The 1,153,433-nt window shown below is 40.0% G+C and overlaps 14 protein-coding genes, 4 long non-coding RNA genes and 1 pseudogene across 82 annotated transcripts in view; 7 read left to right on the top strand and 12 right to left on the bottom strand.

Moving 5' to 3' along the window:
- Positions 1 to 302: 302 nt before the first annotated feature.
- On the top strand, positions 303 to 36,851 carry BTLA (B and T lymphocyte associated). The gene is made up of 7 exons (XM_086406700.1): positions 303 to 459; positions 3,792 to 3,971; positions 21,673 to 21,996; positions 25,999 to 26,034; positions 27,946 to 28,086; positions 29,587 to 29,633; positions 34,714 to 36,851. The coding sequence occupies exons 2-7, from the start codon at positions 3,884 to 3,886 to the stop codon at positions 34,987 to 34,989; spliced, it is 912 nt and encodes a 303-aa protein (XP_086262826.1). The 5' UTR covers positions 303 to 459; positions 3,792 to 3,883; the 3' UTR covers positions 34,990 to 36,851.
- A 78,351-nt stretch (positions 36,852 to 115,202) lies between these two features.
- CD200 (CD200 molecule) lies at positions 115,203 to 137,811 on the bottom strand. Of its 7 annotated transcripts, none has more exons than XR_015165714.1 (6): positions 137,699 to 137,811; positions 133,681 to 133,762; positions 130,083 to 130,403; positions 127,411 to 127,678; positions 122,503 to 122,610; positions 115,203 to 116,490 (listed from the first exon to the last, which is right to left on the bottom strand). XR_015165714.1 is itself a non-coding variant. In XM_086406713.1 (6 exons), the coding sequence occupies exons 1-6, from the start codon at positions 137,708 to 137,710 to the stop codon at positions 116,483 to 116,485; spliced, it is 804 nt and encodes a 267-aa protein (XP_086262839.1). In that variant the 5' UTR covers positions 137,711 to 137,811; the 3' UTR covers positions 115,203 to 116,482. The 7 variants fall into 7 exon arrangements, 5 of the variants coding, with proteins under 5 accessions (XP_086262839.1, XP_086262856.1, XP_086262845.1 ...); XM_086406713.1 differs by having other exon boundaries at positions 127,411 to 127,683; XR_015165717.1 differs by lacking the exon at positions 122,503 to 122,610.
- A 20,827-nt stretch (positions 137,812 to 158,638) lies between these two features.
- LOC147380008 (uncharacterized) lies at positions 158,639 to 192,025 on the bottom strand. 6 transcript variants are annotated; one of them, XR_015165740.1, is made up of 4 exons: positions 191,865 to 192,003; positions 190,205 to 190,257; positions 160,289 to 160,391; positions 158,639 to 158,826 (listed from the first exon to the last, which is right to left on the bottom strand). XR_015165740.1 is itself a non-coding variant. In XM_086406834.1 (4 exons), exons 1-4 carry the CDS (start codon positions 191,914 to 191,916, stop codon positions 159,385 to 159,387), a joined length of 345 nt encoding a protein of 114 aa, XP_086262960.1. In that variant the 5' UTR covers positions 191,917 to 192,025; the 3' UTR covers positions 158,960 to 159,384. The 6 variants fall into 6 exon arrangements, 1 of the variants encoding a protein (XP_086262960.1); XR_015165745.1 differs by lacking the exon at positions 191,865 to 192,003 and adding an exon at positions 190,796 to 190,934; XM_086406834.1 differs by lacking the exon at positions 158,639 to 158,826 and adding an exon at positions 158,960 to 159,521 and having other exon boundaries at positions 191,865 to 192,025.
- SLC9C1 (solute carrier family 9 member C1) lies at positions 176,011 to 319,353 on the top strand. 7 transcript variants are annotated; one of them, XM_086406771.1, is made up of 26 exons: positions 176,012 to 176,125; positions 206,229 to 206,429; positions 208,555 to 208,655; positions 211,622 to 211,750; positions 219,611 to 219,776; positions 226,553 to 226,681; positions 232,729 to 232,890; positions 237,799 to 237,898; positions 243,576 to 243,750; positions 252,614 to 252,695; positions 254,638 to 254,804; positions 257,488 to 257,613; positions 262,239 to 262,336; positions 266,068 to 266,187; positions 274,682 to 274,877; positions 281,048 to 281,197; positions 286,035 to 286,086; positions 287,316 to 287,464; positions 290,940 to 291,065; positions 292,341 to 292,439; positions 304,079 to 304,210; positions 304,344 to 304,529; positions 307,295 to 307,418; positions 314,538 to 314,650; positions 316,467 to 316,554; positions 318,979 to 319,353. In XM_086406771.1, exons 2-26 carry the CDS (start codon positions 206,285 to 206,287, stop codon positions 318,999 to 319,001), a joined length of 3,138 nt encoding a protein of 1,045 aa, XP_086262897.1. In that variant the 5' UTR covers positions 176,012 to 176,125; positions 206,229 to 206,284; the 3' UTR covers positions 319,002 to 319,353. The 7 variants fall into 7 exon arrangements, with proteins under 7 accessions (XP_086262915.1, XP_086262897.1, XP_086262889.1 ...); XM_086406763.1 differs by lacking the exon at positions 176,012 to 176,125 and adding an exon at positions 201,367 to 201,847; XM_086406807.1 differs by lacking the exons at positions 176,012 to 176,125; positions 237,799 to 237,898.
- Positions 176,345 to 189,600, bottom strand: LOC147380010 (OX-2 membrane glycoprotein-like; annotated as a pseudogene).
- A 6,540-nt stretch (positions 319,354 to 325,893) lies between the features above and the next one.
- GCSAM (germinal center associated signaling and motility) lies at positions 325,894 to 341,704 on the top strand. Its single transcript, XM_086406909.1, has 6 exons — positions 325,894 to 326,216; positions 329,736 to 329,804; positions 332,665 to 332,709; positions 333,679 to 333,725; positions 338,945 to 338,973; positions 339,861 to 341,704. Exons 1-6 carry the CDS (start codon positions 326,188 to 326,190, stop codon positions 340,176 to 340,178), a joined length of 537 nt encoding a protein of 178 aa, XP_086263035.1. The 5' UTR covers positions 325,894 to 326,187; the 3' UTR covers positions 340,179 to 341,704.
- Positions 341,705 to 346,040: 4,336 nt separating this feature from the next.
- Positions 346,041 to 387,389, bottom strand: C1H3orf52 (chromosome 1 C3orf52 homolog). 6 transcript variants are annotated; one of them, XR_015165760.1, is made up of 7 exons: positions 387,174 to 387,389; positions 372,166 to 372,295; positions 362,268 to 362,395; positions 354,882 to 354,952; positions 352,122 to 352,339; positions 348,846 to 349,049; positions 346,041 to 347,455 (listed from the first exon to the last, which is right to left on the bottom strand). XR_015165760.1 is itself a non-coding variant. In XM_086406878.1 (7 exons), the coding sequence occupies exons 1-6, from the start codon at positions 387,309 to 387,311 to the stop codon at positions 350,001 to 350,003; spliced, it is 720 nt and encodes a 239-aa protein (XP_086263004.1). In that variant the 5' UTR covers positions 387,312 to 387,389; the 3' UTR covers positions 346,041 to 347,455; positions 349,979 to 350,000. The 6 variants fall into 6 exon arrangements, 5 of the variants coding, with proteins under 5 accessions (XP_086263004.1, XP_086262989.1, XP_086263021.1 ...); XM_086406878.1 differs by lacking the exon at positions 348,846 to 349,049 and adding an exon at positions 349,979 to 350,035; XM_086406863.1 differs by lacking the exon at positions 348,846 to 349,049 and adding an exon at positions 349,979 to 350,035 and having other exon boundaries at positions 352,105 to 352,339.
- A 10,255-nt stretch (positions 387,390 to 397,644) lies between these two features.
- On the bottom strand, positions 397,645 to 438,731 carry TMPRSS7 (transmembrane serine protease 7). Its single transcript, XM_086415547.1, has 15 exons — positions 438,639 to 438,731; positions 434,260 to 434,327; positions 432,812 to 433,005; positions 430,299 to 430,527; positions 428,724 to 428,854; positions 426,201 to 426,313; positions 418,036 to 418,142; positions 413,541 to 413,677; positions 411,559 to 411,666; positions 408,936 to 409,046; positions 407,891 to 408,007; positions 406,458 to 406,629; positions 404,242 to 404,510; positions 402,280 to 402,416; positions 397,645 to 398,284 (listed from the first exon to the last, which is right to left on the bottom strand). The coding sequence occupies exons 1-15, from the start codon at positions 438,729 to 438,731 to the stop codon at positions 398,114 to 398,116; spliced, it is 2,157 nt and encodes a 718-aa protein (XP_086271673.1). The 3' UTR covers positions 397,645 to 398,113.
- A 31,238-nt stretch (positions 438,732 to 469,969) lies between these two features.
- On the bottom strand, positions 469,970 to 484,638 carry TAGLN3 (transgelin 3). 2 transcript variants are annotated; one of them, XM_086406933.1, is made up of 6 exons: positions 484,404 to 484,638; positions 484,085 to 484,174; positions 483,581 to 483,762; positions 482,227 to 482,401; positions 471,748 to 471,850; positions 469,970 to 470,437 (listed from the first exon to the last, which is right to left on the bottom strand). In XM_086406933.1, the coding sequence occupies exons 3-6, from the start codon at positions 483,758 to 483,760 to the stop codon at positions 470,296 to 470,298; spliced, it is 600 nt and encodes a 199-aa protein (XP_086263059.1). In that variant the 5' UTR covers positions 483,761 to 483,762; positions 484,085 to 484,174; positions 484,404 to 484,638; the 3' UTR covers positions 469,970 to 470,295. The 2 variants fall into 2 exon arrangements, with proteins under 2 accessions (XP_086263059.1, XP_086263048.1); XM_086406922.1 differs by lacking the exon at positions 484,404 to 484,638 and having other exon boundaries at positions 484,075 to 484,282.
- Positions 484,639 to 493,082: 8,444 nt separating this feature from the next.
- On the bottom strand, positions 493,083 to 506,031 carry ABHD10 (abhydrolase domain containing 10, depalmitoylase). 2 transcript variants are annotated; one of them, XR_015165795.1, is made up of 6 exons: positions 505,874 to 506,031; positions 503,218 to 503,401; positions 499,696 to 499,825; positions 499,400 to 499,511; positions 498,857 to 498,994; positions 493,083 to 493,758 (listed from the first exon to the last, which is right to left on the bottom strand). XR_015165795.1 is itself a non-coding variant. In XM_086406945.1 (5 exons), exons 1-5 carry the CDS (start codon positions 506,013 to 506,015, stop codon positions 493,414 to 493,416), a joined length of 921 nt encoding a protein of 306 aa, XP_086263071.1. In that variant the 5' UTR covers positions 506,016 to 506,031; the 3' UTR covers positions 493,083 to 493,413. The 2 variants fall into 2 exon arrangements, 1 of the variants encoding a protein (XP_086263071.1); XM_086406945.1 differs by lacking the exon at positions 499,696 to 499,825.
- Positions 506,032 to 515,086: 9,055 nt separating this feature from the next.
- On the bottom strand, positions 515,087 to 756,274 carry PHLDB2 (pleckstrin homology like domain family B member 2). 31 transcript variants are annotated; one of them, XR_015165849.1, is made up of 20 exons: positions 755,909 to 756,274; positions 635,299 to 635,413; positions 606,237 to 607,585; positions 583,924 to 584,307; positions 575,088 to 575,231; positions 573,733 to 573,870; positions 561,025 to 561,153; positions 554,736 to 554,891; positions 553,345 to 553,455; positions 550,700 to 550,789; positions 546,990 to 547,133; positions 546,195 to 546,380; positions 544,105 to 544,245; positions 542,796 to 542,895; positions 535,096 to 535,303; positions 525,178 to 525,268; positions 522,199 to 524,009; positions 521,721 to 521,940; positions 517,503 to 517,588; positions 515,087 to 516,949 (listed from the first exon to the last, which is right to left on the bottom strand). XR_015165849.1 is itself a non-coding variant. In XM_086406959.1 (20 exons), exons 2-20 carry the CDS (start codon positions 635,363 to 635,365, stop codon positions 516,809 to 516,811), a joined length of 4,032 nt encoding a protein of 1,343 aa, XP_086263085.1. In that variant the 5' UTR covers positions 635,366 to 635,413; positions 755,909 to 756,274; the 3' UTR covers positions 515,087 to 516,808. The 31 variants fall into 31 exon arrangements, 28 of the variants coding, with proteins under 28 accessions (XP_086263085.1, XP_086263108.1, XP_086263118.1 ...); XM_086406959.1 differs by having other exon boundaries at positions 523,863 to 524,009; XR_015165931.1 differs by lacking the exon at positions 546,195 to 546,380.
- Positions 683,008 to 705,243, top strand: LOC147380017 (uncharacterized). The gene is made up of 3 exons (XR_015165998.1): positions 683,008 to 683,164; positions 689,953 to 690,095; positions 704,963 to 705,243. It is a non-coding gene; the product is annotated as an uncharacterized LOC147380017 (long non-coding RNA).
- LOC147380018 (uncharacterized) lies at positions 730,452 to 732,249 on the top strand. Its single transcript, XR_015166007.1, has 2 exons — positions 730,452 to 730,614; positions 732,034 to 732,249. It is a non-coding gene; the product is annotated as an uncharacterized LOC147380018 (long non-coding RNA).
- A 4,308-nt stretch (positions 756,275 to 760,582) lies between the features above and the next one.
- On the bottom strand, positions 760,583 to 818,563 carry PLCXD2 (phosphatidylinositol specific phospholipase C X domain containing 2). 7 transcript variants are annotated; one of them, XM_086407242.1, is made up of 5 exons: positions 818,429 to 818,563; positions 782,088 to 782,548; positions 772,829 to 773,070; positions 766,684 to 766,831; positions 760,583 to 765,339 (listed from the first exon to the last, which is right to left on the bottom strand). In XM_086407242.1, exons 2-5 carry the CDS (start codon positions 782,439 to 782,441, stop codon positions 765,271 to 765,273), a joined length of 813 nt encoding a protein of 270 aa, XP_086263368.1. In that variant the 5' UTR covers positions 782,442 to 782,548; positions 818,429 to 818,563; the 3' UTR covers positions 760,583 to 765,270. The 7 variants fall into 7 exon arrangements, with proteins under 7 accessions (XP_086263368.1, XP_086263347.1, XP_086263373.1 ...); XM_086407221.1 differs by lacking the exon at positions 818,429 to 818,563 and adding an exon at positions 816,487 to 817,287; XM_086407247.1 differs by lacking the exon at positions 818,429 to 818,563 and adding an exon at positions 816,629 to 817,188.
- On the top strand, positions 818,414 to 839,445 carry LOC147380020 (uncharacterized). Its single transcript, XR_015165986.1, has 5 exons — positions 818,414 to 818,605; positions 821,126 to 821,235; positions 837,587 to 837,713; positions 838,705 to 838,799; positions 839,326 to 839,445. It is a non-coding gene; the product is annotated as an uncharacterized LOC147380020 (long non-coding RNA).
- Positions 839,446 to 839,888: 443 nt separating this feature from the next.
- On the bottom strand, positions 839,889 to 936,566 carry CD96 (CD96 molecule). Of its 3 annotated transcripts, none has more exons than XM_086407187.1 (14): positions 936,392 to 936,566; positions 934,102 to 934,458; positions 922,358 to 922,482; positions 909,760 to 909,967; positions 906,046 to 906,101; positions 894,252 to 894,342; positions 892,126 to 892,314; positions 882,787 to 882,879; positions 857,800 to 857,877; positions 857,209 to 857,280; positions 846,302 to 846,367; positions 845,465 to 845,548; positions 842,201 to 842,324; positions 839,889 to 840,295 (listed from the first exon to the last, which is right to left on the bottom strand). In XM_086407187.1, the coding sequence occupies exons 1-14, from the start codon at positions 936,450 to 936,452 to the stop codon at positions 840,187 to 840,189; spliced, it is 1,713 nt and encodes a 570-aa protein (XP_086263313.1). In that variant the 5' UTR covers positions 936,453 to 936,566; the 3' UTR covers positions 839,889 to 840,186. The 3 variants fall into 3 exon arrangements, with proteins under 3 accessions (XP_086263313.1, XP_086263324.1, XP_086263331.1); XM_086407198.1 differs by having other exon boundaries at positions 846,302 to 846,364; positions 936,392 to 936,564; XM_086407205.1 differs by lacking the exons at positions 839,889 to 840,295; positions 842,201 to 842,324; positions 845,465 to 845,548; ... (4 more) ...; positions 892,126 to 892,314; positions 894,252 to 894,342 and adding an exon at positions 903,708 to 905,860 and having other exon boundaries at positions 936,392 to 936,564.
- On the top strand, positions 897,901 to 900,329 carry ZBED2 (zinc finger BED-type containing 2). 3 transcript variants are annotated; one of them, XM_086407296.1, is made up of 3 exons: positions 897,901 to 898,007; positions 898,243 to 898,341; positions 898,462 to 900,329. In XM_086407296.1, exon 3 carries the CDS (start codon positions 899,076 to 899,078, stop codon positions 899,727 to 899,729), a length of 654 nt encoding a protein of 217 aa, XP_086263422.1. In that variant the 5' UTR covers positions 897,901 to 898,007; positions 898,243 to 898,341; positions 898,462 to 899,075; the 3' UTR covers positions 899,730 to 900,329. The 3 variants fall into 3 exon arrangements, with proteins under 3 accessions (XP_086263422.1, XP_086263406.1, XP_086263414.1); XM_086407280.1 differs by having other exon boundaries at positions 898,243 to 900,329; XM_086407288.1 differs by lacking the exon at positions 898,243 to 898,341 and having other exon boundaries at positions 897,921 to 898,007; positions 898,342 to 900,329.
- Positions 936,567 to 1,019,520: 82,954 nt separating the features above from the next.
- LOC147380023 (uncharacterized) lies at positions 1,019,521 to 1,040,303 on the bottom strand. The gene is made up of 4 exons (XR_015166013.1): positions 1,040,099 to 1,040,303; positions 1,028,966 to 1,029,116; positions 1,027,153 to 1,027,260; positions 1,019,521 to 1,019,842 (listed from the first exon to the last, which is right to left on the bottom strand). It is a non-coding gene; the product is annotated as an uncharacterized LOC147380023 (long non-coding RNA).
- Positions 1,040,304 to 1,118,828: 78,525 nt separating this feature from the next.
- NECTIN3 (nectin cell adhesion molecule 3) overlaps positions 1,118,829 to 1,153,433 on the bottom strand; it is a 240,734-nt gene continuing 206,129 nt past the window's right edge. Inside the window, exon 9 of the mRNA XM_086407331.1 lies at positions 1,118,829 to 1,118,900. The gene's annotated coding sequence lies outside the window, so the exon portion shown is untranslated. The remainder of the gene's footprint in view (positions 1,118,901 to 1,153,433) is intronic.

Here is a 1,153,433-nt window from a genome sequence, read left to right on the forward strand (position 1 = left end):
GTGCAGAACCTGGGGCTTTTAGTCAATTACAACCCTTATATTTGTAAATCTACAAGGTATGCCACCTGTCTTTTCCATGTAAACCCCCTAGTCCCTCCTGGAAGAACAAGTTCATGGCTTCAGACCCTAACATTTTGCTGAGATCTGAAGCTGCAGGCACATCAAAGCATGTGCACGCCCACAAAAGCAGAAGATGAAACAATTTTGCAGAGCAATGATGCATGCATAAACTGGTTTCCTGACAAAAACAATGAAATAAACATACAAAATGGCATAAAAATAGAAGCATATACAAATATAGCACACACAGGTGCCTAAGGAGAAGTCTTCTCTCTCCCTGCCCATGCTTCAAGGATACAAGTAAACAAGACCTAAGCAATCTATACAATTCATCTGAGTGGGAGGAAAGAAAGGAAAACACAATTATCAGGATCCTAGTTTTGTGCTCCTGTGGCTATGGTAAGTGGTTTCATGTTTGTTAAAATATGTTACTATTTTTGTCTCTTATTGAATACTTCATGACAAGGTTCCAGGTAAGTCTAATGATTCCTGCTTTACAGAGGAAATAATGGGACTCAAAGAGATAATAGATTCAGAATTAAGTAACTTGTCAAAGGACACACATCTAGTAAATAACAGAATCAGAATACATTTTAAGTCTACCAATACAGAAGTAAGGAGAGCAGGGTGTTTGGGTGTATTGCATGTATATATACTTTTTGATTGCAAGGAATTTTTTTTCCCCAAAGCATCTTCAATCTTTTGCAGCCAAAGGTATTTTATACCATCCACCTCATAGTATGAGACTGGTTCTCTCATCAAATGGACACTTTAAAGAGCCAAGGGGAGGAGCTTGATATCAAGTCAGCATTCTTGCCCATCTCAGGAGTGGTGGCAATAACTGTGATCCTTTTCTGTATTCCACTGTCAGTAAGTGACCCCTGCCTTGTTTACCCATCCAGCCCTCCAGTCATGCTGTGAATACACAACTACTATACTTTGACCTCTTCCAGGCTTTTGGAGGATTACAGCTCTTTCCCTGAGGGACAGGCCCAGTAGAGAGACCCTTTTTACATCTCCTGTTCTCAAGCCTCTAGTTCTTTTTGCCTTTCATTTCTGTGGCCTCTTTATGAAGCTGATCCATCCTTGTAAAATTTCTGGAATTCAGACCTTCTTTAAGCTGTTACATTTCTTCTCCTCTAATCAAAGCTTTTCAGTCCCATTCTCTGTGCAACGATGACTGCTATTAGCAAATAAGCATTTTCAACTTGTTCCACCATTTTATTAATACAGGGCTTACTGGTATTCATCTTGTCCAAAGGAACACCTATCTTTGGTTCAGAAATAATTATTGATACAAGTTACTGATCACTTTGCATACATTACCTCAGTTAGCCAACATAACAGATATTACCATCTGTGTTCTAAGAACAGAAAATGGAGATGTAGAACAGATTTAGTTCTCTGGAAGCAGACATCAAAATAGACTACAGATCAACATCTGTGAAAGAAAGGTGGTGGAAGGGAGATCGGGCAGAGAAAGACGTCAAACTGTAAGCCTGACGTAATCTTAGCTGTGTCAGCTGGGAGCTCTCAGTCAAGTATTGGCCATCAGCATCCCATGTGGAGTCAATATGGCTGGCCATTTATACACTTTCCTTGTTCCATCACTGGATGCAGGCTGTTATGGGAAAGCATGAGCTTGTACAAGGGGAATCTCAGCTGAGCAGATCCTGGAGGAGTATACACCTGGATGCTCTCTCTTAAGAGCAAATCTGTCCTTGAAAAGAAATCTGAGTGGTGTGTCTGTGTCTACCGCAGGCTCTCAGAATCTGGGAAATGTATTAGAGAATCTGCAGCTAGTAAGTGGCAAAGATTTGACAGCAAGTCTTGTGACTCAAAAGTCCATGCTCCCTGATAACTTATAATTGGTTTACAAATATTTATCCAAACTGGTTATATCAGAATCACCTTTAAAATAGAGATTTCTTTAAAACATGAATATTTGGCTCTAAAGACTCCAGCTCTGGAGGTACAAAGAGCCAGTCATTCTGATAAAAGTCACAAATAGATATCTTTTTAAAAATACATTAGGTGTTACATAATTTTTTTCCAAATTTTATCTAATTAGCATAGACATTTTTATATGAAAAAATCTTTAGGGACTCATGAAGGTTTTAGCTGAGATAAACAACATTTTTAGAACTTCTTTCTGATTTGGGATAATATTCTGAGATCCTTGGCCTTGTGGCTTACGTCTTTTGACCTCTGGGACAATTTTAAAGGCACAATGAGCTTCCCTCTGCTGTTACAGGTCATTTGTATTCCACCTTAAGCATGGGGAAGAAAGCTGTGTAAACATTACATAAATATTTTGCAGGATGTTTACTCCAGTAATGGAAGTACTAAGAAGCTACATGTAGTTTCTCTGGGTTACAGTGTGGTGGTTGAAATGCCTGAATATTTAAGTCTCAACCGTAAAGGCTGATATGAGGAAAGTGCAGTGCTGGTTGACTGAGCTCTTTAAAATCAGGAAAAGTGATTTTTCATCTTTGGGCCTCCAGCCATTCACAGTGTCTATCTGAATCAGTGAATACATGATAACTGTCTTTTAACCTCAGTATTGGTGATTTAGCCACTAAGTCATGTCAGACTCTTTGCAACCCCTGTTGTCCAAGGTTCCTCTGTCCGTGGGATTTCCCAGGACAGAATCCTGGAATGGGTTGCCATTTCCTTCTCCAGGGGATCTTCCCAACCCAGGAACTGAACCTGCATCTATTGCATGGCAGGCAGATTCTTTACTGTCTGAGCCACCAGGGAAGCTCTTAAGTTAACCTTTAACCTTAAGTACTTAAAGTCATGAAATTTGGCCTTGGAAGAAAATCACCAGCCTCTCAGACAAAGACTTACAACATCAACTTTTGTCAATGACCACATATGTCACAAATCTAGATTTTTAACTTGGAATCTCAAATGAGTGAATTTAACTATCTTCTATTATTAGAAGTGGAGTTGACAAAAATGGTTCCACATTGATCCTGAGCTATCTGATCTTGAACTTTTCCATTTCTTCCTTTATTGTTTCTATTCTATTTAATTCAGATAGTAGCCATATGAAGAATGTTGAAATTGGAAGTTTCCTTTAGTTGATATTCAAGATGTTATTTAGCTCAAAACTTGCATATTTAGAGAAAACATGTAGCCAATACTAATGATGATCTCATCCCATTGATATTTATCTACAGACTGAAGACAGTTGCCTTTCCTTCCTTTGTTGAGGCAGGGTTTCTTATCACTCATTTTTTTGCATAACCTCAGATGAATCTCCACTGGCCTAATGACAAGAAGCATTCTCATCTTTTTATGACATGATGTTTGGGAAGATAAATCTAAAATTTCTAACATAAAAGAAGTTTCAAAATCACAAACTGTCAAAAGGGGGGAAATATATACTTATCATAGGTAGTTTTTACCATGAATTTTCTGACCTTGGTTTGATTAAAATCTCAACCTAAATATTTCACCAATATAAATTTCTTTAGAATTTAATTGTTCATTTCACTGAACTTTGAATGAGAAAAACCCCAATGTGGGGCAAAAAGGCTGACACAAAAGGTGTATTTAAGGACTGAGCTGCTTTACGGATCGAAGCATTTGAAACTGAACAGTCAATTTGACAAGAAGCAAAAACCACAGAACAGAGTACCACCTAGTCTTTGTTTTGTTTCACAAAATATTTGGGCTCTTCTTACTGTCCTCTCCCACCTCCTCTCTCTTTATTTATTTTATAGATGTCATTGAAGCAGATAACCTGATCCAACTCTGAAAGATTCAGGGGAGAAAGGGAAGCTTTCTACCTGAACATCCCTGATATAAACAGGAAATGAAGGCATCACTCACCGTGCTTGGAACTGGGAAATTGTTCTGGGGCTTCTTCCTAATTCCTCATGTAGGCATTTGGAGTATCAATGGTAAGACACCGACTTCTTATATATTTCTCAGGGGATGTTGGAAGCAATGTTCTCCCTTGCTGATCTTAGTAGGATATAGTGTTTATGCTTAGTGGATAATGGTAGATGAAATCAAGGAGTTGGATTTGCTCACTGAAGACATGGTAGAAAGAACATAGACCAAATTAGAAAACAGTATTTAAGTCAGAGTTTGGCTGGTTTTCTTAAAAACATATATAGACCAAATTAGAAAACAGTATTTAAGTCAGAGTTTGGCTGGTTTTCTTAAAAACATATTCTAATCGTAAGAACAGAGAACTGGGCAAATGCTATAAATAGTTCAGTACAAATTTATCACTATACTAGTAAAAGTGTTCTGGATGCTATGCTGTTGGTGAATAAATAGCTTCTTCTTTTCAAACTGAGACTAAAGGAGTGTTCGTTAGGTGTTGGATAACTGGGATTATACATGACTCCATGGTTACTCTGGAATGGTGGTTTAGTCGCTAAGTCATGTCTGACTCTTGCAACCTCATGTACAGTAGCTTGCCAGGCTCCTCTGCCCATGGGGTTCTCTGGGCAAGAATACTGGAGTGGTTGCCGTTTCCTTTTCTAGAGGATCTTCCAGACCCAGGAATTGAACCTGGGTTTCCTGTGTTGCAGGCATATGGCTAAATAAAATCTCCTTAATTGCTTCATGGGGCATGTGCCTTGAGAATACTGAATGAGACAATGCTGAGAAATATGGGATCAGTGCATTCTGTCGCTGCTTTTATTATATTGAAGGTAAAAGGTGTCATGTGATATAGAAAACAGCTTAAAATCTGCATTGATGTTTGGCCAGTTTTGCAAAAATTTTATACAAGTGAAAAAGTGATGAGTTCACTTGCTCCTTTACTTTGTCAGAGATGCGCATATATTATAAAGAGGGAGGGGCTATGAAAGACAACAGACGTTCTTAATTTCCTGGTTTCGAATAGCCTGCCTTATCCCCACAAGCACATACTCTTATAAGTTTCAAATCAGAAAATATGGTCACTGAAATCCTTTAGCATGTCATCTTCAGTTCTGAAACTGTGTTTTGGAATTTGTCTTCACGATACCAGGATGGCACACAAACAGCTGCAAAATTAAAAAATCCCCTTCTCTTAAGCGTTTTTATGTGTGTAAGTATTTGGTATTAAGGGGCTTCCCAAGTGTGCAGTGGTAAAGAATCCACCTGCAATGCAGGAGACTCAGATTCAATCCCTGGGTCAAGAAGATTCCCTAGAGGAAGAAATGGCAACCCACTCCAGTATTCTTGTCTGGAGAATGCCATGGATGGAGGAGCCTGGTGGGCTACAGTCCACGGAGTCGCAAAAGAGTCGGACACAACTGAGCACAACAACAACAAAGCTGGTGTTGTGCTGATGAAAAGTTTAGATGGCCGGCTGTATTTTTCACTTTAGTTACAACTGAGGTTTAAATATTATTAAAGAGAAGTTTGAAGGATGTGCAGTGCTGTATCACACAGGGAGTTCAACTCTGCTCCTCCTTTCAATATGTGTCAGCACTGGGTTCATTGACTGGCTCTGCCATTTTCTGCATGACCTTGATTTAGTTTCTTATCCTCTCTTATACTTAGTTTCCTCACTTGTAAAACAGAGATAATAATAATTTACCTAAATTATGGGGCTATTGTGAAGACTACAGATACAAAAGGTAAAGTGCATAGCATAGTAAACTCACACAATAAAAGTTTGATAAGAGTTGGACACAACTTAGTGACTAAACCACAAACATTAATGCTATTTTTGCTAATATTCTTTATACCAAACAACCCACAGAATATTCAAATAAATGGGAAACAAGTTTTAACATTATCATTTAAAATAGTTGAGGTTTTGAAGCTAAAAATAGAATGAATAAATGAAGTATATTGTACAAAATATTTAGCCCAAAGTATAGTGACTCGAATTATTTGAACAATAAAACAGAAAGCCTTGGACAAAGGATTAGCCAGATAGCTTATATATGTTTTTGGATTGCAGCATTACTTGAATTAAATTAGGGATATAGGTTGTTGAGGGGTTTCCCAGGTGGCACTAGACTCAGTGGATATGAGTTTGAGCAAACTCAGGGAGATAGTGAAGGATAGGGAAGCCTGGCGTGCTGCCGTCCATGGGGTCACAAAGAGTAGGACACTACTCAGTGACTGAATAACAACGATATAGGCTGGTGAGATTTGTACTCCTGACAGCTGATGACTCTATTCCTTTAAACCTCATTTAGTTTAACCTTTATATCTTAGGGATTTCCTGTGATGCAGTTACTGAATTCTTTACACAGGCACAAAGTTTCAAAGTCTTTAAGAATAGTTTTAAAATAATGTTTCCTTTCCACTTCAAAGCAATGTGAGGTATGTGTATATCTTCTTAGGAATGTGGCTGCATCAATAATAAGGTTGTGAAAAAGGTAATGTTCTCTACAAACTTCCTGTTGAAGGTCCTCCTTCATAGTGAAAGAATTCTTGCTTGCATTTTGTGTTTCTCAAAAAAAGTTAGGGGGAGCTTTGTCCCTTTGTATCTGGCATATGATTTCTGTCTGAATGAAAGTAATAGAAGTGTTAGCATATATACATGGACAGATGGGCTGATTATGCTGGCAAGAACAAGGCTCCAAGTGGAGATGCTCTTGTCAGTAGCCTGCCCCATCTTCAGTGAGTGACTCCAGCTGAGAGGCCCTGGACCACTTGATGCTCAACTTATTCAATTTGAGCATCAACCAAGGATTCCAGCATCAAGCAGCCAGCAGCACTGCAGTTAATGTCTGGCTACTGTGTAGACTATACACGTTCTGAATAAAGGCAGGAGGAAATCTTGAATCTGTACTCCACCTCCCTCCCAGATTGTGTTTCCCCAGTATGAGCAGACCATATCCTTGGGTCAGAGCAGAAACGCTGGGGCAAAAAGTGCTTGGAATCTCTCATTCCTTCATATGCTGGTTTTGTAACACAGTGTCTTTATCAGACTTATTTATCTGGATATGCTTATTTGTTCCTCTTGAAATACACATGTTTTATGCCAGAAATAGAGCTTAACCTTCTGCCAAATGCCTGTATATTGTTATCACTAAAGTGCCTGCTATAAGATATGACTGACTTATATGTAAATGTCTAGGAATACATTCTGCAGCTACAGGATTTCCTGGATTAAGGTTTGAAAAGACTAATTCCTGTGTTAATCACAGCCTTGAATAGACTTTTCTAACACTGAACTCTTTAATTAATTATTACTTCCTCTGTCCCACTATCAAAATTTCCTCTATTGTAATATTGAAGTCAGTTTATCTTACTTCTCTGAGACTTTCCAACTTAATTTCCATCATTTGTGAATTTCACCTTTACTTACATTTTAGAGTTGTTGAAAGAAAAATATTCACAGGCATTTGTAACCAGGTTCAAAAATGAAACCAATCTTGCTTTTTTTCTTGGAAAGGCAATGATAGAGCAGGTAGGATCATTCCAGATTACTAGATTACTCTCCCATCTCTGCCATTTACTGCTTCTCTGATTATAACCTCTCTGGTTCTCTTTCCTCATCTAAATGATGGGGACAACAATGATATTGAACTTATAGGGATGTTGTTAGTAGTAAGTGAATTAATTCTGTGAAACTGTTAAAATAGTACTTGAAGTTTATTTGCTAAAATTACACAGTAAGTGCTGTGTACGTTTACTGATAATGGTTTAGTTTTCTTTTTTCCCCCATTTAGTACAAAACTTTATTAGCCTGATAGTCTCCTTAAAGCAGTATTGGGAGATCATCTCTCATTTGAGGTTTACAAAAACTTGTCTATATACAACTCTTTTTACCAAAAACTATTATTTATGTATTTGGCTGAGCTGGCTTTAGTTGCAGCTTGTGGGGTCTTTTTCTTTTTAGTTGTGGCTTGTGTGATCTGGAGCTCCCCAGGTGGTGCAGTGGTAAATAATCTGCCTGCCAATGCAGGGATGCAGGTTTGATCCCTGGGTCAGGAAGATCCCCTGGAGAAGGGAAATCCCATGGACAGGAGAGAGGAGCTGGTGGGCTACAGTCCATGGGGGTCTCAAAGAGTCAGATACCACTGAGCAACTGAGCACACACATGTGAGATCTATTCCATGACTAGGGATGGAACTCGGGCCCCCTGCTTTGGGAGGATGGAGTCTTAGCTTCTGGACCATCAGAGAAGTCACTATAAACAACTCTTGATATCATTATCTCCTTGGTTATGGACTCTGATTTCCATGCTTCTCAATGGAAGAAATTATTTGTTTGCCTGTGTACATGTGCAAGGGAATCGTGTTAGTATGCACAGAATCTAAACATGTACCATATGAGGTTCACATTAAACACAGACAAGGAGAGTGATAGAGGGGCCATCTAGACAGTCATGGGGAAACATTAGGTTTGTCTGGTAGAGCTCTCTAACTTCTTTTCTCATTCCTGATAACCACATTTATAAGCATAACATGGAACTTGAATATATCACAAACAACCCATTGCCCAGAAGTGGCTATGAGGAGGGCTGGGACATTTAGATTCTAGCTGGGTGGTGATTATCCTATTTCTTTTTGTTCTGTGATATTAGGAGAATTAATATTGGAGGACCACTGGCGGTTTCTGCCCACACTGATAATGCTAAGTATCTTCTAGGGCTTTGAGAATACCAATGAATCTCAGTAGTAGAATATCTTAGGAAGGTGAGGAAGTATCTACAAAAGAAGTAGAGACGGACTTGCCTTGTGTCCTTCCAATAGCACAAAATGGAAGGATGGTTACTCTGAACATCATACATAGCCACTCAAACACTGAAGGCAATATTTAGAAATACTCAGGTTGGTTTCTTATAAAATGCCTAAGGTTCTCTTGAATGCTACTGTTCACAGCTTCTAAGGTATGCTCTAGGCTTTTCCTGTCCTGCTTTTTTCCCTAAGGTCACTGTGAGCAAGGTGGAAGGCCTAGCATCTCTGAAGGATTGGCCCAGCTATGCCAGAGTCTTCCTTGCCCAGAACTATCCTCTAAATTGTCAACAAGAATCATTTTTCTGTAGGGTCTATTGAACTGGCTAGACACTTATGCTATTCCAGAGAGGTGATTACACACTGGCTAACACACTCTCCACCAGATACTCATCTTCATCATATAGGACAGGCAGAACTCTGCAAGACTGGAGTGAATCCTCTGGCCTGGGGAGACAAAGACATGACCAGTAGGGCGGAGTCACAGGGAGGTCATTTGTTACTTGGTGGAAATGTAATGAAGAAATACTCAGAGAAAGCATGAGAAAGCACCCAGAACAAAGTTTTTTTTTTACTTCCTAGTTTTGACCAAGACTGGCCTTCTTCATTAGTATAATTCTGAAGAATTTCATGTCTCATATAGACGGTAAAGAATCTGCCTGCAATACAGGAGACCTTAGTTTGATCCCTGGCTTGGGAAGATCCCCTGAAGGAGGAAATGGCTACCCACTCCAGTATTCTTGCCTGGAGAATTCCATGGACAGGGGTAGCCTGGCAAGCTATAGTCCGTGGGGTCACAAGGAGTTGGACACGACTGAGTGACTAACACACACATAGAAGGACATTTTTCTATGGAATAGAGCCCTTTTTCTATCTCTATTACGTTTATTTGGCTGGTGAATATACAGATCACTGCTGATCTCCAAAAGCAGTTGGAAGTGAATGTTCAGAGCAGAGGCACTTGGGGCAGGCACTGTGGGTTTCCACCTGGCCTCTGCTGCCCACAGGCCTTGTGCCCTTGGACAATTACTCAACTGCTGTGTCACTTCGCCGAATTCATCCTATCCAAAAAATAGTAATGCCTGGCACTTATTATTATGTGTTGTGAACCAGCCACAGTGCCAACGACCTTCCTGTGCGTTCCCATGTGCTTTCACAGCTACTCTTCTAGATAAGAGCTTGTGCCTTGGAGCTAGCCAGGCCTGGGTTCAAGTCCCAGTCCTGGCTCTGACTCCCGCCAGCTGGGGACCTTAAGTAAGTGGCTTCACTTCTCTACACTTGGTTTCTCCCACTTAAGATAAAGATAATAATATATACTATAACTACCTTATAAAATTGCTTTGAGGATCAAAAGAAACTATGTATGGTACATAATAAGAACTCAAAAATATTAGTCATATCCCTGTTTTCCTTCTGTTGGGAGCACCTAGGATGGGTTCATAGTACTTTGATAATGTGAAATATGATGCAATTGTGGGCAAGTGGCAATGAAGATGAGGCAGTGATTCTGAAGGTTGATTTTCCAAATGTGATAAACTATCTGACCTGATGATCACTGAAGTTCTCTGCTTGTCCTATTCTTTAATATCTCAGGAAAAGGAAATAGTGCAGGCACTTTGTATACTTTGCTGTTTGACAAAGCTGTGGCAGATACTAGAATGACTGTATCAAGTCAAAAAAATTTCAGAATTCTGGCAAACTAGATAAAACCAAGAGCTATATGGCTTAAAATCTTAGATTGCTCAATACGACTGAATTAAAGAGATAGACTTCAAACTATTCTCCAAAGTAATCACATCACATTATGAGAAATTCTAGCCCTAGAAGAAATTGTTTCAAAATGTGGTCTATAAATACCACATGAAAGCAAACTTAAAGTTTTCACATACCATTTTAAGAAGATTTTAAGAAGAATATAGTAATAGAAAATGAGTGTGAAAATTCTCTCTATTCATTTCATGGTCTTTGGTTTTTAAGTAAAGGGAATAAATATGAATTCATACCGTACGTATTCTTGGGGTGAAGTTCATTCTTTCCAGTTCCATTTTTGCTAAAGGAATTTTACATCTTCTAAGTCTGTGTGTGACTATGTGTGGTGTATTTGTGTTTAGACAAGGACGGATTGCCTATCCCTAAGGCAACCAGTATCAGACAATATGCACAGAAAAGGGAAAAAATCTTGAACTATTTTTTCATACTACTTCTATGTCTGTGACCTCTATTATATTACATCTTGTTTGTCAGGTAAAAATGTGTGAATCTTTCATCTCACCATGGGAACTGAGATAAGCAAATCTTCATTGCGTCCCTGAAATCAAGCCGCAGGGTTTTCCATTAACAAAGATCATCCTTTAAAATAGAGTTTCTGATTTTAACAATGGATATGTGCATCACCCTTATTCAAATTTCCCCAGATATTCCCAGCACTTCTAGAAATATCTGACTTGTGGTATGGGTCTGTTTACCACAGAGTTAAAATAATAAGTTTAATCAACACTACATAATACCACATTAAATTAGTGGTTTCTGCATGCAATGGAATTCCCCTCCCTTCATCGCAAGTCACCACATTTCTGGTTTTGTGAGCCAGCTTGTGATGGGAAGTAGGTCATGTGGGCTTCCTGATGCTGTGCATGAGATTCCTTAAGGCTGTCTGGGTGGATGTCTTTCCAGGATCTTTGATGTGTAATTACATGGCAGCTGTTGCTATGTGTGGATTGGCCTTGCTATGCCCTAAGTCCTGGAGGAGGAAATGACAACCCACTCCAGTATTCTTGCCTGGGAAATCTCACGGACAGAGGAGCCTGGTGGGCTGCAGTCCATGAGGTTGCAAAAGAGTTGGACTTAACTGCTAAAAAACAACAACATGCTCAAGTCACTGTGTCATGGGACCCCCTAAACCACACCAGTTTGCAAGGGAGAGGCACCTGTTTCCCTTCCTTATTAGTACCCATCTCTCTGCTCCACCCCTCTGCACTCTAAAGCAAGAAAGATCATACTACCAGCATCCTCTGAAGGCCTGTTTCTTCCTGAGTCTGAAGACTAATCTTCTTCTGAGGCCTCCCCATCACATATCTGAAGTTTTTGTTAGTTGTTTTTCTACCATAGTACCTTCTGATAGAAGCTAAAATCCTGGTTCATGTAAGGGAAAATTATTGGCATATTATAAGTGTCATGGGCTTCCCAGGTGATGTTAGTAGTAAAGAACCTGCTTGCCAATGCAGGAGACATAAGAGACTTGAGCTTGATCCCTGGGTTGAGAAGATCCCCTGGAGAAGGGCATGGGAACCCACTTCAGTATTCTTGGCTGGATAATCCCATGGACAGAGAAGCCTAGCCAGCTACAGTCCACAGAGTCGCAAAGAGTCGGACACGACTGAAGTGACTTAGCATGCACACATACTTGTCACAGTCATTTTAGCTTTTAAAAAAATTATTTATGTACATATTTATGGTCAACTCTAATACCACCTTAGGTCAAATTAAGGTACTCAGGCTTCATTACTGTCATTTTACTGTCATTCATTTATTTCAGTGAATGTAACTATTTTGAATTTTCCATAAATGTAAAATTTTTTCAATAGAGAGGTTAAAATCTGTCGGGGTTTTCCTCATGGGAATAGTTATAATCAAGGTATATAATCTTTAAAAATAAGAAATAACTGTATTTCATTTAAGATTCATAACCATAAACCTCTTTTTTTCTTAGTTGTTATTGAGTTTTACAGATTACTTACTCTCTTCCGCCCCTTATGGTATTTACACCTGTGGCTAGGCTTGCTTAGCTGGAAGATATTGGGCCATCCAGTTTTTTGTGGTTGGCATGCCTCTCTAATTGGTTGGTCTAGGTATCTGGATGACCACAGAGTGTCATTTCTTAAATATTTTGAGTTTCACCCCAAATGGACATAAATCAGGCCTTTCTACACTACATACTTATAAGATCTAGTTTTTCTTTCATGCTTAGGTTATAACCACTAAAGCATATGTTGAGATGCATATATCCTTCACCTTGACATTTTGAGTCCACATACCAAAGGATTCAGGGCTTCCCTGGTAGCTCAGATGGTAAAGAATCTGTCTGCAATGCAGGAGACCTGGGTTTGATCCCTGGGTTGGGAAGATCGCCTGGAGAAGGGAATGGCAATCCACTCCAGTGTTCTTGCCTGAAGAATTCCATGGACAGAGGAGCCTGGTGGGCTACAGTCCATGAGGCTGCAGAGTTGGACAGGACTGAGGGACTAAGCACGCACACTCTGAGGACTCAGCTGTGTCTGTTCTGTGTCCTTAGTGCACAGACAGCATAGAGTTGTGAGCAGGGGATTTTTCTCTTCATGAAGCTCTCTCTGTTCAGTCTCAGGGTACATCCTGCTTCTCACTTTCATACTTTTTCTAAGGCCATCTCCTTTTGCTATCCTTGGGAAGCAGAAGATCTCCTTTTGCCATCCCTGGGAAGATGGGAAGATCAGAAGACCGAAGCATAAACACTTATTTAAGTATAATACAGTTAGGCATGTCACGCAAAATAGCATGGGGCATTTGGTGTGGCATCAAGTGGATGTGGGTTACTAGAGTGTGTTGTGTAAGGGAGGGGAATAAGTTCGCATAAAGAAGCAGGGGATAAATGCCATTTGATGAAGGCTGGACATTTTTAAGTAGGTACTGAAGACTCTCTATGGGGTTTCAGGCAAAAAAAAAAAATCGTGCAATTGACTTTAAATTTTAAGAATATAAACTGTGACAGTAATGTGGAGAATGAATTTGGTTGCGGAAGGGGAAAAAGGTCACGTTTGGAATGCAGAAGGCTAGTTGTTAAGCTGTGACAATAATCCTCATGAAGTAGAATGAGACCCAAATTAAGGCAGTGGCATAAAAACAAATTCAAAAGATATTTTTTATGCTGAATTAACTTAACTTGGTGGCTGATAGAATGGGGCAGGAGACAAGGATGGCACCCAGGCTCCAGCCATGTGATTAGGTAGACAGTGATATTATACTGCAATAATGGAAAGGGCACCAGAACTGCCCTAGGGTAAGATTTGGAGGCAGAGAAGATTCAACCTCCTCCTTGAAGTTTTCTCTGATAGTCCAGACAGAAAGGCTTTCTCCCTCTAAGAGATCTGAAAATTCTGAGAGATTATATCTTGTCAAAATTTAAAGAAAAAAAATCATATTGGAAAACTGAAGAGCCAAGTGAAGCTCTTTCTGTATCCCCTTAGCACTAGAAACTGTTCCATTACTAAATAATCATGAACAGTGTGATGTCCACACTCCTGGGACATGAGCAATAAGGGAGTACATTATCTGTACAGAGTTTTAAAACAAAGAACAAAAGTCAGTCTACTTTTAATGACCACATACCAGCAATTCTGAACAATATCAGTGATAAAATATTTCCTCCACACCCAAATATTTTGGTCTAAGTTCTAAATAATTACTATGGTTACTCCTGAGTTTCAGTAATATGTATGTAAGTTTCAAATGAGTACATTTTTCAGTACTTTCCCTTTGATAAATATTGCATCTACATGAAAGTTAACTTAGAAAACATCCCTGTTAGAGAGTTGGCCCTGCACACATACAAATTCAGCTATGTATGGGCTTCCCTGGTGGCTCAGTAGTAAAGACCCCATCTGCAATGCAGGAGGTGCAGGAGCTATGGGGTTCAATCTCTGGGTTGGAAAGATCCCCTGGAGTAGGGCATAGCAACCCTGTAAGAATCCCAGTATTCTTGCCTGGAGTAACCCATGAACAGAGGAGTCTGGTGGGCTACAGTCCATGGAGTCACAAAGAGTAGGACATAACTGAATCGACTTAGCATGCACACAGGCATGTTCACTTCAAGAGTAAATTCATAATGTTCAGAATTACTTGAGCTTGCTTTAGGCATGGTTTGTGTCTCAAACCCCTGTAGTACTACATATTTCTGCATTAAATCAGTAGATTTTAAATAAGCAATAATATCATAGTGATTACAGAGACAAGGAAACACAATGTAAAGTTCCATTTCTTTTGTTCCATGTAAATATTTTGAATATTTGTTTAAAATTCAAAACAATGAAACAAAACACAGGCTGTGAGGTGCAATATTTTTTCATGCATGAACTAAAGTTTATATCTGAAATGTTTTAAATTGAAATGCTTTATTGACTAATAGCTATATAGTTATAGATTTATATTTTATAATCTTTAAAGTGTTGTTTTAAAATTAAAGAATGAATCAAGAAAATAAAACTTTATGATAGTAGTAGTGGTACAGTATAGTAATTGTTTATATTATATTTTTTACAGAACTTTAAAAACTTTAAAAACTGGAAAATTACTTATATAAACCACAATATCAGGCTACAACTAAAGGATCCAAGTTTACACTGTTTCAGTTCAGTTCAGTTCAGTCGCTCAGTCGTGTCCGACTCTTTGCAACCTCATGAATTGCAGCATGCCAGGCCTCACACTGTTTAGATACATATAAAAGTATTAAATAAATACCTATGCACTTTTCCTTTTTTTGCATTCTCTTTTTCAGATATTTTAAAACTTTCTTTGTTTTTTTTTTTTTTAATAAATTTTTTAGCCATGTGGTATGTGGGATCTTAGTTCCCCCAGTGGGGATCAAACTTGTGCCCCCTGCATTGGAAATACAGAGTCTTAACTACTGGACTGCCAGGGCAGTCCCTGCATTGCTTTATATATGAAGTTTAATGACAAAAAAAGTCAGTTTCTTTTCTGGCCATTTTATTATATGTTTCATTTCATGATTATTTCTGAATATAGAAAAAAAAAAGGTTGTTAAAAATGATGCACTCTGGGCATCAATTATACTAGGTATACCCTAGCCATGGAATATATATTCTGTAATAATGCAGGAGCAGTTTTCATGAGAATTTTTAAAAGGAGAGGCGTCCTAAACCTATAGTGACTTAAAAAGGGATACTTCATCCTATGAGAGCCTGGAGATAGTAGAGGTTTCATCATTCACTGCATGCATTTATTTTAATTATTTTTAGCATTGAAAATGTCCCACCCATTAGATATAAATATTTGAGGAAACAGCAGAAACAATAACTAATATTGACTGATAAATCCAGCCAAAAGCAACTGTGATCTTTATTCTTTTTCAGAAGATGTTTGACAAGACAAATCCCTTAGGAACAGCTTTGGATATCCTGAGCATCATAAAATGATTATGTGCTGTGTTGTGCTTAGTCGTTCAGTCGTATCTGACTCTTTGTGACCCCATGGACTGTAGCCCACCAGGCTTCTCTGTCCATAGTGAGTCTCCAGGCAAGAATCCTGGGGTGGGCTGCTATGCCCTTCTCCAGGAGATCTTCCCAACCCAGGGATAGAATCCAGGTGTCCCGCATTCCCGGCAGATTCTTTACCATCTGAGCCACCAGGGAAGCCCATAAAATGGTTATACATATTAAGAATTCAGGAAAAGCAGCAAAAAAGTGTCAACATGCTTGTTAGATGGAAAATTAGAATTGTATCATTTACTTCAGTGCATTATTCCTGACTGCAAACATCCATTTTAGTTTCAGGCAGGTAGACAGTGTTAACGTCTTTTTCTAGAGGGAATACCCTTGATGAATTTTAATGCCTGTTCACAAGTCTCCATCTGTTTTTTTACCCTCCACTCAAGAAAAATTCCTATGCTACTCAGTGTGACAGCCAATGATCTTCATCCTTCTGATAACATACAAGAACCACAGTGGTGTTTCTATTATTCCATTGCAGGTCATTGATGTGGTCTGGGCTAACAGCTAGCTCATTTCCACTTCTAACCCACTTTATGCACTCCTCCCAAGCCCACAGTCATGGAATCCTGGAACTAGTCAGGATGCTCATCAGTGCTACTAGCATTGGGTGATAGTCCAGTAGCTAAATGGAAGGGTGATTATTGTTGCTGTTTAGTTGCCAAGTCGTGTCTGGCTCTTTGCAACCCCATGAACTGTAGCCCTCCAGGCCCCTCTGTCCATGGGATTTCCCAGGCAAGAATACTGGAATGGGTTGCCATTTCCTTCTCAAGGGGATTTTCCTGACCCAGGAATCAAAGTCTAGTCTGCAGCTTGCTAGGTAGATTCTTTACCACCAAGCCATCTGTGAGGCCCAAATGGAAAGGTAACCCTGTAGTAGAATGAGAGACCTAGATGTCTTAGAGACTTAGCGTCAGTAACTCACTGAGAGAAGTGAAGTTGAATATACGTGTGTAGGAGAGGTTGACTTCCTATTTTCTGTTGTTGTTGTACAATTTTTTCATCTGCTTTATTTATTTATTTTTGCCATAGTATGTGGCATTTAGGGTCCTAGTTCCCTGACCAGGGATTGAAACCCTGCCCTCTGCAGTGGAAGCATGGACTCTTTAACCACTGCACCAGAGAAGTCCCCTTTCATCTTATTTTTTAAAGAATTGAGGGCCAGTGAGGCTGGGTGGCTATCAATATCACACCATCTGTTAGCATTTGAACAACCAGGTTTAATTGAATATTCTCATTTTTAGCTATTTATATGAACTTTATAAATATTCCAAAAGAATCAGGCTCTGTGTTTTCTCATGATAGATAAACATTTAAACTTCTCTCCCCATACCCCAGTGCTTATTCCATTTACTCTGAAACAACAAGTGATCTACATATCAGTATTTTCAGAAAACCATGATCCAAGAGTGTATCAGTTCCCTGAATCTGCCATGAGATACCTGGATAGTGTACCTTTTTCCCTTCAACTTCCTCAGACTTAAAATAGTTCCCCTGTCCTGTTCACTGCTCTGATTATCAAAAAGCTACTCACTCACTAAGGTTCATCTCGAATATAAACTTTCCATTCAGCTTTGCCCCTATAGTCACAGTTGAAATTAATCCTCTGCACACCCAAGCAAGGTCTGCACCTTTTTATAGTGTTATTCATTCTCCCAACTGTCAAGCCTATTTCCCATTAGAAGGCAAGCCCCTTCAAGGGAGGTACCTTGTCTTATTTATTCCTATACCCCCTAATAACTAGCATACAAGCTCCCTCTGAGCCTTCCTTTCAGTTCAGTTAAACTTGAAAAATGGTAGTTAGTAAATTTATTCCAGAAAAGTAGCATTGATGGTTAATCTTACCTCACCAATTAAATGATACATTCTTTGAGGTTAAAAAGCTCTTTACCTATAACCATCTTGTTTTTCACGATGCTGGCACAGAGTTGCAGGCTTCATAGACTGTGATCGACTTATCCAAGAAAATGAAAACAGAAATTAGAAGGCTGAAGTAGTTTATTAACTTCAGGGAGGGGAATGGACTTCTTGAAAGACTGGTTTCACTTGACCTTTCTGCTTTTGGCCTCTTCCCTTTTTTTGTTGCAGTTCCAACCACATTCAGGTATAATGTTTTTTAACACTTTCTTTTGGTGAATTATTTTACCCTTCCTCCTCAATTTTTCAATAACCTCAAAACTTGACTTTGAATTTGCTTATTTTTTTCTGAATTTTTGGAAACCAAAAGTATTTAAGTGACCTTGTCTGTGGTCTCAGAGCACTTGTAAATATCTAAATATTCAAGATTTTCTAAATGTTCTCTGCAGGCCACTTGTCTCAATCTGATTCTTGAAAACCCAAACAGTTTACAATTAACTTTGAGCAGTGTTTGATGAGATGTAAGCATAAATTACAGTGAGAGATTTATGAGTGATAGGAAATAGCTAAAAATGAGAATATTTATGCTGGCCAGGATATAGAAATAAAGTGGAACATTATGCTAGGTAAAGTGGTACACGGAATGCAGGACCATTATTTGTCCCCCAGTTCAATGCCTGACTAGTCCTCAACCTTCTTTATCTTTAAAAAAGAATTTTGATTATAATCTCAGTTATACTTATATTACTGTAACCTATGATACTATGAATCTATTAAAGTCTGTAAATCTAATAATTTTCAGTCACTGAAGGAAATTAATAAAGAGGATGGATGGAATATGTTGCTGAAGCAAAAGTCACTTAGTCATGTCCGACTCTTTGCAGCCCTATGAACCATATAGTCCATGGAGTTCTCAAGGGCCAGAATACTGGAGTGGGTAGCTGTTCCCTTCTCCAGGAGATCTTCCCAACCCAAGATCGAACCCAGGTCTCCTGCACTGCAGGCATATTCTTTACCAGCTGAGCCACAAGCTGAGGAAGTGTACAAAATGGGGAAAGACCAAGCCAAAAAAGAACTATAAGGATGTAGGAAAAGGAACTCAGAGAGAAAACACTCTTAAGACTTTACTGGAAAAAAATAAGATAAAAGATATGAATCACTACATAGTGCTTAGGCATCTTGGCCTCTTTCAGTTATTTTGTTTCACCACCATACAGTGTTGGGCCCATAGTAGAGTATTTCATGATTTATATGCACTCATGAGGTAACTGACAAAACGATTAAGCAGTTGTCATGAACTGGTGCAATTTCTCATGCTCCCTTTATGCATAAGTCTTAAAAAGCACAATGTTGTTGTTCAGTAGCTAAGTCGGGTTCAACTCTTTGCCACCCCATGGACTGCAGCATGCCAGGCTTCCCTGTCCTTCACTACCTCCCAGAGTTTGCTCAAATTCATGTCCACTGAGTCTGTGATGCTATCTAACCATCTCATCCTCTGCTGCCCTCTTTACTTTTTGCCTTCAATCTTTCCCAGCACCAGGATCTTTTTCAGTGAGTCAGCTCTTCAGATCAGGTGGCCAAAGTATTGGAGCTTGAGCTTCAGCATCAGTCCTTCCAATGAATATTCAGGGTTGATTTCCTTTAGGATTGATGGGTTTGATCTCCTTGCAGTCCAAGGCTCTTCTCCAGCACAAGTTGAAAGCATCAGTTCTTCAGCGCTCAGCCTTCTTTATGATCCAACTCTCACATCCATACATGACTACTGGAAAAATCATAGCTTTGACTATATGAACTTTTGTTGGCAAACTGATGTCTCTACTTTTTAATATGCTGTCTAGGCTTATCATAACTTTCCTTCCTAGGAGCAAGTGTCTTTTAATTTCATGGCTGAAGTCGCCATCTGCAGTGATTTTGGAGCCCAAGAAAATAAAATCTGTTACTACTTCCACTTTTTCCCTATCTACTTGCTACAATGTGATGGGACCAGATGCCATGATCTTAGTTTTTTTAATGTTGAGTTTTAAGCCAACTTTTCACTCTCTCTTTTAACCCTTATCAAGAGGCTTTTTAGTTCCTCTTCACTTTCTGCATTAGAGTAGTATTATCTGCATGTCTGAGACAGGAAAGGTAGTCCGGTATTCCCATCTCTTTGAGGATTTTCCAGTTTGTTGTGATCCACACAGTTAAAAAACACAATATTCTCCAGCAATTAATAGATGGATACTTCCACATAAATGTACATTCTAAATAATTGAATTTGCCCCTTTGGAAGCCAAAACATTTTTTGAAGTAACCATTTCTGATGAAATTTTTGTAAAACAGACTGAACACTTATTTGTTTCTAAAATTGGATGGTATTAATATTAAACATAAAATTTTATCATCGATTCAATGTTATCATTATAATAAGTTATTAATCTGTATTATATAACATAATTATGCTCTGGGTTAAATAGGAAATAATAATGGAATTGTAAGAATTGTGAATAAAAATGAGATAAATTTTGAATCTTGTAATATTTGTTTGCTTAGAGAGAATTTCTTTTTCATATATCTTGGCTATAAATTATATTTCAGATGCTGAGGTTACCTAGTATAACCTTTCCTGATAAGGGTAACAGAACTTATTCAATAATATAGAGAATTAAAACATTTTTTTCTTAGCTTCAGATTTTATGTGCAACTGACTATTACTAACAGAAGGCTCAGAGAAAATAATAGAAAAACCTGTTTCCAGGAAAATTTGCTCTTCCCACCAAAACAAAGGAAAATATATTTCCTGTATGTCAGGTCAGTAGGCAGAAATTCCAGAAGAGGTGGATAACTGCTCTTCCTCCCACTTAGGAAAACATAAAAAATTCAATTATTTCAAAACATCCTCTCTTCGGAAATTTATCTTGTATTGCATGTCTCCTACATAGAAAAAGGAATGGAAAATTTTCAAGGTGGGTGTCATTAAAGCCATTGAAACACAAGTTTAAAAAAATGTAATGCCAACTATCATAGTGAAATATTTGTCTACAAAAATTTCTTGTCTCCCAGTTATTGAACTATACCTGAGCTAGTAATAGAAAATGTAATTACTACTCAAGAAACAACAGCAGAGTAGTGATAATGAATTATAGAGTAATGGACTCTAGTATGAGTTTAAATCTTGATTATTTTAATTATTAGAATATAACTTTAGGTAAGGTCTTTATTACCTCAGTTTCCTTATGCAGAAAACAAGATTCATAATAATATATTGTTTTATTGTGAGGATTAGGTGACTAAAATATGTAGTATGTTTTGAACAGTCTCTGGAATGTAAGTAGCAAGAAGTTATTATTATTTGCTGCTATTGGAGTAGCTTCCCTTGTGGCTCAGCTGGTAAAGAATCTGCCTGCAATACAGGAGACCTGGGTTCAATCCCTGGGTTGGGAAGATTCCCTGGAGAAGGAAAAGGCTATCCACTCCAGTATTCTGGCCTAGCAAATTCCACGGACTGTATAGTCCATGGGGTCGCATAGAGTTGGACATTACTGAGTGACTCTCACATTAGAGTAGCTACATGATAATAAAATAAACCTAATTAGAATAAAATAATTTTATAATAAACTTAACATTTTAGAAATTGAGGAAATTATTGAACAATTGAGAAAATTGTTTAATTTTTTTTAACAAATATTTATCATGTATCTACTATGTGTCATAGCAGACACTCTGCTAGTAAGGGTTAATATACTGTAAAATGTTATCTGAGAAAATTATAGAATCATGTTTAATAAATCTTTCACAGAAACTGTTGAGGTGGCAAATATTAGTCCTTCCAAAACAGAATTGATTTTAATTTTGCTTTTATCTTCCAGGAGACAAGTCATGTGATATACAACTTTACATTAAGAAATATTCCATGTATGTTGTGTCATCAGGGGACCCATTTGAACTGGAATGCCCTATGAAATACTGTGCTGATAGACCTACTGTGAGCTGGTGCAAGCTTGAAGGAAACAATTGTTTACATCTTGGGGACAGACTCCAGGGGTCTATGGGTTGGGAAGAAAGGAAGCTTATTTCAGTTTTTATTTTGCATTTTAATCAAGTGCTTGCTAGTGACAGTGGGTCATACCGCTGTTTTGTGAACTCTTCATCCGGATTCATTGAAAGCCACTCAATTACCATTAATGTGACAGGTGAGTTCTAGATATCAAGACTATCTAATTTTTTTTGTTATGTTTTAAGAAAAAGAGGGCTCTGATTCTCAAGTGATTATGTTAGACATTGAACTCATGTGAAATCTAGATTGTGATGTGTGGTCACCTACGTGTCTGTGTGTTTTTGAGTGAGACAGTGAAGAGTAGAGAAAAATATATAATAAAATCATTGGTCTTGCCTCTAAGGGATATAACATTTATTTGATAAGACTAAAATTTTATCACAGAATCATGAGAAAAAAATTGCAAAGTGAATATCAAATTTAATAGTAGACAGCTTTTTACTTTTTGCCCTTAAATTTTTTTTCTTATATTTATCAGTCCTTGACTTTTTTTATTATAAATCCTTGAACTTATGTTTGTGCTGCTCAGACAATTACACTCTTGTTAATAGTTCACAGCTTGCACAGAGGGCAATCAGCACACAAACAATCTGACTACTTGATGAGTCTTGCGAATACTCATGGGTTTCGCTGCCTCCCAGTCCCTCCTCAGAGGCCCTCAATAGGCTCAACAACAGAGGAAGGACAGGTCATGTTGGGCCAAACTGTGTTGAATGAAACATGGAAAACAAATAGAGAAAAGCAGAAGAGATTTAAAAATAGTTGGTTTATGAAAATTCCACAGCTAATATCGTTGGGCTTCCCACATAACTCAGTTGGTAAAGCATCTGCCTGCAATGTGGGAGACCTGGATTCAATTCCTGGGTCGGGAAGTTCCCCTGGAGAAGGAAATGGCAATCCACTCCAATATTCTTGCCTGGAGAATCTCAAGGACAGAGGAGCCTAATATCATACTCAATGATAAAAAATTGGAAGCTTTCCCCTCAAGAACAGGAATAAGACAAAGATGTCTACTTTTGCCATTTCTATTAAATATTGAACTGGAGGTTCTAGCCAGAGAAAGTAGGTAAGAAAAATAAAAGACATCTATTAATAACTTGGAAAGGAAGAAGTGAAACTATCTCTTTTCACAGATGACAGGATTTTGAATATTAGAAAATCCTTAAAAATCTGCACAAACCATTATACTAGATCCAATAAATGAATTCAACAAATTTGTATTATCAACACAGACAGTGACAGTTTTACTTCCTTTCCAATCTGAATTCCTTTTATTTCTTTTTCTGTCTGATTGCTATGGTTAGGACTTCCAATAGTGCATTGGATAAAATTGGTGAGAATTGGCAGCTTTGTCTTGTTTCTGATCTTAGAGGAAATGTTTTTAGCTTTCCCCCAGTTGGTTATGATGTTAGCTGTGGACTTGTCATATATAGCCTTTATTATGTTGAGGTGTATTTCCTCTGTACACACTTTGCAGACAGTTTTTATCATGAGTGAACACTGAATTTCATAAAAGCTTTTAATGTACCTATTGAAATGAGCATATGGTTTTTATTCTTCAATTTGTTAATGTGGTATATCATATTGACTGATTTGCAGATATTGAACCATCCTTGCATCCATGGGATAAATCCCACTTGGTCATGGTATATGATCCTTTCAGTGTATTATTGGTTTCTGTTTGCTATTATTTTTGTGAGGATTTTCCCATCTATGTTTATCATTGATGTTTGCCTGTAGTTTTCTCTTTTTTTATGATATCTTTGTTTTCTTTGCATCAGGATCATTCACCATGATTTTTACATGTATGTCCATCAGGAATATTGCCCTGAAATACTCTTTTCCTTTAGTTTTCTTATTTTTCTATCAGGATATTACTGGCCTGGTAAAATGAGTCCAGAAGCTTTTCTTCCTCTGCAATTTTTGGGAATAGTTTGAGAAGGATAGATGTTAAGTCAGAGCTGAAATTAAGATCTACAATCTGTCTCCCTTGAGGCCTAACTTCAGAGGGAAGGGAGGCAGCATTCCCTCCTAAACTGTATGTCCCAAGGGGATGACTGGAGAAGAGTGTGAAGGGTGAAGTAGTGAGAGGGGATATCTAAGAGCAGTGCAGGAGACATGAAGGGCATTTTAAGTTCCCTCTCAAGATTTCTGTTCTTCTAATTTCCTACTCTCTCACCTTCTTATCATTCCCTTTCTTATCACATTGATGATTCGTGCTCCTGAGCCCATTAGAAATTCTCCAAGACTCTGTACTCTTGTCTGTCAACAGCCTTCCACTCTGTAATTGGTTCCTCCTGGAGTTTCATGATCAGGTCAGACCTTCACTATCTCCCTTCTAAATATTCTAATTAGTTGTATAAACTACTTATCTTTTAATTATCCCCACTTTTGGTTCATTTCAGCCAAAAATCTTCCTGACATACTTAATTTGCCTAATAGGCTTCTTTCATAATGCCACTCTTTAGTTGAGTCCCCTGCAGAGCATTCCCAGTGCTTACACTATTGGGCTGACACCAATCTGCCTCCACTTATCAAAATTCTACCTCTCCTGTCAAACCCAACTCATTTTCTAATTCTTTATGAAGTTGTCTATGTTTATCCTAGAGAAAGTGACTTCTCTTTCCTAGTAATTTTTGTGTCGTTTAAGGTCTTGCCTCTCATTTATCACAGATTTCCTTGTACCACAGATATGTAGGGAAATGTTTTTTATCCCATGAAGGGTTATGATACACTGGCAAGCAGGAACTATGCCATATTTCTTTGGATCATCCTTGCTTCCTTTACAATAGTCAAATGACTCATTTAGAATTGTCTTTGAATTGGGTGTGGATTTTCCTTTTGTGAAGTGATTAAAACAAACATAACAAGAAGAGTGTCAAAGAAAATTATTTTCTTTCTGTATCAGGGAGTACTCAATGAACTGAGCATCATATAAGGAGAAAAATATACTCTGAAATTATATTTCAGGACCATGCTTTTGGTAAATAAATTTTGGAGCTATGATATAAAATCTTTCATTTTTTCCCTTGAAATATCTTTCTTATGGAGTATTGGAACTTTTCCTGTTTTTGTGCCTGACTCTGCTTTGCTTTTTATGTTTAAGTTAAAAATCAATGGGTTGCCTGGTGGCTCAGACGGTAGAGTCTGCCTACAATGCAGGAGACCCAGGTTTGATCCCTGGGTCGATTAGTCCCTGTGAAAGCAGGATTGTGACAGAGTCCGGGTTTGGGTGCTTATCCAATTGTTATCCAGGAGAGCAATTATCTCCCAGAAGGAAGAAAAGCAGTTTGCAAAGTCTTGAGAGGAAAGTCAACAGAACAGTCACTGAAACATACACTGGCCTGCAACTCTGTTCTCTCCAATCTGCCTTTGGTCAATTAGTCCCTGATTAGGAGCTTCACAAAAGCAGATGGTGATGATTTTAGCAGGAGAATGGGGGTGTAGGAGTGGGCAGAAGGTGAGAAGCACTATCTTTTTTTCAGAATTAGTTCCCACCACATCATCAAAAGCCTTCTTTCCTCGTGGCATTCATTCTATACTCCCTTGGAGCACCTGCTGAATGTATATCTTGTTATTCCAAGTGCTAAAAGAAGTCCTATAGGCTGAGTTGTTTCCTTATACTTAAGGAGGTGGAAAGAGGGAGTCAAAGCAATCAGAGGAAGGTTGGGTTGTATTTATACAGTCTCTCTCTCCCTTTTTTTTTTTTAAGTTTTATTTTGTATTGGAATATAGCCGATTAACAATATTGTGATAGTTTCAGGTGAACAGCAAAGGGACTCAGCCATACATATACATGTATCCACTCTCCCTCAAACTTCCCTCCCATCCAGGCTGCCACATAACAATGAGCAGAGTTCCCTGTGCTATACACATTTTGGTTTTTCATTTTAAGTGTAGCAGTGTTTTATAGTCTTTCTTTAAGACTCAAAATAAACCCAGGGACTTTTGTCCATGAACTCGAAGTGATGATCTACACATTTTCCAAACTGCCTTTCAGCTGGATTATTGAATTCTCTGTTAGTATGTAAATACAGATGTCTTCTCAGAGACTAGCTCTGATTTTGGACAAACCTGAGTAGAACCTTCGTTGTTTTCACAACCGATTTCAATTCTTTATCTTGTTTTTCTGTTTCAGAACGGACTCAAAATAATTCAGAACATCCTCTTATAAGTAAGTATCAAACTTGCCAAATAAAATCAAGGAAATAGATTGTTATGTGGTTGGAAAGTAAAACAGGTTGCATCTTCTTCATTGAGTGGATTTGTTTGTACTAAGTTATCTGTTGTGGGAGAGTCCTGTGCTCCTATCCATTCCCCTCCCCAAGACAGCTAAATTTGTCACTGTTCGTAATAAGTTGGCTGCTCGCCTAAACAAAATAGCAGCTGCCACATGAACAATACAGTATTTGTTAGCACTAAATTACCAAACTACTTCATGCCCAGATCCAGTAGCTCCTGACCACATTTACCCCAAAACCAAGGATATGAGGAAGGAATGTATAACTAGGTTAATATATCTAGAAATAAAGCCTTCCTGAACAAACAAAATTGAGTACAAGTACAAAGTTAAAAGATTTATGATGAATTCTGATATTTTCTATTTTGTTATCTTTCATTTTTTTGACTTCATTTGTTATCTGTTAAGTTCTTGCACGACACTCTAGTAAGTTACAACCTATCATGAAAAAACAGGGCCTTAATGCACATTGTGTGTGTGTGTGTGTGTTTGTGTGTGTGTTAGTCGCTCTCTCGTGTCCGACTCTTTGCGACCTCATGGATTGTAGCCCACCAGGCTCCTCTGTCCATGGGATTCTCCAGGCAAGAGTACTGGAGTGGGTTGCCATTTCCTTCTCCATAATGCACATTAACATTGATCAATAATAATGGGAACCAGTTGTGTGCCCATAGAAGCATATCTGGAGATACCAAAGATATTTGAAGATAATAAAAGTACTTGGAAATATCAGGGTTAATGAGACAACACAAAGCATTGTGTTAAAGGAACTTCAATTTTGTTTCAAAAACATGTTGGCTTGAGTCCCAGCAACTGCCATTTACTAGCTGTTAGACTTCTGGCAAGTCTTGGGACAATTACTCTTCTCAGAACAAGTGACTGGATTAAAAAAAAATATATATTCCTTACTTTTCTTCTCCTCTGTTTACTGTTCTCTGCTTAGTTTTCTTAAGTGATCATTATGAAAATTAAATGAGACATTGTAAATGAAAGGGCATGGTGAAATACTTTCTGAGAGCTGTTACGGATAGTGTTTTACAGGCGATTAACCCTAGCAGACGGAGAAGGCAATGGCACCCCACTCCAGTACTCTCGCCTGGAAAAATCCCGTGGATGGAGGAGCCTGGCGGGCTATAGTCCATGGGGTCACTAAGAGTCAGACACGACTGAGCAACTTAACTTTCACTTTTCACTTTCATACGTTGGAGAAGGAAATGGCAACCCATTCCAGTGTTCTTGCCTGGAGAATCCCAAGGACGGGGGAGCCTGGCGAGCTGCCGTCTATGGGGTTGCACAGAGTCAGACACGACTGAAGCGACTTAGCAGCAGCAGCAGCAGCCCTAGCAGAATTGAAAGATAAATTATAGCCACTCATACACACACTTGAAGAAGGCAATGGCACCCCACTCCAGTACTCTTGCCTGGAAAATCCCATGGACAGAGGACCCTGGTGGGCCGCAGTCCATGGGGTTGCTAAGAGTCAGACACGACTAAGCAACTTCACTTTCACTTCTCACTTTTATGCACTGGAGAAAGAAATGGCAACCCACTCCAGTGTTCTTGCCTGGAGAATCCCAGGGATGGGGGAGCCTGGTGGGCTGCCGTCTATGGGGTCGCATAGAGTCGGACACGACTGAAGCGACTTAGCAGCAGCAGCAGCAGCATATACACTCAGCATTAAAGCAAGAGGTGGGGGAGAGGACTAAGTCCTGGGCTTCTTGGGAGAAACCTCCTAAAAGAGAAATAGAGGCATCAGCTAGAACTCCATTCAAGTTCTGACAGTTCAGAGGGTGTTACTTCATTTGTCTCATATTTTCTAACCGTCTTGAGTATTAACGAACATTTCAGATACAAAGAATGCCTCAAGACCACTCTCCAAGGAAGAGATGGTGGACCGACAATGGATCCTTTATAGTTTGCTTCCTTTGGGGGCTTTACCTCTACTTATTACCTGTTTCTACCTATTCTGCTGCCTTAGAAGGCACCGAGGTGAGTTCCATCTTCTCTCTGCTGTTCTGTGCCACACATTTGGGGTTCATTTACATTGGCTGATAGATTTTTAGTTAGTTTCCCAATATTGTGGGTTTTTCCCACAATATTCTACTATAAACCATGGACAGTGGTTTCCTGGGGAATAACTCATCTTTCCACCAGAAAGCCAAATGGATGAATTCAGATCTCCTCTAGTCTTGAAGAGGCATGCTCACCACAACAAAGGCTTGTGGTGAGGAGGTAATATTGCTGGGACTTACTCATTCTACTTGGGTCCATCATAGGAAGAATTCTTCTAACATTCAGGGTGTTGAAAAGGAGGCTGAAATAATTTCGCAGATCAACATGTCTGCATTGAATTAGTTTGTCTGGTCCTGTTTTCCACAGTCATATCACATTATGCCAGTCATCCACACACCTGTCTAAATGAAGACCCAATGTCCCCAGAGGAAATTCTTATGTCTGTGCTTACTGTTGCCATCATAAACAGACGCTTGAACTGAATCCCTACCCAACATTAATGCGTTTGAAAACGTGGTTTTGACTATGATCAGAGAGGTGATAGTTTGAAAACAATTACTTTCTATTTCTGTAAGAATTCACTTAAGGTCATTAGTGAACACTTACACACGTTAAGAGAGAGGGGTATGATGAATCTGGTCTAGCTGGGGTTGAAACCAGGTCAGTCCTTTCTCTCTTTCCTTTTTCCCCTCAGTCATCTTGTCTAATTCCTTTCTCCACAGCAGCAGCCACAGTGTAGCTATAGAAACTAAGCTGGACAGAGCAATCCTTATTTCTGCCACAAGAGAAAGCCTTGTCTGAGCAAAAGTGCTCTTGGTGTTTTGTGGTGAGGGCTTCTGGAGCCTAGAACCTTCTCAGGATGCTGAGAGACTCCTCTGTGACTCCAACGCCACTTCTGCAACACCAAGGCTCTTTCAGTGGCCCCCCTCCAGTTTCCACTGCCTTTTTTGAGGTAGCTGGAGCTTCAGAAAAAAAAGCAAGGATAAATCTTTTGATTTACCACATCCAAGGGAACTAGGCCAGAGGAGATCCCAGCTGTGTAGGTGAAAGGAAAGCTGTGAGTGTGGCATTACATACAGAATGTCCCCAGAAAAAAGAGTCCCAGGTTTTTAAGGTGCTGGGCTAGGTCCTGTGCCCTCCTCTTGGCTATGCCATAGGCCGTTCTGGAGTGAGGAGTGAAGAACCAATGAACAAAATGGACAGCACGAATTCTCACAAACAGAGATTTGTGTATCATGATGGACATAGCAAATAAAGAAGTCCAAACTAATAATAACGCTGTGGATGGTGTGCACATGGGTGAGTTTGCGTGGGGAGGCGTCCCCACCTCTGGGACTGAATTTCAACCTAGCAATCTGATTCTAGAACCTGTATTCTTAAATGACCCTAACTTACAAGGAATTGAGGAAGAATTTTATTTTGTGCTATTCTTTACCTCTTTTGGTATTTTATTTTATTTTTCTTTTTGAATTGCAGGGAGACAAAAGAAGCTTTCTAACTCAACAGGAAGGGATACTAACCTGGTATGTTTGATGGTATATAACACAACCCGTGTTATGCCATGCTAATATTTATATATTTTTAAAAATTTAATTGGTATGTAACACCATGTGCCAAGTAGTGTTCTAAATGCTATATATATTTACCTACTTTTTAAAATGTGTTTATTTTACATTTACTTTAGTCTGTAGCAAAGATGCTTCCAGATTGTTGCTTAGTGGCTAAGTCATATCCAACTCTTTTGCGACCCCATGGACTGTAGCCCACCAGGCTCCTTTCTCCAAGGATTTCCTAGGCAAGAACACTGCAGTGGGTTGTCATTTCCTTCTCCAAGGGATCTTCCAGACCGAGGGACTGAACCTGTGTCTCCTGCATTGGCAGGCAAATTCTTTACCACTGAGCCACCTGGGAAGCTCTTCCTTGGGATTAGCAAATCTCATAAGTGAGGCTTATAAGGCATAGAAGGCAGTGTAGAACCTAAGCAGAAAAGTCAGAGGCTGAACTATACAACGTTGACTCTGTTCTCAACCTGTTATGTGACTTCAGGCTATTGATTTATTCTCACAAAAGTGCCTTAAGTGTTTCCAGAAGGGTTGTTCAGTCACTAAGTCATGTCCGTCTCTCTGTGACCCCATGATCTGCAGCATGCCAGGCTCCTCTGCCCTTCACTATCTCCTGCAGGTGGGAGTAAATAAAATAATGAATTATAAATAACCTCATAAAATCAAGTAAGATTTCTTAATGAGTCATACCAGCAGATAAAGAAGCATGATCACAGGTCTAGTTACTATGCAAAAATCACTCATAATGTGTGTGGGCTCATTAAGGAGGAGACCTGGTAGACAAAGCAAAGGGTTCTCCGGAAGCAGAGCAGTTTCCCAAGTTCTTGGAATACCAGTTTAGACCTTTCTTTTGGATTCAATGTTCTGTAAAGACTGGAACTCAAAATAGAATGCAAAATGAAGCAACATATTTCTGGAAAAAAATTTTATGTAGCTCTGATTAAAAATAAGTAGTCATAAACAAGGTACCACAAAAAGAATTTATGTGGATATGGGTTTTTCCATTAGGAGTAGTAATAAAGATGTATTCAACGTCTTAAAATTTCCAGAAATGCCAGAGGCAGATATAACCAATAGTTCTACATATAATATTAAATGGTACTCAGCATTCCCCACCAGGTAGCTTAATATTAAATAAAAGTAAATACATTCAAATTAAGAAACTTGTATGAAATTTTTAGTATTATTGTGTTGGGTGCTAAGGTTTTGTTTCTTCACATAGGGAAATTTTCTTAAATGTGATTTCCTTTCTTTCTATAGTGAACAACAACAAAATACACTCTGTTACAATCAGCCCTAAAAGCTATGACAACATTTAAAACAATGGTCTAGGGGCTTCCCTGGTTCCTTAACCAGTCCAGTGGTTAAGATTCCAAACTTCCATTGCAGGGGCCTTGGGTTTTATCCCTGGTCAGGGAACTAAGATCAATCATGCTTTGGCAAGGTAAAAACAAAAATCTAAATAATTTACTGGACATGTAAAGCCCAGGTTGGCTAAAATATAGTTACATTTCTTTCTCTGTAAACTGGATGAATTATTTGCAGTTGAACTCAAGAGGGGGTTTTTCTATGTGTACAATTATCGGGGAATTTTGTTTTATGATCTTCGTGTTTTTCATAGGATTTCAGAGTTTTGCCCCATTTGAGTTATCAAGCATTTCAGAAAATAATCAAAGAGATACTGTATTAGATCTTTGAGACTCAAATTTTGTCAAGAGGGAATTGTATGTGAACCAGCAGAATAGAAATCCAAATTAGAAAAAGGATAATATAAAACATACTTTTAAAAGTCAAAATTTTAATCCTATTCCAGGATGTCCTTTGAGGGTATGAAAGTACTTGTTTAGTATAAACAAGTGAATTGCATATTTTCTGAAGTGCTTTACAGACTGTGGCTGCTGCTGCTAAGTTGCTTCAGTCGTGTCGGATTCTGTGCGACCCCATAGATGGCAGCCCATCAGGCTCCCCCATCCCTGGGATTCTCCAGGCAAGAACACTGGAGTGGGTTGCCATTTCCTTCTCCAGTGCATGAAAGTGAAAGGTGAAAGTGAAGTGGCTCAGTCATATCCGACTCTTTGTGACCCCATGGACTGTAGCCCACCAGGCTCCTCCATCCATGGGATTTTCCAGGCAAGAGTACTGGAGTGGGGTGCCATTGCCTTCCCCATTACAGACTGTGGAGTGCTATACAAATATAGAATAAGACAGCTGCTTCAGTTTTGCCATCTCTACCAACCAGACCATTGTGCACCAGCCTTGTGGCACCCACCCACTTTGATCAGGTGCCACAGAATAGGTTCAGCCACCATGCTTTCTTTTACCTAATTTACTCTAACAAAGTTTTCCATGGAAACCAGCCACCTTTTGGGATGGGAGGCAGGTAATTGAGTTGACAAACTACATAGATTGAAAAATACAACAGAGACCTTGTTGATATGTTAAAGATTTACGGCTAGATATGAGAGGGTAACAGGCAGGAAGGCCAGGGGTCTCCAAACGGAGGAAATAGGCTGCAAGTGTCAGACATTTTTTTCTCTCTCTCTTAAGTAGCAGAAGGAAACAAACTAGTGATATATTTTTTCCCCTTCTCTATACAAATTTAAAAAGAGGTTTTTCTTAAAATACTGTGTTGCCATAATGACACCTGGTTCCGCCTGAACTTAACTTTTCTCAAATTTTGAGCTAACCAATACATTTTTCTTATGGAAATGTTTGTCTTAAGCCATGTTCTGTACTATGCATCTACCCCAGTTTCTGTCCTCAAGTCAGTTCACCTAAAGGCTCAGAACTGACTTGACAAAACAATATGTTATACTCATACATTGCTCTCTTAAGCCATGTAAACAAAACTATTTGCATGGTAATCTGCTTTTCTTCAAGATTCAAATCAATCATTTTATGGCCCAAGATGACTCCCCTGGTGCCAAAACTATCTCAAAATGCGTCTTGTGGGTGAGGAGCCTAGTGCCATTCTCTGAGTTTTGAGACATTCCTTTCTTTCATTAACAGACTGCTAGAGAAGGCATTGGCACCCCACTCCAGCACTCTTGCCTAGAAAATCCCATGGACAGAGGAGCCTGGTAGGCTGCAGTCCATGGGGTCTCTAAGAGTCGAACACGACTGAGTGACTTCCCTTTCACTTTTCACTTTCATGCATTGGAGAGGGAAATGACAACCCACTCTAGTGTTCTTGCCTGGAGAATCCCAGGGACGATGGAGCCTCGTGGGCTGCCGTCTATGGAGTCGCACAGAGTTGGACACGACTGAAGCGACTTAGCAGCAGCAGCAGTAACTATATAACATCCAGCTAAAGACTAGTATGCGGGTACTCTTTCTGTCCCCTTCTGATGTCTATGTCAGAAGCTTTCTCTATCTCTTTTATACTTTAATAAAACTTTATTACACAAAAGCTCTGAGCCATCAAGCCTTGTCTCTGGCCCCCGATTGAATTCTTCTCCTCTGAAGGCCAAGAATCCTGGCATCTTTCGTGGTTCAGCAACAACCTTTCAGTTATTAGGTCACATGACAGTCTTCTCCAGAGCTCCTCCAGAGACTTTAGTAGGGCTTCTTTGAGACACTTTCCATCTGAGTCAAGAGATGAAGACGCTTAAATGAATCTTGCTTCTTTCAATCATTCAGCCTTGGTGTTATTTCCTAGGCAGCTAGGCCATCCGAGGGAGGCAGTATACTCAACAGTTAATACTTCATTTGTCAGAACAGAGTTAGACATGTTTGCATGGTGTGTGTGTGTGGGTGTGTGTTAGTTACTCAGTCAACACTGACTCTTTGAGATCCCGTGGATTATAGCCAGCCAAACTCTTCTGTCCATGGAATTCTCCAGGCAAGAATACTGGAGTGGGCTGCCATTCCCTTCTCCAGGGATCAAACCAGGCTCCCCTGCATTGCAGGCAGTGTCTTTACCACTGAGCCACCAGTATAGAACTCTGTATACATCACAATGTGGATGACAAAAGAGCAGGTAAGGTATATAGGTTATCAGGTTATGCATATCAGGTTAAGGACCTGATACCTCAAAGAAATTAGGCTGAACCTCAAGAACATAAATTGACTGGTAACACTGGGATTTAGAAAATTGAAATAAGTCTTAGCATTAACATGGTATCTTCATTTTTTACCAGCCGGGTCCCTTGTATAGGTAGAAACAGCTAACAAATAATTGAAAAAAGTTTTTTAAAAAATCAGGTTTCAGTACTTTTAGTTTACTTAAGTTCATGTCTTTCTTGAAAACTTTAAGATATTTGACTCAATTTGGAAGTGTTAGAAAATCCTTGTGGTGGAAATAACAACTGGAATATCTTTAGAACTTTTCCCCAAGCTTTGTCCACCCACATCAAATTGACAGCAACTTCCAGTCCCAGGTTTCAAATCATAATAATATATCTTGGATAATATTCATTCTTCATAGTATATTCTTTTTGTCCCTTAGAGAGTAATGGTTCTGCTTTATCTTTAATTGCTGTATTCTAAACTGTGTTAATGCTATACATTATATTACACATCTCCTGATGTTCTGAAGGGATATTTTATGCTTTTCTCATTAATCTGATGTGTGGTTTCCATTTCAAAGAGGGGTCAAAAAGGGTTCTGTGAGCTCAAAAATTACCATAAATAAAAGGGAGCTGAACCCAGTGCTCTGTGACAACCTAGAAGGTTGGGATGGGGTGGGAGATGGGAGGGAGGTTCAAGAGGGTTGGGACATATGTATAGCTATGGCTGACTCATGTTGATGTATGGCAGAAAACTTCACAATATTGTAAAGCAATTATCCTTCAATTAAAAATAATTTTTTTAAAGCACAAAATATCTCTTTCAGAAGAACATAGTGGTCTTTAAGCCTTTCACCCTTTAATAAGTGAGAATCTGCTTTAAGGAGTAGATGTCAACACCTACAATGAAGAATAGATTATTTCTCTCCATGTATAACCACTCAATTTAGCCTACACTCATGATTTCCTAGTGGATATGAACTATTACATCCTTAAGTTGTAATTAAAGAAATCTTTTTTTTCCTCTCTTTTAGGTTGATGTTCCCCAGTTCTTTAGGAGTGAGCCAACTGAAATCGACATCATGGAAAGTTCCCAAACATTGCATTTGGAAACTGGAATTTATGATAACGACCCCTGGTTCAGGGTCGGGAGAGAGTCTGGGGTTTATTTTAACCCAAGTCTGGAAGAAAACAAACAGGGCATTGTTTATGCTTCCCTGAAGCATTCGGTCATTGGAATGAACCCAAGACAGGCAACACATGTGCAAGAAGCACCTACGGAGTATGCGACCATATGTGTGAGGAGCTAAATCTGGTCCTGATCTCCCACCAGTGATCAGCAACTGATCTGTTAGTCAGCACCACTACTGAAGACCAACAGAAAGTCAAACAGTGGTCCTTGGCTTGAGAAATTTCACTTTCAGGAGGTTCACCTCAGTGCTTGGGTCTTAAGCATCCACAGGACAAATGACTAAAATTTCTCCCAGAAACTTCTTTGGGACTTTTTTATATTTATAGCCTTGGGCAGTAAAATCTTTTTTTTTCCAAAACCAAATGATGTCATTTTTAGACATCATTTTTCGAACCAGCTACATTTAACCTGCTACACAAACTCAATATTTTCTTTGGGACTACAGAGAATGTAGGACAGAAAGGTTTAGATTCTCTAGATCAGTTCACTATATACTCTTGAAAAAGAAGTCCCAATTCAGATAACTAAACATAAATACAGTGATGATTGTGTGTCTGTTTCCAGTCTTCCATAATAAGAAATTTTTATCAATCTAATATTGGAATTTCTTAAATGTAAAGGAGAAATAATTTTAAACTTGATGATATAAGAAAAGAATGGAAAGAATAAATGATGCAATAAAGATGTGGAATATACCAACTGGATACAGGGTAGATGTTCCCCATGCCTGACAAGCAAATGCTTATATCTATCCTGTTAGATTACTAAGCAAATAGAGGTAGTAAATATAGCAATTAATGTATGATGCATTTATAAAGTGACTGTGTGTGGATAACATAGACTAATATATATGAATGTGACATAATGCTACTGAGTTATTACATTGGGACAAAAGTAATTGCAGTTTTGAACTGTGAATTTTGGATCATTATAACTAGGTTCAAAGACATCTTTATTAATCAGAATAGGAGCCATTACAATCAACACATTTTTGCCAACAAGAAATAAGTTTGTTTATTCCTGTAGCACAAAATTCATACTTCAGGATTTGACAACTCTTGGAAAGGATTTTCTGCCTCCTGCTGGTTGTGGAAGCATTTTCCCTGCAAAATATTGTCCAGATGCTTGAAGAAGTGGTAGTCGGTTGGCAAGAGGTCAGGTGAATATGGCAGATGAAGTGAAATTTCGTAGCCCAATGCATTAAACTTTTGAAATGCTGGTTGTGCAACATGTGCTTAGGCATTGTCATTGAGAAGAATTGGGTCCTTTCTGTTGACCAGTGCTGGGTACAGGAGTTGCAGTTTTCTGTGCATTTCATTGATTTGCTGAACATACTCCTCAGATGTAATGGTTTTGCCAGGACTCAGAAATCTGTAGTGGATCAGACCAGCAGGAGACCACCAAACAGTGACCATAACCTTTTTTTTGGTGCAAGTTTAGCTTTGGGAAGTGCTTTAGAGTTTCTTCTTCATCCAACCACTGAGCAGATCATTGCTGGCTGTCATATAAAATCCAGTTTTTGTCACACATCACAATCTGATTGAGACATTTCTCAATCATTAACATTTTGTTATTGTTGCATAGAGTAAGAGAAGACGACTCTTCAAAATGATGATTTTTTTTTTTTTTTTTGATTTGCAGTCTGCTTACGAGGCACTGACTTATAGAGCATTGTCACCTTTCCAATTTGCTTCAAATGCCAAATGACCATAGAATGGTTGACGTTGAGTTCTTTGGCAACTTCTCCTGTAGCTGTAAGGGTATCAGCTTCAATGCTTGCTCTCAGTTGGTCGTTGTCAACTTCCGATGGCCAGTCACTGTACTCAACTTCAAGGCTCTCGTCTCCTTTGCAAAACTTCTTGAATCACTGCTGCACTGTACATTTGCTACCAGTTCCTGGGCCAAATGCATTGCTGATGTTGCGAGTTGTCTCTGCTGCTTTACATCCCATTTTGAACTCGAATAAAAGGATCTCACGAATTTGCTTTTTGTCTAACATCACTTCTATAGTCTAAAATAAATATAAAATAAATAGCAAGTAATAAGTCATTAGCAGAAAAACATAAAGCAAGGAATGCACATTAAAATGATGTATAACATAACCATATTTATTTAGAATGTATTCCAATATCAAAGAGCAAAATTCAACAGTGCAAAGCTGCCATTTCTTTTGCACCAACCTATGGGTTTCATGCACTGGAGACGGAAATGGCAACCCACTCCAGTGTTCTTGCCTTGAGAATCCCAGGGACAGGGAAGCCTGGTGGGCTGCCGTCTATGGGGTCGCACAGAGTCAGACACTACTGAAGTGACTTAGCAGCAGCAGCAGCATGGGATTCCCTGGTGATTCAGTTGGTAAAGAATCTGCCTGCAATACAGGAGACCTGGATTCAATCAATGGGTCAAGAAGATCCCCCGGAGTAGAAAATGGTAACCCATTCTGGTATTCTTGCCTGGAAAATTCCATGGACAGAGGAGTCTGGTGGACTAAAGTCCATGGGGTTACAAAGAGTTGGACATGACTGAGTGCACATGCACACTCAATAATATACTAGTGGGTGTCTGAATAAATGTAAAAATCATTGTCAACAGGTATAATCAAGTAAGTGCAGATTAATGGCTTAAACTGCATCGTTGTTTACCTGATACCAAATTAAAAGCATAATTGATGGAATGGAGAAAAGTCCAGAAGATTTAATTGGCCAGTATGGGTCAACATACTTTGATTTACTGTATCTGTATCTTGCTGTTTTTCTTACCAAAGATTAGGGGCAGATCATACATGGTAAAGTAGTGCAATTTGATAGCCATTTATTTTAAAATAATGAGGTTGCAGCCACTTAAAAGTAAAGCAAGAAGAGATGAATTTATGAATTTCCAATGTACATGGTCTAATTATTTCAAAAATAGCTTGTAACATTCAACAGCTTGAGGCTCTTAGGATGCTCAGATGCTTCTGAGAATAATGCAATAGATCTCATACAAAGTGGATAACAAAGGTTAGGATCTATTTGAGCAAATACATACACTACTGCACAAGTGAATGTGGGATGTGAGAAAGTATGTGTGTGTTATTGTGTAGAAGGGAGGGTAGATGATTTACAGAAATGGTTAAAAAAAACTGAAAAAACTGACATTCCATTTAAGCTTACTAAAGAAACTCAAACTATTAGAGTAAATGGGTCATTAAAGAAAATATATGAAAAGAATGTATTATGTCATGGCAGTTAATATGTTGGTTGGAAAAGAATTTCCAGACACAGAGTATCACAGAAAGGAGTGGGTTTATTAAGAATAAAGGGCAGAGAGAATGTGGTCTCTGCAAGCACAGAGGGCTGACCTCCTGACAGGCTAGCAAGAGTTGATTCTTTTAGTGGGTTAGTAGCCAATTTTATAGCCTCAAGATAAAGAAAATTCCTGCGGAACGTTGGGTGATTGATTAGGGTGTTATAAGGTGAGTACCAGAGTGAGCATTTTTGCCTAATATGGGTCAGGAAGCTTCCTGGTGATGTTCAGCAGAGCTTTGGCAATGGTTCCAAAGGGGCTCAGTCAGTTCTGGAAATGACTTTGGATATGGCTCCGCCTTTGTGGCCTCGGTGAAGGCCTTGTGGCTTTGGGGAAAGATTCCACAAGATGTGGGGATGGGAGTATGACATTCCATAAAAGTTTTTGTTCCAGAAAGACACAATTGAGATTTGGTAGCAGAGATTTTCTTATTTAACACTGGCGTTCAGATTTTGCTGCATAGGATTGGGTTGTGGAAGTTGTGTTAGAGTCACTGTCATCTAGCCAGTATGATAGCACCTCTCCTAGCATTTTGAACAACCAGTTCTAGGTAAGCTCTTTCAGCCAAGACACACTTATGGGCAACTAACTGCAAAAGATATACTAGAATGGCTGCTATGCTTTTAGAAATAAAAACAGGAAGTATGGGGAGGATATATTTAGCTGTCCTTATCAGATGAACACACAAAGCTGAACAGTTTCTTCATGATTTTCTTGAATTTAAACAACAAAATATTTCTATTATTGAGACATTCTTAGCATATCTTGTGGTAAAGATAGCATTAATAATGATTGCAACTTTACATGATTTATACTTAAACATTTGTACCACACTGCCCAAACCACAAATCATTTACATTTTTTATTCCTTCTTAATAAAATGTGTCAGAGTTATATATGTCCCCAATAAATCTATTTCAGTATTATCTACATTGTTTATATCATTAATAAAATATGAAAAATATAATAATTTAATGAATATTAAACTTGCTGATTATTCCCAATAAGATAAAGTTATTAAAAACATTTGGAATCAATTTGTTATTGCTTTATATAAAGTGTGAAAACGAAAGAGAAGAATGATTCTCCAACCTTATGGAATATAAAACAACTTGAAGAACTTTAAAAACTGCAGATTACCAGCTCCCAGCACTAAGAAATTCTAATTCGGGAAATCTAAGATATGACTCCACAATCTTCACTGTTAAAGGACACCTCAGGTAATTTTAATGTAGGTTTCCCAGTGGATAGGCTAATTTGTTTTATGTGGTTAATTTGACAGCTTTTCCCACTAACTGAAACTTTCTAGGCCCCAGAATAGATTATCTGGCCTGATTATACTTACACACACACACACACACACACACACACACACATACACTTCTTTAAAGAGCAGTTTTAGGGTCAAGGAAGTTGAGTGGAGAGTACAGAAAGTTCCCATATGTCCCCTGCCCTCAAACAGGCACAGCCTCTTACATCATCAACATCCTGGTCCAGAGCAGTGCATCTATTATAATCAATGAACCAACCCTGATACATCAACCAAATTCCATAGTTTACATTAGGGTTTCTTGGTGTTGTAACTCTTCGTGTCTGACAAATGTATAGTGAAGTATTAGTCAGTTCAGTTGCTCAGTCGTGTCTGACTTTTTGTGACTCCATGGACTGCAGCACCCCAGGCCTCCCTGTCCATCACCAACTCCCAGAGTTTATCCAAACTCATGTCCATTGAGTCAGTGATGCCATACAACCTTCTTATCCTCTGTCATCCACTTCTCCTGCCTTCAATCTTTCCCAGCATCAGGGTCTTTTCAAATGAGTTAGTTCTTTGCATCAGGTGGCCAAAACATTGGCATCAGCATCAGTCCTTCTAGTGAATATTCAGGACTGATTTCCTTTAGGATGGACTGGTTGGATCTCCTTGCAGTCCAAGGGACTCTCAAGAGTCTCCTCCAACACCACAGTTCAAAAGCATCAATTCTTTAGCGCTTAGCTTTCTTTTTGGTCCAATTCTCACATCCATACATGACTAGTGGAAAAGCTATAGCTTTCACTAGATGGACCTTTGTTGTCAAAGTAATGTCTCTGCTTTTTAATATGCTGTCTAGGTTGGTCATAACTTTTGTTCCAAGGAGCAAGAGTCTTTTAATTTCATGGCTGCAGTCACCATCTGCAGTGATTTTGGAGCCCCCCAAAATAAAATCTGTCACTGTTTCCACTGTTTTCCCATCTCTTTGCCATGAAATAATGGGACCAGAGGCCATGATCTTAATTTTCTGCCAACTTTTTCACTCTCCTCTTTCACTTTCATCAAGAGCCTCTTTAGTTCTTCTCTTTCTGCCATAAGGGTGGTGTCATCTGCATGTCTGAGGTTACTGATATTTCTCCCAGCAAGCTTGATTCCAGTTTGTGCTTCATCCAGCCCAGCGTTTCTGATGATGTACTCTGCATAAAGTTAAATAAGCAAGGTGACAATATACAGCCTTGACGTACTCCTTTCCTGATTTGGAACCGTCTGTTGTTTCAAATTTAGTTCTAACTGTTGCTTCCTGACCTACATACAGGTTTCTCAAACAGCAGGTCAGGTGACCAGGTATTCCCATCTCCTTAAGAGTTTTCCACAGTTTGTTGTGATGCACACAGTCCAAGGCTTTGGCATAGTCAATAAAGCAGAAGTAGATGTTTTACTGGAACTCTCTTGCTTTTTCAATGATCCAGCAGATGTTGGCAATTTGATCTCTGGTTCCTCTGCCTTTTCTAAATTCTGCTTGAACATCTGGAATTTCACAGTTCATGCACTGTTGAAGCCTGGCTTGGAGAATTTTGAGCATTACTTTGCTAGAGTGTGAGATGAGTGCAATTGTGCGGTAGTTTGAGCATTCTTTGGCATTGCCTTTCTTTGGGACCGGAATGAAAACTGACCTTTTCCAGTCCTGTGGCCACTGCTGAATTTATATATCTATATCTATATAGATAGATAGATAAACATATATATATATATATAGTGATGTATATTGTTTATTATAACAATGCACAGAATAGTTTCACTGCCCTAAAAATCTCTTGTGTTCTACTGCTTCATCCTTCCCTCTCCCCAAACTCCTGGCAACCATTGGCACTTCCCATAGTTTTGCCTTTTCCAAATTGTTGCTTAGTTGGAACCATATAGCGTGTAGCCATTTCAGGCTGGCTTCTTTCACTTAATAATATGCATTTAATGTTCTCCCAGGTTTTGTTTTGTGTGTGTGTGTGTGGCTTAATAGCTCAGTTCTTTTTAGCACTAAATGAGAGTCCCTTGGACTGCAAGGAGATCCAACCAGCCCATTCTGAAGGATATCAGCCCTGGGATTTCTTTGGAAGGTATGATGCTAAAGCTGAAACTCCAGTGCTTTGGCCACCTCATGCGAAGAGTTGACTCATTGGGAAAGACCCTGATGCTGGGAGGGATTGGGGGCAGGAGGATGAGGGGATGACAGAGGATGAGATGGTTGGATGGCATCACTGACTCGATGGATGTGAGTCTGAGTGAACTCCGGGAGTTGGTGATGGACAGGGAGGCCTGGCGTGCTGTGATTCATGGGGTCGCAAAGAGTCAGACATGACTGAGTTACTGAACTGAACTGAATATTTCATTATCTGGAAGTATCAAAGTTTATTTATTTAATCACCTACTGTAGGACATCTTGGTTGTTCCCAAATGTTGGCAATTTTGAATAAGGTTGTTGTAAGCATCTGTATACAGGTTTTTGTGTAGAAATCAGTTTTCAATTCATTTAAGCCAATACTAAGGAACTTGATTGCTACATCATGCAGTTTGTTTCAAGCTTCCCAGGTGGTGCTAGCAGTAAAGAACCTGCATGTCAATACAGGAGATGTAAGAGATGCAAGTTTGATCCCTGGGTTGGGAGGATCCCCTGGAGGAGGGCATGGCAACCCAGTCTTCTTGCCTGGAGAATCCCATGGACAGAGGAGCTTGACAGGCTACAGTCCATTGGGTCACAGAGAGTCAGATACTACTGAAGCGACTTAGCACATGCATAGTATGTTTAGTTTTGTAAAAAACTTTCTTCTGCCTTCCTAAGTGGCTATGTCATTGTGCACACCCATCAGCAATGAGAGTTCCTGTTGCTCCACATCCTCACCAGCATTTGGTGTTTTCAGTGTCTTGGATTTTGTCCATTTTAATAGATATGCAGTGACATCTTATTGTCTCAGTTTGCTCGGTTGCATCTGATGATGTGACATTGATCACCTTTTCATATGCTTATTTGTCATCTGTGTATCTTCTAGGTAAGGTATCTGCTAAGGGCTATGGCCCATTTCTTAACTGGGTTGTTTCTTTTCTTATTGTTGTATTTTAAGAGTTCTTCGTATAGTTTGGATAACAATTCTTTATCAAATATGGCATTTGCAAATATTTTCTCCTGGTCTAGTCTATGGCTTGTCTTCTCACTCTGTTAATGATCTTATCATTTATAGAACTTATATGTTACTATACTTGCTGCCACATTAGGCTATAGGTTTCTTATGAGTGAGGATTATGCACATTCCACTTTCACTTCTTGGCTCAGTGTTTGACACATAGTGGAATGTTTAAGGAATAAATGGTTGTGTTTGTGTAGTGTCATCTATACTCTTGCTACTCAAAGTCTGACCAAGTCAATCAGTTGGACAGGTATCCTACCACACAAAGCTGTGAATCAAGAGAACCTTGAGCATCTTCACAGTTCATCATTTGTCTGGTTTGAGTGAATTATTTGGTGAAAGAGAAACATTTATTTCCTAAGTAATTTATTTTCTTTATATTATATCTTTTTTAAAACCTCCAAACCATTAAACCAACACAATCCACTCAAATTACACTCTTAGGATAGTGAAAAAATTGAAATTATATACCAAAGAATTTTTTGACCACTTCTCTTGATTAGTGGTGGGTGGTAACCTGTGATATGAGCTTTTTCCTGTGAATCACTTATTTGCAATGTCAGATGCATTGATGACTACTCATTCCTTGTTAATTTTTATCGCTGTGACTTTAACCTCAGAATTCTTAAAACACAATACCTCAAAGAGCTATGAGTCAGCTGTTGAGACGGCAAAGGGCAGAAATTTTTACTTTTCAGCTATTCAGGAGAAGATTTGATTGACATGTGAAATGCACTCAAGTAACTAAAAATTAAATGGTGACTTAATGAATAAATGCACAAGGCTCAGAATAAGAGAAATTACACCATGAAATATAAGAGAAAAAAAGAAGCACAATACTTGACAGATTTACAAAGGATTAGAACAATATGATAATTAATTTCATTTATCAATTTGTCTAGGCCATGATATTCAGGTATTTTGTCAAACATTATTTTAGAAATTTCTGTGAAGGTCTTTCCTAGATGAAATAATGTTTAAGTCTGTAGACTTTGCGTTAAGCAAACTGCCCTGATAATTTGAGGATAGGTCTCATCCAGTTAGTTGAAGGCATTAATCAAAAAGACTGACCTCCCTAGAAGAAGGATTTCAATGGCCTTTGGACAAAATTGCAATGTCAATTCTGGGTCTGCAGGCTGCCAACTCACGCTGCAGATTTTGGACTTGTCAGCCTCCACAGTCATGTCAGCCTATTTCATCTCTCTCTCTCTCCATATATATATGTGTGTGTGTGTGTGTGTTTATATATAGTACTGGAGTGGGGTGTCACTGCCTTCTCCATATAGATATACAGATATATGGATTTGTAAATATATATAGATATATGTATGGCTTCCCAGGTGGCTCAGTGGTAAAGAACACACCTGCCAATGCAGGAGATTCAAGTTTGATCCCCTGGGTCAGGAAAATCCCCTGGAGGAGGAAATGGCAATGCACTCCAGTATTCTTGCCTGGAAAATCCCATGGCCAGAGGAGCCTAGCAGGCTACAGTCCACAGAGTTGCAAAGTATCAGACACTACTGAGCGACTGAGCATGCACATGTAGATATATGTATATCTTCTATTGGTCTGTTTCTCTGGTGAACACTGAATAATACAGGCAAATTTCCAAGAAAAAATTACTTTTGCATTTTAATAGAGCTTCTGTTTCACTGAAGGAAAAACTTATTAATATTTTATTGTTAAAAAGAACACTCAGTATTGTTACTTAATTTCTGTTGCTCAACAATTAAAATCCTTAATTTTTTAGGTCTACTCAACTATAATGCAGTGCCAATAACCCTAAAAGCTTTTCCATCATAATTATATAAATTATAATTTTTCATTCTTTTTTATTTAAAGAAGAAATAAATTACCGTTTATATTTCCAAAGTATTTATTTTTGCCTGGACTGATTCTCATTGACTTCTTATTTCCAGCTTTACCCTTTTCCCTTTGCATTTGAGAATCAAACCATCCTAAGAACTCAACTTTGCCCTAATAATTTTTTAAAATTATTTATTTGGCTGCACTGGGTTTTAGTTGCAACACTCGAGATCTTCAATTTTCATTGCGACATTTGGACTCTCAGTTGTGACACGTGGAATTTTAGTTTCCTGACCTGCTAAGTTCTCTTACTTAGTTCCCTGAGCAAACCTGGGCCCCTTGCATTGAGAGTTTTAGCCACTGGACTACCAGGGAAGTCCTGCCCTAATAATCTTGAGGAAGTGAAAATAGGATAAATCACAAAAACTGAAACTGCCTCCATGAAAAATGCTGCTGCTGCTGTTAAGTCACTTCAGTCGTGTCCGACTCTGTGTGACCCATAGATGGCAGCCCACCAGGCTCCCCCGTCCCTGGGATTCTCCAGGCAAGAACACTGGAGTGGGTTGCCATTTCCTTCTCCAATGCATGAAAGTGAAAGTGAAGTCGCTCAGTCGTGTCTGACTCTTAGAGACCCCATGGACTGCAGCCTACCAGGCTCCTCTGCCCATGGGATTTTCCAGGCAAGAGTCTGAGAAGCAATCACTCCCTGAGAAATTGTACCCTATTGATCCTGATTGTACCCTGGGATCCTACACACATCCCCATAGTAATGATGACTCTTTGCCGGTGGAACTAAGGATCCTTAGAACATTTCCTCAGTATTTTATTCATCTCTTCATTTATGCAACAAAAGTATACTGACTTTCACCTGGCAACTGGGAATAAAGTAGGAAGATGTGTAAGACATACCATCTACCTTTAAGGTGATTAAAGACGTAGAGAGAGGAGAGATATGCAGACAAATTAGTACAGAGCCTTAGAGGTATAGTGATAGAAGTATTTGTAATATATAATAAATGTGTATATTGGAGATCAATGAAATGCTGGCCCCAGATTTTTTTCCTGTGCCTAATGCCTGTGCCTTTATACATGTGCCTATAGATTTAACTCTGTTTAGGCACAGGTAATGATTATTCAAAAGGAATTGCTGCTAAAAAATTCAAATAATATGTTTCCTGTGACTTTTTTTGCCACTAGAACTTTAAAAATTCTGCTCTAACTGGTGTGCACTCGTACTTACCCTTACTAAATCTGTGTGACTCACTCATCTGAAAAGACTCAGACTGTAGGCTATTTCATTTTACAAAGTACACCATCAACTTTCCTCGTGTTATATACCCATCACCTCAATGACATTTATAGACTATTTTCAGTTTTGTTTTTAATACATTTTTAAGATTCTCAAGCCAATTATATGTGAGAAATTATCAGAATAGAAATGGTGTTGCCACCCCTCCCAAATTGCCTCTCTGCCAGCAGTTTCATCCCAGGCTGTTTTAAGCATAACCTGTTAATGGCTCACAGCTGCCTACCCGCCCACTTCCTTGGACAGCTGCCCTTGGACAGGATGAACGCCTGTCACCTGTTGGAGTGACTACCAACTTCTCTCCACCACTGCCTACAGCCAATGACGGACTGACTAGTCAACACTGGGTATGATAGAACTACCGCTTATGTCAGCAGAGAACAGCTCTGTGGTGCATTTATGTTCCTGTGCACCCCCACTCCGGCAACCCCCTCCAGTACTCTTGTCTGGCAAATCCCATGCACGGGGGATCCTGGTGGGCTGCCGTCTATGGGGTTGCACAGAGTTGGACATGACTGAAGCGACTTAGCAGCAGTAGTAACAGCAGCACCCCCACCCTGAGAGATCCAACCGCCTGAGGTCCTGTTCACCTCTTTCCACTTCCCTCTCCTGCTTCACACTCCTCTTAGAGATTCATCCTGAAGAGCACTCCCTCAATAAAACTTGGGCATAAGAATCCCTTTCTTAGGTCCAGTATTGGGAAATCTAACCTAACCTGGTTAATCTCATAACTGATGGCTATGTTTTATCTTATACAGTAGCAGCCTGTGGGAGTGGAGGGGCGGGGAGCGGAGAGCAGCTCATGATTTCAGTTTAGAAAGGAAATGATTAAGCAGTAGAGCTATAATCCATATTCTCTTTTTACTGGTGGACCCCTAAGAAAGATGGTAGGCACAACAAATCCTCTGATAGTCATAGGAGACAGAGAAGGTGCACTAAAGGTCCTGAAGATAAAACTGGGAGGGTGTAAAAGTGCCCCAGATGGAGGGAACCAGGGCAGGGGGGAAGTTGCACAGTGACTGGAGAGATAATTTGGTGGTTATCACCCCAATCTGAGTGCCTCAATGCATGGTACCACTGGAATTAGCTGTCCTTCTTAGTAAATATTAAGTAACACAGAATTGCAGGAAGCAAGAGATAACTGATAAAAAAAAATAATTGAGGAGGCAGTTTTGATTTCTACTAACTCCCTTAAGAGTCCTGTCTAGCTTCAGAACATAAGGCAGATGGTTCTTGAAGGTTGATAGTAGACTACGGAGAATTAAAAAACTGGTTTGTCTGATAGCTTTAGCAATGTCTGATGTGGTAAAGGTAATGTATAAAGGCTAAAGGAGATTGTAGAGCCATTTTAGGCCTTGTTAATGATTTCTTTTCAGTCAATTTCTGAGTCCAGCCAAACACAGTGGCAATCTCATGGGATGAAATCCAGGATGCATTTACTATTTTTGACACAAAAATATTTGAATTTGCTTACATTATCTATTTCTGCTTTATTGACTATGCCAAAGCCTTTGACTGTGTGGATCACAATAAACTGTGGAAAATTCTGAAAGAGATGGGAATACCAGACCACCTGATCTGCTTCTTGAGAAATTTGTGTGCAGGTCAGGAAGCAACAGTTAGAACTGGACATGGAACAACAGACTGGTTCCAAATAGGAAAAGGAGTACATTAAGGCTGTATATTGTCACCCTGCTCATTTAACTTATATGCAGAGTACATCATGAGAAATGCTGGACTGGAAGAAACACAAGCTGGAATCAAGATTGCCAGGAGAAATATCAATAACCTCAGATATGCAGATGACACCACCCTTATGGCAGAAAGTGAAGAGGAACTCAAAAGCCTCTTGATGAAGGTGAAAGTGGAGAGTGGAAAAGTTGGCTTAAAGCTCAACATTCAGAAAACAAAGATCATAGCATCCGGTCCCATCACTTCATGGGAAATAGATGGGGAAACAGTGGAAACAGTGTCAGACTTTATTTTGGGGGGCTCCAAAATCACTGCCGATGGTGACTGCAGCCATGAAATTAAAAGATGCTTACTCCTTGGAAGGAAAGTTATGACCAACCTAGATAGCATATTCAAAAGCAGAGACATTACTTTGCCAACAAAGGTTCGTCTAGTCAAGGCTATGGTTTTTCCTGTGGTCGTGTATGGATGTGAGAGTTGGACTGTGAAGAAGGCTGAGTGCCGAAGAATTGATGCTTTTGAACTGTGGTGTTGGAGAAGACTCTTGAGAGTCCCTTGGACTGCAAGGAGATCCGACCAGTCCATTCTGAAGGAGATCAGCCCTGGGATTTCTTTGGAAGGAATGATGCTAACGCTGAAACTCCACTACTTTGGCTACCTCATGCGAAGAGTTGACTCGTTGGAAAAGACTCTGATGCTGGGAGGGATTGGGGGCAAGAGGAGAAGGGGACGACAGAGGATGAGATGGCTGGATGGCATCACTGACTGGATGGACGTGAGTCTGAGTGAACTCTGGGAGTTGGTGATGGACAGGGAGGCCTGGAGTGCTGTGATTCATGGGGTCGCAAAGAGTCGGACATGACTGAGTGACTGATCTGATCTGATCTGATCTACATATCATCAGTCTAATAAGATGAGATTAGATTTGGTAACCATTAAGAGCAAGTTTTGAGAAGGCAATGGCAACCCACTGCAGTACTCTTGCCTCGAAAATCCCATGGATGGAAGGGTCTGGTAGGCTGTAGTCCATGGGGTTGTGAAGACTCAACACGACTGAGCGTCTTCACTTTCGCTTTTCACTTTCATGCATTGGAGAAGGAAATGGCAACCCACTCCAGTGTTCTTGCCTGGAGAATCCCAGGGACGAGGGAGCCTGGTGGGTTGCTATCTATGGGGTAGCACAGAGTCGGACACGACTAAAGCAACTTAGCAGCAGCAGCAGCAGCAAGAGCAAGTTAGACCACCATGGGGCTTACCAGGTGGTTCAATGGATGAAGAATTCACCTGTAGTGGAGGAGACCCAAGTGATGCAGGTTCAATCCCTGGATCAGGAAGATCCCCTGGGGAAGGTCATTTCCACCTACTCCAATATTCTTGCTTGGAGACTCCCATGGACAGAGGAGCCTGGTGGACTACAGTCCATAGGGTGGTTGAGAGTTGGACATGACTGAGCGACTAAGCACAGCACAGGCAGTTGTTTGAATACTTACTGTGTGGCTGCAGTTAGTAGCATCACTATGTGGTCAAGGCAGATGAAACATAGATGAACATAAGGAAAATCCCTGTATGAGTAACTTAGTTTTGAATTACCTGTAGAAACTTGGATGAAAAATTAAAGTGACTCACTATGCCCAACAAAAAACCCCTTGCTCACAAGGGGATTGGAAGACTGAGGTGATTGTCTTAATCATTTCACTAGCTAGAAGTTATTAATACCTTGAAATGAATAGGCGTGAATGAACTCAGGTCATGCGTTAATGGGCTTAAGGATTCCCTTTGTACCTGCTGACTAGTGTGGTAAGAAATTATATCTTTGTCTACAAAAAAGAAATTCCTAGAAATAGCTCAAGTAAGATTAAGGTCAAGGACCTCTATACAGCTGGTGTGTGGATTGCACTCTACCATTACTGGTAGTTCTGGGAAGCTACAAGTGGGTTTTAAATGGGATTGAGACTATACTAAAATAGGTTTGCTTATCTTGTAACAGAAGCAACTTTGGAGAATAAAATTAAAGTTCTGTAAGAGCAAATTATCCATCAATTTGGCTCATTTGGATATATTTCACATGTTTTTCTTCTACCAGTGTACAGAAACGAAGAAAGAAAAATAATATTTTATGGCTATACCACAGTCCTTTTCATTCTTAGATCAGTGGTTTCATTGAAAAATTGGGTTCAGTTCAGCTCAGTTCAGTCACTCAGTCTTGTCCAACTCTTTGCAACCCCATGAACTGCAGCATGCCAGGCCTCCTCATCCATCTGGGAGTTGGTGATGGACAGGGAGACCTGGTGTGCTGCGGTTCATGGGGTCACAAAGAGTCGGACGTTACTGACTGACTGAACTGAACTGAACATGTCCATTGAGTCGGTGATGCCATCCAACCATCAGATCCTCTGTCATCCTCTTCTCATCCCACCTTCAATCTTTTCTAGAATCAGGGTATTTTCCAATGAGTCAGTTCTTTGTATCAGGTGGCCAAAACATTGGAGTCAGCATCAGTCCTTCCAGTGAATACTCAGGACTGATTTCCTTTAGGATGGACTGGTTGGGTCTCCTTGCAGTCCAAGGGACTCTCAAGAGTCTCCCCAACACCACAGTTCAAAAGCATCAATTCTTCGGCACGAAGCTTTCTTTATAGTCCAACTCTCACATCCATATATGACTACTGGAAAAACCATAGCTTTGACTAGACAGACTTTTGTTGACAAAGTAATGTCTCTGCTTTTTAATATGCTATCTAGGTTGGTCATAACTTTTCTTCCAAGGAGCAAGTGTCTTTTAATTTCATGGCTGCAGTCACCATCTGCAGTGATTTTGGAGCCCCAAAAGTAAAGTCTGCCACTGTTTCCACTGTTTCCCCATCTCTTTGCCATGAAGTGATGGGACCAGATGCCATGATCTTAGTTTTCTGAATGTTGAGTTTTAAGCCAACTTTTTCACTCTCCTCTTTCATTTTCATCAAGAGGCTCATTAGTTCTTCTTCGCTTTCTGCCATAAGGGTGGTGTCATCTGCATATCTGAGGTTATTGATATTTCTCCTGGCAAACTTGATACCAGTTTGTGCTTCATCCAGCCCAGCATTTCTCATGATGTACTCTGCATATAAGTTAAATAAGCAGGGCGACAATATACAGCCTTGACGTACTCCTTTCCTGATTTGGAACCATCTGTTGTTTCAAGTTTAGTTCTAATTGTTGCTTCCTGACCTGCATACAGGTTTCTCAAACAGCAGGTCAGGTGACCAGGTATTCCCATCTCCTTAAGAGTTTTCCACAGTTTGTTGTGATGCACACAGTCCAAGGCTTTGGCATAGTCAATAAAGCAGAAGTAGACGCATTTCTGGAACTCTCTTGCTTTTTTGATGATCCTTCAGATGTTGGCAATTTGATCTCTGGTTCCTCCGCCTTTTCTAAAACCAGCTTGAACATCTGGAAGTTCACGGTTCATGTACTGTTGAAGCCTGGCTTGGAGAATTTTGAGCATTACTTTGCTAGCATGTGAGATGAGTGCAATTATGCAGTAGTTTGAGCCTTCTTTGGCATTGCCTTTCTTTGGGATTGAAATGAAAACTGAGCTTTTCCAGTCCTGTAGCCACTGCTAAGTTTTCCAAATTTGCTGGCATATTGAGTGCAGCACTTTCACAGCATCATCTTTTAGGATTTGAAATAGCTCAACTGGAATTCCATCATCTCCACTAGCTTTGCTCATAGTGATGCTACCTAAGGCCCACTTGACTTTGCATTCCAGGATGTCTGGCTCTAGGTGAGTGATCATACCATTGTGATTATCTTGGTCGTGAAGATCTTTTTTGTGCAGTTCTTCTGTGTATTCTTGTTACCTCTTCTTAATATCTTCTGCTTCTGTTAGGTCCAGACCATTTCTTTCCTTTATTGTGCCCATCTTTGCATGAAATGTTCCCTTGGTATCTTTAATTTTCTTGAAGAGATCTCTAGTCTTTCCCATTCTATTGTTTTCCTCTATTTCTTTGCACCGATCACTGAGGAAGGCTTTCTCTCCTTGCAAAGGAGAAAAGGAAAGATATATACCCATTTGAATGCAGAGTACCACAGAATGGCAAGGAGAGATAACAAAGCCTTCCTCAGTGATCAATGCAAAGAAATAGATGAAAAATTGTGATGTAATCTGAAGTCCTTGTTTCTCAAAAACTGCTGAAAAAATATTTAAGGGGTGGATTTTTTCTTTTTTTTGATGTGGACCATTTTATCAAGTTTACAATATTGTTTCTGTTTTATGTTTTGTTTTTTTGGCCCTGAGGAATGTGGAATCTTAGCAGCCTGATCAGAGATTGAACCTATACCCGCCTGCAGTGGAAGAAGGCAAAGTCTTAACCAACGGATCACCAGGTAAGTCCCAAGGGTTAGATTATTCAAATGATTGAATATGAGGGAAACTAAAGTGAGGACTCCAGTGGAACTCTCTCTATAATTTGGAGATGGGAATACTGGGTTGGGGAGAATGCAATTATAGTACTTTATAAATTTCCCATCTTAAATTTTTCCATTTAGTTTATCTGTGGTACCAGGCTTGGGTTTAAATATACATGTGCCCAAGAAAGGTGATATAAATGAACAAGATACAATATCTATGCTATTAATTTTGAAAGTGTATATTCCCAAAGGTACTTTTGGGGAGCATACTTTACCCCATGTAACAAAATTGGGGCTAACTGTAAATACGATTCATTTCTAATCAGCAGGGCATATTACCTTACCTCTTAAATACTATAAAGTAGTATTTAAGGTATTCCTGACTTCAGTCCCCCCTCACAGGAAGACCAACTAGCAGCTATCCACAGACAAGATATCAAGAGAAAACTCCAGCACATGGAGGTGAGACTGAAGCATCTCCCTGAATCATAGGAACCTAGAAGGCCCACATTAGAAGGGGAAGGGGAGTGGCTACATCTCTCCTTCCGGTGGCTGGCACTGAATCTCTGGCCCTCTCTGAGTCTACAGTCTCTGCAGTCTCCCAAGTTTGCATTGCTCCTCCAATGTTGTAGGACATGTCCTGGGAGTCCTACAACTCCCTAAAGTCTCATCTCAGACACCACTGAGGGAATCTAAGGAACTTGGCCACTGGGAATCAGATAGACACAGCGAGGAGGACAAGGCTTATAGTAACCAGTGCTCAGATCTTAGGGGACAACATTCTTACCTGTGGTGGTGCCCAAGCAGAAATACCAGCCAGTGGCTCTGCCCATCTGCAGAGCTGAGCCAGTGATCCTTGTCTAGCCAGGGAGCTTGGTAGGCAGCTCTATCTAATTTAGGTCCCCAGCTTCTGAACTGTGGTGTTGGAGAAGACTCTTGAGAGTCCCTTGGACTGCAAGGGGATCAAACCGGTCCATCCTAAAGGAAATCAACCCTGAATATTCATTGGAAGGACTGATGCTAAAGCTGAAACTCCAATATTTTGGCCACCTGATGCAAAGAACTGACTCACTGGGAAAGACCCTGATGCTGGGAAAGATGAAGGCAGGAGGAGAAGAGGATGACAGAGGATGAGATGGTTGGATGGCATCACTGACTCAGTGGGCATAAGTTTGAGAAAGCTCTAGGAGATGGTGAAGGACATGGAAGCCTGGCATGCTGCAGTCCATGGGGTCACAGAGTTGGACACAACAGAGCAACTGAACAACAACAACCAGCCAAAAAGCCACAAGGGCAGTGGAGCCTTTTATATGGTCCTGCCCAAGCAGATAAGAAAATTTTTAGCCCTACCACCTGCTGAGTTTAGCCTCTAGTCCCACTTAACCAGGAAGCTTGACTAGAGAATCTGGGCAGCTGCAGAGTCCATCCTACAGCTGTGCTCAGGCAGGAAGCCAGGCCAACAGTACTGCCCAACTATTAAGTACAGCCACTGGCTCTGCATAAGGAGGGAACCTGAGCAGTGATCTCTATACCTAAAATCGATAAGAAACTCATACAACTTAATAGAAAAACAACCAAATAATCAGATTTTTTTAGTGGGCAAAGGACCTGAATAGACATTTTTTTCCAAAGACATACAAAGAGCCAAGTACACAAAAATGTGCTCAGTATCATTTGTCATCAGTTCAGTTCAGTTCAGTCACTCAGTTGTGTCTGACTCTTTGCGACCCCATGAATCACAGCACGCCAGGCCTCCCTGTCCATCACCAACTCCCGGAGTTCACTCAGACTCACGTCCATTGAGTCGGTGATGCCATCCAGCCATCTCATCCTCTGTCGTCCCCTTCTCCTCCTGCCCCCAATCCCTCCCAGCATCAGAGTCTTTTCTAATGAGTCAACTCTTCCCATCAGGTGGCCAAAGTACTGGAGTTTCAGCTTTAGCATCATTCCTTCCAAAGAAATCCCAGGGCTGATCTCCTTCAGAATGGACTGGTCGGATCTCCTTGCAGTCCAAGGGACTCTCAAGAGTCTTCTCCAACACCACAGTTCAAAAGCATCAATTCTTTGGCACTCAGCCTTCTTCACAGTCCAACTCTCACATCCATACACGACCACAGGAAAAACCATAGCCTTGACTAGACGAACCTTTGTTGGCAAAGTAATGTCTCTGCTTTTGAATATGCTATCTAGGTTGGTCATAACTTTCCTTCCAAGGAGTAAGCATCTTTTAATTTCATGGCTGCAGTTACCATCTGCGGTGATTTTGGAGCCCAAAAAAATAAAGTCTGACACTGTTTCCACTGTTTCCCCATCTATTTCCCATGAAGTGATGGGACCGGATGCCATGATCTTCATTTTCTGAACGTTGAGCTTTAAGCCAACTTTTTCACTCTCCGCTTTCACTTTCATCAAGAGGCTTTTGAGTTCCTCTTCACTTTCTGCCATAAGGGTGGTGTCATCTGCATATCTGAGGTTATTGATATTTCTCCTGGCAATCTTGATTCCAGCTGTGTTTCTTCCAGTCCAGCATTTCTCATGATGTACTCTGCATATAAGTTAAATGAGCAGGGTGACAATATACAGCCTTGATGTACTCCTTTTCCTATTTGGAACCAGTCGTTGTTCCATGTCCAGTTCTAACTGTTGCTTCCTGACCTGCATATAGATTTCTCAAGAGGCAGATCAGGTGGTCTGGTATTCCCATCTCTTTCAGAATTTTCCACAGTTTATTGTGATCCACACAGTCAAAGGCTTTGGCTTAGTGAATAAAGCAGAAATAGATGTTTTTCTGGAACTCTCTTGCTTTTTCCATGATTCAGTGGGTGTTTGATCTCTGGTTCCTCTGCCTTAAATGCAAATCAAAACCACAATCAGATACTCCTCACACTTGTCAGAAAAAGACAATAGTAACAAGTGCTGACATTAGTGCAGAGAAAAGGGAACCCTTGTGAACTGTTGGTGGGAATGAAAATTGGTGCTTTCACTATGAAAAACAGTATGGAGTTTACTCAGAAAGTTTTTAAAAAATATAAATAACATATGATCCAACAATTTCACTTCTGGATATGTAATGAAAGGCAACCAAATCAGTATCTGAGATGCTGAGATGTCTGCAACCCCATGTTCATTGGAGCATTATTCACAGTAGCCAAGATACCTAAGGAAACAGCCTAATTTTTCACCAATGGATGAATGGATAAAGAAAATGTAGTTTACATATACAGTGGAATGTGCCACAGCCATAAAAGAAGGAAATCTTGCCATTTATGGTGATATGTTTGAAACTTGATAGCAAATGTGAAGTGAAATGTCAGACAAAGAAAGATAATGCTGTATGATCTTACTTATGTGTGGAACCTAACAAAAACAAACTCATAGAAATCAAGGGCAGATTGATGGCTGCCATGGGCAAGAGGGCAGGGTTGGGGAAATGAGTGAAGATAGTCAAGGTGGCTTGGTAGTAAAGAATCTGCCTGCCAAGCAGGAGATGTGAATTCGATCCCTGAGTTGGGAAGATTTCCTGGAGAAGGAAATCACAACCTGTTCCAGTACTCTTGCCTGGGAAATCTCATGGACAGAGGAACCTGGTGGGCTACAGTCCATGGGGTTGCAAAATATCAGACATGGGTTAGCAAGTAAAAAAAAAAAAAAAAACGACAAAAATCAAAGTATACAATTACCAGGGGAGAGTGCAATCATGCCGTTTCTATTATGGCCTTTCAGAGCAATAAAATAATATTCTATCTCTCCAGTGCTAGCTCTAGCTGGTGCTGGGAGGATAAATTCCTGCGTAGATCTATTTTATTAAAAAGGAAAAAAAATTCTGGAAGCCACTCAACACAATTTCTCATAGCTGGTGCCACAAATAAGCAACAGAGTTGAAGGAATTCAACTCTCTCTTTAGAGTGTTAAGGAAAAAGGGAGTTGAAAATGGCTGTGGGTTTGCCTCATTAACAGTGTGTTCCACCAGGAGTGATAGGGTGGTGACCAGATTTATATTTTTGAAATGTCATTGTACCTATAGAGTAGAATCTGGGCAAAAAGGGCAGGGCTCTGGAGCTAGAAAAACTAGGATATTGAGAGAATAGAGGGGATGAAGGCTGACACTAAACTTGTGATTTAGGCCCTGAGAAGGAGGCACTATATGAGAGATAAAATGGTATACATGTCGGCACTCATCACTGGATGGGAGAGATTAGGAAGCAAGATAAATGACTCCCAGGATCTGATCAGGGTGAGGACTGATGCTAAGGCAAGAGGTGAATGTCAAGCAAGGATAGAGAGGATTCATTTAGTTATTTGTGTCTACCTAGTTCCACTTATATTGGAGAAGGAAATGGCAACCCACTCCAGTATTCTTGCCTGGAGAATCCCAGGGACGGAGGAGCCTGGTGGGCTGCCGTCTATGGGGTCGCACAGAGTCGGACACGACTGAAGCGACTTAGCAGCAGCAGCAGCAGTTCCACTTATTGTTCATCATCTATTTTTATGTGTCTTTTTATTTTTTGGACCATACTGTCCAAAAGTGAAATGGCTCTGGAATGTTATGACAATTGTGACATTTACTGAATCCCAAATCTTTTAATAGTTGTGTCATGGATTCTGTGTTTAGATTTTAGAATTACAAGGCTTATAGTTACTTATGGAATTCTTGTTTCAAGTCCTCAACTTGCTGCTTTCCAGAACTCTACAAGGGCCAAATGAGATAACTATGGAAAAAATCCTTTTTTGTAAACTATAAAATGTCATGAACATGCACACTGTTGTAAGAAATCATTTTAGATATGTTGATTATCAATGGGAAGATAATCTCTGGTTCTTATATTTGTGAAAATGGAAATGAATTTTGACTCCATTCAACAGGCAGCCTTATATAAAACACTTGTAATTCTCTACCTCTCCTATGCACCTGGGGAATTTGTGAGAAGAAACTGAACTAGGTTTGCTCTCACTTTGGATCTGCCTGGCTGCAGGTAGGCTCATTCGAATCTGCTCTTCTACTCCTTGTGGAGGGTCAGGTCTGGGCACTGTGAGAGAAGCTGACTATTTTTATGACTGCATCAGCTTCTTTTAATCTTCATTAAGGGTATTCAGTTCAGTTCAGTCGCTCAGTCGTTTCCGACTCTTTGCAACCCCATGGACTGCAGCACCCCAGGCCTCCCTGTCCATCACCAACTCCCAGAGCCTACTCAAACTCATGTCCATTAAGTCAGTGATGCCATCCAACCATCTCATCCTCTGTTGTCCCCTTCTCCTCCCGCCTTCAATCTTTCCCAGCATCAGGGTCTTTTCAAATGAGTCAGTTCTCCGCATCAGGTGGCCAAAGTATTGGAGTTTCAGCGTTAGCATCAGTCCTTCCAATGAATATTCAGGACTGATTTCCTTTAGGTTGGATGTCCTTGCAGTCCAAGGGACTCTCAAGAGTCTTCTCCAACACCACAGTTCAAAAGCATCAATTCTTCGGTGCTCAACTTTCTTTATAGTCCAACTCTCACATCCATACCTGACTACTGAAAAAACCATAGCTTTGACTAGACAGACTGTTGTTGGCAAAGTAATGTCTCTGCTTTTTAATATAATTATATTAAAAAGAAACCTCATTTAGCTTACTCAACTCTGTTTCTCCATTTTAGTTTCTTCCATTCATTGAGTTTACTCTCTCTCTCTCTTAGGTTTTGGCTTCCTCAAGTAGCTTATTATTCTGGATTGTTTACACTTCTTTGTAGTGGAGTTTTATTTTTGATTATCTGGTTGCAGGTGTTCATGCAGGCTGCCAGAACATTGTTTCACTGCAAGTGTGGGGAAAACATGGCATGCTGACAGTATGGGACCTCAGTGCCTATTCTTTCTGAGTGTGGGTGTTCATCATTTCCTCCCAGGTCCGCAGTCACATGCACGTTGTTTACCATCCTTTCTCTCCTACCAAACCATCTCATCCTACAATAAGCAACTCCCATCACGTGAGGAGTCACAGGGCAGGGCTGTTCACCTCGCCTGCTCCTACTAGCCACCATGTTTATTGCCTCTGACACCCATCACTCTCCAGGTGTGCAGTTTTTTGATACCAAGTTCCATATTTTCAGTAGTTTAATTATGCATAGGTTTGGGATGGTGGCTTTTAATCAGTCCAGCCTGCATAATTTTTGTCTTTCAGAGATTCCTCCCAATTCCTTAGAGAGGGTGCCTTAGAGAGGGTGCAGTGATGGTTTTAGTCACACATTTATACTGTATGTGCATTTTTTGCGTGTGTATTTATATGTTTCCCATTGCTGCTATAGCAAATAACCACAAACTTGGTGGCTTAAAACAATAGAAATTTATTCTCTTACAGTCTGGAAATCAATTTTAGTGGATCAATATCAAGATACTGGAAAAGATGTGATTCCTCTGGAAGCTCCAGGGGCAATTTGGTTCTTGCTTCTTCCAGATTCTGTTGGCTCCCAGCAATTTTCAGCTTGTGGCTATATCACTTCAGTTTCTGCTCCCATGGTTTAACTTGTCTCTTCCTCTTCTGTAGGTGTCAAATCTCCTCTTGCCTCCATCCTACAAGGATATATGGGATTGCATTTAGGGTCCACCTGGATAATCCAGAATACAACCACATTTCAAGATCCTTAACTTAATCATCTGCACAAAGATTATTTTTTCAAACAAAGTAATAAAGATAATTTTTCCAAATATAATATTTGTAGGTTCTAGGGATGAATATTTGATAACTTCAGGAACCATTTTTAGACTATCACTATACACATGTACCCCACCCCAATTTATTGCCAGAAAGATAAAATATATATATGTGTGTGTGTGTGCACTATACAGATTATATCATTTACATAGATATATGCATATATTTATCTGAACATTTAAAAAAAGTTTTCCAGAGTTTATAGCTTTTATCCCAAAGGTATCAAACTCAATTCATATTCAACAATAGAGCTTTGAAAATGCTGAAATCAACTGATACTACCTGAAGGATGTAATATGATTGATAAATCCAGACCATGTTTCTTTTCAGTTACCTTAGAAATAGCACATGTTGTGAAAGTTCAGAATTCCAAGAATCCCTAGTAGCAGTTTATGCTAATTAATACACAAAAACCAAGCATGGAGTGGAAAGAGTATCACATTCTTTGGCAAAGGCAAGAGAAAGAAGGGGAAAAACAACTTATCATGAAAAGGGCAGGGACCCAAAGCACACATGAAAGCGTGGACCTTTGGCAAAGCCCTGAAATAGTTCTTTTAACAGATGGTCTGTTTTGCATTTAGAAACAAAATAGTGATCAACAAGTCTGAATGTAGTCTATGCATATATGTGTACATAGGTGCTTGCATATGTACATATTTTAGTCTTTTTTTAAGAAGCTTTGAAAATAAAGTTTATTAAACTTCCAGTTATAAGATGAATAAGTTCTGACAACCTAATATACACCATGGTGATTATAGTTAACAAAACTATATTTTATACTTGAAAATTCCTAATGTTCTCACCACAAAAAAGGAATTATAATTATATGATATGACAGAGGTGTTAACTAACCTTGCTATGGTAATCATTTCACACGCAAGATAAACATATGCCAAATCATCACACTGTACACCTTAAACTTACTCAGTGTTATGTCAGTTGTATCTCAAAAACACTGGAAAAAATTAAAATTAATTGTAAACCTAATAATACATAAAGAAAATAATCCTTACAAAAATAAAACTTAAAAGACTTAAAATAGGTCACCAAGGCATAAGCCTTTGGTCTTTAATGATGGTGGTGTTTTCCCCTTTTCTTTCTTCAAATAACGTCTTTTTCAAGTTCATAAATACTGTTTCCCCTCACTTTCCTTAGGTTCCATATCTGTGGATTCAACAAACTGAGATTGTGTAGTACTATATTTACAATCCATGCAATGTAATGTTAATTGCAGCACTATTTAGGATAGCCAAGACATGGAAGCAGCCTAAGTGTCCATCAACAGATGAATGGATAAAGAAGATGCAGTATCTATGTATGTATATATATATTCCATTTTGTATATATATAAAATATCAAATATTAGACATAAAAAGAATGAAATAATGTCATTTGCAGCAACATGGATGGATCTAGCGATTATTATGCTTTGGGAAGCAACCCAGAAAAAGCAAATAAATGATATTGCTTATATGTGGAATCCAAAAAAAAAAGATACAAATGAACTTATTTACAAAACAGAAAGAGATTCACAGACTCAGAAAACAAACTCGTAATTACCAAAGGGGAAAGAGGGTGTTGGGGGAGATAAATTAGGAGACTGATATGAACATATTGACACTGCTGCTGCTGCTGCTGCTGCTGCTAAGTCACTTCAGTTGTGTCCGACTCTGTGCGACCGCATAGACGGCAGCCCACCAGGCTCCGCCGTCCCTGGGATTCTCCAGGCAAAAACACTGGAGTGGGTTGCCATTTCCTTCTCCAAACATATTGACACTACTATGTGTAAACAGGTAACCCAAAAGGACCTACTGTATAGCACAGAAAACTATACTCAATGTTTTTTAAGTTAAAAAAAAATTTAGTATGTATTGGAGTACAGTTGATTAAAGAAATGTTGTTGGTAACTATACTTAATATTATATAATAATCTACAAGGGAAAAACACACACCTGAAACTTATATGCTATTATAAATCAATTATACTTCAGTTACAAAATTAAAAAGAAAAATTAAAGTCGAAAGACTCTTGCTCTTCTAAGAAAGTTAAATGAATTATTTGCTTTCCCATTTATTCAACACACTTTCTCCTGTGCTAGTCTCTGTGTAGGGCTTCTCTGATGGCTCAAATGGTAAAGAATCTGCCTGTAATGTGGGAGGATCTGGGTTCAATCCCTGGTTTGTGAAGATCCCCTGGAGAAGGGAATGGCAACCCAATACAGTATTCTTGCCTGGAAGAATCCATGGACAGAGAAGCCTGGTAGGCTATATAGTTCATGACATCTCAAAAAGTCAGACATGACTGAGCAGCCTCAGTCTCTGTGTATGTGCCAGGCAGTGAGTACAATAAGCATGGTCTTTGCCCTTGTAGAATTTAAAGTCTAGTTTGTCAAGAAAGCTTCCCTTGTGGCTCAGGTGGTAAAGAATCCGCCTGCAATGTGGGAGACCAGGGTTCAATCCTTGGGTTGGGAAGATCCCCTGGAGAAGGGAAAGGCTACCAATTCCCGTATTCTGGCCTGGAGAATTCAGTCCATGGGGTTGCAAAGAATAGGATACGAATGAACGCCTTTCACTTTGTCAAGAAAAAGCTTTTTTAGTTCTACCATAGTGTACTTCTAGGAGAAAGCAAAAAGCAGGAGATATTGATACAGAAAAGTCTAGTCTGAACTTTAGGTATTCATCCATTTGCCAGCCCATTTTTATTAAAAAGCAGATTTTCTTCCAAGTATGTTACCCTAAGTTGTTATAGCTTCAGTTAGCTTCAACCCAGACCAGTGAGTCAAAGATGTGTTCATTTTTTCCCTCAAGAATGAGGTACAATTCACAAGCCATAATATTCACCATTTAAAAATGGGCAGTTCCGTGGTTTCCAGTATTTTCACAAAGTTGTACAATCATCACCACTGTTATCACCCCTATTTCCATCACCCCAGGAAGAAACTCTGTATCAATTTGCAGTCACTTTTCCTATTTCCCACTCAGTGCCTGGCAGCCACTAATGAGCTCTCTAGGGATACGCTTATTTTAAATAGTTTATATCAGTAGAATAGTTACAATGTGTCTGGCTTCTTTTGAACCCATGGGTGAAATCCATTTCACCTCCTTTTGCTAATGGAGGTTTTAAGACTCTCACGTCCTCCAAAGACCTGGTAGCCTGAACAACACGATTTTGCCTGAGTTGTTTTCCCAGAACTTGGAGTCGGCTGCATCTAGTTCAAGCAGAACGAAGTCAGCTGTGTCTAGTTGAAGTTGAGGTCATTAGAAAGGACCATTGACTCGAACTGGGCATGTGCAGGCAAGCACATTCGTGACCTTTAGATGTGCAGAAGCCGGTAGCTTTGTTATGTGCTGTGCTCAGTTGTGTCCAACTCTTTGTGACCCCCTGGACTAGGCTCCTCTGTCCATGGAATTTCTCAGGGAAGATTACTGGAGCGGGTTGCCATTTCCTCCTCCAGGGATCTTCCCCACCCGTGAATCAACCCACACCTCCTGCACTGGCAGGAGGCCCACCTGCGCCACTTGGGAGGCCCGTCACTTAGATGCCTGCATAGAAAAATGAGCATCTTGCCTTCTTGGAGCAGATGGGACCTGTTTTCCTCGCTTCACTGCTCACATTAGTGACTGATCATTTTGGCCTGCTGTAGGCACATTGGGCAAAACAAACCTGGTGAATAATACCTTCACTTAGCTTAAAGTTTTCCAGGTTGATATATGTTGTGCTTGTTGTGCTTAGTTGCTCAGTCATGTCTGATTCTTTGCGACCCTGTGGACTGTATTGTAGCCTGCCAGGTTCCTCTGTTCATAGGATTTTTCATAGTCTCTGGCATTAGCAGGCGGATTCTTTACTACTGAGCCGCCTGACATATGTTGTATCATGGAAAAGTACTTCATTCCTTTTTGTGGCTCAATAATCCATTATACGGATATACTATACTACATTTATTTATCCTTTTTTTTTTGGCTATTATGAATAATGTTGCCATAAAAACGTACATACAAGTGTTTATGTGGAGCCATATTTTGTTTGTTTGAACTGGTACCAAATAAAGCCCATAGAATGTGGTTAGATGAGAAATCTTTTAAGTCTCTATGGCTTTTCCTCTACAACTTTTTCAAATTTGTTGAAGAAATTGAGTCATTTGTCCTGTACAGTTTTACAAAATCTGAATTTTGCTGATTGCATTCTTTTGACATAATTTAACATGTTTTTCTAACATCTATAGTTTCATCAATTGATAGCTGAATGTAGAGATTTGATTGGATTCAAACTTGATGGGAGAAGGTGAGCTGACAGATTATATTATACTCTTGTTATTCTACAAGGGGAATGCCTGGTTGTCTGTATTAGCAGCCATTGATGCTCTTTGCCTAGATCCATTATGGAATGAGAAGTAGAGATAGTTTGGTTTTGTCACTTCTTCTTTATTCATTAGCTAGAATATAGTATATAGGGGAAAAATGCCCTCCAATATTTTGTTTTAAAAGAGATTCTTTTTAACTTTCCCTTTTTGATATTTCATTGTTAACACTAACAATGCAATGGATTTCTATATGATAATCTTGTTTCCTGCTACCTCACTAATCTGTTTAGCAGTTCTAGTAATTTTATATTAAATATATATTTAATTTTTAATTGGAGGATAATTGCTTTAATTTGTTATGTCGGTTTCTGCCATACAACAATGTGAATCAGCCACAAGTATACATATGTTCCAGAGAAGGCAATGGCACCCCACTCCAGTACTCTTGCCTGGAAAATCCCATGGACGGAGGAGCCTGGTGGGCTGCAGTCCATGGGGTCGCTGAGGGTCAGACACGACTGAGCGACTTCACTTTCACTTTTCACTTTCATGCATTGGAGAAGGAAATGGCAACCCACTCCAGTGTTCTTGCCTGGAGAATCCCAGGGATGGGGGAGCCTGGTGGGCTGCCATCTATGGGGTTGCACAGAGTTGGACATGACTGAAGTGACTTAGCAGCAGTATACATATGTTCCCCCTTTCTTGAAACTTCCTCCCACCCCACTAGGTAGTTATGGAGCACCAGGTTAAGTTCCCTGTGTCACACAGCAACTTCCCACTAGTTATCTATTTTACATGTAGTAATATACGTGTCAGTGCTACTCTCTCAGGTCATCCCACCCTCTGCTTCCCCTGCTGTGTACACAAATCTGTTCTCTATGTCTGTGTCTCTATTCCTGCCCTGAAAATAGATTCATTAGTGGCATTTTTTCTAGATTCTATATATGTGTTATTATATGATATTTGTTTTTCTCTTTATGACTTACTTCACTCTGTTTTTAACAGGCTCCAGGTTCATCCACATCACTAGAACTGACTCAAATTCATTCCTTCTATGGCTGAGTAACATTCCATTGTATATTTGTACCATAACTTCTTTATCCATTCATCTATCAGTGGACACCTAGGTTGGTTCCATGTTCTAGCTATTGTAAATAGTGTTACAATAAATTTGGGGGTACATATGTCTTTTGAATTATGGTTTTCTCAGGGTATATGCCCAGTAGTGGGATTGCTGGATCATATGGTAGTTTTATTCCTAGTGTTATTTTTTTTTTTAAAGAAATCCCCAATAAGTTGCAACAAGATCCTCTATGATTCACCTCCTGGAGTAATGGAAATAAAAACAAAGATGTATTCATTTTAATATCTTCCTTTTATTGGGGAAAATTAATCATTCACCTAGATTATGTTGGAACTTAATAAGAAAGAAGGGCACTAGGGTGATTTCTCTAGTGGTAAGCAATCCACCTCAGCAATCTCTACCAGCCACTTTGTTACTGGGATAATGAGATCTTTTTAAGATCAATGTAGATAATGAGAAATTGTTGTCTCTTAGGGCCATCAACTTTCTTATCTAATTCTTATTCCATCCACCATTTTTTTTTTCAGAGACATTTGGAATAACATTTGAAAATTTGGAAAGGAGAATTTTTATATTTGCCTCCAAAACATTTTGAATCAGAAATAAGTAGCCTTTCAAAAAATTTTATTTGACTGTAACCAATTTACAATGTTGTGGTAGAGAAATAGTCTCTTAAAATCAGTCTGAAAGTCCAATTGAGAGCAACTGAAGAGCAAGTAACTGGTGAAGTTCAGACCATCAGTGTTTATTCTTTATACTAGAGGAGGCTTAGAAAAGTGTTTTGTTTTGGTGTACACCACAAGAATGTCAGGTGGTCTGGTATTCCCATCTCTTTCAGAATTTTCCACAGTTTATTGTGACCCACACAGTCAAAAGCTTTCACATAGTCAATAAAGCAGAAATAGATATTTTTGGAGCTCTCTTGTTTTTTCGATGACCCAGCAGATATTGGCAATTTGATCTCTGGTTCCCCTGCCTTTCCCAAAACCAGCTTGAACACCTGGAAGTTCATGGTTCACGTATAGCTGAAGCCTCAGTTCAGTTCAGTCGGTCAGTTGTGTCCAACTCTTTGTGACCCCATGAATCGCAGCACGCCAGGCCTCCCTGTCCATCACCAACTCCCAGAGTTCACTCAGACTCACGTCCATCGAGTCAGTGATGCCATCCAGCCATCTCATTCTCTGTCATCCCCTTCTCCTCCTGCCCCCAATCCCTCCAACCATCAGAGCCTTTTCCAATGAGTCAACTCTTCGCATGAGGTGGCCAAGGTATTGGAGTTTCAGCTTTAGCATCATTCCTTCCAAAGAAATCCCAGGGCTGATCTCCTTCAGAATGGACTGGTTGGATCTCCTTGCAGTCCAAGGGACTCTCAAGAGTCTTCTCCAACACCACAGTTCAAAAGCATCAATTCTTCGGTGCTCAGCTTTCTTCACAGACCAACTCTCACATCCATTCATGACCACTGGAAAAACCATAGCCTTGACTAGACAGAACTTTGTTGGCAAAGTAATGTCTCTGCTTTTCAATATGCTATCTAGGTTGGTCATAACTTTCCTTCCAAGGAGTAAGCGTCTTTTAATTTCATGGCTGCAGTCACCATCTGCAGTGATTTTGGAGCCCCCCAAAATAAAGTCTGACACTGTTTCCACTGTTTTCCCATCTATTTCCCATGAAGTGATGGGACCAGATGCCATGATCTTCATTTTCTGAATGTTGAGTTTTAAGCCAACTTTTTCACTCTCCTCTTTCACTGGCTTGGGGAATTTTGAGCATTACTTTACTAGCGTGTGAGATGAGTGTAATTGTGCAGTAGTTGGAGCATTCTTTGGCATTGCCTTTCTTTGGGATTGGAATAAAAACTGACCTTTTCCAGTCCCGTGGCCATACCAGACCACCTGACCTGCCTCTTGAGTAACCTATATACAGGTCAGGAAGCAACAGTTAGAACTGGACATGGAACAACAGACTGGTTCCAAATAGGAAATGGAGTATGTCAAGTATGTCAAAAGGAGTATGTCAAAAAGGCTGTATATTGTCTACCCTGTTTATTTAACTTATATGCAGAGTATATCATGAGAAACACTAGGCTGGAAGAAGCACAAGCTGGAATCAAGATGGCCAGGAGAAATATCAATAACCTCAGATATGCAGATGACACCACCCTTATGGCAGAAAGTGAAGAGGAACTCAAAAGCCTCTTGATGAAAGTGAAAGAGGAGAGTGAAAAAGTTGGCTTAAAGCTCAACATTCAGAAAACTAAGATCATGGCATCTGGTCCCATCACTTCATGGGAAATAGATGGGAAAACAGTGGAAACAGTGTCAGACTTTATTTTTTTGGGCTCCAAAATCACTGCAGATGGTGACTGAAGCCATGAAATTAAAAGACACTTACTCCTTGGAAGGGAAGTTATGACCAACCGAGATAGCATATTAAAAAGTAGAGACATTACTTATCCAACAAAGATCTGTCTAGTCAAGGCTATGGTTTTTCCAGTGGTCATGTATAGATGTGAGAGTTGGACTGTGAATAGATAAAAAAGATGTGGTGCAAATATCCAATGGAATGTTACTCAGCCATTAAAAGCATGAAATAATGCTACTTGCAACTATGCAGATAGATCTAGAGATTGTCATACTGAGTGAAGTCAGAGAGAGAAAGAGAGAAATATTGTGTGATATCACTTATATGTGTAATCTTAAAAAAAAGATACAAATAAACTTATTTACAAAACAAAAACAAAGCTGAGTGCCAAAGAACTGATGCTTTGAACTGTGGTGCTGGAGAAGACTCTTGAGAGTCCCTTGGACTGCAAGGAGATCCAACCAGTCCATCCTAAAGGAGATCAGTCCTGGGTGTTCATTGGAAGGACTGATGCTGAGGCTGAAACTCCAGTACTTTGGCCACCTCATGTGCAGAGTTGACTCATTGGAAAAGACTCTGATCCTGGGAGGGATTGGGGGCAGGAGGAGAAGGGGACGACAGAGGATGAGATGGCTGAATGGCATCTCCGCCTCGATGCACATGAATTTGGGTGGACTCTGGGAGCTGGTGATGGACAGCGAGGCCTGGTGTCTGTGGTTCATGGGGTCACAAAGAGTTGGACACAACTGAGCGACTGAACTGAACTGAGCTGACCTGAACAAGAATGTCAAGGATGAAGAGTGCCTTATTCTTTATTGTTGTCACAGTACTTAGCACACATTTGGTCAACTCAACAAGATCAACAAACTTTTGTTGGAGAAATAAAGCAAATGATTACACAGAGCTCCAAGGAGATCCATGATGAGGGTCCTTTGGGCAGGAACCACTTCTCTTTTATCTCAGTATTTCTAGTTTCTACCACAGTAGATTCTTAAAAGGTGGTTGCAGATTTCGATTCAATGTAATTGAGTGGGTCCGTTATTATTCATTGTAGATAGCAGGCATTTATAAGACAAATGGTCTCAAGGAAGTTTGCAGATTCAGTTCAGTTTAGGAGAACTGAACTGAACAAAATGAACAAAATCAAGTATAATACATAAAGGCAATTTTAGATTTTTTTGTGTGTTTTTACATATATATCTGATTATATGTACTTCATGATCCCGTCTCTTCAAAATATTTCTTTGTTATTGAGTGAAAACTTTTTCTCTTATTCAAAATTTCCTGTGGAAAAAGTTTTGATTATTAGTATGTTATGTCCTTGACTACCAGTCCCAGGTGTCAAGGGAAAATATTACTAAATGGAATAAAAATTCTTCTCAGTTCAATCGAGTTTCCATGACTATCCGCTTATGTTAGTATTTTCACTCTTTTAGAAATAGTATACCAAGTATGTTGGAACCATTTCTAATCTTAACACATTTTTAAAAACTTCTCATTTTATATTGGAGCATACTTGATTAGGGGAAAGATTGAAGGCAAAATGAGAAGAAGACAGCAGAGGATAAGATGGTTAGATAGCGTCACCAACTCAGTGAACATGAACTCGTGCAAACTCCAGGAGATAATGGAGGACCAGGAAGCCTGGTGTACCAGAGTTCATGGGTCACAAAGAGTCAGACACAACTTAGGGAGGGAACAGCAACAGCAACGTAGATTAACAATGTTGTGTTAGTTTCAGATATGCAGCCAAGTGATTCAGTTATGCATATACATATATATATATATTTTCAAATTATTTTCTCATTTAAGTTGTTACATAACATTGAGCAGAGTTCCCTGTGCTATACAGTAGGTCCTTGCTGCTTATCCACTTTAAATATAGCAGTGTGTGCATGTAAATCCCAAACTCCTTAACTATCTCTCCCCTGCTCCCACTGTTCCTCTCTGGTAACCATAAACTTGTTCTCTAAGTCAATGACTTTGTTTTTGTTTTGTAAATAAGTTTATTTGTATCTTTTTTTTTAGATTCCACATATAAGTGATATCACACAATATTTCTCTCTCTCTCTGACTTACTTCACTCAGTGTGACAATCTCTGGATCTATCTGCATAGTTGCAAGTAGCATTATTTCATGCTTTTTAATGGCTGAGTAACATTCCACTGGATACACGTACCACATCTTTTTTATCTATTCATCCATCAGTGGACATTTAGGTTGCTTCCATGTCTTGGTTATTGTAAACAGTGTTGTGATGAACACTGAGGTGCATGTATCCTTGCAGACAGGTATATATTTTTTTCTTCAGATATGTGCCTTGGAGTAGGATTTCTGGATCATATGGTAGCTCCATTTTTAGTTTTTTAAGGAACCTCCATACTGTTCTCCACAGTGGCTATACCAATTTACATTCTCACCAACAGTGTTGGAGGGTTCCCTTTTCCCCACACCCTCTCCAGCATTTATTTTTTGTGGATTTTTTCCATGATAGCCACTCTGACTAATGTGAGGTGATGTCTTACTGTAGTTTTGATTTTTACTTTTCTAATAATAAGCAATGTTAACATTCATGTGCCTCTTGACAATCTGTATGTTTTTTGGAGAAACGTCTATATGGGTCTTCTGCTCATTTTTTGCTTGGGTTGTTTGTTTTTATGATATTAAGCCACATGAATTTTACTATTTGTAAATTTTGGAGACTAATCTCTTGTTGGGCTTCCCTGGTGGTGCTAGTGGTAAAGAATCCACCTGCCAGTGCATGAGATGCAAGAGACGTGGGTTCAGTCCTTGGGATGGGATGATCTCTTGGAGAGGGAAATGCAACCCACTCCAGCATTCTTGCCTAAGAAATCCTATGGACAGAGCATCCTGGCAGGCTACAGTCCATGAGATCATAAAGAGTCAGACATGACTGAGCACACATACACTTAATTCCTTGTTGGTCACATTGTTTGCAAATATATTCTACGGTTTATCTTTTCATTTTGTTTATGGTTTCCTTTGCTGTGCAAAAGCTTTTAAGTTGAATTAGGCCCCATTTGTTAATTTTTGTTTTTATTTCCATTATTCTGGAAGACATAATAGAAAAAGATACTGCTATGATTTATGTCAGAGAGTGTTCTCTCTGTTTTCCTTTAAGAGTTTTATACTGTCTGTTCTTACATTTAGGTCTTTAACCCATTTAAAGTTTATCTTTGTGTGTGGTATTAAAGTTTGTTCTAATTTCATTTTTTTAACATGTAGCTGTCCAGTTTTTTCAGCACCATTATCGAAAAGATTGTCTTCTTTTCCATTGTGTAGTCTTGCCTCCTTTTTTGTAGTTTTATTGACCATAGGTGCATGGGTTTACTTCTGGGCTTTCTATCCTATCCCATTATCTATTCTTCCATTTTGGGCCAGTAACATACTGTTTTGATGCCTATAGCTTTGTAGCATATGGTAGTCTGAAGTCAGGGAGCCTGAGTCCTCCAGCTCCATTTTTCATTCTCAAGATTACTTTGGCTATTTGGAGTCATTTGTTTGTCTCCATACAAATTTTAAGATTTTTTTTTGTTCTAGTTCTGTGAAAAAATGCCATTGGTAATTTGGTAGGGATTGCATTGAATCTGTAGATTGCCTGGGGCAGTACAGTCATTTTGACCTCACTGATTCTTCCAATTCAAGAACATGGTATGTCTTTCCACCTTCTTTGTCATTTTCTGTTTCTTCCATCAGTATTTTATAGTTTTCAGAATACAGCAGGGGTCTTTTATTTCCTTAGGTAGGTTTATTTCTGGTATTTTATTGTTTTTGATATGATGATAAATGGGATTCTTTAATTTCTCTTCTTGATCTTTCATTGTTAATATATAGAAATGCAATAGACTTATGTGTTATTAATTTTGTAACCTGCAACCTTACCAAATTCATTGATGAACTCTAGTAGTTGGCTGATAGCCCTTTTAGGATTTTCTATGTATATTATCATGTCATCTGCCAACAGTGACTGTTTAACATCTTTTCCAATTTGGATTTCATTTCTTTCTTTTTCTTCTCTGATTGCCATAGCTAGGACTTCTAGAACTATGTTGAATAAAAGTGGTGACAGTGGACAACCTTGTCTTACTCTGTTCTTAGAGGAAATGCTTTCGATTTTTCATCATTAAGTATGTTACCAGTAGGTTTGTTGTATATGGTCTTTATTATGTTGAGGTATGTGCCCTTTTATGATAAACGGGTGTTGAATTATGTCAAAAGCACTGGGAAAACCTAGAGGGATGGGATGGGGAGGGAGGTGGGTGGGGAATTTGGGACGGGGGACACATGTTCACCCATGGTTGATTCATGTCAATGTATGGCAAAAACCACCACAATATTGTAATTAGTCTCCAATTAATAAATAAAATTAATTTTTTAAAGTTTTTTCTCCATTTATTGAGATGATCATATGGTTTTTATTCTTCAATTTGTTGATGTGGTGCATCACACTGATTTGCGGATATTGAAAAATCCTTGCATCTTTGGGACAAATCTCACTTGATCATGGTGCATACATGCTCAAATGCATCTGACTCTTTGCAGCCCTATGGACTGTAGCCCACCAGGCTCCTCTGTCTATGGAATTCTCCAGGCAAGAATACTGGAGTAGGTTGCCATTTCCTCCTCTAGGGGATCTTCCAGACCCAGGGACTGAACCCGCCTCTCCTAGATTGGTAGGTGGATTCTTTACCACTGAGCCACTTAAGAAGCCCATGATCATGGTGCATAATAATCCTTTTAATGTATTGTTGGATTCAGATTGCTTGTATTTTGTTGGGTATTTTTGTGTCTATGTTTATCAGTGATATTAGCTGTAATTTTCTTTTTTTGTGGTATCTTTGTCTGGTTTTGGTGTCAGGGTGATGGTAGCCTCATAGAATGAGTTTGGAGTGTTCCTTCTTCTGCAATTTTTTTTTGGAGGGGGAGGAGAAGTTTCACAAGGATAGATGTTAACTCTTATCTAAATATTTGATAGAATTCACCTGTGAAGTGATCTAGTCCTGGACTTTTTTTGGAGGTTTTCTAATCATTTTCAATTTAGGTAATTGTGACTGGTCTGTTCATATTTTCTATTTCTTCCTGTTTCATTCTTGGGAGATTGTACTTTTCTAAGAATTTGTCTGTATTTTCCAGGTTGTCCATTTTATTGGCATATAGTTAGTATAGTCACTTATGATTCTTTGTATTTCTGTGATGTCTGTTGTACCTTTTCCTTTTTCTTTTCAAATTTTATTGATTTGAGTCCTCTTTCGTTTTTTATTGATGAGTCTGGCTAAAGGTTTATCAATTTTGCTTAACTTTTCAAATAACCAGCTTTCAGTCTAGATTCTTTTAATTTCCATTTGAATGAATAGCTTTTCCCATCTCTTCACTTTCAGTCTGTAAGTGTCCTTAAATCTGAAGTGAATCTCTTGTAGACAGCATATAGTTGAGTCTTTTTTTTTAATCCATGTAGCCACTCTATGCCTTTTGGTTAGTGTATTCAATTCACTTACACTTCGAGTAGTTACTGATATGTTAGGACTTGCTAATCTGTTCAGTCGCTCAGTTGTGTCCGACTCTTTGTGACCCTATGGACTACAGCATGCCAGGCCTCCCTGTCCATCACCAGCTCCTGGAATTCACTCAAATTCATGTCCATCATGTCGGTGATGCCATCCTACCATCTCATCCTGTGTCATCCCCTTCTCCTCCTGCCTTCAATCTTTCCCAGCATCAGGGTCTTTTTCAAATGAGTCAGCTCTTCACATCAGGTGGCCAAAGTACTGGAGTTTCAGCTTCAGCGTCAGTTCTTCCAATGAATATTCAGGACTGATTTCCTTTAGGATGGACTGGTTGGATCTCCCTGCAGTCCAAGGGACTCTCAAAAGTCTTCTTCAACACCACAGTTCACAGGGCTTGCTAATGCTGTCTTATTAACTGCTTTGTGACTCTTTTGTAGTTCCAATCTAGATTTGTGCTTTGTGATTACCATCAGGCTGACATAAAACATCTAATAAATAAAACAGTCCATTTTAAATTTGAAGGCATACAAAAGCTCTACTCTTGTACTTCCTTCCCCCTTTTATATTTTTAATGTAATGATTTACCTTTTTCCATATTATATTTTTATTAACCAATTAAATTAGCTGCAATTATTTTAAATACTCTTTTTCTTTAACCTTTAGACTACAGTTAGGTGGTTAACACACTGTTCTAATAATTAGAATTTTCTAAATCTGACTCTGTATTTAACTTTACCCATGTGTTGTATGTTTGTGTACATTTTCATGTCACTAATTATCACTTTTTAATTTTAGCTTGAAAAACTCCTTTTGGCATTTCTTGCAAGGCAGGTTTAGTGGTGATGAACCCCCTCAGTTCTTCTGGGAAAGTCTTGATTTCTCCTTCATATTGTAATGATAACTTTGTTGGATAGAATATTCTTGTTGTGGCAGGTTTTTTCTTTCTTCACTTTGAATATGCATTCCACTCTTCTGGCCTAAAGGGTTTCTGCTAAGAAAACTGCTGATAGCTTGAAAGGAGTTCTTTTGTGGGTTACGATATTTTTTTCTCTGGCTGCTTTTAGAATTTGTCTTTGTCTTCGATTTTTAACAGTTTCATGATACTGTTTTTGAGAAGATCTTTAGCAGAGATAAAAAAAAATGATCTATAAATTTCGTGAACTTGAATGCCCAAGTCTCTCCTAAGGTTTGGAAAGTTCTCAGATATTTTCTTTAAATAAAATTTCCTCTCCTCTCCTCCATTTGGAGTCCAAATTATCCTAATACTTGCATGCTTGATGGAGTTCTATAAATCACATTCACTTTCTTTACTCTTTTAAATTTTTTCTTTTGTTCTCCTCTGGGTTATTTCAAAGTTGTTACCCTCTACGTCATTATTTCTATTCCATTTGGTCTACTCTGCTATAGATACTCTCTAGTACATTTTTTATTTTACTTGTTGAACTCTTCAGTTCTGAATTTCCTTTTAGTTCATTTTTATGACTGTTATCTCTTTGTTAAATTTTTCATTTTGTTCTTATATTGTTTTCCTAATTTTGTTGGATTATCTTTTGGTATTTTCTTGTAGAGTGCTAAGTTTCCTCATTAAAAGCTATTTTGAACTCTTTATCAGCTAGTTTGCAAAATTCCATATCATTGAATTCAGTTATGAGAATTACTGTTATCTTTTGATGATGACATATTTTCTTAATTCTTCATGTTCCTTGGAGTTTTTCATTACTGATTTCACATTTAAAATAGCAACCACCTCCTCAAAGCTTTACTGATTGCCTTTGGATGGGATGTACAGTTGGTCCTGGTATAGATGAAAGTTTCTCTGACCTGCATGAATACACCTACTTGACACTTCTTTCTCCCTCTCAAGGCAGAATTCTTAAGTGTTTATATCTCCTGTTCTTACATCTCAAAAGGTTGAAAAGTGAAAACTTCTCTTTTATTTTCCAGGAAGTAGTGCTACAATTCAAGTTTATGTTCTCCCTTATCACAGATCCTGATCTGATTTTCTGAGAGCACTCTGTTTATCGGAGTTCACTTTCGTCCCCACACTCAGTAGCATGCAGAAGAGCTGGCCACAGAATAGGGGAAGTTCGGATTTGGCACTTGGGACATTTGGGGTGTCCACAGGCCTGGGGGTGAAATCCTAGAGTGAAATGCTCCCAGAAGCTCTTGGTAGATTTCCTGCTGAAGTTCTAAGCACAGTCAGAAGGAACCATATCCTTTATGCCCTCTGATATTCTTCTCTCTCTCTTTCCCAGTCTACCCCTTGCTATAGTCATGGATGTCCCACCTCAGTACTTTGGGTGCTGCTTGAGAGAAATGGGTTTCTTCTGCAGTGTCCCACAGCTGGGATAGCCAGACACTCCCTCACCCTCTTCCTTTCCCCCTCAGTGAAATCTCCACCAGCTAGTTTAGTCCTGTGCTGTGTAGCCTTGGGGAAGGGATGGCGCTTCACAATGTTTCTTTTGCCCTAGCCAGTGCATTCTTTTGCTCCAATGGCATGCTGTAATTTTCCCTTGGGAAGGCTGGAGTTCCACAGACTCTTTGTTGTCCATGGTGTCTGCCAGTCGGCACTCTCCAGGTTTTCCCTGTTCATGGCCAAGAGGGGTTGGTGTAGGTTTGCAGGCTCCTACTAATTCTGCAGACTCTACTGATGTTTATCTGCTTATTACCAAATGTACAGGTGGGAGAGACTCTTCCTCAGACTCTTGGAACATGATATTGGATCCACACCTTCCACAGAGGTGCTTTTGTTTTGGGATGGATGCCTATTTTGTTGTTTAGAAGGTAGAAAAGAAAAGAGGATATCTATGCCATAATGTTGCTGACATCACTGACTTATAGTCTTTTAGGCAGACTTAACATGAGAAAAGAAGCCAGTCGAGAGACTGATACAAAACTCAGGAGAAGAAATAATGAGTGGTGTGAAGTCCTGGATAATGGAGACAAGGAGTGAGACACAAGAAAAGAAGGAGCATCCTTTTGAGTCATGAGGGAAAGAGGGGATGGAACAGGGACAAGGGAAAAATGGGAAACTGGATCTGGGCTTGAATATTTCTACTGTGGTCTCCTCCTGTGTCATAAACATAAACACTCTGTTCTTCATTCCCCTCTGTGACTGATAGTGTCAGAGAAAAATAAAACCATGCTGCAAGACATATAGATACCTCTATAGTTAGATCCTGAGCTGTGAAATCATTATATCCTTGGAAGTTCCAGTCAGAAATGTTTGGAATACGTACCTGTTTCTGCAGGCACCTCTTGCAGAAATGTAGCTAAGAGGAACTATGAATCGTAAACCTGAAGGGTACAGCAGTTGGTTTAACATCCCTCAAGTTTTGCAGTTTTGGGAGCAGCAAGAGATAGTACCCAAGGCAGGGGGCACTGTTCTCACATGGAGGATTGGCAAAAGTGGTCATGGGAAATGCCTCCCACATGAATCTTGGGCATTAGTCTCAAAGGACATGTGCTCCTGAGCACATCTGAGAAACTTCCTAGGGATGCTTCATAACTAGAAGATATTTTAACTGGTGAGACACAGAGGCAGGGCCTGACAAAGGTCCTGATTCAAGTGCCAGGAGATGAGTTGGCAGAATCTAGACTGTCAATGTTACTGTTACATTATTTGTACCCATAGGCTCATTAGATTAGAAGACATTTAGACAGCATGAATTTCAGCAAGTCATTTTTATTTATTTCTGAAATATCTAAGAAGTTAATCAACAGAAACTTCAATCAATTAAAATTGGGAGACCAGAGGGGAGCTCTCACACCCTGAGATCTCCTTGTCTTTCCTGGCAATGATTCAACCAATGACAAGCCATGGACTCTTTGTTTATTATTGCCCTCCCAACTTCCTTTTCCACCCTATAAAAGAGTTCTCCTTCCCTTGCTGTGCAAGGACTTGCATGTGGTTTGCCATGTGCAAACCAATTAAAAAGTATTTTAATTGTAGGATAGTTAACTTTATAATATTGTGATAGCTTCTGCCAAACATCAACATGAATCAGCCATAGGCATACATATGAACCCCTCCCTCCTGAATCCCCCTCCCACATCCCTCCCTACCTCATCCCTCCAGGTTGTCACAGAGTACCAGCTTTGGGTTCCCTGCATTACACATCAAACTCCCACTGGCTGTTGTACATATGATATTGTATATGTTTCAACGCTATTCTCTCAAATCATCCCACTCTCTCCTTCTCCCACTGAGTCCAAAATCTGTTCTTTATGTCTGTGTCTCCTTTGCTGCCCTGCATGTAGGATCGTTGGTACTATCTTTCAATTCCATATATATGTGCTAATATATGATATTTGTCTTTCTCTTTCTGACTTACTTCACTCTGTGTAATAGGCTCTAGGTTCATCCACCTCATTAGAACTGACTCAAATGCATTCCTTTTAATCACTAAATAATATTCCATTGTGTATATGTACCACAACTTCCTTTATCCATTCATCTGCCAATGGACATCTGCTTGCTTCCATGTCCTGGATATTGTAAACAGTGCTCCAGTGAACACTGAGGTACATGTGTCTTTTTAAAGTATGGTTTCCTCAGGGTATATGTCCAGCAGTGGCACATACCCAGATTGCTGGGTTGTATGATAGTTTTATCCCTAGTTTTTAAAGGGATCTCCATACATTTCTCCATGGTGGTTGTATCAGTTTACATTCCCACCAACAGTGTAAGAGGGTTTCCTTTTCTCCACACCCTCTCTGGTATTTATTGTTTTGTAGACTTTTTGATTATGGCCATTCGGACCAGCATGAGATGATATCTCATTGTACTTTTGATTTGCATTTCTCTAATAATGGGCAATGTTGAGCATCTTTCCATGTGTTTATTAGCCATCCGTATGTCTTTGGAGAAATGTCTGTTTAGGTCTTCTGCCCACTTTTTGATTGAGTTGTCTGCTTTTTTGATATTGAGCTGCATGAACCGCTTGTGTATTTTGGAGATTAATTCTTAATTGTTCCATTGGCTATTATTTTCTCCCATTCTGAGGGTTGTCTTTTCACCTCACTTATAATTTCCTTCATTGTGAAAAGGCTTTTAAGTTTAATTAGATCCTGTTTGTTTATTTTTGCAAAACACTAGTTTGCCAGGAAAACAGCTAGCAATCTATTTGTTTTAGGTCAACAATAGAAATCACCCTCAGTAGTATCAGCATTTAGCTACAGGGGTTTAAATCCTAAATTAGAAGCTGGAGCACAGATAGCACAGCTCATGTGATAGCCACGTATAAGATATGAAGACATTTCATTTTCATGAAGAGATGCTATCGCAGCTCATGGTCTGGGGACATGTGTACTCTGGACTAGGGAGAGATGAGTATCACTGAATGTGTAAGACAGTGCCATTGTTCAGATCATACACATATATGTATGTGTTTACTCCTGTCAAAATTATCAATATACTTTTGTCTTTTACTTCCTCCTAAATTACAGTGCTCAAGTACTCCTCCTGGTGTCATTATATTGTAAAAAAAACCTCCCTGAATAGCAAATTGAAAGATAACATTCTTACTTCTTTTTAAAAAGCAGCCTAACATATCTTTTCATTTGTGTTGCTTCACATGAAATAACTTCAAGCATGAAATGTGTTCATTATTCCAGCATTCTAAGAATTCGATTTATAAATTGTCCTTCTAAAGGCATACCCTTCATATGCCAATAATTCCCCAACTTTTATCTCTAATCTTCATCTAAACTCCACATTCACACATCTAACTCTGTAACTGATAACTCCACTTAGATATCTGATATAAATGTCAAACTTGGCGTGTCTGACACAAAACTCTTAACTTCCTTCCTCTTCCAAGCCTGCCTCTGATGTCTTTTTATCTTAAGTAAATAACACCTTACCCTTTTAGCTATGCCAAAAACCTTAGAATCACCCATGACTTCTGTTTCATTCTTTCTGTTACATCAGCCCATCAGCTCCCTCAAAAATGTATCCTTATTATACCCATTCATCACCATACCCTTTGAAAAAAAGTGGAAGTGTTAGCTGCTCAATCGTGTCTGACTCTTTGCGACCCCACAAACTGTAGCCTGCTTGGTTCCTCTGTCCATGGAATTCTCCAGGCAAGCATAGTGGAGTGGGTAGCCATTCTCTTCTCCAGGGGATCTTCCTGATACTTTTTACCCTATTTAGTTATTTTTAACTTTTTGTTTTATATTGGAGTATAGCCAATTAACAATGATGTGATAATTTCAGGTGGGAAGGATGGGGGGAAGGGATGGTTAGGAAGTTTGGGAGTATGTGGGAAGTACATGGGAAACATATGTACACAGTGCTATATTTAAAATGAATACACAACAAGGACCTACTGTATAGCAGAGGGAGCTCTACTCAATGTTACGTGGCAATCTGGATACGAGGGGAATTTGGGGGAGATGGGTACATGTATATGTGTGGCTGAGTCCCTTTGCTGTCGGCCTGAAACTATCACCCTATTTAAAACCATTGTAGTAAGCTCTCTCCAGACTCTCCCACCTCCCCTCTTGACTATCTAAGACATGTCTTCACTCAGCCACCAGAGTTACCTTTTAAAAACAACCTTCCTTACATTGCTTCTCTATGTAAAATCCTCCTATCGGGATTTTAGGGAGATAAGAAACAACTCTTCCTTTTCAATCCCCAAGTCTGGATTCAATTAAGAGACAGACATATTTGGACAGATGAGATGGAAATACTGGTTTCATAATTGATAAATGCTTCCTTCCCATTTCCTTCTCTCTCTCTCTAGCTCTCGCTCGCTATTTCTCTTTCTTTGTCTTTTCCCTTTTAAATCATCTAAATATTTTGTATGTAGTAGATATTTTCTTAACAAACACATATACATGATGCTATAAACTGGATGATTGTCTCTCTCCCCTGCCCCAGTTCATATGTTAAAATCTAACTCACAGGGTGATGGTATTAGAAGTTGAGGCCTTTGGAAGGTGATTAGATCATGAAGGTGGAGCACTCATTAAATAGACTAAAGTGTTAGTTGCTCAGTGTTTAATTAGTTGCTCTAATTCTTTGCAACCCCGTGGATTGTAACCCTGTAGGTTTCTCTGCCCATGGGATTCTCCAGGCAAGAATACTGGAGTGGGTAGCCATTTCCTTCTCCAGAGGATCTTCCTGACCCAGGGACTAAACCTAGGTCTCCTGCATTGCACTTGGATTCTTTACCATCTGAGCCACCAGGGATGCCCATGAAATGGAATGAGTGCCCTTATAAAAGAGATCCCAGACAGATGGCCAACAGCCACGTGAAAAGATGCTCAATATTGCTAATTATTAGAGAAATGAAAATTAAAACTATAACAAGGTATCACCTCACACCAGTAAGAATGGGCATCATTAAAAGGTCTACAAATAATAAATGCTGGAGAGGGTGTGGAGAAAAAGGAACCTCCATACAGTGTTGGTGGGAATGTAAATTGGTGCAGCTATGATGGAGACCAGTATGGAAGTTCCTTAAAGAACTAAAATAGTTGTCATATGATTCTGCAATCCCACTCCTGGCATATATCCAGAGAAAACTCTAACTCAAAGGGATATATGCACCCCTATATTCATAGCAGCACTATTTATAATAGTCAATACATGAAAGCAACCTAAGTGTTCATTTTGATAGATGAATAGATAATGACAATGTGGTATACATGTATGTAATAGAACATTACTTAGCCATGAAAAAGAATGAAATAATGCCATTTGCAGCAACATGAATGACCCTAGAGATAGGTCTTATTAAGTGAAGAAGTTGGGGAGAAAAAAACAAACATCACTTACATGTGGAATTTAAAAAATGATGCTAATGAACTTATTTACAAAACAGAAAAAGACTCACAAACATATAAAACAAACTTGCCAAAAGGAATAGTGGGGGTAGGAGAATATAGATTAGGATATTGGCATTAACAAATATACATTACTATACATAAAATAGATCAACAAGGGCCTACTATATATAACACAGAGAACTATATTAAAATCTTATAATGACTTACAATGGAAAAGAATCTGAAAGTTAACAGATTCACCTTGCTCTACACCTAAAACTAACACAACATTATAAATTAACTACAAGAAAAAGGGACCCCAAAGAGCTCCCTTACCCTTTCCACCACATGAAAGCATATGAAGACAAAACAAGAAGACAGCTATATATGAAACAGGAAGCCAGATACTGAATCTGCAGGTACCTTGAACTTAAACTTCCAGCCCTCAGAATTATGAGAAATGTTATTTAAGCAACCCAGTCTATGGTTGTTTGTAATAGCATCATGAAAGAACTAAGACACATGTATTGTTAGTATTATGGTTTATTATTAATAGTCTTTTTAAAAAAATTCTTATTATTTTTATTTAATTGTAATTGATTTCACCATATTAATTAGTCTTAAAACACCAAACTAGATTTTAAGAGGGATTTAAGCTAAATAAAGGTATCCATAATTACTCTATTGTGTAGTAATATCAACTAACTATCTATTATATTCACCTGTTTGTCAGCTTTTTGGACAGTCTATACTTTGATATGTTTACCATCTTTTGAATCTTGCAAAACGTATTTTAAGTATAAACAAGTGACTGATAAAAGCACATCTTGTCTCAGTACCTGATCACTATTTATTTCTTCTAATCTATGTGACCAAAATGTACTTTCTGCCTCTCACCTATTCATGCTCATCAGTTTATATCTGAAAAGAGCTGGACAGGTTTTCACCAAGATTGAAAGTTGCATTTAATGTGGTGAATTGATTCATCAGCAAGTGAATTTATAAGCTCACATAATTGAAAAGCTGAAAATAGATCATCCTTAGAGAAGCTTGAGCAGAAGCTGATATTAAACCTACCAGAATCTGTATATTTTTATCTATCTCCTGGTTCTGCTCAGTCTGTTTTGGGTCAGGCTCTGACTGCAGCAGCTCCAGACTTCAGGTGCAGCAGAGGAGAAAGTCCTGATCTCAGGAACCTCATAGACTGATAGTCCAGACTTATTGTATCATTGTCTATATCTCATGGTCTCATGTCCCGATGCACATTTGTGAAGCAAGCTGTGACCAGAACAGACTGTGATGCACAAATGTGTTGTCTGATTTAGGATTTGGCTATAAGAGGATCCCCAGAGCCAGGTATAAAGTCAACTTCACGCTACACATATGGACAGAAGCTTGGCAGAAGGGTGACTTTGCAAAACCAAATCAGGGTTCTGTGCCCACAGGCTTAGGAGTCTTGACTTTGATAGCAAAACCAGCAAAGACCCATTATAGATGTTCTGCTACATGATACAGTCTCTATAGTACATACAAACATTTCTTTGAGGGCTTCACAGAATGAGGCAGTCACCTTTCAGTAAATAATACATTGATGTTTGGAAAGATACCCGTAAACTCTGATCTAGAAAGATCATTCCTATTAAAAGGCAATTAACAAATAAAGAAAACACTGCTTCCAGTAGGAGCCAAAAATAAAACAATCATAAAGCAGATGCTTCAGCTTTCCATTCATGGTGCTGCCTCTTAAGAGAGCTATTTCCTAACTAAGCAGCAACAGAATTTATTTAATTTCACAACTGTTAACATTCTGAAAAGCAACGTCTGGGGGTCAGCTAGGGATCAGATCAAATTATGCATCTGGAACTTGTTCGCTTAAACTCTCTGCAAAAGTTTTCCGGTTCACATATGTTGGCTGTGTTCCACATTACAGAGAGCCTGACAGGAAAGAAGGGAACCTCTTTAGTCATCAGTCTGAGGAGATTGACAGAATATGAATGACTTTCTGAAGCACTTCTCTGTCATGGTACAAGGGAGTGCTGTCCAAATGTAGGAGGAAACATGCTTTCTTTGCCACCATAATAAAGTATTTATTGAACACTTAACATGGTTTTAGTCCTGCTAGAGCAAACTTAGTAAGAGTGCCTGCATGCTTGCTCAGTCATGTCCAACTCTTTGAGACCCCACGGACTGTAGCCCGTCAGGCTCCTCTGTCCATGGAGTTTTTCCAGGCAAGGATACTGGAGTGGGTTGCCATTTCCTACTCCAGGGGATCTTCCCACCCCAGGGGTTGAACCTGCAACTCCTGCATCTCCTGCATTGGCAGGTGGATTTTTTGCCACTGAGCCACCTGGGAAACCCTAGTAAGAGAGTGACACCTGTTTAAATTCATACTTCTTGTTTATGTCATTCATAGCTACTTTGAACTTTTAAATTCTTTCATTAATAAAATTTACATACATACATAATATACATTTTTTTAAAATTAGTATTCTGAAAGCCTGCCGTGTTGTACCAGTCATTGTTTTAGATGTCAGGAATCTGAGAAAGACATTTCCCCTGTCTTCATTGACCTTCCAGGATAGTAATGAAGATATTAAGAAAATAACCACACAATCATTAGTTATCTTTGTAACTGTTACAAACCAAAAAAAAAAAAAGTATCTGTGGTATGCAATGAGAGCTAATTATTATGATGAACTCACTTAGTCTGGAGGTTAGGGAGAAAATGAGATTAGGAATATGAGCTGCTATAGGAAAAGGGAGGGCATTGTCTGTGTCCCATCAGGAGATAGTCATTTAGACAGGGAAAGTGTAATAGAAAAAATTATCAAGCTGATTTAGGAGACTATGTACATGGAAAGAGAACTCTAAAAGGTACCTGAGGGTTGGGTGGCATACCTAAGGAAGAACAAACTTGCAAGAAAAGTTCAGCTTTCATGGAAAGAGGTGGTTAAAGGAGATGCAATTGTAGCTTCCTGGAGGGTAGAGAAGATTGCTAGACTGCCTGGGCCAGAGTTGGTCCACAGTCTCTGTGCAGGGGATGAGCAGATTGGTAGGCAGCCATGAGGAAAGAGCAGGGTGCACAGTGGGAGTTGCAGGTGCCCCTGGAATGGAGAGGATCCCTCTATACAAACCTAGGACACTCCCACGCACAGCTCAGGCTAGGGCAGCTCAGAGCAGCGTGTGCACACATGGGGTTGAGAGTGAAGAAAACAGTGATCTCAACTGGGGACAGGCTCACACTATCTGAGCCACTGCTCAGTCAAGAATTGAAGAAAACATGTGGCCAAATGCTGGAGAAATCTATGCCAGGCAGGCACCTCTCACAGATGAACACTATGTGGGCTAAGCACTGAAGAAAAAAACATGCTCTCCAGAAACTTAGCAAATGAGGCACTGGAACAGGAAAGGAAACTCTTGTTCCCACAGTACCTGTCCAGTGCTCTCAACTGATTATGCTTTCTATCATGTCAGCTGCCAAAAGGGAAATATTTAAAGGACCCAGACCCATTTTCACAGATCAGGCAACGAGGCCAATTTGGAGCTGAGAGACAGTACATTGATCATGGTCCAGGGGTCCAGTACATTTATCATGGTCCCTGGTCCATTGATCTCAAAGCTGTCAGTTTTCCTAGAGGTTCTGACCTCTAGGAAATATTAAAAGATTGAAAAACAAAAAATAAATCTCACCCAGTTCTCTCTTGAAACAGTTGAATGCTGCTTTTCCCTAAGGCTCTACTAAACACTTCCTCCAGTCTCTTTTTCTCAAATAGGTATGTGTTTCCCGAACCAGACAAATGCTGCACTTACTGGCTGAAACCAATAAAGGCCTGCCCATAATAAGGACAACTTAGATTATGGGTGAGATCACCTTCCTCAAAAATACATAAACATTGGGGTTATGTTTCAGGGAAGGATAGGCAATTAAGTCTGACTGCTCAGCAGACTGACTAACAAAAATGTACACCTAATGTGAGGATTCTATTCTAACTGGAAAATCAGTAGCTCATGTATGGACAATTAATTGGGGTGGTGGGGGGGAGGGATGAAGGGAGACAAATCTTAAATCTCTGGAGGTCATCTAGGTGAGAGAGAACTTTGCCAGTGGAAAATGGAGAGGTGGAAGTGGATTCCAGAAATATCTAACAAGTAGAATTTTGGGGGCTTGGTACCAAGTTGGATTTGGTGACTGAGTGAGAAGGAGGCATCAGAGATAATATCCAGGATTTGAATGCCTGGGAAGAAATGGAGGTTCCCTTCACTGCAGATTCCAAGGCAGGGGAAGTAGTTGGAGGTCAAGTCTCACTTCAGTTTTAGACATGTTGAGTAAGTGAACACAATACTATAGAAAAATTACAAGGACAGTATTCAGGGATTGTTTTCACTATTTCTAAATTCAGGAGCTTTATATAAAACCATAATCAGAACTCATAGAATTTAAAAAACACATGAAACTAAATATGCAATACATTTCAAATGCAAAAAAAAAGTGTTTATTACAAAATATAAAATGTATTTGTATTACAAAAGATCAAATAAAAGTAAAAAGTGAACTATAAGTGAAGGTAAAAGTGAAGTATAAGTGAAAGTAAATTATCCTTGCTAGCTCTGCTCTTCTTTCAACATCAATTCCTTTGGCCCCAGAGCACCTTTTGAGCTTTGTCTCTGACGGAGCTGGTCCCTCTGAGCACCAGTATTAGTATCCTGTGCTTAACTTCCAGAGTTTTCCTCTGCCCTGGCCCTGGTCTGCAGGGCTTTTTACCTTTCTTTGTTTCAGCCTTGTCTTGGCCAGGTTCTAAAACCTTCCCTTCCTTAGGGGAGAGATCCTCCCACTTCAGATGGCATCTTCCCCAGACATTTCTAAGTCTTTTTTTTTTCCCCCAAGTGGAGATGGGATAGGGAGAGCAAAAGGAAGATGAAGGATGGGGCGAGATGAAGAATGGGGCGAGATGAAGGATGGGGACTGCAGGATCTGGCCAGGCTTGTGGTCAGGGTGTTAGGGATGAGAGCTAGGGGACTGATGTAGAGGATTTGTCTGAGGAGAATCCATCCTCTTCTCTTCTTCAGCACTCTGTTAGTCTTAACCATTTGAGACTTCTGGAATTCATTTTGTGCCTTGAATCACATTTTCTAAAATAAAGTTCTTTTTCCTGTTTCAATGGAAATGTGAATGCAGTGTTAACAGACTTCTTTCAGTAAATGAACAAAAAAAAAGTGTTTTAAGAAATTTCCCTTAATAAGAATTCTGGGTCAGTATGAAAGATGAACTTTAACAGGAAGAAATTACCTTTTATTGCTATCAACAGCATCATTATTCACTGGATTTTCCATGAGTCTCTTGTAATATTTTCTCCAGAAAAGTAACTCAGTGAATTAAATTAAGGAAATACCCAACCATAATGAAGTTACAAAGATTGCATAATACTTCTTGGATACAAAAATAAACTTTTAATGAAGAGTCCAAAGGAAGATTTTACAAAATACTGTTCAAACAAAGGGAAAGTGCAGTTCAATGAGAAACATGAGAAATAGAGTAAGACAGAGAAAGAGAAAGGATGGGATTCTGCATGAATCACATGTGTTTTATAGACAAGCTACTTGGTATCAGGAGATGTCACTGTTGTTTAGTCACTAAGTCGTGTCCGACTCTGCAACCCCATGGACTGTAGTCCACCAGACTCCTCTGTCCATGGGATTTCCTAGGTAGGTAATATGGGTTGCCATTTCCTTCTTCAGGGTATTGTCCTGCCCCAGGGATCAAACCTGCACCTCCTGCATTCTTAGGTGGATTCTTTACCACCGAGCCAGCAGGGAAGTCCATCAGGAGATAGCCCCTGCTATCAGAATGGACTGTGTTCCAGTGTCCATATGTGGTCTTTGGTTTAGGTCTTAGAACAATGTTGAGAGAGTAATGCCCTAACACATCGGTAATAACTTATTTAACCTTCAATATGCCTAAAGTTCTGCAATAGCAGTGACTTACCAGCCCATAGGATTGTGATACCAAACAAAAATGTACTCAGATCCACAGTGTCAGATATGGGAACGTATCTCCACATTCAGGAAAGAGATCAAGTTCCCCATATTCTATATACCAGTAACAATGACTATCTCCTGGTGGTGACCTCATGGCCTAGGCAGTCTTTGGAGTGAGAATGGGAAAGGAACTGGAGAAAGGTGAGGCTACCATAAGAACAGAGAATGGCTAAGGAAGGGCTTCAGGAGACTGAAGTGGGAGGATGTGTGGGGCTTTGACCTGTTGCTGGATAACTCCACAAAGACGGTTTTAGTTTTGATTGCTTTTTAAAAATTTTTGTTGGACTATAGTTGATTAATAATGTGTGTTAATTTCAGGTGTATAGCAAAGTGATTCAGTTATACATTTACATGTACCTATACTTTTTCAAGTTCTTCTCCTCTTTAGGTTATTACAGAATATTGAGCAGAGTTCCTTATGCTATACAGTAGTTCCTTTCTTTGGTTCCTTTGTTATCCTTTGGATAACAAAGAATTATTCATTGCCAAATTTCATAGTACTGAGGTGGAGAAACTGTGGCATAGAACATCACCTTGGAATTTGTTAGAAATACAGATTATCAAGCCCCACCCAGACTTAAATGAAGTGGAATCCAAGGGCAGGACCCAGAATTTGTGGCTTAAGATGTCTTCCAGATGATTTTGATTCTCAATATAATCAGAGAGATTACTTTTATTGAACTATAATTTTTTTAAAATGTAAATCTTTTGCTACTTTCACTTCTTTAGGATACTCAATTTCACCATAAGATTGTTTTCTAAACACTTCACAACCTACTGAGACCATTTGGCCAATCCTATTATCAATCATATTTAGGTGAGATGTCAGTGATTTCTTAACATGGTTAATTTGAAATTCTGAATGATGATAAGTGTCATGATAACAAGAATGACTAATCAGAATATCTCACATCAATAGTCTGACAGGGTGTCCTAAGTATAACTGGTGATACAGGAAGGATGAATGATCAATCCAGAATTTCACCTAAGGGACAAGGCAGATCTTTAAATTTGACATCTAGTATACATAGTGAAATGGTAAGGTTTTAGCGAAGATAAAGGAAAACATGGGAATTCGCCTCCCTCAAACTAAACAAAACATACACTACTCATAGTGTAACCTGTGGATCAGGAGTGTTGGCAGCGTGTGGGGACTGTTAGCTGTGCAGCATCTCAGGACCCACTATAGACTCGATCAATCAAATATATAAATGCTACATTTCCCTAAGTTCTCCAGGTAGTTCATATGCACATAAGAGTTTGAGAAGCACTAGAATAATTCAAGAACCATGTTGTCTGAGAAGTACCTCATTTCCTTACTGTTTTTGCTTTTGATATACGATGTCTTTATGGATTCCATTACTAATACACACTTGAACACATAAGGAAATTAAATTACAAAAACTTTGTTCTCTAATTTCCTTGGAAATGAAGCATCCTAATTTTGAAATAATAGAAAATATCCTAATCAACTTTCTGCTGTTGCCAAAGTTGAGTAACATCCAGATCAGATCAAATCACATCAGTTGCTCAGTTGTGTCCGACTCTTTGCGACCCCATGAATCACAGCACGCCAGGCCTCCCTGTCCATCACCAACTCCCGGAGTTCACTCAGACTCACGTCCATCGAGTCAGTGATGCCATCCAGCCATCTCATCCTCTGTTGTCCCCTTCTCCTCTTGCCCCCAATCCCTCCCAGCATCAGAGTCTTTTCCAATGAGTCAACTCTTCGCATGAGGTGGCCAAAGTATTGGAGTTTCAGCTTTAGCATCATTCCTTCCAAAGAAATCCCAGGGCTGATCTCCTTCAGAATGGACTGGTTGGATCTCCTTGCAGTCCAAAGGACTCTCAAGAGTCTTCTCCAACACCACAGTTCAAAAGCATCAATTCTTCGGTGCTCAGCCTTCTTCACAGTCCAACTCTCACATCTAACTGTCAACTAAAAAATATAGTCACAGCCTGAAAGTAGAGAGTTATATTATTTGGTGGGAGTATTTAGGACTCCAAGCCCAGGAGACAACATCTCAGTAGCTCTGAGAAAACTTTTCCAAGGAGTCAGGAGGGGAAGTCAGGCTATATACAGGTTTGCAACAAAGGGAGCAGGCAGTCTAAACGTCGAAGATCAACTATCAAGTTAAGGGATTTACATCTACGTATGGGAAGATGCAAGCCTCTGGGCTCACTGAATTCATTCCTTTCATATGCACCTCACATATTTGGGTCACCTTAAGGAGTGGCAGATGGCTGCTTCTTGCATCCTCCCAGCTCTACAGCAGTCACTGTGGGGGTGGCAGCATCCCCTGGATCACAGTTTTGGGAGCCCTCATTCACCTTTGGAGGCCAGGGGTCGCAGATGCCTGTGACGTTTCTTGTTTATTGGTACGACAGGCAATATTTTCATTTCACAGAACTTGGATGCCACTATCCAGGCAGATAAATGAAGGAAGCTCATGTCTGTGATATACAATTCTTTCCTTTTTTCTTTCATTACTCCTTCTCAGCCTCCCATCACCACTGCTTGGTTTGTACTTTTATTCATTCGACAAATGCCTTTTAAGCATCAAGTGTGTGCTAGGGTCTGTTCTAAGTGTTGGTGGTTTATGGAATGAAAAACATAGCTCGTGACTTTCTTTAAATGAGATAAAGGACAGACTCTCAATTTTTTTCAAGTGTCAAATAAATTTGATACAAGTTTAAAACATTAAATGGATGAAGTAAGTGACAGCTTTATAGTCTAATGTTTTTTGATTGGACTTCCCTGGTGGCTCAGACAGTAAAGAATCTGCCTGCAATGCAGGAGACCCAAGTATTTGGCACGTGTTTTACAAATATTTTCCTTTATGAACCTTCTATTGTAGTAATTTCTTTCCATGTCTTAATCTTTGGAATGGATGACAACTGAAATGAGCAAGGATAAAGCAATAGAAAGAAGTCTAGGATGAGGGACATCTTTATTTTGGCCCCTAGATCAGTCCGTTTGCCTTGAATTAAAGTCACTTTCTGTTATATCAATTCAGCCAGTGAATCAGTATGTCTCCTCCCATACTAAAGTGGGGAAAAATGTACTTTAATTTTTTTCATATATTTGACAGTCTTTTGGGCAAAGTACACTGGAAAGGACGCTGTACTGGGTGTTGGGAGAAGGCAATTTGAGTTCTGGCTTTGTCCCTAACTAGTTATGAGACTGAGTCCATACTGTCACATTTCTGAACTTCAGTTTCCTAAAATGTAAAATGACAATAAAGATAGTAAAATTTATGAAAGTACTTTGATATAAGGATATCATGTAAGAAAGAATTACTGTGTTTGGTGTCTTGCATTATTTCAGGAATAATGCTTAGTCAGGGTTGTTATCATGAAATGAGGAAGTAAGCTGCAGTTGATGGAATTCTGAATAATTCCACGTGAAATATGTTTGAATTTGTTTACAATAGCCTCCTGAAGACCCAGAATTACTTTTGCCTATTCACTGCAGATGGTGACTGCAGCCATGAAATTAAAAGACGCTTACTCCTTGGAAGAAAAGTTATGACCAACATAGATAGCATATTTAAAAGCAGAGACATTACTTTGCCAACAAAGGTCCATCTAGTCAAGGCTATGGTTTTTTCTGTGGTCATGTATGGATGTGAGAGTTGGACTGTGAAGAAGGCTGAGTGCCGAAGAATTGATGCTTTTGAACTGTGGTGTTGGAGAAGACTCTTGAGAGTCCCTTGGACTGCAAGGGGATCCAACCAGTCCATTCTGAAGGAGATCAGCCCTGGGATTTCTTTGGAAGGAATGATGCTAAAGCTGGAACTCCAGTACTTTGGCCACCTGATGCGAAGAGTTGACTCATTGGAAAAGACTCTGATGCTGGGAGGGATTGGGGGCAGGAGGAGAAGGGGATGACAGAGGATGAGATGGCTGAATGGCATCACTGACTTGATGGATGTGAGTCTGAGTGAACTCCAGGAGTTGGTGATGGACAGGGAGGCCTGGCGTGCTACGATTCATGGAGTCACAAAGAGTCGGACACGACTGAGTGACTGATCTGATCTGATCTAATCCTGTTTAGAATTTCCAACAACTGATCTCCTGAGTATATTTACAGATCTAACTTTACCATCAGATGTCTCTAATGGAGGTCACTTGTAATTCCAGGTTGAGGCACTGTTAGAGAGAAGAGGTTGTCAATATTCAGTCCCTGCTGCACTCTTTTGCAATGATTTTCTATTAACATACCAGGTAGGTATGAGTGAATGGTCAAAAAAGCAACATTTAAGGTGGCTATTCTCTTTTAGATGAGCAAAATAAGTTTTCTTTATCTACTAATAAATGAAAATTATTGATTATAATTGTTCCACTGTGCATATATAGTTAAGTAAAACCAATTATTATAATCTTTTAAATTTTATCATCTTGATAAAAGGGGGAAAGTATACATAAAATGAGATATTCTTCTATTTTTATCATTAAAACTCACATTTTTGTTTGTTTTTCTCCCTGTTTGTATCCTCTCAACCTTATGCTAGATTGAATTGATTGACCCTTTAGGAGAGATTGGTCTAGGAATTTGTTTCCAGTCTTTGCCCAATTTTACTCTTTTTTTTTTTAATCAAAAAATATTATTATACATGACACTGCAGTTTCTGTATCCTCAGCTCCCTCTTTCTTCATGTATAGCCAGTCAGAACACTTTCCTGTTATTGTTGCTCATCTATGCAAAAAAGAAAGAAAACTAACATTATGTTTTTGTTGTGCTTTCTCACTTAATCTTCAAAGCAATGCCAAGAATTATTCACAGATGAGAACATGTGAGCAGGAAAAGTGAGTTTGTGATTATGTAGTTAGTGTACTGCAGAGCTTGGATTTGCCCTGGGGTTTGACTCCTATTTGATTCCCATCACACTCCTATACTACTTATTTCTATCCTGCTGGTCTCTTTGAAAACTAACATGTTTTTGAACGTGAAAATCCAAATTTTCTTTCTAGTCTATCATTTAAATCACAATTACTTCATAGGAACACCACAAGTGCTAAAATGTTAAAAGTCATAATGCAAATCCCAATTAATCAGGCACCTTAGTATTTGATAGTTATACATTACCTCTTGTATTTCTTTCAACAGTAGTACAAGATGAATCTCTTTTTAAAATTTTCATTTGGAGGATAACTGATTTGCAATGTTGTGTTGGTTTCTGCCATACAACAACGTGAATCAGCCGTAAGTATACATATATCCCCGCCCTCTTCAGCCTCCCTCTTATCACCCCCCTGCATCCCACTTCTCAAGGTTCTCACAAAGCACTGAGCTGCGCTTCCTGTGCTATGCAGCAGCTTCTCAATAGCTATCTATTTTACACATGGTACTCTATATATGTCAATACCACTCTCAGTTTGCCCCTCCCACTCCTTCCCCCCATGAATATCTTTTTTAAATGGGGAACCAAGGTTTAGAGGGGTAACTGACTTGTGGGAGATGGCACAGTGATGTTTTTGACAGTGTGAACCTTGGTTTTCTGGCTCCAAATCCACAACAGCTGAATGACTCTACTATGTTCAGAGTGTTTTGTTGAGGAAACATCTGTAGCTTTCTTTCCGGGGAAGAGACCATCAGAGGAAAGACAACAAAGATCTCAGTGGTCTTTAACAGTGGTTTCCTTCACTAACAATTTCAAGAGTGGTCCCTCCCCCATTTCCTTTCTATTTTCCAGTGAAGGTCTAGAGTGGTAGGTAGTCACTATGGCTGATATTTGAGGTGTTTTGTTTTGTTTTGTTTTTTTGTCTTGGAGAGATGCTTCTTCTCTCCCCTTATTTCTTTATGACAATTCATTGAGAGGTTCAAACACAGTTTGCAGTGTGGGTGCAAGAGTGTTAGTAAGTAAGTGTTAGATGCCCAGTCATGCCCGACTATTTGTGGCACCATGGACTGCAGCCCACCAGGCTCTTCTGTCCATGAGATTTTCCAGGCAAGGATACTGGGGTGCGTTGCCATTTCCTTCTCCAGTGGGTGCAAGAACTTGTTACTAACTGGAGAATGGCTGAGCCAAACTATTGCAAAAACCAGTCCCACTGGCTGCCATCATTGCCAAAGTGGGAAGGCTCTTTGTCCACTCATCCACCATTACGGGAATTCTTGCTTTTCTTGGGTAACCTTTTCTCTCAATTTCTTTAGTTTTCTTGCAACATCATCCATGTTTGAATTCCTTTCCTTAGTATGTGGAGACCTGAGGGCTGTCCTTGGCTGGGTTTCTGAAGCCTGACACTGAATTTGATAAGAACATGAAGTTTCACAAAGGAAAAGGTTTTTGGGTAAAGGGGAAATAAAACAGAATCTTTGATAAAGTGAAGTTGTGAGTCAAGTAAACCGAACAAAATATGCATTAAAAAGGGTGAGAATGTATGTCATGGGAGAAAATCAGATAAGAGGCCAGGATGATGGTAAGGTGCCGGGAGCTGGTGTGAGGAGCTCCACCTGTGGCAAAGGTCATGAGGAAGGAGGCTTGGCATACGCAAAGGTGGGATTGAGCCTCAGGAGTCCCCCTGGATATTCTTGAGCATCTACCCCCCAAAACCAGAGTCTGCCTACTTTACTGCTTTGTGCTCTCACCTCTGACTTTACTGGGGGCTGTCCCCCACCACCATCTCGCTCTCTCTGATAAAGAGTTAACTTACAGCTCCAGTTAATAAGTTCCAGGGCATTAGGAGTGTTTAAATCCAAACCCCTTAGATAGCTCTCTAACTCACCTGACAAGTTTACCCGGACTCCTACAGCTATGCATACGATTGTTTACAGTCTCTCAGCCTCGAGAGTCACGGGAAGCTTAAGATATTCAAATAGCTTAGAGCCTCTCAGAGAGTTAGAAACTGTCAGAATAAAACTAGTAAAAGATTTCATTGATGAGCCAATGCTTGCTGCCAAGTTTCCACATCCCCTGTATTGTATCCTTGAATGTGTATTAATTAATATACTTGGTAGGTAGAAAAAATAAGTAGTGGCCTTGGTGTTAGCAACTTTAGACCCTTAAGGTAATAAATTATTTCCTTTGTTGTAAACCCACTGCACCTCTGCCCTATAGGAATGCAACTTTATCTAACACCTTCGGAGGATGGCACCAAACCTTAAAATAATTACTCTTAGAGAAAATAAGTCTTACGGTTGACAAAACTTTGTCAAGAGTCATAAAATGTTAATAGGCCTTCTGGCCAGAAGATTATGTGAATCACCTAAACCATTTGTATACGATAAATTTGCAGGAAAGAAACCCTGGTTTTGATAAGGATCAAAGACTGCTGACTTTGCATGATTTCACATCCCCTATTATCCTCTATGTGCAACTTAGGGTATAAAAGCCCCTGTTGAAAATAAAGCCAAGGGCCTTGCTCACCAAAGCTTGGTCTCCCCATGTCATTCTTTCTTTTCACATTCTGGCTGAGTCTCCATCTGGAGCGCAGAGGTCCTCTGTGACCATTTATTTGCCTGGGCTTCTAAGACCCACTCGAGAAGGTGTCTAAGGTGGGGCACCTTCTGCTATTCGAGAGGGCGCCTGCGGCCTCTGTGGTCAGAGCTAACCTGGTGTCACAGGTTATATTGATTTTCCACGTAAACCAAGCTACTCAGCCTCTTTTCTCCACTGAATTTTCCTGCTGAGCTATCCTCATTCTATTACTCTTTATATCTCTAATGAATATTTAAATAAAGCTATTGTACACAGTGAACTCACCGAAGCCGTCTCCCCTTCAAATTCCCTGAATCAGCCAGGGCTGGACCTTGGCAGTGAGGAGAAAGGCAAGGGCTAGCTTAGAAGTGCCTATGAAGACAAAGTATAAGGAGTTTTATGGAAGTATCCAAGGTAGAGATAAAACCCTTTTAATATAGGCCAGGGTCACAGCTTCTTTACCAACTGAGCTATCAAGGAAGCACTCAATATGTCAGCAAATTTGGAAAACTCAGCAGTGGCCACAGGACTGGAAAAGGTCAGTTTTCATTCCAATTCCTAAGAAAGGCAATGCCAAAGAAAACTCAAACTACTACACAATTGCACTCATCTCACACGTTAGTAAAGTAATGCTCAAACTTCTCCAAGCCAGGCTTCAGCAATACATGAACTGTCAACTTCCAGATGTTCAAGCTGGTTTTAGAAAAGGCAGAGGAACCAGAGATCAAATTGTCAACATCCGCTAGATCATCGAAAAAGCAAGAGAGTTCCAGAAAAACATCTATTTCTTCTTTATTGACTATGCCAAAGCCTTTGACTGTGTGGATCACAATAAACTGTGGAAAATTCTGAAAAAGCTGGGAATACCAGACCACCTGACCTGCCTCTTGAGAAACCGGTATGCAGGTCAGGAAACAACAGTTAGAACTGGACATGGAACAACAGACTGGCTCCAAATAGGAAAAAGAATATGTCAAGGCTGTATATTGTCACCCTGCTTATTTAACTTATATGCAGAGTACATCATGAGAAATGCTGGGCTGGAAGAAGCACAAGCTGGAAACAAGATTGCTGGGAGAAATATCAGTAACTTCAGACATGCAGATGACACCACCCTTATGGCAGAAAGTGAAGAAGAACTAAAGAGCCTCTTGATGAAAGTGAAAGAGGAGAGTGAAAAAGTTGGCTTAAAGCTCAACATTCAAAAAACTAAGCACACGGCTTCTGGTCCCATCACTTCATGGCAAATAGATGGGAAAACAGTGGAAACAGTGTCAGACTTTATTTTTGGGGGGCTCCAAAATCACTGCAGATGGTGATTGCAGCCATGAAATTAAAAGACTCTTACTCCTTGGAAGGAAAGTTATGACCAACCTAGACCATATAATAAAAAGCAGAGACCTTACTTTGTCAACAAAGGTCCATCTAGTCAAGGCTATGGTTTTTCCAGTAGTCATGTTTGGATGTGAGAGTTGGACTATAAAGAAAGCTGAGCACCGAAGAATTGATGCTTTTGAACTGTGGTGTTGGAGAAGACTCTTGAGAGTCCCTTGGACTGCAAGGAGACCCAACCAGTCCATCCTAAAGGAGATCAGTTCTGAGTGTTCATTGGAAGGACTGATGTTGAATCTGAAACTCCAATACTTTGACCACCTGATGCAAAGAGCTGACTCATTGGAAAAGACCCTGATGCTGGGAAAGATTGAGGGCAGGAGGAGAAGAAGACAACAGAGGGTGAGATGGTTGGATAGCATCACTGTCTGAATGGACATGAGTTTGTGTAAACTCTGGGAGTTGGTGATGGACAGGGAGGCCTAGCATGCTGCGGTTCATGGGATCACAAAGAGTCGGACACGACTGAGCAACTGAACTGATCTGAACTGGGTCACAACTTTCATTATAATTCCTTTGCTCTTCACTTGAGAATGTCAATTCCAAGTGAAATGGAGAGGATGGAGCCTCAAGTCAGGTCAGATGCTCCATTGAGAAACTAGAGAAAAATCACCCTTGGCTTAGTCAGAAGACATTTTGGGACATTTAAACAATGACACTAGGATTTACACCTAAGAATATTAATTTTCTGGGGCTTCCTTAGTGGCACGGTGGTAAAGAATCCTCCTACCAATGCAGGAGACATGGGTTTGACCACTGATCTAGGAAGATCCCACATGCTGTGAAGCAACTAAGTCCATACACCACAGCTGTTGAGCCTGTGCTCTGCAACAACAGAAGCCACCACAATGAGAAGTCTGGACCCTGCAGCTAAAGAGTAGCCCCCTGCTCGCCACAACTAGAGAAAGCCCACACAGCAACAAAGACCCAGCACAGCCAAAAATAAATAAATAAAAATTATTTTAAATATTTGAACACAGAACTTGAAAATCCAGAGCAGACAGTTGTAAGTATAACAGGTATTCAGGTTTAGACAAAAATGAGAAGGATCTGTTTACCTCAGAGAAGGATGGAGTTGCATCAAGCTTCCCTCCAAGATGGGATTGAAAGAACCATAAGACTAACAATACGGCAGAAAGAAAAAGTTACAGAAATAATTTCACTTAAAAACACTATCATCAGATGCTAAGTAGAACACAAGCACTTGTCATATAGTAGAAGCTCAATAAACATCTATTGAGTGGATAAATAAATGAATCAAAGTCATTATCATGCACACAACAGGTGTTTGGCTTTAGTAGTGAATATAACATTTGATAGTATCAAGAAAATGGGCATCTTCTTCCCACATCAAATATTATTATTTCCAAAAGGTAAGCTGAAGCTCCAGTAATTTGGCCACCTGATGCAAAGAGCCAACTCATTGAAAAAGACTCTAATGCTGGAAAAGATTGAGGGCAGGAGAAGGGGATGGCAGAGAATGAGATGGTTGGATGGCATCACTGACTCAATAGACATGAATTTGATCAAACTCTGGGAGATAGTGGAGGACAGAGAAGCCTAGTGTGCAGCAGTCCATGGGTTCACAAAGAGTTGGACACGACTTAATGATTGAAAACAACAATCAAGAAAAAACAAAGCTCTAACAATCGAGCAAAAGAAATAAATGTTAATATTGCCCTAAGAGTTTAAACAACATTGGTAGTTGAAAATGATTTATTTCTTAAATTTTGTGGGGTGGATTGCATTTTTAGTATATTACTCTTTATTCCTTATAAAGCCTTTCTTAATATCTTAGTTTTAAAATAAATAACAAATTTCATGAATTAAAGTAAAGCTCATTATTTTGTACCTTGCCAAAATGTAGGTTCTGCAGGGTCAGGGAGGAATTGAAGCTGAAGCTGACAAGGAGTAAGCAGACAAACCCCCAGAAATCTTCCCATGCCGAGGATCTAGGATTATCATGGAGTCCATTCTGCTGGCATTTGGGAGGATTTTACTAACCAGCTCATTTCTCTATTTTTCTATCCATCATGAAGTTTTGTATTAAAAAAAGTCTTAATATACAGTAAAATATTTTTCTGAATGCCCCTTAGGATCCAAAACACTAATATGACTCTATGAAAGTTATTATGGAGCCCTTTAAACTGACTTTCTACTGCCATTGAACTCAGTACTGGGAAGTACAGTCTACAGTAAGGAAACCATCCTTTCTCAACCTTTAAACCAGCTAGTTAGTGAACTAGATCTGAGTTCCATATCCAAATTTCCTATTGTTTGATCAGAGTTTGATTGAGTCAGCTATAGTCCATTAATCTGCTGGCACCTCATCTAGAAGCAATGATGAGGAAGCTCAGCATTGTCTTAAGGAATAAAAAACTACTCCAAACCTACATTGTTTCTAATCAATGACAAATTTATATGAATGTCAGGGATGCAGAAATTCTTGGCCTTTATTCCAAGATTGCTCAGAAGTCACTCTGGACGAAAAATATCGTACCTTAATTGTTTACCCTTATTTAAAATTAGGCATGCAAACATACTTGAATGTTATTTTCTATTTAAATTTATAATCACCTACACATATTCTTAAAAATGGAATTCAGCTAACATGATAATGGTGAGAAACAGCTTTCCTGAAAAGATCAGGAACAAAGCAAGAATGTCCCCTCTAACCACTCCTTTTCAAAATTTTACTGCAAGCCCTAGCTAATGCAGTAAGACAAAAAACAAACAAACAAAACAATATATATTGAGAAGAAAAAAATAAAACTGTCTTTTTTAGAAGATAGCATATGTGGGCAATCTGACAGAACTGGCAAAAATATTCCTGGGACTAAGAAGTGATCATTACTATGTTGCAGGATTCAAGATTCATTTGCAAAAGTTAATCACTTTCCTATATGCCAGTAATGAACAAGCAGAATTTGAAATTTTTTTTAAAATGCCATTTCCATTATTTCCTCCTAAAGTGAAATACTTACATATAAATATAACAAAATACATACAAGATCTATATGAGGAAAACTACAAAACTCTGATGACAGAGATAAAAGAACTAAATAAATGGAGAGATACTCCATGTACATGGATAGAGTCATTATTGTTAAGTTGATCTATAGATTCAGCATAATTCCAGTCAAAATTCCACTAAGTTATTTTGTAGATAGAAACAAATGGATTCTAACGTTTATATATTCACTGGCAAAAGACCCAGAATGGTGAAGACAATATGGCAGAAGAACAAAGACCAACACTATCCAACTTCAAGACTTACTACAAAGCTACAGTAATCAATACACTGTGCAGTGGTAAAAGAATAGACAAATAGACCAATGGAGCAGAATAGAGATCCCCAAATTGGCCCCATAAATATATTCAAGTGGTCTTTGACTAAGGAACATAGGCAACACAATAGAGCAAAGAATATAGACACAATCTTTCATCCTTCACAGAAATGAACTCAAAATGAATCTTGAACTTAAATATAAAATGGAAAGCTATAAAAACCCAAGAAGACAACATAGAAGAAAAATTCAGGTGATCATGAGTTTGGTGATGACTTTTCATATACAACACAAAAGGCATGGCCCTAAAGAAATAATTGATAAGCTGGTCTTCATTAAAATAAAAAATCTTCTGCTCTTCATAGAACACAGTCAAGAGAAAGAGAAAGCAAGCCACAGACTGAGAGAAAATATTTACCAAATGCCTTGCTAATAAAGGACTGTTACCCAAAATATAAGATGAGCTCTCAAAACTCAACAGTCAGACTATAAACAACCCAGTTCTTTAAAAATTCCAAAGATTTGGACTCTCAAAGACAACTCACCCAAGAGGATACACAGGTGGCAAATAAGCACCTTTATAAACAATGAGCTACCACTGTACACTTAATAGAATGGCCAGAAACCATACACAAACAACGCAAATGCTGGCAAAGACACAGAACAACAAGGGCTGTCATTCATTTCTGGTGGGAATGTAAAATGCTACAGCCTCTTTGATTTCCTAAAGGAAATCAGTCCTGAAAATTCATTGGAAGGACTGATGCTGAAGCTGAAGCTCCAATGCTTTGGCCACCTGGTGCAAAGAACTGACTCATTAGAAAAGATCCTGATGCTGGGAAAGATTGAAGGCAGGAGGAGAAGGGACAACAGAGGATGAGATGGTTGGGTAGCATCACTGACTCAGTGGACATGAATTTGGGCAAACTCTGGGAGTTGGTGATGGACAGGGAAGCCTGGCTTGCTGCAGTCCATGGGGTCGCAGAGTCAGACACGAGTGAACAACTGAACTGACTGACAGCCACTTTGAAAGACAGTTTGAAAGTTCCTTACAAAATTAAACATTCTGTTAACCATACGATCCAGCAGGGGCACTCATTCATGTTTACCCCAAGGAGCTGAAAACTTAAGTCCACACAGAAACTTGCACAAGGATGTTTATAGAAGCTCTATTTATAATTGACAAAACTTGGAAGTAACCGTGACGTCTTTGCTGAACGGAAAAACAAACAGGTCCTTCTAGATGATGGAATATCATGCAATGCTAGAAAGAAATGAGCTGCTGCTGCTGCTGCTGCTGAGTTGCTTCAGTCGTGTCTGACTCTGTGCAACCCCATAGACGGCAGCCCACCAGGCTCCCCCGTCCCTGGGATTCTCCAGGCAAGAACACTGGAGTGGGTTGCCATTTCCTTCTCCAATGCATGAAAGTGAAAAGTGAAAGTGAAGTTGCTCAGTTGTGTCCGACTCTTAGCGACCCCATGGACTGTAGCCTACCAGGCTCCTCCATCCATGGGATTTTCCAGGCAAGAGTACTGGAGTGGGGTGCCAAAGAAATGAGCTATCAAGATACAAAAAGACACAGAAGACACTTAAATGTATGTTACTAAGTAAAAGAAGTCAATATGAAAAAGCAACACATTGTATGGTTTAAACTATATGACATTCTGGAAAAAGCAAATGTATGAAGAAACTAAAGGACCAGTGATTGCCAGGGGTTGAGGGGAAACAGGGATGAAATGGTTGAGTACATAGGATTTTTTGGGTGTGAAACTATTCTATATGATGTATACTATATATAGTGTATACAGGGCATTATACATCTATTGAAACCCATGGAAGGTACAGCACCAGTGAAGCCTAATGTGTAGTATGGACTTTGGGTGATCGATGTTTCAGTGTAGATTCTTCAACTGTAACAGATGTACCACTCTAGTGCAGAATATTGATAGTTAGGGAGGCTGTATCTGGGGAGCAGGCAAGAATGGGAAACCTCATACCTTCTGCTCAATTTTACTGTGAACCTAAAACCAAAGTCTGTTCTTTAAAAAACAACAACACTAAAATGTAAAATCTAGAGACATGGGTTTCATCCCTGGGTCAGGAAGATCCCCTGGAGAAGGAAATGGCAACCTACTCCAGTATTCTTGCCTGGGAAATCCCATGGACAGAGGAGCCTTGCGGGCTATAGTCCATGGGGTCGCAAAGAATTGGACATGACTGAGCAACTAACACTTTTTCACGAGACACTAGTATGAAGGGAAAAAAAAAAAAGACTGTGTACATACACAGAGTCCATCTGTCCCTTTAAAAAGATTTGCTTTATGAGTTTTCCAGAAAGCTGCCTGTTCCTCTTTTGAGTCCCTAAGGATGATCATAGGGACTTTCTTGTGCAAAAGATGGAAAAAAATACAAAGGGTCTTCTCTGTCCCTTGGATGAACTAAAGCAGAAAATGCTGAAGAGGCCATTGAAAGTCTTTCACATTGAAACGTGAAAGAGTGTTTCACATTTCCTGTTTTCCACTTAGGCATCCACTCATATTCTCTGAGTGACTCTTATATAAAGATACTGTTCTGGACACTGAAAATATAGGAGTGGACAAAACAGAAAGTTCACACTTGATGTAGAGAAAACAGCAAATACAGACAAAAACCCTAATCTGTTAACCAACAGATTCCTGCCAGCAGCCAAGCTCCATGTGGTTCAACCCTGGTAACTGAGAATTCATTGTAGAAGGGGTGGCAGGGGGAGGAGGTGGGGCTTCCAGGGTGGGCCAGCAGCAGGATAGACCTCTGCCTGGTTTACATTTTATTCCATCTGAACATGTTTCTCCTGATCTGCTTCCTCCCATTCATGCTCTGACCCTGACCTCAGTGCAGATGGACATTCTCTGCCTATAAGGGGAAGAGGTCTGACTTGGTAGTGCCGCCTGCCAGGAAAGTCTACTAGGTTTAAAAGAGTGGGAAGGGGAAGGAGGGACAATTGAGCTCTATTTACTGAGTCACAGAACTGGCACCAGGCTCTGCTGAAAGAAGTACAAATCACATCCTTGTTTTCCAAAAAGGCGCTGCCCATCAAAACCCCATCAGGGAAAAGAGTCTGGAAGAAGCCAGCCAGATTCATTTTTACCATAGCAAGTATGTGTATGTGCTTTGAAAGTGGGAAGCATATTGAAGAGGGTTTTTATTTTTTTCTTCTTAGCTGCCTCTTGCATAGTTTTTCCAATTAAGGGATTTTGGCATCTATCTTCCTCGGGATCCCTAATTCATTCTCTCTGCTCCATTGGGAGTGAAGTTCCATGGTCCTCTGTACACTGTTTCTCTCTCTAGCTCAACCTCTTTCTGTCCTGGCTTTCTCTCAGCCTCACTTTCATCAAAAAGATTTTTTTTTTTTAAGATCCATCTCAGACTGACAACAGTTGGCTTCTTTTTTTGATCGCATAGAGGCTTTTGTGGACAGGAAACAGTACAGTAGCCTGTGTTATCACTGATGTTCTATCTACTACAGTTATAAACTGAAAACCTTGTTCTTCTTAAACTATTAAACACAATTGTAAAAATCTAGTAAATTAAGAATTTTAGATTGGAGTTAAGCACAGTATGTACTTTATTGTTAGATTAGCTTATACATTTCATGAACAAACAGTGCATAATCTTTCAGACACAACATACAAATTTATTATTTTATTTAAACATATAATTCAACAAATGGATGTGTAAAGCCATTAATTTGAATGTTTTTATATATTTGAACACATTTTAGAGACCTGGTTACTTACATTCCTATAAATATTTCCATCTATATTCACATTTCATATAGTGGATTTCCTTGTGAGCAGCTAAGAAAGCAGATATGCAAACCCCATAAACAAAACCTTCCTAAACAGATACACAACTATAGTAAACCTAATTATAACAAAAACTTATGCAGATGATCCTTGAATAACACAGGCTTGCCCTTCATGAGTCTATTTATATGTGGATTTTTTTCAGTAAATACACACTGTAATACTACATGGCTGGCTGAACCAAGGATATAGAACTGAAGATAAAGCGAGGTGGGGGAGGGGGTCAGCTCCCCTAATCTCCTTTTTGTTCAGTGGCCAACTATGTATTTACATATGATTCTCATAAGCATTTCAAAATCTTAAAGCCTAATTTAGTAAACTTCTAATTTAGTAAATCAGATTATCTCAGGTATTGAAAATTGACTATAAATATAAATGGGTAAAATACTTTAAGTGTCTCAGTAAAAATCATTTGTCTACTATGTTCAGTTCAGTTGCTCAGTCGTGTCCAGCTGTTTGAGACCCCATGGACTACACAGCACGCTAGGCTTCCCTGTCCATCACCAACTCCCAGAGCTTGTTCAAACTCATGTCCATTAAGTTGGTGATGCCATCCAAACATCTCATCCTCTGTCATCTCCTTCTCCTCCCGCCTTCAATCTTTCCCAGCATCAGGGTCTTTTCTGATGAGTCAGTTCTTTGCACCAGGTGGCCAAAGTATTGGAGCTTCAGCTTCAGCATCAGTCCTTCCAATGAATGTTCAGGACTGATTTCCTTTACGATTGACTGGTTGGATCTCCTTGAAGTCCAAGGGACTCTCAAGAGTAGAGAGTCCCTTCTCTCTTCTTCAACACCACAGTTCAAACACATAGTCTACTATGTTAGTTTCCTATATACATCTTTAATATAAGTACATGCAAAACAGTAAAATGATTTTTTAAACTTGATATATTTGCATTAAAGTAAAAATTTGCAGAAACAATGTCATATTTAGTTTTTCAGCATCCATGTGTTTATTTCTTGGTACAGTCCTAGGTTTGCAAATCATTTATTTAAGTAGAACAGAATCATGATTCGAGGCCCATCATAGTAGCTGAAATTATTTACTCAGAGTCCTTGATCAGACATTTTATACCATGGCTCAATTGATAAAGAATCTGCCTGCAACACTGGAGACACAGGTTTGATTCCTGGGTTGGAAAGATTCCCTGGAGAAGGAAATGGCAGCCCACTCCAGTATTCTTACCTAAAAAATCCCCATGGACTGAGGAGCCTGGCAGGCTACAGTCCATGGGGTTGCAAGAATCAGACATGACTTAGCAACTAAACCACCACCACTATAGGTTTGGGGTTATTGGTCATTGGTCAAGGAATCAAAACCTGGAAGGTATAAACCAATACAAGTTCAGTTCAGTTCAGTCACTCAGTCATACCAAAAAAGATTCAATTCAGGTATACCGGGTAAGACTCTTCTCATGGCTTCTGCTATGTCAGTGGAGAATCCACTGCATCAATTTCATGTATTTTGTAAGTCCTGGTCCTCTTTTCAGTATCACCCTTACCCAGATTTTATCATGTTTACTTACAACATTTTATCACATGATTTAAATAAATGAATACTGTAACACATATCCAAATTTCAATCTGCTTCCTCATGGGAATAAATACAGTTGTGCAATATTGTATATTTTATTGCTTTTCCAACCACTATTATTTAAGTTGGGCAAGGCAAGAAATGAGGACATAAATGGAGTAAAGGTCAATGAAACTATGCACATCGGCTCCCTATAACTACTGTAGCAAAGTGCCACAGAGTGAATTGCTTATTCTCTCAAATTCTGGAGGTTAGCAATCTAAATTTCAGTCAGCAAGGCCATACTTTCTCTGACATCTGTAAGGAATAATCTTTGATGCCTCTTCTCCTCTAGCTTCTGGTGGTTTGCTAGCAATCTTTGGCATTCCATGACTTGCAGATGGATCACTCTAATCCTTTGTCTTCACATGAGGTTCTCCCTGTGTCTCTGTCTCTTCTTGGTGTTCTTTTTATAAGGACACTAGTCATATTAAATTAGAGGTACGGAGAAGGCAATGGCAAGCTACTCCAGTACTCTTGCCTAGAAAATCTCATGGATGGAGGAGCCTGGTAGCTGCAGTCCATGGGGTCTCTAAGAGTCGAACACGACTGAGCGACTTCCCTTTCACTTTCACACAATGGAGAAGGCAATGGCAACCCACTCCAGTGTTCTTGCCTGGAGAACCCCAGGGATGGCAGAGCCTGGTGGGCTGCTGTCTATGGGGTCGGACAGAGTCAGACACGACTGAAGCGACTTAGCAGCAGCAGCAGCAGCACCAGCACACCCTACTTCAGCATGACCCTGTATTAACTAGTTGTATCTTCAATGACCCTATGTCCAAAGAAATTCACTTTCTGAAGGACCAGGGGTTAGGACTTTAACATACAATTTTTCTTTGGAGGACACAGTTCTTTATATAACACCATGGTAGAACCAGTGGCTTGTAGATACTGGTCATGTGAAGCAGAGTCTCTCAATCCTGGCACTGTTGACAGTTGAACTGGATAATCCTTTGCTGTGGAGGACTGTCTTGTGCCTTATATGAGGTTTAGCAGAAAACCTCTACCTGCTAGATGCTGGTAACACTCTCCTAGCTGTGAGAACCATAAAAGTTTCCAGACATTTCCAATGTCTCCTGGGGGTTGGAGGGTAGAGGTCAAGTTGCCTCCATTGAAAACCACAGATAAAGGTTAATTAATGTTGGACTACTTGAGAGGAAAAAGAAAAAACAGGAACAATAGGAGGCTGTCTTATGGCAGTGGGAAGTGTGAAATGGGAAAAGGAAGTCATGAAGGGTAGCAGTTTTGTGATAACAGAGATTAGGATGTGATCATAGGAGTGTGTGCCCTAAGTAGGAATGAGAACTAGGTTAGTAGAGGGGAAGAGGCCAGGGAATGAAAGAGTCATCTATATACATATTGATGTCATCAATCATTATGACAGAAGTAGTTTTGGAGACCAATGACTGAAACTAAAATCTTTAAGGAATGAAGGCTAGTTACTTGATAAAGGTAATGATTATATACAAAAGAGGAGAGGTTCGTAAATTATCTGATGATTTGAGACTTAATGAAGGGGTTTTTAATGGAGCCAAAAAGGAAAGCGACTTGGAAGTGGCAACAAGGAGCAAAAACGATACCTCCCCTCATCACAGCACAGTCCAGGGATATAAGGAAAGCAAAACCAAGGCACAGGGCTTCAAGGAAATGCTGTTCTCAAAAGGGCACCAGGTTCAATAAGTGCAGAAGATAAAAAGAAACTTTTAGAAAAAAAGGTTGAGGATATAGGGGAGTTTGCTGGTTATTAGCCATATGTTCCAGGGAACAGAGTTGAAGGCTTTCAGGAGTTGGTGATTGGTAGGAGGCATGGCCAGGAATGGGAATTCACAGAACCAGAATTTAAAGGTTAGGTACAGGAGGATGTGCTGGAAAGTTAAAAGAAAATATCAAGAGCACATAGCATTATAGATGATAATAGAAGAGAAATTTTAAAGAAAAGAGAATCTAATGTGAGATCCTGTAAGAAGAGGTGAAAGATATTCATTGAACTTGATGTATGAGGGTCACCAGAGTCCTTCCAGAAAGGAAAAATTTGCTGACAATTTTAGAGGATGGTGGAGTTATCTCACCATCTACCCATGAAGCCCAGGTTAAAACTTCTAGTGTTGCAGAAACCAGTAATTGAGCTCAGAGTGTTGGAGAACTCAGGATTATTACACCAGCGGGCCCAGAGGAGTTAACAGTCTAAACTCTGAGCCCCGAACAAAGGAGTTACAGAATTTTTATACACAGACAGGCATGATTAAGTGGGTTTGCAGGTTTGCAGGGGCTGGGCGATTGCAAAGAGGCAGGACAAGGGTGAGTGAGATAAGCTCCAGTTCCCAGCATTGTGAGTCCCCACTTTCCGAGACTTATGTGATCCAGACTTTGCAAGGAGCAAGCTGAGTTACAGAGGCAGAAAGAGCAGGAGGTTATGTAAAATTTTAACTTTTCCTCTTCACTATGTGGCTTCCAAAAAGTCATCTAATCAGTAATCTACGTGAGCTCAAATTATTAATGTTAATTCTTTACTATCTCAAAAATAAGGAAAAATTTTTAGTGACTTTAAGGCTAACTGCGGGGCTTCCCAGGGGGCTCAGTGGTAAAGAAACCACTTGCAAGAGGTATGGGTTTGATCCCTGGGTCAGGAAGTTCCCCTGGAGAAGGAAATGGCAACCCACTCTAGTATTCTTGCCCAGAGAATTCCATGGACAGAGGAGACTGGCAGGGCTATACCATCCATGAGGTTGCAAAAGGGTTGGACCTGACTTAGTGGCTAAACAACAAGGCTAATTGCAATTATATGAGTTTTGTGTCCTCAGGTAGGCTCATGGCCCAAAATAAGAGGTCATCAGAAAATAAAGAAGAAAGCTTGTAAGAAAGTCTGTTCCTCTACAAGTGTAGAAAGCATCAGATGAATCAGCTTTAGGGAGATGATTGCAGTTACGACGTCTGCCAGATATTCCCAATCTATTTTCCAAGCATGAGCAACATTGACTTCCTCTGGCCATAGAAACGAATCTTCCTGTTTGGAAACAGAGATAAAGGACAATGATCTGAATAAAAGCTGGATATTCCTGAGAAGTGATTCCAGAAAACTGTAGTGAGAAACATGTAAATCTGACTCCCACTTCCATTCAGTGGACTCTCTTCCTCCCGACCCTTCACTTGCTGAACCATTAGTCGAATTGCCAGAGGCTAAGAATTTTATAACCCTGGCCTTGATACTTTTGAGCAATTCCAACACTTATGAAGTTCATTCTTTTACTTTCTCCAAGTTGGTTCTACCTCTCTTCTTGGGATTTTTGTATGCTTTTCCTGGAGCTGCTATCACAAATTACCATAAATTCTGTAGCTTAAAACAACATAAATTGATTCTCTTGCAGTTCTGGATGCTAAAAGTCCAAAAGCAAGTTTGCCCACAGGGCTACACTCCCTCCAAAGCATTTGTGGGCTATATGTTATTTATCTCTTCTAGCTTTTGGTGGTCCCAGGCATTCCTGGGCTTATCATCACATTACTCTGGTCTCTGCTTCCATGGTCACATGGCCTTCTCTTCCCTTCTATACATATGTCTTATGAAGGTACTTTTCATTAGATTTAGGGCATGCTGAGATAATCCAGGATGATCTCATCTCAAGGTCCTTATCTGAAATAACACTGGCACAGACTTATTTTCCAAATAATATCACATTCTTAGGTTCTAGGGACATGATGTGAACCTCATTATCTTACAGAAGAGTGAAGTGGACTCTTTCAGAACACCAAAGGCTGGATTTATGTAGTAATTCCTGGAGAATTTCTCCGAGTTTTGATCAAAGTGAAGTGAAGTGAAGTCGCTCAGTCATGTCCAACTCTTTGTGACCCCATGGACTGTAGCCTATCAGGCTTCTCCATCCATGGGATTTTCCAGGCAAGAGTACTGGAGTGGGGTGCCATTGCCTTCTCCATTACATCAAAAATTTATATCACATCATGCTTTTTTTTCCATGTAGTTATGTCTAGTTTTGCCAGTTTCTAATTGGAAAAATTACTTAGTCTTCCCAAACCTCCAGGATTTTTGTTGTAGTTGTTATTGTTGTTTTTGTGGTGGTTGTTGTCAAATAGAATAGTGATACCCTTTCATAAGGTCATTGTGAGTATTAAATGACATAATATATGAACATTAATCAGCACTATGCCTGGCAAAATATCACACAACTCAATGTTAAGTATTATTATTATTCTTTTATAGTACTTTGAAGTTTTTAATGTGCAACCAGTGATTCTCTGATTTAATACTATAATCCCACAGTTGGGTAAGTATTATGTCAGGAGACCTAGTCTTAGCAAGATACTACCACATTAGTTTAAATATTGATTTTTACTTGTCCCTTCTCTTTCCCAAAGTGACTTGAAGAAGTTTCAAAATATATATACTTAAAAAGTAAATTGGGAAAATCAACCAACTGAAAGGTAAGTATTCATATCAACCATGATGATAAATTCAAATTCCATCATTTGAGTGTCATAGTTGGCTCTTACAGGAATATTAGCAGTGGCTCTGGCTCTGATGGATGGCAAAATAATGGGTTAATTATTTTTTATGTCTCTCCTTCCCCTGTTTTTACTCTTCTGTACTTTATAATTTTCTATAATTAATATGTCTTTATTATTTTTATAAACAGAAAGAAGTTCTTAATTGAACTTCTTGATAGTCAAGGAAAGAGGGCACATATATAGTAAAATCAGAAGGGAGGGAGTGTGTAATTTCCTTTGGGAAAATCAGTTTTTCTAGTATTGTACTTTTAACTCAGCATCATTTCTCAGCAAATACATTGACAATGCCCACAGATGCTTCTTGCCGCATTGATCAAAAAAAACAGAAGGCGTACATGATTCTGTAATGGACTAAGATTATGCAGTCCCTAGACAATCACTCCTAAAGATTACTGTGAAGAGAGCCCAAGAGTAAGTGAGAAAAGTGGGTCTGGTTCATTGGTACTGAGTCTGAAAATGTGCCCAGGGGTGGCTATAACAGTTTGGAGTATCTGGGGATGATAAGTATGTGTTTAAAATTTTGCAATAATATTGTGTGTAGTATAATTCCAGAGATGATGAAGTACCTGGTCTAGATGGATGGCCTTTAGCCTGTAGCCACTTTAAAAGCTGGAACATTATAGTCATTGAGGGAAGCTCTAGTCATTGGAAGATTAAAAGCATACCACTTGAGATTATATTTCCATTGATAAAGATCTAGAGTAATTCAGTGTTGTTGATTGAGGAAGATTTTATTTGGAAAATAGATGAGAATTCAGCAGAGATGAATAAACTGTGAAAATACAGGTGATGATATTATTCTTGTTCAGAGGAAAGTCTTCCCTTAAGTAGCCCATTACTAGCAAAGTTGGAATCCAATTCTTTTTAAAATTTGATTTATGAGTTTTGCAAACATATACAAAAGTAGAGAGAAGAGTATGAATAATCTCAATTTCAACAGTTTATCTACATATGGCCAATCTTATTCCCTATCATCCATATCCAAGATATGATTACATATGTAATGATGTGGAATCAAAATATAAAATTGAATTATAATAAGTACATTTATAAATTTTATTTCCAATTCATGACATCATGAATTTTCATAAGTTATTTTAAATACATGCAGGAAGGTTTATTTTGTCTATCTTTTTTTTTTAATTTTATTTTTAAACTTTACAATATTGTATTAGTTTTGCCAAATATCGAAATGAATCCGCCACAGGTATACATGTGTTCCCCATCCTGAACCCTCCTCCCTCCTCCCTCCACATACCATCCCTCTGGGTCGTCCCAGTGCACCAGCCCCAAGCATTCAGTATTGTGCATCGAACCCGGACTGGTGACTCGTTTCATACATGATAGTATACATGTTTCAATGCCATTCTCCCAAATCTCCCCACCCTCTCCCTCTCCGACAGAGTCCACAAGACTGATCTATACATCAGTGTCTCTTTTGCTGTCTCGTACACAGGGTTATTGTTACCATCTTTCTAAATTCCATATATATGCGTTAGTATACTGTATTGGTGTTTTTCTTTCTGGCTTACTTCACTCTGTATAATAGGTTCCAGTTTCATCCACCTCATTAGAACTGATTCAAATGTATTCTTTTTAATGGCTGAGTAATACTCCATTGTGTATATGTACCACAGCTTTCTTATCCATTCATCTGCTGATGGGCATCTAGGTTGCTTCCATGTCCTGGCTATTATAAACAGTGCTGCGATGAACACTGGGGTACACGTGTCTCTTTCCCTTCTGGTTTCCAGTTTTAAATTTCTCCAGGAAAAGAATTATTCCCATGCTTTCCTTGGCAACTATTTCTCAGGACCCAGGACAGCTGGATGGTTGAAACAGCTCTTAGTAAATGCTACCCACTGAAAGATACATGGTGCTGTTCTGATCACCATAAATATAACTAGCACAATATGGATCAAATAGCAAAGATAAACGCAGCATTTCTAATAGCTCTATGGTTAGAAAACTATACATAGTTTGTGGGTACAAAAGCCAATTATCACAACTGCATCTAATGACATCATCCCCTTTATTCCATCTCTTTGTTCAAGAAACCAAGTCAAACACAAATCCCAAACTTGTGAAATCACTTGTTTTCTTTCTCTTCATCTTTTTACCATTTTTGTAATGTTCTCTCTCAATATGTTTTGCTTTTGAAAATTGATGCCTGGAAATTCATTCAAGTCTGACTTTATGAGTGTTAGTTTTACATGTGATTCTTGGGGCCTTTTTAATTTTTATTTTAAACCTGATATATCTCAAAAATTGCCCCTCCTTAACCAAGAATTTGCTTGCTTGCCCTCCCTGTCTCTTTGTCTGTCTCTCTCTCTTATCAACATTCACCTCCAAAATTACCTTAGCTGAAAATAATCAAAATTCCTCTAGTCAGGGGAAAAATTTTTCCAGAATTTAAGCATCAGGTCAAAACTACATATTATCTATCAAACCAGATGTTTACCTATTCACCGCCAAAGAAGCTGGAGGAACATCAAATACCAGTAATGGGAATAGCTTTGAATCTCATGCAGAGGGAGGCGATGCAGGAAAGTTTGGGTTTCCAGTAAGCTCTGTGAGCCAGCAAATATCTTTAAACTTAGGAAATGGTTGTTCTTGGCTAAGCAGATCGCCTCAGGCTGTGTAAGAACCTTTTGTCTGTAATTACAGAAGGAGTTCCAGCTCCGGGTTCTTTCAGGTGTCCCAGTAAAGGAGTGAAACTTAATGATTTTAGTGAATCAGGTGGAATTCTGAGGCCTGTTTCCTTATCTCTAAAAGCTCTTTTAATTCTGACTTTCCATGATTGTCACACAGTTTCTTTCAATGCCTTTTGGCATGCATCAGGAAATGTCAGCTTACCCAGGGCATGTCAGTCAGTTCTTGAGGTCTCAGGAATGGTTGCTGACCTTTGTCAGCAAGATGGTGGCTACTCATGACGCTCTGGGGATAGGAGCCTGTCCAATCAAATACAACTTGGTAGGCCTGGAGTTCCCTTGAGGAATACATTCTCTCTTTCCAAGGGATTTGTAGATTAAAGTTAGCTCTAAGACAAAGTAGAGAAAAGCACCTCCTTCTCCCAAGTGGTTCCAGCCAAGCTTGGGCAGCTGCAAAACTAGCTGTGTCTCTTGGCAACTCACTGGGACAAGGGAAAAGGGAGATAAAATTCTAAGCCATCTTTGAGCTGTATGCTGTATTTCATGAACACTGGCCTGGGCCAATGCTACCCACCCTTAACGATATCAATGGGTTTCCACCCAACTGGTCACTGTTTCTGAAATTTTAGTGCTTCCTGACGTTTCTTAACTAGAAACCACATGGTTTATTAATCAATATACTACTTAAAAGCACTTAATTAAAGCCATTGATATTTACAATATTACAATAAGAAGGGAAACCAAGGTGAATACAAGTTTAGGGGATTATTACATACAAAGCTAAATAGCAACAGCAGATCCAGAATCACATGGTATCTGAAGTGCATCATCAGGGCAGCTAGGCTTCACTGACTTTTGCCCTTGAATTACAAAGTGAAAGCTACTTTCAGGAAAACACAACTCGCTCTTTGAGTTCCAGGTCTTTGATTTGAGCACTCCCCTCTCTAGGCTCACATGATTTAGGTGAAAAGCATCTAAATATCTGTTGAATTCTCTGGAACCTTTCAAATCCTAGAAAGGTCTTTCCATTATGGCATAATATCAAATCTGGTAAAGCAGCATAATTCTATGGAGAGCTTTCAGGCGTATCAATTTTTGCATCCTTTTTAAGTGTCGGAGGGCTCTCTGCCATCTCTGATGGCAGATGGTGGCTGTTAATACTCTGGAACAAAGTGGCAAAACTGTATTCAGAAAGCTGATGCCCAGTAGAAAAGATTTTAACTTTTGTGGGGTTTTATTCTTTTGGGTTTTGTTTTGTTTTAATAGAGTGCCAACATGATCAAGGGCTGGGAGGGCTTTCTCCCTGGCTTACAGAAAACCACCTTCTTACTGACCAGATTCACTTTGCCTGAACCGCAACAAGTCAAAATGCTAAGACACTGACTTTTGTGTGTTCTGTTCTTTTGGTCATATCCTCAGCACAAAGAAAGGCCATGTCATCCTGGATTAGGATCCCTGCTTATTTTGAAACAAAGCCCAATAGGTTTTCTCTCTGTTCAGCCTGCTTCTACTGCCAGCACTCCTATTTCCACCTCACCTCCGCATCCACTTCCAGAGAAGGGTGGAGCCGACTGTGAGAAAGAACTAGGAGCAACTGAAGATATGAGACCTGTGGTGTTTCAGTGTGGATTTTGAGGTCACAGAGCAGACATGCTTCAGCAGTAAGCTTGCACATGTTGAGAGCTATACTCCTTCTCACTTGAGCCTTTACAGATACTCAGTAAGACAAGCTTGGTGCACTCCCAATTTATAGTTGAGGACATGTAAATTCGGAGATATTAAGTGACTGGTCAAAGATCACACATTGCTGAATATCAGGGATGAAATCTAAACACCATTCTTTTGGTTCTAAATCCATTATACTTGTCTCTATGCTTCATGACCATCAATTTCTAAAAGTCCTCTTCTATTCTCTAGTTCAATCATATTCTCTCATAGGGCAGGAGGGATGCTCCAGTGCAAAGTTGTTTAAACTACTCCTCCCTCCCTCCCCTAATGTATTGTCACAAAATTGATTTGCTCAAGAAATATTCCTTGGCTGCTTATACTAAGTGCTAGGGAAAAGCAAGCCAACAGATTAAAACCTCTGCCCTCATTAAGCTTATGATCTATTGGAAGGTGACAGATAATAAACAAAATAAATGAGTAAAGCAGATAGCATGCTAGATAGTGATGGATGCAAGGGAGAAAAATGAAGCAGAAGAGGGAGAGAGAAAGGGTTTGTTGGGGAAGAGGCTTATGTGGCCACCTTCAGGAAGAACATTCTAGGCAGAGAGAAGAGTTAAGTGCCAAGGTTTTCTAGTGGAAATCTGTCTAAATATTGGTGAAATAGCAAGAAAAGGGTAGTGTGGCTGGCAGAGGATAAACAGGAGAAAGAGCTGTAGAAGGTGATTTTAGAGTATCAGGGAGCCCAGTCATGAAGGACCATAAAGCCCATGTAAAGACTTCGGCTTCTTCTCTAAATAAGATGGGAAGCACTTGGAGATTTTGTGCAGAAGAATGACAAGATCTGTCTTGACCTATATTTTAAGACAGATATGAGAATAGTCTGAAAGGGGAAGAAAGCAGAAGCAGGGAGATTAGTAAAGCTATGTCAATATATATACTACCATGTGTAAAATAGCTAGCTAGTGGGAAGCTGTTGTATAGCACAGGGAACCAGCTCAGTGCTCTAGGATGACTGAGAGGGGTTGGGAAGGAGGCTTGAGAGAGAGGGGATATATGTATACTTATGGCTGAGTCACATTGTGGTACAACAGAAACCAATACAACAAAGCAGTTATCCTCCAATTAAAATAAAATTTTAATTAAAAAAAATAAATTTTAAAAAAAGGAAAAAAAAAGCTATTAATATGTCAACAGTCTATGAAAACGAGAATGACACTTTGGGCCAGGTGGTAAGATTAGATGCAAGCGTTAGATTCTAAGTATACTGAAAGAGCAAATAGGAATATACTGACAAATAGGATATCGGATGAACGAAAGTATAAGTGGAGGGAAGAGAGAGGGCACTGGGCAGGAAGTCTGGGATTCTGAGTTGGAGCTTTAGTCCCATCTTATGTCCATACGGTCACAAAGAATTGGACATGATTTAGTGACTGGACAGCAATAACATGTCTTCAGTGTTACCCAAAGAAAGTCACTGAAAAACTTAGGGCCTCATTTTTCACACTTATAAAAATGGGCTTGAAAACCTTCTCCACCTCACAAGGTTCAAATGTATATGATGTCTATGCAAGAGCTGGCTTGCTTACAACTGAATCACAGTGCTGTGTGACCTTATCCAAATTCATTAGCCTAAGTGACTGTGGTGAGGAGACTGAAGTCAAATCTGGAGCATTTTGAGAGCAAATGAAAAAAAAAAAAATTACAGGTGTCAGGAATTACTTTAGGAAGCTTTATTTTTAGAAAGTTAAATCTCTTTCTCGATGAGCTAAATAACCATAGAAGAAAGTTGGTCCAAGAAAACTCTTTTAACCAAAGCCTCATAGTCCCTGGCCATCATGTGGTTTTTGTATTTTTTTGTATTCTTTGAACGTGTATGTGTGAAATGTTACCTAGTTGGTAGTTAAAAAGTTCCAACCCCTCCCCCCACATTCTCATCTTGAAGTTTAGTTCTATTTAAGCACAGAAAACTTCTTTTACTTTCCCTTATCTCTGAGCTTATTTACCATCACCCTGGAAAGTTCATAAATTTTTACTGCCAAGAAAAATTTTTGATTGAGTTATTCTAAGTGACTCAAATGTTTACAACTTTCCCAACCTTGATTAAATATACAAAGCCCAAACTGTCTTTTTCTAATTCACAAATTCAGAAAAAGCTCTCCTAATTGAAAGGGTCAGGATGAGTTAAGGGGGACCTGATGAGCCCCTCCCAAGAGCAAGAGGACAGCATTCACAGGTTCTCCACTCAATCTGCCTTCTCGGAATCAGGCACTCTGAGCTATGCCTTCCACCACCTCTCTTCACTCTCTATGACCCTCCCAAGTCTTTACCATCAAAGTCTATCAATTCTAAGTCCAAGTCTCTCAATATCCTCCAAAGTAACTGATTAGCCATTTAATACATCAATTTAATTATTAGGAAGAAGGGTTAGGCCAAGGCTTCTTTGCAGGGGAATTCCCAGAAAGGTAGTGGCCTAAATAAAATTTTGGTGGAATGCTTAGGCACTGTGAAGATAGCTATTTCATAAAGGAGTGCCTTTGGGCACTCATGAAATCTCATAAGATGGTCTCCTTCTTTGCCTATCCTTTAAGTGACCAGTCCTTAAAATTGCCCTTGAGACCATTTCAGGGGCTCCACAAAGTCAAAACTACGGTCATAATCACACCAATTCCTTATTTTCAATTCTCTTACAAATGTGTTGTAGAGCCTTCCAGAAATTACCTGATGTATAATGTTACTATCAGTCTGATGACCCAATGAAATGTATGCTTGTAGGTTTTTGTTTTTAAAATGTATTGGTTTTAATATCAAATATGGTAAATATCAACAGACATAATTTGCTATATAAGAAAGCTCTTTGGGGTCCTCAATGATGTTTTTACATGTGTAAAGGGGCCCTGAGACCTTTAAATGTTTGGAGCTACTGCTTTAAGTTACAAGATCTGATCTGGCAACTGAGATGCCAGAATATAGCAAAATCAGAAGCAGGATATTAAGTCCTACCAAATTCAAAGCTGTGTGAGCTAATTCATTTGAAAAGGTTAGTATCTAAAAGTAAAATCAAAACAGCATATATAAGGAAGTGCTCCAAAACTGACCGGGTCATATCACCAACATGAAGGAGCTCTCACTGGTCAGAAAAGGACATCTGACTTGTGATGTTGTGAGAAATCAGAAATGTCAACAGCATCTTTTAGAAGACTAAGAGAGAGGGGGGAGGGCTTCACACACAGAGGGAAAATATAAGTATTATCATTAATGTCCACATTTTCCACATTCCCCAAGAGAATATCATGAACCAAATAGTTAGACACTTTTAATTATTTAGTATATTAATACAAATATATGAAATAATACATAATTAAATAACATACGAAAAGTTTACTAAATATATAAATATTCAATACAACAATAAAGACAACTTAAGTTTTAGTTCCTAAGTCACTGGATACAGACAAGAAAGCAAAAGATACTGAAAAAGTCACCAGCTTGGTCCAATGATGATTTAGAGTTCAAAACTGTTCCACTAGTTAGAACAATATGTTTATGACAAAGGAATTTGTACAGCCATACATGCTTCCTCTGCTATTGTGATAAGTTACTTTATAAGAAAAAAAGTTGGGGGAGGCAAAGCATTTGAATTAACTGACTGCTATTCATAAAACTTTCTAAACACCTCTTTTCATAATATATTTCATTACACTAGGTTGAATTTAGAATGATTAAAATAGGGCTGGGTCATATTATGAGACAAATGGATGAGAAATGCATGCTTTTTAAAAAATGCAAGCTGCTGTCTAAGACTAACAATATTTTAGTCTGCTATAAAAACAGATAAGCCAAGTTAAGGTTGCCAATGTTACTTCACAATAAATTGAGTTCCACTTCCATTGTGGTAAATATCACAGAAGTACGTGAAGAAGAGCAGTGAAACTGAGACTTCTAGAAAGACCAGTTAATAGCAAAAACAATAAGCAGGCAGTAGACAAGATACCCAGTGATGAGGAAATAGACTTATGGACCAAAGAAGGGAAGAAGAGATGGCATGTCCACAGAAAGGCAAAAGGCAGTCTCAGAAAAGTTCTTTGGTCCCTACCTTCCTGTATTCTTCTTTCATTTCTTTTCTCTTTATCCTTTTTTTTTTTTTCCCCTGGAATTGCATCTGTTTTTAGAGCAGAATGGAAAATTATTTGGTCCAACTTCTTAACTTTCTGGATGCGAATGTGAAAGTTCATTGAGATATGATTAACACAGAGTTACCACCAGTTGGAGTCAAAGTCAACCTCCGAGCGGTGGCTCCTGGCTCCAAGTCCAGTATCCTTTCAACAGCACAACACTGCATCGTTTTACAAAACCAAGTCCTACAACAGACCTGAGAGGTAAAATGACTTCCTCTGGGAACTCACAGAAGCACTGGGTGGCCTACATGGCAGTGGAAAGTCTTGAAATTCTTAGGCCTTTGACTCCCATTTTTTTTTTTGCTCTTTTAGGTTCCTTGGAGAATGATCCTCTTTCTTCTGCTTGCCTCCTGAGTCAGATTCAAGTAGACCAGGAAATAACTGTCAGGGTTCTGTGTGACTCCTCTAGGGCTCTGGGTAAAAGAAAGATCAAGATATGAACTTTGAAAATCTATAATTTCTATTCTAATAGATTTTCAGAAGTAGATAATAGAAGGATCAATAAACACAGAATTCTCCAGTGAATATTTCATCAGCAAAGAGGAGGAAGTAGATACCGCTGATTCAGTGTGCTATGAGGCACTGTGACTCTCTTTAAAAGGATATGAGTAGTTCTAGGAAATAATAGCTTACCATTCTTAAGCAATGGAGAAGGAAATGGCAACCCACCCAGTATTCTTGCCTGGAGAATGCTTGGACAGAGGACCCTGGTGGCCTGCCATCTATGGGGTCGCACAGAGTCGGACACAACTGAAGCGACTTAGCATGCATTCTTAAGCAAGATTGTACTTGCTTAATAATACATGTAAGACTACAAGTAAAAGAGCAGGCTCAAGAATTCCAAATGATCCACATGTATTTTATTTATAAGACCTTGAGCTTTGTTTCCTGTGGATACTCACTTATTGGACATCAAGGTGGGAATGGTCACAAACTAGACAGATGGAGGCCCTTACAAGACTTTTAGCTTTCTAGCCCTTAAACTGGGAGAATGTGGGCCTCCCTACAAGGCAGGCAAACAGTGAAGTGAAAGGTCTGGGATTTTATCTTGGCTCCTTTAATCTTACTTTCTCTGTAATCTTAAGTAATTCTTTACCAGAACCCGAAGTTTTGCATGTTTTAATTCTGTCATCATTTCTAATACCAGTGATCTGTTCCATGGTGAAAGACACAGAGCAGCTCAGGCAAGAATGCCCAGACTTTCAGGTCTGTTAACCACCTACTTTATGACTGGATTTTGTTATGACATTTTGATATGATGGGTGGCATTGGTATATTCACGCGTAAAATTTTATAGACAGATAGCCTTGTGATGCAAGATTTCTCCCAGCAGTTCTAACCTAGATTGTTCAATAATAACTGCTTCACACTTTTCTCATTTAAAGCATCCCTTCTTCTGCTTGAAACTATAATTACACTGGGATGGGCTGAGAGTTACCACTCAGCCAGCCTTCATCTGGGAAGCTTAAGTACAATTATTAGTAAAGCAAAGATTTTTATTTTTTTTGGAAACATGTATCTTTTATATTATTCTTCCAATTAATCTCCAATTTCAGCTTCACCAATTATTTACTGAGTACTGCTGTTATTTGATAGAGTTCTAAGCTTAAAACATGAGAAAATGACTTGATTTTACCCAGGATATAATGTTTCGCTAACATTGCCATTATCATCATTGCAGAGAACCCATTTATAAGATTAGGTTATTGTGAAGCAAAGTGGGAAAAATCAAAGTAAGTATATAGATATGAGTTTAAATAAATCACTTTTACCTGACATAGTTAGATATTTTGAAGAAAAATGAAGTTTGGAATATGCATTTCACATGATTGTCTAAGTCTTCTATTGGTTTCCAACTCAACCATGACCCAAATAATAGAAGACTGCTACTGACAATAAAAATTTCTAAAAATTAGGTGATTATCCATGATAATATGCCCCAAAGTGAAGTTGTTTCTGAGAAGCTTGTAATCATTGGTGGTTTGGCTAATGAGAAATAAAAGATTATTCTTAACCTCAAACTTAATGTTTTTGTAGTATATGTAAGGGGCAAATTTATGACATCAACTGGGTTTTAATAGAAAAAAATTATCAAGAAATTTCCCTAGGAAATTTTAATTTCTTTTCACTTTCTATTTAGTAATACAGTACTGATTCATAAAAGAAAAAAAAAAACATTCTTTGAAAACCTATTAATCTATTATCATATTGTTGTAGTCTCATGAGAAATAACTGTGATGATCTCACTAGGAATGGTACAAACAGAAACTGCCTCTAACTCATCAAACCTTCCTCAGAGAACAGTTTTACTGTTGGAAAAAACCTAACGTAACACTCTCTGGCATTACACCAAATCACAGGAAAAGGGGCCTGACTATGAAAATAACATCTGTCATTAGAGATTACCCCTCTGTCTACAACCTGTAAATTTGCTTATGTTTTTGTGAGCAATAAATCAGGGATTTTAATCTACAATAAATACTTTTGGTCATTTATCTAACAAAGATTTGAACTTAATAGACTTTTCTTACCAGATTTGTATTACTACTAGCAGCTCCATGCAGATGATTCTTTGTCTGCTCATATTTAATAAGCTCAAAAACTAATTCACCTCTACTTTTTCTTTCCCCACAAACTGATCACACACACACACACACACACTCACTCACTCACTCACTCACTCACTCTCAGTTCCCCCTCTCCACTTCCATTTCTATTCACATGATCATTTTTTCAGGTCACTGAGGCCCAGAATCTTGGGGTCATTGTGACTGATCATGTTTCCCTGTCCATCCAAAAGTTTTATGTTTCAGAAGATAACAGAAAGAAAAAGAGAGGAGAAAAAAACACAAAGTAAGGGTAAAGAAAGATATTTTATAATAACCTAAATGGGAAAATAATTTGAAAAAGAATAGATATATGTATAACTGAATCACTTTATATGTACACCTGAAACTAACACATTGTAAATCAACTATAATCCAATATAAAATAAAAATTAAAGATGACAAGCAAATATAGTAGGACTATTCACTTTCATCACAATTTGACAATCAAAATTTTTTACTTAAAGAAATTTTAAAAAGTCACTATATTTGATGATTTTCTTCCTTTTCTTCCAAATTTTTGGATTACTTAAGTTTTGGTCTTCAGTTCAGTCGCTCAGTTGTGTCCGACTATTTGCGACCCCATGAATCACAGCACTCCAGGCTTCCCTGTCCATCACCAACTCCCGGAGTTCACTCAGACTCACGTCCATTGAGTCGGTGATGCCATCCAGCCATCTCATCCTCTGTCGTCCCCTTCTCCTCCTGCCCCCAATCCCTCCCAGCATCAGATTCTTTTCCAATGAGTCAACTCTTCGCATGAGGTGGCCAAAGTACTGGAGTTTCAGCTTCAGCATCAGTCCCTCCAAAGAAATCCCAGGGCTGATCTCCTTCAGAACGGACTGGTTGGATCTCCTTGTAGTCCAAGGGACTCTCAAGAATCTTTTCCAACACCACAGTTCAAAAGCATCAATTCTTTGGCGCTCAGCCTTCTTCACAGTCCAACTCTCATCCATACATGACCACAGGAAAAACCATAGCCTTGACTAGATGGACTTTTGTTGGCAAAGTAATGTCTCTGCTTTTCAATATGCTATCTAGGTTGGTCATAACTTTCCTTCCAAGGAGTAAGCATCTTTTAATTTCATGGCTGCAGTCATCATCTGCAAACCAGTATTTTCTCAGCCTTGAGAGTTTGTCTCTAGCATAGCTGACACTTGATTTTACTAGCTATTTAAGTATATGGGACCAAATAACCTTAAGCTAGCTCTCTTCACTTCAGCAACTGAATAAGGCATTGAACAATTATATTTCCTAGAAAATAAGAGACCTAATACACTAAGGACAATTATTTTGCAAATGTCCCTTTCTAGTGAAATTTACCTTGGGCTTGAATGGACTATATTATGAGATTCTTCTTCAAGGGGACATTTTAAAGTGAATTTGAACATGTCATACTTTTCTGCTTATATATTTACAGAAGTATAGAGCAATATCAGCAAACACAGGTTGAAATAAACACAATTAACAACTGTGCCTTTCAAGTCAGGAAACTATAACTGGAAGAATATTCCAGCAGAGGTCAGAAGACCAGGATTCTAATTTTAGGCCTGCTGTTAACTGTATTAGGGGAAGGAAGTCAACTTCTGTTTTTAACCAGAAAAGCAAAATGTTTGGAAAAAGTAGAGTCAACTGGCTTTTCACCTTTGACATTTTGCACAGAGCTAAGGGCTTCCCAGGTGGCTCAGTGCTAAAGAATTCATCTGCCAATGCAGAAGCCTCAGGAGACTGGATTCGATTCCTGATTTCTGGGTTGGGAAGATCCCCAGGGGAAAGAAATGGTAATCTACTCCACTATTCTTGCCAGGATAATCCCCTGGACAGAGGAGCCTGGCAGGCTACAGTCCATGGGGTCACAAAGAGTCGGACAGAGCTGAGTGACTGAGCACAAGGAGGTCTAAGGGCTTAAATTTATGTGCAAGATTATCTGATTTGCAATCTCCTGTCCCCTACAGAACAAATTCTTTTATCTACACCTGCAAAAGGTCATTGATGCTGGTGATTTGTTGTTTTTCTTACAAAATCACATGAATTCATCTAGTGTTTATATAAGGCTTATGCAAAATTAAATGTTCAAAAAGCTTAGAACATGAAAGATATTACTCTATGAGACAGAAAGAGAGGAAAAAAGGTAGCACATAAGTGATATTTTTAATAGAAATATAAATAACACTCAAAGTGAACATTTTTCCTCCCCTTTCTGTCAGTCATGTGAGCAGGAGAAAACTCCCACAGCACCACTTCATCCTAGAAAATTCCCAGTACATACAACATAAACTGCACCTTTTCATTAGCTTTAATAAATTATGCAGTGTCTTCAGAAACCAAAGAAATTTAATTCTTCCCCTATGGCTGACTCCTCTTGTTTGACAGTGTCTCTTGTTTTCTATTCTTCCATAATGTTTAGATTCAGCATCTATGAGGTACTGAATTTGCAGTTTAAAAAGTGGAATAGAAAAAATCCCTTTGAAAATCTACCCTTCCATTCAGTCATTCATTCTTTTAGTAAACATTTAGTGAGTATACATAAGACACTGTGATAGATGTTATAGCAGATGGAAAGAAATTAACAATGTATAAGGGCAGGATGAGATGATAAAGTTATTATCCCCTGTGTAAGTCCTAGAGTGTCTGAGCCATAGTGAGTATATAACATAGAAAGCACTACTCAGTTGGTGATCACATTGGACAAGTTCACAGTCCCTTCAGTGGGATAGCTGACCTGTTGTTCAGTTGCTCAGTCATGTCTGACTCTTTGTGACCCCTTGGACTGCAGCACACCAGGATTCCCTATCCGTCATTGTCTCCTGGAGTTTGCCCAAACTCATATCCATTAAGTCAGTGATGCCAACCAACCATCTCATTCTCTGTTGTCCCCGTCCCTTGCCCTCGATCTTTCCCAGCATCAGGTTCTTTTCCAATGAGCTGACTCTTCACATCAGATGGCCAAAATATTGGGTCTTCAGCTTCAGCATCAGTCCTTCCAATGAATATTCAGGGTTGATTTCCTTTAGGATTGCCTGGATTGATCTCCTTGCAATTCAAGGGACTCTCAAGTGTTTTCTCCAGCACCACAGTTTGAAAGCATCAATTCTTTGGTGCTCAGCCTTTTTTATGGTCCAAATCTCACATCCATACATGACTGCTAGAAAAACCATAACTTTGACTACACAGACCTTTGTCAGCAAAGTGATGTCTCTGCTTTTTAATATGATGTCAAGGTTCATCATATTTTTTCTTCCAAGGAACAAGTGTCTTTTAATTTCATGGTTATCATGCCTTATTTAGGACTTCCCTGGTGGCTCAGATGGTTAAGAATCTGCTTGCAATGCAGGAGACCCAGGTTCAATCCCTGGGTTGGGAAGATGCCCTGGAGAAGGAAATGGCAACCCACTCTAGCATTCTTGCCTGGAGAATCCCACGGACAAAGGAGCCTGCTGCTGCTGCTGCTAAGTCGCTTCAGTCGTGTCTGACTCTGTGCAACTCCCATAGATGGCAGCCCACCAGGCTCCACCATCCTTGGGATTCTCCAGGCAAGAACACTGGAGTGGGTTGCCATTTCCTTCTCCAATGCATGAAAGTGAAAAGTGAAAGAAGTCGCTCAGTCATATCTGACTCTTTGCGACCCCAGGGACTGCAGCCCACCAGGCTCCTCCATCCATGGGATTCTCCAGGCAAGAGTACTGGCAGGCTACAATTCACGGGGTCACAAAAAGTCAGACATGACTAAGCACTCATCCCTTATTTATATTTTCATTTGAACCCCATATTGTCATTAAACAATAATTTTTCCTTCTTTTTACTTCCCATGGGACTCACCTCGATCTTGGTTCCGATGACGTTTCCAGTAGAGTAGAATTGAGATTAAGACCAGAAGAATTACCAAGGAGACGATGCTTAACAACAGTGGAACTGAAAACCAAAAGCCTGTGGATATTGATAGGAGAAAAGGAAAAACTAGTGATAAGTGGAAGCTGTAGAGGCAAAAAGTAATAAAGAGATAGTTGTAATGAGATTCTACTAGAGTTGTGCTTTTGATGAAAATTATTCTTACATATATAAAGGTCCACATTCATGAGCTCATATTATTTTAATAGCATTTAAATAATAATAATAATTAACATGTTTTATGTGGTTACTATGTAGTAAGAGCTTTGAATGTGTTGCCTCCTTTAATCTTCAAAATAGCTCGAGTTAGGTATTATTATTACTACCATCTAACAGATTAATAAAACAAACAATTGAGGCTCAGAGAAGTTGGGTAAGCCCCAAATCAGTGCAGTAATTGGTAGAACAAGGCTTGGTCAGAGATCTGTTTGCCTTCAAAGCACATAATCTTTGCCATACTGTCCATTAAAGTAATATGTTTATAGAGGAATTTTTGGAAAATATAGAAAAATATAAAGGAAAAATAATAAATCTCATGATTCCAACCTCCAGGAATAACTCAATTCCATGTTTTGTGTTCATTCTAATCAATGTCTTTGTTATTAAACTTCTATCTAGTAGTCAGTAAATGCAACTTAGCCTAAATATCAGTTCCTCAGTGTCACTGTGTAATACAAAGTCAGAAAAAGCACTGTCTGATTTGGGAGTCTCTGGCATTTTCTCCAGACCTTTATAATGGGATTTTTCACGTCATAATTTAACTGATTGTCTTGGTTGTGAAGATCTTTTTTGTACAGTTCTTCTGTGTATTCTTGTCACCTCTTCTTAATATCTTCTGCTTCTGTTAGGTCCATACCATTTCTGTCCTTTATCAAGCCCATCTTTGCATGAAATGTTCCCTTGGTATCTCTAATTTTCTTGAAGTGATCTCTAGTCTTTCCCATTCTGTTGTTTTCCTCTATTTCTTTGCATTGATCGCTGAGAAAGGCTTTCTTATCTCTTCTTGCTATTCTTTGGAACTCTGCATTCAGATGCTTATATCTTTCCTTTTCTCCTTTGCTTTTCGCTTCTCTTTTCACAGCTATTTGTAAGGCCTCCCCAGACAGCCATTTTACTTTTTTGCATTTCTTTTCCATGAGGATGGTCTTGATTCCTGTCTCCTCTATAATGTCATGAACTTCTGTCCATAGTTCATCAGATCTAGTCCCTTAAATCTATTTCTCACTTCCACTGTATAATCATAAGGGATTTGATTTAGGTCATACCTGAATGGTCTAGTGGTTTTCCCCACTTTCTTCAATTTAAGTCTGAATTTGGTAATAAGGAGCTCATGATCTGAGCCACAGTCAGCTCCTGGTCTTGTTTTTGCTGACTGTATAGAGCTTCTCCATCTTTGGCTTAGAATATAATCAATCTGATTTTGATGTTGACCATCTGGTGATGTCCATGTGTAGAGTCTTCTCTTGTGTTGTTAGAAGAGGGTGTTTGCTATGACCAGTGCGTTCTCTTGGCAAAACTCTATTAGCCTTGTCCTGCTTCATTCTGTATTCCAAGGCCAAATTTGCCTGTTACTCCAGGTATTTCTTGACTTCCTACTTTTGCATTCCAGTCCCCTATAATGAAAAGGACATCTTTTTTGGGTGTTAGTTCTAAAAGGTCATGTAAGTCTTCATAGAACCATTCAACTTCAGCTTCTTCAGCATTACTGGTTGGGGCATAGACTTGGATTACTGTGATATTGAATGGTTTGCCTTGGAAATGAACAGAGATCATTCTGTTGTTTTTGAGATTGCATCCAAGTACTGCATTTCGGACTCTTTTGTTGACCATGATGGCTACTCCATTTCTTCTAAAGGATTCCTGCCCACAGTAGTAGATATAATGGCCATCTGAGTTAAATTCACCCGTCCTAGTCCATTTTAGTTCACTGATTCCTAGAATGTCAACGTTCACTCTTGCCATCTCCTGTTTGACCATTTCCAATTTGCCTTGATTCATGGACCTGACATTCCAGGTTCCTATGCAATATTGCTCTTTATAGCATTGGACCTTGCTTCTATCACCAGTCACATCCACAACTGGGTATTGTTTTTGCTTTGGCTCCATCCCTTCATTCTTTTTGGAGTTATTTCTCCACTGATCTCCAGCAGCATATTGGGCACCTACCTACCTGTGGAGTTCCTCTTTCAGTATCCTATCATTTTGCCTTTTCATACTGTTCATGGGGTTCTCAAGGCAAGAATACTGAAGTGGTTTGCCATTCCCTTCTCCAGTGGACCACATTCTGTCAGAATCAGAAGATATTAGGAAGAGGTGGCAAGATAATACACAGAACTGTACAAAAAAGATCTTCATGACCAAGATAATCACGATGGTGTGATCACTCACCTAGAGCCAGATATCCTGGAATGGGAAGTCAAGTGAGCCTTAGAAAGCATCACTACGAACAAAGCTAGTGGAGGTGATGGAATTCCAGTTGAGCTATTCTAAATCCTGAAAGATGATGTAAAAGTGCTGCACTCAATATGCCAGCAAATTTGGAAAACTCAGCAGTGGCCACAGGACTGGAAAAGGTCAGTTTTCATTCCAATCCCAAAGAAAGGCAATGCCAAAGGATGATCAAACTATTGCACAATTGCACTCATCTCACACGCTAGTAAAGTAATGCTCAAAATTCTCCAAGCCAGGCTTCAGCAATATGTGAACCATGAAATTCCAGATGTTCAAGCTGGTTTTAGAAAAGTCAGAGGAACCAGAGATCAAATTGCCAACATCTGCTGGATCATCAAAAAAGCAAGAGAGTCCCAGAAAAATATCTATTTCTGCTTTATTGACTATGTCAAAGCCTTTGACTGTGTGGATCACAATAAACTGTGGAAAATTCTGAAAAAGATGGGAATACCAGACCACCTGACCAGCCTCTTGAGAAACCTATATACAGGTCAGGAAGCAACAGTTAGAACTGGACATGGAACAACAGACTGGTTACAAGTAAGAAAAGGAATACATCAAAGCTGTATATTGTCACCCTGCTTATTTAACTTCTATGCAGAGTACATCATGAGAAATGCTGGGCTGGAAGAAGCACAAGCTGGAATCAAGATTGCTGGGAGAAATATCAATAACCTCAGATATGCAGATGACACCACCCTCATGGCAGAAAGTGAAGAGGAACTCAAAAGCCTCTTGATGAAGGTGAAAGAGGAGAGTGAAAAAGTTGGCTTAAAGCTCAACATTCAGAAAACGAAGATCATGGCATCTAGTCCCATCACTTCATGGCAAATAGATGGGAAAACAGTGGAAACAGTATCAGACTTTATTTTTCTGGGCTCCAAAATCACTGCAGATGGTGATGCAGCCATGAAATTAAAAGATGTTTACTCCTTTGAAGGAAAGTTATGACCAACCTGGATAGCATATTCAAAAGCAGAGACATACTTTGCCAACAAAGGTGCTTCTAGTCAAGGCTGTGGTTTTTCCTGTGGTCATGTATGGATATGAAAGTTGGACTGTGAAGAAAGCTGAGCGCTGAAGAATTGATTCTTTTGAACTGTGGTGCTGGAGAAGACTCTTGAGAGTCCCTTGGACTGCAAGGAGATCCAACCAGTCCATTCTAAAGTTTACTTTTTGATTACTTTGGTTTTTCAAGGACCCCAGAAATGACTACAGGACATGTTCATTAGAGACTATCTGGGCTTCCCAGGTGGAGCAGTGGTAAAGAATCCTCCTGCCAATGCAAGAGACATGGGTTTGATCCCTGAGTTGGAAAGATCCCCTGTAGTAGGAAATGACAAGTATATGACAATATTCTTGCCTGGAAAATTCCATGGACAGAGAACCCTGGTGGGCTACAGTCCATAGGGTCACAGAGAGTTGGACATGACTGAGTAACTGAGCACATGACAATGAGGCATGAACTTTTGGGGTTCACAATGTACCCTGAAAAAAGCAGCAATATCTTTTTATAGGAGGCTTGTTAACTGAGTGCCTCATCCAGAGTCAGTGCTTCAAAACTATGCAGAGAAAGGCAACTATGGCTGTTGTCACTGAAGCATCTTGTCCCTAAGACCACTGCTTTTCTTATTCTCTCTCCCATCATCTTTACCTCTTGTATCAATGAGACTCAGAGATAGCAGTTTAGATGGAAATACAAGACAGCAAAAGAGGTCCTGAGCAGGAGGCAATTTATTTTAAAATGAGGTTGGGAAAACTCAGATTGGCCTCTTTCCTGAAAGATCTATTGCCCTTTTCCCATAGTGTAGATTACGCAAAGGTTTCATCCCAGATGTGACTGCTTCCAAGAAAACATTGTAATCCCTCCAGACTGAGCTGATGCTCCTTCTCTGCATTCTCAATCTTCCCGTGTTATACCACAGCGTTCTTTTTTTTTTTTTTTTTCCTTTTATCAGAGAATGGTTTGTTGCAGGGTCAAGCAAGGAGAACGGGTTCAAACTCCTACCATAGCTTTCTTATTGAAGCATTTAACCTGCATTTTTACAACTGCCCAGCTCTTTCTGCATTCCTTCCTGGACTAGAAGCTCCCTGTGTTTGGGGACTGAGTCCTTGCTGTCACATTTCTGGCATAACAAATACTCAGGAGCACAGAAGAATAAATCAATAGAATGGTTCTCAGTAAAAGCATTCAGTGTGTGAGCAACATACCACAATCGCCAAAGCAATAAAATAGGCTATACTGGCTTCCTCAACTGTTTTTCTTTCCCTACTTATCCCATTCTCTGCCTTATCAGCTTCTTTGCTAAGAGGCCAAGAGGCTCTGCAGAGCATTCACCACCTTGCAGGTGTGTGTCCACAAATGTGACCACAGAAAACCTCTCTTACCTTTGTTCACAGTTTCCCTGTAGTCGGTCACAGTCCCCAGGTGTAGCACCTGGCAGATCACATCCTTCCCCACCTGTGTCTTGGGGTCTTTGATCTGGAGGATGCTGGTGACAGATGTTGTTCCATTGGGGTGTGACACGATCTCGGTACTGTTCTCAATCCCTGACCCAAAGACCTTCCAGGAGATCATAGGGGCTGGGCGAGCATTGGCAGAGCAAGTGATATTTAGGTGATCTTCAGATAGTTTATAGTGAAGGAATACTGTGGGCTGTACTGGGACAAAAAAAAATCCAGTGTGAGTCCCACACTCTCCTCAGAGAGATGAGAGAAAGATCTTTACAGAAAGACAGTGGGAGCTAGAGAGCTAATGTGGCACATCCAATCCAAACTGGGGCCTTCTCTTCCTGTCTAATTCTCTGAACAGCAGGGTGGAGACTGGCCTATACAACCCTGTGACAAGAATGATCCTCTATGGAGTTTGTCTCTAAGAGAATTAGCTAGATGGACAGAGGGTACCTTTCCTCCCAAACAGTGCAGAGAATAATTATGCTTTTCTCTTTCGTGGACAATGCAGCACCTCTGCCTTCTTCTGCGTATCCCTCTCAAGTAGTTGAACAACAACTCTATCAATCAGCACCTCCACACAGGTGGTCTGCACTCCTCAGAAAAGCAGAGCAGTTTCAGAACAGAGAGCCTGTAGAAGGGCTGCCACTTAGAAAAAGCCTTTTTCTGTTTAGAACTGGGCCAGTGAATAAGAGGCATGGAGCAGACTTAGAAAGTCCCTGTATACAAAATGCAAATTATGTATTCACAGTCAGTAGTCAGAAAAATCACAGAATGACAGTTGTAAGGACCTTGGAGATCACCTTATGGAGTTAACAGAAAATAAAGAGCTTATGAAAAAAGGACATTTTTAGGTCAGCTGTACCCTGTTCCCTTTCAAAAGTCCCTTGACTAATTAGTTCATTTTCCTTGGAATATACAGTTTATCTCTGCTGAGCAAACGCAAACGTCTTTCTATGGTTGGCTTTGGAGCCCACAAGATAATTAAAGGGCAGTGGTAAATAAAAGCTTGTCTGTGTTTAGAAGTTCAAGAGGTGGGTGGGTGGGAGTAGGCTGGAGGAAATGAGCCTATAGGAGGACTGTGGCTCTGACCAGAGTGCCCAGATTGCTAACATCAGTGAGCCCTGATGTTATAAAAGTAAAAGAGGGCCAGTATGGCTGAAATGGCCAGCCTGGCTAGCAGGGTTCTCTGGTGTATCAAAGAATTACTTGGATGAAAGCTATACCTTATGGCAGGAAAGTGTCATTGTGGAAAAGAACTACAGAATTACCAGCTAGAAGACACAGAGGAGTCTGTGTTTCAGGCATACAAATTATTCAAAGATTAATGAGTAAAGAAAGGGAGCAAGAGAGAAAGATGAACAAAAAAGAGAAAGGAAACAACAGAAATGAGAAAAATATGACACAAGAAGGAAAAGGAAGAAAATGGTGGAAAGAAGGAAATTAGGGAGGGTGAAAGGAAATGAGGGAGGGAGGTCTGGCGTGCGGTGATTCATGCGGTCGCAAGGAGTCGGACATGACTGAGCGACTGAGCTGAACTGAAAGGAAATGAGGCAGGGAGGGAGGGAAGGAAAAAGAGCAAAGGAGGAATAAAAAAGAAGAGGGAGGAAGGATTGGAGGAGGGAAGAGACCCCCCCCCCCCCAAAAAAAAAAAACCAGGGAGACAGAAGGAGACAAAGGAATGAAAGAAATAGAAATCAAGAAGAAAAGCCTGATGCCAGATTCTGCAGAGATGATTCATGGACAAAATAAGTGAAAGAAACATGTTATCTGGCGTCATCCTACCTCCCTTGCATTCTTATTTACTGAGCCTCTCCTTATCCCTTGTCCAATATTCTTGGTGTGTTCAAACTCTCATTTTAACATTCCCAATAACCCTAAGTTTGGCTTTCCCTTCTAAAACCACCACCAAGTGTGCATCCTCCAAAGCTACCCCTTATTCGTAATTCTCAGTTCTTGATCCCGGCTAAGCATCAGTTAACAGGAAAGGAATCTTGTCAAACTAAGCCTCTTAGATTTTAGAAGAATGCTTATTTACCAGTTAAATCGCTACCAGGCACTGGGTATGAAGAACCTCTGCTGCATGGCTGTTTATCAATTTTGCAAAAGCTCCGCTGAAGCAAAATGAGAGGGACTCCCCATAACTGGCTCCAGCTTAGCCCAATCTGGCTTTGTTCTTAGGTTAAAAAATACGAAAGCTCTTAGGAACCAGAGATGATCTATTTCACACTTTTGGTGCAGATAAATAAACTCTGGTACACCATGGACAGGACTCTTCTAGGGTCACATGACTCCTAATGGCAATGCCAGGTCTGAACCATAGCACTGCTTATGGAGAATTTATCCTCACTATGGTCCTTAGTTTACTCTTGTTGACAACAGTATTCTTCAAGGCAAAGATAACTTCAGGCAAAGATTCAACATAGTTCTATGAACTCTCCAAATAATCATTAGCACAGTTACACAGTAGACATGAAAGGCCAAGTGTCCTCCAATGAACCTTTCTGGGGCTAGGATCCTGAAAGACTAATTACTACTACCACTACATTTCAAACATTCTTCAAGATAACATTTCAAGCTAGAGACAATGTATTCTCAGAGACTCTCACCAAAGAGAGTGAGGCAGGCTATTCCTGAGATCTTTCCAGAACCAAAGGTATTAAAGAGGCACTTGTAACACGCCTCATCTTCCAAGGTGGTATTCCAGAAGGTAATGGTTGAGTTCATGAGTCCCAGCTGGGTGATGTTTATCTTGTCCTTGTAGGCAGGCTGGACTACAACCCCGTGGTTCTCGCTGTAGGTGATCATGTTTTCTGGGCTTACAGCCTTGATTTTTTGCCATGTCACAATCAAAACTTCCTGGGGATTTTTCAGAGAGCATCTTAAAGAAGCAGGTGTGTTCAGCAGCCCTCTTACATCCTGGGTCACCACTTTCATCATGGAATCATAAAAGAACATTTATATTTTATATTTTAGTACATACACAAATATACATTTTTGATTAAAAAATGCATGTTCAAAGTCAAATTTATAAAGAAAGAAAAATACAAAAAAGAAAACAACATTTACCTACCTTCCTGATGTTGCCAGAGAACTATAAGTTCAAATATGTTTGTTCAGTCTTTAAGAGTAGCAGAGTAGAAAAATAAGAAAGCAAACTCCCAGTGACCAGAACTTACATGAAGAATCCCTGTAGGCTGGAAATTAGGTGAAATGAGGTTGAAGATGGAAACTGCCAGATAGGATAGATAGGATAGAAGTATCACCAAGTGGGTTTATGTCTGGAACAGTAATAGCTAGGAATAAGAAAGGGCCAATGGACAATATGCAGTGATTAGTTTAAGTGAAGAAGTTACAGCAGCCCTATACATTCCACACACACATCTGAAAAGGAAGGGGCAGCAGTAGTGACGTCTGCCATCAGGAAGCGGTGGTAAATATAGGAACATAGACAGAGAGATGTACAGGACAATGCTCCAGGAGGCTGATAGTACCAGAGAGCTTTGACAACCAAATTACAATCTACACAGTCCCCCATTTTTACTGAATATGGCATGAATATAAGGTATGCCAATAATTTCTTCCCCCTCCAATGCTGGCTACTCATATTGATATGATAGATGGCTCAATGGGAAATGTCAATACAGTAACAAATAGACAAACACTTGAGTCAACTAACACAATGATAGAGGAATAATAAACTCTACAAATGAATAAATAAACATTTTTACATGAACAAATGTGATATCTTAAATGTGAAAAGGAACCAGCACTGTAAATAGTAGAAACTAGAGATGTACAAAATGAGAAATATAAACTCTTTTCACAATCTGGCTGCCTTAGCAGAATGAGTATCACTGAAGACTAAATGAGTAAGTGGGAAGACCAGATCATAAAATTCTTCCAGAATTGGAAGGGTTAAAAATACAGAAAAGATTAAATATTGAAAGACTGATATTTCAGTATTAGTCCAAGTAAGATTTTTAAAAGGAAAGAGAAGGGGAAATGGAAGACAAAAACACTAAGAAACAAAAATGTATTTTTCAAAATGATAAAAGGAGAAATCTGAAATAAGGTATATCCCTCATGAACCTTGATGTGCCTAACAACATAACTCTGAAATATATACAAAGCTAATAGAACTACAAAGGAAAATGCATAAATCCATAATCATAATGGGAGAATTTTTCATTGTTCTCTCAGAATTTTCATTTCCATCTATTAAAAAATAAGAAAATCAAATACAAGGACATAGAAGACTTTAAAAACAAATATTCATACGTGTACAAGTAATATGTGCATATGAGCATGTATTTATAAACCTTTACCCAAAAGAAAACATACATGCTTTTCAAACCACATGTGAAACATAACCCCAAATTAAATTTGAAGTAGTATACAAAAAAAATGACTTTGAACTCAATCCATAATGCAATAAAATTAGAAATTTACATACTTTTGTCTCCTTAATTACACCAGAAATCATAACAAAAATTATAAATCACTATGAATGACAATAAGAATATCATATATTAAAATCTGTAGAGGCTTATAAAGCAGTTCTCAGGTGGGAATATTTAATCCTAACTTAATTTATTGGGAAACAGGAAAGATTGAAAAATGAATACCTACATGCATTCAAACTTCCCACACACCAAAAGTTGATAAAAGAAGTGAATTAATAAAGTTAAAAGCACAAATTAATAAAATAGTACACAAAATACTGGCTTAATCAAAACACCAAAATCTGGTTTTTTTTAAGACTAATAACAGATAAAATGACTAGAGTAATTAGAAAAAAAGAATATATGCTCTACAACATCAAGAATGAAAAGGCGGGCATAGCAACAAATACAAACTGGAACCGCCAAGTGCTGCAAAATTCCAATTTTAGTGAGGTACACTCTTGATAGTTGCAAAAAATTCTAGGGGAATAGCTGTTATTAGGATGGGGTTTCTTAAAGGTTTGCTGAGTACAGAGCATAGATTTGAATAAATTGCTGCTTTTAGAATAGAGAGTAAAAAAGGGATCAAAACTAGAGTTTCAACTTCTAGGGTGAAAAAATCTATGACTATGCGAGATTATTTCTCTTTGACTATGCGAGAAATAATTTAATGGAAAGTTTACAATTATTTGCTGCTTTTATATGAAATTCCATTTAAGGTCCCCCAGTTGGTAAATCCTGAGCTATACATGGTGTGAAGCATCCCTTTTGTACCCCTGTGAAGGCTGCTGACTATAGTACACACCACATTGTTGTGAAAGTCGCTCAGTCGTATCCAACTCTTTGCAACCCCACGGACTATACAGTTCATGGAATTCTCCAGGCCTGAATACTGGAGTGGGTAGCCTTTCCCTTCTCCAGAGGATCTTCCCAACCCAGGGATTGAACCCAGGTCTCCCGCATTGTGGGCGGATTCTTTACCAGCTGAGTCATGAGGGAAGTCCAAGAATACTGGAGTGGGTAGCCTATCCCTTCTGCAGCAGATCTTCCCAACCCAGGAGTTGAACTGGGGTCTCCTGCGTTGCAAGCAGATTCTTTACCAACTGAGCTATCACAGAAGCCCATAGTACATACCACACAAAAGGTAATAAAAGGCCAGCAGTAAGTGAGGTGTGGTCTCCCATGGAATCAAAGAGAAAGGTCTGGCAGAAGTAGGCAATTCAGCAGACAAGTGGACAGCTCAGATGTGTTTTATATAATAGACTATGTGAACATATGTGAACTATATATAGCTTTCATATTTCACTATTTTTCTGTAAGAGGGATACAACCAGTTTTAAGGCTTATTGCCAGATTACTTGCTCTAGAGGTCAAATTCATCCTTGCTCCAACACGCATTCCCATGTCTTCACACACATATGGAATTATTATTTTAAACATTATGCACTTTGATAGGTGAAAAAATGATGTCTTAATTCAGAAACAATTTTTTCTTCATGTCTAGTTTTATCTATGAAAAGTTTCTTAATATTAAAGTTTTTTTTTCTTTTTTAATTTTATTTTATTTTTAAACTTTACATAATTGTATTAGTTTTGCCAAATATCTGTGGAAAGCAGAAAGAACCACTCCCAGTCTTCCAAACAAATTACACGGTTAAATAATTCATGCAGACAAATGAACACAGCACAGACAAGAGTGGTCAGATGTCCACTCCAGAAACTGTGTTTCCTGGATTCCACGCAGGGAATTGAGTATCTTTACCTTGTGCCCTGCATAAGATCAGTGGTGCCAAGAACCAAATCAGTTGGAAGGTAGATAGATGACAGACGAGCCTTCTGAACACCTGAAGACAGAGAGCAAGTACAGAAATGGGCATTTGAATGTGGACAAAGCTAAGGGAGCTTCAATCTAATTGCTGTATCAGGAAAAATAGCAGCTAAAGTTTTAACCACTGGAAGCCTTTGGTTTTGTGGAAGCAGCACCAGGGACTATAAATGGAAGAAATAACAGAGGGTGCTTAGGTTTGGACGGGAAAAGCAGCCATGTGGTTCTTTCGTTATGCCATTCCTAGCAATTTGAGGCTGTGCTCCCAAAGCCACCACTGTCAAGACTGCTGAGAAAACAAACTGCCAAAAATATACCCAGAAAACACAGACTGCAAATGTGGCAGAACATTTACTCCCCAAATGATCCAGATCTGTTAATATTAAAAATGAAACTCAGGTGTAACCACTTTGCAGAACATGTTTTGATATTTTCCTGCAAATTCTGCACAATTCATGTAAATTGTACCTTTTAAAACCAGTATTTGGCTTTTTTTCTTCCCCCTTGCTTTATTTTCATGTGTCTGGGCACAAATCCTTGGCATTTTTTTTTTTAACAAATCATTGTAGTATTTAAGAGAGTATTACTCTGGGAATCATTTTGCTATAAAATGAAGAGTGGAATGGAGACAGATTACTCTGCATCAGTCCCATAGTCTTGATCTACATTAGTATGTTCATTGTAAGGTAAATTTTGCCTATATTTCTATATTTTTCTATAATTGAGGTGTTTAAGAAATGTAGATTTCTCATATCTTTCTTTAAATGAACTTCAATTTTATTTCATGTTGCTATTCTACTAGAGGTAGAGACTAAATTTCAGTCAATGTTACATAATCTCTGTCTGAGAGTTCAATTGACTGTCACTTCACAATTGTCCCAGTCTCTGGCACTGCATCCAGTCGTGGGAATGCCAAGCCATTGGACAGGACTATTAACCCTTGGTTACAACCATCCATCCATCTTGGCATTGTGCTCCCCTCAAGTCATCCTCCTGATCATCAGTTTGTGTAATTAAATCCTGTGCTTACAGGGTGTTCTCTCATGCTTCCCAATTCTCTGGATTCTGTGCTCCTGGATCCTTCCTATGCTGAACAAAGCAGAATTATACAAGGGTCTCTGCCTAGACTTCCATGTATCTATCAATCTCTGTTTTACTGTTCCCTTGCCATGGTGGGTAGGCTTGCCTCTTCCCACAGTTGCCCCTAGGAAAGCAAGGCACAGCTGTTTTCTGTTCTTTGATTTCAACACCTCCCTGTAAGTTCTATTCACCGTCCTCCTAAACTCCCGACTCCTGGGGCCAGGAACAGAGCATCCTTCTCAGGACACAAACCAATGCTAATCAGTCTCTCTTTGCTCTCCCAGCCTAGGGTCAGAAAAGCTGCTTCCTCTATCACCTTGTATTCTTCCCATCAGCTTTTTCTGGGATGAATGCCTGTCCTTGGTCTTTCATCATTTAGGCTTTTAAAACTCAAATGCTTAGGCTTTTGTTATTTCAAAACTTAGGCTTCTGAAACCAGAAGTTTTCTTTGGCATTCTGATTACACACCATCACGCCATATGGAAATCCAGGTTCTAGTAAAGGCTGTGATGAGGAATGCAAATAGTCTAGTGCTCAGAGTAAAAATCTGTATTTTAGGATAAGAGAAAAAGCAGACACACACCAAAACACAAGATGTGGGGACTGGGAGACAGTAACATTTAAGAAACAGAAGCACAGTGATTGAGGTGAAAAGAATTAGAAAGAAAGCCTTGCTATTAATTAGGCACACATTTCTTCTGGCTAATTTGAATTCAGGCTAGCACAAATGCTAGGTGTGTAAGCTTAGACAGATCATTTTACCTCTTGGAGATACAGAAAAAAAAAATAGTACCAATCTTCTCTGTTAGGTTAAATGAGATGGTATATGTAAAGCTCCTATAAAGTGATTGATACAAATAAACACTAAATCAATGTAGCTGTTATCTCATTAGGTTACTGTCTGTATCTCACTATTTGCTAAACCCAGGGTAGGCAAGACATGAGTGGGGAAGCTAGAAGAAGATACAAAGACCATAGGAACTGCAGACATTCTTTATTCAGCGTGGCAAGGCAGACAGGCTTTACTCTCTAATGGCTGAAACAGCAGCAACAGTGACCATGCAACTCGCTTCAACTTGATTCTCCTCGAGCTTTTTAGGTGGTACCTATATAGGGCCACACCATGATGTCTGAGCGCAGTGCCACAAATAATCCCAGCTGTAGGATTTGAGTGGAGTGAGGCGAGAGCCTGATCACTGCCACCTGGCCAATTGTTTACTCCCTACATTCCACCCCTTCAGGGTCTCTCGCCACACAATCTACGTGCCCATCTTCCACGATATTCCCTTGGCAAGTAACCTCCACAGGGGCAACTGTACCCCTGAGGATTCTCTCATTTAGGACCCACAGAACCCCCCACAGGTGCCGGGCCCACCCCTTCAAAGAGGGGATCTTTGGGGTGTTCACAGCCCACCAACATGATTGCACTTTTCTAAATCTGAGGACATAGCCTTTACAGTACACTGTTAGCATTATCATAGGACACAGCTTTTACAGTACACTGTTCTCTGTATCTCAGGGTCATAAGCCATATCATCATCTCATGTAACCACCCATATCTCTTGCTGCTGCTGCTGCTGCTAAGTCGCTTCAGTCGTGTCCGACTCTGTGCGACCCCAGAGACGGCAGCCCACCAGGCTCCCCTGTCCCTGGGATTCTCCAGGCAAGAACACTGGAGTGGGTTGCCATTTCCTTCTCCAATACATGAAAGTGAAAAGTGAAAGTGAAGTTGCTCAGTTGTGTCCAACTCTTAGCCACCCCATGGACTGCAGCCTACCAGGCTCCTCTGTCCATGGGATTTTCCAAGCAAGAGTACTGGAGTGAGGTGCCAAGACATGGTAAATGCCAGTATGTGTTACATAACTTAAAAAATTCATTAATCAGATCACACAATAATGGAAGTAGAGAAGTCCACTTATAACCCTTGCCAAGAGGGCCAGAGTCCAGAGACAACTGTCCATCTGGCAGCTACACTGCCCCTCCCCTGAAAATTTGTAAGTTCAAATCCTGAAGCTGCCACAGTCATATGTACTTGGAAAAATTCACCTGTCTGCCTGTTTCTTTATTTGTAAAACTGGGTAATAACTCCTTCTTTGAAGGACAGTGGTGAAGATTAAGAGCACCTGGCATTCAGTAAGCGCTAGCTGGGAGGCCACCATTCTTTGTTAAGGAAGGCAATAACTGTCTGTGTAGTCTAGCCAACAAACCATATGCAAAAAAATTACCTTGAGGCATTACTTGTATTTGGATTTTTAAATTATTTTATATCAGTTACCAATGTAAATGAAAATCCTCTCCTTCCTTCATTTTGTCATATACCTAGATCCTGGATAACAAAATGCCTGTTTCTCACGGATACCCTGGGTTTTAACTCTGATTTATCCGATCCTTTTGGCTTCCCACGGCAAAGGCCCAGAGAATACAGAAAGAGGCTGGAGCATCACAGAGGAGCCAGCCTGATCCTGAAATTCTGCAACCCCACCCCAGATTTCAGGACCAAAAATGGAGCCAATACAGCACCCTCTATCCACGCAGCCAGCGTCTGCCTCCAGGCTCATTTCCTCTACAAGGATGTCAGTGATCGATCGGAGAAAGCGTCTCCGGAGCCTGCACCTGGCAGCCTCCTGTTTCCAGTTTACCTCGACAGATAATCGCAACCCTAGGAATGGAGGTATGGCCTATAAACCCCGCTTTGGAAGGCAAGATCCGCTTCTCTGCAAGGTTTAGAACTGAGAGGAAAGCGCAAGCGGGAATCCCAGCTCTGAATCAGAGAGGGGAAAGCCGCACCTAGCATTCGCAGCCTGATATCGCCCCAAGGCCACCGGAGAGGAGTCGCCCACCCTGCGCCCTGTTTTCCACGCCTGGCCCAGCTCACCAGACACTGCATCCTCGCTCCTGGCCGCGCAGGTTATTTGGTTGCTGCTGAGAAGCCTGGAGGGATCTCACACCCGACCAGGCAGAGCCCCTCCAGTTCCGCGGACCAAAGACGACTTCTTCCCCACAGATTCATAGCGTAATTCCTCGGGCTCCGCCCCGGCTCCGGCCCCGCCCCCCTACTCCTCTACCAGCCTACCCCTATCCACCAACGCAGAGGTATAAGGGAGATTAAATAGTGCTCATCTTTTCCCGTCTTCAACGCGTTTCGCCGTTTTCAGAGGTTTCAACTGGGAAGACTGAGCAAGTGTTTGAAAAAAAGATACATTGTTTTCATTTTCATTATACAGACAAAGAAAGGGAAAGGAGGGGGTGGGAAGACATGAATTGCCTCACTGCGTGGTGCTTGGGGGAATGGCCGGCTGCATTGTGGTCCACGCAAGTATGAAATGATTTTTGAGAAATGTTACAGTTTCCCCAGTTACCATCCCGGAAAACCCAAATATTTTGAAGCTAAATTTAAGCAATAGAAAATTTGCAAAGCAAATGTGTATTTATTTTTATCCAGAATCAAATTATGTATTTAAACCATCAATGCTGTTAATGATCTCTCCCTTATTGATGGGACTGGGTTTGTGTTTATTTTTTTCTCTGCTGTGAGAAATTTTCTTCCACTTGCATTGATGATGAGGATATTTCTTATTTTAACAAGCTTCAGAGTTATTGGCCATTAAAACAAACAAAAGACAGATCAATGAAGTGTTCAATTCCTATAGCCTTTTCTGTTTTCCCGACCACCACCCCTGACCACCACACCTACGACAAGGTATTGGGACAGAGCTTCTATTATACTTAAGGCTGCAAATTCCAGGGCAGTAAATAAAATAATAACCGATTTTTTCCAGAAAAAACAAACACTGAAAGGACTAAAATATTCATGGAGTGGCAAACAAGATACATAAGAGAAAGGTAATTTATATAGCAAAATTAAAGGTCAAATTAAGGAAACTAAAAAAAAAAAAAAAAAACTCTTAAAGCTTCGAACATGACAAGTAGAGACACCAAGAAAAAGAATCAAAGTGACTTTAAATGTCATAAAGCAGCACCGGATACAAGAAGGCAATGAGTTAACTTTCAAAATATGGAAGAAAAAATAACTCTGAACTCTACTTTGTCTTTTATAACAACTACTACGAAGGTATTATTTTTTAAAATACTTTAAAATTTTTATCAAATGTGTTGTTCACAGGGTGAAATGCATGCATCATAAGCACCCAGTATTCATCATAGAGTGAATATACGTGCATAGCCAGAAGCACATAAAAGCTTACCGTGCCCTGTTCATCAGAGCCTGTCCTCTCTTTGACTACCCTTTTTGTCACTGCCACCTTTCCACCACTCTCTTACTTTCAACATCACAGGCTAGACTTACCTGTTTGTGAACTTCATATAAATAGCATCATAGATGATGTCCTCATTTGTATCTTCGTTCTTTTACTCAACAGTAGATTTGAAAATTTTATCCATGTTATTGCATGTAATTGTGGCTCACTCATTCTCACTGCTGTATATGACCCCATTCTTTAAATGCCACATTTATTTATCTATACTATTGTTACTAGACATTTGTTTTCCATTTTAGGGAGGGTTATTTTTAATAGTGTGCTATAAACATTCTTATACATGACTTTTCCTAAACATACGTACACCCTTATTAGATTATTCTTTGACGTTGCCAGTTTTATCTTTTTCTATCACTTTATTTTTAAACTTTCTTTATTCTTTTTTCCTCCCAAATACATAGATGATATTTTGTGGGTGATATTTTGCTGGAGCTCAATTCTTATAATCTACTGAAGAACTGTGACCTAAATTAGCAAAATATTATAAAATAACAGGATGAAAACAACATTTTGTTAAGCACAGAAATTTCAGAAATTATATTGAGATTCTCCTTTAAAATATTTTCAAAAGAAGTATTCTATAAAAAAGAAAAAATTAGTCCAGGCAGATGCTACATGGAAAGATAAACAGAAAGGATAACTCATCAAAACTTATAACTGCCTAAAAAAAGCAAATTCTTCAAAATTGTATGTTTATAATTAATTTAATAATTAACATCTTTATGGAAGGGATTAAGAGGATAGATAATGAGATTTTGAGAGATAGGTGAGAATTATGCCAAGATGTATATGTTTAGGAAATAGACATAAAAATGTAATACAAGATGGAAAAAATTCTGAAAAATGACAGATTGGTCATAAGAATTTTAAAATTGGCATTTTAACAATGTAAAGCCTTTCAATTCATATACATGGAATGTTGTTCCATTTGTTGTGTTTTCTCTAATTTCTTTCATTAAATTGTTTTATAGTTTTCACTTTAACTTTCAACTAATAAAGACCTACCATATAGCACACGGAGCTACACTCAATGTTCTGTAATGAACTATGCGTGTGTGCTAAGTCACTTCAGTTGTATCTGACTCTCTGTGACCTCATAGACTATAGCCCACCAGGCTCGTCTGTCCACAAGATTCTTCAGGCAAGAATACTGGAGTGGGTTGTCATGCCCTCCTCCAGTACTGACCTATATGAGAATCTAAAAATGAGTGGGTATGTGTATATGTATAACTTATCCACTTTGCTGTACAGCCGAAACTAATACAACAGTATAAATTAACTACACTCCAATACATTTAAAAAAAAATTGAAGTGTAGTTAATTTACAATGTTGTGTTAGTTCAGGTGTACAGCAAAGTGATTCATTTATATATGCTATGCTACGCTATTCTATGCTAAGTCACTTCAGTCGTGTCCGACTCTGTGCGACCCCATAGACGGCAGCCCACCAGGCTCCCCCGTCCCTGGGATTCTCCAGGCAAGAACACTGGAGTGGATTGCCATTTCCTTCTCCAATGCATGAAAGTATACATACATACATACATTCATACATATGTGTGAGCTTTCATAGTGGCTCAGACGGTAAAGAATCTGCCTGCATTGCAGACCAGGGTTGGATCCCTGGGTTGGGAAGATCTCCTAGAGAAGGGAATGGCAACCCACTCCAGTATCTTGCCTGGAGAATTACAAGGACAGAGAATCCTGGAGGGCTATAGTCCATGGGGGTCACAAAAAATTGGACACAACTGAGTAACATTTTCAACTTTCATACATATATGTGTGTGTATATATATATATACATATATACTTTTTCAGATTCTTCTCCATTATAGCTTATTACAAGATGCTGAATACAGTTCCCTGAGTTACACAGTAGGTCCTTATTGTTGATCTATTTTAAATATAGTAGTGAATATATGTTAGTCCCAAACTTCTAGTTTATCTCTCTCCCTCTATCCCCGCCATCCCCTTTGGTAGCCATAAGTTTGTTTTCCATGTCTGTGAGTCTAACTCTGTTTGTAAATAAATTAACTTATATTACTTTTTTTTTTAATGTCCTCTGCATTGGCAGGCAGATTCTTTTTTTTTTTTTTTTAATTTTATTTTAAACTTTACAATATTGTATTATATTACTTTTTTAGATTCCACATATAAGTGATCTTATATAATATCTGTTTTTCTCTGACTTAATTCACTTAATATGATAACCTACAATTCTTTAACCTCTTTAATTAGATATATTTCTAAGAATTTTATTCCTTTTGATGCTATTTGGAGAAGGAAATGGCAACCCACTCCAGTGTTCTTGCCTGGAGAATCCTGGGGAAGGGGGAGCCTGGTGGGCTGCCCTCTATGGGGTTGCACAGAGTCGGACACGTTGTAAATGAGATTGTTTTTCCTAATTTTCTTTTTGGAAAATAAAATAATTTGTTGTTTATATGTAGAAACACCAAATTTTTGTCTATTAATTTCATATCCTATAACTTGTGGTGGTTTCTATATGTAAGATCATGCCATTTCTGCAAAAGGAACAGTTTTACTTCTTCCTTATTGATTGTTATGCTTTTTATTTCTTGCCTAACTGCTCTGGCTAGGACTTCCAGTACTATAGAAGAGACATGCATGGGTATCCTTGCTTTGTTCCTTATCTTGGAGGTAAATATTTCATTTTTTCATTGTCGAGTGTGATGTTAGCTATGGGCTTTTCATATATGCCCTTAATTATGTTGAGATACTTTCCTTCTATTCCTAGTTAAGAGTTTTTATCATGAAAGGATGATGAATTTTGTCAAATGTTTTTTCTATAGTGTGTTGAGATGATCATGTGATTTTTATCCTTTATTCTGTTAATGTGAAATATCACATTAATTGGGCTTCTCAATGCAGGAGACTCAGGTTCAATCCCTGGGTCAGGAAGAAAATGGCAACCCACTCCAATATTCTTGCCTGGGAAATTCCATGGACAGAGGAGTCTGGTGGACTACATTCCATGGGGTTGCAAAGAGTCATATTTATCATGGTATGTGTTACATCCCTAGTATTTATCTTATAACTGAAAATTTGTACCTTTTGACCAGCTTCATCTAATTCCCTCTTCCCCCACCTTCTTGCTGGTGGCAACCACAAATCTGATCTCTTTCACTATGAGCTTGTTTGTTTTTGAAGTATAATAGACTACAACACTATGCTAGTTCCTAGTGTGCAACATACTGATTCAATATTTCTATACATTACAAAATGTTCACCACAATAAGTTTAGTTATCATCTAAACCATAAAAAGATTTTACATAATTATTGACTATATTCTCTACACTATACCTTTCATACCTGTGATTGATTCATTTATTGTGTAACTGGAAGTGTCTACATCCTTATCTCCCTAATCTATTTCTTTCATCCTCCTACTCTATCCCCTCTGGCAACCTTCTGTATCTATGACTATTTTTATTTTATGTTTGTTTTTTTGTTTTGCTTTTCAGATTCCACATATAAATGAAATCGTGGTATTAATAGTTCTCTGTCTGACATTTCATTTAGCATAATACCATCTAAGTTCACTCATGTTGTCACAGATGGAAATATCTAATTCTTTTTATGGTTGAGTAATAAGTGGCAACCCACTCCAGTATTCTTGCCTGGAGAATTCATCCAGGTTCCAGAGGAACCTGGCAGGCTAGGTCCATTGGGTTGCAAAGAGTCAGACATGACTGAAGTGACTTAACAAGAGTGCATCTGTACAAATAGTACAGATTTGTACATAGTACAAAATCTGTTTTATCCATTCATCTATTAATGAGACCTTAGGTTGCTTTCATATCTTGGCTATTGTAAATATGACGCAATTAATGATGCAATGAACATAGGGGCACATATCTTTTCAAATTTCTGTTTTCATTTTTTTTGATATATACCCATGAGCAGAATTTATGGATCATATGGTAGTTCTATTTTTAATATTTTGAGAGGAGCCTACATACTATTTTCCATAGTGGCTGTACATCTCCAAAAGTGTTCTCTATTGTCTACATCCTCACCAACATTTTTTTGTTGTTTTTTTCATAATAGCCATTCTATTGAGCCATTCTCAAGTGTGAGGTGATATTTTACTGTGGTCGTGAGTTGCATTTCCCTGATGATTAGCGATGCTGATCCTGATGTCATGTGCCTGCTGGCCATCTCTATGTCTTCTTTGGAAAAAAATGTCTATTCTGGTCCTATTCTCAGTTTTAATTGGGTTGTTTTTGATGGTGAGTTACATGAGTTCTTTGTGTATTTTGGATATTTACCTCTTATCCGATATATTGTTTGAAAAATCTTCTCCCAAACAGTAGATAGCCTTTTCATTTAGTTAGTTTCCTTCACTGTACAAAAGCTGTTTAGTTTGATGTAGTTCCATTTGTTCATTTTTGTTTTTGTTTCTCTTGCCTGAAGAGACAAAGTCAAAAAAATATTGCTAAGACTGATGTCATAGAGCTTACTGCCTATATTTTCTTCTAGGAGTTTTATGCTCTCCAGTTGTACATTTACATCTTTAATCCATTTTGAGCTTATTTTTGTACGTGGTGTGAGAAAGTAGTCCAGTACGATTCTTTTGAATATAGCTGTCCAGCTTTTACCAACATAATTTATTGAAGATGCTGTCTTTTTGCTATTGTATATTCTTGCCTCCTATGTTGTAGATTCACTGACCATATAAGTGTGAGCTCATTTCTGGGTTCTGATTCTGTTCCATTAATCTATGTATCTGTTTGTGTGCTAGTACCATATTGCATTCATGACTGTAGCTTCATAGTACTGTTTGAAATAAGGGAGTATGATACTTCCAGCTTTAAAAAAAGTTGTACTTTTTTAAGATATATGTGGCTATTTGTTTTTTTGTGTGTTTTCATACAAATTTTAGGAACATTTGTTCTAATTCTGTGAAAATGCCATTGGTATTTTGTTAGGGATTGTACTGAAGCTATAGCACACCTTGGGTAGTGTGATCATTTTAACAATTTAAATTCTTCCAATCCACGAACATGGTATATCTTTCCATTTGTTTGTGTGGTTACCAATTTCTTTATCATTATCTTGTCATTTTCCAAGTACAGGTATTTTGCCTCCTTCAGTTCAGTTCAGTGGCTCAGTTGTGTCCAACTCTTTGCGACCCCATGGACTGCAGCACACCAGGCCTCCCTGTCCATCACCAACTCCTGGAGTTCACCCAAACTCATGTCCATTGAGTTGGTGATGCCATCCAGCCATCTCATCCTCTGCCGTCCCCTTCTCCTCCTGCCCTCAATCTTTCCCAGCTTCAGGGTCTTTTCAAATGAGTCAACTCTCCGAATCAGGTGGCCAAAGTACTGGAGTTTCAGCTTCAACATCAGTCCTTCCAATGAACACTCAGGACTGATCTCCTTTAGGATGGACTGGTTGGATCTCCTTGCAGTCCAAGGGACTCTCAAGAGTCTTCTCCAACACCACAGTTCAAAAGCATCAATTCGTCGACGCTCAGCATTCTTTATACTCCAACTCTCACATCCACATAGGATTATTGGAAAAACCATAGCTTTGACTAGACAGACCTTTGTTAGCAAAGTAATACCTCTACTTTTTAATATGCTGTCTAGTTTGGTCATAATTTTCCTTCCAAGGAGTAAGCGTCTTTTAATTTCATGGCTACAGTCACCATCTGTAGTGATTTTGGAGCTCAAAAATATAAAATCAGCCACTGTTTCCACTGTTTCCCTATTTGCCATGAAGTGATGGGACCAGATGCCATGATCTTAGTTTTTTGAATGTTGAGCTTTAAGCCAACTTTTGCACTCTCCTCTTCACTTTCATCAAGAGACTCTTCAGTTCCTCTTCACTTTCTGCCATAAGGGTGATGTCATCTGCATATCTGAGATGATTGATATTTCTCCCGGCAGTCTTGATTCCAGCTTGTGCTTCCTCCAGCCCAGCATTTCTTATAATGTACTCTGCATAGAAGTTAAATAAACAGGGTGACAGTATATAGCCTTGACGTACTCCTTTTCCTATTTGGAACCAGTCTGTTGTTCCATGTCCAGTTCTGTTACTTCCTGACCTGCATACAGATTTCTCAAGAAGCAGGTCAGGTGGTCTGGTATTCCCAGCTCTTTCAGAATTTCCCACAGTTTATTGTGATCCACACAGTCAAAGACTTTGGCATAGTCAATAAAGCAGAAATAGATGCTTTTCTGGAACTCTCTTGCTTTTTCGATGATCCAGAGGATGTTGGCAATTTGGGCTCTGGTTCCTCTGCCTTTTCTAAAACCAGCTTGAACATCGGAAGTTCACAGTTCATGTACTGTTGAAGCCTGGCTTGGAGAATCTTGAGCATTACTTTACTAGCGTGTGAGATGACTGCAATTGTGTGGTAGTTTGAGCTTTCTTTGGCATTGTCTTTCTTTGGGATTGGAATGAAAACTGACCTTTTCCAGTCCTGTGGCCACTGCTGAGTTTTCCAAATTTGCTAGCACATTGAGTGCAGCACTTTCATAGCATCATCTTTTAGGATTTGAAATAGCAAACTGAAATTCTATCACCTCCACTAGCTTTGTTTGTAGTGATGCTTCCTAAGGTCCACTTGACTTCACATTCCAGGATGTCTAGCTCTAGATCTGGCCTCCTTAATTAGATTTATTTCTATGTATTGTATCCTTTCTGATGCAATTGTAAACAGGATTATGTCCTTAATTTTCTCTTCAATAATTCATTTTAATGTATAGAAAAGGAACAAATTTCTATATATTAAATTTGTATACTGAAACTTTACTGAATTCATTAATGAGTTCTAATAGTTTGTTGATGGCATCTTTAGCATTTTCTATGTAGTACCATGTCATCTGCAAACAGTGATAAGTTTCCTACTTCCTTTCCAATCCAGAACTCTTTTTATGTCTTTTCTTATTTGGTTGCTGTGCCTAGGACTTCCAATAATGTGTCGAATACCAGTGGCAAGAGTGGTCTTTCTTGTCTTGTTCCTCATCTTATAGAAAATGTTTTTAGCTTTTTATGATTAAGTATGATGTTAGCTGTGGGTTTTTCATATATGACCTTTATTATTTGAGGTATATTCTCTCTTTACTCACTTTGTTGAGAGTTTTTATCATAAAGGAATGTTGAATTTTGTAAAAGCTTTTCTGCATCTATGAAATGATCACCTGATCTTTATTCTTCAATCTGTTAATATGATGTATCACATTTGATTGATTTTCAGATATTGTACCATCCTTATCTCCCTGGGATAAACCCACTTGATCATGTTATATGATCATTTTAATGTATTGTTGAATTAGTTTGCTAATATTTTGTTGGGGAAATTTGCATCTATGTTCATCAGTGATATTGACCTATAATTTCCTTTTTATGATGCTTTTGTATGCTTTAGATATCCAAATGATGATAGCTTCATAAGTGAATTTAGAAGCATTTATTCCTCTGAATTTTTTTTGAAATAATTTGCAAAAGATATATGTTAACTGTTCTCTGAATGTTAGAATTCACCTGTGATGCTATCTAGTTCTGGTCTTTTTTTGGCTGGAATTTTCCTTAATTACTGATTTAATTTCATGACTGGTAAATGGTCTGCTTATATTTTCGATTTCTTCTTGTTTCAGTCTTAGGAGATTGTACTGATGCAGTGTCAGTTGTAAATTCTCTTTCATTTCTGATTTTATTCATTTGAACCTATCCTGTTTTTCTTGATCAGTCTAATGGTTTAGCGATTTATCTTTTCAAAGAACCAGCTCTTAGTTTCATTGGTCTTTTCTGTTATTTTTTAAATCTCTATTTCATTTATTTCTGCTCTAATCTTTATGATTTCTTTCCTCCTATTAACTTTGGCATTTATTTGTTCTTCTTTTTCTAGTTCCATTAAGTGTAAAGTTAGATTGTTACCTGAGATCTTTTTGCTTCCTGAGGTAGACTTTTATCATGTAAACTTCCCTTTTAGAACAGATTTTGCTATGTCACATATATTTTTGGATTGTGTTTTTTGTCTCCAGGTATTTTTTATTTCTTCTTTAATTTTTTTCTGTGATTCATTTGTTGTCTAGTGGCATATTGTTCAGCCTCCATATGTTTGTGGCTTTTGCAGCTTTTTCTTATAGTTGATTTCTAGTCTCATAGCCTTGTGGATGGAAAAGTTGCTTGATAAACTTTCAATCTTCTAAAATTTCCTGAGATTTATTTCGTAGCCTAGCATGTGATCTATCCTGGAGAATGCTCTATGTGTATGTGAAAAGACTATGTATTCTGCTGCTTTAAATGGAATATTCTATATAGATCTATTAAGTCCAATGTGTTGTTTAAGGCAATTGTTTCCTTGATGTTTTTGTCTGGATAATCTGTCCATTGATATAAATGAGGTGTTTAAGTCCCTTACTATTATTATGTCATTATTATTGTATAATTGTCAATTCCTCCCTTTATGTTTGTTAATATTTGTTTTATATATTTAGGTATTCCTATGTTGAATGTGTATGTTTATAATTGTTATACGTTCTTGCTGTTTGATCTCTTTATTATTTTGTAATGTCCTTCTTTGTCTCTTATTATATCTTGGTTTTAAAATCCATTTTGTCTGATATAAGTATTGCTTCCCCAGCTTTTTTTCTTTTGAATACCATTTGCATGGGATACTATTTCTATCCCCTTACTCTCAGGCTAGTGTAGATTTGGATTTGAAGTGAGTCTCTTATGGGGAGCATATATATGGGTCTTGTTTTCTTGTTTATTCAGTCACTCTTCACCTTTTGATTGGAGCATTTACTCCATTTACATTTAAAGTAATTATTGATAGGAGGGCATGGAAACCCACTCCACTACTCTTGCCTGGAGAACCTCATGGACAGAGAAGCCTGGCAGGCTACAGTCCATAGGGTCACAAAGAGTTGGACATGACTGAAGTGACTTAGCACAGACATAGACATGTGCTTACTGGGATTCCCAGGTTGTACTTGTGATAAAGAACCCACCTGCTAATGCAGGAAATGTGAGAGACACAGGTTTGATCCATGGGTCAGGAAGATCCCCTGGAGGAGGGCATGGCAACCCACTCCAGTATGTTTGTCTGGAGAATTCCCATGGACAGAGGAGCCTGGCAGGCTATACCCCATAGGGTCACAAAGAGCTAGACATGACTGAAGTTACTGAGCATGCACACATGCACATGTATTTATTATCATTTTGTTAGTTGTTTTCAGGTTCTTGGTCACACAGAGTCGGACACGACTGAAGTGACTTAGCAGCAGCAGCAGCAGCATGGTCCTTTTTTATTCCTTTCTTTTTAACTATCTTTAGTTTTAAATTTGGATTCCTTTCTCCATTCTGTGAGTATATCTAGCATAAATTTTGGTTTTTGGTTACCATGAAGTTTATATATATATATGAATCTATATATAGATTATTTATATATACACGATTATTTTAGGTTGCTGATCTCTTAAGTTCAAATGCATTTTAATGGCCTTGTATTTTTACTCCTCCAAGTTTACTGTTTTGACATTATATCATTTATCTTTGTCTTTTGTGTATCCCTTTACAATTTGTTGTGAATATAGTTGATTTTAGTACCTTTGCCTTTTAGCCTTTCTACTAAGTTTATAAGTAGTTGATCTAATACCTTTACTGTATATTTGCCTTTACGAATGAGATTTCTCCTTTTGTAATTTTTGAGCCTCTAGTTTTTGTTCCTTTTTTTTCTGCTTAGAAAAATTCCTTTTACATTTCTTGTGAAGCTGCTTTGGTGGTGAACTCTTTTAGCTTTTGCGTATGTATAAAACTTTTGCTTTCTCCATCAAATCTGAATGAAAGCCTTGCCAGATAAAGTATTCTTGTTTGTAGGAGTTCCCTTTCATCACTTTAAATATATAGTACCACTCCCTCTGGCCTGAAGAGTTTTTGCTGAATAGTGAGCTGACAGTCTTTTGGGAGTTCATTTGTGTATAACTTGTTACTTTCTCCTTGATGCTTTTAATATTCTCTTTATTTTTGTCATTTTAATTACAATATTTGTGTTTTTATTTGGCACTCTGTTCCTCTTGGACCTAGATGTTTGTTTTCTTTCTCAACTTAGGGAAGTTTTCAGCCAATATGTCTTCAGATTTGTTCTCTGTCTTTTTCTGTCTTCTCCTTCTAGACCCTTATATTGACATCAGTGTACTTGATGTTGTCCCAGAAGTCTCTTAATCTATCCTTATTTATTAAAATGCTTTTTTTCTGTTTAGCTTGAGTGATTTCCACACTCCTTTAAATTACTGCTTCTTCCCCAGCTCTCTGTTGAGTGAAATTTTGTGTGTACCTTTAGCAATGACATCTCTACTTCCTAAAGCTTTTAGGCTCTCCTGAAAGCACATCACACTGGCCTTCAAATCCAGATTTTCTAGGGCTCATCTTCCTGGTGCAGGACCCCCAGGGTGGACTGTTCGATATGGAACTTGTACCACTCACTCTTGGGGGGAACCTCTGCAATTGTGACTCTCCTCCTGTTTGTGGGTCATCTACCTGGGGTATGGTTCTTGACTATACTGAGTCTCCACTTCCCCATCCATCCAATGGAATGTGGTTCCATTTTTATATCTTTAGCTGTAGAAGATCTTCTCTGCTAGTCTTTGGGTTTTCGTCATTGATAGTTGCTCTGAAAATTATAATTTTGGTGTGCTTATCTGAGGAGGTGAGCTCAGGGCCTTTCTCCTCTACTATCTTGGCCAAGTTCAAGCCTGTGTGAGCCTTTTAATGTGCCATTGAATTCAATTTTCCGGTATTTTGTTAAGGCCTTTTCCATATATTTCTGCTGTTACTGCTCAGCTGTTCAGTCATGTCTGACTCTTTATGACCTCAGGGACTGTAGCCCACCAGGCTCCTATGTCCATACGATTCTCCAGGCAAAATACTGGATTGAGTTGCCATTCCCTTCTCCAGGGGATCTTCCCGACCCAGGAATCGAACCCTGGTCTACCACATTGCAGGCAGATTCTTTACCATCTGAGCCACCAGGGAAGTCCTTCCATATATTTATGTTGGTATAAAAGTAATTGTGGTTTTGCATTATTGAACTTTGCTGTTTGATATTGGAATACATTCTTAAATAAATGTGGTTATGTTATATATCATTTTAATGCACATTTCTCACTTTATGCTTTTTTTTTTTTTTTGCTAATGACATTACTTGCTGTGTATTGTATATTTATTTTAGACTAGGGAAATGATGTTTTTTTAGAAAAACAGCAAATTTAAGTGATTTTCATACTCAAGTTCAAAATGGGTTGTAAAGCAGCAGAGACAACTCACAGCATCAACAATGCATTTGTTCCAGAAACTGCTGGAGATAAGAACCTCGAAGATGATGAATGCAGTGGCTGGCCATTGGAAGTTGACAACAACAAATTGAGAGTGGTCATCGAAGCTGATCCTCTTACAACTACATGAGAAGTTGCTGCACAATTCAACATCAACCATTCTATGGTCATTTGGCATTTGAAGCAAATTGGAAAGTTCAATAAGTGGGTGCCTCATGAGCCCACTGAAAATTTTTAAAAAATTGTCATTTTTGAAGTGTGATTATATGCAACAACAACAAAACATTTCTCAATTGGATTGTGATGTGCAATGTACAGTGGATTTTATATGACAACTGGTGATGGCCAGCTCGGTGGTTGGATTGAGAAGAAGCTCCAGAGCACTTTCCAACACCAAACTTGCACCAAAAAATGGTTATGGTCACTGGCAGTCTGCTGTCCGTCTGATCCACTACAGCTTTCTGAATTCCAGTGGAAACTTTACATCTGAGAAGTATGATCAGCAAATCAATGAGATGCACCAAAACTGCAATGTCTGCAGCTGGCATTGGTCAACAGAAAGAGTGCAATTCTTCTGTATGACAACACTCAACCACATGTCTCACAACCAATGCTTCAAAAGTTGAACGGATTGGGCTATGAAGTTTTGCCTTATCTGCCATGTTCACTTCATCTCTCGCCAACTGACTATCATTTCTTCAAGCATCTTGACAACTTTTTGCAGGGAAAACACTTCCACCTACCAGCAGGAGGCAGAAAATAGTTTCTAAGAGTTCATTGAATCCTGAAGCATGGATTTTTACATTATGGGAATATTGGCTAAAATGTGTTGATTTCAATGGCTCCTACTTTGATTAATAAAGATGTGTTTGAGCCTAGTTATAATGATTTAAAATTCACAGTCCAAAACCATAATTAGATTGCACCAACCTAATATATTTGTTATATAATACATTTCTGTTCTTGTGTTGTCTTTACCTTTGGTATCAGGTAAATCTGGTCTAATAAAATGAGACTGGAACTGTTCCCTCCTTTTTAATTTCTTAAAAGAGTATAAGAAACATTGGCATTGATTCTTGTTTAAATGTCTGGTAGAACTTGGTGCCTGTTTGGTAGAATTTAAATGTTTGATAGACTGAAGTCATTTCAGTCATGTTCAACTCTTTGCAACCCTATAGACCATGGCCCGCCAGGCTCCTAGGTCCATGAGATTCTCCAGGCATGAATGCTGGAATGGGTTGCTATGCCCTCCTCCTGGGAATCTTCCCAACCCAGGGATCAAACTGACATCTCTTTCATCTCCTGCATTGGCAGGTGAGTTCTTTACCACTAGCACCTGGGAAGCCCCAGGGAATGTACTCGGGTGGGTAGCTGGTCCCTTCTCCAGGGGATCTTCCTGACCCAGGGACTAAACCTGGGTCTTTCGCATTGCAGACAGATTCTTTACCATCTGAGCCACCAGGGAAGTAGTGAAGCCATCTTATCCTGAACTTTTCTTTATTAGAAAGTTTTTGGTTACTGATTCAATTTACATAATAGTTATAGATCTGTTCAGACTTTCTGTTCCTTCTTAGTTTTGATAAGGTTGTATGTTTTTAGGAATTTATTTAGTCTAGATTATCTAGTTTGTGGCATATAATATCTCACAGTAGTCTCTTATGATCCTTTTTATTTCTGTTCATCAATCATAATGTTTCTTGCTTCATTTCTGATTTTATTTATTTGTCTTCTTTCTGTTTTTCTTAGTCTAGTTAATGGCTTGTCAATATTTTTATCTCTTCAAAAACCAACTTATATAGTTTTGTTTTTTTTTCATTATTTAATAAAACATTTCTATTTCTTCAGTCTTTGTAACTTCCTTCCTTGTGCTAACTTTAGGCTCAGTTTTTTCTTCTTTTCTAGCTCCTTAAGGAGTAGAACTAGGTTTTTTATGTAATGACTATGAGAATTCCCATAGCATTTCTTACATAAACAGAAAAAAACAAATCTATAGTTCATATGGAACACAAAAAGCCATAATAGCCAAATCAATCTTGAGAAAGAAGAATGAACCTGGAGGTATAATATTTCCTGATTTTAGAGTATAATACCAAAGTTACAGTAATTAAAACTGTGGGACTGTGGTAATGACAGACATATGAATAAATAAAATAGAGAACTCAGATATAAATCCATATATACACAGTTGATTGATTTTTGACAAGGGTGCCAAGAATGCACACTAGGGAAAGAATTGTCTCTTGAACAAATGATAATGTTAAAACTGGATCTTCACATGCAAAAGACTGAAATTGAATCTTTACTTTATACCATATAGAAAAGTCAACTCAAAATCAACAAAAGACTTAAATGTAAGACTTGAAACTGTTAAAATCCCAGAAAAAATATAGGTGAAAGGCTTCATGACATTGGCCTTAGCAGTGATTTCAAGGATGTACACCAAATGTGCAGGCCACAAAGCAACAGCAGACACATGAAACTGCTGCTGCTAAGTCGCTTCAGTCGTGTCCAACTCTGTGCGACCCCATAGACGGCAGCCCACCAGGCTCCCCCGTCCCTGGGATTCTCCAGGCAAGAACACTAGAGTGGGTTGCCATTTCCTTCGCTTCTGCAAAACAATGGAAACAATGACAGTGTGAAAGTGCAACCTAAAGAGTGTGACAAATACTTCCAGTAGTCTTTAACAGTCATAAAACTGTTACAAGCATGCAAATGTTTTCTATGTCATTAACGACATTTAAAACCATAACATTTAAAACCAAAACCATGTATGTTCCAGGTGTGGAAGAGGAAACAGTTACTCATATACACAAGCAAGTAGCTCCAGGATCAGTTCAGTTCAGTTCAGTCGCTCAGTCGTGTCCGACTCTTTGTGACCCCATGAATCGCAGCACGCCAGGCCTCCCTGTCCATCACCATCTCCCGGAGTTCACTCAAACTCACGTCCATCGAGTCAGTGATGCCATCCAGACATCTCATCCTCTGTCGTCCCCTTCTCCTCTTGCCCCGAATCCCTCCCAGCATCAGAGTCTTTTCCAATGAGTCAACTCTTCGAATGAGGTGGCCAAAGTACTGGAGTTTCAGCTTCAGCATCAGTCACTGATCTCCTTTAGAATGGACTAGTTGAATCTCCTTGCAGTCCAAGGGACTCTCAAGAGTCTTCTCCAATACCACAGTTCAAAAGCATCAATTCTTTGGCACTCAGCTTTCTTCACAGTCCAACTCTCACATCCATACATGACCACTGGAAAAACCATAGCCTTGACTAGACGGACCTTTGTTGGCAAAGTAATGTCTCTGCTTTTCAGTATGCTACCTAGGTTGGTCATAACTTTTCTTCCAAGGAGTAAGCGTCTTTTAATTTCATGGCTGCAGTCACCATCTGCAGTGATTTTGGAGCCCCCAAAAAAGACTGACACTGTTTCCACTGTTTCCCCATCTATTTCCCACGAAGTGATGGGACTGGATGCCATGCTCTTCGTTTTCTGAATGTTGAGCTTTAAGCCAACTTCTCACTCTCCTCTTTCACCTTCATCAAGAGGCTTTTGAGTTCCTCTTCACTTTCTGCCATAAGGGTGGTGTCATCTGCATATCTGAGGTTATTGATATTTCTCCCGGCAATCTTGATTCCAGCTTCTGCTTCTTCCAGCCCAGCATTTCTCATGATGTACTCTGCATAGAAGTTAAATAACCAGGGTGACAATATACAGCCTTGATGTACTCCTTTTCCTATTTGTAACCAGTCTGTTGTTCCATGTCCAGTTCTAACTGTTGCTTCCTGACCTGCATACAGGTTTCTCAAGAGGAAGGTCAAGTGGTCTGGTATTCCCATCTCTTTCAGAATTTCCCACAGTTTATTGTGATCCACACAGTCAAAGACTTTGGCATAGTCAATAAAGCAGAAATAGATGTTTTTCTGGAACTCTCTTGCTTTTTTGATGATCCAGCAGATGTTGGCAATTTGATCTCTGGTTCCTCTGACTTTTCTAAAATCAGCTTGAACATCTAGAAGTTCATGGTTCACATATTGCTGAAGCCTGGCTTGGAGAATTTTGAGCATTACTTTACTAGTGTGTGAGATGAGTGCAACTGTGCAGTAGTTTGAGCATCCTTTGGCATTGCCTTTCTTTGGGATTGGAATGAAAACTGACCTTTTCCAATCCTGTGGCCACTGCTGAGTTTTCCAAATTTGCTGGCATATTGAGTGCAGCACTTTAACAGCATCATCTTTCAGGATTTGAAATAGCTCAACTGGAATAAGCATTGCTTATCAACAGGATAAGCATTGACATTTGGTCAGTGTCAGGGTTTGTCATCCATCTCAATCTTAAAGTTCTTGCCTCAGAGCCAAAGTGCTTGTATAGGAAACTATCCTGAGCTTCTGCACCTTATTTTTTCCATTTATTGTCATATCATCTAACCTATTGAGCTTCTAAAATTAGTTTTCACTTTATTTGGGATGTGTTTCCAAATGTGTTTTTAAATTAATCAGTGCTAGTAATAAAAGATAACCCTGGAAAAAATTTTGTGCAGACAATATATCAACAAAGTTAATCTCCAAAGTGTTTAAAGAGCTCCTACAACACATAGAAACTCACAAACACCCACACAACAACAGTAACAAAAACCCCTAGTAACCCAATGGACAAATAGGCTGAGAATTTGAATAGATATTTCTCCAAAGAAGATACAAATGCCCAACAGGTATATGAAAAAATAGTGTCACAAATTATCAGGGAAATGCAAATAAGTGCCACAATGAAATATCACCTGACATCTGTCAGGATGGCTATTTTCAAAAAACAAAAGACAACACATGTTGGTAAAAAATATGATGAAGCTGCAGCCCTTACTTGCTATTAATAGGAATGCAAAATGATGCAACTGTTCTGGAAATCAGTAAAGAGGTTTCTCCAAAAATGTAAAATAGAACCATATATGATCCAATCTCACTTCTGGGTTTTTATCTAAAACAATGGAAACCAGGATCTCAAAGTGATATTAGCACTGAAATATCAATAACCTCAGATATGCAGATGACACCACCCTTATGGCAGAAAGTGAAGAGGAACTCAAAAGCCTCTTGATGAAGGTGAAAGAGGAGAGTGAGAAGTTGGCTTAAAGCTCAACATTCAGAAAACGAAGAGCATGGCACCCAGTCCCATCACTTCATGGGAAATAGATGGGGAAACAGTGTCAGACTTTATTTTGAGGGCTCCAAAATCACTGCAGATGGTGATTACAGCCATGAAATTAAAAGACGCTTACTCCTTGGAAGAAAAGTTATGACCAACCTAGATAGCATACTGAAAAGCAGAGACATTACTTTGCCAACAAAGGTCCGTCTAGTCAAGGCTATGGTTTTTCCAGTGGTCATGTATGGATGTGAGAGTTGGAAGAAAGAGAGTTGTGAAGAAAGCTGAGGGCCGAAGAATTGATGCTTTTGAACTGTGGAATTGGAGAAGACTCTTGAGAGTCCCTTGGACTGCAAGGAGATTCAACTAGTCCATTCTAAAGGAGATCAGTCCTGGGTGTTCTTTGGAGGGACTGATACTGAAGCTGAAACTCTAGTACTTTGGCCACCTCATGTGCAGAGTTGACTCATTGGAAAAGACTCTGATGCTGGGAGGAATTGGGGGCAGGAGGAGAAGGGGACAACAGAGGATGAGATGGCTGGATGGCATCACCGACTCGATGGACATGAGTTTGAGTGAACTCCGGGAGATGGTGATGGATAGGGAGGCCTGGCGTGCTGCAATTCATGGGGTCGCAAAGAGTTGGACACAACTGAGCGACTGAACTGAACTGAACTGATATTAATTGTAGCATGATGCACATTAGCCAAGGTGCAGAAACAACCTAGATATTCATCTTCAGATCAATAGATAATGAAAATGTGTTATATATAGTGGAATACTATTCAGCCTTAAAAAGAAAAATTCTGCAATATATGACAATGTGGATGAACATCATGGGCATTATTCTAAGGGACATAAGCCAGTCACAAAAGATAAATCCACTTATGTGAGTGATCTAAAATAGTCAAATTCATAGAATCAGAGTGAAATGGTTGTTGCCAGGGGCTGGGGAGAGAGAAGTGGGAAGCACTAGTTAATTGGTCTAAGTTAAGCAACATGAATTAGTTCTAGAGATGTGCTCTATGACATTGTACTAATAATCACTAGTATTATATTGTATGCTTATAATTTTTGTTAAAAGGGTAGATAGATGTCATGTTAAATGTTCTTACCACAATGAATTAAAATGTTTTAAAAATAGAAATGAATTTATATACATTATAAGAAATTTAAAAATTGAATAATCCAGTAACTTTGAAAGGAACTCAACTGAAATCAAATAATTCCCCTGCCAAAGATGATTCAGAAAAATAAAAGTATAGTCGTTACATCTAAAAAGCAGACAAAATTCCCCAAATGGTTTAGCATTTGAAAATCTGTCAATAGAATTTATTGTATTCATGAACTACTTTGGAAAGTTCATGTCACTATCTCAGCAAGTACAAAAAGAATTACGCAAGTTCAACAACTTATATATGATAAAATCACAGAAAATGGAAATAATGAAACTTCTCCTTAAGTTGATAATATGCTTAAAGGCCAAACACTGCATCAGATAGTGTAGAGAAATTTTAGATGTTTTTAAATTCAGAAGTCTTTTAAAGCAAAAATGTCATTACAGGCAAGCAAGATGATGATCTATGTGAAAAATCATTAGATCAACAGAAAACTTTGAATAAATAAACAGTTTAGCAAGGTTTCCAGCTACAGGTTAACTCACAAAATCAATAACTCTTCCTAAGCCACTAATAACAAGCTAGAAAATTTCATTTAAAATATGTTACTATTTATTATAGCAAACAAATGAAAAGTACCAAAGGATTAACTTAGAAAAGATCCACAAAACCTACTAAGGGAAAATTTTTAAACTTTCTTAAATAACATTCAGAAAGACTTAAATAAAGGGATAACATATTTGTAGGTTGAGCAAATTACACCATAAAGATACCAATACTTCCAAAAGTAATTAGTCTATAAATTCCATGTAGGACTAAAATTCAAGCTGTATTTTTTAAAGAATTTAAACTTATTTCATGATACATTTATATGTTTGTGTATCCTTCAATTGAAATATCAAGTTTGAAAAGAAAAAAGAGAAACCTCTACCTACCACAATTTAACACATAACAAAAGACCATAGCAATAAAAAGTAAGCATTCATGAAAAAAAACAGTGGAACAAAACTTCCACCTGAGAGAGCTGAAAATAAAGCTTATCTGTAAGGAAAGGATAGATCATGTAGTAGATGATGTCAGGAAATATGGATCATTATATGATGAAAATTAATACTGTATTATCAAGTCTACATTAGGTATAAAGGTTTAAAGACCTAAATAGAAAATAGAACAATAGAAAGCTAGAAAATACGATTATATTTTTGTAAGTTTAGGTAGATGAGGACTTCTTAAATAAGATTCCAAACTCAAGCTATTAGGTTAAAAAAGTTATGAATTTAACAGCATTAAAGCATTAAAGATTTCTTTTAATTTGAGTGATGCCAAATAGGGAGAAGTAATCAATATCTTGTATGTACAGAATCTAGGATATAAGGAATATCTATAGATGTAGACAACCAACCCGATGTCATATGAAGATGTAGACAATAACTTCTCAGAAGGAGAAACCTATTTAAAGCATGTTCATACTTATTAATACTCAGGAAAAAAGAAAACCCCAAATCAGATAAGCCATTCAATTGGTGACAGTGGGAGGTGGGAACAGACTGTGAGTCAGGGAATGAATTGAAACATTCAAAGACATGATTATTACTATAACCTCATTTGAAATGACTAATTCATGAAACTATATATAAACAATATTTTTCCATTTATTTTTAAAATAACAATTGCTGCAACCAAAGGCACGATTGGGCTTCCCTGGTGGCTCAGACGGTAAAGTGTCTGTCTGCAATGCAGGAGACCCGGGTTCAATCCCTGGGTTGGGAAGATCCCCTGGAGAAGGAAATGGCAGCCCACTCCAGTATTCTTGCCTGGAAAATCCCATGGACGGCGAAGCCTGGTAGGCTACTGTCCATGCGGTCACAGAGTCGGACACGCCTGAGCGAAGGGACGAATAAAGGCATAATTTAATATGGAAGGTTAAGTCTTAAATTTGAAGTATACACAATGACAGCAAAAGTCTCACATTCGCCAATTACCTGTGTTCCTTAAGGAGTGTGGTTCATTAGGGGTGTCTCATCTGGAGTGTGCCTGGAGAATGCCAGGGATGGAGGAGCCTGGTGGACTGCCATCTATGAGGTCGCACAGAGTCGGACACGACTGAGGCGACTTAGCAGCAGCAGCAGCAGCAGCTGGAGTGTGGTTTCAAGGACATTCTCAGACCTACAGATACAGACTGTGATGATACATAAGATGAATACAACCCAAACCCTCCCCCTACTGGCGGTGTATTGTAAAGCATGCTACGAATAGAAAAGGGAGATTCAAACTCTTGACAGATCAAAATATCTTTTCAATAATGTTTTTGATTGATTCATTGATTTTTAATAATATATTGATATGATTTGTCTCCTTGGAGAACATGCCCTGTATACTACCAAATTTATACCTCTGGTCTTACATGCTCTGTAAATTCCAGATTCTTAAATCTAGATCCTTCTACTCTTTTAACTGCTTCAATGGATTGTTATTGCAGACACTTAAAAGCTCAAATGCCTTTCCGGGCCGTGGGTCTTATCTCTTCTGGCCCTCACTTATTTCTAAGTCATTGTTCTAGTCACACTGAGATTCTCATTATTCTTTGAACACTTCAAACTCATTCCTACCTGAGGACCTATACTAATTTTTCCTTTTTTGTCTGGAATATTCTTTGCTAGAACTTTACTCAACTTTTTTCTTACCCAGTTCTCAGGTTAAAAGTCACCTCCTCAAAGAGACCACTCAACATAAACTGGCCCCATGATTTCTCTCAATTTTATCATCCTGTTTATTTTCTAAATAGTACTTATCACTACCCAATATTTTCTTTTTTCCTTGTATCTTTCCTTGACTGCCTCTCCCCACTGGGACACAAGCTTCTGAAAGACAAAGAACTTGTAGGTTTTAGCTGTGACGCTGTCTCCCACACTGAGAACAATGCATAGCAATATATAGGCACTGAGGAAGTATTTGTTGAATAACTGAATCAATATTTTATTATATTAATCTTGTAAAGTAACACCACTCTCACCTTCCTGTGGCTTTGTCAGGTAGACTTATCTCAAGTTTCCCGTCCTCACCGTTTTACCACCCAGCGGTCATCCTTCCACCAGATGTCTGAAGTCCATATGATTCTCTCCCATCAAAATCTGTCCTCAAGAATCTTAAACTCCATTTACCGTGTGTGCCAAGTCACTTCAGTTGGGTCTGACTCTTTGCAACTCCATGGACTATAGCCCGCCAGGCTCCTCTGTCCATGGGATGCTCCAGACAAGAATACTGGAGTGGGTTGCCATGCCTTCCTCCAGGGGATCTTCCCAACCCAGGGACTGAACTCCCATCTCTTGTGTCTCCTGCATTGGCAGATGGGTTCTTTACCACTAGTGCCACCTGGGAAACCTTCTAGTTACTGTAAGCATGAAAGATTACTAACAGCCTGCCTCTGTAACAATCCCAAGTAGTATGTCATTTTAATAAGGATAAATCCTTTGACTGCAAAAAATTACCAAGAATATACAAAAGTTTTCCATGATGATTCTTTCCATGATTAATTTTCCCAGAGCCATTGGAATTTTTTTTCCTATTTAAAACTAGCCCTATTTAATCCACCTTTTCTATGAAAACAGGTAGTAATAATACAACTTACTTTTTCTTTCTCCAAACAATACAGAAGATGAAAAATAAAATACATGAAACAGCAAAGAATGTACCAAATGTATGTAGCCAATTATAAGGAAAACCAGCAGTACCTAGAAAACATAAACCAAAAACATGCTCTTTGGGACTATACTTCTTTTTATATACTATACTGACATTTTGGTACCTTTAATCTGTAACGCTCTATTGGTTTACCATTGGTTTGTTGACATTCAAATTGATACTATAAGATTGTCACATTTCATTTTGTAAAATAATATACTAATAGTATTCAAATTGAAGACAGACAATATTTACTATCATTCTATCACTCTCAAGAATTAAAAAAATATATAGCCACCTAAATATCCACTTAGATATAACCACTTTAAAAATTATTAAGCAAAATATAATATAGTCACTTAATGAAATATTATCCTGTTACTAAAATTGAATTTCCAAAGATTCTGTAATAACCTTAGAAAATAAATTTACAAGGATAATTAGTATTTAAATTAATGTTCTTAGAGATGCAATAGACACTTTATAAGGATTATGTAAGGTAGTAGTATTTGCCACCCTGAAATACATCTCGTTTACATAAGGATTATTTCAGGCTGATTTTTAAGAAGCTGAAAACACAGGATATACAACTGAAAACCAAGTAGAAGTTACTCTTTGGTAAGAAAGATGTTCATAAGAAAAATAAATCTATAAGACAATCTGTAAGAGAAATCTTCATTTGTACCAGGAAGAAGAGAATGATGCTAAATGTGTAGATTCTTATCAATTGAGAAAACAACAGCTTAAATCTGCATAACAACCTTACCCATGTTTACAGTGCCTTTTCTGGTAACCTCCTGTAACTGACTCCCCACCCCTAACATCTCTTTTCTTAAAAAAGCTGAAGATAGTGCTTAAGATGATGGTGTCAGTCCTTTCAAAGGCTCTGTTTTCTTGGTTCTCTCCCATGTATACATACACTGAAATTTGTTTGTTTTTCTCCTGTTAATTTGTAATATCATTTTTTTTTAATTAGACTAGCCAAAGAACCTAAAAGGGAAGAAGGGAAAACTTTTTCATTCCTATAATTATTTACGTCAACTAGATGAGCATAATTATTTGGTACAAAATGGAAAACAGAGGGCCCTAAGATGTAATAAAATTGCCCAAAACTACATAGTGATTAGGTGGCAAGACTGAGAAGCAAGTGCAGTTCTCTATCTGACTCCAGGGCCTGCATACTTAAGAAAAACACAATGAGTATCAACGCTTTCTACAATAGCTGTTTTGACTACAATGTACTTAAGTGGTATTAATAAACTTTCCTTCTTTCTATATAGCCTTCTGAATATAATTTATATTTTATATAACAACTTCAGTTTAACAAAAGACCATCATTATGATTATCAATAATAGTTCTTAGGTGTAGCGTAAAAATGAACCTGTGCCTCACGGTGGATGGATCTTAAGGAAATTTTCACTTATGTTAAGTGGCATGAACTACTGTGTATTTTGCATCTTTGTTTTTGTCCTCTTTCTGTTTGTCAGATTGATGTCATTTGTCTGCTTATTGTGACCTCTCATTCCTTTTTAATTTGCTGCTTTAGTTTTTTATTATCATTGAAAAAAAAAGATAAATTCTTGTTAGCAATTACTTCTTCCCTGAGATACTATTAGAAAATCATAGATTTTAGTTGAAAAGCTTTGTGCCATTTGTTTTTGACTGGTCAAATATCACTCTGCCTCAGTTTCTATTTTTAACTCTGTTTTTTTTTTGTTTTTTGTTTTTCAGTGAGATACTGCATAGCTCATTCAAATGGGTGGAGGAAGCTGAATGGAAAGAATCTGGCACAAAAATTTGAACACAGACCTGAAGTCAATGGCAACAAAAATGGGGCGGGGGGAGGAAACTCTAAGATTTCAGCAAAATCAGGGATTTATATCCCAAATACGTTCTATAAAGCTAGTGCTACATCGCTTCAGTGTCCAACTCTTTGTGACCCCATGGACTGTAGCTCACCAGGCTCCTCTGTCCATGGGATTCTCCAAGAAAAAATACTACAGTGGGTTGTCATGCCCTCCTCCAGGGGATCTTCCTGACCCAGGGATCAAATCTGAGTCTCTTACGTCTCCAGCATCGGCAGGTGGGTTCTTTTCCACTAGCCTCACCTTAAAGATAAACATGGAAAAATCCTCTTCTGAACTGATGTTACATCTTTGAAGACATTTGTATCTCAGTGAGAAATAAAATTTTTTTAAAAAAAAGAATTGAAATTAACTGTCACGCGAGTGTATGTTCCTTGGTTCTTTGTCTCGTCACAACAAAGATTTGGAGAGACGGACATTAAAGCCCTTGGCACGTCACAGCTCTTGGGTCTTGGACAAACCGTGCTACAGCTCTTAGGCAAATCAGTGTTACAGCTCTATTTTATTTAGAAGATAGCAGGAGAGAGAAAGAGAGAGAGAGAGCATGTACACGCATGCACACGGGAGATAGAGTCCGTGAAAAAGCGCTTTGGCTCCTCCTTTTATATGTTTTTTTCCTCCACCTGGGCCTGCTCTATGCAAATTGGGCTTAGCCAGGAGTGCTGTTTGTTCTGCCTGAAGTCTTCACTCTGGTCCTCGGACCTTCCTTGTCTTTTAGCCACCGCCATTTTGGACTCCTTTTCCCTATTCTATCTAGCTAACATAACCATAGTAATCTACTCAATAGATTGATGGGACATACATATGCCATTTAGTTGCCATAACTCAATCTCATGATTTGGGGAAAACTACCAGGAGAAAAAGGCTGATTGACTTCTGTTTGAAAGGATACATGTAACAGAAATACTTATCTCTACTCTTTCCTGAGACTTCATTAAAATAATAGTAACAAAACTAAAATGATTACATGAAAAATAACAAGTAGACAGAAGAGAGACCTCCATTAACAAGAAGTTTAAACAAGCATATGAAAGATATAAAAAGCACAGAATGGCCTATGAAGGTGCAGGATGAAAGAAGCTGCAGGCTCATGTTTGTACAAAGCAGACTATTCCTGCACAGACAGCCCTGCAGGGCTTGCGGGGAGGGGCTCAGGATTCAGTTGACAGAGGAAGGAATAGTGAATCACAGAATAAAGGTTAGAGTCAAAAGCATCACTTCCATATCCCAAAGCACAACTCTGGATAGCCAAGTGCTTACCCCTCAGGCAAAAAACATGGAGGTTCAAATAATCATTAAACATGCAGAAATAGCCAAGGTAGAGGGGATAAGAGCACCAGAGTAAAGGCTCTACATTCTGGCTTTCAGAGTCTTCTGGTTAATTGCCGCCTGCTCTGTACAAATAAAAATTTAGCTCTTCACAAGGTGCAAAAAACCAAATGAAGATACTTTAAACTCCCAGTCAGGAATCTGTAAACTTTGAAGAAAGCCTGTAATCAAAGTGGAAATTACTAAGTAAAAATAACATAAAATCATGGTAGTGGAGGTGAGGCAGGGACTGGTACAGATAATTAAAGACAATTAAAGCACCCCTAAATTATTATTTAAATTATTATTCTTAGATAGATTTGAGAAGATATTATTTCCTTAAAGTAGGAGGATAATTTGTAAAATTAATTTTAAATTATAAAAGCAATTCAGAATTATAAACTTGATTATCAAAAGAAGGAAACAGTTAATAAAGAGTTTGAAGACAAATTTTAGAAACTTTCTCAGTAGTCTGAAGAAAAGGAAAAGAGACATTAATGTTAAAGAAAAAATAAAATCCAAACTAAATATTTTAATGGCCGCTTAATAAAGTTTATCAAAAGAGAATGTTATATGAATGGGGGGAAGTCTCAAAGATATGAGAAGGTTGTCAGAGTTGAAGGATTTGAGTCTCTGGATTGAATGAACCTACCAAATAAATGCCCATCACATTAAAGGATTTTTAAAAAGACAACTATTAATAAAAATAGCACCAGAAAGTTTCAAAAGTCTAATAGTAGAAGAGCCTATGTTACCAATGAGAAGTAATATTTACTATCACAATTATCGGGTTGACATTTGGCTTCTTATCAATAACAACTGATAATCTGCCTGCAATGCAAAAGACACCAGTTCAATTCCTGGGTCAGGAAGATCCCCTGGAGAAGGGATAGGCTACCCACTCCAGTATTCTTGGGCTTCCCTTGTGGTTCAGCTGGTAAAGAATCTGCCTGAAATGCGGGAGACCCGGGTTCAATCCCTGTTTAACGGAGAAGGCAATGGGACCCCTCTCCAGTACTCTTGCCTGGAAAATCCCATAGATGGAGGAGCCTGGTAGGCTGTAGTCCATGGGGTCGCTAAGAGTCGGACACGACTGAATGACTTCCCTTTCACTTTTCACTTTCATGCATTGGAGAAGGAAATGGCAACCCACTCCAGTGTTCTTGACTGGATAATCCCAGGGATGGGGGAGCCTGGTGGGCTGCCATCTGTGGGGTCGCACAGAGTTGGACATGACTGAAGCGACTTAGCAGCAGCAGCAGCAATAACAATAGATGGTCAAGGTAACAGAGAAATACTCTGTTCTGAGGCCAAAACGATGCTTAAAGTTGTATAACAAGCAAGATATCATCACATGTAAAAGCATTCTAAGACCATGGGATAGATCCTGTGGTCTGTTAGCATGACCAACAGAGTCACTAGGAAAACTGCTGCTTGTTCTAATCTACAGCATTGAGTTTTGAACTCAATTCTAGACTACTATTCTAGTCTAGAATACTAGACTGGGCTGCCATTTCCTTCTCTAGGGGATATTCCTGATCCAGGGATTGGACCCACATCTCCTGAATTGGCAGGTGGATTCTTTACTGCTGAGCTACCTGGGAAGCCCTGAGTTTTTTTTTAATTCAGAGCTTGATGAGATTTCCTAGGCCTAAATGAGGTTATATTTAGCTCATCTGGACTGCTTACTAGACTACTCATTTCAATACTTTAACAGTTGGCTATATACAAAACTGTTAGATTTCCAAAAGATATGATGTCTCCTTCACTCATTCAAAATTTATGATTCAATATCACCGAAAGCTAGTGATGCTTTTGTTTCTTGGGTGGATGTGACAAATTATGGAGATACTTTACCGTTTTCATCATTTTCTTGCATTTATAAAAACCAAAAATACAGATTATATTAAAGATATCTTAATAAAATAGAATAAGTAGGCTAACTAATGTGACTTACTCAATACTGTCACCAACTCTGAATATAACATTAAGTTATACTGCAAGCTGTCCAGTCAAATAAGATTCTGGGAAAGTTATTAGCTTGTGCTTTCTGCAAATGATATGCAGAGGTGCTATAGTTTTTTTCCTAAAATAATCTGTAATAAATGACTTGCCTTCTCCATGTGCATTTTGAAGAAAGAAAATATTTCACTCATTATAAAGCCTAGACTTTGAAGTACTACTCTCTGAATAGTGAAGTCGCTCAGTCGTGTCTGACTCTTTGCCCATGGACTGTAGCCCATGGACTTTAGCCTACCAGGTTTCTCTGTCCATGGGATTTTCCAGGCAAGAGTATTGGAGTGGGGTGCCATTTCCTTCTCCAACTCTCTGAATAGTAAACACTTAACAGTAGATTTCTTCTGTGAACTCTAGTTGGCAGATAAGCGAAGAGCCCTTCTCTTTCTGTTAAAAATATTTAAGGCTATGCAATGAGGGCAGGAAACTCCTTTTTTTAATTTCTGGAAACTTGAATCAAAGCATATTAATTCTTTATTGTGGTGACAAGACCCTGTTGACATTGAAGCTGTGGAAATGCAGCTATAAAAGATGAATAAATGATGGCCAGTATAAAACTTGATAGTAAGAGAAGATTTCAAGGATATATGTTACAATCTCCAAGTCAGCCACTTAAAGGGTATAGAAGTGTATAGGAATGTATAATTAACAAAGAGGGGGGAAATGAAATAAAAACAAATAATTAATCTAAAAGAATTCAGGAAGAGAGAAAAAGAGACATAAAACTGGTCAGATAGTAAATAATAAGATGGTAGATTAAAATCTCAACATATCAGTACTTACACCAACTTTAAAGAGTTTAAAGATTTTAGTTTTAAAAGATTATCAGGTGGAACTTGAAAACAATTATTTAAAGTCTATAGAAAATTATGCTATTTTAATATTTAGAGAAGATTGCAGAGGAATAGGACATGGAGACCATTTTCTCCCCTACAAACTCATCGAAAGAACATTTCAACGCTGAGCAAATTCCACAAAACAACTTCTGAATGCTGGCAGAGGACATCAGGAACCCAGAAGGGTAGCTCATTGTCTTCAAAAGGAGGTAGGACAACATATAAAAGATAAAAAGAGAGACAAAAGAGGTAGGGACGGAGATCCGTCCAGGAAAGGGAGTCTTAAAAGAGAAGTTTCCAAACACCAGGAAACACTCTCGCTTGCAGGTCTGTGGGGAATCTTGGAATCTCAGAGGGCAAAATAACTGGGACGAGAAATAAATAAGTAATTAAAACCCCTAGATTACATGCCTAACGGAAACTCCCAGCGCTTGCAGCCGCCACCAGCAAGCAGGGGCTGAACATTGCTTAGGGTAAGGACTGGGCTGAATGCCCTGAGGGCAATCTGAGGGAACTAACCTGAGATAGCAGCCCAAACTGTGGTATAGCCAGAGAGAGAGAGAAAAAAAAAATAGAGAGAGAGAGAACTATCCTGCGAAAAGCCCTAACCTGAGGCACTGCCAGGCCTGCTCACAGAACAAATGACTAAGCAAACATCAGAGGAGAGCTAGCAGGCTGTGGACTGGCCCATCCCCCACTGGAGACAAGCAGGCATTGGGGTGGTGGGGGGGAGGGTGGAGCCAGAGCTGGAAAGGGGCAATCAGGGCCCCAGAGAGGCATCCTCTACCAAACTGCAAACAGGCTTTATTGCTAACCAAGAGTTCTTGGGATTCTGGACAGTTGACATCTGATAGGAGGGTCACAGCGAGAGATCAGCTCCCCAGAAGAGACACACGGCACACCTGAGAAGGCACACCCGTTGTACACCCAGAAAAATGAATGGCTGGGATGTGGGAGGCAATAAGACGCACTGCCCACCTGAGGGTGACTGCACTCACCAAGCACCTGGTCACCTGAGCTGCTCAGACCTGGGAAGTGCACAAAACGCAGGCCCAACCAAGTCTGCGCCTTTGGGGAGTACTCAAGAACCTGAATCTGAGCAGCTTAGACCTGGAAAGTGTACGCAACCCAGGGCCCACCTCAGACAGTTTCCGGCAGAGCAACCTAGAGGCTGAGAAATGTAGACCATGAAAGCACACACGCAGTGAGCAGAGGAAAACCCAATGAGGCTGAAACACTGCAAGCACTCCCCACACACGCCAGTGATACTTGTTTGCAGTGCTCCTCCCTCCCCACAGCACAACTGAACAAGTAAGCCTAAATAAGTGACCACCTTCACCCCCTTGTGACAGGGCAGAAATTAAACACTGAAGAGACTAGAAAACAGAAGAAGCTAAAATAAACAGAGGGAACCACTTTGAAAGTGACAGGTGCAACAGATTAAAACCCTGTAGTTAGCACCGACTACATTGGAAGGGGCCTATAGAAGTTGAGAAGTATAAGCCAGATCAAGGAACTATCTGAAACTGAACTGACCCCACACTGTCCACAACAGCTCCAGAGAAATTCCTAGATATATTTTTACTACTATCATTTTTTAAATTAAGAACTTTTTTTTTCATTTTAAGTCCTCTATTACTCCTTTAATTTTCATTTTTATAATCTATTACCTTTCCAAAAAAAAGACCTTATTTTTAAAGCAAACTTTATCTATATATTTTATAATTTTTGTGACTTTGTATTTTTTTTTTAATATTGTGTTTTTGAGAGTCTAACCTCTGCTCTAGATTTTTAATCTTTGCTTTTTGGTATTTGTTATCAATTTTATACCTTTAAGAACCCAATCTTCAGTACCCATTTTTACTTGGGAGTGTGATTACTGGCTTGATTGCTCTCTCCCCATTTTGACTCTCCTTCTTCTCCACCAGGTCATTTCTATCTCCTCCCTCTCCTTTCTCTTCTCTACCCAACTCTGTGAATCTCTTTGTGTGTTCCAGGCTGTGGAGAAGACTTAGGGAACTGATTACTGGCTGGATCTGTCTCTCTCTTTTTGAGTCCCCCTTTTCTCCTCCTGATCACCTCTGTCTCCTTCCTCCCTCTTCTCTTTTCTGTCTAAATCTGTGAACATCTCTGAGGGGTCCAGACTGTGAAGAGCACATAGGGAATTGATTACTGGCTAGCTTGCTCTTTCCCCTTTTGATTCCCCCTCTTCTCCTCCTGGTTACCTCTATCTTCCTCCTCCCTCGTCTCTTCTCCATGTAACTCTGTGAACCTCTCTGGGTGTCCCTCACTGTGGAGAAACTTTTCATCATTAACCTAGATATTTTATCATCGGTGCTGTATAGATGGAGAAGTCTTGAGGCTACCGTAAGAAGAATTTTGAAATCCAGAGGCAGGAGGCTTAAGTTCAAAACTTGAGAACACCAAAGAACTCCTGACTCCAGGGAACATTAATTGGTAAGAGCTCATCCAAAAGACTCCATACCTACACTGAAACCAAGCGCCACCCAAGAGCCAACAAGTTCCAGAGCAAGACACAGCATGCAAATTCTCCAGCAACACAGGAACATAGCCCTGAGCTGCAATATACAGGCTGCCCAGTCACACCAAACCCACTGATATCTCAAAACTCACTACTGGACACTTGATTGCACTCCAGAGAGAAGAAACCCAGCTCCACCCACCAGAACACCGACACAAACTTCCCTAACCAGGAAACCTTGACAAGCCACCCGTCCAACCCCACCCATCGTGAGGAACCTCCACAATAAAGAGGAACCACAAACTGCCAGAATATAGAAAGGCCACCCCAAACACAGCAATATAAACAAGATGAAAAGGCAGAGAAATACTCAGCAGGTAAAGGAACAGGATAAATGCCCACCAAACCAAACCAAAGAGGAAGAGATAGGGAATCTACCTGAAAAAGAATTCAGAATAATGATAGTGAAAATGATCCAAAATCTTGAAAACAAAATGGAGTTACAGATAAATAGCCTGGAGACAAGGATTGAGAAGATGCAAGAAATGTTTAACAAGGACCTAGAAGAAATAAAAAAGAGTCCATATATAATGAATAATGCAATAAACAAGATAAAAAACACTCTGGAGGGAACCAACAGTAGAATAACGGAAGCAGAAGATAGGATAAGTGAGGTAGAAGATAGAATGGTAGAAATAAATGAAACAGAGAGGAAAAAAGAAAAAAGAATTAAAAGAAATGAGGACAACCTCAGAGACCTCGGGGACAATGTTAAACATATCAACAATCAAATCATAGGAATCCCAGAAGAAGAAGACAAAAAAAAAAAAAAAACAACAACAACCATGAGAAAATACTTGAGGAGATAATATTTGAAAACGTCCCTAAAATGGGGAAGGAAATAGCCACCCAAGTCCAAGAAACCCAGAGAGTTCCAAACAGGATAAACCCAAGGTGAAACACCCCAAGACACATATTAATCAAATTAACAAAGATCAAACACAAAGAACAAATATTAAAAGCAGCAAGGGAAAAACAACAAATAACACACAAGGGGATTCCAATAAGGATAACAGCTTATCTTTCAATAGAAACTCTTTAGGCCAGAAGGGAATGGCAGGACATACTTCAAGTGATGAAAGAGAAAAACCTACAGCCCAGATTACTGTACCCACCAAGGATCTCATTCAAATATGAAGGAGAAATCAAAAGATTTACAGACAAGCAAAAGCTGAAAGAATTCAGCACCACCAAACCAGCTCTCCAACAAATGCTAAAGGTTCTTCTCAAGACAGGAACACAGAAATGGTGTATAAACTCAAACTCAAAACAACAAAGTAAAGGGCAATGGGATCATACTTATCAATAATTACCTTAAATGTAAATGGGTTGAATGCCCCAACCAAAAGACAAAGACTGGCTGAGCGGATACAAAAAATAAGACCCCTATATGTGTTGTCTACAAGAGACCCACCTCAAAATAAGGGACACATACAGACTGAAAGTGAAGGGCTGGAAAAAGATATTCCACGCAAATAGAGACCAAAAGAAAGCAGGAGTAGCAATACTCATAACAGATAAAATAGACTTTGAAATAAAGGCTGTGAAAAGAGACAAAGAAGGACTACATAATGATTAAAGGATCAAGAAGAAGATATAACAATTATAAATATATATGCACCCAACATAGGAGCACTGCAGTATGTAAGGCAAATGCTAACAAGTATGAAAGGGGAAATTAACAATAACACAATAATAGTGGGAGATTTTGATACCCCACTCACACCTATGGATAGATCAACTAAACAGAAAATTAACAAGGAAACACAAACTTTAGATGATCCAATAGACCAGTTAGACCTAATTGATATCTATAGGACATTTCACCCCAAAACAATGATTTTCACCTTTTTCTCAAGTGCACACGGAACCTTCTCCAGGATAGATCACATCCTGGGCCATAAATCTAGCCTTGGTAAATTCAAAAACATTGAAATCATTCCAAGCATCTTTTCTGACCACAATGCAGTAAGATTAGATGTCAATTATGGGAGAAAAACTAATAAAAATTCTAATATATGGAAGCTGAACAACACACGGCTGAATAACCAACAAATCACAAAAGAAATCAAAATATGTATAGAAACGAGTGAAAATGAAGACAAAACAACCCAAAACCTATGGGACACTGTGAAAGCAATGCTAAGGGGAAGGTTCATAGCAATACAGGCTTACCTCAAGAAACAAGAAAAAAGTCAAATAAATAACCTAACTCTACACCTAAAGCAACTAGAAAAGGAAGAAATGGAGAACCCAGGGTTAGTAGAAGGAAAGAAATCTCAAAAATTAGGGCAGAAATAAATGCAAAAGAAACAAAAGAGACCATAGCAAAAATCAACAAAGCTAAAAGCTGGTTCTTTGAGAAGATAAATAAAATTGAAAAACCGTTAGCCAGACTCATCAAGAAACAAGGGAAGAAGAATCAAATCAACAAAATTAGAAATGAAAATGGAGAAATCACAACAGACAACACAAAGATACAAAGGATCATAAGAGACTACTATCAGCAACTATATGCCAATAAAATGGACAACGTGGAAGAAATGGACAAATTCTTAGAAAAGTACAACTTTCTAAAACTGAACCAGGAAGAAATAGAAAATCTTAACAGACCCATCACAAGCACAGAAATTGAAACTGTAATCAAAAACTTCCAGCAAACAAAAGCCCAGGACCAGACGGCCTCACAGCTGAACTCTAGAAAAATTTAGAGAAGAGCTAACACCTATCCTACTCAAACTCTTCCAGAAAATTGCAGGGGAAGGTAAACTTCCAAACTCATTCTATGAGGCCACCATCACCCTAATACCAAAACCAGACACGGATGCCACAAAAAAAGAAAACTACAGGCCAATATCACTGATGAACTTAGATGCAAAAATCCTTTAAAAATTCTAACAAACAAAATATCAAACAACATACAATATCAAAATATCAAACAACAAACAATATCAAACAAAATATCAAACCAACAATACATCAAAAAGATCATACATCATGACTAAGTGGGCTTTATCCCAGGGATGCAAGGATTCTTCAACATCTGCAAATCAATCAACGTAATACACCACATTAACAAATTGAAAGATAAAACGCATATGATCATCTCAATGGGTGAAGAGAAAACCTTTGACAAAATTCAACATCCATTTATGATAAAAACCCTCCAGAAAGCAGGAATAGAAGGAACATACCTCAACATAATAAAAGCTATATATGACAAACCCTCAGCAAACATTATCCTCAATGGTGAAAAATTGAAAGCATTTACCCTAAAGTCAGGAACAAGACAAGTGTGCCTACTCTCACCACTACTATTCAACATAGTTTTGGAAGTTTTGGCCACAGCAATCAGAGCAGAAAAAGAAATAAAAAGAATCCAGATTGGAAAAGAAGAAGTAAAATTCTCACTGTTTGCAGATGACATGATCCTCTACATCAGATCAGATCAGTCGCTCAGTCGTGTCCGACTCTTTGCGACCCCATGAATCGCAGCACACCAGGCCTCCCTGTCCATCACCAATTTCTGGAGTTCACTGAGACTCACGTCCATCGAGTCAGTGATGCCATCCAGCCATCTCATCCTCTGTCGTCCCCTTCTCCTCCTGCCCCCAATCCCTCCCAGCATCAGAGTCTTCCAATGAGTCAACTCTTCGCATGAGGTGGCCAAAGTACTGGAGTTTCAGCTTTAGCATCATTCCTTCCAAAGAAATCCCAGGGCTGATCTCCTTCAGAATGGACTGGTTGGATCCCCTTGCAGTCCAAGGGACTCTCAAGAGTCTTCTCCAACACCACAGTTCAAAAGCATTGATTCTTCGGTGCTCAGCTTTCTTCACAGTCCAACTCTCACATCCATACATGACCACTGGAAAAACCATAGCCTTGACTAGACGGACCTTTGTTGGCAAAGTAATGTCTCTGCTTTTGAATATGCTATCATAGAAAACCCTAAAGAATCCACCAGAAAATTACTAGAGCTAATCAATGAATATTGGAGAAGGAAATGGCAACCCACTCCAGTACTCTTGCCCGGAAAATTCCATGGACAGAGGTAGGCTACAGTCTACTGGTAGGCTACAGTCCATAGGGTTGCAAAGAGTCGGACACGACTGAGCAACTTCACTCTCTTCAATCAATGAATATTGTAAAGTTGCAGGATATAAAATTAACACACAGAAATCCTTTGCATTCCTATACACTAACAATGAGAAAACAGAAAAGAAATTAAGGAAACAATTCCATTCACCATTGCAATGAAAAGAATAAAATACTTAGGAATATATCTACCTAAAGAAACAAAAGACCTGTGAGAGGTTGTTGTTGAATCACACAAAGATGCTGGGATTCTTGGCCCCCGGAAGAGAAGAGTTCAATCCGGGGCCAGATACGAGGCTTGATCACTCAGAGCTTTTGTATAATAAAGTTTTATTAAAGTATAAAGGAGATACAGAAAGCTTCTGACATAGACATCAGAAGGGGGCAGAAAGAGTACCCCCCTGCTAGTCTTCAGCTGGATGTTATATAGTCACTAGCAGTCTGTTAATGAAAGAAAGGAATGTCTTAAAATTCAGAATGGCACCAGGCCCCTCACTCATAAGATGCATTTTGGGATAATCTTGGCACCAAATGGTTCATCCTGGGCCATAAAATTATTAACTTGAATCTTGAAGAAGGGCAGACCACCATACAAATAGTGTCATTTACATAGATTAGGGGAACAATATCTGAGTATAACATACTGGTTTGTCAAGTAGGTTTGGAGCCAAGAGGCAGAACCGACTTGAAGACAGAGTTTGGGGTAAATGCGTAGTACATTAGCATAGCTTAAGACAAACATTTCCATAAGAAAAAGGCATTGGTTATCTCTAGGTTTGAGAATAGTTAACTTCAGGCAAAACTAGGTGTCATTATGGCAACACAGTATTTTAAGAGAGACCTCCTTTTAAATTTGTATAGAGAAGGAAAAAATATCACTAGTTTGTTTCCTCCTGCCGCTTAAGAGAGATAAAAATGTCTGACACTTGCAGGCTATTTCCTCTGTTTGGAGACCCCTGGCCTTCCTGCCTGTTACCCTCTCACCTGTATATAGAAAACTATAAAACACTGATGAAAGAAATCAGAGGACACAAAAAGATGGAGAAATATACCATGTTCATGGATTGGAAGAATAAATGAGTATGCTACCCAAAGCAATCTATAGATTCAATGCAATTCCTATCAAGCTACCAATGGTATTTTTCACAGAACTAGAACAAATAATTTCACAATTTGTATAGAAATACAAAAAAATCTCAAATAACCAAAGCAATCTTGAGAAAGAAGAATGAAACTGGAGGAATCAACCTGCCTGACTTCAGGCTATACTACAAAGCTACAGTCACCAAGACAGTATGGTACTGGCACAAAGACAGAAATATAAATTAATGGAACAAAATAGAAAGCCCAGAGATAAATCCACGCACCTATGGACACCTTATCTTTGACAAGGAGGCAAGAATATACAATGGAGGAAAGACAATCTCTTTAACAAGTGGTGCTGGGAAAACTGGTTAACCACTTGTAAAAGAATGAAACTAGAACACTTTCTAACACCATACATAAAAATAAATTCAAAGTGGATTAAAGATCTAAAATTAAGACCAGAAACTATAAAATTCCTAGAGGAAAACATAGGCAAAACACTATCCGACATAAATCACAGCAGGATCCTCTATGACCCACTTCCAAGAGTAATGGAAATAAGAGCAAAAATAAACAAATGGGACCTAATTAAACTTAAAAGCTTTTGCACAACGAAGGAAACTATAAGCAAGGTGAAAAGACAGCTTTCGGAATGGGAGAAAATAATAGCAAACGAAGCAACTGACAAAGAATTCATCTCAAAAATACACAAGCAGCTCCTGCAGCTCAATTCCAGAAAAATAAACGACCCAATCAAAAAATGGGCCAAAGAACTAAACAGACATTTCTCCAAAGAAGACATACAGATGGTTAACAAACACATGAAAAGATGCTCAACATCACTCATTATCAGAGAAATGCAAATCAAAACCACAATGAGGTACTATTTCACGCCAGCCAGAATGGCTGCTATCCAAAAGTCTACAAGCAATAAATGCTGGAGAGGGTGTGGAGAAAAAGGAACCCTCTTACACTGTTGGTGGGAATGCAAACTAGTATAGCCACTATGGAGAACAGTGTGGAGATTCCTTAAAAAACTGGAAATAGAACTGCCATACGACCCAGCAATCCCACTGCTGGGCATACACACCGAGGAAACCAGAATGGAAAGAGACACGTGTACCCCAGTGTTCATCGCAGCACTGTTTATAATAGCCAGGACATGGAAGCAACCTAGATGTCCATCAGCAGACAAATGTATAAGAAAGCTGTGGTACATATACACAATGGAATATTACTCAGCCATTAAAAAAATACATTTGAATCAGTTCTAATGAGGTGGATGAAACTAGAGCCTATTATACAGAGTGAAGTAAGCCAGAAAGAAAAACACCAGTACAGTGTACTAATGTATATTTATGGAATTTAGAAAGATAGTAATGATAACCCTATATGCGAGACAGCAAAAGAGGCACAGATGTATAGAACAGTCTTTTGGACTCTGTGGGAGAGGGCGAGGACGGGATGATTTGGGAGAATGACATTGAAACATGTATATTATCGTATGTGAAATGCATTGCCAGTCCAGGTTCGATGCATGATACAGGATGCTTGGGGCTGGTGCACTGGGATGACCCAGAGGGATGGTATGGGGAGGGAGGTAGGAGGGGGGTTCAGGATGGGGAACACATGTACACCCGTGGCTGATTCGTGTCAATGTATGGCAAAACTGCTACAATATTGTAAAGCAATTAGCCTTCAATTAAAATGAATAAATTTACAAAAAAATATTTAGGTATATTTAAATCATTATTTTAATTCTTTAGGAAAATTACGCTCTGTTTAACTATGGCATTGAAAGAGAAGATACAGTTGACAAATCTTGAAACAAAGGTGGGTGGAGAGAAGTGTAGCTAAGAAAGAGTTTCTATGGTAAATTAAACAAACAAAAAAACCAGGTTTAACCATGTTGCTAAAGGTTGCAGAGGTAAGCAGCAAAAAAACTGTACTGAAAGGAAAGGAACTATACTGGGAGGAACAAAAATTGAAGGAGCCTAATCTTCACCAACTGTGGCAGAAGTTCAGTGGAACACACGTAAGAGAGATCAATTAAAAATTTGCCACGTAAGAGCAGTTTCCCCTGGAAGCAGGGCTGGGGTAGATCATAGCTTCATTATTTGATTCTTTTAACCATATGTATGTGTATATGATCCTGATTTAGATTTTTTAGAAACTAATGACTATGCAAACACTTCTGGGAGTGGATTTTTTTTTTTTAAAGGTAATAGTCCCCCTTGTTGTTTATTACTTATACTTATATTTCTTGTTCAACTGATACAGGGATGATCTTCTCTTCATTCCTTAGAGGATGATCCATGTGCACGATCAGGTGCTGGAGTCTTAGGGACCTCACAATCTCCAAGGAAACATTATACATTTTAGTGATAGTAACTGTGCATTTGGGATTCAGAGCAAGGGATTCCTCTGGAGCATTGATCAAGACTTGTAATGGGAAAAGAGATATTTGAGGAGCAGGTTTCCTACAGCTGAGTAAATAAATCTCATAAAATTTTCAGAGTCAAGGTTGGACTGGAGTTCAGTTCTTAATTCAGATACAGCTGAGGCAAAAAGAGAGATAAACAAAATTAAATATTAAAAAGTCACCTTAGATTTCTATGGTGTTAAAGATGGACTTTCCAAAAATTTTTATAGAAAACAAAATGTTGAAAAGATGTCCCTCTCTCTCTCTCACAAATAGCTCTCCTCACATATTACAAAACCTCCCAATTCCATCTCCTGTATCCACTATCCTTCAATCTGAGAGGAACAATCAGGATCTCCACTTCCAGTCAACCTTAAATCACATTCTGAATACTTAAATTAAAAATTAATTAGAATTTTATTGTTAGCATTTTTAATAGTCAAATGTTAAAGTTTTGACACTATAATGCAGGAATAATATCTTCATTTGCTCATTGCTCAATTTCCTCTGCAATCTTTATCTTTATTTGTGATGCTAAGTAGATTCTCATTTTCAAGGAGCATATTTAATATTTGATCAACTTTTGTGCAAAATGAAATAGAAATTTTTAAGAACAATTTTTAGTAGCATTTTCTATGAGAGACTTCTACCTATGTTTCATAACTTGGGCAAAATATTTTTAAAAATCATTCTTCTTTCATTATAAAAAATTACATTATACAAACCCCTAATACTTTAAATTTATAGTAACATAATGAAGTAACACTATGACACTATCACTATTCCTTCAATGTTTTGTCAGTTTGAAGATTGGGAAATTCTTATTCTCTTAGCATCTTCTTTCTCCTTTCTTCTTCTCTACTATTTCTTTTTCTTTTTGTCTTTTCCCAGTGAAAACTCTCATGCCACTCATGAGATTTATCCAATGGATTGAAGCCAGTGCAATCTAGTACAAAAAAAAAAGTTAGATGAGAGGGCAGAAGACCTAAATGCTATGCCTGGTCTTGCACTGTGTAAAAATGGGCAAATTATGTAATCATCATTGACTTCTGTTTTTTCTTCCATATAATAAAAGACTTAGCCTGAATGGCTCTATTAGTCTTTTCTTCTCTAAAATTCTTTCTCTGGGTCTTAACCATCAAAGACCAAATATCCACAATTTTGACCCCACATAAACAGAAAAACATCTATTTCTACCTTATTGACTATGCCAAAGCCTTTGACTGTGTGGATCACAAGAAACTGTGAAAAATTCTGAAAGAGATGGGAATACCAGACCTCCTGACCTGCCTCTTGAGAAACCTACATGCAGGTCAGGAAGCAAAAGTTAGAACTGGACATGGAACAACAGACTGGTTCCAAATAGGAAAAAGAATATGTCAAGGCTGTATACTGTCACCCTGCATATTTAACTTATATGCAGAGTACATCATGAGAAACTCTGGGCTGAAAGAAGCACAAGCTGGAATCAAGATTGCCGGGAGAAATATCAATAACCTCAGATATGCAGATGACACCACCCTTATGGCAGAAAGCAAAGAGGAACTAAAAAGCCTCTTGGTGAAAGTGAAAGAGGAGAGTGAAAAAGTTGGCTTAAAGCTCAACATTCAGAAAACTAAGATCATGGCATCCGGTCCCATCACTTCATGGGAAATAGATGGGGAAACAGTGGAAACAGTGTCAGACTTTATTTTTCTGGGCTCCAAAATCACTGCAGATGGTGACTGCAGCCATGAAATTAGAAGATGCTTACTCCTTGAAAAGAAAGTCATGACCAACCTAGATAGCATATTCAAAAGCAGAGACATTACTTTGCCAACAAAGGTCCGTCTAGTCAAGGCTATGGTTTTTCCAGTGGTCATGTATGGATGTGAGAGTTGGACTGTGAAGAAAGCTGAGTGCCAAAGAATTGATGCTTTTGAACTGTGATGTTGGAGAAGACTGCAAGGAGATCCAACCAGTCCCTTCTAAAGGAGATCAGCCCTAGGATTTCTTTGGAAGGAATGATGCTAAAGCTGAAACTCCAGTACTTTGGCCACCACATGTGAAGAGTTGACTCATTGGAGGGACCCTGATGGTGGAAGGGATTGGGGGCAGGAGGAGAAGGGGATGACAGAGGATGAAATGGCTGGATGGCATCACTGACTCGATGGACTTGAGTGTGAGTGAACTCCGGGAGTTGGTGATGGACAGGGAGGCCTGGCGTGCTGTGATTCATGGGGTTGCAAAGAGTCAGACACGACTGAGTGATTGAACTGAACTGAACTGAAACATTTATATACTTATAATGGTAAGGCAGATTTGTCCTCCATGGCTTCCATGTGGGAACACATTAAATAAACATTTGTAGCAGGCTTCATCTTCAAATGTCACCTCTTGGATAGTCATGAATGACGAATTGGGTTCAATGGCCTTGCAGTGCAGCCGATCTGTGTATGGTGGAAGAATCTTTTGTCCGTATTTACAGTATATGTGCCAATATTTTGTGGCAGAGAATCTTGGATCTTCTGCCAGGTAATTTGGACAACATCTGCTGGAGTTGTTAAATTGCAGAAAATCATCACATTTTCTCCCAATAAGGCTGTCTCATTATTTTTGTGCTTTATCCTATATGGATAATATGAAAATAAAACCCAGTATGAATCAAGAGAAATGTACTTTCATATTACCCTATACGTGCCTGCTCAGTCGCTTCAGTCCTGTCCTACTCTTTGCAAAGCTATGGACTGGAGCCTGCCAGATTCCTCCATCCATGGGATTTTCCAGGCAAGAATACTGGAGTTGATTGCTATAACCTCCTCCAGGGGATCTTCCCAACCCTGAGGTCAAACCCACATCTCCTGCATTGCAGGCAGATTCTTTACCACTGAGCCACTGGGGAAGCCCTCATACTACCCTAGACTTACCCTTATCATAGCACTTATCTCTCTGTTTTATAATTATCTTTTTATTTCCCTCTCTTTCCCCATTAGAAAATGAACCCTCCTATCTTATTCACCATTGATAAATAGTTTCTGCTATATAATACTTAATCAACAAATATTTATCAAATTCAAAAGTTACAATATAAATTAACCTACTAAAATGAGTAATGGTAATTTCAATATATTTCTGGAAGCTAGGTGTGACCTAGATAGGTGACAAACTACTCAGGGCCTCAGTCTTAGGGAAGATCATGATATTCCATAGGTTTCACCAGCAGAAATTCCACCAGGTTCTCATGATGAAGAGCCAAAAAAATCACCTCCTAATCTTTTGCAAGAAAAGAGGAAAGTCTCCATTTTAAGATAAGGCTAGTGCATTTTCCATAAAAAGACCTTCTGTCCAGGGGAAAAGACTTTACCAGAGGCCTAGCTCATGTGGTGGAAGGACAATGACTTAATTCCAGTTTCCTTTAGCTTCATGCAAAAACAATTCAAAAAAGAAAAAAGTCTTTATAACAAATGAGGTGGTTGTGATACTTGGGTGTCTAATTACTTTCCTAGGGATGCCATAAGAAACTATTACACACTTGATTGATTAAAACAATAGAATATTTTTACATCTAGAAGTTGTTGTTATTGTTATTTTTCAGTTGCTAAGTCATGTCCAACTCTCTGTGACCCCATGGACTGTGGGACAACAGGCTTCTGTGTTCTCCATTGTTTCCCATAGTTTGCTCAAATTCCTGTCCATTGAGTCAGTGACACTATCTAACCATCTCATTCTCTGTTTGCCCCTTCTTCTGCCTCCAATCTTTCCCAGCATCAGGATCTTTTTCAATAGTCGGCTCTTTGGGTCAGGTGACCAAAGTATTGGAGCTTCAGCTTCAATATCAGTCCTTCCAAAGAACATTCGAAGTTGATTTCCTTTAGAATTGACTGATTTGATCTCTTCACAGGTCAAGCAACTCTCAAGAGTCTTCTCCAACACCACAGCTCAAAAGCATCAATTCTTAAGTGTTCAACCTTCTTTATGGGCCAACTCTCACAGCCATACATGACTACTGGATAAACCATAGCTTTGACTGTACAGACCCTTGTTAGCAAAGTGTTGTCTCTCCTTTTAGTATGCTGTCTAGGTTTGTTGTAGCTTTCCCTCTGAGGAGCAAGTGTCTTTTAACTTCATGGCTGAAGTCACCATCTACAGTGATTTTGGAGCCCAAGAAAAGAAAATCTATCACTGCTTCCACTTTCTCCCCTACTCATTTGAAACGACCCTGATGTTGGGAAAGATTGAAGGCCGGAGGAGAAGGGGACAACAAAGGATGAGATGGTTGGATGGCATCACTGACTCAATGGACATGAGTTTGAGTAAACTCTGGGAGTTGGTGCTAGACAGGGAGACCTGGCGTGCTACAGTCCATGGGGTCACAAAGAGTCGGACACTATTGAGTGACTGAACTGAACTGAATCTGCTGTGAAGTGATGGAACCAGATGCCATGATTTTAGTTTGTTGAACATTGAGTCTTAAGCCAGCTTTTTCACTCTCCTCTTTTACCCTCATTAAAAGGCTCTTTAGTTCCTCTTCACTTGCTACCATTAGAGTGGTATCATCTGCATATCTTAGGTTGTTGATATTTCTCCCAGCAGTCTTGATTCTAGCTTGTGATTCATCCAAGCTAGCATTTCACATGATGTACTCTGCATATAAGTTAAATAAGCAGGGTGTACAGTATACACCCTTGTCATACTCTTTTCCCAATTTTGAATCAGTCTGTTTTTTCATGTCTCACTCTGTTATTTCTTGACCTGTATACAAGTTTCTCCTAAGTCAAGGTGACAGCAGTGTTGGTTCCTTCTCTCCAAGCTTCTAATGGTTTCCAGTAAATCTTGGCATTCCTTGATTTGTAGATGCATCACTGTAACATCTGCCTCCATCTTCATATGCTGTTCTACTCTGTCTCTGTTTGTCCTATTCTATTCTTTAAGGACATCAGTTTCTGGTGTCCTTAACCCTAACCCAGGATGATTTCATCCTGAGATTCTTATTGCAAAGACCCTATTTCTAAGTAAGATCATGTCTAAGGTTCCAGGTAGATATAAATTTGGGAGTAAGGGGGTTGTTATTAACCTTTCAAAACATCAATATGCTAAAAAAATTAACAGACATCTAACTTTCACAAAATTGACTCAAATGGATTTACAGATCAGTAAAAAAATGCAGAGCTGTAAAACTTCTAGAAAAAATAAGAGGAAATCTAGGTAATCTTGGGATTGGTGATGAGCCATTAGATACAATACAAAAAGTATGATCCATGAATGAAAAAAAAAATGGAAGAGTTGGACATCATTAAAATTAAAAACTTTTGTTTTGTGAAAGACAATTTTTAAAGACTATAAGGACAAGCCACAGATTGGAAGAACATATTTGTAAAATATGTATGTAAGGTAGGACTTTTTTCTTAGTTCTTTCAGGCTGCTTTAACAAAATACCACATACTGGGTGGCTTATAAACAACTGAAATATATTTCTCACAGTTCTGAAAGTGGAAGTGCAAGATTAGGGTGCCAGCATGATTGGGTGAGGGCCTTTTGTGGTTTGTTGACTTCTCATTGTATTTTCTTATGGTGATGGGGCCAAATTCTTTGTGGATCTTTCTTTAGTGTGCTAATCCCATGCATCAGAGCTCTACCCTCATGACCTGAACACCTCCCAAAGTCCCCGTCTGCTCATACCATAACTTTTGGGAGTTAGGATTTTAATATATGAATTTGGAGGGGGTCATGAACATTTAGACCAAAGAAGACTTGTATCCAAAACATTTTTTTTTTTAATGAGAAAACAGACAACTTAATTAAAAATTAGGCTAAAGTCTAAACAGACACCTCATTGAAGAAGATATATTGATATAAATGGTAAATGAGCACAGGAAAAAATGCACAAAATCTCTTGTAATCTGGAAACTGAAAATTAAAACAATAGTGAAATTCTACTACAGAATTATTGGAGTGGTTTAAAAAAATTACAGTACTAAATGCTGGTGAGAATGTGGCCAAAAACAGGAGCCCTCATTCATTGCTAATGATAATGTAAAATGGTGTAGTTACTTTGCATGACAGTTTCTTACAAAACTAAAGATATGCTTACCATATAATCCAACACTTGTGTTTCTAGGTATTCACCCAACTTCTTCTAAAACACATATCCACACAGAAATATGCATGAAAATGTTTATAACCTCCTTACTTGTAATCACAAAAAATTGAAAACAACCAAGATGCCTTTGGTAGGTAAATGTTTAAAAAAATGACATTTATACTACAATATTTTTCAGCCATAAAAAGAATTGAGCTACTAAACCACAAAAGGACATGGATAAACTTTTCAAAAACCTAGACAGTGTTTTAAAAAGCAGAGACATCACTTTGTTCACAAAGGTCCACATAGTCAAAGCTATGGTTTTTCCAGTAGTCATGTAGAGATGTGAGAGTTGGACCATAAAGCAGGCTGAGCATCAAAGAACTGATGCTTTCAAGCTGTGGTGCTGAAGGACCCTTGAGGGTCCTTTGGATAGGAAGGAGGTCAAACCAGTCAATCCTAAGAATTTGTCCATTTCTTCCTCGTTGTCCATTTTATTGGCATAAAATTGTTGATAATAGTCTCTTATGATCCTTTGTATTTCTGTGTTGTCTGTTGTGATCTCTCCATTTTCATTTCTAATTTTATTGATTTGATTTTTCTCCCTTTGTTTCTTGATGAGTCTGGCTAATGGTTTATCAATTTTATTTATCCTTTCAAAGAACCAGCTTTTGGCTTTGTTGATTTTTGCTATGGTCTCTTTTGTTTCTTTTGCATTTATTTCTGCTCTAATTTTTAAGATTTCTTTCCTTCTACTAACCCTGGGGTTCTTCATTTCTTCCTTTTCTAGTTGCTTTAGGTGTAGAGTTAGGTTATTTATTTGACTTTTTTCTTGTTTCCTGAGGTGTGCCTGTATTGCTATGAACTTTCCCCTTAGGACTGCTTTTACTGTGTCCCACAGGTTTTGGGTTGTTGTGTTTTCATTTTCATTCGTTTCTATGCAAATTTTGATTTCTTTTTTGATTTCTTCTGTGATTTGTTGGTTATTCAGCAGGGTGTTGTTCATCCTCCATATGTTGGAATTTTTAATAGTTTTTCTCCTGTAATTGAGATCTAATCTTACTGCATTGTGGTCAGAAAAGATGCTTGGAATGATTTCTATTTTTTTGAATTTACCAAGGCTGGCTTTATGGCCCAGGATGTGATCTATCCTGGAGAAGGTTCCATGTGCGCTTGAGAAAAAGGTGAAATTCATTGTTTTGGGATGAAATGTCCTATAGATATCAATTAGGTCTAACTGGTCTATTGTATCGTTTAAAGTTTGTGTTTCCTTGTTAATTTTCTGTTCAGTTGATCTATCCATAGGTGTGAGTGGGGTATTAAAGTCTCCCACTATTATTGTGTTATTGTTAATTTCTCCTTTCATACTTGTTAGCATTTGTCTTACATATTGCGGTGCTCCCGTGTTGGGTGCATATATATTTATAATTGTTATATCTTCTTCTTGGATTGATCCTTTGATCATTATGTAGTGACCTTCTTTGTCTCTTTTCACAGCCTTGTTTTAAAGTCTATTTTATCTGATATGAGTATTGCTACTCCTGCTTTCTTTTGGTCCCTATTTGCATGGAAAATCTTTTTCCAGCCCTTCACTTTCAGTCTGTATGTGTCCCCTGTTTTGAGGTGGGTCTCCTGTAGACAACATATGTAAGGGTCTTGTTTTTGTATCCATTCAGCCAGTCTTTGTCTTTTGGTTGGGGCATTCAACCCATTTACGTTTAAGGTAATTACTGATAAGTATGATCCCGTTGCCATTTACTTTATTGTTTGGGGTTCGAATTTATACACCATTTTTGTGTTTCCTGTCTAGAGAATATCCTTTAGTATTTGTTGGAGAGCTGGTTTGGTGGTGCAGAATTCTCTCAGCTTTTGCTTGTCTGAGAAGCTTTTGATTTCTCCTTCATACTTGAATGAAATCCTTGCTGGGTACAATAATCTGGGCTGTAGGTTATTTTCTTTCATCATTTGGACGGTTAACATCTGCCTGAGAAGGTGCGCCGGTTTTACACCCAGATAACCGAGTGGCAGGGAGGCGATAAGTCGCAGCATTGGCGCTCGCCAAACACCTCATCGCTTGAGCTGCTCGGACCTGGGAAGAGCACAAAACTCAGGCCCAACTGAGTCTGCGCCTCTGAGGACTACCCGAGTGCCTGAACCTGAGCGGCTTGGACCTGGGAGGTACATGCAACCCAGGGCCAGCCTCAGATTGTTCCCGGCGGAACAACCTAGAGCCCGAGCAGTGTGGGCAGGGAGGCTACACGCGCCGTGAGCGGGGGCAGACCCAGTGTGGCTGAGGCACTGCGAGCGCATGCCAGTGTTATTTGTTTGCAGCATCCCTCCCTCCCTCCCCACAGCGCGACTGAACAAAGAGAAGAAATACAGCTCCACCCATCAGAACACCAACACAAGCTTCCCTAACCAGGAAACCTTGACAAGCCACCTGTACAAACCCACACACAGCGAGGAAAAGCCACAATAAAGAGAACTCCACAAACTGCCAGAATACAGAAAGGATACCCCAAACTCAGCAATTTAAACAAGATGAAGAGACAGAGGAATAGCCAGCAGATAAAGGAACAGGATAAATGCCCACCAAACCAAACAAAAGAGGAAGAGATAGGGAATCTACCTGATAAAGAATTCCGAATAATGATAGTGAAATTGATTCAAAATCTTGAAATTAAAATGGAATCACAGATAAATACCCTGGAGACAAGGATTGAGAAGATGCAAGAAAGGTTTAACAAGGACCTAGAAGAAATAAAAAAGAGTCAATATATAATGAATAATGCAATAAATGAAATTAAAAACACTCTGGAGGCAACAAATAGTAGAATAACAGAGGCAGAAGATAGGATTAGTGAATTAGAAGATAGAATGGTAGAAATAAATGAATCAGAGAGAATAAAAGAAAAACGAATTAAAAGTAATGAGGACAATTTCAGAGACCTCCAGGACAATATTAAACGCTACAACATTCGAATCATAGGGGTTCCAGAAGAAGAAGACAAAAAGAAAGACCATGAGAAAATACTTGAGGAGATAATAGTTGAAAACTTCCCTAAACTGGGGAAGGAAATAATCACCCAAGTCCAAGAAACCCAGAGAATCCCAAACAGGATAAACCCAAGGCGAAACACCCCAAGACACATATTAATCAAATTAACAAAGATCAAACACGAAGAACAAATATTAAAAGCAGCAAGGGAAAAACAACAAATAACACACAAGGGAATTCCCATAAGGATAACAGCTGATCTTTCAATAGAAACTCTTCAAGCCAGGAGGGAATGGCGAAACCAGTCAATCCTAAAGGAAATCAACCCTAAATATTCATTGGAAGGACTGATGCTAAAGCTGAAGCTCCAATACTTTGGCCACCTGATGTGAAGAGCAGACTCATTGGAAAAGACCCTGATGCTGGGAAAGATTGAGGGCAGGAGGAGAAGGGGGTGACAGATACTATATATATTTAACATGATATAATTAAAATGACATTTTACCTTTGTGATCTTCCTCCCCAGAATTCATAACCCATCTAATAATGAGAAAAACATCAGACAAATTTTGATTGAGGGTACTTCTATGAAATACTCGACCAACACACCTCAAGATAATCAAGACCATCAGAAACAAGTAAATTCTGAGAAGCTGCCAGGTGATAGAAGCCTAAGAAGAAACAAAAAAAAATGTAATGTATGTTGGATGGGATACTTAAGCAGAAAAAGACTTTAAATAAAAACTAAGGAAATCTGAATAAACTGTAGATTTCAGTTATGAACCATGTATCAAGTTTGATTTAATAATTATTACAAATGTACCATACTAATGCAAGATGTTAATAGAGCAAACCTGGTAAGGGGTGTACATATACACACACACACACACACACACACATATATATATATATATCTTCAATAATTAAATGTAAAATATAAACTTGATAGTACTGTTTGCAATACCCTCCATAAATTAAAAAAAAAATCCATAGGAATAGACAGATACATAAAGATACATAAAACTTCTTCACTGAAATCTACAAAACATATTTGAAAAATTAAAGTGGAAAGATATATTAGATTATAAATAGGAAAAAGCATAAAGATGCCAATACTTTCCAAGCTACTTTTTAGACTTTATACAAATCTGATATAACTTAAAGCAGTTTAAAAAATTTTTTAATTCTGGAAAATGACAAGTTGACTCTAAAAATGTCAAAGTAATAAACTGAAGACTTGCTATCCAGATATAAACTAAGTAATACAATGTGATACTGATTTAAGGATAAGCAAATAGATAAATATGATGAAATAAGTAAGAAATAGACCCAGACAATATATAGTCATCTAATTGTTGTTGTTTAGTCGCTAAATCATGTCTGGCTCTTTGCAAGCACATGTTCTATAGCCCACCAGGCTCCTTTGTCCATGGTATTTCCCAGGCAAGAATCCTGGAATGGGTTGCCATTTCCGTCTCCAGGGAATCTTTCCAACTCAGAGATTACACACGCATCTCCTGTATTGTCAGGTGGATTCTTTACCATTGAACCACCAGGGAAACCCATAGTATCTGATATTTATGACAAATGAAACAGAGAGTACATAGAATTGGGGAAAAGATGATCTTTCCAATAAATGATGTGTAAATTGGACAACTCTTTGGAAAACTTATATATGAACCTCCATTGTAGACCAGAGGCAAAAAATCTATTCCAAATGCATTAAATATACGTGAAAGATAAAACAGAGCTTTAAAAATAAAGTGTTGTGAAGCATTTATTTGGCTAGAGTAGCCAGATTTCTTAGACAGGACACACATCATTATCTGATGTCTTATTCCATTCATAAGAATATAAAATGATAAAGAAATGAAAATTGACCCATTTAAAAAATACATTTTCAGAAGTAAAAAGGCAACCCACAGAGTGAAAGAAGATATTTACTATATATAAAACAAAAAACTTGTATTCTAATGTATGTATACTTCTACAAATCAGTAAGACAAAGTCAAGCAACTCAATAGAAAGTTGAAGGACTTCTGTGGCAATCCAGTAGTTAAGACTCTGCATTCCCACTGTAGGAGGCATGTGCTTGATTCCTGGTTGGGGAACTAAGATTCCATGTGGACTTGGCCAAAAAAATAATTATTATTATGCAAAATATTTGAGTATGCTCATCACAAGAGAGAATGTCTAAATGGCTGGTAAATATTTAAGATGTCTGGCTTCTTTACTCATCAAAAAAATGCAAACCAAACCCTGAACACCTGCACCAGAATAACTAACATGGAAGGTGGACAATATCACGTTTGGTAAGAGAGAGTTAATGACAGATAAAATGAATCCACGGTGTAAGCAGTTAAGATGGTGGCACTCTTAGGAGAGGACAATGAAAGGGAGTGGGCAGGAGTAAGGCTTTGGGATGCTGTTAATGTTCTGTTCTTGATCTGTGCTGGATATATTGGTGTGATCACTATGCAAATGAATCAAACTATATCCTTACATTTATACACTTCCATGTATTTCTGTTTTACTGAAATGTGAAGGTTGAAAAAGAAAATCTTCATATATTTTATTTACCTCAGGATATGTTCTCTGTTTTCATCTACTTCTCTTGATTTTTCATGTTCAAATTATGAACACATAATTTCAAAACTGTATTAGCCTGGAACTATGTACACAACATTGTAGAATATTTAAATACAGATAACGCATTTGTTGCATACACAGTATTTCATCAGTCAACAAAAGACTGTGATGATGTCCTACCTGGGTTACTTTCAAGAAGTGTAGTCTTGTAGCCTTTACCTTCCTGCTTAGGATTTTCATCTGAAAAAATGGGCTTAATGGTACCTGACTCACAGGGCATTGTGAATATCAAAAGAGAACATATAGATACAACGCCAGTTATAAATAACCATAGATATTTTAGTTATTATGGGTGATGTAGTCCCTGCCCTCAAGGAAAGACAGAAAATACCAAAAGAAGTCAAAAGAGAAACATGCAAGTGTAACAAGCTATCATTCATTCCGTAACACCCTATAATTGTGCTTAACACTCCCCTTCATTATTATTTTTTTACATACTGGTCACTGGATTCTGAATTATTTGGTGACAATCTTCTCCATTTTGCATTTTAGAAGCAGCAGTAAGTTAAGAAGAAGAAACCTGAACATAATGATTTCTTTACCTATCACACTTTTTGTCCTCAGCATGTCACCCCACATTCAACTTTTGATTAAACCATTTAGCTAAATTCAAATGATACTTCCCCCATGAAAAAATCCTTAACAAGAAGTTATCATGATATTTTTTAATTCTGCTGTTCCTTATAGAACATTAGTTATTGCCTTTACTATTAATCAAACTGACTTTAGATGGATTTGAGTTAAATATCTTTAGTAAAATTATTTTTCAATGACCAGAAAACAACAGGTCTTGAGTACTTATTACATCATTCATGTATTTCAGGTATATCTCAGTTTGTAATGATAACCAAACCCACCAAAAATCCCAACAGATTTGACTACACAAAAAAATGAAGAACTTCTTAATGACCAAGAAGAGCCTAAGAACAAATCAAACTTAAAAGGCAAGTGAGTTGCAAGTAATAATACAAAACCAACTAACTAATGTGCAAAGAATTCATTTGCTTCTAATAGGTTTCTGGCGCCCAGTTTGAGTTACTTGGGCTCACTTCAGAAGGAGTGCTTATTACATTTCTTTCATTTTCTGTTTACTAAGTCACCATTTCAAATACATTAAACTTAAACTGTTAGTTACCAACAATTTGGATAGCTACATGGTTAACATGCAGACCCAAAGATAATGTCCTCTTCATCTAACCTTATATAGGTAAAGAGACTACAGGCTGGCATTTATTTGTCATTGATTTTGAGCCAAGTGCATTTGAGAGAAAAAGTGAAAAGTGACCTGATCCTTGTACCCAGAGGGGAAGCATGAGGAGCTGGATAACAGGAATGGAGTGGAAAGCCCATGAAATTTGATGATAAAACCTTCACCAGCATTTGGAGTATTTCATTCCCTGAATTCTGAAACTAAAAGGAGCATTTCCTGCCAAAAATGTTACTCAATAACGACTTGCAATGAAAATTCGTTAAAATGTAATCTTGATTTTTGAACTTCCTTGTGTGACAATTCTATTCAATCTCCGGTCAGTGCATAAAATTTTACTTAACCATATCTGCCTGCTGTCCTGTTGCAGGATTTATATACAGGGTCTTAAAAGTTACCTGCTGACTTGCAAGAAAATTTAGTTAGCTCTTCTTTTGGGGGTGTTACTAACATTTCTCAGTCTTTATGTCCTGTTACTTAAGTATGCCATGCATATGTTTATCTACAATGAGATCAAGTGAAAAGACTGCTTTCCACAGAAGTATGGTAAATTTCTAAAAATCTTTCCTCTCAGCATCTAAATCCCTAATATCCACCTCCTCAAACAGCTGGAGTAGGAAAATTAAAAAATAACTTTCCTGTAAAATCATCAAGCAGTTTCAAAGTTAATACTATTTATGTGTTAAAGTGGAAAAAAAACAGACACAAATCACTTTCATCTTCCTATAAACTCATTTCTCTACGTACAATTTTAAATGGAGGGAAAGCACTTCTCACCTGGTGCTTTGGTTTCCATTTTTCTCCTTTAATGTCTTCTTCTTGTTGGAATCCTGGAAAAAGCAGTTCACAGCACAGTTTAAGATGAATAGTTCGTTTGAAAGTGAGTTCCTTCTTCACATCTGTTATTGCTGGTCTATTTAGTGTCTTTTGGACTCTTATGTTCTGTCTTATAAGTTACGGTTGGTGATCTTTACCCAGAGCCTCCTAGAATTACACTTAATTAGCCAAATGGACCAGGGTTAGGGAACTGAAACCAGGGCTACCTAATCCTTGTACCCAGAGGGGAAGCATGAGGAGCTGGATAATGGGGTGGAGTTGAATGGGCTAGGACTTGGGGCAAGTACTGTAAGAAAAAATACAGTTGGGCTTAGCTTCTCTGGAGTGGGATCATTAACCAGCCTCCAGTTACTACATACGTAGCCATACCTCCCCACTCCCATCCACGTGCACATAATAATGTATTCACACACAAAACATATTTTGAGCACTAAGCCTTCTCTTTTCTCTTTTTGTCTCTCATGAAAGAAAGTGAAAATGAAGTCACTCAGTCATGTCCGACTCATTGCAACCCAATGGATTGTAGCCTACCAGGCTCCTCTGTCCAAGAATACTGGAGTGGGTTGCCATTTCCTTCTCCAGGAGATCTTCCCGACCCAGGAATTGAACCCGGGTCTCCGGCATTGTAGGCAGATTCTATACCGTCTGAGCCACCAGGGGAGTCTCTTCTCTTTTTGTCTCTCATGAATCTCTATAAAAATCACCTTCTCCTCTCATAACTTCTCCCTCAGCTCCTGAGTCAGGAAAATAAAAAGCTCTATTGGCATGGGTGGTTACCACTCCCTATCCACCCCCCCACCACCTCATGTGACAATATTCATCTCTTTCCTATGGCTCTAGGTATCAAAAGTCTTCCCTGATTTCTGTTAAGACAGAACTTCCTTCTATCTATATTCCAGCTTCTAAGCCCACACTCAAGAGTCTGCTACCCACATGAGTGATATTGCCTTGGTTAATGAGGCAGAGAAAACTCAGTTTTCAAAAGGAAATGGAAACAGATACTATGAATATATTATGCCTGGTTTTGGGAACTGTTTCTGAGATGGAGAAAGAATTCATTGTGAATAAAAGGTATTAGGATTAGATGCCCAGCAGTCTCTGAGTCAGTGAGAAGTACTGCTGCTATGTTGAGGAACAGGAAGCTTTATTATGGTGAAAACCCTGCCCCTAATTCTTTTCTTGTGAGTAATAAAGATGTGAACACAAGCATTACAATGTTAAAGAATAACTGGGAAATCCCAGAAAAATATTCTAAAAGAAACCATGTCTAAAAAATTAAAGAAAAGTATATTAAGGGTGATGTATCACTAAATATCAATAAACAGGTAAAAAATTATAAAAAGGAATGTATAGAAATTCTGGATTAGAAAAGTATAACCAAAATGAAAAATTTACTAGCTCAACAACTGGTTCAAGGAGACAGAAATTAGAATCAATAAACTTAAACATAGATCAATTGAGATTACCCTCTGAGCCACCAGGGAAGCTTTATCTAGTCTAAGAAGCAGGAAAAAAAAGACTGAAAAAAATTAACCAGAACCTCAGAGATCTGTGATGAGACAGATCAGATGAGACAGCTTGGACAACTCAGGACACTCACCAGTGGGCCAACATCTGCTTTGAGGCAGCCTGAATCCAACAACCAGCCACATCAAGAACCAATCCTACCCACCAACAAGCCAATACTAGATCTGAGATTGTTGGCACCATATTCATGCACTCCAGAACCCATCTATTACCACCAGTAGATCAGAACTACACTGGGACTGCCTGAGGTAATGTGGCCAGCAGCCTTGTGACTCAACCCTGCCCTCTAATGGCTGGGAGCCTCCTCTGAAGGCAAGGCATGACAACCAACCAAATCCAGGGCCAGAAGGACCCACATAACCCAAATAAGGAGCACCTCTAGAATATATAGCTCTGGTGACCAGAGGGGAATGTGCTGCTGAGTTGCATAGGACATTTCCTACAAAAAGCCATTTCTCTAAGGTCAGGAAACACAATCAACCTGTCAAATATAGTCTATCTGACTCTTTGCAACCCCATGGATTATAGACTCCATGGAATTCTCCAGGCCAGAATACTGGAGTGGGTATTCCCTTCTCCAGGGGATATTCCCAACCCAGGGATCAAACACAGGTATCCCACATTGCAGGTGGATTCTTTACCAGCTGAACCACCAGGGAAGCCCAGATAAACAGCAAAAGCAAGTTAGGTAAAATGAGGCAACAGAAGAAATAATCCCAAAGAAGGAAAAAGATAAAATCCCAGAAGAGGAAATAAGTGAAGTGGAGATAGACAATTAACCTGATAAATAGTCCAAGATAATGATAATAGAACTTGGGAGAAAAATGGATGAACATGGTGAAAAGTTAACAAAGAGAAGATATAAAGAAGAACCAAACAGAGCTGAAGAATATAATAATTGAAATAAAAAATAAAGAAGTAGGAGTCAACATTAGATTAGATGGTGCAGCAGAATGGATCAATGAATTAGAGGACAGAATAGTTGAAGTCACTGAAACTGAGCAGGAAAAAATAATAAAAAGAAATGAAGACAATTTAAAGGAACTTTGAGACAACATCAAGCATACCAATATTTGCATTATAGAGGCCTCATAGGAAAAGAGCGAGAAAGAGACAGAGAACATATTTGAAGACATAACAACTGAACACATCCTTAACCTGGGAAATTAAACAGACATACAGGTCCAGGAAATACAGAGAGTCTTGAATAGAATCAACCCAAAAAGGAACTCACAAAAACACCTTTTAATTAAAATGCCAAAGTAAAGATAAGAGAGAATATTAAAATCTGCAAGGGAAAAACAAAAATTTACACACAAGGAAATTCTCATAAGACTATCAGCTGACTTTTCAGTAGAAAATCTGCAGGCCAGAAAGGGGTGGCATGATATATTTAAAGCGATGAAGAGAAAAACTTATAACCAAGAATACTCTACCTGGTAAGTATTTCATTGAGATTCAATGGAGAGATCAAAATTTTATAAACAAGCAAAAACTAAAAGAAGTCAACACCACTAAACCAACTTTACAACAAATGTTAAATGTTAAAAACAAAAAAGAAAAGGCTACAACTCAAAATATAAAATTTTACAAGCCAATCACAAAAGTAAAAATCTCATTGGTGAAAGCAAATATACAGTAAAGGTAGTAAATAAACAATGTATAAAGTATAAGGAAGGTTAAAAGACAAAGGGGGTAAAATTATCTATATCCACAATGAGTAGTTTAAGAATTGTTGTTGTTTTAGTTGCTAAGTCATGTCTGCCTCTTTTACGACCTCATGAACTGTAGCCCACCAGGCTCCTTTGTCCTTGGGATTTCCCAGGCAAGAATACTGGAGTGAGTTGCCATTTCCTTCTCAAAGGGAATCTTCCTGACCCAGGGATCAAACCTGTTTCTCTTCCATTGGCAGATGGAGTCTTTACCACAGAGTTACCTGGGAGGCTATATTAAGGGATACACAAAACAAAATGGTGTAAAATATGATGTAAAACCTGCACACATTGTGAGGGAAAATGCAGAGTTGTAAAAATGCATTTAAATAGATAAGCAACTTAAGATAACCATACATATATCAGTTCAGTTCAGTTTGAAAGGTTGTTGTTGAATCACGCGAATACACCGGGATTCTTGGCCCCCGGAGGAGAAGAATTCAATCCGGGGCCAGAGACAAGGCTTGATCACTCAGAGCTTTTGTGTAATAAAGTTTTATTAAAGTATAAAGGAGATAGAGAAAGCTTCTGACATAGGCATCAGAAGAGGGTAGAAAGAGTACCCCCTTGCTAGTGTTAACCATGAAGTTATATACTCCAAAGAATGTCTGGAGGTTGTAAACACCTCCCATAATTTACATTTTAAGACAGAATTAGCCAGAAGGTTTGATCCAGAGACTGTCCTTAGGCAGGATACATTATTGTTATATAATCCTAAGGAATGTGGAGAAAGAAAAAAAGTTTGTCCTTTCTTCCTCCTTGAGAATTCCAGACCCCTCTCTCCTTGGGGACCCCTAGACTCCCTATCAACCTGCCTAGGAAATGACTCTCTCAAGTTCAGTTACTCAGTCATGTCTGACTCTTTGTGACTCCATGGACTGCAACATGCCAGGTCTCCCTGTCCTCCACCAACTCCCGGAGCCTACTCAAATTCATGTCCATCGCGTCAGTGATGCCATCCAACCATCTCATCCTCTGTTGTCCCCTTCTCCTCCCACCTTCAATCTTTCCCAGCATCAGGGTCTTTCCAATGACCCGGTTCTTCACATCAGGCGGCCAAAGTATTGGAGTTTCAGCTTCAGCCCCAGTCCTTCCAATGAATATTCAGGACTTATTTCCTTTAGGATTGACTGGTTAGATCTCCTTGCAGTCCAAGGGACTCTCAAGAGTCTTCTCCAACACCACAATTCAAAAGCATCAATTCTTCGGAGCTCAGCTTTCTTTATAGGCAAACTCTCACATCCATACATGACTACTGGAAAAACCATAGCTTTGACTAGATGGACCTTTGTTAGCAAAGTAATGCTCTGCTTTTTAATATGCTGTCTAGGTTGGTCATAACTTTTCTTCCAAAGAGCAAGTGTCTTTTAATTTCATGGCTGCAGTTACCATCTGCAGTGATTTTGGAGCCTGAAAAAAATAAAGTCTCTCATTGTTTCTACTGTTTTCTCACCTATTTGCCATGAAGTGCTGGGACCAGATGCCACGATCTTAGTTTTCTGAATGTTTAGTTTTAAGCCAACTTCTTCACTCTCCTTTTTCACTTTCATCAAGAGGCTCTTTAGTTCTTCTTCACTTTCTGCCATAAGGGTGGTGTCATCTGTACAACTGAGGTTATGGACATTTCTCCTGGCAATCTTGGTTCTAGCTTGAGCTTCATCCAGCCTGGAATTCTGCATGATGTACTGTGCATATGTTAAATAAGCAGGATGACAATATACAGCCTTGACATACTCCTTTCCCAATTTGGAACCAGTCTGTTGTTCCATGTCCAGTTCTAACTGTTGCTTCTTGATCTGCAAACAGATTTCTCAGGAGACAGGTCAGGCGGTCTGGTATTTTCATTTCTTGTGAATTTTCCGCTGTTTATTGTAAGCCACACAGTCAAAGGCTTTGGTATAGTCAATAAAGCAAAAGTAGATGTTTTTCTAGAACTCTCTTGCTTTTTTGATGATCCTTCAGATGTTGGCAATTTGACCTCTGGTTCCTCTGCCTTTTCTAAATCCAGCTTGAACATCTGGAAGTTCACAGTTCATGTACTGTTGAAGCCTGGCTTGGAGAATTTTGAGAATTACTTTGCTAGCATGTGAGATGAGTGCAACTGTGCGGTAGTTTGAGCATTCTTTGGCTTTACCTTTCTTGGGATTGGAATGAAAACTGACCTTTTCCAGTCTTGTGGCCACTGCTGAGTTTTCCAAATTTGCTGGCATATTGAGTGCAGCACTTCCACAGCATCATCTTTCAGGATTTGGAATAGTTCAACTGGAATTCCATCACCTCCACTAGCTTTGTTCATAGTGATGCTTTCTAAGGTCCACTTGACTTCACATTCCAGGATGTCTGGCTCTAGGTCAGTGATCACATCATTGTGATTATCTGGGTCGTGAAGATCTATTTTGTACAGTTCTTCTGTGTATTCTTGCCATCTCTTCTTAATATCTTCTGCTTCTGTTAGGGCCATACCATTTCTGTCCTTTATCGAGCCCATCTTTGCATGAAATGTTCCCTTGGTATCTCTGATTTTCTTGAAGAGATCCCTAGTCTTTCCCATTCTGTTGTTTTCCTCTATTTCTTTGCATTGATCGCTGAAGAAGGCTTTCTTATCTCTTCTTGCTATTCTTTGGAACTCTGCATTCAGATACTTATATCTTTCCTTTTCTCCTTTGCTTTTTGCTTCTCTTCTTTTCACAGCTATTTGTAAGGCCTCCCCAGACAGCCATTTTGCTTTTTTGCATGTCATTTCCATGGAGATAGTCTTGATCCCTGTCTCCTGTACAATGTCACCAACCTCAGTCCATAGTTCATCAGGTACTCTTTCTATCAGATCTAGGCCCTTAAATCTAATTCTCATTTCCACTGTATAATCATAAGGGATTTGATTTAGGTCATACCTGAATGGTCTAGTGGTTTTCCTTACTTTCTTCAATTTAAGTCTGAATTTGGCAATAAGGAGTTCATGGTCTGAGCCACAGTCAGCTCCTGGTCTTGTTTTTGCTGACTGTATAGAGCTTCTCCATCTTTGACTGCAAAGAATATAATCAATCTGATTTTTGTGTTGACCATCTGGTGATGTCCATGTATAGAGTCTTCTCTTGTGTTGTTGGAAGAGGGTGTTTGTTATGACCAGTGCATTTTCTTGGCAAAACTCTATTAGTCTTTGCCCTGCTTCATTGCGTATTCCAAGGCCAAATTTGCCTGTTACTCCAGGTGTTTCTTGACTTCCTACTTTTGCATTCCAGTCCCCTATAATGAAAAGGACATCTTTTTTGGGTGTTAGTTCTAAAAGGTCTTGTAGTTCTTCATAGAACCATTCAACTTCAGCTTCTTCAGCGTTACTGGTTGGGGCATAGACTTGGATTACTGTGATATTTAATGGTTTGCCTTGGAAACGAACAGAGATCATTCTGTTGTTTTTGAGATTGCATCCAAGTACTGCATTTTGGACTCTTTTGTTGACCATGATAGCCACTCCATTTTTTCTGAGGGATTCCTGCCCGCAGTAGTAGATATAATGGTCATCTGAGTTAAATTCACCCATTCCAGTCCATTTCAGTTCACTGATTCCTAGAATGTTGACATTCACTCTTGCCATCTCTTGTTTGGCCACTTCCAATTTGCCTTGATTCATGGACCTGACATTCCAGGTTCCTCTGCAATATTGCTCTTTACAGCATCAGACCTTGCTTCTATCACCAGTCATATCCACAGCTGGGTATTGTTTTTGCTTTGGCTTCATCCCTTCATTCTTTCTGCAATTAGTTCTCCACTGATCTCCAGTAGCATATTGGGCACCTACTGACCTGGGGAGTTTCTCTTTCAGTATCCTATCATTTTGCCTTTTCATACTATTCATGGGGTTCTCAAGGCAAGAATACTGAAGTGGTTTGCCATTCCCTTCTCCAGTGGACCACATTCTGTCAAATCTCTCCACCATGACCCACCCGTCTTGGGTTGCCCCACGGGCATGGCTTAGTTTCATTGAGTTAGACAAGGCTGTGGTCCTAGTGTGATTAGATTGACCTCCTCCATAGTTTGGCCTCAGATCAAGCAACAGGGAGGGAACACAGCCTGGCCCATCAACAGAAAATTGGATTAAAGATTTACTGAACATGGCCCCACCCATCAGAACAAGACCCAGTTTCCCCCTCAGTTTCCCCCTCTCTCCCATCAGGTAGCTTTCATAACCCTCTTATCCTTATCCATCAGAGGGCAGACAGAATGAAAAACCGTAATCACAGAAAACTAACCAAACTGATTACATGGACCACAACCTTGTCTAGCTCAATGAAACTATGAGCCATGCTGTGTAGGGTCACCCAAGATGCACCCAAGGGTCATGGAGGAGAGTTCTGACAAAACGTGGTCCACTGGAGAAGAGAATGGCAAATCACTTCAGTATTCTTGCCTTGAGAACCCCATGAACAGTATGAAAAGGCAAAAAGGTATGACACTGAATGATGAACTCCCCAGGTCAGTAAGTGCCCAATATATGACTGGAGAAGAGTGGAGAAATAACTCCAGAAAGAATGAAGAGACAGAGCCAAAGCAAGCCAACAACCAGTTGTGGATGTGACCAGTGATGGAAGTAAAGTCTGATGCTGTAAAGAGCAATATTGCATAGGAACCTGGAATGTTAGGTTCATGAACCAAGGCAAAATCAAGGAAGTGGTCAAACAGGAGATGGTAAGGGTGAATGTCAACATTTTAGGAATCAGTGAACTAAAATGGACTGGAATGGGTGAATTTAACTCAGATGACCATTATATCTACTATTTTGGGCAAGAATCCCTTAGAAGAAATGGAGTAGCCATCATAGTCAACAAAAGAGTCCAAAATGCATACTTGGATCAATCTCAAAAACAACAGAATGATCTCTGTTCTTTTCCAAGACAAACCATTAAATATCACAGTAATCCAAGTCTATGCCCCAACCAGTAGTGCTGAAGAAGCTGAAATTGAATGGTTCTCTGAAGACCTACAAGACCTTCTAGAACTAACACCCAAAAATGATGTCCTTTGCATTATAGGGGACTGGAATGCAAAAGTAGGAAGTCAAGAGCTACCTGGAGTAACACCCTACTTAGATAAATGGATAGATCAACCAGGAAGAAAGTAATAAGGAAGCACTTGCTTTAAATGACACATTAGCCAGATTGACTTAGTAGAATTATAGAAAATATTCCATCCAAAAGGAACAGAATATACATTATTTTCAAGTGCACTTGGAATATGCTCCAGGATAGATCACATTCTAGGATACAAAGTTTGTCTCAATAAATGTAAGAAAATTAAAATCATATCAAAAATCTTTTCTGACCACAATGCTTTGAGACCAGAAATCAATTGCAAGGAAAAAATACAAAAGCCCACCAATACATGGAGGCTAAACAATATGCTACTAAGCAACCATAGATTACTGAAAAAAATCAAAGGAATCAAAAAGTACCTTAAGATAAAAATAAACACACAAGGATCCCAAATCTATGGGACATAGCAAAAACATTTCTATAATGGAATTTTAGAAGATCATTCACAGTAGATACTGTAGAAACAAACCATAATTATCTTCCATTGAATTCCACACAAATAAAAAAAGAAAAAAGAATGATACAGGTACTTGTTCCTTGTAGTTTTAGGGGTGGAATTCAGTTGGCCTGGAAAAAGCGATAAAATACAGAGAACAGAAAATAAAATAAAAATATATTTCTCACAAGTAAATAGATATATTGATTGCTTCATTTATTAGTTTAATTCTAGCTGTAATAGAAGGTCTTCCCTGGTGGTTCAGCAGTAAAGAATCTGCTTGCAATTCAGAAGATGCAAGTTTGATACCAGGGTAGGGATGATCCCCTGGAGAAGTAAATGGCAACCCATTCTAGTATTCTTGCCTGGGAAATCCCGTGGACAGAGGAGCCTGGCAGGCTACAGTCCATGAGGTGGCAAAAGAGTCAGACACAACTTAGCAACTAAACAACAACAAAACAATCCTGCATGTGTTACTTATATTTCCACTTAAATGATTTACTCAGAAACAATCTTGTCTTTTATTTCATTAAAACATTATGTGAACTTTATCACTTTAAAAAGCTTTACTTAGTTTCTTTTGATTAACCATCCCCAAAATGGATTTACATGGTTAACTTTAGGAAGATTATTTTCTTCAACAAAGACTACTGTTTTGTGGCCACTACAAGTACACATATGAAGGTTCTGAATGCTTTTCTGCCCACCAGAAGGATCATTTGATCAGCACTTCTTTAGCTTTTACTTCTGTCTTTGATGAGTTCACGTTTCACTCCCTATTCTTTGACCTTTCTTCTCTGCACATCCCTTTTGTAGCCATCCAAAGAGCCTCACAGACTTTGAGTGAGTAGAATTATAAAGAAGTATCACACATGCCAAATAAGTATTTAATTTCAAAATCATTCCAGTATTCCTCCCCAAATATTTTACTATGAGAGTGGGAATATGAAAATTTGCTCTATGGTATTGTAACTAAGCAATTTCAATGAAAATTTCCTTTTCATAGTATGTTTAGAAAAAAGAAATGGGTCTATTATTATTCCTAAAAATTTCCCTAGATAAGGAACTCTGGGGAGTTAAATTCTATCTTGCCTGTCTTGATTGCATTCTCCTACATGGCTAGAATGGGATTTCCCTGGTGGCTCAGTTGGTAAAGAATCTGCCTGCAATCCAGGAGTCCCGAGCTCAATCTCCGTGTCAGGAAGCTCCCCTGGAGAAGGGAATGGCTGCTCTGCTCACTCCAGTATTCTTGCCTGAAGAATTCCATGCACAAAGGAGCCTAGCCGGCTACAGTTCATGGGCTCACAAAGAGTCAGACAGGGCTAAGTGACTAACACTTTCACTTTATGTTCATACGGCTAGCAGCTAAGTCGCTTCAGTAGTGTCCTACTCTGCGCGACCCCATAGACGGCAACCCACCAGGCTCCTCTGTCCCTAGGATTCTCCAGGCAAGAATACTGGAGTGGGTTGCCATTTCCTTCTGCAATGCATGCACGCATGCTAAGTCGCTTCAGTCGTGTCTGTGTGCGATCCCATAGACGGCAGCCCACCAAGCTCCATCCACAGGATTCTCTAAGCAAGAATACTGGAGTGGGTTGCCATTTCCTTCTCCATCATACGGCTAGACTAGCCACTCTCTCTCTTTCTCATTTCCTAATTCAGCAACCTGTATCTTCATATTTCAAATTTTCTACAACTCTATCTTATCTAGGAATCTCACTTCCACTAGAATTCTGGGAAAACAGTGTTCATTGGCTCTTTGCCACTAATCTACTGTTCCTAAGCTTTAAATTAATATAGCAACACAATTTCTAGAGTTTCCTTTTCACCCTTGCTTAGGTACTTACTTATTTTTAAAATACAACAGCCTTAATACTTCAAGGATTGCCACAGATGTTCAGAGGTAATGATGCTGTGTATCTTCTATGGAGAAGGCATCGGCACCCACTCCAGTACTCTTGCCTGGAAAATCCCATGCACAGAGGAGCCTGGTAGGCTGCAATCCATGGGGTCGCTAGGAGTCGGACATAACTGAGCGACTTCACTTTCACTTTTCACTTTCATGCATTGGAGAAGGAAATGGCAACCCACTCCAGTGTTCTTGCCTAGAGAATCCCAGGGACGGGGAAGCCTGGTGGGCTGCCGTCTATGGGGTTGCACAGAGTCGGACACGACTGAAGCGACTTAGCAGCAGCAGCAGCACTTTCTAAGACTGTACTGTGTCAGCCAATCAAGTCATGGGTTGTGAACCTAAAGCCAATGGGTGCAGGCCAGGGGCGGGGCTTAGAGCAAGTAACTGTCAATGAGGTTGCAGTTGGTTGTGGCTGTTTCTGGATGAACGGATTAGCTACCTTCCACCTATCACTTACATACTACATAATACTCCTCCTGAAGCTCTGGATGGTGAGTCTCCTTTAGCTTCCCATTCAGGAAATTGCCCTTCCCCGCTGGTACTTTGTTCCTCAAAGAGGAAACAAATGCTTTCACAGTATTCCAGCTACAGATCCAGCAACCATTCGTCTTGTAGTTTCCACTTTTTCTATGGCAGCCAATCACAGACTTTCCCGAAGATCAACCAGCCTCTCCGTGTGACTTTCTGTTCCTTAGCCCCTGCCCCTCCTCCATTACACTTCCCGTATCAACTTTCCAAACTGCTCACCTACCTAGTATTTATTCCCTTTGCCTTACAAGGCACTAAGAGGAAACCACACTGTCGCCGTGGCTAATCTTAGGTGTATGGAGCAGAGCCGAGAGCAAGGAAGGGCTCATTCTAGTGAAGAAATCCTAGGAAGGCAACAGACCGCCTACTTTCACAGCGTTTGTGAGTAAGAACCTGCTCTGTTGTGTGATCAGAGAGTCCAACTCCAGTTTTTTATCTGTCATAAATCCTGAGCACTTTGCAGCTTCTTAAGATTACTGGGCTTCCACAGCACTTTTTTCAGGATACTTTTGTCACTTAATTCCTGCAAAAAGTAGTGATTAAAAGGAAGAAATATTTACCATTTTCAGGGACAGAGTGAATCAGTATGATTTCCACACCATGAGAAAGAGAATTTCTCAAGGCTGACTGATGTTGGGGACAAATCCATGGGCCATTTGAGAGGACAGTTATTAACCTCACACAGAAAGAGATTTGAGGCATTATTTAATTTTCCTGATAAGTTAATGTAGGAAACCCATGTGGCAATTTTAAGACAAATCAGTATTTTTTTCCTTAATGCATGTGACATGGACTCATAAACTTATTCAAAGTTGTTTAAAGTCAATTTAAGCTGAATAATAATAATTGTAATTACATTGAAAGTCTGTTTAATCTAAACTGCTACTTCTTTATCCATATTTTTAAAAGTGTCTTGAATAATATTAGCATTTACATGCTAACTTAACATGAGATCATTTTGTGGGAGTAAAGTTTTGTTAGGTGAATTTGGAGTGGAAATTGAAGAAACTAATTTGAGTTTTCACAGCCAAACAGTGAAATTCTGCTGATTTTGATCTTATATTTCCCTAAAGTTCAAGTATAATTAAGATTTGGAGTAATTTTATTCTTTTATAAAAGGGTTTTATTAGAATTGAATATACAAACACTTATTAAGGTTTTCAAATAAGCTATTTTAGAAATGAGAAACCTGCTTATGGGATCATGTATCCCTGCTTTTAGTTTGGAAAACAATCGACTCCTTAACTGTATTAAATTCTGCAAGCATATAGGAGTATACAACTATGATGCAGAAAATATTTTCCTTTTTTGTTCAAGCCCTTTTGCTTTGTAACAGTGAGAAAATTAATAGGTGACATTGACAATATTTTACTAACCAGTTTGATTCTGAGAGCAAATACACCAGTCTTTCAGTGTTCTTCCCTAATGGCACAGATTTCTCCTAGAGCAGTGCTTCTAAATAGGCTGACTATTAGAATCACTGGGAAGCTTTTAAGGTTCCCAATACTCAGTCTGCACTTTATACCAATTAAATTAACCTCTGGGGATCCACCCAGGTAAATACCTATATTTTTAAAACAATCTGATTCTAATATGTAGCCAAGGTTAAAAATGTCTGTCTTAGAAGGATAACTGAGCTTACTCTGCTGTATCACTATACTATTATCAAGATCCCCTGGTCTACTTCCAGTTCTTAACATGTTACAATGAGGTTAAGGAATTTAGAAATTCTTCTAGGGAAAATGAAACCAACAAGTAAAAAAAAAAAAAAGCAGCCCCAGACACTGGGAAACTGGTCTGACACTTAGGGCTAGATATCACTCAGTGTTACCACAAGCTGGTGTGATGTTCACAGCTAGTCCATGTTGTTCTCTCATTTGACATAAATAATCTCACAGAACATCAAAATCAAATGAGGTCACTATGAGATGATAATAAAATTGGACAGAAGAAGTCACCATGCAACCCATCCAATACCAAACACCTCTCATTCTTGTCTAAAATGAGTGGCTGCTGCTTCTGTACTCAATACAGCTTTATCCCCATTCCAGTTTGCTTTCCCTATAGATAAGAGTTATTGAGTACCCAACCACAGAATTGTCCTTGCTTTCTGACAGCACCCAAGTTAGAATAAAGTCTCACTTCCTTAGACCCTCCTTCTCCAATATTACCAAGATCCATAATTAGTTCTTTCTAATTTTTTGGGCTCCAAAATCACTGCCGATGGTGACTGCAGCCATGAAATTAAAAGACGCTTACTCCTTGGAAGGAAAGTTATGACCAACCTAGATAGCATATTCAAAAGCAGAGACATTACTTTGCCAACAAAGATCCGTCTAGTCAAGGCTATGTTTTTCCCAGTGGTCATGTTTGGATGTGAGAGTTGGACTGTGAAGAAAGCTGAGTGCCGAAGAATTGATGCCTTTGAACTGTGCTGTTGGAGAAGACTCTTGAGAGTCCCTTGGACTGAAAGGAGATCCAACCAGTCCATTCTGAAGGAGATCAGCCCTGGGATTTCTTTGGAAAGAATGGTGCTAAAGCTGAAACTCCAGTACTTTGGCCACCTGATGCAAAGAGTTGACTCATTGGAAAAGACTCTGATGTTGGGAGGGATTGGGGGCAAGAGGAGAAGGGGACAACAGAGGATGAGATGGCTGGATGGCATCACTGACTCGGTGGACATGAGTCTGAGTGAATTCCAGGAGTTGGTGATGGACAGGGAGGCCTGGCGTGCTGTGATTCATGGGGTCGCAAAGAGTCGGACACGACTGAGGAACTGAACTGAACTGAATATCCTTTAATTGATGCTTTTGAACTGTGGTGTTGGAGAAGACTCTTGAGAGTCCCTTGGACTGCAAGGAGATCCAACCAGTCCATTCCAAAGGAGATCAGCCCTGGGTGTTCTTTGGAAGGAATGATGCTAAAGCTGAAAGTCCAGTACTTTGGCCACCTCATGCGAAGAGTTGACTCATTGGAAAAGACTCTGATGCTGGGAGGGATTGGGGGCAGGAGGAGACGGGATGAGATGGCTGGATGGCATCACCAACTTGATGGATGTGAGTTTGAGTGAACTCCGGGAGATGGTGATGGACAGGGAGGCCTGACGTGCTGTGATTCATGGGGTCGCAAAGAGTCAGACACAACTGAGCAACTGAACTGAACTGAACTGAACTGACTATCCTTTTACTGAAACCCCCTACCACAGTTCCCCAGGGTGGATATGTCTCCCTCACTGAGACACATAATACACCAAACTTGTCAACTACAGATGTGTTTCTGGGGTCTTCACCAGAAGGACACTGATACCCTTTCTCAAAATACCTGACTCAAGAATATTGGAAAAAAATGTTGGCTTAGAGACAGAAGATTGAGCAAGGTTGCCTTTGAATTGGGTGAAGCACAGTGGTTACTAACCTTAGCTACACATTAAAATCACTTGGGGAGCGAGGCTGCCATGCAGACTGATTTAAATAGGAATCGTGGGGATAAGACTCATCACCAGTGTTATCATATCTCCCCAAGTGATTTCAAAGAAAGTTATAAATACAAGGAGAGAAATTACACAGACTGGGAAAGTATAGAAATTAGAAAACCGAAGCCAACAGCAGGTTGCCCAGAGTCTTTTCTGCTGTAAGCCTCAGCCCAGCAGATCTTTGCATGTGGGCACTCAGACCAGAGAGCTGCCGCTTTCACATTGGTGTTAATATGGCACAGTGTTTGCAAGGCTCTTTGATGCTGGTGATATAATACCATGTGGAAAGAAGCAGAAAGTATGATTAGATAAAGATGAACCCAACTGTGTAAATAAAATACAGAAGAGCCACTAGATGACATGATAGTGCAAAAATTTTTGCTGTTTTTGAAATGTTTGTTTATATATTTATTTCAAAAATGTTCACAATAAGCATATATTTATTTAATTAGTTTTCTTTCAAAAGGTTGTTTAGATAGTCAGAAAAGAGCATATAAGAAAACGTATAAGTATATGAAATATGAAACTGAAAAAGTCATTGCTGGATCATGAGAGGAAGTTTAGTAATAACTAGTTGATTGCTTAGCAAGGCAGCAAGGTGAGATGCTAAGAGATGCTAGAAAATGTTAAACCAATATTAGGAGAGATAAAATTGAAAGAATTCCCTCCATGAGGTTTAAGACCCTGATGTAAAACGTTCCTTACCATGGGGAGCAAGTGAGATTGGCAGACTGCAGCTCTCACCTATTTCTTCAGACCAAGACACATCATGGCCCTTGTTCTTCTTCCAAGAAGTAACGATGGAAACATGTAACAATTCTCCTGTTTTAAATCATTTTGGTTTCAATATTTTTCTTAGGTCCTTAGTTGCTATAAAAATATTTAAAAATTAGAGAAAACCTAGCTCATGAATGTCTTAAAGCAGATAAAATATTATTATTGAATATCATCATGGTCTATTGATTTCTCTCTGCATATAACAAGAAAAGAGATCAGAATATTCTGCCCCCTCCACCACTTTCCACTTTGGAATAGCTGCCTGAACATGCTTTCAGAAGCTCAGATAAGTGAGGGCAAACCCCTCAGTTGTCCATCCTGAGAAAAAAGTAACTAAACTTTTTCTTTATTATTTAAACAGAAAACATCGTAGAAGAGGAAAGCATCCCTAATTTTGGCAAACTCTAAGAAATTACTGGAAATAAGGACAAATATAGGCTTTTTTCTTTATTTTTTTAAGAAAAGCTTTAGGAGGCCACCAAGAAGAAAAATCTAACTTTCTTTTTGTTCTAGGCAAGTTTTGCAGAGTCCTGAGAGTTGGATTCAGACAGCCTGTGAGAAACCACAGGATGGATGGACAAATTTCTAATCTCACTTTTCATAGGAAAGAGTTTACTGATGAATGGCTGGAAGTTTTTAGGCATTCATTCTTGGAAACTTCTCAGGAACTCCCTAAAATCATTCTAATATTGTCTTTGATCTGTATGATTGGAGGTAGGTGCAATTCTGTTTATTTCAGTGTATTCTGTGGGTGTATTTTGTATATGTCACCGTATAGAATTAAGGAAGGAGAAGGCAACAGCACCCCACTCCAGTACTCTTGCCTGGAAAATCCCATGCACAGAGGAGCCTGGTGGGCCGCAGTCTGTGGAGTCGCTATGAGTCGGACAAGACTCAGCGACTTCACTTCACTTTTCACTTTCATTGGAGAAGGAATGGCAACCCGCTCCAGTGTTCTTGCCTGGAGAATCCCAGGGATGGGGGAGCCTCATGGGTTGCCGTCTATAGGGTCGCACAGAGTCGGACACAACTGAAGTGACGCAGCAGCAGCAGCAGCAGCAGAATTAAGGAAGGTAACAATAGTAGGAAATTAGTGTTTTTTTTTTCTAAATTCATACCTCTATCCCAAGATTTCCAATCAAATGAATCCAATAATAATCTGCCCCTGAAGGGAGACCATGTAAATCTGATTCATATTCTTCACCTCTATTGGGCTCAGAGTATTCATACCTTCTTACTTGCTAAGTTATGGTTAGATTTAAGTGATGTGGTGAATTGAATCAGATTAACAGGAAATCAAAGGTTAGGGATTTTATTGTTAACCTGTATTATCATAAACTATAGTTTCATCCATATTTTTAAGTTAGCTGTCCCACATCTTTCTTTACTTGGAAAAAGAATTTTCAAAGTGATAGGTCTTCTGAATGATTCAGTTACTTTTTAACCCCTTGGCAATGGCACCCCACTCCAGTATTCTTGCCTGGAAAATCCCATGGATGGAGGAGCCTGGTAGGCTGCAGTCCATGGGATCTCAAAGAGTCGGACGTGACCGAGCAACTTCACTTTCACTTTTCCTTTTCATGCGTTGGAGAAGGAAATGGCAACCCACTCCAGTGTTCTTGCCTGGAGAATCCCAGGGATGGCAGAGCCTGATGGGCTGCTGTCTGTGGGGTCGCACAGAGTCGGACACGACTGAAGCGACTTAGCAGCAGCAGCAGCAACAGGAGCAGCAGCAGGTGTTCTCTTGGGATTCCTGTGTGACACTAGTGATAAAGAACCCATCTGCCAGTGCAGGAGACATGAGACTTGGGTTTGATCCCTGGGTGGAGAAGATCCCCTGGAGGAGGGCATGACAACCCACTCCAGTATTCTTGCTTGGAGAATCCCATGGACAGAGGAGCCTGGAGGGACACAGTCCATAGGGTGCCACAGAGTCCGGTCCTATTGAAGCAGCTTAGCACAGCACAGCACAGATGTTTTCTTAGGTTTTATCCAAATAGTAACATATGCTGAGAAGAACAGAACACCGTAGAAATCAAAAGAAAGCACAATTTTTGCATCCTTTGTCCTGATTAAGAATTGTATTACAAAGAATTAGGAAACATTAAACTGAAGGAAATGCTGTGATATTGTTTATTTATTGCACTTTGAGGGAATGAACAAAGTTAAGCATTCATTATAGGTTTTCTAATAGGTAGTGAAGTGAAAGTGTTAGTTACTCAGTCATGTCCAACTCTTTGTGACCCCATGGATTGTAGCCTGCCAGGCTCCTCCATCCATGGGACTTTCCAGGAAAGAATCCTTGAGTGGGTTGCCATTTCCTTCTCCAGGGGATATTCCCGACCCAGGGATCAAACCCAGGTCTCCTGTGTGCAGGCAGACTCTTTACTGTCTGAGCCACCAGGGAAGGTAGCTAGATTTTCTCATTGTTATACTAATTCCTCATTGTTATATTGAGAATCAGCCAGGATATTTCATTTTAGTTATTTATTAATCCCTTATTGCTGGATTGCTTAAAAAATGAAAGCTGATTTATAGCATGTACATATATTACTATAAATATTTTAGTAGTAACCCAAGAACCAATGATTACTAGCAATGTTTACTAAAGACTCTAAGGAAATAATACACATCATAAAACGAGTAAAGCATGAGTTTAGTAGATTACCAATTATACTGATTCTATGTGTTTAAGTGTGAGGGAGGGCTTCAGTTACTGTTTCGTCACTTACTTGCTATATTTCTATATTTCATTGTCTTCATATTAAGAAGTCATAACAAATTAAAGTTCTGTTAAGTGTGATACCTCATTGCCTTTCAATAGACATATTTTTTGCAGCACTTTTGAACCAACACTTGAAAGACTTTCCAATTCCTCTCCCTGTGATATTATTTTTACTTGGATGCAGTTTTGAAATGCTAAGTTTTACATCTGACAAGGTGTGTATAGTAAATATGTGTATTTTATTTTTGAGTATATCTAAGATTCATACAAAGATGGCTTAAGAAAATTTATAAGCATATCTTTTTACTGCTGTACCAGTTCATATATGCTTGTGATGTGAATAACATTAGATCAGCTGTGTAGAAAAAGGACCCAGGTATGAAAGAGCTGAAATCCAGCTTAACATCGTCAGAACAGAGCCTAGGTCTCAAACTTGGTAGGCAATTCAGAATGAATACACACATAGCTACTGAGAGTGTGAGTAGCTGAGTATTTAATCATAATTCAAAACCTTAGACAAGAAATTGGCTAACAAGATAGAAACCCAGAAAGACTTTGAACTACTGATACAAGACTCTATTACCAAGAGAATTCTGACATTGAACCAATCTATTGCCTCAGGAATGTTTCATAGGTTTTCCATTAGAATGGAGGTTCTCTGTATGCTTGGCTTGGAATATATCAAGAAACATACATTGAACCTCTTACATGGAGTTAGAAGTGAGAGAAAAAGCAAACCATATAGCCAAGGTATCTACAGTAATACTAAATAGTTGGGAACAGCTGTAGTCAGGTAGAGAAGAGAGAATATACTTACTACAAGGAATGTAGAATGCATTACTGGCACATTAAATAGTCCTCTAGCCCAGGGATTGGCAGCAAAGTTTTTTTTCTGTAAAAAGTCATATAGTGCATATTCTGGACTAAGCAGGCTGTATGATCTCTATCACAGCTACTCAATTCTGCCATTGTAATTTAAAAGCAGCCACAGACAGTCCATAAGTAAATTGGCATAGCTATATTCCAATAATACTTCATTTACCAAAAACAGGCATTGAGCCAGATTCGTTCCCAGGGACCATAGTTTGCCAATACCTGCCTTAGTTAATGGAGAAGGCAATGGCACGCCACCCCAGTACTCTTGCCTGGAAAATCCCATGGATGGAGGAGCCTGGTGGGCTGCTGTCCATGGGGTCGGCGCTAAGAGTCGGACATGACTCAGTGACTTCACTTCCACTTTTCACTTTCATGCATTGGAGAAGGAAATGGCAACCCACTCCAGTGTTCTTGCCTGGAGAATCCCAGGGACAGGGGAGCCTGGTGGGCTACCGTCTATGGGGTCGCATAGAGTCGGACACGACTGAAGCGACTTAGCAGCAGCAGCAGCAACCTTAGTTAATCCATATGTAAATAGGAATGTGTGTAAAAATGATTGACTTTCTCAAACAAATTATATCAGTGATGTTAAAAATGACAATGGAAACCATGTATCCAGGCAAAAATCAGAAGCAGGTTACTACTTCATTTGTTATGAACAGGTTTCATAATCATATGATATTTTACATAAATGTTACTTTAAATACTTCTATAAACTTTCCTATTTGTCAACAACTCTTAAAGGAAAGGCCCCTATGTCTAGAACTGTGAAGGGTCTAAGATTTTACTCAGGTTTCGATCTAATAAATTAACTTGCCACAGTTTCCCAATCCTGTCAAAACACACGGGACTCCTGGGCTAGAGACAAAGTACTCTGTTACTCATGGCAATAGCAGAATCCAGAGCCTAGGATTTTCTTGTTCCATTCTATGAACCCCATAAAGAGAAGTAAAGAGGGCAAGGTGAAATCTGCATACGCAATGGGTTACATTATAAGAGAGGAAATCTGAGTTTAGAGAACTTGAGTTATTAGATGATGGGCAGTGAGCTCATCTTCCCCCTTGCTCCAGAGAGAGATATTATCCTTATTACACTGGACAGTGATAGTAAACCTGCCCTTTGTTCTGGAGGGAGACATTTGCTGTATCTTCCAAAGCTGTTAGTACATACAAATATTCTTGAAAGAAAATATTCCTGGAAAAAAAGCGATCAGTGCCTCCACCCATAAGGTACAGAGAAACACAAGAGACCAGTGAAGAATTATGTTCCAGATACAAGAGTATCACCTAACCAGTAGGTACTCAGTGTTTCCTTCATGAGTGAATGTTGAATGGATGTGTTAATGAACCAAACTTATCTCTGCTCACCGTCAAGCAGGAAAGCCAATTTACTGACAGTGGATTGTGGTGAAGGAAAGCATCTATTATAAGGTGCCATACGAGGAGTACCAGACATCTAGTGCTCAAAAAGTCTTCGCTGATGGGTTTCAGCAAAGCATTTTAAAAGCAAGGCAAATGAGGGGAGTCCCAGGGTATGTGATCAACTTGTGCACAATTCTCTGATTGGTTGATGGTGAGGTAAAGTAAAATCATTGCAAATATTTCCTGGTTCCAACCAGACTCCTGAGGGGACGTGTTTATTTCTTTCATTTGGTGGGGATTTAGCATCTGTAAAATAACTCAGCAGATATTCGTCAGACACTATTATTTAGATACTTCAGAGAGGAGCTAAAGCAGAGGCTATGAGGGAGGGGTCTATCTGGGGAAGGCCCCATAGAATCCTGCTTAGTTACAGACACCCATAATAAGGTTTAAAAATTGCAACTAAATATTTTATGATAAAGGCCACTAATTAATTATTTCATGAACTGCATTAACTTCCTAGTCTCTTATTCCTACTGTTCTTCCGTGCACATTTACATAAGCCATGGCTAATTATGTAGTTTCTGGAATTTGATGTAATTGTTTACTCCTTTGTGGATTTTGTGCATGATGATCCATCTACCCAAAATCTCTTCTCTTGTATGCCTGAAAATCTCCTACATATCCTTTAGTACCTATGTCAATGTACTTCCTATGTTTGTTCCTTAAAAAGAAAGACTAGACATAAAGATGTCCATTAACTTTTTGCTGTAGCTGGTAATGACCTGATGGAAAACTGTAAAAATCCAACAGAGTTAAGACTTAAGCACTTATTATGTTGTGATGTGTCTTTTTATTTTTTGCTAGAGATAGGAATGCCTGACATGTATTCTATGCTAACAGACTAATGGGTAAATGAGAAAATAACAGTCTTATATTATTAGGTCCAAGAATATGCAGATGCCATACAATGGATGGATTCACACTTATTTTTTAATCTATTTACACCGGTAATCATCTTTAGTGTTGCATTTGATATGGATGTTTACCTGCTCCACAAGTTATTTTGGCAGGTAAGAAGTTATTTTGGCAGGTGTTATTTTCAATAATATTATTTACTCACAAACTACTACATGTTATATATGTTCAGGTTTTTCTTACATTTTAAAAAACTTAAAAAATTTTTTCTTACAAAAATTCTTTTTTACATTTAAAAAACTATTTTGAGATATAATTTACATGCAGTACTGTGCATACATTTTGAACATACAGTTTGATGAGTTTTGACAAATACCTGTGTAACCATCACCCAATCCAGATAAAAAATTTTCATCAACCTAGAGAATTCCCTCCGAATTTCTTTGAAGTCAGTCCCTTACCAATGTATCAGTGAGGCAATCCCTAATCCAACCTTTTTTTTTTAATGATTCAATTTAATTTGATTTATCTTAGAAATTTGTCCAAATATTGATGCGACTTTCAGCATAGACAGTAATTTGCAAGGTCATGGGGTACAAGTAGAAAGACTAATTTTCTCATTATTTGTTATTTCCATATACTACATTTCTTTTGAATATTAATTAATAATCAGAAAAAAAGTAGGATATGGTTTCTATAGCTTTATTCTTAAAGTCTCAAGTAGATGCCAGGTGAAAAAAATTATATAGTGACTTTTACAGGCATTATTTTCAAAAATCATTCCTAAGAAAGATAAATTATATTCAATCAAATTGATTTTTAAAAATCCATTACATATTGTTTTTCGCTGGTTCTTCAATAATTACATAATAGTTTCATTGTCTTCCATGTATGACTTAGATTCATGATCAAAAATAATAAATCTCTGCTTTGGTACCACTGTAGTTTTCTTTTTTCTAAAAGTTTTTATTTTTGATGAAGTCCAATTTGTCCAAATATTGAAAATTTTTTCTTTTAGAATTTGTGTTTTTATGTCATATTAAAAAATTATTTCCTAATTCAATGTCACTAAGATGTTCTCTTATGTTTTCTTCTAGAAGTTTAATAAGTTTAGATTTCACATTTAGGCCTATGATCTAATTTGAGCTAATTTTTTAATGACATGAGATGCATGTTCAGTTTCATTTTATTTTTTCATTTGGACTTTCAATTTTTACAGAATCTTTTTTTTCTTCAGTTTTATTGCGATATAATCAACTTGGATCACTATATAAGTTTAAGGGCCACAGCATAATGATTAATATTCATCATGAAATAATTATAATAAGTTCAGTGAATATCCATCATTTCATGCAGTTACAAAATTAAAGAAATAGAAAAAATATTTTTCTTTGTAATGAGAATTCTTAGGATTTACTCTCTTAACAACTTATATAACTTACAGCAATGTTAATCATATTTATCATGTTATACATTATATTCCTATTACTTGTTTATCTCATAATTAGAAGTTTGTAAGTTTGTATCTTTGTACTGTCTTCATCCAATTCTCCTTCTCACTTCCCCTGTGGTTACCACTGTCTCTGGTAACCACAACTGTGGTCTCCTTTTCCATGAGTTTGTTTGCTTATTTATTTATTTTTGAAGTATAATTGACCTACATCACTGTGCTAATTCCTGTTATACAACATAGTGATTCAATATTTATATACTTTTCGAAGTGGTCATCACAATAATTCTAGTTACAGTATGTCACCATACAAAAATATCAGTTTTTGACTGTATTCCCCACACTGTACGTTTCAAACCTGTGACTCATTTGTTTTGTGCTGAAGGTTTGTATTTCTTAATCTCCCACAGCTATTTCTTTCCTTCTCTCAATCCCCTCTCCAGGTGGTTACCTGTTTGCTCTCTTTATGCCTCTGTTTCTGTTCTGCTGTTTGTTCACTTAGCATACTACCCTCTAGGTCCATCCGTGTTGTTGCAAATGACGAGATTTCATTCTCTTTTGTTGCTCAGTAGTCTTCCATCGTGTGCATGTGTGTGTATACCTCATCTTCTTTATCCACCTATCAATGAACATTTAGGTTGCTTCATATCTTGGCTATTGTAAATAATGCCGCAATGAACATAAAGTGCACATATTTTTTTGAATGAGCATTTTCATTTTCTTTGTATGAATACCCAAAAGTGGAATTGCTGGATTATATGGTAGTGCAATTTTTAATTTTTTGAGGAATCTCCATGTCTTTTTTCCATAGTGGCTGCACCAATTTACATTTTGCAAATGGTTCATGAGGTTTCCCTTTTCTCTACATCCTCACCAACACTTGTTATTGGTTGTCTTTTATCATAGCCCTTTTGATAGATGTGAGGTGATATCACATTGTTGAAATCAGGGATTTGCATTTCCCTGATGATTAGTGACGTTGAGCGTATTTTCATATATCTATCGGTCACTTGTATGTCTTCTTGGGAAAAATGACTATTCTGATCCTTTGCCCATTACTTAATGGGGTTGTTTGCTTGTTTTTGATGTTAAGTAGTATGAGTTCTTTGTACGTTTTAGATCTTAACCCCTTATTGGATATATTGTTTGCAAATATCTTCATCCATTTAGTAGGTGACCTTTTTCTTTTGTTGATGATTTCCTTCACTATGCAAAAGCATTCTAGCTTCATGTAATCGCATTTATTTACTTTTGCTTTTGTTTTTTTTGCATAAAGAGACAAAGCCAAAAAAAAAGATTACTAAGATTGATGGCAAGGATCTTACTATCTATGGTTTCTTCTGGAAGTTTTCCACGTGTTTAGTCCACTTTGAATTTATTTTTGTGCAGGATGTGAGAAAGTAGTACAGTTTAATTCTTTTGCATATAGCTATTCAGTTTTTCAACACTATTTATCAAATAGGTTGTCTTTCCCCTATTATATATTTCTTCCTCCTTTGTCATAGATTAACTGACCAAAGATTAATTGCATATACAATAATTATCTTTTTCCTTTTCTCAGGTTAGGGAAGTCTTCCCCTGTTATTTCTTTAAATATATCCTCTGTCCCTTTCTCTCTCTCTCTTCTCCTTCAGAGACTATTATGCTAATGTTAGTATGTTTAATGTTCTTTCAGAGATCTCTTAAACTGTCCTTTCTTTTTGTGTGTTTTTCTTTTTTGTGTTCGGCTTCAGTGATTTCTAGTACTCTGTTTTCCAGTTCCCTGCTCCATTCCTCTGTATCTTCTAATCTACTGTCGATTACTTCTGCTGCTGCTGCTAAGTCGATTCAGTCGTGTCCGACGCTGTGAGACCCCATCGATGGCAGCCCACCAGGCTCCTCTGTCCCTTGGATTCTCCAGGCAAGAACACTGGAGTGGGTTGCCATTTCCTTCTCCAATGCATAAAAGTGAAAAGTGAAAGTGAAGTCGCTCAGTCGTGTCCAACTTTTAGCAACCCCATGGATTGCAGCCCACTGGGTTCCTCCGTCCATGGGATTTTCCAGGCAAGAGTACTGGAGTGGGATGCCATTGCCTTCTCCGGTTGATTACTTCTACTGCATTTTTAATTTTAATTATTACATTCTTCATCTCTGATTCTTCTTTATATTTTCTAACTCTTTGTTAAAAACTTCCATCTTCTCACTCTATTCATTTAATCTTCTCCTGGATTCTTGGATCATCTTTATCAGGTAGATTGCTTATCTCTACTTCACTTAGTTCTGAGCTTTTATCTTCTTCCTTCAAATATATATTTGGAACATACTCCACATGCTTCATTCTGCCTAATATACTATCTTATTTATATGTATCTGATAGGTTCATCGCATTTTCCAACCTTGAGGAAGTGGTCTTTTTTAGGAGAAGTCCTCTGTGCCACAGTGAAACACTCCCCTCTCTTCACCAGGGCTACATCCTCTAGGGGTTCTTCTTACATGAGCTACATGGGTCCATCTCTTGCAGCAGGCTGACCACCGTGGAAAGTCTGATAGATGTGGCTGGCCCCAGTTCAGTTGGTTTCTAGGCTCTGCCTTGTGTGGATGCTGCCAGCTGCTGGTGGGAAGGGCCTGGACTCAGGCAGCTGGCTGCAGATCCCTGGGGGATCCTGGGGCTAGGGCTGGCCCACTGGTAGGCAGAGCTGTGTTCTGGAGTGGGTTTCTGTGGGACCAGGGATCCTGTATCTAGTGTCTACCTGCTGGTTGGTGGGTCCAGTTCCTGACACAGCTGATTACAGGGCCTGGGGTGCTCCAAAGTTCATGTTGACCTGTTGGTGAATAAGGCTGAATCCCAGGGGTGGGCAGCTGAGGCATCGAAAGTGTCTTGGAGCTGGTATCAGCTTGCTGATATGCTGGGTGGTGGGGGTGCCAGGGCTACTATTGGCCTGCTGATGGGCAGGGCCATGATCCAGGGGGGCACCTGGAGCAAGTGCTGTCCTGTTCATCTGGATGGCTTTGGTGCTCTTGTGGTTCCTGGGTTCATGTCTACCCACTGGTGGGTGAGGATGCATCCTGGGGCTAGTGCCAGCTTGATGGTGGGTGAAACTAGGTTCCTCCAGCTGACTGTAGAGACCCAGAGGATCCTAGGACTAGTGCCAGTATATTGATATATGGGGTTGGATCCTAGCCTTTTTGATGAACAGGGCTGTGTCCCAGGTTAGCTGTACACTCAAGGAGTCTTAAGGAAACTAGCCTACGGGTAGGCAGAGCTGTATCCTCACCCAGGTAGCTGCTTGTCCTGAGGTGTTCCAATACTTTTGCCAACAAGCAGGGCCAGATTCTGCAGATTAATAAGCTAGATGAAGGATTCCAAAATGGCACTTGCCAGTACCAGTGTCCACGTGGTAGAACAAGTTCCCCGAAATGGCTACCAGCTGTGTCTATGTCTCTGGGGCGTCATTCCACTCTGAAAGATTTTTCAAGATCAGCAGGTGGGTCTGACCTTGGCTCCTTTCAAATTATTGCTTCTGCCTTGGGTCCCAGAGCATCTGAGATTTTGTGTGTGCCCTTTAAGAGTGGAGGTTCTATTTCTCACAGCCGTCTGTCTATCCCAAAAGCAAGTCCTGCTGGCCTTCAAAGCCAAATGTTCTAGTGATATCATCATCATGGTGCAGTACCCCCAGCCCGGGGATCCTGACGCAGGGCCTGGACTCTTCACTTCTAAGAGAGAAACTCTGCAATTGTAATTCTCCTTCTAGCTGTGGCTCACTCACTGTGGATATGGGTCTTGACTCTATAGTGTCTCTGGCTCCTCTTCCCATCTTATGGTGTGTTTTCTTTTTTCTTTTTTTTTAATATAGTTGATTTAAAATATTATGTTAGTTTCAGGTATACAATGTAGTGAATCAATATATTTTGAGATTAAAAGATGATGGCTATAATTCTCTGTGCTGTACAATATGTCTTTGTTGCTTATTTTATACATTCCGTCAACCCCATACACTTAATTTGTCCCTACCTCACTTACCTTTCTCTTTTGGTAACCACTAATTTGTTTTCTATATCTATGAATCCATTTCTCTTTTGCATATATATTCATTTGTTTTTTTTTTTAGATTCCACATATAAATGATATATAGTATTTATCTTTCTCTGATTGATTTCTCTAAGCATAATGTTCTCTAAGTCCATCCACATTGCTGCAAATGGCAGAATTTTATTCTTGCATTGGCTGTACAGTGGTGAGCATAGCTGCCTTCCATTCTTTTTATGGCTGAATAATATCCTATTGAATATAAAAACCACATTCCCTTATCTATTCATCTGTTAATGGGCACTTGAGTTGTCATGGTTTCTTTATATCTTTAGTTGTAGATCTTTCTGCTAGTCTTATGGCTTTTCTCAACAATAGCTACTGTTTTAAATAGGAATGAGTAATCAGTATACTGCTGGCTGTATATGAAATACATTATTGCTGTTAACTGTAGTCACCATACTGATATTATGCCCCTATGCTTTACTTCGGAGAAGGCAATGGCACCCCACTCCGGTACTCTTGCCTGGAAAATCCCATGGACCGAGGAGCCTGGTGGGCTGCAGTCCATGGGGTCGCTAAGAGTCAGACACGACTGAATGACTTCACTTTCACTTTTCACTTTCATGCATTGGAGAAGGAAATGGGAACCCACTCCAGTGTTCTTGCCTGGAGAATCCCAGGGACGGGGGAGCCTTGTGGGCTGCCCTCTATGGGGTCACACAGAGTTGGACACGACTAAAATGACTTAGCATGTTTTACTTATTTTATAACTGGAAATTGGTGCCTTATGACCAATTTTATGCATTTCACACCTTCATCTCCCAACTAACCTGATTACCTGCCTCTGTCAACCATGAATCTGTTCTCCAAATCTATGAATTTGTTTTTTTAGATTCCACACATAAGTGAGATCATATGGCATTTGTCTTTCTCTGCATAATTTATTTCACTTAGTATATGCCCTCAAGATCCACTTATATTGTGGCAAATGGCAAGATTTACTTCTTTTTCTTACGACTGAATAATATTCCATATATGTATATATATATATATATATATATACATAATGCATATTCCTTATCCATTCATCTGTAGATGTCCATCAGCAGATGAATGGATAAGAAAGCTGTGGTACATATACACAATGGAGTATTACTCAGCCATTAAAAAGAATACATTTGAATCAGTTCTAATGAGGTGGATGAAACTGGAGCCTATTATACAGAGTGAAGTAAGCCAGAAGGAAAAACACCAATACAGTATACTAACGCATATATATGGAATTTAGAAAGATGGTAACGATAACCCTGTATACGAGACAGCAAAAGAGACACTGATGTATAGAACAGGCTTATGGACTCGGTGGGAGAGGGAGAGGGTGGGAAGATTTGGGAGAATGGCATTAAAGATTTTGTATTAAAAAAAAAATAGATGGACATTTAGATTGCTTAATGTTTTGGCTGTTGTGAATAATGCTGTAGTGAACATGGGAGTATATTTGTGAATTCTCACAAGTACTTTAAGGAACAATCAGCATATTTTCCCAAGTCTGTTTGGTCATAAAATCATGCTAAATAGCCACCACAGAATAAGAGAAAATAGAAGGCAACTTCCCACTAGTGGGAAGGCAGAAGGCCAGGTTCCACTTCTGAAATAATAGAATTTTCCTTCCTATCTTTTCCCTGGTCCTCTGCCATTTCCATGCATTCTTTCTATTATTTTGTTTTCTCTTTCCTCCCCCAACCCCCACTCTTTTGTAACCTCTTTCTAAATTTTTTTTCTTTTTTCTGTGTTAATAAGCTATGTCTCAGTTTTTATCCATTGTTAAATGTGTATATATATTATACATATGTAACATATTGGAGAAGGCAATGGCACCCCACTCCAGTACTCTTGCTTGGAAAATCCCATGGGTGGAGGAGCCTGGTAGGCTGCAGTCCATGGGGCCGCTAAGAGTCGGACACGACTGAGCGACTTCACTTTCACTTTTCACTTTCATGTATTGGAGAAGGAAATGGTAACCCACTCCAGTGTTCTTGCCTGGAGAATCCCAGGGATGGGGGAGCCTGTTGGGCTGCGGTCTATGGGGTCGCAAAGAGTCGGACACGACTGAAGCGACTTAGCAGCAGCAGCAGCAACATATAGTATATTTATATGGTATCTACCTTCACATATACATATCTATATTCAATGTCTTTATCAAGATAATTAAAAGTTTGTTTTTTCCTTTATGGTTTATTATAGGATATTGAATATAATTCCCTGTGCTTTATAGTAGGACCCTGTTGTTTATCTATTTTATATGTAGCAGTTTGTATAAAAGTTGTTTTTTAATTATAATATTTCCTATAACTAGTATTTCTTAGATTCTAAGACTCTCACTGCAACTTTTCCCCTTATTTCCAGAGTTTCAAGCACATAGTTGTTAAGTAATATAATTGAAAATTTCCCTTTGATGGATTTAATTTGATTCTACATCTTCAGTATCCTGATTTTGCTTTTAAAAATGTAATACAAATGCAATTTGATTTTTCTATCTATGAAATTTCTTTGCAGATAGTTTTCATTACAGTTCCTGGCTTTCTGATTAACTATACCTTAATCCTTTGGTATCTGGCATCTGTGAATAAATTGCTTTTGAAAACCACCCCATGGTTATTATTTTCAGCTATCCTTGTGAGTTTAGATCCCATGCTGACTTCATCTGCTATAAAAGATCTGGGTAGGTATATTTCTCTCTTTTCCTATATTTAAAATATATTCCATGTTTAAATTGTCTAGTTTTAAGATCTTTGTTCATTATAGCTTCTTACTATGTGAAGTGGGGTGCTGGGACACTAAGGTTTGAGCATAGAGATTCATTTGGTGATTCTTAGAATAGGATGAAATGCCAGTGGTGGGCTTACTTAGTATTTTAAGTCTTACATTCAGTTGTGGAATGAAAGTGAAAGTTAAAGTCGATCAGTCATGTCCAACTCTTTGTGAGGGCATGAACTATACAGTTCATGGAATTCTCCAGGCCAGAATACTGGAGTGGGTAGCCTTTCCCTTCTCCAGGGGATCTTCCCAACCCAGGGATCAAACCCTGGTTTCCCACATTGCAGGCAGATTTTTTACTAGCTAAGCCACAAAGGAAGCCCAAAGAAAATAATCTGCCTTTTGCATTGGCTGGGAATCAATCCCCAGCCTCCCATGTGGCAAGTGAGAATTCTACCACCAATGCCTTGTAGGGCAGGGCATTATTTGGAATGCTTGACTTCATGCATGCGTCTGCCTTGAGCCAACAGAATAGTTATGGGAGCATTACAATATTGTATGTATTTCATGGTAACATTTTTATTGCCCAACACCTCTTTTCTGTTGAAAACGCTGTTCTTTGGATAATGCTATCTGTAAAAAAAAAAAAATTATCTTTTAAGTCTTTGTCACCATTAAGACCAAAATTCTAAAGAGTCAAAAACAATAAAATCATTAATGATATAGTGTTTTCAGTGTGCACTGTTTTAGGAGAAAGAAACCTCTTTTGAAAAGTAAAATACCAAGTCAGTGTAACCCAGAAAAAAAAAAAAAATGCTAAGACTCGCATTCAAAAAAAAGGAAAAATTACCTAATTTATGTTTGCTTGACTATTTTTTATAATGAGAATGGAAACATTTGTTTTAAAATAGAATTTTAATGTGGCACATACATGCATACACACCCTCACAGGAACACTTTTTAATGGACAGTTAAAAAGGAGAGAGCTATCTGAGGCAAGTAGGAGAGTAAGGGAGAAATATCAAGTGTATCTATATGAATAAAGAAAAGTCAGATCTTTAAGACAAAGAGATTAAGATTGTATCAGCATCTATCCCCCAACCCTGCTGCTATGGGACTCTGTCAATTCCTGCTCCTTTTCATACTCATAAGATTTGAAGGAGTTCTGTACTACCTGAGAGAATTCCATAATCCTCTTAACTTTATAATCTTAGAGTTTAGTTATTCCATTGACTTCCTGGTTTACCATTGTTGAATTTAAATCATTTCTTTGGATTTACTTACAAAGTTATTCTTGTAATCTTTGGCCATCTTGCCGTTACTTTTGGAATTTTGCTTTTCTCCTCATTTTGCATCATTTTTAAAGTATAAAACATTTATTTTTCTCTTGGAAATATTTTTGCCTCAGTTTTCACAGAAAGACTTTTATATATTTTTTATTTTATTCTCAACAATAAAATCTGGCCAGGCCTATGTTTGGAGTACATGGATACATTCACATTGTCTTGAGCTTTTTATGATCTATTGACTCCTTTTATGCTCCTTGTCTTTATTTCCAAATATTCATTTTATTGTAGCCCTATTTTCTAAGATGAAATCGTTATACAACAGTATCAGTTAGGGTTTGTTTTTGTCTTTGCCTTGGACTAAAAATAACTCCAAAGGGTAGTGGCTTAAAACTACGATCATTTTTTATTTCTCATGAGTTTGGTAGCTTTGATGGTATGAACTGGGCTCTGCTGATCTTGGCTAGGCTCACTAATGAATTTGCAGTCAGCTAGAGGGTTATCTGGGAGCTAAATGATCTAGAATGGCCTCACCCAGAAGATCATTTCTCCCATATTATTTCTCACATTCCTCCAGAAGAGTAGCCAGGAAATTCTGCCATGATGGTGGCGGGGATCTAAGAGAGTAGAAGCAGAAATCTTTCTCAAGCCTCTCCTTGTATAAAGTCTTATTAAAAAAAAAAATCTCTTTGGTGATATAAACTTCAGTCTTAATGCAGAAGGCATGAATGCAGAGACAGGTGAGGAATTAGATCATGAAGGCAATGAGTTTCTACAGGGACAGACTGCCTTGGCTTTGCTTCTTTCCAGTAGCATACTTACTGTATTAGATTGTGATCAGAAGGATAGGCTGATTGGTTCAAGAAAGGTTTTTACCATTTCCTTAATAATATTTCCTTCCTATGGACATTTTGAAAGTTATTAAAGAAGTTCAGTTATAGTGTTGCCCCACAGGAACATTGAATGGCAAAGAAAGAAAGAAATAATAATTGATAGATATCTAAACTTGGAATAATATCATAAATGGAGGAGATTAAGATGGAAATATATCAGAATGCTCTCCATTAATGGAGTTTGATTTCTAAAACCATTGAAAGTGATGTATGAGAAAGTCAGACAATTACTAATTACAGTCTGACTACCTGGACAACTGCATTAATACTTTGGTTAGTTACCATGGTATAGAGCTTTGGTTTATAAGTCTGCCTTATCCCTCTACTATCATTTTTTTGTCTTGTCTTAAATGCATGGTGTACATATTTATATAGACCAAGTCTCAGAATTAAAAAATAATAAATTTCACATTTTCATCTGTACTTTGAAACAAGAAATGAGAGCTCTAGTTGATCATCTTACATAAAACAAGCTCCCCCTGGTGAATCAGTGGCAAAGAGTCTGCATGCCAATGCAGGCGATGCAAGTTCTATTCCCTTGGAAGATTCCTTGGAATAGGAAATGGCAACCCACTCCAGTATTCTTGTCTGAAAAATCCTATGGACAGAGGATCCTAGGACTCTTAAGAGTCTTTTCCAGCACTAAAATTCAAAAGAATCAATTCTTTGGCACTCAGCCTTCCTTATGGTTCAAGTCTCACATTCATACAGGACTACTGGAAAAACCATTTGTGTGTGCGCTTATTCGTGTCCTAGTCTTTGGTTCCTCTCTCCATGGGATTTTCCAGGCAAGAATACTGGAGTGGGTTGCCATTTCCTACTCCAGGGAATCTTCCCGACTCAGGGATTGAACCCATGTCTCTTGTGTCTCCTACATTGGCAGGCAGATTCTTTACCACTGTGCCACCCAGGAAGCTCCCTTAATGGAAAAGCCATAGTTTTGACTATACAGACCTTTGTCAGTAAAGTGATGTCTCTGCTTTTTAATATGCTAGGTTTGTCATAACTTTTCTTCCAAGAAGCAAGCATCTTTTATTTATTTATTTAATTTAAATTTATTTATTTTAATTGGAGGGTAATTACTTTACAATATTGTATTGGTTTTGCCATACATCAACATGAATCCTCCACGGGTGTACACATTTTCCCCATCCTGAACCCCCCTCCCACCTCCCTCCCCATACCATCCCTCTGGGTCATCCCAGTGCACCAGCCCCAAGCGTCTTTTAATTTTATCATCTATATTGATTTTGGAGTCCAAGAAAATAAAATTTGCCACTGTTTCCACTTTTTCCCTATTTGCCATGAAGTGATGGGACCAGATCTTAGTTTCTGAATGTTGAGTTTTAAGCCAGCTTTTTCACTCTCCTCTTTTATGCTCATCAAGAGACTCTTTAGGTCCTCTTCAGTTTCTGCCATTAGAGTGATATCATCTGTATATCTGAGGTTGTTGATATTTCTCCTGGCAATCTTGATTCAAGCTTGTGATTTATTCAACCCAGAATTTTACATGATGTACACTGTATATAAGTTAAATAAGCAGGGTGACAACATACAGCCTTGAGGTACTCTTTTCCCAATTTTGAACCAGTCTGTTTTTTCATGTCCAGTTCTAACTCTTTCTTCTTTACTTAAATACAGTTTTCTCAGAAGGCAGATTAGGGGGTCTGGTATTCCCATCTCTTTAAGAATTTCCACAGTTTGTTGTGATCCAGAAGTCAAAGGCTTAGCAGAAACAATGAAGCAGAAGTGGATATTTTTCTGGAATTCTCTTGGTTTTTCTCTGACCCGATAAATGTTAGCAATTTGATCTCTGGTTCCTCTGCCTTTTCTAAACCTAGCTTGTATATCTGAAAGTTCTTGGTTCATGTACTGTTGAAGCCTAGCTTGAAGGATTTTGAGCATTATCTTGCTGGTATGAGATAAGCGCAATTGATGTATGGATGTGAGAGTTGGACTGTGAAGAAGGCTGAGCGCCTAAGAATTGATGCTTTTGAACTGTGGCGTTGGAGAAGACTCTTGAGAGTCCCTTGGACTGCAAGGAGATCCAACCAGTCCAATCTGAAGGAGATCAGCCCTGGGATTTCTTTGAAGGAATGATGCTAAAGCTGAAACTCCAGTACTTTGGCCACGTCATGCGAAGAGTTGACTCATTGGAAAAGACTCTGATGCTGGGAGGGATTGGGGGCAGGAGGAGAAGGGGACGACAGAGGATGAGATGGCTGGATGGCATCGCTGACTCAATGGACTTGAGTCTGAGTGAAGTCCGGGAGTTGGTGATGGACAGGGAGGCCTGGCGTGCTGCGATTCATGGGGTCGCAAAGAGTCGGACACGACTGAGCGACTGATTTGATCTGATTTGATGGTAGTTTGAACATTCTTTAGCATTGCCTTTCTTTGGGATTGGAATGAAAACTGATTTTTTCCAGTCCTGTGGCCATCCTTGGGTTTTCCAAATTTGATAGTATATTGAATGTGGCACTTTAACAGTATCATCTTTTAGGATTTTAAATAACTCAGCTGGAATTCTATCACCTCCAATAGCTTTGTTCATAATAATGCTTCTAAAAGTTCACTTAGAGTTCACACTCCAAGATGTCTGGCTGTAGGTAAGTGACCACACCGTCATGTTTATCTGGGTCTTTAAGACCTCTGTATATTCTCGCCACCTCTTCCTAATCTCTTCTGCCTCTGTTAGGTCCTTACCATTTCTGTCCTTTATCATGCCCATTCTTGCATGAAATGTTCCCTTGGTATCTCCAGTTTTCTTGAGTGAAGTAAGCCAGAAAGAAAAACACCAATACAGTATACTAATGCATATATATGGAATTTAGAAAGATGGTAACAATAACCCTGTGTACGAGACAGCAAAAGAGACACTGATGTATAGATCAGTCTTATGGACTCTGTGGGAGAGGGAGAGGGTGGGGAGATTTGGGAGAATGGCATTGAAACATGTAAAATATCATGTATGAAACGAGTTGCCAGTCCAGGTTCGATGCACGATACTGGATGCTTGGGGCTAGTGCACTGGGACGACCCAGAGGGATGGTATGGGGAGGGAGGAGGGAGGAGGGTTCAGGATGGGGAACACATGTATACCTGTGGCGGATTCATTTTGATATTTGGCAAAACTAATATAATTATGTAAAGTTTAAAAATAAAATTAAATTTAAAAAAAATAATCTTTCCCATTCTATTGTTCTCTCTATTTCTTTGTATTGTTCAGTTCAGAAGACTCTCTTATCTCTCCTTGCCATCCCTGGAACTCTGAAATCGATTGGGTATATCTTTTCTTTTCTCCTTTGCTTTTGGCATCTCTTCTTTTCTCAGCTATTTGTAAGGCCTTCTCAGACAACCATTTTGCCCTCTTGCATTTCTTTTTCTTGGGGATGGTCTTGATCCCTGTCTCCTATACAATGTCATGAACTTCCTTCCATAGTTCTTCAGGCATTCTATCAGATCTAATCCCTTGAATTTATTTGTCACCTCCTCTGTACAATCATAAGGGATTTAACTTAGGTCATACTTGAATGGTCTAGTGGTTTTCCCTACTTTCTTCAATTTAAATCTGAATTTTGCAATAAAGATCTCATGATGTGAGCCACAGTCAGCTCCAGGTCTTGTTTTTGCTGGCTGTATAGAGCTTCTCCATCCTGGCTGCAAAGAATATAATGACTCTGATTTCAGTATTGACTATCTGGTGATGTCCATGTGTAGAGTCATGTCTGGTGTTGCTGGAAGAGGGTGTTTGCTACATCCAGAGTGTTCTTTCAGCAAAACTCTATTAGCCTTTGTCCTGCTTCAATTTGTATTCCAAGGCCAAACTTGCCTGTTTTTCCAGGTATTTCTTGACTTCCTACTTTTGCATTCCAACCCCCTGTGATGAAAAGAACATCATTTTTTTGGTGTTAGTTCTAGAACGTCTTATAGATCTTAATAGACTGTTTGAGTACAGCTTCTTCAGCATTAGTGCTTGGGGCATAGACTTGGATACTGTGATGTTGAATGGTTTGCCTTGGAAATGAACTGAGATCATTCTGTTGTTTTTGAAGTTACACCCAAGTACTGCATTTCATACTCTTTTGTCAACTATGAGGGCCACTCCATTTCTTCTAAGGGATTCTTGCCCACAGTAGTAGATATAATGGTCATCTGAGTTAAATTCACCCATTCCTGTCCATTTTAGTTTGCAAGAATACTGGAGTGGGTACCCATCCCCTTCTCCAGGGAATCTTCTCAACCCAGGGGTTGAACCCAAGTCTCCTGCATTGCAGGCAGATTAGTTACCATCTGAGCCACCAGGGAAGCCCTTTCTTTGATGCCTAATCAACCACAATTAATTTGGTACTTACTCATAATGATCTAGGCTTGTAAGTTAATACATAATGAAATCTTCTTGAACAGATTTTACAAACATGACTAACGTATATTTAAGTATGTAGAAAAAGCACATGATATAAATCCATGGCTGAAAATATCATTCTACTTGTTGATAAATTCTGTTCTTTAATATTTATGAAAATTTTTCCCTCCTTAAAAAAATTTTTTTCCCTCTGTAGGTCTTTCTAGAAGCCTCGTCAGTTTAATTAATGGAGAAAGTCTGATGACCTCTGTAATGTCTTTAATTACATTCACTGTTATTGTGAATATTGACCTTAGCTTGCACAAAAATACGATCCAGTCCTTAGGTAAGAACCTATTTTTTCCTAATTTTTTAAAAATTAGAATCCCATATTTTCTGAAATCTTAATTTCTTAAAACTAGAATACTGTATTTTCTGACCTCTGACATAGATTTTATAATACCAAAATTACACTTATGCAAACATAATCATATTAGTATCATTATTGGCCATTTACAAAGAGGTAACAAACATCCCTTATTTAATATTGGTTATGGTTTTGTTGTGAGGCTAAGTTGGGGCTTTTCATGAGGATGCCTATAGAAGCAACATTCCTCAGACCTAGACTGAACCAGAATTATTGATAACAAGAATGAAAGAATTTTTTTACCTGCCAAAGATGAACTCAAAAGATGAGTTGAGTAGAGAATCCAACAGTGCCAAGGGGAGGTGTCTTCCCTTCCCTTTACTCTGTGACCATCTCCCTGCAGGCAACACAGAAAGCTGTCAGCTCAGGGAGAAAGTGTGAGTTATATGGCCATCTACAGGGCCTGAGCACAGTGCTTGTAAGCAGAGAGATTTTAAAATGTCTAGAAGTTCATTTGCCACATTCAAATAGTCCTGAACCATACGTATTTTGTGCTTTATCATGTGTATGTGCATGCATGTGTATATAAGGTAAGTGATGTATGCACACTGCAATGAGTGATTATAAAGTATACAGATGAGTAATTATGACTTGGGACAAAAAATACAGTTGTCAGAACTCCTGTGAGCATCTTATATACCCCTTCCTAATCAAAACCTCATCCTTTCAGTAGTTTAGAGTGTAGTCTCAACAAAATTGGAAATAAAGAAGTTATAATTGACACCACAGAAACACAAAGGACCATAAGAGGCTACTTACTACAGGCAACTATATGCCACTAAAATGGACAAATTCTTAGAAAGATACATTCTCCCAAGATCAGACCAGGAAGAAATTGAAAATATGAATAAACTGACTACAAGTTCTGAAATTGAATCTGTGATTTCAAAAACCAAAGAAACAGAAGTCCAAGACCAGATGGCTTCACAGGTGAATTCTATGGAACATTTAGAAAAGAATTAACACCTATCCTTTTGAAACTATTTCAAAAAATTACAGAGGAAAGTACACTTCCAAATTTACTCTGCAAGACCACCATCACCCTGATACCACAACCAGACAAAGATACTACAAAAGAGAGAAAATTACAGACCAATATCACTGATGAACATAGATGCAAAAATCTCAGCCAAACAATAGCAAACCAAATCAAGCAATACATTAAAAAGGTCCTATCAGTTCGGTTCAGTTCAGTTGCTCAGTCGTGTCCGACTCTTTGTGACCCCATGAATCGCAGCACGCCAGGCCTCCCTGTCCATCACCAACTCCCGGAGCTCACTGAGACTCATGTCCATCGAGTCAGTGATGCCATCCAGCCATCTCATCCTCTGTCGTCCCCTTCTCCTCCTGCCCCAATCCCTCCCAGCATTAGAGTCTTTTCCAACGAATCAACTCTTTGCATGAGGTGGCCAAAGTACTGGAGTTTCAGCTTTAGCATCATTCCTTTCAAAGAAATCCCAGGGCTGATCTCCTTCAAAATGGTCAACACCGAAATCAGATTGATTATATTCTTTGCAGTCAAAGATGGAGAAGCTCTATACAGTCAACAAAAACAAGACCAGGTGCTGACTGTGGCTCAGATCATGAACTCCTTATTGCCACATTCAGACTTAAATTGAAGAAAGTAGGGAAAACCACTAGACCATTCAGGTATGACCTAAATCAAATCCCTTATGATTATACAGTGGAAGTGAGAAATAGATTTAAGGGCCTAGATCTGATAGATAGAGTGCCTGATGAACTATGGACGAAGGTTGGTGACATTGTACAGGAGACAGGGATCAAGACCATCCGCATGGAAAGGAAATGCAAAAAAGCAAAATGGCTGTCTGGGGAGGCCTTACAAATAGCTGTGAAAAGAAGAGAAGTGAAAAGCAAAGGAGAAAAGGAAAGATATAAGCATCTGAATGCAGAGTTCCAAAGAATAGCAAGGAGAGATAAGAAAGCCTTCCTCAGTGATCAATGCAAGGAAATAGAGGAAAACAACAGAATGGGAAAGACTAGAGATCTCTTCAAGAAAATTAGAGATACCAAGGGAACATTTCACGCAAAGAATCACCTTACTCATGTCTTTCTCAAGGCCTGGTCCAGGCCGTGGACAACTACCCAACTTTGGCATAAGAAGCATCTACTTTCAGCCTTGTTTTTTGTATCCAATTAGTTTACTCAAGCCATGGCAGTTTAGAATATCTGTTGTGATCCTAGAACCCCAGTTTAGCAGAACAAGGTACATCCTCTTTAAATGCTTCATATAACCTTTCTGTGGTGTGTGAGAAAACCAAACTACATACATAGAATATTTTCCAAAATGCAGAGTACAAAAAGAAGTGACAGAATACAGTACTCAGAGAGTTTTTACCATAAAACCTGCTGCAGATATGGCCTTCCCATAGAGGACTGAGGTGAGGAAAAAGGAAATGTTTATATTCAAAAGCATCTTAAAAGCTCAAAAACCATCCTTGGGGGAAACTGAGAAATGTAAAGTGTAGTCATACATGCTGGTCAGAAGGATCAAAGTCCAGCCTCTATACCTGATCTAGTATTATGTGCAAGCTGCTCAGTGATGTCCAGCTCTTTGCAATCCCATGGACTGTAGCCCATCAGGCTCCTTTGTCAATGGAATTCTCCAGGCAAGAATCCTGGAATGGGTTTCCATTCCCTTCTCCAGGGGATTCTTCCAAACCCAGGTATTGAACCCAGGTCTCCTGCATTGCAGGCATATTCCTTACTATCTGAGCCACCAGAGAAGCCTGATCTAGTGTTATATGAGGTCCCATTTAAGATAGTAAATACCACTCATATTACTGAGTCCAAGCTTACTCTGCTCACCACATAAATAAATCCAAGAGACAGGTATTGAGGCAAGGAATATGAGTATATTTAGAAAGCTAGCTGACTGAGAAGATGGCAGACTAATGTCTCAAAATAACCATCTTATCAAGGTCTTAATGCCAGGTTCTTTTACAGAACAGGAGCGGGGGGAGGTAAGGGGATAAAGTAAAAGGCCATTAATCTTACAGATATCTCCTGGAATGGCTAGCCTCAGGGAGTGAATGTGTCCATTTTTTCTTTCCTATAGCCATCCACAGGTGGACATGGTCCTAAACAAAGGCATTTTGGTTTAACATTCAGGCAGAGAGGCAGGGTTCCCTGAGGGAGGCCACTCCATATGAACAGTATCCTTTTAATGAATAAAAGTAGTGGGAAGCAATGGTTAAAGTTAAAGAAACAGATCCAACATGGAGTCAGTTCTTCCCTATAACAATCATAGAATTTCAGGGAACTTTATCAGAGATGATATCCACAATATAATCAAAAGAACTCTCTATTCACTGGGGAATGAAAAATAAAGAGACAAAGAAAAATACTTATGTGGAAGATAATTCATTCAATAACCCAACAATTATTTGTTGATACGTACTAAGTGATAGCTCCTATTGTAGGCCCTGATGTTTCAGCCATGAACATAACTGTTCTTGCTTTTGTAGAGCTTGTGCCTCACAATTTTGACAATAATCAATGTAATAGAATTTTGCTTTTGTTTAGGTTTCAGAGGAGTAAAAACTGTTAAGTAATCACTCTTAAAGTAGTAATAGTAACAACGACAATAAAACAGAAGGTCTGCTCTAGTATGACAACAGTGAATTTGTTTTCTTCACCATTCAGACTTTCTCTGAATTTTTAGTAGAAGAATTCCTCTTAAGAAAGATGTTTGATAAGTTTTACTGGTATTTTATTTATATCCATTGGCATAATTGTGAAACAGTAATTTTCCTAGTATTGTATTGTATTGTTTGGTCACTCAGTCATGTACGACTGTGACCCCATGGACTGTAGCATGCCAGGCTTCCCTGTCCTTCACCATCTCCCGGAGCTTGCTCAAACTGATGTCTGTTGAATCAGTGATGCTATCAACTATCTCATCCTCTATTGTCCCCTTCTCCTCCTGCCTTCAGTCTCTCCCAGCATCACTGTCTCTGCTAATAAGTCAGCTCTTTGCATCAGATGGCCAAAGTATTGGAGCTTCAGCTTCAGCATCAGTCCTTCCAATGAATATTCAGGATTGGTTTCCTTCAAAATTGATTGGTTTGATCTACTTGCAGTCCAAGGCACTCTCAAGAGTCTTCTCCAATACTGCAGTTTCTTAGTAATCATTATTTTATAACTTGTAATTATTTAAACAGTGTTGCTATATCTTTGAAAGTGTTAGTCTCTCAGTCATGTCTGACTCTTTGTGACCCCATTGTCTGTAGCCCACCAGGTTCCTCTGTCCATGGAATTCTCTAGGCAAGAATACTGGAGTGGGTAGCCATTCCCTTCTTTAGGGGATCTTCCCAACACAGAGATCAAAGTCAGGTCTCCCACATTGCAGACAGATTCTTTACCATCTGAGCCACCAGGCAAGCCCAGAGTCACCAGAGAAGCTCTACTGTATCTTTGAAGTGAGCATGTTTCATAATAGAAAAAAAACAAGAAGAGCTACTGTATTCAGAGTTCCTACCTTTTCCTTCTTGTATGTTAGAAGATTAAGAACGTTGTAAGAAATAATGGATTTGCTTTGAGGCATTTCCTGGCCTAGTAAATCCATCCAGTAAATATTTTATTCTTTAGGAGCTCTTTTGCTTTTTTAAAAGAGAAAGCATTTTTTAAACTTGGTCTGTTAACTCCAGTTCTCTGCATCTTCTGAAATCAGAGTCAGTATCCAGCATATGTTTCATTTACAGGAGGCACTGGATTCCTAAAACTATCACCATAGTCAACCCCATTCCTAGATTGGACAGGACCTAGAGTCATTCATAAAATTCTCTCAAGTTCACACTATCCCTACAAGTGTTAAATTTTTCTGCTTGGCACATCTAGAAACCATGGCTCTCTTTCAGTCATAGGAATGAGACTAGGTAGAGAAGGAATTTGGATAACCTCAGGCATCTTAACAGTGCCGTCTCTACCAGTGGACATCTATGATTAAGGATTCATAAAAGGATTCTTTCTTCTTCATTTCACCACCTCAGAGCACTGTTCTGGGATTTACTTCCCCAAATTTAGCCTTGTTTTTTGATGTGGTTGCTATTGCTGTTTTCTGTTGGCCATCCTTCATTTTGGTTTTGTTCTTGCTCTTCTCATATTCTATTGAAGTTGACCCTTCAGGCTTTTCTGCACCTAAGACCCACTTTCATCTGTGATTTAAAACTTTTCTCCTTTCTTCCTCACCCTACAAAAATGAGGACTTCCTCATCCACTGAAAATGCCTGATTGCAGCCATCAATGCCCTCAAGGGTTTAGGCTTCCTGTTTATCTGGGAAGGGCATCATAATGACTGTTGAAAGAAATTTGGCAAAACATAACAGTATCAGTATGGGATCAACTATCCATTAGTGTAGTAATTCCACTTCTGGGGCCTAAGGAAGTAATCAGAGAAGTACAAAAATGTATGTATAGAAATATACACCACACCATTGCTTATCGGGAGAAAAACTGGAAACAGTGAAATGTCCAATAGTAAGGAACCAATCGGATTGGTTTGGCAGGCCAATACAATACAAGAGATTCACTTAGCTGTGACCCAGAGGCATTCCTTTTTTTTTTTTTTTTTAATTTCTTGTGTATATAATTTTAGATGTGGATTCTAAATTCCATGAAGTTAGAGAGCTTCTATTTCTTATTCATTATTGTTTTTCCAAAATGTATTACACATTTTGGAACTAAATAAATATATATTCCTGAATTGGGACTTAAAAAGCTCTTAAACTAAACTGATCAAATTTTATCAGTTTAATTGTGACTTTTGACGTTTGAAAAGAAACTCTTTCAACTTAAGAATAAGAAAATACCCTACATCTATCCCAAAGGCTATGAGCTATTTTAAAAGATAATGTCAGAAACAAAAGTTGACCCAGATTATCATTTGAAATTAAAAGCACGTACATTCTATTAATTATTTTTTAATTTATTCCCTTTTCTTTCAGCCTATATCATCATGAGAGAAATTTGGTTACATCTTATAGTAAGTTTCTCGTTTGGAATTGTTAGTTCAAAACTGATTCAACTATGGATGTCTACTGTTTTTGGAGAGGATGTCAATCATATAAGTCTCAGCTTTTCATTTCTGTACCTCATCTTTTATATTTGTAAGTAAGGGGACTATGCCTAAAATTAAATAATATAAAAAGGTTCAAATTAAAGATATAAAGATGTGGGAAATATTTACCAGGTAAAAAGCAAAAACAAAAACAAAAAACCACCATGCAACTGATCTAGAAGGAATATTTTTGTAAAAAATTTATCAAAAGACATTAAAAATATTAATATGTATACAATAGGAAACAATGTACCAAGGTACATAAAGGCAATTATAATAAGAGAAACTTGACAAAATCATAATTACAAGGAGAAACTTTAACAGGCCTTTCCTAAATAATTTCATAACCATTGGATTAAAAAAAATGACTATGGCTATGATTTATATGAAATCTTAAATGCTTGGTTCCTAAGATATATAGAGAGTTTTATCTTCCAAAACAGAGTGCTTATTCTTTACACATACCTATAGGCATTAACAGAAATCAACTAGACTAGAAGAACATATCAATAAAATTTCAAACATTATTCAGCCACAGTGCAATTTAATGCTTACTTCAAAAGGAAGATCTTTAAAAATGAATATTCTAACTACCTGAAATTGAAAAAAAAAACTTTCTTGGTAACTCTTAGATCAAGAAGGTAATAAAAATAGAAGTTACAGATCGAGGAAGGCTAATATTAAAAATTCTATCACATTACTAATCCATTTACCACAACTCCCCTCTCACAGAGGTACAGCAGACAATGATAACCATATTGCTGTTTCCTGATACTGCCTCAGAATCACTTTCCATTCATCCCTTCAGACAGCTCTACAAATGATTTGAAGTTGGCATGTGTGATAATACCAACTTCCCAACTGACTCTTTATCTTTCCATTACATATAAGAATAAGACAATGTTGCCTAGCCTCATATCCATGATTAAAAATAATTCTGGAAGCTCTAGTTAATATAATAAGAAAAAATCAAGTTTATACATATTTTAAAGAAAAAATGGTTACATTAGTCACAACATTTTAGAGTATATAAAAACCCAAGAAACTTAATTAATAAACTAAGATAGCAAGGCTCTTTAATGGTTTGATAAAAGATAAATATTTTAAAAATTTATAAATCAAATAACACTCTTACAAACCAGCAGTAATTAGTTACAAGGGCTTCCCTGGTGGCTCAACAGGTAAAGAATCCACCTGCAATCCTGGAGATACAGGAGATGCAGTTCTCTCCCTGGGTCAGGAAGATCCCCTGGAGAAGGAGAGGGTAACCCACACCAGCATTCTTGCCTGGAGAATCCCATGAAAAAGGAGCCTGGCAGGCTACAGTTCATAGGGTCAGAAAGATTTGGACACAACTGAAGTGACTGAGCACACACACACACACAACTAGTATAAAACATAATGAAAATTGAGTCTCTTTACATTGACAAAAAAGTTAGAAAATATCAAGGAATAAACTTAAAATTTGGATCCAAACAGAAAACTACACAAGTTTTCTGAGAAGTAAAAATTTCAGTAGAGACAAAGGAAAACTTCTTTGTAGAAATGCTAGAGCAATAGAATTCATTATTTTCATGTCTGAGAAAGGAAAGGCATAACATAGATATTTGAGGTTTCCAAACCAATCTGGATTTAAGCCAATTATAATCTAGTGAGTTTACAGAATCCATTAATGACTTAATAAATAGTGACAGAATGATCAGCCAGTATGAATGCATTCACTATGCACTACCTTGTACATACCTAAACCTACAAAGCATATATTTCAGCAAATATAATTCCCTTTAACATCATCAAGTAAGTAAGAATAGCCTCAAGATTAAGGGTTAAAATAAATGATGAGAAACCTTCTTAGATTATACTGTATGGGTGAATGTTATTAATATAACTGTTCTAGAAATTACATGAAGTTCCAAAAAATCTGATACATCCTGATACAATGCTATTATAATTATAATTATCCTAAAATGTTGTATGTCACAGAAATAACGAAATTTCCTTGTAACAATGCCATTGTAATAAACTCTCATCTGATCCTTAACCATTAAAATGGGAAGATTAAGGGTTATGCTCAAGGAAATAATTTTATTTAATTTTTAAAATTGAAGTAGAGTTGATTTACAATATTTTATTATTTTCAAGGATGCAATATAGTGATTCAATATTTTTATAGATTATATTCCATTTAAAGTTATTACAAAATAATGGCTATATTTCCTTGTGTGGTACAATAGACTTCCTTGTTGCTTATTTAGTTTATACATACTAGTTTGTATTTTATAATCCCCTACCCCAATCTCCAAAAAAATAATTTAAATTTTTTAGAGTCAAGATGTCTCAATAAATACTTTAGAAAGCAGATAATAAGTAAGTATAAATCTAATGTAAAAAACTTACTCTGGGCTGTCAAATAAATGAATATTTTTAAAAGTTATCACAATCTGAATCAAATAATGATAGAAATTTGGAGGGAAGTGAAATTTTACAGAAAGATTTTAAAAATTCATCTGGAAACATAAACTGTGGGACTATGTTTATGACATATGTCATATGGCATGACAATCTATTTAAATGAAGGATTTTTCCTACTAAGTGGATAATAAACATTTAATAAGCCTATAATAATTAAAATACAACTGCTATAACAGAGGAATACAAAGTAAACCAAATAAACGGATCCATTTGATAAACATGTTCTGTGCTCAGTCGCTCGGTTGTGTCTGACTCTTTGCAACCCTATGGACTATAGCCCATCAGGCTTCTCTGTCCATGGGGACTCTCCAGGCAAGAATACTGGAGTGGGTTGCCATGCCCTCCTCCAAGGGATCTTCCCAACTCAGGGACAGAACCCAGGTCTCCTGCATTGCAAGTGGATTCTTTACCATCTGAGCCATCAGAGAAGCCCAAGAATACTGGAGTGGGTAACCTATCCCTTCTCCAGGGGATCTTGCCCCACCCAGGAATTCAAACCTGGGTCTCCTGCATTGCAGGCAGATGCTTTACCAGCTGAGCTACCAGAGAAGCCTATGGAAAGTGGCATATCTACAATATTCTTTAATATTAAAACAAAATTTTAATTTGTAACTGTTACCTAGAGCAATGTCTGCTAAACATTAAAAGAAAAAAAAATTAGCCCATTCCAGAACAGTACTGCTCTACAATCCCTCTTTGGGTGTGTGTTCAGTCATTCAGTCGTGTCTGACTCTTTGGGACCCCATGCAATGGGGCTCACCAGGCTCTTCTGTCCATGGGATTTCCCAGGCAAAAATACTGGAGGGAGTTGGCATTTCCTTCCCCAGGGATAATCCCTCTGTAGATTTTCTTAATGTGTGACTTTATGTATATGTATGCTGGATATGAGCTTCTGTGTGTTTACTGGGTACTCCACTCCTACAATCTTGATCCAGTTATCCTAAGCTTCCAATAGACACTCTCAGTTGTGTCCGACTCTTTGCGACCCCATGGACTATACAGTCCACGGAATTCTCCAGGCCAGAGTACTGGAATGGATAGCCATTGGATCAAACTCAGGTCTCCCACATTGCAGGCAGAGTTTTTACCAACTGAGCCACGAGGAAAACCCAACCTAAAGATACCTCCTCAAAATTTCTAAAAGTTTCTGGAGTTTTCTTCCTCATAATCTCTGCTGCCTCCTCCTAAATATATAACAATTTCTGCTTCGTGGTGAACTTCAGTGAAGGTGAGAACAAGGGGAGCTCACAGAGAAAATTACATTGTGCAGTTCACAATTCTGAGATCTGACAGCTACCATTATCTCCTCACTTTTCTATATTTCCTGCTTAATTCTTACCACTTGTCTCCTGTATAGAAATTCAGCAAACAGGCTTTAATGCTTGGAGTTGCCTTTTGGGTCTCATACTGTACTCTCAAATAGTTTATCAAATGACTTCTTCTAGGCAAATATAGTCCTCTCCTCAATAGAAATTTCAATCAAAATTTTCTTCAAAATTTTACCTGAATTCTTGGCAGTGGAGTTATGGGTGTTCCCTCTTTCTAATCTGCCTGCAATGCAGAAGACCCCAGTTTGATTCCTGGGTTGGGAAGAATCCTGGGAAGAATTCCTGGGTTGAGAAGAATCTTGGAAAGGATTTCTGGGTCAGGAAGATCCCCTGGAGAAGGAAATGGCAACCCACTCCAGTATTCTTGCCTGGAGAATCCCATGGACAGAGGAGCCTGGCAGGCTGCAGTCCATGGAGTTGCAAGAGTCGGACAGGACTTAGCAACTTAACTACCACCTTTTTCTTAAAAAAATATAATATCTATACTGTACTATATTATTTGAATTTTTCACAATGATAATATGTCACTTTCATACTGTTCAAAACTGAAACACTTTCAAAACTGTTTTCCCCTCTAATTCATGAAAGTTGACAATATTTAAGAGTTTCCACAGTTTTTTACACCTTTCCATCTCAGACAGTAAGTGCACCAAACCATAATTAAACTGGGAAGCAGATCTGTATTGGGTTTCTCTTGGCTCTACTCTCTTAGCCTTGCCACAAAAGCAAACCATTTCTGTCTCCTGCTGTCTCCCAATAAGAAGTATGTGAAGTAGGCTAGTCCATAGCGAGCTCATCAGCTTACTTCCACTTAATTGATCCAGAGCCGCTCTGGAAAAATCAGACCTATGGAGGGTGCTCTAGCCTCACTGGGGTACCTGAAAAGATCTGTGAGTTCCACATTGTTGCAGATGATCAGAAGCCACAGCAGTGCAAGGTTGTCCAGTACAGACTTTTCTGCACGCTGAACGTGAATCTGAGGAGGAAGGACAGTGCATGGTGGTGATAATTTGTGACATTATTCAGTGGAAACCAAGTGGGATACCCTCTCTATGAAGTCCCTACTGTCAGATATCAGGATGTTTTCGTCTCTGGGAGTATTGGTACCACTCTTGATGTTAAATTAATACTTTTTATTTATTTCCTTAAAAAAATAGGTGAGCTAACTGAAATGTCTGGAACATTTACTCTTGTCATTATGGGACTTTTTTTAAATTCTACAAATTTTAAACCAGGAGTTGAAGCACTTATTCTTGAGTAAGTGACTAGCATACTTTACTTTGTTTTCATACATTGAAGTTATAATATTATAATTGTAACTACATCTACATGGCCAAAATAAGATACTGACTTGGAAACTAGCCAAGTAAAAATAAAACCCCCCTTTTAAAAACTCTATTGCTTATGTTCTCTAAACCTCTAATTTCAGGTAAAATTTGTAACCTTACCTTGAGTTCCCATTGACTGTATTTCACTACTAATTCCCTTACATCCCTAACCATATTACCCAATAGTGTCCAGTCTGATCCCCTAGACAGGGCCAGGGTTAAAATAAGGCAAGTGAGGCCCTCTTCTCAGACACAAAATCTAAGAGGATGCCAAAAGACTCAGTAATCAAGATAAATATTTTAATGCAATATTTAAAAATTGAAATTAATGCAAAAAATCCATGGTGAAAATACAAAATTTTTAAAGATCAATATTACTAATAGTTCCTTTTGCCTCAGGCTCCAATATGGATCAGTATGGCAATGCCTCTAGAATGAAAGACCAAAATTCTAAGGACAGTGAAGAGGCCATGCAAAGTCAATTAAAAAAGTAAACCAGGGCATTTAAATACAATTGGCAGTGTTAAAAAAGAAAACAGAAAAGTGCAAATGGTGCCTTGCTCGAGGGCACCTACCTGAGGGGTCAGTGGAGTCTGTGTTAGTCTTGAAGAAAGATACTTTGTGAAATGTTTCAATATATGGGATGGGAACTTGGCCTAAATGACACAATAGCAACATATGTGTTAACAGAGGCCTTGAACTTAATCAGTGATTTTTTTTGGACATTTGGGAGAACATTGTGAAAGATGAAATGAGTTCAGAAGTCAGAAACTTAAAAATACAGATTACAGGCTTTGAAAGCATGTCACTAAAATTTCATGTCAATTATAATGGAAGCCAGTTGTGTTAGCAGCTAGGTAGCATTAGTTGGGCCACCACTGTAGGAAGAATTAAACATGTTATGCATGTATTTATATCTATGGGGAGTGATTCCGTAGGCTCCCTTCGTTCTTGCTCTAACTGAAACCTGGATCTCCCCTGAAGATATGATTTCCCTTGTGTTCCTTAAAGGTTATAGTGTCTTTCTCACCTGCATCCCTGGTACTACAAGCCTGGAGTTGAGGTGGGTGATCTTCCTGTACCTCAGTCATTTCTCTTCTATTTTTCTTCTTCCCCAGAAGCAGCCAATTTTGAAGCTCATGGCATCAGATTATACCACCTGCCACCCTCTTGGTTGCAGTTATCTCTAGAACCCTGAATCACACTCTCCATTTTGTGATGATTTTGGCCCCCTCTCACTGTGACATTCCAACATCACCCCGTCAACATTCTTAGTGATGTCGATTACTAAGTTGTAACAGTCAATACACAGTTAATGCTTCTATTCCCTCACCTTTCAATTCCAGGACTTCTTCTCCTCCTGGGATCATATTTCCCACTCTGCTTCAGCCACCCACTTTATGCTCATACAAATAATCACTTCATAATTTCAATTTCAACAATTATAATATTTAAAATATAATATGTACCAGCTCCTACTCTCCAAGAGAGTAGAAATCTAAGATAATAATGGTAAATCCTACTAAACTCTACAATGGTCTACACTGTCTCCCATATTTTCAGTTTACCCCCCTAGGACTCCAATTCTAACAATTATGTAGTCACACTGAGAAGACAATGCATTGATTCTATGCTATTTTCTGACCATCATCCACCTCACTCCCTCCTTATCCAGACCATTTCTTGTGTTTAAAATCATCTAATAACTTCTCATCTCATTTGGCTACAAACCAAGGTTGTTTTCATGGCAAACGGGTGATCTATCTGTCCCCTTGTTACTACGGTAATTCACTTCTGCCACTCTCACCCTCGCCCACTCTGCTCTAACCACACTTGGCTATTCCTCATACATACCAAAGAGGGTCCCTGTTTGACCTTGTGTCCTTGTGCTTCTGCTCTTGAAATGTGCTTCTTTACATATTAGCATAAGTGGCTGCCTTACTTCTTTCATGCTTCTATTCATACTTCACCTTTTTAGAAAGAAATCCCCAAATAAGAGATGTTTCCTTGTCAACTTGTATAATCTTCTATTCCTGGAAAACTGATGTTCCTAAAATGTCCAGGCCATAAGGTCTTCTCAGTCCTCTAGGCTAGGGGCTATGCAACATTAAGTTATAAAAATGACACATATGCTTAGATCCATAATATCAAAATCTATGAGGGTGAAGCATGGGATGTCTGATTTTAAAAAACTCTTCCCAGATAATACTTAAATACAGACAGTGTTGCAACCCTTTGCTCCTATAAAAGATCTAGATTTGTTAGGACAACTCATGATCACCAAATAAAGAAAAGGGACTTTTTAAAACAATTCAGAAGCTTTTTCACTGCATGCCTGACTGATTGCACACATGCACACACATGTGTACATGCACAGGTCTATTAGATGGTTTTGGAGCTTGGTTATTCGGCTCATATATACTGTGAATATAATGGGCACTGATTCCTTTGAGGATCTGGTTTCCTCCTCATCCAATTTCTCCCATTAATTTCTACTACATATGGAAGAGTCTTAATAACTCCTCAATATTTGTTGCTTAATTGATTTGATTACATTTTGTGCTAATTAATGAGACTGAGTTTTTTCCCCCTTCAATGTTTCATAATGAAATTTTCTCTGGTAATACCTAGGTATTTGTTTTGCAGGGACAGAGTCTGGCAGCATATGGGTAAAACCAAGCTCTATTTCCTCTCATGAAATAATATTCATGTGCCCTTTTAAGCTTTTCAGTTTATTTTGCCATAAATATAATGTCAAATTAAAGACAGGAAATATACAAAGAGATAACTAGAAGTAAGTTTTAAATAGCTATGATCCCAACACCCAAAATGACAAATAATGGTGTCTGAGTGTGCTGCTTTTTCAAACTGTTTTGCCTGCAACTGTTGAGAGCATGAGTTTTGGGAATGATGCCATTTTCCTAGGCTCTGGAGTACTTGAATAAGCACAGACTCAGAAACCACAAAGAATCTTCAAAGGGCATTCACGTGAACAAAAGATTCATTCACATTCTCTAAGTGCTAGCTAGATTTTGGGCAAAGGCTTAATTCTATCACTGTGTAAATCAGACTAGGAGTTCAGTATTTCCTTTTAAAATAAACAATTTTAGCTCTTCCTACTGATATAAGGACTAGCTACTTGAACCATAGCATTTTCTAACTACTTGAACCATAGTTCCTGGATGAGTTTGGTCAAATAGCATAGCTACAACTTAACATGTCTTTCAAAGTCAACCCCAAAAAGAGATACTAATTTATATTCAGTGCAAACTGGTTAAAATTGCTTTAGAAGTATTTGTTTACTTATCTTAGTGCTCCTTTCTTCCCAGTTAAATTACAAACTCCTTGAGTGTTGGTGAATGTCTTATTCATCTTTATTTTCTTCATAATGCCTAGCACAATGCCTCACATAGATAAGCCTTGCATTGACTATGTTAGCTTAATTAACTATATCAACTATATTTAATTTTTTTCTAAAAATGCAGATTCTGGAATTGTCTATCATTTGTTGCTTTTCTTATGGTGTTTACTTTCACTGGACTTCTAATTCCTGCACATACATATTTATATATATCATTTTCTGATATATATTATTCATTAAATATCTACTTAACACTTATTATGTTCAGGTAAGAAAGCCATTTGAATTTTTCTATTTATGTGACATTGACTAAGCCTGAAGATATTCTTTAAATGACAGAAATGTTTCATTCTGGAATGAAGAATTCACTCAAATTTTCCAAGGAATCATCAACAAATTAACACTTAGTGTTTTTGATTTTTAACTGCATTTCAAACCAATGCAAGCATGTTGTAAAGTTTTTGAAAAAAAGAAAAAAAACTCTCATAATCTTTACTACCTAGAGGCGAACACAACTAATATTTCACATACTTCCTCCAGAATTTTATATTGTTTTTTATTCTATGAGGTTTCATGAAGTTAGACACCTATTATAAATTAAAATGTTAACTTTTTTTATTTGCTTAATATTTTATGACAGATAATTTGTATTAATAAAGTATAGATGGAAATAGTTTTTTAAAAATCAGAGTGGGACAAATTGGGAGACCAGGACTGACATATACACACTTCCTGCAATGAAGAAGGCCCAGGTTTGATTCCTGGGTTGGGAAGATCCCCTGGAGAAAGAAATGGCAACCAACTCCAGTATTCTTGCCTGGGAAACTCCATGGACAGAGGAGTCTGGTGGGCTATAGTCCTGGGGTCGCAAGAGTGGGACATGACTTAGCAACTAAACCACCACCACCAGATATAAAATAGGTAATTAATAAAGACCTACTGGATAGCACAGGGAACTCTACTCAGTACTCTATAATGGCCTATATGGGAGAGAATAAAAAAAAGAGTGATATTTACTGATTCACTTTGCTGTATACCTAAAGCTAACACAGCATTGTAAATCAACTATACTCCAATAAACATTAAAAAAGAAAAATAGTCTTTCTTTCCTCTTAAATGGTTATTCACTATTATTTCATATCATTTATCTGCTCTGTTCAGTGTTCTTATGATTTTGACATTCTGCTGTGTTGTTACTTTTCACTAAGATAAAGTGTTGAAGATTAAGGTACCATTTTTCCAGCTTTGATTCATAAAATATAAAAATAAAATTATCTCATGTCTAAATAAATAAAAATGAAAATCATAAGGAAGTCCTCCTTATAAATGTCATTTTTGCCTGAATAAGTTTTGTGGCCCCTTTTCCAATGTTAAAAGGCTTTCAGAAAGCTGTCTGCTTATGTAACTGAAAAGGAGATAATATAGAAGAGGAAAACCACTATAACAATTATATCACCCAAATTGTTAGCATTCTAGGAAAATTAGTTGGGACTCAACTTCAAGTTGGGCTTCCCTGGTTGCTCAGTGGTAAAGAATCTGCCTGTCAATGCAGGAGATGTAGGCTTGATCCCTGGGTCGGGAAGATCCCCTGGAGAAGGAAATGGCAACCCATTCCAGTATTCTTGCCTGGAGAATTCCATGAACAGAGGAGCCTAGCTGGCTATAGTTCATGGGGCTGCAAAAGAGTCCAACACGACTTAGGGACTAAATAACAACATTAAGTCAGCCAGTGCCAAGTAAATGGAAATTAGTCGCAAATTATCAGATACAATTAGTGTAAAATATAAGAATTATCTGTGACTGAAAGAAGAAATAGAAATGAATTAACTAATACTGGGAAAATTCAGTATGATTAAAATCTAAGAAGAAAAAGAGAGAACATTGTTTTCTCTCCCATTTATTAAATTTGTTTTTATTTGTTTCTGGGATCCAGAGTAGAGTAGATCTATAAAAATGTCTAACACTTTCTTTTCTACCTGAAGAGGCACCACTTAAGAGTGATATGGAATTATTCTACTGCTTAGCTAACAGAAAGAAAGGAAAATAATAACCCCATTCCCTTGGCATGTTTGTGCATGGGATGCCCTTCTGCTTTCCTTTGGTGCAATGCCAAAGGTGTGTGAAAGATGGCTCATTCTTCTGAGAGTTGGCCGTTTCACGGGGAATAGATTGGAGTAGTATAGAATGAGATGGAAAGAAATTTCTATGACAAAAATAACTTTTTTAAATCTGTTTTGCCTTTTAGACTTCTGGTGTTTCTATTACTGAGCCCTCTTTTGTCTCGACTTGGACATGGTTTCAGCTGGCGCTGGGCATTCATAATGGTCTGGAGTGAAATGAAAGGGACTCCTAATATAAACTTGGCTCTTCTGCTTGCCTACTTTGAAAACTCTTATGGATCTGAAAGGGAGAAATCTCAAGTAAAGAAAGATGTAGTTTTTCTATTTGAATATTTTATGAAAACTGTTTCTGTGTACTAAAATATGCTTTTGTAGTAGATCGCTCAACGCTACTTGGACTGTGAGATTGATTTATCTATGATGGGGAAACCAGGGAGGGGAAAAACAACTGGAAACTTTCCTATTCCTCATTCTAGTTTAGATATCCTTAAACTCCTTCATCACACTCCTAAAAAATAGGTTTATTGTGAAAGTTAAGGGAATTAAAACTTATAAATCATTTAAAATAGTACCTGATACAGAGTATGCACTCAACAAATGTTTCTTTTTTAATTTACTCCTAATACCTACTTAGGAGAAGGCAATGGCAACCCACTCCAGTACTCTTGCCTGGAAAATCCCATGGGCGGAGGAGCCTGGTAGGCTGCAGTCCATTCACTTTCACTTTTCACTTTCATGCACTGGGGAAGGAAATGGCAACCCACTCCAGTGTTCTTGCCTGGAGAATCCCAGGGACGGCGGAGCCTCATGGGCTGATGTCTATGGGGTTGCACAGAGTCGGACACGACTGAAACGACTTAGCAGCAGCAGCAGCAGCAATACCTACTTAAAAGCAGAAACCTATTTATGAATGGCTGTATTGTATTCTGTAACTTTATAAAGCCACATCTAGAAACCAAAACATTATAATTATCAAGGCAAGTTATCTCTTAAGATAGATCCCCCAAACTCTGCCCAATACAACATAAAGTGTGACTATCCCTCTACCACATCTCAAGATAATTTCAAGGAACTCTTTAAGAAATATTCTATGTAGACATCACAACACATCTAACACTTCCATTGTTAGGTTTTTTTTAACATAAATTCTAGGAGTAAAGGGAACCGTGTCAAGGTTATTATTATGCTAATGCTAAGTCACTTCAGTCGTGTCCGACTCTGTGCGGCCCCCACAGGTGGCAGCCCATCAGGCTCTGCCGTCCCTGGGATTCTCCAGGCAAGAACACTGGAGTGGGTTGCCATTTCCTTCTCCAATGCATGAAAGTGAAAAGTGAAAGTGAAGTTGCTCAGTCGTGTCTGACTCTTAGCGACCCCATGGACTGCAGCCTACCAGGCTCCTCCGTCCATGGGATTTTCCAGGCAAGAGTACTGGAGTGGGGTGCCAGTGCCTTCTCCAGGTTATTATTATGTATCTAAGTAAATAATAATCAAGCGTTTAAAAAAACTAAATATTCAAAGACTGCTTTAAACCCCAAAATATCTAACATTACATGACCTCCTCTTTCTTTTAGTCGTCCCTAGTGGCTCAGATGGTAAAGAATCCACCTGCAATGCAGGAGACTCCGGTTCGATCCCTGGGTTAGGACGATCCCCTGGAGAAGGGAATGACAACCTACTCCAGTATTCTTGCCTGGAAATTCCCATGGACAGATGAGCCTGGTGGGCCCCAACTCATGGGGTTTCAAAGAGTCGGACATGACTGTACAACGGACACATTCACACCCTTCTTTCCTTTTAACTAATTTCCACTTTGTCTGGATAATCAAAATCAGTGTCATCATCATACATCCTGACCAGCATAATGATGAACATTGCACTTGGATCTGGGTTCTGAAATTTTTAATTGCTATTTATTGTGTGGTCATCCACAAGTTATTTAATTCTGATCCCCCACCCCCTGCCATGTGTCTGTTTCCTCATTCCAAAGCAGTCCGCAATAGTACCAATGGTTTGCTAGTAAATATTTATCAGGTAACTATCTTGGAAAGCGGGAGTGTTTGCCAAATTTCTGTTCCATAATCATTGGCACCAACAAAACATAAGTCAGCCTATAAACTTCCTGAAAATGTAATGACTGGCATTCACAAACTGGTATGAGCCAGACCTATCTGGCGATCTTACTGTCTCTACTGTCTCAAAGGGTTATTATGAGAAATTGAAAATATACATAAAAAGCTTAACACATTGTTTAGCATCTAGTACTGCTACTGCTAAGTTGCTTCAATCATGTCCGACTCTGTGCGACCCCATAGACGGCAGCCCACCAGGCTCCCCCATCCCTGGGATTCTCCAGACAAGAACACTGGAGTGGGTTGCCATTTCCTTCTCCAAGCATCTGGTAAATGTACAGTAAATCTGAGTTCTGATGACGATGATGATGATGCCATGTAGACATCTTTTGAAAAAACACTTTGGTCAATCAAATCATTTCGAGGGATGTTTTAGTAGTGGCAACTAGGTGAGAAGAAATTAGCAGTCCTTCTTTAGTTCAATTTGGGTGACTCCTACAGCTAATTTATTAATACTAAAAAAGAGGCACTACAATGAAAGCTTAAATTATTAACTTAATCTTGTCTCTACTACTTCACAAGTTAAGTGACTGAATTGAATATGTTCCAAACAAGTGTATAGAATATATGAGGCAAAAACGGAGAGCTAAGGAGAAATAGACAAACTACACTGGAGACTTTAACACTCCTTTCCATAATTTGTTTAATGAAGTATTTTTGTTTGTTTGTTTAGTCACTAAGTGGTGTCTGACTCTATTGTAACCCCATGGGCTGTAGCCCACCAAACTCCTCTGTCCATGGGATTTCCCAGGCAAGAATACTGGAATGGGTTGCCATTTCCCTCTCTAAGGGATCTTCCCAACCTAATTCCACATCTCCTACATTGGCAGGCAAATTCTTTACCACTGAGCCATGAGGGAAGCTAGAACTACTAAAAAAAATTAGCAAGGATATGAAAGAACTAAACAACACCATCAACCAACAGGATCTAATTGACATTTATAGAATCATATCAAGTGATGAAGAAAAATCACTTAGCAAACAAAAATCAATATCCATTTATGATAAACCTCTCAAAAAGTAGAAATAAGAGGGAATTTCCTAAAGTAGATAAAGAACATCTACAAAAAAATCTGCAAGTAACATTATAATACTGAAAGATGTTTTCTCCTTATAATTGGGAACAATCTAAGAATGTCTCAATTAATTAATGAACAATCAAGAATCTCTACCTTCATTCTTTTTACTGAGCATCCTGATAGAAATTCTATCTTGTTCCATAAGACCAAAAAGGAGAAAAAAAACATGAATATTCAAAAGGAAGAGATAAAATATTCCTATTGCAGATAGTATGATTATCTATATAGAATTCCAAGGGTCTTCAAAAAAGAAGACGGAAAAAACCTTCCTAGAACTAATAAGTGAATTTAGTATGGCCTCAAGATATAAGTATAAATAATCAAATATATTTCTATATACCAGCAATTGATTCAAGGAATCAAAAATTAAAGACACAATGCCATGTACAATAAAAACAATTTTGAAAGAAAAAAATAAATGGGAAGAATCAGTATACCCAGTTTTAAGGTATTATTACAGCCATGGAGATTATGTAGTATTGCCAGAGAGAGAGAGAAACATGGAACAGGATAGAGAACTCAGAAATAGATTCACACAAACATCCCCAACAATTTCTGATAAATATACAAAAGTAATTCAATAGATGATGTCTTAAAAATGGTGCTTAAGAATGGGACATTCATATATGAAAAAAAAGAGAAGAACCTAGACCTAAGTCTCACTGCTTCTACAAATATTAATTCAAAGTGAATCACAGAATTAAATATAAAATGTAAAGCCAGAAAAATTTTTTTAAACTTGGGGTAAAATCTTTAGGACCTATCGTAACACAAAGATACCAAGAGCATAATCCAGAAAAGAAAAAAAAAAAAAAAGAAATTACACTTCTTCAAAATTGAAAACTTTTAACAGCACAACACACAGAATACAGAAAGAGACATTTCACTGAAGGGGATATACAGATGACCAATAAGGATAAAAAAGGTGGTCAATGTCATGAGCCATTCAGTTCAGTCACTCAGTCATGTCCGACTCTTTGTGACCCCATGAACTGCAGCACGCCAGGCCTCCCTGTCCATCACCAGCTCCTGGAGTTCACTTAGACTCATGTCCATCGAGTCAGTGATGCCATCCAGACATCTCATCCTCTGTCATCCCCTTCTCCTCCTGCCCCCAATCCCTCCCAGCATCAGAGTCTTTTCCAATGAGTCAACTCTTCACACTGGGGACTTGCAAACTGAGAAAACAAAGATATCATCTATTAGAAGGACTAAAATAAAATATGGTGATGACACCAAATGCTGGTAAGAATGCAGAGAAACTGACCACTCATAGATTGCTAGTAAGAATATCAAATAGTACAGTCACTCTGGGAAAGAATTTGGCAAGCAACACAACATTGTAAAGCAATTATCCCCCAATTAAAAATAAGTAATAAACAAAAGAATTTGGCAGTTACATATGCAACCACCATACAGCAATTGCTGTCCTGGGGATTTAGCCTGGAAAAGGAAAATTTATGTCTACACACACCTGTACATGAATTTTTATAGTAGCTATATTTATAATAACCAGACATCTGGAAACAATTCAGATGTCCTTCAGTAGGTAAATCTTTAATACACTGTTGTACAACTGCACCTTGGAATGCTACGCATCAGTAAAAAGGAACAAACTATTAATAAAAGCAACAACTTTGATAAATCTCCAGAGAATTATTCAAAACAGAATACATACTTTATGATTTGAATTGTATAACATTCTTACGAAAATGTAGAAATTGAGAACAGATGAGTGGTTGCCAGACAAAAATATAGAAATTGAGAACAGATTAGTGATTAGAATAGGAACTGAAGAGCCCCTTGATGAAAGTGAAAGAGGAGAGTGAAAAAGTTGGCTTAAAATTCAACATTTAAAAAACCAAGATCATGGCATCCGGTCCCACCACTTCATGGCATATAGATGGGGAAACAATGGAAACTGTGACAGACTTTATTTTATTGGGCTCCAAAATCACTGCAGATGGTGACTGCAGCCATGAAATTAAAAGACGCTTGCTTCTTGAAAGAAAAGTTATAACCAACCTAGACAGCATATTAAAAACCAGAGACATTACTTTGCTGACAAAGGTCCATCTAGTCAAAGCTATGATTTTTCCAGTAGTCACGTATGGATGTTAGAGTTGGACCTTAAAGAAAGCTGAGTGTCGAAGAATTGATGCTTTTGAATTCCGGTGTTGGAGAAGACTCTTGAGAGTCCCTTGGACTTTAGGAAGATCAAACGAATCAATCCTAAAGAAAAACAGTCCTGAATATTCAGGACTGATGCTGAAGCTGAAGCGCCAATACTTTGGCCACTTGATGTGAAGAACTGACTATCAGAAAAGACCCTGATGCAGATTGAAGGCAGGAGGAGAAGGGGACAACAGAGGATGAGATGATTGGATGCCATCACCGATTCGATGGACATGAGTTTGAGCAAGCTATGGTAGTTCATGGACAGGGAGGCCTGGCATGCTGCAGTCCATGGAGTTGCAAAGAGTCAGATGTGACTGAACTGAACTGAACTAGTGGTTGCCAGGAATAAAGAGATGGGGACATGAGGGAAATAAAAGTGACTATAAAAGGCAACATGAGGAATACTTATGGTAAAAGAACTGTTCTGTATCTTGACTGTGTCATTGTCAATATCCTGGTTGTGATACTCTACTATAGCTTTGAAAAATGTTACCTTTGGGGGCAACTGGCTAAACATTACACAGTACTTATTTCTTAAGACTGTATGTGAATCTACAACTATCTTAAAATGTTAAACATTAAAAAAGAACAAGAGAGGGAGAAAGAAAGATGAAACAAATGATTGATATCAGTAATGAAAAAGACCATAACTATAAATTGTACAGCTATTAAAGGAGTAACAAATAAAAACTATACATAACTTTTGTCCAAACAACTCAACACCTTAGGTGAAAGTGGTTAAATTCCTCAAAAAACAAAATGTACCTAAACTGACTCAAAAGAAAATATAAAATCTTAATAGCCCTCTATGTGTTAAAGAAATTATATATATAAATTAAAACTTTCTCATAAGCTAGAAGCCTAGATGGCTTGACCGGTGAATTCTTCCAAACATTTAATGAATAAATTATAACAATTCTAAACAAACTCTCTCATAAAATAGAGAATAATGAAACACTTTCTTACTTCATGTGGCCAGCCCAGTGTGATACTAACCACCAACAATGATAATTACAAACAAAAAACTGATTAAACCACTGATTGAACATGATACAAAAATTCTTTAAAAATATATAGCCAATTAATTTTAAATATGTAAGAAATATAAGACATTATGGTCAAGTATTCATCCAAAAATATGTTCATAAATTTTAGTTTAACATTCAAAAAAGTGTTTGTAAAATCTACAAAAACTGAACTCATAGAACGAGAGAACATATTAGTGATTTCCATAGATGATAAGTGGAGGTAGAGGAAATGGATAAAGGCAGTCTAAAGGTACAAACTTCCAGTTATAATATAAGTAAAAGTAAAATCTTTTATTTTTTACCTCACACCATATGTAAAACTGATTGGAGATGGATAATAGTCTAAATAAAATTAAAAACTCTAAAGCTTCTGGAAGAAAACAAGAGAATACCTTTGCAGCCTTGGAATAGACAAAAGGTTTTAAAACAAAAAACAGTAATAATTGGGGTTCTCAACTTTAAAAATGTTTGCTTATCAAAAGATAACTTTTGAAATGGATAAGGAAAATGGTCACAAACTGAGAGGAAGTACTCATAATACATATATCATATATCTGATATGCACATTTTCTGTAGCTTTTTTAGATTCCACATATAAGTGATATCATATGATATTTGTCTTTGATTTATTTCACTTAGTATGTTAATCTCTAGGTCTATCCATGTTACTGAACTTACTGTTATTTCATTCATTCTTATGGCTGAGTAATATTCCACCATATATATGTACCACATTTTCTTTATCCTTTTATCTGCCAATGGACATTTAGGTTGCTTCCGTCTTGGCTGTCATACATAGCGCTGCAGTGAACACTGGGGCACAAGTATTTTTGAATTTGAGTTTTCTCCAGATATATATCCAGGAATGGGGTTGCAGAATCATATGGTAACTCAATTTTTAGTTTTTTAAGAAATTTCCATACTGCTCTCCATAGTGGCCTCACCAATTTATTGATATATTCCCACCAACTGTGTAGGAGGGTTCCCTTTTCTCCACACTCTTTCCAGCACTTATTATTCATAGACTTTTTAACTATGGCTATTCTGACTGGTGGAGAAGGCAATGGCACCCCACTGCAGTAGTCTTGCCTGGAAAATCCCACGGACGGAGGAGCCTGGTAGGCTGCAGTCCATGGGGTCACTGGGAGTCGGACACGCCTGAGCGACTTCACTTTCAGTTTTCACTTTCATGCACTGGAGAAGGAAATGGCAACCCACTCCAGTGTTCTTGCCTGGAGAATCCCAGGGACGGGGGAGCCTGGTGGGCTGCCGTCTATAGGGTCACACAGAGTCGGACACAACTGAAGTGACTTAGCAGCAGCAGCATTCTGACTGGTGTGAGGGGATATGTCACTGTAGTTTCAATTTGCATTACTCTAATAACTGGCAATATTGAGTGTCTGTTGTCCATCTTTATGACAACACACTTCTATCCAGAATATAATTTTCAAAATTTCTACAATTTTGTAGCAAAAAAGAAACCCAATTTTAAAAACAGGTAAAAGAGTTGAACAAATATTTCAAAAGGAAATGTATATACCACTAAGTATATTAAAATGCTCAACATCATTACTCTAGGGAAATGCAAATTAAAACTACAATGAGAAACATAATATTCAGCTTAAATGAAGATTTTAGAATTGGTGTATCCCATCTATAAAAATAGAAACAGTGGTTGTCTTTTGTCTGGTGAGGATTGATTGGAGCAGCCCTGGGGAAATTTAGAGGATATGAGAATATATACATCGTGAAAGGATTGAGCGTAATATGGGTGTATGCACTGTCAAAACTGATCAGATACACAAATACATTTCATTCTGTGTAGATTATACCTTGGTTTTCCTAATGACCATTGTTGGGGTGGCCCCCTTGAGGAATTAAATCAGAATATTCAGTGACAGCGTCCTGTGCACCAATATTTAAAATTTCTCAAGTAATCATAGTGTGCAGCCATGAAAGCCTCTGGTGTGTTTCACATTCTGTCTCTAACTTCCATCTGTAGCCAAAGAATAGAGGACTGGCTAAGAGTTTAAAATAAATTTTGGAAGTTAGATTTCCATAAATCAATGGAAATATGTAATATCAGACTGAGAAGTGTTTCTGCATCTGTCAGAGGAGATATAAGAGGAGAAAAAAAAAAAGTGACAGCAAAGGCATCAACTGCTCCTCCCTTCTGGTAATGATGGTAAAGAATGTGGGAGACCTGGGTTCGATCCCTGGATGGGAAGACCCCCCTGGAGAAGGGAAAGGTTGTCAACTCCGGCATTCTGGCCTGGAGAATTCCATGGACTGTATGGTCCATGGGGTTGCAAAGAGTCAGACATGACTGAGCAACTTCACTTTCACTTTTTTTCTGATAATGAAGGGATACCAGAAAGGCAAAGTATGTGGTAGAACAAACATACCAAGGCCTTGTATTGTTTCTTCTAGGTGGAGAGAAATATTTAACACAGATGTGCTGGTAATGTTGAACAGAGAACTGTGTGGCTATGTACATGGAAGTGTATGTGGTGGATGAGAACTGATAAAGTACAGGGATATTCCCAAGATGCAAAAAGTTCAGAAATTGAAATTAAGAACAAAATTTTTTTCCTAATGTCTTTATAAGTATATAAATACTTGTCAAAGCAAGTCATTATATTTCCCAAATATTGACACAGTACAACTTAGCTTAATTCACACTGGTAAATATAGAGTATATTATATGAAATTATGATGAAACTTATTCTGGTTTGTTTTTCTATTCCAGATATTATTTCATGGAGTGTCAGTATCCTTGATTAGCTTGATTGTTAATAGATTTATTTTGCCAATGGCAGTTACTAAACTTGGTAAGCCCTGCTAATTCTTGAGTAAAAAGAAAAATATTCCAAATATACTAAAGAATTGCTAATAATGAAGAAGGAAGCCATATAAATACAAATCAAAGGTGTCTAATTGAAAAGGAAATTGGATCTCAATATAAAGTCACATGAATCATTAAAGCTGATAAGTTCATTAGGCCAATAAGCAATAATCTTATAAATAAGATTACTTATCTACATTAGTCCAGTTTAAGTGAAATAATACAATGTCTATTTAATTATTCCACAAACTGTTTATTAAGAGCCTCTTACATGCCAGGCACTATTCTAACTGATAGTGATGCATTATGAAGACAGACAAGTCTGAATTGTTGAAGATAATTGGAGAGAGGAGAGACAGACTGTAAGCAAGTCAGATAAGGTAATATCAGAATGTCATTTGTGCATGAAAGTACTCACACCACATACAAAGAAAGTAGAAATACAACATGTGGTAGATTCCTGAGGAAGTTAGAAACCAAGCGTGTTCAAGGAAAGAAGGTAAGGTTCTGGAACCTTCGAGAACTATGTCAACAGTGGAGGAAGTCCAGGTGGGAGAGGTAGGGAAAGAGCTAGATCATGAAAGATCTTGAATTTTAAGATTTTATTCTAAGAGGTAAATGGATTTCTTGGTTGGTTTTAAGCAAGTAAGTGTAATTTTATGAATAAGGTCCTTAAAAAGACAACTCTGGATAGCTGACTGGGGCCTATGAAGAGAGTAGAAGCAGAAATACCAGTTGTAGGAGGCAGCTGCTTTATGCAGTATGACTGTTTCAACCTCCTACTTTTTAACAATCCAAAAATTGAAATCTAAAGAGTTAAAATTTCTTGTCTAAGATCACACAACTCAGTAATGGCAGTTAACAAACTAAAAATAAATCCCTCTAATGCTTTTAATCCACTTTACTCTTCACTGGTCTATCACCCTTTCTGTTTCATTCATGTGGCATTTTCTTAACCAATCTTAAATTTCATCTTTATGGGTAATATTGAATTTTCATTCTCATGTTTGCAACCGTATCCTTTTTACCATTTACTTTTTCCTTTTCTGGGCCTTAACATAGTAAAATGAGAAGAACAGATTAAAGAGGTAACATTTTGCAGAGTATCAGATCCTGTCCATGGGATTTCCCAGGCAAAAATAGTGGAGTGGGAAAAAAAAAAAAAATAATAATAGTGGAGTGGGTCACCATTTCCTTCTCCAAGGGATCTCCCCAGCCCAGGGGTCGAACCCACATCTTCTGCATGGCAAGCAGATTCTTTATCACTGAGACACCAGGGAAGCCCTTCAGATGTTCTACTTAGTAGCTAAATAAACCTAAAATTCTTATTGTAGAGCATCTGTTTACTTGTACTGAGAAAAGTGAACATTTGCTCATGGAATATTATTGCTTTTCGAAGAAACTTCTATGTCTCAAAAAAAGGAAATCTGTGTTTGATAGTAAGAGTCCTTCAAACCTTAACGAGGTCTGTATATATAGTATATATTATCACTGATCCTTGATCAAAATGAATTTGAACTATGTCGGTCCACTTATAAGTAGATGTGAATTTTTTTCATATGTACTTCAGTACAACCCGAACCTCAGTTTATTGAATCTGAGGATGCAGAACCACAGATACCGAGGGAAAACTGCAAACTTATAGGCAGATTTTCAACTGCATGGAGGGTTGACGTCCCTGAATCCCATATTGTTCAAAGGTCAACTATATACATCTGGAGATAAATAAATATATATCAAATATATATATGATCTTACATATACATAGGAAATAAATATAAGTGCATATATTTCTGTGTACATATATGTATATCTATACCTCCTACGCATGTATCTCCTACACATTTATGTGTGTATATGTGCATATATTCTGTACATACTATCAAAATGATATCCACTATTTATAAAATGTGTTCTTTTTATCAAAGGTCTTCGTGATGTCACATCAACAAAGTATAAATCACTGTATTATACATTTCAACACTTTCAAGAACTAACCAAATCCGTAGCCTCTGCACTCAAATTTGACAGAGATCTTGCTAATGCAGATTGGAACATAGTTGAGAAAACAATTATACTTCAAAACCCATATGCAGTAAGCAAGTAGTATTTTTTAAAGTAATGTCTTCTGTTTGTTCCTTCAAAGTGGATATGATTCATCATAAGTATGAATGTTATAAATGTTAATTCAGAATTCTTAGGGAATTTTATGCTCACTGTGAGACAAAGTAGAAGTGACAACCCTTTTGGGTATATGAAAGTGAAAAGTGAGTGTTAATTGCTCAGTCATGTCCAACCCTTTGCAACCCCATAGACTGTAGCCTACCAGGCTCCTCTGTCCATGGGATTCTCCAGGCAAGAATACTGGAGTAGGTAGCCATTCCCTTCTCCGTGGGATCTTCCCTACCTAAGGATCGAACCTGGGTCTCCTGCACTGGAAGGCAGATTCTTTACTGTCTGAGCTAGCAGGGAAGACCCCCCCCCCCTCCTCCCAACACACACTTTGAGTATATAGCAAATGTGTATTGTTTTCCCAGTAGTCATGTATGGATGTGAGAGTTGGACTATAAAGAAAGCTGAGCTCTGAAGAATTGATGCTTTTGAACTGTGGTGTTGGAGAAGACTCTTGAAAGTCCCTTGGACTGAAGGAGAGCAAACCAGTTAATCCTAAAGGAAATCAGTCCTGAATATTCATTAGAAGGAATGATGCTGAAGCTGAAGCTCCAATACTTTGGCCACCTGATGAGAAGAACTGACTGATCGGAAAAGACCCAGATGCTGGGAAAGATTGAAGAAAGGAGGAGAAGAGGCATACAGAGGATGAGATGCCTGGATGGCATCTCTAACTCGATGGACATGAGTTTGAGCAAGCTCTGAGAGTTGGTGATGGACAGGGAAGCCTGGCATGCTGCAGTCCATGGGATTGCAAAGAGTCAGACACGGCTGAGTGACTGAACTGAACTGAATTTTGTAAATTCAAAAGAAAGAATAGTATATTAGAGCTACTTTAAAAAGATAGTATAAAAAGAAAAAGAGTGAGGTTTAGAAAACAGCTAGATTTTTTTTGCTAGACTGAGGATGGACAGCATTTATTCAGTATTTATTTAGGCTATTATATATTGAAGTATTTGCTAAGCCTTGGTTTATGGTTACTGTTACATTTTTATCATAAAATAGAATTAAAAGCTAGTATCACAGAGAGTCGGACACGACTGAGTGACTAACACACACACACACATCATAAGATATAGATATCGTGAAATATCACCTCCTGCTTCTGAGACATACTTTAGAATCTCCATGGTCAGACTTCTTATTCATATATGAGAACATAATTCATCAGCAGTCATGACTACTGGAGGAATAATAAAATTGTCCTGTGATCTGCTCGTTGCTTTTTCTGGTTTGTCATTGCCTATCGTGTCCAATTTTCACTGCAGTATTTTTCTGCATCACACAATATGAGGGTACAACTGCTAAGAGTGTGGACATAATTGGTTGCTATGAAATAGGATTTGCAAAACTCCACTTTATATCCTGTAAGAGGTGCTTGAGGCTTCAGATGGAAGCCCAGAATCAAGTCCTATGCTTGCGGAAATATTGATAGGATTTCTCGTTAAGAAAAGTACCAAGTCAAATCTAAGGATTTTTTTAATAGTAGTTCTCAATATCTAACTCTGGCCTTTTGCTAACCTGGCTGCGTTAGAATCACCTGGAAAGCTTATTCAAAATATGGAATCCCTGCTGGTTCAGCGGTAATGAATCTGCCCACAATGCAGGAGACCACCTGCCGATGCAGGAGACTCTGGTTCGATCCCTGGGAGGGGAAGATCCCCTGGAGAAGGAAATGGCAACCCACTCCAGTATTCTTGCCTGGGAAATCCCATGGACAGAGGAGCCTGGTGGGCTACAATCCATGGGATTGCAAAGAGTCAGATATGACTGTAGTGACAGAGCACATGGTTCCCAACCTCTATCAGGTTCTGATGCAGTTGGTCTGAGGAATATGTATTTTTAATCCATTTACCTAGCTAATTCTAATACAAACTCAAAGTTAAGGTCAAACTCTGGTATTTGATCTGTTTCAGAAGGCAGATAAATAAACAACTACATTCTCTTCTTTATGATGCTGAGATGAGAGATATTCTAGTATTACAGATAGAATGTTGGCCTTGGACTCAGAAAACCTGGGTTCATATCTTAGTTTTGCTACTTAATAAATAGCTTTGTGATTTTTTATAAAACGTGTATTTTATCTAAGTTTCAACTTTTCTCATCTATAAAATGGAGGTATCCATATTCCCATCTCCTAACAGCCACGTTCACTTGTTATACTACTGTGAGTGGTTAGTTTCAAGTGTTGTCACACTTTAGCTGTAGCAGAATCATGGAATGTGTTTAAAAAACTTCAGCAGATCTGTGGCAGGCTTTGAGAATGTGCCTTTCTAACAGTACCCAGGTGATGCTACAGAGCTGGGGTACCACACTTTCAGAACTAGTGGTTTAAAGTGTGATAAAAAATGTAGTCATTTTTGTAAACTTTTACCAGTGCCATGCAAAGGTAAAGATATGATCTAATTCTTTCCCCAACAAACTGGCAATTATTTAGCCTTCTAGATGACTTCTAAGTGCAAAACTCATCTGAACATTTTTATGTAACTAGCAGATTTTCTGTGAGTTCTTAAACCAAACTGGTATTTGAATTTCTTGAGGTTTATGCTAAACGATACATTAATGTCCATGTACTATTATTTGGTTTTGATCTGTATTTTATTTAGTTGGGCCAAGGAGAAACAAAAGAACATCAAAAAGTGAAATGTCAACACTGCAACAAGGAAATAGATGATAACCTCAACGTTGAAGCAATGGAGTTGGCCAACAGACGTCTCTTGTCGGCACAAATAGTCAGTATTTTATTACCCATTTTAAAAAATTATTGGCCTGTTGTTTATATCACTTGCAAATTTTTTTCCGTTCAGTACATTTTTTCATTTTGTCAATGGTTTCCTTTGCTGTGCAAAGGCTTTTAAGTTTAAATTAGGTCCAATTTGTTTATTTTTGTTTTTGCCTTTGGAGACAGAGACCCCAAAATGTTGCTACAATTTATGTCAAAGAGTGTTCTGCCTGTGTTTTCTTCTAGGAGTTCTGTGGTTTCCAGTCTTACATTTAGGCCTTTAATTTTGAATTTATTTTTGTATTTTATCTATGGTGTGAGAAAACGTTCTAATCTCATCCTTCAACATACAGCTGTCCAGCTTCCTTAGCACCTCTTATCATAGACACTGTCTTTTCCCCAATCTTGCCTCCTTTGTCATAGATTAATTGACCATAGGTGCATGGGTTTATTTCTGGGGTCTCTACTCTGTTTCTTTGATTTACTTGTCTGTTTTTTGTGCCGGTACTATACTAAAAATTTAAGTTATTAGCTAAAATTATACTTAAATTTAAGAAAGTAGGGAAAAGCACTAGACCATTCAGGTATGACCTAAATCAAATCCCTTATGATTATACAGTGGAAGCGAGAAATAGATTTAAGGGCCTAGATCTGATAGACAGAGTGCCTGATGAACTATGGAATGAGGTTTGTGACATTGTACAGGAGACAGGGATCAAGACCATTCCCATGGAAAGGAAATGCAAAGAAGCAAAATGGCTGTCTGGGGAGGCCTTACAAATAGCTGTGAAAAGAAGAGAAGCGAAAAGCAAAGGAGGAAAGGAAAGATATAAACATCTGAATGCAGAGTTCCAAAGAACAGCAAGAAGAGACAAGAAAGCCTTCTTCAGCGATCAATGCAAAGAAATAGAGGAAAACAACAGAATGGGAAAGACTAGGGATCTCTTCAAGAAAATCAGAGATACCAAAGGAACATTTCATGCAAAGATGGGCTCGATAAAGGACAGAAATGGTATGGACCTAACAGAAGCAGAAGATATTAAGAAGAGATGGCAAGAATACACAGAAGAACTGTACAAAAAAGATCTTCATGACCCAGATAATCCCGATGGTGTGATCACTGACCTAGAGCCAGACATCCTGGAATGTGAAGTCAAGTGGGCCTTAGAAACAAACTACGAACAAAGCTAGTGGAGGTGATGAAATTCCAGTTGAGCTATTCCAAATCCTGAAAGATGATGCTGTGAAAGTGCTGCACTCAATATGCCAGCAAATTTGGAAAACTCAGCAGTGGCCACAGGAGTGGAAAACGTCAGTTTTCATTCCAATCCCAAAGAAAGGCAATGCCAAAGAATGCTCAAACTACCGCACAATTGCACTCATCTCACACGCTAGTAAAGTAATGCTCAACATTCTCCAAGCCAGGCTTCAGCAATATGTGAACCGTGAACTTCCAGATATTCAAGCTGGTTTTAGAAAAGGCAGAAGAACCAGAGATCAAATTGCCAACATTCACTGGATCATGGAAAAAGCAAGAGAGTTCTAGAAAAGCATCTATTTCTGCTTTATTGACTATGCCAAAGCCTTTGACTGTGTGGATCACAATAAACTGTGGAAAATTCTAAAACAGATGGGAATACCAGACCACCTGACCTGCCTCTTGAGAAATTTATATGCAGGTCAGGAAGCAACAATTAGAACTGGACATGGAACAACAGACTGGTTCCAAATAGGAAAAGGAGTTCGTCAAGGCTGTATATTGTCACCCTGTTTATTTAACTTCTATGCAGAGTACATCATGAGAAATGCTGGGCTGGAAGAAGCACAAGCTGGAATCAAGATTTCCGGGAGAAATATCAATAACCTCAGATATGCAGATGACACCACCCTTATGGCAGAAAGTGAAGAGGACCTCAAAAGCTTCTTGATGAAAATGAAAGTGGAGAGTGAAAAAGTTGGCTTAAAGCTCAACGTTCAGAAAACGAAGATCATGGCATCCGGTCCCATCACTTCATGGGAAATAGATGGGGAAACACTGGAGACAGTGTCAGACTTTATTGTTCTGGGCTCCAAAATCACTACAGATGGTGACTGCAGCCATGAAATTAAAAGATGCTTACTCCTTGGAAGGAAATTTATGACCAACCTAGATAGCATATTCAAAAGCAGAGACATTACTTTACCAACAAAAGTCCATCTAGTCAAGGTATGGTTTTTCCAATGGTCATGTATGGATGTGAGAGTTGGACTGTGAAGAAAGCTGAGTGCCAAAGAATTGATACTTTTGAAGTGTGGTGTTGGAGAAGACTCTTGAGAGTCCCTTGGACTTCAAGGAGATCCAACCAGTCCATTCTGAAGGAGATCAGCCCTGGGATTTCTTTGGAAGGAATGATGCTAAAGCTGTAACTCCAGTACTTTGGCCACCTCATGCGAAGAGTTGACTCATTGGAAAAGACTCTGATGCTGGGAGGGATTGGGGGCAGGAGGAGAAGGGGACGACAGAGGATGAGATAGCTGGATGGCATAACCGACTCGATGGACGTGAGTCTGAGTGAAGTCTGGGAGTTGGTGATGGACAGGGAGGCCTGGTGTGCTGCGATTCATGGGGTCGCAAAGAGTCGGACACGACTGAGCGACTGATCTGATCTGATACTGAAAACTTTCTCCCTTGTTTAATACATCTTGGTTATGCTCACCTGCACAGTTTAATAGATAGTTTACAAAGGTAAAGGGAAGTTCAGCATTGTCTTAGGAATTTGTTTCACTGCAAAAAGAAAAGGGGAAAAAATCCACTCAAATTAGCTTAAGCATAAGGTGTTTTATTTTGAGGAAAATATAGTATTCAGGAACCCTTAAAATCAATGCAGGAGACTCCATTTTGAGTCTTGCTTTCGTTATTAATATGATATGCGGCTCAGAACTTATTCTTTTTTCTTTATTTTCCCCATCTGTAGAAGGAGAAACATGCTACCCAAATGACCTCTTACATTCCCCCTCCTGTGATATCCTATGTTTTCTATAATACATGCTTTCTGTATCTTTTTGATTTATTCCCATTAATTTTTTCCCCTATTTCTACTATTACATCTTCGTTGATTTTGTGCTGTTAGGTCTTAATCCAGAAGTCCTATTTTCAAAGTGCATTGAGTCTCTCTGTTCTATTCTCCAGATCTCATCTCACCTTGTACATTTTTAGTCCTTCTTTGTACTAGATGTATTTTCACGTGTATCTTGGCTTGTTGATTTGATTTCTGCAATCTCCATTCTAATAGTCACTGCTCCCAACAGTTGGCTATTATAGTTTTCAAAGCTTTGAGAGTTCTTTGTTTAAATCTCAGCCAGTTCAGGTTAATGGGAGCAATATCTCCTCCGCTCCTGTACATGTGAAGAGGGAACATAGCATGGCAAGATGGTGGCGAAGGACAGACAGCACAGTATAGTCGGAGGAAGGGAGGACAGGCTTTCAGTTCAGAAAGAACTGAGTTTCTAATATGGTCTTGAGAAAACTACTTAACTCCTTGAGGATTCTCATCTTTCTCATCTATCAAATACAGATTTGATGCCTTCATCATAAAGCTGTTGCAAGAATTAAATAATTTTATGTAAAACAAAAATTATTATGTTAATCCAATAGTATATTAGGGAGCTCATAGATGGCAGTTATTTTTAGGAATCAGCCATTCTCTAAATTCTTACGAATTGGTACGAATGATCATTTAAGAATTAACATTTTTCTAGTATTGAAGTGGTCAATTACTTGTGTTGCTAAGCTTTCATGAGTTCCATATTACTTTCAGCTTTCTTATTTTCCCTACAGACTGCAGTGTTTGTCTTTGAGAATACTGAAAATATTTTACATTTACATTATTTTATAGGTATTTTAATGAAGTTTAAGAAGAAATGATCCTCTATTGAATTCTCGTTATTATGGACAACTAGCTTGTTGATCTTTCATCCTACAATTTAGTTCTATCCCTTTCTAGTATCCTCCAAGAGCAAAACATGTTTCAATGTTCATAGATTGTGCAAACAGAATGTCTTCTATGGAACCAGGAATCTTTAGTCATATCTTACGTTCCAAATCAGGAAGTAGATTCTCAACAGTGCTCAGCACACAGAAGCTGAGTGGGCTCTCAGTATATGGCCCAAATGAATGAATGAATGAATGTATTTTGCACCATAGCAGCAGGTCATCTCATGCTGGGAATAGATTGGAGACAAGAGAGTTCTGTTGTCAAAATATTTGGCTAAGTGAAGTTAAAGAAAGACATAAACTAGGATCCCTTACTGTAAAACTTCTCAGAGGCTTTAAAATTCAAATATGTATTATAAACTTCTAAGGTGGGGGTAGTTTGCACCAGTTCCCATGCTTATTTGGCCACAGAACTCCACTTATTTTTGAAAACGTAATTAACATCTATCAGGAACCTAGTTTCTTGCATAATCTATTTCACTCTACACAAAGCTCAGACATATCTTCTGCACTGACCTCATGGTCTAGACTCCACTGAAAAAAAATTTTTTAATAAAGATACTGTTATTTTGGGGTTTTGACTTCTCTCTCATAGATTATTTTTCCATAAATTGTCACTCTGATCCATATTATAAAACAATTTGGTTCAACATTCCTTTTAGGCGAGCTACCAGAGACAATACAGGAGTGAGACTCTGTCCCAGAGCGCAATCCAGGTGCTGGTAGGTGCAGCAGGAAGCTTTGGAGAGAAGATGGTAGAGTAAGTATGATTTCAAGAGAAAGCTTTATTCTAAGCCACTGCATTTAGGAAATTGTGTGAGTGAGTTTCCGCTTTTGTCTGGTAATCTGAGATCATCCAGTATGATGCGTTCGAGCCACTGCCTGTTCTCCATTCCACCAGCAGGCCAAGCCACCTGCTTCCAGTTTCCCAGACTTGCTCCACTCACTCACACCTCTGTGCATTTGAACAAGCTGCTCCTTCTGACTGATACTTTCTCTTTCTCCTTTTGTCCCCCTCCTAAAGCTAAGCTGTTGTAAACCACTCTTCTTTTAGACACCTAGCTGAGGTCAAAGACTTCCTTCAACCCTCCAGGCACATCTTCCCAATGCACACCCTCTTTTGACATATTTATATTGATTTCTTTGGATGTGAGCCTCCACAGCCAGCAGTGAATTCCTGAGTCAGCGTATTAGTGAGTGCCCTTGGATCATCCTTGGAAGGAGGAAGGCTACATGGTTGGGCAGAGGGAAGAGTTAAACTGTGGTGCAGCTGCAGTAGTGACCACCCCAAACCCAGACATTCCTTCTTGTTCTAGATCTCTCTTCTGGTACCATAAACACCAAAATTTCCTGCTCATATGGTCCTAGGATTGCTTGGACCTTTCCCCTAGATCATCATCTTACAAGCAAACCAGGTCTTTGGTGTCCACTCCTCAAAACCTAAGATGTGGCAGCCTGGTGTCTACTCACATACACTGGCTTGAGGTTTGTTGTTGTTCAGTCACCCAGAAGTTTCCAACTCTTTGCAACCCCATGGACTGCAGTACACCAAGCCTCCCTGTCCTTCACCATCTCCTGAAGTTTGCCCAAGTTCATGTCCATTGCATCAATGATGCCATTCAGCCATCTCATCTTATGATGCCCTCTTCTTCTGCCCTCAATATTTCCCAGAAATAGGGACTTTTCCAATGAGTTGGCTGTTTGCATCAGGTGACCAGACTACTGGAGCTTCAGCTTCAGCATTAGTCCTTCCGATGAGTATTCAGGGTCGATTTCCCTTAAGATTGACTGGTTTGATTTCCTTGCTGTCCAAAGGACTTTCAGATGTCTTCAGCACCACAGTTGAAAGCATCAGTTCTTTAGCATTCTTTGGGCTTGAGGTTTAGTAGTGAGAGATAAAGCCCTGTGTGGGAAGAGAAGCAACCAGACACTGGGGTATGTTCCCATTGCAGTGCAAGTACAGATTGTCAAAGAGCCTAAGAGTTTTAATTTCAAGCCTAGCCATACAAATCATTATCACATTATATTTCCATATATGATACAAGAGCCCCAACCTACCTTCTTGCTCTGGGCCCCTCCAGAAACTTAGGGGACCTGATGGATGTTAGTGAAGTAGAAGGAGAGGGCTGGGCAGAAGTGATCAATTTAAAACAGAGTCATACTTTAAAGACAGACGCATTGTGTACAGCAGAAATTTTTAAATGAATGGAAAATGACATCTGAAAGTGTTATCACTGCATTGTCCAGGAGAGGTTAACATATATGGAACACATATAAAACAGCATAGGGCAGTTCAGTCCACTCCCTTGATTTTTCCTCTTAAAATCCGCAAAGGCAGAATCAGCATCTGCCTCTGAGGACCCAGAGTAAATGGATACAAAAAGGAGGTAAATTGTGGGGAAAGGGGGTTAAGGGTTGAAATGGTTCATAGTAGACAACAAAGGCAAATTTTGAAATGTATTACATTTTCATTTGGACATATATGAGATAAATATTGAATCCTAAATGTGTGCAAAACTATATGCCAGCCCCGGGAATATTGAGATCAGTGAAATGGCTTTCAAATCAGAGCAGAAGTTTCTCTTAATTACTCTTAAGTTCAGTACTTGCTTCTTTGCTGGGCTGCCTTGGAGCTGATTCTACCATTTGCTGATTATTCCTATCTGTAACCCCATGCGTTGAGGGTGTCCTGTGACAAGGAAACAAGTCTAAAGATAAAAAGAGTAGGGAGTTTAAACAGAGGTTCCAGGACCTGTACTAAGCACCTGTGTAACTACCTAATAAACAATACTCTGAATAGAGATTATGTTTATGGTCTTATGTCACATACAGTTTTAAATATATTACATGTATTACCCTTTCAAGGTGGTAAAAATCCTATAAGCGCTATTGTTACCTTTATTTTGCAAATGGGGAAAGTGAGGCACAGGGAGATTAAATAATTTACCCAAGGTTATTTGACTAATTAATTACAGAGCCCAGATTCAAAGCCAGGCTATCTCACTATCCAGTTAAAGAGATCATACTGTTTTCCTAAATCAAGTCTAAACAGTGAACATGTTTAGAGCATATCAAATAGGAACCCAGGAGCCTGATATACACGATAGTTTAGTCTGTTAAAATATCACATGCACTGATATCACAGAATTTTAGGATTCACAGGAACTTGTGAAATGATCACATCTTAACTTAGACATTAATTGGGGTTTCCTGGTTTCCCAGGACTATATTAAACAGCCCCTGTGTGGATCCAGAGCGCCCTTCTCTTTATTACCTGTGCAGGACACTTACTACACTTAACTGCAACTGTCATTGGCATATTTTTACTCCACTAGTCTTCAGAAGTCTTGCAAACAGAGTCGCAATTTTTTTTAATTTTTTAATTAAAATTTTTTAATGGTTTACCCCATGCATTTATCAAGCATAATAGGTGCTCAATCAAATATTTTAACAATCAGAACTGAATCAAGTCATATATACATTCATGATTTTCCATTGTTATATTAATCACATAAAACAGATTAACTTCCTTCTTTTTAATTATGTCAGTATCTCTGTAACAGAGAAATTGCCCACCTTTTAGGGTAAGAACATTATAATCTATAGGAAGAACAAGACCTTCCTTTGAACTTAAGTCACCAATGCCCTTCTATTAAGCTGCATTTTAAGGTAGGGCCTCACACCCGGGGATGGAGGCCTTGCTCCTTCTGATGAAGAGCAAGACCTAAATGTAGCACACAGATCTGAGCTGTCTCAAAAAAAAAAACAAAAAACAACAGAAAAAACCTACCGGCAACTTGGGGACAAATGTCTTTGATGGGTTTATGAGCACCAAGTCTTCCAAGTAACCATTTTTACTTTTACTTCACCACTGGTATTTCCCCCATAAATTCCCTGATTACTTGCCCAGAAGGTGAAAGAAAAGAGATGGGGGGATATGTGAGGTGGGCCGGATGCCTCCTGTAGACGTTCTCGTTTAATTTTCCCAGGCTGGCATTAGTCGTCTTACCTCCATTCTACAGATCAAACAAGTTAGTGAGGTATTTAGTTCATTGGCACCCAGATAGTGGAGGGTCCAACATGAAAACCCATATATATTTGAGTCCCAAGTATTTTAATCATGGTGTGCTTTCTCTTCCTGAAACATGACTTCTCTATTTTGAACCACTTTCTTATACTCTGATTAATAAACCAATTTTTATTGAACCATTTTTTATACTCTCTGATTGATATTGAACCATTTTTATATTCTCTAATTAATAAGTGAATTTTTATACTCTCTAATTAATTAATTAAAGCTCCACAACCTAACTTCACAATTATATAATCCACCTTTATCGACATCTTTGTGACTTGGATCTATGCCTATGAAAGTGTCTCACTTCCTGTCATCACGGAACAAAATAGTTTTCCTGCTTTCTGATAATTCTGCATTAAACTTATCTCAAAAATTTTAAAGCATGTTTAAAGATTTCTTCTTCCTTTTTTAAGGTATATGAATGCTGAGACAATAAAGAATTATTCTGAAAGCAAAAAAATTCTTGTCTTTACAAGAAAAGTATTGCTCAATTGGGTGTATAATACGAAAAAGGAAAAAGGAATCCCATCAAGGTCAGTGCTTTTAAACCTTACTAGACATGTTATTATATTCATTTGCCATTTCCTTTTAATTTATTTTTTTAAATTTATATCCTGGATACTTTGTAAAATATTTTGAGGTAGTTTACAACTAAGTTGTTTATATATATATATATACAAAAGTTACCTAAAGAAAAAAGATACAGTGTAATAACTTTTATTATAGATGTAAATGTCATACAAGATTAAACATTAAACATTTTATAGTGTACCATTCAGTGTTATTTAGGACATCTGCAAAATTGGACAACCATTTCCTCTATCAAGTTTCATAGCATTTCAATTGCCCCAAATATGAACCCAGTACCCATTAAGCAGACACTCCCCATTCACTCTTCTCCCCAACGGCTGGAGAGCACTAGTCTGCTTTCTGTCTCTATGAATTTACCTATTCAACTGTTTCATATAGATATACAACGTAACACCTTTGGTTTCTGTATTCTTTCACTCAGCATAAGGTTTCTTCCATATTGTAGCATCAGTAGCATAAGGTTCATCTACTTCATAGCAATAACAATACTTTATTTCTTCTGATGGCTGAATAATAACAGTCCATTGTATGCACGTGCTGTTTTTTCTTTATCCATTCTTTGGTTGATGGATAGTTGAGTTATTTTCACCCTTTGACTATTGTAAACAGTACTCCTCTGAATATTTATTGTAAACAGTGCTCCTATGCTCCTATGTACAGTTATTTTTTTGAATTCTTGCTTTCCATCTTTTGGGTATGCACCTAGGAGGAAAATTGGTGGATCATATGAAAATAAAAATTATTGAATTAATTTATTGAGGAAACACCAAATTGTTTTCCACAGTTGCTAGATAACTGTGAAATCAGGAAATGTGAGTCCATCTACCTTACTTTTCCTTTTCAAGATTGGTATAGCTATTCATATAGCTATACCAATTGGTATAGCTATTGGTATAGCTATAGGAAACTATTCATAGAAGAACTGTACAGAAAAGAGCTTCATGACCAAGATAATAACGATGGTATGATCACTCACCTAGAGCCAGACATCCTGGAATGTGAAGTCAAGTGGGCCTTAGAAAGCATCACTACGAACAAAGCTAGTGGAGGTGATGGAATTCCAGTTGAGCTATTTCAAATCCTGAAAGATGATGCTGTGAAAGTGCTGCACTCAATATGCCAGCAAATTTGGAAAACTCAGCAGTGGCCACAGGACTGGAAAAGGTCAGTTTTCATTCCAATCCCAAAGAAAGGCAATGCCAAAGAATGCTCAAACTACTGCACAATTGCACTCATCTCACACGCTAGTAAAGTAATGCTCAACATTCTCCAAGCCAGGCTTCAGCAATACATGAACCGTGAACTTCCAGATGTTCAAGCTGGTTTAGAAAAGGCAGAGGAACCAGAAATCAAATTGCCAACATCTGCTGGATCATGGAAAAAGCAAGAGAGTTCCAGAAAAACATATATTTCTGCTTTATTGACTATGCCAAAGCCTTTGACTGTGTGGATCACAATAAACTGTGGAAAATTCTGAAAGAGATGGGAATACCAGACCACCTGATCTGCCTCTTGAGAAACCTGTATGCAGGTCAGGAAGCAACAGTTAGAGCTGGACATGGAACAACAGACTGGTTCCAAATAGGAAAAGGAGTATGTCAAGGTTGTATATTGTCACCCTGCTTATTTAACTTATATGCAGAGTACATCATGAGAAACGCTGGGCTGGAGAAGCATAAGCTGGAATCAAGACTGTCGGGGAAATATCAATAACCTCAGATATGCAGATGACATCACCCTTATGGCAGAAAGTGAAGAGGAACTAAAAAGCCACTTGATGAAGGTGAAAGAGGAGAGTGAAAAAGTTGGCTTAAAGCTCAACATTCAGAAAACAAAGATCATGGCATCTGGTCCCATCACTTCATGGGAAATAGATGGAGAAACAGTGGAAACAGTGTCAGACTTTATTTTTGGGGGCTCCAAAATCACTGCAGATGGTGACTGCAGCCATGAAATTAAAAGATGCTTACTCCTTGGAAGGAAAGTTATGACCAACCTAGATAGCATATTCAAAAGCAGAGACATTACTTTGCCAAAAAAGGTCTGTCTAGTCAAGGCTATGGTTTTTCCTGTGGTCATGTATGGATGTGAGAGTTGGACTGTGAAGAAAGCTGAGCGCCGAAGAATCGATGCTTTTGAACTGTGGTGTTGGAGAAGACTCTTGAGAGTCCCTTGGACTGCAAGGAGATCCAACCAATTCATTCTAAAGGAGATTTCTTTGGAAGGAATGATGCTAAAGCTGAACTCCAGTACTTTGGCCACCTCATGTGAAGAGCTGACTCATTGGAAAAGACTCTGATGCTGGGAGGGATTGTGGGCAGGAAGAGAAGGGGACAACAAAGGATGAGATGGCTGGATGGCATCACCGACTCAATGGACGTGAGTCTGAGTGAACTCCAGGAGATGGTGATGGACAGGGAGGCCTGGTGTGCTGCAATTCATGGGGTCGCAAAGAGTTGGACATGACTGAGTGACTGAACTGAACTGAACTGATAGCTATTCAGGATTCCTTGCAATTACATATGAACTTTAGGATTAGCTTGCCTTTCATTTGGATTTTCATAAGGATTGCATCTAACTTGTAAATTGTCATGTTAAAATATTAAACTTTCTGATTTATGAAATAGAATGGCTTTTCATTTATTTAGATCTTAATTCCTGTTAGAAATATCTTATAGTTTTCAGTGTACATGTCTTTAGTAAAATTTAATCTTAGGTATTTTTATGCTATTTTAAATAAAATTTTGTTTCTAATTTCTTTTTTGTACTGTCCATTTCTCGTGTATAGAAATACAAATCATTTCTGTATGTTGATCTTGTATCTTGAAGCTTTGCTGAATTCATTTAATACTTTTAGTTGCTTTTTGTGAATTCTCTAGCATTTTCTGTATTTAAGATCCTGTCATTGAGAAATAATTTTACTTCTTCCTTTCCAATTGGGATGTCTTTTCTTTACTTAGATTCAAGAGAGGTTTTCCTCTTTTCAATAGAAGTATCAATAAATACACAATGGTTCTTTTAAAGCCTTCAATAGTGACTTAAGCTGCAACTATCTGAGTAATTATTTCTGTTGATGTGACAAAGAAATGGAGATCCGAAAAACTAGGATTTATAGTCAATCTACCTTTTAGGCTGTCTCTTAAGTATCATTCATCTCACAGTAGGTAGTAGAGATTCTGGAGTCAGGTGGGTTAATTTAGAATCCTAGTCTTTATTAAATCATTTATTAGCTGAAGGAGCTTTACAGGTCTGTTTTTTCACTTGAAAAATGGGTGAAGTAATATTAATATCTATGTCATATTCTGAAAGCTAACTGATATAGTTAAAGCATTTGACAAAGTAACTGTCACATAGTAGATACTAGTATATGCTAGTTGAGTTCTCCTACCTTACAGGATTGTTGTAAAGATTACATAAATTGTGTGTGTAGAAGCACATAGTCCAGAGAATAACAATAGCTAAGCACTTAAATATTAGCATTTACTGGTAAGCGCTAAATAGTGTTCGATTAAAAATTGAATTCTTTAGCCAATGGATGAAGTCACTATCAAAGATGAACAAGCACACTAGAAAAGAAATAATCATGAAAGTGTATCAGCAGAAATAACAGCAGCAGATTTATATCCCTAAGACTTCAGTTATTAAAATTATCCAATATGGACTATAAGTATTACTGAAATGTTGAAATTAGCAAGTGATGGAATCACAAACATGAGCAAAGTCAATCACCAAAAGAAAATGAATAGAAAAACGGAAAATACATATAGTTCTTAAAATTAAAAATTCAGCTTAAGTTTTCAGAATTAAAAGGTAATACGCTTGTGTGCTTAGTCACTCAGTTGTGTCCCATGTACTCTTTGTGATCCCATGTAGTCCACCAGGCTCCTCTCTGCATTGAATTTTCCAGGCAAGAATACTGCAGCAGGTTGCGATTTCCTGCTCCAAGGGATCTTTCTGACCCAGGGATGGAACCTACATTTCCTGCATTGGCAGGCAGATTCCTTAGCACTGAGCCACCTGATATATCTAATTGGATGGGATGCAGGTAGAGCTGTACAATGACAATAAATGCAGGGCCTCTGTATCAGTGCCGGGCCTCTGACAGGAGAAGATCAGGACTATGAGATCTGAAGTGGTGACACTTGGGTGGGCAAACCTGAAAATCTTGAACTTCCGCATTCTCGTGAATACCCTGGCTTGACAGAAGTAGCCACCTCTCTTCTGCTGGAGAACAATAACAATAACCTTTTATCACCTTTAAGTGCTGCAAAGACATCATGAGATAAAGCTTAGTTCTTAGTTTCTACCACCTTTCATTGCTTCCATGGTAATTACCCAGGTCGAGTCTCAACATAGCTGGAGGGGAAAATATAGTGGCTACTTCAGGAAGAGTAAATATCAACTGAAAGAATTACAGGACTTGACTGATACCAGTAAATACTAATAGAACATATAAGGGAATGGATCTTGAAGATACTGAACCAGAGAGCTGCAACATAAGGCCAGATTGGGAAGAAATTTATTGGCACAGAGTTCTTAGCCATAATTCAGTTTTCAACATTCTGCTGAGGACATTTGGAGCTGGTGCAATTATATTCCTGAGATGGTTCTTGTTTGGAAGAAGAATCTTGATTCTTGGAAAGAAGGTTATGACAAACCAGACAGCATATTAAAAAGCAAAGACAGGACTTCCCTGGTGGTCCAGTGGTTAAGAATTCCACCTGCCAATGCAGGGGACACGGGTTCAGTCCCTGGAGTAGGAAGACTCCACGTGCTGCAGGACAACTAAGCCTATGAGCCACAACTACTGAGCCTGCGAGCCCTAGATAGAGCCCATGTTCTGCCACAAGAGAAGACACTGCAAGGAGAAGCCCAAGCACAGCAACAAAGAGTAGCCACCGCTCACCACAATTAGAGAGAGCCTGCATGCAGCAACAAAGACCCAGAGCAGCCAAAAGAAAATAAATAAAATTTTTTAAAAAAAGCAAAGACATCTCTTTGCTGACAAAGGTCTGTATTGTCAAAGCTACGGTTTTTCCAGTAATCACGTACAGATGTAAGAGTTGAATCATAAAGAAGGCTGAATGCCAAAGAATTGATGCATTCAAATAGTGGTGCTGGAGAAGACTCGAGAGTCCCTTAGAGAGCAAGGAGAACAAACTCATCAATCCTAAGGGAAATCAATCCTGAATATTAATTGGAAGGACTGATGCTGAGGCTGAAGCTCCAATACTTTGGCCACCTGATACAAAGAGCCGATGCATTGGAAAAGACCCTGATGCTCGGAAAGATTGAAGGCAAAAGAAGAAGAGGGTGGTAGAGGAGGAATGGCATCACTGATTCAATGGACATGAACTTGGGTGAACTCTGGGAGATGGTAAGGGAAAGAGAGGTCTGGCTTGCTGCAGTCCATGGGGTCTCAAAGAGTCTGACATGACTTAGCGACTGAACAACAACATACCTGATAAGGGGTTAGCATCCAAAATATATAAGGAATTCATACACTGAATAGCAAAAAACAAGCAATCCAATTAAAAATGGTCAGAGGAACTGAATAGACATTTTACCAAAGAGGACATACAAAAGGCCAATACAAACATGAAAAGGTGCTTAGGGAAGTACAAATCAAAATCACAATGAAATATCATCTCATACCTGTTAGAATGCCTATCATCAAAAACAAACAAACAAACAAAAAAAACCAAGAAGTAGTAAGTATTGGCAAGAACATGAAAAAGAGGGAACAATATTACACTGTTGGTAGCAATGTAAACTGGTACAGCCACTTTGGGAAACAGTATGCTGTGCTAAGTCACGTCAGTTGTGTCTGACTCTGTGTGACCCCATAGACGGCAGCCCACCAGGCTCCCCCGTCCCTGGGATTCTCCAGGCAAGAACACTGGAGTGGGTTGCCATTTCCTCCTCCAGTGCATGAAAGTGAAAAATGAAAGTGAAGTCGCTCAGTCGTGTCCGACTCTTAGCGACCCCATGGACTCTTCTGTCCATGGGATTTTCCAGGCAAGAGTACTGGAGTGGGGTGCAGAGGTTCCTCAAATAATTAAAAATGAAACTACCATATGATCTAGCAGTCCCACTTCTGGGTATATATCCAAAAGAAATAAAAACAACATATCAGAAAGAAATCTGCAATCATATTTTATAGTAACATTATTCACAATAGTTAAGATATAAAAATAAACTAAGTATCCATCAATGGATGAATGGATAAAGAAAATACAGTGGAGAAAGAAGGAATTTTTGTCATTTGTGACAATATGGTTGGATTGTGACAGTTCTATGCTAAATGTAAGTCAGACCAAAAAAGACAAATACTGCATGGTATGACTTATATGTTGACTCTAAAAATAAGTAAAATGAAATGAAATAATAGATTTTTAAAAGTCAACTAATAGAAACAGGCATACACACTGAGGAAACCAGAATTGAAAGAGACACGTGTACCCCAATGTTCATCACAGCACTGTTTATAATAGCCAGGACATGGAAGCAACCTAGATGCCCATCAGCAGATGAATGGATAAAAAAGCAGTGGTACATATACACAATGGAGTATTACTCAGCCATTAAAAAGAATACATTTGAATCAGTTCTAATGAGGTGGATGAAACTGGAGCCAATTATACAGAGTGAACTAAGCCAGAAAGAAAAACATCAATACAGTATACTAACGCATATATATATGGAATTTAGAAAGATGGTAATGATAACCCTGTATGTGAGACAGCAAAACAGACACAGATGTATAGAACAGTCTTTTGGACTCTGTGGGAGAGGGAGAGGGTGGGATGATTTGGGAGAATGACATTGAAACATGTATAATATCATATATGAAACGAGTCACTAGTCCAGGTTCGATGCACGATACAGGATGCTTGGGGCTGGTGCACTGGGACGACCCAGAGGGATGGTATGGGGAGGGAGGAGGGAGGAGGGCTCAGGATGGGGAACACACGTATACCTGTGGCAGATTCATTTTGATATATGGCAAAACCGATACAATATTGTAAAGTTAAAAAATAAAATAAAAAATTAAACCAGTAAAAAAAAAAAAAGAAAGAAACAGAGAGTAGAAAAAGAGGCTACCAGAGCTGAGAGTTTAGGGAAATTGAGCTTAGTAAAAGGTTACAAACTTTCAGCTATAAGGTGAATAAAGTCTGAAGATGTAATGTAAGACATGGTGACTATAAAAGAAAAGAATTTAGTCATACCTCAAAATAGTCACACATCATGTGAGGCGATGCATGTATCAATTAACTAGATGGGAGGAATCCTTTCACAAAGTATATATATATATATATTAAGCCACTAGGATAGACAGTTTCAATATCTACAATTTTACATGTCAGTTATACCTCAATATGACTGAGTTTTTTTAAAAGAAAAGAAAAACAATCTGAAGAGACAGCTGAGAGGGAAGTGTTATCTTGAAGTTAACAAGGCTTACATTCTATGGGTCTCCCTCTCTCTGGCACTGCCTGAGACCTTGGAGGATTTTGCAATTTGATGACAGGATCATATATGCATTTATGATTTATCTCATTTTTATTAAATAGGGATCCAAATCATAAATATTGTAAAAATTTCAGGTCCTGCATAACATGGGTCTAACTTTAAGAATAATGAAGTAATCAGCACTCACCTGCTCTTTAGTCAATAATTGATTAATCATTTTGTTTTAGTTTTAGCAATAATAATGCATTATTATACTACTTGAATAATTTTAAAATAAAATTAAAATTGCATAAAGTAAATCCTTTCACCCATAATTCTACTCTCTAGCACACTCAGTATAAAAATAATTTTTCAAAGCACATATGTTAATTTAAAGTTTTTGATAAAATGTGGGCCTATCCTGTTTGACTCCCACACATATTAGGATTTGTGCCAGATTATATGCCTTGACAAGGAAAAATGCTCATGATCCATTGCTAAGAGAAAAATAAGCAGGTTATAGAACAATATATATGATATAGTTCTTTTTGTATTCATAGATAATGATTATATAAACAAAAATATTGGAACAATATTAAAACTGATAATAGTAGCCATCTCTGAGAAGTGTATTGATTAGAAGGTGGGAGAGATTTTTTTAAATTAATATCCCCAGTTTGAATTATCTCTGTTATATGATCTGAAGTATTTCTACTAAAAGTATAAGCAAAAATGAGACCGTGAGGAAAGAAAGAAAGAAAGAGGGGAAACTAGCCTGAAGACATTTACAGAGGAGGAAATTAAAGGACCAGTATCTGAAGTAGAATGCCAGCAAGTGTTTGGTAGTGACTACTACTTCTCAGAATTAAGCAGGGCTTTGTGGCTATTGATGATTAGATCAGGACTGAGTATATAATGAAATTAATTCAGTGTAATTATTTTATCAGATAAAACTATCTCTTTTTTTAAACTTTTTTTTTGCAGACATTGCTTTCTTCGTGCATGCCATAAAATAGTATTTACTGATGAATTTGAGTACATCGGATACCTTGTCATACTAATGAATATGTTTCCTATTATAATTTCTTGTATATCTGTGTTAAACGATATCTATGAGACAGAATTAGCATATGCTAACTACTCTTTTCTTGCATTTTATATCATGGAGGCACTACTTAAGGTAAAGCTAAATGTGCTTTTGTGTGTGTGTGGTACGTCTAACAGGGAGGTTGCATAACTTCATTTTTCACCCTAGGTGCCCAGACAGTTTTCTAAAGGATTGTATAAAATTCTTCCTCACTCCTCAAACAAATTTTTTTTAAAGGTGATTTTTACGGTGACAATAATAAATATTCATATTTTAAGTACTGATTTTGTATTTGTAAATGCTCAAATAATGTGTGTCAAAGAAGTGCAGAGTGAGTTACAAGGGTATTGGCAATGTTCTTCAGCTTGGCAAAGTGGTGAGCACCTGGATTTTTTAAAATTTATTTTTATACTAGATAAATAAACAGATGGATAAGTAGACTGATAGAGATTCATTTATACTTAAAAAACATTTCATAGTTTGATTTTTTTAGTTTAGTGTAAAGATAGCTGTTAAATGATGGAAATATATGTCCACAAACTGACAACAGTGTTGTGTTATATGGGGCTTCCCTAGGGCCTCAGCCGTAAAGAATCCACCTGCCAATGAGGGAGACATGGGCTCAATCCCTGTGTTGGGAAGATTCCCTGGGGAGGAAAACAGCAACCAACTTCAGTATTCTTCTGCCTGGGAAATCCCATGGACAGAGGAGCCTCGCAGTCCACTCCATGGGGTCGCAAAGAATCAGACACAACTTAGCAATTAAACAACAACAAATTGTGTCATATGAATCAAATTGTATATAAAATATTTTTATCCAGATGATTTAAATAGAGGAATTAAGTTTGATATTTGGACAAAATGGATGAATCTCAAATCATTACTGGAAAATTAAAATACTAGAGCTATGATTACTGGGGGGAGTGAAATGGATTCATATTCAATCATTGTATGTAATAAATTCCAACTAGTTGGAATAACCATAGGAGATGTCACAAAGTTAAGAAAAAATAAAGCAATTCGAGTTAGCATTAGTACTAGGGTGAGGGTGAGAGTAAAGTGTTCCCTAAAATCATTTAATATGTACTGTAGTGGAAAGAACAATGAGCCCAGTTGCAGACCTGACTCTGACTTTGGCTTTCTCCAACAAAATGTTAGCTGTTCACCAAGTCACTAAGCTTTTTTCAGCTTCAGTTTCTTCTTCTGTAAAATATCAAGGTTGGCTTAAATCTTCATAGCTGAGAGGACACTCCCAACTGTTCAATCCTGTGTTTGCCTGTCCTTTCTGTTTAACTCAAGATTCATCTTCACTGCCCAGTTTACGAACTTGCCGTCACTTATTTTCTTTGCCCTTTTTTCTATTTAGTTCAGTTCTCCCCCCTTTGTAGTATGCCTTTTAAAATATTCATTATATCAATAACAACAATAATAAATGATCACTGAGGTGCCGGGTATTACTGCAATTATAACATTTCAAATCCTTGTTTATACTTTAATATAGATATTATGCCTTGCATTTTACAGATGAGGGACCTGAGTCTCTGAGAAGTTTTGTAACTTGTTTAAGGTCACACAGCTAATGAATAGAAGAGTTGGGATCCAATCCCTCAAAGTTTGTGTTCTTTCTTATATATAATTCTGCCTTAAACTTTCCTTCTCGTATTTTCAAACTTTCCCCCAATACTCCTCAACCTATCAGAGTAATGAATCTTTTAAAACTTTCTCAGAGGAAGGATAACTACTCTTCTGCATCAGAGTGCCAGAGGCTTTAACAACTTATTTGACAGATCTCTCTTCCTTTGAAGCTTGTGCTATCATTTTATACCAAGCTCTTCCTCTCCTAGGGCTGTATTCTATCTCTTTCTCTCTCTCTCTCTCTCTCTCTCTCTCTCTCTCTTTCTGTGTGTGTGTGTGTGCGTGTGTGTGTTAGCAGCTCAGTCATGTCCAACTCTTTGCAACCCCATGGACTGTAGCCCACAGGTTCCTCTGTCTATGGAATTCTCCCAGCAAGAATACTGGAGTAGGTTGCCATTCCCTTCTCCAGGGGGTCTTCTCAATCCCGGGATCAAACCATCCTTTTCTGTGCCTCCTGCACTGCGGGCAAATTCTTTACCATCTGAGCCCCCAGAGAAGCCCGAGTGGCTGTATTCTTTGACCTCCAAATAACTCCTTCGTGTTTCTGAATACTTGGTATCTAGATAAAGTCTTAATATTTATAACAGTTCTTCCAAGCTCCTAAGAGAAAGAACTCACCTATACTCTGTTGCAACAAGAAGGAAATGAGACTTACAGTAGCTAAATTGTGTCTTGCACAGAACCTGGATCTGATCTTCTGCTCCCTAGATTCAGACATTGACTTTCCTCAGCCTGGCCAAATGAGAGCACACTCAAGAGAAATGACCCTATACCATTAAACCCTCTACCACTTGTCTGTTTACAAACAAGTATGACAATTTCTTTGGCCACCTGATGCAAAGAAGGGTCATTGGAAAAGACCCTAATGCTGGGAAAGATTGAAGGCAGCAGGAGAAGGGGATGACAGAAGATGAGATGGTTGGATGGCATCACTGATGTGATGGACATGAGTTTGAGTAGACTCTGGGAGTTGGTGTTGGACAGGGAAGCCTGGCGTGCTGAGGTCCATGGGTTCACAGAGTCGGACACAACTGAGTGACTGAACTGAACTAATGACAATTTCTTAATTTACAATGAAGCTTTTGCTCTCCCTGGCATAAATATGTCTATCTCCTTCACTTTCTCTGAATTATAGTGAGTAGGAGGATTGGGTTGCTAAAAAGACAGATTAATCAAAATTATAAATCAGTATATTAAGTATTATGATTAAGAAATATACAGGGTGCTATTGGAAAACATGGGAATTCCTTATACAGAATAGTAGGGTCAGAGAAACAAGTCCATTAAGGAAAGGAGATGCTTGAATTGAACTTTGAATAATGAATAGGAGTAAAAGTAGAGACTGAACATGTAAGTATGGAGCAGAATAGACAACAAGAACAAAGGAAAACTTAGAAGTGCCAATGTAACACACACAGGGAACCCGACTCCCAATGACAGGAGCTTAGAGATGGATTGGTCAGGATGAAGACTGGAGAGATGTTAAATTTGTGTGGAGGATATGGAAAATAAAACAAGAGACACGGACATGAATTATAAGATAGGGTCTCATGGGCCAGGCTATGTCAGTCACTTCTCTGGCATCAACTACCATTCATGGTCTGATGACTCCCAAACTTATGTCTCCTGCTTGGACTTTGTTCAAAGCCTCAGATCATATAAACAACTGATGACTGGGTCTCTACAACAAAACAACATCTCAAATAATTTATTCAAAATAAGTTTATCATCTCTAAACCTACTCTTCCTTCAAAGTTCCACTGGAAATCTAATTTCGCAGGCTGGAATCCACAATCATTTTTGACTGTTCCCACTCTTAGTTACAGTTGTTCTTCAGTCACTAAGTCCTGTCTGACTCTTTGCGACCCCATGGACTGCAGTACACCAGGCTTACCTATCCTTCACTATTTCCTGGAGTTTGCTCAAATTGATGTATATTGAGTTGGTGATGCTATGCAACTGTCTCATCCTCTGTCACCCACTTCTCCTGCCCTCAGTCTTTCCCAGCATCAAAGTCTTTTCCAATGAGTTGACTCTGCATCTGGAGAAGGCAATGGCACCCCACTCCAGTACTCTTGCCTGGAAAATCCCATGGACAGAGGAGCCTGGTAGGCTGTAGACCATGGGGTCGAGAAGAGTTGGACACGACTGAGCGACTTCACTTTCACTTTTCCCTTTCATGCATTGGAGAAGGAAATGGCAACCCACTCCAGTGTTCTTGCCTGGAGAATCCCAGGGACGGGGGAGCCTGGTGGGCTGCCGTCTCTGGGGTCGCACAGAGTTGGACACGACTGAAGTGACTTAGCAGCAGCAGCAGCAGCAGACTCTGTATCAGGTGGCCAAGGTATTGGTGTTTCAGCTTCAGCATCAGTTCTTCCAGTGAATACTCAGAGTTGATTTCCTTAAGGATTAACTGGTTTGATCTCCCTGATATCCAAGGGACTCTCTAGAGTCTTCTCCAGCACAATTTGAACATATCACTTCTTCAGCCCTCAGCCTTCTTATGGTTCAACTCTCACATCTGTACATGACTACTGGAAATACCATAGCTTTGACTATGTGGACCTTTGTTGGCAAAGTAATGTCTCTGCTTTTTAATATGCTGTCTAGGTTTGTTATAGCTTTTCTTCCAAGGAGCAACATCTTTTAATTTCATGGTTGCCGTCAGCATCCACAGTGACTTGGACTTCTTTGGAGCCCAAGAAGATAATATCTAACACTGTTTCTACTTTTTGCCCATCTATTTGCCATGAAATGATGGGACCAGATGCTGTGATCTTTGTTTTTTGAATGTTGAGTTTTAAGCCTGCTCTTTCACTTTCCTCTTTCACCCTCATCAAGAGGCTCTTTAGTTCCTCTTCACTTTCTGCTATTAGAGTGGGTATCATCTGTATATCTGAGGTTGTTTATGTTTCTCCCAGCAATCTTGATTCCAGCTTGTGATTCATCCAGCCTGGCATTTTGCATGATGTACTCTGCATATAAGTTAAATAAACAGGGTGACAATATAGAGCCTTGATGTATTCCTTTCCCAATTTTGAACCAGTCCATTATTCCATGCCTGATTCTAACTGTTGCTTCTTGACCTGCTTATTTATATAGTAAGATTTCAATAAAATATTTTTAAATAAATAAAGAATGAATGAATTAGTAGGTATTTTGAATATTTTCTGTCTGGAATAGATGCTTCAATGTTTTAACCATTCAATTTCAAGTTGATGTGATCACTTGCTAGTATTTCAGACAAGTAGAGTCTTAAGGTAGATCAGAGAAAAACTTAACTATTCATGTTTAAGTTATTATGGAAAATAATGTTGTGAAAGCAAAAACAAATAAGGTAGTACAATTTCTTTTTAAATCAACAGATAGCAGCAATGAGGAAGGAATATTTTTTCCATGCCTGGAATCTATTTGAGCTAACAATTACGTTAGTTGGCATCATAGATGTAATGCTGATTGAGACAAATTCCATTAATTATTATATTTTTGATTTGGTCCAAATAGTCATCATTATGAAAATTGTTAGATTTCTTCGCATCCTACGCATTTTGAAGGTAAAAAACTATTAAATCAAACAGTTTCAATTTTCTTCTAACTACTTCATGAAATATGGATGAAAATCAGCTTACTAGTTTTGTGGTTTCCACTTTCTGTTGGGCTGATGTTTATATTTAGATTCTTTTGACAAGTTAAGTCTCATAACAGATTATATTATGAATATCTAAATTATATTAGAAATTCATTTAGCACACGAAAGTAAAGAAATACTCGTCACAGCCTTTCCTTTTAGTAGAAAGCACATGGAAACCCCAAAGTAACATTTATTCTTATGAATACCTGAAATAAATGATAGGAATTAGCAAAGCAAACCATGTATGTTTGTAGTGACAATGCAAGTAGTATATATTCATACAAATTAAGGAACTGAAAAATACACACTTTGTGTTCTATAAACTTACAGTATTATGAAATCACAGCATCTAAAATGACCTTTAATTGTCTAATGTGTCTTTCTATAGCAATATAACAAGTAATTGTTTTCTGTATGAGTGTGGAGCACTGTGGAGCAAAGACAGGAAAATGTAGGGATTGGCCAGTTCTGCTGAAGTTAGGAGACAGACAGTACAGTGGTGACAGATAAGCTGGAGACTTAAACCCGCAGCAAAGAAACAATGAGAAGTTAATTGTGGGGTCAAATAAGGACCATAGTTGTGGTGAGCTCTAACTTAATTAACTATGAAGCATCTAGTGAAAAGTTTAGTGGGAGGTTTAATCGGTAAAAGTGGCAATACTTCATAGACAGTCATTTTGTGACCTAAGCATAGAAGATCAACCACGTTGTTTTCCAAGAATAAAACCACTTAAAATATCATGCAATTCTCTACAATGGAAATAAGTGAAAAACAAAGTCTTAACTTCACATAGGCAACTAATATTATTAGTTATGGGGAAGTAGCTCTAGCCACGAAGTTACAGAGATTCTGTGAATAAAATAACTAAGAATCTTGACAAGTTGCTATAGTTACCAGAGAGAATGTCATTTCTTATTACTACCTATTTTAAACTAGCCAACATAAAATCAACCATAATTTGTACAAGTTTTATTAAATATAGTCTTGTTTTTTCAGCTTGTAACACCAAGGTTGCTGCAAATATTAGATAAAAGGATGAGTCATCAGCTGTCCTTTAGATATGCTATACTAAAAGGATATGTCCAAGGCGAAGCAGATATAATGACTATAATTGATAAGATTGCAAGTTCTAAACAGGTTAAACAGGTGAGGAAAACTTTAAATACTAAGAAAATGGTTTATTTCCCTCACTCCTCAGTTGCCCTCACCCATCATGTCTTCTTTCTATATATGTAGAGATGATCTCTGACTCCTGGTTTACTGAGAAATTTTTGCAAAAACAGAAACCAATCTACATTTATATTACTCAGGTGACTCCTTACTGAAGTATTATGACACATTAGCAAGTTACGAGGCTCCTCTAGGTCCATCTATGTTTCTGCAGATAAGAGTATTTTCTTCTTATTATGGCTGAATAATATTCCATTGTGTATATGTGCCACATCATCTTTATCCATTTATCTGTCAATGGACATTTAGGTTGCTTCCATGTCTTGACTATTATAAACAGCATTATTCATACCAGCCAAAAAGTTGAGACAACCCACATGTCTATCAGCTGTTGAACTGATAAATAAAATGTGATGTAATTGTGCAATGGAATACTAATATTATTAAGCAATAAAAAGAATGAAGTATTGATACTATAGCATGAATGAACTTTGAAAGCATGCTAACTGAAAGAAGATAGTCACAAAGCACTTATAGTATGATTCAATATATAAGAAACGTCCAGAACAGGCAAATCTGTACAGACAGAAAATAGACTACTGGTTGCCTATGGCTGGGGGTTGGGGGGGTGGGTGTGGATGAGGAGGAACTGTAATGGTTATGAAATTTCTTTTTGGAGGATGAAGATGTTTTAAAATTGATTGTGAGGATGATTGCACAATACCATGAATGTATTAAAAACCATTTAATTGTATACTTCGAATGAGTTAAAAAAAAAAAAAAAGGACAAGTTATGAGCCTCTTGGAACACACATTTTGGTCCTTTTGGAGCTATCATGAAACCCATGTGCACAAATCAGCTTCTCTCAATGCAAGTTCCAGGATCTATCAGGCTAAGATGCATTAAATAGGAAATACTGCAGGATGATAAGTGATGGCAGGATTGAGCAGACAGACCCTCCTCATAATTTCCAAAGCTCCTTCTGTTTCTCTATATGCTTGATTTTCCCACAGTAAATAGTAAAAATGAAGGATGGGGATCTGACAAGTAGAAAAAAGTACCACTAACTTATTTAGAGGGAAACCATATCTAATTCCCTCATTTTACAGATTGTCAGGGAATGTTTAACAGGAGGATTCCTACGTGCTGTTTCTCACAGGTCCTTTGTTTCTTTTTAAGCAGAACAGCACGCTGCTCCCAGGAACTGGGGTCATTGTGTGAGACAGGCTTGAATCTCCTTTAGTAAACATTCTCTATACGACAAAACTGCTTAGTCTCGATCCCCTTTCTTGAGATATGGATTGTCTCCTGACCTTGTGACCATCATCATCCCTTGTTCCCTTGGTAACAGTTACTGTACATTTGGTTTTCTGATCTTTATCATTGATGAAAGAAATTTCTTGTACTACAGCCTATATATACTCACAGAAAAATCATTAAAGCACCTTTGCTCCATCAGAGCTTGGGTCCCCATGTCTGTCTGTCTTTCTTTCTTTCTCTCTCTCTCTCTCTCTCTCTCTCTCTTTCTCTTTGGCTGATTCCTTGGAGTGCAGAGACCCATCTTGCTCACTCTCCTGCCCGGGCTTCTAAGACTCTCTCAAGAAGGCGCCCTGTGCCTTCACCCTGCCTCGAGAGGGTGCCCAGTGCCTTCATGAGAGATGCAAGTCCTGTGTTAAGGACTTTATTGGTTTTCTGCGTAAGCCAGGGAGTGTCAGCCTCTTTCTCTCTTTCATTTTCTTTTTTTTTAATATAAATTTATTTATTTTAATTGGAGGTTAATTACTTTACAATATTGTATTGGTTTTGCCATCCGTCAACATGAATCTGCTACAGGTATACACATGTTCCCCATCTCAAACCCCCCTCCCTCCACCCTCTGGGTCGTCCCAGTGCACCAGCCCCAAGCATCCTGTATCATGCACTAAACTTGGACTGGCGATTCATTTCATATATGATATTATACATGTTTCAATGCCATTCTCCCAAATCATCCCACCCTCTCCCTCTCCCACAGTCCAAATGACTGTTCTATACATCTGTGTCTGTTTTGCTGTCTCACATACAGGGTTATCATTACCATCTTTCTAAATTCCATATATATGCGTTAGTATACTGTATTGGTGTTTTTCTTTCTGGCTTACTTCACTCTGTATAATTGGCTCCAGTTTCATCCACCTCATTAGAACTGATTCAAATGTATTCTTTTTAATGGCTGAGTAATACTCCATTGTGTATATGTACCACAGCTTTCTTATCCATTCATCTGCTGATGGACATCTAGGTTGCTTCCATGTCCTGGCTATTATAAACAGTGCTGCGATGAACATTGGGGTACACGTGTCTCTTTCAATTCTGGTTTCCTCAGTGTCTATGCCCAGCAGTGGGATTGCTGGGTCATAACACAGTTCTATTTCCAGTTTTTTAAGGAATCTCCACACTGTTCTCCATAATGGCTGTACGAGTTTGCATTCCTACCAACAGTGTAAGAGAGTTCCCTTTTCTCCACATCCTCTCCAGCATTTATTGCTTGTAGACTTTTGGATCACAGCCGTTCTGACTGGCATGAAATGGTACCTCATTGTGGTTTTGATTTGCATTTCTCTGATAATGAGTGATGTTGAGTATCTTTTCATGTGTTTGTTAGCCATCTGTATGTCTTCTTTGGAGAAATGTGTATTTAGTTCTTTGGCCCATTTTTTGATTGGGTCGTTTATTTTTCTGGAATTGAGCTTCAGGAGTTGCTTGTATATTTTTGAGATTAGTTGTTTGTCAGTTGCTTCCTTGGCTATTATTTTCTCCCATTCTGAAGGCTGTCTTTTCACCTTGCCTATAGTTTCCTTTGTTGTGCAGAAGCTTTTAACTTTAATTAGGTCCTATTTGTTTATTTTTGCTTTTATTTCCAATATTCTGGGAGGTGGGTCATAGAGGATCCTGCTGTGATTTATGTCGGAGAGTGTTTTGCCTATGTTCTCCTCTAGGAGAAGGCAATGGCACCCCACTCCAGTACTTTTGCCTGGAAAATCCCATGGATGGAGGAGCCTGGTAGGCTGCAGTCCATGGGGTCACTAGAGTCAGACACGACTGAGCAACTTCCCTTTCACTTTTCACTTTGATGCATTGGAGAAGGAAATAGCAACCCACTCCAGTGTTCTTGCCTGGAGAATCCCAGCGACGGGGGAGCCTGGTGGGCTGCTGTCTATGGGGTCGCACAGAGTCGGACACGACTGAAGTGACTTAGCAGCAGCAGCAGCAGCAGGAGTTTTATAGTTTCTGGTCTTACATTTAGATCTTTAATCCATTTTGAGTTTATTTTTGTGTATGGTGTTAGAAAGTGTTCTAGTTTCATTCTTTTACAAGTGGTTGACCAGTTTTCCCAGCACCACTTGTTAAAGAGATTGTCTTTATTCCATTGTATATTCTTGCCTCCTTTGTCAAAGATAAGGTGTCCATAAGTGCGTGGGTTTATCTCTGGGCTTTCTATTTTGTTCCATTGATCTCTATTTCTGTCTTTGTGCCAGTACCATACTGTCTTGATGACTGTGGCTTTGTAGTAGAGTCTGAAGTCAGGCAGGTTGATTCCAGTTCCATTCTTCTTTCTCAAGATTGCTTTGGCTATTCGAGGTTTTTTGTATTTCCATACAAATTGTGAAATTATTTGTTCTAGCTCTGTGAAAAATCCATTGGTAGCTTGATAGGATCATCACCTCCGGACTGCCAGGTCCCAGTCCATTAAAGGACCCCAACAACAGATGAGAAAAATGAAGCCAAGAAATGAAGCCAATTTAATGGTTATGTCCAAAGTCACATACATAGCTAGTAAACAGCAAACAGAATGCTAGGGCCTAAGTTCTATATCTTATTTTTCATTTTCTCAATTGAGTCAGATTAACACTGTGCCCCTAAGTTTATCATCGAGTGAAATTAGACAGTCATCTTTCAAGATAATTTAGAACATTTTAATGCTATATGTCATGTGCCCAAAGTTATGTAGTTGAGAACATTGAACACTCAATATGTAGTTGAACACAAATCACTGTATCTTTTCTCTATTCACCACCTGTAACTTTAAAACAACTTTGCTGAATTTTGTTACCTTTTATACTCACTCATACTGAGGATACACAGTAGGAAATACAAAAGAACTTGAATATTTAAGATATTGGCCAGTTTCAGTCTTCATTTCTGCTCTCACATATTTTGGTTAAAACTTCTATCTCATTTAAGGTTGAAAACCACATGTATTTCCTAAATTCAGAGATTCTCAAAAATTGAATGGGAAATACCTCACATGCCTGTATTTTCAGAATCAATAGTATCCTAAAGTAAGTTACTTTAAGAAAAAACGTATGACTTACCTTTGGGCTTCTCAAAGTCAGCCTAGGTAATGCCACTTCTCATCCTCTCCACCACTCTTGCTGGAGTAAAATAAAATTCATTGCACAAAATTCTCAGGTGGCACTAGTGATAGAGAACCCGCCTGTTAATGCAGGAGACACAAGAGACATGGGTTCAATTCCAGAGTCAGGATGATCCCCTGGAGGAGGACACGGCAACCCACTCCAGTATTCTTGCCTGAAGAATCCCATGGACAGAGAAGCCTGGCGGGTTACAGTCCATAGCATCGCAAAGAGTTGGACATGACTGAAGTGACTTGGCACACATGCACAAAATTCAATTCTAATTCCAGAAAAGTTTCCATCATATTTTTCTTGACAGTTATTAATTTAGGTAAAAAATTAATCAATTGCAAATGTAAAGGCTTTTTATAACAGTTTGTTTTCCAATAGGAATAACATTTCTTTTGTTCCGTAGATGTTATTAAGGAGGGTAACGAAGAACACAGGACATGCTATGAAAGAACTAGGTAGGTACCTCTCACCTTAAAGATCTAGCATGACCATTTGTTTATCATCATTCCTTTAGAGAGGAAATGGTTTTGATAACTAAACTGATCTTTGAGGAGATCTACTTATTATCAATAATAAAGTGAACAACTCCAACAATCAACATGATCATATCTTTGACTGAATGAGAATAGTGTAATATTACCCCTCCACATTTGTTTTTTCTGCCTTATGTGACAATGAAGACCTTTTCGTTTCTGTTTAAAGAAAACACATTAGCATGCCATGATTGTGCATGTCTTTATCACACTATAAATTCTATTTTCTTCCAAACGTACTGTCTTGAGCAACACAAGGAAAGAAGTTATTTTTTTTTCTCCTGTTGCCACAGAGTTGCCATCTGAGGATTTAGGCTTTAAAATGAGTTGAAATCAGAACAGAATCTCATGGAATTGCTGGTTTGGCTGCTAGAAGGCTCAGTGCTCAAACGTGACAACAGCCTGTTCTCGGAATTGTGCCAGGTCATGGTCCTAGTGCAAGACAAATCCTGGGAGTGAGACAGACATCTCTACGGCATAGTGTTTATTATGTTCAGAAAAGGGAGTTTGGTACCAGATGGTGGACAGTAAAAGAACGCAGCAAATCTGCAATGAGCCCAATCATGAGAGATCTTTCACAGCAGATAGTTGTCAAGCCAGACAAGAGGTCATGACCAAGAAAAACTCCTAAGTGGATGAAACTCTCATGGGCACCCAGGAATCCACATCATATTAGCAGAAGAACATAGATGGATGCATCATCTAGATGCCCAGGCAGGATGGGTGGAAATGACCCAGAATGAGTGAGAGGATTTGATCAGAAGCCATGTTTAAGCACACAATCTATCATCTGAAATCTTGATTCTAACAGAATAAAAAATTGGGTCATAAACTTTAGACCTAGAGCCCAGGAGAGCCTCTCAGTGTCCAGTTTAGGTGCATTAGTATAACTGTTAATCTTAGGACTAGGGTTGTCTGTCCTTCTTCATGGGCTTAGACAGAGTATGGGCTGCCGACAAGGAAATGTCAGGCAGAACTCTGCAATTATGGATGAATTTTGATTGTTTGTAGAAATCTCTTTAGGGAGAGATACATTTCCCTGTGATAAGGGTTGTGCTCCATGGGTTTAGAAAATAAATATTAGCTTACTGTCCACAGGAAATATTTAAGCAATGTCCTATTTCATTTGAAAATATTTTGTTATTTTTCAGGCTACTTAGAGTATGATCACCCAGAAATTGCTGTCACTATGAAAACAAAGGAGGAGATTAATGTCATGCTCAGTTTGGCTAGAGAAATTGTTAAAGTTTTCAGATTAAAAGGCATTCTTCATAAAATTGAAGGTTCTGAAATTAATAAGGTATGGTGGAATATTTTCAAAGCAAATACACTTACTTGATAGTCATTTAAGGTCCGGCTAGTCAAGGCTATGGTTTTTCCTGTGGTCATGTATGCATGTGAGAGTTGGACTGTGAAGAAGGCTGAGCGCCGAAGAATGGATGCTTTTGAACTGTGGTGTTGGAGAAGACTCTTGAGAGTCCCTTGGACTGCAAGGACATCCAACCAGTCCATTCTGAAGGAGATCAGCCCTGGGATTTCTTTGGAAGGAATGATGCTAAAGCTGAAACTCCAGTACTTTGGCCATCTCATGCGAAGAGTTGACTCATTGGAAAAGACTCTGATGCTGAGAGGGATTGGGGGCAGGAGGAGAAGGGGATGACAGAGGATGAGCTGACTGGATGGCATCACTGACTCGATGGACGTGAGTCTCAGTGAACTCCGGGAGTTGGTGATGGATAGGGAGGCCTGGCGTGCTGTGATTCATGGGGTCACAAAGAGTCGGACATGACTGAGTGACTGATCTGATCTGATAGTCATTTATGATCTTCAAACCTGCTTTCAGTCCTTTCCAATATAGGCCATTTCTGCAAGGTAAATGCGTAACTTAAAATAATTGTCTAAAGAAAAATACCTACCAGAAGAGCTTCCTTCCTGAAACTCTAGTGGTCACCTTCTCTTTCCTTTCTTGTCGCAATGAGGGACCACATCTTTCTATGCTTTGTACCCAAAACAAAGGTATAATGAAATCATTCCTCATCCTAGGCTAGACTGGGTATTAGTATGTTCCTGGCAATTAACTGTGACACCGAAATAATTTTCCCATAGAAATTGTGATTTAAAAAAAAAAAAAGAAAAGAAATTGTGATTTATAAGAACACTCAATTATAGGGTAAAAATTAATTAAATTTTCTTTCTTCAAGTTGTTTAAATGGTATTGGGAAATGTAAAAGATATAGAGGGTCCCAAATCATTCTGTAAGTATAAAATTTATGCCCCAAATTGGGAATAGTGTAAGAAAAAAAATAAGGCTATTATACTTGTGAATACATATATAAAACTTTTTTTATCATAATAGTAGCTAATTGAATCTGGCAGTATAGGCAAAGCATGATATGCTATAACTAAAAAGATTTTGTCTCCAAAAATAGCTATATAACTCACTTATTGAGAGATCAAAGAAGACAAGTCATTTGATAAAATTCAACTCTTATTCAGAATGTTCAAAGGCTAATAAAGAAGTAGCATTCTTAACTAGATAAAGAATATATATTAAAAATATGAAGCAAACATTGTATTAGATGGCAAAACAGTAAGCAATATTCCCATTAAAGTCAGGAAAAAATAAGAATGAATAGTTCATTCCAAGTAGTGAAAGCTGTATTTGTAGGTCTTAGCAGAAAAACAAAAGGAACTTGAAACATGAAAGTTTTGGAGAATGGACAAAACTAATATTGCTTATTGATTGTTTAAAACCCTGAGAATTAACTTCAAATCAATAATATAGGACCAATAAAATAACTCAACAGGGCTTCCAGAAACAAGATCAACATTAAAAGTATTCCACAACTAAAGAAAATGTGAAAAAATATTGTATTCACAGTAGTAATTAGAAATTCTAAATCCTTAAGCTTGAACTCAAGGTAAAATATATGTAACACACATGTAGCAGGAACAAAAAGGCACATTTAATCAGGTAGAATAACAAGTCACCTTGAAAATAGAACCATGGAAATTATATTATGTGAGGAACAGAAAGAAAAAAATTGAAGAAAAGTGAACAGAGTCTAAGGGACCAGTGAGAAACCATCAGTAGAACAACATATGCATTGTAGATGTCCCATGAAGACAAGAGAGAGAGAGGGAGAAAGGAACAGAGAGGAAATTTAAAGAAGTATTGGCTTAAAACTTTCTAAACTTTATACCAAGCATGAATATTAACATCTAAGAAGCTCAGTGAACTTCAAATAAGATAAACTCAAATAAACCCACACCAAGACATATTATAACCAAATTGCTGAAAAGAACTTTGAAATCAGCAAAAGATTAAAAACTCATCACATACAAGGGATTCTCAATAAGATCATCATCAGATTTCTCATTAGAAATTTTGAAGACCAGAAGAAAGTGGGCTGATATGTTCAAAGTACTAAAAGAAAAAAAGTAGTCAACTAAGAGGGCTTCCCAGCTGGCTAAGTGGTAAAGAAGTTGCCTGCCAAGCAGAAGACACAGGTTTGACCCATGGGCTGGGAAGATCCTCTGAAGAAGAAAATAGCAACCCACTCCATTGTTCTTGTCTGGGAAATCCCATGGATCCAGGAACCTGGTGGGCTACAGTCCCTGGGGTCGCAAAGAGTCAGACGCAACTTAGTGACTGAACAGCTGCAGCAGAAATCAACTAAGAACCTTATATCCAGCAAAACTGAGAGTTGACTCATTGGAAAAGACTCTGATGCTGGGAGGGATTAGGGGCAAGAGGAGAAGGGGACAACAGAGGATGAGATGGCTGGATGGCATCACTGACTGGATGGACGTGAGTCTGAGTGAACTCCGGGAGTTGGTGATGGACAGGGAGGCCTGGCGTGCTGTGATTCATGGGGTCGCAAAGAGTCGGACATGACTGAGCGACTGAACTGAACTGGAATAGATGAACTTCAGAAACATAATGTTGAACAAATGAAACACAAACAAGTACATACACTGATTTCATGCAGATACCACTCGAAACTAGACAAATGCTAAACTATGGTAATAGAAGAAGAGTGTTACTTTGGGGTAGAAGTAATGACTAGAAGAGAACATCAAGGAGGATTCTAAGGTGCAATAGATGTTTTTAATCTTGGTTATGGTTATGTAGATGTTTTTATGTTGTAAATGTTCTTTGAGTGGACATTTAAGATTTGTGCACTTTTGCATGAGAAGGCAATGGCAACCCACTCCAGTACTCTTGCCTGGAAAATCCCATGGATGGAGGAACCTAGTAGGCTGAAGTCCATGGGGTCGCGAAGAGTCGGACACGACTGAGCGACGTCTCTGCTGCTGCTGCTAAGTCACTTCAGTCGTGTCCGACTGTGTGACCCCATAGATGGCAGCCCACCAGGCTCCACTGTGCCTGGGATTCTCCAGGCAAGAGAACACTGGAGTGGGTTTCCATTTCCTTCTCCAATGCTTGAAAGTGAAAAGTGAAAGTGAAGTCACTCAGTCGTGTCCAACTCTTTTCGACCCCATGGACTGCAGCCTACCAGGCTCCTCCATCCATGGGATTTTCCAGGCAAGAGTATACTTCAGTAAAAAGATTTACTTTTAAAAATAATCTATGACTTCAGAATAATGATAACATAGAAAAATGCTTCAAGAGGGGATAGGTTGAAATTTTCCATGGAAGAACAGAAATCTCAGGAGATCAAGAAAAGGAAATGGTACAAAATCATAATTGTTTTAAACATTTCATTAACACCAGTTTTGTTCATCTACTTTTTTAACTTTGGTGGTTTTAGATAATAATGGCCAAAAAAAGAGACATACTTGATTTTCAACCTACATATAAACCTCTTACTGTTGAAGAAGCACTCTATCATATCCCATGGCTAGATAAAGATGAAGAATATATAAGCTTTATTCAGGTAATATTTGTATTCCCTGCTAGTAATATCTTTAATGTACCAATAAATGATCTTTTAAAAATTAAAGGTTTAGCCATGATACTCTTTGTTATTGTTGATTACCTATAGAGTAAAATCAAAATCAAAATCCCTGGGAATGACATGCAAAGTTCTCCCATAATCTGCCCCCTACCTCTCTCTCCATCTTTACCTTTAGTTATCCATATGTCATATACCCCAACTCAGAGGGTAAAGAATCTGCCTGCAGTGCATGAGGCCCAGGTTCAATCCCTGGCTCAGGAAGATCTCCTGAAGAAGGCAATGGCTACCCACTCCACTATTCTTGCCTGGAAAATTCCATGGACAGAGGAGCCTGGCAGGCTACAGTTCATGGGGTTGCAAAGAATTGGACATGACTGAGTGACTAAATACTTTCACTTTTGTTTCACTCTTGATACCCCAAGAACTTTATGCTTTTTAAATTCCATTCCTCCGCGAGTGCTATATACTGATCATAAAATGTTTTCACCAACGCCCCCACCCCCACCCCACCAAAATGCCTCTGCTTATTTCTTCTCTGGAAACATTCTCTAAAAAGCAGGCTTTAGAGTCAAATACCAGTAAAAAAAAGACCAACCTATGTTTGGAGGACCAAAGATGTCACCATTGCATCCAGTATACCCCTTTATTATAGCATAATTACATTACAATTATTACCTTTACACCTCTCCCCCCTTCTATAATTTTTACCTCATCAAACTTTTGACTACTCAGGGCCTATCATGTTGTACCCATACTGGGTGTTCAATAAGTGTTTCTGGGATGAACAAATAAATGGATTTAACCTGTTCTTACTATATCTAGTAAGTTCCAAAAGACCGATTATATTTTTTTCACCTGGTTAAAATATTTTGAATGATTGAATTTTTATTACCTCATCAGCTGTTTAGAGCATGAGTATGTCTAAGACATATATGTACCATTAGCTTGTATTTGTCCAGATTATTTTTCATCCAAAGAAATATTTTTACCTTTCCATATATTCTAATTCCTAAATTAGATTGTTTTCTAATTTATGTATAAATACCCAATCTGAAATTACATATATTCATTAATATCTACTTTCTCTTTTTTAGTCATAATTTCTATTTTCTCTTACAAATTTATTACTAATACAATGTCTCAGATCTTTTTGAGTAATATTTACTTTAAAAGCATAAAACTTTTATTAAAATGTAAACTCTAATCACTGCTAAAATATTATTTATAGCTTATGTATTTGGTGACATTTTTTAGGAAAGATCCAGAGTTGTAACATTTGATTGTGGAAATGATATATTTGAAGAAGGTGATGAGCCTAAAGGAATTTATGTAATTATTTCAGGCATGGTAAAGGTAAGGCAGAGATATTTATAAATGCACTTGTGAGCATTAGTTAAAAACATTACATAATTGAGAATAAATATCTTTAAATGGTAAGAATTTTATTAATCCTTTTTTTAGGACAGCAGCTACTATCCAAACAACAATTATCTTCCTCAAACACAATGAATAACAGCAGCTATCACTTGTTAAGCCATACTTTCCCATAGATAAAAAGAAACTTTAAAAGGATCAGCATTAAGGTTGAAAGTTATAAAATAAGCTGTTATTTATCTTATATTTGAGTTATGCATTTAGCTATTCTATGACAGGTATTTATTGGTTGAGTTGGTAGAATCAGAAAGATGAGAGTATTTAAGAATGTTGTTTCCAAGTCATCGCTAATTTAATAAATTCACTTTAAAAGTTATGAGTAATACATATTTTCAGGCAATATGTAAATATTAAAATTGTTAAAGGGAAAAGCCATAAATTAAATAGTTTTGGAGGAGGAGCCAAGATGGCGGAGGAGTAGGACAGGGAGAACACTTTCTCCCCCACAAATTCATCAAAAGAGCATTTAAACGTCGAGTAAATTCCACAAAACAACTTCTGAATGCCGGCAGAGGACATCAGGCACCCAGAAAAGCAATCCAACTCTTCGAAAGGAGGTAGGAAAAAATATAAAAGACAAAAAAAGAGACAAAAGAGGGAGGGACGGAGCTCCGTCCCGGGAAGGGAGTCTTAAAAAGAGAGAAGTTTCCAAACACCAGGAAACCTTCTCACTGCCAAATCTGTGCCGAGCTTTGGAAGCACAGAGGGCAACGTAACAGGAAGAAAAAATAAATAAACAATTAAAACTCGAAGATTGCGAGTCCTACGGTAACTCCCCCAGTGGAGAAGCAGCGCAGACGCCTGCAGGCGCCATTAACAAGCGGGGGCTGGGCAGGGAGGCGCAGCGCGGGCTGCATCGCTTAGAGTAAGAATCTGGCCTGAATACCCTGAGCACTATCTGAGCGAAATAATTTGGGCTAACAAACCAGATTGTGGGATATCTACTACGCGAAAAGCCAGCCCCAACCTAAGACCGCCAGGCCCGTGCACGGAACAAAGAATTGAACAGAGATAGCCGGCTGCAGACCTTCCCCCTCCGGTGATAGGCAGCCAGAGCCGGAAGGGGGCAATCGCAGCCCCAGAGAGACATTATCTATAAAACTGTAAGCAGGCTTCTTTGCTAACTAAAACTTCTTGGGGGTCTGGACGGTTAACATCTGCCTAAGAAGGTGTGCCGGTTTTGCGCCCAGATAACCGAGTGGCGGGGAGGCGATAAGTCGCAGCACTGGCGCTCGCCAAACACCTCATCACTTGAGCTGCTCGGACCTGGGAAGAGCACAATACTCAGGCCCAACTGAGTCTGCGCCTCTGAGGACTATCCGAGTGCCTGAACCTGAGCGGCTTGGACCTGGGAGGTACATGCAACCCAGGGCCAGCCTTGGATTGTTCCCGGTGGAACAACCTAGAGCCCGAGCAGTGTGGGCAGGGAGGCTACACGCGCAGTGAGCGGGGGCAGACCCAGTGTGGCTGAGGCACTGCGAGCGCACGCCAGTGTTATTTGCTTGCAGCATCCCTCCCTCCCTCCCCACAGCGCGACTGAACAAAGAGAAGAAATACAGTTCCACCCATCAGAACACTGACACAAGCTTCCCTAACCAGGAAACCTTGACAAGCCACCTGTACAAACCCACACACAGTGAGGAATAGCCACAATAAAGAGAACTCCACAAACTGCCAGAATACAGAAAGGACACCCCATACTCAGCAATTTAAACAAGATGAAGAGACAGAGGAATAGCCAGCAGATAAAGGAACAGGATAAATGCCCACCAAACCAAACAAAAGAGGAAGAGATAGGGAATCTACCTGATAAAGAATTCCGAATAATGATAGTGAAATTGATCCAAAATCTAGAAATTAAAATGGAATCACAGATAAATAGCTTGGAGACAAGGATTGAGAAGATGCAAGAAAGGTTTAACAAGGACCTAGAAGAAATAAAAAGGAGTCAATATACAATGAATAATGCAATAAATGAAATTAAAAACACTCTGGAGGCAACAAATAGTAGAATAACAGAGGCAGAAGATAGGATTAGTGAATTAGAAGATAGAATGGTAGAAATAAATGAATCAGAGAGAATAAAAGAAAAACGAATTAAAAGAAATGAGGACAATCTCAGAGACCTCCAGGACAATATTAAACGCTACAACATTCGAATCATAGGGGTTCCAGAAGAAGAAGACAAAAAGAAAGACCATGAGAAAATACTTGAGGAGATAATAGTTGAAAACTTCCCTAAACTGGGGAAGGAAATAATCACCCAAGTCCAAGAAACCCAGAGAATCCCAAACAGGATAAACCCAAGGCGAAACACCCCAAGACACATATTACTCAAATTAACAAAGATCAAACACAAAGAACAAATATTAAAAGCAGCAAGGGAAAAACAACAAATAACACACAAGGGAATTCCCATAAGGATAACAGCTGATCTTTCAATAGAAACTCTTCAAGCCAGGAGGGAATGGCAAGACATACTTAAAATGATGAAAGAAAATAACCTACAGCCCAGATTATTGTACCCAGCAAGGATTTCATTCAAGTATGAAGGAGAAATTAAAAGCTTCTCAGATAAGCAAAAGCTGAGAGAATTCTGCACCACCAAACCAGCTCTACAACAAATACTAAAGGATATTCTCTAGACAGGAAACACAAAAATGGTGTATAAATTCGAACCCCAAACAATAAAGTAAATGGCAACGGGATCATACTTATCAGTAATTACCTTAAACGTAAATGGGTTGAATGCCCCAACCAAAAGACAAAGACTGGCTGAATGGATACAAAAACAAGACCCCTACATATGTTGTCTACAGGAGACCCACCTCAAAACAGGGGACACATACAGACTGAAAGTGAAGGGCTGGAAAAAGATTTTCCATGCAAATAGGGACCAAAAGAAAGCAGGAGTAGCAATACTCATATCAGATAAAATAGACTTTAAAACAAAGGCTGTGAAAAGAGACAAAGAAGGTCACTACATAATGATCAAAGGATCAATCCAAGAAGAAGATATAACAATTATAAATATATATGCACCCAACACGGGAGCACCGCAGTATGTAAGACAAATGCTAACAAGTATGAAAGGAGAAATTAACAATAACACAATAATAGTGGGAGACTTTAATACCCCACTCACACCTATGGATAGATCAACTAAACAGAAAATTAATAAGGAAACACAAACTTTAAACGATACAATAGACCAGTTAGACCTAATTGATATCTATAGGACATTTCATCCCAAAACAATGAATTTCACCTTTTTCTCAAGCGCACATGGAACCTTCTCCAGGATAGATCACATCCTGGGCCATAAAGCTAGCCTTGGTAAATTCAAAAAAATAGAAATCATTCCAAGCATCTTTTCTGACCACAATGCAGTAAGATTAGATCTCAATTACAGGAGAAAAACTATTAAAAATTCCAACATATGGAGGCTGAACAACACGCTGCTGAATAACAAACAAATCACAGAAGAAATCAAAAAAGAAATCAAAATTTGCATAGAAACGAATGAAAATGAAAACACAACAACCCAAAACCTGTGGGACACAGTAAAAGCAGTCCTAAGGGGAAAGTTCATAGCAATACAGGCACACCTCAAGAAACAAGAAAAAAGTCAAATAAATAACCTAACTCTACACCTCAAACAACTAGAAAAGGAAGAAATGAAGAACCCCAGGGTTAGTAGAAGGAAAGAAATCTTAAAAATTAGAGCAGAAATAAATGCAAAAGAAACAAAAGAGACCATAGCAAAAATCAACAAAGCCAAAAGCTGGTTCTTTGAAAGGATAAATAAAATTGACAAACCATTAGCCAGACTCATCAAGAAACAAAGGGAGAAAAATCAAATCAATAAAATTAGAAATGACAGTGGAGAGATCACAACAGACAACACAGAAATACAAAGGATCATAAGAGACTATTATCAACAATTATATGCCAATAAAATGGACAACGAGGAAGAAATGGACAAATTCTTAGAAAAGTACAACTTTCCAAAACTCGACCAGGAAGAAATAGAAAACCTTAACAGACCCATCACAAGCATGGAAATTGAAACTGTAATCAAAAATCTTCCAGCAAACAAAAGCCCAGGTCCAGACGGCTTCACAGCTGAATTCTACCAAAAATTTAGAGAAGAGCTAACACCTATCCTGCTCAAACTCTTCCAGAAAATTGCAGAGGAAGGTAAACTTCCAAACTCATTCTATGAGGCCACCATCACCCTAATACCAAAACCTGACAAAGATGCCACAAAAAAAGAAAACTATAGGCCAATATCACTGATGAACATAGATGCAAAAATCCTAAACAAAATTCTAGCAATCAGAATCCAACAACACATTAAAAAGATCATACACCATGACCAAGTGGGCTTTATCCCAGGGATGCAAGGATTCTTCAATATCCGCAAATCAATCAATGTAATACACCACATTAACAAATTGAAAAACAAAAACCATATGATTATCTCAATAGATGCAGAGAAAGCCTTTGACAAAATTCAACACCCATTTATGATAAAAACTCTCCAGAAAGCAGGAATAGAAGGAACATACCTCAACATAATAAAAGCTATAAAAAAAAAATAAATAAATAGTTTTGGTAAGTTAACTGGTACATGTATTTTTTTTTCTTTCTTTGTTCTTGAACAGCTTCAAAGATCAAAGCCAGGTTTGGGAATTGATCAAATAATCTGGGAGTCAGAGGAGAAAGATTACCAGATAACTTATACAGACTTTGTGATCAGTGGAGCAGTAATAGGAGAGCTAAACTGCTTGACTAATGCACCCATGAAATATTCTGCCACCTGCAAAACTGTAGTAGAGGTCAGAAAATGTCACCTTATGTCTTATTATTATAGCTTGTTAAATATCTAGTACCAAATTCAGAGTTCTTTTTGTATTTGTATATGTTTGTAGTCTAGTGAAAATATTTTAAGAAATAGGAATAATAAAGAAATAAAACTTGTTACAGAATTTTATGTATGCAATGTAATGTCCTAGCAAAATGGTTTGCAAAAGTTAACCTACCATATTGAAACAAGGATTTAACCAGAGAAACTGGTTATATGAGATGTCTTATGGGAAATTAGATGGGATATGTTAAATGTCAATACCATAATTTGGAGGGTAAAGAAGGGAAAAAGTCAAAGAGCTGGGATTTATTAATAGAAAGTTGAGCACAGTGAACGGAAGTTTCTGATGCACAATTCACAACAAAATCCTCAAAGCAACAGGGGCTCCCACTGGCCTAATGTGAATTCAGAAAGAACAATGACTGTAAGTAATAAAACCACAAACATATAAAAATTCCTAAGTTGATAATGCTATCAAGTTTTTTATTTTAAAAAGATTGCTAAGATATCAACTTATGTCTCTGAAAATGGATTGCTTATTTTAAAAAAGAAATAATTAAACATTTATCTTGCCTTTCCTCTATGAACTCTTTCAAGGAAACTAAAAAAAAAAAATAAGATGAGGAAAATTATTCTGATAGAAGAATTCAAGCCAATAAATGTAGAATAAGAGAATTAAAATATCTCCATTTAGTCAGCCCGAATGAAATAATGGACCTATGCAATAACCACCAACTGATACTAGAACTACTGAGTGGAATGTTAGTGGAACACTTTATAATGAAAAAGCATGCTAACATCACCTACGGACAATCTTAGCATCACTAAAATAATGGCAACTGGGCATCACATGCTTCATGATCTGATGCAACAGAAGTACTAGCACCATGGACTCTTCTTGCACAAGAAAAGAGAAAACCTGAATTCTAGTTCCAACCAGTTTACAGAAAATGCAGGAAACAAGTTAACTGACACCAAGAGAGAATAATTAGCTAAATCTAGAGTGTGGAATGTCAACAGGCCAATAACCCATTTATTTTTTAACAAATCAAAGGGATAAAAAGGGAAGAGGAAGGGGAGGAAGACGGCAAAGGAAAATTTTGCCTCTATCGTTCAACAATGCATATTAGAATATTTATAAGTGAAATTATATGATATCTGACATTTGCCTAAAAATACTTTAGCCTTTTGCTTCTGAATATAAGGAAGTTACTGAGAACATAGTGGCACACTTACCATAAATAACCATAACTTGACAAAATATATGAGGCAAATATTTTCAACCATCGGAAAACAGGCAGTGTTAAGTCTGGAAACCTCAAGAGCAGAGAAACTCATGAGATAAGCTCCACATCCACCTTCACCCTCTGACTGGGACAATTTCTGACCACAGTTCAATAAGAATCCAAAAGGAAAATAATGATCCTGCTGCACTGAGATGGGAGAGATTAGAAATTGTGGCAACTAAAGTAGATTGGAATCTGTAGGGTGGGGCATAGGATCAGAGTTTACAGAGGGAGACCTGAGCAACCTGTGTGGTCCACAAGTCCTTGGTTGAGGGATAGGTTGCAAATGCACGAGGTGAGACAAAACTACATTACCAGATTGCTAAGAATGGAACAGAGATGTTAAAGGTCAAGGAGGGTCAGGGATTTGAGGTATTTTAAGGTTCTATCTTGATAGAAAAGAGAGACTTTTTAAAACCTCTGGCATGTAGGTGAGCACATAGGTGAGAGCAAATATCATGGCCTAGTGAGACTAACTATAAACTTGCTAAAACAAGCCTGAGAGCAAGCCCTGGCAGACTTCAGTTTGGAGGTTAAGTACCATGAAATTACACAATCATGGGAAATGCCTAGAGTTTTCTACTGATTAAACAAAACAAATCATAAAACACAACCTATACAAAGTCAAGGTTATCAGACAGTAAATGAAGGGGTCTACTGCAACAAACATCAACAATGATCACAGGAAGATAACAGAACCTGGAATATCAACAATTTATCTTCAGGAATCATGAATTACTAAGCAAGCAAAGAAACATGAAAATGTGACCCTTAATGTGGAAAGGGGGAGTGGAACAATCCTGAAATTACCCAGACTATGGACTAAATGAAGACACTAGGAGCTCAGAATAGATTCAAAGAACTAAAAGGAAACATGTTCAAGCAACTAAAGAAAAATATAATCTTTATGAGAGAAGACATAGGAAATATTCAAGAAAGAATCAAATGAAAATTTTAAAACTAAAAAGAGTAGTTTGGGGATGGCAGTAAAAAAGGTCAAGAAAGGAACAATAACCCACTAGTAAAGGCAAATACATAGTAAAGCCTGTAGATCAGTCAATTAAGTTATTACAAGATTAAAAGACAAAAAAATTGTAAAGTTAACTAGGACTAGAATAAATAGTTAGGGATATGACACCAAAGACATAAAGCCTGGGAGAAGTAAAGAAAGTAATTTTAGGATATGTTTGAACTTAAATGACTATCTGTTTAAAACAAGTAGATCTAGTTACAGGTTAACATATATGAACCTGATAGTAAGCACAAGTCAAAAACCTACAATAGACACACATAAAACTAGAGAAAAAAGGAACAAAGCGTACCTCTAAAGAAAATCATCACACCACAAAGGAAGAAACTAAAAAAGGAGAAAGGGACAGAGAAGAACTGTAACCAGAAAACAAGTGGCAATAAGCACACACCTATCAGTAATCATTTTAAATGTCAATAGACTAAATGCTCCAGTCAGAAGATATGGGTTAGTTGATTGGATAAAAAACAATGCTGATTACCAGAGACTCACTTCAGAGTTAAAGATATACACAGGTTGAAAGTGAAGGGATGGGAAAAAATATTTCATGCAAATAGAAATAAGAAAGCTGTGTAACAATATTAACATCAGGAATATAGACTTTGAAACAAAGTACTGATTTGTTAGGAATGTTAGGTCCATGAATCAAGGTAAATTAGAAGTGGTCAACAGAGAAGGCAATGGCACCCCACTCCAGTACTCTTGCCTGGAAATTCCCATGGACGGAGGAGCCTGGTAGGTTCCAGTACATGGGGTCACTAAGAGTTGGACACGACTGAGCGACTTAACTTTCACTTTTCACTTTCATGCATTGGAGAAGGAAATGGCAACCCACTCCAGTATTCTTGCCTGGAGAATCCCAGGGACAGAGGAGCCTGGTGGGCTGCTTTCTATGGGGTTGCACAGAGTTGGACACGACTGAAGTGACTTAGCAGCAGCAGCAGAAGTGGTCAAACAGGAGATGGCAAGAGTGAACATGGACGTTTTAGAAATTAGTGAACTAAAATTAGTGAACGGGCAATTTTAATTCAGATGCCCGTTATATCTTCTACTGTGAGCAAGAATTCCTTAGAAGAAATGGAATAGCCATCATAGTCAACAAAAGAGTCTAAAATGCAGTACTTGAGTGCAATCTCAAAAATGACAGAATGATCTCTGTTCATTTCCAAGGCAAACCATTCAATATCACAGTAATCCAAGTCTATGCCCTAACCAATAACACTGAAGAAGATGAAGTTGAACAGTTCTATGAAGACCTACAAGACCTTCTAGAACTAACACCCAAAGAAGATGTCCTTTTCATCATGGGGGCCTGGAATGCAAAAGTAGGAAGGCAAGAGATACCTGGGGTAACAGGCAAATTTGGCCTTGGAGTACAAAATGAAGCAGGGCAAAGGCTAATAAAGTTTTGCCAAGATAACGCACTGGTCATAGCAAACACCCTCTTCCAACAACACAAGAGAAGACTTTACATGTGGACATCACCAGATGGTCAATACCAAAATCAGACTGATTATATTCTTTTCAGCCAAAGATGGTGAAGCTCTATACAGTCAGCAAAAACAAGACCGGGAGCTGACTATGGCTCAGATCATGAACTCCTTATTGCCAAATTCAGACTGAAATTGATGAAAGTAGGGAAAACCACTAGACCATTCAGGTATGACCTAAATCAAATCTCTTACGATTATACAGTGGAAGGGAGTAATAGATTCAAGGGATTAGATCTGATAGACAGAGTGCCTGAAAAACTATGGACAGAGGTTCGTGACATTGTACAGGAGGCAGGGATCAAGACCATCCCCAAGAAAAAGAAATGCAAAAAGACAAAATGGTTGTCTGGGAGCGGGGGGCCGCCTTACAAATAGCTGAGAAAAGAAGAGAAGCTAAAGGCAAAGGAGACATAGATTAATAGAACAGAACAGAGAATCCAGAAATAAACCTACGTACTTGTGGTCAACTAATCTAAATCAAGGCAAAAATATACAATGGAGAAAATACAGACTCTTCAATAAGTGTTGCTGGGAAAACTGGACAGCTACATGTAAAAGAATGAAATTATAACTTTTTCTCACACCAAATACAAAATTGAAAATGAATTAAAGACCTAAATGTAAGGCTGTAAACTGTGAACTCTAGAAGGGATCATAGACAGAACACTCTTTGACATAAACCTAGCAATATTTTTTTGAATATGTCTCCTAAGGCAAAGGAAACAACTGCAAAAACAAGCAAATGATACCTAATTAATCTTAAAAGCCTTTCCACGCAAAAGGAAACCATTGACAAAATAAAAAATCATCCTATTGATCAGTAGAAAATATTTGCAAATTGCATGATCAATAACAGATTAATATCCAAAACACATAAACAGTTCATACAACTCAATATCAAAACAACTCAATTATATAATGGGCAGAAGACCTGAATAGATATTTTTCCAAATAAGATATACAGAAGGTCAACAGGCATATGAAAAGATGCTCATCATTGGTAAATATCAGAGAAATGCAACTCAATATTACAGTGAGTTATCACCTCACCTCTGTCAGAATGGCTATCATCAAAAAGTCTACAAATAACAAATATTGGTGAGGATGTGGATGAAGGGAACGCTCCAAGGTCTCCCTGGTGGCTCAGTAGTAAATAATCCACCTGCCAATGCCAGAGACCCAGGTTTGAGCCTTGGGTCAGGAAAATCCCCTGAAGAAGGAAGTGGCAACCCACTCCAGTATTCTTACTTGGGAAATCCCATGGACAGAGGAGCCTGGCAGGCTGCAGACCATGAGGTCACAAAAGAGTCAGACATGACTTAGTGACTGAACAACACCACCAACAACCTACACTGTTGGCAGAAATGTAAATTTGTGCCACTATTAAAAACAGTATGGAGGTTTCTCAAAAAAACTAAAAATAGAACTATCATATGATCCAGGAATTCTGCTCTTAGATAGGTATGTGAAGAAAATAAAAACATGAATTTGAAAAGATCCATGTTCCTCCATATTCACAGTAGTATTATTTATAACACCCAAGATGTGAAAGCAACCAAAATGTCCATCAACAAATGAATGGATAAAGAAGATTTGAGATATATATATATATATATATATATATCTCAAATACTGTGTGTGTGTATATATATATATATATATACAGTATTACTAAACCAAAAAAGGATGAAATTATGCTATTTGCAACAACATGGATGGACTTGGAGGGTATTATATTTAATGAAATAATAGAAAGACAGAGAAAGACAAGTACTGTAAGTTATCACTTTTATGCAGAATCTAAAAAATAAAACAAACAAGTTAATATGACAAAACAGAAACAGATTTACAGAAATGGAAAACAAAGTAGTGGTTATCAGTAGGGAGAGGAAAGGGAGTAGGACAAAATAGGGCAACCCACTTCAGTACTCTTGCTTAGGGCTTAAGAGGTACAAATTACCATTTGTGAAGGATATATTGTACAGCACAGGGAATGAAGTCAATACTCTGTAATAACTTTAAATGCAGTATAATCTATAATAATATTGGATCACTATGTTGTACACCTAAAACTAATGAAATATTGTAAATCAACTATGCTTCAGAATTTAAAATTGGGCAATGGATTTGAACAGATACTTCATAAAAGAATATACAAATGGCCCATAAACATATGAAAAAGATGCTCAATATCATTAGTGCTCAGAGAAATGCAAATTAAAATCATGATAAGGTATCACTATATACATACTACATTGGCTAAAAATACATAGATTGAACACAAAGTATTAGCAAGGATGTCAATCAGCTGAAATTCTCATAAGTGGCTAGTTAAAGGGTAAATGTTACAGCCTCATCTGAAAACAGTTTAGCAGTTTATTATAAATACACATTTACTATATTACCCAGCAAACCTACTCATGGCTGATTACCAAGAGAATTTAAAACCAACAAACACAATCTCTTGTGTCTTCATAGCAGTTTATCCCTAAGAGTCAATAGTCTAATCATTGTTAGTATCAGAATTTTATTACTAACCAAAACATTTTCTGCCCCCAAATAATGTTTTTAGAAATACTTATGTCTTTAGTTTAAAAGGTTAAATGATCTTTGAGTCTTTGTTTTCTATTTTTTTCAGAATCTATAAGAATAATAAAGAAGTCTCATTAAATCATACAGCCTTTTAATACATAGTATATGACAAGATTGTAAAAATATTTACTAAGTAGATACATTTTATTAGGTTTCCAGGCAATAAAATGAATCTGCATAATTTAAATATTATTAGATTTAATGTTACATGTATATGAGAAAATCTCATTTCATTGAATCATGAATGCACAGAATGAAATAATAAGTTGACATCCTCTTTTTTCCAGACATGTTTTATCCCCAAAAATCACTTGTATGAAGCTTTTGAACAATTTTATCCTCACATTGAATACAGAATGTGGCTAAAACTTGGACTTTCTATTACTGCCAAAAAAATCAGGGAACATTTATCTTATGAGGTAAGAGGTGCTTATGTGAAATTGTCCTTCTCTCTGAATGAAAATGAACTAAAGTATTGTTAGAAATTAACTCTTTAGGAATTTATATTAATCTTTATAAACAATAGACTATGAAATTGTATTTTTCTTATAGGATTGGAATTACAAGATGCAATTAAAACTCAGTAACATTTATGTAAAAGATATACCAAAGAACACCAAAACTGATATCTATGATGAAACAGTAATTTATGTCATCCTCATCCATGGAGCTGTGGAAGATTGTCAGTTACGAAAAGCTTATAAGGCTCCTTTCTTAATTCCTATAACATGTCATCAGGTAAAGAAATATTGATTCATATCTTCAGGTCAATATTCCATTTGTCCAACAATGAGTTAATAGTAGAAAAAGTGTCACTTTTCCACCTTCCCATTCTCCCCCATTCCCCTACCACTACACGAACGCACACATAGCACACACACTCCCAGTTCACTGATTGCTTTGGCACTGGGTAGCCCAAACACCAACCTGTTCCCATTCACTATCAATGAATCAGGCCAAGCTATACATTTTGGTACAATTGTAAATAGCAAAAGAGGACCTATTCATTTCATGTACATATTGCAGGACTACTCTCTCTGGATTATATCAACAGTGATATAAAAAGGTTCTTTCAGTCCTAAGCTGAAGTGAGTATTACTGGTATTTCTTCAGCTACTTTGAAAGTGAATGTAAAAATAAAGGATGTTCTCATATTTAAGCTGTTGAGTTATGTGTGTGCTTAGTTGTTCAGTCATGTCCAACTCTTTGCAACCCCATGGATGTAGCCCAGCAGGCTCCTCTGTCCATGGGATTCTCCAGGCAAGAATCCTGGAGTGGGTTGCCATTCCCTTCCCCAGGACCTGGGTCTCCTGCATTGCAGGCAGTTTGTTTGCTGTCTGAGCCTCCAGGGAAGCCCAATTAAAATGAAAAGCTGTGCCATGAGAAGAAAGAGAGAATGAAGGAATATCGTAGTATATGTATGTGTTTGTGTGTGTATGTATGAGTACTGGGGTAGAGTAAGAGAGGTACATGTCTAGGAGAATCAGAGGACACATAAAATACTGCTAAAGAAAGTAAATTGAAAGAGAGACCAAGAGTTAATTAAAGTAAGCGTATTTTTTATGCAACTATGACAGAAACAGTGCTAGATGCTAGAGTGATCAAAACAAATGAGTCTTGCAACTTACCCTCAAGAGATCTCTCAACCAAGCAAAAAGATATATATAAAAATAGACACATAAATGTTTACAGCTATGATCAGTTCAGTTCAGTCGCTCAGTCGTGTCCGATTCTTTGCCACCCCACGAACCGCAGCATGCCAGGCCGCCCTGTCCATCACCATCTCCCGGAGTCTACCCAGACTCATGTCCATCAAGTCGGTGATGCCATCCAACCATCTCATCCTCTGTTGTCCCCTTCTCCTCCTGCCTCAATCTTTCCCATCATCAGGGTCTTTTCAAATGAGTCACCTCTTTGCATCAGGTGGCCAAAGTATTGGAGCTTCAGTTTCAACATCAGTCCTTCCAGTGAACACTGATCTCCTTTAGGGTGGACTGGTTGGATCTCCTTGCAGTCCAAAGAACTCTCAAGAGTCTTCTCCAACACCACAGTTCAAAAGTATCAATTCTTCAGCACTCAGCTTTCTTTATAGTCCAACTCTCATATCCATACATGACCATTGGAAAAACCATAGCCTTGACTAGACTAACCTTTGTTGGCAAAGTAATGTCTCTGCTTTTGAATATGCTGTCTAGGTTGGTCATAACTTTCCTTCCAAGGAGTAAGCATCTTTTAATTTCATGGCTGCAGTCACCATCTGCAGTGATTTTGGAGCCCAGAAAAATAAAGTCAGCCACTGTTTCCCCATCTATTTGCCACGATGTGATAGGACCGGATGCCGTGATCTTACTTTTCTGAATATTGAGCTTTAAGCCAACTTATTCACTCTCCTCTTTCACTTTCAAGAGGCTTTTTAGTTCCTCTTCACTTTCTGCCATAACGGTGGTGTCATCTGCGTATCTGGGGTCATTGATATTTCTCCTGGCAATCTTGATTCCAGCTTGTGCTTCTTCCAGCCCAGCGTTTCTCATGATGTACTCTGCATATAAGTTAAATAAGCAGGGTGACAATATACAGCCTTGGTGTATTCCTTTCCCTATTTGGAACCAGTCTGTTGTTCCATGTCCAGTTATGATAGAAGTGCTTAAAAGGTAGATATGGGACACAAGAAAAATATATTGGAGGTATGAGGAATCCTGAGCTGAGAAATGGTCATAAGAAAAATTTCCACATGGATACTACTAATCTGATAGCCAGTGAGAGGAAGTGAAACATTATTCTTAACTATGGTGCTTCCTACCTCTATCCCTGAATATGTGATAATAGAGCTTAGTTAGGGATGCTGGATTGGGAATTTAGATAACCAAGAAAGAGATTCTTTAGGCAATCCAAACCTGCCCAACTCTGTCTACTGTCCTGGGCATAAAGCTCTCCTCACTGTGGGTTTGGATTGGAAGATATCTTGAAATCCATTGACATTCAGACTTTCTTTATGCCACATAGAAAAATACTCTGGGCGATATTTTAAAGAGTCGTGGATGATTAAGTCTTCACTATTTTTCTCATTTGTAATAAAAATGGACAAAATAATTTAAAATCAGTGAGAGCATATAGAATATTGACTTTCACAAAGCTAACATACCCAAGTATTTGGCTATATCTAATGCCTATTTGGGCTTCCCTGGTGGCTCAGATGGTAAAGAATCCACCTGCAATGCGGGACACCTGGGTTCAGTCCCTGAGTTGGGAAGATCTCCCGGAGAAGGGAAAGGCTACCACTCCAGTATTCTTGCCTGGAGAATTCCATGGACTGTACAGTCCATGGGGTCGCAAAGAGTCAGACAGAGCTGAGCGACTTTCACTTCACTTCACTTCAATATTTATTTACAATGTCAATTTTCAGGCCCAGATATTTAGAGAGGGTCTGAGATAGTAGCTTACTAGAGAACATTTAATTGTTAGATTTTTACTTAGAAATTAGCTTGTAATCTGTTGATTTTCAGATACAAGGCACTGAAGATTTCACAAAGGTAACAATTGTTCAAACTTCCATTTATTCAAAAAGATTCAGGTGGAACACTAGGAAGTATATAGCTTCACATAAACCAGCTGATCCAACAACATCAGGTATGTAAGTTAGAATTCTTTGAATAATTTGGAACTTATTTTTCTTTTATGAAATAGTCCTATAGTATTTGGAAACTTGTACGCACTCTACCTAAAGTATTGAGGAATCTTTTAACTGCCATATTTGATATCCAATGTGTGAATTATGACTGACAATATATGTTATAGTTAGAAATTATTCTATATTTAATCTATAAAATAAGTACATAATTATAATAGGTATCATATATTATAAACATTATAAGTATATAAAAATAATATGAAGAAAAGATTGATGAGGAAATTTCTAGTTCTTTCCAAAAGTTAAAATATTTTATATAGCAGTAATAATGAAAATGCTGTTGTGTTGTCTGAATAACAGAGATATAAATCATAGAACTGAATAAATAAACTTATTATAAACCTATTCTCTGTACAAATTTTGCATGAATGAAACTGAATCATAATATAAATGATTATTTAATAACTGCTATAAGCTAGTGATTAAAATTTGGAAAATAAATTTGAGATAGTTTTAAAAATTGAGTTATATTTGAATTATGGAATAAATATTCTTTAATATTTTTCATTTCTCTGAAGGGAACATTGTTCTAAATTTAGAAATACAGAAATTAATTTTAAAATTCTGCATTGATAAGAATATTACCAATCAAGAGATCAACAAGGGACAGTTGATGGAAGAAAAGTTTTATTGAAAAAAAAATGTAGTCAAAAGTTCAACACTACTAATATTAAAAGAAACAGAAATTAAATGTTAGCCTATTTCATTCATGAGATTTTTAAAGAATTATAATGACTAAAGCTCAAAAAATGTAGTGAGTGGGAGAGAAGTTTAAGAGAAAGGGGGGATTATATATACTTATGCCTGATTCATGTTGTTCAATGCAGAAACCAATACAACATTGTAAAACAATTATCTTCCAATTAAAAATAAATTCTAAAACTTTTAAAAATGTAGTTTTTCTGATATACATTCTTATCTTGACACCAATATAAATTGATCAAATAAGTTTATCACAAGATTCCAAAAGCCCTAAAAGTATTTCTATCCCTTGCTTAAATAATGTAATTTCTAAATATGTCAATTATATCTCAATAAAAATAAATTAATAATATAATTTCTAGATATTTATTGTAAATAAATAAAGCAAAAAATAATTAAGGTAAGCATTATTTATAAAAATAAAAATTAGAAGTTATCAAATGTCCATACAATAGTAAAGATTAATAAAACTAAAGCTGGTTCTCTTGAGAAGATAAATAAAATTGACAAACCATTAGCCAGAATCATCAAGAAACAAAGAGAGAAGAGTCAAATCAACAAAGTCAGAAATGAAAAAGGAGAGGTTACAACAGACAATGCAGAAATACAAAGGATTATAAGAGACTATTATGAACAACTATATGGCAATATAATGGATAACCTGGAAGAAATGAACAGATTCTCAGAAAAGTTCTATCTTCCAAGACTGAACCAGGAAGAAATAGAAATTATGAACAACCCAATTACAAGCACTGAAATTGAAGCTGTGGTAAAAATCTCCCAAAAGACAAAAGCCCAGGACCAGATGGCCTCACAGGAGAATTCTATCAAACATTTAGAGAAGAGCTAATGCCTATCCTTCTAAAACTCTTTCAAAAAACTGCAGAGGAAGGAACACTTCCAAACTCATTCTACAAGGCCACCATCACCCTGATACCAAAACCAGACAAAGACAACACAAAAAAGAAAACTATAGGCCGATATCACTGATGAACATAGATGCAAAAATCCTCAACAAAATTTTAGCAAACAGAATTCAGCAACACATCAAAAAGCTCATACAACATGATCAAGTTGTATTTATTCCAGGGATGCAAGGATTCTTCAATATATGCAAATCAACCAATGTGATACACCATATTAACAAATTGAAAGATAAAAACCATATGAAAATCTTATACATACAGAAAAGGCCCTTGACAAAATTCAACATCCGTTTATGATTAAAACTCTTCAAAAAATGGGCATAGAAGGAACCTACCTCAACATAGTAAAGGCCATATATGATAAGCCTAGAGCAAACATTATTCTCAATGGTCAAAAATTGAAAGCATTCCCCTAAGATCAAGAACAAGACAAGGGTGTCCACTTTCACCACTATTATTCAACATAGTTCTGGAAGTCCTAGCTACAGCAATCAGAGAAGAAAAAGAAATAAAAGGAGTCCAGATCAGAAAAGAAGAAGTAAAGCTCTCACTGTTTGCAGATGACATGACATCAGATCAGATCAGATCAGTCGCTCAGTCGTGTCCGACTCTTTGCAACCCCATGAATCACAGCACGCCAGGCCTCCCTGTCCATCACCAACTCCTGGAGTTCACTCAGACTCACGTCCATCAAGTCAGCGATGCCATCCAGCCATCTCATCCTCTGTCGTCCCCTTCTCCTCCTGCCCCCAATCCCTCCCAGCATCAGAGTCTTTTCCAATGAGTCAACTCTTCGCATCAGGTGGCCAAAGTACTGGAGTTTCAGCTTTAGCATCATTCCTTCCAAAGAAATCCCAGGGCTGATCTCCTTCAGAATGGACTGGTTGGATCTCCTTGCAGTCCAAGGGACTCTCAAGAGTCTTCTCCAACACCACAGTTCAAAAGCATCAATTCTTTGGCGCTCAGCCTTCTTCACAGTCCAACTCTCACATCCATACATGACCACAGGAAAAACCATAGCCTTGACTAGACGAACCTTCGTTGGCAAAGTAATGTCTCTGCTTTTCAATATGCTATCTAGGTTGGTCATAACTTTCCTTCCAAGGAGTAAGCGTCTTTTAATTTCATGGCTGCAGTCACCATCTGTAGTGATTTGGGAGCCCAGAACAATAAAGTCTGACACTGTTTCCACTGTTTCCCCATCTATTTCCCATGAAGTGGTGGGACCAGATGCCATGACATGACATAGAAAACCCTAAATATAGTCTCAGAAAATTACTAGAGCTAATCAGTGAATTTAGCAAAGTTGCAGGATATAAAATCAATACACAGAAATCACTTGCATTTCAATATACTAACAATGAAAAATCAGAAAAAGCAATTAAGGAATCAATCCCATCCACCATTGCAACGAAAAGAATTAAATACCTAGGAATACATTCACCTAAGGAGACAAAAGAACTGTACACAGAAAATTAAAAGACACTAATAAAAGAAATCAAAGATGACGTAAACAGATGGAGAGATATTCCATGGTCCTGGGTAGAAAGAATCAATATTTTGAAAATTACTCTACTACCAAGTGCAATCTACAGATTCAATGTGATCCCTACCAAATTACCAATAATTTTTTTCACAGAACTAGAATAAAAATTTGACAATTCATATGGAAACATAACAGACCCTGAATAGCCAAAGCAGTCTTGAGAAAGAAGAATGGAGTTGAAGGAATCAACCTTCCTGACTTCAGATTATACTACAAAGCTACAGTCATCAAGACAGTATGGTACTGGCACAAAAACAGAAATATAGACCAATGGAACAAGATAGAAAGCTCAGAAATAAACCCATGCATCTATGGGTACCTTATTTTTGACAAAGGAGGCAAGAATATACAATGGGGCAAAGACAGCCTCTTCAATAAATGGTGCTGGGAAAACTGGATAGCTACATGTGAAAGAATGAAATTATAACACTTCCTAACACCATACACAAAGATAAACTCAAAATGGATTAAAGACCTAAATGTAAGACCAGAAATTATAAAACTCTTAGAGGAAAACATAGACAGAACACATGATGACATAAGTCAAAGCAGGATCCTCTATGATCCACCTCCTAGAGCAATGGAAATAAAAACAAAAGTAAACAAGTGGGACCTGATTAAACTTAAAAGCTTTTGCCCAGCAAAGGAAACTATAAGCAAGGTGAAAAGACAACCCTCAGAATCAGATCAGATCAGTCGCTCAGTCGTGTCCAACTCTTTGCAACCCCATGAATCACAGCACGCCAGGCCTCCCTGTCCATCACCAACTCCCGGAATTCACTCAGACTCATGTCCATCGAGTCAGTGATGCCATCCAGCCATCTCATCCTCTGTCGTCCCCTTCTCCTCCTGCCCCCAATCCCTCCCAGCATCAGAGTCTTTTCCAATGAGTCAACTCTTCGCATCAGGTGGCCAAAGTACTGGAGTTTCAGCTTTAGCATCATTCCTTCCAAAGAAATCCCAGGGCTGATCTCCTTCAGAATGGCCTGGTTGGATCTCCTTGCAGTCCAAGGGACTCTCAAGAGTCTTCTCCAATACCACAGTTCAAAAGCATCAATTCTTTGGCGCTCAGCCTTCTTCACAGTCCAACTCTCACATCCATACATGACCACAGGAAAAACCATAGCCTTGACTAGACGAACCTTTGTTGGCAAAGTAATGTCTCTGCTTTTCAATATGCTATCTAGGTTGGTCATAACTTTCCTTCCAAGGAGTAAGCGTCTTTTAATTTCACGGCTGCAGTCACCATCTGTAGTGATTTGGGAGCCCAGAACAATAAAGTCTGACACTGTTTCCACTGTTTCTCCATCTATTTCCCATGAAGTGATGGGACCGGATGCCGTGATCTTCGTTTTCTGAATGTTGAGCTTTAAGCCAACTTTTTCACTCTCCACTTTCACTTTCATCAAGAGGCTATTTAGTTCCTCTTCACTTTCTGCCATAAGGGTGGTGTCATCTGCATATCTGAGGTTATTGATATTTCTCCCGGCAATCTTGATTCCAGCTTGTGTTTCTTCCAGTCCAGTGTTTCTCATGAGGTACTCTGCATATAAGTTAAATAAACAGGGTGACAATATACAGCCTTGATGAACTCCTTTTCCTATGTGGAACCAGTCTGTTGTTCCATGTCCAGTTCTAACTGTTGCTTCCTGACCTGTGTACAAATTTCTCAAGAGGCAGATCAGGTGGTCTGGTATTCCCATCTCTTTCAGAATTTTCCACAGTTTATTGTGATCCACACAGTCAAAGGCTTTGGCATAGTCAATAAAGCAGAAATAGATCTTTGTACCCTCAGAATAGGAGAAAATAATAGCAAATGAAACAACTGCCAAAGGATTAATTTCCAATATACCCAAGCAGCTCATACAACTCAGTACCAGAAAAACAAACAACTCAGTCAAAAAGTGGGAAAAAAACCTAAACAGACATTTCTCCAAAGAAGACATACAGATGGCTTACAAACAAACACATGAAAAGATGCTCAATGTTGTTCATTATTAGAGAAATGCAAATCAAAACTACAATGAGGTATCACCTCACACCAGTCAGAATGGCCATCATAAAAATGTCTACACTCAGTAAATGCTGGAGAGGGTGTGGAGAAAAAGGAATACTCTTGCACTGTTGATAGTAATGTAAATAGATACAGCCACTATGGAAGACGGTATGGAGATTCCTAAAAAAACTAGGAATAAAACCACCATATGACCCAGAAATCCCACTCCAAGGCATATACTCTGAGGAAATCACAATTGAAAAATACCCATGTATCTCATTGTTCATTGCAGCACTATTTGCAATAGCTAGAACATGGGAGAAACCTACATGTGCCCATCGACAGATGAAGGGATAAAGAAGTTGTGGTACATATACACAATGAAATATTACCCAGCCATAAAAAGGAATACATTTCAGTCAGTTTTAATGAGATTGATGAACCTAGAACTTATTATACAGAATGAAGTAAGTCAGAAAGAGAAAGATAAATATCATATTCTAAGGCATATATATGTAATCTAGAAAAATGGTACTGAAGAAATTTATTTACTGGGCAGCAATGGAGAAACATAGATAATAGATTTATGGACATGGGGAGAGAGGAGAAGGTGAGATGTATGGAAAGAGTAACATGGAAACTTACATTACTATATGTAAAATAGATAGCCAATGGGAATTTGCTGTATGGCTAAGGAAACTCAAACAGGGGTTCTGTATCAACCTAGAGGGGTGGGATGGAGAGGGAGATGGGTGGGGGCTTCAAAAGGGAGGGTATATATGTATACCCACGGCTGATTCATGTTGAGGTTTGACAGAAAACAACAAAATTCTGTAAAACAATTATCCTCCAATAAAAAAAGTAATTAAAAAGTAATTAAGGTAATTAAGCATTATTTATAAGAATAGAAATCAGAAGTTATCAAAACGTCTAATGATCAATGAATGGTTAATTAAATTAACACAATTGAATGCTTAATAAGCATTAAACAATTAATTTCCCAGGTAGAACCTTGGAAAAGACCAATGATACATGTGAAGTAAAAGTAGCACTGATACAACACTCTCTTGCTAATTTTAAACAAATTTTATCTTTATTGTGTTACAGTTATAAACCTTTGAATCCATGTGAACACAATACTGTCATTCCATGGGTCCCCACCAATCTTCACATTAAGCAGAAATAGGACATAGTATGGGAAACTTCATCATCTGCTCATTCTTCAGCCACCTTCCCTCCCCACAATCTAAAATGTGGCCATACCAATCGGCTAATGGTTCACATAATATAAGAGACCTCGTGGTCTCTCATTCCTGAACCTTTGCACATTTTTTCCCCTTCCTTCTGCCTAGAACCCTCTAAAAGTGCTTGCCCCCACATCTCCCCATTCCAGGGAGTTAACTTCTTATTCCTTAAATCTCAGCATCACTGATACATCCCAAATTCACAGAACTGCACTTTCCATGTGCTCCCATAGCCCATTATGCACACAGTCCTATTTTCCCATCATGTATTTTTTTGTTCGTATATTTGCTGATCCGTCTTCTCCAAGAGAGCACGGATCATCACTCATTTGCTTTCTTATGTATCCCCACTGCTTACCAATGGGCCTGGCATGCTTAGTACATATTAATATAAAAGTACTTTGGGGATGGTGGGACAGTAAATGATTTCGTCTCTGTACTTTCCAAACTTTCTGCACATTTGTTACACAATCTTTATAATAAAAGACTTTTAATCTCTTTTTTTAAAGTGACCCCATTTCCTACCAACTGAAATTGCCACCAATTCCAGATCACAGTGACTTGAACTTGGTTGAATTGGATAGTTGGACTAGTTAATATGGTTGTTTGTTTCAGTGTTTGAATTAATGCAGTCTTTTCTGAAGGAGCTGAATCCAGAAGATGTGAATATCCCTTTCCAGAGGAGACACGTACTCAATTTGAAGCAGGTGAAAGTGGAACACGTGAAAATCTCTCTCAAGAAGAGACACATACTCAGGTAAACTGAGAAATACAATGAAAATACAGTCAGTTCTTCGTATCCTAGAACACAGAACATGTGGCTCCTGGGCCCTGACTGTACTATGTCATTCTATATAAGGGACTTGAGCATCCCTTGATTTTGGTATTCATGGGAAGAGGGAGTGCTGTCCTGGAACCAGGCCCCTGCAAATACCTAGAGACAACTGTACCTCACTAGATCTCCATCAGCCTATCTGAACCTCACTAGATCTCCATCAGCCTATCTGAACCTCACTAGATCTCCATCAGCCTATCTGAACCTCACTAGATCTCCATCAGCCTAACTGTAGACTGGATTTTAGGGAGTTCCAAGTGAGGTAGAGAATTTATTTTTATTTCTTGTCTTTTCCAAGCTGGTAGTATTGTCCCAGGAGATGCTAATTATAATACCCAGAATATGAGAAATATCTGCTACAAATGAATACATCAGAAAATTGTATATTTGGTTGTTAAAGATGTTTTACATCAATTCAGTCCACTTACTCTATTAGCAGAAGGCATCAAACTCAAAACACATTCTCCTCTCCCCCAAAACTTGCCTCACGAGTATATATTGAATGAAAGCTTATTAAAGTTTCCACGAGGGACATTGAAGGTGTTTTCCTAATGTCCATGTTTAACTCAAATGTGTTCAAGTTCTCAGGTCTTGAAGAGCCCAACACTCTTCTTTAATATATAAGTTCTCATTCTACATAAAAGCAGGAATTTCAGTTTATCCTTGAGTTTCAGAGTCTTCCTGGGGAAGCTTTCCCTCAAACCCTCCCTAATTGTTGCCTCAAACTGCTGACCCAATAGCACAGGGGTTGAGAGTGTGGGATGTAGCATGAAAGTCTCTAGTTTGCTTCCTGATTCCATCACAATTAGCCATGTGACCTTGAACAAATTTCTCAACCTGCCTTAGCATCATTTTCCCTGTCTATAAAACTGATAAAATAATAAGTCATGTTCATATGGTGCTGCTATGGAGATTAAAGAAACGGGAGGCACACTACAAAGTATTTCACACTGCTTCTTAACATTGTAAACTGCTTCTCCAAATGTCTTTTGCTCTTCCCATATTAACTTTCTTTAAAAAAAAAACCATGAATATAGTCACCTCCTCTAATTCTCCCAAACATAGTTTCTGCTGAAGACTAGGAAAGAACAAAGGGAAATTACAGTTAATAAACAAACAAAAAATTATGAGGAAGACACTTAAAATACAAGATGGCTCCTTCCAGCTTACTGATTAAGCCATCTTTCTCCTTAGCCTTGGTAGGCTGCCAAGCTTGTAGGATTTATCTTAATAGCATGTTTGGGGGGATGAAGGGAGGAGCCAGGAAAGCTAATGCTCTCCCAGTACATAATGTCCCAAATTGCTGCTTTTACTTAATTAAAAAGAAAATGATTTGCATAAGAGTTGTTAACATAGAGGAAGCAGTTTGAAAGTGAGAGTCCAATAAATGGTAGAAACATCAGCTAGTTAGACATACAGAGAAGATCAACAAATTCTGTTATTTAATAAATGCTTGTTCTCCCTCATGTTAAATCTTGGTTGTGTTTCTGAGCCAACTCCCTTCCCTCTCCCCTCAAAGTTTTCCCTGATTACCACCAGCCCAGAACAGTAGCTTTACCTTTACATCATTAAAAACCTGTCACAACATTAAGTGGCTCCTTACAGAGCATTTTGATCCCCACACAGTGCTGCCACTGCCAGGAGTCCCAGCTGTAGGTCCCCCTGACCTACAGACCAGATTTGACACCAGCTCTCTTTTATAAATCTTACTAACCTTAACTCCTATCTCCATTTTTAGAATCAAGAGCCTACGAAATCAACTGCTAAGATCATGATGGATAAGAGCATCTATGGGAACGCCTCGAATAAGCCTAAACGGAAGTCTGGTAAGCTGGTTCCATTTTCCCAACATGAGTGGGAGCATACCCGTTCCTGGAGATGTAGATGGAAGCCAGTTTATTTGCCTTTGTGTGATAATATGCTTATACCACCTTCTACTAGCCAGAAGATTCTTCTACTGGCACTAATTCTAAATTCTAATTTGGAAAATTAATTCAAAATAAGATTCCTTTATCTGAATTTCTGGAAACTATAGCTTCATGGTTCCCTCTCTATATTCTGCCATTTAATCTCACATGCAACACTAGCTGCTCCCAGTTTGGTAGGTTGTTTTACAGGTAGCCATGTAATGTGGAAGATATAAGCAGACAATAAGCTATGACTTCATGTTCAAAAATTTATGTTCTAGTTAAGGAAGCAAAACATACCACACGGAAGGCAATTAAATGACAATACAAGAAACACAGTGGACAGTGTCAACTGAAGTTAAATGAATTCAAAAACAGATAGCTACTAAGCATAGCAAAGTCTCTGTAGAGAAAAGAAGCTGACGCTTAGAACAGAAGACGCAAGAGACCAAGACTTTTAGGAAACGATGAGTAGACCAACCTGGCTGTTGGCAGTACAAAATGTCATGTCTGGGGAAATATTTGTGTTTATAAGTGCTTTATATGACCTCCAGATAAATTTTTTATCTCCATTTAAAAAACATTAACTGTTTAATACCACTTCCTATGACAAAGATCATATTTTAAAATAGACTTAAAGGCTAACAATACACCATGTAAAAAGTGTTTGAAAGAATTATTTGCAACACAATGAATATCTTTACCTGGGGAAAATGTGTACAAAATGATGAGGAAAACACTATGATACCAACAGGCAAACTTATAAACAGCCAATTCAGGGAAAAGACAATGCCCAAAATGTGGAGAAAATAAAAAAAGCAACACTAAACAACAACAAAGTATTAACATTTTTTAAAGAACTGTTTTTATTAAATGGTAGAATTACTTTCTTTGAAATAAATGAAAATAGAATGATACTTATTTTCTCATATTTAGCTAGTAGATAAGCAATTTGTCAACAAAAGTCATAAAAATACTCACAGTTTGCCTCAGTGATTTCTCTTCTGAAAATCAATCCAAAGAAAGTAATACAAGGTATACAAGTAGACAAATGTGCAAAATGTCTAATACACTACTATTTCTAGTGACAAAAAATTTTAAGTAGCCAAAGTGTTCAACAGTGAAAAAATGTATAATTTCACTACAGAACATCCGTAGTACAAGGAGTGTCATACTACTATGGTTGAGTAGTTCAACATAAAATGTAAAAGCTGAATTCCATACTGTACATATAACATGTTTAGTGTAAACAAGGCCAGAAAAGATAAATCCAAATGATATAATTAAGAAAAGGGAGAGTAGAGATGGTCTTCAGAGAAGGCAATGGCACCCCACTCCAGTACTCTTACCTGGAAAATCCCATGGACGGAGGAGCCTGGTGGGCTGCAGTCCATGGGGTCGCTGAGGGTAGAACACGACTGAGCGACTTCACTTTCACTTTTCACTTTCATGCATTGGAGAAGGAAATGGCAAGCCACTCCAGCGTTCTTGCCTGGAGAATCCCAGGGATGGTGGAGCCTGGTGGGCTGCTGTCTATGGGGTCACACAGAGTCGGACACAACTGAAGTGACTCAGCAGCAGCAGCAGCAGCAGAGATGGTCTTATTTACCCCTCTTGTTTTATGTGGTTTTGTTACTCATTATGAAAAATATGACTGTAAAACCATCAAGAATTATTCAAATATAAATTACTTGAAAGTTGTCTGTTGTCTTTTGTACCACACTTTACACTCAGAAATCCATAGTGTTAGGAAATGTGAAAGTGAAAGTGTTAGTTGCTTAGTCGTGTCCAGCTCTTTGCAACTGTAGCATGCCAGGCTCCTCTGTCCATGGAATTCTCCAGGCAAGAAGACTGGAGTAGGTTGCCATTCCCTTCAGCTGGGGGATCTTCTCAACTCAAGGATAGAACCCTGGTCTCCTGCATTGCAGGCAGATTCTTAACCATCTGAGCCACCAGATAGTAATAGCCAGAGCCAAAATTCAATGAGTGATAATGACTCCAGTCAGTTATTCCCACAATGGTAAACCCTCCTCCTGCTGCTGCTGCTAAGTCGCTTCAGTCGTGTCCGCTAGTCCATAAACTTCTGCACCCAGTTCAACAGACCCCAGGGGTTTCTTGGATTCATACTCCCAGTTTAAATCATGCTACCAACCCTTATGATGACAAGTGATTCACATTCACTTGCTCAGCTTCCTTCCTTGGTGTCATTAATAATGACCAGATATTTCTTGTGGGAATAAAACTGACGCTCCAGGACATCCTATTCTGGGTTGTGGGTCAGTGTTGAAAGATTCCAGAGCTCTTTTGCCTTGGATTGTTTTCCTTCATTTCCATTTCTTTTAGAAATGTTTGACAAGGCTGTTTAGAAGACTGACACATGTAAGAGCCCTGCTGTCATGAGATGCCTCCTGTTTTTGAAGCACGTTTCCCTACCTCAAGAGGGAGCAACTTTGAGCTGAATCCTATGTGGATCTTCTTGGTGCCACACTGAAAGAAGTTTGGACTTTGCAACTGTTTCATTCTGCAAAATTTCCTGGATTTAAAATATCTATTATTTAAAATATCTAAAACACCTCAGAATATCTTAGAGTAAGTTTTAGTTTTAGAACCAGAAAATAAGCTTGTGCTATCTGGATAGTTTGTATATTACTCTTAGGAAAAAAACGGTTTGATTCACTTTATGAAAATTAAATGCTATTAAAAAGTATTTTAAATGTTGCTGTTGAACCAAGTGTTGATTTTTGTCATTCACTCAGTGAAGTGTCATTGCATTTCATTCATCCTGGAAGCCCTCAGTGATTTAAAATAGCAAATAGAAAGGATTTAACCATAGAAAGACTTAACCATGTAACTTAGCCTTAAATAAAACTTTTGGTGTTCATTTTGTTCATGATTATATTTACAATAGGCAGCACATGATTTTTTTAAATAATCTTAACAGTGAAGAGATATTGTATTGCTTCTGTATGCTGTTATATAACAAATGCTGTACAGTTATAAACTTATGTAATCTTCATAGTAATCATATAAGGTAGGTACTATTATTTCCAATTTACAGATGAGTAAAGAGTGAATTCAGTACTTTGTGGAAAACCTCATAGCTAGTAAGAGGCAGAGCATAAATTTGAAAACAAGTCTACGATTAGCGATTGTACCATATACACCTCCAGTATGGTAGGTCCTAAATAAGTACCTGAAGAATTAATAAAAATTTAAATATATATCTTCAGGATCATGCCTCCACCCAGGATTTGGGAAATGTTATTCCAAACTTTGTTCTTGCTGGTGGTAGGCACATTTTTCAAAGAAGCCAAGTGTAGAGATTCCATTCATAAAATGTGCTTGTGGAGGAGAAAGTTTGGTTTGTTGCTGTTGGGAAGTCAAATCAAACTGCTATTAGGCTTCTCAGGTGGTCCAGTGATTAAGAATCTACCTGCCAATGCAGAGGACGTGGGGTCAATTCCTGGTCTGGGAAGATTCCCCATGCCACAAGGCAGTTAAGCCCACGCACCCCAGCTACTAAAGCCTGTGAGCCCTAGAGCCTGTGTTCCACAAGAAAAGCCATCACAAGGAAAAGCCTGCACACTGCAACTAGAGAAAGCCCACGTGCAGCAACGAAGACCCAGTACAACCAGAAATTTAAAAAAAAAGAAAAACTGCTATCACTTCTCTCCAAAACTAACCTCAACAAGTTTCATTCCAGTGCTAGTTACATGACAGCTATTTTAATATCTGAAGGACTTTTTTTATTACTGAGGTGTAGTTGATGTACGATATTATATGTTACAGGTGTACATCATAGTAATTCACAATTTTTAAGGTTATATTTCATTTTTAGTTATTATAAAATGTTGGATACACTTCCTGTATTGTAGCTTATTTATTTTTAAACATAATAGTTTGTATCTTTTAGGCCCCTACCCCTATATTGTCCCTCCCCTCTCCCCCACCTCACTGGTAACCACTGCTTTGTTCTCTATATCTGAGAGTCAGTTTCCTTTTTTTTTTTTTATAGTCACTAGCTCATTTTACTTTTAGATTCCACATATAAGTTATAAGTATTTGCCTTTCTCTGTCTGACTTATTTCACTTAGCATAATACCATAAGGATCTTATTAATGAGTACCCTTTCCTGAATTCTAAACCAAGTGAAAATTAAGACAAAGGATTGAGGCAATTAGAACTTAAAACACACATATCCCACCCTGCCCTCCCCACACACACCTCTTTATTAGTGACTGAGTTGACTTACAATACATGGTTGCCTTTTGACCCCAGATTTGGACAGTTTTACTACTGTGAGCATTTGTCATTAAGCTTACTACATAGCTGAGAACAGCAAAAACTAAGGTTTCTAAAGGTGAGATCTCTCCCAAAAAAAATCAGAAAGAAGGGGTCAAATATGAACATCCAGATTCTGCTTCCAAATTCAACCTGATAAGCCACTCCACCTCGGCAGAATGAATGAGGAGGTAGTGACAGGCCAGAAATGTTAAGGCAGCAGAGAGTGAAACCCTTGATCTGGAACCAGACACCAGGAAGGAGAAGGGCTGTCCAACAGTAGTCACCACTGGAAGTGAGAGTAGTGTGCACTGGATACTCTTCTGAGAGCTTTGCCCTCATTTCAGCTTGGGCAATCACTACACAAACTGTGGGTGGTAGGCACTAGTAATGGAGCTTAAAGAATTCAGAAAATTACTCAAAGTCACAGCTAGACGTGAGGACGTTTGGACTTCTATCCCCCGAATGAATTCAGAATAATTTACAATGTTTTTTAAGTTCTCTAGGTTTTATTTTGGAAATCTAAAATCACTGCAGATGGTGACTGCAGCCATGAAATTAAAAGATGCTTACTCCTTGGAAGGAAAGTTATGACCAACCTAGATAGCATATTCAAAAGCAGAGACATTACTTTGCCAACAAAGGTCCGTCTAGTCAAGGCTATGGTTTTTCCAGTGGTCATGTATGGATGTGAGAGTTGGACTATGAAGAAAGCTGAGCGCCAAAGAATTGATGTTTTTGAACTGTGGTGTTGGAGAAGACTCTTGAGAGTTCCTTGGACAGCAAGGAGATCCAACCAGTCCATTCTGAAGAAGATCAGCCCTGGGTGTTCTTTGGAAGGAATGATGCTAAAGCTGAAACTCCAGTACTTTGGCCACCTCATGCGAAGAGTTGACTCATTGGAAAAGACTCTGATGCTGGGAAGGATTGGGGGCAGGAGGAGGTGGGGACAACAGAGGATGAGATGGCTGGATGGCATCACTGACTCAACGGGCGTGAGTCTGAGTGAACTCCAGGAGTTGGTGATGGACAGGGAGGCTTGGCGTGCTGTGATTCATGAGGTCGCAAAGAGTCGGACACGACTGAGTGACTGAACTGAACTGAACTGAAGCCATTGGAGAAGAGAAGGATATACTCCATAAATATTAGTCATTGTCAGTGTCTGACTAGAAACATGTCCTTGAGTGTAAACATCTCCACGTGGAGAAATAAGCCTGCACAAGGCACTGAGATGTGAAATAAACTCAGTACCTTGCAAGGTGTATACCCACCCTGCTCAGCATCATATGATGGGTGTGTGCCCAGAACTCCTCCTTCACCAGAAAGAATGTAATGCAGGTTTTGGACTGAGAAGGACGCTTAGAGCTCATCTCCCCTAGACTTCTCAGAGGAAACCTACATGTCTGCCTTTAATATTTTCAGACAAGGGCTTTATTTGGTCTTTTCACACTTGGGACTTTACTTGTGGCTTACTTTTTAACTTTTACAGTGCTTAAGCCTAGTTTGTATTTTTTCGCCATGTATATAACTTAATTTTCCATATTCCATGTTAGTATTACTAATGAAAAATAGGAAACTTTGCAGAAAAAACAACATTCTTCCCAAGGGTCATTCATTCTGAAAAAATAGTCCAAACAATGACAAGGAAGAGTCCTATACCATCCACCAGCTTGGGTACATTGTAGGAGCCCTCTCATTGAACTGAAAAAGTTCCCATTTTGTGTCTAAACCATTCCCTTATTATTAAAATAATCGTTAGTGGTATTATTGCCACCAGGAAGTCATATGCTAACACCCCTTCACCAGACAGCAAAATTCCAGCCCCAAATTCACTTAGAGGGATTGGAACTGTGTTACTGCCTCCTTTTAAAAACTAGAATTGCCATCATTAAAATGTCTGCAAATGACAAAAGCAGAAGGTGCAGAGAAAAAGGAACCCTCTTACACTGTTAGTGGGAATATAAATTGGTGCAGCTACAATGGAAAACAGTACAGAGGTTTCTAGAAAAACTAAAAATAGAGTTGCCACGTGATCCAGCAAGTCCACTCCTGGGCAAATACCCAGACAAAACTATAACTCAAAAAGATATATGCACCCCTATGTTCATAGTAGCTCTATTTGCAATAAACAAGAAATACGGAAACAACCTAAATGTCCATCCACAGATGAATAAAGAAAATATAAGGTCTTACTATATAGCACAGGCAACTATATTCTGTATCATGTGATAAACCATAATGGAGGAGAAGATGAAAAAGGATATATTTATATACACATGGGACTTCCCTGGTGGTCCAGTGGTTAAGACTCTGGGGTCCCAATGCAGGGGGTCTGGGTTCCATCTCTGGTCAGGGAACTAGACCCTGCATGCCACAACTAAGACCCAGTGCAACCAAATAAAAGTAATTCATGAAAAAAGAGATATGTGTGTATAACTGAGTCACTTTGCTGTATAGCAGAATATAACACATTGTAAATCAACTACATTGCAACAAAATTTTAAAAAATAAAAACAGCTAAAAACTCCTTAATGAGGAATAATAGCAATTAACAGTCATAGTTTTCGAACACATAACTCTCTGACATTAGCCAGGACTCCTAATCAACTCATATTCTGTACCCAAAAGTAAATAGAAAACTGTACTCAGGAAGACGTCTCAGTATTAACCCATCACACAGCCTTCACTCTCTCTATGAGACTTTTTGAAGGAAGAATGGTGAAGTCTTAACTAAACTATTATATTCCTGACTCTACAAGCATTCTTAAATAAACCAGATCTTTTCCTGTAATAAAATGTTCCAAAATTATTTTGCTTAGCATAAATAGCTTTCCCAGCTTCTATCTCTAATCACAAAGTCTAAAAAGGACTACCTAGAGCTAGATTTATACCATCTAGTTTTTTGAGACTGAAAAGTTCAAAGAATCACTGTTATCCAAAAGGCCTCTAACCTGCCTTGGCAGCTAAAGTCAGACTGGAGTTGAAAGCGCCAACTAAAAGTCATTCGCCTTCTGGTTATGCAAGGATTGAGTCATTAGCCACTGCAGTTGCTGACCTTCAACACACCCTGAAAGGAGTTCAAGGTGGAGATCAAGAATAAGGTACTCTGTGCTCTGGGAAAGCTGGCATATTGAATAAATATTAAACCAGAATGTAATGAGGATCATTGGCTATCCACTAAGGAGATTTCCAGACTTCCCTGGTGGCTCAAACAGTAAAGCGTCTGTCTACAATGCGGGAGACCTGGGTTTGATCCCTGGGTCGGGAAGATCCCCTGGAGAAGGCAATGGCACCCCACTCCAGTACCCTTGCCTGGAGAATCCCATGGACAGAGGAACCTGGAAGGCTGCAGTCCATGGGGTCGCTGAGGGTTGGACACGACTGAGCGACTTCACTTTCACTTTTTACTCTCATGCATTGGAGAAGGAAATGGCAACCCACTCCAGTGTTCTTGCCTGGAGAATCCCAGGGACGGGGGAGCCTGGTGGGCTGCCATCTATGGGGTCGCACAGAGTCGGACACGACTGAAGCGACTTAGCAGCAGCAGCAAAATGCACACTTGGGGTATACAGCTCTGGGAATCATGAGAAATGCATACAGTCATGCCTCCACCACCACAAGATACAGAACAGCAACAAAAAAATTCCCTGGTCCCAGAAGTTCAAACCTTCTCCTACTCCTTTTCCTGGGCACCACTGGTGTGTTTTCTGTCCCTACAGTTTTGCCTCATCTTGAATGTCACAAAAGATAGGCTTTAAGACTGGATTCTTCCACTCATTCTCTTGAGATTCGTCCATGTTGTTGTATATGTTAGTTGCTGTTATTCAGTCCCTAAGTCATGTCTGACTCTCTGTGATCCCATGGACTGCAGCATGTCAGGCTTCCCTGTCCTTCACTATCTCCCAGAGTTATTCAAACTCAAGTCCACTAAGTCAGTGATTTCATCGAACAATCTCATCCTCTGTCGTCCCCTAAAGTATAATATTAGTAGCCCATTCCTTTTTATTACTGGGCCAAAGCCCATTGTGTGAATGTGACATGGTTTGTTTAGACATTTACTACTTGAGATTATTTGGGTTATTTCCAGGGTTTGGTTTTATTTGGCAATTATGAGGAAAGAAGCTATAAACATATGCATACAAATTCTTAGAGTTCTTGATTTCTTATTTCATTTGGGTTAATGCCTAGGAGCTAGGTTGTATGGTAAGGCTATGCCATACTGTTTTCCAAAGAGGCTGAAACATTTTGCATTCCCATCAGCAATACGTGAGACTTCCAGATGTTCTGTTTTCCTTGTCAGCAGTTAATAGTTATCAGTTTTTGCTTTCATTTTCAACTGTTAGGCTGTCTAATAGGTGTGCAAAAGTATTGCTTTGTGGTTTTGGTTTAAATCATTACACCCGCAATGACTATGATGTTCATCTTTTCATGAATTTGTTTGCCATCTGAATATTTTCTTTGATGAAAATCTTTTCAAATATTTTGCCCATCTTATTTCATGTTTGTTCTCTTCCTATGGGGAGAAGGCAATGGCACCCCACTCCAGTACTTTTGCCTGGAAAATCCCATGGATGGAGGAGCCTGGTAGGCTGCAGTTCATGGGGTCGCTAAGAGTCAGACACAACTGAGCGACTTCACTTTCACTTTTCACTTTCATGCATTGGAGAAGTAAACGGCAACCCACTCCAGTGTTCTTGCCTGGAGAATCCCAGGGACGGGGGAGCCTGGTGGGCTGCCGTCTATGGGGTCGCACAGAGTCGGACACGACTGAAGCAGCAGTAGCGGCTATTCCTAGGGAGTCTTGAGAGTTCTTTGCATGCTTTGGATAAAAATCTTTTTATCAGATGTATGTTTTGCTAATATTTTTCTACTGGTCTATGACTTGATTTTTAAGCTTTTTTGTTTTAAAACAAAGTTCTCCTTCTGATGTTTCTAGGACTACTACAAAGTGGTTTAATAAGCTTAGGCATCTGAAGTGAAAAGCCCTTATGACCTGTTTACAATTGCAGAAGGGGCTTCCCCATTCTTTCAAAACCCTCACTGACTAACGGCTTCTGGTTAAAAGTAATAACTGGGTTCGTTCAGCCTCTGACATTTTAGGAAGCTGTGCCTGTGTGCACTTCTGAATCTCCTCCCCCGGGGGCTCCTCCTCCCCTCCTCAGAGGATACATTCCCCTCAGCTCCCTCTGCCCTGGTGGCCAGAGCAACGCAGCCCCCGTCTCTAAGTCAGGAGCAGCCTGCCGAGGGGAGGGTGCCAAGAGGACTGAGAGGATGGGGAACTTGCTGCCAAGGGAAGACAGGTGAGTCCAGACTCCCTAAGGGGGAGCAGGAGAGATGGGTTGGGGCAACAGGGCCAGAAAGAGAAAAAGAGGTTTGCTCTTTGGGAGAAGGCAACCAGGTAAGGGATTGACAAGAATGAAGTGCCTACTACATGCCAGGGATCATGTTCAGTTCCTTATTGGTTGGCCTTCTTCCCAGAATCATAGTAACCACCGGTGCAGAACAGCTGAAAGGCAGGACTTTATCAAGGAAGTTCTGTGCAGGCTACTCTAAGAAACAGAGCAACTTTCTGGGGCAGGAAGGGGATACTCTTTTGAGCTCTTAATGCCCCACAAACAGCATAAAAACACCACCACCCTGGTAGCTCGGCTGGCCTGCAATGAAGGAGACCTCAGCCTGATTCCTGGGTCAGGAAAATTCTCTGGAGAAGGGATAGGCTACCCACTCCAGTATTCTTGGGCTTCTCTGGCAGTTCAAATGGTAAAGAATTCGCCTGCAGTGCTACAGACCTGACCACCCACACCAGTATTCTTGGGCTTCCCTAGTGGCTCAGACAGTAAAGAATCTGCCTGCAATTTGGAAGACCTGGTTTTGATCTCTGGGCTGAGAAGATCTCCTGGAAAAGGGAACAGCTACCCACTCCAGTACTCTTGCCTGGAGAATGTCATGGACAGAGGAGCCTGGCAGGCTACAGTCCATGGGGTTGCAAAGAGTCAGACACGACTGAGTGACTTTCACTTCTCTTCACTTCAAAGCTTGAAACAGCAAGCTTTCTGATAGTAAAAGACCTTAGCTGGTATACAATCCTTGCAATGGGTGAGCAGGGGACATTGAAATTGGTAGGGAACTTGGCTTAACTTTTCTAAACCTTAGTTTCATTATTTTAAATGGAATTAGTAGCACAGTACTTACTTTGGAGGATTCTAGTGTGTGTGATGCTAGCACGGTACCTGGTATGTCAGTTCAGTTTAGTTCAGTCGCTCAGTCGTGTCCAACTCTTTGTGACCCCTTGGACTGCAGTATGTCAAGTTTCTCTGTTCATCACCAACTCCCAGAGCTTGCTCAAACTCATAGTACACAGTCAGGTTCAGTAACTAAGAGATACTAGTTAGTTTGACTATCACCTTCATTAACAGCAGCCACTATAAAAATGGCTTCCTTGGTGGCGCAGATGGTAAAATTGACTGCTTGCAATGCTGGAGACCTGAGTTCGATCCCTGGGTTGGGAAGATCCCTTGGAGAAGGAAACGGCAACCTACTCTAGCACTCTTGCCCGGAAAATTCCATGGATGGAGGAACCTTGTAGGCTACAGTCCATGGGGTCGCCAAGAGTCAGACATGACTGAGCGACTTCACTTTCTTCCTTTTTCTTTTACTGTAAAAATTAGTATCACTCTAAACAAAGGAGTCCCTCCAGTACAAAGTGAGATGGTGAAAATCAGTTAGCTGGGGAGGTGGAGGGTGGTCTTTACAGGATTATGTTTGGTGTCCCAGAGCTCAGTTCATGCTACTGAGATCTTGAACGTAGGATCCAAAAAGCTACCTGGCAAAAGGAGTCTTAGCAAAGCCATGGAATGTCTCCTGGCCCTCCATGAGGGTCAGTGTTTTCTAGGACTTCTCTCCAGATACTCCCAACCCTTTGTCAATCTGAAACTCTTGCATTCTTCTATCTGATTATAAATCCCTATTTTTATGTCTAGACGTGAGGTCGTCAAAAGTAGAGACTGTTTCTTATTCATCTTTGAATTTGTGTTTTCTAACATTGTTTCTGACATAGAAGAAGCACTCAATAAATGCTGAATGAATGCTTGTAAACCTAAATAAATGTCTTGAAAATAAAAATAAAATAAAATACCGATATGATGGACAGAAAGTTAAGATTGATGTTACATCTCTAATTTTGTTCTTTAGACCCTTGGTAAGACGGCGAAGGATTGTGACATTAATACATGTTTATTGTAGAAGAAATTGGAGAATAAATAAAATATAAACAAAAAAAGTAAACTGGAAAATTGAAGAACTACTTACAACATTAGAAGTGTTATCTTTATTTTACTGTCTTTATTTATCAGAGATTTGTATTTCTTCATCTATGAAGGGCTAGTATGCCTTCTGCCAATTTTTGTTTTGGATTTTGGTCTACTTTCTTTTATTTATTGTAAAAGATATTTTTACTTGAAGAAATGAGCATTTTTTCATAAATATTACAAAAAAATTATTTTTCCAGTCCATGTGTCTTGTGTTATACAGAATTTTTGTTATTCTTATATATTTAAACATAATTGCATTAAATCTAGAAAGCTTTTTGCTTTCTACCAATTTATGCTTTAAATTATTTCCTCATCCCAAGATAAGACAGATCCACAGTATAATTTTCATAGTTTTATTGCCTTACATTTTAGCATCATACACTTATTATATGATGTCAGATAGAAATACATATTTTTCCACATAATTACTCAGTTGGCCCAGAATCTTCATTTTTATACTGATTGAAAATATCTCCCTTAATATACTCAAAAGTCATATTTACTTGGATCTGATTTTCAACTTCACCCTTACTGCCTGGTTATCATCCAATCAGCACACTCCACCTTTTCTCTCCAGATCAAAATTGTTACAAAAATCCAGGAAATTCCCCCTCCTCAGGCAGAATGGCACCAATTCCCTTCATGAAAGGAGTTCAGAGTCTCAGAGGATGAGTCTGCCAGAAGTAAACTCAGTTTTCCCACTTACTCTCATTTATCTGTCCTCAGACAAGTTGCATAAGCTTTTTCATCTCAGTTTCTTCATGGACAAGACATAGACTCATAATGTCTACCTCATGGATTTATTCTGGGATTAAATGAAATGTAACATAGAAAATGTATCTGTTACTTACACTTAATAAGTACTATGCACAGTAAGTAATGTATATATAAAAACAAGTAGTATTTATAGTTCGTGTGCCTATATATATAGTAAGCACATAGTAAATTGTGCTTAATGTCTAGTTTCTTTTTCTCTATACCCCACACTCCCCACAAATCAAAGGACAGTTACACAGAAACCCAACCCAAACCTTGAGTCAATTTCTTTTCTTTATTTCATTCTTTCCTTCCCTTTTATTGTGTGCTCTCTGCCTCGGTACTTCTTGTGAAAACTGCAGTGTACATGAGACAAGGCCTGGGCCCTTCTCAGTTCCTGAGTGCAGTCCCTGAAACTGAGCTGAGCAGACAGGCCTCTCTGTGCACTGACATTCTCATGGTCATAAGGATGCCTGGATGTTTGGGAACAAATGATTGGGGCCTGGTTATGTACAGCAGTTGTTGGAGAAAATTGGCGGGGGGGAGCTGTTGCAGGGGCAGTGGAGAAGAGGTCGAGTCAAGGACCGATTGGGGTGTTCCATTAACAAATGGAAGGGCAACAAGAGAAAGCCGAGGCAATGCCGGGGTTTTACCCACAAGTAGCAGAAGTGAGGAAAGCTGGAAAAATTATCAAGCAAGGTGGGAAGCCTGGAGAGCAAAGACTTAGCTCATTCTTGATATGCTGAGTTTCAGGTGGCAGCAGAACACTCAAGAGACACCCTGGAACCTGAGAAGTCAAAGCCCCAAACTGAGAATATCCAGGTGAGACCAAATCCAACAGCAATTCTCCCAGGCTTTACCTGTGAAGAATGAAGTGTGTTAGGTCTTGGGCTGCACACACCCCAGAATGGAAGACCTTGCTTCAACCCAACAGCAGTTGTAACAATAGTAAATGCAAAGACAAGACAAAAGACAAAAACACTCTGAACCTTTAGACAGGAGATGAGGCATTTTGCTGGGAACCTGTATAGCCCATAGAACTGGAAAGAAGACCCTTATTTCCTGTTGTCTCTTTATCTGTTAATCTTATGTCCCTTTCTTCTCCAGCCCCATTCTTGCCATTTCATTTTAAGCTCTGAGTTTCTATTTCTGAGGTAACCACATTCCCCACATGGCTACAGTTGTTGAAAGTTTTGTGGCGAGAGACACTTGTGATTACCATGATGCTCTTAAATGCAGTCTTCCTCATCAGTCCCTTCTGATCGGGTCTTTTTCTCCCCTTAATTTTATTTATTTGGCTTTGTTAAGTCTTGGTTGCGGTATGCAAACTATTAGTTGTGGCGTGTGGGATCTAGTTCCCTGGTCAAAGATTGAACCTGGGCCCCCTGTGTTGGGATCACAGAGTCTTAGCCACTGGACCTCTAGGGAAATCCCCTGACCAGGACTTTTGAGTGTCAAGGAATCACTAAAATATGAAATGAGTGTCCCTGAATCCAAGAATCCCAAAGTATGGTAGAGCCAGTTGTTCAGTGGCTTGAAGAGTTATCTGCACTTTTCCCATGGTTTCAGGAGAAGCTTTTGAAAAAGCCACTGCACAGTCAAAGCCTACATAGGCACCCCCCCCTAAAAAGGATGTTTTTCTTCAGTACAAACAAAGGCTCATATATTTGGTGTATATCACTGGACACATGCTAAAGTAATCAGTCCAAATGATGAAACAGACAAGTAGGGCCATGGGCATTATAAGGAGGGAGAAACTGGGCAGACTTCAGGGGCTAGGGAAGCTTTGTGTTAAGAGAGAGGAACCTGGAATTGCTAGCACGTAGCCCACATTGTAGGACTTCCCACATGGCTCATTTGGTAAAGAATTCGCCTGCAATGCATGAGAACCAGGTTTGATCCCTGGCTTGGGAAGATCCCCTGGAGAAGGAAATAGCAACCCACACAGTATTCTTGGCTGGGGAATTCCATGAACAGAGGAGTCTGGCAGGCTATAGTCCATGGCGTTGCAGGAGTCAGACACGACTTAGTGACTAAACCACCACCAGCCCACATTGTAGAGATTCATCTGGTTTCAGAGGAGGTTGTCTGAACCTAGCCTAGACCAAAACTCCAAACTGAAATGCAAAAATACATTGCAGAAAAGTTGACTGGGGGAAATAACCAGTTTAAAAATAGCTTTTGTCCATATTTAACTTTATTTGATCCTTACACTTAGGGCAATATATTTTTGCATTCTAGGCAAGAACACTGAAGTGAGTTGTCATTTCCTTCACCAGGGGATCTTCCCAACCCAGGGATTGAACCCCAGTCACCTGCACCGGCATGTGGATTCTTTACCACTGAGCCACCAGGGAAGCCCTTATATAGCTACCTTGGGGTCAGTAAGGCAGATCTGATGATCTGAGCCAGTTAGAGTTGCTCTGTTCTTAGCTACTCCTTCATTTATCACATACTTATTGAAAATATATTTACTATGTGCCAGACACTGTAGCATATGCTGGCAATCTGTGCCATGATGAACAGACAAATATGATCCCTGACCTTGTGACATTCATGTTCTAGTGTAAGATATAGACCAATGAGCAGACAAATGTTAATACAGTAGTTCAGTCACTCAGTCATGTCCGACTCTTTGTGACCCCATGGACTGCAGCATGCCACACTTCCCTGTCCATCACCAGCTCTCGGAGCTTGCTCAAACTAATGTCCATCAAGTCAGTGATGCCATCCAACCATCTTATCCTCTGTCATCCTCTTCTCCTCCTGCCTTCAATCTCTTCCAGCATCAGGGTCTTTTCCAATGAGTCCATTCTTCACATCAGGTGGCCAAACAACCCAAGTTTCAGCTTCAGCATCAGTCCTTCCGATGAATATTCAGGGCTGATGTCCTTTAGGACGGACTGGTTTGATCTCCTTGCAGTCCAAGGGACTCTCAAGAGTCTTCTCCAACACCACAGTTCAAAAGCATCAGTTCTTCGGTGCTCAGCTTTCTTTATAGCTCAACTCTTACATCCAAACATGACTGCTGGAAAAACCATAGCTTTGACTAGATGGACCTTTGTCGGCAACGTAATGTCTCTGCTTTTTAATATGCTGTTTAGGTTGGGCATAGCTTTTCTTCCAAGGAGCAAGAGTGTTTTAATTTCATGGCTGCAGGTACCATCTGCAGTGATTTTGGAGCCCAAGAAAATAAAGTCTCAAAATTAATAAATATATTAAATATTAATATAAATTAATATTGAATTAATTTAAATAGGAGTATAAATAGGAGAAGTTCAGAGTGCAGCAGGAGCCTATGTAAATATTGCCTAATCCATGCCTAGAAGAAATTTCTAAAATGTCCACACACTTTTACTTAGACTTCCTGGGGATAACTGTGTACCCTTCCTCACAAGAGGCCACATAAATTACTGGAACTGGGGATGAGCAAACCTTTGCTAGGAACACAACAGCAAGTTCCTTCTCTGATTAAGAGTTGATAAGGTCATATTTCCAAAGGTCCAGTTAGTGTCATGCGAGGATGAAGGCATGATAGATGTGTCCAAGTCACCTAGAATGAATAGTCTCTTGGGGGAGGGGAAAAAACACTCTTCCACAGAAATGACAAAGGGAAGGGAGTCACTGTAACAAAGTTGCAGAAACTAAACTTGTGATATGTATCATTTCTTGGGTATTTTAGATGCTCGGACTGCCACATCGCTGAAGCGTGTTTCTGCCTTCCGTGGTGAGTGGAGAACTCTTCAGGGGTTATTTTCTGTAAGTGTAGTTTCACTGTGGTGTTTGCTGTAAGTTACCTGTGAATTTCCCACTGTCTGTGGCCACAGTGGAAGCAGGCACTAACATCTGAGAGTCAGTCAGAGAAAACCACACTTCAAGTTTGGTGAGAAACAGGAACAATAGTCTTATGGGTGGTTACACACCCTTTAAATGGGAAAGCCTCAGAAGCAAGGATGAAACTGGCTACCGAAGTAGAGAAGCCCCTTAATCACACTGCACATCCCAGCGAGCTCCTGGGACAGAGGCACAGAGAAGGCATAGCCAGGATGGTGTATAATTCATTGTCCAAACCAGAAAACTTCTGCAAATGAAAAGGAGGCTAAAAATAGTTTAGGGTCACTAAGTGATTGATAATGACATAACTAAACTGTCTATGCAAACCAGGACGTATGGTCATTCTCCTTTGAGCAGATGTTGCCCTTGTTCCCTGGGATGATAACTGGCTGCCATGATATTTACACTGTGTTTTTCTGAGGGCTCGTGTGGGAGGTGTTGGCTTGCTGGCTTGATTGTTTGTTTGGATATCACAGATTGAGACTGAGGTTGAGATTGTATATAACAATGGCTCCTTAATATAAGAGAAATTGATATTTTGTCAGGAAAGAAAACTCCAAAAATGTTACCTACATCATCACCATAGTTCTCTACTTATAAGTCAATTCCATACCAGCCTGAGAAAAGGGAGAAGGGAGGTAAAAGAGGGAGAGAGAGAAACACAAAGGAGTAGATTCCTACTCAGTCTTGTTTCCAGTTTTCCTTTTTTCCTATCCTCTTATTTCTCTGGCTGAAGGAGGTGTTATAAAAGCCTTATAACTTAAACAAATGAATTAAACATGAGCTTTTATAGTTGAGTATAACTCCCTTTGAGAGTTTCTGAATAATAAAACAACCAATTTATTTTCTTTTTCTTTTACAGGAAAAAAATACACATTTTTGAAGCAAGACAAGATTCCCGAAAGCAAAGTAAGTCATTGCTTTCACATCATTTTTACTTTTGACAGACTTAGCTTTTCTTCTTCCCTCTGCTCCCAAAGCACCTTGGGCATACATCAGGTATAATACTTACACATTTGCTGCCGATTGTCCAATTGCATGTCTATCTCCACCGAACCAGGAGCTCACTGAGGGAAGAACTGACTTGTTGATCTCCATAGCCTTCCAATATCTCCTGAGGTCTGCTGGCTGAAGGAGTTAAATGGGAACAATAAAAGCCAAAAGTGGAGGCACAAGGCACCTGTAAGAAACTGCAAGGAGGCCAGTGCAGGCACAGAGCACACGCAGGAGGAGCAGGACCTTGGGATCAAGTTTCTTGTTAGGATCTTTTCATCTTGAGAGTTACAGGAGGTGCTGAATGGCTTTAAACAAGGGCCAAGTATGATCATATTTGCATTAAAGACGTCACCCAGTCTTCTGTTCAGAGAACGGATAATAGTAGAGAGTGGCATAAATGGATGCTGGAAGACCACCCAGGGACCCAGTGGTGATGGAAGCAGGGTTGCAATGAAGGAAACGAAAGCATTCGAAGGAGAGGGCGGTGAATGACTGGTGTCCCATCTAACTGGGAGATTGGGGACGGGGGGACAAAGTACAGGCAGGAGGACAAGGCCACAGTGTTTCTAAAGAAGAAAAGGAAATGAGTTTTGCTTTTGCCTTCCTGGGTTTAAAGAGGAGAGCCTGGTTCATTCACCTTGAATTTTAAAAACGAGCCCTGTAGGTGTGTAAAAAAAAAATAGTACAGCCCTCCCACCTCTAAGCACTTCACCCAGGGGAGCTGCGGGTGTCAGGAAACCCCAGTCTCAATCAAAGCAAAACAGAAATAGGAATCGACCTCTAATGGTAGAAATAAGACCTCTAATGCCAAAACTCACAGACACTTTTTTTAAAATTCTATTGAAGTTGTTGACTTACAACACCGCTTTAGTTTCAGTTGCATTTATTTTTACACATCAAGATGATCTAGTTCCTCTCTGTCACCATACAGAACTATTAATGCTATAGTTCTAGTCACAGTATTCCCTATACTGCACAGTATGTCCTCATGCCTTATTTATAATTGGATGTTTGTACCTTTTAAGTTCTGTTACCTACTAGCTCGTACCCCCACCTGCTTCCCTCTGGTAACCACCAGTTTGTTCTCTGAATCTATGAGTCTGTTTCTGTTTTATGGTGTTTCTTCATTTGTTTTTATTTCTAGATCTACATACGAATGAAATCATATGATATTTTTCTCTCTTTGACTTCACTCAGCATAATGGCATCTAGATTCATCCATGTTGTTGCAAATGGCAAAATTCCATTCTTTTTATGGCTGAGTAATATTTCCTTGCATATACATATACCACATCTTCCTCATCCATTCATCTATCGAGGAATACTTAGGTTGCTTCCCTATCTTGGCTTTTGTGAATAATGCTGCAATGAACTTTGGGGTGCATATATCTTTTCAAATTAACACTTTTGTTTTATTCATATCAATACTCAGAAGTGGAATTTCTGGATAGTATGATAGTGAAGTGAAGTTGCTCAGTTGTGTCCGACTCTTTGCGACCCCATGGACTGTAGCCTACCAGGCTCCTCTGTCCATGGGATTTTCCAGGCAATAGTACTGGAGTGAGTTGCCAGTTCCTTCTTCAGTGGGGATCTTCCAGACACAGGGATCAAACCCAGGTCTCCTGCATTGCAGACAGACGCTTTACCCTCTGAGCCATCAGGGAAGTCCTTGTATGGTAGTTGCATATTTAATTTTTTTAGGAAACTCCATACTGTTTTCCATAGACACTGCAGCAATTTACAATCCCACCAACAGTGCAAAAAGATTCCCATTTCTCCACATCCTTGACAACAAGTGTTATTTGTTGTCTTTTTAATAACAGCCAGAATGATAGTATCATATTAATATTAGTACCATAGTACTACTATATCAATAGCCTGTTGGTAGTGGTTTTAGTGCTAGGTACTGTCCAACTCTTGGGACCCCAGGGACTGTAGCCTGCCAGGCTCCTCCGTCCATAGGACCTCCCAGGCAAGAATTCTGGAGTTGGTTGTCATTGCCTTCTCCAAGGGATCTTCACAACCCAGGGATCAAACCCGCATCTCCTGCATTGCAGGTGGTCTCCTGCATGACAGGGGGATTCTTTACCACTGAGTCACTAGGAAACCAGCAGCAACATAGTATAGTAATATAGTCTAGTTTGAAATCACTGACCATGATACCTCCAGCTTTGTTTTTTTGCCTCAAGACTGCTTGGCTATTCTGTACCTTTTGTGGTTTCATACAAAATTTAGGATCTTTTATTCTAGTTCTGTGAAAAACAGTTCTTCCAATTCATGAGAACAGTATATCTTTCCATTTTTTGTGTGTCATCTTCAATTTCTTTTATCCATGTCTTATAGCTTTCAGAATACAAAGGTTAGATTTATTCCTAGGTATTTTATTCTTGATACAATTGTAACTAGGATTGTTTTCTTAATTTCTGATAGTTTGCTATTAATGTATAGAAATGCAACAGATTTCTGTGTGCTAATTTTGTATCGTTGCAACATAATGAATTTATCTGTTAGTTATAACAGTTTTTTTGGTAGAATCTTTAGGGTTTTCTATATATAATATTATATCATCTGCAAAGAGTGATAGTTTTATTTTTTCCCTTATAATTTGCATGCCTTTGTCTGTTTTTCTGTTCTGGTTGCTGGGGCTAAACTTCCAGTATTATGTTGAATAAAAGTGGTGAGTGTTGGGCATATTTGTATTGTTTTTGATCGTAAGGGAAAAGACTTCAACTTCTCATCACTGAGCATGATGTTAGCTCTGGGCTTGACATATATGGCCATTATTATACTGAGGTATGTTCCCTCTATATTCAGTTTACTGAGAGTTTTTATCATAAATGGATGTTAAATTTTGTCAAATGCTTTGTTTGTAACTGTTGAGGTGATCATATGATTTTTATCTTTCATTTTGTTTATGTGGTGTATCACATTGATTTGTGTACATTGAATTATCCTTGCATCCCTGGAATAAAGTCCACTTGACCATGGTATATGATCTTTTTAATGTATTACTGAATTTAGTTTCTTAATATTTTGTTGAGGATTTTTATATCTATATTCATCAGGGAAATTGGCCTATATATTTCTTCCTGTGGTATCTTTGTCTGGTTTATGGATCAGGGTAATGCAGACCTTGTAAAATGCATGTGGAAACATTCCTCCATCTTCAATAGTCTGGACTAGTTTGAGAAGGCTAGGTATTAACTCTTCTTTAAATGTTTGATAAAATTCACTTGTGAGGCCATCCGGTCATAGGCTTTTGTTTGTTGGGAGTTATTTTCTTTTATTACTGATACAATTTCTTTACTATTAATTTGTCTGTTCATATTGTCTATTTCTTTCTGATTCAGTCTTGGAAGATTGGATGTTTCTAGGAATTTATCCATCTCTCCAGTTAGTTTTAAGCTGATAGTCACTTAAGCTTGAATGTATTCTAAAAGCACCACATTTTTACCACTCCTCACCTACGGAGTGGTAAATGTTATGTTTTTGTCGTCATATTTCACATTTTTATTCTGTGTATCCCTTAATCTCTTACTGTAGTTGATTTTACTACTTTGGTCTTTTAAGCTTCATACGTGCTTTTTAAGTGGCTGATAAATGGCGTTGCTATATATTTGCCTTTACCAGTGAGATATTTTCTTTTGTATATCATCTTATTTTAAGTTATCATCTTTTCTTCTCTGCTTAAAGAAGATCCTTAAATATTGCCTATAAGGTCAATCTAGTGGTGATAAACTCCTTTACTTTTTGCTTGTCTGGGAAATTTTACCTTTCCTTCAATTCTGAATAATAACCTTGCTAGGTAGAGTTTTCTTGGGTTGTAAGGTTTTTCCTTTCAGTAGTTTAAATATATCATGCCACTCTCCTTGAAAGTTTCTGCTAAAAAACCAGCTGATAGTCTTATAGGCGCTCCCTTGATGTGACTTCCTATTTTTTCTAGCTGCCTTAAAATTCTCTTACTTTTCCATTTTAATTATGATATGTCTTGGTTTGAATCACTTTGGGTTCATCTTGTTGCTTCCTGGACTGGGATACCTGTTTGCCTCCCCAGATTAGGTAAGTTTTCAGCCATTATTTCTTTAAATACATTTTCTGCCTCTTTCTGTCACTCTTCTCCTTCAGGGATCCCTAAAATGTGAATGTTAGTATGCTTGATGTTTTTTTCAGAAGTTCCTTCAACAATCTTCATTTTTTAAAATGGGCACACCTATCTCCAGGGTACAGTGATGCCATGAGGCTTCCATTGAATGCTCTTGTTTGCTTACTGAGCTGGTGTATTTCCCTCTTTGCTGAGTGGCCAGAACCTGCTGGTTTTAAGTATATTGACTTTTTAGCAATCGGCCTGCTTTTGTTTGTTTCTGTCACTGTTCTCAAAAATGGTTTAGTTTGAGAGTTTCCTTTTCTGTAGAACTATTCTTGAGCACCAGCTTCTACTCCACCATCATCCCCTGTCACCTATAGCAGAAATAGCCTTCCTCTGCCTTGTGGGTCTCTCTTAGGTCCTTGTCTGCCTCCTATGCTAGCCTATGAGCGACTTGAGGACAGGATCTGTCTCTGATTTTTTTTCTCCCTAATTCTTGGTACACAGTAGGCATGCCCTGGTGGCTCAGTCAGTAAAGAATCTGCCTACAGTGCAAGAGATTACCTGCAATGCAGGAGACCCAGGTTCAATCCATGGGTTGGGAAGATCCCCTGGAGAAGGAAATGGCAACCTGCTCCTATATTCTTGCCTGGGAAATTCCATGAACAGAGAAGCCTGGCAGGCTACAGTCCATAGGGTCACAAGAGTCAGACACGACTGACTAATCACCACCACCGGGCACGCAATGAATTTTGGGTAAGGAAGGACAGAGAAGGAAAGGAGTGAGAAAGGGAGGGACGTGTGATTTCCTGTCCAAAACCCACTGAATGTCTTTCCTTCCACTTAGCCTCTCAGCACAGCTTTGAGTGTTTCTTGTTTAGATGACCCTGTTGCTCCCCAGGGATGTGTTGAAGATCAGGATAGCCCAAGAAGGGCTACCCTAGCTGTACCTTGGTTTTCTGGTTGCTTATCTTTCAGTGCCCCTCTTCTCCCCTCCCAGAAATCTCCCCATGACCTGAAATTCATTAAGTGTATTTTCTTTCTCCAGATGAAGAAACGTCATCTGCTCCCATCCAGGTAATGCAAACATCTCTGAGACTTTTTCTGAGATGACAGTAGAAATGTAGGCACTTTAGGTAGCAGGAGAAGACCTCCAAGACCCCTTATGACCTTAATATTGAATCCTTTAGATGCCAGTGCTTATGAGTCCAGGGACATATGCAGAATCTGGTAGCAGAAGCTATGACCACTTCGGTTGCACAATTTATTGAAAGGAACTTATATTTATTGAGCATTTAGTTTATGCCAGGCAGTTTATGCCAGTTTATGTGGGCTGAATGCTTCACATGTATCATCTCATGTAATTGTCACAACAACACTGTAAAATTGGTACTATTATTTTCCTACCCATTTTATAGAAGGATTAAGTGATATTCCCTCAAAGCCAGACAGCTGACAAGATGGCAGGAGCATGGATCAAAAACAAGTCTTTCTTCCAAACCCATACTCCTTCTCCTGTCCCTTGCTGTTTTGCTGTTTATCTCCTGAAATTTCACTGAAGGAGACCTTCTCTTGAGTGAATTCTCCTTTAATAATGCAAATATCTCTAGAGTGGGTGGTTAAATATCATAATCCAAGCATTTTAAGCTGTCTTTAGATTGTTCTCTTATACAAGGATGGATGCCCTCACGGTCTTGAGACTTTGGGAATTATATAGGGAGGTCACTCTGAGACATGGGGAAGAGAGGACATGCCTGAGTAGGCTGAATTCTCTGAGTAGCATGGGAAGTCTGGCAGCTTGGGCTAGTGGTTGGGGTGGGGCAGCCATTTAAGAAAAATAAACAAGAGGTGAAGGGGAAGTGGTCAAGGAGGACAGACTTTGCCCGAGGCTGAGCCTGTGTTGAGATGAAGTAGAAGGAGAATGACAAGAGGCCAAGTCTTAATGCTGGCTCTCTTTTACCCAGCAAGAGAATGGTGACCATGGCTCCTCGGAGGATCTGTGCTACACCCTCATCAATCACAGCGTCCTCGGGAAAAGGCCGTCGGGAATCTCTGCTGAGGAATCTTATGAGAACGTTTCCCTGGAGGCTGAAAGGCCCAGAGCATCACTGGGAGGAACCGAGACTGAGTACTCACTGCTTCGTGTGCCCTCCACCCCTAAGCACCCATCCTCCCCAGAGGACGAGTATGAACTTCTCATGCCCAACAGAATCTTCCCTCACTCCCTGAAACAGCCACATCCACTTGCGCCCCCTTCTCAGGCTCAGTTTTCTCATTTCTAATGAAGCGACTGGACCAGCACTTAATTTGTTGTTGTTGCTCAGTCACTCGGTCGTGTTCGACTCTTTGCCACTCCATGGACTGAAGCATGCCAGGGTTCCCTGTTCCTCACCATGTCCCGGAGCTTGTTCAAACTCTTGTCCATTGAGTCCGTGATGCCATCCAACCATCTCATCCTCCGTCGTCCCCTTCTCCTCCTGCCTTCAATCTTTCTCTGCCTCAGGGTCTGTTCTAATGAGTCAGATCTTTGTATCAGGTGGCCAAAGTATTGGAGCTTCAGCCTCAGAATCAGTCCCTCCAATGAATATTCAGGATTGATTTCTTGTAGGATTGACTGGTTTGATCTCCTTGCAGTCCAAGGGACTCCCAAGAGTCTTCTCCGACACAATTCAAAGGCATCAATTCCTCGGCACTCAGCCTTCTTTATGGTCCAACTCTCACATCCATACATGACTACTGAAAAAACCATAGCTTTGACTATACGGATCTTTGTTGGCAAAGTAATGTCTCTGCTTTTTAATATGCTGTCTAGGTTTGTCATGGCTTTTCTTCCAAGGAGCAAGCGTGTTTTAATTTCATGGCTGCGGTCACCCTCTGCAGTGATTTTGGAGCCCAAGAAAATAAAGTCTGTCACTGTTTCCAGCAATTAATCCCAGCAAACAAACCCGTGAGTGGGGAACTTTGGTTGAAGCAGGTCTGGGTGACAGCACTTTCAGCTTATCTCCCCCTGCTCCCAACACACACATAACAGCTCTTTCAATGGAGGTCCCTGTAGAAAGTGGTTTGCAAACCTCAAAGCCTCCTAAATCCTCCTCGATGTCCAACATCCTAAGATCACCCAACTATCCCGAATACTCACTCTTTGAGAAGGATGTGACCATCTTTGGTTCTACGTGGCTTGGGATATGGGCCATTCTACTCAGTGGTGGGAGGGACTCCCTGGTCCCCTGCTCCTTTGTTCAGGTTCTTCTTACAAAATGTCTGTGTGATTGTGCTCTGAAGTCACAGGGAAGATTCACCCCTCATATTAAAAGCCCCCAGGGATGGGGGAGCCTGGTAGGCTACCATCTATGGGGTTGCACAGAGTCGGACACGACTGAAGCGACTTAGCAGCAGCATGTTACCCAAAGGGCAACCTCATTCCACATATGTCTGTGTACCCAACTCCTCGCTTATAACCTTCCAAGTAGGTGCCCATGGCATTCCTCTCACTCCATGCCTCTAAGCAGTGTCCTTTGCCGTGGGGGAGGGGAAGGAGAGAGTGGAATGAATTGGGAGAGTAATAATGACATATATACACTACCATGTGTAAAGCAGATAGCTAGCGGGGCCCTGCTGTAAGTGCAGGGAGCTCAGCTTGACGCTCTGTGATGACCTAGAGGGCTGGGACGGCAGCGGGGAGGAGGCTCAAGAGGGAAGGGATATATGTATATATACAGCTGATTCACGTTGTCCAGCAGAAATGGACACAACATTGTAAAGCAACTGTACTATAATAAAAAATAAATGTATATTAAAAAAATAATAATAAGTGTGTCCTTTGCAGAGTGTCTTTGACTCATTGACCCTGGTGCCTTGGTTGGTTAAATTGGTAAGTTCCAGGCCAGATTTTTATATATACTTTAATCCATATTTTTTAACTTTGTATTTCTCCCTAGAATCTTAGGAAAAATCATAGCATCAGAGAAAGACAGACTAGAAAGGTCATTGGAGATCCTTTAATTCCACTATCTTTTTTTGGCCCAGAAACGATAAACTAGCTCACTGAACGCTGCAAGTGAGTGGCAGAACTTTACCTAGAGCCTGATTTCCTGGCTTCCACTTTGGTGCTCTTCCAATATACTACACAGAAGGGCTCTACTATACTGTATGTGTGTTATATACTATGTCATGTATAAACTATGAATAAAGTGTCACACTGGAAAAATCACACACACACACACACACCTTCTCTAATGAGCATGTCTCCCTCTGTCTCAATTATTTACTTTCTCTTCTTTCTTTTAGTGTTTCTAGAATTATGCCCAGCCCTTAAAACAGGGTCAGCATACTATGGCCCACAGGCCAAATCTGGCTGACTTGCTATCCTGGTAAATAAAAGCTTGGCAGCTCACAGCCTGCTCATTTATCTATGCACTCGCTGTGGCTTCTCAACTTCTGGAGAGCTGAATTGTTGTAATTCACACTGCGGGTCCTTCAAAGCCAAAAATATTTATTTGGGAGCCCTTTTCAGAGGGAAAAAAAAAAGTTTGCAGACCCTTTTCTTAAACAATCATATAGATAAACTAAACAAAAATGTGTTTTGGGTCTTGGTGTAACCATAAGAGTTGGTGCTAATAAAATGGCATGGAAATATTAAACCACAATTTAGGGTGAGAGCAAAAACAATCAGCAAGTTAAACTATTTCTATATGCACACCTGTGCTCTCAACTTCCCGTTTTATTTAACCCATAACCATTGTCCTAATTTGAGGGATGTTAAAATAGTAAGAAGCTTGTTGAGACAAGTAGTAGATGCATTATGAGTTCAATCACCTTTTGGCTCCCCAGTGAACCAAAGTTAAACAGTGTTGCTATTTAAAATGTGCTAAGTGCCCTGTTGGGATAATCCAGTGACTTAAGGTTGGATGTGTCAACACAGGTTTGATGAGGTTTCAGTCAGTCCATGATCTTGAGCTAAGCCAATCACATCTTAATATCGTGTCCTCTGCTAACTTCCTAGTTTCAGCAAAATTCTTCCACATGGAATCCTAACTCGACCTTTGGCCGAGATACACTCAATTTCAAAAGGAGGCATGCATGGTAACGGAGAATACAGTACAAGATGTAACGCGGCTTAGGGCAAAGAGTGCGCATGCTAGAGTCAGACGATTAATGATTTGAGTCCTGGTTTCATCTCTTCCTCAATCTGTGAACTTGAGCGTGTAAGAGGCTCAGCTCCATCACCCACAAGCAGGAGGATTTCATTCAATGTGTGTACATTATCTGCCACAGATTACGAACAAATTTTGCCAACAAGCAAAAGGATACAAAAATCTTTATCATGTGTAGAGAAAAATTTGCATTGATGTGTCTGGTGATTCAGGGCCACTTGGCAGTCTTCCTTCAAGGCAGACACGTAATTACTGGGGTTTACACAGGGATTTTTCACTTAGAAATTGGACCACTGTGGAAGTTGATTAGTAAGTGTTGGTAGTTACAACATAATAAGTTATAGTTGTTTGGGTCTTACCCTGTAAAAGTATTATCTGTCCCAAATATGCTTTATTTGGGGAACATATTGAGTATAAATGCTTAAACAAAGAAAACTGTCTTATAATGAAATTTAAAGGAATTATGAAAGGGAACTATTTTTGAGTAAGAGAGTCTTTGAAATACCTACTATGGCTGTATTTAATGCTGATCTGTTTCCATAGATTTCAGGATTTCTAATGAAAGCAGTGTACTCTTTTTACCGAAGATGTACCTTCAGACACACACACACACACACACACACAAATTTGTATACAGTTTCATTTGGGGATGCAATCCCTAAATTAAAGAATTCCTGTTCTTGATAAGAAACTAAGCCTGAAAATTTAAAATGCTCCCTTAAGTCACACATACAATCGGAAAACTCCCCTCCCCCATGCTGATCTTAAAACTACACATAGCCACAGTTCACAGAGGCATATGCAGTGTCTGCAGGCTTTGTGGTTTCTGCTTTATGCTCACATTAGTAGCTATAAATAATCTCTTAGTCTGTGAATAAATTCTTATGTTAGAACACAAGAGAGGTACAAGAGAAGAACAAAGATAGGTCAAGAAAATCTACCGTTGACAACAAATAAATTGTTTTAAATAAATAGCATTATTCAAATGCTAATGCTTTTAAGACAACCTTGGGTGACAGGGGCTTCAACTATGGAAGGAATGGAAGGGTGTAGGTAGAACAGGAACGTTGAGGCCCCAAGATTTCACAGGAGCCTTCAGAGGAAAAGGAGATTCTGTTTACATTTTATCTGACTCTGTTCTTTTCCAAGTCAACCTACTGAGTTCAGAAAGCTAGTTGTGAGCCACTTGATCTGAGTGTGCCTCGGATCTGTCAACTGTTAATTGGATCTGTGTAAGTTCCACTTTCCTAACAGAGGCACTTGGTAAAGTGTTGAGTGGTCATGATCACCCCAGAGAGTCTTGCTCAGTCTGATAACCCACCTCTCAACCCATCCCCTTCCCTACCTCCTGTGCTCTTCATGAATTTCCAGAATGTAGCCAGGCCTGACCCTATAGCCTGCATGGCCCTGGAGTGCCCACCAGTTGGAGGCCATTGATCAGGTGTTTCCTACTAGCCTGGACTTTGCTCCCCACAACTGTGGGATTCTGGGCTGGTCCTTCCACCTTTCCGTACCTTGGTTTCCTAATGATAAGATGAGAAAACTGCCTTCTGCTGCTAAGAGGATAATGAACTCGGATCATAAAGGAAAAGTTGCTGCTGGCAATGTAGTAATTGTGTGAATAAGCTTATTTTGAAACAATAATGGGAGCCGAGAGGGGAAGATTTATAGAGACTTCTCCCATTTTTCGCAGCACTAGACTTTGAATAAGGCAGGAGTCCATATCTAAAGGGAAAAGATGAAAACATGTGTCTCATCCTAAGACACAAACATGTAAAAAGAAAGAAAATGTGTCTACTCAAATCCCACCATTGCTTCAAAGTTCAGCTCCTGTCCTACTTGCTAGCAAAGCCTCCTCCAGTTAAACTAGACTTTTCACCCTTTTCTCTGACCATCACACAGTCCTACAGTTTATCTTTAACATCTTGCTTTTCCCGCTGTTTCCCATCTCATCTGTGCAGAGCCTGACTCGCTAATAAGACCAGCAGTTTTTTTCCTTCTTATCATTCTCATCTTCATTAGTATATTCTGTAGCCTTCTGCAACTCACATCATTAAAAACAATCTGCAAAACTAAGTTAAACTGAAAGGCAGAAAAGAATGGGACATGACTAGAATTTTCTTTGGAGATGGGAAGAGGGCAGGTTCCACTGATCTGTTGTGTACTATCTGTCTGTACTTAAGTGACTCCCAGTTTTTCTTCTCAAGTCCTTCAGTGAGAGATTTCCCTGTGGTCCAGAAGCTAGGACCCCATGCTTCCACTGAAGAGGGCTCAGGTTCGATCCCTTTCAGGAAACTAAGATCCTGCAGACAGCACAGAGAGGCACCCCCAAAATAGTTCACTTGGGAATTCCCTGGCTATCCAATGCCTGGGTTCCATTCCTGGTAAGGGAACTAGGATCTCACAAGCCTCAAAAAAAAAAAAAAAAAAATGCTGTTATACCACAGATATTTGTTGAAACCTTCTTATGCACCATGTGGTATGAAGATGTGTGGGAGCCAATCAATTCATCTCCTGTAGCATAACAGCCCCCAAACACCTCAAAATGCTCTAATCACAAAGTTCATTTCTTTCCACACCATTTGGGCAGAAGGGTCAAACCAACAGAAAATCCTCTCTATGACTTTCAAGTGGTCAAAACCTGAGGCAAGGTGCTTGCATCTTGGTGGTTTCCAACAGAGAAGGGAAGATCAGAACCAAACCCAGTCCTGCCTCCAGACAGGAACCAGCCCTTTCTTCCAGCCCCAGGCTCTTCAGACACCTGGTCATGCCCACGGGGCCCCAAGGGAAGTGGCGAGAAGAGACAGCCCCTCTGCAACAGGAACAGGGAGAGGAGGACCCAGCCCAGGCGGGTTCAATCTTATTCACTCAGAAGGGGAAGCTGCCCTCATGAAAAGGTCGCTTCCAACACCAATTACTGCAAGGACACGCCAGTCCAAACCCAGGCCCTGGAGAGTCAATGCCTATAGAGCAAACATTAATACAGCAAAATGGCAGCAAAAAATAATTTACTGTCAATATTTTAAATCCTCTCCAAAGAAGTTCTTCATTATTTTCTTAAAAGTACAAACATGAAAGTTTAGGTTTGACATATAAAATATAAAGAGGAAGAAGGGAAATTCACCTGTTTCACTAGTTTGAGGAACAATGCTCAAAATGAGACACCGAGTTACAATAAACATATCTTCCAATTAAATAACAAAGCACATTCACATTATCCAGAGTCCTGGGTCTTAAAGAGCTCTACAAATCTAGCCTGAGATGCACACTCTGACACATCCCCTTACACAGCTGCCCTCCCCTGACATCATCCACCGGGGCCAGTTGAGATCCTGAGGCTATGAACCTCTCATTACATGACCACAGAACTTGCCTGGAAATTTTCCAGCAACGTTATTTTCCTAACAAGACACTCTGTTCCCTCTTGACAGGTAATTCTATGTCTGTAGGCGACCAACACAGTCCCTCTTGTTCCCCCCAACCCTCACCTGCCAAAGGATCTGGCATTAAACTTCCAGCAGTTTAGTTCTGAGAGTGGTTCTTCCTATTTCACAACCATCTTCAATAAGATACACAATCAATGCTTGAAGACACTGAGTCCTACAGGAAGGCTAGTGACCCCAGATAACAAAAAGTCAACATGAACTACCTCTAGCAGATGGTAAGCAGTCTTAACGATTGTCTGATGGAAGCTGATGAAAATATAAATGGACAAACTATCCAAAATGAAGAGCCATGTGTTCAAAATTCACAGGGACCTGTGTCTCCAAAAGAGGTGTTCAGGAGACACAGTAATTATGCAGGGAAATAATTAAGAAACACACATCTCATTTCTGTAGTGCTACATAATGCAGTAACATTGGGTGACGTGCCAAGGCTGGTTTCCTGAGATGTGACAAGTCAACGTGTCTTGGAAGTAGACATGAACAATGTTAATTACCTTTGACAAAGTGCACGCCTTTTCCTCACAGCCTTGTCTGGAGGTAGGTCAAATGTAGGGTTGAGAGGGAGGACAGCGACTGGCTGAACTCTCCCTCGCTTGGCCTCTCCCTGTTCTCTCTCCTCCTGCCCAGGTTGGCGGGATCCTGCCTGAAAGAACCCTTTGCCCTAAAAAGAGCATGTCCATTGTGGGTGGAGGGACCTCCCCCTGCAGGTCTGCCAGCCGCCCCACCACATCACCCTATCTGGACCCAGCTGGGGCAGAGCTGGAGTACTGTTTTGTTAAACACTGAAGCAGACTCTGTAACTGTGCAGAAGCTGGAGAAAAAGGACCGCCTCCATGCCTCTCATCATTTTGAGTCCTTCCATGTTAATTCTCAGGATCTCTTCTGTAAAGTGGAATGAACTCTCCGCATCCCAAAGTTCAGCAGAGTGCTACTGTCAGACATAGATCAACCTTCATCATTCTGAAAAGGAAATAGAAACAAGAGTCACCGTTTAAAAAAAGGCATAATTATTCTAAACATTTATGTTTTTATTTTATTTCACTGGGTTTGATTATGAACTCCAATGTAAAACTGGAATATTTGTAAACTCTTAACAGAGGAGATTTACTCTCCAGGTAACATACACACACACAGGTTCACAACTCCTGAATTCCTTTCAAAAGGAAATAACAGATCGGGTTTAGACCTGGGTAGTTAAGTTGGGGATCCCCCCCTGCACTGGGGATAGATAAAATTTTGCTTTATTTTTGATTTTTGCTGCTTTTTGTTTAAAACTAAACAGGAATGAGGAAAGTTGAGGGTAGGTAAGCTCTTTCAAAACTGTAAGACAACTCCCACCACATTTAAAAAAAAAAAAGGAAATAACACATTGTTTGCTTATTTACTTTGGCATAATTCATGATAAATAACATTTTGACGAGGCCTTTTGGATGCAAAGGACATTTTAACAGTCAATCTTTTTTCCATTGTCTAATCATAAAAATATTTCTAAATTTTCATTTTTTTTAATATAAGCACAATATACAGTGAGAAATTCTAATGAGGGAAATGGTGCAGAGCTGGCCTAAGGCCGAGGCATTTGGGCAATGACTGAGGACAAGACACGGGGAGCCCACGTACTCCACAGTGGGGTTCTGGTGGTTGATGTTTGAGGCTGGATCTTCCTTTGCTGTCAGAATCTGTCCTGTGCTTTGTAAGAGGTTTAAAGAATCCCTGGCCTCTGGCATCCTAGATGCTAGGATCCCACATACACTCCCAACTGTGACAATTAAAATGTCTCCGGACCTTGCCAAATACCCCTGGGGGACAAAACTGCACTGATTGAGAAGCAATATTCTTTGGATAAACTCTGCGCTTTCTGGGGAATCTGTAAACAACCTCAATGGTTGCCCTTGACACCCCAGGTAGTCTTTTCAAGGGCAGAATGCACACATTGGCCTCTCTGCCAGCAGCCCATAGTTTACCCCAGATTTGTAAAACAAGATTCATCAGTCTCATTGCCTGGAACTTTTTCCTCTTCTCTCTCACACTGATCAGTTTTTGCTTTTGTTCCTTACTCAGTCTACCGGTTGACTCCTTCACAGGTCAGAAAACAGTACAAAATAACTACCCCACGTCCAAAATAACTCACAAGGTTCAAAATAAGTCATACAGCTGTTTTACACTGTAAAACATATTTCCCCTCCTTATCTCAAGACCCTACCCTCCACTAGATGAAGAAGCTCCAGGAATAGGGGGATGGGGAAGGAGCAATCTATCACCAAAAAAAAAATTCACTTAACCTTGAGGACATTATGCTAAGTGAAATAAGTCAGATAGAGAAAGACAAATATTGCAAGATCTCACTTACATGTAGAATCTCCAAACTCATAAAAAAAGAGATCAGATTGATGGTTGCCTCTTGAGAGTCCCTTGGACTGCAAGGAGATCCAACCAGTCCATTCTAAAGGAGATCAGCCCTGGGTGTTCTTTGGAAGGAATGATGCTAAAGCTGAAACTCCAGTACTTTGGCCACCTCATGCGAAGAGTTGACTCATTGGAAAAGACTCTGATGCTGGGAGGGATTGGGGGCAGGAGGAAAAGGGGACAACAGAGGATGAGATGGCTGGATGGCATCACTGACTCGATGGACATGAGTTTGAGTGAACTCCGGGAGTTGGTGATGGACAGGGAGGCCTGGCGTGCTGCGATTCATGGGGTCGCAAAGAGTCGGACACGACTGAGCGACTGAACTGACCTGAACTGAAAAGGCAAGGTGTGAAGGAGGAGGAATTGAATGAAGGTGGTCAAAAAACACAAACTTCCTGTTATAAATCAGTCCTGGGAACAAGTTCTCACAAGGGGAAAAATAGTTTTGTAACTTACAAGATGATGGCGATGGACGTTAACCACACTTATTATGGCAATCATTTCACGATATATGGGTTGGGTCACTATTCTGTAACCCTTAAACTTACACTGTCTTATTTGTTAATTATATCTCAATTAACACTGCAAGAAAATATAAATTTAAAAATTCCCTTATGACTATAATCTTAAAGGAAGTTTTTCTTTGTAGAAGGCATCAAAATGCTTGCAGTTAGGTCAAGCAGTCATATTCCCCAATTAGAGAATGAAAAATACACAAACAATCCCTTAGGGATCCAAATTACAAGCTAATTTAAGGTTCAGGTTCTCTAGCACACACGTTGGAAATTCCAAGGAACTGCAGACTGGCCCCAGGGAATCCTTGGAATCCCTGAACTTGTAAAATTCTGTCCAGGGGGAAGAGTGTGTGCATTTTTTCCAGGGAGACATTACACGGCTATCTCCAAATTCTCTAAGGGGCATTTGAACCAAGCAATTTTAAAATCCACTCTGCCCTTTGTAGAACAGACTTGTGGCTGCCAAGCAGGAGAAAGGCTGGTGGAGTGATGGATCAGGAGTTCGGGGTTAGTGGATACAAACTATAATATAGAGAATGGATAAAGAACAAGGTCTTACTGTATAACACAGGGAACTCTATTCAATATCCTATGATAAACCACAATGGAAAAGAATCTGAAAGAGAACATATACATATAAATAGATATGTGCTGTGCTTAGTCGCTCAGTCATGTCCGACTCTTTGACAGATAGATACAGGTATAACTATGTCACTATACAGCAGAAATTAGCACAACATTGTAAACTGACTGTACTCCAATAATTTTTTTTAACGGCCAAAAAAAAAAAAAGAAGCTTTGCTCTTTGAAGAATTAGAACATGATCTTTGTGGGAAACCAGCTGCCTAGCTCATCGCAGAAGGGGCTACCCTGCCAAGCCCACAGTGCCTGGGAACGTGGGGGCCGGCCCCAGAACCCCAGGCCCTGCTGGTCCCTCCTGGGGCCCCTCTGGTTCCTGCCACCCCTCTCCGCCCTCCCTCTGGATTTGCCCTGAGTTGCCCCTCTGCCTCCCTGCCCTCTAGACTCTCTTTGTCCTTGCTTGCTTCCCAAATGGTCACTGTCTTCCCTTCCATTTGAGAGGAAACTGATACTCACACTCCTGAAAATATCAAACACTGTCCAGGCTCTGCAAAGAGGGTGTGGGGTCATGGAGACCCCCCCTGCCCAGGAGAAATGCCCGAGAGAAAGACTGCAGTCTCCTTGAGAAGCAGAAATGCTGTTGCTCACGGGTGCATCCTGGGGGCCACGCAGAGTCTGAGGCTCAGCTCCGGGTCTGTCAGGCCTCACAAGCAACCTGCTGTTTGTCATACTCTGTGTGGACTTCCCAGCTTCATAATCCTCCTCAACTCTTTCTCACCCTCCTCCTAATCCCTCATCTCCATTTGGAAAGAGCTGGGGACCACAGTTTCAGAGAGGAGGCTCAGAGAGTCCAGGCCAGTCACCACACAGCAAGCCAGAGGGCCTCTTCTCTCTTTCAGCTGTACACAGGACGGGGCTGAAGGATCCTTTCTTCCTCCCTCCTTCTCTCCCTCCTTTCTTTCCTTCCTTCTTTCTTTTTAGAATTCCTGTGGAGGAGGCAGAACCTTTTCACTCCACACAATATGCTACTGGTCTGGCCCACAGACACACTCCATCTATTCAGATGCTCAGTGAGGAAACTCTTCACTCTGCGACTTTCCCAGTGAGCTAGAAGCTGGCCCTCTGAATGTCATTCCTTTTATTCATTTGGGGAAAAGAATGCTTTGAGAGCTGCTTTATATAACTCTCCGCCCTCCCAGGCCAAGGTTAGTCCACTTCCACCTCTCGTCCCCAAGAATCGAGTGTCATCACAGTAAACACCTCTTCTCACACCGCGTGGGGATGTGTGTGCTCTATCATCTGTTCCACTCTTCTGACCCTTGGCAGCTGGCCCCATGCCTGCTGTTCACCACATCTCCTTCGTGACTGCCTTTTTCATTCATTCAACTAGGATTTACCAATGCTGATGTACAGAGTGCTTCTGATGGATTGTGGATTAGGAACCATCCAAAATCATTAGCATTATGGACTAACCAAGATCCAAAACCCATTCAAGTGAGCTATCAGAAGTGGAAAACAAGAATGGAAAGTAAGGCCAACAGTGCAGACCACAGGGAGGAGGTCTCGGAGGCTAGCGGTAATCTCAACTCCCACCTTCCTTCCTGATAGGTTTTGTATAGTGTTCTCAGATTCTGACAAGTGGGGTGTCATCTATGCTTATTAAATAATGTCCATTTCCTCATTCCATTCTTAAATGTCGATGCACATTTTGCTTATAATCTTCTAAGAAAGAGACAAGCTTGCCTTTTTATGTCCCTCTGTTAATATCTTAGACTAGTGGCCTTCAACAGAAAAAGATATTCTCCAGATTGAACAGTCTTTCAACAATTTAATATATCATTTACTTCCAATTCTTCAGTACTTGCTTCTCCGGTGAGACCACGGTATTTCCATGAAGGTGTCTAATGATATTGTGACGTGGGATTCAGAGCTTTGAATGTGGGTGAACCACAGCGAGGAAACACGTAGCAACCCTCATTTTTATAGTTTGCTTCCATGACTTTTTTTTCCAGCTTATCTATCTGCTCACAAAGGGTAGGGACTGGGTGACCTCCACGGACATGGAAGATCGCCTGCTCAGAAATCAAAGCAAGCTGTCTGCCCCACCTGGTTCTCCCGTTTACCGTCACAGCTGTGCCTTCCGGACGTGCTCAACTTATCGTAGGAGCAGAGGGATCCTGGATCAAGCCCCAGAGTTTCACAACCAGCCATGTTCTGATCATGGAAATCCTGCTGCAAAACGCCCAGCACGAACTCCTCACTCATCACATACTTCATAAAACTGTCATCTTCAGGAGGAACCCTGAAGTGCAGGCGGAAGATTATTGTGGCGTTTTCACCACTGAAAGGCAAACCAAACAGAGACAATAAACATATCAACAGAACCACACTGCAACTCAGGAAATTGATTTTAGCAAAAACATCTTTTGAGTTCTACATGCTCTCCCAGTATAAAAAAACAAAGAGTATACTACCCTAGAAGAGCCCTTGTCAATGCACCTATCATACAAAATTGCAGTTATCCAAACCTCCTCTTTTCACCTAAAACCCAACCCCTAGAAGCCTGCCGTGAGAGGCCACGCAGGAGAGGCTCCAAGAGCTGCCTAACACCACGCTTTGCCCAGAGGCAGGCCAAGGCAGCCCTTGTCTCCCTGGTCTCCCTTCTCCCACAGGTGCTTGTCAAAGCTATCCAGTTTAACCAGTTCATCACTTAACCTATAAAATGGCCCAAGTAGTGCCCAGAGCTCCCTGCGTTGGCAGGATACACAATCCTAAACTCCCCAGATGGCACTGGGTACCTGCAGCATATCTTACCTCCCTGTTTTGTCCCCAAAGTGAGAAACTGTTTCTGTCCTGTTTCTACTTCCCACAGTTTTGCAATTCTCAGTAAGGGGACCTAGGAGAGGGAGTTTTTCTCTTTCTAGAACATATTCTCCTACTTCTAAAAGAAAAATAATCATACGGCTATCCTCAGCTAATCAATGGTCTACACAGCTTGTTAAATGCTACCTCCCCATTTAGAATTCTCACAATTATCCTTTGGTTCAAGAAGGCCAGATTTTTTTTTTTAAAGGCCTAGTTTAAGAGGTAGCAATAAAATATTTAAGAGTGGTCTCATGTGAGACTCTCACCCAAGGGTAAGTTTTGCAGTCAAGCCAGTCCCAGTAATGAATCAGAACATTGTCCCTGCCAACGGCTGGCAAAGAGCTCCCTCTAGTGGCCAGAGATCACATAGCCCAAACGAACAGAGATCATTCTGTCGTTTTTGAGATCACATTCAAGTACTGTGTTTTGGACTCTTTTGTTGACTATGATGGCTACTCCATTTCTTCTAAAGGGATTCTTGCCCACAGTAGTAGATATAATGGTCATCTGAGTTAAATTCACCCATTCCAGTCCATCTTAGTTCACTGATTCCTAAAATGTCCATGTTCACTCTTGCCATCTCCTGTTTGACCACTTCCAATTTGCCTTGATTCATGGAACTAACATTCCAGGTTCCTATGCAATATTGCTCTTTACAGCATCAGACCTTGCTTCTATCACCAGTCACATCCACAGCTGGGTATTGTTTTTGCTTTGGCTCCGTCTCTTCATTCTTTCTGGAGTTATTTTTCCACTGATCTCCAATAGCATATTGGGCACCTACTGACCTGGGGAGTTCATCTTTCAGTGTCCTATCTTTTTGCCTTTTCATGCTGTTCGTGGGGTTCTCAAGGCAAGAATACTGAAGTGGTTTGCCATTCCCTTTTCCAGCAGACCATGTTTTGTCAGAACTCTCCACCATGACCCATCCGTCTTGGGTGGCCCTACCTGGCAAGGCTCATAGCTTCATTGAGTTAGACAAGGCTGTGGTCCATGTTCCAAATAGGAAAAGGAGTACGTCAAGGCTGTATATTGTCACCCTGTTTATTTAACTTATATGCAGAGTACATCATGAGAAACGCTGGACTGGAAGAAACACAAGCTGGAATCAAGATTGCCGGGAGAAATATCAATAACCTCAGATATGCAGATGACATCACTCTTATGGCAGAAAGTGAAGAAGAACTAAAGAGCCTCTTGATGAAGGTGAAGGAGGAGGGTGAAAAAGTTGGCTTAAAGTTCAACATTCATAAAACTAAGATCATGGCATCCAGTCCCATCACTTCATGGCAAAAAGATGGGGAAACAGTGGATACAGTGGCTGACTTCATTTTTCTGGGCTCCAAAATCACTGCAGATGGTGACTGCAGCCATGAAATTAAAAGACGCTTACTCCTTGGAAGGAAAGTTATGACCAACCTAGATAGCATATTCAAAAGCAGAGACATTACTTTCCCAACAAAGGTCCATCTAGTCAAGGCTATGTTTTTTCCAGTGGTCATGTATGGATGTGAGAGTTGGAATGTGAAGAAGGCTGAGGGCCGAAGAATTGATGCTTGTGAACTGTGGTGTTGGAGAAGCCTCTGGAGAGTCCCTTGGACTGCAAGGAGATCCAACCAGTCCATCCTAAAGATCAGTCCTGGGTGTTCACTGGAAGGACTGATGTTGAAGCTGAAACTCCAGTACTATGGCTACCTCATGCGAAGAGCTGACTCATTTGAAAAGACCCTGATGCTGGGAAAGATTGAGGGCAGGAGAAGGGGACGACAGAGGATGAGATGGTTGGATGGCATCACTGACTCAACGGACATGGATTTGGGTGGACTCCAGGAGTTGATGATGGACAGGGAGGCCTGGCGTGCTGCGGTTCATGGTGTCGCAAAGAGTCGGACATGACTGAGCGACTGAACTGAACTGAACTGAACTGAACTTCATGCTTTGGGGTTAGGGAGTCCTTTTGGGTAATTCATGATGACTGTCCACCTTCAGAGAGAGACTGTAATACTCTACATTCTTACCTGAAGTCCATGACTTCAACTGAAGTGAAATAGCGGTTCAGAGCTGGTGAATCACTGTACACGTGTGTAACCTAAAACAAACAGGGACAAGTTAACAACCACACATCACAGCCAGATCACACTGCATATCACCTGACAAAGCAAAACCACTCCTAGGTGATGGAAATTCCACCCTAGGGAGGAATGAACTTACCAAGAGGCTCTGGGTGAAGAAAGAGGAAGAGGGTGGGCCCCACACCAATCTAAATTCAAGTTGGCACTCATTTAAAGGGACCTCATTTGTAAGGCGGAGAAGGCAATGGCACCCCACTCCAGTACTCTTGCCTGGAAAATCCTTATGGAGGGAGGAGCCTGGAAGGCTGCAGTCCACGGGGTCACTGAGGGTCTGACACGACTGAGCGGCTTCACTTTCACTTTTCACTTGCATGCATTGGAGAAGGAAATGGCAACCCACTCCAGTGTTCTTGCCTGGAGAATCCCAGGGACGGCAGAGCCTGGTGGGCTGCCGTCTGTGGGGTCGCACAGAGTCGGACACGACTTAAGTGACTTAGCAGCAGCAGCAGCATTTGTAAGGACCAGGTGATCAGGCTGGGATTTTCAGCATCTCTTGCACGTTGAGCTGTGACTTGTGGTCTGACTGGTCAACAGCCTGAGCCCACACAGACCCAAGCACCACGGGAAGGAGAGAATCTCTAAGGGGCTGAGAAGACTGAGAACAGGCGACTCAAGGGCCTGCATATCACCAGACAAAGGAAGGCCTCTTCTCTCCTTTCCCTGGAACTTCACTCCAAGGAGACACAGCCATGCGGTTTCTGGATAATGCAACCAAATGAGTGGTACAATTGCAAAGACACAAAGTCCTTATTTTAGCCATCAAGTGTTGCAACCATAAAAAATAAGGACACCTGTGTTCCCACTACCCACATTTCATGCCTTCACATTTTACCATATGTAGCTGAGCCCTTTACCTGAAGAAACACAGCACAGCTAAAGTTATTCTCACACACTATTCCACTGTCTTCTCTCCCTGCCCACTACTAACCACTGTCCTGAAGCTGTCATGTATCTTTTCCGCTCATGTTTTTATGAATGTAACATTCCCTTGTGTAATCATAACTATACATAATTTTTTTTTGTGGCTGCTCCACACAGCATGCTGGATCTTAGTTTTCCAACCAGGAATAGAACCCATGCCCCCTGCATTGGAAGTGTAGTCTTAACCACTGAACTGCCAGGGAAGTCCCCAAAGACTTGATCTTTTTAGAAATACATATATAAATTCAATGCGTGTTTTTATTCAAATAAAACATACCATGTTCCACACCTTCTCTGACTTGATTTTTTTCACTCAAATCACATTTGCAGTTTACCCACAATGGTCCCTTGGAGAGCAAGGAGATCAAACAGTCAATCCTAAAGGAAATCAACTCTGAATATACATTGACAGGACTGATGCTGAAGCTGAAGCTCCAGTACTTTGGCCATCTGATTTGAAGAGCCAACTCACTGAAAAAGAAAAGACCCTGATGCTGGGAAAGATTGAAGGCAGGAGGAGAAGGGGATGACACAGGACGAGATGGTTGGATGGCATCACCGACCCAATGGACATGAGTTTGAGCAAGCTCCAGGAGATACTGAAAGACAGAGAAGCCTGGCGTGCTGCAGTCTGTGGGGTGGCAAAGAGTTGAACACAACTGAGGAACTAAAAAGCCTCTTGATAAAAGTGAACGAGGAGAGTGAAAAAGTTGGCTTAAAGCTCAACATTCAGAAAACGAAGATCATGGCATCCGGTCCCATCACTTCATGGGAAATAGATGGGGAAACACTGGAGACAGTGTCAGACTGTATGTTTTGGGGCTCCAAAATCACTGCAGATGGTGACTGCAGCCATGAAATTAAAAGACACTTACTCCTTGAAAGGAAAGTTATGACCAACTTAGTGTATTCAAAAGTAGAGACATTACTTTGAAAACAAAGGTCCGTCTAGTCAAGGCTATGGTTTTTCCAGTGGTCATGTATGGATGTGAGATTTGGACTGTGCAGAAAGCCGGGCACCGAAGAATTGATGCTTTTGAACTGTGGTGTTGGAGAAGACTCTAGCCCTGGGTGGTCTCTGGAAGGAATGATGCTAAAACTGAAACTCCAGTACTTTGGCCACCTCATGTGAAAAGTTGACTCATTGGAAAAGACTCTGATGCTGGGAGGGATTGGGGGCAGGAGGAGAAGGGGACGACAGAGGATGAGATGGCTGGATGGCATCACCGACTCAATGGACATGAGTCTGAGTGAACTCCGGGAGATGGTGATGGACAGGGAGGCCTGGCATGCTGCAATTCATGGGGTTGCAAAGAGTCAGACACGACTGAGCGACTAAACTGAACTGAACTGAACCGAGCAACTAAACAACACAATGTACATCTAGATGGAGGTCATTCAGTCTGACTCCTAACTCTGCAGAGATTCCGTGAAGTGACAGCTTCACCCCCTCTCTCCCCATCCTGGTGGCCATGTGCTTTGTTTCCGACTGTCTCCTGCCACGACTGTGCTGAGGTGATCTGCTTGAACATCCCTAAGCCTCTCTTCTCATACAGGTATGAGATTTCCTAGGCCATATACCAAGAGGTGGACTTGGGTCTAAGAGTTAGCACATCTCCACCTTAACTCTTTCTGAACTGCACTCCATTTCACTGCCTCCCAGCAATGCACAAGTGCCCTATTGCCCACAGCCTTGCCAGCATTTAAGGTTACCATATTTTTCCATTTTTGCCAATCTGATGAGTTTTCATTGTGTCTCACACTGTCATATTGCGTTCTAGTGAGGTTGAGCATCTTTTCATGAAAAGATGGAAGGATGTCTGATGAAAATCCTTAACTCTGTGGGATTTCTCACCTTTGAATTGTCTGTTAGTGTTCTTTCTCTCGGGTTGCATTTTTCTTACCCAAACTGATTTACATTCTGGATACTAGCTGTTGGTTTTATGTCACAGATATCTTCTCCCACTCTTTGATTAGTCTTTCCATCATGTTTCAGAGATGTAAAACCTAACCTATAGTATCCCAGAACTTGTGGCTGAACATATTTACATTGCATCTCTTCAAAATTATTACTTTGAAGTTTAAATGCCTTGTTCTTAGCAGGCAGGACAGTGCTGGGATCTGGGTACACCCCCAGCACGAATCCAGCTCTGAGGCTGGAAGCAAGCCTGTAGCTAGATCCACTCCTGCCGGCCTGAAGCCTCAGCCTTAACGTCATTCTGGAAATTTCACCCCCATGGTTCCTCTGTGCTGAGCTCGGTGTGCCCAGCTGCACCCATCATGGCTTGTCGCCTCACTGCTTTATTCTGCAGCAAACAGCAGAACTACCCCCAAGGAAAACCTGCCGGTCGTCTCCCACCCACCCTCAGCAGAATCTCAAGGAGGCTGCATCCGTTGTTTGCTCCCACTACAGTCACTGGTGACAATCCAATTTCTCTGAGGCAGAGCAGAGGGGTTGAGAGCACTTCCCTGTCACTATGGCTGTCGTCTGCACAAGAAACTGACATAAGAGGCACTGCTATCTCTGCTCTCTGTTCCCTTTGTGCTGATTAAAAAAAAAAAATTCTAGGCATTCAGGAAGGTTGCAAAACATGCCCTAGATCACTCTGCTAGTAAGGAATCTAGTCCTGGATGTTAGACACTAAGCCCAGCGTCCTCACATTTTACCACACAACCCAGTGGAGATGGAGCGAGGAGGACAGTGTCTCCAGTACAAGGATGAAAGCAGCATAAAAAGTGTCAAGAACTCTGTGGGGAAAATGACTGGGCCATCTTAGAGTTTTTGAGCCCCAGAGAAAGTTGCCAACAGGCCAAAAGTCATTTAGAAAACCCGGAGGTTGGAGCAGTCCCAGGACTGCTCAGAACAGGGAGGAGGATGAGGATGCTAGAGAGGGCATTTTTTCTCAAGAGCTAAAAATAACAACAATAACAACAACAATATCCCTCTCTTCCTTTTATTTTTTTAATTTCAATTGCAGGATAATTACTTTACAATATCATGATGGTTTTTGCCAAACATCAATATGAATTGGCCATAGGTATACACGTGTCCTGGTCATCCTGAAGCTCCCACCCACCTCCATCCCCACCCTATCCCTCCAGGTTGTCACAGAGCACCAGCTTTGGGTGCCCTGCGTCATACATCAAACTCCACCTGGTTATCCCTCTCTTCCTTTTAGACTGAGCTTCATTTGTCAGAAATTATGTCTGTCCTTCCTTCTTTGTTCCCTCCCTCTCCTTCTTCCTTTCATTAATTCTTAGGTGCCTAAGCACTGTGTTTTTTTGCACACTGATACTCAGAAAAAGTTTTAAAATTTCATGTTAAGAGATGGAGTGGTATACTAGGTCAATTTCAGTGTCCACTCTAACATTTTTGTTTGTGGCACCATCACCTACTATGATTAGGAAATATTTACATATTTAGGAGCTGTCAACCACGCTACTTTGGGATCAAAAAAGTGAAAAGAGGCGCTCCTCACCCCTTGCTCTGGTGTTTCCCAAATTGTGCCAGTGAGGCTGAATGCAAACGGAGCTTTGAGCGCAAGTGAGCTGATCACCAGAGTCAGGCACAGTGGCTTATCAGAAACCAGTTTCCATTATTTATAATGGGGCTTTCCAGGTGATCCAATGGTTAAGAATCCACCTGCCAATGCAGGAGACTCAGGAGACAGGGCTTCAATCCCTAGGTGGGAAGATCTCCCAGAAAAGGAAATGACAACCCACTCCAGTATTCTTGCCTGGAAAATTCCACAGACAGAGAAGCCTGATGGGCTACAGTCCATGGGGTCACAAAGAGTCAAATACAATTGAACGCGCACACACACAATTTACTATAGCCAAGATATGGGCACAACCTAAGACTCCATCAACAGATGAATGGACAAAGAAGATGTGGTATATGTAGGCAATGGAAAACTACTCAACCATTAAAAAGAATGAAATTCTGCCATTTGCAACAACATGGATGGACTTGGAGGGTATTGTACTAAGTGAAATAAGTCAGAGAACGACAAATACTGCATGATATCAATTATATGTGGGATCTAAAAAATAAAAGAAATGAGTAAATATAACAACAAAAAAGAAACAGACTCACAGATGCAGAGAACAAACTAGCGGTTATCAGGGGAGAGCAAGAAGGGGGAGGGGCAAGATGCGGGTAGGGGCTTAAGCAGTACAAACTACTATATATAAAATAAACAGGCGATAAGGATATATTATATAACACAGGGAATATAGCCAATATTCTTTAGCAACTATAAGTGGAATGTGACCTTAAAAATTGTGAATCACTATGTCATACACCTGAAACATATAATACTGTGTGTATCAACTATATCTCAATTTTTTTAAAGTGATAATGTTAAAAAAAGAAAAAAAAATCTTCCAGAGGAAGAGGATACGTCCCCTGCATTATCAGAGGGGCCAGCGCTGACTCTGGCATCGAGCAGGTAAGCTGAGCTATGACGCCGAGTAGCTACCGGGCTAGCTTAAGCTGAGTTATCGGCCCAACCCAAATAGAAGGAAACTGGCACTGAGATATGAGAGGAGCCAGGAAAACTGTGCTTAGAAAAGCAAGACAATAAAGCAAAACAGAGGGCGCAGTGTTTCAATATCCATTCCCATTTACTTTCCAAACCTGGAAACTGGCCTAAGTGGAAGAAAAGGGTTCTCAATCTGACAGTAAGATAGTAATATCTCCAAGTTCCCCATTTTTTTTTCCTGAACGTTTGTTGGGAAACCGGAGAGCAGAAGTTTCTTCACCTCACTGCACCTTATGTTTATCATCTGCAAATCAGATAATACTTTTTAAAAATGCCTTAACAAAGTTCTTTATATGCATCTGTGGGTATACAGGGAAAGTGAGGTGATTTCCATTTATCACAGTAGGAACCAACTCAAAGAGGCCTGTGAACTTGCCCCAGAGACCCACCAGTCCCTGTTCCTCAGCCGTTATACCACGATGAACTAAAAACACCTGCAGAATCTGCTTACATCTGCTTCTATGACCAGAGAGACGGCTTGTGAGTGAGTGCCTGATGCCCATCTCCCTCTGACACAGAGGCCAGTCTGGAACAGTGACACCTGTGGATCCTGGCTCACTCGGTCTCTCCTCGGACAATGCAAATCCCTCAATCAAAAAAGTGAAGAAGAGGGGACTTCCCTGTCCATCCACTGGTTAAGACTCTGCCCTTCAGGAAATAAAGGGAACTCACCCCGTTCAACCTATCTACCACAGGGACAAGAGTGACAGACAGCAGGCTGGTCATGCGTAGAGTTCTCAGAAACTTTCCTGGGTCTGACTGTGAACCACTCTGTCTTTGACAGGGTAACCAGGGCCGCTCCAACCAACCCTCGTGGTCTTACTGCAGAGCCCCCATAACACACAGAGGCTCCTTCTCCTGCATTCCCTGCTCCATGAATGATGTCACCATCCACCCACGTGGTCACCCAACCAGAAGTCTGGAGCCATGCTCTCCCTCAGCCCACATCCTACCAGCCATGAAGTCCTATTGAGGTAACAGACCTCTGAAATCTCACCTGAACCTCAATTATCTCCCCTGACATTGCCCAAATTCAAGGCTCCCTCACTTGTCACCCAGATTATTGCAATACCTTCTAACTAAGCACTCCACCTCCAATGTTTTCCCATCACCAGAGAAAGACTAAAATGAGAAACTGACCATGTCAGCCTGCAGATTAAAATCTTCCAGGACCTCATCAAAGAACCAGGGGTCATGATCTGACCCCTTCCTTTCCGTTCAGCCTCACCTCTGCATTTCCGCTACACAGCATGTGGAGGTCATAGCACACTGCTGGGCAGATACCCTTGTGTCCTCTGCTCTCTAATCTGGAATACCCCTACTTCACATTTCAAGACTCATCCTGAGTATCGCCTCCTCCAGGAGGCCCTCCAAGCCTCCATCCCTCCTCTGTGGCTGTAAATCACACTGTACATATCTCGGTGATGGAACATACCACACTGCTCATAACTATTTAGTTGCTTCCTCTACTTGGACTCTGAGCCCCCTTTGAGGGCACAGCCTCTGTGGCCCTGGCACTAAGCATGCTGTCTAGCACCTCACAGACCCTCAATAAAATTTCAGGTTGAGTCAAACCTAAGACCAAAGTAAGGAACAGAATACTGTCCTCCAGGACACATTCAGCTGGAGACCGGGGCTCTTCCTTCCAGCTTTGCGCTACAGAAAATCTATTTCTAAGCACTGGTTTCTGCCAGTATCCAAAGAATCCAAGCTTGAAGCTACTTACTGGCTAGCTCTAACCCAGCTGCTCCAGAAGAATTCACACTCTAATGCTAAGAACTTAGTAACAATACATAAGGTAACTTACCCGCTTCTCAAGCATGTCAGGTAATTCCTCTTCAGAAACACACTCCTCTGGAATCTTTAGCATGACCAAGAATGTTTCATTTGATGACAATTCAAGTATTTCATTTTCATCTTCATCGATATAAGTTACTAAACAGAATGGGGGGGTGGGATAAAAAGCAAAAGTAAGCACATGCATAAAATAAACATTCATCCCATTGGCTGCTATACTTAAATAAACGAACAATGAGTATTCATCAAGCCTAATCACAGTAAGCAAGTATGAGCAGAAATGCTTTCTTTTTCTCGGGTAGGTTGAATAAACACAGGGGCTTGCTTCCATCACAATAACATTTTGTTTCTTTATCTGATGTCATAGGGTGCTCAGATTCCATTGAACACAGACTGGGTGAAGGGAGCTGGAAGAGGTGGGAAGAACATGAATTTCTTTGTCAAACTGACTCTTGCAGCTTAGCTACTTTCACTGGTGTCAAGGCAGGTGCTAGTGATGGCCAACAAACAGCAGGAGATGGGGTACAGGAGCAGAGCAAGGAATTTCCCTGAATCCCCTGTGGTTTTGTACCCACGCTGAGGACATGACATCATTGAGACCTGCTCCTGGGTTAGAATCTGAGCTAGTGAGCATGAAGTCATCACTCTCCAGGATGTCCCACGGGGGGAATGTTGACACACTCTGTTTGTAGAAGGAACCCAAACTGCACTCAGAGTCCCAGGGCCCATGGGACTTACATTCCTAAGACAACAGTTCTGTGCTGCTTGCGTTCCAAGGACTGTGAGCTAACTGATTTTTAAGTAGTTAGAGCCAAAGGAAAAACAAACAAAGTCGGCAGCCAGGAACTTGAAGCTGGCACACTGGCACTCATTAAGCTGCCCTGGCTCCCTGCCAGCACCACTTGGGGACCACTTCTCCAACCCTGAGAAGAGCGTGGGTGAGAGGAAGCAGGTGTTTGTGGGCCATGGCTTCTCTGTAATCCCGTGCCTCAAACATAACATTATCAGTCTCTTTACTGGACTTTGCAAAGGCCACCGTGGCATCGATTCTGGGTTTATGAGGCAAGTGAGAATCCAGGTCCTTATTCCCTGGGGAAGTCTGAAGCGTGAGCCACAAGGATCAAGGGAAGTTGCAGAAGAGTTAACAGAGCAGGTCGGAGGCTGCCAGCCTTGGCAAGGCCGGTGCAAGGTTTGACCCCTTACTAGAATCTGGAACTTGGATTCCCAGAGAATTCCCACGTTCCCTGATAAGAGTGGCTAGCTGTGCCTCAACTGTTTACAGAAACAGCATGCCGAGCCTCTCCTTTCCTTCTGGGAGTCTGGGGTTTTAGTAGGTGCCAGGCAGAGCCTGCCCATGTGACCAATCCCAATATAAACTGAATCTCTAATGAGCTTCCTTGGTGGACAAGACTTCACATGTTGTTGTCACAATTCATTGCTGGAGGAATTAAGTGCATTCTGTGTGACTGCACTGGGCGAGGATTCTTGCAAGTTTGCCCCTGGTTTCCTCTATATTTTGCTTTATATCCTTTAGCTGTAATAAGTCATAATCACCTTTATAATATATGCTGAGTATCATGAGTCTTATCAGCAAATTGATGAATCTGGGAATAATCCTGGGGACCCCAACACAGGGAATTATCCCTGCATCATTATTTGTTGTAAGTCATCATGTTATTTTGTCTGAGAATGAAAAGTTATGCCCTCAGGAATTTCCTGGTGATCCACTGGTTAAGACTTGGCACTTCCACTGCTATGGTCCTGCATTCAATCCCTGGTCAGGGAACTAGGATCCCACAAACCACCAGTCAAAAAAAAAGGCTTATGGCCTCAAAGCAGAAAACTTGCAAAGTATAGAAAACTGCAGCAAAGCAAAAAAAAATTACTAATAATTCTTTAATCAAAAGGTCTCCCCCTATATTTTATATATTTGAGGTCTTAATGAAAAGGTAATTTGTATATTGCTTTTTATTGTTTGCTGCCTTCATTGCTTCGGAGAAGGCAATGGCACCCCACTCCAGTACTCTTGCCTGGAAAATCCCATGGACGGAGGAGCCTGGAAGGCTGCAGTTCATGGGGTCACTAAGAGTCAGACACGACTGAGTGACTTCACTTTCACTTTTCACTTTCACGCATTGGAGAAGGAAATGGCAACCCACTCCAGTGTTCTTGCCTGGAGAATCCCAGGGACGGGGGAGCCTGGTGGGCTGCCGTCTATGGGGTCGCACAGAGTCGGACACGACTGAAGTGACTTAGCAGCAGCAGCAGCTCTCATTGCTTATCGGCTTGATTCTTTTGTTGCTGTTATAAACATATCAAAAGGCATTTCCCATGTGTTCAAAATTCCTTGCAAAGATTATTTTAATGGCTACATTATTGTCCTAAAATAATCTAATATTTTCAGCTTTCCAAAGTTATAAATAATGCTGCATTGGGTATCTTTGAGCTCTACACCCTCCGTGTGCATTTCCAGAGTAGATACCATTACCTCAGAAAAGAATAGGGATGCCAGAGAATGGATACAGGAGTCACAGAACTGCTGAACTCAAGGGCACTAAGAAATGCCAAGTTCACCATTGTATACACTTGCCTCCTTTGCCATAGGCTAATTGACCATAATTGCATGGGCTTATTTCTGGCTTTCTATCCTGTTCCATTGATCTATATTTCTGTTTTTGTGCCAGTACAATACTGTTTTGATGAGTACAACTTCGAAAGACAGGGAGCCTGATTCCTCCAGTTCCTTTTTCCTTTCCCAAGGTTGCTTTGACTATTCAGGGTCTTTCCTGTTTCCACACAAACTTAAAAAATTTTTGTTCTAGTTCTGTGAAAATGTCATTGGTAATTTGACAGGGATTGCAGTGAATCTGTAGACTGTGTTGGACAGTATGGTCACTTTGACAATATTGATTCTTCTGATCCAAGAACACGGTACATCCTTCCATGTGTTTGTGTGTTCTTTGATTTCTTTCATCAGCGTTTTATAGTTTTCAGAGTAAGGGTCTTTCACCTCCTTAGGTAGGTTTATTCCAAGGTATTTTATTCTTTTTGGTACGAAAGTAAATGTGATTGTGTCCTTAATTTCTCTTTCTGATCTTTCTTTGATAGTGTATAGAAATGCAACAGATTTTTGCATATTAATTTTGCATCCAATAACTTTACCAAATTCATGAATGAGCTCTAGTAGTTTTCTGGTATTGTGTTTAGGATTTTCTAAGTATAGTATCATATCATCTGCAAACAGTGACAGTTTTACTTTTCCAATTTGGATGCCTTCTATTAAGAAATGCTGAGATCAAAAAGAGGTCTCCGATAATAGCTCTACTGTAATAACTTGTATTTTCTGAATAATGACTCTGTACAAGAACTAGCTAAAGAGTTGTGTTTGTTAAAATAGTAACAACAGCCACAACAGGCTCACCCAGTCAGCAGAATCTTTATGTTATTAATGAGATTTAATCTGGGCAGTGTTTCCAGGTAGAGAAAATGTCTTTTAAAAATCATAGTACATACACAAAGTACATTGCTGTTGTTGTTCAGAGTGGCCCAGTTGTGTCCAACTCTTTGTGACTCTGTGGATTGCAGCATGCCAGGCCTCTTTGTCCCTCACCATCTCCCAAAGTTTGCCCAAGTTCATGTCCATTGTTGAGATTTAATCTGGGCAGTATTTCCAGGTAGAGAAAATGTCTTTTAAAAATCATAGTACATACAAAAGTACATTGGAAATACACAAAAATAGCTCTTTGACAGAAATATAAGAAATGAGCCCAGAGAGGGAGGCCTTAAATGCCAGATGTCTTCAGGAGATAATGGAAGTTGTTAAATGTCTCCCAGGAAGGAGACAGGGGAAAATCTGTTGGTGATGGGATGAAATGGAACTGGGGGAGATTGGAGGTAAAGAAGCCACTGGACACAAGAATAGGAAAGACAGATTTCAGTTGACAGCAGTAAGAAGAGGAAGGAAGATTTCAATCGACAGCAGTGAGGAGAGGGAAGAGAAAGACCAGGATGGTGGAAACAGAGCTGACTGTAAAGGCAGCCAGACTTAGTTTGAATTCCACCTCAGCCAGGCACAAGCCAAGTGACTTAAGTCATTTAAATCTCCGAAGCAGTTTGCTCAACAGAAATACCAATGCCTACACTGTAGGTGACGGTAAAGGTAAGAACCACCACATTTAGCAGGAAGCCTAGAAGTAGGTGGGTAGTCAATGTTGAAAGTTACTATCAAGACACTAGGAATGATTGATAAGACCTAGTCATTATCTAGCTATAGGAGAGAAGAAGAAATCAAAAATGTTCCAAAGAATCAAGCGTGGGTAACAGAAGAATAATAGCTGCTATATTAAGAGTTATACACAGACATCCTGCTATGCATTTGTAGTTTTTAACCTCATGTAATCCTCCAGTCAACCTTATGAATTAAATATTCATGTTTTCATTTTAAAATGAAGACATTCTTAGAAAAAAGGCACAATTTGCTTAGGTCAATTGAGCTAGTTTAGTAGGAGGGTCAGGGTACATTTATAGACACAGATTCAGAAATCACTTATATTTTACAAATGAGGAAACTGAGGCTAAGAACATTGAAGAATTTGCCTAAAGTTACACAATTGGATGATATAAACCTAGCTTAATGATTCACCATGAAAATATGAAGGGTGAAGAAGGGGATTCCCACAAATAGTAGTTTCAGATGAACAATGATAAAGAGAGTGATAGTTATTTCCAGGTAGAGAACTCCAGCAAAGAGCATGACTAAAACTCAGGAAAAACGTGTGCATGAACTTCTTGGAGTCATCTCCAAGGTGGGGATGGCCGCTGCCTTGGGACTAAACAAACTTCTCAAGGGAAAGAACAAATGAGAAAAGTCAGAAACCTGAAGATATGCCTCCTGCAACCACAACACAGAGGCCAAAAGCAGAAATAAAGCCTGGGAGTTCTGAAGGCCTGGAAGAGTACAACACAGCTGAGAGACCTGGCAGCTGCAAACAGGGCAGAGAGAGGGAGGGAGAAAGGCCACTGGGCTTCATCATCAGACACTTGCTGTTGACCTTAGGAAGAGAATTTGGGACCAATGGATACAGTGGTTTAGGAGTACAGATCTCTCTTTCTAGAAGTTTGCCGGTGAAAAAACAGAGAAAAATATCTAAATGAAGTAGCAAGATGCTGATGGAAGACTGCTCTGAAGGAGAGACTAGGAGCACATTTGAAGAGGCCCAAGAGGATGCTTTTAGAGAGGGTGTGCAATATCTGGAAGTCCACAGGTCGGAAGAAGCTGGAGAGGACACTATGGAGAGTACAGGTGAAGAAGTTGGTCTTAGGAAGGCAGAGGATCATATGATACATGAGGGAAAGAGAAGCAGGGGAAAATGCAGAGAAATTTCAAGGTCCTGGACTGTGAAGTTCCTGCTCCCAAGGACCTTGCTGTCTGCCTAGGATTTTCCCAAAGTCACCCTATACCAGGGAGCAACCTGTGCGACCTGTTTATCTACCAGGACTGTGTGATGTTGTAAGATGCAGTTCTTATTCCCAAGATCTGGTAAGACAGCTGGGAGACATCACATAAGCATTTCTAAACTATTAAAAATGGTCACCTTTCAATCACATTTCTAAGCATCTACCTACTTGTCACAGTTTGCATTCTGTAACATTTAAAATATTTTTGCCCAAACCAAGGAAGGTTTTCACTAGTTAAGGTGTTCCTAGGATCGTTCCTCTGCCTGGTTGGGATAGATTAGTAAAGAAAGCAGAGTCCTTGAGGATGCTTAACTGATTCTTCAAATTATCCAGACAGGAAAGGACTTAGAGAGAGGAAGTGAGGGAGACAGAGATGAAACCTTCCCCTCCCACCCACCCCCACCACCTTTACTCTTCACAAGGAATTTATAATTTCTTAGGGAGAAAGGGAATCCATCAATATTTTTTTTTTTTAGAGGTGGGACAAAACTAGCCTCTAGATTCAACAAGGATTCTCTGAGCTATGCCCCCACCCCAAAATTGTCTATTTTAAGAAGGTCTCAAAAAGAAATAATAATAATAATGATAAAGTTTCATTGTCTCTGTGAGCCTGGAGGAGTGTTAGCCTCTGCTCCACAGTATGGACACAGCCCAGGGTCAATGCCTTAAGCTGAGCTGTGATCCTAACTTTCCATCACTTCAGTGGCATACCAAGGGCAGAGTGGGGGGACAGCTCATCCCAGGTGCAGGCAAGAAGGGGTGCAGGGTCTGTACAGAATTAATAATAATGCAACTGACCACAGGATGGTCTGCCTGTATTATCACCACATCATAGCCATTCCTATCAATGTCAGTGACAAGATACAGCTCTCCCAGGCATCTCATTCTGGGTACCCTATTGTCCCCTCCCTAGAATTGGATACCCTTCCACACTGGGATACAGTTAATGTCCCCTCTTTGTCCACTCCAGCTCCATGGCTATTATCATCTTCATCTCTGAGCCTCAGTCTGGAGACTGCAGAGCCCCGAGACAGTAGAGTAAGGAGGCAGGAGGAAGGGAATGGCAAACAAGGTCTTGAGAAACTTCACTTCCGAATGAAGAGACAGCATCACTTTCTAACAAATGTATACTCATTCCTTTTATATATATATATTTTAGTATAGTTGCCATACATATATAAGTTATGAAAAGAAAGTGAAGCAAAAGTGAAGGTTGCTCAGTCGTGTCCGACTCTTTGCGACCCCATGGACTATACAGTCCATGGAATTCTCCAGGCCAGAATACTGGAGTGGATAGCCTTTCCCTTCTCCAGGGGATCTTCCTGACCCAGGGATTGAATCCAGGTCTTCCGCATTGCAAGCAGATTCTTTACCAGCTAAGCCACAAGGGAAGCCCAAGAATACTGGAGTGGGTAGCCTATCCCTTCTCCCGTGGATCTTCCTAACCCAAGAATCAAACCGGGGTCTCCTGCATTGCAGGTGGATTCTTTACCAACTGAGCTATCAAGAGTACAATGTAGTGATTCACAATTTTTAAAGGTTATACTCCATTCATAGGCATTATAAAATACCAGCTACATTCCCCATGTTGTACAATATATCCCTGTAGCTTATTTTATACCTAAAAGTTTGGATTTCTTTCCCCCTTACCCATATACCGCCCCTCCCACATTCACTAATGAAGGCACAGCCTTCGACTTTCCCAACGGCCCTTTCCCCAGGCAGCAGCATTTTCCACAGAGTGCCAAGAGGTTCTATCAACATTCGATTCATATCAATGGGCCTGGCGCTTGAACAATGGCTTATTATCGCCGACTATCATCCCAGACACACCCACAGAGCTGCTCTGGGTGAGGCTGGGAAGCCTAGAGGGAGTCCTGTCCTTCCTCCTTCTTACCTACTGTACCCCCCACCACCCACACTAGACTCTCCCCACAGGCCCAAACCCTTGAAAATTCAGGTGCCAAGTAAAGTAAAAGTATTTCCCTGATTTAAAAAAAGCAAAAGTTTGAAAATCTCTTGGAGCATCAACACTTTTAAACAATTTTATAACCAAATTAAAAAGAAAGTCTGCACCACAAGTGTTAAGAAAAAGTTCTTCCCTAAATCTGACCCTATAAACTCTCATGTCCCCTGAGAAACTATGGAGGGAGATGGAATCCTTTCCTCTGCAGGTTGTTCTTCATGATTTGAAGTCAAATGACTCTCTGAGAATGGAAGACAGCTCTTGGGTCTTGAGTCTTTGGGGTTTTGTCTGTTTTCTTTTTCGTCCACACACTTGGCGGGATCTTAGTTCCCCGACCAGAGATCAAACTCATGCATGGAGTCTTAACCACTGGGCCACCAGGGAAGTGCCTGGGTCCAGGGCTTTAGAATCCTGAATATCAAACCAACCAGATCTGTGGCATCATCCTCTGCTACAGGCGCCCGATGCTAGCAGATAGATCAGCCAACTTTCAGGCCAGCACTGGCTGGTCGTAACAGGATAAGATTGTGTGACTCAGTTCAGTTTCAACATCTACACGTGGGAGTTGATGGGAAGAGGTAGTACCAACACTCACAGTAAACCTATTGTCCTCAGTGTGATGGAGGAGGGGCAGTGGCATCCCTTATCAGCTTCTCCCTACCTCAGGACCAGTCTGTGGCCACAAAGCCACAGCATCCCACCTAAACACTGCCCTAAGTTACTAAGCAGACATGGTGGCCGCCTGGGAGGCTCACATGCTGGAGGCTGGCACACCTCATCAGAGTTTTCCTATTCCTTCAAGCACCATAAAACCTTGAGACAGGAGATGAAAGGGTTGGGACAGGTGGAACAGGAGGTGAATAACGAATGCAGTCCCTTAGGAGAATTCCCAGGGCCCCCTCTGCAGAAACTCAGGGGCCGCCATTCTTGCTCTCATTCTGTACTGGGTTTGCTATGGACAGCCCGGCTCAACCTTAATCCTGTGGTGACCAGATCACTCTCATGATCCACTTCAGAGTGAGTATGCCCACTTCAAAAGAGCCCTCTCACACCGCTGCAGCCTGCAACCACCCCTACACACAAATCAAAGCATTTTTCTTCTTTCTTTTTTTGAAACAGAAATCACTGAGTATCCCCGCTTCAGAAGAGCCCCTTCACACCCCTGCAGCCTGCAACCATCCCTACATAGAAATGAAAGCATTTTCTTTTCTTTTTTGAAACAGAAATGATTGCCCACTAGGGGGCGCTATATTTGTCATCATAAAAATCTTAATACTGATAATCATAAAAAAAAATAATAGCAACTACCTAAAAGACTTTTTCGGAGAAGGCAATGGCAACCCACTCCACTACTCTTGCCTGGAAAATCCCATGGATGGAGGAGCCTGGTAGGCTGCAGTCCATGGGGTCGACTGAGCGACTTCACTTTCACTTTTCACTTTGATGCACTGGAGAAGGAAATGGCAACCCACTCCAGTGTTCTTGCCTGGAGAATCCCAGGGATTGGGGAGCCTGGTCGGCTGCTGTCTATGGGGTCACACAAAGTTGGACACGACTGAAGCAACTTAGCAGCAGCAGCAGCAAAAGACTTTTTAAAAGTGTGGAAGAGTACATCATGCAGTAATTTTAAATATATATATATATATGTGTTCACACATAACTTTTAATGAATTGTCAAACTGATTGCAATGTAACACTAAAATCTTAAAGTTAAGCTACAAAATTATAAAAAAAAAAAACTGACCTCAAATTAAAATGCAGGTAAGAAAAAAACTACAGAAAAGTGTAACAAAATACTAATAATGTGGATGGGCTTTATGGGTAACTGAACATGTACTATTTTCATATTCAGAATAAAAGATAAAATGAGATAATATATGTAGAATACATAGGCAACACCAGCACCATAAGAGTTTTTATTTTGCACACCCATAAACACAAACATAGTGATTTCTAAAAGAAGTTAAGATAATGACAGCTAGCAGATACATGCTTCTATAGTTTTTAAAATGCTTTCAAATACATTATTCATCATTTTGTCATTACAGTGATGTGCCAGGTATATCAGATAAAGTTGGCTTTATACAATAATAACCCTTTATAATAATTATCTTTACTAAGTAAATTATTTTAAAAAATTTTCAAACACACATGTGTAAGATACAATAAAATATCAATTTATGTTTAAATAAATTAAAATTTTTGAGAAATCTTCAACATCCAGTGCATAGAGTTTAGGGCAAAACAATGATCCCCATAATTCTACCAGAGTTTATAAAACAAACAAACAAACCAAAAGTAAAATTTAAAAAAAGCAAAAATCACATATATCGCCCATCTATACAACATACCCCAAAGCAGTTTTAAATTCATATTATAGTGATGAAGTAGCAGTGAGTATATCTTCGATTTCAGCATTTAAGTCATAAGCATTATTACATAAGTTCTTAAAATACATCAACTTAGTCACATTTAAAACTCTTACCTCCAGTTAGACATAAGCTTATGATGATGACTAGAATGAAACTCAGGAAAACAGAGGCAAGGACCATCCAGAGTTTGCACTTTCCAATCAACTTCTTATTACAGGAGCTCCAAGGGCTTTCCTTGTCAGCCTGGAAAGCAGAGGAAGACTGTGATGCAGTCATTTGGTCTCAAGAAACATTTTTTAATGCTTACTATGGGCCAGTGACACAGAAATGAAGGCAGCAGGATCCTGATCTCAAGGAACTCCACTCTACTGAGTCAAGCTCACAAAAGAACAGACGGAACCTCATAAAGAAGTTAAGGAGAACATGCTCTGGGGACTCTGAGGTGGGAAGAACAGGCAAGATTTTGAAAGATGAACAGAGAAAGGCAATCCAAACCCAGGAAAGAACATCCTCAGCATTGATTCATAATGAAATTGGCTAAAAGATTCATCTGATGGGAATGCAGGTTTCAGAGGCAAGTAATGACAGTTAAGATTGGAGAGAATGAAAGGTTGGAGCATCCCTGAAGCATCTTGAATGCTGGCAGAGTGGTGTAGACTTAATGCGGTCTGGACTGGGAACCCACTGAAGATTTTTGGTACACAAAAGCTGAGTAGAAGATTAAGAGAAAAATAATTAAAAGATGCTTACTCCTTGGAACAAAGCTAGTGGAGGTGATAGAATTCCAGTTGAGCTATTCCAAATCCTGAAAGATGATGCTGTGAAAGTGCTGCACTCAATATGCCAGCAAATTTGGAAAACTCAGCAGTGGCCACAGGACTGGAAAAGGTCAGTTTTCATTCCAATCCCAAAGAAAGGCAATGCCAAAGAATGCTCAAACTACTGCACAATTGCACTCATCTCACACGCTAGTAAAGTAATGCTTAAAATTCTCCAAGCCAGGCTTCAGCAATATGTGAACCGTGAACTTCCTGATGTTCAAGCTGGTTTTAGAAAAGGCAGAGGAACCAGAGATCAAATTGCTAACATTGCTGGATCATGGAAAAAGCAAGAGAGTTCCAGAAAAGCATCTATTTCTGCTTTATTGACTATGCCAAAGCCTTTAACTGTGTGGATCACAATGAACTGTGGAAAATTTTGAAAGAGAATACCAGACCACCTGATCTGCCTCTTGAGAAATCTGTATGCAGGTCAGGAAGCAACAGTTAGAACTGGACATGGAACAACAGACTGATTCCAAATAGGAAAAGGAGTACGTCAAGGCTGTATATTGTCACCCTGTTTATTTAACTTATATGCAGAGTACATCATGAGAAATGCTGGACTGAAAGAAACACAAGCTGGAATCAAGATTGCCAGGAGAAATATCAATAACCTCAGATATGCAGATGACACCACCCTTATGGCAGAAAGTGAAGAGGAACTAAAAAGCCTCTTGATGAAGGTGAAAGTGGAGAGTGAAAAAGTTGGCTTAAAGCTCAACATTCAGAAAACGAAGATCATGGCATCCGGTCCCATCACTTCAAGGGAAATAGATGGGGAAACAGTGGAAACAGTGTCAGACTTTATTGTTCTGGGCTCCAAAATCACTGCAGATGGTGACTGCAGCCATGAAATTAAAAGACGCTTACTCCTTGGAAGGAAAGTTATGACCCACCTACATAGCATATTCAAAAGCAGAGACATTACTTTGCCAACAAAGGTTCGTCTAGTCAAGGCTATGGTTTTTCCTGTGGTCATGTATGGATGTGAGAGTTGGACTGTGAAGAAGGTTGAGCACCGAAGAATTGATGCTTTTGAACTGTGGTGTTGGAGAAGACTCTTGAGAGTCCCTTGGACTGCAAGGAGATCCAACCAGTCCATTCTGAAGGAGATCAGCCCTGGGATTTCTTTGGAAGGAATGATGCTAAAGCTGAAACTCCAGTACTTTGGCCACCTCATGCAAAGAGCTGACTCATTGGAAAAGACTCTGATGCTAGGAGGGATTGGGGGCAGGAGGAGAAGGGGACGACAGAGGATGAGATGGCTGGATGGCATCACTGACTGGATGGACGTGAGTCTGAGTGAACTCCGGGAGTTGGTGATGGACAGGGAAGCCTGGTGTGCTGCAATTCATGGGGTCGCAAAGAGTCGGACACGACTGGGCGACTGATCTGCTCTGACTCCTTGGAAGAAAAGTTATGACCAACCTAGATAGCATATTCAAAAGCAGAGACATTACTTTGCAACAAAGGTCCATCTACTCAAAGCTATGGTTTTTCCAGTGGTCATGTATGGATGTGAGAGTTGGACTGTGAAGAAAGCTGAGTGCCGAAGAATTGATGCTTTTGAACTGTGGTGTTGGAGAAGACTCTTGAGAGTCCCTTGGACTGCAAGGAGATCCAACCAGTCCATTCTGAAGGAGATCAGCCCTGGGATTTCTTCGGAGGGAATGATGCTAAAGCTGAAACTCCAGTACTTTGGCCACCTCATGCGAAGAGTTGACTCACTGGAAAAGACTCTCAAGCTGGGAGGGATTGAGGGCAGGAGGAGAAGGGGACGACAGAGGATGAGATGGCTGGATGGCATCACTGACTCAATAGGCGTGAGTCTGAGTGAACTCCGGGAGTTGGTGATGGACAGGGAGGCCTGGCGTGCTGCGATTCATAGGATTGCAAAGAGTCAGACTGAGTGACTGAACTGAACTGAACTGAATGTATAGTTTACACTAAGAAAAAGCTAAGAACCTACTGCTGTGGCCCAGACTCTACGTAATAAGGAAGGAACACCAGGAAATAAGCCTGCAATGTGTTCAGTGATGCAGAGGGTGGGGTCAAAGTAAATAATTACATCTGCTATGGTCTACAGAACACCATTTCACTTATCTAAACAGCCCTGCAAGGGACGTGTTGGTGTTGTTACTTAGTCGCTAATTAGTGTCCTATTCTTCTTCAACCCCATGGACTGTAGCCCTCCAGGCTCCTCTGGCCTTGGGATTTCCCAGGCAAGAATACTGGAATGGGTTGCCATTTCCTTCTCCAGGGAATCTTCCCATCCCAGGGACTGAACCCTTGTCTCCTGCATTGGCAGGTGGATTCTTTACTACTGAGCCACAAGGGAAGCCCTTACTTGAAGTTAGGATAATAAAAATTACATAAAGTGAAAACCAAAGAGAAAAGAGTGAATAAATAGCGGAGAAATGAAGAACTGTGGGACAGTATTAAACAACGCAGTCCAAAGATAACTGGAATCCCAGAGGGAGAATAAAAAACTGGGGGCAGATAAAATATTTGAAGAAATACTGGGTAAAACACATCCTAAGACTACAGACGGGCACAAAACTACATACTTAAGAAACTTAAGAGTCCAAACTTAGGGAAAACAAACAAACTGTACCTAGACAAATATTCAAATTGCTAAAATCCAAACACACAAAAAATCTTGAAGACAGCTGGAGGAAACTCATTTTACCTACCCTTATGGATTTAATGGTTTTATCCCAGGGTTCATATGTTGATGTCCTAAACCACCTTACCCACCACCCCAGTGTGGCTGTATTTGGACATGGGCCTGGTAAAGAAATAATAGAGAATGAAGTTCTAAGGGTGGGATTAGTGTCCTTATGGGGCTTTCCAGGTGGCACTAGTGGTAAAGAACCTGCCAATCCAGGAGACAGCAGATGCTGTTTCAGTCCCTGGGTGGAGAAGATCCCCCAGAGGAGGGCATGATAACTCACTCCAGTATTCCTACCTGGAGAATCCCATGAACAGAACAGCCCGGTGGCCTATAGTCCATAGGGTCACAAAGAGCCGGACACGACTGAAGTGGCTTAGCACACACACACACCACGCAGTGTCCTTATAAGAAGAGATACCAGAGAACTCACACTGTCTCTCTCCCCCTCGGTGAACATGCACCAAGAAAAGGACATGAGACGATATGGTGAGAAGGTGGCCTTCTACTGCCAGGAAGAGCGCTCTCACCAGAACCAACCACGCTGGCACCCTGATCTGGGACATCCAGTCTCCTGGACTGTGAGAACATTAATTTCTGTTGTTTAAGCCACCTGCCCTGTGGTGTTCTGTCATGGCAGCCCGAGGAGACCATAACACCTACAAAGGAGCAAAGGTAAGTCCACTTCGAAGAAGCAGTTTGGGAGAGGTTGGCCGGGTTGGGGTTGTATCCTGGCTGAGTGTCACTGCCCCACGCATGCGCTCTCTCTCTAGTCCACAGCCTCCCCGCATCAGTGTGTGGAGCTCCAGCTTACGTGTGTGCCCAGCTTTCTCTCTCGGTACTGTAGCTAACCCCTAAAAGGTCCCATTCCTCTTCTCATATGTCCTACATGAAAACCATGGGAAACAATAGAATATGATGGATAAAAAATGTGGATCTGGATCTGGATCCCAATCCCAGTTACACCACTTAAAGGCAGGGTGACTATCAGCAAACTACTTACTGAAACTCACTGGCCCCAAGGTTCACAACTGTAAAACATACTGAGTAATAAATCTGGCTCACAGGACTGTTGTAAACACTAGAGATCATGCAGACGAAGCACTTGCTAAACAAGAGCAGAGTGGAGGTCGCGCTTTGGCACCCCTGAGCGCACTTGACATTGGCTCTCAACATGGGAGCCAGTGGGTTACACTGAGTGTTCACCTTCCCACCAAGCAGCAACAGGCACTTCCTGAATTGATGGCTTGTTAACTTCCTCTCCCATGGTGACTTTAGCGGAAGCCATCAGGAAAGAAAACTGTCCACATAAGGACAATTCCGTTTTTCTTACTGACTGGGTCCCAGCCCTCAGAATCTCCTGAAGGGGAATTTAAACAACACATACCTAGGCACAGATTATAGGGGAAATGGGCAGCCCCAGTTTGAAAATGTAAATCTCCCAACGTCAATCAACTGCTTTACCAGAGGTCGGTGGGAGGGCCCTGGTCTGGAGCCTCCTGCCCTCTGGAAACCAGGTAAAATCTCTCCCTTTTGTGGAGGCCTCCCTACCAGGCTTCCCTCAGAGAGCACCCAGTATATGAGCTATCCACACAGCTCATCTGCTGTGGCCACCACCTGCCTTGTCTGGTTTCAGGTCCAAATGTAAATAGATACTGGCCTTATTTACCTAGGGAAAGTGAAACCACCCAGAGTGAGGAGTGGCTCTTACAATTCCCCCGTTCTTATATCCCACACCTCATACAGGTAAGATGCAGTTAATAAATGTGTGTTCCTGAGTTACAATGGGTGCCCCAAATATTGAAAATGTACTTTGAAAAGTTCTAGAGTAGAGGTCACACTTTGGAGCCCCTGCGTGCACTGGCCCTTCAGGTGGTGTGTGGTGAGGGGATGGCGTAAAGGTCCCAGCAACATCTAGACAGAGGCAAACTCTCTTTGAGGTAAGGGTGTCTGGAGTCCGAGCGTAAGCACCTCTCACTCTCACCTGAAGCCTGAGTACTGCTCCAAGGTCACCAAGGCTAGGGGCTCAACAAGGCACAAGGCAAAGAGGAGCCCAATACAAGAAGCCTTGAACTTCTCAGGGTAAAACCCTATCTTCCTGTTAACAGAGGTCCTAAGACACATTTTTAGTTCTCAAGAGACAGCAGGGACCACAAGTCAGTTCAGTTCAGTTCAGTCGCTCAGTTGTGTCCAACTTTTTGCGACCCCATGGACTGTAACACGCCAGGCTTCCCTGTCCATCACCAACTCCTGGAGCTTACTCAAACTCATGTCCATCGAATCGGTGATACCATCCAACTATCTCATCCTCTGTCATCCCCTTCTCCTCCTACCTTCAATATCTCCCAGTATCAGGGGCTTTTCAAGTGAGTCAGTTCTTCACATCAGGTGGCCAAATTATTGGAGTTTCAGCTTCAGCATCAGTGCTTCTAATGAACATTCAGGACTGATTTCTTTTAGGATTGGATCCCTCTGCAGTCCAAGGGACTCTCAAGAGTCTTCTACAACACCAAGTTCAAAAGCATCAATTCTTCAGAGCTCAGCTTTCTTTATAGTCCAACTCTCACATCCATACATGACTATTGGAAAAACCATAGCTTTGACTAGAGAGACTTTTGTTGGCAAAGTAATGTCTCTGCTTTTGAATATGCTGTCTAGGTTGGTCATAGCTTTTCTTCCAAGGAGCAAGAGTGTTTTAATTTCATGGCTGCAGGTACCATCTGCAGTGATTTTGGAGCCTGAAAAAATTAGTCTCTCACTGTTTCCATTGTTTCCCCATCTCTTTGCCATGAAGTGATGGGACCAGATGCCATGATCTTATTTTCTGAATGTTGAGTTTCAAGCCAACTTTTTCACTCTCCTGCTTCACTTTCATCAAAAGGCTCTTTAGTTCTTCTTTGCTTTCTGCCATAAGGGGGGTGTCATCTGTATATCTGAGGTTATTGATATTTCTCCCGGAAATCTTGATTCCAGCTTGTACCTCCTCCAGCTTGGCATTTCATATGATATACTCTGCATATAAGTTAAATAAGCAGGGTGACAATATACAGCCTTGATGTACTCCTTTCCCGATTTGGAACCAGTCAGCTGTTCCATGTACAGTTCTAACTGTTGCTTCCTGACCTGCATACAGATTTCTCAGGAGACAGGTCAGGTGGGTTGGTATTTCCATCTCTTGAAGAATTTTCCACAGTTTGTTGTGATCCACAGTCAAAGGCTTTGGAATAGTCAATAAAGCAGAAGTAGACATTTTTCTGGAACTCTCTTGCTTTTTTGATGATACAATAGATGTTGGCAATTTGATCTATGGTTCCTCTGCCATTTCTAAATTCAGCTGGAACATCTGGAAGTTCATGGTTCACATACTGTTGAAGCCTGACTTGGAGAATTTTGAGTATTACTTTGTTAGCATGTGAGATGAGTGCAATTGTGTGGTAGTTTGAACATTCTTTGGCATTGCCTTTCTTTGGGATTGGAATGAAAACTGATCTTTTCCAGTCCAGTGACCACTGCTGAGTTTTCCAAATGTGCTGGCATATTGAGTGCAGCACTTTCACAGCATCACCTTTTAGGATTTGAAATAGCTCAACTGGGATTCCATCACCTCCACTAGCTTTATTCGTAGTGATGCTTCCTAAGGCCCACCCAACTTTGAATTCCAGGACATCTGGCTCTAGGTGAGTGATCACACCATCGTGATTATCTGGGTCATGAAGATCTTTTTTGTGTAGTTCTTCTGTGTATTCTTGCCACCTCTTCTTAATATCTTCTGCTTCTGTTAGGCCCATACAGTTTCTGTCCTTTATGTACCCATATTTGCATGAAATGTTCCCTTACTATCTCTAATTTTCTTGAAGAGATCTCTAGTCTTTCCCATTCTATTGTTTTCCTCTATTTCTTTGCAATGATCATTGAAAAAGGCTTTCTTATTTCTCCTTGCTATTCTTTGGAACTCTACATCCAGATGCTTATATCTTTCCTTTTCTCCTTTGCCTTTTGCTTCTCTTCTTTTCACAGCTATTTGTAAGGCCTCCTCAGACAAACATTTTACCTTTTTGTATTTCTTCTTCTTGGGAATGGTCTTGATTCGGGCCTCCTGTACAATGTCACAAACTCTGTCCATAGTTCTTCAGGCACTCTGCCTATCAGATCTAATCCCTCGAATCTATTTTGTCACTTCCACTGTGTAATTGTAAGGGATTTGATTTAGGTCATACCTGAATGGTCTGGTGCTTTTCCCTACTTTCTTTCAATTTAAATCTGAATGTGGCAATAAGGAGTTCATGATCTGAGCCACAGTCAGCTCCTGGTCTTGTTTTTGCTGACTGTATAGAGTTTCTCCCTCTTTGGTTGCAAAGAATATAACCAATCTGATTTCAGTATTGACTGTCTGGTGATGTCCATGTGTAGAGTCTTCTTTTGTGTTGTTGGAAGAAGATGTTTGCTATGACCAGTGCGTTCTCTTGGGAAAATTCTGTTAGCCTTTGACCTGCTTATTTTTTGTACTCCAAGGCCAAATTTGCCTGTTACTCCAGGTGTTTCTTGACTTCCTACTTTTGCATTCCAGCCCCCTATAATAAAGAGGACATCTTTTTTGGGTGTTAGTTCTAGAAGGTCTTGTAGGTCTTCACAGAACCATTCAACTTCAGCTTCTTCAGCATTACTGGCCGGAGCATAGACTTGGATTACTGTGATATTGAATGGTTTGCCTTGGAAACGAGCAGAGATCATTCTGTCATTTTTGAGACTGCATCCAAGTACTGCATTTTGGACTCTTTCGTTGACTCAGATGCCTACCCTATTTCTTCTAAGGGATTCCTGCCCATAGTAGTAGATATAACGGTCATCTGAGTTAAATTCACCCACTCCAGTCCATTTTAATTCACTGATTCCTAGAATGTCGATATTCACTCTTGCCATCTCCTGTTTGACCACTTCCAATTTGCCTTGATTCATGGACCATGAACATGACTAGGTTCATGGATTAGGATTTGCCTTGATTCATGGACCATGAACATGACTAGATTCATGGACTAGGAACATTCCAGGTTCCTATACAATATTGCTCTTTACAGCATCAGACTTTACTTCCATCACAAGTCACATTCACAACTGGGTGTTGTTTTTGCTTTGGCTCCATCTCTTCATTCTTTCTGGAGTTATTTCTCCACTGATGTCCAGTAGCATATTGGGCACCTACCAACCTGGGGCATTCATCTGTCAGTGTCTTATCTTTTTGCCTTTTCATACTGTTCATGGGGTTCTCAAGGCAAGAATACTGAAGTGGTTTGCCATTCCCTTCTCCAGCAGACCACATTTCGTCAGAACTCTCCACCATGACCATTTTGGGTGGCCCTACACGAAATGGCCTGGAGTTTCAAATGAGCCAGAGAATGAGGGTCATGTACCTCTCTGGTCTTTTGCGCCTTCATATATGCTGTCCCCTAGAGACCACAACCAGGACCCTAATGGTTTGATGAGACCAATATTCTCATTTCCTGGGTGAACTTGGCTCAGAATTACACAGCCCTCCTCTGTAGGAAATGCCTCTTCCAGTCCAGCCCATCACAGCCATCCTACATGCAGCCCCCTTCACCTGCCTGCTGTCAGCTCCAAGGCAGAGACCACTATCCTTTGAATGACTCATCTTCACATCCTTTAAGTTATAGTAAAACGGTCAGTTAGCCACACACAAGACAACTGAGTACAGGGCTTCTCAGCTGTCTCTACATTAGAGTCAACCCAAGAATTCTTTTTAGAAGTGCCCCCAGGGGATTCCACTGGACCTTGAGGGTGCAGAGCCTCTGACACAAAAGATGTGCGCTACTCGTGCACACTGGGTCATGAAAACACACTGCCTCCTGCACTGCCTTCTTTAGTCCCTCTTGCCCAAATTTTAGGTCATGAGGAGAGGCCACAGGAAGTTTTTTCTCCAGAGTGACTTTCAAAGATTTTTACAAACTGCATCTTACATTCTATGATTGAAGTATACGGCCCAAGAATTTTTGTGATTTTCCTTTGCCTATTCCCCCAGATTTTCACATCCCTCTTCAGATAAGGTTCAAATACATGACATACAGTCCTGCAACAATAGCAGGACTACATAGCTCTTGGATACAAAAGCTTTTTCTTCTCTTTGGCTCAAAGAGGAGCAGATATTATATGTGTGCATGCTCAGTCTTTTCAGTCAAGTCCAAATCTGCGATGCTATATACTGTAGCCCACCAGGCTCCTCCATCCATGGGATTCTCCAGGCAGAAATCCTGGAGTGGGTAGCCATTTCCTCCTCCAGGGGATATTCCCAACCCAGGAATCAAACCCATGTCTCCTGCAGCTCCTGCATTGCAGGCAGATTCTTTACCACTGAGCCACCAGGGAAGCCCAGATATTATATAGATAAGGGGGAAATTTTCTTAGCACACAGTAAAATCTATACTTTAATGTTCATTGTGGGGCTTAATCTACTTGTTGACTGAAGCACAAAAGAGCCAGTTGATCCTAGTCCTAAATTCTAAACAACACATGGCAATAGGCTAATTTTTATCCAACTTATTCAAATCTGCCTTGCCCACTTCAAAACTCTCCATGTACTGAATTAATAGTTATTATTATCATGAGGCTACTATCCTTAAAAATGTCTCTGGGACTTCTGTTTAAAAACTGAGGTCAGAGTCCATGTAATAAACCATAAAAGAAAACTAGTCTTGGGACTTCCTTGGTGGTTCAGTGGCTAAGATTCCATGCTTTAAACACAGCCAGCCCAGGTTCGATCCCTCGTCAGGAAACCAAATCCACAGGCTGCAACTGAAGATCTCATACGCTGCAATGAAGATCAAAAATCCCACGTGTCACAACTAAGACTAGGCACAGGCAAATAAATAATTGATTTAAAAAAAATAAAGCTAGTCTGGCTCAATTATCCCTGATGGCTTTTCCAGTTTTGACCCAACTACACTGCCCTATTTACACTGACAGTAGGCAAAGTGAAGTTCAATGGCTTACAATTTTTCCTTCAATTTCCAAACCCAAATTAAGAAAGGGAAAGAACTTCTTCCCATGACGCTTGAATACTCCCTCAGATATCCCTTCCAGGTAGGAAGATACTCCATGATATGGGATGTCTTCTTCCCAATGATGCCCAAACTGTTCCCTGCTCCTCACCGATCTACCCATCTGCCTGTAACTCCCTCATCAGTCCTGATACACCACTCAACTCTTCATATTTCACCTATGTTCCATCACTTACAGAATCAGTAATAGTATATAACTTAGGCAGTTATACACAAATGAATATAAATTATGTGATTATGTCTATATATTCAAATTAGATGTACATATTAATATATATATATATACACACACACACACACGCACACACACACACACACAATGTGCTTCCCTGGTGGCTCAGATAGTAAAGAATCTCCCTGCAATGCAGGAGACCCAGGTTCCATCCCTGGGTCAGGAAGATCCCTGGAGAAGAGAATGGCTACCCATTCCAATATTCTTGTCTGGAGAATCCCATGGACAGAGGAGTCTGGTGGGCTACAGTCCACGGGGTCGCAAAGAGTCGGACAAGACTGAGAGACTAACACTTTTACTTTTCATATATATGCTGCTGCTGGTGCTGCTAAGTCGCTTCAGTCGTGTGCGACCCCGTAGACGGCAGCCCACCAGGCTCCCCCATCCCTGGGATTCTCCAGGCAAGAACACTGGAGTGGGTTGCCATTTCCTTCTCCAATGCATGAAAGTGAAAAGTGAAAGTGAAGTCGCTCAGTCGTGTCTGACCCTCAGCAACCCCATAGACTGCAGCCTACCAGGCTCCTCTGTCCATGGGATTTTCCAGGCAAGAGTCCTGGAGTGGGGTGCCATTGCCTTCTCCATATATATGCACACATATAAAATAAATCAACAAAACCAGCATAAGTTTGAATCCTAAAAGGCCTGAGTTCAATCTCAGAGCCAACGAACTTCAGGATTTTGGTAACTTCTCTGAACCTCAAGTTCTTCACTCTTTGTCAAATCAGAATGAAGTTAGTTGTGCTAATTAAATGCATTTATGTAGCAGAAGTATTTGACACATGATAGGTACAAAACATATGGTTAATAAAAACACATGATCTTATGCTACATTTCAAAACCAGAAATCTTAATACACGGTATAGATCTTCATGACCCAGATAATTACGATGGTGTGATCACTGACCTAGAACCAGACATCCTGGAATGTGAAGTCAAGTGGGCCTTAGAAAGCATCACTATGAACAAAGCTAATGGAGGTGACAGAATTCCAGTTGAGCTATTCCAAATCCTGAAAGATGATGCTGTGAAAGTGCTGCACTCAATATGCCAGCACATTTGGAAAACTCAGCAGTGGCCACAGGACTGGAAAAGGTCAGTTTTCTTTTCAATCCCAAAGCAAGGCAATGCCAAAGAAGGCTCAAACTACTGCATAATTGCACTCATCTCACACGCTAATAAAGTAATACTCAAAATTCTCCAAGCCAGGCTTCAGCAATATGTGAACCATGAACTTCCAGATGTTCAAGCTGGTTTTAGAAAAGGCAGAGGAACCAGAGATCAAATTGCCAATATCCGCTGGATCATGGAAAAAGTAAGAGAGTTTCAGAAAAACATCTATTTCTGCTTTATTGACTATGCCAAAGCCTTTGACTGTATGGATCACAATAAACTGTGGAAAATTCTGAAAGAGATGGGAATACCAGACCACCTGATCTGCCTCTTGAGAAATCTGTATGCAGGTCAAGAAGCAACAGTTAGAACTGGACATGGAACAACAGACTGGTTCCAAATAGGAAAAGGAGTACGTCAAGGCTGTATATTGTCACCCTGATTATTTAACTTATATGCAGAGTACATCATGAGAAACGCTGGACGGGAAGAAGCACAAGTTGGAATCAAGATTGCCAGGAGAAATATCAATAACCTCAGATATGCAGATGACCCCACCCTTATGGCAGAAAGTGAAGAGGAACTAAAAAGCCTCTTGATGAAAGTGAAAGAGGAGAGTGAAAAAGCTGGCTTAAAGCTCAGAAAACGAAGATCATGGCATCTGGTTCCATCACTTCTTGGGAAATAGATGGGGAAACAGTGTCAGACTTTATTTTTCTGGGCTCCAAAATCACTGCAGATGGTGACTGCAGCCATGAAATTAAAAGACGCTTACTCCTTGGAAGGAAAGTTATGACCCACCTAGATAGCATATTCAAAAGCAGAGACATTACTTTGCCAACAAAGTTCCATCTAGTGAAGGCTATGGTTTTTCCTGTGGTCATGTATGGATGTGAGAGCTGGACTGTGAAGAAAGCTGAACACTGAAGAATTGATGCTTTTGAACTGTGGTGTTGGAGAAGCCTCTGGAGAGTCCCTTGGACTGCAAGGAGATCCAACCAGTCCATTCTGAAGGAGATCAGCCCTGGGTGTTCACTGGAAGGACTGATGTTGAAGCTGAAACTCCAGTACTTTGGCCACCTCATGCGAAGAGTTGACTCACTGGAAAAGACTCTGATGCTGGGAGGGATTGGGGGCAAGAGGAGAAGAGGACGACAGAGGATGAGATGGCTGGATGACATCACTGACTCGATGGATGTGAGTCTGGGTGAACTCCGGGAGTTGGTGATGGACAGGGAGGCTTGGCATGCTTCGATTCATAGGGTCACAAAGAGTCAGACATGACTGAGCGACTAAACTGAACTGAACTGAACACACCAAATTCTTAAAGTCTGTATCTCATGCTTATGCTACATTTGTTGACTTTTCAATTTAAAATACACTTCCACTGATGCTATGGAACCGAGGAGAATGATCAACACATTAGATGAGGATTTTTTTCTCTTTTCTAAAGTTTTTCCTCTTCAAGCATTTCTAGAATGTTCTCCAAATGCTGATGTAACCCTCATCTGCACACCATTCTGTTCCTCACACAGCTTTCCTATTCAGTGACTTACAAAGCTAGTTCACAAGGAAATCTCAGATATCTGTATATACCTGGCTAACAAGGAAGTAATTAAAACATGAAAGAGCAATCTCTACCAGGTAGGTACTAAATGATAATAAAATACTGACACCCTATATATGTCCAGCTCCTCCACTGTCTTCAATGTGAATTCCCAGGCTCACAGAGAAGACTGGTTGGCCACATTACATTACCGTCAGTTGACAGCTGGGAAAAGAAAACATAGACCTTAGTTTCTTGCCTCGGGACACACCTTTTAGTAGGGAAGGTGTCACCAGAACTCAGATGTCTGGATTCAGTCCCAAACCATGCAGTCCCTGGGGTTCCTGGGTCTACCCAACACAAGGCAAGTACTCCCAATTCCCACTCCCTGACACTGCCTTGGAGGACCCATACAAGTCCACCCAAGCAAGTCCGCCATTACAACCACATACACAGAGATCAAATCATCTTTCTTCAACATTCATTGTCCTATGGCGTTCATCTTTCATTCAAATATAAAGTACCAAATTACTCTCCAGGGTACCTATAAAAGCAGACTTTACATTATTTCTAGGAATCAAGAAGAAGGCAAAAGCAATGCTTTCAACTTCTGAATTTCCTGTTTACCCCTTAAATTAACAGCTGAACAGTCAAAGAAATAGGAGTGGAGGAGAGGGACCCAGAAAGGTCAGGTTGGAAGCATATGTATATACATGGGGAGGTCCATATACCTAGTAAACATCAAGTCAGTTTGAAGAGTTAATCAGAAGGTAGAATTCAAAGTCTCTGCTGTTTTACAAGCATTTGATGAGAATGAATAAGTTTCCTGTCACTGTTAGGGCTGAATCAGAAAAGAGTTCTGTCTAAACATCACCAGCGACTTTCTCAGAAACTGAAATGAGGCCAAAGCACGAACCTGGAAACTGAGTTAAGCAGGGCAAGTTCACTCCACCCCCACCCCCACCCCAGTCCTCTGTGCTAAGTGCTAAGTCGCTTCAGTAGCAGATTCTTTGCGACCCCTTGGACTGCAGCCGGCCAGGCTCCTCTGTCCGTGGGATTCTCCAGACAAGAATACTGGAGTGGGTTACCATTTCCTTCTCTTGCCTTTTTCTCCCTTCTCCCCTACATCTCTTTCTGTGAAACCAAATGGCCAGACTGGGCGAAGACATAAAGTGTGGACCCAGGGGATGGTTAGCAAAGATGGATGATAGTGGGCAGTGGATGAAGGCTGGGGGTGAGGGAGTGGTAGGAGAACAAGTGGCAAGGCAGTATAGAAAAGGAAGGCTAAGAGATTCTCAAGAAAAGAGGACTCCAGTTATCATTTCTAATTCTTTGCACCGAGGTGTGGGGGGTGTGGATTTTTGAAAGTTAAAAAAATTTTCAAAACCACCTCTACCTCTGGTGATTCTCTCTGAAGAGAAGAGCGCACACTTCCCAGATAAAACTCTTTAATTTCCCTGAGTCGGAGGGATCCGAGGGAAGGCTCAGGCTGGAGGGCATTTCGGTGTCTGCTCCATTCAGAACTTTCCAGAGCGCACCACGGACGCAGGGGCTAGGCTGCGCCCCGGGAGCTGTCTGGAAACCTGAAACTGTGTCCTGCCACACCCGGGTCCTGGCCTGCAGCCTGGCTTAGAGCCAGGATAACAGCGGCCAGAGCCAAGGAGACCTTACCTGGACTGGACAGGGCTCCTCGGCTAAAGAAAGGATGCCCTGGACGACTCCATTGAGAGGCGTCTGCTCGTCTGGCCGCCCTTGGATCACCGAGAGCTCCAGCTCATTTCCTGGAGATGGGGGACTGGCCCCCTCCATGAACCGGCAAAGGGGGACTAAACAGCCCGCCAGGAAGCAGTACGCATACACCCGCGGGTGCAGAGTCCAAAGTGGCCTAGTGAGCTACTCACTCCACCCCCGGGCGGGGAGGCCTCGGGTAGTAGGAGGGGCTCGACGGGGCGGGGCGCTGCCTTTAGCGCGGGGGAAGCGCGCCTCGCTCCCTCCAGGCGCCAAGGCATTCCCAGCTGTGAGCTCAGGTGCACTGCGGAAGAAGGCTGTTTTTCTGGTTTGTTCAGGGCGCTGCCTGCTCTGCCGTTTTCAATTCGCACAGTTCAATACAAAGCCGAAGCTGAGCGGGTGGCCTGATTGGGCTTTGGGCTTTGACATAGATGGACATTCCATCCTCCCCGAGGAGCTGTCTGTTGCCAAGGCTTGCTCCAGCTTTCACTGCCTAGCAAAATTTCATTCATTTAATCTGATCACTTAATGGCAAATAGATGGGGGAACAATGAAAACAGTATAAGACTTTATTTTCTTGGGCTCCAAAACCACTGTGGATGGTGACTGCAGCCATGAAATCAAGAGACTCTTGCTCCTTGGAAGAAAAGTTATGATAAACCTGTTGCCGCTGCTAAGTCACTTCAGTCGTGTCCGACTCTGTGCGACCCCATAGACGGTAACCCACCAGGCTCCCCCGTCCCTGGGATTCTCCAGGCAAGAACACTGTGGTGGGTTGCCATTTCCTTCTCCAATGCATGAAAGTGAAAAGTGAAAGTGAAGTCGCTCAGTCGTGTCTGACTCTTAGTGATCCCATGGACTGCAGCCTACCAGGCTCCTCTTCCCATGGGATTTTCGAGGCAAGAGTACTGGAGTGGGGTGCCATTCAGATAAGATCAGATCAGATCAGTCGCTCAGTTGTGTCCGACTCTTTTCGACCCCCAGGCCTCCCTGTCCAACACCAACTCCCGGAGTTCACCCAGACTCACGTCCATCCAGTCAGTGATGCCATCCAGCCATCTCATCCTCTGTTGTCCCCTTCTCCTCCTGCCCCCAATCCCTCCCAGCATCAGAATCTTTTCCAATGAGTCAACTCTTCACATCAGGTGGCCAAAGTACTGGAGTTTCAGCTTTAGCATCATTCCTTCCAAAGAAATCCCAGGGCTGATCTCCTTCAGAATGGACTGGTTGGATCTCCTTGCAGTCCAAGGGACTCTCAAGAGTCTTGTCCAACACCACAGTTCAAAAGCATCAATTCTTCGGCCCTCAGCCTTCTTCACATTCCAACTCTCACATCCATACATGACCACAGGAAAAACCATAGCCTTGACTAGACGAACCTTTGTTGGCAAAGTAATGTCTCTGCTTTTGAATATGCTATCTAGGTGGGTCATAACTTTCCTTCCAAGGAGTAAGCGTCTTTTAATTTCATGGCTGCAGTCACCATCTGCAGTGATTTTGGAGCCCCCAAAAATAAAGTCTGACACTGTTTCCACTGTTTCCCCATCTATTTCCCATGAAGGGATGGGACCAGATGCCATGATCTTAGTTTTCTGAATGTGAGCTTTAAACCCACTTTTTCACACTCCTCTTTCACTTTCACCAAGAGGCTTTTTAGTTCCTCTTCACTTTCTGCCATAAGGGTGGTGTCATCTGCATATCTGAGGTTATTGATATTTTTCCCGGCAATCTTGATTCCAGCTTGTGCTTCTTCCAGTCCAGCGTTTCTCATGATGTACTCTGCATATAAGTTAAATAAACAGGGTGACAATATACAGCCTTGACGTACTCCTTTTCCTATTTGGAACCAGTCCGTTGTTTCATGTCCAGTTCTAACTGTTGCTTTCTGACCTGCATACAGATTTCTCAAGAGGCAGATCAGGTGGTCTGGTATTCCCATCTCTTTCAGAATTTTCCACAGTTTATTGTGATCCACACAGTCAAAAGCTTTGGCATAGTCAATAAAGCAGAAATAGATGTTTTTCTGAAACTCTCTTACTTTTTCCATGATCCAGCGGATGTTGGCAATTTGATCTCTGGTTCCTCTGCCTTTTCTAAAACCAGCTTGAACATCAGGAAGTTCACGGTTCACATATTGCTGAAGCCTGGCTTGGAGAATTTTGAGTATTACTTTACTAGTGTGTGAGATGAGTGCAATTATGCAGTAGTTTGAGCATTCTTTGGCATTGCCTTGCTTTGGGATTGGAATGAAAACTGACCTTTTCCAGTCCTGTGGCCACTGCTGAGTTTTCCTAATTTGCTGGTATATTGAGTGCAGCACTTTCACAGCATCATCTTTCAGGATTTGAAATAGCTCAACTGGAATTCCATCACCTCCACTAGCTTTGTTCGTAGTGATGCTTTCTAAGGCCCACTTGACTTCACATTCCAGGATGTCTGGCTCTAGGTCAGTGATCACACCATTGTGATTATCTGGGTTGTGAAGATCTTTTTTGTACAATTCCTCTGTGTACTCTTGCCATCTCTTCTTAATATCTTCTGCTCCTGTTAGGTCCATACCATTTTGTCCCTTATTGAGCCCATCTTTGCATGAAATGTTCCTTTGGTATCTCTGATTTTCTTGAAGCGATCTCTAGTCTTTCCCATTCTGATGTTTTCCTCTATTTCTTTGCATTGATCGCTGAAAAAGACTTTCTTATCTCTTCTTGCTATTCTTTGGAACTCTGCATTCAGATGTTTATATCTTTCCTTTTCTCCTTTGCTTTTCCCTTCTCTTCTTTTCACAGCTATTTGTAAGGCCTCCCCAGACAGCCATTTTGCTTTTTTGCATTTCTTTTCCAAGGGGATGGTCTTGATCCCTGTCTCCTGTACAATGTCACGAACCTCATTCCATAGTTCATCAGGCACTCTATCAGATCTAGGCCCTTAAATCTATTTCTCACTTCCACTGTATAATCATAAGGGATTTGATTTAGGTCATACCTGAATGGTCTAGTGGTTTTCCCTACTTTCCTCAATTTAAGTCTGAATTTGGCAATAAGGAGTTCATGGTCTGATCCACAGTCAGCTCCTGGTGTTGTTTTTGCTGACTGTATAGAGCTTCTCCATCTTTGGCTGCAAAGAATATAATCAATCTGATTTTGATGTTGACCATCTGGTGAAGTCCATGTAGAGAGTCTTCTCTTGTGTTGTTGGAAGAGGGTGTTTGTTATGACCAGTGCATTTTCTTGGCAAAACTGTATTAGTCTTTGCCCTGCTTCACTGTGTATTCCAAGGCCAAATTTGCCTGTTACTCCAGGTGTTTCTTGACTTCCTACTTTTGCATTCCAGTCCCCTATAATGAAAAGGACATCTTTTTTGGGTGTTAGTTCTAAAAGGTCTTGTAGTTCTTCATAGAACCGTTCAACTTCAGCTTCTTCAGCGTTACTGGTTGGGGCATAGACTTGGATTACTGTGATATTGAATGGTTTGCCTAGGAAACAAACAGAGATCATTCTGTCGTTTTTGAGGTTGCATCCAAGTACTGCATTTCGGACTCTTTTGTTGACCATGATGGCCACTCCATTTCTTCTGAGGGATTCCTGCCCGCAGTAGTAGATATAATGGTCATCTGAATTAAATTCACCCATTCCAGTCCATTTCAGTTCGCTGATTCCTAGAATGTCCACATTCACTCTTGCCATCTCTTGTTTGACCACTTCCAATCTGCCTTGATTCAAGACCACATATAAAAAGAGACATTACTTTGCGGACAAAAGTCCATATAGTCAAAGCTATGGTTTTTCCAGTAGTCATGTATGAATGTGAGAGCTGACCATAAAGAAGGCTGAGTGCCAAAGAATTGACACTTTAAAACTGAAGTTTGGAGAAGACTGTTAAGAATCCCTTGGACTGCAAGAAGGTCAAACCAGTCAATCCTAAAGGAAATCAACCCTGAATATTCATTGAAAGGACTGATGCTGAAGCTGAAGCTCCAATACTTTGGGCGCCTGATGATAAGAGCCGACTCACTGGAAAAGATCCTGATGCTGGGACATCAGGAGAAGGGGACGACAGAGGATAAGGTTGTTGTATGGCATCACCGACTCAATGGAGGTGAGTTTGAGCAAGATCTGGGAGATGGTGAAGGACAGGGAAGCCTGGCATGCTGCAGTTCATGGGGTCACAAAGAGTCGGACATGACTGAATGACTGAACAACAGCAACAATGAACGTATAACTCTCCTGAGTGCCAGCCATCGTGCAAGGCACTGAGCAAATGAAGGTGACTAATACACACTAACCCACTCTTTCTTTTTGAGTCCAGAGTCAGGCCAACACACATTGATGAGTAGAGAAGGGGACTGCAGGCTCCGGAACCAGGATGCCTAGACTAATCCCCTCTCACTTCGAGAGGGGTTCCGAACTTCGAGACCTTGGGCTTCAGCTCTCTGTGCTGAATTTTCTCATCTGGAAAGTTGACCTAATGTTAATCCCCACCTAATGGAGTTGTTGCCAGGATTAAAAGAGTTGATGTCAGCAAAGCAGTCAGACATACACAGCAAACATTCATAAACCTTGGTAATTATTAAATGCCTTTGAGAAGAGGAGTCACAGGTACCCCACCATTACTCCCAGCACCACCAACACCACATATACACATATACACACACATACACACATACATACACACACACAATCTGAGGAAAAAATTATGCACCAACCCACAATCCACAGTCCATGGTTCAGAACTTCTGGTTTTAGGAGCCTGAAATTGTTTGCTAAGCAGCGTGTGTGCTGAGAACCGGCTTGCTTCCCTATTTCTCACCCCTGTCTCCAACAAACACACATAATGAGATAAGTTTGCATTGTAGACAGGTGGCATAAAAATTAGCTCCATTTCAGAAGACACTGACTTGTGCCCAAAAATCCAGCATCCTTGATGCCTGCTCTTCAGACACTGCCTAAATATCCGATCTCTCTAATTGTTTCTTGCCTGCTACCGACTCATTTGGACTTGGGATTCCATCAGCCTGCCAGATGGGGTCCAGCTAACTGTAGCCAATCAGCTGCTGGATGGCATTGGCTTCTGCTTTTTCTACTCTAAAAGGCAGATCTTGCAGGACTCAGTCTGCATTCTCAGCTAGAATTCTTTAAGAAGATTTTTAATGAAGGAGCAAGGGTTAAGGGAACCAAGAAGGGGTGCTGAGGCACCCAAGGACTAGCAACAGCAGAAAGCCCTTTGTACCCTAAGGCCTAAAAGGGAGTAGAGCCTGATTAAAAACCAGAGCCATTAAGTTGTACTGTTGTGACAGGATCTGCATTTGTAGCCACTGCCAGGACCGTGGTCTAGCAGTGCATGCGTGCATGCTAAGTCGCTTCCGTCACGTCTAACTCTGTGCAACCCTATGGACTGTAGCCTGCCAGGATTCTCTGTCCCTGGGATTCTTTAGGCAAAAATACTGGAGTGTATTGCCATGCCCTTCTCCAGGGTATCTTTCCAACCCAGGGATGGAACCTGAGCCTCTTACATCTCTTGCATTGGCAGGTGGGTTTTTGTTTTGTTTTGTTTTGTTTTGTTTTGTTTTTACCACCAGTGCCACCTGGGAAGCTATATGGTCCAACAAGAAAAAATACTCTGATTTTCTCCCCAACTGCCAGGAGCCTGCCTGTTACTCCCACTGGAAATTGGTGATGGAGGATGGGGGTCAGCCTCCCAGGCTCAGAGCAGAGAATGAATCAGAAGTGCAAAGAGAGAGGAACCCGCTCGTATACCTTTCCCTGCAATAACCAACTTCCAGTTTATCTTCTCAGACATTCAGTAGTTAGTAGATTCCTCTGGCCTAACCACATTCCTCTTCCTGGTTGGCTCTCACCCTCCCCCACTCTGTTGCTTCCCCTACTTCTTTGTGAATGGTGTTCCCTCTGCTTGAAATGTTTTTTCTTCCACTCCAGCCCATTTCTGTATGGAGAACTTCCATATATCTTTAAATCTTAGCTGAAACACACTTTTTCCCACTAAACTTTCTCTGATTCCCCTCCTTCACCAAGTTATCCACACTGTTCTCTGCTACCAATACGTGTAGTTCCTGGGCTAACTATGTCACATATCCAGTCTAATTTCATTCAACCGGTAGTACCGAGTGATTGCTATGTTTCAGGCATTCTTCTGGGTGCTTGAGATGTGTCTGAAGAGACAGCTGAATAAAACAAACTCATTGCCATTGTGAGGCTAATTTTTATTGATGGGAAGCAAATGTAAATAATATTTCTAGAATATTCGAAGATGATGTGTGCTGTGGAAAAGACAAGCAGAGTAAGGGAGGCTGGAGAGCTGAGTGGTGGAGGTTGGGAGCTATGATTATAAATTGGGTGGCCAACTAAGGCTTCATTAAGAAAATGAAATTTGAGCAAAGAGTTAAAGATGATAGGGGAATTTAGCTGTACAGATTGCTGAAAAAAAGAAGGAACTCCAGGACAAAGGACCTGAGGCTGGAGGCTGTTTGACGTTTACTGTCTGAGAACCACTAATGATTCCAGAATGGCTGAAATGGAGTATGAACAGCAATATTTTTTCCTTGTCTGTCTCCTCCATTTGTTTAAACTCCTGGAATCTATCCAGCACAGGGCCCTCTATAAGTGTTGATTAACTGGACTAGTCTCTGAAATGATAATTTGCTAGACCCCAACCAGAACCATTGTTGTATTGTTGTTTAGTTGCTAAGCCATGTCCAACACTTTTGTTACCCCAGGGATTCCCTGATGGCTCAGTAGTAAAGAATCTACCTGCAATGCAAGAGATGCAGGAGATGGAGTTTCAGTCCCTGGGTCAGGAAGATACCCTGGAGAAGAAAATGGTAACCCTCTCCAATATTCTTGCCTATTGGAGAAGGAACTAGGCAACCCACTCCAGTATTCTTGCCTGGAGAATCCCAGGGACGGTAGAGCCTAGTGGGCTGCCGTCTATGAGGTCACACAGAGTTGGACACGACTGAAGCGACTTAGCAGCAGTAGCAGCAGTAAATTACATGGACAGAGGAGTCTAGTGGGTTACAGTCCATAAGGTCTCAAAAAGTCGGGCACAAATGAGCTCGCACAAACCCTGAATTATTGCCCACCAGCTCCTCCGTCCGTGGGATTTTTCAGGCAAGAATACTGGAGTGGGTATGTCCTTCTCCAAAGGATCTTACTGACCCAAGGATCAAACTCTCATCTCCTGCATTGGCAGGTGGATTCTTTCGACTGAGCCACCAAGGAAGCCCTGATTCGAACCATTAAAACCTTTCAAACCCCAACTCCTATTCTTACCCAGCCCCAGGGAACTTTTCCCATAAAAGCTCAGTCTCAGTGAGAGATTCCCTCTGCCGTGTCAAATGGATTGTAGCTATCTTCCAAGCCTGGGTTCTCCATGAGCAGATGTCTAAAAATCTCCTTCACTCTTCCAGAGAATCAAAAAGCTACTGTTTCCTGTCACATGCACAGTCTACACCAGATTTCTCAATGTCTTCTGAGTACAGTGAAGTGAGGCTTATATATTTTCTTACCTAGATTCTAATGCATTTCCAGAATTTCATAAACCTAGCCCTTGTACACTGTTGACATCCCTATGGCAGTATAGGTTTTGAAGAAGAGTTAGGATCAAATTTAAACCCTCGCTATCTGTGTGTTCTTGGACTACTTGTTTAAAGTCTATGCGCTTCTTTCCTCCTTATAAAATGGTTCCTATCCAGTAGAATTAGGAGGATTAAATGAGGCAATTAAAGAATGCATTTATCCCTGTGCCTGACAAAAGCAGAATCTCAGTAAATATTCCCAATGTTCCTTCCTTTTCCATGACTATGAGTATCTCTATAACTAAAACCTGCCCACCCCAAATTTGTTGCCCCCAGAAATAACCTTTGTATACTGAATATATTTTCTTTTGATATTGACTTGTGTTCCTGTCCCATCATATTTTCTGGATTACTGACACTTGCTACATGTCACAATATACTCACAATGAACTACTTAAATTCTTACTTGTAACTTGTTCTGATTTCTGGTAACTGCAAATTTCTTCATCTCCAGCCAGCTGACCTAGAATGTATATGGATGTTGCAATTTCTATTTGAGGACTTTTTTCACTCTGCCAGTCTGACTCTAAACTAAGGATTCGGAAGGAGTTAGAAAGAAGTGCTTCTCCCTGGAGGTAGAACCAAATTTAGATTAAATAATTCTTGAAGGTTTAGGATTTGTGAATGAGGAACCAAATTCTATCTAGATTTGTTTTTGCATTTTCTTCAAAACTTCTATAGGGGTGGCTTTTTAAAGGATATTGTCCTTTCATAAATACCTCTTTAAATGTGCTTTCAAAAAGTGTAGTGTTCTTGCACAAATAGTTCTTTTTAATATAATCTAAAAATTATTATTGACTCAATTACTTTAGTTCGTTCAAGTTGTCAAATGTAAATAACATTAAAAAATTAAAACATGCTCCTTGCCAAGACTTGCTGACCTGTATAAAATGTTCAGTTTTGCTTTTCTCGTCATAATACTTGTTCTTCTTTCTTCATCTCTTGTAAGAGCAAGTAATTTCCCAAATGGTTATCATATAAAACAAAAAGTAACACCGTTAAAGTGACATCAGTAAAGCATCTCATTAGCTTCAAATAGATTTACGCCTTTTCAACGCACCACAGTTTGTACCCATATGTTGTCAGATGGCAAGCAGTACTATGCTGAACATCAGCAGTTGGCTCAGGCATGCAGAATAATCAAGCAGAACACAACTGAGAAACAGTCGGTTGGCTTGTAATGTTTCATTTTGCAGTTATTGAGGCATTGTGAAGGAGGCCAGGAGTCCCTACAAATTCTCCTCAGTAGTCTGACACATGAAAATGCTCCAGTCTTTATTTTTGGAGACCATTCCCCACTGCTAAATAAACCAATCTTGGAATTTGCCTCTACTCACACTTTTGCAAGAATGAAGTAAATATTTCCACACTGTTCGGGTTATAAAGGCATCTTGGCATGAAATAGCCAAGTAAGTTAGGCTAGGGTTTCTCAACCTCTCCTCCATCTCTGCACTGATGAGGAACGTGGTACACTCACATTAGCACCAGCTAGTGCTTAGAATGGTACCAAGTGTGTGTGGTTTGAAAACTCTCTCTGATGAATCTGAAAGATCATGCCAGCCATCCTTCATTTCCCAACTGAGATCATAAACTTATATCAAGTTGTGAAATATTCTGTTGAATAACAAATTTCCTTAGAAATGGTCATAAATAAAAAGTACAATTCACCATGTACCTAGGTCACAGCATTATGAGGCAAAACAAACCTTGGTTTTAAGAACTGTCAGCCTAATTTGCTCTTCTCTGCAGTGGATTCAGTAGCTAAGTTCCCATTTGTGGATTAAGTGGTGACTTGGCCCTCTGAATTGTACTATGCCACATTCATGCATTGGAGAAGGAAATGGCAACCCACTCCAGTGTTCTTGCCTGGAGAATCTCAGGGATGAGGGAGCCTGGTGGGCTGCCGTCTATGGGGTCGCACAGAGTCGGACATGACTGAAGTGACTTAGCAGAGCATAGCATACAGCCAGATAATGAATCTGGAAAGATCTATTCAGAGGGTATCATTAAAATTGATATTTTAAAATGGATATCAGAATGGATATTTCTGAAGGAAATAGTCTTTTAGTAAATCAAAATATGTTTTGCAAACTGGAAACTATTCACTATCTCAGGGAAATCATATTCAGAGTTCAGTCTTACTATCTGATCCTGGTTATGACACCTTTTGCTCTCTCTTCTTCTGCTGTTACATTAAGATTTTCTGAAGTCCTATGAAAACCAGTCCCACTATTTTGAGCCCTACCAAAAAAATAGCATTGCTATTACTTTTTTGACTTAGTCCCAGGGAAAAAAATAATATCATTCTTCTTTCTGCTTTTTTTATCTATTTGGTGATATTGTTAAGTCTGGCCTCTTTTAATGAAAAGTTTATTCTGAGATAAAGTGTGAAACACACTAAATCAGGACAAAATAAATCAATAACTGTGATGTACTGAGCATGTACTATAGATTTACAACTATGCTAGATATTATAAGGCTCTGAAAATAAAAGAAAATCTTGGCCATTTGAGTTTTATAAAAGGATCAGAAGTTAGATGATTTCTGAAAATTTTCCCTTTCAAAACAATCATCCAAAAACTCTTTTGTCTTTCAATTGTTGGCCAGCCTTGCCACAATTTTTTAAAATCCCATGTAAATGGTTTCAATCCTTCTACCACAATGCTTCATTCTATCATTTTAATGAAAAGTACTAATTGTTAGTTTTGTTAGCTGTTTGATGGTTTCTCTGCACACAATACTACTGTGTTATTGCTGAAAAAATGTCCCTATGATATGGTTAGACCAAATATTAGAAAATGACAATATAGGTATTTCCTCTGCCAGTAACAGAGTTTGCCTTTATTTGCATTTGTGAAGGAGTCATTTTATACATTCCATTAGAACACCAAAGATCAGGTGTGGCTTTTTTTATGGAACTTATTTCAATAAATCATTTTTACCTAGATCTTTATAAATATCTGCCCTTGAATAGGAACATAAATTAAGGTGTGGATTCCTGAACATCTCACCGACTTATCATTTTAGAGGCTTGGTTCATGACATTACATTGGTTTTCTTCCATTCCTGAATCGAGGGCCCTTTGATCCCTAAGAATGAATACAGCTGTATCCTAGATACAATTTTTCTTGGAATAAAATACATATTAATCTTTCTATCTTTCAATCAATACCAAATGTATGCAATCTGAAATTTCCAGAAGAAAAAAATTATCTCATTTTATTGACACTTACTGCATTCCTTTTAAAAGAATTTATCACGTAAAACACAGTCAAAAATCAAACTTGCACAATTACAAAAGGGAAGGGACATATTTATGAATCCAGGGAACAAAGTTTGACACCCTTGTGTAAACACCAGGAAAGTTTGGTCTTCCACATCCATGACCCCAGCTAACAATGCCAGTCAAAATCCATTTTCCATCACTCTTTCTTCGACAGGATAAAGGTCCACCTGAATCTCCCTATAGAAGAAGATAACGTTAAGTAAAAAGCATTTTTGTTCCACAGTTGTCAATTTTGTTATTAAAGTGCCTAATGAATTGTGTTCAAACTCCCAGTCTGACAGGGTTCTTAGCTAATTCCTATGCAGTTTGGGGAAGTATCAAGAAACAATGTGAAATTTCTAATGTCATTTTAGAATTATTTTTCCTGTAATCAAAAAGGTGCATTCATCATAAGAAACTTGATTCTTTAGGCCAGGAGTAACACTTGAAGATTCTTGCAAAGGAATCAACTTTCACATACCTCCAAACAAATAGAAAATCTCAATAATAAAAATAGTGGTAGTAGTAATAGTAATAATAATAGCTAACATTTATTTAGTGCTGGGATGTGCTAAGCACTATTTTGGGTCATTGAATCCTCATAATAACCTTTTGCTTCTTCCTGGTTCACAGCCTTGTCATGGTGAAAGGGCTTGCATAACTCAATGAAGCTATGAGCCATGCTGTGCAGGGCCACCCAAGATGACCAGGTCATAGTGGAGAGTTCTGACAAAACATGGTCCACTGGAAGAGGGGATGGCAGACCACTCCAATATTCCTGCCATGAAAACCCCATGAGCAGTCTGAAAACATGAAACTATATGACACCAGATGAGCCCCCCAGGTTGGAAGGTGTTCGGTATACTACAAGGGAGGATCAGGACGACTTGTACATGATTGAGTGACTTTCACTTTCATTTAGTGGTAGTATGTGCTAAGCACTGTTTTGGGTCATTTAATCTTCACAATAACCTTTTGAGGCATGGTTATCTTAGAGGATTGGTTGACTTCTACCTCTATGCCATGACACTTCAGTGTTGGCTCATGGCTGTGAGGAAAAAAGGAAAGGAGACCCGCTTTAGTTGGCAAAGTCCAATGACACAACCCCAAGGATCACTGGCTGATAGTTGTTACAGAGAAATCACTCTCACTTGAGAGCCCTTTCTAGTATCTTAATTCCAAAAGCAAAGGCTGAAATAATTCAATGTTTAAATAGAATTTCTACAGTGTTCATTATTTAAAGTATAATACCTGAAATTTTATTTTCAGCTAAAGGTGTTTGTGAGTGCTTAGTCATGTTTGACTCTTTGCAACCTCATGGACTGTAGTCCACTGGGATTCTCCAGGCAAGAACACTGGAAGTGGGTAGCCATTCCCTTCTCCAGGGGATCTTCCCGACCCAGGGATTGAACTTGGGTCTACCTGCATCGCAAGCTGATTGTTTACCATCTGAGCCACCAGATCAGATCAGTCGCTCAGTCATGTCCAACTCTTTGTGACCCCATGAATCACAGCACACCAGGCCTCCCTGTTCCATCACCAACTCCCGGAGTTCACTGAGACTCACGTCCATCCAGTCAGTGATGCCATCCAGCCATCTCATCCTCTGTCGTCCCCTTCTCCTCTTGCCCCCAATCCCTCCCAGCATCAGAGTCTTTTCCAATGAGTCAACTCTTCGCATGAGGTGGCCAAAGTACTGGAGTTTCAGCTTTAGCATCATTCCTTCCAAAGAAATCCCAGGGCTGATCTCCTTCAGAATGGACTGGTTGGATCTCCTTGCAGTCCAAGGGACTCTCAAGAGTCTTGTCCAACACCACAGTTCAAAAGCATCAATTCTTCGGTGCTCAGCCTTCTTCACATTCCAACTCTCACATCCATACATGACCACAGGAAAAACCATAGCCTTGACTAGACGAACCTTTGTTGGCAAAGTAATGTCTCTGCTTTTGAATATGCTATCTAGGTGGGTCATAACTTTCCTTCCAAGGAGTAAGCATCTTTTAATTTCATGGCCCCAGTCACCATCTGCAGTGATTTTGGAGCCCAGAAAAATAAAGTCTGACACTGTTTCCACTGTTTCCCCATCTATTTCCCAAGAAGTGATGGGACCAGATGCCATGATCTTAGTTTTCTGAATGTTGAGCTTCAAGCCAACTTTTTCACTCTCCACTTTCACTTTCATCAAGAGGCTTTTTAGTTCCTCTTCACTTTCTGCCATAAGTGCTGCACTCAATATGCCAGCAAATTTGGAAAACTCAGCAGTGGCCACAGGACTGGAAAAGGTCAGTTTTCATTCCAATCTCAAAGAAAGGCAATGCCAAAGAATGCCCAAACTACTACACAATTGCACTCATCTCACACGCTAGTAAAGTAATGCTCAAAATTCTCCAAGCCAGGCTTCAGCAATATGTGAACTGTGAACTTCCAGATGTTCAAGCTGGTTTTAGAAAAGGCAGAGGAACCAGAGATCAAATTGCCAATATCCTCTGGATCATGGAAAAAACAAGAGTTCCAGAAAAACATCTATTTCTGCTCTATTGACTATGCCAAAGCCTTTGACTGTGTGGATCACAATCAACTGTGGAAAATTCTGAAAGAGATGGGAATACCAGACCACCTGATCTGCCTCTTGAGAAATCTGTATGCAGGTCAGGAAGCAACAGTTAGAACTGGACATGGAACAACAGACTGGTTCCAAATAGGAAAAGGAGTACGTCAAGGCTGTATATTGTCACCCTGTTTATTTAACTTATATGCAGAGTACATCATGAGAAACGCTGGACTGGAAGAAACACAAGCTGGAATCAATATTGCCGGGAGAAATATCTGAGCCACCAGGGAAGCCCTAAAGCTGCCTACTCAGAGGCAAAGTTAAAAAAAGCATTCCAGATTTGTCCTTGGATGCCACCCTCACAATTCTAAACCTGATTAGGTAAATTCTAAGTAGTAGAGAGACTGGAATCTTTTTATTTTAACTGTTCGCACACCAACTCTTTGAAGCCTCATTTAACCTCTAAACCTTGGTAGCTATGAAGAACAGGACTATATAACCAACTACCTGCAGGTAGCACCCAAAATACAGTAGCTTTCAGAGATAAGAGTTCAAATCCCAGCTCAACTAGCTGACTTAGGCTCTCTGTGCCCCAGTTTCCTCTTGTATAAGATGTGGATGAAAGAATAATTTGAATGAATTTGTGTAAAGATCCTAGCATAGTCCTTGCCACAAAATAGGAATTCAGAAGATAGAAGTCATTTTTATAACTGAGGTTTTGTAGCACAGTGTCTAAGGTTGTGGAAAGATGTGGGAACAACTCCTCTGCCTGCATGTGTGCTCAGTTATGTCTGACCCTTCACAACCCCAGGAATTGTAGCCCACCAGGCTCCTCTGTCCATGGGATTCTCCAGGCAACAACACTGGAATAGGTTGCCATGCTGCCCTCAAAGGGATGTTCCTGACCCAGGGATGGAACCTAGTCTCCTGCACGGGCTCATCCTCTAAAACATCTGCTCACTTTTTGGGAATCATATAGGTATCTGCATAGATTGGAATCTGAGACTCATAGAAATATCCCCCCAAAGGTGACCTTCAACTTCACCACTGTCAGGAGGCCTCCAGTCACCTTTCCCACTCCTCTTTTCTTTCCCCCAGCCTGTGTGTCAAAGGAGTAAGTGAATAAAATACTTGTTATTTTAGAAGGTACACAGCCACTGCTAGGGAAATGGGTAGCAATCCTAAAACACTGTGTGTGAGCATCTTGCTATGTTTTTTAGTTTCTGGTATAAGACAACCATGTTGCTGCTGCTGCTGCTGCTAAGTCGCTTCAATCGTGTCCGACTCTGTGCGACCCCATAGACGGCAGCCCACCAGGCTCCTTCGTCCTTGGGATTCTCCAGGCAAGAACACTGGAGTGGGTTGCCATTTCCTTCTCCATGGCAAAATGATAAATGCTGACCCTATTCTAACTGTTGGAGAAAAATACATGGGACTAGAAAATGAGTTTTACAGATCCAATTAGTATTTAATCACCTTTCCCTCATCTCAGACAAGTGGATTATAATTAGTATCTGAATTAAGGCAATCACCTGCCCGAGTTATTGCCATTATTATTATTACCCAGTATGGTATAGATTAAACATGAAAGCATTTATGGAAAGTACAACATGTTAGGCAAAGAAAACATAAGATGACTTACTCTGCAAGCATCTTTCTTGCCTGACATGACACCCGCACAGAGCATCCTCGAAGTGATGATGCCATAGGTGGAAACACAGAGGGTTTGGTCAATGAGTTCTACCTCTGCTTGCTGCAAAACGGGGGAGCCTTTATTGTCTGGAAAATACACAGAAGTGGAAATCAAGGCAATGGTTACATTTATTTTATTAGACAATTTATTAATTTTCTCCTTTTACTCTATAACAATTTTTTTAGGTAAATTCTATTATGATCCTCATTTTTTCAAATGAAGACATGGAGACTTAGGAGGATAAAGGACTTATCTAATGGCACACAAATAGCAAAAAATAGAGCAGGATTCAGACCCAAGGTCTGATTCAACCATCTGAGCCATCTGATGGTGCCAAGGTCAGACTCAACCATCTAAGCCATGGTGCCATGGTCCTTCTCCACATACCTCCTGCCTTCAAGACTGTGAGTCAGCAACAGCCATTACCAACACTCCCTGGTCAAGAGGGCCCCTTAAGTGGAACATGATAACTGACATCTGGGAGTATCCTAGGAACCGTAAAAACATAACAGTTCGGATACAGCCCTTTCACTTCCTTTTTAACCTATATGGCTAAGATAATTCATTGACGCACTCATGCTTGTAAAGAAAATACCCATCAGCAGTGCCAGGCTGCCCAGGCTCCCGGAAAGGTGTGGGAGTGACCTCCACCTGCTCACAGCTGCGCGGCAGCTGCATGGTGGTCACGTCCACCTCTGGGGTTGGGGAACACAGCAGCGTCGTGCAGTTTTGTACTTTGCACGAATGTTAAAAATGTTCTTTGTGTGTAGTAAATATTCAATAATACTATCAGAAACATTAAAGTCAGCGGAATGATTTTTTAAAAAAAGAAAAGAAAACCCCCATGATAAAGTGGTTGAAGAAACTCTTTCCTCTTATGATATACGATGATGTAATGAAAGCTCTGAGCACAGTCCTGATGGTTTATAGGTGTTTGAGCAGTGATCTGCCTTCTCCCAGAAGGCCCAGACAGGTGGTGAATTTCGTGAGTTCAATAGCTAAATGTAGGTAGTTAGTGCTGGAGAAACTGCCCATAGTGACTCTTTAGAGAGTGTCAAAGCAAGGCCAAGATACGGTTCAAGATTTAAAGATAATGTACCTGTTCTAAGCAGTTAGAAATGACTATAAGGGGATCCAAGATAAAGACTAGGAGATCGAGGGAAAGCATCAGCTCTCACCTCTGGGGAGATGTTCACAAAGTTTTGGATTATTCTCTTTACTGTGTATTTAGAATCCTAAGCCATAAAACCTTGGCAGGACAGATGTAAAGACTTCCCTGCCATATAATCTGACCTTTGTGCATATGATAAAGATGCCCCCTCTGGGCGGGGTAATTGTAAAATGGCATTCTCTCTTGGTGGACCATTCCTAGACTGATGTGACCACCCTCCAAGCCTGAATCTGCAGTCTGGGGAACTGAGGACAATCTGGGTTTCAGCCTTCACTCTCATCCACTTGCCCAGTTGCCCTCGTGAAGGACATACTTGCACAATCCTCCAGACAATTGTCTATGAGCTGACATAGTAAATTGTGTATGGGCAACCTTCTCTTTTTTATGAAAATGAGTCATTTTTTTTTTTTTGCATGAAAGAGAACCTAAAAATATGGAGGAAATGTTCTTCTATAGCAGAAAACATAGCAAACTCCTCCGAGATTGAAAAGGGCCTGTACTATACTATCCTGTCTTGCTCATAGGCCTTCCCTTAAGAAGAGGTTCTCACTTCTTTGGGGGACAAGGGGAGAACATCATAAAACCGGAATTCTAATACTCTCCTCCAGCCTATCTATCAGAGTTGTCAAAAGGCTCAGATAAGATCATATATGAAAACCCTCTCCATGAACTCCAAAGCACCACATCAACATGAGTAACTGTTATCTGGAGGGGAGGGGAGGGCATTCACTGACACACACCTGCTTCGTGCCTGCGCCCCCAGCCGGTCACCCAGCACTTCTCTCCACTGCGCACTTTCTGGCCGGCAGGAGGAATGCATATTGGCTGGATGAGCTGCTTCAGGGTCTCAGGCCAGGCAACACTGAGCTGTAGCAAGGCAATATCATAATCAAAGGTCTGGCTGTTATAGTATTCATGGACGACAATTCTTCTCACTGGGGAGATGAACTTGGCATTCCCCTGCACATTCATGCCAAGGTGAGCAGTCCACGGTGTGGGATCAGACAGCCTGGTACAAAAGGAATGAAGCAAGAAGTCAGAGGCTTGTAGAACCATATATGGTTTGGAAAGAGCACTCCATGGAGAGAGAGGGGCTGCGGGAAGAGAGGTCTGACTTTCACTCCCTATTGTAGTAACTGACTCTGCCTCTGAGCCTCCCTTGTCTCCTTAGTAAAACCAAAGATGAAGTAACGTAGAGTAGGGCTGGCAAATGAGAGCTGGGTTCCAGAACATTTCCTCAGTGAATTCTAAGGACATGCTGGAAATTTTCTTGCCATCGGTATTTCAGGAACCACCCACAAGTCAAGATTGTTAGTGACTGGAATTTATTTGGTACCTTCTCCCTATTCATGCTGACAGTGGTATTTGACAGAGACAGACAGGGCCAGTAAGACAGTGATCTGGGGATCCTTTTACCAAATTCAAGTGATATCAAGACAGATTAGAAATCAAAGTGTTTCAAGCAGGAATTTAAGGAGATTTCTTTTTGCAAACTACCAGAAGCCTTAAAGATTGCTGTTCTAACTGCTCAAGCTTGACTATTCACAGGGCCCCACTCCCTATGAGCCCCACAGTGGACTGGCATGAAGTCATGAGGGCTTTGTAATCTCCATCTGGGGTTTCTTATCTCCAGCAAAGAGATAGCAGCCTTGCTCTGGTGGGGTGAAGAAAATGTGGACGCTTTGGAAGAAAAGTAAGGACAGATCCCAAAGTGCTTGGTCCCTAATCCCACCTGCAGTACAGGGACCCAGGGGAGTATTAAGGGTCATATATTACATAAAAGACTAGTGATGGAACAGAAGCATAGCCATTCCAGTCATTAACATGAATCCTGTGATTTCCAGAAGAAACAAATACTCTAACTGTATAAATTCATTGAAATACTTTTAAAAATTCTAAGTGAGAAATAACTGATATATTTTTGTACCTAGGATTCAAACTGGTTCCAATTAAGGTTACATTTTAAGTGAAGTTGTTTTTTGAGCTTTCCTTTCACCCTTAGCGGGGAGAACGTCTGGCCCACGATAATCCCATCGGTAAGGGCAGAGACAGCCCTCCCGACAATTACCCTAAAGGACTTGTTTGTGATCCTCCTCTGTGATATTGTGATTTATAATAAAAAACATACATTTGGTCATCCTTCCATTCCTGGCACAGAGCTCCTAAAACTCATAGAATTTCCTAAGTGATGAGAGGGACCAAGGTGTTTTTTGTTGTTACTGAGGTTACTTTGGGACTGCAACGAGGGCTGAAGGGGCTAGAGGTTGAATCTGTGTCCAGTGACCAATGATTCAGTGAATCGTGCCTGTGTCAGGAAGCCTCCATAAAAGCCCAGAAGGTTTGGAGAGCTTCCAGGTTGGTAGACATGTGAAGATTGGGAGTAAAACTGTACATGCATGGAAAGCTGCACTCTTTCTCATACCTCACCCTATGTATGTCTTCCATCAGGCTGTTCCCAAATTGTATCTTGTTATAATATACTGGCAAGCCAGCAAGTAAAGTGTTTCTCTGAGTTCTGTGAGCTGCTATAGCAAATTAGTAAAATCCAAGGAGGGGGTCACTGGAACCTACACTCTATAGCCGGTCAGTCAAAAGTGCAGGTGACAACCTGGACTTTCTACTGGTGTCTGAATTGGGGGGAGGGGAGTAGATTTGTTAGACTGAGCCCCTAAAGTGCTTAATCTGTCTATCTGGGTAGACAAAGTCAGAACTGAGTTGAATTACAGGACACCTAGCTGGTGTCAGACAATTGCTCGGGGGTGTGGGAACACTCCCCACCACCACACTGGAAACTGGATACAGAATCGTTGCCTTCACACCCTGAATAGGGATCTCCATACTCCAGTCACCAACTGAATTGATTGATTGAATGGATCCAAATGTGAGCTTCTTCTCACAATGTCGGAGCAGCTATGTGGTCTGTGGTCACGTCAGAGTAAGAATTGAGATGCTCTACCTGCTTCCATGGAAACAGTGGGCAGCAGAGAGGAGCCACTCCCTGGAGATGACTGAGGCGCCACAGTAGGCAGATCCAACGAAGTGGAGGCTGACTTGCCACGGCCAACCCCCCTCCTGGGTGTCGGTGCCCCCGATGATGCGGTGGAGGGTGGGGGAACTGCTGCTGCAGCCTTTAGGAGAGGAGGGGTCCCATGAGTTAAAGGCAGACTTGGAAGAAAGACCAAGCATTCAGTCAAATTTTGAGCTGGGTTGGGAAGTAACTAACCAGGTAAGCAACTGGAAATCCCCTGCTTATCTAAAGAGGCAATACGTGGGTCTGTCTGAAACTATCACCAACAAACCACTACCTCCCTCCTGAAAACAGGCCTTGATGCAGAGTCTCTGTAAAGTAACACACATGTGGGGAGGAAGGGATCTATTAGTAACAGCTGTATCGATAAAAACAGCAGCTATGGAGTTCAGGTTGTTAGGCAGAGAAGAAAGATTAGTGCCAAAAGCAACCAAATTGAGAGTGTCGTTGAAATTGTGTTGATTCAGGAGAGAATTTGTAAGTCCAATGCAAATGAAAACCTAGTTAAGAAAAACTAGGTATCAAAGCAATTATTTTCCAGTGTAAATAGTATTGCTGCTGCTGCTGCTGCTAAGTCACTTCAGTCCTGTCTGACTCTGTGTGACCCCATAGACGGCAGCCCACCAGGTTCCCCCATGCCTGGGATTCTCCAGGCAAGAACACTGGAGTGGGTTGCCATTTCCTTCTCCAAAGCATGGAAGTGAAAAGTGAAAGTGAAGTTGCTCAGTCGTGTCCGATTTAGTGACCCCATGGACTGCAGCCTACCAGACTCCTCCATCCATGGGGTTTTCCAGGCAAGCGTACTGGAGTGGGGTGCCATTGCCTTGAGAAGGATATATAATTAATATGTCGGCACATGGCCAATTAGAGATCCTGTGGTTAATAATAACACATGGCAGACTATAGTTCTCAGGTTATAGCTGAAGAAAGAACCAGCTCTTGACATTGATCACAACATAAGGCATAATTAATAAAATCATCCACAGTATTCCAGTACCTATTTTTTTTCTCATAGGTTGTTTTTTTAAGAGCTTATGCCTTGATTAGGGTTATTAGAAAGTGGGAGTTCTCTATGTAAACATCTAGTGCATGAATAGTTATTATCAAGAAATAAGGCAGAAAATAAAGAATAAGTAATTTCTAATTATTTCTTATTCTTAAGAATTAAGAAAGAATTAAAAGAATTCAGTCTAGAATTTTTAATTCTGAGAAACCATTTCAGATTCAGTTCACCAGTATCTATTATTCTTCCCTGGCCTGTGGCAACTTCTGCCAGGGGAATTATACCAAGAAGGAAATGAAAATGAAAAACAGGTCGAGGGAGAAATACAAAAGATCCGAAGGAACGTGTTTCTACACACGACAGCCATCTTCATCGGTTCCATCCGGACAGTCCACGTTGCCATCACATTTTGCATTTTGTTTCCTAATGCAAACATCATTGCCACACTTAAAAGTTCTGTCGTTGCATGGAATACCTAAAAACCAACAAAAGAAGAGACTGATTTGAGTGAATGACACTGAGCTCTGTCCACCGAGGATGGCTGAGCCACAGGGTCAGTATTTGCTGCACACGGCAGAGGGAACTGAAGCAAGCCCACAGTGTCCTGTCCCTGCGTCTCAGCAGAGCCACAGAAAGGCAGGCAAGCACTAGCTGAGAATCAGTCCAACAGCCTCTCCTTTCTTCCACGGTAGGGGAGATGCCAAGCAGTCGGCTGGATCAGTGGCTTAAGCTATGCCCTCTTCGCCATTACTTTGACTTGTTCTCCAAGAAAATTTTAAAGCAAAAATCATACTCAGTCCTTTTACACCGTTGGGGGTGGTGGGGGGAGGGTGGATGGACAGATTTTGTGAATATACAGCACAGTTGTTCACAACTCTGGCTGTGTGTGTTTTTGTAGGGGCTAAGTAGACTATACCGGATCAGGGTATCTGGCACATTCATCTATATCAGATCCACAGTATACTTTAGTCAAGAGCAACATTAAAATTACGTCAGCAAGGAAAATCTTCCAGTATTCTCTCTCGCTCTTTCCCTCCCTCTCTCTCCACACACGTGCGCAGACTCCGCCCCAGTTAGTGAACGATTCATCCATTTTATCTGGGCCCAGGAGGATTCCTGGGACCTGAGACTTTCAGTGGGGAAACCAGGGCAAGTCGATCGCCCTAGCTCAACAGAGATATTTTGATTTTGGCTTAGAAGAGTGTGCTAGGTGTATACACCCATGCCTGATTCATGTGAATGTATGGCAGAAACCACCACAATATTGTAAAGTAATTAGCCTCCAATTAAAGTAAATAAATTAATTTAAAATAAATAAATAAATAATAAAATAGGAAAGTTGAAAAAAAAAAAAAGAAGAGTGTGCTAGGGAGACCAGCAAAGTGCAGAGCACTCCTGCTCACTGTGAGTGCAGTTCTGCTCGTCCTGGCCGTCCTCACAGTCCTGGAAGCCGTCACAGATCAGAGGGCTGTGCTGCCCGAAGGAACTGGCATTGCAGGCAGGCTTTAGAGTCACTGGAAGGAAAACAGACAGAAGCTGGTGAGCCTGAGACATCAGCGGGACCCCCGAGGACCAGCAGTGCCCCCTGGAAACACCCAAGTGGTTAAGATGACTTAAACAAAACAAAATGTGTGTTTGCTCAAAACTGACGGCTCCAAGAGGAAAAGTAGATGTTTAAGCTTTGGTGTAATTCTTTGTACTTTGAGTTTGTCAGATCTGACTTTTGCTGTGTGTAAATATATTACATTTTGGTGGTTTATTTCATTATAATTAAATGTATCATAAGATTTTAAGGAAAATAAAAATTGTAAGCTGTTAGCTAAATTGAACTTGTTTAACCTCCTAAACAGGATGGAGTGTCCTGAGATTGGGGATTTTGTCTTACTCATCTCTGTACTTCAAGTGCTTGATCAAGTAGTTGTTATTGTTTAGTTGCTAAGTCGTGTCTGACTTTTTCGTGACCCCAAGGACTGTAGCCCACCAGGTTTCTCTGTCCATGGGGTTTCCCAGGCAAGAATACTGGAGTGGGTTGCCATTTCTTTCTCCAGGGGATCTTCCTGATACAGGGATCAATCTCCTGCATTGGCAGGCAGGTTCTTTACCACTGAGCCACCAGGGAAGCCCAATCAAATAGTAGGTGCTCACCAAAAGTTTATTCAATAGATTAATGAATGTGAAATCTTAAAAAACAACGACTTGTAGTCTACTGGTAAGGAAAACTCTCTTTAAAATTATTTTACCCTGGAGATATTCATTTCCTGAATTAGGAAATACTAGTATAAATCTATTACAATTTTTCTTCTTTGAAATATTTTCAGGAATTTCCTTTAAACCAGTGACAGATACAACATATTGGCGAGTACTCTTAGAAGGTATAATTTCTTAGACATTTCTGATTTTTTGAGAAGTCATTATTTGTGTTATCTGCTCTTGTTTTTTCAGAGGTACATCTTGAGGGGAGCAGAAAGGAGGACATTGCTGCTCTGAAATAGTTCATTTACCTATTCTGAGAGTATCTAGTAACCTCGTCAACTCCTAGAGAACAGCTCGCAACATGGCATGATGAGAAATGATGATTACTAAAACACGGTTCTCATTACAAAGTAATAGTAGTCACTTTCACTTGGAGCATCAAGTGATGCATTAATAGGAAATAATAACATAAAAAACAAAAGCAACCTCAATCCCTATATAATAGTATATATTTTCTTAAGAAATAGAAGATCCTATAGATTTAAATTCTTAATGAAGCCTAAGTTAAGAGAGTTTTATTTTGTTTTGCCAATAAAAAAAGGTGTAGAGTCACAGGTTATAAGTTTTCAGTTATTTATGTTTCTCTAAAATATGAAAAAGATTAAATAGCTTCACCATAGCAATTGCACTGGAGTTAATCTCTGGATCTTTATTTATTTCTAATATTTGTTTATTTATTTGGGCTGCACCAAGTCCTATTTGCAGCACACATGATCTTTAGTTGCAGCATTCGAACTCTTGGTTGCAACATGTGGGATCTAGTTCCCTGACCAGGGATCGAACCAAGGTCCCCTGCACTGGGAGCGTGGAGTCTTAGCCACTGGACCACCAGGGAAGTCCCAAACTCGGGATCTTTAGGAGAAAGCGTTGCCAGCGGCGTCATATGGTCTGGTGAACTATTCTCCCCATATTGCTCCCTGAAACTGGAGAAAGATTCAGAAATGATGTGCAAATAGTAATGAAAAGCCAAATCAAGATTCTTTGCCCCAAAATAATACTATCCAATACCCTACCATTTAATTATCACCATTGTAATATTGATGCAAACAATACAGGGGGAAAAAAATCTCTTTTTATTTTCAACACCTGTATTCACTCCGTAAACGAGCATTCTGAAATAGTTTACTTCTCCACAGATTCTGAACTTGTTTCTAGAAGAAAGATATGTGCTTTAAAATGAGATCATGTTTAAGATTGTGGTAGATTGAATTATTAGCCACAGTTCTTCACTCCCTATAATAGTATTATGCATCTCCACTTTTGCCATGGTCCCAAAGCGTAGAGAATAAACGCTCCTGCCCTTAACTATGGCCTCACTATTTGACTGATGGAATATGATACAAGTAACACCGTTCCAGCTCCAAGCCCAGGACTTAAGAGGAAACTTGTATTTTTGGTCACCCCTCCTTTGTTTCTACCACTGCTGTAGCCAGTCCACTAGTTCAATGAGGAAAAGAACCATGAGAAGTAGACCGGACTCCAGCCTGAGAAGAACCAAGCTCAGGAGGACCCACGGCTTAGGTAATGACATCCAGCTGAGTCCAGCCTAGATCAATCATACCTCATACAACCCACAGAGGGATAATCTGGAGCAAATGATTGTCATAAGTCACTGAGTTTGGGTGTGTGTGTGTGGGCCGGGGCGGGTCAGGGAGGGTTGTTATGTGGCAATAGATAACAGCTACAAAGACCAGGATAGGTATCAGCACCAACAATGGTCCTGGCAAGCTACTTATTACTAAGAAAAGTCATAGTAAAAGCTTGAATACCCACCACAGAAGAGTTCATCGCTTTCATCAAAGCAGTCATTTACTCCATCACATCGCTGGGCCTGAGGGACACACACACCGGAGGAGCATCTAAAAGATCCAACAGGACAGGCTAGAGACGATAAAAATAGGAAATCTTGTGTGGGTTCCTAAAGCACACCAGACCACATTAACAAAGAAATGTGAGTTGCTAAGTGACGGGGGTAGCAATGTGGCAATAGTAATAACATAATTTCTCCATCAAAGCAAAGCTATAGCTGATATTTGAAAGAGCAAAAGGGAGAATTTAAGAGAGCAAAGAAAGCAAATGAACCCAAGAGAAGCTGAGTCAACACTGCACCCAGGTCACCATGTACAGTCAAACTCCTACACCTCCATCCTTGACTCAGCAAGGATGTGAGTCTTGGCTTTATCCCAGACTCGAAGAGAGAGAAAACTGGAGCAGGACTTCGAATCTAGTAGGCTCAGAGTGCAGTCTTTATAGTTTCTGGGGAATTTAAATGGCTTTCTGATGTCTCTGAATCCTCTATGATCAGATGCATTATTCTGAGTCTGTGCATTTAATTACATTTTCAAGTGGTCTCTGCCATAAAATGTATTAGTAACCACTGATCTTAAAGGTTAGACCTAGAGAGATTAACAATTGTTCTCAAAACTCAGGACTCCTAAGGCACTTCAACCAGCCTATTCATCAAAGATTCATTGCCTGCCTGGCCCAGAATCTTTACTCCTGGGCTTGTAGCTAAACATGGTAGTAATAATGAATGTTTTCTCTCTGCCATGGTCTAAAGGACTGTGTTCTTCACCCCCCCAAATTTTTATGTTGAAATCCTAATGCCCAAGGTGATGGTAGGAGGAGATGGGGCCTTTAGGAGGTGACAAATGATGAACACAGAGCCCTCATGAATGAGATGAGTGCCTTTATTTCAATAATAGGCCCACAGAGCATCCTCAGTCCTTCCATCACTCTAGGACATAATGAGAAGTCTGAGGCCAAAAGATGGCTCTCCTTCAACCAAGCTGGAACATGATCTTGGACGTCCAGCCTCTAGAACTGTGAGAAGTAAATTTCTGTTCTTTATAAGCTACCTAGTCTGTGCTTTGTGCAGATGAATAGGAATAGTGCATGGTCAGGTCAACCACTGTCTCAATAGCACACAATGGAGCGGATGAGTTCCTAGAAAATATTCATCATTTGAAAAAATAGTTAAAAATAAGATAGCTTACTATTTACTTCTATCCTCACTGGTGACTGTAGTATTCTGATATTCAGAAGTGTAACATTCTGAATCCAGAAGGAGATATATTAGCATTGGCAGAGATGGAAGGGTCTAACTGAGCTTTCTCTCAAGTCTTAACCTCATGGATTCCTACGTGGTTAACCCTTACTTTCCCTGCTTTTAAAACAGGTCGTGAATTTCCTGAGTCAGTGTCTACTCTCTCCAGCACTAATGACTTCCCTCAGACATTGCCTTTTCTGCTGACTGCTTTCTGGCCATGTTTCCAGTAGTTCTCAGTGTGAAGTTCAACATTCTGAAGATGGACATTTGGACTGTCCTTGGACTCACAGCTCTCCCTGTGTATCAGAGGCCACAGTAAATTGCACCTATTGCCCTTCAATCCACCAAATGATGGTGTAAACCTCATATTTACAAAATATTATGGATAGCAAGAAGAACAATGAATCAAGAAATTGATATTTCAGGAATAATGTAAGACACTATTTTTCAATTATAACAAACAATTATATTATTTCTCCTATAATTTAAAGTTCAGCAGAATAAATACATAATTGTATGTATTATTTATCATATATTTTGTTTCTACTATATATTTATTTAAATATTATTATAAAAGTATGCTAGTCAATAGCAGAAGTAAGGAAGCAGTTTTCATCCCTTAAATTCTCAAAGTTTAGAGTCATAAAATGTTGGCCTCTGTTTAACCTTTTGTCACGGTTTCTTAAGGGACTGATCTCCATCTTACGTTGACTGATGTTGTAACTGCCATATTCCACCAAAAGCGGCTTGTCCGAAAGCCTTGAACTGCACTGCAGCTGAATGTGAACCAGAGGACTGGGCACTCGGAAAATCGTCTGGTGATCCATGTAGGAGCCGCAGTACCTGCCAGCAAGGGTTGGGGGCACACGGCAGGAGACTGTGTTAACTGCTTGTTGACCAAACTCACTGATACTTTGGTCATTTGAGCTTCGTAAACAGAGATGCTTATAGTAACACTGATGGTAGTCATCCATCGTATGCTAAGTGGTTGTGACTGAGTCACTTCTGTCCCCTCGATTTTCTCCCCTGCTAAATAAAACAATAGTAGTGCTCTAAACGTTATTACCTGCTACTTTCCTCACCAATACTTAAAATTGGAAGAAATATGGGTTTATATCTCTTAGTCTTCTCTCTTCTTTCAGCATATATATAACTGCCTAACAAAAAAAGAATTACCTACTTTGTTCAGCTACAGACCTTTCTACAGAACAGAGTGTAATCCATCAACTAAAATTAAAAGCATGCAAAAAATTCCAGCAACACTTAAAACAAAAGACAATAATATTTCAGTCTAAATTGAATTCTGGTGAACTTCAGGGCTTATCCTTGGCAAAATTTCAAAATAGTGATATCTATCTGCAATATTTCCCTACTTCAATTCCTTACTTCTCATCAGCTAGGAGAAAATGTCCCTCCTATTAGTAACTTTTATTATATGAGCACTAATTAAAAAGCCTCTTGATGAAGGTGAAAGTGGAGAATGAAAAAGTTGACTTAAAGTTCAACATTCAGAAAACGAAGATCATGGCATCCGGTCCCATCACTTCATGGGAAATAGATGGGGAAACAGTGGAAACAGTGTCAGACTTTATTTTTCTGGGCTCCAAAATCACTGCAGATGGTGACTGCGGCCATGAAATTAAAAGACGCTTACTCCTTGGAAGGAAAGTTATGACCAACCTAGATAGCATATTCAAAAGCAGAAATATTACTTTGCCAACAACGGTTCGTCTAGTCAAGGCTATGGTTTTTCCTGTGGTCATGTATGGATGTGAGAGTTGGACTGTGAAGAAGGCTGAGCACCGAAGAATTGATGCTTTTGAACTGTGGTGTTGGAGAAGACTCTTGAGAGTCCCTTGGACTGCAAGGAGATCCAACCAGTCCATTCTGAAGAAATCAGCCCTGGGATTTCTTTGGAAGGAATGATGCTAAAGCTGAAACTCCAGTACTTTGGCCACCTGATGTGAAGAGTTGACTCACTGGAAAAGACTCTGATGCTGGGAGGGATTGGGGGCAAGAGGAGAAGAGGACGACAGAGGATGAGATGGCTGGATGGCATCACTGACTCGATGGACATGAGTCTCAGTGAACTCCAGGAGTTGGTGATGGACAGGGAGGCCTGGCGTGCTGCAATTCATGGGGTTGCAAAGAGTCGGACACGACTGAGCGACGGATCTGATCTGATCTGATCTGATGGTCAGTGGAACATGAAGTATAATCATTAATACACTGGGTACCCATGGTACATTAGGCTCTGCCCTGTGTGGTCAAGACTTTTCCAGATGAAATATGTAAGTTTCCAAAGGGAACCAATAAACACTAGGCTTGAGGGGGGTCATTCTCCTTTGGAATCTGTGAATGGCAATCACTCCAGGTCCCCAAAGCATTTGGGAACCACACATGTTCCATGGATCAGATGCTGTTGTTCAGTGGGAAGAGCCTATCATTTCACAGTTCAAAGTAAGTGAAGTGAAAGTCGCTCAGTCGTGTCCAACTCTTTGCAACCCCAAGAACTATACTGTCCATGGAATTCTCCAGGCCAGAATACTGGAGTGGGTAACCCTTCCCTTCTCCAGGGGATCTTCCCAACCCAGGGATCGAACCCAGGTCTCCTGCATTGCAGGTGGATTCTTTACCAACTGAGCTATCAAGGAAGGCCCACAGTTCAAAGCATTCATGTATATTTCAGGAAGAATCTTTTGCATTTGGCTGAAGTTCAGGAGCTGATGGGTGAATATACCAGCTCTGGAGATATGAGGAGCTGCAAGGGCCCAACTGGCTAAGTGGGAGCCAGCATCCAAGAGGCACCTAAAAGCTGAGTCAAGCTCTTGGGTCCAGAGTCTACTCTAGGTGTTCATCTTGGAATCAGAATCCTGCTTTCTAATATCATGATGATTGTATCAGTATCTCACAGTGATTTTAACATTTACTAGAGTTTTCTTGCAAAGATGAGCCTCACTATGATGTTAAGGAGAAGTCAAGGGGAAAGGGACCTTTGAAAGCTTGCTTGGGCTAGACTTTACAGGGGACAGTATGGAAGGAGGCATACTGTAGTTCTGATGCAAAGAACTGACTCTTTTGAAAAGACTCTGATGCTGGGAAAGACTGAAGGCAGGCGAAGGGGACAACAGAGGATGAGATGGTTGGATGGCATCCCTGATTCAATGGACATGAGTTTGAGTGAACTCAGGGAGTTGGTGATGGACAGGGAGGCCTGGCGTGCTGCAGTCCATGGGGTCCCAAAGAGTTGGACACGACTGAGCGACTGAACTGATAGTGGTAGTTTATGAAACGAATGAAAAATAAAGTAAGAGACTGAGAAGCCCAGCAAATGTTAGTTTACACAGACAGACGGGTGACAGGTAAGAAAACTGAGATGTAAGAAGTGAAGTAATTTGTTAAAGTTCAAATAGCAAATAAGAAGAGACAGGATTAGGATAGAGTTCAACAGATACTAAACATTTACACTTTCTAACAAACCAACTGCCTTCCTCTCAGGAACTTGGTTGTATAAAAGCTGTGAGGGAGGGCTGTTTCTTTTTCAGGTTTGTGTAGTGCATTCTAGTTGCCCTGAGCACTCATACCCTACTCTGTGTTCTCTAAATTTAGGATCACCAGGCTTCCTGGTATCAGCGTTACTTTTTCTTCCTTCCCTACTATAGATCCAAAGCCTTTAGGCTACTTAGCAGCAAAGTTTGAGAAATTAATTCAATTAGAGCCTTTCTGATGAAAAGAACTGATAATGAAAAGGGCTGGCATTTAAAATCCTTTGGGTACTGCCAGTATCAAAAGAATCTGACAGGATTTCAGCCAACCCACAAGATGAGGGGAAGAACTGGCCCTTCAGGAAAAGTGTTTAGGGCAGAGAGCTTCCTGGTATTTGTGGGAGGAAACTGTCCATATTTTGGCAGCAATACATCGTGAGTGGTAGGGGTTGTTACTTAGGTGGGGGAAGTACCCCATTTTCAAAGGACTGCTTTAAGCATATAAGCTTACAAAAGATTTGTGAAGATTTGTGTTCTGGACCTCTAATTAAATACCAAAATGCAGTATCTTTAAAGCCTTGGGGCATATGCCACAGTATTTATGCATCTGATATCATTTCCTTAGAAATCTTAACATATTAATCATAGCTAATATATTTTGATGTATGATAAGCATCATTTCACTGAATGCTTACCGAAAAAACTCCACCTTATTACCTCATTTTACAGACTGACAATCAAAGCAATTAAATAATTTGTCCTAGTTAATATAGCTACTAAATAACAGGGCTGCAACTTGAACCTAGGTCTTCTGCCTTCTACATAATAGACTCTTGATTCAAAAATACTTTTCAAAGGAGCACAGGCCACATATTAATAATGGATCCAAAAAAGTCTTTAAAACAAGCAGAAAATGAAAGAAAAGTGTTAGTCGCTCAGTAGTGTCTGACTCTATATGACTCCACGGCCTTTAGTCCACCAGGCTCCTCTGCCCATGGAATTCTCCAGGGGATCTTCCTGACCCAGGTGTCAAATCTGCGTCTCCTGGAAAGCCATCTAAGAGTCTAAAGAAAATCGAAGAAGTTTGCTCAGGAAAATCATTTAGAAAGGGAAGGCTTCATTCATGGAAGAGCAGGAGCAAAGAGTCAGCAGACAGATTCCTCAGGCTAATTTCACAAGGATCCTTATAGTAAACTGAGAAGCTAATTGGCAAAAACAGGGCATCCTGTAATTTTTTTTAATATGAGACCTATTTTAACTTTAGAAGCAAATAAACAGTAGGAACACCAAAGAACGAATTAAGGGAAAGAGTGAGGACCTACAAGGTCAATTCAGGAAGCCCAGACAGCTAGATTCCTCTCAGTTTCTTTCTCCTGCACAGAATTGGCTAACGGTTTCTAGCTTTTATAATCACCAAGGCTTCTCTTTACTATTTTCCTTCAGGACTGCAATGGTTTATCTACAATTATTTTTGCAAAGTATGGAGTATGTATATCCATAGCTCAACAGCACGGAGCAGCGATGGAAACAGGGATTTATGAATCCTGGCTTAATCTTTTATGAACTGAGCAACCTAGAGAAAATTACTTAACTTCTGTATTTTCAGTTCCCCTGTCTGTAAATAGCAAAGTGAAAACTCTGGAGAAAAGGCACCCAAGGCTTTGAACTTCTGGGCAAGGCTTTTCATTAAATTCTTCACATACAGTAAACACTTACGTGTGCTCATTAATTTCCCACCATCCATGGTCACAGCCTTTCATACTCTTCTTGGTTATTGAATAGTTATGGAATTTCAGTGCTATGCCAAGAGTTGACAGGGGAGACTATGAAAAACAAAGGTAAGTCAGTGTCAGAAAAATGATTCAATTGAAGAATATGTTTCAGACGACGATTTTGTTACTCAGAGCTCACTCCCTGGGCTTGCTGTTTAAAAGGCAGTTTATTCTTTGTGCACTGTGGCACTTGGTGAAGTAGACCAGTTCCCCTGAACACGCCGAGCTAGGAGAACATGAGAGAGATGGAAGTGAAGCACTCAGCGCTTAGGGAGCAGCCGTGAGACACCAGCGTGACGAACCAGGTGACCTGGGATAGACGCACTAGTTCATCTCTACATTTCTGCTTCCTCCAAGTACATGAGCTCAACTTTGAAAACACCCACTTGTTAGCAAGTGTACACACTTTCCTCCCTAGATTCAATAATGACATAGTTTATTTAAGACACTACTCTGATTCTTTAGAAAAAGGAAGAATGAATCAATATCCTCTTTATATTAAACCTTGGTATTCCGGAAGGCAGTAAATGAGTCATCCCTATTATCAGAAAAGATCAAATAAGAGAAGTAGTTACCTGTTTGGTACACACACAAGTGAACACACACACACACACACACACACAGTGCAACTGGCCTTGTTGTGGCATTGTATGCTATGCACATCCATCACATCTGATATGCCACAATACTTGCTTTATGTTCTCTTTGATCTAGGGATTAAGAGAGAGTTCTCACATTTTAGGGAGTAGAATTTTGATTTCCTTAGTTTCAAGTTTTAGTTCTATCCAAGTTAGATTATTTATTGCAGTGTAGCTTTTAGCTTTTTAATTTACCAAGAATTTTGTTGTAATCAAATGTGTGAAGTCGCCAAGGTCATTTTGAAAAGGAGGGTAATTTCTGTTAATACATATATTACCAAACTTATTATTTGTATGATTTAATACTCTTCCTAGCCTTATTTATTGACCCCTACCCCCACTGTCTCTGTCATGAGCCAAGAAAAAAGAAACCTCTTATTGAAGCACTCTCCACTTCTCTGTGTACTTCCTATAAGTTTTACAAGCAATAACACTATGTCCTTTGGTGCATAAATACTTGTAGTACTTAGATCCTTGTGTGGATTGCCCTCTATATCACCGTAGATTGCCTTCCTTTTCTCATTGAATGCCCTGATTTCAGCATTGTCTGGCATCAACGTTGAGATCCCTGCTTTCTTATTGTTTATATGGTCTGTTATAACTGCCTATTTTTATTTTCAGCTTTATTAAATCACTTTTTAAATTCATTTTGTCTTTTAAAAACAGCATATAGTTAAGTTTTAGGTAATATTTTGTGATTCAATCTTACTGTCTTGTTCTTTTAACATATGAATTTTGTCCATTGGCTGTTATTTCTCTGACAGACATTTGGTTTTTCAGTTATGTCATCATATTTCATGTTACAGTTTCTTTGCTGTGTGGTGTGCTTCTTTCTAATGTGTGTTTAAATATAGTAGATTTCCCCCCTTAGCCTACCTTTAAGAGGAAATGGGTTGGATACTTTATGACTCTGATTTAAATGTCACAACATCACCATTAGGCAGGTAGTATGATACCCATCCTACAGAAGAAGTCTAGGCTAACCAAAGACAAGGAACCTTCCCAAGGTTAAGAAATGAACTACTCCTGCATGTCCAAACCAGTCCTGCATGTCTCTGAAGGCCTCCTTTTTCTTAGTCCCAAGTAGAGATCCATGTTAGGAACTCAACAGGATTGGTTTTTATTCACCATAAGATTCATGAGAACACATATCACATTTTTTCCACTCATCATCTGACTATTTCTTTATACTAAAAAAAAAAAAAGATGCAAACTGAGAGATAGTAAACTCTTTAAGGAATCAATTAAATTGTACAGCATAAGAACATATTCCAGTGTTAATCCATCAAGAAACTCGCTTAGGCATTTTCACTTAGTTCCAGGGCACCGAAACAAAATGAATTGATAGGCACCACTACCCCTCTCCCCAGCACAAAGCCTGTCTACAGTGAAAGGAAATATGTCCCCTTGCACACTGATTCCACTGATGCAGAATGGCACACTCCTACTTTCATACTCAGATTAACCAGGAGGAGCTGTTGATATTACTGTGATGATAAATAGAGGGGCAAAGTGCAGTTCCACAAAGCATTGCAAGTTATTTTGACAAATGAACAAGAAACATGAACAATCTACTAAGTACTCTATCTCCTTCTGCTGCTGCTGCTGCTAAGTCACTTCAGTCATGTCCGACTCTGTGCGACCCCATAGATGGCAGCCCATCAGGCTTCCCCGTTCCTGGGATTCTCCAGGCAAGAACACTAGAGTGGGTTGCCATTTCCTTCTCCAATGCATGACAGTGAAAAGTGAAAGGGAAGTCGCTCAGCTGTGTCTGACTCTTAGCAACCCCATGGACTGCAGCCTACCAGGCTCCTCTGTCCATGGGATTTTCCAGGCAAGAGTACTGGAGTGGGGTGCCATTGCCTTCTCCAATGTTCTGTATTCTCTATTCCCACTGCCCAGCCCCTGCCTTTTCTTTGTGAACTTTAACCAAATAAGGGGAGGAATTCTCCTGATCTGGACCTTCTGTGTTTAAATATTTCTCTAGTCAGCGATGATGACAGAATGCAGGACATGCCTTATCTTCAATCACCCCTAGCTCGCCAGTGGTTGTGTACACACAGCTCAGATGAACTTCAGATGAACACTGGGGAATTCTGCAGCAAAGATGCTTGTCACAGAAGCATGGAAGAGAGACTTCCTTCTGGGAATCCCATCTGATATGAGGAGGTGAACGTCCATGGCCCACGGTGATCCCTGCTTATGTCTGGCAGAACATACCTAATTGTATAGGGTGTTGGGCTGATAACATTTGTGATAAAGCAACTCAAAAGACAGCTTCTTTCTTTGCTTCTGAGACTCTAAAGCAAAACCGATCATTTGGGGGGGAAAACAAAAGGAAGAGAGAGGGAGGTGAATGTTCAGTGAAGTGATTGTTATGACAAAGGGAGCTGAACATCTCTGTTGTTGTTTTGTTCAGTTGCCCAGTTGTGTCCTACTCTTTGTGACCCCATGGACTGCAGCATGCTAGGGCTGTCTGTCCCTCACCAACTCCCAGAGTTTGCCCAAGTTCATGTTCATTGCATCAGTGATACCATCTAGCCATCTCATCGCCTGACACCCTCTTCTCCTTCTGCCCTCAATCTTTCCCAGCATCAGGGACTTTTCCAATGAGTTGTCTATTGGCATCAGATGACCAAAATATACTGGAGCTTCAGCTTTAACATCAGTCATTCAGTGAATATTCCGGGTTGCTCTCCCTTAAGATTGAATAGTTTGATCTCCTTGCTGTCCAAGGGACTTTTAGGAGTCTTCTCCAGCAGCACAGTTTGAGGGCGTCTGTTCTTTGGCTTTCTGCCTTCTTTAGGGTCTGAACATCTTTAGGAGCCCAGAAAAGAAGGGGCTGCTGAATTTATTTATGGAGGAGGCATGATTCCTTCTAATTCCACATGGATTGCTCACTATTGGAGTAGCTTCTGGCAAATGACTTGCCCCCATTTCTGTTTTCTTATCTATAAACCATAACTAGAGTATCTACCCTACCTCAGAGCTATATTTTGAAGAGCAAAATGTATGTGTGCTGAAAGCACTAAAGTACTAGACAAAAGTGGGGCTTTCCAGGTGGCACTAGTGAGACATAAGAGACTTGGTTATATCCCTGGGTTGGGAAGATCCCCTGGAGAAGGACATGGCAACCCACTCCAGTATTTTTGCCTGGAAAATCCCATGGACAGAGAGACTAGTGGGCTACAATCCGTGGGGTCACAAAGAGTCGATGCCACGGAGCACAGTAAACAAAGGTAGACAACATATTATAACCTCAAAGTCCTTTTTTGGTTTTTCTGATTTAATATCTCCCTTCTCTGTAGTCTGCAAGTTCTGCCAAGGACTTTGGTCACCTTGCTACTAGGCAACCCTGTCCAGGTACAATGCCTGACATGTAGCAGACATTCTATAAATGTTCATTGAGTTAACAGGAGAGCTTGGGAGAAGAATCAGATGGGCTCTAAGTCGGAGCAAGAGTTAAACTTTCTCAGATAAATAAGACCTTAAAAACTCAGCTGAAAGTGAGTTGGCAAAGGGAATTGATTGTTCTTCGGTAGATTTGGAAATTGGACCAGGCTCTAAGAAGGACTGCGGATGACATAATCAACTCTTGCATTAAAAAAGGTTTATCGTGACTCGAGTCAGTATTTTTGTTGCTTAAGTCATCTGATTCTTAATCATTTTTAATAAATGCAAAGTTATTTTGCAGGTGAAAAATTATTTTTTACATGATTTCCATTCAGAAACATGCTCTCACGCAGCTATCGGTGGTTGCTCAAAGCTTTCTAAGGAAGGAACAGCTTTATTTAACCTTCACACTGAGAAGGACTGACCTTGATCTCTGGGAAATGGTGTCATCCCATAAGCCTGGCCCCAGTATTTCCTGTCTCTCATTTCCCATTTCCCACCCCCCAGGCTCTTTTCCTTATAAAGATTTCCTTTTATTCAGCATTTCTAACCCTTGATTCAGTGAAACAGAAAGTGATTTGATATTTTTATTTGTACCTTAAACTAAAACTTAATCACAGCAATGTTTAGGAACTTTTAAGTTATACGTGGGATCAATAGCTGTTTTATCTCAAAAGGAATTTCAAAGTCATCTGGAGGTTTTAGGAATGGAGTCTTTCTTGTTCTGTGTGTTTAGTCACACAGTCATGTCTGACCCTTTGCAGTTCCAGGGACTATAGCCTCCCAGCTCCTCTGTCTATGGTATTTCCCAGGCAAGAATACTGGAGTGGGTTGCCATTTCCTACTCCAGGGAATCTTCTCAACCCAAGGATGGAACTTGAGTCTCTTGTGTCTCCTGCGTCTCCTACATTGACAGGCAGATTCTTTACCACTAGCACCACCTGGAAAACCCCTTTCTTTTCCTAGATATTATAAAGAAGATAACTGTTCATTGAAGAGATAAAAGAGACAGATTTGATGTCTTTCCCTTCTCTGTCCCCAACTCTTCTCATCTTCTCTTTCTCTCTTCCCACCTCCCCCACCTTCATACTAGCTAGCCACCTGAGGCTCTGAGCTTCTGCTTCCCTGAGACACTGAGAATCTGGCAGTAAGCCAGAGTTCAGCACCTTTATGTCTTAAATATATTTTAAATGTTTATGATAATGATCAAAAAAATAATTTAAGGCTGCATGCCAGCAGGACATTGACACCAAGTACAGATTTGGGTATAATGAAATTATTTCAGTATTTAAAGGTTATGACCTTGCATAAATCCTACATGTGCAGTAAGCAGGCTCCTGCCTGGGAGGCTTTGCCTCAGCTTTTCCCTTTGCCTGCAAACTGTTGTCCTGGGCACACACCAGGTTAGTTCCCTTGTGTCTCTGGGTTCTGTGCAAATGTCCTCTTGTCAGTGAGGCTTTCCCTGATCACCCTGTTTGAGACAACAAATCCTGACTTCCTACCTTTCACACCCCCACTCCAACTCCGCTACGAAGCCCCTCCCCAGCCTCATTTTCCACAGCATTCTACCATCATGGGATGCGCTATAAATATTTTTGTTGCTGTTGTTCAGGCGCTTGGTCGTGTCTGATTCTTTGCAAGTCCATGGACTGCAGCATACCAGGCCTCCCTGTCCTTCACCATCTCCTAGCAAACATGAGTTTGCTCAGACTCATGTCCACTGAGTTGGTGATGCCATCCAACCATATTATACTCTGCCCTCCTCTTTTCCTTTTCCCTTCAATCTTTCCCAGCAACAGGGTCTTTTCAAATGAGTCAGTTCTTCACATCAGGTGGCCAAAGTATTGGAGCTTCAGCATCAGTCCTTAAAATGAATATTTAGGATTAATTTCTTTTAGGATTGACTGGTTTGATCTCCTTGCAGTCCAAGGGACTCTCAAGAGTCTTCTCCAGCACCACAATTCCAAAGCATCAATTCTTAAGCGCCAGCCTTCTTTATGTCCAACTCTCACATTTGCACATGACTACTGGAAAAGCCATAGCTTTGACTATATGGACTTTTAAACATTTTACTTGTTTATTTGTTTGTCACCAGGAGTACGTCAAGGCTGTATATCGTCTCCCTGCTTATTTAACTTATATGTAGAGTACATCATGAGAAACGCTGGACTGGAAGAAACACAAGCTGGAATCAAGATTGCCGGGAGAAATATCAATAACCTCAGATATGCAGATGACACCACTCTTATGGCAGAAAGTGAAGAGGAACTCAAAAGCTTCTTGATGAAAGTGAAAGAGGAGAGTGAAAAAGTTGGCTTAAAGTTCAACATTCAGAAGACGAAGATCATGGCATCCGGTCCCATCACTTCATGGGAAATAGATGGGGAAACAGTGTCAGACTTTATTGTTTTGGGCTCCAAAATCACTGCAGATGGTGACTGCAGCCATGAAATTAAAAGGTGCTTACTCCTTGGAAGGAAAGTTATGACCAACCTAGATAGCATATTCAAAAGCAGAGACATTACTTTGCCAACAAAGGTCCATCTAGTCAAGGCTATGGTTTTTCCTGTGGTCATGGATGGTATGGATGTGAGAGTTGGACTGTGAAGAAGGTTGAGCACCGAAGAATTGATGCTTTTGAACTGTGGTGTTGGACAAGACTCTTGAGAGTCCCTTGGACTGCAAGGAGATCCAACCAGTCCATTCTGAAGGAGATCAGCCCTGGGATTTCTTTGGAAGGAATGATGCTAAAGCTGAAACTCCAGTACTTTGGCCACCTCATGTGAAGAGTTGACTCACTGGAAAAGACTCTGATGCTGGGAGGGATTGGGGACAGGAGGAGAAGGGGACGACAGAGGATGAGATGGCTGGATGGCATCACTGACTCGATGGACGTGAGTCTGGGTGAACTCCGGGAGTTGGTGATGGACAGGGAGGCCTGGCGTGCTGAGATTCATGGGGTTGCAAAGAGTCGGACACGACTGAGCGACTGATCTGAACTGACTCCCTCTACTTTATAGTGAATTCCATGAGAGCAGAGCTTGTGTGTGTGTGTGTGTGTGTGTGTGTGTGTGTCAGACTTCATGGATCCTAGTGTCTAGAATACTGCCTGACACATAGCAGGCATTTAATAACAACATGCTGAATGAATACAAACTAGACAGTTCTTGCTGCTTACATCCAATATCTACATCTCATAGCTATTGCATGGTCTCACAAAAATTACTTCATATGCATATGCTGCAAGAGCAAAGGTGGCACCTTGCCCTATCTCCCTCTACATGAATATTAAGTTGAAGAAGGAAAAATAGGTAACAGACTGAGATTTTAAAAACAAACAGAGAAACAAACAAAAACCAGGAGCTCCCTGTCTAGCACTAGAAGAAGTTGTATGTATTTCATATAAATTTGCACTGATTTGTTTATACAATGAAATATATGTTTTTTGTTTGTTTTAATCACTAAATCATGCCTGACTTTTTGCAACTCCATGGACTGTAGCCTTCCAGGCTCCTCTGTCCATTGGATTCCCCAGGCAAGAATACTGGAGTGGGTTGCCATTTCCTGCTTAACCCAATTTTTATTTTTTAAATTATCTTGCTGACAAAGTAATTAGAAGTTAATAATAAATGAGGTCTATCATAATAAAATAAGTTGTTTGATCCTGTAATAATGTCTTTGCATTTTTTAATCTGAGCCATCAGCGAAGCCCCTGGAATACTCGAGTGGGTAGTCATTCCCTTTTGCAGGGAATCTTCCCAATCCAGGGTCTCCCACATTGCAGGCAGATTCTTTACCATCTGAGCCTCCAGAGAAGCCTTTATTTTTTAATACAAACAAAATAAGAAACTGGATAAGTAAGCTCCAGGTTGCAAATGGCAGTTAATTTGTGGGAAACAAGTTGAAATTACAACAAACTTGCATGTTGTAGGTAAAATATTTTAATAAAGCTTAAATATTATAAAACTAACATTTTTTTCAATCATTTAAACAATCAGTATAATTAAATTCAGAGATAAATTGTTACTAAGAATAAGATAACAATATTTTTTCTAAGATAGTGGTAAAACTAGGCTACCTGAAATTTCCAGGTACACTTGCATTTCGGAGGATAGTAGCTTGGGTAATATGGACTTGAAATTTTCCCTTCAAAACCAGTGATTTCTTTGACCAACACTGTGTTTTCACATTCTGAAAAAAATATCCAGTAACACACAGTGATTTGCAGTTGTGAAATTATGAGAAATAGATAGCATACATTTCTTTAACAATAAATACACATTTTCTTGATCAATAAATACTTATCTTTGAAATGTAAGCTACTTTTTAAAAAGAAATAGTACCCTAGGATATATAGCTATTATACTGTTCAAAGTCTACACTTTTTTTCAAATAATTTATTTTGGTTACAGATCTATAGGATGCTATTCCTTTCTTTAAAAAACATGGTTTAAATATATTTTTTCTTCCAGTTTTATTGAGCTATAATTAAAATATTAACCCTGTATATATATTTTGACATACAGCACTATAAATATATATTTCTAAAGCTCTGAGTTAATTTTGTTCAAATTAGTGTGTATTTGTTGTCAAGGGTATACCCAGTTTACATAACATGTTATACTCTTTAAGACAATCTAAATGTCTATTCTTACTGATACGGTCATCCCTCTGCTGGAATATAAGCTGTCTGAGAGCACTGATTTTTTTTATCTATTTCGCTTATTATTTTCCTAACACCTAAGTAGTTCCTGGCATACAACAGACATTCAATAAGTATATTTTGAGTGAAAAGACAAATTCCAGTACCATATTTCTGTTATAATTCTTTTTTTTAACCATTGGAGTTACAGATAACTTTCAAAGCAACAATATCTCAAATATCGAGTTCAATTTTGTTCAATAAATTAATTTTACATTTGGTTTTGTAAAAATTTATCAAAATGAGCCACTGTCCTAAAAAATCGATGAATCTGTAGCTCTCACCATCTATTTAAGCCAAATTCTCTTCCCTCCTTACCCTCATCTCCCATTCTGATCTTTCTGTTGATGTTCATAAAAAAGTCAGCAGAACATGACCTGTAAGATTTGAGCAGTTTCCAAGGCAACAAATGTTATAAAATCATGAGAGTTTCAGTGAGGGCTCTTTTCATTCTGTTCTGTTTGACTATTTCAACCCAAGTCAAAAAAAGAAGAATGAAGACAAAGGTCAACTTTTTGCTCACTAGAAAACCTCTGGGTTTTACATCACAAGCACCTTCTAGGATGGCACTCATGTGCACGCATGCTAAGTCACTTTGGTTGTGTCCGACTCTTTGCGACCCTATGGACTGTAGCCTGCCAGGCTCCTCTGTTCATGGGACTCTACAGGCAAGAACACTGGGACGGGCTGTGACGTCCTTCTGCAGGGGGCGTTCTCAGTGCAGGGATCAAACCCACATCTCTTCTGTCTCCTGCGTTGGCAGGCTGGTTCTTTAGCACTAGCACCACCTGGAAGCCTGGCACTCATGTGCATTACTGTAAATGGGAATTTACAAAAGAAGGTGCTAAAAGAATGTGCTCTGCTGAGCCACTGTCCCTCAGCTCCAAACCCATCCCTCTCTGCTCTGCAAGGCTGGTCTGGCACTCTGCAAACTTCTCTCTTTTACCCCCTGATAGACTCTGCCAGAGGGCTTCCCAGGTGACACTAGTGGTAAGAATCCACTTGCCAATGCAGGAGACGTGAGAGATGAGGGTTCGATCCTTGGGTTGGGAAGATCCCCTAGAGAGGGCATGGCAACCCACTCCAGTATTCTTGCCTGGAGAATCCCATGGACATAAGAGACTAGAGGGCTACAGCCCATAGAGTTGCAGAGAGTCGGACACGACTGAAGCAATTTAGCAGGCACGTACACAGGCTCTGCCAGTAAGGGGTGCTAAAGAGAGGCTAGAAATCTGGAGAGGAAGAACAAGACTTGTGCCTGTTTCTTATTTCTGGGAGTGTCACCCCAGCAATGCCGCTTCACCCCTGCAGGTTCTCTTCCTTCTTGTAGCAGAATTGAATACTGCTAGCAGTTTTCCCACTCCCACTTTATTGTGTCTCCCTCAAAGATACCAGCTCAGCTGTCTGGCACCCTCCCCTCAAAGGCCTGGGTCCCAAGTTAATGAACTTCCGAAATCATAGACATGAACACCAGCTAGGCAGGACCCCCTCCTCAGAGGCCTGAATTTCATTCCACAGACCCCCTCCTCCAAGTCCTAAACTGTAATCATTCCAATTGCTTTTATTTGTTCCTCCAAATCTACCAATAGTAGTTGCTTCCTACTATGTGTTACATCTGTGATAACTTACAGTCTTTTTGTTTTCATGTTTTTATGGGATTTTTTTGTTTTTTGCCTTGTGAGATACCCATTTTCACACCTTTGCACTGAGCTAAGAGTTCTTTATATTAAATCCTCTCTGTTAGAATAACTAGTAAGATCTCCCTCTTCTGACCAGACCCTGACTCAGGATCCTGACTTAATGCAACTAGTATTACAACATAGCCTCAGGAGAGATATGACTGGAGTATCTTATCAAAACAAGTATTCTCATAACTTATTTCAACTGGGAAAGACTTACTTTGCTCTGGGATGACTTCAAAATATGCCCGAATTCCTGATAGCCTCCATACCTGAGGAGACTTAAATGTCACCAACATGAGATTATTTGTGGAAACAAATGATTTTAATGTTCTTGCAGGTTCACAAATTCTGAAACCAGATAACAAAACAAAAGCACATAAATAATAGGTTGTTGAGGGTTGGATCTTCATTCGCCACTACTTCTGCACATTTCTTGGGCCCTCTGCACGATTCTCATGTCTTGGACTTTGCCAGCCAGGTCTTCATCAGTTAGTTGCCACAGGGCACTACAGATGGAGGGGAGCTGATCTAGGTACAGAAATTTTTGTCCAGTGACTATGGAAGAATTCTGGATGGCTGTCCCTGGACCCTCCTTGAGAGCAAACAAGGTATACCTGAAGGGTATTTAATGGCAAAATTCATCAGCTCTTCACCAGGGAAAACTGGGCTCGAAACTTAGCTCCATCACTTAACTGAGCAATGAAGTAACTAATTCTTCATAAATGACACTTTCACAACTCTGAAATGGTAGTAATAATAATGGTATACTCCTCATAGCATTGTGATGGGGATTAAATGAGATAATAACTAACTATGTCTGGGAATAGTGGAAAGAAACCAATAACAATGATTGAGGGATGAGAAGTAGTCACAAGTACTTTTCATTACAAATTTTTAGACACTGAATTTTTAACATGTTCATTCACCACCAAAATATGAAGAAATAACACTTACAAAAATATTATTCTATACATGCATAAACATTATTAAAAATGATAAGATAATTTGTATGTCTCTTAGCACAATGAGTAAAAATAACAAATTCTTAATAAAGCCTAACTGACGTTACTATGTTATCAAACTATTAAGCAATCACAAAAAGATGTCTACTAGTAAGTAGAAAAAACTAAGATATGTATATGTATATACGTGTAGAATAATGTACATGTATGAATGAAAAAATGTATGCAAAAATATAACATTTATTTTTTCTGGGTAATGGAAATGCAAAATAATTGACATTGTTTTCTCTGATTGACCTCACTTTCACATTGAACATTGTGTTATCTTTATAATAAGGAAAAATTTTATTTTTCTACAGCTATGTAATCATAATAGAATATTTATTCAAATGGGCTTCCCAGGTGGCTCTAGTGATAAAGAACCCACCTGCCAATGCAGGAGACATAGAGTTGTGGGTTGAATCCCTGGGTCAGGAAGATCCCCTGGAGGAGAGCATATTTAAACATTCTATTGAAACAATGGTCTTCATTGTGATTGTAATGAAGTAAAATTAAGGTTCCCCACCCACCAGAAATCTGTTATATATCAAAACTATTGACCGAAGTTCCCACTGTACTGATTTTGACTGTTGTATGCTATAAATGAAAAGAAACAGAGTCTGATAGGCTCTGGCTAATCCGTGGGGCACTAAGTCATGGGTCAACCTCTGACCTCATGAACATACACAAAAATGGTTAAAAAAAAAAAATCCAAGGGCAACCCCGACATTGTAAAAGAGAGGCGTTATAAAAACTCTTTTCACTTGCCAACTAGAGTGCCGGCATCATACCTGTACAAGATGGTGCTCCGGATTGGCAAGAGAGAGTCATAAATGGTCAGGGAGTCAGTGACACAGTTGTCGGCTTCAATCTGGACAGACTCTATCGAGAGTCGGATCAGATGGCCCACTGTGGCCACCAGCTTGAAGTGGCACATCAGCCTCCCTGAGGTTGTTGAAATCTCCAGAGGGTAGCGGAGAGACAGATGATCTGCGTAGAAGTCCTGGGAGCAGCCTTTGTCTGCAGAGACAGCACTGGGTTTTGCTTTGTTTTGTTTTAGGAATGATTTTTCTAGAAATCTTAATAAAAAATAAACAAAAGAGCTCACATGGAGAACATCTGCTGCTTTTGCCAGCCTAGAATCCACTCTCATATCTTCTGATAACAGTGCCTAGATTTTACTTTGAGAAACCATCCTCTACATGGCTTCATTGGGGTTAAACTCACCCCTAGATCCAGAGGTGAGCACACAATCCAGACTGACCAATCAGAGCCAAAGAAGCAAAGAGGCGGCATATCAGCCAGTTTGAGACAATGAGACTCAGTGCCAGGACTTCTGCAGAAACTATCATGAAATATAGGTGAGATTTTCTTTTTTTCCATCATGGTTGCTAAACTGATAAATTATAAGCTTGGATCTGCTAGTGGCCATTTACGCCACCACACTGGAAGAACCACTTGATGAAGCCTCAACAGAAGAAAGCAAGAATGCAGAGTCCTGATGACATTTTATCTTAGAACCTGGACCAAACCATGCCTGCAGCCAACATACTCCATGTATGTCCCAGTTATATGAGTCAATCAAGTTTCTTTCATGCTTAACCTAGTTTGAATATCCATCTGTCACTTGCAACTGAAAGAACACTAACAAATACCACTGAACAGGAAAGCTACAGCCAGAAAGGATGTAGATTTGTAGGCAGGGACATGGGTGGGGGGAGGAAGGGCAGGGAAGAAACCACAGATAGAACTTACTAGATCCTATGGTTGAAGAGTAATCTGACCGAAGACCAGCTGCAATGAAAAAGTACACAGAAAAAAAAAAACCTGTCAGTCCCAGAAATCAATTTGTCAGAATTTTGCTTAGTAAAAATATTTTCAGTCATTTAAAAGCAATCAGTGTATCTGAGATTTGCTTTAAAATAATCCTGTAAGGTAAAGGAGGTCATGTGGGTATTTAGAGATCAAATAGAACAGTAATGAGTTGATAGTTGTTGAAGCTGAATAAAGGGTATAAGAGTTCATTAAACTATTCTCTTTGCTTTTATGCTTCAAATCATCTGTAGTAACAAATTTTAAACACTTTTTATGACAAAAAATACCCCAACAAAATATGAAAATAACTGCTTTTGCATCTGAAATAGTGTATGTGGTACAGAATTTTCCACTAGACATTTTCCATTCATTCATTACTTATTCCAAATACTTTTCATCTACCTACTACATGCCCACATATCTGTCTATCTAATTTAAATCAAAATAGAAAGGTGCATAAATTTGGGGTTAAACAATAATTAAACCACTTTTCTGTTAAGACAAGTGATGGAGTTTGCATTTTGACTGTGCTATGGAGCAGGCCATTTTGGAGCATTGGAATACACTATAGAACATAGACACAGTTCTGTCTGAACGAAGAAACAAGGAAAGTAAACCTCAGCAAAACTTTCCTTCTTCAGGACTTTGTCCCTTGGAGCCTCGGTTTGAAGATGCCTGAAGCCAAATTAAGTATAGAGAAGGGTTTGTTGTTTAGTCACTCAGTCCTATCCGACTCTTTTGCGACTCCATGGACTGTAGCCTGCCAGGCTCCTCTGTCCTTGGGATATTGCAGGCAAGAATACTGGAGTGGGTTGCCATTTCCTTCTCCAGGGGATCTTCCAGACCCAGAGATTGAAGCCATGTCTCCTGCATTGGCAGGCAAGTTCTTTACTACTGGGCCACGAGGGAAGCCCCATAGGGAAGGGTATCCTTTAATAAATTTAATTTCACAAATATATTTGACTCCAGTTCTATTGTCTAATCATTGTATACAACATTTAGCAACTTTCTTTATCAATGTAGCTCCAGAGTCTTTAGCTAATCCTGTTCCACTGAGATTGTGGAAAAGAATACAGTCATTCCTCAGTATCCACCAGGAACTGGATCCAAGACTATGCATCCCCATCCCCAAGGATGCCAAAATCCAAGGACACTCAAGTATAAAGTGTATAAAGTGGAATAGTATTTGCATTAAAATCCATGCACATCCTCCAGTATACTTCAGAACATCTCAAGATTACTTATAGTAGCTAATTCAACATAAATGCTGTGTAAATTTGCCAACCGGCGGCAAATTCAAGTTTCGCTTTTTGGAACTTTCTGGATTTTTTTTTCTGAATATTTTCAACCCATGGTTGGTTGAATCCATGAATGCAGAGTCCATGGATACAGAGGGAAGACTGTACTTCGTGACAACATTGATTACAATAAAACAGTATCAAGAGTACTGCTGGAAGGAGAGCTTGAAGGAGAATTACCCAATAATCACCATTTAATACCACAGAGTCCATGTCCACAGCCAGACCCTGCAGGCTCCCCACAGAGGTCCGGTTTATGATGCTCGTCTGGATGGAGTCCTTCAAGATGGCAGCCACACAGTCCTCACAGAAGATGTGGCCCTTGGCATGAGGCATGACAAATACAAGCCAAAAGTGCACAAGGAGGCCACCTTTGTTGTTACTGCTACAGTGAAAAGAGAAAGAAGTTCAGGGATATACCTCTTAGGAAGCAGACATTCACAAGGAGCCAGTGACCCAGCTGATAAATTCAAGGTGAAGCCAATGAGCACACCCTTCAATAAACATAACTTCCTTCTTTAGGAAGCCATTGACCACTTTTATGGGAATTTAGAAAGAAAGGCATCTTGATCTGTGTATTCTTGTGCTGGGTTCAAATCTAGAACCATTAGTATATTTTGCATCTCCATGGAGAATACACTGTTTATATGGGTATCAATGAATGTTCACTGTCATTACAAATAACAACAGTTAGAATGCTTGATACCTCAGGAGCTTTAGACACAGTGTTAAACCTGCTTCATCCCATTAATCCTGTGAGGAAGGTCCTATTACTCTTTCAAATTTACACATGAAGAAATGAGGGTCAACTCGAAATCATACAGCTGCTGAGTAACAAATCTAGAATTCAAGCCTAACTTGGTTTTCAGGTAGCTGCTCCTGCTTCAGTTTGCTCTTGGAGCAGAATCTCCGAAGACGTAAATATTGTCATGTTTTATGGAAAAAAACATAAGATAGTGTTCTACCACACATATTTTGGGAAATGGAAAGTGAAGGAAAGGAAACAAATTGCTTTACTACAAGACTTTCTTAGTGCCTTTAATCTGCCAAAATGAATTGTGAATCTGTAGATATAGCAGAAGTGGGGGAAGGCAAGATACAGTACACAGCACACAAATTTTCCTAAAAACCATTTGAACATGGGATGCTTTTTTCTCAGAAGATTTCTAGCAACTAGTTTTTTACTGAACATACTTTGACACGCATCGATCAGTGTTTTATTTTTGCCTCCACCTAATACTAGTGGACATGTTTATGGCCATTTTGCCTAGCAGCATTAGTACAGAGGTCCAGGTTAATTCCTGGTGTTTGTGTTTGTTCAGTCTCTCAGTCGTGTTTGACTCTTTGTGACTCCATGGGCTTTAGCCCACCAAGCTCCCCTGTCCATGGGATTTTCCCAGCAAAAATACTGGAACAGGTTGCCATTTCCTTCTCCAGGGGAGTTCCTGGTGAGTTTTGGTAAATGAACAGAAAAACTCAGCATGACAAAGATCTGGGTCATAATTGTGCTAAAAGGGTATTAACCCACAACTATCCCCAAGAAGTTACTTGAAAATGATGTTATTACAGCCCTTCCACACTGTTGTGAGGAATTTACAGCAGTGAATGTAGAAGTCCCAAAGCAAGGGACTTTCCATACCTGACATCTGCAACTACAGACTGCTTGTAGAATTTGGAGAAGGCAGATGTTGTGTAAACCAGGTTTATCTGCAAAAGAAGAACAAAGGTATCTGAAGTCTTTCAAACTTGGCTTCCATGCACAGTACCCAGCGTTCTATAGGTCCAAGCTTTGACAGTTAGCAAGGAGAAAAGCCAGGCTCAAACTAAAGGCTTCTAATGCCAAACTCAGGCATTATTCTTTGGATTAAAATAATTTATTACTTCCTGTATCAGAGTTACTGTCATTCTGCTGTTGGTGAAAATTAATCAGTTACCTTTATTCATTTATTGCTGTATTTAGATACCTTAATCAAGCTTAACTTTAGAACTATGCTACTCCAGTAGTAAATTTTCCCCACAATAAGTAAAATTCCTTTAAGCACATTTTCAAAGTATTTGACTCCATCTCTTCAATCAGTGTACACCGTGGAAAATGTATATTCTCAAGGACATATTCCTAAATTAGCCACTAGAGGGCGAGTAATACCCACGGTAGGGTCTTAAATCTCCCTTCAGAACTCTCCAGTCTCCAGGAATTTTTTTTTTAACACCATAAATGGATCTCAAAAAGAGAGCTACTTCAATCAACTGACATGGTGTGCCCTTACTTAGCATTTCTAAAACCAGTTTCTTCTACCAAGTCTTCCCCTGTATTCCCCTTCCTGCTGCTGCTGCTGCTAAGTCCTTCAGTCGTGTCTGACTCTGTGCGACCCCATAAAAGGTAATCCACCAGGTTCCTCCATCCCTGGGATTTTCCAGGCAAGAACACTGGAGTGGGTTCCCCTTCCTCAGTTCAGTTCAGTTGCTCAGTCGTGTCCGACTCTTTGCGACCCCATGAATCACAGCACTCCAGGCCTCCCTATCCATCATCAACTCCCAAAGTTCACTCAGACTCATGTCCATCGAATCGGTGATGCCATCCAGCCATCTCATCCTCTGTCGTCCCCTTCTCCTCCTGCCCCCAATCCCTCCCAGCATCAGGGTCTTTTCCAATGAGTCAACTCTTTGCATGAGGTGGCCAAAATACTGGAGTTTCAGCTTCAGCATCAGTCCTTCCAATGAACAACCAGGACTGATCTCCTTTAGGATGGACTGGTTGGATCTCCTTGCAGTCCAAGGGACTCTCAAGAGTCTTCTCCAACACCACAGTTCAAAAGCATCAATTCTTTGGTGCTCAGCTTTTTTCGCAGTCCAACTCTCACATCCATACATGACCACTGGAAAAACCATAGCCTTGACTAGACGGACCTTTGTTGGCAAAGTAATGTCTCTGCTTTTCAATATACTACCTAGGTTGGTCATAACTTTCCTTCCAAGGAGTAAGCGTCTTTTAATTTCGTGGCTACAGTCACCATCTGTAGTGATTTTGGAGCCCAGAAAAATAAAGTCTGACACTGTTTCCACTGTTTCCCCATCTATTTCCCAAGAAGTGATGGGACCAGACGCCATGATCTTCGTTTTCTGAACGTTGAGCTTTAAACCCACTTTTTCACTCTCCTCTTTCACTTTCATCAAGAGGCTTTTTAGTTCCTCTTCACTTTCTGCCATAAGGGTGGTATCATCTGCATATCTGAGGTTATTGGTATTTCTCCCAGCAATCTTGATTCCAGCTTGTGCTTCTTCCAGCCCAGCGTTTCTCATGATGTACTCTGCATAGAAGTTAAATAAGCAGGGTGACAATATACAGCCTTGACGTACTTCTTTTCCTATTTGGAACCAGTCTGTTGTTCCATGTCCAATTCTAACTGTTGCTTCCTGACCTGCATATAGGTTTCTCAAGAGACAGGTCAGGTGGTCTGGTATTCCCATTTCTTTCAGAATTTTCCACAGTTTATTGTGATCCACACAGTCAAAGGCTTTGACACAGTCCATAAAGCAGAAATAGATGTTTTTCTGGAACTCTCTTGCTTTTTCGATGATCCAGCCGATGTTGGCAATTTGATCTCTGGTTCCTCTGCTTTTTCTAAAACCAGCTTGAACATCTGGAAGTTCACAGTTCACATACTGCTGAAGCCTGGCTTGGAGAATTTTGAGCATTACTAGCATGTGAGATGAGTGCAATTGTGTGGTAGTTTGAGCATTCTTACATAGTAGATACATAGTAGCAAAATCACCTACCTAACCTACCAGAGCCTCTTTATGAAGGTGAGAGGAGAGTGGAAAAGCTGGCTTAAAACTCAACTTTCAAAAAACTAAGTTCATGGCATCTGGTCCCATTACTTCATGGCAAGTAGATGGGGAAACAATGGAAACAGTAATGGATTTTATTTTCTTGGGCTCCAAAATCACTGAAGATGGTGACTGAAGCCATGAAATTAAAAGATACTTGTTCCTTGGAAGAAAAGCTATGACCAACCTAGACAGCATATTAAAAAGCAGAGACATTACTTTGCCAACAAAGGTCCATCTAGTCAATGTTATGGTTTTTCCAGTAGTCATGTATGGATGTGAGAGTTGGACCATAAAGAAGGCTGAGTGCTGAAGAATTGATACTTTTGAACTGTGGTGTTGGAGAAGACTCTTGAGAGTCTCTAGGACTGCAAGGAGATCAAACCAGTCAATACTGAAGGAAATCAATCCTGAATATTCATTGGTGGGACTGATGCTGAAACTGAAGCTCCAATACTTTGGCTACCTGATGTGAAGAGCCAATTCATTAGAAAAGACCCTGATGCTAGGAAAGGTTGAAGGCAGGAGGAGAAGGGGACAACAGAGGACAAAATGGTTGGATGGCATGACCCAGCCAATGGACATGAGTTTGAACAAGCTCTGGAAGATGATGATGGATAGGGAAGCCTGGAGTGCTGCAGTCCATGGGGTTGCAAAGAGTCACACATGACTGAGCAACAAATGGCCCATGAGAAAATCACAAAACTCCTAAAACCTTAGAAATAATACAGCATCATGGAAAAATATGATCCATGGAGTTTAAATTCACTATGCAACACAGAACATGTTACCTTGGCCTACTGAGCTTCCTTTCCCCCGCTGCCTCCTCTCTTTTTAATTCTGTAAAGAGGTGATAAAAATGCCTACTTCTCTGGGTGGGATGATAAATAGTTATAGTTAAATGGGTTGAGCACAGTACTAACTATACAAACAGGGTCTACACAAAGCCAGCATTGAGTTTGCAGGAGGCCAGGGAAGGTTGCTTTGAGAAAGAGGTTTTTTGGATGGGTCATGAATGACGGGTGGAATTTCATTACCTAGAGGTTGGACAGAAAGGTTTAGGTCCAAAGTGAGTAACACGAGAAATCAGAGCCACCAGACATGTAAGTGCAACAATTATTCATAACCTGCAACGATTATTCATACCAAGCAAAGATTGCCTTATTTCACAAAGTTTCTGTGGGAGAAAGTGGTGAAAAATGAGACTGGGATGATCAGGGGACAGATTTAGAAAAGTGTTTGCCTGCCATTCTTCAGAATCAGTATGTTATCCTTATGCCAAAGGAGAAATGTTATTGTTGAAGGATCACTCCAGCGGTAGAGAGGAATGATTTTGGGTGGGGATAGAGAAATACTGCCTGGGATTGGAACACATGTTAAGGAGATTTAAAAAGAATGCCTCCCTCTTTGGGCTAATTGGAGAGATCATTGATGTTTAGGAAAGGCCATGACAGATATTTTTCTGTTCGACCAGTTATACTTTTAGGAACTCAGCTAAGGAAGTAATCAGAGACACACAGCTTCCCTGTAACAGCAAAAATCGGAAACAACTTAAATATCTAATAAAAAGGGACTTGCCAACCTCAAAGCTATTAAAATTTATCTTTTTTTCCCCCCAAAGACTATGTACTCACATAGAAACATGCAATATTAAGAAGAAAAAGTCAGATTGTAAAACTGAATATCTACTAATACTCCAGTTCTGTGCTATATCCTATGTCTGTGTGGTCGAAAGTCAAAAGAGGCTGTATCTCTGGAGATTGTATTAAAGGAGGTTTTATTTTTTAAATACTTTTTCTAAATTTTATAAATGTTTATAATAATACAAATTAGTTCTATAATAGGAAAAGTGGGTTTTTTTAAGAGAAGAGATGCCAGTGTATCAGTGTTGAAATAAATGTGTATGGGTCACAGAATTAATCAGTACGCATGTAATTTCTGTACTAGAAGGCATTTTAAAGTTCACCTGATCCAATTACTTTACTTTATAGATAAGAAAAACTGAAGCTCAGGAAGTCATTTCTTTTTATTTTCAGTAGAAAAAAAAGAAATAATTTTATAAAATAGCATTTTATCTTACAACCATGATGAGCTAAATCCCATGTTTTCCTGAGTTCTTCCTTCAGCCCCCGTCCCTCCCCCACTGACCTCACCTTTCCCAGCCTTTCCCAGCTCCCGCCATCACCTCACCACTTGCTGCACAGTTCGCGCCACTGACAGAAACTCCCTGGACTCCTTCTGTCGGTATTCAGGAAGAAACTCAATGTTGGTGATGCGAAACATCCCAGCAAAGTAAAAAGCATCTCTGCTTTCTGTCTTACCTGTAAGACACGAGGGAAGGTGGTCAGGAGGCTTTCCCATCTGTGTGGTGGTAAGGCATGATCTATGTCTGTATCACCGTTCTAAAATGCTTTTATTTTAGGCAGTTTTGTATTTTACTGGTCGTAGCCTGAGAAGCTCTAAATGTAGTTTACAACATCTCTTCCATCAGCAGTAATCATCATAGCCCTTTATATTCTAATCTTTCTATCATCTTCTGGCAAATGCTTAAGAATAAGAATTTAAGGTCACAGACTTCTTTGACTTTACATCTGTCCTGGAGTCACTAAATAAGGATTTTTGATAGCTCAGTTGGTAGAGTCCGCTTGCAATACAGAAGACCCTGATTCAATTCCTGGGTCGGGAAGATCCACTGGAGAAGGGATAGGCTACCCCCTCCAGTATTCTTGGGCTTCCCTTGTGGCTCAGCTGGTAAAGAATCCATCTGCAATGCAGGAGACCTGGGTTCGATCCTTGGGTTGGGGAGATCCCCTGGAGAAGGGAAAAGCTACCCCCTCCAGTATTCTGGCCTAGAAAATTACATAGACTGTTTAGTCCCAACAGGACTGAGCAACTCTCACTTTCAGAGTCACTAAGGGGCCAGAAACATAGAGCATAAACAATGTTCACAAGTCTCGCATCTGTGGCAGGTGAGGAGGTAAGAAATGTACACTGCCAAGCTCTGGAGTGTCATGAGCACAGTGGGTGAAGAGGGAAGGACTCCCCCAGCTGACCTCCACTCAGCCCCAAGTCTCTCATCCCCTTTCTGACTTTTGTGGATGATGCCCCGGGTGCTGGGCCGATCTTTAGCTCTGAGAAATGCATGGAGAGCTTATTCACAAAGTGTGGTCCTCAGTCCAGTGTCAGATAACTCCTGCTCAAAAATTCTGTCCAAGGAGGACCACAGGACTGGGTATCATTTGGGCCAGAAACTGCTGCCAAGACAGACAAGCATATTGCCATGTTTGAGATGCCTTCAGGTCCCTGAGAATAGCCTAGGGAGATGAGGGACTCTCTTTTCAAATGTTCCTTTTTGTTACAAGGTTTTATTGCTATGAGGCATCACCCCCAGGCTCTCACGGCCATGGTAAATTTCTTTCCTGAGACACATGTCCCATGGTATCAGAACTTTTGTCTGCATTTCTGCCTTTCTAAATGAACAGTAAATTTTTTTGTCCCTCAGCCCCTAACATAGGGTAGTGAGTGCCTGACTTAGATTTCAAGCCCAATAAATGTCGGTGGGAAGGAAGGGGAGAGGAAAAGAAATAGTCTCTCTTAGTACATGCCTAGCACCTGGAAATGCTAAATAAGTGATGGCTGAATTAAAAGAAGGTGCAACCAGGATTTCCTTGGTGGTCCAGTGGTTAAAAATCTGCCTTGCAATGCAGAGGACACAGGTTCAATCCCTGGTCAGGGAACTAGAATTCCACGTGCCCATGTGCCACAACCACTGAGCCAGCACACCACAACTAGAGAGTCTGTGTGCCGCAATGGAAGGTCTGGAATGATGCAACAAAGATCACCATGCATGCCACAGCTGAGACCAGACACAGCGGAACAAATATTAAAAGGAAAAAATAAAAGAAGGCGCAACCTGTGTGAAGGTGGGGGAGCCACCTCCCTGTGTGATCCATTCAGGGGTCACGTTAGCCATGTGGTGAGGCTGTGGAGGGTGGGGGAGGGGCCAGAGACCTGAGCTCCTGTCCTAAATTTGTTCTTTCAAGTTATGAAGCTGAGCCTCCTAAAACTGAATTCCTCTGCCAAGTTTAGGACTAACCTTCCTGCCCCAAACTCTTCCTTTTCTTGTCCTACAACTATTCACCTCAAAGAAAAGAGGGAACTGAAACAGAGCAGGACCCTGTGGGACCCTCCTGGGTATAGAAGCCTTTCTGTTTTCCCCATTTCTTTTTTGTAGGAAAAAGGATTCATCCTCCCAGACCTTCCCTGAGTTACAAAAGATAGATTCAAATAGTTAGTAGTTAGAAATGAAGGAATGCAGAAATAAAGGAAATGTGGTCATGAAACAAATAGTTCAGTGATAAAGCAGAGACCTAGTTCCTCCTCAAGGGATACACATCATGTCGGGGGAGTGTGTAATTTCTTCAGTTCTGTCTCATCACAACAAAAATTTGAAGTGATGGACTGGCGTTACAGCCCTCGGGCAGGCCAGTGTCACAGCCCTCGGACGGGCCAGTGTCACAGCTCAGTTTTATTAGAAAATAAAGGAAAATACATCCTCGAGGCATGAGGGCTCGCCGACCCAAAAGACACAAAGAGAAGAGAGAGAGACAGACAGAGAGAGAGCCCTGGCCCTTTGGCTCCTCTTTTTATACGTTTTTTCTCTTCCCCCTGGACTTGGCCTATGTAAATTGGGCTAGCCAGGAGTGCTATTTGCTCTACCTGAGGTCCTCACTCTGGTCCTCAGACCTTCCTTTGTTCTATTTTCGAGGGCTTTTCCTTTCCTTGTCTTTTAGCCACTGCCATTCTGGACTCCTTTTTCCTATTCTTACTGCCTAACAATCACAATCTGGTCTATATCTTTGAGTTCTTCTATAGGAACTGATAGGAACTAAGGCCCCCAAACAGGTGGAAAATGGTGAATTCAGGCTAAGCACGAACATGTGGACTACAGACTGGCTTGAACCAGAAGGCTGAGATTGAAACAGATTGAACCAGAAGGTTGAGATTTCTCACATGCCATCCTGTTATCTCACCACCAACCATCAGAAGAAAGTCACACACCCCTCAGCCCACATTCACAAAATTTTCCTTTAAAAACTCTTCCTTGAAGACCATCAGGGAGTTAGCATCTATTGAGCAAGAGCTGCCCATTCTCTTTGCTTGGCTCATAAAATAAACCTTTCTTGCTCCAAATTCTGACATTGCAATTTGCTTGGCTTCATTGTGAGTTGGGCACATGAACTTGGGTTCAACAACAGTTATGTAACCTTGGACACACCGCTTTGCCTCATTAAGCCTCTTGTATAAAGAAACATTTGTTTCTGTCTCTGATTTTACCAAGAAAGTCCTTCTTAGGTGTTTCTTTTTTTTTTTTTCTGTTGCAGATTCTTAAAATTAAAATGAAAGCTCTGACCACCTGGAAGCTCACACACATCCTTCTATCCGTAGGTATTCGAGGGATAAACAATGCAAGAGAGTTCAGTTTAGCCAGCTTACATTTATCTATCTCTTCTGCTCAGGTCAACATACAATCCCTGCTTGTGAAACTGCGCAGGACCCTGTGGGGCCCTCCTAGGCACAAAAGCCTTTCTGTGTTCCCTGTTTTCTTATTCATAAAAAATCAGGGAAGTAAAGGAATGCAGAAACAAAGGAACGATCAAGAAACTATAGTCCAGGATCCTGGTTCTTCTGCAGGAGCCACCCATACAGATGGAGGATGGTAACTTCAGGCTAAGCACAATAATCCTTAAATACCACCCTGTTAGCTAACCAACCAATTAGAAGATAGTTGTATACCCCGCAGTCCTCACTCCAGATTTTACCTGTAATAACTTCTCCCTGCAAACCATCAGGGAGTTTAGAGCATAAGTCACCCATTCTCCTTGCTGAGCCCTGCAATAAACCTTTCTCTGCTCCAACGTCCAATATTATGGTTTATTTGGTTTATTCACGGTGCATTGGGCAAGCTTGCATTCAACAACAAATGGTATTCCAGATGAGCTGTCTACCTCATTTCTGTTTAAAAAAAAAAATCACATGGAAATTTCCTGTTGCTCCAGTGGTTAGGACTACATGCTCTCACTGCTAATGGACAGAGTTTGGACTCTGGAAATAAAATCTCACAAGCCTCAAGGTGCATCCAAAAAAAAAAAAATCACAAGCCCCAAATGGAGTCTTTTGCCCCCATGATTGCAAATTAAGACTTAATTGCAGAACTTCTCTAGGGGTGCAGTGGATGAGAATCTGACTGACAGTGCAGGGGACACAGGCTTGATCCCTGGTCTGGGAAGATGCACATGCCCTGCCCATGCACCACCACTACTAAAGCCCATGCACCCTGGAGCCTGTGCTCTGCAGCGATGAGAAGCCACCACAATGAGAAGCCCCCTTCCCCCACGCACAAGAGAAAGCCTGCACAAAGGAACAGAGACCCAGCACAACCAAAAAATAAATTAAAAATAATAAATAAATAAAATTCTAAAGAAAAAGGCTTAATTGCAGTTTCACTCTCCCCCGGGAATGTGACCTTTAAACAGACAATTTGAAATTTCCTGATCAACACTAGAGAGGCAAACTTTATGATAAAGACCCCCGCTCCCCCAAGATCTGAGGGCCTACCCAGAAACAATCCTGTCTTTTCTTCTGCTAATAGCTTCCTTACCCCACCCTCCTTCTACCTATAAAAGCTTCCATTTTGTTCATCAGCTCCAAGGTTTTTATTTACTATTAAATAAAATAGTATTTATTGATTTATTTGCTATTATTTACTTTTTCTTGCTGCTGCTGCTGCTAAGTCGCTTCAGTCGTGTCCGACTCTGTGCAACCCCATAGACGGCAGCCCACCAGGCTCCCCTGTCCCTGGGATTCTCCAGGCAAGAACACTGGAGTGGGTTGCCATTGCCTTCTCCAATGCATGCAAGTGAAAAGTGAAAGTGAAGTCGCTCAGTTGTGTCCAACTCTTCGGGACCTCATGGACTGCAGCCTACCAGGCTCCTCTGTCCATGGGATTTCTTGCTAGTATTTACCATTTACTATTTTATTAACTATTAATAGATGGGATGCTATGATTCATGAGCAACTGCGTAAAGCCAGTTATATCACTAGATTTACTTGGTTGAATTTTTGTTTTTTAATATTTTTCAAGGCCACCCTCCATGCTCAAATTTCATGTATCAAAACTAACCTCTGTTGTTTGTGAAACAATTCTCTTATTCATACCTGTTTTCCTTTCCTCATACTAGCCTGTCTTTCTGAAATGCCCTTCTCTGATGTTTAGACAACAAACAAATTACCTCATCATAGTGACATCCCAAAACTTTATACGAATGTGCTGCTGCTGCTGCTAAGTCACTTCAGTCATGTCCGACTCTGTGCGACACCATAGACGGCAGCCCACCAGGCTCCCCTGTCCCTGGGATTCTCCAGGCAAGAACACTGGAGTGGGTTGCCATTGCCTTCTCCAATGCATGAAAGTGAAAAGTGAAAGTGAAGTCGCTCAGTTGTGTCCGACTCTTAGGCAATGCAAATACATCAGTTTAGGGCTGGCAGAGAACTGATGGGAACTAAGTTGGTTTGCTCTGGGATGGGGCTGTGTGTCTTTTGTGTTTGTCTTAACTGCTCATTGACTTGACTGCCTCAGCTAGTCTGTAAAGACAGATTCTTTCCTGTCTACCACTCTGTTCCATGCCTTTTACAGGGTCCAGCTCATAGTGGGCACTCCCAAGTTGTATCAAATGAATTTTCAGAAGCCACTTCATGAAGCCTTATCTAGACTCGATCCCTGAACAGGTTGTTCAATGCCTCCCTTCTGTGATGGCAAAGTAATTGCTTAAGGAAAAAAGAAAAATCAATCCTCACTCCCTCTCCAGCACTGAGCTGTGAGTTTTTTGAAAGTAGAAAATGCATCTCTGAGCTTTTTAAAAATAGGAGATGCATCTTGGTGTGCCTGATATCTTACGTCGTGCCACAAAAATCATAGGGATCAATTTCTATATATAATTGACCTGAACTGCTCAAGAATATTCATTAATTCTTTGCCTATAATCTAGTTTTCCAATCAAATTTTAATATCCTTGAGAGTATCTTGCATTAAATATAATAATGTGTAGGGTGGGAAGTCCAGCATAAATCAATAAATGCTGTAGTTACTGAGCTGCTTGGGTAACTACTCTCTAAGGAAGAACTTAGTTATTACTCCCATCCAAAACCATCAGTAAGATTGACAAAAACATAATCAACTGGATAAACAACATAAAAACAAAGAAGAGAAAGGTGCAATAAACTGAAGTGCAGGGAGCTGGAAGCATGAAGTTGCCTAGCAACAGGCCTGAGCGGATGGATGAGGAAATAAAACAGCTTAGCATTCCATTCATTTTTCACAGCTAAAGATGCATTACATTTCTGAACCAGTCAAAAGCTCCCAAGCATTTTCCTCAGTTTTCTCATTCTGGCATCTCTGCTCCTCTGGGAAGAAAGCAGTGGTGGTAAAATAAGAAATGGGAAAGACAATTCTGGCTTCTTCCTTAAAACCTCAACAGTTTTGAAAATGGCTTTCAGTCTGAGAAGTAAGAAAATTCTATCAGTAACACCCAGGGGCAGATGGGACCCGCACTGCCAATAGAACCCTCAGGGCAAGCCCTAACACCAAAGGTACCAGGGATTTCAACTCACCGATGTAGAGCCACAGCAGCGTCCAGGCTATGACTGCTAGGATGAATAAAAATACTGTGAAGAGAATGATTTTGTTTTGGACGTTCCAAAAGGGAGCTTTCTTCTTGAGTTGCTTCTTGGGTTTGGCTCTGGCGATGGGTTTTCTTGGTGGTCGTCTCCCTGGCAACTTCCCTGGGGCACTGACCACCTGAACTGAGATATTGGATATCTTCAAAAGAATGAAAGATGAGTTAACAATTAGAAGTAGTCTAGGGCTTAAATACAACCACTCAGTCAGGAGAAAATTAGTGCTAAAAGGCCTGCATAAATCAAATGATTTACACAAGCAACTACTTGCACTGAATCACACAATTAAGACCAATCAGAAAAAAAAAAACAGACAGTATATGAAATCCAGTGAAATTGTATCCAGGTTCTCCCCTCAACTCTCCAACTCTGCTAAATAGATGTTAGAGAGGATAGACCTGAATTTTATGTAGTGAAGACTAGAGGACCTAAAGGGCAGACAGTTAGGATTCTATGTGGGTTGATTCATGAGTCCACATCTCTGGGGATGTGTGTGTTTGCAATATATATAGTTTTCCTCGCACGATCAGTGTCTTCTAGGCTGAGGCAGGATTGACAGTAAGAATAGAAGTGAGTTCCTCAGAGAAATGAATTGATTTCCTAATTACGGCTTCATGAACCGGTGGTCATGAAACCAAGCAGGATCCTATGGGGTTCCTGGACACAAAAGCTGTTCTGTGTCCCCAATTTCTTGATTACAGGAAATGGGCTTCATTCAGCCTCCATTACCTTTCCTGAGTTCCAACAAGCAGGTTCAAACTGTTGCTAACTAGGGAAGGGTGGATGCAGAGACACGGGAGGAACAATAGTCCAGCCTTGGGTCAGAGTCTTGGTTCTCCATCAAGGGATACACATAACAATATTTTTGAGCCATTTTGCAGATACTGAAATCCCTACCAGGTAGGAGAAATTAATGGTATGCTGCTCACGAGCATGTAAATCCCAGACTGGTTGGAACCAGAAGGTTAATGATGCTGACTCCCACTTACCTCACTACCAACCAATCAGAAGGTGGTCCACAAACTGGTCATAACCTCTTTGAACCATTACTATAAAATTTCTCACTATCGCCTCCAGTTTGGGACACACAATTCTGAGGACATTAGCCCAGTGTGGCTCCTTTTGACTAACAAAGCAATAAAGCTATTTTTTCCTACTTCACCAAAAACTGTCACTGAAAATCAATTCTTTGTCCAAGTACAGAGGCTGGGTTTGGCTTCAGTAAAGAGAAAAGTTCAGAATGATTCTATTGTTTTGTTGTAGCCAAACGCTCTGGGAAGCAAACTCACTCAGAAGGACAGAGTGGATAGTGGAGTGCAGTGTATTACACTGGCAGGTCCGAGGCAGAGTTTCCTCTTTAGTCAGGGACCCTGACCGACTTTTGTGAAAACCTTATATACCTGAAGTGTATGTGCTCAAGATCCCATCCCCAAATTCCTTAAACCTAGCCTGGAAAATGTTAAAGGGAGATACAATCAGGTTACAGCCATGATTCATAATCAGAAGGGTCAGCTGGTTATACATTGTAGCCTACACCAATGGGTGCCATAAAGATTATAAAGGTGATTGACTACATAGGGGATTATTGCATTCTTTCTGACTATGGGAAATCTTGGTATGGAATCTGGTGTTTATCTGTCTGGGAGGCCTGTTCTGCTGTAGGTTATGTTATCTCCATGGCTACCAGGCACATAGTCCAAAGTTCACTGAAAATCCAAAGTTCACTGGGAATGTAAGATGGAGCTTCCTTCTTTTTCCAGATGGAGTCAGCTCGGCCTGTTCCTTTCCTCCTTCAATTTGTATAGTGATGAAGGACAGGGGTCAAGTGCTTGTTTTACCATCACCTCACAGGCATGCTCTAGAAGTCAGTGACTGGACTGAACAATAATTCAGTTTCTCAATCACAAATGAAAAAATGATCAAAAAATAAAGAATGAAATAGGAGACTCATGTTAGATTAAAAAATTACCAGTTTTAGCACACTGACATAAAAAGTGTTGTGTGCAACAGGAAAAGAAAGTATATTATTTACCTCTTTGCCTTCCTCTTTTTTTTCTCCTCTACCCTCTGTCATTTGATGCTGTGAATTCTTTAATAATGTAAGTGAGAGTTCAGCTTCTTTGAAGGAGAGATTTATACATGTCAAGGTAACTAAACATCAATGATGAAATAACTTTTAACCACACATTCTTTTAAAGGCAAGAATGCGGAACACCAATGTTAAAGAAATAATTCCTCTTTCGAGCTCTCCTCTAAGAGTCTTCTCATTCTCTCTTACTCTCTCTCACTGTTCCCTACAAAGTACATGTCTTCCAGTCTTTAATGCTACCAATTAATGGGATAATGTGTGGCCAAGAACATTCTAAATTATTCATGGCTCCCTCATTCTTTGTGCCAAACACTCTTGTCAACCCCTGGAGTGAAATGTAGCCTGCATGCCTCCCAGTGAAATTGAACTAGACCAGAGTTCATCTAATGTGATGTTCTGTAGGACTGAGGGTGGTGTTTCTAAAAAGAAAACATTCTCTTATAGGATGAGTTGACTACGGTGTCAAGCTCCTTTAAAATTTACCCCCCAAGAAGTAAAAAAGGAAAACATAGAGAACTGCTAGGCCATGATGAACTAAAAAGGCCAAAGTTGGGTCTTTAAGTGCGGGAACACGTTACAGGCAGTCTCAGTTAGCCCTGATTAAATTTTAAAATGGAATTTGTATAAAGATCAGTACAATTTCCCTGGAGTTTTAGAAAAACAGCTGCAAATCAATTACCAAGTATAGCACTTTAAAACAAGCTCATATTTGTAAAGTCCATTAAGTACCAAAGGAAGGTTAAGTATTTTATTATTGTTTCCTTCATTTTTGTAAAGTGACTCAGTCTCATTTTACTAACAAGGTCAACAATAAATGGCATTCAAGTAACAGAGAAGGTTTCTCACAATGTACTTACATTCACATCAACAGGTTTGGATGAAATATGACTGTTTTCTTTGTCCATTTTTAGATGTTCTGCAGGTGAACATCCAGAGGTGCCTCAGAGCCAGCTTTTCAGCCCCTTACATCCCCGCTTGAGAAGAACTGGTTGCCATATTCAAGCTAGCTAGAGGGACGGAATCAATTTACCTCCACCGGGTCCAGTTCAGAAACTGAAGCTGCCTCATTGCTGTATAGTGAATGTTAAAGGGACCTAGCAGAGAGCTTCGCAAATCCAAACTAAAGGCTTCTTCATGTTACTCTGAATCAGGCCTCCTAGAGCCCAGCCTCAAGGCAAGTTTGCCTCAGGAGGATACAGGCCAACAACCCCCAGATATTTACAAGTCTTTTAAATGTTTGCCTGCATCTACAAAGGAATATTAAGAAATCTAACTTCTAACCCTCAGCATTGCTTCTTAGAAATCCCCACACTGCCCAGAGAAGGGTGAAATGCATAAAGGAGGTCAATTGTATGGTGATGGGTCGTGATTAGACTTAGGAGGACAACCCCTTTTGTAATGTATATAAATATCAATTTATAATGTTGTACATCTGAAATTATATAATGTTTCATGCCAGTTTTGCCTCAATTAAAAAAAAAGAGAGAGAGACTTCCCTGGTGGTCTAGTGGCTAAGACTCACCCTCCCAGTGCAGGGGGCTCAGGAACTAGATCCCACATGCCACAACTAAGAATTTATTTTGCATACAGCAACTAAAGATTCCAAGTGCCCCAACTAAGATCCAATGCAGCCAAATAAATAAATATTTTTTAAAAATTCCTCCCCACCCACACACAGACCCATTTTTTTGGCTGGTATCTCATGCCAACTCCAGAAGCCTCACTTTCTAATTATGCTCTCAGCTTTCTAGCTACACTCTCTAAAAATCCCTGTTCAAGAGGTTTTTTGGTTTCCTTTTTTACCCCCTCTCCTCTTGCAGTCCTCAGAAAACCCAGGCCCTTGCTGATGAAAGTCCCCTGTTTCCATTTCTCCTATTCTTCCCCAGGTCAACCTGAATTAGATTCAAGGTAAAGCTGCAATTTTGAGGGTTGAATAAGGCTCACACATTGCTCCCCTTGTCCCTGTGAGACAGGCATGCTTCCCTCTGGGCACTGGGCATCAGTGGAAAGTTGATCAATCACCCTTTAAAGGGGAAGCACTGCTCTGCTGATCTGGACACAACTCTGCATCATTCAGGGGACAGTCATCAGAAAGCAAGTGAGAAACTGCCTACTGAAAGGGGTGGAAGATAGCTAAGTAAAGCCTGACAAACGAATTATGTCATGTTGTACACATTTGCTTCCTGGCTTTTTTATTTATTACTAGCAGTGATAAAATGACTAAGAATGCTTTAAGCTTTATAATGGTAAGACAGGGAATTTTAAATTGAAGTCCTTTTTAATTGCCTGTCCTTTTTGTATTTATTTCCTATATTTTTAGAACTACTCATTTCACAAATATAAGTAAAATATATGTGCTGGGCAGTGGCCACTGAAAAGACCCTCTCCTTGAGAATCAAACTTTAGACAGTCTCTTCTGAGCCCTCTTTATGGCCAGGCCTCATTCTGGGATCCTTATCTCATCTGCCTGCCCAAATGTAGAAAGAATCCTGCTATCAACATGGAGAAAATCCCACTACCTTGATATCTGATTACCCCTGATAGCTGATTAAGTTCCTCAATCTCTACCTTTGATGTAGAGAATCTCAATCTTTGGCCTGCCTTTAGTAAGAATCCCTTGACATTTGAGGTTTCTTCTTAGTAGTTTTCTATCCATTGATACCCTCACCCTATACATTTGCAATCTTTGGGGCTTTTCTGGTGTCTCAGCGGTAAAGAATCCACCTGCCAATGCTGGAAACTCAAGTTGTATCCCTGGGTCAGGAAGATTCCCTGGAGAAGGAAATGGCAATGTACTCCAGTATTCTTGCCTGAAAAATCTCAAGGACAGAGGAGCCTGGAGGGGTACCATCTATGGCGTTGCAAAGAGTCCAACATGACAGCAATAAACAGCAACAACAACCAGCTGTCTTTATTCAATCTGGAATTGAGCCAAGTTCTATTCTGAAATCTCTTCCCCCTATTACACCATTCTCTTTGAATAGAATTCTTTCAACTATGTGTTTGAAACACCAAGAATGGGAAGGGGCAGCAAATCATAGGAGGTTGCACTATATGTATAGAATTTTAAAACAATCATGAAACCAACTACAGGCTGATTTTTTAAATCTCTATTTGCCAACAGTTCTGAATAATGTCAGTGATAAAAATATTCTTCTCTGAAAAAAAAATCTTTGTTGTAAATTCTAAACAATTGCTTCCATTACAATTAAGTTTTAATAATATATATATAAGCTTCAAATGGCACATTTTTATTATTCATTATTTAATAAATAAGGAATGTTATATAGAAGTTAATTTGAAGAACTCCCATTTGTGTGAAAGTGAACGTGTTAGTCACTCAGTCTTGTCCCACTCTTTGCGACCCCATGGACTATATAGCCTGCCAGGCTCCACTGTCCACGAGACTCTCCAGACGAGAATACTGGAGTGAGTTGCTATTTCCTTATCTAGGGGATCTTCCTGACCCAGGAATCAATGGGTCTCCACTGCAGGCAAATTCTCTACCCATTTGTATAGTTGACCTCAAACACAAAAGGACTCTATTGAACATGTTCATTTTGAAAGTAAGTTTCTAACAGTTTGGAATCACTTGAACTCACCTGGCGCAGAATTTTTGCATTTCAGCATTTCAGTCCTGAATATTCATTGGAAGGACTGATGTTGAAGCTGAAACTCCGGTACTTTGGCCACCTGATGGGAAGAACTGACTCACTGGAAAAGACCCTGATGCTGGGAAAGATGGAAGGCAGGAGGAGAAGGAGACGAAGGAAGATGAGATGGTTGGATGGCATCACCACTCGATGGGCTTGAGTCTGAGCAAGCTCTGGGAGTTGGTGATGAACAGGGAAGCCTGGCATGCTGCAGTCCATGGGGTCACAAAGAGTCAGACACTACTGAGCGACTGAACTGACTGACTGACTGGGGCAGAATTCCTGCTTCCAAAAACCTCTGTGGGACTACGAATTCCTGCACTTAGAGAGAATATTCAAATAAGCAATAATAGAATGATGATTGTAAAGATGAAGAAACAATTGCAACTATTTCACATCTGCTAATTTCATGTGATCATTCAAAATTAATTTATATTTAAAATGTAAAGCAAGAGTGGGAACTGAATGTGAGCTGCAAGGTATAATATTTTATATATAATATTTTGTATGCAATATTTATTTTGTTAATTTTATTTTTGCTAGCAAAATTACACAAAATCCAATAAACCTTTTCACTCTGTTTTCTAGATATTATTATTCATTTTATTTCATGATTATTACAGAAAATGTGTTCATTGTATTAAGACAGGGCTTGTTTAAAAACAATTCCCTCCAAGTGGACAGATAAATGATAAAGCAAGTATAAAAAATACCAATGTTGGAATCTAGATGTGGTTATATGCATTTACACTACAGATTTCTTTCAACTATATTCTGAAATTTTTCTTGATTAAATATTGGAGAGAAAATTATCATCTCCAGGAGTCAAAACACTAGATAAACCATTGGTTTTGAGAGGTAATAGCAAAGGCAGCTGGGGTACAGGGTAACGTCTTGGTGAATGAGTTTTCATTCATCTCCTTTTGCTTTTATTGGGATGGAAGTTCTGGTGCAAAAATCCCTTCAACTGCCAGAACACATGGCCAAAGACAATCCCAATGGCCAGATGTAGGTTGGTGCTTGAAACAGCTTTCAAAGAGAGTGAAGGGATTTCTTTTCTTTCCCAGGAACAAAGATCCTTTTGCTGAGGGAAGCGAGGCAGGTGTCTGCCCACTGGCTGGTGAGCAGATAGTGTGCAGTGACCTGATGGGAGGAGAGACATCTCCCCATTGGATTCCGTAGTAATTGTGGGAAGCACACAACTCAACACACCAATGCACCACATGAAAATACTTGCAGTGCTTCAGACTTTGGCCTCAAGATGAGCTTAGCATGTCAGAGGTGGGGCCAAGTCATCCATCTAACATGAGCAAGATTCTAAACCCCTGGCATGGAGGGCTTCTACCAGGGAGTAGGGGTGGGGCTGTGGCACTTCCACCCTTGCCTAACCAGAGGAGAGGCCAGTTGTCTTGAAACCAACAAAGTTCATTTCTGCGACTCTGACAAAATGTGGTCCACTGGAGAAGGGAATGGCAAGCCACTTCAGCATTCTTGCCTTGAGAACCTCATGAATAGCATGAAAAGGCAAAAAGATAGGACACTGAAAGATGAACTCCCCAGGTCTGTAGGTGCCCAATATGCTACTGGAGATCAGTGGAGAAATAACTCCAGAAAGAATGAAGAGATGGAGCCAAAGCAAAAACAACACCCAGTTGTGAATGTGACTTGTGATGGAAGTAAAGTCCGATGCTATAAAGAGCAATATTGCATACTGCTACTGCTAAGTCACTTCAATCGTGTCCGACTCTGTGCGACCCCATAGACGGCAGCCCACCAGGCTCCCCCGTCCCTGGGATTCTCCAGGCAAGAACACTGGAGTGGGTTGCCATTTCCTTCTCCAATGCATGAAAGTGAAAAGTGAAAGGGAAGTCGCTCAGTCGTGTCTGACTCTCCGCGACCCCATGGACTGCAGCCCACCAGGCTCCTCCATCCATGGGATTCTCCAGGCAAGAGTACTGGAATGGGGTGCATAGGAAACTGGAATGTTAGGTCCATGAATCAAGGCAAATTGGAAGTGGGCAAACAGGAGATGACAAGAGTGAACATTGACATTTTAGGAATCAATGAACTAAAATGGACTGGAATGGGTGAATTTAACTCAGATGACCATTATATCCACTACTGTGGGCAAGAATCCCTTAGAAGAAATGGAGCAGCCATCATGGTCAACACGAGTCTGAAATGCAGTACTTGGATGCAGTCTCAGAAATGACAGAATGATGTCTGTTCATTTCCAGAGCAAACCATTCAATATCACAGTAATCCAAGTCTATGCTCTGACCAGTAATACTGAAGAAGCTGAAGTTGAACGGTTCTATGAAGACCTACAAGACTTTCTAGAACTAACACTCAAAAAAGATGTCCTTTTCATTACAGGGGACTGGAATGAAAAAGTAGGAAGTCAAGAAATACCTTGAATAACAGGCAAATTTGGCCTTGGAGTACAGAATTAACCAGGGCAAAGGCTAATAACGTTTTGCCAAGAAAAAACACTGGTCATAGCAAACACCCTCTTCCAAAAACACAAGAGAAGACTCTACACATGGACATCACCAGATGGTCAATAATCCAATTGATTTTATTCTTTGCAGCCCAAGATGGAGAAGCTCTATACAGTCAGCAAAAAAACAAGACCAGGAGCTAACTGTGACTCAGATCATGAATTCCTTATTGCCATATTTAGACTTAAATTGAAAAAAGTAGGGAAAACCACTAGACCATTCAGGTATGACCTAAATCAAATCCCTTACGATCATACAGTGGAAGTGAGAAATAGATTCAAGGGATTAGATCTGATAGACAGAGTGCCTGAAGAACTATGGACAGAGGTTCGTGACATTGTACAGGAAGCAGGGATCAAGACCATACCCAAGAAAAAGAAATGCAAAAAGGCAAATTGTTGTCTGAGGAGGCCTTACAAATAGCTGTGAAAAGAAGAGAAGCAAAGGGCAAAGGAGAAAAGGAAAGATATACCCATTTGAATGCAGAGTTCCAAAGAATAGCAAGGAGAGATAAGAAAGCCTTCCTCAGGGATCAATGCAAAGAAATAGAGGAAAACAATAGAATAAGAGAGACTAGAGATCTCTTAAAGAAAATTTGAGATACCAAGGGCATATTTCATGCAAAGATGGGCACAATAAAGGACAGAAATGGTATGGACCTAGCAGAAGCAAAAGATATTAAGAAGAGGTGGCAAGAATACACAGAAGAACTACACAAAAAAGATCTTCATGACCCAGAGAACCACAATGGTGTGATCACTCACCTACAGCCAGACATCCTGGAATGTGAAGTCAAGTGGGCTTTAGGAAGCATCACTACAAACAAAGCTAGTGGAGGTGGTGGAATTCCAGCTGAGCTATTTCAAATCCTGAAAGATGATGCTGTGAAAGTGCTGCACTCAATATGCCAGCAAATTTGGAAAACTCAGCAGTGGCCATAGGACTGGAAAAGATCAGTTTTCATTCCAATCCCAAAGATATGCAATGCCAAAGAATCCTCAAACTGCAACACAGTTGCACTCATCTCACACTCTAGTAATGCTAGCAACGCTTAAAATTCTCCAAGCCACACTTCAGTAGTACATGAACCGTGAACTTCCAGATGTTCAAGCTGGATTTAGAAAAGGCAGAGGAACCAGAGATCAAATTACCAACATCCGTTGGATCATGGAAAAGCATGAGACTTCCAGAAAAACATCTACTTCTGCTTTATTGACTATGCCAAAGCCCTTGACTGGTTGGATCACAACAATCTGTGGAAAATTCTTCAAGAGATGGGAATACCAGACCACCTGACCTTCTTGAGAAATTTGTATGCAGGTCAGGAAGCAACAGTTAGAACTGGACATGGAACAACAGACTGGTCCTAAATTGAGAAAGGAGTATGTCAAAGCTGTATATTGTCACCTAGGTTACTTAACTTTAGAGTACATCATGAGAAACGCTGGGCTGGAAGAAGCACAAGCTGGAATCAAGATTGTCGGGAGCAATACCAATAACCTCAGATATGCAGATGACTTCACCCTTATGGCAGAAAGCAGAGAAGAACTAAAGGGCCTCTGATGAAAGTGAAAGACGAGAATGAAAAAGTTGGCTTAAAGCTCAACATTCAGAAAGCTAAGATCATGGCAAGGAGATGGGGAAACATTGGAAACAGTGACAGACTTTATTTTTGGGGCTCCCAAAGCACTGCAGACGGTGACTGCAGCCATGAAATTAAAAGACGCTTACTCCTTGGAAGAAAAGTTATGACCAACCTAGACAGCATATTAAAAAGCAGAGACATAACAAAGGTCCATTTAATCAAAGCTATGGTTTATCCAGTAGTCATGTATGGATGTGAGAGTTGGACTATGAAGAAAGCTGAGCTCTGAAGAATTGATGCTTTTGAACTGTGGTGTTGGAGAAGACTCTTGAGAGTCCCTTGAACTGCAAGGAGATCCAACCAGTCCATCCTAAAGGAAATCAGTCCTGAATCTTCATTGGAAGGACTGATGCTGAAGTTGAAACTCCAATACTTTGGCCACCTAATATGAAGAACTGACTCATTGGAAAAGCCCCTGATGCTGGGAAAGATTGAAAGGGACGACGGAAGATGAGATGGTTGGATGGCATCACTGACTCAAAGAACATGAGTTTGAGTAAACTCTGGGAGTTGGTGATGGACAGGGAGGCCTGGCGTGCTGCAGTCCATGGGGTCACAAAGAGTTGGACACGACTGAGCAACTGAACTGCACTCAGGATCCACTTCCCTCCATTATGACCGATGGCCATGTGCAAAGTCGCCATCTGATCATCACTTACCACCAAGGTCTCTGCAGAGGGGAGTGAATTCTGAGCAAACACAAGGTTGCACAAGGAGCCTGGCAAGTCAGCCAGCCACTTAACATTCTCTCCTGGTGTCCTGTAATAAAGGACACTAGAGTGATTCTAGCTTCTCCTCTCCTGCTGACTCACAGGGAACCTGATAGTAATTCTTTACATAACATCATATGGATCTTTTCTAAAAATGAAGTGATGTGGAACATCTTAGAGAATCCCTAGGTCTGTACCATTGAAATATTTCCTTAATAAGTTTTCCTTCTCTGGGCTCATCCCTTCCATGTGTTTATCACTAATAAATACATCTTTCTAAAATAACTCTCCAGTGTCACCTCCATCTTTGACAATGGCAGCCAGATCTTCTTTTGTTTAGCCCCCTAGCCTGATATTCAGGGTCCTCCTCAGTGTGGTACCAGGCTACAAAGTAGCCTGTCAAATCATGCAGTTTCAGCCTTTATTCCTCCATTTATTCACCCATCTGTCTGTTAACTCAACACTTATTGCATGCCTACTATATGATAGATGCCAAATATTTTTCAAGTGAATTAACTATATCTCTGCCCTTAGAAAGCTCTCAATAGAGTTTGATATTGAAACTCCAACTAGAAATCTTAATTTATCTACTTAAAAATTAATTGCAATATATAGTGGAACTATATGTAGATTTGTTCTGTATTTTCCAGGTCTCCTGTAAATGTGCTGTACTTTCATAATTAAAAAAAATTTTAAAGCAAAAAATAAAAGCTCTCAATAGAGGCTATAACATTATATAATAGTTTCTATAAAAGATATGTCAACAAAATGCCCTAGAATCATAGAGGAGGCTGATATCAGCAGTCCTCTCCTCTCAATCTTGCTATGTCCTGCTTCCCGCCCCCGTCCACATGACCTTATTCAAGTCCTTACCACTTTCAATAGCCTACTTTTCTACCTACTTTTTCACCCCAGCCCACAGCACTCTCTTCTTCCCCCAACTCATAGTCTTCATTGTGCATACCAGTACTTGAGACTAAAATATTGTTAGAATAATCCATCAAACACTGCGACATTTCTCAGTGTTGTCATGTTGATTATTTAGCTTATCATCTATATATTCTGTCTCCACGTTCCTTGACCTCATACTAACCAGTTACATCTGCAATGACCCTATTTCCAAATAAGGTCATGTTCTAAGGTTGTAGGAGTTCAAACTTCAACTTATCTTCTGAAATAAATGACACAAACCCAAAACACCATGCAAGGTCTGTAAGAATGGAAGGGACTCTTGGAGGGCAGTCACTCCAACAGAGTAAACTTGCTTTCAAATTTTGCAAGTAGACAGTATTGCAAAAATTCTAGAGTCTGTTCATAGTCTGGGGAAGCTGCAGGTGGCATCTAATCATGTTATCTAGATGTTATCCTGAACCTTGCCATGCTCTTCTGATTCCTTTTCCCTCCCTGATGAGGAGGGGGAAGTATAGTACAGTATGACCCAGTCATGGTCCAGAAGGAGCTGATCATCATCCATGATCAGTCATATCAATACCAAGGGACTAATGTTCAGACAAGACTGTCCTGCATCAGACCAGTAACGGGAGAATAAGGGCATGGATGGCCACTGTGACTTTTCTTTCTGGTTCAACAGATATATTAGAGATCTCTTTTCTCTTCTAAGTGTGCAATATAAAGAGTACTCATTTCAGCAGAAACAAGTGGTTGGGCTAAGGGGCACTTAGTAAACTAGACCAGAAGTCATTCTATAGCATATCCCTTAGTGGATAAACCCTAAAGTCAGATTGGCCCAAGCTGGCAAATAACACTGTCACAGAAAGCGATGAACACATTGAGCTGGTAGAGTTCTGGCTTGCTGTAGGCACTGAATCAACTCAATGTTTGAGGAAGGAGTGAATCTCCTGTACTAGAAAGTATTGATCTTGGAAATTATGCAAAGGTCACTGGAATACAAAGAAATTCTTTATTTTAAAACAATTCTAAAAATGAGATGAATCAGATTGAAAGGATAAGATTGGGGAAATGACAGATGATAAAAAAATGAGAACAATTAAGACAAAAAGTATGAAAGAAAACAATGGAATCAAAAAAGCATGTGGCATAGGGCAAGGTGGAGGGAAAGGAGGAATAAAAACAAGAGGGGAAGAAAGCAAAGGTATAGGAGCAACTAACACATTTTAAATGTGTATTCTGTGGCATAATTTGGCCTGGAGAACACCCTCTCTTTTCAGCACAGCCATGGTCTACACTGCTTTCTTTAGGAATAGCTTGTCTACCAATTTCATCTCTCATGCTGTCCAACGCTCCAAGTTCCTTTGGAGTTTAGCCCTTGGCATTTCAACTTCCTCATGGGCTGTGTGCATGTTTCTGAAATCTGAAATACATACTGTCTGACTATTTGCTCATTATCCTAATTACTCACAATTAGAGACCCCAACAGCCTTGACTTAATTCACAAATGGCAAATGAAAAATCCCTCATTAAATGTTCTGGTCATTTCTGTCAAATAACAGATGCCCGGGAGCACAACTAAGATTCACATGTAAACATCACTGATGTGGTTTAAAAAAAAAAAAAAAAAAAGACCTACCCTCCCAAACCCTCCACCCCCAAGAGAGAAGTATTTCTCAACTGAATTGCTGCTGCTGCTGCTAAGTCGCTTCAGTTGTGTCCGACTCTGCGCGACCCCATAGACAGCAGCCCACCAGGCCCCACCGTCCCTGGGATTCTCCAGGCAAGAACACTGGAGTGGGTTGCCATTTCCTCCTCCAATGCATGAAAGTGAAAAGTGAAAGTGAAGTCGCCCAGTCGTGTCCGACTCTTAGCGACCCCATGGACTGTAGCCTACCAGGCTCCTCCGTCCACGGGATTTTCCAGGCAAAGTACTGGAGTGGGTTGCCATTGCCTTCTCCGCTCAACTGAATTAGACACTCCTAAAAAAATGGTTTGGCTCTCCAACATTTTTTACCTTGAGGGGATTTATACAGTGTTGAAGAAGGGTTTTTTCCCTTCAGTTACAAACTGTAGGTTCAGATTTTGTTCCAGCCAGCACATACAATATCTGTGTGTGGTTTCTGTAGCATTCAATACTATTTTTTTTTATTAATCATTACTGGTATCTCAATGTGATTAAGCTGACCTACTTAATCACATTGATACCCTAAAACCTCAGGGTATCAGGTAGATAGGCATTTATTTGCCAGAATGTAGCCTGCTAGTCACATTGTCTCTGATCTCATCTAAAGAGTTCTACCCTCTTCCCAGGTGGCTCAGTGATAAAGAATCCACCTGCCAATGCACAAGACGCAGGAGATGCGGGTTTGAACCCAGGATGGGGAAGATTCCCCTGGAGGGAGAAATAGCGACCCACTCTAGTATTCTTGCCTGGAAAATGCCATGGAAAAAGGAGCCTGGCTGGCTGCAGTCCATGGAGTTGCAAAGAGTCAGAGGTAAATGAACACACCCTGAAAAATTAAAATAATTCTGTAATATGGCTGTGAGTGTTCATCAGGACACAGGAGCCTCCAGTGGGATTTTATTTCCTTTCCCAGCAGGCTAAGTGCTTCTGACTTATTGGGATGATTGCTGCCATCCTCTCACTTTCTCGTCAAGCATAAAGGGCATATGAACGGATGTCTCTGCTAAGTCATCACTCAGTGCATCAGTTTGCTGCAATGGACCGGAAAGGGTTTTATCTTAAAAAGAGTTTTTGCACTTCTTTCGCAAATTGTATGTCACTAGAAGTCCTTGACAGTGCCAATTGATACTGACCTACGGCTGCCAAACCTCCTTTCTCGAGATACAGTCTCTTCAGCCTCACTGATAAAAATGCCTTAGTTTCTTCAGCAAAGAATGGAGTCCGTCCACGGGGCTGGCATCAGATTGGGAGAGCCGCTGCTCTCCACATCATCCAGAGCCACGAGGAAGGACCACTCAGGTAGGGGGCGCTGCTTCCTGACTCTCCCTAAGATAAACCCACATCAGTTGAGGGAGCCTGTTCCTTACAAACACCTTGAGCGTGGCATGGAGCCTGACACCTAGTAGGAGATCAGTAAATCTTGGCTAACATAGTAAGTACTAATTAATAACATCTACTAATTACTGTGAATTAATGAATACAAAATTGTCAAAGACACAGTTTCTCTAAGCTTATTCCTTTTACCACAGAGGGGAGACTAGTTTTCTTCTCAAAATTAGATTTTGTACCCAAACAAAATGCCTCTTTCACCTTACCCTAATCCTGGCCCTAATTAAAAGATTCCAAAGAAAAAAATTTACGTAATTTTACAGAGCTTTGCAGGAATAATTCTGATGAAGAACCATAGGTTAAAAAAAAATAATCGTAGATTAAACTTTCATACATAAAACAAGCTACCTTTAGTGTTGGTTACTTGTATACACAAGTGTGCTCCAAATTCAGGAAGGATTTAAGTACTTCTTACAAGCAGAACCCAGAAAATCATATCTGTGCTTTCCTGAATTACAAACAGGTGAGCTCTTCACTGTGCATTTCTACCAGGGGAGATGAAATGTTAGTCAAATATGGGACCACATCTTCACTTGTGTTTCCCCCGAGCCTAGGAGTGTGTTTAGGATGGAGAAGGCAATATTGATGTAATTCATAAAATCTTGGAATCATAACATTCAGGGTTCAAATTCTAGCCCCCCATTTACAACTATGTGATCCCATTTGACCTCTCTAATCCTCACTTTCCTAAAAAAAGTTATGGCAATACTCCCCTTGCAGGTTCATTATACATGTTAGAGGAGATGAATTATGTCATCCAACATTTAGTAGGTGCTCAGTAAGTATCTTTCAAGTGGAATTCCCCCGGATCATTAATTTTCTCTTCAGTTGTTCTGAAGCAGGAGTTCTACTTTCGCAGTTTCTCATTTTGCAATTTGTGTGCGCCGTGCTCATCCCATCACAAGGGTGATACAATGTTCTCCCAAAGAATTATTGTTCCAAGAATGTTCCAAGGATGGCTCTTTAACTTTTCTAACAGAGGGCCATTTCAATATCTGTTTCATTAAATAAAGGTCAGTAGGGCAATATTCACCCTAAACCCATTTGAACCACAGTGAGTTGTACACTTGCCCTTCAAAATGGCTTTACATTCTCAGCTCAGGGCCATGAAAGTTGACATATTCATTTTGAGAATATATTATAGGCTCATTGCCACATCAGAACTTTAATTTTTCTGAATGACAAATCAATTAAACACATTTTGCTTTAATTTTTTTGCCTAAGATCCAAGTTGAATTCTGGAAACAACTTCTGTTCTGGTGCCATATTATGGAATTTTTTTTTCCAGTTGATACTTCTGTTTTTTACCACCCATGTCTACTTCAGAGTCATTAACAAGCATGAACCGCTCATAGATTTAATGTGGTCTTTGGAAGAAATGAAAAATGATGGGATTTGGAGCAAGGACCCAGCAATCATAAAATTCCTTTGAAGCTGCTGAGAAAGAACAAGTTCCTTGTAGGAAGACAATGTGTTTCAGAATATTCACAAATAGATTTTTATAAGTGCTAATGCTGATGAGAGTATAGAGAAATGGCCTCACTTATCTTTTACAGGTGAATGCAAACTGGTACTATAGGTATAATTTGACCATGTTAACCAAAAATGGGTATTCAGAGCATCTAGGAAATTATCCTAAGGAAATGATCATAAAGATACATCTATATAATTTTTGTTGGCGGTGGGGGAGGGGTGCTTCCCTTGTGGCTTAGCTGATAAAGAATCTGCCTGCAATACGGGAGACCTGGGTTCGATTTATGGGTTGGGAAGATCCTCTGGAGAAGGGAAAGGCTATCCACTCCAGTATTCTGGCCTGGAGAATTCCATGGGCGGTATAGTCCATGCGGTTGCAAAGAGTTGGACATGACTGAGCAACTTTCACTTTCACATAATTTTTCATACTGTCAATTTTAATGGTTAATTTGGAAACATTCTAAAATTAACAAAAAATGATCAATTAAGTGAAATATGGTACATCATTTAATGGATTTTTGATGGGAAAGTATTTTGTCCTTTCCATGTAGAAGAGCTTTCTATGTAGGAAATATTACTTCTTCCAATCTTGTTGGAACACCCCCGTGAGTCACATCTTCTTGTTTCTTGAGACAATATCTGCCCTCTCCTTTCTATGAAGCTTTATTGGTGAACAGATTGCGTCCAAGAGGAACTAGATTCATGCAAAAGGATAATGAAGATGGAAACATTCTAAAAATGGTTTAATTACATATGTATTTTAATATTCTATGATGGTGTGCATTAAATTGTGGAGAGTGATTATCCTGGATAATGGGATTAAAAAGAGTTGTTCATGTTCCCTTAATGATTTGGATATTCTACAAACTTTTATCAAGGGAGGAAGAATACTTATTTTGAAATTTAAAAAAGGAAAAATTATTGCTGTCCCCATGCATAAATACTGTGAAGCTAGAGTGATGGCAAATTAAGTTTGCTAAACATTAATTGAAACCTGTGTAATTAATAAAGCAGTGGCGAGATTATAAAATAACTATAAGCCAACATCTGAAATCACTGTGTGCTTCCAAGGAGGACTGCCTCAGAGACTCATCTACTATGGATTATGTCATTGTTACTGGCAATACAAGGTAATCTTAACTTCAGTTCAGTTCTGTTTAGTCACTCAGTCATGTCCCACTCTGTGACTCTATGGACTGCAGCATGCCAGGCTTCCTTGTCCATCACCAACCTCCGGAGTTTACTCAAATTCATGTCCATGGCGTCGGTGATGCCATCCAACCATCTCATCCTCTGTCGTCCCCTTCTCCTCCCACCTTCAATCTTTCCCAGCATCAGGGTCTTCTCAAATGAGTTGGTTCTTCACATCAGGTGGCCAAAGTATTGGAATTTCAGCCTCAGCATCAGTCCTTCCAATGATTATTCAGGACTGATTTCCTTTAGGATTGACTGGTTTGATCTCCTTGCAGTCCAAGGGACTCTCAAGAGTCTTCTTCAACACCACAGTTCAGAAGCATCAGTACTTCAGCGCTCAGCTTTCTTTATAGTCCAACTCTCACATCCATACAGGACTACTGGAAAAACCATAGCTTTGACTAGACAGACTTTTGTTGGTAAAGTAATGTCTGCTTCTTGACTTACTCATATATTTTAGAAAGGATTAATGTTAGAAAATATTCAATTATCTTTCTTTTTTTTTGTTGGGTGCACGTGATGGCAAAGAACTTATTTGATGTGGAAATTCTACAGTTTACAGTATGTCACATCACACGGAGAAAAACTGAGTACCAGAGGCCTAGGGCTCAGATGGCTCCCTAATCAGTGGTTTCAATGGCATAATAGTGTCCCTAAGGAGACACAGGGTTTGCATAATGACTGCTGCTGCTGCTGCTGCTAAGTCGCTTCAGTTGTGTCTGACTCTGTGCGACCCCATAGACAGAAGCCCACCAGGCTCCCCCGTCCCTGGGATTCTCCAGGCAAGGACACTGGAGTGGGTTGCCATTTCCTTCTCCAATGCATGAAAGTGAAAAGTGAAAGAGAAGTCGCTCAGTTGTGTCCGACTCTTAGTGACCCCATGGACTGCAGCCTATCAGGCTCCTCCGTCCATGGGATTCTCCAGGCAAGAGTACTAGAGTGGGGTGTCATTGCCTTCTCCATGCATAATGACTATTTAAGATTTATTCTGCCTAATCACTGCTGCTTGTAATTAGAAAGAATCATAGCATTCTAAGCAGATCTATAACTTGAGAGAGGAGAAAGTTTGTTCTTTTTTTTTTTTTTAACCTTTTGTCAAATGAGGTCTTAGTTTCCTGACCAGGGATTGAACCCGTGACCTCAGCACTGGAAGCATGAAGGGAATACTAGGGAATTTCTGAAAAGGTTGCCCTTTTTAAAAAAAAAAAAGGACTTGACTATACTCTGGATCCAAGCAAACCATTAGATTATTTTGTAGAGCTGAAATGGGTAAAGAAACTATCAAAAATTGGCACCTACCAAAGTGGTTCTTAAACATTGCTTAGGTGCAGAAAGCCTGGTGGGCTACAGCCCATGGGGTTGCAAAGAGTCGGACATAACTGAAGTGTCTTGGCATGCGTACAGGGCATGTAGTGGCCTTCAGCTTCTTCACCATCTGCACAGTATGAGGGTAATACTAAGCCCTGAAAGATCATGGCCTTGAATCTACATCATCTAAGAAGCTGGGCTGTTTAAATGGAGAAATTTAGCCTTCAAAATGTTCAGGGGAACTAGGTTTATAAAACAACTTGCAGGAATGATGTGCTCATTTCTGCCAATAACTCAGTAATTTGCATTTTAATCTGTGTGCTTTACAGTTACCATAGCAGTGAAAGATCCTCAGTCAACAGGATTATGTCAATTTCAATGACGGTGAAATCAACAGTTAAGCTAATTTGAGGTCATGGAAATTAAATTTACTGTCAGCAATAGTGCTGCAACCTATTGTGTAATTAAAGCTTTCTGTAAATGTTAACTAAATGGCAACCTGCCTGAAAACAAAAAACAAGACCTTATGAAAAGTGAGCTTTGTTTTTCCATTAACAGAAGACCCAGTTTTCGTCACAGTTCTTGGTGGAAGGGATTATGTAAAGAGTAGAGAACTCTGGTCTATCTGGAGTCAGACGTTTTCTTAAGTCATCTTCCTGTTCTTTGACATATCAGAGAATCAGAAATGAGACCTGCATTCACCATGCAGCCTGTACAACCTTACTGATGACAGATCTACAGATGTGACTAGCTTTTAGCAAATCTTTTTGTTTCCGTGATCATGTGGAACATTGATCTTGGTTCCTGGGTTGAGGCAGCAGATGTATGAAGCTGAAAGCTGGGTGGGTGTTGTAGTCCTGTCAGGGACCTGCAGCCATCACCATATAAAGTTTTGCACATCCCACATCAAGGTGAGCTCTAACTACACTGATCAAATTTGGCCTTTTAAAAACTAACTTGAAGGCACACACTTCTATAATTAAAGTAAATAACCAACAAGGTCTCACTGTACAGCACAGGAAACTCTGTTCATTACTCTGTAATAACTTAAATGGAAAAAGAATTTGAAAAAGAATAGTGCAAGGAGATCCAACCAGTCCATTCTGAAGGAGATCAGCCCTGGGATTTCTTTGGAAGGAATGATGCTAAAGCTAAAACTCCAGTACTTTGGCCACCTCATGCGAAGAGTTGACTTATTGGAAAAGACCCTGATGATGGGAGGGATTGGGGGCAGGAGGAGAAGGGGACGACAGAGGATGAGATGGCTGGATGGCATCACTGACTCGATGGGCGTGAGTCTGAGTGAACTCCGGGAGTTGGTGATGGACAGAGAGGCTTGGCATGCTACGATTCATAGGGTCGCAAAGAGTCAGATACGATTGAGCAACTGAACTGAACCGAACCAAATCACTTTGCTGTATGCCTGAAACTAACACATTGCTAATCAATTATACTCCAATATAAAATTTTAAAAAAGCAAAATAAAAAGTAACTTGAAAACAAACAAATTTTATGTTTTTCTTTATGATCTCAACCTCTAACCCTGCCTCCTAGAAGTCTAAACCATAATAAGACTCCCAGGCCTGGGTACCACAGGGATTTCTCGAATCACCCTTGCTCAAGTCCACCCAGAAAGGGTCTATCTGTAAATCTAAGCCTCTTTCTCATTGTTTCAACTCTTTTGGGTCCAGACAGTTTGGGACAAGTGGTAAAGAGGTTAATACATTCTCATAATGGCACAAAGTTGAAGTTCCTGAGTCCAGTGACCTCAAGCAAACATTCCCTGACCATCCCAGGTCAGAGAACTCTTCCTTCAGAGGGTCCGAGTGAACACTGCTGTGCTTCAGCCCGTAAACAAGCAACACATGACACAAGGAGCTGTTGGGTACATTGTTTGCTCAGCTAACTGCAAATTCAATTAAGAGCCATATCCATATTTCACTGTATCTCCTAGGGGTTGACTGATTCAGTTCAGTTCAGTTCATTTCAGTTCAGTCGCTCAGTTGTGTCCGACTCTTTGCGACCCCATGAATCGCAGCACGCCAGGCCTCTCTGTCCATCACCAACTCCCGGAGTTCACTCAGACTCACGTCCATCCAGTCAGTGATGCCATCCAGCCATCTCATCCTCTGTCGTCCCCTTCTCCTCCTGCCCCCAGTCCCTCCTAGCATCAGAGTCTTTTCCAATGAGTCAGCTCTTTGCATGAGGTGGCCAAAGTACTGGAGTTTCAGCTTCAGCATCATTCCCTCCAAAAAATCCCAGAGCTGATTACAGGATGATTTTCTAAGTCATTTTCTTACATTCAACACATAATGTGTTTTTTGCTGATTATCAGGGCAGTTTTTGAATAAATAAATAAATAGAAAAAACAGAATGAGACATTAGGACCTTAGTTAGTAATACCTTAGGAAGAATTAGTGAGAGAGATTTAGCAGAAAGGCCATACAGTTGAAAGAAATGTGTGTTGCTCTGGGACTCTATGAAACTAGATTTAAATTCTCCACCAAACAGCTAATTTGCTAAATGATGTTAGAGAAATCATTTCATCTTTGGTTTCCAGTATTATTGTAAATAAAATGCAGGATTTGGAATAGATGATTTCTCTAGGACTTTAGAAGAGAAAATTACTAGGAATGGAATATGACTTCAAGTTTTAGTGACGGCTAACTCTACAAGAGAGTGAGTCCCCACAGAACCCACCCAGCTTAAAAGAAAAGAAGAGTTCTCTCAACAAAGAAAGTGGTTCATTCTAGTAGAGTTTTGAAATACATAGTTGGAGTTGGTTAGATATTATTTAGAATTTTTTACATCTATGGTTTCAAGTGAAATCAGTCCAATTGTCTTTTCTTATCTTTATTGGACTTTGGAATCAGTGTTAAATAACCCTCATGATGTGAGTTGGAATCAATATGTTTGTCTTTTCCCAACAGTTTCCTAAATTTATCAATATCTATTTTTTCCAACTGTCCTTAGCACAGTCTCACCCAGCCCTTCTGCCTGTACTTCTTCACTCAGATCACACATGAAGTACTGATATTCTATAGAGTTTTAGTTCGGATTATTATAGTAAGTTTTCTCTCTCTATTTTTTAGTCCTTGATTATTTAAACAAGAATGAAAATTTCTAACTTATCTTTATTTCCTATATCAAGTAGTGTTTTCCTGGTAATATATTTTTCTTAGTGGAATATTCAACCCAATTTTATTTTCAAATATGGTTTTTGTTAATATTTTTGTGTCACTTTGAGATTTAAAAAAAATTAGCTATATAGAAAATTATGTGTTCAATGCTGTTGTTTTTTTTCCCCTTCAGCACCATGAAAATATTACTTTATGTATCTAGGGTACTACTGAGAAGTCTAATGTCCATCTGATTCTTTTTTCTTATATGTGATGAGCTTTTATTCTTTAAAAACTTTGAAGGGTTTCCTATTAATTTTCAGTGGTCATATATTTCACTGAAATATTTCCCACTGAGTGCTCCTATCCTTTATTTTTTGGCATCTTATAAGTCTTTTAAAACTGAGTTCTTAGGTTTTTGTGTGGGGTTTTTTTTGTAATTTTAAGAAATTCTCAAAATTATTTCTTCAAAATTTTCCTCCCTTACCTTGATTTTTTTCTTTTTCTTCTGAAATTTCAACTCTATGACTTTTTGCCCAAATCAATAGTTCTTTTGTATTTCCATCTGTTGTCCCCATCCTTTTTTACAGGATCTTGTTTTAATATTCCAGTTTATTAATTTGTTATTTTTATCCATTCTACTATCAATCTTTATTTTATTTATTTTTTGGGCATACCACATGGCTTTCAGGATCTTAGTTCCCAGCCAGGAATCGAACCTGTGCCCCCCTGCAATGGAAGCATAGAGTCTTAACCACAAGACTGCCAGAGAATCCCCTGTTATTTTATTTTTTTATGTTTCATATCCCCATTTTGTTTTTTCTTCATAATGGATGGAATAGCTTCAAGCTTCCAATATTTGCTCTTACCATTTTTAGTATATTATTAGACTAATTATAAATGATTCTTCTCTCTGGCCCATGAAGTCCTCTTCATCCAGTACTCCAGTGTGTCTTTAGATGACAATACTTACACTTCTCAGTGGTCTTCCAGTTGCTGCCCATGAGCTCACATTTCCCTTAGATTATCTGCTACCTTGACTGCAAATGCAAAACGGAGAAGGGGAAGAAAATCTCAGGCCCAAGCTTGGATTGCTTCTGGTGAGTTGGGAACAGACATCTGCTTGTTGTGGTTGTGTAGTTGCTAAATCTCTTTTGCGATCCCATGGACTGCACCCTGCCAGGCTTCCTAGGCAAGAATACTGGAGAGCATTGCCATTTCCTCCTCCAGGGGATCTCCCCACCTAGGGACTGAACCCGCATCTCCTGCATCTCTCGCATTGCCAGGCAGATTCTCTGGACTCTCTCATACCTCAGTCTTGGGCACTCGGGGTAAAATTGTCTCCTAGAGCCTCACATTTTTCAACACCGTCATCTCCAGGCTAAAACACCTGATGAGACTGAAGGGGTGGGAGCCTGATGGAGGAGGGGCGTCTTGTTAGGAGGAAAACAAGCCAGAGTGCTGGCAAGTTCACTGTGTTGTCTGCTCCTCCCTCCAGCTGGCCTCTGTCAACCCCAGACTGTGCTGCTTTCCTGCCTCTTAGAGTCTCTGGTGGAGAAAGGGCAACGTAGAAAACAGAATTAGCATACTCTGAAAACTCTCTCCCACACCTAGCCCCCCACCCCCTATGAAGGTTATGTCCCACGTCCCCCCTTCCCCCATCAATCCCAAATGGGAATCTAACCATCTTCCAATCTCTCACCAGGAATTTCCTCCCAGTTTTATATCATTTGGGGGATTCCATTAACCTCCCTCTCTTGCTTTTATGGCAAATCCGAGGTCAAGTTTGAGAAAAGAATTCAGCTACATGTTAATATAACATCTTTCCAGGAATGGACAACTTACCAGTGGTTGTCAGAGGGTCACTAGGTCTCCTAGAGAGTACCTTAGATCCTTTATGCGACCCACAGGATAATTTCCTTTAGAAAGTGAAAGTCACTCAGTCATGTCTGACTCTTTGCGACCCCATGGACTGTAACCTGTCAGCTCCTCTGTCTATGGAATTCTCTAGGCAAGAATACTGGAGTAAGTTGCCATTTCCTTCTCCAGGGGATCTTCCCAACCCAGGGATCAAACCTATGACTTTTATATCTCCTGCACTGGCAGGCAGATTTGTTACCACTAGCGCCACCAGGGAAGCCCTACATGAAGGAGTAGGGACCAGAATTCAGCCTCCTCCCCATCCCGCTTCTGTTCAGTTCAGTTGCTCAGTCGTGTCCGACTCTTTGTGACCCCATGAATCACTTCAGCCCCATGGGAATCCTGCAGAACTCTCTATGGAAGCCTAGAACTGCAAAAAACACAGTCTGATGAACCATCATCCAGCATCTAGAGTGTGGCACTGTCTACAGTTTCACTTATTTTACCTTTTCTTGTTAGTTAACAATTCATTATATGACTAAAAGACTTCGTTTTTTTACTAAATGAATCACAGTGTTTTCCTTTTTCACTGGGAGGAAAGAGTAAGATGAATTGGTGGTTCCCGAGGTTTATTTCCCTTCTTAAGCTTTCATGGATCAGAAAAATATTTAAAACATCTCAGCTAGATCCAGTCTTGGGCAAAGTTCAAGAGTGTTCCGTAAACAAATGTTTACAGAGAGCAATGTAGATTGCTTATCACTTCTGGCTGATGAAGAAACTGTATAAACATCTGCATCAGACCCAGAATCTGGCCTGTGGGGAGGAAGATTATTGATAGAGAAGGGAAAACTGTTCTCTTCTTCAATCATCCAGCTGATATAAACACCCTCCATACTTTCTGGGCATCTATACGTGAGTCCGTGAAGAACTGGGGCTTCGGATTGCTCATTTCTGTATCGTCCCCCCAACCCCTTGGCCAGAGTCTGGCATAATAAGCATAAGGTAGGTACTCAAAAAATATGTGGGGGGCAAAGACCTTGTTCTTGAGCTCTTGGCTTCAGGCTGTCAGAGTGGGCAAAACTATTCCGAAACTTTTTACTGCAACTATCAAGATGACCGGTATAACCTTGTAAGGACTACCTGAAAGTTAACTCACATTTCTACAGCTTAATTCCATATTGCTAGCTTCTTGAATGAAATGATCAGCCCTGCCTGCAAAGTCCCTAGAGATAAAGAAGAAACGTTACATTTGAAGACACAAGACTAATTTGTTTATTAGGTGCGTTCTGTAAGTTGAGGAGGGACATTTTTGGCAAATAAATAAATAAATAATCAGACAAACGAAGGCTTCTAGGGCAAAGGAGCTGAGGAAGAGGAAGTGGAGTCTTTGCATAGTTCTAAATGAACAGGAGGTGGCAGCAGTAGGCAACGTGGATTCGCAGCAGAAATGCAGCACTTGCAAAAACCAGGGGCAGGAGGCTTTGAGAAGGTCAGAAGGTGACTAACTACTTCTTTATCACAGAGACCACGATGCGGCACTTTCGTCCTCACTACAGGTTGCGGGACGTGGCGTCTTACATGATCTGCCTGGGCATTCCATACCCGGTCATGCCTGCCTGGGAGGCTCCCTTGTTGCTGCCCATCTGTAGGCCTATTACGTTCTGTCCCTGGCGAAGCTGCTCCTCGGAAAATCCTCTCCGATTCTGCTGGGCTTTCCTGGGCAGAGGGAATGAGAGGGAACACTATCATTCCGTTTTTAAACCTTTCCCAAGATATGCAGTTAGACATGTTCTTTTGGGGGCCACCGATTAGAAGGACAGCCTTATTCTGAACCACAGTCCTGCCAGGAACTATGGTTCTACCCTGAGCTACGACCCTGCCCTGGGTTGCAGCACCACCTGGGCCATGACCCTACCACAGACGGGCCCTACTCTGATACACGACCTCTCTACTCTTAAGTGAATTTCCAGAATTTCCACAGCAAAGAACCAGTGCTGCTTCTCTGGAGATTTTACTCTCAGACAGCTTTCCTGTCTCTCCTCTCACCAGTTACCTCAAGCCCTTGTGAAAATTAAAATCAGCTCTTTTTTAGTAAGCATTTCATTCATCCCACTCCACCCTTTTCTGTATGGGGCCAAGGATGAATGTCCCACCTTAGAGCTGAGGGATGTAGTGAGTTAAGGAGGTGAAATTTCTTACCCTAGACAGACGTCTGCGAGCTTTAATGAAGAGCCAGATAGTAAATAATGCTGGTTTTATGGGGTCACTAACAAAATGGGGGCTAAAACCAGGGTTTCACCTGGCAATATCTGGCTTTTCAGACCAGGTTCATTTACATTGCCACAAGCTGGTACCTTTTTAAACTGTCAAGAAGAAGAGGGGATTAGAGGAATGAAGGGTCAATTATCTGTACAACGTGCTCTTTTCATCTCCCACTGAGCTATTGGGTTAACTTTAAGCTCCCTTGCTACCTCTCTCTGCCCCAAACAAACAGCAAAACAAATTTCTTTAGGAAAAGGCCCTTTACCGACACAACGATATAATTTATTATCCACTTCAGGCCACCTCTGAGAATGACAGAGAATGCTATTAATGGATATGCTAGGAGGACAGGACTGTTCCAACAAATAAAAACATATTTTACCTTCATTATGTGGGAAAATAAATAAATATGTGCATTCAGGGCAAGTTGGCTCATAATAAAACCAAATTCAGACATGAAGGCACATGTGAGAAAAGCCATTCAGTTCTGCTCTGCCTCAGGAGAGACATAATGTGGGCAGAGCTGCAGTGTTCAGGTATCTGAAAAGCAGGAAAAGCTCTGGTGGTATATTCACCTGAACTGGCAGCATAGGTCTAGCCTTGTTCCGGGAGATTCAGCTGTGGGGCTGTGTTTGCCTGTTTCTCGCCTGGACTTTGTGTCCAAACAGCCTCCAGGGAGCTCCAAGGCTTCAGATGCTCACTTTTGTTAAAATCATCCTCGGCCCAGGGAAGGGGACAGCGTGTGACTGGAAAGGTCTTTTTACCTGTGAAACCAAGACGGTTCTCCCCGGTAACAGCCATCATCCTTGGTGACAGCAACGCTGCCCAGAGCCATCAGGGTCCTCTGCACGGCCGCCATGTCCTTTCCTGGAAGCCAATGAAGAGATTAAAGCCAAGTGTGTGTCGGGGTCAAGGAGTCGAGGAGCATGAGGCTGGACCTCTGGGAAGAAGTTCTCATAGGAGGCTGTAGTTGAGCACACTGGAGGGAGAGGGATACAAAATACACCTCAAAGCGGCCCAAAGACAACCATAGCCAAACTCTTCAGAAAGGAACAACAATAAAAAAATCTCCTGACTAATTATTCTTTATGTGGTGCATGCCAGAGATACCCAGGTTCTAATCCATTCCCAGTTGCATGCATAACACATTCCAATAACTGAGCAGCTCAGACAGAGGTGGGTCTCTGCCCTTAGCAGAGGCCCCAGCCTCCGAGGGTTCTACAAGCAGTGGTGAGCGGAGGTGCTGTGGGCAGGCTGGTGTGGGGGTCTGCACAGGAGATTTTCTTCCGGACTGAAAAGAGAAAAGGAAACTGCAAAGATATTGACTGGATGGATGAACTGCACCAAACCCCAGGAGGATTCTTCCTTTTACTTTATCTGGGTTAAAAGGGTCTAAAATCACCCATGTGCATCAAATTGAGTATTCACTTGGTTCTTTGGGCTGGAGGCCTGGTAGATGAAGAAAAGCAAATCAACACAGAAAGCATCCAGTGTGACGTGGTGAGAGGCTCTTCATTTTGTGCTGCTTGAAAGGAGCTAAATGGAGATAATAAATAAATGGCTTGCATGAAAGAGAGTGAGGGAGGGAGAGAGGAGGAGAGACTGAGAGGGAGTGAGGGAGAGGTATGCCCCCTCACTCAGGGGGAAGGGGCACACTGTCACCGAAGGAGCCCTGACCCTTCAGCCACGGAGCGGACAACTGGCCTACAAGGCAGTCTCCTCTTCCATCCTTTCTCCCCTCCCCGCTTCTAGCCAGCTGACATGGCCTGGACAAGGAAAAGGGAAGTTGCTACTGTGTGCTTAGCCCCACAATTAAGAACCAGATCAAAGGCATACGTACGGCACAAGCGTGAAGCGCAGAAGCTAAAGCCCCAGGCTGGGGGAGAGGTGCAGTGTTCAGCCTAGCAGGGGGCTGTGAAAGTTAAGGGCAGACATTAAAGTTCCTCTCCAGACTGAGTGAACCATCTGCAATCTCCCCGGGGCAGGCTGCTGCAGCCTAGTCCCCAGAGAATACAGAATTGCAGGGGAAAGGCAGACAAAAAGTGAGAATGGAGCATAACTATAACAAAGTAAACTATTAAGGCCTGTAGAGGAAGTCCAGCTCAGGATGTCCATTTATTCAAAGAGGAGGGAGAGACAGCAGATCCTCATCTCTCTCCCCGCCCCCTCTACACTGCCCACATTAACCACAGGATGATTTCCTGGATTGTGAGGCCCTGTGGGATGGATAATACATACAGGGATGAAACTTTCTCAATGGAGAGCCCCACACCAGACGCAAGGAACAGCTGGGCTGGTGGAGAAAGGAGGATCTGGGCAGCAGATGGAAGGAGGTGGGCCCAAGGGATACTGAGAAGTCAGAGAGAGGAAATGAAGGAGAGGTTATGAGAATGTTCCCTCTCTTCCGCAGATTTAAAGCATTTCTGCGACTGTCACTGTATCATAAGATACATTTTTTTGATAGAACTGTCATGATGATATTCTGAAAGATCACTGTGGGAGGAGATATGGAGAGGGCTTGCTTTCAAGCAGTGAGCCATTAAAGAGAATCTCGAGAAACTGAAGCACATGGAAGCTTAGAAAGGTCTGGGTACGTCACTCATCTCCACTCTCTACAGGAAGCACACCAGAAATCTGTGCCTGGTGGTTGGAAAGAGCACATCTGGCATGTCCAGGATCTGGGAAAATGTGGAGCCTGGCACCTGGCAAGCAGCCACAGATACTTTCCTGGTGCCAGGGGTGGGAAGCAAGCTCTGTTAAACCATAGACCCAGCCCCCATCCCATCACATAGGGCTAACACACACACACTGCATGAGCCCAGAGAGGAGGAGAGGGAGAACTAAGCTGGGGCAAGGGGAAGATATCCAGGAATGTAGACCTATAAATCCCACCCCACCCTCAAGCCAGAAGCGTCCAAAAGGAAGAAATTGTGTGATTGGGCAAAAGAAGCTGGGTAAACAGGCATTAGACAGGGAAAAACTGGAAAACCTTTTTTAAAAAAGAAAGGTCCGGAGACAAGAGATTTGTTATAAATGATAGGCTAAACACTTTATTGGTTTCCCTGGTAGCTGAGATGGTAAAGAATACGCCTGCAATGTGAGAGACCTGGGTTCGATCCCTGGGTCAGGAAGATCCCCTGGAGAAGGGATAGGCTACCCACTCAAGTATTCGTGGGCTTCCCTTGTGACTCAGCTGGTAAAGAATCCCCCTGCAATGCGGGAGACCTGGGTTTGATATCTGGGTCAGAAGATCCCCTGGAGGAGGAAATGGCAACCCACTCCAGTATTCTGGCCTGGAGAATCCCATGGACAGAGGACCCTGGCAGGCTACAGTTCATGGGGTTGCAGAGTTGAACGTAACTGAGCGACTTTCACTTCAAAAACACTTCATTATATGTGATTGTGAGCTCCATTTCGTAGCTGTTGCTGCTAAGTCGTTTCAGTCGTGTCCAACTCTTTGTGACCCTACAGACTGTAGCCCACCAGGCTCTATGACCATGGGATTCTCCAGGCAAGAATACTGTAATGGATTGCCATGCCCTCCTCCTGGGGATCTTCCCAACCCAGGGACTGAACCCATGTCTCTTACATCTCCTGTATTGGCTGGCGGATTCTTTACCACTAGAGCCATCTGTGAAGAGGTGGCTCAGACGGTAAAGAATCTGCCTGCAATGCAGGAGATTGGGGTTCAATCCCTGGGTCAGGAAGATCCCCTGGAGAAGTGCATGGATACACACTCCAGTATTCTTGCCTAGAGAATTCCATGGACAGAGGAGCCTGACGGGCTATAATCCGTGGAGTCACAAAGAGTCAGACACAACTCAGTGACTAACAGTTTCACCGACCCCCATGGACTTGATATGATTCCTCCCAAAAGGTGGATGGAAAAATTAACTTAGGAAAGTTAATTAACTTGCCAGAGCTACCCAACAAGTAAATCAGGGCCAAGCTCTAACTCAGGTCTGTCTGAAGGCAAAGCTCACAAACAATCTAGGAGGCCACACTGCCATCTCCCACAGGCATAAAATCCCCATAAAATCTGGGGCACAAATTTCAAATGACCTCAAACCTTTGTTTTGTTTGGAATAATTTCTCAACCCTAGTCAGATTAAAGCAAAAGAAAGCAATTGAGGCCCAGAGATCCCCACCAGTTTGCAGATCAAGTTAAAATAATTATTGTCAAGATTAAGTAATATAAATGAACAGAAATCTGCCTTCTGCAACCAGTTCATGTCTATTTTATTTTCTAAAAGGCACACTTTGGAAAGAATTCTACTATTTTGGGTGAACCAAATGGGAAGAGAGCCTCTATTCCAGCCTCATTTCTCTTGCCAGTTCAGAAGCTCAGATCAAGTGCTATTGGGTAGAAGCGGGCTGTTTTTGGAGGTTGATTCCTGTCACTGAGAGTCAAACATTGAAATGTTTGAAGGAGCAGTGAGGTTGGGAAAGATCTGTGAAGTGAGCCAGTTATAAAGCCGCAAAAGCTAAACTGCTTGAATCACAACCGCACATCCATCTGCCTAGAACCCAGCCTGCTATAGAACATAGTTTCCCAAGCTTCTGGAATTATTTATCAGATGAGGTTGGGGGAACACTTTAAAAATATAAAAATTTCCTGACTTTCTTTTAAAAAAAAACATGAAATTTGAGGTCATTCCCTGGAGGGACTGATCTGGCAGTCCTGGGTGGGGCCTGAGAGTTTGTATTTTTAATAATCTTTCCATATGATTCATGCCATCAGACAAGTTTAAGAAACATGGGTTTCACCTGGTGACTCCTAACTAGACCGATTATCAGAATTACTTGAGGATCTTGAAAATTCACACCCTGGGACAATCTCCTGTGATGATTCTGATGCAGCCAGATGGACATGCAAGCACTGCCTCCAATACTATACTTTTTTAATTTTTAAAAACATCCCAATGTCTGATATGTGGTAGGTACTAAATTAAAGTTGCTAAGCCATAACTGCTTCCTTCAGAGCTACTCTCCACAAAGTCAGAAGTAACATCAATAGTTAAATCCACATTGGGGAGGCTGCTCAGAACCTCAGAAGCTTGGAATTGCTTTGCTTCCTGAAAACTACCCCTAGTTACTTTGACAAGACCGCTTGAAACTGCTGTTCAAGGCTATTTCTCCAAGACAAAGAGGGTGAAAGAGGAAGAAGGGGGAGAAGGAGAATGGTTCTAAAGTACCAACTAGGTGCTGGGACTTTTCTAGATGCCGGGAGTGTATGAATGAGACTGAGTCCAGGTGGCGTTGGTGGTTTAGTCGCTAAGTCGTGTCCAACTCTTGCGACCCCATGGACTGTAGCCCTCCAGGCTCCTCTGTCCATGGGATTGTCCCAGGCAAGAATACTGGAGTAGGTTGCCATTTCCTTCTTCAGGGGACCTTCCTGACCCAGGGACTGAACCTGAGTCTCCTGCATTGCAGGGAGATTCTTTCCCGACTGAGCCACCAGGGAGGCTCAGAGTCCAGGTGGTGATCTGAGACCACTGGCCACAGAAGGAAAGTGATACACAAAAGAGAGGGGCCGAGTTTACATAACAGCTCAGGATTTTAATCAGGCTCCTGAACCCTTCCAGCCCCCTATCATAGGGGAAACTAATATTAGACTTGCAATTATAAAAAGAGATGGTGGCAAGGTAGCTTTCCTTGTCAGAATCTCTTAAAGCAACTTACTTGACAGCACTCTGTTCCCTGTTTACTGCTTTATCACAGCGCAGTGTCCCCCCGGTATGGTCTTACAATCCAGCGATTAAAGGATCATGTCCGGGGGGATTGGCCAAGGGTTCTATATTATAAGGAACCCCAGTGCCCAGAGAGTTCGAAGGCTTTTACCAAAAAGATACCTGAACAAGGATTCTGTTCCCTTAATTTTTAAAATTATTTTCATTCTCTTATGCATGTCTTTGGGTAGAAAAAAATAACAAAAAGTTAAAGAGAAAGAAATAAGGCCAGAGGAGTCATCTGGGCAGGTATAGTCAGGTTGGATACTCTGCTTTCAATACTAAAATGCAGTCTTACATTCAAAGCTCTTGCTTTGGAATTACTTTTATTTTACATTATTCTTGACTCCACCTTGTTGCTCTTAGAATACTGGGTGGGTTTTTTTTTTTTCAATCTTTCTGGGACTTATAGAGAAAGCGGTCAATGGATGAAAAAAACATTTCTTATTTTCCTGAGTAATAACTTAGGCATAACCCTCAGTTCTCCACTCAAGGTAGAAAACTATTGCTTTAAATCAGGGTGAAATGTCAGAGGGTAGGTTGGGCTGCTCTGTGGGCTTTATAAATTTATACTCCTTGCCTCGCTGAAAAATTCTGTAGGGCAGTGGTTCTCAGAGTGGAGTTCCCAGACCAGCAGAAGCAGTATCACCTGTGAATGGGTAAGAAATGCAAATCCCTAAGCCCCACCCCAGACTTAATATCTCCAAAACTCTGGGGCTGGGGTCCAGTAATCTGGGTTGTCACAAGCCTGACAGGAGGTTCTTTCTGGTGCACACTGCAGTTGAAGGACCACTGCTGAAGGAAGAGCCCGCCACACACCAGAGTGAGCAGTGCCTGGAATAAATGCAGTAATGGCTGCTCTGAGAGAAAAGGAGGCTTCAAGCAGCAGGCATTTCTGTAATGTCTCAAGTCACCACGGGTACTGTACAATGTCCCTGAACAGCTCTCAGACTGGGTGAAAAGTCTCGTCTTTTCTTACTATTGAGGAATGACACATACAGTGACACCTCCCAGAGAACATATATGGCTCCATATTTGGAATATATTCCAGGCACTGCACCCCCAGTATAAACCTCTCCAACACTCAGTCATCAAGGAGGGGAACACGAAGACGGCATAAAACCATGTGTCCCAGACCCTCATCAGTAGGATTATGGGGAAGAGCGATCAGATTTGATTGGTCTTTGAGTCTTGTCTACTCTGACATTCTAGAATTCTAGGTGTCTAATGCTCATTTTGCCTGGTTATGCATGGGAACCAAAAAGGGTATTTATTGATGGATTGACAGCAGAGGGAAAAAAACCAATGTTTATTAGGTGTCTCTTAGCCAGGCATCACGCTAGGCATTTTATACATTTAATCCTTGCAGGAATCCTACAAGGGGAGAGCTGATTATAGAAGGGAACTGAGCCTCTGAGAAGCTAAGCAGTCTAACCAAGGTCTGGAGCATGACGCTAAAACTCACGCTCTTCCCATAGTACCAAGACACCTCGGTTTGGAATAGGCAAAGCAATGTATATCATGGGAAAAACATGAAGGGTAATGACCATAGAGGTGGAAAAAAGTCAATAAAGAGACCCAAAAGATGACCCCTCGTTTTGGAGAATGACCAGAGGTGAAGCCACTGGAGATGACAGAGAGAGAAAAGGTCATCCAGGCAACCCTCCCGGCCGCTGTGTGAGGCCCTTAATGAAGTCCATTCATTCCAGACAGAACATGTTCCCTTCCAGCCTTGCTCCTGCTGCCCTCACTTTCTGTTAGTCTTTTTAAAGAGACAATGATAATAGTAACTTGAAAACTGCTATCATATTTTATGGTCTACTCTTCCACAGTAGAAGCACTGCGCTAAGCACTTTTAATGCATTGTCTCATTGACATCTCACATCAACCCTGTGAAATAGACACTATTATTCCCATTTTACAAGTGAGAAAATAGAAGCTTAGCAAAGCTCATTGGTAAGTGGTGGAGCAGAGGTTTGAAACTGGTGGTCTAATTTCTGACTTAGGGGCCTGCACTCTCCTACCCTCCAGGGTGACATTCCTTTGCACGCTTTGTGACCAGCACACTCACTTGCTCTCATGCATTATCTCTTACACACACAGACACCCCTCCTTTTCCGGCTCCTCCCTTTCTCTTCTTCCCCCTTTCCCTCCACAGAAGAGATGCTGAAAACTAACCTCCATTGCTCTCCAGAGTCACAACTGAGATGGCCCCACCCGTCCTTTCCAGGGACCTGGGGTGAATCCCAAACCTGCCAGGCATCCACCTTCTCCCATCCATGAGAAAGACCTCTCCTTCCATGACTCTAAGCCGCCCTCACTGCTCCTCTATCACTGAAAGGAATAGGTCACCCAGCTTCCTTCAAGGGGAACTCCAGTAACCTTATCTGTATCTCTGTAGTTGGGTTGTTTTTTAGACCATTTAGCCCTGGGTTCCTTCTTAAGGCCTTGAACCTTTTATCCTGGTTGCCCCCAAATCCATTCCAAACATTTCACCTTGTATCTAAAAGGGTTTTCAAGATAGAGGATACCTCTGGGGCGTCTGCCTGTCTAAACAACTGAAGCTAAAAGAGAAGGCATTTGGCAAGCTTTGGGCTTCTGCGGCTTTATTCATCTGCAACATAAGAGCAGCACAGAGTCACTGGGCAGCCATGGGCAAGCAGACGCCTTACTTAGGAAGATGCCAAGCAGGGGAGACAAGGCACTGAGAGCTGTCGAGTATAAAGTGCCTGCAGACAAGGAAGAGAAGTACCCAGGCAAGGAGGGCTGGCCCCTTGGAGCCACAGCTACCATGACCACAATGCGTGGAATCAGGAGTGAATGTGAGTAATGTGAAATTTGATGACAGCATTAAAACCACAGGTCAGGTGCAGAAGAGCAAGAAGAATGTGAAACTAAGCTAAGGGGATGGCCCGTCCAATAGCTGAGCACACAAACATGGACACCCTCTCACGCACATAGGCATATCGACACCTGCCAGCCTGCCCAGCGGCATCCCTTAGACTCCAGCTCACTCATCCCCAGACTCGCAGGGGACCAGCGGCTCTGGCAGAAGGATCCAGCCTCATGCTTGTTGGTGCTGTTGTTTCATGGCTTTCATTCCTGGACTCACCCAGGGCCACATCGCTCCCCCATCTCTGCTCAAAGTAACTCACTTTCCTGCCTCTGGCTCCACTGTATGGTAACCAGCCCAAGCTGCAGACAGGGCTCCTGGGGGATGTCAAGTATCCCTTCTAGCACACAGAATGAATCTCCCAACCTCAGTCCTGAGTTGTCCCTCCATGGAGGGGCCCACCAGGCCCTGGAGCCTCTAGACACTCTGAAGTGTGGTCAGGGCGCTGCTACAGCGCCCTAGCAGTAATCAGTTGCCTTCCTTATTTCCTTTACAGCCCCATCTTTCTTTGCCCTGGGAGCCCACCTGTCCACCTCAGAGTGTCTGCTTTTCCCCTTTTCTCTAGGAGTATCACCCTGCCTTGGAGCCCACCCTTCTACCACCCCATCTCAGGCTCCTGCTGTCACACTGATGCCCCTCAACTTCCCTCTTCCCTGAGAGCTAGCTGATGCCTGGGGTTGGGGCAGGTAGTACAATATACATAAGTAATTGTGGGTGAGCTCTAGTTTCATCATCACCTACTCTACTTATCAGGGAACCCTTGCCCCCATCCTCCTCCCCCTCACTGCTAGCACCTCCTGTGCCTTAAGTTCACCTGTGTGATCTTTGGAAAAGAGGAAAGACAAGCAAAGCCTCCTCAGCACAGAAAAGCACCCTTGGGCTCCCCACCTCCCCCAGCCCTCCCAGTTTCTTCCTTATCCTATATACTTCCTGTACTCGGTGGGGTGGGGGGACTCACTGGGACCCCTTCCATTCACACAAACCTGCCAGTACAGGGGCTCTCACCTTCCATCCCACACAGCCCTGAATCATACTCCCTCTCCTCCTCATCTCCTCACTCATGGTTATGACTCAACAGCACACTCGTGGTGTAGGGGAAGGAAATAGCATGCTGGCCAAAGCATGGCATGCAGACAAGTGAAGGCCCTACTCTGACATCACAGAGCCTGGGTTTGAGTCCTGGCTCTGCTAATTACTAGCCAGGCATACGACAACACCCCCTCTCCTGGAATTGTTAGGAGAATTGATTGGTATTATGCAGAAAGTTAGTAGTACCGTGCCTAGTGTTGAGGAAAATATTGATAAGCAATAGGTATTATTAGCAAGGAAAAATCAGCATAGTTTTGACCTATAAAGCAGGGACTAAAGCTGAACGATGACATTCTGTGGGGATTTGGAGGCTAGTGTCCGTGAGGTTCAATGGCCTGGCCCGAAGTTCTGAATATCTGAGCTTCTAAATAATAGCAAAACATGACTGATAAACTGATCGGCCTCCTAGGATTCTTAAGTACTCATCTGTGAAGGAAACAGGAAATGCCAGTTCTCTGCATGACATGGAGACAGGGTGTGTGTCGGGGGGTGAGGATTAAGGAGGCAATTGCTTCTTTATAAGGTGTTTAGTAGAATGGTCCTCTGCTAGAAATATGGTTCAACCATCATCTGAATACCCCTTCATATATCATTGTCTCCTGATCCCAGGAAAGTCTGTCCATTCTCATTGTCAGTAGAGCCACTTGGGCCACTGCCCCGAGTATCCTGTTGATTGAACCACCGATGACAGCTGGTGACAATGAGTATGAGAGTGAAGCGTCAACCTGGTAGCCCTGCTCACACAAGTCCCTCCCTCTCCTCACCGCGGCAGGCCTGGTGTGGAAAAACATGCTTGGATGGAAGTGTACATTTGGGCTCCAGGGGACTCTGAGCCCTGTGACCGTGGGTCCCAAATTCTCTGGTGGTATCTCCATCCACATCACTTTCCCTAATGGTGGTGGATTGATAAATATGTCTAGAAACTTGATTTCCTTTTTATGCCTTGTTAGATTTCCTAATTCACAACTATAAAAGAAAAAATCATTTGTCACTGTCTCTGAGCAAATACACATCTGCAAGGCATAGTCATCAACCTCCCAAGTAATCATTTAATACAAGGCTGGGGTGCTATTATTTCTCAGACTGAATGACAAAGTTGTGCCAGGCAGCTTTGTCTATAACCCTGGCTGCTGGTGAGTCAGAAGCGTACTTGCCGACCCCCATCCCCTCCAGGAGCTGTCATTTGTAGAGAAAATTATGTTGTGGGAGGAGTAAAAGAAAGGAGAGGCATCCATGCAACCTTGTTAGCTTCTTCTCCACAGAGGCTTCTGTTTATGCCTTTAGTTTGCGGGGTCCCTGCTGTGTCCCGAGGTGTGTGTTCCTTAGAGGAGGAACACTTGCAATAGAACATCACAAAGTAGGAGGCAAACAGCGCGCCTGGGTGACAGCTGATAATCCTCTCACATTCTCAAATCACATGTGCACACACGCATGGAAGCACACGGAAGAACACTGTGGGCAGGTTTCACAAAGAGAAAAGCAAAAGGGTGGGGGAGGGGAGAAAGAGCGGAAGGCATGAGAAAGCTGTTTACCTTCCCACAGATCCACGGTCTGAAAAATGTCGGTGGTCCTGACACCATAGATCTCCGCAGCTTTTAGGAACTGGGAGATCTGCTCCATCTGCTTAAAAGCCATCTTGGACTCTGAGATCTTGGGAATGGGCTCTTGTCCTGGTGGGTATAAACTGTTTATCAGCTTGCACAAGACCTGAAGAAGGAAAGGGTGGGGGTGGGGGTACAGAATCAGTGTTTCCCTTTGTATTTACTAGTCCCTAAATGCAAAGTGAAATCCTGGCCCCCACAGGGCACAGACTACAGGTTTGGGCCTGGGCCAATCTGGCACCCCAGAAAGGCATGGGCTCTGAGCTGGGTGGCCAGGCTCCCACACTGAATCCCAAAAACCCATCCTCTGGCTGCTCCTGACCGTGATGAGGCCAGTAGCTTGGGAATCCTCTTCCCTCCTAACTCCTCCCTTCCTTTTTCTGGGTGAGGGAAAGACTGTTTAGAGAGGGAATGTGTGCAGTGATGCAGTCACGATTTCAAGCTTTCTATGGAGGGATGAGTTAGTGGCTTCCAGAGAGGTAGAATGATATAGTATTATTTCTTCCATCAAAAGGCAGATCAGAATCAGGCTTCAATAATGCATCGGGTAAGGGCTAATGATATGTAAAGGAACCAAACCGGGTGGCTCCCCCCAGATACCTATAACCAAAGCACTGGGCATAACCCAACAGAAGCCTGGGACAGCAGTTATGTAACAGTAAATCACAGCCTGTGGGAAAAGACCGGCTTGTTGGCATCAGCAGAGCCTGTGGTCCCCATCCACCCAAATACACAGCAGCATCTCCTTAGAAAAGCAGTTATCAAATAAGGATTCCCTTCAGTTTCATGAGAATCCATCCATTCAACAGACAGGCACTGAGCATCCCCAAGGCAGATAGCTCCAGGAAGAATGGGAAGGTGGTGAGTCCTACTCCTCCACCCCTTCCTTTGTTTTACTATATAACCCACCTATTACTCCTGGGGGAAGGAATCCCCTCCCCCCCACCCCTCATCTCCCTTCCAGGAGCTGATGCACCAAGAAGGCTGGAAAGATCTCAAGGAAATACTTATCTCTACTCTCGCTGTAAAGAGCAAAAGGGCTTCCAATCTGCCAGCAACTCAGAAGCAAGCTGTGATGTCTGGGATGGGCGGAGGGTACTAATCTAGCGAGGGAATTCTAGCAGGGAGCCCAGATCGTCCATCCCCGAAGAGATAAAGGCATTCCCATCTCCATCCCCACGAGACAAGAGCTTGGCAGCCAGCCTCACGTAAAAAGAGGAGACCCTGGAGGGCTTCCCTGCGCACCGCTCGCCCCTCATCCACTAGGATCGTTGCCGGTCCTTACCGTTCCGTCCATCAACCATTTCTGAAAATGGGCCCTGCCCGGGGGCGGGTGCTCTATGTCCTCGGCGCACTGAAGGATGATCCAGTCCACCAGCTTGTTCTCCAGGTCCGCGTCGTACTTCTGCTCGATCTTCTCCTGCACCTCTCGGCTTAAGCCGTAGCTCGGGCCCCTGTTAGCCATCTCTGGAAGAGAAGAGAGGACACGCGAGGCATCCACACAATAGAGCACCCGCCCGGCTCTCTGCACCCTGGGCTGGGATGTGGCTGGGCCGCCTGGCCCGGCAGCAGCAAAGCGGGCAGACAGCCGGGCGTGGTTTAAATCAAGGAGCCAATGAAGTCACTGGGGTTTCACCTACAAACGGGAGAGAAAAGCGCAGCCACGCGCCAGTGACTCTTAGAATAAAGCCCCTGTCCGTCCGGTGGGATAGGGGCTGGGGGGTGGGGGGATGGATGCCACCTCTCAATCCCGCCTATCAATAAGACGAAACGACGCACCAGGACTCACAATCAAGCCTGAAGCCCCGGGGCAGCAAGGGGGCTGGGTGGTAGTCGTTTCTTCCTTCCTCCCAGAGGCACTTTTGCAAAGGCAGGAACCCTGAGATGGGAGAGAGCAGGTAATTAACAGGCAGGGAGGAAGGCCCCCTTGACGTTGCGCTGCTGATGCTACAAGCGCCTGGGAGAAGGGTACACTGATTCGATTTTCTCATGGCTGAGGAGGGTCAAACCAGGGCCGTTGCTAAGAGCCTTCCAAAAAGCCAGCCCTCTCGGGTGTCAGTCAAGCCCGCCCGCCTCCCTCCCGCGGAGAGCTGCTTTCTCAGCCGCACGATTCTCTCCGCTGCTCCGGGGGACAGCCGGCGTGGCGCACGAGGCCCGCGCACAGCTGCGCAGGGGCCGGGGCCTGTGGGAGAGTCCGTTCTCTCAGCTGTCCATCTGTCAGGAGTTGCCAAACCACTTTGCCCCTGCCCGGAGGGGAACAGTTGTCTGGTGGGGCGGGAGGGGCGGGGCTGGGAGCTGCAACGCTCAGCTTGTTCTGTTGCCAGGCGGATTTCATCCAGAAACTTCCATCCTGGTGGGAAACCTCTGTGCCTCTGTTTGACTTATTCAAGGAGTATAGCATTTTAATGCGATTTTTAAGTCTGAAAACACTGAGTACACGTTTTATGAATTAAAGAGAGCTCAATGTATGAAGAGCTCTTGGAGTGAAAGATTTCTATAAAGATGTCATGTGTTTATTTTAATTAAGGACCAGGAAGGCACAGATAACACGCTGTCAGTGGTCACTGCGTATTTGGTGTGAGCAAACCAGACCTTGCGAATAATCTTCAGACCTAAGTTGGCCTGAAATTTTTAGAACTGCTGAAGGTCTTGGTGGTTTGTCTTCCTAGACTGTAAGTCACTTGGAGGTAAGAAGTCTTGTTGGGGCTTCCTTGGTGGTCCAGTGGTTAAGACTCGTATGTTCCACTGCAAGGGGACATGGGTTCAATCCCCAGTTGGAAGACTACTAAGATCCTGTATGCAGGGAGATGCGGCAAAAAAAAAAAAAAAAAATTAAGTCTTATTAGTGTTATGTAAGTCTGGGTACTTTTCATGGGAAAAACATCACAAATTTTCTTTGGTTTATTCAACAACAAAAAAAAAAATTTTTTTTTTTTTTTGAGTATCTAACTGTGTGAAGTACTGTTCTGGAGAGAAATAAAATATAAAATTTTCCTCTGGAATAGATTGATTAGTTGACTCAGAACATTAGATAAAACAAGTCTAGTACATGGGATAGTGATCTTTGTCCCTGTGGGAAATTGATTTGAAGCTGTGCAGGAAATGACCTCAAACAATACATGTATTGAGAAAAATCTCCTGCCAGCTGGGGCCTGGACTCCTGAAAATCTAATTACTTCATAGTTATGTGGGTGGTTTGCTTGAGAAAAGGCTTAGTGGCCAGTAGCTGAAGGAGTAGGAGAGAGAATCCTGTGAAAAACAAATGGTTGTGAGAGAATCTGAGCTTTGAGGAGAGCAGTAGGTTAAAAAAAGGCTTGAGAAGGTCTGACCATCACAGGTCTGGAGGCTGCATGGACTCCTCAATTGAAAAAGCTTTAAAGGCAGCAGACTGGCTTCAGAGACTAGAAGTTCAGGGGCAAGAGTCTCTAGCAGGGAAGGTGTCCGCTGAATTTGGAAGTCAGTCAGTTGCATCTTGGGCGGAAGCGATATGGGCTAACTGGTTCTAACCCAGGACTAAGGAAATAAAAGCCCAAACAGAAAGCATGTTATTTCCTGTGTGGCTGGAATTGCTCTAGGGAAGATATTGGCTTGTTATATAAAAGCAGAAACAATTCTAAAAGATGTACATTTGTCTCTTTTTTTGAGACTGTGTTTTGCAGGTCTTTTATATCCAAAGATGCTTTTGCCACTGTAACAAAACATGTGAATGCTTGAAATCACGGTTCTGGAGAGGATATAATGGGAAAGAGAGGAACCCAACCAAGGCATAAGTTAGAAATGTCCAGAAACCCACAGGAAATCTTCAGAGAAAAAAAACAAAAACACAATCCCCTGGGTGGTGGCACCAGAAATTGGCTCAACCCTCTATTTACTGAGTGGCTACAGATATTATAATTACTTTTTTCTACAACTTTTTTAAAAGGCCTATGTATCTGAGATTTAAAAAAAATGAGACATGGCAACATGGTTTAGCAGCAAAGTTAAACTTGTAAATCATAGATGCCAATCAAGGGTTATGCTTAAAATATGCACAAAGTCCTCAGGTACATTTGTATCTGGAGGAAGAAGGTAGGAGATTAATGAAAAGATTTATAAGTGAGATGACTTTAAGTCTCAAAAGATGAGTAGGTGTTTGCCTAGTGGATGGGATGAGGCGGGAAGGATACAGAAGGCGTTGCTGGCAAAGGCAGCTTATTTAAGAAGGCAAACGTAATCTAGTATCAACAAAACATAGGGTTAAAGGGAAGATACGCATAGAAATAAAGCTGGAATGGCAGGCATACTCCAGATTATAAAGGAGCGTGCTTGCAAGTGTCCATGGTTAAATTTTCAGGAATTTTGAAAGCCAATTATTAAACTCAGCCATTATAAGCACTTAAATTATGTAATCTTACTTTTAAATACATTATATTACAGGCTAAATATTCAAAATGGATCACTTCCTAATTTATTTTGCTACATTTTACTACTACCTATTTTTTTGAGGATGTTTATGGTTATTGTCTTTATATGGTGTATATACTATGTAACAGTCTGGAACTGGGCATTTCTTCCCAGTTTCCTTGTATTCAGTGACATTACAATGGTAGCTTGAAGCCAGTTATGACAGGAGTATTTCTACCATGGTTGTTGGCAAATGCTACAAATCGGAACTCACCCCAGCTAGTTGTCAACTATTTATTGGCCTTGCCACTGGGCTTATGTATCATGCAAATGAGCTTGAGTGCTTTCATAGCAGAGTGGGGGAGTGGGGGAAGAACCTTCAGATCTGATATAGGTGAAAGAAAAGAAGAGGGTCAGAATGACTCATAAGTTTGACTTGTATAATAAGAGTAATTGTTGCACCAGTTCTTTTAAGTGGACCATAAGCCGGGAGGTACATTAGAGGGGAAAGAAGATAGCGTTTGGATTTATTGCATTTGGGAGGGCCACCACAGTCCATCCCAGCCATTAGGCAGTGGGTTTTGTGCATCTGGAGCTCAAGAGAAAAATCTGGAATGAAGGAAAGTAGTTGAATTATCTGTATGTAGGTAGCAGTTAAAACCAAGAACCTGGGTGAAGTTGCTCAAGCTGAATAAGTAGGTGCATGAGAAGAGTCTGGGCTTCCCTAGTGGCTCAGTGGTAAAGAATCCTCCTGCAATGCTGGAGCCACAAGAGACAGAGGTTCCATCCTTGCATAGGGAAGATCCCTGGAGGAGGGCATGGCAACTGACACCAGTATTCTTGTCTGGAGAATCCCTTGGACGGAGGAGCCTGGCAGGCTAGAGTCCATAGGGTTGCAAAGAGTCAGATACGACTGAAATCACTTAGCACACATAAACACATGAGAGGAGTGCCAAGGTCAGAACAGAAGGGAATATCAACATCACAGGTGGGCAAGGAGATGATGTATGTGGTTGGGGATGCCTGGGGTTAGAGAACATCAGAACAAAGCTGCTGTTCTCAATGGTGCTTTGAGAGAGGGAGGTTGGCATATAAACTGAGACTTTCCAAGCAGTAAGTTCTACCAAAAAGGCTTGAGCAAAGTGCTGTTCATGACAGAGCATGGAGCACCTGCTGAGAAAATTCTAGGACACAGAAATGAGGATGAGTCAGGAATGCAGTGAGAAGCTGAGATTTGAGCTTTTTTTCTATTAGATGTTTCTTCAAAAGACAAATTTGATTTTTAAAATTGTCTGCAGTTTTGAGGTATATACTCTAAATGCACCAAAGCATCACATTTTTTCATCAAGCCAAGTTATGCATATTACATGATTATATTTCTAAACTAAAAAGTGACTTTAGGTCTATAATGGAAGGGGATCTGAAAAAGATATATCTAAATTCCACCCATTCTCTTTCTTCCTTCAGAATATAGAGCTCCTTAGTTTTTTTGTTTGTTTGTTTTTAACAGCTTTAAATGTAATAAAAATTTGACATATCCCCTTTGGACACTTCCTTGGGAATGGTTGTGTCTCAAAGTAATGTTCTCTTGCTTTACATCTCCATGCTTTATAAAATTCAGCCTTGCCCAAAGCTCTTTTCCTCCTCTCCTCCTCACGGACCTATCTATTGGCTGCTCAGAGATCAGCATACTGTGTAAATTGTGTCTGGAAATACCTCTGAGCTCAACAGATGCTGCAAAAGCGAATGTATTCTGTGGTCTCATTAGCCTTCCTCTCCATTGGCATTGACATTATCCTCTTCCATTGCAGAAGCTGCAGTTGTTTAGAGGGTCCGTGTTGCTTTTAAAATCAATGCAGGAATTCCAGAGGATAGGCACTCAGAGCCTGCTGGCTGTTCAAGTATTTTCCGTATCACTGAACACACGGCATGGGGTAGTTTTAGAAAAAGAGGAGCTTTGGTGGGGGGGAAGGAATGAAAATGAACACTAAAGGAATTAACATTGTCCTACATCAAACTCATTTGGAATTTATGATGCCAACCTCTGCAAAGCTAGGTTAAATTTTAAGACAGCTTTTCCCATCTTAAATAATGAAGGTTCCTGCCCCTCCCTTTTCCTAGCCATTGAACATTTGAAAGGATGCCATATAGCTAACATTCCACTTTGGATCTTGGGAACTGGAAATTACAATCTAGTTCAGTTTTAGAAGCCCCACTCACATCCTTGCCTTCACTTTCTTCCCTAAACTCCACTGAATTGTGCCCTCCAGTTTCTCACTGGACTGTGTTTGGTGCATATAAAAATACAAATGAGGGACTTTCTTGTTGATCCAGTGGCTGAGACTCTGAATTCTAAAGAAATAACCCTTTAAAAAACTACAAGGGAAATGGTAGTGACTCCAATTTGTCATTGTTCTAAATGCATTGTGCCTAATCCTTACACTTTATTAAATAGGTTTATATTATGACACCTTACAGATGAGGAAACCTCAGGAAGGTTAAGTAAATGGCTCAATAACAGGGCTAGTAAATGGTAAACCAGGACCTAGACCTAAAGCTCTAGAGACTCTGTCTTTAAGCACTATAGGTTTTGCCTCCACAGAAGTACTATGAATTTCTAATCATATTTATTGCATTTTCTCATAATTATATTTAACCTTGAAAATCTCTCATGGGCAGGAGCCCTTTCCTCATCTTTCTAATAATCATGCCTAACAGTGTCTGGGCAGCATAGGCCTCTGAAGAGAGGCCCTGCCATCCTCTAACAACCTGCTCGAACTCAGGCACTGTGGCACACAGATGGCTCGTGTAATTTTGGTTTGTCAGTGATTTTTGTTTAGTATAAAAGATAACTCCTATATTTTATGGCCCCGTAGAATATTAATATATTTTGGATCTGTGTCAGGGGTCCCCAAGACCACTCCCAGGTTTGACATTTCGCTAGGGGGACTCACAAGACTCAGCATATAGTTGCCTCACAGATATGATTTATTACAGTGAACGGATACAAAGCAAAATCAGGAAATCAAAAAGGCACTGAAGTGAAGTCCGGGGATACTAGGCTTGAGCTTCTAAGAATTCTCTCCGAGTGGTCACAAAAGTTGAGCTTACTTCTCCCAGAGATGCATTGTGACAGCACATATAAAATGTTCACCAGAGAAGCTTGTGAGAGACTCAGTGATGAGTGTTTCATCAGGAGCTGGCCACTTGGGCAGTTTATGCCTGGCACCTACCAAAATGCCAGACTCATAGAAGGAAAGCATTTGTCCAGCACAAACCTCATTGTTTGTATTGACAGTTTAGGCACAGTGAGCCACTTTGATCAGTTCTGGAATTGCTGGGAAAGGGGAATCCGTTCCAGGGTCTGAGAGAGGGCTCTTGTCTAATGCTCAGAAATGAATTGTCCAAGGAGATACAAAGCAAAAGACTTTACTGACCAAGAGACTATATGGGGAAGGGGTGCCCAGGTAGGGAGCAGCAGGGAAGGGAACCCAGGATTGTTATGCCATGTGACTCACAGTCTCAGGTTATATGGTAATGAGGTTACTTTCTGGGTTATCTCTGGCCATTCTGACTCAGGGTCCCTTCTGATGGCACATGCACATCTCAGCCAAGATGAATTCCAATGTGAGGGCTTCTGGAGGTAGGCAGGATATAGTCTCCTCCTTCTTCCTTTTGGCCCCTCCCAAATTCTTTCAGGTTAGTTTTTCAATTGAAGGATAACTGCTTTACAATACTGTGTTGGTTTCTGCCATATATCAAGATGAATCAGCCGTAGGTAAACATATGTCCCCTCCCTCTTGAACCTCCCTCCCACCTCCTATGCCATTCCCACTCTTCTAGGTTGTTACAGAGTCCCAGTTTGAGATCCTCGAGTCATACAGCAAATTCCCACTATCTGTTTTATATATGGTAGTTTATGTTTCCATGGCTTCTCTGGTAGCTCAGGGGTAAAGAATCTGCCTGCAAAGCAGGAGCCGCAGGAGACGTGGGTTTGATCCCTAGGTCGGGAAGATCCCCTGGAGGAGGGCATGGCAACCCACTGCTGTATTCTCGCCTGGAGGATCTCCATGGACAGAGGAGCCTTGTGAGCTAGTCCATAGGGTCCCAGAGTCACACACAACTCAAGCAACTTAACACACACGATTCTATGCTACTCTCTCCATTCGTCCCATCCTCTCCTTCCCCCAACTCTGTGTCTGTAAGTCTGTTCTGTCTGCATCTCCATTGCTGACCTGCACATAGGTTCATCAGTACCATCTTTCTAGATTCCATATATATGTTAATATATGCTTTTCCTCTTTCTGATTTACTTCACTGTATAATAGGCTCTAGGTTCATCCACCTCATTAGCACTGGCTCAAATGCATTCCTTTTTATGGTTGAGTAATATTCCACTATATATGTAGCACAACTTCTTTATACATTCATCTACTGATAGATATCTAGGTTGCTTCTATGTCTGTAAATGGTGCTGCAATGAACATTGGTGTACATGCTTTTTTCAATTATGGTTTTCTCAGAGTATATGCCCCATAATGGGATTTGTTGTGTCATTTTATTCCTAGTATTGTATTATTTCTAGGTAGTTTATTCCTAGTTTTTAAAGGAATCTCCATACTGTCTTCCATAGTGGCTGTTATCTATTCCCACCAACAGTGCAAGGGAGTTCCCTTTTCCCTCGCTCTCTTCAGGTTACTTTTATAAGACATACTATGGGTTGGTGTGTCGTCCTTCCTTGTGGCCCCTCCGAAATTTTCCTGGTTAGTTTACAGCAGCAGCACTGCGTTCTTTATTGGAACCTCCTTTTGTGAGACAACTCAGACAAATGGTTATCATTGTGTTTGGCCAAGGTGGATGGTTTCGGTCAACAGTTCCCTAACAAAATGGGGGGACATTCCTAAAATCCAAGTTCCTGAGATGCCAGCCAAGGGTGACTCTTGTAAGCAGTCTCTGAGGATAAGCAGTCATTGGCTATGTTAACGCTTTTCCGCAGAGGACTTTTATCCCAACATTCTTTAGTATCTACAAATGCCTCTTGAATTGTCCTTTGAACCATCCTATTCCTTTATCAATGAGTTAAAGAAATCTTTGACACATGTTCAGTATCTATATATATGTGTGTGCATATATATGTGTATACACACACACACACACACACACACACACACACACACACATATATATATATATAAAGTTTTAGTCTGACAGATGTAACCTAAACAGGCTAAATGGAGTCCAAACTTAAAAGCTAAAAGACACCAATTTGTATCACGGCTGATTACTGCACAAGCTTAATTATTAAAAATACAAACTGTATTTCCATTTCATATTTTCTTACTATCTCTACATTTTAGAAAGCCCTCTGATATAGATGGCAAAGAAGAAAGAGAAGTCACTCAGTCGTGTCCAACTCTTTGTGACCCCATGGGCTGTAGCCTATCAGGCTCCTCCATCCATGGAATTTTCTGGGCAAGGATACTGGAGTGGGTTGTCATTTCCTTCTCTAGGAGATCTCCTGACCCAGGGATCGAAGCCAGGTCTCCCACACTGAAGGCAGATTCTTTACTGTCTGAGCCCTCAGGGAAGCCCTGATATAGATGGCAATCACTCGATTATTTGTACTTTAGGCGCATATTATTAATAACAAAAAAGAAATGTTTCTTTAGGTAGGTGATAATATATAAAGATTCATTTCTTCTTTGGAATAAGAAATCAGAATATGAAAATACTATCATAAAAAAAGCTAAGGGTCAAAGAATTGATGCTTTTGAACTGGTGCTGGAGAAGACTCTTAAGAGTCCCTTGAGAGCAAGGAGATCAAACCAGTAAATTCTAAAGAAAATCAAGCCTGAATATTCATTGGAAGGACTGATGTTGAAGCTGAAGCTCCAATACTGGCCACCTGATGCGAAGAACCGACTCACTGGAAAAGACCCTGAAGCTGTGAAATACTGAGGGCAGGAGAAGGGGGAGATAGAAGATGATATGGTTGGATGGCATCACCAACTCAATGGACATGAATTTGAGCAAACTCTGGGAAACAGTAAAGGAAAGGGAAGCCTGGTATGCTACAGTCAGTGGGGTTGCAAAGAGTCGGACACAACTTAGCGATTGTACAACATCATTGCTTAAAGATGAAATCCCCTCACTTAACTATATGACATATTAGCCAAAAGTTTAAAATGATACATATCCTTTATATATCTATAAAGTTTTGAGCCCTTAAAAAAGAATAACCTTGATTTTAAGTTCAAATATAACATGCAAAAGACATGAACTTTATTATGCTTCATACATTTCTCTAGTCATTTCAGATTTCAATAAATGTGTTCCTGTATTTTGTGAACTGCATTTTAAAATCAGAGATAATTTTACAAATCTTCATATACAACGATACCAAATAAAAAACAAATTAAGCTTTATTAGCAAATCTAAGTAAGAGGTGGCATAGTTAACATAAGCATTCAGAAGGTAAACATTTCTTGAATAAAAAAATAGGAAATATTTTAATGAAAAAAAATCAGGGATTGAGGAGGGAGAACATTTTTCAAACAGCAGCTGGCACTTTCTTCACAATTTGTATCACTTGTGAAAATACATCATTAGATAAATACTCACATGATATTTACAAAGTAGAGAGAAGAGGAAAAACCTTCTAATCAAGGTCTTTCATCTGTTACTCTCTTCCATCTTCTGGATCCATTACTTTGCATACCAACTAAAGTTGTGATTCTAGTGAACTATGGTTGAAAGCTTATCAATTAAGTCATCAATAGTATAAACCAGAAGTTGAATGTCTGCTTTTTCCTTCATTCGGTGATCACTATTCTTTCGGAGGATGACATCTACATCTGTGCTAACTACTCGGTCAGCGACCTGCACAGACGTGTGCCACGGTACAATATCATCCTTCATGCCGTGGAGCAATCTTATGGGACACTTCACAGGAATAGGACCATGTAACAAGCAGTGGTGCTCAGCTTCTTTAATGACACTGTACTGAATGCGATAAACTCCTTCTTCACTGTATTTTGATGGCATGGGCCACACACCTTTCATCTCTATTTCCTTTTTTGTCTGTTGGAACAAATGAAAATAGAAGTATTTATGCAACATTAATACATGCAATAGTCTTAAACAATCTAAGGAAAGTGGTCTTTGAAGAGGCAAAGAGATAACAAAAACATAACAATGATAATTATCAATAATTAAATACCAGTATTTTCCACATAGTATCTCACAGGATCCTGATAATAATTTTGTTATTATTTCAATTTTACAAAAGAAGATATTAGAGTACACAGCTTTAAAGTTGAAAGGCAGTAACTGCTGTGGATAGGATTCAAACTTAGATTTAACTAACTATATTATATAACATCTTAAATCAGGCGTTGTTTCATCCCAGTTCAAAGGGAAAATTAGGAGAAAAATACAATAATTTCTTAGAATCAGTACAGGTAGCATTCATATTACATCAAATCAAATCTTAGGAATAAAAACTGTTTAGATTTAAAAATCATGAAACTAAAAGTGTGATTAGTGGAAGTTACTAAAATGGGGTGAGATGGGGGAAAGGGAAAAGAATGGAGTATACCGCTAAAAATGAAAAATAAGACTGGTTATTCTGGGGCAACAATACACGCCCAATTTTAGGCTGAATGTAAAAAAAAATAGTTTTTGCCTTTCAGAGTTCTATGGAATGAGAAGAAAACTGTCTGTTGTTTTGGATGACAAAGAATTCTTGCAAATATCTCCTGAAAACTGAGCAATGGTATCAGTTCTACCTTTAAAATAAAATGCTGGGTATTCTTTGATTCTGGAAGAATCTCTATTTTTGAGACCATAATTTGTCTTAAACGTTTTTTTCTACTTAAAGTAACATATATTCATTATTGAAAACATGGAAAATATAAAAAGCATAAGAAGAAATAAATTACCAATAGCCCTATCTCATGGATATAACAACCAACCATTAATATTCTGGCTTCTCTCCTTCTAGTATTTCTATATGTGCTAGGTTTTAGATATACCATATGTAAAACACTTAGCTATTACAATTTATATATAGTTTTCAGTGCTTATTTATTTAATATATATATATTTCTGGGTTTTAAAAGATTAGATTAAAAGTTTTTAAAGACTGGATAACTGTCTACCACAATGCATACAAGATAATTAATTCAACCATTTCCATATTGCTGAGTACTTCTAGGAACATCTTTGAACATAAAGGGTTATATGTATATAATAAATTCTTTGGAAAGATTATCACAGCTTGAATTAGTAAATCAAGATGTAAACAGCTTTAAGCCTCTTGCAACCACATAATATGAAGGGAATTTCTGTCTAGAAAAAAACAGGTGGATGGCTTATCAAAAATAAAGAAAAATACAAGGAAAGAAAAGCTACATACAATGTATTTAAAAAATCTGTATTTAAATTTTCAATAAAAATACTGTATTTCCACATTTAAAACTATTCACTTATTACAAATTCAGAGGCAAAAAAGAATTTAAACAGTAAAATATATATGATGTTATCTATATGTATTTAGGTATTTTAATGTATTTTATAAAATTTCAAAAATATTTCAGTGAAAAAGCTGTATATCTGAAAGCTAGACTTCTAAATATCTATAGCCAAATGATTTAAAATAGAGTAAAAAATTATAACGTATATTAATATCATGGGGTGCTCTGCATTAAAGCAACATATGAACCAAGTATTTAAAGCAAAAAAATGATATTCAGTTGTCCTCAAACTACTTATGACTGTTCCTGAATTTGTAATTTCAGTAGTTAGAACTAAGTTCCATTGATTATTAGAGAGGGGCAACTATGCTAATTACCAACACATAATAATAATTGCATTTTAAGCATTGCTGCTTCCCAACTAGCTCTGTTATCTGCTATTGAGGTGAACGAATATTGTTCATTTGAAGAACAGACTTAACTTTACAAAGTCTTTTATGTCCCAAAGCCTCAAAAACAAAAACTACAGGAATACTAAAAACAGCTTTATTCAAAGAAAAGGTACAATATTCATAATTCTTACACCAAAAGAAACTAGGAAGGCAATGTGTCAGTGAAACTTGGATTCCAACAACTGTGCATCCTGTCTGATGCCCTCTAGTGTCCACAGAGAAATGTGTATGCAGGTCAAGAAGAAACAGTTAAACGGGACATGGAAAAACAGACTGGTTCCAAATCAGGAAAGGAGTACTTCAAGGCTGTATACTGTCACCTTGCTTATTTAACTTACATGCAGAGTACATCATGCAAAATGTCAGGCTGGATGAGGCACAGGCTGGAATCAAGATTGCCAGGAGAAATATCAATAACCTCAGATATGCAGATGACACTGCCTTTATGGTAGAAAGTGAAGAACTAAAGAGCCTCTTGATTAAAGTGAAAGAGGAGAGTGAAAAAGTTGGCTTAAAACTCAACATTCAGAAAACTAAGATCATGGCATCTGGTCCCATCACTTCATGGCAAATAGATGGGAAACAATGGAAACAGTGACAGACTATTTTTTGGGGCTCCAAAATCACTGCACATGGTGACTGCAGTCATGAAATTAAAAGATACTTGCTCCTTGGAAGAAAAGCTATGACCAACCTAGACAGCATATTAAAAAGCAGAGATATTACTTTACCAACAAAGGTTCATCTAGTCAAAGCTATGGTTTTTCCAGTAGTCATGTATGGATGTGAGAGATGGACTATAAAGAAAGCTGAGCACTAAAGAATTGATGTTTTTGAACTGTGGTGTTAGAGAAGACTCTTGAAGAATCCTTTGGACTGCAAGGAGATCCAACCAGTCCATCCTAAAGGAAATCAGTCCTGAATATTCATTGGAAGGACTGATGCTGAAGCTGAAACTCCAATACTTTGGCCACCTGATGCAAAGAACTGACTCACTGGAAAAGACCCTGATGCTTTGAAGACTGAAGGTGGGAAGAGAAGAGGATGACAGAGGATGAGATGGTTGGATGGCATCACTGACTCAATGGACATGAGTTTCAGTAAGCTCTGGGAGTTTGTGATGGACAGGGAAGCCTGGCGTGCTGCAGTCCATGGGGTCGCAAAGAGTCGGACAAGACTGAGTGACTGAACTGAACTGCAGTATCCGCAGAAGGAGACAATGATTAGAGTTAGAGGTAAATCAAATTCCCACACAAACAATGAATAATGCTGGGTCTTAACATTTCCAGGACTAAAGAAGACAGTAAAAACCTCTAGGTCTATTCCCTTGACACTGAGCACTAGCTGTTTCTGTGGAGAAGAGAGAGAGATCCTAGTGTCTGGGCCCTTCCTTACGCATGTTTTTAAGTTTAAAGGGCTCAACATTTTAAGAATTCTTCGCTGGTATGATTTAGGATTAGCAAAGAAATACCCTGATTTGCAGGGCATAGATCTTCTCAATTACGGGCTATCTATCATATCTTCCCTCTGAGTGATGGATGTACACACATAAAGAGAAATGTACATAGATCTTGTCATTTCCCAATAACCCCCCAAAACTGTGTAATCAACACCTTTCCAACAGGCCGTCTTCTTGAAATAATTTCCCACCATGAGAAGCAGAGTAAGGGGTTCAAGGTTTAGATGCAGAGGATACAATGGCAGGAAAATTTAGCAGCATGAGGACATTAAGCATCTATGTATGAGAAACAAGAAAGTAAAAAAAAATAAATCTCAGAAATAGGTAAGTGCAAAGATGATCAGCTTCGTAATTTTAGCCCTGACCAGAAATCATATGAAGAACCTGACTTTGCAGACAATGTCATTTCTTACGGAGCTGGGAAGAACAATGTGAACTAAGAATAAACTTAGAACAGATAGTATATGGCACTGAATTCAATGCAGAACTTGAGGCAAAAGTCAATGATATTCTACTCTTCAACACTAAATATGCTTTTTCCTTCTTTTTCTTTTCTTCCTCCTCCTTATTCCCTGCTCTCTACAGCAGTGGTTCTCAAACTTCACCTGGGGCCTTGTTAAAACGACTGGGCCATACTCCCAGTTTCTGATTCAGTGGGTCTGGTGAAGTTCAAGAATACACATTTCTATTAATACAAGTTCTCAGGTGATGCTGTTACTGCTGGCCTAGGGACTACACGTTTTGAACCATGGGTCCAGACTGTTTCTTTCTGCTAGGATTAGTCCCATAGATGAAATTTAGATCCCAAGGGAAAATATGCCCAAGGAGAACTCAACTGATTTCCAAACAAAAAAATAACACACACATAAAGAAACAGCTATTACCCACCACTTTTTTTATCCTTGCAGACAACAAAAGTGCTTAAACATACATTCAAGAGCAAAGTATAATAAACCAATTACCTTTCCAGTCATCTCAGAAACCTTATTTCTATCATGATTTGCGGAAGAACATGCTACTGATGAAAAGCACCTTTTTTTTTTTTTAAAGGTGAAAATTAGAAGTAGAAAAAGAATGCCAAGTTAGTGTCTAAGCCAGGAATGGCAAATCTTATCTCCTGTGTGTGACTGACAGCGTGTGCTTGGAGAGCTCTGCTAAGAAAGAATCTGAGGCTTTAAGGCTTAAACTTTCATAACTGATTAGCTGGTTTAACATGGTTGTAGAATAGATATTAATAATATTACCCATAGGCCACAAAATAAGACTAAGAGGTGTACAAAGAGGTCACAACGTATGATCCAAATAAATAAACGTGGTTAATAGCATGTTGCTAAAACAAAAGTTTAAAGTATGATTTCATTTATGTGATGCAATGATTTGAAGGGACTGTGAAAAAATAGAAAATCTTAAACAGGAGACCAAATAGTTAAAAGGGGCTTCCCTGGTGGCTCAACTGGTAAAGAATCTGCCTGCAATGCGGGAGACCTGGGTTCAATCCCTGGGTTGGGAAGATCTCCTGGAGAAGGGACCAGCTACCCACTCCGGTATTTTGACCTGGAGAATTCCATGGACTGTATAGTCCAGGGGGTCGCAAAGAGTTGGACACGACTGAGTGACTCTCACTCACTCAAATAGTTAAATGAAAAAAAAGAAATGGTAAACAAAAAGTCAGTTAAGACAAAAGATAGAGCCAGCATAACAAGTCAAAGGACAGATGACACAAGCATAAAATTCAGAGAAAGAGGGAGCAGAACAACAACAGGAGGGATACACTGAGGTTGCCTGGGACTTACCTCAATAGGAAGCTGATTAAATTGTGTCACCAGGCCATCTACAGCTGTCGCTACGCCAACCAGAGCAACAACCTTTTGTGGCCGTGCGATTGCAGCATGAAACATAAGCCACCCACCGAGGCTGGATCCAACCAGTATCTAAAAACAAAAGCACGTTGTTTTGAAGAGGAATTTCTTTTTCTTTTTGGTAAGGGAGGGACTAATTTCATAGAACATATGTATTTTCTGCCTTTATATCCACTGGCTCCCAGACTTTTAATATTTGGCACAAAGTAAAATTAAGACTATGATTACTTTTTGTTAAAGTATCAGGTCTATAATAGAGAGTAAATTAGACAAATAAAATTTGTAAAACGAAAAGTAAAATGCTACTTACGTTTTAGGAGAAAGTGAAAATGATAGAACTGATTGATTTGACATTAAAATATAAAAATTGATTGTTAGACATTTAAAACATTAAATATTTGCATCTAATGAAATAGCTCCAATACCATGAGGTTATAGTCCACAACAATTATCATGATATTTAACAAAAACAGTCACCTGTGGTCCTTCAGCCAAGTCATCAATTATAGAAAGAACATCTTTTCTCCACTTTCCCACTGTGCATTCTTCTAAGTTACCATCTGAATTTCCAACTCCTGAGTAATCAAACCTGGAGAAAGAGAAAACATATTTGTATCTAGGTATCTAGTATTTGCTTCCCTAATTTCTAAGGAAGATAGCACATTAATGACAATGCCTCAACTCTATTAAAATAAAAGTGAAGTCAGTATGTATTTCAGCAAATCTTATTGGCTTAACCTCCAAATACCTCCCACAGTCACTCGCTTTCTCACCTCCTCCACTGTGCCAGCCTGGTCCAAGTCACTATTCTCTCTTGACTGAACTAATGCAAGAGTCTCCTAGTAAATCTCCATTTTCATTTTTCACCCTCACAGTCTATTCCCCACTCAGTAGTCAGTGATCCTTTAAAAAAAACAAAAACAAAAAAACAAAAACAAAAAAAGATCATGTCCTGCACATACCCTTCAAAGGTTTTGTATAATCTTTAAGTAAAATCCAAAGTCCTTACCATCTTCTAGCCCCTAACTACCTCTCTGATCTCATTCTTCCATTTCTCTCTCCCTCCCAACTGTATCCTCATTTTTCTTTTTCAAGTTAATGGAATACACCATCCACATTCCTGACTCAAGGGTTTTACATCAGTTTCTCCTTCCCTGTGAACGACTCTACCTGAGACATTCACTCAGACTGCTCCCTCACTTCAGTCGGGTTCCAGTGTTACATCTCCAGAAGCATTCTCTGACCGTTCAACCTAAAGCTGTGCCTCTTTCATCATTCTCCAATTCCTTACTCTGTTTTATTCTCTTTACAGCAAATACTGCTACCTGACAATATGTGTCCATTGGATTACTGGTTTGTGGCCTGTCTCCCACACTAGAATGGTATGTAGGAACAGTAGAATGGTGTAACATAATTTCTTAGAGATAAGAGATTTAAAAGTAGAGGAAGAAATTAAAATTTTAAGTATGAAGTGATGTGGTTTTGGATTCTTGGGAAATAGGATAACAAGGCAGAAGCTGAAGTCTAAGTTACAGTTATTATTTCTTCTCAAATCCAAAGGATATATATAGGAGACAGACCAGGGAGAACGGGGGAGAAAAACCCAATTCTCCTTTATCTTCCTCTGTGGGTAAAGATGTCTCTACTTGCTATATTGTTTACAGAGGCCCTCCAAGTATATGGTAAAGATGCAAAACACATGTCAGTTGTGTCCAACTCTTTGTGACCCTGTGGACTGTAGCCCTCCAGGCTTCTCTGTCCATGGGGATTCTCTAGGCAAGAACATTGGGGTGGGTTGCCATGCCCTTCTCTAAAACACATGTACAGGGCCTTCAAAAAGGTAAATACAAGCATTCAGTGATAGTAATGGGTAACAAATAAAAAATACAGTTCATTCTTGCTGAACCCTAACCAAGTGACAAAGATTTGGCAATTTACAACTTTTAATCACAGTAAGGCAATTCTGTCCTAGCAGCCTCAATATTCTCAAGTCTAAATACATTTTAAATTTCCCAAATCTAAAATTTTAAATTTTATTAGAAATCATGAGAGAAGATGAGTCCTAAAGCCATGTGTCATATTCCTGAGCTCTGACTCAATCTTAATATCCTGGATGGTGGCAGGATATTAAGAAACCATTTTCACCAAACCATAAGTACTGTTCTTGTATACTATACAAAACTAACCATTTCTTCATTCAAGATTTAAGTTTTACAGACAGAATCACAAGAAAGTAAACTGAGAAACTGGGAGTATAAATAGAAGATAAAATCTCTTTTCCAATCTTTATGTACTACATTGGCAGGCGGGTTCTTTACCACTAGTGCCACCTGGGAATCCCTTAAAACAAGTTAAAGGGCAATTAATTGCTAATAGTGATTAGATAGCAATGAAGTTTGATAAAAGCATATAAAAAGGAGCCTGATCAAATAAAAAATTGTAATGAATGGCTATACTGTATAAAGGTGTATAAATATACATTTAGGTTACATTTTAATATAGTACCACATATTCCTTTGGATAAAAGGAATAAGACTAAATTCATATAATTGTCTATATACACTGTATTTTCATCATGATTACTAAATATACCCTTAAAAAGAAAATTTATTTCATATGCATCTAAAATGCAGAAAACTCCCTCATACATCTTATAGGCAGACAAGAACTGGCTATAGCTCTTACAGTCTCAATTTAAATTAGGAACTGATAAAATGAGGATTTCTTGAGTTAAATTCTTTTGGGGACAAAGGAGAATGATGGCAATTTTTCTGATATCATCATGTCTTGCTCAAGATAGTCCTCCTTGGACTTCTCTTCCTTCTTACCTACATCCTAACTATTTCTCAGTGTTCCCTTAGAGTTTTTTCTATCCACTTCAACCACTATTTTTCTCTCAATATATACAGTTAAGTAGCATGCTCTTTGACATAATCAAATTTTGATGAATATTTCTGCCTAATTTCCCATATGTATTTTATCTTGCATTCCTCCACCCTGATTAAAAGATCCTTACAGGCAATGACCATATTTTAAAACTCTTTGTATATTTTACAGCACCATTGTAGGGTTAGAAGGTCTACTTGTAAAAAAATACTCCAGTCTTAAGGATAACAGTCAATTTGGAACATTTTTAAGAGTTCTGAGCATGAAAATGAAATAATTCAGATAATTGGCATAATTTCTGCTAATATACTGAGTAGATAAAAGTTATTTTTAAGTAGTAAAAGTTTTTTATTTTTATTTCTAATTACTTATTTTATTTCCGAAAGTTGTATTTTCTAGACCTATTGAGTGAATGATAGTGAAACTCTTCTAAAACTACATAAATAGATTTTTAGGTTGCTAGTGCTAGAAATGAATTCAGGAATTATCTTTCATCCAATCTCCTCCTTTTTATGATGAAGGAAACAGGTCCAGCATTTATTAACTGACTCATCTTGTCACAGCTAATGTTAGCATTAATTCTAGAGTCCATGTTTCTTGAATTTCAGGCCAGTGCTCTTTTTACTAACCCATACTATCTCTTCTGGCAAATCAGGCACTAAATAAATGACTGCTCTAAGTAAACAACCCTAATAACAGTGAAACATTATTTTAGTAAAATAATTATCAGTATGAAATATTAAGAATTGTAAAATCAAGTAGTAAACAACACATACCCTTATTTATGCTTATAAAAACATATTCAGGCTACAGAAGTGAGAGGAAAGAGGAAATTCAGTGAAAATGTGAATTACACAATATTAATTTTACAGTACTTTTAAACACAGATGCTATTTTAAACTACATATTTTGAAAGTAATGAAATAAACAGTGGTTAAATAACAGTGGTCCTCAAGTCCTCAAAGGAAAACCACACCATAAGAAATGACAAGAAAGCCAGCTAGTATACTGGTTTGCTGTCATGTTAGAATGTTGTTTCTAAAGAGCTTAAGTTACCACTAGTTTCCCTGTCTGCCAGCATCATCAGCGTGGCACGAAGACCAGATGGGAGGGAGGTTCACAAGGGAGGGGACATACTTATACCTATGGTTGATTCATGTTGATATATGGCAGAAACCAACATTTTATTGTAAAGCAATTATCTTCCAGTTAAAAATTAAAAAAAAAAAAAAACTATTAAAGATTGCATTTTACATGAACCCTAAATCACAAGATTAAAGTTTACAGACCAATAAAATAAACTAATCTATAAAAATGCTGGCATATATTTCAGTTGGTTAGAGCAGAAGTAATTCTTGACTGCCAAGGTAAATGGTAGTAATATTTTCTTTGAAATGTGTTATTCCTACCTTATATAGGCGTGACCTAGAGATTTGCAAAACTCCTCAATCGCCAATGCTTTTGTACCATTCATATTAGAAATATAGCCAGGGATGAAGATAATTCCTGGACTTTTGCCTTTTAGCCTTTTATAAGCCAGGTTTGGGAGGTCTGGTCGACTAAGGAAAGAGATTGATGTCTTGTGTCTGCAAGCTAAACAAAGCACACAAAACATAAAGTTTGCAAATACAGTTTTTGGAAAACCATACATATTTTCAATCTTAACTTTCTTAACTCATCAAATTGATAGCAAATACTATTTCCATTTCATAGAAAAAAAATAGAGACATGAAGTATTAAAGTCACAAGTCCGTGCCTATCTTTAAAACTCATGTCACAATTGATCTTCTCTGAGCAAGGTTCAATCATGATTCTTTCAAAATACATAACAAGGAAATTTTAAGGCCACTAAAGACAGAGTGACTTGTCAAAATGTTTTCCTGTTGCTGTTATATCATCTGTCCCAAACAGTATCAATCAACATTCATATTTACCTACACTAGTTTTAAGGCTTTTCTTGGGAGATGTTAGTCTTCTTTGAAATTTTTTTTTAATGTCTGAGGGGTTTCACATCCTCTACTTTTTGGTGGGGAGGGAGAGAAGTTTGGTCTGATGTTGGGAAACTGAATCAAAGATAGAGGTGCTGGCCCCTCTTATTACTTATTCTTCCTCCACCCATAAAGTCTTGGGTCATGGTAATAGTCAGTCATGATTCTCTATCTGCTGAGGTGGGTTTGTGAACAGTTTCTTTACAAATAACCTTGAATAAATGTAAATACCATTTTTGGAAAAAGATTTCTCATAGGACTCCCAATCACTGTGTTTTATTTGTTGGTTTGGCTTTCTTGAAAGGTGAACACAAATCTGAATGCAAGTAAAAAGGCACAATGCGCAACCCTTATAATGTTATTTCAGTCCACTATCTTTCAAGTTCTTTCCCCACCCGACAGTAAGGTCAACGGGTGCTTGTGCTCAGTGACCTCCGACTCTCTGCAACCCCATGGATTGTAGCCCACCAGGTTCCTCTGGCCATGGAATTTTCCACCAAGAATACTGGAGTGGGTTGCCATTTCCTCCTCCAGGGGATCTTCCTTACCCAGGGACTGAACCCATCTCTTGCATCTCCTGAATGGGCAGGCGGATTCTTTACACTGTGACCACCTGGGAAGCCATAAAGTCAATACTTGCTCTTAAAAAATGTAGAACGATGTTTAAAAACAAAAAGTCATTTATAATCCCATTTTCTCCCTCCAGAGAAATCAGATTTGTGTATTCCCTTAACAGTCTTTTTCTGGACTAAAGAAATCTCTTTTTTATTCCTTGAAACCTTTATCTATTGTGGATAATTAAAACTTTACAGTTTCTTCCATATGAGCTAATAAAGTTTTCCTCATTTTGGATGTGAGAAGTTGATTTTTTAAACACTGAACTGAAGGCGTTAAAGCTATCCCTTTTACACGTAGGCTTGCTTCAGAGTTTCAACGCATAGTGAAATATGCCAAATTTAAAACTTTTAGTGAAAAACAAGGTAAACAAGAGCCAGTTATGTAGACCGACAGATTGTAGCAGCAAAAATGTTCTTTACCCATTTCTTTAGCACTCAAAAACTCCTTATCCTCTTTTCCATATTACTTTCCCATGGGAAATTTTCCATGAGACCATCACAATTTATTTAATCTTGATGAGTTATAAATGGTCTTAACATAATATCCATAAATGACCTTTGTACTATAAGAACTAGCTCAAAATCTGAGGCATATATCTTCAGTGAAACTACTAAACAGTGAAAGAGAATTACAGTTACTGAAATGACATACTATACTTTGCTAGAGAGACATATGTAACAGCCTTTTGGTTGTGAACAATTAAAATGACTATATACTTAAAAATTTTAACTCAAAACAAAGGGTATTTACAAAGACAGTCCCCATTTCAAGCACCATGCATCTGACAGCTGGGGGCAAGGGTATGAACCTCAAAATAAAAAGACATAATTCAGGAAGGCAGGCTATATATATGGGGGAGTGGAGATGAGACGGAGAAGAATCAAGCACAAAGAAATATTCAGGGGCTTTAATTTTTGTCCAAATTCTAACTTCCTTTGTAGAGTAATGGCTATGGTTTTTTCTGGGCTGGAATCCTGGCGGCCAGGTTAGGGCGGGAAGACCCAAAACAACCAAAAAAAGGAAAAGTTTACACTTTTACAAAGAACAGGTAAAACCTTCCTGTAAAATCGCTCAAGAGAGAGCAGGTCTAAGCAACTAACAGTCACGATCTGTAAACCTCTTGGAACGTGCACAGAAAAGATAAAAGCAATTAATAATCAAACACATTAAATGCACATCTGAATTTTTCCTAGTCTTGGGCGCTTAACACAGGGGAGGTGGGCAGAGAGAATCCTTGAACTACAGAGCATAAAGCCAACCACTGCCCGAGCTGTCAGGATACCCCGGGGCCTGGCAGAGCTCTCTCACTACCTTCATCAGAATTGTTAAAAAGAACTGGGGTACTGAGAACCTGGAAAAAGGATTTCTGAACGGAGCGCCAAAAACGCAAGGGACAGGAACCGCCGAAATCCGCTATGTTCGAAAGAACGCGTCTTACTCCAGTCTTTCGGACACTGACCTCGGAGCCACTGTGGCGCCCGCTCGGTCTTCCGTGCAAGTAACGTGCTGAGACCATGGTGGAAGCCGAAAGTGACTGCCGCCAAGCCCCACCTGCGACAAGGCACCCAAGCGGTCACGGCCGCCAGGCCCACCCCCGCCATCTTCCCAGCAGCCCCTGCGCCCTGCGCCCGCCTACTGAGATGCGCACTGCGCCCAGAAACCAAGGTGCGCATGCGCCGCTGGCTGGAAGCAGCAAATAAACAGCCCTGGCCAGAGTTTCCACCCCCAGAGAGCGCACATGCGCAGAGTGTCGTCGCTCTTACAGCGTTTTTCTGCTGGGCTATATGCTGTGGGGAGGTTTCAGTTCAGTTAAGTCACTCAGTCGTCTCCGACTCTTTGCGACCCCATGGAGCATGCCAGGCTCTACAGACCATCACCAACTCCCAGAGCTAGCTCAAATTCATGTCCATCGAGTTGGTGATGCCATCCAGCCATCTCATCCTCTGTTGTCCCCTTCTCGTGCCTTGAATGTTTCCCAGCATCAGGGTCTTTTCCAAGGAGTCAGTTCCCGTTTGGCCTATGACAGTTTGGGATGTTTTGAGCATACTTGGTAGCCTGCTTTCTAGATCAGTGGATACTCCAGAACTGGAAGCAAGGAGAGGAACCGCATGCAACATTCCTAGACAGGAAAACAAACATCTGGTCATCCCGAGACACGAGGGAACTGAAACATAAAGTGTTAAGCTTGCTGCGTTGCAAGTCGTTCTCACTCCTAATACTGAGTAGGTTAACAGGCCCGAAGGCCAGGGGTCTCCAAACGGAGGGAAGAGGGTGCAAGTGTCAGACATTATATATCTCCCTCTTAAGAGGCAGGAGAAACAAACCACTAGTGTTATATTTTTTCCCCTTCTCTATACAAATTTTAAGAGGTTTCTTTTAAAATTCTGTGTTGCCATGACGACACCTGGTTCCACCTGAACTTAACATTTCTCAAACCTTGAGCTAATCAATGTTTTTCTTACGGAAATGTTTGTCTTAAGCTATGTTAATTAACTATGTATTTGGACTCTGTCTTCAAATCCATTCCACCTAAGACTCAGAACGCACTTGACAAACCTGTATGTTTTACTCATGTGAATATTCTCTTAAGCTATGTTAATGAGACTGTATTTGCTTGGAAACCAGCCTTTCTGCAAGATTCACGTCAATCATTTTATGACCCGGAACAACTCTCCTTGTACTAATGTTATCTCAAAATGCATGTAGTGGGTGAGGGACCTGGTGCCAGTCTCTGAATTTTGAGAATTTCCTTTCTCTAATTCAGCTCAGTCACTCAGTTGGGTCGGACTCTTTGTGACCCCATGGACTGTAGTACGCCAGGCTTCCCTGTCCATCACAAACTCCCAGAGTTTACTCAAACTCATATCCATCGAGTTGGTGATGCCATCCAACCATCTCATCCTCTGTAGTCCCCTTCTCCTCCCGCCTTCAGTCTTTCCCATCATCAGGGTTTTTTTTTTTTTTCCCCAATGAGTCAGTTCGTCACATCAGGTGGTCAAACTATTGGAGTTTCAGCTTCAGCATCATTCCTTCCAATGAATACTCAGGACTGATTTCCTTTAGGATGGACTGGATGGATCTCCTTGCAGTCCAAGGGATTCTTCAAGAATCTTTTCCAACACCACAGTTCAAAAACATCAATTCTTTGGCACTCAGCTTTCTTTATAGTCCAATTTTCACATCCATACATGACTCCTAGAAAAACCATAGCTTTGACTAGACGGTCCTTTGTTGGCAATGTCTCTGCTGTCTAGGTTGGTCATAATTTTTCTTCACAGGAGCAAGCGTCTTTTAATTTTATGGCTGAGTCACCATCTGCAGTGATTTTGGAGCCCCCCCACCCCCCCAAAAAAGATCTGTCACTGTTTCCATCCTTTCCCCATCTATTTGCCATGAAGTGGTGGGACCAGGTGCCATGATCTTAGTTTTCTGAATGTTGAGCTTTAAGCCAACTTTTTCACTCTCCTCTTTCACTTTCATCAAGAGGCTCTTTAGTTTTTCTTCATTTTCTGCCATAAGGGTGGTATTATCTGCATATCTGAGGTTATTGATATATCTACTGGCACTCTTGATTCCAGCCTGTGCTTCATCCAGGCTGAATGATGTACTCTGCATATAAGTTAAATAAGCAGGGTGACAATATACAGCCTTGATGTACTCCTTTTCTTATTTGGGACCAGTCTGTTGTTTCATGTCCATTTCTAACTGTTGTTTCCTGACCTGCATACAGATTTCTCAAGAGGCAGGTTAGGTGGTCTGGTATTCCCATATCTTAAAGAATTTTCCACAGTTTGTTGTGATCCACACAGTCAAAGGCTTTGCCATAGTCAATAAAGCAGAAATAGATGTTTTTCTGGAACTCTCTTGCTTTTTCGATGATCCAAGGAATGTTGACAGTTTGATCTCTGGTTCCTCTGCCTTTTCTAAAACCAGCTTGAACATCTGGAAGTTCATGGTTCACGTACTGTTGAATCCTGGCTTAGAGAATTTTGAGCATTACTAGCGTGTGAGATGCATGCAACTGTGTGGTAGTTTGAGCATTCTTTGGCATTGCCTTACTTTGGGATTGGAATGAAAACTGACCTTTCCAGTCCTGTGGCCACTGCTGAGTTTTCCAAATTTGCTGGCATATTGAGTGCAGCACTTTCGCAGCATCACCTTTTAGGATTTGAAATAGCTCAACTGGAATTCCGTCACCTCCACTAGCTTTGTTCGTAGTGATACTTCCTAAGGCACACCAGACTTAACATTCCAGGATGTCTGGCTCTAGGTGAGTGATCAAACCATCGTGATTATCCAGGTCATGAAGATCTTTTTTGTATAGTTCTTCTGTGTATTCTTGCCACCTCTTCTTAATATCTTCTGCTTCTGTTAGGTCCATACCATTTCTGTCCTCTATTGTGCATTTCATCTTTGCATGAAATGTTCCCTTGGTATCTCTAATTTTCTTATAGAGATCTCTAGTCTTTCCCATTCTATTGTTTTCCTCTATTTCTTTGCATTGATTCCTGAGGAAGGCTTTCTTATCTCTCCTTGCTATTCTTTGGAACTCTGCATTCAAATGGGTATATCGTTCCTTTGCCTTTAGCTTCTCTTCTTTTCTCAGCTATTTGTAAGGCCTCCTCAGACAAACCTTTTGCCTTTTTGCATTTCTTTTTGGGGGGGATGATCTTGATCCCTACCTCCTGTACAATGTCACGAACCTCTGTCCATAGTTCTTCAGGCACCCTATCAGATCTAATCCCTTGAATCTATTTCTCACTTCCACTGTATAATCATAAGGGATTTGATTTAGGTCATACCTGAATGGTCTAGTGGTTTTCCCTACTTTCTTCAATATAAGGAATTTGGCAATAAGAAGTTCATGATCTGAGCCACAGTCAGCTCCTGGTCTTGTTTTTGCTGACTGTATAGAGCTTCTCCATCTTTGGCTGCAAAGGATATAATCGATCTGATTTTGTTATTGACCATCTGGTGATGTCCATGTGTAGAGTCTTCTCTTGTGTTGTTGGAAGAGGATGTTTGCTAATACCAGTGCATTATCTTGGGAAAATTCTCTTAGCCTTTGCACTGCTTCATTCTGTACTCCAAGGCCAGATTTGCCTGTTCAGTCAATTCAGTTCAGTTCAGTCGCTCAGTCGTGTCCGACGCTTTGCGACCCCATGGATTGCAGCACGCCAGGCCTCCCTGTCCATCACAAACTCCTGGAGTTCACCCAAACCCACGTCCATCGAGTTGGTGATGCCATCCAGCCATCTCATCCTCTGTCATCCCCTTTTCCTCCTGCCCCCAATCGCTTGCAGCATCAGAGTCTTTTCCAACTCCAGGCCAAATTTGTCTGTTACTCTTGACTTCTTACTTTTGCATTCCAGTCTCCTATAATGAAAAGGACATCTTTTTTGGGTGTTAGTTCTAGGTCTTGTAGGTCTTCATAGAACTGTTCAACTTCAGCTTCTTAAGCATTAGTGGTTGGAACATAGACATGGATTACTGTGATATTGAATGGTTTCCCTTGAAAACGAGCAGAGATCATTCCATCATTTTTGAGATTGCATCCAAGTACTGCATTTCAGAGTCTTGTTTCTCTAATTAGCAGACTGAAAGAGTCGGACATGACTGAGCGACTGAACTGAACTGAGTAGCTATATAATATCCAACTAAAAACTAGCAGGGGGGCACTCTTTCTGCCCCCTTCTGACGTCTATCAGAAGCTTTCTCTATCTCTTTTATACTTTAATAAAACTTTATTACACAAAAGCTCTGAGCAATCAAGCTTCTTCACTGGCCCCGAATTGAATTTTTCTCCGTTGGAGACGAAGAATTCCAATGTCTTTCATGGTACAGCAACAACCTTGCAATACATTGACTTGTACAGGGAATGTTTCCAAATTCTAACCTTAATCGTGCTTGTATAAACGCCTGGAGTGGAACTGAACTTTCACTGCTTCTTTTCAATTTGTTTTTGTTCTAGCTCTTTGTATGTCAGACCGTTGAATTATTAAGACCCCTCTCTCATACTTCCCAGGTGACTCAGATGGTAAAGAATCTGCTTCCAATGTGGGAGATGCGGGTTTGATCCCTGGGTGGGAAAGATCCCCTGGAGAAGGAAATGGCAACCCACTCCAGTATTCTTGCCTGGAGAATTCTATGAACAGAGGAGTCTGGTGGGCTACAGTCCATGGGGTCGCAAAGAGTCGGACAGGACTGAGAGACTAACACACACTCCCTCATACTGTGTGCGAAGATAAATTCCAGTAGTTAAACCGTCTCAATGAAAGAATAAAACCGAGAGGATTAAATACACTTTAGGAGAATATAGTATAGATAAAAGTAAAATTTTAAAGCAAGATTTGAAACCCCTGGAATAAAGAAGAATAAAAACGTATAGCGAAATTGATTTTCTGAGTGGATAACAAAATGTTAATACTTCTGTTTAGCTTGCTCCCCGGAGAAGGCAATGGCACCCCACTCCAGTACTCTTGCCTGGAAAATCCCATGGACGGAGGAGCCTGGTAGGCTGCAGTCCGTGGGATCGCTAAGAGTCGGACACGACTGAGCGACTTCACTTTCACTTTTCACTTTCCTGCATTGGAGAAGGAAATGGCAACCCACTCCAGTGTTCTTGCGTGGAGAATCCCAGGGACGGGGGAGCCTGGTGGGCTGCCATCTCTGGGGTCGCACAGAGTCGGACACGACTGAAGTGACTTAGCAAGCTGCTCCCAGAAACTGGTAGAAAAAATACTTAATTCCAATAAAATTGGCCAATATTTGTGATAGGCAGTTCACATATGTAAACACGATGATCAAGCTCACTAATTGAAAAACGTGAAATAATAACATGAATTAAATGTTAAAAATTAGCATTCCATTTTTCCTACCCATCATGTTGGCAGAAGTTAAAATGAACAATTATTGGCAAGCTGGCATTCGTGTATGGATGGTGAGAAAGTAAACCGCTAAACTCTTTTGTCAAGTAATATCACCTATGACAATTCAAAATTTACATCATTGTCAATGCTCTTTGACCCAATGGCCCCAATTTGTGACCATCCTATAGAAAACAATAATGGTTTATAAGGATGTAACACCGTCTTCCAACAACACAAGAGAAGACTCTATACATGGACATCACTAGATGGTCAACACTGAAATCAGATTGATTATATTCTTTGCAGCTGAATATGGAAAAGCTCTATACAGTCAGCAAAAACAAGACCAGGAGCTGACTGTGGCTCAGATCATGAACTCCTTATTGCCAAATTCAGACTTACATTGAAGAAAGTAGGGAAAACCACTAGACCATTCAGGTATGACCTAAATCAAATCCCTTATGATTATACAGTGGAAGTGAGAAATAGATTTAAGGGCCTAGATGTGATAGATAGAGTGTGCCTGATGAACTATGGACGGAGGTTCGTGACATTGTACAGGAGACAGGGATCAAGACCATCCCCATGGAAAAGAAATGCAAAAAAGCAAAATGGCTGTCTGGGGAGGCCTTACAAATAGCTGTGAAAAGAAGAGAAGGGAAAAGCAAAGGAGCAAAGGAAAGATACAAACATCTGAATGCAGAGTTCCAAAGAAAAGCAAGAAGAGATAAGAAAGCCTTCTTCAGCGATCAATGCAAAGAAATAGAGGAAAACAACAGAATGGGAAAGACTAGGGATCTCTTCAAGAAAATCAGAGATACCAAAGGAACATTTCATGCAAAGATGGGCTCGATAAAGGACAGAAATGGTATGGACCTAACAGAAGCAGAAGATATTAAGAAGAGGTGGCAAGAATACACAGAAGAACTACACAAAAAAGATCTTCATGACCCAGAGAACCACAATGGTGTGATCACTCACCTACAGCCAGACATCCTGGAATGTGAAGTCAAGTGGGCTTTAGGAAGCATCACTACAAACAAAGCTAGTGGAGGTGGTGGAATTCCAGCTGAGCTATTTCAAATCCTGAAAGATGATGCTGTGAAAGTGCTGCACTCAATATGCCAGCACATTTGTAAAACTCAGCAGTGGCCACAGGACTGGAAAGGTCAGTTTTCATTCCAATCCCAAAGAAAGGCAATGCCAAAGAATGCTCAAACTACCGCACAATTGCACTCATCTCACATGCTAGTAAAGTAATGCTCAAAATTCTCCAAGCCAGGCTTCAGCAATATGTGAACTGTGAACTTCCTAATGTTCAAGCTGGTTTTAGAAAAGGCAGAGGAACCAGAGATCAAATTGCCAACATCCGCTGGATCATGGAAAAAGCAAGAGAGTTCCAGAAAAGCATCTATTTCTGCTTTATTGACCATGCCAAAGCCTTTGACTATGTGGATCACAATAAATTGTGGAAAATTCTGAAAGAGATGGGAATACCAGACCACCTGATCTACCTCTTGAGAAATTTGTATGCAGGTCAGGAAGCAACAGTTAGAACTGGACATGGAACAACAGACTGGTTCCAAATAGGAAAAGGAGTACGTCAAGGCTGTATATTGTCACCCTGTTTACTTAACTTATATGCAGAGTACATCATGAGAAACGCTGGACTGGAAGAAACACAAGCTGGAATCAAGATTGCCAGGAGAAATATCAATAACCTCGGATATGCAGATGACACCATCCTTATGGCAGAAAGTGAAGAGGAACTCAAAAGCCTCTTGATGAAAGTGAAAGTAGAGAGTGAAAAAGTTGGCTTGAAGCTCAACATTCAGAAAACGAAGATCATGGCATCCGGTCCCACCACTTCATGGAAAATAGATGGGGAACAGTGGAAACAATGTCAGACTTTATTTTCCTGGGCTCCAAAATCACTACAGATGGTGACTGCAGCCATGAAATTAAAAGACGCTTACTCCTTGGAAGGAAAGTTATGACCAACCTAGATAGCATATTCAAAAGCAGAGACATTACTTTGCCAACAAAGGTTCGCCTAGTCAAGGCTATGGTTTTTCCTATGGTCATGTATGGATGTGAGAGTTGGACTGTGAAGAAGGCTGAGTGCCGAAGAATTGATGCTTTTGAACTGTGGTGTTGTAGAAGACTCTTGAGAGTCCCTTGGACTGCAAGGAGATCCAACCAGTCCATTCTGAAGGAGATCAGCCCTGGGATTTCTTTGGAAGGAATGATGCTAAAGCTGAAACTCCAATACTTTGGCCACATCATGCAAGGAGTTGACTCATTGGAAAAGACTCTGATGCTGGGAGGGATTGGGGGCAAGAGGAGAAGGGGATGACAGAGGATGCGATGGCTGGATGGCATTGCTGACTCGATGGACGTGAGTCTGAGTGAACTCCGGGAGTTGGTGATGGACAGGGAGGCCTGGCGTGCTGTGATTCATGGGGTCCCAAAGAGTCGGACACGACTGAGCAACTGATCTGATCTGATCTGATGTTATCTGCTAGAGCAGCATTTTCAGAGGCAAACAGAAGAAAAATGGAACGGCCAATAAAAATATGATTGAATAAATTGTGGTACAAGGGTCTCTGGATTCCAGCTCTGATGTCCTTCAAAGCAATTCTTGGAGGCCTCAAGCATCAAGTAAAGCCTTACCTCAGTTTTTTTGTTGTTTGTTTTCTATGCAAAAGTTACAGTGGCTGGTTTACGACTTTGAGTAAAGCCACTTAACCATATTGGTCATAAATTCTGGAGCAATGGCCGGTGCTAGAGTCAAAGGCAAACGCTGGATACAGTGAATTCAGCTTATCTTTGGAGTTTTGAGAAACTATTCTTTAGAAGGCACCAGGAAAGTTGGACAGATGAAAGAATAGATTTCTTCCTTGAGAGGTATAATGCCAGAAACAGAGCAAGGATAGCTGCTTGATTTAGCAACTTTCTCCAAAAGCTGCGGAGTTATTTCTCTGGCTCTCCATTAAGCTTGTCGTAGACTCCAAAGGGGCTAAAATCACTAAGGTGATGCACATCACTTCAGCATCCATAGTATCTTAACAGCAAACACTTCTTACTGTGGTTTTGGATAATCCAAATATTCTCAGTCATTCCTGTCCGTATTCTCTCCCTTTATTTTTACATGTCTCTGGCATTTTATGTGAAGCAAAACGAATAAAATTTTACTTGTTCACATACTGGGAAAGGCACTACACACACACACACACACACACACACAACCCCAGAGAAACCCACGAACCCATGAATCATTTTCTCCATCCACCTTCATCAGTTTAACACATCAGCAAAAATTGTGACTGGAGTCAAGTGAAGATGCTTTTACTGACGGTGATGGGCTTGAAGCAGACAATGTTGTTTCCATTGACCTACTATCAATGTTGCCTTCATTAACATGTGTGAAAGGACATGCTGTTGAGGGCAGTTTTTCTCTGAAATCTGCTGCCTTAGTTCAGGGAGACAAATGTGGTCCCCACCAAGTAAAGCCTTAGAGCTTTAACTTCACACCTGTGTGATTTTTTCCCCATCAGAGAGAAAGATAGGTAAATGCACTCTTTCAATCCCCAGTAATAATTGCATTGATGCAATTAGACATAAAGATGCCAGATTTCTCAGGGGTATCTCATTTTGTTAGCAACAGGAATGTGACCAGAGGCATATCTGATTATTTCAGTTTATAAACTACAAGTCACAATGTTAGCTAGCACACAAACTTTATGTCCATTCTACAGTTGACTTCTGCTGATTAATTCATCCCTTGTCATGTTACCAATGGGTAATTTCCTAATTAAAATGAGTTTATTTTAGAATGTGAAATCTGATCAACATTTTAATCCAAACTCAACACATTTTGACACACATATTTGAACCATTTACTACATCGTGCAAGATAGAAAGTTGATTAGAGCATCTTTACAGTCCTATGAAGAAAGTAAAGTACAATTCAGAAAAGTTATATCTTTACATTAACCAACAAACGTTCAGCACCTGTCCTTCACTGTCTTAGATCACTACAGGGTTGAGGGGTGATCTCTGTAGAAACAGATTATGAAAATGTCTTCTGCAATTGTGATTCTGTCCTTCACTGTTCAAGTAACGTCATGTGTAATCCAGTCGCAAAATCTTATTATTGGCAACATGTATATAAACCACTGCAAATTAAAAAAAAAAATTGTACCCAGTCAGGCCTGACAAATTTTATAGACACTTCTAATCTAATCATTTCATTTTTACTAGTAAGTAACATTATTATTTTCTACTTCTATTCCTTTGTCAATGAGTAGAAAGAGTACATTCATACTTACAAACACACACAACATGATAAACCAGGATAAATGGCATTTGAAAAACTGTTACAAAAGGACTTGCCTGAAGTCATTTCATTCAATACAAATTAATTGAACTCTAAAAAACAAAAGCTAACTGTAAAGAAAAAACATCATAAAACAGTACATTACAGAGAACATTAAGGTGAACTTCATGTGCCTCTGAATAGAACTACAATACTTTGGAAAATAAGTATTCTAATTGGTCTGTTCTTTGGTGAAAACAGAGCTCTATTTCATAGTTATATCACGTGAGGCTGCGGTTAACACGTGTACTCCACAACAAAGAGAAGTTGGACAATCTAAAGGAAATCAGTTACTGTTGCCTTTATTCTCAGCACTGGGAATGGAGAAATCATCAGCAAAGCAGCTGAAGCTAAACACTCTCTTTATTTTAAATTGCCCAGTGTGATAGAATGTCCAAGACTGCTTCTTCCTACAACACACAGCTTTTTGTTCTTCTTTTACAAAGTGTTTGCTATGTATGGACAGTAGCTTATGCTGGTGGTGACTCTTCAAAGTCAATTTCCTGGGCACTTGTTGGCAACAAAGTACCATTTTAAAATGCAGAGTGACACTAAACGCAGTTCATCACTTGAAACTACTACTGTTCAGCAGAGGTCATGTCAAGTCTTTGGTTTTGGTGTAGTACTTAAAAATTAGGGCCAAACTCCTCCTACAATACACTCCCTTTCCAAGCCCTTATTTGTTTATATTAATATTTATAAAATAATCTTCCACAAAATACTCCTTTAAAAAAGAGCGAGTTGATTACCAGTAACGTCAATGCCGCCAATGATTTGGGTGCTAAAATAATTTCATGTTTTCCAAGTACATACAGACATTTTGTAAACCAGTTTATTTCATCAAAGTCAACAATTGATAAAAAGAGTTTATAAGAAATGTTCCTATAAGTGATGCTCTTTACCAAAAGAGTGTTTTCTTTCTCATAGGCAATTCTTTTGCTGTTTATGATCAAGCTTTGAATTATTTATGATCAAGCTCTGAATTAAAACCTCTTCTTTCTCTGTTACAAATGACTTCCTGTTAATATGAACGCAGTTCTGAGTATCCACAGTTAAAGGGATGGGTCTGTTGGGTCTGTCCACCTGGTGTTGGTATGGCTTCATTCTTGTAAGAGATTGCAGTCTGCCCTGAAGTTGTGTCAGCTCGCTACAACAAGAAGTGAGTGTAGCCTTCTGCCCCAGTCACGATAACGTCCATCCAGATCCGCATGGCTTCTGGCGATGGGGCCACCATGTAGTAGATTCTGTCATGTGTCTTGACGCTAAAGGTAAGTAAAGGATTAGGACTCTAGAAAGAAAATCAAGAGAGGAAAAGAATGTAAACCGAATACATTGCAAATACAACATTAAATATAACACAGAGATACGTGAGGGCTTCTTCCTCGTTAAAAGTTCCAATTTATAGAAACCTATGTAGCCATTACTTTTGCTCTAATATAACCTACAGTCTTGCCCTCAACACCTTTCTCAAGATTGACCATCTTTCTGGCCTTTTTGCACAAGAACTCTCACAGTGAGCTCACCAGTCATTTTAGCAGATACACTGTAAAGTTCTAGCAGGGGTACCTCGCTGATAGTGAGTGCTCCAAAAATAGCTCAATAACTACTACTCTTGCCTTACTAAGATGTTTCCTTGAAGTTTCCTCATAAGCAAGTACTAACTCCTTCTTTCACCCAACTTTTTTTTTGGCCATGCGCCATGTGGGCTCTTAGTTCCCCAACCAGGAATCAAACCGGCTTGCCCTGCAGTAGAATCATGGAGTCTTAAGCACTGGACCTTTGGGAAACTCTCACCCCAACTTATGCATTCAAATCGTGGCAATCTGAAATTCACTGCTTACCTTATTAGCGTTCTTGAGGTGATCATAATATACTTCTTCAATGGCTTGAAAGTATATTACTCCTTTTAATTTAGCTTCATGCTTGTCTGCAATGGCAGATGAGTGTTAAAATAAATACTTTATCACCACTGATGAACAGAAAAAATCACAACTTCATTATAACCATCATTAAAATATTTATCTAGCATTTAAACCACGACAATATTGTAATTAGTTTCCAATTAAAATAAATGAATTAATTAAAAAATTTATCTAGCATTTAAATTGTCTAAGGTTAATTCAGATAACGTAGGTTAGCCCCATTCCATCCTGAAAAAAGAGAAAAAAAAAAGTTTGGAATTAGCAACCCTACATGAAAGGGACTAAGTAACTTTGCTCAAGGCTTTTCACTAAATTAGCAGTCAAAATATAATATAGAATATTGACTGTCAGTTTAGCACACAAAGTGTAAACACCATTAACATCAATAAAAAATATTTTCCTACATTCTCAAGACAATAGTTGTATACTTTGGCCACCTGATGCAAAGAACTGATTCACTAGAAAAGACCCTGATGCTGGGAAAGATTGAAGGCGGGAAGAGAAGGGGACGACAGAGGATGAGATGGTTGGAAGGCATCACCAACCCAATGGACATGAGATTGAGTAAGCTCCAGGAGTTGGTGATGGACAGGGAAGCCTGGCGTGCTGCAGTCCATAGGGTCACAAAGAGTCAGACATGACTGAGCAACTGAACTGGAACTGTTATAAACATTTGTAATAAGTGTGCTTTTTATTTATAATTTAAAATAATATCCTACTTATGTTTCTTCCCTATCAAATTTCTTGTCTACTCTGCTTGTTTTTTTTTAAACCCTGTTCCCAACAGAGCTTCATGTTAATAATTTAATGTCCTTTCAATGCAACGCTTTTCAAACTGCTTCCAAAGATTTCATCATATTTGCCATAAAAACCAAACCAAACACTAAAGAAAACAAAGCCACCAACGAAACCACCAACCAAATAACATCACTCTGTAATGACTAATAAGAACAATAAGTTCTTGAGATATTTTGTAATTTAATCTCTGCAGGGATGATAACACATGCAAGTACATTTAAAAAAAAAAAATCTCAAAATCATGGATGAGGAAGCAGAGAAAGAGGCTCTTATCATACACTGTTGGAGGAAATGCAAATAAGAAAGCCTCTTTTGGAAGTCAATTTGGTAAAACATACACAATGGAAAGTGCCAAAATTCTCTTACTCAGCAATTTTGCTTCTAAAACTGCATCCTAAAAGAGCTTCTTATGCATGTGTATACGTATTTGTGTTCATTAGGACCTGCGTGCTAAGTTGCTTCAGTTGTGTCTGACTCTGTGTGACCCTATGGACTGTAGCCCACCAGGCACCTCTGTCCATGGGATTCTCCAGGCAAGACACTGGAATGGGTTGCTGTGCCCTCCTCCAGGCAATCTTCCCAACCCAGGTATCAAACCAGTGTCTCTTACGTCTCCTGCATTGGCAGGCGGGTTCTTCACCGCTAGAGCCACCCACAATGCTGCAAAAGACTTGCTGGAGCCTTCACAGGGAACTGATTCAATTCTAGACCAGCCACACAATGGAATCTACACAGCCAGTGAAAAGACCAAGGTAAATATGCAAGCGCTCAAGAGAAAAACCTTGAAATATCATTATGAGAAGAAAGGTATGAACAGGGTGAATAATTTGGTCCTAAATGGATTAAAGAAGAAACAATACCTATGTACATTGAACCATATATGAAAAGGCATGGAGAAAATCTGAAAGGATATTTCATGCTTAACAGTGTTAGAAAAGGTCAGAACTTATGTCATGGGACAGAGACTTACTTTAATTATTTAGACTAAGTTGCATTTTGATGTTTTTACTAAAATGAGAGTCCTTGCCCCCCCCACCCCAATAACAACAGTAAAAAGCAAATTTGAAAAATATCAGCCCTGGTAAGTTCAGCAGAAAATAAACCTATATAATTGCATTTAACTTAGCATTTTTTAAAACTTATTTGAGCATAGACCATATTTTTGTGTTTATTTTTGCTCTTCCTAGGGAAACACTTTTAATTAATACCATGTTCAGTGGGTTTCCATCAGTTTCTGTGAAAGAAAAGGTCAATGTGTTTCTCAAACATTTGGTGGAAAAGATCCTGCAATAATTCATTCACCGGAAAACAATAATACTCTGTTTTCTGGAAATGGATACAAAATAAAATCTGAAGATAAAAGTAAACCTTGTCAGTGTTTCAAAGCAGGCAGAAAACTGGGGGAAGAAAACTTTTGTTTGTAGGGCACATCAGTAAGAACGAAAAATACAAGGCTCTTGTAAATTGATGGGATAATTCTAGTATTCCTTCTCAAAAGCATTATCCTAGCAATTTACAGACATATTTTCTGTGCCTTAGGTTTGTTTAGAGACTCTTCTAAAGTTGCTCAGTTACTGTGTGGGAGGCCGAGCACAGGGGCCTGCTCCACAGGGAGACCTACGAGTTTGGCTCAGGCCCTACACACATGCCGTGTTCATTTACCAAGCTGACTAGCTTGCTGACATGGGATTTGATCCCGTGGCGCCTATGGGAAAGGTCCAGCCTGAACTACATCTGCAGGACAAGCCTGCTGGCTCATCTATCCCTGTGCTTGGTGGTGTCTGGGAAAGAGTTGGGGTGGGGAGGGTGGGAGCAGGGAAGCTGATGATGGCAGCAAACAGAGCCAAATGGGCAGCGTTTCGTTTGCCAAACTAGGTTTCACCAGTCAGTTGTACAATCTGTAAATATTAAAAAGCTGAATTAAATATAATTTTTGTCTGTTTTAGGTATTAGGGTTCTGAGTTAATCGTTCATATACCAAAATGTTTTGGTACTTAAAAAAAAAATTGAAAACTGCTCACTAAGAAGTTCAAATTTGAAAAACACATTTACATGGGCCAGAAAGAAGCACTGAACCTCTCACCTGTCAGACCAAAGAAAGAATGAAATAAGGCTCCTAGAAAAAAGGAGCAGAGATGAGCAAAGCTGTTTTATTTGAATTATTTTAAAATTCTGGCTAAGGTTGTCAGTGGAGACTAGCACACAGCAAAACTTCTTTATGCATTTTGCAGACACTGAATTGGCATTTCTTATTACATTGGCATCTCTTCTATTGTATTAACTGAAGATCTTGTCTTTGGATTCTTATAAAACCCAAAGTCAGAAAGCCCCAAAGAGGTAACCAGTCAGTGAGTTAGGCCATTTGCTCTCCACCGTAGCAACTCAAGCCCCACACAAAGAGCCCCCAACTTAAAGGCATGTACCCTGCCCACCCTTCACTCTGGGATTCTGGGACTCCATAGCCAGAAGTTCTTTTCTTTCACATGCTTCTTGGTTTCTCACACCTTTCTTCATAAACATACCTGACCACACCCTACAGATTAAATGACTGGACTGTTTTTTTAAATTTATTACTTGCTACACTTTGTAACAATTCCCAACAATGCTCATAAATGCTGGAACTATCACCCCAAGGCAGGGTGTCTTTATAACCTTGAGTCTGACACTACTCTTATTCAGCAGCTGAAAAGAGAGTACAGCTATACTTGTGCAGCTAATGGGCATATTTCATATGAAATCTATGTGTAAATAAGGGGGTTCTTAATAAGTACACTGGTTACACAAATATTCCTGTATTCATAGAGGATTCAGTAGGGTACAAGTCTCATAATCTATCATTTAAAGAACCCCAAAATATTCCAGTATTTACTGGAAATTTACCCAGTAAATACTTAACTTATTCAATAGTTCACTGAGGAGCTTTTCACTGCTGAAATTACCATGAACTAGAGCTGAATGGCTGTCAGCTAAGCTGCCTAATTGTGTGTGACTTAAATAGGGCATATGACCATAAATAAGTAAATAGAAACCTTTTCTGATCTCATGGTTTAAAAGATAATATTTTGGTCTAAAAAATACATTCCACTTAATATTTATTTGGTTTATTTCAGAACCAGAACAAACTGACTCACACTTTTTAAAAATGTAATTTTTATTATTTCTAGAGGAAATTCGTAAATACTGGACCATATGATCTGAATACAATATACATCTATCAAGCTAATATTGCCATTAATCTATTACTTTTCACTTTACTTATTTATTCTGAATTTTATTGCTTTTGTTCTTTAACAGAAAATTCCTGATTTGAATATCACTTGGATTTTTTTTATGACCCACCTGCATAATAAGAGAAGGTGCGCTTGTTCCGATCAAAAACAAACCAACGTTTTTTCCAGGTTTTAATTTTTCCACCCATTTTGATGAGGAATCCTCTGCAGGTCTTCTCTGTGATTGACACATGATAACACGTATCGATATTGTGGCCAGCAGTCTCTACGTGGCTCCGCAAATCAAAGTCTTCCTTCCGCACAGGCAGATAGCGGGTCAGAGGTCGAGCCTGGAAATGCACAAGCCCATCTAATCTATAGCTCTTTGTTTGGTTTTAGGTCACAGATGTTTATGAACTGAAAAGCCTAAGTGTTCGAACGTCCATGCAATTATGAGAACTTAAACACTGTCATTTGGAATCTAAAAAGTGGATGGCATTTAAAGAAAAATGCTATGGTATGGGGAGGAGGGGGATGTGAATAAATTCAGGCCAACAGATTCTGTTCCTTGAAAAGGCCAGATAAGAAAATGGAAACATGTCATTTACCTTAGTTTTAAAAGAGGTACTCAGCACTTAAAACAGGGAAGGGATTTCCCTGGCGGTCCAGTGGTTAAGACTCCATACTTCCAACACAGGGGGCATGGGTTTGATGCCGGGTCAGGGAACTAAGATTCCATATGCCGCTTGGCACGGCCGATAACAAGACAAAAACATAAGGAAATAAGGCATGAAGTTCTCTCGGCTGCTTCTTGCAGATGAGGGCTCCTCCACTGTAACGTTCCCAGTTCTCCCTGCCACAACCTCAACAACAGTTCTCCTTATATAACCTCAGACATGATGTAACTGACTGAACGTCATTTAGTAAGTACAGCCCCCACTAGATACCCCAAGCATATATGTATGTACATGCTGATTTACGTATAATCTCTGATAGAAACTGAAGGCAGAGGTGTTTTGAAAGGCAAAGTTAAAATAAGGTAAGAATGTGGAATGAAAGCTGTAGCCAATGAGTTGTCCGGGACCAGACACTGAAGAGGTGTACGTTGATGTCTTTAAGTTTACCACAGCTGGAGCAGAGGTTCGTCTAGTCTAGGAAGTGCATGTCACCATTTCTAAAACGGTCTTGTATTTTATGCTGTTAACTACCCCACCCCTTTGTCCTGGGGGAACATAACCTAATCATATACTTGGAAACAAAACTAATCACTGAGATTAAAATAGAATTGTGCCTTTGGTTTGGCTTCAGATACCAAATAGTCATGGATGACCTTTCCGGCAAATCAAAATGTGACAGAGGTTTGGCATAATGAAATAAAACGAACACGTTTTACTTGGATTTTTCCTTTATTTTGCCTTTGATTCTGTGGTACTCTGACTCTAGACAGGTGCCACAGATTAAGGCAAATCTCTCACTGCTGAACTTCAAACTGCCAGCAACTGGAAGGAATAAGGGAACTGGTACCTTTTATCTTTAAATCTAGTAAGCCTTGGTAAAGCTGACTTGATCTTTAAATTACATGGTACTTAAAATTTTACTCTAGTTTCTCAGGAAACATACATTATGTAAGCAGTTCTAGTGACAAGACCAAACTCCAGGATGACTGAGATAGGAAGTTAAACAAAGTGATGGTTCTCCTGAGTTCAGCAATCCTGGGCCCATGTGTGTGGACTGGCAGCACTGTGACAACACAGTGTGGTTAGGAAAATGATTCAAAATATTAATTATTAATTAAATTCCACCATTAAAATTAATTTAAAATTAATTCCACCATAAATATTAATTCCACCAGCAAGGAACTAGGCTGGTTATTCTGTGCTGGAGTGTCTGCTTCCAAAAGATGACATAATAGAATCTCTTTTTCTCAACTCAGTTGGGGTGTTGTATTTGTTTCTAGAAACGAATCTAGCCGAACTTTGAAAGTTGCTCAAAAAAAAAAATTCTTCTTTTTAAATATACTCCAAAAAATGGGTTCCCATGAAAATGTTCCACGCTTAACTAAAGAAAAATGTCATTTTGTTAGTTGTCCCCAATGAGTTTTGAAATAAATACACTTTTTTTTTGGCCCAATAACATCTTTCTCTTGGCCATTACAAGCCAAGGGCTAATGGGCAGCACAGCCACAGGCATCCTCAGACACAGCATGACCGTCTTCTAAAAAATGACCACCAGGGGGCAACCTACGCCAGCCCATCCAGATTGACCGACCCACCTGTGCCCTTTGTTTCTCCCTTATTTTTACTTCCTTTTCAATTAACTTCTGCCTCTGGCTAGTTTCTTCTTGCAACCGTTTTTCCAGGAGTTCTCGACGTCGTTTTTCTTCTTCCAGAGCGCGTTTCTTGGCTTCCATTTCTCGTTCCTAAGCATCATCATGCAGAAGAAAATTTCAGACATACTGGTTATACTTGAATAATTCCAATGCATATATATATAAATCTCACTAGGCAATTCCTAATTTTATAGCTGAGGTTCTTACAGTGTATAACCAAGAGTAAAATATCCATAATCATCGCTCACAGAGCTTTCAAATCATTCTGTGCAGAAATGCAGCCACTACATAAAGTTAACAATGGAATATTAAGTGAAACCCAGCTTGTGACTCTGTTCAGTCCTTTCATACTAATGACCCAAACTCTCCATTTTTAATATAAAAAGGTTAATTGTGACCCAACACTAGTCACAGCTTTTAGCCTTTCTTTGATGGTGTAGGTTCTTCCAATTCCTGTTGTTGCTCTGTGGCTTCCTGGCTGAAGGTCGCAGAGGAAGCAGTGGGGAAATCAGAGGAGGAAAGGAGGTGCCCTTTCAGGCAGGATGCAAAGGAATCTGGGGGATTCCTAAGGAAGTGCAGATTCTGGCTTGAAATATAGTCATAATAATGTGGGAGTTTTAATATTATAATAGTGTCCTTACCATGAACTGGCAAGGCAGGGAGAACGTGTAAAGACCTGCCATTTCTCCTTTGCCCCGGCAGGCAAACAAATGGGCCATTGAGAGGAAAATGTAATACAAAGAATTCACTATGCCCATGCTATATACATTTTACATTTTAAAAAATGGTACTGCAGTAAAGAGTGGTAGAGAACATCTCTCCTACACTCTCACTTTTTAGAAAAGAAAATGAGGCCAGTGGGATTTCCCTACTGGTCCAGTGGTTAGTAATCTGTGCGTTCACTTTGAGGGCCCGGGTTCAATTCTGGTCAGGGAACTAAGACTCCAAAAGCCATTTGTGCGTGCAGGCAGTCGTGCTGGACTCTGCGATCCCATGGACTGTAGTCTACCAGGTTCTTCTCTCCATGGAATTTTTCAGTCAAGAACACTGAAGTGGGTTGCCATTTCCTTCTCCCAAAAGCCATTTGGTGTGGCCAAAAAATAAAAAAGAATAAAAAGAAAATAAGGTCAAGAAAGGTAGAGTGACTATTCCAAGGTCCCACTGCTTATTGAGGCCTGAAGACAGTTTTCCAGCGTCAAGTGCAGGGCATCTTGAACCGCCACATCACTGGCCTCTGGTATAAAGATCTTAGGCCTACCCTGGATTCAAGCAGCCTTGTCTTCTCTGCATGAGCCTGCTTCAACAGTCTCTCCATTTCCTCTATTCGGGCAATATTTGAAGTGCTGGCACTGAAGAAAACACAAAAGCCTTTTAAGAATACTGCTTCATACTGATGTCTCATCAGATGCACACACACACACACACACACACACACACACACCCCAAGATCCAATATGAAATGATGTTGCTTACAAGAATCACTGGTCTGATGAGGCAAGTCACTTCAACTCTAACAACTCTAGGTGAAAGTAACTTAACTCAGTTTAGAAGACAAAATACTGGCAAGGGAAATACCACCACACAAAGTGCTCTACTCATATATAAGGCAAAACCAAATCCTACAAAGTGTATTCCCAATATGTTTCCTCCAAAGTTTAGACATTCTGGCCTGTGGGAGGCCTTCTCATTAGTTTAACTAGTCAGAGATGCCAGACCAACAAAACTATCACCAGATTCTACATAGATGACCCCTAAGTCTGGCAGTCACTTGATTTGGTCTGGGATTATGTATCACCAGCTACTTTCTTGCTATACCTTCATGCTTCTGGACACTTTATTTCTTATATGGTGATTTAAGATGGTCAATTAAAAAATGACTTCTCTTACGGGTGCAATAGAAGGGTGGTGGCCAGTTGTGTGAATAAAGCCCATACCACCATACCAATGAGGAAACTGCATTCAAGGTTTCAGAGCTTTAAAAGTCATGTCTCTTTAGAAAGACGTCACACAAGTGAAGGAAAAAAACAAAAGAGAAAGAGAAGAACTTGGGAATGTTTATCATTAAACAAAATACTTTACCTTTTACTTGTTCACATTTTGACTATTCTGGAAAAAAAAGGCGGTGGCCTAAGTCAAAACTTATTTACTCTGATGTTCTGGTCATGAAGAACCAGTGCTGTTTCTTACGCATGTAAACTTACTTGCACAGTCACTTAAATATGTTTTATTTAAAAAAATTTTTTTTAATTTATTTGGCTACACTGGGTCTTAGTTGTGGTATGTGGGATCTAGCTCTCTGACCAGGGATTGAATCCTGGCCCCCAGCACTGGAGCACAGGCTTAGCCACTGAACCACCAGGAAGTCCCAAATATGCTTTCTTTTCTAGACTCTCTTGGGTACAGAGAGGTTTTTGTGCCTGTATCCTCCATAGCATAGAGCCTGGCACACAGTAGGGGTTCATGTTTGAAACACACGTTCATATAAAATTAATTCATGTAAAAATGAATAAGATAATTGTTAGCATAATCTTCTTAAACCATATTGTTGATCAACTCAAACCCTGGATGTTTCAAAGACAGTGCTAAGAGTTCTTTTGAAGAGAAATGACCACAGTAATTAAGAACATATAGTTTATCTTAAAATCAGTACTGTGCACACATGTTTATTGCAGCTTTAGTCACAAATGCCAACACCTGGAAGCAACCAAGACATCCTTTAGTAAGTAAATGAATAAATAAACCGTAGTACACCCAGACTATGTATGGAGTCGTATTTAGCACTAAAAAGAAATGAGCCATCAAGTCATGAAAAGACATGGAGGAACTATACATGCATATTACTAAGTGAAAGAAGCCAATCTGAAGGGCTAAATATTTTATTACTCCAACTATATGACATTCAGGAAAAGAAAAAAGCTATGGAGACAGTAAAAAGATTAGTAGTTATCAGCAATTTGAAGTGGGGAAGGTAGGAAGGGAGACAAGGATGAACAGACAGGGCATAGAAGATTTTTAGAGCAATGAAAATACTGTTTGATACAATAATGATGGATACAGGATATATATTTGTCCAAACCCAAGAGTGAATCTATGTAATTAACAACTTTGGGTAATAGTGCTGTGTCAATGTAGGTTCGTTAATTTTAACAAATGCACCACTCTGGTGGGGGGTGTTGATAAAGGGGTAGGGTATGCATATGTGGTGGGAGTCCGTATATGGGAAATCTATGTACCTTCCTTTCAATTTTGTTGTGACTCTAAAACTGCTTTAAAAAATTACAGCTAAAAAAAAAAATCAGTATTGCCAGCCCCATTACAAAATGTATCCATCAAGGAGACGGACAGCTTTAGTAATGGTGGATCCTCAGAAGCTTAACAATTAGGCTGACTTGGGAGAGTGAATGTGGGCCAATTTTTAGCCAGGTGTTTTCTCATGAGAAAGACAGGAATAAGGCATATTTCCCCTCATACTTCTGTGGGCTGATGGAGGGAGGTACAGAGGCCTAAGTTCCGTTCTCTTCAACCAGCAAGAATTAAGAAAAAAACTCTTTAGGCACTTCCCTGGTGGTCTAGTGGTTACCATTCCGTGCTTCCAATGCAGAGAACATGGGTGTGATCCCTGGTCACGGAACTAAAATACCATATGCCAATAGTGCAGCCTAACTGAATTTTCTGAAAACATCTCATAGAAAATGCATATTAACATTTACAACATCACATCTTCATAACTGTTAGGCACCTAAAGTCTCTCTTTTAAAAAATTACATTTTAAAAGTTACTTAAAATTTTTTTTTAAATTTTGGCTGTGCTGGGTCTTTGCTGCTGCACACGGGCTAACATGCCTGTGGCACACAGAGCCTCAGTTCCTCAAGCAGGGATTGAACCTGCGTCCCCTGCACTGGAAGGTGGATTCTTAACCTCTGGGCCACTAAGGAAGTCCCTACTTTGGTTATTTTGTTAAAAATAATAAATTTTTATCCATGGACACCTACTTGTTCTCTATAGCTACATTTTTGCTATTATTGATTTTAAGATTCCACTGATATGTAAAGCACTTTTACTTAGCAAAACTTTAAATGCTGCTCTATGATACTGCTACTCTCTCTGATACGCTGTGGGGAGGGGGCAGAACTGTACCTGCAGTGAGAAGCAGATGCAATTGCAGTAGGAATTTAGGGTGAAGTCTAGACTTGTCAGTATCAGGGCATGGAACAAATGAAATGTAATTTGGCTAGCACCTTGCATGCCAAGGGAGAGCCTGAAGTCGCTGAAGATACACTTTTAATGTATTACCTGGAGCACCAGACACTCATCATTGGTTTCTCCAGCCCATCCAAATTACAAGAGGAGTCATGCTTCCTCCCATTGCTTCAACTTCTGACCTTCTTCAGAAGGCAGGCACATTTCTGATCTCATATAGGATTACTGTATGATACCAAATAATATGAAATCACTTGGCCATTTATGGAGAAAAGATGACTTTCTCTACTTGGCCATGTTCTATTTTATCAACTGAAGATTATTTGTCTTATGTGACCAACTTTGGTAAAAACCCACAGTCATAAAGAAAAATGAAACTTTTTCAAGGGTAAAGGAATCTAAATAGCAGATTTAGTTTTCAGTGCTGAATAATACCTTTCAGCAAAATCTGAATTTGCTTTCTAGAATATTCACTTTAGAGGTAAAGACAAAAACAGAAAAAGGAAGAAAAAACAAGGAAACAAGAACATCATCATACAACAAATAAATAAAACAAAACCGAAAACAAACAAAATTTTCCATACAAAAGAAAACTTTTCCAAGGCTGCCTTCAATGCACCAATGCTGCCACTAAATGAAGAGCCAGTGCCCCAGAATATTTATTTTCAATTCATTTTCTCAATTTATTTTTTCAGGTCAAGAACACTATTACTCCTGATAAAATGTCTAATCTTTCTCTGTCCAGTAGACTACCTGGTCCCTTTGCAAGCTGTCTGCCCTCCTCTGAAATGCTCTGGTTTTCAGTATCTCTTCTGAGAGAAATCCCTAGAATAAAATGCAAATGCTTTGTTGACTACCTTGGGTAGAAAGCAGAATAAACCAAAGGGATAAGAAGTATCTGGAAGTCTGTTTGCTGCTGCTGCTAAGTCCCTTCAGTCGTGTCCGACTCTGTGCGACCCCAGAGACGGCAGTTTGAAGTATCTCTTAAAACCAAGCTCAGCCTTGGATGCCCTCAACCCTCTACCCAGTCGTGACCTCACTCCACACACACACTGGTGGTGGCTAACAGCTATCATGACATCAATTTCCTCAACATTCTCTCAAAGCATGACCACGAGGTCAGGGCTTGTTAGCAATAGCAACCATAATGTAGAATGGTAGGTAGTATTCAGAACACTACACTCTATGAGCTCATTCAATTTTAGCAGATATATTTTAATTTTATATTTAATTTAATATATATATTTATTATATATATATTATATATATATAATTTTATATATATATAATATAATATATAATATATATATAAATATATATATTTATATAAATAAATATATTTATTTATAATATATAAAATTTAATATAATTTTAGCAGAATACAGACTTTATGCAGAACTGACATTCAGCTGCTGTTTTTTGAGACCAAAGACCTGTTTTCTTAGCTTTATGTTTGTGTACAGCGTAATGATACTGAAAAAGTAAAAACACTGTCTGATTCCAAGAATATTCTGCTGGACACAAAGATGATGCCTCGACAAAATGTGTAAGGCAGAGGTACCCACAACTCAGAGTAAGTCTGTAATCCTACCGATGGCTTTTGTGACACAATAAACCACAAGACTAAGTTTATGATGCTAGAACTCCAGCATGGAGCTCCCTCTTTAAAACATGTATAATTTCAGGGTATTTCAATACATCATTTTTAAAAGATCTAAAAAAGAGAAAAGTTTTTTAGTTCTTTATTTCTTTTTCTGTGTATGTGGTAGTCACTCAGTTGAGTCCGACTCTGCGACTCTATGGACTGCAGCCCGCCAGGCTCCTCTGTCCATGGATATCCCAGTCAAGAATAGTGGAACGGGTTGCCGTTTCCTTTTCCAGGGGATCTTCCTGACCCGGGGGTCGAACCTGGGTCTCCTGCATTGCAGGTGGATGCTTTACCATCTGAGCCACCAGGGAAGACCTCTTTCTACCTATCTTCAAAAAGTTCCCATTAGGATGTGCTCATACTATGCATGCCAAACATCAGTTCCTTATTATCCATTTTCCTGATGCTTATCACATTTATTTTCCTTCATAAAATGGGTACAAGCTTATCTTAGGGTAGCATGAATGTTTTTAGGTAGATGGCACACAAGAGAAATGCTTGTTTTCTCTCTCCCTCTTCCTCTTATTTATACTAGACCTTTGCAGGCACCTCTACTTTGGCTTCAATTTTTGACATTCAGAGAATCTGATAGCACACTTAAACTAATGCTTTCTAACTGCGGTGTTGGATAAAACTCTTGAGAGTCCCTTGGACTGCAAGGAGATCAAACCAGTCCATCCTAAAGGATATCAGTCCTGGGTGTTCATTGGAAGGATTGATGCTGAAGCTGGCTGAAGCTGAAACTCCAATACTTTGGCCACCTGGTGCAAAGAGCCAACTCACTGGAAAAGACCCTGATGCTGGGAAAGATTGAAGGCAGGAGGGGAAGGGGATGACAGAAGACAAAATGGTTGGATGGCATCACCGACTCAATGGACATGAATTTCAGCAAGCTCCGGGAGATGGTGAAGGACAAGGAAGCCTGGTGTGCTGCAGTCCATGGGGTCACAAAGTGTTGGACATGACTGAGTGACTGAACAACAACAAATTAATAATTTCTGACCATGGTGATTGGTAATCTATGATGCTAGTAGCACTGGGTCAGTTCTCTGTGAAGTAACTATGATGCAAAGAAGTTAATACATAATATAATATAAAATCATTAATTTATATGTGGAAAAAAAAAGAAAACAAACCCTGGCGCTGGGCTGGTAAACTGGGGCAGGGAGTGGGGGGTGCTATGGAAAATGATGGTGGTCACAGGGAGCTACCTGCCAGAAATAATGTTGTCCTCTTACTATGGCACATTCAGTGGAGTCATTCCCATTTAAAGAAAATGTAGGTGGGTGAACAAAAACAGTAGATTAAGATTTTGGTGGATACTGTCCTGAAGTCTCTAGATCTAAACTTCTTGCTGTTCACTGTTTAGTCACTAAGTCGTGTCCAACTCTTTGTGACCCCATGAACTGCAGCACACCGGGCTTTTCTGTCCTTCATTATCTCTCTGAGCTTGCTCAAACTGATGTCCATTGAGTCAGTGATGCCGTCCAACCATCTCATCCTCTGTCACACCCTTCTCCTCTTGCCCTCGATCTTCCCAGCATCAGGGTCTTTTCCAGTGAATCAGTTCTTTGCATCAGGTGGCCAAAGTACTGGACTTTCAGCTCCAGCATCAGTCCTTCCTTGAATATTCAAGGTTGATTTCCTTTAGGATTGACTGGTTTGATCTTGCTGTTGAAGAGACTCTCAAGAGTCTTCTTTAGCACCACAGTTCGAAAGTATCAATTCTTTGGAGATCAGCCTTCTTTATGGTCCAACTCTCACATCCATACATGACTACTGGAAAAACCATAGCTTTGACTAGATGGACCTTTGTCAGCAAAGTGATATCTCTGCTCTTTAATAGACTGTCTAGCTTTCTCATAGCTATTCTTCCAAGAAGCAAGCATCTTGGTAAATCTGATTGAAGTGGCTCCCTTTTAGGTAACTTTCTGTACTCACTGCTATGCTGCTGTTCACCACTTTCAAATATGAGAAATGGGGTTTGAGGAGGGAATCATTTGAAGGGATGTACATGTATGGATCTGAGAGTTGGACTGTGAAGAAAGCTGAGCGCTGAAGAATTGATGCTTTTGAACTGTGGTGTTGGAGAAGACTCTTGAAAGTCCCTTGGACTGCAAGGAGATCCAACCAGTCCATTCTAAAGGAGATCAGCCCTGGGATTTCTTTGGAAGGAATGATGCTAAAGCTGAAACTCCAGTACTGTGGCCACCTGATGCGAAGAGTTGACTCATTGGAAAAAACTCTGATGCTGGACGGGATTGGGGGCAGGAGGAAAAGGGGACAACAGAGGATGAGATGGCTGGATGGCATCACCGACTCGATGGACGTGAGTTTGAGTGAACTCCGGGAGATGGTGATGGACAGGGAGGCCTGGCGTGCTGTGATTCATGGGGTCGCAAAGAGTTGGACACAACTAAGCGACTGAACTGAACTGAACACTTATTTTTAGTTTTTGGAGGGGATAAAGGGGTAGAGAGCAGAAAATGGAGCAGAAAAAAACCACCAATTTAGGAAAACATATAGAGTGTAATTATTTATTAAAGATGGCTCAAAAATAGAAAGGATAAAAAAGGCCATGCTATCAGGGGTTCACCCAGAGGAATACTGTTATAAAATATTCACAATTATTTGGGTAGGTAGTCTGATGTTTTCAAAATAACAACTTTGAAAAGTGCATAGTGCCTCAGAAACCCAGAAAGTCCCTCTGAGATCGCTATACTAAGAAATGAAATGATTGCACCGTCAACTTTTATTCCTTCCACCATTGTTATACAACAATATACAACAATAGTTGCCAAGCTACTGACTTTCGTGTCCTGTTATTCAAAAGTAACACATTTAATTGGTCAATTTACTGGCATTTATGAATAATTACTCAACGTTCTAGGCTTTCTGTCCTGGGAACATCAGCTCCCGCACCCCCGCACGGCTCTTGGACACCCTCGTGGAAACAGCCAGTGCCTTACGAGAACACCCAGAGCAAGAGATGGATGGTTTGGTGCCTAGTCATTCCACACACTCAAGTGTCTCTCATTTTTTAAAAAGTGAGATACTGCATTTTCCAGTATTAAAAGAAGTAAAATACTAACCCTTCTGATATTCAACAATAAGGGCAGCAAAAAATTATTTTTAGTCTTTACATATTCCTCTCCTTAAATTCAAATTAAATTTCTCATGTGACAAGGAGAAATACCTATAATTCTTATGGTTGCTTTAGTGTTTTTCCCCAAGAATTCCTTTCCTTCTCTGGTAGGATGTATGCAGTAATATCAATATTTTACCTATTATAGTGCAAGAATTAAATATACTGTATTCTATATAGCACAAAATGTGGCATTTATCATTTTTTTAAATATATATATTTATTTATTTGGCTACACCAGGTCTTAGTTGTAGCACATGGAGTCTTTAGCTGTGGCATGTGGGATGTAGTTCCCTGATGCGGATAGAATCCCAGGCCTCCTGCACTGGGCATGCAGAGTCTTAGCCACTGGACCACCAGGCAAGTCCCTTTTCTTCTCTTCCTCCACTCCCCAAATTTCCTGGCTATAATATTTTGTTAGATTTGGGTCTCTCAAAATTCTTTCCATTTATGAGATACTAACCCAAAGCTAAGCATACCTTGCTGATACTGCTTCCTCTCTAACTCTGTCTCACTCCTTTTTAGGGGGGAAGGGGAGAAGCAAATGATTAAAAATTTTGTAAAGAAATTCTATATACATGATGATAATTTACCACCAAAATATTTTAAAATCTATCATCCTCTTGCACTCAAGGAAAAATACACCATTTAGCAGATTAGCAAACCAGGACCTAGAGAAATCTGTGATCCGCTTCAAGTAGCACAGTTAGCTGTCATGTAAGGCCCAGAGAGCTCCTGTCCTTAGCCTGTGACTTCACTGTAACAGAGGAAAATTTGTTTGATGGTCATCATTCAATTAGTCATTTTCACTTGAGACAATTGCTCAATGGACATTATGAAACACTGGATGTTCCTTGGGTTGAAATCATAATGGTTCTCAGCCAATTGAAACAGAACAAAAAAAGAAAAAAATCAAAATTGAAAATATGTCTACTATATCCTGAGGTATTTATTCAGCCAACACTAACTCAATGTCTACTATGTGCCAAGATTTCTGCTGAATGTGGAAACCAAAAGATAATTAGACATCCTCCTTGACATTTAGAAATGTGCCAATTAATTATTGAAGAAAAAATTTTATACTGCAATGTGATCAGTGATATGAGAAAAAAGTATCAACTTCCATGGAAACATGAAAGAAAAAACACTCTCAAAGGAGAACTTCTCATGAGTTTCCAACTTAAGTTTGAGCTTAAATGGTGAGGAGACTTTCTCCAGGCTAAAGCGGGAGGCGGTAGTTGTAATGCTAGACACTCTCAACGCTCAGTATGCACAGGTTGAGGGAATACATGAATGAAAGGAAGAACAGACTCCAGACAGTGCTGTGCTGGAGGAAAACAAAACCACTGATAATGCAACAAATTGTCAATTTATGTGGTGTAAATACTCCCAATGTGGCCGGTTTCATACTACCAACATGACATGACTGAGCACAGAGTTAGGAGGAGGTGTGCACCTTTGGCTTTTGCAACTGGCTTGAGTCAACTCCAGCTCACTGTTAACTGCAGAGTAGTCTGTAAGGATTTGTGGAGTGAATGAGCATATAAATAAAAGAAACAACAGACGACATGATTCCAGGGCTAGAACCGATATGGTCAAAGGCACAGAAATCTGAGAATTCATCGCCGTCTCAATGAATAAGAAGCTCTGGGAGGTGCAGCAGGACAGCATGAATGCAGAATTGGGCTGGATCTAGAAGGCCAGGCTCTGAGGTCTGACTTTACTTAAAAGGTAACAAGGCATCCTCCAAGCTCTTGAAGGAGCACTATAGCGAGATTTATATTTTAGATGCACCTTTGGCCATAATCCCATAAGACCACTTTTGCTTGCCTCGAAGTATGAACACAAATGTGAATGGTTAAATCTTTACAAGCAGTCCTAATGAAGTTTGGAGTCAACCAACAGAGGCAAATCCATTTTGAAGCACAGTATACATGTGAAGTCAAGTGTAAAGAAATGAAGGAGAAAATGGATTAGATGGTGTGTGACTGGCTCAAGTCACTCTGGATACAAAGAAAGTACTTTCAAAGACCACCAGGACACTCAACCCTCTTCTGTGTTGTAGCTCTTTTTGTTTCAGAAATTTGGGCTTGTACATATACGCTGCCTCAGATTGGCTTTACTTTTTTGAAACAAGCAGGTGCTTTTCCAAACCAGAAACCTTCCCCAGGAGTACATCTTACCTAGAGATATTGTCAGGTGAGCAGGCAGAGATGCTGGTCTCCATGCTGTCAGAGCTGTCTAGGCTCAGAGTATCAAAGGCCTGGTCCTTGTAGCTGTGATCTGGGTAGTGGAAACTGTTCAAGTAGACATTCGATTCAGATGCTGTGCGGTTGTAAAATTCAGAAGACTTCTGCCTTTGTCCTTCACTCATCTGTTGGTGATTATATCCTAAAGAGAGAGCCATAAATAAGTTCGTATGCCTCATTTTTTCAGTCTTAGATCTTCTAAGACTCTCAAACCAGCAACCCAAAACATCTGCCTATGAAACTGGGGCCTTGGTCTAATTTGTTTTGAAGCCAAGAAGATCAAAGAAACAGCATCATGCTCAGGGCAAGCATGAGTTTCAAAGAAGTGGACTTGTGAGTGATTTTTTTTTTTGTCAGCGGATCACTTGACACTTTCCTATGCCATTTCTACATCTCAGCACAATGGAGAATAATACATCAGCACACATAGAAACCCACACACAAAACCAAAAACAGAAACATAATTCAAACCCCAAATCCTCTAACAATGGCTGAGTTTAAGCAAAGCAAGATGACTTCTTATGACAAGCGACACGAGGCTCTTAGGGCGGTCACTTCTTCAGTCGTGTTTCAGTTTCAAAGGTACTTGATCTGGTCGTAAAACAGCAAGTAGATAATCTAGGTGTAGGATCTGAGAAACTTGTATCTTACTCATATCACTAACATTTTTACTTTGGTTAATGTTTCAACTGCACATTTTTCTCATTCTTTTTTTTTTCCCTCAAATCCCCCTGTCTGCCAATTACTTATTTAAAACACTCAGAATCAACAATCCTTCCAATAGTTGTGATCAGCCTAATTAGTATATTTTTAGCTCTCTTCCTTTTTCTGCCTTAACCACCAGCCTTCAGCTAGTTGGTGATAACCGTATGGAAAAGTAGGGATCGTATCCATAGGAGCAAAAGTGCCTCTATTAAGAGGGGCTTTCCTTACCCTGGTACCTGGTTAGTTGGCACACCAGCCACAGGCTTTACTTTGTGTTACTCTATGGCTTTCTTCTGGTAGCTGATTTTGGGTATCACAAATCAAATTATCTTTTGTTTTAATTCTCTGTTTACCAGGTACTCAGGAATCAGGAGTCATAGTGATAAACGAAGCCCTCCATTCATTAAAATATGTTCTTTAGCCAGTACAATAGCTCACAATCACTTTCTCCCAGATCAAATGTACTACCAGGCCTGTTAAGACTATATATTTGGACCATCTGGATTTTCCCTGTTTTCTTGTACCCTACCTACCTTTCTATGAGGTTTTTAATTAGTAATGAAATGACCTAAAAAACAGGCCAGAGGGCAAAAGAAGGCAAGTGATTCCAAACCGCTTCCTCAGCTGTTGATTAAACATTTTCATTTAAAAACAGATGCCACATCTGTGATGCTTCAACAAAACATTATAGACTGAAACTAAATCTGTAAAATGATTTGAGTTCCATGAAGGGTTTTCATGCCACTAGTATTTAGAGCAGTTTTAGATACTGAAGTTAAAATATGTTAGTTCAGGTTAACACATTTCTGGGAAAATAAGTTTCCTTAATGTAAGATGTAATGATAAATTATAAATACACACATGTATGTAAAAACTACGTATCACTTTGCTAAGGAAAGATGCAAAACATAAAAGCACACCATGAGGCTTGAGAGAGAACAGCATCAGTTGTAAGGATTAATGCATAAAGCATCACAAAAGCCAGTGCATTCATAAATGTGGAGCTTGTGCCTTTTTTTTTTTCAATCTTAAACATGGCAAAAAATTCATTATACAAATATTTACCTTTGACACTTGAACTTTTGGAATTACTAACTGCTCCTTTTAAATTGTTTCCAATTATTCATTATGGAAAAGGGAGGGACAAAAAATACCAGAGGTTATTTGAAAAGGTCACACATGTATCTTTCTTTACACTTTCAAAAAAGGCTTGTTGGCAAAGAGAACTTCATGCTGGCACCAATAACATGGAAGACATTTCCTTGTTTTAGTATGAAAACCAAATCCCTAAAGGACAACCCTTTAACCCTTGTGTGTCATTTAAAACACAAGAATTGGCTCCTTGGTGATGACATGTGTCACAACCTCCCTTCCCTTCAGTTTTTTCACGAGGAGGAAAAGCTAGTTCCTGTAATGCAATTATGTAAGTATGTCCTGCTCCTTAGATAGTCCAGGATTTTTTTCCCAAATGTATCACAGAATAAGAAAATGAACTTACCACCTTCAGGGCAGGTACACAGTAAACTAAAATGACTCCAAAGTTTTCGAATGTGGGTACAAGGGGCTGCCATGCTAGTGTGCACTGTGAGGACTGCAGATGTGCATTCCCCAGTTCACCTCACTGTGTGTTTTATCTTATTTTATTTCTTTGCTCTGTGTCTCAGAGAACCTTCCATCATTCCAGTGATAGGATAACACCCTGAATTTTCAACTTAAATGAAAAAAGCTGCTGCTAACAAGTAGCTTCCATGGCAGGATATTAGTTTCCTGTGGATCTAATATGAATGGGAACATCCATCTTATGCAGCCCCTCCTTTCCTCCCCACCAGCAACACTTTACTGATCACGACAAACTCACCTGTCACCTGGCTTAGCCTCCTCCCTCCTAAGCAATTCCAAAAAAACAAGTGATCCCTGCAATTGCAAATAAGGGTATGGACCTCTCCTTTGTGATCCTGGAACTGCACCAGCATGATTCCTAGGAGCTGGTTTTGGGATCCAGGCTCTGGCCTGGCCATTTAAAGGTACAGATACTTTCAACAGAAGGACACCACAGGGGCTCAGGAGACGGAGGAGGGTTCGCTGGCAGGAGGCCCAAGGATGACTGCTGGTACAGTGAAGTAGCACCAGAAGAGGTGTGAGCCGGATTAAGCTTCCACTTAAGTGTAGGTTGGGAGAAGGCAATGGCACCCCACTCCAGTACTCTTGCCTGGAGAATCCCATGGATGGAGGAGCCTGGTAGGCTGCAGTCCATGGGGTCGCTAAGAGTCGGACATGACTGGGCGACTTCACTTTCACTTTTCACTTTCATGCATTGGAGAAGGAAATGGCAACCCACTCCAGTGTTCTTGCCTGGAGAATCCCAGGGACGGGGGAGCCTGGTGGGCTGCCATCTGTGGGGTCGCACAGAGTCGGACACGACTGAAGCGACTTAGCAGCAGCAGCAGTAAGTGCAGGTTATCAGGGAGGGGGCCATATATGTCCTGTTCAGCACAGAATCCCATTTGTTTAGTACTCAGATGTCACAATATAAAAGGTCACTGAGTGAATTCATAAATTTCAAATATACTAGTGACTGAATAAGGAAGTGGAATGCATCTACTGTTTCAGGTGGGGCAAAGTAAGCGGATTGGGGGAAAATGATACTTTCCTAAATCCCTGAGAGTGCCTGGTTTTTGTTTTTCTTTTTAAATTATGTGGCAAGAATAATATTCAGCAGTGGGACAACATCTAAAGAGTAAAAAGGCCTTGTAAATACTCTAAAAATCTTTCTTGACTGGACAGGAATGTCTGTTTGAATTGGGTATTTTACAAAGTTTATAAAGTAAGACCTGTAATATCTGAGGCTGGTCACTAAGCATAGCACATACATGGAACCCAAATCAACTCAACATTCTTCACTGTCCCACAAGAGCCAACAGGTTGGATGTGCAAGGCCCACTTATTATTATTATTTTTAAAATACCAATCTCTATGAATTCTGGCTAATCGTACCTGAAAAGTCCTTTGTGAGTTAACCACTGTTGGATATATAATCTTGCTAATGTTTTCCAAATGTGTCTTATATACCTTAAAATGGTTATCTGGGCCTTAATACAGAAAATGCAATGACCTAAATTTGTAACCTGGGTTTAAGAGGATAAAATTAATCAGTATTTCTGACAATTTCTCACCTGCTGAGAAATTCATTCTTCCTAACCATAGTCCATAGCCGGAAGATGAAGGTGCAGGACAAGTCAGGAATGAGGAGAAGAATGATAGAGAAAGGGAAAAAGATACAAGATCAAAAAGGATGACAAGGGGACAGGAAAAACACACTCTTCGACATGCAGTCATTGACAGTGTTAGTAACAGTACCAGCTTGACAAGGGAAGATATTCATATTTTTAGATTAAATTTGAGTTTATAGAGAAGAATTCAAGAAGTTAACAAAACAAAAACAAGCTTCTGATACATGCACACAGTCAAAAAACAATTTGTTACAGGAAAAAAAAAAAATGAGAAATCGTCACACATGTTCAACCAGAAAACAGGGAGAATAAAAACAAGATTATATCTATAAAACAATTCTTTATTCCAAGAAGATGCTAACAAATAGCTTTTTAAAGTTAAGGTTTGTAATATGCCATTCGACAATTTGAAGCACAGTTCACCCAACTTTATAACAAATCAGTTCTGTAATGCCCTGCATCACTATCACCTAGCCACATAGGAATCATTTGTTCTAGCCAGTCATTTAGACAGTTCCTCACTCTATGCTGGGTTCAGTCTCTGGGTTGGAAAGACCCTCTGGAGAAGGGAAAGGCTACCCACTCCAGTATTCTGGCCTGGAGAAGTCCATGGATTGTATAGCCCATGGGGTCGCAAAGAGTCAGACACAACTGAGCGACTTTCACTTTCACTGTATACTAGGTTTTAAGGCTTAAATGGAATATTAGGAGCCTCCTAAATCCTTCCATCCTCTCACATAGCCTGCTTTATTTATACCTGGCCTCTATAAAGGAGAAACATCGTATCTTATACTTAGCCTATACACAGTACAAGCCCACTCTTTGCTTTATCTAGATCCTGAGTCTTATGAAGCAACGCTTCCGAATCACTTGTGTTTCCTGTATGATCTGACCTTGCAATAAAAAACCAAGACAAAGAGGGTCATGCAGCTGCCTGTGAATGAACAGCAGCTGCACGCAGCATTGTGTTTTTAGCAAACGTGCAACAATTTCCCTCTATTGTGTAAAAGAAATAATCATTAGACTAAAAATCCACCATTGTACAGTGTTAAATCTGATCATTTCTTAAAGATGACTTGACAATGATCTTTCACTACTTGCTGGAAACAAAAACACCACACAGGGAGGTTGTCATACCTTTCTTGGACTTTCCTGCATTGAACAGAAGAAAAAGGACAAAGATTTCATTCATTCTAAAGCTTACAAAGGGATGGGTCACAAGTTGTACAAAAGCCAATAACCATTTCAACTGTAAGAGTTGAGTTCCTGGGCTCTTTGCTTTAAACTCTGCTCTCAGAGGCCTTTGTTTGCATGATTCACACTGTCAGGTCTATGACAAGAGTGCTTATTGAAGGAAGGCTTATACTTACACCATTGTCCTTGATGGATCCATTATGAATAAGCAGCAAAAAAACAGTTCATTTAAGTTAATAGTATAAGTCGTGAAAATGATAAGGTCTATTTTATTTGAGTTAATGAAAAATGTGCAAGGTCCAATTTTTTCAAAACCATGGACTTTTACTTGGCATTTGCTATTTTAATGGCACCAACAATTGACGGTGAAACAATTCTAAATGAAATTATGATTCATCCTTCCTGGTCCTTGCGGCCCACCTGTATGGGTTTAGTAGAAAATCCTGCCAATTTTTATGGTTCGTTGTAGTTCTAAAAACTGCAGTCCCTACCCACTCCTCCTCTGGGTCAGGGAGCCAAAGGTGGCAGGCTGGCCTCATAAGATATATCACATCCTCTCACATCAACACACACATGATGCTTCTCTATTTCTTTGGGAACTGTCTCATCATGACCACATGAAACTCTTTAAGAGGAACACCACTCAGAGCTGCAGCGGGGGAAGACTGAGGCTGCAGGCTTCTGGGATGCACAAAAGACCTATCAGTGAAGAACAGGAGCACAAAAGACAGGTCAAAGACAACAGATTTGGCAGAGGGCACCTAATGTGACCTAAGGGAATTGGCTCAGCTTTTTCTCCATGAACCTAACATGGGGAATCCCATTATTTGAGGGGAACACAGATGAGGAAAAACAGAGATCGAACATCCCTTTAGTTTCACCATATTCTCACAAGAATCCTCTAAAACAATGTTGTTTACAGCCCTTTTTACAAATCTATTTGCTATACAGGTCTAGCTTTTCTTACTCTATTTTAAGGAAAAAATTTTTTAACATAAAGTATGTGTTGTGGCCAATCTGAACTTTGATGTCTTCAGCCAGTGGGAAAAATGTTCAAAAAGAAGTCCATAAATATCACAGAAAAATGTTTCAACAGAAAATAGACTTGACCCACAAGTGAACAGTAATAAATGAGAGCCAAATATACTCATTTATGTTTAATTATTTATAAACTATGGGATATTTTTAGTTTATTAAGAAATTATGATAAAAGAGAAGTCAAATGCATTTTATTAAAATAAATAAAACCTCTCATATATTATAAACCACTTTTATGAATACCATAGCCTCTATTAACCCTTAAATCACACTGGTAATGATATGAAATCCTCTTTCAAGGGTACCTATATGTATGTACATCTCACTTAGCCACACACACACACATAATGTATACATGCATATATATATACCAATATATAAACATATTTCTGATGGTAATAGTGATTATTCTCTGGTGACATTAGCAAAGATGCCAAGCAGTCAGAATTGCATCCTAGCCACCTTAGAGGGAATAGCTTTAAAATGAATGCATTGAGAGGAAAGATGCCCATCATCCTGTCAGCATCCCACTCACATCCTGGGCACACCTCCAACACTGAATTTACCACATTTGATTGAAATAATCAGTTATGTTTCTGTCTGCCTCATGAGATTAGGTATTTCAAGGGCAAGGATCATGTCATTTATTTGCATTTTTGCTACCTGGCACCATAATTGCTCAAAAGTCAAGGCCAATATAAGTTGACCTAAAGCCCCATTTTAACACAATAAATCTAATCTCCACAAGGAGCTCACCTCTGGAATTGCCTTATTTTCTTCTAGCCGTACACAGACTGCTTGAGAATACCATTAGAAATGCAATGTATTATTTCAAAGAAATAGAACATGCTGAGAATCCAAGTCTACCTGAAACCTAACAACCGCATAAAAGTTCAACCCACATTAGAAGGCCTGAAGGAAAGTCTGTGCTGGGCCACTAATTCTGTGTGTTAGCTCAGGGAATCTTTAGCTCAATGAGTCAGTCCTCTAGTGGGAGAGTGGCTCAGCCACAAACCAGGGGAGTGACTTAGCTAAGTGCCCTGATAATCTGTCAGAATCTCAGGGGTCTTTTTTTCTTTCTTTCAATCAGATAAGAAGGTTAGTAATTCTCTAGGGGCCTTTCTGAATGGAAAATTCCACTGCATTTATAAAAAGTGTAATGGGAATATACCAGCCATGTGTGCATATAGTAAAACTTATCTCAGTACAACAATAAGAAGATTTATATATACATTCCCCCTCTTTACATTAAGAGTAAAGCTGATTGAATCACTTTGCTGTAGAGCAGAAATTAATACAACATTGTAAACTATACTTCAATACAATTTAAAAAATAAAAATAAAAAAGTGACATTTAGGACTTTGGTTGATCCCCTGTCTAATGACCCCCAATTCTGTTCTGATTCCCTCTCCCTGAGAAATTCTAATGCTTGACAAAGGGCTTGACCCCAGACTTAAGATACCTACCTCTGAGCATCCTCCGAGATTCTGAGTCTTTGGTCATGGTTGCTAGCGAGTGGGGGAGCACGCTGCCACAGCTGTTGCTCTGTCCCAGGGGCAGGTGGCCCTGTGAGAACCAGGAGGAAACAATTCAGGCAAGCTGCAAGCCCAATGGTCCCTTCGGACACAGCCACATTGCTGTTTGCCTAACTCCTAATTAAGTGCAGAAGGCAGGTCTTTGCAACCAATGTATTGATGCTAAATGGTACAGACCAGTTGCTGTCACTCCCCCAGAGCTTTGCAGCAGCCTCAGCATCACAGCCATTCCTCCACAGGCAGCAGTTCCAGAAGTGAAGACAGATAGGGAAAACACTGTCTAGAACCACCTTCGAGAAAAACTCAAAAGTCCTTCATGCGCCAGGGGCAGAGAGTAGATGCAGGGACAAGAACACATGCATGTCATGCACAAGGACAGAGGAGATCACACACATGACAAGGGCACCAGCTTCCATCTGCTCCTAGTGATCAAGTGGGCTAAAAACTGGAGAATCCTCCTAACTGTCCCGGTGGTTTTAGCACTCTTTTAAAATAACAAAATCCTAGTGTAAAACATTCTGGGAATACCAGTTTATAAAATAGATAAAAAACAAAGTTATTCTGATTAAGGGCAAGAGAAGGACTCCAACTTCTGTCCCACTCAGAGCCTCCTTCTCTCTTGCCCTTGCCTTCATCCTGCCATGACCCTTCAGGCAAGTCAGCAGAACAGGAGTGAGAGCGACTCAGGCATCACACCACATGGGCTGACATTCTAGCATCAATGCCAACCAGCTGAGGACACATGGACCACTCACCTAGCTTCTTTCCACTTCAGTTTTTCCATGTGTACAATGGAGATACTAATTAGTATTAATACCTCTACTGCATGGTGTTGAGTTTTATAGTCAAACGATACACCTAAAAGGCGTAGCCCAGTGTCAGGTTCCAAGAAATGATCCAATAAATATCGGTTGCTAATACTCCAAGAAGCCAGAGCTTACATCCTCCAATTTCCAGATCTAGGATGCAGCCCTGGGAGTGTGTCATGGAAGTGAATGCCACTCACCACTTGTGTGGTGGCGGCAGAACACACCCTGGACCAGGTGCTGTGGTCCCAGAGCTTACAATTCCAAATGTCCTCTGAACAAGATAGAAAGTGCAATTCAGTTATGATGTCTGCCCAACAAGCAAACTTAACAATCTATTATTGAGCATTTTCTTTAAGGCCTTTGCATGTCAGTCAACATAAGGACAGAAAGACTCACTGACGGTGAGGCTCGTGATTCTCCCCATGTCCTACCTTTGGGGTGGTGCTTCTCCCCATAGTAGCACTGCTGAAATGTGGGGATATGGAAGGTGTGGTTTTCTTTCGAGGCAAAGTGTCACTCAGATAGAGGCCTTCCTGGTGCTGTTTTTTCCTTTCTTCCAGACTTCTAAAATGCTTTAGATGCAAATGTAAAGCAGAATAGCAAAACTTGACTAATTGAAACAGATCACTAAAGAAATTAAGAAGTATGCATTTACAAAGAAGCTCTGGAATGTTAACACAGACTAGAAAAAAATTATTCAACTTATACTCAAGTTCGCTAAGAGACCTGGGCTAACATTTGGTAAGATACATAGACATGAGAAGTATTTATTGCTGAACCTCGAAAAATTCAGAAAAATCCACCTGTCACTTTGACAGTAGTGCCGGTTGCCTTGGGGCCTCAGGGCAACTTACAAGTTATTATGATGGTTGCCATGTGGATGGCAGAACAGTCAGTGGACAAAGCATAAGTAGTTTCCCCCCTTGTCTGTCTGGACAGTTCTGTGTGATGGCACAGATCCCAGAGTGAGGAGAATAAGAAATGGGAGAAGGAAGAAGATGAAGAGAAAGCAAAACAGGGAAGTTGGTTTAAAGATGGAATCATGTTTCAATCACATAAACATACTCCAAATCTACATGATGTTTCCTTATAAGGCATCCTTCCAGACTGAAAAAAAGATCTTGGCCAAGGAGCCTCCATAGCAGTCCCTTACATTTGAAAATCCTCCTGTTGACCATTTCGCATTTTTTTTTTTCCAGATTCCTAAGGCAACATTTTGCCAACTTGAAACTTACCAATGTTTTTCTTAGCCTTCTCCAAAATGTCTTCGATAGGAAAGTTATTCTCTAATTAGAGGTTCTTTAGGTTGGATCATTTTAATACTAAACTCAGGCTTCTGAAATATCTAAAAATTAATGCAACTCTGAAATATCAAATTTTCTATCAATCTTCCAACATGCCAATCATGAAGAATATCTTCACTTTAACTTAACAATTTTCTATTTATACTAGACATTTATTAACCTAAAACTAGCAAGGAGATATGGTCCTTTAACCAAAGATAATAGATAGGAAAGGTAGCTTTAAGAAAGTTAAGAGAAGGGCATAATGAACCAGAGCTCACCTACTTTGGGAGGTCTATTGACTGACACCTTAGGATCTTCTGGGGCCAAATTCATGTAAGGATTTGATTATAGTTCAAAGTTTCAAAACAAAATGTTTTGGTGGTTTAGTTGCTAAGTCATGTTCGACTCTTGAGACCCTGTGGACTGTAGCCCACCAGGCTTCATTGTCCAAGGAATTCCCCAGGCAAGAATACTGGAGTGGGTTGCCATTTCCTTCTCCAGGGGATCTTCCTGACCGAGGGATCAAACCTGGGTCTCCTGCATTGCAGGCAGATTCTTTACCAACTGAGACACTAGGGCAGTCCATGAGTATTCATAAAATGTCCTAAAAAGAGGGCAACACGTTTGGAAGAAGAAATTGTTTATTTTAAAATATGTAATAAAAAACTGTTGTTCTATGGACCAAATGCACTGCTTGTGATATGACTCTGGACAAGCTGCTTACCAACACTGAGTCTCAGTTCCCTACATATCAATACAGAGATAGCTCATATTTCATGGGATTGTTAGAAGGAAGAAATGAGACATTTGTAAAATGCTAAGGAAGTTTTGACTCACAGCAGAGGAATGGTATCTACTATTATGGTTTCAATAATGTGTAAGGAAAATATTTTGTGTTGGCATGGCAACTTTGTATACCATGGATTTTATGGAAATAATTACTATGATTTTGAAAAATACCTGAAGTTGCAACATTTTGACTGAATGGGAACTGAAGCCTGAGGATGTGAAACTAGCTCCAACATATCAAAAGCCAGGAGAGGACACTCAAGGTCTCAAGCTCTCTAACAATCCCCACACTCTTAGGGCCAAAATAAATGTTCTTTTTAAAAAAAAGGAGTATGCACCTTATCTTTTTAAAAAATATCTTTGGAAAAACTGAAGAAAAAATTTCACATCAGTACATCTGTTGTCAAGGTAAAATTCCCAAACTCTAAATGCCAGCTCCTAATTACCTGCTGGTCCTGCTGCTGTTGCCTCCTGTGTTTCTTAGCTGGTAGAGGAGGAGGTGTGTCATTTAAAGGAAAAGAATCGACAAAGGTAGCCACGGCTTCAGGCCAAGGGGCTGATGGAGGTTGAGTGATAGGATGAGAAGAAAGAGTGGAAGGAAACATAAATCCAGGACAGACAGACGATCTTTGCTTTAAAGGAGAGAAAAAAAGTATTTATGTGTCCATATGAAATGAAAGAATAAGACAAAGAAATGAAATCGATAATCTCATTGTTCTGTTTTCTTATATGTTACTCAAGGAGTCATAAATGATGTGGAGTATCTTTAAATTTAGCCTTGTGTTCAAATCCCACACTTGGATTAGTAGGAAGTATTTTAATTTACTATTATTTATCTCTCCCCAGATGTTTTAAAGCAGCAGAAAATGAAAAAGAAATCCGTACTGTAAAACAAAATTGAATACAAAATCAAACTGGAAAGGTGCTTCAAACCAACAATTTTAGAAAGTCTCTCTGGTTTCTAAGAAAACTAGGCTGGGCTAGAGCGCTAAGATAGAGTTTATTCTTCTGAACTTCCTTCTCCTAGTACTCTATACTCTGTACCATATTTCATGGTTTCAAGTATTATTATTAGCAGAGCATTACTTCCCAAATTGGTCTGTTTTTTAAACTCCGCATCACTCCAGCCCTCTGGTCAACCAGACATATCTTTGTCTCACACACCGTCGTTTTCTGTCAACCATGGGTTAATTTTTGACATGAGGAAAGCAGTGAATGAATGAAATGGCATGCCAACACACCTCTTTACTTTGTGGCTGGCTCATCAGCACAGCTGTGGTAGGCCCAGCGGCAGCAGCATCAGCATCAGCAGGGAACTGAGTGGAAGGGGGGAGATTCGTGGAACTGCCACATGACTCATTAATTTCATTTACAATGATATAGCCCTAAAAGGAGGAATTGATACATTAAACATGAGGAAAGCAGGAGCTGAAGCATGCGAGAATATTAACGCTCCAGTACAATGGAGTTAGCTCAGAGCATCACAGCCAGGTATCTGTGGTATTATCAAATGTTTCATTAAGGCAATCATCAGTTATTAAAATGGATGTATGGTGCTTAATCTTGAAAACTTGTATTTCCAACATAAGTAAATTTTCAGATAAAATCAAAATGACTTATTATAAATAACACAATACCTTTGATTTAAAAATATCCATCCATGTCAGCATTCATTCTGTTGACTGAATAAGGTTGTCACTACACAGCATTTAAAATAATCACACACAAAAATAAATCTGAGACATAAAATCGACAATGCAACCACTCTCTGATTCAAGAGACTTTTCCATAAATCTTTATTTTTAAGATTTTCTCTTTTTCTCCTGTTGCCTGACAAACTAGAGAGTGAATAAATATAGATTAGGGACTACTGACTTTTGCACTAAGACATTTACAAATCAGTAGTTTATTTTTAATAGAATCTAGTTTTTAGGCATCTCAACAAAATGAAAATGAAAAGGACACTATTCTCCTGTGAGCCTTCCCTAACAGAAATGTACACGCACTTGTGCGCGTGCACACACACACATCGCGCACACACACACACACACACACACACACACATCGCATACACACACACACCCTTAAGGCAAAGTTGCAGCTCAAGATTGTTTCAGTTTAAGGCAACTTCCCTCTAGAACAGTGAATTTTGTTACTTTTAAATTCAATGATTCAGTTGTGGCTTCAGCTTAGAGAAAATACCCATGAATCAAAATCTTTGAGAATAAAAATTTCTGAATTTACATTTGAGGAAAAGGCCCTTGTAAATTACCACGGAAAGTAATTGTACAGACCATTCATATTTTCACTACATGAATAAAATAGTATGAAAAAAGAATAAAGGGTATAAATTAGCATCTCTCTTTTAAAAGTAAATTGTGTTAAATTTCGGAGAAGGCGATGGCACCCCACTCCAGTACTCTTGCCTGGAAAATCCCATGGATGGAGGAGCCTGGGAGGCTGCAGTCCATGGGGTTGCAAAGAGTCGGACACGACTGAGCAATTTCACTTTCACTTTTCACTTTCATGCATTGGAGAAGGAAATGGCAACCCACTCCAGTGTTCTTGCCTGGAGAATCTCAGGGACGACGGAGCCTGGTGGGCTGCCGTCTATGGGGTCGCACAGAGTTGGACACGACTGAAGCAACTTAGCAGCAGCAGCAGCAGTGTTAAATTTAATATTTGAGTTCTACTTGTCCATCAATCCTTTCAGACAGTGGCTCCAGGAAAGGTAAGATATTGTTATGCTGGTAAAGCAAAAATCCCAGACGAGAAAACAAGGTTTTCACTGAGAGTTTATAATTCTGACAAAGTAGAGAAAACCAGAGTTGACTGTTTATAAATTGAAGATATCAAAATTCTGCTGAATTTAGTTCTGCACTTCAGAAAGGGACAATAAGATAGTATGTAAAGTTTTATAATTTAAACTGAAGAAAGGAAGTTGAAAATTGGGTTGTTAAATTTATTTTATCTTTGAGAATGAATGAGTAGCAACTTGAGTTATTCTTTGGCTAAGTTGGTAGAATCTTTCAAAACCAAAATTTGATTCCTACATGATTCATATAATAACCTATTATAACTGTAATAATCTAATTAATTGCTTAAAAATGTATATCATTTTTCAAAAGTGGGACTTATTTAAAAGAGTTGGATATAAATTCATCATTCTTTTAAAAGAAATATAGAGAATGAGAGAGTTGGGGGGAGAAAGAAAGACAAGAGAAAGAAAGAAAATTAAAACATCTTCTGAGCCAAGTCCGCTAGACACGAGAGAGAACACATAGCCACGCAACAAACATGAGAGTTGCAGACACACAAATACAGTCAAAACATCAAATGGGCTTTCAACAACAGGAGGGCTGCAGAGAAAAAGAGTAACTCTTTAATAGGAAGGCAAAGATTTTATTCTTCTAAGAGGTAAAGAGACCTTAGACCCTATCTAATGCATTTGGAAGCCACAAGCCCTTCAAACTCACGTCCAGAGTCACACTGCATACCTTTCTACTTAAACCTATTCTTTCTCCAGTCTTCTCTATCTCAGTAACAGCTACTCACCACCCACTTCATTATTCAAACTGGAATTTTTAACAGCAGCATTCCTGACAATGCCCTTAACGTACTTCACTCCCACATCCAATCTATCAGCAAGAACTGTCAACTCTACCTCCAAAGCATTTCTGCATCTAGCTGGTTCTGTCCATCTTTCTTTATTTGTTCAAATTCAAGTCACCAGCACCTCCAACTTATACTGCAATCACTGCCCCACTGGTTTTCCAGCAACTCTTCTTTATAATCCAGTAGAGCAGCTCAGAATGATCTTTAACAAATGGATCTCAAATAATGTCACCTCCCTGCTTAAAACCACTCAGTGGCTTCCCATCCACATAAAATAAACTATATTTCTTTAACATGACTCACAAGAGCCAGCCCCTGCCCGCCTCACTGACATAATCTTATTCCTCTACACTCCATTCACAAGCATCCTTTATGCAGTGAATCTGCCAGTTCTGTGTTGTAAATAATGGAGAGAAACTCCTTAACTGAATGGTCTAATAAAGGTTTTGTGGAAACATTTCACAAAATGCTTCCAAGGTACGTATCAGTACGTATCAGTCACACCTGTTATGTGATGAGCATTTACTTCACACACACACACACATATATACATACACACACACAGAGAAAATATTTTCTATTTTCTATGAAGGAATTCCTAACTTTACTGCTTTTTTTTAAAGCAGTTTATAAAGTGGTTTTTGCTATTACAAAAAATTTTATGCATAAGCAAGCTTTTTCTTTAGCTTTTTGAAAAAAAAAAAAAAGATCAAGAAAGCTCTTTCTTTCTGGTCAGGGTTCTAATTTTCCAAATTAGAGTTAAAATATTTTTACCATTATAGGAGTGTAGCTCTATAAAAAGATAGTTGGGAAAGGGTGGTGATGGGGTCTTGGGAAAGATGAACGTTTGGGATAAAGAGGGTGTACAGCTTAATGTAAACAGGATTTTTCCAATTTAGGGCGAAATAACCCAGACAACACTGGGGGAAAAGGGTAGAGATGTTTGGGGGCTTTTCACGTTCCAGAAGACATAGGAAAAAGAGAAGAAAGTAGGAAAGATGAGAAACTGAGAAAGGAAAATGCAAGAGGAAAGAAGAGCTATTAAGACTAGTTTTGGTTTGGATCCTAAACGTTTGAAACCCCAAAGTAACCCACATCACTATTAAGCAAAGTGTACACACACACACACACACACACACAGCATCTGCATCAGACATAAAGATAATCCCTGAAATTCTCAAAGCATAAATCAGGAAAGGCAGGAAAACCTCAAAGCACTGAGTGCTTTCACAAGTCACTTCAGTTCACGTTTCCCAGTCAGCTAATCCCAGAAAACTGAGGTACATCTCCTGAGTTCTAAGGCGATAACGAGTGGACATGTAAAATCACAGCTTACCTCTTTCAGAGTATTGGGGGTGACAGGAAACCCTTTCCCCCCAGAGAGGCTGGAGTATTTCTTTTCCAAATTACAAAGATTTTCCTTTTCCTGAAGGAACACAAAATCTATTAAGCTGAGTCAACTTTGTATTTTCCTGATGACTAACAATGTCACTCTTGCATGGGACTTATTGACTCTTCACATAACTTCTTTTGTGAAATGTTTCAATTACAGCCTTTTGTCTGTTTTTTAAAATTTTATTTGTTGGTTGTTTACTATTTTTGAGTTTTGGAGTTTCTAATATATTCTGTATACAAGTTTTTTGTCATTTACTCTTTTAGAAATCTTTGTTTACTCTGAGGCCACGAAGGTATACTTGCCAACCTGTATTTTCTAGAAACTTTATCTTGCTAATTTTTATGTTTAGGTCTGTAATTTGTCTCAAATTAATTTATATGCATGATATGAGGATAAACAGTGTTCAGATTCATTGTTTTCCATGTTTGCCCAGTTGATCCAGCACCATGTGCTGGACTTTCCTTTCCCTCTGGATTGTCTTGGAACCTTTGTCAAAAATCAACAGACTGTATGTGTTAGTCTATTTCTAGATTCTGTTCGGTTCCTCTGATCTATATGTCTATTTGTATGCCAGCACCACGCCCTCTTAAATGCTATAGCTTTACAGTAAAACTTGAAGTCAAATAGTATAAATCCTCCAATTTTGTTCTTGTTCAAAGTTGTCTTGGCTATGCTATGCCCTTTACATTTTCATGTACATTCGATTCCCATTATCTGCAGTGATGACCTTCTATAATGTTGCCACAAACACTGAAGCAGTGAATACTGATCCACTGTTCCAAAGGGAAATATAAGTTTGGGTTGCTGTGGGCATCTGGTCACAATATTTTCATCAACCGATCACTACAGAACTTTGTCTTAACGTGTGTTTCCATTTAAAGACATCTTATTTAATAGACAGTGTTGCTTGTTAACATGAAACTCATAGCCAACAGTACTATAATTCCTGACTGAAAGCTGTTTATCTAACAGATGTATTTTCACCACGAGGCACATCACAACTTTCCTGCCCTTAGAACACCAGACAATACTTTAGCACTTGTGAGGCATTTTAAACAGCAAAATCACCGATGAAAAGCACAAAAACATGAAAACATGGCACCAAATGGTCTACAAAAAGGACATTTGCTTACAGCATGAGAGCAAAACAAGAAGGCAGAGTACTGTCTTGTTCAACCTCAACTGAGATTATGAACGTCCATTGAGTGACTCAAAATTTTCACTGTTCTGTGCTCACCTGTCCATCAATGACTGCATGACAAGTGTTGATTTTAGGGTTACAAAGGTTAGTAATTAGGTAGAGTCACAAATACGGACCCCGTGAATAATGAAGATCAACTGCAAATTTTAGCATCACTAGAATTTTTATTGGGGTTGAGGTGTAGCTATAGGCCAATTTGGGAAAACAAAAATCTTAAGACATAGTTTTTACAATAGAATTATGTATTTTAATGAGAAGATCTTATTTCTACTTTGTGCTTACCCATTAAAAACCTATCACTAAGAGATTTTTTTTCTTTTTTTGCTAAAATTTCAGCAACTACTTAAATATTATATGTTACACAATCTAATTTAAGCTGTGCTTTTGAATCTTGTGTGCAAAAGGTGGTGGGGAGCCTAATAGCACCAGAGTTCACCCCGAGAGCAGGGGATAGGGTTGGAAAGTCCAACTTCAACTGGCAATGTCCAGGTGCTGAAGAAGCAGGAGGAGGGGAACTGCTAGGGATTCATGTGGGCTACAGAGGCACTGTAAGTGAACTCATGATTGCATGTGAAGGGCCTATTTTCTCTTCTCAACCTGCAAATGGCTAAGCAGTAAAGATGGGAACGAGTGCTCCAGCTCCATTTATTCTAGATGGGACCATGGTGCAGCATTGTCTTTAATCCATCATTTGAGATTTGTTCTCTCCTGCACTCCACTCTGAGTACATCTCATATTTTCATGATCCCAAGTGTCCCATTGCTAAATGGCCTGCATGCAAGGCCCAGTCCTGAGACTAGCCCCATCAACTTTAATTTTTCGTGTCTTATCCCTGAAATTAAGAGATTATCAGAAAATTAGGCTGCAGTTTGGACAAAATAAACCCTTTACATGGAGCATATTAGAGGCTGGGTAGATGGGGACACCGTCCCTGTGATGAGGATGACCTTGCCACACCCACATGGGGCATTCACCTCATCAATTAAGCCAAACTAAATCCAATGTGGCATTTGCCAAGAAGACCCATATGCAAATAATTAGAGTTCAAAACACCAGAGCAACTGAGCCAGAATACGTTTAACCTATTTGATGAAAAATAAGATTTTTTTTTAAAGAAGAAAATCAGAAAACATACAGATTTCCCATAGTTTGGATTTCACGCTGTGGAAAAAGCATGAAGAAAATGTCTTTTCTTATTTCTGAATTACAGTTAATCATTCAGAGCATCAGTTTATTAATGTGGAAGATTAAATAAAGATGCATATAGAAAAACCTTCCTTAAATTATAATTCATTCATTAAAAGGCAGTTAGTTTGATGGAAGCGACTTTTCCTGAACTGGAACCTGTGTTTTGCTGTCACCAGTACTGAAAAGAAATACTTACTCTCTGCAGCATCATTATTAAATTATTCTTTTCTTTCACAAAATGATCTTGTTCTCTTTGAGCCTGCTGGACAATGTGATTAGCTTGCTTTTTCAATGCAGAAATTTTTTCCTGGAGGAAAAAAAACCAACCATAGAAAGATGTACATTAGACACTTAAGGGTTTATTGTCTGTCCTGGAAAAGGGAGAAGGGTTTATAACTAGAAGTGCAGTGACCATATTTCATTCATGTTAGGTGTGGTTAGTCGCTCAGTCACGTCTGACTCTTTGCGACCCCATGGACTGCAGTCCGCCAGGCTCCTCTGTCCATGGGGATTCTCCACTCAAGAATACTGGAGTGGGTTGCCATGCCTTCCTCCAGGGGATCTTCCCAACTCAGGGATCAAACCCAGGTGTCCCACAGTACAGGTGGATTCTTTCCATCTGAGCCACCAGGGAAGCCCAAGAATACTGGAGTGGATAGACTATCCCTTCTCCAGGGGAACTTCCTGATCTAGGAATCAAAATGGGGTCTCCTGCACTGTAGGCAGATTCTTTACCAGCAGAGTACCAGGGAAGCCCACCCAATGTTAGGTACGCAGTTATTATTATCCAGACTGTGAAGCAGTTTCTTTGAACTCACAAGCTCAAGGCTTTTCTTTACCTAAGACCAAGTGATTTGGAGTATATTTCAAGTATCCATAAGTCAATGGGAAATCTTGTTTTAGAACATAAATGAATTTCTGACTTCACCTTGGGAGATGCCTCATGGGAAGAAAAACAACGGAATTTCTTGTTTAAACTGAAAGTGTCACCTTCTCCATTGTCCTTTCCCTTAATTTTATCGGTTTAGTACAGAGCACTGGGGTGAGGATTATAAATTTTGGAACAAGAGATGAATTCTGGACTCGACATCTGGGTGCTCAGGGTTGGGTGGAGGCAGTCACTAGCATAGCATTCCCCAAGGCTGCTTCTAATAGTAATAAGCTATCAGCCAGCTTTGAAAACTATTGGGTCTGGAAACAGAAATACCAAAAGAGTTTTCAACAAATTATTTTAAATCAAGTTACTATGATTGCAAAAGCAAATAATTTAAAATAAATATCTAGATTTCTGATTTTCTCTACCTTGGTGTTCACATAAAAGAATCAGACATTCATAAATACATCTACAGCATCAGGTAACACTAACTATACCAAGTCTCACTTTATCTAGTTCGGAGCATCAGCTGGCATGCACGTGGCAGGCTCCATGATCTGCCAAATGTAATAAAACACACAAAGATATTCAGATATAACAGATATACAGACAGATGGACACATGCTATAGCTATATTAACAATCACTATTGTCTCATGGCAAGGGGTATATATATTTTGACTTTTTACACTGAACAACACCTGGTAAAAGTACCTTTCTAGTAACAATGTTCCGTTGATACTCAGCGACTTCACGCAGGAGTTGCTGGGTCAGGTTCTCCTTTTCCTCATCTAGACGGCTTTCACGCTCAAGCTGCTGGAATTCCAGGTCTTCAAAGTGTTTGCTCTCAACATCCAGTAAGTCGGCATCCTTTGGAGAAAATGGAATGAAAACAAGACACACGAGAATGGCTGCAGCCTTCTTAACGTGAATAAAAAATAAATAAAAGCAGAAAGTCCAAAATATCTTTGCAGTTACAACACTGACCAGGATTAGAACATGATAATCATCTCTTTGGAGTTAAACTCCAGAGTGGTGACTAGGATGAAACTGAAAGGGACTGCGGTAGGGGTGAGGAGGGGGACATGTATTTCACCATTGGTTTTAGACTGTTCTTTGGTTGTAGGAATTCTTGCTTTAACTCTACCAGGTGGCTTTAAAATGGATCATGAAACATAAAAAGAATGCCATAAATAACCTAAACATTATCTGCAGACCAAAGGTGTAACATAATCTCTTGAGAAACTTATTTTTCACAAATTTCCAGATGAAATCAGACTTTAGCATAAAGACTAAATTCAATATTTCAAAGTTGCTTACTATAAAAAATAAAAGATTCAGGGGATAGGGTGGGAGGTGGGAGGGAGGGGATTTATGTATACCTATGGCTGATTCATGTTGATGTATTGCAAAAAAACAACACAATATTATAAAGCAATTATCCTTCAGCTAATAATAAATATATTTTAAAAAATAAACCTTAAAAAAAAGATTTAAAAGTTGGCATACGTAACAGATCAGAGGTACATATATGTACTCAAATGGCATATAACACAAGGCACTTGGGATGTGAGGAAGAAATATTAGACCTTCTTTATATTTATTTTTAGTTTTTCCTTTTCCTTTACAATTTCTCAATAAATGTTCTCTAATGTACATTCAGGTAAAGTAACATATGTAAGATTCTTTAAAATGAATATATATACTTTGAGCATGCATACAATACATATAATACACATATTTATAACATTATATGACCTATATGTATGTACATATAGGAATGCATGCTCAAGTAATTTTAGTGAAGGGAGAAGTCATCAAAAACATTTGAAGACTGGAGTTCTTATATGGGTTTCTGTCAATCCCTTAAAATTGTTTATAAACCTTTTTACTAGAAACAGTAGGAACCACAGTGTTCATAAAGCACAAAGACTGACTCAAAAGGTTAAGCAGTGCTAGTCTAGGAATAAACTTCAGGACATTTAAGAACAAACAGAAATTGTAAAAATCAGTCTAGAAGAGGCATTCTCTAACCTATGAGATGTCTGAAGACAGGGGTGAAACTGGACCTGAGCAGAGGCTGGTGCATGTGGTATGAATTGTTCTCCCATTTACTCAGAGAAAACAAAAAGCCCCCTGATTTGGGGAGCCTTTGACAGAACCATAAAATGTGGTATGTATAGAAGATTCTTTTTAAATATATAATTTATAAATAATTAATGACCCCCCCCAAAAAAAAAAAACAGGCAGCTGGGCTATGTGACTCAGAGCTCTAAGTGCCAGGGCATTTTTTTCAAACAACACATTAAAAAGAGTTGGATTTTGTGTTGTTCTTTCTCAACCTTTTATCAAGCATAGTAGAAAACCTTTTGTATATGCGCATGCACGCACACACACACACATATAGTATGTACGTATAATACGATACATATATTTTAGAAAACATGAATTTTTGCCTAACTAAAAAATTTATGACATTTTGGTTCCACTTGTTTGACTTGGTAAGAATAGAATACTAGATTTCTAATTTATATTTTTCAAAACTTTGATATAGTTTCATGTATTTTGGCATCTAGTATCACTGCTATGTCTAGAAAGTTTATTATCTTAGTGATTTAAAAAAACTGAATGAGGATTGAATCTTTTAATTCAATTCTGAGAATATAAAGAAATACTATCTTGGTTTAAAAAAAACAGGAAAATAAATGTGACACAGTATTATTAACTAAAGTACAGGTTCTGTTCAAATTTCAAAAAAAAAAAAGAGTTGGATAAATCTGTGATAAATTAGGTCTATTATCAGTATTTAAACACACTACCCCCCCTCTGATTTTCATGTAAGTGATAAATTAAATATTTTAATTAAATGAAATATTTTCCTATCTTCTGGAATTAATTTTATTCTGGGGATGATTCACAAAAGGACTATTAGCTACCATGAAATTACAATCAGCACGATAGCAACAAGATTATTATGCCAACACAGACAGTGGATTCTTAAAGCCTAAGAACAGAAAAAACAAGGTGAAAAACTCATTCAGCATTTCTCAAAACTTCTTTACATTTTAATTGGCCAAATGTAAAGCAGTTTTGGTTTCAAGTAACTGGGTGATATTTCAAATTTATCAGAGATTTCATGCTTATAACTTCTACAAGAATTAATGAATTTGGACTAAATCTAGTTGTTACTAAAGGAATTAAGATGTAACTCTAATGTTATGTCTTAAAACAAAATATCTGCAGTCTTAAAACATCAGTGATATATTTATTCACAGAAGCTTCCATATTCAAGTTTTTAAAGACTTTCAATTAAACTTGGCCTGTGGCTAAAGGTTATTGAGACAAAAATTTTAATAAGGTTTCTTTTTTTTTTCGTTTATAAAGAATGTTCACTCAAAGTGGGCATATGGCTCACAATATATACACTACGCTAGTAAATTGCTTGCCCCACATCTGGTTAATATGCAACATGTGTTATTTTAACCACATGAAGGTCACAAAGTCACTAATTTATTTTTAGTAAATATTTAAACCACTGTATGAAAATAATAGCACACTAGGCAGGAAGGTTTAAAATTAAACCTAAGCTCAGCACTCAGATTCCTCTGGTGTAATCATCTGATCAAGTTATCTAAAGCATTGAAATGTGTGTATATAAACTTACACCGTGAAAGAAAAACAACTTGGGAGGGTAAAAAAAAAACTGTTACAAGATTTTAGGTAAGAATAAGTATTCAAGAGATGGAATTTAGGGGCAGGAGTAGTTTAATTGAGCACAGAATAATATATACAGGAAACTCAAAGTCAAGTGTGTGCCTAGTTGAATGAAAATTTTAACTAAACTTCTCCACTAAAAGAATATGACAAGTCCTTACTGGCTGCAAGTTCAAAGGCCAGGTGTGAAAGGAAATAAAACAGATGTGTTAAAGAAAATTCAGTGAAAGTCATTTTTTCTTCCCAATAACATTTTTGAGAATGTGTAGCTAGTGGTAAAGAACCCGCCTACTAATACAGGAGACTTAAGAGACGTGGTTTCGATCCCTGGGTCAGGAAGATCCCCTGGAGAAGGATATGGCAACCCACTCCAGGATTCTTGCCCGGAGAATCCCATGGACAGAGAAGCCTGGCACGCTACAGTCCATAGGGTCGCAAAGAGTCAGACACAACTGAAGTGACTTAGCACGCAGCATGCATGGCAGAAGTTTACCTGCACAACTTTGTTTTCTTTGCTTTCTTTCAGTAGAGGAACTGAAAGAAGAGACTAGATATGGTATGGCCAGGAGATACTACAAGAATAGTTTTATGACTGCTCAAGGCCAACTCTGAAAGCAAGTTTATAAACTTTTTAAGAGTGTGTTACTATTTCTCTGTCTTTATGCGCTATATTCAAAAACTCTTTTGCATACTTTTTTGAACTGGAAAAAAGACAATGAAAATTGTCTAGTACAAACTTCTCATTTTATACATGAGGATACTGAGGCCCATAGAGGTTGAATGACTTATCCAAGAGTAAAGGATAAACTAACTGTGGACCTAGTGAGGAAAACAGAAAAGGTCTCCTAATTGTAGATATCACTGTATAGAATTTTTTTAAAATCAAGAGACCAAACTCAACCATTCAGCTGAACAAACATCAAAACACAAGAAAACTATCCTAGCCAGGCCTCTGCTGGCAAAGGAAAGGCTCATTTATCTTCAGCTTTTTTTCTCATATCACTTCTATGATTTGACTGGTAAGCCCAATTATCAACTACATTAAATCACAGGCCATGAAATCAACATTGGATGAAAACTGTATTCTGCCTCTAAAGCAATGACTTAGGAGTTAAGAAGCCCAGTCATAAATCCATAGTGTTTATGCACAAAATCATTTTACAGTTTTGGCTCACATATTTGAGATTGCATATAGGCTAAGAAAATTATTTTCTTCCTATTCATTCATTTTCTCGTGTCTGATTTGTCACCTAATGAAGTTAGTTGTAATAAAATCAACATTACTGAATTTAGCTTAAATGCCTTGGGGAAAGCTCTGTAATGAAGTGCTATTCTGGAGTGTTTGCAGTCTGAAGGGAAATGAGTTGTGATAACACAGGAAGCTCCAGTATGAATGGACTTCTCATGAAGTAAGTGAACTTTTTACTGATTAAGCCAAAGGACTGATGAAGAGTCATTTTGATCATTGTCCATCTCTGGAAAACAGAATTAGTATTTCTCTTAGTATCAGGTGAACAGAAGCTAGCACAAGCCAGTTTCTCTCCTAAGGAAAGGGGTTTTATGATAAAAATTTTGCAGTCTGCTTGGAAAGGAAGAGGAAGGAGTCTTTGCCTTCGATTAGTGGAATAGGCTGTCTGCATCATTTCCTTTCATCTTTTGTAGTCAAAATCCTTGGAACATACAGAAATTTATGAGTTATCTTATAGTATCTAGATTAAGCAAACTAATTATATTATGCTTGACTCCAAGTTATTAATAGAATTTGCCAATTTTTATTTGGATATTTATAAAGAATACAAGCAATAACTAGATAACTAAAGGAAGGGAAGAACAAAATGTATAACCATGTTTCTGACTCTAAATAAAGCATTATGGTGACTGTGTAAAATCTTTAGCAATAACAAAAACTGAAAAATAGTGAACAAATACAAAAAAATCAGTTTCCCAATCTCTTTTGTGAATTGGCATAAACACATTAAAAAAAAACTACAAACTAAAATAACTTTACAAATACTTTTCTTTTTCCAATCATTTTTATCATAAGACTTTCAGTGAATTGGGACACTGAGGAACAGGAAGTTTTATCTTTTTACAGCAAATTAAGCTGTATACAATAAAATCAATGAAGGGGAAGAAACAGTTTTGAAATTTTTTTTAATCCAACATTGTACAAATTACAAATATTAGAATTGTTAAGCTGTAGTTAACTTGTCTGTACTGGTTTCTTTCTATACTGAAAGATTCTTTCAATCTGTGCAATACCTTGAAAAGCTTCAACTATAAATTTTCATAACCTAGTGATACTCAGGGGTATCAAACGTTTTTGTATTCAAGGTCATCTTAAATATTTTCAAGGGTATACTATCTTAACTGATTTTTACCAAGTTGCCCATTTCCAAGAAGGCACAAACATAGTAATATGAGTAAAACTAGTTTTTCCTACACCTGTGGAATCATAAAATGTTACTTATTTAGGACAAATTACTATTATACTCCTTTAGAGATCCAGAACTATTAATGACTGACTCCCCATAGTCACAGCCTATCTGGGCTGCTGTTTAGAGCAAACAACCCAGCTGTCAAGAGGCTATGAAATATGAAGTGGTCTTCCTAGTGTTTGCAAAACTATCCACCTAGGAAGACAGGTAGCAAGGTCTTTTCAACACTGCCAGTATTAAAGATCGAAGAACAGCCTGATAAAATTCAACTAGAAAATCTATGCTGCATAAAATTTTAAAAAATTATGAAGCCTGAATATTGAATGCCCTGCATCTTGGGTCTTGTTTGATTATGTGATCATGCTAATGAGTTCAATGACACTAAGAATAAGAAAAGAAAAGAAAAACAGAATGATGAGAGGTGGTGGGGAGCAAACCAGAGAATAGAAAAATCTGTGCACAGGAGTATAAAATTAAGCTGTCGGGGGGAAAAAAATACAAGGGAAATTAGTACTCAAGATGCAGTAGAGAATGGAATGCAGGAAACAATGTCAGCTGATTTAAATGCTACAGTCTTGCTGGTTACATATCAGTGACAGCTCTCTTTTGTTTCAAAGAAGGACTAGAAATGTTTTTGCATTGTTAATGAGGTGAAGGATTCCAAGAAGGAATTTTATAACCGATTAGCAAGGAATAATATGTACTGTCAGCATGCATATTTCTATTTAAAACATTCTCTAATGAACAGAGTTTATGCAAATTTATGCTATGTGAAGGAGGGAGTCAAAGGTAAGTGGAACTTCATTGAAAAAAACAAAAAAACAACTAGCACATTCCTGTTTGCTACTGACCCTCTTCAGTTGTTGTTGTAACTGTTCCCTCATGGACTCAGGACAATTGTCCAGCTGGGTCTTCTGCTCGGAGTAAAGCTCCTGAAGCCTCTCTAGTTTTTCCCTTTCAGCATCAAGCTTTACCTTCTCCTGAAGTTCAGAAATCAGAAAATAGAAGTTACCTTCACACCCCAAGCAGGCGTTAGTGAACATTTCCCATGGATAACACAAATAAACAAACTCACAAACTCCAGACATCCTAGGAATGTAGAAACATATCTTGTTAGTGACTAAGATAAGGGGGTCTAAGTGGAAGTAAAGACAAGGGGCCCCATTTCTGCATTCTCCAAACCCAGCCCACTCCATTGGGTGCTGGCACTGATCCCCGTCTTTCCTTCCTCCCTTCCTTCCTGCCACCATGTTACAAAAGCAGAGGAAGCAACGGTCATGTTGGTCAATGGTGAACAAAGAACAAAAGAAATGCCAACCAAATTCCTAAGATAGCCCTGCAGAGAGTCATTTGCCAGGGAACCAAACAAAGGATGGCTAGGATTTACCTTGAGCACAGTCAGAGTCCAATTTGCTGAAGGCATGTGTTAAGCAAACTTTGGAAACTATTTAAATTTTGTTCTCAGCTTAGAGGCATGTTAGGTGCATAAGTTGATACTCCAGTCATCTGGAAGTTTCAGCTCTTTGGCAAACCTCAGAGCTTAAGCAACTAGAAAATCTGCTGTCAAGGAGATCATCTAGTTCAGACACTGAGAGAGATAGTAAAAATGCAAGGTTGACAAAGCAGCAAAAGGAAGACTTGTTAGACAGTTTAGATACACTAAAGGTGTGACATTTATTGTGGAGATAAGGACTTCTCTATAAAGACTGACATAAAAAATAACTGAAACGAGGACTATGGGAAAAAGTAAAGGAGTCAGAGAACAGACAAGAAAAGAGAAGATAGCACTACCTCCCTCCCAGTCACACACTCCAAAGTGACCCTGGATGTTTTCCAGGGTGTAATAGGCAAATACTGTAATACACTATTACACAGTCTTATAAGGCTGCCTCTTAAACTGAGAAACAAAAGTGTCAGTTTTCCCATCTTACGTTCCTTTTATGATGCTCTGGACCCTTGAAGTAACTTTCAGATCTAATTCTCCCCTTGTATAATCTCAGCCTAAACTAAAGCGCTTCAGTGGAATGGTACACCACCAAGAGTTGAGGTGTGTGTGTTCTGTCGTATCAGACTCTGCCACCCCAAGGACTGTAGCCCGCTAGGCTCCTCTGTTCACGGGATATTCCAGGCAAGAATACTAGGGTGAGTTTCCGTTTCCTTTTCCAGGGGATCTTCCCAACCTGGGGATCAAACCTGCATCTCCTGCATTCGCAGGCGGATTCTTTACCACTGAGCCACCTGGGAGCCCTCCTTTAGGTTACTCACTTTCCGTGGTGCTACCAGAAAAGCTGCATTCTGTTTTACATCTCCCTGCTTCTGTCACTGTTCCCTGCCCCTTTGATAAGCAAAATACCACCACTTGACTTTCTTATGTTCACTATTGATTTGGTAGAAATAAAGCTGGCTTCCAAGCATATTACAGAAAAAAATTTTTTTGAAAGATGAAGATTTGAAGTAGCCCTATAAATTTATACCGCTTTCATTTCTTCATCCAAATGGTCGGGATTTCCTATGTAAACATATGTGTAAATTCCTTATAAAAGATGTTGTATTTTAAGTCTAAAACTATATGACATCAATACCTACATCAGTGCACTTGAGTCTCCACTTTTGGCTTACATTTTTAAATTTTGAGGGTATTTTAGAAATGTATATTTTGATTTAAAAGTGCTTTTCTAGAAATGATTAAATCTAGAAGTCATAAAACTGAGACTCTTACCTCATTTATCAGCCTAAAAATGATTCTACAACTTAGACTTTAGCAGACAATCAAGAAAGTTTCCTACAAGGGAACTTCCTGGCAGCTCAGTGGTTAGGACTTGGTGCTTTCACTGCCAAGGGCCCAGGTTCAATCCCTGGTCTGGGAATTAAGATCTCACAATAAAAAAGAAAGGAAGTTTCCTGAGTCTTTAATGTGAAGCATGCTCACTATGCACAGCTGCTGTGTAGGAGTAAGAAGAAGCAATGGTGTCTTTCATAGAATAAAGGATTCTCAAGTGTTACCTCACAGAAAATTGAATATACTAGTACCAGTCAGTCTTTAGCTTCAGAATTAATCATTTTTTCCCTTAATAAAACCAACAATACAGAACACTTGTTGTCTTTTGGCTAAGAAAATGTTCTATTTCCCTTACTTGCAAATCAAAGACTGCCCTATTACATAGCAAAAGAATTTTATCCACAAAGAGTTCTGTTTCCAAGTACTGTATCATCAGAATTTGCACCCATTCCAGTTCCAAACAGAAAGGTAAACAAGAAAAGTATTTATTCCAATCAAATAGCAAATGTGCAAAGCCCTAAGATTTAAAATCATGTATGATAGAAAACACTGAAACATCTAATATGAAAAGGCCTAAAAGACAGGTCTTAATTCCAAAGAAATAACCCAACTATTCCGCTAATGCTCTCAATTTGTAAACTGTTAATAATAAGCACAAATAAACAACTAGGAAAACATACCTTGTGTCTACATAGTGCCTTCCTTCTGAGGTGCTCAAAACGTTTGGCAATTCCACACAAGGAGGCGGTTACAAGAATTACGCAAGCGGGAACCACCAAAACCGCCTGCGGCTTCTCTGTGGTTCTCAGTAGTGCTGTGGCCACTACCTCGGTCTCAGAGCGAAAGCTCAGTGGGGCTAAAGCTAGGGCAGAGGAAGTGAGGGGAAGGATGGAAGAGGCACTAGTGGCAGATGGGCCAGGCTATAAATCACAGGGGGCGCAGAGCTGATATCACTCCTACAAGAGCCAACAGTAGACCAACAGCTGAGCCAGAAAGAAATGAATATACCTCTCTTCTAATTATTGTCCAGGAAGTTTTCAAAGAAAAATTAGCTCTAGGCAAGCGGTTGATTAGAGCTGAAAGTATCACTCATGACATTCCAGGGTTTGGGGAGTCTAGCTTTTTACATGTAACACATTAACACCAGGTATCATCCTCGTTCCCCAGGTTCAAACTGGTAACGTCACCTATTTTAATTACTACAGTGCTATTTTCTCTTTTTAATTTAAATTTTTTATTTTCTATTGACTATAGCCGATTAACAATATTATGACAGTTTCCAGTGAACAGTGAAGGAACTCAGCCATAGACATACACTTATCCATTCTCCCCTAATCTCCCCTCCCATCCAGGCTGCCACATCACATTGGGAGACAGCCTATTTTTTCTTAGATTCATAAATCCATTTTCAGGAAATGAATGATTTAAACTGCATTTTTAATATTTTTAACAAATTTAAATTATTTTGTTGAAAGAATAAGATTAATCTTTCAGGAATCAGAACAGTCCAGGAAGATGCAGATGTACAGGGGGGCATTTATTTAAAAAAGACCAGTACATGACTTCCCTAGAGACACGGCTGCCTCCATTGTTTTCCAATTGCCTTGTCTTCTCTACATGGACTGGCAAAAATCCAGTTGGGTCATAAATTCATTGCCAGATTCTGCCTATTTTGCATATTGAAGACTGATGTTCCTAAAGTGTATACAGGGCCAAAGGTAAATTTTTCACCAGCAAATGAAAGTAAAAAGCACTGTATAGAGTTGGGCTTACATCTGCTTTCCCAGTGAGTTGTTCATTCACTCAGCCAATAAATATTTGTAAACGGACTAGAGAAAGAGAAAAGAAGTAAGTTGATCACTGTCCCTATGAAGTACAATCTAGGTAGTTCTGTGCTTATCAGCCCTGACCACATTAGAATACACTGGGAGAGCTTTTAAATATACTATTTTCCAGAGATGTAAGGCTAGGGATGAAACATTTAAAAAACTTCTCCAGGTTTTCTCATACGTAACCAGAATCACTGATTCAGCCAACCAGAATAATGTGAGAGCCAAAGAACTACAAAATGAACTAAAATTTGATTTCTGGGATGAAGACTTAGGACAAAATACAGAATCCATCAAAATTTGTTCTGAAGGTATTTGACCTTAGAACCTTGCCTTCATAGTATAAAAGTCCTCTCTTACAAGTAACATTCCAAATGTAAAGTTTTTACTTTTAGATTAAATGCCTCAAGTAAACCCCTCTTCCCAAAAGAACTGTAAGATTCCAACATCCAAAATGCTTTCAAAGAGGAAAGACAAATTTTAAGATCAGAAGTAAAATGACTGTCTTCTAATCATACCAATGATCAGGAGAAGGTATAAATTTACCTTAGTAATTTGAACATGTACACAGGAGTTGCCAATAATCTTGAATAAACTTAAAAATCCAAGACTTTATTTTGTCAAATCTCTGGTTAAAAGACAATAAATTTTCTCTATGTTGTAGTCTCAAAGGAAGGAACTGAAATTTAACTCGCTGGCTCTATTATAATTTCACTACCACACAGAAAATTTTTGAATGCCAATAAAAACATAATTTTACTACATCTAACTAATATTTGGTTTGAGTTTACCCTGTAAAGATGCCTACTTCATTAGTTTATAGGGTTGCCAGATAAAATAGAGGAAACCCAGTTAAATGTGAACTTAAGATGAACAACAAATGATTTTCTAAATGTATGGTGGTGGTTTAGTCGCTAAGTCATGTCCGACTCTTCTTGAGTCCCATAGACTATAGTCCGCCAGGCTCCTCTGTCCATGGGATTCTCCAGGAAAGAATACTGGAGTGGGTTGCCATTTCCTTTTCCAGGGGATCTTCCCAACCCAGGGATCGAACCCAGGTCTCCTGCATTGCAGACAGATTCTTTACCATCTGAGCTACGAGGAAAACCTGCTTTTAAATATAAGTATGTTTCAGATGGGGCTTCCTTGGTGGCTCAGCAAGTAAAGAATCCACCTGTGATGGAGGAGACTGCCTCGATCCCTGGGTTGGAAAGATCCCCTGGCAGCCCTAAATCTGGCAGCCCTATTAGCTTGATAAAGGTTTTCTGAAAAATTAAAATTCATATTTGTAATTTCCAAAGTATTCAGAACAGAATCCAGCACAAAGAGGTACTGAAGCCATGTTTCTTGAAACACTGTGTCAAGTTTGCAACTGATGCACAGATACGTTAAAATTCATAATACCTAAGCTAATAATTTAATGTATCCTTTTATTTATTTTTGTCTGTGTTGGTTCTTAGTGGCTGAGCATGGGCTTTTCTCTGGCTGTGGCAAGCAGGGGCCACTCTTCAATGCAGTGTGAGGGCTTCTCATTGTGGTGGTTCCTCCTGTTGTGGAGCAGAGGCTCTAGGGTGTGTGGGCTCAGGAGATGAGGCTCCCAGGCTCTACAGCACAGGCTCAATAGTTGTGGAGCAGGGTTTAGTTACCCTGCAGCATGTTGGGATCTTCTCAGACCAGGAACCAAACCTGTGTCTTCTGCATTGCTGGGGGGACTCTATATCGCTTAGTCATCAGGGAAGGCCCTCTAAGCCATCATTTTTAAGGATGCATGGGTGCGAGCTCAGTCACTTCAGTTGTGTTCAACTCTTTGCGAGTCTCTGAACTGTAGTCCATTGGGCTCTTCTGTCCATGCGGATTTCTCCAGGCAAGAATACTGGAGTGGGTTGCCATGCCCTTCTTCAGGGGATCTTTTCAACCCAGGGATCAAACTCAAGTCTCCTGTGTCTCCTGCATTACAGGCAGATTATTTACCACTAAACCACCAGGAAAACCCCCTCTAAGCCATCATTTTTAAGGATGGCCCATTCAAAGTCCTCTCCATACACCTTCCAGTCTCTTTCTTTCCAGTTCCTAAACCACATGGGGAGGTTTAAGAGGCATGCATTCTCAGAGGTTCAAGATCAGGCAATTGTTTTAGAGCCAAAATTACTTATCTGAAATTTGTAAGGCCAAATGTGTTCTAGGTTTCAGAATATCCTGCATTTAATTGAGGTAACACAGTTTATAAAGCATATACTATATGGCATTTTCAGTGAGGTCTGGGGCAATACCCTATAATCAAATATACTTCTATTTCTGCTACTTATGAATATTCATATCAAGTATGAATATCAGTCCAAGTCAAGTTTTGCAACCATAAGTTTTGATGCCAACCTGACTAAAAAAAATGTTTTCCCCTACAAAACTTTTCAGAATTATAGAGGAAAGATCATGGACCTATGTCCATAGATGGGTAATTGTTGAAAACCCTCTTGAGAGGCACATTCTTATATTACTTTCAGAGGATTTTTTTTTCTGTTGATTTTTGACATATTAATTGCACAATTGATGGATGTTTAGTGTAGAAAACACTGGAAAATCAGAACACTATGAATTTATGTAATCAAACAATCATCAGGAAAAAAAATCACCCTAATCTGGAACCCTAATCCCCAAATCCCACAATATATTTCCACTTCCTCTAAACAGGGAGCTAACTTTGAAATGTAAGAAAGAGGCACGGGAAGGGCTGGGTCTCTTCTGAACACTGCCTGTGACTTGGCAGCGACTCTGCACCCAACAGGCATTAACACTTTGCACGGAATTCTCGGCAGGCTCAGTCTTCTCCTGGCTCAGAAGGAAGGATGGGGAGGAAGTAACAGGTACTTTGGCAAGACGATAATGGAGAATACAATTAACCACTTAAGATACGAGGCTTATTACAGAAAAATTAGCCAACTAATTGAAGGAAATTTCACTCAGGAACACGCTGCATGGCATGGAGTGATTTAAGCTTCAGTTCCCACATTTAAGTGTGTTTAGCTACAAAAGTATGCAGACCAGGATTGCTACAAAGTCTCACAGTCTATCTGTGTGAGGACAGATCTTAAAACAGAAGGATGGTTTGAACTTTGTGATGACCCATCTGGGTGATAGGAAAGACTTCAACAAGACTATGTGAGCAAAGCCTTTCCTTAACCATTTTATTTAATTTCAGTACAACTAATTTTTGATTGTCATATGCTCAGGGGTAGGAATGAGAAGATAATCCAAAAATAGAGACACTGAAAAGCTATTTTCGCTTCTGAATTTTTTATGTTGTCAGAAATAGACAAAGACAGAAGGGAAATGGACATAAACAAATGCAGAAATACATCCAGCAGTCCAAATGAGGCTTTGCCTTTAGAGAGCGGAAGCGCTGGGGGAGGGAAGCCGTTCCAGCTCTGCCCAAACTGAGCTTCACAGTTCTGGTGGCTTCCCAGTCACCAAGCCCATCAAACTAAAATAGTTTTCCAACGCAGAGGTTAACAACAAGTCTCTCTCCTTTCTCTTGCTCTAAGAAAATACTATGGCTTTATGTTTACTGCTTCAAATAAATATCCCCTTTGAGTTGGTGTTCAACCCTGATCCTTCTTTTTGTTTGGGGTTCATCCAAGCTCATAGAGACTCTACTTGTGATGTGGCCACTCTCTGAGAATGCAACAGGCAAATGGCCTTCAGCTTAGAGCCACCTGTAAACAGGCACACTGACGGGCTTGACAATGGTACCCATAAGGGCAATGAAAGGGCAGTCCAGGGAGCTACTGCAAACATGTATTGTACATATATGCATATGTACATATATGTGTGTGTGCACACACACATGTACACATATATATGTGCACATATATATACACAATACATATATGTATGTATATATTTTCAACAAATACATAATTAAAAACTGTCTATATTTTATGTTGTCTATATTATTATGTCTGTAGTTTATATTTTGAGCTTCCCTGGTAGCTCAGAGGGTAAAGAATCTGCCTGCAATGCAGGAGACCTGGGTTTAATCCAGGAAGATCTCCTGGAGAAGGAAAAGGCTACACTCCAGTATGGCCTGGAGAATTCCATGGAGTCTATGGGGTTACAAAGAGTCAGACACAAGTGAGCATAGTATAGTACCATATAATAAATAGCGGTCACCTATGAAACACATCAATTTATACTAAGCACGGAAAACAGAATGATAGTTCCCAAATAAGCTAAAAGAAATAACATTAAAGTCTGATCTTGAGAGCCAAGGAAACAATGTCGATAATTTCACACCAGGATTTGAACTCTCATGCGATGTTAAACTTTTCTCCTATGGCTCCAGGCCCTGTCTCCAAAACATGAGAGCCAGGCTTTCAGGATGTGCTGCCGACATCTGAATTGGAGTTTGCCCAACAGGGATATCTTTCCAGGTTTTGGTTTTCTCATTCCACCGTTTATATCTGACAGCAGCAACAGGTGTATGGGAAAGGAAACGAGATCCAAAAGGGTAAAGGCCACTTCCTTCTTCTGTCTTACGCCCTGGCTCGACGAGCCGCCTGGCATGAGCACTTGGGCAGACTATCCCAGCTGTCCTGAAACTTGGCTGCACGTAGCTCTTAAGCAGGTGTTTGGCTCCACGTTTCTGTTCAGACTCAGCCAGGACTCGCCGTTAGCAGAAGATCCAAGGACAATATTCCCCAAGAATACTGGGCAGTATTTTGGCACCTCTTATGAGCTGGATAAACAGTGGATAACAGTGCCTGCCTCTATTTCACAGGCTAGAGAGGGAAATACATATCTAACAAAACCAAAGCAAATATAAATGATAAAATGTGATTTGTGAAAGGACTGATAGAACAACAGAGAGCATACCATCTGAGCTGGAAAGGGCTGGTAGAGTTTTTCTGAAAAACTAACACTGAGCTCAAGCCTTGAAAGACAGAACCAACCAGACACAGAATATGGGAAAGGAGATTCCAGGCAAGGGAAGCTGATCTGCAAGGGACCTTGGCAGGGGCAGAGGGTGGGGTGGATCTTTGAACAAATAGAAAGAAGGCCACCATGTGAGTGATGTGAAGAGGGGAGAAAAGTAATAGAAACAGGACAGATAAGGAATTTAGGTTCATATAAAATACAGGGGAATACAAATCAGAATGATGTGACCTAATTTATATTTTTTAAAAGTCACACTGGCTGCTGTGAAGAAAATGGGCTGAAGGGAAGCAAATGGAAATGGAACTCAAAAGGAAATGTTGATGATTTTGAAGAGAATGCTATTAGGGGAGATGCAGAGAAGTTAAAGTAATTGAAAAATAGCATTGTAATCAATTAGAAGTGGGGTTGATAGAGAAAGAAATATCAAGATCTACTTCCAGGTTTCTCTTTGGGCATATAGGTGTATAAAGATGCCATTTCCTGGTGGGAAAACTAGAGGAAAAACAGGAATGGAAGTAGGGGAGGTGTATGGAAGGCAAAGGGAAAGATGAGATCAAGAGTTCAGTTACGGGGTGTTCAGCTGGAAATACCTGAGAAATCTCTCAGTGGAGATATCAGCTGGGCTACAGGATATGAGTCAGAAGTTCAGAAACAGGTTGTGGACTAAAGACATACATTTGACAGTAACCAGTGCATACAGGTTATTTGAAGCTCTGGCTATAAAAGAATGTGAAAATACAAGAGAAGAGAGTTCTCAACAAGAGATGGTGGGTGTTAACTAGACATACTGTGGAGATCATTCCACGGTGTACACAAATATTGAATAATTACGTTGATACCTGAAACTAATATAATATCATATGTCAATTACACCTCAATTTTTAAACAAAAAAGTGAATGAGTCAAGGCATATTATCTTAATTCAGACCAATGAGAAGGCACAGAATTTTTCTGTTAACTTCTGGGAAAGTTTGATCTTGCTTAAAAAAAAAAGAGAAGAAGGTGGTTCAGATCAGAGACCCTCTTAACAACTGGCTGGGCAGAGGCAGAGGAAGAAGCAAGGGGAACTCAGACGGAAATGTCAGAGAGAAAAGTAAGAGGACAGGAAGGAAAGCCAGAAGAGTGAGGTACTGGAGGCAAAGGGGTTGGGTAGGGGGTAGTGCCTGGGAAAAGAGTTGTCCCTTATCTTGAACGCTGAACAGAAGTGTGCTCATAAGAGGGCTGAAAAGCACCCAGTAGGTGGGTTAGGCTGCACTAAGGTAGTAGTATGAACAGGAGCAAATCTGACGGAGCAGTGGAACAAGAATGGGAGGAACGGTTAACTGAGCAAGAGATCATACAGTGTACTGAGAAAACTGAAAAGCTCGGCTACAGCTGAAGAGAAACTAGCTAAGATAGTCACTGGAAGGAACTTTATTTTTAAATAATAATAAAATTTTTGTTTGTTTTTTTAATTTATTTATTTTAATTGGAGGCTAATTACTTTACAATATTGTGGTGGGTTTTGCCATACATTCACATGAATCAGCCATGGGCGTACATGTGTTCCCCATCCTGAACCAATTTTTAAAAATAATAACGTTGGCATACTGGCAGTACAGGTCCAGTAAAGAGGGAGTGGATGGGGGGGAGCTGGGAACAGAAGGACCAAAAAACCTCTAGACGGCGGGACGGTACCCTGGGCACATACAAAGGGACTGGTCTTTGAGGGGAAAAGAGCCTTCCTTGGGCTTCCCAGGCGGTGCTAGTGGTAAAGAACTTGCCTGCCAATGCAGGAGACATAAGAGACTTGGGTTCAATCCCTGGGTCGGGAAGATCCCCTGGAAGAGGGCATGGCATGTGGGCATGGCAACCCACTCCAGTTTTCTTGGCTGGAGAATCTCATGGACAGAGAGGTCTGGCGGGCTACAGCCTGTGGGGTCACAAACCGTCAGACGCGACTAAAGCAACTTAGCACACACACACATGAGCCTTTCTTTGTGAGGATGAAATGCTCTCATTTCTAAGTGAAGTAGGTGGTGAGATCATCTCAGAGCCAAGGGGAGGAAATTGGACTAGAAGTTTGAACAGAGGGAAGGTATGAAATAGCCATGCCATAAAACAGTAGAGTAACTTTATTTGAGAAACAGTGATGCTGCCAAGAGGTATTCAGTCTCTATTTGAGTTTGGTTGTCAAGAATATGCAGTAACTGCTTTCACTTCCCTCATTCTCCTCTGGAATCTCTCACCCAAAGCCAGTTTCTGTCATTTTTCATACCATGTGATGACAGACAATAATCCCACCTTCCGAGACCAACTAATCCCCTAACAGCTGTGTGAGCTGGTTCTATACTTCAAGCCCCCACTGTCCCCTCTCTTCAAAATAATAATAGGAAGGATACAATAAAGAACAATAATGTAAGTAGCCTCCTCTTTGTTTGTTTCCACCCATGTTACTAGAGTTCCATCTCCACCTTAGTCTGGAGAATATCACACAACTGGCCCTGAAAAGTGAGATTTAGCACTCATTCAACTTACTTCACTTTTGTGTATGGAATTTATAGGCTGTGTCATATGTGGGTTACACAAAGACAAACAACTACACGGACGGGGAAGGCAGACAGGTTCACAGAGAATCTGATACCCCATTCCTATGTCCCACAAGCTTTCCAGTTTGACATAAACAGTAAAATACTAGTAAGCACCAAAACAAAGACACCTGATGCCTCCAACAAAAGTTCCTTGCTGTATCAGTGCAGAATCTTTGGAAACCATAATATTCCTGTTCGGCAGAACTAGACGATCAATGATTTCATATGGTTTTGAGCTTTTAAAGAAAAATATGTCCACTACTCAAATGGATTCTTTACTGTTTCAAAGTCTGGAGCACAAAGGCACATACATAAACTTTACCATGAAAAAGATGTGCAGTTGAATCTTGACAAGCAGGCAACCAAGAAATTGATATGTAGCTTTTAATCTGACTTTAATTTCTGACAATATCTTTTTGAGCTCACCCTCTGGCACCAAGATCAAATGCCATTATTTATAGGTTTCAAACAAAGAGAAGCCTAAAAAGGAAGCCACATGAAGCAGAAATCCTCTCCACATATTACCAGTGGAATTTACTCAAAATGAAATTATTTTTCTTTTTCTCAGTTTAGAGGAGAACTCGATGATCAAGAAAGAATGTAAGCTCATTTGTTTTTGTTTTTGTTTTTCAAATTGTAATTTTAATTTTTAATTTAGGCTGAGTTTAGCTATAGCTGACTTAGAATTTAGGATGACAGTAAATGAAGTATTTTCCAGAAGAAATAAACAAAAAACAACAACAACAACAAAAACCAAAAACCCAACTACTACCTTGAATTCTAAAAACTCCAAGTAATTCTTCATATTCCCTAGGAGGGATCAGCTAACATTTAGGCTATGGCCTAAAACGTGTAAGTAAAACTTTTTCCAAAATAAGTGTCAACTGTATTTCATAGTTTTCACTTGGCAGTGTGTGAGGATCCCCTGAAAACCCCAATGTATTTTTCTAAGAGCGGTGCACTTGCATTGAAGCCAATGGCAAGGCAAGACAGATGAGATGAATGGTTCCCATTCACCTTTTTAATACACAGAAAAATGAAAAGAAATGAGGCAACCATATTTGAAAATGCTTAAGCCATCCTTTCAGGGCACCAGTAGTAAAGAAGTTCCAAAGTACTAAAATGATTCTTTAAAAAAAAGTGGAATCAGAAGAGCAGGAAGGCTAATGGAAAAAAGCAATTCACTCATCTCACGAGGGATAAACTGCCACAAATATCAACTCAAAAATTAAGCAGGTTCTACTATCTCAGCATCAGCTGCTCTGACTAAGAACCTGATAGTTCTTAGTCTGCAACGACTTACCTCATCTGAAGACTTTTTTCTAGTGTCACTGTCTCCTGGAACAGGACATACAAATCCAAAACCACAATTTATACAACATTTAAATTTAATCAATGGGACCACCATTTTGCCCGAAATATTTGTATCAAATATAATTTTCTTTTTACCTTGGTCTTTTCACCAACAATGTTCTTTTCCAGTTCTGTGATTTTCCTGTTTAGATGATCCAAAATCTCCTTCTCTTTCATAAGTTCAGTTGTTTCCGATTTTTGTTCTCCATCCAAGAGAGCACATTCCATATCCAGCTGAAGACACAAACAAAGGTCAGACATGTTTCACCTTCAGGGAAATTTCCAGCTGCCTTCTTTAAAGGTGTATTTTTAACAGGTACAAATGGCAAAAAGTACTACTGTTATCAGTCAGATTATGGAGCCCAGTAAACACTCCAGAGAGTCCATGCGAGACTCAGCATTCTTATGTGAGAAAGTAGGGAGGCCAGAATATACTTGCTAAGAACGCTGGCTATCTTTTAATTTAATTTTTCTATGATACCCTCCCCTCCTTTTCGCTTACTTCTTAAGGTAATTTTGCCTATTTGCTTAGATTCAGGCTCAAGTGTGAACCATCTTGAGAGCAGTCACTATCTCTGTTTGTCCCTAGAGCACAGAAAGTGAAAACTACACTCAGTCCATCAAGCAAGCACTGCATTTCCAGCAATGCCAGCAGGAGGGGCTTCCAGGGTCTGTACATGACAGATGAGCATTCCCTTCTACACATGGGCTGTCTGCATCAGCTGTGAGAACAGACATGAAGATACGTCTTGGGCAGAATGAGCACCTCCTTCTCACTCCATGGAGGTATGAAAAAATCACCCTTTTCTTTAACTGTAGTTATACTGTATATATGGAGAAGGAAATGGCAACCCACTCCAGTGTTCTTGCCTGGAGAATCCCAGGGACGGGGGAGCCTGGTGGGCTGCCGTCTATGGGGTCGCACAGAGTCGGACACGACTGAAGCGACTTAGCAGCAGCAGCAGCAGCATACTGTATATGTCTGTCTCCTTTAGAGGTTTGCAAACCTCCGGAAAGTAAGGTCTATGATTGATTCACATGTAAATCCCTCCATAGTGCCAAGATGATACTCAACTCATACTTAACATGCTTACAAAAACGTTTGTTGGATTTGAGCTTAAACGTCTAAATATATGGTACCTCAGCTGATAGATCTTGAAGCAGGTCAGAAAGCATATACCAGTTAAGACAAAGTCAGTTAAATAACATATATTAAAAATGGCTTCCTCTGTTTATCTCATTGGATGAATAAAAATACAGAAAGAAGAAACATTTTAAAAAGGCAATTATATATACCCCACATATGTACCCATTCCATGAATATTTGCTCATGTTGACCTCTATGTATTCTGGCCTACCCAAGGCCTGTGCCCTAAGAGGTATTGCTATATTTAAGCTAAAGGAAAGAAAGAAAACTGGGAGAGGGTAATAAGTGAACTCGTGGTTTGTACCTCTCTGGAAGATTCCTCCATCTGGTCATTTATATCTTTGATTTTTTGTTCAAGTTCCTCAAGGTTGTTCAGAATTGCTATCCGGGTCTCTTCCATCGCAGTCAACTCCTGAATCCTTTGTTCTTCACTTATACCCTCTGGGGTCTGTGATTAATCAACACATAAAAGGGCTAGTCACACTTCAGTGCCAGAATTTCCCAGTTAATAAAGCAGTCACAAGTCTAGCATTTCACAGTCTGTGTCTATTTGAACTCGAAAAGCATCCCTGTGACTATTTACTTGGAACTCTGCATGGTCCCAGAGACCCCCAGTAGACAGCGTCTCAGGTAAGCTTCTACAAATCAGGTTCAGTGAACAAATTCATGTCCTTTTAAAACCAAAATAACTAAGAGGTAATATAGATGAGGAAGCTGTAGTCCACAGAGATTGTAGTGACTTCTCTCAGGTTACAGATAAAGTTTGGAGTGCAGAGAACTAGAATCTAGAAGAGACTTCTGACATCTTCCTCAGGAATGTCTCTTGGGCACTCTGCTACCTTCATTACAAGCTCCATGTTCTCTCCCATCTCCAAGGGAATACACTTCCTACAAGTCTGCAGAGTTTCTGCTGGGTCCCACTGCTAGGGCTATCTGCAAATGAGCAATCCTTATTTAAATTCTTTTCAGTACAAGATGGTAAATGGGGACATGGTATTTGGCCCCACCTCACTGATATGTTCCATAAAGTTAAAAAGCAGGACAGTATTACTTTATTACTTTGGCAACCCTCAAAATGATTTAAAATTACTAAATTAATACCAAGTTACTTCATGTTTCCGTTTTTGCATTAGCACGCTACTTATTATTTACTACTTACCTATGTACTGATGAAGACACTAACTGGGCCAATGAGCTTTTGTGACATGAAATAGGATATTGGCCATTATTCATAAAATTATGTCATGGAAAAACTGACACGGAATGAGAAAGTTAGCAAAGAAATTAAGTGAGACAGGGCATACTTACACCTCTGAACAGAGTTATGACAAATGCCCAGAAAAGAAAGGAATATTTAGATCATACACACAGCCAAAATATGACTGCCAATTATTTTAAGAAGAGATACAATAAATTGAAAATAGCTTCTTTTTTCAAGAATTTCAAGTCAGTTATTTTGTATATCCCCTGGTGGAGACCAGTCTTTCTATAAGGCAAGGGATGCCAATATAGGCATTATTTATTTAATTTTATCTCTCTTTGAAAAAGAAGCAATTTCTTTGCACCAGTAAGTCAATGATTATATAATTTTACAATTGCAAATTGGAAACAGCAGCCAAGTTATAATGCATAAATTGCTGAAGATTACTCATTAACCACCGAAAATAACATTCAAATTAACCAAAGAAATCACTAACATTTTGTGTCTCTAAATTCATTTAACGTACTTAACAATCCTAAAAATTACTGTAAGAAGATAGGCATCATGTCTGTTTCTTTATTCTTTATTAACATTCTTTATTCTTAACTCTACTTTACTGCTTCTCAAAATTTAACCATTGAGAAGTTACACATCTCAGGTTGACTAGAGCAAAGATTAGAAGGCCTTTCAAGCCCTCTGTTTATTTGTTTTCTGATATTTAGATTTTAAACTGTCATCTTAAATCCAGTATCTCATTAACTAATAAAACAATCTGTGACCTTTCTTCAGAGACAATTAATCTCATTGTCCTAAGGCTTGGGTGGCCAGTTTTAGGGCATGAGGAATGCCTGCAATAGTGAATGGCATTCCTAAATCATCGAGGAGTAATCCTAGCAGGAAAGCCTCAAGAAGGCCAGTATCCTGTTGGGTCAACATTTCATATTAGGTTTCAACTTCCAACATGATTTAAAAATATCTTTCACTGGTGGAAGCAAAGCATCAAAAGAAAAGAAAAACTGAACAATCTGCAAAACTATATTGATAGGTAACAGTGGCACTTATAAGTATCTGTATAACTCAACATTTCTAGAAAATTTATCACAATAGGTCTAATAAAAGACAACTTGATAGTCTGTTTGTAGCAGTAAAAGTTATCTAGGTATTGACTTTTGCTACTGTTATTTATAAAAAGGAAAATCTTCAAGGGGCGTTCTAAAACTCTGGTTTGTAACAGAAAGGGATGAGGATATTGGACTCTCATTTATATCCAAATAAAAAACAAAAGAGTACCAAGGGTGTGGTAGCCACTAAACAGCTTTAGTTTGTGGTGACAGAAAAAAGTGGAATTTTAATCTATCTTATTTTTTTATAGTAATGTACAGGGTTCCACTGAGAGTGATGTTTTAATAAAAGCACACATATTGTGCATACCCAGATATATTGTTTTTGTGTTAACTCCATCTGCACACACACAGAAAGGAGAGACAGTAGGGACAAGACAATTTGCATCTACTCTTCCTTGTGTGTGTGTGTGTGTGTGCAGATCTCTGATCTCAACAGGTTTCTAAGAAGAAATACGCAAAAAAGGAGGGGCAGGTATGGTAAATGGAAATTGTCTTATTCCTACTCCTATCTCCCCTTTCTGTGTGCATGTGGATGGAATTAACTCAAAAACAGCACATCTGGGGAAGCACAATATATGATTTTATTAAAACACTTCACTCTCAGTGGAACCTTATACATTACCATAAAAAAAATCAGATAGATTAACTTAGAAACCTCTTGAGATCAGAGAGTGTTGCAAGTGTGAAAGGTTTCCACTGTAGACAGAATGATTACATGATTACTCAAAAAGAGTAGAAAAGTTTTCACCACAAGAGAAAAAATATTTTTTTGGCAAATACACAAGGAGATGGAATTAACTAAATGTACTGCAGCCATCATTTTGCAAAACATGTAAGTCAAGTCATTAGGCTGTACCCTTTAAATTTATATAGTGCTGTATGTCAATTATATATCAATAAAACTGCAAGGAAAAAAAAAGAGTGAGTTGTTTTCAGCTTTCACCTCAGGTGGTGGTAGACAGATTCATAAAGCCAATTAAAAAGAGCATGTTTCCAAGGTCATCTGCATCTTTAAGTGTTAGATAAAAGCAAAGTCAAAATGGTGAATTTCAGGCTTTCTAAATATCATTAAAATCTTTGTGTTTTTCACATTCTTCTCCATTACTCCTCAGATCAATAATAACAAACACTGTACTTTGTTAAGTAAATAATCCAAAAACACTCAAAAAGGAAGACCATTTAAAAAAAAAACAGGAGTTTTTTTTAAGATTCTTCTATCTCCTGTCTCAAGGTAACATATGTCTGTCTTCAGAGAATCAAAAATGAAAAACCCATTCCCTGGAACCCATTGCCTCTCAGCTGCACTCTGCCAAAGCTGCTGTGTGATACCCAGAGGTTCCCTTGATGGTTCCTGTCTCTAAAGGAGACACAGGGTTCCGCTGTGTGCTGTAAGGAAGATGTTCCAAGCTTCAAAGTCCTCCTATTTCCCAGAAGCGTACTGGGGCAATGAGAAACATCTGTCAAAATCTGCTCATTTATATCCAACAGTTTTCTTGTCACAGCCCTCTTCAGGAGGAAACAGTGTGTGTGTGTATGCTTAGACGCTCATTTGTGTCTGACTCTCTGCTGCCCCATGGACTGAAGCCCGCCAGGCTTCCCTGTCCATGGGATTCTCCAGACAAGACCATGGGATTCTCCAGACAAGAATACTGGAGTGGGTTGTCACGCCCTCTTCCAGAGGATCTTCCCAACCCAGGGATGGAATCCAGGTCTCTTGAGTCTCCTGCATTGGCAGGCAGATTCTTTACCACTAGCGCTACCTGGGAAGCCCTTCAGGAGGAAACGGGTCTCCCAAAAGTTAGTCCTCAGAGCACACAGCTCACTGTTTTAACAAAAGTTTGGCAGATCTCTGAAGGAAAAGAGTGAAAGGATTTAAGATAAAAAGTGCAGGAAGCCCCATGTCTGATGACAACAGCTCAGATGTTCAAATGATGGGTCATTTACTTTGCCTGAACACCAACAATTTTTTATTTCTACCCCCCATCCTAGTTTCTAACCACTGCAACTTTCTAGCAGGAGAGACAGAAGTCCTATTCAGAATTCCTCTCCTTTGAGAATTACTCTTCTAGTCATTAGAAGAAACAAGGGTTGAACACTCCAGAGTCCTGATGAATACACGGGCGAACTCTATAGGTAGGTATATTTCTGACTAGAAACATTCAAAAAGTTTTGTTGCACCGGGAAAGGCAAAACTATAGAGACAATAAAAAGAATGATGGCTCACAAGGTTTCACGAGAGCGGGGAAGAGAAATGAATAGGTTGAATCCAGGAGATTCTTAGGGTGATGACATTATTATGTATGAGATAGCAACGATGGACATATTACACATTGCACTTGTCAAAACCAACAAAACCATACACTATGAAGTGTGTGTATGCTTAGTTGCTCAGTCATGTCTGACTCTTTGCAACCCCATGAACTGCAGTCCGCCAGGCTCTTCTGTCCATAATATTCTCCAGGCAAAAATACTGGAATGGGTAGCCCTTTCCTTCTCCAGGAGATCTTTCTGACCTAGGGATTGAACCCAAGTCTCCTGAATTGCAGGTGGATTCTTTACCATCTGAGTTATCAGGGAAGCATACAATATGAGAAGATCTCCTTAATGTAAACTGCAGTCTTTAGTCAATATTGTATATCAAAATTGGTTCATAAATCTTGATGAATGTACCATACTTATATGTGTTACTCGCTCAGTCGTGTCCGGCTCTTTGCGACCCCATGGACTGTAGGGTTCCTCTGTCCATGGTTCCTCTGTCCATGGGATTCTCCAGGCAAGAATACTGGAGTGGGTTGCCGTTTCCTTCTCCAGGGCATCTTCCTGATCCAGGGGTGGAACCTGGGTCTCCTGCATTGCAGGCAGATTCTTTATCATCTGAGCCACCAGGGAAGCCCACCATCATACTTAGGCAAGATGTAAATAATAGGAGATACTCTAGGAAAGCAAGGAGGACAAATAGAAACTCTTTACACAACCTTTTCAGGAGAAGGGGCTGACAAAGGATGAGATGGTTGGATGGCATCACCAACTCAATGGACATGAGTTTTTGAGCAAGTTCCGGGAGTTTACAGGGGAGCCTGGCATGTTGCAGTCCATGGGGTTGCAAAGAGTCAGACACAACTGAGCGACTGAACTGAACTGATAAATGTCCAATATATCTGAAACAGTCATTAATAATGTCAAGGGGAAGACGACTCATGATAAAAGACTAATGTCCTTATCACCACAATAGCTCCTAGTACTGAGACAAAGCATTTTTTAAAAAAATCAGTGACAAGGAAGACAAGGGAGATCAAGATGGTAGAGTAGGAGGATGCCGAGCTCACCATCCCGACAAACACATCAAGGATACATCTAGATGTATCCAGCTTTAGCTGGACACAAACAGGAGTCTGGAGGAAAGGCTCTGCTACAAGCAAGGCTGTAAAGATCCACATGGAATCGGGCATGAAGAGAGGAGATGAAAGCAAGCAGGACCCATGCCCCAAGCAGGACACAGAGGAGGAGGGGGGATATGATGGGCTCAGAGATGCCCCCTGTGAAGTTAGGGCACACCAGCCGTAGGGTCCAACCCAGGGAAGACAAGTTCCCTTAGCTGGTTTGAAAACTGTGGGACTTACAGGAGGGGCTTAAGAAGCGGAGACTCTGCTCACGAAGAGCAGGTGCACACGTCTGCCTGCTCCAGGGAACAAGGGGGAGGAAGCAGACTGAAAACAGTGTGGAGAGTCTGGCTGGTTTCCCACAACTGCTCCTGTCTGCAACAAGTGCCTGATCTAGCTTCTCTTGCTCCTGAGCAGCTCCCCACCAGGACAGAGGTGCTGTATTCGGGGGAGGGAGTGCACATTTAGAAGAAAAGGAACCCGCCTGGACTCGACCCTCAGGGCTTCTGGTCCAGCACCTTGAGCTCTGCTGACACCCAGACAGGGAAGTGACAGCCACTGAACATGGGAGAAGCCAGCTTTCCCCTGGCTGTGGCTCTAGCCCCTCCATCTCCAGCCCTACCTCTCACCAAGATAACAGCTGCCAGCACACCCCAGGAGAAGATGGGATCTTTGCTCACTTCAGATCCAGCTTTTCCCACCAAAGCCACTGGGCACTTGCAGACCGCATAGGGGCACTCACACACAAGGAGACCCCATTCAAGATCAGGATAGGTAAATATTTCAACAAATTTCATAAAGTTAAACATAATGGGAATACAAAGGAAAATGTTTCAAATGAAAGAACAAGGGGGAAGAAAGACCTGAAGAAAATCCTAATGAAACAGAGATAAAAATTTACCAGATAAAAGGGTTCAAAGTATTAGTAATAAGAATGTCAACTGAATTGGGTTAAAAAAAAAGACACAAAGAATAAGAATTTTAACAAGGAACTAAAACATATTTTAAAAAACGGAGCTCCAGAATACAACAACTGAAATGAAGAATATACTCGAAGGAATTAATAGCAGATTGGGTGATACAGAAGAACACATGAGAAATCCTGAAGAGAGAATAATGCAATCATCCAATCATAAATAGCAACAAGAAAAACCAACCAAGGGACTTCTGAGACAACATCAAGTGTTCTAACATTCACATTACAGGGGTCCCAGAAGATGAAAAGAGAAAGGGGTAGAAAATGTATTTGATGATATTATGGCTGAAAGCTCCTAAAGCTGAAGAAGGAAACAGATTTCTAGTACAGGAAGCACAGGTAGTTTCAGAGAAGATGAACTCAAAGAGACCCACTTTGAGACATATCATAATTAAAATGGCAAAAGCTAGAGATTAAAAAGAGAATTTTAAAGGCAGCAAGAGGAAAATAGAGTCACGTACAAGGGAACCCCCTCCCCCTAAAAAAACAGGACTTAATTAAACTTAAAAGTTTTTTTTCGCAGCAAAGGAAACCATCACCAAAATAAAGAGACAACCTGCTGAATGGGAGAAAATATTTGCAAATGATACGATCAATAAAGAGTTAATATTCAAAATATACAGCTCATATAATTCAATATCAGAAAAACAACTGCTTTAAAAAGGGCAGAAGACCTGAATAGACAGTTTTCTGAAGAAGACATACAGATGGCCAAGAGGCACATGAAAAGATGCTCAACATTGCCAATCATCAGAATAATGCAAGTCATAAGCACAGTGAGATCACCTCACACCTGTCAGAACGGCTATCCTCAAGAAGTTCACAGATAACATATGTCGGTGAGGGTGTGGAGCAAAGGGAACCTTAACACGCTACTGGTGGGAATGCAAACTGCAAACCACTATGGAAAACAGCATGCAGCTTTCTCAAGAACACTAAAAACAGAACCACCATATGATCCAGCAAATCCCAATCCTGGGTATATATCTGAAGAAAACAAAACAAAAAAAAAAAAACAGTAATTTGAAAAGATATATGCACCTCAATGTTTATAGCAACACTATTTATAATAGCCAAGAAATGAAAGCAACCTAAGTGTAACAAATGAATGGTTAAAGAGGATGTGGTAAATATGGACAATGAAATATTCATAAAAAGAAGGAAAATTTCCTATTTGCAACAACATGGATGGACCTGGAGGATATTATGCTTAGTGAAATAAGTCAGCCAGAGAAAGACAAATACTGCATATTAGCACTTGCATGTGGAACCTAAAAAAAATAAACATAACAAAACAGAAACAGATTTATTGATACAGATCAATACAGATCCAGTGAGGAGGGGACTTCCCTGGTGGCTCAGACAGTAAAGAATCTGCCTACAATGCAGGAGACCCTGGTTCAAGCCCTGGGTTCGGAAGATCCTCTGGAGAAGGGAATGGCTACCCACTCCAGTATTCTTGCTAGTTAAACTGGCAAGCAAATTAAAACATAATTAACTTAGCAAATTGAAAATTTTGATGATACATACTTTGGCAAGTGTATAAATAACAAGGTGCAGGGATAAACTCTTCTCAAGAGTCACCTGGAAATACACACAGTCTTTGAGATTATAAGTTGGAAATATTGTTTAAAATGAATAATACACAACCTCTTTGACCTACCAACTCCACAGACACATTTGCACAATTTGTGCTAATATATATATTCCAGAATATTTGCTGCATATGGATTTTATTAGTAAAATATTGGTAACAATTTAAACAGTATTTCCAAACAATAAAATACTAGTTGACCATCAGTAAGAATGAGGTAGAACGGTCTATAATAATATTCAAAGATGCTCAAGACATTCAATAGGAGAAAAACATCATGCAGAACACTATACTTGTGTATATGTTTATATATATAATATATGTATTATATATATAAATTCAATATGCTTATATTGCCACATGTTCACAGAAATATTGGGAAGGTATGGAAGACCCTCTGTGTTTATCTCTCAGGTATGCAACCAGAGGGGATAGGGAAAAGTCAAACTGTTTCTCTTTCTCTTTCTGTACTGCTACATTTTCTAGAGTCTAAATGTGTTACTTTATAGGAAACACTAGAATTTGCTGCACCTTGTTTAGCTAGCGTTAGTGTTAGTCGCTCAGTCGTGTCTGACTCTTTGCGACCCCTATGGACTGTAGCCCACCAGGTTCCTCTGACCATGGAATTTCCCAGGCAAGAATACTGGCGTGGACTGCCATTTCCTCCTCCACCGGATCTTCCCCTATCCAGGAACTGAACCTGGTTCTCCTGCATTGCAGCTAGATTCTTTACTGTCTGAGCCACCAGAGTAGCTGCTTCACTGCAAACATTCTGGAAAACAAGCAGTAAGACCCCTAATGTCTAGGCCAGGGCAGATGCACGGTCCGGGCCCTGTATCTAATCTCTGTGTGTGGCCGGCTTTACCTTTGGTAGGATACTTAGGTAAGCAGACTCGCCGGAAGCTTTCAGAAAGGCAGAGGAGGGCGGCGGGGGAGTCCTGGCGAGGTCCCCGAGAAGTTCATCATTCCTGGCGCCCCGTGGCGGGAGGAAGCTGGCACTGCTCTGACTGAGGCTCCCAAAGCCTGCCAGGTCCGCGTCGTGGAGAGTGCTTTTCTGGTGGCACCTGTACCTGGTGTCCGGGCTCACCAGGGCTTCTTCAAACACAGACTCCTCATCGGAGAGCTGCAGTTTCTCCAGCTCTTTATTGATTTTCTGCACATCTGCCACGGTGGTGCCGGGGGACACACGACTGTCAGGCTTTGTGTACTCAGCACAGAGGCTGAGGATGGTCTCCAGACGCTGTCTCTCCTAGAACACAGAGGACAGAAGGTCGGTGAGTTTGTGAGCAGGGAGCAACTCCACATAGAGAAGAGGCTGGGACCACTAGTGAATTCAACCCACACACAGTCCCACAGACACTTGGCTGGTGATATTTTTTATCATTGATGAATCCATTTATAAAATCCAGATGAAACCTGGTTTAACAACAATGCCTGATGTTCCTCCCAAACTCAATTCTTTATTTGTATATCCCAGTGCTGATTCTAGCACATACTAGCACTTAGTGAGACCTTTTTTGATTTGTCAATTCTCCAAACACTTAAAAAAAATTTTTTTAATCTCCTTTTTGAAATCTTCACCCCCTTGCCTCCCTCTACTATCTACCTTCAACAATAGCTCGTTCATCATTGTAGCCTTAGTATTATATTTGCACTTAAAACTAATTCTCTAACCTTCTATAGAAATATCATTCTACCGTTTAGATGCACAAAAGAAAAATGCTACTTTAAAAAAGGTTTAATTTGAAAGGCATAACTAGCTCTTTATTTTTTTTCTTGCAATGCTTCAAAACTTTGAAAACTTTTATGTCTTGTCATGATATAAAGATCTTTCCCACAAATTTCTCACATGAATAAATTAAAATAATTTTTTAAAAAAGAGAATGTTGTAGGAAGATGAAGAATATTCAATATCAGGTCCAGATAGGAAGACAACAATATATTTCAAATTCTGAGACCATTAAATATTTGAATCATTCAGCTGAACTATAAAATGATAGTTTGTTTTAAAAAATCAATATACCAGCCATTGATGTCTATAATGGTACCACTAACTGACACTGCACCAAGCTCCCCAGAAAAAGAAGTATATATTTATGATTTTTGACTTTAAGTAAATTAACTATATGTTTGTGAACAAGGGGATATAATTTACAAAATGCTTATCATAAACCTAGACAGCACTGTTGGGGTAAGGAAACTCAACATCTTCTCTCACATTAGTTCAATTGCCAAAGTGAAAAGAAAAAAAATAAAATAGCAAAAAAATCTCTTGTCATTACATCTACCACATTGAAAAGAGGATTCTAAAGTCTTCCACAGAGAAACATTTTCCAAACTGGTTACCAGTAAAAAAAGAGAAAAATGTTAAGTAGCCCTGGGCTATTGTTTTTAATATTTTACAGCAAATCTGTAGAGACGAAATTCTGAAGGCAGTTTACTCTTTATTAGTGGAAGAATATCAAATAGGAAAATCAAATAGGAAAAGGCCAACATAATTCCCTGGTTTTCATTAAATACATCCATTAAACGACAAATTAGCATGAAATGACTTTTATCTGTCTTCTTAAGTACTTTCCACACTCCAAAAATGCAATAACTTGATCAAAAGGACTATTAAACTGGTTGTTATAAGCCCCACCTCCCTTTCACTGCCTGAACTTCTGGACTCCAGCTGCAGCTCCGTCCTCATGGCCTCAGTCTCATGGAAGGCACTCGGCTGCACAACCTCATCGCAGGAGCTTCTGCACCCTGTCCATCCAGGAGTCCCGATGCTTATTTTATCTCTGCAGCTGCCACCAGCTGCCAAGTCCTACCCACCTCAGCTTTGTGGGGAGGGAGCGTGTGTATGCGGGGCGGAGTTGGTGGGGGGTGGCAGTGGCCCAGCATTCACTGCCTTATTTTAAACTTCTCTAACAATCTAGCAAAGTCTGCATGGGAATATGCAAAAACAACTGGAAGGCATAAGTGAGGAAGGGGATAGGAACAAGATGTTATAATTTACCCATTCTCAAGAGCATCTGCATTAGAGGCTAATCTCCAAGGAAAAGTTCTCTTTCTGCAGTGTAGGTGAATTAAGTCAAAGCATCTAAACACAGTCTTTGCTAATCTTCATAGAGGACAGTATGTATGCCTTGACATTCATTATGTTTGGGATTATAGGAAAGTTGTCAATTTCTATTAATCAAGTTGCTAATGAACAGTGCAGTCCTCAAAAGCATGAAAGGTACTTCTGCCCAGTCTGTACTCATGGCAAAATTCCTCCTACCTCTCCTTCCCAAAATAGTCTTTTTTGCTGCCAGCGCTATTGCTTAATTCCAGAGGGAATAAATGATCCCAGCCTTAAGATGAATGCTATTTCAGATGGTGAAACAGTATTCCAAGGCGAGTGCACAGGAAGTTTGGTCTACTGCTATGTGCTTCTCTCTATTCTTATCACCCCATTCACAGCCAATCTGTTCAGACTTGAATCTCACACGCATGCAGCACTGCTGCCCACGAGTCTAACAGAAATCCGGACTGCGCCGAGATGCACTGGCCCCGTCAGAAGCTGCACCAAAGAAAAATAAACTGATGGTGAGGAGTGCGTCAGAAGAAAGGTCTGCGAGGCATTTCGGAAAGCATGAGAAGCCTTTTAAGGAAAACCCTGAGCAGAATCGCCCTCATAATTCTCCCCTGAGCTCTCTTCATCCTTCCCATTCATCACGCCGATATTCTCCACTCTGCATGACCTGAAACAAGGGCGGCCATTCTGCACAGGATGCTTTTGAGAATCAAATAGAGCACTATTAATAATTATGCTGGGACAGCAAGCCAAAACTGGGATGGGCAACCTGAGATGTGTGGCTCTCTTCCTAAAATTCAATTTCCTTTGACGCTTCACCTGACAACCTGGTGAGTTAGGAAGCTACCCTCTTTGATATCTCCAATTCCTACCCACCTTTCCAAACAAGCAACCTACTGTGCATTCTCTTGAAAAGGCACCAACAGAGAGTCTAAATATCTAAATGACCTAAAACATTGGTGTTCAGGATTTAGAATGTAGCTCCCTTTGAATCAAATTATTTAAAATACATTTAGACTGTTTTCCCTCTCCATTTTCCCTTTCCTCATCTCCATATATCATAGGAAGCTCTGAAGGGGACATCAGATCAGATCAGATCAGATCAGTCGCTCAGTCGTGTCCGACTCTTTGTGACCCCATGAATCGCAGCATGCCAGGCCTCCCTGTCCCTCACCAACTCCCGGAGTTCACTCAGACTCACGTCCATAGAGTCAGTGATGCCATCCAGCCATCTCATCCTCCGTCGTCCCCTTCTCCTCTTGCCCCCAATCCCTCCCAGCATCAGGGTCTTTTCCAATGAGTCAACTCTTCGCATGAGGTGGCCAAAGTACTGGAGTTTCAGCTTTAGCATCATTCCTTCCAAAGAAATCCCAGGGCTGATCTCCTTCAGAATGGACTGGTTGGATCTCCCTGCAGTCCAAGGGACTCTCAAGAGTCTTCTCCAACACCACAGTTCAAAAGCATCAATTCTTTGGGGCTCAGCCTTCTTCACAGTCCAACTCTCACATCCATACATGACCACAGGAAAAACCATAGCCTTGACTAGACGAACCTTTGTTGGCAAAGTAATGTCTCTGCTTTTGAATATGCTATCTAGGTTGGTCATAACTTTCCTTCCAAGGAGTAAGCGTCTTTTAATTTCATGGCTGCAGTCACCATAGAGCTTAACAAATAAACCTGAAGAAAATGGTGCACCTTTCTTTCACTTAATGATTAAAAAAATGTTGCGGGCTGTGTCTTTTGACCACAGAGCTTTCTTTCTTTTCAGATTTGAATGTGTCTGGCATTGCCCCACTGTAGTTCACATCCCTCGTCAGGAACCTCATCAGTATTTTGAACCCACCCAGTGCTCTCGTAATCAACAGCCGCCTAAGCCCTTGGACAGTGAATATATTATAGAAATAAATTATGCAGAAAATCAAGTACCAATTCTTAATCATGAGTGAAACCTTTGTTAAAATTTCCCTTTTAGTAACCACTATGGTGATGGACAGGGAGGCCTGGCATGCTGTGATTCACGGGGTCGCAAAGAGTCGGACACAACTGAGCGACTGATCTGATCTGATCTGATGGAGATGATATGGAAATTCCTTAAAAAACTAAAAATGGAGTTACCATATGATCCTGTAAACCCACTCCTAAACATATATCCAAAGAAAACTATAATTCAGAAACATACATGAACCCCAATGTTCATTGCAGCACTATTTATAATAGCCAAGATATGGAAGCAACCTCAATGCCCATTGAAAGATGAGTGGATAAAGATGTGAGATATATATACACAAAGGAATATTGTTGTTGCTGAGTTGGTAACTCATGTTCATGGAATATTACCCAGTCATAAAAGAGAATGAAATAATGCCATTTACAGCAATATGAATGGACCTAGAAATTATCATATCACACTAGAGAGGTCTGCTTCTGCTGTTGGCTTCTCGAAGGTAATCTACGTCATAACTGATAAGAGTGTTTTTGTTGATTAGGGAAAGGTTGGCCACACCTTTCTCTCAGGGTGGGGGCTGGCTACTCCAGAAAGACCACATGATTTCATGTGGATGCTTTGGGTCAGTTCAGTTGAGTCTCCCAGTCGTGTCCGACTCTTTGTGACCCCATGAATCGCAGCATGCCAGGCCTCCCTGTCCATCACCAACTCCCGGAGTTCACTCAAACTCATGTCCATTGAGTCGGTGATGCCATCCAGCCATCTCATCCTCTGTCGTCCCCTTCTTTTCCTGCCCCCAATCCCTCCCAGCATCAGGGTCTTTTCCAATGAGTCAACTCTTCGCATGAGGTGGCCAAAGTACTAGAGTTTCAGCTTTATTATCAGTCCTTCCAATGAACACTCCGGGCTGATCTCCTCTAGAATGGACTGGTTGGATCTCCTTACAGTCCAAGAGACTCTCAAGAGTCTTCTCCAACGCCACAGTTCAAAAGCATCAATTCTTTGGCGCTCAGCTTTCTTCACAGTCCAACTCTCACATCCATACATGACCACTGGAAAAACCATAGCCTTGACTAGACAGACATTTGTTGGCAAAGTAATGTCTCTGCTTTTGAATATGCTATCTAGGTTGGTCATAACTTTCCTTCCAAGGAGTAGCATCTGCAGTGATTTTGGAGCCCCCCAAAATAAAGTCTGACACCTTTTCCACTGTTTCCCCATCTATTTGCCATGAAGTGATGGGACCAGATGCCATGATCTTCGTTTTCTGAATGTTGAGCTTTAAGCCAACTTTTTCACTCTCCACTTTCACTTTCATCAAGAGACTTTTGAGTTCCTCTTCACTTTCTGCCATAAGGGTGGTGTTATCTGCATGTGTGAGGTTATTGATATTTCTCCCAGCAATCTTGATTCCAGCTTGCGCTTCTTCCAGCCCAGCGTTTCTTATGATGTATTCTGCATATAAGTTAAATAAGCAGGGTGACACATGCTTTGGGTCATGTGGTATCAATCAACCTGGAGACAGAAGTTAACCACACAGGCAGTCAATCAGTCATGCCTATGTTATGAAGTCCAATAAAAACTCTGGACACAAAAGCTCAGGTAAGCTTCACTGGTGGCCTACAGGAAAAATATCTTATGCAGCCAAATATCTCCCTTAAAGTTCATAGACTATGAGGTTCCTTTGCCAATCTGGAAAGAGAAAGAATTCCCTCATGGCCTAGAATTCTTCCCTGTGGTAGATTAGGTGCCTGAGCCCAGTCGCCAAAGTAACCCAGGGAGGAAGGAATCTTTTTCTGTCAGTCACTGCCATTTGGTCCCTCTAACCCCACCATTACTAAGCAACATACATTCCGCACAGCATAAGTCCATGGAACTTCTAGAAAGAACTTCTAGAAAGAACTACCTTCCAAAAACTCCATCTCTAACCAGTACACACTTCACCCCTGATGTAGAATCCAGGTTTCTATTTCACGTTGTCTCTGGCTTCACCTTAAATGCCAGAGGTAATTAGTGTCCCTGCCCTGTGAGTACATGCCTCATTCAAATACCCGAGGAACTTATCATATCCTGCCTTTGCTCATACCCAAAGAAATTCAGTTATCCTAATGCCATTTTATAAATCAATCCTCACACTCCTGATCATTTTTTAAAAGAATTACATTACTAAGTGGTGTGTCAACAGCTCCCTTAAATCTGTTTGTTTCCACTATTATTTTTGGCTATGTCCCTCTTCTGGAGGAGCCTATACTTTAGAAAATATGTACAAATATAAGTATATAATATATTTAACTCAACACAATGATAAAATATATTTAAATATTAATACGGGCTTCCCTGGTGGCTCAATGGTAAACAAGTACCTGTAATGCGGGAGATGTGGCAGGAGCCGCGGGTTCTATCCCTGGGCCAGAACAATCCCCTGGAGGAGGGCATGGCAACCCACTCCGGTATTCTTGCCTGGGAAATCCCCTGGACAGAGAAGCCTGGTGGGCTACAGTCCGTGGGGTCACAAAAGAGTCGGACACAACTTTGTGACTGAACTACAACAAATATTAATATGTTTCGTAATTTAATAACATATCATATAATACAAATGTATGCTGAGGTAATACTTTATTTTCATCTACATGAGACACGTCCTCGAATACTACCACTTTATTAAATTAATCATGTTCCTTTCTAATCCAAGAATCTTTTCTTAACTTTCTTTTTCTGCCTCTAGTTATTCCTTGCATTTGCTAGGCAGACTTACATCAATCTCTGACCATATATCTAGGATTTTTTGTAGTTTAGTCCTTTCCTGATGCCTTCCGGCATCATTTTGCCATTTAAAATCAACTGGCAGACATGCACGTTTTGAAAAGTTTTACTCTTATAAAATATCCAAGTTGTGGTGAACTACTCTTAAAATATTGCAGGATGTCATTTGAAAGAAAAGGACTATCATGAATGTCTCCATAACATTATTGCTTCTGCTCAGAAAATTGAAGGAGAAAAACAATTCACTTCTCCCTATAGACTGAAAAACACTGGCTGTAAATAAAGGAAATTCATGTGATCAATATGATCATAATTTCTACAGTGTTTAAGAAAAATATGCCAGGTACTTTTTTCCTCTTACATCACCATTTCAGAAGAAAATCTACATGGTGCTTGAGCCCCTTCTATTAAAGAAATTATGCGATTGTTCCATCCCATTAAAGAAAACACGATACAAGTCCAATAGTACTGTCCCTTGCTTACATTTTCACCTCGGTTTAACTAAGTTCCAGAGGGTCTTTTTGATTTGTTTGTTTCTCCTGAAAGACTACAGTTTACAATGTGCAACGCACTGAAATACTTTTAGATTTTTATGTAATATTTTATTCTGTTCAATCAAAACCAGTGTATGAGCGATACCCAAACTCAATCTTCACATTTGAAAATCTATCCTAAAAAATAAACTTTTAACATGTAAAGAAGCTGCTGGATTGAAAAAGTAGGAAGGTGTAACATGTAATAAAAAAAGAAGGGTGGGCTATCACATATCAACTGAAAGTACTGCAATACAACCATCTATGGGAGATACACCTCATGGGAAATACAGTGTGCTATAATTTAAAAAGCATGCTATAGAGTTTTACATATAGAAATTACAAGTAAACAATGACATGTCTTCTTTCTTTATTTGAGTTGTTAGGAAAGTAATGATATTCTCCTTTCTTCCAAGGCAGCTTTCAAAAATTATAATCTGTTTGACATGATTTAGGCCTTGGTCTTCATAAGCGGATAGAAAAGTCAAACTTTTCAAAGTTCTGGCTCTGCTATTCTATAATCAAAATGAAAGAAATACATGTCTGAAGAAACTTGTTCTTTTTAACTGTACTTAGCGTTTTCTTAAAATTATCTTCTTTTTCAAATTCAAAACTACAATCCCAGATCTGGGATAGGGTCTTGGCAAGTTTGAATGAGAAAAACATCAATTTTTCCAAACCAAAATTCTTCAAAAGAACATATTCCCAAAGAAATATATCTCTCTTGCAGTCAATTAGATTTTACCAAATTTCTTGGCTGTTCTGAACTTTGAAAAACCAATCTTACTGATTTCTGCTTCTGGGAAGATGGTGTAGAGATCCCTTCCCCTATGCTTCTCACTAAAGTACAACTAAGAACCTTGAAAATTTTATATATAGGACAAACATAAGACTCTGAAAAATGGGGAGAAAGCAGCAGATAAGCTAGGAAACTAGAGTCTCAAGGAAAAGCAGAGACAAATTCCCTAGGATTTCCTTTTGTCTCATAAATCCCAGACTTAGAGCTGAAGAAAAGGCAACAACAGCAACATATTGACCCAATCTCTATAGAGTATTATGCAGTGGAAAAAGCCAAACGCAAAAGGTTACATAGTATCTGATTAAATTTGTGTAACATTCCTGAAATGACAAAAACATAGAAATGGAGAACAGACCAGTGATTGCCAAGGGTTGAGGAGGAGATAAGGGTAGAAGGAAAGCGGGTGCAGCTATATAAAAAGGGTAACAGGAGAAACCCTTGTGGTGTTAGAACTGTTCTGTGTCTTGACTGCATCATCATCCTGCTATATATCATCATATACCCTGCTGTAATAGGGAAGAACAAATCTGACTCCATATTAGATCTGTTTCTTTACCCTTTATATTTTACTGCTTTTGCTACAAGTTAGGAATGTTGCCTATAGGCTGAAATACATGATAGCCCATTCTCAATGGCCATATTTTTTAAAGTATAATACTTTTCCATTTATATAGAGATAAAACGTTGCAGAACAAAGAATAATATTTTTCTTATTGGAGGTTTACAGGAACACCATGACCTAACCTACGTGGACAGCTCCAAGAAGAAAGGATTCCAACAGCAATAAGTTTGCCACAACCAGCCCCTCCCCACTTTCAGTATAAAAGAAGTCTGAATTCTAATTTGGGTAAGATGGGGCACTAGTACACCATCTTCTCAGTCTGCTGCCCTTCTGAATAAAGTTGCTATTTTTTGCTCCAACAACTTCTCTCTTTATTTATTGGCATGTCATGAGGCAAGCAGTAGGAGCCTGGACTTGGTAACACTGCTTATTATATCGTACCAGAGTGTACAAGATGTTACCATGGAAGAAACTGGGTAAAGGATCTCTGAACTATTTCTTATAATTAATTGCATGGGAATATACAGCTACCCGCAAAATATAAGCTTTTTAAAAGTGCCTTCTAAATGTCTTAACCTACACATCTACACATTGAGATGACTGAATCAAAATTCATTCATTGAAAAAATGATGAATGTGTTTGATTTCAAATACTTGTTTTGGACTTGTTTTATTTTTTTAAAGAATCAACCTCAAATTTTAAAAATAGTCTTCATAGCAAATATTCCCATAAACTTTTGTAGAACAGGGAGGGAAAATTTCTCATTGTAAGAATTAGCCAGCAGTCACTAAATCTACTACTTGATGAGAGATCTGCAAAGGCAGGTCAATAAATGGCTTTTAATTTAGAAATATGAAGTAATTTGACAACAAATATGGAGATCCTTTTTCCTACAAAGAATCAATAGTCTTCTCTCATCTCCCCTCTCCCATATACCTGTTGATACTGACGTATAGTATTTTCCATTTTTATTCAGTTTGTATGTTTTTCTATAATGATTTATCATTTTAAAAAAAGAATGCAACTTTTCCCATAAGTGACATAGTGGCATATGGGGCCTCCTTTTAGTCTAAGTTACATTCTGTACTTCAGCATGTAGCCTGAGAATGCTGAATTATGCACCTGAGGTATACAGTACACATCCTCAGTTCTAAGCAGGGATTTTTAAATGTTTGGCACCATCAAGAGGAAAGAGCTTGTACTGCCACTGGAACAAGAGCCTAGGGTTTGCTCTCAAGTATAGAGGAACTCGCTTTTAACAGCACCTGTCATAGACTCCTGTAACACAGAATTATATTAAGACTTTTGGCTCTATGTCTCCCCAATGTGGAGTCACTAGATATTGCTAAATGCTACTTTCCCCCTTCCCATTCCTCTTCTACCCATCTAGTCCTCCAACTGAAGAAGAAAAAAAAAAAGATGGATAACTGTTTTTATTCTCAGGTAACTGGGGATAGTTGGCAACTCTAGTTTGCAAAGAATAAATTCCTTCAATATTTACTGAACATCTACATTTAAGCCAGCAATTTGCCATTTAAAAGATAAAGTCTTCATTCTCTCATGATCCAAGGTGACAGATAACAGTCTACTTTATATTATATACTTCACATTATCTACTAATTATAGATTCACTCTTATTGTATGAGAAACGGAAGAAGTTGGCTTAGAGAACTGATAGCTTATTTAGACAGTATACAGTATTACCAAGTTATCCTGTACTGACCAATATCCAACATATCATAATTTCTTTTTTTAAGTTTTTCTCAATGTAAGGAAGTTTAAAAATACATAGTTCACATTTACGGCTCACAGTGTGTTTCTGCAGCAGACTATAAACCATCCAAAGGCCTGAAAGTGAAAGAAGGCAGAGAGCTGACCAGCTGTTTTAAACATCAGAGCTAAGAAAAGCACAGCTCCACAGATACAAATCATTCTAAAGCTTATGTTAAACCTGAAGATTAAATCAATCAATTAACTGATGGACATTCTAACTCAGAATACAGGAAGAGTCATAATTTCTAAGTATCCCTTTAAAAAGACTGAGCCACTCACTTTATTTGGTTAGTAAACCAACCTCTCACCCCATTTGCAGTTTAAGTGGCTCGCTTCCCACTAGTGCAACCTTTTTTTTTTTTTTTTCTCAAACTAAAACTATAGTCAGGATGTAGCAAGAGGAAAGGCCACATCAGGAAGCAGATGCCTTTCAAGTCAGATGGGAGTACAAAACAGCTTTCAATACTTAAGTTTTCCTTCAGATTCCAAACACATTCTTCTTAGGAAAAAAGAAAGATGGCTAGGCAGTCATAAGCAGTCTTATAACATTGTCCATTCTGCTTCCAACTAAGAAATGCTGTCCAATTTACAATACAAAACAGTCTGAATGACCAAACTGTTTTTGGGGTCAGGAGTCACTAGGAAGTGGAGGCAGCAAGGAGCAGATGTGCAGGTAGAGTAACTTTCACCTGACAATGCTCACTCTTCTTGTTTTCCCAAATAAGTTTTTCTAATTATAGAACTGAAGTATCAAGGTTGTTTACTCTCTGGCTTCTAAAATGCTATCTGTATATTACCACCACAGGGAGACTAGAGAACACACACACACGCACACATATATGTATTTTGAGTAATGTTCATTGGTAATTTAGGCTTTATGAATAGAATAACTACCCTTTCACTGTTTTTGAATTAAAGTGATTCCTTATGCTTTTCTAAGATATTCATAATTACTTTACTGTTACGCTGGTTTCTGCTCTACAACAACGGGATACATCCCCCTTCTTGAACCTCCGTCCCACCCCCTACCCCATCCCATCCCTCTAGGTTGTCACAGAGCACTGGATTAAGCTTCCTGTGTTATACAGCAACTTCCCACTAGCTATCAATTTCATCTCACATGCTAGTGAAGTAATGCTCAAAATTCTCCAAGCCAGGCTTCAGCAATATGTGAACTGTGAACTTCCTGATGTTCAAGCTGGTTTTAGAAAAGGCAGAGGAACCAGAGATCAAATTGCCAACATCCGATGGATCATAGAAAAAGCAAAAGAGTTCCAGAAAAACATCTATTTCTGCTTTATTGACTATGCCAAAGCCTTTGACTGTGTGGATCACAAGAAACTGTGGAAAATTCTGAAAGAGATGGGAATACCAGACCACCTGATCTGCCTCTTGAGAAATTTGTATGCAGGTCAGGAAGCAACAGTTAGAACTGGACATGGAACTACAGACTGGTTCCAAATAGGAAAAGGAGTACGTCAAGGCTGTATATTGTCACCCTGTTTATTTAACTTATATGCAGAGTACATCATGAGAAATGCCGGACTGGAAGAAACACAAACTGGAATCAAGATTGCCGGGAGAAATATCAATAACCTCGGATATGCAGATGACACCACCCTTATGGCAGAAAGTGAAGAGGAACTCAAAAGCCTCTTGATGAAAGTGAAAGTGGAGAGTGAAAAAGTTGGCTTAAAGCTCAACATTCAGAAAACGAAGATCATGGCATCCGGTCCCATCACTTCATGGCAAATAGATGGGGAAACAGTGGAAACAGTGTCAGACTTTATTTTTCTGGGCTCCAAAATCACTACAGATGATGACTGCAGCCATGAAATTAAAAGATGCTTACTCCTTGGAAGGAAAGTTATGACCAACCTAGATAGCATATTCAAAAGCAGAGACATTACTTTGCCAACAAAGGTTTGTCTAGTCAAGGCTATGGTTTTTCCTGTGGTCATGTATGGATGTGAGAGTTGGACTGTGAAGAAGGCTGAGCCCCAAAGAATTGATGCCTTTGAACTGTGGTGTTGGAGAAGACTCTTGAGAGTCCCTTGGACTGCAAGGAGATCCAACCAGTCCATTCTGAAGGAGATCAGCCCTGGGATATCTTTGGAAGGACAGATGCTAAAGCTGAAACTCCAGTACTTTGGCCACCTCATGCGAAGAGTTGACTCATTGGAAAAGATTCTGATGCTGGGAGGGATTGGGGGCAGGAGGAGAAGGGGACGACAGAGGATGAGATGGCTGGATGGCATCACTGACTCGATGGACGTGAGTCTGAGTGAACTCCGGGAGTTGGTGATGGACAGGGAGGCCTGGCGTGCTGCAATTCATGGGGTCACAAAGAGTCGGACACGACTGAGCAACTGATCTGATCTGAATGTATAAGAGAATATATACTTTTATAAAATTCCATTTTATATTTTAACTCCTAAGGTATCCTCAATTACACTTTTATTTAACTTCAAAAACATTACACCTACTGTCTACTCAAAAGTATGCAAGCCTTGGTTTTGAACAGCACCAGGTCTTACAAAGAATGCCACAAATTTTTCAACATAAAGAAAAATACCTGTCTTTTATTTTTATTATTAATTGAAAAAGTGGAAGGGAATTTTTCCATTTCTATAAGTAAAAAGAATTCATTTATGCTGAGTTATTTGCACCCCTTTGTAGACAGCTTCACTGTTACCTAGAACCACGTGCATAAACCTAAGTTTGAGATCTGGGAACTAAGGGTGCAGACTTCAGCCACAGAATAAGGAAAGCCAGAATGAATGCCATTCATTTTCTTTCTAAAAACATGTGTACACTGCTTCTATATTCTGCATACTTGGTTACGAGGTAGAGATGTACAGCAGTGAGTAAGACAGGCACAGTCCCAGCCCTTTGCAACGTAAAATTCTTTTGTTGTAAAGTGCTTTCAGAGAGGCTATTAGAACAAAACATCTTCTAAACTGCAGACAATTGCTGTCCCAGACATTTCACCTACTCAAGTAATAAATACCATGGAAGTCAACCTCATCTCCAGGGTGGTAGAGTATGTAAAATGTTAGAAAATCTTATTCCATGGTGCCTCATGAGACTGGGCATCATATTACAACTTGTTCCATGCATGGAGAAATGAATGCCAAGTGTGGTTCTACATAGTTCTAAATGGCGACAATGCTGTTTATCAAGGCACTGCAGATGACTGTCATCAACCAGAAAGAAAACATTGGATTGCTACAAAGTAAGCTGTGGGAATCCACCAGTTCTCCACAATAGCACACAGATGCTTTTGGTGATGAAGCCAAATAGAGTCCTAAAGGCAGCAGCATTTGCTTTAAGCTTTTAATTTTCCCCTTTTCTTCTTAAAATGACTTTGACTGTCTTGGACCATAAGACGAACTAGAGGGCCCTCACTACCTCTATATTACTGGAAGGCAGGCAGGACTCAAATGAGATGAACAAAAGAATATCTTGTCTACTTTATAATGATTTCTTTAGTCTTTGAAACATCTAGTTTGTCTAAAGATCAGCATCCCAGCCCATTAGAGGTACCTTATCCATTACCTCTACTTGGAAAACAGCTCAGAACTGGGAAGTTAAAATGACCACTCACCAGCCCAAAATGATGTCACAAGGTCCATGAGCTGAAGTACACACACTTCATGCACACAGGACCCTCTCAAGATCTCACTTGCACCTAGTAACTCATAGTTGGCAATATTTTTAAACAAAGCTTGATATCTGGTTTCTAAAAGTTATAAATTAAAAAAAGATTGGCATAATGACAAAAGAAAAACTGGCAGCTTACAGCAAGAAAGGAAGAAAAATTGTTTAAAATGAAACAACTCAAATAGCGCAGCAGTTGGAAGCTATTTAATGTTGACTCACTGTGAACAGTTATACCCCATTAGTAGGTCTTTGGAGGTTCATGATTAGGGTTCAGTCTTTAATACTTTAAATAATTATCTTAAGTTTTCAAATAAAGATTGCACATGTAAAAAAAAAATCCAAATGAAACACTGAGATAGTCAAAACTTAAGTTAAAAAATACTACAGAAATTATGCTTAGTGTATCTACTGTATCCCGCTCGGTTTCCTCATTAATGAATTCAATAAATCTTTGGCATCTATTAAAATTTTATATTTGTTTAAGAGTTGGGTTTATTTTTTGAAAATTATGCTTTGACAACGTGGAGATTCCAGTTAATTGTCCCAGTGGATCCTGAAGAGCCAACTGAACTGTACTACTCATGAACAATATCTCATGGGCTGGAAGCCCAGGCATAGCTTTTCTTGGCTCCTGGAGTAAATCTCAAATGGCAGCAGAACTTTACCCCCACTGACTCACTGTCCTCTAACGTTTGTGTTTACCTACTCTGTGTTTCTGATTCTTGTCTACGTCTGAGCGGGGTTTTGGTTTGCAAATAACTGATAATTTTCTGCATTAATGGTGCAATAACTGGGAATCCGGTTTTATGATTTGACCACTTGGTGATCTGTGAGGTAGAACTGGAAGCCAGCCTTTCCCCAGTGAGCATGGTTCAGCATTTGTTTGCCGTTCTTTCTCATCTGTTATTTTTCTATCTATGAACTCAAATCAGGACAGTATTTTTTGCCCAGTCTCTGTAACTGAGAAAAAATATCACCCTGTGAGAGTGAAATATTTTCCTACTTCCTGAAGATAATAATAAATTAAAATAAAGGACCTCTACTATGATTGGTTTATAGAGACTAATAAGCATTTAAATAAACCTAATATTCCCAAGATTTCCCCCCAAATGATATTCTAAAATTTTAAATGTATTCTTTTTAAGAAAAAGACCTTCTTCATCAAAAGTCTTAACTTCAGAAACAGTTTTCTTTTCCGTGGAAAACAAGTTTATATGACTAAAGTAAAGCTTTATACAAATTATCAAACACTAATTTGATAATTTAGTTTAAAAAACAGCTATATGTCTTTGCATTATCTTATCAATGCATAGTATGATACAAGTATAGTTTCATCTTTCAGATAAGTTTAGTTTTATCATAGATTAGTTGATCTGAACTTCTTTAATGTCGTGTACTAGTTTACTGAAAAGATATTAAGATTATTTCTATATATAGTATAAGATTTAAAAAATACAAAATTCATGTTCAACTACACTGAATTATAATTGTGACAAGTATTTTTATATCAATAGTAATTACATTCTGTGATGTGTCACCTTAAACATAATTTACAATATCTTAAGTCATTTGCCTTAGTGTCTGGTTGTTCCAGAAAGTGAAAGAAGACTGTGAAGAACAAAAGTTGACAGAAATTAAAAAATTGTAGACGGGGATGTTAGGGAGTTCAAGATAGTGGAAAGAGGGTGCTGAGCTCAACTGCCCCCGACACAAACACATTAAAAATACAACCATGTGTGGAGCAGCTTCCAACGAGCACAGATCGGAGGCTCTTCTACAACCAAGGCTGCAAAGGAGGGCCCACACACAGTCAAGTAGGAAGGGAGAGAAAACTGTGATGCTGGTACTCGCATCTCCATGAGGGGATGCAGAAGATGAAGGGGTTATCACCGGCTCAGGGATCCTCCCTGGAGAGTTATGGGTTCAAGCCAAATACCAGGCACCCCAGTCCTAGGTAAAACACCAGAAAATGTGACCCTTCAGCTGCTTTGAAAACCAGTGGGACTTACTGGAGGGCTGTAAGAAACTGAGACTCCACTTGTGAAGAGCACACACATTTCCTCACTCCCAGAGCTAGGGGCAGAAAGCAGATTGAAACTGCCCAGGGCTCTAGATGGTTTCTCACAACCATCCTACCCCGCAGCCCTGCCTGCACAGGGTGCCTACTGCAGTCCCTCTTGCCCTATTGCTGCACCATACCAGGGCAACGCTGCTGTTTTTGGAAGACAGAGGGATGTGCATACAGAGGAAGTAGAGCCAGCTCAACCATGTTTGGTCTCTGAAAAGGGTAAAGGCAGATTTGGCTGCAAGGCGTCCTGAAGGCAACAAACTGGAAACTGCCTGGGGCTCTGACTCGCTTGCTGGGACTGTCTCAGCATTAAACACAGTCTGAACCCAGTGCCGAGACCAGGCCTTCTAGCTCTGGCTTGCTCTTCTCTAGGGTGGAAGTGCCACTGTGAAGAGAAAGCACACAATTAGAGGGAATGGAACCAGGCTGAATCCAACCCAAAGAGCTTTTGCTCCAGCACCCTGAGAGCTGGGCCTGCCTCCAATAGAGGGATGTCAGTCATTAAGCATCAGAGAAGCCCAGGTTTACAAGAGGCCCTGGCTCCACCTCTCCATCTCCATCGTTACCTCCTACAAAGGTGACAGCTGACAACACACACCAGGGGAAAGCGCCATCCATGCTCACTTCAGATCCAACTCTCCCACTAAAGCCACTGAGTTCACACAGACTGCACAGGGACACTCCCACACAAGGACACACCTTCACAACTGCAACAGGTCACTATTCACCTAATTCCATAGTAACAGAGAAATTTAAACAAAATGAGAAGACATAGGAGTTTGTTTCAAATAGCAGAACAAAAAACAGTGCTGAGAACACCCCTAAAGATTAAATAATTAGGTAAAAAATTAAAAGCATTAATTATAAAAGCACTTATAACTGTATTTGAGAAAAGAAAGATGGACACAGTGAGAATTTCAACAAGGAATTAGGAAAAAAAAAAAAAAAGAACCAGTCAGAGCTGAAGAATACAATAACAGAAATGAAAATACACTAGAAGGAATTAAAAGAAGACGAGGTGATACACCTAGTGATAAGTGATCTAAAACAAAAAAAGGAAATCACCTGATCATAATAACAAAAAGAAAACAAATTTTAAAAAATGAGGATGGTTTAAGGAACCTTTGAAACAGTATCAAGCATTATAATATTCACATTATAGGGTTCCCTCAAGAAGAAGAGAGAGAGGGATGGGGTGAAAAATGTATCTGAAGAAGGAAACAGATATCCAGGTACAGGAAGCATAGGTAGTCCCAAACAAGATGAACTGGAAAAGACCCACATCAAGACATATCATAATTAAAATGGCAAATGTTATTTATAAAGAGAGAATTTTAAAGGCAGCAAGAGAAAAAACAGAGCCATATACAAGGGAATCCCCACAAAGTTATCAGTTCTTTTTTCTTCAGAAACTTTGCAGGCCAGAAGGGAGTAGCACAATATATTTAAAATGCTGAAAGGGAAAAACCTGCAACCTAGGATACTCTACCCAACAAGGTTACCCTTCAGAAGTGAAGAAGAGATGAAGTACTTCTCAGACAAGAAAATACCAAGTTCATCAGTTCTAAAGTGACGCTAAAAGAAGTGTTAAACGGTCTTCTCTAAGAGGAAAATGAAAGGCTACAATAAGACGTGAGAATTTATAGGAAAGGGAAAATCCCACAGGTGGGGCAAATTTATAGTAAAGGCTGTGGATCAACTATAAGAATAGAGCAGGAAGACTAAAAGACAAAAATTGTAAAATCAATTATAACTACAATAAACAACTAAGGGATAGACATGAAGGTGTAAAACATGACATCCAAAGCTCAAAATGTGGGGGAGGGAGTACAAAATGTAGATCTTTTAGAATTTAAATGACTGTCACTTTCGAGCAAGTAGATATATTGACAGACAATGAAAAAATACGATGTGGTATACAGAGACAATGGAACATTACTCAGCTACAGAAAGAATGACATTTTCCCATTTGCAGCAACACAGATGGACCTGTAGGATATTATGCTTAATGAATAAGTCAGCTAGAGAAAGACAAATATTGTACGTTAGCACTTATATGTAGAATCTAAAAAATAAAACAAATGAATAAACCTAACAGAAACAGACTCACAGACACAGAGAACAAACTAGTAGTTACTGTGGGGAGAGGGTAGGGGGGAGGGACTTATAGGAGTAGGGAATTAAGAGCACAAATTACTATGTATAAAATAAGAAACTACAATGATATATGGTATAGCACAGGGAATATAGTCAGTATCTTATAATAACTTTAAGTGGAATATAATCTATAAAAATATGGAATCACCGTGTTGTACATCGGAAAGTAATACAATATTGTAAATCAACAGTACTTTGAATAAACTTATATTAAAATGTGAGATTTGCAGAAAAGGAGCATATTTGACTTGGTTTACATCATTTACAAAGTTAGTTCTGTAAAGATGTAATAAAATGTTAAAATTTTGGCAAAATTTGAGTAGTACTGATGAGTTTATTTATGAAGTAACTTTTTTATGAGAAGCATCCTATTAATGTAAAGCTAAAATAGAGTTATCTCCTAATGAAAGGACCTGCTTACTAATCTTGGAGAAATCAGCCTATGCTTACAAAAGGTAGTAAAAGTTTATTTTTGTAAACTGTCCAGAGAGAAGAGTTTCAGCATCTGAAAAGAATAATCTGTTGTGTTTTGTCTTAACTGGGATATATACTTGCATATTTAAAATGATCAAAATAGGTCATTTCTGATTACTTTAAGATTTATTATTTATAATAAATAACTTATCCTCATTTTATTAGGTAATCAAACTGCAACATTCATTTTCTCAGGCATCCATAATCCTATATTAATCTCTAATTAATATTTGATTTTGCCTTCCCTAGATCAGACCCTAAATTCAGGAAAACAAATTTTTCAAAGATACCTTTCACAGTCGAACTATCTCTAAGTTTTCCCAGAGGGGGGCAATGACAAAGATTTTTTTTTTCTTAACCTTACAAAAAGAATGCTAGAAATATTTAGGTTTATTCACTACACCCCTTGTATAAATAGCTCAACACTATCAAAAAATGCATTGGAAGATTTGTCAGATCAAATGAGAAGCTCAGCTTTCCCTCATCTAATTTTTTATAGGTAACATTTTATAAAGCTCGGTGATTGCATACCTATGGAAAGGCCCTGGATATACATCAATATCCTCACCCTCTGTAGTATATTCTTATCCTTGCATGAAACACTAATTAAATAAGATCAATATCCTATTGCATAATAGAAGATTCAAACGTTCCTTCTTGTTGATCAGGTTTGTTAAATTAACTATAGATTAACCACAGCCACTTACCCTTTCCCTCACCCAATAGTCTGTGGTTTCCTCTCATGCTTACCAAAAGACCGCTTAAATTATAGATGAGGATATGCCTTTAACAAAGAAAGACAGTCTCAGAGCCTCACGGACAGCACTTTACCAGATACTCTTTACTCTTAATATTTCAAAGAATGGACTTACGGGCAGAGGCTGACAGAAGAGCTGGCATTATATAGGCAAGGATCATTTAGTACTAGCAACTAAATCAGACTTTCAGGACTTCATTTAGTCCAGAAATAAATGACTATATGAAATCAAATTAATGACTCAAGACTAGAGAAATAGAATTAATTATATAGAACTCATGAACCTGAAACTGGAAATCTGATTTCCAAATGCAGATATGTGTTTTGGAAAATTATTGGCATTAATCTTAATGTTCTATTTTCTGATGGGGAAAACCTTTTTACCATTCATCCTCATCTATCTCTAACCCTCAATTCAGTTGACTCTGATTTTGCAAACTAAATGAAACATTCTTTTAATGGCAGTTTGTTCTCCTTGGCCTCTCAGAATTCAGGAAGTGATATTTTTTTGAGTCACTTTACTTTTTAATGGCAATAACATTATTTGCATACACTCAATAAGAATCTGTTTTCCGTTTCACTGGGATGTAATCAGACAAGTAGACAATGCAATAGCAGCCAAATGTAGAGTGTCTTACTTAAAAATAAGCCTCATTTCTTATTACAAGCTCTTTATAAATGAAAAAGGGTTATAACCTCATATATGAAGTTAATACCCAAAACCTCTCCTAAGAAGTTGATCTAGGACCTGTTTGGGGCTTACAGGACACCAACCTTACAGGCAGTAAGAAAGGTCACTGGATTACCAGGAACCTTAGCAGATTTGGGAAAACTAGAGGAAAGAGAACTTTACCAACACTTACACATGCTAAAGATGAAACCTGCTGTCAATGAACTTCAAGTTTGGTTTCTTTTCCTTAGAACAGAAGAGTAAATAAAAGCATTTAAGGAAGACCTCTGGAGAGATGAACCCACTGAAATGTTCGCTTAGATACCTTAATAAATTATCAGATAGATTCTCTGGTTCTATCAATGAGAGTTGTTCAGTACAGTATAGTGCTAGGTTTGCTATTCACATACAAGAAGGCCTTTATATGCTAATTACAACCTTTTCTAATTTATGTCAATGAATCAAGCCCAAATATAATGCCTTTTTGTAATCATGAAAAATATTTGGAGATTATGTATGGTAACAAAGAAACTGCTATTCCCACCCACAGGACACCAAGTTCTCTGGGGCATACACATTTGTCTTCATTCACTAGCATATGGATCAGGACATTTGGAAACTCTGTAAGGATAGACATTAACTTTCCAAGAGCTGCAAATAATGCAGATAATTACTTTTCTAAAATTTCAAGAAAATTCTGTCCTGTATAGATGTAAATAGTTTCAGTTCATTATAATCCAAAAGTTAAAATTTTACTGTCCAGTCGGGCATTAACTAGCTTTGTATGGGATTCAGAAACCTTATTCCAGCATACTTTTTTTAGTAACTAAAATACTTTGATACTCCTATACTTCAGAATATCAGCTCTACCATCCTACTGCTTCCCACATTAAGGAAATCATTAATGAATCAAAATAATCTGACAGGAATTCACCCTAAAAAACTTATGCTTAAAAGAAAAGAGAATAGAAAAATGTGCCAGCTTGTTCTCATTCATTAGTGGGACTCTCCTGTTTCCTCTTACTATTTTCAATATTTTTATAGTAATCATGCTGCTGCTAAGTCGCTTCAGTCGTGTCTGACTCCATGCGACCCCACAGACGGCAGCCCACCAGGCTCCACCGTCCCTGGGATTCTCCAGGCAAGAACACTGGAGTGGGTGGCCATTTCCTTCTCCAATTCAGGAAAGTGAAAAGTGAAAGGGAAGTCGCTCAGTCGTGTCCGACTCTTTGCGACCCCATGGACTGCAGCCCACCAGGCTCCTCCATCCATGGGATTTTCCAGGCAAGAGTGCTGGAGTGGGGTGCCATTGCCTTCTCCGATAGTAATCATAAATCCATAGAAAAAGACAACTTAGTAACTTTGGGGGACACGCAAAGTTTGAAGTCATTATGTGTATTAAGACATGGCTGAAGTATGATGTGTGGTGTGTGTGTGTATGTGTGTGTATACAGTGCAGAAAAAAGGTTGAGCACCACTGGGGCAACCTTTCAACTTCTCAGACAACTTGCTATACAGAAAAACTTACTGCCTAATTCCCAGTGAGTTGTCATTTCACTGACTATTACCATCATAGCATATACATTCAAATTTCATGACGTAAATTATAACATATCAGTTCTTCCTCATAGTTTTAAAAGTCCGTAAGACTTTTAAAGAAACTCAGTAAAATTCACAACTACTTTTGTTAGCTTTATCAAGAGTTTATACTTGTGAGGCCTCTGCAGAGCAATTTAATGTAGCATTAGGCACGTGTAGGCCTTTAAAACAGCCCTATGTGACTAATAACAGTGATTTGGGAAGAGGAAGGTTAGCAAGAGGAAAGCTTGGAAGGGGCACCAGGAGCTGGCACACAGGGAAATTCCACACACCCACATGTATCCTTGGAGCTTGTCTCCAAGAAGCTGCTCAATGAAACAGTGAGGTCAAGTCAGATGAAGAAAGATTACCAATCGCTCCATCTCCTGCTCCCTGAGTCTCTCCTCCCTCTGCCGCCGATGATAATCCATCAGGTCGTCTCGTCCGGAAATGGAGCTAATGCTGCTTTTCCGTTCCCGCAGGACAGGCTGGGGGGTTCCTGAAGCCTGTCTGAGGCTGTCCAAGTCTGCATCATCAAACTCGACAGATCCACACGAGAAGTTCCTTCTGGCTGCAAATGCTCGGTCCAGCTCCCCAGGAGGAAACGAATGACCAGGGCTGGTACCCGAGTAGGAAGCCCTGTCAAGGTCGTCAGAGGTGCAGGAGGAGGTGGAGGCCAGAAGCATCTTGCGAGCCACTCGAGGACTGGCAGGCACGCTGAGGGTGGAACTCACGTACGGACTGCCCTCGGAGGCAGAGGCTTTATAGGGCAAAGCTCCTGAGCTCAAAGAAGAAAAATTCAGGTAATTGTCATTGTCTATAATGCTATGAGGTAGATCCTTTTCCCCCAGTTTCGTTCGTTTGGAATTGCCCAGAGAGCTTCTTGGAGGCAGACTGAGGGGTGCCAACTGGTTCTCGGTGGCTCTATGCAACCTGGGGAGAGAGCGGCTGTAGGCGCCCATGTGACTCAGGCTGCCGCTAGAGTACTTCCTGGTTCTTAAACTGATGTTTTCCGATGCCGGGTCCCGGTGTCTGCTCAACTTGGGCTGAAGTGTCAGGTTGTCCTGGATGCTTATTTTCCTGGCTTGCTTTGGGCTTGAAGGCATGCTGGCCGCCCCTGACCTGTTGATGGGCGAGGAGCCAGTGTCACTCAGGGAACTTCCATTCCACATGGTCAGGAGAGAGCCAGATGCTTTTCGGCCTTCCAGCCCTCCGAGAAAGTAGACATTGTCATGGGATTTATTCCTTGAGCTATATTTGGAATAGGGAGGCTTCTCTGAAAGCCTCAAGGACCTTTCGGCGTCCCGGCCAAGAAAATGATCAAAATCTGCTCTCCCAAGTGCATATCCACTAAGGGAGGGTGAGGTGCTGCGTAAAGGGGTGGGCGGTTTCATGGAAAGACTTTTCTCACTTCCATCACAAGAGAACTGCTTCGTTCCCTGAATTTTGGCCAAAGAAGGGCTACTTCTGACACTGGTTCCCAAAGGAGATGGGCTTCTTTTAGCAGGCACAGGTTGTGAGAGGGTTAAATAGGAGCCAGAACAGTCTCCATTGGCTTTAAATCTCAGACTGGAAGAATATTTCTTTGGGCTCAGGCTCTCCATCATGTTTTGGGAATCGTTTTCGAGGGAGTTCTCCGCAAAGCCTGCCTCTAAGCTACCATTCTGTAAATCCAGCTGCTTTTGCATGTGGCTCTGCTCTGCCATAATCTTGTTGGAATCTGCAAAGAAAAAACAAGAGAGAGACAGAGAGAGAGAGACAGCTTTACTTAACAAATATTTAAAAAGACCAATCACTCGTTAGCCTACATGGGTACACAAATAGGCTGGCAATCCGATACGTTGCTGTTTTAGTAATAAACCTAGTAAAGCTGTCCTGCAAAATGAAGGTGACTAAAGACCACTGATCTGGGATGTTTTCTGAGCAAAAGAAAAATAATTCAAGAGAACATCAGTGATATTTGAGAGGAACAAATCCCTAACAGCAAGTACAGGTGCAAGACGAGGGGGTGGTACCTAAAATAGACAATGACCCTTCAGTGTTCTACTCCCTGGAGGACCACCTGCTTCCTGAGTACCTAGCGAACACCTGAAGGGATGAGGCAATGGGCTTTCCTTTAGATGTCTCTGTAAGAAACATTAACCACTCAGAAATTCTAAGGAAACTAAATTCACGTTCTAGCAGAGAAAGAAAATTTTGTGATCAATAAATAACATGAGGGTTAGAAGATGATTCTTTAAAAGAGGACTATGAGGGTTACCTTCTCAACAAAAAGACTTAAAAAAACTTCCTGCATCCATCAGAGGAAGGTAGGTATTTACAACAGTAGAGGGAAGAGTGGTCCCCACATGTCTGACATATCAGTGTCAGGTAGAATATCTAGAACCCTGAAACTGATTTATCCTTCAAGTTCCCAGGCATCCCAGAGGCAGCACGATCATCCTTGATCTAACTCTCTCCTCTCATGGAAACACCTTTCTCCTTCTTTTACACCCATATGAACCCACATATCCTTTGAGGTTCAGATTAATATTCTAGTTTCCACAGTGAATAAAAGAATTTTTAAATGGATACACCTGTAAGAATATATTTTGGACCCTAAGTTTGAACAATATTAACTTAAGAAACTAAAGTTATAGTCTATAAAAATGTCTTTTCATTATAAACTAACCCTGCCAATGTGAAAGGTTATATTTTAAACTGATCAAAATACTTTAAGTTATCATCAAAGTTAAAATGCAGTTTAAACATTCCCATTGAACTCAGGCACTGCTAAGACTGTCCTCCAACTTCTTAGACACCAGTTACTACATCTCTGTAATATGTAATATGTAAACAGAATCACATTTGGTTAGTAATAAATATCATAATGTGCTTGTTTCTGTGACCGACATACAAGTTTAAGGAAGAGGGTTATATACAGTATTTCTATCATATCTCCAGTCCTTCCTGACTCCCACTGTCCCACAGGAGAGACACTCAATGAACACAAGTTTTCAATTATCCATCACAGCCTTCCCCACTCCCTCCCAGCCTCAGATGGAGGATCTTCATCTTGCTTGCTCAGCTTCACAGATTTCCTGGGCAAATGCAGGCAGCCTAATAAGGAACTGCCTTTCATCCACAGAGTCAGGCCAAGAAACAGTCTGGCTGCTTAAATCCTAGTGATGGGCTGAGTCCTTACACCCTCAAAGCTGCAGCTTCCCCCTGACAAGCTCTGCCTTGGGGTCCTTATCCTCCAACCCAAAGCCCTGCCCTTATGAAAAAAAAACATGATTATCTTTTGAACTGGACCTCAAAAAATTTTTTTAAAGATTCTCCTTTAGAATTGCTTCCCAGCTGGGATCTGGCCCTGCCCTCTGGGTCTTAAAAGGTCACAAACGTCCCTCTCAACAATTGTCTACCACCACCAATTCTGACCTTGAAAGCAACACCAGTCTGGCTCAAGCTATAGCTATCTCACCATGTCCCCCTTGGAGGACTGAAATCAAGATGACCTCTATCCAGTCTTGGTTCCTTCTATTTCCGACTAACTGCATCACATGTTGGTTTGCCATGTTGAAATTCCAGCAAACCATGGCCAATTCCCTCATGTCAATTCTTTTGAATTGAGGAAACAAGGAAGTAGGTGGAACCTGAGAACATTACCATGCTATTTATTAAAAGGGAAAAAATACTCTAATTTCCCAACAATAGGGAGAAAATTAAAAGCCATAGTATGTCATGAATGTATATTAAACCACTTAAAATCTTATTTTGAGGTATGTTTATAACATAAAAAGTACAGTAATATAACGTTCAATAAATTTTTAAAAACCATACATAAATTTTAAAAAACATACAATGGGTGCAGCCTTATATACACACCCACCTATACACATGAATTCAGAGAAGGCAATGGCAACCCACTCCAGTACTCTTGCCTGGAAAATCCCATGGACAGAGGAGCCTGGTAGACTGCAGTCCATGGGGTCGCTGAGAGTCGGACACGACTGAGCAACTTCACTTTCACTCTTCACTTTCATGCATTGGAGAAGGAAATGGCAACCCACTCCAGTGTTCTTGCCTGGAGAATCCTAGGGACGGGGGAGCCTGGTGGGCTGCCGTCTCTGGGGTCGTACAGAGTCAGACACGACTGAAGCGACTTAGCAGCAGCAGCAGCAGCACATGAATTACACACAAATGTTTAAGCCAGAATCTAAGGAGTCATCATTGGTCTCCTCTATCATTATATCCTCTATCCTCTACCATCTGTCACTTCTTCATTCCCTCCTTTCTCATTTTATCCATCAACAAATCCTATCAACACTGTCCTTAAAACATTGTCTGAATCTGATCATTTCTTGCTATTATATCCCTAATCACTTCCCTAATATGAATAAATGAACAAAGTGTTGCCCAAAAGGTCTCCAGATGTTTGTTGAATATAGCTTAGATAATATTAGTATGCTCACTTTTTAAATGTAGTTATTAGATTATTTCATTACTTGAGGTGATTCTGCTTCTGGTATAGAAAAAATTAAAATCCTAACAGGTAGTTTTAGGTACTTCATTCATTAATTATGTATTAAGTACCTACCACATCTCAGACACTGGCTTAACAGGCATTGGTGTTGCTCACTATTTTTCCTGTTCTTTCCTTTCAGAAACACTGCAGTGTTTTTCTTCCTCATCCTTATGACATTAGGTGTGGCTATGTCCCTTAGCTTTGATCAATGAAATATGAGAGAAAGTGATGTTTCAGTTCCAAGCTGAAACATCAAGAGCTGGCATGATTCACCATTTCCATACCCCTCTTGTGTCCAAGTCTGTAAAGGCTTCCTTAGCCTACCTCCCTCAGTGAGGATAATGGGGAAGAGGGCCTTTGCCAATCCAAGATTGTCTTAAGCCACTGAGATTTGAGAGTTGTTTGTTACTATGAAGGTGCTAATCTTCATTAAGTGCCTACTATAAACCAGGCTTTGAGCTAGGCCCTGGAAAGTATGTGGTCAAAGATAGTATTTCCTGCTAATATACAGCTTACAATCCAAAGTGGAAAATACACGTATGAATAAATGCTACACAATGTGATGCATGCCTTAATAGAGGACTGATTGGCAGGTTGGTAAAGGACTGGTTGACAGATGGAGGGGAGCTAACCCAGTGAGAGGGGTAGTTTGGGTAAGTTATGATAGGAAGAAATGACAATGGAGTTAAGTCCCACTGAAAGAAAGAGAGTCTGATGGGTATTATCCAATGATAGCATAAAGTTACCTCCACACCTAAAATTTTGAGGTTTTAAAAATATAAACAAAATCTCAAGCCCATCTGAGGTCAGACTATTGGTACATCCAGGAAACATTCTGTCTCTGACAGAATTAATAACAAAAATTGTGTAGAAAAAAAGCAAGTTATTTTCTATATTTATTAACTATGTATTTCTATCTCATAGTTACCTAAATCTTTTCCCATCTACACCATCATGTAAGATACATTCTGTGGGGTCCAAGTCTATGCCTGTCTTAAGTGTGGTTTAAATCTGACAGCAATCCTCCTACCATTTAGTGTATTTTAGACAAGGATACAAAGGGAAATCCGTTAAGTCAGATGTTAGAATAATAAGAGAAGAACTAAAGCCAGTTAGTGGGCAAAGCTCTGGTTGTAAGGTAATGCACACAAAATAGGAAACAGAATTAAGTGCAAGATAGGAATCCAGAAAGCAAGCCAGAGCAGATGCTGTGCAATGAAAGTCAGAAATTAAGCCCTGAGCCCAGAACTCTGCATTTTCAATATTTACTATAATGGTACAGAATTGAAGGTTTAACACCTCATGTCAAAATGGATACATAAAAGTTTAATTTTTGACTGAGCAGTATATGACATTAATGTCATCTTAGATGATAAAATGTGTTAATATATTTCAACCTGTTTGCAGTTGCAAATGCTGCTCAATCACCCAAATGAAATATTACCAAACTCTGTTTCCTCTTCGAGCCAACAAAACTAGAGAGTATCAAACTACTATACGGTATTATTACTACCCTACAGGGTGGCAACACTTGGTCCCCCCTCCTCCTTACATGTACTTTTTTTTTAATCAAAAAATGTGATTATTGGGAATTCCCTGGCAGTCCAGTGGCTAGGACTTCACACTTCCACTGCAGGGGGCATGGATTTGATTCCTGGTCAGGGAACTAAGATCCTGCATGCTGCACAACACAGCCAATTCAGCCAAAAAGGAAAAAAAAAGAAACATAATTACTGACACAGTTTAGCTGGCCAAACAAAATACCAAAATATTCCACAGTAGTGCTGGCTGAAAGATTGGGTTCACAGTCTGTAGGGAAGAGACAAGTAGGCCATTTGCAAATAATAAATCACATCCAAGAAACAGTCATGCAACATTTCTCCACCGTACATACTGCAGAAGAAAGTTACAGATGATTTGGATCGAAGAACATTCTAGAGGATATTTTAAAATATTCATGCTTCATACTCTAGTTTTTCATTTCAGCCTTTTGGGTTTGTTAATGATGTGTAAGAAGTTGTGCATTTAAAGATTTGTCATCAAATAGAAACATGTAATTCACTCAAGTTACTGAAGCTGAATATACCAGCCATCAGTTCAGTTCAGCTGAATACATATGTATGGATCCTTGTGTCAGTTTGAGATCTTCAAGACTTAATTCCACAAATCAATTCGACTCAAAAGGTGGAGAATCACACAGGTGCCTTTCTGACCCTAGGGGTGACAATAGTGGCTCATGATACCTCTCTCCTTCCCTACTTCCAGGGTGTTCTTTTCATTGTGGGTGAGATCATAAGAGTGGAGGCCTAGAGGTGGGAAGAGTATAGGGAAACATACAACAGGAAGTAGTAACATACTTTCAATGAGATGAAATGAAGGCAAGGAAAGCAGAGGCAGGAGGACAGAGGATACACAATGGGAAGCACTGGGTTTAATTCCCCAGGAGAGAGGGAGATAGTGATGTGATGGACCGTGCAGACAATGCATCAAAGACTGCAGCTGAGGTTAGGGAAAGAAGCAGAGGAAGAACTAGAACAGTGGGAGGTGAAAGGCGGTTATCAGAGTGACACCCAAGTGGAAGCGCAGCGGGAAAGAAGTCTGTGTTAACACGTGTAGAAGAGGAGGCGAGGAAGATTCCAAGGTTTCCAGACTGGATTCTTGATTTCCACTGCTATTTCTTTTTGGTTTCCTGGTGGCTCAGAGGGTAAAGCATCTGCCTGCAAGGCGGGAGACCTCGGTTCGATCCCTGGTTCGGGAAGATCCCCTGGAGAAGGAAATGGCAACCCACTCCAGTACTCTTGCCTGGAGAATCCAGTGGACGGAGGAGCTTAGTAGGCTACAGCCCATGGGGTCCCAAAGAGTCGGACACGACTGAGCGATTTCACTTTCACTTTCACATTTTTGTAAACGAAAAAGAAGTCTCAGGGAAATTATAAAATCACTGCCTTATGTTATTGTGGAAGCAAAACAGTCCCTAGAGCCCTAATGGCTCCATACACTTTATGCACATGAACAGAAAGAGAACCGGGCATGGAGAAGGGAAGAAGCTGTCTGGGGCCCATCTGCGAGAAAAGACAACACGAGGACGTCTAAACAGCAAAGAAGTCAGTGTGCGTTGAAACACCTGGGCTTACTTTTCAATCCATAAATTTAATCCCTCCAGAGCTCTTGTTATTTTTATCACCTGAAGTGTATATCATCTTATTGTCAATTAGAGAATGCCAGGAGTCACTTAGAGATCTTTGGAAGGCAGCAGAGCAAGTCACAGTACATTTTTCCCTTGAGAAGTAAATTATTGGGAAAACTAATCTCAAGGATGATGTTTGCAAGTTTCTTGGTAGATTCTTTTTTTCTTTGGCACAATGCTGGTGTGCATTTTAAAAGATAATTTTCCAGCTCTATTTGTACCAAATAACATCATAGTGAGGTTAATTCTAACCAAACTGTAAGTCACCAATGGTGAGCTTCAGAGCACTGTGATGGCCAGAACTGTAGGGATCTGGGTTTCAAGATAATGAAAACACACCCAGGGAGCAAAGTTTTAAAAAAAACAAACAAATTAAAATGAAGCATCTGTTGTGTTGTGTGTACTGTTTTAGAGGACAGAGATTTAAAGTCTGGTCTATATATATAAATTCAGTTTTCCAAGTAATTTACACCAAGAGTTTGGAGAATCCTTAAAAAATACAACATGTTACTTGTCATTTTATATTGCCATGCACAAACACTTCTCAGGATCATATAATACAGCAGGAATTAATCAAAAGGGGACTGCTAGAGCAAGTCACCAAAAAGCAGAAACCTTTTCATATTGCTGGGGAAAGGATGTAGATTGGCGTGGCACGCTGGTGTGCTCACTCAGTTGTGTCCGACTCTGTGCAACCCCATGGACTGTAGCCCACCAGGCTCCCCTGTTCACGGAATTCTCCAGGCCAGAATACTGGAGGGGGTTGCCATGCCCTTCTCCAGGGAATCTTCCTGACCCAGGGATAGAACATGCCTCTTCTTCATTGGCAGATGGATTTTTTTTTTTTTTAGATGGATTCTTTATCACTGAGCCACTGGGTACAGAAGCAAATTCAGAACAAGAATCTTAAAACTCAGGAGGGTTTAGGTTAAAATTTCCACCTTATGAAACAGTTTGAGTTTCTATCTTGTCCTACAGGGGCCTTAGAGCTGAGGAACTGGCTCTGGGAGCATATTTTGTCACAGACAGTGGTTGAAGACTGGTGTTTAAGCTCTCCCAGTGCATGGTGGTCCACAGGCCAGCCTCTTTCAGCACTGATGTTTATGGTATGGCAATGTTTTAAAGCAAGCACTGATGACATGTAATTGAATTCAGGCACCAGCTTAGAGCAGTCTGTCAGAAGCAGTGCCATTGTCTGTGTGTGTGTGGTGGGGAGAACTGGGGGGGAGATTCTGTGGTGACGATAGGGCCTGAGGGAGGAAGCTTTAGAGGACTGAATAGGAAAAACGATGAAATCTAGTTCAGCCCCAAACTCCAAGCTTAAGAATGGAGAACAATGGACACAAAACCTTCCTCTTTTTCCACTAATCTCAACATGAAAACGTGATGGGGGGAGGGTAATTAGAAGCTTCAGGAACACACACTTCCTTGTCTAGCAATATTCTCATTTCAGAAACCCCGAAGCAGCCTGGTTTCCCCAGCCTCTGTTATCCAAACACCATCCTCAGTTAAACCCCCAGTCCTGTCAATTCTGCTTTTACAAACATACCCTCCTTTTTCACAATTATTTCCTCTCATCACTAAATCCTCAACCTCCGGCATCTCTGCACACAAACCACACCTCTCCATACAACCCCACACCCATTGGCAAACACCTCCCCCTGCAGCATATATTCCCAGATGCTCTCTTCTTCAAAGAACCCCTCCCATCCAGCATCCCAAACCTTGAGCCTCCCCACTGTCTCAACACCAACCTGCATAGAACTTCACCTCCCATTCATACAACCCAGCTTCCTAAACTCTGTTCCTTTAAACTCTCCCACCACACCCAAGATTTTACATCTCAGTGCAGGAAAGAAAAAAAAAATTTTTAATAAAACTAAAAAAAAAAAAAAAAAAAAAAAACACAAAAAAACAAAAGCCTGGGAGTAGACATAGTGCCCTTATTGGTTCTTTGAAACCAAACAGAGCAGCAAATGGACTGTCATTCCTTGTTCCTTACACCATGTTCTTTATCATTTAAAGGTCTGCTTCTTTGAACAAATAATTATTATCTACTAGATACATGTTGATAGGCTGATTATCTCCAAGGAGGGGATTTTTATCTCTCAAAAATCCAGAAAAGCAGTGTCACAGGAATAAATGTATTTTAATGGCAGCATAAGGAGGATGTTTGGTTCCTGCAGACTGAGCCTGTCACAACAGTAAATCTCATGTGTGCAGATGCAAACACACACTCACAGACACACAGAGACAGATACGCATGGCCCACATGCCTATAGCAGTCTAAAAGGCACAAAGGCTTTGTGACTGCCAGAGGAGGCTCTTCAGAATCCAGGCAAGCTGAGGCATCTTCAGAATTTGCCAGGTGTCGGGTGATGCACAGCGGGCTGGGGAGAAAGGGAGGACCACCAGAATGCCAACAGGATCTCAGGACACTGATCATACAGTTTCTTTCTGGATTTCCCTGTTTTCCCTTTTGAATTTTTATTTCATTATGTTTTGAAAAACATCTAAAAGAAGAGGTAAGGGAGACCATTAAAGAAAGAACACAAGTATCAGATGATGCCACAGGGAGGAAGGAAGCACAGAAGGGAGTGGAGAGTGATGAGGGGATGGGGGAGGCAATGAGAGATGGAAGAAGGGATGACAAAACAAACAAAAATGTTTCAGCTTCTTCCTATCACAGTAAAGCAGTCTAACCCCATGACGGCTTTCCAAGTGGCTCAGTGGTAAAGAATCCACCTGCCAATGCAGGAGATGAAAGAGACGTGAGTTTGATCCCTGAGTCGGGAAGATCCCCTGCAGTATAAAATGGCAATCCATTCCAGTATTCTTACCTGGGAAATCCCATGGACAAAGGAGCCTGGCAGGCTGCAGTCCATGTGGTTGCAAAGAGTCAGACACATCTGAGCAACTGAGCACAACAAGCTGGCACACAAACCCCATGCTACCATTCCTTTCTGTCATTTCTAGCCTACTGAAGTCTAAGCTCTATCAAAAAAAGACACTCTAGATGGTATCCAATGGTTCCTAACGGTAACCACAATCAATAGCAATAACCATATTTAAATGAAGATCTGTATCCCCTGTGATCAGAAGTGACTTTTTACAAAGTCTAGATTGTTTTATATTAGGAATTATCAAGAATCTTTGAGGACTCATTAAAGAAAGTAAAATATCGATTATAGAGATTTTAAATAATTTTGTGCTAGTCCCTTGAATAAAACTTGTCTGTATGAACTTGAAAATATTCTTTAACTATCCAAGAAATTTGGCGCCATATTTCCTACAATAACTCTTCAGCCAGTGAGGCAGGCAGGGGAGGAAGGACAAAAAACAGGAACAACCTCAAAAATCAACTGGGTCATTCAAATTCCCTTCCTACCTGCAAAATTCCTGACTTTTACCTAAATATGCCAGACGTGACTTTTACCAGTTGGACTCACATTTGCATCTATATCATTATTAAAGCAGTTTTGGGCTTCCCTGGTAGCTCAGATGGTAAAGAACCTGCCTGCAATGCAGGAGACCCAGGTTCGATTCCTGGGTTGGGAAGATCCCCTGGAGGAGGGCAGGGCAACCCACTCTAGTATTCTTGCCTGGAGAAGCCCATGGACAGAGGAGCCGGTGGGCTACAGTTCATGGGATCACAAAGAGTCAGATATGACTGACTGACTAACACTTTACTTTCAAAGCAGTTTTGGCAATGTCTGAAAAAGACATAATATTAATGTAATAAGTATATATATGAATATATATATCTTAAAAATTAAATTTAACACAGTGCTATGGTAGGAAAGTTCTCAAATTAAAAGCATGCTGTCTCAATTACAGAAAATAAAAAGAACAGAGGAATATGAAACACACCATAGAGATGTTATCACTTAAATCTAAAACATGGGAAGTCTACAGAAAAATAACCAATGTCTTCAAGCAGCAAATGGTAAGAAAAGAAAAATAAGAGAGGGAACTGTTCTAGATTAAGAGACCCAGGAGACAGGTTATTAAGTTGCTAAGTTGTATCCAATTCTTTTGCAACCCCATGGACTGTAGCCCACCTGGCTTCTCTGTCCTGGGATTTCCCAAGGAAGAATACTGGAGTGGGTTGTCATTTCCTTCTCCAAGGGAATCTTCCCAACCCAGGGATCAAACCTGCAACCCCTGAATTGCAGGCGGATTTTCTACCGCTGAGCCACCAGGGAAGCCCAGGAGACGTACCAATTAACAATTAAATACAATGCACAGGCTGTGTTTGGATCTTGTCTTGAAAATCCAACTATTAAATGAAAAATGTATGTGACAATCAGAGAATCTGAACACTGGAAAAAATATTTTAATTACTGGCTTTTTTTTAAGGTGTAATAATGATATTGTTGGACTTTTTAAAAATCCTAAACTCTTAGATTTACATTTTTATGAATAAAATACTACAGTATTTTGAATTCGCTTGATAACAATCTATGTTTTGGGGAAGTAAGGTCTACAGATGAAACAAGATTATTGTATGTACATAACTTGAAACTGAATGATGGGTACTTGGGATTTCACTGTATTATTCTTCTAATTTTTATGTACATTTACAATTTTCCATAACACAATATTTAAAAAGTAAAAGATGCATGCACTCTAAAAATAAAATATGAATAAAAATATACGAATATATACTGACTTAAAAATTATAATGGCTCACTTTACAAAGAGGGATGTGTTTATACCAGTGGCTCCTGGCTGATTTTTTAAAGAGCACGAAATACTAACCCTCTATCATGTTGAATTAAGCTCCTAAAAGCTTATTTTTAAAAATCAACTTGAAGAAATTTAAAAGGAAATTCACTGTCTAAATTACATGTATTAGATTACTATATTTAGGATACTTGCAAGATAGTGAATGGTAGGTAGTGGTATCTAAATTTCATTACCATGTGTATTCAAATAAAATCCATCCCTTCAGAAAGTTAAAATATAAACACAAAAACTGCCATACCTGTGATATCTTGAAGACTTTCAGCCTCAAAAACATTAAAACAAACACACACACACTTTATAAATTCTTAAATTATGTGATGGCTTCTCTGAAAGTGGGAGAGTTCTTTGGGTTGGAAATTAAAAACCCATATTTTCAGGGTTCTTTATAGAATCCTAAGATAGCTTCAGTTTTGAAGAAAAAGGCTTCTAAAATTTTCCCAAATAAAGTAAATGTTTCCAGATGTTTTTTACTCCTGATCATCAGCATAATTCATCCCCTGGTTTAGGTGATTCTGATTGTAGCCTCTGAAGAATCCTCCCACATCATGTGATCACCACAGTGAAGACAAAGCCAAGAAGCAGAGTCCCAGAATAACTAAGTTGGAGGTCTTGAATATCTGGGTTTCCCAGGTGGCAAAGTGGAAAAGAATCCGCCTGCAATGCAGGAGCTGCAGAAGACGGGGTTTTGATCCCTGGGTCGGGAAGATCCCCTGGAGGAGGGCATGGCAACCCACTCCAATATTCTTGCCTGGAGAATCCCACAGACAGAGGAATCTGGCGGGTTACTGTCCATGGGGCCGTAGAGTCAGACACAACTGAGCACGTACTTCCTTGAATGTTAGTGAGCAGACATTGTGCACATCTTACTTGCTGAGGCAAAGGGGCACTAGAGGAAAAAGCATTCTTTAAAGCCAATTTTATCCAAGAAAAATTATTGACCCTGGGATCACATGGAGATAAAGATGTTCTCTCTTGACTCTGAAACCACCTGTCTGGGCTGGAATTGGAAGCTGAGAGTCTGTGGGATCAAACTCTGATCTCTACACCATTCTGTCCCAGTCCACACCAGCAATCAAAATAAATTCTTTTAAAAGTCAGCATCTATTTTTTAAAAGTGACATTCACCAAACCCAAACACCCTAGGCTCCTCATTCCCTTACCCAATATTTATGACCTGGAAATAGTCAGGAACTCCTATGGACAAAGAAGCCTGGTGGACTACAGTCTATGGGGTTGCAAGAGTCAGACACAACTTAGTGACTAAACCACCACCAAGTAGGCTCAGGAAGGATGGAACAAACCCAAGTTGACCACATCACCCATGGTTATAATGTTTTGCCCTTTACCTAAAAAAAATGGAGTGGTTAGGCTAAAAATACTATAAAGTAAGCAAAACAATAATGAAATCATCTCTTCATTACTTAACTGTGGATTATGCAAAGTGGGTGGTACAGACACTTAATTTTTTCCTTTCCTATTACCTACTTTTTAACCATTTATTTCAATGGAAGGAAAAGGAAAAAAGGACTTGAACTAACAAAGGTCAATAAACAACTGACTACACTAAATTCAATCAATGCTGTTTTTTACACCTGCCCAAAAGACCTAATTAAGGAAATGGTTACTACATTAGGATGTCTTTTTATTGTAGTGGCCAATCTAGTGCAAAGAATACTGGATGGGCTGCCAGAAACACAAGTCAGGAGACTCATCCCTAGTCCTGGTTCTGCCAAAATAACCAACAGAAGAAAGAGCCAGAGCAAGTCACTTGGCTTGTCTTCACCTTGTTTTAGCAGAGGTTTCCCCATATTTAAAATGGTGAGGGTGAACTAGATGTTTTTCTGTTCCAACCTTCTAGGCTCCCACAGGCACAGGTTAAATAACACAGGAGTGCCATTTATACAATGCAGGAAATGGAAATGACCGCAGAACACAAACACGTTTCAGTGATAAGGTGGCAGCTACCTAACTGGGAAAAGACTGCACTGGCAGTGCTGCCCATGACCTTCCAAGGGCATGGTAAATTATTTCAGCATAACATAGAAAAAAAGGTCAGAGCCATGCTAGTGTAATATGATATGGGAATTTGATTCAGCATGATATATACGAAACATTTTGTCTACATTCCCATGGTTTGCAACTTCCTTACTAAATCTTAAGCTGTTTTTTGAAAACCTACTTCTGCAATGATGTAAGCAGTGTGGCAGCCAGACCTCACTTCCCAAGCCCTCTCTGACTATCACTTGGCTACAAAGCACAACTCAGGCTACATTTGAACTGGGCAAAAGAATGCAGAAGTCGGCTTTCCTTTGCTTTTACCTCCCTTTGTTTCAGCAATTTAGTGATCAAGAAACAAATCTAGGAGAAATCTTTTAACTTTTAGCTTTTTTCCCATTCCATATGCTAATTCCACAAGTATATCGCCATCTGGATTGATCATATGCTGCTTGCAAACAAAATACTCTAAGATGATCAACACTGATTTCCACTCAACTCTAGATTTGGCAGCAAGTCTTAGAAAAAGCTGACCCCACTTGAGGTAACAATATTAAATATTGGAATGAACTAACTTTTCCTTCCCCTTAATTTGCAAAGTAAGGAAAAACAGATATTCTAATAAATCAACCCACTCACACTAAGCAAAACAAATATCTTTTGTTAAAAAAAAAACCTCTCAACAAGTCTCCCTATAATTTAGCCTGTTGCTCTATGTCTTATTTATCTGTTTCTTTGTATGGAAAGCGTCTCCAGTCCCTAGCCTTTCCACTGAATCTCAACAAAATGATTTTTATACTTGGGTTTGTCCTGTGGACCATTAGCTGCTATAAATAACAACCTTGCCTTTAAAACAGATACGGCACAAAGCTTCTCATCAACATCAAAGAAACATTCCTAAATATCATGAAAATAACTGTGCAAATTAACTTCCAGAAGAATTCTTATTCCTGGGTGGCAGAGACAAGTTCTGCCTTACTTATTTTGAAGGGGTGTAAAAACCTGAGTAAAACCTTTTTGGTTTTACTCACTTTCAAAAGACAAGAAATCATATTAATCAAATGCCAATAAATATTTCCAGTCGAAATTATAAACAAAAACACACATTCATCTTCTGTCCCATCACCTGAAAAATAAGTAACAAGAATGACTAGATGAAAAGTGATCATGAAAAGGATGCTATGCCCCTTTACTGCAACACCTGCAGAGAGCAGACCTCTTAAAAAGTCATCACTTCTGAATCATGTCTAAATATACTACTATGTACTTGGCCTTGAGGTACACCCATTGGCTACTTGTTGAAACGATAAGAACTTAACGCAGTGAGGTTCAGAGCTCTTCCAGGAAAGGCACACTAAAGAATTCTCCTATATTGCCAGAACCTCCCAGATTTGAGGCGTATAACTACCCTGGCAGGACCACTCAGCACACAGAACTGAAACCCATAATTACAGGCCTAATGGGTAATCATAGCCATGTAAATGCGAGAGCTGCCATATGTGCACAGCTTTTCTGATCACCAAAAGCTCACTGAGATAACTCCTGTCTGTAAGCAGAACCATTCACAAAGACCATGCCTTTGAAACTCTCCCAGGAAGTGAACAAAAACTTTATGTTACTATCCATTTTTTCCCCATTAAGTAAACAGAAGGAACAGTAGAGACCAGGAGAGTTCCAGAAAGCAACAATGAGAGAGGGGGTCTGGTTTGTAGGTTCCAGCAAACCAAGTGAATTTAAACAAGAGGATTTCTGAGATTCCTTTTACCCTCATTATTATTTTGCCCTATTCCCCCAGAGAAGGGCCATGCTTGAACTGTCTTCGGATTCTTAACCCAAGTTCTACACAAACATCACATTTATCTTAGATATCCACTCATCAGCTTATGAGTTTCCCCCACCACTGCATGCTGGTTTCCTAAAACATCAGGTATCATTTTTTAACACTGTATTCAGGAAGCCTCTCTCATTATCCCTTCTGTCCAAAACAACCCTATCCATTCAGGCCCTCTACTCTTAACCCAGAAGGCATAGAGAAAAAAAAAAAAAAATCTCAAATGTTCTGTTTTGTACCTGGATTCAAAAGCAACATCTGCTATGAGTTGTGGAACCATCTGTTGCCCACTTGGCCATGGGAAAGACGGTGCAGGCCACAGACATGGAGTGTCACAGGTTGCACAATAGAATTATGCCCATCTTAGGACCGACACACCCAAGCATATGCTCCACAGTCACCATGGCTAACAGTACCCTTCCCCCATCAGTGTATTTCCTTATAGACAATGGTACTTCTAAATTCTCACAAAGCGTTGTCAGTTTTTTAAAAACTTTCATTTGCCTGAATATCAGTTTCTAAATTCTCTAATCCTGGGTTGCACCTAAAACTAACATCTGTCACTAATACATTTGAGACTTTATCAGTCACTATTTGGGGGCATCTCAGTTTTTGTGTCTATAAAACAAAAACGTTGAGTCCAGTGACCTCTGAGTCTCCTTGACACTGTAACACTTCCAAATTCTGTAATTTTAAGCCAGCTCAAACTCAGTGAACACAAATTCCTTCACATCTATGGTATATTGACTCCTAACGCCAAGGTCAAAAGAATCTACTGCAGACAAAAAGGTCTCTCTGGGTTGAGCAAGAACAGTTTCTTGAAGACCCAAATTAGATTAACATCCCTAACCTTGTTAACATATGCCCTCAAGGTACTCGCCTAATGAAGAGTTTGGGGCTCAATAATTTATTGTTTGTGTGTCCTGGACATTATAGGATATTACCCAGCATCTGAGGCCTCTACCCACTAGAGGCCAGTCAAAGTTGGCCATTGAGGTTGTCCCCTACCCCCAGCTGAGACAACCAAAAATGTCTCCAGTCATTGGTCAATAACCCCTGGGGAGCAAACACCCATCTCACTCCAACGCCTCCATTTAGAACCGCTGCTGTTGTATATACCAGAGCTTTATAATAAAGCACATCATTTGAAAGTATTTTTGTTTCAAATAGATGACATTTACACATTTAATACATGCATCAAGGCTTAACAGATAGTCAGATTTATAAAGCACATGTATTCCACTTGGAAGATGTACAAAAGCACTGTCTTTCCAAGTTATTCATAGAACCAACGACCTTCCTACTAAGGGTTGAGAATCAGCATGCAAAGTCATAACCACAACTGCTCTTTGAAAGTGTTTAAAAGCATTCATGCTTTTCACAGTAACTCTTCTAGTGCACTCCACAGTCAACCCTTGCATACAGCACAGACCTCAAAACAGGGTTTGGAGCAAACAGCAAAATCAAGTGGTGGGTTTAATCACTTCAGCTTTTTCTTCCCTTTCTTGTGCAAAAGCCAGTAAATAAAATATTTCTGAAAAGATTGTTAAACAGTTCCAGCTTTGGTACAGGGGTCTTTAAGAAAGGAGGCAGGAGGTAGCCAGCTCTCAGACCAATTTCCCAAGTGTCTTTTCCTCCCTCACTTCAAATAGGGATTCAAGAGGCCACCCCTTAAATCCAGTCCTCAGCCCAAAAGGACAGCAGCTGGCAGCAGCACGAAACAGACCGAAGGCTGCAAACTGACTGAAATGATGACTACTAGCCAAACATCTCATTTTTCCATTTGTGAAACAGGCTGGGATTTGCAAACCTCTGGGTCTCAGGAGGTGAAGGCTACACTACTCAACTAAGCAAAACCTCGACTCCCCCTCACTTTTAAAGGAAATCCCAGTTATAAACTTTCAGGGACTTTACAGAGTTTCTCAAGGACATATGTTTAAATTTCCACAGCGTATATGTAAGACAAAAACAATTTTTAAAAAATCTTTTAATAACCTAAGTCCAGGAAATGAAAAGGGAATCATGAATAGACACAACTGTTACTTTTCAGAGAACCTTAGCTCTTTATTCAAACAAATATTTACACAATTGAGGGCAATGGTACCAGGGATATAGCCATTCTGTTAAAACAGTGGGCAACTCTAAAGATTTATTTATCCCAAATCAGACTACTCTGTTGCTATCCTACCAGGAACGAAGAATTCAAGTGCTCCCAGGGCAAAAGTTTAACTAACCCTCTGAAATTGTGAACTTCATTTAGACCTCACCCAGCTGAATTCAGATGTTAGAATCCTGGAGACAAATCCAAGGGCTTGTTAAGCCAAACTACGAAGCTAAAAGTTACAAGTCCAATACTTGAAAATTAATATCTGTAATTAACACATTCATATAATGCAGGGAAATGTGACTGACATATATTCACCCTAAAAGCAAGCCACATTTTTATGCCTCTTCTCTTCGTTCCACTCCCAGCTGCGTCTGGCTGTGACTAGCCATGCATTCTAGAATTCTTGAGAGCAACTAGAGAGCAAGAGAAGGAAGATTTCTAGGGAAGACAGTAGGACAGGCGAGAGGACTTCCAGCCGCGGGCAAGTGCACCAACATAAAAGCCAGCGGGCGCAGTTCCTGCTTTTACATGAGAAAGGTAGATGGGTAGCAGGTTCGACTTCCGAAGCGCTTTCAAACAGGAAACCCCAACTTTGGAAGGGACAGCCTGTCAGCCTTTTAATTTCCTGGCGGTGGCGGGAGTTAGCCAGGTCCTCGGCGCTTTAGTTAAGAGATGACTGTTGAAGCTAAGTTATTCAGTACACCAGCAAACATTTCAGCTGCGCCTTGGCGGTGCCGGGCTCGGGTGAAACGGGTTCAAAGCATTCCCTACTTCCAGGCGCTATCTCTAGGGGTGCGGAGGCCACCATACCATACATCTGGGGGAAAACCATGGCCAAACAGGCATTAAGAGCCTCTGGACGGTTTAAACTCGCGAGCCCCAGTTTCGAAATAAAGTGAACCAGAAGGACAGCTAGCTAGATATTTGGGGGAGGGGGTCTTTTCTGAATTGCTCGACCACACCATCCAGTAGCGGACCTTCTCTTTTCTCCGCCCCCGGCGACAAAGCAACTCTATCGCGATCCCTCTCTCCCGGAGTATCCAGACGTCTCTGCCAAAGTTGCCTTGGGTCCCCCCAAATCCCGCCCGTTCCCTACGATCGCTCTGTGAGCCGCTCTTCCACCTCGCCACTCCCTCCCGAGGATCCTCTCTACCGAAGTCCACCCATTCCTGGGGTTCAAAGCTGCGCAGCCCAGCCTGGGCTTTTGTCCCTGCAGCTTGCAAGAGAAGCAAGAAACTCTGCGTCTCCGGCACCCACTCACCCGTCTCATCTTCCCTCCGAGCCGCCGCTCTCCACCGGTCCCGCCGCCTGCGCTTGGCCCCCGCCTCCCTCCCACCCTCCCTCCGGCCCAGACCCCCGGGCCCAGCCGCCGCCGCCGCCCCAGCCGCAGCGGTCCGGCCACTCTGGACTCGCCGTGCGCAGTCAGCGCGCCCCTCCTGGCCCGGGCGGCCGCTGCCTCCTCTCCGCCCCCAACCCTCGGCCGCGCAAATGGGCGGCGACCAACTCGGCGGCGGGGGAGGCAGCGCCCCCGGGGACCCGCTGGGAGGCTAGAAGCCGGCGAGGCCCCCTCCAGCCCGCCGGCCGCCTCCCCCTCCTCACCTGGCGGGTCGGCGCGGCCGAGTGTCCGCAGCTAGAGAGAGGAGGCGCGCTGCGGGCACCCAGCCGCTGGGTGCAGTCCCCCTCGGGCCGCGGTGGTGGGCTCCGCGCCACTCAGTCCCGCGCCCCGGCCCCCTTCGAGCGCGCCGCGACGGGCACCTAGGGTCTCGGAGCAGTGAAGTGGACGAAGGTGCCTGGCAATTGGCAGTCAGGGCTTTTACTGCTGCGGGAGGGGTCTGGCCCCATCGGAGGGCGCCAGCTTCGAGGAGCGGCGTTTAAAGCCGCGGTGGAGACTGTGAGGCAGGCTTTCCTAAGGAGCTGGAAGAAGGGCGGGAGGGTGCACGTCCTCCAGCTAAGCTGTCCTCACGCAGCGGGGAAGTTTCTACTGGGAAACTCCAGGTGACCGCGCCTCCTCCCGACAGTTCGCCCGCGGGCAGGTACCTGATGCGTCAGAAAAGCAGTTCTGCAAAGCTGTTGGGGCACCGACTCAGCTGAGGATTTTAAACTAACTGTGCTGATTTCCTTTCGGTTATTTCTCTCCAAAGTTTCTACATTTTCCAGCGTGTTTTTCTCAGTTGCTGCAACCAATGAAAACAATGCTGATATGAATGGAGGGTGCGTTCGCGGAAGGTGACCAATTGGACTTAGGGCGTCCTTAGTCCATCTCTCCAAGGGGGACTGTGAACCTCTGGCAAGTTCTGGGTGATTCTTTGGCTTACAATGAGAAAGGTCATCAGTCCTGGAGAAGCTCACAATAGCAAGAAAGAGTGCAATAAAGTGCAAACTCATTTCTGGTCAGTATTGCTTTGATTGGGCAAGTTGTTTCAACTCCTAGCAACAATGTCATGTACACCAGGGGTCCCCTAACACCCAGGAGCTAATGCTTGATGATCTGAGGTGGAGCTGATGTAATAATAATAGAAATATGAAGTGCACAATAAATGTAATGCCCTTAAATCATCCGGAAACCATCCTCTCCCCTCCCCATCTGTGGAAAAATTGTCTTCCATGAAACAATTTTGTTTGAAAAAATTGCAAACAATTTTCAAACTGGTCCCTGGTGCCAAAAAGGTTGGGGAACACTGATATACAATATAGTAACAATGATAACTGACATTGTAGGATGGTTAAGAAGCTTCTGGATAATGTATACAAAGTTCCTGACGCTGTGAGTGGCACTCAGGCACTCAACAAATAGCTTATTTATAACGCACTTTTCATTTTTGCAAGTAAAGTCTGACTTCTAATTTACAGGAGAGGTCACCTCTGAGCTCCTTGGTGTTCTATAGGCATTATTTTTCCTTGCCCTGGCTCTTTCTCTCACAGAAACATAAAGAAACCAATAGGACACTTAAATGGCCCAGCAGTTTCCCCCTATTGGATCATCCCATCCCTATAAAAAGATGTTCTTGCTCCCATCTTAAAAACAAAAACTCTTGAATCCACTTCCTCCTCCCGCCACTTACCCTCCTTTTTTTCCCCTTCTCAGCCACAGCTAAAGAAAAGCCACCTCCAAGTTTTTTCTTCCCATTTATTCCAGTCAGGCTTTTGCTTCTACTATGTCGGGTAGAACTCTTTCTATCAAGAACAGGCTCCTAAATTGGGTGCTTTCTCAGGTCTCATCTCATTTGAACTATCAGCAGAAATTAACAGTTGCACACTTTTTTCCCCTGTAAACTTTATTTGGACTTCCACAACTTCTTCATTTTTTTTTTCCTCCTAACTCCACTGCTGGTTCTTTCTCAGTCTCCCTTGCTGGTCCCCTCTCTTCTCCCAGTGTCCAGAGTCCCCAGAATTCAGACTTTGGACCTCTTGTCTATTTACACTCACTCCCTGGGTTATCTCATCTTGTCTCCTGGCACTATAGATCACATGTGTGGTGATGACTCCCAAATTTTACCTCCAACCTGAACATCCCCCCTGAAATCCAGGCTACTGCCCACTTAGATCCCTACTAGGCTTCTCCCACCTAATATTCTTGACTCTGAAATTCTGAAATTCTTTCCTCTGTCCCCCAGCCACTCTGTCTGAATTGAAATCTTCCTCACATCAGGCCCAAAATCTGGATGTCATCCTTGACTTTTCTATTTCTATCACGTTTCGAATCCAATTCATCAAGAGAAAAAATAAATCATCTCTACTTTCAAAATAAATCCAAAATTCAATTACTTACTACCTCCATGACTGAGCAACTAACACACATACACACACACACACACACACACACACACCACTGTTACTAGTACCCTAATCTACCATCATGTCTTGATTTTATCCTTGACTTCTTTCTACTTTTGCCCTCATGCAGACAGCCCTCAATACGGCCAGAAGATATCAGCAAGGTACAAGAGTTAATGAAATGTGAAATGCAGACTCCAACATCTTAAAATGTATAGGAGGCACTCAAAATTTAGCATATTATTATTGTAATAATTGTTCTTATCAGAATTTTTTAGTTATGATGATATTTTTAAAAATAGAAAAAAAAAGATATGAGCTCTTTCCTTCTACTTTTTCCTTTTCCTGGATTCTTTAAAACAAAGTCCCCTATTTAATCATAAACCCAGACACACCTCCCCTTGTCTGCCATTCCCTATTGTCCACCAGGGATATTGTGTTGTAAACAGGAGCGCTTCCTTCCCTTTCCCTTCTCTAGGATCTGTAGTGGTTAATAGTATCTGATGGTACTCTTCAAAGGTGAAGTGTGGCATACAGAGATATAATTAATTATTTATGGATTATTTCATTTGCAGTTAGTTTTCATTAGCATAGACTGGTTGGACTTGATTAGCTCATGTCCTGAATCTGTACTGTTTTTCCTTCTGCAGTAATAGCCCCACAAATCTTTGAAGCTACCAACTTGGCCATGATTTGGCCAGTGGAGCAACTGTTTGAAGTGAAATTATCTTTAATATTATGCCTATGTAAAGAATCAAGGTTTTATTTGCAGAGTCAGTGGAATGATCATTGATTTTGGAATCATGAAGATCTGGGTTTAATCCCTGACTCAGCCCCTTTACCAATCAGATAATTTGAGTGTGTTATTTACCTTCATTGAGAAACAAGTTTGTTTTCTGAAAAAATGGGATGAATAACACCCAACTTATATGTTTATGAATTAATGTGATAATGTAGCTATCATTCCTTGTACAGCAGAAAGCACAGAGATTACTCAAAAGTGGTTTCTTTATATTATTATTATTCTTTTTAAATGAAAATAGTATATATTTAAGGTGGACAACAGGCATATTTTATGGACATACATGTAGTGAAATGATTTCTATAGTCAAGCTAATTAACACACCTTCTCACATAGTTAATTTAACTTTTGTATGTAAATGAGAACAGTGTAAATCTGATCTCACCAAATGCCCTATATTTAACAAGGTATCATGCTGTTACATTAGATCATCATACTTATTTATCATTTAACAACTTTGTACCTTTTGATGAACATCACCCCATTTCCCTCATTTCTTTTCCCCTGCTAACCACCTTTCCACACTCAGCTTCTATGTAATCCATGTTTTTAGGTTCCACATTAAGTGAGGTCGTGAAGATTTTTGTCCTTCTGTGCCTGATTTATTTCACTTAGCAGAATGTCCTCATCAAAAGAGCAGTTTCCAACCACACTTGCCCTTCTCCTTTGTCAGTGACATTAGCCATCATTCTGTACTGTCTTATTGAAGTTGAGTTCATAAATTCCTTTTAGAATTTAGTACTAGGATAAATTTTCTCTCAAAAAAGCTATGTACTTTCATTTCTTAGAAAAGTTGTCTTCATCTATTTTCACATTAGATTTGCAGCCATTGTTAAGGAAAACTATACAAACCAGTGTTTTGCTTTGTATCCTAGTTGTAAGAAGCACAGTGTCACATTTACTATTAAATTATTGTACTATTATAAATTACAATTTTTAATATTTAGTAGTACAGTTTGATGTATTATATTATAATGAATGGACTTTCCAGGTGGCTGAGTGGTAAAGAATCTGCCTGCCGATGCAGGAGACCCAAGAGACAAGGGTTCAATCCCTGAGTTGGGAAGATCCTCTGGAGTAGGAAATGGCAACCTGCTCCAGTATTCTTGCCTGGAAAATTCCATGGGCAGAAGAGCCTGGTGGGCTACAATCCATGGGGTCGCAAAGAGTCAGAGATGACTTAATGACTAAGCACACACACACATATCATAATGCATAATGTAATATAGTTGTACTACTATAAATTAAGTTGTTAAGTTATTGTATCAAAGATTTTTGCCTCCTACTCTTTTTCATGTGTTCAATGTATTCATATTCCAATGACCTTATTGGATACTTGGATTTTACTCTACACTCTAATATATATGGATATTCAAATATATTAAGTAAAAATAATACATCAACTCTTCAAATTAACAGCAGAAAATTAACCAAAGTTAAAGTGGAAATGTACTCCCATGTGCTGCTTTGTGTTCAAGCTATTATAAGATTGACTAATTATGATAATTATTTAAATACATTTGAAGCATCTGATTAATTTCTGCATAAAAATGTTTCTTTATGTCCTGCCCCCAGTTTTTTCTGTCAGTTTGTATTGGAATCAGACAGGAAAAGGATGCTGGGACTGTGTGGGTCTGTGTCCCCTTTAGATTACTCTATCCTAGCTGTGTTTATCTGGTTTACTTTTCTAATCATTTGAGGAACTTAAATTGGTCTACTTTTCCTGCATGGCAGACTTAAAACAAAGAGTTTTCTTTGTAGGTTATCTGCTCATCACAGAAAAACAAAAAGCCGTGCTGCATCAGTGGTAATCCTTGATACTGTGGCATGCTGGGAAGTCATTTTCTTTTCTCTGTTCCTCCTCTTTAATTTTTCTTTCATCTGACCTTCATCAACCCTCCAACAATCTCATACTTTGAATTCAAATTCCCCCATAATATAATATAATGTAATATAGTGTATTTAATATTGTTGTTGTTGTTGTTGTTCAGTCTTCCAGTCGTGTCCAACTCTTTGTGATCCCATGGACTGCAGCATGCCAGGCCTCCCTGTCCTTCACCATCTCCTATATTTATTTATTTTGGAGTCATATTTCTCAGGGGTAAGTGTTTGATGTGCCAGATATATAAAGACTTCATTGCACTGGAGACTTCTGATAGCTCAGAGCAGAAGATTCAGAACACGAGGTTTGTTAAACACAAGGGAAAATTTACCAAGTGTCTACTCTGTTCCGGACTTAAAGAACCCGCCTGCAGATGTAGAAGACAAGGGACACAGGTTCAATCCCTTGGTCAGGAAGATCCCCAAGAGAAGGGCATGTCAACCCACTCCAGTATTCTTGTCTGGAGAATCCCATAGACAGAGGAGCTTGGCAGTCTACAATCCATAGGGTCGCGAAAAGTCAAACATGACTGAAGAGACAGCATACACACTACTCTTGTTCCACACAATATGCCTAGATGGGTGGGAAATGGAGATAAAACATTTGTTGCTGAATTTACTGCCTGGCATATAACTGTAATGTGATCATGAAATGCAAAAATTTAGAGAAAATGATACAAATGAGTTCAGAGAAGGAGTCTATCAGGGAAGACAACGTGTGTGGCCTTCGTATTGAAAGAACAATCTTCTGGCAGACGAGACAGCAGGCACACAGCTGCTGGGCAGTAAAGCCAAAGCAGGTTAGGGAAGCGGTGAGTAATGCAGCTTGCCTGAACCCACAGTACATGGCAGGAGGCTTGGGAGATAAGATCTGGGGATCTGGGGGGAGGTTTGAGGAGAGGGAAGAGATGGGACCTTGAATTTTAGATTTTATGTCTAATACCATTTTAATTATGTCATTTCCTCTCTCCTAAACTTATACTGGCTCCTTCTTGCCTGATAAATACAGGAAGAGCCAGCAGCAGTAGTAAGTGATTATATAGCAGTAGGATGAAAGAGAAAGACAAGCTCCAGCCACAGAATTTAAAGACCAATAAAGTGGTCCAGGTTCTGTGTCCTAACATGTCAAACAAGGTTATCAATCCAAGAAAAGTTCGCTCAACTGAATATTTACTAAGGGCCCAGTTAAGATCCTGAGTCTCCTTGCCTTCTCCTGACTGCCATCATTTTTTAAATCTTAGGATGACTCCATAGTTACAGATTCTGAGTTCTCACAGAAGTACATGTGAAACAGGTAACGTTTGGCTATTGTGTTCAGGGATTGAACTGGAAATTCAGTGGCTTAATATTCCAATGAACCAGTTGTGTCACCAGGAGCCTAGGACTACTTGCTTGACCTTTTAAGATGTTTCACATTATGGGGGTAATTCCTCCCAGGACAGTTGTTAAGAGAGCTTGTAAAACATTATTACATACCACTCATCTCTGACTAGATATTTAGAATGAGTACTCAAAAAATTCTAAATGGTTGTTTGAAGCATTTATCTCTGAGATATAGATAGTGATGCATATGACTGGTACAGTTCTTTTAGATTCATTTGAATGTCTTGCTCTTCATAAGAACCAGGCAGTTCTCTGAGTTACAAATATGCCTAAACAAGATGATCAAAATTCACTTACGGGTTCCTGAAGATGGGAACAAAATGAAATTCTATTCAGAACGTCCTTCTCTTATCATTCAAGAGGTGGATCTCCATGGTATAAGCATTGTATTTATAAGATTGACATAAGAATCTCCAGAACTTTAACATAGGGAGATAGAGACACCACTACACCTTCAATGTTAATATTAAAAGTTTGCTTTATAAAAGGTTTATCAACCCAAGAACTCACAAGAGAAAAGTTACAGGTACTGAAATGGATTGGCTAGTCAAGAAGGCAGATCTGGATGTGACTAAGAGTGTGTTTCCTCCCTTTCTCCCACACCTGCTTGCAGAACTTTCTGTGGCTCTCTCTCTGCTTCCTCTCCAAGAAGCCCTGGTGAGGTCTGAGGACCCCAACAACTGGGTGCTAGTGGACGGCAATCACCTACATGATCTTCATTCTTCTAGTCTGTTGAATATTGATAGACATTGTTGTCAAGACAAGCCCTGATGTGGTTTAATGATTTCCTGTCTCACAAGCTAGTTTTGGCCCTCATCCTGCCTGGCTCCTGAGTTAATCAAAGTGACAATCCAGGTGGGAAATTCTTTACAAATTTTGAAGGTTCTGTGTGGGTGGAGGGCAACATTACTTCTAATGAATAATTCACGGGTAATTAGTGCCCAAAAGAAAGTTTTTTCTCCTGTTGGTTATTAGCATCCATGTTAAATTCCCTGTGACTTGTAAATAGTTGAATGCTTTGATCCTACTGGAAATATTGGTCCCTTGTTTTCCATTTGAACTGTCCCCACCTTCAGTACAAGGAAGGTGGGGATGATGTATAGGGTAGCTGCTGAGGGATTCTCATTTTTCGAAGCTTGCCCTTATGATGGGTGTGATGGTGAGGATGACAGGAGTAGGCAGACATTGGAATGATAAGCTTCTAAACCAAGCCTCTACTCTCAATGGCACTAATCAGAATTTGTACTTACTTTTTGTGTCTTTCCCCCCTCCCCATTCCCTCACCTCCCCCACCGCTATAATTCTAAACTTTGTGAAGTCAGGGACCTTCTACATTGTTCATCATTATACACCCAATGCCTCCCCCATACACCATAAATTATTTGTTTAATAATTACATAAATTGGTCTTGAATACTGAAAATCTAATTTCATCACTTCAGTGATTAAGAATTCTTCACGGACTCCTCCAAGATGTGCAGATAAAATAAATCCAGAATCACTGCTTTTGCACTTAAAAAAAGTAAGTCATCTGGTTACTTTAGGTTATTTTCCTATGTAGTATCTCACTGTTTCCTCTGCCCTCTCTCTGAAAGGAGGGGATGTTTTAATCATAATAAATGACTTACATTTAATCACATGTCATATTTGTTCACCTCTTTCCTCATAACCAGCAAAAATCAGTGCAGGAATCACGAGTTCCAGAAAGCTTTTCCCAACTCCATCCCTGGTCGTGGTTGGAGGTTGGGGTACTTCATGTTATTGGATTACAGGTTTTCTGTTTCATTGTCTATCTCTATTCAAGTCATAAAACTCCCTCAAGTAAGAGGACTGTGATGGATAATTTTATATAGCCAGGCTATGGTGCCCAATGTTTGGTCAAACATCAGATTAGATGTCACTGTGAAGGTGTTTTTAGGTATGATTGGCATTTAAATCAGCAGACTTAGAGTAAAGCAAATTACCCTTCAAAACATGACTGGGCCTCCTCCAATAGTTAAGACCTTCAGTTCAGTCACTCAGTTGTGTCCAACTCCTTGCGACCCCATGGACTTCAGTATGCCAGGCTTCCCTGTCCATCACCAACTCCCGGAGCCTGCTCAAATTCATGTCCATCGTGTCAGTGATACCTTGAGACCTTAAGAGCATCTAGACAGAGGGTTCCCAAAGAGAATTCTCAAAAAGGAGGAATTCTCAAGACCATAACATAGAAACACTATGTCAGTTTCCAGCCTGTCCACCAGAACCCAGACTCAAGACTACAACATCAGCTCTTGTCTGAATTTCCAGTCCTCAGGCCTACCCTGAGGATTTCAGCCCTGCCAGCCCCCATCATGTGAGACAAGTCTTAAAAATCTCCCTCCTTTTCTCTCTGCTTCTCCTCTCTTTCTCCCCGCTCTCTCTATGTCTGTTTTTCTATACACATACACATCTTCTGTTGGTTCTGTTTCTCTGGAGAACCTTCACTATTCCGGAAGCTTTCTAGTTTAACTCTTGTTTTTAGAACACAGCACAATAAGTAAATGAAAAATTAAATCTAGCTTGAAATCCCCCTCCCTTAACAGAGGAGAACTTTGCAGTGCAGAGATGTCCATTTAGTCCTGTTGAGGCCAACTAAACAGGTCCCTAGCACATCCCTGAGCACCCCCTCCCCTGTCCCCTGGTAACTTGGTCATCTGACACATAATAAAAAAATAATGAGGAAAATACACATTTTATGAACCTACTTATTTTGTTGAATGCCAGGAAATGCATTACAGAGATTCCAACCAGCACCACGTGCCCTGTGAGTCAGAGTAGCTGAGTTGGAGCCTCATCGCCCCTCAGAAGGGGACATCAGGATCAGCCTCTCTTCTGGAATACTTAAAACTTCATGCCTTTCTCTCTACATCCCATCCCACCCCTTTTTGTTTGTGTTTTGATTTTTGAATGACTGATGAGTCACTGGAAATGACCTCTCCACACCAGCTGCTTTGGCCTGCCTATCACTCAGCATCTGTTCCAAACAAAACCTCAGCAATCTTCAGGGGAGTAAGTAAGCACATGATCAGAGTTCCAGGGGAGAGTTTATAGCCTCAGGCTATCTTCCAGGTATTTGCTGGACTCCTGAGTTTATGCTAGGAAAAGCCAGGTCATTCCCAGTAAGCAGGACAGAGAGTAGGTACCCATTATTTACTGAAAACCCCTGAGGATGAAATGCATATCAAAAGAGTTCTCACCCACAGGCTGTCTGTCACCAACTCCCTCTTCCTTGGTGTCCTGTCTCTGGGTATTATCCTCCTCCATCAGGATCTTCTGCTGAGTCTCCAAGGATAAACTAGGATCAATGCCAGCCTGTGCACAGCAAGAAAAGAAAGGTACCATGAGCACGAAGCTGGAAGCTGAGGCAACCTCTGAAAACTGAAGGTCAGCAGAGCTAACATCTGGGGAACACTAACAGCTGTTGAAATTGAAAAGCAGATATCCTGCATCATCCTATATTCACTCTGCTGACTGTCCTGCAGAATGACAAAACCTAAACACCATCACCACTAACCAACACCAACAGAAGCATACATATGGCTAGAATAATGACAGATTAAAAAAAAAAAAAAAGGATGCTGGTGAACAAGTGATGTGCAATATTTAGACCAAGAGACACAGTCTTTCAGCATAGTTTCTACTTGCCACTTATTATTGCTTATTTTCTATTTTTCATCCCATGCTTATTAGTTACCAGCCATCATCCTGTTAGTTACTTTGTCTTTATTATATCTTTTAATTTCCACAAAATCTCATATTATAGAAAAGGAAACCAATGCCCTTGTTTTTAAGAGCTCCCCACAGAGCTCCTGAGTTTATGACAGGGTTCCCACAGCTCTCATTATGTCCAGTTTTCTCTGCAGAACTCAGGGTTGCCTCAGTAGATGGTGTGGTCCCCCCATCATGTTAGAGCTCCCATTTGTTTTGCATAATATTTCTTGCTTGATTTTCACAATAACTGTAAGGTATGGAGTAAGAAGGGAAATTCAGTTTCAGACATGTTGAATTGGGGTATATCTGTAGATAATTCAAGTGAAGTGCAGGATAGAGATAATGGCCATAGCTGGAGATGTATATTTAGAGGATGCAGATCTTAAGAAGTTTTGCTTTTCCTTAAAATGGTAGAAAGAAAGCTAAGCTGGTTCATAGGCTGAGGGAAAATAGACAGGGAAATGGTAAAGATCTAGGAGGCAGGAGATTAAATGATGGAGCAGGTTCCTGGAGAAGAGAAGGGGGATTAGATCATCTTACAGTTGGAGGGTTGGCCTTGACAAAGAGATATATTCTTCATTTCAGGAGAATGGATAAAGGAAACATGATGAGGATAGAAACCCACATAATTCAAAAGCTGTGTGGCAGAAAGAGTTAAAAGGACAGGATTTTTAGATACGGAGGGCCTCACTCTTGTCAATGAAATACTATGCTAACTCTTCCACTGAAAGTCTACCAACTGGAATATTTTTGTAGGAGTTAAATGCTGAAATACAAACTTCCATAAGTTACATTAGAAAGATGCTTGAAAAACTTTTGGGCTACAAATAATACCAAGAAAGAAGACAAACCACAGAGTGGGAGAAAATGTATACAAATCATGTATCTAACAAGTGACTTGTATCTAGAATTAAAAAAAAAAAAAAACCTTAAAATTCAACATGGTCATAAGATCTGAATCGATATCTCTCCAAAGAAGATAAACACATGGCCAATAAACATATGAAAAGATGCTGAGCATTATTAATTATTAGGGAAAAGCGCATCAATCCCACAACTTGATACCACTTCACACCCATTGGGATGGCTATAATGAGAAAGACAGATACTAACACATGTTGGAAAGGATAAGGTGCCTGTGGGTATGTACAAAGCCACTTTGGAAAACAGTCCCTCAGTTCTTCAAAAGGTTAAAAACAGAGCTGCAATAAGACCCAGCAATGCCACTCGTAAGCATATACCCCAAAGAAATGAAAACATGTTCACACATAACTTGAATACAAATGTTCCTATCATCACTGTTCAGAATAGCCAAAAGGTAGAAACAGCTCAGATGTCCTTCAAATATTTGTAGCATCACTGTTCATAATAGCCAAAAAGTAGAAACAACTCAGTTGTCCTTCAGCTAGTGAATGGATAAACACAACTGTGGTTTATCCATACAAAGAAATATTATTTGGCCCTATAAAGGAATGATGGAGAAGGAAATGGCAATCCACTCCAGTATGCTTGCCTGGAAAATTCCATGGGCAGGGGAGCCTGGTGGGCTTCAGTCCACGGGGTCACAAAGAGTCAGACACGACTGAGCACACAGTACAGTATAAAGGAATGAAGTACTGACACATGCTCCAACATGAATGAAACTTGTATACACTATACTAATTGAAAAAAGCCACTCGCTAAGTATCACATACTGTATGGTTCCATTTATAGGAAATGTCCAGAATATGCAAGGCTGTAGAGATGCAAAGTAGATTGGTGGTTGCCTAGAGCTGGTTGTGAGGAGTGAAGGAGGGGTAAGGAGTGATTGCTAATGAGCAGGGGGTTCTTTTGGGGATTGATGAAAATGTTCTAAAATTAGATGTGGACAACTTTATGAAAGTATTTTTAAAAATACCAAATTCTACAACTTAAATGGATGAATTGTATGATTATGGGGATTATATCTCAGTAAGCTTTTTAAATAAAAAAGAAAACTTGAGATCTGAGGAGAAGATTATTGACAGAGGCAAGACTGAAGAACACTGCTGAAGACCAGATAATAATAACAGCAATTATCATAGGGATTCACATGCCAGGCACTGTGCTTGGTGATTTTCCTGCATCATTTCCTTTAATTTTCACCACAAACACATATATATCAGATCTTTCCCCCTCATTCTACAGGCTATACAATTAAAGCTCAGAAAACATGTGGAGGTCAATAGCAAGAGATGAGACAAAATGTAGCCCAGGTATGTGTCAGTCTAGAGTCTGTTTCTTAACACCTGTCTTCCCAAGTTTTGCTTTTCTATTTAGCTTCAACTTCATAGGTTCAGCTAAATGTCAATGTCTTTAAGTCAAACTTTTCCCCCCCTTCGCTCCCACAATTTTGTGTCCACTGTCATCTCTACAATGTTAATAAAGAGACGCACTCTCCTTACCTCCTCCACACTCAGTAGTCCTAGAAGCACAGTCACTGGCCTCTCTGTATGGAGTGATTTCTCCAAGTTCAGAACACTGACTAAAAGTGTAGAGATAACACATCTGCCCTTTCTCTTCTGCTTGGAGAGGTTATGGTTGAGAAGAACAAATGCTAATCTTAACTCTTAGATAATGACCACACCTACCCCCTTTCAAGCTGGTTCCCTCAGGTTTTTCCTCACCAATGAACTGCAGATAGACCTAGCAACCAGTAAGGGTTCAAGAAGTTTTATCTTCCTTTTCCATTCTTTGCACAGTCCCTTGACATCCAAACCTCTAGTCTGGAATGGGATGACTATAAAAGAAGAGACAAAATATAAAGGAGACTATATATAATATATATATATATATATATATATATATATATGGGAAGCAGCAGAAGACATTTTACCATAAAATGTGTGTGTGTGTGTGTGTGTGTGTGTGAAAGTCACTCAGTTGCATCTGACTCTTTGCTACCCTATGGACTGTAGCCCGCCAGGTTGCTCTGTCCATGGAGTTCTGCAGGCAAGAATGCTCGAGTGGGTTGCCATTTCCTTCCCCAATAAAATAAAATATCCCGATGTTTATGTGGGCTTACATTGTGGCAGACATCGTACTAGTCTTTCTCTTTTTCACTGAAATAACATTGGTTTATAACATTATGTAAGTTTCATGCTTACCACATTATATTCTGACTTCTGTGTACACTGCAGCATGCTCACCACCAAAAGTCTAGCTTTCATCTGTCATCATAGAGTTGACCCCCTTCCCCTCTGGTAACCATTACTCTGTTTTCTGTATCTACATGTTTGCTCTAGATCCTTCACAGACATCGTTTAGGCCTCACACAAGCCACTGTGGGAGGTCCTCCTAATGGACAGATGAGGAAATAGCAGGTAGAAGAAAAGGAATCATTTCTCCAAGGTCACTCAGTCAGTGAGGGAAGCGACCAGAAACCTTCCAAGGGTCTGTGTGACTCTAGTGCCAGATCTCTCCATCTCTCTATGACACCACCTTCCACATCCTTTCTGTTATCATCAAACCTCACTTCATGGAGGTTGTTCTAAAAACAGTATAGAGGAACATGATTCTAACACGAAAATATATTTACAAGCAATCCTGCTTTATTAGACAGAGGACAAGATGGTTGGATGGCATCACTGACTCAATGGACATGAATTTGAGCAAGCTCCGGGAGTTGGTGATGGGCAGGGAAGCCTGGCATGCTGCAGTCCATGGGGTTGCAAACAGTCAGACACAGCTGAGCGACTGAACTGATATTGATGCTTTATCAATGTAAAAATACTAGATTAAACATTTAAAAACACTAAGATTATGTACCATGACTAAGTGGGATTCATTTCTGGAATGCAAGAATAACTCAGTATTAGGAAATCTAGGGCTTCCCTGGTAGCTTAGAAAGTAAAACGTCTGTCTACAATGTGGGAGACCCAGGTTCGATCTCTGGGTTGGGAAGATCCCCTGGAGAAGGAAATGGCAACCCACTCCAGTATTCATGCCTGGAAAGTCCCATGGACCGAGGAGCTTGGTGGGCTACAGTCCATGGGGTAGCAAAGAGTCGGACACGACTGAGTGACTTCACTATTATTATGAACATGACATTATGAACATGTAAAAGTAATAATCACATGATTATCTTTAAGACAAAGAAGAAAAGTTTTCAAAAGATATTTCCTGATAAAAACACTCAAGAAAATAGGAAATGAAGCATATTTCCTAAAGCCACAATTGTGCTTAATGTGGTAATATTAGGGGAATTTCTAGTAAGATTAGAAATGAGTCAGGAGCATCCAGTGTATCTATTACTGTTGGACATAGTCCTGGAGAAATTAGTCAGTAGAATTTAAAGAGAGAAAACAGTAAGAAGTACAGGAATTGGAAAAGTAAAACTATTTTCAGGTAATTTGGTAGTTTACCTAGAGAACCTGAGAACATCAATGATAAGTTAACACAAACAATAAAATGAATGTTCTCTTTTTTTAAATGCTAAAGATAATGTCAATTTAAAAAAAATTTCAGAGATAATTTCAGAATAATTGTAGAAAAACTGCAAGACTAGCACAAAAACATTCTTTCTGGAACCATTTGGGGATAAGTTTTGAATGTGGTATCCTTCTCTCCTGAATCAGACATTCTCCAGATAACCACAACATAAGGATCAAAATCAGGACATTATCATTGACCCTTATTGACACTGAACTCACAGACTCCAAGTATAATCAATTGTCCCAATAATATTCTTTATAGGCTCTAATTAAGGATCATGTGTTGCATGTAATGGTCGTCTCTTTAGTCTTTTCTTGGTCTGGAAGAGTGCAGCATGGGTGGCCTCTCACAGGCTAATTAATTCTCACTCCCACCCCTCTGCACCAGGGGTGATGGAAAAGACAGAAAAGTATCACAAACAAATGCCATCCTGCCAGACATATAAAATGAATAATTGCTTGAGTGGATAAATAGATGCCTTTTATTTTTACTACTATAAAAGTTTTAAAGCAGACTATAAAAATAAAAATATATTAAACCATTTACTCTTTGCTAAATTCTTCCAAGTTAGAATGCTCACAAGAAAAATCCTTCTTGTTTCCAAACTGTCTCAATCTCTCTTAAGTTAGACTGAGCACTACATCTCTGACATCAGCATATTCTCAGGTCTGTTTTTATCTTCAAGTAAATCACAGATAGAAAGCCAGTTCCTAGACTGATTTTAAACAGGCATACAGAAAACATAACTATCCCTATTGTGTTAGATATGAATTCCGAGTTAAGAAAATATCTCATCTAACCACCTCAAAGTTCTGTTGAGAATTCTTGGAATTCTATTAGATTACCACTAATTCCATAGGGAGTTAGTTTGAATTTCTTTGTATGTAGAGCTTGCAACTACTTTTGTCTAGTTATATTTTTATGATAACCAAATCATTAGCTTTCATCCATTTTGACTGTTGACTATCAGAAGGTTTTTGAAAGCAGAACACAGGTACAGGTAACTGCCATGTTATGCTTGCTTGATGAATCCTTGTCCTCATGTTTTCTGGGTAACTTAGATATATTATTGAATGTTTCTTATTCCTTCAGCTCAAATAGCTTTCTTTTTTTTTTTTTTTTTAAAAAGCAAATTCTAGATTTCCTTGAGTACCTGAGATCCATGCTTCTTAAAGCTGACTTAATGCAAGTGTTTATGAATGCTGATTTTCTATTTTCTAGTCATCTCTTTCAGAGAAGGCAATGGCACCCCACTCCAGTACTCTTGCCTGGAAAATCCCATGGATGGAGGAGCCTGGTAGGCTGCAGTCCATGGGGTCGCTAAGAGTCAGACACGACTGAGCGACTTCACTTTCACTTTTCACTTTCATGCATTGGAGAAGGAAATGGCAACCCACTCCAGTGTTCTTGCCTGGAGAATCCCAGGGACCGGAGAGCCTGGTGGGCTGCTGTCTATGGGGTTGCACAGAGTCAGACATGACTGAAGCGACTTAGCAGCAGCAGCAGCAGTCATCTCTTTGGTGGCAGAATACCACCCTCCTTTTTTTTGCTACCTTTCTTTATGGGAGCCATTTTTCTCAGAATAGGTTGGAAAAAAAAAAAGAGATGGTGATTATGGGAAGGGTCAGTTCCTCTTCTGAGCTTCCTGGAGGGAAGGTGACACCAGAGAGTTTTTTAAAAATACAAATTCCCTAACTCCATTCTAGACTGTCTAATCGGAATCTGTGGAGGTAGATCCATTAATATGTATTTTTAAGTTTACCAAGAGATTTTTCCTTGACTGGCATTGAGAAGTTGTTTTCTACACATTGGTTTAGCAGAATGGTACCTATGAAATCCTAAAAATTGAGAAAATGATGCTGTCTATATCTCCTTCTTAGCAAGCCATGGCTAGTATTGCCATATGCATTTAAGGAAAGTCTATTTAATTTTGTTTAACTCAGCATTTCACCAGTTTATTTGCGAATAGAACATACTTCTTTTTCTTAACACAACTCATATTACTATAGCACGCTCAAAACACAGACTTTGTGAAATATTGGTATAGAGAATATGACTCACCCTGTTACCCCGTCTTTATTAACAGTCAGCAACTCTTTGATGTTTGGCAACTCAGTAATAAATGTAACCACAGCTATTCATTAGAACTATTACACAAGGTTTCATAAAGCCTTCGTGCCCGGTGTTACTCTCTGGTTCTTCCTCTGCTTAATCCTAAACACGACGAAAAACCTGACAATAGTTATGATAACTAATGTACATTGATTGCTGAACTATGTTTTAGTCCAGGCACTTTGTAGGCATTATACCACTCAATCCACAGCCCTGTCAGTAGCTTGCATTATTATAACAGAGGTACAGTAGGATGCTGAGGAACAGAGAGATTAAGTGGCCAAACCTAAGAAAATACACAGTTAAAAAGTGGTGATGCATGTATTACAAACATTAAAGCTGACTCAGATTTAAAGCCTATTGCATTAACCACTCAGTATTTTGCTTGAGCTTTAGTCATTGGTCTTCCTCTACATGCTCCTCCTTTAATGGTCTCATTCAACCAAAGCTTGACCTTGGTCTAAGCTCTCTCCCTAAATTGCTCTCTCTTCCGAGCCACAGACCCGCTTTCCCAACTGCTTGTTAGACATTTCAGTGAGGAGCTATGTTTGGATTCTTAAATTCGACTTATTTCTAACAGAATCTCATCTTTCCCCTCCAAACTCATCCCTCCTTGTGTGTCTTCTCTTCCCATTCATGCATGTCTTCATGTGACTCACATGAACACCTACTATGTGTTTGTACTGTGCTCTGTTGAGGATACACATAAAAATGAACAGGACTCTGGTTCTTACTCCTAGTGTCTAGCACTCCATAACTTTAGTGAATGTATGTTCCATCATGTTCTTTCTCTTTCTCTGTTATGTCCTGTAATCTCCAGGGGCTAATATTTTATTCTCTAAATTATTTTAAAATTATATTCAGTTGAAGGGGAATTTGACTGTCCTGGATTGTCTTCCTATGACAGGTTGCTGGCACATCCATAGGTGCTGTGGCAGGCTGTATTGTAAGGAGGGCAGCACCATCCCACATGTTCTTCTTGCAACTGATGTCAGAGGTCCTTATCATGAGGTGGGGTCTACATTTCCTGCCTTTGGATCTGTGTGGGTCTATAGCTTCAGTGGAAGTGATACTAAGTGATACTTTTCAAGGCTGAGTTCTAACAGGCAAAACAGCTTCAGCCTGGCTGTTTGGGGATGTTTATGCTAGGAACCCAGGCCCCAAGCCAGAAAGACTACCCAGAAGGTATTCCAGGTGACAGTTCTAACCAAGGACCCAGCTGACAGCTAGCACCAGCCTCCAAATTAGGGGGTAAGCAAACCTTAGATGTTTCCTATTCCTGGCCTTCAGTCCACTCTAGCTTTTGATGAGTGTAGCAGAGACAAGCTGTCCCCTCTGAGCCTTACCTGAACTGCAGATTTGTGAACAACATAAATACTGTCATCGTTGTAAGCCACTGAGTTTTGAGGTGGCTTGTTAGGTAGCAAGAGATCACCAGAACCGATACCTATCTTTGTGTCAATCAGCTATTGCCTGACACCAGTTCCCTGGCACAAATCTCAATGCCTGGAAGGAGTTGTTGCCAGGGAGGCAGGCATCATGATTAAATGTCAATTATGTTCCATTCTTTTTAAATGTTAAATCCTTTTTAACACATAATAAAGTGTTTTACATGGAAAGTACATCAAATAAACATTTACTGAGTTGAATTGAAATATAGTGTGATAGTAAGAACACGCATTTTGCTGTCAGATGTACTAAATTTCAAATCATCACTTTAGATGCCACAGCTTTGGAGTAGAGAGTAAATTGCCTCCCTAATCTGTCACTTTCCCTTCTGAAACTGATGTGAGTTTTAAAATACTTAAGGCATGTGAAGCACCTAAGAGTGTGTAGTTCATGGTAGATCTCTTCCTCAATCCCTACCTCACTCTCAAATTTTTAAATAGGAGACATAAGGATAAAATGAGAAAAACTGAAACCTGATTATGAAGGATCCTGAATATATGGTTAAGGTCCAATTTTTAGACAATGGGGATTCATGGAAGATTATAGGGATGTGATATGCATAAGATAATTTATGAAGATTCAGTTCAGTTCAGTCGCTCAGTCATGACCAACTCTTTGCGACCCCATGAATCACAGCATGCCAGGCCTCCCTGTCCATCACCAACTCCTGGAGTTTACCCAAACTCATGTCCATCGAGTCAGTGATGCCATCCAGCCATCTCATCCTCTGTCATCCCCTTCTCCTCCTGTCCCCAATCCCTCCCAGCATCAGGGTCTTTTCCAATGAGTCAGCCCTTTGCATGAGGTGGCCAAAGTACTGGAGTTTCAGCTTCAGCATCAGTGCTTCCAATGAACACCCAGGACTGATCTCCTTTAGGATGGACTGGTTGGATCTCCTTCTAGTCCAAGGGACTCTCAAGAGTCTTCTCCAACACCACAGTTCAAAAGCATCAATTCTTCAGCGCTCAGCTTTCTTCACAGTCCAACTCTCACATCCATACATGGCCACTGGAAAAACCATAGCCTTGACTAGATGGAACTTTGTTGGAAAAGTAATGTCTCTGCTTTTTAATATGCTATCTGGGTTGGTCATAACTTTCCTTCCAAGGAGTAAGCGTCTTTTAATTTCATGGCTGGATTAATAAAGCTTTAATGTGTAGAATGAGAGACCGGATAGAGAAAAATCAGTTAGGAAGTTAAAGTCAATGTCTAAGCGTGTTAGGGTCTAAATATTATCTAAAAAATGCCATCAGGGTGATATCAGGTCTGGATTGAATGGCAGAATGATATTACAAAAGAAGTTTCTGTAGACTTTGAGTTGGCATCTACAAAGATGTATAAAGGACTAGAGAAGTCCAAAATTAACTGCAATAATGTGACAGCATCTATTAAAAATTGTTCACATAGGGCATTCTATGATCCACCGATGTCACTCTCCAAAATCTGTCTTATAGAGAAGAGATAGCAAAAGTACTTAAAGTTATATGTGCCAAGATATTTACTGCAGCCTTGTTTGTGGTAGGACAACACTGAAAAACTGAAATCACCATCAGTCAGATAATGGTTAAGTAAACTATGGTATGTCTATGCAATGGAATCATATGAGAATGAGTAAATCTAAGGAAATGGACTGCAGCTATGAAATTAAAAGATGCTTGCTCCTTGGAAGAAAAGCTATGACCAACTTAGACAGCATATCAAAAAGCAGAGACATTACTTTGCCAACAAAGGTCCGTCTAGTCAAAGCTATGGTTTTTCCAGTAGTCATATATGGATGTGAGAGTTGGACCATAAAGAAAGCTGAGCACCAAAGAATTGCAAGGAGATCCAACCAGTCCATCCTAAAGGCAATCAGTCCTGAATATTCATTGGAATATTCAGCTAAAGCTGAAACTCCAATACTTTGGCCACCTGATGCAAAGAGCTGAGTCATTTGAAAAGACCCTGATGCTGGGAAAGATTGAAGGTGGGAAGAGAAGGGGATGACAGAGGACGAGATGGTTGGATGGCATCACGGACTCAATGGACATGAGTTTGAGTAAACTCTGGGAATTGGTGGTGGACAGAGAGGCCTGGCATGCTGCAATCCATGGGGTCTCAAAGAGTCAGACACAACTGAGTGACTGAACTGAACTGAACTGAACATTTTAAGTGAAAAGAGAAAATTATAAACCAATGTGCATAATGTCATCTTTTGTCAAAAGCACAAGAAAAGCCTTCAGAAAAAAAAAAGACTGAATTAAAGGTTATCTAGAAAGAATTTATGTAAATTTTTCCAGAGTTGCTGATCATTTATTACATTTTATTAATAAGATGCATGTCATAAGTAATAAATGTGAAAATTAAAAAAACATGAAAAGAAAAGAAAGACTAAAATCCATGTTGTTTTCCTCTAGGGACTGGGAATGGAAGGGCAATGGGTGGAGTGATCTTAAAATATTTGAATAATTTGCATAATTTTATGTTTTGTTTTGTTTTGTTTTTTCTTTAATAAAAGCATGAAAACATTTTAAGTTTGCAAATTTCATACCAATCCAAGCAAAGAGTACCATTAGCAGAAACAGTTTAAGATTTGGGGAAAAGATGATGATTCCATATAGATTAATGTGTATTTGGTATAAAGAGCTAAATGGTGGTGGGAGTTGTGGTAGCTGTTGACAGCAGTGGTCAAATAGTGCATGGGTAAGACTTCTAGGTCCTGGCTCTGGTAGGGCCTGGTAAGGAATGTAGTCCATCTGGGCAGGGCTCACAGCTAAGACTTAGAGTCAGAGGCTAGACTCCTAAGTCAGTATCATGGAAAACACCACAGATCTCTGTTTCTGCCTCTCCCAGGATTGGAGGGAATAATTCTGCCCAACACAGCCTGTTCATGCTCTCTATGAGATGCCCTAATAATTAACCTTGGGCCTTCTAACCTAATATGAATGTTGGTAGGTAATACATCTTACTGGTGAATTAGTCTTTATGAAATTATCTATCCTCACCTTAAACTTAATTATGTTTTTATCCCAGGGTACATCTATAGCTACATTTATGCCTGTATTTCTATCAATATTTACAACATCTATATTATCTATGTATCTGGCTAAATGGATAGATAAATAAATATAGATATCTCTACCTGCATATTCTCATGTCTCATATGAAATAATCAACATTTATTCAAATTTATTTTTGAATGATACCAGGTATTAGATCCTATTAAATATAGGTGGGTGGTGGTTGTGGTTTAGTCGCCAAGTTGTGTCCAACTCTTGTGACTCCATAGACCGTAGCTCGCCAGGCTCCTCTGTCTATGGGATTTCCCAGGCAAGAATATTGGAGTGGGTTGCCATTTACTTCTCCAGGGGATCTTCTCGACCAAGGGATCAAACTCACCTTTCTTGCATGCAGGCAGATTGTTACCACTGAGCCACCAGGGAAGCCCAAATATAGAGTAAATATACTATAAAAATGGAGCATTACATGGGATATTACAGTGGTATGTTATAGAGGCGGGGTTTTATTACAGGATTACTGACTGCTTCTCCAGATGGACTTAAAATGATGATTCTAAGAAAAGATCCCCTTTTGGTTTATCAACCCCAGAAATGTGCTTGCCACTTCTCCTGGGAATATCCCGTTTTTCTTCATGCATTCAAAATGATTTGGGCCAAAAAAAAATACTATGTATTTTATTAAGTGAATATTATTATAAAAGCCCAATAATGACTTTTTTTTAGCACATGAAATCCTCTTTTAAAATCTGTCTAATATTTAATAAACCTTCTGTTCAGTTCAGTTCAGTTGCTCAGTCATGTCTGACTCTTTGCACCCCCATGGACCGCAACACTCCAGGCTTCCCTGTCTATCACCAACTCCCAGAATTTACCCGAATTCTTGTCCATTGAGTCCATGATGCCATCCAACCATCTCATCCTCTGTCATCCCCTTCTCCTCCTGCCCTCAATCTTTCCCATCATCAGGGTCTTTTCAAATGAGTCAGCTTTTCACATCAGGTGGCCAAAGGATTGGAGTTTCAGCTTCAACATCAGTCCTTCCAATGAACATCCAGGACTGATCTCCTTTAGGATGGACTGGTTGGATCTCCTTGCAGTCCAAGGGACTCTCAAGAGTCTTCTCCAACACCACAGTTCAAAAGCATCAATTCTTCGGTGCTCAGCTTTCTTTATAGTCCAATTCTCACATCTGTACATGACTACTGGAGAAACCATAGCCTTGACTAGATGGACCTTTGTTGGCAAAGTAATGTCTCTGATTTTTAATATGCCGTCTAGGTTGGTCATAGCTTTCCTTCCAAGGAATAAGCGTCTTTTAATTGCATGGTTGCAATCACCACCTGCAGTGATTTTGGAGCCCCCAAAACTCAAGTTAGCCACTGTTTCCACTGTTTCCCCATCTATTTGCCATGAAGTGATGGGGCTGGATGTCATGATCTTTGTTTTCTGAATGTTGAGCTTTAAGCCAACTTTTTCACTCTCCTCTTTCACTTTCATCAAGAGGCTCTTTAGCTCTTCTTCACTTTCTGCCATAAGGGTAGTGTCATCTGCATATCTGAGGTTATTGATATTTCTCCCGGCAATTTTGATTCCAGCTTGTGCTTCATTTAGCCCAGCGTTTCTCAGTAGGGTAATTGTTAAATAAGGCATTAAATTTTTTTAAATGCATATGCAAAGTAATTTGAAGTCCCTACAAGATTTGTGAATCTACTGTCGATTGTTTCCTTTTATTTATTCTATCTTCTGTAGATTCTGAATATACAGATTAAAAAAAAAAAACATGTCATGATGCCTTTCTATTCATTTCTTCTTTACAAATCTAAGAAGAAAGTCATAGAAACATAATTGTTACCTAAGATCCCATAGCACTTCATGCAGACAATGGTACACTCTTGGATGTATTGCTCCTATTTTCTATTTTCCTTATTCATGTTTAGAAACAAAATATTTATACATACCCCAAAGTTTTAAATTTTCCCTGCTTGTCTTCATGCAATGTATGTTGCCAAGCTATTCCAAAGGGAACATGGCAATTTCTTTTACGAATTACTTTGTGTTCCTGCTATTAATCTAATAGAGATATAGAAGTGGGAGAAAGAGAAAAGGCTGCTTTTCTGGCAATAAGGAACAATTCTGAGGCCATGGATGCCAGTTCCAAATTCCAAATTTCTTCATACGGTGTGGCTAAACAATTGAAGTTGAGAGTAGACTCTGAATCTATATCTCTTAGGAATTAGAATCATATCCAATCCCTTTTTCTTCTGACTAGTCTGCCAGTTAGTGATAAGAAGATGTAAAACAAATGAGATGAAAACAAGACAGAATTAAAAAAAAAAAAAACTATTGTGAGTTTAAGAACTTGTAAAATATTATGGGTAATCTTCTAGAAAGTAGTTAAATAAAAAAACAAATACAATTCTTAGAAATATAGGATATCAACTTTTTTTTAAACCAAAAAAGTGGAATATCCAGGAAGATAAGATAGGAGGGGTAAGTTTGATGCCTTCATGCCAAGAGGCAAAGTCGTTTATTCTTTAGTCTGAGTTGTTTTTCAGTTGTGAAGATGGATATGAACAATCCATTCAAACCTTTTCGCCCAATTCCTCTCTTTACCAGTTGCAGGCCTGTGTGCGAGGGGGCAGTGTGGATGAGATGAGGGAAGACAGACGACTCTCCAGACCTTCATACATTTCCATGACCTTTATTGTTAGTATCTTGGCTCTAATGCTAATGATAAAAGAAATGTTTTAAGTTCTGGGTAAACAGTCACTTAACCACTCAAACTACTCAGAAGAACACTTGGAAATTAGAACAAAAAACAAAAGGAAATAGTTTTCTATGTTCATTTTGATCTTATAAGCGACTGAGTTTCCTTTTCTCTAAGAGAAAAAAATCCAGTAGATGCTGGCCGGATTTTAAACTCCAGTTCACTCTGATATATTCCTCGGTATATTCTACTGTTTTGGGCACTTGGCAGGGTCTCAATAAATATTTGCAAAGTTTTGCTGAATTAATTGAGTAAAAGATAAAGTATACTCTTTCAGAAACCAAAATAATTTTGAAATCTTGATAGGTTTATCTAAGTACGTCATTCAGTCTGTTCACAGATCAACTGAAAAGGGGGAACTAGAAAGAGGAAGTCAAAAAATAATCCACTGACTGATACACAATCTGGGGATATCTTTGTGGTCCCCTTTTCCTGTCACTTGTGGGAAATATCACGGGCATCTAACTCAATCAGTGCACATGAAGATAATGGGGATGACAGAACAGCCATTTCTCTTGCCTCCTGTTTATGATTCGGACTGACATCAGTTGCTATAACCCTCTTGGCCTGTCTCCCCCACCTGACTCACTCTGTCCCAGAGAAGAGACAACCCTTGCCATGGTGCTTTTGGGAAATAAACCACTGCTGTGTAGTTGGGAGCCAGCCAATCACAGGAAGCACACACTCTGGTCTGCTCCTTCTCCCTCTAAGCTGTGCAGAGCCAAGTCCTATGGTGGGAGCTATGCGGGAGCTGGTGGGTGAGTCCATCTGATTCTGGAGCGCATTTTTAGGAAGTCCACTGTCGTCATGCACCTAAGCCATGACCTTCTTTACTACCTTTATCAATAACGAGGATGACATTTCAGTCTCCTTCTGCCATGTCTCCCCTTTCATTATTTTCAAACTTGATTGGGAAGAATGTTGTATTTTGGTCCCCTCATAAGGCACTTATACTGGCTCCAGCAACTCTACAAATCATGCTTTGCACTTGATTATCTGATGTGTATGAATTCATTTATTGATTCATCCATTCATTCAGAAATAGTTTTTAAACTTTTAAGATATACCAAGAACTGTGGTAAATCCTTGAATATATTTGTCACTTCTGCTGTATAATCATAAGGGATTTGATTTAGGTCATACCTGAATGGTCTAGTGGTTTTCCCTACTTCCTTCAACTAAAGTCTGAATTTTGCAATAAAGAGTTCATGATCTGAGCCACAGTCAGCTCCCAGTCTTGTTTTTGCTGACTATATAGAGCTTCTCCATCTTTGGCTGCAAAGAATATAATCAATCGGATTTCAGTATTGACCATCTAGTGATGTTCATGTGTAGAGTCTTCTCTTGTGTTGTTGGAAGAGGGTGTTTGCTATGACCATTGCATTCTCTTGGCAAAACTCTATTAGCCTTTGCCCTGCTTCATTCTGTACACCAAGCCCAATGTTGCCTGTTACTCTAGGTATTTCTTGACTTCCTACTTTCGCATTCCAGTCCCCTATAATGAAAAGGAAATCTTTTTTGGATGTTAGTTCTAGAAGGTCTTGTAGGTCTTGTTCTAGGTGAGAGTTTGTAAGAATGTGATTTAGCAGCACTTCTGCTTGCTTTTCAGAGAAGGCAATGGCACCCCACTCCAGTACTGTTGCCTGGAAAATCCCATGGACAGAGGAGCCTGGTGGGCTGCAATCCATGGCGTTGCTAAGAGTCAGACACGATTTCACTTTCACTTTTCACTTTCATGCGTTGGAGAAGGAAATGGCAACCCACTTCAGTATTCTTGCTTGGAGAATCCCAGGGATGGGGGAGCCTGGTGGGCTGCCGTCTATGGGGTCGCACAGAGTCAGACACAATGGTAGCAACTTTGCAGCAGCTGCTGCTTGCTTTTGTTTTTCCTTTCCTTTTTTTCTCTCGGCAATCTTGACATTCTGTAAGATGAAAAGTAAAGGAGAAATTACCTTTTCTTGTGTTGATGAAGATGATGAAGAAAAAGATGATGATGCTTGCTACTGTTGATTAAATTCTTGCTATGAACTGCCACTAGGCTAAAATGCTTCTGTGCATTAGCTCATTTCATTGTCACTAAAAATGCATAAAGTAAATAGTATTCTTTTACATTTTATATATGAGAAAACTAAGGTTCCAGGGGTAAAATAACTTGCCTCAGTCAGCAGAGGACTGGGACTATCTGATGGTTTCCAGCCTGTCTGACTTCAACTTCCATTTTGGTGACCTGTGCTTATGAAAAGCTTCATAGCACCTTACCAAGCACTTTCTTACACAGCATCTCACTAGGACTCTAACAGGATACTTAGGTTAACCTTCAATTCATTCCAAACAAAGTAGCTTATTCTCATTTAACAGAATCATGCTCAAGGAAGTAGTTTGTGACATATTTTGAAGTCATAAAATATATTGCTCTTTATTTGTACCTGAATTACAGATTTAGTGCCTTCTTGATCAAATTTTAAGTCAAATGTCTTCACTTTACCATAAAACAGGTACATATGGAATGAACTTTAATGTTAACTTTAATAAGAAGATACTCTCAGTTCAGTTCAGTTGCTCAGTCATGTCCGACTCTTTTCGACTTCATGGACTGGAGCACGCCAGGCTTCTCTGTCCATCACCAACTCCCGGAGTTTACTCGAACTCATGTCCATTGAGTCGGTGATATCATCCAACCATCTCATCCTCTGTCATCCCCTTCTCCTCCCGCCTTCAATCTTTCCCAGCATCAGGGTCTTTTCAAATGAGTCAGCTCTTCGCATCAGGTGGCAAAATGATTGGAGCTTCAGCTTCAACATCAGTCCTTCCAATGAACACCCAGGACTGATTTCCTTTAGGATGGACTGGTTGGATCTCCTTGCAGTCCAAGGGACTCTCAAGAGTTTTCTCCAACACCACAGTTCAAAAGCATCAATTCTTCGATGTTCAGCCTTCTTTATAGTCCAATTCTCACATCCATACATGACCACTGGAAAACCTATATCCTTGACTAGACGGACCTTTGTTGGCAAAGTAATGTCTCTGCTTTTTGATATGCTGTCTAGGTTGGTCATAGCTTTTCCTCCAAGGAGCAAAAGTCTTTTAATTTTACGGCTGCAGTCACCATCTGCAGTGATTTTGGACCCCAGGAAAATGAAGTCTCTCACTGTTTCCATTGTTTCCATCAAAAGGCTTTTTAGTTCTTCCTTGCTTACTGCCATAAGGCTGGTGTTATCTGCATGGCTGAGGTTATTGATAGTTCTCCTGGAAATCTTGATTCCAGCTTGTGCTTCATCCAGCCCAAATTTCTCATGATGTACTCTGCATATAAGTTAAATAAGCAGGGTGACAATATACAGCCTTGACATATTCCTTTCCCAATTTGGAACCAATCTGCTGTTCCATGTCCAGTTCTAAGTGTTGCTTCTTGACCTGCATACAGATTTCTCAGGAGGCAGATCAGGTGGTATATTACCATCTCTTTAAGAATTTTCCACAGTTTGTTGTGATCCACACAGTCAAAGGCTTTGGCATAGTCAATAAAGCAGAAGTAGATGTTTTTTTGGACCTCTTTTGTTTGCTTTTTCGATGATCCAACAGTTGTTGGCAATTTGATCTCTGTTTCCTCTGGCTTTTCTAAATCCAGCTTGAACATCTGGAAATTCACAGTTCACATACTATTGAAGCCTGGCTTGAAGAATTTTGAGCATTACTTTGCTAGCGTGTGAGATGAGTGCAATTGTGTGGTAGTTTTGGCATTCTTTGGCATTGCCTTTCTTTGGATTGAAATGAAAACAGATCTTTTCAGGTCTGTTGAAATGAAAACAGACCCATTTCTTTCACTGAAATGAAAACAGACTCATTTCTTTCATTGAAATGAAAACTGTCCTGTGGCCACTGCTGGGTTTTCCAAATTTGTTGGCATATTGAGTGCAGCACTTTGACAACATCATCTTTTAGGCTTTGTAATAACTCAACCAGAATTCCATCACTTCCACTAGCTTTGTTTGTAGTGATGCTTCCTGAGACCCACTTGACTTTGCATTCCAGAATGTCTGACTCTAGTTGAGTGATCACACCATCGTGGTTATCTGGGTCATGAAGATCTTTTTTGTATAGTTCTTCTGTGTATTCTTCTTCTGTGAATAGATACTCTACAAAATATAATTTTATATATTGTAGAAGATACTCTACAAAATATAATTTAAATGTCTCAGCTAAAGATATTGTAGATTTTTCTTTTGCTAAGGATTATTCATTTAGCATTCAAAAAGTACTAAGTGCTTAGCATGTGTTATACACTACTCCTTTTAAAAGTGTTGAGGATAACAATAACTCATTCAGACTTGCTCACACAGAGCCCATTTCAGTCCATCATACAGAGGTCCTCAATATCTCCTTTCAGACAAATAAATCCGGTGAAAGAAAGCAAAAGAAGTACACTGTACAAGCCCAAGCTTCAAATTAGTTAAATTAAATCATTTTTCTACCGTAAACTTCCTAGTTCTATTCTTTGGAAATCTTCAAATTAGATTTTTTCACCCCACCCCTCTTGATAACATAAAGGTGATCATGTGGCTTTACTTGCACTTACTATTAACACAGAGAAATAAGTAGTTATCTAGTAATATTTATCCAGGATGTGAGTTCTTCGACATTTATGTTAGCATTAGTTATCCCAAACCTCCCAATTTTAAACAGAAACTCCAAAGGGCCATAATGAACAACTTGTCATTCTGGGTGAGTGGACTTGTGATAGTTACAAAGGTGATTCCAAACCACCCAGCAAGTTCTGGTCGGGAGCAGTCCTACAGTTGGAAATTGCAGACCTGTATCCTGCCTTGCTCCTACAGATAGGCTGTGTCTCTCAGAGCGTAAGGGCTCTGGTTCCTCCGAGCCTCACTCCCTGCCCCCACTCTCACCTCCCCATCACATGAGGACACCTCCCTGGGCAGAATGGCCAGAAGAGAGAGCTGGCAGAGTTCCTGCATTCCTTCCCTGGCAATAGAGCAAAAATAACAGCTTTACCACTAAGTTTTAAGGAGTTCCAGTTTGTTCTACTGTTATCACACTTTCTGTGTCCTGACTACCTGCCTGAGAGAAAATGTAGTGTTCAATTCTTGTTTTAGCTGCCAAGATTCCTCATTGCTTAGGCAAAGGAAGGAAAAATGGCACAAGTATTTAAAATTATCCAAACGTCACAGAGAACTATACTTTCTGGCCACGAATAAAGAGTACGTGGGTAAACCTATTCCCAAAGTGCCAGGTGTATCCCTTTGAGTAACTGGATACTAATTGGACTGCTGCTGCTAAGTCACTTCAGTCGTGTCCGATTCTGTGCGACCCCATAGATGGCAGCTCCCCTGTCCCTGGGATTCTCCAGGCAAGAACACTGGAGTGGGTTGCCATTTCCTTCTCCAGTGCATCAAAGTGAAAAGTGAAAGTGAAGTCACTCAGTCATGTCTGACTCTTAGCGACCCCATGGACTGCAGCCTACCAGGCTCCTCCATCCATGGGCTTTTCCAAGCAACAGTACTGGAGTGGGGTGCCATTACCTTCTCCAAATAATTGCACAATTCTAGCAAATATAATGCTGAAAGAGGTTTGCCTGTCTGACTTAATTTTGAGGTTTTATTTAAAAGACAATCAAATATTAAGCTTTATGTGGTTTTAGTTTAGTAGTAGTAGTAAATGTACTAAGGAGAGATAGAAAAGATAAACTTAAAGATAGCCTGGATTTCATTCCAGAAAACTCTTCCAAATTAAACTTCTTAAAATTACCTAAGAAAAGCTAATTGATTGTATTTCAACCTTCCTTTCCTCTTCCAGCTCTCTTATAAGCTCATAATTTAAATGAGTTAAAAATTGAGAATATTCAAGTGAATAAAATCTTCATTTCAGGGGTTATTTATAAGGAAGTGTGGTTTGTGTATCCTTCTCATGGAAAAAAATATTTATCTAACTCTACTCCAAGTACTTCCCACAAAACTTGATTTCATTAAGAGGTCTAGGACTTACCTGCTGGTCTGGTGGTTAAGACTCCATGCTTCCAATGCAGGCTGTGTGAGTTTGATCCCTGGTCAGGGAATTAAGATCCTGCATCCCGTGATGTGTTGTGCCCCACCCCCCTCCCAAAGAGAAAAGTTCTAAAAGGTGAGAGTCTCTTGAAATTAACATCTTAATGTCTCCCTACAAAACTTTCCTTTTGACGGTATAAGAATCTTCATATATTATTTAACTAGAAATACATGGACAGAGTTAGGACTCTGGGTCCAGTGTATCAGGGAAAAACAGCCTTTTATGTGTTCTTGAAATGGTTCTATACTGATTTGTGTTTGTGACAATTACCTAGATTATGGAAATTTATGGGTTTAAGCAGACCTTTTCTTTTCAGTATTTCTGTTCTCCCACCTATATATTGTTGATAATGTTAAAGCTAAAAAGCCTTCTTCCTGGGAGTACACCATGGAATAGCCATGTTTTGAATTTATGCATTAAATATTAAGTTCTTAATGTGAGCAGATGAGTTGACCAATATATGCTACGGAATGGTGAAGCATATTTCTAGAAGTAGAAATATAAGAACAAATCTTCCATGGTTCCAAGAATATCCAGGTGGAATAAACTTATGCATCAGTGAGTGAAAAAGCCACAGTGATCTGTGGGTTTCCCCTCACATTGTACATACTCTAAAATGTATGTCCACCAAAGTTTGAATCTGTTAGGATATTTTGAAGCACAACTGTTAAATTAATTTAAACCGTATAGAAAGTCATTGACTCAGATAACTAGGCATCATGGATTCACTGGGCTTCAGTTCTTGGACTCAGATGGGTTTCATCTCTGAACTCTATTGAACATAGGCTTCATTGTATGGACTGTTGTCCTCATAACTGCAGGACAGCTGCTGCTGCAGTCAGGGCTACATGCTCTTTTCTTCCACTTTCCATATTAAAACAGATTTGCTTCATGAAGCATCCTCTAAGGACAAAGAAGCTTTTTTCCTGGAAGTCTCTGGCAGAAACTCTGTGAGTCCCATCAGTCTGATGTGGGTCACATTCTCATCTTAGAACCAATCTCAGAAAAGGTATGTAATAACATTTGACCCATCAGCCCATTGAGGGACAGGGCTATGTCAGAAAAGGATGGATATCTAAACAATATCACAGTGTGTTGGAAAGGGAGAAAAGACAGTGAGTATTGTAGGCCACAAGCAACTTCCACTCCAGAGTTCCCGGGAAGAATATGGCTAGACAGTAAGTATTTACTAAAACCATTATGACCATTAACACACAGTAAGATTGCATGTTGAAGCATCAAATGTTAAGAGGTCTATTTATAAGAAGTGATAGCATACAGGGCCCTGTGGGGCTCCTGGGTACAAAGCCTTTCTGTGTCCCCCACTCCTTTGATTACAGGACATAGTCTTCATTCGGCCTCCATGATCTTCCCTTAGTTCCAAGGGCAGATTCAAGCTGATGCTAATTAGAGAAGGGAGGGGATATGAGACCAGGGAGAAACAGTTAAGAGTAGCCTTGGGGCAATGTCCTGGCTCCTCATCAAGGAATACATGCAACAGAATCTTTGAGCTGTTTTGGAGATACCAAAAACCCCTGCAGGTGGGAGAAGTTAACAATTAACAATGGTATGCTGCCCACAAGGATGCAGACCCCAGACCAGTTGGACCTGAAGACTGATGATGCTGACTCCTACATTAGACAAAGACAGGCCTGCATTTGGCTTTGTTCCCAGATGAGACCATTGGGTTGACCTAAATCTCCAAATCTCCACCCCTTTTCCAACTGTACTCTGCCATCTTACCTCACAGACACTACTCTCCAAGGAAAGGGGGCTGGTGAGGAGCATCAGACCAGTCACAGAGAAACCTAGAAGACATTTTCTTTATACCTATTAATAGTAAGGGAACCGGCACCTATTTTCCATTATGTAATGACCAGGTCATTCTACAGATCCTAAATGTTTATATATTCTGATGTGATTGTACACATGGACATGAACTTGAGCAAACTCTGGGAGATAGTGGAGGACAGAGAAGCCTGGGGTGCTGTAGTCCATGGATTCACAGAGTTGGACATGACTGAGCAACTGAACAACAACAAGTTTACTGTGAATGTATTTGTGCAGCTATAAATAGACAGGCCTTTGCTGGGTTTCTGAAAGCCTGGTAGACTTTGGTGGGTGTGGAATTAAGGGCTAGTGAGAGCTTTCATGCAGACTCTACTCCACAGTTCTAGACATTATAGTAATTTGCTAATTTACAGAGGACTCTTGAGAGCAGTGACTGTCTTAAACTTTTTATCTACAGACACACAATTCCACAATTTATTCCATGATAGATATCATTTCTATAAACATTGTGATATGGTGCTGCTGTGTTTGAAACTTCTGAGCTGAGTTGATTCAAATGAAATAATATCTGGAAGTCTCTAAAAAAACCATAAGAACCTACCAAACATAACAGCCTGGGGTACAAATGAGGTGTGAAATACAGAACACCTATTCCATATCTTGGCTCTCATCCATTGAAACTGTTGGAATTGTAGGTCTTTAAATCAAGAATTCTGCCCAGAGGGATGATCTTTGACAACTTCTGCCTTCCTCCTGGTCCCTGAAGCCACCTGGCTTACTAGCTACTCTGGAAATGACCCTGGTTGAGCACCCCAGCAACACTTGGTGAGCCCACGTGCCATTAATGCAACTGCTGCTGCTCCTTCAACCTTCTGACGCAGCCATCATCTCCAAAGTTCCTCCTTGGAAAGTATTTGCTTGCTGCTCTGAAGCCCTTCCTGTGCTCTCATACTATCCATTACACAAATCTGTTATTTTACTTAACCAGCTATATTATAATTATATCATATTTGTTTTTCTCCAGGGCTGGGTAGCAAGTTCCTTAAGGCACAGGGACTGTGTCTTTCATCTCCTTTTTGTAGTGCTTTTTCTGGTATGTAGAATGAGATAAATTAATGAAGGAAAGAATAAATGAGGAAAAGTTTTGGTGATTTTTGGTATTGGTCCCTGTTACTCATTTGGATCAAGGAAAAGAGTTAGCTGTGAAAAAAGAGCTCAGGTCATTAATTTTATGTCTCAGGTTTCCTCTTCTGCAACTTGCCAGTCTTTCTTTCCTTGAGCTCATAAGAAAATGTTCTATACCTTGACATTGGTCTTTTTCATAGGATTTTCACTGAAATTGTATAAATTATCATTCTTTAAGATGAAGTGAGAAAATTCCAGAAACTTGAGGTGGCTTGGAAACTGCTCAAAGGGATTTTCAGGCCTGAGTCGAGGCTACTTTCTATGTCCCCTGAAAGTTCCTGGGTTTCCTGATGCTTCTGGAATTGTGAGAAGTCTGCACCTGCCCTTCACTTTTCCACAGAGAACAGCTGCTTGAATCCTGGCAGAACAAGTTGTTTTCAGTGTACCTCAGGCAGGTTGTTCTAACTTTCTGAATCTTAATCTTACCTTTAAATTGTGAGAAATGACACTTACTGTCTAGTAGTTAGAACTAGAAATAATGTATATACAGTCTGTCTGGCAGTGTTTGGCATATATAGTTGGTGTTATGTTTAATATCCCTACTTAGCATCTTATAAATCTCTTTCTCTTTCCTTCTTTGGTTAGTTTAAGTTGAACACATGGCATAGCCCCTGTGACTTCTGATTTGAGTGTCTACAAAGTATGGTAAATTTTATTTAGATTCTTGGAATCCTTAGTGAACCCAGGTTATTTATATATAGAGAAAAATATCTCTCCCATTTTATAAATATATATATGTATATATATTTTTTCTTTTCTCAGCTATTTGTATAAATAAAGCTAAGAACAAAAGAATTGATCCTTTTGAACTGTGGTTCAAACTCTTGAGAGTCTCTTGAACTGTAAGGAGATCAGTCAATCCCAAAGGAAATCAGTCCTGAATATTCATTGGAAGGACGGATGCTGAAGCTGAAACTCCAATACTTTGGCCACCTGATGTGAAGAAGTGACTCATTGGAAAAGATCCTGATGCTGGGAAAGATTGAAGGCAGGAGGAGAAGGGGATAACAGAGGATGAGGTGATTGGATGGCATCACCGACTTGATTGACATGAGTTTGAGCAAGCTCTGGGAGTTGGTGATGTACAGGGAATCATGGCGTGCTGCAGTCCATGGGGTCACAAAGAGTTGGACACAACTGAGCGACCAAACTGAACTGATAGATATTTTCCCCCTCTGGTGTAAAGTACAGAAGAAAGAGAGATAAGCACCATTAGTTAGAAACTAATACCTAACTTGGCAGCCCACTCCAATATTCTTGCCCGGAAAATCCCATGGACCCAGAGCCTGGTAGGCTACCGTCCATGGGGTCACAAAGAGTCGGACACGACTGAGCGACTTCACTTCACTTCACTTCAATACCTAACTTATTACCTAAGTTTCTGGCTTCAAAAAGTAGACTGGAAAGATAATCAGTATAGTTATAAGTAACCTGGCCTGCTTTTATTTATGAGGCTTGACATATCACCCCAATTTGCCAAATATAGGATTTCCTGACAACTGAAATTCAAACTCTTCCTGTGGAAATGTGGTCATGCCTAGTAAAGCTGTCAGCCCGTGGAAGTTATATGTCTTTTCAGTATTGACATTTTTCCTGCCAGCAATAGAATGGAAATAAAACCTAGAGGTTTTGACCATTAGGCAGCCTCCTGGGCCTCCACTAAGTTACTGATATTTTCTTAGATAAAGAAGTAAGATGAATATGTTCAAATACAACTTATTTTGTGTCAACTTGGCTAGGCCACAATATCCAGATATTTGTTTAATACTAGTATGGGTGCTGATGTGAAGATGTTTTTTTGAGAAGAGATTAACATTTAAATGAGTAGATTTTGAGTAAAGCAGTTTACCCTCCATATTGTCAGTGGGCCTCATCTAAAAATCCATTGGAAGCCTTGAGAGAAGGAAAAGACAGACTTACCCCGAAGAAGCAGGATTTCTGCCAGTAGACTGCATTTGGACTTGAGCTGCAATATCGATTATTCCCTGGGTCTCCAGCCTGCATACCTACCCTGCAGATTTTGAATTTTCTGGTCTCTACAATCTCATGAGCCAATTCCTTAACATAAATCATATATTTATCACTTTACAATAAAATAGATCATATGTATTTATGACAAATCCCTCCTCAAGGACCCACCAGCCAGCCATGAGTTGGAGTCACTGAAGCCAGTGATTGTTCCTGCAAGGTACTTTGCCTACCTGGCTGGTCATATAGCCATCAGTCACTGGTTCTCAATTCCACCTCCTGTCCACGGGCCCCCTCCCTGAACCTGTGACATCTCTTGTTCTAGGACTCTTTATAGTGCATGTGTCTTGAGAGAGCTCCGTAGTGGGTGCTCCCAGGGCAGCCCCAAACTGCTGTTCTGGGAGGCAAAACAGGGTCAGGGTTGTGGCCCATGTATATATGCTGCTGCTGCTGCTGCTTCTGCTAAGTCGCTTCAGTCATGTCCGACTCTGTGTGACCCCATAGATGGGCACCCACCAGGTTCCCCTGTCCCTGGGATTCTCCAGGCAAGAATACTGGAGTGGGTTGCCATGTCCTTCTCCAATGCATGAAAGTGAAAAGTGCAAGTGAAGTCTCTCAGTCGAGTCCGACTCTTAGTGACCCCATGGACTGCAGCCTACCAGGCTTCTCCATCCGTGGGATTCTCCAGGCAAGAGTATTGGAGTGCGATGCCATTGCCTTCTCCGCCATATGTGTGTGTGTGTGTGTGTGTGTATCCAAATGTTCTATTTCTCTGGAGAATTCTAATAGAGTCTTTACACATCTCCCTTTGAAAGCTTAGAAGAGTCCATTTCTTGGGTTCCTTGGCCTAGTGTTAGTCTTAGAAGTGCTGAATCTGGCCTAAACAAGAAAAGGCATGTGAAATTCACCAAGGTGGTAGGACATATGTTTCTCTGGGTCCTATCTTAGGACAGTTGCTGAAGACAGACCCGATTCAGCTTAGAGTTCCACAAGAGGCTCAGAATCATTCAGTTCAGTTCAGTTTAGTTGCTTAGTTGTGTCTGACTCTTTGAGACCCCATGGACTGCAGCATGCCAGGCCTCCGTGTCCATCACCAACTCCCAGAGTTTACCCAAACTAATGTCCATTGAGTCAGTGATGCCGTCCAACCATCTCATCCTCTGTCATCCCCTTCTCCTCCTGCCCCCAATCCCTCCCAGCATCAGGGTCTTTTCAATAAGTCAGCTCTTTGCATCAGGTAGCCAAAGGATTGGAGTTTCAGCTTCAACATCAGTCCTTCCAATGAACACTCAGGACTGATCTCCTTTAGGATGTACTGGTTGAATCTCCTTGCAGTCCAAGGAACTTTCAAGAGTCTGCTCCAATACCACAGTTCAAAAGCATCAATTCTTCAGTGCTCAGCTTTCTTTATAGTCCAACTCTCACATCCTTACATGATTACTGGAAAAGCCACAGCCTTGACTAGACAGGCCTTTGTTGGCGAAGTAATGTCTCTGCTTTTTAATATGCCGTCTAGGTTGGTCATAGCTTTCCTTCCAAGAAGTAAACGTCTTTTAATTTCATGGCTGCAATCACCATCTGCAGTGATTTTGCTGCTAAGTCGCTTCAGTCGTGTCTGACTCTGTGCGACCCCATAGATGGCAGCCCACCAGGCTCCCCTGTCCCTGGGATTCTCCAGGCAAGAACACTGGAGTGGATTGCCATTTCCTTCTCCAATGCATGAAAGTGAAAAGTGAAAGTAAAGTCACTCAGTCATGTCCGACTCTTAGCGACCCCATGGACTGCAGCCTACCAGGCTCCTCCGCCCATGGGATTTTCCAGGCAAGAGCCCCCCAAAATAAAGTCAGCCACTGTTTCCCCATCTATTTGCCATGAAGTGATGGGACCAGATGCCATGATCTTAGTTTTCTGAATGTTGAGTTTTAAGCCAACATTTTCACTCTCCTCTTTCACTTTCGTCCAGAGGCTCTTTAGTTCTTCTTTACTTTCTGCCATAAGGGTGGTGTCATCTGCATATCTGAGGTTATTGGTATTTCTCCTGGCACTCTTGATTCTGGCTTATGCTTCATCCAGCCCAGCATTTCTCATGATGTACTCTATATATAGGTTAAAAAAACAAGATGACAATATACAGCCTCGACGTACTTCTTTTCCTATTTGAAACCAATCTGTTGTTCCATGTTCAGTTCTAACTGTTGCTTCCTGACCTGCATATTGGTTTCTCAAGAGGCAGGTCAGGTGGTCTGGCGTTCCCATCTCTTGAAGAATTTTCCAGTTTATTGTGATCCTCAACGTCAAAGGCTTTGGCATAGTCAATCAAGCAGAAATAGATGTTTTTCTGGAACTCTCTTGCTTTCCCAATGATCCAGCGGGTGTTGGCAATGTGATCTCTGGTTCTTCTGCCTTTTCTAAAAACAGCTTGAACATCTGGAAGTTCACGGTTCATGTATTCCTGAATCCTGGCTTGGAGAATTTTGAGCATTACTTTGCTAAGGTGTGAGATGAGAGCAATTGTGCGGTAGTTTGAGCATTCTTTGGCATTGCCTTTCTTTAGAATTGGAATAAAAACTGACCTTTCCAGTCCTGTGGCCACTGCTGAGTTTTCCAAATTTGCTGACATTGAGTGCAGCACTTTGACAGCATCATCATTTAGGCTTTGAAATAACTCAACTGGAATTCCAACCTCCACTAGCTTTGTTCGTAATGATCCTTTGTAAGGCCCACTTGACTTCACATTAGGATGTCTGGCTCTAGGTGAGTGATCCCACCATCGTGATTTTCTGGGTCACGAAGATCTTTTTTTGTATAGTTCTTCTGTGTATTCCTGCCACTTCTTCTTAATATCGTCTGCTTCTGTTAGGTCCATACCATTTCTGTCCTTTATTGAGCCCATCTTTGCATGAATGTTCCCTTGCTATCTCTAATTTTCTTGAAGAGATCTCTAATCTTTCCCATTCTATTGTTTCCTTCTATTTCTTTGCACTGATCATTGAGGAAGGCTTTCTTATCTCTCCTTCTGCATTCAAATGGGTATATCTTTCCTTTTCTCCTTTGCTTTTGGCTTCTCTTCTTTTCACAGCTATTTGTAAGGCCTCCTCAGACAGCCATTTTGCTTTTTTGCATTTCTTTTTCTTGGGGATGGTCTTGCTTCCTGTCTCCTGTATGTTGTCATGAACCTCCATCCATAATTCATCAGGCACTCTGTCTATCAGATCTAATCCCTTGAATCTATTTCTCACTTCCACTGTATAATCATAAGGGATTTGATTTAGGTCATACCTGAATGGTCTAGTGGTTTTCCCCACTTTCTTCAATTTAAGTGTGAATTTGGCAATAAGGAGTTCATGAATCATTGGGGATCCTAAATAGGATCCATGTAAGACCCCAAAGCAGACATTCCTTGAAGTCTGTAGGGAAGGAGAACTTTGGAGACTATCTTGGAACTAACTCTGGTTCCAGAGTTGTATTCTGAACTATCACTTTTTGCCTGCTAAGATCTGAAGACAGAATCTTACCTGACTCTGGAATTTGTTTTTAACCATTTTTTAGCTTTGTTTTTAGCTTTTAAATATTTAGACATAGCTATTTATTTGTATTCTTGGCCATCTGTATCAGTTATTAAAACAGTAAAAGAATTTGTGACTCAAATAAAGGTTTAGATTAATTGATTACTCAGTCCCCTGCCAATTCTGATTCTACAAGTAGTTATTAGAGGCAGAGACTATGGTCAGACTCTCTCTAGAGAGCTCAAGAAAAACAAAGAGGAACAACCTCAAGCCATTAGGGTAGGGATGATTTGACCTTAGTCCAAGTTTCCTTTGGTTAGACCTTCTACTTGGACACTGCTTTTCTGAAAAGCTTCAAAACCACTAAGGGCTGAAACACATTTCGGACCATGAGAGATGTGGTTGCTTAATGAGGTCTGAACCTCACCCATCTTGCTTGATTTCCAGCTCAATAATTTGAGAAATATGGATGCATCTTGAGAAGTAAATTTATAGACCCGATTGAGGTTTGTTTATCTTTGGGGGACACAGATAAAAGAAAATCAGAATGAGCTATGGCATGATAGTGGGGTACTATTTAAAGGATAAACAACATTACAGTTGAGAAAATAGTGGGTTTGTTTCCTGAAAGGAAGTGTAGTATATCCATAAAGAATGTACTAATTATATTTCTAGGACACTCACTTTGGCTTTTGGGGCATTTTAGGCAGCTTCTCAAGATTCCCTACTATATAAATTCTACAAAAAAGAATAAACAAACTAGAATTTGATATCAAGCAGTCATTGTAGTGGAACATCTCTGGCTATGCCCTCCCTGAAAGACATAGACAGGTCTTCACTTCAGATAATCATACATGAAGGAGATTAAGTGGCCTTGAATTCAGATGGGTTATCAAACTTGGGTTTTTAAAGATCCTCTTGCAGAAAAATTAGTTGAAATTCTACGTCCCAGAAATTAAGAAGACCTTTTATTGTGAACTAGGATGGACATGAACGTTGGAAGGAACGTTGGAGGGAAAAAGCAGTAAGCTCTATAAAATAAAACTAACTTTGAGGAAAGAAAACCATCCAGCCTAGTGACCAAAGTTTAAGATGTAGGAAGGATTGTGGCACAGCATGTCACTTATACCAGAATTTCCTCAGAATTCAGCCAGACTGGACTGATGTCAGCCTTGTGGAATATGACATGAGAGATGCAACTTTGGAGCCTTACTATTGGGTACCACAACGGCACCCCACTCCAGTACTCTTTCCTGGAAAACCCCATGGACGGAGGTGCCTGGTAGGCTGCAGTCCATGGGGTCACTAAGAGTCGGACATGACTGAGCGACTTCACTTTCAATTTTCACTTTCATGCATTGGAGAAGGAAATGGCAACCCACTCCAGTATTCTTGCCTGGAGAATCCCAGGGACCGGGGAGCCTGGTGGGCTGCCATCTATGGGGTCGCACAGAGTCAGACACGACTGAAGTGACTTAGCAGCAGCAATAGCACTAGCAAAGCTTCAACTAGCAATGGCCTTGCTACAAAGAAATGTTAGACTTTGTAGGACCCATCTTCAACAGTGAAAGTGTGCAATATTGAAAATTACCTGGCTGAAGTGGTCCAGATAGATTCTCAGAGAGTAGAAGCTACTTGGGATAAAGTCAACCCCTAGAGTTCTTGGATAATAGAATTAAGTAGAAGACTTGAGAGTTGATGCAAATGGGAGAAAATGGACAGTACTAATAATAGCTCATGTTGGAGGAGAGGGCAAAATAAGAAAAAAAGAGAAAACAGTGTAAACATATATTGTGAATGTATTTGTATTGAGTATAGAAAGTATGTTATATCTTTTATTTAATGTATAGCCTCCAAGGGCTTCCCTAGTAGCTCAGACTGTAAAGCGTCTGTCTGCAATGCAGGAGATCCAGGTTCGATCCCTGGGTTGAGAAGATCCCCTGGAGAAGGAAATGGCAGCCCACTCCAGTATTCTTGCCTGGAAAATCCCATGGACCGTGGAGCCTGGTAGGTTACCATCCATGGGGTCACAAAGAGTCAGACACGACTGAGCGACTTCACTTTCACTTTCATAGCCTCCAAGAGGGTCTCACTTTCCTGGTCTCAAAAAGGGCTGCCATATCTCCATTTGCAAGGCCACTACATTTCTGTCTGATAGTTTACTGAAGAGGAACACAAACAGACCCATAGTTGATTTTTTCAACAAGACTGGCTTTTCAAAGCCCATTTCTATTAGTCAGTGTACCAAGAGGAATCACAACCTTCTATTCAAGGCTTTCACACAAGAGCTCAATCTCAGAATTGAGCATCACTCTATAAAATGAGTAAAACATCACCAAATAAAAATAAGGCACCATAGCTAATTAGAGAAGAAATAAAGGCCTAATGGTCTATACAATTTAGTTTGTCTTCTAATTCAGTTCAGTTGCTCAGTCGTGTCTGACTCTTTGCACCCCCATGAACTGCAGCACGCCAGGTTTCCCTGTCCCTCACCAAATCCTGTAGCTTGCTCAAACTCATGTCCATTGACTCAGTGATGCCATCCAACCACCTCATCTTCTGTCATCCCCTTCTCCTCCTGCCTTCAATCTTTCCCAGCATCAGGGTCTTTTCCAGTGAATCGGTTCTTCATACCAAGTGGCAAAGTATTGGAGTTTCAGCTTCAGCATCAGTCCTTCCAATGAATATTCAGGACTGATTTCCTCTAGGATTGACTAATTGCTAACTTCTAATTACTAATTTCAATAATCTACCAGTCTGTCTTCTCATTCATAATAAAGTGGAAAAAAATTCACTTTCTACTCATTCTGAATCAATTCTTATAATTCAGTCAGCTAAGCAGTGTTATTATTAATGTGCCTATAAAATTTGAGAAGCCAGGGTCCCCAGCAGTCCAGATGTTCTGAGCCTATTCTCAATGCTGGGCTCCCTCTACCAGGGGAACCATGGTCCTAAATATAATTGGATATGAGGTAAGGTTTTGGAAAGATACAATGTAAATGTTAGAAAATATGGGAAAAGAATTTTGGTCAAGAGATCCAAATTGTTCTTCAGCCTAATTTGAAGTGTAAAGAATTAAAAGTGGAAGTTGTAAGGGGTTTAAACATCCTGAAGAAGTAAGTGATCATTCCAATGATTCACTTTTAGCACTAAAAAATGATAAAAGAGCAGCAGATATGCTAATTCTAAGTAACAATAGAATACAAGCTCATTTTAAGGACTTTCAATGTGTTGTGCACTGTGCTTAGTTTACTAATATATGTATATATTTAAATATATATGTGTGTATGTATTATATATATGTAATTGTCCCAAACTAATCAGCAGTAAAAGCAGCCCATGCCCTTAACCAAGAAAAGACTCCTGTTTTGCCTTTTACATATGGTCCATAGAAAAAGGAAGAGTTTTTTTTCCCCCTGCCTTTATACCTATAAGAAAGCTGATATGGAACCTCATTCACATCTTGTATCTAAGAAACACTAAATGAATTGCTGTTCTTTTGCATAAAATCACATAAAACAAAAAAATCTCTTTTCTAATCTTACTCAAGATTCCTCTAACCTGTTCATGGTTCTTTATCTACTACATTCTAGACAGTTTTTCTAAAGTTTAGTCATTCATTGGCACCCTTCATTATTTTTGCCAGTCACATATTACCAAAACTATTCAGTTCAGTTCAGTCACTCAGTCGTGTCCGACTCTTTGTGACCCCACAGACAGAAGCATGCCAAGCTTCCCTGTCCATCACCAACTCAACAACCTAAACTATTATTTTTCTGTAAATCGGTTTTTTGTTTAATATATAAATTAATAAAAAGAAACTTTATACCAGTGTGTAAAACAAATAAAAGGAAACAATAAAAATAAATACACAGAAATTTTCATGAGAGAAAGTCATGAAACTCATTCCATTCTAGTTAAATATCGTTGTTTGAGAAAGCTGTAGCCTGAAACCTGCTCTCTTTTTACTTAAAAAAAAAGAAAAAGAAAACAGATTGGGAAGTTCTAGTTCTAGAAGACACCTAGCACCCTTCTGAGACTTATTCTTTGATGTAATCAGAAAGCTTGAAAGACAAGTGGAAAGAATCTCACTTTGTGACCAATTGTTGTTTCATGCCACATGAATGCGCCATTTAAAATACTCTCTCCCAGAGGTCCCAGGTGGTCCAGTGGCTAAGACCCTGCCCTCCCAGTACAGGCGGCCTGGCTTCCAACCTTGGTCAGGGAACTAGATCACACATGTCGCCACTAAATGTTTGCACCCTGCAATGAAGATCAAACACCCGCGTGCCGCAGCCAAGACTCAGTGCAGCCAAAGAAATAAATCAATATAGAAAGTAAAATAAAATCCTCTCTCCTACTGTACCAGCAAGTGCCTTACCTTTTGATAATCATAGATGTGAGCCTATTACCTATTAACTTGAAGTACTGCTTACTTAAGCTATAAACTCATCCTCGGTTACTATGGTTACCCTTGGTTAGGTACCAATTTCTGCAGATTGCTGAGATTTTTCAAAGTGCATAGAAGGTTTAAAGTTGATCCAATTAGGGTACTTCTCATGTAATGGGAAAAGAAGTACATACACTGTAATGGGGCTTTAAAATTGGTTGAAAGCGGAGTCCTGCTCTAAGAGCCCCAGGCACTTTTCTCTGTTCACATAAATGCTGCCCCAGGTTTAAGGCCAGGATCTCAAGCTTTATGTGCCTCAGGGTCATCTAAGGAGCTGCAATGTCACTCCTACAGACTCCGATTTGGAAGGTCTAGAGTTAGGCATCTGGTGATTGTGATGTAAGAGGATGTAGAAGAATGTGATGTAGAAGAAAGATACCCTGAAAAACCCAGGAGATGGGAAAACTATGTTCTGATTGGGAGTTGGTAGCAGAAGGGAGTCAGATGGAAGGGATGGAACTGGTGCCCTGAGTATAGGTCAAAGTCATGCCTCAGGGGAAAATAGAAAGAGGATTTGAGAGGTGGAATGCAGGACAAATATGGTCTTGCCTTTAAAGTGAGCTTCAAAATCTTTTACTACTGTGAGAAGAAATCAGAGTAAAGAGAAGTGTCTTAAGGGACTCAAGGTATCCAGGTGCCGTTGTACACCATTCTGTAAGACTCCTTGAACTAAAAAATGCTCAGGATAAAGGAATAGGCTATATTCTACAGAGATCTGAAGATAAACATGGTTTAGGTTAATGTTTGGAAGAGAAGAGTCAGTGTTTAGTGAGAAGGCTGGCACCTTATCCTGAAGTTTTTGTATTTCCTTCAAGTTCAGTGTAGATTTACAAATGATACCTTTGTGCTGGGTGCTTTATCTATTGGAGCCTACTATGAGCCCAAAGGTAAGTGCTGCAATTCCAGAGTCAGGGATAAAGAATCTGAGATTATGAGTGATAAATAATTTGTCCAAAGTTACAAAACTGCCTCTCTTTATGATTGTCTTAGAAAATGCTTTCCTAGTGATTAATTTGGATTTAGGTAGCTGTTTGAATAATTAGCTCCATCTTTACTAGAAGCAGCATAATTGGGCAGGTGAAAGCAAACTTAGCTTGGTTTCTCATCTCAGTTAGATGAGTCACCCCTTTCAAACCAAGGGGATGTGGCTCAATAATTCCCTCCATGGGGAAGAAGTTCATTCAAACAAGAGGAGATTAAAAAAAAAAAAGCACACTTGTTGATGAGATCATTCTTATAAACACAATAAGACATTTGAGTGCTGTAATGTCCTGCTTAGCAACGGAGTCATCAACTTTAGACCAGTCTCACCCACTTCCTATGCCAATGATGAGCAAGCCCAAGCCCAAGCCATGTGAGGGCCCCTTTGGATAGATAAACTTCACCTCCTTCTCCTTTATGCTCTCTGTGGGTCTCACTTCCATTATGTTATTCTCCTGGTCTGAGCCACAACTGGTTTGATATTTTCCTTCTTCTCACTGGTTCTTGCCTCTCCTGGTGGCTTGCCCAGAAAGGCCAGGCCCCTGGGCTTCTTAGGTGAATGTTCATGAATTATGACAACGTCCTGCATGTCATTCACTCATTCACTTATCCATTTACTGATTGGCTGCTGGTTAGTACCAGACTAGGGTCAGAAGGTGGGGATATCACTGTGAACCTCATTCCTGCCTTTAGGGAGTTTGCAGTCTAATGAGAAATATTAAATAAGCAATAACAATGGCATTATGGGAGCTATGAAAGAGGAGGCTGTGAGATCCAGGGCAGTGTAAGCCAAGACCTGAACACTAAATAGTAAAAGTTACCAGATGGGAAAGTTTATAAGAGGAGAATGCTCGCAGATGGCAGTAACAGGGGAAAGGTGTCTGTGAGGGATGCATAGAATGCAATTTTACCAACTGTCATGATTTCAATCACCATCAATATGCAAACAAGTTCCCCAAATCCATTTCCAGCTCATACGTCTCTCATGACATTTATGTTGAAAGATTCCATAGGAAGCTTTGGTATATATATTAATCTTTCTCTAAGATAGGAGTAGGTATAAGAGTTGGGAAGAGAACACGTGAGTGGAAAGGTAGGTGGTAAGGTTTTCATCCCCTTTGTCCCAGTCAACCTTGATGAATGGATTTCGTAGCAGATACACTGTGACAGATTGCATTTCTTGAGCCATCCATTGTCATATCTTAGCCACCTTATTCTGTCATATTTATTTCTGACCACAGATTTTAGAATATTTCTGCTGTTTATGTTCTTTTCTTCCCCTCTTTCAGCCATATACAGCTAAACCAAGGGGGTTGGGAACCCTTGTTTTCAACCTTAGCCTGTCCCTGGCTGAGTTTTCATCTGGTCGCCTTATCCTGTTGTGTTCAGATGGCCTTCCTTATCCTAGAAAATTCTCAAGTGCTTCCCTTTTCATGTAGGATTGTGAGATTGTTTCTTCCTAACTCATGTTTTTGGCTTTTAGGGAAGGACCTAAATCCATGGAAAGTCTTTGTATCATCTTTACCTCCCATAACTCCTTGCATCAGGATGAACCTATGTTTGTTCAGTCAGAACTTCTAGTTCTTTGATCATTTTGGCCAGTGGTTCTGTTTTACTTTTTAAAAAGATTTTTTTATTCATATTGACATATCACCTATAATATTATTTAATTTCTTCTTTGTTATACTTAAATTCATTTTTAAAGAAAATAGCGTTATTAAAGCTTCCCAAGTGGCTTAGTGGTAAAGCATCTGCCTGCCAATACAGGAGATGTGGGCTCGATCCTAGGTTGGGATGATCCTCTGGAGAAGGAAATGGCAACGCATTCTAGTATTCTTGCCTGGGAAATCCCATGGACAGAGAAGCCTGGCAGGCTAAAGTTCCTGGGGTTGCCAAAGAGTAGGACATGACTTAGTGACTAAAACAGCAACAAGCATCATGATAAATGAAAAATTTAGAAATAAATTTTTCTTGTAAGAAATAACCTAAAAACAAATACAATGAAAACAAAGTGACATTTAATTTAAGCTACATTTAAAAACTGTGAGCTAGAGTCTGTTATGTTATGTGATGAAATACTAATAACTGTTAGAAAGATGATAAAAACAGTTTAGCACCTAAATCTAACTTCCTCCTTGCTGTGATGTTATTCTGTGCAGTGTCCTTTGTTCTCTGTGACCCCAAATCAGGTTCTCACTTGGTTGTGTATTCCATCTCTCAGGAAACACTGGTCTGGGCCATGTGCTCACAGCTGGGCTGTGAATGGACGTGTTTGAAGCAGATTTCTGTTCACTTCAGGCTGGCAGAAAGTGGGGGCCCAATTAAGATCTCCCTTAGAGCAAAATATGGAACATTTTGAGCAAAATACACAGAATAAAAAGAAGGCCTTTAAGTGGATGGAGAGTGGAGCAAACATATGTGTTGGGTTGTCTGAGACAGACCTGGTTTAGTGCCCCCTTTCATCTTGAAAAGTGTTGCAGATTGGACGATAAAATATATTAACATATTCACCCTAATTAAGCGCCTTAAATATCACACACACATAATGAATTATAGGCTTCAGAATACATTACCTCTTTATTCAGTTTAAAAGCTAATGGCAAGGAACAGAAAGTCCAAACCAAGCTGGGGACTCACATGTGCTTTATAGTTTTTCCAATAGGTTAATAGTTATTAGCAGTTTCTGGCACTCTTCAACTTTCCTTTTCTTTAGCTGTTCTTTCCACATCTTTGTGTAATTTCCCATTTTGTGTACCATGCTGTTTTGGATTTTCAGTCAAAACATTTACATTCTGGTAGAAGAAAAAAGCATGTCATAAAAACATAAAGCCTGATTGGTGAGCCTTAAACCATGAATTTTCCCCTCTCATTTATTAATTATTTTATATTTGTTAGAGATTAACTAAAGACTAAGAGGAGAAGAGATCCAAACATGACAAAAATGCCACTTCCCTTCCCCCTTTCCAAAAATTTCTGAGTTGCCAAAATACCAAAAATGTCTTGCACAAATTTTAAAACCTTAAGGGGAAGTTTCTACCCACCAGGAGTCCTTCAGTTCCAATCTGCTACAAATTATTCTGCTAGGCTTAGATCCTTGAAGACTAGTCTGTCCTGTAGAGATGCTCCCAGTCTAATGGGTGATAGTTATGTAAATAAGCATCACAAGGCAGTGTGATAAGGTTATTAGAGAAGCTTCCTGCCAGCCTTTATGCTGCCTTTCTCAGGATTTTAGGGCCATTTAATCCCACTTTAACCCCGTATAGTCAAAGCTATGGTTTTTCCAATAGTCATGTATGGATGTGAGAGTTGGACCATAAAGAAAGAAGACTGAGCACCAAAGAATTGATGCTTTTGAACTGTGGAGTTGGACAAGACTCTTGAGAGCCCCTTGGACAGCAAGGAGATCAAATTAGTCAATCCTAAAGGAAATTAATACTGAATATTCATTGGAAGATGCTGAATCTGAAGCTTCAATATTCTGGCCACCTGATGAGAAGAGCCGATTCATTGGAAAAGACCCTGAAGCTGGGAAAGATTGAAAGCGAGAGAAGGGGATGACAGAGGATGAAATGGTTGGATGGCATCACCGACTCAGTGGACATGAGTCTGAGTAAACTCTGGGAGTTGGTGATGGACAAGGAAGCCTGGCGTGCTGCAGTCCATGGTGTTGCAAAGAGTCAGACACGACTGAGTGACTGAACAACAACAACCTCACTTCTGGACTGGGGCTCTGAAGAATGCCCAACTAGTTTCTGTTTCACTAATCTCTCTAAGCTTTTGTAACACAAAAATAAACAGAAAATGTAAAAAATTAATTAGTCTTACTCTAAGCTGTATTCATTAACTTTCTCTCCGAAGATGAAAGGCAAGTGGTATTTGATGGATCCCCAGTCTGAATCCTTTCCTCAAGGACCTGTCTCCATGAAGTTGCTTAGAACAGTGAGGATAAAATCACTCAGCAAGTGACCGTCCTAGAACATTGACTCATAGAAAGTGAGTTATCCTAAGCCTAGAGACGGGTTCATAGAGTGGAAGGAAGAGGCCAACTGAGGATGCCTAAAGAAGTTCTTATTTCTTCCTCCATTTTTTTTTCTTTTTTGGTTGCACCATGCAACAAGTGGGGTCTTAGTGCCCTGACCAGGGATTGAACCCATGCCCCCTACAGTGGAAGCTCAGATTCTTAACCACCAGACCACCAGGGAAGTCCCTGTCCTTCCTTCATTGATTCTTACTAAAGTTCAGACATCCACAACCCATAAATTTTGGATGGCAAAAAAATCATTTCCCTAGTCCATCCACTGGATCATTGAATGAATTTTTGTTTCACTAGACGACTCAGACACCATGTGTTTGTGCTGCTCTTCCCCATTCCTTTTCCTAAATATAGTTCCTACAAAGTACTAGTTTTGTGCTCACTGTATCTTTTCATAAAGACACAATCCACCTGCAGTATTTCTCCCTTCAAGAAAATGGTCTTAAGTTCTATTTATATTAACTGAAAACAAATACTGATTACAGAAAGATGCCCTGGACATGCAAATGATTTTCTAAATGACTGGGAGCATCATAGAAGAGGATAGACTGTTTAAAATGTGTATATATATATATATATATATATAATATATATATATGTATATATAATATATATATCTTGCCTGAAACATTAGTGATCTTGGAAATGGAATTGGACATAATAGACAGTAGGGAGATTCTAGTTTTTTATCTGAGGACTAGAATCAGGTTCTGAGACCTCATAGAGACATGGTAGGTAGCAGTGTGAAAAGGAAGAGAGCAGAGAGTGCTAAAGGAATATTCAAGTCTTTTGCCTTGGGACATCATTTTGGGCATAAAAATGAAAGTGGAAAATCACCAATCTTCATAGGATGGAGGTTACAAAAATGAACACTGCTCAAGTATTATCAGTTCCTCTCCCTCCTGGACTTTATCACAATGGTGTGGTCCAATGTGCTTAGAGTGAGCAACAGATGCTAGTTTGTAATAATTCCGATGCAGATAGGTTAGGAATATAGGTCTAATACCAAACTTTGCTAGCCTGAACCTGAGAAACACAGCCTTACAGGATCTGAAAGGCAGAGGATTTTAATCATCAGTGTTTCTCAAAGTGTCTGTGTGTAAGGAAGAATCTTGACTGTTTGTATTATGATCAATAGGCTGCTGCTGCAGTTAAGTTGCATCAGTCGTGTCCAACTCTGTGTGACCCCATAGACGGCAACCTACCAGGCTCCCCCATCCCTGGGATTCTCCAGGCAAGAACACTGGAGTGGGTTGCCATTTCCTTCTCCAATGCATCAAAGTGAAAAGTGAAAGTGAAGTCGCTCAGTCGAGTCCGACTCTTCAAGATCCCATGGACTTTGGCCTACCAGGCTCCTCCATCAATGGGATTTTCCAGGCAAGAGTACTGGCTACTAGTATATAAAGCAAATTCCTGGGTCTTACCACAGAATAACAGAATCAGATTTTTTGTGGGGAGATGCAGGTCAGAAAACCTACACTTTAGATAAGCTATCTAACTAATTCTTACATACATTAAAGTTTAAGCCTCACTGGTCTGATCTGCTGCTTTATTTACTAATAAGGAAATTGAACTCTTCTCCAGTAAAGCTAAGTAGTGGCAAAATTTGGATGAGACCAGAGTTCTCCTGATCCCAGTCCGAGATATTTGCTTAATGATCTGATGAAAAGACTTGAAGTCTCCTATGGCAAAAATTACATCCTGTTTGCAAAGCTTCCAGTTTTGCAGGTACTTTGATTTTATCAGTAAGATGCTAACGGGTGTACATTCTTGTGAGAGGCTTTAACTTGCTAGACCAGTTGCTTAAATCCCCCTGTAAAATACCCTGATGACTCAGGATGAGGCGTCCTCTTTCCGAGTCTCTTCACGCAGTCAGGGTCATGTTGGCTGCACTCTGTTGCATGGTAACTGCAGAAGTACAGATGCTTTTACAGATGCTCCTGTGTGATAGCAAAGAAGAAGTTTCCCCGGGGTGGGGGGGATTCAGGGTACGTGCCCTTGAGCCATATGCCCAGGATGACATCTCCTAGAAATCTCCTATGTGTTTTCTCATAGAGTGATTTGGCGCAGAACAACTGTCCACACCTACACAGATTGACCACATTTTCCAACCTCACCTCTCAGCACATTATTTATTTACATTAGTCCCACCTTTTCTGTGATTTCCTTTGCTTGCCATTTTAGTTACTTGCAGTCACCAGATATTCCAGAAGTAAACAATGCGTAAGTTGTGAATTGCATGCCTTTCTGAGTAGTGTGGTAAAATCTCACGCCTTCCCGCTCTGTCCTGCCTGAAACATGAATCATCCATTTGTCCAGCATACCTCACCTGGTAGTCACCTCATTGCTACTCTGTAATCAGACTGATTGTCTCAGTACTGCAATGCTTGTGTTCAAGTCACTCTTATTTTACTTACTAATAGCCCCACAGCTCAAAGTCACAGTGATGTAGCAATTGGAATATGCCAAAGAGAAGCTGTAGAGTTCTTCAAGTGAAAAATGCAGAAGTTCTTGACTTAATAAGAAAAAAAAGTCATATTGAGGTTGCTAAGATCTATAGTGAGAATGGATCCTCTATTTGTGAAATCGTGAAGGAGGAAAAAGAAATCTAGTTTTGCAGTCACTTTGGGGTCATCACACCTCAAACTGTAAAATTTATAGTCAGAGTGTGTGATAAATGCTTAGTTATGATAAAAAAGGCATCAAATTTAATAAGACAATTTGAGGGAGAGAGATCTCATTCACATAACATTTATTATAATATATTTTGTGATTGCTTAGAAGAAATCCCTTAGAAGAAATAGAGTAGCCCTCAGAGTCAACAAGAGTCTGAAATGCAGTACTTGGGTGCAATTTCAAAAATGACAGAATGATCTCTGTTCATTTCTAAGGCAAACTATTCAACATCAAAGTAATCTGAGTCTATGACCCAACAATTAATGCTGAAGAAGCTGAATGGTTTTATGAAGACCTTCTAGAACTAACACCAAAAAAAGATGTCCTTTTCATCACAGGACTTCCCTGGTGTCTCAGACGGTAAAGCGTCTGCCTACAATGCAGGAGATGTGGGTTTGATCCCTGGGTCGGGAAGATCTCCTGGAGAAGGAAATGGCAACCCGCTCCAGTACTCTTGCCTGGGAAATCCTATGGACAGAGGAGCCTGGTAGGCTACAGTCCATGGGGTCACAAAGAGTCGGACATGACTGAGTGACTTCACTTTCGTCATAGGGGACTGGAATGCAAAAGTAGGAAGTCAAGAGATACCTAGAGTAACAGGCCAGTTTGGCCTTGGAGTACAAAATGAAGCAGGGCAAAGGCTAACAGAGTTTTGCTAAGAGAACATACTGTTCATAGCAAACACTCTCTTCCAACAACACAAGAGATGAGTCAACACTTGGACATCACCAAATGGTCAATACCGAAATCAGACTGATTATATTCTTCACAGCCAAAGATGGAGAAGCTCTATATAGTCAGCAAAAACAAGACTAGGAGCTGACTGTAGCTCAGATCATGAATTCCTTATTGCAAAATTCAGACTTAGTAGGGAAGAAAGTAGGGAAAACCACTAGACCATTCATGTGTGACCTAAATTAAATCCCTTATGATTATACAGTGGAAGTGACAAATAGATTCAAGGGAGTAGATCTGATAGAGTGCCTGAAGAACTGTGGATGGAGGTTCGTAGCATTGTACAGGAGGCTGTGATCAAAACTATCCCCAAGAAAAAGAAAGGCAAAAAGGCCAAATGTTTGTCTGAGGAGGACTTACAAATAACTGAGAAAAGAAGAGAAGTGAAAGGCAAAGGAAAAAAGAAAAGATGTATCCATCTTTGCTATTCTGAGTTCCAAAGAATAGCAAGGAGAGGTAAGAAAGCCTTCCTAAGTGACCATAAAGAAAGCTGAGCGCTGAAGAATTGATGGTTTTGAGCTGTGATATTGGAAAAGACTTTTAAGAGTCCCTTGGACTACAAGGAAATCAAACCAGTCAATCCTAAAATAAGTCAGTCCTGAATATTCATTGGAAGGACTGATGCTGAAGCTGAAGGTCCAATCCTTTGGCCACCTGATATGAAGAGCCGACCCATTGGAAAAGACCCTGATGCTGGGCAAGATTGAAGGCAGGAGGAGAAGTGGACAACAGAGAATGAGATGGATGGCATCACCAACTCTATGGACATGAATATGAGAAAACTCTGGGAGTTGGTGATGGACAGGGAAGTCTGATGTGCTGCAGTCCATGGGGTCACAAAGAGTCAGATACAACTGAGCAACTGAACTGAACTGACTGATTATTGGTTATTGTTGTTAATTTCTTATAGTGCCTAATGTATAACTTTATCATAAGTATGTGTAGAAAAAAAACAGTATTTATAGGGTTCAGCACTATCTATGGTTTCAGGCATCCACTGAGGGTCTTGAAATCTATCCCCTAAGATAAGGTGGGGGCTATTCCATTTATCTATTTATTATGTACTAGATATCTTTGTAAAATTTATTTTGGACAAATCATTTGGTTGTCAAAAATAAGGCATTTGTAAAATGTTACTTTAAAGACTGAAAGTGATTTCTGCTTTTGGGGATATTCGGTATGGGTTTCTGGGTCATGCTATGGACTGAATTGTCCCCCAGAACACAGAATGCTGAAGTCTTAACCTCAGTGTGATTGTATTAGGAGAGAGGGGGTTTTATAGGTAATGAGGATTAAACGAGGTCACATGGGTTAAGTCCTAAGAGATCAGTGGCCTTACAAGGATAGAAGAGAGATCCTCGTCCTTGCTTCCCCCTCCCCACAACCTGAGCATTCAGTGGGGGCAGTTGTCTGCAAGGCGGGAAGGGTTTCTCACCAGAAACTCCCAGTGCCTGCCCCCAGAACTGTGAGAAATAAGTATCTGTTGTGTGAACCATGGTCCACGGTATTTTGTTATGGCAGCCGAAACAGATTAAGCAGTCATGGAGAGGCGGTTTTGTTCCAGAAATGCTCGAGAAAACACACGTAAGTGTGGCCCGGACAGACCGCTTCCTTGAATACGTGTTTCCCATCTCTGTGTCTGTTGTGTGCGGCCCCTGTTTGAGGAATCCTGGCAGTGGGACAATGACATCCCACTGGGCTCTTTGGGCTTGCCAGCCATGACATGACGCACTGAGTTGTGCCACAGTACATTCTTTTTTAAAAGCTTCTTAAAATTTTTAAAGTGTCCAATAGGGTTTGTTAACTACAGGCATAGGGTTGTACAGCAGATCTCTAGAACTTACTTAACTTACATAAGTGAAATTTTTCCTTATGTTCTTAAGGTAGAATGAGAATTCTTTTGAATTCTCATACTTTATTTAATTGCATCATTGACTGTTGTCCTCAGACCTCTATAAGTGACCAGACCAGTGAATTTTAAGTGGCTCTTTTTGCAGTTACGTCCTTGACTGTCATTTCTTTTAACCTCGTACCACCAGAAAGCAAAGCTTCTACGTAAGTGGGAGACCTGCAAGGCTGTGCCTTCAAAATGAGGAAGGGGAATCTTATTAAAGTTATTTCAGGGACAGTGAGCTGATATGCATTAAAGAAAGAAAATCCATCTCAAGAAAGGAGGGAGCTAGTGAGCATGTAGATTTTTGTGGAGACGAGGAGGAACTCAGGTTAGTGTGGCTGGGAAGTGGCCTATTGCCAAACTACAGAGAGACTCTCCAGAATTACTGAGATGCCACAAAACCACAGGCTTGGAGACAGCATTCTCACAAGGCAAGAGGTTGAGCATAAGGTCACCCACAGGCAGAGGAAAATATTTACTTTACTATTTAGGGCTGTTTTCCTTTCTTTAAACAAACTGTCCCTCAATTCCATAGCCAGAGCTTTCTTCTGGCACCTCTGGTTTATGTGGATTTATTAGTGATTTTCCCAGGAAGGCATAGCATCACACAAAAGCTCTTAAACTTTTCACCAGGTAATGATTAATGTCATGTCACAACTTTGCAATATTGTAGTTGACCAATTAGTAAATCAATGAGGGTTCTGTCATTACCTTATCTGTCAGAGATAATAATTTATTAATGCAGCATTTTCTTGATTACATCTGCCAGTTGTTCCTAGAAATTATGTGCTGAGCTACTGTCTTTCTTGGGAAATATTTAAATATACTGCTCAAGTATATCATTTACGTGTATGTGCTGATGCCTGGAAAATCCCATGGACGGAGGAGCCTGGTGGGCTGCAGTCCATGGGGTCGCTAAGAGTCAGACACGACTAAGCGACTTCACTTTCACTTTTCACTTTCATGCATTGGAGAAGGAAATGGCAACCCACTCCAGTGTTCTTGCCTGGAGAATCCCAGGGACGAGGGGGCCTGGTGGGCTGCCGTCTATGGGGTCACACAGAGTCAGACATGACTGAAGTGATTTAGCAGCAGCAGCTAAGGATTTTAACAGAAATCTAAACTCATTTTAGGAGTTGTTTGGTACTAGCAACAGAGCTGTAAGCGGGACCCTCAGTGAAGAATTTGCTCATTACTGTATTAGTTATGAGAATTGCAATCATTGAATCCAATAATTGGAAAATACCTTAGAGTTTGTAAATTGAATATTTGGAGCCTAGAGAGGGTACAGACTTGTCCAGGCCTTTCTGGGTATTTAGAGCTTTTAAATTAGAGCAATAATCCAGGCAGATTCTGTCTCCTTATAACAGATACACATGCAAGATGCACATGTATTACTCAGGAATATGTTAAAACTCAGTTCTGATGGAGTGAAATGAAAAGTGTCAGTGGAAGTGGAGGTAGAAAACAGTCTCCTCTTTCTTTTGAGAAGAAGTAGCTAATGTCATTCACACAACGCCTTCACACTTGATTGCCTAAACATCCAACTCTGCTGAGAAAATTTATAAAGACCATTTGGGGATGGAACATCTGAGTGGGGGCAGGCACACTCTGAAGCTTGCCTCTTCCTAAGGTGTTAGCTTGGTGTTCTCTGCTGCTGCTGCTGCTGCTAAGTCGCTTCAGTCCAGTCCGACTCTGTGCGACCCCATAGACGGCAGCCCACTAGGCTCCTCCGTCCCTGGGATTCTCCAGGCAAGAACACTGGAGTGGGTTGCCATATTCTCTAGAAACAGTTTAATCCACGATTTTGAACTGGTTCCCTAAGTCACAGGAAATAAATCACATTCTTAGTTTGGCCTTGGTTTTTTTTCACAATGGCTATACATTAACATTGCCAGGGAAACCTTTAAAATCCCCAATGCCCAGACAGCTCAATTCAGACCAATGAAATCAGAATTTCTGGGCTGGGACCCAGACGCTGGCAATTTTTAAACTCCCCAGGTGATTCTAATGTTCAGCCAGGACTGAGAACTATTGAGTTAGGCATAAAATCAGGCCAAAGAAAAAAGGATTATTCATAAAATGTTCCTCCTACCAAGGAAGTAAAGCAGTGTTTCAGTTAACTACATTTAGCCCATTATTCTCAATTGTACTGGCACTGCCCTCAGTCTGTGGGATTCATTTTTCTTCTATATATAGAAGGGTTATAAGGGTTGAAGGTTAAACCCTAATCTTCAATCACTAACTTGCATTACTTCCCTTCCCTAGGTTCTTTTTCTCAAGATGGAATGTGCTTTAAATGATTTCCCAGTCAACAATAATGATCATTTATTAACTGTTTAATACTTGCCTGGCCCTGTCTTCTGCACTTTGTGTGCTAAATTTATTCCTCACGACAGAATTATGCACCCTCATTTTATGTAGAGAGACTTTAGTCTCAGAGAACCTGTTAGATGCCAGATTATACAGGAGAACAGCAGATCTGAACACATGCACCATGGTTTTTTCTATCCTGGTGTACCCTGTATTCTGGCAATAGCATGGCATTGTGGAGAAAGCCATCCATTCTCAATGAAGGCAGTATCACCCCTCAAGGGGATGAAAACTGGTTCTTAGTGGGGGCGGGTGAAAAAATTCATTCTTTCTATGTAAAAAATACAGATATACATGCAGTACATAATCAAGTATAATAGCTTATTTGTAGTATTAAATTTCATGGGAGAGAGAAGATTAGAAAAAAAATGTCCAGAAAGCTGTTTATGAGTATGGTAATGAACAAAAGGTTTAGAAACACTGGAATAGACAGACGACAAGAAAGTTCATGTGAAGAGTTTTCAGGGGATTCTTAGATAAGACACCCGGAACCAGGTGGCTGAAAAGCTCCAGGTGTATTTTCTGACTAGGAAGAGGTAGAGTGGCACCATCGCATCCCCTGAACTACACACTGCACTCCTAGTAATGCAGCCAAGCGCTCATTTACTTGTTCAGCAGACCCTTCACACTATTGGCTCATCTTTGATTCAAGAGAATTTCAATGGAATGGAGTAATGTAACATATAGAAATAAATGTAAAGACCTGTATTTTTTAAGTTCAAAAAAATTTTACAAAAGTATTAAAAAGAATCAAGGAAACAAAAAGTAAAGCAATAAACAAAATTTTGGAGGATGAATTAAGTCACACGTCTTCTAATGAATACACGCATTCATGTATTCTGGGATTGGTCCCTCAAGAATCTCCCCCTCTCAAGATACTGCTTAGCCTAAAGTCAATTATCTTTGGAAACTGAAGGAAGAAATCTAAGATTTGTTAAGAAATACTTGTAAATTGGGCCTTCTGGTGGCTCAGACGGTTAAGAATCCACCTGCAATGCAGGAGACCTGGGTTCATTCGATCCCTAGGTTGGGAAGATCCCCTGGAGGAGGGCGTGGTAACCCCACTCCTGTATTCTTGCCTGGAGAATCCCCATGGACAGAGGAGTACATGCGGGCTGCAGTCCATAGTGTCACAAAGAGTCGGACACGACTGAGTGGCTAAGCACACACATGCGTGCACGCACACACACACACTTGTAAATTGAAAACTTTTGTTCTTTATCTCATTTTCTTTTAAAACACGCTTCTAAAAAGGCTATTTACATGTTCATTATTGCAGATGAGGACATGAGTGTTCAGTGAGATGAACACTTTCAAATTCTACATGGGATACAAGGCAGAGTTGAGATAAAGTTCCTAATTTGTGGGATTTCAAAGCCCATCATTTCCTACACCCACATGACAGCTACTGGTTGTGGTGGGTGGGATGGTGTCTCATTTAGTTATCTTGAGTTCCCTGAAAATTGATTTGGGTGCCCGAGTCAGGGCTGACTGGCGGGTGAAGGGTGGTACCATCCCTGCCCTGTCTCAGGAGTTCTGGCATGGGTGGGGGATGGTCCCCAGGATGGCTCACCGGACTGGGGCTAAGAGGAATCCAAGGGGGTTGGTTAGAACAGAACCGGTCTCGGGATTGCAGAGAACCCATTAGTCACCACTTTGCATTCCATTCCATATTGGTCAGTGAGGGAGAGACATTCCGATCCTGACCAAAAGTTAAAGGACCACATAAATTTTCGCTGGTTGCCTGTTATTTCTGCTTTGCAGCTTAAAGGTGGACCTTTTGTTCACTGTGTTCTCCCGGATTCCACTTGCAGCTAACACATGCATCAAGGAATGGCTGCTCATTTCAAAATTAGAACAATGTCTATACAGCAACAAAGAACATACAGACATTTCTGCTTTTTTTCTTTTGTGCCTAGAGGTGAGTATACACCTTTTTGTGTAAAGTCTCCTACACAGTGTAGAGTTAAATCTTTCATCTCTTTAGGGCTTCTTGATACTACATATCTGCTTTATTTTGGTTTTGATTTTTCTTTCCTTTTCCAGCGACATGTTGCCATTTTAACTATGATTGATTATCTTTTTTGGGGAGCAAGACCATAACTTTAACTTTTCTTGGAAAGACAGAAACCACATATCCCCATCACCCAGCTCCCTCATACTTCACTCCAACCCTTGGGCAAATTAAGTGTAAGGAAGGCTGCTTGATCCCGTTCATAGGGAAGAAGAGAGGAAAGTAAACTAGGAGTTAGAAGATGGAGGTTTTAGAGCTATGTCTATTTCCTTTGCCGTAAGAGAGACAATGGATGATGCTTGTCTCACTCTATTGTAACAATAAAGGCATGTAAAATAAGCTTTAGGAAGCTGTCACATATAACCCATCAGCAAGGACAAGCTGTGATTGCTGTTATTTTATTATTAACCAGATTAATAGACTTAACATCTGTCCTGAAGGATACATACCAAGCATTTCACAAGGTTATGGGTCATCTTGCCTTGTGCTAGCCTTGAAATAAATTAGACTTGAGAAAACAGGAAATGAATATTCTAAGGTATAACAGAATACATACAGAAGCACCATAGGGATATTGCTAGCTATTCTGGATCCTTGAGCAAGACCTGAGATACAAGGGCCTCTTGGGGGGTATCAAGAACAATGGAGAGAAAATGAGGACCCTCTTGGAAGGTGCTCTCCCTTCACTCTTTCTCTTCTCTGCTTTGTGCTACACTCCTCATAGGTCAGAGGGAGTCAGAATGCAGTCTCTGGTGAGGTAACCCCTTGATCCACATGGTTGTATGTAAATCCTGTGTTTATGGCACCCTAGAGAGAGTTGGTGGTGCTCTGCAATTTCCGGGGCTTTAGCTTGATAGACTGGGAAAAACCCTAGGTAGGAGCCATGAGTCTTGGTGTTAAGACTCAGAGTTCTACTTACTAAATATTTGATCTTTAGCAAGTTAGTCAATCTCTCCATCTTGGTTTAGTTATTTTAAAAATTAAAAAAATTGAGGTATAATTTACATATTACAGTATTCAGCCTTTTAAAGCTATACAGTTAAATAGTTTTTAGTATACACACAGGGGAGAAGGTGATGGCACCCCACTCCAGTACTCTTGCCTGGAAAATCCCATGGACCGAGGAGCCTGGTAGGCTGCAGTCCATGGGGTCGCTAAGAGTCGGACATGACTGAGCAACTTCACTTTCACTTTTCACTTTCATGCATTGGAGAAGGAAATGGCAACCCACTCCAGTGCTCTTGCCTGGAGAACCCCAGGGACGGGGGAGCCTGATGGGCTGCGGTCTATGGGGTTGCACAGAGTCGGACATGACTGAAGCGACTTAGCAGCAGCAGCAGCAGTATACACACAGAGTTGTGCAACCATCAACACTTTCTAATTTCAGAACTTTTTAATCACAGGAAAAAAAAATCCCAAACACTCATACTCATAAGCAGTCACTCCCCATTCCTCCCTTCTCCCAGCCCCCAGCAACCACGAATCTACTTTCTGGTTCTATAGATTGCCTATTCTGGACATTTTATATAAATGGAATCATACAATATGTGGTCTTTTGCGTCTGGTTTCTTTTAAACTGCATAATGATTTGTAGTTTCATCCAAGTTGTAACATGTACTTCATTCCTTTTTATGGCCTGATAGCATCCGATTGTGGTTCTTTATTTAGTCACTCATTCATCCATCATCACTCACTTTGAGTGAACACCTACTGTGAACCATCTTTGTCCCAGGCTCTTGGCACATCGATTCATGTTTATTCATGTTTATTACATGAATAAATGAAGGCACACGTTGATTCATTTATACTGACAAATCATTGAGGTTAATGGATTATTTATGAGTGTTTTAATTTTGAGAAGTGTTTGTCTTTATAGGTAAAAGAAGAGCTGAGTTAGCCTTGTTAGAAGCATTGCTTCTAGAAGCTTCAGCCTTGTTAGAAGCATGCTGTTCTCTATTCTGTAGGATTTTTTCTTATTGTAATCATTTTGTTTTGAAAAACAGCATTATAAATTCATCTTTTTTTAATAATATGCAAAAATGAAAAAGTGAAAGACAGAATTCATGACCCACTCCATTGCCTAAAGGCCTGGGTTATTTAGCTATTTGAGCAAGCAGCACAATGTGGTTTTATGCATTTCCTAACACAATTGTACAATTGTGTGCAGGAAAAATTAAAAAAGCATTATCCTCTCTACATGATATTGACATTTCCAGTTGAGTTGGTTTTTGTTCTAAATCTGAAGAGCACAGGGCATGAAATAGGGTCTGAGGAGACCTGGGTTCTTATTTAGATTCTGCCTCTGGGGCCTTCTAGGAATTTAGGTAAGAAGAGGGAGGGGGGCGTACATTACTGGCCTGAGAACCATGCGGTAGTTGTACAAAGTCTCATACTCAGAGGGGCCCATGTTGACTTAATGCTTTGTTGTAGCTGTCTTGAAATTCTTAACCATTTTGAACAAGATGACTTATAAATTATGTACTTGGTCCTGGAAGGAAGGAACATTTGTTAAGGGTCTACTCTGTACTGCCCACTTAATCTGAACCTCCAGCCATTGTTTTAAAAAATGTTTATTTTTAAAATAGGAGGACTAGATTTCATGTTCTTTTAAGGTCATCTCTATGTCTAAAATTCTCTAATTCCAAGTTATGTAAAATGTTCTAGTGAAGGTAGTGGTGTTTTGCCAACTATTTTTGGTTTTTTTAGAGATTCATCTTGATTGTTATGTTTTCCTGGAAATCTCCCTTAGTCCAGTGTAGTTTAGTAACTTTTCTTCTGTGCCCCATGCTCCCTTTGCATTAAGAGTTTATGGAACAGATTTTATAGATTAAAGCCAACTTCTGTCTCTCCCCACTGCATTTCCTGCTCTTTAAAATCAGGTCAGTTCAGTCAGTCAGTTCAGTCGCTCAGTTGTGTCCGACTCTTTGCGACCCCATGAATCGCACTTTGTCATAATCACCTTGTAACTTACAAAATGCTACATATGCAAAGCTATGCCCGTAAATGTAGGTTAAATGAATGATTAGCTGAAAGACTAAGAATCCTATACAATTTTTGATTTTGAACTTAAATTTAGAAGCAACCTTAAAACCACTACTTTTACAGATTTCTGTAAAGAAACTGGGAAATGCTTCTTAAAATAAGCAAGATTAAAGAGTTCAGTAGCAGAAGTGAAAATTCAGACTTGCCAGTACATAATGTTATTAGAGATGAGGAACACTAAGGCAAATGCATAGCCCACAACAGTCACTGGCATACAGAAATTGAAGGTATATATAATGAGAAGCTAAGTCAAGACATTTTCCCAAGTAACTTCAATCTAAAACACTGTATCTTTAAACTGATATATGTATAATAAGAATCTAATAACAAAATAATACTAATTCATGATTAAAAGGTAATCAAAAGATTTAAAGGGTATAAAACTAAAAAGTTCTTTTTACCCCAAGCCACACTCTTATTTCCCAAAAATAGTCCCCAATGAGAGTTTCTTGAGTGTCCTTCCAGAAATGCTTTTTGAATAGTACATTATACAATCTTGTTTCTGTACAAATAGGACTGTATGTATACACAGTTCTTTTGCATTTTTATTTAATAATATTTCTTAGCCCTTCTCTCATATTGGTACTTGCTGTTGTTATTGTTCAGTTGGTAGGTCATGTCCGACTCTTTGTGACCCCATGGGCTGTAGCACCCCAAGTCTCCCTGGTGCTCACTATCTCCTGGAATTGGCCCAATATTAATACGTGTGGATTCTCTTTATTGCTTTTTAAGAGTGTATAGTGTTCCACTGGAGAAGGCAATGGCACCCCACTCCAGTACTCTTGCCTGGAAAATCCCATGGATGGAGGAGCCTGGAAGGCTGCAGTCCATGGGGTCGCTGAGGGTCGAACACGACTGAACGACTTCCCTTTCACTTTTCACTTTCATGTATTGGAGAAGGAAATGGCAACCCACTCCAGTGTTCTTGCCTGGAGAATCCCAGGGAAGGGGGAGCCTGGTGGGCTGCCGTCTATGGGGTCGCACAGAGTCGGACACGACTGAGGCGACTTAGCAGCAGCAGCAGTGTTCCACTTCATAGTTAGAACATAGCTGATTAAAACAATGCCTTCTGATGAAAACTTTTGTTGTTTTCAATTTGGGAGAATTACATAAAAGCATGGGCTTCCCAAGGTGGCTCAGTGGCAAAGAATCTGCCTGCCAATGCAGGAGATGAGGTTGGATCCCTGGGGCAGGAAGATCTCTTGGAGAAGGAAATGGCAACCCACTCCAGTATTCATGCCTGGAAAATCCCATGGACAAAAGGGCCTGATAGGCTATAGTGCACAGGGTCACAAAAGAGTCAGACACGACTTAACAACTAAACAACAACAGCACAGAAGCAATATAAATATCTTCACATAGGAGTACATCCACAGATTAAATTCCCAGCAGTGAGATAGCTTGAAGTCTCTCTGATTTGATATGAAGGAAAATCCAATTCAGTTACCAACTTTGTAATATAATGTTTATAATGACTTAGAGACAATTACGGAGAAGGCAATGGCACCCCACTCCGGTATTCTTGCCTGGAAAATCCCATGGACGGAGGAGCCTGGTAGGCTCCAGTCCATGGGGTCGCTAAGAGTCAGGCACCACTGAGCGACTTCACTTTCACTTTTCACTTTCATGCATTGGAGAAGGAAATGGCAACCCACTCCAGTATTCTTGCCTGGAGAATTCCAGGGACAGAGGAGCCTGGTGGGCTGCCGTCTATGGGGTCGCACAGAGTCAGACACGACTGAAGCGACTTAGCAGCAGCAGCAGCAGCAGAGACAATTACAAACATACTTGATTATTCTTGTCATGAAACTATTTTTAGGAACATTTCCCAGTTGGTATGAATTTCTTTCTTTAGAGTAATTCCTAACTTTAAAAAAAATTTTTTTTTCGAAACAATCAGTCTGTATACTATTGAAGAGCAGCTGAAACTGTCTGCTTCATCAATGTGAAGAATGGGGACTGGAAGTGAAGCCTCGGTGAAAGGGGAAAGATTGTAGGATGTTCCCCAAGACTGATTCTTCTTAAAGTTGATTAAATGCAAAGATGCATATTTGTCAGTTTCTGCTTGAAATTAAATACATATTTATTTCTACATATCTTCCTATTATTTCAGCTTATAAATATATTTGCCAAATTTATAGTGGCTTCCAAAGCATCAAAAAAAAAAAAGAAAGGAAAAAAAAGTCACATATAGGAAGGATGACAATAGATACAGACTGTAGTAAACATGGGCTTCCCTGGTGGCTCAGACAGTAAAGAATCTGTCTGCATTGCAGGAGACCAGGGTTTGATTCTTGATTCAGGAAGATCCCCTGGAGGAGGAAGTGGCAACCCACTCTAATATTCTTGCCTGGAGTATTCCATGGACAAGCCTGGTGAGCTACAGTCCATGGGTCGCAAAGAGTCAAAACTAAGGCATTTTTGCCTTTGTCTCATGACTGATTGTCTCATGTAATCCTGCACGTGGATTGAATTGCTTTCAAGAATGGTAGTTAACAGTAATATGAAACAGAAAGGCTGTAGCAATGGTTGGGTTGAGCCTGCTGTTAGCCAGTTTCTGAGCTGAGAATTAGGAGAGGGAGGGTCTCTTCAATAAGCCACAAATACTCTGTGTGTGTGTGTGTGTGTGTGTGCACGCGCACACACACGTGTATCTCCCTAAGTAGAACTTGAGCCACTCAGGGTTCTATATCCTTCTCTTTCATTCATTAATTTCTCGTGTGTCTACTATGCTAGGCAGTAGTGATACATGGTCAGTACCAATATGTAGATAATGAGGAATTTTGAATGTGCCAAGAAGGACAATAAAGAGTATAAGGAGAGATGAAAACAGGGTCACACTTATACTGATTTTGAAATCAATAAAAGACATCTCTGAGGAAGTAGCATTTAGCTCAGACCTGAGGCAGAAGCAGAAGGTACACAGGAAAAGATTTCAGGCAGAGGGATAGACTAAGCCTGAGGTAGTGAAGAGCTAGGGAGAGTTTAAAAACAAAGAAACAAACAAAACCGTGTCCCGCATCTGGAGAAATACAACAGGAATAAGGCTGGAAGGCTTACAGACCTTATCCTTGATCATTGTTGTTGTATGGTCACTAAGTCATGTCCGACTCTTTGTGTCATAGACTGTAGCTCACCAGGCTTCTCTGTCTGTGGGATTTCCCAGGCAAGAAGACTGGAATGGGTTGCCATTCCCTTCTCTATGGGATTTTCCAAACTCAGGTTTTTTTATTTTTGTTTGTTTTTTACCACTGAGTCACCTACCCTTCCCTGTCCTTGTTAGGACTTTTAATTTGAATATATCATTATTATTACTCTTTTATATCTTACTAATTAAGGCTGTAATATAATCTGATTTGTATTGTAAAAATTTCCCTCTGGCTGGTTTGTGGAAAATCAAGTTTGAAGAAAACAAGGGAGATTTGTTTATATTTGTTATAATAGAGCACATAAGAATGGTGGCTTGAATTACGTGATAGTAAAGAGAGTTGGAGAGAAGTGGGTAAATTTTTGACATATTTCGAGGGTAGAATTGCCAGGACAATGTCATAACACCTCTGGAATTTTTCTTTTAACGTATCAGTTTATTTTGACTTTGCTATTCTAGAAGACTCTGGAAAGATGGAAAGCTATTTTTTTCTATTTCTCCTTAGGAAAACAGGATTTTGCTTATGACAACTAGGTAAACTGAGGCACCCTGAAGGATTATCCCAAAGGGAGAGAAGCTCTAAGGTTTGGTGGAGGAGTGTGTATGGAAAAGAGACTGGGATCTCCCAAGATTTGAAGATGTAAGGAGGTGAGTGATTTTATTAAGTGCATAGTTTATTTCAATTAGATACGATGGGGGCCAAGCTCTGCTTTCATAGGGCTCACTGGAGATGGAAAGATCTTTGATGGAGGCCATTGTGGAGGCCAGTGTGAAAAGTCTCAACAAAAGGGCCCCAGCTCCAACTTTCCACAGAGTAACTAGAGGCAGCCGCATGCAAATGGACCCAAGCTTAGACCATGTGCCCTTTGGCGATGAACTAAATTTTCTAGTTAGATTTCCATCTCCTTTTAAGCCATTTCTATTCTCCTACCATCTTTGGAAGGGAAAGGGACACTTAAACACTTCTGAGATGCAATTTCTCATGACTGGAGGATAGAGGCCTAAGCATATTTATCTAATTGTAAAATAAATAAACACAAGTATGTCTATTCTTATTTATGTACCTGATACTCTGGGCATTTTAAACAAAAACCAGACATTAGTTATTACTGTTAATGATGATAGTGGTGGTCAGCAGGCAGGTTTTAGAGTAGTATTGGCAAATGCATCTGGAGAAAATATTTCTGGAAAGGGGCTGTGGCTGGCGTAAACAAGGAAACAGCTGGGGAGCAGGTGGTTCTCTTCACATCTGGGAGCCACTAAACCCCGTGGTAACAGAGGCATTCCATATGGTTCTACCCCTTCCCCAGTGGGATTAGGCCCTGCTCCCCATCCCAGCTCTGGGCACTACTTAGGTAGGATTTCAGCAAATAGGCAGGCTTTCAGCAAAGATGACACTGGTGGAGAAGATGCCTCACCATTAGCGGATCAGGGACAGAGGTTCCTGCTTCATTCCATACAGCATGGCCTGGGTGAATCTAGTCCAATCACTTTAGCTTTACAGAATAATGCAGGATACAGTGAAATAGGTACTCATGTCTTTTGTGGGAATATAAATTGTTTAATCTTTCTTGAGGGCAGATCTGATGATATCTCTGCATAATCTTAAAATGTGCATTTTTTCGCCTCTCTTCACTGTAAAAAAATTAATCATAATATTGACTCATTATGTATACATGGTCTTTTGTTTGTTTATTTATTTGCTTATTTATTTGTGATAAATCCTTAGAATGTACCACCCCAAACAAATGCTCAGATCTTGATGGTAACTGACACATAACCATAAGATCTCTGGATTTTATCCTCTGCTTCCTTCCTCTCTGAGGTAATCTGGATTACATATTCGTCATCATATAAATGCTTTCTCTTTTATATAGATATTTTTGGTAGCATTTGTATTTCTGAAATTTTAATTTTGGTGTATATGTACATATGTAAATGTGTATATTTAATCTTTACAAAATTATTTTTAATTTAATAATATATTGCTAAGATATGGATCATGTCACATGATAGTTTGATGAACTTCAGTTGGCTGATGAATTGTATCACATTGTATTCAGCACAGCTGATTCATACCCTCTCCTTTTTTTAAAAAGATAATTTTACTTATTTATTTTCGCCTGTACTGGGTCTTCGTCGCTGTGCAGGCTTCTCTCTAGTTGTGGCAAGCAGGAGCTACTCTCTAGCTGCTGCATGCAGGGCTTCTCATTGTGGCGGCTTCCCTTGTAGAGGAGCACAGTTTCTAGGGTGTGCAATACTTATGACTCTCAGGAGCACCGACTCAGTATCTGTGGCACACGGGCTTAGTTGCTCCACAGCATGTGCGATCTTCCTGGATCAGGGATCAAACCTGTGCCTCCTGCACTGGCAGATGGATTCTTTACCACTGAGTCACCAGGGAAGCCCGTGTCCTCTCCTTTTGATAGGCATTTGGGCTGTGTTCAATTTTTGTTGGCTCAACCCAAACATTCCAGTAAAATATAGTCAAAAGGTACAAACAGGCATTTCAAAGAAGATAAATATATAGCTAACAGAAGTATGAAATAATATTTAACATCAACAGAGATCAGGAAATAAAGTGAAGGTGATGAAGTGCTAGTCGCTCAATTGTGTCTGACTCTTTGCAACGCATGAATTGTAGCCCACCGGGTTCCTCTGTTCATAGAATTTTCCAGGCAAGAATATTGGAGTAGCCATTCCCTTCTCCAGGGAATCTCCCCGACCAAGGGATTGAACCCAGGTCTCCTGCATTGCAGGTGGACTCTTTACCATCTGAGGCACCCAGGGAGCCCCAGGAAATGTAAATCATGATTTTAATAAAATAGTATTTTACAACCATTTGCTTGATAAGCATGAAAAAGTCTGATTGACAGTACCAGGTGTCAGAGAGGATGTGGATCCAGGGATCACTTATAGATTATTAGGGGAATTTGAGTTGGTGCAACAGTTTTGGGAACAGCTTTACATTATCTCATAAAGGAAAGTCTTCATCTATCCTATGACTAGGATGACTGATTATATATTGCCCAAACCAAGACACTTTTGAGAATAAAAAGGGGCACTAAAAGGATGAGTCCCTAGGTCAGCTGGAATTAACTGGGACTGCCTGGGAAAACTGAGCCATACGGTCCTTTATCCAAGACTTGGAAAGTCCACTCCCAGGAGACACATGTTACATCTGCTGCATAGGAGTCCTGTATAGAATGTTCAGAGCAGGCTTCTTCATGTGAACAAAATCCTGTGCAGAGCCTTTCACTCAGCAATGCAATATCTAGGAACTTACTGTTCCTTGAAAGAAAAGCTATGACCAACTTGAAAGTGAAAGTGAAGTCTTGTCCGACTCCTTGTGACCCCATGGGTTGTAGCCCATAGACTTTTCCAGGCAAGAGTACTGGAGTGGGTTGCCATTTCCCTCTCCAAAGTAGATAACATATTAAAAAGCAGAGACATTACTTTGCCAACAAAGGTCCATCTAGTCAAAGGTATGGTTTTTCCAGTAGTCATGTATGGACGTGAGAGTTGGACTGTGAAGAAAGCTGAGCGCTGAAGAATTGATGCTTTTGAACTGTGGTGTTGCAGAAGACTCTTGAGAGTCCCTTGGACTGCAAGGAGATCCAACCAGTCCATCCTAAAGGAAATCAGTCCTGAATATTCACTGGAAGGACTGATGCTGAAGCTGGAACTCCAATACTTTGGCTACCTGATGTGAAGAACTGACTCCTTGGAAAAGACCCTGAAGCTGGGAAAGATTGAAGGCAAAGGAGAAGGGGACGACAGAGGATGAGATGGTTGGATAGCATCACTGACTTGATGGATATGAATTTGAGCAAGCTATAGGAGTTGGTGAGGGACAGGGAAGGCTGTCATACTGTAGTCCATGGAGTTGCAAAGAGTTGGACACGACTGAGCAACTAAACTGAACTAAACAGAAGAACTTACTGTAAGGAGAGGTTACTAAGAACAAATATTTATCTACTATGTCATTCATCAAAGGATTTTTGTAATACTGAAAATCTGGAGACTATTCAAATATTGCCTATTCAGGCTTGGTACTGTGGTACATTCATAAAATGTATTTTTAAGCAGTAATTTAAGATTAATTGTGTATATAAAGAGATCAGGAGATGAATTTTACAGCACAATATTCGTGGATTCCTAGGAAACAATCTTTAAGTTTGCTTCTCTCTGGGCTTCCATGGTAGCTCATTTGGTAAAGAATCCACCATGCTCACCTCACCAAAGTTTCTTCTGCATCCATCAAAACTTATATCTCTTGGACAAAATACTACTGCTTAGATGGCCATAAACATAAATTAGTTTAATGTCATAGTCTGACTCCTTGATTACAGTCACTCAGCAACTTACTAGGAGAATCCTAACACCTTAAGTGCTGTGAAGAAGATGTAAAAAGACTACTAACTATGTGGATTAGAAACGGTGGGGAGGTAAACACTTAACTTTTCAAGGACTTTGAATGTGTGGGTCTTTGTCAGAGGAGAGACATTTACCTGAGGAGAATGAATAAGTCTGTTTGGAAAGGAGGCTTTCAGAGCCAATATGGAGTCAAAGGGCAATAGAGTGAATCCCATTTTCTACAATAGCAGGAGTTTCTCCCCTGGTCAACTGCCAAATGGAGAGTTGTCTCTATTTCTGATGAGGGAGGCTGAAAACTCAGAGCTATGCTACAAAGCCTTCAGAATTATGAAAACTCAGGTATGGCCTATTTCTGGGTAGGAATAAATACTAGGAGTCTAGGTTTCCACCTTCTGGTGCCTGACTAAGCTGAAACACCTCTGAGGCAATGGTATGATCCGGGAAAGTTTAACTCCTACTGCCTACAACACCCTCCTGACCCCATTAAGCTCCTTAAACTCGTGGAGACTCCACAGCAGCTCTTCCAGTGATGGGACTCCACCCAACTTTGGAACTCCAGTCCAAAGTTCTGAGGTGGTTTGGCTGAATAGACCCTGGATAGCCCGGATAGACTGACCAGATTACGGACTTCACAATGAGGCAGTGGTAATCGTCAAAGAGGTCATTGTTCCCTGGATCTTTCGGGGGCTCCATCTTTCTGTTGCAGTTGGAGTTGTTCAGTTGGCTAACGATAAAAGACAAACAAAAACGCTCAAGGCACATAGCCCCTGTGACAGTAGCTAGGCCAATCTTGGCGCAATTAGTAATCATAACCAATATATTAACCACTGTTTACTGGTTCATTTCCTTTAGGGTCAGACACTGTATGCATAATAAGTACATGATACACATTGTCTCATGCAATTTTATGGCTTCCCTTGTGGCTCAGACAGTAAAGAATCCACCTGCACTGTGGGAGACCAGGGTTTGGTCCCTGGGTCAAGAATATCCCCTGGAGAAGAGAATGGCAACCCACTCCAGTATTCTTGTCTGGAGAATTCCATGGACTGAGAAGCCTGGCGGGCTATAGTCCATAGGGTTGCAAAGAGTTGGACACGACTGAGCAACTTACACTTTGACTTGACATGCAATTGTTAAGAATCCTACAAGGTATGCTATTATCATCTCCAGATGAGAAAACTGTATCTCAAAAAGGTTCAATAACTTTCCCAAGTCCACAGCCTAGTCAAGAAATCTGAACTCAGGACCATCTGAACCCAAAATCGTATTCCTATTCACTGCAGAATGTGGCTTCCAACGTGTATATGGCAGAGCATTTCATTCTTTCTCATTTTATGGAAAATGTACTTATATATACTCAGAGCAAAAATATTTTGTTCTTAATAGCCTTTAAAATCATCCAGACAGGGACATACATGCTAATTGTGTAACCAGATATAAATGGTGTTCCTTAATAGTTGGTTGACCAAATGACTACTTAGTTCTAATAGAAAGTATATTATTACACCTTCTAAGAAAGAGGGCTAATAAGGAGTTCTATTGATGACAGCAATCTTTTTTTAAAGGAATACCTAATCTGATGCCAGGAATCTGATAGAACCTTGAACTGTGGGTATACTTTGTTGTTTAGAGAGCCCTCTTCGCTTGTGAGGATCATGGCTTTAATCGAGGCTTTGTTCTAAAACCTGCAATGATGATTGGGAAGAATAAATTTAGTCTACAAAAGAGTCACAGACAGATTTGATGTATAAACCTTAGTGTTCCTTTCTCACCAATTTAACTCCACTGAGGGGAAGAACTTAACATAGCTCTCATAATAACACTTGTCTGTCCACGATCTTGTAATACTTTCCCTCTACCAACAAGAAAGGAGGAGTTATTTCTTGATTGAACATCTACACTCTGTCTGCTGGGTGCTTTTTCATAGATTATTCTTTTAATCTTTACTTTAGAGCATCCCTATGTGGTAGGTTTATCCACGCCAATTTTACTATTAAATACCTTACCTCAGTCTTTTTTTCAGAAAGAAAAAAATAATAGGTAGCTAGAGTGGAGAAGTAAACAAGAGTCAGTTCAGTTCAGTTCAGTCATTCAGTCGTGTCTGATTCTTTGTGACCCCATGAACTGCAGCACGCCAGGCCTCCCTGTCCATCACCAACTCCCGGAGTCCACCCAAACTCATGTCCATCGAGTCAATGATGCCACCCAACTGTCTCATCCTCTGTCGTCCCCTTCTCCTCCTGCCCTCAATCTTTCGCAGCATCAGAGTCTTTTCAAATGAGTCAGCTCTTCACATCAGGTGGCCAAAGTATTGGAGTTTCAGCCTCAACATCAGTCCTTCCAATGAATACCAAGGACTGATCTCCTTTAGGATGGACTGGTTGGATTTCCTTGCAGTCCATAGGACTCTCAAGAGTCTTCTCCAACACCACAGTTTAAAAGCCTCAATTCTTTGGCACTCAGCTTTCTTTATAGTCCAACTCTCACATCCATACATGACCACTGGAAAAACCATAGGTTTGACCAAATGGACCTTTGTTGGCAAAGTAATGTCTCTGCTTTAAATGTTTTAGAGGCACCTTTTCACTTCAGGAACATCAAATTAATGTCATTGAAAATAATAGTGACATATATTTTCTGTTCCTGGCCTTTTTTTTTTTTTTTAACCTTTAAAGGATGAAGGCCTTGACATTAAATAGCAGGACTGACACCCACAAATTCCAGGTCTCCTTCTGACTTGGCTGAGTCTATCTTGTTGGTCTTGGTTTTCTGTCAGAGGAGGGGAGTCATACATATTTACCCCCATGGCTTTTACAAGATACAAAAAACAAAATAATATCTATCTAAATCACTGTTTTGAAATGATAATAAAAAGAAAAACTGCATTGTGATTCTCTCTGCCTGCTAGTTTCATTACCCGAGGTCCTTTCTTCTGTTCTTTAACCACATCTGAGGCTAGAATATCTGAACAACTATATTCCTGGAAACCAGTGACTTGCTTGGGTCAGAATGCATGAGGTGGGACTTCCCTGGTGGTCCAGTGGTTAAGACTTCAGACTCTGAATGCAAGGGGCCCTGGTTTGATCTCTGGTCAGGGAACTAGATTCCACATGCAGCAATGAAGATCAAAGATCCTGTGCGTCACAAATAAGACCTGGCACAGCCAAAGAATAATAATAATTATGATTATTTAAAAAAAAGAATGCATGAGGTGATCATTTTGGTTTAAGTGAGAAGCCTATTTGTGACCAGGAGTCTTGGCCCATTTTCCTTTCATTTCCATTTCCTATATTTTCCAGATTAGAAAATTCTTAGCCAACTATTTATAATATACTTACTGAAAAATTTACTGTTTTATTCGCAAAGGTTTATTTTGGGGACCTACAAAGACTGTTTATTTAAAGATTCTAGAAAAAGAAGAATTTGGTGTATCTTTAACTGGATGTCTTATTTTGGAGAAATATGCAGCAGGGTTGGATCCACCCCAAAACTGCCTGAGTGGGCTGCCAGCGGCTCTGCCCTGGGGTGGCGCTTTCTTCTTGGCTGTATCTGTGGAATGTCTCCCCTTTCTCCCGCGGGTGCCTATGTCTTCTTTGAGATGAAGTGGGCCAGAAGAGAAATGGCAGGACCAGAAGCAGGGCCTCAGAGAACAGGGGAGTGAAAGTCCAGAATCAGCACAGGTTACCAGCCATGTCTTTGGAAATGGAGAAAAGCAAATTGAGCATTATCGTTTCAGCCCCCAAATGCTATAATCTGTGGCATGTGCCTGGCCACAGTTGCACACCATGACACCAGGGAAGGAGTCTATGGATGACACACCATGGGGAAGGCCCTTACTTCCAGCCTTGATATCCAAGTGCATATAAGTGTCTGAAGATAAAGAAGAATCTGTCATTTATAGGGGCCATTTAATTTTGACTGTTCTCTAAAGACATTGTGGTAGCATAGCATGCTATAGAGAATACAACAAATACCTATAGTGCTGAGTTATTGAGTTGTTTAAATAGAGAACACATCCAACTAGAGTAACTTGAAGTCATGAGGATAAGAATTACTTAAGATATGAGAGCAGTCCAAGTGTCCATCAACAGATGAATGGATAAAAAAGATGTGATACACACACACACACACACACACACACACACACACAGTGGAATACTATTTGGCCATGAAAAAGAATGAAAATTTGCCATTCACATGGATGGATTTGGAGGGCTTTATTCTAAGTGAAATAAGTCAGATAGAGAAAGACAAATACTATATTATATCACGTATATGTGGAATCTAAAAAAGACAACAAATTAGTGCATATAATAAAAAAGAAGCAAACTCACAGATATAGAGAACAAACTAGCAGTTACCAGTGAGGAGAGAGGGCAGTAGAAGGGGTAAGTGAGGGGTAGGAGATTAAGAGGTACAAACAATTAGGTATAAAATAAGCTACAAGGGTACATAGGCTTCCCTCATAGCTCAGATGGTAAAGAATCTGTCTGCAATGCAGGAGACCTGGGTTTGATCCCTGGGTTGGGAAGATCCCCTGGAGAAACAAATGGAAACCCACTCCAGTATTTTTGACTGGAGAATCCCATGGACAGAGGAGCCTGGCAGGCTACAGTCAATGGAGTTGTGAAGAGTCGAATACTTCTTAGCAACTAAATCACCACCATAAGGATATATTGTACAACAGGAGAAATATAACCAATATTTTATAATAACTATAAGTTATAAAGTGAAAGTTTCTCAGTTGTATCCAAATCTTTGCAACCCCAAGGGCTATTCAGTCCATGGAATTCTCCAGGCCAGAATACTGGAGTGGGTAGCCTTTCCCTTCTCCAGGGGGATCTTCCCAACCCAGGGATTGAACCCAGGTCTCCCACTTTGCAGGCGATTCTTTACCAACTGAGCCACAAGGGAAGCCCATAAATGGAGTATAACCTTTAAAAAATTGTGAATCACTGTACTGTATACCTGCAACTTATGTAATATTATATATATCAAGTATACTTCAATAAAAAAATTTCTTAGCTTCTCAGGTTATACATGGAGTACATAAAGACCCAGAAACTCAACTCTAGAAGACATCATAAATACCAAGAAAACAGGAAAACTAGGATATTGCTGAGAAAGAGCCTTAGTCTGAAGTATGATGTCTTGATTGGTTGTTTCTTTGTCTTCTCCATGCTGATTCACAGCAGATACTGGTTTCCCCTATTGTAGATGCTATCCATTTACAGCATACATCAAAGGTCATTGACTTATTCATATCTTTTCTTCTAGCCCCAGGAAAACTCTTAATGATGTTTATTTCCATTCTTTTCTTTATTCCATTTCTGAGAGATTTCTCTAGGGACAACCTTCCTGGACAGAGAAACTTGGGTTGGCTTAGGAAGCTTTTTGAGATGCAAAAGCATTTTTCAAGTATCAGCTATCTTCTAAGGCAGTGGTTCCTATACCACCATCAGCAGCAGCATCACTTGAGAATTTGTAGAAATACACATTCTTCGGAACCACTTCAGACCCATGTGAATCAAGGACTCAGGGTTGTGGATCAGCACTCCATGCTATAACAAGGCCTGCACGTGGTTCTGAGACCACTATTGTAAGACACGCTTTTCTCCCTGGGCTGCTACATACCTGGGGATGTATTTTATTTGAAAGGTAGCAGTGGGAGAAGCAATCACATGTGTCAGGGTCCAGTTGAAATATTCTCTTTGGTCACCTAATGTATTTTCTTTTCCTCTGTTCTTGATTAAAACAAAACCCAGTTTCATAATGTGGGAATCTGAGGGCTTAGTGCTATAAAAAATACAGCATCAAAATCCTTTTCTAGTAGTGTACAGGCTCTAAGAGGCAGATCATATAACTTTCCCCGCAAAGGCCAACTTCAGATACTAGACAAGCCACTCCCCAACCATCACTCGAATCAGTACCCTTTGCCAATGCAATCACAGGGGTATGATTAGACCCTTCCTTAAAACCAAATGTGCCTTCACTGAATAGGTTATTAAAGTACAAGGGCTTCCCAGGTGGTGCTAGTGGTAGGAACCTGCCTGCCATTGCAGGAAACATAACAGATGTGGGTTCGATCCTTGGGTTGGGAAGACCACCTGGAGCAGAGTATGGCAACTCACTCCAGTATTCTTGTTTAGAGAATCCCATGGAGAGGAGCCTGGCGGGCTGCATTCCATAGGATCACAAAGAGTTGGACACGACTGAAGCAACTTAGCACCCATGTAGTAAAGCACAGAAGGGTGTCCCTCTGGGTTTTATTTATATAGTACTATGAAATCTTAGATGAGCCAGCACTATGGAAAATGTCCACATAGGTCATTGTCAGAAGGGATATATGGAGATTGTTTGTGGTTTGCTTAACTGAGACTCCAGAGGCATCTTTAATCTTAAACAAGCAGTTGTGTTTGACTCTCTGACTTGAGCCTTGGCGGCATTGCTCAGCATCTGATTAGCTTTGGTGGAGTGAGTATGGAAGGCTAGTCTTTCTTCTCATTCAGAAGCATGTGCATGATGTAGAGCTGAAAGAGTATTTAGACACCATCTAGACCTACTGTTTAACATTCAGAAAACATGGCATGTGGTCCCATCACTTCATGGGAAATAGATGGGGAAACAGTGGAAACAGTGTCAGACTTTATATTTTTTGGGCTCCAAAATCACTGCAGATGTGATTACAGCCATGAAATTAAAAGACGCTTACTCCTTGGAAGGAAAGTTATGACCAACCTAGATAGCATATTCAAAAGCAGAGACATTACTTTGCCAACAAAGGTTCGTCTAGTCAAGGCTATGGTTTTTCCTGTGGTCATGTATGGATATGAGAGTTGGACTGTGAAGAAAGCTGAGCGCCAAAGAACTGATGCTTTTAAACTGTGGTGTTGGAGAAGACTCTTGAGAGTCCCTTGGACTGCAAGGAGATCCAACTAGTCCATTCTAAAGGAGCTCAGTCCCAGGTGTTCATTGGAAGGACTGATGCTAAAGCTGAAACTCCAATACTTTGGCCACCTCATGCGAAGAGTTGACTCTTTGGAAAAGACCCTGATGCTGGGAGGGATTAGGGGCAGGAGGAGGAGACAACAGAGGATGAGATGGCTGGATGGCATTACCGACTTGATGGACATGAGTTTGGGTGGACTCAGGGAGTTGGTGATGGACAGGGAGGTCTGGCATGCTGCGATTCATGGGGTCGGAAAGAGTTGGACACGACTGAGTGACTGAACTAAACTGAGACCTACTGTTTACAGACTTACATAGAAGATGCATGTCTTTGAACCTTTGAGTAATTAAAGACACTCAGCATAATTATCACATTGTATTGTAATTGTTAGTCTACTAGGCTGTCATCACTGCTAAATGTGAGGTCTTTGAGAGTGCAGACTTCATTTTAACCATCTTTGAATCTCTGGTAACTAGCATAATGCCTGGTACACAACAGATTCTTAAAATTTTTTATTAATGATGAATGCAAAAACATTGAATTTAACCTCTGGATCTGTTTGTAGAGACTCTCAGTAAGATAAGCTACTGAAATGGGCAGGTTTTATTAGAACAGACATCTGGGTTTCCATTTGGAAACCTGGATATATAGTTTATCCCACCTATTTGTTAAACATAGAATTATAGCATCTTAGATGGGACTCTTAGATGACCTAGCAATGATATCTTCATTCACTGCACTCATTTTAGAATTACAAATAGCAGCCTAGGCAAGATAAGTGATTTGCCTAAGGCTCTACGGCTTATTACTGGGTGGTGAGGCCTTGGCTAGTACACAAATGCCCAAAGTTAATGCTTTTGCTCCTCAATAGATGCTTTGTCTTATCTTCTCAACCTACATCATTTTCATAACTCAAACCTAAATTTCTGAAAGGTATAAGAGTTATTTATTAGGCCATTTTCTTCAAGTCAAACATAGTCTTGAATATTATCCATAAAATCTTAGATTTTGGAAGGGGCCTTAGAGATTTTTGGTCCAACTTCAGTATTTTTGCCTGGAGAATTCTATGGACAGAGAAACCTTGAAGTTTACTTTGAGCTCACAGAGTCAGATACGACTGACTGACTGACTAACACACACACACACACACACACACACACACACACATCTCAACCCAGGAAAGGATCTCCTTTACAAACTCCCTGATAGAATGACATTTAGTCATAGTCTGAAACCCTTCAATAGTGGCAATGTCAATACCTCATTTTTGAACTGATCTAATGGACACAAAATTCTTCCTTTTATTTAAGTGAAATAATTGCTATACATTTTAATGCAATAACTACTGACATCTAAAACTATGCAGAATGGATCTAAAACTTCTTCTTGGCAGTTATTTCTAAATCTGAATATAATTTTCATTATCAACATTAATCTCTTCTCCAACAAAGCATTCCTTGAATTATTCTTCTAAAGGCAGACTTTCTACAACCACTATCATTCTGGTACAGCCTTTCTCTGACTATTTTCCAATTTGCCAATATCCCAATTTAGATGTAAAACCCCAAGCTAAATATTTTAGATGTGGTCTAATGGATAGGGAATGCAGTAGAAGAATTTGCTTCCTTTATTGTATGTCCTAGATTTTGTTAAGTAAGTTTAAAATTGTATTAATTTTTTTGTCTGTTTGTCTTTCCTGTTGTGTTTTAGGTCAGTGAAAAATTCCAGGTCTTTTTTTTTTTTTTTTTTTTTTTGAGTGGGGAAGAAAAGATTCCTATTATATTTAATATTCCCCAGTAAATTCTAGATGGATTAAAAATGTACATGTAAATGTAATAAAAGCACTAAAGGAAAACATTATATTTTATTTGGAGATTTGAGAAGATATCTTAAGTTGACTTCCAGAGACCTAAGTCTCACAGAAAAAAGATTGCTACATTTTGTTAACTAAACTTAATAACTTCAATATGGAAAACATCGTAGATAATATTAAAGAATCGAAAACTGAGAAATATGCTTGCAAAATGTATGAAAGGGGTTAACAGACAGTATCAAACCACAGCTTGTGAATCAACTAAAATAAATGAAAAAGGCTATGAATAATTGAATAACAAACAAAGAAATAAAACAACCCACAAACATGTCATGAAATGTTCAAACAAAATAGCTATCAAAGGTGCTGGCAAAATTAGACTAGTAAAAATGAAAACATCCAATTTTCTGTGTCAAAAAATATCTGACAAAACTGGCTTTCTAACACACAGCTGGTGGGACTGTATGCTTGTGTTAATTATTTTTGGATAACTTTAAAATGATGATAAAAGCCCAATAAAGCAATAACCATTCTTCCTATGATATGTCTCAAATTTATCTTAAGAAAAATACTAAAGATGTGATAAAGAGTGTTATTATAGGATTAATTATTATATAATAGGAAAAATAAAGTTCTAACAATAGGAATTTGGTTGAGTAATGAGTTCAATGTCCATAGCTATAAAACTGATGTTGTAGAAATATATTTACTTCACAATATAATGATGTTAACCTATATGACAAAACAGAGTGGTGACATTTTTATAACTTATGTGTGTATGATTGCTGCTGCTGTTGTTTAGTCGCTCAGTCATGCCCGACTCTTTGGGAAACCACAGACTGTAGCCTGCCAGGCTCCTCTGTCCATGGGATTCTCCAGGCAAGAATACTGGAGTGAGTTGCCATTTCCTTCTCCAGGGCATTTTCCTGATCCAGAGATTGAACCTGTGTCTCCTGCTCAGCAGGAGGATTCTTTACCACTGAGCTACCTGGGGAGCCTGTGTGTATGATACATATGTACTAAAATTGTACTGGGAATTAACATACCACAAACACATCTCTTCTTGTGTTCAGAAATACTAGTTTTATCAGTAAAATAGATTATGATAAGTAGGTTATGTAGCAGTAACAAATAATCCCAAATCACAGTGACTTAATACAACACCCAAGTCTCAACAACAAAAGATGAGTTCTTGCTCATGTTACATACAAGCACAGGCTACAAGAGGGGGCTTGATCATCACATTCACAGCCAGATGGAGGCTCCAAGAGTTTCCATTGTCACTGAGGCAGGAATAAAGGATGGAACAGCTTGAACACTGCATGAGACTTTTGTTATTTTGTTAAAAGAATATCATAAGGCCATGTCTTACTTTCACTTGAAGAGGAGAGTGAATAAGCTGGCTTGAAACTCAATATTAAGAAAACTAAGATCATGGGACCCAGTCCCATCACTTCATGGCAAATAGAAGGGGAAAAAGTGGAAATAGTGACAGATTTAATTTTCTTGGGCTCCAAAATCACTGCGGACAGGTTAAACTTAAAAGACTCTTGCTCCTTGAAAGGAAAGCTATGACGAACCTAGACAGCATATTTAAAAGCAGAGACATTACTTTGCTGACAAAGATCTGTCTAGTCAAAGCTATGGTTTTTCCAGTAGTCATGTATGGATATGAGAATTAGACCATAAAGAAGGCTGAGCACCGAAGAATTAATGCTTTTGAATTGGGGTTCTGGAGAAGACTCTTGAGAATCTCTTGGACAGCAAGGAGATCAAAGCAGTTAACCCTTAAGGAAATCAACTCTGAATATTCATTAGAAGAACTGATGTTGAAGCTAAAGCTCCAGTAGTTTGGCCATCTGATGTGAAGAGCCGACTCATTGGAAAAGACCCTGATGCTGGGAAAGATTGAAGGCAAAGGAGAAGGAGGCGGCAGAGGATGAGATGGTTAGATAGCATCAGTGACTCAATGGACATGAATTTGAGCCAACTCCGTGAGACGGCGGAGGACAGAGGAGCCTGGTATGCTGTACTGTATGGGGTTGCGAAAAGTTGGACACGACTGAGCAATTGAACAACAACATCTCACTTCACAAGGAGTAAGCAAGTGTAATCTTACAGTGAGCTTGAAAAGAGTTGCAGTTTTTGCAGACAGTTCTGATGGCTATCATACTGGCATTTTTTTCTTCTATTTGCTTGTTTGTATTTCTTGATTTTTCTAAATCAACCTATAGAATACTTATTATTAAAAATTCATGTTCAGACATGTGTCCTTAATCATAAGTTTGTGAAATGTAGGTAATTAAATTTATCACCAGTTAAAATATTTCTCAATCTTAATCTTGATTTTATTAACCAACCTATTTTTCCTCCCAGCTTGGTGCTTTCAGCAGTTTTAAAAAATGTCAACTAAATCATCATCAACATACCAGACAGAGTAAATCCTGTGCCTGACATGCCAGAGAGACTACTCTTTCCAAAGGATGTGGATCTGCTAAATAACCCCCTTTAATAGATTTGTTCAATCAGCTCTAAATCAATTTCATTGTGTTTTCATGTAATCATGTAATCAGTTTACATTCTGGTTCTTAATCATATGATAACAAACTTTGTTAAATCTTTACTGAAATAAAAATTGAATTCCTTTTTGGCATTCACCTGACATAGTGTTTTCTGTCTGACAAAACTTGATTTTAACCAACTCCTTTGGGACAAAGGCAAGATATTCTGACCGAACTGCACATAAATTGGCAATATAATGTTCAGTTGTAGAATCTTGCTAAAGATAAACAGCAAGCTTATTAGTCTCTAAATCAGGATTCACTTTTCTATCTCTGGAGTACAAGTACACCCATAGTTATGCATGTTTCTCTTAAACATTTTCTTTTCCTGGGAGTTCACTGATTGGTCTACAGGTTTATTCTGAATAATTTGGACCAGAAGACTTCAGCACACTGGAAGGAAATGTTTTGTCTTATCTCCTAATTTTGTCCTGCTTCAGTTCCTTCCTAACAATGCTCATTCTATGCTTTCCTTTTAAATAATTTGTCACTACTAGGAAAAGTAGAAGTAAATTCTGAAACAAAGTGGACACTTTAGATGTAATTTCCTGTTGAGATGATCTATTTCAGGGAGACATATTCTAAACAATGGTGATCACCATTTGGCTTTTCTACTACTACCCAGCAGAGGATTTGCACATCTTCATTGGAAGGCTCCAGGAATCTCCTTCTGAACAACAAGGATTTTCCCATGACCTTGATGCTGAAGCCACAGACCTCAGAACTCCCGGAAGCACAGTTTTCTAGAAATAAACATGTAAAACAAGAACTCCCAAATTCTGAAATACAAAGAGCTTTGGAATTTTAGAAAGCGCTGTCCTGGAATAGCCTCTGGGGACAGAGGAGGACAAAGCAGATAGGAACTAAGAAGAAAAACAAACAAAACTGGAAGTAAGACAAAAGTAGATGTGACATAAATTTAGTATGTAAAGGTTAATTCAAACTATGCAGTAATATGTAAATGCATATAAATAGGGACTTCCCTGGTACCTCAGCTGGTAAAGAAGTCACCTTTAATGCAAGAGACTCCGATTTGATTCCTGGATTGGAAAGTTCCCCTGGAGAAGGGATAGGCTACCCACTACAGTATTCTTGGGTTTCCCTGTGGCTCAGATGGTAAGGAATCCTCCTGCAGGGCAGGAGACCTGGGTTCAATCCCTGGGTTGGGAAGATTTGCCTGGAGGAAGGCATGGCAACCCACTCCAGTATTCTTGCCTGGAGAATCCCCATGGACAGAGGAGCCTGTGTCCATGGGGTTGCAAAGAGTCGGACACAGCTAAGCACGGCACAGTATATATAAATAGATAGCCCCCAAAAAGGACATTATGGATGTAAATATTTCACAATTTCTCTTCTCTCTGAATAGACTGAGAACAAAAACAAAGCTCTGTATATCACTTCAAATGTACTAAGTCCTTGTTTAAAATGGTGTGGAAAGTAGAGTCGTTGCCCTCATGAACTTTACCATCAGAAAGACAGACAATCCCTAAGCAGGAACAGATGTGTCATAAATACTTTGTTGGGATCAATACTTGATGCTCCAGAGGCTCTAGCAGGAGTTCACCTAATTTAAAGGAGAGCAGCAATCACTAGGGAAGCGCTGTCTGACATAAACAATATTTAAACTGAAGATAAGCAAGAATTTGCTATGATGAAAAGGAGGGTGGAGAGCATTTTAGACTGAGGAATAATAAGAACAAAAACTTAACAATTTCAATTGACTATAAAAACTTGAAATTGAATTCTTGAGCTCAGAGAGTGATCACCACTTCTAGAGGCTCATGTGGACATGAGCATCTCTCTGCGTCCCTTCCTTCACTTTACACTTTGCAACTGGGAACAAGAGCTATGAGACTAGCTCAAGTTTTGACATGGTTGCCAGGAACTTAACATCCTTTCCTAGGTTGACCCCTTAACTTGGGAAAGGAGGTTCCATATTTACCTAAGGACACTTTCAGTAGAAATCTGGACATTTGCTACAACTGCGAAGACAGTCATGGCCTACCTCTGCATTCTATTATTATTGTCATTTAGATGCTAATAGTGACTTTTAGCTTTGTAATTTGTCTCTCTCCTTCAAATCCTCTTACCATATCTGGCTTTGTGAGTAAACAGTTTTTGCCGGAGGCAGATAGAACTAAGTCTTTCTCTCCTTGTTTAATACATTCAAAATAAGCAGGTTACACAATAGCCCTTTGACTGGAGTAGTTTGGTGCTAAAGGCAATACTATCTCTGTCTACAGCTGCCACTTCAGACTTAAAATACAAAAGATGGGTTTCTTCTGCAGTAAAGGGAGTATTTGAACCACTTAAGAAAAGCCAGGCTTCAGCAATACGTGAACCGTGAACTTCCAGATATTCAAGCTGGTTTTAGAAAAGGCAGAGGAACCAGAGATCAAATTGCCAACATCTGCTGGATCATTGAAAAAGCAAAAAAGTTTCAGAAAAACATCCACTTCTGCTTTATCGACTATGCCAAAGCCTTTGACTGTGTGGATCACAATAAACTGTGGAAAATTCTGAAAGGTATGAGAATACCAGACCACCTGACCTGCCTCTTGAGAAACCTGTATGCCAGGTCAGGAAGCAACAGTTAGAACTGGACATGGAATAACAGACTGGTTCCAAATAGGAAAAGGAGTATGTCAAGGCTGTATATTGTCACCCTGCTTATTTAGCTTATATGCAGATTACATCATGAGAAATGCTGGACTGGAAGAAGCACAAGCTGGAATCAAGATTGCTGAGAGAAATACAAATAGCCTCAGATATGCAGATGACACCACCCTTATGGCAGAAAGTGAAGAAAAGCTAAAGAGCCTCTTGATGAAAGTGAAAGAGGAGAGTGAAAAAGTTGGCTTCAAACTCAACATTCAGAAAACTAAGATCATGGCCTCTGGTCCCATCGCTTCATAGCAAATAGATGGGGAAACAGTGAAAACAGTGGCTGACTTTATTTTTCTGGGCTCCAAAATCACTACAGATGGTGACTGCAGCCATGAAATTAAAAGACGCTTACTCCTTGGAAGGAAAGCTATGACCAACCTAGACAGCATATTAAAAAGCAGAGATATTACTCTGTCAACAAAGTTCTGTCTAGTCAAGACTATGGTTTTTCCAGTGGTCATGTTTGGATGTGAGAGTTAGACTGTGAAGAAAGCTGAGCACCAAAGAATTGATGCTTTTGAACTGTGGTGTTGGAGAAGACTCTTGAGAGTCCCTTGGTCTGCAAGGAGATTCAACCAGTCCACCTTAAAGGAGATCAGTCCTGGGTGTTCATCGGAGGGACTGATGTTGAAGTTGAAACTCCAGTGCTTTGACCACCTGATGTGAAGAGCTGACTCATTTGAAAAGGCCCTAATGCTGGGAAAGATTGAGGGCAGGGCGGGGAGGGGACGACAGAGGATGAGATGATTGGATGTCATCACTGACTCAATGGACATGAGTTTGGGTGAGCTCCGGGAGTTGGTGATGGACAGGGAGGCCTTGAGTGCTGCGGTTCATGGGGTTGCAAAGAGTCGGACATGACTGAGCAACTGAACTGAAATGAACTGAAGAAAAGCTTGTAAAGTTCTCTTGATGCTTTTCTAAATTAAAAAGAAAAAAAAAACACAAAACTTCCGTGCTTAAGAATTTGAGAGTTGAGAATGTGGGGAGAAAGGAATACATCTGCATAACAGAAGTCGAAGAAAATTCTTGCTTTTAAATAAAATCATGTTTGGAAAATTAATGACCATTTCTACCATCACATAATAGGCTTCCCTGGTGACTCAGAGGTAACGAATCTGCCTGCCAATGCAGGAAACATGGGTTCCATCCTTGGGTTGGGAAGATCCCCTGGAGAAGGAAATGACAACCCACTTCAGTACTCTTGCCTGGAGAATCCGATGGACAGAGAAGCCTGGTGAGCTACAGTCCACAGGGTTGCAATGACTGAGTGACTAAAAATCAACAAAACCATCACATTAGCTTGATATGTTAGTGACTATCCAGAAAGGATAGTTTCAATTGTGACTTGATAAAAGTACTTCAAAATTAGGAGCAAAGCCTCTTAGAAGAATGAGCTCTTAGGAGGAGGGCTTTGTTACTGGGGAGTCTTGATAAACCCCCTAAATTAAGTTCAGTACTGGGGCCAAACATTAGTATTTCACACTCTTCTGGCAACCGTGCCTTAGGAGAGCCCTTGACAAGGAACCTGTTAGAAAATTTGGAGGAAAAAGGGAATGATAGAAAAGAATGAGAGTCATGTGGGCTGGAGTGCCGAGAAAGTTTTCTTGGCAGTGTGAGAGGTTTTGCTCTGAGTAGAGCAGGTGGAGAGAGAGAAGGAAATTTGAAAGAAGTGATCACCATGATCAGTAGATACCCTTTACAGTTCTTCAGACATAAGTTGTCTTTTAGAAATTTTTTAGCAATTAGACTTTTATTTACTTGTGATTATAACTGTTACTAGGCCATAAGAATGTCAGCTTGAATCATGAAAGTTTGACTTCAGAGCAAATTCCATACATTACAATGATGATAGAGATAATAGCAATGAAAGGATTCTAAATAACTACACAAATGTAAAGGATGATAATCATTCATTCATTCATTCATTGATCAGATACTTACAAGCATCTACTATGTGTAACAGCTCTATGCTTGACCCAAGGGGAAAACCAAGATTCAGTATGTGTAGAAAAACAGAATGAAGCAGGGAAAAGGCTAATATAGTTTTGCCAAAAGAATGCACTGGTCATAGCAAACACCCTCTTCCAACAACACAAGAGAAGACTCTACACATGCACATCACCGAAATCAGATTGATTATATTCTTTTGTGGCCAAGGATGTAGAAGCTCTATACAGGCAGCAAAAACAAGACCGGGAGCTGACTGTGGCTCAGATCATGAACTGCTTATTGCCAAATTCAGACCTAAATTGAAGAAAGTAGGGAAAACCACTACACCATTCAGGTATGACCTAAATCAAATCCCTTATGACTATACATTGGAAGTGAGAAATAGATTTAAGGGACTAGATATGATAGACAGACTGCCTGATGAACTATGGATGGAGGTTCATGGCATTGTACAGGAGACAGGGATCAAGACCATCCCCATGGAAAAGAAATCAAAAAAGCAAAATGGCTGTCTGGGGAGGCCTTACAAATAGCTGTGAAAAGAAGAGAAATGAAAAGCAAAGGAGAAAAGGAAAGATATAAACATCTGAATGCAGAGTTCCAAAGAATAGCAAGAAGAGAAGAGAAAGCCTTCTTCAGCGATCAGTGCAAAGAAATAGAGGAAAACAACAGAATGGGAAAGACTAGAGATCTCTTCAAGAAACTTAGAGATACCAAGGGAACATTTCATGAAAGGATGAGCTCGATAAAGGAAAGAAATGGTATGGACCTAACAGAAGCAGAAGATATTAAGAAGAGGTGGCAAGAGTACACAGAAGAACTGTACAAAAAAGATCTTCCTGACCCAGATAATCACGATGGTGTGATCACTCACCTAGAGCCACACATCCTGGAATGTGAAGTCAAGTGGGCCTTAGAAAGCATCACTATGAACAAAGCTAGTTGAGGTGACAGAATTCCAGTTGAGCTATTTCAAATCCTAAAAGATGATGTTGTGAAAGTGCTGTACTCTGTATGTCAGCAAATTTGGAAAACTCAGCAGTGACCACAGGACTGGAAAGGTCAGTTTTCATTCCAATCCCAAAGAAAGGCAATGCCAAAGAATGCTCAAACTACTGCACGATTGCACTCCTCTCACACGCTAGTAAAGTAATGCTCAAAATTCTCCAAGCCAGGCTTCAGCAATACATGAACCGTGAACTTCCAGATGTTCAAGCTGGTTTTAGAAAAGGCAGAGGAACCAGAGATCAAATTGCCAACATCTGCTGGATCATGGAAAAAACAAGAGAGTTCCAGAAAAACATCTATTTCTGCTTTATTGACTATGCCAAAGCCTTTGACTGTGTGGATCACAATAAACTGTGGACAATTCTTCAAGAGATGGGAATACCAGACCACCTGACCTGCCTCTTGAGAAACCTGTATGCAGGTCAGGAAGCAACAGTTAGAACTGGACAAAGAACAACAGACTGGTTCCAAATAGGAAAAGGAGTACATCAAGGTTGTATATTGTCACCCTGCTTATTTAACTTCTATGCAGAGTACATCATGAGAAACGCTGGACTGGAAGAAGCACAAGCTGGAATCAAGATTTCCAGGAGAAATATCAATAAATTCAGATATGCAGATGACACCACCCTTATGGCAGAAAGTGAAGAGGAACTAAAAAGCCTCTTGATGAAAGTGGAGAGTGAAAAAGTTGGCTTAAAGCTCAGCATTCAGAAAATGAAGATCATGGCATCTGGTCCCATCACTTCATGGGAAATAGATGGGGAAACAGTGGAAACTGTCAGACTTTATTTTGGGGGGCTCCAAAATCACTACAGATGGTGACTGTAGCCATGAAATTAAAAGACGCTTACTCCTTGGAAGGAAAGTTATGACCAACCTAGATAGCATATTCAAAAGCGGAGACATTACTTTGCCAACAAAGGTCCGTCTAGTCAAGGCTATGGTTTTTCCTGTGGTCATGTATGGATGTGAGACTTGGACTGTGAAGAAGGCTGAGCGCTGAAGAATTGATGCTTTTGAACTGTGGTGTTGGAGAAGACTCTTGAGAGTCCCTTGGACTGCAAGGAGATCCAACCAGTCCATTCTGAAGGAGATCAGCCCTGGGATTTCTTTGGAAGGAATGATGCTAAAGCTGAAACTCCAGTACTTTGGCCACCTCACGTGAAGGGTTGACTCATTGGAAAAGACTGTGATGCTGGGAGGGATTGGGGGCAGGAGGAGAAGGGGACAACAGAGGATGAGATGGCTGGATGGCATCACTGACTCGATGGACGTGAGTCTGAGTGAACTCCAGGAGTTGGTGATGGACAGGGAGGCCTGGCATGCTGTGATTCATGGGGTCTCAAAGATTCGGACAAGACTGAGAGCCTGAATTGAACTGAACTGAGAAAAATAGATCATCAGTTTGTAAAGACACACAGGTAATCCTTGTTTAACATTCAAATAATATACTGTTTAGGTTTCCCTGGTGGCTCAGGAAGAGCCGCAGGGTTTGATCCTTTGGTTGGGAAGATCCCCTGGAGGAGGGCATGCCACCCACTGCAGTATTCTTGCCTGGAGATTCCCATGAACAGAGGAGCCTAGTGGGCTATAGTCCATTTGGGTCCCAAAGAGTTCAACATAACTGAGTGACAAACACTTTCACTTTTTCAAGTTTGATCTGAGTTTTAAGTAATTCTGATGCCACTAAAGTCTGAGAGCCACTATAGGAACAGTAGCCAAGAGAGGCTGTGTGAGTGGCCTAGTGGACATCACATAACATAAAGTGAGTTACTATGGGACTCTGTGAACAAAAGAAAATTTAGGGAAAAGAGAGTGGATCTGATGGCAGAAGAAAACCTAGGAAAAAGCATAATCTCCATAGATTCCTCAGTTCCAGTTTTTGCACAGGTACATCTACAAAATTGTCATGTTTTCTTTAGGGATTCAGAATGGATCTTTGGGTTTCTTAGGACAAACTTGCCTGTCTTGAGTCCTGGGAAGTAAATAGAGATGCTCTGTATAAGATACTCTCAGGCCATGGACAACATAATGAGAGCTCAAGCACATTTCACATGAGACCATGAATTATCTCCTAATTTCACTGAAACTGGTCAAGTACAGTGTTCCAGGAAAGGCAACATCAGCCCTGAAGCTGAATTGGACTCTTAATGCATTTTCTGAAATCTTTAATACTAAAGCCTGGTGAGGTGGATGGATCTATAATTACCTGTATTAGTTGGCTAGGGCTCCCATAGACTGGGTGGCTTAAAAAAACAGAAATTTATTGGCTCACCGTTCTGGAGGTAGAAGTCTGAAATTAAGGAGTTGACAAAATTGGCTCCTTTCTCAGGCTGTGAGGGAAGGATTTATCGCATCCTTCTCTCCTTGGCTTGCAGACGGCCATATTTATGTTCACATGGTGTTTTCTCTGTATGTGGGCCTGTGTCTAAATTTCCCAGATATATATATGTGGCTGAGTCCCTTTGCAATCCACCTGAAACAATCACAACATTGTTAATAGGCTATACTTGAGTATAAACTAAAAAGTTAAAAAAAAAATGTCCCGCTTCTGTAAGGGCATCAGTGGCATCAGCTTGGGTCCACCCTAATAATCGCATTTTAACTTGATTGCATTTTAAGATCCTATTACCAAATAAGGTCACATTAGGAGATATTGTGATTTAAGATTTCATCATACAAATTTTGTGTGGTGGTGTTGGTGGGGAGGTATCATTCAATCCATAGCAGTATACCTATTTTCAAAATGAGAAGTTATATGACTCTTTCAAGGAAGTGGGTTGGCTGGGTGATGGCAAGGAAACCCAGAGCTCTCCACAAGATTGTGCTGATTCCTATGCTTATAAAATATATTTTCTAGGGCTTGTCAAGTGGTCTGGATTTGCTAAAAGCCAGACCACTTACCAGGAGAAAGGGAGGGCAATGATGTAGAGGAATATGTAACATCCACACCAGGGTAAAAACGTGTTTCACATCTGACACTAGTTGAAGGACTTAGCACCCACGACTTTGCCCAGTTGAATCGTGCCATCTATTTCTCTGGAGGAAAATCAGATGATGTGATAGGACTCCTATTTCTCTTCTATTGTGTTAAACAGATGGCATCAAACAGCACGTTGAGAATATGATGCATATGGGGAGTTACCACAAGCCGGCATCCTTTTGAGGAAAAAAAGAAATGTGGCACATAATTGAAGGAAATCACATAAAGATGAACAGAGAATGAAAGAACTGTTTCTAGTAATCTGGAACCAAAATGCCTTTGGCCTCTTTGTTCTCTAAATATTCACATTTGAGAGAGGACTGGTCTGATTTATGGTACTGTACTAAATGTCCCTTTGTTAGAAAACAAGAGAAAAGAAATACCATACATTAAACCTAAGTTTTAGAGCTGAGCATTAACTTCAAATTATATTCCGCATAGTTTGGATTGTTTTATAATGCAAAATGAAAGAAAGAGAAGAAATGAACATAAATCCTTATTTAGGAAATCATAATTGTTCAGTTTTACTCATTAATTCCTTATTAGTGTTGTATAGTGGAGGTCTCTTTAACTAGCAAGAACTACTGTCTTCATAGAGGACTCATTTTCTCAGAACTTCCTATGACAAATGCTGCTTCTCATAAAGCCTCTCTGTCTGAGCTTTCTGTGTCATTGGTGTGACTGCCTCTTGGCTTACCTTTCTGTCTTCTCTTTTTTATGCTGATTGGTGGCTTTTCTTCTTTTGGCTCCTAAACTATACATTCTTTCCAAATTTTCTTATTAATAGCTTTGCCATAAGATTTTTAAGGCTAAGAATCTATCTCCTATTTCCTTAGCAATATATAGGCATACCTCATTTTATCACGCTTCCCAGATACTGTACTTTTTATACATTGAAGATCTGTGCCAACCTTTCGTGAAGCAAGTCTGTTAACAGCATTTTCTCCATCAGTATTTTCTACTGCATGTCTCTGTGTCAAGTTTTGGTAATTCTCATAGAATTTCAAACCTTCCACCAGCAAAAAATTATGATTCTCAGAAGGTTCAGATGATGATAATATTTTTTAGCAATAAAGCATTTTAAAATTAAGGTATGTGCACTTTTTGAAACACTATTGCACACTTAATAGACTATAGTGTAAACAGCTTTTGTACACACTGGGAGACCAAGAAATTTGTGTGACTTATTTTATTGAGATATTCACTTTATTGTGTCAGTTTATTGTGTTGGTCTGGAACCGAACACACAATATCTCTGAGGTGTGCCTCTACTTAAATGAGTTCAGCCTAAGCATCTTTGGACAGAATGTATTTCTATCTTCTCTTCCTGAGAAAGACTGGAAAGAAACAAGCATAATAATTACTGGGAAGCTCTATACCAAGGTCGCATGTGGGGAGCCCTATACCAAGGTCACAGGGCAAAAGTCTCTGGAGCTGATTAAGCCCCATAGGAACTATTTCCATGAGCCTCAAGATTCTAACCTGTCAGTTCCCTGACCCCATATTAGGTAAAATACCCACCCTATTCCCCACCCTATAACATCCTAACCAATCACCTAATGCCACCATTCCAGTAGGAATTTTCGTTATCTTTTTTTTTTATTTTTAAACTTTACAAATTGTATTAGTTTTGCCAAATATCAAAAGGAGTCCTCCACAGGTATACACGTGCTCCCCATCCCGAACCCTCCTCCCTCCTCCCTTCCCATACCATCCCTCTGGGTCATCCCAGTGCACTAGCCCCAAGCATCCAGTACTGTGCATCGAACCTGGACTGGCAACTCGTTTCATACATGATATTATATATGTTTCAATGCCATTCTCCCAAATCTTCCCACCTTCTCCCTCTGCAACAGAGTCCATAAGACTGTTTTATACATCAGTGTCTCTTTTGCTGTCTCGTACACAGGGTTATTGTTAGCATCTTTCTAAATTCCATATATATGCGTTAGTATACTGTATTGGTGTTTTTCTTTCTGGCTTATCGTTATCTTGAGGTTATAAAAATTGTCTGAAAGTCGTTTAGTCGTGTCCAATTCTTTGGACCTCATGGACTACATAGTCCATGGAATTCTCCAGGCCAGAATACCCAAAACCATATTGCTTCATACTTAAGGAAAATTTTAATTTCTTTCTCCATCACTTTTAAATCCTTTATCTCTAAGAAAATATGCATACACCATTCTAACATTCCTACATACCATTCTAGGGTGGGAGTGAAAGTGAAAGTCGCTCAGTCATGTCTAACACTTTGTGACCCCACAGACTATTCAGTCCATGGAATTCTCCAGGCCAGAATACTGGAGTGGGTAGCCTTTCCCTTCTCTAGGGGATCTTCCCAACCCAGGGATGGAATCCAAGTCTCCTGCATTGCAGGCAGATTCTTTATCAGTTGAGCCACCAAGGAAGCCCGAGAATACTGGAGTGGGTAGCCTATTCCTTCAGGGGATCTTCCCAACCCAGGAGTTAAACTGGGGTCTGCTGTATTGCAGGCGGATTCTTTACCAGCTGAGCTACCAGGGAAGCCTTACAAAAATTGTCAACTAGCCTGCAAAAGAGTTCCACTCTCACTTGAGCTGGCCTGCTGTTCTAACAGCATCTCCTACTCTAATAAACTTTATTCTCCTTTCATTCTGCCTCAGGTCTGAAAATTTTTTTCCAACCTGCACTCAGACCAGGACAATTACCACTGCCTCCAGGACAATTGCCAAATCTAAAGGAAATGCATATTACTGAACTGCCCCAGGACTATGGGAAGGTGAAGACTATGGGAACTTCAAGGTTGAACTGTGCTTTCTTTGTACTCTTGAGAGTCTTTGAGCTCTACATCCAGGCTTATCCATTACAGATCCCTTCCTTCACATTTTTTTCTAAGATAGGGAGGGTGCAGTTGATCCAGTGTTTTGGTGAAGAAAGATTTACCTCCAGGAAGCTGGACTTTTTTAGGCTACTACTGTGAGAGATCCTCATTGGATCAACTTGGAGAGTGAGGCATAATTGTAGGAATTCTTTGGACCTCATGGACTACATAGTGAATTAATATTTGTTTTATAAAATAGGTACCATAGCCCGTAAACCATAAATACTTCGGAAATACATTACAAGAGTAGAAAGGGACTTTCCATATAAATTGAAATGTTGTCTTTTGCACGTTACTAACTGCTTTGCTCTCTTCCTTTTCCTCCTTCCTTCCTGCACCACCCCCCACCAAGTTCCACTTAAATGACAAAGGGACACTTAAAATTGCTCCCTGGGAAAAAAGTTATGACAAACCTAGATAGCATATTAAAAAGCAGAGATATTACTTTGCCAACAAAGGTCTGTCTAGTCAAAGCTATGGTTTTTCCAATAGTCATGTATGGATGTGAGAGTTGGACTGTGAAGAAGGCTAAGCGCCAAAGAATTGATGCTTTTGAACTGTGGTGTTGGAGAAGACTCTTGAGAGTCCCTTGGACTGAAAGGAGATCCAACCAGTCAATCTTAAAGGAAATCAATCCTGAATATTCATTGGAAGGACTGATGCTGAAGCTGAAATTCCAATACTTTGGTCACCTGATGTGAAGAACCAACTTATTGGAAAAGCCCCTGATGCTGGGAAAGATTGAAGGTAGGAGGAGAAGGGGATGACAGAGGATGAGGTGGTTGGATGGTGTCACTGACTGGATGGACATGAGTTTGAGCAGGCTTTGGGAGTTGGTGATGGACAGGAAAGCCTGTCATGCTGCAGTCCATGGTGTTTCAAAGAGTCGGACACAACTGAGCAACTGAACTGAACTGATACTTAGAATAGGAGGACTCAGGAAAGTTTACATAATAAGGGGATTCTTGCCCAGATCCTGTATAGTCCAAGTATATAGGTAATTTTCCAGTCCACAGTTAAAAAGGGCCTAGGCTGAGGAGCTACAGTACATGGGGTCACGAAGACTCAGACACAGTTGAGTGATTGAGCACACACACACACACACATACAGTTCTTTAAGAGCACCTTCTCAAATAACAGTCATCGAGATTTCTCATTCCAGTTATTCACAAGCATCAGCTCAGGGGCTTGCTCTGTACTGTACACTATGCTTAAGGATCTCCTGCCGTTAGCATTGTTGCAGAAGAGCTCAGTTTCTCTGAAAAAGATCTAAATTTGTCCCAAAGCTTGCATTAGCAGCTCTTCAGGACTAATTGTATAGCAAAGCAATGAGGAAAACTTAAATACTTTAATTGAGACATTAATATCATTTCCATAAACTCAGTGTACATTCTGAGTTCTCATTCATTTAGCAACAAGGTATAAATATAAATGCAATTGTAGAAAAATATACTAATTCTGCTAATTTATGTATACAGAAAAACAAATCTAAAATAATTGCTCTCTGAGTTAAATTTCAAGCCAAAGTTTCATTATATCCTCTATAATTACATTTCTTGGCCATTCTATTCTCCTTCTTATGGAACATCCCAAACAAACCAGTTTCCATGCACATGAATTGCATAACATTAAAAAAATGTACAATTAGAAGATGATTTGGACGAGGCTGCCAAAAATCTGGATTAGTTATCATGTTAGGGTTTCCAAACTCCTTCTCTAGCACCTCTGCTATCAGAGTGCTTTGAGTTGTATTAAATTCAGATCACACTTTCAGCATCCATTCTCTGCATCTTCCCACTCTTACTTTGTGACTCATTAGTCTTTCTAAATTATCATCTACATGCCCTTCTGTGATTTTCTTCCATGGTTATTCATCTTTTTAATATAGAAAGTATATAGGGGAAAATTGTCTTGACTAAATAGATTAGACCAGAGTTCTTAATGTTTGTTTTCTAAGGGTGTGAACCAACCATGCATCTGGCAAAGGATGCTGCTGCTGTCGCTAAGTCACTTCAGTCATGTCTGACTCTGTGCAACCCCACAGACGGCAGCCCACCAGGTTCCTCTGTCCCTGGGATTCTCCAGGCAAGAATACTGGAGTGTGTTGCCATTTCCTTCTCCACTGGCAAAGGATAGGTCAAGTCATTTCCCTTTGATCTGTCTGCTCTTTGTTTTCATTTATAAATGATGATGATACCTACTGTTAAGGTTGTTGGAAGAATGGTAGATCTCACCTCTAAATTCATCAGAGCAATGCTCTGCAATAGTCAGTGCTCAATAACTGATAGCTGTAATTATCATCATTATTAGGAATTCTTATGACAAAGCCTTTGTATTTTTCCTTATATCTCACATAACATTATTAAACATAACTTTTAATTTGGTCCCCCTATTTCTGCAACTCGCTCCTGATGCCATGTCTCTCACATCAGATGCAGGTGGAAGCCAATCCATCAGGAGTATTTTTCCAGTTTGTGGCTATCGTGTTTGGTTTCCCAGCAGCACAGAGGGAAGGCACACTGGGGAATGAAACCACACCCAAGCTTTGGAGTTGATAAAAGAGCCAGATAATGAAAATATTTCTCTTAGGGCTGGCTTTGGCAAGATTTTCTGTTTAAATTAAAAACACTATGAAGTTTTGGCCTAGTAAATTGAATATTCTTTTAAATAAAAAGAAGTTAACATGATCAAGGATGTGACAGAGTTAGGATATACACATGACTAAAATTATTTCAAGTCATCTTTATTTCAGCTTTTTTTAAAGGATGAAAATCGTAAAAAAAGCCATGAAAACCACCCCAAACCCTGACAGCAGTGCCCCTTCCCAGAACCTGGTATTTCTTCTCACATTTCTAGTCCTGGCACTTCTTCAGTCAGCACATCTCAAACCAGACGTGCCAAGCCACTCAGTGCTTTCATCCCCAGCATTTTCCTATCTGATCGCCATCAGTTTCCTGGAGCTGGAGTGTTGATTAGCCCCAGAACTTATGATCAAATTTATTTGTTTCTTTCTGACTTTATTAATTTCTTGAAACACCTAACCATCCCTGAAGGGTTACTAGTCAGAGGGTAACTCTGTAGCCTAATAGCATGTTTAGAGAAACACTTGGTGGGAAATGCATTCCTGCAGCCCAGCACCCAGAAAACTCAGCCTCTCCCAGATCCTACCTGGGAGCACTCAGCAGGGAAGGAGGACAGTCAGCAATGGAATCCCCCTCCCAGCCACTGGCTTTCTCTTCTCTGCTGGGTCTGTAGTCCCTGTGCGTTGGGAGCAACAACCTGCAAAGGGGTGACTGTCATGGTGTCAGGTGCCACCGGGCAGGTGTTCCTAGACCTTGGCTAAAAGGAGGGTCACTTTTATGCTGAATAAAGTCAGCCCTCCATATCTGTGGACTCCAATAACTCTGTGTCAAAAATACTTGAAAAAATTCTAGAAAGTTTCAAAAAAGAAACTTGAGTTTGCTGCATACCAGCAACTATATATATAGTTTTTACATTGTACTAGGTACGATAACTAATCCAGAGATGATTTAACAAATATAGGAGGATATGTGTGGATGATGTGTGTGGGTTGTGTGCAAATACTATATACCATTTAAAAAAAGGAACTTGAGCATCCATGGATTTTGGTGCTTGAGGAGAACTTGGAACCAGTCCTTCGAGGATACTTAGGGATGACTGTATATATAAGCTAAATGCCACTGGCAACTTTTTCTCTAGGTAAGCCAGTTTGGCTCCTTTGAGCCACCCAGTATCAGCATAGCTTTTCCAGTGAGGAGTGGGAAAGAAAAGGGGGCATGTAAACAAGTTTCTAACTTAAGAGATGTTGGTGGCAGCATCTGCTATGGGATATTAGGAATAAAGCTAAAAGTCCAACTAGACTTGGTCTGATATAAAATCTCTTCTGTAATAGAGAATAAGCATAAACCCTTTGCTTGCTAATTTCCTGATGGTTAAAACAATTAAGTTTATTTGTTTAATCAACAAAGGCTTAATTAAGCAGGCATTCTGCCAAGCAAAGGATATATAAAGACATAAAGATAATAAGTTACTGTCTCTGCCTGAAAGAGAAATTCAAGTAAACTAATCACAGCAATCCAACAGTGAGATGATATGCCAATTGTGGCAGAAAACACGAAGGTACAGAAACACACTTCATAGAGATCTCAGGAGTCAGGGAAAAGCCTCCCTAAAATCCAACTTTCTTGAAAGGCTGACTTTCTCTGACTTTAAGGGACTCTCCAGCACCCTTGGCTGTTCTCATGGCATTTGGGTCATCAAGGGGTTCTCATACTTTAATGTTCATTGAAGGCAACTGGAAACTTGATAAAAATGAGGTTCCTGAGCTCCCACTCCAAGAATTTTTTATTATGTTGCTTTGGAGCAGAGCCTGGGAAATCATTTTAATTTTTATTAACAAGTTTTGTAGGTGATCCTGCTAAAAGTAGTTCTCAGACAGTACTTTGAATGACGTTGTCGAGAACATTGAATTTCCTTGGTCTCCTTCACGAAGGATTCTTCTCAGACCTTTACAAATTCAACTCATGCAGCAAAAAAACGTAGCTTCTTACCTGTTTACTGCATTGTTTGCTTCTATGCTTAAACCCAGGGAAAATACTCTGGGAATCAGAAGTATTTGATTTGCAGAAGTGGGAGTGGATAGAGGAGGGGATCTTGGCCTCATCCACTCGCTGTGGTGAAAACCCAGACTGCATTCCTCACACATGCCAGCCCCCTTCAGGAGACAGAGCTGTGGGGCCTCTGAAGAGTGTGAGGGAGGTGGTCTGGGAGGTGTTTCATTTATGAAACCCTCCCTTTCCCTGAAGCATGTGGACATACAAAGCAAACAGATTAGTTCTCAGGGAGGAGGTAAGCCCTTTGATGAAGAAAGCCACCTTGAATATTCTCTTGGGGGAAGTTTTACCTGTGAATCTCAACCAAGAAAAATGCTAATGCAAATGAAAAAGAGAATTTAGACTTGGCTGGGTCTCTGGCACAAACTTTTCTAAGAAGCATGTCATTCTCAGTGTCTAGAGAGACCAGGCTGATCTCGTCATTTATCAGCCCAGGGAACAGAGCTGTAAAGAGCCCGTCAGTTTTGGGGGTGAACCCACAGTCACAGAAACGTGTAGCCTTTGTCATTTAGATGCTACATCCTTTCAAGGGTTTTTTCTTCTCCCTCTTCTCTTCCTTCTACTCCTTCTTTTTTCCCCTTAAAAAAATTATTTTACCTCAAGAAGTATAAAGATAATTTATTTTAAAAAATATATCAGAAACATAACATTAAATCCTTTCAAAAATGCAACTTATAGAACTTTCCAATATCACATTGAAAAAGACTTTCTTCTGACCAGTCTTCTTTTGAATGGTAACAATAATAATATAGATTTTGGGCCATCACATCCTTGACTAGCCCATGGGGACTAGGATTTTTATCACTGCTTCCCTCTGCTCATCTTCCAGGTGGAGACTTACAGCACTGAGATGTCAGATTTTCACTCTTGGTTTCCAATACCATCTTTATGATATATGAACCATGTAATATTGGCAAGTCATTTCATATTCTGAATACATTTTTCCACTCTTGAAATGGGTACAGTAACATGAGCCCTTTTATTGTAGTTCTAAAATAGCAGAAGCTAAAGTGTTTTGTACGTTCTACAGCAGGGTCCCCAACCTCTGGGATTTAATGCCTGATGATCTGAGGTGGAGCCTATGTGATAATAATAGAAATAAAGTACATGATAAATGTATGTGCTTGAATCATCCTGAAACCATCTCTTCTCTAACCCCTGCCCCAGTCTGTGGAAAAATTGGCTTCCGTGAAACCAGTCCCCGGTGCCAAAAAGTTGGTGACCCGCTGCTCTAAAGCATTTTTCTAAATGTGTTCCTTTAGTCTTCGTCTTATAACCTGGTGTGTGTGTGTGGGGGGGGTGTGCCTGAGCCAAAAGATTTGTTATTTCTGGAAAGAAAATATAATGTGAGAGTCACAGAGTCTCAGAGGACAGCCATTTTATATTTGCATTAAAAATAATAACAAATAAGTGTCAAACTAAATTCACAAAGTTTTACTAATTGGTACTCACTGGGGAAAAGGTTACCTACACATATATGCACACACTGGGAAAATCAGAGAAAAAGTAATGAGCAAACAAAGATCTAAATACTTGCTGAGAGGTGATAAATGCTTCCCCAGACAAACTTGCTACATCCCAAAGGAGCCTGCTATCTGGAAAAACACATTGATGATGTAATGGGAACCTTTTCCAGAGGAAGCACCTTCTGCTGAGGGAAACGTGGGCCTCTGGCCACAAACAGTGATTTTCAGCATGTGTCTCTGGCCTGTCCTTCTCATTACCTCAATTTTCCATTTATGAATTGATGATTCTGCTCCTTTCTCTAAAATACTACATAGGAGTACTGGAAAATGAAGTAAATTTTGTGAAATTATATGAGAGGCTAAAAGATAAAGTAAGTAAAATTCAACAATAGATTTTTATGGGTGAATTCATCTTCAAACTGCTGAGATACTGCGGCAATCACCAAATATACTCAACCCAGCAGGATTCTTAATCTCTGTCTCACTAAACCATCTGTGTTTCATCAATTCTCACCCATCTGCCCAAACACTGAAAAGAGAAGCTAAAGATCATACAGCTTCAAGATGGAGCAAAACACAGAAGGTTGATGGGAAACTTTCTAAAGCAATAGGTTATAGACAGCGATGCACAACCAGGGTCGTGCTGCTGCTAAGTTGCTTCAGTCGTATCTGACTCTGTGCGACCCCATAGATGGCAGCCCGCCAGGCTCCCCCATCCCTGGGATTCTCCAGGCAAGAACACTGGAGTGGGTTGCCATTTCCTTCTCCAATGCATGAAAGTGAAAAGTGAAAGTGAAGTCTCTCAGTCATGTCCGACTCTTAGCGACCCCATGGACTGGAGCCTACTAGGCCCCTCCGCCCATGGGATTTTCTAGGCAAGAGTACTGGAGTGGGGTGCCATTGCCTTCTCCAACCAGGGTCCTAAGAGTATGTATATAATTTTCACAGGTTCACTTTTCAACCTGAGACATCTCAGACATGAGGAAGCCAATTCTCTAACATCCCCGTCCCTTGAACATGCTTGAACGTGCTTCGGCATGCCATTAGCCCTTTGGCTCTGTTATTTGGGAATATATTGATGAGACTCCAACAAAAGCTTGATCTGAAGCTACAAAATATTCAGACTCGGGTAAAAACAGATGATGAAATTGGGCAGTGGCTTGTGAGGCCAAAGAGCTTGTCCTTATAATCTCTGGGGTGTTGTAATAATGGGAGAGGATGGAGTCTGACAACTTGACCAAGAAAAGCTTTGGACTGAAGTGAAAATGTTTATTTGGACTTTGGGTTCCCTCCCATACCCCCAGGCTCTAAAAATCTCGACTGGCTTCCCATCCTCCTTTTGACCTAGATGCTTAAAGGAACTTAAAGGGAATACATCTCTCTCTTCCACAGGGCAAGCCACATCCAAACTTATAGGGTTTCACACACAATACTGAGGTCACTTACTCACTAAACAAAAGTCAAGCCCACAGGGATACTGATGAATGCTGCCCTTAGGTCATAAATAACAGTCCTGTTACATTGGCTCTTCACTAACAATTTCCATCTGGTAACACTCACAGCTGCATGTCTGACCATGGGTCAGAGGTGAAAGGGAGGCAGCCGTTCACTGAAGGCATTGTTTTCATTGGTCCATAATTAAAGACTCAAGAAATTGCTCATCAGCGGCCAGAAGGCTCCTCAGGCTTTTTGTGAATCTCTTCCTCTGGCAAATATGAGAGTGGGAGTTAGTTTGATGGTATGCTGAAGCATTCCAGACATGAATCTGAGCATTGTCTCTGAGGATCTCTGCACGTAGGTCCAGCTCAACAATGCAAAGTAAGCTGGCAAGGCAGAGCAAACTCCAGGAATACAGGTGGTTTGGAGTGATGAAGGTTTGCAGGAAGACATTTAAATCCCTGGCAGTTTTACAGACCTTTATTCAGCAAGGGTCCCTTAACATTGCTGTGGCAGTGATTCATGTATTTGTGGCCAGATCAGAGGGTGTGAGTGGGGGACTGACTGGCTAGCTGATGGGTAGACATGCCGCTCTCCAGATCTCCTCTACTGTCCCTGAATTCTTGTGACTGGTGAGTTCCATTGTTTTCATTCATGGAGTAGCGGTTAGTCTAAGAGAGGGAAGGGTCCTCTTCAGGTCATCTTTTTAGCACCAGACTCTCACCAACTGCCTCTTACACTGTCTTTCTCTACAAATGCATCATAAGCTTAGTCTGCTGTTTACAGAAAATAATAACCTGACTTCAATGCAGAAAAACATTTGTTACAAACTACATATACACATAGGTAACTTAGCTGTTGAACTCAGGTTGACTCAACAGGGTTGGCTTTTTAAAAAACTGTTAATTTCCTTTGGAGCATAGTTGATTAACAACATTGTGATAGTTTCAGGTGTAGAGCAAAATTATTCAGTTATACATGTATCTATTCTTTTTCAAATTATTTCCCCATTTAGGTTGTTACATAATATTGAGCAGAGTTCCCTGTGCCTATAGTAGGTCCTTGTTGATTATTCATTTTAAATATAGTATGGCCAGCCCCAACTCCCTAACTATCCTTTCCCCAAATTTCTCCCCTCAATAAGATTTTATGTTTAAAATCTTTTAGTTCTCCTCAACAAATGTCATCACTTTGTAATTCTGCCCTGCAGAAACTCTGTTGTATTCCTGCAACCCAGTTTCCAGTCACGATCCCCTAAAACTAAATGATATAACTTGCTTGTACATTACTCAGGTTAGTAAAAATTTATTTAAGTCCTTTCTATAACAGAAAAGTGTACTCACTTGCTGCTCTCTGCTCTTTTTTTTCCTAATTTTCTTTTGGGCCCTCCCCATCAGATCAGTTATCTCTCTGATTCTCCTTTTCTAATTTACCTTCCAATCCTCACCCTTTGGGGCTTCCCTGGTGACTCAGATGGTAAAGAATCTGCCTGCAGGGCAGGAGACCCGGGTTCAATCCCTGGGTCGGGAAGATCCCCTGGAGAAGGGAATGGCTACCCACTCCAGTATTCTTGCCTGGAGAATTCCATGGCCAGAGGAGCCTGGTGAGATACAGTCTATAGGATTACACAGAGTAGGACATGACAGAGAGACTAACACACAACACTTCACCCTTCAGCACATCCCATCTTCATAAATTTCACCTGCTTCCCCTATGAAACTCAATTCACATACCTCTCAATCTGGAACTTAGAAAATCAAGCCTAATTCATTACAAAAATTAAAACCTCTACAGACAAATTGGTAGCCACATTGTAAAAAAATGATATTCTGGAGAATAGCAGCTACAACAAAACAAATATTTCCCATTGCTGGTAAATGTAATGGACCTGTGACAATAGCTAAGGATATAGCTATTGAGAATGGGATCAATGATAATCATGCTGGTTACCATTTGCTGAGCTTTCACTGTGCCAGGCATAGTTTTGAGCACTTTACATCTTATTTAATCTGACAACAACTAAATGAAGTCACAATTATCATCTACATTTTCAGATAAGGGAAGTAAGTTTTTTATGTTTCACTGACTATAAAGTGGTAGAGTGATTAAAACCCTTGACTGCAAGAATTTAAACAAAACAAACAAAAAACAAAAACCCTCTGCTCCTAGTGAAAATGCCTGTTTTCGATCTTGAGTTCTATCACCAGTAATATTTGATTCGCTGGTTTAGTAGCAACAATCTACAAGAAGTGAATGTGGAAAACTAGCAAATTTTTACAGGTATCCTTTCACTGGCATGAGGGGTTCAGACCATGAGACCAGAAGTATGAGGAATTGTGCTTTATCCCAAACTGAACACAGCTTTCCTCCACTTCAATTCAGTTCAGTTCAGTTCAGTCCAGTCGCTCAGTCTTGTCCGACTCTTTGCGACCCCATGAATCACAGCATGCCAGGCCTCCCTGTCCATCACCAACTCCCGGAGTTCACTCAAACTGATGTCCACCGAGTTGGTGATGCCATCCAGCCATCTCATCCTCTGTTGTCCCCTTCTCCTCCTGCCCCAAATCCTTCCCAGCATCAGAGTCTTTTCCAATGAGTCAACTCTTCTCATGAGGTGGCCAAAGTACTGGAGTTTCAGCTTCAGCATCAGTCCTTCCAATGAATACCCAGGGCTGATATTTTTTAGGATGGACTGGTTGGATCATCTTGCAGTCCAAGGGACTCTCAAGAGTCTTCTCCAACACCACAGTTCAAAAGCATCAATTCTTCAGCGCTCAGCTTTCTTCGCACTGTACCCAAATCCTTTGGTGAATCAAGTCCTGAGTAAAATCGTACCTTCATAGACCTGGGAAAAGTTCCCTGTGTATAATACAGTGAATTACCTGCAATATTTTATAATAACCTACAAGGGAAAAGAATCTGAAAAAAAATGTATATATTATATACATATATATAAGAATATATATATGTATATAATATATATATAAGAATATATATATATATATATATAAATCACTGTGCTGTATATGCGAAAATAACGTAATATTGTAGATCATCTATGCTTCATTTAAAAAATACTTTAGAAATAAAAAAATCTCTTGACTTTTTTGTTTATAATTCCCTGTCTCAAATCAAGGTGACCACTATTCTCAGTCTGATCAGAATAACCAAACAGGGACTGTGAGACCAGATGCCTTAGTGAGGTGACTTTCTTAATTGATACAGTGCACTGAAGGGATGTCTTTGCTTTAATACCTCAAGGATATTTGTGCCCCTGCAGCCCCTAATGCCTAGTAAGAATTCAGTATGGGCTTTCCAAATAAAAGAATGCCTTGTCCTAGTTTATGTCAAGTTGGGAAAATACTGCATTTGTCCAGGCTAGAATATTCCACATTTCACAAGCGTTTTTAGAGCAGATGTTAAGTGGGGCCCTTCAGAGGCTCTGTGAACCCTCTGAAATTACATGCAAAATTCTGTATTTACATGTGGGAATTTTGGTGAGGGTCTTTAGCATTCATCAAAATTTTAAGAAGGTTCTTGAACCAAATTATTTAAGAATCACTGCTTCATGGTTTACAAAATAGTTATGCTTAATTATTTTGGTTGATCATGTCAATGTCATGAGAAAGATAATATAATGATCGTTAATTTACAGAAGAAGAAAATTTGAAATTGAGAAGTATGGCACAGGTATTAAGTTTAAAAGCCTGGTGTTCTGGCTCCAGACTCTGTTCTTTCCATTTTCTGTGTGTGTGTGTGTGTGTGTGTGCGCGCGCTCGCAGAAAAAGAAACAACAATGAAATGTTAAGTGAATTCTACATGACTGATCAGAGATGGGATCCTCTCTCCCTCAAGACTCAATAAGTAGGTCCATGTCTTCCCACCCACCTACTGGCTTCAATGCTTGGGGAATTGGCTCTGGTCAGCACAAGTCCTAATGCCTCCACGGGTTGTTAACCCAGCAGACAGATTTAAGAAGCAGGAAAGAAGACACATCATCACTTACTTTTGAGCCTTAGCTTCTTTATCTATATAACAGAGTTTACAAAACCACTTACTCTGACCTGAATACATTTCTTTCTCCTTCTAAAGGCAGCTGAAGGCATTAAGTGATTTCTAGATCAATCGTCTTTCCTGGATGACTTGTACTACCTGACGTCTGGGACTCATTTTCTCATTTGAAGAGTGAGGGCTTTAGGACCAGGTTATTTTGTGGATGACTTTTAGCTTTAAAGAGCTCTGTCTGTTATACTATTGTGGAAGAAATGAATAAGGTAGGGGAAGGGAAAGTATAAAAGCATGAAAGCAGCCACTTTATTAGGGTTCCTGGAGCCATGATTTCCCATTATCTTCCTTCACTGGTGTTTGGATTCATCCGTTTTTTTTTTTGCTCGCTGCACCTTGAGTGCAGCATCACTGTTTTCTCCCACCACTTCAGGTAAACCATTGGTCAATTTAGGGCACTTCACGCACAGCTGCTGGTGGAGGGAGCCAGGGGCGAGGATGCTTTGTGCCTGTGCGTTTCCTCCATCCTCTGGCTCGTTCCCCTGAACACTGGAGGGTGTTGGCTTGATGACCTGTGTGGGCTTTTCGGTCAGTGATTCTGAAAGTCCTCCTCTGGATTATATCACCCAGGGATTAACATGTTCTCTCACAGCAAGGACAACTTAAGGCTTGGAAGACTAAATCTGACTCATGAAAAGTAAGGGAAGTTAGAGTTCAAGTCTGAGCAAGTGGGCTTTATTTCCTGCTCTTTGGGATCCCAGCTATCTTGTTGCACAGCTCTGGGAGGTGCCTATTCTGTTGTATTCCCTATTAAAGGAGTCCCTGGAGCACAGTGTGGTGGGAGTAGCGCCCCCTGGAATTGAAAGATGCTACTGCCCTGCTTGTGATGCCTCGAGTACCTTCATTTCAACTCACAGAAGTTAACATCATCTGGAGGTTGAAATCTGAGGGTTGGGAAGTACTTTTATCATGGTGCCCTTAGAAAACCTGGCAAAATTCCATATCAACATGTGTGTGTGTGTGTGTGTGTGTGTGTGTGTGTGTGTGTGCTCAGTTGTGTCCAACTCTTTGCAACCCCATGGACTATAGCTGTCCACCAGTCTCCTCTGTCCATGGGATTTTCCAGGCAAGAATACTGGAGTGGGTTGCCATTCTCTTCTCTAGGGGATCTTCCTGACCCAGGGATTGAACCCACATCTCTTGCGTCTCTGGCATTGCAGGTGGATTCTTTACCACTGAGCTACCTGGGAAGCAAGGACAAAAATGGGATTGACAAAGAAGAGAGGCTAAGTTGGAGTTGAGAGTAATGAGTAATTTCTAAGTCCAGACAGCTAACCAAGTTTACCACCAGACACAGAAAAATGTACAGAAGACTATTTTACTCTAAATTCTTTCACTTTATATATTATATAGTAAAACTCTTAGCTGTTGGAGTTATTTTGGTCAGTTGTATGGAGTAGGGTGGTTGCAAGTGGTTTCAGGAGTTAATGGATTTCTTTGCTCAGTTTCCATGTGACCAGTTTACAGTTAAAAAAAAAAACAAACAAACTGCTATTTCCTGGCTACCAACTAATGGCCAAGAGCTTCCCAAACATGACTTCACTTAATCCTCCCAGCAACCCTTTGAGGCAGATGTTATTATCCATCTCTAGTTTATAAACAGAAAATTGGATTTCCAAGATATTTATAATTTGCCCAAGATTGCACAACTTAAGTAGCAACCAGTTCCGTTCAGTTCAATGTTAGTGGTCAAATCAGATTTGTCTGATTCTAAAGTTGTGCTGTTACCAGAACACCAAACTGCTTCCTATTTAGGCATTATGTTTTCTTGAGCAAATATAGCCATAATCATTTGTTTACTGGCAGTAGAAGTAATGACAGTAATGATAGCAACATATGTGGAGCTCATTATGTGCTAGGAACTGTCCTAACACTTTATAATTCATCTAATAACTAATCCCTTGTTAAAGCTTACAATGTAGAGTCAAGCCCCATTTATGGATGAGGAAGACATGGAGAGGTTGAGAAACTGGCCCAAAGTCACTCAACTCACTGGTAAAGGGAGGAGCTGGGAATCCAAGCCAGAAGGGTGAGCTCCAGAACCTATGCAGGCCACTGGAGACTAGAGTAGGTTGTCAAGGACGTAAGTCATTCATTGACTTATCAGGAAACCCATCGTCCTGTTTAGACTGGTCTAGGCTTGCATTAGGCAGAGTTTCTGAAGAGATGACACTCTAGGAGAGAAAAGCGCTAGTGAGTCAATGAGAGGAACCTCTAAGTCCTTGGTTTTCATTGCCTGCTTGGACAACACACCCAGTTACAGGCAAGGTCTTAGAGCCAAGGGCAGCTCTGCCCTCCTGCCTTTCCTTGGGGGGCGCCCATGCGAGTGCTGGCCGAGGGGCACAGGAGAAGACGATGGGCTCGCAGAGTGACACATCCTGCATCCAAAGAGTAGGTCGTTTTAATTTTCCCTCTTCTCTGGTCATGTAGATGGATGTCTCTCCTTTTTCAGAAAAGTGAAATCAATTCTCTAAAATTCTTAGGAAATAGAGGGTTTTGAATCTACCATGCTTGTGAATCTGCTGAGAGCACTGGGAAGTGAGGCTTCTTTTTTGCACATGAAGTCATATTTTAACTGAAACCAAAAGAAAAAAAAAAGAGAGAGAGAGAGACTCGAGAGTCTGTGGGGATCAGAGCTGGGTATTGTGTTACAGAAATTTTCCATTTCAGACACAAACTACATACAGTGGTATGTGGGCCAAAAAAGGCAGAGAGAGACTCCAGGAGGGCCTGAAGAAATAATGCCTCCTCCTTTAATCCCAAGGAGTGTGTCCAGATTCTGGGGGAGGGCTGTCCAGAGGGTCTGGATCGGATCTCACTCAGAAGTCTGGGATTAGAGTGATGATGATACCAGCTGCATCACAGAGCTTGACTTCACAGAGCTCCCTAAAGTACAAGAGAGTTAATTTCTCAGTGACTTGGTTTCCAATATTTGAAAATGAGACAAACACCTCAAAATTTGTTGGGAGCAGTAAAAATGGTATGAATAGTGGTATGATAGGCTAGTTATAGTATTATTAAGCAATACTTACTTATAATGCATGAACCACTGTGTTAAAGCTTTCTAAACATTATCTCATTTAATTCTCTCAACTTGATGAGATCAGTGATATTATTTTTTATAAATTTGTACCTGAGGAAACTACAGTTTAGAAAAGCTAGATTGACTTGAACAAGCTCATAGCTTTAAGTGGTGAGCTTGAGTCTCAAATGTTAGTCTGGCACCTATGAATTGACACCTATCCTGCCTTCCCATGGAAAGGCCAACCTTGGCCCACACTGCTCTGGTCCCAAGCTAAATCTTGTGGGAGCAATAGGGGACATCACTTAATTGACAGTGTGTTATGTTGACCAGCGCCCCCCACCCCACATCCTATTTTTTATCAGTGCCCCTTTCAGGTTAACATGGAAGCCCTATTTTAAAGAAATGTTGGATTGGTTTTCCAGGAATATAAACTGGTTTTGGTCCCTTGAGCTCAATTCTGAAATGGGTATTGCCTCCAGCAGTGCTTCTTATGGCTGTTCAGTATCCCTAACCAGCAGCATCGGCATCACCAGGAAACTGGCAGGAAATGTAAATTGTCTGCCCCTGCCCAGATGTGCTGAATTGGAAACCCTCAGGGTGGGGCTCAGCAATGCATGTTTTAACAACCCCACAAGCTGATTCTGATGCAGCTAAAGTCTGAGAGCCACTGGCCTCCAGGGCAGATAAAGGAGAGAGTTAAATCAGGACTAGAGGTCTCTGATTCTTAACAGCTGCTAGTGACTCACTCTCCCCAGTCATTCCCTTCTGGTTTCTGTCCTTTTTAGGATGAAGGATTTGCTCGCATCCCATCATGTGTGAAAAATTACATCAGCAGTGTCCATTCCTTTCTGAATCGATGTCCATGAGGAGACTTCGAGCTTTATCCCCTCCCGTGTGCAACATAGCCCCTCTGTTTTTAGAACCACTTGCTCATTTTCCAGTCTGGATGATTAACTTCAAGTTACCAGCATACCAGAAATAAAAAATAAGCTGTAATAAAACTGTGGTTCTAGGTTGAACTAAATGATTGCAAATTGGGGTTGAGTCTCCAAATCTGCTTGTTCTTGAAGGTTCTGAACACTGCAGCTATGTTCAAGCCAAGGGGCGTCTGGTCCCCCCTTCTCGTCCCCACCCTGTCTAAAATTGGTGACAGAGGGTGAAGCAACTAAAGCTGAAGATGGGGAAAATCATCCCTTCAGTTTTTTAGTACAAGCTCTGACTCAGACTTGTCTGCTTCCCAGGATCACTGGTCCCACATATCTCTCAGTGGGAAACCTAAAATTGAATACACATCCCAGAAACAAGAAAACGGGATAGGTTTTCTTCCCTATAGTTCCTTCTCCTGAGACTGGTGTGAGATGGGTCTCCAGTCCAACACAAATCTGCCAATAAATTAACTCTGAGTTTGCTAGATTGTTTAGAGAAGGAAATGGCAACCCACTCCAGTATTCTTGCCTGGAGAATCCCACAGACAGAGGAGCCTGGCAGGCTACAGTCTATAGGGTCGCAAAGAGTCGGACACAACTTAGCTCTGTCTTTCTTTACTAGGCTAGGCTAGGCTAAGTCACTTCAGTCGTGTCCAACTGTGTGTGACCCCATAGACGGCAGCCTACCAGGCTCCTCTGTCCCTGGGATTCTCCAGGCAAGAACACTGGAGTGGGTTGCCATTTCCTTCTCCAATGCATGAAAGTGAAAAGTGAAAGTGAAGTCGCTCAGTCGTGTCCGACCCTCAGCGACCCCATGGACTGCAGCCTTCCAGGCTCCTCCATCCATGGGATTTTCCAAGATTGTCACAAAAGCCCATCTTGTTATCTGAGATGCTACTTTTCCTAATAGAAAAAATAGTGGGAAATTCTGCTTGACCTTGCCAGAAAATGGAAACCATAGTTATTGATGTGACCTGTATTTAGCATCTTTGGGATAGAAGAACATTTTCTTGTATCTCAACAAAGGTTTACTAACATTAAGTTCTGGTTGAAGGGGTCTTCAGAGTCCCTCTTATATCTCCAAATAAGGTAAAATAAGAATTAAAAAAAATGTGAGCATAGTTTCTGTTGCCAGAAACTGTTTTTGAGTTTCAAAAGAGTTTCGCTCAGCACTTTGTGTTGCTATCTGGTCTTATTTTAATTCACTGCAGACGTACTGAAGAATTTAAGTCATGAGCACGAGTTAGCAACATCCAAATGAAGGCAAGATGTGTTAAGGGTTTAAACCCTGACATAGTGGAAGTGGAGACTAGCAATGCCTTTCCTGAGATGCTCTTACAGAAGTGTCATGGCTACAGACTAAATTCAGCAAGGGAGAACGCCAAAACTGGGACTTTCTCTGCTCTTCCCTATTTGACAGACACACCAAGTTCTCTACCCCTCAAGATCCTTATGTTACAAACAAATTACATGGTGTTTCTCTTATGAACCAACAATAAATATTTTATCTCAACATAAAATTTTGAATAACAGGTTTGGAGACAGAGAAATCCAAGTCCAGTGTCTTACATTCTCTCTTAATAGCTATGTGTCCTTGGGCCAGTAACTTAACCTCTTTGAGACTACTTTAAATTAAAGTAGGGATAAAAATAATCACCTATAAATTAGGGATAAAAGTAATCACTGCAAAGAGTTGCTATGAAGACTGATTTGGATAATGTCTAATGTTGGCATTTAGTAGCTGTTAGTATTATTTTTGCCATCTCAAACTCAATTGGTTCAAACAGTAAATTTAATGTTTAAAAATATTCCCTGATGATATATATATATCAGTTCAGTTCAGTCGCTCAGTCATGTCCATCATGCCTTCCTGTCCATCACCTGTTCATCACTCCTGGGTTTACTCAAACTCATGTCCATTGAGTCGGTGATGGAATCCAACCATCTCATCCTCTGTCATTCCCTTCTCCTCCTGCCTTCAATCTTTCCCAGCATCAGGGGCTTTTCAAATGAGTCAGTTCTTCCCATCAGATGGCCAAAGTATTGGAGTTTCGGCTTCAGCATTAGTCCTTCCAATGAATATTCAGGACTGATCTCTTTAGGATGGACTGGTTGGATCTCCTTGCAGCCCAATGGACTCTCAAGAGTCTTCTCCAACACCACAATTCAAAAGTATCAATTCTTCAGCTCTCAGCTTTCTTTATGGTCCAACTCTCACATCCATACACGACTACTGGAAAAACCATAGCTTTGACTAGACGGACCTTTGTTTGCAATGTAACGTCTCTGCTTTTTAATATGCTGTCTAGGATGGTCATAACTTTTCTTCCAAGGAGTAAGCATCTTTTAATTTCATGGCTGCAAATCACCATCTGCAGTGATTTTGGAGCCCCAAAAATAAAGTCTTTCACTGTTTCCACTGTTTCTCCCATCTATTTGCATTGAAGTGATGGGACCAGATGCCATGATCTTCGTTTTCTGAATGGTGAGCTTTAAGCCAACTTTTTCACTCTCCTCTTTCACCTTCATCAAGAGGCTCTTTAGTTCTTCTTCACTTTCTGCCATAAGGGTGGTGTCATCTGCATATCTGAGGTTATCGATATTTCTCCTGGCAATCTTGATTCCAGCTTGTGCTTCATCCAGTCCAGTGTTTCTCATGATGTACTCTGCATATAAGTTAAATAAGCAGGGTGACAATATACAGCCTTGACGTACTCCTTTTCCTATTTGGAACCAGTCTGTTGTTCCATGTCCAGTTCTAACTGTTGCTTCCTGACCTGCATACAGGTTTCTCAAGAGGCAGGTCAGGTGCTCTGGTATTCCCATCTCTTGAAGAATTTCCCACAGCTTGTCGTGATCCACACAGTCAAAGGCTTTGGCATAGTCAATAAAGCAGAAGTAGATATTTTTCTGGAACTTTCTTGCTTTTTCGATAATCCAGAGGATGTTGGCAATTTGACCTCTGGTCCCTCTGCTTTTTCTAAAACCAGCTTGAACATCAGGAAGTTCATGGATCACGTACTGCTGAAGTCTGGCTTGGAGAATTTTGAGCATCACTCTACTAGAGTGTGAGATGAGTGCAATTGTGCGGTAGTTTGAGCATTCTTTGCCATTGCCTTTCTTTGGATTGAAATGAAAACTGACCTTTTCCAGTCCTGTGGCCACGGCTAAGTTTTCCGAATTTGCTGACATATTGAATGCAGCACTTTCAAAGCATCATCTTTTAAGATTTGAAATAGCTCAACTGGAATTCCATCACCTCCACTAGCTTTGTTCATAGTGATGCTTCCTAAGGCCCACTTGACTTAACATTCTAGGATGTCTGGCTCTAGGTGAGTGATCACACCATCGTGATTATCTGGGTCATGAAGATCTTTTTTGTATAGTTCTTCTGTGTATTCTTGCTACCTCTTCTTAATATCTTCTGCTTCTATTAGGTCCATACCATTTCTGAACTTTATTGTGCTCATATTTGCATGAAATATTCCCTTAGTATCTAATTTTCTTGAAGAGATCTCCAGTCTTTCCCATTCTATTATTTTCCTCTATTTCTTTGCATTGATCTCTGAGGAAGGCTTTCTTATCTCTTCTTGCTGTTCTTTGGAACTCTGCATTCAAATGGGTATATTTTTCCTTTCTCTTTTGCTTTTGCCTTCTCTTCTTTTCACAGCTATTTGTAAGGCCTCCTCAGATAGCCATTTTGCTTTTTTGCATTTCTTTTTCTTAGGGATGGTCTTGATCCCTGTTTCCTGTACAGTGTCACAAACCTCTGTCCATAGTTCTTCAGGCACTCTATCAGATCTAATCCCTTGAATCTATTTCTCACTTCCACTGCATAGTCATAAGGGATTTGATTTAGGTCATACCTGAATGGTGTAGTGGTTTTCCCTACTTTCTTCAATTTAAGTCTGAATTTGGCAATTAGGAGTTCATGATCTGAGCCACAGTCAGCTCCCAGTCTTGTTTTTGCTGACTGTTTAGAGCTTCTCCCTCTTTGGCTGCAAAGAATATAATCAATCTGATTTCAGTATTGACCATCTGGTGATGTCCATGTATAGAGTCTTCTCTTGTGTTGTTGGAAGAGGGTGTTGGCTATGGCCGGTGTGTTCTCTTGGCAAAACTCTATTACCCTTTGCCTTGCTTCATATGTGTGTATGTGTGTGTGTGTGTATATATATATATATGCATGCCTATATATGACTTATGATTATGAATTATGATTTTCCACCTGAAAAATCCCATGGATAGAGGAGCCTAGCAAGCCACAATCCATGGTGTCACAAAGAGTTGGACATGATGAATGACTGAGCATGCATGCATCATTCATACACTCATTGTGATTTCCTTCTCCAGGGATTTTCCCAATCCAGGGATCAAACATGGGTCTCCAACATTGCCAGTCAAATTCTTTGCCATCTGAGCTACCAGGGAAACCCTATATACGCTCATACATAAGACAAATATATAATAAGAAATAGATATGTAAAATCACATTTTTACTCCAGACAGCTCTGAAAAGCAGTAAGTTTTCTCTTTTCCTTCTTCCTTGAATTTCACTGTGAACTCAGGAGACATACGCCTAGCATTACATCTTATATCCTGAGTGATGCTTACAAGCTAAAGATGGCCTGGACCCCTCATAGGTAAGACCCATTGGCAAAGTACAGGTTCTTCCATCTGTCTTGCTGGTGTCTAGCAGATTACAAAATCACTTTCATGGCGTTATCATGTTTGCTCACTCACCCACCATATGGATTCAATCCTATGAAAAATGTCACAGCGTAGATTATTCAAGCCATGCCCACAGGAAAAAATGTATTTGGAATCTAGTGTTAGAAAAGACGGAGAAGGCGATGGCACCCCACTCCAGTACTCTTGCCTGGAAAATCCCATGGACGGAGGAGCCTGGTGGGCTGCAGTCCATGGGGTCGCTAAGAGTCGGACACGACTGAGCGACTTCACTTTCACTTTTCACTTTCATGCATTGAAGAAGGAAATGGCAACCCACTCCAGTATTTTTGCCTGGAGAATCCCAGGGACAGGGGAGCCTGGTGGGCTGCTGTCTATGGGGTCTCACAGAGTCGGACACGACTGAAGCGACTTAGCAGCAGCAGCAGCAGTTAGAAAAGAATTGAATGACACTTTGTTGTTTCTAGTCAACTCTGATTCTGGTATTTAAAATATATACACTCAAAAAGTCAAGAAATAAACTATTGATGTCATAACATTATTGTTTCTATTTGTTTTGTAAATGAACTTCTTATTAATGTGTCTCACAAATTCAGTTTTAAAAAAGTAGGGATTCTGTGGGAAAAGAGGATGGTAGAATTTTAGAATATGTTAGGATATGAATACAGGCATTTCTTTGGTTAAAAATTTCATATACATGTATGCACACTAAACTTTAGAAACTCCCACTGACTAGAGGAATGCAGACAGAACCAGGGCATCAAGGGGGCGGGGATGGGGGCTGGTGGAGAAGCATTAGGTCATCTACTTCTCCCTGCCACACTGAAATTATCCCCCATATGGTGGTTTATGTTTCTGCGGTTTGCTGAGGACTTGAGCTAGATTTAAGTAATTTTCTTCAAGGTCCTCTAAGCCAGTTTAAAATTATTTTGTGAGCAATTCATTCTATCACATGCTTTAGCAAAATCTACCACAATCTAATAAGCATCTGGATATGTTCTTTGAGATGCAGCCCAGAGTCTCCTTTCCTCAAATTTCAACTTTCTACCTCGTTGCAGCAAAATATATTTACCTCCTTGATGTTTAAATGCTTCCCAGGCACCAAGTGTTTCGAGCCAGTCTTGCTATACAATCCACAAGAGACTCTCTGAGATTCATGGTCTGTGTGTCCAACCAGAGGTTGCACAAAAGGAATTGAACATAAGGTGGTAATAAATAGGTCGTGAAATGCTTGAGGGTTACAGCTTGTTTTGTTCTTTGCTTCATTTTTAATTCAGCCAGTACAGAGTATTTTTTGAGCGTCTATTATGTGAAAGACACTGGGCCAGGACTCTTTGGCCCTGGACCTTGCACAAGTTTTCTCTTCTTGTTCTACCCCAGGGAGATTACTATTTGTCTTATACACACCATACACACATACAGACCATCTTCATCTCCATGTGCCCTTTTTCTTTTGACATTTGGTGTTTGTTTAAGGTTTTACATTCTGAGATCACAAGATTGACTTAGAACAGTTTTCACCAAACTTCCCAGTTGAAAATTATCACCTGAGGTATTAACAACAAGCAAATAAATAAACAAAAATACAAACAGTTCTTGGTCCATCTGAGCCAGTGTAAAATTATTTAAATATAAATAAAAGGGCTCACATATTCCATGGTTCAATAGGGTTGAGGAAAAGACCAGGGATTTCATTATTGGGGGGTTAATTCTTTTCAACAGATTAGTCTAGGAAGAACTGGAGTAGGAGGTGATCTCCCAGGTCTTTTCTAACTTTAACAGATCACTCTTCAGAGCATCGTGATGACTTTTCTCAGAGGTCTTGGTTGATAAATTCCACCAACTCTCTTCTTTAGCTTCTGACCCTTATTAACCTGTTCTTGCCTTTGAACTTCCACAGCAGCTCTTTGCATTTTTCAGCAGTTTCTTTTGCACTAACTGCTTCAATCCCTCAAACTTTCATGTAAATCTTTAATTATATTTTAATGCTTCAAAAATTTTCATGCCTACTAAGACTATGGTGGACTCCTTAAGAGAAGGGGCAAAATTCTTCATTTGTATTCACAATAACGCTTTGCACTCAGGGGAATGAGGTTTTATTTCTAATTTAATTTTCCCTTTAAATATTAATATCTCACTGCATTGGTAAAGAATATATCTTTTCATTCTTTATACCAAGAAGCATACGATTTGGGAACCCTAGTTTTAGTCTAGCTAGTGCAGCTGTTAGGTACTCATATAACCCCCTAATCCTTTATAAAAACTTAATCGGACAGCTGGTTTGATAATATGTAGTTTCAATAACAACCTCTGTTGAGGAAAATAATATCCCATTGTAGTAAGTCTTGCAGATTAATGATGTTTCTCTGCAAAAAAAAAAAAAAAAAAAAAAGTCTAATGGACAGACAGACTTTCTCTAAACTGGAAATCAAGCTACAAGCTGAAAAAAAAAATCACCTTTAATTTCTACTGTGAGATGGAAGTGTATTCTTTGGATTTAGCAACTAGTGGTATATTTGTTGTATTAATGGTTTAATTAGATGGTTTCAGGGTGGTGTAACAGCTCTTTAAAGGACTTTTAACAAGGACGCTATTGTTAAAGCAAAACAGCTCTTTCATTTGAGCCATTAAAATTATAGGGGGAAAAATGAAAAATACACTGGCAGCTTATTTTTTAGTTCAGCTGCAACTTCTCCTGCTTAATCACCAAAAAGCCTCTGCAAGGCAGTTCTTGTTTATACAACAGTTTGATCTGGATCCTTGTAAAATTAACATAGGTTGACAAATTAAATTTAGCACCACCACCCTCCAGGATGTTGTAAATGTAAAGGAGACTAAAGTAAACATTGGGAATGTTATTGCAATAGGGCAGTATGAAGTCAGACCTCATAAAACATAAAAATCTTGCTTATGAATATAATTTAGTACAAAGAATATCAACAGTTGACATTAATTATTTTTTATATATACCGACATCATCTTTCGTATGTTACTATGAAAGATGTGCTTGTTTCCTCACAGATTTTTTTTTTTTTAACCAGAATTTACCAGAGATCTCTTCTGGGTTCTTGAATTAAGCAGTTCAGTGGATTTATACTATCACAGTTTAAAATCTTCAAGAATTCATAAAGTAAGCATCTTACATTGTTTGTGGTTAATTGCATTAGAACATTTAGCCTCTCTGAATTTGTCCTTTTTTGGAATTTGCAACTTATGTCCCAATTGAATTTAACAAGAAAGACTACTCAGCCTTGTGCGGGTTCATTTAGAAGTACAAATAAAAAGACACTACAATTTTAAATGAGAAACTTATGTTTAAAGTCTGACTTTGAAAGAAAGAGAAATATATATAATCTAAATGTAATTAATCCAACATAAATATCTTCATTTGTAAACTGCTCAGTTTAATGAGAGCAATGAGGTGATGACAAAGAGCAGCATGAGAAGTTTGCTCTGATAGAGCCTCAGAAGGTAACCAAGTGACTGGAGCTTCCTGATGTTTGCCTGTCCTTCTTCCTGTGTCAGGGAATCTCAGTATGGAAACCAAAGCCCAAAAGGCCTGAGGCTTCCTTCTGTACATCACAGACAGCTCAGGCTACCAGCTACATCTACTTGAGTCTTCACTGAGGAATGCAAACATCCAGGGGCTTTAGAGACTCTGGTCGAGGTCTCTGATGGAGGGTCAAGTCCAGGGGTGGCTAGTGGAACTGCAGGGGGCGTGTGTGGTGACAATGCCAGTGTCAGCATCTTGCACAGACTGTCCTGAGATACCATCTTGGCTCTGTTTTGCCTCCTCTGTTTCCTTCCTGTGCTTTTCTCTAGCCTTCCTAACCATTCTGTGAACTGACTTACTTCCATTAAATTCCTTTTCTGCTTAAATCTTCAAAGTTACTGTTTGTGGCATCAAGAACCCTGACTATGAGATCAGAAAGTTAGGATCAGAAGCTCTACTGTGTCCTTGTGCCCACGGATGATCAGGCTCTGGGGGCTGTGAATAGCCCAAGAAATCGAGATGTGTGACTAGCATTATTTAGACAAACTTTTCCTCACTCCAAGTGAAATTTGAGACTACACAGAAAGATGCAATCTAAAAAGATTAAAAAATAGAGGGAAATAGGAGGAAGCAAAAATAAAGATGCTGGCATTTGGATCAGATTGCTAAATGCATTACTTTATAGGGAGAAATGGAACTTGTGGGCACATGAGAACACTCAGTTTAACCGGTTCTCACATTCTCTTCCCCGTAGGAGAAGCTTCCTAAGAATCCCAAACAGTCAGAGGCTTCTGTGGATAAGGTGGTGGATATGGAAATCTTAGCAATGGAAACTCAGCTACCTTCAGGGGGTGGTCAGCAAATAATGGTCCTCAGGCTCCTCTGCCCTGGCATTGCTGCAGCTGATGAGTTCTTGCTTTTGGCTCTGCAATGTTCTCTAAGTCTTTTCTTTTAAAATCTGAATATATTTGGAAGTCATTTACTTTACCAAAATGTTTCCCAAACTTTAGTCATTCATTTGCTATCTTCACAATCCTGCTGTATTCATATACCACCTTTTTAAAATTTTTCTTTTTTATTATATCTATGCTAAGTCACTCAGTCGTGTCTGACTCTTTGCTGCCCCATGGACTGTAGCCCACGAGGCTCCTCTGACCATGGGATTTCCCAGGCAAAAATATTGGAGTGGGTTGCCATTTCCTTCTCCAGGGCATCTTCCTGACCCAGGGATTGAACCCATGTCTCTTATGTTTCCTGCATTGTCAGGCAGGTTCTTTACCACTAGCACCACCTGAGAAGCCCCTTTTAATACCTACAAGGGTAGGTACAAGTACTACAATACCTTTATTTTAAATAGCATACATAAGTGTAAAAGCTTGCTCTGCTCCATCTTTTTAATGTTCATGGAAATAAATTCATAGTAGTAAAATGGTTAAATATTTTTACTTTGCATGATGCAGAAAATTTATCAAGTAAGCTAGGATTTTGCCCTTGTTTAAAAACTTGTGCACGGAAGTTAACATTTCAGAATCTTATCAACTATAAGATGTCCAGATTTTTCTCCAACCCTTGATTTATAATTTGGCTGATCATAGAATTCCAGGTTTAAATCACGTGTCCTCAGACTTTTGAAGGCATTTTTCTAACGTCTTCTATTATCATACTGTGATGCTGATGAGAACTCAGAAATCAGTTTAATTAATATTCCTTGTAAGTTATTATTTTTCCTCTCTGCAAGTTATATTCTTTTAATTTTTGGCCTTTCTAAAAATAGCATAAGACTACCTAGATTGCTTTTCTTTTTGATTCATTTAGCTGGAAATGAGCCCTTTTAATCTCAGCATCATGATTTCTCAGTACTAAGATTCTTTTTGATAATTTCTTTCTTTTAATTTTATATGTTGTTTCTGAGACACCTGTTAGATACGGGACTTCCTGGATTGGATCTCAGTATTTGGGAGCTTTATCAGTCAGTGTTTGGTCAGCAAAACCAAAACCTTTCTGTGTGTTCCCAGTAGAAAGTGTTTTAATACAAGGAATAAGCATTGCAAGGGCCAGGGAGTGAAAGTTTATTGAATTGTCACTGACTAGCTCAATCTGCCCTCCCAACGTGTGTGATTCTCCAGATGCTCACCTTGAAGTTGCTTCAAATCTCATGGACACCTTCTGCCTCTGCGTCTGCCCATAGCTGTCTCCATTGTTCCCAGGGAATAACGGCCTCTTCTCTTCTACCTTCCAATTCACAGTTACCTACTCTAGGCTCTAATCTGAAACTCTGGGAAACATAGTTTCTGCTTCTTTGGGATACAGATAAGTCCTTAGCAGGGGTGGCAGAGATGCCGAGGGGACAGACACGACCCAGCACAGGACCACACTGGTAGAGTGCATCCCCTAAATCTGCCATGTGCCAGCCATGTGGCTGGGGGCTAATTCCTTAATTTCTTGATGCTTTAATCTTTCCAGCTGTCAAGAGGGAATGGGCTTCCTTGGTGGCTCAGACAGTAAAGAATCCACCTGCAATGCAGGAGGCCTGGGTTTGATTCCTTGATCAGGAAGAGCCCCTGGAGGGGCATGGCAACCCACCCCAGTATTCTTGCCTGGAGAATTCCATGGACAGAGGAGCCTGGTAGGCTACAGTCCATGGGGTCGCAAGGAGTTGGACATGACTTTCATTTTCACTTTCATCAAGAGGGAATAATATCCCTGGCTACTTCATAGGTTTGCTGGGAAGACTGCTTGAAATAATGGACACAGTGGATGTAAATAAGCATATAGCACATATTCAAGTGCTCTTAGTGTATGTTAGCTATTGTAATTTTTATTATGATATTTAATTATCCTTTTTATTGCCTCTCCATTCATGTCATTTTGCTCTAAATTTTGAAAAGCTTTTTAAACAATATTTTCTAGTACATCTATTGATTGTTAATAACAACAGAAATTATAATCATTAAGGGAATTTTTTTTCAGGCATTTCTTTTCTTGCAGTGTCTTCTTCTCTGTTATTAGTTTACTCCTTTTAAAAAAAAAATACAGTTATTTCAGTAAAGTATTCAGAAGATCAAGTGGTAAAATCTTGGTTCTAATTTGTCATTTTATATGGAAGTGACAGTATCAAATCAAAAATTTTAGACTAACAATTCTGTCTTTTTTGTGTTAGGTGATGTGCTAAGAACTTTACTTTCATACTCTCATCTAATTCACCTCAATCTTAAGACATAGGGACAAAGGTACTAATATTATCCCCATTTTTAAAGATGATAACCAAGGCTTACAGAGGTCAAATGACTTGCCGAAGGTCCCACAGCTAGTAAGTGGTAGAGCTAAAATGTAAACGTAGATTTACTGGTGACAGAGTTCAAGCTCTCCCACTGCTTCTGGATGGATCTCATCATTTTATTTTTTAAAATAACTTTATTTATTTATTTCTGGCTGTGCTGGGTCATTGTTGCTGTGCAGGACTTTTCTCTAGTTGCGGCAAGCAGGGCTTACTGTCTAGTTTCGGTATGAGGGCTTCTCATTGTGAAGGCTTCTCTTGTTGAAGGAGGAGGTTATGGCAATATTCTTGCCTGGAGAATCCCCATGGACGGAGGAGCCTGCCGGGCTACAGTCCATGGAACAGCAAAGAGTCAGACATGACTGAGTGACTAAGAACACTCTTGTTGAAGCGCACAGGCTCTAGAGCTCAGACCTCAGTAGTTGAGCCACAAGAGTTCTGTAGTTGTGGTTCTCGGTCTCTGGAGCCCAAGCTCAATAGTTGTGGCCGTGGGCTTAGTTGCTCCATGGCATGTGGGCTCTTCCTGGACCAGGGATCAAACTGGAGTCTCTTGGATTGGCAGGCAGATTCTTTACTACTGAGTCACCAGGGAAGCCCTGGATCTCATCATTTTAAATGGCTGCACAGTGTCCTCGTATGTGAGTGCATGTGTTTATCCAACTCCTCTCTGATAAACACTTAGGTTGACTTTTAAAATTTGCTGCTATAAACAAATCTGACATAAATATCTGTGGACTACGGGAAAATTTTAATACACTCTTCCGTTATTGTCTAAAAATAAGTCCTAGAAGTGGATTTGTTAAGTCACAAATTACCCATATTATATGGTTTAACAAACTGCCCTTAAATAAGAGGTTGCAGCAATTCACACTTCCACCACTGCAGTGTGTGAATGTGCCTGCCCCACCATGCTCTCTAATACCTGGTGTAACTCAATTTTCGCCAATCTTATAAAAAGAAGATGTTATTTTGCTCTTTAAATTTGCTTTTATTTCATGTTCGATGTGGCCAAACAGTTTTTCATATGACTGTAGGTCATTTGCCTTTCTACTTTTGTGAATTAGCAGTTCATTTTCTGCTCAACTTTCAACTGGGATATTGCCTTTAGTAGGTCTGCATTTGCAAATACTCTTTAAGGACAGTATTTTGCCTGTTATTTATGTTGCAAATACAGTTCCCTGGATCACTGTTTCTATTTTTACCTTTGCATATAATATTTGTAAAAGAAGTTTTAAGTATTTATGTAGTCAAATCTATTCTAAATTAGCTTTTACTTACATTCTTTATTTCAGTGGATGAAAGAATGAAACAAACATGAAAGTTGGTCCATTAGAAGTTTGATTTTTTTTTTAATCTGAGTTTCTAAAAGAATCCAACAACTCAACAATCTCTTGGCCCAACTTCAGGAAACCAGTGAATTATTTTAAGATGACAAAAGTTTTCACTTACACACTAAATATTTACCTAAGCCAACTTAAGAAGGATTTCCAAACAGGCTTGGATGAAAGCTACTAAGCTTGCCCTTCCGGCTTATACCTTGCTTAAAATGTGTGGTATTCAAGTTGGAGTTGAATTTGGGTGTTAACGGAGGCTGTTGGGGTGGGTCCTGGGTGGGTCGTCTCTATTCTTTAGCTATGAGCTTCCTTAAATGATGTCCACTGCTGACATCAGAATCCCCACGGCCATTTCTACAGTGCTTGGCTCTTCGTTGCTCAAAGGATAAATGCAATTCAAATCATAACTGAGTTGAACTCAGATTTACAACACTACTGTTCACCAGGCAAAAGTCCCCAGGATTTGGGAGGGCAAGTGGGACCTGAACTGCACAGAATGATCTTAAATTAAGGCTCCAGGTTCAAGGGCTATGAATTAGGTACAGGCTCTGATTCAGGGTTCTAAAAGTTCTCATCTTTTAATTAGAAGACTCCTTCTGGACCCTCTTACCTTCCTTCTCTGGGCAATCAAAACTTCCTTAGCATGCCTATTACAACTGTCTCCATTCTTGTACTTTCTTCTCTTTAAGATACCAGACAAATTCTTGGAAAGAGGTAGCTTTTTCTTCAAAGTCTAAATTCTTAAAAAGAAAGAATGCAAATTCTAACCTCCTTTTCTTTAAAACACCACTTGGACCTCAACGCCTCTGCAAGTCTTCCTGAGCCGCCATCTAGAACAGTTGTGTGTCGTGTTCAGTTGCCAGTGTCCTTAGAGCCTCACACTAAGCTGCCTTGGCTCCTTTTCTAGTTCATCTGCTCTGTGAGATTCTGGTCTTCTGGGCAGAACTGTGAGCTACTCATTTCTGTATCTGTAGCATTTAGCACAGTGTCAAGCGTACCTTGAAGTGAAGTGAAGTCGCTCAGTCGTGTCTGACTCTTTGCGACCCCATAGACTGTAGCCTACCAGGCTCCTCTGTCCATGGGATTTTTCCAGGCAATAGTACTGGAGTGGATTGCCATTTCCTTCTCCAGGGGATCTTCCCAACCCAGGGCTTGAACCTGGGTCTCCCGCATTGTAGACAGTTGCTTTACCATCTGAGCCACCAGGAAAGCGTACCTTAGGCACTCCATAAGTGGTCTATGTTAGAATGATGGATAATACTTGATTCCAACAGGTTGCTATGACCTTGGCTTGGGAATTCCACTTCCTTTGGCTTGGGAAGTGGGAATTCTGAGAAAATGCATGTGAAGATAGTCATATCCCAGTTGGAGATGTATCAGATAGTGGTTTAAAGAGGAAAAATGGTGACCATCAGATAATCCTCTTTGGAGAACAGACAATGATTAAGACATAGAGTGCCTGTCTGTAGAAGAAAGGATTATGTCTGGAGAGGGGGTTAAGCATGTATGTAACCAAATAATGCTCAGACCACTATATCAATCGATCAGTTTACTTGAGTTTCATTAGTTAATCTTACTCATAAGATTATGTAAAATAAGATGGCAATGGTATTTAGCATGCCAAGAGTTACTTGAAGACATCTGAACTCCAGTATAATTAACCGACTCTGAAATTCATTTAGATATCTCAAAAGAATTTTTTACATGCCAAAGGTTCTTGTACTTTGCCTTTTCTAAAAATGATCAAAATATGTTGTAGCAATTTTAGAGAAATGGGTATGCTATTAATAGAAGTCTTTAAAGCCCACGACTTGGACAAACATTTGCTAATTAATTCCAGAAATTAGCCAAGTATTTAGATTTTGTGGAACCCACATCCAGAAATAGTCCAGACAAAAGATTTTCCTGTTCACAAGATTGATCTAATGCCTTTCTCATATTGAAATTTTTTTCCGTACATTGTACATACACACACATACACAGCTTATAAATTCTTTTTGTCCTGCTGCAATTACAGTAAAACACTTGTTGCCTCCATATGCCTGAAGATTTATGGGAGGAAAGTCTCTGTTCAACATGCTGCCTTCTCCCTTTTGGGTAACGGGCAGTGAAAAACAGGATTATCAGAACAGTTCCCATATGTTCTGGAAAGCTTCTGCTGGCCATGCCCCTCCTTGCCTTCACTGTCTATCAGATTTTCAGGCACAGAGGGGCAGAGTGAGGTGTATATATGTCCAGGTGGCTTTTTGAAAGCAGGGAAACCGAGCTTCATGTTTCTTCATGCTCTGAAATGCTTTTCCTCCTGCTAGAAAACTAGCAGGTCTAGAGACTCTAGTCTAGTATTAAGAATTCATTCAATTCAAGAAGTGATACTGTGCTCAATGATTATAAAAAATAAAATAAAAAACTGTGACTGTAAAAAAAAAAAAGACAACTGTTTTTTGGTTACTTGGTCATAAATATTAGAGGATATATAAAATTGACCCATATTTCAGCACCTTTCCCGCTTTTTTTTTTTTTTTTAACTTAATGAGAGTACATTGAGGTCTACATTTCAGCTAAATTTGACATTGATATGGATTGTTGGAATCATGAGCCGTTTTGATTCTCTGGCGTCACTGTAGGATAGTTCACAGATGAATCATAAATCTGTCCTCTTTCTATCCTGCCTTAGCTGAGTAGATGTGGTAGGCAACCCAAGGGCGACTTTCGATGGTTTGTTTTATGACTTCTAGAAAGTAAGTGTAGCCAGTATGCAGACTATCAATTAAGAATTATTTATTGTGTTACCCACTCTTCTCCCCAAAAGGCTACCTAAGAAGTCAATTAGATATTAGGAATAGAGTCAAAACTGAGAAATGTGAAAACTCCATAAGATCTTTGCTGAGAATAATAGATAGTCATTTGAGGATGCTGCCAGGAAACTGGTCTATTCTGACTGAATTCAGGCCATTCCCTCATCACCTGGAAAGCTACCAGATATCTCTTAGTGATTAGAATTGTTGTCTTTCCCTCTCTTATCTTAAAAAGGAAACAAAATGGGCTGCAAAGTGATGCAGTCTCTTACTGCTACTGAAACATCAAACCATTGATTCCCAATTTCTTTGAGTGCTTTTCTGGTTGGATCAAGGATTTTTGCTTACTTACTTATAAGAGTGATTCTTCAGGGCCTTAGAGCTCCCTGGGCATGGTCTGTGGCGATGAAGTGAACCAGTGTGGGCTAGAATGCTACACACATCCTTTATGAGAACTTCCCATCATGCTTTGATGCTTGGTGCAATTAGCAATTTCCTTTGAACAGTACTGCCCTGGGCGGTTTTCTCTCATACAATGTCACAGTGAGCAAGCATTATTCTTTCTTTTTTTTTGTAGGAAAAGTAGAGCAGAGTAAAATAACCTGAGGTTAAAAAAAAATCAGTGCTTGAAATGAACGTCATAATTCTGTCAGTCATCCCGATGCACATTCATTTCTGCAAAATATAAGACGAAAGTCAGAACCTCTACAAAGAAATCCGCCCTTTCGGTTTGAGGCCTCAGGGAAGATCTTTGATTCATTCTTCTTCCTCGTTGTGCCTCCTCTACATTACAAAAAGCCTTACATGAAACTTACAAGAAGAGACATGAGCAAAGGTGTCCAGTTAGCAAGAACCTGGGTGAGTAACCCTGGGCAGGCTGCTGAGGTGGTTTAGGGAGGAGCAGGAGGTCAGAGATGCTTTCGGAATCCACAGCAAACTTAAAGCTCATCCCCAGCCCTTGACCCTTGTTCTGTGAGCTTCAGAGGAGGTGCAGATCTGTCCCTGAGTCTTCTACCTTTCTCTTATAACTTCACTCCCCTCCCCCAAACAGTTCCATCTGATTCACTGCCATGTTTCTGTCACCCTGGGCAAGTCACGTCACCTCTAAGGATCTCTGTTTATTTATAGAGGTAGGGTAACAGTCGTGACTGCTGCCCTCTGGAACTCACATTCATGACGCCTGGGTGAGGTACAGCTGAGTGTCGGTGCCAGGGTTGCAGCTGCATGGAGACTTCTAATGTGAGTCCCTGCCTTTTCCCAGGTGAGTGGGCTCCTTCTCTAGTGAAGCTCAGTGCTGGCCTCTCCAGTTTGTAACAACCTCAAGGTTACATCTCTGAGGTTTTTCATTGCCCCATCCCCATTTCAGATTCACTTACCTAAGAGGTAGGGATGATGGCTCCAGAGAGATAAAAATCATTTTTGTGTTTACTTTAAAAAAAAAACTTGAGTGGACTTGCTTTACTATGTGGTGTTAGTTTCTGCTGTACACCGTGAATCAGCGATGCAGGCTTAGTCACTCAGTTGTGTCTGATTCTTTGCAACCCCATAGACTGTACCCCATCAGGCTCCTCCATCCATGGGATTCTCCAAGCAAGGATACTGGAGTGGGTAGCCATTGCCTTCTCCAGGGTATCTTCCTGACCCAGGGATCGAAATCAGGTCTCCTGCATTGCAGGTGGACTCTTAACTGTCTGAGTCACTAGAGCACATATATCCCCTCCCTCTTGAGCTTCCTTCCCACTCCCTACCCCATTCCGTTCCTCTAGGTCATCACAGAGCACGGGGCTGAGCTCCCTGTGCTATACAGCACCTATCCACTAGCTATGTGTTTCACACATGGTAGTGGATATTGTCAGCACTACTGTCTCAGTTTGTCCCATCCTTCCTTTCCCCAGCTGTGTCCATTTTTAAAAGAGCATCCCCAGCTTAATTTCTCCAGTTTTTCTTAGAAGACAGAATATTAGAACTAGAGGAGACATTCAGAATGATAAAAACTACTTTTGAAAAAGAGAAATTGAGGCCGAGAGAGCTGAAGTGACTTGCTCAAGGTCGTATGATTAGCAAATAATAACAGCAAAATTGAATACAACCAGGATCTTTAATCTGTTCAGACATTCTGTTCCCAGATGGCAGGAGAGAGAGTAACCCTCAAGACACCATTCCCCAGCTCCCCCACCCCTGCAAGACAATTAATACTTCTAGTTTACTTTTTGGTCATCTCTGGAAATGCCAAAGTGTTTTTTTTTTTTTTTTAATAAATCACTTTTTCTACTAAATTTACAGTCAGTTACTAATTTACCATCCCCAGTGAATATTTATTGAGCACACATAATCTTTAGAGGACTGTACACATAATTAAAAGTATATATATCCACACAAACAGACCCAAACAGGAGACTCTAAGGAGGCTGTGGTTTGATTTAAGACCTGTAGAAGGTTTAAAACCTTCAAGATGACTTACTCTTGTTTCAAAAATAGTGTCTAACGTGTTTCTGGGAAAGAGTGGGTGACATTTACACAAGTGATGAAGAACTGTTAATAAATGTTTGTGGGTCTTCAAAGGGAGGATGTAGATGGTAAAGAATTGAAACTGAGTCACCAGCAAGAGAGGAGGGCCTGGCAGTCTATTCCAGTATTCTTTCCTGGAGAATTCCATGGACAGAGGAGCCTGGCGGGCTATTGTTCATGGGGTCGCAAAGAGTCAGACATGACTGAAGCAACTTAGCACGCACACACCAGCAAGGACTTTGGAAATTGGCACCAAGGCACAGAGCATGACCTGGTGCTGTCAGGACCGGAAAGCCTATGTTGGGCTTTCAAGTTACCAATACAACTACATTCTATAAATATCTCTTCTCAAGGATACTTCCATTATGCAAAGAGGATAAAGAAGAGATGAATTTTGGTAGAGAACAGTCAGATTTGGGAAAGTCTAGCCATTGGTTCTTGCCTGTATTTGGAATTCTTATTAAGGAAGCAGAGCTACATTTTGTGAAAAACATATGTTTGAACTGCAGGGTACATCTCCTTGGAATTGAGAGATGGGTTTTCCTTTGGTCAGAAAGAAACCTGCTTTCTGTAACATCTCTTGGCAGCCTCTGGCTTTTCTCTGTTCTTGCTACCTGCTCATGTACTAACCATGGGTTTTCAGCTGCTTCCCTCATGAAATCTAATGAGATCACCACAAAACAGGCCCTGTGGATGACAGCCATCATTATACAGAAATCAACAAGGGCTCCATCCAAATGTACCATATAAGACTTATCTTGAGAAATGAATCCTTGAAAACATCAGCCCAGCAATGACAGAAAAGAATTCTGCCTAGTTAGAGTTCTCTGCAGGAAGTGTTTTTGATATTGTTTTGGCTTGAGGGGAAAAAAAAAAAAACAACACTGGACTTTGTGGGGGTTACCTAAGTGCACAGTGAAACTGCAAATTCAAACAGTTTGAATCCTATCCTCCAAATACAGAGATCTTATGTGAAAACAATCTCATTTTCATTTTGCTTTCTGGGAAGCCCTCCAAGGCACAGTGAATTGCCAACTTTTTGTGACCTTTAGTTCCTTAGCTGCTCCCAAGGGAAAATTGACCTTGGAGCTGTAGAAAGGAGGGAAATAATTTTCAAGCTGGTGCAGAGCAAGGGGCAGAAGTTTTTGTTCTTTCTGTTTTCTCATTGAACAAAGCATATGGGTTCTCTTGCACCAAGATTCTTAGCCCCTCTGAGGTCACAGACATGAGGACAAGTTGGGAACGAAGATGCACTTTAATCCCACAGCCAGGATGTAGACAAGACTGCCATATGGGATGGAGGCCCAGGTGGCCAGTAAGGAGCAGTTCCCAGGAAAACATTAGGAATAAAAAATGATTAGCTCCTTTGCAGATTCACAGCTGATACAGGGCTTTCTGACTCTTCAGAGCATTTTAGGACTGAAATGAAGTTATAGGCACAAGAATTCCTCCTGTAACTTTAATTGGCTTCTATAGGTACTGGGACTAAGGATGGAGTTTCAACCTGTAGGAGGACCTCCTTAGGTTTCCTGTATGTGTGTATGTGTTAGTTGCTCAATAGTGTCTGACTCATTGAGAGGAATACTGTAGCCCACCAGGCTCCTCTGTCCATAGCATTCTCCAGGCAAGGATACTAGAATAGGTAGCCATTTCCTTCTCCAGGGGATCTTCCCGACCCAGGGATCGAACCCAGGTTTCCTGCATTTCCGGCAGATTCTTTATCATCTGAGCCACCAGGGAAGTCCCCTTAGGTTTCCTGTCATTTGGCAACTGCTTGACCCATGAGACATCCACCTGGTCATGGAGTTAACCAAGAAAGGAATGGTGTACATCAAGAGACACCACGGGGGCTCTGTGGGCCATACACATGTACACTGTCCCACAGGCACGGAATAGATTAAGGGACAGTGAGTTGTTACCACTTGCTTCTCTCAGTGAGAATTTTTTGAGATCTTACTTTGCTCATAGACATATGGGTTTGAAAGGTTTTTGCCTTAGAGGCAGACTTTATTAAGTAACAATTAGTGTCTTCTTTCCAATACTCAATGAAAATCGAATTAGAATAACAACACTACCACAGTGACCCTAGCCCCAAGCAGTCACTTTCTGAGTGGGTCTCTGCAGCCTAGGAACAGGCTGTGTAGTCATTCAGCATTTTTAATTTCTGAAAATAGCTGTGTATCCCATTCCTACCATTTGTAAGCCCTAGGAATCCAGAGAACTGTTTGGGTAAAAGAAGGAAAAAAAAAAAAAGAACAAAGAATTTGGAGTCCCAAGCTGTCTGGGACTTGCCTGCTGAGTGATATTGAGAAGGGCACTCACCTTGAATGAGTCTCAGGTTCCTTATCTCAAAGGATATCATCGGAAAATGACTCTCCTCTTACAGGGCTCTTATGAAGATTAAATAAAACCATACTGGAAAGTTTTGACATACTTAGCTTTCTCAAAGACAGAAATTTGACTGCAGAAATAAACTTCAAAAAAATTCCTGGTATAACACATAAAAATTTGTGTGTTACATTAAAATCAAACAAACTAAACAATGTTTGTGAACCAGGAAAGAGAAACAATTTTCTCTCACAGTTTCAGAAAGAGATTAATGGACTAACATGTGGTCAATTGTTAATGTGCATGTGTTGTAGTTACTTTTCTGGAAGGGAGGAAAACCACTGTGATATTGATTTTTATGCCTGTACAGGATCAAATACACGATGGAGGTGGTGGTGCCATAAATATGTACTCTGAGAATCCAAGCAAAGAATTTAGAGAGGACTCCCGCGTCTTTTACACTTAAAATACAGATAGTATAGCTATTTGGTGGGTATTTTTCCCAGAACAGAGTGTAGAGAACATGAGTTTTGGAGTCAGACAGACTCCAACTTAAATTTTACCTCCTCTCACTAGCTCTGTGACTTGAGCAAGCATGTAAATTTGTTAAACGGATTAAATGGAAAAGAAAAAAAAGATAAAAGCAATAGTTCAATTCTTGGTCCTAAGAAGTACCAGATAGAGGTGAAATGTTGCTATTTGTCCCTCTATTTCAGCTCAACTTTTCTCTTTATCCTAATGTTTAGTTGGCAAAAATGACAGTATGTGAGCAGAGTTCATGTGGGGCCAGATGCATTAGAAAAGGGCGTTCAGTGGACGTGGTGATGCAATCCCTGTTTTCAATGCCTTTGCTGTCACACGGTTAGGTATGTATGAGGCAGGTCAGTAAAGAAACTCTTAGTTAACCAACCACATCTCATGATGGCATTTCTTTACCTTGATCTTATAAATGCTGAGGAATTGTGGCTGCTTTGGAATGTCTGCCAGATGGCTAATTTAATTTTTAGGATGTATCTGAAAAAATAGTGCAAGCCTCATTCTGTCTACATTCCTTGGGTTCAGTTGAGTGGATATTAGCGAGGTAAAGTGAGATAGTAATTAAATCCTTGAGTTACCAGAGAAAGATTAAGATGGTGTAATTTCTTTCTCTGGAAATGGTGCTGATGTTGTACTTTGGTTGGGGCTCATGAATCTCTGGAAGAGAAAGGGGCAGAGATCTAGCCTGAGAATTGCCTAGGTTTCTTTAGGATGTATTCAGGACTCCAGTGATTGCCACTAGGAGTGGAAACACTTCCCTTTGCTCCTCACCCACTCCTCCCCTTACCTTCCCTCAAAGAAGGTCCAGTCAATGCTGGCCTTTTGGTTATAGTGGTATCCAATGGTCCGGGGACATGGCACATCCAAGGGCCAATGAAGAACCTCTGACTTTGTTAGTCAGCTTGCTTTCCTCAGTGACTCCCCCCAGTTTAAGCTCCTGCATGTGCTTAATTCCATGACCACTTGGGGAACGCAGTGGGTTGGGAATGAGGCAAAAGTGAGTAGAACCCTGGCTCAGCCTCTGACTGACTGAACTTGGGCAAAATAATTATCTTCTGAGTTCTAACTCCTGACATGTCAAAGGAGTAATACTGTCTATACAATCTAGTCAGTCTCAAGAATAATCTTCCACCACTTAATATATCCAATATGCATGAAGTGGGAAGAAAAGCTGGGTGTACTCTCAAGGGGCCACCAGCATTTTGGTCTCAAGCACAGGTAAGACCTAGTGTGGGACACGCAACCTACAGGACTGTGGGTGAATCTGGCCAAAGCATCTGAAGTGCTGACAGCCTTCTCCCTCTTTCAAACCACCTCCATCATTATCTCTAAGAGTTCTGGAAACTGGCCAGATGTGCACTTCACATTTTACTGAGCATAATATTGTCACAGAAATCTATCAGTTTCTCATAATTCGTCCAGAACATTCCCAGGAGTTAGCCCCAGATTCATCCAAAATCACACACGGGGTTTCTGCCTGGGCTGCACTCTCAATGGCCTCAACTCCTGCCTCGAGTTAACCTCAGGAGCCACTTAAAACCTGTGGTCACCAGCCTCACAAGGGGACCATTCCAGTCCCGTGAATGATTGACAAAAGTAGTATCAAACATTACCTGGTCTCACACGTGGCCAAACTCCTTCCCCAAAGGCAGTTCAAAAAAAAAAAAAAAAAAAAATAGGGCCTCCTTATCACCAGGTTTCTAATAATTATAAGAACCAGGAACCATATCACAGAAACTGCCAGACATACGCAGTGACAACAGGATGATGTTTCTAAGACGAGACCTGAAGAAGAGCAGATTACGCTCACTAAAAATAGCATATTTCCAGAATGTGTACTTGGAGGGGAAAATTCCATGTTTTTTGAGAATTATGCAACAACCTCAGTCCCTTGCTAGAACAACTTATTCTACAGCTAGTCTGTTTTCTCCTATTAAACCTCCAGCAGCAGGAGACGCTTCTCCACAGCCACAAGCTCCTATATCTGAGGTGGTACTAGATATCCAATTTGTGTGTGAATCTTTTTCACATTTGTTCATTATAGAGCTGGGAAGGGCCCTGTGACATCTACTGCTCGGGGCAGGATAAAAATGTGCTCTGGTCTGGAAAGAATACAGGCTATAGCTTCAGAGAAAGATACCTTCTATGTTGCCTTGTGTCTATTCTTTAGAGAGAATCAAGCAAGGGCTTTAGCGATCCTTCGTCAAAGGTAGGAAACAGCTTGGTATCAGTAAATGATTGACCTGCTGCCTGGGGTGATCAGCTTAGGTAAATAAGCTTGATTCTGCTCCAGCAATTTCAAGACTTTTAACTCCCTAGGTTCCAGAGCAGAGAAGAGCACAGGGCTTCCTGAGAGACCTTGTTATTTGAAGTTGACAGTCCTCTGCATGGACAGTGTGTTCCTCAGAATAATTGCTAACTGTCCTCTCTGGTGTATCTTCAATCCACACAAGCAAAATTCTGGAACAAAGCCATGACCACTGAAAGAATTTCAATAAATTTCAATAAATAGGATTTTTTTTATAATGAAAGATTAAAAGTCTTTTGAAATATGTCGAGCAACTCTCAATTTTCAAAGGAGAGAGAACCTGGAAGAAAATTACAGCCCATTCTTCAGAACACGTTAGTGGACAAATGATTGGACTAGCCCAATACACACACACCCTGACCACATCTTCAGCAGAACATCATGAGATGCTCTGGCTACGAGGTTGGGTCAAGTGTTAGCTTTGTGATCTTCAGAGAAATGCCCGTGAGCAGACAGAGCACCTACCTTGATTGCTGCTTCTCAATCTGGTTTCTTCCCTCGGCTTCCTTCCTGATTCAGCAGCGGTGGCCTGCAACTGCTGTAATCTTTGTGGAAGATTTTGGGATGTTCGGAAGAAGAATGGACACAGGCTTTTACATTCCCTCCAAGCACAAAATTTAGATGTTCCCCTCCATTTCCTTTCCTGGCCTCTCTGGCTCCTGCAGACAGTGGTCACGAGCAGTAACTTGCTTGCAGCCAGGTATGTTGACAGATATGAAGGCGGGAGCCCGTCCTGGTCTCAGCTGCCCTGACTGGCCAATCATTACATACCAGGTCAGACTCTCAGTTCTGCTCAAACCCAACCAGAGATCTGAGTGACAGTCAGCAGCACTACAGGGGGCAAAAGACAGGATCTGTTAGCTATTTAACAATCTAGATAAGCAAATATCTTACAGGTGGATCTATGAAGTAGACAGGACAATCATATCTGGGAGGAAAATCCCTTTTATTTCATTCCTTTTTATTTTAGCAATGTCAGAAGGGAATTTGGAGGTCACTTAATCAATTTTTTGAAATTTAATAAGGAAATGTCTTTTATTGAACTCCTGTCCAGGGAGAATCATCTGGAAGTACCTTGAACAAATATGGCTATCATTTACTGAGGGTGTACTATAGTTTAGTCATTTTACATATATTGCCACAAATCCTCATAAATATAACCTTGAGATTTTATTCTTTTTTTATGGATGAAGGGACAGAGGCTCAAAGGGGTAATGGTCAGGCAATGAATAGGTGTCTAGTCAGGATTTTAGGGCTTCCTAGGCACTAGTGGTAAAGAACTTGCCTGCCAATGTAGGAGATATAAGAGATGCAGGTTCCATCCCTGGATCGGGAAGATCCCCTGGAGGAGGGCATGGCAATTGTTCCAGTATTCTTGCCTGGAGAATCCCATGGACACAGAAGCCTCGCGGACTACAGTGCATAGGGTCGTGGAGAGTTGAACACGACTGAAGTGAGTTAGTACACGGCACACAAGCCATTAAGTTGGTGGTAATTTGTTATAATAGCAATATGAAATGAATACAGATTCTCTCAGAAATGCTCTTCACGATGCTCACTCGCTCACTTAGCATCCCATTCCACATACGAATGCTTTTTATCACCATGATCTACCTGCTTGAAATGGCAGCTCATGAGTTCTAGTTCTTTCCTGCACATTAGGCACTCAGGGGGGCAGTTGAAAAATGATGGAAAAGGGCTCAGAGACTAGATTCTGCTGCCAACTCTGCCCTAGGCCAGGTGGCTCTCTCTATGGTTTTGTTTTCTCTCCTGTAACATTAGCACTGGGACAAATGCTCTTTGGTCCTTTCCACATCTAAAGTCATAAGATTCTAAAATCTCAGTCATAAATATCATCGTCACATTTCTCTCAATCTTTTCTGATGTGTGGCAAGTTATTTCTACACCCACTGGCTGCTGGTGGGGGATACTTTTGTAAAAGGCAATCTAATATCACATTTCACAGAGACCATGAAATGAAACTCTCTGGGCCCTGATTGAGAAAACACCCACTGGGCATCAGGGAGGAAAGTCTTTAGGCCAAAAAAGCAGAGATATTCTCAGGTTAAACAAAGAAGCACTTTCAGTGGCCTCCCTGCTCACCAAGAGCTCGGCTTTTCAGGGCCTTTCTCCACAGGATAAATCTTGTTCTTTAGACCCCTTAGATTAAAGCCATGTGCTGGCCCAAGGCTTCTCTGGATGGGATGATGCTACTGGACAGAGGCTGACACTTCTGGGTCCTCCTTCTCCATCCATCCTATCCCCAAACACTGCCCAGCTGTGCAAACATCCTGGACTGAGTAGCACTTTGGTTTACTGGCGCTCATCCAGGCCATCTATCCTGGGTGAGGTTTGAGGCACATGGGTTTTGGCCATGATCCCTCCATTGCAACCCTCCATCCTGAGAATGAAAGGTTTCAAGTCTTAAAGATAATAACACTCCTTTAGTCATAGTGAGTGGATCTGCAGAGGGGTAAACAAAGAACAAGAAGAATTCCTTTGGGGCAGGGCAGGGGAAAATCCACAGCAAAAATCCAGGATACTCAGGCATCTCAAGTTCAGGAAGACACAGAAAAGGAAACACTTTCCAAGTTGGAGGAATGGTGTTTGGTCTCTGCATTGAGCGCTAACTGGGTACAGCTGTCCCTGGAACTGAGTGACCCCCAAACCTTTCTCTCCTGAGTTTAAACTGCTACCCTGGACAATGTGGCGAGAGGATAGTCTGAGCACAGACTTCTGCAGGAAACATGAAGAAAGTTCCCTTATGAAAAAAAGAGGTGATTTCCTATCTCAAATAGCAGTTTATTTATATAGTTAGTTAGTGAGTTAAAGATGTTCAACCAAAAAGAGCCCAGCCAAACCCAATTCTTGGCTAAAGTGTGGTAGAATCAATTATAAGTTTTTTTCAGCTTGGGAAAGAACATAAATTTAGGTCATTCCAATAGCTTTTTCACAGTGGACTCTTTTAAAAATGTAAATTTAATTTGAAAGGGAATTTTATATCCCTTTTGAAAAACCCTGATCACTTGGTACAAAGAGAAGGCAACCACAAAAATAAATACAATACAAAAAAACTTAAAAAAGATAAATACAATAGAAACAAAATGATATTTAATATTTGCTTACCTGGATGGTAAAGAATCTACCTGCAGTGTAGGAGACCAGGGTTCAACCCCTGGGTCAGGAAGATCCCCTGGAAGAAGGCATGTCAACCCACTCCAGTATTCTTGCCTGGAGAATTCCATGGATTAGAGGAGCCTGGCAGGCTACAGTCCACGGGGTCGCAAAGAGTTGGACATGATTGAGCAACTAACACTTCACAGATACTATCACCTTTTTGTTTTGTTTTTGCTGAATAAACAAGCGTCAAAGAAATTTTTGTCACTAAGCTGAGACCTTCCCCTCAACTGATCAGAATGGTTAAGTGATTAACGATATTAATGTTAATTAGGGTATGGCCACTTTCCTCCTTGCATCATTTTACAGACCACCAGTGATGTGAATCCTACTCTCTGAGCAATGCATATTTGGTCCAGTCATTGTGCAACATGGTCTGAATTTATCTGCTTTCTCTTTCATTAACTGGTTTTTGTTAAATCATTTACCAGTGGACACAATGGCTAGCAGTCAACTATGCAGAAAAGGCTGTGCTCAGTGCTCTTTGGAGGGGTCGATGCAAAGTCCCCACCCTAGCACTAAGACTAATAGCTAAAGTATTTACTACATGCCAGACTCTGTGCTAGATGCTCTTCACATATTTTCTTATTTGGCCTTCTCAATAACCCTTTGTAGTACATATTGTTAGTCCTATATTCTATATATTTAGATATATTAGTTTGCCTAAGATCACATGGCCACAGTGTGATTGAGTTGAGATAGAAACCCATGTCTATGCATCTCTGAAATGCCGTTCTCAGTTTCTGGGCTAAATAAAATATTTATAACCCAGCAGTAATATGATAAATTGTGATTAGATAATAAAGGGTTCATACATAATACAATGTTTCCATTATCAATGGGGCAATGTTTCAATGCAAGTATATGTTCAGAAATTGAGTTAGACCGGCAGAACCATTGCACTTTCACCACGCAGGTTACGGGCTTCCCAGATGGTGCTAATGTTAAAGAAACCGCTTGCTGATGCAGGAGATGAAAGAGACATGGGTTCGATCCCTGGGTCAAGAAGATAGCCTGGAGTCGGAAATGGCAACCCACTCCAGTATTCGTGTCTGGAAAATTCCATGGGCAGAGGAACCTGGTGGGCTACAAAGAGTCAGACACCACTGTGGGACTGAGCTCACTCATTCGTGCAGGTGATACCTGCTTCGCTTCTGTTTGGACCCAGTCCTGTCTACATTCTGTCATGTTTTATTAAAATCAAATGGGGTGACTGGAAATGGTGCTTATCAAAGCCAACCAAAGTATAGTATGGTAGGTTTACTCAAGAATCACTAAAAGCACAGGCAGAAAATTCTGAATATGACTATTTTCTTTAACTGTTGTGATAACTTGAATAGAAATAGAATTATCCCGAATTACCTGTCCTAAAATTCAACTTCAAGAAATGATTACTTAGAATTAAATTTGATCTCTGTTAAACTTATAAACAGGACTTTCATCCAACCTATTCTTTTTGTAGGGGGAGAGGGCAAAAAGAGAAAGTCACCAAAACTCAGTGGCCTCAGGTACACTATGAAGAAGAATTATGAATGAGGGAATTACTAAAGTCTTTACTGCCAACAGAAACTGTAGGCCCACTTTTATTTATTCTTTGCTGCACAAACACATGATCTCTTCATTGTTCTATTTCTGGGCATTTGGCAACCACTCAGAGTAACATGGGACAGAGGTGTTAGTCACATGAGGGCACGAATGTCAAGAGGACTGAGCCTAAGCCTTGTAGAAATAGCTGAAGTGCTGAGGGGGAAGCTTGGAAAAGCATGGGTGACAAGGCTGTGTACATTTCATGCAAGGCTCATTTCGGGAATCCCAGGCACGTGCGGTTAATTTCAGTATGTGTGAGACAAGGCTGAAAAGGTCTTCATCTAATATACTATAATCAGGTATTTTCTTGATGCTGAGTCTATAACTTTTTAAAACAAAATTAGAAGTGAACCAATAATAAATTGTGCACACCAATGAAGGGAAAGTGCCTGCCAGAGTTTTATATTTATTCTGAGGTTTAAGCCTATTTAGGTAGTTCAAATAAAACACAAGAAAAAACAGCATGTCATCATACCTATTAAACTTTTTTTCACAGTTAAAATGAGGTAATCTGGCTTTACAATGTCTTAGGTTGAATTAAACAGTTTGATCCAGGTTACAAGAAAGACGAGAGAGATATATTTGAACAATTATTTCCTAGGGGGGAAAAAGCCACGTGAAATGCATATGAATAAGATAATTATGCCACAAAATACATTTCAGAATGTCAAGAAGCACATATGCAAAATTTTCTAACCTTAAAATTGGTATAACATTATTATTTTTTACTTAGCAAACAGCATGCATTGTCATATAAAACAAGCATAGAGGACAAAATATATTATATAATAGAGAATTTACCAGATTCACATTATCATCTGAATTGACCAAGACTTATTTTCGCTATGACAATCTCTGTATTTTCTAGTCAGTGAGGTTAAGTATTACATTTGGCATATACACAATACAAATAATGCCATACATCATCTGTATGTAATACTTATTACTATCAGGAATTTAGTAAGTATAATAGCAGCAAGGTACCACTGTTTCTAGAATATGTTCTAAGGTTTATCATATTGATACCATAGATTTATGATTGAAGTGTTATTAGTGCTCTAAACTAGTAACAAGTGTAAAACTGCAAATGTACAAAGCTACGGAAGGCCTATCTGACTTTTCAAAGTGCTGTGCTTCTCGTTGGGCTCAAAGCTTATGAGCAAGCCCCAACTATCTGAATGAAGCATACTGGCCCCAGTTCTGAGTTCCAGTCAAGTCAAGTTCTAGTGATGGGGTGGCAGTAGGGGTGCAGAAGAATGCATTGGAGGAGAATAAGGTGCAAAAGCCACTGTGGTCAGAGAGCATTTGCACATTGCTGAATGTATGTGCTTTTTATTGTAAGTTTTGCCAGCATCCACAGTAATCAACAGTTGATTGAGGATGACCAGGAGACAAGAGGAAGCAGTGGTATATATGAGATGAGAGGGAAAGAGATGGAGAATGCCTCTATATTATTGATGGAAAGCCTCAGTAGACTGTGAGATCGAATTTCCAGTGAAGAGAAGATTTTATCCAAACTATGTGGCTTAGAAACAAATTTGAGAATCCTAAGAACAAGTTTTGTTGGAGTAAAGACTAGAATATTATATCCACTGCAGGATAGAGTTATCGTAGAGTATTTTTACAGTGTCTTAAGACTGTGCTATTTCAACAGCGTCAATAGCATTTTGTATTGTATTCCTCTGGTTTAGGACCAATTCAGTAATGACAGTGCCGTTAGCATCTCTATTTCTTGTAAGAAGCTGGGGAAGCCAGGGGATAAGGAGACAGTGGAGCTCTCGGAACAGTTAAGAGCTGTGTTTGGAATGAAAGGTAAAGTTTCTAGCTAAACCACTTATCACCCAGTCAGGTCACTCCTGTGTGTCCCAAGGCAACATCTGTGAGTGACAAAGCTCTGGTGGCAAATACTAGGAGGCAGTATGAGGAAGAGGGAAGTCAGTGGAATTTCGAGTATGTCTGTTAGGGGACAGACATTTCTCTGCCACACAAAGTAAATTTTCTATCGGTCTGCGCATTTAATGTTATCAACTTCTATTCACTCCCTTTTGGCATAACATGACTGTTTTAGTGTGTATTTAGGAAAGCTCAGCTCACTAGCTCAGGTATTTCTTTCAGTCTCACTCATCTCATCTTACAGGTCACTAAAGGTGCTACTGATGGACAGGGTCTGTCATCCTAAGCCACTCTCTTGAGAAATGAACCCAGGTAGCATTTCTCTACACATGCCAAACAAGGAAGATTACCACCCCTGTGCACCCTCTGAGCATAGGCATTCAACCTAATTATTAAGGACCTGATATTTGGGGGGAGCTAGTCGACTGTGGTTTGCAAAACTGCAGACAGCATCTTTATCCCGGATGAAAGAACCAATCTGTGCAGATTGAGCACAGAAGTGCTTCTTTGCTCTGCAAGGTGGGGGGTGGGGGAGGGAGTGGTTTCTCATGGCCATGCCCTGATCATTAGCTCATTCTGTTGCCCTCGGAACCTAACAGTAAAAATCTGCAATCAGCCAATGAAGAACATTACAAAAACTTTAGCTGTAGCATGAACAGATTCTGTAAGATGGTATAAATTTGTGTAGGACTTTGGCTTCCTAGAAAAAGCAGCAGTTTAATCTCCATCTTAATCTCTTCTGTTTCTCCACCTTTAGTTTGGCACTAAGCCTCCCAGCTGGGTTGTATGTAATAATAACATCTCTGTGGGCAGCACTTTCTTACTGTAAGATTCGGAAAAAAGCGAAAGTAGAAAATCATTAAATTCCAGAATGCTCCACTACATTGTCTTCTTGAACAGAAAGATAATGTGTTTGATGCGAATATAAGGTCATGTTAGAAGCAGGACTCTTAAGAACAATCATTACCTGGGTTTAGCTCTCGTGCTTTTGTTTTGAGTTTATATAAAATCCTGGGTTTGGGCTGTGGCTTAACTGTTCTTAAGAATTCAAGGGTCTGGACTCAGTGCTGAGGAGGAAACTTAAACTTAGTTACTATAGCATCTAATACAGCAAATATATAATTTTTGGCATAACCCTCTTAGATCTGCCATTAATTTAAAATTTAATCCTCAATAATTGTTCATGCCCTTCCATTAATTCCATCTTGACCTTGCCCTCTAGTCCTAAGAATACCTTCTGCACCCATGAAACCACAGGGGTACCTCTAAAGGGCTCAAAGTTCAAGCCTTTGAACACTGCTCTACTCTGACAGGAGATGTCGTCTGCTGTTTTGCAAACCACAGTCAGCTAGCTTCCCCCAAATTACAGGTTCTTAGTAGTTAAGTTGAATGCCTTGCTCAGAGGGTGTACAAGGGTGGTAATCTTCCTTCTGCAGCACGTGTAGACGGTAACCTTTGCATGAAGCCATGGCGGTGTGGCTACGTGGGAAGTGGTCTAGGGAACTGTAGAAAAACTCAGTATACATTTCAGAATAAATGTGGCCCCCAATCCTGTGAAACTAAAGCTCTCTTTGGCTCAGTCAAGTGGCTTTTTCTCTGATCTTGAAGTTCCTCCTGAGTGAATGCTATAGCCTTATTTGACCTGAAAAGTCCCCAGAACTTGTGAGAAAAAGAAATGTGATTGGGTCACCATTTTTTTTTTTTCTTGTTGGCAGTGGCAGAAGGAGTCATAGACCTAAAGTTTCTTTCCGGTTGGTCCCATCATTGAGTCTCCTGCTTGACTTGAGGTCAAGGAGCAGAACACACACATCCTTTACAATATATTAAGCAACTGAGTCTTAGGGCAGCAATTCTGCCAATTCAGGAGTGTTTATCAAGGATGAACTGTAAATAATCCTCCTCCTATCTCCTAGAACTCCCTGTGCAGAATTTCAAAATGCATGCATGAAGGAGTGAGCATCTACCCCTCCACAAAGAGCAAGGCTCCATGTATGCAACCTTGGTACCGTTTTCTGTGCTTTTTTATCATGCGAACACTGAGGTGCACTTAAATGTTACAACCCAAGTGAAGTGCAACTATATATTTTAACACTAAAGGGAAAAATCAAGTAAACATTTCACTGAATAGTCAGCAGCCCTTGGGTATCATTGGCATCCTGTGTAGATACCTGTCAACACACCTGGCCTCATAGCACCAAGCACCTGGGCAAAGCTGAGGCTGAAATAAAACAGAGCAGAACAATTCTCCTCTTGCCTCCGTATATCTCTTTGCCAAGTAACAAAGTATTAAAAGAAAGGAAATGATCTAGTCCTTAGCAGTTGACCAAGTTCTAAGATCAAGACCAAAATGAAACAATGACATCACAAATAAAACCCTGAGGGTAGGCTAGGGAATTTCAGAGCTTATCACTGAAGTTTAATACCAGAATTGAAGGAAGATTAAGAAAGCGAGGGCACTCACTTTCTTCGGCCTTTCCACAGAAAGCCTTAAAAAATTAATAGCAAAATCCCAGAAACCTCTTTGGAGAGAGATTCAAGTCCAAGAGAAGGGACAGTTAAACCATATTTTCCCAGAAGCGTTTGTGTTGTGACCTCTCAAGTTGTGGAAGCTAAAGGCTGGGGCTTAAATTACTCTAAGCAAAACAAAGGCTGGAAGACCAAGCATTGGTGGGGTGCATATGCTCTCAGTAGCTCAGCTCGGACACCCCCACTGCAGGCAGCATGCAAAATCCAGCGATGAGCATCAGAGAACATGATGGAGAAGCTGCTGGGAGGGTGTCCAACCATCTGTACAAACGCACACAGCTGTCCAGGATTCCAGGTTATCTTTCCACCTAAAGGATCCAGATGCTGGCACTTCCTTAGGGATTCTCAGAGAGTTGTGAGGAGTACTCAAGTGCTCACACTTCTGTGCCCAGCATTCTTTCTACTTCCTTCCTTTTCATCCCTCTTCTGGAGGGTTTTCCTCCGGAACCGAGAGATCCTTAGGACCCATTTCACCTTCTGCTCCAGTGTGTGGCTTGGTAGAGGCGTCTCAGGTCTGGACCACACCTACACATGAACACTGTCCCCAGCATGACTGGGGGGACCAGAATGTCTACAGCTTCTATAGTAGAGTCAGAAGTCACTCACGGTCCTGAGATGTGCGGTCCTCTTGAGGGCCATGTGGCCTACTGAGAAGAGTTCAGGAAGCTCCTTGGTGAGTGCTCTTGAAGTAAGAAGCACTGAAGATAGTTAATCTATAAATACATAAATGAATAAATAAATAAATAAAACACAAGAGGGCTCTTTGTAGTTAAGCACCTCTTATCAATAAAAAATAATGATAATAATAATAAAATCCCCTCTTGAGTTTCAAAGCCCTCCTGCAGTGATTAGTAGGCTCAGAATAACCTGCAGAGAGTAGAACAATCGAGACACAAACCGGAAGTGTTCCGACACTGGGTATTACTCGCTGGATGACATATCGTCATCCTAAATGTTCCCGAGGTAGTCTTGTGTTCAAGGATTTACAGAATGGCTCCACATCCACTTGGAGCCTCCTTAAATCCATTGCACTTTCCCACGCATCCTGTGTCTGCCTCCATGATGTCATGGACAAGGTGCCTTCCATTAATGTTGAGTCCCACAGAGCAGACTCAAGTTCCAGACAGACAGCAGTGAAATGCAATTCCAAAATCTGGCTGGAAGATCCCACTCCAAAGAGGACTTTGCCAAAATGATGCAGGCACTTGCCCGGCAGCCAATTTGGGGAGACCTACAGAATTAGATCAAAGAAATATGGCATGCAACAGACATGCATGTCTATCTCTTGTTGGGCCTCAGATGGCAAAGATGTACCAGTGTTGTTCCTTTCAGTTTTAAGAAGGGGCCAAAGAAATGGAGAGGAATCAGTGTTTTAAAAGTGGGAAACATCTTTCCGATACCAGGGACAGTATGCACTGTTTATCTGAAGAATGAAGGTGACCAATTACCAAGCACAAGCATGCCAAGAACAGCTTGTGGCTGAAATACCTTGGCGATAGATACATCTTACTCTTGGGGAGGAAGTGGTGACATTCAACACGCCTAGAGAAAACTGGTGCTTGACCTTTCTCCCTTCAGAGCCCCAGGGTGGTGAATGAGCCACCCCACAAGGCAGTCCACATCTGCTTTGAGCCATCCTTTGGATCAGGAATGCCTTTCTGCTTCAGCCTTCTCTCTGGCTCAAATACAGCATCCTGGAAGACAACAGGGAACTGGGCCAATTAGGGGACACTCCAGCATCCCAAAGGAAGCTGGAGACCCCATTCCCATATTATATGCAACATCATATGCCATTAGGGAGATGCTGACCTTAACCATAAGAAACATGCTTTCTTCCCTTGGACTTAAGTTTTTAAAAAGTCTCATTTGGGAAAAATGCAAGTAATAGCCCTATAATTTTATCCAAATAACCTCGTGAGGAGGGGAAAAAAATGTCCCATCCTCTTACTCACTTCACCATCACTGCCCAGGGGCATTCAATAGGAAACCCTTCAGAACTCTAGCCTGGATCAACAACTTCAGTATTAAGTTAAATAAAAATTAAATCAGCATTTAACCAAAGCTCTATCCTCCTGTAGGAGGTCATTCAATTCAATGACTGTCGTGGCAAAGTCCACCAGGTCTACAAAGTCAGACGTGATGATGTTGACCCCCATGGCTCCAGGCTTCTGAGTCTTCACCCAGTCTAGGATGGCAGGAAGATTCCTATGCAGGAGAATATTGGGGCAAGAGAGGACAGAGAATTGTGTTTAGAAAAAGAAATAACATTTCTGTTAATATAACAGAAGCATGTCAGTAGAGGTATAAACCACAAACCCCCACCCTTGCCTCCAAATTGGTCTACTTAAATAATCTCTTTGAGGGATAGAGTGATGTCTATTTCATCAGACACCTGTACTTTCAGAATTTCTGTGCTGGAAGAGGAAATTATTTGCCTCAATCACCAAAGAGACAAAATGTCAACAGGACCCTGAAAAATTAAGATCAAGAGTGTAATTATTGGAGGGTTCTTTAATTTTTTTAACCATGAAATTTTTTTATCATGAGAACTTTAAACATATTGCGACACTGAAATAAACTTATAGGAAGCATCTCAAACATCTAGGTTCTACCACTAACGTTTTACTCTATTGTTTACCACATATCTGTCCATCGTGCTCAGTGCATGCTCAGTCGCTCAGTTGTCACTTCAGTCATGTCTGACTCTTTGCGACCCTATGGGCTATAGCCTGCCAGGCTCCTCTGTTTATGGGATTCTCCAGGCAAGAATCCTGGAGTGGGTGGCCATGCCCTCCTCCAGGGAATCTTCCCAACCGAGGGATCGAACCTGCATCTCTTACGCCTTCTGCGTTGGCAGGTGGGTTCTTTACCACTAGCACCTCTAGCATTCCCCTCAATACCTCAGTAAGAAGATCATTAACTAGGGTTCAGTATTTCTTTTCAATTTTTCTTTTGACATAAAGTTTGTACACAATAAAATGCACAAATCTTAAGTGAACACTAGTTGAGTTTTGACAAATGTATATACATAACCCATAGCCATCTCAATGTAGAGAACATTACCAGCATCCCAGAAAGTTCCTGAATTCATATTCCCCATCAATCCCTGCCCCCACTCTCCCAGAGGCAATACTTATACTGACCTTCTTTTAAACACAGATTAAATTTGCCTGGTCTAGAACTACACATAAACCATGCATTCTGTTCTTGTGTGTAAGGCTCTTTCACTCAGCATTATGGTTTTGAAAGTCATCTGTGTCTGTGCACACATCAGCAACTTGTTCTTTTTTTAAATCACCTGATAATATTCCACTGTATGCGTATGCTGCAATTTATCCACTTTCTTATTGATGGGTAAACAGGCTGTTTCCAGTTTTTGGATATTATGAATAAAACTGTTATGGTCATCTTTACATAAGTCTTTTTTTAATGGACATTTATTTTCATTTTTCTTGGGTAAATATCAAAGAGTGAAGTTGTTTTATTATATGTGAGATTTACATTTGGTTTTATAAGAAGCTTCCAGATCTTTTCCCAAAGAGACTGTTTCATTGTACATTCCATGAACAAAGTGTGAGAGTTCCGGTTGCTTCACATTCTCTCTCAGATTTGGTGCTATCAGTTTCTTTTAATTTTAGTCATTCTAGTGGGTGTGAAAAGTTACCTCATGGTGTTTCACTTTGCATTTTTCTGATCACTAATGATGTTGACCAGTTTGTCATGTACTTACTAGCCATTTATATATCTTCTTTCAGAAGTATCTACTTAATTATTTTATCCATTCTCCCTTTTGCTCTTTTTCTTTCAACTGTTGAGCTGTAGAAGTTATTTATATATTCTGGATACTATGCTTTTTGAATATTTTATCCTCCCCTGTAGCTTGCTTATTCATTTTCTCAATGGCCTATTTTGGTGAGCTGAATTCCTTAATTTTGATGGAGTTTATCTTTTTTTTTTCTTTTATGGTTTCTGTAACTTAAGAAACTTCTGCCTGCTCCCAAGTCACAAGATATTTTCCTGTTTTCTTCTAACAGTTTTATAATTTTAGCTTTTATGTTTAGATCTAAGATCCATCTCAAGTTAATTTTAATATGTGGTGTGAAGTACGGGTCAAGGTTCACTTTCGCCATATGGATACAGCAGTACGTGTGGCTTCCTAACAGACCAGTGCTTGTTCACAGTTGTCTTACAGTCAGTCTCATGTTATAATCTGAGGACTTTCTATGTGAAAGCCAGAATGTTGTGTCCAAAGAAGCTCGCAATTCAGAGATGTAAACACATGATGACAGCTTAATGTTACAGTTCCTATTAGCAGTAAGTGGTATAGAGGCGGGTAACGAAGCACCGAGTTTTACATTATGGTAAAATAGCTCACTAAATGCTTGCAACGTTGAAGATGCTGCAGGGAAGACACAAACCAGGGCTGATGTTTGGTTAAGAGATTGGAGTATTTTTAGGAAGGATTTTCTCTACGTAAAATCTGAAAACACACTGCGTTTATTTCTCAGTGGCCCCATTTCTCTTCTTTTGGTAACACCGTCCTTGGTTGTCACCGTCTCTGCTCCGTGTTCCTGGGAAGCTGCCCTCCCTCTTCCGAGCACAGAGCTGACTTCTCAGTCTCCCCCAGGCAACCTGGTCAAGGCCACACAGCGCTTTGTCTTTCTCTTTCTTTCCCTTTTATCCTGACAACTATAATCAGTTCTGGGTCTCTTCCCTTGCTCAGTGGACTCTACAATCAGCCATGGGCTAAAACACATCTCATACATTGATTTGCATTTTTAGATTCATTGCTGATAAGACTTGGTAGGCCACTATCACAAGGGTACTTTCATTTTTAACTGGGACTCCTGAAGACTTAGTAACACCCTTGATTTGACTATAACCTATATTCAAAGTCTCTGTGGCTCAGTCTCTTCCCCAGTAAAATGGGGACCATAATAATACTTCATACAGATTTGGGAGGAATTAAATAAAGTCATGGAGGCTTCCCAGGTGGTGCTAGTAGTAAAGAACCCGCCTGCCAATGCATGAGAAATGCAGCTTTGATCCCTGGGTCAGGTAGATTTCTTGGAGGAGGGCATGGCAATCTACTCTAGTATTCTTGCCTGGAGAATCCCATGGACAGAGGAGCCTGGTAGGCAACAGTCCATAGGGTCGCAAAGAATCGCACATGAAGCAACTTGGCACAGCACACACAACACAAATAAAGTTGGCACATAAAGTAATATGTGTAAAGTGCTTAGAGGAGGGCCTGGGATATAATAAGCGCTATGTAAGTATTGGGAGAAGGAATCATAATGGTAGAGAGATTTGAGGGTGGAGGTAGCAAACTTTCCTAAAGCACAAAATGCTATGTCCTGAGAGGGGAGGGTCACAAATGCAGTTTTGCTTTGGAGACAGAGATCTGGAACAAGGAGTGGCCCACATGAAGGCCACAGCAGCACAGAATCGGATGCATTCAAGCCTTCTTGGGAAAAAAAAAACACCCGCTTGTCTGTATTTAAGGATGAAATGCAGGTGCCACCTTCTGGTCATCACGGGGAAATGAGGATTAAGCGTTTGGTGGAGGCAGGTCGGCTGACTCAAGCCAGAGCCAACAAAGAGCTCTGTGTCACCTTTGTGTTCACGTGGCAGCCTTCCCCAGGGCAAGGATCAGATAACCAGGATTGCGCACAAAGAAAGGGGAATGCAGAACCCACTGTGAGCACGAGCTGCTTTATTTTCTTAACTCTTAGCCTTCCCCAAGGCCTCTTTACCAAGAGATCAGTGCAGACGGCTGAGCCACATACTGCTTACGGTCTGTGAGGCGCTGAATCTCACAGGCTGCAGAGCAGCTCAGAAAGCTCCCTCTGGCTTTCTACCCACTGAGAGCAAGGCTGGCCCATTGTGGGGATGGGCTTGGCAGGCCTGTTTTGTGCCAGGCGCTGTGGGAGGCACTTTTCTGTTAACACTCCACAATCTTGTGTGGTGTTACTAACCCCACTTAACTGGTGAGAAAAACCACAGCTCAGAGTCCTCAGGAAACTTGTCAAAGGCAGCCTGTTGTAAAGGGATTGCATTAGTTTATCAGGGCTGCTGTAAGAAAACGTTTGAACACCAAAACTTTATCTCCCCACAGCTCTGGAGGTCCGAAGTCAGAGATCAAGGTGTCGGCAGGTTTGGCTTCTGCTGAGGCTGGTCTCCTTGACCTGCAGACAGCCACCTCCCTGTGTCCTCACAGGGTCTGTTCTCTGTGCACACCCATCCCCAGGGTCTCTGCATATCCTAATCTCCTCCTCTTACGAGGACACCAGTCAGATTGGATCAGGGCTCACCCAAAAGGCCTCACTTTAAAATAACTACCTCTTAAAGCTTCTTTCTCTAGATACAGCCACATTCTGAGGGACTGGCGGTTACGACTTTGACATGTGAATTTCCAGGGAACACATGAGTGTGTGCTCAGTCATGTCTGACTCTGCAACCCCATAGACTGTAGCCCACAAAGCTCCTCTGTGTATAGGATTTTCTAGGCAAGAATCCTGGAGTGGGTTGCCATTTCCTCCTCTGGGGGCTAAGATATATCGGGCTAATAAGATAAAACAATCCTTATTTTTAAAGACTTCCTCTCCTGTGTAAGTACAACTCTCTGCACAGACTTCATCATAGAGAATCCCACGGACAGAGGAGCCTGGCGGGCTACAGTACATGGGGTTGCATAGAGTTGGACACGGCTTTCATTTCACTTTTTTCAGTGTTACACAGAAATTTACATGTTTATTTTTCCTTACAGAATGTACATCTGTGGGGGCACAGACTAGATTATTCATCTTGTGTCTCTGGATCTAGCTCCTACTCATCACTGAATAAATAAATAAATAAATATTACTCTACAAATTTACCAAAGGCATAAGGAAATGATATGGATATGTGAACATATACTATACAAAGAAAAGTTCATAGTTCTAATCTTGGTTTATGAAACTCTTTCCCAAGTTAACCACAGGTAATTCAATGAAGACAGTAGAGCCACGAAGAAAGGGGTTTTTTAGTTCTGCTCATGGCCAACACAATCAGGAGCTCTCAGGTTGTTATCCAAACCACTGCCAGATGAGCTCCTGTTATAGGAAGTCACACTACCCAAACTAACCAGATAAACAGGGACACATTTTTTGGGTGGATCTTTCATTATCTGAACACCAGCACTCAGCACCTAGAACAGAACTTGGGAACGAAGTGATTCTTGTAAATATCCCTTGTTACCCAAATATATTAACTTTCTCAGCTCTGACTGCAAGGGATGCCCTATTAGGTAGATGTATTTATAACACTGCATTTATACACAGGCATAGGCATACACACATACTTGTACGTATATAAAAGCCATCCTTTTTCTTGACAATGCCTATCATTTATCAGTGTCCAGGATAAAAAACATCATTTAATACAACTGGAGCTTCTCCTGCCTAACTGTATAGTCAGGATCAGTTCTGCTCCAGGGATGTATCTGAAGCTATGACATGGTGGGTGGTATCCTGAGCTGCTTCTTAGGACTGTCACTTAAGGAAGGGAGAAGTGAAGTCGGTCAGTCGTGCCTGACTCTTTGTGACCCCATGGATAGTAGCCTGCACCAAGCTCCTCCATCCATGGGATTTTCAAGGCAAGAGTACTGGAGTGGGTTGCCATTTCCTTCTCCAGGGAATCTTCCCCACCCAGGGATCGAACCCAGGTCTCTCAGATTGTAGACAGACACTCTACCGTCTGAGCCACCAGGGAAGTCCTAAGGAAGGGAGAAGCACACTCTAAATCCTGGGTAGGCCACCTCTGAATCACTAGCACCTGGCCCAGAAGCTTCATTTAATGCTTCATGAGAGCATGAGTGCTTGGGCAGCTTCGAGGGCAGGGCAAGAACAAGACAGAACTGCAAGCCCGATGTGAACAGGAGCAGACTGCTGGTGGCTGAAAGCGCTTTGCCTTTGTATTGAAATTTAGAGTATTCATGGTACAATATGTGTATTTTAACAGAATATTTTATTTAGAGATCCTCTGGCTATGGTTCATGCAGGTCACCTCAAGTGCACGGCTTTTTCAAATACTATGCTTTTGGAATTTTTGTTATTTTAAATCTTCAAAGTATATAGTTTTACTGCTGTTTATTCAGAAGAAAATCAAGATAAAGAGATTTTTTTTTTAACCCTCACTTGAAGGAAGGATGCTCATTCCTACCTGTGGACCAGTGTGTTCTTGAGGCCACCAACCAGGCCCCGGGCAATGGTCTTCACTCTGGGTGTGAGGATAGCTTGAGACACGTGGAAGGAGCCATGGGGCGAGCGCTCACTCAGCGTGGTCTCCAAGAATAGGATGAGTTTGCGCACACTCGTGGTATTGGCCCAGGGCGCTGGGATCTTCTTTCCAGGCCACAGGAAGGGGTATTGCTTGTAGAAGGGACAGTGATAGAAGATAAGAACCTGAAACATTCAGAACAAAGGAGGGCAGTTCATGAGCCACACTCCTATCAGCAGTTATGCTGACATTCAGTTAGAGGCTGAAAGTACATAGGCAGTGCTTTTACCATCCAAATTCACGGACTTCTTCAATTCTATCCTGACCCCCTGCCCTTGGGAATCGCTGGACCCCAGGTGGAGAACCTCTGCGGTTGATCCTGTAAATTATGACTCCTATGTTCACGGAATTGACCCTGAGCCCTTGGGTTGAGATAGACACACTGAACTAATCTGAGAGGTCTCAGGTTTTCAGTTGTGTATGCTGATTCTGAAGGAAACCTGCCAGGTGAGGAAGGGAGAGCAGGAGCTGCACAAGACAGGGAAGACTTCGATTAGGGGATGAGTCTCCATTGGGACCTCTCAGGATGGTGGTGATACTAGCGGTATTGCTAAAATAATTAGCAAGCTACATCGCAGCATAAATTAGCTTCTGAAGGCAGCTGAGAGACAGGGATTGTTCCAGTCCAGAGCTCTGCTGCTTACGTTTCCAGACTGAGTGAATGAAAGTCGCTCAGTCGTGTCCGACTCTTTGTGACCCCATGGACTGCATAGTCCATGGAATTCTCTAGATCAGAATATTGGAGTGGGTAGCCTTCCCCTTCTTTAGGGGAACTTCCCAAACCAGGGATCGAACCCAGGTCTCCTGCATTGCAGGCAGATTCTTTACCAGCTGAGCCACAAGGGAAGCCCAAGAATCCTGGAGTGGGTAGCCCATCCCTTCTCCAGCAGATCTTGCTGACCCAGGAATTGAACCGAGGTCAGTAGTGTATTTTCTCTCCTCCTGGGTGGCAGGGATTCTTTCCTAAGGGAATGTCCAGCCTGTGTATTTACATTCCCTGAACTGCAATCCTTGGATAGCTGGCCTGAGAGCATAATCCTCCAGGCACCCAAGGGCAAGACTCTGAATGTGGGTCTTGTTTCCGGGGCACATTCAGCTGGTGACTAAGGAGCCTAACTGCTCTGGAAGGCCTGGAGCAAGGGAGCGCCAGGCTCCGTGCACTGAACAGACTAATGGTTGTTCTCGTTGTGTTTAATGGCTCTGAGTAATGTCTGACTGACTACTAATGATGTCTGTGGTAAACACATGTCTTAATGAGGTTAATCACAGGCTCATCGTAAGAAGATTGCCTGGGAGATTGGGGAGGATTTCCTGCTGGCATTGTAAATGGCTTGTTTGGAAGGCCAGGGTCTCCAACATCCATAAGGGTGAAGAGCTGGCTGTGAAATGGACAGTGAGAAGAGAGGCGGAAGGCTGCATGATCCTTCAACAGGGCCCATCAGACCACTTCCTGTGCTCCTGGCCCCTGGGCAGAGGGTCAGGGGTTGAAAGGACAGTGCCGTTCTTCACTCTGCCTTGGAGAATGTGCAAAAAAGACACGTTCTACAAAAGGGGCTTTATGCCTTTCCTCAGGAGCCTCTTGAGTAATCTGATCCTGAAGGTTAGAGGGGTAATTTCTGTTTACAGTAGGGGGTTGGCCTAGCACACCAGGACTCCTTTTACAGAATTTTAGGGGCAGCAGCTTGCCCGGGGCCTGTGTTTGGCATCAGACTCCCAACCTCACTCTGCTGTATTTCCCATCTGAGATATTCTTCCCTCCAGCTCAGCAATTTATGTGCCAGTTTTCTCCTGAGACTCAGATTTAAAATCTCATTTCCTGTATAGAATTATTCTTTAATTGACCTCTTCTTATTTTGATCATTCTTTTCCAAGGGCCCCAGGATGTAGGTTTAGACTATATACTATTTTTCAACTGATGGCTTACAAACGCGTTTCTTCATACAGTACATTTGAGGCAGTTTCGTCTCGTAATTGTATATCAGTTGTCTTATATTTTACTAGTGTCACATATTCTTCTTACCTTCTCATTAAGATTCTAATACTGCCAAATTGTAGATGAAATCTTCTCATTCACTGTACCTTCAAAACCCATAGCCACTAATGTACCGGCACAAACCTGTGAGCTGGGATGTAATTGCATATGGAGTAAATGAAATGTGACTGAATGGTTGTACACTTCTTGCCATTAAATTATGGTAATAAAATACTCTGGGGGTTACATGCAAGGCAGCTCACTACATAATGAATAAAGTTTAACCGCCAGCGTGGCGTGCTCCAACAGTGGGGAGGTAACTGAGGCTCTGCTGGAGATCTCTTTGTTCAGCTTTTAAGAGGCATGGCAGGGAAACCTTTGGGAAAGAAAGTGGAACAAAGGAAGCCCTGAAATTCAAATTGATGACATGAGACCTTTTTCTGACATGTCATCACAGTCTCTTTCCATCATAATTTTAGGGGTGTTGGTTGTTGAATGATATAGATTCAGTTCAGTTCAGTCGCTCAGTCATGTCCGACTCTTTGTGACCCCAAGAATCGCAGCACGCCAGGCCTCCCTGTCCATCACGAACTCCCGGAGTCTACTCAAACTCATGTCCATCGAGTCGGTGATGCCATCTAGCCATCTCATCCTCTGTCATCCCCTTCTCCTCCTGCCCCCAATCCCTCCCAGCATCAGGGTCTTTTCCAATGAGTCAACTCTTCGCATGAGGTGGCCAAAGTATTGGAGTTTCAGCTTTAGCATCAGTCCTTCCAATGAACACCCAGGACTGATCTCCTTTAGGATGGACTGGTTGGATCTCCTTGCAGTCCAAGGGACTCTCAAGAGTCTTCTCCAACACCACACTTCAAAAGCATCAATTTTTTGGCACTCAGCTTTCTTCACAGTCCAACTCTCACATCCATACATGACTGGAAAAACCACAGCCTTGACTAGATGGACCTTTATTGGCAAAGTAAGGTCTCTGCTTTTGAATATGCTATCTAGGATGGTCATAACTTTCCTTCCAAGGAGTAAGCGTCTTTTAATTTCATGGCTGCAGTCACCATCTGTAGTGATTTTGGAGCCCAGAAAAATAAAGTCTGACACTGTTTCCACTGTTTCCCCATCTATTTCCCATGAAGTGATGGGACCAGATGCCATGATCTTCATTTTCTGAATGTTGAGCTTTAAGCCAACATTTTCACTCTCATCTTTCACTTTTATCAAGAGGCTTTTGAGTTCCTCTTCACTTTCTGCCATAAGGGTGGTGTCATCTGCATATCTGAGGTTATTGATATTTCTCCCAGCAATCTTGAATCCAGCTTGTGCTTCTTCCAGCTCAGCGTTTCTCATGATGTACTCTGCATAGAAGTTAAATAAGCAGGGTGACAATATACAGCCTTGACGTACTCCTTTTCCTATTTGGAACCAGTCTGTTGTTCCATGTCCAGTTCTAAATGTTGCTTCCAGATCTGCATACAGGTTTCTCAAGAGGCAGGTCAGGTGGTCTGGTATTCCCATCTCTTGAAGAATTTTCCACAGTTTATTGTGATCCACACAGTCAAAGGCTTTGGCATAGTCAATAAAGCAGAAATAGATGTTTTCCTGGAACTCTCTTGCTTTTTCTATGATCCAGCAGATGTTGGCAATTTGATCTCTGGTTCCTCTGCCTTTTCTAAAACCAGCTTGAACATCTGGAAGTTCGTGGTTCACGTACTATTGAAGCCTGGCTTGGAGAATTTTGAGCATTACTTTGCTGGCGTGTGAGATGAGTGCAATTGTGTGGTAGTTTGAGCATTCTTTGGCATTGCCTTTCTTTGGGATTGGAATGAAAACTGACCTTTTCCAGTCCTGTGGCCACTGCTGAGTTTTCCTAATTTGCTGGCATATTGAGTGTAGCACTTTCACAGCATCATCTTTCAGGATTTGGAATAGCTCAACTGGAATTCCATCACCTCCACTCGCTTTGCTCCTAGTGATGCTTCTAAGGCCCACTTGACTTCACATTCCAGGATGTCTGGCTCTAGGTGAGTGATCAAACCATCGTGATTATCTGGGTCATGAAGCTCTTTTTTGAACAGTCCTTCTGTGTATTCTTGCCATCTTTTCTTAATATCTTCTTCTTCTGTTAGGTCCATACCATTTCTGTCCTTTATCAAGCCCATCTTTGCATGAAATCTTCCCTTGGTATCTCTAATTTTCTTGAAGAGATCTCTAGTCTTTCCCATTCTGTTGTTTTCCTCTATTTCTTTGCATTGATCACTAAGGAAGGCTTTCTTATCTCTCCTTGCTATTCTTTGGAACTCTGCATTCAGGTGCTTATATCTTTCCTTTTCTCCTTTGCTTTTCGCTTCTCTTCTTTTCACAGCTATTTGTAAGGCCTCCTCAGACAGCCATTTTGCTTTTTTGCATTTCTTTTCCATGGGGATGGTCTTGATCCCTGTCTCCTGTACAATGTCACGAACCTCTGTCCATAGTTCATCAGGCACTCTGTCTATCAGATCTAGTCCCTTAAATCTATTTCTCACTTCCACTGTATAATCATAAGGGATTTGATTTAGGTCATACTTGAATGGTGTAGTGGTTTTCCCTACTTTCTTCAATTTTTGTCTGAATTTGGCAATAAGGAGCTCATGATCTGAGCAATAGTCAGCTCCCGGTCTTATTTTTGCTGACTGTATAGAGCTTCTCCATCTTTGGCTGCAAAGAATATAATCAATCTGATTTCAGTGTTGACCATCTGGTGATGTCCATGTGTAGATTCTTCTCATGTGTTGTTGGAAGAGGGTGTTTGCTATGACCAGTGCGTTCTCTTGGCAAAACTCTATTACCTTTGCCCTGATTCATTCCGTACTCCAAGGTCAAATTTGCCTGTTACTCCAGGTGTCTCTTGACTTCCTCCTTTTGCATTCCAGTCCCCTATAATGAAAAGGACATCTTTTTGGGGTGTTAGTTCTAAAAGGTCTTGTAGGTCTTCATAGAACCGTTCAACTTCAGCTTCTTCAGTGTTACTGGTTGGAGCATAGGCTTGGATTACCATGATATTGATTAACCCACTCTTAAAACTATATCAGAGCTTTACTCTCTGCTAGAAATTCACTGCCAGAATGATTTGTTACTCCTGAAATTACCTGTTTCTCTGCAAATTTCTAAATGATCTAGTATGCAATATGGCAGCCAGTGTACAAAATTATAAAATTATAACCTGTTTACCAACTTAGCTCAAAATTTAACCTTACCCAAACCCTCATATTCAAAGGCCCATTCACAGATCTTCCCTGTCTCCCATTCAGCAAACCCTCTGAAAACCTATGATAATAGAGGCTTATAAATAAAGCCAAAGTGTTTTTGTTAGCATAATCTATGACTCTGGTTGTGAAAATCACCAAATGTGTGAACAGCCCTGGGAAAGCATTGAGAACTGTGGGAACTCTGGGGAGCTGACAGTCTGTGACTGAGACAGCCTTGCCACTCACCAAGAATGTTCTACTGGGAAAGCCTCAGTTTTCAAATCTGTAAAGTGAGGATAAAAATGACAACCTATGTCCTAGTGCTGTTGAGAGAATTTAATGAGTTAATCCCTGTACTTAGCACACTGTAAAAGTCCCATGAATGTTAGTATTGTTCTTGTTACTAGTATTATTTAATGTTGTAAGAGAGAGATTCCACTGGGGAAAAGTTTCTCCAAATTAGGCTTGTGAGTCCAAACAGATATAAACTTATGTTTAGGGGAGAGGTGTAGTAAATGTTTGGCAAAATATCACTTATGAAAGTTTTAGTGAAGAAAAATAGCTTAGATAACTTTAACAGACACTGAGAGTTAACTCGGACATGCCAGACATCCTAGAATGTGAAGTCAAGTGGGCCTTAGAAAGCATCACTATGAACAAAGCTAGTGGAGGTGATGGAATTCCAGTTGAGCTATTCCAAATCCTGAAAGATGATGCTGTGAAAGTGCTGCACTCAATATGCCAGCATATTTGGAAAACTCAGCAGTGGCCACAGGACTGGAAAAGGTCAGTTTTCATTCCAATCCCAAAGAAAGGCACTGCCAAAGAATGCTCAAACTACCGCACAATTGCACTCATCTCACATGCTAGTAAAGTAATGCTCAAAATTCTCCAAGCCAGACTTCAGCAATACGTGAACCATGAACTTCCATATGTTCAAGCTGGTTTTAGAAAAGGCAGAGGAACCAGAGATCAAATTGCCAACATCCGCTGGATCATGGAAAAAGCAAGAGAGTTCCAGGAAAACATCTATTTCTGCTTTATTGACTATGCCAAAGCCTTTGACTGTGTGGATCACAATAAACTGTGGAAAATTCTTCAAGAGATGGGAATACCAGACCACCTGATCTGCCTCTTGAGAAATTTGTATGCAGATCAGGAAGCAACAGTTAGAACTGGACATGGAACAACAGACTGGTTCCAAACAGGAAAAGGAGTTCATCAAGGCTGTATATTGTCACCCTGTTTATTTAACTTATGCAGAGTACATCATGAGAAACGCTGGACTGGAAGAAACACAAGCTGGAATTAAGACTGCTGGGAGAAATATCAATAACCTCAGATATGCAGATGACACCACCCTTATGGCAGAAAGTGAAGAGGAACTCAAAAGCCACTTGATGAAGGTGAAAGTGGAGAATGAAAAAGTTGGCTTAAAGCTCAACATTCAGAAAACGAAGATCATGGCATCCGGTCCCATCACTTCATGGGAAATAGATGGGGAAACAGTGGAAACAGTGGCAGACTTTATTTTTCTGGGCTCCAAAATCACTACAGATGGTGACTGCAGCCATGAAATTAAAAGACGCTTACTCCTTGGAAGGAAAATTATGACCAACCTAGACAGCATATTCAAAAGCAGAGACATTACTTTGCCGACAAAGGTCCATCTCGTCAAGGCTATGGTTTTTCCTGTGGTCATGTATGGATGTGAGAGTTGGACTGTGAAGAAGGCTGAGTGCTGAAGAATTGATGCTTTTGAAGTGTGGTGTTGGAGAAGACTCTTGAGAGTCCCTTGGACTGCAAGGAGATCCAACCAGTCCATTCTAAAGGAGATCAGCCCTGGGATTTCTTTGGAAGGAATGATGCTAAAGCTGAAACTCCAGTACTTTGGCCACCTCATGCGAAGAGTTGACTCATTGGAAAAGGCTCTGATGCTGGGAGGGATTGGGGGCAGGAGGAGAAGGGGACGACAGAGGATGAGATGGCTGGATGGCATCATTGACTTGATGGACATGAGTCTGAGTGAACTCTGGGAGTTGGTGATGGACAAGGAGGCCTGGCGTGCTGCAATTCATGGGGTCACAAAGAGTCGGACACGACTGAGCGACTGATCTGATCTGATCTGATCTGAGAGTTAACTCTTTAGTATTTGTAGAGCCATTTAGGGGTGCACAGTGCAATCCAGTGTTTCTTGCTCCTTAGGCCAAGTCTGGGAGTCATCCTTGAATCCTCATGGTCCCAACAATGAGGAAACCCTATTAGCTCTAACTTCTCCTGGGTTCAAAATCTGACCACTTTCCACTGAGATTCTCCTCACTGGTTTCCATACTTTCCTTCTGTCTCTACTCCAAGTCTCTTCTCAGTAACCAGAGGGATGCCATCAAAACCTAAGTCAGGCCATAGGACCCTGGGCTTGGAACCCTCCCAGAACCTTCCCCACTCAGAGTAAAAGCCAAGTCCTTACCAGGCCCCTACGATCCCCTACCATCTCTCTGCCTTCCTCTGCTGCTCTGCTTTCCAGCCCCACAGCTCGTGCTTTTCCTCAACAATGCTGGGCACCTTCCTGCTTTGGGGCTCTGCTCTGGTTGGTTCCTCTGCTGGGAAAGCTCTTCCCCCAGTAGATTAACTCCCTCAAATGCCATTTTTTCAACAAGGGCTACTCTGATCAAACTATTTAAAACTGTGACTGATCCTCCAACCCACAGAACCCTGGTTTTCCCTTCCGCTGCTTGCCTTTCTTTTTCCATTGCTCCCATGACTTTCTAACATTTTATATGCTGTATTTATCATATTTATTACCTATGATCTATCTCCCTCCACCTGAATGAAATCTCCACCAGGGCAAGGATCTTTGTTTTATTTACTGATTTAACCCAAGTGCTTTAGTTTGGAGCTTGGCACATACTTGGTGTTCAACATATATTTGCAAATGAGTAATCTTAAATTGATTTTTAATTAAAAGCTCTTCTCTCATTTCAAAAATAACTGCATCTTGAAGATGTTTTGGTTAATGCATCTATGAGTAAGGAAGCAACTGGGAATGAAAGAAAGGTCTTTTTTTTTCTTCCTTTTTAAAGAGTCTATATCGGAGCCTGACCATTCCTAAAGCTCTCCTCTCCCACCATCACCATCCTCTGAGACCAGAGAAGAATTTATCTGAGGCTCACACTCCTTTTCCTGAGTTTCTGCATCATGGGTCTAAGTTTGGGTCTCTTCTCAACTTGGGGGTGCTCTTCCAGACTTGATCCCTTCATGGGCTTTTCCTTCCTTAACTCTGTATCCCCCACTGACCCAAATGCCTTTAAAAATGTTAACACCTCTGAGATGAATCACTTCCTGTGCCTTTGTCAGCTGACGCTTCTACTTATCGATTAACATATGTCAGGGATGATCTGACATTGAGTTGAAGGCTCAATGGAACAGATTATCCCTAAGGGGAACAAGGAGGGTTAAACAGACTGGATGGGAGATAGAAAAATGGTAATGGCCAACTGGTCTTATTTCACAACTCTGCCTTGGGCTGGTTCTGGCCAGGTCATTCAAAGTCTACTTAGATGCTCAACCAGTTGCCAAACATGTAGTAAATATTTGGCAGGTATCAATCCCGGTTCTGGAGAAGGAAATGGCAACCCACTCCAGTGTTCTTGCCTGGAGAATCCCAGGTATGGCGGAGCCTGGTGCGACCCCATCTATGGGGTCGCACAGAGTCGGACACAACTGAAATGACTTAGCAGCTTAGCAATCCCGGTTCAGTGGTACCCAGGGGAGCCCTTGGAGCCATCTGAGAGCCCAGGAACCAGATTTTTATTATCACAAACACTCTACACCTTCTACCCCAAGGGCCCTGGAATGAGATGTCTTAGAGCTGGTGACCCTGAAAAAGCAGGAAGAGTTCCGTTCTTGCCCTTGGAAGTTTCTCTCTGTTCCCTCCTACCTGGCACTTCTTCTCCCACAGCCTCCGCAGCGTCATGCTCTCCACACTGCAGGCTGAGCACAACTTGCTTCCAAAGGCCTCCTGGATCCGGAGAATCAGGCGTTTGTGATGGGCCTCATCCATGGCGTAGAAGTGGTTGAAATCCAGGAAGACAATCTCTTGGGGGTGCTGTGTGAGGAATGAGTTGATCTCCATCAGTCCATCCCAGACCTTGATGCCAAAAAGCCCGTGAATGAAGTAGATTTCCTGGTCGGCGTCCCCTGGCTTGGAAGACACACGCAGGTCAAAGTAACGGATCCCGGCATCCAGCTGTTCTCGGAATGTCAGGTTCTGAGTCACAGACCATTTCTTCATGACCTTCTTCACGAACGAGATCCTGGCAAGGCGTTTGATCGCTGGGGTTTGGTCAGGCCCCACTGGGGACTTTTCATCTACCCAGTAGCTGAATGAATCATGGGAGCCTACACAAAGCAACAAAGGGGAGGTGAGCAGTTGAGACTGAGCTCGGACAGATAATCCGAAAAGATAAGAATTAAAAAAGAAGTACACACACACAGAATACTGTGAACAAATAGTTGCAAAAATTTTCAAGCTTGCAAGGGATGAAATAAACACAAATAAAGTTAATGTAGTCTTATTAGCAGCTTGTTCATAGCTCAGTTGGTAAAGAATCTGCCTGCAATGTGGGAGATCACGGTTTGATCCCTGGGTTGGGAAGATCCCCTGGAGAAGGGAAAGGCTACCCACTCCAGTATTCTGGCCTGGAGAATTCCATGGACTGTACAGAGTCCACAGGGTAGCAAAGAGTCGGACATGACTGAGCAACTTCTACTTTTCACTTTTCAGCCAGGAGTAAAATGATAATTTCATACATTGCTGGTATAAGGTAAATTAATAAATACCTTTTTGGAAAGTTACTTAGAAAAATGTTTGAGAAGAGCTTTAAAATATTCACACCATTTAATCTAGTAATTTCATTTCAGAAAATTCATTTTCAATAGGAAATCTATTCTGAAGAACTAAACTAATGTTTGGAAAAATAAAGATTTCTTCTGAAGAATATTCCTAATAGAGACAAACTAGAGTTTGCTTAAGCGTACCTCATAGAAGAATGTTTAATGGTGGCACATTATTCAATGCTTTATTCAAGCAGGCATTGAAAGAAAAGATAAGACAACTCTGTGTCTATCTCAGTAATGCTGGGACAGGCATTTAAATTCTAAGAAAGGCAGAATTATTTTTTAAACTGCCTTCTTACAATTTTGTATATACTATTTTCATATTGTAAAAATAAGTCAGTGGGAATGATTTCTTAACAGATCATATAAACATTCTGAAGAGCCTTGGTTAGTTATATGCCCCTTTTTCTGAAATCATCTCTTAATAAGCCAATTATTAAATGATCAAATGCATGTTGTATTTCTCTTCCTTAAAGAAGGTAAGGATCCTCCTAGACACTGAGATGATCTTACTGTTATAAAGTCTAAATGACCATGAGAGACACTTTTCTAACTACAGTGAGAAAATATTTCAGTAGTAATTTAAGTAAAAATTATCTTTAACAAATATCTTCCATTTTGTCATCAGTTTCTATCTGGTGTCAACCATTTTTATTTGGTTGGCTTGGTGAGTGGCTCTGACCCCAGGGGTCTCCTCACAGGGTGCTGCACTTGGCAAACAAAATCTAAGAGAAAAGTGTTGTGTTCTGCCAATCTTGTCCTTAATCACTACGACTCACACCAGAATCAAAATTCTTATATTCATATAGAATACTCTTGACTGTCACCAGTTATACTTTTCAGTAAGTTTTAGAGTAGGTATTTCATACATAATGTAGGATTTTATACAACTCTACTGTTTTATGTTTTATTATTTCCATTTTCTTGAAAATAAATCATTCTGGGAATGGTTTTTACTGTTTCATCTTTTTAGAAATAAACCCAAAAAACAACAAAAAAAATGTGACAAGCGATGCTTTATTGTTATGTAGTCTCTAGAACATGAAGGGTATTCAGTAACTATTAAGAAAAAGCATAGTTATCAATCCTCAGGCAAAGTGAATTTTGTGAGCAAGGAAATTACTAGCATGTTTTAGGTAAAAAATGGCTGTTACTAATAGAAATGTGGAGCGAGTCCCTCTGGAGTTCCCACACTGGTTGTCTCTGCTAATGAGACTCACTGGAAACTTGCCGAATGCTCTGCTTCCCTGGGCTGCAGCAGAAATAGGAGCTCTTTATACCTCTTCACTGAGAGATTTATTATGAATACATTATGTATAGATGGAGGACAACCAGTTCTCTCTTCTTTTTAGATTTTATCAGCAGCCCAGCTGTTTGGGATTGAGTGTGTAATATAGTATGAGTTATGTATTGTACTTAATTCTTCCCTGGGTATCAGGGAATAGCCATTATCCAAGCATGGAGAAAAGCAAATCCCTGCTGATATTCTCTGGCTGGTGCTGAGCCCAGTTTCATGCCCAGAGGGAGATGTGCTAACAACCTCCGGGGTTTTCTCCGTGTCTGAGGACTATGCAGCAGTGTGACAGCCGTGGGGCCCCAGGGACCATTTCTGAATACATGGGGACACACTGGGCACCAGCGCATCCTGCAAAAGAGGAAGGGCATGCACATCTCCTGGGAACTCGGAGTCTCTCTGCAACCTTTTGCTCCCTTTTCTATTCTAGCTGCCTAGCATTGCCCACTGCCATCCCCTGGACAGGAAGGAACAGGACAAGGCAGCAGGTTGTTCGCTGACTGTTTGATAGCGTTTGTCCTTCCGAGGCCTCCAGCAGTCAAAGCCAACACTCACCTGTTAACCACTGTCAATATTTTTGCCTTTCTACCTAATTTTTTCCCAGGAGGTTGTTGAGTTCACTCACATAGAGTGAGAACAATAACATCCAGACACTTGAGTGCACTTAACTCTCTCTTTTTTGAAAATCCAGGTAAAAATACCCCACACTTCACACAGAATATTTACAAGGTTACATCATGCAAAGAGTACTTACAAAAGGAAAATCTTAATATGTTCCACCCCAGATTTATTATCCAAGTTTCCTCTTCTCCCTATTCCTTGAAAGAAGACATTTTACTCTTTAGACTGTCTTGGGGCTTCCCTGGTCATCCAGGGAATTAACTGGTAGTTAAGAATCCAACTGCCAATGCAGGGGATACGAGTTCCATACCTAGTTCAGGCAGACGCCACATGTCTCAGGGCAACTACTGAACCTGCTCATCCTGAGCCTGTGCTCCACAAGAGAAGCCACTGCAGTGAGAAGCCGTGCAGCACGACTAGAGCGTGGCCCCTGCTTGCTGTAACCAGAGAAAGCCTGAGCAGCGACAAAGACCCAGCACAGCCAAAAAAAAAAAAAGTTTCAAGACTGTCTTTAGGACTGTTTCTCTCCCTCTGCCCTGGGATATATGGATTAAATTCACACATTTCCCCCAGAGAAGTGACACCCCCCCCCCCCCCGCAGCCACTGGCACCCCTACCTCATCGCCTTGTTCTCGAAGACAACTGCTGTGTGGACTTGGTCAGGATCATGGCTCCATGAGTCCTGGCTTATTTTGTGACAAGGTTAGGAAATAGTTTAGAACTTCATTCTGTTGCCATTTCTGTCACAGGAAGGGTTTTGCTGCTACCACCTGAAAGTACCTGTGCATCTTCATTCACCCTCTCCAGGGCATTTTGTTTTTTTTAAATCTCTGACCACAATAGATTTAAGTGGTCTTCTTTACCTTAAGAAAAAAACAAATCACTTTCCATGTCTCACCCCTTCAAGTGACTGTCCTCTTTTTTCTTAGCTGTTGAATTCTTGAAACAGAGGCCAGTGCTGTGACCTTTGTCTCCCTGATCAACTCTCCTTCCAGTTGGAAGCGACCTCCTACCCTTGTGTTGCTACCCTTCATCCTTATATCCTTGGAACTGATAACTCCAAATGGCTTTATTCTTCCTGGCCTCTGTGAGGCCCTGCTAAATCAGCTCTTTTCTAGAACCTTCTTACATTTTTGTATATAGTATTGGGCTTCCCTTGTGGCTCTCAGCTGGTAGAGAATCTGCCTGCAATACGGGAAACCTGGGTTTGCTCCCTGGGTTGGTAAGATCCCCTGGAGAAGGGAAAGGCTACCTGCTCCAGTATTCTGGCCGGGAGAATTCCATGGACTGTACAGTCCATGGGGTTGCAAAGAGCCGGACACGACTGAGTGTCTTTCACTTTCACTTTCCATTCCCTTATGATGCACGATGCACACCTTGAGGAGTGCCTGTCCTTCTCTGACTGCTCTCCTTTGGCCTCCTTTGCTGGCTCTTCTCCCTCCTGATTGTCTCCCAGTTTAAAGTTTCCAGGCATTTTTATTCCTTCCTTTTCCCACCCTCAGTGATTTAATCTACTTTCCAAGTTTCTAATCACAGCACCATTATGCAGATGACACCAAAAGTTTCATTTCTAGCACAGACTCTTCTAAAGTTCCAAATTTATGTGTCCAGCTTCTGCTGTGGTCTTTGGCTTCACCTGCCTTGCAGGTGTAGGCACAACAAATGACAGATTCTCCATGTGCTCCATAAAGCCAGCCACTCATGTGGCCCCTCTGATCCCCACAGAATGCCTCTGCTAAATCGGTCAATAGTTCACTCAGTTACTCAGACTTGAAATTTTGGATTCTAATTAAATTCTTCCCTCTTCCTCACTCCCTGCAACCAACCAGTTACCCAATCTTAGTATCTGACTTCTAAAAAAGACATCAAACATGTCTCTTCCTTTAACCTTCACCTGCCACCCACCTCACTACCTGTCTTATAAGCAGGATCAACAGAGCCTTGACTTATCCTTTGAGACCAGCCTAATTTGTTCAAATTTAAAAGTTGATCATCTCAAGATAATAGTGCTGATTACATCATTTCCCTGTTACCCACAGATCAGGTTCAAACTCTGGTCACTGGTGTTTAGGGCTCTCCTCAACAAAGTTCCAATGCATTATTCCGGCCTCATATCTCACCAGGCCCTTCCTCGGACTCTATGCACTCACTTTGCTGATAGCTTTCATAAAGTATTCTCTCATCCCAATTCTGTCCACCAGTGTTTAAAATGCATATCAGGTAAGCTGCTTACCCTATACAGTTTCTTCATCTGTAAAATGGGCATGATCATATCGATTGTCACAAAAATTGTTGTGAATGTTGGAATGCATGCAAAGTGCCTGGAACAATGCTGATACATACCAAGTGCTGAACTATTGTTACTGTTATTATTAGTCATGCTCTGTTACTTGGAAACTAGAGGGAAGGGGTGATCAACTGAATTCCTTATCTTAAATACTTAGGGTCTGGAAGATTTTCTTTCCTGCACCTGAAGCACTGTTCCTCTCCACCTTGTTGGCTGATGTGGAGATAACAGCTTAGCCTCTACCTTGTTGACAGTAGCTGTCACTCGCCCTCTGGGTCACTGCCTAAGCTCTGTCATTGCCCACTTTTAAAATCTCAAAACACAATATCCTACTTTCTGATCACAACTTACTTTTCTTCTTCCTCATTGTGACTTGACTTCTATTTCCTCTAAGCTGAGAGCCCAGAGTAGGCTCTATATCGTCCTTTGGCTGGCTACAACCAAATTGTTACTTGCCACTTTTATCTGGAGAATTATTAATTATAACCATCTGAAAGCTGCAAGGATCACTGTGAAGGCACGTTGTCTGTCTATACATACCAATCATATGCACAGCCCCCAAATGCACATGGAAATAGTAACATGATATTTTCTAACAAACTTTTTGTCTAACCACAAACATTTCACTTCTCTAATATTTATCATTTATACAGTAGACTAAATAAGGTTTTAGAAAATAATAGTCATTAAATACTGGATAACTATCTTTAAACTTCTCTGTGAAGGGAATTTTTGTCATCCTAAGAATATTCCAAAAGAGCAGGAAATAAGAACAAACAGGGCTTTCCCTAATGTTCTACACTCCATGGATTGATATCATCCCTAATTTTAGCCCTACACAGCTGAAGGCATTTTCCTCCAATTTTTGGAAACATTTTTCTGTAAGCTTTTCATTTCCAGTTACTACTCTTGTCCCTTCCTGTTTCCTTATACAATAAAAAGGCATTAAAATGTTTCTACTTCCTCTCTTTATGTATACAAAACCCTGAATAATGTATGTGAAAGCACTCTGTAATCTAAAGTAGTGATTCTCAACCTTGAATGCACATCAGAATCCCCTGGGGGAGCTTTTAGGAAACACAAGTGCCAAGATCCCAGTCAAGACCTGTAAAGTCAAAAAATCTCTCTGGGGTGGGAGTTGAGAAGGAAAAATATGAAAAGCTCCCCTGGTGATTCTGTCTTCCCAGGCTTGGCACCCCTGCTTATAAATGTAAGATTATCCTTTGCCAACAAGCTCTCGGACTTCTTGGGATCAGTTTCTCTGGTTGGTCTTCCAGTACTTTCAAATCTTCAGATGATAATCTGGTGGACTGCCTTTCCCATGTCTGAGGAGCAGCTCTCTTCACCAACCTTTTTGTTCTAGGAATGCCTCCAAGCCCTTTGGCCAGTTGAAAAATCACAGCTTGTTTGCAAGAAAAGAAAAATATTGGGGCATCTTACTTCTTTATCATGCCTTCTAGTAAGTCATTATATAAGGATATTTAAGTTTAATTAGGGCATTTTATATGTGTACTGGGTTACTGAATCCAGAATAAAGTTACTGAAGCAGCAAAATCACAAGGAAAGAGATATTTGAACACGAAAAGGTTAGCAGGACATTTATCCTATGTTAGGTATTTCCTCCTACACTGCATTGGGGTTTCTAGGTGGTAACTAAGTGATAAAGAACCCACCTGCCAATGCAGGAGACAAGAGACACAGGTTTGATCCCTGGGTCGGGAAGATTCCCTAGAGGAGGGCATGGCAACCCACTCCAGTATTCTTGCCTGGAGAATCCCATGGACGGAGGAGCCTGGCGGGCTATAGCCCATATGGTCTCAGAGTTGACATGACTCAAGTGACTTAGGGACCAGGTAGCAGAAAATGAGCTGCTATGTCAGGACAGGGGACAGTCAGTTTGCTCCTTATCTGGAACACCAACTGCTGCTTGACTCTTTCTAAGGGGTGTTATTTGGGAATTGGGAGATCTCAAGTGAACACACAACAGTTTTTAGTTAAAGCACTTTCATTACCCATTTATGGCAAACTGGAATAGTAGCCATTTTTCTGAACTTAATTAAAAAGAGTGTAAAGCAAGCTTCTTGGGAAGCCGGTCTCTAAATAAAACAAACAATTCAAGTCACCACCATGAAATGATACATACCATCAACAACACAATGGCATTTTCAATTATGTAGTGACTACACTTTAAAACAGAGAGGGAAGGATGAAACAAGAGGTAAGTGCAGAATAAGGGGAAGAGGATGAAATGGTTGGCCGGCATCACTGACTCAGTGGATATGAGTTTGAGCAAACTCCAGGAGATAGTGAAAGACAGGGACACCTGGTGTGCTGCAGTCCATGGGGTTGCAAAGAGTCCAACATGACTTGGCAACTGAACAATGAGGAATAGAGAAAATCTTCTTTAACATACCTCTGGGTGGCATCTGGGGAGGTGGGGATGATGACCCAGGTCAAAGAACACATGATCTCATATATTCAAGAAAATTTCTTCTCACCTACCTTAGGTACTACCCTGCCCTCGGGGGGCCCTTTAACCTTGAAGCTCATGAGCCCCTTCCAGGTCTGCTTACTGAAGGCCACTCTCTCACCCAGTGTTTACTCAAATCACACAACGTATTGGTGCCTCTAGGCTACATGTTCCCAGTGGGGGTGACACTGCCCCAAGGAAGCAAAAATTGGTTTTGGGGGGATGAAAAACCCTTCTTTTTATGGGTAAAGCATAAAGAGAATACCCAAACAGATGTACCGTGCAGTGTATCTGTGGAATTAAAATGTCATTGTTTGGGGGGTGGGGGCGCTGGGCAGGAATAGAAATGGCCCAAAGTTCTCGTTAGCATGGTTATAAAGAAAACCAGGCTGAAAAACAGCACTCCAGACAGAACTCCCTAGTAGTCACATGGACAGCTGACTTGTCTGGGCTGGATCTCCGACCCTGAACCTCTTTTATCCTTAAGTGGCATGTCTGCTATGCCACCAGTGATTGTTTCCCACAGGGCACCATTCAAAAGGTGAGCTGGAAGTGGACGGTCCTCTTCCCATTCCCTGCCCCAGAGCACTGATGGGTTAGGAACCAACTCAATTCTCTCTTTCCTAGTTATCTTTTAAATATTCCCACCAGGCATCTCCCAAGTCATTTCTCCACCTACACAGCCCTGAAGGACCCAGTTGTAGTGTACAAAATACAGGTTCAAGAAGAAGAGATTTACCAACGGTGAGTCCTGAGACCTCACTTGATGAATCACTATAGCTCTGGATAGGCTACATGAAAAGTTCCCCCAGTGATAAAGAGCCTAGGGTCTGGTGCCAGGCTGCCTAGATTCATGACTATGGCTCCACTGCTTACTAGCTATGGCACTGAAATGCTGTACCTTGTTTCTCACTTGTCAAGTGGGCACAACAGCACCAATATCAGTGGTTGTGGTGAGTGCCAAGTGATTACATCAGGTAAGCATTCAGAAGAATCCTTGGCCAACAGAATGAGTTCCAACATATTATTATTATTTCATTATTAAGGAATTTATGTTATCTTCTACTTGAAAGACATGACCTGAGAAACAAATAATTCTAGTTTTTAAATAATGTTGTGAAATCTCATTAAATATTCATATTCAGGGATCTGCTGTGGGAGTTAACTAATAAAAATGAAGTTTTCAGTTTAAGGGATTTATTTTAGATTACATCCAGAATTAACATCAGAAGAAATAAATTCAAATCACAGTATTATACAGGCTAAGTATAAATTGGCACTAAAAGTTAATTATAAACAATCTCTAGTTTGTGCCTATGTCAATAACAAGAATAAATAAATTCAGTGACTACACAACTTGAAAATATAAGAGAGAAAGTTTCAAGGTTCCTCTTGAACTTTTTATTTTTAATATCATAGAGCTAAACATCCTCATTTCTATAGAAAAAAACACACAAACACAAAAAAACCAAGTCCAGGGACTTCCCTGGTGGTCCAGTGGTTAAGAATCTGCCTTGTAATACAGAGGACATGGGTACAGTCCCTGGTTGGGGAACTAGGAATCCACATGCCATAGGCCAACTAAGCCTGTGCGCCACAGTGAAAAGATGCTGTGAGCCGCAGCTAGGACCCAATGCAGCAAATAAACAAATACTATTAAAAACTCAATCTATTGCTTAAAGCCTGTTGGACAGCAGATTTTTGGAAAAGCTATAAATCATAACTGGAAACGGAAAAACCAGTAACACTTTCCCAATCCATCAAAAAAAACCAAAAAAACCCTATCAGTTCTAATTGTTTGTTTTAGTCACTAAGTCGCATCAGATTCTTTTGTGACCCCATGGACTGCAGTGCATCAGGCTCCTCAGTCCATGGGATGTCCCAGGCAAGAATACCGGAGTGGGTAGCCATTTCCTTCTTCAGGGGATCTTCCTGATCCATGGATCAAAACTGCGTTTCCTGCATTGCAGGTGGATTCTCTGAGCCACCTGGAAAGCTCATCAGTTCTAATAAATATCACAAAAACACTCAAACACTTACATAAAGAATAAATAATCTTTCTATAATAGAAAGCATTTAGAACACCAAACACCAGTTTTTCTGAAGTTTTCTTCAGAAGCTTTTTCCTGAATTTTCTTACATATTGAAAATATTAGTGCATAGTCTTTAGGGACGTGACCATGGCCACTTTGTGCAGTTCGCTTCTCTCAGCATGTTTTATCACTTCGTTTTTTTTCTTTGCACGTACAGGCTTTTCAGGCCTTTTGGGTTCACCGATTTTATTCACAGGCTTTTGGCTTTCTTAGAAGACATTTCCACTTGGTAATGCGGCAAGCTGAGAGCACGAATGCGCAGCTGAGCCTATTGAAAGAGCATCTGGGCCCTGGATGTGACACGTTCTCCATCTCCTGGCCTGGATGCACCTGCAACTTGAATGTTTTGCTCTGCCACACGTGTGAATTCACTATGAGATTTTTTCATTCAGGTAGTGAATTCCAGGTAAAATACATCTTATATAAGTTGTTATGGCAAACATTTAGATAGCAAAACCTCATAGTAGGGATATCTACAGAGGTTTGGAACTAAGGTCTCTCAGTGTCAAAAGTATTTATGTGCATGTCTCTGTGTATATATTGACACTAAAACGGCCCATCTGAAATAAAACCCAGAAGAAACTTTTATTCAGGAGGAAAAAAAAACATGCTTCATTTACTTGGAAACATATAAAGGAGTTGAGAGAAATCCACTATTTCATAGAAATATTTTTACTAATATCAATAAAGAGCTTCTAATAGACATGATCATCATTCTGCAAATTTTCTTTTAAAGACAATTACTATTCTGAGCTTATTTTTTAAAAGAGCCATCAAAACTCCCAATTTTTATCAGGACTTCATCATACTATTAATATGTCTGTCAAAATAAAATTGATTTTGCCCATTGCAAGCCTGGTCTTAAAGCATATAATGAATCGACATGATTTTTCTGTTAAGTATCGTCAGAGTGGCCAATTAGGGCTTGCATATTTTCATCTCAGTTTGAACTTTTGTTTGATTTGTAATTTCACATTCTTTCACTGATTATTAGTTTACACCCTGTCAACAAATTGCAAATTTGCCCAGTTTGCAAGAAAACAGGTGCAGCCATTTTGACAGTTACCCAGTGGACCTGAAATGGTACTGAATGTCAAGTTTATTTTTCTAAATTAATGTAAAATACATACCAAAAACTATTCCAGGAAAATGAATAATATCTTAGCTGCAAAGACTCTTCCTCATCTAAAAAATACAGCAAGAGGATATTAAAGGTGCCCAAACACAAAAGACCAAAAATCTTGCTTGCACTGTATCTGAACGAAGTTAGATCATTCAGATAAGCAGCAGGAGTCTGGGTGGGAATAAAAACTCAACTAGATCCAGTGATGACCAGTGCAAACAGCAGAGAAGAGAGCAGTAGCCAGGCTTTATAAAGAAAGAAAAGATAAGTGTTCAAGCCAAAGAAAACAAGCAATGTTCTCCCATCTCTTAAGGAGGAAAAGAAAAGAGAACAGATCTCAAATGGAGTTGTGATCAGAAAATGAGAGGCCTGGCTGAACAACACCTCTTCCTGATCCAGTCCATCCATCTTGGAGAGTTCTGGGAGACAATCTGGTGATGTTTTAATTCATTTCAAAGGGCCAATTTTTTTCTGAGAAAATAAGAAGATTGTATGCCTTGATTTACATAGAGATCAGAAGATTCTATTTTCATATAATTTCTAAGAATTTTTCAACAGTATTTCTTTGAAAATGTGCGAAAAATGAGCTTTGGGTGCTCAAATACACTATTTCACTAAAAGTGTTCGCATTTTAAATAACCTGTGCTTTTTAAGAAATTAAAAATTTTTTTTCCCAAAGTACTAAGATAATAAAAAACATTCCCACTTAGGATCATTTGATCAAGAGCTCTAGATATTCTTCTAAGGTTTGGAGAGACCACTGCTTAGTTTTACAAATGACTAGGAACATATATCTCAAGTTCTGTATTGAGCTTATCAGCAAGGTCAAGTTTCCAAAGAATAGCCACTTGGAAACTGCTCACTTCTTCAGTGCCAGGGTCCACTCTCAGACTCACACAGTGACAAAGAACACAGAGGGACGCCTCTCTGGCCCTTCAGGGAGCCGTGGTACAGCCAGACTCCAGATGGAGCACTACTTGGCTCTCACTTCTTGAGAAGGCTATCACTAGCTCATCTTCCTCCCCGGCATCTTCCTGCCTCCTGACCACCATTATGGGCTTCCTGGGAGAGCTGTGTTGAGGGGCATGGTATCAGAGCAGTGGCTGAAGTGACCTGGCAACAAGGGATGTGAAAGAATCGCTGGGATAATCTCTACAAATTTGATGCCAGTTGATGTAGGTTTTCACCAGAGACTCCTTACAAAATGGGCAACATGTTTAAAAAAAGGGAGAAAGAGAGAGCGTGTGCTCTCTTTAAAGCACATAGTAAACTCTTTATTTTGAATATGAACATGTGATAAGAGAAAAAAAAGTCATTTTCAGTTCATGCTATCCTCTAAGCGGGGCAGTCCTGATAACTGTGGTATCTTTTGTTTGTGAGGCACAAATAAAAGATTCATCTTTGGTATTAATGGCTTTTGACATACTTGCAGCAGTACTAAGCAGCGGGTGGGGGTGTGCAAATCTGGAGACAGAAGCTTGGAAGGGCCTAAACTGTTCTGCAGAGGAAAGGGAGGGGGACTGAGAGACCAGAAAGGAAGGGGAGAGAAAGAGGGAACTCTAGGCCAGTAGGGCTGAGGAGAGGCCTGGCAGAGGGCAGACCTCGTGGGGAGTTTTCAAAGATGTGGTCTATAGCTAAATCACAAATTCTGTTGTTGCTGTTGCTGTTTAGTCTCTCAGTCGTGTCCAGCTCTTTTGTGACCCCATGGACAGTAGCCCACCAGCTTCCTCGGTCCATGGGATTTTCCAGGCAAGAATACTGGAGTGGGTTGCCATTTCTTTCTCCAGAGAATCTTTCTTACCCAGGGCCAAAACCCTGCTCTCCTGCACTGGTAGGTGGATTCTTTACCACTGAGCCACCAGGAAGGCCCAAATCACGAATACATATTTTCAATGACAATGTGAGAGGTGCCATGATATTAACTAGTCAGGAGCAAATACCTGTCTGGGTCCTCGGCTTTCCAGGCCCAGTCACACCGGGCTTCCTCTTCCCCCAAACCATCCCTCCTTGCCTCCTCCCTCCCTCCTGGTGCTGGGCCCAACAGGCAGAACTCCCTGGGGAGTGGGGAGGGGGTCATTAAAACCGAGGGAGGCTTCCCTCAGGTTGAGATGGGCTTCCTCCATGAAAAATCTTTTTTCATGGTATGCTGGAGTTGAAACGACCACAGGGGCTAGTATGTAAGCATCAGTAAGCAGGATATATAGATGTTCAAGGGCATTCTGAGGAGAAAAACGATGTATAAAAGAACAAAGGCATAAGGTAGAAAATGAGATGAGCATCAGGAACTGAGAGCTTCACAAATGCTATCACAGTAACTACAGCAGCTGGAAAACTGCTGCTGAGTATTGTTGAGTTAATCCACACAAAGAGGAGACTTCCAAGTTATGAGCCTGGGAACACCTCATCATTGGCTGACTAATGATTTATGCCCACAAAGCGAGCTCAGCAAGAGCAGCGCACTGCACTGCATGGAGAGCAGCGGGGACCACAGCGCTCTGTAGTTGCAGGGCTGCCGCGTGGGCATCCGCCACCTAGCAGGCAGAAGCAGTGCCAGAGGCTCCACCTCTATGGCCATGAAGGAACCCGAGGATGAACTTTCCATCAATAATAAATACCTTGGCCTCACGTGCTGTTTTTGTCTCACGTGAAGTAATAGATTCCCCAAAAGGATAAGCGACCCCAGGGACAAGGTGACAAAACTGATCAACCTCTTTATCTGCTCTTGCGGTGCGACAATCCACATACACTTCCCAGCGATTGTGGTATCTAGGATAAGTATGTGGATGGCAGAGTCCAGTCCAGTCTTCCCTCCCCCGCCCGGGTCAGGTGAAAACAAAGAGAGAGGCACGGGTGAGCGGTTTCTCTCGCCCTGACCTGCTTCCCACTTAGACGCTTCTGGACAGTCTCTCTCAACTCTCCAATGCTAGTGAAAGAGAAACACTGACAGAATCCCAGACTCCTCACTTCCATTGACATTTAAAGGTCAAGTCTCCCTGTATTGTACATAATGATATCTCCCGCCCACATGTGTGAAAAGGATGGCTGTGAGGATTACTGGAAGGAGGAGGGAAACTTTGAAAGTTCACTGGGGCAAAAGGACTTGATTTAATGCCATTTTTGCAGGAACACTTAAGCTGAGAGAGCTTGTTTCATAAGTAAGGAGTTAAGGGAAATGAAAACCAAAGGATGAATTCATCCAGCTATTGTTTTTCACCTCTGTTCTTTACTGATTTTAATATGGCTACCCTCTCAATAAATAAAGACTCCTAAAAGAACTGGACCAAGGCCCTAAATAAGATCTGGTTTTCAAACATTTTCTTTTAGAGCATTCTTTGACTGCTGGGGTGCTTAGTGCTGAAGAACAGGTGTTACCTCTACAAGAGAGTCCATCTGTGGTAAAGCCATCGGGCCTAGCTCCATTTTAACTTTACCATCTAAAGGAAAATTTTATTTTGGAAGAATCACATATTTAGTATGTAAGATAAGGTATGTGTTAGTCCCTCAGTAGTATCCAACTCTTTGCGACACTATGGACTGTAGCCTACCAGGCTCCTCTGTCCATGGAACTTGCCAGGCAAGAATACCTATTTCCTCCTCCAGGGATCTTCCCAACCCAGGGGATTGAATTCAGGTCTCCTGCATTGCAGGCAGATTCTTTGTCTGCATACTAAATGTACTAAATATGTACTAAATACATTTAGTATACATTTCTTTACAAATGTACTCCCTCTGACCCTCCAGGCACATGGAAACCTTTTTTTTCCAAGAGCTAAAAACATCACAAGGACATTCTGTTCACTCTCTGGTGTTTGCACTTCAGTTCCTTCATTATGAGCTTGCTGGTGATTGATCCCTTGTGAGGGCTCACATTTGAAAATGACTAACAATTTCAATTTATTGTTTATTGTGTACCAAATGTCAGAGATCTCATCTGGTCTCTGCCAGTCCTGCAGGGCAGGAATTATCTGCATTTTACCAATGAGAGGACTGAGGTTCAGACTGGTTAAGCAGCTCGTTCAAGGTTACCAAGATTGCCAGTGGCTGCCTGGAACAGAAACCTAGGTCTGTCAGACCTGAATCCATACAAAACCATTCTAGGGATGATGTTATTGTTTCCATATCTTTACTGATGAAGTAGGACAAATGCATTGTGCATTTACTTCTGATAACATGGTGATCACAGGATTTGTTTTCAGAGGTACATGCCTGACACTCACCCCAATGCAGTAAAATTTGTGGAGAGATTAAAGTGATTTTTAAATTTTGTAAAGACATGAAAAGTTTCTGTGTAGCAACACCAGAGGGCACTCTAACCCTCTTAGATTTGAGAACACAGCTTTTTTTTTTTTTTCTTTGCGGGTAACACACCTCTGAGCCTTGAATCCTAGTGCGGGTTTTGCTCTGATTACCTGTATGAACTTGTTTAGATTCAGACTGGAGTTCAACTTCTCCCTTTGCAGAATTAGGAAGGTGAGTGAAATGAGCTTTAGGATCTCTTCTGTCTAAAGAATCGAAGGATCCTAACTCATTAACAATTAATTAAAGGAATTTATGACCCTATTTTAACAAGGATTATTAAGCACTGCAAAGAAGTAAGATATGTTCCTTTCATACTTGATATACTTGAACTGGGCTTCCCAGGTGGCGTTAGTGGTAAAGAACCTACCTGCCAATGCAGGAGACATAAGAGACTCTGGTTGGGTCCCTGGGTTGGGAAGATTCTCTGAAGGAGGGCATGGCAACCCACTCCAGTATTCTTGCCTGGAGAATCCCATGGACAGAAGAGCCTGCTGCAAAGAGTCGGATACTAAAGGGTCTTAGCACGCACACTTAAACTGAAAATGGCCTTATTGATTTATCTATTTGCAAAAAGCAAATCATTCCCAAGCCTGGCAGTGGTATTTATTTTTGGCTCATCTTAGACTTGCTGGAGAAATTCTCTCCCCTCTCACCAGCTCAGGTTGGCAGGGACAGATCTGCACTATGCAGCTGAATACATGGGCCAGTAGTTTGCTTCTTGTCTAGCATTCAGGTGACAGTTCCCTTTACTTCAGATCAACTGGCATTTGATTGCTTTGTAGGACGTTTCTATGGAATTTATTGTGGGGGCTTTGAGAAAAACACCTTCCTAATTACCTAGCGTGGGCTGAAATTTTTCACAGGGCAGGGTTATTTTAAGATTCATTGGACAAATTGCTGAATGGCTGAGATCCAGGGATGCTCTTCAGCTAGATCCCCTCAAAACAAGAGGATTTTTCTCTTTCCTGTAAATGACAGACTAAGTCAGGAGCTCTGCAGGGGAAAAGCAAAAAGGAGTGGGGAAATCCAACAAGAAGAGGTCTAAGTTACAAAAAATGATGGGTTTAAAGGAAGTTTGTACATTGCACATGGCAGGGAAAGTGAAGGAAAATACACCCACCCAGGGAGACAAGTGTTCTGACAAGCACACACCTGCTGAAAGCCTCTGCTGACCTTTCCGCCGAGAGGCAGAAAGATGTTTTCTCTGCTGGGGCTTGCTGGGTTATCACTACACAGTCCCCTTCAACTGGATGCTTTTGTTCTGAGTCCAGAAGAAGCCTCCTAGATGTGAGGTCTTGGAAAAAAACTAAAAGTAACTTGTTCAGCTGGAACAGGTGAGCAGGCAGTCCTTCAAACACAACTGTGCTCAGGAGCACTCAGGCATTAGAGGCCTGGCGTGGAGACATGTGCCTCAGATGAAAAGAACACTGGCCTTTATTCCAACCAGCACAAAGAACTGAAGTTACAGCCCCACATTAGGTCAATCTCCAACTCTACGGATGTCTTTTATTCTGATGCAATTAAATGAATTTGGCAAGACCAAGTTTTTACAATCCTAGGGTTGTTATCAGAATTTCTCTTGCAATTTGCTTAACTTCTCTGTACCTCAATTTTTTTCTTTGTAAAAATGGAGATGATGATAGTACTTACAACAGTGAGTTGTAAAGATTAACTGGGTTTATATAAATCAAGCAGAGCTTATCTGGTGCCTAGTAAGTGCTTTCTAAGTGTTATATAAGTAAGCTCTCCTTCTGCCTATCACTATACTACTACTCCTATCTACAACGCCTTGGGACACCTTGAGAAGACTCTGCCATGCGGTTATAGATTCTGTCTTACTTTAGGCACTATTATTCACTTTGTGTGTCTTAGTTTCTTTTTAAATTAACAAGAAACATCTGCTTTTAAAATTCTTTTTTGATGTTTCCAGATTTCATGTCTCTCTCTGATTTCAGTTGCTCCCTTTTTTCCTTTGAACCTTCCTTTGAACAAGTACATAGACACTGAGTATATAGAGATGACAAGATGCAGTTGTGTAGAGTGAGTGGAACACAGGTCCCAATGACATATAACGTGTTCTATTATGGAAGTGTGCCCAGAAGTAGTTCTCAAGCTGTGTCTTGCAGGATGAATTGTAATTAGCTAAGTGAAGTGGGGGTCTTGGGAGGAAGAGTGAAATGGGAGAGGAAGACTGGAGACATGAAAAGAGCCTGCATATTCTCTTTCAGAGTGTTATCTAGGCCCTATAAGCAGAGATGTTACTTTGCCAACAAAGGTCCATCTAGTCAAGGCTATGGTTTTTCCAGCGGTCATGTATGGATGTGAGAGTTGGACTGTGAAGAAAGCTGAGCGCTGAAGAATTGATGCTTTTGATGTGGTGCTGGAGAAGACTCTTGCGAGTCCCTTGAACTGCAAGGAGATCCAATCAGTCCATCCTAAAGGAGACCAGTCCTGGGTGTTCTTTGGAAGGAATGATGCTGAAGCTGAAACTCCAGTACTTTGGCTACCTGATGTGAAGATTTGACTCATTGGAAAAGACCCTGATGCTGGGAGGGATTGGGGGCAGGAGGAGAAGGGGACGACAGAGGATGAGATGGCTGGATGGCATCACCGACTCGATGGACATGAGTTTGGGTGAACTCTGGGGGTTGGTGATGGACAGGGAGGCCTGGCGTCCTGAGATTCATGGGGTCGCAAAGAGTTGGACACGACTGAGCAACTGAACTGAACTGTCATTGGTTCCCTAGTGCCTACGAGAAAAGTCATAGGGTGCTCATATCACATTGTAAACCCCTCTCAGTCTGTCTGTCCAGTGCTTTCTCATGTCTTCCTCCGGTTGCTTCTATGGGTCATCGCATTCCTTCTCTGTTTCCCGAAGGTACACTTGCTTTCCTACCTCTAAGTTTATTCCTTCGGTTCCCTCTGTCTGGAACGCCCTCCCCCCTGTTTCGGAATCCGCGCGCCCCTCCCCCCCGCCCCCAGTGCAGCTCAGGTGCTGTGAGTTCAGCTGTCCTTTGACCCCTACCTGGAAATAACCTCTCTTTTCTCCTGGTCCCTAACACAAGTTGCTTGTCATTACTGTGGTACTCACCGCACTCTACTTCTATTGGTTTTACTTGAATCTTAGTATCTCGCCTATAAGATTATATAGTGCACTTTGTTAATTTTTAAATTTCCTATGGTATCTAATATGATGCTATAGGATCAAAAAGGATTGTTAATTATAATAGCTATATATCCAAAATTTATGCTTGTTTTGTACTAGGTAATATTCTAAGTCCACTGCAAGGATCATCTTACTTAATTCTTAAACACATTTGTTGTGTAGTAAAGAATTTAACCTTGTCCAAAGAGAGATCTGGTCTTTGTCTTAGGCGTCTGGGAGGCAATCTCTTAAGCCCCTGGAATATTCTGCCTGATAAGAGTATCTTTGTTTACCTGAGACCTTTGGGACAACATCAAAAAGTCTGAGGATGTGATTTATGACAGGGGTTTTGAGTCATGCAGGAACAGGCTTGACCTCTGTGGGGCAGGATGCTGAGATCAGGCATGTGGACCCTCAAGAAAGACTCTGGACACCAAGGATTGTATGAGCTTCCTCAGTTTGCAATGCTTGGTGTGTTTCATTACATATCAATACCAGGACAGCAGCTCTGTCCATGTCTCCAGAGGAGACAACTGGAAGCTCCACATTTGGGATTTCTTTGGACTCTTCATGTGGTTGATTGTAACTTGTGGCCTTTAGCATTATTCAATAGAAGCTGAGTATAACAGCTTTCAGTGAGCTCTGCCAGTCCTTCTAGCAAACTGTCAAACCTAAGCGTGACCTTGAAGACCCCCAAACTTGCAACTGGTGTCAGGGTGAGGGTGGACTTGTGAAGTACGTTGCATTTCTGAAATAAGTACTATAATTATTTCCATCTTACAGATGAGAAAACTAAGCCACAGAGAGGTTAAACTTTTTGTTTGAAGTCAACTATTATCTAGGATTTGATCCCAGGGCCACTAAAACAGAAACCACCCTTGGAGCTACTTCTATATATTGCCTCTGATATGAATAAAAATTAAAGATAGATATAAGATAAAACTGTGAGGTTTTAAGTCAGAGAAAACAAGACCTGGAGCTGACTGTGGCTCAGATCATCAGCTCCTTATTGCAAAATTCAGGCTCAAATTGAAGAAAGTAGGGAAAACCACTAGGTCATTCAGGTACAGCCTAAACCAAATCTCTTGTGATTATACAGTGGAAGTGAGAAATAGATTCAAGGGAATAGATCTGGTAGGCAGAATGTCTGAAGAACTATGGACAGAGATTCATAACATTGTATAGGAGGTGATGACCAAAACCATCCCCAAGAAAAACAAATTCAAGAAGGCAAAGTGGTTGCCTGAGGAGGCTTTACAAATAGCTGAGGAAAGAAGAGAAGTGAAAGGCAAAGGAGAAAAGGACAGATATACCCAAATGAATGCAGAGTTCTAGAGAATAGCAAGGAGAGATAAGAAAGCCTTCATAAGTGACCAATGCAAAGAAATAGAAGAAAACAATAGGATGGGAAAGACTAGAGATCTCTTGAAGAAAACTGGAGATACCAAGGGAACATTTCATACAAAAATGGGCACAATAAAGGACAGAAATGGTATGGACCTAACAGAAGCAGAAGGTATTAAGAAAAGGTGGCAAGAATACACAGAAGAACTATACAAAAAAAATCCCTTAATGACCCAGTTAACCACGATGATGTAGTCACTCACTTAGAGCCAGACATCCTGGAGTGTGATGTCAAGTGGGCCTTAGGAAGCATTAATATGAACAGAGCTAGTGGAGGTGATGGAATTCCAGCCAACTTATTTCAAATCTTAAAAGATGCTGCTGCACTCATTATGTCAGCAAATTTGGGAAATTCAGTTGTGGCCACAGGGATGGAAAAGGTCAGTTTTCATTCCAATCCCAAAGGGCAATGCTAAACAATGTTCAAACTACTGCACAAATGCACTCATTTAACATGCCAGCAAGATTATGCTCAAAATCCTTCAAGCTAGGCTTCAGCAGTACGTGAACTGAGAACTTCCAGATGTGCAAGCTGGATTTAGAAAAGGCAGAGGAGCCAGAGATCAAATTGCCAACGTCCACTGGAACATAGAAAAAGCAAGGGAATTCCAAAAAACCACATCTACTTCTGCTTCATTGACTATGTTAAGGCCTTTGACTGTGTAGAGCACAACAAACTGTGGAAAATTCTTAAAGAGATGGGAATACCAGAGCACCTTACCTTACCAGGAGCAACAGACTGGTTCCAAATTGGGAAAGGAGTATGTCAAGGCTTATACTGTCACCCTGCTTATTTATCTTACATGCAGAGTACTTCATGAGAAATGCTGGGCTGTATGAATCACAAGCTGGAATCAAGATGCTGGGAGAAATATCAGCAACGTCAGATATGCAGATGATACCACTTTAATGGCAGAAAGTGAAGAGCCTCTTGATGAAGGTGAAAGAGGAGAGGGAAAGAGCTGGCTTAAAACTCAACATTCAGAAAACTAAGATCATGGTATCAAGTCCTTTCACTTCATGGCAAATAGATAGGGAAAATGTGTAAATAGTCTCATACTTCATTTTCTTGTGCTCCAAAACCAATGTGGACAATACTGCAGCCAATAAATTAAAAGAGGCTTGCTCCTTGGAAGAACAGCTATGACAAATTTAGACAGTGTATGAAAAAACAGAGACATCACTTTGCCGACAAAGGTGTACATAGTCAAAGCTATGGTTTTTACAGGAGTCATGTATGGATGTGAGATACACACATCTTTGGGCCATGAAGATGGCTGAGTGCCTAAGAATTGATGCTTTCAAACTGTGGTGCTGGAGAAGACTTTTGAGAGTCCCTTGGGCTTGCAAGGAGATCAAATCAGTCAATCCTAAAGGAAATCATTCCTAAATACTCATTGAAAGGACTGATGCTGAAGCTGAAGCTCCAATACTTTGGCCACCTGATGTGAAGAGCTGACTCACTGGGAAAGACCCTGATGCTGGGAAAAATTGAGGGCAGGAGGAGAAGGGGACAAAAGAGGATGAGATGGTTGCATGGCATCACTAACTCAATGGACATGAGTTTGACCAAACTCAGGGAGATAGTGATGGACAGAAAAGCCTGGTTTGCTGCAGCTCATTGGGTCACAGAGTCCAACATGACTTAGCAACTGAACGACAACAAGATAAAAAATATTAAGAACAGACATAAAAATGAACATGTCTTTAAATGCTAAACATGTTTATAGCAGCTTTTGTAGGAAAGCATCTTGCATTACGACTCACTTATTTAATGTTTATGAATATGGCAATAAATTTGATCTGAACAGACTGCAATTGTGCATATTAAAATAGGTCTGTGGCCTGAGCTAAGAACATACTTATTTGCAAAAGTATGTAGAGAATTGAGCCTGATGGTTATTAAGTACAGCAAAATATCTGTTAAAAAAAAACCAAAACACCCTTAGAATCCTTGGGAAAAATCTCATTGTCCCTTGCCTGTCCACTTTAATTACTTGTATGTGATTCAGGTCACAATCTTTTGTCTGTGAGCTCACGTGACTTAACCATGAAAATTTAACTGCTCTTTGCCCTGTGCTGCTTGGGACACTGGTGGTAATTATCTCCACGTCTGTCACTGACAGCTGACTGTGAGATTTTGAGGATGGGGACCATATCTAATTCATGCCCATATCTCCATACTCAGTAAGTTTCTGGCATATAGTAGGTATTGAATACATGTACTGCAGATGGTGACTGCAGTCATGAAATTAAAAGACGCTTACTCCTTGGAAGGAAAGTTATGACCAACCTAGATAGCATATTCAAAAGCAGAGACATTACTTTGCCAACAAAGGTTCGTCTAGTCAAGGCTATGGTTTTTCCTGTGGTCACGTATAGATGTGAGAGTTGGACTGTGAAGAAGGCTGAGCGCCGAAGAATTGATGCTTTTGAAGTGTGGTGTTGGAGAAGACTCTTGAGAGTCCCTTGGACTGCAAGGAGATCCAACCAGTCCATTCTAAAGGAGATCAGCCCTGGGATTTCTTTGGAAGGAATGATGCTAAAGCTGAAACTCCAGTACTTTGGCCACCTCATGCGAAGAGTTGACTCATTGGAAAAGACCCTGATGCTGGGAGGGATTGGGGGCAGGAGGAGAAGGGGATGACAGAGGATGAGATGGCTGGATGGCATCACTGATTCGATAGACATGAGTCTGAGTGAACTCTGGGAGTTGGTGATGGACAGGGAGGCCTGGCATGCTGCGATTCATGGGGTCGCAAAGAGTCGGACACGACTGAGTGACTGATCTGATCTGACACAGACAAAGTGCAAGCATGCCTGTTTGAGTGAACAGCTCTTTAAAGGCTTGCTGAAGGCAGATGAGCCTAGATCACCTCATCCTTTCCCAAACTTCTCTTTGGTCCATCCATCTTCTTTAAACAGGTAGAGTTCACTCTCTGCACCTTCCCTCCCCTAGCACCTGAATGTCCCCAGCTCCATTTATCTCTGTGTGTCCTTCTAGCTTGAGTTATCTGGGTCAATGAAGAGGAATGTGTTAGAAAACACAGAGGACAGAAATAAACCAGAACGGATGATGAAAGGAACAGCTAGAATAAAATATGGTATTGCACAATTTAAAAGAAAAAGTCCCAGAGAGCAGATTTCCTGCAACTTAAGCTCATGTAAATTATCTTTTAATAACATCTCCTTGGGGCTTCCTATCTTATGTACCTAAATTAGGTCCTTGGCGGAGGGGTGGGGGGGCGGAAATCCACATTTATAGAGAACTTGACTCCATTCTGATAAGGGTGGAAAGGCTGAGGCATCTTTAGGATATACAAAATAGAGCCAACACAGATCCGAGGTTCATGATCAGGGGACTGCTTAGCAGTTTCCCAAACCAATGAATAATATCTTTAAAGCTTGCCAACCCAATGGGATAAACTTGATCCATCATACTTGATCATCTTCCATGGGGCATGTGGGAGAGTATTAAAAATAACCATTATACTTTCAGCAAAACTTGAGAGGGCCATGTAGCCAATTTAATTTTTAATCAGTTGCCTATTTAATCCATATTTATTTACCATGCAAAAAAGCAACTGTGTTTTGAAGCAAGGCAGAACATTTGGAAGCAGAGGACGTAGATCAACATATTTTTCATGTTCTGAGAAGCCAAAGGGCATGCCATCGTCTAAGAACAGACCTCAGTCTGGGAATCCAGAGAGCTGCTCCTGGTCTAGCCCAAGTGGCTTGATAAGCTAGAGAAAACTGAAATAAATCAGGGGTTCTCATGGTGCTTTCAGACCTGGAATGTTGTCAAGTGAAATATTTATATATAACAACAAATGCAAGTAAAGCTTCTCTGGTTCAAAGGCCTGTCCAGACAGTCCCACTTCTGGCCTGAAGATGTCCTTGTGGGGCTCAAGGGGGAGCCAAGCCTCTTAAGAACTCTGCAGGGGATCAAGGGAATTCATTGCCTGAGACAGTCTCCAAATATCCTATGATTTATGCAAGTCAAAGTGTTTTTCAATTCCATGTATGGGAGGCATTTTATATAGATGGGTATCTATCTTTCTTTGAAAGACTTTCTCTTCCTTAAATGTCCATTAGACACTAATATCCAAATAAGATATTGTAGAGATAATTCATTAATAAGAAATTCTTCCTCTATCTTGCTAATTACAACGCTGCTCTGTCTCTGAACAGATGGCATAATTTTTGGTGAAATAACACCTCACAAGGGGCACTTGGTCATGCTCTGATGAGGCTTCTCAGTTCTGGGATAATCATACTTTAACAACTTTTCCTTTCAACACAAAATAAAGAACAATATGAAGGTTTAGGGAGAACAGAAAAATGTTCAGAGTAGGAGAAAAATTAGATTAAATACTCAACTGCAAAATTCTCCCGCTTTTACTAAGCCTCCTGGTGTAACCCTAGATGTCAATGTGTAAAATAAATGGTATTTGATAATGTGGTAATGTAACTATTAATAAAAAGTTTCCATTTCACAGTTGGTTTGTGGTGCGGTACACAAAGCTAACTTTCCCTCTCCCACTGCAAGCTGCCAACATGGTAGGGGAAAGAATGAAACCAGAAATGACAGAATTCTTACAGAATAAGCAGAACAGTAAACAAGTTTGGGAGGGTTGCGAGGGTCACTTATGTATGACTAGAAGTTCAGGATAGCTTTCTTGAAAGCAAAATTTTAGTTGAAATCTAAATATGTATACACACACACACACATATATATAAATATAATGGTTCAATCCTTGGGTTGGAAAGATCCCCTAGAGAAGGGAATGGCTACCCACTCCAGTATTCTTGTTTGGACAATTCCATGGACAGAGGAGGCTGGCGGGCTACAGTCCATAGAATTCCACGGTCAGAGGAGCCTGGTGGGCTACAGTTCTTGGGGTTGAAAAGCTGGACATGACTGAGTGACTATACAGTCAAATCACCTTAACATGGCTTCCAAGACCTCTCGGTATCTGTCACTTTGCTCCTGGCCCCCTCCTCTTTGCCTACAGTAAACTAGAGTGAACTATCTGGGTTTGTTAAATGGGCCATTTTCTTTCTTCAAGGTCTTCACCCATATTGTTTCATCTCCTAGGATACTCTAGCCTTATTCCTCTTATCCTGGGGGCTTATTCTGATGTGTTCTTCAGGTTACAGTGTATTCATCACTTTCTTCTGGGGGGTGTCCCTGTCTCCCTGTTAAGATATCCCTGCTGTATCAACAGCAATCTTTACCTCCCTCATCATCTTACATAGCGTATTGTATTATAACTGTTTGATTAAATGCCCATTTCTCCAGCTATACTGTAAGTTCTCTGAAGGCAGGAGCCATGTCTGTATTGATCATCACTGAATCACCAGTGCCCAGGAGAGGACCTGGCATATGGAAAATAATCAACACATATGTATTAAGTAGATTGAAAAAGATAATGAATTTCTCATATTACCCCTCAGCAGCCCTAATAATGAATGGGTCATTTTGTTTCTCTTCATCCTATGCAGTTATCTTAGGGTTTCTAATCCATTCCTGATCAAGTCTTTAACTAGCTGCTTTTTTTGCCTTTGGGATAACATTTAATGTTTCATCTTGGCATGACACATAAGGCTCATTAGCCTACTTTCCCGGCCTTATCTCCATTACTTTGTTTAAATGAAATCGATGCTTGGGTTTCCTCAAGGAAACTTTATCTCCCAGTCCTTGGTACCCCTGCACTGCATCATTCTTCTCTCTACCTCTAACAACTGGATACACACTCATTGCTCTTTATACTCTTTATATCAACCCAAGGGTGATCTCCTCTTGGAAGTCCAATCTACCAAGCGTTCCTCCTCCTACCAATAACGTGTTGGTTTTCTGAGTGTTTTTGTGCCCTGTGTATTTTTATCCCTAATGTTTGAACTTTGGCTTTCTACTTTTATGATCAGAACTTCATTAAGAGCAGAGAGAATAATCTTATTTATCTATCACCTAATTTAACACAGTACCTGACACAAAAGGGCCACTTTATAAATATCCTTTGAATACTTTCCTTCTAAATAAATAACTTTTTAAAAATACAGGTAATGAGAAGCAAAATGAGCAAACAAGCACCAGTAATATTTTTTAGCTAAACTGACACGATGTGCTCATATTATTCCTATGAGGGTCTATGCAGATACCTCCTGCCAGGGCAATCTCTTAAACTCAAACCAGGGAGGAAGGAGAGAGGAAAGGAGGGGAGAAGGGAGAGAGAGAATAGGGAGGGAGGAATGGACAGATGGATGCTGCCTTCACCTTTATCTGTTCAGCATGTGTTTTTGCCTGGCTTCAATACTTTAGCATATTGCTTTCAGTATATAAGCCTTCAGTCTGCCAGAGTCTAGGATGTCCCATTCTCACCATCACTGCAGACACCTCCAAGCTCCAAGACATTTGCATTATAAGGTACAACTGCTTCCTATTTTTTTTTTTTTTTCTTTACTTAGATTTTGTTAGGTCTGTACAGAGGAAAAAAAAGTACTGATAGAATATTCTCTGAGAAGACATAATGCCCTCCAGCCAGTAGTTCTAGAATAATTGGAAATTATTTTTCAAAACCCTGTTATTCTCTTAGAAAATGTCAACTGCTTAGTAGCCAAGGAATCCAAAAAAGACTGTTGATGTCTCATAGATAACACGAGCTAGACATCCCCTGAGAGTGGTATAGGGCTCTGTGGCCAACCCACGTGACCTGGGAGCTGCCCAGAGATCTACTAATGCCATCCTCCCAGGGACTGTTTGAGCCTCACTGGCATTCAGCAACCTAACTCCCACATTTCTATAGATGTGGGAAGGTGGAAGAACTCCTACTCACCACGTGTGTGTAAATACTCAGACAGATTTAGTCACAGGTCTCCTACACCTAAATTTGGTTCTTGACGTGTGTTCAAATTCTTTTCACACACACAAATACACCCACCTATTACAATTTCTATAAATAATCCCTCCTCTGCAGGCCGGGTATGAAACTCTAATTAGGGTTAGTCAGCATTTACAAAGTGGTTTGTGCTTTTCTCGAAGGCAAAGTTACAGGAGCTAAAGCACTTCACGACCATTCCCTCTAGTGTGCATGTACCTAAAAGCTCTTAGAGGCCAGGGAGAGTTGTGGAGCCGGCCTGTCACATGGAGCAGAAATCAGGAAAGAGCCCGTGTCAGAAACCAAATCCCCAGCCTCAGAAGCTTGTCTGAAACAGTAGCATGCAGGTGACAGCAGCAGGCTCATAGGATCTGAAATGTCAGTGGGCATGTCTTGCAGGATTTTTAGAAAGGGGAAGCAATAGCAGGCACTAGAACTGGGGCTCCTGAGGGTGAGGCTCAGGGCATGGCTCAGTGTGTGTGCACTGTGTGTGGGTGTGGTGATGGGTGGTATGTGTGCATTTGCATGTGGATGATGCATATGTTTGGAGGGATCAGAAAGCCTTCCACTGCCGGGGAAGGTGTTATAAAATACGTAAAAAGATTTGTTTAAAGGAAAGCATTTTGCAATATTCCTACTCTTCATCTGGTGATAAAATGACTGGGTTAGGAGTGTAAGTTCTGGGGCCAAGAGGAAAGCAGAAGCACATTTAGCAACATGGTCAAAATTTCCCAAAGGCTTTGGATGGCTGGAGACGACAAAGTTTGGGATAGGGGGATAAAGTAGCTGAAGAGGATTTCTGGCTCTCTTGATCTGTTCCCCACAGACTGCATTTAAGGCTCCTTTGATACTCACAATCTGGGCTACCCACCAGGTAGCCTTCCCTTAACTCCAAGTCCCCTTGAAGGGATGACCATTCAAGTTACCCTGATCTGGTCAGAGAACATGGAGACACATGGCTTAATTGGAAGGTCAGCCCCTTAACAAGACTGCAAATTACCTGAAGGAACAGACTGCATTTTACAACTCTTTTTTGCTGTCCATTCCCGACACAGGCTTTCAATAAATGACTACTGTGACTAATTTTTTTTAAAAATATGCATTATTTTGTGACAGATGTTGTTCTTAGCATGCTCTATGAATTTATTTAAATTCTCAAATTAACCAAATGAGGTAGTGCCACTATTATCTCTGTTTTGAAGAGATACTAGTGAGCATTGAGACACGAAGAGGTTAAGTAACTTGCTCAAGGTCACAGTCATGAGGGGCAGAGCTGGGATTCAAATCCAGACAGTGTGGCTTTAGCATTCGTACTCCAAACCAACCCATGGTTCTACTTCTTACAGATATGCGTGATTCCTGAATTTCCTGTGGCTTTCGTGTGACTGGGGCAGGGAAAGGATCTCAGGAAGTGATGAACCTTCTTAGAAGAGAAACCTACTAATACAAACACTAAATCACAGCCTCTTTTTATTCCTCACCATGACCACCTGGAAGAAAAAAAGGAAACATGATGGCAACAAAAACGTGCTCCCACTTAAGATACAATTTTGGTTGTGTGTGATTTTTTTTTTTTCTTGATTGGGTTAGCCCTGGTAAATTCGCCTTAGTTCTTGGTTTTCCACAGCCTCCGATTCCACAGCCTCTGTAGGCGAATGAGTCTCTTCTAGGGCCAGCTCATGGTTTGTGATATCCCCAGAGTGGCACCAACATATCCTTCTGGTTCCACAGTGGATCTTGTGCCATTTTGGGTCCCCATCCCAGTGAGATGCACCAGACCTGATCCAACTTCCAGATGCAGGACTGGAGTAATGATTCCCTCTGTTCTACTCTCATAGGGATTCCGTCTCCCTGCACACATGTGGGAAGTGAGTGTGGGGCCACAGGAGAAGAGCTACAGAAACTGCCAAGTAGTCAAAGGCAAGACTGCATAGGAAAAGGACAGGATTCCAGAAGGATGAAAGAGGAGAGGAGGGCATATCATCCGCCAGGTGAGAGCAGAGAACGCTGAGGGCAGTGAGGTCTGCACGAGGGCTGGTGCTGGAAAGGGAGAGGCTGGGACACAGGCCAGGTCAGTGGAAGGAAGGGGAAGAGTGAACAAGAAAGGAGAGCAGGCTGAGGCTGCAGCCACACTGGAAACATGAGACGCTCACATCTGACCAGGGCAGAGGGAAGACAGAAAGGATTTGGGGTGAAAGAACTGTTCCCGGGGCAGAGTGACACCAGAGACCTGCTTCTGATCCTGCAGACCATCTGACTCTGACTCAGAATTTCCATGGCCAATGCGGCTCAGTGATGAGCCTTATCTCGAGCTACAGTAATATTGTGCAAAGATAACAAGAAACCGATTGGAAAATATTCAGAGTGTTGCATACGGCATTCACAGAAGGTGAACCTAACCTATCCGTTCGGTTTAGTTCTGATCACAGGTGAACATGATGGGGGCTGCAAGCCACTTCTCCAGCATTCTTACTGTCCTGTTCCATGCACTAAAAGACTGACTCAATGGTTATCAGTGATGGAGCTGCTATCCTGTGCTAGGACTTAGGATTGTAAAGGGAAATAAGCCATATTCTCTGTACACAAGTTGTACCCAGATGATGCAGAAGAAGATGGATGGAGAAGTGCAATGATAAAGATGTTAACAAAGCCTTCCTGAGGGGCAGCAAAGGCAGTCCTCTAGCCATTTCCCAAATATACCTCCATTCCTAAGCTTAACTGCTTTATTTCAAATGGAAAGCTCTCTTCCCTACCCTGACCCCCCAGGCCATATTTCTTGAAATTCTGACCATTCTTCAAATTCCAGGTCAAATGTCATTTTTTTCAAGAAAGTAGTTTCTATTCTTAAAAGCTGAAATTAATCTCTTCATTCTATGTGCTCAGTCATGTCCAACTCTTTGCGACTCTATGGATTATAGCCCACCAGTCTCCTCTGTCCATGAGATTCTCCAGGCAAGAACATTGGAGTGGGCTGCCATTACCTTCTCCAGGATATCTTCCTGACCCAGGGATTGAACCCCGGTCTCCCACACTGCAGGCAGACTCTTCATCATCTGAGCCACCAGGGAAGACCTAGTTGCTACTCTTAAAAGTTGAAATTAATCCTTCCATTCTATGTGCATCTGTAACACTATTTACATCTCTGTTTTAATATTTAACCCAATTAGTTTTTTAAAATTGTGTATGGTGGATACACGTGTGTGTGTGTGTATGTGTAAATATCTCTAAGTTGTAAGCTTGTTTGACAGTAGGATTGATGCCTGATTCTCCCACAGGCCTGAACATGAGGTTTCTTTAAATGTACTCAGAGTATGTACAATTTGAACTACTCTACAGTCTGTTTTATGATGCTAAAGTGAGAAGACTTTGCTTCATTCTAGCAATTGTGAGTCCTTGTCTGCACATGCCAAAAAGCATTTCTTGTTCTGAAAAGGCATAAAAAATAACCTTCACAAAAATGACCCAGTCATTTTTCTATGTTTGTAGGTGAACAGGCAAAAAAAGAAACAAAAAACCTTCAAACTAATCAAAGAATTTTTAATTTGGGAAGGACTCTACCCTGGTGGCTCAGAAGATATAGAACCTGCCTGCAAGGCAGGGGACTCAGGTTTGACCCATGGGTCAGGAAGATCCCCTGGAGAAGGGAATGGCTACCCATTCCAGTATTCTTACCTGGAGAATTCCATGGACAAAGGACCTGGCAGGCTACAGTCCATGGGATTGCAAAGAGTTGGACATGACTGAAGGGTTTTCGCTTTCAATTTCTAAATTTCATTTAATCCAGCGTCTTAATTACAAATGAGGAAACTAAGACCTAAGAAATTCAGATACTTCTACAGTATCAAACAGCCAGAATCAACAATATCAAATTTCCAGACCCTTATAGTCAACGTTCTTTCCAATAGACCAAATATATTATTTTTTAAAAGAGAGAAAACATGGTTTCTTAAAAAAGAAATAACACTGAAATACATAGAGAAAAATTCATCGGAAACCACAGACATTATAGAGAAAAATTTTCCTATCAGTCTATTGTCCATAGAAAAAAATCATGCTTTCACTAACATGAACAAAATTGTTTGTAGAGTTTAAAGCTTTAATTAAAAAATCTGACTTTTCCAGACTTTTCACCCTTAAGGTCTCAAATTATTCTATGCAGTTGGCAGGGAGAACTGTTTTGAGGTTCTCCAAGATAGGTCAATATGTCTGGGTGAAACTGGTCATTAACAGGTGTTCTTAACAGTTTTGGGCACAAAATAACACATCAAGGCTTTGCTGAGAGATGCACATTCACGCTTGTTCTCTCCCATCACGATTTAGGCAAATGCAATAGATGCACTCAAATCTGACATAGTGAACTCCATCCCAGTTCTTCTATTAAGGTCAGAACCCCCGCCTTTTCCCTGCCCTTTCCCATGTCACTGCTGCCCCACTGCCACCCTGACAGAGCTGACCCATAGTAAAGACACCCTGAGTTGGCACACACAAGCACATGTGCACATACAGAATAGGTCTAAGCACTACATTTGAATTTAAAACTTGCTGGATTCCAGTTCCAAATGGGGATATCTTACTGGCTTCTGTTTCTGGACAGGGATATATATGGGGCTTCCCAGGTGGCTCTGCGGAATCTGCCTGCTAATGCAGGAGACACGGATTCGATTCCTGGGTTGGGAAAATCCCCTGGAGAAGGAAATGGCAACCCACTCCAGAATTCTTGCTTGGAAAATCCCATGGATGGAGGAGCCTGGCAGGCTATAGTTCATGGGGTTGCAAAGAGTCAGACATGACTTAGTGACTAAACAACAACACACACATACATTAGTGTGTAACCTAGACAGCATATTAAAAAGCAGAGACATCACTTTACTAAAAAAAGTCTGTCTAGTCAAAGCTATGGTTTTTCCAGTAGTCATGTATGGTTGTGAGCTGGACTATAAAGAAAGCTGAACACCGAAGAACTGATGCTTTTGAACTGTGGTGTTGGAGAAGACTCCTGAGAGTTGCTTGGACTGTGAGGAGATCCAATCTGTCAATCCTAAAGGAAATCAGTCCTGAATATTCATTGGAAAGACAGATGTTGAAGCTGAAACTCCAGTATTTTGGCCACCTGATGTGAAGAACTGACTCATTGGAAAAGACCCTGATGCTGGGCAAGATTGTAGGTAGGAGGAGAAGGGGACGACAGAGGATGAGATGGTTGGATGGTATCATCAACTCGATGGACACGAGTTTGAGTAAATTCTGGGAGTTGGTGACGGACAGGGAGGCCTCGCATGCTGATGTTTATGGGGTTGCAGAGTCGGACACGACTGAGCGACTGAATTGATATATATATATATAATAGATATATAATATGTATACATATCTATGTATATATCTAGCTAGACAGTGATATATAATTGGTCAGATAAAAAAAATCACCCAGTTTTAAAAATTCTTTCATTTGTTGCAGAGGACAGTCTGAAAACTAGTTTGCAGTTACAGAACTCTCCCCCTTCCCTCCCTCTAGCTGCTCTGAACTTCCCAGGGCCTCCTTAGGGGCACAGGGAGAGTGCATGGGTTTTGGAGCCAGCTATATAGGAGCTTAAATATTACTTCTACTGTTTGTTACTTGTGTGATCTTGAAAAAAATTACTTAATCTCTCTGGACAATAATTTTCTTATTTCTAAAATGAGGTTACTACCCATCTTGGAGGTGTAAGGGTTTGAGGTAATATATGCCAGAGAGTGCTGTGTGCGTGTGCTCAGTGAATAATAACTATTATGATGAAGGTGATGATGAGGGAGAAGGAAAAGAGGAACAGGGAGGAAGATGGTGGCCTCCACTTCCCGAATAGCTGTCTATATTCCAGAATCTCTCAACAAGTCCTGGCAGAACTCGACTGCTAGTCCTTAGCTGGGGAATATGAAGCTCAAGGTAGACAAAGGAGAACCAGCATCGAGGCAGGGGTGCAGGGGCCGGGGGAGAAGGGGGAAAGGGTTCACAAATGGCTAGCATTTAATATGTGATTTTCGTCTTCTGAGCTTTATATTTTTGCATACACTCATGTCCCATCCGCTGCTGGGAAAAGGACATTCACAGCAATGAGTCAGTATCTTTTGAGCAGTCAAGGACACTTTTTTTGTTTGTTTGTTTAGAAGGACAGGACTTCACAAAGCAGTGGCTGAGCAAATTTCTGTGCCCCCTCGGTGGATAACCACAGAATTTCCAGTTACAGCAGAAGGCCCCACTATTTGCTAACTCTGGCAATTCTAGTAACTGGAGAAACCCTACAAATTAAGAACAAATGCCCAGCTCCTTTCTGGAGTCATAGGGTCAGAGTACCCAGCCACATCATGGGCAGAGTTGCTGCTGTGGTCTGAACCGTCAAAAGTACAGCAGGAAGTACAGCCTACCCGGACATGCCCCAAACGACAGAGTCATTTTGTGCCTGCCTAAGATGCCATTCTGTTTGCAAACACATTCTATTTGCTGTACCACCTGACAAAACATTCCATCAAAAAGCCTAAAGACAAATGACTCATGTTGAAAGAGGCCTGTGCATCATTTCAGCAATGACTCCACAGGCGTCAATTAAACAAGGAAAAGACCTGTTCTGAAGCACCACCGTCTGATATTTCCCAGAGAGCCATAGTCAATGCTGATAAAACACAAGTGATCATAACCATAAAGAGATTTAGCAACCCTCTCCTTGCTCAAAAGCAACAAGAGCCTATGAAGACGATGAACCTGGAAGACCTCCAAAAGAAGAGGCGACTCAGGGAAGGCTGCACCTGAAGCCGGCACAACTCTTCCTCATGCATAGAAAGCAAAGGCCTGGGGTTGCATGAGGTCATCCTGTCTGCCACCAAAAGGCAGACTGCTCCCAGGGATGTTTGGGAGTTTGCCTGGTAGTCTAGGGATGAAGGCAATTGTTATGTCTCCAGGTGAGAGAAAGGATTGGCAGTGGTCCACTCCCCTGCTCCTAGCAGTGCTTTCCAAGTATCAGAATCTAGACCTTGCCCAGCACACAATACCAGGATTACTGTAGTCAACCTCCTTCCCTGGAAACCCAGCTTCAATCAGCTTTTGGATGGAAGGAAAAGGACAAATCTAATGAGAGTGTTGTCACAGTACAAACCCCCCAGGAGGGAGAGCGGCTGGTGCAGAAGTGGGTTCCAAGCCTTCAGTTCTAGATCAGCCAGGCAGACACCTGTGTATATATAGACAAAGCTTCAAACACCACTTCTTCATCACACCTAATGACTGGCTGTGACAAACACCTGTGTTCTCTATTTCTGGCTTTTCCAACAACAATAATATGTGTTTGGATACTCAGTCCTAGTTCTGAATCTCTTCTTAAATGCTAATCTGTTTCTTGTTTCTCCACTATGCAAGGTCAGATAAATGAGAAAGAAAACACTTTACAGTGTTAATTTTGATCCAGATCTAAAATTGTTCATGACTTTTTATTCATTACCTTGATCTCTCCTTTTTATTTTGAGTGATTCAAGGAAACACATCTCTCACATACCCTGGCCCCAACACTAAGAAGGTAATGTTCTTAGAATTAGTCTATTCAAGAACAAAACAAAAAGACCCAAACAAACAAACCAAAAATGGGGCTTCCATTCTCAAGTCCCTTTTTGCCAATGATGCAGTGTACTTAAATCTCTTTACAGGAGCTGCTTCAATGTTAAGCTTTTAGTTGGAAATAAAAAGAGGTTTAGTTAAGGTCAGTGACAATTATTTTCTCAGCACAATAGAAAGGCAGCCCAACCCATTAACCACACTAAAATGGCAGAAACAAACAGAGTGGATACAAGTAGGAATAGAAGAATACCTGGAATTGCCAGATTGGAAAGGGGGACGTTGTGGAGGTGAGAAGGGAGTGAGGCCATCCAGTCGGCATTGCAGACCTCCAATGTCTTTGTCCCGCTGGGGTTGGGGGAGCAGATGGTCCCCATTCTGAGTTTCCTTCTTACCTTCCTAAATGCTATCATCCCTTTCTGTCAGTCAGCTGTTCAAGCTCAGCCCAGTGCCACTCATTCAGCGATCATCATCGCCCAGGTTCTCCAGTATCTCCAGCCACCTTTGTCACGCCAGTCTTGCCCGAAGGCCTTCGTGCCCCAGAAAGACGCGGGGCAAGGACGAGATTCCTTAGCCCCCAGCACCCGCAGTCCCCACGCTCACCGACCCAGCCGCTGTTCCCTTAATCTGATCAGACCCAGCTTCCTTAAACTTCTTACGCTCCCCCTCTGGACCGGGGGAACGTTAGGCCCCTCGAAATAAATCTGACAGAAACTGAACGTCCTACGAGCAGCCACTCCTGGAGCCACTCACACGACAGGTGCCCACACGACACATAGACACGCCGGTGTGTCTATACACTCGTGAGCGCCCGGACGCACCATCCTCAGCTTGATTTACGCTTTTATGAGTGCCACTGGGTTGGCAAATAAGCTGGACCTGCCTGATCTCCCTCCTCCGGCTCCTCCGCACTGTTCCCCCTGCCCTGTGGCTTCCAGAAGGCGCTCAGAAGTGTAACCGGCGGCACCCGGACTCCCGGCGGCCCCGCCCGGCAGTGCCGGGCAGATTTGCCGGGCAAGGCGGCTTGTGATTGGCCGCTGGCAGAGGGCGCTCCGATTGGCCCGCGCCCTCACGGGCTGCCCCTCTGAACGGCGCCCACCCCTCCGCTGCCTGCCCCGACCCCCACATTCTGTTACTCCCGCCTTCCTTCGCTTATAGCAGCCGCAGAGACTGCGGGCAGGGCAACATGCACGCTTGGACGAGTCAGAGCTTGGATCGGACAGGTCTTTCCGCTGGCCTTTTACACTGTCAGCACAGAGGTTAAACGCAACCACACGTTGCCCTCCTTCTTTCCCTTACACACACACACACACACACACACACACACACACACATACACACACGCACAATGACAATTACCCAGGGAGTATATAACATTTCCAATAAACCATACAGACAGCAGAAATATGAGAGATAAAGAGGCTGAGAAAAGAGCACTATATCATATCTGAATGACAGTATCAAGGATGGTTTGTATTTCAACCATTACCTAATTAAGATTCAGGTACACACTGCTACTGCTAAGTCACTTCAGTCGTGTCCGACTCTGTGCGACCCCACCCCTAGGATTCTCCAGGCAAGAACACTGGAGTGGGTTGCCATTTCCTTCTCCAATGCGTGAAAGTGAAAAGTGAAAGTGAAGTCGCTCAGTCGTGTCCGACTCCCAGCGACCCCATGCACCACAAGCCCACAAGGCTCCTCCATCCATGGGATTTTCCAGGCGAGAGTACTGGAGTGGGGTGCCATTGCCTTCTCCCAGGTACACACTACTTATTCCCATTTTTCAGAAATGGCAATAATGATACTTTACATTTGTATTGCCTGTTGTTTGGAACCTTCTTCCAAATTCTTTGTCCCATTTGCTCTTCACAGTATCCCTAAAAGTCAGGCAGGGTTGGTGGTAGGTTGGTGGTACGACCCCCTTTTCATATTCGAAATGAAAAGTCCGGGAGCCTTCTGGGAACAGTTCATGTGGCGGCCCTATTTGGAAATCCCATTTTGGAATAAGCTCCTTGAGCCCAGAGGCTTGTGGGCACAGAAACCCATTTTTGTGCTTTCTTCAATATTCCCTACACTCTCAGATGGTCCTTTTCCACGGTGTAAACTATAGGGCCTCTGTAATGATGAGAACTTTGTACATAGATAACCACAGGAACACCCTTGGCAAATAGGCAAATGGAGAAAAACAACCAGACCTTGATGGTGGGACCCTGGAGGGTGTCAGGCCAGGCAGCTCCCCAGTGACTCCGGAGGGCTTCCGGGAAAAGGAAACAGCAACTTCTGCCAAAAGCAGACAGAAGGCTCCTGTACAAACAGACCTACAGGTCAGCTGACACTTAATCACTGAATGGCCGCACCTCCTCATCTCCAAGGTAACTACACAGCAGCAAAGCAACTTTCTGTACACTTAACTCTTGCTATACAGTGCCCCCTTTTGACATTTTATTAAATTTCCTCTTCTAGCCTATTACTAACATTCGTTTAAACCTGCTTTTCAGCCTTTTGAGCTGTGTAATAATACCAAAAGTTTTGTTTGTTTCCTGAAGGAGTGAGTGAAAAATGAAAGTGAAAGTCGCTCAGACGTGTCCGACTCTTTGCAACCCCATGGATTACAAAGTCCAGGGAATTCTCCAGGCCTGAATACTGGAGTGTGTAGCTTTTCCCTTCTCCAGGGGATCTTCCCAACCCAGGGGTCAAACCCAGGTCTCCTGCATCGCAGGCGGATTCTTTACCAGCTGAACCACAAGGAAGACTTGGTAATGAAAAGAAAGTCTACACTATTTATCATGCAGCTTCTGATTTTTAGAGAGCACTTCAGTGTAAGTGCTGTACATGTTGGGAATGACTGTCACCTAGCAGTTTTAGTCAATGAAATGCCCCCTCACCCCCACCCCATATTCTTGAAGGAGTATCCCAAGATTTACTTTTGAAATGTCATCTTTTCTGGGCTTCCTTAAATGTACAATTAAAAAAAAAACTCAAACAAAAGCTGCCTAAAGAAAACAAAAAGTGTTCTTTCAGCTTTACCTGGAATGTTAATTTCAATGACTTTCCCCCCTTATTTTTGAGCTCTTAGTGGAAAGAAGGAGCAGAATAAGAACACATTAAACCTTAAACTGAGAGATATCACTGAGAGAGAACAAGAGAAGAGGAACCACTTCAGAATGAGACGTTTTGCACCTCTGGCAGTTTTCAGTCAAAACTACTTAGATCGTGTAAGAAAACATTCAAAAGAAGATAGCGTGCTCTCCATATATTCTTGAGTCAGTCCTGGAAGAAATTTTGCAGGTGAAGACACAGCCTCTAGTACAGTACTTGGCATGTAGCATGTGTTCTATAAACATTTGTTAGAAGGAAGGAGATGCTCAGTAAACATGCCCTGCTGGGTTCCAGGTAGTACCTTAGAGCAGTGCTTTTCAACCTTTAATGTGCAAATCAGCCATATTCTGATTGAGTTGGTCTGAGACAGGCCTGAGAGTCTTCATTTCTAACCAGATTCAAGCTGCTTCTGCTGCTCCTGGTTCAGACCATGCTTTGAGTAACAGGGCGTTAGGAAATAAACTCATTTGCTAGGTGGGAATATGCACTGCATTTTCACTGTCTTTTCTGAGGTTTTATAACATTATAATATCACTTTTATAATGAAAAAATAGACTTGCATTAAAAATCCCAGCTAAGAATTTCTAAGTATTAGAGAATAATTTTTCTGTCATACTGTCTTGGAGACCAAATTACAAGTGGGATTGTTATACTATGCCACATTAGCTTCGGAAAAACCAATTTTAAAATATAGATTAATACCTAGAATATGAATAGTTAATATTTTGTTACATACTATATTATGAAAAAAATTAAGCAGCTGCTTCTGTTGCTGCTGCTGCTGCTAAGTTGCTTCAGTCGTGTCTGACTCTGTGCGACCCCATAGACGGCAGCCCACCAGGCTCCTCCGTCAATGGGATTTTCCAGGCAAGAACACTGGAGTGGGTTGCCATTTCCTTCTCCAGTGCATGAAAGTGAAAAGTGAAAGTGAAGTCGCTCAGTCATGTCCCACTCCTAGCGACCCCATGGACTGCAGCCCACCAGGCTCCTCCATCCATGGGATTTTCCAGGCAAGAGTACTGGGGTAGGGTGCCATTGCCTTCTCTGAAATTAAGCAGAGAGGAGACTAAATTAATAGGAGGATTGAATTTTAAAGCAAGTCCATTTTAATTGACAGTTACAACCAAGGGAGTGTTGATCCTGTGCAAATCATTTTGATAAGTGCTAGGAATGGAGGAAAAGTTAAAAGCTGGCATATGATGAACGTCAGATAATATATAATCCAGAAGAAAAGAGAATCAAATATGTGAATTTCAAAATGTAATGTGAGGCTGAATGAGGGGTAATAATAATAGAGGTGCATGTGGAGGACAACTACATTTTGATGGGGGAAGGGCCAAGATTTGCATTAAAGAGAAGGTGGCATTTCAAGCCAGGTCTGGAATTCTGAGAAGAGTTTCTACAAGTGGAAAATGGGTGGAGGGCTTTGGTGCATGAAACAGATTGTATAGCTGGGAAAACATAAGCAAAGCTATGACAATGAATGTGAGATATGAGAAACAGATAACACGCGAGGGATACATGGAAAATAGAACTCATTTACTCTCATTGGACCATCACAAGAGCTCAATGAGTTAAATACTCTTCCTAGCCCCATTTGACAAAGGACACTGACGCTTAGAGGCTACATAGCTCTGCCCTAGAGCTCATAGCTAGTGGCAGAACTGTGACCCCAGTCTCCTGATCATTGTGCCAATGGCTTCTCATCATATGTTACCTATTATTATTGCAAACCTGGTAAAGGATGTTTAAGACCACAGTATGTTAAAGAGTTCGGACTTCCTTTTTTACAGATAAAAGGGGCCATTGCAAGTTTTTGAGAAGGAGAGAAAAATGATCCATACTGTATATAGAAGATAAGGCCAGCATAATGAAGAATTGTTAGAGAAATACAGTCATTTGGGTAAGTTATTGAAATCAGTTATTTAAGCAGGAAAAAAGTGAAAAAGCATGCAGAAACTCTGGTGCACAGAGCACCTTTGAAACTTTGGTGCTTGCTTCTTGGTTCTTACTTCTTATCTCCAAGGACCTATAACTCAAGGGCCACAGTAGACAGCCTGACTTCCTCTGGGATTATTTTCATCACTTGAAATTCTCATCAAAATGTTCATCAATTAATCAAACCTGTTTCTGCGAATACATCTTCAACTTTTATTTTCTTTTCTGGAATTGTTTTTCTCCATTACTTGATTAAGGACCCTATTGAATTCCTGAAGAGGTGACTGCAGGCTTTGTCCTGTCTTGGAGGCTACATTATTTTGGAAATGTTAAAGACGGTTCATTTTCTTTGGAATCATTTCAAAAGTGAACACTGATGGTCCCAGAGCAAATGGCTTGTCCTTTGGATATGTCTGGTTGGCAGGGCAAGATGGCCTGGGTCTTGCTTGACTGAAGGCACCCTAAGAGCTTCAGAGGAAACATGTCAACTTAATGATGCTGAGGCTGAGGCTGGCTCCGGCCCCCACTTCCAAGACCCTGTGTTACCTTCTCTCCCAGGCTGTGTGCTTAATGGGAAAGGAACGGCCCAAAGAGCATTACAACCAGGCATGTGTTTGTTCCAGGGACCATGGTCTGGAGGTGGGAGTTTGTACGATGCTTTGAGTTCCACAGTGATGCCTCATTCATGACTTTTTTCCCTGGCTGGAGGATGTGGTGAGGGTGAGGAATTGAAATGATGAGCCAGATAAATGAAAGAGGAAATGGAGTGTAAGCCTGCTTTGCTTTGCGCCTTATACCAGCAGTTTATCTCTAGTCATTCTCAGCCCCATTTCCCCAATACAGTCTCCCAAAACAATGTGATAAGGATCAGAATAGAGTGAAGAAATGTCCCCAATATGGGCAGTGCTGGGGACATGATGACAACAGCAACAATTACCTTCAGGAAGAGTGACATCATTGTAGCAGCTCGGGACATTCAGGAGCCTCCGTGGAAAGAGTCGTCACCAAGCACACTGCCTTGTGGACGTGTATGATACACCTCAGACATTCCTGACATGAGGAATGAGTCAGGACCTGGGGGTCAGTCACTTTGTTGATTCGGCCTAGAGCCAGAGACCTCGTGGTTGTGACCCAGACCCAGGTGAGCGTCTTTAAGAACTTGAGTAAGGAGCGGCAGCAGCTTAAACAGGAATTGTCCATATGTGGCTCCACCTTGTGCCTACCTGGTATTTGTGGTCAACAACCAGGATTCTGTAACAAGACAAGAGTGAGTGTATGTAGCAGTACCAGCCTTGAGATTTTTCCTCCAGATGTGAAAGCTTGATGATCAGGAAGAGCCTCTGAGCCTCTCTGTCTTTTTTTTTTTTTAAGATAATTTTACTTATTTATTTATTTAGGCTGTGCTGAGTCTTTCCTGCTGTGTGAGCTCTTTCTAGTTCTCTGGCTGTGAGGAGTGAGGGTTATTCTCTAGTGCAGTGCATGGGCTTCTCATTGCCATGGCTTCTCTTGTTGTGGAGTGCAGGCTCTATGACGTGTGGGCTCCACAGTTGTGGCACACAACATGGGTTTAGTTGCTTCATGACATGTGGGATCTTCCAGGATCAGGGTTCGAACCCATGTCTCCTGCGTTGGCTGGCAGATTCTTTGCCACTATGCCACCAGGGAAGTCTGCATCTCTGCCTTTTTTTATTTACTAGACATCAAGTGTTTCTGATGTATTTAAATATTTCCTTTAACAACACATGTTTGCTATAATACTTTTGAGAAAAGCTAAATAACAAATGATGATTGTAAAATTAATTCAGTGTCCATTTATTCCTTCTAGCACACCATATTCCTGCAGCCTCTTCCATTCTCCCTTCCCACCCACCCCTTTCACTAAAAAAAAATGTAATTGAGGGAAGCTCCACATCTTTATCTTTCCAGTTAGCTTGTTTTTGCTTAGCCAAGTCAATGCTCTTTTGTTAGCTACTTAGCTATAAAGTGCCTGATTTAATATGTTATGGAGCCACCTTCTGGTAGTAAAGGCACACTTCATGCGTATAGTAAGTTCCCTTTCAGTTACCCTAAAAAAAAATGTCTCCACATCACCAGCACCAATAGAACAGCTGGGAACTTACTAAATACAGACTCCTGGTTCACACTCCAACCCTACTGAATCAGATCCCCTGGGGGTGGCATCTTTTTTTTCTGTCTTTAAAAAAAGCTCCCCAGGGGATTTTTATGTCTCACATGCTTTAGATCAACACTTTGGTATATCAATCAATTTCTTAAAAAAAAAAAGTTAGGGTAGGTAGAATGGCAGTTCTTACCCACGTTGTGTATAAGTTTAAGTGATTAGTGAAAAATATTTCAGTTTACCTGGCAGGAAAACCATCCACTATCTCTACTTACCCCACCCCAAGGTTCTTGGAATTATCCAAGTGGCATCAGTTGTTAGCATGTGTGTGCACGCTGGTAGGCATCTTCATCATCACTTGACCTTCCATCACAATTAGTATGACCTCTGTACCTTTGTTATTCATTTGGCAAATAATGACCTGATTCCACATTTTGATTTGCTGACATCATTTGGAAATACTGTGTTGCCACATCACCTGAATGGTAAACAACATGTTAATTGACAGCAGATATTATCATTCCCTCCCAATCTTATTATTAAAATTATAAGTTTACAAAAACAACTTCAACCAACACAAATAAACCTTTTTTAAAAACAAAGTAAATAAAATAACCAATCGTTAGTATTTTCCCCTTATCCACTCTCTCAATATTAGGTTGTAGTCAAAACTCTTAGTATGTTTCTTGGCTTTTTGAAGATTTGGTTTCAGAGAATTCTGATCTGCAGAAATCTCTGCAGCTAACCTTCCACCTCAACTACGTCTTGATGCACCCTTCCTAAACTGTGCCCACAGCTGCTGCTTCCTTTTAGTAGCAAAAATAGAGAAAGTAAAATTTACCTAGCACGTTTTCCTGTTTCATGTGTGCGTGCTAAGTCACTTCAGTCGTGTCCGACTCTTTGTGACCCTTGGATTGTAGCCCACCAGGCTCCTCTGTCCATGGGATTTTCCAGGCAAGACTACTGGAGTGGGTTGCCGTGTGCCCTCCTCCAGGGGATCTTCCCGACCCGGGGATTGAATCCAAGGTTCTCATGTCGCCTGCATTGGCAGGGGGATTATTTACCACTAGCACCACCTGGAAAATCCCTTTCTGTTTCAGCCAAGTCAGAGTTCTCGAAGTCAGAGTTTGGCATAATAATGAAGTAGGGAGGAAATGAGTCCCTAAGACTGGAAGCATCCAAGCCAAGTTAACAATAAGACAGGGAGGTGGTGAAAACTTCGATGGAAGATTGAACTACGTGAGCTTTATGCTCCTTCCAACCATATTCTGCTTTTTCCCTTCTCTGAATATAAAGCTGTATCTTTACACACTGAAGCCATTCATCCCTCCCCTCTTTATTACACTGTTTTACTCAAATCTTTTACTTCTTTTGCTGGACTTGAGACTACTGGAATATCTTTTCTAGAAATATGAAACCAAAGTTCTAAAATCATGCTGCTACCAGCATAAACTTGAGTTGTGATTTGGGGAGTGGTTTTATAATAAAGTCTTTATATTAGTTATACACTCTAGCCTCTGCTCAAGGCCAAAACTCAAAATTTTCTCTACTCCTTCCCCATATTCAACACCTAGGATGAAATGCTCTGATCTCAGGAAGCCAGTCCTAGAAAATACTTAGTGAAGTTCTCAGCATGGGGAGTATGAATGGCCAGGATGGGAGTCATCTCTGGTGTTTCCAGCGCCTCAGTCCTGGTGGGACTGGTGTGTGTGTGTGGTCCGAGGGCAGAACTCCTCAAGTCTTCCACCTGAGGTGCCCTGACCCTAGAGAAGGGTATATTCATACTGCCAGAGCCCCTGTGGCAATCATTCATCCTGGCATTTCTTTCAACTTGAATGTTTTTTTTTCTTACAAATTCATTCAAATTTTGCATATATGAACAGCTAAAACAGCTCAATAACAACAACAACAAAAGCCCAAAACTCAATGAACAAAGAAGGGCAGAAGACTTAGGTAGATCTTTGTCCAAGGAAGACACAGATGGCCAATAAACACATGAAAAGATGCTCAACATTGCTAATTACTAGGGAAATGCAAAATAAAACCACAATAAGGAACCACCATACACTGCTCAGATTGGCCATCATTAAAAAATCTACAAATAATAAATGCTAGAGAGGATGTGGAGGAAAGGGAGCCCTCCTATACTGTCAGTGGGAGTGTAAATTTGTGTAGCCACTATGGAAAACAGCATGGAGATGTCTCAAAAAACTGAAAATGGAGCTGCCATATGATCCAGCAATCCCACTCCTGGGCATATATTCAAAGAAAACCATAATTTGAAAATACACATGCTTCCTGGTGTTCACTGCTGAACAATTTTCAATAACCAAGACATGAAGCAACCTAAATGTCACTAACAGATGAACAGATAAATAAGATATGGTGTGTGCGTGTGTGTGTGTGTATATATATATATATATATATATATATATATATATACACAATAGAATATTACTCAGCATCACTGACTCAATGGACATGAGTCTGAGTGAACTCCGGGAATTGGTGCTGGACAGGGAGGCCTGGCGTGCTGTGATTCATGGGGTTGCAAAGAGTCAGACACGACTGAGCAACTGATCTGATCTGATCTGATCTGATATAAAGGAATGAAATAATGCCATTTTCAGCAGCATGAATGGACCCAGAGATGATCATACTAAGTCAGAAAGACAAATACCACATTATATCACTTATATGTGGAATCTAAAATATGAAACAGATGAATTTATTTATAAGACAGAAACAGACTCACAGACATAAAGAACAGACTTGCAGTTGCCAAGGGGAATGGGGGTGGTGGAGGGATGGATTGGGAGTTTAGGATTAGCGGTGTAAACTATTACAGATAGAAGGGATAAACAACAAGGTCCCATTGTATAGCACAGGGAAATATATTCAAATTCTGTAATAAACCATAATGGAAAAGAATATGAAAAAGACTATATATATGTATATAACTGAATAACTTTGTTATATACCCAAAACTAAGACAATATTGTAAATCAACTATATTTGAATAAAAAACTGATTTTGTTGTACATCTATTCAGATCAGATCAGACCAGATCAGTCGCTCAGTCATGTCCGACTCTTTGCGACCCCATGAATCGCAGCACGCCAGGCCTCCCTGTCCATCACCAACTCCCGGAGTTCACTCAGACTCACGTCCATCGAGTCAGTGATGCCATCCAGCCATCTCATCCTCTGTCGTCCCCTTCTCCTCCTGCCCCCAATCCCTCCCAGCATCAGAGTCTTTTCCAATGAGTCAACTCTTCGCATGAGGTGGCCAAAGTCCTGGAGTTTCAGCTTTAGCATCATTCCTTCCAAAGAAATCCCAGGGCTGATCTCCTTCAGAATGGACTGGTTGGATCTCCTTGCAGTCCAAGGGACTCTCAAGAGTCTTCTCCAACACCACAGTTCAAAAGCACCAATTCTTCGGCACTCAGCCTTCTTCACAGTCCAACTCTCACATCCATACATGACCACAGGAAAAACCATAGCGTTGACTAGACATCTATTACACTTGAATAAAACTGATGATCTAGTTTCTCCAGTGACTTTGAATCCCTCCGGCACACATCCGTATCAATGGGCATTCATGACCCCTAACATGAGAGTCTCAGGTCTGAGGGAAAGGCATGGAGAGTCTTATTAGACATAGCAAAGCTCTTGGTTCCCTCATGCTCTGATCCAGTTCAGCAAGGTAGAAGACTGTGCGTGGATTTCAGACAAAACTGGAAATAGTATCCGTCCGCCCAAACTGTGGGCAACATGGAGCAACAGCAGTTGGAGAATCAATGACATAGGCCGAATTTCTCTGGCCATTAGAAACAGGACTATCTCCTTAAACTAAGAGAGGACCAAAAATTCCTACCTAAGACTTAACTCTTTGCTCTTGATCAGGAAAAATCTTCACTTGCAGAATTCCCACGACTGTTCTTTGATCTCTGTTCATTTCCAAGGCAAACCATTCAATATCACAGTAATCCATATGCCCCAACCAGTAACGCTGAAGAAGCTGAAGTTGAATGGTTCTATGAAGACCTACAAGACCTTTTAGAACTAACACCCAAAAAAGATATCCTTTTCATTATAGGGGACTGGAATGCAAAAGTAGGAAGTCAAGAAACACCTGGAGTAACAGGCAAATTTGGCCTTGGAATATGGAATGACGCAGGGCAAAGACTAATAGAGTTTTGCCAAGAAAATGCACTGGTCATAACAAACACCCTCTTCCAACAACACAAGAGAAGACTCTCTACATGGACATCACCAGATGGTCAACACTGAAATCAGATTGATTATATTCTTTGCAGCCAAAGATGGAGAAGCTCTATACAGTCAGCAAAAACAAGACCAGGAGCTGACTGTGGCTCAGACCATGAACTCCTTATTGCCAAATTCAGACTTAAATTGAAGAAAGTAGGGAAAACCACTAGACCATTCAGGTATGACCTAAATCAAATCCCTTATGATTATACAGTGGAAGTGAGAAATAGATTTAAGGGCCTAGATCTGATAGATACAGTGCCTGATGAACTATGGAATGACGTTCGTAACATTGTACAGGAGACAGGGATCAAGACCATTTCCATAGAAAAGAAATGCAAAAAAGCAAAATGGCTGTCTGGGGAGGCCTTACAAATAGCTGTGAAAAGAAGAGAAGCGAAAAGCAAAGGAGAAAAGGAAAGATATAAACATCTGAATGCAGAGTTCCAAAGAACAGCAAGAAGAGATAAGAAAGCCTTCTTCGGCAATCAATGCAAAGAAATAGAGGAAAACAACAGAATGGGAAAGACTAGGGATCTCTTCAAGAAAATCAGAGATACCAAAGGAACGTTTCATGCAAAGATGAGCTCCATAAAGGACAGAAATGGTATGGACCTAACAGAAACAGAAGATATTAAGAAGAGGTGGCAAGAATACACAGAAGAACTTTACAAAAAAGATCTTCACGACCCAGATAATCACGATGGTGTGATCACTGACCTAGAGCCAGACATCCTGGAATGTGAAGTCAAGTGGGCCTTAGAAAGCATCACTACGAACAAAGCTAGTGGAGGTGATGGAATTCCAGTTGAACTATTCCAAATCCTGAAAGATGATACTGTGAAAGTGCTGCACTCAATATGCCAGCAAATTTGGAAAACTCAGCAGTGGCCACAGGACTGGAAAAGGTCAGTTTTCATTCCAATCCCAAAGAAAGGCACTGCCAAAGAATGCCCAAACTACCACACAATTGCACTCATCTCACACACTAGTAAAGTAATGCTCAAAATTCTCCAAGCCAGGCTTCAGCAATACGTGAACCGTGAACTTTCTGATGTTCAAGCTGGTTTTAGAAAAGGCAGAGGAACCAGAGGTCAAATTGCCAACATCCGCTGGATCATCGAAAAAGCAAGAGAGTTCCAGAAAAGTATCTATTTCTGCTTTCTTGACTATGCCAAAGCCTTTGACTGTGTGGATCACAATAAACTGTGGAAAATTCTTCAAGAGATGGGAATACCAGACCACCTGATCTGCCTCTTGAGAAATTTGTATGCAGGTCAGGAAGCAACAGTTAGAACTGGACATGGAAAAACAGACTGGTTCCAAATAGGAAAAGGAGTAGTTCAAGGCTGTATATTGTCACCCTGTTTATTTAACTTATATGCAGAGTACATCATGAGAAACGCTGGACTGGAAGAAACACAAGCTGGAATCAAGATTGCCAGGAGAAATATCAATAACCTCAGATATGCAGATGACACCACCCTTATGGCAGAAAGTAAAGAGGAACTCAAAAGCCTCTTGATGAAAGTGAAAGTGGAGAGTGAAAAAGTTGGCTTAAAGCTCACCATTCAGAAAACGAAGATCATGGCATCCGGTCCCACCACTTCATGGGAAATAGATGGGGAAACAGTGGAAACAGTGTCAGACTTTATTTTCCTGGGCTCCAAAATCACTACAGATGGTGACTGCAGCCATGAAATTAAAAGACGCTTCCTCCTTGGAAGGAAAGTTATGACCAACCTAGATAGCATATTCAAAAGCGGAGACATTACTTTGCCAACAAAGGTCCATCTCGTCAAGGCTATGGTTTTTCCTGTGGTCATGTATGGATGTGAGATTTGGACTGTGAAGAAGGCTGAGCGCCGAAGAATTGATGCTTTTGAACTGTGGTGTTGGAGAAGACTCTTGAGAGTCTCTTGGACTGCAAGGAGATCCAACCAGTCCATTCTGAAGGAGATCAGCCCTGGGATTTCTTTGGAAGGAATGATGCTAAAGCTGAAACTCCAGTACTTTGGCCACCTCATGCGAAGAGTTGACTCATTGGAAAAGACTCTGATGCTGGGAGGGATTGGGGGCAGGAGGAGAAGGGGACGACAGAGGATGAGATGGCTGGATGGCATCACTGACTCGATGGACGTGAGTCTGGGTGAACTCCGGGAGTTGGTGATGGACAGGGAGGCCTGGCGTGCTGCGATTCACGGGGTCACAAAGAGTCGGACACGACTGAGCGACTGATCTGATCTGATTCTTTGATCTGCTGAGATCTGTTCAGACCATGGATCCTCACCTGGCAAATTGGTGTTCTTTTTTTTCCTTCTTCTTCTTCCAGTTTTACTGAGATAATTGACATATGATATTGTGTAAGTTTAAGATGTACAGACTTGATACATATGTATGTTGGAAAATGTTTACTACAATAAGGTTAGTTAATACATCCCTTGCCTCACATAATTACATTTTGTTGTTGTTGTTATGGTGAGAAAATTTAATATCAGTTTCTTTTAGCAACTTTCAAACATGAAATTGCTATATGGTACTACATAAACTGGACTTCCCAAGTAGCGCTAGTGATAAAGAATCCCCCTGCCAATGCAGGAGATGTAAGACATGAGGCTTCGATCTTTGGGTTGGGAAGATCCCCTGGAGGAGGGCATGGCAACCCTCTCCAGTATCCTTGCCTGGAGAATCCCATGGACAGAGGAGCCTGGTGGGCTACTGTCCATGGGATCGCAGAGTCGGACATGACTGAAATGACTTAGCACGCACTGCATAGTCACTCTGCTGTTCTTTGGATTCTCTAGAACTTACACCTCTTGTAACTGGAAGTTTGTGCCCTTTGACAAATGTCTCCTCATCCACGCCCCTCCCCTCCCCTGTATACTTATTTTGGTGTCTGTATACTTACTTTAGTTTTCACTGGTTCCCTGGATCTGGCTTTTTCTCTGCACCTGTGGATAATCTGACTGATTACACCAAAGAGAAACTTTAAAACTGACCCAGAAACCTATTCAATCTAAAGCATCAGCCAAACTACCCAGATTGAAGCTCTGGTCTCCTCTAATCTGACAATAAGAACGTTTTGAAGAATGTATTTTTCAAGTGGATGGTGTGAGACATGGAGTAAAAAAATCCCATAAATCTCAGCCCACCAGATTGAGTGAGAGACTGTCACTTGTTTTAGCTTAGTTCTCTGTTCGGCTGACATTTTTCTTTCTCCTCTTCGCTCATTTGCCACCTCCTGTCACTTACTCATACCATATGTAATTGAGCACTAACTTATCCCAGACCTTGCCCTCGCTCTGGGGTTGCTGAGCTGTGTAAAGTAACCTCACACTCCTGAGGACATTCCAGTCTAACAGAGGAGTTCATGGCCTGCGTTTCCTTGACTGCGAGTTTCGATTTGAACATGCCACCAAAGCAGCACAACAGACTAGAAAGTTTGGTCTTGGTGAGATAGAGTATCTTTACGTATTTATTGACTAAACATACAATGGTCCAGCTGTTTACTAAAAATTTGAGACATGGATAAAGTTCTGTAGTAGGAGGGGAAGTGGCTGCTGGGTCTTCTGCTTGGGGAGCCTCCAGTAGGAAGGCTGAACGGGAGCTGCATCATCCCTCACTGCCTTGTGTGCGGCATCTTGCACAGGGACTGCTTTGACTTTGAACTGTTCCCACGATTTCTGCTGAGGTGTCAACAGAAAACACTGCTTAAGGGTTTAGTAGGAACCAAAGTTTCTCTCTTCAGTTGAATTCTTCAAGGTGAATTTAGGAGAGACAGCTTAGTCTCTTTTGATATAAAGTGGTTTAATGGTGAGAGGAAAAGTTTACCCTGGAGTTCTAGGGAAATAAAAGAATTCTATTCATTTCCTTAAGAAAGAAAAATTGATTGAAGTTTTGGGGGCTCCCAGCCAGTACCTAAGGCAGAGTAAGCAAGCCCAGAGATGCAACAAAAACACTGAATTTGCAGGATGAATCCTCATTGATATTTGCCTGAACTTTGAGATTAAGCAACATTTAGGAATAGAGAAAGAAAACTCCCTCGAATAAACAGATCTTTGCATCTCGTCATACTGTCTAAGGGTTGCCATGTTTGAAAAAATAGGCTGGTTTTGAGTCAAATTAAGCATTATTTATGTGTGCTAAGTCACTTCAGTCGTGTCTGATCATTTTTTAGGGTCTTACTTAAGCACTTTTTTCTTAAAACTTTATATTTGGAAATATATTCAAACTTCAAAAATGTTTGCAAAAATAAAAACAGTAAAAAAAAAAAAACCCACATATCCCCTTTACCTCGATTCATCTATTGTTAACATTTTTATCATCTGCTTTTCTCTCTCTCTGCATATATAGTACATATGCATGCATGTATCTATGGATATATGCATACATATGCACGGACCCACTTGGGAGTAAGTTATATATACTTTATGGCAGTTTACCCTAAATACTTCAGTGTGTATTTCCTGAGAATAGGAATATTCTCTTACATAACCAGAGTAGAGTTATTGATACTTTTATCTAGTCTTCTGCCCGTATTCCAATTTTGTCAGCTGATCTGGCAAATGTCAGCTCTGATTTTCCAGATTTCCTTTGTAGTTTTAACCCCTCCAGAAAAGGATCCAGGCTAAAGTTGTGTGTGCATGCTCAGTCGCTAGTCGTGTCCAACTCTTTGCGACCCTATGGACTATATAGCCCACCAGGCTCCTCTGTCCATGGGATTCTCCAGGCAAGAATACTGGAGTGGGTTTCCATTCCCTTCTCCACTGGATCTTTATCCTCGGTCTCATGTTCCTGCATTGGCAGGCGGGTTCTTTACCACTAGCGCCACCTGGTGGCAATGAATTGCCATGTCTTTTAACATTTGTTCTGGGATATTTTTAAAGCCCCTTTTTTGGCCTTTAGACATTTCTCATTTTGTGTCTATCTGATGTTGCTTTGTGACTGGATTCAGCTTATTCATTCTCTGCCTTAATGCTGCAAAGGGAATAGTGTGTCCCCCCAAGGGTATAAAATCTGAAGGAGCAGATGTTCATCTGTCCCTCACTGAAGTTAATTTTGATCACGGGTCAAATTGTTTAATTTCTCCACTACATAATTGCTGTTTCTTTTTCCTCTCTTGTAACTAATAAGCATACTTCAGGGAGACCATTTTGAGGCCATGCAAATACCTTGATTATCACGAAAATATCCTCCTTATTTAGTATTTGTCAATGAATCTAGCCTGATTTGATCTTTACTATAATGATTACAAAATAATGACTTTCCAACTTCAGTACTCTATATTTACCAAACAGTTCTCAGCATTCTACTGTAGGCAAAAGCTCTCTCTTTCCCCTTCCTTCCCCCCTCCCTCCCTTCCTCCTGTCTCTATAGATCTCTCTCTTCCTATGTATCTGCTATAAGGATTTATGAATTCTTACTTTTTTCAGTGGCTTCTAATTCATTAGTATACGTAATTATATTGGCATTCAAATTGTCCTATGTCTGTAGGAGTAGGAGACTTCAAGCTGACTCCTGCATCCTTCTAACATACCCTCCAACATTTTTTTGGAATGTGTTATTTTCTGATGTAAGACATACCAGTCATACATTACATCTATTTTGCCCTTAAGCAAACATTTCTCTGAAAGTTCTGATTCCTTTCAGCATGAAATTATAGTGAACAAGATCTGAGTGTCAAATGTGTTACTAGAATACCTTTGCTTCTTGGTTCATTCAGAAGACAAATGTGGGAAAGACAGGCATGCATAACTACTTACAACACATGCACAATCAAAATTACCACCACCAATAGGGCCAGGTGGATATCATAATATTAATCTACAAATTGTATACATAAATAGTTATACAGACACATTCCCCCCTTATTTTTCCTTCTTTCTTACACAAAGGTAGCATATTATATACTCTTTGCTTTCTTCCCTTAATGATGTCTCCTGGAAATCACTTCGTATTAGTCAACAGAGATTTTCTTTCTTGATTTTACAGCTGTACAGTTTCCATTTTTTAAAAAATTTACTATCGTTTATCCTTTCAATCTACTGTTTGGACATTCAGATAGTCTTTTAGTACTTGGCAATGACAAATAATGCTGTCAAGAATTATCTTGTGTATATATAGTTTGATATTGTTGGAAGTTGAGCTTCAGGATAAATTCTTAAAGAGAAACTGCCAAGTCTAAGATAAATTAATACGTAGTTTGGTTTGATACTGTCAGTTCCTGTCCACAGTGGTTGTTCCATTTTGCATTCCCTTCAGCAACACAGGAGAGTGCCTGTTTCCCCACCGCCTTGACAATAGAGCATGTTGTCAAACTTCTCAAATTCTTGACAAGTGAATGGGAAGGAATAACGTCTCAATGAAGTTTTAATTTGCATTTCTTTTAATATGAATGAATTTGAAATTTTTTTCAAGTGTTCAAGTGTTATTTACATATCTTTTTTTGTGAATCATTGGTGTCATATGTTTGACCCATTTTTTCCCCACAGAATTTTTCGGCTTTATTATCCTCACTATTTGTAAGTTCTTTATCATTTTGCAAATTATTTATCATTCTTTATTTGTGATTTATGTTGTGGATATTTTCACCCAGTTTATCATTTGCCTTTTCACTCCTCTTTATTATCTGCAAATTGTTTTTCTTTAAGTAGTCAAATTTATCGATTTTCTTCTCTTTGCATCTGGAAATATATATATATATATTCATACACAGACATAGTTACAGTAGTATGTATACAACAGTGATATAGGACATGTGTATATATATATATATACACTATAGTATATGGATATATATGTTTAACTATATAGTACTTTATACTATAACTATATATAACTATATATATTAGTATATATACAAGTATATATACTATAGTATATGTGTGTATATGTTTAACTATATAATAATATATACTATTACTGTATTATTACTATATTTAACTATATAGTAACATTATATAATACATTATACATTATATACATTGTAATAATAGTCTATATATGTATTATACAAATATAGATACCAGATCAGATCAGATTAGATCAGTTGCTCAGTCGTGTCCAACTCTTTGCGACCCCATGAATGGCAGCACGCCAGGCCTCCCTGTCCATCACCAACTCCCGGAGTTCACTCACACTCACGTCCAACGAGTCAGTGATGCCATCCAGCCATCTCATCCTCTGTCGTCCCCTTCTCCTCCTGCCCCCAATCCCTCCCAGCATCAGAGTCTTTTCCAATGAGTCAACTCTTCGCATGAGGCGGCCAAAGTACTGGAGTTTCAGCTTTAGCATCATTCCTTCCAAAGAGATCCCAGGGCTGATCTCCTTCAGAATGGACTGGTTGGATCTCCTCGCAGTCCAAGGGACTCTCAAGAGTCTTCTCCAACACCATGGTTCAAAAGCATCAATTCTTCGGTGCTCAGCCTTCTTCACAGTCCAACTCTCACATCCATACATGACCACAGGAAAAACCATAGCCTTGACTAGACGAACCTTTGTTGGCAAAGTAATGTCTCTGCTTTTGAATATGCAATGAACCTATACAGACATATAATTATAGCCCTAAGTCCAAACTTTAAGTTTCACTCTTGATGTACCTTCCATGGGTTTTGACTGATGTATTATAACAGGAACCCACCGGTTTCATATAGTTTCACATGCTTAAGAGATGTTAACTCTTTACACAGTTGACGGGTCCATTATCAAATTTCCTTTCACAACTCATATGACTTGTTTCGTCCACTTCACTCTGCCTTCCCAGTGCCTCTGAGTATTTTCTGGTGATAGGTGAATGGCTTTAATGCTATGATCAGTTTCGTTTGGTGGTATGACTTTTTTGGACAGTAAATGGGAGTTGTCTAACAGAACTCTGGGCAGACAGATTCTGGGTATTTATCAAGGGTAGCTAGATGAGGCCGGACCTGTGTTCTCTTTTTATGTCGTCACCTTGGGTTTGTTACTCTTCTTTATTTCCCTCAGTGTTGCTCCTTATGATCACAATCCCACAGAGACTTTGAGCTAATATGAGGGATCTGAGTGAGCAAACCAACAAAGAATGTAACCGAGGTTGTTGTTGTTGTTCAATCGCTCAGTTGTGTCTGACTCTTTGCAACCCCCATGGACTGCAGCATGCCAGGCTTCCATGGGGTCACAAGGAGTCAGACATGACTGAGCAACTGAACGACAACAACTTTGGTTACGTTCTTTGTTAGTTTGCGAATTCAGGTTCAGTTCAGTCGCTCAGTAGTGTCTGACTCTTTGCGACCCCATGAATCGCAGCACGCCAGGCCTCCCTGTCCATCACCAACTCCCGGAGTTCACTCAGACTCATGTCCATTGAGTCAGTGATGCCATCCAGCCATGTCATCCTCTGTCGTCCCCTTCTCCTCCTGCCCCCAATCCCTCCCAGCATCAGAGTCTTTTCCAATGAGTCAACTCTTCGCATGAGGTGGCCAAAGTCCTGGAATTTCAGCTTTAGCATCAGTCCTTCCAAAGAAATCCCAGGGCTGATCTCCTTCAGAATGGACTGGTTGGATCTCAGGAGAGTATAAAGATGCTGGTTGGGGAGAAAAATTTAGATTCTATTGTTCTCATTCCTTTGTTAATTTGCACCCAGCCAATGCCTAGAGCCATTAGAGAAGCACTAGACAGGGGTTAAGAGTAATTTCAAAAGTGTTCCCTGGTCCTGACCTAAAGTCATGTTCTTTTGCTGTCTAGTTGCATCTTCCTGGCTGTAGCATTTAGCCTTGTTAGCAATCAGAGAATCCAGGGAAAAAAAAGTTGAGAAATAAAGAGTTCTGTTCCCATGATTTTACTGTGTGGTTTTGGCTGGAACCTCAGCTCATTTCTGCCAGTTAATGTCTTTTTCTCCCATCGTGGTAACTTCTACTCACCATTTCAGATGTCTCTGCTGGACATTCAAGCTTCATCTGGTGGGCACAGCCATGGTTGCTGTCTTCAAAAACTCAGGCTATGTCTGTAAACTCTCAAAAAACAAAGTTTCTGTGTTTCTGCTGATTCAACCTTCAAGTTCAAGACCAAATCATTCTCTGAAATCAGAGTCCCGAGAGGGCTGCCTTCAAGAACCTCTCCCCCTGCTCAGAGCCTCTGAAACAAGGTCCTTTCCTTAATCTCCAGCCTTAGTTAGTTTCTTTAAACTTCTTTCCAGCTTCTGATCTTGATTATTTCTTTTCTCTTTTCATTTCCTAGTCATTTCTTTTTCTTTCTTTTTTTTTTTGCACACTTTCCTGGCCATCTTACCCCAGGGCCCAATTATTTCTACTTTCTTTTTTTTCTACCAACAATTTTCAGAATATACTACCTTGGCATTAGAAAAAAATCAATATTTACTTAAGTGCATAGAAAATAGCTCTTGTCTATAGTAAAAGGAGATACTAAAGAAATTAAATATCATGATATAATGGAGACTGATCACATTCTGGACTGGAATTCAGAGAGCTGGCTCATCATTTTGGCTCTATCACTTTTAATTATGTGACCTTGGGAAGTCGATTTCACATACTCTGTAACTCTTTATTTATAGTATGACCTCTAATGCCCAACATGATCATATATTTTATGATTTTAAAGATCTACACTGCAAAGTTAACTTGGTCAAGCCAGCCATATGTTCATTAGCTAAAACAAAACTTATGCTGAATCAAGGAAAATGATTATTTTGTTTGAATTAAGTTTGACTTTATCTCTTACTCTAGTACCTGAGAAAGACCTAAAATATGTCTACTTCTGGACTTATGTGTATAGATTAACTTTTGCTATAATAATGATGAGTAACCATCAGACTCTTTAATAATGCACATTTGAGTTAGGTTGGACATTGGTTTGTCTCACCTGGGCCTGGTTTGAGTGTTTCTTCTTGGAGCTAACAGCCTATCCTGAAAATGTTCTTTTTATGATTATGGCAGAGAACAAGAGAGTGAGTCCAACCACACAAGCAACTTTCAAGTCTTGGGTAAGTCAGGTCCATGATATTCCATTGTCCAAAGCAAGTCATATGGCCAAGCCCAAGGTCAAGATGTGCTCATGATGCAGGTGAGTAAAGAAATGAATATTTCTGAACAACAATGTTATCTAACACACCATCCTTTGGGAATGAGTGATTAAAAGGCTTATGTATGGCTTCTTCTTAGTGAAAATTAAGTCAATAATGAAGGCATTCAGAAATCTTAGGGATTACGGTGCAAAGTTGCTACTTCTCCAGTGAGACAGAACTAAATCCACTTGTAGAGAGAGGAGCTGCTGGTTTGAGACAGGCTCTCTGAACTTAAAATTTTTAAGGTGCAGGTGAAAGTGTCACTTTAGTCAAATGAGGGAGGTCAAGATCATAACACTGCCTGAAAAGCATCTACAGTCTTTCTGTTTTGCAGAAAAATTCCTCTAAATCACAGAATGAGTATCCCTCCATGAATAAGCAACTGTTCACTCTATTCAAGTTGGAGATGAATTTACAAATGTTGACCAGAACTTATTTATAATAAAACCAGAAGAGAATATTTCAAAGAGATGGCTAAGACAAAAGCAGCATAAGACACTTGTTATATGATAGACTGAAAATTACATGACTTATATTGTACTGTACAATTGTCTATCCCTTTACCAAAATGATCTAAACATCCTCCAACTCTGCCAATTTTTACCCCAATACTTCTACTACTTGTATTCATGTCTCCTAATTGAATAGTAAAAATAAAACCATAATGACTTTTATACAAATCAATGGTGATTAAGTTGTATTAAAAATAACTACTCATGAAGCAATAGTCATATATGTATATATGAAGTTAGTCTTTCTTGAGAACTAATGAGAAATTGAGGGTAATTAAGGCAGGCAAACATTAGTTTATTTTTCCATTTATTGGACTGTATTAGTTATCTATTATTCTGTAATACATTATGTTGTAGTTTAGTTGATAAGTTGTATCTGACTCTTTTGCAACCCTATAGACTGTAGCCCACTAGGCTACTCTGTCCATGGGATTTCCCAGGCAAGAATACTGGAGTGAGTTGCCATTTCCTCCTGCAGGGGATCTTCCCAACCTAAGGATTGAACCTGGGTCTCCTGCTTGGCAGGCAGATTCTTTACCATTGAGCTACCTGGGAACCCAAACTTATTAAACAGTAAGTATTTATTATCTTACAGTGTCTGCAGGTCAGAAATTCAGATGAGGTTTAATTGGGTAGCTCTGACTCTCATGAAGTCCCCGCCAAAACATCAAGTGAGGTTGCAGTTACCTAAAGACTTGAGTGGGGGCTGGAGGATGGGCTTAACGACCTCACTCAATCAAGTCTGGCTGCCTGCTACTTGCCGCAGGAGGTCTACGTTCCTTGACAGGTGGACCTCTTGGTAGGGCTGCTTGAGTGTCCTCAGAGCATGGCAACTGGCTTCTTCCAGAGCAAGTGATCAAGGAGAGATCAAGGCAGAAGCTACAAAGTATTTTATGACCTAACCTTACAAGGCATATTCTAGTCATTTCTGCAGTTATCTTCTTGGTTATACAAGGCCTGCGACTGGTACTCACTCACAAGATAGTGCAAGTCTATGACTGAGTGTGAATCGCTCCTTAAATTTTATACCCTGACTGTCTTAGCTACCAGATATCTGGTTGTTGGCTTGTTATCCTTATGCTCTTTCCTCTTCCTATAGGCAGGAGCCTGGGCTGAGCATGATGGGAGGAAGAGTGAAGGAAGATTAGAACTGGGGTGCTTATGCAAGGTATTCTGTTTTCCTCCAGTGAAAATAAACAACTGGATTTCCATACAAAGACTAATTGTATTTTCCCATTATATGGAACTCTCATTGAAACTTTCACATTTTCATCGTATAATTTTCCTGGGGAATGCAATACACCCCAGGTGCTGAGTTGCTCAGTCATGTCTGACTCTTTGTGATCCCATGTGACCTGCCAGGCTCCTCTGTGTATTATCTGGATTTTCCAGGCAGAATCCTGGAGTCAGTTACCATTCTCTTCTCCAGGGTACTTCCTGACCCAAGGACTGAACCCATATCTCCTGTGTCTCCTGCATCGGCAGGTGGATTCTTTATCTCTGAGTTACCTGGGAAGCCCTCCCTCAGAGATGAACATAATTTTGGCTAATAGTTTAGAATGTTGGCAGATGCCCCAAAGAGCAGATCTGGTATGGACATAAGTTTAAAACCCTTGTCATCACCTCAGGGAATTAAAAGTGAAAAATAAAACACTGCAAGCATTTTTTTTTTCTTTTTCTTTTTTTTAATGCAGCAGCCTAATTTACACTTCTTACATAAGCAAGAAAATCCTTGTAGACTGCACTGGTGGAACGCTTCACATCGCCTCTCAGTCTTGTTTAAATTTCTGGCATATGCAGATTAAAGAGGATCAGCTTTTGGGAAAACAGGTCATACACTTCTGATATCCATTTCAGCTGCAGAAGAGGCTTGGCTAGAGGGCGATTATATTAATAAAGCACAACATCTACTTTTTCGACAGGATTCTAGCAGAATTTTGTGTGTCAAAGCCTCAGAGGACTAGAGTGTCTCCAGCTCATGACAAGGCAGATCACTTCCAATGGACTCCTGAATGCAGGTGTACTTGATGGGAGGTGGAGGTGGCTTGAAAGGTGGAGGTCTTTGCATGCTAGGAACAAAACATTGCTCATTCAAGGCTAAGAAGGTTAGGGGTAATGTATGTATGCATAATATATTTTTAGAAGGGAAAAGAGAAAGTGAAAGAGGCATGCTTCCCTGGCTCTCTTTTTTTCCCCTGGCATAACCTGCTTGCTAGTCCTGTTAGTATCATTAATTAATATTTTTGTGATATTTTATAATTTGTAAACCATTTTTTATCATAGAGTTATATAATTTGCATTTAGGAATTGAGTATTATTGCCACCATTCCACAGATAAAACTGAGGCTCAGAGGTTTTAAGCAACTTGCTTAAGAGGAACAGACCAGCAAGTCAAGCCTTTTAAACAGAGCTTACACTCTCCATGGCAACTGCCTCCTAATAGCGGAAGTGTTTCTCTTATGTAGGTTAAAGCATTCCTCCAGAGAAAAAATTTTCAGATTCTGGAACCAAAGATGGCAGTTTTTCTGAGTCCCTTTGCTAACCTTACCCCCAGCCCTCACCACACTCATTGTGTGTGAACCAGGGGGAAGGTTGGGGGTGGGAAATGAACTTGCCTGAGTCCCTGAGTTGATGGATGGCACCCGCATCCTTTCTGTTTGTATCAGGGAACACTCTTAGAGTCATCTCTGTATAAAGAAAGTACTGGTCTATGTTTGCACAATTCATCTCTTTGTCTAAAGTACATAAGCATAAGATGAGTGTGGGATTTAGCTGTACAAATGCTCCAGCTTTCTTGCTATCAGGAAATAGAGGCATATTTGTGGGCAGACTCAAAAACCTCTACTCCTTGTCTATCAATCCACAGTACCTTAATTTTTCCTTAGAGGGAGAGAGAAGGAGAGAGACTGAGAAAAACAGAGGGGGGTTGTTTTTCATCTCTATATAACACAGACATTTGAATATAGAACAACAACAAAAAAATCAATTCAGATTTTCAGATTCCCGTTTTCTCATTTTAATATAAAAATCCCCAACACCTATTACCTGGTTTTCTGGTGCTTTAGTGGTGACAATATATATCAAAAGGTGGATAGCATTCTTAGAAATTTGCAATTCTGTTTTTTTCTGGGGAATTAGGAATTTCTTAAGGTCACATGGTGGCCAAAGTGTAGTACCTGGACAAAAGTCCAGAATTTCTGATTCGTGGTTTGGTGTTTTATTCACCACGAAACATCCCCTGCACGTGGCTAGAGTCTTCAAGGATACACTAAGTAGAAGGCAGGCCACACAGTCAATATTATCTGAGACAGCAGTACTAAGATATGTGGAGGATCAACTTTGTGTATTCTGAAGATCTCCTCTAAGCATGGCCTGAACCAGACCGATCCAAAACAGCCAAGTCAGAAAAGTGAGCCTTAACCTTCCACGCCATTTCAGACTTCTCAGTGGAGGGAGGAGAGTTCTGGAAACTATTTCAATAAAACAAAAAGACTGCTTTCTTTTCCCCATGGGGAGAAAGGATAAGGGCAGTAAAAGCCCATTTTGCTGAAAAGCAGCTGGAAATTTCTTAAAATTACCTTTCTTACTCAATTTCACACTTCAGTATCTAGGCTCACCTGGGCCCGGGCAGTTCAGAGATGCATGAAAATGAAAAGAATAATGAAGATTAAAAAGAAAAATCAGTTTCAGTTTTGAGGCGATGTGAGCCTCCATTCTCATTTCATGCCCACTGATGTTCCGTCCAGTGAGTGCTTCAGTCTGAACAGGTAGAGGGGCACCAAGTCTGAAGTGCATCTCATTCCAACTGTGTGGTACTGGGCAAGCTGGGCAGCCTCTCTGAGCTTCTCTAAGCCTTATTTCCTCAGTTACATAGGAGAGAAACACTACTATCTAGGAATGATATTTAAAGTGTTGAGTGAATATTTTCTGCTGAAAAAAGTAACTGCTCCTGCATGTCTCCATACTGTACTCACATTTCTTTTTGGTACTGACACCATTTTCTCACTCCAAGACCAAACAATATGAAACAGGAGAGGAGCAAAGCTGCCACAATCACCGGCCAGGACATTCCATCTTTGGGCTTACTGATCACAGTACCTGAAAAGGGCATAAAGAGAGATGAACTTTAATGCCAAAGTTTGGCAACTGGGAAGCAGGATGAATTGAATTAGTTTGCTTACCTGCAACATGCATTTCCAAGGGCCATGGGGTGTTCATTGATCACAATCGTGCTCTGGGATCATTTCTATGACTTGTTCTCATATTGTTTTTGCACTTATACACTTGCATTTCTTTTTTTTTTTTTACATGAATGCCTTTCTTGTTAGAATGTTCCAGACCTAATCTTTTCTTTTCTTTCACTTTCTCAAGGCCCTGGACAATTCCTGGCACAGGGTGGCCAATGAAATGTGATTTATAAGAGGAAAGGAGTTTGGGGGAGAGTGGACACCTGTGTGGTATGGCTGAATGTATGGCTGAATCCCTTTTCTGTCCACCTGAAACTATCACATTGTTAATTGGCTATACTCTGATATAAAATAAAAAATTTAAAAAAGAATGAACACATAAAACTGCTAATCTGTAAATTTGTTTTCCAAATTCACTCCAGTAAAGTAAAAGTTTTATGTGTGAAATACTGGTCTATCTTTAAATTCTTTTTCTTTAAGAAGTCATTAAAATGCTTTATGAAATATTAGTGTGTTAGGAGGAGGAATAAAAAGTAAAAGGCATTATAACATTCTAAAGGTCTGAAAGTACGAAGCTGAGAAGGCAAGAGGCAATATAAATACAATATTCTGGACTGTCTTACTTTTTCTGTAACATGAAGGAAAAATTAAGTAAATGAACTCTCTTAGGAAATAAGATTGTCTGGTTCTGCCTGGCAGAAAATAAAAGGGAATGTTTATAATTGTATAGTTACTTAATTTTTTCCTTTTAAAAAGTGTTTTATGCTCATGTTAAAAATTCAAACAGTACAGAAATATAAACTACAATGAAAAGGAAGTATCCTTAATTCTTCAAATGCCAGCTACCCACACTACAGGTTATAATTTTTAATAGTCAATTATGTTAACTATTTAATAGTTAATTCCTATCAGAAAATTTTAATGCAAATATAAGCAAATATAGGTACCGTGAATATATATCCTTTCATATTACAAATGGGGGCATACTGTACATACTGCTCTGTTCTTGGTTTCTTTCTCAAACAAAAATTGTGGAATGTTTTTCACAGAAGTGCATAGAAGTTTACCTCATTTGATTAAATGACTGGATGGTTCTCCAGTGTGTGGATCTACTGTAGGTTATTTAATTGGCCTTAATGTTGGATGGTTAAATTGTTTCCAGGCTTTTCTTATTTCTAATAACACTACAGTGAAATTCCTTATACATTATAGATAGATCTTTAGCTCTTCAGATTACAGAAATCATTTGGGCAAAAGCACATTTTTGCTTTTTTATTATTAATAAAAGAATATTTTCATTATTTTAAATAGATTATAAACCACGTGTAGACTTTTAAAATTCATTTGATTGCTTCAGATTTATTACACTGCTTTTCATTAAGTGAAGTCTCAAAAAAATAAAACACACACAAGCCCAAAAATCTGGATTTAAAATATTTGTTACCACATCTTTTTTATATTTTACATAGTTTGGGCGGCAGCCATACGATTCTGTCATAACACTGATCACCAGTGCTGAAGATTTTTCCTCTTACAACACATATCCAGGGATTGGAGGTCTTCCTGGTGCTCGTGTTACTTTAGTTTTGTCAGGCAGATGCTGACGGTACCCTGGAAGCTCACACAGTCCTATACTAAGTAACCCTGTGGTTCGCTGATGCACAGGGGCTAGAGTTCACAGTAGTTCAAAGTACTAGAGTATCACGATCACAAAAGAAACAATTACACAGGAAATCAATTTAGGACTACACACAATTCTGTTTCAGTGAAATCAAGACTTACTTATTCTACACTGGCAATATGGTAGACTATAACATTTTACCTCCAAAGTTTCTGAGAAATGAAAGAACAACAGGTTTTAGATAGATCTTCTATCAATGCTTACTAATTTTCTCCCAGCCAAATATAGAAAATGAGGCCATTGGCTTCAGCAATGTCCTGGTGGAAAAGCAGAGCTCCAATTTGCCCCAATTCTTCAAGTATGTAGTTCTTTTCCTTTTTAAATAATTTTATTTATTTATTTTGGCTGCGCTGGGTCTTGGTTGCTGCACAGGCTTTTTTCTCTAGTTGCAAAGAGCGTGGGCTCCTCTTCGTTGTGATGTGCAGGCTTCTCACTGTAGTGGCTCCTCTTGCTGCAGAGCACAGACTCTAGGGCTTGCAGGCTGCAGTACTTGCAGCATGTGGGTGATTCCACTATGGGGAATCAGTAGTTGCGACTCCCCAGCTCTAGAGCACAGGCTCAGCTAATTGTGGTTCACAGGCTGCGTTGCTCTGTGGCGTGTGGGGTATTGACTAGGAATGGAACCTGTGTCTCCTGCATTGTCAGGTGGATTCTTCCACTGAGCCACCAGGGAAGTCGTAGGTAGTTCTTTAGGGCACCAATAGTTAAAGATGTTGGTAGGATGTCAGTTTGTAGCTCCACTGCCATGCTGTGTGCAGGATGGATGATGCACCAGTGACTGAGGGCTATATGAACTTCAATATGAAATAAATTGAATCCCCAGGTAGAGTTCACCAGTTAAGTGAATATAAAGAGTTGATTATGCCTTGAATTTACAATCAAGATCTGCATTGGGAGGGTCATAACTTTATTGCAAACCTTGACCTCTTATGATAAAAAACAAGGATTATATTTAGCATTGACAAACTTTTATTCATTGAATTATAGGAATACTCTTTGTTCCAACCATCAGACTATACTTTCATAAAGCTGAAATATCTCTCAGTACTTTTCACCTGGCTAATTCCTACTCATTCCAGATTTTATTTTAAATATATCCCCAGAGAATCCTTTCTAGTTCCCCAATTACAATCAGATCTTTCTGTTAGACTCTGACAACATCTTGCAGTATATCATAGGATTTGTCACAAATAAATTTAATTGCATGATTATTTATTTACTGTGTATCCTCTATAATAGATTATACTCTTCAGGAAGCCAGTGTTTTCAATATTCAACAGCTGTCACAGTGCCTGACAAATGATAGGCATGCAATAAATATTTGTAGAGCAAATAAAACATAAAATTTTTAAAAATGGCAAATGACTCACCAGTGATGTGATTATTTTTAGTAGATACATTGGCAGTTGTGGGAACTTCTGAAGATTCTCTGGTTGTGCTAGTGAAGATGTCACCTAGGGATACAGAGGGAATATCTGAAGTAATCCTAAGGACCATTTCCATCTGGTCAAAAGTTGTAAAATGATGATTGGACTTCACTTGCTATTAGAAAGAGCTCATCTGAATGGCTCAAATGCTCCTAAAATACTAATATTATATGTAAAGTTTATTAAGGACCAATTTATGCAAGGTTAGTATCCTAGGATCTAATAGTTACCAAAGGAGTGAAGCTTCCTATGGATTTAAAGAAAAAAAAGAGAAACAATACAGCACATACAGTAAAATAATATCTGCTAAAGAATCTCCAGGAGAAAATGATTATGGGATAAGGTCTGAAGCTGGGGTCATGGAAGAGGTTTATCTCTAGTGCCCCAGGTTATTAGAGGTCTCCCCATTCTAATGTGTTTGATAAGGTTATTAAAAATTCCTGTGCAACATTTGGGTAGACAAATCCGTGTCAACAAATCATTCCATTTTACAATGGAAAATTAAAGCTTAAAATGCATTTTAATGGATTTATTTGGTCCCAAAATGCATCTTGAAATAAAATAGAGGCAAATCTATGACTTTATCTCTGACTAACTTTTCTGAGTGACTGAGAAGAATTTTGCCTTCATTCACTGTCATTTTCATCTTCACTGTCATTTCCATCAAGACGCACTTTTAAATACCTGAGATTGGCTTTGTATCAGTTCTTTTCCAACTCTTCCCAAATAAAGCCGACTAATACCTTCCCTGACCCTCAAGACCCTCCTCTAAGTGCTCACCAGGAAGTGTTGAACCTGCACCCGAGGAGGGCGAACTGTTCGTTTCACTGGGCATCCATGGAGCTGCTAAAGGAAGAAGATATTGGAAAATTTATTGTCCCTTTTTGACCTTCAATTGAGTCTAATTATTATGAAAAAGGGATATTAATGAACATTTAAAGTAATTTCATCAAAGTACTCTGCAGCACACCTCAGAATGTCCCAAAATAAAGTGAGAGCTGAAGATGTGTCTAATAAGGAAGGTTTAGTTTTTTGTTTTAAAATTGTAATATAGTTGCTCTACAGTGTTGTATTATTTTCTGCTGTACAACGAAGTGAATCAGCTATATGTATACATATATTTCCTCCCTCTTGGATCTCCCTCCCACTCCATTCCTCATCCCAACTATCTAGGTCACCACAGAGCACCAAGCTGTGCTCTCTGCTCTGCATAGCAGGTTCCCCAAGGTTAGGCTGATTTTGTATGTAGCTATCTGATTTACACATGGCAGTGAACATACACTAATCTCAATATCCCAGTTCACCCCACCCCCCATACCCATGTCCACACATCCATTCCCTATGTCTGGTATCTACCCTGACTTGCAAATAGGTTCATCTGAACCACAGGGAAGTTTTATGATTATAGCCATTTAAAGCAGGAAAAAGAAAGGGAGGGAAAACACTAGGAGCAGTTTCTCCAGCCACAGAAAGTGTGCTATGTCTGTCCCATAGATAAACTAAAAGAATGAGAGAGAAGGAAAGCCTACGTGTGTTATGGCAGCCTCAGTCAAGAGAAGATGCCAACAGGACTTTGAAGACCTTGGTGAAACTTGCAAGAGTGAACAAAATAATTTGTACTTGTGGGTAAGATGACATTCTTGTTTGAGTATGAAAACTGAACCATATCTATAGTGAATTATGAGACCCCTGGGTTACAGCAGAGAAGGCAATGGCACCCCACTCCGATACTCTTGCCTGGAAAATCCCATGGACGGAGGAGCCTGGAAGGCTGCAGTTCATGGGGTCGCTAAGAGTCAGACACGACTGAGCGACTTCACTTTCACTTTTCACTTTCATGCATTGGAGAAGGAAATGGCAACCCAATCCAGTGTTCTTGCCTGGAGAATCCCAGGGATGGGGAGCCTGGTGGGCTGCCATCTATGGGGTTGCACAGAGTCAGACATGATTGAAGTGACTTAGCAGCAGCAGTGGGTTACAGGCCTTGCTGGCTGCTGGGTGAATCCTTTTGATCCACTCAGAGGCAAACCTTCCCCTTTAAATGGATGGTAGCAATTCCAGAAGCACATATGGCTTCTGAAATAGACCTATCAATTCATTTTATTTAGTTCTCCATCTTTGGCAGAAGAGTTCCACTTCTTGGCAGTCTCTACATGTCTGTATTTGATAACATGCCTATAATGTAATGTAAAGTAAAATAGCTACAGTAGTATATGGTTATAATCGGTAAAAAGATATTATACTCATTTATTTAAAACATTGGCATATGTGATTTTCTCAGTTGAATGCTTTCTTACATATCAAGACCAAAACAAGTAGACAAAGCCAAAACAAAATAAAACAAACATTAAAACCCCCGTTGGCCTGACCCTTTCTTGATTTCTCACTAGTTGCCAATGGCAGTTGCTGGTGCAGACAAAGGCATGTTACCAGGCCTTTCAGTAGAGCTGTAAGTCAGTGCTTTCTGGGGACTGCTCCCAGGACAGTCTGTCATAGCTACTCCACTTGGAATTTTCCCCAAGGTTAGGCTGATTTTGTATATAGCTATTTTGAATTTGTTGAGGTCAGGGAGAGGTTCTTGTCTTCAATATAGTTCTATGACCCTGTGCATGTGATCTGGATTACTTTTTGTTCTAGACAAAATGCTAAGATCTATAGATGACAACGGACTGGGTACTTTTTTAACACTGAGGTTTAATGTTTAAGCCATTAAGTTAGGAGTTTATTGACAATGAGCAAAAATCAACTAAAAAGAAACGGGAACCAAGCCTGGGTTTAGGTAAAATTATGAAGAAGGCAGTTTGTTCTGAATAACCTAGCATTTTTTGTTGTTGTTGTTGTTTAATATGGAATCTCCTTTACTTTCTACTTTTAGGGCTTGATGCCTCTATTTCTTCCTCTCTTTAACTTTTTAATGCACGGTATGTGGGCTCTTAGTTCCCTGATAAGGAAATGAACCCACACCCCTGCATTTGAAGTGCAGAGTCTTAACCACTGGACCACAAGGAAGTCCCAATGCCTCTACTTCTTTTCTCTTCAAAATCTGCTATCAAGAAAGGATGTGATAAATTCAATTATGCTAAGATACAAATGGTTTAACAAGTTCTATCACTTTGAGAGAAATGGGTATTTAAAAAAAGATTTTCTATTTTATGTTTATTATCAGTAAGTCAATACAGAACACTTGTAATGATCAGTGACATGTGGACAACAATAGTTTTTTTCATCAAATAGAGTGCCAGTCCTTTCTGTAAAATCAATATTGATTTTCTCCAAACAAAAGAACCAAGCATAATACAATTTCAGGAGATGTTAGTATCATTAGCATGATACATCCAACTTGCAAAAATGGCAATATTTAAAATGATGTAAATTATTTGACCATTTTATAAAACTTCCTTTTGGCCTTCTGAAAACTTTGCAAGTATAAAAAGATCTCAAAAAATGTGCAATAAAATTGAACTACAGGATGTTTAAGTGGGAAGGGGCATGGGTAAACCTCTGGCTGATTCATGTTGACATTTGGTAGAAACGAATGTAACACTGCAAAGAAATTATCTTTCAATTAAAAATAATAAATAAAAAATTGAGCTATAAAAAATACACTTTGGAAACCTAGGGAGTTATTTTTCTGATTTTGTCTGAGATTTTTCAAAATCTGTTAAAAAAAAGTGGAAACTTTTATTTTATTTTATTTTATTGTTAAACTTTACAATATTGTATTAGTTTTGCCAAATATTGAAATGAATCCGCACAGGTATACCTGTGTTCCCCATCCTGAACCCTCCTCCCTCCTCCCTCCCCATACCCTCCCTCAGGGTCATCCCAGTGCACCAGCCCCAAGCATCCAGTATCGTGCATCAAACCTGGACTGGCGACTCGTTTCATACATGATATTATACATGTTTCAATGCCATTCTCCCAAATCTCCCCACCCTCTCCCTCTCCCACAGAGTCCATAAGATTGATCTATACATCAGTGTCTCTTTTGCTGTCTCGTACACAGGGTTATTGTTACCATCTTTCTAAATTCCATATATATGCGTTAGTATACTGTATTGGTGTTTTTCTTTCTGGCTTACTTCACTCTGTATAATAGGTTCCAGTTTCATCCATCTCATTAGAACTGATTCAAATGTATTCTTTTCAATGGCTGAGTAATACTCCATTGTGTATGGAAACTGTTGAAAGAGGTGAAAAAGAGGAGTTTCCAGTTGATAGATTTAACATGTCTGACAATATATAAGTAATGTAAAGGAAAAACTTCAGGAACAAGAATGTATCATAGTTGAGTCTTTGAGCAAGATGAAGAGATAGCAGATCTTGTATCAGCTGCTTCCACAGGAGAGAGGTCTTCCTGCAGAATGCCTGTTTACAGAATCCTCAGTAAGACAGAGCTGGCCATTTCCAGTGATTTATCTTTCACTAAAGAATAGTTTTTCTAAAAGCTCAACTAATGTATATTTAGATATCCATTTTTAGGATGTGTTAAACACTGGCTACACTCCATCTGCCGTCCTTAAGTCTCCTTGGGTATCTCTCAGCAGAGTTAAATTACTGTTGTTTTCTAACTGATTGAAATATTCTGTGTTCTCGAGGTATCATCTCATTTGTTAAATATATAAGTTAATTCTCCTTTAAGTCCTTTGGGAACATTTTCATCTACATCTAAGAATGAACGCTACTTTGACATTTGGATGATAAACATGAGCTCGATGGATAATGTCCTCTCGTACATCACCATTATCAACCAAAAATATGAACATAGGGATACTGTGTTGTTCAGATCAGATCAGTTGCTCAGTTGTGTCCGACTCTTTGTGACCCCATGAATCGCAGCACACCAGGCCTCCCTGTCCATCACCAACTCCTGGAGTTCACCCAGACTCACGGCCATCGAGTCAGTGATGCCATCCAGCCATCTCATCCTCTGTCGTCCCCTTCTCCTCCTGCCCCCAATCCCTCCCAGCATCAGAGTCTTTTCCAATGAGTCAACTCTTCTCATGAGGTGGCCAAAGTACTGGAGTTTCAGCTTTAGCATCATTCCTTCCAAAGAGATCCCAGGGCTGATCTCCTTCAGAATGGACTGGTTGGATCTCCTTGCAGTCCAAGGGACTCTCAAGAGTCTTCTCCAACACCACAGTTCAAAGGCATGAATTCTTCGGCACTCAGCCTTCTTCACAGTCCAACTCTCACATCCATACATAACCACAGGAAAAACCATAGCCTTGACTAGACAGACCTTTGTTGGCAAAGTAATGTCTCCGCTTTTGAATATGCTATCTAGGTTGGTCATAACTTTCCTTCCAAGGAGGAAGCGTCTTTTAATTTCATGGCTGCAGTCACCATCTGTAGTGATTTTGGAGCCCAGAAAAATAAAGTCTGACACTGTTTCCACTGTTTCCCCATCTATTTCCCATGAAGTGGTGGGACCGGATGCCATGATCTTCGTTTTCTGAATGTTGAGCTTTAAGCCAACTTTTTCACTCTCCACTTTCACTTTCATCAAGAGGCTTTTGAGTTCCTCTTCACTTTCTGCCATAAGGGTGGTGTCATCTGCATATCTGAGGTTATTGATATTTCTCCCAGCAATCTGAGTTTCTCAAATAAATTTTTATATCCTTCCTTCAGCATAGCATCAGTTTCTTCCACAGTTCTTTTAAATTTAGCTTTTGATAAAATAAACATTATTTGACAAGGAGACTACGTTACTTAGCATACCATTCTATCATAAAAGGGTACTTCTCTTCTATAGTAAAAACAAGATCAACTTTGATAGTATTGTCTTTTTCCTTGAGTTGCAATAACATTTTTTGACATTCATCTGTAACCAGCTTACAGTTCTCAATAATATTATGACATGTTAGGCATCTTTCCCTTTGCAGGAAGATCTATTTTGTGTCATATTAAAGCCCAAGATTATCTGGTTTAGCAGACCCTCTTTTGACAACATCACAGATAATTTCTGTTACTCTTTTGGGGTTCTTGAGGCAACGTGAACTTCTCTAAAATTCTGGCATAATTTTTATATGTACAGACTTTCTACTGGGTAACCAATCTTCCTTAAGACATTCTGACTTCTGCCCTTACTTTTGTCCTTAGAGCAAAGGCATAGGGTGGCAAGCAATAGCCACAGAATCAAGGCTATGACATACAGACCTCACTGATCTTGGTCTTCTGCCCTATCTTTTTCTTCAAGGTACTGGGTCAGCATCACCCCTTCCATCAGATGCAATGGGCACCAGATACTTACTGTCCACTCTTGCCATGATCACTTAATCTATAAATGGGACCCTTATGCTCTTCCTGACCACAAAACAAACATGATACTCACAAGCTTTGGAAGTGTGGGGCTTGTGTACTAACAGTGTAGAAATCCATGGAATCCCCATGGTATTTTAACGAAGGAGAGAATTTTAAATCAGAGGAATAAATCTATAATTTGAGGCTGATTTAATGAGGAATTAGGTGACAGAACAGGAGCAGAACAGTGTTTTAGAGAAGAGAAAATGGAAAGAGATGTGACCTGAGGCATGTAAGATTTTTAGAATTTGAGGGTAAGAATGGTGAGTTTATTACTCAAAGAGTCAGCATCCTGACCAACAGGGAACAGAGGGGCTGAAGAGATCCTGGTGCAGCCTGCGATAGGACCTAGCATTGTTGTAGGTCCTGGCTTTGCTGGGTCCCTCCCATTGATCCTCAGCTCCTTAGTTCCAGCTTTTATATCACACTCTGCCTATAAAAAGGAGAGGGATTCTCATGAAATTATTACCAGGAGTCTGAGGAGAAATAGCCAGGACCAGGGGCAGGATAAGCAGTACAATTGTAAGAGTTAAGAAGAGCTATGGCTAATTCATGTTGATGTTTGGCAGAACTAACACAATTCTGTAAAACAATTATATTTCTATTTACAAATAAATTTAAAATAAAAAGAGTTAAGAAGAGTATGTAAAATTTGAAGAATAAGGGATGCCAGGTTCAAAGAACAGAATGAAGACCTCATGTGAGAGCAATAAGAGGTATCCTGAGGCTTGTGTGTGTATGTGCGCATGCATAAATAAACTTGATGATTTGATGATGGGTAAATTGGAGTGTTTAAGGACTCATGGAGACTCATATCATTTTTCTGCTTGTCTGAGACAGACTGATTTCAGAGTGGCTTCAGGCTCCACTGGGACAGATGGATGACTGGAAAACCCAGGGGGAAAAAAAAAAGTAAGCTTCAATTTTCTGCTCCATGGCCTGATCACCTGAGTGTCAGGATGAAAATATGTCCCAGGACATTATTAAGGTCATACACTTCGGGTATTTAGAAGGTCAGTTTTGGTATCCCCATTTCATAGATGGTTACACTAAAATATGCATTCCTCTTCTAGACTGCAGGAACTGGGATAAAGATTCTAACATTCTTGATTTCCAGTTTAGACCTCTTCAAGTTAATAAATAACAAAATAACAACAAAAGAATATATTAAAACAAGTATGAGATTAGTGCAAATGCAATGTGCTCAGAATCTTCTAGTGGCATTTAATATATATGAACTATACAAAGTGTATGTATAAGCAAATATCTCATAGAATGTGTTCACAAAGAGCAAGGGCCCTAGAAACACTGCTAGTGGGTTTATTTCACTAGAAATCGATCCATTATCATTCTTTTTCTGCCTCTGAGCATTTCATAAATCAATTGAAATAAACATATTGAAAGAAAAAATTCCCATTACCAATGCCTGCCACGAATCTTGCCAAATGCATCATCTAATATTAGATGTCATATTACAGTCCAATCCAAGGAGTAAAAACATGTTTCAAAAACAGTTTGGGAGTGAGCAATCAATATTAACTTGTTGGACCCTAATGTGTTTTTGTGAATGATTATAAATACAGCAACTCGCTGCAGGGAATTTTTTCTCTAAGCTTATAGATGAAAAATGGCAACCAGTTAACAAGATCTTCTTGCATAAGTAAGAAGGCAGTTTTCCCTGCCAGGAAAAAATTGTTTGCTGGGTTTTAGAGTCCCTTCCTAGAGTTCACAATTTCTAAGGCTATTTTTATGATAAGAATGATAAACAGATGTCTAAGGATAAATGAAGTTTTCAAGTGGGGAAGGAGAGAAACTGTGAAGGATTACAATAGTTTATTTCATTATGAACTCTATTAAAAAGAATAAAAATATTCCTGTGTAAATTAGGAAGCACTTTCAAATAAGACCCTTTCAATTTTCTAGTTTCTAGGGCAAAAAGTACCTTGGGTGGTCTCTGTACTGCATACTGTTGTGATGCACTGGATGAAGAGGATTTTAGTATGGGCACAGATGCTAATGTAATAATTTAAATAAAGCAATAAGTGAAAAATTCAAAACCTCCAATTAAGCAGATCATTTCTTCTCACTGTAGTACATACTGGCTATTGTTTTGTTTGGCTTCATAATATTCATTGAGTTGTTATCTCATCCTATTCCACATTCTCTTATTATTGAACATATTTTTCCTTAATAATTCTCCAACTCATACACAGATTTTGGAATTATATAAATAACATTATAAATGTTTACTCCCTCTCCTATCTTTTGTATGTCCATTCAAAAGCAAACATTGTCTGAATATTGTCTACATATTTTAAATTTTTATCAAATATTAAATCTAAGCCATATACTATTTGGTTATATTAATACTTGTTTTAAACCTAAATAGTATCACACTAAGCGAAGTAAGCTAGGCAGAGAAAGACAAACATCATATTATATTACTTTTATGTGGAATTAAAAGAATGATACAAATGAACTTATTTACAAAACAGAAATAGACTCACAGACATAGAAACTTATGGTTACCAAAGGGGAGGACAGGGAAGGGGTAAATTAGATTGGGATTAAAATACACATTACTATATATAAAATAGATAATCAACAAAGGACCTACTGTATAGCAGAGGAAACTATACTCAATATTTTGTAATAACCTACAGTGAGAGAGAATGTAAAAAAAGAACATATATTTATGTATATGTATAACTGAATTACTTTGCTGTACACTTGAAGCTAACACAACATTGTGAATCAACTATATTTCAAAACAAATTGAAAAAAAACTTTTTAAATTTAAAAAATAAATTTTACTTGAATTTATCATTCCATATACTGTCACTTGGCATTTACTTTTTTGATTCAACATAGTGCTAATAGAATTCATTCACGCTGCCATATGTGACTGACATTCACTCATTTTTCATTGTTGCATAGTATTTTATGATTATATTACAACTTACTTATCTACACTCCTAACTATAGATTATTTACAGTTTTATTTTTTGTTGTTATTATAAGCAGTGTTCCCCTCACCAACATTTGTATACAAATCTCCTGGACACATGTAATAGTTTATTTTTGGGGGAGGGTATTTATATAGGAGTGGGCTTCCCTGGTTAAGAATCTGCCTGCAGTGCAGCAGACGTGGGTTCCATCCCTAGGTCAGGAAGATTCCCTGGAGAAGGGAATGGCTACCCACTCTAGGATTCCTGCCTGGAGAATCCCATGGACACAGGAGCCTGGTGGGCTATGGTACATGGGGCTGAAACATGACTGAGTGACTAATACTTGAAGTAGAAGTGTTGGATTGTCTGGTATAAAACTCTTTAGCTATAAAAAATAATGCCTAAGTAGTGGAAAGAGATGGTAATAATTAATACTCTCACCAGCAACATATAACAAATTTCATTGATCTGCATCCTATACAACTCTCGGCAATTTTAGACTTGTTCATTTTTGCAAATTGGTTATGTATAAAATAACTTTCTGACTTTAGTCTTCACTGGCATGTCCTGATTGTTAGAGAGGCTTAGAATCTCTAAATGTTTTCTGGCTACTTAGATGTTGCCTTCTGTGATGTACCTATTTGCTCATTTCCTACTGCTTTTTGTCTTTTAAAAAACTGCTTTGTAGACGTTCTTTATATATTCTTGATTTAAAGTTTTGATCCTTTGTCAACTATATATTTTTGATCCTTTTTCAAACATGTGGCAAATATCTTCTCCCAGATTACAGCTTGCCTTTTTAAAAACTTTCTTGAAGGAGTCGTAAGGAAAAGAATTTTCTTAATTTAATTTTTCAGTCATTTTTATGTCTAGTGTCTCTTCTTTCCTCTGCCCTTCCCTAGCCCGAAGCTGGGAAGGAAATCACCCTGATTTTATTACATGTTTTAATATTTGGCTTTTTGACATAAATATTTTAAACTATATGGAGTTTATTTTTGTGTAATGTACATGGTGGGGGTACATTTTAATGTGTTTTTCTTATTAAAAAAATCAGCATTCCTGGGTCCACTTGCTGAATGGTGTCTGCACAGCACTCTGGACACCACCTTTGACATACATCACGGTCATGCTGCCTGTGATCTCTTTGTGTGCTTTTTCTCCTCTCCTGTGTGGTCTCTCTCTTCCTTTCCATTCTTGTATTTGGGTACTATGTTCACAGGTGTCTGTTATATTATCAACATATTTGTTGAGAGATATATATTACATTCAATTACAGAGGGTCATGCCTAGACTAATGATGAAAGTATCATGAACTGAAGATTATGATTAACCTAAATTTGTGAACCTGAGCTCCATCGAGCTCAAGCTCAGTCACTCAGTCGTGTCCGATGCATTGTGATCCCGTGGACTATAGCATGCCAGGCTCCTGTCCATTGACTTTTCCAGGCAAGAAGACTGGAGTGGGTTGCCATTTCCTACTCCAGGGGATCTTCCCAACACAGGGGTCAAACTTGTGTCTCTTTCATCTCCTGTATCAGCAGGCAGATTCTTTGCCACTGAGCCACCTGGGAAGCCTGAAGTCCATAAAAAAGATAAATAATGCTCAAAGATAAATATTATATAGGTTCCTTTTTCCTCTTTGATTTATTTCCTAAGGACAAGTTCCCATCAGTGAGATGACTGAGTCAGTGGGTATAAAAGATGTTTGGAGGTTTTCAATGTATAATTTAAATGCTTTTTAAAAGGCACACGCACATTTACTCTGTGGCAAAGCGCCCAGGAATTAAATTCGGAGTCCTGAACCTGTGGTACCCAGGGGCTTCACTTCTCTTTGCTTCAGCCACATCCTTTGCCACTTAAGACCACACTCATCTTCGTCTTGACCACTAACAGGCAGTGTATTTCCTTTTTAGACCCTGTCAATACCTGCTAAGGCAGCATCAACAGACCCCGTTGCTACTTGGTCACATGGCAAGTAACAAACTATTTTTGTGCTTCACACTGAGCTTCTTTTTTTTCCTTTTTCTAGTGATATGCACATTCTAGAGAGTTCTCTTTTCCCCCAGATCTACTCATAGTTTGCTTTTTCATCTCCACTTTATTCAGATGTCACTTTGCTCAGGAGGGCCTTCCAAGACCACCTTAACTAGAAGGGCACTGCCCTCTCGCTCTTGGTTCTCTCTGTCTCCCTTCTCTGCTTCGTTTTCTCCATATCACTTTTCATTATTTGTCTGTCTCTCATCCACCCGATTGTGGAACTTAGACCTGTTTTGCTTACAGATATCCCCAGCATCCACAACAATGCTTTAAATATGGTCGATGCCTTGTAAACATTTGTTAATGTGATCATAAACAAAGCACACAGTAGTTGTTCAGTATATGTATTGGATAAATGAGTGAGGCCCGGAGGACTCCAGGGACTCACATTTCACTCACAGTGTTTGGCGTCTTTCCCACTGGAAGTCCAGGAGTAGTTGAAGCCTCGGGTAGGCACATCGGAATTACTGGCTGAAAGACAAAAATTTCACAATTCTATTTTCTAATAACGTTGTAATTTAATTTTACTTTGATGTGCTGAATTTTTAGTCTGTATGACTTCAGGGAAATCTGAAATTGAAAATAATGCTTCCTGACACAGAGAACGCTAGCTGGCTTGTGTTAAGCTAAAGTCTGTAGTTTATGTTTAATGCCCAAAGAAAGCAGAGATTTTCTTTTTTTTTCTCTTCTTGTCACCAACTCAGATCACCGGGAGTACTCTCAAGATTACTTTAATATTACTCTAAAAATCCCATGACAAATGACAGGTACAATGGAATAACAAATCACCAATCCATATTTTTAAGATTATAGTAATTGTCACATCAATATATAGTCACTGGATTACAATTTCCCACAGAGTAACTCAAAAGCAAAATATAAACATAAAATGAAAAATGCAGTTTTCCCCCAAACCTCAATATTATAGCTGCAATAAAATCTGTGGTTGTATTGTCTCTTTGGAGTCACATGAGGAGTCTTGCTACTCACTTTGAACACTTGGAGGGATGACGTTTGAAGTTGATGTGCTCACATCTACATGGGCTGTTGATGATGGAGTTCGATAACCTATTTTGAAAACAAAATTTCCAAACTGTCATAGGAATTTACTTTCATATGTTTAAATGTGCCACTATACTTAAAAAAGGTGACATGTAGAACATGGAGTATTGGATTTAGAAAGAATCTTGCTGCTGCTGCTGCTGCTAAGTCGCTTCAGTCGTGTCCGACTCTGTGCGACCCCATAGACGGCAGCCCACCAGGCTCCCCCGTCCCTGGGATTCTCCAGGCAAGAACACTGGAGTGGGTTGCCATTTCCTTCTCCAATGTATGAAAGTGAAAAGTGAAAGGGAAGTCGCTCAGTTGTGTTCAACTCTAGCGACCCCATGGACTGCAGCCCACCAGGCTCCTCCGTCCACGGGATTTTCCAGGCAAGAGTACTGGAGTGGGTGCCATTGCCTTCTCCAATGTATCAAAGTGAAAAGTGAAAGGGAAGTCGCTCAGTTGTGTCTGACTCTAGTGACCCCATGGACTGCAGCCCACCAGGCTCCTCCGTCCATGGGATTTTCGAGGCAAGAATACTGGAGTGGGGTTCCATTGCCTTCTCCAATGTATGAAAGTGAAAAGTGAAAGGGAAGTCGCTCAGTTGTGTCTGACTCTAGTGACCCCATGGACTGCAGCCCACCAGGCTCCTCCGTCCATGGGATTTTCCAGGCAAGAGTACTGGAGTGGGGTGCCACTAAATCTTAGTGCACACATAGTCTGATGGCTTCATTTTATAAATTATAGAGTCCAAAAGTTCTATGCTTGTGGTTGCACACCCAATGCTCAATATTATTTATTTTATATTAACCCAGTTCTCCTTAGTACAAGTGTATTACATTCATACTTTCAAAATATTTTATTTTAGTGTCTACTATGTGCAAGATGATTCACATGCAGTTGGAACAATGAAGACAAGATCTTCACCCTTATGGAACTTATCTTGTAGTGAATTTTCACAATTATATATAATTTTTTCACATATGAAATATGGTTTCACATTTACTTCAATTCTTAGCTTTCTAAATCATCTTAATCTTCATAAGCCATAATTTCCCATTTTTCCTCCTTCTTCCCTTCCCCCCAAAATGAAAGACTAATTCATTTTCATTTGAAAATACCTCTAGAGATAAAGCAAGGTAGATTGAAACACAAAAATACTCAACTATAGCCACTGAAACATGTTATGTCTCTTGGGAAGACAAATGTTTAATAGATTTTATTTCTATGTATTTCTCCTTTGCTCCAAAACATATTCATGGAGGCTTACATAAATATGCAAATACAAGAAGATAAAAGAAGTGGATAGAAAGGGAAAATAAGGGTAGGAAAAATAAAGTTAGATAAAGAATGTTGAGTGTTGTTAAAACCTAGCTGGGGATATTACATAATGTATTTCTTGATGTAATATTCTCTTAGATATGGACTGCACATTTGGTCAGAATGTTCTAGTAACAATGTTAAGAAATAAAGAGCATTTGTTATACCACTGATGAACATTATAAGATAAAAAACAATCAATTTTAAAGAAAATAACTGCTATTCTTTTTATTATGATTAGAAAGAATTTTCTCCCCAGTTTCTATAAAAAGGGTACTGTAAAATGTGTACAATATTCTCAGTATCTTTACAGTATGGCAGCCAATATATTCTTTCACCCTCAAGCTTTAATTAGTAGTGAATAGCCTGGCAACTTCTCAGATATCTCAGTTCCTGGAAAGGGCATGCCTTAAATAGAAAACAAGGGTAATTGAATCTCTGAAAGAAGTATATATAAGATAAATAAATAAATTGGCATCGTGGCTCGTGTGTGTGTGTGTGTGTGTGTGTGAAGTCACTTCAGTCATGTCCAACTCTATGCAACTTATGGACTGTAGCCTGCCAGGCTCCTCGGTCTATGGGATTCTCCAAGTAAGAATACTGGAGTGGGTTGCCATATCCTTCTCCAGGGAATCTTCCTGACCCAGGAATTGAACCCGCTTCTCCTATGTCTCCTACATTGGCAGGTGATTTCTTTACCATTAGCACCAGTTGTAGGTCACATAAGAGATGATCAACAAGCATCATTTTGCAACACAGCCTACCAATGAACACCAAAGACATACTACACCCCAGCTCCATGAATCAGTCAGACATGTTAGATGCTGTTTCAGATGATGCTATTTGAGGAAAAAAATGTGCAGCCAGCATCAGGATGGGCAGAAAAAAAGTCTTTTAAAGACAGGATACACACAGTTTCATTTATTCAACAAATACTTAGCGAGTTAGCATTGAGGATAAAGTGCAGAAAAAGAGAATTTTTGCCCCTGCCCTCACGGAACATATAATTTAGTGAGAAAAAAGGTCATTGTGGCAGATTACTGGTTGATCACCAGACCCAGTTCTCTTCTTTCAGGCACAGAGAAACTACACTTCCCAGCCTCCTGTGCAGTTCGATGTGGTGGCCATGTATCAAGTCCCAGGCAATAGACTGTGAGTAAGAGTGATGGCTGTTGCTTCAAGGCTTGTCATATAAAAACATCCCACACACGATCCTACATGATCTTTCTTCATGAGCTATCCAGATATTATGATGCAGAGTGATTTGGAAGTCAGCATCACATGTAACAAAGCTGGAAGCCTGGGGTGTCAAATAACTGTGGAGCAGAGCACTCAGCTACTAGCTTGGCCTTATATTGACTCTGTTAGGATAAATAAATTTATATCAAGTATAAATGAAGAAATGCAATTTTGGAATTTGTTGTTATTGCAGGTTGTTTCCTTTCCCTCATAAAGAGTGAAAAAGAACTGCAGTATAAGATGGGAAGTACTCTGGTGGAAAAAATACACAGTGCTGTGAGATTCCAGAGGAGGAACGCATAACCAAGGCATGGAACTCAGGGAAGATTTTCTGGAAGAAGTGACTTAACAACTAGGCTTGAAGACTGACAAGAATTAGCAAGACACAGAGAAAGAGAGCAATCAAGGAGCAGAATGCTCCAAGCAGTGTGAGACAACTGAAGTCTGGTGAGAATATTGAAGGCACTCTGTGAGCAGTAAAGAGATGAGGATGAAGTAAGAAGTTACATCCTTAAAATTCCACAGAGGAATACTGTCCAGCTGGTCCTTACAAGATGCCATGCCCCAGGGTAAGTGAAGGTGGCCTGGACTCTAGGGTGAAGGCTATAGGGAAGAAAAGAAGTGGGAAAGTTTCAAGTGTGGGCCCGACAGGGTTGGTACATAGCTGAATGTAGGAAATAAATAAAAGAGAGAAGTCAGAATAACTCCCAGTTTTCCAGCTTGGGCAGGTGTTTGGATCAAGGTGTCGTTATCTGAGCAAATAAACAGGAAAAATAACCTTGGAAGGCCCGGAGGTACAAAAATGAAATAAAATTGGGACAGATTGCTTTTGACTGCATATGAGATATCATCTTCCAGCAGAGGGCTGGTCATGTGAGTCTGAATCTTAGGAGTGAAATTAGGTTGCAAATGAATATTTGTGAGACATCAGTGTGTAGACAGTAATTGGAGTAACTGAGAGCTCCAAGGAGGATGGGTCCTGGGAGAAGACAGAGCCTAGGATGGAATGATGGGGAAAACTTTCATGTAACATACTGGCAGGAGAAAGGGAGATTGAGAAGGAGGAGCCAGGGAGGCTGCAAGAAAGTCAGGGGCTACATTATTAGAGAAGCCAAGGTGACGGAGGATTTCCAAAAGCAGGGCCAGTCAGCCCAACTCAGCAAATATTTGTGAGGGAAGACTATGTGCCAGATGTTGGGTCAATGCAGTCAAATGCTGCCAAGAAAACAGATTTCCATCTGGCTCCTAACTGCTAGGAAGCCATTGCATTAGACACATGATACTGCATCCAGAGTCTACGAGACAGTTTTGCAAATCATTTGGAGATTTGTAGCTTAGCTATTAAAAGCATCAATTCCAGAACCAGATAACATGAACTGAAGCCTGCCTTAGTTCGAAGTTAGATGTGTGATCTTGGTAGAATCTACTGACCTTTCTCTCTTTCTCAAATTCCTCACATGTAAAATAATAGTACTTTTCTATAGGGTGAGTGTATAAAGTACTTAGAAGAATGCCTGGCATGAGGTAAGGGCTAAAAAGTAATCTTAGAAGCTATACAACAGCTCATCTGCAGTTTAGCTCAGGTGTTGAAAACACAAGCATATCGTAACAATAGATGACTTGAATCTCCTGATGAGTTCTACCATTGCTCCCATTTCCCCAGTCCTTCTAGAAGGGGGCTGATGTGAGGTAACCAATCCTTCCTTCCCTAGGCTGGCCCAAGTCAAGAACTACATTCCAAAAGGCTGTACCAGAAAACGGCTACCTGTCGGGGGAGAAGAGAACGGCAGCCTACTGGGCACTAGTTCTATGATGGAGCAGTCATTTCTCCTGGCAGAGTCACCTGCAACTCTCCTCTTTCACCTCACTGAGCCCCTAGTGGTTTCACATACCTGTGAAGTCATTGTAACGTCTACCTCATTGCCTTCCACCACTCATCAAGTGATAGGAAAAAAACACACCAAAAGACTGCTTACAGGATACATGAAGTATTTGCAGAGTAAGCTCAGATTGTCTCAAACTGAGTATTGGGATCACATTTCTGGACACATAGGGAATTGAGCACTGGCATTCACCCATTGGCTAATCCTGACAAGGTTGCTGGGGAGGTCAGTCACTTCACTCCCCATGAGCTTTCTGCTGACTGTGCTCCACCGCGCCCTCTAGTGGACTTATCAGGAAGTCTCTGCATGAAGAGCAGCTGTGCGTCTCCTCCACAACTTGTTCAGTCACCTGAGTTGTGTGCGAATCTGTAACCTCACGGATGGCAGCACGTCAGGCTTTCCTGTCCATCACCAACTTCCAGAGCTTACTCAAAGTCATGTCCATCGACTCGGTGATTCCATCCAACCATCTCATCCTCTGTCGTCCCCTTCTCCTCCCGCCTTCGATTATTTCCAGCATCAGGGTCTTTTCAAATGAGTCAGCTCTTCGCATCAGGTGGCCAGAGTATTAGAGTTTCAGCTTCAGCATCAGTCCTTCCAATGAATAGTCAGGGTTCATTTCCTTTAGGACTGACTGGTTTGAACTCCTTGCAGTCCATGGGACTCTCAAGAGTCTTCTCCAACACCACAGTTCAAAACCATCAATTTTTCAGCACTCAGCTTTCTTTATGGTCCAACTCTCATATCCATACATGACTACTGTAAAACCATAGCTCTGACTATGCAGAATTTTGTAGGCAAAGTGATGTCTCCACTTTTTAATATGCTGTCTAGGTTTGTCACAGCTTTTCTTCCAAGGAGCGTCTTTTAATTTCATGGCTCCACAACTGGTTCATTATGATTTTATGAACCTATGGATCAAAGAGTGAATTTGAATTTCTCTCTTATCAAGATGGCTTTATCTTTGTCCTCTTTGCAGTAATTTCTTCAGTTATCTATTTTTAAAATTTTGCGTGATTATGTGTTTTCCTTGGTGGCTCAGTGATAAAGAATCTGCCTGCCAATGCAGGAGACCCAGGTTTAGGGAAGAGCCACTAGAGAAGGAAATGACAACCCACTTCAGTGTTCTTGCCTGGGAAATCCCATGGGCAGAGGAGCCTGGCGCGCTACAGTCCATAGCGTCACAAAAAGTCAGATGCAACTTAGCAACAGACTTTTTTTTTTCATAACCATACAAAACAAGGTAAAAAATAGAGAGAAGTAAATAACTAGCTATAAGTAATCATTGGCTACTGTGGGATACTGAAAGATATGATGTGCTTCTGCTCCTCCTAATTACTATAGGAAGAAAAGGTAAAAGAGGAAATGGGGAGGGGAAAGGAAAAACAAGAAAGATATCCATGTTTTAGACAATTCTCAGAAGGATGAGAAAAAAGTGATCCCTTTACTCTGGGACTCTGTTCCTTGCATGGGAAAACACATGGCTTTCATTGTCAGTCAGCAGTCTCTTATCTCCCCTCCCATGGACCAGCATCTTTTATTCATTCATTTATCCACTCTTCCTCCCTCCCTCTTTCTCTCCCTCTCAATCTGAGAGCTGACCTTCACAGTATTCACCAAGTGACTTAGTAAGTGAAGGCAGAAAGAAATGGCTTAAACATTGGTGATACGATCATAACAATGGTAATGACAATGAAGAAAAAGAATGAGGAAGCAATAATCAGAGAACTTTGTATTTTTTTTGTGAGAGCTTCCCTTGTGGCTTAGCTGGTAAAGAATCCAACTGCAATGTGGGAAACCTGGATTTGATCCCTGGATTGGGAAGATCCCCTGGAGAAAGGAAAGGCTACCCACTCCAGTATTCTGGCCTGGAGAATTCCATGGACTGCATAGTCCATGGGGTCGCAAAGAGTCCAACACGACTGAGAGACTTTCACTTCTTTTTCACCACCATCACTTAGAAATCTCAGGCTAATAAGCAACTGCCAGCCATCTCTGAAAATACTTCTTACTTAGAATGAACAGACATTTTCTGATTGCCCACACTGGGTGCTGGCACTGATTGGTAACATATGATTTAATTCTGGCAGGAGTCACTGGGTATGATAACTGGAAATTTCATTTGTATTAAAACGACTGATTAAATGTTCTTTTCTGGAGGTCAAAAAATAATGTGACATAAATCCTTGCTTACTGCAGATTTACTGCAGGGGAAGAATTCATTCAACTCCATCTAACAAGTGGTGTTCGTGGACCACTGAAAAGAGGAACACTGCCAAGACATGCATGCTGCCTTGATCCTCGCTTCACTCTGTCTCTTGCCTGGTTTAGAGAACAGCTCTATGCGTCCTGTCATGAGCAGGCCTGTGGAGCTTGTTGAGGGCTGAATACATGTCGATAAGCTTCTGGGAACAAAAAGATCAATGGCACCTATCACTTTCTTAAAGGGGCCCAAGATCATTTCAGTCTTACTCATCTCCAGCTGAATTTTGTTCTGATCTTGGCCTAAGGGTCTGTATCAAATTGCATGGGTTATGGAAAGAGTGACCCCTTTACTCTAGGACTTTGTTTACCATGCAGAAGTCAGAGCTGAAGCCATCCAGAGATGGCTTTACACAACAGTTCAAGATTAAGGCCCCTTGGCATTACATGACCCAACTTCAACAATCTCAGCATTGGTATCTCTTTCCATTTCCTGTCCATGTTCTTTCATTTATTCACCCAGAATTTGGGAGCCTCTGTCTTCCAGGCATTTTGCTCAGCACTGGGGACGCAGTGATCAGTTTCTCTGGAGTTTAGGTTCACAGAGGATATGGCGTTAGAGACTCACAGAAATCGATCCAAATATGAGAACACTGAAGGAGGGAAGGCCTAGTCAGCGTCTCAGGAAGGCTGCCCTAGGGATGTAGAGGGAAAATGGATACAGGGGAAGGGCTGTGGGAGCTTTCAGGCCAAGGACACAGCGAGTGCAGAGACCCTGCAATAGCCTCATGTACAGTGGTTTAGTAACAGCAATGGGTGGTACCGGTCTGTTCCAGGGCTGGGCCTTTGCAAGCCCTCAGTATTTGTTCTGTGTGTCGAACTGAACTGAGTGCCATCACCATGCACACTCGTGGCCTCAGCATCAGTAGGACAGTGATCAAACTGTGGCACATTGGTGGTGGCCAGCAATGCTTATTTCTCACTGGCTTTATTTTAACTCTGTTTCTGAAAGCAATCGCTTCCTAGAGCCTGACCTGGAGATTCTGTAACTTTAAGGGGACATGTGTATCTGACAATCTCTTGACATCAAGTACAGCATTTTAAAAGACTTGTCTTCATACTCCGTTCAGTCAAGTCTTTATAAAAGATTCGTATTATATAGTCTGCCATGTGAATAAGTCATACTTGCCTTTTGTCTTTTCTGTTTCAAGGTTATGTTTGCATTCACAACATGGCAAATCCTCTTCAGCATTCAATAGTTGGCCTTATATTATGACATACTTTGTAGGCAAGTAATACAGCAAGTATTACCCCATGATAGACAGTTATTTGCTTTGTTTAGATAGCTAGATATTGTTTGCTGGTTGTTTATTTCTTCTTCAGTTTGAATATTTACTGTTATTTAGCCTTGTACATGTCCAGAGATACATAACCATGAGCCTTGGTTTCTAGGAAAGAAGAAGGGGTTTAGAAGAAAATATTGCTTTATAGAAAATGTCTTGCTATATTAATTCATGAACTGCCATGAGGTTAGATGAGATTTGAAACTTTTTGAAGCCCATTTCTATTAAAACTTAAAATGTTTTTTCACTGAGGTTAAAAATTACCCTTTATGTTATCACTAGAAATTCAATTAAGTCGGAAGTCAACTCTAGTCAGTTCTGAGTTGAATGTAGGAGACAGAACATGTTCTGTAAGAGCCAATTTGGCTGGCTGTTTGTGACATTAGAAAGCAAAACCCAGCCTCTTAACCTGGACTCTAGCCATCTTCCCAGTGACTGTCCCTCTCACTGCCAGAGAGGGAAGGGCAGGGAAATGCTAGAGGCCTTACGGTGATTAATTTGGGAAAAGTCTGAAATATTTTCCAAACAATTTAAATTAATTATTTAACATGGATGACTGTGTGCCATATAAAAGACAGGTGAGCAGTTGTGATGTGAGGCAAGTGGAGGATAAAGGATACAATGGCAATGATCACAACAAAAGGAATTGATTTGGTCATTGCTTTCTTCTTCAAGGAATTAAAAAATACAAGGTGCTGATTTATTTTAAGATTAATTTTGCTTACTGGACTCTTCCTATCATCACAGCATCCTTCTTGGCTTGGAATGTGTAAAGCCTTAGCTTTAGACTTGCTCTTTATGCATTTTCACATTTCATACTCTTAATAACTATGTGATAATATGACTTTGTTTTTTAATATAAGGAAACAGTATTAGAGAAGCGAAATAACTTTCCCTGGGTTACAGAGCTAGTAGGTGGCAGAGATAAGAATTGAATCCAAGCCTGTCTGACACCAAAGATCACATTCCTTCCTTTCTGGTGGCTTTATAGTGCAGAGATCCTTGTTGCAGCTCACGTTACCAGAACCAGGGCTTAGTCATGGACGTGTTTGGTCATGGTCCCTAACACACAACCACCCAGAACGGAAACCTTTATAGCCTCGGCTTCTCTCCTCTCTCCCATCATCACTTCTTAGTTTCCTGTCATGAGACTACTCAGTGTTCAGGTCCTGACCAGGTCCTTTTTCCTTTAGAGAGCCTTCTTCTTCCCTTTCTAAAACCCTTCCTTTGTTAATCACTTTCTCCTTCACGCTTTAGAAAATACCCTTAACTCCTTCTCCCCCAAGGCTTTATTGAGTTACCGATACTTACTGATGACCATGTATTATCATTGTTCTAGGTGATGGAGATTTATCAGAGACAAATCAGACCCCAAAATCCAGTCCTCATGGGATTTACTTTCTTGTGGGGAAAAGTCAGACAAGTAAATTATACAAGATGTGAAAAGACAGTCAGGAGAAAAATAAAACAGGGAAAGAGGACAGGAAGTGAGAGAGAAGGTACTGCAGTTTGAAATGAGTTGGTCGTGGAAAGCCACATCGAGAAGGTGACATTTGAACAAAGACTGGGAGAAGATGGTGTGTAAGCCATGCAGATTTTCAGGGGAAGAATTTCTAGGCAGAGGAAACAGGTGAGAAGACCTTATGTGGGAGTGACTAGGGCATGTCGGAGGGACAGCAAGGGGGCCGAACTTGGTGAAGTACAGTGAGTGAGGGGGAAAGCAGAGAAGTGAGAATATAATAAACATGTGACCTTTCAGGCCAACTTTACAGATACCTGCCTTTTCTCACGCCCACTTCCCTCCTTCACTCGTGAGAACATGATCTTGGTGATCTTCACTGACATCCAAATCTATCTCACACACAATTCTAGATTTTTTTTTTAAATTAAAACATAATCACACACTTTAGACAAAAACAGACTGGTTAATTAATCAACCACTCTATTTCCTACCCTGGGTTCCTATCATGTTCCCAAAGGGATTTACCATTGTTGTTGTTTAGTTGTTAAGTTGTGTCTGAATTTTTTGCGACTCCATGGACTGTAGCCCGCCAGGCTACACTGTCCATGGGATTTCCCAGGCAAGAAGACCGGAGTTGGTTGCCATTTCCTTCTCCAGGTGATCTTCCAGACCCAGGGATCTAAACCTCATCTCCTGCTTTGCAGGTCGATTCTTTATCACTGAGCCACCTGGCAAGCCCTCAAAGAGATTTAAGGGAACTAATAATAAAATGTAACATTTTGATGCTATGAACCAGGTACTTTAATTGTTTTCCATGCCAAGTTTCCTCTGTTGCTTTTGGTAACCCACTGAGAAAGGCACTACCCATGCTAACACTCTTCCTTTTCTTCTTTGTCTCTCTTTCCCCATTTCCTTCAAGCATCCTCACCATGGCCATGCTTTTCAGAATTCTGTTTATTACTTGTCAATCCATCACACTGTGGCCAAGAACTACAGCTTTCTGTGGACCATCTCAGTAGTAAATCATAACCTCATCATGCTTGCTTCATTTTCACTGAATTTATTGTACTTACTCATTCTTTAATTTTTAAATAAAATTATATATACTTAATGTGTACACTCTGTGTATAAGTTAAATAAGCAGGGTGACAATATACAGCCTTGATGTATTCCTTTTCCTATTTGGAACCAGTCTGTTGTTCCATGTCCAGTTCTAACTGTTGCTTCCTGACCTACATATAGGTTTCTCAAGAGGCAGGTCAGGTGGTCTGGTATTCCCATCTCTTTCAGAATTTTCCACAGTTTATTGTGATCCACACAGTCAAAGGCTTTGGCATAGTCAATAAGGCAGAAATAGATGCTTTTCTGGAACTCTCGTGCTTTTTCGATGATCCAGCGGATGTTGGCAATTTGATCTCTGGTTCCTCTGCCTTTTCTAAAACCAGCTTGAACATCTGGAAGTTCACAGTTCACGTATTGCTGAAGCCTGGCTTGGAGAATTTTGAGCATTGCTTTACTAGCGTGTGAGATGAGTGCATTTGTGCGGTAATTTGAGCATTCCTTGGCATTGCCTTTCTTTGGGATTGGAATGAAAACTGTCCTTTTCCAGTCCTGTGGCCACTGCTGAGTTTTCCATATTTGCTGGCATATTGAGTGCAGCACTTTCACAGCATCATCTTTCAGGATTTGAAATAGCTCAACTGGAATTCCATCACCTCCACTAGCTTTGTTTGTAGTGATGCTTTCTAAGGCCCACTTGACTTCACATTCCCGGATGTCTGGCTCTAGGTGAGTGATCATACCATCGTGATTATTTTGGTCATGAAGATCTTTTTTGTAAAGTTCTTCTGTGTATTCTTGCCACCTCTTCTTAATATCTTCTGCTTCTGTTATGTCCATACCATTTCTGTCCTTTATCGAGCCCATCTTTGCATGAAATGTTCCCTTGGTGTTTCTAATTTTCTTGAAGAGATCCCTAGTCTTTCCCATTCTGTTGTTTCCCTCTATTTCTTTGCACTGATTGCTGAGGAAGGCTTTCTTGTCTCTTCTTGCTATTCTTTGGAATTCTGCATTCAGATGCTTATATCTTCCCTTTTCTCCTTTGCTTTTCACTTCTCTTCTTTTCACAGCTGTTTGTAAGGTCTCCCCAGATAGCCATTTTGTTTTTTTGCATTTCTTTTCCATGGGGATGGTCTTGATCCCTGTCTCCTGTATGCAGAGTACATCATGAGAAACGCTGGGCTGGAGGAAGAACAAGCTGGAATCAAGATTGCTGGGAGAAATACCAATCACCTCAGATATGCAGATGATACCACCCTTATAGCAGAAAGTGAAGAGGAACTAAAAAGCCTCTTGATGAAAGTGAAAGAGGAGAGTGAAAAAGTAGGCTTAAAGCTCAACATTCAGAAAACGAAGATCATGGCATCTGGTCCCATCACTTCTTGGGAAATAGATGGGGAAACAGTGGAAACAGTGTCAGAATTTATTTTTTTGGGCTCCAAAATCACTGCAGATGGTGACTGCAGCCATGAAATTAAAAGACGCTTACTTCTTGGAAGGAAAGTTATGATCAACCTAGATAGCATATTCAAAAGCAGAGACATTACTTTGCCAACAAAGGTCCATCTAGTCAAGGCTATGGTTTTTCCAGTGGTCATGTATGGATGTGAGAATTGGACTGTGAAGAAGGCTGAGTGACGAAGAATTGATGCTTTTGAGCTGTGGTGTTGGAGAAGACTCCTGAGAGTCCCTTGGACTACAGGAGATCCAACCAGTCCATTCTGAAGGAGATCAGCCCTGGGATTTCTTTGGAAGGAATGATGCTAGAGCTGAAACTCCAGTACTTTGGCCACCTCATGTGAAGAGTTGACTCATTGGAAAAAGACTCTGATGCTGGGAGGGATTGGGGGCAGGGGAATCAGGGGATGACAGAGGATGAGATGGCTGGATGGCATCACCGACTCGATGGACGTGAGTTTGAGTGAACTCTGGGAGATGGTGATGGACAGGGAGGCCTGGCGTGCTGCGATTCATGGGGTTGCAAAGAGTCAGACACGACTGAGCAACTGATCTGAACTGAACTGAATGTGTACACAGGATGATTTGATATACATATACATAGTAACATGACTTCTACACTCAGCCCATTAATATGTCATCTCTTTACACAGTTAATTTTGTGTATACGTGATGAGAATGCGTGAAATCTATTCTCAGTAAATTTCCAACATTCATTACAGTATAATTAGCTATTCATCATGCTATACATTAGATCTCTAGACTTATTAAACCTTCTTAACTCCAACTTTGTACATTTTGACCAACAGTGCCCCATTTTCCTATCTCCTCACCCCTGGTAACTACCATTATAGTCTGCTTCCAGAGTAGACTCTTTTTAGATTTCACATGTGAGTGAGATCCTGTAGTCCTTTTGCTTTCTGTGTCTGGTTTATTTCACTTAGCATAATGTACACCATGCTCACCCATGTTGCACATCAGGATCTCCTTTTTTAAGGTCAAATTATATATATATATATATATATATACACACACACACACACACACACATATATATACACACACATATATATTTTTTAGTCAATGGGAACTTAGACTGTTTTCATGTCTTGGCTATCGTGAATAATGCAGTGAATATGGAGGCACAAATATCTCTTAAACTTGGCTTATTTCATTTCCTCTCTGTATATAGTAAAAAGAGAGATTCCTGCATCAAATAGTAGTTCTACTTTTAAATTTCTGAGGAACTTCAGAAACCATTTTCCATGTTTTTTATACTATTTGCAGTTAAAGTCTGCATCTTCAGTTCAGTTCAGTCACTCAGTCGTGTCCAACTCTTTGTGACCCCATGAACCACAGCACGCCAGGCCTCCCTGTCCATCACCAATTCCCGGAGTTCACTCAAACTCATGTGCATCGAGTCAGGTATGCCATCCAGCCATCTCATCCTCTGTCATCCCCTTATCCTCCTGCCTTCAATATTTCCCAACATTAGGGTCTTTTCCAATGAGTCAGCTCTTCACATCAGGTGGCCAAAGTACTGGAGTTTCAGCTTCAACCTCAGTCCTTCCAAAGAACACCCAGGACTGATCTCCTTCAGAATGGACTGGTTGGATCTCCTTGCAGTCCAAGGGACTCTCAAGAGTCTTCTCCAACACCACAGTTCAAAAGCATCAATTCTTTGGTGCTCAGCTTTCTTCATAGTCCAACTCTCACATCCATACATGACCACTGTCTGTGTCTTATACTCCCATTAACAGTGTACAGGGTTCTCTTTTCTCCATATCCTTGCCAACACAAGGATACCTTTAATTTTTTGGATAACAGGTAAGAGGAGATATTTCATTGTGGTTTTGATTTTAATTTCTCTAATGATTAGTGATGATGAGCAGCTTTTCATATACTTTTTGGCCATTTGTATATCTCCCTTAGAAAAATGTCCATTCGGGTCTTTTGTGTATGTTTTACCAGGTTGTTTCTTGTTTTGCTATTGAATTGAAGGAGTTCCTAATATATTTTGGTTTTAACCCCTTATCAGACATATGATTTGCACTTATTTTCTCCCAACCCATAGATTGCTTCTGCATGTTGTTGTTTCCTTTGCTGTGCAAGAGGTTTTTAGTTTGTTTTTTTCTCTAAGTTTGATGTAGGACACTTGTTTATTTTTGCTTTTGTTGCCTGAACTTTTGGTGTCATATCAAAGAAGTCATAGATGAGGCCAACTGATGTCAAGGAACTTTTCCCCTAAGTTTTCTTCTAGGATTTTTATAGTTTCAGGTCTTATATTTAAATTTTAATCTATTTTGAGATGATTTTGGTATATGGTGTAAGAAAAGGGTCCAATTTAATTCTTTTGCAGGTGGATATCCAGTTTCCTAGGCACCGTTTATTGATGAGACTGTCCTTTTTCAGTGTGTACTCTTGGTACTTTTGTTGAAAATTAGTTTGGGTATATTTCTAGGCTCTCTATTCTGCTCCACTGGCCTACATGTCTGTTTATGCATATACCATACTGGTTTGATTACTGCCTCTTTGTAGTACATTGAGAAATCAGGGTGTGGTTTCTCAATCACTTGAGAACTCAGTGTTCTTAGCAATGAAACACAGCTCTATGTTTCCAACTCTGTTCTTCTTTCTCAAGATTGCTTTGGCTATTTGGCGTCTTTTGTGAATATGAATTTTAGGGTTGTTTTTTTCTATTTCTGTGAAAAATACCACAGGAATTTTGATAGAGACTGAATACATTTTTGAATCTGTATATTGCTTTGAGTAGTGTGGACAATTTAACAATATTAACTGTTCCAATCCATGAACAGTAGATGTCTTTTCATGTGCTTGCATATTTCATCAGTGTTTTATAATTATCAGTATACAGGTATTTTACTTTCTTGCTCAAATTTATTCCTAAGTATTTTACTCTATTTTGATGCTATTGTGAATAGGACTGTTTTCTTCAAAAAAGAAAGGACTTCTTTCTTTTTTGTTGTTGTTGTTGGTGTCACTGAATTTCTTCTAATTTTAACGTATAACGCAGAGCAGAATTTTCAAATGGAACTCTTTGTACCCTGGTTTGAGGAGAGGTCCCAAAGGCTAAGAATTATATTATATGGCAAGTCATCTTCACTTCTAAAGTAGAGTTCTAGACCAGCTATGAAGGATATGTGAAGTTAGAGCAGAATGGGCTCTGTCAGTTCCATCATGCACCCCAAGGCCGTGTAATCATATGGAAGCAGTCCTGGTGAGCATTTCTTTGGAGAGAGTTGTCAGGGAGCTGTGAATCAAGTCCCTTTTCATGGAGGAAGAGAAGAAGAATATGCTTCCTTACCTTAGCCAAGTGAAGTGTGGGTTCACGAGACCCCTCAGAGTTTTTGACCTGTGTGTATTGGAGTGTGGGACAAAGAAGACTGGTGCCAGGCTAAAAATGCTGCACTGGGAGTCGGTGCTTGGGTGACAGTGCTAAATGGGCATAGAGAAGAGAGATACAGCCATACTGAGGAGAGGAGCACTTCCCCCAAACAGAAGCTGAGGTACATGTTTTCCCAAACAAAACAGGATACGACAAAAAGAAATCTCACCCAACAAAAATACTGAGAGGAACAAAAAAGTCCCCAAGTAGAAACTAGCTGGTGGTGGGGAGAAGGGCAGGCGGTGCTGGGCGCAGGAAGCAGGAGACTGAAGGACAGCGTGGCCCACGGGGGACAGCATCCGCAGGCCAGTCACGGCTTAGTGAGAAGTCTGATGAAGTGCTGCCACGAAATCAAGATAGCACTTTTTATTTTCCTCATCCTTATGGCACCTAAATGACATTACAGTAAAGCTGACAAGGAAGAGCTTTCCTTACCTACCCCTCCTCATTTTTCTGCATTTTGTGATCTCCAAAGAGAAATTCAAGCCAAAAAGTAAGAATGGAGAAGAGGATGGAGCCAGGAAATTTCAACCATACCTGCTACATCTCTCCGCTCCCCACCACACACATAAAAGATACAACCTGACATTCCAGGATTCCACAGTTGAAGTAGACCCAAGCTTGGTGGAGAGGAAAGACAGAAGTTCTGAATTAACTTTTTCAAATTTTGACATTACACTGACCTGCTTTTTAAATTATGGGTACAAATCTGTTCTTGTGACCGAAAGGGACCGGATAATTATTATACAAAAATCACCAAAAAAGCCAAGGAAAATTACCTAAAATTTCTTTCAGAAGCTAGGCAGAAACTCTACAGTGCTCATTTGAACAAGGAATGATAGGAAAAAAGAAAATTATTCTTTTTGCTAAGCTACTCAGTTTACCTTATTTATTCAACTAAAAACAAAGGTAAAATTCATTTGTAAGTTTAGGCTGCTACTGTCATAGTGATCTGGTTCATTAAGCTCAATTGTCCATGACTTTGCCTACTTTTATGCAGACTTAAAGCTAAAAATCTAACTTATTTTCTCAAATAGTAATGTTTTCACTTGACCTTCCACTCTATTGACATAGCATTTATTGACATGGTTACCCAGTCTCCTTGACAAATGTGTAATTTTATATTCCATCAATTCACTTGCAGCATAAAAATAGAGCTTTTAAATCCACAATGGCATTAGCTGGACAATTGAACTTTAAAGAATATAGGTCAGCAAATACATCTAAATATATCTGAGTCAGCCTCATTAACCTCTGATATCAGGATAAGGTGGATATTGAGCCTCAGGTCAACAAAAAAAGATGTGTGGTATGAAATCTTAATTTTTACATACAACTTTTTCCATGGAAGGCAGATAGAGAGGGGGAACATGTGCTCACTGAAGGACTGAAGGCAGTGTGTATTGCTGGATTACTGGTCCAGAAAGAATTTTCCCCCTATGGGGGAAGATGCCAGTAGGCAGGACAGAGCTCATCACACATCATGTGGTGTATTCACAGACACTCAATAATTAGTAAATGAACTGAAGAATTTCCAATAGCTTTTCCCCAGAGGTAACTCACCTCAAGGGGGGAAAACTGAATAAACAAATACCCAAGGTAAATCAGTCATCAAGGAGGCTACCCTTGACTTACGTGCAACAGCTATGCAAAGAATTGAGAAATTACTTAATGAACTGTAATGCGTGTCCCAGGCGAATGATGGTGACAAAGAGGGAATGTCCAGAATTTCCTAGGATTCAATGGAAAGCATTGAAATTTTATTTGGATACTGTACATATCTCTGGGCAATAAGAATTATAGTATAATGATGTTGAGAGGAAAATGGAAAACAAATGGAGAAGGAGATTTTTCTCCAATTTATTTCCAACTGAGGAAATGCTAGCTCCACTTCTGGAGGCTGCATTTCTCAGAAAGCACTGGTCTAGAGAAGGGAAAGATTAATATAGGCATAGCTGTCATATTGACCTTTTCATAGCAACAATACCAACATCATACTAGAAGGGATTTATTCAATGTCCAGTGACATTTATTGAGCACCCATCATGTACTCTCAGAGGCAGTAAGACTCAGGCTTTCAAGCTAACTGTCTAGGTTCCATCTTGGCTCTTTCACTTTCTGCACAACTTTGGGTAAGTTAATTAACCTCTTTGTGCTTTGGTATCTTCATCTGTAAAATGGGTTAATGATAGTACCTATACCATTGCTTTTTGGGGAGGAGTCGGTCAGACAGTAAAGAATCTGTCTGCAATGGAAGAGACCTGGGTTTGATCCCTGGAGAAGGGCATGGCATCCCACTCCAGCATCCTTGCCTGGGAAATCCCATTGACAGTGGAGCCTGGCGGGCTACAGTTCACGGTGTCACAAAAAAGTTGGACATGACTCAGTGACTAAACAACAACAACAACAACAACAAATGAGATAATACATTAACTAGTTTAGAATAGTGCCAGGCACACCAGAGGCACCCAAATATTAACAAACATTATTAAAATTATTGCTTAGTAGTGCAATACAATCAGAGCGGTTGGTAAAAATTGGGGAAAATTAGTAGAAAAAAGCCTGGAAGACCCTTGTACAATAGTTTTACTAAAAATGTTTAATTTATTCTCCCACATTTAGGCAGACAACCCTGCTGAGACATCTGTCACACACATTACTTTCCATTTCTACATACGTCCATTTTAGTTTAGACCATTATCTCTTTCAATCTACATCATTTGGTCTTCTGTTTTACTTACATTTTTCTTATATTAAAATAGCCATAGTGGCTGTTTGTTGATGATCTGATCACAGCCCAGATACACATCCCATTAACCTAAGCTGCCCTGGAGGAGAGGAAACCCACTCTAGTATTCTTGCCTGGAGAATTCTGTGGGCAGAAGAGGATGGTGGGCTAGATCCATGGGATCGGAAAAGAGTTGGATACGACTTAGCAACTAAACAACCTAAGTTCATTCCCACCTGGTTCCACCTCACCTGAGCAACTTGCAGCCCCCTCCCCAACAAGAGTTGTCAGCACTCACCCTGCTTGTCTTCCCATGTCCTGTATGCATTGTATGTCTTTGCTCAAGACTATTGTCTGAAGATCTGTCTCTCATCTTTCTTCCACATGCGTGTATATTTCTTTCCAGATCCCCTGGGCAACTTTCCTGATTCTGCTCATCCTGCTCCCAGAACTCATTTCTTTTTCTTAATTTTCGGTGCTTGGATACATATGATAAAACTCCCAGACAGCAACAGAGGTGTCCTGACCCTTAAAGCCAGGTATGCCATGGCCACAGAAGGTGTCGGAAGTTGCTATCACAAACAAATCACAGAGGCTTCTCATTGGCTTGCAGTGTCTGTCAGGGATCCTCCTCTCTTAACTTTAGAATCCAATATCCAGACCACAGCTGATCTGATCTGCTTGCCCTGTATTTGTGTTAGACTAATCTTATCTAATTCCAGTTTGACCCCATCCATTTCTGACATGCTTTCTCATAAATTAGTAGTTTCATTGCATCCCCTGGGTAATGCTTCCTTCAGTCTGTACCCTTCATGTCTGACTCTCTGCTCACCAAGGATCAGGTGTGCTCACATGCAGAGCTTGACCAGTGATTAGAAACAGACTAGATTTGATATTTCTTTCAAAACTTCTAAAAGTAGAAAGATCCAGACTGTAAAGATTAGCTAATTTTTTAGAGAGGGCTTAAATCAAAAATTAATGCCATCAGATCAAGAGTTGTGCTGAAACCTAAAAATAGGGGGCAGAGGCAAAAGGTTTATGACCTAGTGGTCAATGAAATGGGAGGCTAAGCAAGTGGTCTGGCTAGACTGTAAGTTCTGTGGAGCTGGGGGCTGCCTGTCTCATTCATTATACCCCAGTTCAGTTCAGTTCAGTTCAGTCTTTCAGTCATGTCTGACTCTTTGTGACCCCATGGATTGCAGCATGCCAGGCTTCCCTGTCCATCACCAACTCCTGGAGCTTACTCAAACTCATGTCCATTGAGTTGGTGAAGCCATCCAACCATCTCATCCTTGGTCGTCCCCTTCTCCCACCTTCAATTTTTCCCAGAATCAGGGTCTTTTCAAATGAGTCAGTTCTTTGCATCAGGTAGCCAAAGTATTGGAGTTTCAGCTTCAGCATCAGTCCTTCCAAAGAATATTCAAGACTGATTTCCATCAGGATGGACTGGTTGTATCTCCTTGCTGTCCAAGGGACTCTCAAGAGTCTCCTCCAACACCACAGTTCAAATGCATCAATTCTTTGGTGCTTAGCTTTCTTTATAGTCCAACTCTCACATCCATACATGATTAATGGAAAAACCATAGCTTTGACTAGATGGACCTTTGTTGGCAAAGTAATGCCTCTGCTTTTTAATATGCTGTTTAGATTGGTCATAGTTTTTCTTCCAAGGAGCAAGAGGCTTTTAATTTCATGGCTGCAGTCACCATCTGCAGTGATTTTGGAGCCCCCCAAAATAAAGTCTCTCACTATTTCCACTGTTTCCCCATCTATTTCCCATGAAGTGATGGGACCAGATGCCATGATCTTGGTTTTCTGAATGCTGAGCTTTAAGCTAACTTTTTCACCTTCCTCTTTCACTTTCATCAAGAGCCTCTTTAGTTCTTTGTTTTCTGCATTAAGGGTGGTGTCATCTGCATATCTGAGGTTATTGATATTTCTCCTGGCAATCTTGATTCCAGCTTGTGCTTCATCCAGTCCAGCATTTCTCATGACATACTCTGCATATAAGTTAAATAAGCAGGGTGATAATATACAGCCTAGACATACTCCTTTCCCGATTTGGAACCAGTCTGTTGTTCCATGTCCAGTTCTAACTATTGATTCTTGACCTGCATACAGATTTCTCAGGAGTCAGATAAGGTGGTCTGGTATTCCCATCTATTTAAGAATTTTCCGCAGTTTGTTGTGATCCACGCAGTCAAAGGCTTTGGCATAGTGAATAAAGCAGAAGTAGATATTTTTCTGGAACTCTCTTGGTTTTTCAATGATCCAATAGATGTTGGCAATTCGATCTCTGGTTCCTCTGCCTTTTCTAAATCCAGCTTGAATATCTGTAAGCCCAGCACCTCAAAAACTCCTGGCTCATTGTTGGCACTCAGTGTTTTCTTGTTGAATGAAGGAAGGTCTTGGATGATTTTCAGTGTCAGGGGTGGCATTTCTGAGGTCTGCTCTCTGAGGCTATGTATGCATGTGCTAAGTTGTTTCAGCCATGTCTGACTCTTTGTGACCCTATGGACGATAGCCCACCTGGCTCCTCCATCCATGGGATTCTCCAGGAATGAAGATTGGAGTGGGTTGCCATTTCTTCTCCTCCTTCCCCACCCAGGGATCAAAATCACATCTCTTGTGTCTCCTACATTGGCAGGCAGTTTCTTTACCATTAGCAGCTCAGATGGTAAAGAATCTGCCTGCAGTGTAGGACAGCCAAGTTCAATCCCTGGGTTGGGAAGATCCCCTAGAGAGGGGAATGGCAACCCACTCCAGTATTCTTGTCTGAAAGACCTGGATTTACGCCAGTACTGTCTCATTCTACATTTGTCCGGGGCCTTCTATGGTCCCATGCAGGCATGTGCCTATTTTACCACTCAGCTTTTCAGCCTCTTGTCTTTTCCTAGGACAGTGCTGAGAAAGCAGCTGGGACTCAGAAAACACGTTAATTCAGGTTGAATTGAGCTGGGGTTTCCTGAGTAACTCTTGCTGTTGGCTATGAAGTTCCATTGTTTTCATTACTTTCTACACTTGTTTAAAGAATATAATTTCATTAGGGAGAAAAGGACTATGAATTGGATGTTTGCAACAATATCTGTAGCTTAATAATTATGACTGATTATACAGTTCACTAGATCTTAGAATTTGTAATGAAACCATAGCCTTTTGAAGTTGGTTTTCATGACATGTTCCATCCCGTTTCCTTTCTTAAAAGAACACAAAGGTGAACCTTACCAGCTTCTGAGGCAGCCAGTCATCATGTGATTTCATAATTATCCTCTGGATAGCCAAAATGAAATTTAGATTTTTCAGTTATAATTCAATGTTTATTCTAAGCAAGTGAGTTTCATTTAGATATAAGCAGCCATGTTAAATCATGGGTTTTTTTACATATAAAAATCACTAATGTTTGAAAATATATCAAACATAACCTGTTACTATCTTGACAGAGGTCTAGATTTTGTAAAGTGAGAAATAGCTACTCTTATTATACTTGAGCTACTTGAGTCTGAAAGTAAACAGGGTTTCTCAATCTTGGCACTATTGACATTTTGGACCCTATTAATTCTTTGTCTTGTGTTGTAGCATCCTTGGCCTCTATATTTATTTTTCAGGAATTTCCCAACTACGTCACCTTAGTACGATTGTAGATGAGGTAGCATTTTTCCTGCTTTAACCAAATATGTTTCTTTGACTGTGCTCTTTCAACTTCTCTAATACTAGAGCTATATTTAGATTGTAGACTCGTTAAGAATAACAAATACCTTTTTCTTTTCCTTGATTTTCTTCACAGAAATAAGAATGATATTTGAACTGATGGAACAGTTTAGTAGTGTATGTCAACTAACCACATAGAAAACTGAGCTAGAAGAAATTCACTTATGCTTTCAATTGCCAAACTGTATATACCATGATATATCATCATGATTCTTTTCCTTTTGAAAAAGAGAAAAAGTCACTGTTGAATTTCTAGCACCTAGAAGAGTATCTGGTGCATAGTAAGTGCTCAATAAACATTTGGTGAATGAATTATGTCGATTCTTTCTAAAAATGTTTCATGAGGTCCCTCTTAAGATATAATAACTAGAATCTTTAGATTGGTCTTAAGGCTCTCTTTATTCTGCATTTTCCAATCTTCATCCTTGCTTCTCTGCTACACAATCCCACTCCTTTAACCAGAACTTACCTACCAATATTTTCTCAAATCCCCATGAATATCTTCACCAGTACACAACTGCTCACTCTGTTCTTTTCGTTTGTTGTAGTTCAGTTGCAAAGTCATGTCTGACTCTTTGTGACCCCAATTTTTTTTGTTTAAAATATTTTTCCAAGCTCTTAACTTGTCAAATAAATATAATATGTACTTAAGGTCAGCTTATTTCATCTCTCTTTGTAACATTTCCTGGATTCATGAACTCATAGACACCCTTCCATACTCAAAGATAAAAGCAACCCACTCCAGTATTCTTGCCTGAAAAATTCCATGGACAGAGGAGCCTGGCTGGCTACAGTCCAAAGGGTATCAAAGAGTTGGACACAACTGAGTGACCAAGCACGACAATGATGACCTCTCCTTCAGTACTGTAATTCTATAAAACATGGCACTTTTCACCTTACTATTTGGACTTACTATTTTCATATGTGCATCTCTCTCCAAGCACACAGCAATCTTTCTGAAGGCAGAAGCAAATTATCTTCACAGAGTCTATTACATGATATCTACATAGTGAAGGAACATTAGTCTCATTTATTCTTTTTCATTCACTTATTCAACTAATATTTTTGCATGCCAATTCTGTGCTAGGCATGTGTGAGGAAGCAAAACAAATATGACATATATATCCTTGTCCTCATGAAGTTTTTAAGACCAATTGGAAAAAACATGGCATCTAATGTATTGAGAACTAGATTTATATTCAGAAGGCTTTGGTGTGAACACTAACTTTGCCACTTATTAGTCATGTGGTCACTTAAGCTCTCAGCATCTCAGCGTCCCCATCTGGAAAGTGGGAATGGGAATGGTTATGCTTACTCTGGCTGCCTCTCATTATGAATGTGTGCATGCTCTGTCACTTCAGTCATGTCTGACTCTTTGCAACCCCATGGACTGTAACCCGCCAGGCTCCTCTGTCTATGGGATCTTCTCATTATAAAAAAGATCAAACCACATCAAATTTTAGGTGCAAACATTTTCTAAGTGATAAAATGTGGTTGCTTTACTTTGTACACAAATTCGTTGACACTTTTTCCTTTAAGAGGTGGAGCTCAATTCTCTTCCTCTTGAGTATAAGCTGGACGTAGTGACTTGCTTTTAACAGATAGAATATAGCAATAATAATGGTGTACAGTTTTGTAGACTGGGTCATAAGGAGTCAGGGGGGTTTTATCTTGGTGACTCTGTTTCTTGAACTACTTGGTCTGGGGGATTACAGCTGCCATAGAGAGAGGCAGCCCTGTAGAGAGGTCCATGTGGTGAGTAGCTGAGACCTCCTGCCAACGTGTCCAAGTTTGGAAGCAGAGCCCTCAGCTTCAGTCAAGCCTTCAGATGACGGGAGCCCAACAGCCTGACTCCACCCCCATGAAAGAACCTGAGCCACACACTCAGCTAAGCTGCTCCTGTCTTGTGTAAAACCACATGAGACAATATATATGTTAAACCTAGTTTATTTTTGTTTGGGTGATTTGTTATACAGCGATGGATAACTAACACATAGAGTACTAGAGAGATTTAAGGTATTACTGTTGAATATGCTAATGCTTGTTGAATGAAGAATATCATAATTTACTATGGTTTATTGCTGAATGATGAGCTAGAAGAGGGAGAAAAAGAAGCATAAAAGAGAGAAAATTACAAAGTCTTAAGAACTAGGAAAAAATAGATGGATGCAAAATGTCTGTTGGGTGATTTGCAGGCATTTCTCACCCTGCCACGTGCTTCATTCTCTGAGCGCCATCAACCTGTGACAGTGACTGCAGGCTACCTGTCAAAGGCTACAGGCTAAACAAATTGTTCATTTCTAGTGACTGCTTTGTTTTATTCCATTTTCAGTTCTCTTTTTGAGCTAAAATTGATAGTTTTAATTAAAGAAGAAATAAAAAGCATACTTCTACTCTATGTAGAACATACTTTTCTGTGCTAGAGAAAGTCACCTTGGTTCTTTATTAAACACAAAGGCCACAGACATGGAAATTTATGATTTGTTTGCATCAATGCCAACTTCTGAAACTCACTGCTATCCCTTTGCCATAGAAACACTGACCCAGCCTGAACTCCATTATTAATAATGCCATTGGAAGGCTGAATTCAAGTCCTCATCCCAGTCAATTTTGTCAAAATTAATTTGAACAAGAACAGATTTGAATTTAAAAATATCTACCTACCTATGGCCCACAGGATCCCTACTTACAGCAATTTCTTAAACACCCTACTGAGAGCACAGTTGTAGAGGAGCACTGTTAATTTATTAACGTCTTTAATAATAAATACAGAATTTAAATTTCTCATTGAATATTTATTGACCCTGGTTTTGCCAGAAATGGCAACCCACTCCAGTGTTCTTGCCTGGAGAATCCCAGGGACGGGGGAGCCTGGTGGGCTTCCGTCTATGGGGTCGCACAGAGTTGGACATGACTGAAGCAACTTAGCGGCAGCAGCAGCAAAGTGAAGGACTTTGGAAGTTGTGCTAATTCTTTTAATCCATGAAAATAGTACTTAATATATTTATTTAAAATCTCCATAGATAAGAATGGGGCATGAATCATACAAATTTTCTGAAATTTTTTTATCAATCTACTTAAAGGATTAATAGTTCATGGGAAGTAAAATAGTATAAAAACATTCTTACCTGTAGGAGATATGCTGTTGGCTAGAGAAGGTTGAGTGCCAAGGGTAGATTCTGTAGCATTGAGTGGAGAATCTATTGGAGGGTTCACTGAGCCTGGAAGGATCAAACAGATGCTGGTAATGAACAAAATACTGTGGCAGGAAGATAAAATAGTAACTTAGTTCCCGCCAAACCTTTATTTATTCATCTAAGAAATTATTATTGATTAAAAGTCATCATTATTGTTTGCTATGGGCTAGGCAGTAGAGTAAAATGGTGAAAGGTAAAGACACAGGACTGTCTTTAAAGAGCATACAGCCTAGAATATAGGTAGGTAGCCAGGCACCGTGCTGAGTGCTACGGCAACAGAAGTGCAAGATGCCAGGAGAATGCAAGGAGGGGCACCAACCAACACTGAGAGGTCAGGGAAAGCTTCCCGGAGAACACTGCATTTAAGCAAGACCTGGTAAAACAATTATAGCAGCAATGTTTTGAGGCATGTGGCAAGTAACCATAGTTTACAAATCCATAGACCCACAAAAAAATTTTTTATCACTAAGAGTAGAAACAATGATACAGCTCTCCAAAAGGACATGACATCAATGGGCATAAGATTGATGATATTATTGTGCTCTTACTAAAATTTCTATTTTTTTTTTATAGAATTTTTATTTGGCTACAACTTTTTTTTCTCTCTCTCTCTCTCTCATGTGTGTATGTGTGGGGGGCAGGTTTCTGGGATGAAAGAGAAGCTGATATATGTTGTTTCATTTATGATAATACATTCAGGTCAGTTCCTTAAAGTTCATTGTTATACTGTAAAATAATTCTACCAGCAGTTTAAAACAATTTACAGATGTCAGAAGGACCTATTGATTTTAGGAATATGTGGATTAATATAATTAATATTTAATTATTAAATACAATTATTTAATTATATTTAAATTAACTTTATCTAAATAAAGTTATTTTTACTTAAGGCTAGGGGATTTTGTGATTTTTCTATATATAATGGCATTGAGTATAGTATTACACATCTGATGATCTGAATCAATTATTTGGACATTTAGTTATAAATGATATCATTGTTTCTATTCTTTAAGGAATAGGTATATATAATTTATGTCACTTGATAGCACATAGCACATTGGAAGGAATTTGTTTTTGTAATCTAAAAGCATCTCTGCTTTATTTTCATTGGTAATTTGCTATTGCTGTTGACTATAGGTTGTGCTCACAGTTGGCTGTGACTTGCTATCATAAATGACCACTTGCTATTAAGTATTCTGAGGGGTAGTTACATGAAGAGTATGTGAATACGTCAGTAGAGTGACTATCCTCTTCCTCTCATGCTATCAGGAGCAAGTATGAACTCCTCAGTACGACACACAAATCTAATTCTGATTTAATCCCACATTAAATTTCCATCTTCATTTCCTGATATTGCCTATTATCTTTTGACAGTGTTAGTCACTCAGTCATACCTGACTCTTTGCAACTGAATGCACTGTACCCTCCAGGCTCCTCTGGTCATAGAATTCTCCAGGCAAGATTATTGAAGTAGGTAGTCATTCCCTTCTCCAGGGGATTTTCCAGACCCAGGGATAAAACTTGGGTCTCCTGCATTGCAGGCAAATTTTTTACTGACTGAACCACCAGGGAATCTCTATCTTTTACATCTCTTTAAAATCATACCCTCAATCCAACCCAATTTACCAAATATAATATGTTCTCTATGACTTATTGATCTTTGTGTTTGCTGTTTCCTAAGACTTTTCCACTCCAAACTTTCTACTACATGCCTCTCAAACTTGAAGAACCCTAGGGTTCTTTGTGATGTGCTCATAGTACTCAATGTTTATCCTAGCAAAGGCCTCATTACTTCATTGCTATGTCTCTCAAGAAAAGTAATTGTTTTGTTTCTCACTGTATTCCTGGTTCTGGGAAATGCAAGTGGATGTGTGTATAAATATATATATATATATATATATATATATATATATATATATATCAGTTCAGTTCAGTTCAGTCGCTCAGTCGTGTCCGACTCTTTGCACCCTATGAATCACAGCACGCCAGGCCTCCCTGTCCATCACCAACTCCCGGAGTTCACCCAGACTCACGTCCATCGAGTCAGTGATGCCATCCAGCCATCTCATCCTCTGTCGTCCCCTTCTCCTCCTGCCCCCAATCCCTCCCAGCATCAGAGTCTTTTCCAATGAGTCAACTCTTCTCATGAGGTGGCCAAAGTACTGGAGTTTCAGCTTTAGCATCATTCCTTTCAAAGAACACCCAAGGCTGATCTCCTTCAGAATGGACTGGTTGGATCTCCTTGCAGTCCAAGGGACTCTCAAGAGTCTTCTCCAACACCACAGTTCAAAAGCATCAATTCTTTGGCGCTCAGCCTTCTTCACATTGATACATGACCACAGGAAAAACCATAGCCTTGACTAGACGAACCTTTGTTGGCAAAGTAATGTCTCTGCTTTTGAATATGCTATCTAGGTTGGTCATAACTTTCCTTCCAAGGAGTAAGTGTCTTTTAATTTCATGGCTGCAGTCACCATCTGCAGTGGTTTTGGAGCCCCCAAAAATAAATTATGACACTGTTTCCACTGTTTCCCCATCTATTTCCCATGAAGTGATGGGACCATATGCCATGATCTTCGTTTTCTGAATGGTGAGCTTTAAGCCAACTTTTTCACTCTTCTCTTTCACTTTCATCAAGAGGCTTTTTAGTTCCTCTTCACTTTCTGCCATAAGGGTGGTGTCATCTGCATATCTGAGGTTATTGATATTTCTCCTGGCAATCTTGATTCCAGCTTGTGCTTCTTCCAGTCCAGCGTTTCTCATGATGTACTCTGCATATAAGTTAAATAAGCAGGGTGACAATATACAGCCTTGACATACTTCTTTTCCTATTTGGAACCAGTCTGTTGTTCCATGTCCAGTTCTAACTGCTGCTTCCTGACCTACATATAGGTTTCTCAAGAGGCAGATCAGGTGGTCTGGTATTCCCATCTCTTTCAGAATTTTCCACAGTTTATTGTGATCCACACAGTCAAAGGCTTTGGCATAGTCAATAAAGCAGAAATAGATGTTTTTCTGGAACTCTCTTGCTTTTTCCAAGATCCAGCGGATGTTGGCCATTTGACCTCTGGTTCCTCTGACTTTTCTAAAACCAGCTTGAACATCAGGAAGTTCACGGTTCACATATAGCTAAAGCCTGGCTTGGAGAATTTTGAGCATTACTTTACTAGCGTGTGAGATGAGTGCAATTGTGTGGTAGTTTGAGCATTCTTTGGCATTGCCTTTCTTTGGGATTGGAATGAAAACTGTCCTTTTCCAGTCCTGTGGTCACTGCTGAGTTTTCCAAATTTGCTGGCATATTGAGTGCAGCACTTTCACAGCATCATCTTTCAGGATTTGAAATAGCTCAACTGGAATTCCGTCACCTCCACTAGCTTTGTTCGTAGTGATGCTTCCTAAGGCCCACTTGACTTCACATTCCAGGATGTCTGGCTCTAGGTCAGTGATCACACCATTGTGATTATCTGGGTTGTGAAGATCGTGCATTATTTTTCCATACCCATGTTCCATTTCATTAAGGTTGCTATTTCTGTAAGGTGTTACCAAAAAAACCCAAACAAACTTTTTGGCCAGCCCAATGGTTTGGAAAATGAGGCTTATGCCACAACAGCAGTCAGATACATATTTAAAATTGATCTTCTTTCATTCAGGGGTAGATTCCCTGAATGAGGCATAAGCTTCATTTTCCAAACTATTGGGCTGGCCAAAAAGTTTGTTTGGGTTTTTTTGGTAACACCTTACAGAAATAGCAACCTTAATGTAATGGAACATGGGTATGGAAAAATAATGCACAGGTGTTTTTGTCTGTAGATTGATTAGAAAAGGGACTGGCAAGCTATAGCTAAGGTGAAATTCCACTCACTGTCTATATTTGCAAATAAAGTTTTATTGAAATACAGCCATGCCCATTTGTTTATGTACTGTCTATGGCTACTTTTGTACTACAACAGCAGGGCTGAGTAACTGTGATAGAGACCACATGGTCCACAAAACAATATATTTCCTATCTGGCAGGTTAAAAACAGAAAATGTTTGCCAACTGGAACAAAAGCTGTTGATAGGTTATGCTCAATCCTAGATTTCCAAATTAGGAAAGAAGCATTTAATTTTTATTTGTTGCCTATTTCTATTTTAAGATATTATTTTGCCAGGTTTCATCACAAATATCTTTGTAAGCTGCAGGGTCCTTAGCTTCACAGTGCATTATGATGTTATTACTGCAAGATTTGCATTTTGAGATGAACTCTTTGCTCTATGACAAAAATGATGCACAGCTTTGCTGAGGCTCTCAAGAGTTTCTAGTTTAAGACTGGCCTATGAAGTAGATATTCTGTCCTGGTGAAAACAAAACTGCTGCTGCTGCTGCTGCTGAGTCACTTCAGTCGTGTCCGACTCTGTGAGACCCCATAGACGGCAGCCCACCAGGCTCCCCCATCCCTGGAATTCTCCAGGCAAGAACACTGGAGTGGGTTGCCATTTCCTTCTCCAATGCATGAAAGTGAAAAGTGAAAGTGAAGTCGCTCAGTTGTGTCTGACGTGTAGCGACCCCATGGACTACAGGCTACCAGGCTCCTCCATCCATGGGTTTTTCCAGGCAAAAGTACTGGAGTGGGGTGCCATTGCTTTCTCTGGAAAACAAAACTAAGTGTGTATAAAAAGGAGGGGCTAAAACCTAACAAAGAAAATTTATTTCCCAAAATCAAATACAGAATTTAACAGAAACATGTAAGCTAGTTTTCAGACCATTACATTTACCATAATGTTGTAAAGGGCTGGGCTGCTAAACACTTCATCCATTTCCGAGTGTGTCCACTCTGCACAGGCCTAGCAGGGCTCTTAGGACCCCCCTCATGTACAGCAGTGGCCATGTGTGTCTCACAAGGGGAGCAGGGTCAATTCTAGAGCTTCCTCAGAGTTTGACTCAGCCATTAGCTGGTTCACTCAGCTAATGAGGAGGTCCTTGCTTCTCAAAATGTGCTCCATAGTAACTTTTAGGATCTTATTAGAAATGCAGACTCTCAGGCCCCTCCCAATCCCTCAACTTACTGAATCAAAATCTGCTTTTTAAGAAGATCATTAGGTGATCTGTATGTATACTAAAGTCCTTTCTTGATATACTCAACATTCCTGGGATCAGTCACAGGTATGTGGGAAACCATGAAATCAGAGAATTTGGCTGGCATATGTCACCTTCATATTCACTGGTCCTCTCATCCCGCTATTGAGCTATCCCTTTTGAATCTTCTTCCCACATCCTCAAACACATATGGACACTCCCTTACACACAGTGAACCACTCATCAATCCTTAACTCTCTTGTATCTCAAAGGTCTGGATCTCAGCTGTTACAGTTGGAAGTCAATTTAATCAACAAATCTCTGTTGAGGCTGATGATAGCCAGAATATTACCCACCCTGGGGAGGTATCTGCACTTAACTTTTGAATTGAAACAATATAAGATAGTCCCTTTACTGCCCCCAAACAAAATAACTCCTTGCATATGTCAAAACATTGATTCTGCACCACTACAATATTAGACATTCTCATTGACTAGGTTGACATGTTAGAATATTTTTATAAAGAGTATTCTTTTTTTTTTTTAAACTACTGTTGAATCATGACAATTCTTTAGGCCTTAGTACTCAAATAGCTCCCTGACAAGTCACCTTCACTTTGATCCTCTCCCTTTCCTGAATTTTCTAGAGTAAGAATCACTGAGCAGTTGAATGTCCTGGAAGATAGGGGTAGGTGCGGAAGGAAGCACCTCAGAGGGCTGTTACCTTTTAGCCTTCCAACATTATTACTCTTTTCTGGGAACAAAAGAGAGCAAAATCTCCTCCCCTTCTCTCTCTAAATATCCTTTCTGTTATATAATAGTCTCAGAATTTCTCTATTTTAGCACTGAGAGACAGATTTATCTCCTGCGTTTTCATCTCAATATCTGTCTACAATAATAGTCTGACTCTTCCGCAAGGCAATGATCCTTGCGCAAGGCGTCAGAACTTTCTCCAGAGTTTGTGAAGCATCCAGCAGTACTACTGCAGGCAGAAAGCATGTTTGCAAGTAAATGTTTAAGAACTTATAACAAATGGGAAAATATGATATTGCAATGACAGTGCTTTGTGGAGCCTCAACTGTATCTTCTAAATCATTCATGAAGATAGATATCAGAATATGAGCAGAATACAAGCTATAATTTTGGGAAATTGAACTGTTTAAGACTGATTATCTTTAATATTTGATTGTAAAGGATGAAAACTCATTTGACAATTTAAAATTAACCATCTGCTCAGAGCCTAAAATTATACTAGAGCAGGGCTATCCTGTAAAATTGAAATTATGGTGTGCTTTGAGTACCAGAATCAGTGCTCTTCCTTATTACCTTAAAAATATTCACTATTTTCTGATATTAAAGCCAAATACAGTTCAAGAGAATGAGAAGGCAAGCTTGGAAGAAAATATTTGCAAAAGACACATCTGATAAAGAATCATTATCAAAATATTCAAAGAGTTCTTAAATCTCAACAATAAGAAAACAGATAACCTGATTTAAAAATGGGCCAGAGATAGACATCTCACCACAGAAAATATACATTTGGCAAATAAGCATATGAAAACGTATTCCACATCATATATCATCAGAAAATGCAAATTGAAACAACACTGAAATGTTGCTACACTTGTTAGATGGCTGAAATTTAGAATACTGACAATACAAAATGCTGGCTGAGATGTAGAGCAATAGTAACTCTCCTTCATTGCTGGTTGGTGGGTATGCAAAATGATATAGTCAGTTTCAAAGACAATTTGTTGATTTCTTATAAATCTAAACACACTCTTATAATGCAATCTAGCAATTGTGCCCTTTGGTATTTACTCAAAGGATTTGCAAACACATGACCCACACAAACCTGCACATGAATGTTTATTGAAGCTTTACTTTTCAAAAATTTTTATTGGAGTATAGGTGATTTATAATGTGTGTTAGTTTCAGGTGTATAGTAAAGTGAATGGTCTATATGGGAACAGAATATAAATGCTTTATTTAATTGCCCAAACTCAGAAGCAAACAAGATGTCCTTCAGTAGTTGAATGGATATATAAACTGTGGTATACTTATTGAAAGGAATACTATTCAGTGCTAAAAAAAAAACCTATCAAGCCATGGAAAGACATGGAGGAATCCTAAATGCATACTATTAAGTGAAAGAAGTCTATATTAGGACAGTGAAAACTTAGGGCTCTATGACACTATAATGAGGAGTACATCATTTGTCCAAATCCGTAGTATGCACATCACCGAGAGGAAGCCCTAGAGTAAACTCAGGCCTTTGGGCAATTGTTTTGTGTTGGTGTAGGTTCATCAGTGGTAACAAAGGCACCATTCTGGTGGGTGATGTGGATAACGAGGGAGAAGATGCACATGTGGGGAAGGGGCGTATGGGAAATCTCTGTACCTTCCTCTTAATTTTGCTGTGAAGTTAAGATTGCTTTAAAAAATAGTCTAAACAATAACAAAAAACCAAGAGACAGTCTTAACACCATAAAATATTTTTCAAATGTGATGCTTCCCTGGTGGCTCAGTGGTAAAGAATCTGCCTGCCAATGCAGAAGATGTGGTTTCAATCCCTGGATCAGGAAGATCCCATGGAGAAGGAAATGGCAACCCACTCCAGTATTCTTGTCTGGGAAATCCCATGGACAGAGGAGCCTGGTGGGCTATAATCCATGGGGTTGCAAAGAGTCAGACACAACTGAGCGACTAAACAAGAACAACAAAATCTGTCTATGATGATTTAGGATTCTGCCAAAGCTACTGGGAAATCTATGTGAGAACGATCTCCCTTTACCCTCTTCCAAGACTGTTGCCCTAACCTTGTACAGTGTTCTGGAAAGGAGGAGCACTTGTTTCTGAGGGAATTAGGTCACACTGAGTATGGATATTTCATGACCATTCCTGAATAATTAATTCAAAGTTCACAGAATGAGGTGAATGGGCAGGGATGCAGCGACGATGCTACAGTCCTGGTGTCTGAATGGCACCTGTTTCTGCAGGGTGGGGATGCACTTACAGAGCCACATGCCCCATCCAAGGCTCACAGGAACCAACCACTGGCATTGGTGTCAGGGCTGGGAAGGACCCAATATGCAGACTGTAGCCTTGAAACAAAGGGAAAATTTTCCCTCATAAATTATTCTGTTTTTTGTAAGTTATAGACTATAATATCTCTGAAAATAGGAAGGTGGTAAAAGATGTCAGTGATTCTGCAGAGTTGTAATAATGACTTGCAAAATTAAGTTTTATAGGTATTACTTTGTTGTTACATAAGAATAGTTGACAGTTGTCACTTCATACTTCAGTTTTTTATGGGCAATCTGTTGTCACTATTTTTTTTAAGACATTTGTTCACACCTTTTTTGTAGTAAATCTTTATTATTTGATCCGGTTCAGAGTAATGTATTCTGATTAATCAAATGTTGCAATAAGTAGAATGATCCCACATATCAACTTTGAAGTCTTAAAAAATCCTCTGTGTGAGATTCTGTGCTTCAAATCTAGGTGTACTAAAATCATGATATGGTATACATGGCTTTTCCAGGCTTCCTTGGTGGTAGGGTGGTAAAGAATCTGCCTATCAATGCAGGAGACATAAGGGGCATGGGTTCGATCCCTGGGTTGGGAAGATCCTCTGGAGGAGGAAATGGCAACCTGCTCCAGTATTCTTCCCTGTAAAATTCCATGGACAGAGGAGCCTGGTGGGCTACAGTCCATGAGGTAGCAAAGAGCTGGGCATGACTAAGCAAACACGCATACACAACATGGCTTATCCATTCCTAAGAATTAGAATGGAATATGCTGTATATAAATGAATGCTTTTATAGACTCAGAAGTAATTTTAGGATTTTAAAAACTCTCTTAATTATCAATATATTAGTGTTAAATTTCATTATATGGTAGACTAACAAAAATGCTAGTTAATTGAGTTATTATTAATTGAATCTGAACAAAAAGTTCACTGTATTCACCAGAAATTCTTGGAAACAGGAATTAGGTACTTTTTATTTGAAGAAATTCTTTTCAGTAGAGTCCCTTTAGTCAAAAAATGTTTGATACTTTGAAATCGAATAATTTTGAATAGTGTAGAGAGAGTTTTCAAAGATTAAAATATCATGGAAACAATCAGTATTCTATTTGTTTTAGTTAGAAATGTTCTGAATTTATGGCAGTCTTGGCCACCCCCTTGTTGACCTCATTAAATAGAAAACTCACCCAAGAAAAATGTGATCTTTTCAGATGAGCTATTCCACACTTTGTGTCCAGGGGCCGGAGACAGAGCCATACACCAGATGGTCAGGTTGTTTGAGTGGGCTGGTTTATTATCATATACACTTGTCAAAACAGACTTCAGTTCCCAAAATCCATCTTTGTTTTTTCTTTTTTCACTAGTGGTATACATTTCTACAAGACAGATAAGAACAAGGTTCGTCACCAACATTTCCCATAGGAGCCGTAAAATGATGCCAGGGCATGGCTGGAGACAGTTCAGCTTACAGTGGTGTAGTCTAAAGGTGGTCAAACTGAAGCTCTTGTCCATTTGTCTGGCAGGCCTGGAATTAAACTGAACAGTTTTGTTCAAGCTCCTATATGGCATTGATCGGTGGTCAAGGTATGGAATATATTGGTTAAAGGTGTTGCTTTATTTATAACCAGGGGTCTAGTGGGTCTGGGGACAAGTTTTCCCAGCTCATCAGCATTGCTGATAACTTTGAGACTGATGATTTGTCCCTGGCCTGAGTGAGATCCTGGGAGGTTTCTTCTGTGGAGAGTGAGTAGTAGCAAAAATACACCCAAGTGGCCAGAAAAACATAAAACAACCTCAGCTGAGACTCCATTTTGAGTCCTCCACTTTGAGGTGCTGTGAATGTATACATGGGATGGATGGTGGCTCAGATGGTAAAGAATGTGCCTGCAATGCAAGAGACCCGGGTTCCATCTCTAGGTCGGAAAGATCCCCTGGAGAAGGGAATGGCCCCCATTCCAGTATTCTTGCCTGGAGAATTCCATGGACAGAGGAACCTGGCCAGCAATGATCCATAGTGTCCTAAAGAGTCAGACATGACCAAGAGAAGGGAACGCTTTCCCTTCACTTTCAAATGTGTACATGAGGTCCATATCCTTACTTTAAGGATATTGTTGCTAGATTATATCCTTTTCCTGAAATAAGCTGTTATTTATTTATAACACTATCATTTGGGGTCCTGTGAGTCTTCTTTAGAAATAGAATCCTGTTTAACCGCCACTGTTGGTACCACCTCCAAATAGCATACATGGCAGCAGGACATGAATGTAGAACTCTGTCCCTGTAGCTCAGAACTTTTGTTTCACAGCTTCTTGACACTGAAGGTTCTAAATGCTAATTCTAAAGTTAGCACTTGCCAAAGTAATAACTACATGCAGTTGTGTGCTAGTAAAATTCTGGCCACAGTGCCTGGCCTCATGGTTGTAAGGATAATGACCCTTCTAACATGTCTATGATGAACAAATCTATAATGACCCTTAACAGATATTTGCAGGATTGCATCCCGTCATTATTGTGGGTGAATTGTTTTTAAAGTTATCCAGTAACAAAACCAATAATTCAACATGAGTCAAGTGGATCAATAAAATCATTCATCAACAAAGACATAAAACTTTATCAATTAAAGATAATGCAGCAATAAATATGTGACTGCTACTGCTGAAAATATATTGAGCTTTGAGGAAAAATGACTCTGGAGAAAGGAGAAGGGGCATTGTCCCAGGCAGGAGATGGCCCAGATTGTTCTGGCAGTGTCTATCGTGTTTACCATGAAAACATGGCTTTGTACACTCTCACCTGAGCTTGTCTCCATGTGTGTTCTGCTCCAGGAACTTTTAATCCTCCTGATGAACCTGTTCCTTGTCATGGAGCCAATTTATTTACATATACTTCCTTCAGTCCTCCACCCCCACCCTACCCAGATCCTTGCAAGGAAAAATAGAAATTATTTGTTTGTTGATTTAAGGTAGTGATGCTAAGTTAATTGGAACTAAATGACATGATTAATACATGTACATTGAATTAAACTTGCTTGCTCTCATAGAAGAAATCTGCATTTATGAACAGTTAAATAATAACAGTACTGTTCATATGTGAATGGACCAAGTCAACTGTATTTCTTGTATTCTGGGAAATACCTCCCTGCTCCTTGGAGGAGCCAGATGAGGTATCAGAAGATGGCATTTGGTAGGTAAGATGATGTTTTTCTTGGAATAAGAATTGTTCTTAAATGCCAAGACCGACCTGGGCAGTGGCAACTTCTATTTGTTTTCTGTCTTTCTTTGCCAAACCCACTTCCATTGACTGATTTCCTTACCTTCTCTTTCACCTTGAGGGAAGCTCCTCTGTATGAACCAGGTGAGGTTTGCTGTGGGAAATACATTCCTCAGTGAGCAGGTAAAAATTCTCTAGGGTTAGAGACAGAATATGGAAAGAATTATTTGCCAATTCAGAAGAAACTGGTGCCACATACATCTCCACCGGGCCTCAGATGAGGCCAATTGGCACAAAATTACTTTTTCCATTTTTATTACTTTATTTATTTATTTATTGGTGGAACTCCCTGGAGCAGGGATTGAAGCTGCACCCCCTGCAGTTAAAGCGTAAAGTTTTAACCACTGGGCCATCAGGGAAGTCCTTTCCACTTTTAACAAGGCGGTGCTTACCTTTAAGAGGTTGCTTAAAATGTGAACTATCGCCTATTTAAGGCAATCACCTATAGATATATTACAAATTAACAGCTAGAATTCAAGGTCAATTTAAGAAGAATCTAGAACTATACTAATGTTGCAAATCTGGATTCTGAGTTCTGGAAAAGGAAGATTACATCTCTATATAGGCAGAATAAAATAGCATAAATAGAAACCAAAGAATAGGAAGAGGTTATAACAGGCAGGGGCCAGGGAAGCATATTCTGTCAGACCAAAAGCTAAAACAGACCCAGACTTTTGTTGTTTTTGTTCCTCAAATAATGTAAAGTACTGTTTGTAGCAACAACTACAGAAACCATTTAATATAAATATTTCACTTTTGACTTGTAAAGAGTTTACCTAATTAATTTTTCATCATCTTAACAATCCTATAGGCTAGGTAGGACCCACTTTATTACTGCCATTTGACTGATGGGGAAGTCAGGGCACAGAATCACCGAATGGTTAAAGGAAGTGGAATGTAGTTGATGGTAAAACTGGAGGTGTTACCTTAATCTCAGTAAAAGATATTTCCTGGTAAGACATGTTGCATTAAAATAAGAAACAAGTAGAAAAGCAGATAGCTTATGTTACAAAACCAGGGAGCTTAGCAGTAGGGTTAGTTTATTATTATTATTTTTTCTCCCAACACTGTGTTTGTTTTTGTGAGATGATGGTTTCTTCAAGAGCCTGGTGAAAATATGCGTAAGGTATTATCTGATCTTCATTATTTTATCTGAGACACTAGAAAATTGTAATCCTTTTTATAGTTTTGTTTTCTTGTCAAGAGATCTGTGTATTTTATATGTGGCCAGCCCTAAGTTTTTAATTCTCAGATATTTTTCACAATTGATGAGTATGCTAATTAGTAAAGAACTGTTACCTATATGTAATGCTTGGTGTGCCAATTCCCCCGCAGACGAGTTATGCCCAAAAAGTCTGATTTTGAGCAGAGCTGAGAAACCAAATCTAAGATTAATACTAAGTCCCATCTTTCTGGTGAGATCTCACCAAGGTGCAAATGAACATCCCTCAGAACATCACTGTAAAACCCCCAAGGAAATACTGAGACTTTCAGAGGAGGTTATTTGTTGTATCCAAAATGGTAGATAGCAAACACTAAAGCCCCAGATTTCCCACCCATTCAGCGCTTAATGGGGATGCAGACAAGTGACAGGAATTCAGATCCATGAAATTCTGTCTCTTTGTGTCTTAAAAGCAAAAGTAGGTTTCCTGAAATATATTCTTATTAAGTAAAGGAAAGAGAATTCAGTTTATTTAATCCAACAAAATGCCAAAGACTGATTTTATCTAGGTGATTTGTATAGGATCTATAGTGAAAAAAAATGTTTTAAAAATGTGTAAAGGTTTGTATTAATGTCAATACCTTTAGTCCCTCTCATGATTCATTTTCTTTATGTTCATCTAATCTACCAAAAGATGATGATATGGTAATATCAGGAATGAGTAGGAGTTCCATTACTTTATAAAGGCAATTGGCTCACTGAAGAAATCTCTTGTTAACTCAATAAAATATTAAAAAGATTTCATGCCTGTAAGTTTTCTAAATTCAGATTTCATGGAATGATTCAGGTTTCAAATATTCTATACCATCTCTAGACAGTGTTTTAAGATTTTGCTTAGGAATATGGTTCTTGTCCTGAAACTCCTCTGGTCTCTAAAATTGAAAAACTTCAGACTAAACTAGTTCAAACTGAAGTCAAACATGTTATGAAATGTCAAGCATATGTGATTTTGCTGAGCAAGCCAAGTTGTATTTCTTTGTTAACTTTCAAAGGATTAAGAAGAAAAACATGTCAGATATGAAAAAAATATGAAATAAATATGAACAAGAGTTTATGTACATATGCATACAAACATGTACACACACACACACACACACCTTTCTCTGCTGAGGAGTCAAAATCATTCACTCAGTCAGTGTGAGTCTGTTTATGAAGTATTCACGAAACAAGCAAATTATTGGTTTCTCCAGCACATTATTCTAAGTACATATGGTATAAGTGAGTAATACCACAAAGAATTCTGTAGAAAGTGCCAAAAAGCATTTGGAGAGTTCTGTGGGAGTGCAGAGAAGGATGAAATCTGGGAACAACTTGGCACAATTATATTTTATGGACAGGGAAGAGTCAGGCCTGGAACCTACAGGTGGAAAGTAGTGGGAAATTCACAAAAGATGGGCAATGGATTGGTTCATGGACTTGGGTGTGAGTTGGGGATGTTGGAAGCAGAGGCTGGAGCAAGATGAGATTGACAAGTCAGGAAAAATAAATCCAAATCTGGCTGCAACACTGATCATTCTTTTATTTCCACAGATGAAATACTGAAATGGTGACCATTTGTAAATGATCCCATATTCAGTTTGGTTCAGTTTGGACAGGACCATTTCCAAAGGACTTTTCACAGAATCAGTTTGAAAATATTTAGCTTATTAGTCTAGAAAGAAAAATCCTTAAAATAAATTCCCCTATTTGTTTACCAACTCTTCATTTCTATTTGGAGTCTCTCCAGGCCCCACACATTTACTTTTCACTTGAAATTTAACTTTTAGTCTCTACATGTTTTCTATTCTACCATTTCTGTATTTTCTTCCTGTAACTCAAGGTTTTTCCTCCCATGGATATCTTTAAAATGTGCTTGTCTCCTCTTAGTAGGTTTTCCTTCTAAAATCTATCTATCTGTAAATTTATATTTTTTGCTTAAGTTGTGATTATCCCTTTATTTCACTTCAACTGAAAGTAGAAGCCAACAGATTTCAGCTTTTCCAATTCTAGTTACATAATATAATAGAAATCAATCTCAAATTTTCTATATTTCTTTAAATTGCAGGAGAAGGGTCCTTTTATTTAATCTTCCCTTTTTGCAAGTTCTCTGACTTTTCTACTGACTTTATTTATAATACCAATAGTTTCCAACCAACAATGGAGACCACGGCCTGACAACTGGACAAAATATTTGAAATCACAGGTATCCTCAAGGCATGTGGTTTCTTTTTTTGCCCATTTTTCACCGTTCCCGTGTCTTAAATCTTCTTTGCTTGAGATGAGAGGCCAGATGATCTAGTCTTCTGGAAACGACTAAGACTTGTAGGTGCTTGATTTATTGTTTTACTTCACAACATTTGCCAGGGACAACTTTTTTTGGTGGTGGAAGGAGAAGGAGAAAAGGTCTGCATTTATTGCAGAAAAACCCTACAGGTATGGTCACACCCATGTAGAAACAAGGCTTCTCTGGAAGTGGGAGGGAACAGGAAGTGGAGTGCCCTCCTCCTGGTGGCAGCAGGCAGCTAACAACCTTCCAACGTGGTAGGAGCACTCCCTGCATCGGAACCCTCAGAGACCAGTCCTAAGCCTTGCTTGCCGGTAAGTACGTACCCACTTGGGGCTGGGTGGTACTTCCGAATTGCTCAGGGTGGCAAAGCTTGATGGATAAGGTTCTCAATCATTTAAAAAATGATCTAAGAGAGAGCAGTCAGGCTCTTTTTAAAATGTACCATAACTTTCCATGTGTTAATTTATCCTTAAAATGGGGGTCCCTACACCAAACATCTGGAGGAAGTTGCCATCAGGAAGATTTCATCCACTGCTGGCTTTGCAGGTGATGGTGATGAGGAAGGTGGAGTGTGGTGAGCTGCTTGCTGAGGTCTCCCTGACACAACCAGGCTGTGGAGATGTGTTCCCCTGCTCTCTCCTCCAGGTATGCCAGCTCCTCCTGCTGAAAACAGCTAAGCCTGCTGTTTGGAGTTCTTAGAATCCCAGCCCCCAAGGAACCTCTCTAGGGGCAAGCTGACTTTACACTGGGAACTGTATTTCCCAGACCCTGACAGGCTTTGTAGCTTCTGGACTGACTTCTGCATCTGTTCAGAGGAACAGCGAGTCTCTTCTACATTAGCATCAGTCTCTGTTCGCTTCTACCCACACTGAGGGAGATCCAGTGAGGCCCTCGCTCTGGTATTCTGGACAGCCTGAACCCTGAGGTTGCTCCTCCTGCCTCCAAAGTGCATCACACAGGTCTCCGGGAGCACCGAAGCAGTGGAAGCAGCCAGGAGAAGAATCAAGAGAATACCTGAAATTCTCAGTATTCAAAAACACCTGTGGTGCTGGTTGAGGTACTGAACACTGAGCTCACTGGAAAGCTTTGTATTAATAATTGCTTCACTGAGTTATCCTGTCTTCTGGCCCAGCCAAGGAGGGATCAGCACGTATCCGGGTCATGGAGGGAAAGTACAGGCGAGCCCCAAAGGCCATTTTACTTGGCTCTGACTCACCCTGACTCTCCAGTGAAGCAGAAAGGAGGAAACATCACACCTCCCAGGTGTGGCCAGCCTTTGACCACTATTGCAAATCCCTGAGAGTCACCCAGTCCCTTCCCAAGTACACTTTTAGCTTTAGAGACTTCTGGCTCAAGGAAAGCTGTAAAGTGGAGACAGGATGAGGCGGGAAGAAGAGGAAGAGGATGGAAACAGGATGAAGGCAAAAGGGCGCTTGGAAGTGAAGGAGGAGGAGGAGATCAGTGAGGCGGGAGAACCTGTAGCCCCTTTTGTCGGTGCCACGCCCACCCCGATGCCCCACAACAAGGGGACTCGGTTTTCTGAGGCCTGGGAATATTTCCACTTGGCCCCTGCCCGTGCCGGGCACCACCCCAACCAATATGCCACCTGCCGCCTGTGTGGCAGGCAGGTGAGCCGGGGCCCTGGGGTTAACGTGGGCACCACAGCCCTATGGAAGCATCTGAAAAGCATGCACAAAGACGAGCTGGAGAAGAGCGGCCACGGGCAAGCTGGGCAGCGTCAGGACCCCAGGCCTCAAGGGTCGCAGCTCCCCACGGGTATTGAGGGAGACTGGGCCAGGCTCCTGGAGCAGATGGGGGCCCTGGCTTTATGGGCCAGCCAAAGAGAAAAGGAGCTTCTGAGGAGGGAGAGGGCGGTGGAATGGCGGGAGCGGGCAGTGGAGAGGAGAGAACGAGCCCTGGAGGAGGTGGAAAGGGCCATCCTAGAGATGAGGCGGAAGGTGAGGGCTGAGAAGGAGGCCTGCCAGAGAGAGAAAGACCAGTCTGGGGCAGCTCACCCCTTTCATTTTGTTTAAACGGGGGCTTGGGAGAAATTTATTCTGAAAACACTGACTTTAGACCCATAGCAAAAAAGTCCTTTTAGTTCCAGCTTAAATATACAGGAAAGTAGCTTGGTAGGATTTTGTTTTTAAGAGAAAGAACAGTATGGGTTATTCTCAGCATGTCTGAATTGGCCAAATGTTTATCTTAGCTAAGGTTCCTTAGAACAGTATTCACAAAAACTTTAAAATATACTAACCATGGGTCTGTGAGTTATTTGGGGGCAGAATGTACCAGGCTGTCAGCCTCAATGAGTGGAAATAATGGGATTTATGCCTAGCACTTGGTTTTGGGGGAGCTGAAGGTTTTGATGGTTGAGACTGGATGGGTGGCTGGGATATGCCTATGTGGCCAGCTCATTCTGGAGACCCCACGATGAGCAGAGCCCAGGCTTTCTGGGACAAGGTGTTTGCACACGTTCTGGTGTTGATTTAAGAACTGGATGTAAAGCTGGTTCTGTGGGACCCAGCAGCGGAAGAAAAAAAGAAACGTGGGCCTGAGATCTCCAGACTCTTTCAATGTATATCTTTCTCCCATTATTGCAGTCTTATATTAAAGCTGTTTTATCAGAATAACCCATCTTAATCCTGTAAGTCCTTCCAGCAATCTAACAGATAAGTAATTAATGGATAATTATCACAGAGAATTAAAGACTTTCCAATTCACTTGAATTAAACATTAAGAGTAGAGCATATAAAAATTTGTTCATATTTTAAAAACATAATTCAATTTCATATTAAGCTTTGTTAAAGGAGGAGTTTGTGAGGAGGAGGTGAAAGAAACTCAGAAAGAAAAAGAAAAAGGTGGAGAGATGGGCTATATAAGGAGAAAGAACGAAGAGAGGCAGAAAACTGAAAAAGGGACAGAGAAGTAATGTGAAGATGAGAAAGACAGCTCCCAGAGAAAGTTCACCATGGAAAGGTAAGAGACCTTGACTGTCTGGGAGAATGAAGGGCAGAGAACATTTTCTTCACTTCTGAGGTCAGTTTTAATGAGTAAAGTTGCTTTTGTTTTGTATCCACAGACTACATGGATCACTCATTCATTTAAACAGTAGGTTTCAGATTATATGCCTCAGATTATTGGCATTACGTGCCAATGCTTTGTTCTCCAATTTTTTGAAAGCTGTTCATCTTTAAGTATTCAGAGATGCTTTGAAAAAAAGGAATCCCATGGTCCATAAGGAGAGGTAAATTCCCTGGGCTGCTGAGAACATGTTTAAAATGTTAACACAGGATTTGAATAGGATCAACCTGGAAACCACTCTGGTCTTTGTGCTGGAGCTGATTTGTTTTGGATGATTCCTATTAAATCTTATTATTTACATATATTTAAAACTGGGTTGGGAGTGGGGAGGAGGGTATGGTGAGAGATGCAGAGGACAAGTGGAGACTAAGCCAGTATCTCATCTTGTAGATAGTGTGAGTGCTTTCAGTCACTCATCTCCCTAAAGCAGACAAGATGTTGGTATAATAATGGCATCTTGCCTCATTCGGGCCTTACCTACGTGGTTCCTTTCTACTGCTTGTTCTTAGACTTGTCAGCAGCTCTAACAGCCATATCTTGTCTTCCTTGTGAGCTGTTTGTGGAAAAGACACAAGTCCAAACACCAGACGTGAAAAACGCACACTGTAGTGTAGTCTTGTTATTTCCCTCTTTTTCTAGAAATGTGCCTGAAATTAAAGCTTCACTTCCCTTGTGGTTTCCCCCCCAAAAGTGTGTTGCCCCTTTGAGGACTGTCTTCACCTGTGGTGAAAGCTCAGGGCTCACTGCTGCAAATGATGGTGGCGGCTGGTCATCACCTGGCTGGAGATATGGACTCAGGAGCCTTATTATGCCACAAAGAGCTAGGAGGGAAAAAGAGGCTGCAATATCTAAAACACACACACACAAGGAATAGAGTTTAAGAAGGATAAGAAATCCGCAGAAACTCAAGTTTTGTAAAACCAAAATTAAATAAACATGAACAATCAAATTCTGTAAATAGCTAATGGAGCTCTCCGCTAAACTCTGATGTTTGGTTTTAAGATTACAGTGTCTTTTTTCCATGAGTCTTATTATTTTAACCTCTCTTCCTTTTTCAGGCATTTTAATCCCATTTGCTTTTGCTTCCTGTTCATGTGAAGTAGTTTTTTATTTGTTTGTTTTCTAGTTTTTTCCCTAAATTTTATAAAACATGATAGAGAGTGACAAGGAGAGGACCCCATGGAGATGGTCAAGTAAAAGCACAGGCAGCAGGAAGAGTCTGCATCGTGGAAAGACTGCCCTGTTGAGTAGTTTTCCTGTATCTCTCCTGTGTCTTCTTTTGCTGCATTATCAGAGTGGATATAGAGGGCTATGGGCTGTGTTGGCAGGCTCTTCAGCCCAGTATCTTTTGCTCTAGAGCAAAAATCTGCTATATGTGCGGGGGGGGTGGGGGTAGCTGTTGAAGTTTAGGTTAAAGACTCCCTTTCTTTCCATGGAGCTGTGGCAGCAAGGCTGTGTGCCATGTTGGGGGCCCTGGCAAAGCCAAGCCCTTGAAAATACGCAAGAACATGACATCGATAGGGGGTGTGACAATGTCAGTGTCACTCTCTAGCATGTCTAAGCCTGAAAGGCTTCAGTGTTAGAATTATCAGGGGACTTTTCTCTTCTACAGGAAAACTAAATTAACCATACACTTCGTAACTTTAACTGGTGACACTGGAAGACACAGTTCAAATCCCTGTTGCTCTAACACAGGGCTCCTGGTGTAGTGAAAGTGTAGCACCTAGTAAGGCATTCCATAGGTGCATGATAATTTCTAAGAGATGAAGGAATGGGGATAGGAAATTACCATTACTGAGCACTTGTGGTTGCCAGATGGTAGATACTTTGCATATGGTTCTCTCATTTGGTCCTTAGGTCACCATTGTGAGGTTGGAATCATTGTCCCTGTTCACTGATGAGGAACCTAAGAATCTGAGGTCTAAGGCCCAGAATTAATAGTGATGAAGGAGAATTCAGGCCAAGATCTATCAAATTCCACAATCTATATTCTGCCATTTCATTATTCCCCATTGTCTCTGAAAATCAGTCACATAGTAGATTTATGAATATACATACAGAGGAAGGAATAAGTGAAAGAGAGTGAGTGCATGATAAATAGTGGCAGGGAAAAAAGACATTTCTGAGACACTGACTCTGTGCTATTTACTCATTACTGTGGATAAATCTAATGTACCTAAGAACCCAACATAATATTTATTATGATCCTGGCTTTAGAAATGGGTTAGTTGAGACACGTAGAGCTTAACTACTTGATGAGGCTATCTTGCTGGTAAAGTGGTCGAATCAGGATTTGACCTCATTTCTATTGGCCCCTGAAGCATGATCTCCTTGCTATGCAGTTCTGCCTGGGTATGGGCATGCTAAAGTCTCATCCTAGTTCTGCCTTTTGTTAGTGGCTTAGCCGGTGGTTTAGACTCTCCAAACCCAGTTTCTCATCTGTGATTTGACAGATCTCTACCTATTTCAGAGGCTTATTGGGAGTATCATGTGGTAAAAGTATGTGAAAGGGCTTTGAAGAATTTATATGCTATTAAAAATACAATGGGGATTATAAGAATATCAGAGTGAGAAATTGCTAATGTTTGGCAAGGTCTTAAAAGATCCATGGACAAGCTGTGTCCTGCAGCTGATTATGTGGAGTTGTGAGAGATTATTCACTAATTCCTCAGGAAGGAACATTCTCTGGTTTTTCTAGTTAGTGCCTAGAGAAGTATGGGTACAGAAGAGAAAATCTGATGACACGTAAGACAAAGTCCTTTTCTTAAAAACTGAAATTCTTAGATCCAATCTTGTGATTGGAAAGTTGGGAAAGGTGGTGTAGGAAATGAATTAGAACAATACATGGACTGAGTCCACATTACTTGTAAACATTGGCCGAAGAAACTACAGGAAAATCCTCACAAGAAACAAAAACACCTACCAAACATTATATCATGAGATTATCTTTTATTTAAACTACTGAAATGAAGTACACTAATAAACTTGAAAATTAATTGTGGCAGAACCAAAAAATGGAAACCGTTTCTATGTACCCAGGATTACAATAACAATCTAAGAGACCCATCCATAAAATCTACAAAAGATACAAAGACTTGGATAATACACTCATCTAAAATCATACCACAGAGCCTGAGTTATGATTTGTATGCAGCTGTCAAATTACATGACTGATATTCAGTGAAAATATGACAAGATATCATAAGTTATTTAATATTCTTGGGGCTAGAAGAAACTAGGAGTATAATTTTCTCTAATCCCATTTAATAGGACATGTTTGAAAATTAATGGAGAATATTCATTTTACTTGGGGTTTTGAAAAGTTTGAATGAAGTCATAATGTCACAAGACAGCTGAGTAACAACACATAATAGTCAATGAAAATGCTTATTAAGCACTCTATATCAAACAATGAACTAAGAACTTTTCACACATTATTTTGTTCCATTCTTAAAAACAACATGCTGCTAAGACACTTCAGTCATGTCCAACTCTTTGTGACTCTATGGACTGTAGCCCTCCAAGTTCCTCTCTCCATGGGATTCTCCAGGCAAGAATACTGGAGTGGGTTGACATTCCCTTCTCCAGAGGACCTTCCTGACCCAAGGATCAAACCCATGTCTCTTGCATCTCCTGCATTAACAGTCAGGTTCTTTACCACTAATGCCACCTGGGAAGCCATCTTAAAAACAACAACAATATGCAAAAACTCTCCTCATCCCTTTCATATACATTGGAAACCTGACTACAAAGATGTAATAATTAATTAGCACAAGGTCACAGCCAATAGGAGGAAGAGCTGAGAAGTGAGACCAGATCCCAAAGACTAGAGGCTGGGAACTACCTGCAAGAAATTAAAGTCAGATTCCAATTTCCTTTTCCTCCTTCCCTTCCTATATTGCCTAAAAATAGCCAGAATTCTGAAAAAGTTCAGATGGGCACATTTCCTCTTATCACTTAAAAATAAAAACACTGGGAAAGCTGATATAGGAAATGAATTAGAACAAACTAGTGTCAGCTGAGCAAAACCTCCTTCTTACATCAGTATTCACACTGCTTTCCACCCTACGTTTCCTTCACTATCTACTTCAATTTTTAGTCAACAGAAATGTAAACAACTGAGACAATTTTTCCAGGAAATTTAAGGACTAAGGATCACAAGATCATACATTCTGACAGCCCTAAGGCAGAAAATAAGGATTCCTTTTTGGTTTCTAGAATCCAGTTCAGTTCAGTTCAGTCGATCAGTCATGTCCAACTCTTTGTGACCCCATGAACCGCAGCATGCCAGGCCTCCCTGTCTATTACCAACTCCTGGAGTTTACCGAAACTCATGTCCATTGAATCAGTGATGCCATCCAACCATCTTATCCTCTTCTCCTTCTCCTCCTGCCCTTAATCTTTCCCAGCATCAAGGTCTTTTCCAATGAGTCAGTTCTTTGCATCAGGTGGCCAAAGTATTGGAGTTTCAGCTTCAGCATCAGTCCTTCCAAAGAATATTCAGGACTGATTTCCTTTAGGATTGACTGGTTGGATGTCCTTGCAGTCCAAGGGACTCTCAAGAGTCTTCTCCAACACCACAGTTCAAAAGCATCAATTCTTCAGCACTCGCTTTCTTTACAGTCCAACTCTCACATCCATACATGACTACTGGAAAAGCCATAGCCTTGACTAGATGGACATCCCTTTGTTGGCCAAGTAATGTCTCTGCTTTTTAATATGCTGTCTAGGTTGGTCATAACTTTCCTTCCAAGGAGTAAGTGTCTTTTAATTTCATGGCTGCAACCACCATCTGCAGTGATTTTGGAGCCCCCCCAAAATAAAGTCTGCCACCATTTCCACTGTTTCCCCATCTATTTGTCAGGAAGTGATGGGACCAGATGCCATGATCTTCGTTTTCTGAATGTTGAGCTCCAACTTTTTCACTCTCCTCTTTCACTTTCATTGAGAGGCTGTCTAGTTCTTCTTCACTTTCTTCCATAAGGATGGTGTCATCTACATATCTGAGGTTATTGATATTTCTCCCAGCAATCTTGATTCCAGCTTGTGTTTCTTCCAGCCCAGCATTTCTCATGATACTCTGCATAAAAGTTAAATAAGCAGGGTGACAATATACAGCCTTGACCAATCAAATTAGCTTACCTTTATTCCTATCAGAAATTAATTGGATTAAGGTCCTTTGAGAAAACATTCTGAGCAATGAGGCAAATGAACACACCTTGACATATTATACTGTCAATTTTCAAAGGCTTTAATGTGACTCACCTCTCCAATGACATCCATGGAGTTATTTTCCACAATCATGGGGATTTCCGGCTTAGCTTAAAGGCAAATAAAACAGTTAGTTAGTGGTCCTGAATGATACCCTGCCTGGTCACTAGTGTGTGTGTGTGTGTGTGTGTGCACGCACACGCATGTGTGTGAAAAATTCATAACTCATCAGATATTTATTAAACTCCCACTGTGTTCCAGCAGTATATTAGATGCCAAGGAAACAAAGGTAGACACATCATATTCATTGAGAAATTTACATTTACATGGAAAATGCATGTACAAAAACTAGAAATTAGAATTGATATAAGAACTGTTTTTAGGGACATGTAGGATTTGAAGAAAGCTTTTAAGAGAAGCTGCTAACCCAATCTTGGGGAATAAGAGGAGGCTTTTGGAAGAGGGGACATTTGATACTTTAAAGATGATTATGGGTGAGTCAGGTGCAAAGGGCTTTTCCAGGTGGCTTAGTGGTAAAGAATCCACCTGTCAATGCAGGAGATGAGGGTTTGATCCCTGAGTTAGGAAGATTTCCTGGAGAAGGAAACGGCAATCCACTCCAGTATCCTTGCCTGGGAAATTCTACAGACAGAGGAACCTGGTAGGCTACAGTCTGTGGGGTTGCGAAATGGTTGGGCATGACTTAGCAACTAAACTGCAACAAGAGGAGCAGGTGAAAGTAGGAATGTGAGGGAGGGGAGGGGACAGGCAGTGGGCAGAGAAAAGAGAGGAACAGTCTATGTGCCCACAGGTCTAGAAATAAAGCATAAGTTAAGGCCCCTGAAGGGAACTGGGAAAACACCTGGTTCTTATTTAGTTGCTTGGCATCAGAAAAGATCAGGGACTGTTTCACTGATTTTGTTGTTCTGCTAAACTGTAAGTTCCTAAAGCCAGGATGCTTTATTCATCTCTCCATCTATAGCATTGATAATGCACAGCATAAAACAGACATTGAGAACATCATGCTGAACTGAAGTAGCCTCAAGATAATTTGAGTATAACAGACATAGTCCTCTATGAACCAGTGGATAAAATATTAAGACCCTTGTCACAGCTACCATCAGTGTCTGCTACATCCACTTAGCCTCTGCTGCATCCATACAGCCTCTTGCTGGGCACACCTATGACTCTCTCCTGAAGATTTGCTGGGGTTATGGACACTCACTCAGTCCACAAACAGGGCAGACTGGAAGTCCCAGAGGGTTAATGGTGGTAGTAGGTGGGGAGTTGTGGATAATGCCCCAGCTTCCTCACCTTTGTCGCGGATAACTCTGATGCGTGTTCTTCCACAATGTCCCAGTGGGAGTGAGCTCTAAGCCCACATTGCTAACTGGCTTGATTATATACATTTTATTATCTTCCTTCCCTTCCTTGACATATTTTTCTCACTCCTATATTTCCTAGGATTATCTCTCTAATAAATTAATTCAAATCCTTGTCTCAAAGTTTTCTTTTAGGGGAACCCAAACCAAGATACAATAGTAATGGGAGGAGCCCTATTTCTGACCTCTTATTAGCAGCAAATGCTGGTAGAATGAAGGGCCTGAAAGCAGGAACAAGTATACTAAAAGTTGCAGGGGTGATAGATAGAAACAGATTATTCGGGGGGAATCAAGATTGTGGGAGAACAAACTTGTGATGGCAGGGGACTCCCCATAAGGAAGGTCAAGTCATAGGAGACTAGTGAGGGGGATCCAGGAAGTGGCAGAGGGGAAGCTTCCAGTTTATGGTCTGGTAGAGAACAAAGGTGTTCAGGAAGGAGAAATAAACTGGATGAAGGGCATGTAGAATGGCTCAGTGACACATATGAGTATTTATTTCAAGGTTTTCGTGTTTTTATTTTTGGCTTATTCTATTTGAGGAATCACCTGGGGACGCAGAGTGGGTCCTGAATAAGATATGCAGTATAACTCTGTGCCAGGATCACTATGATATACACTTGGGTGACACCCCAAATAGATTAAAGACTGGATAAGACTGTCCAAACACAACCTATCTGGCTCATTTGCTAAAGGAGAAAATCAGAAAGCAGAAAAGTCTAGTTATTTGAACAAGTCAGCAGTGTCTTGTATTTTTACATATTCACTGAAAGGAGTTCAAAGAAGAAGCAAACAAAAATATAGAGGCAGAGAGATGTGGAAGGGCATAAGGATGAGATGGAAAAGAGTGAAAAGCATTCTAGACCAAGATGAAGATACTTTAATGCAGCAAAGAGATACAGGACATGGTTTAAATGTTGACAGGGCAATTAGATCGAGTTATGGTACAAAAATCCCTGGTCAAATGGGACACAGTTTGCCTAACACAGAATTATTTCTTTTCACATCCTGGATGACTGCCTCCATTGATTTGCCAATAGTGAGGCCAGATGAATCAGTCTCGTGTTTGGGCTAAGACAGTCACACCCCATAAATGAGAGAATGGTGTTATCAATCAAAGAGATGAACAGTCTTTCCAACTCATCACAGGACACTGTCTAGGCCCCATAGGGAACCTGATCACGGGGGCAATTGATTCTTCCCTAACCCATCCCAGAGGCGAGACAGAGAAAGACAGAGGTAAGGAAGCAGCAAGGGAAGGAAGGCAAGAGAAAGACAGTGCGAATCAAAGAAAGACATATAGGAAAAGCTATCGGCAAGAGACTTCAAACACATTTTGGCTGCAGCTATTTCCTTATTTATGAACTAAAGGGTTTTCATTTCCTTTAAAATACTGGATTGTGTGATCTCTAGTAGTAATTCAATAAGATTCTAGATAAAAACAAAGATTTTTCACTTATCCTATCATTTGGTTAACTGAGAAAAAAATCTACCAGTCCATGCTCTTAGGTTTTGTGAATTATTTTCTCTTTTACCTCATTTTCAAAAACAATGAATTGCTCATCCACATCACTGCCTTCCTCTTGGCCTTCATTTAAAAATGATGTTTTAATAAAAAAATAAATTCAAAAAATAAAAATAACAGAAAAATGATGTTTTGAGAAACACAGTTCTTGGTCACAAAAATGAAAAATATCTAAAGCCAACAAGTTTCTATTCATTAATATTTCCTTGCATCACTGAACAAAACAGAATTTTCCCATTTCCCTTAAATTTGCAACCTGCAGAGTCTCTGTAGTCTGATTGAGGCCACAGTGGATATTTCAGCTAAGCCCCACTTTCCTGCAAATGCAGGGTCAGAGGGCCAGCCCTGCAGGTTTCTTTGCTGGAGGAGCTGGACAGTCTCTCACCCCAGCTGGCCTTGGTGGGGGCGAGAGGACTCCTGCAGAGTTTCTTTGGAGCTGTGTTTGTCATCTACCTTTTCTCACACTGGTCTTATTCCACCTTGCTCCAGCAAGCAACTAATACAACTAGACAACTAAGCAATTAGATTGTGGCAGTTATAACGAAAGAGACTTCCCGTATTCTCAGGAGATGTTAAAACCATAAAGTAGTGGTCATATGGAAAACCATAAGGTAGTGCTCGTAAGGTAGTGGTTAGTGGTCACCAGGAAACTGATGATCTATGGCAGCTGAATCCTCATTCTTTAGCTTCCTTCCCTCGTCCCCACCCCCAACATGAATGACAAGTGTCAAGACAAACAGAACTCGAGAATGGGGACTCTTGAGTGGCTGCTCTCTAGCTAACAGTGTTTCATCTTTGGTGGGGGAAGAATCTGGAGACAGTAACAGGAGCATGGCAGGGACTCCAGAGAACAGAAACTCTTACCAAAAACCTTGACTGTGGTGGAGCTCCTCAAGACTCTGCCAGGCCTGACTACAACGTGGCAGGAGAACTTCCGGCCATCATCGTGGATTTGGACTGGCGAGAGGTAGAGCCCGTAGTCTGTACCTATCCGGACTCTGTCTTTAAATAACGCGGAATTGCTGATGGGGTGACCTCCAGCGGTAAGTGTTTTCTGAGTTCCATTATCCTCCTGATGAGACAAAATGGTTACCAGCTTTGAGCGCTCAATCATGCCAGCTCTGGACTAGGCATTCCACACAGAGTAATCCAGTTGTACTTTGTGACAACGGAGATGATGAATGAAGAATTGAAATTAAGAGATATTGAGTATGTTACTAGAGAAAGTATCATTACACTCAACTTTCAATTTAAAATATACTGTCATTCTCTCCTAACACGAATAGAAATTGCTGCTCTTCTGATTAAAACTTCTCCTCCATCACCTTTCATGAGCTGCATATTGACAGTGGGATTTGGGGGAGGGTACAGCCCTGGGAATTAATGTCAGGTCATAATTCTCATTTCAATTTCTGAAATCATAATGCTAGGATATTTTCAGGGGGCTGTATCAGTTTTACTCATTAAATTTTCACTGAACTGGATGATTACAATCATCCTTTCTTCCCAGCATTCCTTTAGAAAAGCTCTCACTTTAGCTCCACTTGGAATGAAGACTAGGATGAGGTAAAGAGAGACTCCTAAAATGCAAAGGTTAAGGAGGCACTCACTCTCAGGGTCTTATAAGTGCAGGAAGGGCACTGAAAGAGGGTGCCTCCTTAAATACTGTGCCCTTTGGCAACTTCTAGCCTCTGCTCTTATTTCTGTGTCTGTGACCTTCAAAGAGGACACATAAAGATTGGGCTATAAATGCTAATCTGAATTTGGAGATCAGAGTTTAACTGGAGTACTTGGTTCCTCTAGTCCATATTCTTTTATAGGTCTATGGAAAATGCTCCCATCATTCTTGTCTTATCCTGAATTTCATGGACAAGGTGTCACAGTGTTGGTCAGTGTCAGTGCATGTGCTGACTAAGGGTCTAATGAGGAAGGGACTCTTGAGGGGCATAAATGTCAAGGAAGGTTATGACTTTATATTTATACTCCTTTATAACTCAGCATTTTCAACTGAGTGCTTTGAACACATTTTGATGCACAGCTTCTTCTCTGGAGATTCTAGTGCAGTTGTTTTGGGATAAGCCTCATCCCAGGGCACTTTTTTAAAAAGGTCCTTGGAGAAGCCAGGGCTGAGAACCACTGGTCTAATGCCAAACAATAGGTGAATCATTATTTGTAGGGGCTGGGGGAAAATGCAAGGAACTGAAAAGGAGAAGGCTGAACAGGGATGCATTAGATGGGAAAGAAATCATGAAACAATGAAAACAAAGGTCTGTGACTTGGAATCTCTAGTTCAAAAAATTAGACAGATTCTGCATTGAAGAAAGGAAGCTAGGTGAGGGAGAGAATTCAAGTATGAGCTGGGAGCAGAACAGGAAGTGTAAACAGGAAGACAGACTTCTTTTATGGTTTATATAGGTATTTCCAGAATACACTTAGTAGAAACTGTTACATAAGGCACCATTTTTCTTGGTACCAGCTTTACCTGCAAATAGATAGTACTGCCTGCAGAGAATCACAGACTTACTCCTGAAGCAAAGTATGTACCCACATAAAGATGGACCTGATACTTTGGGTTGCTGTATTCCTAACAAGAAAGAATACAGAAAATTAAAGGGAGACAGGGGCCTCCGATTATGTTCTGGAGAAGGGGCCCCAAAAGGGGCCCTAAGTATTGGGTGGTGACAGCAGAAGAAACAGGAAGGCATTTCACTCAGCCTCTGTGATCTTGAGGCCAGTATATAAATCCCCGATATATGAACATTCGTGCTGCGAACTTTCAAAGATGGGAACATGCATTTGCATGTTTAATCATGTAAATTAGTTCACGTGTCTGGTGTACATTGTCATGTGCATGCATTCTCTACAAGGGGTTGTGCTTTTGTGCACTTACTTTGTGTAACTTACTAATGAAGACCTGATGGAACTGGAGGCCCAGAGAGAGAACAGAGACCAGAGGAAGAAGAAGAAACCAAAGAACCAAAGAGATTCATGACATGGGACACAGCAAGGGGACGTTCTTTATTTGAGGTGGCACTGTTAGCTTTTGAGGCACAGGACCCAAATGTAGAACAGTATGCAAAGGCTGCAGCAGTCACTTAGAATGCAATCCAGGGCTATCGTGTCATCTATGATCAGGAAAAAAAGAGCTGCTACCCAGACATCACTGGATCATTTTTTCAAGAGGGTATATAGAATTGAATCCAGCCAAGAATGAGAAACTGTACCATCGTCAGGCGTGAGTGAAACTGCAGCTTTCTCTCCATCTCCTATTGCTGACAATCCTTCAGATCTATCCTCTCCCCCCTCTACTCCCTTCTCCAGTCAGTAACTCTTCTTGGCTGTTCACTTGATGCCAGCCCCTGTGTGCCAGCTGTTGCACTGTACTACTGCACTTTTCAAGGGACTGTCCTGTAAGATTGAAAATGTTTTTTGTTTTTTTTTTTTTTAATGTGTGTGAAAAGTTATAGGATGGTACTGTATAGCTGAATGTGTTAGTTGGGTACCTAGGTTAACTTTGCTGGACTCACAAACTGGACTTACGAAAACACTCTCAGAATGGAACTCGTTCATATGTACGGAACTTAACTATGTAAGGAAGCAGGCTCGCCCTGCAGGTCCTTCAGTACAAGCTGTTTCACTGTTCTTGTTTTATGCAAGGGACTGTTTTTGTGAGAATCAAGAAGTTCAAAATGCTTGATCTTTTAGTAAATGCCTTGCCATTTGGAAAGTTTCCATCTGTCACTTTGTTGTGGGAAGATATGTGGTCAGAGGCTGAGGTTGGAGATTGGTGAGAATACGGCTTTTTACTTGTTGTGTATCTGGGAGTGACTGGCCAAAGTAGTTTAACTGATGGAGAAAAGATATTTTTAAAAGAAATCAGGCTTAGGTTTTTTTGCTTGTTTTGGGGGAGTTCGACTGCTATAGAGGAGGGATTTGTCCCTTCATTGGGAAAGATGGATTTGGTTGCAAAGTGTCCCTGTAACCTATAACATCAAGAGATCCTGAGAGATTGTAGAAGCTCCAGATATAAAGGGGATGGGGCAAGAACCTGCATGTGAGCACTTTCATGGAGCAAATGGGAAGAGAGGTGACAAAAAGCAGGCAAACAATGAAATATCTAGTGCTGGGAGAGGGAGAGACAATACTATTATTGTGCCCACAACTAAATTACTATTACTAATACTATTACTATTTAGTATTACTACTAAATACTATTAATATGACCACAACTAAATCTTAACATTATTAGTCATAGCTTAAGTTTATTTAGCACCTACTTTTAGGTGCTTTGCCAAGTTCTTTTAAGTCTTATTTAATCCTTAAAACAATCTGGAATAAACCAAGATTACATAACTTGCTCAAATGTCATAGAGAGAAGATACTTAAGTCACAGCACCAAGAAAGAGACAAAAATGTCTCTGAGACATTACATCTTAATAAATCCAAACCATCACAAAACAAATAAAACAGTTTTGTGGATTATCTAGAATGAAAAATTTAAAAGAAATTCCAGGAAGCCAAAGGTTTTTATATAAATGGGAGATCCTGGAGGTGTGGACAGGTTGCTGATTGAAAGGAGCCTTTTATGATATATTGACCTACCTTTAGCTATTTCAAATCCTAAAAAATGATGCTGTGAAAGTGCTGTACTCAATATTCCAGCAAATTTGGAAAACTCAGCAGTGGCCACAGGACTGGAAAAGATCAGTTTTCATTCCAATCCCAAAGAAAGGCAATGCCAAAGAATGTTCAAACTACCGCACAATTGCACTTATCTCACACACTAGTGGGAGAAGGCGATGGCACCCCACTCCAGTACTCTTGCCTGGAAAATCCCATGAATGGAGGAGCCTGGTAGGCTGCAGTCCATGGGGTTGCAAAGAGTCGGACACGACTGAGCGACTTCACTTTCACTTTCCACTTTCATGCATTGGAGAAGGAAATGGCAACCAACTCCAGTGTTCTTGCTTGGAGAATCCCAGGGACAGGGGAACCTGGTGGGCTGCCATCTATGGGGTTGCACAGAGACGGACATGACTGAAGCGACTTAGCAGCAGCAGCAGCAGCAGCAGCAGCAGCACACACTAGCAAAGTAATGCTCAAAATTCTCCAAGCCAGGCTTCAACAGGACGTGAATCGTGAACTTCCAGATGTTCAAGCTGGATTTAGAAAAGGGGATTTAGAAAAGAGGAACCAGAGATTAAATTGCCAACATCCACTGGATCACCAAAAAAGCAAGAGAGTTCCAGAGAAACATCTATTTCTGCTGTATTGACTATACCAAAGCCTTTGTGTGGATTACAACAAACTGTGGAAAATTCTGAAAGAGTTGGGAATACCAGACCACCTGACCTGCCTCCTGAGAAATCTGTATGCAGATCAAGAAGCAACAATTAGAACTAGACATGGAACAACAGACTGGTTCCAAATCGGTAAAGGAGTACGTCAAAGCTGTATATTGTCACGCTGCTTATTTAACTTATATGCAGAGTACATTATGAGAAATGCAGGACTGGATGAAACACACACAAGCTGGAATCAAGATTGCCAAGATATATCAATAACTTCAGATATGCAGATGACACCACCTTTATGGCAGAAAGTAAAGAACTAAAGAGCCTCTTGATGAAAGGGAAAGAGGAGAGTGAAAAACTCAACATTCAGAAACCTAAGATCATGGCATCCGGTCTCATCACTTCATGGCAAATAGATGGGGAAACAATGGAAACAGTGACAGACTTTATTTTGGGGGGCTCCAAAATCACTGCAGATGCTGACTGCAGCCATGAAATTAAAAGAGGCTTGCTCCTTGGAAGAAAAGCAATGACCAACCTAGACAGCATACAATACTTTGCCAACAAAGGTCCATCTAGTCAGAGCTATGGTTTTTCTAGTAGTCATGTATGGATGTGAGAGTTGGACTATAAAGAAAGCTGAGCACTGAAGAATCGATGCTTTGAACTGTGGTGTTGGAGAAGACTCTTGACAGTCCCTTGGACTGTAAGGACATCCAACCAGTCCATCCTAAAGGAAATCAGTCCTGAATATTCATTGGAAGGAGTGATGCTGAAGCTGAAACTCTAATACTTTGGCCACCTGATGTAGAGAACTGACTGATTTGAAAAGACCATGATGCTGGGAAGGATTGAAGGTGGAGAAGGGGATGGAAAGGATGAGATGGTTGGATGGCATCATCAACTCAATGGACATGAGTTTGAGTAAGCTCTGGGAGTTGGTGATGGACAGGGAAGCCTGGTGTGCTGCAGTTCATGGGGTCACAAAGAGTTAGACACAAAACTGAACTGACCTGACCTACCTTTGGTGACAGGTGTCCCAGAATACACCTCAACCCTCACCTGATAAGAATGATTCTAGGGTATTTTTTCTGCAAGAAAGACTGGTAGGTGATCTTGCACAGAATCTTTGTTCTTGGCTGTTTTTCTTTTCTTCTTTTGATATTTTTTAAAATAGTAATGTGTGTGAGTGCTCAGTCATGTCTGACTCTTTGTGACCTATAATTGACTCTTTGTGGTTTATAGTCCACCGGGCTCCCCTGTCCATGGGATTTTCCAGGCAAGAATACTGGAACGGGTTGCCATTTTCTCCTCTAGGGGACCTTCCTGACCCAGGGTTCGAACTCCTGTCTCCTTCATTGGCAGATGGATTCTTTACCCCTGTGCCACCTGGGAATCCCTAAAATATTAATAAATATTTCTAAAACTTCATGAAATTTACAACTTGACGGACCCTTACAATAGAATGAGAATGTAGATGTAATTAGCTAGTGTACAGGATATACCTACATGAGTCCTAACACTCAACAAATGTTCAATTAATACTAAATCACTGTCTTACAACCTGAACTGGATCAGCTTGCTGTGAATTCATGAGTATTTACTCTCTGCATGGTTAAATTAAAGAATTATGGAGAGTACTAAAATGAACTCTTTAAAAATTACTTTTTAATATGTATTGAACATAGGTACTGTGTTAAGTTAATCACCAGCTCACAACACCACCATGGGGCTGGTACTATAATTATATAATTACAATAAAATTATAATTGTATTATATAATTATCCCTTTTTGTGGATGACAGAACTAAAATCAGGCTGGGCAACATATCCAAGGCTGTACAGAATTCTGAGACAAAAGGAAAAATATGTGTCCTTATGTGCACTTAGCAAAATATCCTCCCATATTTTGACATATTTAACAGTGGAAAAAGTTAATAAAAACTCTACAGTTTAACATTTGAAAACTGATTTCATAAAGTCATGCATTGTTCAATCTTTTCTCCTGTCCTTGTCAATCTTCATGCCTATGGCCCTAAGGGGGCACCATGCCACAAAGACCCAGGAACCACAGGCTGATTGCGAAAATCCTGTTCCTTGAAGAGCATAGCAGGGTCTCATAACAAACAGAAGACATCGTGCCTTTATTTAAAAATTTGGCATTTTGTTTATCATGGATTTTCTGTAAATTTTGATACTTGAAAGTATTGTGATTACTGGTTTCTTGGGGGAACTTCCTTAAATTTTGCAGCCAAGGTGAAGGCCCTACTCACTTCACCTTAATCCTAGCTCTTAGGTCACACTGCTAGCAAATGCAGATTTGAAAACAGGATTTGAATGCAACAATCTCCCTCTAAAAGCCATGCTGTTAATGACTTTGCTTCTTAGAGCCTCAAAAAGGCTGTAGAACCGACAGTCCTTGACATTTCTGCTGAGAGTCTGTTTGAGGAGAAGAACAAATTCACAAGGAAAACAAAAAAAATCAGGATCCACTGAAGGAAAATAAGTACATAAGGAAATAATAAACAGGAGTTGGATAAAACAATTAGCATGATGAGGGCTGGGAGGGGTCATACTGAATCATGGAAAACTTCTCCTCAGTGTCTCTTAATGACCTGATAAACCCTAAGATAATTTGCAGAAGGGTTCCTATTTTAGTACTGGAATCAGAATTTTCAGTGCAGAAAAGAGACCATGGTACGATCTGATTTAGTGAGGCTACCTCATCGCTGGGCTGCCCTGAGCTCCATGTCAGAGCAGGCGTAGTGCCACAGCACAAGGCAGGCGCTGAGTGTACAGAGCCCATTCAATCAATTCTGTGAACTGCGTCGACTGATACTTCCTTATCTCCTAACTGTTTCTTATCTTCACTTTGCTCTATTTATTCCCCATCCAGTCAGTGCTATCAAAGCAGGCTGCTTGTAATGCTCCCCATGTCCATTTTATAGAAATCCACAACAATATTTTTTCCAATCAACACAATTGGCTGTCAACATTTTGTAGGTTGGCTAACACTTCCATTTTGATTATGGTGAAGGTAGCTAGGGTCAGAAGCCAGTAGATAGAAGGTGACAGCTGTTTTTTCTGAATAGCTAGGCTTCCCATAGGCATGGAAGACCAATATTGTTTACAGTGTGTGGGTACTGTAGCTTCAGTCATGTCCAACTCTTGTGACCTCATGGACTGTGGCCCGCCAGGCTCCTCTATCCAAGGGATTCTCCAGGCAAAAATACTGGAGTGGGTTGCCATGCCCTCCTCCAGGGGATCTTCCTGACCCAGGGATCGAACCCACATCTCTTATGTTTCCTGCATTGGCAGGTGGCACTTACTAGTGCCACCTGGGAAGCCCATTTTGATTTTCATTTACATGTAAAATATTACAAATAATAAAGAAGAGAGTACAGAAAAGATACATTTATAGAGAAAAATTTAAAGAAATAAGCATCTAGATTCTAGTTGTATGCCTTTATCATTAGTATTGAACTGTTTGATATGTTTCTCACTTTCTTTCCCTGATTTTAAAGAGAAGAGTCATGGGTTTCTCTTTATCCATCAAGTTTGGGAACAACCATCCCTCAACATCTCTCCCACCCTGACGAAGTGGGTGCTGCCAACCTGTGCTCACAGGTCCCAGGGTCTTGGTGAAATACATGTCTGCTGCTTGTTGGCTTTAATTATCCAGCTCAAAAATAACCTAAGAGGTTTTTCCAGGTCCATTGAGTCAGAATCAAACTATTTTCCCTCCGTGTTGCTGTTTTACATTTTTATTAAAGTTGTATTTCATGGTAGGAAACATGTCCAGTACAGGTTTCTATCCCCGTAGGACCTAGCACTTAAAACAGATTCACATATGTTTGTTCGACTGACCTGAAATTTATACTGTGGGAAATCAGGACGATAGTTTGGAATGAACACAGAACATTAGAGGGAATTCAGAAGCTCCCAGAATAACCCTGCAGAATTTCCCTGATGACTGCAAGCTCACGCCCCAGGACATAAACTGGGAAGAATATCATTTGTCCTTTTCATACTGCATTCCATCTAAAAACACACATTCTGTGACTTTTTCGTCATCACATCATGCACACGGACCCTCAACTGACATCCTCTGTGCTTACTTGGTTACCTCTTGTGCTACAGAAATGTCAGATACACAGTTGGCACCAGATGCCTTTCTACTTCAGTGTAGTCGTGGTCCTGGAATGCAAAATTCCAGAATGCAAGGGATCTGCTCCATGGACACATTTCACACAGTCTCAGCATGGGATCAGGGAAGCACAGTCAATAATATTTTTATGATAACTGAAAATCCCAATAATTACCTTTCCCGTGAAGGTCATTAACTGAATTAGATTTTATAAAATTCCACATACAGAACGTGGCTTTTGTTTTCCAGTGACCTAGATTAAACTAATTTTAGTTTGTCAAATTGTTTCCAGGGTTTAACACAGCTCTTGAAGTGGGGAACATTCTGCAGCTCCCCAGAGTTACTGAGTTCGATACACCGATATACTGGGTTTCTACCCTCCTGAGCTCATCTTCATCATTTCTTTGTAACCTTTTCTAAAAGTCACATTATATCATATCTGTAAGAATGATTGGTTATCATTATGATTATTACTGCTGGCTTAACAAGAGACTAAAGTACTAAAATATGGATTGAGGGGATATTTATATCCTCTGCAGACTTATAACAGTCATGACATAAAGAGCTGTAGTTTATTCCTTAATAATGGGAGATTAGATGATTTCATCTCAGACTTGCTGAATCCCACAGCGCTGGTAGGGTGGAGGACGAATGTAAATCAAAGGAGTAAAAAGATTTCGACATTTAAAAGGGGAATGCACAGTTGGAATTTAATCAGCATATTTGCCAATACAATGTTCCCTTTGAAAAGAAGTTTCTTTCAAAAAGATTCCTCAAGTTGTCTCAATTATGATGCATTCTTTAAAGTGAGAGCATGGCCTGAGGTTTCAGTAGAAGTTTAGGACTCACTCTCTCACTATGACCTTAGATGCAATCTCTCCATCCCTTATTTATCTCAGATGTCTTGGCAGGATTCAAAGATAATGTTTACAGAGCCTTCTTAGTTTCTTTGAAGACAACTGTTAGAGGATGTCTTATTAGTTATCTAGTCATTGATAATGAGCTTCTCATTAACTAATCCCACAGCCAGCATGAGGTTTAGTGATCACCCATTTAATAGGAAGCCAACAAATAGGACTATGAAGGGAGAGGACAAAGAGAAATGAAACAAATCCATTCAATTATTTATTAGATATTTACTGAGTGCCTCGGAGAAGGCAATGGCACCCCACTCCAGTACTCTTGCCTGGAAAATCCCATGGAAGGAGGAGCCTGGTGGGCTGCAGTCCATGGGGTCGCTAAGAGTCGGACACGACTGAGCGACTTCACTTTCACTTTTCACTTTCACTTTTCACTTTCACTTTTCACTTTCATCCATTGGAGAAGGAAATGGCAACCCACTCCAGTGTTCTTGCCTGGAGAATCCCAGGGACCAGGGAGCCTGGTAGGCTGCCCTCTATGAGGCTGCACAGAGTCAGACACGACTGAAGCGAATGAGCAGCAGCAGAGTGCCTCAGAGTACATCATGAGAAGAAACGCTGGGCTGGCAGAAGCACAGACTGGAATCAAGATTGCCGGGAGAAATATCAATAGCCTCAGATATGCTGATGACACCACCCTTATGGCAGAAAGTGAAGAGGAACTAAGGAGCCTCTTGATGAAGGTGAAAGTGGAGAGTGAAAAGGTTGACTTAAAGCTCAACATTCAGAAAACGAAGATCATGGCATCTGGTCCCATCACTTCATGGGAAATAGATGGGGAAACAGTGGAAACAGTGTCAGACTTTATTTTTTTTGGCTCCAAAATCACTGTAGATGGTGACTACAGCCATGAAGTTAAAAGACGCTTACTCCTTGGAAGAAAATTTATGACCAACCTAGATAGCATATTGAAAAGCAGAGATATTACTTTGCCAACAAAGGTCCATCTAGTCAAGGCTATGGTTTTTCCTGTGGTCATGTATGGATGTGAGAGTTGGACTGTAAAGAAAGCTGAGTGCCGAAGAATTGATGCTTTTGAACTGTGGTGTTGGAGAAGACTCTTGAGAGTCCCTTGGACTGCAAGGAGATCCAACCAGTCCATTCTAAAGGAGATCAGCCCTGGGATTTCTTTGGAAGGAATAATGCTAAAGCTGAAACTCCAGTACTTTGGCCACCTCATGTGGAGAGTTGACTCATTGGAAAAGAGTCTGATGCTGGGAGGGATTGGGGGCAGGAGGAGAAGGGGACAACAGAGGATGAGATGGCTGGATGGCATCACTGACTCAATGGACATGAGTCTGAGTGAACTCCGGGAGTTGGTGATGGACAGTTCTGGCGTGCTGCGATTCACGGGGTCGAAAAGAGTTGGACACGACTGAGTGACTGAACTGAAATGAACTGAACTGATAGTCAAGGCAATATACTAGATCTAGGGATTTTTAAAATGAGTAATGCAGCTTTTTGCTCTGGAGAAGTTCAGTGTCACAGAAAAGATACAAGCTGACTGAAAACTTTAACAGTTTCTTGGAAAAACAGATTAGACTCTCTTCAGATATGAAAAGGATACTACAGATCAACTTAACAGCCCACAAAAATCTCTAAGTAAAGCTTTATTAAATCTTAATCTTTTTGATTACTATTAAATATTACTACCCCTATTAATAGTGAATTACTGATAATTAGGGTGGAAAATTTTTGCCCATTGGTGGAAATATTAATAATGTAAACTAGGTATAGATACTGTATTTGCATTACAGTAATGTTTAGTACATCAGGTTTCTGTCTTCTTGAGAAAATCTGTAATCTCAATTTTTTTTTCCTAAGAACCACCTTGTATCACATTAGTTAAGAAAAACTGACTTTTTAATGATGGGCATAATGTCAGGCAGGAAGTCTTACATTTCAGCAACCAAACCATAAAAAGGGGGAGCATACGTTTTTCGACATTATAAACAGACACTGCAGCTTTTAGAACAATTTGAGAAAGGCATTTTATAATGTCTTTTGATCATACTAACTATCCAAAAAATATCTAGACAATAAAAAATTATTAGTAGGTTATATTTTAAAGTCTCCCTGAAAGTCAGTTATTTTGGATTTGGCACATCCTCAGAGAAATCTTTTTACGCGAAGGGTCAGTTTCCAAGAGAGTCCACAAAACTCTACTAACTTGTAACATAAATGATCAACCATGCAAGTACAGTATTTTGCAGATGGTATCAGCTGCTATACTCATGGACATTTATTAGTTATGTAAGAATTTTAAAATCTTGTGTTTTCATTTTGATGAAGACCTGAAAAATTGATACAGTCATAGTCTGGATCATCTAAATAACCCCACCCATTTCATGATTCTCAAAATTGTGTTTATGGTAATTATAATTATGTAAGGCTTGTGTTATCAACTGATTTAACAGTAGTATTAGGAGTCCACTCTATATATTGGTTAATAGCTGGATGCCATTTGGTTGACTTGCCTTGGAAAATTTCACATAAAAATCCATATGTCTGTTTTGTTTTATTCTTGTAAGTCAGAAAACATAGCTGCCATAGGCCTGTCGTTACCTGTGGCCGTGATGGAGCCGGGCAGTGGTGTTTTGTATAGACATACTGCTTCTCTCATGGGCGTTTTCTATTTGTGTTTGATGTGCGTTAAGAGTTTGTGTTTCCTGTCCAAGAAATGTTGTTTATTTTCCAGGATGTGGTAGTAGGGTTCTGGGAAAAAAGGGAGTCTATGCCCCTGCATGTGCTATGTGTAAACAAATAAGGATGAGTAGGGGCTTCTGCTGGATGTGGCTCCTCTCCAGGGCACCATCACACTTTTTTCTTTCTGTTATCATTGTTGAGTATACAGCTTGAAATATAAACTAACCTTTAGGAACTCTTTTCTAAGTCACTGCATTCAAAGACCTGGGGGCTTGCCGAGTTGGAAGGAATCCCATAGTGCCCTCCCGTCCTTCCTCCAGACATTAACTCAACCTTCACATAATGCTTGTCTCTTATCCAGTGTGCTTCCTTCCCTATTATTACTTGTTATTCATCTTCACTTCATTAATATTTAAAGATCATGGCCATTATTCACTGAAAAGGGCAACACTTACCACCAGCCATGCAAAGGTGAGCACAGATGAAATTTCTAAGGAAGTGTTTTGAAAGCATGGTATTTCCAGAGTTCCATTTATCTCTATTTCTATTGTATGGTTGTTTTTCCATTCTTCTTGTGCAACTGTAACAAAACATAAGGAGGGAAAGACATGGATCTGTGATTGGTCTATAAAGTATTTTTAATCCAAGAAACGAGAATAGTTTTAGTATAGAGATTCAACTATCTTCAGGGTATACCTATGAAGAGGACCCCACCGCCTACAGTCCTCATTGTATAAATGGTGTAACAGGGTCACTGAGAAGCACAGGGTTGTCTATCACTGAATAACTATGGGGAAACTCCCTTAACAGAATCCAACTCACAGTTCAGTACATTCTTCTGCTTTAACTTCAAGTTGGTGCATTAGTCTTTAGATCATATTTCTTGGATCAGGTAGAATATAAAACATTATAATCTGGCCTCAGTTGTCTTTTAAAATTTTTAGTAGACAATTTTTTTTAGAGAAGTTTTAGGTACATAGCAAAATTGAGTGGAAAGTACAGTTTCCATATATACCCTGCCCTCATGCATGCACAATCTCCCCCGTTAACATCGCTAACCACAGTGATGCCTTCATTACAATCAATGAAACTACATCAAACACATCATCACCCAAAGTCCATATTTTATTTACATAAGGCTCACTTTTGGTGTTGTACATTCCATGAATTTTGACCAAAGTCTGATATATATCCACTCTTGTAATATCATATAGAATAGTTTCACTGACCTAAAAATTCTTTGTGCTCTGCCTTTTCATCCCTTCCTTTCACCAAACTTCTGACATATGCTGATCTTTTCACTGCTTTTATACCTGATTGTCTTTTTAGAGCTTACAGATATTTCTCCAAAGAAGAAATCACACAGAAAAACACATCAGGAAACTCCAAGGAAGCATGTCTAATGAATTATTTTCATTTTTAAAGTGATATGAGATAAATAGTTTTATAGTCTCTCTTTTGGGGAAAGTTATATATACATATATATACATTTGTGAGTAAACTATAATATCGGAAAATAACTTATAAATGACAACAATTCTATCATCTTAATATCCTGAAAATCTTATTCTTTTTTCCTGTATTTATACAAATCTTGTTTGTGTGCAGCTATTTTTTTCATACTTTGCAATTTTATTTACCACCAAGTGTTACCTATAGCTTTACTTAAAAGATTTTGCATGATTCTTAAGCTACCTGTGGTTGAAATTTCTATTACATTACATATATACATCATAATTTGTTTAGCAATTTTCAAGTATTGAATCATATGCTTTTTCAGTTTTTAACTTATTTAAACTATTACAATCTTTATAGCAAGGTTCATCCTTAAACTAATAGCTTTCTTCTGACCATTTAGCTACTTAAGATACATTCTCAGAAGTATAATTAATAGGTCATGAGGTATGAACATTCTCCTTATTATCAACAGCACATTTTTAAAATACATGGGAATATTTCAAATGTTGTATTTTGCCTTTAAAGTTTTGCTGCATTTCAAGCTCTTGTCAATATCAGTTGTCCTCTTTAATGATAACTCTCTCCTCCTGCTTTCTTAATTGAAGCCAGGCCTTCCCATTAGGGCCCATCTTCCCTGCATCATTCTCAGATAGTGGTTGTTTATTTTCCTATATCCTTATTGCCTCAAGATCAGGAGGATTGGATCAGGGCTTTTCTTGCTCTCCATTGCTGCTTCCATATATTACTCCAACGTCAGAATTTAAAAACCAGAACAAAACAACAATAACAAAATTCCTGCCTTTTATGGTTAAAAGCATTTACTATAACAGCACTCCCAAATGGAGTTACATGTATATCACCACCAAATTTTTTGGCCATTATTTGCATACCACCATTAATACTATTTAATTTTATTCTTGAGATTATAATTGTTCTCCTTACATCATTTATTTTAAACAAAGACTGACCAAGGCACATATTTGTATAGTTTATGAAATCTACTTGATATGTTAATTCTATTTTAATGTGCATTACCCAAACACATAAGTAGTAAATTTTTGTAAAGTTTGTCCAGATTCTGAGAAGTTGGCAATACAAGTGGCATAACTCTAATATCCCTGAGATTCCTAATAAAAACAGATGAACTAGAGTAGTAAAACTATAGGCAATATCTATGGGAACACTAAATAACAATATAACATCATTAATAGTTGGGAACAAATCAACAAACCACTGTGGTGTAAGCAACTATGCAAAAAGAAACAGGAAAATCAGTGGCCTTTAGAACTAAGAACTTACCCCTCGTACCTTCCAGAAAAAAGTCAACAGAGAATCACTGGAAAGAAAGGCAAACTAATCTGAGAATAGCAGCAGAAATAGAGAAAGAAGTTTGTAGGCACCAAACTCCCAGAGCCTTCAACGGAAAAATGAAAAGGCTTGTCAGTGCTAGAGTAGAGGGGACTTTTCAGAGAAATCCCACTCTGAGACAAAACCCCTGGGATACAATCCAAATTATATCAGACAGGCCCAACAGGAGAAAGCAGAGAGGCAAATTAGATAAAAGTGAGGGATAGGAGGAAAGGAAGTGCATTTTATAAAGTATAATGGCATATAATTTTTTTTTGAAAATAACAGGAGAGCTCTAGAGACACTGAAGACTCTAGAAAAGATAGCCTGGTGTACTCTTCCGTGATAAAAGTCAATTTAACAAACATATTTAGAGCAATAGAAAAAAGTGGGTTGGAATCACATGTAAAGATACCATAAGAAAAAAAGAGAATAGAGAGCAAAGTAATATTCCTACAATAATAACAGCATATTAGAAAGACATGACTTCAAAATAAATAAAAACTATAGCCCAATTATTCAAAATGAACTAAAAGAAATAAAGAAAATGATATAAGCTATGATAAATTTTAGAAAGACTTCTAAATGAGTCATTTGGAGAGAAGAAATTCTTTAGAAGATAAGTGAGAAAATTCAGGAAAGGGTTGGAAATAAGTTTTTAAAATCATTTCAGAAATTAAGAGCAAACTAGAAAAAAAAACCAATAATGTATTAATACAAAAGTTAATGCATTAAAAGAAATTTAAAAAATAGAATGAGGGAAATTTTTAAGTGAAATGTTAATAAATAATGGATTTTATAAGCAAAAAGAGGTAAAAGAGATAGGCAAGAAGATGGAGAATATGTTTAATAAACAATACTTAAGGAAATAAACAATAGAAAAACACTGGAAATTATAACTCTAGTACAATTTCTTAAAATAAAATGATTAGAAAATATATATTAAAAGATTTTACTTCAAAAGTAGGAAAATACTCTCAGAATGGATATTAAGCATATTTTTATAAAAATGTTAAACAAAATCAGTTCTGGGGAAAGAAAATCAAATTGTTATTAATTTTTGGACAGCAATTCTTTATGCCAGAAAATAATATAGTAAAATTTAATGGGCTTCCCTGGTGGCTCAGATGGTAAAGAATCTCCCTGCAATGCTGGAGACCAGGTTCAATCCCTGGGTCAGGAAGATTCCCTGGAGAAGGGAATGGCAACCCACTCCAGTATTCTTGTCTGGAGAATTCAGTGGACAGAGGGGCCTGGCAGGCTATAGTCCATGGGCTTGCAAAGAGTTGGACATGACTAAGCAACAACTTACACACAACATATTTAATATACTCAAGGAAAGAAAATATGAGTTAAGGATATTATATTCAATCTTTAACATGAAGATTATAAAAATAAAACTTATTAAAAGTCACACAAGAGCTCAGGGAATACTGCCCCATGAGCATTTCCTGAATATTCTCCAACAGAATATACTTCAAACTGAAGAGACATTTACATAAAGGCTGAGGGTAAGTGTTGAATATGTATTTACCTTTAGCACAAAGAATAAATAATTGTTATAAGTGAGTAGTAATGAATATATATTTTAAGTGAAGATACAATATAAGTGTCAAAAACACGGTTGGGTGGATATTGAGGGACTCCTTGTTTTGGGAGCATGAAGAGGTCAGTGAAAAAAAGATACATATAAAACTGAGCAAATGTGTTAAAAAATCACCATTTTCAGGGCCCTGGAAATTGACCAAAGACAAACATTTAATTGATAAACATTTCTTCTTTGACAAGCCACCAGAGCTTCAGTAAGAACAGTAGGAGTCTTCAGCCTGCTTGCTTTGGGATCCTTCCATCACTTTTCTCCAGAGAAGGCAATGGCACCCCACTCCAGTACTCTTGTCTGAAAATCCCATGGACAGAGGAGCCTGGTGGGCTGCAGTCCTTGGGGTCACCAAGAGTCGGACACGACTGAGCGATTTCACTTTCACTTTTCACTTTCATGCATTGGAGAAGGAAATGGCAACCCACTCGAGTGTTCTTGCCTGGAGAATCCCAGGGACAGGGGAGCCTGGTAGGCTGCCGTTCATGGGGTCGCACAGAGTTGGACACGACTGAAGCGACTTAGCAGCAGCAGCAGCATCACCTTTCTCAACTAGGTCAGGGAGAAAGGTCATTTCACCATCTTAGAGCTGGCTACAAAACCCAGCAGCTTTACTTCCAAAAGGGACAAACTTAAGTTAGGTCTGAGCATGATAATCCTTCACATTGTCAGCTAGTAAGTGGTAGGCAACATAAAAAAACTGAGGCTTGGTTACCCTGGGTGTGCAGTCCCAGTGGGGTGAGTGGCAGACCAGACAGACAGTTCACAGAGATTCTAGAAATCAGAGAGTCATAAAAGAGCTGACATAGATTCTTTACACATCCCAGGCTGACTGGGAAAAATATACATGAGTAAGAGGATCTGAGAGAGCTCAGTGAAAAATGAAGGCCAAGGGAGGTATTACTGTCGCAACTTTGAACGCAGTCTCTAATTCCCTCCCATACAGACGTCTATGTGTAGAGGGTGGAAGCCTATTGGGCTTGAGGTATTTGAGCACAATTTTTACCACATTCATCTGTGGACCAACAAAGGGAATTTGACAATGTATGCGCAATTCCTTGGAAACAAAACTAAAGACATGAGAATTATACTGAAAAGCTAAGCAGAGGTATACGTGTACGGCCAAAAGAGAGAGATTTTGCAATTTAAATACGAGTAAGTTATTGAAAATTTTAAAAACCCACAGAATCTAGAGTTGTCATGTTATTTTTTTTAAATGTTTAGCTTTCAACAACAACAACAAAATGATGATGTATGACGGAAACAAGAAAGTGTGACCCATACTGAAGAAAAAAGTGGTTCATTGAAATTCACTGAGTAGACCATACATTAGATTTAACAGACTTCAAAGCAGCTATTAAAAGTATGTTCAAAGGATTACAGCAAAATATGGTGACAATGACTCAATACATAGGGAATTTTAGTGAAGATAAAAAGAAACAGATGATTATTCCAGAGTTTAAAAGTCAATAATAAAAATTAAAAAAATCACTGGAGATTCTCAACAGCCAATTTGAGATGGCAGAAGAAAAAAGAAAACAGCATACCTAAATAATGATTAATATAAATTACCTAATCTGAAGAACAGAGAGAAAAGATCGAAGGAAAACAGAGTTTCAGAACCATATAGGACAAATCAAATGTTCTAACATATATGTAATTAGACTCATAGAAGGAGAGATGAAACAGAGGAGGGCAGAACAAATACTTGAAGAAACAAAAGCCAAAAACTTTATATTTGATTTTTTAAAAATTTCTCCAAATTAATCTACATATTCAAGAACTTTAAAACCTAAGTAACACAAATGTAACCAAATACCCACCTAAGCATATCATAATCAAACTGCCAAAAGCCAAAACAAAGAGAAAATTATGAAAGCAATCAGCAAGGAAAAAATGTCAAACTTATCACACATAGGGACCAATAACAGAATCAATGGCTCACATCTCACTGGAAACAATGAAGATCAGAGACATGTTCAAAATACTGAAAGAAGAAACAGTCCACTAAGAATTTTACACTTAGTGAAACTAACGTTCAAAAATAAAAATGAGAAAAAAAGACAAAACAATTCATGGCAAGTAGATTTTTCTTATGTGAAATTCTAAGCTATGTCCCTCAGGCTGAAAGGAAATGATACCAAATAGTAACTTCTCTCCATGGGATGAAATGAAGAGCATATGAAATGATAACTATATGGGTCAATATAAGGTTTTATATATATTTTCTTTTTTTCTTCTCAGTTTTTTTTTAAGAACATGAAATTCTTCAAATCATTAATTATAGCACTGTTCTGTTGGGTCTATTACATGAGATCGTGCGTGTGTCTGTTTTTTGGTCTACTTTTCTCTTTTTTTCACAACTTACTCCAGCACATCCCTTCCTTTTGTTATTATTGTCATTAACAGCACAATATGTCTTCTTTATATATGTAATACATATAACAAACTGCATACATAGAAAACTAGAAACATTGGAGTTAACAATAAGGATATTAAAATAACTTTTTAACATATTCAAGAATAGAGAAAAAGATGAAGGGAATAGATGAAAAAATGAACAAGTTCATCAAAGAATTAAAACTCTATCAAAAACAATAACTGTAAAATATAATATCAGAAATTAAGAATGAATTTGATGAGATTGAAAAATTACTGTGTATCAAGAAAAACACTATTTGTTAATTGTTAAATACATCAATAGAAAATTTCCAAACTGAACCACAGAGAGGAAAAGAAGTAGGAAATACCAAAAAAGTACTAGAAATAATAAAAATATATTTTGATATAGTATTTAACACTAGAAACTTAACATCAAAATTTTAAATACTAATTTTAAAAACATAGAAGAGTTAGAAATAAAGAGTGTATTTCTGTATAATCTAGGAATGGGGAAAATTTTTTGTAAGTATGACTCAAAATTAGAACCATTAAGGAAAAAGTGATAGATTTTATTTCAAAAAGTAAGAATTATGCTGCACTGGAAACAATACCATAAGAAAGTATGGATAGATGAAAAACTGAGAAAATATTTGCAATTCATATCACAAAAGGTTAATAGATTTTATATATAGTATATTTTCAGCCTAATAAAGATAATAACTATAATGAATTAAAACTCACTAATATGCTTAAGTTCATATAGATTCTTGATACTGAACACAAATACTTATTTGTCACCTAAAAATGTTAGTGAACAAACTGATTTTTAAAACTGGTAAAGGGAAAGAATCAAGTGTCTATTCTTTGTTTTTTTTAAACCAATTGTATATCTAATAAATAATTGGTTCATGAGAAGAAGTTTCTCTTTATAAGAACATTTCAGCTGATAAATGAAGGAATGAAAAATTAGAACATCACTATCCAGCAGCCAATAATGAATGAATGGATCTAAGGCAATACCCATCAATGGCTGTTAACATCACACAACCAGACATTATGTAGTGCTGATGTAACTACACAACATCATCTATGAAATATTCTTACCAGAAGATAAAAATAAATGTGATCAAATATGTATACCTAACTAAAAGGTGAAAGAAGAGCATGGAGATACCATGAGATGTAAAAGCAAAATCCAGGCTGTGGGTAATTATACAAGACAAATAATCAAGTTTGCTCAACAGATGCACTGGCAAAGAAAAATAAGAAATGTCAGACAGCCTTCAGATTAAGAGAATAGACTGGTCAGAGGCAGGGGGTGGGCAGTGGGCAAAATGAATGAAGATGATAAAAAGGTATAAAGTTCCAGTTATAAGATAGATAAATTCTGCAGATGTTATGTAGAGCATAATGATTAAAGTGAAAAACCATACTTCATGTTTAAAAGTTGCTAAAGAAAGTACATCTTAAAGGTCTTCATCATAAAAAAAAAATTGTAACTGTGTGAGGTGATGGATGTTAACTGAACTTACTGTGATGATTACTTCACACACACACACACACACACACATACACACATATAAGATCATCATGTTGTATACCTAAAGTGAATACAAAGTTACATGTCAATTATACCTCAATGAAACTGAGGAAAAAAGGTTGAAGAATGAATTATGCCTGTAGGCAGGGTAACAGCATGCAGTTAGACTAAGATTTTCAAGATTATATTATCAAGATTATTCCTTTCTATTACCAGTACTACCCCTCTGTTATTACAGTCTATACTACTTTATTCCCACACCTCCTCCTCCTTCTACCATTCCTCCTTTTTCTCCTACTAATGCTTCTAAAAGCACGAACACCCCTCCCCACCAAGACTTTTGCTGTAATCTGGGAAATTAAAGCCACATGTGTCTGTCCTAACAACTACGTATTTTAAACGCATTAGTCTTAATAGTCTGAAGCACTGTGTGATCCAGTAGCATCAAATGAAGGAAACCTGGATTACAATCAACCAAGGCTTGACTCAAAGAATTGTGTTTCTTGGAATAAATCAAATGCTAATCTAAAAGGAAACTCTGTCAAATGAAAATGAAAAAAGAAGCACATGCCGAACAGTGTGTAACATTTCTGCCCTCTTCCACAGCCTCAGAGCACTAGTTCATACAAAGGAACAAGGTACAGTAGAAGAGTCCCTTCTCAGCTTTTCCCTCAAAGCATTTTCCCTCAGCTTCTCAGCTTTTCCCTCAAAGGCTCCAGGAACATGGGCAGGCGGGCAGGCTTTACATTGTTTTGTGAACAGACAGGGAAGAGACTGACCCCGCAGACAACAGAGAGGAAACGGAAAGACGTCACAACCACCTCTGGTCCCTCAGCATTTTCATATTTCGATTCTTACACACCACTTCAATTTGTATTTGTTCACCTACTGCACATACTTGCACTCATGTGTGCTTTGCCGACCCAACCAACCTGTTGAAGGTCTCCCAGGGATGTGAGAGGGAAGTGGCACAAGGGAGAGAAGTGAGCGAAGATCAAAAGAATTAAGGGGAAAAATATATCATTGGGGGAATTTGACAGGGCTTTTGAGTAACACCTCAAGACGCCCCATCTAAATATCTGTCCCTTAGGTTTATACCAGGCTCACATCTTTGATCAGGTGGCACTAGTGGTAAAAAGCCTCCTCACCAACGCAGGAGAAGTAAGAGACAACTAGTTCAATCCCCGAGTTGGAGAGATCCCCTGGAGGAGGAAATGGCAACCCACTCAAGTATTTTTGCCTGGGAAATCCCATGGACAGAGGAGCCTGATGGGCTACAGTCCATGGAGTTGAAAAGAGTCAGACATAACTGAGGGACTGAGCACACACATCTTTGATCACTGCGTGGTGAAAGAGTTTCCCCCTCCTTTTTTTTTTTTTTTCCTTTTCTATTTTTCTCCCTTTATACCGAAATACACAGCACCAGAACATTTTTTTTTAACACTGATGCCATTTCTCTCCCCTCTGGTCCAGCTGATGAACAGCAAAGTTATAATCAGATAATCGGGAACTGACAAGCACAAAGCATGTATACATGACTTCTGTCTTCCCAGTGATTTGCTATTTTTAGCAGCTAGAAGCTTGGCCCTTTAAGAAATACATTTCCCTTCAAAGGCAGCACCACTCTCCTTTCTGAATGACACAGTATCTCCTTTCCATTGGCTGTCTTTATGTCGAGTCATTCCCACCTCCTATTTCCTATCCATGTCGTCAATTCTCCATGGAATAAACATTAGGTTCTCAGATATGTAGCAGCATAGTTTACAATTCTAAGAAGAAGATAAAAAAATCTTTGTCTAAAGTGAAGTTCAACATGTACTTGTGCTAAAGTGTGGCAAATGTTCTGTTGGGCTCCATATTAAAGAAAAGAAATAAAGAAAGTGAAGTCATTCAGTCCTGTCCAACTCTTTGCGACCCCATGGACTGTAGCCTACCAGGCTCCTCCATCCATGGAATTTTCCAGGCAAGAGTACTGGAGTGGAGTGCCATTGTCTTCTCCTCAAATCCAGACTACCTGACTTCAAAACATATATTATGCAGGTAAACTCTATACAGATCTTCTCATTTCTCTTCATTCTACCTTATCACCCCAATCCATCCCCAAATGAAGTATTTTTCCTGGAAAACAGCAATGGGAATTGGGGCACCGTTAAGGCAGAGGTAGAAGAGGTCCTGCTCTGTAGCTGGACTGCCAACACCATGGTCTTATCTCTTGATGAGAAGTGGAGAGGAGATAATAAATCCATATGTGTTGTTTGTCCTGGGCAGCTCCTTGCCTTCTTTAAGCATGGCCTTTGTGAGTTAGTTTTTGTTGTATTTTTTTCTTATACCACCAGGTCACTTTGCCCCTAAGTTAAAATCATTCCATTTTGTATGCATTTGCCATTTGTTGACTTTCGTTTTCATTTTTTCCACTAGTATAGAGATCATTTACTTTAGGACCAACTAATTTAGGGTAGTCATTATTATCATCATTTTTCAGATGGGCTCAGAGAACGTACATGCCAATCCCCAGGTGAAATTCAGTTCCAGCCAGAAAGGAATTAGAACTTCAACCTAGGAGTCCTGCCTCCAAAGGTGGCCCTATAAAGCAAGTATGAATGAATGCTACACATTCTGCAGCCTCCTTGGTACTTTTCCCTGCCTTATAAGAAATATATCCAAAGCCACTTTGATAAACTCCCCCCACAAATCTGTTCTGATTCCTTAGTCTCCCATCTCAGTGAATGGCACCACCGTTCAGGTGTACATGCCAGACACATGCATGTTTTCTCTCTCCTTCACTCACACTGCTGTTGTCCTGCTGCTGCTGCTGCTAAGTCGCTTCAGTCATGTCCGACTCTGTGTGACTCCATAGATGGCAGCCCACCAGGCTCCTCCATCCACGGGATTTTCCAGGCAAGAGTACTGGAGTGGGTTGCCATTTCCTTCTCCAATGCATGAAAGTGAAAAGTGACAGTCAAGTCGCTCAGTCGTGTCTGACTCTTAGTGACCCCATGGACTGCAGCCTACCAGGCTCCTCTGTCCATGGGATTTTCCAGGCAAGAGTACTGGAGTGGGGTGCCATTGCCTTCTCCGTTGCCATTGTCCTAGATCCACTCTATTATGAAGTCCTACCTGTTTAATGCCCAAAGCATCAAATTTGTCATCTTCTTTCTATATCTATCCAAACAACCACTCTGTCTCCTCTGCATTACTTTACTGGGGTTGTTCCCTAAGTTCTCTCCACCTTTTCTTCTCATCCCCTTTCACTTCATTCGCATACTGGTGCTGGTGAAGCCAGCACCGTCTTTTCATAACACAAATTCAATCAGGCTTTAAATGTCATGCCATCCATTGGATGAAAATACTTCGATGTCTTCCCAAGGTGCTTAGATAAATATCAAAGCCTTGAACATGGTTGACAAGGTTCAGTATGATCTGGTCCTTACTGTACCTCCCACTTCATCCCTTAATTCTGCACCGCAGTCCCACTGGCATTTCCCCATGTTCTCAAACACTGCATAGCCCTTCACAACAGCAGTTTCCTGTCTCTGGATCCGTCATAAATCTCCCACCTCCCAAATAGTGTTAATATCTACACAGTCTTCAGACCTCGGCTCAGGTGCCACTTTCTCAGAGTCCATTTCCGTGGCTTCTATCACATACTCTCACAAAACCACTGTAGCCTTTATCACTTATCACTGCTTCAATTTAACATTTATTCATAGCATTATTTGACCAATTTCTGTCTTCATTTCCAGGCAATACCTCTTTTCACTCAACCTTTCTGTACTTAGGCACTGTGCCTGGCACATGGCTGGTTCAGAATACATACTTGTTGAAAGCTGAATGCTTTCAACACATGCTTCCTTCCCACTTGCAGTCATACTTACCATTTGTCTGGATCTTTAGGCTGTAGATTTTCGTCTGAATGCCCTCTGGATACAGAGTGAAGCTACACTCATACTTCCCGGTGGTCGAGGAGGAAACATTCCTCAAGTACAGAGTCCACTCAAACACATTCCCAGGAGGTTCTCTGAAAGCCACCAGTGACCTACAGGCACTCTTGCTATCACAGTAGAAGCCATGTTGGGGATGATAAACTGCAAGCAAGTCCACCTTATCAGTGACCTTGGACCACTGCATCTGCACCAAGATGCCTTTCTTCTGTGTTTGGCAGGTCAGGTTGACATCAGAGCCAGGTAAAGCGTAAATGTGTTCTTCTGCACCGAATGTTTCTTCCACTATTCCTGAAAAGGAAGGGTGTGAGCCATCAGTTTGCATGATTCACAGAGAGGGATTCCTTGGTGAAAGACCTTGGTTACCCTGGTGAACTGAGGGAGCAGCTGGAACTTTCTTTCCTGGCTGCCTTAGCATTCGGAAGGAACTTGTGCCAGATTCAGAGAAAGAAGCATAAAACTCAAACACAAATAAGAAGACATTTGCTTAAAGACACTAGAAGAAGTTAGTAAATTTTGAATATCTCTTGGTCTATTGGTCTGTCCAAAACACAACTTAAGGTCTCTGAATACCTATGAAAAAAATTAAGCCTATTTAAAGATTGAAGCCCACTAGTAAATCTATTATGACAGCTATTCCTGCAATGAATATAATTGGCTTTTTTGTTTATGAGTTAATAGCACATAACACACAATAACACCAAATATTATTTTCTGAAGCTGAAAAGTAACTAATGAGCATATAACAATTTTAAAAAATACATGTTTACAGGTGGCTTTTACATATAGGTTATCTTGTTTAATCCTCCACACACATCAAAGCGTAATGCTGTTAACACTATTCATCAAAGGCACAGAGAGACTAAGTGATTTGCTTAAAGTCACACTCCAGTGAAAGAACATGAATTCAGTTGTCTAGGGTCTGCGCTCTTTCTATAACCTTCAGGACCTCCAAACTCCCTTCCAAATTGGTTGAGAAGAGTAAGAAATTTGACATTCTATATAAAAGAGTCAAAAAGGCCATCATTTCCCTATAGTTAGGATTTCTGAGGTAAAAAGGGGGAAATAGTGGTAGGGGTTTCCACTAAAAATAAACCATTGAGCAGCAGCATCTATAATCAACACTGAGATACTAGACATGAAAGAAGATTCCCTCTCATCAGTTCTTTGACCAAATGGTATAAGACACTTCAGACATGTTAAGCCTCTGACATGCCTTCCATAGTGTAGGTCTCAGTTTTAGAATTAACATGAAATACTGTTTCAGGCATGATCTATTATTGTGACAAGTACCACTGAAGCTCACAAAGGAAAAAGATAAAAAGATGACAAGCAACTGAGAAAAAACCAGGCTCTCAAAGGTACTTGACGAATGGGAATTACTACACTTTTATGGATGCAGAAGTTTGGGTAGGCAGAGGTTAGTGCAGTTTAATGTAGCTGCCTGTGAGCTCGGCTTTGCCTGATAATACACCTCTTATCCTATCTAAAGCATTATATTCCAATGTCTCCTTTGATTTAGAAATCCTCTTTAAAATCTTTGTAGCTATATCTGAGAAGCACAGTTAATTCTTAAGACACTCAGGCTCACAGTAATACCCTCATGTTATGGAATGCAGAATGAATCTTTCTTCCTGCTATTTTAAACAGGCCCTTTAGGCGCTGGTCCCTGCTGTCACAAGGAGTCTACTTTTTCTTCCAGGTCCATACCTATACATGCCTCATTAAAATTCAGCATATGTTCAACTCCCAAAGATCTGAGTATTTGGAGGAGAAATGCTTGTTAAATCCAAAAGAGAAAGTATTTGAGAGAGAGAAAAAGTTGAACAAGAAGCTCTGAGCCTTGATGGCATTGTGATTTTTTCTTTTTTTTAAAAGTGTTCCGGCGTTGTTCTGACAACCACTTGGAGAGCATTTCATTTTCAAGAAGCATAGTTTTCCAGTTACTCCAGAGACCCTCTTAGGAAGGAAATGGGTGAAAATGTCTCAGAGCAGTGGCACAAACCACCCATTCCTTTCTTGTTTTTAGTGCTCATTTGTAATCATTTCTAGATCCTTACATCTCTCTGAGAGCTGCCACTTAAATACATAACTGAAAACTTTAGTAACAATCTGCCTTTGGTGATCAATTCCAGCAGTAGTCACAAGGCATTTTCAATGACCAGAGGCCCCTTTCCTCCCTAAAGCAGCCAGTGTGACAAGAAAGGACAACCAGAAGCCTTACCCCTGACCAAATGCATCTGGATGATGGAATAGACAGCACAGTATGTCCATTTTTTCTCCATTGTCTCCTGAAGGCCTCACACCAGCATTTTCATAATGATCACGGAAGTCAATAGACACCTTTAACTAAGCAAACTCCAGACACCCTATTCGTGCTGAAAAACCCCACACCCACCACACGCCTGTGTCTGTTTATCACTTGGCAAGACCCCAGGAAATGAGACGTCAACAGGAAAGTAATGTGGTTCACAGCTAAGTATAACCTTCAACAGAACAATGTTGAAATTTTTCTCTGAAGTCTTGTGCATCACCTTCGTTAAAAGCATTTTCAATATCCAAAGATTCTCTCCTTCAGGATCTCTGTGTCAGTCAAACTGCTTCTAAAATCCAAACAAAGGAAATCATGCAGAGCAGTTCATAATGTGCTTTTCATGCATTTCTTTGCAAGAGCACAAAGTCATTTAACAAATGTAAGCTCACCGTCTTTCATAATAGTCTTTCTGTTCAATTTTAAAATATGTTTTCTTTCCAGAATTACTTCAGGGTGAAAGGACAAAGAATTAACACATTTAATTTTAATAAAATCTGAAAAGTAACAGAGGTCAGCTCCAGCTAGGAAATGGAATTTTAACATCTCCTTTCTTTCAGGGAAACCCACATTCCCTGAAGGTGGAGAAGTGAAGGCTCCTTTTCCACTCCATCCAGGATAGGCTGGTGGTCAAGGAGGAAAGTCTCCCACCATGAGGGCAGGACGTCTGCTTTGATGATGACAGAAAAGCATGTCTGTACTTCAGCAAACACCATACAGAAACAGAGATAACAATCAGAATCCAAAGGCCAAGTATCTCCCACCTCAACTGGCTCCCAGGCTTGTTAACATCCACCCACTAACTTCCATTTACAGAGGACAGAGACTAGATTTCAGGGAAATGACTCCTTGGTAAAGACGTGTGGTTATTCACAGAAGGACATGATGACTGTTCCCTGCCAGATACAACTGTCCTGGGTTTCTAGCTTGGGGTAAAATAGGATGTCTTTACCTTCCAACATTAAGAAATGTTAGGCTGGAATTACAGAATGAGTTTAATGAACCTAGAATAAAAATAAATATATACCATCTTATGAACAATTGGTGAAATATTCTGTGACCCTAATCTGATTACTGAAATGTAGGAAACACCCAGCAAGCCTAAAGACAAATGAGGAGGCTGAGTTGTGTTCTTAATGGTTTCTCTTTTGAGGTCAGGCGGAGATAATTCTGAGCAGGTTGTCATCAAGTATCCTATTATTATGCATGTACTGATCTGTCTCTTGCAAGGATTTAGGGGGATATGGATGATGCTAAGATATAAAGCATCATTCCTGCCATTCAGGAGATTTTAGAATTACCTGGGAGAAGAGATTTTTCACATGATGAAATAGGGCTACTGTCTTCCTGAACATCCAGGCTACCCTCTATAGCACCACTACAAACATTTGCTATGACAACTGTCATACTTACTCATTACTACTCAGCTAATGATGTTTCCTGCAAAAGCCAGACAATAGAGTTACTGATTTCCTAGTCCAGGACTCCCAGACTTCTATTCTTACTCCCCACCCTCAACTCATCAGTAAGTCTCAGGTCCCTGGAGTTGTTGGGTCAAGTGGGGCTGACAGGTATTTTCAGGGAGGGATAGGGAGTTAAAAGTCTTTGAATGAAAGGCAGGAAGAAATATAACTGATCTTGATGCTTTCATCTCTGCCCTTTTTCTCCTAGAAATTCCAGTAAATCACAGTGATGGAGTATATTAGCAAAAACAGGCCAGAAGATACAGTACAAAGACCCTGATCTGTAGGTTAGTGTCCCTATTAAACTGAGACACATTACAAGCCTGGGGAGGGATTTCAGCTACCTGCTCTACTTTTCATATTAAGAGAAATCTACCTAACTGGATGCCAGTAAGAATCTAAATTTATTGAATTCTCTAAGAAAAATATCCTCCCCTTAATGTTTCTAGAGGTCTCCTATCTCTTAATGTTGTAAAGTGAAGCAACTCTTAAAAAAAAAATCCCTCAGATTCAGAAAAAGGGGAATTCTCATTTATTTTCCATAGCTACAAACTCACTGTTAATGAAATACTTGCCTCTCATTGGGGTTGGGATGCCCAGGGTTCCCATATAGTGGCTACCGGGCAAAGCTCCCTCCTGGGTGTTGTTTTATACTTCTGTGGCCCAGAGTCAACAGATTGGACAGGTTTTCCTTTGAGACTCAACCAGGCTCTAAGAGAAGAAGAATTTTGGATGCCCACAGAACATTAACTGTGCACGCCTGGCATCCGGCAGTTGCCAGCCCTGCATCAGCCCCTCCGTGGCTGTTTGCATGCAGCAGGTGGCAGCAACGCCCCGCAGACCAACGCTGCTAGCCCGGTGATGGGAATTGCCCCCACCCTGCTTTTCAATCCCAGGAATATTTTCTAAAGGCCCTTTCAGCATAAGGATAGGCATTCTCTCCACTTAAAAATAACTCTTCTGTGAAGTCATGTCAATCTCTTCTATTATCGTCCCTGCTCACAAATCCCCACTGCAGTGTTTCTTCTGCTTTAGATTCGGGTCTGCTGCATATACTGAGAAAACAGAGGCAGCCAGTTTTACACACAAAAGGAAATCTTGAACTTCTTGAACTTCAGAGGCAAATTCAATTATTGACAGACAGAAGTGGGGGCACCCATTATTTCTGCTAGAGGCAAGCCATAATTGTGTGTTTTGGACAAAGTTTTTAAATGCTTCATCTAAACACTAACCCTCAACGAGATAAGGACATTTTCAGAAATAGGAACTGAGCAAAAGATAATCTTCCTCTTGTGGTTTTCACTGAGGTTAACTCAAAATATGACTGATTAGTCTTAGATTTCACCCTTTAACTACTTACATAAAAAGAACAGGAATGTGCAGTGTTCTACTGTTGTACATGTTTCTTTACCAAAATGCTTAGAACACAGTCTAGTTAATGCTTCAGTTCATCAAAAAAACATATATTTAGTGCCAACTCTTAAGGGATTACTACTGAAGAGGCATAGTCCTAGGTGATTTTAAAATACAGATGATAAAATGCAGCCCACGTCTTTAAGACAACTAATCATTTTGCTGGGGAGAAAACTTCCACACTCACCAAAGAAGTCAAGTAACATAAAGCACAGAAGTGAATGAGTAGGTGGCACAGGTCTTTAGAAAAGGGAGTGATCTCTTAGAGATCAGTGGGCTAGGAACATATCAAGTGTGAATCTTAACTTGGCTTTATATTGTAGAAGTGAATCTGGGGGAAAGCATGAGGTAAGTCATCCCAGAGAGAGAAAACAGGAAGAGCCAACACTTGGGAGTATTGAATTTCAAGGTCAATGCAGTGAGTTAGCTGTTATCATGAAGCAAAGGCTTTCTTGGGGGTGTTGAAGCAAAGTCATACTAGGATGAGTTTTAAGTTCTGGAGAGCTTTGAATTCTAGGTTATAGATTTTTTCCTTCATGTCAGAGAGAGTTACTGGATTTTCAACAACAGAGTATTGTACTTAAGAGTAACATTTTAGTAGGATAAATCAGGTGAATTAGTAGGTAGACACGTGTAGACTGAAAAAAGAAGGCAAAAAAAAAAAAAAGGCAGGAGATCTCTTAGGAATTTTGTACTTCCTTAGGCACCTCAGGATGAGAGCTTTCCTCGCAGTTGACTTACTACCATGTGATGGGGGCGTGGACATTACAAAGAAAGAGGAGGTAAAGCTTGGTATCCAATTGCACATGGAATAAAATCTCCTCTGAATTTTCATGCACCCGAATACAAGGAAAGAAAAACCAGCTACAGTTGGATTCCTGCTGGAAGAATGGGTCCTACTCCCTTGCCCTCCCCAGGAGTAATCATCAAGGGATCACTGGACTTCCAACTGGAAGTGAACCAATTAGGTACAGGTAGTGGCCCTGCCTCCATGAGAATGAAGGTCCTTCTTTTGGTTTTCACTCAAATTTTTTGAATCTTGAGAATTATCATCTAATAGAGGAGAAAGAATTTCATGAGACTTTTCACACAACAATCTGTTTTATCACCATCATTTCTATCATGCTCAGTCCATCTGTTGAGGACTAGTTTTAATGCAATTCGTTTTTCTAATGACAACTGCTCATTATAAGAAAACACTTTAAAAGGATAAAAATAAATCAATAAAAATCAGTTGGCATTCTAAGCACCCAAAGACAGACTGAAGTACTTATATTTTGTCTTATATTCTTCTAGACAATCACATAAATATGTATATATGAAGAAGATGGATGCTCTCTATGCACTCTACCACATGCACTCTAACCTGTGCTTTGTTTACATCATACTATATTGCAGACACAGATATATGTTATACAACAAAAATAAACTTATTCTTTTTAAAATAGTTGCATAATATATTATTCTACAGAAGTCCAGAAAACTGTTTTTAAGTAAAAATTAAAATATTTTTCATTTTGAGAAACAGAATTACAAAGTTCAGTTGAATTATTGTAATAACTAACCTTTGGATATTTCTTTTCAGTGGCAAGTTGAAATAAAGAGAGGGAGAGAGAAAAAGAGAGAGAGAGAGAGATGGTTCCTGATTTTTCCAAACCCCTGGGAAGCTAATGATTCAATAACTCAATAATTTTGACTTTTGCAGAAGTTGGCATAAACAGAATTAGAAGAAATATTTTAAATTCTACATTCTATCTGGTTTCAAAGAAATGAAATTTATTTCAAATATCTCTTCACATTCAATGGAGAAATTTTAAAACACCTTGAAAAATTAAGAAGTGTTTAATTGATCTTAAAGCTTAAAAAAAAAAAAGCGTGAAACAAAATCACACACCCTGATCCTTTTGTTGTTGTTGTTTGGTCACTCAGTAATGTCCGACTCTTTGCAATCCCGTGGACCACAGCATGCTAGGCTTCCCTGTCCTTCACCATCTCTTGGAGTTTGCTCAAACTCATGTCCGTTGAGTCAGTGATGCCATCCAATCATCTCATCGTCTGTCGCCCCCTTCTCCTCTTGCCTTCAATCTTTTCCAGTATCAGGGTCTTTTTCAATGAGTCAGCTCTTGTAGACTGCTGCAAATAAACTCTTAGCCACATTATCTTTTTACAAGCTACAGATTCACATAGAGATACTGTGCTACTACACTCTGTAAAAACAATAGACTAGGGAAAGTCTGCCAAGCAGTGGATCTGACTTTTGTCAGTAATTCCCCTTTTCTTTTTCCCCAATAATTTGCTTTAAATGAAGCTCTAAGTTTGAGAGTAAGTGAGAAAGGTAAAGAGAGAAAAAGAGACCATGTCAGTTTTTTTTTTTCTTCTTTCTTCCTTCCTTCTCTCTTTCTTGTAGTGAACCTAATGCAAAGTTAATTAAATAATGCTATCAGGAAATAGGAGATGTGATTAATAGATTTCTAGGGTAACTGAGAGCTAAACCAATTTTTTTTTTTTCCTGGAGGAGAAAGGATTGTAAGGAGGAGAGGAAATGGTCAGACAGAAAGTCCTCATTGCTGAACATCTTTTTAAAAGGTATTTCTTCTCATTTCTGGATCAATAAAAACCTTGTAATGAACATTATTTCATTTTATTTGGTGACTCAGGTTCTTACAGAGACCAGGGATATTGTTCTAAACCTCAGACCCCAGAGCGGAACAAAAGAACATAGAGGATAGTTGTGAATAAAAACATACTCCCCACTTCCAGAAAAGTCTAACTTTTCAAAGATTTGTCTTTTGTGGAAGGGTCAAAAATAGAGGAACAAATGTGTTTGCACACAAAACGTGAATATTTTCTGCCAAGATCTAGAGAATGTTGGAGCTAGAAGCAATTGTATGATTATCTGGTATAGACAGAACACTTCATCTTACAGATAAAAAAATTGAGGCACAAAAGATAAGATTGTCTTGCCCAAGGTCAAAGATTTTTTATAAAGAATTCTATACTACTTGCTATACTGAGTTGCTTCAGTTGTGTCTGATTCTTTATGACCCTATGAACTGTAGCCTGCCAGCCTCCTCTGTCCATGGGATTCTTCAGGCAAGAATACTGGAGTGGGTTGCTATTTCCTCCTGCAGGGGATCTTTCCAACCCAGGGATCACACCTGCATCTCTTAGGTCTGGTGCATTGGTAGGCAGGTTCTTTACCACTAGCGCCACCTGGGTCTTACCTCAACACTATTAAAAAATTCAGTTGCCTTCAGTACCTTGACAATGAAGCAACAATCTAGAAAACATAGGTTTTTAAAAAATTCCTGTGACATTTTTCTCTACTAACCTGCACTTGTATGTTACAGAGGAAACAACAGTGAGTGATTTATATGTATATATTTGTATATGTACAGGTATATTTATATAGTCATACTCAACATATGTAAACACATGTATATATACTTGCTGAAAAATTTCTGTTTGTGCATTTGCTTGCTTGCTTTTCAAGTTAATTTCCTGGAGGAATTCTGACTATTTCTTTGGGTGAAACCAGGCATGCTATATTTTAATGGAAGTTATTGAATTAACCTCACCCGGGTGTTTATAACTCAGCATCAGTTTTATCCTATTTTCACTGTTCTTTAGTTAGTTATCTTTTTTCCCCCTGGTTTTGCTCAGAGAAAGCATCATAGGTCTCTTATTTACAATTCCAAGCAATTCTTTTTCTCTTTTCCATCTCCCCTTTATCCCCAGTACCCACAATTAGAGCTGAGTGGGGAACCCAGCACCTGGCTGGGAAGGCATATCTCTGGGAGCATGAGATGTTGGTGTAAACAAAACGACAAAGAAAATGCTGTGTGTGGAGAGTCCTCTGAAACAAGCTGAAAATCCTCAAGGCTTTTTTTTTTTTCCCCTAAAACAAAATCATGTTTTGTCACTTTGGAGAATGTTAGAAAAGCTTCTTTCCCCCTAAAAGAGAATCATGGCTCATTGCTTCTGAGAAGGTTAGAGTCTACTTGGAATTAGAAGTATTTGTATCAATTTCACACTGTAAGCACAGTTATAGAACCAAGAAACCTCAGAAGAATCAGCTCCCTTATTTTAAAAATAAGGACTCTGGTGTCCAGGGAAGGGAAATGATGAACCTGAAGTCACAAGAGTTATTTATACTGTAAATATTGAACTCAAGGGTTTGGCTTTACCTTGGGCTACTTTCTTTTCTCCACAGAAGGAAGGATCAATCATACGACAGACGTTGCTATGTATGAGGCCAGGAGTGAAGGACAACAGAAGCAGGCTGAAATGTGGGTGCTGGGTTGTCAACCAAACTCAGTCCCCAACAAAGCATTTCACCCCCTGCCATATCAGCCTCACAGCACACATATCTCAGATGTGTGCCTTTGTGACAGACAACTGCTCAGAGACTTCGAGAGATACTTGAGAGAGGTGCAGACCTCAACTGTCAGCTCTGTGAATGTCCAAGCTCCTTTCCGCATACACCCTAGGTCAGACACACAGCAGCTCACCAAGACTCCCCCCCACCAACTCCACACTCCCTCTCTCACCACAGTCCTGCCCACTCCTTCCTTTCTGTCCCTCAGGCTCTCCATGTTCACTGAGCCCCAAGGTGTTTGTATTTGCCATTTTCTCTGCTTTGAACACCCTTCCACGAGATCCTTCAGTTCAGTTCAGTTCAGTCGCTCAGTTGTGTCCAACTCTTTGTGACCCCATGAATCGCAGCACGCCAGGCCTCCCTGTCCATCACCAACTCCCAGAGTTCACTTAGACTCACGGCCATCAAGTCAGTGATGCCATCCAGCCATCTCATCCTCTGTTGTCCCCTTCTCCTCTTGCCCCCAATCCCTCCCAGCATCAGAGTCTTCCAATGAGTCAGCTCTTCGCATGAGGTGGCCAAAGTACTGGAGTTTCAGCTTTAGCATCATTCCTTCCAAAGAACACCCAGGGCTGATCTCCTTCAGAATGGATTGGTTGGATCTCCTTGCAGTCCGAGGGACTCTCAAGAGTCTTCTCTAATTTCTGGGGCTGTTCAAGTGCCCTGTCCTCCATGAGGCCTTTTCTGACCTCTGTGACTGAGCATCCCCCACCTCCTCCCACCATGGGTCTCTGCCACACCAAAAGCTGTATTTCCTTTGTCATGCCCATCACTGTAAGTTAAGTTTCTGACTTTCTTATTGGTATAATACACCGTCACTTTGCATTAGTATGTGTAAGCTCTGTGAGTACAGGGAATCTGTGCCTTGTCAAACATCCTTTCTCTCCACCTTTGACCTCCAGCTATTGTGGAGGCAACCAGCAGCTACCATCTGCAGCCTGAAGGCACCCTTCCCCAGCTTCTCTGAACACCTCTTACTTTCTGACTTGGGCATCTCTGGGGAAGAGATACAGGATCTCACCCCCTCTGACACATGTACAATGTTGAAAGTACAGGGAGTTAATGCCCCAAGGCAGGGGGTGGGGGGACACGACCAGGGGGAGCAGGAGCTGCTGCATAAATCCCTCCTCTTCTGACGCTCATTTGGGTGATTCTCACATGAAAATGTTCTACCCGACTCTTCAGAAGGCACCCAGAGGGACGCAGACACATTTGTCCACCATGTCAGTTGTTTAATAATACACCCTTGAACTTCCTTTTCCTTCTTCTTTATGATATTTTTTTCAGTCCCCAATTCCTGTTCCAGAGAATATCATCCTCAAGTAACTAAGAAGGCCCAAATCTCAGTTGTGCTTTTGGAGACAAAGTCTGTCTCCCTACTCCCTGCTCTTTCTCCAGCCCCCACGGAAACTATATGAATGCTTCTAGGTAGGTGAAACTCTCTTGACTAAGAAACACCATTTCCCATCAATGAGGACAATATTGCATATTCATCTTACAACCTGCAGAAAACTGAAATAAGCTAGTAAAGGTGTCCTAAAAATAAGATATAGCCTTCACTTTGATTAGCATCTCATCAAATATTGGGCTCCAGCTCTGTCCGGCACTAGGACTGATCTACAGAACAAAGATATAGGACCTTTTCTTCCCTGATGTGTCTTCAGCTTTACCAAGGAGAGGGGTGACTACTGTAAGGACCCCCACCAGATCTACCACGAGTTATGACCTTTATTTCTGCTTTATTGACTATGCCAAAGCCTTTGACTGTGTGGATCACAATAAACTGTGGAAAATTCTGAAAGAGATGGGAATACCAGACTACCTGACCTTCCTCTTGAGAAACCTATATGCAGGTCAGGAAGCAACAGTTAGAACTGGACATGGAACAACAGACTGGTTCCAAATAGGAAAAGGAGTACGTCAAGGCTGTATATTGTCACCCTGCTTATTTAACTTATATGCAGAGTATATCATGAGAAATGCTGGGCTAGAAGAAGCATCAATAACCTCAGATATGCAAATGATACCACCCTTATGGCAGAAAGTGAAGAGGAACTCAAAAGCCTCTTGATGAAAGTGAAAGAGCAGAGTGAAAAAGTTGGCTTAAAACTCACCATTCAGAAAACGAAGATCATGGCATCTGGTCCCATCACTTCATGGGAAATAGATGGGGAAACAGTGGAAACAGTGACAGACTTTATTTTTTTGGGCTCCAAAATCACTGCAGATGGTGACTGCAGCCATGAAATTAAAAGACACTTACTCCTTGGAAGGAAAGTTATGACCAATCTAGATAGTATATTGAAAAGCAGAGACATTACTTTGCCAACAAATGTCTGTCTAGTCAAGGCTATGGTTTTTCCAGTGGTCATGTATGGATGTGAGAGTTGGACTGTGAAGAAAGTTGAATGCCGAAGAATTGATGCTTTTGAACTGTGGTGTTGGAGAAGACTCTTGAGAGTCCATTGGACTGCAAGGAGATCCAACAAGTCCATCCTAAAGGAGACTAGTCCTGGGTGTTCATTGGAAGAACTGATGCTGAAGCTGAAACTCCAATACTTTGGCCACCTCATGCAGCTGACTCATTGGAAAAGACCCTGATGCTCCTTGAGGGCAGGAGGAAAAGGGGACGACAGAGGATGAGATGGCTGGATGGCATCACCGACTTGAAGGACATGAGTTTGAGTGAACTCCAGGAGTTGGTGACGGACAGGGAGGCCTGGCGTGCTGTGATTTATGGGGTCGCAAAGAGTCAGACATGACTGAGCGACTGAACTGAACTGATGACCTTTAATTTCCCTATGAAGTCTATTAGACTAAGGAAATTAGCAGTTCATAAAAGAGCTGACAATATATACATTGATGAAGTGAATATAAATTTAAAAACATTTCATGGCCGACTTGCCAAATGCTCAAATCAACCATAGAAAACACATAAATCCTTGTCAGTAGCGTCATGGAATTCAACAGCAGCACATAAGATTAAAATAAGGGTGAGAAACTTACCTCTCCCAATGACAAAAGTCTGTCTCCAATTTCGTTGTTGTTCAATCACCAAGTCATGTCCGACTCTTCACAACCCTATGGACTGCAGCACACCAGGCTTCCCTGTCCTTCACCATCTCATGGAAGTTTGGCCAAGTTCATGTCCATAGTTTCTCCGACAGTCAGAGTTAAATGATATAAAGCTGTAACTATGAGCAAATCAATGTGGTAAAATCTATGTCTCTTACATATAGGCACATAATATTTTAGAAACAACAGAAAAGCTATAATGTGACTTTTTCTGTCGCTGGTGGCTTAGCAATTCACTGAAGCAATAGCTCCCTGGGAAGAGCACCACCCCAGAGTCGATCAGCTAAACTTTTCCCAGCAGAAAACAGAAGGCACACTCAAAAGTGATAACTGAATAGAGTTTAATCTAGAGTTTATTTATAAAGGCGCAGCAGGGTATAGGGGAAACAACAAGGGATGGCAGAGTTCTCAGAACTAGCAGCACTGAGAAGCAACTTTCTTTCTCAGGACTGGAGGAAAACAGAAGAGCATACCCAGAGAGTGTGTCTGTAGGGAGAGGAGCTCCTGAAAGGAAGTATGTCCTTAGTGTGGAAGTGCAGCCATGCCAGGGCAACCTCTCAGGTAGGGACCTGGGGATATACATATGTCAACCTTACTCTTTTCCCTCCATCTTGTCAAGTGAGGCTTCCCTAGTGGCTTAGACAGTAAAGAATCTGCCTGCAATGCAGATCTGGGTTTGATCCCTGGGTTGGAAAGATCCCCTGGAGAAGGGAATGGCAATCCACTCCAGTATTCTTGTCTAGAAAATCCCATGGACAAGAAGAGCCTGGCGGGCTAAAGTCCCTGGGTCAAAAAGAATCAGACACAACTGAGCAACTAAGTACATTTCGTCAAGTAGTTTTGACAAATACATATTTTCTATTTCATCAGATAGAGGGAAGAAGGAGAGTGAAGGAGAGATATTTACATGTACCCATTGGCTGGACCAGAGGTCAAGGGAGCTCATTTACATATCCACATAGCTTATGTTGCCAGGACTATGAGTGTGATGGATCCAGAGGGACAAACAGATAACATCCAGCACAGCAGCTGAACAGTGCTCAGGTATTATAACAGGAAAAGCTGCAGGCTTTCTTTACTGGTCCATTTGGATGAGGACAGGGCTTTATGGGGAGTGCCTAGCCTACTGGCAAGGGGGTACCTCAGAACCACCCATAGCATGATGGCTGAAAGTCAGGCGAGGATGTTTTTTTCTCTCTTGAGAAGGGCTTAAGAAGATACCACTTACTTTAGTCTTGTGCGACGAGGTGTGTTCTGTCACAGGCAGGAGCTCCCCCACATTGGCAGCGCCTTCAAGAGGATCCCAGATTTCATGGAAGAAAACAGTGGAAATCAGGAGAGTGTCATTGTGTTCTGTGTATAGAGTGACTAAGACATTCTTTTGAGACTCTAACCGTGATAGAATAGCATTTAGTTCTTGTTTTTAAAGACAAGTGAAGAATCAACACCCTTCAGATTAATCACGTCTGTCACCTCCATGTACTTCAAGAGCATGCCTTGGGGACACCAAGTGTTACCATTTAAAAGACTTCTTTTTTCCATTAGGTCTTAACATTCTAAGTAGGATAGAGTTCCCTGAGAGCTTGAGAGTGAGCATAGGCATCAATATGAAATTCTTGTTTAGGAAAACCTTTGGATTTTTCCAATGTGTTCTTTACCTTTATAACATGGAAATGAAGCCTGAATATGGGCCAGAAAAATACTCCCATGATCTAATAGGAGGTCACGGTGGAAATGAATACTTGCTCATTAGCAAAATAACTAGAAACTGACTGGTTTTAACGTGGGAGGCAGGACCCAGTCACAAACTATGAACTAAGACTCTTCTTTCATGAATATCTATCAAGACATTATATACCACCATCTGAAGTCATGCATTCCTGGATCCCGATGTATTGTCATGGTCACTAAATTCACTGGATAGAGATTTTGGAGACTATGGGTTTTAAAAATATAATTTCTTATGTAGATATTAAAGGTATAACATGTACTAGTTTTCTGGGGCTGCTATCACAAATTACCAGCAACGTGGTGGCTTTAAACAACAAAAATTTATTCTGCAACAGTTCTGGAGACAAGAAGTCCCAAACCAAGGTGTCAGTAGGGCCTCCCCACCACCCAGGGCTCTAGGGAACAACCTGTCCCGTGGCTCCTGAGCCTCTGGTGTCTGTCAGCATCACCCCTCTGGGATGCCTCGGCCTTCACAGGGCCTCCTCCCAACTGTCCTCTCCTCTTCTGTTTCTAGTAGGAGCACTAGCCACTGAATTTAGGGCCCACCCTGTTAATCCAGGATGATCTCATCTCAAGATCTTTAACATAATGACATTTGCAAAGACCCTTTCCAAATTAGGTCATATTTATAGATACTGGGGATTAAGACTTGCATATATTTTGCCAGGTGTGGGGGGATACCATTCAAACCACTGAAGATGTGATAAATTAAAAAAAAAATCATCTTTATATTCTCTAATCTTTAAGATAATTCCTTCTACTCATACTCAGTACTGCTAATCATCCATTTAGCCTTCTAATTTTTGAAAAGCATTACTTCTATTAAATTTTTTTTCATTCTTTCCAACTTTGTGTATTTAACACCCTACCTCATGTTTCTAATCACAAGGATTATCACACCAAAACCTGTATATAGATATAAAGATAAACACCTTCATCAGTTTGGAATAATGAGTGTTGAATATGGGCTCTGTAGTTAGATCTGCTTCAGCTCTTGGCTCTGCCATTTCCCATCTGTGACCTTAAACAAGATGCTTAGCCTCTCTCGGCTGCCATGTCTGTAAAATAGGGTGGGTGTGAGAGGTGACAACATGTAGAACACCTGGAACCAAAGTAAAACCACTGCAAAATTAGCCATTACTAACACAAAATGCACAGTACCTTTTACATTTTGTTTTTCTTGTGATAGCAATAACTTTTTCCAAAATGTTAATTTGCACTTATTGCCTAATTCTTTCCTCGATGAAAACCATTTGTATTTATTTTTCTCTACTTGTATCAACTGTAGATTCAAAAGACCTGGAGACAGGTGACTGATGCTTGGGTTAGTGCCATTATTGTTAACTCAAGTTCCCAGCAAGTTCTCAATCCCTAACAGACAGTGACATAATGGAGCAAATGTGATCCAAGAATTTGAGCTCCGACCATGGGAATTTAGAAACTCATGTGAGAGACCTTGGGGAAGGGAGAAATGCCCATGAGAGCCTTGCAATATCATCTTTCTAAGCAATGTTATGTATAGGGAGTGGTTAGCAACTGAGGGTTTGGTTTGAAACAAACTATAGTTTAACATCTAGGATTCACTAGCTATTAGTCAAATGCCCTTGGTGAAGTCACTTAACTTCTTTGAGTGTCAGTTTTTTTACATACAAAATAAAGATAATGACAATACTCAAACTCCGGGGTCACTGTAAGAATTCAGTGAGACCACATACATGAAACCACATACATGAAACCACATACATGGAAGGTACAAAACCTGGCCCCTATTGTACCTACAGAATATTATTAATAAAAATAAGACCCAAAGGAGAGAAGTCAAGAGAAGGAAAACAGTTTCTGGACGTAACTGTCTCCAAATCAGTGTGGTTGGACAGACAGTTCATTTAATTTTCCTCATTAGTAAAACAGTGAACTGCTAAAAGTTAAACAAATGAAAGTTGCTTTCTAGTTCATTGATTCAAGACAAGATTAATGGTCATCACTAAATGACTTTTAGAGAGCCAACCGAGTAATCTGCATGGCTTGCTGTTAAGTTATAAAATAAAAGATTTCCATGAAATATACAGATGATAGGCCATACAAATCACAAAAATTACAATGAATTATATGAATGATTATCTTCTTCTGGCAGATACAGCCTGTAATCCCTTAATACTCCTCCCCGTACCCACATGCCCAACTGAGGCTTTTCCTCTGATCCTTAAAAAATCAGTGCTACAGTAGATCAGTCATAGCTTGTTGTAGTGACTGGCTTAATAGGAAGATTTTGCCAGGTCTTACATCAAAGCCTAAAGTAAACAGCCACTCAATGTACAGATTGTACTGGTTAGGGTATAGAGCCAATATAAAAGATAAATAAATTGAATTAATAAATCTATCTACTTAAAAAATATTAAATTGGAAGAGTTTGAGGTCTCAGGTTCTCTATCCTTTTATCTTCTTAGCAAATTTTCTCAAATCAAATTATAGTTTTAATAAAACTATGGATTCCATGGAAATCATAGGCAAGTTAGCAAATATAGTTGCTTCCTGGAGTGGTGTTGGTTTAAGGCAACTTACTCTAGACCAGATGAATAGAGTCTACACTTCTCTTAGATTCATTTGTGAATTTAAATTAGTCCCAGATCGTCCAACAATCAAGTTGTTTAAGCTAGCCCTGAGGGAGCCTTGTAGTTTCCTTAGCAGAGGAAGGTTGTGATACTGTCACAGAAAGGAAGGGAACATTAAGAAACTCAGTCTCCAGGAATTTACATGGTTGTAAATATTTAGCATAAAAGTTTAGGGAATGATGAGTCAATATGTACTCGGAGGTGACCATAATGATCTGATTTATCACGTTTCACTTTCTCCACAAAGCAGGTGACAAAACAGGAATAAAGCAAAATGAATCTATTCTTATTAGATTGGGGCCACCATCTCATATCGGGTTTAGATATTGGATTTTCTGACAGCTTCCTATATTGTCTGCTTATTGCTTTCAAGGGAGCCAGTGCTGGCCTGGGATAACAGTGTGTCTGGAATGTGAGACATCTTAAATGGATGACACAATTTCCCTGGGCTCTGCTGCCAGTGGAGTTCCCTAAGCAAGTTAGTGTTTATGTGTCAGTGACTTTGGGGGCTTCGTGGAAACCAGACAGGAGTAATCCTTGCCTAGAATAATGACACCATAAAAGAAAGCGGGAACATAAAGATGAATATTTTTATTCAGTGCAATATTGCCTATTTAAGCAAGGAGCTTTTTTATTTTTTTCCTTTTGGCTGAGAAAAGATCAAGGGTTCTTTCTGCATTGGTTTCTTCTCTCATTTCCTCCTCGGTGGCTATTGAGTACATATGCCTCTGACACCTAGCTTATACCCAATCATGGGCTAGGCCTCTCTTTCCTGTATCAAATGTGGCTTGTGCCCCCAAATCCACACACTGTAGAGTTGGTCCTTTAATATTTTCTGACATGAACTAGCTCTGTCTGGATCAAGGCCTCAGTGTAACAAAACAATAAAACACTCTCTTCCCTTTAAATTATATTCAAGTCTTGGTCTGGCATTTCTTCTTGTACATGTAAGTTTGATGATAGGTCTTTAAGTTTGCTAATTAGGTTGAAGACTAAAAAGTTTTTTCATTAATTTAAATAAAAAAGACATCATCTGACACAGGCACTAAGATTAAACAAACTTAAATCAGAATACAACCTGGAAATCAGTAAAAGTGGGTGTTAGTTACACAGTCATGTCCAACTCTTTATGACCCCATGTCCTGTAGCCCACCAGGCTTCCTCTGTCCGTGGGATTTCCCAGGCAAGAATATTAGAGTGGGTAGCCATTGCCTTCTCCAGGGTATCTTCCTGACACAGAGTCCCCTGCATTGCAGGCAGATTCTTTACTGTTTGAGCCACCACAGAAGCCTGGAAATGAATAAATGCTTTTTAAAAACTGATGTACCTGGGGATAGAGGCGGCGGTAGATTTGTGGGTGGGAGGTTGAGGGGGCACATCACCTAACTAGGAGATGCCTTCATCTTCCAGCAGCTCTATCCAGGACTGAGCAGCAGCAGCTGACTGATCCCTCTGCTCAGTAGTGTCTGGCAGGAGGCCAAGATCGGCCCCAGACCTTCTGCACCAGGACTCCACTGCTCTGACCCAGACACTTGCCCATCAGCTGACTGGGTTAAGGGTTCACTTGGCTGCAATGGAACATGGGCTCTTTCCTACCCTGACTCCCCTTGCTCAGAGAGTGGGACCCCTGTGAAATGCATTCCAGCTTCTGTGGGCAAGTCCATAGCAGAGCTCTTCTGCTCCCATCCCCTACGCCACATACCTGTTTGGCTGACCCTTTGCCTTCTTCTCCAAAGGCCATGCAACCTTCCATGCCATAATATTAGTCTTCCTGAAGTTTTGTTTCCTTTCTGCTTTCCTTCTCTCTATATACTTCCTCCCTCCTCTGTTTCTCACTAGAAAGCTTCTTCCTGGCAGAAGAGTGTGCACAGAGGCTGAACTTGAATTTGGGAGGTAGACTGAACAGAAGATTTTTTTTTCCTAGAAAAAAAAAGAAAAGAGTTTGGTAGCAGGAAGGTGAAACAGTTAAGTATGTTTAGGACAGGATTTGGGGTAATATAGCATTCATTTTAGGCTGAGGGGAAGCAGATGATGAAGAAGAAGACACTAATAATTCAAGAAAGAGTAAAAAATTTACAGGAAAATGTCTGGGAGAAGATGAAGAGGGCTGCAATCCAGAGCACAGATGGAGTGATCAGACTGCAAAGAAAAAAGGGGTTGGGGGTGGGAATTGCTTCTGCTTTGAGAGGGAGAATAAAAAATATTACAGTAAAATTGGAATGTGGAGAGTAAGAAAGTTGAAGACATTCAGATCTGAGCCCTCAATGTGATATAAAAACAGAAGAGAAGTTGGATCATTTGCTGAAAATGTGAGGGAGAAGCCCTGAAAAAGGGAGAGAAAGGAGTTTGGATTGCAGCCTGGGGAGGACGATGCCAAGAGGACACAGAAATAAGGAAAAGGATTCCTGAGTGGAGGTGAGGATGTGGCAGAAAATGACAGGTTGACCTTGGATTGGAACCAACGATACTTGGTGTCGGGTGACAGGAGGTTGCAGTTCTGCAAGGTAGTGATATCAGGAGGTCGAGAGGTAGGGGCACAAAGGGGAGACAAGACGATTAAATTGGCTGACTCTGGGCTCTACAAGGAGCAATGGAAACTCAAAAGGTGGCTGCAGAATGGGGAGAAGAGGAGGGCTTGAGGGAAGAGAGGTCAGAGAGAAGAAGGTAAACTTTCTCTCAAAGCGTAATGTCATTCTCCATTCACAATGGTTTATAACTGTGGTCCCATTTTCACTAGTAGATTTTAAAAAAACAAGAACTGTGTGAATAATATCCAATTTAAAATTTAGCTTCTCCTTATCTCCACAGCTCACTGTTGTAGCAGCTGATGCCTACATGGAGAAAAGATTTTGTGAGAGGGAAAAGACACAAGCTCTGGCCTTCCTGAGGGGCTGAAGAGAAAAGGGGTGGTGCCTGCAGCCTAAGAGAAGCAAATTGGAACCACAGGCCTTGGATGTGGGGGACAGGGATGGAGGGGTGATTCTTAGAGGAAGCAGAGTGCTAAAGAATAACCTTGGCCTCCACTGTCTCTGCCATGTTTGTCTTAATGGTATCTGGCATTGAGGTTAAAGAAATGGTTATGAAATTCTGTCTGAGCTCTGACCCAGGATCATGCTGGTGCTCGATTAGGAACCAAACACTGGGACTCTAAGGGAACGTGGCAGGGAAACCACCTGATTAGGTCCAGAAAGTTCTCCACATCCAAATACAAATGGTGCCAGCCCTGGATCGTCTCTTTGTCTTTGAGCAGCTGCCAAGTTTCATCCCAGGAGGTCTTTATTTTCTTTCAAGAGACCAAAAATCAATTACTTAATTCTTGGGGAGGTTAAGGTGGAAGATTAGAGAGGATTAGAGTCAATTATAAACTCAGTCCCTTCTGCCATGCTTCCCAGGAGACCAACAGAAGTGCATCAGACCCCCTCATTAAAGCAATTACTCTCGCAAGCCCATGATAGCTGTATCTACTTTATCTAGTGGTCATGTCTGAGTCTATATTGAAAGCCAAGAGAGAAATCTGTTGAGGAGTAAAATACCTGGAAAGTCTCACAGTCCTAGACCAAAAGAAGTCTGTGTACAATCTATTGATAAATGGATGGACTGGCTCAGACCATAAAGAATCTTCCTGCAGTGCAGGAGACCCAGGTTTGATCCCTGGGTTGGGAAGAATGCCTGGAGAAGAGAATGGCAACCCTGCCCAGTATTACTGCCTGGAGAATTCCATGGACAGAGGAGCTTGGCGGGCTACAGTCCATGGGGTCGCAAAGAGTCAGATACGACGGAGAGACTAACACTATAGACATACAGAAAGATAGGTATGTTTATCTGACAACAAAATTGGCAAGGACAATTAACTTCTGGAGTTAACCAATCTAAATGTGAATATTAAAAAAAAAAAAAAAACTTTGTGAGAGAGAGGACATGGAAATGACAGTGGTAGTGGTAGGAGATGAGGGGAAATCGGACATTAACTGACAGGATGTTAATGATGAGGCAAAGGAGACAGTCAAGCCTAGAGAGCACTTCTGGTGCCTCTCCACACCCACCACAGGAAAATGCTCGGCCTCGGTGCAATGAATGGTGCATCTGCCCAGCTAGCTGTTCGCAGGCATGTTGTTTGAATATTTAAGGTTTGCCAGGTGCCAAGTGTGAACTGAGGTTTGACCACCTAAAGGCCCTAGTGTGTGACCTCAGAGTCATTTCAAACTGCTTCCTCATCTTTTACGAATGTTCAGTCGCTCAGTTGTGTCTGACTCTCTGCGACCCTACGGACTGCAGCATGCTCCAGGCTTCTCTGTCCATCACCAATTCCCGAAGCTTGCTCAAACTCATGTCCATCGAGTTGAATGTTAGTTGAACCAATAACACCTTTATGTATTCCACTTTACTATTTCAGGTCTTTATAATGATGTCTCATAAAATGGGATAATGGTTAAAATTCTTAAAGCCTCAAAATTGGTATTTTAATCACACAGAAAGGCAGAAAATAAAAACCATGATGCCCTATGTGATCACAATGCAGAGTCCTGGCAAACACTTAAACATTTTCATCAGCATTTTTGGCATAATTTGTTCCTCTGCCACTACCATGGGCTTGGCTATGTTTTCCTTGGGATTTTACACTTGGGATTTTTTTGCTGGCATTTTCTTGATTAAAACCACAGCACTGATTTTTGCCATAACACTTAGCTATGCTTTATTTTTTTAATTTTTCCTCTTAAAGAAAGAGGAGTTAGTGAGAGCAGAAAGGAGGCAGAGACATTCATTTGGTTGTTGTCAGACTGAGCTGCTAACAAAAGCCTCGTGGAGGCTTGTGCATTTCCCATGATGTACTCTGAAGGAGAGCATGAAGTGAAGGGCACACAGCACCCGACTCTCATGTGGTGTTATTCACAGTCGTTGCCCACTGAAGTGGACCAGCCAGTTAATTTACAGGAAGTCATGCTTCTATTTGCAGGGTTATAACAAAATTTGAGCTATCAACAGCACTGGATTTAGAATCACAGTGAACTTGAACCCTAGTTCTGTCATTTACCAGGACTGTAAACTTAGACAAGCTCTTTTACTTATAAGTCTGCTTTCTTACCTGAAATGAGAATTTTCCAGGGTTTTCTGACTGGAACAAGAATTTTCCTGGACTTTAGGAAAGATTAGATTGAAATCAAGAAAGAAGAAACACTCCAAACGATATGTGATATGTGACAGACATCAAAAAATATTAGGCTATTGTCTTCCTTTCCATTTTAATTAATAAAACACAACTTTGAAAATTTTTTCTATGAGTCACACTTCTAAATACATATATCCTTCAGTCAGTTTAGCCACTGGTTGTGTCAGACTCTTTGCTACCCCATGAAATGCAGCACATCAGGCTTCGCTGTCCATCACCAATTCCCGGAGTTTGCTCAAATTCATGTCCATCGAGTCGGTGATGCCATCCAACCATCACATCTTCTGTCATCCCCTACTCCTCCTGCCTTCTATCTTGCCCAGCATTAGGGTCTTTTCAAATGAGTCATGTGGCCAAATTTTACTGGAGTTTCGGCTTTAGCATCAGTCCTTCCAATGAACACCCAGGACTGATTTCCTTTAGGATGGACTGGTTGGATCTCCTTGCAGTCCAAGGGACTCTCAAGAGTCTTCTCCAACACCACAGTTCAAAAGCATCAATTTTTTGGCACTCAGCTTTCTTTATAGTCCAACTCTCACATTCATACATGACTACTGGAAAAACCATAGCCTTGACTAGACGGACCTTTGCTGACAAAGTAATATCTCTGCTTTTTAATATGCTGTCTAGTTTGGTCATAGCTTTTCTTACAAGGAGCAAGTGGCTTTTAATTTTATGGCTGCAGTCATCCTGTAGTGATTTCAGAGCCTAGGAAAATAAAGTCTGTTACTGTTTCTATTGTTTCTCCATCTTTTGGCCATGAAATCAGTTTTATGAAAGATGCCATGATCTTAGTTTTCTGAATGTTTAGCTTTAAGCCAACTTTTTAATTTTCCTCTTTCACTTTCATCAAGAGGCTCTTTAGTTCTTCTTCACTTTCTGCCATAAGGGTGGTGTCAACTGCATAGCTGAAGTTACTGATATTTCTCCTGGCAATCTTGATTCCAGCTTGTGCTTCTTCCAGCCCAGCGTTTCTCATGATGTACTCGGCATATAAGTTAAATAAGCAGGGTGACAATATACAGCCTTGACGTACTCCTTTTCCTATTTGGAACCAGTGTGTTGTTCCACGTCCAGTTATAACTGTTGCTTCCTGACCTGCATATAGGTTCTCAAGAGGCAGGTCAGGTGGTCTGGTATTCCCATCTCTTTCAGAATTTTCCATAGTTTGTTGTGATCCACACAGTCAAAGGCTTTGGCATAGTCAATAAAGCAGATGTTTTTCTGAAACTCTCTTGCTTTTTCGATGATCCAGCAGATGTTGGCAATTTGATCTCTGGTTCCTCTGCCTTTTCTAAAACCAGCTTGAGTATCTGGAAATTCCCGGTTCACGAATTGCTGAAGCCTGGCTTGGAGAATTTTGAGCATTACTTTACTAGAGTATGAGAGGAGTGCAATTGTGCAGTAGTTTGAGCATTCTTTGGCATTGCCTTTCTTTGGGATTGGAGTGAAAACTGTCCTTTTCTAGTCCTGTGGCTGTTGTAGAGTTTTCCAAATTTGCTGACATATTGAGTGCAGCACTTTCACAGCATCATCTTTTATGATTTGAAAGAGCTCAACTGGAATTCCATCACCTCCACTAGCTTTGTTCATAGTGATGCTTTCTAAGGCCCACTTGACTTCACATTCCAGGATGTCTGGCTCTAGTCTAGTGATCACACTATCATGGTTATCTGAGTCATGAAAATCTTTTTTGTATAGTTCTTCTCTGTATTCCTGCCACCTCTACTTAATATCTTCTGCTTCTTTTAGGTCCATACCATTTCTGTCCTTTACTGTGCCCATCTTTGCATGAAATATTCTCTTGGTATCTCTAGCATTGGCAGAGATAAAAGTCTATGTAAATTACTTTCTAACAATTTCCAGTGCACTATCGATCATACACTATCCCAGTGAAAAGGGGTGTGACCTTGGCAATCTTCTAATCCAATTTCCTCATTTTATAGACAAGGAAATTGACACAGAGGGGTTAAGTGAGACACATGGGTACATGGTAGCACAGTCAAGATTTGAAACCAGGTCTCCTTTCCCAAGTCCAGAGTCTCCCCTGTTACCATGTTGAACCTACTGCATTCCAAGGACATAAGAAATGCATATGGACAGGGTGTCCCGGAAGGTCCAGGGATGACCTGGATGAAGGTCCAGGGATGCTTGCAAGTTTTCAGTCATTGATCTGAGCAAATGGCCTAACCTGGAATGTCCTTAAGCCACAACAGAAAAAGAAGCCCTTGATCCAGCCAACAAACTAACACTTGCAGGAACTATGGAGGGGCTGAGAGCTAACCATGAAGCTAACCTAGATCTGGCCTCATACACTCATCACGATGACCTGCAGTGGTCTGACTGACTGACTGTGTCCTAAACAGCTATACTTGGTGGCAATTGAGAGTCTGGACATGATGAACAGGATCCAAATAGACTTGGTGGACTTCCAAGTTTCGAATAGAGCCTCTTTCCCTCAGCCGTTTCATCTTCAGTTTGGCCCCACAGCCAAATCTTTAAGAGAAGGTTTTTGTCATGTTATGCACTCCCGGGAATGCTCACCCACCCCCTCTGATGGGATTCTGGAAAGAACCTTCAGAGTAATGATTTGCAGAGACCACAGTGAAGACTTGTGCCAGGGCGCTGGCAGCACTGCTTGGGTATTCTGGGGCTCTCTGGTCAGAAAGCTTTAAGTAACAGAGATCCCAGCTTCCTTGCATGGAGATCTTCTTTCAGTCAGTCTGTGGTGGGACTTGGGCATCTTGGATTTCAAATGTGACTCCAATGTTTTGCTATGCACCCACCACACTAACTCAGGGGAGGGGCACTAGTGGGAGATGAAAGGGACTTGCACAAAGGACAGGTGTGGGGGCTTCTAAGTCAAGCGTTCTCTTCCTGGCAAATATGAGGTGACATGAAAGATGACACTAAGTGCCCGCACCTTGCCCTGCTCTCCCGTGGGCCACTGCTTTCTCCACAGTCAAACCTGGCTGCCCACCCACCTTGGGTGCACCTCTACCTAGCATTACACTCTGCCTTGTGGGGACAGGCCCCCATCTGCTCCCTTAGTAGGCAGTGTCACCACTGAGTTGAGAACGGAGACTCTGTGTATCCTTCCATGACCTCTCTACTTAGTCTTGGGCCTGGTTTAGGGGTTCCCAACCCCAGGATCAAATGCTCAATGAACTGAGGTGGAATGGGTATAATCACAATAGAAATAAAGTGTACAATAAATCTAATGAGCTTGAATGATCCCAAAACCATCACCACCCCACCCCCGGTTTGTGGGAAAATTGTCTTTCATGAAATAGGTTCCTGGTACCAAAAATGTTGGAGACTGCTATCATGTCCATGATAGAAAGGCATTGAAAACATGAATTAAAATAACCTTCTTGCTATCAGGAAATGACATCATCTCTGCTTCGGCTTTAGGAGAAAAGGATATTGACAAGCTTGGAGAACACTTCATGCCATTGTGAATTCTGAGATTTATTTTTCCAGGGAACTGGTAGGCTCAATCTGTGACTGCAATTTCCATGTGACAAATCCTAGTTTGATGAGTGACAAAAATACCCACAGTGTCACTTCAGAAGATGAGCTATGTGGCCCCTGAGCCTTCATGTGGCATCCGTGATTCTCAGAGTCAGTCAACCAGTGGCTGTTAAACAAACACAGATGCTGATCGGGGAAGCAAAGTAAGTTAAAAGCTGGTGAGCCCAGAAGTCTACAATAAATCAGCCCTTAAATCAACTGGGATACTTTGAGAAGTGTGCAGTCTTCTGAAGCAGATTCGTCTTCAGCTGCTCTGAATTAATTTGGAGACTTATAAAATTGGAATGTAGGAATGAGGAAACAATGAAAGTGTCTGCTTACACTGGCACCCAGCGAACTAAAGCACATGAGCAAGAGTTCCCTACCAGGGTCCAAGACACAATCATGCTTTTTAGTGGGGGGTCCCAGTTGAGCCTAAACTCTATTCCTTTTTGGCTGTGACTCAGGCCTGGAACGGAGAAGGCAATGGCACCCCACTCCAGTACTCTTGCCTGGAAAATCCCATGGACAGAGGAGCCTGGTGGGCTGCAGTCCATGGGGTCACTAAGAGTCAGGCATGACTTAGCGACTTCACTTTCACTTTTCACTTTCATGCATTGGAGAAGGAAATGGCAACCCACTCCAGTGTTCTTGCCTGGAGAATCTCAGGGACGGGGGAGCCTGGTGGGCTGCCGTCTATGGGGTCGCACAGAGTCGGACACAACTGAAGCGACTTAGCAGCAGCAGCAGCAGCGGAAAATGCCATGGATGGAGGAGCCTGGTAAGCTACAGTCCATGGGGTTGCTAAGAGTTGAACACGGCTGAGCGACTTCACTTTCACTTTTCACTTTCATGCATTGGAGAAGGAAATGGCAACCCAATCCAGTGTTCTTGCCTGGAGAATCCCAGGGATGGGGGAGACTGGGCTGCTGTCTAAGGGGTTGCACAGGGGTGAACATGATTGAAGCGACTTAGCAGCAGCAGCAGCAGGCAAGGCTAAAAAGACAACTCTGGCCAACTCAGGAGTGGATCTACCAGAAGTGTATGAGACTAAGAGTAGTCTTGGTGAGAATTCATCTCAGGGGAGAAGAGAGATAGTCAAGCTTGGCTGTGTAGTGAAGACTCAACCTCAAGAGGCAGCCAGAACCTTGGATACATCTTGGTGTCTTTCCTTCACATTTGTCTCCTGACCTAGTCTTTATGAACTTGCGTCCTAGTCTATAGAAGGGAGAGCAATAGAGTGAGGATACAGTGGTGGGCAGGACATAAATATGGGTATGACTACATAGGGTATATAAAACTTCACCAGTCTAGGTTGAAATTTAAGGTTTAATTTTTTGTCTTTCAAGCATTAGGTAAACAAAGAAACTTAGTCCATAGCTATTCTAGTGAAAACCTCCTGCCCTTTCCACATTCTTGAGCATCCTTAGATACCTGGAAGTCTCTCATCCTTACATCCTAACAGACTTCTCCCACCCAGAGATGGAAGGGAGATTCAAGAGGAAGGGGATATATGTATACGTATGACTGATATGCCAGCAAATTTGGAAAACTCAGCAGTGGCCACAGGACTGGAAAAAGTCAGTTTTCATTCCAATCCCAAAGAAAGGCAATGCCAAGGAATGCTCAAACTACCACACAATTGCACTCATCTCACATGCTAGTAAAGTAATGCTCAAAATTCTTCAAGCCAGGCTTCAGCAATACGTGAACCGTGAACTTCCAGATGTTCAAGCTGGTTTTAGAAAAGGCAGAGGAACCAGAGATCAAATTGCCAACATCTGCTGGATCATAGAAAAAGCAAGAGAGTTCCAGAAAAACATCTATTTCTGCTTTATTGACTATGCCAAAGCCTTTGACTGTGTGGATCACAAGAAACTGTGGAAAATTCTGAAAGAGATGGGAATACCAGACCACCTGACCCGCCTCTTGAGAACCTATTTGCAGGTCAGGAAGCAACAGTTATAACTGGACGTGGAACAACACACTGGTTCCAAATAGGAAAAGGAGTACGTCAAGGCTGTATATTGTCACCCTGCTTATTTAACTTATATGCCGAGTACATCATGAGAAATGCTGGGCTCAAAGAAGCACAAGCTGGAATCAAGATTGCCAGGAGAAATATCAATAACCTCAGATATGCAGATGATACCACCCTTATGGCAGAAAGTGAAGAATTAAAGAGCCTCTTGATGAAAGTGAAAGAGCAGAGTGAAAAAATTGGCTTAAAGCTCAACATTCAGAAACTAAGATCATGGCATCTGGTCCCATCACTTCATGGGAAATAGATGGGGAAACAGTGGAAACAGTGTCAGACTTTATTTTTTTGGGCTCCAAAATCACTGCAGATGGTGATTGCAGCCATGAAATTAAAAGATGCTTACTCCTTGGAAGAAAAGTTACGACCAACCTAGATAGTATATTAAAAAGCAGAGACATTACTTTGCCAACAAAGGTTCATCTAGTCAAGGCTATGGTTTTTCCAGTGGTCATGTATGAATGTGAGAGGTGGACTGTGAAGAAAGTTGAGCACTGAAGAATTGATGCTTTTGAACTGTGGTGCTGGAGAAGACTCTTGAGAGTCCCTTGGGCTGCAAGGAGATCCAACCAGTCCATTCTAAAGGTGACTAGTCCTGGGTGTTCATTGGAAGGAGTGATGCTGAGGCTGAAACTCCAATACTTTGGCCACCTCATGCGAAGAGCTGACTCATTGCAAAAGACCTTAATGCTGAGAGGAATTGGGGGCAGGAGGTGAAGGGGACAAAAGAGCATGAGATGTCTGGATGGCATCACCGACTCGATGCACATGAGTTTGGGTGAACTCCGGGAGTCGGTGATGGACAGGGAGGCCTGGCGTGCTGTGATTCATGGGGTCACAAAGAGTTGGAGACAACTGAGCGAATGAACTGAACTGAACTGATGGCTGATTCACGCTGAGGTTTGACAGAAAACAATAAAATTCTATAAAGAAATTATCCTTCAATTAAAATAAATACATTTTCAAAAACAGGGTAAAAAAAGAAAGAATTCTCCCTTCCACATGGGCTTTCCTTATGGTTCAGCTGGTAAAGAATCTGCCTGCAATGCAGGAGACCTGGGTTTGATCCCTGGCTGGGAAGATCCCCTGGAGAAGGGAAAGGCTACCCACTCCAGTAATCTGGCCTGGAGAATTCCATGGACTGGATAGTCCATGGGGTTGCAAAAGTCAGACACAACTGAGCACTTTCACTTTCACTCCCATCCACGTAGTCTTGTCCATCCTGGTCTCTCAGCCACCTCTCTCCTCTGCACAGAGCATTCACAATATGCATATCCCTGTCTCAAATACTCCCCTTCCCCAACCTGGGGATGTGGTTCTTTGCTTTTCTCAAACAATCCATTTAGATTTTGTCCTTTAGCTCTTCACAGAGGAGGGAGGCAAAAAAGCTAAGTAGGCAGAAAAAAAAAAAAGGAAAAAAGTTGTGAATCTCTATATGTTAATTTCACATCATCAAACCCATTTCAAGAAAAACTCAGTAGAGTTTAGGACCTAAACAGTCCCTTTTTGATCTCTTATTAATGAGAAGAAGACAAGGTGGAGAGAAGAAATCTTTATGATTTTCCACAGAGCCCCATATACCTCTGGACAGAATTTATAAGCAAAAGCATATCCATGCAGGAGATGGGAGCCAAAGTGGCCTGGGAGTGCTGAGATTATAGTGGCATATTGTGGCAGCAGCGCCTGACAGCACTCTGAAAGCAGGAGGACCAGGGAGAGCCAGCAGTTATGCCCGGTGGCAGCACCAGGGCCCTGTAGAGCTGATGCTGACACCTAGGACAGAGAGTGCCCTGTGAGAGAGAAAAGCACTGTGGGCTCTGACAGCTGATACAAGTCACCTTCACATGGACCCACATCCACTAGAGGCCCTGGAAAACTCACTCACTTGTCCCTGAGTGAGTCTGGAACAGAAGACCAAAAAAAGGATACGTGCCTTTTGGTCACTAAAAGAATTATTTGAAGCATATGTGCGATACCACTTGAGAGCTGGGGGACCGGTGTGAGAGTTGGTGATATGATAATAGCAGAGAGCAGTAAGAGTTGGTGAAAACCACAGGTTTTTAACATCACTGTAATTCCCTTGTTTTATGGTCTCTAGAGAGTAGCACATGACCAGGAGAGGGAATGAGTGGCTTGAAGATACACGGATTACTTATGACAAAAAGTGGCATCAGTATGTAATTCAACCTGACATACTGATATCCAGATTTTCATAGCAAAATCTAGGGAGGAAGTTCCTCTTTTTAATGTAAATTATTTTTGGAAGTCCCCAGGAACTACCTGTGATCAGAAGCCCTGTATTACATGTATGTTCATAATCTGATTCAGGATTCTCCTAAATGTAGGATCTGGAATATGTACCCACCTATAAATCCTTAAAGACTTGCTTCTAGTGTTTAGCCCTTTAAATGTTTGGGGACTAGATGGATTTACTATATTACTTGTCCTATTAAAATATAATCAGGAACAGGATTCTAGTGTTAACCTATATTTGCTTGGCTAGAGATTAATACATGGATGGATGGAAGGAAGGATGGAAGGAAGAATGAATGGGGGCTAATTTGTTTTAATACTCCATAGTATCTTCAGAGTAGCTAACAACATCATGGAGTTTAGTTAGCTATTACAAGGACACTTCCTTACTTTTCATTCAAGTATCTCTGACATAATAGAACAAAAAAATGAAATATTGGATAACACATCAACAGACCTATGTCTACAAATAACCATGAGCCCTAAGACATGTCTATTCACTTCTCCCAGCTCAATTTTCTCATTCATATAATCAGAAAAGTGGATTATACTGTCACCTAAATCTCTTTTAGCGTTAACATTCTATGATTCTACTTTCTTCTTCCCAATTCTAAATTGGGATGGTTTTTCAACTTTTTAAACAAGTAGTTTCCTTAATCCATATAGTATGTAGATTAATCTTAACATGTGTGTGTGTGCATGCTAAGTCGCTTCAGTTGTGTCTGACTCTGCAACCCTATGGACTGTAGCCCACCAGGCTCCTACAGGGGATCTTTCCAATCCAGGGATGGAACTCACATCTCTTATGTCTCCTGCATTGGTGGGTGGGTTCTTTACCACTAGAGCCACCTGAAAGTGAAGCCGCTTAGTCGTGTCTGACTCTTTGTGGCCCCGTGGACTGTAGCCCACCAGGCTCCTCCATCCATGGGATTTTCCAGGCAAGAGTACTGGAGTGAGTTGCCATTTCCTTCTCCAGGGGATCTTCACAACCCAGGGATTGAACCCAGGTCTCCTGCACTGTAGGCGGATGCTTTACCGTCTGAGCCACCAGGGAAGAAAAGGCAGAAGTTTTGTGAATGAATTTTGAGTGGAAGCCAGATTTAACAAGTTCTTGATAGTCTCTTCTGTCCTTTTATTGATCCTTCCAGTGTTCCATAGACACCAATTTCTGAACCTTTGTACTAGGGAACTAAAATCTTAGAAATTAACTAGATGTACTTGAAGTGATGAATTAAAAGTTATATCTTGAATGCAACACAAGACTGAGGTGCCAGTGGTTCTGGTTAGTTAAGGAGTCAGCTAGGAAGAACATTAGTTTCAGAGTGATGCCCTATACCAGAGGGTGCTGAGTCCACAAAGCACTAATTTTCTTTCCTGTATGATTTCAAGGCCAAATTTCATAGAAGTTTTGTGTCAGCTTCACACTCCTTGAAAAATGAAGGCACAAAGAGGGGAGCATCCCTGGAGGAGTTCTGTACAGATAACCTTAAATCAGATGTAGGAAAAAAGTTGCATTTAAATTTTATCAAGTAGCATGATGCAATGACACATCGATAACAAGTGCCTGTGGCCACATTTTTAAATGATGGCATTTTTAAATGATGGCTTGGAATTTATCCCCATTACCCTCCTCCCTTTCAAAATAGATGGCAAATAAGGTTGAGTGCGACATGTCATCTATACTTTTCCCATTGTTCTTCCATTGAATTCAGAAATTAAAATGATGTTGATATTTTATTTTAGTCTTTTGTAAGAATTCTCACTGTAATCCATCATGTTCTCTAAAAATACCAGCAATTCCTTTTGACCTAGTAGAAAACGGTAGGTTTCAAATTGACTCGATGACGGGGTAAGTGACAGACTATGGTGCTCTCCAACTATTTTAGGTAAAGTCTGTTCTCGACATAACTCTGATGGATGGCAGTAAAACACACAATGGGCAGGAGGAAAAAGGACACAATCAGAAAAAAAATGATATTTCCTCCACTTTCCTCTTTCATCTACCTCCCCACAAAAGAATGGAATGTCAGAGAGACCTTCACTGTGAAATTTATAATTGTTCCTTTATTTAGTACAGCTCAAGGCTGTAACTGACTGTATCATCTGGGACTCGGCAGGATAATTTGTTGATAATAGTCACTGAAAGTAAAGAATAGAGAACAGAAAAAACTAACCTTCTCCAGAGTGACGTCACTTTCTGCAAATGAAAGTTACCAGCCCTTTATTCCTCATCTATCCTTTACTCCATCTCAAATTCAACTTTGTTTGAATAAAGACTATTAATTTAGATTTTAGGCATACATTTCTTCTTAGTGAAAAATAAAAATCAAAGCTTTCTCTGCATAATTTTTCACAATATTTTTTTCTTATTTATTTATCCAAATATTAAGAATTTATGGAGTCTTCTGTATGGTAATTGGGAATATCCCTTGGAGGAAGAAATAGCAACCCATTCCAGTATTCTTGCCTGGGGAATTCTATGGACAGAGGAGCCGGGTGGGCTATATAGTCCACGGAGTCACAAAGAGTCAGACACGACTTAGCCACTACAGAGCAGCAGTGGCATATGTTAATCACTCATAAGTGACTGGAGAGAAAAAAATTAATGAAACATGATTCCCTTCAAGAAACTCATAGTTTGATTTTTCTGCATTGAAATCATAGCCTGTGTGAAGATAGAGTCTAAGTCTCTAAACAGTATATAATGTCTTTAACAGGAAGCTCAAAGTAAATCCCAGATAAGTTAAGACTACTGTAGCAGGAACACAGGGAGAGAAAGATTAGCTAACTTCAGTTTTCTCTTATAGGATGGCTACATATCATGATATTCTCTCATTCTCTTCTACCTGATCTAAGTTGGAGGTGCAATGCTATGGTACCAGGCCACAGCCTCCCTTCTGACACTAGTGGCAGATGTGACAGTAACGTGAGTAGAAGCAGCTCACTGGTCCCTCTGCTTAACGTAAGAGTGTGCAAGATCTGAGTCAGAAGGGAAAAAAAACTATTCTGAAAAATAAACAACATAGTTTCTTCCAAATGTTTTCTCTATCCCACATTTACATATGATGTAGTGGGAATAATTTTTGCGTCTACCTAATTTAATCCTGCTAATGTCACTGGGAGAGGGGAGCAGTTGTTAATATTTAGAGTCAAACAACTGGGTGGTTTTAAAAAGTATTTTTCAACTCTGAAAAAACCCTTTTTACATTGAATAGTGCTCTGAGCTTTATTTTTATTGTGGAAAGAAAAATCTAACATGAGACCTACTGAGCACGCATTGCCCTCTTAAGATATGATTAACTGTACAGTATGGTATAGTTAACTGTAAGTACAATGTTGTATGGCAGATCTAGAACATATTCATCTGCTTAATTGAAATGTCATGCCTGTAGATTAGTAGCTTCCCTCTTATCCTCTCCTCCCAGCCTTGGGCAATCACCATTCTACTCTTCAATTCTATGAATTCGACCATTTTAGACACTTCAGATAAATGGAGTCATGCAAGTGTTTGTCTTTCTGTGACTGGTTTATTTCACTTAGCACCACATCCTTGAGATTATTTCATGTTGTCACATATTGCAGAAGTTCCTTTTTTTTAAAGACTGAATAATATGCCATTGTATATGTAAGCCTTCATTTCATTTATTTATTTGCCCATGGAAATTTCGCTTGCTTCCAGTATATGGAATAGGGCTGCAGTATTATGAATAGTGCTCTACAGTGAATGACCTTGATGCTGGAAATATTGAAGGCGGGAGGGGAAGGGGACGACAGAGGATGAGATGGTTGGATGGCATCACTGACTCTATGGACATGAGTTTGAGCCAGCTCCAGGAGCTGGTGATGGACAGGCAAGCCTGGAGTGCTGCAGTCCATGGGGTCACAAAGAGTTGGATATGACTGAGCGACTGAACTGACTGACTGACTGACTGACAGTGAACACAGGATCACTAATATCTCTTTGAGATCCTGATTTCAATTCCTGTGGATGAATTCCCAGGAGTAGGATTGCTAGATCATATGGTTGGAATTTTAATTTTTTGAGGAACCGCTGTACTCTTTTCCATAGCAGCTGCAGCATTTTACATTTCCACCATTGACGCACAGGATTCTCTTCACAAACTTGCCAATACTTGTTACCTCTTGTCTCTTTGATGATAGCTATTCTAACAAGAATGAGGTGACATCTCATTGTAGTTTGATTTGCATTTTCCTGATGATTAGTGACACTGAATTTTTTTTTTCATATGCCATTTGGTCATTTGTATGTCTCCTTAGGAAAATATGTATTCTAGTCTTTAGCTCACTTTAAAATCAGGTTATTAGATTTTCTGCTATCAAGATGGAGGAGTTCCTTATACATTTTGAAGACTAACTCATTATCAGATATATGATTTGCAAATATTTCCTCCCTTTCCGTAGGTTTCCTTTTTACTCTCTTGACTGTTTTCTTAGCTATGCAGAAGGTTTTAAATTTGATACAGTCCTACTTGTTTAATTATGTTTTTGTGGCCTATGCTTTTTGGTGTCATATCCATGAAATCACAGCCAAAAATTTAAAGAAAACACAGGAGAAATTCTTTGTAGACACCAAGACCTGAGTGTTAATGATTTGTTTTAAAATGTACTTTGGGAGATGGTGAAGGACAGGGAAGCCTGGCGTGCTGCAATCCATGGGGTCGCCAAGAGTCGGACATGACTAAGTGACTGAACAACAGCAAAACGCATAGAGGTACAGACCCCGAGTACTATTTCACTCTTCTCTTGTGGTTCACATCTCATCTGAGTTCTCTAAGACTTTGCTATGCTGCTCTGGGTCTGTCCCACATATGTATAACTCAGGAGTGAGCCAAGGTCTGCAGATTTATATGCATAATTAGGGATCCCTTTCTGTTCTGGGACTTTTCTCTTATGCTTCTGACCCTTGGTCTCCTCTTGCTGGTTCCTCTAACCAGAAGGATAGGGTTTCTACTGGTATTACAGTGCCTTACCACCCTGCACTTTCAGTGGGGCTCTGTGCTGAGTGCAAAGTCCATCAAAAAGCAAGTTGAGAAACTCATTTGTGGTACCTTCTTTAAGTTTTGATTCCCCCCCACAATTTGCTTGCTTTTGTTTAATATAAGAGCCTTAGGTGGTTTCATATTTGTATTTTTTCCCAGGGTTTCTAATTATAATCAGCTGGAAATGGAGACTGTAGCAGATTTATGCCAGAACTGCCATGCCAGAACTGGAGTCAGTATGCTTATTTCTCTTAAAGCTTACTGTTAAGCATTTTATTTTTTAAATCTTAATATAAGCAGGTTTTTGCTTTTATTATATGATTATATTTTTAATTGGTTATTATTTATACATATGAAGGCTATCTATTTGCAAATATTAATTTTGTATTTTCCTACATTAGCATTGTGTCAGTTTTATCATTGATTCCTTTGAGTTTTATAAACATAGTCTCTCTAAAAGGATATAGTTTTACTTCTTTTGCCAGTTTTAATGTGTTGAATTATTTCCTTTTGCCTAATTGTATTGGCTAAATCATATAATATGTTACTAAACAATGCAAGAGATAAGTGGGCAACTTTAACTTATTCCTGACCCTACTGGGACTATCTCTGAAGTTTTCCTATTAAATAAAAATACGGCTTAAAAGGTGAGTTATATATATTTAGTGTTAAAGAAGAATCAATACTTATTGAGTGTATATTTTAAAATCAGGAATGGGTGCTACATTTTGTCAAGACTTTTTTAGTGTCTACAGAAATAATCATTTATTTCTCTTTGGCAATTAAAGAGTATATTTTTCATTGGACTCTATTCACTTATGTTTTACTTGGAATTTTGACATCCATATTTAAAAATGAGACTGCTTAAGCTTTCTTTTTATATTTTATGTGATTTAGACATCAGTGTTATACTTACTCCATTCAAAAAAATGGGAAGTTTCCTTTCTTTTTCTGTGCTTGGGAGCAAGGATTTTAGAACATCCTTGAGCAAATCTGGACTTGGTACTTACCTGTGGCAATTTTCTCATATCTCACTGATTTTTATATTGAAAAAGTATCTTATTAAGTCTTTTATTTCTCCTGAGGTCAATTGTGGCAAATTATATTTTTGTCACAACCTATTATTTTTCAAATATGTTTGCATATAAATATATAAACAATCTCAGTTCAGTTCAGTTGCTCAGTCAGATCCAACTATTTGTGACCCCATGGATTGCAGCATGCCAGGCCAACCTGTCTATCACCAGCTCCTGGAGTGTACTCAAACTCATGTCTATTGAGTCAGTGATGCCATCCAACCATCTCATCCTCTGTCATCCCCATCTCCTCCCGCCTTCATTCTTTCCCATCACCAGGGACTGTTCAAAGGAGTCAGTTCTTTGCATCAGGTGGTCAAAGTATTGGAGTTTCAGCTTAAACATCAGTCCTTCCAATGAATATTCAAGACTGATTTCCTTTAGGATGGACTGGTTGGATCTCCTTGCAGTCCAAGGGACTCTCAAGAGTCTTCTCCAATGCCACAGTTCAAAAGCATCAATTCTTCGGCACCCAGCTTTCTTTATAGTCAAACTCTCACATCCATACATGACCACTGGAAAAACCATAGCCTTGACTAGATGGACCTTTGTTAGCAAAGTAATGTCTCTGCTTTTTAATATGCTGTCTAGATTGATCATAACTTTCCTTCCAAGGAGTAAGCGTCTTTTAATTTCATGGCTGCAATCACCATCCGCAGTGATCTTGGAGCCCAGAAAAAGAAAGTCAGCTACTGTTTCCACTGTTTCCCCATCTATTTGCCATGAAGTGATGGGACCAGATACCATGATCTTAGTTTTCTGAATGTTGAGCTTTAAGCCAACTTTTTCACTCTCCACTTTCACTTTCATCAAGAGGCTTTTTAGTTCTTAACTTTCTGCCATAAGGGTGATATCATCTGCATATCTGAGGTTATTGATATTTCTCCTGGCAATCTTGATTCCAGCTAGTGCTTCTTCCACCCCAAGTTTCTCATGATGTACTTTGCATATAAGTTAAATAAGCAGTGTGACAGTATACAGCCTTGACGTACTCCTTGTCATATTTGGAACCAGTCTGTTGTTCCATGTCCAGTTCTAACTGTTGCTTCCTGACCTGCATATAGGTTTCTCAAGAGGCAGGTCAGGTGGTCTGGTATTTCCATCTCTTTCAAAATTTCCCAAAGTTTATTGTGATCCACACAGTCAAAGGCTTTGGCATAGTCAATAAAGCAGAAATAGATGTGTTTCTGGAACTCTCTTGCTTTTTCAATAATCCAGCAGATGTTGGCAATTTGATCTCTGGTTCCTCTGCCTTTTCTAAAATCAGCTTGAACATCTGGAAGTTCCCGGTTCACGAATTGCTGAAGTCTTTCTCGGAGAATTTTGAGCGTTACTTTACTAGTGTGTGCTGCTGCTGCTGCTGCTAAGTCGCTTCAGTCATGTCCGACTCTGTGCGACCCCATAGACTGCATCCCACCAGGCTCCCCCGTCCCTGGAATTCTCCAGGCGAGAACACTGGAGTGGGTTGCCCTTTCCTTCTCCAATGCATGAAAGGGAAAAGTGAAAGTGAAGTCGCTCAGTCGTGTCTGACTCTTCACGACCCCATGGACTACAGCCTACCAGGCTCCTCCGTCCATGGGATTTTCCAGGCAAGAGTACTGGAGTGGGGTGCCATCGCTTGTGCAGTAGTTTGAGCATTCTTTGGCATTGCCTTTCTTTGGGATTGGAATGAAAACTGACCTTTTCTAGCCCTGTGGCCACTGTTGAGTTTTCCAAATTTGTTGGCATATTGAGTGCAGCGCTTTCACAGCATCATCTTTCTGATTTTAGTATATGTGCTGCCGAAGCGAGCACAGCATCATCTTTCTGGACTTGAAATAGCTCAACTGGAATTCCATCACCTCCACTAGCTTTGTTCATAAGTGATGCTTCCTCAGTGATGCTTCCTAAGGCCCACTTGACTTCACATTCCAGGATGTATGGCTCTAGGTGAGTGATCACACCATCATGATTATCTGGTTCATGAAGATCTTTTTTGTACAGTTCTTTTGTGTATTCTTGCCACCTCTTCTTAATATCTTCTGCTTCTGTTAGGTCCCTACAATTTCTGTCCTTTATTGAGCCCATCTTTGCATGAAATATTCCTTTGGTATTTCTAATTTTCTTGAGGAGATATCTAGTCTTTCCCATTCTATTGTTTTCCTCTATTTCTTTGCACTGATCACTGAGGAAGGCTTTCTTATCTCTCCTTGCTATTCTTTGGAACTCTGCATTCAAATGGGTATATATTTCCTTTTCTCCTTTGCTTTTTGCTTCCCTTCTTTTCACAGCTATTTGTAAGGCCTCCTCAGACAGCCATTTTGCTTTTTTGCATTTCTTTTTCTTGGGGATGGTCTCGATTCCTGTCTCATGTACAATGTCATGAACCTCCGTCCATAGTTCATCTGGCACTCTGTCTATCAGATCTAGTCCCTTAAATCTATTTCTCACTTCCACTGTATAGTCATAAGGGATTTGATTTAGGTCATACCTGAATGGTGTAGTGGTTTTCCCTACTTTCTTCAATTTCAGTCTGAATTTGGCAATAAGGAGTTCATGATCTGAGCCATAGTCAGCTCCCAGTCTTGTTTTTGCTGACTGTATAGAGCTTCTCCATCTTTGGCTTCAAAGATTACAATCAATCTGATTTCAGCATTGACCATCTGTGATGTCCATGTATAGAGTCTTCTCTTGTGTTGTTGGAAGAGGGTGTTTGCTATAATCAGTGCAGTCTCTTGGCAAAATTCTATTAGCCTTTGCTGTGCTTTATTCTGTACTCCAAGGCCAGATTTGCCTGTTACTCTAGGTGTTTCTTGACTTCTTAATTTTGCATTCCAGTTCCCTATAAAGAAAGGGACATCTTTTTTGAGTGTTAGTTCTAGAAAGTCTTATAGGTCTTCATAGAACTGTTCAACTTCAGCTTCTTCAGCATTATTGGTTGGGGCATAGACTTAGATTACTGTGATATTAAAATGGTTTGCCTTGGAAATGAACAGAGTTCATTCTGCCATTTTTGAGATTGCATCCAAGTACTGCATTTAGGACTCTTTTGTTGACTATGATGGCTACTCCATTTCTTCTAAGGGATTCCTGCCCACAGTAGTAGATATAATGGTCATCTGAGTTAAATTCACCCATTCCAGTCCATTTTAGTTTGCTGATTCCTAGAATGTCGATGTTCACTCTTGCCATCTCCTGTTTGACCACTTCCAATTTGCCTTGATTCATGGACCTAACATTCCAGGTCCCAGTGCAATATTGCTCTTTACAGCATAGGACTTTGCTTCTATCACCAGACACATCCACAACTGGGTGTTGTTTTTGCTTTGGCTCCATCTCTTCATTCTTTCTGGAGTTATTTCTCCACTGATCTCCAGTAGCATATTGGGCACCTACTGACCTGGGGAGTTCATCTTTCAGTGTCCTATCTTTTTGCCTTTCCATACTGTTCATGGGGTTCTCAAGGCAAGAATACTGAGGTGGTTTGCCATTCTCTTCTCCAGTGGTCCATGTGATTAGATTGGTTAGTTTTCTGTGGTTGTGGGTTTCAGTCTGTCTGCCCTCTGATGGAGAAGGATAAGAGGCTTATTGAAGCTTCCTATTTGGAGAGACTGACTGAGGGGGAAACTGGGTCTTGTTCTGATGGGCAGGGTCATGCTCAGTAAATCTTTAAACCAATTTTCTGTTCATGGGTGGAGCTGTGTTCCCTCCCTGCTATTTACCTGGGGCCAAACCAAGTGACTGGCTTCCCTCTCTCAGATGGTAAAGTATCTGCCCACAATGTGGGCAACCAAGGTTCGATCCCTGGGCTGGGAAGATCCCCTGGAGATTGAAATGGCAACCCACTCCAGTATTCTTGCCTGGAGAATCCCATGGACAGAGGAGCCTTGTAGGTTACAGTCCATGGGGTCACAAAGAGTCGGACACAACTGAGCAACTTCACTTTCTTTCACTTCTAAACCAAGTGATGGCATCTGTTCCCATCAATTCATGGGAAATAGATGGGGAAACAGTGTCAGACATTTTTTTTTTTTTTGGGGGGGGGCTCCAAAATCCCTGCAGATGTTGATTGCAGCCATGAAATTAAAAGATGCTTACTCCTTGGAAGGAAAGTTATGACCAACCTAGACAGCATATTAAAAAGCAGAGACATTACTTTGTCAACAAAGGTCCATCTAGTCAAGGCTATGGTTTTTCCAGTGGTCATGTATGGATGTGAGAGTTGGGCTGTGAAGAAAGCTGAGCACCGAAGAATTGATGCTTTTGAACTATGGTGTTGGAGAAGACTCTTGAGAGTCCCTTGGACTGCAAGGAGATCCAACCAGTCCATCTGAAAGGAGATCAGTCCTGGGTGTTCATTGGAAGGACTGATGCTGAGGCTGAAACTCCAATACTTTGGCCACCTCATGCGAAGATTTGACTCATTGGAAAAGACTCTGATGCTGGGATGAATTGGGGGCAGGAGGAGAAGGGGAAGATAGAGGATGAGATGGCTGGATGCCATCACTGACTCGATGGACATGGGTTTGGGTGGATCCCGGGAGCTGGTGATGGACAGGGAGGCCCGGTGTGCTGCAATTCATGGGGTCGCAAAGAGTCGGACATGACTGAGTGACTGAACTGAACTGAACTGAAACCATGGTGGAGGTAATGAAGATAATGGCCAACTCCTTCAAAAGATCCCATGCATGTAATGCTACACTCACTGCCCCCAACCCTGCAGCAGGCTGCCACCAACCCACATCTCTGCTGGACACTCCTGGGCAAGTCTGGGTCAGTCTCTCATGGGGTCACTGCTCCTTTCCCAGGAGAAACTTGGGAGTGAATAAAATAGGATGGGGGCAGGGAAGAAGCTAAATGAAGACACAGGTTCAGCCAAAGTCTGGCCTCAGCCTGAGCCCATGAGGAGCTCTAGGGCATGAATGACACCACAGAGTTGTCCTCCCTGGGCAGAGCACTTTGTGCTGGAAACGCTCAGCACTATGTGCTTTTAATCAACCAGTTATTTCCTAGAGGTTTCCCTGGGTGGGAGTGTCATCTTCCAGGTATTCTTGATGAAATAGCTCCTGGAGGCCAAGGGCAATTCTCAGGAGAAGAGGGCAGCTGTGAGCTGTTAGCAGTCAACTCTCAAAGCAGCTGCCAATAAGTGTGCCGGCCTGGTAAAGAGGGCCAGAGTAGGGCACCAACAGCCTCTACTATACATGGGTTTCCATATTAGGAGACCTGGGTTTGAATCCCAACTTCACTACTTAATGGCTTGGGCATTGATCTTGGGCAAGTTTCCCAAATTCCCAAAACCTCATTTTTCTCATTTGTAAAATGGGAGTAATAATTTGTTGTTGTTTTTCAGTCACTAAGTCATGTCCAACTCTTTGCAACCCCATGGACTGCAGCATGCCAGGCTTCCCTGTGCTTACTATCTCCCAGACGTTGCCCTAATTCATGTTCATTGAATCAGTGATGCCGTCCAACCATCTCATCCTCTACCACCCACTTCTCTTCCTGCCCTCAATCTTTTCCAGTATGAGGGTCTTTTCCAATGAGTTGGTTCTTTGCATCAGGCTGACCAAAGTATTGGAGCTTCAGCTTCAGCATCTGTCCTTCCAATGAATATTCAGGGTTGATTTTATCTGTCAATTCCCCGCCTCCTATGAGGCTCCCATTCTCAAGGCAGCAGGTTCTATCATGACTTAAAATTTATGGTTTCAAGTTATTTCCCCTATATCATTTTTGATTTTATGCAACTATGTTGTACCCCCTTTTTGTCAGTTAGATTAACTAGTGGTTTGTCTATGTTGTTAATTTTTTCCAAAGAACTAGCATTTTTATTTATTTATTAATTTTACCATTTTCCAGCTATCTGTTTCATTGATTTTTACTTCTATATCTTTATTTTCTTTCTGCTTCCCCCCATTCTAAGTTGGGAATTTTATTCATTTATTTTCAGCTTTTCATTTTATTTATCTAAACATCATAGTGTGTAGAGGTATATATTTTCCTCCAATCACTCCTTTAATTGTATCTCAAAAAATTTTAGGAAGAGTTTATTAATATTTACTGAGTTTCTGTCTACATCAAACTACATTTCTATAGACTTATATGTAAAAGATGACTTGCTTATATATAAAAACCCTTGGCTCGCGTTTTCTTTTTATTTGAGTCTCTTAAAATTGTTCTTCCACTGTTTTCTCACTTTATGATCTTATTTCCTTTGTAAGTGACTTGGCCTTTTTGCATGGGTATGCAGAAGGCTGCCTCTGTATATTTAAGTCTAAGAGGTTTGATAGACTGTGTCCTAGAGTTGACCATTCTGGGTCATTTCCACCATGTACACAAGGGCTCTTTGAATCATAGATCCAAGTTTTCTAACAGTTACAGAAAATTTTCTTGGATTATAGTTTAAATATTAGTTCTTTTGTCCATTGTTCTGTTTTTCTTTTTCAGAAGTCCCAATGTACATATGTCTGATATTCTTATGTGTCTTCTATGTTATTTTTCTTTATGATATTTGTATCTTCTTTTTGGTTTTCTTGAAACTCTCCACTTATTTTCTAAATTCTTAAGTTTTCAGGGAAATTCATTTTTTTTTCTTGAGGACTTTGAAATTATTCTTCCCATGTAAGATGATATTTCCTCTTCTTCTCCCCCCCGCCCCCACCCCTGCCCCAATTTCTCTTTTAGGTTTTACTTATTGTTCATCATATCTTATTTTACTTGTTCAATTAATTTTGCTTTCCTGGTTAAAATTTTTTATGACACACACACACACAAAACAGAAAGGAATTCCCTGGCTATCCAGTGGTTAGGACTCTGTGCTTTCATTGCCAGGGCCTGGGATTTAATCCCTGGTAAGAGGAATAAGATCCCACAGACCATATGGTGCAGCCAAAAAAAAAAAAAAAAATCCTCTCTGTAAAAACCTTAATAACTTATTTAAGGATATTTAATTCAAAGGAAGGAACTGTTAAACATATCCCCACTTTGTAGTTAGGTTTTTGGGGAAATTTTTCATCAGTTTTTCTTCTCATCATTTTTCTTTATAGCAGTTTTGTATGGATACTATCAGACATTTTTGTTCAATGTGTTAATTTTTTCTAATCAGCCCTAATGTGAAGGGGTAAAGTGTTTGGGAGGTTTACTAGGTTTCTTGCTTCAACAGGACCTTCTTTTGTTGGTGTAAAGTAAAAGTGAAAGTCATTCAGTCATGTCAGGGTCTTTGTGATCCTATGGACTACACAGTTCATGGAATTCTCCAGGCGAGAATACTGGTGTGGGTAGCTGTTTCCTTCTCCAGAGGATCTTTCTAACCCAGGAATCGAACCCAGGTCTCCCATATTGCAGGCAGTATCTACCAGCTGAGCCACCAAGGAATGATTCAAAATGTTTTAAATTAGTGGCACATTTTGGGGATAGAGAATGGGCTGATTCATTTTCTGATTTGGGGATTCTCTTGTTTCTGTATCTTAATTTGTATTGCAGTTTCCTTCATTCCTTGTATCTCCAAGCCTCCAAGAAAGGTCTCTCCTGACCAAGTTACCCACTCTTCTCCAGAAATTATATCTTACCAAGATTGCTAGAATTTAGCCTTCACTGTTTAAGTCATTTCTTTTTGCTCTTCCAGGAGCATGTGCTCTGATCCACCTAGCCTCAGATCTGTTCTGTTTTCACACTCAGCACACTCCGCATGGGGACTTCTTTCATGAGGGTGATTTTATTTGTGTTCTGCCATGATGGTTTCTCATTTATATATATATATTTACTTTATTCTATTATGGCATGATTCTAGAGCTAACTTTAGAATATTGGGGGTTATTAACTCCCTATAAAAACATGTAATTTGATGCACTATACTCAATCTTCTAGTTTGGCTATAAGAATGAGTGGTGGGTGGTTTTATCTACTCTCTATGTGGATCTGCATCCTTTTTTGACACTGTATGGACAGATTTGGATTAGGAAGTTGCAAATGACATACAGAAACCCAAATGCTTAAAACAGTGAAAGTCGCTCAGTCATGTCTGATTCTTTGCAACCCCATGGACTATACAGTCCATGGAATTCTCCTGGCCAAAATACTGGAGTGGGTAGCCTTTCCCTTCTCCAGGGGATCTTCCCAACGCAGGGATTGAACCCAGGTCTCCTGCATTGCAGGTAGATTCTTTACCAGCTGAGCCACAAGGGAAGCCCAAGACTACTTGAATGGGTAGCCAACCCTTGCCAGTGGATCTTCCCAACCCTGGAATCGAACCTGGGTCTCCTGCACTGCAGGCAGATGCTTTACCAACTGAGCTATGAGGGAAGCCTTTTTTTTGTTTGTTTGTTTGTGTGTGTGTGTTTTAATTAATTAATTTTTTATTTAAGGATAATTGCTTTACAGAATTTTGCTGTTTTCTGTCAAACCTCAACATGAATAAGCCATAGGAGGACTGGAAACGGTCAGTTTTCATTCCAATCCCAAAGAAAGGCAATGCCAAAGAATGCTCAAACTACCGCACAGTTGCATTCATCTCAAATGCTAGTAAAGTAATGCTCAAAATTCTCCAAGCCAGGCTTCAGCAATATGTGAACCGTGAACTTCCAGATGTTCAAGCTGGTTTTAGAAAAGGCAGAGGAACCAGAGACCAAATTGCCAACGTCCACTGGATCATAGAAAAAGCAAAAGAGTTCCAGAAAAACATCTATTTCTGCTTTCTTGACTATGCCAAAGCCTTTGACTGTGTGGATCACAAGAAACTGTGGAAAATTCTGAAAGAGATGGGAATACCAGATCACCTGACCTGCCTCTTGAGAAATTTGTATGCAGGTCAGGAAGCCAACAGTTAGAACTGGACATGGAACAACAGACTGGTTCCAAATAGGAAAAGGAGTTCATCAAGGCTGTATATTGTCACCCTGTTTATTTAACTTATATGCAGAGTACATCATGAGAAACGCTGGACTGGAAGAAGCACAAGCTGGAATCAAGATTGCCGGGAGAAATATCAATAACTTCAGGTATGCAGATGACACCACCCTTATGGCAGAAAGTGAAGAGGAACTCAAAAGCCTCTTGATGAAAGTGAAAGAGGAGAGTGAAAAAGTTGGCTTAAAGCTAAACATTCAGAAAACGAAGATCATGGCATCCTGTCCCACCACTTCATGGGAAATAGATGGGGAAACAGTGGAAACAGTGTCAGACTTTATTTTTCTGGGCTCCAAAATCACTGCAGATGGTGACTGCAGCCATGAAATTAAAAGACACTTACTCCTTGGAAGGAAAGTTATGACCAACCTAGATAGCATATTCAAAAGCAGAGACATTACTTTGCCAACAAAGGTCTGTCTAGTCAAGTCTATGGTTTTCCTGTGGTCATGTATGGATGTGAGCATTGGACTGTGAAGAAGGCTGAGCGCCGAAGAATTGATGCTTTTGAACTGTGGCATTGGAGAAGACTCTTGAGAGTCCCTTGTACTGCAAGGAGATCCAACCAGTCCATTCTGAAGGAGATCAGCCCTGGGATTTCTTTGGAAGGAATGATGCTAAAGCTGAAACTCCAGTACTTTGGCCATGCGAAGAGTTGACTCATTGGAAAAGACTCTGATGCTGGGAGGGATTGGGGGCAGGAGGAGAAGGGGACGACAGAGGATGAGATGGCTGGATGGCATCACTGACTCGATGGACGTGAGTCTGAGTGAACTCCGGGAGTTGGTGATGGACAGGGAGGCCTGGTGTGCTGCAATTCATGGGGTCACAAAGAGTCGGACACGACTGAGCGACTGATCTGATCAGAAGAGTTTTATAGTTTCTGGTCTTATATTTAGGTCTTTAATCTATTTTGGGTTTATCTTTGTGTATGGTGTTAGGAAGTGTTCTAATTTTCTTTTACATGTAGCTGTCCAGTTTTCCCAGCACCATTTACTGAAGAGGCTGTCTTTGCCCCTTTGTATATTCTTGCCTCCTTTGTCCAAAATAAGGTAACCATAGGTGCATGGGCTTTTTCTGGGCTTTCTATCTTGTTCCATTGGTCTATATTTCTGTTTTTGTGCCAGTACCATACTGTCTTGATGACTCTAGCTTTGTAGTATGACATGAAGTCAGGAAGCTTGATTCCTCCAGCTCCATTCTTCTTTCTCAAGACTGCTTTGGCTATTCAGGATCTTTTGTGTTTCCATATGAACTGTGAAATTTTTTGTTCTAGTTCTGTGAAAAATGCCACTGGTAATTTGATAGGGATTGAGTTGAATCTGTAGATTGCATTTGGTGGTATAGTCATTTTCACAATATTGATTCTTCCTACCCAAGAACATGGAATATCTCTCCATCTGTTTATGTCATCTTTGATTTCTTTCATTAGTATCTTATAATTTTCTGTGTACAGTTCTTTCATATTGTTAGGTAAATTTATTCCTATTTAATTCTTTTTGTTGAAATGGTGAATGGGATTAATTCCTTAATTGCCCTTTCTGATTTTTAATTGTTAGTATATAGAAATACAAGTGATTTCTGTGTATTGACTTTGTATCCTGCAACTTTACTAAGTTCACTGATTAGTAATTTTTTGATGCTATCTTTAGGGTTTTCTACGTACAGTACCATGTCATCTGCAAACAGTGAGCACTTTACTTCTTTACTGATCTGGATTCCTTTTATTTCTTTTTCTTCTCTGATTGCTCTAGCGAGGATTTCCAAAACTATGGTGAATAATAGTGGTGAAAGTGGACACCCTTGTCTTATTCCTGATCTTAGGGTGAATGCTTTCAGTTTTTCACCATTAAGAATAATGTTTGCTGTAGGCTTATCATATATGGCCTTTATTATGTTGAGATAGGTTCCTTCTATGCCCATTTTTTAAAAGAGTTTTAATCATAAATAGGTGTTGAGTTTTGTCAAAGACTTTTTCTGTATCTAGAGATGATCATATGGTTTTTATCTTTCAATTTGTTAATATGGTGTGTCACATCAATTAATTTCCATATATTGAAGAATCCTCACCTCCCTGGAATAAACCCAACTCGATCATGTGTGTATGTGCTTTTTGATGTGTTGCTGAATTGTTTGCTAAAATTTTGCTGAGGATTTTTGTATCTATGTTCATCAGTGATATTGGCCTGTAGTTTTCTTTTTTGTGTGTGTTGAATTTGTCTGGTTTTGGTATCAGGGTGATGGTGGGCTCGTAGAATGAATTTGGAAGTGTTCCTTCTGCAATTTTTTGAAAGAGTTTTAGAATGATAGGTATTAGATCTTCTCTAAATGTTTGATAGAATTCTCCTGTGAAGCCATCTGGTCCTGGGCTTTTGTCTTTTGGGAGATTTTTGATCACAGCTCCAATTTCAATGCTTGTAATTGGGTTGTTCATAATTTCTATTTTTTCCTGGTTCAGTCTTGAAAGATTTTCTAAGAATCTGTCCATTTCTTTCCAGGTTATCTATTTTATTGCCATACAGTTGTTCATACTAGTCTCATAATTCTTTGTATTTCTGCATTGTCTGTTGTAACCTCTCCTTTTTCATTTCTAATTTTGTTGATTTGATTCTTCTCTCTCTCTTTCTTGATGAGTCCACCTAAGGGTTAGTTAATTTTGTTTATCTTCTCAAAGAACCAGCTTTTAGTTTTATTAATCTTTACTATTGCTTCTTCATTTCTTTTTCATTTATTTATGCTCAGATCTTTTTATGATTTCTTTCCTTTACTAATTTTGCGGTTTTTTCTTCTTATTTTTCCAATTGCTTCAGGTGTAAAGTTAGGTTGTCTATTTGATGTTTTTCTTGTTTCTTGAGGTAGGATTGTATTGCTATAAACTTCCCTCTTAGAATTGCTTTTGCTGCTTCCCATAGGTTTTGAGTTGTTGTGTTCTCATTGTCATTTGTTTCTAGAAGTTTTTTGATTTCCCTTTTGATTTCTTCAGCAACCTGTTGGTTATTTAGAAACATGTTGTTTAATCTCCACGTGTTTGTGTTTCTTACAGTTTTTTTCTTGTAATTGATATCTAGTCTCATAGTGTTGTGGTTGGAGAAGATGCTTGATATGATTTCAATTTTCTTAAATTTACTGAGGTTTGATTTGTGACCTAAGATGTGGTCTATCCTGGAGAATGTGAGGGAAGCCCCTTAGTTTAATTCAATCCAGTGGTTTTTCTTTTATAGTTGGTAGAAAGTGTTTCTTTATTTAAATTTTTCATTTATTGCCATTTTATTAAGTAGATCCACAGATGAACATTTGGCATCAAACTTTATGTATACACACACACACACACACACACATATTTGGCATTCAATTTTCTAAACATAACATCTATCATCTCTATGCATAGACAGATATATACTTAAGTGAACACACATATATCTTATATATAGAAGCTAAATCCTATAACTGGTTTCAGTGTTAATAACAGTCTTCTTATACCATTATTTCCTCCATTCTTTGATTCTTTATTTCATTTATCTTCATTAGTTAAAATATTTGAGATATTAATAGATTTCACAGGCACATTAGATAGGTAGTGTATTTTCTGAGCCACTGCATATTAAAAGATTGTTTTTCTCTTTCCTTCACACCTAAATGACCACATTTTCTGACTCAAATTCTTGGGTCACAAGTTTTTCATTGTTTAGTGATTATCTGGTGTTCAGTGTCAAGCTGTTTAAGGTTCACTTGGTTCTTTTCCTTTGTAAATAACATTTTTTTTTTTTTTGTTTTCATTTTGCTGCCTGGGGTTTAGGTATCATTATCATACTTACTTTGTAAAAAGAATTTAGTTGGCTTCTTTTTTGTTCTATCTTAGTGAACATTTTAAACAGCATTTGAAGTTATCTTTTTCTTAGAGCTTTAGTGGAATTCCCTTGTGAAAACATCTAGGGACTGGTACATTTTTTTTTTAAGGTTAGCTCTTCAACATCTCTCTTTCCCTGTTTTCTCTTTGGTAGTCGATCTGTTCAGGTTTTTTCTATTTTAGGTCAAGCCTGGGTATTATGATTTCCTAGAAAATTATCCATTTTATCCAAATCTTAAAATATAGTCCCTTAAAGCTGATTATAAAAAACTTCCTTGTAGTTATTATAATTATTTTATAAATTTGTGCTATCCCCAATTCTAAAAATTTGTCTATCAATTTATCTATTTTATTATTGCTCTTTTACTACTATCAAAGAATCAGCTCTTAGATTTATTCAGCCAGTTTCTAATTTCTAACTTATTAATTCCTACTCATTTACTTGGGATTATTGTTTTTTGCAATTATTTTTTAATTTATCTATTAGATTCTTCATCTCTACACTGTCTGGGCCTAAACTCTACATTCTGTTCTATAATCATTATACCCATATTTTCCTTAGTTTCAGGTTGATAGCTAAATGAAATCAAATGTTTATAGCTAGATCTTTCTCTATAAGGTATGCATTTATACCTTGATTGGCTTAAATTTTCTTAGTGGCTTCAAGTGTCTTCAAGACATCTTAAAACTTGGCATGTTTAAAACTATTTATCCATTACCCTTATAGCTTAATTGCCGGGGACCAGCCCCAGCTGATCCAGGGTATTCGAAGTGGGGACGGCGTCAGTGACCTATTTATTTAAATATTTTATCAAAGATATAAAGAGTAATAGAATGAGGATAGCTCAGTAGGAAAATTCAGCGGAGAAAAGAGGCTGAGTAGCTTGGTTTACGTGGGAGACCGATAAAACTTCAAGACAAGAAGTTTGCACCACTTACGTAGGCCGCAGGCGTCCTTCCGTTCTCCCAAAGGAGAGGAGACACTGAGGCCTCCCCGGTCGGATCTTAGAAGCCCAGGCATAATTAGCAAGCATGGCGGGTTCCGCGCTCCAGATGGAGACTCAGCCAGAATTTGAGAGAGAGCGCGACATGGGGAGACCAAGTTTCGGTAAACAAGGCCCGCACTTTATTTTCCAAAGTAGTTTTTATACCTTAAGTTGTGCATAGAGGATAATGGGGGAAGGGGTGGAGTCATGCAAGGACAGCAGCTCCTGGTCCTAATTGAAGCCAGGCTTTCAAATTTATCATATGCAAAAGTTCAGGTGAATTACATCATCTTCTGGCCAGGAGGCCTGTTAACATTTTAAGAAACTTATCTTTCTCTAAAGGTGATTATTCCAAAGTCAGGCACCAGCCTCCAAAAAGGCATTGGACAAAGCTGCATTCCTATAGGGCAAAGGTGAGGTGGGCTCAATCAAGAAAAGAATTAACTCAAGGGTCCAAGGTTACAAACATTGAGCTACTACTTACATTTCTATACACCCATTATATCAATCAATACACTGCTAAGGACACAGTAGGTAAGGGGTATGGAGACTTAGCAGCAAACATTGGCTCAATAAGTGAAAAACCCTTCACCAATACAATTTCTAATCAATCTTTTAACTACTCAAAGGAATCTGTGTTTAGACAGTTTAGAACATCTCCTGCCTCTCACAGTTGGGAGGCTCTGAACAATCACATGTGGCCGGAAAAACCTATTCAGGCAGGCTAGAGGATTTCCAAAGGAGTTTGTAGGTTAAAACACTGTCACACCCAGGAATTATTAACTGGAGCTGTAAGCTAACTCTTTTTTCAGAGAGGTAGTGGAGGACAGCCCTCCGTAAAGTCAGAGGTGTAGGTGAAAGCACAAAGCAGAAAGTAGGCAGACTCTGGTTTTGGGGGTAGATGCTCGAGAATTTCCAGGGAGACTCCTGAGGCTTGATCCCACCTTTGCGTATGCCAAGCCTCCTTCCTCATGACCTTTGCCATGGGTGGAGCTCGCTCCCCACACTTAATGCTGCTGCTGCTGCTGCTGCTAAGTCATTTTAGTTGTGTCCGACTCTGTGCGACTCCATAGATGGCAGCCCACCAGGCTCCCCCATCCCTGGCTTAATGACAGATTGTTATTGTTCAGCTTCTCAGTTGTGTCCCACTCTTTGTGATCCCATGGACTGCAGCATGCCAGGTTCCCTGTCTTTTGCCTGGACCTTGCTCAAACCCATGTTCATTGAGTCAGTGATGCCATCCAACCATCTCATCCTCTGTCATCCTCTTCTCCTCCTCCTGCCCTCAATCTTTCCCAGCATCAGGGTCTTTTCTAAGGAGTCAGCTCTTCCCATCAGTTGGCCAAAGTACTGGAGCTTCAGCTTCAACATCAGTCCTTCCAAAAAATATTCAGGACTGATTTCCTCTAGGATGGACTGGTTTGATCTCTTTGCAGTCCAAGGGGCTCTCAAGAGTCTTCTCCACAGTTCGAAAGCATTAATTCTTTGGCATTCAGATTTCTTTACAGTCCAACTCTCACATTCATGCGTGAATACTGGAAAAACCATACCTTTGACTATATGGACTTTTGTTGGCAAAGTAATATCTGTGCTTTTTAATATGCTATCTATGTTTCTCATAGCTATTCTTCCAAGGAGCAAGCATCTTTTAATTTTGTGACTACAGTCACCATCTGCAGTGATTTTGGAGCCCAAGAAAATAAAGTCTCTCACTGTTTTCATTGTTTCCCCATCTGTTTGCCATAAAATGATGGGATTGGATGCCATGATCTCAGTTTTCTGAATGTTGAGTTTTAAGCCAGCTTTTTCACTCTTCTCTTTCACTTTCATCAAAAGGCTCTTTACTTCCTCTTAGGTTTCTGCCATAAGGGTAGTGTCATCTGCATACCTGAGGTTATTGATACTTTTACTGGCAATCTTGATTCCAGCTTGTGATTCATCCAGCCAGCATTTCACACGATGTACTCTGCATATAAGCTAAATACACAGGGTGAAAATACACAGCCTTGATGTACTCCTTTCCTATTTGGAACCAGTCCATTCTTCCATGTCTGGTTTTAATTGTTGCCTCTTGACCTGCATACAGGTTTCTCAGGAGGCAGGTAAGGTGGTCTGGTATTCCCATCTCTTGAAGAATTTTCCACAGTTTGTTGTAATCCATACAGTCAAAGGCTTTAGCAAAGTCAATGAAACAGAAGTAGATGTTTTTCTGGAATTTTCTTGCTTTATCTATGATCCAATGGATGTTGGCAATTTGATCTTTGGTTCCTCTGCCTTTTCTAAAACCAGCTTGAACATCTGGAAGTTCTCAGTTCATGTACTGTTGAAGCCTGGCTTGGAGAATTTTAAGCATGAACTTGCTAGCATATGAAATGAGTGCAATTGTGCACTAGTTTGGATCACAATTTCTTCCCTTGAGGATTTTATAGCACTTAGATTTTAAAGTTGGTTTGGAAACATCTGAAATAAATTTTGTATTTTCCCATAACAGATAACTAGCTTTCAGTGGTCAATGTCTTATTTTCTTATCTTTAAAGTTGATAATTTTATGAGAATATATTTCGTAGTGGTGAGAGATGTGTAAATACTTTTTCCAAGACATGATGTACCCTTATAGACTAAAGATGCAGTTCTGGAAGGGACAGGATTATAAATATCCTTAAATAATTTATGTCTTATTATTTCAGATCTTTTTTATGATGTTAGAGTGGCACAGAAGGAGATAACAGATTGTACTTATGTAGGATTTCCCTTGTCTGTTTTCCATAAAGATAGTCTGGTAGTTTTCATCTTACTTGGCTTTTTATTTCATTTTACTCCTTTTTCTGAAACCTATCATTGTTCCTTTCACTGTGTTTTTAGCAATTTGTAATATTTTGTTTCTAATGTGACCTTTATTTCTGTTAGGGTTTTAAATACTTTTTGTTTTTTTAATATGTTTTGTTACTTCTTGCCTGATGAAAGCTCAAATATTATTTCCTTCTGTTGCCTTGTCACATCTTCCCATTTATTTTAGAGAAATTCTTTAAAGACAATTAAGAGACAATAAAGATTCTGACTTTTAATTTTCTGGAATATACACAATTACTATTTGTTCTGTCAAAAATTTTTTTTGAATGTGTCAGTTTTACCTATAAGTTCTTCCATATTCCTTTCCTCTGTATCTTTGTTTTTTTTTTTTTTGATTTTATTTTATTTTTAAACTTTACATAATTGTATAATGATGCTTGATTTTATTACTATTCATGTAATTCCTGGACCTGATACTCAATTTGAAGCTTCTTATGGTTTAAAGACCAATTCTATATTTCAAGCTTGTAGAAATACACACAAAAATGTATGTGTGTGTGTGTGTGTGTGTGTGTGCATGTATAGCTTCTTTTTGCCTTTATTTCCCCTAACTCACTAGAATTAATCTATCAGGGTGGCTTACCATATGCAAAGGCTCTCATCCCCTGCTTTACCAACAGATATCTTTCAACAAATCTGGCCTCTCTGTGATTTCTTACTTAACTTTGATTTCTCTGTTGCTTAAGATATTGCAGCAAAATAAATCAAAAAAGGTGGCTCAGATGGTAAAGAATCTGCCTACAATGCAGGAGTCCCAGGTTCCATCCCTGAGTCAGGAAGATCCCCTGGAGAAGGGAAGGACTACCCACTCCAGTATTCTTGCTTAGAGAATCCCATGGACAGAGGAGCCTGGTGGGCTGCAGTCCATGGTGTCTAAAAGAGTTGAACATGACTAAGCGACTAACACTTTTCACTTTCACCAGGCAATGTTCCTATTCTCATCATTCAAAATCAGAGTTCACTGATTAGGGGTGCCAATTACTTTGAAGATCTATGCTCTGATAACTTTGTCTGACATTTACAGATATGATCATATGTTCTAGATTTCTTCCATGAAGCCAATAGACCTTGAATATATTTAGTAATTTTTTCTCAGAAATTTTAGTAAGTTATAACTGTCTCCTGTGTAGTATATTATAGCTGTGATAAGGGAGATAGTGCTCTTATTACCCCCTTTCTTTGAGTTTTATGTTATGTCTAAGGGTGGAAAAGAGAAAGCTACTTTTTAAAAAGATTTATTTATTTATTTTTGGCTGTGCTGGGTCCTTGTTGCCGATGCCATTAGTTGAAATTCCACCTGTATTTTGCACGTGGTCTTCTCTTATCTTGGGTTTACAGTGATGTTGCCAATGCTTATTTTTAACTTTTTTTGTATTTTCATGGATATTTTAATGAGAACTTGGGAGAGCTGTCATGAACATTTCAAGCCTGCTACTATAGAAACTTCTGTATTTGCACAATGAATCCACACCTCAAGTACCTTGAGAGCAGGGATTCAAATCCAGGGCTCTTTACTGAACAAGTGCCCAGTGATCATGTTTTGATTTAGAACTGAATAAAATCAAAGTGAAGCTGTCCTTGGTTTTTACTTTAATATGTTAATTATGAACTTCATGTTATCCTGGCTCTGGATACTACAATTATATAAAAGTGATAAAACTTACATGTAAAAAATACATCTATTATTCAGATTTTTGTTAACTTGTACAAATTTTACTTTAGTTGAAATTGTCTATTTTTTTAAAAAGAAAACCTGACATAAATAAATGGAAATTTTAAAAGACATGGAAATTGTGCTATTGTTAGCTACAAATAAAGTTTTCTTTAGCTCATTCTACCAAATTGTTCACAATATATGTGGTGAAACATTCGGTTTATTCATATCAGTAAACAGTCAGTTATAAAATTTCCACTATTGTCAAGACACACAGGAGTTAATGAAGCCTCCAAATTATACAGGTTGCTTCAAGGATTATTAATTTTATCTCTCAATATCTTTGCTTCTCAGAGTCATGATGACAACATTGGAAAATCTATTTTATACCATCATAAACATTTTGTAATATCACCAAAGATACCATACCTATTGACCTAGATTGGAAGTCCTCCTTCATTTATATCATAATAATCTGAGTCAAGGGCTATTTTTTTTTTTTTTTTCTTTTGCAATGATTACTAGGCACAGAGAAGTACTCTAAGGCCCAATGATAGAAGCATGATTATGGAAAGAGTACCAAATTTAGAGTCAGAGAACATGAATTCGAGGTACTTGCACTGCCATTTATGATCTGTTTGGGCGTGCCATTTACTCTTTCTCTTTTGCTCAGAAGGGTGTGTACATGAAGAAGTGTATTTAAATAAGCTTGGTAAACTATACATGTGCTACAAAGCATATATAAACTGCCTTGACTGTTTGTGGTTGCTCTTCAGATGGACAACATCCAAATGTGATCAAAGCCAGGTCAACCAGGTAGTTGACTTGACTGTTAAAATGTTACATGGAATGTAATAAGAGGGAGAAATGTTTATTTACCAGAACTCCTGGGGGCGAAACATGGGGAGTGGGTCTGTTGTGTCTGGAATGAATGTGTTGATAAGCCACTTAGTGTGAAGGAGTAAACTCTCAAGGGATATGTATCAACAGATGGTTACCTAAACTGTTTTCTAAGGAGGATCAAGCAAGCTAATTCCAGCCTTCTGTTTTGCCAAGTGGAGTACAGAATTGGGGCTGCCAATGGAGCCCTTCTCCCCTTTCCTTCCTTCATACACCTGAGTTATTCTTATAAATAAATGTTGAACCCTGATTTCCTTAAAAAAAAAAATCAGTTTTAAGGGATGTCCCATTAACATCCTGCCTGGGACATGCGTAAGATGTCAGATCTTCATCAGGATAATATTCAAACTACATAGTAACATGGGAACTGCAGTAAATGAGAGCCAAGATTGTTCAGGGTTAAGCTCTCTAAATCCTCCATCCCCTGGCATTATTTGTTCTGACTTAGATCTCTGGTTCACCTTCTAGTACACTGATTGAATTCTGCTTTAAGTTTCTTATGAAGTTACAGCTCTTGAAATATCCAATGATTGTTTCCTGCTTTATTCATCATAATGTAGTGCTTTGCAGCCCCTCTGTGCTAGGGCCAAGTGTCCATGCTAGTAGGCCCGGTAGCTAGTAGGAGTCACTCATCTTGTACTTCTCGGGAATTGATTACCTGGGATGCTGATTATTTGCCTTATGGAACACTCCTGGTATTTGTAGGTAGAAGTATAGACCATAGTGAATGCCACTATTTGGGTCTAAGCATTGCTATTTTATTATTATAAACCAAGGGATAATTTATAAAGGCTGACAATATTATTTTAGTTTCCCTGAAAGTTGTTTTGATTCTCTGGGCCTCAGAGCAAGCCCTTTTTAGAACAGAAACTATTTGTTTATACAGTCAAGCTTTGAGGATGATTTATTATATATTCATGTGAGAAAACTGCAATTCAGGCAATTCAGGACTTTTAACTTTTTTTTTTAAACCTCCAACAGCAATGGGATATGTTTCCAGACAAAAGCAATGTCATTTGATGAACAATCAACTTGTTATTTATCTTTCTTCTTTTGGGAAACAATACTAGGTCAGCCAAAGACATCTCCAAAACGGTATTAGTATTAATGGAAATTAAATGGTGTACAACACAGAATGTTTTCAATTATATTCTAAAATGAGATGGAAAATGGTTCAATAATTCTGTAACTGATATCTGATTTTAAATATTTTTATGCATATAATTTAATATATGTCTTATATGAAATTTATAAATTATCAAGAAGAAATAAACATAGATGCTGGAATTTGTTTGATGAAAGATGATCCTTTGGCTTTGCCTATGGTATGAGAAGCCCCTTAGGACTCTGATCTCTTTTTGTCCATGTCAATAAGTCTCTGCTGGGAGTATATATGTGGTACACAGAAGGGTGAGGCCATAAAATGTAATATGAACAATATAAATGTCATTCTATTACTCTCTTGCTTAAGATCATTGTGAGACTCATTCAAATCCTCAAGGCAAAATCTAAATTCCTTCAAGGCAAAATTAAATATGAAATATTACCCCTCATAAAAAGATCCTTGATCAGTTTCTTAACTTTATCACTAATCATCCCTTCTAACTTCCCTCCAAATTACACGTATATGCACACATGTGAGCACACTCACATCCCTAACTGTAGCTATAGTTTTACTACATAGTTCTATCTGGGTCACTCTGTTACTTACACCAAGTCAAAGCAACCTGCCTGAGGTACTGCCTCTAAACCTGAAAATTTAACAAGTATGAGGCAGCTCCAGTATTGAAATCCTTAAAGAACAGTTAACTTACATTTAAATAGAATTTGCTATTGAGTGATTTGGGATGGTGGAATGGATGGTTAATGGATGATCTATTGATGACAAGAGGAAGCTTGAATTTGGGTTGTAACTCAGGCATTTGTGAAGTATATGATCTTGGCCAGTGTAACTTCTCTCAGTTTCAATTTCATTGCCTACAAATGGAGCCAGCTGGAATATTGGGCAATTGGGGATATATTGGGGTTCATTTCTGTGCTGTGGTGTTGAAGAAGACTCTTGATAGTCCCTTGGACTGCAAGGAGATCAAACCAGTCCATCCTAAAGGAAATCAACCCTGAATAGGCATTGGAAGGACTGATGCTGAAGCTGAAACTCCAGTACTTTGGCCATCTGACACAAGGAACTGATTCATTGGAAAAGACCCCAATGCTGGGGAAGATTGAAGGCAGGAGCAGAAGGGGACGACAGAGGATGAGATGGTTGGATGGCATCACCGATTCGATGGACATGAGTTTAAGCAAGCTCTGGGAGTTGGTGATGGACAGGGAAGCCTGGCATGCTGCAGTCCATGGAGTCACAGAGTCAGACACGACTGAGTGACTGAACTGAACTGAGGGTTTATTTCCCACTGACTTACTTGAATGGTTAAGGAGAGAATTAACTGGGTGGGGGATGGGGGTTGGATGAAGGGTTGGTGATGAACAGCTACTGAATGAGTGACTTCAACGTTTACAGGGCTTGGAGTGCCCCCAAGAGCATTTTAAAAAGTTCAAAAACAGAGGCAGATCAGAAAATGGGAGTCAGTGCCAAGGGCTGGAGACCAAGCCAGGCCTTAAAAGGGGCTGGCAGGGAAAAGAGGGTCAGGACCACTTGGAAGGCTCATGGCAGGGGATAGACTGGAAGGGACTGCAACTTGCCTCTGATCATCTCAGACAATAAAAATGCGTTAACCCACAGGATGCTTGTGAGCATGGGCTATTAAAAGTCATGTAATTTGAAGCATTTAAAAAACCAGAAAGCCCTAACAGACATTACTATTTTTATCCTGCAGTATCATAAAGATGAAACAACTGCAAAAAAACTTGTCAAGATTAACCCCATCAGGGAGCAACCGAACAGCTGTCCTCCCTTTTACCCAGGGGAACATGCATTTGGCATTCACGGAAACTTTGCCTTTGCTTCTCTTATTTCTGCACTCTATTGGCACTGAGGGCATTCACCTTCTCCTTTGATCTCGGGGTGCTTTTAGTGAATCCTCCAATTTCCAACCATAAAAGCTAATGCAATAGTAGGACTTGAGGCATTTTCATCAAGAAATCTCTCAACCCCTGCTATCTAAAGTTTAAAAATATATTTCTGAAGGGCAAAGTTCTTTTTTTCCCTTACTTTCCTATTTGTTGAGTATTTTGTCCTGGTGGGCTGATGTGCTTACATTCCATTATGACAAATTCAATTGTTGGAGAATTTGTTCTCAATTCCCCCCTTGCCCTAGATACAAAACTACATTTAGAATGGGTTGTCTTTAGCAAGTAGCTTACTTTCCTTCTGTTGATGAGGTTCTCTGAACCTCTCACTGCCTGTTTGATACTATTATTCCTTTTTAATAGCTTTTCATTTTCTCAAACATTACTGGTCACTTTACTGTCAAGTGGATATTTTTCTACCAATAGGTAGACATTTAACTGTCAACCTGAGAGGAACTGGTACACTGGAAATCCTTTGTTTATGTGTTTATTCAGAAGATCAATTTGTCATTGTCTTTCTTCTTCAATGATTTCTATCCTCATCGGTCTTTGCTTCGTGCCCCTCTTTCTTCAAAGTTGCACCATCCCTGAACCATCCCTTTCTGATGATATTAATCTAACATTCAGGCTACTCCATTAACGATCTCAGTTCATAAATGCAAAGTGAAATGTTCATCTCAACCTCACTTTCAAGAGTAGATACTGCTCTGTGTGGGCTTCCCTGGTGGCTGGCTCAGTGGTAAAGAATCCGCTTGCCAATGCAGGAGATGTGGGTTCAATCCCTGATCCAGGAAGATCCCCTTGAGAAGAAGTTACCAATGTTTTGTATTTAAAGACAAAGATATTATTGTGAGGGGAAAGTCTATTTGTAAGAAGCAATGCTTCAGCTTCAGTGAAGTTGTGGAAAAAGGGCCTTCCTGAAAAAGTGGGGTTGCTGCTGCTGCTGCTGCTAAGTCGCTTCAGTCGTGTCCGACTCTGTGCAACCCCATAGACGGCGGCCCACCAGGCTCCCCCTTCCCTGGAATTCTCCAGGCAAGAACACTGGAGTGGGTTGCCATTTCCTTCTCCAATGCATGAAAGGGAAAAGTGAAAGTGAAGTCGCTCAGTCATGTCTGACTCTTCGCGACCCCATGGTCTGCAGCCTGCCAGGCTTCTCCGTCCATGGGATTTTCCAGGCAAGAGTACTGGAGTGGGGTGCCATTGCCTTCTCTGAAAAAGTGGGGTTAATGAGGTGTAAATCAGATCTTTTTCAGTCAGTTCTAAGAATAAATTCTCCCAGATCATATTTCCTTAAGTCAAAGATTTTTCCATAAAATAGGACGATGCACAAACAAGAGTATATGTATTTTGTTTTATCCTATTTCTCAAGGGAAAGGGCATAAACTGCAGCCTGAGTGATTTTAGCTGGACTCTAGGAAAAATAGTTAACAATGACAAACTCTGGAAGGGGTCCTGGAGGAAAGGGTTCCATATCCTTTGGGGCAGTCTTTAAACATAGGAGAGACTATATGCCTGAATGAGGTTGGACAAACATGACTTTCAACCTTGTTTCATATTTTTAAATGGGGAAAATCTCTGAGGCTCCTTCTAACTTTGAAAACTGATGCTTCAGTCACACTAGGTGTATCTTTGGAAAGTTGATACTGCTGGGATGGTCATGTTTAGGCAGACTTGTCTGCTTCCTGGATCTCTGTCACCACAGCACCTCTCCCGTTCTACCTAAAATCTCTCTCCTTGGGCTAGTCTCCTAATTCATAAAACTGGAAACAGTAACAGCAACAGGACTTTTTGTATCCTTATGTTTAGGTCATTCTTATTTTTCAGTTCTTCAATGCAGATGTTTCCCTTTTAGTAATCCTTCCACTATATTTGTGTGCACTTTATTTGCTGGTTTCTCTGACTAGGGCTTCCCATGTGGCTCAGCTGGTAAAGAATCCGCCTGCGATGCGGGAGATCTGGGTTTGATCCCTGGGTTGGGAAGATCCTCTGGAGAAGGGAAAGGCTACCCACTCCAGTATTCTGGCCTAGAGAATTCCATGGACTGTGTAATCCTTGGGTTCGCAAAGAGTCGGACACGACTGAGCAACTTTCACTTTCTCTGACTAAATGCACATTATAGAGATTTGGGTCAAGGGAGACCTGCATTCCTTGGAAACCCTCAGGCTGCTCAGATGTGTAAAGAAGTCCTGAATATTTATCCTCATGTGGTACTCTGGTCTTGATGTCAGTGAAAGCAGTTAGATGTTTGAAATGACACCCAAGAAGCTCTACCCTAACCAGTGTCTGGGTAAAGGTGATTACTGCTGCTGCTAAGTCGCTTCAGTCGTGTCCGACTCTGTGTGACCCCATAGACAGCAGCCCACCAGGCTTCCCTGTCCCTGGGATTCTCCAGGCAAGAACACTGGAGTGGGTTGCCATTTCCTTCTCCAATGCATGAAAGTGAAAAGTGAAAGTGAAGTCGCTCAGTCGTGTCCGACTCTAGCGACCCCATGGATTGCAGACTACCAGGCTCCTCTGTCCCTGGGATTTTCCAGGCAAGAGTAATGGAGTGGGGTGCGATTGCCTTCTCCGGCAAAGGTGATTAGGACTTATCAAAAGAGATGGAGCACAAGAAGGCACTTTTTAATAGCATAAAATCTGGTGATGTAATTATTACTCCTGGGTCCTACCTTTCCTTCTTTTCTGTTTTTCTTGTTTCCATGGAGCTACAGACATCATGAATGATGAGGCAGAATGGAAACTTGACCAGCATAGCCTATTTGGACTATACAGGAAATGAGATTATCAGAAATTTCTTTTAATAATGCAAAAGCAGAAGTGCTGAAACAAAGGTTTTCATCAATTAGTTTTTTCAAGGCCAGACTAGTTCTCCATATTCAAATATAAGCTGAATTAATTCTTTCCCCAACATAATTTAATTGTTATAAATGTTTAGTTTATGTCTCCTGGTAGTACATACACCATTAAAATGAAGAAACATGACAATGAAACTATTAATATTTGACCATCACCAAAGCAATTTATCATTAAAGAGAACATATTGGAGCACTAAATCAAATAACTACTGTCTCGTGGAGATTATAAGTTTATTAAGAAAACAGTTTTTTCTTCTTAAATTTTCAATATTAGGATGTTGCCCTGTGAAATACTTTGATGTGGGAGTTAGAGAAGCAAAGTCAATTTATCTAGGAAGGTTGCAATAATATTTTAAGGAAAGAAATAAATTAAACAAAAGACTATTTCAGGAAAAATGTGGTCTCCTGCAAAAACCACTGTAGTGTATCTTTTCCCACACTGACAATCTAGCTTCTGTTCCTTTTGTATGCATAATACCAGAGAAGTGGCAATAAATTGCTGCTTGCCTTGGTTGTGCATAGAGTATGTGTAGTGTATTTTAGAGACATACCTACTTTCCTCCTGATCACAGAAAAGGGCTATAAATCTATCAGCAGAGTGATTCCCAGAACATATGGCTCATGGGGAAAAATCACTTGCATTTAGTTCCGGCCAGCTGTCCAGAGCTCAACAATGTTGGTAACATATTTCAGAACAGATAAACTAGGAAATATTTAGAAAGTGCAAGCTAACAGATTTATACTAATCACCTCCACTAACTCAGATGTATACATTGCCATTACACTATTTTTTAGAGAAGAATTTAATGAAATCATTCCTGGTTGCCCAAGATCTGACTGAACAAGAATAATATTCACCATTTCAGACCTTATATGGCTGACATTCATCTCGTTTAAACCACAACAATAAGCTTTCTGATAACTGATGTTTTTCAATTGCATGTCAAATACAATTTCTGACACTGTAAAGTTAAAAGAGCAAGGGAAGATCCATTTGCATAAGATGGACCATCTGCAAATTTGCATCAGCCTTCAGACACTTAAGGAAAAATAAACTTCATTTTAAGATTCTGAGTTCATGAATAAAAAATTAGTTAGTGAACAGCATTCCTTGGAGATGTGGCTAATTCTTAGGCTGGGGCAGCAAAAATAAAGATGAGCCTGGAGCATCTTGTACTGCTAGAAAGAAACTGCTTTAAAGATGAGAGAACAAAAGGAAAAGAAAGAGGACAGAAGATGGATGCATGTCAGAAAGACATGCATAAATATGGAATCTAGAAAAATGGTCCTGATGAACCTATTTGCAGAGCAGGAATAGAGATATAGACATAGTAAATGGACTTGAGGATAAAGAGGTAGGGGAAGGAGAAGGTGGGACAAACGGAGATTAGGGTTGACATATATATACTACCATGTGTGAAACAGTGTGAAGAAAGTGAAAGGGGAGAGTGGAAAAGTTGGCTTAAAGCTCAACATTTAGAAAATTAAGATCATGGCATCACTTCATGGGAAATAGATGGGGAAACTGTGGAAACAGTGTCAGACTTTTTATTTTTGGGGGCTCCAAAATCACTGCAGATGGTGACTGCATCCATGAAATTAAAAGACGCTTATTCCTCGGAAGAAAAGCTATACCAACCTAGAGAGCATATTGAAAAGCAGAGACATTACTTTGACAACAAAGGTCCGTCTAGTCAAGGCTTTGGTTTTCCCTGTGGTCATGTATGGATGTGAGAGTTGGACTGTGAAGAAAGCTGAGCACCGAAGAATTGATGCTTTTGAACTGTGGTGTTGGAGAAGACTCTTGAGAGTTCCTTGGACTTCAAGGAGATCCAACCAGTCCAGTCTAAAGGAGATCAGCCCTGGGTGTTCTTTGGAAGGAATGATGCTAAAGCTGAAACTCCAGTACTTTGGCCACCTCATGCGAAGAGTTGATTCATTGGAAAAGACTCTGATGCTGGGAGGGATTGGGGGCAGGAGGAGAAGGGGACGACAGAGGATGAGATGGCTGGATGGCATCACCGACTCGATGCACATCAGTTTGGGTGAACTCCGGGAGTTGGTGAAGGACAGGGAGGCCTGGCGTGCTGCAATTCATGGGGTCGCAAAGAGTCAGACACAACTGAGTGACTGAACTGACTGACTGACTGTATAGCAGAGAGCTCAACTTGGAGCTCTATTATGACATAGAGGGGTGTGACGAGTGGGTGAGATAGGAGGGAGGCTCAAGAGGGAGGGGATATATGTATACATATAGCTGATTTACTTTGTTGTATAGCAGAAACTAACACAACATTATAAAGCAATTATACTCCAATTGTTTTTTTTTAAAGGACACAGGAACCAAACTGACAGAGCTCCCAATGTCCAAAACGACTACCATTTGAGCAACAAAATAATGAACTAAAGCACTGGATTAAAAACCAATAAATTGAATATATATCCATGTGTCCACACCCATGTAAGTAAATGACCAGATAAGAAATAAATGGAGGAGAAGGGCAAATTTTAATTAGATAAGAATTCTAAGGAATATATGTAGGCACTGCCTCCTCCAGGAAAGATTCACTTTCAAAGAATAGAAAAAAATGGTAAAAAAGTAAAAAACGAAAAGGAAATAGTAAAAATAGAAAAGGAAAGAATAGTAACTTTAAAGTGGAAAGACACACCAGATACCACCTTCGCAAGGTGAATGCTGATCAGTCATGTTGGTAATTTGTGCCAAATATGATATCAGGCCTTCCTAGGTAGTGCGGTGGCAAAGAACCCACTTGCCAATGCAGGAGACCCAAGAGACTTGGGTTCAATCCCTGAGTTGGGAAGAGCCCCTGGAGGAGGAAATGGCAACCCAATCCAGTATTCTTGCCTGGGAACTTCCATGGATAGATGAGCTATAACCCATGGGGTCGCAAAGAGTCAAATATGACTGAGCACACATGCATGCATATGATATGAAGCAATGAGAAGGTCATTTGCCTCTTGGTATGTTTCCCCCGAACACATAAGCCCAAGCTAATCATGAGAAAGCACAAGACATACCCAACCTAAGAGACATTCTACAACACATCTGACCAGTGCTTTTCAAAATCCTCAATACATAAAAAATGAAGAAAGACTGAGAGACTATCACATACTAGAGGAGACTAAGGTGCCATGCTGATTAAATGCATGTGTTATCCTGGAGCAAATCTTTCTACAGAAAAAGGACATTAACATAAAAAAAACTGGCAAAATACGAAGTCTGTAGTTAATAGTATTGTCACAAGATTAATTTCTTAGTTTTGACAAATGTATAACAGTTATCTAATATTTTAATGTTCAGCAGCAGCATAACAGTTATCTAATATTTTAATGTTAAGGAAAGCTGAATGAAGGTAGTATCAATTTTGAACTTAAAAAAAAACAACATTTAATTTAAACTCAGTTTTTAACTATGCACATTCAACAAAAGCTCCATCCCCATTTCAGAGAGAGCCTTTTCATAAGGCGAGCACTTGGTTCTCTCCACAGAGGTTCTTTCTGACAACCTCTGAGAGAGATGGAGTGGCCATCTATTCATACATCTGTCCTTGTTAAGTCAGAAAGAGAAAAGCAAAGTTCATATATTAACACATACATACGGAATCTAGAAAAATGGTACTGATGAGCCTGCTTGCAGGGCAGGGATAGAGATGCAAACACAGAGAAAAAACTGTGGATGTAGCAGGGGAAGGAGAGGGTGGGACAAACAGAGAATAGGATTAACACAGATACATCACCATGTGTAAAATATTAATAGATAGCCAGTGGGAAGCTGCTGTATGGGCACAGGGAGCTCCACCCAGTGCCCTGTGACAAGATTCTTGGATTTTTATAAAATGGTATTCATCCTTATATCACCTGTCTGTCTGTCTGTCTCTCCTTTTCCCTCTTCTTATCTTTTTCACTCCATCACCTAACAGATGAGGGAATTGAGATCCAAAAAGGTGATACAATCTGCCCAAATCACACAGCTTTGGGTAGAGGTAAGGATAAAGATCTAGCACAATTACTGATTTCTAGCACAATTTCTCTTTCACTTTACTGGGAAGGGATATATGTATATATTTATATAATAGCCATGAGAGAGTCAATTCAAAGGTAAACCATGATTAACTAAACTCCTACTTTGAGATTAGGTAGCTCAAGAACCAGGCTTTTTGCTATGTGTCTAAAGTGGGTCTACAAAGTTTAAGACTCTAGCCATTATGCCTGTTTCTTTCCTGTTGCTTTGCACATGTTATTGTTTAGTTGCTAAGTCATGTTCGACTCTTTGTGACACCATGGACTGTAGCTTGACAGGTTCCTCTGTCCATGGGATTTCTCAGGCAAAAATACTGCAGAGGGTTGTCATTCCCTTCTCAAGGGATCTTACCAACACAGGGATCGAATCTGCATCTCTAGCATTGGAGGCGGATTCTTTACCACTGAGCCACCAGGGAAGCCTAATTGCACATAAAAAAAGTGCTAAATAAATAAAATCTATAATAATATACCACATTATGGTTGAATTTCCACCTAGGCTTGATGCTTTGGTCAACCTTGTGATGGTGGGGTCACTATAGCCACTGATCTCTTTGCCCCCTTGTACTTCTTTCCCATTCATTCCTCTTGCCAGTCCTCAGCCCTTGATCATCACCTCATGCCCCAGAAAACAGTGAGAAGGGATCACACACTGAGTAAACTTCATCTTCTAGTCCAACAGCCTGTGACAGATTCAGGCAGTTTCTCCTAATTAATGTTCAGAAATTCTTTTTCCCCTAATTAATTCTCTGAAAAATTTCACATTGTAGTTGTTGCCATGCTTTTCTTCTTTGAGGCCTTTTTCCTTTTCTCTCTCCCAGAAAATACCTGTGTACATGCTTTGGGCACGTTCCTATGCACTCTACATAGCCATCCTCTTTTTTAGATTAACTTCTACATCTGCCTCTTGATTTTATACTCCACTGTTTCCAAACCTTCCACTTTCCCACCACTTCAGATTTTTTCTATCAATGACTCCTTATGTCTGGTTTGCTCAAACTTTTTCTTTGTTGGCTCTCCATCGTCCAAGATATTCAGGTCTCCATCTTAATGAGGAAAGCACCCTCGAGCCTCTTGCTAATTTAGCTGGGCCTGGCCCTTGAAAAGTGCCCTGACTTTCAGTATTTGAGTTACTGCTGTTATTCAGACCCTTTGCAGACATGTATCCCCACCTTTCTCCTAAGGCATAGTTAACTTGTATTTAATTCTGTTCAAGACCATCCCAGTTTTGTACAGTTTAAGAAAATTTGAGTTCACATTTGTTACCACCTTTCATTTTTCTATTTCTGACTTTTTACACCTCGATTTTATTTTTCTTGGTTCTCTGATCTCTTTTTAAATTGGCATTTCCATATAGCAGGTTTCATCCTTCTATTTCTGCATTGGTACCATAGACCAGGTAGATAACCTGCCATTCCCATATAACTAACTGATTTGTTTCCTGGTCAGATTCTTCCCCAGAAGCCAGGGATTGGGTAGCTGCCTGGTCAGGTCCCCAAACCCAGGGATTGAACCCAGGTCTCTCACATTGTAGACAGACGCTTTACCATCTGAGCCACCAGGGAAGTCCATTATATTATATACCATTGTTTAAAATAGCCTCACACAAGATTCTTAGCCACTGGATTCTGAACAAAAATGAGAGCTCAAACTTATAAAAAGGAAAAAAAAAAAAACAAGCAAAAAATAAAAGACCACACTGTTCATATCATCCCTCTTTCCAAAATTCTTCACTGTCTTTCCACAATGTATTTTACAGGGAAAAGCCCAAGTTCTTAGCCTAGAATTCCAAGTTTCTACTCAGGTCTGCATTGCTAATCTCTTCATATCTTTCATCAGCATAAATTCATCTCTTCAACCAAACCTGTCCACTTAGGCATGCATGTGCACTTCCATGGCAGCACTGCTTGGCTCATGCCATTCTTCCACATTTAAGTCAAACAACTTTTTCTTATCCACATCTTACCCAACCAATGCATGCCTGCACCCCCAAACAAAGTTGGTTAAATCAACATCCATTACTGCTTAGAACTTCTAGTTACCTATGACCAGGCAGATGCTCGCTTAACTTGAAGAAAGATTTTCATCTTAAACCAATAGTCAATATTATATTTAATAGTAAAGTTCTAAAATATTTCTATTAAAATCCAGAATAAGATGAGGATGCTAGTTATAAACAATATTATTTAATGCTATAGTGAAATTTAAGAAATATCCATTTGGCAAAGAGGAACCAAATATATATTAATTTGAAAATGATATGATTATTGCCTACTTGGACAAGTAAGAAAATCAAATGCAAAAGGGGTAGGATAAGAGAGCTTACCAGGTTTGAAGATTAGAAAATAAATACCCCCAATTCAATAGATTTTCTATGTACCAGAAAGAACAGTTAGAAGAAAACAAGGAAAAACTGATATCACTCACAATAACTCAAAAGTATGTACTAATAAAAATGAACTTTAAAAGAAATGTGCAGGATTTATGAGTAAATCTGTAAAACTTTAATGAGAACTGCATCTTATCCGGCATTTAATGTGAACTGTGAACTCAGCTTAATTCTGTTACCTCCTAAAAAACTTTCCAAAACCAATGTCAAAATATTCTCTCTCACCTGAACTCCTGTTGTTTTTATTGTGGATAACAGTCAACTGATCCCTAAGCACATATCTCATTAAATTTAGACAGATTCTTGAGATCATAGTTATTGTGATGTAATTGGTCACCTCCATCTCTTGAGTTTCTGCTTTCTTATCTGTAAAATCGAAATTTTAAGAATATGTACATCACCAGGTTACCATGTAATTAATAATTATTAGTAATAATAATATCAGTAATTTATAGTAAATAATATTTAATGTGTATTAAGTAGAATATAAAATAATTTCAGTTACTATTATATTTTTACTAATTTTAATGTGTAATTCCCTGGTATACAACTTGGCACATAATAAACTCTCAATAAATCGTAGCTTTCAGTTGTAACTCTTGGCATGAGATTACATTTGGTTGGACAAGGTGTTGACAGATATCAAAAATGAATGATTAAATTCTATAAATCACGATATGGGAAGAAATATGGACAAAACAAAGAAACTGCAAGTCAGAACTAATGGGAATCAGAAACTATAAGTAAACCATGATCAGGGTCTAGGAATCAGCAGAACACACAAATAGAAGTTTGGAGCTACTTTAGAATGCAACTACCAGGAAAGAATGGAGCCAATGTTTCTGGTCAGAAACTATGCATAACCATGAAAAACCCCAATTCGGTTTTAAAAGAGCACTGTACTTATGCTAGTAGGAAGATGAATGTATCCAGACAGCTGATGGGTTAGGTCTGCTGACTGTCTAAGCACTGATCCTACTGCTGCTGCTAAGTCGCTGCAGTCGTGTCCGACTCTGTGTGACCCCATAGACGGCAGCCTACCAGGCTCCCCCATCCCTGGGATTCTCCAGGCAAGAACACTGGAGTGGGTTGCCATTTCCTTCTCCAATGTATGAAAGGGAAAAGTGAAAGTGAAGTCGCTTGGTCGTGTCTGACTCCTAGCAACCCCATGGACTGCAGCCCTCCAGGCTCCTCCGTCCATGGGATTTTCCAGGCAAGAGTACTGGAGTGGGGTGCCACTGATCCTACAGAAAGTTTAAATATAGCTATCAGATCAATGGGAAGGTGAGTGTGGGAGTAGCAGTCAAACTGTATACAATTAAAACTATATTCATACCTATAGTAGATGCATAGTAAATATACTTTGATAGATTTGATACCCTTTCAGAATAACCAAGATCACCTAGAGTGATCTTAATTTACAATACTGTGAAATAGTTGCTTGTTACCAACTGGTTTGAATGCCAAGTTCCAATTAGAGAATATTCATTCCACATGAGCTACAGAAAACCAAAAGCTATTCTGAACCAGGTTTATGTTAGCCAGTTTGACTTGAAGAGAAATTAATTTTAAAAATTATTATTTACCCAACTTGCTTCAAAAAGCATTTCAAAGGCAGTAGAAATCTATATTTTCATTCTGATCCTGATATGTATTATCATTGCAGGAACACATGAGAACCCTCATATAATTTATTTTCTGTAACTTTTAAAATATTACTAAGTGTGTTACAGTCATTAGTAAATTTTCAGAAATATTTTAGCAAAGCCCCTTTTAATGTTAGTGCAGTCACTACAATAGTGACCTAAGGTAGCACAGACAGTAAAGAAGCTGCCTGCAACATGGGAGACTTGAGTTCAATCCCTGGGTCGGGAAGATCTCCTGAGAAGGGAATGGAAACCCACTCCAGTATTCTTGCCTGGAGAATTCCATGGACAGAGGAGTCTGGTTACAATCCCATGGGGTTGCAAAAGTTAACACAACTCAGTGACTGATACTTCACTTTCAAACATGGCCCAGTTAGAAGGACTGAAGAGATCCTTCACAATGTTTAGGATTTCATCTACCAATAGTTAGAAGGATTGAAGAGATCCTTCACAATGTTTAGGATTTCATCTCTCAATCTGTTTTCTTCTTCTTCCTCTCTATTGCCTGGACCCAAGAAAGCCCATTACATTACAGATGCTTTCCTATTGTATAAGGACATCTTCTGTTGGACTAGTCTAATATCATTTTTAAATGATTCAAATGTAAATAAAAGAAGACCACATCTCTATCACACAGTTAAGTTCACCTGAGAATGTTGTCATAAGACTACACTTTAAAAACATACAACTTTCAACAGAGGTTTAAATCTTTTTCACAGATAGGTATAACTATCCCATTCAAGTGGGCTTCCCTGGTAGCTCAGTTGGTAAAGAATCTGTCTGCAGTTCAGGAGACCTGGGTTCGATCCCTGGGTTGGGAAGATACCCTGGAGAGGAAATGGCAACCCCCTCCATAAGTGTTGCCTGGAAAATTCCATGGACAGAGGAGCCTAGTGGGCTACAGTCTATGGGATCGCAAGAGTAGGACACATCTTAGCGACTAAACCACTACCACCACCACATCATCCAAGTCGTCCTAGAAGACTGATGGATCACAAAGCAGTGCTGTGATGAGCTCCAATGAGAGTGTTTTGAGATGGAAAATACAGGATAATTCAAAAGGCTGAAAGGCTTAGATAGCTTGACGCTCCAGTGTTGTGTTAACAATCATGCATAAGGGATCTATATACACACAAGACAACATGGAGAAACAAGACGAAAAGACCTTAAATGTCAAAGAAAAACATAAATACCACTCTGAAGCAACATTAAAGTGATTATCACCTTCGATTGATAAAGGACAATGGGCTTTTCTGCTGAAAATGTGAGTTAATATACCAACCCTGCCACTTACTAGCTCTGTTACTTGGGTGACTTATTCACTCATAAAATCTAGTTTTCCTTATCCATACACTCTCTAACAGTAATCTATACTCCCTGTGTGTTTTGAGGATTAAGAGAAATTATTTATGTAGGAAAGTTTCAGTTCTGTTCAATCACTCAGTCATGTCCAACTCTTTGCAACCCCATGGACTGCAGCATTCCAGGCTTCCCTGTCCTTCACCATCTCCCGGAGCTTGCTCAAACTCATGTCCAATGAGTCGATGATGCCATCCAACCATCTCGTCCTCTGTTGCTCGCTTCTCCTCCTGCCTTCATTTTTCCCAGTATCAGGTTCTTTACCAATGAGTCAGCTCTTCTCACCAGGTGGCCAAAGTATTGGAGCTTCAGCTTCAGCAACAGAAAACCTTAGTAAACTTTATTAATGAACACTATGAAGCTAACATAAAGATCAAACTGTTTGTATACATGTTTTGATCCCATAAAAAGGCACACGTATTCTGTCTTTTTTTGTTGCCTTGTGTCTTTTAACCAGGACAATATAAATTCAAGGAATGCAGAGACAGATACTAACATCTGTCTCTTATAGGGCAAGATTACTGCTCTTCAGCTGATGATTGTTTAGAATGAAAAGTAAACAAGATGGCACGGATCATAGCCTGGTTTGCTTCCATCCAGAGGAACTCAAGTCACCTGCTAGGTTCCCTATTTATCTCATGCCTCTCAGAAATGGTCTTGTAAATCACCTGACACTTATCAGGAAGATACAAAAGCAGACTGATAAACCACCCACCCGATGAAGACCTAATCACACATCTTTGAAGATTTATGAGATTCCTCCACAGAAGAGGCTTGCTCAACAAAAATCAGCAGAAACTGGAGACAGTGTGATATAGAGGTTAAGCCCACGCATTTCAGAATCAGATGCAAAAGGACTAGGTCCAACAGGTGTTAGTGGTTCCACTACTTACTAACAAAGTGACTATACTAAAGTAACTCAAAATTTCTATGCCCTGGTTCCCATGGGGGTGATGACGTCTCATAGGGTGGCATGAATGTTACACACAATGACATATGTCATCTACTTGGTGAATGCACTTGATAATTATGACTAATGTGTTTATGTTGAGGGAAATTATCTCAATCTTGGAAATATATAAGCACTCATTCCCCTGTTTCTGAATCAATTAACAATAATTTTGCTTTTCTTTCATTTTTCAAATGCTTAAACATTGAGTGGAACAGTTGCTCACTGGGAGGACAGATGAACTAGAGGGAAAAGAACCACAGACAGGCTATTGCTGGAGCCCTGTTTTCCCTCTTCTGTTTAAGTCTTGACTGAAAGTAACCAAGTGGCTCTGTGTTTTTAAAGCTAATTTGCAATGTGGACTTGAGGCAGACAACCAGGACTCCAGTGCCACTTGCTACTGGCTAGGTTTGTTATCCTGGGCAAGTTCTTTACCAGTGGGTTTCAGTAAATGCACCCTGTAAAATGAGAATGGCAATACTGCCTCGTATAGACAGTCACTGGTGTTGAAATTAGTGTGTAAAATGATTAACAATACCTGGAGATCTAAGCATTCAATAAAATGTAGATAATGATACTGATGATACTAGTAAGTAGGTCACCTTGCAATTTAAATCTGAAAGTCTAATGTTACTGCAGAATTCCTTATAAGGAGCTAAAGCAGGAAATTCAAACTGAAATGCTGTATTATTGGCATTTTATAATGAGAATAAGAACTGATGCTAATTTGGGGAAATGTTTTTACAAATCTAGGATAGACAATAAGCTCCTATCTGTGGTCTGATTCCCCTAAACTTCTTTATTATTTGCTCAAATCCCAGCCAATTTTTTCCCTCAAGATCTTTTATGGTGAGACATTTGTCAAATATTTTACACTTAACTGAGCACCATCATACAAAATATCTTTTACCTCCAAATAACTTTAAATTACGATCTGAAACTAAATATGAACCCCCTGTAAAGTCTGGAATGCCTAGTGATGTTACATCCAGCAACACAAATACTCTGGCAGCACAAACCTTAAGCTGTGATTAAAAAGAAGTTTCCCCTCACTGAGCAGCTTCGAATATCAGGCTCTTTACATATTTAATTGGATCCTCATAACAATCCTGAAAGGTGAATACTCCTATGCTCACACTTGAAAAGCAGACCTTGAGACGTGAGACAGTTTGCTCAAGATCAAAGAGGTAAGAAATGGCAGAGTCCAGGCTAGACTCTAACTCTGTCTGACTCTGTCTAACTCAAAGTCTTTCCTCTCTTCCTTAAGCCTCACTGCCTCTCCCCAGGAAACTGGGCACACACTTAAGCCATCAGTAGAGACAACAGCCACCTGCTGGTGACCACAGGGCCCAGGCATCATTGTAGGCAGCACGAGGAATCCAGTCCTCCCCAGGGGATGGTGCTGAGGCAGCCGCAAAGCTCCCTGCTTGGACTGGCAGTGGCACCAGAGGGCCTGGCATGCAGGTGAAGCTTGTATAGAACCTAGCTTCAGCAGGCTGGCAAGACAAGGCAGCCTGACTCAGAGCTTGGAAAGAACCCACATGGTCCAGTGGCTTTCAAATAGTGTTACTGCTCACAATGGCATTCTGCTTTGCTGTTAACAGTGCACTCTTGTTTCAAATGAACTCTTATGTGCTGTCCCTTTATGAATGACTATATACATTAAAGCTCAGATGTTCTGATGTGGAATCAAGGGGTAGAGAACTAGGGCCTCTAGGTTCTGGCCAGCTTCTGGTGGGTGGCTCCAGAGGCACATATACAGATCCATAAGCCTCTCAAGAGCCGTTTGAAAATCACTACATTACTTGTGAACAGAGTGTTAACAACAACAAAAGAACTGAACAGTGCAGAATCATGTCACACAATGAGCTTCTTCTGGCAGTGTTTCTCAAGAGTGGGCACAAGAATCAAATAAATAGTTTGTACAAATGCAAATTCCTATACCACAGTCTAGATCTGCTATGTGGGGGAATTCTTAGCCAGAGATCCAGAAGATCCATTTATTGGCATATCCCCAAATAATTTATAGGCTCTCCTTTTACAACTATAACTTGAAAGGTTCAGAACTCAATTACTTCACTAAGAAGACTTTTTCAATGAAACCTACCACTTGGTTACAACTTGTCCCTGCTGTAGTGTCCTTTATCCTGTGCTTGATCCCAAGAAGATCGACAGTGATGAGTGTCATCCACCGACAACTTCTCCTTGCTTACGTGAGTGGCAGACTTACTCTAGGATCTAATAAAAATGTTAAAAAGTACAGGCATGCAAAAACTGTCAAAATACAGAATAAGAAAAAGATTTTGAAAAAAATCCAATGTGTATTTTTTTCTCCCTTAATTATAACTTCCACAGAATATTTCATAGCAATAAAAAGTCTCAAGTTTTGCATTTCCAGAGTCTCCTAGAAAGAGTGTATTAGATTTTCTGGGAGTGCAACTCAAGAATCTGCATTTTTATGAGCTCCTGGGGTGATTCTTAGGTGCACTAAAATTTGAGAGACAGCTATCAAGACTTGGCTGCTTCACGTGGCCCACAGAGCTAGAGTAGGGGCATCCCCTGGAAATGTGATAGACATGTTGAATGTCGGGCCTCACTCCAGACCTGCTAAATCAGGCCTCCAACAAGAGACCTCAGTGACTTCAATGTGCAACAAAGTTTGGAAACCACTGGTCCACAATCTTGTTACTCGAAGTGTGGCCCCAGGTGCTTATTGGAATTGCAGGCTCCTGGGTTCTATTACAGATCTGCTGAATAATCTGAGTCTATGTTTAAACATTTCCCAGGTGATGTATAGGTGCATTAAAGCTCAGGAAGCACCAGTCTGCAAGAGTCCAGGCAGGAGCCTCAAGCCACTGTTGAAAGGCAGAGATGAGAGGGCAGTACGTTCTCAGCAGCATACCTGGCATAAGCAGACTCAGGTACAGGACTGAATGAAAGCCCTTCTATAGAAGAGCGGCAACTTTCACTGCTTTCTGTTTACCTGGTACTCATCACGTCACGGCCTGGTAAGGGGGTGGGTGTAGAATGAGTTTTCCTTTGGCTGTTTAAGCAAAAATGCTAACTTTCACTATGGATTAAAAACCATTAATTAATTCTCTTCTTATTCTAGGCAGTGGAAGAAAGACATTGTCCCCACTAGAAGACACTGTCCAGGGCTCCCTGGTTTCCATATCAACAGGCTGGCCTGTCCCATCACCTGCTTCTGCCTCCCCTCCTGCTCCTACAGCCCACTGTGAATGTAGGTAATGAGCCCAGCGTGGCCCCTCAGGGAAGACCGTCCCCAGTCAGCTGTGGCTATGACACATCTCACCATCCCTCAAGAACGTGTCACCAGTTGATCTTCTACAACATTTCTCTTCACCTGGCATCAGGATTCACCCAGGAGCGGCTGCTTCCTGGGTGTGACCTATAGTTCTACTAGAAAGGAGCAGGAAGACCTGACCTCAGGGTTGCCCCCTGACCACTCACACCCATGACCCCTGAGACAGACCCTCTGAGCCACTCTGATCCCCATGTTCTTCGGAGACAGCCTCCAGTGTCTGTGTTGTCTTGGGGTTAAAATGGGAACAGTACATTAAGCCGTGTCTGACTCTTTGCAACCTTATGGACTATAGCCAGCCAAACTCTTCTGTCCATGGAATTCTCCAGGAAAGAATACTGATGTGGGTTGTCATTCCCTTCTCCAGGGGATCTTCCTGACCCAAGGATGGAACCAGGGTCTCCCATACTGCAGGCAGGTTCTTTACTGTCTGAGCTACCAGGGAAGCCCCTAAAGGGAAACGAGATCACCAGATCCTCCAAGGACTTTTGACAGTACTGATTAGAAGGGGTTTCAATTCCTCATCGTAGCTGCCATGTTGTGGTGCTGTCAGCAGCCCTTACCCTGCTCTGCTCCCTTCGGGATGTGCTCTTTCTATTTAGGATCTGGTCAGGAGAAGCACGTGTGCCCTCCCGACACATATGTCCTTGCATGGAGTGAGGGGGGGCGGGGGTGAAGGGGCCTGGGCAGCACTGAGCCCATCCTGCAAAACCAACATTGCTGACAGGTGTTCCTCCAGAGAGCTTCCTGACACCACAGTGTTGAAACCACCAAGTCAAGTCACACTCCGCACTGCACGTGTAAATTTAACTTCACCGAGGCAATGAAAGTTGGATTTTCTGTTTTCTGGTGTTGCTACTGTGGCTGATTCAAGAGAGAATCTGAAGCATACTGCGTGGTCTACACCTCTTCCCATGTGTGATCTACACCTCCTCTTAGCACCGCATCACAGCTGTGAGAAAGTACCCCCATATGGAGAGTCATGGCGACTTGCTCCACTCTCTTATCTCATCACTTTCTAAGAAGATTCAAAAAGTTTGGATAATCCATCTCCAGGCTAACAGGGATCTGACTAATTGTATACTGGGAAAAGTCTAAACTGTTCTTTTTGAAACAGACTCAAATAATTTTCTGGAGATAACCATGACTTTGAACTCCGACAGTCCCCAATTCCTATCTATGGATGCCACATCTATGGATATACCTGTATGAAGGCTGGGGGCTACACAAGGTGGCCTTCTCAAGTCCTCTCTACCGCCAAGCTGTGAACTTTTCTCCTTTTGCCTGATCTCATGCCCTTTTCAGCAAGGTCGTCCATGAAGGCTCCCCATTGTCAGAGGTGCACAGGCAATGTAGCCTCGATAGCACTTTTATGGTGAGGTCACCCCTAGTCAGCTTGGAAGACTAGGCACAAGGGGTCCTACGAGTGTGGACTGTTTACTCTTCCACAATGAAATATTTCTGTCTCACTGCATGTGTATATTGCTTCCTGGCTTCCCCATCCTTTACCAACTAGTTCTTCTTAACCACATCCTGAAATGTGGCTCTATGGCCTTTTTGCTCTTTTATGTACTAATGCATTCATTCTTTCAGCAAATGTTCATTGGATACCTTATATGCCAGGCACTGCTACATACTATGGATTCAAAGTTGAGTTTGTCTTGTGGAGCTAACAGTAGAGGGAAGGTAAGTATTCATCCAAAAACTCACACAGTGTATAACCACAGACTGGAACAATGATCCTGAAGGGAAGGAGCACCGATCCAGGTGAACCTGTCACTGCAGACCCTGACTGTGCCAGTGTGTGTGATTGTCAAGCTCACCAGAAAAGGTGAGCTCTAAGAAATTCATAAACACAACTGGACAAGTCAGAAAAAACTCATTCAAGTCTTATCTCAAGGCCTTTGTAGTGTGTCACATTATGGATCACTCTCCAAACAGAATAGTTAATAAGTGCTTGGTGAAGACAAGTGAGCTTATGTATGAGGAAGCACACGGCATCTTTGTCCCAGTCTCTTTGCAAGCATATTAATTATACTGTTGCTCTATCAAGTCTTGCCTGACAGCTGTCAAGACTCAGTGAACTTTAGGAACAAAGTAATGTGACAGATGGCTTAGCAGCACTACAGAAGAAAGGCCCAAGATTGAAAGATCTCATACGAAGGCAGTTCCTGCACTCCTCATTTCATGCACTCCTCTTTCCAGGTGCCCTGGGGTGGTCTCAAACGTACTCAATCAATGGTAACTCTGTTGAAGAACTGATGCCTTTGAATTGTGGTGCTGGAGAAGACTCTTGAGAGTCCCTTGGACTGAAAGTAGATCAAACCAGTCAATCCTAAAGGAAATCAACCCTGACTATTCATTGTAAGGACTGATCCTGAAGCTGAAGCTCCAATACTTTTTTGTGAAGAGTCTACTTACTGGAAAAGACCCTAATGCTGGCAAAGACTAAAGGCAAAGAAGAGGGCAGCAGAGGATGAGAAGGCTAAATAGCATCATGGACTCAATGCATATGATTCTGAGCTAACCCTGGGAAATAGTGAAGGATAGAGAAGTCTGGCATGCTGCAGTCCATGGAGTCTCAAAGAGTTGGACATGACTTAGTGACTAAACAACAGCAATAACAGTGCTAGCTAGGCTTACAATAAAAAGAAAGGCTTTGCAGTTAAGAACAAGAGGATTGTCCAAGTGGGTGAAAAAAGAATCAGGCTACTCATCTGTAAAAATGATAAGTTCTCTGGCAAAATTTGTGACTTAGGATAAGACAGTCAAAATTATATCACACAAGGTTCTAGAAGAAATATTGGAGAAGACAAATAACATTATTCTTAAATGGAAGGAAAATGTGATGACCTCATTAGATTTTCCAATTCTCATTTCACAATGATTCACACTAAGTAAACACTCAATAAATATTTTTATTTGATATCTGTGATTTGATACTCACAGTGAAAATTAATCTCCATGTAATTATAAGAGAACTAATTAAAGCAACAGAGTTATTGCTAGGATACCTAATCAATAAAACCTGCAGGTGTCCTTTCAATTAGATTAGGTACTTAATGAGTACACATTTTTTTCTCTATTTACTGTGCCAACATAAAATTTCTCCCAGACTTAATTTTGTTTGCATAGAAAGAAAAAGACTGTGGACCCGTTAAGATCTTACCAAGACTTCACCCATGTTTCTAACTAGGCTTATATTAAAAATCATCTCAGTAACATGCTTATGACAAGGACTGGATGACATGAACAAATTCCCCACAGTCAAGTTTTCTCCACCCAGAGTTAGCTATTTAAGCATATATGCAAATCATACTGAATGAAGTCAGACAGAGAAAGACAAATATCGTATGATACTAATTATATGTGGGATCTTAAAAAATAAATGGTACAACTGAACTTATTTACAAAGCAGAAATAGAGTCATATATGTAGGAACCAAACTTATGGTTACCAGGGGGAAAATGAGAGGGGTATAAATTGGGAGATTGAAATTGACATACCTGGGTCTTGAAGATCCACTGGAGAAGGGATAGACTACCCGCTCCAATATTCTTGGGCTTCCCTGGTGACTCAGCTGGTTAAGAATCCACCTGCAATGCAGGAGAGCTGACTTCGATATGTGGGTTGGGAAGATCCCCTGGAGAAGGGAAAGGCTACCTACTCCAGTATTCTGGCCTGGAGAATTCCACGGACTATAGAGTTTGTGGGGTTGCAAACAGTTGAACATGACTGAGTGTCTTTCACTATATATAAAACAGATAACTAATAAGGACCTACAGTACAGCACTGGAGAAGGCAATGGCACCCCACTCCAGTACTCTTGCCTGGAAAATCCCATGGATGGAGGAGCCTGGCAGGCTGCAGTCCACGGGGTCGCTAAGAGTCGGACACGACTGAGCGACTTCACTTTCACTTTTCACTTTCATGCATTGGAGAAGGCAATGGCAACTCACTCCAGTATTCTTGCCTGGAGAATCCCAGGGATGGTGGAGCCTGATGGGCTGCCGTCTATGGGGTCTCACAGAGTTGGACACGACTGAAGCGACTTAGCAGCAGCAGCAGCACCAGCATTACAGCACAGGCAACCCTACTCTATACTCTTTAATGACTTACATAGGAAAATAATTTTAAAGAGAATCAATATATGTATATGTATAGCTGATGTTAGGAAAGATTGAAGACAGGAGGAGAAGGGGATGACAGAGGATGAGATGGTTAGATGGCATCACCAACTTAATGGACATGAATTTGGGTAAACTCCAGAAGTTGGTGATGGACAGGGAGGCCTGGTGTGCTATGATTCATGGGGTTGCAAAGAGCTGGACACGACTGAGCAACTGAACTGAACTGATAGCTGATTCACTTTGCTATACAGCAGAAACTAACTCAACACTGTAAATCAACAATATACCAATAAAAATTAATTTTAAAAATCAACTGACTCATTCATACTGGGTCCTATTGCATTTCCTAGCATCCATGGATAAATAAGTGTTTACTAAATTAAGAGATGGTGATAAAGGTGGTATTATAGATCCTTGGAGGTGGGCCTACACCCACCTGATTTTCCAGCTATTCTTATAGGTTTCTGCTATCATTCCCACCTTGCTCAGGAACACAAGACTTGAGAGTCTTCCATGGTAAGAACACCCTAGATTGGGGTTCCATTAGCAAATCTACTAACCAAGTTTAATAGCAATATTTTGCTTATTTCTAAACCACTGAAAAATAATTTATTAAAATGTAGATTTAGTGCAATAAAACCTTCCTATGTTGTTTTTCCCTCAGCTTCTCCCTTCACCTCAAAAAAACATGTTTCTTAGGACTTCCCTGGTGACTCAGTGGTCAAGAACCTGCCTGGAAATGCAAGAGACGCAGGTTCAATCCATGGTCCAGGAAGACTGACTTGACACAAAGCAGCAAAACCCATGCACAACTACTTAGCCTGTGCTCTGAGCCCATGCGCAGCAACTACTAAAGCCCGAGTGCCCTAGAGCCCGTGTTCAGCCAACAAGAGAAGCCACCACAATAAGCCCGAGCACTGCAACCAAGAGTAGGCTCTGCTCTCTGCAACTAGAGGAAAGCCCGTGCAGCAATGAAGACTCAGCACAGCCAAAAAGTAATTAACTAATTAATTTTGGTAAAGAGTGTTTCTACACTCAATACATTTGTGCTTTCAAAGAAACCCCAGCACTAATTTTTTTTTTTTTTTGGTCGGCCCCTCTCCTTTTGATAGAAATTATAGATTGGTTTACCTTGAATTGTATCTACCAATATTCATGTCTTGGGGCCTTAAAAAGTTTGGAATAACAGTATCAATATCAGGAATTTCAATAAATGTTTGAAGTGATATATCCTAAGCTCTAGTTATAAGGTTACAATTTATAATCGAATTTGCTCATTTTTGTTTCCTTGGAGCTGGCATAAAGCAAATTCTTGTAGATACAATTCAGGCAATTTTGGTCTTTGTAACTCTGATAAATCCTGGGTTTTCACTTAATAAATGTCTACATGGGGTCATAGTCAAAGCTGACTTTGGGTGTACTGGAGAAGAACAAAACCATTTTCTGTACATTTCTTGTAAAGGCTGGTCTAGGAGTCTTACTCAGTGTACCACACAGAAATGTTCCCAGAGATCAATTATTGTAAGTTACATAATTCCAGATACTGCTAAAAGTTCCTCCTATTCCTTATTACCCATACTTGTCTCTCTTTTCTGTTCCTCCTTCAGAGACCATTCCTGACCTAACGGGCTAGGCGGCAACTTCTCCAGTAGGGGTGCCCCGTGTGACCATCTACAACCAGGTATCAGGGAAACTTCCCTCTTTGGTCTTCTCTCTTCTTCTCCAACCTCATGGCCCATTATTTGTTTAATCCCATTGCTGCCCTGCCCGCCAGCACTCTGCTTGCTTGACACCCAGCCGGAAGCCAGGCTGTGAATAGGGAATGGTGGGGAAGGCTGAAGAAAGGCCTCACTAGGTTTAATCTAACCTCAGGGTGGAACACCTAAGATGGGAGTGTCCAGCTGCCCAGACGTACCTTTCCTTTGCGCTAACCCAGTTATTAAACAGGGTCTCCTTCCTGCCTTGAGCTATATTACCAAAGGCCCATTTCAGTTGACCTAGCTAAACAGATGCCAAACTCTGGAGAAGAAAAAAAAAATCCATCTCACTGTATAAAAAGAATATGTTTTAAGGGTTTCTAGGCCACAGATTTATGAAGTCTGATACATAGTTTATAATACAGTTTCAATGGGGAAAATGCAACCATAAGGTAAAACAATTTATTTATGCACAAACTTTTGAAATTTAAGCCTGTGAAGTACCTGTAACTCAAACAGAACCTTTATTATTACTCTGGAAAACTACACCATTGATGGTGATGTGCTGATGAAGGTGAAACGGTTAGGCAGGGAAAGCAGCAGAGTCTATCAGTGAAACAAAGGGAGGGATGCAGCGAAGAATAAGAAACACCTCACAGAAGCAGTAAATGTGTTTGGTTGAATGACACAGATTGCTTAGTGCTGGAGACCCATTTCATAAATTAAAACAGAAATTGAACCAGCTCTTTCATTACAAATAAATCAGGGATTGATGAATTAATATTCACTGCTTTAAGATCCTTATTTTTGAAATCCATGCAAATAGCAGGAAAATGTTATTCTATTAACTTTTTATGTTGCTTTTTAATTCTTGAGATAGATATATAGATAGATAAAGAAGGACAGACAGACAGGCAAATATATTCGTGCTGGTGCACACAGATTACATCCAGGTTCCCTCAGGCAGGTTCCCACAGGTTCCCTGTGATTTTGATCTGTTCCTGCCCAGAGGCTGTTCTCAGCACTTTGCTGCAACCTCACTCTCAAATCCGTCCTCCCCGAAATGTCCAAATCCAGTTCTATAAACCCAAAGTCACAGTAGACTTCACTGAAGCTTTTGTAGGAAGTAGAAGGGAAGGTTCCCCTTTCCCTTTGTTTTTGCACCCTGACTCTGGCTGTCCTCTCTGCTTCCTTTAACTCTTCTCCAATGCTACGCAGCACTGCCAGCCTCATATTGCTCCAATTGATGTCACTCCTGGAGGCGGCCTCAAGCCACCACCAACACTGCATTTCTGCCCAAGCTGAGAAAGATATACTCTTTGGCTTCTTCAAATTGCATTCTCACATACTACCTTTTTAGCAAGATAAAGGAGCATCCTTGAATGGAATCTATTTGCCGCAGAAGACACATGGGATGTAAAGAACGGATCTTGTTAAAATTCAAGCCAAACCCACACAGAATGATGAACACTAGGAAGCAGGTGACCCCATAACACTTCATCCAGCCAGCAGGGTATTTTTAGACGAAATTTAAGATAGGAAGCCCAAGGTGCTGAGGCACCAAAGGAATTAGAAAAGGCTTTCCTGAAGCTCCCTTCCAAATACACCAGAGACAGATAATCACCAGAACTCATTTACAGTCCTAATAAGTGTGGACAGCCTTATTTTCCAAATTTTAAGACAAATGTTAATTTTGTAAATCATACTCAGAGAAGAGTCACTAAGCCCTATTGTGACTTATTAAAACAAGATAACCTCAGCAAGAGATAACCTCCTATTTTGACCTTCTGGTTATCATTAGTATCCTGCACAAATATCATGGTTGAATGATAATCATCATTTAAGTTTAAAAAATCATCTCGTTAGTCCAGCAATTCTTCAGGTTACCCAGACCACTCTCCCACACAAATGCCTAGTCATGTTCTCTCTTTTCCCATGATTTTTTCACCTTAACATTAGGAAAATAGATAATGCAACCACCTGGATCCAACCCTTGCTACTAATTTTGGCTTCCGACAAGGGAGGTTCTGCATCTGAAGTGCCTATGTGCATGAATATGGGTTTGTGCCTGAAATAAACAGGTAGGCGAGTCAGTCGATAGATTTCCTAGAAATTAAGAACCATCCTCCTTGTATAGGATTATTTTCCCCTTGTGGGTTTCAGGAAAGATTTAGATCCTTGTGACCTAGGAGAAGGAGGAGGAGGCAGCACTTAAGCCATGGTTACTGTTCCAGAGTCTGGGCAAGCCAGACATGACTCTTTCTGGACCTCCACAGCCCAACAGCCCAGAGCGGAAAAAGGAAAATAGCTTAAAAAAAAAAAGAAGAAGAAGAAAACTGAGCAGGAATAGAAAAGTGAATGCTGGTTCTTCTCCTTTTAATACAGACACAGGCTAACCAAGTAGTCTGCTTTATGCTAAGAAATGCTCCCTGAGGAAAGTGTTTTGCGTCCCACTGTGAAACTGATTGATGTCCTTAAAACCCTGGAGGAATCTCTTCTGGCCCTAAGCTTGCTGTTACAGAGCAGAGGGGAAAGGTATCCAGGAAGGGGAACTTTCAAAGGAAACATTTTTCTTGACGTTCTTTTCAAAGTGCAGCAGTGTCAGAAGGTATGAGGATGGAAATGCAAGTAACCATGCCATCCACACATGCTATTACAAAGAGTGTGTGTGTGTGTGTGTGTATGCGCGTGCGCATGCGTGCATAAGGAGGGAGGGACCCTGGTTCTTCAAAATGATCCACAGGCAATCTGAGAAATACTGGTCTGAATCTATTTTCTGTACCAGGTCACAGCATTGCTTGAGCAGGATCTACTGCATTCAGTGAATGACTCCTCTCCCGCCCCCTCCTTCTCCCAAAGTCTGCAGCTTTAGGAATAGGTATTTATTCAGGAGCCCAGCAAAATATTGTATACTTCATAAAAGTGAACCCCTTGAATTCAAATGTCAGTTCATAAACGCTTTTCTGTGAAGATGAGCGGCTATCCTGATGTAATAGTGCGTTTAGATCTAATGATTTTCCAAGGAACAAAGGTGATGAAGCAAGAATATCACTGGCATGGAGAAGCTCACATTTTCCCTCAACCTCGCCACTCCTCCCGCCAACACTGTCTGAAAATAGTTATCTGGCATTGCCTTCTTAACCTCCATCTCCCTTCTCTGTACTCCAAGTGGACAAAGAACAAAAACCACAGGCAATTTGGGAAAAGGATGAACCACACACTCCAAGGGGCACTGCGTTCCAGGGTAGGGTGATGGACCAGAGGCATTTTTGAAAAGACACAATGGAAATAAGAGGAGGGGTTCACAGAATAAGATGACCAGGATAGGATGCTATCAAAGAGAAACTTCTGGGCAAGGAGAGAGGAAGGCTTCTGTGAGATAGGAATTCTAGAGGAAGGGAGAGGACATGATAGTTAAGAAAAGCTGGTATAGGCCATATATAAGAAACCCCTTTTAAATGTCTTCAAGAGATATGAATGAAATTGAAATATCTCCAGGGATCACTGTGCTTTTCTTTTTTTTTTTTTAAGTCCCAAGCTTCAGTCTGATCATGAGGGCCTTGGCTTTATAAGCATAACACAAATATAAAATAACTCTGCTCATGTTTCTGTTTCTCTTAGATTGCCAGAAATTCATTACTCTGTGTTTGGTACCGTGGTTTAAACTGCTTAGTGCTATTTCAAAATCATTCACAGGTAGGTACTCAATAGTGTAGAGCCTTTCTTCTGGCATGTGTTAGAATCGCAAACTGCTCTTTTTCATTGACTTCAAATAATTTATACTTTTGTTCATTATTGGATATTTTGGTATGATAAACAAGTTTACATGACCATGTAAATGGATAGAAACTGACTTATAGAAAAGATAAAGAGGAACATGCAAAATATAGCTTCAGTTGGCCAAGCACAGGGCCTAAGAGATAAGGATCTATAAACAATAGTCCCTTTTCCCCATCCGAGTTCAAAAATATTGAAAATGAAACAGGAGACAGATAGGTGGATTTAAAAAATACATTACCTTCATTGCTTATAAAGTTATTAGGAGAATATGGCTAAGTATGAGGACCACCTGGACTCGCAAGCACTTTTTCTTCTCCAGTTCCTAGGCCAGTCCTGGCATCCAAGAGAAAAGTGAATCTACACACCGGCTGCATTTACCCAAATGTCTGCTTCACACTGGGAATGAGCAAGGAGCGGGGAACAACTCCAAATTACATATGGGTGTTTTTTGGCCGCACCATGTAGCATGTGGGGTCTTAGTTCACTGAACAGGGGTTGACTTCATGCCCCCTGCAGCGGAAGTGTGCTAACCACTGGACCACAAGCGAATTCCCCATATGCATTTTCATATAGTATCATCCTCTAACTGAGACACATTATCCCAAGTCACCTATTAGGCAGGTACTTTACTGCCTCGTTAGGAGGACTGACTTGGGAGTTATGGGAAGGGCCAGAAATACTTCTCTAGCAGGGACTGATTACATTAAATCCAGAAAAATAGAGGAGATGTATTTACCATAGCATTAAGCATTAACAAGAAAGTTTAACTTTTCCTTATTTTTTTTAAAAGAGCATCTATTGGTCTATTCTGTTTGTTCTGCATAATACAGCAGTGTCATAAATTTTAAATCTAATAGACCAGTGGAGAGGGAATGCATAATGCACAGAAAAGGAGAAAGAAGCCTCTTTATGAATTAAAATATCAAAGAGTGAATACTAGTGTCTGTTTTGGTTTTGTTTTATAAAAAGAAAACATCTGGATTTTAAACAAAGGTAGTACAGAGCAGTGAGGAGAGTTTGGAAAACAAATATTTATTCCAGTCTCTCTTTAAAAATGGTCCATAGTCCTTCACAGACCTTCATTAGCATCATTTGAAAGTGAAAAAGTGAAAGTGAAAGTCATGTCTGGAATTCTCCAGGCCAGAACACTGGAGTGGGTAGCCTTTCCCTTCTCCAGAGGATCGTTTGAAGTTTCTTAAAAATACAAGTTTAGGAACCTCATCCCACACCTATTGAATCAGAGTCTTTTGAAACATGGATGGAAAATTTGCACTTGACAACTTCTTTGAGTAATTCAAATGCACGCTGAGGATAGGAAATCTTCATCTTTTGCCTGTAGGAGAGAACATGTACCAGGTTTTATAGCTGTATTTGACGCATGGTCACAGCACAAAATTAGCCTTAGCTTTCCTGAGGAGCTAAACTCTCCTCTTATATCAGGTAAGACATCATGTTTATGAAGAAAAACTGAAAAATATGAAACAGGTATCAGGATACAGTACAAACTATGTAGTAGTATAGTAAAGCAAGGCAAAATAAAGTTTGGGTAAGACTGCAAAGCTGGTTTGTTGCCAGCTTACACTGCAACAATTCTTCTGATTCATAACCAGAAAATGTGAATAAATCCACAAGTCTCTCTTTACGCACGTATGATTTAAGTTTCAGTGCCACTCAGCTAGATTGCAATCCATGTAAACAGACTGGCTGAATCACTAAATATCCCACTTGGAAATCTTTTAACTAGATTAGGAGCCCCTGGGTCTACACATTGAAAATGATTTTTCAGAAAGGATCTACAGTCATTAGTGATTAGTGGGGTTTCTGGAACAACTGTCTCACAGTCTAAGATGGCTAATCCATAAATGCATTAATTGTATTAGATGTGTGTAGGTAAGATAAAAAAGTCTACTAAGTGGGAAAATCACTGAATTATTCTGTATAGTTCACTGGGGAAAATGGTGTTAATATCTACCTGTAATATTACAGACATAACACAGGTATTATAGCTGTCACCAGATGATCAATACCAAAATCAGACTGATTATAGTTTTTGCAGCCAAAGATGGAGAAGCTCTCTACAGTCAGCAAAAACAAGACTAGGAGCTGACTGTGGCTCAGATCATGAACTCTTTATTGCCAAATTCAGACTTAAATTGAAGAAAGTAGGGAAAAACACTAGACCATTCAGGTATGACCCAAATAAAATTCCTTACAATTATACAGTGGAAATGATAAATAGATTCAAGGGATTAGATCTGATAGACAGAGTGCCTGAAGAACTATGGATGGAGGTTCATGACATTGTACAGGAGGCAGTGATCAGACCATCTCCATGAAAAAGAAATGCAAAAAGGCAAACAGGTTGTCTGAAGAGGACTTACAAATAGATATGAAAAGAAGAGAAGTGAAAGGCAAAGGAGAAAAAGAAAGATATACCCATTTGAATGCAGAGTTCCAAAGAATAGCAAAGAGAGATAAGAAAGGCTTCCTCAGGGATCAATGCAAAGAAATAGAGGAAAACAATAGAACAGGAAAGACTAGAGATCTCATCAAGAAAACTAGAGATACCAAGAGAACTTTTCATGCAAAGATGGGCACAATAAAGGACAGAAATGGTATGGACCTAACAGAAGCAGAAGATATTAAAGAGGTGGCAAGAATACACAGAAGAACTATACAAAAAAGATCTTTAAGACCCAGATAATCATGATGGTGTGATCACACACCTAAAGCCAGACATCCTGAAATGTCAAGTCAAGGGGGCCTTAAGAAGCATCACTACGAATAAAACTAGTGGACGTGATGGAATTCCATGTGAGCTATTCAAATCCTAAAAGGTGATGCTGTGAAAGGGTTGCACTCAGTATGCCAGCAAATTTGGAAAATTCAGCAGTGGCCACAGGACTGGAAAAGGTCAGTTTTCATTCCAATCCCAAAGAAAGGCAATGCCAAAGAATGCTCAAACTACCGCACAATTGCACTCATCTCACATGCTAGTAAAGTAATGCTTAAAATTTTCCAAGCCAGCCTTCAACAGTTCGTGAACCATGAACTTCCAGATGTTCAAGATGGATTTAGAAAAGGCAGAGGAGCCAAAGTCAAATTGCAAACATCTGTTGGATCATTGAAAAAGCATGAGAATTCCAGAAAAACATCTATTTCTGCTTTATTGACTATGCCAAAGCCTTTGACTGTGTGGATTACAATAAACTCTGGAAAATTCTTCAAGAGATGGAATACAAGACCACCTAACTTGCCTCCTGAGAAATCTGTATGCAGGTCAAGAAGCAACAGTTAGAACTGGATGTGGAACAACAGACTGGTTCCAAATCAGGAAAGGAGTAAGTCAAGGCTGTATATTGCCACCCTGCTTATTTAACTTATATGCAGAGTGTATCATGAGGAATGCTGGGCTGGATGAAGCATAAGCTGGAGTCAAGAGTGCCAGTAGAAATATCAATAACCTCAGATATGCAGATGATACCAGCCTTATGGCAGAAAGTGAAGAAGAACTAAAGCGCCTCTTGATAAAAGTGAAAGAGGAGAGCTAAAAAGTTGGCTTTAAACTCAACATTCAGAAAACTAAGATCATGGCGTCTGGTCCCATCACTTCATGGGAAATAGATGGGGAAACAGTGGAAACAGTGGCTGACTTTATTTTTCTGGGCTCCAAAATCACTGCAGATGGTGACTGCAGCCATGAAATTAAAAGACGTTTGCTCCTTGGAAGGAAAGTCATGACCAATCTAGACTGCACATTAAAAAGCAGAGACATTACTTTGTCAGCAAAGGTCTGTCTCGTCAAAGCTATGGTTTTTCCAGTAGTCATGTATGGATGTGAGAGTTGCACTAAAGAAAGCTGAGTGCCAAAGAATCGATGCTTTTGAACTGTGGTATTGGAGACGACTCTCGAGAGTCCCTTGGACAGCAGGGAGATCCAACCAATCCATCCTAAAGGAAATCAGTGAATATTCATTAGAAGGACTGATGCTGAAGCTGAAACTCCAATACTTTGGCCACCTGATGTGAGGAACTGACTCGTTTGAAAAGACCACGATGCTGGAAAAGATTGAAGGTGGAAGCAGCAGGGGACAGCAGAGGATGGTTGATGTCATCATCGATTCAATGAACATGAGTTTGAGTAAACTCTGGCAGTTGGTGATGGACAAGGAGGCCTGGTGTGCTGTAGTCAATGGTGTCTCACAGAGCCAGACACGACTGAGTGACTGAACTGACTGACTGACTGAACACAGGCATAATATAGACAAATTAGTTCTGTGTTTGAGTCAATAAATTATCAATGAATATCATTAACTGTGATTTTCCACCAAACAGGTATAAAGATTGTTTTAATATATTTAAAATACTTTATGATTTAGAAGTATCTTGAAAATGATTATAAAATATAAAAATACAGAAAAACTATGATTATTTTCCATGGATTAAATTGTCTCTCTGTTCCCAGAGACCTAAAGAAGCCTTCCAGATTTTAGCTGGCAATGCAAAGTGACATATTATGCACTCCTCGGATTTCTGTGCTTTTTAAAATCTTGTATCCAGAAAGAAACTTTATTAATGCAATCTGTTCTAGTATTTTTAACACAAATTGCATGGAATCCCAACTGATATATACTTATTAGACAATTTTTAGAAATAGAGCTTTATGTTATCACATGTATTCTATACTACTTAGGGATATGAAACTGGTCCTACTAATACTTACTTTTCTCACAGACCTAAACATAGCTCCACATACATTCAAGTTGCTGAATAGGTGTTCCTAGAACTGAATCATCTACTCCAGAAAGTGTCAGTTGAGAGAATGGTACATCCCACAAAAGACACGTTCTCCAAGGTATACAATCTCCTTCATGCATCCCCTAAAGATAATGGAATACCCACTCATCTCCTCCCCACTTTTTGAGAATCACTCCCAGAGAATCTCTGTAATTTCACTTCCTCTGCTGAAGGGGCTAAAAAGTTTAACATCACTGATCTGGCTCAATCATATCTTTATAAGGAGACAAGATGATTTAGACTGGGAATATTAGGTAACTTGATTTAGAAGTGCAGAATTCATATTAGTCTCAAAATCATGTCACAGTCAGGTATTTACAAAAATGTGTTCATAAGCCTTGGAACGAGTGATGGAAATGTAATGTAAAACATGGTGATTATAGTTAACAATACTGCATTGTATACTTCAAAGTTTCTGAGAGTAAATTGATCTTAAAAGTGCTTATCACAAGAAAAAATTTATAACTATGTATGGTGATAGATGTTAACTAGATTTATTGTGGTGATCATTTCACAATAAATACACATTGTTGTTGTTCAGTCATTGTCATGTCCGATTCTCGGCAACCTCATGGTCTGCAGCATGCCAGGCTTCCTTGTCCTTTAGTATCTCCAGGAGTTTTTGTTCAGATTAATATGCATTGAGTTGGTAATGCTGTATAACCATCTCATCCTCTGCTGCCCTTTTATCCTTTTGCCTTCAATCTTTCCTGGTCTTAGGATCTTTTCCAATGTGTTGGCACTTTGCATCAGGTGGCCAAAATATTGGAGCTTCAGCTTCAGCATCAGTCCTTCCAATGAGTATTCAGGGTTGATTTCCTTTAGGATGGGCTGGCTTGATCTCTTTGCTATCCAAAGGACTCTCAAGAGTCTTCTCTAACACCACAGTTCAAAAGCATCAATGCTTTGGTGCTCAGCCTTCTTTATGGCCCAACTCTCATATTCGTACATCACTAGAAAAACGATAGTTTTGACTATATAGATGCTTGTCGGCAAAGTGATGTCTCTGCTTTTTAATACGATGTCTATGTTTGTCATGGCTTTCCTTCCAAGAAGCAAGCATCTTTTAATTTCATAAATACATATAAAAATCATTTTTCATCATATCTGAATATAATGTCACATGTCAACTATACCTCAATTTTTTTTAATGTCTTAGAAATGACATTTAGGAGTAGAAAAAACACTGAAACTTCCATTCTAGATTGGATAAAGTAACGAGAGCTGGACTTACCCTCTCACCCAAAACAACTAAAAATCTGGGCAAAATACACATTGTAATCAGCTTTCAGAAATTCGATTTCAGGTGGCATAGAACAGTGATCACTGACAGAAGGGAGGAGAAAATAAGTGAGTCACAGGCTTTCCCTAGCTTACTTTCTAGAGAGAGTTTTGGACTGAATCATAAGGAGGGTGAAGCCTAGCAGATCCCAGCGAATCCACTGAGGGGAGGAGGTGGAGGTGGACCTGAGGAAGTCAGGATGTCTAGAGGCAACAAATCTAAGCACCAGATAAGAGAGATCTACATAGAGAAAGGACTCTGAAGACAGGCCAAGGGTCCTGATTGCTGAGCAGCTCACATGTGTGAGGAAACTACCCAAGAATCAGGAAAAACTCAACCAAAAGGATAAAATACATAATTCCTAGGGCACACATAAGACAGTATAATTCGTTTTCCCATTAGCCCGAGTGGAAAAACTCATAATTTGCAGGGAACTGGGGAGAAGGTATTACCTCAGAGAAGGGGCAAGGTGAGCCCTATACTAAGTGTTTCCCAGGTTCCACCTAACAAAGCTTAAAAAGAAGCCTCAAAAACAGAAGTCAACCTTCCTGCAACAAACCTAAAACAATTGAATTTGCAATCAAAAATACTATTACAAAGAAAATTGAACTCTAGGTTTAGATGACTTATTGATGAATTTTACTAAATGCTTAAAGAAAAAAAAAATAATACTAAATCCTATAACATATTCTTCCAGAAAATCAAAGAGGAAGGAATAATCCCCAATGAATTTTTTGTAAGGCCAATATTATCCTGATACCCAAACCAGACAAAGACACTACAAAAAAGACAAGTATTTTTCATCCACACTGATATTATAATCTTAGTGTAATTTTAGCAATTTGAGTCCACCAATATATAAAAGTATAATACATCATAAATGGAATTTATTCTAGGAATACAAAAAAAGTCAATTCAAAATTTAACCAATGTAATTCACCATGTTAACAGACTGAAAAAGGAAATCTATATGCCACTTTGAATAGACAGAGAAAAAGCACCTGACAACGTAATACTCCATTCCTGATTTAAACACAAACTCTCAGCAAACTAGAAATAGAAAGGAACTTCCTCAATCTGATACAAGGCATGTGGAAAAAAGCGACAGGTAACATCATACTTAACAGGTAAAAGACTAAATGCTTTCCCTTTAAGGGCCGAATAAAATGAAATATGTTTTACCACTTCCATCCAACACTGTTTTGGAGGCTTTATTCAGTGTAAAATTCAAGAATAAGAAATAAAAGATGAAAAAGAAAGGGGAAAAACATCTTGCTTTATAGACAGTGTAATCACCTATTTAGAAAATCCCCAAACTGCTTTCTATTCATGAAAAGCTCATGCCCTATTTGATCTACCAGAATTCTACCCCATTTCTAGACCTAGTTCAAATGTTAGTTTATACCCATTGGGCTTATTTCTTCCTCTCTTGAACTCCCTTAGTACTGCGTAATACTAAGTTCTTTATTGGGAAGAGAAAAATTGCATCATGGATTGATTCTAAGGTTAGATGTATATATGTCTCAACTCCTCTTCCAAGCCATTAATTCCTTGAGAATTAGAGAATGCATTTTGGTCATCCTTCTCCTTATCAGAGAAACGAGTCTAGTGCCTGCGCAATAGAAAATCTCAAGGAATACTTGCTGCTGTCAGTACTTGCTTATCAATCATACAGCTCATCTGCTTTTTATAAAAATCTATCTGGGTATAGCTGCTTTACAATGTTGTTAGTTTCTGCTGTACAACGAAGTGAATCAGCTATATGTATACACATATCCCCTTCCCTTTTGGATCTCCCTCTCACCCTTCCCCACCCTACCATCTGGGTCACCACAGAGCACTGAGCTGAGCTCCCTATGCTATACAGCAGGTTCTCACTGGCTACCTATTTTATATATGGTCATGTATTTATGTCAGTCTGAAACTCATCTGCTTTTGAGTGCAGTGTTCTGTAAGTTCTTCCACTCATGCTCATGGAGCTCTCCTATCTTATATAAGTGGAATATGCAAACTTCAGTTTCAGCTAACTTACCATATCCTATGCTGCTGCTGCTAAGTCGCTTCAGTCATCTCCCATAGACCCATAGACCCATAGATGGCAGCCCACCAGGCTCCCCATCCATGTAAGTATATTTCTATTGCTGCTATATAAAAGTTGCACATTTAAAAAATGATTATAATTATAATTTTCTATTGAAGAGATTTTAAACCCCGAGATATATCTTATAGTCCTGACACTGAAGACATGGGAAGAAAATTTTAACTCCTATATATTTTGGCTGTAAGAAGCAGATGCTGGGAAAATTTTCTGAACCACTCAGCAACCTCAGCTACTTTGATAGCGCAGGCCAACAAGCTGCACAAGCTTTTTACTTCCTGTTGAAAATTGGTCAGTGTGCACTAGTGGTTTATGCTCAGCTCTGCTCCTCTCAGTTTCTCATGCACTGAGCTGCTGTGGTCAGTGGTATGTCTGACCCTCTTTCTGCGGGCAAAGCCCATCTTCAGGTACAGCTCTTGTTGTTTAAGGAAAGCACACACAATTTTCTGAACAATACAATGCTCACCCCTTCTGGCAGCCCAGTCCTATGGCAAAACTCCGTCAGCCTCAGGCGTAACAAGGCACTGCAATGTTCTGTTGTTGGACTGTGGGGAACTAGGTTTCAGTGGCTTGCCTATAAATCAAGGGACAAATTTTCAGCATTAACGGCAACCATCGACTTTTATTTAATGTGATTTAAATGTTTATTAAACAATGTTGAATTTTAAATGCTCATTTTTTTTTTTTTTTTTACTTTAAGCTATTATCTACAGAAACTTAAAAATAATGTGTATGTTGGGAATTCTCTGGAAGTCTAGTGGTTAAGAATCCAAGCTTCCACTGAAGGAGATACAGGTTTGATCCCTGGTCAGAGAACCAAAATACCGTATGCCATGTGGCATCGCCAAAAAACAGAAGCAAAAAATAAGTGTGTTCTATAATAAAGTGCAAGTTTGTGGGAATACTGTTACATGTCAATAGATAACTAATACACTTGCCAGGTGGCCATCACGTGGACCAGCTTCATTTGATGAAAAGACCATTCTTCACTTGCAATTATTTCTTGACCTGTCTTTGCTTCTGATTATTTGAAATGAGGATCATGGGCCAGGAGTCAGATAAACCTGGGTTCACATCCCAGTTAATCCACTACGTAGCTGCATGTCTTTGAGTAGTATCCTTTCATGGTTTCCCTCATGAGTAGAGTTGCACAAAGATCTCAGAGTGAGTAAAAATATCACAAATGTTAGATTTGAGATGGAATTTGAATGGATGATACAGAAGAGACAGAACGTGTACTAGAAAGAATGTTTGAGGCTGGGGAAATCTGAGCTCCGTTTTGGGCTTGAGCTTTAGTTTTTTTTTTTTTTTTTTTACAGCTTGAGGTCTTTATCCCTGACCTGTCTTCCTGTACCTGGCCGCACAGTGCTAATGGTCAAGCATCGTTCTCAGGTTCTGCAATGCTGTGGACAAGGGCTATCCTGCAGACTGCTGGGTTCAAATCCAACTCCTCCCCTCACTAACTGAGTGGCCTCATGTACATCACTAACCTTCCCAGATTTCACTCCTCGGCTGTCCAATGAGGAAGCTGGGTTATGCGGCCTCTAAGGCCCTCTCCAGTTTCCACTTAAAAGAACAAGAGTAATTGTGTAGAGATTAAATTAAGGGCTCTAGAGTCATCCTGTCTAGATTTACAATCATTATACTTGATTCCTCATCTGTAAAACACAAACTTTAATGGTTTCTATCCCACAGGATTATTTTTAATGAAAATGAAATAAGCTAGTATTTGTAAAATGCCTTCAACCTTGCCTGGTACATAATAAGCCCTCAAGAAACGTTGGGATTCCCTGGTAGCTCAGCTGGTAAAGAATCCACCTGCAATGCAGGAGACCCCGGTTCAATTCCTGGGTTGGGAAGATCCGCTGGAGAAGGGATAGGCTACCCACTTTAATATTCTTGGGCTTCCCTGGTGGCTCAGCTGGTAAAGAATCTGCCTGCAGTGCAGGTGACCCCAATTCTATCCCTGGGTTGGGAAGATCCCCTGGAGAAGGGAATGGCTACCCACTCCATTCCAGCCAGGAGAATTCTAGGGACTGTATAGTCTATGGGATCTCAAAAAGTTGGACATGACTAAGCAACTTTCACTTCACTTCAAGAGATGTTAATTTTTATTATTACAATGATTCATATCAGGGAGAAGCAACATGACCTCAAGTGTAGAGTCTGAAGGTATTAGCAGAATCAGAGCAATCTAGATTTCTTTAAAAAAAAAAAAAAAACAAAACTCTGGTGTCATTCTCCACTATGAGTTGAGAGAGTCTGTGATCAAGCCTCACCTCCACCTGCTCCCTCCTCTTCCTCTCCATTCTAGGTTCCTCAGTGTCCTCCATTCAACTCAAAGGTGCTCAGTTTCCTTTCCAATCCTCCATCAGGGTTTGTTTTCTTCCTAACATAATTCCTTGCTCTGGAACTTTCCCCTTAAGTATGCTGTAATAATGAAGATAATGATGACAATTAAATTTCAGGCATAGTAAGATGATGGATGGGAGGATTCTGAAAAAAGTACTTGCCTTCCAAGAATTTCATTCAGGAATTGATTTCAACACTATAGAATACGAAGAAGATTTTGGGTGCCAGAAGTTAAAGATACATTTTTATCCAATCTTTATTTTTGGTTGTTTTGTCCTTTCATTTTAAGGTTTATACTATTGAAATATTGCCCTCATTAAATAGTATTATATAAAGAAAGAAAAATATGTGAAGGTTGGAAAATAGCTCTTTTTAGAAAAGAGAGAGAGAAAGGCTATTAAAGTACAAATAAAATGTGAAAGGATTCATTATTTTACTTAAAAAGCCTTGATCAAACACCTACTATGTGCTAGTCACTCAAACGGATAATACACAGATAGATAAGACATGATCTTGACTTATCATGAGGGGGAATGATACTTTTTAAAAAATAATTGAGATTACCTGTGAAAACTCAGAACTTTGAAAAATTCCTTCTATTTATTTGAAGGTTTAGTAGTGTTTTATTTGCACTATACTTAAGGGAGGGCTGCATAATTGTTTTATTGGTTGGGCCTCAAGAGTCTTAATTGAACCCTGTCTCATGGAGATATCCAAGAAAAAAAGGGTGAGGGGCAGCAGAGGTTGATATGAAAAAGTGGTATTTGGGATACCTTAAAGGACGAATGAAAATCTGTCTACCTAGTGATGTGAAAGGGGAGGGGAAGGGACTTCTAAGCTAAGTAGAAAACTCAGATGATGCTCCTTTGAAAGTCTAAAAGAAGATGTGTGGCCTGTACAGTAACTGCAGCGGTTCATTGCTGCTGGAGCACATAATGCGGGAGAAACGGTAAGTAGGCTTCATCCAGGTCACCAAGGGCCCCCTGAGCTCTGCTAAGATCCAGGTTGTTCTGTAAAGAAAATGCTGTGTCTGTGGTTGAACAGACAGCAGCTTCAACTCCCAAGGAGTTCCAGGGAGATTTGAGGAGTGGGGTTTCCCTTCAGGTTCAAGACCAGGGCCTGTCTGTATCACCTCACTTTCCCAGGCATTTGGCCTGGTCATTTGAAGGAGGGTATTATTGGGGCAAGCAGCTGAGATCATAACTGGCCAAGGAGATTCACAGAAGACATTATTTTATCTGTTGCTATGAATTCGTCTTCCCACACAGAAAAAGTTGGATTTGTTTAGAATCAATCAAATTGGTAGCCAGCCAGTCTTTCTGCCATAAAGCAATTCCCCAAACATCCCTGTTTATTTTCAGATTGTTTTCCTGTGAAAGTGTTTTTGCCTATCTAGAGTGTCTGTCCTATTCCAAAACTAAAATTAATAATAGCTAGAACATTTCTTGAGGCATTTCATTCTCAGGATCACACACTGTTAGTTCTTCAAGCAATTTTTAATTTGCTTCTCACTGAGATGTGTTAGCAATTATGCTTCTGTTTTAATTCTTAGTGTTTCAGTGAACATAATCATTGAGTCATGGCCTTACTATAGATAACTATATCATAGTTATTTCAACAGAGCTCTTATTCTAAGTGTTTGGGTAAAAAGGGCCAAGGCTAAATCTGTTCAACTTTTTTTTCAAAGCAAAAAGGAAGAGGCCTTTAAATTTCAGAAACTCACCAGAAATTGAGTTGTGAAATATGAATCATTTACTGGCCTTTATCCCATAAGCTATAGAAAATACACTGACTAAATCCTTAGGAACAAGGACATAATTATTGTTACTCTTGTTTTACAACTGGAATACAAAAGAATAAAATGGCAGTAATTCTATTCTCAATTTTTGGAAAAGTTTGAGAAGGATAGATATTAAACCTTTGAATGTTTTGTAGATTTCACCAGTGATGCTGAGAAGATAAACTTCTGTTGTTTAATCCATCCAGTGTGTGATACTTTCTTATGGCATCCTTAGTAAATTAATACAGGTACCATTGCAAACCTATTAGAATGGCTAAAAGTAAGGAGTGCAGTTTGGAGTGTAGTTGGCTGCTTATAAAGAATGAGAGATTAAAAGAAGTACTGAAAAAAAAAAAAGAAAAGAAGTACTGGACTGAATGAATTAAGGAGCTGCCCAGGAAAGAAGAAAAGAATTGTAAGGAAACAAATAATTTGGGTGTCATCAGTATGGTCAATAGATCTTTTTGTTAAAACATAAAGTTCTTCTATGGGCTTCCCTGGTGGCTCATACTGTAAAGAATCTTCCTGCAATGTGGGAGACCTGGGTTCAATCCCTGGGTTGGGAAGATCCCCTGGGGGAGGGGCATGGCAACCCACTTCAGTATTCTTGCCTGGAGAATCCCCATGGACAGAGGAGCCTGGCAGGCTACAGTCAATGGGGTCGCAAAGAGTCAGACATGACTGAGCGACTAGGTGCACACACACACACAAAGTTCTTCTATGGAACATTTCGTAAACTGTAAAACTCTCATTTTTCCTGTGCCTCCTACCTCCTTTTCCAGTATAATTGGATGTCAACTGCTTTATGGAGAAGGCAATGGCAACCCACTCCAGCACTCTTGCCTGGAAAATCCCATGGATAGAGGAGCCTGGTGGGCTGCAGTCCATGTGGTCACTAAGAGTCAGACACGACTGAGCGACTTCACTTTCACTTTTCACTTTAATGCATTGGAGAAGGAAATGGCAACCCACTCCAGTATTCTTGCCTGGAGAATCCCAGGGACAGAGGAGCCTGGTGGGCTGCTGTCTATGGGGTCACACAGAGTCGGACACTACTGAAGCGACTTAGCAGCAGCAGCAGCAGCAGCAACTGCTTTAAATCAACTAATGATTCAGGAAAGGAGTGTTAGTTTTTTTTTTTTTTAATTTTTTTAAATTTTTTTTTTAAATTTTATTTTTAAACTTTACATAATTGTATTAGTTTTGCCAAATATCAAAATGAATCTGCCACAGGCATACATGTGTCCCCATCCTGAACCCTCCTCCCTCCTCCCTCCCCACACCATCCCTGTGGGTCGTCCCAGTGCACCAGCCCCAAGCATCCAGTATCGCGCATCGAACCTGGACTGGCAACTCGTTTCTTACATGATATTCTACATGTTTCAATGTCACTCTCCCAAATCTTCCCACCCTCTCCCTCTCCCACAGAGTCCATAAGACTGTTCTATACATCAGTGTCTCTTTTGCTGTCTCATACACCAGGTTATTGTTACCATCTTTCTAAATTCCATATATATGCGTTAGTATACTGTATTTCTGTTTTTCCTTCTGGCTTACTTCACTCTGTATAATAGGCTCCAGTTTCATCCACCTCATTAGAACTGATTCAAATGCATTCTTTTTAATGGCTGAGTAATACTCCATTGTGTATATGTACCACAGCTTTCTTATCCATTCATCTGCTGATGGACATCTAGGTTGCTTCCATGTCCTGGCTATTATAAACAGTGCTGCGATGAACATTGGGGTACACGTGTCTCTTTCCCTTCTGGTTTCCTCAGTGTGTATGCCCAGCAGTGCGATTGCTGGATCATAAGGCAGTTCTATTTCCAGTTTTTTAAGGAATCTCCACACTGTTCTCCATAGTGGCTGTACTAGTTTGCATTCCCACCAACAGTGTAAGAGGGTTCCCTTTTCTCCACACCCTCTCCAGCACTTATTATTTGTAGACTTTTGGATCGCAGCCATTCTGACTGGTGTGAAATGGTATCTCATAGTGGTTTTGATTTGCATTTCTCTGATAATGAGTGATGTTGAGCATCTTTTCATGTGTTTGTTAGCCATCTGTATGTCTTCTTTGGAGAAATGTCTATTTAGTTCTTTGGCCCATTTTTTGATTGGGTCATTTATTTTTCTGGAGTTGAGCTGTAGGAGTTGCTTGTATATTTTTGAGATGAGTTGTTTGTCAGTTGCTTCATTTGCTATTATTTTCTCCCATTCTGAAGGCTGTCTTTTCACCTTGCTAATAGTTTCCTTTGATGTGCAGAAGCTTTTAAGGTTAATTAGGTCCCATTTGTTTATTTTTGCTTTTATTTCCAATATTCTGGGAGGTGGGTCATAGAGGATCCTGCTGTGATGTATGTCAGAGAGTGTTTTGCCTATGTTCTCCTCTAGGAGTTTTATAGTTTCTGGTCTTACGTTGAGATCTTTAATCCATTTTGAGTTTATTTTTGTGTATGGTGTTAGAAAGTGGTCTAGTTTCATTCTTTTACATGTGGTTGACCAGATTTCCCAGCACCACTTGTTAAAGAGATTGTCTTTAATCCATTGTATATTCTTGCCTCCTTTGTCAAAGATAAGGTGTCCATATGTGCGTGGATTTATCTCTGGGCTTTCTATTTTATTCCATTGATCTATATATCTGTCTTTGTGCCAGTACCATACTGTCTTGATAACTGTGGCTTTGTAGTAGAGCCTGAAGTCAGGTAGGTTGATTCCTCCAGTTCCATTCTTCTTTCTCAAGATCGCTTTGGCTATTCGAGGTTTTTTGTTTTTCCATACAAATTGTGAAATTATTTGTTCCAGCTCTGTGAAGAATACTGTTGGTAGCTTGATAGGGATTGCATTGAATCTATAAATTGCTTTGGGTAGTATACTCATTTTCACTATATTGATTCTTCCAATCCATGAACATGGTATATTTCTCCATCTATTAGTGTCCTCTTTGATTTCTTTCACCAGTGTTTTATAGTTTTCTATGTATAGGTCTTTAGTTTCTTTAGGTAGATATATTCCTAAGTATTTTATTCTTTCGGTTGCAATGGTGAATGGAATTGTTTCCTTAATTTCTCTCTCTGTTTTCTCATTATTAGTGTATAGGAATGCAAGGGATTTCTGTGTGTTGATTTTATATCCTGCAACTTTACTATAGTCATTGATTATTTCTAGTAATTTTCTGGTGGAATCTTTAGGGTTTTCTATGTAGAGGATCATGTCATCTGCAAATAGTGAGAGTTTTACTTCTTCTTTTCCAATTTGGATTCCTTTTATTTCTTTTTCTGCTCTGATTGCTGTGGCCAAAACTTCCAAAACTATGTTGAATAGTAATGGTGAAAGTGGGCACCCTTGTCTTGTTCCTGACTTTAGAGGAAATGCTTTCAATTTTTCACCATTGAGGATAATGTTTGCTGTGGGTTTGTCATATACAGCTTTTATTATGTTGAGGTATGTTCCTTCTATTCCTGCTTTCTGGAGAGTTTTTATCATAAATGGATGTTGAATTTTGTCAAAGGCTTTCTCTGCATCTATTGAGATAATCATATGGTTTTTATTTTTCAATTTGTTAATGTGGTGTATTACATTGATTGATTTGCAGATTTTGAAGAATCCTTGCATCCCTGGGATAAAGCCCACTTGATCATGGTGTATGATCTTTTTAATGTGTTGTTGGATTCTGATTGCTAGAATTTTGTTAAGGATTTTTGCATCTATGTTCATCAGTGATATTGGCCTGTAGTTTTCTTTTTTTGTGGCATCTTTGTCAGGTTTTGGTATTAGGGTGATGGTGGCCTCATAGAATGAGTTTGGAAGTTTACCTTCCTCTGCAATTTTTTGGAAGAGTTTGAGCAGGATAGGTGTCAGCTCTTCTCTAAATTTTTGGTAGAATTCAGCTGTGAAGCCGTCTGGACCGGGGCTTTTGTTTGCTGGAAGATTTTTGATTACAGTTTCAATTTCCATGCTTGTGATGGGTCTGTTAAGATTTTCTATTTCTTCCTGGTCCAGTTTTGGAAAGTTGTACTTTTCTAAGAATTTGTCCATTTCTTCCACGTTGTCCATTTTATTGGCATATAATTGTTGATAGTAGTCTCTTATGATCCTTTGTATTTCTGTGTTGTCTGTTGTGATCTCTCCATTTTCGTTTCTAATTTTGTTGATTTGATTTTTCTCCCTTTGTTTCTTGATGAGTCTGGCTAATGGTTTGTCAATTTTATTTATCCTTTCAAAGAACCAGCTTTTGGTTTTGTTGATTTTTGCTATGGTCTCTTTTGTTTCTTTTGCATTTATTTCTGCTCTAATTTTTAAGATTTCTTTCCTTCTACTAACCCTGGGGTTCTTCATTTCTTCCTTTTCTAGTTGCTTTAGGTGTAGAGTTAGGTTATTTATTTGACTTTTTTCTTGTTTCTTGAGGTGTGCCTGTATTGCTATGAACTTTCCCCTTAGGACTGCTTTTACCGTGTCCCACAGGTTTTGGGTTGTTGTGTTTTCATTTTCATTCGTTTCTATGCAAATTTTGATTTCTTTTTTGATTTCTTCTGTGATTTGTTGGTTATTCAGCAGCGTGTTGTTCAGCCTCCATATGTTGGAATTTTTAATAGTTTTTCTCCTGTAATTGAGATCTAATCTTATTGCATTGTGGTCAGAAAAAATGCTTGGGATGATTTCTATTTTTTTGAATTTACCAAGGCTAGCTTTATGGCCCAGGATGTGATCTATCCTGGAGAAGGTTCCATGTGCGCTTGAGAAAAAGGTGAAATTCATTGTTTTGGGATGAAATGTCCTATAGATATCAATTAGGTCTAACTGGTCTATTGTATCGTTTAAAGTTTGTGTTTCCTTGTTAATTTTCTGTTTAGTTGATCTATCCATAGGTGTGAGTGGGGTATTAAAGTCTCCCACTATTATTGTGTTATTGTTAATTTCTCCTTTCATACTTGTTAGCATTTGTCTTACGTACTGTGGTGCTCCCGTGTTGGGTGCATATATATTTATAATTGTTATATCTTCTTCTTGGATTGATCCTTTGATCATTATGTAGTGACCTTCTTTGTCTCTTTTCACAGCCTTTGTTTTAAAGTCTATTTTATCTGATATGAGTATTGCTACTCCTGCTTTCTTTTGGTCCCTATTTGCATGGAAAATCTTTTTCCAGCCCTTCACTTTCAGTCTGTATGGGTCCCCTGTTTTGAGGTGGGTCTCCTGTAGACAACATATGTAGGGGTCTTGTTTTTGTATCCATTCAGCCAGTCTTTGTCTTTTGGTTGGGGCATTCAATCCATTTACGTTTAAGGTAATTACTGATAAGTATGATCCCGTTGCCATTTACTTTATTGTTTTGGGTTCGAGTTTATATACCGTTTTTGTGTTTCTTGTCTAGAGAATATCCTTTAGTATTTGTTGGAGAGCTGGTTTGGTGGTGCAGAATTCTCTCAGCTTTTGCTTGTCTGAAAAGCTTTTGATTTCTCCTTCATACTTGAATGAGATCCTTGCTGGGTACAATAATCTGGGCTGTAGGTTATTTTCTTTCATCATTTTAAGTATGTCTTGCCATTCCCTCCTGGCTTGAAGAGTTTCTATTGAAAGATCAGCTGTTATCCTTAAGGGAATTCCCTTGTGTGTTATTTGTTGTTTTTCCCTTGCTGCTTTTAATATTTGTTCTTTGTGTTTGATCTTTGTTAATTTGATTAATATGTGTCTTGGGGTGTTTCTCCTTGGGTTTATCCTGTTTGGGACTCTCTGGGTTTCTTGGACTTGGGTGATTATTTCCTTCCCCATTTTAGGGAAGTTTTCAACTATTATCTCCTCAAGTATTTTCTCATGGTCTTTCTTTTTGTCTTCTTCTTCTGGAACCCCTATTATTCGAATGTTGTAGCGTTTAATATTGTCCTGGAGGTCTCTGAGATTGTCCTCATTTCTTTTAATTCGTTTTTCTTTTATTCTCTCTGATTCATTTATTTCTACCATTCTATCTTCTAATTCACTAATCCTATCTTCTGCCTCTGTTATTCTACTATTTGTTGCCTCCAGAGTGTTTTTAATTTCATTTATTGCATTATTCATTATATATTGACTCTTTTTTATTTCTTCTAGTTCCTTGTTAAACCTTTCTAGCATCTTCTCAATCCTTGTCTCCAGGCTATTTATCTGTGATTCCATTTTAGTTTCAAGATTTTGGATCAATTTCACTATCATTATTCGGAATTCTTTATCAGGTAGATTCCCTATCTCTTCCTCTTTTGTTTGGTTTGGTGGGCATTTATCCTGTTCCTTTATCTGCTGAGTATTCCTCTGTCTCTTCATCTTGTTTAAATTGCTGAGTTTGGGGTGTCCTTTATGTATCCTGGCAGTTTGTGGAGTTCTCTTTATTGTGGCGTTTCCTCACTGTGCGTGGGTTTGTACAGGTGGCTTGTCAAGGTTTCCTGGTTAGGGAAGCTTGTGTCGGTGTTCTGGTGGATGGGGCTGTATTTCTTCTCTCTGGAGTGCAATGAAATGTCCAGTAGTGAGTTATAAGATGTCTATAGTTTTGGGGTGACTTGGGCAGCCTGTATCTTGAAGCTCAGGGCTGTGTTCCTTTGTTGCTGGAGAATTTGCTTGGTATGTCTTGCCCTGGAACTTATTGGCCCTTGTGTGGTGCTTGGTTTCAGTGTCGGTATGGAGGCATTTGATGAGCTCCTGTCAATTAATGTTCCTTGGAGTCAGGAGTTCCCTGGAGTCAGGGTTTGGACTTAAGTCTCCTGCTTCCGGTTATCGGTCTTATTTTTACAGTAGTTTCAAAACTTCTCCTTCTATACAGCACCATTGATAAAACGTCTACATTAAAGATGAAAAGTTTCTCTACGATGCGGGTCACTCAGAGAGGTTCACAGGGTTACATGGAGAAGAGAAGAGGGAGGAGGGAGTTAGAGGTGACCCAAATGAGATGAGGTGAATCAATAATGGAGAGAGTGGGGTAGCCAGTAGTCGCTTCCTTATGTGCACTCCACAACTAGACCACTCAGAGATGTTCATGGAGTTATACAGAGAAGAGAAGAAGGAGGAAGGTGACAGAGGTGGCCAGAAGGATAAAAGGGGGGAATGAAAAGGAGGGAGACAGATCCAGCCAGTAATCAGTTCCCTAAGTGTTCTCCACCGTCTGGAACACACAGAAATTCACAGAGTTGGGTAGAGTAGAGGGGTTAGGGAGGAGACACAGGCGACCTGGTGGAGAAAAAGGAGAGTCTAAAGGGAGAGAGAGCAGTCAAGCCAGTATTCTTGCTCCCTAGTGAAAAATGGGTCCTGAAGATTGGGTTCTTAAAGATACAAAATTGGTAACAAATACATAAAAGCAAGAATTAAAAATCTAGAGTAGAGTTTGGAATTTCAAAAATACGATGTTAAAGAAAAGAAGAAGGAAAAGAAAGAGAGAAAAAACGAACAAACAAAAACAAACAAGGTCGTGAAAATTGTAAAGAAAGTACAGGTACAAAATTGATAACTAATACCAAAAAGCAAAAATTAAAAATCTAGAGTAGAGTTTGGAATTTCAAAAATACAATGTTAAAAAAAAAAAAGAAGAAGAAGAAAAATAAAGAGAGAAAACAGACAAACGAAAACAAACAATGTCACAAAAATTATAAAGAAAATACAGGTACAAAATTGATATTATTCAGATATACAATGTTATATAGAAGAAGAAGAGAAAGAAACAGAGAAGAAGAAAAAAAGAAGTCACAGAAATTATATAAAAATAAACTATAGGTACAAAATTGATAACAAATACCAAAAAGCGAAAATTAAAAATCTAGAGTAGAGTTTAGAATTTCAAAAATACAATGTTAAAGAAAAGAAAAAAAAAAAGAAAAAAAAAAAACAAGGTCAAAAAATTATAAAATATATATATATGAAGTTTGCTGAAGAAGAAAAAAATAGGGTCTTTTTTTTTTTGCAAAGTAATAGGTTATAAAAGTGAAAATTAAAGGAACAATAGAAGACTTAAAAAATTTTTTTTTTAATTAAAAAAAAAAAAAGAAAGAATGATCGTAAAAATACTAAAAATATATCTAGGACATTCTTGGTGGTGTTGTGGGTTCAGTTCATTTTTGGCTAGTTCCTTGGTCAGACTTATATTTCTCAAGATCTATAGGCCCCTTCCTATGTAGTCCGTAGTAACCACAGGGTTTTGGTCTATTGCCTGTAGCTTCCAAGGCGTTTCCCTCTGTTATATCTTCTTCTGTTTGCTAGTCTCTTCAGTATCTGGTTTCCGCCCTGACACAAAGGGGACAGTGGAGGACACTTTTTTTTTTTTTTTAGGCTTACTTGTTCAGTCGCGCTGTGGGGAGGGAGGGAGGAATGCTGCAAACAAATAACACTGGCGTGGACTCGCAGTGCCTCAGCCACCCTGGGTCTGCCCCCGCTCACGGCGTGTGTAGCCTCCCTGTCCACACTGCTCGGACTCTAGGTTGTTCCGCCGGGAACAATCCGAGGCTGGCCCTGGGCTGCATGCACCTCCCAGGTCCAAGCCGCTCAGGTTCAGGCACTCGGGTAGTCCTCAGAGGCGCAGACTCAGTTGGGCCTGCGTTTTGTGCTCTTCCCAGGTCCGAGCAGCTCAGGTGATGAGGTGTTTGGCAAGCGCCAATGCTGCGACTTACCGCCTCCCCGCCACTTGGTTTTCTGGTTGTAAAACCGGCGCACCTTCTCAGGCAGATGTTGACCGTCCAGACCCCCAAGAAGTTTTAGTTAGCAAAGAAACCCGCTTACAGTTTTATAGATAATGTCTCTCTGGGGCTGCGATTGCCCCCTTCCGGCTCTGGCTGCCTGTCACTGGAGGGGGAAGGTCAGCAGCCGGCTATCTCTGTTCAGTCCTTTGTTCCGTGCGCGGGCCTGGTGGTTTTAGGTTAGGACTGGCTTTTCGCGTGGTAAATATCCCACAGTCTGGTTTGCTAGCCCAAATTATTTCGCTCAGATAGCGCTCAGGGTATTCAGGTCAGATTCTTACTCTCAGCGATGCAGCCCGCGCCGCGCCTCCCTGCCCAGCCGCCGCTTGCTAATGGCGCATGCAGGCGTCTGCGCTGCTTCTCCGCTGGGGGAGTTACCGTAGGGCTCGCAATCTGCGAGTTTTAATTGTTTATTTATTTTTCTCCCTGTTATGTTGCCCTCTGTGCTTCCAAAGCTCGGCACAGATTCGGCAGTGAGAAGGTTTCCTGGTGTTTGGAAACTTCTCTCTTTTTAAGATTCCCTTCCCGGGATGGAGCTCCGTCCCTCCCTCTTTTGTCTCTTTTTTTTTGTCTTTAATATTTTTTCCTACCTCCTTTCGAAGAGTTGGGTTGCTTTTCTGGGTGCCTGATGTCCTCTGCCAGCATTCAGAAGTTGTTTTGTGGAATTTACTCGACGTTTAAATGCTCTTTTGTTGAATTTGTGGGGGAGAAAGTGTTCTCCCCGTCCTACTCCTCCGCCATCTTGGCTCCTCCCCTGCAGGAGTGTTAGTTTACTTCGGCCAAAGTGTATCAAGGCTCACTTGCAATAAAAAATCAGTATAAATTATTGCCATGTGATTTGAACCATTAACACTGAACAAACCAGAGTAAATGGATGTTTGGATTTAACCAGGGCTAAGGACTATCAAAGTTAGTATGACAGAGATTTGAGGAAATCTCGAGAGCTAGTGAGTACAGATTTGAAATGTGAATCTTGGGGTCCAGGCCAGATTGAGAGGAACACTAAGGTAGAACGACTAAAAGACAAAAGGGAAGGATCAGAGAGCTAGCTTTGAGCTATTGTGGAGAAGACATGAAGGGAAGGGAAGAAAGGTTGGAAAAAAGCAGAGAAAAGTTAATTTGTAGCTCATGCTTATTTTAACACAGGTAACATCACTATTTACAGTGGAGAAAATGGAAGTGTGATAAGTTTGGGTAACTTGTGTACAATCATAGAAGTATGCAGGCAGCATTCAGGCTCAGGTCTGACAGTGTAATCCATGCCCTTTCCACTATTCTTCATTAACTGTAAATTAAAGAGCAAGATGGAAGAAAAAAAATAGAAGTCAATCAAAAAAGGTGAAGCTTAAAGTCTAAGGTACTGGTGTTGACACACTTAAGCCTGAAGATAAGTTTCAAAGTATAGCTACCCATGCATTTGCTGGAGTGGAGGAGAGCTAACGGGAAAGAGGTGATTCATACCCAAAGCTCTGTGCATGTGGCACAGCAAAGGCCATCATGTGGACACTTCAGGTCAGAGTAGAAGAGTGGAATACAGAGCAAGGGTGAGAGAAAGAGAGAGACTGAGGAAGACTGATTCCTCAGCTGCTGCCTCAAAGAAGACGAAATAATAAAACAGCCCATACCGAGATTCTATGTTCTTTCTTCCCATCTGATTTTAGGGAAGAACCAAAAAACCCAAAAAGCAAAGGGTAGTAATGTCATATTTTGAAAGTTTCTTCTCTAAATACATTCATGACACATAAATCAAGTGTTTCAGTGCAGTTTGTGTGAGAAAGTGCATAAGACAAAATAGTGCAAAGAAGGTATATTTCTGGTCCACTTGATATTTTGATATATCATAAAAGTAATTTGTTTTTGCATTATGACCTCTAATCCTGACACAGTCATTATCTTAACTTTGCAGTGAGAAATACTAACCATGGAGTATCAATCGAGTAAGCTGAGGTACCTCTTGCTTGGTGTTAAGAACAGTTACCAGCTCATCTAACTTGCTGCTCTGTGTATCATGCAAAAAGAGGCAGAAAATCTCATCTCAGTTAAACTCTGTGGGTGGAGAGGGTGTATCTTAGGGCACATCTGAGTATCTGAGGTAACAGCACTCTGCAATACATGTTTTCAGATCTTCCTCACAAGGCCTCATTGTTACTGGGTTCCCAAAACATGGCTGTCATAGAACTCAAGATATCTGAGAAAAAAATGAAAATACTATGACTCATACTGTCTATGCTGCTTGAGTTACTTAAATTTCCGTCTATTTATGTTAATAAAAAAATCCCTGAAAATCCATTTGCATAGCATGCGCCCACAATTCTTTAAAATAGATGGAGGAAAACTGTCTAACAGTTGCTATACATAGATACTCTATTGTTTAATTATTTAGACGACTGCTATTTAATTGCAATTCAAATGGATCATCTTCTAAAAGTTCAATTTTTAAGATAGAAAGGGACTTTCAGTCCAAGATAATGAGGTCCAAAAATAAAATTTATTCAATTACCCTGAAAAGTGTGTTATCTAATTAGCTGAGTATCTGGAGCTGACACATGAGGAATAATAGCTATTGTTATATGCTTTGATTTTTTTATATTATTTAAGTGCTCACTTATATGTGGGGTAATTTATATATATTATATCATTTTATTCTAGCTGTATGGAGTAGGTGTTACTTATCACCATTTAAAAGATAAAGAAGCCAAAGTCCAGGGAGCTAAGTTACTTGTTCACATGATCAGTAAATGGTAGTGTGTGCATGCCTGCCTGTTCAGTTGTGTTTGACTCCTTGTGATCCCAAGAACTGTAGCCCACCAGGCTCCTCTGTCCATGGAATTATCCAGGCAAGAACATTGGAGTGGGTTGCCATTTCCTCTTCCAAGGGATTGTCCTGACCCAGGGATTGAACCCGTGTCTCTTGATTCTCCTGAACTGGAAGGTGGATTCTTTACCACTGAGCCACCTAGGAAGCAGTGAATGGTAGACTAGGCTTTATGTCTGTAACTGAAAAGAGCCCAAATCATAATTCAAACATAAATTTGACATATTTCCTGCTTTTAGTATCTTTTTATAATGACAATATTTAAAATACTAATAATTAACATTTATTAAGTACTTGTTATGCTTCAATGAAAGTGAAAGTTGCTCAGCCATGTCCGACTCTTTGCGACCCCATGGAATATACAGTCCATGGAATTCTCCAGGCCAGAACACTGAAGATTCCCTTCTCCAGGAGATCTTCCCACCCCAGGGATCGAACCCGAGTATCCTGTATTGCAGGCAGGCTCTTTACCAGCTGAGCCACAAGGGAAGCCCTATGCTTCAATAACTGGGTATAAATCAGTTCAATCTTTACAACAATTTCATGAGATGGTTGCTGCATTTGACAAATGAGGAAACTGAGGCACAGGGGTCTCTGTAGTAGTCATTGATTGAGATAGACCAGAACCCAGGTCTGACTCATTTCTTTTAACCACTCTTCTACCTTTTTAGCTCCAGCCTGACTATCATTGAACCCACCTATATAGGCTTCCCTGGGCTTTAATCAGAGTAAACCAGAGATGGAGTTATTTTAAAAGTTCCTCTAGTCAGTTTGTATTGCATTTGGTATGGCATCATCATACCATAGGAGTTTATACCTAATTAAGAATCCAATTTCCCAGTATACTATATTCCCTACAATGCCTCTTATTCCTACCCTGTAACCATGATCCAAATCAAATCTCATAATATTCCAATGCAGCCTATCTCGACCAGTGGTACAAATCAATGGTTAAGAGCACAGGTCCTGAAACCTCTCATTGCTGTGTATAAAATTATTAAATACATGTGAAATGTTCAAATCAATAGCTGAGATATATAGTAAGTCAACAGAAAGTATTAGGTATTATTAATATTCCTTACTATTTCTAAAATGGAGATAATTAAAGGGAACAGAAATCTAAACAGGAAAACTCATGCAGCAATCAGGATCCTGGCCCAGATCAATGCTGTTTTCTATGATCTGAGGCACGAGGTTAATATACAATTCATCACAACAGGGAGGAAGCTGAGTGCAGATTGAAGAAGTCCGTGCTTAGAGTTCAGAGAAGTGACACAGGGTCAGTGACTGTTCAGTGAGCAGCCAAGGGCTCAGAGAATCCCAGGAGGTATATGGGGTCATGCTCCCCAGGACAGGCATTTTCAGATCCCTTTGGACAAGGATTGTGTCAAGGAAAGGAGGCAACAGAAATCTACTTTGCCAGAATAAAGACAGGTTTAAAAAAGTAAAATTAAGTCTTACTCTCTGAAACTGGGCACAACCCAAGTAGCCCTAGTGTAGCCAGGCTGAGGTCGAAGCCAGCGCACAGAAAGGCTAATTCCGGCCTTTAGTCCTGAGTATTAGTGGTCATTACTCTCAAAAACTAGGTGTTTGGTCACTCCCAGAAAATTTCCAGTTATAAAGTCTGATGTTATGCATTAGGAATCCTGGTGCTCCCAGGCACTGTGGAAGATATTTGAAAGAATAATCTATATACTTTACATGTCATTTTATAGCATGCTTCATCTCCTACTATCTCTGAAAATGACAGCTTGATTATAATGTAATTATCTTTTGTCGTGAAGCTAGTGCCTAATTTTATTTCCAGATGGGTTTATGCTGCTTATATTTAAACTCATTACTGGAAAAGTGGTCATGGAGCAAAATATAAATAAATAACCTAAAGGCAGACCATCATAAATTCCTTTAAAGAGGAATAAGGTAAGGACTGCAGGGAAAGCAGTCCCATCTGTCTTGTGTCACACGTATCTCACTGCTTGAAAGATAAATATCTCTGACTTAAGAGGACAGAGGCAGTTCTGAGTCAGTGAAGATGTTTCTATGGAAATGAAAAAAATATGCAAATGGGGCCATAAAGAGCATCTGAGCCTCCCTACAACAGATAATTTGTCCTGGGGGAAGACCACATTACAGAGAGAGCAGACACGAATAAGCCAGCGTCAGGGGCCATTGGAAAGCATGCAGCGAAGACACCATGTTATGTAGATGAATGGAGAAAATAATCAGAATCATCCCACAAATAACATTCTTCCTGCTTATGAAGAAATGGCTTATTCCCAATTCTGCTCTCATGAAGTCTTTGGCAGATTGAGTCCTCTTGAGTCCCAATTTGCTGAAAATCAGAGTATCTGTGAATTTTAAACTCTGAAATAGTCTATAATTTGATTTATCAAGTGATAATCTTAAGAGACTCTGAAGTTAGGTGCCTCTCATGGCACTTGTCCAATTACATGGTCCTCAAAGGGCACCTGATAAGGTTGACTCACTCATTTACTACACAACTCTTAAGCCATGTACCAAGCACTTTAATAAAAACAATGCAATCGAGGTTACTGGGAAAAGGCAGGCAGGATCCAATGAGAACTCTGGTGGGGAAATATTTTGACTTTGGAAAATGCTTCATGGTGAGGGTGATGTTTGACTGGAGTCTTGAAGGAAATATCAGTGTGGATACTGACAGCTCTGGAAAGAAGGGGAAGGATATACCAGGAGAGCCGACACTGTATGTATATGTGCAAATACCTGCCAATGTAGAGGTGGCTTCCTTCTCTGAATTTAACTTAATTTTTGTTTTGCTCTATTTTTCTAAATAAGCTATGAAGGAGACATGTTTAGGTACCAAGAGAATTACAGACTAGTTCAGTATTATTCTATTCCCTTTTAGTCTTAGCTTTAAAAATATCACCCTACATTCAGATATTAGCACTTTTGAGTCCAGTCTTCTACTAAGTATACATCTTCCTCTTTTATACATTAGAGCAGATGTGGACACCCAAACTTTATTAAAAGCAGCCATAGAGTTTTATCAAAACCAAAGATGTGTTTCAAAGGGAGAAAGTATATTGGCCTTTGGCATAACTCCTCTAAGGACAGGTACAGTTGGCAGTGATGGCATTCACTCTAAGTCAATCATCTCATCTTGGATGGAAGAAAGAGTCAGCATTCTCTTTCTCCCTCTATCCTCTAACAGAACATTCAATGGTCAGTTTTCATAGTTTTTGGATGAACAATTATCATAGGAACTTAAATACTGCATGTTTTATTTGCTCTAACTCTGTGAAACGTACATTTTGAGAAAGGTTCATAGAGATCTTGGTGAGACCTATTTAGTCATAATTTATTATTCTGAGCACTGACAAAGGTCTGTATAGTTAAAGCTATGATTTTTCCAGTAGTCATGTATGGGAAAGTTAGACCATAAAGAAGGCTGAGTGCCAAAGAGTTGATGCATTCCAACTGTAGAGCTGGAGAAGACTCTTAAGAGTCCCTTGGACCACAAAGAGATCAAACCAGACAATACTACAGGAAATCAATGCTGTATAAGCATTGGAAGGACTGACACTGAAGCTGAAGCTCCAGTATTTGGGTCTCAGTGAACGCAGGGAGTTGGTGATGGACAGGGAGGCCTGGTGTGCTGCAATTCATGGGGTCACAAAGAGTTGGACATGACTCAGCAACTGATCTGATCTGATCTGATGCGAAGAGCTGACTTACTGGAAAAGACCCTGATGCTGAGAAAGATTAAGGGGAGGAGGAGAAGGGGGTGACACAGCATGAGATGGTTGGATGGTATCACTGACTCAATGGACATGAGTTTGAGCCAACTCCAGGAGACAGTAAAGGACAGGGAAGACTGGCATGCTGCAGTCCATGGAGTTGGAAAAAGTTGGACATGACTTAACAACTGAACAACAACAACCAACAATCAGTAAAATAATTAAATTTATGGTATTAATGGGGCCATTCAGCCTATAAAGGGAAATTTGACCCAGTGTCTCTCAGAAGAGGTACTAATCTCTCCATGCCACAATGCAGTATGTGTGAACACCAGTCATGGGGCTCTGATTTATAAAATTATAAAAACATACATTTGAACAATATCTGTGGGAAATGCTAGGCTAGATTAGAATGTATTTGACTACAGAAGAGCTCAAAGTATCTTATTACAGTAATCAGAGAAGACTGTCAATACATTAAAACAAATGCTAAAAGTAATTTGTGTGTACATTCTAAGCCATTCCAGCTAGTCCACTGTATAGTCTATTGTTATATAGATATATTAATAATTTGTCTGCATTAGATACAGACTGTTGTATAGAGTATAATGGAGAAGCTCCAGCAAAATAGAATATTAACAAATCTTTATATATTATGCAGGCAGTCTATTCAGTTTACTCTTAGCCTGAGTGACACAGGACTTGAAGAAACTTTTTCATACTACAAGTTCAAAACAGTAAATTAGTATATAGTTTGAGAACTCCATGGACTTGGGTACAGCCCTGTTTTTTTAGGAGACGGCCTACAAAAGTGGAAAGTGGGAAGATGGATCATGTTAAGTTTCTGCTTAAATCTAAATGACTTTTGTGTGGTTTGACCAAATTCTCTGAGACCATCCAACATTTAATGATATTTCTGAAGCTGGTCACATAGTGCAAAAGAATGACCCATCATTCTTTGCTTTTCAATATGCTATCTAGGTTGGTCATAACTTTCCTTCCAAGGAGTAAGCATCTTTTAGTTTCATGGCTGCAATCACCATCTGCAGTGATTTTGGAGCCCCAAAAAATAAATTCTGACACTGTTTCCACTGTTTCCCCATCTATTTCCCATGAAGTGATGGGACCGGATGCCATGATCTTTGTTTTCTGAATGTTGAGGTTTCAGCCAACTTTCTCACTCTCCTCTTTCACTTTCATTAAGAGGCTTTTTAGTTCCTCTTCACTTTCTGCCATAAGGGTGGTGTCATCTGCATATCTGAGGTTATTGATATTTCTCCCAGCAATCTTGACTCCAGATTGTGCTTCTTGCAGCCCAGCGTTTCTCATGATGTACTCTGCATATAAGTTAAATAAGCAGGGGAACAATACACAGCCTTGACATACTCCTTTTCCTATTTGGAACGAGTCTGTTGTTCCATGTCCAGTTCTAACTGTTGCTTCCTGACCTGCATATAGGTTTCTCAAGAGGCAGGTCAGGTGGTCTGGTATTCCCATCTCTTTCAGAATTTTCCACAGTGTATTGTGATTCACACAGTCAAAGGCTTTGGCATAGTCAATAAAGCAGAAATAGATGTTTTTCTGGAACTTTCTTGCTTTTTCGATGATCCAGCAAATGTTGGCAATTTGATCTCTGGTTCCTCTGCCTTTTCTAAAACCAGCTTGAACATCTGGAAGTTCACGGTTCATGTATTGCTGAAGCCTGGCTGGGAGAATTGTGAGCATTACTTTACTAGCGTGTGAGATGAGTGCAATTGTTTCAGCATTCTTTGGCATTGCTTTTCTTTGGGATTGGAATGAAAACTGACCTTTCCCAGTCCTGTGGCCACTGCTGAGTTTTCCAAACTTGCTGGCATATTGAGTGCAGCACTTTCACAGCATCATCTTTCAGGATTTGAAATAGCTCAACTGGAATTCCATCACCTCCACTAGCTTTGTTCATAGTGATGCTTTCTAAGGCCCACTTGACTTCACATTCCAGGATGTCTGGCTCTAGGTGAGTGAAAATGCATGTAAGTTACAGTAAATAATTTTCAAGTCTATATGGGAAGAATTGTTACCGGAGAGGTGATATACAGGTTATAGTTGCACATTCAGAGAGAATAATATAGAGAAATAGGACTCAGGCATCAGGCCCACTGCAGCATGAGGCTAGTGCCTGGCATAAAAAGACACACAAACCAATGGAACAGAATAGAGAACTCAGAAATAAATCTCTGCTAATAAAATCAATTCATTTTCAACTAGGGCAGCAAGGATTACAAAGTGGGAAACTGACAATCGCTTCAGTAAATAGTGTTCTGAGAATTTAGATATTCATATGCAAAAAAGGGGGCTTCCCTGATAGTTCAGTTAGTAAAGAATCCACCTGCAATGCAGGAGACCAGGTTTGATTCCTGGGTTGGGAAGATCTCTAGAGAAGGGAATAGCAACCCACTCCCAGGGACCGGGGAGCCTGGTGGGCTGCCGTCTATGGGGTCGTACAGAGTCGGACATGACTGAAGCAACTTAGCAGCAGCAGCAGCCAGTATTCTTGCCTAGAGAATCCCCATGGACAGAGGAACCTGGCAGGCTACAGTCCATGGGGTCACAAAGAGTAAAACACGACTGAACACAATGCAAAAAATGGAATTGGACCCTTATCTTACATAATAGACAGAGGAGCCTTGCAGGCACAGTCCATGGGGTTGCAAAGAGTCGGACATGACTGAGCAACTGAGCACACACACATACTTACATAATACATAAATATCAACTCAAAATGGATTAAAGACTTAAACATAAGATCTGAAACCATAAAATTCCTAGAAGAAAACATGGAGGAAAAGTTGCATATCATTGGTCCTGGAAATGATTTCTTGCATATGATACCAGAAACACAGAAAACAAAAGCAAAAATGAACAAACAAGACTACATTAAATTAAACAGCTTCTGCATAGCAATGGACACAATCAAGAAAATGAAAAGACAACCTATGGAATGGGAGAATATAACTGCAAACCATATACATGATAAAGAGTTAACGTCTAAAATATATAAGAAACTTCTACAACTCAATAGCTAAACAAACTGATTAGAAATCTGATTAAAAAGCTGGCAAAAGGCCTGCATAGACATTTCTCTAAAAATTTAATAACACAAAAGGGCAAAAGTTGCTCAACATCACTAGCCATCAGGGAAATGCAAATCAAACAGTGAGATCTTATATTGCATGTTAGGATGACTGCATGAAAAAAAAAAAAAGGTAACAAATTTTGGAAAGGATTTAGAGAAGAGTGAATCCTGGTACACTGTTGGTGGGAGCAAAAGTTGGCACAGCCACTGTGGGGAACAGTATGGAGGTTACTCAAAAAATTAAAAGTAGAACTACCACATGATCTAGTAATTGCACTTCTGGGTATTTACCCAAAGGAACTGAAAGCAGGATTCTGAGAAGATACTTGCACTCTCATGTTCACTGAAGCATTATTCACAATAGCCAAAATGTGAAAATAACGTAACTGTCAACCCATGATTAATGAATAAAGAAAATATGGTTTATACACACAATGGGATATCATTCAGCTTTACAAAGAAGAAAATCCTGTTTTTGGAAACAACATGGATGGAACTGGAGGCCATTATGCTAAATGAAATAAGCCAAATACACAAATACTGCATAATCTCACTTAAAGGTGGAATCTAAAATATTCAAACTTATAGAAGCAGAGTTGAATGATATTTGCCAAGGAATAGGCTGGTGGGCTGCCATCTATGGGGTCGCACAGAGTTGGACACGACTGAAGCGACTTAGCAGCAGCAGCAGCAGCAGCAGCAGGAGGGGAGGAGGAGAAGGCAATGGTACCCTACTCCAGTACTCTTGCCTGGGAAATTCCATGGGCCGAGGAGCCTGGTAGGCTGCAGTCCATGGGGTCACTAAGAGTCGGACACGACTGAGCGACTTCACTTTCACTTTTCACTTTCATGCATTGGAGGAGGAAATGGCAACCCACTCCAGTGTTCTTGCCTGGAGAATCCCAGGGGTGGAGGAGCCTGGTGGGCTGCCGTCTATGGGGTCGCCCAGAGTCGGACACGACTGATGCGACTTAGCAGAAGCAGCAGCAGCAGCAGCAGGCGGGGAGGAAAATGAGGAGATGGTCACAGAGTATAAAGTTTCAATTACACAAAATAAGTTCTGGAGATCTACTACATAGCATATTGTCTACAGCTTGCAATACCATATTATGTTCTTACAATTTTCTAGAAGGGTAAATACTATTTTATGTGTTTGTACCATAAGAAATTAATTAATTAATAATAAAGGGGCCCGAAACTTTGGATGGTGATGGATATAGCTAAGGTCTTGATGGTGATATTGATTTCATGAGTGTATATTTATCCCCAAACTCATTGAATTAAATATGTTAAATATGTACAGTCTTTTACATGTCAATCATACCTCAATCATACCTGAATAAAGTGTATTTTTAAAAATAACAAAATTAAATTATAAGCACAACAAAATTTTTGTGTTTCACTACATGGTATAATTTTATTCATAGAGTTTTTCAATACAGTGTCAGAAGTGTCAGTTCACTTTTTTTCTTCAATCAACTCTATTACATTTACAACCATCCCATTTCAAACTTACCACTACATGAGGGCTATTATTATTACTTTTTTACTCAGTCCTAGAGTTCTATTTATTATAGGTTCTTATAAATTTTCTCTGACACTGGAAAGTAGCCTAGACAAATCCAGTGCTGGTCAATAAATTACAAATGTCAGCTTAACTTAAATCAACTAGTGTGACTGTTAGTAGTTACTTGAGGGCCTGACCTCTAAGCCAAGGGTGAAGGAAAATATTATATTTGGAAGGATTATTTGAGTTAAAACTCATGAAGGCCAGGATAATCATTCTTAGAACCAATGAACTGAGATGGATTGGGACTAGTTACTTTGACATAGATCACACTGAAAGGAAGAAGTCTTATCTGGCCCTCTATAAAAAATTTATATAAGATGTAAAGGACTTATCTTTAGCAATTTAACAAATCTAGCAATGAAAGCAATATATTATATAAATTAAAAACCATTAAAGTGCAGGACAAGACGACTTCACAGGTAAATTCTAATAAAGATTTAGACAAATGTTAACTCATATCTTTCCCAAACTATTCCAAAAAACTACTGGAGAGGGAATGCTGCCAAACTTACTCTACAAGTAGAGCATCACTCTGACACCAAAACAAGACACAGATGTCACAAAACAAGACAACTACAAACTGATATACATGGTAAATATAGATGTAAAAATCCTCAACAAAACATTAATGAAAGGACTTGAACAATACACCATATGATCATTTCAACAGATGAAAACAAAGCTTTTTCAAAATTCAACATCCTGGTATGATAAAAGCTCTTCAGAAAGAAGGTATGGAGGGAACATCAGATCAGATCAGATCAGATCAGTCGCTCAGTCATGTCTGACTCTGCCACCCCATGAATCACAGCACTCCAGGCCTCCCTGTCCATCACCAACTCCCAGAGTTCACTCAGACTCACGTCCATCAAGTCAGTGATGACATCCAGCCATCTCATCCTCTGTTGTCCCCTTCTCCTCTTGCCCCCAATCCCTCCCAGCATCAGAGTCTTTTCCAATGAGTCAACTCTTCGCATGAGGTGGCCAAAGTACTGGAGTTTCAGCTTTAGCATTATTCCTTCCAAAGAAATCCCAGGGCTGATCTCCTTCAGAATGGACTGGTTGCATCTCCTTGCAGTCCTCAAGAGTCTTCTCCAACACCACAGTTCAAAAGCATCAATTCTTTGGCGCTCAGCCTTCTTCACAGTCCAACTCTCACATCCATACATGACCACAGGAAAAACCATAGCCTTGACTAGATGAACCTTTGTTAGCAAAGTAATGTCTCTGCATACCTCGACATAATAAATTAGGCCATATACAACAAGCCTATAGCTAACATCATACTCAACAGTGAAACACAGAAAGCATTTCCTCTAAGGCTAGAAACAAGAAAAAGATGCCCACTCTCCCCACTTTTATTCAACACAGTATTTGGAAGTCCTAGTCACAACAATTAGACAAGAAGAAGAAATAAAAAGAAATAAAAATTATTGGAAAGGAATAAGTAAAGCTGTCACTGTTTGCAGATGACATGATATTATACATAGAAAATTCTTAAGTTGCTATAAAAAAACTACTAGAACTCATCAACAAATTCAGTAAAGTTAGAGGATACAAAATTACTATACAAGAATTTATTGCATTTCTATACACTAGAGCCAGACTTCCTGGAATGTGAAGTAAAGTGGCCCTTAGGAAGCATCACTATGAACAAAGCTAGTGGAGGTGATGGAATTCCAGTTGAGCTCTTTCAAGTCCTGAAAGATGATGCTGTGAAAGTGCTGCACTCAATATGCCAGCACATTTGGAAAACTCAGCAGTGGCCATAGGACTGGAAAAGGTCAGTTTTCATTCCAATCCCAAAGAAAGGCAATGCCAAAGAATGCTCAAACTACTGCACAATTGCACTCATCTCACATGCTAGTAAAGTAATGCTCAAAATTCTCCAAGCCAGGCTTCAATAATACGTGAACTGTGAGCTTCCATGTTCAAACTGGTTTTAGAAAAGGCAGAGGAACCAGAGATCAAATACATTTGCTGAATCATCGAAAAAGCAAGAGAGTTCCAGAAAAAAACATCTATTTCTGACTGTGTGGATCACAATAAACTGTGGAAAATTCTGAAAGAGATGGGAATACCAGATCACCTGACCTGCCTCTTGAGAAACCTATATGCAGGTCAGGAAGCAACAGTTAGAACAGGACATGGAACAACAGACTGGTTCCAAATAGGAAAAGGAGTACATCAAGGCTGTATATTGTCACCCTGCTTATTTAACTTACATGCAGAGTATATCATGAGAAACTCTGGGCTGAATGAAGCACAAGCTGGAATCAAGATTGCCAGGAGAAATATCAATAATTTCAGATATGCAGATGACACCACCCTTATGGCAGAAAGTGAAGAAGAACTAAAAAGCCTCTTAATGAAAGTGAAAGTGGAGAGTGAAAAAGTTGTCTGAAAGCTCAGCATTCAGAAAACTAAGATCATGGCATTTGTCCCATCACTTCATGGCAAATAGATGGGGAAACAGTGGAAACAGTGGATGATTTTATTCTTCTGAGCTCCAAAATCACTGCAGGTGGTGATTGCACCCATGAAATTATAAGATGCTTACTCCTTGGAAGGAAAGCTATGACCAACCTAGATAGCATATTAAAAAGCAGAGACATTACTTGTCAACAAAGGTCCATCTAGTCAAGGCTATTGTTTTTCCAATAGTGATGTATGGATGTGAGAATTGGACTATAAAGAAAGCTGAATGCAGAAGAATTGATGCTTTTGAACCATGGTGTTGGAGAAGACTCTTAAAAATCCCTTGGACTGCAAGGAGATCCAACCAGTCCATCCTAAAAGAAATCAGTCCTGGGTGTTCATTGAAAGGACTGATGTTGAAACTGAAACTCCAATATTTTGTCCACCTGATGTGGAGAGCTGACTCATTTGAAAAGACCCTAATGTTGGGAAAGATTGAAGGCAGGAGGAGAAGGGGACAACAGAGGATGAGATGATTGGATGGCATCACCGACTCAATGGACAAGAGTTTGAGTAAACTCCAGGAGTTGATAATGGACAGGGAGGCCTGGCGTGCTGCAGTTCATGGGGTGGCAAAGAGTTGGAGATGACTCAGTGACTGAACTGAACTGAACTGAACTATACACTAGCAATGAACTATCAGAAAGAGAAGTTAAGGAAACAATCCCATCAACCATCACATTAAAAAGAATAAAATCCCTAGGAATAAACCTACCTAAGGAGGTAGGTACTCAGAAAACTAAGACATTGATGAAAGAAACTGAAGATGACACAAACAGATGGAAAGATACACCATGTTCTTGATTGGAAGAATTAATGTTGTTAAAATGACCATACTACCCCAGGCAATCTATAGATTTCAGTGCAATCTCTATCAAAATACCAATGGCATTTTTCACAGAACTAGAACAAATAATTTTAGAATCTGTATGGACACACCAAAGGTCCCAAAGAAGAAGAATAGAACTGAAGAAATCACCTCACACCTGTCAGAATGGCCATAATCCTTTTTTGAAAAAAGAACCCAAATAACAAATGTTGCTGAGGATATGATGCCAAATGAACCCCTCTACACTATCAGTAGGAATGTAAATTGGTGCAGCCACTGTGGAAAGTAGTATGGGTACTTCTCAAAAACAGAGCTACCATATGACCCATCAATTCCACTCCTGGGTATAAATCTGGAAAAAAAAAAACTAATTCAAAAAGATACATACACCCCAACATTGACAGTAGCATTATTCATAATTGCCAGGATATGGAAGCAACTCATGTGTCCATCAGTAGATGAATGGATAAAGCAGAGAGGACATATATGTACAATAGAAAGTGAAAAGTGAAAGTGTTATTCATTCAGTCATGTCCTACCCTTTGCGACCCTATTGGACTGTAGCCTGCCAGGCTCCTCTATCCATTGGATTCTCCAGGCAAGAATACTGGAGTGATCCTCCTCCAGGGGATCTTCCCAACCAGGGATCAAACCCACGTCTCCTGTGTCTCCTGCATTGGCAGGCATGTTCTTTAATACTAGCACAACGTGGGCAGCCCAGGTCAGTGATTATTAGAGAAATACAGATCAAAATTACAATGAAGTATCACCTCACGCCAGTCCTAATGGCCATCTACAAACAATAAATGCTGGGGAGGGTATGGAGAAAAGGGAACCATTTTACATTGTTGGTGGGAATGTAAATTGGTACAGCCACTATGTAGAACAGTATGAATACTCCTTAAGAAACTAAAAATAGAGCCACCATATGACCCAGCAATGCCACTCCTGGATGTATCTCCAGAGAAAGACATAGTTTTTTGAAGCACTATTTGTGATAGCCAGGACACAGAAGCAACTTAGATGTCCATCAAGAGATGGATAAAGAAGTTGTGGTACATATATACAATGGAGTATTACTCAGCCATAAAAGGAATGAATTTGAGTCAGTTCCGGTGAGGTAGACAAACCTAGTATCTGTTATACAGAGGGAAGAAAATCAGAAAGAAAGAAATATATCATACTTTAACACATATATATGGAGTCTAGAAAAATGGGACTGATGAACCTATTTGCAGGGCAGGAATAGAGACACAGACATGGAGAACAGATGAATGGACACAGCAGGGGAAAGAGCAAGTGGGACTGACAGAGTGGCACTGAGGCATGTGCATTATCGTGTGTAGAACAGATAGCTAGTGGGAGGTTGTTGTATAGCACAGGGGGTTCAACCCTGTGCTCTGTGACAACCTAGAGGAGTGGGATGGAGTCGGGGATGGGGGTTCAAGAGGGAAAGGACATGTGTATACTTATGGTGATTCACGTTGTTGGTGGCAGAAACCTACACAACACTGCAAACCAATTATCCTCCAATTAAAAATTAAGAAAGATGTGGTACATATATCAAATGGAATATCAGTCATTAAAAAGAATGAAATAATGCCATTTGCAGCAACATAGATGAACCTGCAGATTATCATCCTGAGTGAAGTAATCAGACAAAGACAAGTATCATATGATATTGTTTATATGTGGAATCTTAAAAAAAGATACAAATGAACTTATTTACAAAACAGAAACAGACTCACAGGGAACAAACTTATGGTCATCAGGTGAGAAGGGTGAGGGGGAGGGATAGATTGGGAGTTTTAGATTTGAAATGTACACACTACTATATTTAAAGTAGATAACCAACAGGGATCTCCTGCCGCTGCTGCTGCTAAGTCGTGTCCGACTCTGTGCGACCCCACAGACAGCAGCCCACCAGGCTCCCCTGTCCCTGGGATTCTCCAGGCAAGAACACTGGAGTGGGTTGCCATTTCCTTCTCCAATCCATGAAAGTGAAAAGTGAAAGTGAAGTTGCTCAGTAAGTGTCCGACTCTTCATGATCCCATGGACTGCAACGTAATAGGCTCCTCCGTCCATGGAATTTTCCATGGATGTACTGGAGTGGGTTGCCATTGCCTTCTCCAAACAAGGATCTACTGTATAGCATAGGGAATCTGGCTCAACATTCTGTAATAACCTAAATGGGAAAAGAATTAAAGAATAGATACATGTATATGAATAACTGAATCACTTTGCTATAAACTTGAAACCAACACAACATTGTTTATCAACTATACTTTAATATGGGCTTCCCAGGTGGCTCAGTGGTAAAGAATCCACCTGCCAATGCAGGAGATGCAGATTTGACCCTAAGTCAGAATGATCCCCTGGAGAATGAAATAGCAACCCGCTCTAATATTCTTGCCTGGGAAATTTCAAGGACAGAGAAACCTGGGCTATAGTCCATGGGGTCACCAAAGAGGCAGACAGAACTTCAGTTCAGTTCAGTCGCTCAGTCGTGTCCAACTCTTTGTGACCCCATGAACTGCAGCATGCCACGCCTCCCTGTCCATCACCAACTCCCGGAGTTCACTCAAACTCATGTGATGCCATCCAGCCATCTCATCCTCTGTCATCCCCTTCTCCTCCTGCCCCCAATCCCTCCCAGCATCAGAGTCTTTTCCAATGAGACAACTCTTCGCATGAGGTGGCCAAAGAACTGGAGTTTCAGCTTTAGCATCATTCCTTCCAAAGAACACCCAGGGCTGATCTCCTTCAGAATGGACTGGTTGGATCTCCTTGCAGACCAAGGGACTCTCAAGAGTCTTCAACACCACAGTTCAAAAGCATCAATTCTTCGGCACTCAGCTTTCTTCACAGTCCAACTTTCACATCCATACACGACCACTGGAAAAACCAGACAGAACTTAGCGACAAATAACAACAACGACATACTCCAATATAAATAAAAATTGAAAATAAATTTTAAAAGAAAAAAAAAACCATTGAACCTTTGGATGATAAGTTTCAAGCTCTTCAAGTAAAAGCATCCTTGTCTAGAAGCAATGAACACTAGTCTATGTCACACTGCATATCATTATTTTATCAATCCCAGGCTGTTCCAAGTCATTAAGTGCCAGCAATATCCTCCTTTCATGCTCTGGCCTTGGATAGTGGGCTAATACAAGGTTTTTCAAAGCCTCAAGTGGGATTGAGTCATTGTTCCCCCGAGAAATAGGAAAAATTATGGAGCAGAATGTTTCAAGGGATTCCAGAAATAGCCTGCATCTTGGCTTCCTAGTTGTTTGTCAGGTGGTAATCTCCTTCACATGGTGTATTAGTTTACTAGGGCTGCCATAAAAAAGTGCCACAAACTGAGTGGCTTACAAAATCAGGAATTTCTTTGCACGTTCTCTAGAAGTTAGAAGTTCAAAACCAAGATCTCAGGAGATCTCTCTCTCTCTCTGAGTCTCTTCCTTGCTTCTGGTAGCAGCCGTTGATTGTTGGTGCTCCTGGGCTTTGCAGGTACACCACTCTGATCTCTGGCTCTGTCATCAATGGCATTGTCTCTGAGTGTTTCTGTCTCCCCAGCTTATGAAGACACCAGTCATTTTGGATCAGGGTTTGCTCTATTTTACCTCATCTTAACTTGATTACATCTTCAAAACCCTATTTCTCAATAAGATAACATGCATAGGTACCAGGGGTTAGGACTTCAGTATATCTTTTTTTTTTTTTTTCTAATTTTATTTTATTTTTAAACTTTACATAATTGTATTAGTTTTGCCAAATATCAAAAAGAATCCGCCACAGGTATACATGTGTTTTGAGAAGTTCACAGTTCAATACTTTATACGTGGGAAATAGATAAATTAGGAGACTTTGGGCTGTTCCATTCTCAAGACAGTTATAATAGAAAACAACAAAAATATGAGTTGTTTCATGGTTTTTGTTTTGTAAGTTGTAAAAATTGTTGCATGGTTACTACCTTATAATATTTCTGCTAAGGACTAGAGGAAACCCAATTCCTCCTGCCACAAGTGAGGGGGGAAAAAGTTGTAATTTTATATTATCATTGTTAATATATAAACATTTGAATATATAACACTTTTGAATATAAAGGAAGTCCTCCACCCCAGGTGGGTGATACCAGCAAAGTGAAAGTGAAAGGCACTCAGTCATGTCTGACTCTTTGCGACCTCATAGACTATACAGTTCATGGAATTTTACAGGTCAGAATACTGGAGTGGGTAGCCTTTCCCTTCTCCAGGGGATCTTTCCAACCCAGGGATTGAACTCAGGTCTCCCACATTGCAGGCAGATTCTTCACCAGCTGAACCACAAGGGAAGCCCATGACACAAGCAGGTGGGTTCCAAAGGGCTGGATCGTTAAAGATCTTTTTCTTCTTAATAGGGAAGGTCATTACCGTTCAGATTACTGGAGCAAAATATACCTCAGTAGCAAAGGGCTGAGAAACTGGTGTATAGGGTCTGATTTTTTCAACTTAATGGTGCTTTGTGTAGAAAAGAAACAGAAGCTTGTGACTATCTTTCTATTGGATGACTCTTGGAATACTGACTTTACTCACTCCCTTACATATAAATAAAATTAACTACTATTGGGCTTATGAAAAAGAGAGTCTTTCTTGATCTTTAGGCAAAAATTTTCCTAAACTGAGTAAAAGGGCACAATACTCAAGGAAATATCACATATTTCTTTTTGAATACAGCTTATTACCAGGTGGCACTAGCAGGAAAGAATCCACCTGCCAATAAGGAGACTTAAGAGACTTGGGTTCAATCCTTGGATTGGGAAGATCCCTGGAGGAGGGCATGGCAACCCACTCCAGTATTCTTGTTTGGAGAATTCCATGGACAGAGGAGCCTGGTGGGCTACAGTCCATGGGGTTGCAAAGATTCAGACAAGACTGAAGTGATTTAGCACACACACACTCAGGGTATATAGGGAAGTAGTGGGGAACAGTATTTCCTGAGCTTTTGCAAAATAGGATTGAAGGGAGTCAGTTAAATGCAATTCTAACAGAAATACTATAAATTTGACTCTTAAATACTTTAGGGCTAAAAGAACATGACGGTAAACAACTCCATGAGGAGGGGATGTCACAGAGTGCCATCACAAGAAGCAACTCCACTTCTTCCATCTAATCTACATATGGTTTTAAAGGAACCAGATATCAACTCCTTTATTTCAGGATACTGACATATCATGCCATTTGACTCCAGCTTTTACATTTCAGCTTACAAATATATCTTCATTAGATGTATTAATGGTGAAGGATATCCAGATATAACAAGCCTAAGAAGGGGCTTTTAAATCACCCAAATTGTCCTTCAAAGGGCATGTATCAGAGACAAGGATGCATCATGTCCCCTGTTGCTCTGCCTCATAGTATCCTGGAGTTTCATACATTAAAAGCAGGACTACTGGGGTGCAGATTATTAGAATTATTATTGGCAACATGGTATCTATCATGCTGAGAGAGTAAACTTAAAAAAATCCAGTTGAAGCTAAACTGAGAGAGAGGGGTTTACACAAAATTTAATAAGCTACAGGATTTACAATAATTTAAGTCGTCTCTCAGAAATCCCATTTCATTTTCCAATTCATTGCCATAATTAGCCCCATCCCTAAATGGCAAAAATGCTGAGGGGATAGATAGGCTCTAACAAAATGAGTAAGAGAGAATTTTCAACCTCTCCCATCATCCTCACGAATCAACTCTTACCTATTCTGTAATGAGTTCTTGGCATACTGTGTCCTTGCATCTTACATATTGCACAGGAAAAAAAAACTTTTATACTGACATTCATAAGAGGCTAAAATAGAGATCAAGGTCTGAAAGTTTATGGATCTAAGCAGGCTGGCATAACTCCACTAGCTGGAAATGAGGACAAAAGAAAGTCATGGTACAGATATGTGATCATTTAGAATTATCATTTTGGATGACTTGTGCATGTAGATTTGAAGTTTTCTGTTTAATCTCACTTCTGATTCTACTTATTAACATTATACAACAATAGTAGTTTCTTGTAAAATGCACTAAGCCTTGTCTATGAATCTAACCAGATTGTGGAGACAGACTATTAGCAGAAGAATATGAACTTGCTCTTTCCTTCTCTTCTCTTCTCTTAGCTTATTCTCTACCAGCCCAGATCAGAGCAACTTACTGCCACACCAAAAGAGCTAAATGCTAAAACTCAAAACCCACATTATGAATAGTAGCTTCTGGATATCGTATTTAGAAGATATTCAGATATGTTGTATGAATAAACCTCTTCCAGCCAGGTTTTAACAATCCTACTTGAGGCTGAATTTTTTACTGTAGAGTATTCTGCTCCTACAAGACCCCATGCATCTTCAGGGTAAAAAGAATAGCCATGCTGGCCTTTTTTCAACAGAGTTACTATGAAAAAGGCATTTAACTGTACAGCTGTACTGCTGACTCCGTTCTTTTTTTAAAGAAAGCAGGAAATCAATCACCCTTTTCAACTATTGGATATCTGCTTTGGGACAACAAAAGAAAAAATAAGTGGGAGGGAAAAGTAAATACAACTCCACATCTATTTTTAATTTATACCAACAGGCTCCTCTTCTGAGTATCATCCAAAAATCTGGAAACATGTCCACTATAGGATTCTTAAATTTAATATGCCTAAAGTGAAAGTGTTAGTTGCTCAGTCATCTCCAACTTTTTGAGACTCCATGGACTATAGCCTGCCAGGCTTCTCTGTCTATAGAATTCTCCAGGCAAGAATACTGGAGTGGGTTGCCATTCACTTCTCTGGGGGATTTTCTCAACTCAGGGATTGAACCCAGGTCTCCTGCACTGCAAGCAGATTCTTTACCATCTGATCCACCAGGGAAGCCCAAATATGTCTAAGTTTATTATATTTAACCTATGAACAGCTCCTTTCCCCATATAGTATCTATCTCACTGAACTGCATAACCACCTAGCCAGTCAGCTAAGCCATCAGTAGGTCAATTTTTGTCTTTCTATGTCCTTTGATCCTCACATTCAGTTGATCACCAAGTTCTATGAATTCTGTCTCACAAATATTTCTCAAATATGTTTCTTTTCTCTCCCTCCACAGCTACTTCTTCAGTATTTTTTGACAGTTTTTAAATTTTTTAATTGGAGGATAATTGCTTGACAATGTTGTGTTGGTTTCTGCCATACAGCAATGTGAATCAGCCATAAGTAAATCAGAAACAGAAAAAAAAAAAAAAAAAGCATCATTTATTAACACATATATATGGAATAAGAAAAAAACAAAACAAAACAAAACGGTACTGATGAACCTATTTGCAAGGCTGGAATAGAGACTCAGACATAGAAAACAGACTTGTGGACACAGTGGCGGAAGGAGAGGGTGGGAAGAATTGAGACAGTAGCATTGGCATATGTACCCTATATGCTTCCTCAATGTTTCTTTCTTGAGTTATTACGAGCCTTTCTAACATCTCCAGTCTTGCTTTTTTTCTTATGTGTTTTCCGCATGACAGCTATGTTCTACCTCAAAGCAAATCTCAAGTTGAGATGCCTTGTGGTTCCTTTCAACATGGAGTAAATGTTCACTCATTCATTTATTCAACCAATACTTGATGAGTGTGTATACAAGACCAAACACTGTCCTAGGAAACAGTGAGTAAAAGGGAATACAGTCTGCTGTCATGAGCTAACAATCTCTTGGGAGGGATGGAGGATGGCGATATTAATCATCACGGATTCTGCACAGTACTACCACAAACTGGAGTGTTATGATGAAAACAATTCCATGTTCTGAAAGCAGAGAGCAGAAACATCTGATTTAGTCTGGAGAGTGAGAGCATAAAGTGAGAAAAAGAGAGGAACGTAGGGCAGCTTTAGAGAACTTCAACCTTCCAGGGTTGGATAGAGGTGTATGGACGCACAAGGGAGCTTGTGAAGAACCAGTAAGAGGCACCCCATGGTGTCACAGATGTGACAAGGAAGGGAGCATTTCAACAAGGATCATCTTCTGTGACAAACTCTTCTTAGAAGTTAAATAGACGAGGTCTAGAAAATGTCCCTTAGATGCAGGAGCATCGAGGTTATCAGTGACCTTGGCTAAAGCTGATTAGATGAACTAATTGGAAATGAGCACAGATGGGAATGAGTTAAAAAGCCTGTACAATCTGAGGAAAAGTGGGTGGTGGGAATGGAAGCTTCCAAGGATCTCGGAGACCTGGCACCTGGCCTCCTCTTTAGTTTGTTCTTGCATCACCTCCCTACCTATTGTATGCTCTCCTGTCACCAAACACAGCCCCTTCTGCCACAACAAATGACTTGCAATTTGCTCAAGACTCCACTGTCTCTTTTATCTCAGGGCTCTAGAGCATGCTATTCTCTCTACCTGAAAGGTCCTTCAACTTTCTTGTACCTGGACAATATCTACATTTCCTTCAATGCTCAGCTCATCATCACTGCCTCAGGAAGACTTTTCTAATACCCACCTCAGCTTAAAAGTACTAATATCACCACCACAAACAAATGCCTAAGAATGCTCTTATGAAAGACTCAATTTTGAATCTGTCTGCCTGTTTCTCCTCTCCCCCCACAAGATTGTGATTCATGAGATAATAGGGACCCTTTGTCATTTTTATGTGCTCAGAATATGCTTGAAGAGTGAATGAATGATCACTGTGAACTGCTCACTCAGACATTAGAAGCTTTATCCACAGAAGGACAGGGTTCTCATAGTATAGGCCCTCTGCAAACCACAGTAGTTGCCCCCTGGAATGTTCCATCTTGGGGACACATCTTCCCTGTACAGATTCAGAGAAAGGGTTTTGAGATAAGACAGACATAAGTCAATCCCAGCTCTTCTCTGACCCTCAGTTTCTTCATCTGTAACACCTACAATGCATTATTTTATGTGTGCAGAGGCTTTCCTGGTGCCTCAGACAGTAAAGAATCCACCTGCAATGCAGGAGACCAGGGTTCCATCCCTGGGTCAGGAAGATCCACTCAAAAAAGGAATGGCTACTCACTCCAGGATTCCTGCCTGGAGAATTCCATGGACAGAGAAGCCTGGAAGGCTATAGTCCATGGGGTCAACAGGAGTCAGTTACCACTGAGTGACTAACACTTATGAATGCAGAATTGTGGAACTCCATGTAGAGTATTTAGCCTAGTTTTTAACTTGTAAATAAATGAGCAAATGGTCAATACATGTTAGTTATTATTGGTATCCCTCATACTGGTTTCCTGTTGTTGCTGTAACAAATTACCATAAACTTGACAGTGGATGAAGCACAAGCTGGAATCAAGATTGCTGGGAGAAATATTAATAACCTCAGATATGCAGAGGACACCATAATTATGGCAGAAAGTGATGAGGAACTGAAGAGCCTCTTGTTGAAAGTGAAAGAGGAGAGTGAAAAACTTGGCTTAAAACTCAACATTCAGAAAACTAAGATCATGGCATTTGGTCCTATCACCTCATGGCAAATAGATGGGGAAACCATGGAAACAGTGACAGACTTTATGTTTTTGGGCTCCGAAATCACTGCAGATGGTGATTGCAGCCATGAAATTAAAAGACGCTTGCTCCTTGGAAGAAAAGCTATGACCAACCTAGACAGCATATTAAAAAGCAGAGACATTACTTTGCCAACAAAGGTCCGTCTAGTCAAGGCTATGGTTTTTCCAGTGGTCATGTATGGATGTGAGAGTTGGACTATAAAGAAAGCTGAGTGCCAAAGAACTGATGCTTTTGAATTGTGGTGTTGGAGAAGACTCTTTAGAGTCCCTTGGACTGCAAGGAGACCCAACCAGTCCATCCTAAAGGAAATCAGTCCTAAATATTCATTGGAAGGACTGATGTAGAAGCTGTAACTCTAATACTTTGGCCACCTGATGCGAAGAACTGAGTCATTTGAAAAGATCCTGATGCTGGGAAAGATTGAAGGTGGGAAGAGAAGGGGATGACAGAGGATGAGATGGTTGGATGGCATTACCGACTCAATGGACATGAGTTTGAGTAAGCTCTGGGAGTTGGTGATGGACAGGGAAGCCTGGAGTACTGCAGTCCATGGGGTCGCAAAGAGTCAGACATGACTGAGTGACTGAACTGAACTGAACTGGCTGCTAAAATCAACATAGATTTGTTTCTTCTCTTATGGTTTTGGAGGCCAGCAGTTTGCAAAATGGATTCTAATTTGCTGAAATCAAGATGTTGGTTGCACCACACACTCTCTAGATGCTCCAGAGAAGAATCTATTTCAGTATCTTTTTCAGCTTCTAGTGGCTAGCTGTGTTTCTTGGTTCATACCCACATCTTCCCTTTTTAAAGCTACCAGTGTAACATCCCTTTCTGACTCTGCTTGTTTCCTTCACATGACCTTCTCTTCTGTCAAATCTCCTTTGGCCTGCTTCTTATAAGATCACTGGTGATTATACTTAGGGTTCACCTGGATAATCCAAGATAATCTTCTATTCTTAAGAGCCTTAATCACATCACAAAGTCTCTTTTGCCACGCGAAGTAACATTCACAGTTCTAGGGATGAGGACCTGGTTAATTAGGGGAGCCATTTTTCACCCTACCACATCACTATTGTTATTATTGTATTTGATATAGTAAGATAAACAGTAATTCTAGACAAACTAAATACCCAGAGTATAGGTATCTCTGCAAAATGTACAGTACTTACAATCTATTGTAGCAGAGCAAGGAATCCTTGTATCTCAAGCTTCTACTAAAGTAATACACTTGATGAGAAAAGGACTACAGGACTACTAGCTTCCTCCCACTTAACTCATAAGAGAAAGAATCTGTTATGGTTTCCTCGAAACAGGTCGAGGTGTATATATTGCCTAAGGATCAGTGAAAGTGCTCAGGAAGGTCAAGAGATGGCACCCTCCCTTAGAGAAAGGAGCTGTTACTACCAATTCTCTATATGACACTGTTAGACAGGGTTGCATTCTCTCTTCCACCTGCAAAGTCAAAGCAAGATCTATCTGTGCCTAAAGTTGCCATCAAGGGGGAAATAGGAAATATTAGATTTCTTTTCGACCTAGACGTTTCTCTTTAACTTGTCAACTTGCTTTACAAAAGAAATAGAATAGGGCCTTGCTGTCATATTAGGGATTGTTGCCAAGTCTCTATGTACGGCATTTGTTGCAAATTTAGTGATTTGTTCTCCAGCCAACATGCCTTCTTTAACAGAGCTGTAGTTGGATTGGGAAAACATGAAGTTTAATAAAAATCAATAAAAGAAATTCTAAGAGCAAAAAAATTGCAAAGTGAATTTCTTCTAAGCCTAAGTCATTAGAGAAGACTTTACATAAAGATACTTATATTTCAATTTTTTTCTTATACCTCAATGTTAAAAAAATCAAATGAAAACAAGAGGGAAACTATACAGTTCTCAGTGGTAAAGGAAGTCTGGACAACTTACTTCCTAGTGGTGTGTAGATTATAATTTGTCCAAATTATAAGCTCAAAAATCAGAGATACTGACATAAGTTCAGTTCAGTTCAGTCTCTCAGTCGTGTCTGACTCTTTGCGACCCCATGAACTGCAGCACACCAGGCCTCCCTGTCCATCACCAACTCCCGGAGTTCACTCAAACTCATGTCCATCAAGTCGGTGATGCCATCCAGACATCTCATCCTCTGTCATCCCCTTCTCCTTCTGCCCACAATCCCTCCCAGCATCAGAGTCTTTTCTAATGAGTCAACTCTTCACATGAGGTGGCCAAAGTACTGGAATTTCAGCTTTAGCATCATTCCTTCCAAAGAACACCCAGGACTGGTCTCCTTCAGAATGGACTGGTTGGATCTCCTTGCAGTCCAAAGGACTCTCAAGAGTCTTCTCCAACACCACAGTTCAAAAGCATCAATTCTTTGGCGCTCAGCTTTCTTCACAGTCCAACTCTCACCTCCATACATGACCACTGGAAAAACCATAGCCTTGACTGGATGGTTTAGTTTCATTGATGATGCTATGAAAGTGCTGCACTCAATATGCCAGCAAATTTGGAAAACTCAGCAGTGGCTACAGGACTGAAAAAGGTCAGTTTTCATTCCAATCCCAAAGAAAGGCAATGCCAAAGAATGCACAAACTACCGCACAATTGCACTCATCTCACACGCTAGTAAGGTAATGCTCAAAATTTTCCAAGCCAGCCTTCAGCAATACATGAACCGTGAATTTCCAGTTGTTCAAGCTGGTTTTAGAAAAGGCAGAGGAACCAGAGCCCAAATTGCCAACATCCGCTGGATCATGGAAAAAGCAAGAGAGTTCCAGAAAAACATCTATTTCTGCTTTCTTGACTATGCCAAAGCCTTCGACTGTGTGGATCACAATAAACTGTGGAAAATTCTGAAAGAGATGGGAATACCAGACCACCTGATCTACCTCTTGAGAAATTTGTATGCAGCTCAGGAAGCAACAGTTAGAACTGGACGTGGAACAACGGACTGGTTCCAAATAGGAAAAGGAGTATGTCAAGGCTGTATATTGTCACCCTGCTTATTTAATTTATATGCAGAGTACATCATGAGAAATGCTGGGCTGGAAGAAGCACAAGCTGGAATCAAGATTGCCAGGAGAAATATCAATAACCTCAGATATGCAGATGACACCACCCTTATGGCAGAAAGTGAAGAGGAACTAAAAACCCTCTTGATGAAAGTGAAAGAGGAGAGTGAAAAAGTTGGCTTAAAGCTCAAGAAAACGAAGATCATGGCATCTGGTCACATCACTTCATGGGAAATAGATGGGGAAACAGTGGAAACAGTGTCAGACTTTATTTTTCTGGGCTTCAAAATCACTGCAGATGGTGACTGAAGCCTTGAAATTAAAAGATGCTTACTCCTTGGAAGAAAAGTTATGACCAACCTAGATAGCATATTCAAAAGCAGAGACATTACTTTGCCAACAAAGGTCCGTCTAGTCAAGGCTGTGGTTTTTCCAGTGGTCATGGATGGATGTGAGAGTTGGACTGTGAAGAAAGCTAAGTGCCAAAGAATTGATGCTTTTGAACTGTGGTGTTGGAGAAGACTCTTGAGAGTCCCTTGTACTGCAAGGAGATCCAACCAGTCCATTCTGAAGGAGATCAGCCCTGGGATTTCTTTGGAAGGGATGATGCTAAAGCTGAAACTCTAGTACTTTGGCCACCTTATGTGAAGAGTTGAATCACTGTCAAAGACTCTGATGCTGGGAGGAATTAGGGGCAGGAGGAGAAGGGGACAACAGAGGATGAGATGGCTGGATGGCATCACTGACTCGATGGACGTGAGTCTGAGTGAACTCCTGGAGTTGGTGATGGATAAGGAAGCCTGGCATGCTGCGATTCATGGGGTCACAAAGAGTCGGACACGACTGAGTGACTGAACTGAACTGAACTGAACTGACTAGATGGACCTTTGTTGACACAGTAACATCTGCTTTTTAATGTGCTATCTAGGTTGGTCATAACTTTCCTTCCAAGGAGTAAGCGTCTTTTAATTTCATGGCTGCAGTCACCATCTGCAGTGATTTTGGAACCCTCAAAAATAAAGTCTGACACTGTTTCCACTGTTTCCCCATCTATTTCCCATGAAGTGATGGGACCAGATGCCATGATCTAGTTTTCTGAATGTTGAGCTTTAAGCCAACTTTTTCACTCTCCTTTTTCACTTTCATCAAGACATACGAGATAACTGGAATAAGTAATGATGTCAGTGGTGTGAGGGAAAGAGAGCCAGAGACATAGAAATGGGGAAAAGGATATGGAGAAGAAAGAATTATGGACTATTAAATTGTAAATGTTCTTAAAAACTGTTTTCTTTCCAAACGATTTAGTGAATCTTATAATTTTGATTAAAGCAGAAAACAAAGGAGGAAATCAGAATTAGCTTCCAAAGTGTTTTTCTTCCAGTCTAGGCAACAAAGACATAGCAGACTATTAATACAGCTTAACACTCTACAATGCTTTTTTTTTTAAAATGAGAATCTCTAATACATTCACAAACGAGTGTGGCTGTCTCCTTATGTGAGAAGCAAAACACTGAGTGAAAAATTTAGCATGTGGTCTTTGTGCAGCTGAATTAGGACTGGGCTCCTTTCCTGAGTTCTGAGACAGAGATCTATGCAGATCAGCATCTGGCATTTGTTCTGATCTCTCTTCTCAGAGAGTAAGAAAGTGCAAGTAAGTTCAGTGCAAGGTCATAGGGGCATAGGGAGAATTCCCCCAACTCAGGGTAATAAGATGAGGCTAGGAAAAAGGATGCTTTGCCCTCATACTGTGAAATCACTGCATTTTACTTCTGAACACTACCCTGTTCTGCTCATTCTGATTTCAAAGAAGAAATCTTGGGGAAGGAGCTCTACAGTTTATCAAAAAGTATCATGGGATGCAATTAACAGAGAACATACATTCCTCGTGTGTAGGCCATTTACATAATACCCAAGGTTCAGGGGTGGTGGCACTCAAGGAAGAAAAGGCTCAGATCCTAAACAGCTGGCACTGACCTGAGCTATGCAATGCCTCATTCCAGCTCCCCAGGTCAGGCCTCCATAGACATGTTGTCTGGGAGGTGGAATGTTTAAGTCATCCTAAAGAGGTCACCAAATGGGAAAAATGGGTACAAAGCCCCTCCCTTGCCTAGGAACCTGCAGGTTCCACAGAAGTGCCCCTGAATAACAACCAAGTTATCCTCTCCAAGTGTGCTATTAAATTATTAAAACCCCACTACAATTACTACAGCTAATAAAGTGCTGGTGCAGAGCACAATCTTGGTAGTAATTGTGTGGCAGGATGATTAAACAGCAGGCTTCAATAATTGTTCCAATCCATCTTCAGAGATGGAGTCAAAGCTCTAACAATCAAATCAATCAATTAATGCAGAAAACTGTTAAGGAAGAAAAAAATCAATGAAAACAACTTTTCACAACAAAGTAATAAATCAATCCCAAATAATCATGCTATATCATTATATTAAAAAAATGGGATGATACCAGTTATTGCAATTAAATACCAAAGCAGTAATTTCATTGCCTATTATTCCTGCTCAAAGTGGAGGGAGATCTGATTTTTATTGGATTTTGTGGCATCTCAGTAAACACCCAGAACTCAAATTTTATGCTTAAGAGCAATGTAATAGCAGGGTATCTCTTTTGTCAGTAAGTCCCAGGCTCCTATCACTTTCCACTGCCAAGTACGTGAACAACCATGGAGAATGGAAAACTACCCTAGAGAAAAAACCCAGAGCAGGACCTGAATGGATCTCATTATAGCATTTTACCATTTCCAAAGCACTTTGCCAACATTATCTGAAGTTTTCTTTCTCAATAAGTATGGAACGAGGTAGAGTAGATATTTTTAATTAATCTATTTTGCAGTGAGGCATATTGAGGTTCAGAGAAGAGACTTCCCCAAGACCACATGGGGTGAAACAAACAGATAGGGGCCATGTGTCTTTCTCTTTCCATCACTCTACCCTGCCTGGGGGATGGTGCTACTGAAGTCCAGAAGGAAGGATTTAAGTCACCCTTAAAGTCTCCTTTCCTCTGAAGGTACCTATAAGACTGAGGGGGCAACTGGAAGTGGGCCCAGGGAGTGCTCAGGGGAGGTCTATGAGATACAGGTTTACCCCTGGGCAGGCTATCCCGGTCTTCAAATGAGACCTCTTGGAGCTTCTCGAGATGTGATGCCTCAAGGTCCAGATGGCTTTTGCTTCTCAGAAGGGATATTGACAGTACCTCTGAGTTGTTTCTGTTGTATTTTTCATTAGCAACACCTACTTATACCATTAATCCCGCACTTAGAACATCCCTGGCACTATGTAAGTATATTATATGTGATCTCAAGTTAATTCCTGAAACTGTGTCCACAAGTGGGTACCAACTGCTTCCTCTCCCCTTATAAAAAACTTAAGATCAAGAAAGCTAATTTGTACAAAGTCACAGAGCAATTAAGTGGTGGAGCAGTTGGTACTCACTTGTCAAAACTTCTCTTGGGCAGTTAAAAAGTCAACACACAGTTGTATTTTTTAAATTAAAGTTATTATGTGATAGCAGAAAGGTGGTACATCATGAGTCGCCAAGACCACTGCCAAGTCCAGTGATGTGCTAGGATTCAGGGGACGCAGCATAGAGTTGTGTTTGCTGCTATGATTTCTTACAGCAAAAGGATACAAAACAAAATTAGGAAAGAGAAAAGGTACACGGGGTGAGGTCCAGAGAAAACCAGGTACAAGTTTCTAAAACCCTATCCTAGTGGAGTGCTGACAATTCCTTCAGCAACAAACTGTGGCGATGCTGTCCATTGGGAAAGCTCCCCTACTGAGCAGGTATCAAGATTTCTGACTCTCAGAAGGCACACAGGCATTCAACATGCGCCAAAACATTTTCACAAAAAGGTCCGGCATGTGAGGCTTTCTTATCAAGAAATGATGAGAATCTTTCTAAATCTATGTTCCTATATTCCAGCCAAGGACCAGTCTTATAAGCAGGTCTTTCAAAGGACAGCAGTTTCAGGACTGTTACCATTACTCTCTTCTGCACAGGTTAAGTTTGTTGTGTCTTTTCATTTTATTTCCTCTCCATCCTTATTCCCTTCCTTCTTTCCCTCCTCTTCACAGAACTGGAAATCAAGACTCCTGTGACCCATTTAAGCTACTTCCATAGGGGTGGTCAGCAATAAGTTTTTGTCTTGCATCTCCTGGTTAACTCACTGTCTGTCTTACAAAAGTCTGCTCAGCTTCATTCTGAGAATCAAGCTTTCTGGGTCTCAGGCTCATAGCTTCTTTCATCAGGGTAGCTTCTAGGTTTTGAGGAATCCTATTTTGGAGCTTTTAAACCAGGTAGCTCTCTGTGCAGGAAGAACTATTTTGTATCTACCTTTGATGGCTCCCAGGACTCACTGTCTACTCCACAATGAACTTCGAGGAATTCAATGCTGTTCCTAGAGGGAGTCCAAATGCTCATTTTCTCTTGAAAAACTATTAGACCCTTCTAAGGCCTCACTGAGAAGCACTAGGTGACCGCCCTGGATTAGCCATTTATAACACGTTCAAAGAAGGCAAGAAATGGTACCTACAGGGAGGAGCAGATGATACGAAGGCAAGGTACAGACTGGAGGTCAAAGAATGAGAGAAAGCAGTTTAAAGAAACAGAAGAAAAGAGAGCCAAAGGTAGCTTCAGTTTAGAGTGACATCAGGTCAGGGAAGATTCTGAGCCGATTCAATCCAAAAGGTACAAAACTGAGAACTTCTGTGGTTTTGGAGAAATACATTTTGTGCAGGTATTGAAAGAAATACAGAGTGAAGTAAGCCAGAAAGAAAAACACCAGTACAGTATACTAACGCATATATATGGAATTTAGAAAGATGGTAACAATAACCCTGTATATGAGACAGCAAAAGAGACACTGATGTATAGAACAGTCTTTTGGACTCTGTGGGAGAGGGAGAGGGTGGGATGATTTGGGAGAATGGCATTGAAACATGTATAATATCGTATATGAAATGAGTCGCCAGTCCAGGTTCGATGCACCATATTGGATGCTTGGGGCTGGTGCACTGGGACGACCCAGAGGGATGGTATGGGGAGGGAAGAGGGAGGAAGGTTAAGGATGGGGAACACGTGTATACCTGTGGTGGAATCATGTTGATATATGGCAAAACCAATACAATATTATAAAGTTAAAAAATAAAAAATAAAATTAAAAAAAGAAAAAAAGAAATTTTAGAAAAAAAAAAAAAGAAATCTAAATGACCTCACAACTCTGTCTTCATGAAACATTTCATGTGTTCAACCAGTCTGATCATTCTGTGTAAGAGGAATAAATGACCATGTAAGGCAGTATCTACATATGAACTGTTACAACAACCACACTTCACAAAGATCAGATCAGATCAGATCACATCAGTCGCTCGGTCGTGTCCGACTTTTTGCGACCCCATGAATAGCAGCACACCAGGCCTCCCTGTCCATCACCAACTCCCGGAGTTCACTCAGACTCACGTCCATCGAGTCAGTGATGCCATCCAGACATCTCATCCTCTGTCGTCCCCTTCTCCTCCTGCCCACAATCCCTCCCAGCATCAGAGTCTTTTCCAATGAGTCAACTCTTCACATGAGGTGGCCAAAGTACTGGAGTTTCAGCTTTAGCATCATTCCTTCCAAAGAAATCCCAGGGCTGATCTCCTTCAGAGTTGGTTGGATCTCCTTGCAGTCCAAGGGACTCTCAAGAGTCTTCTCCAACACCACAGTTCAAAAGCATCAATTCTTCAGCACTCAGCCTTCTTCACAGTCCAACTCTCACATCCACACATGACCACAGGAAAAACCATAGCCTTGACTAGACAAACCTTTGTTGGCAAAGTAATGTCTCTGCTTTTCAATATGCTATCTAGGTTGGTCACAACTTTTCTTCCAAGGAGTAAGCGTCTTTTAATTTCATGGCTGCAGTCACCATCTGCAGTGATTTTGGAGCCCCCCAAAAATAAAGTCTGACACTGTTTCCACTGTTTCCCCATCTATTTCCCATGAAGTGATGGAACCGGATGCCATGATCTTCGTTTTCTGAATGTTGAGCTTTAAGCCAACTTTTTCACTCTCTACTTTCACTTTCATCAAGAGGCTTTTTAGTTCCTCTTCACTTTCTGCGATAAGGGTGGTGTTATCTGCATTTCTGAGGTTATTGATATTTCACAAAGATACTAACCAATTATTAGCCAGTTTTTTGAATATAAATACATTTTCATCTTCAGTCCAATATTCTTTGCATATATCTACTCTATGGATGCTGCTACTGCTGCTGCTGCTAAGTCGCTTCAGCCGTGTCCGACTCTGTGCTACCCCATAGACGGCAGCCCACCAGGCTCCCCCGTCCCTGGGATTCTCCAGGCAAGAACACTGGAGTGGGTTGCCATTTCCTTCTCCAATGCATGAAAGTGAAAAGTGAAAGTGAAGTTGCTCAGTTGTGTCCGACTCTTCGCAACCGCATGGACTGCAGCCTACCAGGCTCCTCCATCCATGGATACTGAACAACAAATCTCAGGGTTTTGTTTTGTATTGTTTTGTTTCATGAGGATTTGCTACTTATCGAAGTAAAACAATATCCTTACTTTGAATACTGCATCCTCACACTCCTTCTCTCACCCTCAGGATGTGTTCCTTGCTACCTCTTATATCCTACCCCTTTGCTCCTCTTTGCCCTTCCACTGAGTCCAAAGCTTCTACAGGACCTGGTGACTTCTGTCCGGTCCTCCCCTCCAGCCATGCTCTGTGTCCCTAAGTCCTTGAAACAAATGACACGTCTTCATTAGCTTCTATAGCTTATGCGCTTGTTGGAAATATTCTGTTCCAAACACAGCTAGGAATCCCCATGAAATCAGGCAAATGCTTAGCTGTGCTTCCCGTCATCCATTTTGGATGATCATTATTAATGTACCATGTTATTAAAAGAAGAGACTTGTTTTTTTAAATTTAGCATTGGTGTTGTCATGAGAAAACAACTATGCAAAAACATGTCTCAAGGTTTTTTCTGCTGTGTTACATGCCTAAAAGGCATTCAGAGACAGAAGGCCAGGAGCCAAGAGTGGGCACCAAAGAACTGAAGGCTGCTGCTCTAGTTCAAGGGGACAGAGAGGAATTTTTACAAATGATATGCAAAATAACAACCCTCCCAGAGAGAAACTTAAAAAGAGGGACTCTGACATGAGGCAGCCAGGCTCTCTCCGGTTCTTTGGTAGTGAGCTTACTGGATTACAATGCTTCTTTTTTAGTGCAGTTTTGACCCACAAGGAAGAAACGCAGGCGTAAAGAAAGAAAGAGCCAGTATTCTGATGTCTGTGCACAGAGGGAAATGGAGCTGCCTCATCCTGATAAGCAAGCTGCTAAATGAAGACAGCTTCAGGGTCTTTTGAAACTCAGAGACATGTTTAGCCCAGACAGGGCTGAAGTAAAACCGTCTGCTAGAAGAGGCAGTGCCAGTTGAGGCCATGCCTTCTGCCCCTCCCCCTGCTCAGCTGTTCCCAGTTTCTGAGGCTACGAAAAGAGTCACTTTGCTTCCTAAGATCAGATAGCCAGTGACAAAATGATTAATTCCATCAACTCTATGTGTAAGTAAGTATCACGGCCTTTCCATAGACTATCCATTTTCTGAACTTTGAAGATTTATATGATTCATAAAATTACAAAATAGCAAAATTTAAACTGATGGTATATATTTATCTGGGTTCTCAGTTAGAATTGACAAAATTCTAAACCTCTCTGATCACCAGAATCTCTGGGAAGTTTAATACAGGGAGATTCCTGGGCTCACCTCTAGAGATTCTTATTCAGTAGATCTCATACCTATGTTTTTAAAAAATCTATTCTATTGACTTTGGTGTCAAATCAGATTTGGAATTCCCAGACCTGACTTTCACTACCAGCAGTCCACATTACCAGAATTTCAGGCATGGTTTATCACAGAGTTTATCAAATTAATGTGTGTATCAACCACCTAGGGATCTTGTTAAAATGTAGGTTCTGGTTATTATTATTGGATAGAGAAAGAGATTCTGCATTTCTAACAAGCTTCCAGGGGAGGCTGATGCTACTGGTCTGAAACTACACTTTGAGGATAACTGTGATAAACTAAGCCCCCAAATCTCAGTGGCTGAGCATGCTGAATGTTCACTTCTCATTCATGGAAAGCCCAGTACGGACTGGATGACCTTCCTCTGTCTCCTTGTTGCTGTCGTTCAGTCACTAAGTTGTGTCCAGCTCTTTGGGACAACACGGATTGCAGCACACCAGGCTTCCGAGTCCTTCACTGTCTCCAGGAATTTGCTCAAATTCATGTCCATTGAATCCATGATTCTATCTAACCTTCTCATCCTCCACGGCCTCCTCCTCCTGCTCGCAATCTTACCCAGCATCAGGTGCTTTTCCAATGAGTCCGCTCTTCTCCTTTTGGAACTTTTGGCCTCCAAAGTAGGAGCTGAAAGGCATGGAAGTGGCAGCATGGCTTTTAAATGTCTCAATCTAGAGGCAACACATGACATACGTCAGGCATATGGCCCCAATATAACCACAAGGGAGGCTGAGGAATGCAGAGAAGCACCTGGAAATTGGGGGAGAAATAGTGGTTTCTGCATAAGAGTCTATTGCTGACCTGAATCAATGAATGAATTTCAGTATCTATTGAGTAAGTGATTCGTTTTAACTTTTTTTTGCTAGTTTTATTTTACTCTAAACCACATTATTAAAACATAATTAAACCACTGCCTTTTTGATTTACTTTGATCCACAAAATGATTATCTTATCAGGTTATCTGCAGCCCGGGATATGCCATGATAATATGTTTGATTATTGCATCACATACAAAATTATATTTTGTTTAATTATAACATCTGCTTTCTGTAAAATGCATTTTTTATAAAGTGAAAACATCTAAAATCAGAGACTTTCCAATAAATGTATCATGGGATAATGGCAGACTTATTAGGACACCTGCAAATCCAGAGAGCAGGTAAACGGCATTATCATCGTGGCACGGTTCCTCAACAACCCTGTCCAGCCTGGATCCCTCCACTTTGTTGTATACTCACTCTCTTCTATCCTCTCAACAATAATACTCAGACATCCTTTTCTAGCTTTCTTGCCATAGGTAAGTGTAACTCTAACTTTGTTGAGTCTCAATATCTTCACATGTAAACTGGGAATTCAGAAGATTATGCCTCATAGGGTTGTTACAATGATAAAATATATTAATTATTTTACATATTAATTAATATATATTAATATTCTATATTAATATTCTATATTATATTCACTCTATATTAATATTCTTCTCTTAGAAACAGATTATGAAGAATTAAAAGAATAAGTAGGAGAAAGTATGGATTTGAATATATTTAAGGGATCTGTTCTGAAATCTATAGTTTTGGTTTTATGAGTCAGTGTTTATGAACACAATAAATATAGGGAATGTTGAGACAGCTGTGAAATCTACCTGGACATTCTTGGAGCTAGGGAAAAAAAACCCTTGGTGAGCAGAAGATCAGTTCTATTGGAACAGGCAATCTCTCAAGTGCCCCTTCTAAAGTATGATTCTATGATAAATACATTATTTTGACCTCATGTGCTCACGTTTTCCCTCCAAAGCTTGAGATTGTTTTTACACAAGCATAGTACCTCTTCTTGGTTTGCTGTCCAAAGTATATAATAGCTCTATAGGCAGTTGATTCTCAACATATATTTATTATGAGCTATGTTATTTTGGACTAACATTTTATTTGACTTCTCTATGACAGGTATTTTTAATTTTTTGGAGATCATAGAATAATTCAAGACCTTTAAAAAACTACAATCCCCTCTTTCCTAGAAAAATTCACATTGTCTATACATATAAATTTTTATGTATAATTTTAAGGGATTCATAAACCTCCAAAGCCATGTATGGATTCCAGCTCCCTAGAAAACATTATGCTAACTTTCTAAAATTTACCAATAAATGCTATTAATATTAACATGCGGTCATGAAATTAAAAGACACTTGCTCCTTGGAAGAAAAGCTATGACAAACCTAGACAGCGTATTAAAAAGCAGCGACATCACTTTGCCAACAAAGATCCATCTGGTCAAAGCTATGGTTTTTCCGGTAGCCAGGTTTGGATGTAAGAGTTGAACCATGAAGAAGGCTGAGTGACAAAGAATTGATACTTTCAAACTGTGGTGCTGCAAATGACTCTTGAGAGTCCCTTGGACTGCAAGGAGATCAAACCAGTCAATTCTAAAGGAAATCAACCCTGAATATTCATTGGAAAGACTGATGCTAAAGCTCCAATACTTTGGCCATCTGATATGAAAAGCCAACTCATTGGAAAAGAGCCTGATGCTCGGAAAGCTTGAGGGCAGGAGAAGAAGTGGGTGGCAGAGGATAAGATGGTTGGATGGCATCACCGATTCAATGGACATGAGTTTGAGCAAGCTCCAGGAGATAGTGAAGGACAGGCTAGCCTAGAATGCTGCTGTCCATAGGGTCACAAAGAGCTGGACATGTCTGGGTGACTGAACAACAACAACAATATTAACATGCAGGAAATACAACAGTATTTCCCATAGAATGAAGCAAGTAAGGAGATAATTAGAAAGGCTAGGGAAATCCCATAACAACAGGCTCCCTCTCATATTTTCTGAGACTTCTGGTCTCTGATACACTTGGCTTGAGAGGGAGAACTACTGTTTCCATCGCCTCTTTGGTGAAGCCTTCCCTGATGCTACCAAATAAAGTTCATCTTCCCCACATTATTCATCCCCTCCTCAAGCAGCACTGTGGGCCAAGAGCTTATCCATTTCTACATCCTCAGTGTCCAGTCCAGCAGACAGAACACAGCAAGCATTTAGTAAGCACGTGTTTAAGTGTTCTGAAGGTTAAGTCACACTGATCTATTCTTTTTTGCACTGAAGGCAATTCCATAGGGCAGAAGAAGCAGAATACTCCTGACGGACTGCCTCACCAGCCCTCTTCCTCCAGATCCTGCCTGACCCAGCATAGGACAAATACCAGTCAAATTAAATTAAATTTCATTTAATATGTCAGTCATAGTTCTTCTGACAAAGAAGTTGCTTATACACCATGCAAAAACAAAAGACAGATTCTTTCAACTTGATTTAAGTTAGAGTGAGCAGAAAAAAGTAAGCAGCATTAGACAGAGTCAAGCCCAGTTACACAGTGGGGGCCCTGTGACTGAGGTTTTCTATTTCTCTCAAAAGCTTGAAATAAAGTTTTGCTTGGCATGGGAATGCCACTATTGATCTCAGGAGGATACTCAACCAGGAATCAGGAAGAGAAACACATTGTTGGATTTGGAGTCAAATCATCAGTAAAAAAAAATTACAAAAAATTAAGTTAAATTTGCATTTAGGTACATAACAAAAAGCTTTCTAGTATCAATATGTCCCAAATATTGTCTGGAATATATTTATACAATTTTTTTTTGCTGTTCACCTGAAATTAAAATTTAACTGGGCATCTTCTATTTTTATTTGCATAATATTGCAACCTTAATCTGGAGACCAAAACCTTGCAGCCCTCTCTAAAGTTATGCAGCATCACTGTCTTCAGTCTCTTCCTATGAGAAACAGTTTGAACAACTTTGATTTATATTCTTATTTACCATGCTCTAAAGACATTACCTTTACTTCCAAATTAACTGGGTTTTTCTGATGGCAATCTGTAACTTCCCAAATCTTTTACATTTGTGATAATTACATTCATGGGAAACAAGATTCTCTCAGCAGTTCTTTCCCCTCCCCCCTAATGGGTGGGTGGTTTATGAGAGGAGATGAGCGGGTGGTGCCATGCATTATCGGCTGGCACTTCTGAGCTTTCCTTCTTGCTGGTATGTGTTGGGAGAGGAGACCAGCTGTCATCCTGTGGTGTCAAGTTGTGGGGCTACCCATTTTGGGAAGAGTCGACAGTCCCCTCTCTCAAGGGGAAAAGGGCCCCAGAGGGCAGCAAAGGCCAGCACCTGTTGGGTTTTGATAGAGTTCCAAAGTGAAGTCAAAAGGCTTGGCCTTGCTATTTATACTGGGAAAGGACAAAAGGGCCTTAAAAGCGTGAGACAGCTGATCAAACCAGAGCACAGTTACATCTTGGTGAAAGAGAACAGATGTGGCTTCTCCTGAACTATGTATAGGATCAACCTGGGAGTTCTCCTCAAAATGATGGATGCAGAGCACCAGCATACGTGTCAACTCTCCACGGGTCATTGCATGGATTGCTCTCTGGTGTTTTCGTTTCCATATGAACCAAACAGTCTGGGTTTATTTTGCCCTCATGTATTCGGCAACGTGACATTTTAGTGGTATTCCATTCTAAATTTGAAAGTTATTGCTAGACTATTAGTCACTTTCCCGGACAGTGCTGGTGGTCTTAGTGGTGTTTTGAAAACAAAAACAAGGGTCAAAAAGCATATGAGTGTCTGTGACCAAAATCTTAATAATTTACTTAAATATTTGCCAAACTGTTTAATTTTTGATCAATGCTTGTCTGTCTGTCCAGTTTTGATTAATATCAGCTAAAGACTAATGTATCTCCTAGACTGCTTAGGGAAATTTTTAGGCTTGGAAACAACTAGGACCTTCTCATTCTTGAGAATTCTCAAAACAAAATATCAGGGTCACATCTGCTTCAAAGCAGAATCTGGTTCCAGGAAGATCAAGGGTTCACCCTGCACAGAACTTTATTGCGAGCTGACCTCAAAACATATGGAAGAGGAATTGGGATCACTGCACTCCAGGAGCATCACGTATGGCCCCTTGTGAATGGCTTTTCAATGTCATTTCCCACCACTCCCTGGCATTTATCTGAGACTATTACATGGCTTTTTGCCATATTCTTTATCACTGTCACTGCTCAGAAACCACACTTACCACAACAATAAACACTTTTCCCAATTTCTTTTATTTTACAAACTTTTCCTCACACACAACTCAAATATCACTTCTACTGGGTCTCCATGTAGGCGCTCCAACCACAACATGGGCTGGTCTACAGGGACTGGCATTAGTTATGTTAACCTGAGGCAGTATAAGTGGGTGGAGAACAAAAAGGGTTGAGAGGAGCCCAGATTGATCTAAGGTTGGGAGTGGGGAGGTAACTCACAACCGAGTCAAAAAGCAAAGGAAGAACAGAATAGGTTTGTGGATAACTGAAGGCAGATGGGATGAGTTTTGAGGAGTGAGTCCTGCATGTCGGAAATTGTGAATCAGTGTGCTGGGATGTCCTTTTGTATGTAGTATAAAGTAGAGCCAACATGAGATGGCAAAATCTTCCCTGACTGATTATAACTTGTTGTTTTGAATGTTGATTATGTCTTCTCTCTGGTGTTGCTATTTTCTAGATCCAGGGTTCTATTCTCACGATATCTACCATAGCACAATTCAGGGAGTGTTTGTTGATTAATTCACTGCCAAGGAATCTCAAACCTCTTTAGGAGGGCACTGTAGGTTTCTGATTTACCCATTAGGTGTAGTTTTTACTTTCTACCTTTGCCATCAGTCAATGGTGAAGACTAATTCCCAGAGATTCTATGTCCATGGGAATGTTGGGTGATGCCATTTAATAGATTGCCATTGTGTCTTCAACTCAAAGAATATGCTTTGTCATCAAAAATACTTGGATCAAATTTACCTCTTTCCCTGCCTTGTATTAGACTTATGTCCATGAGAAGCCAATTCCAAGGAAGTATGGAACACAAACTAAATAGAACTGTGATTCTGATTTCAATATCTGTAATAAGATGGAGCCAAGTTCATTCAAGGATAGAAAGGATTGTTGATAGGGTGGATATGTCAAAGGAGTATGAAATTAAGGGCTAAGACAAATGAAGTTAAAAATAAAAAGAACAAATTCTATAGCTTTGTCATAGTGGAAAGAGAAAGGGTTAAAGCTACAAGAAACTCGTGATGTTTACTGCCTCAGTGAGCCATTCTCTTCTCCTTCTGTGGATCTTTTCTAACCTGCCAACCATTTTCCAAAGGCCAAAGATACAAAAATTCCAATTTTAGTGGAATCAAAATGTTCTTGATCTTTGGCAACTTAGAATCTTGCTACTTAAAGTATATTCCTAAGGCCTTAGCATCAGCATCTCCTGGGAGCTTTAAAAGATGCAAAATCTCAGGACCCACTCCAGACCTACTTAATAAGAATCTATATTTTAGCATGTTCCCCAGGAAATTTATATGTACTTAATACATTTTGAAAAACTGACCTAGGGTAAGCAACCCATAGAGCTCTGAGAGCTGTTCAGAAAGTGACTTTTCTCAATGCTCCAAGTCATGGTTTCTCTCATTTTAATGACTGCTTACTAATCACTAGAGGGATCTTATTACACTGCAGAGTGTGACTCTGGTGTCATGATGGGGTCTGAGATCCTTGATTTCTAAAAAGCTCTCAGGCACTACCATTGGCTCTGATTACAGACCACACTGTAAGCTCCAATTCAAACCTATAGACCAAGCAGGGCAATAGTTTTCAAGTGTAGTTAGTCCTAGATGAGCCACATCAGCATCACCCAAGACCAAGCCTGGTACCAAGTCTAATTCTTGGTTTCATCCAAGACCTACTGAGTCAGAAGCCCTGGGGTGGGCACCTCTGCCTGTCAGCAAATCTTCCTGGTGATTCTGATCACACCTAAGTTTGAGGATTACTGAAACAGAAGACAGTATGCTTGCAATAACTATTTTTGAGGTCTCATTGTTTGAGCAACTTCACATAAAATAATGCAGATTATCTTCAATAAACCTACTCAATATACAGATAATTATATAATTTCAGAAACTATCTTAACCACATTGATAGAAATTTAAATTTCTGCCGATGTCATACACAGCACCATGAAGCAAAAGAAAATCACCAATCAATGTGTTTTAAAAATAAATTCCCTCCAGTTATGGTTCATTTCAATCATATGTAGAACATGCGAGTCTATGCTAGATGCTGCAAGAGATGCAGATGTGTTAGTCAATCTTTGCCTTTTGAAACTTACGGTTTCACGAAGCAAACATTGAGCATGAGCTGAGACTACTTCAAGGCTGCTTTCTAGGCTTTAAACTATAAATTCAGCAAATGAGGAATGATTAGAAGTCTGTAAAAAGGGTACTTAGAGATAAAATGTTACCTGGACTTGAAGTGAGGTGGACAAGAATCATGTGATTCTAGGATAAAAGAGAGCCACAGAGATAAACACTATTCAGTTTTTCTGTCTGGTTTAGCCCTGCTGTGAAGTTGCTTTCAACTGGAGTGCTTTTTGTACCAACCTTTAGAATCACTGCATTGCTCTGGTCACTTTTGCTATCCCAGTTTGTATATACCCAGAGGGAGAACACACTCTGGTATAACCAGTCCACCAGACAGCTGATCTCAGTCACAATGAATAAAGGCATTCTGGGCGCACTCTTGTGAGTTTTAGGAATTGTGTGGGTTTGGTTGACTCTGAAACACTGACAAGATAGAATTTCTGGGTAGTGAGGTTGGAATTATCATTAGGACCCTAGCAAATTCTCTACCTTAATGCTACCCATACAGTCCCTGTGTGGACAGGCAACCAGACTCTCTAGGTGATATCCATTTCAACACAGACCTCCTTTAAACCTCTGAAAGTACACAAGTACTTGTATGACAAAGCCACAGTATTGTTATAATAGAGTTTTGCTTAAAAGATAAAGTTTCAAAGGAAGAACTGAACACATCAGATTGGGGTGGATACTGAGGATGATCAATAAAGCCTAAAGAGTTGGTAGAATGTTTTTGTTGAAGTATAATTCACTTACCATAAAATCACCCCTTTAAAGTATACAGTTCAGTGATTTTTAGTATCTTCAAAAAGTCATGAAACCATCACCACTATTTAATTTCAGAACATTTTCATGACTCCCAAAAGAAACCCCATACCCTTTCAAAGTCACACCCCATTCCTCTCCCCTACCTTCTGGCAACCATTAATCCATTTTCTATTTCTCTTTCTATACCTCTTCAGGACATTTCACATATATAGGATCATGCAACATATGGTCTTTGGTGTCTGGCTTCCTTAACTTAGCATATTTTTGAGATTCATCCATGCTGCAGCATATATCAGTATTTTGTTGCTTTTTATGACTGAATAATATTCTATTGGATGGGTATACCATATTTTGTTCATTTATCAGTTGATGAGCATTAAGACTTTTAATTTTACTATTATGAAAAACACTGCTTTCTAAAGGTAGATCACTGACCAGAGTTTTTGAGTTACAAAAGTTGTTCCTGGGATTTATTTTAGAAAACAGTCACCACTGGTAGCACACTTCAGCAATACAGAATGGGTTACAAAACTTGTTTAACTGTGTGACATATTCAATCTGATCATCAAACTCAATCTGTCACTTCAGGGGAGAATGACAGTTGTGTTCAAGTCAGCAGATAAAATGGCTGCATTCAAAGGCAAACTGGAATCATGGGGGCAATGAGCAAACATTGGGATTGTTGACATGTTTCAAACATTAGCAGAGATTTTGAAAGAGACTGAGCCAGAGCCCTCTTTCTCCCAGCTGGTCGCATGATCACATATTTCAGCTTTCAAAAGAGTTTGAGCATTATTTCCCAACCACAAAAGACCCCCAAAGTGGGAGTTATCAAGAGAACAATCTTGATACAGTCTTGAACAAACGAATTCGTAAATTAACAACCGTGTACATTAATAAATGGAGAAAGAACCTTTTGTGGAGATGGGAAAGAAAGAGAAGAAAGAAGATAACTTTATATTGATTTTGAAAAACTAAGGGAGATAAGGGTGGAGATTATTCAATCAATAATTATCAAGCTGGAGAGACAGATCAAGAAAGCAAGAGTAAGAGTGAGTAAGAGATATGAGAGTTAAACTGTGAAGTAGGTGAGACCACCAAGGAGGAATGTGTGCAATGAGAAGAGAAATAGGTTATTAGTTCTGAAAGAGAAACCTAAGTTAGGAAAGATCAGTCAGGACATGGTCAGAGAAAAGAACAATACAGATCAAGGGTATTAAAAATAAAAGGTGGTCAGTAACATCAAAAATGTATTTTGTAATTATTAAATAATGTCTCTTCCAAAATTCCAAATAGAGTTAGGTCACATTTTTTTCTGCAGAGATCTATTTCACACAAGAAAATAAGTTAATTGAAAACTACATGTAACAAAAGCCTAATTAACTTTAGTGGAGGGTGAAGAAGAGATAATTAGAAGAAAAGAAAAAAGGTTCAAATCACCCATCCAAAACTTCAGACCAAGCAGCAAAAATCAACATATATAACAAACAAACAAATAAAAATAAATTTCAATTCCAAAATGTAGGTAGTGAAGAGGGAATCAGAAAGGAGAACTGGAGTAAGGAAAAGAGAAGGGAAAAAGAGTAGCATTAAAAAAAAAAAAAAAGTGAGACTAAAAACAAAACAAAATCCTAGGAAACAATCTATTAGCCTGAAGGTTTGCAATGCTTGTGGCACATTAGAACCACCTGGGGAATTTAAAAAAAAAATACTCGTTCCTGGGTCCCTCCCTAGAGATTCTGAACTAATAAGCCTAGAATGAAACTTGGTATTGTGATTTAAAAACAAAAAACAAGACTTCTAATCTGTAGTTCAAAGTGAGAACTTGCTGCCTTAGAGGTATTGAGGAGAGATGGAGAGGAAGCCATAACAAGATAAATTACTTTTGTCCAATCTCATGGTCCACTTGGGCTACAGACTTCAAGAAATCTTTAAGATATAAATTAGCTAACTAACCAAGCATAGCTTAGCTGCTTCTTACTCTTTGAAATGAAATGCTTGAAGACCTAGTTTTAACACTAATGTAGGGCCCTACGCAAATCACTTAGCATCACTGAGTCTGTTTCCACATATTCAAAATGAAAAAGTTTAGGCAAGATGATTTCAAGGCCACTTACCACAACTATGATTTGAAGTTATTAGAACAGGAGAGAATAGGAAGGCCAGTCAAAATTAGCTCCTTCCAAGGTCTGTATTGGAGAAGGCAATGGCACCCCACTCCAGTACTCTTGCCTGGAAAATCCCATGGATAGAGGAGCCTGGTAGGCTGCAGTCCATGGGGTCGATAGAGTCAGACACGACTGAGTGACTTCACTTTCACTTTTCACTTTCATGCACTGGAGAAGGAAATGGCAACCCACTCCAGTGTTCTTGCCTGGAGAATCCCATGGACTTAGCAGCAGCAGCAGCAGCAGCAAGGTCTATATTGAATCTGCTGGGCATACTTAGCATGTTTGTAAGGGAAGGCAAAAAGGGGTGACGTGGGAGCAAAGTCAAGAAAATATAATATGGCACGATAGGAATTCTTAGCTTCCAGTCCCCCAATATAAATACTGATTTTAACAGCCATCCTTGGACAGAAATAACTTATTTGAGGTTTGGAATCCATAACAGCACATGGTGGATCTCAGAACAAGAAAAGGTAAGAACAGTTTCATTGATCCATATTATTGCATTCCTAATCTGGCATAGTACAGGGCAGAGAGATCCCATTGGCCCACAAGTTCCCCTTTGGGTGGAGGAGAGAGTAGGTCCATGTGTGGCTCCTAATACCAGGTTCACTTGCCTGTGAATCCCAGTATCAGATCTCCCAGCGGACACCACCACCAGGCCTGCCCAGGGAAGAGGTGACTGCTTCTTCAAAAATCACAGACACCAACACAAGGCTATAAAGGTCACAGAGAATCAAGGAAACATGATATCACCAAAGGAACAAAATAAAGCTTTAGTAACTGACCTAAACAAATGGAGGTTTACAAACTGTCTGACAAAAAATTCAAAATAATTATCCTAAAGAAACATACTGAGCTTCAAAAGAACACCGAATGACCTAAAGAAGTCTACACCAAGACATATTAAAATTCAATTATCAAAAGGCAAAGAGAAAATTTTGAAAGAAGCAATATAAAAGCAACTCATGACATAAAAAGAACCCAGATGATCATCATCAGATCACTCAGAAGAAACCATGCAGTCCAGAAAAGAGTAGCATGACATATTCAAAGTTCTAAAAGAAAAAACTGCCAGCCAAAAACACTGTATCTGGCAAAATTGCCCTTTAAAAATGGAGGAGAGATAGACTTTCCAAAATAACCAAAAACTAAGAAGATTTGTCACTACTAGAAGTGTCTAACATGGAGTCCTAAGAGGAGTTAAGTTGAAATAAAAGGACACCAAACAGCAACACAAAAGCATATGAATCTCACCAGTAATGGTAAATATATAGACAATTATAGAATAATATAATACTGTAATGATTGTATATATAAATTTTAACCCTAGTATAAATGTTAAAAAGACAAAAGTATTAAAAATAACTATAACCACAAAATTCTGTTAATGAATCCATGATATAAAAAGAAGTAAATTCTGATATAAATAACATTAAAAGTTAGTGATAAAAGAGTAGAGTTTTGTGTGCAATAAAGTTATTATCACAACTTAAATAAAGACACAAAAAGGATAAAGAGAACAAAAGAATCAAAGTGTATTATGACAAAAAAAATCATGAAGGAAGATAGGAAGAGAGGAACAAAAGAACTACAACATAGAAAACAATGAGCAAAATGGTAATAATAAATCCTACTTATCAATAATCTGTTAAATGTACATGGTAATGTACATGTACATGTACATGTACAGAGTAACTGTATACATAAAAAATAAGATCTAACTATATACTGTGTACAAGAGATTCATTTCAGATTTAAGGACATACACAGGCTTAAAGTAACAAAAACGGGGAGGAGGGTGGCAAAATTCCATGCAGATGTTAACCACAAGAGAATAGGAGTTGCTATACTTATATCAGACAAAATGGACTTTAAGTCAAAAGTTGTTCACAAAAAACAAAGTTCATTACATAACGTCAAAAGGTTCAACTGAATGGGAAAATATTACCATTTTAAATACATATGTGGACTCAATACCAGAGCACTTACATATATAAAGCAAACACTAACAGATGTGATACAATGATAGTAGAAGACTTTAATATCCTGTTTTCAATAATGGATATGAATAAATCATCCAGACAGAAAAAACAAGGAAACAACAGACTTGAATACAATACTGCTAGACCTTAAAAGACATACACAAAACCTTTCACCGACAATGGCAAAATGCACATTCTTCCCGGTGTCACCTGGAACAGTCTAAAGGGTAGATCACATACTGGGTCACAAAACAAGTCAACAAATTTAAGAAAACCGAAATCACTTCAAGTATCTTTTCTAACCATAATGTAATAAAACTAGAAATCAAAAACAAAACAGGAAAACTCAAAAATACATGTAAGTTTAATGATACATCATTGAGCATCCATTGGATCAAAGACAAATCTAGAGGGAAATTAGACAGTATCTTGAGTCAAAAACACAATATATCAAACTTAGGAGATACAGCAAAAGCAATGCTAACAGAGAAGTTCCTAGCAATAAATGCCTACAAAAAGGACAAATACCATATGATACCACTTACATGAAGAATCTAAGATAGTCAAACTCAGAAACAAAAAATATAATAGTAGTTGCTAGGGGCTGGGGTGAGGTGAAAATGGGGAAGTATTAATCAAAGGATATGAAGTTTCAGTTGTACAAGACCTGTCCTAGAGGCTAACTGTATAGCATAGTGGCTACAGATTACAATACTGGACACTTAAAATGCTGCCAAAAAAGTAAAGAGCAGTGTGTTCCATCACACATTATCAAAATCACCACCATTGTAATAATACAAGCATGCCTTGGAGATATTGCAGGCTTGATTCCAGACCATCCCAATAAAAGCAAATATTGAAATATTTTGGTTCCCCAGTGCATTCACAAATTATCTTTATATTATGCTATGGTCCATTAAGTGTCCAATAGCATTACATCTAAAAAGACAAGCAAACTTTAATTAAAAATACTTTATTGCTAAAAAATTTTCATCATAATTTGAGACTTCGGTGAGATGTAATCTTTTGCTGAAGAGTCTTGCCTTGATATTGATGGCTGTTGACTGATCAGGGTGGTGGTTGTAAAAGGCTGGAGTGGCTATAACAATTTCTTAAAGTAAGACAACAATGAAGCTTGCTGTATTGATTGACTCTTTCTTTCATGAATGATTTTTCTATAACATTTAATGTTGTTTGATAGCATTTTACCCACAGTAGATCTTCTTTCAAATTGGAGTCAATCCATTCAAACTGTGCTGGCACTTTATCAACTAAGTTTATGTCATATTCTAATCCTTTTTGTCATTTCAACAATCTTCATAGTATCTTCATCAGGAGTAGATTCCATCTCAAGAAACCACTTTCTTTGTTCACTCCTAAGAACCAATTCCTCATCCATTCAAGTTTTATCATGAGATTGCAGCAATTCAGCCACATCTTCAGGCTCCATTTCTCATTCCAGTACTCTTGCTATTTCTATCAATTCTGCAGTTACTTTCTCCATGGAAGTCTTGATCCTCTCAAACTAATACATGGGGGGTTGGAATCAACTTCTAAATTCCTATTAATATTGATTCTTAATGGCATCTAGGATGGTGAATTCTTTCCAGAAGGTTTTCAGTTTATTTTATCCAGATTCATCAGAGGAATCACTATTTACATATGCTACAGCCTTATCAAATGTGTTCCTTAAGTAATGACTTGAAAGTAAAAACGACTCCTTCATCCATGGACTGCAGAATGTATGCTGTGTTAGCAGGCATGAAAACAACAAGTATCTCACTGTACATCTACATCAGAGCTCTTGGGTTACCTGGTGCATTGTCAGTGAGCAGTATTTTAAAAGGAATCTTTTTTTCTGACCAGTAAGTCTGAACTTAAAATATTCAGTAAACCATGTTGTAAACAGATGTGCTGTCATCCAGGCTTTCTTGTTCCTTTAATAGAGCACAGACAGAACTGATTTAACATAATTCTTAAGGGCCATAGAATTTTCACAATGATAAATAAGCATTGACTACACTTTAAAGTAGCCAACTGCATGGCCTATAATTAGTCTCAGCCTGTCCTTTGAAGCTTTGGAGCCAGGCCCTGACTTCCCTTCTCAAGCTATGAAAGTCTTAGATGGCATCTTTTTCCAGTAGTATAAGGCAGTTTTGTCTACATTTAAAAGTTGTTTCTAATGTAGCCACCTTCATAAATTGTCTTAGCTAGGTCTTCCAGATAACCTGCAGCAGCTTCTACATCAACACTTGCTGATTCACCTTGCACTTGGACGTTATAGAGACAGCGTCTTTCGTTAGACCTCGTTAACCAACCTTTGCTGGCTTCAAACTTTTCCTCTTTAGCTTTTTCACCTCTCAACCTTCATAGAACTGAGTGAGTTAGAATCTTGCTCTGGATTGAATTTTAGCTTAAGTGAATGTCGTGGCTGGTTTGATCTTCTATCCCCAATCACTAAAAGTTTCTCCATATCAATAGTAAGGCTGTTTTGCTTTCTTACCATTTGTCTGTTCACTGGAGTAGCACTTTTAATTTCCTTCAAGTACTTTTTCTTTGCATTCACAACTTGGCTATTTGTCACAAGAGGCCTCACTTTCATCCTGTCTTGGCTTTCTACCTGCCTTTCTCATTAAGCTTTATCATTTATAGATTTTGATTTACACTGAAAGATGCAGAACTCCTCCTTGGATGAACACTTAGAGGCCACTGTAGGGTTATTAACTGGCCCAATTTTGATACTGTCGTGTCTCAGGGAACAGGGAGGCCCCAAACAAGAGATCTGGAGGAATAGTTGGTCAGAGGAGCAGTCAGAACACACACAACATTGATTGATTAAGGTCACCATCTTACATGGGTGCAATTTGTGGTGACCACTCCAGAATTACAAGAATAACATCAAAGATCACTGACCACAGATCACCATTTCAAAATAACAATAATGAAAATGTTTGAAATATTATGAGAATTAACAAAATGTGACACAGAGATATGAAGTGGGCAAATGTTGTTGGATAAGTGGTGCTGGTAGACTTGCTTGAAGCATGGTTGCTACAAACCTTCAATTTGTAAAAAACACAGTATCTACAAAGTACAATAAAGTGAATTGCAATAAAATGAAGTATGTCTGTAATAATAAACTAAAAAGCTGGAGGAATCTTTTGAGATGATGGTTGTGTTTATGGTATAGATTGTGGTGATGGTTTCATGGGTGTAGGCCTACCTCCAAATGTATCAAGTTGTATACATTATGTATAGCCGTTTGTTCGTCAACCAAGTGGTTTTTAAAAAATCATAAAAGTATGAAAGGAAAAGCTTTTTAAATTTTAGTTTACATAGAAGTTTTGTGTTACTCTGAAATATGATTTTTCAAGGATTAAAATTTTTTAAAAATAAGTATTAGAGAATGGGAACGCTCATTTTTTTCTTGCTTATGGCCTCTAAATTATTAATACGGCTCTGCTTTTTTCCTTATCCACAAATAATCTGAAGAACCTTGAGGCCTGGAAAAATTTAGCGGAATAAGACAGTAGACTTATGTGGAAAATGTATTAGAACTATTTACCTATTTTTTAAAAAGTATTGTGAGAGAGTTTCAACTGCTGAATCATAGTTGCATTTTTAGATACTGATATGTAAAGGCAAGAAGGGAAGCATGAAGGCAGAAGTAGGACTAAGGATAGGACACATCTATAAGCCCCCTGCCCTATTACTCCACTATTTACGTACAGATGAGAGTCTCCAATCAGTCCTGGCCTTGAAGTCTCCAGCCAACCCCGTTCCAAGAGAAAGAAAGACTAATGGATGCTTACACTGTTAAGAGGTGTAACTGTTCTGACTCTTTACCAAAGCTGGTCTAGCTTGTGCTCCTTGAGATGCCCAAGGCTCAGAGGACATGGAGAGAATTAAGCCTCATTTAGTTGCCCTGCTTAGACTCACGGACCTTCCCATGTAAGCATAGCTCAGAAGCCACCTGGCACATTTTTAAGGTGGAGAAGATCCACACATTATGGGAATGTTTACATTAATGGATGTCTTGTCTTCATTTTTTTTTTTTTTTTAATCCAATTCTCAGTGGCTCCCTAGTTCAAGAAATGAATGTGAATAGAACAAAACCCAGTTTAAATGTCATGTCCTCTTGCTCTACCGGTCAGGATTAGTTGTCCCTTATCCGTGCCTCTCAGTTATTACAATAGTTACCTTTCATCATATTAGACACAGCAACAGGCCTAAGAATTTTACATGCACTAATGCTCACAAAGCCCTAGGCAATAAAAATTATTATTTCTTCATTTTTTCAGATATAAATTCTCATGCTAAAAGAGGTCAATCCATGTAACCAAGATTGCTCAGCTGGTAGATGGCAGAACCAAAATACAAACACAGAATGCTTAACTATGCAGTTTCATTGCTACAAAATACTGCCTCTATACATTTTCTTTAAACTGGCCTAATTTGCTGATCATTTGTAAGTCAAACAAGACCACTGTAGGGAATTTACACAAATCAAGAAAATGTTAAAATCTGTGTTAATTTTCTTTTTTTTTTTTTCATTTCACTTCCTTGTTTGAACAGCTTTGATTTTTCCCTCTGTTCACAACAATTTTTTATAATCATCACTACCACCCACGTTAGACCTCAATTAATATTTTGATGATTTTGTGGTATCTTTAAGACTTTTATAAAAATTGTTTAATTTATTTATTATATCATTTGCCCTTTCCTCATATCACTGAATTCTTCATGAGCACAATTTTAACTGGCTTAATAAGAGTTGATCATACTTTACAGAAACATTCCCTTCTTACTTTGTCTGCTGCTGTAAATAATACTAGGGTGAGCATCTTACAAATTTTGGTTCCCGTTTCTGATTATTACCTCAAGACACATATGGAGGTCCCCATACAACTTCTCTCTGGGAGCCACCTGCCCCACCCATACCTGTCTCCTACATTCACATTTAAGCTGTGGAATCTTGCCCTTCTGACTGTAACTAATTGTTGCAATGCTGTATACTAGACCCAGACCAATGTATTTATTTTTGAAATTTGGAATTTTAACCTGAGAAACATAGAAACTTGAGTGTCACTCATAGCCAGGCCATATCATTGGCCCATTCTAGAAGGAAGGACCATAGTCTCCAGCTGATGAGGTCCCCAAAGATGCTCTGTTTCTTGTTCTTCCCAAAGCCTGGCTTTTCAACAATTTCTTGTGCACTGAGATTCATCAGTATCCTTCCAACTAATACCTCTGTTTGACACACTATTCTGGTTGGTTTCAGCAACTTTCAATTACAAGAAACTCAATTAGTAAAAAAAATGCACAGCAATATTTCTTGAAGAGGTATTACTTGGCTAAACTAAATTTAAGACCATTCATGCATATGGCTCCACTGTTGAGAAAATTCTAGAGTTTGTATTCCTATCAGTAAACATGTGAGAGGATACTATTATGTTTAATATCTTTGCTAAATGTGAAGGCAGATCATATCATCTTATTATTCACATTTAAATTTATTTAATCACCAATGATGTTTAACATTTCAATATGCTTCTTATGTTTATCAATGTATGCGCCTATTTCTTGTCTGCTTAGCTACTGTAGGCTAAAAGTTTTATTGTTTGTCTATATAAGATCTTCTATGTTCAGAATGTTAACCTTGATTAGACCACTTTTCATATTTTTCTCAAATGATGTAATTACGTATCTCTCTCTCTTTTTGTTTTATTTAGTCACCAGGTTGTATCCAACTCTTTGCAACCCCATGGGCTATAGCCCACCAGGCTTCGTGGTCCATGGGATTTCCCAGGCAAGAATATTGGAGTGGGTTGCCATTCCTTCTCCAGGGATCTTCTCAACCCAGGGATCAAACCCATATCTCCTGCACTGCAGGCAGAACATTTAAAACACTGTACCACCAGGGGCCCCATCTCCCTCTCCACTTGCTCACCAACGCTTTTCATCCTAAGCTTCTGCCAGTTGAACTTCACACATTGCCTGTAGACCAATATTTCAGTTGCTCAGCACACACACATAAAAGAATATGTTTGTTCAGATTTGTCAGAAGAGAAATTTTCCTAATTTTAACCACCCAGTGATCCAAGTTAATGAAGTCCCATCCTGACTAATGCCTCCATGAGAACTGTAACAGGTTGGGGAGTGAGGTGATTTGTGTGATCTTTCTGCCTGGAAGTAATGTACAACCCCTCTGTTCATGTCTCACAGACCAAAGCAAGCCACGTGGCCATAACAAACTTCAAATGGGCAGGGTATACAGCCTTACTCTGTGCCTAGCAGGAGGTGAGAACCAGAATATATGTGAAGAGCCCGAAATGGATACACCCCTGTCCATTCTTGCCATTTCTCGCTGTTCCAACTCCTTCTGCTTCCCTTATATATGTGCCTGTTTTGCTGTACTTTTATTGTTATTCTTAGCACATTGGTGGTCAAGTTCTCCCCACTAAAATGCACTGTCTTAAGGACAGAGATTTGGTCTTTTAACTACTATCTTGACGACAAGCAAACACTGCCTGGTACAGAGTATGCAGCAAAATAAATATTTTTTCAGATCAATGAATGAATGAATAAAACATTCTTCCTGGGATGACTGGGTAGACTGTGCTGTCATTCACTTGTAAAGAAAATGCAAAGGCAGAAGTAATTTCAGAGGAATGGTGAGTTTGTCTTTGAACATGCTGAGCTTGAGATTCCTGTGTGATATTCAAACGCAGATGTCAAATAGGAACTTGCTTCCATAGGCCTGAAGTGCAGATCAGGGAATATAGATGTGAAGATTATTTGCCCATGGGTAGTAGCAGAAATCATGGTCATGGCTGAGACTCCTGGGCAGATATAGTAGCACAGTCGTGTCCTACTCTTTGCAACCTCATGCACTATACAGCCCATGGAATTCTCCAGGCCAGAATACTGCAGAGGGTAGCCTCTCCCTTCTCCAGGAGTTCTTCCCAACCCAGGGATGGAACCCAGATCTCCCTCATTGCAGGCGGATTCTTGACCAGCTGAGCCACAAGGAAAGCCCAAGAATACTGGAGTGGGTAGCCCATCCCTTCTGCAGTGGATATTCCCAACCCAGGAATTGAACTGGGATCTCCTGCATTGCAGGCAGATTCTTTACCAACTGAACCATCAGGGAAGCCCTAAAGAAAATGCAAAGGCAGAAGTAATTTCAGAGGAATGGTGTTTGTCTTTGAATATGTTAAGCCTGAGATTCCTGTGTGATATTCATATGTCAAGTAGGAATTTGCTTCCATAGGTCTGAAGTGCAGATCAGGGAATATAGATGTGGAGATTATTTGCCCATGGGTGACAGCAGAAATCATGGTCATGGCTGGGATTCCTGGGCAGGTGTAGTAGCACAGAACAGAAAAGGACAAACTTTGGCCTCCCAGATCTCCTCTGTGATGTCTGCTCCTCCCAACAGCCTTAATAGGCAGAAGTCCCAGAAACCTTCCACTCTTGACAGTGTAAATGACCTTGCCTCTTTAATCTCATTGGCCTTCCTATCAACAAAGACAGCTCAGGAGAGCCAGCCCTGCATATTCTATTTACCCCAGTCTGTTAGACTCATGTTCGCCCCTGATGTTACAGTTGTAGGAGAATCAATACATCACACAGGGCCTTACGGAAGCAGAAAGCAGACCCCAGTTGCTTACCCAAACACTTGCTCCGAGTCCTTCTGGCAAAATTCCCAGGAATAAAAGACAGGGATGTGTGAAGAGTGTTTTATCGGTGATGCACAGCAGAAGCCAGCTGTCTCTCTAATGATTATTTGTATTCACACGGAGATCTGTTCAACAAAGGAATTCACACGCAGAAGAAACTCCTCCTTGGTAATACACACCACAGTCCCGCAAAGTGTTTTCATAATTTACTATAGCTCTGCCCTGGGGCTGTTCAAAGCACAGCATGTAATTCAAAGCTTTTAAGAATAAATAAAAGTTGAATCCTGTTCTATAGTTAAGGACACCAAGTTACAGCAACCTGCCTGGTGACTCCTGAAGATCAATTCTGGCACCATAAATCACACTCCTGCTTCCTAATTTTCATTCCAGAACTCTTTCTATGTCCTAACAATAGTTTCCTAAAAAACTTAACCTACTTTCTAAAGGTTTTATAGCCTCAGCTCATGAACCAATATAATGCCACTCAAAGATTATCCAATGCCTATGGCCAATTCATATTGATGAATGGCAAAACCATCACAATATTGTAAGTAATTATCCTTCAATTAAAATAAACAAATTTTCTTAAAATAAATTTAATAAAAAACAAAAAAGATTATCCAGGAAGCACATAATCAGTGAAGGCTGATTTTATCCAGAAGTAGTCTCAGACTGTACTATCTGTACCCTTCTCTGCACCTTTTATATCCTCTCCTTGAACATCAAATGCCAAGGTTAGACATTAGAGTCGTCTACTCAGATGTTGCTTAAATTTTCTCCTACAATTTGCTCATGGAGTGTTTATCCATTTCTGCTTGGACACCCGTGGGATGCAAAAATTATTATTTCCCTGGCTAGTACATTTAATTTTTAGATAGATCGTTAGGCAATTCCACGCATTGAGTTGAAATAGTCCACACTCTATTATTTCCTTGTAATCTTTCATCTTGTACTCTGTAGCCACACAGAATAAGTCTGAAAATGCTCTTCCACAGACACATGAAGCAGGTTTGACAAGAGAATCATCCACCCTCGAGCCTTCCCCTTATCCATCCTAAATGCCCTCGGTTCCTTCAGCCTGTTCAAGTGCATTCCCAGTTTGCCATTTCTGCTGTTCATCTGGGATCCTACATAGACTGCTCTTCCTCGAGTGTGCTCTGCCCAGCACAGCACAAAGCAGAGGCGCTCTGCTATCTGGAACCCCGTCAGCCTTTTTGGCAGGCATATCACACTACCGATTCAGACTGAGCTTACACCCAACTGTAACAGGATGTAAAAGTGTTTAACATCCTGCTGTTAAATGATGCCTCCTTTACCCTGCTCTTAGGCAGCCAATATCCTGATTCCAAGCATAGAGTTTTGCATTTGCCTCTGCTAAATTTCATCTCACTGAATTCCCATTTTCAGTTTGCCATTCAATGTTCTCACTCAAGTCATGAATAATAATTACAGAGAGGACAGAGTCAAGAATAAATCCCTGTGGCAAGGGGATAAGATCAATGATGATCCATTAATTAATCCTTTTGGTCCCATTCAACTAGATACTAAGTCACCCTCTCCCCCACCACCCATACTCTTGCTGCCCCACAGCACTACATCTCGCCTCACAGGTAACACAGGAGACCTTGTCAAACACCTGGCTGACACCTACACCCAGCCCATTCACAGCATCCTCAAACAGTTGGATGAGTAACCTTATTGACTTAGCCTCTATTTAACAGCTTAAAACCCATGGTAAATACATAATCTTTAAATACCAACACGATCCTCAATAACTTGGCTTTTTGGATGAGATCCAGGCAGCCTTTGAATGTGGTCCCTATAAGTAAACACACACCTAGGTACCACCTTGGGTTTCTATTAGAACCCACTTTGTATCACTCTGCCTCCAGGTTCTGTTGCGTCTTACTTTCAAGTCAGCATCAGAAACTTGAGAAGCTATTAGATGTTTTCTCAGTTTTCTTTGAAACATTACTTCCTCAGTGGAAGAAAACATAGCCTGGGGTTTCAACACTTATTAAGGGATTGGAGGATGAACGATGAAATAGCTATCGTGCTGTTCTGAGAGCAATCTCGCCACCTCGCATCACAGGGATCTCCCCTGACTGCCTTCCCTAGGACCTCCCTGGAACACTGGCAAAGAGGCACATTATTCCACAGGTGGTTATAAAAATCCCCATTACCTTGGATGTAGACCAATTATTTATATATCTCTTGAATTTCATGGTTAAAGATGTGAAAATACTCACACCTTGGCTCCACAAAATGTCCAAGATGAGCCTAGAATTCTTGCTCCCAAACTATCATCTTTAACATCCACTAAAATATTATTCAGTGATCTCCATAGGACAGCCCATTGTTCCAGATCCAGTTAGAACTCCTGGAGGCTTGGGAGGTCACCACTAGGCTTTACAGCCATAGTAGAGTTCCAAAGAATCCTAAACATTCCAGATTCCTCCCTCTTCTTTTATAGATGGGAAAATTCCCAGAGACATTGGTTGAGTCGCCTAAGGTCACAAAGCTAGCTGAACACAGAGCCAGAATAAGAAAGCACATCCTTTGACACACAGTCCAGTTCCTTTAAAACAGAGAGAGCTAGAACAAGAGAAGAGAAGAGGCAGAGGCATCTTCTGACCGCACAAGAAATTTACCAGACCACTGCAGCCTGTACATCATTTCCATGCCTGAGAAATGAAGAGGGGAAGGGCACCTGCCTCTGATGCTCACAGACTGTGGGGTCAGAGAGCAAACTCCTCCTCTCCCAGAACAGGAGGTAATGGCCACTTGCACCCCTGTACCCGCACAAATCTTTCCTGGCTCACCAATGACCAAACAGCAGTGTTTCATCACCTTAGGGTGTGCGTTGGTGTAGCATGGGATAAGAAAGGAGCACGTTGCTGGCAAACAGCCATTTCCCTCTTTCTTGCCCAGCATGTGCCACTAGCAGAACTCCTCAGGTTTGTAGCTCTTCTCCAGCGTGTTTGTTGCTTACACTTCTTTACTTTGTACTCTCACGTACAGAAAAGAGAACCCCATGCTTCAGAAGTCTGTTTTGTTTTTTGAAAACAGGCCAGCACCACAAAAAGCCTTTTATTCTTTTTCAGAAATCTGGAAAGTTGCCTTTAATTATTTAGCTATCAGAGGGACCACAGGCTGGGGTAATAGATAAGAAGAGAACAAGGAACCATTCACTGATCCAACCAGATGAAAGATGGAGAGAGTCCTCCCACCTGACACCAGGAGGAAACACCAGGTGCAAAACCCAAAACTCCCACAGAGTGTGGATCCTCAAAGTCTCATGTTACAAAGTCAACTCATAGGTACTAACTTAAAATTTGTACAGGTAAAGACAGCAGGATCTTCTTTGAATAGCGATCCCCAAACCAGACCAAATATCAAAGTCATCCTGGGTGTTTTATAATCAAGTTCAAACTCTAGCAGGAGATCTCCACGCCTGTATTTTAACAAAACACATGACTTGATTCTTAGTATAATTATCATACCATCTCTTAGAGATGATTTTACTTTATTTAGAATTTTTTATCTCTTGCTATGTAAGTATCTTTAACAACAAGGAGATAATAATGACTTCTATGTAAAACAAGTCTGACATGGAGAAAACAGGGAGGGATTTGAACATGCAGAGGGTATTTTTTAGAGGGAATTACTGTCAAAGAGGCAAGTTCTCCTCATGAAAGTCAAACCAACCAAATCTATTTCTACAAAATAAGATGTGAACAATCGTTAGATGTTGAAACGATGACAGTACACCTTGCATTTAGTGACCCTCCAATATCAAAGGTTTCACTCAGTATAGAACCTAAGACAAATTCACTTATCTAGAGGGCACACTGACCTGTGTCCACCAGGAGGGGGGCACTCCTTACCCCAGGCTATACTCACCTCGTGTGTCCTCAGACACTGCCGCTGACAGTGTCTCAGCTCCTTGGGGCAGAGGCAGTGCGGTGGAGACAGACTAGTTCTTTGTCCAACTCATATCCACATAGGTAGATTACGTTTTCTATCTTGCCTTGCAATTAGATGTAGCCTTTGAGGGGTCCTGGCCAATAGCACATGGAGGACATGAGTCCTTTGCCAGCAGTCTGAGACTGGGTATGGAAAATAGAGCAGTGGATTCAAGGTCTAGGAGATGACACTGCCCCAAGTTGGGGATCCTGGGATCCTGAGTGCATGTGCTGAGAGGAGTCTTCCTGTACTTGCTGCCCACTAGACTTGACATAAGGAAGAAATAAACTTCTAACATGCTAACCACTAATATTTTGGGATTATTGGTTCTAGCAGTTAGCCTTCTCTGTCTTACACAGAAATCAAGACAGAAAAACTGAAATGCTGACTTAGTGAAAGCCTAAAATGGCTGGTATTGTTTTAGCAGTCAGACAGCAGACAGTAAGGGGGTCAATATACCGAGCTAGAGAGCTGGAGGGTCTTGATGATCTCTGGCCAAACATTTCATATTCGTGTCATTGGCAATAACTTAAGAAAAGGATTACATGCTTCTGAGCCTGGAGCTGTGAGGAAAGTGGCTAGAAAGAGGTATAGTAAAGAGCGTGTTGATTATTCTTAAATGCCTTTAGTACTGGAGCTTAGGCAAGAAAGGAGAGATTTTCATGCAGAGATTAAAGGGGAAAAGTCCAAGGATCAAAAGTCCTTTTATAAGAACCAACTACTGCTGAACTCTAAATAATAAGAGATAAGACTGGAAAATATCCTGAGCTACCAAGACCCATAAGACTTCTTACTGATACACTGTGACTTTGGAGCAAAGATCAGGATAAGGGATTGTTTCAGCTAGCATCAAGTTAGCCAGGAATTTGAGAGAGGGATACAAGGGGATGAAAGAGAAAAGAAAAAAATGAGGCTTGAGAATTATGTCTAGGTACAGGGAGCTATATTTGATATCCTGTGATGAACCATAATGGAAAAGAACACATAAAAAATGTGTATGTGTTTCATTTTGTTGTACAGTAGAAATTAACACAATATTATAAATCAACTATACTTCAATTTTTATTTAAAAATAAAAAAATAATATGTCTAGGAAAGAACTTGAGTGCAGTTACTGATGAGAAACAAATAGGTCAAATGTCTAGTGGGTCTCTGAAGAAATTATATTGCCAAACTAATCACTAACTTACTTGCTCTAATGAGGCTTCTAATTGTTGAATCCCTAAATGTGCATGAGTAGGAAGCAGGTTATTAAGCTCCCAGGGAAAATTTATTCCCACCATGCCCACTTCAGAGGTGACCCTGGAGGAAAACAGCAAAGGAAGAAACGCCCAGTGGGTGGATCAAAGTTCATGGAGAATGAGGGACAGGGGAGTTCCTCTCAGAGAGGACTCTGTGTCTGACCAAGTCACCTCCTCAGTGGTCAGGAAAGGGCCTTTCACAATGCCTGGTCAGGAGGATTTCAGAAGAATGCTGGACCAGGGGCTGCTGTCTCCCACTCTGCCCTTCTCCAAACAAATGTTTTAAGTTGTACATTGCTTGACCATTGTCTACTGAGGGGTAAAGAGGAGGAACACATAAGTTATTTTTTCTCTTTGAAGGTCACCAGAGGCTCCACATCCAAGCTTGGTAAGGACTTTGCAATGCTCAGAGATCGTGGACTCAGCTGGATGCAGGAACTCTCTGGGACTTAGGGTTGTCTCCGTTGGATAGGGGAACAATGGGTTCTGCATATGGAAGAAACAGTGAAATCAATATTCAGTGACCAGAAAAGTAGACTGTGGCACAGACTGTCTAGTCACAAGACCTATTTCCTCCTGTGCTCTCAATCAAACTACTTTTCTGGCCTCTTTGGCATGTGATCAAATCTAGTGGTTTAGGAATATGGGGCAAAAATGATGTGTCCACTTCCAGGTCCGACCCATGAGTAATCTAAATGTGCCAAACTCACTCTTTCCCCTCATATGCTAGCTTCAGGCAGAGAATGCAACTCAGGGCCCCATGACTGGCAAGAAGGACCCTTAAATCCAGAAGCTCCACCCCCTCCTCATTTATCAACACTGATTGGCTTTGATGTGTGAACAATAAACTTTTATGAAAAGCCATTGAAATCTATGGGCTGTTTCTTCTAGCAACAAGCCTTTCCTTACTAATGCAGGCGGGACCAAGCCAACCACTCATATGTAGAGCATCTTTAATTGAAGAACACTGGCAGTTCATTAGCTCTCAGATACATGGACTTCTGGAATGCACATCTATTTTCCTCTTTTCTTTCTATTGAACACGGAGTCACAGGACAGGAAGTTTCCTATTGTGAAGTAAAGACCTGATTTTAAATCTAAGATCTGTCACAGATTAGCTACTTGTTCTTAAGTAAATCATTTAATTACTGTGAACTAGCTACCTTATAGAGCTGTTATGAGGAGGAAATCAGGAAACATGAAAGTTTTGAGCATAATCCCTGAAACATGATATGTATTCACAGTATGTGGAAGGTATTCTAAGTAATATCTATCTATCTATAATCTCATTTAATCTCACAACAATCTTATGATGTTGGCACTACTCTTATTCAAATTATACTCACAATGGATATAAAGGCACAGGAGATTAGGAATTGCCCAAAAGAACTCCATCAGTAAATGAACTGAAATACAGGGGTCTGACTCTGGAGCCTTCCTTCCCCCTGCCTGTCCAACACCTCTGCTGCCTCTAGACATCTGGCCTAGCAACATCCCTTCCAGTTTCTGTGAACACACAAAAGTCTCCCATAAGGGAGCTCAGTAGCATGTCTCCTACACTGAATCCTCTGATCTGCTTGGATCTTGCCTTATTCTTTTTTCTAGTCCCTCCCCTAAACATATCACATACCCTGTTCCTCACTTCTGGAATGACACAGAAAAAGCAAGTTTAGCGTTTGTCTGGTATTGCCTGATGAGTGCACTGAAGGAAAAGTCAAACAGAAGCAGGTCACTTAGATCTCTGGTTTTTCCTCTATGACATTTGCTGAAATGGCCTTCTAATTCTACTCAACAGATATACGTGGTCAGGGAAGGGGGATGGTAATGGTCCACTTTTTGGGTGACCTGGGAACAGCAGCATAAGAGGCAAAGCTTATGTGAATGTAACAGATCCAACAGAACTGATCTTTCAAACATTAGGATATATTATGGAAAACTCCCCTCTACACACAGAAATGCACACACACACAAAATCTTGGTTGGCAAAACGGTTGTCTAAGGAGGCCTTACAAATAGCTGAGAAAAGAAGACAACTGAAAGGCCAAGGAGAAAGGGAAAGATATACCCATCTGAATGCAGAGTTCCAAAGAAAAGCAAGGAGAGATAAGAAAGTCTTCCTAAGTGAACAATGCAAAGAAATAGAGGAAAACCATAGGATGGGAAAGACTAGAGATCTTTCCAAGAAAATTAGAGATACAAGGGAACATTTCATGCAAAGATGGGCACAATAAAGGACAGAAACGGTATGGACCTAACAGAAGTAGAAGAAATTAAGAAGAGTGGCAAGAATACACAGAAGAACTATACAAAAGAGATCTTAATGACCAAAAAAATCATGATGGTATGATCACTCACCTAGAGTCAGACATCTTGGAGTGTGAAGTCAAGTGGGCATTAGGAAGCATCACTACGAACAAAGCTAGTAGAAGTGATGGATGGAATTCCAGCTGAGCCATTTCAAATCCTAAAAGATAATGCTGTGAAAGTGTTGCACTCAATATACCAGCAAATTTGGAAAACTCAGCAGTGGCCACAGGACTGGAAAAGGTCAGTTTTCATTCTGATCCCAAAGAAAGGCAATGCCAAAGAGTGCTCAAACTACCACACAACTGCATTCATCTCACACGCTAGTAAAATAACGTTCAAAATTCTCCAAGCCAGGCTTCAACAGGACGTGAACTGTGAAATTCCAGATGTTCAAAATCCAGATGGATTTAGAAAAGGCAGAGGAACGAGAGATCAAATTGCCAACATTCGTTGGATCATCAAAAAAGCAAGAGAGTTCCAGAAAAATATCTATTTCTGCTTTATTGACTATGCCAAAGCCTTTGACTGCGTGGACCACAACAAACTCTGCAAAATTCTGAAAGAGATGGGAATACCAGACCACCTGACCTGCCTCGTGAGAAATCTGTATGCAGGTCAGGAAGCAACAGTTAGAACTGGACATGGAACAACAGATTGGTTCCAAATTGGGAAAGGAGTACATCAAGGCTGTATATTGTCACCCTGCTTATTTAACTTACATGCAGAGTGCATCATGAGAAATGCTGGGCTGGATGAAGCATATGCTGGAATCAAGATTGCCAGGAGAAATATCAATAACCTCAGTAATATGCAGATGACACCAGACTTATGGCAGAAAGCGAAGAAGAACTAGACAGCCTCTCAATGAAAGTGAAAGAGGAAAGTGACAAAGTTGGCTTAAAACTCAACATTCAAAAAACTAAGATCATGGCATCTGGTTCCATCACTTCATGGCAAATAGATGGGAAAACAGTGGAAACAGTGACAGACGTTATTTTGGGTGGCTCCAAAGTCACTGTACAAGGTGATTGCAGCCATGAAATTAAAAGATGTTTGCTCCTTGAAAGAAAAGTCATGACCAACCTAGACAGCATATTAAAGAGCAGAGACATTACTTTGTCAACAAAGGTCCATCTAGTCAAGCCTATGATTTTTCCAGTAGTCATGTATGGATGTGAGAGTTGGACTATAAAGAAAGCTTAGCACCGACAAATTGATGCTTTTAAACTGTGGTGTTGGAAAAGACTCTTGAGAGTCCCTTGGACAGCAAGGAGATCCAACCAATCCATCCTAAAGGAAATCAGTCCTTTTAAACTGTGGTGTTGGAAAAGACTCTTGAGAGTCCCTTGGACAGCAAGGAGATCCAACCAATCCATCCTAAAGGAAATCAGTCCTGAATATTCATTGAAAGGACTGATTCTGAAGCTGAAACTTCAATACTTTGGCCACCTGATGCGAAGAACTGACTCATTTGAAAAGACTGCCATGCTGAGAAAGATTGAAGGCGAGAAGAGAAGGGGATGACAGAGGATGAAATGGTTGGATGGCATCACCGACTCAATGGACATAAGTTTGAGCAAACTCCAGGAGTTAGTGATGGACTGGGAGGCCTGGTGTGTTGCAGTCCATGGGGTTGCAAAGAGTGGGACACAACTGAGTGACTGAACTGAACTAAACTGACCTAAGAATCAGCAAAATGATATGTATTTGAAAGCCCACACTAAATAAGCAGAACTTGCTTGATAAAAGTAAAGCAGCTTTTTCCCTCCAACAATCTCCTTAATATGTTTTCATAAGATGAGAGGATGGTCTTTTATATGCCCATTGATGAAAAGTCAAATAGTTTCATGATTTTTTCAGTGACCCTTAGGTAATAATTCTACATGTACTGTAAATATCCAAACCTATTCTTGATGCTATATTAAAAATGCTTAATCTTACAATTACTTTAGTAGCGTGTGAGATGAGTGCAATTGTGCAGTAGTTTGAGCACTCTTTGGCATTGCCTTTCTTTGGGATTGGAATGAAAACTGACCTTTTCCAGTCCTGTGGCCACTGCTGAGTTTTCCAAATTTGCTGGCATATTGAGTGCGGCACTTTCACAGCATCATCTTTCAGGATTTGGAATAGCTCAATTGGAATTCCATCACCTCCACTAGCTTTGTTTGTAGTGATGCTTTCTAAGGCCCACTTGACTTCACATTCCAGGATGTCTGGCTCTAGGTCAGTGATCACACCATCGTGATTATCTGGGTCGTGAAGATCTTTTTTGTATAGTTCTTCTGTGTATTCCTGCCACCTTTTCTTAATATCTTCTGCTTCTGTTAGGTCCATACCATTTCTGTCCTTTATTGTGCCCATCTTTGCATGAAATGTTCCCTTGGTATCTCTAATTTTCTTGAAGAGATCGCTAGTCTTTCCCATTTTGTTGTTTTCCTCTATTTCTTTGCATTGCTCGCTGAGGAAGGCTTTCTTATCTCTTCTTGCTATTCTTTGGAACTCTGCATTCAGATGCTTATATCTTTCCTTTTCTCCTTTGCTTTTTGCTTCTCTTCTTTTCACAGCTATTTGTAAGGCCTCCTCAGACAGCCATTTTCTTTTTTTTGCATTTCTTTTCCCTGGGGATGGTCTTGATCCCTGTCTCCTGTACAATGTCACGGACCTCGGTCCATAGTTCATCAGGCACTCTATCTATCAGATCTAGTCCCTTAAATCTATTTCTCACTTCCACTGTATAATCATAAGGGATTTGATTTAGGTCATACCTGAATGATCTAGTGGTTTTCCCTACTTTCTTCAATTTAAGTCTGAATTTGGCAATAAGGAGTTCATGATCTGAGCCACAGTCAGCTCCCAGTCTTGTTTTTGCTGACTGTATAGAGTGTCTCCATCTTTGGTTGCAAAGAATATAATCAATCTGATTTCGGTGTTGACCATCTGGTGATGTCCATGTGTAGAGTCTTCTCTTGTGTTGTTGGAAGAGGGTGTTTGCTATGACCAGTGCATTTTCTTGGCAAAACTCTATTAGTCTTTGCCCTACTTCATTCTGTATTCCAAGGCCAAATTTGCCTGTTACTCTAGGTGTTTCTTGACTTCCTACTTTTGCATTCCAGTCCCCTATAATGAAAAGGACATCTTTTTTGGGTGTTAATTCTAAAAGTTCTTGTAGGTCTTCATAGAACCGTTCAACTTCAGCTTCTTCAGTGTTACTGGTTGGGGTATAGACTTGGATTACTAAAAAGCCTTGGAGGAACTAAAAAGCCTCTTAAAGTGAAAGTGGAGAGTGAAAAAGTTGGCTTAAAGCTCAACATTCAGAAAATGAAGATCATGGCATCTGGTCCCATCACTGCATGGGAAATAGATGGGGAAACTGTGGAAACAGTATCAGACTTTATTTTTTTCGGGTTCCAAAATCACTGCAGATGGTGACTGCATCCATGAAATTAAAAGACGCTTACTCCTTGGAAGGAAAGTTATTACCAACTTAGATAGCATATTGAAAAGCAGAGACATTACTTTGCCAACAAAGGTTCGTCTAGTCAAGGCTATGACTTTTCCAGTGGTCATGTATGGATGTGAGAGTTGGACTGTGAAGAAAGCTGTGTGCCAAAGAACTGATGCTTTTGAACTGTGGTGTTGGAGAAGACTCTTGAGAGTCCCTTGGACTGCAAGGAGATCCAACCAGTCCATTCTGAAGGAGATCAGCCCTGGGATTTCTTTGGAGGGAATGATGCTAAAGCTGAAACTCCAGTACTTTGGCCACCTCATGCGAAGAGTTGACTCATTGGAAAAGACTCTGCTGCTGGGAGGGATTGGGGGCAGGAGGAGAAGGGGACGACAGAGGATGAGATGGCTGGATGGCATCACTGTCTCGATGGACGTGAGTCTGAGTGAACTCCGGGAGTTTGTGATGGACAGGGAGGGAGGCCTGACGTGCTGCGATTCATGGGGTCGCAAAGAGTCGGACACGACTGAGCGACTGAACTGAACTGAACTGAACATGCAATTCCTATAAAGTGGTGATTCATTACTTCTAAGTTTTTCTCTGGTGGCTCAGGAGTTAAGAATGCCTGCAGTGCAGGAGATGAGGGTTAGATCCCTAGTTTGGGTAGATCCCCTGGAGATAGAAATGGCAACCCATTCCAGTATTCTTACCTGGGAAATTCCATGGACAAAAGAGCTTGGTGGGTTACAGTCTATGGATCATAAGAGTAGGATACAACTTAGCAACTACACCACCACCATTACTCCTGATCACATTACTTACTCCTTCTGAAGTCCCTAGGAATCCAGAAATATGCTGAACTTCTATCTGTCCCTTCAGCTCTCTACTGAGCGGGGCCTCAGGGATCCTATGTTGGCCCTTTGCTTGTAGCCCACTGTGGACCATAGGAAATGATTATCTGCTCTTTATCCTCACAAGCTCTGAGAGTAGGGATGATACTAAAAACAGTCAATCACCTTAACTTAAGTTAACCTGCCAAGATCTAGACTGTCCATTATCTCTTTCAATTTTTCAGATGGGAGTCAGACATGAGGCCATCATCCTTCAACTAGAGGGTGACATATCAAATTTGTCCAGTAGTCCTCTTGAAACTCTCTCTTCTTGGCTAGAGAGGAAAGAGAAGCACGTCTTCCCCTCTCCTCCTTGGTGGGATGGGACCCATGGTACATGTCTTTTCAAAGAAGCCCCTCCAGAAACCCCACACCTGATTGTCAACATCTGACACTTGAATCCCTCACCATGGATGAGGTTATTAAAAGTTGTGAAACTGCTTTTGAAATGATCTTGATTTTGCAACTTGGTCCAGAATCTCACTTTGGAATAACATAACTATTTATATCTTGGTGCTTCATAGGAAATTCTCATTTAACATTGCAATACACATATTATTAAAAATTGGGAACCTGTCAGATCACATGATGAAGAAAACAAAAGTCATTGATAATTTCACTTCTCACACAAATATAATCCCTGTCAGCATTTGGGGGGAATATTTGTTTTGTCTCTGCCTGGAAACACATTTAAAAGTATCTACTTTTAGAAGATGGAATTATACCCTCCATATTATTTGTAAGTGGGCTTCACTTGTAGTTCAGTCGGTAAAGTATCTGCCTGCAGTGCAGGAGATCCAGGTTCGATCCCTGGGTCTGGAAGATCCCCTGGAGAAGGAAATGGCAATCCACCCCAGTATCCTTGCCTGGAAAATCTCATGGACAGAAGAGCCTGGTGGGCTGCAGTCCATGGGGTCTCAAAGAGTCAGGCATGACTGGGTGACTAACACTTACTTACTTACTTATTATTTGTAAGTAGTTTTTTTTTCCTCCTTAATATATTTTGAGCAACTTTTTCATAAATGTATTTCCACATATTTTTAGATGGCTGTTCTAGATGTCACCTTTGGACATACACTGTTGATTCAACAAATCATTACTGTTATAATGATTCCATTATATATCCACTTTCACGAGTATTTTGGTAGACAAATTTTTGTGTTCATAATAAAATATAAATAGTAAAATTAGAAATATAATAGTATTAAAAGTTACAAGTAAAACATAAATCTCACCACACAGGAGTAGTATTTCAGCTATAATCAGTAATCGCTAGATTCACAGTAGTCTGAATTAAGGGTCTAGGAGAAGATTTCGGAGAAGGCAATGGCACCCCACTCCAGTACTCTTGCCTGGAAAATCCCATGGATGGAGGGGCCTGGAGGGCTGCAGTCCATGAGGTCGCTAGGAGTCGGACATGACTGAGTGACTTCACTTTATTTTTTCACTTTCATGCATTGGAGAAGGAAATGGAAACCCACTCCAGTGTTCTTGCTTGGAGAATCCCAGGGACGGGGGAGCCTGGTGGGCTCCCGTCTATGGGGTCGCACACAGTCGGACACGACTGAAGCGACTTAGCAGCAGCAGCAGCAGCAGGAGAAGATTTTGATTGAACGTCTCATGGAGAGATGCCAAATCCCACAAAGTGCATTCCAGATGATTGGAGACAAATTTTACTCATATTCGCAATTTTTCCTTCTAAACCAGTTCTTACTCTCACCATGTGCTTAAAAACGTCACTGAATACTATTAATTCTACTTTAGAAATATTTCCTGGATGCAGCCCCCTTCTCCATCTTTTCACCCATTATATTCACCCAGTACCTTTCTTCACCTAAACTGCTATATTCATCTTCATGCCCCACTCACCTTTCATCCACACTGACACCAGATTGGACTTCCTTAAAACACTTTATATTACTTCCAGATTTCAGTTCTATGTGGCTTTCAGATGGCTAAAGGATAAGTCTAAATGCACACTGCACAGCAGTTCAAGGCATTCTCATTCTCACCCTTGCTTACCCCTCACTCCTGTTGCACCTGCCTTGCACCTTATGCTTTAGCCACACTCAATTTCTCACTGGTCCCGAGATACACTGAGATTTCTCTAATGGTGATTGTACACTGCTGCTTTCTTTGTCTGGAGAGTCCTAACCTTCCTTATTCCCTTTTTCAAACTCTTACAATCCTGTGTCCAACTCCTGTGATCCCATGAGCCTGGCAGGGATTCTCCAGGCAAGAATACTGGAGTGGGTTGCCATTTCCTTCTCCAGGGAAACCTTCCCGACCCATGAATTGAATCCAGGTCTCCCGCTTTGCAGGCAGATGCTTTACCAACTGAGCTATGCAGGAAGCCCCTTTTCACACTAGGTGCTACTATCTCCTCTCTTTTCCTGAAAGGTCTTGGTGGTGATTCCCACTGCTCCCTCCTCTGGTTGTTCATGGTATGAAACTAACAGGTTTCTCTGTTTCATGCTTGTCTTTATCACGTTGTATTTTTTTTTTTCCAATTCTCATACTTGATTTTTTATTCTAAATCTGGTGCTTTTTATTTTTTTAACTAATTTTTAATTGGAGAATGATTGCTTTACAATGTTATATTGGTTTCTGCCATACAACAATGTGAATCAGCCATAAGTATACTTATGTCCCCTCCCTCCTATCCCTCTAGGTTAAGTGGTGGTACATAAATACAATGGAATATTACTCAGCCACAAAAAGGAACAAATCTGAGTCAGTTCTAGTGAGGTGGAGGAACTTATGGTTTGTTATATACAGAGCGAAGTAAGTCAGAAAAAGAAAAACAAATATCGTATATTAATGCATATATGGAATCTATGGTACAGATGAACCATAAATGGTACAGATGAAGCTGTTTGTTGGACAGGAATAGAGACACATACCTAGAGAACAGACTTGTGGGCACAGTGGGGGAAAGAGAAGGTGGGACGAATTGAGATAGTAACACTGGAATGTATACGCTACCATTGATAAAATAGATAGATAGCTGGTAGGAAGTTGCTGGATAACACAAGGAGCTCAGCTTGGTGTGTTGTTTTCATTCCTTGGCCTGTCTCAGTAGACAGAGCTGCTGGAAGATAGGGACTTGAACACTCTTACACCTCACACCGTTAAGCATGTAGAATATGCTCAATAAACCAGATTGATCATTTAGAAATCTTTTTGATACTAATAAATGACTGAACTGTTCTGAAACATAATGTAGAAACTGCTATTCCTTTCCCCCACTTTTTTTATAGCTTAAAAAAAAAAAAAATAAAGCCAGTGGAGGAAGGAGTCACCGCATCATGGTAAAGCAAGGGAGAACCTGACTCAGGATGCTGGGGTCACGGTCCTGCTTTCCAGCTCTTGAGATAATAGGATAGTAGGTCCGCCTTGATCCAATGGGGTACATTACAGGAAACTCATAGATTTACAGGTTAAAACTGAAGCCTAAAGAGTTTAAAATATATTTCTCCTCTCACTGTGCCAATTGTGTACAATGATAACATGCATAATATGTCTAAAATACAAGCCCAGATATGCATTTCTGGGCTGCATGGAATAAGCGCTCCAGCTCCAGTAAACACCGTTTTTAAAGCACACACTCAATGATACATTTAAATTAGAATAAAAAGACAGAGAACATCATGTGAAACACTTCATTACCTTTTGCATTTCTATGAAGCCTAGGGTAGAGGCAAGCATTAAAATAACAAGATTGAAAAGTGGCTGGTGAAAAGGTCTTTAGCGCTTCTCATCTGACATATTTAAAGGAGCTTATTAATGCAAAAACCCTGAGGCTTTCATCCTGTGCACACAGAAACTGAATCTCTGAGGCGTAGACAGACTGTAGAGTAAGTCGGCCCCACTGGAAATGTTCCATAGAGAGGCTGAAAGGAGGCTGCAGCTTCTCCTTCAGTGTCCCTTCATCCGCCCCACCCAACACCACTTTTCCCACAGCCAAGCTGAAAAATATCGTTTCAGCCCTTATTCCAAATTCTAGCTTCACCAAACTCAACAGGCTACCATGCCCCTGCTGGCCACCTTACAGGCTGCTGGGTGGTGCCATCCACCCCACTGCTAATGAAGTTACCACCACACAAGTCTATCACTGCTCCAGGGGCCAAAGTGGGCTGTCAACCTGGCCCTCTCGTGTTTTGACTGTATAAGAAATCCCTGTATAGAAGCCAATCAGTTCTCCTTTTCAAAGCCAACAGAAATGAGTTTCTACTATCTGAGAGAATTCTACCCAGTACTCAGACATACAATATGAGGGACTGCTTTCCAGCGTTATTCCTACTGGTCTCATATTCTAGAATCCTGTTCCCTGTTTTATTGTGCTCTATCTCAGCACACTGTAACACATGTAATGTGGTCTCTATGGTGCTCACTGGAAGCCGTGTCTCATTCTGTTCCTCACATGCTTGCATCCTCAGACAGCTGGGGACTGGACCAGAGTTGTCAAAAGTCCTTTCATTCTTGAAAAATGCTTCTTAACTCTCCCTGAGAACTCTTGTCCTTTTGTTTATTTTGGACAACTGCCAAAACTTCGCTCTCTCATCCCAATCCATCCTAGCCTCACCCTCTCTGAGCATTTGAACCTCTCACCATGCTGGCAAGTAAGAGGGCCCTGGAGAATCCCCTAGAGAGGTCACAAGTCCTTCTTATCCCCACCCACATCAACCCAGACTAAGCCTCCCATCACTGGGTTGGTGGAAAAAGAGAACTAGGTAGAGAGAGTCTCTGCCCTTCAAACTCTATTCATAAGGTAGAAGAACTTTTCAAAGATAGTTAAAATTCCAGTTAATATCTCAAGGAGCCACGTCAAGAATACGACAATTCACGTGGAAGAGCTTTTATCGCCTTGATACAACACTGGTACTTGTTCTTCAGGCCTGTGCCTTTGAAAAGTCTCCTGAGTCTTTGTACCTCAGTAAAACAAACGTCATTACATCTAAAACCATCCTGAACTCCCCTGATCTGTCCTCCTGACCACATGTGCAGAGCCACAGAGTCATAGAGCTTAATGGTAATCTGGAGACCATCTCTTAAAAAGTCCTCTATAGCCATTCCCTCCATTTTACAAAAGGAGAACATGAGGCAAAAAGGAAGAGATTTGTTTAAGTTGGAAAGAGAGGTAACATTTATTAGCATTTCAGGCCCCTGACTACTAAACTGCTGCTTTTTTCACCATTTAACCATTTCCTGATATTCAAGCTACTAAAGATGGCCCGAAGTGCTCTCTTATCAACGCAGAATTTGACACCCAGCACAAGATCTTGTGCTCAGTTGTCATTAATAAATAAGGGAGACTCCAAACAGCACAAGTTTCCTGGATAAGAAAGGCCTGAGGCAGTGGTTTTGTTTTTTGTTTTCTTTTCTTTTCCTGACCAATAATGGATTCTGTCAAGATCTTGGAGGATTTTCTACTTCTAACATCAGAGCAGCGACATCTTTAAGAGTGGTGCTGTAACAGCAGTGTCCAAATTGAGAACCTTGAAACTCAAGGGCATACATGAGGGGAAAAGCAGCTTGAGAGACTTCAAATTCCTAGGACTTTGTCAACAATCAACTCCTGAGGGTCTTCAGAGATGACAGGATGACTACAACATAAAATACCTGTTTTTTAACAAACATGGTGAAACCTAATCAAGTGAATTTGTGTTTTCTTTTTTCCGACCTCAGTCACTCTGTAAGAAAGTATACTTTATCCTGACATACAGCCATTTCATGAAATATTTTCAAACTTCTCTTTGGAAATTGCCATCAAAGCCTGCTCAGTATTCTCTTCAGGGTTTTCAGTGTTAATAGTTGCTTTTTCCTTAAGGTGGATTTGAATAATAGAAAAGGCCAAAAGTCACACCCTTAGTTAATTAAAAGAAACAAGGCAGATAAAATTATATTTTTTTCTAAAACTGTGTACTCTTTTAAATTGTATATTGATAAAGACATCAATTTTCTGGTATATTTTGAAGGTGTTTCCAAAGACATCATTTCAAAAATAACTGAAGGAATGTCAGTGTCATTGGAAGAAGAATATAATCTTTCTCAGTGATTAAAGCAGAGTCAACATTCATATAAACTTCAAATAAGCTTCAGTATTGTGTTTCAAAGACCAGGCACAAGTGTGACACATTCCCCCAATAAAATACATGCTGTCACATAAATGGAAATTTGAAAAGATGTTTAATAGCTTAGAAAATGACTTTTTTACAACATTAAATGAAAAAAGCAGGGTATAAAACTATACATCACAGAGTTTCACAACCACATAAAAATGTTCATAGGATAGGAGGAATAGATACCAAGAAATCAAAAGTGATGATCTTTGGGTGGTAGACTAGCAAGTGATTGTATTTCTACTGTTCAGTATTGTCTAAACATTTTTAATGAATGGGTATAACCTGTACAGTGATAGAAATAGAAATGCTTTCCTTTCTTAAAAAAAAAAACAACACCTCAATTATATGTAAACATTTTCTCACAACCAATAAAAGAATTGTTTCTATTTGGCCTCAGATTATGATCACTTCCATGCATGATGTTTCGTCTGTAACATGAAGTAACTGGGTAGTTGCCATCACTCTGAAGGCTTTATAAAAGACCAAATGCAGCAACCATAGATGCGAAGATTAAACACCTAGAAAAGTTGCAGAATAATAAAATAGCATGATTTGGTTCTATTAAAGAAATATTTTATTTACTTGAACACCTTGTACCATAATAAGACTAAATTTATTACTACTTCCCTGGTGGCTCAGGTGGTAAAGAATGTGCTTGCAATGCTGGAGACCTGGGTTCGATCCCTGTGTCGGGAAGATCCCCTGGAGAAGGGAATGGCAACCCACTCCAGTATTCTTGCCTGGAGAATTCCAGGGACAGAGCAGCCTCGAAGGCTACAGTCCATGGGGTTGCAAAGAGTCAGACATGACTGAGCATGCACACATGCATTCATTAGACCAATGTGCTGCTAAGTTGCTTCAGTCGTGTCCGACTCTGTGCGACCCCATAGACGGCAGCCCACCAGGCTCCCCTGTCCCTGGGATTCTCCAGGCAAGAACACTGGAGTGGGTTGCCATTTCCTTCTCCAGTGCATAAAAGTGAAAAGTGAAAGTGAAGTCGCTCAGTCGTGTCCGACTCTTAGCGACCCCATGGACTGCAGCCCACCAGGGTCCTCGGTCCATAGGATTTTCCAGGCAAGAGTACTGGAGTGGGGTGCCATTGCCTTCTCCAAGACCAATGTGAACATGTTTATTAAGAAACTTAAATATAACCATACAGCAGCAGAGCTAGACTTTACCTAAGGACATGGTAGTCTTTAACCCAACTGGTATACTACATAGTTCATTCCTTTAGTAGGCATTTTCCAAGTGCCATAAAGAACCCAATAACCAGTGCCCAAAAGCTCTATGAGAAATTGTAGTTTATATATTTATGGTACAATACTTTCCTTGTTCACAAAACATGAGTTGTTACCTCTAATTTTTCACACAAGTCTGTACTCATGATACAGCTATTATTAGTGCTCATCACAAAGAGTTATAAATAGTTTTAGGTCTAACTGCAACACCCTAAGGTCAGGAGCCATGTCTTAATTGTCTTAATAGTCAATAAATTTGCCAAATTAAATTCCTATTGTATAGATTAGGACACTGAGGTTTGGGGGTGTCATATAATTTGTCCATGGTTACAAAGCCAAAAAGTGTTTTAGGACACCCAACTTCTTTTCTATTGCATATGCTTTCTATAATAATACCTGAACTTTGATAACTACAGTATATTTTAAATACAGATAACAAAAAATTTAATTCAACACTCAAGAATCTAAATTCCTAGAAGAGATAAAATTTATAATGAAAAGAGTGATCCTTTATAAAAAATCTGTAATAACCATATAAACAATTAAGGATGATTAAATACATTTGTAACTGGGCAATTACAGAGAAAAAGTGCTATAAAATGTAAATAATAATGAACCAAGCAAATTGAGTTTATCTTCGCTGGAATAGTAATACTCTGAGCTGTGACATAATAGAGGTGCTCAAAACTCAAATCCTAAAAATATCAATATAGGTTGAGAGAGATAAATTACCATACGGGTGAAGTGCCAATAAAACTGTCTAGAGACTATCATCTAAGAATTACATGTAAGGACACACAGGATTTGAGGCAGTATATTTTGTTACAAAAAATAATAAACAGGGCTCCCTGGATTCAGTTAGTTCAAATGTTATATAATTCTTCTCCTATATACCCAAAATGAAGCCCTCTGTGCAGTGATGCACTAGTAGAAGTTCGCAACTGGATCTCAGGGGCTCGAGGGAGGTTGCGTTGTGGATGGATGCATATGTGCGTGTGTGCACGCTAAGTTTCTTCAGTCGTGTCCACCTCTTTGCGACCCTATGGACTATAATCTGCCAGGCTCCGCTGAGATTCTGAGATTCTTCAGGCAAGAATACTTGAGTGGGTTGCCATGCCTTCCTTGAGGGAATCTTCCTGACCCAGATGTTCAACCCGTGTCTTTTATGTCTCCTGCATTGGCAGGGAGGTTCTTTACCACTAGTACCACCTGGGAAGCCTGGATGCATGTATATACGCTTATTATAAATTTTACTGATACAAAAGGTATACTTCAAATAATTTAGAAATTAAAATAACATACATGATTTTTTATTGTAAGTTCTACATAGTCAAAAGATTCTCACAGAATGTGTTTGCTAGTTTTTATCATAATTTTGTAGCCATAAACAACCTATGGCTGCAATTGAATGAATATAGTCCTGACTTGTTGATGTCACTGAACATCTACTTAGCAAAAGATGTACAGTAGTGCACCATTGTATAATATTTCCACCAAATAAAATAAATGTAAATAGCCACAAGAACATATATTATAGCAAAATCCAGTAAAATTGAGAATGTGGTGAATTCTGAATATGTCCTACTTTTGTTTCTAATATGACTTATTTGATTTTTAACTGAATGTAATTTTAATTTAATAATGGCTCTCTTTAGGGGCCAGTTCCCAAGATGGTGGAGTAGAAAGACCCTGAGTTTACCTCCTCTCATACTCACACCCAAACTTCTCTATTTACAGAACAACTATCAATGAAAAAGGCTTGAACCTAACAGGAAAAATCTCCCCCATCTAAAGACATAAAGAAGGAATCATAACAAAATAAGTAGAAGGCGCGCAATTGTGTTATAGTCAAGACCCATACACCCAGGTGCACGATGCAAAAGTGGAGGAACAATTATAATTGTAGAGGTTCTCGCTAAGGAGCGAGGGGTTTGAGCACCACATCAGGCCCCCAGCTCAGGATCCTAAACCAGGAAGATGAGCCCCAGAACATTTAGTTCTGAAGGCCAGCATGACTTATTTGGTGAAGGGTTATGGAGGGTTGTGGGAAATAGAGACTTTATTCTTAAAGGGTGCATACAAAATCTTACAAGTTTCAGGACCCAGAGCAGAAACAAAAAATTGAAAGGATGCTGAATCAGACTTATGTGTTGATCTTAGAGAGTCTCCTGGAGAGGGAAGAGGCAAGTGGAGCATACTCTAGGGACATAGACACTAAAGTCAACCAATTTGGGAAGCTTGTTCTACCATATGGGCACTGGTACTGGCAATAACCATTTTGGAATCCTCCTTTAGCTTATCAGCCTCAGAACCCAGCCCTTCTCTAACCTAACAGCCTGTAGGCACCAGTCCTAGGATACCTCAGGCCAAGCAGGTAAGGGGTAAGAACACAGCCCACCAACAGACAGGCTGCCTTAAGACTTCCTGAACCCACAATCATCCCTGTTCATGTCTCTGCCAACCAGAGGCCCCAGGACCCAGCACCATACACCAGTACACAGGCAATAGACCTGGGACCCCAGGACCCAGCTCTGTCTACCAGTGGTCGGGTACCGACTTCAGAATGCACTGGACCTCAGCCCCACAACTGAGCCTGCTCTAGCCTTGGGACAAGTCTCACCCACCTACAAGTGGATACCAGCCACAGAAAAACCACAGCCCCACATCTGCCGTGGCAGGAGCCAGCCCATCCATCAGCAGGCCAACACAAGCTTCAGAACACCCCAGACACCACTGCCAGTTGTGTCAGGAAGCAATCGAACTTACCAGTGGTCGGACACCAGCTCTGGAGCCCTAGGTCTGGCAGCCAGATCCCAAGACCTGGCTCTGCCTTCTAGTGGGCCAGCACTAGCCCCAGAATCTGGCTTCACCAACCAGTTGCCAGGAAACAGTCCCAGGATCTCCTGGATCCTGACTCCACTAACCAGTAAGTCAGCCCTAGTCCTGGGGCCTCCCGGAGATCCACAGTCAGCTGCTTAATGACCCAGCCCTGCCAATCAACAGTTGGCAGCCTCCATACAAGGTGGGGCCTGGCAACCAACCAGACCAGGGGACATCTATGTCTATCAAGCCTATCGTGGTAATCAACCCACCACAACAAAAAGATCCACACAACCTATATAGAAGCACTCCTAGGGTATATACCTCTGGTGACTATAAAAGAGTATGCTGCCAGGACACACAGGACATCTCTTACAGAAGGCCACTTATCCAAGATCAGGAGACATAACAATCTACCAGATACATAAAAATAGAAACAGCACATTAGACAAAATAAAGCAACAGAGGAATATGTTCATAATAGACAAACAAGAAAAAAGTCCAGTAGAAGAACTAAGTGAAATAGAAATACAATCTGCCCAATAAAGAGTTCAAGGTAATGATCATAAAAATGCTTAAAAAAAAAAAAGAAAGGAAAAAAAACTAGGGAGAAATAAAGGACAAACACAGGAGAAGTTTAAAAAAGTGTTAGAAAATAGAAACAGAGCTGAAGAATACAATAGTCATAATTTAAAAAATACACTAGAAGGAATAAACAGTAGATTAGATGATACAGAGGAACAGGGAACAACAAAAAATGAAATGAACAAAAACAAAAGAACTACAAAAGCAACCCCAAAACAATAAAACAATGGCAATAAGCACATCAGATCAGATCAGATCAGTCGCTCAGTCGTGTCCGACTCTTTGTGACCCCATGAATCACAGCACGCCAGGCCTCCCTGTCCATCACCAACTCCTGGAGTCCACTCAGACTCATGTCCATCGAGTCAGTGATGCCATCCAGCCATCTCATCCTCTGTCATCCACTTCTCCTCCTGCCCCCAATCCCTCCCAGCAGCAGAGTCTTTTCCAATGAGTCAACTCTTCTCATGAGGTGGCCAAAGTACTGGAGTTTCAGTTTTAGCATCATTCCTTCCAAAGAAATCCCAGGGCTGATCTCCTTCAGAATGGACTGGTTGGATCTCCTTGCAGTCCAAGGGACTCTCAAGAGTCTTCTCCAACACCACAGTTCAAAAGCATCAATTCTTCGGCGCTCACCCTTCTTCACAGTCCAAATCTCACATCCATACATGACCACAGGAAAAACCATTGCCTTGACTAGACGAACCTCTGTTGGCAAAGTAATGTCTCTGCTTTTGAATATGCTATCTAAGTTGGTCATAACTTTCCTTCCAAGGAGTAAGCGTCTTTTAATTTCATGGCTGCAGTCACCATCTGCAGTGATTTTGGAGCCCTGAAAAATAAAGTCTGCCACTGTTTCCACTGTTTCCCCATCTATTTCCCATGAAGTGATGGGACCGGATGCCATGATCTTCGTTTTCTGAATGTTGAGCTTTAAGCCAACTTTTCCACTCTCCACTTTCACCTTCATCAAGAGGCTTTTTAGTTCCTCCTCACTTTCTGCCATAAGGGTGGTGTCATCTGCATATCTGAGGTTATTGATATTCCTCCTGGCAATCTTGATTCCAGCTTGCGTTTCTTCCAGTCCAGCGTTTCTCATGATGTACTCTGCATATAAGTTAAATAAACAGGGTGACAATATACAGCCTTGATGTACTCCTTTTCCTATTTGGAACCAGTCTGTTGGTCCATGTCCAGTTCTAACTGCTGCTTCCTGACCTGCATACAAATTTCTCAAGAGGCAGATTAGGTGGTCTGGTATTCCCATATGCACCAATTATTACTTTAAGTGTATACAAACTAAATGTTCTAATTGAAAGACATAGACTGGTTGACTGGATACAAAAACAATACTCATATATATGCTACCTACAAGAGATTCATTTCAGATCTAAAGAAACACAAAAACTGAAGTGAGTAGATGGAAAAAGATACTCTAAGAAAATGGACATCCAAAAACAAATCAGGATAGGAATGCTTATATTAGACAAAATAGACTTTGAAACAGAGTATTGCAAGAAACAAAAAAAGTACATTACATAATGATCAAGGGTCAATCCAAGAAGATATAACAACTGTCAATACATATGCATACAACATAGGACCAACTAAACACATAAAGCAGATATTAACAAACATAAAGGGAGAAGCTGACAGTAACACAACAACAGTAGAAAACGTTAACATTCCACTTACATCAATAGACAAATCATCCAGACAGAAAATCAATAAGGAAATACTGATCTTACATGATACATTACATCAGATGTACTCAATATATAGAGAACATTCCATTCAAAAGTAGCAGAATACATATTCTTTTCACATGCAAATGAAAGATTCAGGATAGATCATATGGTAGGCCATAAAACAAGGCTCTGTAAATTAAAAAAATTTTAAATCACATATTTTCTGACTATAATGTTGTGAGACCTGAAATGAACTACAAGAAAAAACTGCAAAAATCACAAGCACAAGGAGGCTAAACCATATGCTATTAATCAGTGGATCACTAAATAAATCAAAGAAATTAAAAAATACCTTGAGGGAAATTCCCTGCTGGTCCAGTGGTTAAGACTCAGCACTTCCACTGTGGTGGCCTGGGTTTAATACCTGGTCAAGGAATGAAGATACTTTAAGCTGTGAGGTATGATCAAAAGAAAAAAACGTGGAGACAAATGAAAAAGAAAACGTGATTCAAAAATCTACTTTTCTTGTTGTTTAGTCATTAAGTTGCGTCCAACTCTTGCATCCCCATGGATGGTAGCGTGACAGCTTCCTCTGTCCATGGGATTTCCCTGGCAATAATAGTGGAGTGGGTTGCCATTTCCTTCTCCAGGGGATCTTCTCAACCCAGGAATCAAACCCACATCTCCTGTTTGGCAGGAATATTTTTTACCACTGAACTTCCTGGGATCTACCTGACCTAGGGATCGAACTCACATTTCCTGCATTGGAAGATGGATTCTTTACCACTGAGCTACCGGGGAAGCCCTCAGATCTATAGGATATAGCAAAAGTAGTTCTAAGAGAGAGCAATTCTAAGCTTATAGTGATACAAGCTTGTTTTAGGAAACAAAGAAAATATCAAATGAATATTGTAATCTTTCATCCAATGGAACTAGAAATAGCAAACAAAACCCAGAGTTAGTAGAAGGAATGAAATCATCAAGATCAAAACAAAAATAAATAAAATAGAGACAAAACAAAAGTAGAAAAAACTCAATGAAACTAAAAGGTGGTTCTTTGAAAAAACAAAATTGACAAATGTTTAGCCAGATTCATCCAGAGAAAAAGAGAGAGGACTCAAGTCACTGAAAATAGATATGAAAGAGAACTTACCATGAACAAACACTAGAGAAACACAAAGAATCACAAGAGATTACTATGAAGAACTATATGCTTGCTAATAAAATCAATAATGTAGAAGAAATGGAAAATTGCTAGAAAGGCAGAATCTCTCAAGACTAAATGGGGAAGAAATAGAAAATATGAAAAGACCAATTATCAGTTAGGAGTCTGAATCAGTAGAAAAACAACAAAAAACAAAACCTTCCAACAAACAAAAGTTCAGGATCAGATGGCCTCATAAGTAAATTCTGCCAAACATTTAGAAGAGTTACCACCTAGTCTTCTCAAGCTGTTTCAAAAAATTGCAGAAGAAGGAATGCTTCTAAACTCATTCTACAAGGCCAGCATCACCTTGATTCTAAATCTAGACAAAGATATCACAGAAAGAACATTACAGGCCAACATAACTGATGAGCATACATACAAAAATCTTCAACAAAATATTATCAAACCCAATTCAATGATACATTAAAAGGAGCATACACTATGATCAAATGGGATTTATTTCAGGGATGCAAGAATGGTTCAATATTTACAGAACAATCAGTGTGATACATCAACATTCAGCAAAGGAAACCACTGACAAAACAAGAAGACAACATACTGAATGAATGGGAGAAAATATTTGCAAATAAGACTGCTAAGGAATGCAGCAACATAGATTGACCTAGAGATCATTATACTAAGCAAAGTTAGTCAGAAAGAGAAAGACAAATACCATATGATATAACTTTTGAAACAGTGTCAGACTTTATTTTTCTGAGCTCCAAAATCACTGCAGATGGTGACTGCAGCCATGAAATTAAAAGACGCTTACTCCTTGGAAGGAAAGTTATGACCAACCTAGATAGCATATTCAAAAGCAGAGACATTACTTTGCCAACAAAGGTTCGTCTAGTCAAGGCTATGGTTTTTCCTGTGGTCATGTATGGATGTGAGAGTTGGACTGTGAAGAAGGCTGAGCACTGAAGAATTGATGCTTTTGAACTGTGGTGTTGGAGAAGACTCTTGAGAGTCCCTTGGACTGCAAGGAGATCCAACCAGTCCATTCTGAAGGAGATTAGCCCTGGGATTTCTTTGGAAGGAATGATGCTGAAGCTGAAACTCCAGTACTTTGGCCACCTCATGAGAAGAGTTGACTCATTGGAAAAGACTCTGCTGCTGGGAGGGATTGGGGACAGGAGGAGAAGGGGACGACAGAGGATGAAATGGCTGGATGGCATCACTGACTCCATGGACACGAGTCTGAGTGAACTCCGGGAGTTGGTGATGGACAGGGAGGCCTGGCGTGCTGCGATTCATGGGGTCACAAAGAGTCGGACACGACTGAGGGACTGATCCGATCCGATCTGATCTGATAACTTTTACATAGAATCTAAAATACAACACAAATGAACATATCCACAAAACAGAAACAGACTCAGAGACATAAAGTACAGACTTGGGTTTGCCAAGGAGGAAAGGGGGGAGGAGAGGGAGTATTGGGAGTATGGGATTAGCATATGCAAACTATTATATATAAGATGTATAAACTACAGGTTCCTACTGTATAGCACAGGGGAACTATATCCAATATTCTTTGATAAGCCATAGTGGAATGAAATGGAAAGAATATGACATATATATATGTATATATCTGAGTTATACTGCTATACAAAAGAAATTAACACAACATTGTAAATCAATTATACTTTAATAAAACTTAAAAAAAAAGAATGCTAAGGGTTTAATATCCAACATACATAAACAGCTCATACAAACAATATTAAAAAAAAGAAACAATTTAAAAAATGGGCAGAAGAACTGAACAAACATTTTCCGAAAGAGGAAATATAGATGGCCAACAGGCAGATGAAAAGACACTCAATATTGCTAATCATCAGAGAAATGAAAATCAAAACCACAGTGGTATATCATGTCACACTTGTCACAATAGATATCTTCAAAAAGAATACAAATAACAAATATTGGTGAGATTGGGGAGGAAAGAGGATCAAGAGTAGCCACTGTGGAAAACAGTATGGAGGTTCCTTACAAAACTAAAAATCGAGCTACCCTATGACCCAGCAATTCCTATCCTAGGTATATATTTGAAGAAAATGCAAACACTAATTTAAAAAGATACATGCTCACAATGTTCATAGCAGCATTATTCACAACTGCCAAGATATGGAAGCAGTCTAAATGTCCATCAACAGATAAATGGAAAAAAAAATATAGTACACACACATACACACACACAGGAATACTATTCAGCCATAAAAAAAGAATGAAATTTTGCCATTTGCAACAACATGGATGGATTTCTAGGGTATTATGCTCAGTGAAATATGTGAGATAGAGAAAGATAAACACTGTATGATATCACTTGTATGTAGAATCTAAAAAAATAACTATATAAACATAGACTCAGATATAGTGAATAAATTAGTGGTTATCAGTGCATAGAGGGAAGGGCACTAGAGGGGTAGAGGTTTAAGAGATAAAAACTACTATACATAAAATAAATAATTTACAAAGATATTTTGTATAACATGAGGAATAGAGCCAATATTATAACTACAGTTCAGTTCAGTTCAGTCACTCAGTCGTGTCCGACTCTTTGTGACCCCATGAATCACAGCACGCCAGGCCTCCCTGTCCATCACCAACTCCTGGAGTTCACTCAGACTCATGGCCATCGAGTCAGTGATGCCATCCAGCCATCTCATCCTCTGTCGTCCCCTTCTCCTCCTGCCCCCAATCCCTCCCAGCATCAAAGTCTTTTCCAATGAGTCAACTCTTCGCATCAGGTGGCCAAAGTACTAGAGTTTCAGCTTTAGCATCATTCCTTCCAAAGAAATCCCAGGGCTGATCTCCTTCAGAATGGACTGATTGGATCTCCTTGCAGTCCAAGGGACTCTCAAGAGTCTTCTCCAACACCACAGTTCAAAAGCATCAATTCTTTGGAGCTCAGCCTTCTTCACAGTCCAACTCTCACATCCATACATGACCACAGGAAAAACCATTGCCTTGACTAGACGAACCTTTGTTGGCAAAGTAATGTCTCTGCTTTTGAAAATGAACTATAATATATAAAATTTTTGAATCACTATTTGAAAACCTGAAACTAATATTATATTTAAATAAACCACATCTCAATTTAAAAAAAAAGGAAAAAATTATAATGGCTGTAACAGTGCCTTGCAAAATTCCTGTGAATTTAACAACAGGTTCTTATGAGGCAGCATGCAGCAGCTCCAGCATACCACCACCCTACTTCGCCCCTATTACTCTCTTATTTTGCTTATTCCTGTTTTATTTTTCTAAATGGCATTCATCATCAGACAGCGTTAGATATTTGTTTCTTGCTTATTCCTCCCAATAGAATATAAGCTCAATGAGGGAAGGAATTATCTGTGTCTCAATCATTACTGCTATGGTATCTGGCACATGGCAGACAGAGGTGAGAAGAGCCCGGGCTTAGTCTGAGGAATCAGGGATAGCTTAGGTCAAGTAATTCATGCTATCATCACTGTATGCTCAGTGAGCAGAGTATGGTATGGAGATTAAAGTGAAGGAATTCTTTGGGAAATGTTTTTATTATCAATATCTATGGGGGAAGAGGGATTTCCATGGTGGCTCAGATGGTAAAGAATCTGCCTGCAATGCAAAAGACCTGGGTTCAATCTCTGGGTCAGGAAGATCCCCTGGAGAAAGGAATGGCAACCCACTCAAGTATTCTTGCCTGGAGAATTCTATGGACACAGGATCCTGGTGGGCTACAGTCCATGGGGTCCAAAGAGTCAGACATGGTTAAGTGAGTAACACTTTCACATTTTCACAGTAGGGGAAGGGAAGGAAGAAGGGCTGGCAGAGGAAGAGGTCCAGCTATGACACAGTGCAACCAAGTCTTCACCTTATCTCACAGAAGCTCTAGAGCTGAGACGGACCATCAGAGTTGCCCCGGTTGGGGCAGTGTGAGTCTTCATACCCTCACAGTTATTAGGTATGGGCTGCCCTCAAAAGGGGGGGTGACCTTGGAGAAGGTGATTATTTTATTGTTAAGTGTTGATAGCGAAGGAGTGTCTGTTGGCAGCACTCTAGCAGCTGGGGAACATGTCCTGTGCGGGGTTAGAGTCAAGACAAGGTGCTAGTGTCAGCAGGAAACTGGAGTGCAGTGAGAAAACGGAGAGGGAGCCAGTCATGGGAGCCACAGGAAGGGAGCACAACCGGCGGGATTGTGATAAAGACTGCAACTTCTGAAGAGTTCACGTTTCCAGGGCTTGTTCCAGGATCATTGTTTCCTGGTGATAGGCAGCAACAGCTGAAGCAGGGTGGGAAGACACTCCTGCCGCTCTCATTTTCCTGGTATACCTGTAAACCTCACAGAACCCCTAGCCAGTTCAGCTATACTAGGATTCTCATTCAAAAATATCTATTATGTGTCAGGCCCTGTGCTGCACTCTGCAAATGCAAGGGTGAGTGAAATTAACATAGTCCCTGCCCTAAGGGAGCTCACAGCTACTGCGGTGGTTCTTAATCATGACTGCACAGTAATATCACCTGCAGGGTTACTTTTCAACATGCCAATGCCTGAGCCTCATGGCCAGAGATTCTGATACAACTGGCATCAAATACGGCCCTAGGAGCAGTATTTTCTAGTTGATATTCATGTGTAGTCAAGGTTGAGAATCATTGCTGTAAGCCATTGAATGAGAAGAAAGGATACACCCAGTACTCTCAAATTTGAACTGAAAAAACAGAGACCCTGAACACAGAGAAACCAAAACCAAAAAAAAAAAAAAAAATCTAAACAATGGCCTGATCCAAAAATATGATCTCACCTAGTCCTCTGTTCTCCAGTCTGAATCGTCACTCATGACTAAATTAAGCTGTTGATACCACGTCGCTAGAGTTGCTAGAATGGATGGTGAATCTTTCTGCTGACTGAATCTTTCTGGCTGGGATTACAAAGTGTATGTATCCCCTGTACTGCCTTGATGGCACAACTAGAAGTGCCTTTCACACGTCAACAGACATCGGGGCAACCCAGACAGGGTCTAAACTGCTCCTGCTGAAAACTGGCAACATCTTGGGGTTTTTGGCTCCTGATATTGTTACCAGTAAGTCAGCCTTTCTCTCTGAATTCCTGACTCCAGTTCCCAGACATGGTATTTAATTAGTGTCTCAATTATCATTTAAATGTTGGCACATCAAGTTCAATAAAGATCAGGCAGATGAATTTTGGTACAGCGGTTGTATCATCAGTGATTTCCACAGAGATAGCTTATTTGAAGGTTAAGAATTCGAGCACAGGGCTTTACAAAGTTGTTAATTGGTGTAAATACTTTTTCAGCTGCAGAAATCAGCACTGTAAACAAGTGACTGGCTCCTTTGATCTTAATGATCTAAGATGTTTTTCATGCATCACAGCAGCTGCTTGGGTCCTACACTGCAGTTACCAAGAGCACAGAGGTAGCCTCCTTCTAAACAAGTTTTCATATTGGCTACATTGTACACAATTAGTCAGAGGATTATCAGAACAACTTTAGTGCCTGGAACTATTTTTAAAATCATACAAATAGTAAAATTTGAATGGAAATGATTTGGAGTGGAAAAGTCAGAAATATCACTATCAGAAAATGAAAAAGAAATGGAGGATACCCATAATCAGATTGGCTGCTAATTTTATCTACTTTTGTATTAACCTTGCTTATAATCAAAAGAAATGTAGGGGAGGTTAAAGGAAGAGAGGAGAAAGGAAAATTAAATGGCATACCTGTCCACAGCACTTCATCAGGACTAAAATTACTTTCAATACCATGTAGATTAAGTGAGTTTGCACATGTTGAGAACTCTACCCACGTTTAGGGAGGTGCAGCTGGATTTTCATTCTGAGTTTTCTTGCCTGCAGGCCTTAACAGGTTTTTGGTTAGTTTTCAACTCAGGTTCAGTATGGAGAAGGGAATGTTTAATAATCCACTTCTAAATGAGAAAAATGGATTTCAGAAAGCAGAAGATCCCAGAACAAAGGCAGATTACCTGGGGATTCCTCAAAATGGAATCTCTTGGATTTGCACAGCTTCAGGCCCTGTCTTCTGAATATCTCATTATTAACGGGGAGGTGGGAAGAAACCACATAACGTGTTTCAATCCCCCATGAGTCATTTCTCCAAAATAAGGAGTCACCCTTCAGATTCCAAGACATAACATCATTCAGTATTTTAGAAATCTTTCCAGGATTCTTCTCGGACTTCACTACTCAGTTTGAGGTGGTTGTGGTGGCTTTTCATCTCCCCAAAGGAATTTTCCTGGCTTCTAGCTGCCTTTTCTCAATGCCAGAGACTTTATATTTTTAAACCTCTATGTCATGTTACCTCTTTATTACTTCATCCATCAGAAGACAGAATTGGACAGGATCTTGAAACTGGAAGCTACCTCATGCATCACCAACTTCCTTATTTTATAATACCATCAATGCTCAAAGGGTTAGTTGAATCTTTCAAGGCCCAACACTCTTTGGGGAAGCAATGACTGAGAATTCCAGCTCTAGAGTAATACACGCTGGTTTAGATTCTAGCACCAATATCTATTGGTTGTGGGACCTTGAGCAAGTTAGTTAACTTTCCCGAGTCTTGACTTTCACATCTGAAACAGAAATAAGAAATAAGAACTCTCCTCTTGGAAATGTGAAAAGGATCAAATGATGTAATCATGAAAAGCTCTTAGCCCAATATCCAATACAGTGTGGTTGTTGTTGATGTTCAATCACTAAGTTGTTTCTGTCTCTTTGCAACCTCACAACCTGTAGCACACCAGGTTCCTCTGAAGTGAAAGTCACTCAGTCATGTCTGGCTCTTTGTGAGCCCATGGACTGTAGCCTGCCAGGCTTCTCCTTCCATGGAATTCTCCAAGCAAGAATACTAGAATGGATTGCCATTTCTTTCTCCAGGGGATCTTCCTGACCCAGGGATCGAACCTGGGTCTTCTGCATCACAGGAGGACTCTTTACCATCTGAGTCCCCAGGGAAGGTTCCTCTGTCCTCCACTATTTCCTGGAGTTTGCTCACAGTGTGCACTTGATAAGTGGTGACTCATAATTATTGACAGAACCCAGACTAGAATCAAAGATCCTGACTTCCATCCCAAGGTTCATTCCTTTTTATCACACTGGACAACTTTTTCAGTTATTAAGAGTTCTACCATCAAGTTCTAGGCCTTTTTGCTCTAGAAAAAAGTTTATTTCCTTTCTTTTGTATTATATCGATATTTCCTTCACTCCTATGAAGAAAGGAGTTAAGAAATTCCTTTGAGGTGGCTCTTCCAAAATGTCTCAGCAGAAGCAAAATGAAGTGTGGGGTCCTTTCTTTGGAGGAGGTAAAACCACTTGTGTTATTTGTAGCTGCACTGCAGTAATGCCACGTCGGTGTTACTTTCCCCTCTAACTTCTTGTTTATTTTTTCCCATCTACATAGTTCGGCACAGTTCGTACCTCTGTCTCCAACAGCAACTATTTCATAAATTAATTACGCTCTCTGAAAAGGCAACAGACACCTGGGGTGCAGAAAGCTGCTCCAACATGAAGTGGAAAGGCCATTCTGTCTCCTTCTGAAAAATGACATTGCCATTCCAAGGGTTATTCTCGGGATCATTCATTTAGAAACTGCACCATCTTCATAATAAAGAAGGCAAAACAAAACACTAAGCCCACCACTAACCTTGATTACGTTGTCAGAAGGAATAGCTTCTGAAGTGTATCAAGCATGAAAAGCAGTTAAGGTGGAACATTTTCAATTTTCGACCCTGGTTCGTACAAAATGAGTTTTCCTCTTCTGATCTGCGTCGCTGTGAGTAACTGCCACCTCTGACTCACCCATCAGCCTGCTGGGGGAAGGTAGTGCAGTTGGTTCAGCTGCCTCGAAGGCTTTCAGGGAAGCTCAGCGGTTCTGTTACTATGGAAAAGATCGAGGGCACTGGCTCATACCACTGTTGTCAACGCTCAGATATAAAAATAAAAGTGATCTGAGAGAACCGTACTCCCAACTTTGTCAATGTGGAAGAAAAAAAATAATAATAACATGAAACTCAAACTGAACCGGTGAGATGCTGGTATCTCGGAATCTCACTGATTCCCCAGTAATGAGCTTGAGTATTATACTTTTGGAGGCTGGTTCACAACCAAAGAAATTTTAGAAGCCGCATTAGAATCCATATGCCCTCTCCCACCTTAGCTCTCTCTCATAGCTGCTCCCTTTTCTAGATGGTCATTGCATTCAGCAGCCCTTCCTCTTCCACATTTCTCAGATCTGCCTGTTCCTTTCACTTCCATCACAGGCGAAAGTCTTCAACATTCACATCTCAAGTATTTCAACAGTCTCTTTGTCTGCCTTCTTTGCAACCAGTTTCTTTATGACCCAAACCAGCTTGCATTGTGCTACAGGATTAATCTCTTAGTCTTCATGACATTTTGCCTGTTTACACACACACAATAGTTCTTATTCTGTGCATGTATTCATACCCATCTGTCTGAGTACACACAGCTCCACTTCCACTACACATTCATTTCACCACGTATTGAATTTGCCTCCAGCCTTCTTATCCCTGGGCTGTTTGTTGCTCTGTTTTCTGATGCAAGATAACCTTTCCTCTTCCTGCATCACTTTCCTTCTGAAGTATCCTTTGGTGGGAAAGTAACTCCAGCCACTTCAACATCAGAACTTCATCTTTCATTTCAGCTGCTTCTCAGGAATCTTTTCTTCTCTAAAATATTGTCACTTAGAAATACTTATTTATTTGGATGTGGTGGATCTTCATTGTGTCATGTGAGATTTTTTTGTTTTTGTGCACAGACTCTGGTTGTGGTGTACAGGCTTAGTTTCGCCAAGGCATGTAGGATTTTAGTTCCCCGACCAGAGATAGAACCCACATCCCCAGGATTGCAAAGTGGACTCTTAACCACTAAATCATGGGAAGTCACAAATTTTGCCTTCTTTACCACTCCATGTCTTTCTTGGTAGCTCTATCCCTGCTTCTTCTCCAGCAGGCACAGATTCTCCAAAAGTTTCCTTTCTCCCACAACTTTGTGCCTAAACCACAACCAACTTCCTGGAGTAGCATGAACCATGAACCAGAGTACAATTCTGGAAAAGGCACAAGAGAGAGATCCCAAAGACACCTCTATTTTCACCAGTATTGTTGGGTACATGGAACACCTAAAAATTCTGGGCAATAAGTAAAAAGCCTTTATAAAAACGCATGGCTACAATGGCTAGAAAGTAAGAGATGCCCTTAGAGGTCAGAATAAAAATGAAATTTCAAATCCAGAAATGGATTTGAAATCTGTCATCCAGAATACGTCATACAGAAATGAAACATTAGCATGTGTCCTCTTCCAATCCAGATGGACTATAACTCAGCTTTGGTAGACCACAAGGAGACCACCTGAGGTATAGGCATCGTGGAAATGCAGATCAAGGGTATCTGTATCAAATGAGGTCCCTGGAAGTTTCCGTGGGTCAACTAAGAAAAAAACTTTCACACAAAGAGCTGATGGGATGTTTATCTGTTTTGGCCTTGGTTATGGGAAAAGGGGAAAAAAGAAAATGATTCCTCAGAAATCTGAACCACAACTCTTTCCTCACACAAAGTTAGGGCTAAAATTCACACTGATTGTAAGATTCATGAAAGTGAAAGTGAAGTCGCTCAGTCGTGTCCGACTCTTTGTGACCCCATGGACTATAGCCTATCAGGCTTCTCCATCCATGGGATTTTCAAGGCAAGAGTGCTGGAGTGGATTGCCATTTTAAAAATTTACTTTAAAACAGGTGTTGGTATGGTCGATGGCCAAAACCAACCTGGCATCTACTTTTGTACAGTCCATGAGCTAAAATGGCTTTTGCAGGTTTATAAGACTGAAAGAAAATAAAAATAAGAAAATATATCATGACACAAGAATATTATGTGAAGTCAATTTCAGTCTCCAATCGAACATTTCACCGGAGAGGTCACACTCACTTGTTTACACGCTGCCTATAGGTCCTTTCACTCTGCAATGGCAGAACTGAGTTGTGACAAAGGCTGTATAGCCACAAAGTCTAAACTATTTACTCTCTGACCTTTTACAGCAAAAGTTTGCTGACCCCTGGTTTAAAGTGATCTCAGTGATCTCTTTAAACACAAACCTCAAGGAGTTCTACAGATAACATACTAAGGAATAAAAGTTCACATTTTTTTTTTAAAGGCAGTCCTAACATTCAAGGAGTAAGATAGGATGGGTGACAACAGAAATAACTAATTAGAGAATCCAAGCTACAAAGAATATAGATATCCAAATTATCAGACACAGAATTCAAAATATGTTGTTATCACATTTGCCTAAGTCCATCTGGGAACCTCTATGCAGTCATATTTCTATATGCATTTGTTTTCTCACTCATTTACTTTTTGCCTTGTCTTCTTTCTTTACAGAGGTGGTAGTTTTTTCCCCAGGTGTATTATAAATGCCATCTCTTATAGAGCATGATATTTAGGGATAATTTGAAATTTTGTTTAAAATAGATCCTGGGACCACTTTAATACCTAGGCACTTCATCTATTCAGAATTTAACTGTCCTTAACAGAATCAGGAAATTACTTACCACTAAAAAGTACTAGGATCAGCAGTGATTCCTAACCAGGAAAAGTTCACAATTTATGCTCAACAGGTAATCACTGAATTGGGAAATCCTCTATCCACTTGACCTACAAATATGTCAGCCACCTCCAGTCACTGAGCCATGCTTGCTAATGTGGTGTGTCATGATCTTTGCCAAGATCATTGAGGACTCACTCAACTCACCTTATAAGAGAGGCCTTCCTGAACACTCCTTTTAACAACCCCTACACACACACACACACACACACACACACATACACAAATTGTTTTCCACATTTCCCTATTTAATTCAAAGTTCTTCACATTCAGTTCAGTTCAGTCATTCCATTGTGTCTGACACTTTGGGACCCCATGAATCACAGCACGCCAGGCCTCCCTGTCCATCACCAACCCCCAGAGTTCACCCAAACTCATGTCCATTGAGTCAGTGATGTCATCTAAGCATCTCATCCTCTGTCGTCCCCTTCTCCTCCTGCCCTCAATCTTTCCCAACACCAGGGTCTTTTCAAATGAGTCAGCTCTTCACATCAGGTGGCCAAAATATTGGAGTTTCAGCTTCAACATCAGTCCTTCCAATGAACACCCAGGACTGATCTCATTTAGGATGGACTGGTTGGATCTCCTTGCAGTCCAAGGGACTCTCAAGAGTTTTCTCCAACACCACAGTTCAAAAGCATCAATTCTTCGGCATTCGCTTTCTTTATAGTCCAACTGTGACATCCATACATGACTACTGGAAAAGCCATAGCCTTGACTAGACAGACCTTTGTTGACAAAGTAATGTCTCTGCTTTTTAATATGCTGTCTAGTTTGGTCATAACTTTCCTTCAAAGGAAATCACCATCTGCAGTGATTTAGGAGCCCCCCAAAATAAAGTCAGCCACTGTTTCCACTGTTTCCCCATCTATTTCCCATGAAGTGATGGGGACCAGATGCCATGATCTTTGTTTTCTGAATGTTGAGCTTTAAGCCAACTTTTTCACTCTCCTCTTTCACTTTCATCAAGAGGCTTTTTAGTTCCTCTTCACTTTCTGCCATAAGGGTGGTGTCATCTGCATATCTGAGGTTATTGATATTTCTCTCGGCAATCTTGATTCTAGCTTGTGCTTCATCCAGCCCAGCATTTCTCATGAGGTACTCTGCATATAAGTTAAATAAGCAGGGCAACAATATGCAGCCTTGACTTACTCCTTTCCTGATTTGGAACCAGTCTGTTGTTCCATGTCCAGTTCTAACTGTTACTTCCTGACCTAAATACAGGTTTCTTAAGAGACAGGTCAGGTAGTCTGGTATTCCCATCTCTTTCAGAATTTTCCACAGTTTGTTGTGATCCACACAGTCAAAAGCTTGGCATAGTCAATAAAGCAGAAATAGATGTTTTTCTGGACCTCTCTTGCTTTTTTGATGATCCAGGGAATGTTGGCAATTTGATCTCTGGTTCCTCTGCCTTTTCTAAAACCAGCTTGAACATCTAGAAGTTCATGGTTCACATATTGCTAAAGGCTGGCCTGGAGAATTTTGAGCATTACTTTACTAGCGTATGAGATGAGTGTAATTGTGCGGTAGTTTAAGCATTCTTCACATTACCCAAATATGATTTATTCAGATAGTCATTGTCTAGCTTTCCTTTCCAGAATGTAGATTACATTAGAAATGAATGCTGTTTTTCTCACACATCCACATTACTCTTGTATGCAGGGTACTTGTATCCTTAGGACCTAGAAGAGTAGCTGGCACAGGAGTATTCTGTGTTTAGCTAATTAATGGTATCTTCCCTGAAAAGATGAACGCAGACAGGTGGTCCATCCCTTGCTTGAGACACCTTAGAAACTATACACTTTTGGGGTCTCTCTGTAAAAGCCAGTGACCTCTGGTTTATGTTCATCTCTGCCTAAGAGTTCAGGATGGTTGTGCCACATCAGACTCCAGATTTCATTTATTTTCAGCATTGAGAACCCGGAGAGAAGAATTTATAAGTTTTCAGGTCCAACTGGTCTTGAATTGTGAACTCTGTCCTTTTAGTCTGCACTCTCTCCAGTCGAGTGATCATAGCATCAACAGTTGAGTGGCCATTCCCAAGACCATGAACCCCTGCCCGGACTTCAAAGCTACATTTACAAATGGCCATGAACAAAGCACCTTGCCTCTTCCATGGTCAGTATGCTGGGCTCCTTTTCTCAGTGGGGTCGGCATTCGTCAGACTGCACCCCTGGAGATTCTGTCCTTGTTGGAATTAAACTGGTCTGAATTTTGGTGCTTATTTCTCTGTCTTGTGGAATAAAGATGCATACACATTTATTATCCAGTCACCACACAGGTGACTCGTTCCAGTCACAACTGCTGTGTAACTGTCTATCCCAAAATGTATAGAATAATAAGCACAGTAGCAGCCAGCACAGAAGGCATGGTTTGTCTCTGCTCCATGAAATATAGTACTTTACCTGAGAAGATTCCAAACCAGGGATGACTTGATGGCTGGGACTGGAGAGATCACTTGGAGGTTCTTTAACTCACATGATCTGCACTGACCTGAACTGCCCTGACATGTGGTTAGTCCATGTGACTTGACTTCCTCAGATGGCCTCAGGATGGTCAGACTTGATGGTCCAGGGTTCCAAAGTAGAACCTTATAGTGAAAAGGCAGGGCTGCCTCACTTTTTATGAGCCCGGCCTGGTAGTCACACAGCATCATCACCACCACACTCAATGGTCAAAGAGGGCTCTCCACACACAGGAGACAGACCTCAGCTCTCAATGGAAGGAGTGTCAAAAAATTTGCAGCCAATTTTTAAAAATGCTACACTCTCCTTTCCTCTTAAGTTTACTCCTCTCTTAACATAGACTAGTACATCTTCCACTAAGGCTAATAAAAACTTCCCTTACAGCCTCTTCAGGTTTGGGTAATGCGTCTTTTGTTCATTAATCTGCGTAAAGCCTGAGCAACTCACCTTTTGTTACTTCACCTGCATAATAAAGGAGTTGGACTTGACTAGTTTTCTCCCTTCCAGCTCCTACACTACATGCTTCTGCTATTGTAATGGGTTGAATAGCATTATCCAAAAATTCATATCCACCTGGAACCTCAAAACGTGACCTTTTGGGCAATAATGTCTTTGTAGATGTAGTTAGTTAAGAGTCTCAAGATTAAAATATCCTAGATTTAGGAGAGGCCCTAAATACAGCGGCAGCTGTCGTTATAAGAAGAGAGGACACAGAAGGACACAGAGAAGAGGGCCATGTGAAGATGGAGGCAGAGATTAGAGTTAGGCTCCCACAAACCAAAAAATCCCTGGGGACACTGGAGACCGAAAGACATAAGGCAGGCATCTCAGAGCTTTCAGAAGAGGCAAGGCCCCACTGACACCTTGATTTCAGACTTCTTCCCTCCAGAACGCTCTGAGAGTAAACTTGTGTAGTTTAAAGCCACCAAATTTGCGGTAACTGACTGTAAGAGCTCTAGGAAACAAATACGACTGCCTTGTTCTGTCTCTTCCTTTCCCAAATCAAGCCTCAGTCACCACAGGTAAAAGGTTTCTCTCTTTTCCCTACTCCTGACCTGTTCCCCATTCCTGACCTGCTCCCAGCAACGCATGACTCCGTGAGCACCGCTACAAGACATGAATTGAAAGGACAGAGACTCTGGGGGATAAGCTCACCATCTAAAGCCTTAGTGCACCTAGGTCACCTCTGAATTGCTGCTTGTTTTCATTGGGTAAACAGTGCAGTTGAAGCTGAGGAGCAGAAGTCCCAGTGTGTGGAAGACACAGATGTGCTCTAATGCAGGCTCCAGAAGATGGGCAGAGAGGACACGAAAACATGTTGTGCTGCGTCCCCGGTAGATGCTACTTCTTGAGAAGAGACACCCAGCATGGCACAACCTCCAGGCTGAAGTACAATTACCAGTGTTCTCAAGACATGGAACAAAGAAAAAGTAGAGTATGTAGAATGATGAAGCCTAATCGATTCAAGTGTTTAAACTTTTTTTTATTATTAGAAGCTGAAAAAACAAGAAATAATAAATTTAATGGGGGCATGAAAGATGATGCTGTGAAAGTGCTGCACTCAATATGCCAGCAAATTTGGAAAACTCAGCAGTGGCCACAGGACTGGAAAAGGTCAGTTTTCATTCCAATCCCAAAGAAAGGCAGTGCCAAAGAATGCTCAAACTACCGCACAATTGCACTCATCTCACACGGTGGCAAAGTAATGCTCAAAATTCTCCAAGCCAGGTTTCAGCAATATATGAACCGTGAATGTACAAGCTGTACAAGCTGGTTTTAGAAAAGGCAGAGGAACCAAAGATCAAATTGCCAACATCTGCTGGATCATCAAAAAAGCAAATGAGTTCCAGAAAAACATCTATTTCTGCTTTATTGACCATCCTAAAGCCTTTGACTGTGTGGGTCACAACAAACTGTGGAAAATTCTTCAAGAGAGGGGAATACCAGACCACCTGACCTGCCTCTTGAGAAATTTGTATGCAGGTCAGGAAGCAACAGTTAGAACTGGACATGGAACAACAGACTGGTTCCAAATAGGAAAAGGAATATGTCAAGGCTGTATATTGTCCCCCTGCTTATTTAACTTATATGCAGAGTACATCATGAGAAATGCTGGGCTGGAAGAAGCACAAGCTGGAATCAAGATTGCCGGGAGAAATATCAATAACCTCAGATATGCAGATGACACCACCCTTATGGCAGAAAGTGAAGAGGAACTCAAAAGCCTCTTGATGAAAGTGAAAGAGCAGAGTGAAAAAGTTGGCTTAAAGCTCAAGAAAACGAAGATCATGGCATCTGGTCCCATCACTGCATGGGAAATAGATGGGGAAACAGTGGAAACAGTGTCAGACCTTATTTTTCTGGGCTCTAAAATCACTGAAGATGGTGACTGCAGCCATGAAATTAAAAGATACTTACTCCTTGGAAGGAAAGTTATGACGAATCTAGATAGCATATTCAAAAGCAGAGACATTACTTTATCAACAAATGTCCGTATAGTCAAGGCTAAGGTTTTTCCAGTGGTCGTGTATGGATGTGAGAGTTGGACTGTGAAGAAAGCTGAGCGCCAAAGAATTGATGCTTTTGAACCGTGGTGTTGGAGAAGACTCTTGAGAGTCCCTTGGACTGCAAGGAGATCCACCAGTCCATCCTAAAGGAGATCAGCCCTGGGATTTCTTTGGAAGGAATGATGCTAAAGCTGAAACTCCAGTACTTTGGCCACCTCATGTGAAGAGTTGACTCATTGGAAAAGACTCTGATGCTGGGAGGGACTGGGGGCAGGAGGAGAAGGGGATGACAGAGGATGAGATGGCTGGATGGCATCACTGACTCGATGGACATGAGTCTCAGTGAACTCCGGGAGTTGGTGACGGACAAGGAGGCCTGGCATGCTGCGATTCATGGGGTTGCAAAGAGTCAGACACGATTGAGCGACTGGACTGAACTGAACTGAATAATCTGTAAGAAAATCGTAAAACTGCAAATGATTCAACTGCTCCTGTTTAGACTTCGGAAGACTCTGCTAGCTGCCAAAGCCTGCCTGCTCGTTCTTGACTTGAAAGATGCTTTCATTCCTCCCTCCTGACCCTAATACAGCTCTCTCCCTGCCCCCTTGACTGCTGAGTCCAGAAATGTGTTGCATCCTCATGGGAGAACTCCCCTTCTCTCTCACACATCTCATTTAAATTTCTAATTCCCCAAAGCCTAAAAAAATGGATGCCTCAAGACAAGCTGAACTCAGAAAGTCAAAGTGAATAGTAATAAGGGGTTCAATTACAGACCATGCACTTCCCTTATCTGGGTGACAAACACACTCATGTCATTTGAGTTCCTGCCCTCATTTTGCTTTAAAAGTGATTAGGAGGTCTTAATATATTTTGAAAGAAAGTATCTCCCCCACCTTTATATTTTTTCACAGACCACATGCTAAGCTAGCCGGCAAGAAGAAATTTCATTTCAAAGCAAGATTAGAAAGTGCCTTTTTGAATGCTATCAAAGCTGACGCTAAGATGTGAAAATACAGTTAACCAGATAATTTAGAATATAGATGCTTGCATCATTAAGAGGGTATATTTTTCATTTATGCAAATCATTTTCAAGTAGATGGTGAGGGAAAAGAACATATGTAATAAGGACATTAATTTTTAGTTTATAAGACAGAAGCTCACAAGGGGAGCAGCAAATGAGCTGAGCTGTTTATCAAAGAGCTGCAACGGAAGAGGAGCACAGGCGGTTACCCAGCACAGCAGGCAGGTCAGTGAACACGGAGGCCCTGCTCACAGCCCTTCTGGAAACTGCAGAAATTAAGCCTTTTTGTCCTTGCATTGTGGCCTGGTTGACTTTGCACCAGGTCGAAGCAATGATGTGTATAATTGCAAAGCCTCCCCTATTACCAGAGCCTGTCACTTCACAAAGTGATACCTGGGCTCCAAGCCAGATTTTTGGTTTCACCTTAGTTTTCAGGATACTCCATATTGATGAAAGGAAATATATTATGGTGTCTAAAGTGGGGAGAGAGGAGGTCAGGTGGTGAGAAGGAGAGCGAGAAAGGAAGAGAGGAGAGCAGGGAAAGGAAGAAAGACAAAAGTATAGGGAAAGAAAGAGAATGAACACTGGGAGAGGAGCTTGGGTCAGAAGATGGCCTGTGAGGAGTGAAGTGTTTTAGAAACAGCAAATCTGTATTTGTCAGTTTGTGGAAAAGCAGTGTGAGGAAGGACAGCAGCTTCCCTTCTAACCAAGAGGGAAAATGGCATAAAAGGATATCGGTCTCTTGGTATGCTCTGCTATGCCTATTCTTCTGGATAATTACCACCCTTATTCTTAAGATTTGCACTCAAAGAGTAATTGTCTTCTTCAGTCATGCATCATTCATTATTTAAGTTAAAAAGTAAGTGCACAGAAAACACGGCAGTGTGGGAAGGTACAATTTCAATTTGGTGGAGGCAGAAGATGTGAAAGAACCATGTGGTGGGATGTGATCACAAGTCCACTGAGTCATTCTGGGGAACTCATTTCTTCTGAGAACTATTTATAAACCATAAAAGTCTCTAATAGAAAACAATGGCCCATCACCCCTAGAAACTCAAATCTCCTCATAGGCTGCTGCCATCCTTTTCCTTTGAGAAACACTGATCCATCTTCCCCTTAATTTCTTTTTGTCTCAAGCTGTTAGTTGGGCCACAATGAATGGCAGGAATAATCAGGTGATCAACACTGGTTAGTCCCTAGTAATAGGGAATGTTTTCACATTCACAGGACTGGGGAAGAAACAGTAATGCGATTGCCCTTCTCACTGGCAGGTGAGCCACTCAGTGAATGGTGCACCAGATCCCATTACATATGCCTGTTTCCTCAAGGGGAAAGCAACGATGTATCTTCATAAACCCTTGGATGGACAAGCTCTCCCCTCCATATCCTCTGTGGAATCTCCAAGGTGACCCGGTCAGGTCCTGCACCGCTCAATAGCTAGTTTTCTCTGTAATAGTTCTTTTCGGTTCTCAAAGTACATCATTCTGCTTTCTCCAGGTGAAGAATGCCTCAGAGAGAAGTGGTTTATTCAAGACTCCTTGACTAGTAAGAAGGGATTCTGGACCAAGAATTCGGGTTTCTCACATTATAGAAGAACTAGATGTACCTAACTACTTTGCAAATATCATTTTAGGCTGGACAGTGGGCCTAAGTAAATAAATAACTGAATAAATAAATGTTTTAAATTACAAAAGGTAAGTAGGAAATGTGGCTGAAGATAAATCTCTTGAACCTAGGGAATAAGACAAAATAAGAATTGGGGGTTGGGAAATATTAGCAGCATAATCTCTACTCAAGTAAAATATACGTATATATCTCGGCGTCCTTGTTTTTAAATTGATGGAAGGGATTAAAGAAGGAGTCATGACAGATCTTCTAGTCTCACAAATGAAGTGAATCAGGGCACATTTTATTGACTGAAATGACCTTAAGGCTATAAACAATATATTAGTGTTCTCTAAGTTATGCTTATGTTAATTAAAGATGATTCTGTGGTTATGTTTGATAAATGGGGAAGAAAGCAATTATAGCTTTTTATGTCCCCATTACTATGACCTATGAAAATTAGATAATTAATAGCTCTCTGCAAGAAGCAGCCTACCCCAATTTGGCATTTCTTTCTACTCATCTAAGCAAAGCTCCTCACCAGTACTTAACTTTCTTCCCATCTGTCTGAAAGCAGATTCATATTATTCTGCTTCTGCTGCTACAAACTGAAATATGCCTTTTCATCAGTAGTTCAGCCAGCACACCTACTACAATATTTACTGAGAATACACCACGTCAGGTCCCAAGGGCATAATAGTGATTAAGGCATCAAAAGTAATCATTCCCACTATGATTATGGGAAAAAGTACCTATTTTCTAAATAGCAAAATGGATGGCTTAAATCTAACCATTTTATTTCTTATTGAAGTAGAGCTGACATGTAATATTGTTCATTTCAGGTGTACCACATAGTGACTTGATATTTGCATACATTATGAAATGATGGCCACAATAACTCTAATAACCATCTGTTTCCATATAAAATTATTACAGTATTACTAATATGCTGTATATTATACAACTGTGGCTTATTTATTTTTTAAGTTTAACCCTTTTAATCTCCTTCACCTACTTCACCCCTTCTTCCACCTTCCCTCTGGCAATCATACTTTGTTCTTTTATCTAGGAACCTATTTTAATTTTGCCTTGTTTTTTTAGTTTTAATTTTGTCTTTTAGATTCCACATATAAGTAAGAGCATACACTATCTGTCTGACATTTAATTTAGCATGATACCTTCTGGATCCATCCATGTTTTCAAAAATGGCAAGGTTTATTTTTCTTTGTTTGAGTAATATTCCATTGTCTAAATATACCACATCATCTTTATCCATTCATCTGTCAAAGGGCACTTAGGTGACTTCTATACATTGACTATTGTAAATAATGCTACAATGAACACTGGTGTGCCTATATCCTTTCAAATAACTGTTTCTTTTTTACTTTTTCAACAGCTTTATTGAGGTATAAGTTACATACCATAAAACTTACCTATTTTAAAATGGTGTATAGTTCAACAAATTTAGTAAATTTATACAATTGGGTAATCATCACACAATCCAGTCTTAGAACACATCCACCACCCCACAGGATTTTCACCCTGCCCATTCCCTGTTTCTATTTTCTTCATGTAAATATTCAGAAGTGAAATTGATGCATCATGTAACAGCTCAATTTTTAGTTTTTTGAAGAAATGCCATACTGTTTTCCACAGTAGCTGCACCAGTTTACACTCCCACCAGTACATGAATGTTCCCATTTCTCCACATCTTCATCAACATTAATTATTTGTTGTATTTTTGAAAACAACCATTTTGACAAGTATGAGATGGTATCTCATTGTGGTTTTAATTTGCATTTTCCTGATAAGTAGCAATGTTGAGAATCTTTTCATATGTCTGTTGGCTATCTGTATGTCTTCCTTGGAAAATGTCTATTCAGGTCCTTTGCTCATTTTTAACTGGGTTGTCTGGTTTTTTCAATAGTCATTTATGGATGTGAGAGTTGGACCATAAAGAAGGCTGAGTGACAAAGAAATGATACTTTAAAACTGTGGTGCTGGAGAAGACTCTTGAGAGTCCTTTGGATTGCAAGGAGATCAAACCAGTCAATCTTAAAGGAAATCAACCCAGAATATTCATTGGAAGGACTGATGCTGAAGCTGAAACTCCAGTACTTTGAACACCTGTTGCAGAGAGCAGACTCATTTGAAAAGACCCTGATGCTGAGAATGATTGAAGGCAGAAGAAGAAGGGGGTGGCAGAGAATGAGACACTTAGTATCACCAACTCAATGGACATAGATCTGAGCAAACTCAGGAAAATAGTGGAGAACAGAGAAGCCTGGCATGCTGCAGTCTTGCAAAGAGTTGGACATGACTTAGTGACTGAACAGCAACAACATGCTTTTTTGAAGTTGAGTTGTATGAGTACTTTGTATATTTTTTATATTAAATCCTTATGGAGTATATCATTTTCAAATATCTTATTCAGTAGACAGCCTTTTTATTTTGTTGACAGTTTCCTTTGCTGTGCAAAGCTTTTTAGTTTGATGTAGTCTCATCTGTTTATTTTTGCTTTTCTTTCCCTTACCTTAGTACATATATCAAAAAGAAAAGAGCAGAATGCATATTTTTTCTTTTAGGAGTTTTATAGTTTCAGGTCTTACATTTAAGACCAATACATTTTGAATTTATTTTTGTATATGGTATGCGAAAGTAGTTCATTTTGATTCATTTGCATGTAACTGTCTAGTTCTCCCAACATCATTTTTTGAAGAAGCTGTTTTTTTCCCCACTGTATGTATATTCTTGACTCATTTGTCATAGATTAATTGACCATATAAGCTTGGGTTTATTTCTGAGCTCTATTCTGTCCCACTGATCTATATGTGATTTTATGCCCGTACCACATTAATTACTGCAGTTTTATAGTATAGTCTGAAATTAAGGCATGTTATACCACCAGCTTTCTACTTCCTCAAGATTGTTTTTTTTGAGCTTTTTGAGGTTGAGTTTAGGGGTCTTCTGTACTTTCATACAAATTTTAGAATTATCTGTTCTAATTCTGTGAAATACGACACTGAAATTTGTATAGGAATTACCTTAAATATGTAGACTGCCTTGCATAGTATGAACATTTGTTTCTGTCATCTTCAATTTCTTTCATCAATATAATTTTCAGAGTATATATCTTTTACCTGTTTGTTAAATTTATTCTTAGATATTTTATTCTTTTTGATGAAATTTTAAATGGGATTTTTTTATTACTAATAGCTCATTGCTCACAGAAGGCACTGGCACCCCACTCCAGTACACTTGCCTAGACAATCCCATGGACGGAGGAGTCTGGTAGGCTGTGGTCCATGGGGTTGCAAGGAGTCAGACACGACTGAGTGACTTCACTTTCACTTTTCACTTCCATGCATTGCAGAAGAAAACGGCAACCCACACCAGTGTTCTTGCCTGGAGAATCCCAGGGACAGAGGAGCCTGGCAGGCTGCCATCTATGGGGTCACACAGAGCTGGACACGACAGAAGTGACTTAGCAGTAGCAGTAGCAGCAGCAGCTCATTGCTAGTTTATAGAAATGCAACAGATTTCCACATATAGTTTTCTACCCTGAAGTTTACTGTATCCATAATTTAGTTCTGTAGTTTTTGGTAGTTGCTTTAGGATTTTCTGTAGAGTACTATCATGTCATCTGCAAATAGTGACAATTTTACTTCTTCCTTTCCAACTTGAATTCCCTTTATTCTTTTCCTTGTTTGACTGCTGCAACTAATACTTCTAATAGTAGATTAAGAGGTGATAGTAGGGATCCTTGTCTTAAGAGATCTTAGAGGTCTGATCTTAGAGAAAATTCTTTCAGCTTTTCACTATTGGGTTTGATGTTCACTGTAGTTTTGTCATTCACAACATTTATTATGTTGAGGTGTAGTTCCTCTGTATGCATTTTATTGACAGCTTTTATCATAAGTGAATGTTGGATCTTGTCAAAAAATTTTCTGCATCTTTTGAGAAGATCTTACAATTTCCATTCTTCAACTTATTAATGTAGTATATCATGTTGGCCGATTTGCAGATATTGAACCAACTTGCATCTCTGGGATAAATCTCACTTGATCATATTGTGTGACTCTTAATGTATTATTGAATTTGGTTTGCTAAAATATTGTTGAGGATTTTTCCATCTATGTTTATCAGTGATATTGGCCTGTAGTGTTCTGTCTTTGGTTTTGATATTAGGATGATGCTGACCTTATAGAATGAATCTGAAAGCATTCCTTTCTCTTCAATTTTTTTTTTGAATAGTTTGATAAGAATAGATGTTAACTCCTCTTTCAATGTTTTATAGAGTCCACCTGTGATTCTATCTAGCCCTGGACTTTACTGGGAGTGTTTGAACTATTGATTAAATTTCAGTACTGATAATTTGCCCATATTTTCTACATTTTCTTAATTCAGTCTTGGAAAATTGTACATTTATAGGAGATTATCCATTTCTTCCAGGTTGTTCGCTTTATTGGTATACAATTGTTCACAGTAATCTCATGACCTTTGTATTTCTGTGTTGTCAGTGGTTAATTTCTCTTTCATTTCTGATTTTATTTGGTCTCTCTTTTTATATTGATGAGTGTAGCTAAAAGTTTATCAATTTTGTTTATTTTTTCAAACAACCAGTTCTTGCTTTTATTGATCTTTTGTATTTTTTAACTATTTCATTTATTTCACTTTCATTTATTTTTTTCTTTTCTTCTATTAACTTTGGGTTTTGTTTGACTTCTTTCTCTAGTTTTTTTGGATGTAAGGTTAGATAGTTTATTTGGGATTTTTCGTGTCTCCTGAGGTAGGCCTGTATTGGTATAAACTTTTCTCCTAGAACTGCTTTTGTCGCATCCCATAGATTTTGGAATGTTGTGTTTAGATTTTCATTTATCTCTAGGTATTTTTTAATTTCCTCTTGATTTATTCAATGATTCATATTGTTAGAAGCATATTGTTTAGACTCCACATGTTTGTGTTTTTTAGGGGTGTCTTTGTAGTTGATTTCTAGTTTCATATTGTTGTGGTTGGAAAAGATGCTTGGTATGATTTCTATCTTCTTAAAGTTACTGAGATTTGTTTTGTGCCCTAACATGTGATCTATCCAAGACAATGTTCCTTGTGCACTTGAAAAGAAGGTGCATTTTGCTGTTTGGGGATGGAATGTTCTATATACAGCTATTAAGTCCATCTAAAGTGTTGCTTAAGGCAAATGTTTCCTTACTTGATTTTCTGTCTGGATGATCTGTCCATTGATATAAGTGGAGCGTTAACATTCCTTACTATTATTTTGCTACTGAAAATATCTCCCTTTATGTCGCTTAATGTTGTCTTTATGTATTTAGATATTCCTTTGTTGTGTGCATATATATTTACAATTGTTATATCTTTGTGGATTGATCCTTTTATCATTATGTAATGCCCTTCTTTGTCTCCTGTTACAGTCTTTGTTTTAAAGATGATTTTGTCTAATATAATACAGTTACCCCAGCTTTCTTTTCACATCTATTTATACAAAATATCTTTTTTAATTTCTATCACTTTCAGTCTGTATTTTAGATATGAAGTGATTTCTTCTAAGCAACATATATTCTTCTAAGCAACAGAAATCCATTTAGTCACACTATTCCCTTTGATTAGAGAATTAACACATTTAAAATTTATGGATAGTCATATATTTATTGCCATTTTATTCACTGTTTTCTGGTCTCACAGTTCTCTATTCCTTTTTTCTATTCTTGATCCTCTTGTTATTTGATTTTAATCTTTAGAAGTATGTTTGGATTTCTTTCTCTTCTTTTCTGTGTATCTATTATAAATGCTTGGTTTGTGGTGATTATGAAGTTCATATACAAAAAAACCATATATATTTTAAGTTAATGATCTCTTATGCTCAGACACATTCCAATAGCCCCACATTATCACACTTCCTGCCCTGTTTCATGATTTTGATGTCATATTTTACATTTCTTTTTATTTTTTATATTCCTTAACTACTTACTATAAATATAGATGACTTTACTTCTTTTAATAACCTTCCTACTAGTTTTATAAATGATTGATCTACTACATTTACTATATGTTTGCCTTTACTAGTGAGATTTTTCTTTTCTTTAAGATTTCTAATCGTGACCTTTTCTTTCCACTTAGAAAAGTCCCTTTAATATTTCTTGTAATGCAAGTTTAGTGGTGGTGAACTCTTAACATTTTCTTATCTTTAATACTTTTTATCTCTCCTTCAATTCTGATTGATAACTTTGCTGGATGGAGCATTCTTGGTTGTCGGCTTTTTTCCTTTCATTATTTTGAATGTATTTGTGCCACTCCTTTCTGGCTTGCAAAGTTTCTGTTGAATAGTCAGTTGATAGTCTTGTGGGAGACCACTTGTATATAACTAGTTGCTTTTCTCTTGCTGCTTTTAAGACTTTCTCATTAATTTTTGCCATTTTAATTATAATGTGTATTACTGAACAGTGCTTCCTGGATCTGGATGCTGGTTTCCTTTTTTAGGTTAGAAAAAGTTTTCAGCTATTATTTCTTCACATACATGTCTGCCCCTTTCTGTCTTTTCTCTTTTGTGGACTTTATAATGCAAATATTAGTATGCTTTAATGTTATCCCAGAAACCCCTTAAGTGATGTTCATTAAAAAAAAAAAAAAAACTCTTTTCTATTCATCTTGGGTGATTTCTACTACTCTGTCTTTCGGATTGCTGATCTATTCTTCCATATCAGCTAATCGATTATGGATTCCTTCTAATGTATTTTTCATTCCAGGTATTGTATTCTCCAGCTATGATTGTCTATTTTTATATTTTGTAATTTTTGCTGAAGTTCTCACTGTGTTCATCTATTATTCTGAGATCAGTGAGCATCTTTATGATAATTACCTTGATTATGGTAATTTTTTTTTATGGATAGACTTTATGGATAGACTATCTTCATTTTGTTTAGTTCTTTCTCTGAGATTTTGTTTCATTCCTTTATTTGGAACATATTCCTCTGTCTCCTCATTTTGCCTAATTCTCTGTGTTTATTTCTATATATAAGGTAGTTTTGTTGCATGTCCTAAACTTAGAGAAGTGGCCATATGTAGGAGACCTGTGGTGACCAGCAGTTCACTCTCTTCTGGTCATCAGTACTAGATGCTCCAGGATTATCCTGTACATGGGCCACAGGCTTTTTTAGTGCTGCTAATTGTGGATGAACTTATAGGTGGGGCTGACCCCTGGCCTGGCTGGCTGTGAGATTCTGCCTCAGGTGGCTATTGCAGCTCTTTTAGCAAGCAAGAATGGCTCCTCAAGCAGTTGGCTGTGTAGCCTGGTGGAGCCCAACTGCTGTTGACTCATTGGTTAGTAGAGGTCCCTGGTGTTAATAGGCTAGAGGAAGGATTCCAAAATGGCACTTCACAGTGCAGATGTCAGTGTGGTAGAATAAGATTACAAAAATGACTGATGCCAGTGTCTCCATACCCAGGGGAAGTTCAGCTGCCTCCTGTCCCTCTGAGAGGCTCTTCAAGATCAGCATGTGGATCTGACCCCAATGTCTTTCAAACTACTGTCTTTGTGCAGGGACTCAGAGCATTGACATTCTGGGTGTGCTCTTTAAGAGTGGATGTGTACTTCTTATAATTTTCCAGAATGTAAGTCCCACTTGTTTCAAAGCCCAACTTTCTGCTGGCTTATCTTCCTAGTGCAGGATCCCAGGCTGGGAAGCCAGATGTGGAGCTGGGGAGGATCCACATTGGAAAGTACATCTGCAGTTGTGATATCACTCCCACTTGTGGGTCGCTGACCTAGGAATTGTGTCTCTGCCCCCACCCTACTACTTGTCACATGTGGCTTCCTTTTTACATCTTTAGTTGAGGACAATCAGACATGCAGATGACACCACCATTACAGCAGAAAGCGAAGAAGAACTGAAGAGCCTCTCGATGAAAGTGAAAGAGGAGAGTGAAAAAATTGGCTTAAAAACTCAACATTCAAAAAACTAAGATCATGGCATCTGGTCCCATCACTTCATGGCAAACGGATGGGGAAATAGTGGAAACAATGCCAGACTTTATTTTGGGTGGCTTCAAAATCACTGCAGATGGTGACTACAGCCATGAAATTAAGACATTTGCTCCTTGGAAGAAAAGTTATGACCAACCTAGATAGCATATTAAAAAGCAGAGACATTACTTTGCCAACAAAGGTGCATCTAGTCAAAGCTATGGTTTTTCCAGTAGTCATGTATGGATGTGAGAGTTGGACTATAAAGAAAGCTGAGTGCCGAAGAATTGATGCTTCTGATCTGTGGTGTTGGAGAAGACTCCTGAAAGTCCCTTGGACTGCAAGGAGATCCAATCAGTCCATCCTAAAGGAAATCAGTCCTGAATATTCATTGGAAGGACTGATGCTAAAGCTGAAACTCTTTGGCCACCTGATGCGAAGAACTGACTCATTGGAAAAGACCCTGATGCTGGGAAAGATTGAAGACAGGAGGAGAAGGAGATGACAGAGGATGAGATGGTTGGATGGCCAACTCAATGGACATGAGTTGGAGTAAATTCTGGGATTTGGTGATGGACTGGGAGGCCTGGCGTGCTGCAGTCCATGGAGTCGCAAAGAGTTGGACATGACTGAGCAACTGAACTGAACTGAGGACAATCATTTTTTCTAGTCTTCAAATAGTTCTTATAAATACCTGCTATGTAAATAGTGTGATCTTGATGTGCCCTTAGAAGGAAGTGAGTTTGTGATCTTCCTCCGCCACCATCATAATCTCTTTCCCCTCTCCCCACCCTGGCTTTTAAAAAATCCATCTCCAAATGCCTAAGCTCTAAGTTCAGTAAAAAAGTGGATATGGAAAACCCAGCAGTGTCCACAGAACTGGAAAAGGTCAGTTTTCATCCCAATTCCAAAGAAATTGAATGCTATTCAATTTTGGGCAGTGCTATAGAATGTTCAAACTACCGGACAATTGCACTCACTTCCCTTGCTAGTAGGTTTATGCTCAAAATCCTGAAAGCTAGGCTTCAGTCAAATTGTACTTGAATCAAGAACTTACAGGTGTATAAAAGATGGATTTAGAAAAGTCAGAGGAACCAGAGATCAAATTGCCAATATTCATTGAATCATAGAGAAACAAAGTGAATTCCAGAAAAACATCTAGTTCTGTTTCATTGACTACACTAAAGCCTTTGACTGTGTGGATCACAACTGTGGAAAATTCTTCAGGAGATGGGAATACCATCTTACCTGTCTCCTGAGAAACCTATATACAGGTCAAGAAGCAACAGTTAGAACCAGACATAGAATGGACTGGTTCAAAATTGGGGAAAGAGTACGACAGGGCTGTATATTTTCACCCTGTTTATTTAACTTATATACAGAGTACATCTTGTGAAATGTCAGGTTGGAGGAGTTACAAGCTGAAATCAAGATTATTGGGAGAAATATTAGCAACCTCAGATATGCAGATGATACTACTCTAATGGCAGAAAGCAAAGTGGAACTAATCAGCCTCTTGATTAGAGTGAAGGAGGAGAGCGAAAAAGCTAGCTTGAGACTCAGTATTCCAAAAAAGTAAGATCATGGCATCCAGCCCAATCACTTCATGGAAAATAGAAGGAGGAAAAGTGGAAGCAGTAAGAGATTTTCTCTTCTTGGGCTCCAAAATCACTATGGATGGTGACAGGAGCCATGAAATTAGAAGACATTTATGTCTTGGAAGGAAGGTTATAACAAATTTAGTACATTAAAAAGCAAAGGCATCACTTTGCCAACAAATGTCCAAATAGTCAAAGCTACGGTTTTTCCAGTAGTCATGTATGGATGTGAGAGTTGGACCATAAAGAAGACTGAGCACTGAAGAATTTATGCTTTTGAACTGTGGTGCTGGAGAAGACTCTTGAGAGTTCCTTGGACTGCAAGGAAATCAAACCAGTCAATCCTAAGGGAAATGAACCCTGAATACTCATTGCAAGGACTGATGCTGAAGGTCCAATACTTCAGCCACCTGACACAAAGAACTGACTCATTGGAAAAGACCCTGATGCTGGGAAAGATTGAAGGCAAAAGGAGAATAGAGTGGCAGAGGATCAGATGGCATCACCAATTCAGTGGACATGAACTTGGATGAACTCTGGAAGATGGTGAGGGACAGGGAGGCCTAGCGTGCTGTGGTCCACGGGGTCAGAAAGAGTGGGACATGACTTAGTGACTGGACAACAACAAAATGGTGACTGTCCAACATACCACCATAAACACTTTCCTACTTTTCACCCCCCCCCCCCACCCAAGAAGAGGAGTCAATGCTTACATTACAAAGTGCCATATCTGATAAGATTAAACATATAGGAACCCTAATTATAAGTACATAAAGAAGATAGATGATGAGGAATAAAATCTCAGACTGTAATAAACTATTTTATCTTGGAAGCTTCAGCCTTCCTAGCAGTGCATCACAGATTGCACTTTAAAGTTTTCATTCTGTTAGTAGGAGATTTTTTTTTTCTGAATGGTGAATAAATACATTGTTCTGTTATCAGTAATAACCCTATGGATTACTAGGACATTTTCTTCCAAGTCACAGTGCCTTTGAAATTTATTGATGGTAATTTATTGCAGCACATTTAGCAGAGCAAGGGAGGATAGTGTTAGGTCAGACTCACAAAACGCTAGTATTTCAAACATCAACGAGTCTCTGGAATCTTATATTAACCAACACAATAGCCTATGTGTTTCCATAGCTGTGTCTCCTTTATTCTCCCACTTTTACTCATTTAAATTTTATCTGCTTCTAAAAAGAACATTGTATGATTTAAATACATATACTTAAAATGAAGGTTAAAGAAACAATTTAGGGGAGAAAGAATAATTTTACCCATCCTGAGAATGAGATCATTACTGTAATTAAACACTTATTTTATCTTCCAGCTTCCTAGTAGTTAAGGATAACATTAAATGTAATAGTTATATATATATATATATATATATATATAATTTTTTTTAAGCCTACAATTTTACCTAGGGAGACATTTTCATGTCTCTAAATTCCTAGACAATGGTTTTTCAGTCTACATCATATATGAAGCAGGAAGCAATAGAATAAGCACAACAAAAAAAATAATAATTTTAGAGGTGATCATGAAATATTCTTCAAATAGATCCCTATATCAAAATTTAATAAAAACCCAACAACACAGAGAAAAGTTTGACATAAATGTACCTTTGTGGGAAGTTAAGCTATCAGTCCTGGTATATAATATCCTGATGATCTCATTTTTTACAAGGATCAGGTTTGAAGAACCTAGATAAGGTACCTCTTAGCCTATCTCTTTTAACCACAATTTATTAGTTATACTCTCAGTGGATAATTTATAGGAGCCACTTCAAGACTCAGATTTTTTAAAGACGTCTAGACTGCTGATTTTGTGTGTGTGAGAGTGTGTGTGTGTGTGTGCTGTTGACTGGTAACTGTGCTGTGATCAGGAGATGGATTTTTGCTAAGTAAAATATAGTTGAGGGTCCCTTATATTTATCACAAGACAGTAACTTTGACATCCCCTGTTCCTCTGGTACCACAACCAGAATGAGCTATCCCTGTTCAAAAGAGTGATTTAGCTCACCACTGAACACCACCAAACACCAGCAACAATAAAAAATTTACAATTTTAGTTTAATACATCAAGTCTTCATCAATAATTCATTTGTTTTTTGAAAGACCAATTAGCTCAAAGTTACAGTGAGAGAATCAGAATCTTAAAATTGTAAGATACTCTTTCAACGTTGGGATGTGAACACATCCAGTGACAGGTAACTTACTGCTAAATGAGACAGCTTGTCTAGCTTCTAAAGCACTCTAAATGTGAGAATGTATTTTTATATAATGTTCTTTTATAAAATTTACTTCTAACTTCCATTTATAGTCTTTTCTGCTGCCCTCTGATGCATGCAGAATATGCATGATAAATAGAAAATATCAATTTCAAATCACTGCTACACAGGAATTTTAACTATGTCATGTTATGTTAAAGGCACTGGTCATAACAAACACCCTCTTCCAACAACACAAGAGAAGACTTTATACATGGACATCACCAGATGGTCAACACCGAAATCAAATTGATTATATTCTTTGCAGTCAAAGATGGAGAAGCTCTATACAGTCAGCAAAAGCAAGACCAGGAGCTGACTGTGGCTCAGACCATGACCTCCTTATTGCCAAATTCAGACTTAAATTGAAGAAAGTAGGTAAAACCACTAGACCGTTCTGGTATGACCTAAATCAAATCCCTTATGATTATACAGTGGAAGTGAGAAATGGATTTAAGGGCCTAGATCTGATAGATAGAGTGCCTGATGAACTATGGAATGAGGGTCGTGACATTGCACAGAAGACAGGGATCAAGACCATCCCCAGGGAAAAGAAATGCAAAAAAGCAAAATGGCTGTCTGGGGAGGCCTTACAAATAGCTGTGAAAAGCAGAGAATTGAAAAGCAAAGGAGAAAAGGAAAGATATAAGCATCTGAATGCAGAATTCCAAAGAATAGCAAGAAGAGATAGCAAGACTTCTTCAGTGATCAATGCAAAGAAATAGAGGAAAACAACAGAATGGGAAAGACTAGAGATCTCTTCAAGAAAATCAGAGATACCAAAGGAACATTTCATGCAAAGATGGGCTCGATAAAGGACAGAAATGGTATGGACCTAACAGAAGCAGAAGATATTAAGAAAAGATGGCAAGAATACACAGAAGAACTGTACAAAAAAGATCTTCACGACCCAGATAATCACAATGGTGTGATCACTGACCTAGAGCCAGACATCCTGGAATGTGAAGTCAAGTGGGTCTTAGAAAGCATCACTATGAACAAAGCTAGTGGAGGTGATAGAATTCCAATTGAGCTATTCCAAATCCTGAAGGATGATGCTGTGAAAATGCTGCACTCAATATGCCAGCAAATTTGGAAAACTCAGCAGTGGCCACAGGACTGGAAAAGGTCAGTTTTCATTCCAATCCCAAAGAAAGGCAATGCCAAAGAATGCTCAAACTACCGCACAATTGCACTCATCTCACATGCTAGTAAAGTAATGCTCAAAATTCTCCAAGCCAGGCTTTAGCAATATGTGAACCGTGAACTTCCTGATGTTCAAGCTGGTTTTAGAAAAGGCAGAGGAACCAGAGATCAAATTGCCAACATCCGCTGGATCATGAAAAAGCAAGAGAGTTCCAGAAAAGCATCTGTTTCTGCTTTATTGACTATGCCAAAGCCTTTGACTGTGTGGATCACAATAAACTGTGGAAAATTCTGAAAGAGATGGGAATACCAGACCACCTGACCTGCCTCTTGAGAAATCTGTATGCAGGTCAGAAGCAACAGTTAGAACTGGACATGGAAGAACAGACTGGTTCCAAATAGGAAAAGGAATATGTCAAGGCTGTACATTGTCACCTGCTTATTTAACTTATATGCAGAGTACATCATGAGAAACGCTGGACTGGAAGAAACACAAGCTGGAATCAAGATTGCCGGGAGAAATATCAATAACCTCAGATATGCAGATGACACCACCCTTATGGCAGAAAGTGAAGAGGAACTAAAAAGCCTCTTGATAAAAGTGAAAGTGGAGAGTGAAAAAGTTGGCTTAAAGCTCAACATTCAGAAAACGAAGATCATGACATTCGGTCCCATCACTTCATGGGAAATAGATGGGGAAACAGTGGAAACAGTGTCAGACTTCATTTTGGGGGGCTCCAAAATCACTGCAGATGGTGACTGCAGCCATGAAATTAAAAGGCACTTACTCCTTGGAAGGAAAGTTATGACCAACCTAGATAACATATTCAAAAGCAGAGACACTACTTTGCCAACAAAGGTCCGTCTAGTCAAGGCTATGGTTTTTCCTGTGGTCATGTATGGATGTGAGAGTTGGACTGTGAAGAAGGCTGAGCGCTGAAGAATTGATGCTTTTGAACTGTGGTGTTGGATAAGACTCTTGAGAGTCCCTTGGACTGCAAGGAGATCCAACCAGTCCATTCTGAAGGAGATCAGCCCTGGGATTTCTTTGGAGGGAATGATGCTGAAGCTGAAACTCCAGTACTTTGGCCACCTCATGCGATGAGTTGACTCATTGGAAAAGACTCTGATGCTGGGAGGGATTGGGGGCAAGAGGAGAAGGGGACGACAGAGGATGAGATGGCTGGATGGCATCACTGACTCGATGGATGTGAGTCTCAGTGAACTCCAGGAGTTGGTGATGGACAGGGAGCCCTGGCCTGCTGTGATTCATGGGGTCACAAAGAGTCGGACACAACTGAGTGACTGATCTGATCTGATGTTAAAAGCTCATCTTTGCCCACATGATGTGTAGTGTACCTATTTCAGTACAGAATGCTCACTGCATGATTATTTTTTGTGATGTTAATAGTATAGGTGATTCTTCTCTATTGACTTAATAGGTCTTTTCTTTCCTCTGTTCAAACTTAATCCAAATAATTTGTGGTCCTGCCCTTCCTACACTTCCTAAAAGGTCTGTGATATTCAGTATGTGCTTTCACTCTATCCTAGATCATGAGTGGTTAGAATACAGATAAATATCCCAACCAAAAGTTACCAATTCATGACCAGAATGATTTGTATTACTCAAAGGAAATGGTCCCATAAGAGTCTCTCTCTTTCTGAAGATGGATGTTAACTGAATCTGCTTTGGTAATATGTGCTGTATGCCTTAAAGTTTCAGTTATGTTTGTTAATTAGTTATTGATATAACCAGAAAACATTAATTTTTTAAAGATTTTCTCTTTAATACAAAATACGTTGTTAGTCAATGGTGAATGTTAGAGTAGGAAGATCATGAAGACTGGAGGATCTTACAATTTAAGCTGTCATTGGAAAGGTGACTAACAAAGATAAAATAAGCATTTAAAGGAAGGAGAATAGAGTGTGCAGAAGAGGACTTGCTGGTAGTTTATCTGAGCTTGAGCAATAGAGAAAGCAGTTTTTAACTTGCTGCCTTCTGTTTCCACAAGGCCTGGTTACAGTGGTTCCCATCCTCAGATCCCTATGTGAGCTCTGTATCCTTACAATGCCCTCCCACCTTTACTTGATCTGATCTGACTGGGTCTTTGTGCCTTGAAAATGAGACAGCCCTGACTGAAGAGGAATGAAATACAAACATCCCAAGTATACAGATGGAGAATCCAAGTTACAGAATGGGACTTGAATTAAGAACACAGAGAGCTATATGTAGCACTGGCAACTGAAATCCTTCTAAGCTCCATTTTTGTTGTTATTCTTTTGTCCAGTCCTGTCCGACTCTTTGTGACCCCAAGGACTGCAGCAGGCTAGACTTCCCTGTCCTTCACCATCTCGCAGAGCTTGCTCAAACTTGTGTCCATTTAGTCGGTGATGCCATCCAACCACCTAGTCCTCTGTTGTCCCCTTTTCTTCCACTTTAGTTCCATTTTATACGGGCTAATTTCAGTGACAGAGATTGTTTTGTATACTTTTATGCATAAAAAAGGAAGAGATCAAATTAAAAGAGATTAACT

Source organism: Bos grunniens, chromosome 1, assembly GCF_055505025.1.
Source record: "Bos grunniens cultivar Pamir isolate PY7600 chromosome 1, Bosgru_T2T1.0, whole genome shotgun sequence".
In the NCBI taxonomy this organism is placed as follows: Eukaryota; Metazoa; Chordata; class Mammalia; order Artiodactyla; family Bovidae; genus Bos; species Bos grunniens.

What these genes read in the sequence shown, in the direction of transcription:
- BTLA (XM_086406700.1), top strand. Translation starts at nt 3,884, where the DNA reads ATGAAGGCATCACTCACCGTGCTTGGAACTGGGAAATTGTTCTGGGGC. An exon ending in AGGCATTTGGAGTATCAATG is followed by an intron (nt 3,972 to 21,672) that starts GTAAGACACCGA and finishes TTTATCTTCCAG; the next exon opens with GAGACAAGTCATGTGATATA. An exon ending in CAGGAAGGGATACTAACCTG is followed by an intron (nt 29,634 to 34,713) that starts GTATGTTTGATG and finishes CCTCTCTTTTAG; the next exon opens with GTTGATGTTCCCCAGTTCTT.
- CD200 (XM_086406713.1), bottom strand. An exon ending in GATCTTATGCAGGGCACAAG is followed by an intron (nt 130,404 to 133,680) that starts GTAAAGATACTC and finishes CCATGATGAAAG; the next exon opens with TGGTGACCCAGGATGTAAGA. An exon ending in AGCCTGCCTCACTCTCTTTG is followed by an intron (nt 127,684 to 130,082) that starts GTGAGAGTCTCT and finishes TTTTTGTCCCAG; the next exon opens with TACAGCCCACAGTATTCCTT.
- LOC147380008 (XM_086406834.1), bottom strand. Translation starts at nt 191,916, where the DNA reads ATGTGGCTGGTTGTTGGATTCAGGCTGCCTCAAAGCAGATGTTGGCCC. An exon ending in AAGCAGATGTTGGCCCACTG is followed by an intron (nt 190,258 to 191,864) that starts GTGAGTGTCCTG and finishes TGCTTTTTCCAG; the next exon opens with GATTCCAACAAGAAGAAGAC. An exon ending in AATGGAAACCAAAGCACCAG is followed by an intron (nt 160,392 to 190,204) that starts GTGAGAAGTGCT and finishes TATGTTTTCTAG; the next exon opens with GTACTGCTGGTTTTCCTTAT.
- SLC9C1 (XM_086406763.1), top strand. Translation starts at nt 201,763, where the DNA reads ATGGAGCAGAGCCGAGAGCAAGGAAGGGCTCATTCTAGTGAAGAAATC. An exon ending in GTCTCTTGTCGGCACAAATA is followed by an intron (nt 257,614 to 262,238) that starts GTCAGTATTTTA and finishes CATTCCTTTTAG; the next exon opens with GCGAGCTACCAGAGACAATA. An exon ending in AATATATAAGCTTTATTCAG is followed by an intron (nt 291,066 to 292,340) that starts GTAATATTTGTA and finishes GACATTTTTTAG; the next exon opens with GAAAGATCCAGAGTTGTAAC.
- GCSAM (XM_086406909.1), top strand. Translation starts at nt 326,188, where the DNA reads ATGGGGAACTTGCTGCCAAGGGAAGACAG. An exon ending in TTGCTGCCAAGGGAAGACAG is followed by an intron (nt 326,217 to 329,735) that starts GTGAGTCCAGAC and finishes GCTGAGTTTCAG; the next exon opens with GTGGCAGCAGAACACTCAAG. An exon ending in GCGTGTTTCTGCCTTCCGTG is followed by an intron (nt 332,710 to 333,678) that starts GTGAGTGGAGAA and finishes TTTCTTTTACAG; the next exon opens with GAAAAAAATACACATTTTTG.
- C1H3orf52 (XM_086406863.1), bottom strand. Translation starts at nt 387,311, where the DNA reads ATGGAGGGGGCCAGTCCCCCATCTCCAGGAAATGAGCTGGAGCTCTCG. An exon ending in AGGAGCCCTGTCCAGTCCAG is followed by an intron (nt 372,296 to 387,173) that starts GTAAGGTCTCCT and finishes TCTGCTTTCCAG; the next exon opens with GCTGACAAGGAAAGCCCTTG. An exon ending in CTGACATGCTTGAGAAGCGG is followed by an intron (nt 354,953 to 362,267) that starts GTAAGTTACCTT and finishes TGTTTGTTTTAG; the next exon opens with GTTACACACGTGTACAGTGA.
- TMPRSS7 (XM_086415547.1), bottom strand. Translation starts at nt 438,731, where the DNA reads ATGTTTCGCATCACCAACATTGAGTTTCTTCCTGAATACCGACAGAAG. An exon ending in TGAAGTCATCCCAGAGCAAA is followed by an intron (nt 426,314 to 428,723) that starts GTAAGTCTTTCC and finishes TATTTTTTTCAG; the next exon opens with AATGTGAAAACACAGTGTTG. An exon ending in TGGGAAATTAATGAGCACAC is followed by an intron (nt 413,678 to 418,035) that starts GTAAGTGTTTAC and finishes CCTTGCTGGCAG; the next exon opens with GTACTGCGGCTCCTACATGG.
- TAGLN3 (XM_086406933.1), bottom strand. Translation starts at nt 483,760, where the DNA reads ATGGCTAACAGGGGCCCGAGCTACGGCTTAAGCCGAGAGGTGCAGGAG. An exon ending in GACCGTGGATCTGTGGGAAG is followed by an intron (nt 471,851 to 482,226) that starts GTAAACAGCTTT and finishes ATTGGCTTCCAG; the next exon opens with GAAAGGACATGGCGGCCGTG. An exon ending in GAACCGTCTTGGTTTCACAG is followed by an intron (nt 470,438 to 471,747) that starts GTAAAAAGACCT and finishes CCCTCTGCCCAG; the next exon opens with GAAAGCCCAGCAGAATCGGA.
- ABHD10 (XM_086406945.1), bottom strand. Translation starts at nt 506,015, where the DNA reads ATGGCGGGGGTGGGCCTGGCGGCCGTGACCGCTTGGGTGCCTTGTCGC. An exon ending in ACTTGGCTGAAGGACCACAG is followed by an intron (nt 498,995 to 499,399) that starts GTGACTGTTTTT and finishes TTTTGTTTTTAG; the next exon opens with ATACTGGTTGGATCCAGCCT. An exon ending in TTAATCAGCTTCCTATTGAG is followed by an intron (nt 493,759 to 498,856) that starts GTAAGTCCCAGG and finishes TTGTTCCAACAG; the next exon opens with ACAAAAAAGGAAATAGAGAT.
- PHLDB2 (XM_086406959.1), bottom strand. Translation starts at nt 635,365, where the DNA reads ATGGAGGAGGATAATACCCAGAGACAGGACACCAAGGAAGAGGGAGTT. An exon ending in TACAACAACAACTGAAGAGG is followed by an intron (nt 554,892 to 561,024) that starts GTCAGTAGCAAA and finishes TTTTCTCCAAAG; the next exon opens with GATGCCGACTTACTGGATGT. An exon ending in CCCCCAATACTCTGAAAGAG is followed by an intron (nt 547,134 to 550,699) that starts GTAAGCTGTGAT and finishes TCCTCCTTTTAG; the next exon opens with GGCTATATCATTGTAAATGA.
- PLCXD2 (XM_086407221.1), bottom strand. Translation starts at nt 816,646, where the DNA reads ATGATAGCATTTAGGAAGGTAAGAAGGAAACTCAGAATGGGGACCATC. An exon ending in TGTGGGAGAAGAAGTGCCAG is followed by an intron (nt 773,071 to 782,087) that starts GTAGGAGGGAAC and finishes TGAATGTTTCAG; the next exon opens with GTTCTTATCTTCTATCACTG. An exon ending in AAGAACACACTGGTCCACAG is followed by an intron (nt 766,832 to 772,828) that starts GTAGGAATGAGC and finishes TCTCCTGCATAG; the next exon opens with GAATCTTCCTGCCATCCTAG.
- ZBED2 (XM_086407280.1), top strand. Translation starts at nt 899,076, where the DNA reads ATGAGGCGGGAAGAAGAGGAAGAGGATGGAAACAGGATGAAGGCAAAA.
- CD96 (XM_086407187.1), bottom strand. Translation starts at nt 936,452, where the DNA reads ATGGAGAAAAAATGGACATACTGTGCTGTCTATTCCATCATCCAGATG. An exon ending in CCATGGATGTCATTGGAGAG is followed by an intron (nt 894,343 to 906,045) that starts GTGAGTCACATT and finishes CTCTAACCCTAG; the next exon opens with AGAATTTTTACCTGCTCACT. An exon ending in CAACAGCATATCTCCTACAG is followed by an intron (nt 857,878 to 882,786) that starts GTAAGAATGTTT and finishes TTTTCAAAATAG; the next exon opens with GTTATCGAACTCCATCATCA.